The 1,044,901-nt window shown below is 28.8% G+C and overlaps 17 protein-coding genes, 1 non-coding gene and 1 pseudogene across 30 annotated transcripts; 8 read left to right on the plus strand and 11 right to left on the minus strand.

Moving 5' to 3' along the window:
* Positions 1-615: 615 nt before the first annotated feature.
* Positions 616-272,998, minus strand: LOC148228051 (uncharacterized). 2 transcript variants are annotated; one of them, XM_088201001.1, is made up of 7 exons: positions 272,661-272,998; positions 40,383-40,682; positions 21,311-21,516; positions 11,678-11,813; positions 6,959-7,092; positions 2,999-3,479; positions 616-1,121 (listed from the first exon to the last, which is right to left on the minus strand). In XM_088201001.1, the coding sequence occupies exons 2-7, from the start codon at positions 40,468-40,470 to the stop codon at positions 1,045-1,047; spliced, it is 1,122 nt and encodes a 373-aa protein (XP_088057127.1). In that variant the 5' UTR covers positions 40,471-40,682; positions 272,661-272,998; the 3' UTR covers positions 616-1,044. The 2 variants fall into 2 exon arrangements, with proteins under 2 accessions (XP_088057127.1, XP_088057126.1); XM_088201000.1 differs by lacking the exon at positions 272,661-272,998 and adding an exon at positions 46,144-48,272.
* Positions 114,873-116,814, plus strand: LOC148228052 (uncharacterized). Its single transcript, XM_088199870.1, has 2 exons — positions 114,873-115,495; positions 115,568-116,814. Exons 1-2 carry the CDS (start codon positions 114,888-114,890, stop codon positions 116,133-116,135), a joined length of 1,176 nt encoding a protein of 391 aa, XP_088055996.1. The 5' UTR covers positions 114,873-114,887; the 3' UTR covers positions 116,136-116,814.
* On the minus strand, positions 237,154-277,753 carry LOC148228053 (zinc finger MYM-type protein 1-like; annotated as a pseudogene).
* Positions 277,754-333,378: 55,625 nt separating this feature from the next.
* Positions 333,379-419,931, minus strand: LOC148228054 (uncharacterized). Of its 3 annotated transcripts, none has more exons than XM_088201004.1 (7): positions 419,757-419,931; positions 412,725-413,028; positions 382,914-383,119; positions 362,292-362,427; positions 343,370-343,503; positions 334,268-334,772; positions 333,379-334,201 (listed from the first exon to the last, which is right to left on the minus strand). In XM_088201004.1, the coding sequence occupies exons 2-7, from the start codon at positions 412,789-412,791 to the stop codon at positions 334,131-334,133; spliced, it is 1,119 nt and encodes a 372-aa protein (XP_088057130.1). In that variant the 5' UTR covers positions 412,792-413,028; positions 419,757-419,931; the 3' UTR covers positions 333,379-334,130. The 3 variants fall into 3 exon arrangements, with proteins under 3 accessions (XP_088057130.1, XP_088057128.1, XP_088057129.1); XM_088201002.1 differs by having other exon boundaries at positions 412,725-413,067; XM_088201003.1 differs by lacking the exon at positions 419,757-419,931 and having other exon boundaries at positions 412,725-413,080.
* Positions 419,932-452,629: 32,698 nt separating this feature from the next.
* On the minus strand, positions 452,630-469,267 carry LOC148228055 (ionotropic receptor 40a-like). The gene is made up of 11 exons (XM_088200171.1): positions 469,188-469,267; positions 468,602-468,761; positions 468,429-468,535; positions 464,579-464,672; positions 464,327-464,485; positions 464,100-464,250; positions 460,274-460,503; positions 457,355-457,520; positions 453,467-453,563; positions 453,147-453,379; positions 452,630-453,077 (listed from the first exon to the last, which is right to left on the minus strand). Exons 1-11 carry the CDS (start codon positions 469,265-469,267, stop codon positions 452,881-452,883), a joined length of 1,674 nt encoding a protein of 557 aa, XP_088056297.1. The 3' UTR covers positions 452,630-452,880.
* On the plus strand, positions 460,407-485,408 carry LOC148228056 (bifunctional FAD diphosphatase/FAD synthase-like). 4 transcript variants are annotated; one of them, XM_088201014.1, is made up of 5 exons: positions 460,407-460,515; positions 481,784-481,861; positions 481,924-482,274; positions 482,334-482,455; positions 484,707-485,408. In XM_088201014.1, the coding sequence occupies exons 2-5, from the start codon at positions 481,817-481,819 to the stop codon at positions 484,861-484,863; spliced, it is 675 nt and encodes a 224-aa protein (XP_088057140.1). In that variant the 5' UTR covers positions 460,407-460,515; positions 481,784-481,816; the 3' UTR covers positions 484,864-485,408. The 4 variants fall into 4 exon arrangements, with proteins under 4 accessions (XP_088057140.1, XP_088057137.1, XP_088057139.1 ...); XM_088201011.1 differs by lacking the exon at positions 460,407-460,515 and adding an exon at positions 474,086-474,177; XM_088201013.1 differs by lacking the exon at positions 460,407-460,515 and adding an exon at positions 480,835-481,647.
* LOC148228057 (tRNA (guanine(37)-N(1))-methyltransferase) lies at positions 474,083-479,234 on the plus strand. The gene has a single exon (XM_088200997.1). It carries the CDS (start codon positions 474,257-474,259, stop codon positions 475,685-475,687), a length of 1,431 nt encoding a protein of 476 aa, XP_088057123.1. The 5' UTR covers positions 474,083-474,256; the 3' UTR covers positions 475,688-479,234.
* Positions 485,354-494,702, minus strand: LOC148228058 (GPN-loop GTPase 1). Its single transcript, XM_088201005.1, has 9 exons — positions 494,529-494,702; positions 494,274-494,399; positions 494,032-494,199; positions 492,479-492,675; positions 486,934-487,116; positions 486,808-486,860; positions 486,651-486,736; positions 485,582-485,704; positions 485,354-485,511 (listed from the first exon to the last, which is right to left on the minus strand). Exons 1-9 carry the CDS (start codon positions 494,623-494,625, stop codon positions 485,435-485,437), a joined length of 1,110 nt encoding a protein of 369 aa, XP_088057131.1. The 5' UTR covers positions 494,626-494,702; the 3' UTR covers positions 485,354-485,434.
* Positions 494,703-497,331: 2,629 nt separating this feature from the next.
* On the minus strand, positions 497,332-837,189 carry LOC148228059 (uncharacterized). Of its 5 annotated transcripts, none has more exons than XM_088201007.1 (6): positions 836,857-837,189; positions 613,629-613,757; positions 610,134-610,179; positions 498,207-498,258; positions 497,565-498,137; positions 497,332-497,491 (listed from the first exon to the last, which is right to left on the minus strand). In XM_088201007.1, exons 2-6 carry the CDS (start codon positions 613,640-613,642, stop codon positions 497,439-497,441), a joined length of 738 nt encoding a protein of 245 aa, XP_088057133.1. In that variant the 5' UTR covers positions 613,643-613,757; positions 836,857-837,189; the 3' UTR covers positions 497,332-497,438. The 5 variants fall into 5 exon arrangements, with proteins under 5 accessions (XP_088057133.1, XP_088057134.1, XP_088057132.1 ...); XM_088201008.1 differs by lacking the exon at positions 836,857-837,189 and adding an exon at positions 749,725-750,080; XM_088201006.1 differs by lacking the exon at positions 613,629-613,757.
* On the plus strand, positions 532,985-606,803 carry LOC148228060 (RYamide receptor-like). Its single transcript, XM_088200998.1, has 7 exons — positions 532,985-533,123; positions 578,218-578,916; positions 591,324-591,522; positions 602,513-602,581; positions 603,238-603,381; positions 603,484-603,583; positions 606,604-606,803. Exons 2-7 carry the CDS (start codon positions 578,219-578,221, stop codon positions 606,774-606,776), a joined length of 1,383 nt encoding a protein of 460 aa, XP_088057124.1. The 5' UTR covers positions 532,985-533,123; position 578,218; the 3' UTR covers positions 606,777-606,803.
* LOC148228061 (tachykinin-like peptides receptor 99D) lies at positions 626,498-894,318 on the plus strand. The gene is made up of 10 exons (XM_088200999.1): positions 626,498-626,875; positions 628,589-628,654; positions 752,227-752,814; positions 762,936-763,110; positions 851,515-851,670; positions 852,370-852,429; positions 852,620-852,770; positions 865,373-865,569; positions 891,361-891,500; positions 893,358-894,318. The coding sequence occupies exons 3-10, from the start codon at positions 752,523-752,525 to the stop codon at positions 893,423-893,425; spliced, it is 1,239 nt and encodes a 412-aa protein (XP_088057125.1). The 5' UTR covers positions 626,498-626,875; positions 628,589-628,654; positions 752,227-752,522; the 3' UTR covers positions 893,426-894,318.
* On the plus strand, positions 634,893-637,113 carry LOC148228062 (uncharacterized). Its single transcript, XM_088199617.1, has 2 exons — positions 634,893-635,609; positions 635,682-637,113. Exons 1-2 carry the CDS (start codon positions 635,017-635,019, stop codon positions 636,208-636,210), a joined length of 1,122 nt encoding a protein of 373 aa, XP_088055743.1. The 5' UTR covers positions 634,893-635,016; the 3' UTR covers positions 636,211-637,113.
* Positions 894,319-894,790: 472 nt separating the features above from the next.
* On the minus strand, positions 894,791-896,987 carry LOC148228063 (peptide deformylase, mitochondrial-like). Its single transcript, XM_088199440.1, has 3 exons — positions 896,401-896,987; positions 896,205-896,325; positions 894,791-895,079 (listed from the first exon to the last, which is right to left on the minus strand). Exons 1-3 carry the CDS (start codon positions 896,731-896,733, stop codon positions 894,889-894,891), a joined length of 645 nt encoding a protein of 214 aa, XP_088055566.1. The 5' UTR covers positions 896,734-896,987; the 3' UTR covers positions 894,791-894,888.
* Positions 896,988-899,019: 2,032 nt separating this feature from the next.
* On the plus strand, positions 899,020-905,426 carry Hibch (3-hydroxyisobutyryl-CoA hydrolase). Of its 3 annotated transcripts, none has more exons than XM_088200309.1 (4): positions 899,020-899,291; positions 903,132-903,968; positions 904,930-905,071; positions 905,136-905,426. In XM_088200309.1, the coding sequence occupies exons 1-4, from the start codon at positions 899,289-899,291 to the stop codon at positions 905,264-905,266; spliced, it is 1,113 nt and encodes a 370-aa protein (XP_088056435.1). In that variant the 5' UTR covers positions 899,020-899,288; the 3' UTR covers positions 905,267-905,426. The 3 variants fall into 3 exon arrangements, with proteins under 3 accessions (XP_088056435.1, XP_088056436.1, XP_088056437.1); XM_088200310.1 differs by having other exon boundaries at positions 899,020-899,127; XM_088200311.1 differs by lacking the exon at positions 899,020-899,291 and adding an exon at positions 899,317-899,393.
* On the minus strand, positions 905,415-910,925 carry Sar1 (Secretion-associated Ras-related 1). The gene is made up of 5 exons (XM_088200312.1): positions 910,825-910,925; positions 907,930-907,982; positions 907,548-907,667; positions 906,112-906,413; positions 905,415-906,040 (listed from the first exon to the last, which is right to left on the minus strand). The coding sequence occupies exons 2-5, from the start codon at positions 907,970-907,972 to the stop codon at positions 905,924-905,926; spliced, it is 582 nt and encodes a 193-aa protein (XP_088056438.1). The 5' UTR covers positions 907,973-907,982; positions 910,825-910,925; the 3' UTR covers positions 905,415-905,923.
* Positions 910,926-914,451: 3,526 nt separating this feature from the next.
* LOC148228066 (eukaryotic translation initiation factor 4E-like) lies at positions 914,452-921,314 on the plus strand. The gene is made up of 5 exons (XM_088199926.1): positions 914,452-914,545; positions 919,512-919,690; positions 919,768-919,945; positions 920,300-920,387; positions 920,463-921,314. Exons 1-5 carry the CDS (start codon positions 914,492-914,494, stop codon positions 920,615-920,617), a joined length of 654 nt encoding a protein of 217 aa, XP_088056052.1. The 5' UTR covers positions 914,452-914,491; the 3' UTR covers positions 920,618-921,314.
* A 3,592-nt stretch (positions 921,315-924,906) lies between these two features.
* LOC148228067 (X-linked retinitis pigmentosa GTPase regulator-like) lies at positions 924,907-931,938 on the minus strand. The gene is made up of 8 exons (XM_088199574.1): positions 931,880-931,938; positions 927,865-927,990; positions 927,646-927,801; positions 927,421-927,582; positions 927,201-927,353; positions 926,816-927,136; positions 925,148-926,200; positions 924,907-925,083 (listed from the first exon to the last, which is right to left on the minus strand). Exons 1-8 carry the CDS (start codon positions 931,908-931,910, stop codon positions 925,013-925,015), a joined length of 2,073 nt encoding a protein of 690 aa, XP_088055700.1. The 5' UTR covers positions 931,911-931,938; the 3' UTR covers positions 924,907-925,012.
* A 19,420-nt stretch (positions 931,939-951,358) lies between these two features.
* On the minus strand, positions 951,359-999,570 carry LOC148228068 (uncharacterized). Its single transcript, XM_088200216.1, has 7 exons — positions 999,431-999,570; positions 999,150-999,295; positions 960,057-960,207; positions 957,204-957,340; positions 954,354-954,432; positions 952,636-952,804; positions 951,359-952,466 (listed from the first exon to the last, which is right to left on the minus strand). The coding sequence occupies exons 3-7, from the start codon at positions 960,136-960,138 to the stop codon at positions 951,752-951,754; spliced, it is 1,182 nt and encodes a 393-aa protein (XP_088056342.1). The 5' UTR covers positions 960,139-960,207; positions 999,150-999,295; positions 999,431-999,570; the 3' UTR covers positions 951,359-951,751.
* A 35,004-nt stretch (positions 999,571-1,034,574) lies between these two features.
* Positions 1,034,575-1,034,693, minus strand: LOC148228069 (5S ribosomal RNA). Its single transcript, XR_015811805.1, has one exon. It is a non-coding gene; the product is annotated as a 5S ribosomal RNA (ribosomal RNA).
* Positions 1,034,694-1,044,901: the final 10,208 nt, after the last annotated feature.

Consider the following 1,044,901-nt stretch of genomic DNA (forward strand, 5'->3'; position numbering starts at 1 on the left):
TATGTGCTAATTAAATATGCTTACAAAAATAAACTGTTACCAGTTTATTCAGCGTCTTTTTTTCGCTGCAATGAAACACTTTTTCGACCTCAAAACCCGAATCTGTTAATGGCTTATTGTACTTCAGTCAAGTAAGCAGTACTTTAATAAAATCAATGTTTTGGCGTGAGCAACTCATAGTATCAAATACTTAATGTATAAGTTAAGTATAAAACGCATTAGTTATTTAAGCTTTTCTGGTTAATAAGTGTCGCTTTGGATAATACTCACTTGCATTTTCTTTGAAATGTGAACATCCATCCAACTAGTGTGACATTCATGCGGTGAAAGATAACGAAGGTGCTTGAATTCTCTACTCTCGGTCCTTGTCTGTGAAAGTTTCGAAGTCTAAAACCAACGTGTGGTATGAAACAAGGAATGCCCGGACCGAGCTTTCAATTTGATTAAGTCTAAATTGGACGAAGTTATATTATATATAGAGAGAGAAGAGCACAGGTACTGAAGTTGCGGTACACTAAACCTCGAATCAGAGGTTATACGTCTTCTCTCTGATCAATTACGACAATTTAATTTGTCTCATAGCAATAAATCTTATATGTTAGAATTAAAAGTCTGTTTTAAATTGTTCTACAATTTATTATCGTTCTTTGTTATGTTTATAATAATATTTATCTAACGTTACAATAGTGATATCACAAACATTTATTTACAAAAAACATGTATGTACAACGTCCCACGTAGGACTCACTTCGACTTGTTTAAAATTTTTATAATGCCAACAGCTATACAATGTTTAACTTATAAACGTATTTAGCTAGTATAAATTATTATTTTTAAAGTATCATACATGATGTGTTAATTCTGTCAACTAACTATAACAATAAGATGTTCAACTGAAATCGTTACGAAAAATTATCTATATGTATAAAATCCATAACACATATCATATATTATATAAATTAGTCAATAGTTTCATCACAGATAACGTTCATTCCTATCAAAACTTTATATTTTAGTAACACATAATCGCTCTCTTGTAAGCCGTTAGCTCGTCAAGTATTTCAGCAGTAATGCGAATACGATAAAAGCTGTTGTTGTGTGTTTGAAGATTGATACAGCACCTGAAATAAATAATCAATATTACAATAGAAAACATACAGAAAAAATAACAAAGTAAACAAAGGCAGAACGAAACCATTTTTGGTCTATTCAAATAATGCATGTGCAAATTTTATATGAGGCAATTGTTCGTATGAACCTATTTTTGTGAAAATAAATTGGTTTTTCGACGAAACGTAATTTACAAAAGCAACTATGCTAAAATCGGCCCAGTCACGCAATGTCGTTGTTCGATAATATAAAAATTATGAGAAAATCTAGAATCTGCTAATAAAACCGCAAATACTGTTACGAAAACATATTTGTTATTACAGTATTTATACTTTAACAACGTAATTATATTCGCGCTACTTTTAATAACAGATGTAGATTTGTATATCGTGATAATATGATAACTTGATATTAAATATACATTTTTATTAAAGTTAAGACAAAAATCCCTATTGGAAAAAATAAAGTTTAACCAGTACTAAATCTCATCATCAATATTTGTTAAATAAACATACTTTAGAATACAACATTGTCTCGTTTAATGAATTTATTACAAAATATACTTATAATGGTCAATATGTTTCACACGGATGGAATACATATAGGAATTGCGATGGTTTATTGAGCTTGTAAGATAAGGGATTACTCATTCATTTGCAAAGATGTAGGTGTTAGGCCTACAGTTTGTTCCCAAAAGCTCTCTATAATACCATCGCTACAGAGTGGCATTTAAAAGTTACGCAGAAGTCACAACTTTCTAATACCTTAAATGCGTAAAAGAAATTAGGCGCATAGAGTAGTGGTGCAAAAAATATTATAATTTCTGATCCATTTTATTTAAATTTTTATAGCGACCCATGAGATAGACATTTTTTTAATCATCAACGTAGTTGAAATGATTTTTTTCGTGAGACGCTTATGTTTCTGTCTGAATAAACACATCATTTTATAAGACAATAGTTTTGAATAATTGAAAAAAGAATGCATAATTTATTTTATGTAGGAATCTGTATTGGTCACATCAACGTAAGTACGCGATCTGCGTCGCGTCGCTTGGCACTCTATCTGGCGGCTATTGGAACTGTATTCAGTTTACTGCCGTCACAAAAATAGATAAAATTTTTAAAAACATAATTTTGTTTTGCTTTTTTACTTGAACTAGCTCTGTTAAAAAAAAACCCCAAAAATTTATGACTTCAAAAAAGTTTCTCCTTACACCAAAAAAGGTCGAGACACTTGGGTATGCACAATTGCTCTAGAGAGCTTGCGCCACAACGACGCCATAAGAGCGCCTCCTCCTTCTCAGAGAGCGTTTCAAAAAATGCTACATCACCAGAGAGCCTGTGCTCTTTGGATACGGCACCTCTCAAAATTTTATATTTAATTATAATTAAATGGTCGTTCGAGTGAATTAATGATGTTTTTATTTTATTAAAATACAATGGGCTAGATTTTATTGTATTAATAATCTATAAGCATCCATTGTACGGGGGATGACAGTATAAACTTAAAATGTGTAGAAAAAAAAACTTTATCATTGATGAATTCAAAAAAAAAAAAAAAGTTTAGATATGCATTTACGATCAATGGACTCCATAAAGTGTTTAAAACTAAAATTTTGCGTGCGATGGGTGCAAAAAAGCAGACCCATTACTTTTTCACAGATACATTTTAAAAATCAATCAAGATGTTTTTTTTTAATATTTCTGAGCTTTGTAACTTTACTTTTTGAACATCCCTACATAATTGTACATATATGTATTAACCAGAATCTGTATAACGATAAATCAAATCGTGGAATTATCGCGAGTTAAACAAGCAACGTTTCAAATTCACACTACAACATAACTATATACTATATAGTTCTTCGGTATACACACAAACTTACCATTGTTAGGGTTTTGTTTATTGCCTAGGATAAGCGCTATTTGCGGTTTGTCCTCGTCTAGTGTCAACCGAGCGTCGGCGCTGTACAAAGAGAACACTGTGGCTTTGCAAACTAAGCTCAGTTGCCCCTGCTGGAAAACGTCTTGTGTTATTGGTATGATCAGCTTGGAGCCACTTCTCCTCTTTACGATCTCCTCTTCTGTTCTCGTTCCGACTTCGTTACCCTGCCTCTCCGTTTTGCTCCTAGACGTGATGGACTCCACGTCCGAGTCGTAAGATCTGGTCGGTTGACCGTTTGGGACCTTCTTCCATTGAGTTCGGAAACCGTCTTGCTCGTAAGGGTTGTAGTTGTCTTCGGACGATCTTATGTCGGCCATTTTATTTAGGGCTCTCCTCGAGCGGTGCTTAATCGACTCGTCGAAGAAGCTCCCTTTGACTGGTTTTGTTTCGTCATCGTCTAGCACGATAGGCACGCCTTTAACCTACACACAAAAATCAAATCATATTAAAAATTATCTACGGTAGGTTTTGCATTTACGTTAACAAATAATTAAAATATTATTTTTTTGTTTGCTTATGGATAGTTATAATTTTTATATTATACATATTACAAGAAGGGTACAAAAAGTTTAAAGAAGTGTCAAAAATTCTGTGCCTAAGTGGCAAAATGTTAAATTTAAAAAAAGCAGAACCCCACATTGACAGGTCTTAAATGTAGGTTGTTACAGAAAATTGTGTGTGTAATATGGTATAGTATAACTCGCAAGTTTTGGGCTAATCGATTAGCTGCGAACATTTAATTTTATTTAAAAAAATAGTTGAAAAAATCGTTCATAACAACTAGACCTTAAAAAACAATTAAAACAGAGCGGAGATATCAAAGTCTCTGCTTATTCTTAGTTACCATAGCAATGACTTTGACAAAATCTTGCAAAATGTAATCTTGACATCTGATTGATTTATCATGCTTAATAATTGAATCCCATGGATAAATACTTCTGACCTTTATCTGTACTCATAACTAAAAAAATATAAATAGGATTGTCGGTCTCTCACTATTGCGAGGTACCGCAGCTATCGAATGTGTGAATATCAGACGCTCGTGTTTGGGTTTTATATATAATATATTAAGTTTGATTAGCTCAGTTTCTTTTTATTAGTTTTTAGTATTTATCTTTTGAATTTTGCTATTTAAACTACTGTGTAACTGTGCGTTATATAGTGAAGAAAAATGAGATGAAAAGGCATTTTTCTACACTGCATTTTTGTTTCAGCTAATATTTATTATATATTTTATAAAAATCTCACAAATTTAATAAAAGTATTTAAATATTGTATTTTTAAGCTTTAAATCATTCTTTAACGCTATATTATAGTACTAAAGCATTTCTAGATCAGACGTATTAAATTTAAGAGAGACTATTTGGAAAAACAAGAAAATTACATTAACCATTGTCTTTTAGTTTAGTTATCGTATTTTTTAATCTCGTTTATACATTAAAAATTATGTTTTATTAAAATAAGTTTTATCTAAAAGTAATAAAAATTTCTAAAATCAATAAATTTAATGAAGGTAATTATTTTTCATAAAAATTATAATAAAATAATACTGTTTCTTAAGATAAAATAAATATTTTCAACACTGCAACAATTTTAATAAGTATATGCATTGTAGTGCTATTTTTTTTATCAAATAAATCGTTAATTTTAATTTTAAAGTGGTATAGTTTTTATGGTATCTATCTTAATATTGATGTTTTATAGTATATAAAAAATTATGTTTGAAAAACTGTTATTTATTCCACAGGCCTTAATGTGTTTACCTTTTTCTTTAATGATGACGTCAAATCTGAAAATTTAGATACATTGAATTTAGTAACCAGAGAGAGAAAAGTCAAGAAGAATTTAAAGCAATATTTTGTAGCATTTCAATAATATATAGATTATTTTTGGGATAAAAGCGAGCAAAATATTAAAATAACTTTATGTTTAAACAACATTTTTAGACCTTGTTTTTTTGTTGATTGAAAGACATCCGTTTTAATAGCTTAAATTACAGTTAATTTAAACAAACTGTTTTTTAGTTTTTTGTGATTAATACGTATTTTTTTACATTACAGATTTTTAACTTACTCCTTAAGGATCTTTCAATCAGTGTTTTTAAATAATCAATCAGTGTTTTTAAATATCTTATATTATAAAAAATTAGTGTTTATAAATATCTTTATTTTCATTATGTTCAAACTAACTAAAAAAGTGGATAATACTAATTTTTTTAATATTGTAATACACTCTTATAGAGCTTTTTTATATTATTATCACATGCTTTCGGTACTAAATTTTATAAAATAATCCAAATATAAATTTTGTTGTAAATATATTAAAAGCATTTTTTTAATCTTTGTATAAATAAAAAGAAGCTTTTTATTACAAAAATTATATTGGCTTTCAAGAAAATAAATCCTAAAGCGCTTGTTATAATTAAAGAAATAAGTTTCACTTTTTCTGTAAGATAAAACAAAAAGAATTCAGTTTATCTATTAGATATTTTTCACTTTATAAATAAAATAAATATAGTCATTTAAGGTCGTAATGGCACCATTTAGTATGCAATTTTAATAATACATAGCAAGAAATTGGTTAAAATTTAGTAAAAGCTTATTTTTCTGCAAATAAAGCAAATAAAACAAAAGGCAGTGATTGATTAAGGGGTATTTCTATGGCAAAATATAGCAAATTTTAAAGTTATTTCTATTATTATTTAAATATATTTTTATGTGTCGATATAAAAACTGTTACTAACTATGAATTAACTCACTGATTTTGGTACAAAAATAAACTATTGTCTTGTAAAGCGAGCTATGCAAATAATAATTCTGTTTACAACAACATATGTAATGTGAATTTGGATTGTAGATACAATGAAAACAAAAAAATGACATGCATGTGACATTATCAAATACCTTACCAGATTATAATATTTGATGTGAGATTTTTATTCAAGACATATTGACATGTTTTGAAAAAATATAACCAAATCATATGTTGTATTTTTGCTCTATTCAGCAATAAAATTTTCATAGTTATTTTTAGTCGTTAAGACAATATGATATAATTTTTTGTAACACGCAGTCTTACATCTTTACCTAAATCGCGCAATTGTTTTATGGCGTGTCTTTAAAGATTTTTAATGATTCTGAAAGCTGGGGTTGTCAAGAATCTAATTAAAAGATCCATAACTTTCTTTGTAACCTTTTATAATAAACTTGAATCTGAAAGCTGACAAGAGTTACCACAAGCCCTCACAACCACAGGACAATCAAGACACAAAATAACAGCATAGATTGCTGGCATCTATGAGTTATATTAAAACCCACAAGTTAAAAACATTATTTTAATTTCGGTTGCTATTATTTATTTATTAGGTGGGTTTTAGTAAATATTTAAGTTTATTACAAAATGGCATCTAAAAATATATTTTTTTTATACCCAAAGCAAGAATCAGAATAATTTTAAGAAAATTATTATTAGGTGAATTAAGTGAATTATTAAGTGTATAAATTTTATAGGTTTTTTAAAATAAATATACATATACTTATACGATACAATTTTATATTAGGAGTGTACAACTATGCATATTTTTCATACAAAAAAGTGACATTAATAATTCTTGCATCAATATACTTATGAGATTGATATATTAATTAGTAATTAGAATTAATATAAGTAAGAGCTTTTTTAACCTTCAACAATTTTAAGCTAACATTTTTAAAAATTCTCTGAATAATTTAATACAAAATAATTTACTTTGCTTTATTAAAACAATTATTAAAGATAACAACAAGAAAATAAAAAAAATGCAAATACATAATTACCTACGTTACTTCCATCTCGTTTAATTTTTTTCTTTTGTACCTGTCTTATATTTATAATACATTTACTTCAAATAATATTTACGTACAGTTTTTCCGTTAAGGATCCACGTAAGATTCGCCGGAGGGTGGGCAGGTGGAGCAGTACATCTTACTTTGAGCATGTCTCCCACGGATACGCGAACTTTTTCAGAGAAGATAACTGGTGCTGATTCTGGCAATTCTAAACAACAAAAAAAATAATTATTTTAAATGGTAATATAAATACTGCTGAAAACATTTTATCCTTATTTTAATAAGAGCCCGCAAGTTTTCAATAGAGCCATCGATATTATTAAGTTTCATTTTAAACGGCGCTTGTGAAATGTATATTTATGTTTGAAAACTTCAATAGATGAAACCATTACTTGATTGAATAAGAATTCTATCTTGAAGTTGAAAATAATTTTGCTAATTTATTTAATATACAGCGTTATTAATTATTGAAATAAGTGAGTTCTTAATAAGAAATATTGTCAAGGGCTCTTGCCTGTAACATATAATATTTTACACTTCAAAATATTTTAGTTTCAGTACTTAAATATAATTCGCTATAAATAATATATTATTTTTAAAATTACTTTAAAATAAATATATCATTTTTTAACATTAATATTTCACTACGTATGTACATACACTAAAAGTCGATTTTGGAAGAGTTCAAAAATTAATTATACTTGTCCCTTTTACATGTAATGAAAATTTAAGTTATATTAGTTAGCACTTCTGATTTTTATAACTTATTTACAATTAATTATAAACAGGAACAAAATTTCAAAAAATATTTTTTATATTGTCATAAAACGATTTTTTCGGAAGCAAATAATATTACAAAAGAAAAAATAACTACAAGAAAATATATGTAAAATATGTAAATAGCTAAATATAAGATGAGAGTTAATATGCAGCTTATTATTTATTAAATGTATTGTATTGATTTTTCATTTATAAAGTCGTTTTGGTAAAAGAATAAAATTGGAGTCTAATCGCGATATCCATTTTTTGTAATAAACTATTTATAGAAACAGATTAGGCTTAATGCTTAGTCACGCTAAATAGCAAAAAAATGTACTAAATATTTATTTTTTAAAGCGATAATCAAGCTCTTAAGATATTGATTAATTTCTATTTATGTCGTTTCTATTATTTTTAATTACAACATATTAGAATTTATGTTTTAATTATTTTGCTGTAAGATTATTTTTTTTAACGGGTGCATCGATTGTTAAATCATTTATTATTGCAATATTTATACCGATTTATAATGAAAATAAATAATAAAATTGATTAAAAAGTAAAAAAATAAATGTAATAAAAACGAAATATAATCAGCTTTATTTTACAAGAAGAGGTATTTAAAACATGCCTATGAAGCTAAGTTTGTGTTTGCCGCATTATGTCACTACAAACCATTTATTTCGAAAATAACTTATCAAACGATATGCGTTTTAAATTATATAAAGTAGTGTAGTGAAGTAATGCAAATGTTGAGGACTTTGGCAACGATATAATAATATCATATAATAAACTCTTTAACACAGTTCATAACAGTAACATCAAATTTAAAGCACCCGTAGAGCCAGGGTTATAAAAAGCACGTCAAGTTCAATCTTATGTCATTGTTTTCGTTACGATTTTAATGGTGTAACAATTTTGAAATCGTACGGTTTATAAAATGTTTAATTTATTAGTCGCAAAGACAATTTGAAGAAAACAACTAGAATTGTGGACCAACAGCTTTTAGATTTTGCATCACGATAGCGTACTAGATCACATTTTACAATTAATTTGCTAATTTTTGGCTAAAACAAACACCGTTGTAATACCGCAGCAATTACAATAATTATATATGACCTTAACGTTTTTTTCTTGCTCTCAAGGATCCTAAGGATATTGAAAGCACAGTGTTGTGCTACCATTAATATGTGATTCATATATAGTGGACTTCACAAATATATTTGATGAAAGTAAAAAATTAAAATAGAAGTGAATTTTTTTAAGACTTTTTGTATATTATTTATTGCAAATTAACTAGGCATTTTTTAATAAAGTTGGATACAAACTTAAAAGTTGATTTCTATTTAAAACTTTTATCTCACTAAGTTTGTCATTAGCTTTTTCTTAGGAATTATAGTTTTTTTCTTTTAAAGGCAATTTTAATATTTATAATATAGTTACCAATTAATTTTATTATTCATAATAAGGGTTTTCTGTAAGGTAGGCGGATCACAACTAAAATAAGAAAGTATAAATCAATGGTTTTTAAAGTAGATTTTTACATCGCGGCAAATTCTTTTGTGCAAAATTAATTTTATTAAAGAAAAAATTCTGATTTTTTAGCTAATTTACTAAGCAAAATTAGCAGTTTTCAAAGGCAAAATCCTAAAAGATTCTTAATTGAATTTTTTAAACAAAATTAGTGGTTTTTAAAGGGCTAGTTTTATTTGTTATTTTTTTGTGTTATATTTTTTAGAGTAGAAATCATCCAATGGAATTGTTCAAATTTTATCTTGTAAGTTACTAATTACCACCTAAACTGTATGTGGCTCACGACCCCTGATTTATATTATTAGTGTTGCGATTAAATCAGCTTATTGTTTACAAAAAATTAAACATACTAAGAAAATTTAAAACATCTAATTTTAAATTTTGCTAAATATTTTTATTCGAAGAGAAATAATTAATACAATCACGCGTCGTTAGTGGCAAAAAAAAAAATAGGAAAATTGACTATAAAAATATACATATCAATGTGTTAAATGATTTGTATTTTTGAAGAGATTATTACAGCAGCAAGTATAAATTGAATAAGTTAAACTTAAAATAACTAGGGACTGGATTACAACGTAGTAGTTTTTTAGTTGTCCTTTGCGAAGATAAGAATGAATAAAGGATTTCTGGAAAATTTTTAGTGCCATGTTTTTATCGATACACTGCCTTTTCATATTGAAAATTTATTTCATATTATTGTACATTTGCTACTCTGATCTTTACGTTTTAAAAAATCATGTCAAGAAACAGAAATCTTATTACAAATATACATTAAAAAACATATTGTTTGCTTAAAATTTAAAATGTTGTTATAATGCCTGCACTACACTCTGTGGAAATTGGCCAAAGTTGGCCAAGGACGGAAAATATAGTGGGTTACTTCGGTCAAGTTCAGTCTTTAATCTCTCGGAAGTTGTCCGAGGTTACCGAGAACATAAGGTAAAGTGAGGGTAATTCAGTCGACTTGGCCAGTTTCGAGCGCTTCCGAACATTGTCGGCAAACGGACCGAAGTCAAAGAAACCGAAATCGGAGCTGCTCTTTTGAGCGCGAGTGGTGAGATACTTCCCCTTTCGCTCTCTTGCGTGTTAAGTGACGAGAGTAAGAGAGATAATGATATGGTTTTTCGCAAACTGAGATAGAACAAGTAGCTCGGTTCAATTTCAGTATGCGCGTAGGCGTCCTATGGTTAACACGCACATCGAGCGCTGCATCGTGGTCACGTGGTCAAGTTATAATACCACATGCTTATCGGTACTTCAACAGACTCTTACTTACATCTTCAAATATTTTAGGGCACCAAAAGAGATTAATTATATTTTTAAAAGTATATTTTTTTAACAGATATCTTTATTAAATAATTTTCATATAAAATTAAATAATTAAAAAATAATTAGTGGTACTTGATTTGTTAAAAAAATATCCTTATTTATTTTCCTAGATCGGTTTATATAAATGTCACACCATATCAAATTCTTATTTAGAATCGATGGCGACAAATTCTAGGATAGTCACAGATAAGGTGTTTGTATTTTGAAGTATCATTTTTATACCTCATGGCATTTTGCAAAAGCTGACAAAGATTTTGCGTAAATTAAATATTTACGACCGAAAACTTTTCACTGATATTGTATAGGTGAGTGCCCATATAAACTTTTATAATTATAAAAAGCGTAATTTTAATAATATAACAATTCAAAAATTTTAATTATTTGGCAGATTTTTCGATCGCGCGCAAATATGCTAGCTGTACATGACAGCAGCCGCCGTGCGTAAGTCATTCACGCCCGCCGTCCGGACGGCATATGAAATTTGTGGCAGGGTGGCCGCTACTCGGAAGTCGGCGACCTCGGCCGACTTCAGTTGAACTTCGGTTCGGACAACTTCCAGAGAGTGAAGTGCAAGCATTAGGTTGCTAAAAGAAAAATACCAGTTTTTTGATAAGAGAATTAATTAACTTTAGATTTGAATAATGAGTTAAAATAAAATATTTTTTTGTAAGGCTGCAGAAACTGCTATATATACTTTAATAAAAAATGAACGATGCAAAAGTGGCTTAAAAATGTGGGTGGTGTGTCATAGAGATGGAGAAGCTTATATGAGTGTTTTTATTGGTTGATAATTAGGCACTAAAGACGATCTCGGTAAACTTCAATATATTTTTTTTAATCTGAAAGAAACTATTTTTATATATAATTTATTGTAAAAAATCGGCAAAATTTACCAATAACTGCAAAATCTGATTCTTATACCATACGAAAAGCTCCAATTCTTTTTCACGACAATGCGCGACTACACGTAATACGATTAACCCATTTTAAGTTTAACTATTTATTTTATTAAATAGTCATTTAATATTTGTATTACCAGATTAATTTATTTTTGACATTTTAGATAACCGTAATCATAACAACTATGAATCTTACTAAATAACTTATCTAAAATTCACTATACAAAAGATAACATAGATACTATAGGTATAATAAAAATAAAGGCTTACCAACAACATGCATAAAACTCGTCTTCATAGCCGTATGAAACGATGGTGCATCAGCAGACACTTCGCACCTATATCTTCCCGATAAAGACGGCAGAACACCCCGTAACACCACGGTTGCTGGTCCGGATCTTCCCACCTGAGAACACATACACATAAAATAAATAGATACTGTAACCAACATTGTATGAAAATTCTAAAGGTACACGCACACACATAAACGATATTTAAACGCAATCGCCCCCCGATAAGGCTTGGCCCGGCGCGGCGTGGCGCGATCTTGGCTTTTGCACTGATACTTTATTTTTCTACGGAGTTTATCCACAACCAGCCTATACAATAACAGTAACCGTTCATATTTACGAGTCCATATTATAACGGCGCCACTTTCTCCCGGCGAAAGCTTGTTTAGATTTCGCCTTGCACATAGTCGTAAAATCGCTACGTAACGGCCAATAACGCGCCGGATGACTACGGTAAAAATCGGCTTGGATATAAACTAATGTAGTCCGCTAAGAAAAAATAAACACGAGTTATACCTATAAATCTATCACTTTGCTAAATTAAATATTATTTTATTTTTACTATATATCTGTATAAATTATCTTATAAAGAAAATATTTGCTTGAGTAATTTTATTTTGAAATTGCCAAAACTTAAGAGACAATGAAACTATCACCTGATTTTTTAAGTTTTAATTTTTTAAATTAAAAATTTCAATATTAAAAATAATTAAAACAGTACATTTATCTAAATAATTATTGTATTATATTAAGAACATATCGCGTTATCATAAAATACAGTTAATGTTTCTTCACTGATTTTACAGTGTGTTGCTAGATTATATTTTTAGGAGTAGTTTGACTTACTGCATAAATGTGTTTTTATTATTATTAAAATATAATTTTTAATAGGTTTCAATGGTTGCAAAACATTCAATTTTAAGTATAAAATAAATAATTTGCAAAAAAATCAGAAATTCTAAAAATATATGAGAGTCCATCTGTATCGTTACCTGGTACAGTTTAAAGGATTGTGTAGTTTAAACTAATGATAACCGACATTTTCCTAAATATAATAGTAAAGAAATATAGATTGCACGATTTTGCTTCTCTCGTAAAAGTTATAGGGTAAATTTTTTCATGTCCTAGAAGTAGCACCAACTTGGCTCCGCATTTTTGGCAAGCGGTGAAAGCTCCGAATTTGGGTGAGCTTTCGCGCGAGCCGGACAATTAAGTCCGCGCTCAAATTCGAGCTTGTAATTGGAGCGCTTTCGAGCCTGCGGCAAATAAAAGCACCTAGAGAGAGAAAGAGAGAGAGATGGAGTGTAGGCTTTTTGGTTTAACAACAGCGTGATACGGCACGTACGCTGTGTTTATTAACAGTAATTTTTTCACTAATTTAATTTGCCAAAGCTGCAATTACGAACAGTAATTAACCGCCGCTTGAATATAAAAATCATAAATCTTGGAAATGGGAGTTTCAAGGAGAAAAAGGTGTGTTAAGTTTGAGCGTTGCAAAGATTATTTATGGTCTATAGCTCTTTTTTATGGTGAATTACACTAAAGAACATTTTATTTTTGATAATACTATAAGATGCTACAATAAAAAACATTTAATGTAAATTTTAGGAATTTTTATCAATATCTTAATAAAAAATTCAAAATCTAATTTGTAAATTAAAAAAAGAAACCAATACTGATGAATTAAATGTAAATTTAATTCAAGAAACATGAGTGATATTAGGAACTAAAATACACTATAGAGTAGTTTTAAATAAAAATAGATTTAATAGTTATAAAAGTATGATTGAAGATGAATATTTCGGTATTTATAAATAAGGTAGAAAATAATATGTATTTAATATTAAACAAGGATGTACTGGAAACAAAGGTATTTTTGGATAGTTAGGTATAAGAAAACAAGTACGTCCGGGGGAAATGTAAATTTGTATAATAATATTCCTAGAACAATCCGCAGCGGGTTTCCTCAAGGAGATAAAGAAAGACAATACAATAATAAAATATTTTTTTAATATATTCTGTGGATGTTATTATTTTAATTTGTATATATGTTTATTGTAAAAATAATTTGCTATATTAATTATATAAATTAATAAAATAAAATAAATAAATTTATTTAACGCAAAAATATATGTATTCATATTTAAGCAGTAGCATTTATTTTTCGCTAATAAGGCTGTGATTACCACTTAGTCAATTATAGAGATTTTTGCGATCACCGTGAAAAAAAAACTTGTCGCATATACACATTAAAAACTCAATAAGCAAAAACGCTTTAAGAGCAGCTGACAAATAAAATTATTTTGCCTTTGTATGTAACGGTCTAAAATTTTCAGTAAACATTCTGGTTTTTTTTCATTTTTAAGAAATAGAAATTTGATTTTATTGCTCGTTTTTTTTGAAATTTTCGATTTTTTATATATAAATATATAGTATAGGAATATATTATTATAGCAAAAATTTTTTGCTACCTTCACCGTTTTCATTTTTGCAATAATTTTTAGCTTGTGAATTAAATGATTTAGGATAATTTAAATATGAAAGAATTGTAAGTATTAAGTTTGTTCTGTTGTTTATCAGAAAATTTTTGGTTTTAATAAAAAAAAGTTTGTGTAAAACTTCTGTACATTTTTTGCAATTCATGCGCAAAGCTGTATCACATTTTATTGTTAATGTAGTGAATCTATTACCATAAAAAATAAGGCTGATTTAAGTAGAGAAAATCTTAATTTTTTGCCATTCAAATACCAAACTCTAGTAAAGAAATTGAAAAAATCGGGCATATTTTAAAACATCTGACACTCCTCCTTTTTAAAAACTTCTTTGAAAAACTGTGCAAATTCATTTTAAACAAGAAAACGTACAATAAAAATTCACGAAAAATCAGGGTTTTTGATTTATTTAGCATTTTTAATGAGTATTTATTATTTATTAAATAAACACTTTTATCAAGTTATTTAAATCTCTTGAATGCATAAACAATTTAATCAAAATCATGTTTCCTAATTCAGACTAGTCATTTAGTAGTTAAAAATTACTTGAAATTTCTGAAAAGGTCAAAAAGGCTTGACAGATATAATAGTAGTATTTATTTTTTGTTATGGAGTTAAAGCTATTTTTATATTTAAATGTGATATTTTTTATTAAGCGATAATTGTATACTTATAAAGGTAATCATTCATTTTCTAATAAAAGAAAATATTAAGGAAAGGCCCTGGATCAGAGGGAAAATTTTGGCATGTGTATATGGAACACTCAAAGCGGAGAATGCCATCAAGTTTACTTATATCAGAATACATTAAATTCAAGTCTGTAGATATTCGCCAAAATATGGCTATATTACGCTACAAAATATGGCCATATTTAATTAATTTTAATACACTTCAAACATAAATAAAAAACGTTACAGCTTGTTTATTACAACAATGTTGATGTTCCTGTGTATTTATTAATTTTTTCATAAAACGAAATAATTCAAAAATCAACAGTAAACAACAATTTAAATATGGTAATTTAAAAAAATAATATTTTATATTTAAGTAATACATATATAGCATTTATTAATAATTTATATTATTATAGAGAAATAAAATTCAATATCGTAAATCACTTGAATATTTATATAATAATACTTACATATATTAAATCTGCTTTTAAAGAATATATTTTAATATTAAATTATTCCATTTATAAAACCAAAGCAGTATGAATTATTGGAAAACTATTTTATCACCGCTATCAATAACATTTTTGAGACGGGAAACGGTCGTAAAAAGTGCACGAGACGTTGGAAATTGCGTCCTGTTTTTCAGGTGCTGACTACGAACGAGTGAAGTGGGACAATGGCCAAGACCTCGAGGGACACATGAGGTAATAAAGCCCATGTTGGTTTTTATTGTGCCAAGTTACGGTATAACAAACTCGGTACCATCACGAGGGATCGGGCTGGCGCAAACAAGAAAGTATGTAATGGTTACTGTGGGCAAAACGAACCACTCGGTTAATTGAGCGTAGGATTTTTTGATATTATTTTTAACTGATGTATATTAAAATAACTTATTGTAATACTAGTTGTGTAGCTAAGTGATGTTTGGTAAAACATATAAAATGTGTAACGTAGTTTACTATTTAAAGACCAGGCCAGAGTAAAATATATTGTAGTGAATATAACGACTGTCAAATTAAAAATTTGATTGTCATGTTTTTTCCACAAATTATTTGTAGCGAAAAACTATAGTGCTTGTATTTAATATTAAAATAAGAGTTTTATACGTTTGGTATTAATAAGCAACTTTGATAAAGACTGAAATGTAGTATAACCAATCAATTGATAAGGGGAAATATAAATAATTTATAAAAGTAAAAATGATAGCTGGCAAATTCATATTTAAATTTTGAAGATAACGTTTAAACCTAAACTTAACCTAGGCAAATTAAAAAAAAACAACTTGACTTAATAAAAGAGCAAAAGCGTTTCGCAACTGTCTAATTGAGTTTAATATATATTTTCTAGCGTCTTTTAGTTGAATTAAAATTTTACTAGTAGAAATATATCTACCGGTGAAAATGTATTTGGATATGGTTTTATTAAAATAGTTTGTAAAATAATATATATATACTACTAAAAATGTAATTTCACTTAAAAATAGATATTCACTGCAACATATACATCAGTATGTTTATCGATCGCTGGTTTAAAAATTCTACTCTTTGGTATTGCTTAAAAAAAAATAAAGATTAAAAAATTGATAGGCTCTGATTTCATTTCAGCTATTATGTTTAAAAAAAATGCATTGTTTTTGCTCTAAATATGGCATGAAATGGATTTTTTAAAGCTCATTAATAATTTATAAGCAAGTAACCACACACATAGTTTTCAACGTTAAATTAAAGTTTTTTTAAATTCTCAATAAAACCTGTTTTGAGAAATAAAATTTAGGTCATCAGCGAAAAGTAAAAATTTGCATTAATTAATTAATTGACAGAAGAAACATTAATATTATGAGAATAGAACCATTAAGAATTTTTAATGTAGTAATGTATTCAAAGAAGTTGTGTTGCCTATTTAAAAAGAATTGACAATGATTTGAAAAGTGACAGTCTAAAAATTTATTCTTTTAGTGAAAAAACTTAACTCTGTCTATGTTTTTAAATAAAAGCATGACACTTTATCAAACGCTTTTTTAAAATCATACCAGCTATAGTAAAATCATTTTTTCGCATTAAATTATTCAAAATCATACTAAGGCCAAAGAGCACCAAGAACACCTCGGTGTGTATATTTTTGAATTGTTGTCTGACTTTTTAAAATTGTTGCATCAAAGCGATGACGATAAAAGGTGCTCGCTAAAAGTCAACGTCATATTCGGTAAGAAAAACGAACGCCGATAAACAAATGCACTTAATATTTATGATTGCTAATATTTAAGTAAAAGAGACGAATAATCGGTATAACACGGACTTTACTTTATAATAAACATTTATGCCCCTGTTAGTTTTAATTAGTCAAATTTGTAACATTTTTACCTCTACTCAAAGTTGAACTTTGGTAACCAATGATCACTTTTAGTTGAGTATTGACAACTGATATTTGACATTTTAACCTTTGTATTTTATTAAATGGCAAATGAGATACAAGAGAGTGCTAGAGTATCTGTTTTGAGATTTAAAACGACCAGCATTTTATATTAAGCTATTTATAATAAATATAAACCGATACATATGTAGGGATAATTTCCTAATTTAGATACACAATTAAAAAAATAAGATTTAACTCTAAAGAAAAGCAAAGAAGTTCTCGGTGAATTGTTGAAAAATGTTCAAAATAACGCAAAAATAATATAAAATATTTTGCTAAGTAAATTATAATATAATCCATAACATAATAGGGTTAACCGACTTTTTACGTATATTTACAGAGTAAGAAAAAACTTTAAAATAAATGTTAACTATAAGGAGGTAGCAAGATATTTTTTAAGTATACGTAAAACAAAACTTCAAAAGGAAAAAATATTTTACTGTTTCATATAATAAAAAATTTGTGAATATATTTTTTTTCGTTGAAGGGCAAGTCTTTTACAGTAATATGATTTTTATTTTGAATTAAATAAGCCTAATGAAATCTAACCATAGGGCTAACAATATTAAAAGTATATACGTATGTATTAATTAACTATAACATATTTATTAAAAAAATGTTATTTTTTGAAAGATAATTTGGTAACGTCATATTTATTATTATAAAAATTAAAATTATAATGGCAGAAATATTTAAATAAGTTTTTTGTTAAAAAATAAAAATACTGAACAAATAAATAAAAAGACCAAATAAGTCTTAATGTTTTAAGATTTGTATTTATTTATAAATTAACTTAAGAATAAGAAGAATATTACTTTATTTTTAGTCGGATACTATTTGTTTAATAGGAGATAACTATAATAAACATATGTTAATATTAATTGTTGTTAAATTGCAATTTATATTTAAATAGCCTGCATTTATTTTATCTGTCTCATTTTAATTATTAGTGATAGTAATGAAAGATTAATTCTATTTGATGTTTTTCACGTTTTTTGTATAATTATTTGTAAATTATATTAAAAGTTGTAAACAATATTTAAAGACGCTTTTATATTTAAGTGTAGCAAAAATGTTTGTATAAAATTGTTACGCTTTTCATCTACTTAACAAAAAAAAGTAATGTATTTTTAGTAATGTGAAAGGTTAACTTAGTTAATCAACAAAATTTCAGTACAATATATAAAACATGCTTTAGCGTAAAATCAATAGTGTAATTTAATATATGTCTTATCTGAATATGAATTTATAAACTTATTTATTTTAATTTCAACTTCATATTTTTTCCTATTATATACATCGGAATTTCTAATTTGAAAAAGTTTGGCAACTTTTATAATTCTTCTCTTTGGGCGTATGTCAAGAAAAATTTCATTAGTGAGACATTTATAACCAAAGGTCTGAATTTTGAGAAAATATGTTTTTTACAATCATTAAAATCATATCATTTATGTTTTTTCTCATTCGACGTGATTGCGATCAGTGCAGAATATCTGCGTCACATTATGTGATAGCATTCCTTAAAATTTACGATACAAACAGTAATTTCACGTTTACGATAAGGTTCCGAAGGACCATACGCAATAATACATCAGATAAATACCTTAGGTATTTTTCCCAAGATACGTAAACGCAAAGTGCCGATTTTTGTGTTTACGATGAATTTTGTGTTTATACGCGAAATGAATTGCCGTAATACGAAAAAAAGAACGATTCGGATTTTATTACCGACATTATAATGAAAATTGGGAAAGCATTAAATATGTATGTAAATTTTTATGCTCTGACCCGCCATAAAATACGTCGACGGATTTTTTTGCATTATTAAATTTAACCTTTTGAATTCGTGAGGCGCATTTTAAGCCACATGTATTGATCATTATTCTATATATTGTGTTATATCAAGATAATAAAATATAATAGTTATTAAGCTCAATCCCTAATGTATAATATAATGCAAATGATTTTAGGTTGTTAATTCTATGATATAAATTTAAAATTTTGATCTTAAAAATTTACAATGCTATAAATTGGTTACTAATAAACGAAAGCGATTTTATTAGTAATAAAAAAATATTTATAATTCAAATACATATGTATAGAATATTATCCCTTATATTTTTTCAAGAAATATAAATATAATCAATAAAATATTTCTTTAACATGAAAAAATAGTGTCCTTTTCTATTTTAATGGGACATTTTTTTAATTACGTTCCTTATATTTGATTCAATAAATTTTAACAAAATTATCCAAAAGCTTTTAATTACATATAAATAAAAATAATTAAAAAATCATATTTATTATAAACTAGATTATCTTAAACGTTATCATGATCGCTTGTATATGTTACAGTGACAGTAAATTTCAACAAGCGTTTTCGTGCAATCATTTTGGAATACATTTTCACCATTAGATGTTGATTTTAACTAACAAAAATAATATTTAATTGTTCCTAGAGAAATTATTCACTGCTATAAAACGTCACAGTTGCAAATGCTTCATTAGCTGTTTAAACCCAAACCTAACCTAAATTGATTAACCAAATACAACTTGACTTTTATTAAGTTGATTTCATTATGTTTGGATGAATTTATTTTTAATATTGTAGTAGTTTATCGAACGATGTGACGTCACAATTCTGTGAAATTTGATAATGTATAAATCCGCATACCAGATAATTTATTTGTGAACAATTATAAATATACTTCTACTGATACTAAGCAGTGAAGCTGTGAATCATTTATTAAATACACTTAAACTAGAGTCAGTAGTATTATAATTAAACTAGTAAAAATATATATTTTCTGTATCATATAAAAATACAATATGCATAATAAGAGAGCATCAAACAAATCAAATTTATATTAAAACATTTTAATAACATAAACTTAAAAGTGAATCATAAGGATGCCAATTTAACATATTATTTTTAATATATTTTCTATTTATAAAGCAAAAAACATATTGCTAAAATAGAAAAAAAAAATTTGGCGCTCTGGCACTATAAAATTTACATCTATATGTATTTTATAAATGTATGTTTAACTGTTAAAGACAACACACCAGACTGCGAAACGTAAGGCATTAACAAGTATAGAAATGTTAAAAAAAATATTTTTACCATTGAATACCGTTGGGAGGCCACATAACGGATTAAATACGCGCCAAAAATTTTAAAACATTTAGATTGCCTTGAGAGTAGATAATGCGCGTAGCCGTTTCCAATCTGCCTTATCGACCAACAGTATTTAAATTCGTAGAAATTCGCCACTCTACCATAAATAGTCGTTTCGCCGAAAAGAGGCAAACCTTATTTTTTAAATGAAAAAGCTAAGATTATAAATACTGGTATCACACAGGGATCACTATTTAAACTAATTTAGTTCGTCTACTTCTCCTCAAGATAGTTAGTCATTTATATGCAGACACTTATAAGGCTGGCGCCTCAAAATGTAATTGACGTGTCTATTTTTAAATTAGCTTGCGACACAACTTGCCAAATAACACACCGCCGTTTTGTCGCATTTCTTCCACAAAATGCTACAAATCCGCTGATGGTCCTCCATGGGTAACATCTGATACTACATCAAGAGCTGTAGTATCTGAATAGGTTCTGTAGTGCAGGTTCTAGTCTTTGTGGCCCCTCAGAGAACCTGCACCACAAAACCTATTCACCCCAGAAGATATGGCTACTAGAGCGCCCCATAAAGATTGCAACCGATATTATTAAACGAGAGTAAGGCTTACATTGTCGCAAATTAGATTTTAAATACTTATTAGAAAACAATTTTTTACTTTTCAGTGCAATATTTTAAAACTATGATCTTATGTGACAATGTTTGCAGCGGACAAGATCGAGGGGTATTTATTTTATTCGCCAATTGGTTAAATTTTCTCTGATTTAATTTTACCAAACATGTTTGAGTATATGGATTCTGGTTACTATCACAAGAATATCATATCAAGCTTAATAGCTATTATACTAAATAATTCTAGTTATATCTTAAGTATTCAAAATTAAATTAAGCTTACATCCACATCAACTCCATCCAAGGCAAAGACTCTCGTGTGAGGCAGCTCCTTGGGTATATACCGGAAGAATTCTTGTCGCCCTTTATACCATTTGACGCTATAAAGGGCATCAGTTTCAAGGTCGTACCGACACTGAAGTGCCACGGTGTCCCCAGCGGCTGCTGCCTCCGGAACGGTCACCTGCACATCTCTCAGACCGGCGACACCTGAAAACACAATAATTTATTAATATCCAAGATGAATAATGCAAATAATCCAACGTATTCAGAAAGTTCGAACTAGACGCAGTGGCGAAACGTATTTTTTTAAAGCGTAAATAAATATCTTATTCATAGTTGATATGAAAATATATTATTAACGCGATTCGAATAACGTCTATGTTATAAATATTAATTATGTAATCTGTGCATACAAGGGGTAAATAAATTTTCGTAAATCTAGATAGATACACAATGGTTAGGGTAGTATTTTTATGTTCTGCATAATCTCGGTCTTTCAGGTCAATATTCAGCGACTTAAACTACTTGTCTATCGTGCTGATTAAATTTAGATTTTTATTAACATGCATCATTTTGTCGATATTTTTTTGTAAAAAAATTTTTTGTACGAGAGCAAATTAAAACACAACGCGGCGCATGCCCCAATAAATATCAATTTGGGATTTGGCGAAGGTATTGTTAGTCAAAGAACTGGGAGAAATTTTATATTGCTGATATAAGCTTTGAAAATGAACACCACGAAAGAACGGTATTTCATTGGCTGTTAATGATGATTTAAAAATACTGTTGAAACTAATATACAAATAACTGTTTGAACACTTACAAAAGCTGTTTCTCCTGCAACTGTTTTAAGACGTCTAAATGCCATAAGAAAAGTACAAAAGATGATAAAAATGAGTATTGTGCGAAATAAACGAAAGGTAAATTCAGCAACGTATCGGCGTCTGTTTTTTTATCATGATCTGATTACTTATCATAATGAATAAGGCCATAATTTAAAAGAGAATCATTACTTGCAATGATAAATGTATTTTCTAGGATTTGTACCAGAAAAGATAAGAATATAGTTTGTCAGCAAATAGCTTCGAAACCGAGTTATTAAATGCACATTAAAAAATAATAATGTAACACTATTATTCAGAAATAATTTTAGATCTCTTTTTAAATTTGCCTCATCTCCTGAATTCTTCTGACATTTTTCCTACAAACGCCATTTAGACTTATTCAATAATCAGATGAATATTATGATTGCTTTTGACAATTTAACAACCTTTAAAAATATAGATTTTTAGCAACAATTCATAAAATAATCGTTGGTACATGAACATGTATATAAACGAAGCATCTTATGAATAATAAAATAAAGCATTTTATATCTCAATAAAAATTCAGTAAAATTTAATACATTTTTTTGCGAAATATTATAACATACAAAAATCTTGTGCAACATTTCGTATTTTTAAATTGAAATAAGCTACATTAACTCATTTAAATTAAACTATTTATTAACGAACGTTAGTTATAATATTTACGACCATTAGTTATATACATATTTATACTATATAAAAAAATATATTTTTATATTGACGAACATGAAAACTATTTGCTTTTTTCAGTGGAGCAGAGCGAATGTCTGTTTATTTTACAGAAATTGAGTGAAAACTGTTTTCATTTCAACGTTGGAGCAAATATTATATTATATTTCACTCGCTGCATACTCCAATATTATTAATACAAAACTTACAATAGCAGAATTAAAAGCATGCATAAAATTGTGAAATTCAATTAAAAATCTTGTACAACATTACTTAAATCTATTAATATAACGTCGAATATTATTTGACAAGTACGCTGAAGACAGTGAAAGAGAATAGGGGCAAGTCACTTAATTATCAAGGGTGTCATGCTGCAAATTACAGATCTCATTTAGCAATAAGTCTTGGCAAATTGTCAATAAAGCCAACAATCTCATCAAACGACACTCTATTGTTCTCTGAATGTTCGCATAAAAATGGAAGCGGAGGCGGAACGGAGAGTTACATTAAGATGCTTAAATAAAATCCAAGAAAAACGCTTTATAGATAAAGATCTATTGAATATATTTTAAATACAAAGTCACCGATAAAAATAATCAATTTATATACCTTACTAAAGAAGACATAATACATTTTATTACATTTTATTAAAATAATGAGTCTCAAATATTTGAATAAGTTTTTATTGCTTAAACTAATAACGAGGATTTTTCGGATGGCAAAAATAGAAGGCTAGTTAAAATTAAAATGTTTTTTTTATTTAAGTGGCGACCGAGTGTTAACTCTACTACGTCACTAAGACCATAACAAAAACGGCCGTTTTCTTATGCCTATGATTGCTAACTACAAAATTATACACTTTTTTATGTGAAATTGAATTTTTCAATTGCTTTTATGACCATGCTTCAACAACAGCCACCTCACTTTATCACTCAGATGACAACGTGTGTACCAATTACAGGATATTCATGTGTAAAATAATAAATGCTATTTTTCACAAGTTTTTCAGATACACTTTAGAGCATAAAAATAATTAATTCTTAAATATCTGATTTAAATTTTTATTCCAGTCCACTTATTTATCTCATTTTTGGCCTAACCAAAATTTTGCATAGCTTTTAAGGATTATGCAAAACTAAGATGGAGACCCTCATTGAGAAATAAGCATATTACGTAATTTTATACATATATATTTTTTAAGTCGAACAACGAATTATTTTCTTTGTTAATATTAGTCTTTGTTCTTTCTGCTTCTATAGTAAATACAATTTTTTCCTGAAAAAAATATCTTGTGACGATGTAAGTAGCAATAACATATTTATTTACGTATTGTTTTAGAGCGTTTATATAGTAATGGTTACCGGAAAAGCAGTTTTTTTATTTATGAAATATGTGTCCGTTCAATTTTTAATTGATTTCGATGGTCGAAATATGAGACATCGACGCGACACGTTGATGAAAAACAAGATTTATGTTGAATGTCGTCGCTGAAGAAAAAAATGTATATTTTCATTGCGCCCCGTGATTAGCAGAGCAGCACGAGACACGTTGTCTCATACGAAAGAGTGATGATCCAGCTTTCATTCCATCAATCCTGCCGGCGTTGGATATAATAAATCACAGCTTGAACTTCAAGGTTGAGTCATAAATAACCGCTGTTATATATTACAAAAGTTTATTCGCATGTGAAATTTATAATTGTATTATTTATACAAACCGCAATCTACAAGTTGAATAAACAAATATATTATTCAAGGTTTCTAGTAAATGAATTAACTTTATTTCTGTAATGTTTTTTTTAAGATTTTATAACATCAACAGTTACATGGATTAATTAAATACTATCATTGGGCTTATTTCAATAGTTTAGTATTTGACATATCACTCATTCATGTAGCTGCAATTTAACCCCAATGGATTATTATAGACTACATTTAATTTCGAGCATAATTTTACAAATAAGTGTTGCAAAATCAGTACATCTTTTAATACTTGAGCATTTTTTCTATTTTTTATTTTTTAATTCTATGTCGGTATAATAGTGCTATTTTTTAAAATTATGGAAATAAAATTTAATTTAAAAGTTATTGCTATTTTTATTTTAATGATAAAACAAAAACATTTTTATTTTAGAAATAACAAAATTTCAGTATTTTATTGCAGTGTATTTATATAGATTTAACCCTTCAGTGGCAATATATAAATAAAGAAAATCATAATATGTTCTATACAATATTTAAAAAAAAAGTTCTTATTGTAACTAGACTTTTGTAGTATTTTATTTATGAAATCGCATGACTCCGAAATTACTTTAATGGCGACACTATCAGGTTTTTAAAATTCTTCGACTCTATACATCACGATAGAAAATGTTTTGATGGCTGTATGGATGATGCTGAATATTTTTACTTTGTAAATTTAAAGTTAATCTTATTTAAATTAAAGAAAAACTATCGTAGTATAGCAGATTTCTCCAATGAAGCAAAATAGTTAAAAAATAATACATGGCATTATTACAATACACAGAACAATCATAAAATATTAAAATAAACAAATAAATGCCAGTGTAAAAAGAAGCCGGATGGCGACAGTCATAGTATGACGTCCTGGCTCTAACAACATTAAAAGAGGACGCGATCGTGATTCTGTAAAACTATAGCCACAGATAGAGCTCCTTAGATGACTAAAAAAACATTATTGCAAAAATAAAAAGAAAAATAAAAGAAAACAAAAACAAAAATTATATACAACAAAAATGTAATATTATTCTCAAAAAAAGTAAGCAATTTAAAAGTATCTAATTTTATGCTCTCTCAGATAAATTAAAAAGCAATTATGACGGTATACAACACTATACTGAGGTATGTAAACTTTTCATTTCTAAGGTCCTCAAATTATTGAGTGACTTGAAAAAATAAATATCTCAGTTTTTAATGTGTTAATTATTGATTTAGAAACTTAAAATATTTGGTTTTTATGGTCAATATAATAAAACATTTAAGTGACTTAAATTTAAAATTACAAGGAAAAAACTTATGTATTACAAACATGTGGATCAAGATTACACATTAAAATGTAAGCTAGTTTTTAGAGAAAATCAGTAGCAATGTAAATAATTAACGCACTTTTCGACATGCAACTTGAATAAAATAAATTTAGACAATACTTCATCATATCAAAAATAGTTTTAAATTAGATTTAGAGATTTTTAAACTTTGTAAAGTAAGTTTAATTTGTTTTTTTTTTATTTTATAAATATATATTGAATCTGTGGTAAGCTATATGCAAATCAAATATCTAAAAACCAGGTTTAAAAATACTTGAAAATCAGTATATAAAATTATTTTGATGCTTGGAAGTACTTCAGTGCAAGGAGTTATTTTCACTTATTAAAGAAAATAAATCAGATTTAACATAAACGATATTCTTGGGAAAGTTTTAAAAGTAATAATTGCAAGCAACATTTCCCCTGAAATAGAAAAATTAGTGTCAGAAAAGTGGTTAGAAAAGAATAATAATTTTATAGATAAATTGGTAGAACCTTTTTTTATTCTTAATGTTTATTATATATTGTATTATACAAAATAGACAAAAAATATAAAAATGAAATTTTTGTATTTTATTTTGCGGCCCACATAAAATTAAATCTTATATTTTTGCCCAATACCAATGATCGAGTTTGACAGGCCTGTTCTAGACATTTTATTTCTTAAATGGCTTTCAATTTATACTTTGCAGAATTGTCTGTTAGCTATTTACAAAAAAAAAATACAAAAACACATTCTTATTTGACTTAGACAAGAATATCTTTACTAAAAAAAATATTCTGGTAAATCAGAAAATATCTGTACATAATTGTTTTTTTTTTGTAGTAAAAAATGTATATATTTGACTAATTAAACACAAAATATAACAATATTTTCCGTTAGTTAATACCGGTATTTTAGTATTTGAAATGCATAATTATTAGAATATTAGACATATAGCGACCTTCGAAAGGTTGAGATGTTATTGATCGAATTTGGTTTGCTGGTATTTAAAACCCTCTTTGGGATATTATTTGTAAGTCGTTTGATTTTATTTTGGTAAAAACAAAAATAAATATGAAATTTACTTTCTTGTCATTGTTTGTAAAAAAACACGCTTTGTGTTTCTGAATCCACTCGGCTCTGGTTTGTGGGGATTTGGGTAATAATCCTGAGAGTGGAAACGACGTTGGCATTATTCATATATCCTACATCCTACATGTCCACGTGTGCGCGTCCCTAATGCAAAAGGGATCTCCGGAGACATTCGTCAAACGGAGCCAATCCCCGCTTATCCTGGCAGCCGAAACGATCGAGCTGACCCCAGGTCGGTCACAATCGTCCTTTTCCACCGACGCTATAAAATTGGATTATGGAACTCAATTTAAAGCGGCTCCTGTGGGACGACGGCCTTAATTATAATCGCAAGGAGCAGCTGGAGCTAATGTATGTACACGCAAAACAAGGTCACGTTCGACGTTACATGAATATATATGTATGTAGCCAAATGTACATGTATGTGTAATATTTATAACACACATTTATAAAAAAAACATGAACGTGAAATTATATTAATACAATAAATGGTAAGAACAAAAACGTTAATCCTTTTTTATATATCTATAATTATGATGTTTTTATTTTACGATTGCTTTAGGCGATGCTAGACTGTACATTTATTTATATTTTATCTAGTATTTGAGACAATGGTTGTTCAATCAGTAATATATTTTTTTCTTACCCAGCAAACATTTACAATTATTTGTTAAGATGTGTTGTTTAATAGGGCAAGTAAATGTCAATTAAAATTTATTTTGTTCCGATTTTATAACGATTATATATACATATGTGTATAGTACTTTTATCGCATAATTAATTTAAAAAGTAGCCATCGGCTAAAACTAATATGAATCAAAATATTCACACAAAAAATATCATTAAAAACAATTTATTAGAATATTTAAGATATAAAATATCTTATTTATATAGGAGCCAAAAGTAATGAAAAAAAATATAAAAATCTAAGTCATACGCTCATTTGAGAGCTAAAATTAAAAAATAAATATTTTCGTAATAAATTATTTATTCGGAGGCCTATGAAATACTGTGAGTAACACAGTTACTATTGGATTTGGACTCATATCAATATGCACTACTAATAGGTTGACAAGAGATACTTTCTCGTCGACCGACCTTTCAGCTGATATGGCCTTTACTAAATGTAACTGACATACGCCGCTCATTCACTTCAGAGTGAGATCTTCAAGCTAAAGAAGAATTGATACGTCAACATCGATGGATGATCATGGCCTTTTTCTGACCTGGCTAACTAAAAACACTGCCTCTCCTTAATATTGACGTAGAAAGTTCGGTATTAACTTGTAAAATTATGACTCCTTGGATTTAGGTGCAACTTTAAAATCAGCCAGCTACAGCTAAATTAGTGACTGCCCATCAACTTGTACAATACATTTTATATCGCATTATTTTTGTTGGTCACCACTTTAAAGTACTTGTTATAAGCCTTATAAATTATTAATGTTTTTTTCTTTACTATTAAAGCATATGGTTTTATTGTTTATATTGCAAAAGTGAGTCACCTGTTTACTTTAAATTATTAAAAAAATTAATATTTACAGATACAAAGTTTTCTAAAATAATAAATAATATCCAGAAGCCAGTCTTTCTAAAAACTAAAATATTCGTGCAAAACGCATAAATATATCTAAATATATTTAAACGAGAAAGCAATTACGCACAAAACTTCAGAAAATATTTACTTTTAATTCGTGATGAATTTAAAAAGCGATCAGAAAAATACTTTAAAGCTACTAAATGCTAAAGAACCTTTTAAGAAATGCAGTTTTATGTTATAGTGTTTGATTAGCTGTGAAACCAGGGTAGTTATACCTCATATCCAATAAGATTAAACTATAAAAAAATTAATTTCTTCAAGGCTTATTAAAACTAAGTTTTATTTCTACATAAAAAGTTGGTCTTCAACTTTTTATATAGAAATAAAAAAAATAGAAACTCGATTTGGAAACAGTTATCTGTGATAGAAAATTAGTGTCAATGGTCTAGCAAAACTTATTTATTTGTGGCCTCTTGATCTTTAAAACAAATCGGCGTAAACAAATATATGCGAAAATAGTTTGAAAGCAGTTGTATAAAAATCAGTACATTACTTAAATAAAGCCATCAAAATATGGTTCACCCATTTCAGGTACTTTTACGGTAAATATACACAAATACACAAGAGATTCATCCTATTCCATTTAAGGGACACGTAAGAAACTCGGGGCCATGGCTTTTGGTTTACTCGTCACTCGTGGTTGTTTTACGGTGGCGGTTCTCAAGAAATTATTATAGTGGTTTTCCCTTGCCTTCTGTACCGCAGTTTCACTCGTGAATGTATGTCACCAAAGTCGATAATTTTCAACATTGTGACAGTACTAATTAGTGCTGCTGTCTCTTAGACAAGTTATCATTCAAGGTTTACGAAGCTTATCTCCCCCGATTTATTTCAAGAGCTATCAGCCAAGACTTTCCTCAGATTTAATTTCAGAGTGGACTCTCTTATAAAGGTGGTGTTCTAACATTGAGATTAAGTCATTTCTACCCAAGAAGGAACGATCCCTTTTAAGAGGTCGAGCTGTGCATATCTTATAGTGGTGTCACTTATTCAAAATCGCCATAGTGATGTGACTTTTTATAAGGAAAGATTTGCTACGAGCTTACTCGTCAACACTCTGACTCCTAAGAGTTTTTCCCCATTTGCAACCTGGGAACACGTTTGCTCGTATACTTAAAGCTAATACACAGATTTCTAACAATAAATACTACTACATCTGTATCTGCTGAAAGTTATGCATAAATTAACTATTTATATATTGTTATACAAAATCTAATATATTTATTCATTAATGTCTTATAACTAATTATTATTCGCACCTGTCTCTGAGTTTAAAAGTTACCGATTATTCAGATTCAATTTGCGTATCTCTAGCTGGCAATTGTATCGTCATTTGATGCACAAACTCGCAGATACATATGCATATGTTCGATTCAAACAACCACCCACTAATAATAAAGGCACTAAAAGGTCGATGCCAAATACAAAGGAATAGGATACATATTTTCACCGAACATATATCAAAACCAAGATTATATATTACATAGAATGACAGCATTGGCAATTTTAATAAATCTCAAATCTACCGTTAATGCAGTTATTAAAAAATAAAATAATTAAAAAAAGCGACGAAGTAACCATTTATATACAATTATCTTAATTTTTATTGTCGCCTTATTGCATGTATCAAATATATGCAACAACCTTTTTAGATACAAACAGGCTTCAAATAGCGACCTATTTTGGTTAAAGCCAACTGTTTAACGGCAAAATTTAGACCTAATATTAGTCTATATGATAATAATTTTAATATTAGGATAAATATAATTCAATTTTTGTTGATTATTGAATATCTACGAAATTGTAAAAAAATATTATTTTTTATTAGATCACGCAATAAATTAAAAGTGACATTACTTTTGGCATGTATTATTTTGGTAAGATGTGAAACGTGATTAACGTTTGACAGCCATCTAAATTGATAACCTTGACATTTAACACAACAATGAAAAAAGCGAATTCCGTACCATTATGAAATATTTTTAATTGAATAAGTTAACAGCTTCGTCGATCAAAGCTAACATCATAAAAGTTTACAAAGACTTTGTACCAGCATTAGAGTTGTAGAAATGGTTCAAGTTTTATTAATTAAGATTAAATATGGCATTAAATACACAAATTCTAATCCATATGCATAAACACGAAATTGATGAGGTAGTAAGCATCCTTAATGAGTACATGCATAATTATTTTAGACGATAAATTTGAAATAACTAATTGTTATTTACTGATAAAAACGTTCAAAAATGACATTTTACCGCAGTGCTTGGCAATTCAAAGGACATTTTGAATCAGGAATCTTCTGAAATTATTTGTCTTTAATTGAAGATAATATTTTTATTTATTATTTTAATCATTAGTATAATAATCGTCAATTAATTACGCAATGCTGTTTGCAAGAGTGCTCGTTTCTATCTAGCATGACACCAATTTTATAATAGTGCCACCGCTAATATGACATCATTGTAATGAAAAAAGCATTAGTATAAATTTCAAAATGCCATTTAAAATAATTAATAGTATGTAAGTGATGCTGACCAAATTTAAAAGTTTGCATAAATATGCAATGAATAAAAATAAAGTATTGGGTTCTGTTGTATATAATTTTCTTATAATAAATAATAACTATATTTTTCATATTTTGAAATGGATTAAACCATAGAGCGAAAGAAGCTTGTTGATCTGCCATATAAGTTACTACATTTAAAAATCTTTACAATAATATGAAGGGTACGATACATTGAGATCATAATAGATTATAGTTTTTTATATAAATTATTTGTAACGGAGAAACTCTAATTTATATATTAATTTAATATTATGGTATAGATACATGCTGTATTGTTTTCACTGTTTCGCTGCATCGTAATATTCTCCAAGCTGCCTCAAATATCGAGTTTAACTATTAGAGATTTAAGGTAACTATATGGCTGGACTAGATCAGAAACATATATTTCAAGCTGAAATCGGATAGTCTTTTGACTTAAATACGATAAATCAACATTGCTCCGATCAATCTAATTTGGAGCAAAACTAAATTATTTATTATTATTAAAAATTTAAAATGTGAATTTTGAGATTAGAAAATTATAAAAATTTGGCAATGGTTGTTTGCTACCTGCTTGCTCGGAAACATATTTGTGCCAATCGTGTTTTTAGCTTAAATATCTGTTGTCACTATTTTAATAGGACTTGTATAAAAGGATTAAATGCGGTTCCGAAATAGACAACATGTAACATAAATTACTCAAAAACAATCAGAAAAATTGAGGTTTGTGTCACAAAAACTATGTTTCTTAAACCGTAGCTGCATAAATTTACACTAAAAATTGCACCTCGTAACCTTTGCACCTTTGCACCTTTGATCAAGTTCATGTTTAGCCTATATATAAATTTTGATAAGCAACTTAGAATTCTAAAACTTCCTATGTGACATTAACGATCGCTTGTAAACGTATGCATTATAAATATGAAAGAATATGTACATATGAATGTACACTATAGTAATTCCGTTACACTCATGAACATGAAAAAAGGCGCATAATTTATTTATTTACTTGTATGCCAATGCGTATTAAACACTATACCAGGGGTGGCCAACTTGTTAGTTGTTGGGATCGACTTCCTATTTGAAAAAATAATCACGAGCTACCTATAAATGTCTTAAAATGTGCTATGAGGAAATATAAATAAATTCATAGTAAAATCTAAAAATACTATATTTGCTAAATGTAATCAGTTCATATTTTCTAATGTAAATTAAGTGGCAAGTTTTTAATTTAATTTTAAAAAATTAGGATGAAAATTGAATAATGCCAACATTAAGTATTTGTTAAATTGTCATTTATTATTATTTTTAGACAAGAATATGCCAACTCACAATAATATGTAGACGCGAAATACATACTTAAATATTTAAATCATATCCTTGAAGTTCAAAGTTTATTATTAAAAAAAACATAATTACAAAAATATTTGCATAGATAAATACATTTCTAAAAGCTATACTTAAAAAAAAACAGCTTTGAAAATTTTCTTGCAACTGATTTAATATTTACGTAATGTCAGTGTAATTACTATTAATGGTTTAAAATTATTATTTGATTTTAAGTAATAAGATATGAATAAAACTTTTCTATTGAATTAAAATAAATTTAAATTAAGTCAGAGGTGATAGTCATGGATAGAACATTGTTTACGAGACTGAATATTTTGTCCGTTATATCCGAAGTCCACTTTATCGAGGTTTTACTGTACTGCTAAAACTACCCTTTGTTTGGACAAGACGCGTGCTCAAAAAGTACTATTCATTACATAAACGTTAGTTTTAATTTGTACTAACACGTTTTAAATTTACTTTTAAAATGATGTGGGATAATAATAAATTATTATTATGTACTAAAGTACTTCCATATATACATGTTAGAAGTTTAATTAAACTTGTTTAATTTTCAAATAAAAAATCATTATATTGCGATTCTTCCGGCTAGAATGACTATTATCATATCCCGATATCTCCACTTACACCCAACGTCCCATTCGTACATTTATTAGCGTTCAATTTGGTCCCTCATGATCATCCCTCACACGACCTAAGACCATTAACTCGCTTCTCCATCACGCTCCTTTTTTATCTTCACGCTCTTTTCCCTCGTCATTATTTAGTGTTCTATCACGCCGTTCGCCGCATTATCCCACTGAACCCCATTTCGACTGCATTTATCTTACTTTAGTGAATTTTCCGCCAGTGGGAGCGCTCTTGAGAGGAATATGAAAACTTAATGCGCGAAACGAGCCGCTCGTCGCATTTTCCGCCACTTTTTCTCCCCCCGCCAACATCTCGAAACTATCCTTGCCAGCGGAAAAATTACAATGTACGCCCGAATATTGCTCTCATATCAATATCACATCTCAGATTGAATTGAAAGCCGTGCTCCTTAAATGTCGTTATATGGCGCCGTTTACAGAATATGAACATATAATAAAATTTTATCGGTATATGAAATTTCTCCGTTTTATATAGCTACGCATATACATACATATGTATGTACACAGTGGTAAATGTAACTACGAGGGATATGTAAAAAGTAAAGATATTTTTCAATTGACCTAAATTATTTTCAGAATCAAGCCAAACATTTAGCTAAGACTCAAAATTCGACACTCAACGGACCTCAGTGTTTCTGTTAGTATTGTGGTGCCCGTTGCCCTATAAGATAATAATGTTTCTCGGAACCAGACTCAAACTGATTTCTAAGAACAATAAAAAAGCGTGTGACCTATTAAAATTATTTTTAATTTGCCATATGAGTCAGAGAGATTTTGATTCTAAGAAACTCCATTGTTCCACCAGGCGCCAGAGATATCAATGGACTTGAGTCAAGCTCTGGAATAATAAACTCTATGGATAGCCAACTTTTTAGAACAATGGTTTATGCCATTAGATAATGCGCCGCAATTCTTGCCCGTTAACAGCCGTAGGCCACCTTTCACAAGGCCTTTGTCCTTGGCCGGGTGCCCCGCCATTTAAAGTCTTACAATTCCACTATCTCATATTAGCAATTTGTATCTATATTTAAGCAATCATAATAATGTTAACTTTGCTCAATACGGTAATTTGAATATTAATAACCGACTTTTATTTCAGAGAATTTAGACTTTCAAAATTATTTTTAATTTTTTTTTTTTTATTTAATCATTAACAATACTCTATGGTAAATTTATTTGTAATTATCAATGCTATTGTAAAAAACCTTCATTATTTTTCAGTAAAAAGCGACAAGTGATCAAATATGCTTTACCAAACAAAAACACGATAGAAATCCTCATACTCTGGACAACCAAAAATTTGTGGGGATCTTATTCTTGAAACTCAACCAAAAATTATCATTCATCAGCAACTGAGAGAAACAAGACAATATAATGTAATGAATGAGAGCATACAAAGGCCCTCGTTACGACTAGAAAAAAGGAAAACATAAATAACACGCAAGGATTCTCCGGTACATTGACAGAATATTTATTTGTTGCGAAACGGTCACGTGAAACAATATATTACCGAAAGACAAAAAGCACTGTAAGGCCACAATATTGCCGTGCATCAAGCACATGTCCCTTTCTATGGCGTATTCATATTTCATTGTTTTAAGAAGCGAGTGCAACGATTAGCTGGATGATCGCTGAATGATTGTGATTTGCCAGCAAGCTTTGCAGCCCTAATATTTAAGGCTGGGAAGACACCGGCAGAACTGACACTGCCCGCCCACGGACAACATATGGTCATGGACGCTCACATTATAAAAGGGACTCACACCACACGAGCACCGCAGCAAAGAGGGTTCAACCTCTGCTATACTGTCGCTGCTACACCAATCAGAATTCTGAGGATCTTTCTCTGACATCATCCCTCCGCCAGCTTCTCCACAACCGCTCGGAGAATATCGATCTTGCCCATTATAGTAACTAGCAATACATGTAATTTAAACAAATACATAATAACCAGTTTCCACCTGCTTCTTACTGGCTCCGAAGTCACACATACTTTCAATACTGATTTAATATTTTTTTAAACTAGCCCTAAATCTTTAAACTCTAATTTTAATTTAAATATTTTTTTTATATCACATAAGATGCAACAAAAAAATGCTGTCAATAAATAAAAACTAATTTATTTTTACATAAAAACAACGGAAAATTATCAAAGACTTGCGATATGACAATAAAATTTTCTTTTTGGTATCATGAACACATTAAAAACTGATATTTATTATTAGTCTGATACATGTTTAATTAAAAACACATGTTTTAACTATAAGCTGTAACGTAATACGTCACAAAAAATAGAATAATACTATAAAAAATGCAATCCTAGTACCGAAAAAATCAGCTAAATTGGTTTAGAAAAGCGACAAAAGACGAAATCCCAAAATTTATAATTCTTGTAATTTTTAAGATGCAACGTCGCCACAGTGAAATCGTGATTTCATTTATTCTAATTCAAGAGATCTGCCGTCGGGGCTTTGCCCTTCGGTTTGACTCCTCTCGGAAGCAACTGCAACAGTCGGAATAATGTAGTCTGTGAGGCATTGTCTTAATTTTTTTTATAAAAATAGATGAATAATAAAAACCAGACCCAGTAATAGTAAATTGTAATACATATTAGTTTATGTTAATTTACATATATGTCACCAATTTCCGGACCTTTAGTCTGATAGTTATATAAATAAATAAATAATCTGAATCATAAAGACTGCAATCTAAATACTGCATCCTCAACAATAGCACCTTTCGAAGAGCTTACGCCTCCGGGAAATGAGCTTCTTAAGAATTTGAAGCCCCCTAAAGCAATTAATTATTGCTTAATTATTTATAACATAAATATTATAAATTATAAAGTAAAAAAAAAATGTTTCTATAAGGCTAAACATATTTTAAAATGCTTGAATTGCGTCTAATTAAGGCTTACTAAAAAGTAACACACGCGTCAAAAACAAACTCAGCCGAGAGCCAACGCGTAATATAAGCATTGGGGTAGGCCTAAAAAACACCCCTGATACATCACTTTAAAAATATTTAAATGCTTTAAAATTAGTCAATTATAACTTTGCATTTGAATTTTTTTTAATATAAATTGCTTTACCACCCCGCCTTAGTGAATAATTAAAATTACCGCATCGTCAGCGTACAAAATTTATAAATAGTATATATAAAAAAATAGGAATAACATTAGTGTATAAAATGAAAGGAAACGACCTGAGTATAGTACCCTTGATACTACCGGTTTTTATAATATATTCGTGACGTCACATTTACCTGAAATTGGCGATTAGGAAAAGTCAGTCGTGAGCAAAAAGTTCCGGAAATCCCAAAGCTCATTAGAGTAAAATTTGCTTTAATCCTACCCATTAAATCCGCCCTTTCAATAATAATTAAACGCTTAATTAATATAATATATGTATACATATTAACAAATATTTTAAATGTTTATTTTGTTAAAATATCATATTTTTGACCCAATTATTTTTTTTAATGCGTCCGTAGTTTTGAAGAGTTTAAGCTGTTTAAATCGGCGTGGGTCGATTTCAACTGCTTAAACTGTCGTGTTGGAATGTCATTATGTCTAACGATTGCTCTGTTATATAGTGAGGTAGTGTAATATAGCATATTATAATTTTTTAAATGCTTCATTTACACAAAAATAGACTATTAATATAAATAATTGAATGGCTACGTAGGTCATTATATTTTAAAAATTAATACAAAATATATATTAATTTGTAAAAAAATATTTTTATCTCACTACTACTTTGTATAAGAGTTTGTAAGTAGTCGACTTTTAAATTTTGCATTTTTCGGAACAGTGAATATAGCATCTTGCTCGTTGAAAAATAAACGAATAAATTATCAGCCAAATTGCCAAACAATTTTTTGTATAATTCAAATTCATTATGTATAATGATTGGTTTTAATAAAAAATTCTGTATAATATAAAAAACTTATACTCGAAGTATTGTATATGCAACTATATGGTTATAATATATTATTTTTTTAATATATATTGAATGATGTTACGAAATAAGGGCAATAGTATAAATAATACTTAGTACATATTATACATCGGGAAAGCGTGAGACCTGATATGTCAAATATTATATAATATAGTATGTAATATACGTTGATATATATGTACTATATATTAGACATGTCTTAATAATATGTATTTCCAATAAATAATCATATATAGAATAAAAACAATATGAATGACTGACCAAAGCAATTTTTTTCCTCGTTCATATTTTTTATTATACCTATTATTTAAAATAATTACTATTAACTAGAGTTAATTTTAAACAATTTATAAAACTAAAACTATCTGTATTAATAATATATAAATATAACATAGGAGAGATATTTAATATTCAAAGGTTACAGGTCAAATAGATATTTGTACACTATTTTATTTGAGAATTATGTGAATACTCGCGATTGAAAACCACTGTAGTCGATCATTATTGCCACGAATGACGAAAAAATCAAAGAAAACTTTCTATTAGAACAAATCGACCATTCGTTTACACGCGCACCTGCTAAATTATACGTGACCCATATGATAACAGTAATAAGTATTTTTTTCGTGTATATAATTAAATAAATTCATTTAAACCGAGATTCTCACGCCGAAAAGAAAAACGAAGTCTGGAATCTAAAGTCTCTCACCTTGATTTGGATTCTCTCATATCAGATTTAAAATCTAAAGTCTTTCACTTTGCAAAAAATTCAAAATCGTGAGAACATTTAAATTTGTAATGTAAATTTTTCACATTGTAATCGTTAGAAAAAGGATAAAATTGGGCATTAAAATTTTTTTTATGTAATTTTATTATATATTATGCAATTTAAGAACTGTACATATTTTAAGATGTGATCCATAGCATTTATCTGCTTTTATCTATAATGTCTCATGACTTTAATTATTTTTTATTAAAATTTTAGTAATAAAAATGTATATAATATGCTGTTTTAAATTTGGCTTAATTGCAGCAAATAATTCTAAAAAATATGGTCATCTCGCTTTTTTTCGATACAAATATGTAAAGAATAACGATTTACCATCTCTGATATTATATCAGGGATAAATAATCGGACAAAGAAATTTTTCCTAAGAAATTCAACTCTTAATCAATGCACTTTACCAGATGCATAATCATATGTAAATAAATAATAAGAAGAATTCTGTTAAGATGATGATGAGAAGTTAATTACTTTATGCGTAAAATTTAAATCAAATAAACTAGTTATTGACAATATAAACCATGTAAAGATTTTGACATTAAAAAAAATAAAAACCAACTCACAGGGACACCATTAAGTACCACTAAAAATTTAAATATGACTTATTTGTACACATACAGACAAAAATATGACGTTTTTCAAAGGGGAGTTGGGTTTTTATTACAGCTGGTTGATCGGCGAGTATTTAAAATTTTCGTCGACTGACCCCAAGAGTCAGCTGATTTTTCAGTGACTTTTAATCTACAATACATGGGTGTATTGATATGCCAAAGCAACTTCCAACATAAGTAGGGCAACATATTTTATTTGAAAATATCCACTTGAATAAAAACATTGCTAACAACGACTAATAGCAACAGCTGATTTCGTGATTGTTTAGCTGCTGTCAAGCGTCTTCTTATTTTATGAACACTATTATGGTTTTGAGCTCCACTTTGCATCCCAAATGACGCAAAAAAATATAGTAAAAGTCTATTAAGCACAGCATAAAAATGTCGTAACACGAATGTGTTTTGACAGTCTTTGCTGATGTGTCCAGCTGTGATGGCAGTTATGGCGATCATAGGAGTTTTTTTGAGTTTGCCTCGATATCTTTCTAGAGTCTAGATATGTCTGTTAAATATTTTATAATATACGTTAGAGATAGCTGTGCTGAATCACAGATAAGGATGTTTACGAGCCAATTACACACCTCCAAAGTGTGTTTACGCCTTAAAATAAATTACGGCCCAGATGGCAATATTTTCGAACGAATTGTGCTGTTATGTAGTCCTTGCAATTTTTACAATTATTGACGTTTTTCTTTTGTGGTAACAAGATTTATTTCCTATTGTGTCATGTATAGTTACGAATTTCGTAACGGAGATATTTATTTTCGTTGTTCAAGTGGTGTTTATGGTAGCCTTTAAATTGCTTAAATTAAATTGTGACTGTTTATGTAATCGGTTAAGAATACATATATTTTTTGTTATACGATTTTGAGAAATTATTTTATTTCCAAATAATTAAAATTTTACTAATTTTAACATAAATATTTTTCTGTTTTGAAGATACATGTTTTTTGCTAAATTAATTTTTTATATGACCTAATCTAATAATATACGTTAGCTGCTACAAAGTCTCAAAAGTCTTATTTTAAATGTAATTATCTAACAGTTAATAGACGAATGAAAGGTTCATTGGTTGGTGAAGTTCCGTTCTGAGAATATTTAATATATATTATGAAAATTGAAAACTGTGGAATATCTTTCATTTTGTTATTTAAGTGGTTGCAATGGTCTTCTTGAAATTGTGACCAATAAAAATAAGACTTATTAACGTATATAATAATGAATGCCATTTGTTAAAAAAATTTAGTCATTCTACACTCCCCCTATCTCACCCTATCCCTGCCTAAGTAAGCTACATAAACCATAGATAGATTCTCTTTAGGGCTTAAACTAATACACTCCTAATCTTATTGAAAAGTATTTTTATTACTTCACCGCTTTGTTGTTAAGAAAGATTACATTAATGTACTTGTTCTTAAAAATACGCTTTTTAATCCATGTTTGTAAATAGCTCTCCTGAATAAATAACATGTAAACTCGGGATGATAAGTTTCTTAAATTATTTATAAAGATTTAAAATAACAGAAATATATTTAGAATAATAAAATAATATTTAAGGGAAAATACTAAGAGAGTTTGTTACAGTGAATACTCATAACGATGTGGTTAATGCTTAATTTTAATAAATAATATTATATACAGTCAAACAGGAACATTGATTGACTAGAAAGAATCTTAAAATTAAAATGAAAGCTTACTTATAATTACTTCTTGTTTGAGTTGATGACTATGTATGTATGATACAATAAAGAAATCAACATTTAACTACTCTAGTATTATAGTAGAAACGTAACGCTATATATTTTATACATATCTACAAACATACATTTGTAAATATCGATCTTGTCAAATTGCCAAAAGGCATTTTACCATCAAATTCAATAACAATAAAATGGAATATTGAAAAATGACTCACCGGCGGCCATGAGCACCAAAAGTAATGGCAGGCTAATTCTCCACACGAACGAGCCCTTTAAGCCGGCCGGTCCCTTGTTATCTGCCATCCTCGTGAAGGGCCCGTTTCAGAAGCCAATGGCCAAAGTGGGGCCCAGGCCCACCTTCATCCGCCGCGGTTCGGGGGCCCTCTCATTTTTCACCCGATGGGGCCAAACGTCACTCGGCCGATTGGCCAATCACTCACTCATTTGATTAACAGCTCACGAATTATGTCACACACTGAACACACGCGGGGGATTAATCTTTTTGCACGTACCCTCTGAAAATCACAAATTATAATACTAATTAAATTACAAAATAAATATAATATGTATAAATTAATAATTATATGAATTTAACTAATTAATATTACTCGGGAGGCCATCTTGCACCAAGTTGCATGTAAATAAAATGCCTCAATATTGCGTAAAACACTTAAAATAACTAAAGTATTTATACTCCGAAGAGAAATAAATTAAGCACAGAGCTTAACATAAGACGCAATCAAAGCACGAGATATCGATCATTGAATATTTTCAGAAACAACTTAAAATTATTGCATAAAATACTTTATATTCAAACGTAATTATAAAGGCCGTGTGCCTTATATAAATTACGTATTTTATTCAAAAATATACTCTATAATTTAAAACACCGTAGATAAGTTATAATTAATTAAGGTACCAACCAGTTATCTAAACTCTAATTATATAAGAGCTTAACAAGCGCTCCATTGGTCAAAAGATTTAGCATCGCCTCTGAAATTTCTAGATAAAAAATTCTGTCATTAAAGCAAAGACAAAAAAAAGTTTTTTTATTTTATTTTTTAATAAAAATCTAACAGTAGTGACGTAACAAGTTTTTATTATACAAAAATAAAAATTGTACAATTAAGTAATTTATTGAGAAATATTAAAAAAAAATCTAGCTCTTCATAGCTATCACCTAAAACATCCTTATGTTTGGCAAGCTCGTTGAAAAACTGGTTGGCTTGTGAGAAAGGAGCGTTCTTAAGCGCTGACCTTTTGGCTGCGGCAAGTAAGAATAAGGACAGCGATCGCGACTCTCTAGAGCACTTTAAAGCTTTATTGATTATCATGGTGAGAATGAAATAAGTTGTATCCTAATGGTTCCTCTTCACTCTCTGGAAGTTACCGAACCCAAAGGTCTACCGAATATGGTCAAGGTCGCCGACTTCCGAGTAGCGTCCACTCTGCCCCCAAAATGTATAAATTGCGCACGGTGTGGTATTTCGATTAAAATCGACTATGAAAATTTAAGCGCAGATAAAAAAAAAGTTGCTCTGTAAAGCTGATAATTTTTCGCAACTCGTACATTGGGCAATTATTATTATTTTATTTGAGTACAGTGAAAAATTCAAACTTTCTTGCAAAAACACACAATATTATTTTGAATAAGTACCATTTTTTAGTACTTTTTCCTATATTTTTTTTTAATTTTGAGTTCATTAGTTATATTTCCCACCACTTTTTAATCTATATTTTATATACAATATATAGCTTAGGTCTTTCTCTTTATGATACATGTAAAATTGACTGCGGATTTTTGCGGTTTTTAATATATTGCATACCTTAAAAATGTATTATTCTTAAAAATGGGACGGGGCTTAGTCGCGAAAGTTAGGACCTAAACCTTTTAAACCATTATAACTTTTTAAATAGGTAACGTGTTAACGTCAAATTTAAAAATACAGTTTTGTAATGATTGTAATTTTTTATTAATATGGTTACCGTGGTAAAATCAGTAAACGTCAAATTGTGGATCGCGTACTAATAAAATAAAATAAAAATTTCTTTAGAATCACCAAATATACACATATTTAAAAAAAAACGATACCGAGTATGATAAAATGCTAGTCAAATACTTTTTCTTAATATAAAACAGCAAATTTGTGACATATACAATTTTTTTTTTACGCTACGCGGAGAAATTTTTTTTTTACGCTACGCACGACCGTTCAACACGGAATTCCTCTTTCTCGGGCCTACAATTAAAGAAATACTTTAAATACTTTATTAAATAAAATTGCATGAATTATTTCATGAAAAATAAAAAAAAAGTTAATTTTTTAGTTTTTTTTTAAAAAACGTTTTTTTTCTATAATGTATTTTTTAACACTTATAAAATCATATATTTACTAAGAACACTTATGGAATCAACTAAAGTGGAGAAATAATTTTGGCCGTCCAGATCGGGCAAATACCACATAGCGCAGCGATCGTGAAGAACGCCTACGCCCATATTGAAATTGAACCGAGATACTCGTTCTATTTCAGTTTGCGAAAAACATATCATTATCTCTCTCACTCTCGTCACTTAGCACGCGAGAGAGCGAAAGGGGAAGTATCTCGCCGCTTGCGCTCGAAAGAACAATCCGACTTCGGAATCCGACTATTTCCTTGGTCTCGGAATTTTTGGAAGCGCTCGAAGCTGGCCTAGTCGACCTAAATTACCCCCACTTTACCTCCCATTCGCGGTAACCTCGGAGAACTTCCGTGAGATTTTAGAGCGGGGTGAACCGAGCTCGACCGAAGTAACCCCGAATTATATTCTCCGTCCTTGGCCAACCATCGCCTACTTCCGGAGAGTGAAGTGCAGGCATAACACTTCTAGCAAAAAAAGCACTAGGATAAAAATACGGAGAAGACCCATACTTATTCTTGTAAAAATATCTTAGAAATTTTCATTGAATGTTCTCAAACAACATGGAGTAATTCGATTTACTTTAAGGTACTTTGTTTTAAATGTAACCACTCCGATTACCTTTAAGCAAATCTAAGAGATCTATTTAAACTACAAACAACTAACTATGTTTAGTTAAAATTTGTTTGATGTAAAAATTATTTATTAAGCTAAATAAATTATTAAAATAAAATAAATAAATAATATACGAGACTTTAACGTTTAATTTAATTTCGAAGAATAATATTTAATGTTTAATTTCGAAGAATAAATTCAATAAAATTTCAATGGTTAGAGGTATTCAAACTAAAGTCTGAGAACCACAAAATAAATTAAGGCCAAAAATAGTGAATATGATATTGTTTAAGGATGAATGTATTTATTTTACTAAGAAGCCTTTCATATATTTAATAAATTTAGTCTGTTGTTAACTATCTAATCTATAATATTTATATTAATTGATCGAATGTCCTTGTGATGTATGTGTTATAATGGCAAAGGAAACGAATGAATGAAAATTTCTAAAATTAGGTAGTAATCTTTGAGTAAAACACATTCTCTCCTTACATTCCAATAAGGATTCAGTCATATAATATATGTTTAATGCTTTCACAAACAACCGCGTACCATTTATTGAAGGGTTTCTTTGTATTTTTTGCTAGTGGGATCAAAACAAATTTATAAATTAATATAAAGTAAGCAGAATTTAAAAATATATACTCTTAATATAATATATTATTGTTATATTTTATTTATAAATTCTCATTTTTCAAAGACTAATGTTCTTAAGTAAGATCATTAAACTGTGCAGTAAATTAAGAAATGATCAAGCATGTCATGTTTAACATATAATCAATTTTGATTCAAGATCTTATTATATCACAATATTGTTACTATTTGAAATCATAATTCACATAGATATGTTGCTGTAAACGGAATTGAAAATTCTATTGCTCGTTTTACAAGACAAGGAACAACGAAAAAACTGTAAAATCAATTAATTAATCTGATCGAATTAACTGTTATCAAGTTATCGCAAATCCAAAAAAATGTAGGAAATTTGTATTTTAATTCAATTTTGGTCATTAAGAAGTTTTCAAGAATTTTTACTCTTCTTTAGATTTTTTTTTTTTAAAATACAATTTAAGTCAGAGGTTTGTTAAAATAAATAGGATTTAAAAAAACTGATTGCAGAAATTTTTAACACATATTTAACACTAAATTCTTTAGAACCATAAATATTTGCTCGTCTTTATGCTTGAATTTTAATCAAGAAGCGCAATTAATCAAGTTTAAATAATTACTTATTTTGTATGCTAGCTTACATATTATATTATAGATACATTATATATGTATCATACTAGTTTTTTTAAGTTGCAATAAAAAGAAACTTGCAGCAGTATATTTTATAAATAAACGCAGTTTGTAATAATGGTGGAACTATAAGATTTGTTTTATTATAAATTATTGAAATAAATATTTATAAAATTAAAATAATATTGTATATATTTAATACATAATTTATTTAATTTATTTGAATGAAGCTTACTTTATATTGTAGTTGTAATTAATTTGGGTAAAATTCATAAGCAAAAATTGCTGCTAGAATATGTATGGGGACAACTTGGAAATTTTGCGATCTAAGTCGGTAAAGCTTCTAAAGTAGAGGTCACAGCTGTTTGAAGTTTGAAAACCATTAATAATTATAGTGATGGAAAATCCCAAATTGAATTAATAAACAAGTACGTGTATTTTCACACATGTGGAAATCTCGCGTTTGGGGCTTATAATATTTATATATTTAAAATATAATTAAAGCTTGGCAGACTAACGTTATAAGAAAAAATGTGTTAAAAAACACCCCAGAGCTTTGTTCGCGGAAACTGTTGTAATTTTCGCAGTGTGTCGCAGCAATAATAAAAATTTCCCAGAGACGAAAGATAACGCAATATAACTTATAATTGGTTTAGTTAACGCTCGGGATGTTTTTATGTGGCGTTTTACTTAAACCAGCTGCTCGGAGGGTTTTACACTAACGCTTTTTTACTTTTTTCCTAGATGAAAATGTATTAATGTACGTCAAACGGAATTACCTACTTTCATATTGTATGATGTATCATTATAATAATTACATGAACAAAAAAATCTAGTACAGTGAATATAGAAATAATATTTTTGTCCTATTGTATTAGGTTTATTAAACATAAATCAATTTTAATTAAACTAATGTGAATCAAAAGTTAAATAATCGACAATTTATTACCCTTAATTTGAACGAAATTTATTTTTAGTCTAACTAATAAGCGATTGTTATTCCAATATTATAAAGTCATTTATTTTTGTATAATTCATATAAACGCAAAGGCCGTATATACGCTTATAAAATATCAATATGTGAAATAAATAAAATAATTTTATTACATTAATTTTTAATTTCACACTAGATGTGTAATTTTTGTGTTTTTTATATAAAAAGTAGGATTTTTATTTAGATATTAAAAAATAATTACGTAATAAATATTGTTTTTTTTTTAATTTTTAATGCCCTATTTTTCATGTTCATTTTAAATTAACAATATATTATTTTTTAATAAAAAAAATATTATTTGCTAACCTATTAAAATATTTATACCATTTGATAATAATTTAATTGGTTCATTATCTGATTCGGTGATTTGAGGATATTGCACAGATCTCATCGTTAATTTTACATAAACAAAAACTGGAAAGGGCTCTTTTTGTTGCAATACTGATGTATAAAAGATTAAATTTTATTAAAATAGATGCTGCGCTTTTTACAATTATGGATGATAGTAATGAAATATATACGAAAAAAAAAACATTTTTACTATTTTATTATTTAATAATTTAATGATCAAAGTAAGATCGCTTAAAAACACATTGAACGGAAATGCCATTCGCGTTTACTATGTTAACTTGACACATGTCCAGTTAAGTACAGGATGGTGCAATCATTTCAATAACAAATATAAAACGAACTCAAACACACATAATTCATACAATAAAAAAAACATTACCCCAGATTCAGTCCGACTTCCGTCCCAAACACTGAGATTTATTTATTTTCCGCACAAAACACATTTTTTAAAAGTTTCGTTCTCTTGTACATATGAAACTTTTGCGTTCCAGTGACGTCCGTTTCTAACTGACACGATTTTGTAAACTGTTTAGAGTTGTGTCGCGTGCGATCGGCAGTGATCGCCAAACGCGGCACGGGATAGGCGTGCACCTCTTATGGGCGTCGCGACGGTACTGAACGTCCGTTGGGCGTCCCTCTCGCCTGTCTCACTCTAGCGCAACATCCCGTCCCTCTCCCGTACGAATCTCTACAATTGTTTCAATCCAAATGTGTACGGATAAATTACCAGTTAGGTTGACAAAGGACTGACCGCGATCGTCACGCATTATCGTGTTAAGACGTTCGTGATGATTCGATCGTTTTTATTAATCAACAGCTACTCGTGTAGTTGTAATAGAGGAAGCTTCATTTTTGTACTAAAATTACTTAAAAACAATATAATGGATTCAGTGCTTGTTTCCGATTAAATAATCACGTTAAGTGAAGCCTACGACGGTATAAGGACGTGCATATTTAATCTTCATAATCTTAAAAAAATATAATATATTTTTTTACTATAATCTTATTCATAAAATGTAAAATTAAATAACTTTCGGGATTAAAGGCCAAAGGGGCATGACTTTGCGGCCAAAAATAAACGTCGGAAAAGCTGGTAACAGTTTATTTGTATTATGTACAATTAACCATTGTAAAGAAATAGCGTCGAGCTGTATTCCATATTTTAAGTGCTGATCCGCTAATGTTTCTCGTGTGGATGCGGGTCAAGCTCGGTTTGCCTCGGATGCCATCTGCTGTCTGGGCTCATCTCTGATCGTCTTTTGTTTCGAATCGCTTCTGACACTCGTGTCTCCAATCGTTTTCCAATTTCTTTACTGAATCACAGATACGGATGTTGGTGGTCCAATTGCATCGCTAGATGATTTCATTAATGAAATATTTTTACGCTTTAAAGTGAAACTTTTGAAGAGTGTTAATACAAGTGGTAGATGACAATAGTGATTATTACGTTAATAAACACATTTTCTATCGTGTATCATTTACACTCAAAATGGTAGTTTTCTTGATGATTGTATTTATGTTGATCGCGCCCTTTATGATAGATTTTCTTATCCGCCCCCTTTTTGATAGGACGAAAAATTATAAAAAGGTGTTGATTTTATTAAAACGAATAGCCATTTGTCGCTAAGACAGGTCAAAAACGATCGTTTTGATGATAAACCAGAATGCAAGGGTTATCATTTTTCAAGTGGATATCAAATTATTTTTAATTTATGGCGCGTACCTTGTGACTTACTCCGTTAATAAGCTTCTCATGGTGTCTCATTTTATATGGTTTAAACGCTTTATCAAAAGTTGTACTGGCGTTTCTTATGATTAAACAGCATATGTTAATCTTTTTAATTGTGAATAGAAAAGTATACGATAAAGTTTATCGTGCCGTCTTCAATGTTGTGATTTTTTTATCACGAATTAGGATGTGTTGTTGCTTAACAACAAAGGGTTAACAGGTAAAGCTTGAACCATGAAAATTTTTGTTAATCCTGCAATATAAAAAAAACCCTACAACAACAACATGACTAATAGCTAAATAAAAAGCTTCAAAGCATTTCGCGAAACGAAATGTATTTTTCTTAAATTTCTAAAATAATTAGAATGAAATTTAAAACAAATTAAAAAAATCGACGAAATTATCAATAACTGCGACATCTGATCCACGCACTGTGGAAACGGAAAGGTTGAATTTTCTTGCACGACAATGCGCGACAAAAAATTGCATGTTTTATAAAATATTGCTTTAATAACCATATTCACCAGACAACAGATTCTTACTTGATTAAGAATTATGTCAACATCTTGCGAGATAAGGTTTTCAAAAACCAAACTGCTGTTTAAAGTTAGATTTTTAGATATTTGATTCACTCCGGAATAAACTAATAAATGATTCGATTTTATTATTATTATTAAAGTTAACTATTGTACTAATCGAGAAAACTGTGTTAAAACATAGTATGCGTTATGGATTTTTTGGTACTATTCTGTTATCAGGGGGGCAAATTTATTAAAAAAAATAAATATTTTTTATTACATTTTATTTATATTGTATAAATAAAATTAAAAATTACGTGTTTGAAGTAGATTCTTTGCAGAGAGTTGTTTGTGGGGTGCTTACTGATCGGACTAATGCTCACTCGCTGCCGCTCGTTCGCACCTAACCAATTTTAATTTTAATACAGGTTAGGTGCGAACGAGCGGCAGCGAGTAAGCGTTGGTCAGAACAGTGATGTATATAAATATATGAAATATACAAAGAAATTAATAAATATGTTTATAGAATAAATGTTATCACATGAAAGTACTCATTATTTAATTTGATATCATATTCTATAAAAACATTTGAGACATAAGTCTTACTTTTACGATTTTTATATTATTTATTGTGATTTTTCTGGTTGTAGACTTAAATGCAGATACTATTAAGAGCTTATTATAATATTATCTTCCCGCAAGTTAATTTTTATATTATGTCAAAAGCAACATACAATAATATACAATTTATTGAAATTGTACTAACGTGTTTTTTTATGTTAAATTTAAATAAATAGTCATAATACATAAATGAATAAATTTATATTTCTTTAAATGGTATTTAATTAAATTGAAATTGTTTCACAAGTAACCTTAAAATCAGAATAAAATAGCAAATAATACTAACAATAATCTTTATCTGAAATATATCATATTTATTTGATAATTTATGGATTCGAAAACCAAATACAGACCATTACAAGTTTGTGATGCTAAACAAACACATAGAAATTTATTTATTATTTGTGAAGTGAAAGTTTGATGATATCTGCATGTTATCATCGCAAGTATTTAATATCGATAAATCGTAATTTCAATATAGATACTGCAAATTTACTGTCTTATTTTAAAATTATTTACCTATATTAGTTACTTTACTCTTCGTTAGCTTATTTGACTTTTGATTTTTTTCGCAATGATATATTTTTGTTATGAAACTTAACATTATAAAATATGCGAAATATATAAACATTTGCTACTTTATTTGACCAAGAACATGTGGTTACGATTTCTCCTAAAACATGAATTTTATGGACCAGTATTATAGGATAATATTTCAAACTTGGATGGTGTATTTATATTTATTAAAAGCTGCCAGAATTTTTTCTTCTTAATACTTAAATAAAGTCAACTTCTTTGCAAATGTCTGCATGGCTGAACCATTTTACTTGTAAATAATTTCAGATGCTCTTTGATCAGATGTCCACTTGATATAACTTGTCCATATAAACGTTTCAATCAAAGTACAAGTCTATGCTAGTAGATTCCTGTTTCCATATGTGCTTCTCCAAAGAGTACCATTGACATGATACAACGCCTCCGGGAACGCATGCTAACCATGTGATAGTAGACAGGTCCGAATCGGGCGACAATTCAAGTATTGTCGGTATAGCACGAAAACAAAGGTGCAATAGTCATATGCTCACTATTAATCGATAATAATCATAATTGTATCTACACGTTGCAATACTTTATGTATCATGTTTGTTGATATGCGTGTTTATAATAAATATTACTGAGCGTTAAAACTCAGGGTCCAAATACGACTTGAGGACCAAAGTCAACTTCTTAATCTTTTCTGCGTATACAGCTTTCGCCTGAGATAGTTTTTTAATTTCGAGCTCCTTGCGTTTCGCCTTTTCTTTCTCCTTCTCTAACTCTTGTCTTAGAATTATCAACTCGGTGTTTTTAACGCATCCCTCGAGATTCGAATAAATATGCCTTATATCCTTCACTGACGATCTTGCGACGCAAATAGGGCATACTTTTTCTTTACTGATCCAATTAAAAATACACAAACTTCCAAATAGATGACCACACTTCAACGACACCAATCGATGCTGGCCGGAATTATCCCACGGATCTAAGCAAATGGGACATTTGAGATCTCCGTCGTATTTATATATTAAACCCTCTTCTAATTTTGCCATTTTGGCAGTGGGTTCACTGTCTGATTCTTCTGTGCAGGTAGTTGACGAATAAGAATATTGTGAATCGAACGATGACTCAGAGGAATCGTCATCCGTAGTATCCTCCGCACTGCTGCTACTAAGCTGATTGTCTTCTTCTTCAGACATAATGGCGAATTATTTAAAACTTAAATATCTTGAGCTGCGAATAAGAGTATATATATCTTGATTTGAGCACTGATGATAATATTGGCTTTAAAAGCGTTTTACTCACTCTGTACGTGTCAATCGATGGCAATGTGATTTCTAAATGAACCAAATTAATGAATCGCAACCACCACGAATTGAACTTAATCATATATTTGTTGGGCATTATCCTTTTACATTATGTGTACTAAAAATTAAATCAAAATATTTTTTTAAATATTTTAATACGATTTGCCAATAATACCAATAAATATTTTTATTTTATTAAAAATATATTGTGGCTAATGTAATATCGAACAGTACGGTCAGTAGTTAAGCATACAGTATGAAATGCTACCGTAAAAATAAAAAATAATTTGCTACCACATTCCAAAATTTGTGTTATATTATTGGGACACTAAAGTTTTTTTGAAAATAATTCATTAAATTTAATAATTCTATAAAACAAATAATTTTAAAACAGATTAAATAAACAAAAAATAGGGTAGCATTGAATGGCAATACAGTATGTAATTTGCATGCAGTATTTTTTATTATATTATCTTCTGCATATTGTTATATGTAAGTTCACCATCCCGTCCACGCAGTTCGCGAGCCGGTTATACAAGGAGGGCCTAGCCGGAGTTTTCGCTCGACTTGTGGCAAACGTCTCATGGTCACATGAGACGTAATAAATTACAATATGCATATACATAAATTTAAGTGATACTTATTGTGGCCACCAGAGTATTTCACTGCGGATGTGGCGATACGCTTTTGATTAAAATAAATTATTGACCAATTTACATTTTCGTTACTTTCAAAAATAAATATATACCAATATTTAATCCCTATAAAATAAAAAAAAAGCTGCGGTCACAAAGTATTACCGCCACTGTCGATGTCAATAATGCGTTCATAGCATAATTTGACTAATAAAATTAATAATCTCCAAAAATAACGCAAATATTTATAGCGATTAAAACACACAAACGTCGACTTAGTGATTTGATTGTTACCTAATGATAATACAATTTGCTCGTCAAATATATGCAGTGTGCATATGTGCATTACTAATGAATGTATCTTATAATAATAAATTAAAAAAATATATTAGAAAACGAAGAAAGACTCATAAATTTTATGTATCGGCACGTTTTCTAAAAAATAAGCAAAAAAAGCTTAGGACTATTAATGCCTGCACTACACTCTCTAGAAGTTGTCTAAGTCAAAGTTACAACTGAAGTCGGCCGAGACCTACAACTTCGAGTAAGCGACCACACTGTCGCAAATTGCATATGCCGTCCGGACGGCGGCTTCTGTCACGTACAGCCGGCATATTTGCGCGCGATCGAAAAATGTGCCAAATAATCGCAATTTTTAAATTCTCATACTATTATATTACGCTACTGATGATTATAAAAATTTGTGTAGACACTCACCAATACAATATCAGTGAAAACTTTTCGGTCGTAAATATTCAATTTACGCAAAATCTTTGTCGGCTTTTGTAAAATGCCATAAGGCATAAAAATGATACTTTAGAATACGAAAACCACATCTGTGACTATCCTAGAATTTATCGCCATCGATTCTAAATAAGAATTCGTTATGGTGTGACATTTATATAAGCTGATGTAGGAAAATAAATAAGGAGAGTCGAAACGATTTTTTTAAGAAAATCAAGTACCACTAATTATTTTTTAATTATTAAATTTTATATGAAAAAAATATAATTACGATATTTAATAAAAGAATATACTATCAAAAATATAATTAATTTCTTTTGGTGCCCTTATATATTCAAAAATACCAGTAAGAGTCTGTTGAAGTCCCCAAAAAGTATGTGGTATTATAACTTGACCACGTGACCATGATGCAGCGCTTGACGTGCGTGTTAACCATAAGACGCCTACGTGCATACTGAAATTGAACAGAGTTACTCATTCTATCTTTCAGTTTGCGAAACACCATATCATTCTCTCTCACTCTCGTCACTTAACACGCGAGAGAGCGAAAGGGAAAGTATCTCACCGCTCGCGCTCGAAAGAGAAGCTCCAACTTCGGTCCTTTTGCCGACAATGTTCGGAAGCGCTCGAAGCTGGCTAAGTCAACTGAATTACTCTTCACTTTACCTCCCGTTCTCGGTAACCTCGGGCAACTTCGGAGAGATTTAAGAGCGGGCAGAACCGAACTCGACCGAAGTAACCCACTATATTTTCCGTCCTTGGCCAACCTTGGCCAACTTCCAGAGAGTGTAGTGCAGGCATAGGATATATAATTAGACTAGTGACGATAACATGGGCTTGCTTGGTGAAGAGGAACACTAGAAGTCCAAGTCATTCAGAATAAAGCAATACAACAATTTAAGATCCACCTTTCGATATTACCCTATAAAAAAATATCTGGCAAAATCATTTAAAAAAATAGTTTATTAATATGGACCACTATTATAATAAAAATTTTAATAATTACACATCCCATTTTAATGACATACATAATAAACCAAATGTCCATATTTAAATAAATAGTTTTATATTAACATATATTTTTTAAATATTTTACTTTTTACTTGTTAATTAATTTTACTGTTTTTCTTAAACCATCCCATCTTTTTTATAATGTATTGTTATATATTTTTAAATTTTGTGAACTAAAGAACCAGCAAATTTAAATTAATTATTATGTATTTATTTTCATATTTTTGTATATTTAAAATAAATATTAATAAAAAATAAGATACACATAAAACAGAATATTATCAAACTAAGATGTAAAATATTGCTATGTGACAGTATCTTAGAAAGTTTTTTAAATACATAAAATAAAAAAATCTTTATTTATGTACAATAAAAAAAATACTGTTTATTTTCTCTGTATATCCATTGTCGCAGCTTTTAATTGTAACACAAAACGATACTCTCCAAACAAAAAGATCAAAGTTTACTGCCGAAAAAAATGGCGTCGCGATATGCTTTTCATACACGTGTATTACCCCACAATACATAAATCACGAAAGGAGCATTTTTTCCTTTTTGAGAATGACATTTTTTCATTAAAGTATTTCGCAATATAAAAATCGTATGTCATATGTTATAGCCTAGCCTTTTATTGCCTGTTTAATGAAAAACAAAATTCATGGCTCATTCATCCCTTGAATTATATTTATAGAAGATACATTCTCGAAAACATGTTTTAATGATATGATACAAGACAATATGTTTCGATTCAATAAACCATACGAGAATAATAAAATGGTATACAGAATTATGTTATATATTTTTGTTTGCTTAAAGATAAAGACCGTGTTTCGTTAAGTTACGTTGTTTTCATAATTGATAACATCAAAAGCTTTCGCTGACGATTTGTGACACGTCCTCAGACTGAAATTTCGGAAAGTACTTAAGCTCATGGCGCTTTCAACAAGTTTTTGACGTAGTGGACAGGATTGAACCTAATTAGAGCTTCAAAAGATTAACAATATAAACTCAGGGAGGGGCGAAGATAATTAGGCAAACGCAATATATACGTCTATATATATTTAGTAAAAATACTGCATATAAATATTTCCCCATACTACTGTATATAAATAAATTCCATATTTTCTTAGGTATGTGTATGATTTATGTTTTTATTAATTTCTCAGAAAATTTTCTGGCACTGAGACAGAAATAACATTCTCATGTTGATTTTGTGAGTTTCGAGTTTTGGCTTTTATTTGTCCGTCACGGATCAACGCCCGAAAGGTGACAGATTGTTCTTTGGGTGTACGATGGTCGTTTTTCATATTTTATGTATAAGGCATATGATTTATTGTATATCTTACTTTATATACGTGTAACATAATAATATAAAAATGCACAAACGACTATATATTCAGTTAATTTATTGTAGAATGGATACGACATAAAGAAAAATATTTATCTTTAGAATATTAAATTGGAAAAAAATTCTAATATTTTAGAAAACATCACACGGAACATTATATTATTAATATTTAAATATGATTATGACATATAAAACTGTAAAAATGTCAATAACGTATAAACCATTAATATTATTACCAAAACTGAAATACTGTGTTTTTCAGGTATTAGTCTATTCTTTGTGTTTCAATTTTTATCATTATTATATAACTATCATTTCGATCTTTTAACATTAGGTTTTTAATATTGTGATAATTTATTCAAATCGAGCTGGGTTGTACATAAAACATATACAAACTCTAATAAAAAAAATATTAAGCTCGAAAAGAACAGATGTATAAAAATAACCCTAACATTAATAACACACAATATTTCATTTCTAATATTTTTTAATTTGAAGTACTGAAAAGAGTCCTTCACATGCTTAAAAAAGCTATAAATATATAAATAGCACAAACTATTTACTCTAATTTTTGTATTGTTATTTAAATGCATTAAAAAGATGACTGATTTTTATTTTAAAATAATTTTTATAAAATGTAAATATGGGATTGGTAAATTATTTACCAATTAGAATTACTAATGAAAGTTTAGTATTAATATTTGATTATGTACTGTTTACTAGTAATACTTTCTAGAAAGCTAGATCTTTCAAGATCTCTCCATATTAAATAAAATGCGTTTTAACTGTTGACCATATAATTAATAGGGCATTTAAATAAAAGGGGTTGTGATACGCAATGCGAATAACTTTGACTGAATAATAATTTTATGACAAATTTATTTTATAAGCTACTAATATTTTTGCAATTACGTGCATTTTGCGAAATAGAATAGTTGTTTTTATACTTCTATCTACGTCACATAGTCTCTAAAACGTCTTTGAAAATCGGGTTGAGCTCTTGGATATCGGAAGTGAAGTGAAAAGGAGCTGCTTCCACAGTATTTTTACTGTCGTTTTATTCGATATTAGGTCCATTTGAATCCCAGATCAAAAGCAAAATTGTAGAACAGGCAAGTTTCAGATGATTCAAACATGTTTTCCGAAAGGAAGTGTCATAAGAACGCTATTTTCGCGCATACATATACTTTTAAAGACATGTGTTTTATCATTGACCCTAAGGCCAATGCAAAGATTTGACTATACATTGATAGACTTGGCAAAATATAAAATTTCCATCGTCAATTTAAACATACTGCAATCACTGCTTGTCACGCAGAGTGTTAGAAATAAAAAATTCCTGCCGTATATAATACCGGCGTGACAAATACTTGTTTTTATCAAGTAATCAATATATAAATGAGTTTGACTATATTTTTACCCCGAGTAATTGCGACATTAAAAACACATTACTTGAAAAAAAAAATATGTAAGTTGGTTATGACGAAAATAAATATAATCCGTTTTAAAAATATTTTGTATAGGCCATTTTGCGTGTTGACTGTTTTGTCAAGCTTCTTTGGTCTAAGTTTATTTTTACCAGGTACCACATTCTTATCAATTTTAAGGTGGCCCTAGGAAAAACCGTATGACATTGCTAGTATTTTACACATATTTTTTTGCTGTTAAAACATAACAAATCAGGTCAAGATTTAATAATTAAACAGATAAGTGGATCAAAAAAAACTATGTTTAAATTGTAACTTCTTATAAATAAATATTGTATTATTATTATTATTTCAGTTTTCTGATATTTTTGTGACGTTCAAAATTTTGGAATTCTTATGAGAGGGTAAGATTAGATTCATATAAAATCTAGAGTCTTAAAACGATACGCGGTGTTACTTAGAGAGATTAGAAAAATAAATATTTTCAATAAAGATTTAGGAACGGTGTTCAACAATTCGCATAGTTCAATTCTTATTTTTTTTAAATACATATAAATTTGTATTAAAAATAAAAATATTTGCATTAAAAGCTTAAAAAAAATTATGAAAATGTTATAGTTTTGTATAGTAGTTAGACCAGTGTTCTTCAACCTGGTGGTCCGCGGACGGCACTGGTCCGAAAGAAATTATTGCTGGTCCGTGCAAACTTTCACCCGATTCAGGGGATCGCCAGAAACCGAATGTTATGCCTGCACTACACTTTCTGGAAGTTGTCCGAACCGAAGTTACAACTGAAGTCGGCTGAGACCTACGACTACGAATAAGCGACCACACTGTCGCAAATTTCATATGCCGTCCGGATGGCGGCTTCTCTCACGAACAGCCGGCAAATTTGCGCGCGATCGAAAAATGTGCCAAATAATCGCAATTTTCAAATTGTCATATTATTAAAATTACGCTACTGATAATTATTAAAGTTTGTGTGGGCACTCACCAATACAATATCAGTGAAAACTTTTCAGTCGTAAATATTCAATTTACGCAAAATCTTTGTCGGCTTTTGCAAAATGCCATAAGGCATTAAAATAATACTTCAGAATACGAACACCACATCTGTGACGTTGTCGCCATCGATTCTAATGGTGTGACATTTATATTTATTTATTTATTAAAATTATAACCATCGTGACCTGACAGGCAAACCTAATGCGTCACGATAGTCAAAAGTACTAATATATCATAATACATACAAATATAAACAAGACAAAACAACAGACACAAATCACCTCAACAGGTGTGCATTGTCCCATACGAACTGAACCAAAACTCCATATGTGCAAGAGAAAATGTCAATATTACTATGGACAGAATTGAGCAGATAAATAGCCTTGGCCAGAGAAGAGTTGGCAAGTGCTCCAGTTCTACACTTAACAGGCAAGAATAGTGGACGCGACCGAGAACTATAACCACCTTCAGGAGCCCACATTTGAAGCTGCTCGAGCACTGAAGGATTGTCTACGATGCCCTTGAGCAATTTCCAGAAGTGTTTAATTACATAAACACTTCTGCGAGTCGACAAAGAAACGTATCCCAGGGCTCCCAAAATAAAAGCACTGGGAAACAATAACGGATAATACCCGTATTCCTTCAAGTATAAATATCGAAGAAATTTACGTTGTACTTTTTCCAGCTTCAATTCATTACATTGATTCATTACGCCTGGGATCCAAATGATGGAGCTAGTTTCTAGTATGCTGCGGACTAGAGTATCATAAAGAGTGCGCAATACTAAAGTATTCCTGAAGTAACGCGCATTTCTCAAGATAAAACCGAGCATTTTTAAGGATTTGCTATGAGTCTCTGCAATGTGCTGGCTAAATTTCCAACGTTCTTCGAAAGTCACTCCTAAGTCCTTAGTTGAAGAAAACTTTTCCAGAAAATATCCGCCTAGAAACCGATATAGAAAAATACGGGCCCGAAAGAGCAGCTCCGACTTCGGTTACTTTGACTCTGGACCCTTTGCCGACAATGTACGGAAGTGCTCGAAACTGGCCAACTCGACTGAATTACATCCACTTTACCTCCCTTTCTCGGTAAACTCGGGCAACTTCCGAGAGACTTTAGAACGGGCAGAACTGAACTCGAAGTAACCCATTATATTCTCCGTCCTTGTCCAACCTTGGCCAACTTTCAAAGAGTGTAGTGAAGGCATTAGAATTGCGAAAAGTTGCCTGTCGACGACGTTTATTTAATCGCGCTCGTGTTTTTACAAGCTTGATGTTTATTATTGTGTTGTCTAATTTTAAAAAATGAGTGACTTCTTTGTTAAAATTATAATCCCTACAATATGGAGTAAACAAGACAATCAGCAAAATCTGTTAAACTTCTTTAGTAGAGGCAAGGACAATATTCAAAAGAAAACTAGTTATAAGCCACTGGTCACAAATTTTTCTGAAAGTGAAGATCTACATATGGATAAATAATCTCTTTTTAGAAGTCGTGAAAAAGAAAAGCTGATCGAATTATCTTCTGATGACACTCTGGTGTCCAAATATAAAATTCACGCATTATCACAATTCTAGATATCTCTCGATAAAGAATATCCAGCTCTGAGTTATAAAGCTATCAAATTCTTGGTAGTTTGTTTAACTTCATATTTGTGTGAAAAAACTTTTTCATCTGTGTCAATAATGTCACCAACGAGAGGAATCGATTGGGTGTTAGTTCAGCGCTTCGTCTCTCAGAAACAAAGCTGCAATCATGTTTATCAAATTTGCTTGCAAAAAAGCTGCAATAGATGTCGGACTAACAAAAAATTGTAATTTTATAGCATTTAAATAAAATTCTATCTAACATTGATTTTTATTTTGGGTTGACGCCGGTCCGTCCGCGAAATATTTTTCCTATTTTCGCCGGGCCGCGGATGTAAAAAGGTTGAAGAGCACTGAGTTAGACGACATAACTATGCCTCAACCGACACTAAAACTATCGACGATGATATTATATGAATTATTTAACAACTTTAATCAAATAAGCTAAAATATTGTTGCAATCCGAGGGGTGAATATTGAGATGCGCATGCGCTGGCTTTCGCGCCCTCGTCGGGACTCACGCGCAGATTGGCAGTAAGGGCATATCGGTCGCCACGCTCGGGTGCAGCGCTATCGCTCCTCAGAAATAGACGCCCGTTAACTGAATTCGCGTGTTTTCATGTTTAAATGCTCTGATGTAACGGCCTCACACAGGCTCACGTAATAATATCATTAGCATCGACACATATACATTTTCATAATTATGTTCAACCTACCCCTTTGATTATTAAATTAATTAAAATTAAAAATAAAACGTGAAAGCAATGGCAACAAATTAAAATTTATTTAACTAACTGACTAATGATATTCGCGATAAAATTCAGAGTTAGTAGTTACGTAAACTTGAAAAGCTAAAACCAGCAGATACTTCATTATGTAAAGTAACTAAATCACTTGAAAAGAAATACACAGAAAGTTAAAAACCGGATATATAAGCTGAAACTGTATTTTACGAACTAGCTAAAATTTTTAAATACTTTAAAACTGAAAACGAAGTAAATAGATCGATCAAAAGAATAGAAGCACCACCTGTATATAAGGATTTAATTTGCAAAATTAGCTCACGGAAAATTTTAAATGGTATTAAAAATTTGAAAGGTAAAAAATGTCCTGGAATAGATCGATTAGATAACACGTTGATTAAACACCTTCCTGGAATTTGTATTCATTACTTAATAATCATGTTTAACGCCTGCTTGCTATATATTATTAGGGACTATATATACAAATATTATGTTTAAAGATCACATACCTTAGCGTATTTGTAGATTATGAACATATAACAAAAACAAAATACCTACGACTTCGAAATGTCGCGACATTAAGGGCGAGCCCACACAGCCGTAAAAGATGAACTATGCCTTAAAAACGTATTAAACGAAACGATTTTCAGGGAAAAGTAGCGAGAGAACATATTTCGCTTTTCTTACGCGCGGCGCTCATATTTCTAAATGAGTCGTAAAATTTAATTTGTGTACATTTCACTTAATTATTCGCGGTTTGGCATATACACATTATATGGGACACGTGCGAGTAATATTAAATTACACACTGGAAGCTCTCTACATACTATAATAATATTTTTGGCGTCGTATTTTGATACGACGACTTTTGTTAAGTAGTTTTGAAGTTGCTTAGGTTATTTTCGGAAACTAGCTTTACTCTTGACGAATGCCGCAGGGGTAGGTTGTTTGACGTGTTCGAAAGCTCGCATACATTAAACTCGTCCGGACAAACGCCGACTACTTAATCACGGATCTGCGCGAAAGCTTTTCGGAAGATGTGTAACCTAAATGTAAACGAGCCCTGCAATTCCGTTGATGGATACAACTTTACTGGGCTTGCGGGCGCGCGAATGATGTGCGGTCAAAAAGTCATTTAATTTAAATATAACCCTCAGGGGTAACAAATGTCTTTACTGCGGATAAGCTTGAATAATAAAATAATATGAAACGACGATAAAAAATATTATTTGTGTAGTTCGGCAGGTAAGGTCAAAGAAGGACAGATATCGGCTGCCTCTTGTGGTTGGTCAGGCTTAGACAATTTAATAGTCTTACTGGTTTTATATACATTTTCAATATTTAGTTAAAGAAGTGCCAATTTCCGAAATCAATGCTTTGTAATGTAGTAATATATGGTATAAAAATGCATAAAAACTGCCTTTCTCAGAGGTTTTATTTAGAAGTTGTTTTTATATAAATCGTGTCGCTATTACCGCAAAAGAACTTTCATTAAGTGTATGTACTTATATGTTTTTATTTTGTCTTGTTCCTAAAAACCTCTAAAAGCTAACAATATTAAAATGGTCTATCTCGTATAATTTATTAAAATATTTGATTATAAAAATTTCGACAAAACCTATGACAAAAAGCTTTAAGAAAAATCTGCGCAGTGTAAGTTTAAATTTAACATACGTTTCTGAAAGCTAATGATCATAATCAATAAAAAATACTCTTCTAACTTTTGTTAGGAAATGGATTTGTGCAATAATTCTATATTATGATTAAGATACGCATTGTGTTATCCTTGCAATAGTGCTGAGTAGCCTAGTCTTTAAATGATTTTGAAGATTGAGTCTGTGGCGACCACACATATAGACACATTTAAAAGGGCGATTGTCTCATTGTTAATGACAGTGACCAAAAACGTTCATTCATTAACAACGAGACAAACATCATGGCACAAGAGGGATTTATTTTAACCACACACAACACTTTTGTGACAAAACGGTACGGACGCAATCAATCACCACAATGCAAACCCTTTCCGAAGAATTTGAAAGTCTGGAGTCAAGCAAAAAACTGGCTTTCGAAATACACATCCGATTTCTCGAATTCTAAGAAGCCACTGCAGCGATTGGCTAGGAGATCAAAGCACAATCGCGATTGGCCAGCTAGCGTGCATCCTCCTGAAGGATGTAAGCCCGGACTCTGACTAGGAGAGGGCAGAGGGTCTACGGCACTTGAAGCAGACGGCTGAGGCACCATACGAGACGGTCCAGACAGCAGAGTCAGCGACGCAGATGACCAGAGAGCCAAGATCTACCAGCAGCCATCCGGAGGAACCAGCCACGCACCTTCATCGACAGACGTGATGATCACACCTGACACAGAGCCCTGAGACATCATCACCTGCACACCTTCATCGCGAGAAACGTCACACCGTAATCGTCCATAGTCAAAATTGTAATTATAATTCACCGAAGAGTCTCATTGGCTGCGAGGTCAACCATCCCTACACACCTTAAAAGTCTAACTCTTGGATATTCAAGGATATTTATTGAAAAGTAGCTGGCGATTAAATTGGAAAGCGGTTTCTTTATCTGGACTTCAAAAAGTCATAAAGTAGTGATTCACGTGAAAGTTACCGAATGGTAATAAAAATATTTTTTATGAAAAATTTTTGTTTTTTAAAAAATCAGAGAAATGGGAGGAGATCAAACATGTCTTTGACCCCTCAATAAAAATATAAGATTTGGGGTGAAAATTAAATATGAAATTTTATCTCACTGAGCGCTCGAGGGAAATACTAATATATAATACTAATATATATCCAATAACAAATTTAGTGCTACGGGGGGTGAGGGACCCGCTCACCTGTTCGTCACAAGCTGAGTGCCCACCCATAAGGGTTGTACTCGTACGGTTTTATTATTTGTAACGGCTGTGATGCACGCAATTGATAACAATCTTGTATCAACTGTTCGGAGTAGCTTAAGCCTGTTTATATTTGTACCACCTAGCAAAGATAACGGGTTGCTCAGAAGCATTTAAAAATGTGTAAAGTTTTAAAGTTACGTCACGCCGTAATCGTCCATAGTCAATATTGTAATTATAACTTAATAAACAATAGGATTCACCGAAGAGTCTCATTGGCCGCGAGATCAACCACCCCTAGTGCTACGCACCCTAAAACTCTTGGATATTCAAGAATATTTGCTGTAAAATATCTGGCGATTAAATTGGAAAGCGGTTTCTTTCTCTGGACTTCAAAAAGTCATTTGTATTGATTCAGCATAAGCAAAAGTAGTGATTCAAGTGGAAGTTACCGAATGGTAATAAAAATATTTTTATGGGAAATTTATGTTTTTAAAAAAATCAGAGAAATGGGAAGAGATCATACATGTCTTTGACCCCTTAATAAAAATATAAGATTTAAGGTGAAAATTAATTATGAAATTTCGTCTCGAGAGAAGTACTTATATATTTCCAATAACATATTTAGTACTACGGGGGGTAGGGGACCCGCTCACCCGTTTGTCACAAGCTGGGTGCCCGCCCATAAGGGTTGTACTAGTACGGTTTTATTATCTGTAACGGCTGTGATGCACGCAATTGATAACAATCTTATATCAACTATTCGGAGTAGCTTAAACCTGTTTATATCTGTACCACCTAGCAAAGGTAACGGGTTGCTCAGAAGCATTAAAAAATGTGTAAAGTTATAAATAGATTTCCACAGTTATATACATTATTAAAACAACAAAAATATTTTAATATAGGAATTAAATCTGAATATTAAGTTATAATGTATTATAATTCATCATACTGTAAACTTTATTTCACTGATCATTCTAATATCAAATAAGCTTGCCTTAGAAATTTGTAAATATTTTCTCTGTAAAGAACAAGGTTATTATAAAAATTCGCATATGATACATGTTTTTAATTTCGCCCTTATCATCCCATTTTTTAAAAGTAAACATGATTGTAGTTATTATCTTTATAATTACAACAGTAACATTTTAACGAACATACATTTAAATTTTCACACATTGCAACCTTCCCCTCTGACAATAGAATTAAAAGGGTTTCGCCGCCCTTTTACGGCCGCCGTCAATCAACACAACCAAATTGGTATTATTATTTGAGGTTATTTCGGAGGTCTTGTGTGTAGAGCGTTTGGAGTGTGTAACATACAGTGGATCTAGCTACTCTTGGCTGGCGAATGACGAATGTGAAAACAAGACTAAAAGCTTGTTTGACAATAAACACGGTTGAATATTCATGAAAGTTATTTTTATACGCGAAGGGAACCGCCGGCGCTCGCCCCTAATCGCGGGGAGGCTTTTATGCCGAAATGGCGAATGTACGACACGCCCTGAATTTATTTCGCGTTTCAATTAGGGCGCGTGAAAAGAATTTTTTAAATCAATTTATGTATATACGTGCACACAGGGTCGAACTTGGTTATATAATAAATTCAAGGGACCGAGCGGTTTTGCTCATTATAACCGCTATAATAAATGTGTATGCATAATATTAAGATATTTGATACATTTTTAGGTATAAAATTTTTAATATGAGATTCTTCCGATTCTAATTAGTTTTTGGTAATACTACGAAATAATATATATTCACTATCAAAGCCCCAGTATTTTAGTACTGCAATTATTTAAGGTAACTGCATTTGATTGTCACCTAAGATTTTTATTGGTTTTAAGAATGATAGAAATGGGACTAATACTTTAATTGATCTAAATATGCATTAACGCTTTGTTTACTTATTCAAGGAGGATTTATCACTACTTGAGATATTTGTCTGTGTCTCTTCAGAGTATTAATTTCTTTCCATCGTTTAACAGGTCATCGAAGCCCCATTCATCGATCTAAGACACTTGGTTTTCAGTTATGTTGATAATTGATCTTTATACACAGAGTTCCTTGGTTAAAATTGTTAACCTTCACGGTAAAATAATCTGCTGTTAATGCTCTCTCTGAGCTGTTCAATCTTGTTCAGTGTGTGTCTTTTGCTTTATTATTTTTCCTCCAAATGGATTATTTTTTTTCGTCTCTGCACAGTAATTTGTAGTTTTCAACAGATGCTCTTTTATAATAGTTTTTCTCTTGGAATTTTGTATCAAAGCATTCCATGTTTATATTTCTTAATGCCTGCCCTAAGACATTTTTACAGTAATATTCTGTACGTTCTTCTTGTGTAGCTCTTGAATTTTCTGTGTATACTGTGCTGCTACGTTTTCATTTTTTAGTAGTTTAACCCTTTCAGACCTGGTGTTCATAATTATGTACATCAAGTTCATTATTTTTTTTTATGAACTTGGATCGATATTTTTTATTCACACCTAATTTTTTTAAGTCTGGCAACATTCATTAACCTTACTTAAAATTTACGTCAGCGTGTGTCGAGTTGTTCCTGAGATATTCGGTAAATTAAGACATCATGGCCGAGAAATTTTCAAAAGTACAAGGTAAGTGTATTTAAATTGATTTTTTTCACAGAACTTATAATCAAAGTTTTAAAATATTTACATATAATAATGTAGAAAGATTACAGTTGATTTATTATTATTATTTTTTGTTTCCTAAAAACATTTTTTTTAATTTACGATCAATTAAAAATGATGTACATAATTATGTACAAATAGTCCCCATGGTTGCAATATAAGAATTAATATATTTTCGATAATGTTTTTTTTTGTACTACTCAATCGTAAATTATGCACTATAAATAATCAATTACTTATAAAAATAGCTATTTAAATATTTTTAGAAAGAATCTACGACCCTACAAACGAAAAGGATATGGAGGAAGTTTACGAATTACTTGAAGATTCTGATTTTGGACTAGATGATGACGAATTCGAAGACATGGACACTGAATATGAGGCTACATCAAATATAATAAGAGTAGGTGCTGATCGCATGGATGCAAATAATATTCCAGCAGATAGACACGACATTGCAATTAGTAACACTGAAGATAACGAGTTGATAACTAACAAACAAAATATTAAATGGCGGCGTAGAAATTTTGAAAATCCAAACATAACTTGGACTGATAAAACGAACTTGAATTATACTGATATATTGGATCCGATAAATTATTTCAATAAATATATAAATGAAGAGGATTTTGAAAAAATGGCCGAATTTACAAATTTATTTGCAATTCAAAAAAATTGTAATAATTATAAAATGTCAGATAAAAATGAAATGAAAACACTTTTTGGACTACATATAGCAATTGGAACTTTAAAGTTGCCTCGAGTACGTCTGTTTTGGGATAGATCTCTTGGTATTAATTTATTTATTGATTCAATGTCAAGGGATAGATTTTTCCAATTGAGGAGTAATTTACATCTTGTAAATAATTTAGAAATACCTGCAAATAATATTGATAAACTTTATAAAGTACGTCCAATATATAATTCAATTAGAAAACGTTGTCTTGATTTACAAAAGGAAGAAAACTTATGCGTTGATGAGCAGATCGTGCCTTTTAGAGGGCAACTCTCAATAAAGCAGTATATAAAAGGAAAACCGTCACCATGGGGAATAAAAATTTTTGTTCTTTGTGGAAAATCAGGACAGATGTACGATTTTATTATTTACCAAGGTAATACGACGGAGTTAGACTGCAACAAAAAAAAACTCTATGGTTTAGGAGCATCGGTCGTGCTTCATCTAACAGAGAGTATTCAACAGGAAGGGCATAAATTATATTATGATAATTATTTCTCTTCATTCGATTTATTAAAAACATTATACTGCCGTAAAATATACGCTGCAGGAACAATACGAGTTAACAGGTTTGCTAATCCTCCATTACGATCCGACAAAGATATGAAAAAAGAAACGAGAGGATGTAGCGATGAAGTTACAAGCATAGATGGTGAAGTAGTTTTAGTCAAATGGCTGGATAGCCGTGCAGTTACACTCGCATCAAATTTCGTTGGAACTGGTGCAATTGATGAAGTTGAACGTTGGGAGAAAAAAGAAAAAAAATACATCAAAGTAAAACGTCCTGAAATTGTAAAGCTATACAATCAATCGATGGGAGGCGTCGATCTTTTAGATCAATTGATAGGGCTTTACCGAATATCTATTAGATCGAGGAAGTGGACCCTTCGATTAATTTTTCATGCGGTGGACTTGGCAATTGTAAATAGTTGGTTAGAATATAGATGTGCAATGAGAAAATTAGATATACCACATAAAAAACAATTAGATTTATTACATTTTCGGATGCGTCTTTCTGAAAGTCTTGTAAAGATGGGCAAATCTAATATTTTATCTAATAGAGGGAGACCAAGCAAAAGTTCGCCATCACCATTAGCAAAGCGATTAAAATTTGGTCAGGAAGTACGTCCTATATCGGAAATACGATATGACATGACAGACCACATGCCATTTCTCGATAATAACAAAGAGGGAAAAAGATGCAAAAATAACTGCAATAAGAGGACACATTTTTATTGTGATAAATGTAAAGTACATTTATGTCTCACAAAAAAACAAAATTGTTTCGCCTCGTACCACCGCAAGTAAAAAGTTTTATTTTATTATCAATATGTTTTAAAAATAAGTTTTTAATTGTATTATAGTATAAGCTATACAAATTATGTCTGTGTGGAATTTATTTCATTTAATTATTAAAAAAAAACTGCATCGATTTCATTACATTGTGACGCTTGAGACGGTTTGTACATAATTATGTACATATTTTTTTTTATAGTAAATATGAGAATAGAAAATTTATTTTAATGTTTTTATTTTCCTTAAACCTAAATGAACCCAAATATATCAAAAAATATTTTTTATCGCACTTAACAATAAATCAGGTCTGAAGGGGTTAATGTTATAATTTTTACTAAGCAATTTGGAATCGGAATGCGAGAACACAGTTTTAAAATGGGTCAGTAATAATAATTATACTATCGCACTTAATAAATTACACGCAAAGTTCATAGAATAGTATATTATAAATAACCCAAAAGTTTTTTTTAAATATTTATAATATATTTAAAACATTACTATGAACCATAGAAATAGTAAGAAGAACGTGACTAATTTGTTTCGTTGCCACATTTATTCCTTATCATTTTTTGTTACGTTAAATTGGTCAATGTTCAATGAAATTTTAAGCATTTATATGATACATAATGGAGTATTTACTCAAACGTCTGATTTTAATCGTTTATGTACTAGTTTATCCAACGTATTAGCTATTTTGATTAGTTTGTCGAAACTTTGTTAATTTCAATAGTTAAGCTGTCAACGTCTATGTAAATTATTTACAATTGAATATACACAATATAATTAATTTATTTATCAAATGTTCCCTATTCCTTTAAGATTTAAAAAATGCTCAAGATCACGATCTATAAAGATTAGTGAAATTGTCTTTTAATGACCTTTTATAAGCAAGGTCAATTTAATACAATCGGAAGGATTTTTACGTTTAAAGTAATTGGAGCAATTTATCAATAATCTTAATGATCTTTTATCAGGAAAACGTTCTCTCTATAATATAATTCGTTGTAATGTATTTTTTGCATGTGGTAGTGTTATGTTTTATGTATAAGTTAATTAATGTGTTGTCGCTATATTAAAATAAAAATGAAATTTTATTTTCAAAAGTTCTCAAGAAAACCTAGAAATTGTTTTATGAATTCTAAGAAATAAATGAATAAATAATATTACTGTTGCTTCATAATTAAAATTAATAGTAACTTATTTGTGAAATTATGCTTTATATTAAATATAAATAGCTATTGCTTTGTTTACTCGGAAATCCAGAGCATATTTTAACAATGGTAAAACGTAAAATCCACAATTAATAACCAATGTTAAGATTGCTTTTAAAATCTTAATAATATTCACTAACTAGCACTTTCCCGGAAAATTAATTTTAACAAATACACACGCATAATTATTACAACAATGATTTTATAATATCGGGTTATCGTTTTAAATGGAAGGTAATGAAATCAGAGAACATTTATTGCTAGAATTTCATGGATATAATAATCTCTTATGGTATGGTATAATTCAAAATGCAGTGCTTTTGTTATGTAAAGTTTGCGGAATTAATACCTATTGAGTCTGGGAATAAGTTTTCATTATACATTTAAATGTAATGGAATCTAACGCTCGCAGAACTATCGATATCTATATAAATATATACAGTTTTGGAATTTATAAAGTTGATACACATATAAAACAATATATTTATTTTTCATTTTTAACATGTGTTTTTCCTCCTGCTTTAATGTTACTACACCATTTTACTATAATAGAAGCAGCAGTTTTTTTTCGCATCGAATAAACGATCACTTGAAGGGACAATTTGGTTGCGACTGAAGCCTAATGGATCCTAACGGAAACCTCAATGTTGTCAACTAAGTAATTTTTTTATTATTTTTATTTACTGTACTTGAATATTGACTTTTTAAATATGTGTATTTTTTATTAAAAAAAATTTTACTTTATCTGATTTGTAAAATCATATATGATCCAGGGCTCGACGCTTCAAATACTAATTTAATTTTGATATACATCAGAATATTCCTAGAACTGCCTATTTATAAGTGGTTTTTACATGATCCTAAATTTATGTTTCTGTCAGTGAAATATAATTAACATGTTCTTGTTTTCATTATAATTTGATTTTAATTATACAAATATATTTTGTAGTTGGAAAATAATATTTATAAGATGTTGCATACATCCAGCGTAATCAAAAATAAATTGGAAACAATAACAATATGTATGTATATTATTGTTTCATATTTACTTTTTTTATATATTTATATAAAAAAAAATTCTGTGTATAGATATGTTATATAACGTACATACATATGTTTTTTATAATCAATTTTTCGTTTTCAAAGTTGATTAAGGAGCAAAATTAAAAATAATATGCAAGCAATTTTAATTGGATTAGTGTGCAAACATGTGTTATTTTACTAATATTTAATATTATGATCATTGTGGTTATTACCTAATAGCGCAAGATATGATTAACCAGAATTATATTACTACAAATCGAGCATTAATTTTTTTTGTTCCTCAAATAATGTCATTATAAATTAGTTAAAAAATATTCTATTGCTATTTATTTATTTTAATCAAGATGTGCTTAAGAATTTTATAAGACTAAATGATGTAAAATGCATTTAAAAATATTTTTTTTAGAATGTGTTTATATAAGTTAGTATTCCTTAAATAAATTTATCGGGGACCCGACAAAGCCGCGCCGGACAATCCCCGACATTGCCGCGACGATAAAGCCGCGCCGACATTGCCACGCAAATCAAAATTACAAATTTGAATAAAATTAAAGAAAATTATTTTTTTAATTCTAATTATTTTGTTTTGTGGACAGCTCTATCACTAGTGATATGCTTTTTGAACAGTTAGTCATAGATTGGATGATGCTGGACAGTTAAAAAATATACCGAAATGAAAATAAATCAATACAATATCATTAAAAAAAGGTTAGGTTGTTTGGTTCTACAGTGAAAGTCGGCGCGAGCGGTAGCGAGACGCCTCCCTATTTCTATATATATTTGTAATTATTAATAAATAAAAACTATGCTATAAAATAAATTTTGTTTTGACTTTGCGCGGCTATGTCGGCGCGGCTTAGTCGGCGCGGGATTGTCCTGCGTGGCTTTGTCGGGGTGCCTTACCGCTAAATAAGGTTAAATTCTAATACACCTGCCTCTATAAGAACCTCTTTTGCGATAAAAAGTTTCTTAAAAGTATAAATTTAACGTGTCAGTGCCCTTAATTTATCAAATTATATTTCAGGACTATTCTGAACTGTCCAAATTAAAAATAGTTAAAATATGTAATGAGTGAAATTATAATAGGAGCTTTAGTTACTAAGCATATTCTGGATTAAAACTTTATTGACAATCAAATGTGCATGATGTTTTTTTTATTCACTGCATTAAGCAAATATGTAAAAAAAAGTAGTATTATTTTACCATATTTATAATGTATAACTGGTGTTTTAAATTTATAATATCAATAAAAAAATATTTTTTTTAAATTTTTTTTTAATAAATTTTATATTATTTTAAACCTAAGAATCAGATCTTAAGTAAATAATTGTCGACTAAAACGCAAGTTGAGACATTTTATTTTATATATTTTTTTATTATATTTTAAAATAATTTAAAAAAAATCAAAAATTTGGTTGATTATGGATATAATAAATTATTATTTATAATAAACAACAATGTCCCTAGTTTTGTTATACGATCAGCTATATCTCGAACTCGCAAAATTTCGTGTAAATTGAATTTGCCTAAATCAAGGCATACAACACATACAAAAATAGAAGAAGGTTACACATAATAAAAATTTGCGTAAATTGTGACTTAGAACTTCATAGAAAAGTATAAAATACGTTACAAAAAAAATCATCTAACGCAAAGACATAAAATTAATTTTGTACATTATTATATAGTAATACAGAAAAGGCAGTGCGGTAAAAATATTATTTATTATTTCTTTAAAATGACAAAATGTACTCAAAAATATCACTTCACAATTTTTTATATTAGGTACATAACATAAAATGGTATAACTATTTAAATATTTGTCTTTGTCGCTGATTGTTGTTTCTTTGAAATTGATTCTTATGAATTTATTAAATAATCTTTTATCAATTTCAGCGTTTTATTTTTTTCAAATACATTTTTTGGTACTGCCCGCCAATGATTTTCAAATCACGCTGAAATTTAGCATGATATTTGAAACCATATTTTTTAATTTACTCGCCAATTGTATAACTTAATATTAAACAGCAATATCTTTCGAATAAATATAAATAACACTGATATTATCTAAAAGATATGATTAATTGTTTTTAGTTATTATAGTAAATAATTCCTTTTCGTCTATTTTTTGCTCAACGAATAACTAGAATTCAAAATTTTAAAATCAGTTGTAAAACTTATCCATTGTTGTAATTAATTAATTAATTAATATCACACAGTTAAACGTCGAATACATACAATTGCAATATATATTAAAACTTTTTTTTTTATGGACAGCGTTAAAGCGAAACATAGATGTATAATACAAATATTATTACAATAATATCTATAAATTGTTTATTTTATATTCTAAATATTCGTACATAGATAACGTCTGTTAAAAGTCCTATATTAAATTCTCTATCAATACATTTTAAATTCTCCTAGTTTAGCACCAACGAGCTGATATTAAATTTTTCATTATACTACAAATAAATATTAACAGAAAAGCAGCATCTTTAATATCACAGCTATTATAAAACGCAATAAAATAATATTAAAACTTGATTGCTTTTTCTTGATATCATTTATGATTTCTATTTTAGCAATAATTAATCGAAAAAGTCAAAAGTAAATCGAATAAAATTTTTATTTATTTTATTGGATAGTATAGTTTTGATTACAATGTTAATTATCAAATTTTACTGCATTTTAAAATCTATTACAAGTCACATATTGCTGACCACTGATTTTAAAATTTAAAATTTTATTTAATGAGCGACAATAATTGAAAAGATGTGTATTTTTTATATTATTATTTATGTAATAAGTCAATATCTAAGATATTATGTTATCTAAGCCGTCACAAGTGGGTAACAATCAACTCCTACGAGTAATTATTGTGACACACCAGACTAAAACACTGTCTTAATAATAGTTATCTATTATTGGAGCTTTTGAATACTAGATATCTTAAGCAAGTTATATTACTTTGTTTTATATATAATGTGGATCGAGTTGAAAGGGTTTAAACGAGGAGCGGTCTGAGTGAACATTCCTTTTAAACACTAGCTGAAATTTTACACGGAATCTAAAATTAATTATTCAGTATATTATACATTTCTACTATGAACAGGTAAAGTCTATGGCGTATCAAATTCTCATGAAAATATATCTGAGTTAACAGCCGCGTTTCCCGGAAGGCTTAGATTATTAGACTTGAGATATTTCATCGGAAAAGGAATACGTGGTGCGTGACAGGAGACACATAGATGACACGACAGATATAATAATCAAACGAATAAATAACGATAGGTCAACCCGTGGGAGCCGTTTGCCAACAGCGAGAGGAAAGAGAGAGAGAGATAAGAGATAACAGAGCACCAGATTCTTCCGAAGGGCATTAGCACAGCCGCACCCTCATTAATACCCGCGAGGGACACCCCACAGACCCTGGGTGTGTGTTCGCTACGCGTGTGGCGACCCGACGAATTACGCCGCAAACTCAGCCTCGGGATTTACAGCTGAGACTATTAAAATGCCTACGTTACATACCATTGCACTTATAATAAAATTTTATTGGCGGCCACGTGGTATTGCCCCGATGCTGCGAGAACGAAGAATCTCGTGAATCTGTTACGTTAACGGCGATTAAACACCACAGACGATACCACATCTATCCGAGTTTGCACGTTTTATAATTCAGGTGGGAGCCGGCAAAGATGGAGTAAGATGTGTTTACGCATCTGTATAGGCAAATCCAGACTCCACAAATAAATGACTGACGTTCTTAAAATTTAACGCGATTGCTGCCAGACTAATACTCCACAAAAAACGCATGTTTTCTAAACTAAAATAATATTTACCACGTACGGCTAAACTTGATATACGAGTGTTTCGCAATATGAGCAATTTTTAAGCGATTTTGACCTAATAGACGAGCGATGTCTTGCAATGCGAGGAGTATGTGACCCGTCGATTTTGAAAGTGGACCAAGTTCATATTCTGTTATTGTTGGATAATTATTGGTTTGCATTTGAACTGATTTAAAAATATAAGTAAGCAATAACAGACTCATTTTTTATCCTTTACGACGCCTGACTTATTCTTGGTTTTCACTACGACAACGCCTCTCTAATGCCTGCAATACACTATCTGGAAGTTGGCTAAGGTTGGCTAAAAACGGAGAATATAGTGGGTTACTTCGGTCAAGTTCGGTCTAAAATCTCTTGGAAGTTGTCCGAGGCTACCAAAAACGGGAGGTAAGGTGGAGGTAATTCAGTCGACTTGGCCAGCTTCGAGCGCTTCCGAACATTGTCGGCAAACAGACCGAAGTCGGAGCTGCTCTTTCGAGCGCGAGCGGTGAGATACTTCCCCTTTCGCTCTATCGCGTGTTAAGTGACAAAAGTGAGAGAGATAATGATATAGTTTTTCACAAACTGAGATAAAACGAGTAGCTCGGTTTAATTTCAATATGCACGTAGACGTCCTATGGTTAGCACGCACGTCGAGCGCTGCATCGTGGTCACGTACTCAAGTTATAATACCACATGCTTATCGGGGACTTCAACAGACTCTTACTGACATCTTTGAATATTTTAGGGCACCAAAAGGAAATAATTATATTTTTGATAGTATATTCTTCTAGCAGATATCGTAATTATATTGTTATTCATATACAATTAAATAATTAAAAAATAATTAGTGTTACTTGATTTTGTTAAAAAAATCGTTTCGCATATCCTTGTGTATTTTTCTAGATCGGCTTATATAAATGTCACACCATAACAAATTCTGATTTAAAATCAATGGCGACAAATTCTAGGATAGTCACAGATGTGGTGTTTGTATTCTGAAGTATCATTTTTATGCCTTATGACATTTTGCAAAAGCCGACAAAGATTTTGCGTAAATTTAATATTTACGACCGAAAAGTTTTCACTGATATTGTATTGGTGAGTGCCCACACTAACATTTATAATCATCAATAGCGTAATTTTAATATTATGACAATTTAAAAATTGCGACTATTTGGCACATTTTTCGATCGTGCGCCAATATACCAGCTGTATATGACAGCAGCCACCGTGCGTACGTCATTCACGCCCGCCGTCCGGACGGTATATGAAATTTGTGGCAGTGTGGCCGCTACTCGGAAGTTGGCGAGCTTGTCCGACTTCAGTTTACCTTCGGTAAAATAATAGAAAACCTTTTACAATTCAAGCGTAATAAGAATAAAAATACAGGAAATAAAAAAAAGTAGTAAATTGAGTACATATCATTAGAGAACTGAAATAATTGTGGTTATTTAAGTCTCTAAATCAATATGTGCTTTGGAATTTTTTTTCTGATATAAAAATGAAAAAGTTTTTTAGCAGAATTATAGCTTTGTTTTGAATGACTTGTAATTAAGAAAAAATAATATTACTAGATTACTCCATAACAGAAATAAATTTATATAATTTATATTTGGCGCGCTTTTTTTATTAAAAATCAGGCAAAGAGCCGAAATGGCAGCAAGCCATTTAAAGTGAAGTAAAATTTCATATTTTTAATAAATTTAAGCTTAGAGTCCAGGTGTGAGCTTAGGTATTTAACGTTTGTTTTCCATTTGAAGTGATTGGCTTCTTCATATAGGAGAGGTGGTAGAAAAAATTGTCTACGTTTTATAAAAATAATTGCTTCTGTTTTAATTCGTTTGATTTTCATTTTTCACGTCCCAAAATATTTATATGAAATATCAAAAGGTTTTTTAATTTATTCGCGACTAGGTTTAGACCGTAAGCACTAGTAAAAATAGCTGTATCATCAGCGTAAATATATAAACGCGTATTTTTTTATTTTTGGAATATGGTTCGTATACAATATAAAAAAAAACGGCAGGCACGAAAAAAATTCCCTGAGGAACTCCAGGTGGAATTATACGCAGGATCGAGTGTTCATTATTTAATGAATCAACATAAGTTTCTAATTTTCAGGTTTGATCATATTAGGCATTTTATGTTCTTGTATTATTTATGAATCTAACTGTCATGCCATACTGTGTCTAAAGCTTTTTCTATATCTAACATTAAAAGTCCCTTACTAGTTTTTATATTAAAATTAGCGCATATGTTATTCGTTGAACTATTAAGTTGACGTGTTAACGGAGCTCAAACTGTTTTTTAATACTTTTATTCCTTAAAGATTATTTTAAACGCATAAGGATTATTTTTTTACAAATATTTTACTAAATGACGGTAATAACCTAATCGGGTGTATAGGATTCCCCTTGAATGTATTTTAGCGGTTTTCCAGATGGTTGGTAAACACCCAAAAAAAAGGCAGGCAGTTTAAGTAATGAATACTAATTATAGGAAGGTGTGAACATGTTATCTAATAGATCCGTTTCAACACATTTTTATTTTTAAAAGTTTCAATAAAATTTAAAATTTCCTTTGAGATAATTTTGCGAATTAAATCCTGATCTACCGCGGATGCTTTAACTTTCTTTCTTGATCTATTTACTTCTTTTTCAGTTTAAGTTTACGCAACCACGTGTTCTGAATTTTATCGCGATATCATCAGTTTGTTTATAAAACATTTTAAATGCAGAGATTAATTTTTTGCCATTGCTTTCTCATTTTATTTTTATTTTTAATTTATATAATAATCGATAAAGTTAGTTCAAAATATTTAATAAAATAATCACGGTAATGATGATATTTTAGCTGGTTTGATTACGGTAGTTAAATAAAGAATAGCATCGTCGAATATTTTAGTGTCCGTTAAGGCATAGTTTTGGCGCCTAACCACTTTACGTAACCACAACATACTAACATTTTTTTTGAGATTTTCATGCATCTATTTTTATTTTTAATGATTTTTAACAATAAGCATAAAATTATCGAATTGTCGAACACCGTTCCTTTAGGAAATATGAGATTTATCTTTCTAAGTAACACCGCGTATTATTTTAAGGCACTAGATTTTATATGAATCTCATCTCACCCTCATACAAATAAACATGAAACTAATCAAATTGTCGGACATAAATTGCGAATATCATCAGTTTGTTTTTTAACGTTTTAAATTGCGAAGATTTAGTTTTTTGATACTGCTTAAAGGTATAATATTATTTGCGAGGCAGTCTAATAGTTCTACTGATTTTTAATTTTTGAGATCATTATCATAAACAACTATATTTTTCAAGTAAAAATTTAATGCTAATTAGGAATTAATAAAATTAGCAGTATCCCTACTGAGCACTCCAATATATTTTAGAACTGCATTAATAATATCTAATAATTTAAAAAACCTTAACCGGTAATGTATTCCAATTTTTATGTTCATTACAAATGATAGCCGCCAATTTTCGATGAAATCGTGTCTTTGGAACATGGAACCAAAAATTAATGAAGATGATATTCAAGAGTCGGTGAAAGAACATGGCCAGAAACTGACCGATGGAGGAGAAGTAGGTAAGGTTTTAACAATGCGGAGTATTAATCTATTTAATGATAATGCAATGTCACATGTTTAACCAAATCCTCAAAACAAAGCCAAAGTATCATTGAATACGTTCCTAGTTAAAGATCCACAAAAAGACGAGATATCAGTGATAGACAGTAGTGATTTTGATATAATTAATCAATTAAAAAATCTTTTTTAATAAATTAAAATACTATAAAATATACCTTTATTTTATAGACTTTAAAATTTTAAAACAAATAAATTTAAGTTTCCATTTTTCTTATAAAAAAAATTTTTCTTTGACATACGAGTATTTTAAACTACGAGCACGTTTACAAAATGAATATAACTCTTAAATAAGGTTTGACTGTATTTGAATAACTAAAATATTTTGATTTCTATAGACTTACAAAATAAAAATAATAATTTTGCAATGCGGTTACACTATATAATTCACACATTTTCATAAGACAGAAAAATTTGAGCTTTTGTATTCATTAATTTTCTTTAATTGAATCAAATCTTTAATTTGAATAAAATAAATCAAAAATTATTGAATATTTTCAGCGTTTTAAGTTAAGCGTTAAGCCAGTCGCTCATTATTATAGGCTAATATTGAATGGCAATATCACGCTTACTGGTAGTAAATTTAACAGAAAGCTATTTCGCTTTATCCCACATGCTCAGTTTTCCGATATAGGTACTTACATATGTAAATATGTATATCTATATACATATACCAAAGTATCGTAATAAGCTAATGGTAACAAGCTGTAGCAACGAAAAGTATCTCTAATTTCGTGATGGCTCCATTCATTACGATCTTGAGTCGATCTTTTCAATTTAGCCGTGATCTCTTGGAAATTCGCTCACTTCCTTGGCGCAGCGCAGTTTGAGATTGTGGTGATACTTAACCTTTTCACGGTTAAATGAATATCTGAAAGCGGACTCGGGCCACCCTCGCTCTCAGATAGATACGGCTGCCAGACAGACCAAGTTTTAATTGGATAGCTTTCGGCTTATATACATGAGGATACCGGTTTCTGTTCGCCTTGATTAGCCTAGAAATTGCTATTGAAAAACGATACACGCCGCAAAATTTTCCGCGCCCAGAAACTCACAGGCCTCGTTACTCTCTTTCACCCTCTAACTTAATAATAACATGCTATTTATAAGCCACTGTGCACTTAAGTTGTGCTTAATCTTGCTATTTAATTATTTTAGGCAGATCGTACAAAGCAATTGAACATTTTGAGAAAATATAAATTATTTAAATTTATATTAATAACACGATTATTTTAATAACACTTTATAATTTAAATGTAAAATTTACATTCAAATTATAACTGTATCACTGTTATTTTTTTAATTACATGTTTGTCTCTTACTCAAATTATCTGGCTAAGTAAAAATAAAATCAATCCAATCAAAAAAAATCGAGACATCCCAGTTGATAGTAAATTAATTATCAAAGTTTTTCAACATAAAAATTCTGTATGTTTTTGCAAAATTAAAAAGTAAATCGTTAAAGTATATGTAGATAAATTAGATAACACAGAAATCAAAAAACTTCTAATAATATCATCTATTAACCTACGAACATTTTTATTGGGTATTAGTTATTTAAAAATAATTTCACCATTTGGAAAACCGCAATGATTCACAGATTAATAAACCAAGGTAAAAAGCTACAATTCGGTTAAATTATCGCCGTATTAGTATATTGTAAAATTATTATAAAAAAAATATTATTGCGCTTAAAAGAATCTCTGAGGAATAAAACATGAACGAATAAATATGTATTTTTCATTACTAATATTTTGGGTAAATTAAAAATAGTGGCAATGGTTACAAATCAGTTGTTTATAATCTGATAATATATATATGTTTAGATGCTTTTATACATATTTGTATATACGATTATTAGAAAATATCCGTAATATAATTTGCACTCACCCAATTTTACGGCATCCTTTTTCTGCTTACAACTGTCACAGACACATTTATTTTCACCATCACACTTATAAACCACACTATATCACTATTTATTTTTATTATTTACACTTTTCAATCTATTTTAATATTTTTTGCTACGTTTAAAAACATTCAATATTAAGAAAAATTTCACAACTTCTGCACATGTATGTATTATCTTTCACTATTCTATGTGCAGAACCAACACACATTTTGTTTTCACATATTTCGCCCCACTTTTTATTTTTATTGACTGATAGTTTTTCAGCTTATCCGAAAGCCTTTCTGGTGGATCAACAGCATGGGCAAGGCAAGATATGGTAGAAACTGTTTAAATATCTTCAGAATCGATAGACCCCACTGAATTCTGCACTTATCCTTACGATTAAAATTTTGATAGACACTGAACGAATAAAACAACGCGCATTGAAATAAATAAAAAACAAAACAATAGAATAAATATTTTTTGTTTATTTCATTGTTTTTCGAAATATTGGTAACTATGTATCGATCTGCGAGATCAACACTTAGTTACCGACCTAGTTACCGACAGGTCGTTCTGTTTTTACCCGTGTCTATCATTTGGCTGTTATGAAAAGTAGATATAATTCTGAAATTTTCTGCCATGTCTCATCTGTAGGGGTCTTGATCTTATATCTTAAAGATTCTAGCAGACCTAGTTTTCCAAATTGTTTCATAAAATTGTTTTCCGTAAAAATAAATATTTTGCGAATGAAACACTATTTTAAAAATTATCAGCATAAACACTGTGCCACTTTAGTACTTTCTTCGCCGTGTTTACTGATCTTGCAAGTGGAAACGCACTCGGAAACTGGTAAGAAATTATTTGTTAAAATTACATATTTTGCAAGTTACCATGGTGGACGAAATCGTTTTCTTCGGACGGTGGTGGAGAAACTGGCGGAGAGATGATGTCAGTGTTCTGGTTGGTGTTGCAGCGACAGTATTGCAGAGGTTGTTATTTCTTTGCTGCGGTGATTATACGGTGGAGTCCCTTTTAGAAGTGAGCGTAATTACCGTATGTTGCTCACGGGCGAGCAGTATCTTTGCTTCTGCTAGTGTCTCCCCTCTCCTTATTAAGTATCAAGGGTTTTGAAACTTACTGGTGAATCACAATATTGCAGCGATCAATCAGCCAATCGTTGCACTCGCCTTTTGAAAGTAACATTTGCTTGATTTATATCTCTGAGATTGAATTGTGTAACGGGAATGTTGTGGCCTTGCGGTTCTTTTTGTTTTCCGGTGATATATTGTTTCCTGTGACCGTTTTGTAACAAAATAATTCATTCAACACACCGGATCCTTGCGTGATATTTATGTGAAACCTTTTTATCTAGCGTAACGAGGGCATTTGTGTGGTCCCATCCTTTATACTATTATCTAGTTTATCTTTATTGATGAATGATCATTTCTGTAAACAGTCATTAACGCGAGTTTTAAGAATAAGATTAGCAAAAAAATATATTTTTACTAGTAAAATGTATATCGACAGGTGAAAATGATTTTACTGAAATAGATTATATAATACTGTGCATTTTTTAAAATATTATTAATAGAGTTGATATTTAATAATATTTTAAATATCTATTATATATGTAATCTAAACATAATAGATAGCATATTTTTATTATTTCGATAAAAAGGTCAACATTAAGAGTCAACGCATCTCCGTTAGATCAAAAGGCTAGCATTCAAAGATCGGTTAAATCGAATATGTGAATTTATCCAAAAACGGTTGCAAAGTTGAACATTGGCGTCGAGAAAAGAATTTACAGTGAAAAGTATCGAAACGTTACATGTTAAAAGCTTCAAATAAATAATATCGGAATAGCTATTTGGGCACAAGCTCGCGTATTCGGCACACGTCTTCCTTTCTTTTGGCACAACACTTAGGTTGGAATCCTGAAAAGTTCTAAAGAAACATTACGCAAGTTCGTGAACCGACTCCAAAAGTTAATATGCCTCATTATTTATATAAAACTGATTACTTCATACACATAGAAGATTACTCTGTCTATGTTTTATATTATCGTCCTTTTGATGGTGACATTTCAGCGATATTTTGTTATTTGAAACTACATCTAAAAATAAGGCTTAATTTGGAATATCGAAATACTTGTCAATAGATTTTCCATAATTATCCATTTCGCTCGCTTATACATACAAAAGTTTTATTACATAAAAGTAGAAATTTATCATAAGTCTCGGTTTCTGGAAGTCCAAAAAGTACCGAGTTTCAAATGTGATAATTTATAAGATGTGCTACATCTGTATTTATACTGAATTATGATGAATTTAAAAGCATTTTACTGTACCGGATATCCAAATACATCCACACTTATGTGTGTGCCAAGTCATAAAAAAACATTTCCTGCTTTCGTTTAACACTTCTTTCACCTCTCAAATATTTTCGTTCATCGTTGACCGTTTGTAATTTTCACCAGATTCTCGGAAGTGTCGCCGTCGCTCTTTAGCACTATTTCGGCCGTGGTAAATATATTTCAAAGTCGCGATAAACTCGTCGTTTATAATTCTGTAACAAAGGAGCCGTTACGAGAAACTGGAACGTTGGCTAAGCTCAGGATCTGGTCGGACATTAGGTTACCGCCAGGAAGTGAACCAGGACTCGCTTGCAGGATGCGTCGGGGTACGGGAGCGTGGTGTGGGGTAAGAGACGTTTTCAAAGAGGAAATTTCCACTGTGAAATTACCCCGAAATATTCACAGAATCCCGACGGGAAACGGGAAAGCGATCATCACTCGACGGGCTACGTAATTTCATCGGGGCAAACGCAATCGAGTCAAAATATCATTAAGCCATTCCAGTGATTTGCGGACGGTGGTTTAATTTTGTAACATACGGAATTTGCGAACTAGTTGACTGATTTCGAACTAAATATAAAACGTCATTCAGATGCGGGTGGATTGATCCCGGGTATTTTCGTAATAAGCGATCAACTTACAAATAGCAGTCAGTAACAATTTAAAACACACGGGCTGTTAATTAGGTAAAATTAAATAATATAAATATATTAAATATTTGCGTTTTAACGGTTTTTAGTTTTCAAAGGACAGATATTTAATTAGGTAAAACTTTTTAGGTTTTCACGATTTAAAATAACCGTAGTCAAGAGTCACTTTTTTTGTTTAAACTTTTGATTATGATCATTTGTTAAGTTGACCTACAAAAAAAGCATTTTTATGGTCGAAGCTTTTAAGTACAAATATATATATTTTTTAAGTGGTTCTTAATGTCCTTTTAGAAAGCTCGTTAGGACTATAATTAAATAACTTAAAGGCGCTGTATAGTTAAGATAGACAACGGGCTTTTGCTTAGCATAAAGTTAAATATTCTCTGAAGAATTTGTGTCCAGATAAAACTACATTTTTCCGGAATATTACTATTCTCTAAAGAATTCGTGTTCAGATAAAAAAAAATTCATTATCTTTTGAATTTATCAAGGGTATTAAATTATATTTTATATTGACCTTACAGTTCACATCCTTGTACTTGATTGTAAACTGCAGAAAATTTACCATCGTGCCACTTTTACAGACTATTTTACTAGAATTAGCCATAAAAAGTCGACATTTTTTCACATAAAGCATGGTTTGGCGAAGATCAAATCGCGTGGCTCAAAAAACTAGATTTTATTTATGACTTAAAATTGATTATCTGTGTCCATATCTTCGCACCTGCTGAATTATTTATTTTAATTTTCGGATTTGCAGCCAAAATAGACAACCAAAAAGCAGAGCAAAAAGTTTATTTTGTTAATATTATATTAATTAGCACCTAAACCTGCCGCTATCTGGCAATGGAGTCAATATTGCTAGTTGAAATAGCAATCGTCAGCTCTGTAATCTGCTAATGCGCATCTTGTTATTACTGCTAATGGTTGAGTTTTTTTTCGTCTGACTCTCTCTCTCTTGCCCTTTTGTCCATTTGCCATTTTTGCTCTGTCGAGTCGCAGATGAGAATGTTAGCAGGCCAATTGCATCCCTACTTAGACACACCTACAATATATTTTTAGCCATTGAGAACTTAAAATATAAAATATATATTTAAAATAAAATACAACATTCTTTTAACTATCGCCAACAACCCAATATTTGCTACACATGACGCATGACTAAAAAAATTGAAAAAACTCTTTGAAGCACTTAAAAACGTATAATAAGCCAATTATTTATATATTTTAAAAAAATATTATTGTGGGATCTCTACATATAAAGCTGCACAGTGAATTCAATGGATTATTGTAACTTATGAAAAGGAAATAACAATTTGCTTTAACAAAAGACTTAAAACCAAAATTGCTTAACTGAACCAACACCATATTTGTACATCCCTCCGTTTAAACATTTTCTGCGTAAAGATGCAATAGGCAATGCGTCTAACCAGCGTAAAAACCGCTATTGTAATAAGCTTTTTGTATTAACTACTTGAAAAGTTCTCCAAGATGTAAACATATTTTGATCATTAAATGTGCAAGCGATACAATTTCTTTACTAGCATTCGCATCTGTGATTTGACAGAGACAATTTGAATTAAGATTATAAAAATCTGACATTTTGTTATATTGGGAGACCATAAAGCGATTCAAAACGAGAGGGCTAAAGATAACTCGATTCGAGGCGAGAGACAACCGGACCGGGACTAATAACAAACAACAACAACAAAAACGAGAGACCTTAGCAGATCATTTAAAGCATAATTTCTTAACCGGTGGTCCGCGAAGATTTTTATGATCGAATTTTATGCTGTATTTTATGGATTTTTAAATTATATTTCTTGTTACTGACTGGTTTAATATACTTAAATATGGTTATATCAGCATACTGTGTTGCAAAATTATTTCTTTTGAATAAAAAAATCAATTATATAAATATTTATTATTTTATTTTAATGTAATGGTACGCAAACCATTTTTTTATTTTTTTGGTGGTTTGTGGATGTAAAAAGGTTTAAAAACTATGATTTAAAGGACATCACTTCATCAGCACTTGAACAACTCGTCACTATTTATATGCCAGCGTCTATTTTGACTGTAAAGTCACACCCATTTGGCCCCCAAACTTGAAATGATCATATCTTATGCTTCTCGAAAAACCGTATTAAAGTTGTTCTGCGAAACATTGCTTCGTTTCGCAAACGGTCGCCACAAAACGTTTACCCTATTTTTAAGGAATAAATTGAAATTTAAAATAAATATTAAGATAAACATTAAAGTTGCGCTATTAATGTGATAAGGTTTTATTAATAAATTAGCTGTGGATTTATGTATAATGTACATTATAAACTAATTTAATTCTTAATGGACAATGTGGAATTCGAAAGCTTTCAAGATACCTTTTTTGTTTCTCTTTTTATCTCCACCGGAAGTGAAAAAATCTGTAGGTATAATGGACGCGTTTTCTGATAATAAAAATAAACTCTTATTAAGATAAGCTTCTTCAAGAGACGTGTTGTCAAATTAATTCAGAAGGATTAAGTTAGAAAAATATATTTATTTCGCTTCTATATTGATTTGTTATTATTGCGCCCGTTATATAATTTATATGTTTATTTTTATTCGTACAAACCGTTTTGATATAATTTTCAATTCGCATAAAAGAGATTTATAAGATAATTATTGTTAGGTATCAATAACGAGTTGGTAGTTAATCGACAATTTACGTTGTACGAAAACGTTTGCCATTCTGTATATTCCTAATGTAATTTGTACATATACATACGTATGTACAGAATCGATTTTCATCCGAATCGTAAGCTCGAATTAAATAAAATACTTTGCCAGGGAACAAAAACAACGCTCGGCGTCGAATCGGCTTAGGAAAACCAAAATCTTGATAAAAAAACTGTCTAAAATAACGAAGAACAAACCCCTGTCGAAAAGGACAAAATGTCGCGCAGGTATGGAATTATTAACGAAATTCTCTGGTTCTGTAGGCTTTAGCGCAAAGTTTTTTGATCGCTTGTAATTAACGATAAAATGTACACAATTTAAAATTTAATTTTTTCATTAAAAAGTTACAGTCGTAAATTGAGTTTAAACGCGGTCTCGTAAATACAATTTTCGCTTTATGTTTTTATGTCTAATTATTAATTTTATTACGTAATACATTTAATTAAAAAATGCGTAATAATGAGAAATTATATTTTTTAATATTTAAAAATAAAGCAGTTAAAAATGTGTAGAAGTAAATTAATACATAAGAATTATGCGAAAGTCTTAAATGACTACCTATTGTTCTATTGTTGCGGTTTTGTCAGTTTCATTTCATTGTAAATATTCCTGATATTTTTGATATATATGTTATGTGTATTTACTTACACCTTTTGTCAGTTTTATTAGTGCAAGTAAAGTATAATATTTATAATAAAATACAATAAGCATCCTTATAAATAAATAAAAAATTCAGAGCTACACGCTTAAAATAAATTATAATATTTTTTTATATAGTTGTAGCTTTTCATTATTTTTTATGATGTGCCTACAAAATAATCGAAACAGAATTTTTTTTAATCTAGAGTTTAAAAACTTGGTACTTTCCTTAAAATTAATGCAATATTGAATTGTTTTTTTAATATAGAAAGTTTTTAAAAATAAATAAATTAATCATGTTATATCATTGTTTATTTATGAAGTATTGATCTATGTAATTACTTTCTTTGTTGATACTTTAAGCTTGTTTTTATTGCGTAATATAGATTGGAACACAAATTGCTTACATGATCCCAAATAACAAAGGTTAAAAGTGTCGAGCTAAACTGGCAACACAGAGGCGGAGCGGTAGTGGAGTGGTAATGAATGAAAGTGGTGTCACAATCCGCAATAAAATTATTTAACAAAGAAATAAATAATCTGTAGCGGTTTACCTGTGTTTTATCGCAATAAGTATTTTTTTTATTTTTAAAAGCTTTGATCATCTTAAATTGAGCTTTGTTTTATTTACAGAAAGTACCACGACCTTAAATTTAGTTTAGAATTAAACTAATTTTTAATAATCCTGTTTATGTATAATTTATTAAAAATAAAAAATAATATTAATTTTACTTAAAATCAATGATTTACAGTAAACTTATACAAAAATGATCAAAGAAGTAATAAAATATAGTAAATATTTGGTTTTTATTCACTTGCAAAAATAACAGCGTTTTAGCAGCAGCCAAATTGACAAAATAAACTGACAAAATATGGCTAAGCTAAAAGCTATTGAACAAGCAGGTTATAAAAATTATTAAATGCAACTGTTGCTGGATTAAGGTAACATTAAATGCATATATCTGTCAAATATGTAGTTAAAAATCTTTAGCTTCATCTCAAATTACCTATGATTAGGTAAGGAGTCATAATTATTCTTAATTTACGTTAATTTACTATAATCAAAATGTTCATCCATCAACAAGGAAACTAGACAATAGAGTAGTAGATTGGAACCCCACAATAGCCCTTGTTTTGACCATAAAATCACATAAATAATACGCAACTGTTTTTACTGTAATATTCTTTGTTGCGAAACTACGGAAAACAATAAACCAAAGTTTGTAAGGGGTCTTATTTACAAAACTCGTGTTTATTTACTGTGTGCAAAATAACTATTCATCAACAAGAAAACAAGACAACAGCGTTAAAGACTGGGACCACACACAAAATCCCTAGTTACAACCAGAAAAAATCGTATAAATAACACGCAAGAGTTCTTACTGTAAATATTCTCCGTCATTGAGAGAATATTTCTTTATTGATATACTAAATCACTGGATTCACAAGATTTCCATTGCAATGCAATACGACCTTGGACAATGCCCATCAAGCAAATGTAGCTTTATAAGAGCGTATACTTTTTCTGGCTGGATGGTCAGCAAGCTTTGCAGCCCTGAATACTTGAGCCTGGACTTCGATGAGAAAAAGACAGTCACAACTCCAGCAGATACTCGAAGAAATTAGCAGATTTACACCGCCTGGCAGATGATCTGAGACTCCCGACACTTACTGCACAAGACATTTGAGGACCTTTCACGGACATCATCCTTGCGCTAGCTTCTCCACCATCGCTCGGAGAAAACATCTCTTCATTTATCATCTGTCGCAGTTGCAATATAATCTAATAAAACTCTAAATAGATTCAACTGGGTCTCGCTAGCTACGAAAGCACCCCCCTTAGGGTTACAAAACCTTAAAGAAGAAAAAGATCGATGCTCTCTTTTTAACTACATTACTATTTAGGAACGATGTTACAAGAAAATCACTTTATATGTAACATCTACTTACTACTCTTGCCTTGGATTTGAACGAGAGTTTGACCCTGAGCATGCTACCAGTGAAGCTCTATCTAATCGACACATACGACACATGACACGTTCGAAGTCCAAAGAAAAGCAGCCGTTTCACTTTAAGATGACCTGAATTTTTTTACAACGCGAAGGTATGATAAAATGATTCAGTATAAATTTGTATTAATTATTGGTACCACACAATTTGTTACTATATATTTTTATTGACAATGCTTCACAGCTGTAAAAATTGCTGTACTAATATTTTTTAATACAGCAACTCAAATGTAACATTAAATACTTTTATTTTGTCCCATATATTTTTTGTCATTTAGAGTCCTTTTTATACTCAGTTCTAGTTAAAAAATAAGCGAAAATCAAGTACAAAGGAATATAAAATTTCGCTACTCGCGGAATATACACTCGTATAAAAGTTTATTATAATGTAAAAATATTTTTCTTTTACGCTTATTTTACAATTCGCCCATATTCCAAGATCGACTTTATCTAGTCTTGCCTTGTGAAAATTTTCGTTCTCTCGGCCCGTTACTTCGCGAGTCGATATCCTTCCTCTGCCGCCAGTGACTCGATAAGGCTTTTTATGCGTCCCGTAGACAACTATACAGGGTGTAGTCGAAATACCGTGAACATGCGCAACTATTTGTTACCGCACAGCCTACGGCGACAGAATATCCTACGTTTGACTTCCCATCTAAATCCATATCCATATATCAAAGAATACCGAAATAACATCATATCACACAAAACCAGCACACGCATACATATAATATAATAAATACGTATGGAAGTTTGTTGTTGCGCTTAATTTTTTTCTAGGTCACTCAATTCACGTTTTTGGCACTAATTATGCGCCTCATTAGCTACAAAGGCCTTTCAACTATAGAAACCGCCAGAATTAAAGAGCTTTGTTAAGCTCGTGTGTTTTTTTTAAATTGTCAAGAGCAGCATTTCTGGCTGCCTTCAGGCATATTTTTGAGGTTCCGCGCCGTAAGCAACGATTTACCTTGTATATTACATAGACAGGAATAATTTAAAAACAACACAAAGTATTTAGGTGAAGCAATAAAAAAACAGATTCTAAAACATTCATGATATGAACATTTAAAAATAATAAATCATTAATTTAGTAAATTATTTTAGTGTTAGATAAAACTTGCTCTCAAGGAATTTCGGTCATTAAGAGCAAGCGTTAAGTGTTTGATGATTTCTTGTCATCGCAATCATCACAAAAGTTGCCAAACCAAAAACATCAACAATCCTAGAGCGTTTTCAAAATTCATTAACACTAAACGCGCTTCTTAATCGACGCTGAAAGTGATGAACTCAAATAGAAAAATGGCTTACAAAATATTGCTGACGGTTCTGTTTTCGATAGCTTTTTTTGGTCTTTGGTTATTTGCTACCTTGGCCTATCGTTTTGAATATCAAAGAACAACAGATCTTAAATACGGCTTTGAGAACATTAAGACGAATGTTCTTCTGAGCTTGATTTGGTTCCTGATTTAATTTTAATTGGTTTAGAAGTCTCATTCTGAAACGTATTTCTGATTCGATTTTGAAGATTATTTTCTATTTTTATTTCATTTAAAGGGTGAAAAGTTGTGCACAAATAAGTATAAAACAGTCGCATTGTTATTAGCCACTGCTAAATTATTCAAAATATTTATCCATAGATATGTTTACAAACACATGGGTTTCGTCCCACCCGTTCCACTGTGACTCTTTGTATTAAATAACTAAAATAGTGATAAAACCTCTTGATGCAAAATACAAGTATGCGTCGTTTATACGAATTTTGAGAAGGCCTTCAACAAGGCTTGTCGTAAGTTATTATTCAAAAAAATGTCGGATCTCGGTTGATCGGATGATTTAACTCGGTTATTCTCGAGCTATCTGAGCGATCGAAGATAATTTGTAATTTTTAGCGGCAGATTGTCGAAGGAATATTTTACTTATTTTAGGGTTACTCAAGGGTCAATCTGGGTTCTTTGCTCTTCACGTTAATATTGATAATAATAACACAAATACAGCAGTTATGAATTCAAGTTTTTTGTATGCGTATTATACTTCTCTGCAATGATTTATATTTAACTCATTTGCCATTAAATTATTCTTAATATTTTGCTCAGAAAAACGTCCACTAAAGAACTCGAAATCACTTTTGAGAACAAGTGAAGCTACTTTATACACGTAAAAGACATTTGCTTCAATTTAAAGATCCGTCAGTTATTCGCGTTCTCTATGACGCACTTTAATTCGCAACATTCTGAAATCAGTATCAACAATTTGGAATTTTTGAATAAACAAATACTCTATTTTAAAAATATATTTAAAAAAGTCCTATGTATAAATTTGTTCGTTATCCGTTTTTGTAGAAAGTTGTACGTCGCTAATTTTTTTTTTTGAACGAATAAATAATGCTCTTAAAAATCAAACTATTCTTCAAAGATCTTAGTTATGGGTTTTAAAACTTCATCATGAATCACGATTGCATCTTCTTTTGAAGTCTGTTAGAGCCAGGAAGGGTCCACACTAGCCAACTCCCTTATGGCTGTCGCTATCTGGTTCATTACTACACTAGAATTTCACATTGATCTACATAATATTAACAGCTAAGAGTCCAGTTCGTATAATTTAATTTTTATATTTTATGATTTTAACTTTAATAATTAGCGTTTTTTATTAACATGACAATTGAAAAATTGCGATTATTTGGCACATTTTTCGATCGCGCGCAAAGAAGCCGCCGCCCAGACGGCATATGAAATTTGCGACAGTGTGGTCGCTTACTCGAGGTCATAGGTCTCGGCCGACTTCAGTTAAAGTTTGGTTCGGACAACTTCCAGAGAGTGTAGTGCATGCATTACTTGATTTTTTCGCAAAATTGTTATTATAATGCAATAAGGCAACTTGTAAGATCGCGATCTTACTTAAATAAAATAAATAAATAAAAATTGTTACCTAAAAATTTAAAAATGAGTAATTACAATATGAGCCGTTTTTTAAAGTAGTATAAACTCAGTTTTAGAAAAGAATAAGTTATTGATAGTTTTAGTCAGATAATAATATCCTCTTTTAAAATTTATAATCACTCAATCAATGGTGCATAATATCCTCAAAAATTAATCAAAAGAAGTTGAACTGTAAAATGTTGTTGTTGAAAGAGGAATAAGTCCATTTGTGATTACTTGATTGAAATTACTTCGCTATACTAAATATAAAGAAAAAATTAAATTAAAATATAAATAGTTTCGTTATTATTGATTATCTTAACCAAATATTTATTTTTTTATACTTGTTTATATATTTATTAAAATAAACCTGTATTTTATTAATAAACTCGATTATTTGTTTACTCACATATCTTTATTTTTTATATATTTTTAACCTTAAGAATACATTTCAGAAAAACTTATTATGATTGATTGTGCTATAAGTCAATTTAACAAGTTTATAGTTTAAAAATCATAACCCGAATTGATTGAAGTATGCCTATTTTTTAGCTTAATTCAAACGCAAACCGTTAAATGTCGCAATGTATGAATAAATGGACTTATACCACTTTCAAAAACAACTGTTCATATGTTAAAATTGTAGTCAAAATACCTCATAAACGAATGATGGCAAACGTTTTGAGATAGGTGTTTTAAAATTTTAATAAAAACCCAGTTTAACTTAGGGGTTGTGTCACATCTATAAATATCAATAAATTTGTAATATTTTAAGTTATAGTAATAAAATGTATTATTTTTGTATTTATTTATTAAAAAAGCAAAAACAACTTATTCTTTTCATTAATGACTTGTTTGTTGCTGAATTTCTTTCGTAAAATCGTTAATAAAAATCGGTATTTCCTGCACTGTCAGTCGGTTTCTTTTATTGGTTTTAATATTATTTAACGCTGAGAATAAAGTATCAAAAAAATACGTAGAGGCAAAAATTGTGGGTTCAGGTATTGTTATATTTTTTATGGTGCTAAAAGTGTCCGATAATTGGTTTCAAGCATTCCAATTTTTTATTTGTAGTGCTGGCACCCTTTTTTGTTCACCAAACATTACATTACAGATTCTCAAATGTATACCTCAAGTCGACAATTTTTCTAGATGCTCTAGTCATCAATTTGCATCCACTGCGAATCATTTAATTTTAAAGTACTGTGAACTACTACATCCAGATATACATATTTATTTTAATTGATTTGTTCCAGGCTTTTAAATTTTAAATTAAAAAAAAGGCTCAAAAAAAACAAAGCAATCCATGAATTACTCAAATACTTTTACTTGGCTCAGCTAGCTCACATTATTAAACATTAGCAGTCTATTGTTAAATTAATAATTTTTAAGGGGCGTAGCCCTAGGGGTGGTTGACTTCGCGGTCAATGAGACTCTTGTGCGAATATTAATGGAGTTTCTTAATAAGTGATATTTACATGTGACAAATGGACGATTACGGCGTGACATTTCTCGCAATGAAAGTGAAGGTGGTGCAAGTGGTGATGTCGGTAGATGATTCTCAGGGTTCTTGTGGCTGTGTGCGGCTGTGAGGGCGCGTAGCTGGTTCCTCCAAATGACTGCTGGTAGCTGACACAACTTTACACATTTCAATGCTTAAGGCACGCATTTTTTTATAACAACCTTACATGTTTCGTCCGTAAACATTGACGTTTTAAAAGTTCGCTATCACTGTTATAGACCATAACTGATTTGTTCTACAATTGTCTATAATAACTTTTATTATGCTATATATATTAAAACGCAAATAAACATTTATGTCTGTTAACATACGAAGCTATTGTAAGCACGTACCGTAAATTTAATATGGCAATAAAGCTAGAAGCGTTTATAAGCTTCGATCCATTAACGTAACTAAAACCTGAGGACAATTTTACAAGTGATCGCATCTTTCCGGCGCGATACAAAGAGACGCCGAACAGATATAACCATAATCTTCTGTCTCTCTTCAACCCTAAAAATACCTCTAGCATCCGCGCGAAAGAGATAACGACTCGAAAACTATATGCGGTACACTTCTTGCAATATTTAAGTGTCCATACGAAACTCGTTATGGGACGTGGCACAAGTTTACGACATTAAAACACATGCTATTCCCATCGTACATCACCGATACAGCCACACTGCATTTATTCGTAAAAAATATTTATTTTATTTAAGTAATATCTTATACACATACCTGAGAGTCGATTAATCAATTCCAATCATAAATATTTATACAATAATAAATTCAAAACAATCGTGAAAATGTTATTGATTTATTTTATACAATAGGTTATATACTAAATATATAATTATACCTAACAAGTTTCCACGTGAACTATTCAACATGTAAACACTAGGATATATTAAAGCAGATCAAACTTTAAATATCTTGGAGGAAACTAAGTGACTAAAAGCAGTGCACGTGAATCTAGGGGTAATCAGTATTACAAAGTATTATACAACCGTGAATATAATAACTACGAACGTGTGATCAAAGTTTCATGAAGTACGCTGTTATAAAATAGTGTGTTGCAACATTCGTGCTGTGATTAATTTTAGTGTTTTTACCGGGAGCAAGTTAGGGTAGGGTAAACATGTGCTAATATGTAGCGGTTTATTTTATGTTACAACTAACAATTTTTATACAAAGTTTTAATTAGTTTTAAAAAATGAGTGACACACTGTTAAATTGATTTAGATACTAAGCTTGCTTAAAATATACTGCATACATACATATATTTCAGTGAAAAATTTATATTTTGTTAATTTGTAATGACAAATATTAATATTTTTAAATAAGTTATTTAGATGCTAATCAAACCATGGAACGTTACCTGTATTTTGCTTGTCTTAACTTTTTTGTAAAGGTTTTATATAGCGGTTTTAATTTTATTTATAAAATAATAAAGTTATTGACATTTTCTAATTTTTTAAAATTGGAAAATTTTATTGTGTTTCGTATATGGTTAACGTTAAATAATTCATACATTTTTTTACGGTTATTGTATATTGTGGTGACCACACATATAGGCACATTTGAAAAGGCGATTGTCTCATTGTTAATGACCGTGACCAAAAACGTTCATTCATTAACAATGAGACAAACATCATGGCACAAGAGGGATTTCTTTTGACCACACAGCACGGGTCGTTAAGAGAATCTTTTTTGTGACAAAACGATACGGACGCAATCAATACCACAATTCGAAAGTCTGGAGCCAAGCAAAAAACTTGCTTTCGGAAATACATATCCGATTTCTCGAATTCTAAGAAGCCACTGCAGCGATTGGCTAGGAGATCGATGCACAATCGCGATTAGCCAGCTAGCGTTTCCGACAAACAGATGGCAGATGGTCCGAGATACGAAACGGCTGAGGCAGGAGACAAGAGACGGCCCAGACAGCAGAGCCAGCGACGCAGACGACCAGAGAGCCAAGATCTACCAGCAGCCATCCGGAGGAACCAGCCACGCGCCCTCACCGACAGACCTGAAGATCACACCTGACACTCGCCGCACGCAGCCTAAGAACCCTGAGCATCATCTACGGCCATCACCACCTGCGCCACGTACACCTTCATCGAGAAACGTCACGCCGTAATCGTTCATAGTCAAAATTGTAATTACAACTTAATAAACAATCTAATAGGATTCCCCGAAGAGTCTCATTGGCCTCGAGGTCAACCACCTCTAGGGCTACGCCCCCTAAAATATTATTTTATATTATTTAAACACTTTATAAGGAACATATTATGAATTTTTCTATTGAATTAAAATTTGACATAATATGATCTGTTGATAAAGTGGTACTAGTGCTAATTCTTGTGTACAAAGATTTCTTTTATATCTTGAAATTATAAGATCATTGTAATATAATTGCTAATGTTTTATGTACTTTTTTTGTATGTTAAAATATCCTAAAATTTTACTTTTATCCATTATATTATTTAACATATTTTTTAATAAACCTAAAAAATCAATATGTACACATTTTGCAGCCTTATAAGCAATGTAAATGTTTAATGGCGATCGATCCTTCCCTGTGATTCTGATTTCGAGGGTAGTGAATAAGCTATTATTGTATTTATTAGTTATTTCATACTTATTATTATTTTTTATATAAAAACAAATTCCTCCGCCCCTCTTAAATCTTGATACAAAGAAAGATTGATATATTATGCTGAAAAAATATTCTTTACAACCATTGATTCATAGCGCATGCTAACTACATCTTATATATAATTGTTCTAAGCCGCTTCCGCTTCCGGACGCGCATAACTTTCAATGAAACATTCTCCGTTCAATTCTATACTCTATAAATCGTATCGCTTTGTATGAACGGTGTGTAACAATACACGTAAACAAAGGAATTATAATAATAAATCAAAATAAAAATAAAAATTGAATTTGCTCCGATTGATTTTCGAGCCGCCGGTAATGCGTTCTGTTGTTTCGACCAATCAAAAATAAGCATTCAAATATTCAAATAGTTTCGACCAATGAAAAATAAGCATTCGAATTCAAATAGACAGTACCGTGACAACGCTTTTATTTAATAATAAAATTTTGCTACGCGACAATAATTTTCATTAACTCTTCATTTGACGGAATATAAATAATCGGGTTGCAAATTAACTAGGTGTGTTATAACTATGTTAACTTAAATATATACATAATGTGTTGAGGATTAGAAGAATACATTGATTAAACTAGATAAACAATCTTCGTAATGAAATCTTCAAATTTTGAATTCCCGGCGACGGGCTCCGAGGCCGAAAAGTGAGTTTCTCTTTTTATATTACATAAACATTATCATTGATTCCGATTTAATGCACAATTTTAAACGTGAACGTGTAATATATCCTTAGTATGTATGAGGATTGAAAGTTAATGTCGATCAAATCGGCGCTGTCGGCTATATATATCAACCAACGGACAGCTTATAAATGTGTAGTTGCTTGGATGTTATCTAATAAACGACAATTTACAATGATTATATATATGTGATCGCAAACCTGGAATAATCGATAGCCAAAATATCTAAGAGTGGGTTATTTTTAATTCCGATGTGGCAAAATATGTTCAATTTTTGTTCTTTGCCTTCATTCCTCTTTCGGAATAGTCAAATTCAAGATATTCAGTTACATCAAACTTATGTAGTATGTTCTTTATAAAAAGATAATTCTTGCTGACAGTGACTTCAACATGAGAAGATTCACTCTTTGTTTATATATACAAATTCTACGTTGTGGCCATATAAGTCATCAAATTGCTCCCTCATTGCTTCTGAAAAATAATTAAAAACACCTTAGTCAAGAGTTAAGCATTGAACACATTATTACTACTAATATAATCCATAAATTAAATTTAAACGACAAGCGAAGAACAAAATTGACGGAAGATACTGTAGAGGATTAAACACATAGATTGACATATCTTCATCTTCTTCAAAATAGTCGCAATATGTCATATATTAATTGTTTGCCATACGTAAATGTTATTAGATCTATCCATGCTTCTGAAAATTAACTGTAAACGATACTATATAGTGGGTAAAATGTTACTTTGTTTAATTAACTTTGGTATGTATTCCTTTAATTGTCCAATCACCGCTGATTGTCTTTTAATATTAGATCCTGGAAAGTCAATGGTAATTTTGTTAGAATAACCGTGACATATTATTCATATAACCAAACACTTACTGGCACACTCATAATTTATAGTTTTAATTATGTTATACACTTTAAATCATCTTCAATTGACACTTTGTATGAAAAATGCTTTGTTTAATTAACATATTTTACTGTTTATTGAATCGCACTAAGCTGTATCCCGGCGCGCGCTTGACTGATGACAGAACTGTCAAATGTAAGCAACTGAGGGGATATCCCGATACATGATCGGGATATCACCGCGCGCTTAAGAACGAACTACGAAATTGATTTTAACGATTTAAATTGTAAAACACTTATCAATATATGTTTAAAAATCATCAAATTCTAAAAAAAATATTTTTTAAAATATTTTTAGTTTATACGGTATTTAAAATATAATATAAATAATGTGGATTTTTATTAGCTTCTCTTAACAAAAAAAAATATGTACTTGAATTTTGGCGAACGTTGGCAATTTAAATTAATAGTTTTTGGAGAATTTTTAAAATTTCGCTTGAAAAAACATTTAAAAAAAAAAGGGGGAAAATTTCAAAATAAGTACTATTCATTACCAACCAACTACTAAACACATAGTGTTGCAAGAATCTCTCTTACTGACCCCTTTGAAAGGAAACTACACAAAATTGTAAAATATTTTATAACTAATTTAATTTTTTTAACTTATTTAAATATTTTTTAAATTATAAAGTTTTAAAATAAATTTTCAAGATTTATTCAAAATATTTTTTTCAACCTTGAAAATATTTCTTATTTTATTATGGATTTTAAATATTTATAATTTATTATAGATTTTAAATATGTTTAGTTTATTATTAATTTTAAATAATGTGAAATATTTTTGCACTTATTAATTATTAAAATTAATAATGCTGCGCAGATAAATCATTTACTTTAAAAAATATATAAATATAAATATTTTTTAATAAAAATTGACAAATGTCTCAAAATTATTATTATTTTTAAAGCGCACTTTTGGTCTAAAGTAACAGATTAAATGCTTGATATTTTCAGTTTATTATTTCTTTCTAAATGGCTTTTATATTTACACATAAAACATATAAAATACTTTTTTAAATTATAAATCAACTTATGGTGTAACTAAAAAAAGTTCTTATTGCTAAGATTTAAATTTATGATAAAATTGTGTTACATGCAATTTATTTATTGGTTCCGTAAGCTTCGCTGTATTGAGATTTCACTGTACAATTTTTAATTTATGATTATCTAGCCAAGTTCTAAACCTATTTATAAATGATATGCAATATTTAGATTTATCATTAAATATCTAAGTTTCAAATATAACGATAAAATTTAACGTTTCAAATCTAATAAATAATATAAAATGTTTTTTTCTTGAAATATTTAGTCAAGTTGTAAACCTATTTTCAAATGAATTGAAAATGAAAGTAGTTTTTTATAGATTAAACCATTTTGTCTATTATTGAAAATCCTAAATAATAATGTCCAATTTGAACCATTCATTTTTTTTTAAATATTTAAAAAAATCAGAACGAAGCAAAAATTATATTTAAAACCCAAAAAGTTGAGGGTCCGGTATACGCACACTCGCTAGCTTTCGGTACCTCACGATAGTGAGGTACCGACAGCTAGTATTTAAAAATTACCTTAGATAATTTTTAAATATGTACCTAGCAGGTGCGGGTGGTGAGAAACTTTCCCTCTCGATCGCTCGCGTGGTAAGTGACGAGAGCGAGTGAGAGATAAGAGCATGTGGTCCGCATGCCCTTATCTTTCATTCACTCTCGTCACTTAAACGCCAGCGATCGAGAGAAAGTATCTTAACGCCCGCCTCTGGTACCTAAGTAATTATTACCAAAGGAATTTGTTTTTGTATAATTGCCTCGATTTTTTAATTTTGGTAAATTAATTTTGAACATTTATCAATACGTTTTTTTAGATATTATTTACTGTTTTATTTATTTTAATCAAAAATATAGAAAATTTCTTAGTTCCAGTTTTGTTCTTGTATCCTGCGGGGTTTTTATTTTTGGGATATACGAGTTATGTTAGGGTCATTTTTGCTGTTTGTGTTATTTTAAGTTCCATTTTATTTTTTTGATTTTGTTGCATATGTTGCCTCTTTTTTTCTTATAATAATTTAATTTTTAATTGCAGAAACATATTCTTTAAAAATTTTAAATGTAAAGTTAAACAGAGATTAGCTATATATTGATTCCTTATAGAGTAGTAATTTCATTAAAACAGTGCAATATTATTATTTTTTGGTACTTTCTTATGACGTTAGTGATTCAACATTCTTTTATTTCATTTTTTAAAACCCTTTCGTGCTCAAATTCTTTTTTTTTTATTTTTAAAAAAAATAAATATTTTTTACTCATTATTATTTATTAAGATTGGAACTTATAAAAAAATTACTCGTATCTATTCTTCCCACTGATACTTGGTAGAGTACTTATTGTGCGCAAAAAAGAAAAACTTTTTTTTTTTTTAAGAATTTAATTTATTTACTTAATTTATTTAAAGTAAAAGAACAATATTATTTAGGTAAAAATAAAAATAAAATCAATTCTTATAAAAAAGATAAAAAAATGGTGAAATATATACATAGTGGTACATCGCAACCTTTACACCTGCATTTAGTTTGTTTCGCCTTCTTTTTTACTCTACAAATTCTACACCTTCTGTAAGTTTCACTTTTTAGAGGCATATGTTTACCTACAGATTCTAGAAGTATATTCTCTAGTACTCGGGCATTATTAGCCAAAAAGCTTGATGGTCTGCCACGGCGTTTCAGCGAACAAAACTTGCCGATCAACTGATTTTCTAGAGATATCCTAAAGGCTAATTTAAAATTCAGAGCAAATCACCCCTAATCTATATATCACACAGTAAAAAAATGTCTTAACAACTCAAATCAACCGTCAAAATCCTTATTGTCCTTTAATTTTAAAGTTTTGTTACAAATTCAACTTATCTAACACACGACACACGAAATAATACAAATTGTGTTATTTTAAACTCAACTGCCACTTTTAAGTTCAATCGATGAAGTAGGTAAATGTTTTATCGTAATACCCAATAATAATTCTAGATGGCAGTAGTGAATAAAATTGGGAAACATAATTCCCACTGATCTTTTTAGGGCTATTTCGAAAGCGGGAAACCGTATTCCTACCAGCCACGAAAGGGTTAACACAGATATTTTGTCTTTTGCATTTTTTAACGGTTCCTTGTTATATCATATAATGCTTTTAAATTTAATTTGAGAAATTCATTGAGCGAAAATAATTACCAATAATAAAATATGTCAATATAAAAATATTTTCAATGAAGATATTTAATAATTATGGAAATATACACAACTTACATATTTTATACATATGTATACATACATATATAATATTGACACATGTATTGACATTCAGCTACACGCATTTTTATTTTATTGCAAATGACTTAAGGAAGAGAAAAAAATATTTAATTTATTAAATCATTAAAATATAAATTTATTCCCTTAAAGATTCTGTTTTTATCACTTAGGCATTTTAAAGCAATACGAGAATGTTTATTTAGAAGAGCACATGAAATGCATATTATGACAGCTATGATTTATGACTAATTTAATTTTATGGTTTTCAAACAATAAAATACCAATACGACAGATTTCTTTTTATAAAGTTCCCTTTTTTAGCAACTCTAGCGCGAGATAGAACAATTTCCTGTAAAATTTTCAAGATACACAAGTGCACAAGCGCTGTTCCGACATCTAACTTTATTATGGCCATCACGAATGCAAACTTGATCAAGTGTTTGCCAATATAGCACGAGTTGATCGTATTATGAACGTGTGAACTTACAATTCCGAAGCCAATCCCCGCTTGGAAATTTCTCTGAGTAATTTCCTATGTCGGAATATTAAACTTTGTCTTACACTTTGGCGAGCTTATCTGTTCAAATCGGAAATAATTCTCTTAGGACTCGCCCAGCGACTGCACAATTCGTACTTTCCCCCTCGAACGCTTCCCTGTTTACAGCTGCGATAAATATATCTTATAGCCATTTTTCTAATCCTTTGTGAAACTTGGTTAATAAAATTAATAAAAAAATATATATATACTGAGAAACGTGTCGCTAAAAAATCAAATATTTAATTATGACACACTTTAACAGCTTAACGACCGGTATTTATTTGCCGAACTTTGCTTGGTGGCCGGGCGATCTCACGGAAAAATGGCAAGCAATTATCTTTTTCAGTAAATTCCCTATAACTTGTAAACCAATTAAGATATTGTATTTAAATTTAATATGTAGCTTCCTTATGATTTTTCGCATAAATACCTGTCAAGTACGTCATTTATTCAGTGTTTCTAAACCTGTGGGTCTAATTTGTTTGAAATAATAGTTTCGAAAACAAATTTATATCATTGGCAAACATCTTACAAATACAAAGTAAGTGAGACTCTTCAATAGATTGGTATTAATTACCTGATTTTTTATCACTTTTAAAATTTAAAAATAAAAATTTTGATTTGTTATTTCTGGGCCACCAGGTCTAACCATTTGTATGCCCATACTCACGAAATAAATTTACGGTACACTTCACTAAAACTATTTTGCTTATTGCACTTAAATAAATTAAAAGTAACATGTATGCTTTCAATATATTTTATATTCATCATTTTCATTCTTTCCATAATAATAATTTGGTATTATATAGGTAATATAAACAAAAAACCAAACATAAATTCTCAGAACAGTTTCTTTCTAATTATATTGTATGCTTTGAGCGAAGGCCAACACCCATTTCTAAAAGGTTCATTATTGACAATTTACTACCTGCACTTGCGATAGATAGATTGGCTCTAATCTTAAGAAAGATATTTTCTACTTAATTTTGTATTGGTTATTTACATGAAACACAAGTGAGATCAGCCCACAATATTCGCATACACTACAAGGTGTTTAGCAATTCACAAAAATATTATGATAATATTTTATTTAGGAAATTATTATTAAAAAAAATAGTTTACGATTTTATCTAATGTTATTGTTAATTTATTATTCTTAATCTTATAACAGATCTAAGCACTATATTTTTTACCAGCTTAACGCCCGGTGTTTTTTGCCGAACTTTCTTTGGTGGCCGGGAGATTTCGCGGAATAATAGCAAAAAATCACCTTTATTAGTAAATTCCCTATAAACCAAATAATATATTTTATTGAAATATAATTTGTAGCTACCTTGTGATTTTTTGCATAAATATACTGTAATTACGTCATTTAACCAGTGTTTCTAAATCTGTGGGCCGCATAATTAAGTGATATAACGAAAAAAAACTTGTTTACAAATATAATATTAAATATTTACTATAAATTACAATCAATGTTATTCTAAAAGGGTAAATTGCCACTACTTGTCCCGTCTTATCAGCTTACCTTGTGCATACCTTTTAAGAATTCATCTATTAGGGTATATGACACTTTTTTTATTGTGGAATTCCCAAATTCGGGAATTCCACACAGATAAAAAAATGCATTTTATAATCGAAGTAATGCAGTATATTTAGTGTCTTCTAAACTATCGGTCGAAACGTATCGCGAAAATTGCTCTTCTCTCTGTGATCTTTTGTGATTGTGATTTTGATTTAAAAATTTTATTTTCAATCGCAGCAAAATGGACGGAAGAAATTAAACCTTTTTGGAAAATTTTGATGACGCGTTGTCTAAAGCCCCCAGTGATTGTGAACATAGTGATGTGTGCCAAAGTAATTTTAATTCAAGTGTACGTGAGCATAGACCGCGTGTGACAAATTTGCACTCATCCAGTTCATTTTCTTCATAATGACAAATGTTTTTACACGTATCACTCAGTGTAATTATGAAAATAAATGTGTTCGAAACGGTTGTACGCAGAAAATGGACGCCAAAAAATTTAGTGAGTGCAAATTATTATTTATTATAAATGGATATTTTTTATAAATCGTTTATACAAAAATTTTTAGAAGCATTTAAATATACATGTTATTAATTTAATTGTCACATTTTTATGCTAATGTGGTGTTCAAAAAAAATCGTGCACTAATCAACGTTGTCAAATTTCAAAAATTTCTTTAATGATTATTTAACTATTTTTGTAAATACGCAATTCTCTGTTTTTATTATTACTAACTAACTTTTACTATAAATTATCACTTATTAATAACAACAACAATAAATAAAAATATAATATTCCACAATGCAAAAAATATGGTCACTGTAAGTGGGAGCGGCTTGGAGAACCGTTACCAAACAACACACTAGCCCAAAAATATTAGAATATAACAAACTAAAATAGGCGACGACTCGTTGCATTGCGACGCAGTGGGATAAAATGACTCTTTTTACGAAAAATTAAAGTAAAATATAATTTATTTTATATTTTATATTAGGTAGAAATAGTATACTACCATCTTGCATTATAATATAGGGGTAAACTGTATTGTATCATAGTGTATTTTTAATAAAAGAAGACGCATAACGCAGGACGCATGGGCGAGTCCTCGGCCGCTACAGAAGGTACTCTCAGGACTCGTGGGTGAGTCCTCGTGGGTGAGTCCTGGGTGAATAACATTATTCACTAGCATACTATAAAAATATAAAAATAAACAAATCTTCTGATTTAAATTATCTAGCTTATAAGAGCAGAGAGAGAGAGAGAACTTTTATAATCATAACAACAAAATATACATAATAAATATTATGTATGATATATGTAATATATAATTATTAACATTAAAATACAGTGTTTCGGAATTTAAAAATATTTTATAAATATAAACTTTAAGCCTTAGAGTAATTATTTAAGGCTAACTAAGATTTAAGTCGACGTAAATGGAACCAACGTATATAAATAACTATTAAGACACCTTATGGATTATGCTTCTTTGTCTATAATACATATGTCTATAGCATATGTATTATATGATTAAATAAGTACTTGAGATTTTAATTAATCAAAAAAATAAGCAAGTCAGCGTATCTTTAAAAATAAAATTCCACGGAAACATGTCCCGGACAATATATCCTTATGAAACGATTTTTTTACAGTGACCCTTTTTTCTAGAAGCCTTTTGTTCTGAGATTCCATTACGCTGTAAGCTTTTATTGCTGGCTTTTTTCTACGGGGAAAGCTGAAAGCAAGTGGGTGAGTGTGCAAGCAAGCGGCCCTGGGGACATTATTAAAATTTCCATTGACTTTCCATCGACGAAGAAAGCATCGACTTTTGAAAACCCGAACGCCTTTGCGGTTGAAATCTTTATGAGAACGATTTTCAATATTACTCATTTGCTCTATTGTAATAACACAATGATTTTCATCGGGTAAATCAAATGATTTTAGTTTTAAAACCATGGGAATCAAATGACGTACTAGATTGCCTTTGTAATGATATCATTATATACATAAATTTATTATGCATAAAAATTAAATTGATAAAGAAATGTATTTAATGTTTTTATTTCAATTTAACACTTAACAATATCTGCAAAACAAATCGATTAAATTAATAACATCCAAATAGTCAATATCGAATTTTCCTCACATAATACCTAGGTAAGTAACTCTGTTAATAAGAAAAGCTTTTCGGCAAACAACTTGATCCCGGTGTTAATTATGATATCGCGTTCATATAACAAAATTATTATTATTTGCAAAGCTAATCCATGTAATGATAATATGTTGACAGAATATAATTTTTAATAAATAAAAATCTGAAATATGCCTCCATATTTCAGAATATTGTTTTGCTGGTGTTGATGATAAGGACATTTCAAAGTCAAAAATTCAATTAACAATAGGTTTAGTGTTTATTTATTAAATTAAATTGGGATCATTGTAACCTATGGGTCACGAAACTAATATTAATATTGTTTTATTTCGTGTGTATTTTTTGTGAATTGGAATAATACTTTATATTGTTTTTTAGCCATTATGACGCATTGGTGTAACATAATAGGTCACAATGATTTTAATTTAATTTTAATGCGTTCTAGAGAAGCAGTGAGACTCACTTTCCAACTCTTAAGGCCCAGAAAAATGCCCCGGAATTTAACTCTTAAAAGACACATTTAAAATTTAAGCGCTCAGTGTCCTAGATAAAAGATTAAGTACTTTTAAAATTTTTAAGTAATGTTACATCAAACTATATATATTCTTTGTACATATATTAAATAATTTATTTAACAGTTTATAACAAGACTAAAAAACGTTTAAACTTTTCAAGGTAGAAACTCAACTATTTTATGGATTTTCGTGTATGTAAGCATTAGTGAGATATGCCACGAAACATACACACACTCAACGTTTAAACTTTTCGTGTTTATTCAACTTAATACAAACTTTTAAATTAACAACTTAAACTACTTGGGTCAATTATTCGATAACAAACTACCACTAACAGTTCCAGGAGTACAACCTATATATAGTCAAAACAATTTAGACCAAATTAAATTTTAAACCTCGCTTTTAATTTTGGATATTAATAGTATTTACTTCAATTAAAAAAATATAATATTTTGTCAAAAAAAAAATATATGCGTGAACTGCACAATACCTGTATGATATTAAGTTATCCCAAAATAAATGTCGTGTTCTTAATGCAATAAAAATTCCCATTTAAAAGTTTTTTAAATTTGAATAATTCAAAGTATACTTGTATTCTTACGCTATAACCTTCTTTTACCTTTTATTCATTTGTTTAATTTCATTAGAATATCATGTTGGAGGCTTTGATTCAAAATATTCTGATGGCGCCATTTTCACATCGTATGCATTTTCATTTCTTTTCTATCTAGTGAGTATTGCATGAATCGTAATAAATGATAGCCAGAGTGAGCAAGGTCTGGAGAAAAAGGCGGATAAGATTTAATTTTTCAGTCAATGATGTTATCAAAGCAGCATTTCGTTTTAAAAAACTATTCTACTTCTGTTGACATGTCACTTTTTTGAAGCAAGGCGATATTATGTTTTAAATAATATTTGTGTGATAATTTGAGTTAACGTACAGTAACATATACGTAAAATCCTTGTAAAATTATTTGCGTCCAAAGAATCGAGTCATCTCCGATGATTAGGTTGATTTTTGGAGTTAACGTAAAGAGAGAAGCTGCTTTTTAAGTCTTCTCCGTGCTGATGCTTTGCTTAGCTTTACTTGATATTAAGTTTCTATGAACTCTCATGGTTTCCAAGCTAGGAGTTTATGTAAAAGTTATTGATGTGTTGTTAGAAGCGAGTTTTAGATTTAAGCGTTTTGTGTTATTAGGTTGTACCACACAAACTTGCCAGCTTAAAATCGATTGCGATTGAGAATGATTCAATGCAGTATTTATCCCTTTTGACTATTTGTAATTCACAAATACATTGTGTTATTTTTCACAGCCCTGAACGGAAAAGTGTAAACTTATAAGTTGCGAGTTTTTTATGCAAATTGAAATTAGCACTTGAAATTATACAAATTGAAATTATGCAAATAGAAATGTAGCTGTGACACTTAAAAACCACAAAAAATTAACAAGCTAAAGGATAAGCAATTCGATTATGGTTTAAAAAATCTGTTGCAGAAGACTATGATGGAAGATAATCCACATATAAAAATTCGCATTCTCGCATGTGATATAAGAGTTTGTTCTTTCACTTAATGCTGTACATTAAAAAGAAACTACTTAAGTAATTACATATATCTTTAAGGTAATTGAATTTGACTGATTTCTCTCTGTAATTCTGTATTTTAAAACCATTAAATATCTAAAAAGAAATGATTTTTGGTAACTCGCGTTTTAATTTTTATATTTCATCTCTTTTTATTGAGACCACTAATTTTAAACTGTAAGCCAATATTTAAAAAAAAAATTAATTGGCCACTAGAGCAGATTACAAACGACCTTTTTATAGGCCATCCCTAATGCACGTGCTACCATTATCTCTTTTCAAGGCGAATTTATTTTTTTCTAAATTATGGCAGGTACTTTTTGATTAAATCCAGTAAAAAGTTTCACACTGTAGTGTTCCATTTAAACAAAGAAACCTATTTTTAGACGGTTTAAATGCTTTACGCCAAGTCATTCATTTTTATATTATAATCATTGCAATTGTAAATAAAAGGGTGGTTAAATCGATAAACCTGATACTGTCCTTTATTAATATGTATAATAACACTTGCATTTATTAAGGCAACTTCACAAAAGGTCTAGGAACACGCCTGCCGTATTATAACAATTAATAGATTGCCTTATGACGCTTTTAACGCGTGAAAAGCTTTATTTTTAAAGAATATTACAATGAAAAATTGTAGACGACTAGCTTAAATTAATTTGAATAAATTTATATACGCTGATGTCAATAAACAACAGTTTCTGGAATTTCAAACCGTTTCTGGAGATTAAAAATAGACAATGGGAGAACAGTGACATGATAACTACAGATAAAAAATAAACTAAAGATAAATACACTACAGATAAAAAATCTTTAGACAAGCAATCGCCAGATAGCATATGTAAGTTAAGCTCTATATTTTCCATGGAGTAAAAGAAATTCAGGGAGACCTATAACGGTTTATGAAATAGATTTTATAAACATATTTGGCTCACTGTTTTCTTTTTAAAATAAAAATAGCAATGAAAATTGGTCAAAAAAATGTGCCATGATAAATTTGTATTTTTTGTGTGCATATTTATATTTTAATCTACAGAACATTTGTAGTAATATGTTTTTAATAAATATGGACCACCTGAATTTTAGGTGGCTTATTCCTTTAGAATGGTATAAATACAAAATATAAATTATTTTCTTAAATTTTATACTGCTGTTATACACACATTTATTGTAAAGCAATATACTTAATAAAGTATATATAACTTTTAGATTTAGTTAGCTTACAGTTTTATATAAATCGTAATTAATACATTCTTTTCACCGATTGATTAATGATACATGTTTTTAATCTGGAAAAGCAGATTGAAAATAGTGTTTGAATAATGTAAAAAATAATATTTTCATTTATCTAGTAAAGTACTATATTAAAACGTATTTACTATGAGTTTTAATATCGTAGATTTTATTTGAAGTTAAGCAGAATATTTTACTCTTATTGCATTTTTATGAACTTTCAACGAAATTCATTAACGGCGAAAAATAAACGTCTAAATTTTAATAATTACTGTTGGATATACTACAGTTGTTTATGGTTGTATTTGCATGCATAGCACTCGACATATAGCATATGATTTCCTATTAAATTGCTAAAGCTAATGTAAAATGGTAAATTAAAGACATACCCATTTATGATTTTTTTTTTAAATTGAATCAAAACTAAGATTATTTTATTTTTTAGCAAATATGTGAATGTTTTGTTTGAATTTGTTTGATTTAAAACAATATAATAAAAAAAATAATTACATGATTTGAGAGTGGGTTTTAAAATTGCAGGTGGCAACTGCATTTTAGTATATTTGCTACTTTATTTTCAGTTGACATGTATGCATTGTCTGCAAACTTGCAGATGTAACGTTTAGATTTGAAACAGATATGTAATTTTATTAATTATTAGTTCAAGTATCTTTATTAGACTCTTATAAGCTTTTAAATGCATAATAAAAAATACCATGTACTCTAAGAATGTACTCCCTGTTTATGACTGTCTTTTGAAAAGTACGAATATTTTTTTCCGCAATAAAAAAGTATAATTAAAATAAAAGTTTCAGACAATCTCTAAAAAACAAAACTTTCTCTTTCCATTTTTAAGCCACATATAAATGCACTAATATCATAAAAACAAGTTAAGTGTTCATATTAAGAAAAATATGTTATTATATTTTGTGTGTAAAGTAAAGATGTACTCAACATATTGGTTTTTATATGAGGTCCATGCATTTTTTTGTCGGATAATTCGGCCTAGAAGATCCAAATGGTTGAACAAGTGATGTAAGGTAAAAATCCCATAAATAAACCCCAGTAAATAATCGTACTTATTATGTATACGTAATAGACTTAATTATAAAGGCTAATTTGATTTAGAAATCAGCTTTTTAAAATATTTGTGTAACATATATATATATATATATGTATGTATGTGCTAATTCAAAACAATTTACTTTTATTAAAAAAATAATTGCTCTTATCGCAAAATGCAAAATTGTATTTTTATTTATAACCAATTGCTGAGAAAAGTAAGGAATCAAAATTCTTGTGAATTTTGTATAAAGTATTTAACTACATTATCACAGTACCGATATAAATATATACTTCAGAATTGTATATAATTACAAATTTTATATTTAATTTATTTTATATATAATAATTATGTGTTTTTTATAAACAATCAATTAATAAAATGCTAACAATAGGTAGCAGTGGGATGTGGTGGAAAGTGTTCGTTATGAAACTTTTCTATTTGAAGTTTCCCACGCGGCGACGGGGATATTACAAGCTTTTTACAATCGTCCCCTATATCTGTGTGGGACTAGGGGACGTTTTTGTTGGTGGGTGGTGGGCGTTCTAGAAACGTGTCACTTTATTTCAATATTTTTCTCGTAAAACAGGCCGCGGCGTATTATTGTTCAGGCATGTTTTTCGTATCGTTAGAAATCATGAGAGCACCACCCTTAGATAAGTCGTAATCTCGCCGTTTTCTCAGCTCAACATAGATAGATAGTGTCGCTGCGAAAATATTTTCGCGAAAAAATGATACAGACAAATGGGTGTATTTTATCTTTCTCTCTCCCTCTTCACTATCGATATACACCGAGTGTATGCGAATATGAGGGAAATATGTGAAAATATTGCGAGCGATAAAATAAATAAAATAAAAATGAGTCGCCGAAGTGTGAATTCGCCTCGGGGGGTAAATAAATAAAATTATTTCAATGTCAGTACCCGTTGAGAGAGATCCGCGCAGTTCTGATGTCTGTTTGAACTGAAAAAGGAACGACAGTATCGATTGTTAGGGAGAGGATATTTGAAACCGTTTTACTGTCTGCTTACGTTTATATCTACGGTATCATATTCGTTATGAAATTCAATATTTTATTTTTTACACAGAGGTTATTAGGTTAGGACGTACTTATAAATCTATGGAATGCATTTTAAAATAAAACATGGTAATACACAGCTATTAGAAATATTCTGAATATTTAAATAGATTTAGTTAAAGCGTTCAATAATTAAAAAGTTTAATATTAAAAAATATATGTTTTTTTGTCTCGTGGTATTGACTTGTTATCTTTTTTGCTTTAAAAATATTAATATCAAATGTTATGGTCTAGTAATAATTCCAGACATTTAATAGAAAAATTGAGTTTAATCCCAAAAGGACAATAGTCTGACAGATCTTATCCCCGAATTCGAAATCCAGACAGATTAATAATATTACATTATATTTATTATTAAATTATTTATATACTTGTGCTAGTTAGATGTAAGCGTGGGTTTATACAATCAAATAATTGCAGATTGAAAATACAAATATTTTATTAAAATGAACGTAATAGAAAAATAAATATTGCCATATCATATATTAAATTTTTGTGATTTTATTAAATTTTTATTGAAATTAAGTGTTAGTGATATTAAATACTGTATGTTATATTAATAAGTTACACTTAAATGATTATAAAAAAAGTCATGTTACATTAGCGGATAATTCAGCATCATTACGATAGATCACAGCCGACAATAATTCAACTCGACACTCCAGCGAAGACCCTCCGACTTTCAAGACTCTCAAATATTTTATTTTATAATTTACTTATAAATTTATATATTTATATAGGATAAGAAATTATTTATTTTTATGTCAAAATTTTATTGATAATTGCACATCTGACTCTGTATAAATATAAAAACGTATTTTTAATATTTATACAGAGTCAGTTTTTTATTTTTTTTATGTTAAAGCACTTGTAATTGAACCTATGAGATAATTGTAAAAAATAATTAAAAAACTTTAAAATTTTAGTAATCGTACAGAAATACCATAGCGAACATAATTAATCATTCTCGACAATAATTAAAGCAATTTTTGTATGAATAGCTTAAAAATATAATTTTATGAATTTATTTAAAATAATTTATACATTTTTTTAATTATAAATACTGCATATTTTATTATAAAAATACTGCGAATTTGAATATAATTATGTGAAACATACATTAAAGTAAGGCAGGAAGTACGGTCATCTAAATTCAACAGACTATTTCTGTCGTTGAATTATAATCTAAAAATATGTCTCATATATAATATTGATTGGAAGCTTTCCAAGATAAAATATTTGATGTAGTTTATGAGCTATAAATAAATTTTACATTAAAAACACAGTTTTTTTATTTATATGTAGTATATATAAACTTATACAAAATGGTAAAAAGCATGAGCTTCTCATTATAATAACTAAAATAGAACTCTAGAATATCGACAAATGACACACGCTTATTCATGTAAAATATTTTTCAACACACATGTGTTGCTGTTTTTTATTTTTAGATATACACTGAAAATATTTTTCTCACATAAGATGATCCCACAAAAAATATTCAATCATATAAATATCCAGAGCAAAACTAATACATCCGATATTCTGGATGTCGTAACCTTGTGACATCTCTTTATCATCCGAAAATAAGTTATAAAACGCTACTAGCCCCATTTGGATGTTAGAAGATCATTACCCCGCAGGTTTCATCATTTGTTTAACGTCTTGTTTACTCGCGTTTGCCGAATCCCAAAAAACATGGAGTTAATACCAAAAAAAGAGTACAAATCTCTCCGGCAAATAGAATATTATTATCCGGTTTCACCTCGTCTGCCATCTGTTTATAGGCTAATGAAAAATGCTACGCGAAAAATACGCAACTTTATTTTCTCCTTTTATGTGTCAACCAGACAATTGTATGATTTTCGAAATTTGCAAAAAAAATGTATTCTATTGTATATTAATGAAAGGTAAAAAAAAGTCTATAAAGCACGTTGTTATTTTGCTAATATTTATTACTGAGTACTATAAAAATAAATTAAAGTAGCCTGAAAATCAATAGGTGGATTAAAAATACATAAATATATTAATATTGTTACATTTTTAATAATATATAAAAATAAATAAATGTATGATTTACTTTTCGTTATTTTTTTGTAATTATACTTTGTTGTACTTGAAATTGTAATTATACATTAAACATTTTTATTGTCTTAGCGGAATAAACAATATAATTAGTCCATAATGGAGTTTTTCGTATTGCAATGTAATGGCTCTTAATACAATTAGCTTTTAAATAATGTTACTATATAATGAGATAAATATAAATTAGACTATACATTTTAGCTTAATGTAATGAATAAAATAATTATCTTTAAACAATTGTATAATTTTAATGAATTTTGAAAAAAACTGTAAGCTATAAAAAGCTTTAAGATTATTATTAGTAGCTTAAAAAGTACTTATTATACAAATAAGTACTTTTTTAATTATTTCAATTGAAATGTATTATATATAGGGTATCGATGAAGTGCGATTGTTTTATATTTAAGCGAATCCTACATATATATTTGATTAGTAAAAACGTAATTAAACAACGGTGCTTTTAAAATAAACATCTGTAAAATATTGTCATATTTAGAACATGAAAACGACGAGAACTTACAATTAATAAAAAGATTCTCAAAATTCATTACTAATAATCAGTATCACAAATTTCACAAGCGCTTTTTCTTATCAAATTTTATTATTTATAACAAATTTCTCAAGCCCTTTTTTTAACATAATATTACATGGTTAAAAAAAGCGCTTTTTTTAAACCATGCACATTTTTTTTAACAAATAGTAACATTTAATATTATTTGCCTAATTGTAAAGCAACCACAATAGTTATGTTTATAAAAGGTCACCCGATAGACAAACTCATGCATCATTGGAGTTAGACATAATAGAGAAATTTGAAAGCATATCTATTGGTCTAAATAAGCCTTTTTTATCCTTCATCTAAGCTTGTGTGGTAAAGTTATTGTTGAAGTTGCAGCTAAACCCAATGAGTCGTAAAGAAAGGATTAGTTTTTTTAATATGAACTGATGTCAAACTGTTTGGCTTGACATTTAGGAGAAGCAGTGTCACTATTCGTTAATCGACAAAAGTATCATCGATTAACGAATTCAGAATCGCCGAATAGTGACAATTTCGTGCAGCTCAAGTTCACTATGAAGTCGACAAGTGGCGTATATCAGTTGTATATTTAGTGAGACTGGAGCAGCTGATTGAAATCGGTCGACGAGAAAAATAATCAAGTGGTGGATCTCGATCAGTAAATGTATAGTTTGATGCTGTGAGTTAAGTAAAAAGCACACTTCACAGTACGCCTTGTATTAAGTGATTATGTACGAAAATTTTTTTTTTTTTAATTTTTTCCCTACTTTAGGTTTAAGACAAGTGTACGATGCCATATTTTGAGTTGTACGTACAATTTCAATTTATTTGTGTATAAAAAAATATATTAAAAAATTTATAACTTGACCGCAATTTTTGCTTTTTTCTTGCATTTTCTGTGTGAGAACTTCTGTTCCAATTAGTTTTTAATAATAAAAGTTTGTTTTATTTAAATACATATATTTATTATTATTAAAAAGTTTGTATTGTTTCAATATATCAATATTGTTTTTAATTTCACTGTTCTGCGATATTAGTTGTTACATATGATTTAGTAGGCGCGCGCGTAGATAAAGAGTCAATTTGTTATGAAACGTTTTTCACGCTTGTTTTATTATTATTTTATTTTATTAGTATATAAAACAGTAATTAAAAATCGTTGGTCCCAACATATATGAAAATTACTAGCTTGTATTGGTTCAAATGATCAATAATATTTCTTAGTTTTGGGTTTAATAACGATTTATATTAAATTATACTGAAGTCAATTGTGTAATTTTTATTAATTTCTTAAATAAATCTGACCATCATGATTTAAAATGTTAACTTAATTCATCATAACTATATAATAATCAAAACATTATTGTGTTTGTCATGCTCATTGATAGCGTTCTCAAAAGCTAATGTCCTGGCCGCGACAAGTAAGAATAAGGGATGCGATCGCGACTCTCTTTAGCTCGTCAATTGGCAATTGTTGACACCGCCCTTTAACTGTAAAAAGTGCCTAATTAATTAGACACTACGCCACTACGAAATTGTATTAACACGTATCCACACGTCCACTAAGTGAACAATTGCTAAGCTTTGATCATTTATAAAAATATAAATTTGTGGCACTATTTAAAGCATAACGAATTAATAATGTCGACGATTATTTAAATATAATAGTTACGATAAAATATCTTCTGATTATCGAAAAACCCAATATTGATCTATTTGTATGTATGAATTTTGGGTGATAACATGTACATAATATATTAATTTTTATAGATGCGTCATATTAAACAATGCCGGTAAGGGTGTGAATTAAGGGAAGTATATTTATTTTCGTTGAATCGCCGGGTTGCGAAACGGTCGAGTATTTCAGTGCGCCATCAGGCGCATTGTCAAAGGGTAGTTTCCTGGCACGGTATGCAGATTGTCTTAATTGCCAATTAGAAGTTTTGATTATTAAGTCGAAGACGTTCATGCAATGGCGCTTCCGTCCTGGTCTCAAAATCCTGAACTGAAGAAATACCCTTAACCACGATAAACACGCTCAAACTTGTGTTGTGTTTGGGATATACAAATTCGAGTGCGCGTGTGCGTGAATAAACTTTTCTTAAAGTAATAAAGGACATCTGTGAGCCCTCGTTCTGCTATGCTGCTTGTTGGTAAAAGGGTAATCCTTTTAACTGATACGTTTAAACTGAATATGTTTTGCAATTTTAATTTTGACTGACGTTTATTTTCAATTTGGCTAATTTTATTTCATTATAAAATACGATACAGATATTTTTTTCTTGGTGAATTTTATTTATAAAATAAAATAAAGAGGGTTACAAAAAAACATGAACTAAAGAGCAAGAGTTTTGTTACGGAAAATATTTTTTGTAGTATTTTCTTGTATGAAAATGGCAATGTTATGGCTGGTATTTTTAGTGTTACTCCACACCTAGCAAACTTAAGTTAAAAAAGGTATTATTAATTGTGTGTATAATAATATTAAAATGTTTGTAGTAAGCGAGCTTTTTAGATAAAATATCGGTCTGAGGGTCTTTTAAAGCGAAGTTCCAAAATGTGTTACCGTTTGATTTTTATTTTACGTTATTGCCTGTTTTATTTGTATTTAAATAATGAAATAAAATTTGTCAATTATGTAACTTTCGTTTAGAGCTTTTATTCTACTAAATAAGTTGTCTTTTATTAACAAATCAAAGTAACAATGTATCTTGCTAGTTTCTTGAAATTAAATAATTAATCTCGAAAGTAAACGAATCGACTGAATAACGAATGTTTGCGATTATCCAAAAAGTAAAATTTAATTACGAGCGTTTCTAATCAAAATCGGGTAAACTGCTAATGGAATTATCTTGATTCAGCTCTGAAAAACAAAATTGAATTTGGAGGCTTTTGAAAAACTTTCGAAGGCAAATTTAACTTTATTATTATACAGGGTTGAAAAATTTGCACGAATCAACAAAATATAAGGCGTTAATTTGTCACGAATTGCGAGTGTTTAACATTGTGTATTTTTTCCGAATATGATCGGCAATTGCTCATTTGAGAAAAAAATGTAAACCTCTGCACCAACACATGTGTCTAGCGGCGCTAAAGGGCCCTAGATCATTTCAGTCATTTGCTTTTTTTGCGCGACATCCGGAAAGATGAAAGGGTAAATGACACGGGTCATTTTCACTTCTTTTTCCTTACGTAGCCGAGAGATTTTGTCGTTTAATATTTTTTTCTGGGTCGAGTTTTTTTCGCAGTCCCGAGAGATTTTGATTAAAACTTGTTCCACTTTATTTACGCGTCTTTTAAACAGTTGTAAATGGCGATAAAAGAAAGAAACGCTTCATATATTTCATCCCATGCTTTAGTATATAATAACTTCTGCGAAAAAATATCATCGCGCTTTCCTATACTCGTAATATATAAGGGGGCGCAAAATAGCGATTTTTTATATGTCGGTATCTCACGAAGCGTTAATGCTATATAAAAAATAAAATACGAAAATAAATTGTATTTTAAGGCATTAATATCAACGTTTATAATTTCATGGCCATATCATATTACAATGGACTCGAAAATGCCTTTCATAAAGTAAAAAATTGCACCACAATAAACTTCTACTTCAGGCTTCTATGTCTTGAATGGCTTTATCTTTATAAATAAAGAATTACAAGCATTCTTCCTAGTAATTTAAATTCTTATAATACTCAATTTTCCGATTCTTTATATTTTACTTTTTTTTCTCAAAGACAAGTTAAATATATACATTTATTTATGAGCCGGCGCTTTTATATTTTCTTATAAAGTTTTCATTTAGTTATTTAAGTTTCGGTGCTTTACAAAATATAGCAATTTTGATTAAGTATATCAAGTGACGGGTTGTACTAGATTCTTTGTAATGTGTAAATATATTTCTTAAGATCCTCAATTTAAAGATGTTGCATTTTTTTATTTATTTTCAGTCCACTCTGTGCTGTTGACGCGAGCGGTCGCATTCGCGCTTCGCTCCGTTATCGTACGAAGGACACCCCCGCTACCGTTCTGCAACGATAGACACGCCCACTGCAATTAGCTACAAAGACAGCGCCATGAAGAAGGCGCAGACGCGCAAGCGTTCTCTTGAAACGTTGAAGGCGTACCTAAACGCCTCACAATCAACTTCAGGCCTGCCAGACCACGAGTGGCAGGTACCCAAAAAGACATCGAAAGTTTCCCAGGATGCTAAGATGCCTCCGACCACGAGCCAAAACAGGTATGAAAAGCTTCCCGAAGTGATCGAAAGGAAGCAGCAGAGGATACCGCCTGTGATCGTAGAGATCACGGGAACACACCTCCAGACGATCGACTTAATTAAGTCGATCACAAAAACATCGAACTTCTCGTTGCGATACACGGGAAGTGGCAATGTGTCAGTACTTTGCGCGTCGTTTGAAGCACGCGCGTTGTTAATGGATGGACTGAAGGGCCAACGCGCCTTTCACACATTCACCGCCGACGACGATAAAACAGTGAAATCCGTGCTGAGAGGGCTCCCAGAGGTCCCCACCGAAGACATTGCCGCCGATCTCGAACGTCAAGGACTTAGCGTCGTCAAGGTGACGGCAATGAAGACCAAGACCGAGAAACAAGGAGACTCCAGGCTCTACCTTGTCCAGTTTCCGGCTAATACAACAACGAGCACTATAAGAAGCATCCGGTACGTTTGCTTCACCAAGGCCACGCTTGAAAAGTACAAGCGTAATAAGTTGCATTTAACGCAATGTTTCAGGTGTCAACAATTCGGCCACGCTGCAAGAAATTGTCAACGAGCTCCCAGGTGCGTCAAATGCCCCGGAAACCACGCCACGAACGAGTGCTCTAAGAAGGACCGAGAAGCACCCGCCATCTGCACTGGTTGTGGAGGAGACCATCCGGCCAATTTTAAGGACTGCCCTCGTAGGTTAGAATACCTACAGAAAACTCAGAAGAGACAACAGAGACCGACTCCCACTGTTCACTCGTCGCAGCCGAACAACATATTCAACCTCGAGCAAGCGCAATTTCCTGCACTGAAACCAACGAAACCAGCGTTGGTAAAAACCTCAACCACCCCAGCAGTGATCTCATCAGCCACTTCATGGAACGCCCAGGTTGGCGCCGCACCAGCACCAATAAACAAGGCGCCACAACGTCCCCAAACCAGGCAGCCTGAGGAGCCCCTCTCAGACACAATGCCAACTTCAGAGCTACGCAGGATGTTGCTCGTCCTTCAAGAAATCAGGACCAAGGCTGGAAAGTGTGCCAGCAAAATGGAGATCGCCTTGATGATGGTCGAATATCTCGATGTGCTCTTCTAAGGTGGGGCTCAACGTTTTGACGTGGAATTCACGCGGATTCCGAAATAAAACTGGAGAACTGGAACTGCTGATCAGTGAGTACAAAATTGATATTGTCGTAATCACCGAATCTTACCTCAAACCACACGTCAACGTTTTTATACCGAACTTTGTCTGCCTCCGGAGGGACCGTCTCTCAAGGCCAGGCGGAGGGGTCGCGATATTTGTAAAAAAATCAATTAAACACGCGCGCATTACAACAAACACGACTAATCTTGAAACTGTCGCGATACAAATTAAACACGATAATAAATTAATAATAATTGTCGCGGGGTATAATTCTCCCGGTGACAGGTTGCTTCGGGGTGACCTTGATGATGTGTTTCGTCTTGGAGAATCCGTGATATTAACTGGAGACTTTAACGCGAGACACATGCATTGGGATTGCCCCGGTGCGAATCGATCCGGTAAATTAATCTTTGATTATTTACACGATACGGACACTACTGTAAATTTTCCGAAATCCCCAACGCATTATCCTACCAACCACACGACTCCGTCAATTCTGGACATAACGTTGGTCAAGGGTAATTCCCGGATTTCAAACATGCACTGCATCCAGGCTCTGTCCTCGGACCACCTTCCAGTATTCTTTACGTTGGACGGTGAGGTCGAGATGGTGTCTGAGGTCGTTTTCAATTATGCAAAGGCTGATTGGAAGCAATTCAGAAGCATAGTAGAGTCTCGGGTATTGATTAAACGACAGAATTATACCTCAAATGACACTAAAACTATTGACGATGATATTCATTACTTAACATCCGTGATCGAGCAGGCCAAAATATCATCAATTCCGTCGCGTAAAAATATTTGGAATAACATAGAACTCACCCCAGAAATAATTAAACGTATTAAAATTAAAAATAATATGAGAAAGCAATGGCACAAAAATAAATCGCCCCAACTTAAAACTCTAATTAACAAACTAACTGACGAAATTCGCGTTCAAATTCAAAACATCAAAAACGCTTCGTGGTCGCGTAAACTAAAAGCTTTGAAACCGGGAGATAATTCCTTATGGAGAATGACGAAATCGCTTAAAAATAAAAACTCAAATATACCACCTTTAAAAACCGGAAACAACGTAGCTAACACGACTCAGGAGTAGGTCGAGATTTTAGCTGAGACATTTTCTACATCTTATCAACTTACGCAAAATTACATTGACCAAAAAACCCAAAATAAAGTAGACCGGGCAATTAAAGATATTAGTAAAACTCCAATAGATAAAAAATCCATTAACCAAGTCGGCATATCAGAAATTCTTAGTATTGTTAAACGATTATCAAATAGAAAGGCTCCAGGTATAGATAAATTAGAGAATATATTGATTAAAAACCTTCCTTTTGTTTGCTTTAAGTACTTAAATAACATTTTTAATTCATGCTTATCTTTTGGATATTTCCCAATAATCTGGAAAACGGCAAAAATTCATCCGATAAAAAAACCTGGCAAAGCAGATAACATACCAATTAACTACCGCCCGATAAGTTTACTTCCCTCATTTAGCAAATTATTTGAAAAAATTATATTATCTCGATTAAAGGAATCTCTTAATAGCAAACTCATTAATGAGCAATTTGGTTTCCGCGAAAATCACTCGACTACGCATCAACTTAATAGATTAACAGAGCACATATCTGCCGATTTTAATATGAAAAAAAGTTCTGGTCTTTTATTATTAGATATGGAAAAGGCTTTTGATACAGTATGGCATGATGGATTAATGTATAAACTTTTAAAATATGAAACTCCCTATTACATTATTCACATGTTACGGTCTTACCTGAAGAATCGAAGCTATGTTGTTTCGCTAAATAATACATTTTCGACACCGCGTAAAATACCAGCTGGTGTTCCTCAAGGAAGTATACTTGGCCCGTTTCTCTTCATTCTATATACTAATGATATTCCAATGTTAAAAAATACTAAACTCTCAATGTACGCTGACGACACTGCAATCCTTACTAGTTCTTATGGTCTTAAACCTATTGCAGTTAAACTTCAAAAATCCCTTGAAAACTTAAAAAAATATTTTATGAAATGGAAAATTAAAATTAATCAAGACAAAACAGAAGCAATAATATTCACTAAACGTAGACAACCCTTGCCTGCACCCATTAAAAGTGAACAAGGGCATAACATTGAATGGAGAGCGAGCGTTAAATATCTGGGTATACACCTGGACTCCAGACTAAAATTCAATAAACATGTAACTGAACTCCGGTCGAAAGGGCTCGGCGCCATTGCGGCTCTAAAATCAATATTTAATAGAAAAAGCGCGCTTACAATAAAAAATAAAATTCTAGTCTATAGACAATTAATCAGACCTGTTTTAACTTACGCTTGTTCAGTGTGGAGTAACGCGAGTAATAGTAATTTTAATAAACTTCAAGTAATTCAAAATAAAGCCATAAAAATAATTTATAATACACCGTTTTATACTAACCTTAAAAAACTCCACACCAAACATTTAATTCCTACCATTAAAGAATACTGTTATTATCAAACCGAAAAATACTATAAAAAAATCTCGCGAGACCACGCAAACCCACTAATTTCAAGAATCGGTGATTACGACAAAGCAAAACTTAAATTTAAATACAAACATAAAATGCCTAAGCACATATTGCTTTGATGCAGTTAAGCTCATCACAGTGTCATCAGTTTCAGGTCTACAGGGCTAGGTTTATTTACCTTTGTATGTGTTTTATTTTGTATATTATGTATTTTGTATAATTTGTTTTTCTCATCTGCTTCATTCTTTTCCAAAATTTTTTTTTTTTTTTGGAGTTTTTTTTTTTTTTTTTTAAATTTGTAAAAGGTTTTATGTATTTTTCCTTTAATTTAGTATATTCTCGTATAATTTATTATTCTTTTTATGTTATTGTATAACTTAACAATTTGTAAATTGTAAATGGTTATGAACCAGTATTGTGCATTTAATATATCTGTATGCTATTTTACCTATGTCTATTTAAGAAATAAACTTTTATAAAAAAAAAAAAAAATCAAACAGCTATGATAACATATATTTTAGCAACATGGCAAGCTTCTAGTTTTGATAATTTATTTGCATTTACCTTTGTTCGATTTTTTATATGCAGCTCCGTTAATTTTCTAATAGAACAGAAAGCATTAATCTTTAGTACTATTATCATTTTTATTTTATTTTATTTAAAATGCATTTTTTGATTCTTTCTTACATAGTATAGAATTTATTATTTTTTAAATTGTATTTAATCACTATATTATCTACGTATGATGTAAATTAATATTACCTCTATAGTTTTCATTTTACATAACAATTCATTTATATATTTGCTGTTCAATAGATGTGTTAAAATAAAATATATATTATGTTAAATATCAACGCACAGCTTTACATTATAATTTAACTATTGTATCTTATTGCAAAAGCATATTTTAGCGGGACAATTCAATGCATTTACGCGTTAAAAGCGCAATAAACAAAAATTCTACTAGTCTTAATGACTCGCCGACTAATACCAGCAAAAAATCGAGCTAAATAAATCATTAGCTGATCATTGATCCACTTGGCATTAGATCCAACGAAGTGATATTTACAAACCAAATATTAAAAGAAAATTTAAATAAAGAGCGTTCAAGAAATAAATAAATTATTACATTATTTTCTTACAGATCATAAAGTCTATTAAATCAAATCCGATCACAAAGTACAAGGCTTATTGTACGTGGCAAAAAGTCTAATAAATCATAACATCCGTGACAATTCTGAAAATTCAATACGACCTTGGACGAGCGAACGTCGCTTTCTAAAGGCGTAGATTTATTTCGCCGTTCTACGAAGCGACTGCAGTGATCAAGAATAAATATATTTTTCATCTTTGACAGTAATTGTATTATTGACAATAAACTATTTTTATACTAACAATTATCACTTATTGATTACTTTAAGAACGCTATTCTACTGCATTACCTAAAGTCAGATTTGCTACAAGCGTCATTTTATCTCTGTGGAAACAAAGTTGTATGTACATATATACTCATACTAAAGATATATATATTTATCATACTAAATATATATACATGTATTTTTTATATACAATTTAAATATTTGTGGCTTCTAAATATAAGTTCTCTATAATAATACAATCCATAGAAGTGTGTGTGTAATCGATAATGGCGCTCTGTACGTATATGATAATTATGATTGTGAAATTTTGATACGTCTAACGGCAGCTTCGTTACACAGTCACTCTTGCGGTAAATACTGTTGGGTATCCATCAAAAGATCCGGCGTCTTGTGCGGTAACAAAGCGCCGCTTCACAAAGACGCCATCCCCAACACCCATACCTTAGCTAATTTAAAATGTGTTCAGAAAGCTTCATTAGGAAGGCTTATCGACCGACTCCGTGACAGTGGCCCTTTCATCATTTTTATCCCTTCCTCATCCTCAGCAATTTATTATGTGACAATATCTGACGATTGATTGAGAGCATTTGTGAATTTATGACTTGGGTTATGATCGGATTAAGAATATATATATAAGACAATTCACAATGCTAGTTATATAAATTATGTTTAAGTCAAATTTTTAATTAAGTATCTATATACAACATTTCAACTCTTTGTTTGACAATATAGTGGCTTATGTTTACCAGTAAAAAAATATTATTTATAAAATGTCTTAGATTTGTTATAGATTTATCACGAAACGGTGTAATATTTGACTTTTAAAACCACGCCTAATCGAGGTCAAAAATAATCATAATCTACTATTCCAAAATAATTTTGCATACTAAAAATGCTTTGTCTTTATAAAATATGCTGGTTATAATAAATTTAAATTACGAAAGAAGATAAAAGTAATATTAAGATAACTTAAAGCATAAATATATACATTAACTTACGTAGCTAAGCACGTAAAGCTATTCAAAATTAAATGGATGACTAAAAAAAATATGTGCTTAAACATTTAATGTATATATTAAACTAAAATTTAGTTTTTGTTATTTTTTATGATATTTCACAATAATATTATAAATATGTTCTTAAATTATTATTTTCTAATTCACATATAATTTTATAAAGATAAAAGATATTTCAAATATTTTTATTGAGATTCATGAATTTATTTAAAATGGCTAAGTTTTGAAATAAAATATATTACAAGCATTATTAAAGCGTATGTAATTGCCAGACATATTTATTATTTGTATATTAGGATCTTGCTGTTTGTCTAAATCGTACTCTTTCTATCTAAAATCAGTCTAAAGGTCGCAATGCCAGCAAGCCTTTCAAAGTAAAGTTCTAAAATTCAATTAAAGATTTAATCCCAGATTTCCATTCTACGTTTCGCCCTATTCACTTTAAAGTGTGTCTATGTTTTGTAAATATAATTCAGTATGAATATTTATTAGGGTTTTTTTATTTAATACTGTAAATACCTAATAAAATTGCTGTATTTTCAGGGTACATAAATAAGCGGATATTTTTGGGATATCGTCTGTATACAGGATAAAGAAAAGCAGTACGAGCAAATTTCCCTGAAGTTGTCTAGCTGGAATTTTACACGGTATTCAGTGTTCATTATTTAGTAAAACAAAATAGCTTCTGTTTCTAAGGCAAAAGCATATTAAATAGTAGTTTAATTTTAATTTTAATAGTTTGTGGATCAAACCATCATGTGTTACCTTGTCGAAAGCGTTTTCAATATCTAAAAAACATTTTTTTTTATATTGAAAAAGCAAGCATATATGCTCCGTCAAAATATGTTACGAAGTTTGTTTGTTTTTTATTTATTATATTTTCAGAGATTATTTTAAAGGCATAATTTAAAACAAAAAATATATTACTAAATTACGGTAACAAAGTTAATCTGTATTGTAGTATCCATATTAGGAATTTTATCAGATAAATTTTAGCGGTTTTTAATGCTTAGAAAATAGTGAAAAATATAAGATTACATGCATACTCCAGGAAGGTGATTGATTAATGTGTTATTTAATCTGGCAATTTTTTTACTTTTTTTATTTTTTAATTTTTATTGACACTTGAAATTTACTTTGAGAATTAAATCGTTATCCACTGTAGATGTTTTTATTTTTTAAACAATATATTAACATTGTGTTTAGTTTTATAATGTTTTTTTTAATAAGTTCGTACGATATATAAAAAGCGTTACCTCTTATTTATTTGTTTACTTTAAAATAATAAGATGATTTGTTTACGATTTGAAAATACTTTAAAAAATGTGTGCTTTGAGTTAATTGTCGACAATGTGTTTCAGAATATCAAAAGACAAATTAAATTAGGTTTATAATCGTTGCATAAGCCATAAAATATTTGTTCTAAATGCAATTTTTTATTATGTTACATGTTGACATTTAAGAAATATTTTTTAATATATATCACTTGATTGAGTTTGCCTTAAATATATTATTTATTATTATTTTATTAATTTATTTAGCTTTTTTGCTAATCTTTACATCTAACAAATTTAGTAAACATATATAAAAATATATAAAAAATACAGAAAGAAAAAATAAAAATATACAATAATAAAGTCTTAATATTATAATTTATTTCTATATGTATGAAGGTGTTTTTTTATTCCATTTATGAAACCCGTTATATTTTTGCTGTTTCGGATTTCTTTTGGAAGACTATTATATAAATCAAAACCTCCGTACATAATTCCCCTAGCCGTACTCGTTTTCTTATACTTAATTATCTTTAAATTTTCTTTATTTCTAGTATTATATTTATGTACATCTTTATTTCTTATTAAATACTTATTAAAATATTTTGGTAACATATTATTTTTTAACTTATATATAAATACTAAAACATTCATACTCAATATTTCTTGAACATTCAACCATTTTAATCTATCAATCATACTTTTACAATTAGTTAATCTATTTTTATTTAAGATTACTCTCATTGCCCTATTTTGTAAGTTTTGCAACATTTGTTTATCTAATTTATTTAACATATTTAATAGTGTTGCACAATAATTAAAATGGGGCAATATTATACTATTGTAAATTATTTTTTTTGTATTTATACTTAATATATTTCTTAATCTAAATAATAAACCTATTTTTCTACTAATATTTTTTAATATGTAATTACAATGTTCTTTAAAATTTAATATTGTATCAACAATTACTCCTAAATATTTTATATTATCCACTATTTCTATACTAGAGTTATTTATTACTATTTTGGTACTATTATCTAACACATTTTTATAATTAATAAACATACATTTAGTTTTATTCTCATTTAATTTAAGTACATTATTTTTTAACCATATTTCTAATATACTTAATTCATTATTTAAATTATTTACAATTTTTTTAATGTTATCACCTATGCAATACATTAATGTGTCATCCGCAAATAGATGAATTTTACATTTTTTCACGTTATTAACTATATCATTAATATACAAAACAAATAACAATGGTCCCAATTTAGACCCTTGTAGTACTCCATAAGACACTAATTTCTCTTCAGAATATACATTATTTATTTTAAATTTTTGTTTTCTTTTATATAAGTAATTATTAAACCATCTTAAAACTATATCACTTATACCTATACTCTCCAATTTCTTTAACATTATTTTTCTGTCTATTGTTTCGAAGGCTCTCTTGAAATCCAAGAAAACTGCTCCAATGATTTTGATAGTATCCTTAGCCAACAGCCAATCATTTATCACTACTTGTAATGCAGTTTCAGTCGAATGTTTTTCTCTGAATCCCGATTGTTGTTCACATATTATGTTTTGAGAAGTAATAAATTCCTTTAATTGTTTGATTACTACTTAGAATAATAGCTTATCTTGGTTAGTTTTAATTTTACATTATTTGCCATTATTATTTATTATTTCATTTTAAGGCTAGTTTGCTAGTTATTTTATAATTAGTTAAATTAGCATTAGTGTACATTATAAAATCAGTATTTCAAAAATAGGAATATTAATAATGTGCATTATAAAAAGGAACGTCTAGACTGCCGGGAATCCAGCTTATATTTTACTTAGCGAGAGTTCATTATTTAGCGATACAACATAGACTGATATGATCGTATTATGTGTAGTATTTAATCTAACCGTTATCATTAAATATTGAAAAGCATCGTAGCATATATTGCTATTGTAAAAATTTTCAATATCGAGAGTTAATAATCATTTGTGTTTTATATTAAAATTTGTCTGGATTTGGTTAACAAAGGCTAAAATAAAAATAAAACATAAAATAAAACGTATAATATTTGCGACACGACTGTAAAGTAATCATGAAAAATATTATCATTGGCTTATGAATTTCTATTTTTATAAATCTTTATTGATCCACTTATGTTATTAATTTATTTAAATTTTTCATCAATCACTATGTGAACTCACACTCTCAAAATTCACATAGTAATAAATTCATTACACAGATCAAACATCAAAGGCCTTATTTTTCCTCTGAATTCAATCGAGAACGTGTGAGCACTAAACAAAAAATGAATTATATGAATAACATTAGTCACGTAGCCTCGTAGAAATGAACTCTCCGCAAAAATGTTTTCGCGGAAAGAAAAACGACGCGAGAGCGCGACTATGCAGGTTTTTTTCTTTAGTCCCATGAGATCGTGGCTCGAATGAGATGATATTTGTCAAAAGCAGTTTTCATCTGGTAAGAAAATGAAAGATAAAAATAGTTCGAAAAAATTCCAACACTCATAAAATACGTCTGATCGAAATATTAATAGGTAAATCTTGATTTTGTGGCCTCAGCTTCCGCGACGGGCTTACGGTAAGTTCCATACATGCCACGTATGAAAGGGGGACACGTATTTCTCAATAACTTGGCTGTGGTCCAGTATTCGTATCACATACATGGTAGCTGTCAACGAGACATTAGTCGGTAATCTTTGGACCAAGAACCACACGGTTTCATTGACAGTCGAAGAATTATTAAATTTCGATTCGTTTCAGTGCACATAACGGAAGCTGAAATGTGAATGCTATTTTTATTTCGATGATGACACTACTTGAATAGATTTTATAATATCTTCGTATTAAGCAGTCTAAATTTTTGAGTTAGTTTAATCTATAAAATATGCTTATCGATTGTTGTATCAGAGATGAATAAAATTCAAGAATAAATTTTTAAATTGAAATAAAAATTGTTGCGTACACCACGACCAAAGTTGTGAATGTTCAGATAGCGTCAGTTGGTCGGAGATGTTCCACGCCAGTGGAGTCCATGACATCTGCAGGAAGTACACTGTTTTGACAGCTGACATCCAACGCCGCAGGAAGATATCCATCCTAGGTAGCCAGCGTCGGACGCGTCTCGGCGTTTCGACGCCAAATCACTGAATCTGTCCCTGGTTGGATTCCAGATTATATGGTATTTTATTTTTGAAAAGATAACCACAAAAGGAACTGGCAATAAAATATAAAGTTATTTTATAAATATGTATACTAATTATCTAACGGCAAAAACACGAAGTGCTTTAAATTTAGAAATAAAAAAAACCGTTTATAAATAATATTTAAAGTCTTTGACATATCGATTTCAAATGACCTGCAAAATTTGTTATAATTTAAAAATCATTCTAACGTCCATTCAAGATTAACCCGTCTTTAAAGTAAAGCTGAATAATATATATTCACACAAAAATGAAAGAGATTTTGTGACATTGCATAATAAAAACATTGCACATCCGTTCTAAAACATTTAGCACTCAAAAAAAAATACTCTTTGTGTGGAAAGGACGCACGCTACATAATACTTTGCGCACGTAACTATTGTTTTTCAATCCTCGGTTACCGATCACTGGGTTGACCATATGGGTCGTTTTTATTAAGGGGTAAATACATTTCGACGTCCAAGAAGTGATGCAATTGGCTAGCAAACATCTTTATCTGCGATTCGCTAGTGCTGTCTCGAACCAGAATTATAAAAATCTGACACTAGGTCACAGAAAGAGATGACACGAAGAGACAAGGAGTCGCTGCATCTGAACGATGACTCTTTGACTTTCAAGAATAGACATTTTAACTTATAATCAATAAATTAATAAGTCCCTAATATAATAAATAGCAGGGCTCTGATAACATGTCAGATAAAAAAATGACAGTTTTAGAATTAATCGTGGGAAATGTTGCTGAAGATTGCAAAATCTAACCACTTTTAATTTACGATAGCAAAAATTCAAAGACTTTAAATAATATTTTCAAAACAAATCTTTATATTATGTAAAAAAATCAAGATTCTAACACTGAGGGATGTGACTTCACAGCCAGTAAGACAAAGGTGGAATTTTATTAAATTATATTACACATGATATGCGAGATTTTTTCTCCGAAAAGTGGTGGAAAAGCTGACGCAAGGATGTTGTCCGTTGAAGATTTTTAGCGGTCTTGTTAATGTGGCAGCGACAGTATAGTGAAGATGGATCCTTCTCTGTTGCGGTGCTCGTATAGTGGAGTCCCTCTCAGGATGTGCGTCCATGACCGTATGTTACCCGCGGGCGGACGGGCGTCTACTAGTCTCTTCAGAGTTTTCAAAATGACTGCCCTCTCATTATTGAAGTCCAGGAATAAGTATTTAGGGCTTTAAAGACCAATCACAGCCAACCGTTTCACTTGCTTTTTAGAACAACAAAATGAGTAAACGCCTTTAGAAAGTAACTTTTGCTTAATGGATATCTCTAAGGCTTTACGCAACAAGAATATTGTGACCTTACTGTGCTATTTGTCTTCCGGTGATATATTGTTTTTCATGACCGTTTCGTAACAAAGAAATATTTATTTAATGCACCAGAGAATCCTTGCACGTTAATAAAGTGACCTTTTTTGTAGTCATAGCAAAAGTCTATTGTTATTTCACTATAGTCTAGTTTGTCTATGTTAATGAATAATCACTTTTGGTCAAAGTAAGTTTTAAGAATTAGATAGATTAGTAGTGTCTTGAGTTCGCTTTGTTCAAATTAAACGGTTTTTTTATAAAAATATGTACTTTTACTCTTTTTTACTCTATAAAATTTGACCAATACGATTTGTAGCAAGGACCTATAGTAAAAACTTTTACTATATATTTTCTTGTACAAATTCTTTTGCGTGTAAAAACTATTTTTGAACCGTTAAAAATATGATAAAAATAGCAGTGTTTGTTATTTAATTACCTGTTGAAGCACACTTGCAAGATACATTTGTAAGTAACACTAATTTGTTCAAATCTCCGATCGTCACGTGCGTCAGCAAAATAAATATAATTATTTATTTATTTAGATTAAATTAAGACCATCAGGCTACCCCAATGCATCACGATATTCCAAAAATCAATTTTAAATTATAAGTTTAAAATACTTATAATTATATTGTTTGCGAATAATAGCGATGATTTTCATCACACGCTCAATTGATGATCCGTAAAATATTTTTAATTATATTATACACTCATTTAAATTAATTTAATGTAATTTTAATTTTTTTAAGTAAATTCAAAATTGAATAAGGCTTTAAACAGTATATTATTATGTGAATAAACATAACTTATAGTTAAACGCTTGTAGTACAATCGATACAAGTTCGGAAATACATTTACTTAATGTATAAACTTTTCTCATAACGGTAGACACTATCATAACTCACCATATGCAAATGTTTTTCTTTATGTTTTATAATGTGAATTGTATTATTATAAAGAAAGAAGATACGCTATCTATTTAAATTGCCTTTTACGCAGTAAAAAATAAATGCGTTCCCGAATTTATCAAAATATACAATTTTATGTATGATATCTTGCGGCGATTTAATTTTATGTATTATATACATTAAATCAAAAAATATAATAAATATTACAGTCGAAAAATTATTGATTTATTAGTATTTAAAAACGCGTTGATTATTATTTATTATTATTATTTTATTAATTTATTTAGCTTAATAGCTAATCTTTACATCTAACAAATTTAGTAAACATATATAAAAATATATAAAAAATACATAACAGAAATAAAAAATAAAAATATACAATAATAAAGTCTTAATATTATAATTTATTTCTATATGTACGAAGCTGTTTTTTTATTCCATTTATGAAGCCCGTTATATTTTTGCTGTTTCGGATTTCTCTTGGAAGACTATTATATAAATCAAAACCTCCGTACATAATTCCCCTAGCCGTACTCGTTTTCTTATACTTAATTATCTTTAAATTTTCTTTATTTCTAGTATTATATTTATGTACATCTTTATTTCTTAATAAATACTTATTAAAATATTTTGGTAACATATTATTTTCTAACTTATATATAAATACTAAAACATTCATACTCAATATTTCTTGAACATTCAACCATTCTAATCTATCAATCATACTTTTACAATTAGTTAATCTATTTTTATTTAAGATTACTCTCATTGCCCTATTTTGTAATTTTTGCAACATTTGTTTATCTAATTTATTTAACATATTTAATAGTGTTGCACAATAATTAAAATGGGGCAATATTATACTATTGTAAATTATTTTTTTTGTATTTATACTTAATATATTTCTTAATCTAGATAATAAACCTATTTTTCTACTAATTTTTTTAATATGTAATTACAATGTTCTTTAAAATTTAATTTTGTATCAACAATTACTCCTAAATATTTTATATTATCCACTATTTCTATACTAGAGTTATTTATTACTATTATCTAACACATTTTTATAATTAATAAACATACATTTAGTTTTATTCTCATTTAATTTAAGTACATTATTCTTTAACCATATTTCTAATATACTTAATTCATTATTTAAATTATTTACAATTTATTTAATGTTATCACCTATGCAATACATTAATGTGTCATCCGCAAATAGATGAATTTTACATTTTTTCACGTTATTAACTATATCATTAATATACAAAACAAATAACAATGGTCCCAATTTAGACCCTTGTGGTACTCCATAAGACACTAATTTCTCTTCAGAATATACATTATTTATTTTAACTTTTTGTTTTCTTTTATATAAGTAATTATTAAACCATCTTAAAACTATATCACTTATACCTATACTCTCCAATTTCTTTAACATTATTTTTCTGTCTATTGTTTCGAAGGCTCTCTTGAAATCCAAGAAAACTGCTCCAATGATTTTGTTTGTATCCTTAGCCAACAGCCAATCATTTATCACTACTTGTAATGCAGTTTCAGTCGAATGCTTTTCTCTGAATCCCGATTGTTGTTCACATATTATGTTTTGAGAAGTAATAAATTCCTTTAATTGTTTGATTACTACTTCTTCTATTATTTTTTCTATACACGGAAGCATGTTGATTGGTCTCATTTCTTCAACTTTTTTACTATTTTTTATTTAAGGTATAGGTACAATAGTAGCAATATTACACAATCAAATCTTAATTTTTCATCAGTAATTTGTGGTAAACAAAATAAGTATGTATATTAAAAAAATATACAAAGCTTTTATTTCATTATTGTAGTAAATATTTTTTTAATGAAAGAATTTTTATGAATGTAACCACAAAATTGTTGTAGAAAAATTTTCGGTTCAGAATTTTTTCGTAGAATTATGAGCCAAGAAAGTTATATTATATATATGTATACATAAAGGAAAACATGATTTATAATTTTTTCTCATAAAAAAACGATTCAAAAATTAAAATGTTGGCTTTGAGAAGGCACACATATAATAATTATTTAAGCGTATTTTTAATCCTTTTACTTTATTGTTATTATATACAAATTTAATTATGGTAAAACTAATATGCAATTCTAAAAAAATCTTTAACCTATTTTAAAGGAAAACGTTTGAATAAAAAAATATATAATGAATAAAGTTTTATATCGCTTCATTATACCTTACACCTTATTATTTTCACAACAAGAGTGAGTGAGGAACGGGCGAGTGAAGGCAAGCGAAGGGAAAAAGATAATCTCCCTAGCTCTTCAAAGGGGATGGTGTCCCCAAAAGCTTTCGAGGGGTGGTAGTGTTGAAATAACAGAATCGTATATCGTGAAAAATGACATCATTCTTCATGCAACTCTTGCGGCTCCACTATTTAAATTAATTCATAAGGGGAGAAACTTTTTAGCGTGCCTGATTTATTATCAGGCGTGAAGGATATTAAAATTTCCTCGCTCAATTGAAAGTCTCAACGCCGAAAACAACCCGTTTAAAACACTATACATATTATATTATAATATGGAGTATGTTTGCTGAAATGTAGCTTTTCGCTTTTATATATTTGCGCATAACGACCGTTTCTTAGTTTTGTTTACTCTTTTTATTCTCGCTGAGTGAGAAGTTATATTATTTATATAAACATTCCGAACAGACGGTGTTTTAGAGGCACTAGTTAATTTTTCATAGTAGACGTTATTGTGTCGCTTTTATATTTATGTATAATTTTATAAGAAACCTAATTACGTTAATAATTTATTTATTGGTTTATTCTTTACAGCACACAACTTTTGTTAATAAGTATTTAATTATTACGATTATTATTGTATCTAATCCATATAAATAATAACGTGACGCTCATTTGTATCTCATGTACTGGAAAATGTAGTCTATGAATATATTTATTTGACAATCAAACATATTTTTAAGCAGTTTAGTTTTCCATATATATTTATCTATGTGTTTACAATCCTACATCCTGATATTAATCAAATTTTGCATAGTACCCTGCTCAAAGCATAGACACACTCCTTCCTCCCCTTTTCCCTTATTCGTCCTTTTCCGCCTTTCTGATATAAATATGTAATTTATTGATTGGCATCAGTTCATATGTTTGCTCAGTTGCACACTAAGACCACGAAGAAAATAAAGCAACTCAAGCTACCTCCATGTAAAGTATTTTATAGTAAATTTGAGTGTGTTGATTCTTACACATTAATATGATTATTATAACTGATTCACGATATATTATAATTTCCTTACGTAATCCTAGACGTTTTCAACGTTTCACTTTAAATTCATACCGTCACATTATATTCGAAGCGACTTTAAAAAGAAAATAATTTTATGTTAACAAACTCACTTAATAACGAAGGTCTCATTCGCGCGACGATAAGTGAATGCAACTAGGTCAGGCGTGTCTCATCCCGAGTAATAAGTATTATGAGATGGATTATCTTACAAAATTGCTACCATGGATGTTATAGTGTACAATCTTACATGGATACATTTTTATATATTAAGAAGTATGACAATATGACGCTGCTTTTTGCTCGCCCTGTTGCACAATCACATTGAAGCTGCATAAATGCAAAGCATCGATGATGCAATATTGCAACATGTATGATCCTTTAAAAGCTTTATTTTCGTTTCAATATGATATTAAAATTTAATTAAATAAGCTATGGTTCACTCACAATATATATTGATATTTTAACTGAAACATATTCATAGTAATAATATTATTTATATTAAGTATACATTTTAGTTTTTATTTATTTACCAAAATGAGAACAAAAATAGAAGACTTTCATTACGGTTCATTTAAAACGGGAAAAGCTTCGCATCTTTTGCAAATAGAGCTTTCGTAAAGGGAGTGGAACATCACAGTTACATTTACGTACATATTATATACATTCATACATATGATTGTACCTATATAAACATCTCTGCTTTTATAAAAGACAAATACAATTGTGTTGAGCTCGTGTACATGTGCTTTATTAACATTTATAAGTTGAAATAAGCAAACATTTTATAGCAACAAATAATTTGAGCCGGTCGAGGAAGCTGCATTGGATGACTTTTGATAAAACGGAAAGAGAGTAAATATCAAGTTTGTATGATATTTGATTAACTGTAATCTTTACGCTGCGAAGGGAACTAACAATTAATATTATGATTTAAGGGTTTCACTTTGCAGCTAAATAGCCGTCGAAAAAGGTGATCACAGTATATTTGATATGTACAAATTAGGTTCGCCTCAATGTTTTTCTAGGATCTGCCTTGATGTGACCTTGATGCTTACAACACTAAGAGATACCATGGTCCAGAGATTGGTAACCTAGGAGTTTAAAGAATAATATTAATAGACACAGGGTCGAATATATTGTCTCTGGATTTTGTATTTTCATACAAAGGGTTGTGCTGTTTGATGTCTGTGAAATATTTTTTATTTTTGACGCTGATCTTTTGTGATACCATAATCTCTTTTCTATTGTGTAATGTGTGGTCTTGGTTCGTAAAGGGTATGATTATTATGTAGTGTGAGAAATTGCTCTTTTTGCTGTTCAAGTGATCGTTATGGTGACCTCTGAATGTTGTTGAAAACCGCCACAATAGCTTAGCAATTTTTACATAAATCTTATATTATTTTATAATTTAACAATAAAACTATTATATAATTTAAAAACGGCAAAGTTTTAAAATGAAACACAAACAATATTAAACCATATTTATATTTATATATATTGTTAACAATTACTATCGCACGTTTTTACAATTACGAAATAGATCAAATTTATTTTTAGGCATAGAAAATTTATTTAAATCTTCCATTGTAACCTGACAGGTGTAAGCCCAATGCGTTATAATATATAAATATAATATATAATACGCTGTATTTTAGAATTTTATATTTATTATCTATGTGGGTTTCATTCTCTATTTTTATTAAATAATAAATGTCCTTTTTTGATAGTTTTTTAATAGAATTTCCTTAAAATAGAACAAATAATATTATTATTTACTTTTTAAAAACATCGATTTCTTTATTTGGAATGTTTTAAAAAAAAAAAAATTATTTTACATTACATTTTCTTAAAATGGAATATATAAAGCTAAAATATATTTAAACAAAAAGCTTTACTACATAAACAGCTGATTGTACCGATAATATCATATGCTTGCTCGGTGTGGAGTAACATCAAAGATTATTTTTATCTATTTATTAAAAAAAAAAACAAAACCATCATATTTAATTAACCTCTTCAAACATTCTTTAAAAAGCTAAGAATTAAAAAACATTGCTATAAACATACCGAAAAATTCTATAAAAATTATACTTGTGACTATAGTAACCATCTAATATCATAAGTCAATGACTAGTACAATAACAAACATATGCTTAAATACATTTTTCTTTTGAATCAAATTTTTTAAAAGCTTTAGGTCCTCGAGTAAATATATTATAAAAAGATTTAAGCTTAAATGAGGTAACTTTTACCTATTTTAATGTATGTATCTTTATGTAAGAATCAGTAAGAATCTGTTGAAGTCCCCGATGAGCATGTTGTATTACAACTTGATCACTTGACCACATGCGTGTTAACCATAGGACGCCTACGCGCATACTGAAATTGAACAGAGTAACTCGTTCTATCGCAGTTTGTGAAACACCATATTATTATCTCTCTCACTCTCGTCACTTAACACGTGAGAGAGCAAAAGTGGAAGTGTCTCACTGCTCGAGCTCAAAAGAGCAGCTCAGACTTCTGTTCTTTTGCCGACAGTGTTCGGAAGCACTCAAAGCTGGCCAAGTCAACTGAATTACCCCCACTTTACCTCCCGTTCTAGGTAACCTCGGACAACTTCTGAGAGATTTTAGAGTGGGCAGAACCGAACTCGATCGAAGTAACCCGCTATACTTTCCGTCCTTGGCCAACCTTGGCCAACTTCCGGAATCTGTAGTGCAGGCATTAGAGTGAAACTAAAGGTAAAGTTTTGAAATCTGTAATGCAATGGGTATATGAAAATAGTTTTATTTATTTTATTTGTACAATTTATTAGAATAATATAGCTAATTTTATTGTTTATTCACTAAACAATGTATAAAAAACATGAATCTAATATATTACAAATAAACATAAGCAGAATGAAATAAAATAAATATAATGATCTATTTCTTAATATACGAAGATATTTTTATTCCATTGAGGAAATCTGGAACATTTTTGCTTTTGTGTTATGTTGTTCCGAGGAACAATTGTATACAAATCTTTTCTTGGCTATACCATATTGCATACTTTTGGATAGTCTTGCTTGTAGCGCATTTAAAGTATAGTAAGTTCTTCTAAAATATTAATAATCGATCATATCTCAATAAATTTTATTATAGTTATTTAAGCTTTCTATATATATATGATACAGATTGGAAAAAAATATTTTTTATAATGCAAGATATGCTCGCAACAAAATAGCTGATCGTAAGCTGCAAGCCACCCAGTTAAGCTATAATCCGCTTCGATTTCATTAATTTCTATGTTCAACTATATTACTATGGTTTCCAATTCTGCTCATTTTCTTATAAATTAATAAATATATTTTAAGTATATATATTTAATTTTTTAAATAATTAGGCTGTTGTACTCTGTACGTGTATGTAAATTAGTACTTAAATATAAATATTTTTATTTAATATATTAAAATATATTATTTTCTAGTTTGCAGTATTTTAATAATATACAAGTTAAATTTATTTCTGAAATATTTTGCTGAGATTATTTTTAAGTGTGTCCCACTATTATTACCCCACATATATTATTCTATTATAGTTTCATTACAATGGTATTATATTTTGTGTATAATTAGTTGTCACTAGAAAACGCTAAACAACCGATCGTTGTGTTTGTCCGTAGATATAATTTAAGTGAATTTCCGCATATTTGGTTGCGTTCGTTTAACTACGAGTAAAGGCGTAAACCGACTGTTTTGTGAGCGTTCATACCGCAGCGAAAACAACAGAAACCGAATAAATCTGGTAACGGTATATACGGTAACGTGTGTAAACGTAAACATTGTTCCGTCTCACTATTATTTATGGTTAAATTCCATCTACGGTTGCCAATTGATAAATTCAATTTCGCCCATACCACATCAATTATGTACAAGCTCTCCATTGTGGCGAAGGCTACGAGTATCGATACGGTGGAAAACATAAACTTGACATATAATTGTGTATTGTGCGATATTACACATTACATACATATATATGTATAATGATGTTTGCGCCGCTTTTGAAAAGTCTTTGCAACGAAAGCGCGGCGAACTTTCTCTGTAATGTTTATTTGCGAAATTGTTTGTTTATTGCCAATAGCATGTTTTAATGGAAGTACGCGAACATACATATGTATAAATCGATAAACGAGGTGTAATATATTATTTTTAATATATAATATAAATTTGCATTTATGCTTCTGAGGCATTTGATAAAGTGTAGACTTGTGTTTCTGATTTATCTTTTTTTTTTGCTCTATCCATAATTTTTTTACACTGATTCAGAAAGTCATTGGTATTAACGCCATAGTAGATTTTTTATAAAAATGCTTTATTTTCTAGTACAGGTTGATAGTTAATAACCACTTTCTTTAATATCTTAAAAAAAAATTTAAAAGATAAAATAAGACTAATAGTGATAAAAACATAACATAGATAAGAAAATATTTATGAATTCCTTATATTAAAAAAAATCATAAATTATTTATTTGAATTATTAAACTAAAGATTATTCATAACTATTTATTTAACTAGGAATTTAGAGCTACAAACAAGTTAATTTATGCCATTATTAAGGTATTTTATATTTATACTAAAATTTACGTTTAAAGGTTAATGGTTTATTATGTAATAATTTTTGGTATGTTTATTAATTCTTTGATACTTAAGATCTACTAAGAAGTTTTTAAGAGATATTATAAAAAAGTGTATTGTTTATGAATTTTTAAATGATTTAAATTAATTATAAAATATTATAACCATTTATTAAAAAGAGACATTTTTATTTTTAGTTGATGCCGTTGCTTACTTATTTACTCGTCTGATTTAAATATGAAATTACGTTGAGAAAATGTGGTAAGTATTATAAATGTTTATAACTAATAAAATATTAATTTAATTTAATTTGAATTTAGTTTAATAAACGCTTGTTGAGAATTTTTTTAAAGCAAAAGCAAATTTCGTGACAGCTGTTTAGAAAATGAAGTTGTTAAGAAAATAATAGTAGCCAAAATTTAAGATGTTCTTTAAATCAAAAAATATTAATCAGTTATTTAAAAACACTTTTAGATAATAACACTTTAAGGTTTTTGTTTTATAAAAAACTTTAAAATAACAGTTTTTAACAACTTACTAAAGTAACTATTTTTTTAATAAATCTAACAAAAAACAAACAGCAAAAATATTAAGTCTGTCTGATTTGAAAAAATTAATAAATAGTAGTTTTATTAAAATAAAAAATATTTTTGTAGAGTTTCAACCATATGCATAATTAATATAGAAGTCACTTTTACATCCATTTCAAACAAATACAATTAAAAACCAATGGAGCAATAGAAGAGTATGTACCACCTATTTGCACATCCATACTGAGACGTTATTCACTTACTTATTTTTGTGTAGAAAGTATGCGCTAAGAATGGATAGTAAATAATGCTTTCCTTTGGTCGTTTCACTTTAAAGCGTAAGTACATTTCTTGGGTGTATCTAAGTAGCGATGCAATTGGCCCGCCAACATTCTCATCTGCGATTCACCAGAGCTGCCTTAATATATATATGTGGTAACTTAAAATAGCTTTTATGGCGACTAATTTGGCTACAGAGTTACATCTGTTCGGCCTCAACACATTAAATTTAAATCACACAATAATTACTAGCAATCATCGATGGCCACTGAAACTACTAGCATAATAATGCGAAGTCTCTCGGACGTAAATTATTTATCACCAATCGTCGATCATCAAGGAACACAGCGACGACTCTCGCAAACTCTGTAAAGACTTTAAAAAAGTCATATCGCTTGCACTACTCAAAAGTCAAAATACTAACGCAATATAATTGTTTATTATGTAAAAAGTACGATCTCAATATATCATAGAACTAATGTAATCTGTCTAATATACATACTCTTGCACTTATAAGATATGATGCTCACATTGTTAATTTTATATAATATATCGTTATTAAAAATGTTAATAATTCCACGTCGGCTTCTTTCAATTTTGTGCGAAGGTGTCGTTAATAACGCCAACAGAGTACCACCCCTAGGCGACGGGGGGCGGCTTGATTTATTTCCGAGTTTATGAAACATTAGCGTATAGATCGGTGTTGCCAGCAACACTGTAATCTTCGCGAACCGGGCTAGGACACGCGCGAGACTCCTGCCCTGTGTTGCCAACACAAACAACACGCTGAAAGCTCCGATCTGAGTACTTACTGCTAACAATTTAATAATTCAGCATAGTCTACAATCACGAATTGGCTCACCTGGAGCATCGTCAAGACAAACATTTTTAAAGGATTCCGATTAGCATAAAACTATTATTTTTTATTATTTTCAAAATGATTTCATGTGAAATTATTAACCAAAACTACTAGTAATGTTCAGATTTATAACATAATTAACGACTTAATATTAAGATTGGTAAATAATTATAGCAAAGGGTACTTAAGCTGTGTAATTGTTATATTGTTACTTAGTGGAATTCAGTACTTATATTAAATATAATGAGTTCTATATAACTAATAATATTATATATATTAAACTCTATGATTAATTAATAATAGTTGATATACAACGTTAAATGTTATTAGCGTCAGCTTGATAATAAGATTAATAAGTAATTAATTATTATTGCTTGCATTTATTTTAGTTGCAAAACGACTTATTTAATAGTATATATTTATATCGTCTTTTAATTTCAGATTATTGCTATATTAGTATTACTATGGCAGAGGGATCGTCATAATTTAACACAATTGAGCAATAAGCCAGTCGTTGTCTTTCGCTGTGGGCAACCGCCACGTCCACGTTACACAGATTACCGCTTAGATTGTGGCTAAATATATCGGCCCCCACATTAGTATTATACGTAAAATTAATTTAAGACAATTTATCCCGCGTAAAATACATCATGAATGTTTGCAATTATTGTTAATGGTAATATTTAAATAATATATATGTTTATATATGTTTTAAAACAAAAATTTAAGATACATGCAAACGCTTACTTTCAATTTAATTGCTTTGCACACCTGTTTAAACTGCAATCCATCGAACACTTATCAAATTATATGTTTCACTGCTGCCAATTTACAAAATAATGAAGCAGTGATTTAAAATTTTATTGTGTTTTTTATGGTTTTTATCTGATTCACAATTATATAACCATACTATGTGAGGATCAATGGGTAATAGATAAATTAATTTTGTTGCACGGTAAAAATTTGTGTGCAAAATAAATCGACATGAAAAATATTAATAGCGTCAGAGTTATTTTTTTTATAAAAACGTTTATTACAAGATTTAAAATATAAGACATACAAACAAAAAATGTAGGTAAAAGTTGCAAGTTAATAACCACTTTTCTTAATAAGATAAAATACGACTAATAGTAATGAAAACGATAAATAAATTTTAAAAAATACCTTGTACATAATAATACCCTTTACTACGTATTTTTCTTAATTTTTTTTTATTCTACTGTACTTACGGATAACTTACTATTATTATTATATTTTTTGTAAGCAATGGAAATGGTTGAAACTAAAATTGTGTATTTAATAGGTCTGGATGCTATTGTACCTATTTATATTTTTTGAAATAAACTTTATAAAGAAAAAAAGTAAAAAATAGAAATCACAAATTATTTTAAATTATTAGGCTTAAAACTATATACAATATAAAGGGTAATTTATGCCTTTAAAAAAAGATATGTGTATATTTAAATTTAAGTTGAAAGATTAATGGTAATGTTATATTAGTTTTTGCTAATTTTATTTATAAATAGCAATGTTTTTTATTTTTTTAAATTAAAAATCTACTATAAATTTTTAAAGACTTTAATAAAAAAAGTATATTGTATAAAATATTTTTTAAATGACCAACTAATTAAGAAATTGAAAAAGCAATTCTATAAGACAGACTTCTTTTAGTTAATGCCGTTGTTACTTATATACTTATCTGATTTAAATATGAAATTACATGGAAAAAATGTATATATTTATATAAAAGTTTATTACAAATAGAATAGCATTTTAAGCAAAACTTTTTTTATAGTAAAAGTGAAATTTTATGACAGCGTTAATTTTTTTTTTTTTTTTTTATAAAAGTTTATTTCTTAAATAGACATAGGTAAAATAGCATACAGATATATTAAATGCACTATACTGGTTCATAACCATTTACATTGTTTACAATTTGTTAGGTTATACAAAAACATAAAAAGAATAATAAATTATACGAGAGTATACTAAATTAAAGGAAAAATACATAAAACCTTTTACAAATTTAAAAAATCCAAAAAAAAAAAAAATTTTTGGCAAAGAATGAAGCAGATGAGAAAAACAAATTATACAAAATACATAATATACAAAACAAAACACATACAAAGGTAAATAAACCTAGCCCTGTAGACCTGAAACTGATGACACTGCGATGAGCTTAACTGCATCAAAGCAATATGTGCTTAGGCATTTTATGTTTGTATTTAAATTTAAGTTTTGCTTTGTCGTAATCACCGATTCTTGAAATTAGTGGGTTTGCGTGGTCTCGCGAGATTTTTTTATAGTATTTTTCGGTTTGATAATAACAGTATTCTTTAATGGTAGGAATTAAATGTTTGGTGTGGAGTTTTTAAGGTTAGTATGAAACGGTGTATTATAAATTATTTTTATGGCTTTATTTTGGATTACTTGAAGTTTATTAAAATTACTATTACTCGCATTACTCCACACTGAACAAGCGTAAGTTAAAACAGGTCTGATTAATTGTCTATAGACTAGAATTTTATTTTTTATTGTAAGCGCACTTTTTCTATTAAATATTGATTTTAGAGCCGCAATGGCGCCGAGCCCTTTCGACCGGAGTTCAGTTATATGTTTATTGAATTTTAGTCTGGAGTCCAGGTGTATACCCAGGTATTTAACGCTCGCTCTCCATTCAATGTTATGCCCTTGTTCACTTTTAATGGGTGCAGGCAAGGGTTGTCTATGTTTAGTGAATATTATAGCTTCTGTTTTGTCTTGATTAATTTTAATTCTCCATTTCATAAAATATTTTTTCAAGTTGTCAAGGGATTTTTGAAGTTTGACTGCAGTAGGTTTAAGAACATAAGAACTAGTAAGGATTGCAGTGTCTTCAGCGTACATTGAGAGTTTAGTATTTTTTAACATTGGAATATCATTAATATATAGAATGAAGAGAAACGGGCCAAGTATACTTCCTTGAGGAACACCAGCTGGTATTTTACGCGGCGTCGAAAATGTATTATTTAGCGAAATCACATAGCTTCGATTCTTCAGGTAAGACCGTAACAAGTGAATAATGTATTAGGGAGTTCCATATTTTAAAAGTTTATACATTAATCCATCATGCCATACTGTATCAAAAGCCTTTTCCATATCTAATAATAAAAGACCAGAACTTTTTTTCATATTAAAATCGGCAGATATGTGCTCTGTTAATCTATTAAGTTGATGCGTAGTCGAGTGATTTTCGCGGAAACCAAATTGCTAATTAATGAGTTTGCTATTAAGAGATTCCTTTAATCGAGATAATATAATTTTTTCAAATAATTTGCTAAATGAGGGCAGTAAACTTATCGGGCGGTAGGTAATTGGTATGACAGCGTTAATAAATTGTTTATTTATTAATAATAATCTGAATTGTAAATGCACTTTAAATAAAAAAATATTGCTCCGTTATTTTAAATTATTTTTGAGAGAGAAGAACTACAATACTTTTTTAACATAGAGTTGAAATTATAACATAATGTTTACCAAATTTTAATTAGATAGGTGTAATTCTGAAAAGTCAGTAAGTAGATATTAAACAGAAAAATTGCATCAATCTATGTTGAATGTATATTTAATATGTTTTTACTTTATCTTTTATTAACTTAAAAGCTAAAAAGAGTTACTGGGAATATAATTTAAAATACATCACCAAGGCTTTTTTTGTCATGTAACACGGTGGAACGGCGTTCCGGCACCTTTTTTTACAATAGTATTAATGTTTATAAAAACATTAATTTTTTTATTATTACATAAATATAACTTCAATATTTTCATGTGTATAAGTTTAACCCCAAGTTTGAAAATTAATTTTGGTTACTTTTTAATCACCGGACCCACTAAAAAAAGGACCAAAACAATAACGGAAACGACGATATAAAATACGGAAATATTAGTATGATAATAAGCTATGCAAAGTATGTATATTTTTTTTCAATATTACGATTTTACATAAGTATGAATCAAATAAAGAACATTTAAACCAAATTTTGATCAATAGGAAAGCGCAAAAAACAATTATCAGTTCTCAGAAGTCAAAAATTTACGTCAAAAGCAATAAAATCGTGTCGGTGCCGTCGCAGTGGGAACGCTCGGCAACGAGTTTTTAATAATAATTGTTTTTGCGCCCTCATATTGACCAAAATTCGGTTTAAATACATTTTGATCAATACTCATATAGCAATAAATTTAAAAAAATAAATCTCAGATGATAATTTTGTTATTTTTTATTAATAAATAATTAATAATAATATTTGAATATATTTTTTTTGTCAAGAAAAGTGTTCCGGCACATTTTTTGTTAAAAAAAGCCCTGCACCAAAACCCGGAAGATGTTTTGTATTTTATTTGTATGTCTTATTATAAATATTTTTTATTTTTTAATATTAAAAATGGTTACAAATTAGTTAAATTAATTTAGTTAAAGCATATATACCTATTTGAATTTTTAGTATTATTTAAAAAATTCTAAGAGGTAATAAGTTTTTGTATTAAGTTTATACAATAACAATTTTATAAAGGTAACAGTAAACCATTGATATTTTATTATTAATTTGTTATAAAAATATGGTTTATTTAATATAATGCTAAGGTGAATTTAATTAATTGTTATTTTAAAAATACCATGACAATAGAAAAAACATATTTCTCTCATTTCATGTTTTCGCTTTCGTTTTGTTATCTCTGTGAAAATATGTGTACACAAACCGTATATCGATAGATGTAATGTTTGTTTTCATGCAAATATTTACATTCTATTCGTATCCCATTTACCCACAAAATGCTTTCATATAACTACTACGACGATCAAAAATTGTCCATTAATATTTCCTTCTGTTTGTAGCTTATATACGTTTGAACGATTCCATTAGCATTATCGACTTTCAACGCTGAACTGGAATTAATTCGCCACTTTTGAACTCTGTTTTGAAACAAGTTAAATTTGGACACAATCGGGAACTGTTTTCTATTAATAGAGTCTGAGAATATTTTCACACGGAATCGTAAGATGATCGAGTGGGTAAAAATCTGCTTAGCTTGTGAAAATCGACCGCCGTTGGAGAAACACGTGCGTGCGTTATGAAATATGATATTTACCCCAACGCACACCCCGGCCTAGGGGTTGGGCTCCGATATTTTTGTAAGAGCCTCGGTCGGAACGGGTGTATGTTTACTCTCGTATCTTTCACGAGAGGGTATCGAATATTCTCGGCGCGAGAATATTTACGTTTCTCTACGTGTTTGCCGAGTTTCCTCCTTAGATAACCACTTTTTATATCGCACACAAAATGCCTCCGGGCTGGGTGTTTATTGAAAATTCATATAACGGGCTCTGAGGGCTGAGGCCAATAGTCCACTTGGCTACATGGACGTATCGAATGGAACACTGAGAGACTTTGGCTTGTTTACGCAATGCAGAATGTGTACTTTGCATTGGGTTATTACGCTGAATTCGGCCTTGATTCGGATAGAGAATATTCCATTTTGCTGTATAGAGCTTCGGGCGAAAACATTTATTATTCGCAAATATTTTTATATTGCATTTTTTCATATAAACAATAAATATAATAGATAGTTTTCGAGAGAAAATGCCACAATTTTATTTTCAGTATCAATAGCAGGAAAGGCTGTCAATTGATCAATCGTTAAGATAATTTAGGTATTTTACGATATAATGACTGTCAAATAAAACAATAATATACATTTTCCTGCATAAAATATATAATACAATAAATTCGAATATATATTTTTTTTATATTTATTTTACCAGTTAATTGATCACTCACCCATTATATGGTAACAATAGTTATCATTATCATAAACCAATCATAGTAATACATTATTATAACATCTAGTTATAAACAAAATACCCTTCAGTAAAGATTTAGGTTTTATTAAAATAATTGTTAGGCTAGAAACCGAAACGTGTATTGGTATAACATATAATAGTAAATGAACAAATACAGATAATTTTAAGTGATAGTAATTTTTAAATAAAAAACTTTGTGTTTACTAATATTTAAATTAAATTTGTTGTAATACTTGAGAGGGGCGCGGTGTAATTACTAGTCCTTCAATGATAAGTCCCTTATTTTTTAATTATTATAATATAAAACTAGTAATCACTTGCCTTGGTATCTACGTCTGCTTAAGCCTGGAATAGATTATTAGAACTCACAAAGTTGTTTATATATCAATACATAGGTATTTCTATTATCATCCTAAAGGCTTAAATAATCTTATTTATAAATTAAATTTGCTTGTGAAACAATTATTTATTATTTTATATATATTACAGTGCTTCATCTTGAGTGTATTTTATTATACAATACCGTATTACTGCTTGTAATATTTTATACTAGACCTGCGACAGAGACAACCTGCGGCTCGCGAGCCGCATGCGGCTCTTTTAACGTCAAGATGCGGCTCTCCAGTTCCATGCGCAAATATTAATAATTATTTTATTTTCAAAACTCATAAAAAAGATTATACTACAAAAAAAAACTTTAAACAGGATAAAAACACTCAACAGAGAACAGTGAGAATAGGTGGAGTAGAGTGTATACGGACAGCTGACATTTTTGAAATGTGGCAACACTGTTCTGTTTGTTTGGTTATTGGTGCATATGAATGGTGTTATATGAATAAATATTATTTCACATAGCTAATTTTAAATCAGAAATCAAATTTGTATACCTAATCCTAATCAAATACCATAATATTAAAATAAAAGTTTTAATGGCTCTTTAAAATCTGGGAAATTTGGTAAATTGCAACTTTTGGCTCTTCCATCTCAAAAGGTTGCCGACCCCTGTACTAGATGATTAAAATATCAATGCAATAACCTTTTTTAATTTAATAACCTTTTCTTCAAATACGTTTATAATAATTACATATAATATACATGTTACTGATTAATTTACCAATTACACGTTTACATGTATGTTTTGTTAAAGACTTTATTTAATTATTTAAACTGTATATAATGCCGTTTCGTAACTCTAAGAATATATTTTAATATCTTGCCATTTACTATTTAATATTTGAGTGCTTGAAAATAGCAAAGATTTGAAAAATCACTCAAATTTTATTTCAAAACATTTAAGATATTATCACTTACAACAAAAAATCACTACATAAAAATATTTTATTTAATTCAAATCTTGCGGTAATTTTAGAACACCCTTTATAATTAAATTATTTTTAAAACCTATAAGTCAATATATTATTAATAATATATATATGAAAGCTAAATTTTAATAAAAAATTATGTATATTTTTCCGATATATATTATTTTTTAAACTTCTGCGTTTAGTGCACAGTTAAAAATATATATTATATATAACTATTAATAAAATGCTTAGTAATTTAATAAAACGTTAACTTATTTACTAAATATGTCTTACAAAAATGTTATAGTACTCATTAATGAAAAATCCCCAAAATATAGCCTCATATAAGCAATATTTATAAGTTAAGGGTAATCTAATTGCTTATGTAATATTATTCTGGTTTGTAGAATTATTTAATTTTTTTATAAACTATTTGCTTAATGTATAATTATATTATTATGTAATTAATAATCATTATTTTATTATTTTTTACGGTACAATAAAAGTCTGACAAAAACGCACATTAGCATTTCGACGTAATGCAATAAAAAAATTCGAGGCACAGCTGCACATAGAAAAATCGTTATTATGAACAAGAAATTTCCCAAACTTCATCTAAAATATGCAGCATAAGCAGTCTTATTTTATAGTGATCTTTTATATTTCAACACAATAAACTGTTCCTGCTTACCAAAATTCATAAGACGTTTGATAACAAGCTTTTCATTAATGGAACATTGTACAAATCTTAACAAAACCATTTTAATTTTAATGACTAAGATACTTTAATGTAAGTCAAGACTCTTAATAAGAAATGAGTTCGTGTACAAATAACACAAAAATAGATTTCAGTAAATATTAAATTCCAAATTCTGATATTGTTAAATATACATAAAATTGAATAAGCTCTTTCTGTTTATAAATACGTATTTATTGGCATATTTTAAAATTTCTGAAGTAATCATTCGTACTGAGAAATTTTAAATAAATATTTACCTTGTGGATTAAATAAACATTTTAACTTGTTTTAAATTGTTTTAAATTTGTACTTGTTTTTGTAAATGAAACAAAATCAAGGACTGTCTCTAAGGTTTATTTTATTTCTGCAGTATAGTAGTGTTTATATAACTATTGTAGTTTGGTATATCATAGCTCAGAATTGACTGTGTATATGCTATAATGCCGTTAAAATATTCTGCCTTTGACATATTTTAAGCGACATAAAGCACTTGGTAGTACGACTCGAGAGTGTTCCCAACACAATAAGATAACTATAAAGATACGAGCGTATTGTAGCGAAAAGGTCCGAAATCCTCGTCGGATTTATTATGTAATGTTATTGCCGAGTGCCTGGAACCAATCAAGACTGCGCTCTGGCTTTCGAATTTAATGTTTACTTTAGATAAGCTTTCGAACGATGAAGCGTAATGGGTTATAGAAAGGGGGGTTTTGATTGCAAATTAAATAATTTTAGTGTCGCACCAGAAACTTGTGAAGGACTCGGATTGAAAAAGGGGTGAAAAATAATCTGATTTTATGCAATTAAAATCATTCATCAGTATAGAAGTATTAACATTAAGTTTATAGTAAATAGTAGTAGTATAAATTAAAGTGCATTGACCGAAGCTCTATTTTAAATTGCTAATGCAGATTATCTTAAGATGTCATTAAAAAAATTAATTTAGTTGCTATGCATTTTAATAAAATATGTGTTATTAACATGTAAGGGTTATATAGCTTAGAATCTTTATTTGATTTTAATGAGGATAAATTATTTGTTCCGCAATAAGTTATAGGCGTCTCCAAAGTAGGTCGCTCAAGATTCCGGACATCAAGCTGGACCATTGGATAGTAAGAGAGAAACGGCAGTTTATGCAGTCTTTGCTGGTCCAAATTAGCCTACTCTTGGAATGAAGTTTGGATGCCTTGAATTCTGATGTTGATGTTCAAGTATGTGTCAAACAAAGCGTTAATGAGGAAGTCATCAGACAAAATGTCTGAACGGAAGTTCTCAGACGAAATGCTGAATTTTGTGGTCCACTCCTTCACGGTAAAACGAAGAGTGGCGAATTTCTTTGAAATAAATTACTATTGGCCGATAAGGTAGATTATAAATGGTTGCGCGCGTAATCTATTTTTAGGAAAAAATAGATTTAATCCTATATTATTTGATTGATCCGTTAAGTGGTCTTTTACGGTGTTTCATTTTAAACAAAAAAAAAACATTTTTTCTTCAAAGGTTACAATGCTTTTATCGCGATATAAAATAAGGCTTTCAGTTAATGAACCAGACAAATATATTATCGATATGAATATACAATTTAAAAAAAAAGTTTTTATGTATTGGTATTAATTGTAAAGTCAACTGATGCATATATTTTTTTTAGTCTAATTGGCTATTTACTCAATAGAGAGTTACCTTAGTAATCATTGCTAATATTTTTTTATTAAAACAGATAATAAACAAAAATGCTGTTTACTTGAGATAAAACGTAGATGGAAGTAAATGAATTGGTATCTGATGGCTTTACTGTGAATGGTTGTTTTCTAAAGAATAACCCAAAAATATATTGTATTTAAAGTGCTGAAAATATTTATGTTGAAAATCTGTATTTAATTTCTAGATAAGATTTTATAGATTATATTTCTCTGAATAAAAAAATTTAAATATTTTCAAAAAACAATAAAAATATTATTTTATTAACTTTCCTTTGAAATTTATTTCTGTCTTAAAAAAACTTATAAATATACGTTATCCCAATACGTTACAACGGTTACAAATTAAAATTATTTGGTAATAACTAATTTCCAACAGCTACTAAAGCACTAGATAAATTTCATATGGGATATGTATTTTTTGTAATGATTATCGATGGTATCTTTAAGAAAATGACTCCTTACAGAAAAGTACGAAAAAAATATTGTGCAAAAATATATTATATAAGATAAACGAAAATGAGGCAATCACGTGGTATGAAACGAATGTAAGTGAAATATTTGTCAACAATAATACTATATAGATATAATGTCATTCAAAGTTTTTGGAATGATAATAAAAGGGTTTTGAGAGGTTGGTAACTTAATATTGCACACTAACGCATTTCGTTTTGATACTACCCTATACCCGGAAGAGAAAGCAAAAACGCGTATAACTTCACCAAAGATGAAATTACTTTGAAGCGCGACAAATACGCGACAAGAAATAATGGCCATTTCAAAATTCCGTGAAATGGAATGACAAGCGTTCTGAATTGCTGTATACGTGATAAGGAAACGTATTAAAGAAAATAAACCTAAAGCTTTACTACATACTTTTAAGAAATAGTAAATAAATAGCAAGAGATACTAAAATGAAATTCAACTTTATTAGAATCGTCTTTAAATAATAAACAATAGTGTACGCGAAACTATTAAATCAAAGTTAGAAGTTTATACATTAAAAGAGTGATTCTCAAACAATTTTGATTACGTACGATTAAGGCAAAAATAAATATAGTGCGTGTCTCTTAATATATTTAAAATAAATAGATTAGTATCATTTTCACATTTATGATGTAAGTTGTTCAAATATATGGAGTGAACATCGTATATCGTCACTGGGCATACTTTAGAATACATTTAGATGTAAAACCGTGTTTCTATCTGAGATTCAAATAACTAAGAATTTTTTTAATCTTTTTCCCAGTAGCCTTATTATGTAAATACTTCTGCTTCAAAACAAATTATTAATCAGCAGTGCCTAGTGACAGAACTGGAATAGAAATAAAATGTTTAAAAAAATAATTAACTTTAAGGATTGCCGATCAAGGATAAGAAATCTAGCGTCGAGCCTGAAACGCACAAGGAGAGCAAGATTCAAGCTCTCCATGGGAACGGATCCGATAAAATTAATTTGACACAACACTAGCCGGCGCCCTTCGGGTTTTTTCTTCTTCCACGGGCGAACTCGCTAATCTAATATACCTAACGGGAAGTTGTAATTAACAAGATAAAACTTAAGCCATCGTTTTCTTCGTCGTTCGGGGTGGGACAGAAAAATATAATTAAATTGTCGATGGGCGTAGGTGTCCTTCGTCTCTTCATTATAAGATTAAAGTCATCGCCAGGTCGTCGGACAATGGCTGTGACAGAATCGCCACCCAGTACGACCAGCCCAACCACCCCCGGCCGCCCATTATGTGGCTTTTCATCGCGACGTCGCTTTTTTCTTTCATTAGCGCCTGCTTCATCGCCGTGGCTATATTTATATCATCACGCCTTTTGTCGACGTCGCCGTATCTCACCACGTAAATGAACGCGATTCTTTTTAACGGATGCGTTTTTGTCGCCGACATTTACGTGCATGCGCGCGGGGACGGCGTCGACACTGATGAATGTCCGAGTAGAGGTTTGAGAAGCACAATGACAGAGTTTCAGATGAGCTGTGTATTCATTTCTGAATGAACACTAACGCTATTTAAATGTAACCTTTTATTAAAAATGTCCCCATACTACATTATTTAAGTCTAATTTCATTTAGCAAATTCTATTTGATTTTCTCCTAAATTTAAGGATCTTTGCTAAACGATTTTTTTTTTCAATTAACGTTCAAACAAAAGTATAGTTCGACCAACATTTTGCTTACCTTACATATATCTAACTAAATAAATTTGAATTAGTAAAAGATAACTGTGTTATTTGTTCTAAAACTATATAAATCAAATATTGATATTACCTAACAAATTTAGCAAAATATTTGAAAAAAAGTTGTCGCACATAAAATATATAACTACGTTTAATTAATTATAAAAAGTCTCACTATAATACATTTTTAATTATTTAATAAACATACATAATTTAATTAATAATATCAAAAGTTGTTTTTTAATAAAAAAATTAAATAATAATATCTATGTTGTTTTTCTAAATAATAAATACTCGATACCGCGTAAAATTCTAGTTGGAGACTGTATTAACGACACATTTCTCTGTAAGAATTGCTATTAATTTCTGGGTTAAAAATAAATTAAAATTCAGTAAAGTGTTTAACAATACAAAAAACATATTATGCTCAAAGCAAGGGCTTATTATGAACAGTACAAAGATTTCCATAAGGTCTGCAGAAGACATCGAAGATTACAAAAAAGGTAGGTGGTATAGCACGTCAACACCAATTAAACATAAATCCTACATAATTGCTTAGTAGAAAGCGACCGTTGAACAAAGATGCGCACAAACAAAAACACGAGAAAATCATAATTGAAATACAGAAATTTTTGGAAAATTTTTTTAGTCAAAATAGAAATATATGTTTAATTTTGCGACTATAGAAAAGATTAAGGAAAAATCGGCAACTAAGCAAAAAAAGTTTGTGTATTAAAAAAAATCTAACAATAATGAATTTTATCTAATGTGCACTGTTTTAAGGCAAACAGTATCCATATTAAAAATACAAAATTTGACGTTTATTAACGAAAATAAAATTTGTCATATTTTGTGTATATTTAATAATGCGGTACAATAAAATTATATTATCACAAATAATGATTCTGGTCTTTATGTTATATATTCAGCTTTTTAACTATTTATTTTAACTAATGGATATTTGATTTATGATAATTGAATTACCAAATACTATTTCTTATATTTGATACATCTACTATTTATTAATATTGTTTAATAAAAGTATATATTTTAATGCTAATATTAAAAAACAAACTAATTAAATACATTTAAAAGTATATAAATAGATTATATTGAAAACGGTAAATTTATAATTGAAGGGCAAATTACAATTGAATAATCTTGAATTAAATTAAAAGTTTTAAAAATCTGTTTCCGGTTTCATTTCCTTTAGTCCTATTATAGCTTAATTTAATAATCGTTGGCAAAACGAAAGTTTTGAAAATACTTGATTCGCATAAAATGTCTCTCTAATTTAAATCGATTTTACGGTTATATTATATACTAATATAAATGTGATTGTATTTTAAATTAAACAACCTTTTAAATTTGTTTATTTGTACATAGGCTTGATGTAATAACATTAACAGGCCTAAGAGGTGTGATTTTTCAGTCAACATTGACGTTGAAAAAGTTGGTAACAGATTATTTTATAAAAATATATAAATTACTATCTAAATAGAGAAATGTATACGCTGCTATAATTAAAATGCGGGATTTACGTGGCGTGTCAAGTTGTATTATTGTCGGCTGTAATTTCTGTGCAGCGGCTGGGATCATCGGGATGTGGTTTCGCGATGCTCTCTGGACGATTCGGTGATGCCTCTTTAGTATTTTTTGCTCATCTCTGCTGCTCTGCCAGCTGTGTATTTCATCGCATCTCTCCTTCTCTGACCAGGTGTCACATTTTTTATCAAGCTGAATCAGGTGAATCGTAGGTGAGTTAATTCCATCGCTTCTTGAATATACACACAGTCCATACTCTTGCGATTGGTGAACAAAGGTTATAAAAACAATAGCGCGGATCCTTTTTTAAACAAAATGTATTTGTTCAGTGATTTTTTGACGGATGTGATGCATTATTTCCAAATATTAACGCAATGGTGGTTTTTTTGTAAATATGCAATTTAACAGCTATTCTGTTTTTTTATGATATTATATTACCACTTTTACCACTACACTCCAGACTCGCAAAATTGTATGGAACGGCGTTTATTTCGCAGTTTAATTTTTCCTCGAAACAATGCACGTTTTAATTACTGTTTCGCTATGTAGTGTGGCGACGCTTTGGATGAATGAGATATGAAACGATCACACTTGTATATATCTGTCCCAGATTTTACAGCAACGAAGGTCAGATTAATCCGCGTAGAAAACAATAAATTTTAAAAATATTCTAAGAAAAACAGTAAGGTTATCTGAATTTTTTTGATATAATTCTTATTACACGACCGCTTTCCGCGTGCCGTCTCAGGCGTTATAAAATTTATAATATTATATATTAAAGGCATAATGGGATTTGACGCTGCTTTCCAGATGAAAATTTAGCATTACATTCCTTTTGCAATCAAGAAAATAATCAAAGAAAGCGCCGCATCAGCGAATAGCATGGAAGGAGAATGAATTTTGTTGTTGCACTTAAATAAATTATTTTAGTATTGTATTGTATTGTGAACAGTACAAATAGTAATTTCATAAACAAATTTAATTTAAAAATGCATGTTAGGTATGTAAAAGCTTTTGAAAACAGAAAATTGAAAGAAAATATCTACCTTATAATAAAAAAAGTATATTAATATTTGCAATTCCTAGATAAAATAAAAAGGATAATAACAGAAAAATTTAAAATAGTAGTAATGTGTAAGATATATTTAAAAAAATCTATTTTACGGTTAAAGTGTAGAAGACTAATATTCACTGAGGGAAAATATAAAAAAAAATATATCCACACTCAAAAACATTAAAACACAATATAGTATCGAGAACATATCAAAAAATATCAAAAAAACTACTGAAAAATAGTTGACTAAATTAATATATAGTACAACCTTTAATTTAACTGTTATTATTATACGATTTTTATAATTTTCATTTTCATAATAATGCTTTAAAATATCTTCATGATGGTTCATTTTTTGATTTTAATTTTAGTAATTAAACTAACACGTGTTTCATAATAACTTTTAAGTTAAATATGCAATGTTTTTTGGTTGTTTTATATTTGATTCATTAGATCGAACAAAGGGAGATTTAATACTAGTTCTTGGTTCAATTAAGCATAGTGATTTTTAATTAATCATTGTAGGATCAGGTCGCATTCTAATTAGCAAAATAATTTATGTAGTAGTATTTTATAAATTGGTGGATTAAGTAAAGAATATAATTAAATATAAGATTAATTAATTATCACAAATATAAACCATTTATGGTAGTAGAGAATAATTAGGCTTGTGTAAATAAATGTAAGCGTAAAAATAAAGCACCGCAAAAATGAATATACCATTATTTTCAGCTTTTCTTTCACCATTTGAAATTAAATAAAATATCGTAATTAGATATATACAAATATTATATATATTATATTATGACTATATTACTATATATATATATTTATAAATAATAAATATTTATTTGGTGATTACAGATTTATATTTAAACATAAGTTAATACATTTTTAAGGCTATCACTGTATTTTTTTATTTTTAATACCATTAATCAAACGTGGTTTTTGATATTTAACACGTTTTCAAGATATTTGTGTTAGTAAATTTCATTATAAAACATTTAGAATCATATTTACCTTCATGCGCTAAAATTATTCCAACAAATATTTTGTTTTTAATTAGAGTTTTTTACTTCGAAACAATAAATAATAAATCATCGTACTGAATAAATATTAAAATCATGTCAAGAGTAACTTACTTGCAACTCATAAATTTAATGTGCTAGTAAGGTAATTGATAAAAAAAATCGCATCTGATAATTACGTATAAAAGGTATTGATTTAATTTAATATGTAAGTGTATTACGAAGGTATTCTTCATATATGTATGTATAATTATTTTATTTTATATATGTATTTTTATAAATAACACATAATATAACGACATGTACACTTAGTGTACATCATAGCGAAATTTTAGCAAAAATAAAAATACAGGAAAAAACAACAAAATACCGTTTTTTAAGTACATATCCTTGGAGAACTGAAATTATTAGCCTCTACTGAGATATTATTATAGCCTGTACATTTAAGAAATACAGGCTAGGGCAGATGTTACAGGATACTGACTCATTTTATTCATCACTGACGAAAGAAGTGTTTGTAAAGGCAAAACTTTTAATTAAATATACATGAAGACAGTCAAGTCAATCCAAATTTATGGATTACATGTGAAGACAGTGGCTTAAAACTAAAAAAAGGTGGTTTATCTATAAATACATATACACATGTATATGTTTTGAATTTTATCAATATTAGACATATCTCAAGTAAATTCTTATTGCATGGCAGATAGAAAATTAAAGCCATTTGTAGCTGAAGATACATGCAATAAAAATATTCTCGACTTCAAATGTGTCATTTAGGATAGTTGCAATATATTGTGTGTACATTAGGATCTTAATCTCTTTTAGAAGCAAAATATTGAGGGAAAGTCTATGCTATGGAAATTCACTTAAATAATCTGCTGCTTCTTTATCCATTAAATTGTCAATTTAATTAAATGGACCAACTGAAACTAACATATTTTAAAGCAAAAAATATTTTATTGCCATATGTAGATTTTGTCATATAGTATTTATTTAAATTATGCTAAAAAAAATTGTATTTAACAATCTTACTTAATTTTAAAGTCACAAAGCAATATTAAACATGGCATATTTATAATATTGCGTCATAAAAAAATTAAATGTGTTAGCTTAGTAAAGTCAATTGCATATCCACATATGTAGTGGGACTGTCTTAATTCATCTTGTTCCAAGCACGCATATACATAAACACTAAGACAAAGTTAACTTATCCTCGAGGATGTGTAGCAACTTGAGCAACCGAGTTCTCGGCATGGAAATTGTCTGCATAATCCTCATTCCGGGTAAGCGCCAAGGTGTATGTGTGTATTAACCGACGTGGAAAAAAATCTCGTACATAATCTTCATACGAGTTTTGTCGGGGTGGCTGGGGTATCCCTATATGCGGCAATTACTTACGCCAACCGACCTCCGAAGGCTAATCGGATTTACCTCAAGCGTATTGAGATTACACCAACCAACCGGGGATTTGAACATAAAATATTCGAACCGAGATCCGAACAGAAACGCCACCCGTAAAGGACTGGAAGATATTGCGGGGGCGAACGTCCGTTGCATAAAAGCGACGAAGCGATATTAGGGCTTTTGATTTCGCACACCGATTGTTTGAACTAGATCATACGTAAAATATGAGCTGAACATTTTCACTACGATTGAGTTGGGTGGTGAAATTTTTGAATTAAACAAAGCTTAATTTGAAATCAGATACTTGTGGGTAGTTGTGAATCTCATTTTTAATTAATCTGCAGTTTTATTTTATCGTGTCATAAATAAGAACAGTGACAATGAATTATACAAAGGGTGTAATACAAGCTTTATAATATACCTAAGAACTACAGAAAATATTTTGAATTTAATTAGCAGATGATTCGATAAAAATAACGGTAAGTATTAATTCATGTCATGTCATGATGATCTTGTCCGGTAATGTTCACATTTTTTTGAATAGTGTTGATATAAATTACAGTGATATATACTAACAAAATTTACATATTATAAAAATAAAACTGTCAAGTCCTAAGTAATAAATTTATATATAATTATAACCCTTCCCAGGATATCAACAGTACCAAGCTCATACTACATCATTATATATATAATCAAGGGCAGCCGGTCAAAAGAGCGTGCGTCAAATGAGCGCGGTCATATAAGCGCTGCGTCATAAGAGCGTTTACCAAAGTAGAGCTGTAACAAAACAGCGTGCGTTAAATGCGCAGAGAGACATATGAGCGCTTTAAAAAAGAGAGCGCGTCATAAGAGCGCAAAAATACTTTGAGAATAAGAAGTAATGAATATTTTAGGAATTAGGAATATAAAATTCACGAAATATAGGCGGTAAAATTAGTATTTTATGTGCCAGAGCATAATGACGATTAAAATGATTAGTAAATGAAAACATTATTATTTATTAATCATTACGTACATACGAAAGTATGGCTCCCCATCTCCATACATACGATATACATCAGTAAGATTAAGATTACTATAAATAATACTGTAAGATTTACAATATTTGACAAAATACCCTTTTTATCCATAACTAGCTTTGAATATCGCCCCAATATTTTTAGATATTATAATTTGGAAAATAAAAATAGACATAAAATCTTGTGGTTTTTAAGAAAAATATTAAAAATAATCACTAAAATCGTATAATTATTTTTTTTGCAAAACAAACACTACAACATTTTGAAACACTGCTCAATGAAAAGATAAAATCTCCTAAAAATACTTACCAAACTCCAATTGACAATTATACATTAATTTCAGTGGAAGAAAAAAATTGTAATTTCTTATTACAAAACCCGATACCTTTGAAATATATAAATACTGTTATTCCCTAATGATATTTGAAATTAAAACCATATTTGGACATATTAAGGAATTTATTAAAACAGTTTTTAAAAAAATAATTAAATTTATCATAAAAAATGATTACATTAAAAGATTATTCTAAAACTTGAAACTTGTACAAGATTTAATATTGGTAGAAATAGTCTTAGCATACTAAATGCTCTTGCTGCACTATCAATCCAGAAAGTGTATAAAATAAATGAAAATGAAAATTATGTAAAAAAAATTGTAGAATTTACAATTTTAAAAGGGGACCATATATACTTAAACTTATTTTAGAAACAATGTTTTTATTAGGTTAAAAATAAAAATAATAAACTATTATGTTAATCTCTCTTAGTAAATTGATAAGTGTTTTTATAAATCGATATATTATTCTATAGTTTCGGGTCTCTGGGTATCTGGACAGTAAATGGATCTCTTGGTGCAGAGGTACATATTATATTAGGCTGAAAATATTTATTTAAGGCACCAAATCAATTAATTTTCAAAATATTTAAGATTCATTATTTGCATCAAATATTGGCATAATCCATCTTCTTTTAAGTGGTTAGATATCATTCCTACTACTATTACTGTCACAGTAATAACATTATTATATCGTCATTCTTAATTATATGAATAATTTGTGAAAATAAATCAATATATGTATTTATAAATAATTGAGATACAGATTACTAACTCCGTTAGTAACTAACTAGCTCGAAAAGACTAATATTATTATTTGAGTTGTCAATAGTTGTCAGTCACTGGTTTGAATAGTGCGAGCGAAATAGCGAGCTCTGCTTGCATCTCGCTCTTTTAACAAACACACAATATTAAGTAACAATTATGCACAATTAGAGCATATAATCCCATATCATAAAAATATAGATACCCGTCGAAGGAAAAAATGAGTTTAATTGACACCGTAAATTATCGGTGTCAATTAATGGTCTTAACACCACGCGAAACGACCATATTCCGATTAAAAATTTTACAATAAACTTATTATTGAGTTATTTGCATAAGTTACAAATTGAATATTACTAAAATGTGTTTACCGGAAGTTTTTTTACCATTAATAAATTAAAATTGGCAAAATTAGCTCCAACACAAAGCCAATAAATGCATTTCAAGTTTTGAGTGCAACGCTTTGAATACGATGTCGACCAATTGTCGAGTTACTAGCACAAAGGGTTACATATAAAATTAGAAAGACATTACCTTGTCGACCGCATGATGCCTAGAATTGTAAATATCGCGCTTTCGGCGTCAATCGGCGTCCCTTTCCCCGCGATGCCGGCGGGGGAAGGGACGCGTCGCATCGCGTAGGTTGCACATCGCGTGCCTTGCATAGTAACAAACACTAATTTGAATTATACACTACTAATTTCTAACACATACACTTAATTACACTATCACTTTATAATTAAAAACATCGAAACGGATATTTTTATAAAGAACACTTATTCGAGAAAAATGTAACAAAAGATTTTATTCGCCTGTTTACGACCGAGGTCGCATTACTACTGGTATTTTTTTTAAATATTTCTAGATGCATCCAGACAATTCAAGGTTATGCTTTATTAAAAATAACAAATGTCATTCACCTCTTTGTCTATTTTTAAAGTATTTATCTCTAATTCGAATTATTTTAATGCAAGTTGATTGTTTTTTTAATGCGAGAGTGACGCGTAGGTCACCTTTGTGTTGTTATTGACCTACTTAAAGTATAATGTCAATGATTTCAACTTTATTTATATGAAAAATATTATTAAAATCTAATTATAGTTAAAACATTAATTTTGCCGAATTCAATTTAATCATATTGTATAATTATCAAAAAGGGAGTTACTTACGATTTTTTGAATATTAAAATTTAAATTTATATTATGTTTACGATAATAAGACTTAAAGAAGTAATTGGTGAATCTTCATGATTCTTTTATTAGTCTGATATTTAGTTTTAATGTATTATTACTAGAGACCTAAATTTTTCGCGATTACGATTAAACTATTTTTTTGTGAATTTCGTGTTCCTTCCATAAATTTCTTAAGCCGAAGGACCCCAAAAACCAACCGTGATGCTGTGAAAATTAAATATCATATTTTATTTATCGCATATAATCAATATACCTGCCCTATAACTGAACGCATTTATTGCTAGTCGAGTCGACAATTATTTGTCAATTTAATGAAACATTACAGAACAAATCTAATGATAAATTCAAAGCCAACGTTTCGTTTTAATAAAAATATATGTATATCGTACGTATGGGGATGGGGAGCCATACTTTCGTATGTACGTAATAATTAATAAATAATAATGTTTTTATTGACTAATCATTTTAATCGTCATTACGCTCTGGCACATAAAATACTAATTTTACCGCCTATATCTCGTGAATTTTTATTTTTGAAATTTCTCACAATTTACATATATTTTGTATACCTAATTCCTAAAATATTCATTACTTGATTTTATCCAAGTATTTTTGCGCTCTTATGACGTGCTCTCTTTTGTCAGACGCATGCTATTTTGTTACAGCGCTACTTTGATAAACGCTCTTATGACGCAGCGCTTATAATGCAGCGCTCTTTTGACGCACGCCCATTTGTCCGCGCTCATTTGTGACGTTGCCATAGTCAAGAACTGCATCTGAATTAAAATAATATTTAGGGATTCATTGAAATTAGTACTATTATGATTTTACATCTTACCCAATGCGTCAAAGTATAAAACGATGGTCAAAATATGGTAAATAATATATATTAAAAAATATTTAAAATAGCCAAATTATATATAAGACTATTATTTTACTTCAAATTATTTTCCACATTGCTAGTGTTTATGTGTGTATGAAAATACTTGTTTTATCATAGTAAATTAAATTTCTTAGGGCATTGGGATCTATTTTTAAATGAATTTAGTATTAATAAATTATTAATCATAATTCTGAAAATAATTTATGCAAAAATTAATTTAAGCAATGCAAATAACATGTTAAATGTTTGCATTATTGAAACTGTTTACTATACCTACACTCCCTTGTATATTTATACATATATTTAATTTAAGCTCTCTTCATCCCATTGCATGCGGATTTCATGGACTCCCCGCGTTTTAGGGGAGCTTTCCGTAATGCTGCTGCAATGAATTTCCTGTCAAATTAACCTGCTTTAAATTGAATCCTGTACTTACATACACAGTTGTACAATATAATTTGATAAAAATTAAAGCAAAACGTGTGCTTTAAATCGTGTTGAGGAATATGTATGACAGTAATATGATATTGGACTTTCGATGCATAGCCAAGACTTTAAATCTCTAAATGTCGCTTCGAATGACATCGGAATATAAAATGCTAACCGGCGTAATACGGTATAAATAATTCATATTTTTATGTAAACAGTTTTTGAATAACAGCCAAATAAAAATATTAAGGGTATGAGAGCAAAGGTTAGTTTCTCATATTTTTGAATTGTAAATTTTATATAATATATATAATATATATATATTAGAGACAATAAGTAAATGCATTTTATTGCGACGAAAACTAAACTGTATTTTTTTATCTAAGCGTGGCGAGACATATTCGATATATACTTTGACTGAATCTGCAAAAATTTTTTCTCACGGTGGTGTTCCATTTTAACAAAATATTTAATTCAAACGTTTTTAACTTGTATTTATATATCACATGCTTACTAACTTTATTACTAGTGTCTATGATTTATTAGCATATGTTCAGATACCCACACCTATACATTTGGCTAATTTTTTACTATTTTTAAGCCTGGCAATTCATTATCCTCCATTGAACGGTTCAAATTATAAATAAAAGGGTAGTTTTATGAATGTTTCACTTATCCATTATCACTACTATATCTTACTCAATTATTTCCTTTACCACTTATTAATATTATTTAGTTTTGCTTGTAATTTTTGAGCGAAATATTTATTATATCCATTTATATCAAATTTAGCACATTTACTACTTTTTACATACTTTTTTCATCTGCAAATATATAAATTTAAGCCTTCCAAAAATCACGTTAACTTCTTGAGACTTGTAATGACTTTTTTGGTTGGTCTTAATCGAATAAAAGTGTGTTTTTTTTTACTTTCTCATGTATTTAATTGTCATCTTGGTGGATTTGTTCTAGCTCCGTTTGATACAAGTCAGACTGAACGCTAATTTATCATAAGTAGCAGAAGTAAATTTCTGATGGAATTATAAAAAAAGTCATTTAGAAGAGCAGTATTTATTACTTAATTAGTTCGTGAAAACATATAATAAGAAAATTTCCTTCACCTGCACTCAAAATCAATTTCGAGATTTTTAAAGAAAGTTTTTCTAGTCACAATGCTCCTACAAAGATCGCAAAAATATTTTTAAAACCAGGCCGCGACTGACAAGAATAAGGGACACGATCACGACTCTCGTGCAGGGATTGCGATCGACTTATTTAAATTTTGGAATTTGAATGGATTTTTTAATGGAATAGGCAAATTATAATCTATTTTATTATATTTTGTAAAACATTTATAAAGGTACATTAAATTTATAAAATATTCATAATTAGGAAATATTTATATTTATTGTATAATAAAAAAAATGAATATTTATTTATTTCCTCAAAATAATAAAATCAGAGAATAATGTAAAAACGATGACCTTAAAGATTCTTCCGTATGACTATTCGTCAAACTCACTCCATTTTTTTGTCTTACTATTTTAACATGAAAAAATCCTGATTGTCGTAATAACATAGATCTAAAACACAAAGGTTAGTATTCATAGCATTTTTTTAAATTTGTGTAGTCTTCGTTACAAATATATTTGTCCAAATACCTGACTTTCGAAAAAATATCACATTGCAAAGTAATAATTTAATTTTTAAGCGCTTATTATCAACATTTCTGCATTTTTTGCATCTGATTGAATATTCACGCCTTTCTTGAATATATTGATAATAAATTGAACCAGAACTATAATTATCATAAATATTTATTTTAAATCTTAAGAGGACATTCTGTATTTTAGATATGTATTTTTTGCTGTAAATAATCAGATACATATTTCAAACATATGTCTGTATCGTGTGCTTTTGAGCTGATGGTAGGAGCGTAAACCCAAACTTGCTATCTCTTACTCAATTATAAATAATGATGAAATGGATAGCTGATTGTGTAAATAGAGTAGGAGAGTTTTACTTTTAAGGCGTAATAATATTTTGTGGGTGTGTCCAAGAAGCGATGCAATTGACCCACCAACATCTTTGTCTGCTATTCGCCAAAGTTGTTTTGAATTAAAAATATAAAATATATAAAATTAAGTCATTAAGAGGCAGACAGGCTAACGGAGAGGTAAAGAGAAAAAGAGAGAGAAGCTGCCGGGAAAAAACCCTCCCGAGACTCGACCTCATTATCACAATATCACAACACGACATATAAGAGCCGACATGTTTCGCCGACACATGAAAAGTTTGACTTCCATGACCAGATATTTCGATTCCATCACTGATAATGGCAAATTAATTGCCGTATATTTAAACCAGCTGTTCGGCCGTCTATTTTTGTTGCAAAGTCACCCTCTTTTGGCCTCACAACCCGAAAGTATCACGCAGCGGATTAAAAAACAATTTGGTACTACTGATATGTTATTTTTAATTTAATTTTTTCGTTTTATAATTTCGTAAGTTGGGAAAGAGCTATAGAAAACTGCTATCATATTTTAATAACGCACATAATTCAGAGTATTTGCGCATTATAAATGCAACATAACATTCGTTTCTAATTCAGGATGATTAATACATACCGCAGACGTGTATTAATCACGTTTATACATCCAAGCGTCTGAGATTCGCTTTAGGGGTGAGACACTAATCAAAAGTACATACCCCCCGGGATCAATTATTGTGGGCATGGGGTATGCCCGTTTCAATTATCCGCTTCTCGCAAATATGCGAATAATTCGCTCCACGAGGGTATGTATCGGTCGAGTATCCATTAAAAAGCTTCATATAAGGTATTCGCATACATTACACACTACCCCCGTTAAAGTCCTTTCAGGACTCACCTCACCCTGTTGGGGCCCCAACCCTGTCTTTTTACCATCCGTCTCCCCATATTTGTTTATCGTTACCCGGTGGGTGAGCTCACGTTTTCACCATAAAAGTGTTTACTTGAAAGCACTTGAAATAATTTCACATTAGGCACGCTAGTCATGGCTCCGGGTAAATTATGGTCGAGATCACCGTTGGCGTGAGAAGGATTCCGGGTTCAATTTTCCAGCCGGGTCCACCAAAGGAAATTTAAACTTTGTATGAAAATGCAGGACCGATTTTACGTTAGGGTAAAGATGTATTACAAAGTTTTTCACACCTTAATTTTATGACCTAATACAAATAATATTTTTGCTACAAAATCAGCTAGCAGGAATATTTAAAGCACGGGTATTTAGAATACCGCAAAACTTAATCTAAATCTAATCAAATATATTAATTAAAATACCTATTATTATTTTAAGTTTATATAGTAATGCATACATCTCTAAAAATCTGACGAGGCAATGCAGAAGTATAATATATATATGCTGGGCTACTCGCAACTGTTTGTAGAGTGTGTCACTATCAACCATTTACCAATGCTGATATTTTATTCCTTATAGCCGCTTTTGCGTTTAAAATAAACCCAAGCTATTAAAATTAATAACGAACAGTTCGGCTTTTCCCAAGCATTCAGAAAACCGGGCAAATTCATTCGATAAAAAAACGATAATGATCCCACGATTCTAATTAGTTATCGCCCGTTTAAGAAAATCTTTGTGGAATACAATTATTAACTTAATAGTTTGACGGAGCATATATGCACTAATTTTAATATGAAAAAAATACGAGCCCTTAAATATTAGATTAGAAAAAGCTTTCGACATTGTATGGCATGCCGATTTGATTCACAAACTATACAAAAACAAAACCCCCGACTATCTGCTAAACGTTCATACCTGAGAAGTAGAAGCTATATATTTTATTCAATAATGAACAGGGTTCCTCAGGAAAGTGTGCCAGGACCGTTTCTCTTTATCTTGTATACGAATGATATAGCAAAATTAAAATAATACAATTTTATCTATGTACGTCGACGATACATCTGTTTTACCGAGTGCTAACACAAATTTCAAGTGAATAAAATATTCTTATATATACTCTAATACATATTTCGTTTGAAAAACAATTAAAATTAACTAAAATTAAACGTTAAAAACATTTTTGCCATATCTTTAAAATAAACGTAAAATGTTAAATATGCATTAAAAACTTTTCCAAGCTTAAATTTATTAAACATATTTTATAACTCTGCTCTAAAGGGCTTGCTGTCATTGCGGCTCTCAGACCGATTTTTAATAAAAATATATAAACAATTAGTTTGACCCATCTGTTAAGGAGTGACTCTATACAAATACAAAAAAAAACTTCATAATTGCCTTAAAATACCAACAATTAAAGAGCATTATTATTTTTATATCAGAAAATACTAAAAAATATTTCACATAACCACACTAACCCACTAATCTCGTGTATCAGAGACTACGATAAAAACAACACAAGTTAAAAAATGCCAAAGCACATATTATAAAGGCTTAATACCACATATCAATGGTGCTAGATCTTCAACCTAATATACAAAAATTAGCACTAAAATTGCTAAAGTATTTCTTATATTTTTACTTTAAATTTCTACTAATTTTATATTCCTTTCATTCCAACACATTATTTCATTTCTTATATCCCACCACAGTCATTAATTTTATTTGGTAAAATTCTGGTAATATATCAATTGAAGTGGTAGTTTTAGGTTTACAATGAGCTATTTCCTGAATTTATTGCCAAAAATAATATATATAACCTTTTATCTTGTATGATCAGTTTGTTCAGGAAAGACTAATAGGAGAAATAAATTGTAAGTTTGCGTAGGATACAATTGTTTTATTTTACCACTAATTTAAGATTTTTACTGAGGTTTGAAGCAATTTAATAATGCACATATTTGTGCCCTACATTCTAAACATTAATCATGGGTGTCAAAACGATTAAAAAGCATCATCATTTTATCATCTTTTTCCATAATATCCTGCATAATAAATAACTATTGTATATTTAGAAACGGTTTAAAAATTAAATGAAAATTTAGAATATTAACTTTATTGACTTATAGTTCTAGTCATTAAAAAATCCGATTAAAATTATTTTAATATTATAAGTTTATTATTAAATATTTTAAATAATAAATTTAAAAATATTTAATTAACAACACGTTTTCTTTATTGTGAAAATGTAAAAAGTGAAACTACATAATAAAGATATATTCATTAACACTAAAATATTAACTAATTACTATTGCGTCATCGAAAAAAAGTTATTTTTTAAAACATTTAGATAGACAAAGTATAATGAAACTTTTCATGTTCTCTTGGTCATCAGCAAAGCAATAAAAAATGAAAATCTAATCAAAGTAGCAATTAACTTGGTATTAGGTCAAAAAATAAAATAATAAAACATTATAAATAATTAATTCAGATCAAAAACAATGCGCATGTTTGTAAAACAATATCCATCAGTTGCGAATTCTCTGAAAAAATAAAATATTTATTGAATTGTTTATTTACATACAAATGTACCTCACAAAATGTGCTTGAGTCGAAAATATACAGAATTAAATGCGAGTCTGTTTTTTATTTGATCTTTTTACAAATGAAGTGCAACATTACCCCTTTTCCATCAAACGTTTGTTCATACAGTATTTATAAAAATACAGATGGTAATTTCATTATTAAAAAAATGCATATGATTTATATGTAACTTTTTATACTAATGAAAACAGTTATTGTTATGTTTTTCCATATAAAAAAAAATTAAATATGAAAGGTTTCGAGCTTATCGTCGAGTTATAGTCGATATATTTTATTTACAGATTATTTTTTGTTTGAATAAGAATAATAAGGACACTGCAACTTAAGTAATTGCCTATATGATTAGCATATAGTTGTTAACATATTTAAATTGTAACAATATTGTATAAATTTAATAATAGAATATTTCAATATTTTCCTTTTTAATTTAGAAAATAAAAAAATATTATGGCAATATAGTTAGTGAAAACAAATACTTGGACTGAAGTGTTTCATTTTATACATAAGTGATACGTTTGGCAGCAAAATACTTTGTAGAAAATTTATACCATAGTACTTTATTTGTACCGAGTTAATTCGCTTCTCGTCTTCGATTGGTGTCGATTTCGTTTCAAGCCACCAGCATCTGCCCTGGATATTTTTATACGTCGATTTCCATAAAACGCGAAACTTTACTACATGACAGGTGTGTTTCATGTTAGGATCTTCCGGTAGGAGTTTTCCATATTTTATTATTATTTGCCACTGAATTTGGCACAAATATATATACAGGGTATGCCAGAGGAGATCGACATGTTATAAAAATTACTTATTCCATACTGGGTATTTTTATGTAATTATTATTGTAATTATTTACATTATTTTATTAATTTCTTAAGCTCTGCGATTAAATAAATTACTTATATTTTTATTGACTTTTTAATAGTTTTTTTTAATTACAAGCAATGTAACACTCATCTTTCAGAGCAGTTGTCATTCGTTATATTTTAGTTTCTAATCTAAATTTGCATCATTTTAAATGAGTCGTTTTAACGTATTTTAAAAAGCTTGATTCTTGTATTTATAAGGATTCATTAAATTTGAGTCTTAACTAAAAAAGCTTTCGCTTTAACCTAACTAACCTGACTTACTTGAAACATTGCTTTTGAAAAAATTGTGAAAGATAAAATTGGATTAGAACGGATACTTGAACTTTGGGCAAAAGTTATTTGATGTTTAAGAGAATATTCAGTTCTGTATATATTTTTTTTAATTATTGGTAAATGTTTAAAGTCGTTTTATTATTATCATGTTTAGTTTTTGAAACGCCTGGATTGTATAAATGCCAAGCAAACTCTTTTAAAATAATTAACTAGTTTTAAGAGCATCTAAAAGTTTCATGCTTCACAGCCAAATTAGTAAAAAAAAGCTATGGGTCTGTGTTTTATTTTAAGCCAACAGCTTAGCAACTGACTCTTTTCGGAGAAAGCTTTCCAAAATCCTCGATTTTTATAGGAAGTGAAAAACGGTTAAATATATATGTATATGTACATATATTTTAAAATTATTTTTTATTGCGCTAAACTTTCTAAAATCAGATTTTTCCAAATTATAATAGCTATAGGAATTGGAACAAGACTTACAGGACAAAAATAAATATATACTACATATTCCCTTTTTTAAAAACACACGAATTTTTAACTAGAATATATAAAAAAAAATATACTTATATATCATATATTTAATAAATTGGGTAAAAAATGTGTCATTCCATAAAAAAATTTTTTTTGAGAATCAGTTTAAAATATCGTTTAAACGCTGCAGTAGTATTTTTATTAAATATTATAATGGTTACATATTAAAACTTAGGTTTGTGAGCGCGGGGCACGCACCGGCATGCGAACCCGTCAGAGTTGCCACAAGAAGAGTGTCCGTTACACCAGTGTTACCAGAGTGCCGACAAGTTTTGGCCATAATAAACCTAAATAAATACATATGTAAATAGGCGCCCTACAAAATCAAAGTGAATACTTAAATGTGCGTGTTAACTTGTCCATTGGAAAATTAGATAAAATATTTTTATACTCGATATACTCGTTCATGTGGATTAACTTACAAAAATGGAGCAGCCGGCTTTTATCATATAGGCAAAAAAAATATCAGTATTTCAATGTATGGCGTAAGACGAGCAATATTGCACATTAATTTGGATGAGTCATCCAAACGCAAAAATTTCATTCCCAAATCCTCCGTCATAAAACACAAATCAGAACGGGAAGTATAGCCCATCAGTCACAGTTAAGACACTCTCAAGAACGAACATGAGTGGAGCTCTTTGATGACACCTTCAGAGCGCCATCAAAGATAATAATAAATAAAAAATAATACCCTCGCATTAAATAAACATTGTTTGAACTAGACTTAGTAATTATCAGACAATCACATTAAAAAATATATTTTTAAAAATAGGTACAGCTAAACACAAACGCAATTGATGTTAATTTTGCCTTTCCCCTCATTTGTCTAAGCTTTTTCGAATGACTTTCATTATATTTCTTTTATTTGTATTTTAATATTTTGTTGTAACCTGACAGGCGTAAGCCCAATGCATTACAACGGGATAATTTTAATCTAAAATAATGAATACCTACAAGTAAATATTAATCAATAAACTGAAAGTCTGGAAATCAGTGATTTCTATATGATAAATACTAAATTATTATGTATAATATAATTTATAATCAATGAATGACACCGGTTTTTAAGAAAAGTGCATTTTTATAAATAAAATTAGGACTGCACTACGCTATTCCGACCTTAATTAACCTTTATCAACAATATGCTACCAATCAAACATTATTTGCTAGACAAAGACTGTCAAACTTACGATTCACGCTTATCAAATATCTGACATATGAAGAAAATATAAATAACAATTTTCCTTTTAAAAAAACACTTAATATTAAGGACATATAATTCAATTGGGAAACGATCTGATACGTTTCATATATATATGTATAAACTAATTGAAATAAAAAAGCACAATATATAATGCAGCACTTACGTAAAGCACTCAAGACGTCATTTTGATTATCAATCAAGAAAAACTTGCTCGAAACCGATTTGAAATGATTTGCTAGGGGCGATTTTTCCTATTTTTCGCTATATTGATTTCAGATGTATTTGACAAATCTCTCCTGTCATACGACAGCGGTAACGGAACCCTTGCCTACTTCAAAACCAAGTAAATAAGATGAGACTCGTATTTACCGAATGACGACTTTCGACGAAGAGACAAAAAGCGGAACGAATTTTATTCCGCTTCGTTGATATTGAAACACTGAATTCAGATCGAATAACGAATTTAGCGGTATTTATTTAAATTAATATTTTCTGTATTTAGCAGAGATTTATTTCTAATATGTAACTGGGTAAATTTATACATTGTAGTAAATCGACATTAGTAAGACTAAAGAATAAATTTAAGAATCAAACCCTTGTTCTATTAATAAAAAATACACCCTAATGGCTATTTCGAGAATTTTATTTTGGAAACTGCCTGATTTTTTTTACCACCCCATCTCTCTTAAGAATTTTGCGAACAGAGAATAAAGGATTAAAGCTTTGTGTTCACGTCTCACGTTCAAGGATTTGCGATTTCTTAAGAAATGAAGAATGAAAAAGCGTTAAGCGTTAAAAAATAAGAGTTACCGCGAGTATATCCAAATTCAAAATAAGTTGAATTACTTTAAAAGTATTTAAGCTACACTTTTTTGTCGAACAATCTACTCTGCTTCGAAATTCAAACGTGTAATTCCTAATTTTATATATGTACATACATAAGTACAAAAATGATATTATTATACTGCAGAGGATATTAAAACATAGCCATGACGAAGAGATCCCAGTAATTTTACTAACGCGTTAAGCTATAGCTTATCTGGTTTATAAATAAATCCTTGCATGTATAATGAAAATAAAGTTCAATAGTTTGCTAGTAACATTATATTAATTTTTGATTAAAAACAGTCGTCTATTGTAAACTCTTATTAAAAATCCTACATTAAAATGTTATAAAATCAAATAAATTGTAATTAATTATTATAATTTTTATACTATATTTGATAATGGTTTTACTTACGATACGTTTTTATCTACGATAAAAAAATAATGGAAGATTAGAAAGCATCAATCTTTTTGATAAGAAAGTTTTTATATTCTGCATAAATCAAATATTATTATTATATGGAATCCAATGAACGGTTTTATCCTATTACCCATTATTAACTGAACAGTTCAGATGTAGTTATATGATGTTGAAATCGCCAATTTCATTAGCGATCCTTGTAGTTTACACTAAATATCATGTTTATACGAACAAAAAGCTCTCATTATCACGAGCGGCGGAGCTTTCACCGCAATCGATATAATATGATAATGTATATAAATGCTAAATACATCTGATTTAAATAACACATTTTCGTCTTATACGCATGAATTATTGATTTATGCAGCAAACAGGCTTCATATTATAACGCTTCGAGGTCGTTAAATCGCGAATACATATTGTCGGCAATAAATTCGAACGCAATATCGCGCGTGCATTATCATAAATGATCAAAGCGGCCGCCGGTAAATGAAGTCATTAGCGCTTTTTTGCGGCCCGAACGAATGTTTCTAAGGAATTTTTTACGACCCCTCTCGGTGCTTCACAATAATGGGGTGCCATGTCTGCCGCCGTGTTTCCATCCCCGCTCATTAAATTTAATGTTTACAATCAAGGCAGCTCTTGACTTTAGCCCAAAACTGCAAACAGTCGGGCGCCGGAATCGTAATGCGTGAGAAATGAAGCGTGCTCTAAAAAATGACCTATGAAACTAGACGGTCATTTAGAGCGGCCATTAGGGAAAAAGAAAAGTGAGCAATAATACTTTTTTCCGCAATTGGTTATGTAGTCATTTAACAAAATATTATTATTTAGGGTATGCCAGTGTAGACTTAGGGATGTACAAATACAATTAGATTTTTTTAAGGAATTTCTTTTTTTTTAATTAAGAAAAAAATTGCGATTTTTTTGTTAAAAACTTTGTGGTTGAGTGTGAGTTAAATTTATTAAGGAACGATTAATTTATTTGTAAATTTACAAATTTAGTTTATTTATTTTTTAATTTAAGATTAAAATAAAAAGTTGATTGGAAAACTTATTTTAAAATACATTGTTTGATCATACAATAATCATTAGATTCATTGCATATAAATGAAGTATTTTGGGATTTTTGTCTCTTAACTTCAAAACATTAAAATTGATTTTTTTCATTAAATTGTACAATACTAGCACTGAAACTATCTTTCAATAAGCATACTCGAAAAGTAGCGAAAATTTTTTTTAAAGCACTAGTAAATACATACATAAATTATATAATATAAACTAGCTGTCGGTACCTCACTGTCGCGAGGTACCAAAGCTAGCGAGTGTGCGAGTACCGGACCCTCAACTTTTTGAGTTTTAAATATTATTTTTGCTTCGTTCTGATTTTTTTAAATATTTAAAAAAAAATAATGGTTTAAATTGGAAATTATTATTTAAGGTTTTCAATGATAGACAAAAAGCTTCAATCTATAAAAAACTACTTAACATTTTCAATTCATTTGAAAATAGGTTTACAACTTGACTAAATATTTCTAGGAGAAAACATTTTATATTATTTAACGTTATATCATTATTAAATAGGTTTATTAGTTAGCTTGATAATAAAAAATTAAAAATTGTTCAGTGAAATCTCAATATAGCGAAGCTCACGGAACCAATGAATAAATTTCGGTATACTGAAAATTCATTATATTAATTGTAAGGAAGATTATATTTTTTTTTTTTTTTATAACCATATTACTACAGCATCGAAATAACCTCTTAAGGATATATACAATATATATTTTTTTAACTGTGTAATTTTATTAGGTCCATTAGTTAATGTTTTGGCTATTTGGCGTGACGAGATTTTAAGGGTATTGATTCGGTTTATTTGAATCGAGGTGCATTTCATAGAAAATCAAGTTTATAGTCACAATTTACATACTGCGAGAGGAAAGCGCTTCGTTGAGATTAAAGTTTAGGGGAAGTTCCGGAAAATTTTCACATTATGTGCAAGACGCCACTGCTACTACGCAGTTAGTTCGGAAACTTGCAAAATTCAGAGAATGTCATGGATAGTAATAGTAATTGGAAACATACAAATTGCATACACAATCAAGTTATTTAGAAACTTAAACAAAGTTATTATAAAACCAATTTTTTACTTCATATTATGAACTGATTAACAATACTTGTTTTCAACTAAAATTATTTATTATAAAATCTATATTTTCGATTTATGGACAAATTTGAATTAATTAAAAAGTAATAGTATATAAGTAACTATATTCTTATTAAGAAAAAATAATAATTAAATTTTAAGTTTATAATTAACAATAAGTATATAGTATTGTATTACATTATCTTTCGAAATTCATTAGAATAGTTGTTCTTACAAAAAAACAAACAATGAAAAAATAACTAGTTATAAAATATATATTTTGCTTGGAATATTCAGTTTGAGCTTTTATAAAGGGTATTTTATTTAATATATAAACACATAAACTCTGTCTCTCACATGATTCTATAATTAGTTAATAATCTTTTATCGTCGTCATTTTTATTGGAACAATGAGAAATATTTGTAATAAATATATTTTTAAAGGCAGATCAATACAAAATAATGTTGAGAATAACAGTATAAATTAAAAACCTACCTTATAAAACATGGTGTCCAACTTGTGTTACACAAACGGTTGAAAGAATATTTTTTTCTGTAAGCTACACTCTAGAAAATACATTTTGAGCAACTGTCATAGCTGAGTTTCTGTCTGGTTAAACCTCAAAGAGCGATTCTGAAGAGCCAACCAGACGCCATGTAATCACAGAGATCCCGCAGGGACTGCCAAAGAAAGTCTTAAAGACTACAACTTTGCAAATAAAGCCTCATTGATGCTCCCAGAAACTGCAGACTATATATATATGCCATATAAAAGAGCAATAAAGAGGGCCTACGTTTTCCAGAAGACTGACGCTGCTAGAGCGTACCACGGTGACCGCAGCCCCCAGATGCCACGCAACCACAAGGGCTGCGCTTCCGGTGGCTTGAAATATATTTCTCATAATATTTATTTTTAATACAAAACGTAACGATATTCTTTAAATTACACGACTCAGAAAAATGAAACACAACCTCAGTTTCTTGCACCACCGTGTGAAATTTCACAGTATAACGTGTGCATTCGGCAACACACAACATTTGTATGCACACGCCAACGTGTAAATATTAGTCGGCGTAAATTAAGTTTCGGCCGCAAATCACAATGAGAGTCACTTTATGGCATTGCGCACGGTACAAGTTTAAATTAATATGTAAATTGGTTTAACTTGCGCAAAACTGTGCAAATAGAAAACCTATTTCACAACGACGACGGTGTAGGTATATGGCAATTTAGAACACTCGAAAACAAGTTTTGGGGTATTTTTTTATTTGCTATCTATTACATAGTCGAGCGGTCAAGTTATTTTTCAATATTGGAAGAATTTTCTATTGGCGTTTACAATATACAAATATTGAAACGGCAATGTTCCGTCATCTTTGAATGAGAAAATTCCTGCATATTTGCCTGAAACGATACCCGTTGGGCAAGAACGATGCAACACATATAATATAATTAAACCAAAATATATGTACCGAATAACTTAAAATTTATATAGAGATTTAGTGTCATAAATTACTTAATTTGGAAAAAAAATTTGAGTATAGATATACATCAAATAAATAATTCATAAAAATATAATTGCAACCCATGAGACTCGTCGCACTTCAAATCATTCCAATTATCATTCATGCGGTGTAAAATCTGGACTATTTTCAATACCTAGAAAAATGTTTACCATATCGTTTTTTTAATTAAAAATACAAATTTATTTTATAGAATTTATGAAATAAACTGCTGAATAGAATTAAAAAATATAATAAATAAAATTGTGCTGAGAAATTTAATTTAAATTGGTTTAAGTAAAGATTGTTGTTCTCAAAAAAATAAATATTGGGCAAATGTTTTAGATTTTAACTTTGCGTAACAAAAAAACGCGAGTAACGAATTATTAAGATACATTTTTTCATTAGATTTAGTTTACTAAAAGTAACATTATTCACTATTGTCTAAACTTCTCTAAAAATACTGATTGCTTTACTATGAATATTTTGTATTTTGATATTAACTATGTATTTCCTTCAAAACTGTAAAAAATAATAAAATATGATTAAAATACAAATATTATGTATATTATTATTATATGTCCAAAAAATATGGATAGTTAACAAAATTATCAAATGTTAAAACAGACTATTAAATCAAAAACATAATTGATTAAGTTATAGGTATGGTTTTTTATTAAAACAAAAATGGTGCCGGAACTCACTTCTTGTCAAGCGTTTTACAAAAAAAAAAAAAATTAAAATATTATTTATATTAAATTTAAAGCAGCTTTTTTTATGCCATTAAGCGCATAAAAACTTAACAAAATATATATGAGAGATTTATTTATTTTAAAATTTATTGATATGAGAGTGTTGATCAAAGTGTATTCAAACCGAAATTTGTCAATAGGAGGGCGCAAAAATAATTATCTCTTCTCTGAAGTCAAAAATCCACGTCAAAAGCAATAAAATCGTGTCGGCACCGTCGCAGTGGGAACGCTCGGCAACGCTCGTTGCCGAGCGTTCCCACTGCGACGGTGCCGACACGATTTTATTGCTTTTGACGTGGATTTTTGACTTCAGAGAAGTGATAATTGTTTTTTGCGCTCTTCTATTGATCAAAATTCAGTTTAGATGTTCTTCGTTTGATTCTTACTTATTTAAAATCGTAATATTGTTAAAAAAATCGTAAATTAAAAAAAAAAATCGATATTTTATATACATACTTTACATAGTTTTTTACCATACAAACATTTCTATATTTTTCTGTTATTGTTTCAGTCCTTTTTTAGTAGGACAAGCGATTAAGATGTAACTGAAATTTTCTTGAATTTTTAAACTTGGAGTTAAACTTAAAAATAGTAAAATGAAAATAATGAGGGCATATTTACGTAAAAGTAAGGAAAAAAATGTTACGCAATTTGACTGATGTTTTTTTAAAAATTTAGATACTGTAAAAAATGTGTTGGAACGCCGCATTAAATGACAAAAAGCCTTGGTTATAGGTAACTATTTTGAGCTTAAGAGAACATACTCATCAACGTTGTTTAAATTTGTTCTGACTTTTGTGTTAGGGGTTTTTATTTTTTTTAAGACAAAGTCTATTGTTATTTATCGATTGAGTTCGTCAGGTACAAATTGTATATGTATACGTGAAATTTTTCAGACGTCGAACTGAATCATGGGAAGCGAAGAGAGAAGCAGCTGCTTCTGCGATCTTTGATTGTCTAAAGTAGGATCAGATAATTTTACTAGTTAAAGCTGATACAAACCTAGTGAGTCCAATTGAGAGAGCCCTTATAATTATGATGCCTTCAACTATTAAGTGATCATAAGTTGCTCAATAGAAGTTTTTTTCAGCTAATTTCTGTATAAGTTTTTGAAACAGATTTCTATTGGCCATGGTTGTTGGTAATCTGCTATGATTACCAACAACCGTTTGAATGGTAAACATTAATGTACTTTTTATTTTTTCTCAATGCTTATGTGATAAATACTTTTATCTATCGCATAAGAGTTTTCTTACAATAGTATCCTATTTAAACAAAGAAGTCCCTTTTTATCCTAGACGTTTAAAATTCGCCTTTGTCACATGCTGACTGGCTTTGTCACCGAGCTTATAATGTAATAACATAATATTTGGTTTCTCACGCCTGAATATTTTGCTAAAGCAGTTTTTATACCTGCAGATTTAAAATCTTCAATGGGTGGTCCAATTGTTAAATATAAGTTCGGTTCGATTTATTAATCCGATTATTATTAAAAGCGGTTTGCATTTACTAATCCTTGGTTTTGCAATGTGACTTTGTAATTAAAGAATTTTCAGGTGATTTCTATATATTTAACGAAGTGTAACGAAGTAATACTCTCGCATCATTTTCATTGAATTATTAGCATCGAATCGGTCATTTATAATATTAAAAAATGTCGTCTTTGCGGTACAACTTGAGCCTGTGCGATTCTTTTTGGATGGTTTTTGTATTAAATTGAAGTAAATTTGCAAAACTTTTTTTTATTAAATAATAATTTACTCTCACATGCATATTACAAGTAGTGTGTGATGTTAATTATGGCACAAAAAGACACGTTAATCAATTAATAAAAAATTGTTGTTGTTGTTGTTGACTTTTGTGTTACCAAGATATATCTTTCGTTGGGTGATCGTATATGACGCAGATGATTAAAACCTCTACATTGTAAGAAAAGCAAAAAAATAATTGGAAATAAATAGTTTTTAAACTATACTCGATTAGCTTTTTTCTCCAGGAAGGAAAAATAAACCAGAACATAAAAATGTCATCACAACCTTTTCACAGAAAAAAAGAATATAGACAATCTCTACTTACTGTATAATTACCGATTAAAATATATAAGAACACCTCCACAACGAAAACTTATTTTAATTGCAAAAATATAAATGGGGTTACAAACTGGTTATTTTTGAGAAAATCAATTATATATTATATGAAGCACAGTTAAAAGTTTTAATAGCAAGTCACAATTTTTTCCAATTAAAGTTCAAAAGTGAGTGAATTTAGCCGCAGTAAGGAGAGTTGTTTGATTTTGTATGTTGTACTTGTGTGTAGATTTGTACGCACATACACACGTTAAGAGCAAATAATTATTTTGCCTTGCAGAGACACGAGGGTGAGTTAATTGGAAGGTAAACATGCCGCCGAACCCGAGACAAACAGGTCGCTCGCACCAGAACATCGTCATCGTTGTAATGGGGAAAATGTTTGCACAGACACCATCTATTGATCACGCCTCTCGTGATGACACACGACCTATGCAAATCCGGACCAAAAATCGCCCGTTACAAATTTAATCGAACGTAACATAGCCAGCTACTCTAGACCGAAGCTTTGGAAGCGAGCTTTAAGCGCGCGGTTCATGAAAGCTTACTAGCTGTATAAATTGGTTATACGGTATTCGACAAACGTTACTATGTATTCTTGTATAGGAGTTATTATTATAGTAAAAAAACTTTATGATTATTTTTCATAACTATAGTAAAAATAACATTTAGGTATTGATTATATATATTACAAAAAAAATAGTTATTAAGAAATTTGAAGGGCATTGTATTTAAATATTAAATATTAAAAGTGTGCTTTCTAGAATAAAAAGTATATAAAAAAAAAACTATATATTATCACTCACTTTAATTGTTGTGCAAAAATGATATATACATACTTAATGAATAAGATTAAAACCAAAAGATTAAGACCAAAACTACTAAATAAGGCAATGAGAGTAGTTTAAAATAAAAATATATTTACCAGTTGTAGAAGTATGATTGAATATTCTTGTTGGATAATTTAAGAAACAGACTCACTTGGATCATAATGGAATAATCCACGTATATTCTTGCAATAACAAACACCATCCATCATATCGAAATAAACTTGCTCACAGAAGAGGAGAGACGCCACAAAATCCCAGCAGCAGAAATGAGCTAAGAGACAGCATCAATACGAGAAACATTAGCGAATCGCATAGAGAGCATCACAAAAACAGATCACGACTATTTCAGATGCTCTACCAAAGTCACAGCTGATAATTATACAGCTCTACACTCCAGCAAAGACTCTTTGACTTTTTAGACCTGCTATTTTAACTCCGTCGCCTAATAGAGGCATCTACATTTCTCTTAATATATGTGGTCATTTATATATGTTTGAAAATTAAACTGTTACCAGCTTTTCCATGGTCTATTTTGGCTGTTAAATCAAACCTCTTTGGCTAAAATGGTAATATTCATATTATTAATAATATAAAAATAATGTTACAAATAATTCATGTTTTGTGACGCTCGTTTCCGTAGTGTTTATTTTTGTTCTTAGGGCAAAATTTCTTATTATTATTTTTTTGTGCAACAATTAAGATCGTCACGTACAGTTTTTATATGTAAGCTATACCTGAAGATTTTTGTGAGCTCTAGGCGTCTTGAAAGCGGGTACAACTCTGGATTCCAAGCGTCGAGCTGGACCAGAGTATGAGGTGATTAGAAGAGAGAAGCGGCGGCATCTATAATTAATTTCGCTGATAGCTTTTCAATAGTTTTTAGACCTACTAATTTTATTTCTTTAATTGTTAATTGAAAAGGTGCTTCAATTGATGTATACAAATCATAAACTATTTCACAAATAAACTATAATGCTAGATGAAACACTCTTGAAACGGTTTCAAAATTATTATTTTAGGGTCTAATTTTTACGTTACTAGGCAAAAGCATTTAAAGAATAGTACTCAAAATAAGTATGTTAAACTAAAATATTTGTAAAAGTAAAAATGGTAGCACAAGAATAAGTCACCTAGCCGATGCTTAACAGTTTTATTTAAGCTTTTACCGACAAAGAAACTCTGCGCTCAAAGGAAATACCGCTCTATAATGCAGGTGAAGATGCACGTGTACAGATTACGTCACCGCAAGGGTACAAATTCCAATTACATTCCAAAGTACATGCACCAAACGCTGAAACAATTTTTTTTTCTAAATAAATTTATAAAAATGCTTGAGTATATATTGCAAAGACGACTGGAAAAGGTTCCCCTTTTTTAGGATTTGGAAAATATCAGGGAGAACTACTTTTCATTCCATCTCCTATCACGTATTACAAAAAAAGTAAGTATAGTCCGTCCAAGATATGAACGCTCATCGTCACAGTATTGGTTAGAAAATATAATAGGGTGACTATGTGAAATTACAAGGGCAATCAATTTAATTTGTTGAGGAAAGTGCAAAATATCACTTTTTTACTTATTTTGTTGATTTATATACATATTTAACTCAAAAAAATAAAAGCAGTTTTTGTATTACTCTCCAGGTTGAATATCTGTAAAATATAATATTTTAAAAAATAGCAATACAATATTATGGAATTGTTTTATTGATTACAAAATACCACAATATGACAATAATTTATAATAAAAATATAACACAGTATAATTTTTAATTCAATTTCCAACGTACATATGGTCTCCCTACCCTTAAAACAGCCTTAATTTAGTATTGGTAAGTTCTCCTATCGATGTAAACAAATTCGCGGAAAACTGTGTATGTATGTATGCATGCGTACATACCATTTCCAACACAACGATGATGAGCGCTAACATCTTGGACGGACTATACCCTTTTGTATTTACCTATTGTAAATCTACCATTGCATCATAAAATGCGTTTACCCAATGCGTTACAACGGAGTGAACACAATGAACTATTATTGAGGATGAGCAACAATTATTATTTAAAGTTATTTGCCTACTTTAAATAAATTTATTTTATTAAAAGTAGGCAAATAACTTTAAACAATATTTTTAATAAACTATTTGCCTACTTTAATTAAATTTATTTTATGGACCATAAAAAATTATGACTAACAAAAAAATTACCGTAGTCGAAGTAAAAAAAATTAATTATTAACATTGCAACTTTTAGTGAAAACCCACTATGGATAAACCACAGTTAAATTAAAAGTTTTTAAAACTAAATGCAAACTACTGTATTTAAAATACATGATGAATTTGAAATTCTCTGTGTTTTTGCACAAACATTTATCATCATCAGTAAAGTACGGAAACACAAAACCTGTAAATTAACTACGATGGCTTGTTATTCAAAATTTCGTATTATTTTAGTAGTGTAATATAACATGCGCAAAATGCATCATTTTGATTGGTTAAAATTAAACCTACAATTGTGCAAGCGTTCGTATGTGTTTCGCTCGTTATTGCAGTGGCTCTCATTAAGTAGCTGGCATCACAGGATATAATTATCGTACCAACTTTAGCCACTTGCTGTAGAAGAGATCAACTTTAAAATTCGAGTTGCATTTCGAATTTGCATCCGAACCGTTGACGACTGTACAACTTTCGCAATTAAAAGTTCTGTCGCGTCGATTACAAATACGACTGTGATTGCTTACAAGTCTCTTCAATAATCAATCGATTCCTATACATACTCTGTTTTTAATTAATATAACGTACATATGTTTATTTATAAAGTAAAAATACAAGAATAGTTAAAAAAGCTACTCCATTTACTAAGTTGGCAAAACAGTTTAGAAATAAACTAAATTCCTTCGTATCTTGAAGATATCAATTAAAAGTATAGTTTTGTAAATTGTTCCAAAAGATATTTGACCCCTTCTGCAGCATCTCAAGGTATGTGTCAAGATCGGTTTTGTGGCAACTGTATGGCAGTTTTACGTCTAGCATAAATTGTCAGTGACAGAAGCAGTCGTCATTTGAAATGGTAATTAAGTAGAGGCGCTAGAGTTTTTAGGCAGGGGGCTACTGCCCCAGGCCATTTTGTCGCTTATTATCGTTATTTAATTCAAAACGAACATCTTAATTCAACAACGCTGGGTTGTTAATTTAAGTTTATGGAATGTCTTATTAAAAAATATTCAACTGAGCGCATTTTGGTTAACAGCCTTAACGAACTCTTAGTTTAAACCGTGCGGAAGAAAGTATCATTGAATTTAACTCGTTAACGATTTTTTTGGGTTATGAATAATCGAATATTTTAACAGAATAAATATTTTTTATTTAATGCTTTAAAAACGGTGTAATCATTACTTTTTGATGGCAATTTAAAAGATAAGAATAACTGTAAAGAAATGTTTAAAAAAAATATATATCACAAAACATAGTAGTTATTAAAAATAAATTCATGTTTAATTTTTGTGATTTATTATATATGGATCCTGTGTATCCAATTTATTAGTGAATAAGATGAAGTACACACACACATGTGATGTTTTCAATTGTGCAAATCGCTTTAAATTAATTGTGAGTATATTGAAGTTCGACTCTATTTACAAATAACTTTTTGAGGGCAACATTTTAGACTCTGAAGGCGATTTCAAAGCGTACTCCGCAATTTTCCAAAGGGTTAATCGCAAGTATTTGAATTTAGACACTTTCCCAATTATACTGCCAACGACCCTTACGAAAATTTCACCACTCCCTGACCTAGAAACCGCTGCTGCACGTTTGACTATGCTCAAATAGAAATTTTAGCTTGGTATTAATTCAAGGGTTTTTAAGCTTACACGTAATTGAAAAGATTGAGTTATTAAACTTAAAATAATTTATTTTTAATATTAGATGAAAATAATATATCTTTATTTTTTAACAAAAATTATTATATTGTGCAATTAGTACAACAATCTTATATATATTAGGTATATATTATGCCTAATCAATAAGTTACTTATAAATTATCGAGACAATATGGATAAAACCAAACTTAGAAATATTTTACTTTAATTTTTTTTACTCGTTAATTTTTAATAAAAAAACTCATAAAGGGCTTTTAATTTTTATAAACCGACTTAAATTGCACTGAAAATTTAAGGCTTTAAAGATAAGTTTCAAATGAAGTACTTCCATTATCACATTTAAATTTTTTTTAAATTTAAGTTCTACGCAATCGAAGACCAGAAAAAGACAACTAAAATGCTATTTCACTTCAATTGTCAGATTTTGATGCAACCCAGATAAATCTTCGTCATATTTAAAAAAAGTGGCAAGCATTAATGACCTGAATACACCTAGTCTACGACATATAACATAATAATAATTTGTAATCTGATATTGATGAAACGGTTTACCAAGCATTGGTATCGCAAAGTATACATTTACAGATGTTTATAATTACATTCACTAAATAATAATCAAATTAGACTCAATTAATTTACTTGATATTCCATACAGATATAAGGTAAATCTGATAAAATACAAATTTAATACCACCAATCAAAATTACAACATTTGCAAATAATTATATATTCGGCTTCTCTGAAAAATAAAATTTACTGCCATATTTAAGAATAAAAGATTTTATTTTTGTACAAAAATATCATTACATTTTATTACGATCTACAATCATTTTGACCAATACCAATGTATGTCCCCAAAGTTAACAACTGATCAGATATACTCAATACTACAAATTCTGAAAAAAAAAATTCAGCATCAACACACATCACATATTTTTAGATTTTAACGCTGCACATGACTCGATAACTATATAAAGAACTTGTAAGCAGCCACGGAATAACTGGATATGCCAAAAAGATAATTTCTATGGTCGAACCTACAATGAGAAATGTCCAATGTTAGGAAATCGTACAAAATGCTCTATTCAAGCACCTATATTTTTTTGGCACACTTTTTTTAAAAATACATTTCTATCAGAATCTTTTACCTAGAATTTTCACAACTCTCTAAACTTGACTATAACGGGTAGCATCATAAAATTCCCTATCGAGCTCGACGGTTTACCGTTACATTCTAATTAGAATCCACTACTATTTGCCTCTCAGCCATAAGCTGGCCACACACGGGCGGATCTGGCTGGCCACACACCGTGGGGGTGTTACCCTGCGCTTCTAAAGAAATATTTATCATTTTATTTTTATTATATAATAATGCTCTTTACTTATAATAAATACAGATATTTTATTGCTTTTGGAAACAACAATAGTAGGAACACATTTAATAATGACTATAATAATTATATTTATTTAAAAGATCTTTAAAATTCTGCGCAAAATTAAGAAAATCAGATACATAAGTAGCAAAATTATGGAAAGAAGAAAATGGTATTGTAGGTTAACCAAAATTATTCATTTAACAATCCAAAACTGACGCCGATCCCCTCGAAATAAAAGTAGGAGGGGTGTCGCACGCAACGAAGAAAGAGAAAACATGCTATTTCGTGTAACGGTACTTTTCGTCCAGACGACATGGGAATCTTATGAAGCTTCCGGGAAGGCCTAACCGTTAGCTCCATTGATACTCCATTGCCTTCCAGGAGTCCTGACTTGATTCCTCCTAATTTTTTTTTATGGATACTTTTATTGATTGGAGAGTCAGGTTAACAACAAAAAAACAAAGAAGAGAATAGAATATTCGATAACAAATGGCTGCTATTCCACGCGCAAAGTGCCAGCGAGTTTTCACAAATTTAAGATCCAGATTTGATCAATATTTAAAATGCAATGATGCACACCAAGAAAGTGTTATCTGAAGACATGGTTTTACTTAATATTTACTTAGTTATAAATTTAAAAAAAATTAATAATATTCATAGTTTTTTATTATTAATTTATTTCCAACCGCTCATCATTATGCCCCAATTTCTACTACACTTTTTATCAAAAAACATTACCATCTCAAACTTCTATTTAGAACTTCCATTTGAAACATCCATTTGCAACCTTAATAAAATATTTTTTTAATCAAAAACTTTCAATACTCAAAACTTGACTTTGATAAAGGGAAGTCAAACCTGGTTTACCTACGAAATCCAAAATCATTAATAATAAAAAATAGCAAGAACAAAAATAGTGAAGGAGATCTCGGGTCTAAAATTTTTCATGGACCATCAAATAGCACATTCGTCCCAAGACATTAATCACTCATTATCACCACTGAAAAAGGATGCGAGCTAGACATACTGTACATAATATTATCGTTATTCTACCCCTTACTTAAACTATTGCTGTAGAGACCATTTGAACCGTTTCTATTTTAAGTGATGCAATTGGCTCGCCAACATACTCATCCGAAATTTGACAGAAAAAATGTGTCACTTGTCACAAAGGGGCAGATAAGAGCAGACGAGAGAAGACGCTCCAGAAAATTTGCCTAAGATCATCAGTAGATCGTCTAGCAATGTTATGACACGGCACGACAGATCACAGCCGACCATAATTCAACTCGACACTCCAGCAAAGACTTTTTTCAACTGTACCGCCTAATATCGGTATTATAATTTCTTTGTTTATGTGCTAATTTATATATATATTATTAAATTAAACCGTTATCAGATTTTTCGGCATCTATTTTGGCTGCAAAGTCACAAAACCCTAAATAATAAATTTTTATGTCAAAAATTAAAAATATGTATTAAACCATTTTTTTTTTGTTTGAATATAAAATTATTATATAGCTAAGTAATTTATTTTATTCAATCTTAAAAGACAATGTTTACTAATTGAATTCACCTCTGGTAATTTATTAGCAGTTCACTTCAACATTAATCATTTCCAACGTTTATGGCTCAAGACGAATCTCGGAATCTAACCGAAAAAAGTGACATCTTAAGCAGGCCCAATTTGAACGTCCCCAAGACGGATAACCGTCTCGTTTGTCTGGATAGCGCGTAAGCATCTCAGGAATTCGCGATTGCATTTGATAATTACACGTTCCACATATGGCTTCATTAATTGTCATTTGTCTGAGACACGCTAAGCACCCAGTCGTTCATCATGCAGCTTGACGTTTATCTCTAATCCGTGTCGGATGCGAGCTTCTTGTCACAGGGGGGGCTAAATCTATATTTACGGACGGGACGTTTATAATTATATTGTGCAGTGACACGATATGACAGAAATAGTAAAATGAAAATAGTCAGATTTTACACATTAATATTATCATGGTGCCTAAAAATATAATTTATGTATACTAAAAATCTATAATACATTATTCTTCGATAGAATTTTATTACGTTACAATTTTAACCTATTTAAGTAATTGAGATTATATATCATATCAAAGTTCTAACTAGGGAATATTTATGTATGAATTATACTTGTAACTTTATTATATATAATTCGATGAATGAAATTGGTATACCGTCAAGCCCAAAAGTGCCGCAGGGATTGTATTTCAGTTTGTGCAAGCAAAAAAATGAGTAATATTTGAGTTTGCCTTGAATTATTTATTACCAGATTTACGTAAATATTGAGGTTTATTGTTTTATTATGGTAATGCATTTCATCATTGCTATATTGCAATACTTATATATTTTTAATGTTAAATTTAACTATACAAGAGTCTGTGTATAAAATATCAAACCATATAAATTAAGCATAATTTATTTTATTTATAAAAAAATGTGCAATAATTTTTAAATATAAAAATGTATTAAAAACTAACAGCAAAAATATGGCAAGCGATGAATAGACGTTATGTATGACGTAATATATATACTATGTATGACGTACGATAATGGCAAAGGAGTTTTAAAGCAGCCAATGAAAGTCTTTGTTGTAAATACTTACCATAAAAGCAAAATTAGGCTGAAGACATATATTTATGAACTTTAATAATCAATGTGAAATAGAATCTGTAGACGTAAGGCTCATAAATTTATATACATATTTATAATTAATATTTATTTAAAATATAATTCCATAGAAAAAAAATTGCGCCTAAAACAAACCCTAAATTAGGCGCTACTCTATCTAAAAAACTAGTATCAAAAAAATATATTTCCATATTCTACTTCTTGCAAAGACTCTTTTCGTACAACTATAGAAAATTTTGTATAAAGTATCTTCTTTTCTCCACAATTACATTCTTATTTTTACTCTAGTACTAATAATAACCGAGTTATAAATATTATTTAAATTTTAACAGCGGTTTGTGTCAAAAAGTGTTATCTTTCTTAACTTAATGAGAGCAAAATCGTCTATAATTATATTTATATTTAATTATAGTGTTAGTTTTTGACTGGTTAAAGTTAGAAGGGTTTTTTGCTCAAAAGATATAATCGATCAAAAAATTATAAAAATTTTTTTTGTATTAATATTATCATGTTCTTTAATCTAAATATATATTATAAATTTAGTCATCTGCGCACTCTTTGTAGAAGAGTTCTTTGTCCTACGAATTTCATTTAAAATAATTTGCCTCACTTCACTAAAACTTATTACCTTATTTTAAATATGATTCTAAATAGGTTATCTTTTCTCATAATATTTAACAGTTGTAACATAGCGATTATACGAAAAAATTCGTTCAATTGAGTTTAAATAAAATATAAATGAGTCCAGAACTCTTACTTTACAAATTATGTCTATTTTTTTAGCAGCTTTAATTTTATATTAACTTTTCAAGATCTCTCTGAAAATGTTTCATCGAAATTTTATTAAATCAACAGTATTTGTAATGTTATTTTAAATAAATAATATTACAAGACTTTAACTTCATTCTATTTCGTTTTATATAAAATAATAAAGCACTTGTCAAAAGGCGTTTGTAACTAAAACGTAATCGTTTGTGAAAAATAGTATCTCATAAATAATTTTGATAGTTTGTTGTCGCTAGTCCTGTTAAACACGTGTACATGAGTTTTCTAAATATTTCCACAGCAAAATTTCTCTTTACATTACAACAAAATATATTTAAAATAACAGGATTCACATTCAATTTAATGAATTATTTTTTCAATCCGTTGGTATATTCTTGAGACAAGCGTGTAATATATAAATCAGGCTGTCGAAACATTAATTAAAACATAGCTGTTTAGTTGGAAGGTTTAGCATACCAGATTCGGTAAATGGTGCAGTATAATCTGGGATGAACAGCATCTGTGTCGGTAAGATAGCGCTTTGCAAACATTCGACCGAACGAGGTACGTTAATTGACTTCAAAATTGCAATACAACCATCTAATATGCAAATATAGATTGTAAATTTATTATCTGCTTAGTACATATGAATTATGCAAACAAAGGTAATGATACGTTTAGAATCATTGAAATGACCTTTAATTCTTATGTTGAGTCTTTCAAGCTTGCAAAGTTCAAAATGATTTTTTTAATAGTACACTGCTTTAATTAACTTAAAATTAATAATCATCCAGATAGTATATTATTAGGTTAAATCTAATCAAAGTATAATAAATCCTATCATCTGGTCTAGTAAATTATTAGATTTACCACATTTTAATTATCCAATCTTGAAGACTCAACCTTTCTGGATTAGTGCTAAATGTTTCATTTTTTTTCAGCCAGTTAAAAATATATGATTTATTAAATATGAAGATGTCGAATTAATAAGACTTGAGAGTTTGAGAGTCTTCGCTGTAGTCGTCGATGATTGCCAGTGATTCGTGTCTAGCAGTAGGTACCTAGTCTGTCATTGGTTACTAGTTATTCGTCGTGTGCTTGTTAAATTGCAATGATTGGTCATGTGACTGAGTGTCACATATTTTATATTGATTATGTTAAGAAGCTCAGACGAATTGGAGACGATGCCAATATATTCGGCTTCAAATATATCTTAAAAATGTATTTGTTTGGTATGTTCTTTGCAACGTCATATTATACTGCTAAGGCTTTCAGCTCTTTACGTTATTTATAAGTGACATAAATACAACAGTATGCAGATGGTATAAAATTGCCTAAATGCACTTAATCTGTGGCAGATTCCTTCTCTTAACAGTGATTTAGATTTTCTATTGAGTTAGGGTTCTGTCGGAAAGTGACATACTGTATCATTTTCCCGATCTACTTCGTCACAAGACAATTCCTACGATCTGGGTAGGAACATTTTGTTCTCGACAGAAACTTCCACTAAAGATTTTGAAATCACTTTGGAGAGCAAATAGAGGTTCTCAAATTACGTTTACAATGGATCTGCCTTATAATTTATGTTATCATACAGATGTCATAAAAAAGTGCATTATGCTATTTTTTTAATTATTTGTATTATTTTTGAAACAAAAAAACTGTTGTTGCAATTTGATTTTTTGTAAATACACATTTTTTTTAACACAATATTTGCATTTTTATGAGAGTAATTTATTTTTAGTAATCACTAATCATATTCGAATGTCAATAACTGAGTATTTCAAACTTTTGTTTGCCATCATTTATCTACTTTGTGTATAATAAGTGATTTTGGGTATGATTTATTAAGACATTGAGTAATAACGATTGATGGGAAGTGAGATTTATTTACAAAGGACTTATGGTGTCTCACATTATAATAGATTCAATAACTTATAAATTGACGAGTGCTTTTTCGCTAATTTTTATGTTAGAAATATATAAATTAAATAATCTGTCACCGAAAAAAATACTAACAAATTCAATAGTTGTTCTATATCTTTTCTTTAATAATGATAATAAATTGCACTACAGTCGTAAAAATAATTGATTCGATTAAAAACATGAACACTCACATATTTTTGTGGCAGCCGGTCAAAAGAGCGTGCGTCAAATGAGCGCGGTCATATAAGCGCTGCATTATAAGCGCTGCGTCATAAGAGTGTTTACCAAAGTAGCGCTGTAACAAAATAGCGTGCGTCAAATGCACAGAGAGACATATGAGCGCTTTAAGAAAGAGAGCGCGTCATAAGAACGCAAAAATACTTGGAAAATATCAAGTAATGAATATTTTAGGAATTAGGAATAAGGAATATAAAATATAAGTAAATTGTGGGAAATTTACAAAGAATTAAAATTCACGAAATATAGTCGGTAAAATTAGTATTTTATGTGCCAGAGCATAATGACGATTGAAATGATTAGTAAATGAAAACATTATTATTTATTAATCATTACGTACATACGAAAGTATGGCTCCCCATTTCCATACATACGATATACATCAGTGAGATTAAGCTTACTATAAATAATACTGTAAGATTTACAATATTTGACAAAATACCATTTTTATCTATAACTAGCTTTGAATATCGCCCCAATATTTTTAGATATTATAATTTGGAAGAAAAAGATAGACATAAAATCTTGTGGTTTTTAAGAAAAATATTAAAAATAATCACTAAAATCGAATAACTAATTTTTTGGCAAAACAATTACTACAACATTTTGAAACAATGCTCAATGAAAAGATCAAATCTCCTAAAAAGACTTACCAAGCTCCAATTGACAATTATACAATAATTTCAGTGGAAGAAAAAAATTGTAATTTCTTATTAGAAAACCCGATACCTTGGAAATATAAAAATACTGTTATTCCCTAATGATATTGGAAATTAAAACCATATTTGGACATACCAAAATATTTAGGAATTTATTAAAACAGTTTTTAAAAAAATAATTAAATTTATCATAAAAAATGATTACATTAAAAGATAATTCTAAAACTTGAAACTTGTACAAGATTTAATATTGATAGAAATGGTATTAGCATACTAAATGCTCTTGCTGCACTATCAATCCAAAAAGTGTACAAAATAAATGAAATTTAAAATTAAAATTATAAAAAAAAAATTGTAGAATTTACAATTTTAAAAGGGGACCATATATAAACTTGTTTTAGAAACAATATTTTTACTAGCTTACAAATAATAACCCTTAGTAAATTAATTAGTGTTTTTATAAATCGATATATTATTTTATAGTTTCGGGTAAATGGATCTCTTGGTGCAGAGGTATTATATTAGGTTAACAATATTTACTTGGCGCACCATACCAATTAATTGTCATAATATTTAAGATTAAAATAAGCATAATCCATCTTGTTTTAAGTGGTTAGATATCGTTCCTACTACTATTACTGTCACAGTAATAACATTATTATATGGTCATTCTTAATTATATGAATAATTTGTAAAAATAAATCAATATATGTATTTATAAATAAATAAATAGAGACTAATATTATTATTTAAGTTATCGATAGTTGTCAATCGCTGATTTGAATAGTGTGAGCGAAATAGCGAGCTCTGCTTGCATCTCGTTTTTTTTTTCCATCATACTAAAATCGTTTTTATTTGATAACAGAAACACAATATTAAGTAAGAATTATGCACAATTAGAGCATATAATCCCATATTAGCTTCAAATAATAAGTGCGTCAAAAGAGCGCTTATAATGCAACGCTCTTTTGACGCACGCCCATTTGTCCGCGCTCATTTGTGACGTTGCCATTTTTGTATATATGTTCATATATATAATACATAAATAAAAAAATGTTTAAAGTATACTTTCAATAATAAAAAAAATGTTATTTTAAATGCTTTATGATGCATTATATACAATAATAAAATGAAACTTTAATATGCTATAACTTTAATTTTTGAAAATTATGAATGTGTCAAATGAGTTTAAACAAGCAAAATGTATATATAAAAATATAATGTTAATCCTAGACAAAATATATCTTACGTTCGTGTTATGTACTATAGTTTTTCATTTGACATAAAATTGAGTAATAATATAAAAAAAATATGATCGTGCCTACTAAAATAATTAAATCACGTTATTTCAGATAGTACCAAGATGAGAGATTTAAATTAGTGCAATAATAAAATTAACCATTACATTATTTATTATGAATTTTATGCTATTTTTATATTTTTGTATAAATAGATTTATGTATAAGTTAGTTGATTTTTGTTCAAAAAAGTAACTGGTTGTGGGTAAATTAATTCACATATAATATACATTATAATAATTCACATATAATATATGCTGGTAAGTTGGTACACATATGTATTTTATATACAAGAAAAAATATTTTATAATATCTTTGGTTGTCATTATTGAAAAAACTTTTGAGAAAAAATCAAATTATCATATTTATAGCACACTATGTTTCTTGGTGTTATATGGTTATTATTAAATTAAATTATTTTTTAAAAATAAAATACATTAACTTTACATATATTTTATATCAAAATAAATTAAATATAAATTTATGGTAAAAACGATTTCGTTCCATATTTCCATTGTGAAACTTTGTTACGGTCACGAATATTAATCAATCTATTGTGTCCTAGTTTAGAATTTCGCTTTAGTACTAATTAACAACAGGGTATGGCGAGGAAGTAAACAAAAATTTAAGATGATTGATTGCGGTTTGTCAACTGTTTGCCGGTTAAGGGTGAGTTGAGGTGGGGTTTGTGCCGTCGTACAATTGGGTAATTGATTAATGAAATTCTGTCCGTTTTCACATGTAAAATTTCGACAAAACACAAGCTTTAGCGTGAAATTAATGCCACTTTTCATACATGCACGCCCTCGCTCTTAATGCTTTACGTCCCGGAAGCTTAACAAATTATATCCATTTTTATTAAAGCGCCACACTTTTTGCGGAAGAAGCAAAAAATATATATTATATAACGGAAGAACTTCAGTGCAATATGACGGACGGACGTGCTCGGTTTGCAAAAAAGCCACTGCGAATTTCAGTTTAAACCTAGCGCTGAGATATAATCATTTGTCAGAGGTAAACTCCGACGTAAACTTTCAGGTCTTTTCCTTTGTGCATTAGATGGATTTATTACATGAAAACAATGCTGGTAATAGTGTAGTAGGAAAATATCGTTTGATCGATTCCGAAGAGGCGGGAAACTATGGAAAACCAATAATGAAGTGGTGGTTTGTCTGAAGAGCTGTATATTTTTACTCTTGTTTCAAATTAAAGCCAATGAAAACTATACATATATATATATATATATATATATATATATATATATATATATATATATATATATATATATATATATATATATATATATATATATATTCTAAGCCGTTTTATATGTTTTTAGATTATTTTTTTATTATTGAAGTTACATATTAACTATGTTAAATTATAAATCTATGATATGTTTCATCAGTGACGCGCTATTTAGAAGCTGTTAGTTGGCGGGGCGCGTGGATGCGTTCCTTGTATCCTCACTTCGTGGAGGCAGATAATAAGGCTGCAGTCTTAGTGGAAGAGGCTGATAAAGGCCTCACTATAAAGGATGCATTAAATTTTAAAGTCCAAAACTTGGCGCTGAGTCTTCAATAAAGACGAATTACTAAAAGTGAAGGGAGGGAAGGAGAGGAGACCAGCTATGGGTGTACACCCTTGTTTCTAGTTAAAAGGAAAAGGTCTAAATAAAGATGCGAGTTGTCTGTTCTAATTAACGATTGCAATCTCTGACGCGGCTCATTACCTGGCGAAGGAAGAGCTTTCTCGGAAGCACTTAGAAACGAGTAAGAAGTCAACAATTTTTATATTTTTTTTAAATTACGAAATTCGCAATATTTTATCTTTCACTAAAAGCATTTTTATAATGGTTGCCACAACTATTAAGTTTTTATATTATTTTTATATATTTTTTTCGTAAATAAAACATTTTTATTTACTGATTATAATTTTTTTTTTTTTTCAATATTATTAGAATTTTATTACACTATTAAACGATTAAAAATTTCATTGCATTACGTGACAGCGTTTTGTCTAAAAGTACAGTAAATCATGAATTCACATACATTGATTTATATGTATCTAAACTAAATTAAAACCGTATCTTATCAAATACACCTATTGTTTAATTAACATTAGAAATGCGGCACAACAATCTCGCGTTTTGCGATCTCAAGTTAAGTTGTTTATTTATGTTTGATAACAAAACGTGATGTCACATCGCTATGGATGATTAACATCCACTTACCTATGCCGTATTTAAATTAAACAAATACCTTCCGTTTTGAATTAACGGAATCGCTGAACAAACGACCTGAGAACTCCGACCATCGAACGAAAATTTCAATACCATCTCAAAAAGCATTGTTCCTGTACACGTTCACTACATAATGCATTAAGTCAAAGAAGCTCGAAAATCATAAGCATATCTTTGATCTCTGATAAATTAAACCGCTTAAATAAGTTTTTAGAACATATATTATTTGAGATGAATAAAATAATGAAATAATTATATGTATGTATATTATGAAACATGGTAATAAAATACAAGAAAGAAAACGATGATGTTATTTTATTAATTGAATAAATATTTAAGTATATTAATTAAAAATATTATAGTAAAAATTCAAAACACACACATGCATAAACTCAAAAAAGAATTAAAGAATCTTTGCATTCTTTACTTCTAAGACGACTAAGGAAAAAAATGAAGAAGCACAGCAGTAGCGAACGAAAAAAAGTTTAAACTTTCGAGTTGCTAACGGTGAAACTCTACTCAACTCCCGGGGCGGGTCTCTTCTTTTAACTTTACTCTGAAAATTATGTTTGGTGCACCTTTCGGCCAGGGATCAGCCAAGGGAAAAAACGCAACCCAACCCTAACCCCATGCCACGACCCCATCTTCCCCTATGAATTTAACTCTTCGGTGGTGAATTTTGATAGCGTAAGGTTTTTTTTTATATATCCATTTTACGATCGATGTGATTGAAAACACCGTCCACACAAGTTTTGCACCGAGACTGGCAACTTTTCTCTCTTCAATTTTGAAAATGAAACATTGCGGTCGAAGCCGTGGTGCACGTTGTGAATATACATATGTATATATGTAGCTTATATAGTATGCATAAACTCTTTCCTGTTCGCCTACTTGTAACGTACACATTTTAAATAAAGTGGAAAACTCGTCTTGAAAATTTATATTTCAAGATACTGTGTTCATCAACTAATATTTTGTAAAATTTTCTGCGACAGAAACTTTAAAACACTTAAAGCCAAATGGTGATTGATTTGCCTTTTTAATTTTAATAGCCGAACAAAAAGAGAGATTAAAAGTCGAAACACACACAGTATTTTCACAACAATATAAAAAAATTTGTGACAAAAAAATGCATTATTAATACTACTTAAGAGCATGTCCGTCCATATGTACCGATAAAATACCACTTTTTGTTTGGAAAGGATGCGCGCTAGAAAATACCTTTTACCTTGCGCATACCTGTAATTATTTACCCTTGGGAACTGATATATTTTAAGGCGTTAACATATTTTGTAAGTGTGTCCAAGAAGCGATGCAATTGGCCCGCACACATCCTTATCTACAATTCGCTAGAGTTGTCTCGAACAACATTAAGCATTATAACGGGAACACATTATGACTTCCAAAACCAGCTATTTTGACTCCACTGCCTTATAGAAGCATCTAAATTTATTCATTTGTATTGTAATTATTGTATTTATAAAATATAAATAAACTGCCACTTAATTTTACTACTCAACTAAAATTAATAAAAGGAATGTTATTTAACACTATAAATTTTAAAACTTGTAAAATACTTTTAAGGCTACAATATAATTAATTTTTTAGTCAACTTTATGTATAAGAAATAAATCGAATAGTATTTACCTTACCATGTTATTTTATTTAATAATAAATAGCATAATAGATAAGCTTATACATTTTTGTAGTATATTGATTGTACACAACACAAGGCATAGAAAAATATTATAAAATTATTATTTATGTAATATTGTATATATAAAAGTACTTCTACATAAATTTATATGATTTTAATAACTTATTTCCAGTAACCATGACTCAGGTGCTCTTCTCAGCGATAAGTTTTACGAGGCTATAACTTTATAAATGACCTCGGAGGAAAACGACTTAAAACTTTAAATCCAACACCAAAATATGCAACAGTATAATTGATGGGTGTTTAGATTGATTTTCAAAACGTGTGCGTATTATAAATACAAATAGATATGTATACATTTTTTTTAATTAGAAAATAAATTAAAAAATACATGACCTATATAGCACAAACGAGAGCTGGGTTAAAATGAGAGTGAAAAAAATAAAAAAATACATTAAATTAATTAGTTGAAGGGTTACGTCTGTGCAAAACGGTAACAGGTGCTCTAGCGCTGTTCCATTTTATTACCCGTTCTCGTAAACAGCTCAAACAGAATACCTGTAATTTGCTTACATCTTTAAGCGCGTCTTTTACATGTTGAGAAGGAAGGGGCTTTAGCCAAAGTGGGTGCTTCCCAAATGAATAAATAATATCTTTGGTGAAGTGAAAATACTGCCTCGAATCACCGACCCAAAATAATGTCGGGCTTAAACGATGACTCCGTTAAGCTTCCCTTTCTCGAAGCGTTACTAGTCTCGGTTATACTACAATACGGAGAACGTGTAGGTCATAATTAAATATTTAATAATCGAGGCGTTAATGTTCGCCCTTTGTAAATCTACAATGACGTTTTTGCTTCGGCTTTAATTGGAATCGACCGCTTGAGTCCCATTAAATATTTTTTTTGAATACTCTGAATATTAAAAGGATTATATATTCATTTAAAAGTAATTTACAAATCTGAACTGGCACGATAATTTTTGAACTTCTTTAAATCGCTATGCACTTTATCAGAAATAAAGGATATCTAAGCCAAAATATTACCATACAGACAGGGCTTTGTTTTTACTCCCACTCTTTTTATTATATATTCAAAAATAATATTTAAAGCAGCACTTAAAAATAAAAAATAATAAAAGTCATCAGGGAGACAATTACAACATTCGTTATGCTGATGACACGGCAAGATATCTAAAAGCCAGTTATTATAATTTAAAGCTCGTATCACAAATAAGCACTTCGTAAAGTGCTACGTCTGGTGTGTGATTTTATACGGATGCGATACCTAGACCTGGAAAATTTAAATTAAAATAGCTATATGCTCAATGGTTCGTGGACTATGAGAGTCTTGAATGACCAAGTTCTCTTTATGACAGGATGCGATCAAGAACTCCTTTTAACTATCAAACATAGGTAAATGGAGTATCTACAACACACTTATTTATACCTTAATAATGGGAGAATATTACTGATAAAAGATAGATCGGAAGAAAAAAGATGTCTTGGTTGTAAAATATACGCCTATGGAAAAGGATGACAGCAAAAAATCAAGGATCTGGAGAAATACTTGAATAAATCAACAAAATGGTTGCTAACATCCGCAATTTAGTCTTTTATTCATAATTAGAAGAATTAACGTATGTTATTGAATTATAAAAAAGATAGTACAATTTGTAATAAAGCGTTTTAATCGTATATAAAAATGGGTTTTTTCGTTCAAATCGAACACCACCATGAGAAACTTATGAACAGCTTAAGTTGAAAAGTAAGCGATATAACCCAAAAAATATTAAAAACATGTATTGCTTTATTGTTAATTAGGATTCACCCTTAAAACAACAGTTTTTTACCTGTTCTAGCAGCTAAGCATAATTTATTAAAAGAATTCGTGATCCTTTTTTTAATTGAACATCCCAACAAAATAGGCAAACTAAAATAATAATATAGAGAGAATATAATTACTAGAACGTGGACAACCAAGAATCACATCCACTCAGACACTTCGTCTGATAACTCATCTAGGACTTTCTTAGAGCTTATTTTACTGGCATTTACAAATAAACATCTATTTCGGACTTCAAGGCTTCCGAATTTCAAGAGCTTCTCAACTTTGAATTTAACCAAGAGGAAGCCAACTCGACTTTAGACCAGTGATGATTGCAGAAGCCGCCGCTTCTCTCTTTGCGTCCAGAGTTCAGCCCGCATCGCAAACGCCTTGAGCCTGTAGACGTACACAGAAAAAACATTTTTTAATTATTTTACAGAAAATTAAGTAATAACAATATTAACAAACTTTGTACAAAATTAAGACTATCTAGCGTAAAAGTCAAGACATGAATTTGAAGGTCAAGTTTGTGCACTCTAAAAAGTTGCGGCGAACTCAGATTATTAAGAAAAAATAGTCTTGAGTTTGGTTACAGTATTATTAATACACTAATTAGTCATAACTATAATAACTTTTATTTATTATTTTATAAAAATGTAAAAAATTTTTTAAAGGTTAATTTATTATTTTTAATTAATTTATTACAATATAAATATAAAATGAACAATCTACAAAAATATGTTTACTGATTTTATTGTATACATATTATACTATATTATTTATAGCAAAAAATAAGTTATATTTGCTGTGATTCTTCAACGAGTACTATAAATATTTTACTGCTGTATTTCTAAATAAAAATAAATTTCTGACGTTAAAGAATATGGAAACTCAGAAATGAACAATTCTCATTGCCGAGTATGATTCGGTTATACCGCGAGCCCATAGGCGAAAATGAAGTTTATAAATAAGTTTTTCGGTTATTCTCATCTCGGCGGTTTTCACGTTGAAAAATCTAAGACGTTTATTATTTTGTTAAAAGATATAACTTTTAAAATTTCCTACTTTTTGTACGGAGGCCATAAGATGGATCCAAGAATGAAAGTTTGAAAATTTACAAAACTTTTTAATCGCATTATTTGTCAAGAAAAATGTTTGCGAAACGCCGCTTGTATAATTGAAATTTATTATTTCCCACTGGAAAAAGTTTCACTATGTATTTTCGATCGATCGGCTGCTTTGTAATAAACACGAAAATTTGTGTATTATATGATATATATATATGTATATGTGTGTTTGTACATAGCCCATATAAATTACCAGGTGAGGCTTTATACAGTTAAGCAAACAATTTGTTCCACACAACTTTATTTCAACTCATCAGCAGCCATGGGTTGTGACGGTTGAGAACGCTCATTAGTGTATGACATTGAGTTAACTTTTAACAGACAGATAAATAGCCCTGTTAACTTTAAGGCTTTCAAGTTTTCCTTTCCCCCACTAAAATTTCTCTATCCTATTTACCAGAGTTTAACCCTAATTCCGCCAACATTTCATTTAGCGTGGCATACAAACGGTTCGCCTTAAAATACACATATAACCAAATCACGCGCCTGTATACACATATCCTTCATAACTATTTTCCTGGAATTTAATTTTATACATCCAGGTCGTGTACGTGTTCCAGGTAAGTGTGAACGGAGGTAATGTAAATTTTATGACCGTCGTATATTAGAGCCGAAATAGAAATTCTCTAGTTCTTGCCCGTTGGAAAGCATTACAAAACAAAGCAAATAAAGAGTCGCGATGAACCGTGAAAGCCTGTTGCCAATAATTTTCCATTATATTCCCCGCTGGCGAAAATGGGAAACACATTTTCTCCGGTTTTGTGTTCGTTTCTCTGGGAACGGAGACTTTTGCTCTTTGTTTAGTGGCTCTCGAAAATGTTTTAAGTCTGCCACTGTCGCACAAGTCTCTAGTTATATTAAAACTTTTAAATCTTTCCGCGTGCCACGGCTGAGTGCCCGAGTGTTAAAATTGCGCATATTTTTTTATTTGCCCATGAGACAGACGCCGAGTAAGAAGGCGCCTTTACTAATTTTTAAATTAATAATTTTGCTCTCGAATATAATAAACATATTGTAAGTAAAATACTATTGTATGTATATTTTTATTTTGGATTAACACAGATTTATTTTAAAATATGACATTAGATACTTTTTAACTATAAGTGAGTCATGGTTATAATATTTTATGATAAAAATACTGTTTTTTGCACAAATGTAAAGATATCTATATAAAAATAAAATACTGGTTTCAGTACCGGGCGGCGATGTCGAATGAGTAAGAATCCAGGTGGATCCAAATCGATGTTATACATGTTATATTTAAAATGTTTTTTATTTTTAAATAAATTATTTACATAACATAATCAAATTTTAGCTAAAATAAAACTAAAAATGTTAGTATAAAAAATAGAGACATTTCAACTCTTTTAGTAACAAAAAATCTACTTTTAAACTTGTAACATTGAACCAAATTTGCCACAAATCAATATAAATACATTCGACATTTTAAAAACTGACCTAAGATACTAAACCAATTTTAAATTTTAACTCTATGTCACTCTACTGTGCGTGTTTACAACTTATCAAACCCTATTGAATTTTAGAATAATATATATCTATTACTGAAGGTCTGTTTATATTTTATAATAAAGCAACGGCTTTTGCCTTAGTATACATAATAATCATTTTGCTATATATACGTATTTAGATATATAACAATCCTTTGAAATAAACACTATATACTATGAGAGTGATACCATAAATAGTATTCTATTATTATACACTAAATTCATCAAACGAAAGCAAAAGTAAAATTGAAATAGTTAAGGGATAACCGACTAAATAAATATTTAAATATGGTTAAGTTAAATTAATTAGGTTTTAATAAAGATAACTATATTGTTTTAAAACAGTTTATTTACATAATTAAGAATAAGGTTAAAAATGTAAATTTAAAGAATCAAAATGCTCGATAAATCTCAAAGGATATTAATAAGATATTGTTTACTCTAAATATAATAATAAATACAATAATTTATGTGATAAGGCCTACGAGTCCAACCCTTCGGGTGGGCACCCAGTCGGGTGTGACGGCCGGGTGACAGATGATATATAAATCATAATTATTATTTATTTTATTTTAATAACTGCGTTATTTTTAAATATTGTTTTTAATAAGTGACATTTTTTTAAATTTGGCAATTTATAGTTTTGGGTTCTTAAATTTATGCTTAGACTTTTTTAAAAGAACGATTATTTTAAAATTAGGATTAAATTTACAGGTATTAATATACAATACATGTTATTGTATTGTGTTTTTTTATGCAATAAAATTATAAGGATAAAAAACGCTAGTAGTTACAATTTGAGAAAAAATATTTTGAGGACTTGAACCTTTGAAATAAATAATATGTACTTTTGCTTAAATAGAGCAAAAGATATTGGTTGAAAAAAAAAGATCTGAAATCTATATCATATTAATTTTAAATTTTAGTATATTTAAGAGCAAAATGTATACGTCATTAATTATCTGATTATAACTTAAATTAAAAATAAAAAAGGTTGATGAACTAAGTAAGTTTATACTCTACTTCTTAATTTAAAAAATATTTTACGAAAAAGATTGAGTGCTGCTAAGTCAAAATTAAGGAATGTAAGCAAAGCTTTCAAATTTGATTAATGTATCTAAAATTTGTATAAATGTGTTATTTTTATAGATCATCTTTGGGGTTAAATTAATATATTGCTAATTTAAGCAGTTTTTTTGTTCTAGGATGTAACAATATGAACATTTTATATACACCCCAACTATACAATGAATTGATTTAATATATACATATACCTCTACTATACCATAATTTGACTCAAAACAATCGTATTTTAGGAAGAAATTCGCTACATCCTCGTATCACTATAACCAAAGGATAAAATCAACAGATGAATCGTATTTATGGCTGTGACATTAGGTACAATTTGGCGTTCAGATCACGGAAGAAAAAACGAATGAAAGATACAGAAGATGTAGGGATGTACACGACGTCCAATAAAGTGTGCTACGTGTCTCGAATCGTGTAATTTAATAATCATTCCCTGCAGAAATGCGATAAAACTAATAAAAGCCGTGAAAACTCACGTAAGAAACTGTCGAATAGGGTTTATACGTTTCCATGGTACATAAAGTATCGTTTTCGATGTGGCAGAAACAGAATTTTATAAATTTCAAGCTAGAGCAAACATATAAATTTTATTATTGAACAAAATAAACAGATCGAGCCAAAAAATGCACATATAATAAAAGTTAAATCTCACATCAGCTTTTGAGATAATCATGGCTAAACAAGACTTAGCAATTAAGTTTAATCTTAAGCTCTTTTGCTGACTCTTCAGAGTTTGCGTATTTCTTGAAAATCGACTCGCATGGCATTTATTTCAATTCCTAACGGTTTTAACAGTCTGAGAAAAAAAATTTTTTTAATAAATGATTTTATAACTGTGTAATTTTTATTTTATTTTTGATATATAATTAATTATCTTAATAAATTCCAATTTGTTTAATAAAATTTAAAAAAATATTAAAACACCTGACTAAGAGTAAATATAACACTACATAAAAATGTTTGCCATTAAGGTTTGATTCAATAAGATTTTTTCGTATAAATATCGTCATTTTTATTTTAGACAGTATCTCAATATAAATCATAATATAATTAGCATATTTGAGTTTAAGATTGTCTAATATATATATGTTATTTTAATTGAGATTTTTTATATAATGTAAAAAATGCTTAATATGTATTATTTAGAGATATATTTTGTTTGTGTTATATTATTTAAAGCTTAAGTATGAACTTTTTGTTTAATAAAAAATGTTGAGAATTTTTTATTTTGTCTTATAACAAATTTATAAATTAGTATTTTATGATCCTTCATTGGTTTAACTTTATTTTAGGGTTATTGTGATTTGTTTAATTATTATAAATATAAATAAAGTATTTATTTATTTATTTTTAAATTTATATGTATATTGTATTAATATTGATTTTTCATAACTTCTAATATAAAATACATTTACATAACCTCTTTCGCAAAAGACCTTTAACACCATTCAGTCTTGATTAGCCCATCTTGCACACATCTCATACTATATTTTAGTATTAAACTAATATTATTATTATTATAATATTACCTACGTCATAAAGTTATGGGCAAGTGCTCGACGCAAACGCATTATGGTCACATAAAACACCCATTTTACGAAGGTGAAATATTTAGACAAAGGGACGCGTTTTGAATGTGAAAAGCGAGGGGTGTGATCTTGTATTATCTCATTAGAGGTCTGCGGCTCCTGGTCGTCAATCATCCAGAATGGTGACATTAAGTTGGTCGGTATGTTTACCGGAGCCCTCAAATAACTACATAAATAGAATATTACTAGACCACCCCATACACGTCAACTCTATATCGTCCAGTCAACGTGCCATCGACGTTATTTATATAGGTATATTATGTACAAATTTTAGTAAAAGATTTATATATGTTATATAAAAAAAAAAATATTTCATGTAATAATAATATGTAAATTGTGCTCTGGATTTTTTAAGTATAAAAGTTAAAATTCGGTAAAAATAGCAGTATGCTTAATGTTTAAGAAAACAGTGCTCAAAAGGAAAAACAACATATAAATAATTATGGATTATTTAATTCAGTATTTCACTAATAAAAAGTGTTAGTAATGTAATGATAGACTACTAACATTTAGTTTATGGCGCCTTTATAGCGTCAGATGCGACAAGTCTTTTTCTCACAATCAATAAAACGATTCTAAAATATTTTAAATCTGATCTGTGGGTAAAAAAAGTTGCTGACGTAGTAAATTCACTGTATATATGTTTTGAAAAAATCCTTCAAATATGTTTTAAGTCATTGTGCATTCTTATTTTCAGTACAAGTTAACCATACTTTACTACGTTAAATTTTCTGCAAACATTTATTATTTTAATACAATATTAAATTGCATAGTATAAAGTCCTTTTTGTAATTCGCACTTTTCTTAAACTAATGCAGAGCTGATAGAGCGTATATAAATTTGCACAAAACTATTTCTATCATCACTGTGTGATTTAGTACTATTCTCTCTCTCGCTTCAATCAACTTACGAAGCGGCATTTAAAAGAGCTTTAGGTTAAAGGTAAAGTCTCCATCTGTTGTCTTAATATAATTTTTCAATACTAAATTGCTGGGGAGGAAGTACGTACGGGCCGATACGGTATGCAAAGCTACGCTGGCAACACCAAGTCGATGCAGTATTGGCAAAAAATATTATATAAAAAAAATAGTTATGCTCATTTAACTTTACTTTTATATTTGTTTTAAAGTAAAATATTTAAAAATAAAATAATTTATTTATTCTAAATTTACATTTAAGTGATTAGGATGATAAATGATAATTTAAAAAGTATTCATGCTCAAATACAGAGAAGCACTGATTTAAGGTCACGATCTTTATAAGAGATAAAACAAAAATTGTTGTATTGTTGATCTGCTTTTATGCCCCTCATATAAAAGTAATATTGTGATTTTTATCGTCATCTCCTGCACAATGGACGAATTAGTTAATTGGTTGATAAACAGTAGGCGCCAGGAAGTAAACACCTCCTGGCGGCGATTACCAAAATAAAACCTTCCCGGGGCGCTTAGCCTTATTGCGCCGTTAAAAAAATCTGCGTCGAGGGACGCTTAAAACTTGGGCGCCTCGTAAAAGGGCGTCCCAATGCGCCCAAACTCCAATTGAAATGTTCTCGTGTGTAAGGTTTTTTTTTAAAAAGCACGGTCGACGAATGTGTTGAAGCGATTATTTTTTCACAAAGCGTAAATTTGCAGCTCAGTATACACCTGATATAATTTTTTTTTTATTATATAATATTTACCTTCTTTGTTATATACATATATTAGACATGTCATTAAAAAACATATGTTATGATAAAAAAATCCTACTAATAGCTATGTAAGAAAAATGATACATAACAGCCGCATCTGACTCAGAAAACAAAGAGGCACAACATCAACTCGACGTACCTATTAAAAGTTGGTCATTAAAAATACGTCAACTCTAAAAAAAGCTCTGAGGCATTCATACCAAGAAAACTTAATTTTTTTCAATACAACGGAATAAGGCGCAGTTCTTAAATACTATAAAACCGTGAGAGGACTCACAATATGCAGTATATTGCCCATAATATATGAAGTTTTTAAAATAAAAGCAATTCTACAGCATCGACAAAATCAGATAAATCATTAGGTAAAAAATATAATAAATGCTTACAAATCAAACTTGTTTTTTTACCTTATATATGTATGTGTTGCAGAATTTAAACCTAAAAATTTACTTTCTTATAAATAATATTTAATATATGAATCATATGTATAACAGACATTAAATATTGAGTGAAAAAGTCCTTCTGTGTAATAGAATCTAGTTCCCTAAAAACTAGTGTCTCTTGTTTCTGCTAATAAATATAATTTACACTGTGTTTATCAAGAATTTTCAAGTAAATGATTGTTAATCTCTAACCTATTTTGATTTTAATTAGTCGTTACAATATTCATCCGTGAGAATATAAAAATCTGGGTAAACCTAATCTGTAATAATAAATATATCCCAGATCTTTCAGGTCAATAGTCAGCGATTTGTACCACTTGTAATACAAAATCAATGATAAATCATTTTGTTTAATTTTTTCTAATACACAATTTAGAACTGGAATAATTTTAAGCACTTTTATATTTTTCTATAACCCTGTAATTATTTACTTTTTTATTCTATACATTGTGTTTATTACGTCTACATTGTTAAAAAACCAAATGATTTATAGATCTATATTCAAAAGATGACAAAAATAATGATCAAGATAATAAGGAATATACTGAAGATTATTTAATTAAGATGTCCACGTGAATTTACCACGACTTAAATTTTTAAAATATAATGATTTTATGTATCGCGATGAGAAAAACTTTAGTATGCATACTATCGTTTTTCTTCATGTTAACTTAATATTCTTCAGTATCTTCCTAATCATCTTAAAAAACATTATTTTTATTATAGATATTTAAATCGTTGGTTTTTTTTAAATGTAGTCTTAAACACATCAAAGTTTCTAATGTTAAATACGATGATTTACGAGAGCAGCTTTCAATTAAAGGTCTTGATAATTTAATTTAATTATGGTCAAATAATAAAGTCTTATGTTATTATATAATTTTGGGTTTAGAGTCACGGCGTAGTTTATAACTTTCCGTGTTAATGCCAAAAGGGTGTTACTTTGCAGCTAAATAGACGCTGAAAAAGCTAGTAACAGTTTAATTTACATATAAACATATATACATTACCACATACATACATAGAGAAATAATAATAGCTATCAGACGAGTCTTTGCTGGCGTGTCGAGTTATATTATTGTCTGCTGTGTTTTCGTAGAGCAAATAAAATCTGTCAATATATTAATTAAATGATTAACAAGGCATTATTTTTTATCCGCACTTGTTTTTACCGGCATCAATTAAAATTTAAAAAACAATTAAAATGTTTCTCTCCTTTAGCTTTTTAACATCAAACATATTCTCATAAACATGAAAGATTCGCTAATAAATAATAACATTTAAGAAGTGTCGGATTAATACATAGACTTGTTTAAAGCCAAAGAGAACGATTCCAATTGTATTATTTTATAGCTTCAGTCTACTGATATAATATTTTTTCGCCAATATATTTTTTTCTTTACGTCACAGTGTTTCCAGACAAACTTATTTGATTGACACTTTATCGGACTGATTATGACGGGTGTCAATTATACACAGATTACTGCAGTAATATTTTCAATAAAAAGTTCACAATTATTTACAAATTATGGTAAATGATAATATATGCGAGTGAGCGATGGACGAGGCACCACCGGCCGTTGTCTTCCCGTCGAGGTCCACCAAAAAAATGTGCTGTAAACCGTTTCTTTGAATTTGTAGGTATTATTATTTGCTTGAAAAGCGGTTTTTAATTTTTCAAAACGGAAAGAAATTCACTAAAAATTCCAGAAATAAAAAGGCAATAAATTAATTTTAAACCTACTTGACAGCTAATATGGATATGTGGGATATAACTTAAGTATTTGGCAAGTAGCTCTAAAAATCTTAATTGAACAATGTTCACAAATTCAAATATTGTAGTGCGTATTAAAGTTATAATTCATAGTGATACAAATTGAAAATGTCAGCCAGCAAACTTCTGAAAACGAAATCATAAAACGATGAAGAGAATAAATTTGTCTGTCCAGAAAAGCGGCCAGATTGCAAAAAATATTATTATATTTATAAACTTCGTAAAACATAATAAAATCACACATTTCATAGCCATACAACATAAAGTTATATAAATAAGCAAACTTTCCAAACACAACCATAACGCTTCATTTAATATTTGATATGAATATTTAACGAAAATTAGTTGGGGGGTCGCGTATTCGTTAATAGTTTTAGTTTTCGCGACATTTGGGGTTTAATCTTCGTTAACGCATACACACACATACCCTCACTTTAACATTTTAACCGTCAAAGTTGGCGAACGATGGCCTTGGATCGTAGTTACACGGTTATGGACTGTGAATGATTAATTACGAACGCGCGCTCGAGGGTTCGAAAGTTGTTTCTCTACGTACAGGGCCCGAAAAGGTTTTAGAAATTGCCTCTCCGCTCGTGTGTTTTTACGAATACGTCGTAAAAACGATACACACACACGCATCCAATGTTTTCGCTTTGTCCCGGTTTTATTTCGAGTGTAATGCCGGTTTTCCGCTGACCAAGTTATTTTAGCCGGGGCGAAACTTCGCGAAAGCGTGTCACGTATAATAAAACAAGTTCAACACATCGCCCCCGATTTGCATACGGCTCGATTCTTCCAAGTTGTCATTCATTCTCTTCAGATTTTTACATTTTAGCGACAACAATGGACTAAGCCTTGTCGCTTTATGATTCAATTAAGAATGGCTGCAAAAGTGAATGGCGACAGTATCGATTTTGGATTTAATGGTACGACCCTAGAGTAGGTTTATATATAAAGTGGAAGTTCTACCAATCAATAACTTGCGGAATACCATCTGACGTAAGATAACGGCCATTAGAAGTTTTAAGAAACAAGGCAAAATTATTGCATAAAATACTGTAGATATATGAATGCCTTATTTTCAGAATAAAATAACAACTACGTATATAGCTTTACGCGAGAAAACGAGAAATATATTTTAAAAGAAAATATTTAATATAATTGCATACAACTCTTATAGGTATTTTAAAGATTTATTCACAGAATATAAAATCATAAAATACCGTTCCTTTAAACTAGACACAATTTCATAAAAAAAATCACCATCTAAAGTGTAAAATATTATACTGTTATCTCGTGAAAGCAGAATATTCCTAAAATAACAAATGGCTTTAGATTAAATTAGACCGATTTAATTTGACGTATTAGAAAAAATGTCTAAGTTATTCACCATTTCATTATTGTTAAAAATATATTACCATTCCAAATAATATGGATATTTGTAATATTAAAAATCCTAAAATGTATTATATAAGTAGGGCATGATATTAAGCCTTAATTTGCGTTATTTTTAAGGTAAGTCTAACAAATTTATTAGCAATAAAAAATATTTTTCCATTTAAAAATCTACAATTAAAATATTTTTTTTAACAAATTGTAAGAGTTTTCAACCATTTGCACAATTTTTAAAAATTTAGAGATTATTTTAATGATTGTTTCGAACAAATCAAATAAGAGATCAAACGTCTTAAAAGCTATACCATTCACAGTATTTTCATAACAATGAAATAGAGATCTCCTGACCCAACAATTGGGTTATTAATATATAATAAAACACCCGACACAAGACGTTAGTTAATCATAAATACAGCTACTCTTAGTTTAAAATAATGTACGATAAACAATACAATATATCTGCACATAATACTATTACCGTCGCCTAAGTAGCCATCTGGACCGTTTCTTTCTTAGGGCGTTAACTCATTACGTGGGTGTGTTTAAGAAACGATGCAAATGGCTCGCAAACATCCTCATCTGTGTTTAGCCAGAACTTTCTCGGACCAGCATTATTAGCATTAAAAGGAAGACGCGATGAGTGACGTACATTAGAGACGAGCCAGGGCATTGTATAGACATAAAACGCAAGCGGATCATCAAACATCAAACGACAGATCAAAGTTGCCCGACAAAATCACAACCGACAATAATACAATTTTACACTGCAGCGAAAGCTGTTGTTCTTTATATTTAGCTTTATTTAAAATTTGTGATATTTTTAAGCATTTTTTGTATTAAAAATTTCAATTTATTATTAATATTATATTATAAAAAAAAAATGCATTTTTTTATTTTTAATGCAACTTTACATAAAAGTCAAAGTAGCTATTTTTAATTACCTTTTCACATATTTCAATAAACTTCACGACTTATTCAAAGGTAATATGAAAATAAATATTATATATATATATACATAAAGAAAGAAGTTCGGCCGGTCGCCAAATTAAAAGTTTGTGAAGCACTGCCCTAGAGAGCTAAGATTGCATCCCTTATTTATTTTTACTATTAAGATTTCAAATAAATAAATAAAACCCTTGCCTTAATCTATATATTTACAAGTTATGTATTATAGTAAAGATATTTTAGAATTATATTTTTAATTTAAATGTTTTTAAAATGATTTGATTATAAGTCAAACATTCCGCACATTTTATAATAAAGCACGGTTTTATGCTTAAATTCATAATACATAAATATATTATACTATGGGTTGATAATAAAACCTGAAACTTTGAGACGCGTTAAAGTTTTTACGTCAATTTTATGTCAATTTTATGTATCATAAGCATTGACCTGAAAACGTTTTATTAATAAAGGTGTGCTATGGATCAAGTGGTTTTAAAATATTAAATTATATATATGTTCTATCTGATAAAAAAATTAACACAAAAATAATATATTAAATATTTTTCTTTATTTAAGTTTTTTTTTCCATAAAAATATTTACAAAACACTTAGGTAAAAAATATGTTTTATATACTCATGACCCATATTTGTCTTATCTTTTTAGTACTATAACCCTAATTTGTATTTTAATTATGAATTTTCCGTATTCAAAATTTAAAAAATATTTATTGTAAAAATTAACCACAATTTTTTATATGGTTTTTGTCGTTAGATTTATTTATTTTAATTTTTTAGATTTTTTAATGCGTCTAATAAATAATAATATTTAATTATATCACATTTTATAATTTGAATGATTCTAAAAATTAGCTTTGTATTAAATAAATGTATTTAGTATACATTTATTTAAAAATCCTTAGAGCTCAAAAAATATGTTTATACATATAATACTTTAAATAAGTTGAGAAGCCTAATAAAGAAGAAATCCTATTAAATAAAGAGCAGCTATAAACAGAAGATGTTCAATTGTATAAGAAATCCTCTAAAGTTTAATAAATTGTTGGATTTAATATTGAAGTTGATGTTTTATTCAGTGAACAAAAATGGGCACCGAAGTATAGAGATGAAACGAGAATTGCGGAAAACTGCCTTAGCCGTGGCGTGGAGCCTTTCCTTTTTGGGAAAACTTTCACCGCCCATTTCGCCAAACGGTATCCGAGCAAAGTGGATTAAAATTAGCAAATAAATGGTATAAACATCGCATTTAATACGACCCAAAATGAATATACAACGGGGCGTATCAAGATAGTGCGAGAAAAGAACAACATCCCAACTATTCTCAATTAACAAGCAACTATTTTTAATTACTTAGCCGGTTGGGAATTTCTATAATTATACAGTGAAAATATACTATAACCATAATGTAATTGAATGTCAAGAATTTACTGATTATATTATTTTATCGATAATTAGCAGACAGATTCTTGGTAGGTTAGATTAAAATATTTTCATCGACGTAACAATTTAGGCACAAATTTAATTATTCAAAATGGTAACATAAGGGGGCTTGAAATAGTTATATGTGATATATTAATATAATAATTAAATAATATCAATAAAAACATTCAACATAAAATAATGACCGCGTCATTAAAACAATTTTTGGTTAATTTTCCAAAGTGACTTCTAAACAAAGAGCGGTCAGTTTTATTTTAGCAACTTCAACAGATTCGTGTTGAAATTTAATTTAATTAATTGGATAAAATATAACCTTTTTTACTTGAATCGAAATAGGCTTTGTTATTTTGATTGTTTTAAAAGTACGATTAAATTATTTTAACATACGAGATATATTATTACGTTTTTCTGGTCCTCATAATAACTTTTACTGTTTGTATAACGTACTTCAATCATTATTTATTAACGTTTAAAAATATATTTATACTGAATTGCGTGGACTTTTTACACATTATATTATAAAATAAACCCATTATTTGAATATAACAAAAAAATTTGTAATATGCGTTAAGTTACTAGTTAACTTGTGCGTTAATTTACTACTTATTTGACAATTTTTAAGAATGAGTTACATTTTAATACATATACGATATTCTTAATGCTCATTATTAGAGAATTTTCAATACCAGATATGTATAACCTAGCTCGTTTTTAATTAATCATCACGATTTTCATCCATGAGATAAGGAAAATCTAGGTAAACCTAATGATCCTAATAATCCGAGTTATAATTATATATTATTCATTTATTCTGATTTTCCAGGTACGATAAAAATTTAAAGACACTTGTATGTGATTCGAACCCAGGTCTTTCAAATCAAAAGTCCGAGATTTATACAAAAAAATATAATTTTTTAAATATAATTTAAAAAAATCTTACCATAAGCAACACAGCATTATTTACTACATAAGATACTTTTATATTAAGCGTAATTTTGTTAAAAATAGAGTATTTTCATAAAGAGTTTAAAATTATGCTTGTGTATTGGAAAACAATACTTGATGATTAGTAAATTTTTTTGCGTGAAAATAGCATTGAAATTAGTTTTGCATCCTCCTTTTGAGAAATATAATATACAAGTATTTCTACACGCAATAGACCTATTAGATCGGCAGGTCCAAAAGCACATTTACGCACTAGCGTGAAAATCAAGATTTTACAACATTAAGTCATAAACATTGGCAGGTCAGTTTTTTCCTTTAATCATTTAATCAGACTCAAAACAAATAAATTCAAAAAAAAAATGCAATAAACGGTAAAGGCGAAACACTTTTTTATATGTAAATACAGTAATGGCTATAAAAATGGTGTGCTCTTAAAATAGTGTGTAGCTCTTTACAGGTGCATGGTTGCACTGAAATATTTTAGCAGGTAGTTTTAAATCTAATTTTGAAAACTATACAAACGAATTTGTCATTTTTAATTGCTCACTTGAGTTTTAAAAAAATCATCCAGTTTTGATTAAGCGACTTTTATGTTTAGTTGCGAATTTTTGATATTTTGGTACAGCAGCAATCCATATAATATCAAATTGATGCTAAGTTCTTCAACTACTTCTGCTAAATATGGACCATGGCGGTTTGCTTAAAACTATAAAAATATTTTTCTTTATTAAGACGAGATTAGAATTTAACAAATAGTATACTATGTATCTACGTTTGACTTTATATAATAAAATGAAAGTGAGCAGCTTTCGATTGTTTTTATAAAGCCAATATTTGCGTACTACACAAAAAATAGTATTTGCTTTGAATAAATATTGGTATACTGGAATTTGTTATTCAGTATACAAATCTAGCAGTTCAAAATAAAATCTGTTACAAATGTCTACTTATTCATAACACACATCACATACAACATAAACACAAAACGTTCGTCATGGAAAGTTTTCCGGAGGCGTCGCGTCATACGGCTAGGAATCCAGGAGCACACCTACACAAGGCGGATAGGTTCCGTTTTTGTTTCGGAAGCGTTCAGACGCTGCCGTTGGGTAGATTTTGAACATGTACGATGACAAGTCGTTAAGTCCTTCCTGTGCCCCACATCCTGCGATTTTCGAGGCTTCTCACTTACAGCGAACGGGGGCTTTAATGGAACCAGTGCGCTTGACACCTGCACCTCTCTCTTGCCGCTGCTTCGTTAAACTGCTCCATATTTATGTATACTGCTGTATGGACAAGCTTTTTGAAAATTTAACACATATAAAGCATTTGTATGCGTTGGAAAAAAATAACTCATGTTAGCAATGGGAAGTATTTGCGCCTTATACTAATATAAATTACATAACGTGACTTTAATACCGAAGTACAGACGTGCTCAGATTATAAGACTCAAAATATAGTTGTACGGTGTTAAAACTGTATTCAAAGATACAACCATACATAACACCTACATACATTTAAAAAAATACTATGCCAAGTATTAATAAGCTTTTCTATTTAATTCTAACATGTCGTATATACATATTTATCATAGGCATAGCAGCGCTCCAAAGCACATTTTGTTTATTTTTTTGTCATATAGTAAAATCAAGAATTTTTATATATTCACCGTGTATATTTATACTTTTTGAAATTCATAAACAGAATTCTCAGTATGTTTATTGCTTTAAAGTTTGTGTCGGATACTCCGGTTTATATTATTCTTATCTTATGCAAACTGGCTTTCAAATATTAAATCATCGCTAAAATAGACATCAAACAGTTTGTTGAGTTTTGCAAATTAAATCTAACTAATCAAAAACAAATTTGCTAAGCAAAGATATTAAAATATTGATTTTTTAATTTAGTTACAGGTGAAATTTTTTATTTGAATAACTTATTTTAATTGAATCTAGTGTAATGTTTGCCCACTTTTGCATCATCTAGTCCATGGATGGACGAACCTAGGGCATGTGTGTAATGCCTGCACTACACTCTCTGTAAGTTGTCTAAACTTAAGTTACAACTGAAGTCGGCCGAGACCTACGACTTCGAATAAGCAACCCCACTGCCACAAATGTCATTTGCCGTCCGGACGGCAGCCGTGAATAACGTTCGGACGGCGGCTTCTGTGACGTACAGCTGGCATATTTGCGCGCAATCGAAAAATGTACCAAATAATCGCAATTTTTAAATTGTCATTTTATTAAGTTTGTGTGGGTATCAGAGAAAACTTTTCGGTCGTAAATATGCAATTTACGCTAAATCTTTGTCGGCTTTTGCAAAATGCCATAAGGCATAAAAATGATCTGTGACTATCCTATAATTTGTCGCCATCGATTCGAAATAAGAATTCGTTATGATGTGACATTTATATAAACCGATCTAGGAAAATACATAAGGATATTCGAAACGATTTTTTTAACAAAATCAAGTACCAATAATTATTTTTTATTTATTTAATTTTGTATAAAAAAAAATATTTTAACGATATCTGTTAGAATAATATACTATTAAAATATAATTAATCCCTTTTGGTGCCCTAAAATATTCAAAGATGTCAGTAAGAGATACGATACTTGACCACGTGACTACGATGCAGCGCTCGACATGCGAGTTGACCATAGGACGCCTACGCGCATACTGAAATTGAACCGAGTTACTCGTTCTATCTCAGTTTGCGAAAAACCATATCATTATCTTTTTCACTGTCGTCACTTAACACGCGAGAGAGCGAAAGGGGAAGTATCTCACCGCTCGCGCTCGAAAGACCAGAGAGTGTAGTGCAGGCATAAGACGTGGCACATACATTAATTAATCTGGCATGTGAAATATTTACAGATAAATATTTTTGTCTAATATATAACTAATAAATAGAATATCCAGACTTCATTATATATAATAATAATTTTTTCGTATACAAATATATTAATATGCTGCAACACTGTTATTGATATTTGTTATCATTAGAGGCTATGCTTAATTTAAAATTCATTTTAATAAAATTAAGTTAAATTAAAAAGCTTTTATTTAACATGACTTGTGTAAAAAAAACTTAAAACAGAGACTTTCAAAAAAGGTGGACTGAAAAATATGGCATGATTAACAAAGGCAATAAAGCACTATCTATTTTATGTTCTATGACAGTTGTATGCTGAACATTGTCAGTAAAATAAAATTAATCAAATAAAAATAAAAATATTCAATTAATATTCGTAATGAAATTTATCGACAGTCGTTTAAATATAACTGCTGCTAGTTACTCTGCCTCAAACATAATCACTAAACATGGGAAATATATGAATGAGAACGATTTTAATCGGCAAATAAAATTTCATTTGTATGAATAAATATATTACCATTGTAATAATTCATAATTATTTTAGTCTTGTCAACATATTATTACGGTATTTAATGAATAATATGTAAAATAAATACGAATTTGATAGTAAACAGCTCGGTCTGTCGTTGGCTTCCTGAATAATAATTAAATATTTATTTAACGTGTTGCGAACGTGTTAACTGAAGTCGGTGATGTTATTAGACCTATCTGGGTCGTTCGATCGTGTCGTATACCCTCATTCCATTACATATATAATTATGGTTATTGAGTTTAAAACGTAAACAGTAAAATAAATTGTTGTTTCGTTACGGATAATTAATTACATATGTTCAGTTTAATTAATCCACATTTTAATTGAAACGTATTATTTTAAAGACGAGTTAAATTTATTGAGATAAATAATTAAATAAAGTATTTTAAAAACATATACTGTATTAAAATTTAAGTAGGCAAGGTTAATTATATTTTAACTTAATAATACGAATTAAGTACAATGTATGTTATTACTTGTATATATGTACATAATTATGCTCTCGTTATCGTGTGCCTCTGTAAAATTCAGTCATCTCTGAAGATCGTTTTGACGTGAATAGAGAAGCAGCTGTCGATGCTTGGCGTAGCTCCGATTAACTCTTAAGCAACTCATGTTTGAAGTAACTGGTAAATGTTCTTGATAAAGATTTTTTTATGTGAACTCCTAATGTAAGTTAATAATTTGCGGTATGTATGCACTTAATATATACGCTTAATATTATTATAATTTTATATAATAATATTTTCATCGTTTTTCTCAAATAAATGGTGGCATAATCGGTGAGATTTTATTACACGTATTCACAATGACGTAGTTTTTGGGTGTGACCCGCTCTAAATGTCAATCGTATAATATTACCTATCTGTCCATTAGCAACCCTTTTGCAACTTGTTGAACCACTTTCAAACATAAACACAGCCTGTCTCAGAGACAGTCGCTGTTGAAGTTCCCGATCCACTAATGGTTTATCCGACTTTATAATTTCTCATTAATTACGTTAAAAAAAGATTTAAAAGTGAAAAAATAAAAACGATGTAGCGACTCATATATAAAAATGAGTCACACGCGCATCTGAAATACCGCAAGCGATGCCTACGGACCTAGCAGTCACCGAGAAGTACGCATTCTTAGGATCCAAATTTTATATTTAATTTATCTTTCTATTAGATAAGCTTTACTTAAATTATAAGACAATTTTACTGGCATACCTTAAATGAATCCTGCGCTAGTTTAAATTTTTGATAATGTAGTATTTATAAGGCTTCTAAAGTAACGCAAAAATCAATGCCTAATTTATCATATAACATATTTATTAAGCGGTCGTTGCATATTCGCGCGTCAGTTGTTTCTTTTCTTGGCCTCAACCATCATAAATACAGCTTGGTCTTAACAATTAATTTTATTTTAGTTTATGTAAAAAAGCATTATAGGCCAGAAATCTTCGCGGAATAATTATGGCAAAAACAGTTTATCTTTGTATGGCATGTAATCAGCAGGAAGTCGTCCGCATATACGATGAAGTTGCAGAATAATGGTAGAGAATAACCAATATAAAGGTTCCAAAACGGCCCTTGAGAACAGACCCTTTGTACGGTCTTTTACAACAAAGAATTGCCGAAAACTCGACGATTTTTTTAATACGATCCTACGACTTTTACAAGGTCAAAGGGCACGTTGCGCATTTTTAGTTTATGAATAATGTCTGGCCACCAAAGCACTCCCACGACGTACTTTTCCGGAAACTCTTCCACCACCGTGCTAGCATTTTCTATTTGTATGATTTCTTTTGAATGTGAGAGGTGAAATAAAACCTTGCATTTTACTCACAGTTTCTATTTAGTTACAACTCACTGTTTTATGTTTATAAAAACTAAATCTATATTTAAGCATACGCATATATATAATATAATACTTCACAATATGTCTTCACGTATATAAGATTATTTCAACTCTCCTGTATTCATCTATGTCATGTGTCACTAACTCGGATTGACGTTATGCTTACATAACGAATATTCAAAATTAGTTTCGGTCATTGCTATACACGTGTTGACGACATAAACATTTTCTTGATTAGGGCATATATTGCTATATCAATAATTGTATATATATTTTCTGCAGAAATCATTGTTTAAACACAAGTAAAATGATATAATTATTTATTATGTATAATTCTCAAAATGCAAAAGCGTTGTTTTCAGATGAAACGACAAAATGATATCAGATTGATAATCAGGCAATTTACAATTGTATTAATTTACACGGTAGCAGTCGCAGCATTTTTAAAACTTTTTGAAACAAAAACTGTCTGTTTTTAATATGACATAAAATAAAATTAATCTTAATTTGCGACAATTAATAATATTTTTATTATTTTAGCTTAGACTAAGCCGAAAAAAAAGCTAAATTCCAACACTAAAAACTTTTTTTTTAATTTAAAACTTAATGTTAAATTATATTAGTTATAATTTTTGATTGAAATATAAAAAATGTTAATTTAAATATTTTTAATATTTAATTTCACTAAAATATAACATTAACGAGTTTTGTAGTAATTATGACATCAGCGTTCTCGCTAAATAACAGTTTAAATTAAAATACCCAAAACTTTTGCACTGCGTGACAAAATAAACTTTTAAATTAATGGCAGTTCATGGATTTGAAAAGGTATTGTTATTTATTTATTTATAATAAGTACTACAATCTAATTAATATAAAATACATTTAAACCAAAAATTACATAATAAATATTGCACAATTCTAAATATGCTTATGAAATGTTTAAATTTGGTTATTCTGTAATTTCTAACAATGTAGAATACTTTAAAATTAAACTTAAGTCTGTACATTTCATTACTTATTTACCTATGGATAAAACTATATTTACCTATAAAACTATATAATTATTATGAACAATATAAATTACAAATTGCATTGTTGCCGGATTAATGCAACCCAAGACCCGTGCCTTATTTAAAACAACTTCAATGGTCTAAGCTCTAAGAAGATATATAAAAAATAAAAACAAAGATATTTTTAAGCTACAACTCATCCAAATTGAACAAGGAGTCCGAGAGTGGAGTAATTGTGATTTTTTTTCATAATTCCACTATCATAGAAAAAATACTTTAATTAATAATTTTAAAGCAATTTAGCTAAATGTTTTGTATACAAATATAAATTTACAAAAATTGCCAATATTTACAATAGGTATAATATTAATATATTTAAATATAATAATTTACCTTTAATCACACCTTGATTATTATATTATAAACTTGCGTTATGGTTTTCTATTTATTATGAATATTTTTTATTTCACATAATACAACCATTATAACAAATTTATTTATTAAAATAGTTATCGATTTAAAGGGTCTTTGAAAATCTATAAGCAGTACTCTAACCATATGTTTTATTTGTTATTCAATAGCTTCTACCCAGTTGTTAAATACAAATTGTATTATTTTCTTTGCAGATCGCTATTTACGAATTCTGAAATTATAATTTAATTAAAATGTTATATTTTAGAAAAGTCAGGGATATTTTTACTTAGCATTCAATTGAATTATACAGCATTTCTTTTATTATTTTTTTTATTAAGTAAGCTTTTAAATTTAATGCTTATATTTGTTATTTTGATATCATGTGTAAAATATGCATTGCTACCTGCATTCCAATTTTAGTGAGAATCACTGATCTTATTTAAAACAGATCACGTATTTTGTAGTTCTACATTTAGTAGATAGGAAAATCGAATACATTAAGCACGATCGTGGTAGATGAACCGCGAGTAATTTAAATGTGGAATCTTTTAAAGGTAAAACTACCAGAAACATCCCTTATTTATGTTTCGCGGCTAAAACGTGACGTTATAACATTTATAAGCGTATATATAATACATACATGTAACCCTTAGAGGCGGTAAGAGTTTTGAAAAAACTTTTTATCTGATTTATTTAACAAACATTCGTACATCGTCAGACGATAAAACTTCGAATACGTCATGGGAGATAAAAAAAACTTCTCCATATCTGTTTACGAAGTCCTTATAAATGATACACGCTGTTAAAAGGCCAGAAAGTGTCTGGTTCTAGTCGTTTTGTAAATGAGAACGAATCTATAACCTACAGTGTCTTGTAATCGTAACTATATGTAGTTATACGGTTAAGTATTTCATGTATCACTGTTTTTGTTACGAATTTAATTAATATTTTTTATTGAAAGTTATGTAAGTTATGGCAAAAATTTCGTTCAATTTTCTGGGCATTCATAAAACTGTATGGCGCAGTATTAATTTAAAGATTATTGGCACCGAGCAGCTAGCAGTTGCAGCTGATACCGCAGCTAAAACTGTATGAAATAGTTTAAAACTGCAATAATTTCCACGTTAAGCCTCAGTTTATACGTATAATCCTCGGAATCGAAATCCGTTCATATTAAGTGCTTACATGTGTGCAAAATAATTGAATAAATCTATAAACCGCACACCGTACGAATATATTCCAATATGAATCAGCAGAACATAATCAAAATATTTGTAATTTATATACACCATAATATAATTTAGAGTATATTCACAAATTAATACTTTAATTAATTGATGGTTTTTTTAAAGTACATTCAACATGTATTATCAAAAGTTTTTACACGGATATGTATGTATTATTCAATAATAATTAAGGTGTGATAAACTTTTTTTTTTAGAACAATGTTTTTCATCATTTTAATAATACAAATTAAAAATAATAATATTTTTAAAAAACAATATAATATTTATTTTTTATTTGGTACAAATATTATGATATTATACAAAAAGGTACTAATTTATTTATTAACTTAATAATGTCAATGTGCAAAACTTTATTTAATATATCTTTTAAAAATATATACAAAAAATATTTAGCTCTCTAGATATTTGGTTCAGAATTTAATTGCTCTTTAATTCAATAGTGTGTATTGGCTTAGAAAATATAGACTTTTATTTATTTATTTTATTAATTTATTTAGCCAATTTATTGGCTATAGCTAATTTTTACAATAAACAAATTTAAACTCAATATTCTAATAATACATAATATAAACAGAAACTGAAAAAACAATAATGGTCTTTAACGTGCAATAATGTATTTTGAAAATCGTTCAGATCTGATAAGTCATTGATGGAAATGACGGTGCAACAGAAGCAATTTAATAAAATTATCTTAAATGTATTTACATGCAATATAAATATTATTAATAAACACATTTTAAGAAGCAAAAATATGTGAGATGAAAAAAACTGACTTTTTTCCAACTTTAATTATAACTTAAATGGCTTTTAAAAGTACTGATGACTTGTAATTATAAAAAAAAATCTTGAAACTGTATTTAATTTATATATGTTTAAAGTACTAGCGCTGAAAAATTACTGTCCGTTCATTCCAATGAGTTTCTAAAATTGTAAAATAAATCTTTTGACTTATACAAAGATAAAAAGAAAAAAAATAGTCAAAGCTCTACAGCAAAAGTTTTTTGTTGCATGCAAAAGCACTCTCAGTGTGCAATAATATTTACTAATTATAAATTAATTACAAACGAAAACTGAACAGTCATGCAATAATTTCCCAATGTTATCCTAGCGTACCGATGATCAACAACGAGGCATGTGGGGGGTAGGCAAACATTGTGGCTAATGCAAAATAAATTCAACGATTGTTTGCCTATCCGTTCATACGTGAACGGTGTTTGTTGTACGAGTCGTAATACACGCAATTCACGTCCCGGTAATTGAATGAGCTGCTTCGAAGGATGAATTTGTGTGAATGTGCAGATATTTACTAGTACATTGGTCTGTATGAGTGTGTCGGACGAGAGAAAGAGATAAGGCGTAGGTGGATGTTGGTCGATAACAAAAGTTAGCCGGCGAAAAGTTTCACGGCTGCTGGAACTTGTTTATCAACGACTTTGGGTTAAAAGCTTTCAACGTGCCTGTATATAATTATCGTGTTTGAAAATAACGTGGCGTTTCCACTTTTGACGGTGTGCGAAAAATCGTTGCCGTAATAGAAAGCGGTCTATTTATTTACAGCTTGTTAGTCAGATGGCTTAGTTTGGCTGACGCTTTAGTGCACATTTAAGGGCGTTGCTGTGTATAATGTATTTATTTATTTTTAGTTAAAAATAGAATTAGGGCTGAGCAAAATTAAAAATTGCTTTAAAAAAATATCATCTTATATAAAAATCATAAATAATATATTTATGTTTTCTATAGAACACAAAAAAAATATCTACATAGAAGCATACTTATTTAATAGTTCTTCGTTAGCCGGATACGACCCCTTTACCTTTATTTACTGGTAGTGATAAGCAATTCACAACAGACCGGTTAAAACATATCTGATTCTATTGCTATACAATGTTTATACTTAACTAGGTCGTTTTACAAGATAATAGCTTTTTTTTTTTTTAAAAAAAATTCGTTAAAAAATCTGTAAATTCCTTAGCTAAAAATGGTACGACCACTTTTAGCTTTTGGCGATGAGCTGAAACAGCATCATCGCCATTTTCCAACAGGTTAAAAAAATCTGACCCGTTTGCTAAATATGCTATATTCTGATTTTAAATCTAATTAAGGTGTCCCAGCGTTCATGATCATCCTTGTTGAAAGTCAAAAATTTTAGTTTGCTCGATCTGGACTAAAGGTTTAATAAGCAAACTAAAGTTAATTTATTTTTCTGGATCAGATTTAATTAAAGAAAAAATTCTTATAGGATGCAAATCTAGTCTTAAAAACAATATTAAACTAAACTCTTAGATCAGATCATAGAATATTACGTACGCGATTTATAAATGAAATAGATAACTAACATATTCTGATAATTACAGTTTAGTAGCATTGATTTAATTGTACAAAAAAGTAATTAAAAATATTTTTTACAGTTTGAGACCGAAGGAATGTGACTTTGTAGCCAAAATAGATGAAGGAAATCTGGTAACAGTTTATTCAGTTAAGCTGTACAATTTACCAGAGCAAAATATTGTCGAGTTGGATTTTGAAGATGCTGATGGATGAGCTTTCGGAGAAGCGATGTCCTGTGGCTGATTGTTGTTGTTTGTTCTCGGTCTCGGTCTGGTTGTTCGTCATCTTAAATCAGTTAATCGTCTCTCCCGGTGCGTACGATTGTCTTAGCCCTGTTTATTGCACTTTTTATGCACAAAAAAGGTTATTTTAATAGTATTTAACCCTTTGAATGCTTATTTATTAATATCAGAATAATATTAAAAGCAACATATACATTTTAAAAATGAATTTTAATACTAAAAAAATATGCAGAATAGATACAATAGTGCTTATAATATATAAAGCGATTGTTATAATAAAACGTTATTTTTTTAATTTGAATATAAAAATATTTTTAATGACATAACACTTTGCACATACATAAAATTTTACTAATTAGTCTTTTATTCATTGTTTTCATCAAAGGTTTAACTTTTACGTTTTGGTCGTTTTACGTTTAGGAACGTTTTCGCTTTTGTGCTTTGTAGTAAAACATTTGAAATAATATAAGAACACTAACTACTTAAAAATATTATCATCTATAGTCTAAGTTATGTTTTGCACGGTAGCAATATTCATAATTAGTTATCTCATTACGAAGCGTTCGTCGATGTAATCGATGTAATTAGATAGTTCAATTTCAAAGTAGAATCGCGTCTCTTCGTCTCGAACTGTTCATTGTAATGCTCTTTATGGGCTTAACTTGGAGTTAATAGAACGTCTGAATGGAGATAATTCTTGACTTCCATTATGTCTTAGCACCGTTCCGCCTGATCACCTCGGTTAATTGAAGCAATTGAGAGATTCCCCCTATATTTCCGCGGTTATTATTTTAATTGGCAAAATCGTGCCGGTAAAGTTTCCGCCTTGGAGGCGCCGCCAACTTCGCGGCCATAATAACAATAAATAAACGTTCAGTTAAAATGCAATTTGTGTACGACGTTTTATAATATTATACAATATAACGTGGATTATCCTCGCGCGGTAATCTCAATTTATTTATGTACGGCATAATTTCGGTTTATCTCGGATGATATAAGCGTGACCCTATTATCTTAGGCTGGGCCGATCTCCATTCCTCAGATCGGAGAGGCCATCTCAACTTTCTATCTATTTTAAGAGCGAGCCTTTCTGGAATTCGCAAGCAGTCGAAGGCTTATTCGAACCCTTATTTTGGGGTCGGGGTGCTTTAGGGTGACCGCTGGTCAGTTTCGACTCTCAATAATGAGCCCCTGCTGGGCCGCGTTTGATTTATTGGTCCGATTTGCAAGGTAACGATCTCTGGGGCGATGCGCCGAACCGCTTTAATGGGGTCTTGAAAAATTATGCCTATGTATACTTACGATTATATGAATGCCTACATTCCAAAAACGATCTTATCAGTGGTTAAAAAATATTACTTTATATTACATAAACGATCCATATACGCATTGCCTGAGATTAAGACAATCTTATTGTTTTACAATATATTAAAAAAGAAACGAATAATAATAATCTGCTGCATATTAAAACTGTTGGAATCGATGCAGTTAGGTCACCTGGAGTAGCGACTAAAACACAGAGGCGGAGCGGAAGTATGTTTTGTCGACTGGCGTCAGAAAAAAAGTAATAATTTTGCTATGCAGAAAAAATGCTATTAGTCCGCTGCTACTCAATAAAATCTTTACTTAAAAAAATACTCCAATGAAAAAATAATTTTATTTTTAACAAAATAAAATTATTTTTAAAGTAAATAGTGCTTTTACCCACTAGTGTCCACTTCTGCTCATTAGAAACAGTTAAGACTCTACTATATAATGCACAGCCACACAGTGTTTATTTGTATAAATTTAACAGATAAATACTAAAACTAGTTAAAAACAAATCAAAATTTATAATTAAAACTAAAAAGGGTGAATGTCCGGTAATCAAACACTCGAAAGCTGCGGTACCTCACGATAGTGAAAGACCGACGACTAATTAAGTATACATATTTACACAAGATAGTTACTAAATTTGTACATATAAAAAGTAATAATGTATAAAAAAATATTCTAGTGTGGCAAAGATGTTGTGGAATAGATTACATATATATATTTTTTAAAATGCTCAAAAGGCTGTGAAGCTCAGCAACATTTAGCATCAAACCCAAAAACTATTTTCCTAAATTTTTTACTGCAATGAACTATTTTTTAGCTGTAAATCCAAGAATTCATAGTCACGCAAAATATTGTCTTATTTTATTTAGTCAAATTCACGCACAAAATTGTGCAGTGTCAAAGATATTTGTGATTTGTCGAAACATATCGCATATATTGAAATAACTTGGCGCGTTCAATCAATTTCAATTCAATCTGCCAATACATCAATTCTATGCGTGACAGTGAATTTTGACGTACTGATATTACTAAGCAAACTTATTTTATTAAATAATTTATACTTATAGCTATTTGATCGCACTGTTAAGTCGAATGTTACTACATATTAAAGGTGATTTTTTGATTTTCATATAAAAAAGTCTGGACTAGTATTATTAGTAATATTTTAATAATACAAATTCATATTGTAATATATAAGCACGTGATATTACGTTGGTCTCTAGTTAGTTTTTATTATTTATTATTAATATGAGACACCAATCTTATAAATATATATGATTTATTTATTTATTGTAAATCTTTAGTAATAACATGACTGACAATAGAATGGTGTGTAACTGCAAAGTATACACAATCAACACATATAAAAAATTATTAAGGCACTAAACCTAAATCAGGCTGTAAATAAGTAACATATATTTTATGAATATATTTTAATATCAAAGACTAATTTTAATGGTTCATCACAATATTGATGTGTAAGATTATAAAAACCTGATCTGTAATGATAGATAGGATTTATAACTATTTATTATTCACTAATTCTGGTGCCCCAGACACATGGGTAATTGTAATACACTAAGGTTCATAAATAATTCGAACACAGGTCCTTTAGGTATTAGTCACCGTCTTATACTACTGGTTTATAGTGCTGATTGAATAATAAATATACGTCACATAATTTTTTTGTTAAAAATTGACGTTTCAATTTATTTTAAATGTGACATTTTTAAAAAGTGCGTCATTAAAATATTCCTAATCAAAACTAGAGCTAATAAATTATAACCGATTACTATTTTATTTGTTAAATTAAAATATTATTAACGAAAAATGGTTCAGAGACTTAGTTAATACATTTAAATAATTTCTCAAAGTTAAGATCAAAATAGTAAAATTGAAATTTACGATTTTTAATGATAACTTTACAGATAAAAATTAATTTTAAAAATTCTTAAATAAATGAATGCCAAGAAGACAACATTAAATGACATAAACAGCGGCAAAGTAATAAAAGCATTACTAGTGAAAGACATCAGAATAGTGACCATCCTATTCAACTTAGTAATTATATTAAACTACTTTCCAATCCAATGGAAGATTCTAATGAAACTACAGAAAGAACCATACGATATTATTTCCTACAGACTGTGAAGTATGGCGACCACACATATAAGCACATTTAAAAGGGCGATTGTCCCATTGTTAATGACCGTGACTACACACAACACGGGTCGTTAAGAGAATCCTTTTTGTGACAAAACAGTACAGACGCAATCAATCACCACGTCTGGAGCCACCAAAAAACTGGCTATTGAAAACGCAACATCCGATTTCTCGAATTCTAAGAAGTCACTGCAGCGATTGGCTAGGACATCGATGCACAATCGCGATTGGCCATCTAGCGTGCATCCCCTTAAAGAATATAAGCCCGGACTCCGACGAGGAGAGGGCAGACTATCCGAGATACGAGACGGTTGAGGCACGGCCCAGACAGCAGAGCCAGTGACGCAGACGACCAGAGAGCCAAGATCTACCAGCAGTCATCCTGAGGAACCAGCTACGCGCTCTCACCGACAGAGCTGAAGATCACACCTGACACTCGCCGCACGCAGCTTAAGAACCCGGCCATCACCGCCTGCGCCACCTACACCTTCATCGCGAGAAATGTCACGCTCGTAAACATACTGTAATTTTATGGTAATTATTTAAGGAAAGCCTCCAGTAGGTGACGTTTTACGTGTTATTTCTATTTTTTCCCAAGTGCCTAGTTGCTGGGAGAATGAAGAGAAAAAGGAAATATAAATATTTTATTAAAATTGCTACTATATTGTCTAAATGGACTGATTGCATTTTTATAAAAATGTAAGTAAATCATAAATTCCTTGTATTATTTTAAATATTATTAAATAATATTTATAGATATCTTTTTTCTTTTGAAAATAAAATAAAACAATATTATTTCCACAAAATGCACATTTCGCATTATTTCGGTCTCGTATCGGAAGGCAATTTCTAGCGGCAGTAACAAAACTTCACACAATAAATCTCGAGTATTTATAGTACACATACATATACCCGCATATGTATTCGTTGATAAATTCATATTCATATTTTTCCATTTGACCCAATCAACGAGGCCATTTTTTGTGTAATATTGTTTTTTATGGAGAACGAATATTCTTACATGGGCAACTTGAAAATGCCTACGAAGTTGGCTCTTTTTATTCAGCCTTATCCATGCAAATCCTCGGGTAAGTAGAAAAAAATGGAATTTCCTACTAAACTAACACTGTTACTCGAAGCAACGTGTTTCCTTTGTTATTTGCATAAATTTTTGCAACCACTGTGATCTACAATATCTCGCCGGGCACACAAATAATATTACTGTCAAAAAATATTATCTTCTTACATCGTGGAAAAATCTTTTATTTTGTAAATATCTGCGTTTATGTAGCTCATCAGATTTTTACTATAAAAATAATTTAAGGTCGAGCTATGTTTTAAAAAAAAGTTTGCCAACGGCAGAAAATAAAAATGGTCTCAATTACGTGTATCTCGATCCTAAAAAATATTTTTTAAAATGTTCATCGTGTCTTAAGTATCAAAACATAAATAGTCAGATATGATTTATTATTATTAATCATTTACCACCAAAAACTATAGTCAAGTCTATGCTACATATGGACTATCGTAATAAAAAAAATTTCACATATATTTGGGGGAATTTTTGACAGTTCCTTATTTTTTTCATGATGCACTCCTCACTTAGGATGCACATTATATAATAGTAATAATATTTATCATAACCCAACATCAAAATTTAGCTAAAAACAATATACACACCGAATAAATAAATAAATTTAAATTACATAAGATTGTAAAAAAAGGCAGGGGTCGTAAATGGTGATGTTAACTATCGGGCAACAACATCCGATTTAGACCGTTAGGTGTCAGCCAGCCAGCCGATATTCGCACACATTTGTATGGCACCCGTTTCGAATGCAAGAGTAGGGCAGGTGGTGGTTTGGGGGTTGTTTTCGCTAGGGAGCTGATGAATGGTCGACAAGACGACGCGCTGCTCTACGGGCCTGATAATTTACCGCTGGAAAACAGAAATGCGTTGGAAAAACAACGACGCCTTTATGGAGACGCTGAAAAATCGCCCCGGGCCTGAGAATATTCATTCCGGGATGGGAAAATTCAATTTCATGCTAAAACTATATATGTACTATATACATATAGCATCTATATATAAATGCCTACCGTTTGGTGAACGCGCGAGGAGCGAAATATGATACGCAATTTGGCTTATTAGTTGGCTGAAATATCCGAAAGCGCTCGTTTATTTAAGAAAATATAGCTATTTATACACGCTTGATAATTTATCACGAGCAGGTGTCATGAAATTACGATGGAGGTGAAAAAAATATGTTTTACCCTAATTGTATCACATGCTGGGTATGTCAGGGTGTGATTTTATGGAGACAATTTGTCCAAAAGACGTAATGATTCACAGATAATATTTGTAGATAGCATGGGTGTTTATTTAGTTATTAAACAAAAACTTTTCTAATTCATAAAAAACATATATTTATGTATCATGATTAATTAATGCTATTTAAGCAAAACAATAAAATAAGTATTGTTTTTTTATATTAGAAAAAGCTATTTAAATATTATTTTTGTACAATAAATCACATTTCTGTTTATTGCGCTTTTAACGCGTAATATAAGACAAATTTTTTTATCACAGTCAATGTGTCAATTTATAATATATGTCTGGTTAATAAACCTCATATAAAAACTATATTTTTTTTAAATCGGCATAAAATTTTATAATACATATAATCGAAGAATACTTATCTTGCAAACCTAGACGTTTACAAAATGTGAAATTTTTCATCTCGTTCAGAAATTTAAAATATCCAATTAAACTGTATAAACAAGTTTTTATTGGTATTACTATAATAACAGTGTACTTTAAACATGTATTCTAATATTATTCTTGGGTATTTCAAACGCTCTGTATTTTTAAGGAATAAAAGCTTTTAAATATTTTTATTTTTATTTTTATAATAACATAATTTTATATATTATTTAAATTTCAAATAACGCTACAATTCTATCATATCTCAAGTGTTTAAGCAAATACGTAGTTCCATTTACGTGCAATCGAATAAATAAATGTCTAAAAGTATTCTAATAATATTTATATTAAATTAAAATATTATTTTAATATTAATATTAAGGTATAATAAAATTTACATTTATTACAATTTTTTAAAATAAAACTTGATAAATTGAGTGAAAACTTTCACCCATTTTATTTTTAGAGTGTTTGAAGGCGTTAAATTGTAGTGATGTGGATTCCTATCGTTGTATTTTATTATTTCATGTATTTGAATCGCAAAAAATATTCTCATTAATATTGCATAAATAAAAAAAGCAGCAATACTTCATAAATTATTTTGGAATCTTATATGGGTGTCGAAGGAAACGTAATTTAGTCGCAATATTTAAAATTTATGTATTTACTTAAGCTATGTTAGACGTATGTATTAGGGATTCTGAAGTCTCGGGTTTTTTCGATTCCCGGGACTCGAGAGCCAAATTTTTAGAGTCCCGGGAATTCCCGGGACTCGAGACGTTGATTATTTTGTCGTATAATCATTAAAAAAAATTATGTTAAAAAATTAACTTATTATTATTAACTTATTATTATTAACTTTAATTAATTTATTATTAATAACTTATATTATTTTTGTTATAGGTACGATAGGTGAAAATCTATTGAAACAATTTAAAAACACTTTATTCGATATTTATTTAAATTTAATTTATTACAATTTTTTTAATCGAAATATTTATATCAATATTAAGTTAAGACCTTTACTTTTGTAAGGAAAAATATGTTTTTAAAAACACCAAGGCGTTTAATGATGAATCACATAGCTTATTCCTGGTTTTTGTGGCAAATATTCCAGATGTAGAAAAAACTCTCTCGCTTTCTGTAGATGTTGGCTTAATTGTAAGCAATGATTTGAATAAAAGCTCTAGATTCGGAGTTCGCTTGATAGTTGAATCTAATATTTGAAACTCCTTTTTAAAGTTAATTTTTATATTTCTAGTCGTTGAAATATTTTGGTGGTTCGTGCGACAGAGTTGTGTTGATTTCAAATATTTTTTTTAAAGGAAATTAACAATAATTTCGGAAGTTAATAAAGTGGCATCTCGAGGACTTAAAGCTTCAACTGCCAGTTTTATAGGAGTGAGTACTTCACAAATATTTTCCAATACGTGAATGTTCGATTCATTCCAAATTTGGCCGATGCCAAGATCAATTAATGATTTTCTAATGCAATTTCGTAACTTTCGAAATCTTGAGATCATGGGTAATAAGGAATTCCACCTTGTCTTCATATCGAGACATAAATTAAGCTCGACATCAAATTCGCTCTTTACATATTTTTGTAAAATTGCACTTCGGAAAGAAAAAATTAATCTGATTTACTTACAACAAAAAATATTCATATTTGTATAGTAAATAAAGTATATTATAATAAGACATAGAATTGTATATTATACAATTGTCTTGAATGAAATGTCCCAAAAATTCGATTGCGCTGCAGTAGACCAAAGACCGTCGCATTTACCTTTATTTATGTTCCCGAGTCTGTTCTGTCAAAATAAGCCTTTTTATCCAGGTCTTAACTTCTTTCAGTAAAAAGAAAGTAAGGTCTCGCCGGCAGACACCGACTTGGCTTACAGTTCCTCCAATACGATTCGTAGCTTTTATTGTTTGCTTTGCTTTGCTGAAAGATAACCGTTGCTCGCGACCTTTTTTCAGTCTACGAAACAGTACAATTTTTATAAACCGAAGGCTACCTAAAGTAAAAAAAATTTTTCAGAACAATATAATTATTTATTTATTGAAGGTTTTTTAAAATCAAATTACAACATGAAATTAGAATATTTAAAAAAAAGCCAATGAAATAAAAAAAAGCCGGAATGAAAATTAATGTTTTTTTTCATGCAATACCTCTAACCAAAGTAAACGATTAATAGCAAATCAAGTTCAGAAATAGTAGATTTATATAAAAATAAAATAATAAATTTATTTAAAAAAAATAGAATATGATAATAACATTAACATCAATTAAAGATCAAGAATATATACAATATAGTCTCTGGATAAATATACTGGCGATTGTTACCCAAAGTGTGAAATAACAATAGTATTATGCACAGACTGAAACGTATTGTCTAGCGCGTATCCTTTCCAAACAAAGTGTAGTTTTTAGCGGTACCTATTAGTAATTACCAATCTTGGGATTAATGTGGTATTTGGTGATCCAAAAAGTATTTATAATTAAAAAATGAATTGCTTAATCATGAGATATTTCTTACACTCTAGTAAAAAATACTGTAAGTGGCCCTAAATTGCACACGTGTTCACGTTTGTTTGAAATTGCTAAGCTATAAAAAAAAGTGTGCAGGTGGTTTTCACAGTTTGATGCAATCGATGCCATATTTCTCGATAGAGTTACATCTTGATAGGCTTTGACTACATTTGTCAAGATCTCAGTGACAGATAACTTGAGTGAAACAAAATATCATCTTACACAAACAGAGGTAGCACAGCACTGCCTAAACCGATCAAGTTAAAACAAGTATAGCATACAGTTACTGTCTCTAGACCAATGCGCTGATAACAAGTCATGCTAAGTTGTGCTTAGGTACGTAGGCTGACCAGTTCTTTAGTATTCAGGATACGGCGTAGCACAACCAATAAGCACCTTTCGATAAAAATAATAGGCAAAGATGGGGGTTTTCCTGTGCGAGAGCGTCTAAGCGAGTGGAAAAGCATCGCGTGCCGCCGGGCATTACGACGCCGCGCCGGCGTCTTTAGCGCCGGATACGATAGCGTCGGGCACCTGTTAGCGCTCCGGAAGAGCCAACAAGCCTTTCCGGTACAATTTGTTCGCAAAGCTTGTGATTGATGGACCCGGCTACGGGTGTTTTTCGCTTCGATTCGCGATTATTACGCCACGTCTACGATCGTTCACGTCTAATTAATGTCTATGAAGTGATTTTTCGCAAACGTTAGATGTAAGTCAAAGTGATATTGGATTATGAAAGAGAATAATACGAATCGGATACACAGTGTAATAGAAAGCTTGCCTCAGATATCTAAAAAGAGATCATATGAAACAATGAAAATATTATCGACTACCATGACCCTAGATTCCTGACTTGTGACTTGGTCGAGGTTAGGTATTGTTAGACCACAAAGCTGAATTTCATATGTCTATACTACTTTAGTGTATCAGGTAAAAGTATTTTTTTTATAAATTCTAATAAAATTTGAAACAAACTTAAGGTATATTTTATAGTACTCTCCGTTGATTGCTTAACTAGTACGATAATAGCACATATCCAAATTTGTGTATGTATGTCAGTGCCTATTATGTATACGACCGATACTAGCGTATGAACAAACATTAAGACAGATTATGAATCAATCACGCTCACACAGCAAAACCTCAGGCACGAACCCACATTGTGCGATATGTACGTTTAAACAAACACGTAACGCTAATCTTTGTTAATTACGCACGTTTGAATTAAGATTTCTGAAACACTTGAATTAACTAGATCAAAGACTCCCTACAAAGCCCAAAATTGGCCCTATAAAAATATGAAATATTAATCAGAAATAACATTTTTTTTTAATTTTAGGTGTAGGCATTTTATATCTGTAATAGCAAATATTTAATGCTTAATAGTAATCGGTAAATAAAATACTTGTGGCTGGCAATAAACACAATTTGGCATAACTTATGGTTAATGAAAGTTTAGTTAAAAGTATGTGTAAAAACTTATATCGATAACAGCCAAATAGGACCGTTGTAAAAAAATATTTTTAAGCTCTGTATCTCTTTTAAGCGTTAACACTTTTTCTAGCATATCTCATCATATTTGTAAATATCGGTAAAACTGTATTCAGATATAATTTAACTGAAACAGTTAGTAAAATTGTAACTTCACTAAACAATATACATCCAGATATGTGAAATTAATATTTATTGTCATTAATATTAAAAATTTAATTTAATTTACGTGTTTGTCTATTAAGTATTTATATATTTTAATTTAAAGAGATAGTAAACGTTTTTTTTAAATTAAATATGTGAAATACAACAGTTTTTGCGGATACGATAATTTTATTGTTTTTAATCATTTAGACATAAAAGTTGTTCCGAAAATAAATATTGTACATATCTTGGTTAATTTTTATAGTTAGCCTAATGTACCATTTATTTTAAATATCAGATATACATAAAAAAATCTTACCTTAGTCGAATAAAATTCTAGATAAAAACTATTTAGAGAAAAAATGTTTCTAAATAAAAAAAAAAAATTTTTAAATTATAAATATCGTTTATACGGGAAAAAACAGTTTTTTTTATTAAAATAACTGCCACAGTTTCAATCGTGAAAAGGTTTGCAATATCTATAATGTTTTGAAAGAACCATGTAAATATCTCTGCTGTGTTTGTCATATTGTTTCAATATAGAGCTATTTAAAAATTAAGAAACCTCACGACATTAAAACTATATATTGTATTATATAAAATAATATATATATATTTTAGATATGTATGATGCTGAATATAACAATTTTTGTTACTATGATTTTGTACAATTTCATTATAGATAGGCTTTATTTTTAGTATATTACGACGATTCCAAAAACATAGTTAAAAAACAGATATCTTAAGTATATTATATTCGGTTACAAAATGGCATCTATCAAAAAAAAACGTTGCTATGTTCAAGAAGAAAATAATGAAAATAAAGAGGTTAGCCTGGAAATACCCAAAATATAGGCAAACGTAAAAGTGTTATGAATTCATATTTTAAGAAAATATTTTATTACTATTTTATCTGATTTGACAATTCCAGAGTTTTTTTATTTTTCAATAACTTTAGCGTTATCTATTAGGGATAATTTTTTTTTTATTTTTAATTTATTATCTTTAGTTTCAGTTTTAGTATGTTAGAAATTTCGAGATTTTTAAATGGTTTCGTACGATATAGAAAATGCATCAGCTAGCATTTATGTTTTTCCCTTATCTGTATAAGCTATGATAATTCTAGTTTTTAACAGTGAAACTTCTCTGTACTATTTTTTAAGTGATTTTGTTGTTAACCATAATAAATTATTTCTTGGTTTTAATTTAATAATTTTACGCAAAAATTGTTTTTTGTGCAAATACTATATCAATGTTTTTAATTGCGGAATTTTTTTGTTACTGTTTTCTTTAGATATGTTAATTTATTAAGTAAGTTTAATAAGAGTATGTATATAAAAATCGATTATTTTAGTATCCGTTGGGCGCAAAAATATTATTGAAACTCATCCAATCAGCATAGTATAAATTTAGGGATAGCCTCGACCTCATCCTTCATTGTATAAAAATACAAAAAAGAAATTTGAGCAGAGCCTAGATGCGTTTTATATCCAAAATCTGAGTATTATTTTTAACTAATAAAATATATAAAATCGAATCGAAACAATTCCAATCTCCGATTAAAATCACCAAACTTCTAGGTCTAAGCACAGCATCGAGATCGCAACGGGTTAAATCACATACAGGAGAACTTTCTAATAACATGCATATTGCTGTATAGTCTGCTATGTTTCTTTAATTTATTTTAGCTTTCTATATTTTTTTTAAATTTAATAAATTAGATAAAAATATTAGTATAATATGTAAAAGATAAATAATAAAAAATAAAATAAATTATTATATTGTAGATATTATTAGAAAAGTTATGTATATTTATTATATTATTAATTTATAAAGAAAATTAAAAAATGCAGTTATTTTTTGTATAAACATATATTATAGATTGAAAAATAAAGAAAATTTTTAACGATTAAAAAGTTATAACGATTTTCTAGCTTACAAGAAAATTACAAAATAAATAAAACTAATTGTAATAAAAATATGAGTTAATTGAAAGCAAAAATACAGAAACTTCTTACAGATTTAATAAAAAAATTCATTTATTTATTATTTAATAACAAAGCCTAAAACTATTTAGTACTTTTTACGTAATTAGGAAACTAAGGCTACTAAAAATTAAAATAATGCTGTTAAAGTAAGATGTGTTTTGATAATATAAGTTTATAATTTCGGTTTAATTATGACAATTTCTGATATAAGAAATCTACTGCTATATAAACTTTTTTTTAATTATTTTAAGAAGGTGTGTTAAATTTTATATATTGCTTTATTTTGAATGAATTGAAGTTACGAATTAAAAGTATAAGTGTTACTTGATACCGGTTTAATTAGCTATTTATATATAAAAGCTTTGTTTTTATGTTATAAAATATTAGTCTTAGGGCCGCAATTTCAGCAAGCCAGATGTATACCCAGATATTTGAAGCTTGCCTTTTATTAAATGCAGGTCCCTTGTTCACATTCTAGATAGAGACACATGTGTTGTAAAAAATATTGTTTCGGTTTTATTTTGGTTGTGAATATTGTTAATTATGTATAACTTAATAAAATAAATTAAACACAACTAATAATGTAAGTCATACTTAAAATTATTACATATCTTACAAAAAAACACATCCACCTATTGTGAAGAGGAAAAAATCTTACTCGATTCCAAAATATTCAAGTGTGTATGTCAGAGTGCTTCGCAATAAATAATAAGGGAGCGCTATAAAACCACTACATTGTATGTTTTCGCCGTGAAAAGAAAAGAGTTTTTATAGGGGATGACAAATACCGCCATAACAGGCATATAGCAAATGACATGTAAAAAAATCCGCCAAGGACGGTGCCCTGGAATAAATTGAGTTGAACGGCCGAGCAGTCCTTTGACCAAACAGGTCATCAACCTTCACTTAACCCCTCTTAGGCTTCATTTTTCATCTGTAACCCAATCGAAGACCCCCTTATCCCTGCAAGGATATATACATTTTTTCCTACTTTGACGAGGCGAATTCCCGGGCCCGTTTGATTGCAATGCGATACTCTTTTGTGCGTATGTGTATTTTTTGACAAAGTTGATATGAAATTGATACTATTTTATGTGGGTGATTTTTCTACAGTTGGTTTCAAAACGCTCAAATGGATTAGTTACACCTAAGCTTGAATTAATACATATATCATCAGAATATACAATAGTATGTATGCTAAGCTGACATTTATATGATTATTTAATTGCTGATGATCCCACTACACTCATATTATCTTATCTCAGACTACAGATATTGATTTATTTTTAGATTTTTTAATAGCATTTAATACAATAAATTGAAATATAATCTTAAACGTATGTTAAGCAGCTTTATATGTATAAACACAGATTAATATATAATACAATAGTAACCTAAAATATAACTCTTCAACACCGACTGCTCTTACATCTAGCACCCGAGATTAATTACCATCCGCTGCATCTCATACGAGTATTGATCCTCTTCGTTCTTGAGCACCATCGTCCGTCGGTGCTCTTGTTAATTATATGTATAATTCCTGGGCTTTGTAGCACCCTGTTCGAACCATCTGGTGTAGGAGTGTCATTGATTAATGAACGAATTTCAACGGCAACAAAGTTCGACGCGGGCCGACTCTGGCACGGGAGGCTTCGCCAAGCTATTTCGGACTATTTCGGATTACAAGTTTGTCCGAAATCCTTGTGCCATGGCATGCCTTTCTAAGATGCGCATCTGTATGAATACAAATTTTGGACTAGGCACGCGCGCGTCATAGAGCAGATAGGGGATAGTCCATCCCTTAATCTTCTAACGCGGCTGGGGTTAGTCATTGCTAATCAATTTTCGTTCTCGGCCTTTACGTTTAATTGCGTTGGTGCGGAAACTTCTGACGGAGCTATTTCAATTAAGCTCTTACACATGTATAAATACGGCATAAACTATAGTAATATTGTATGGTGTGGCGCATAAAAAAATACGATTTCTTTATCGACAAATATTTTACATCCCTACTTTACTAAGATGGATATCTAAATCACCAAGATCTTCACATATTTTTTATAGTATTATTTTTAAACTGCATAACATTTAGTAAAGCGGTATTTCAATGCTTTAATTACGTATTAAAAGTAAGATTTTTTAAACTAAAAATATTCGCTTATAAAATCTTACAATTGTAAGTCAAGCTGCAATTAAATTGTTTTTAATATTAAAATAATACTTGCATGGATACGTGCATTATCTTTATGATCATTTATATTTTTTTCTTTATAATCTAAACTTTTTTTTGCAATATTTAGTTAGTCAAAGAACGATCGAAGTTATTTTATGTGTTTACTAAATTTATGCATGGAGTCCATGTTAATCCCCAGATATTTAACTCTCTTTCTTTATACTATATAAATGCATTTCTCACTTTTGAGAAGTGGGGATCAATGTTATGGCTTTGGTTTTTTATTTGTTGATTTTTGTAAACTGATTAACATTGCTGTATCGTCAGCATACATGGAGAGGTAAGTGTTTTTGAGGATGGAGTTGTTTATGTACAGTATGAATAGAAACGGCCTGAGCAAACTTCCCTGAGGGTACTTTAGCTGGTATTTTACGCGGTGACGATATTTCATTATTATGTGAAACAATATTGCTTCTATCTTTCTTTATGTGCCAGGTGCTTCATACTTAGACAACTTGTATATAAGTTCATCATGCCATACAGTATCGAACGCTTTTTCCACATATATCATTATTAAGCCTGTACTTTTTATATTGAAGTTAGCAGATATGTGTTAAGTATCTAAATATTTAGTTGATGAATGTTTCAGTGCTTTTTGTAAAAAGCAAACTATTTATATTAAGCTATTCATTGAGCCGTATCAGCATTATTTTTTCAAAAAATTTACGAATCGATGTAAATAAATAAAATAATTAATTGAAATAGTCGGATTTTTTGATAAGATGAATTCTTGCGGCTTTACGAATCGCAGAGAAGTACACAAGAGAAAGTCATTAAAATATTCAATGAGAAGTAAAAGCACGTTTAATGATAATGCTATCTAATCCATAATGTCACAGACCTTTTTGGTTTTTAAACTGCTTGGCGATTTTTAAAAGTTCAAATGAAATAACCATGCCGATTGAATTTGCATCTTGAAGTGATTATTATTTTTTTTTTCGTGTGTGATGTACAAAATGCGTTTGACAACATATCTGCTTTCTTCTGGCTAGTATTGGCCATTCTGTTTTGATTCGTAACAGATTAATTTTTGAATGCCAATTTTTATTAATTTTTGTTATTTTCAAGAAATAATTATCTACTTGAAATATGTAAATAATTCCTCATTTTGTTCATCACACAAAGATCTCCATTACGTTAAGCGTGGCATATGCAAACATTTCATACATATGTAGGGTTTTTCTGCAGCGACCACATTAATTAAAGCGGACGAGACAAAATACAAGATTACGAAGGCCGACAACGATTTAAGCCGGAAACCGCAGAATCTCGGCTCTACCAAACAATCTGTTGGCATATGGCCACAAGCTTCTGTCACGCCGCTTTCACATTACACGCACGGAAGCTGAGATCCAACTTCCGGCCCGCGAATTAATTAATAAAAATCTCGCACATTTTCACACTGGATATGATACGAGCAGAAAAAACTCGTCTAGCATTTCTGAAAATGAGAAGAGATCCTGAAATAGGAGAACGAAGAGAGGAAACTCTCATCCGGGCCTTGGTAGATCTCGTCAGCGAGGTTGTTTCCGTTTCCCAGCCGGTAATGTAGGTAACCTAATGTCCGACTCGGTCTTCCGGTACGCGAATCAACTGTCTCGTTAAAAAGCGAATCGCGTCGTTAAACTTTTTGATTATAGCGCAAATTAGGTTTGTTGCGGCGTGCGAGCTTATGCGATATATATATATATATATATATATATATATATATATATATATATATATATATATATATATATATATATATATATATATATATATATATATATATATATATATATATATATATATATATATATATATATATATATATATATATATATATATATATATATATATATATATATATATATATATATATATATATATATATATATAAATATATTTAAGTGTTTTACTCGCGTTGTTTTTTTGAATGAGTCTCTCTATATTTCGCCGGAGATTGTCCCAGCATCTTCAGGAGTTTTAACATTTTTTTAGAGTACACTTTTTTTTACATCGCGCAGGGAAGGATTTTTTATTCGCACTATTGTTATTCGTTTTAATGTTAAAAACACGTTAGTTTGAATATTATTACTCTCACTGCTCCACGGATAGGAGCATACTGTACTTCAGAAAAGCTTTTGAAAAAACCTAAAGTATGGTTTAGATATGTCTATGACGTCTTTGCTATGTGGCTCCACGGAAGAAGCGATTTTAATATTTTTTCTAATTAAAACAAAACATCCAAATATAAAATTTACAATTGAACTCGAACAAAATTTTTATTTGCCCTTTCTAGACACAGTAACTTTAAAAAACACGGTTCTATAGGTCATACAGTATTTTGAAAAAATACACATATCTACATGCAGATTCCTACTACCCTCCGGTACAGATTAAATCAGTGGCAAACTTTATATTTAATAAAGTTAGAGTTTTGGCCGACCAAGAACATTTTTACACCGAACTCCATACCATGAAAATCGCGTTTTAGTAAAGTGTCTTCAGAAAAGAAAATTTAAGGACAAAAAAATATATATATGACACGCACTTTTTAACTCTGATACAATCTTGTGACTTGTAAATTTTTTGTTATTAAAATCCTTATTTGCTGATCAAGTATATGTTTTTTTATTTTTTGTTACAGTATCCTTTTAATAATATATTTGTTATAGAATTTTTTTAAATAAAAATAAAGGGTTACTTGAGACTTAAAAAAAATTAATTTCATATAAGCGGTAATATTTTTCTAATAATATTTATTTGTTTGTAAACATATGTATGTGTATAGATTTAAGGCGTAATGCTAATGTAAACTACTTTTATTTATAAAAATAAAATTAATTAAAATTAATAAATTTTTAATTTATATCTGATTAGAAAGTTCTTTAATTTTTATATAATGTATGAAATTTAAAAAATATGTCTTTGTATTAGATTGCATACGCTGATGTTTGCGCAAAAACTAAAAATTATTTAATAAATAAAAAATATTTTTTTTATGAAGATGCTTATTCGAATTCTTTACAAAAATATGTTTTTTTATGATTTTTTTTGTATCTGTTCTAATAATATATATTACTATGAAAAACTGTATAGCTCTAGAATTTCATATTACCAATCCATATTCTAATAGAAGCAATGTATAATATGATATGTGTTTGGCTACAGTGTTGAGATGCCTCTCATATTACATTACAAACCTCAATATTTGTTATGCCTTTGATATTGAACACCTAAGAATTATTATGATTAATTTTCTACTTTATTTTAAAGAACTCAATCTAAGATTTATAGAATTTAAGGTTACAATATTATTTTTTATACGTTTTTTGTTATAAGCTCATTAGAATTGATTTTAGGAAGCTGTCATTAAATTTAGAATTATTTACAACAGATGGTTATAAAATTAAAATAAGTATTTTTGTATATGTACTTTTTTGTAAAAAAAACAATTGCATTGCATTTTCGAAACCAAAGTGGTAGTTACTTATTTTTAGTGTAAATTTATTTTTTCATTTCTGTTGTTTAAATATTAATTTAAATTTGTTGATTTGAAAAAAATTGCAATAGAATTTAAAATATACTTTTATATTATTATTGAATAAATTATTTTTAATATTAAGTAATATTATAAATAGTTTCTTGAAATAAATTAAAATTACTTTCATTTGCAGTCAATCTAATTTTTGAAATAGTGTTTTTAATATGCTGATTAAATAATTGTTATAGAATATGTCAATATTATTTTAAAACAAAATAAGTGAATATATTGTGTTATATTTTACTATATTATTTCTAATTTTCAATTTTCTTTTAAACCGTTCCATTTAGTTTCTTTGTCCGAGCTCCAACATTCCATGTACAATGTCTATCTTGTAATTGGCGCAGCACATATCAAAAGCACTTTTCCTGTAATTCACGAAATTACATTTACTGCCACTACAATAAAAAGTTATTGCTATTGTGTTTTTAGCGTTTCGGGTTTTACTTTGGCTTTTGAGTCGGAACATTCCATTTATCGGAGAATATGCAAATTGGAAAAAGTTGACGACAGGTGTGTCTATTTTTACACCGCGGCGGTTGGCTTTTGTCCCGTTAACGTAGAAGTTTCAACACTCCAGATATCCGTTCTCGTTGGTCCTGCGATTTTTTTTTTTTTTTTTTTGTTGAATGCGGTTCAACTTTTTTTAACCGCGGACAATGAAAACCCGCACAAACGCTCGCAGATAAAACACACGCGAGCGCACACTCACACAATAATCAGATATTTTTCAATAATATTTCTTTTGTATTATTTTCATTATTAAAAATTATCCTTATTTAATATTTTTTGAATACTCCTAAAAAAATATTTGTAAAAATAAATAAAAAGCACAATCGATTAAATATCTTATAATTAAATTGTGACTGAAAACACATGATTGTGTCATCGTGGAAAGCATAATAAAAAGTAATTAAAATCAAATATCAAAGATTTAAACGGACCACTTTTAAACAGACTTAAAGATAAGGACCGTTGGTATCTATAGATATTCAAAACAAATTATTACATTTAAGCAGGTACCCAAATTAAAAATCTCCCACTAACAGCGTTGCCAAATCTTCAGCTGTTTTAAAAATAGTTGTTACGCAAAATAATTACTATTAGAAATAGAACATACAATAACTTATTCTCCTTTTGCGCCAGATTGTCGCGTTGGCCAAAGAAGCACCTTTCCTATTCCAAAGCGTATTCGCAATACTTTTACAAGACAGAATTTGACTTTCCTCTTACTTTACTTTCAATTACGGATACACGCACATGACGGAGCTACGCCAATTTAAAATACTGAAAATGCAGCTGCTTCCCACTTCCCGAATTCCAAAATTCAAAATACAAAATTCAACCCAATCTTGAAAGATGACTGGATTCTACATTAAAATATTTTAAGGACAACACGTATCTATACAATTTTAAAATAATTACGTAATATTAAAACTGTCGCATAGAATAATATTTAATAAAATAAACTTCACGCTGTATTTATTTATTTGTAAAGTTTTTTGAAAGTCTAAATCCTAATGGCAAGCGATACGCAGAAAAACGTTTTAAATGGAGATTTTGTCCTATACTCAGAGGAGAAGGCAATTATGCATGGACGTGATTACCACAAAGAGATTCGTTCACAACCAAACTCAGATTCGAGATCATAGCCATTAAAAGGTGTTATGAAATAAGAAAAAAGTATACGAATTATCATTGAAATAACAAAATAAATCCTGAATGGAATATTTATTTTTCTAGAAAATGCAATTTAAATACATTTGTCGCGCTTTTTAGGTTAGTTTGTTTAATAAAAAATATACCTTTTGCATTATTAGTCATAATTAAACCTTAAATTTTAATGCAATATCATTGACAATTGCTCCTTAACCTTTAAGATAAAAAAATATTTATATCATATATATATGTATATTCCAACAATAGCAAAATTTTATATTATATAAATTATTTGTAAATCACGTAACTAAAATTGAGAAGAACAATCTCTTTAAAAAATTAGTCAAACTTTAGAACAAGTTCAATCCTTAGATTTGCGGTTAATACTAAGCAAGATATACACGCTAAAATCAGATGTTTTGTTAGGCCATCGAGAGTCATTTTAGTCGATTCAGTGTAGCTCCGCTAAATAATACTATTTCTGTAATACCATTAGTATTATTTAGCGAGTAAAATATGTATTACATTTGTGTAATACATATTCATCTTATCAGACTATTTATATACAATATTTGTATTTGTCAAAGTGGATATTTTTTGTAATATGCTTTTATGTGCAACTTATAAGTAAAGTGAAATTGCTTTGGCACAAATTATTAATACTGTTATAGGACATCTACATAGATATGCATAACTGCTTTGTTTTTTGCAACGCCGACAAAGACTCAAAGGGACATAAAACTAAAATATTTTTAAAATATATATTACAACCCTGCTTGTTGATTTAAGATAAAACGTTGAAAGTAAAAACATATAAGCGTTTGACAAGCCAATATATGAGCATTTGAAGTCCAATTTACATAATCTTATTTTGAAAAGGTATAAATATTAATTTGCATGTGAAATTACTCTCCCATGTCTTTCTCCCACTCACATAGTCTTGCGCTGCCGGGTTTTATTAAATATATACGTATTTAACTTGCTACTTTAATATGGCAAAACATAAAATTCATCAAAATTTTATCTCTAAAGAAAATCACTTAAACACGATATATACACAATGCACTTTGCATGACTTATCGTGTCCCCTTCCGCCGTGTCTTATCTAACTACGCCCTTCCGGGGCTCGGGACTAGGGCCCAAGTTCCGGCCAACAGAAACTAAATTGCTTGATCAGTAAAATCCGAAGATATTTGAACAAGGGAAAATAAAACTCGATATCCAATCGGCTTATGGGGCAAAATCTCAACGTAAATTGTACAAAAATGTCTTGTCGGTAGTCTCGGGGGCCACGAAAAATACATCAGATAAAATAATACGGGGATCTTTATTTTTTAATAAGTCCAGGGACTCGGGTCCCGTAGCGGTTCTTAATGATGCCATACCAAATTATATTCGATAAAAAACATTGCCCTTTGCGAAACATACACATAATCCATATTTCAAATTGTGAATACGCATACTATATAAGGCATTCTAGTGAATTATAATAACAACGTTTCTTGGGAATATGATATGAAAAAGATACGCAAAAAAGATAGCTTTACATATTTTAGTCTAATACGATTCGTATCGTGTATCTGCATATGTTATCTACGTTAAATATGTATTAAGTATACAATTTATAGTTTCGATTTATAACATATTATATATAAATATATGGCGTAATATTTTTAAATCCAAATAGATTATCGAATCGTGTATTTTATTTTATAGTTCAATTACTTTTTAGTTCTTCCGTTTGATTAGGCTTAATTAATGGACTTGATTATTTTCCGAATAATTCTGAATTGATGTTGAAATATGTATGATATGATATTATTTTTAGTATTAAATATTTATATAATAAATAAAAAAAACTCGATATTGGTTTAAATATAATGTTTATATCGTGTGCCACTACATTTAATTATAATTGAAATAAATATAAACTTGATATTAGTTTTTATAAATATAAACTTAATATTAGTTTTACATGATGTGAATTAAATGTCGATATCGCCTGTTACGTTGATGTGACCCCTACTAATGAGGGTGATTCAAAAAGTAGAGATACATTCCCAAAATATAATAGGTCCAAAAGATTGACTTTAATTTAAATATATTTACTTTGATATATAAATGGATTTGGTAAACCTTATAATATCATAGTCTCATATATTCACGTTTTTTACTAAAGAAACGCAGAGTTTGATCCTTAATTTATCAAAAAGCTCAGTTTTTTTTATCAGTAAAATTTAGTAAAATATAAAAATTAACATTAACTAATCAATCACAGCAATGTTATCTCTGTATTACCGTATTTTCAATAAGCAGCAGTTGTTTTTCGCAATCATTTAATAAACAATTTTTGCCATTACATCTTTGCTGCGACTTGTAACTCCGCCACGTCACGCGGATCTTAAGAGAAATAGCACTGTTGCCAACTGAGTAAAAAAATCGTTTTAATTTTACTGAAAGTGTATTTTTACTTTTCAAATATCCCTCGTTCGTATATTTTTAAGGTTAAAAATTCATGTCATCTTCAAGTCACGTTACACAAATTTCGCATAGGCGTATTAGCCCACATTTTCCAAAATGTCACATGAAATGATCGAATTTCCAAAAATATTTCACATAAAATGGCACGCGTGGTTAAACATTCCAAGGGAAATTGAACCTCGGGGCGTCTTCTTTGTCAAAGTGACGTCACACACACTCTCTCTCTCTCCCTCTTTCTCTACACAAACATCTTATCATTTTTCAGGTGCATTTTCTTTCACGCTACACTTACTAAGATAACAAGCACACACTCTGTTTGTCTCGAAACGATGAAAAATATTCGCACCTGCTCAATTTCGATATTTTAGCCATTTATACTGACCGTATAAAATAGATAAAAACATAATATCACACGCAGTGTCTTTCATCTCGCTGCTGAAAATTACGAAAAAGGCTGGAGATTTTGACAGATATAAAAAATAAGCACTGGCAAGAGATACGCGAAGGGTCGGTTATAACAAACTGCAGATTGTGGGGATAACTTTTTCGTATCCAATATAGCTGACGATAACGGCTGGGTCAATTTGCGACAGTTTTTGCTGCAAAACCCAGCACCGTTTTTGATGCGACATCTGGTCCCCCGGTGTACCAGGTTATCCATAAAACATGCATCACTTTTGTCGGGGAGGTCCCTAGAATATATACAGTATGTCAATGTAAAATGCCTTTTTATATATAATAAATATATTTTTATTAGATTTGTATACAAAAAAAAATATTTTCTACTACTACTAAATGCTACCAAAAGTGTGAGTTTAAGTTCATAGATTTTCATATTCTCACGGATAAGTATCAGGCTAATTACGATTACATTAAATTTATTTTAAAAGTAACCAGACAGATCATTATTCTTAAAACATGAGCATCTATATATTATTAATGTTTTATAATGTAGTAATTTACACAGTTTTTAATCAAATGCTTATAAAATTATACTTTAAGACTATTCAATATGCTATTATTAATAAAAAAACGAACATTTATATTACTAGAAGAGATTGAGGAGAGGAAGGGAAAGGAGAATTAAAGCTACTAGATTTTCTTAATCTCACAAATACTTATCGAGGTGATTAAAATCATTAATGTGATAAAATAAAAACACAAGTAAAATTGTTATATGAAATATAAAATTTATCGCAAAAATTATGTTCTGAAAAGAAGCTGTAGCATAATATATTACAAAAGCTCATTATCATATATTATTATTGTAAAAGGCAATTAGGACACTACTACGTTTTCTACATAAAAGGTATTTAGACGTTAAATATTTATTAAAAAATCGAGGAAAAACTAGTTTAAAATACTTGAATTCGTATATGGCTACTATTTTCTTTATAAATATGACATGTAGCATATTTGTTGTTATCAAAATTTATTAGGCATACATGTAAAAATAAACAATAAGCATAAGTATAAGAAACATCTAGATTCATTCAAATGCTTAGGAGTATCGTTGCAAGTGAAACATAATAGATGCTTTGCTTAATATGAGCACTAAATAATTTATTTGTATCTTTATATTTTGTTGAGTATATATAAGATATTCTCTATAAGATAAATAATCTCATTATTAGAAAATTTTAAAATACTTTCGGATCATCAGCATATAATGCAACAGCATAATAAAAAAAGTAGAGGACAAAGATTGAATTTTTACGCTTCTAGTTGTAACACAATATTATAAAAGTGAATGTGAAGCTACCTTAATGGTACCTCTTCACTCTCTGGAAGTTACCGAACCCAAAGGTCTACCGAATGTGGTCAAGGTCGCTGACTTCCGAGTAGCGTCCACACTGCCCCCAAAATGTATAAATTGCGCACGGTGTGGTATTTCGATTAAAATTGACTATGAAAATTTAAGCGCAGATAAAAAAAAAAGTTGCTCTGTAAAGCTGATAATTTTTCGCAACTCGTACATTGGGCAATTATTATTATTTTATTTGAGTACAGTGAAAAATTCAAACCATTGATTGTGATAAAGCAGGTAAGTGTTTCTACGTTTCATAGCCCTTTCTTGCAATAGCTGTCATATTAAACACACAATATTATTTTGAATAAGTACCATTTTTTAGTACTTTTTCCTATATTTTTTTTTTTTGAGTTCGGTAGTTATATTTCCCACCACTTTATAATCTAGATTTTATATACAATATATAGCTTAGGTCTTTCTCTTTATGATACATGTAAAATTGACTACGGATTTTTGCGGTTTTTAACACATTGCATACCTTAAAAATGCATTATTCTTAAAAATGGGACGAGGCTTAGTCGCGAAAGCTAGGACCTAAACCTTTAAAACCATTATAACTTTTTAAATAGGTAACGTGTTAACGTCAAATTTAAAATACAGTTTTGTAATGATTGTACTTTTTTAATAATATGGTTACCGTGGTAAAATCAGTAAACGTCAAATTGTGGATCGCGTACTAATAAAATAAAATAAAAATTTGTTTAAAATCACCAAATATACACATATTTAAAAAACACGATACCGAGTATGATAAAAGGCTAGTCAAATACTTTTTTTTAATAAAAAACAGCAAATTTGTGACATATACAATTTTTTTTTTACGCTACGCGGCGAAATTCGCACGACCGTTCAACACGGAATTCCTCTTCCTCGGGCCTACAATTAAAGAAATACTTTAAATACTTGTATTTTTCAACACTAATAATATTATATATTTGACTAAGAGCACTTATGGAATCAACTAAAGTGGAGAAATAATTTTGGCCGTCCAGATCGAGAAAATACCACACAGTGCAGCGATCGTGAAGACGCTCATATTGAAGTTGAGCCGAGATACTTGTTCTATCTCAGTTTGCGAAAAACCATATCATTATCTCTCCAACTCTCGTCACTTAACACGCGAGAGAGCGAAAGGGGAAGTATTTCGCCGCTTGCGCTCGAAAGAACATCCGACTACTATTTCTTTGCTCTCGGAATTTTCGGAGGCGCTCGAAGCTGGCGAAGTCGACCTAAATTACCCCCACTTTACCTCCCGTTCGCGGTAACCTCGGAGAACTTCCGAGAGATTTTAGAGCGGGGAGAACCGAACTCGACCGAAGTAACTCCGAATTAACACATTATATTCTCCGTCCTTGGCCAACCGTCGCCTACTTTCGGAGAGTGAAGTGCAGGCATAAGACTTGGATTTACTTCAAAAAGTTGGAATTCAGCTTAAATGAGCCGCTATATTTAATAAATTATTTCTCTAGGTATTTTATATTTGGTCTATGTTTATTATTATTATTCTTGATGTCTCAAATTAATCTTTTTTAGTAATCTTATTTAAAAAATCTTATAAATGGTTGGTCAAAAATACTTCAAACTCTATTTTATTTTGTAGTTTATTTAATCATAAATACTAAAATTAAAAAGGGATTAAATAAGTATATGCATGCTCTTATTTTATTAAACTAAATATGTTTTTGTAATAAGGCAAATATCACTAAAATAATATTTCTTTAATTATTTCATAAAAAAAGTTTTGATTGAACTTATACATACTATAAAATTCTATGCATGGAATACACGTTTAATTATTTTAACAGTATTTTATACATTTTGCATAAAACGTACATTTATAATTAAGCGCTTTAATCAGCAACTTGAATCCATATACCTTGTTTTATTTCTACAAATTATATTTTTTAGCAATTTTATATTTAAAGCAATTAAAAAACTAAACCATTTTTACTAGTAATATAATATATGAAATAAAATAAATATAGTATATTTTTCTACTGAATTAAATATCTATGTCATTTTTTCAGTTTGTTAATATACTTTATTACTATATTATAGTTAAACTGGGAAAGGCCAAGGAATGCAAGTAAATAAATAACGTCGTCGACTTTCTTATTAGCGATATTTTCCTTTTCCCCCTTTTCTCTCTCCCTCTCTCTTAAAAGCTCTGGCACATCTGAAAATAAAACGGAAAACAGTTTTGTTTACCGCAAGACAAAATCATTTTTCCATACATAAATAAAATATAAATGTATTGTGTACATACATACAATATCCGCGCTTTGCTACGAGTGCGGTATTAACACAAAGAAGCAGGCTATTAAATACATTATGCAAAACAGATTTCCCTTTTATGTTGTTTTTGGATTTATATACATATGTTTATGTTTCAACAAAGAAGATAAACTTCAAGTATATGTTATATATAATGTAATTTTTTGTGTTTGGTTATAACAAAATCTCAAGAAAAACTACTATTAAAAAAATAATATGCTCCTGATCTCATTTTATATTTGTACTATAAGCTTAAATATTAATGTATAAAAGATTGTTAATTAAATTAAATTTATAAATTTACAAAACCTTGTAATTTTAGCGTTCATTAAAATGTACACAATGACTGTTAGAAAGAACATGTCACAGTACGTGTTAGTACGCATAAAATAAAATTGAATTTGTCCTAATAACCTGTCTGCATTTTCTACTTGATGATCAGATATTCGAGATATTAGCTAAAAAACACCCAACAGCTCTGCAGGGTAGCCTATACAACTTATTTTGAATTGCATTGACGAACGCAGCAGATTTCCTAGCGGGAAGATACATCTTAACCTGTTTCAAATCTGACGATTGCGTAAATAATATAATAAACAAATCTAATTTCACACCTATTATTTGTAATTAACCGTCGTGTCGAGAGTATGCGAGAGAGAAAACCTCTTCCAGTTCGACCAAACGTATCAGTCACTTCGATTAGTAATTAACTTTTATTTGATATCTGCGACATACAATCTGACAATAAGTTGAGCGTCAACATCCATAGACGGACTCATTAAAAAATCGAGAAAGCAGCTGCTTCCCTCTTCACGCTAACAGTAGCCTAACTACGACGTCTTTTGAATGCGACTGGAATATGATAACACTACGTATATGCCATTCAAAGATTAATTTATAACTAAATTATTTTCATAAACGGTAAAGTTAACTAGCTGACATTCAGGTCAAAATAGCCAAAATACCATTATTTTTCTAATATTTTGCTAATTGTAAAGTAATTACAATTTTGTTTTATTCATATTCCTAAATATTCCTAATTTTCATAATAAAATATGCTTTTTAAAATTAAATATTTTTTTTAAAAAAGGATAAGTATGATTATATTAGATGACACATTCAGACAACTTTTAGCGTCTATGTTCATTTAATTGCAAATATAAAAAAATCGAAGGGAACTCTTTTAGGGTGTGAAGAGAGGAAAAAACCTGTATCGATTCGAAATAAAAATACGATTGTGCGAAAGCGCGATGTGACGTTGATTGATGGGGTGAAAAACGTCAAAGTGCGTGTGCGGTTTCGGGACGTGCTTGATTTGTGGCTGATTTTTAGCCTACAGATTTCTGCGAGTGTATTTGCTATGTGTATGTGTGAAAGAAAGAAAAGGAACCGGGAGAATCAGCGAAAATTTGTTGTGTCAAGCGATATACGAGTATATAGGATTCGTTGGGGTATGGGGACGAAAAGGGATGACAACCAAGGTCCTGCTGCGAGTGCTAATGTAGGAATAATTGGTTTTAAATAAAATATTATCAATAAAAATACTTATTAAGTACAAAATAATTTCTCAAATATTTGATTATATTAAATTTTTTTGAACTAATTTAAATACAATAATAAAAAATGAGCATTAATAAATTGTGCAATACAATAATAAAAAATGAGCATTAAATAAATACATCTATGTTCAATAAAAAATATAAGATTAAGCAACATTTTATTCTTAGTGTGCACTAAAACAAATGATTTGTGCGTTAAGATATTAAAAAATGAGCATTAAATAAATATATCAATATTTAATATTAAATTTAACATTGAGCAATATTTTATGTTCAAACCCAAACCTTACCAGACGAATACATAAAATGGAAGTTCAACAAATATAATTAGTTTTAGAGCTTTCATTAGGTTAGGTTTGAATTTGAACAGTAAAGTTATGTTTTTTATAGTATGACTTTAAATTTACTAAGATGTAGCAAAATATTTACTTTTAATTCCAATGGTCAATATCACTGAAACTGAATTTATTCATTGCACGGATGATCTGGTACACGTACTTTCGGAATATTTTAGCCGTTGATTTGTAAACTACACAAAGGCTAATGCACAGTTTATTTATTTTAATGCACATATAATTTATAAAATGCGCTTTTTATTTCATATATTGCTCATTTAAATTGTTTTTTTTTAAATATTGTGAAAGTTTTTTTTATAAACAAAAAACAAGATAAAAAAAACAAATATTGCAAAACAAGCCGACGAAATGTACAAAGTAATATATGAGTAAATAACTACATTGAATTGTTTTAATGTTTTTTATATTATTATGTGAAAAAACTACTACTAAATTGTACTACTATTTTTTTTATTTTTATTTAAATTTGTAATAAGAAATTGTTATAGCACATGTACCAATACCTTTTTACTAATTTTATATAATTTATAAAATTGATACTAGAGATATACAAATACACATAGCCAGTATTAGGCTCTTTAATAAAAAATAGTTTATTTTTATTAATGGAATAAAAAACGCTATATTTTTTTAACCACAATATTAATAACATAAAAATCGCTTTTTTCACAGAAATCTACTCTTGAAAACGTTTTAAACACAAATTAATCCATTGCTTATTAAAATCTTTATTCTCAGAAGCTGTAAAGTCGTTAAATACAATAATGTCACTCTGATTATTGAATATAATATTTCGAAGAAATAATTCAAAAACTGGGATAATAAGGATCTGTAGGGAAAAAGTTCAAGGGATAAGCAAAATTTCTGATTCCGATTTTAAACTTAAAGTATCCTTTCTATCAAGCGTTCCATTACACATCACATGTTTTAATAAGTCTTGGGCAAACCATTAGGTTTCCAATATGTTTCTTAATTTTTTTTGGAATAAAGATACTTGTTGAATCATATATTATATATAATACTTTTGAGATTAAGATATTTACGTACATACGAGCAATTTATTTTTTCTCGTTTAGCAGTTTTTTTTAAGTTTGCTAAATATATATTTTTAGACTAAAACCAAATATTTTGCTTCTAATTAAAAAATAAACTACTTTTATGTAGAATTTTTGAGCTGTTCAACCGTTAACATATACCTGTTTAATTTTTAACTAATTGTCTTTATGATAATGATTTTTATTAATATTAGTAATCTGTTAAAATTTTCTAGATGCTACAAATGGGGTTTCGTGAAAAGCTATAATGACAATGTCACCAGCAAAGATGGCAATCGCAGCGTCTTGTCTGCATGTCTGCTTTGGGTATCAAATATAAGGTCCAAACACACCGCCATATCCATATAACTAAGATGAATCTGTCACTCAGGTATGTTTTTTTAGTATCAATTTATTCTCACTTATCGAATCAAAATCTATAAGATATTATTTTTTGTATTCTAAATTACAACAGATTTTTAAACTTTTGACTTGTCGGTCTATAGGATTTTACATACTGTCGGCTTATTCTTAGTTTTTGTATTGGTATGACTTGTGCTAAATTTTATTATACTAGAAACTATTAAAGTAATATGTTATTGTATTTTTAATAATCATGCTAATGAGTGAAGAATTTTTTTTTTATTTCAATATAACTTTATCGGTCATTGGATTAAATATTTTTAATTTAACTGTCGAGTTGCTGTAATACCTGTGATTCTTTTATTGCTTAAATTTATTAGATCACACAATCTAGTTAGCTTTTTGTGCTTTGCAGTGAGGTATTTCAACGTCGCGCCATGACAAAAAAGGGGCTCGATGTAAACTACGCAGTGTAAACTTGTTGAAAGACCTAACAAAGGAACAAACAATGAAGTAAACAAAAGCATTTGAGTGTGACGGAAGATACATTACCGACGTGAAAAACTTGGAAAATTTATTTTCACCGTATAGTTAGGGAGCACGTCGACAAATCTATCCCCCAGCTGAATTGTTTTTCGGCCAAAGTTGAGCTTAACGTTATATATGGCTTCGAATTTACATTTCAAATTCTGAAATGTTATCCTATTGGTGTGGGAGAGCTTTCGACGATAAAGTGAGATTATTCCACTTCTAGTAATATTCTGGTGTGCGCTTCGATTATGTGTATAGTAAAAATTTAGTTTGAGACTTTTAAGGCTGTGAAAAGTTTCTCACTCGCGAGATACTGCGCTGAGTGGATCGAGTATAAGTTTTGCCTTTGTTGCGGTTTCATTATGCTGTAGCAACAACTTGGAGATTACAAAGCTAACGCCGATAAATAATTGTAGACTAATAATCCGACAATAAATAATGCTTACGGTCTTAATCTACGCCGAGAAACAATTAAAATCAAAACGAAGCTCAATAGATAAGTAAGATCAATATATAATTAACAAAATATACACGAAACATAATAGCAACTTTTGCAAAACAAATTAATATACAATAAACAATAAGTTTATTTTATTTTAATAATTAAATGAAAACCAAACTTTAGAACATCATTAATACTAGGGATTCTGTGTCGAGACAACCCGGGGATTTATTCCCGAGAATTCAAAGATTTTTGCTGTCTCGAGTCCCGGGAATTTAAAAATTAATAACCCGGGACTCGAGACTTTCCGAAGTGCAATTTTACAAAAATATGTAAAGAGCGAATTTGATGTCGAGCTTAATTTATGTCTCGATATGAAGACAAGGTGGAATTCTTTATTACCCATGATCTCGAGATTTCGAAAGTTACGAAATTGCATTAGAAAATCATTAATTGATCTTGGCATCGGCCAAATTTGGAATGAATCGAACATTCACGTATTGGAAAATATTTGTGAAGTACTCACTCGTATAAAACTGGCAGTTGAAGCTCTAAGTTGTCGAGATGCCACTTTATTAACTTCCAAAATTATTGTTAATTTCCTTTTAAAAAAAATATTTGAAATCAACACAACTCTGTCGCACGAACCACCAAAATATTTCAACGGCTAGAAATAAAAAAATCAACTTTAAAAAGAAGTTTCAGATATTAGATTCAACTATTAAGCGAACTCCGAATCTAGAGCTCTTATTCAAATCATTGCTTACAATTAAGCCAACATCTACAGAAAGCGAGAGAGTTTTTTCTACACCTGGAATATTTGCCACAAAAACCAGGAACAGGCTATGTGATTCATCATTAAACGCCTGTGTTTTTTTTTAAAACATATTTTTCCTTACAAAAGTAAAGGTTTTAACTTAATATTGATATAAATATTTCGATTAAAAAAATTGTAATAAATTAAATGTAAATAAATATCGAATAAAATGTTTTTAAATTGTTTCAATAAATTTTCACCTATCGTTCCTATAACACAAATAATATAAGCTAATAATAATAAATTTTTTAAAGTTAATAATAATAAGTTAATTTTTTAACATACTTTTTTTTCATGATTATACGAAAAATAATCAAAGTCTCGAGTCCCGGGAATCGAAAAAACCCGAGACTTCAGAATCGCTAATTAATACACATACTCATGGACTATGAATATATTTGAAGAAAGTTTTTTATGATTAAATACATGGAATATGATTGAATATTAAAATATTTTTTTATTATTTAAAAATAAAAAGATTAATTGTAGCTCTAGATAAAACTGAGATATAAAATAATAATAAAACGGTTTTTAAATGGATCGATTGAATTTAATATAGAGAAATATTTATCAATATTTTAAACATATCTTGTTTGAAATATACATTGCAGCAATATAACTCATATGAATGTTTGTACAGGTAATACATACATATATCACGGTAGTAATATTGTCAAAGATAGAAAGCGGTTACGCAATGGCCAGTCATCTAGATTTGAGATAAAGTTCCAATTGATATGATACATCAAAGATAAGTAAAGATTAAAACGTTTTCAACCATTTATCTTTGACAAACCAACCCTTAATAATGCCGTATAAGAGTATCTGAAACATTATACGTCATCTGAATAAGATTACTCATAAGATTAACCGAAACTAGCCTTTGCTAAATATCGATTTTAAACCACGTGAAATTCAAAGAAACCGTGTATCTAATCGACGTTCGTTCGAGCGCAACTCCGGTTATTTTAACCTATTTAACCGAACATTATTCGGTGCTAGTTTATCAAAGTTCGTCTTGCACGGCTCGTTAACGCTTTCGTTTTTATTTGTATTTTTCGCTTCTGACCGTGCAGCTTAGCACATATTTCCCCCGTGTTCGTACGATATTATACGTTTATATAAAAGTATGCAAATTATCCCGCTCGGAGTCTAGAGTAAAAAGTTCTCAGACCCGAGGAGTCGCTTAAAACAATTCCTACGGCGCTTTTCTTAAAAGAAGCTATAAAACGGCGCATTTCCATTAAGCACTCTATTATTTCCACGATTACGAGATGTACGCGGAATGTAGCAGTCTAGCAGGCTGCTGATTCTGGGCGACAAACCGCAACAAAGGTGAGGTAAAAATATATTTATTTTAAAAAAATAATAAAACAATTATCTGAATACTTTTAAAATCACTGACTACTATAATATTGCAATATATAATATAAACTAGCACTTAATAAAAACATGATTTGATATGATTAAGAAATCATATCAAGGGCTAAGCATTATAATAAAAGCATTATTTATTAGAACATAATAATATACAGTAAAATCATTTCAATTAGGGTTTTTTATTCACGGACTTTTTTCATTTCCGGTACTCGATTCACAGCCCTGGATTATTCCCGGGATCCCGGGACTCGTGATATGTCGATAAAAAATTTAAATCAAAGATTTTATGTTTGGTTTTTAAAAACATTGGTAATTTTATTTTAATTATTTTTTAATATAAATTAAACAAAAAATACTACTTCTAAATAAAAATAAAAATACAGACATAAATTCTTAATAATAAAAAATCTAATTTGAATAAAATATATTGGATGTACATATTTACAATCAATCTATTACATATTGATTTAAAAAAAAATATTGAAATTTAATACACGCATTAAAACAATTTTTGTACAAAATACCATTTTAAAAATACCAAAATGTTCAAATTTACATCTGATAGCCTGCTTTTCGATTTTGTACATATATTTCCAGCAATTGAAAAAACTATCTTTATTTCAACTGATGTCGGTTTTATGGTCAGCGGGAAGCTTACTGTTTTTTTTAAAATAGGTGTTCTTTCCCCTGTAGATTTATAAGCTTTTATTTATTTTTTAAGACTAAAAATATAAACAAATAAAAACTATAAACAGCTTATAATTCCTGACTCATTGTCAAATTCTGTACTAAAATATTGGTATATCTTTTACATAAAGCTTCAAGAGCGGTTTTATCGGTTTTATTAAGTATATTATTTCATTTAAAATACAAATATTTTCATCGTTCCATTTTATCTCTAATTGAATATCGATTAAAGCCTTTTCTGTGCACCTCTGTAAGGTTAAAAATCGCTTAATCATTTTGACAAGTAAATTCCACCTTGTTTTAATGACAAATAATAACATTAGTTCTATAATAAGCTCTAATTGGACATAATTTTAAAATATAATATTTTATGAAGTATTATTTCTATTCTAGACTGGATATATCGTCATAAGTAATATTTATTTTTAGGCCCTGCTAAATTTTATTTCACAATCGTTGTTTAGTCTCTTGATTGATTAAGTTAAACTGCTGACGTTAAACTCAGCTAAATTTGAATTAAAGCTTGATTGAGAGTGATCTTTGGCTGCAGTTAAAGTTTTAGCTTAAAACAAAATTTAATTTTCGAAAAAATGTCTATTATCGACTAAAGCTGGACTCCATTCAATTTAAACGAAGGCTGTTTGAAATGTGATTCGTCTCGAGAAATAAATTATGAAATTATGGCACTTTCAGAAGCTACTGGTTGGTACTTTTAATGCAATTTAAAAATTTAATTTGTTTATGGGTGATTGTCCATATGTTGAATGTGACGTTAGCTTTTAGCGAACCCTTGTTAGCTTATTGCCGCTCTGTATTGGCAATACTTTTGAAATCGGCGTACTTTATTTGCAAGTATGGTATTGATATTTTTATATTTTATCAACAAATTAATAGCAATTACAGGCTTCCGTTAAAAATTACATTTTACAAGAGAGCAAAAAACATTTTTCTATTGAAATTGAAAAAAAAAATATTTTTAATTTATAGGTTTATTATTCAATATTGTGATATATTAAAGACAAATTGCACAATAAAATATGAAACTTAAAAATAACAACTAGGACTTATTTTAAGCACAACAGTGGTAATGTATTGTTTTAAAAAAATCATTTATAATTACATAAATAACTTGAAAGTAAATTTAAAAAAAAGTAATCACTGCTTGATGCATCTACATAAAAAAATCATATGTCAGTAATTTCACAACATACATAAAAAAATCATATGTCAGTGATTTTTATGGTTTAAGTTAATGTTAAATTTGTACACAATAAATATCAGATTTTCGATACTCTTTTGAAAAATGTATCTTGTAAATATATCGCCCAATTTTTTTTAATAATATTGATTTATAGTAATAATAAAAAATTACTATTTAAATGCAATTATATGCCATTTATAAAATAAAAAAATATTACTTCATTAATAGAATTCTAAAAAATAAAACTATTTGATAGCATAATTATCAGGTAAAAAATTAAATCAATATGAATATTGCTGTTTTTTGCGCGGAAAGTATTTTAACATCTAAATTAGAATTATACGCAAAAAAATCTTTTCAAATCAGTACATAATAAATTTAAACTATTTTAAATTTGTGCAAAAATATATTTTAAAGCTTTATTATACGCATAAGATTGAGTGTATCAAGGCTAGATCTGACGTCCTACGTGGGTTGTCGCGAGTAACAGCCACGGTCGAGTAAGCCGGAACGAATCTAATGAAAGTCTCCATCATTACTATTTAATTTAAGAAGACAGGTAAAAAAAGGGATAGAAGTAGCAGTAAGTCGCGCTCCGCACCGAGCACGTCGTCAAGCCCAAATACCTAAGTCTTCTTTCTGGTACTCGCTGTTTTAGGCGTAGCTCTAATTTACTACTATTCCTGGCGTCTGACGGATTAATGGACTTTTTCAAAATCAAAACTTCTTAGAAATGTATGATTCACAAAAAAAATATCCAGAATCTCACATATCAAAAAAAAAATTAATATTAAGTATATAAAAAAATTTGTCATAGAAAACGGTTGCCATAAAGTTAAAAAAAACTGCGTCCTAAAATAAAATATTAATACGTCGCACAACCTGATGACCCTAACATCGTAGATGGAAACGTCAGAAGAGATGACGAGAAAATGCGCGATATAAAAGTCTTCCTACTCTTTAAAGCTAAGTGCCGTGATGATATATTTATAGTGTTGTTATTATGGAAAACTATGTTTTTATGAGAAAACTGTTCATTCAAATAATAAAATATAGGCAGATACTTTAAATAAGATTATTTATCAACTTGATAATTCATTAATGGCATCATTATAAGTTTTAAACAAATGTTGAAGAGAGTCAACTATATATTTTTAAGGAACAGGAGTGATGTTATATTTGCTAAGAAGTTGTAAATATTTATTTTTATAACTTATAGTTTTTATTTGCTGCCTCTGTACTAAAAAAGTATATTTTATATGAAAATATATATATGCAAAATTATAAAATGTTCAAACGCTGGCAAAACGGCGCTGCAGCCTCCGATCTGGAACGTAAAGTGTATCTGGTCGGGCGGAACTATCGCTCTGTCGTATTTCATAAAAGTTTGGACTAAATGGTAGTTCACAAGAATATTATCATGCTTCAAGAGGTGAAATTCCACCCCATCACTCACCCTCGAGCTTTTTTAACGCCCTTTAATAGGCGATCAAGCGATTTATTTCATTTTATTTTTGCTAAGAGCGGAAAATTTTCCCCTAAATTAATCAAATTAACAAAATTTAATTACAATCCGATCTAATATATAATATAACTATATGAATATTATTTTTCCTCGTTGACCCCAATACTACCGGTGCCTAATTAGTAATTTTGCGTAACGAAGCAACTCTTGCGTCACGAATTAATTAAATTAGACTCAGTGTCGATAAATCACAAATTATCAAAATTCATACTTTGAGTTTATTTATCAAAATGCGGAAATTTTGTATTTTGACATAAATGTATAGTCCTAGAAAAGCCTCAGGTGCTTAGATTTTACCATCCCTTCTAATTGAGCGATCGCTGCTCAATCAATTAATTAATAAAACGAAACAACTTGCTATGTATTATTTATACCAGTAATAATTCTCAACAATGTCAACTTTACGATGCGGTAATCCCAACTAAAAGTTTCAATTGCGTACATTTTACGTCATTGTTGTAAACGCTGTAAAATGTTTCCGGAACGTTGAAAAGGTTAATTAAAAAAAAGCTTCACACACTCATGTTTAAAACGCAAATAAAATAAACTTCATGGCTCAAATTTCAAAAGTGCAGTTTAAAGCTTCAATTAAAACTGAAAACATTCAGCAATTCAAAGGTCGACTTTAAAAATTATAATTTGTCTAAATCGGCAAATTATTTTTAATCGATATATTACCATTATAGAAAATACACTAGACCATATAGAACATCTATTCTGTACATAAAATACCTTTAGTAAAAATTGCGAGTAAAACGAACTAAAAGGGCCTAGTCGTGTAGAAAATCGGCCTTCAACCCCCAGCATCGCTGTATACTTTTCCCAAAACGAAAGTATATATATTTTTACGTCATACAATTCATTGATATTTTTATAGGTAAATTAACCCACAAAGTTACATTATGAATATAAAACAATGAAATAAATGACACGAGCAAGAAAGATAATTCAATAGGATATATTATATAATACATAAGCTAACTATCAAAATAAACTAATTAGACTATTTATTATTTTGAAGAAAAAAAAATATATTATTAGTATTTAATTTAAAGACAAATTGTTCAATAACATATTTCAACAGAAAAATATTTTTACTATTACGTTTAATATTTTATATACTACTACAGATGCTTGATTCGATTTTGTTATACATAAATTAAACCTAATCTGTGTTAAATCGTTTGTCATTATTTAATTATCTTTGTCTTAATAATATGTTAGTATTTCAAATAATATATAGCTATATACCAAAATTCAATATCTTTCACGAAACAAAAAAATAAAATACTTTGATTATTACATTTGTAGAAAAGCAATTTTCGATTTTTTATGACAGAAATATATATTTTAGTATTTCTGGGAGCGGAAGTAGAAAAAAATTCGAACAATTTCGTTTCGAGAGCACATTTGCAGCACGTTGCTTTATAAATTGATTAAGCCAAATGGCGTGGAAATGTCAGTTCATTTGCGGTGCTGCTAGAATACGTGCTTCTAGTGGTTGTTATCGTCGAAGGGATACAATCCAGAATGTCATTTAAAGACAATACAGCCTTCTCTAGTCTTGATCCACGGCTTATGCCGAGCGAAAGAGAAAGTGAGCTTTCACATTTGAGCTTTGCGCAGTATGAGAATCCAAAGCTCGTTCCGCTTGTGTTGTGTTTCGCTGACAGTAATTTGTTTGATTCTGGACTGAGCAATATTAGAACTTTGCGAAAGTGTGTGCGTGGTATATAAAAAATATAGCATATAAAATATTTTATATTTATGAAGAGAAAAGTAAATATAATATTTCCTGTTTTTTATAAGTGTGACCTTTTAAAATATTTGATAAAAAATCTATAGTATCGAACACATATTATAAGTATTACAATGAACGTCACAGCTTCCAATTTGTACACACATACAATCGCGCGTGCTAGAGCCCAGTCACAACAATAAAGTCGTATACGTCGCACCAAAATACGATTGTGTGTTTTTTTTGTTTATACCTGCGCTGCAATAAAGGTTATTATCGGGAAACTGCAGCGTATCGACATAGTTTGAAGACTTTAAAAGAAATCGTAAACTTTTACACGTATGATATATTATTTAAAAATGCAATTAAAAACATTTAAAAAATTAATAAATATATATTTATATAGAACTAACACACATTGAAACCGCAAAAGAGCGTGAAACATTTATGAAAATTGAATGTTTGCAGATCGATAATAAAAAAAATACTACGAGATATTTCTGCGCGAATACGAGGGAATCATAATTAGTACAAATGGATTTGTAACAACTTGTATAAAGGCAGTGATTTATTACGTACTACATAACACAAGTTCGACGTAAATATCGCAGATATCAAAGAAATATTTTGCATTGTTCCCTCTCGGAAAATTTCTTTTATAATGGCTCAAAGTAAATTTTGCCGATGTCGGAATTTTCACCGAGGACCCTTTTGGTAAATAAACTGGAGACGAAAATATGATAAATATAATATTGACCTTAGATAGAGGAGAGAAGGCAGAAAAAGCTACCGATTGCCAATAAAGCTAACATCACTCAGACAGCCGATGGTTATTGCTTCGTGTTTCCTCGCTGAAAAAATAAATACATGAAAAAGTAGAGAAGATAAGCGTTCTTGACCATTATTTCGATACAAGTACATATCTACACGGTATATAGGAATTTCTTTTACGTCATGTCCGAAATGTAAGTGGGGTGGATATATGTAAATATGAAATGGCTCTGATGCTTTTCAATATTATTAACGGATAGAAAGTAGCATCAATGTGAAAGAAAATTTGAAAGAAAATTGAAATGTTAAAAAGATCGTCTCCATCAACAAATTGAAATAATAAGCTCATGGTACAAGAAAATAAGTACAATATATAAATTGCTTTTTATCAATGTTACATATATATATACATATACATATACATATTTTAATAGTATATTAATAAAAAAAATGCACATGTATACGTAAAAATCAATACATTTAATATAATGAACAGTGTAACCAGTTAGAACATTTTTAATTAGAGTAAAAATAAAATAATATAAAGAAATAATACAATGAGGATATTTTATTTCATCAAAGGACTAATGAGCAAATACTCCTGTAATAGGACGCGATCGAGAACTACTTTCAACCAGCAAACGGATGAAGTTGGAGTAGCTCAGATACATGATTCGAGGTCCGAAATACGAGTTTTTATACCTTAATAATAAAAATAGATCGAAAGGAAGAATATGTCTTAGTTGAGAAATATATGCATATGGGCATAGATGACGGACAAAGTAGTGTTTTGTGTATCCAAAACCGAATAAGATACTTAAAACTATTCAACAAAGTGGTTACCAACATTTGAAATCGAGAAAATGTGTATTAGAATTATTCGTTCTAATCTTTTATTATATATTTAACAATTTTCTATTCTTTGTGACCTAAATAATATCTCTCAAAATACCTTAAATGGCAATTTCCAAGCGTGTTTTAGAATCGCAACACAAGATTATCCTCATTAGCGTAAAACGTATGACTAAATTTTCCGCACGTGGAAAGGTCGAAAATCCAAAATACACCCTTATCACAGTAAGCATTTTGCATTACATGTTAATACGTGGTGGCCGTGTCGGGATTTGACGACGACAACACGTCGTCCTGGCATTTTTCCCATGCGGGGAAAGTTTTCCATTTTGAGGTCACGTACAGGAAGTGTTTCCTGTGGCGGTCGACCGACCGGTGTCATTTCCTACGAGATGCAAATATTGTATCGCACCCTAGGGTACCCCGTAAGCATTATGCATTGAACCAATTTGAATAACCCTATAGTATATGTGCTAGCTAGACGCTTTTTCCAAACTTCCGTGCAACGTCATTTTTGAAAACACCTGCCATGATATACAATACTTGTAGTATATAACATCTAGTGCAAACAAAACACTTGCTCTACTTCTTAACAATAATTTTTTATACATTTTTTAATATTGTTCCATTTATATTCACCAAATAAAAATAATATATTTTAGACGTAAACGGTAGTAATCTGACGGAATTAATTAGTGTCGGGACCATTTATAAACGCTGCATCAAAATTAGTGAAAGATTCACATATGAATATTTGCTTGGATGTCCATAAGCGATATACTACATACATTACAATTGTCAAATTTCACCACCGAGCAGGTACTAAACAGATGATAAATTTGTTGCCAAATGTACCAATTTAAATTTAATTATACTTCTACGCCATAACACATACACTAAATAGTCTAATAATATCTGCATTTGACATAAATAAACTTTGTTCCAAACCATATGCTCTAGTCAATGAATCAATAACTGGTAGGGTCGTTAGTATTTCCCCCTTTTTTAAGATATAAGCGGAAACACTTGATATATTTCATTTGAACTTGGACCAAAACTTTAATCAAGACTTTCAATGAAGAACTAGATACTACGCTTTCAGCTTAGAATAACAAAGTTCAATCGCATGATCTAATTATAATATTCCTATATCGTAATCTCCTTCGAAGCTTTCAGCTTTTTTAAATAAGCGAACATGTATGTTATATACATATGTATTACTGTGTATTTTTTCTTCTAAAACATTTCGAACAAAATATTACATGTGTACAATTTATAAAAAAAATTGCAAAACGAATATAATTTTCTTTTTTATATTATTATGTACGATTCTGACAATCTTTACCTTTTAAGCTTTTCCTATACGTACGATTTTAACAATCCCTTGGGCGCTTTTTTATTTATTTACATTGTTTTTAATCAATATACTCGTATACACGTGTATACATAAACCTTCTTATATGTATATACGCTCTTTGGAAAATTTACTCGACTTCTGCTGAAAATTGTTAAAAGGAAAATTTTGCTAAAAATAAATCATCTCCATGAACACGCTGAATATTTAACTCTCTGGATTACTGTAATTCACTGCTACTAATTATTTTGTGAGGATATTGTAAGCTTTACTAATCAATGCCACTTAATGAGTATGAACTAAATAAAACAAGGGTGGGATTGAAGCAATCTACATATGGGTAACATTTAATGAATGTCTATATATATTTATTCTATTCCAGAGGTCAGCAACGCGGCGCCCATAGGGGAGATAAGGTTAAGAACAACCACTATTGAAGATAATTGAAACATATCAAAGACATTTTTATTTTTTTAATTATTGTTTTTGTACAAATATACCAGAATAATACATATGTCATGTGTCGGGATTATTTTTTTTATTCATTCGTTAAAATCATTTTAATTCAAAGGGTTTTTTGTATGAAATAAACTATAAATTAGGTTGGGTATTAAAATATTAAAAAGTAGCAGCTAAATTAGAAATTAGGTAAATAAAATAAGTGTTATTTAAATTATCGCTTCGCATTTATAAAAATGGTGGTAGTCAAAAGTAAAATTTAAAAAAAAATATGATGATCGTATGCCACTGCGGTTACAATTTAATACCCTAAATTCTATTTTACCCTAAATTAATAAGTAGAGCTATACTATATATTATTAGAATGACTTAGAGCAGTGGTTCTTAACCTTTTCAAAGTCACGGTGTACTTTTGATCATGGGAAAAAGTGGCGGTGCACCAGAATTAAGAGGTCGAAAAAAATATGTGGACATAATTTTTATTACATATTTAAAAAAAATAATAGTTACATACAAAATTACATGAAAATTTTTTACATATTTTTTTAAATTCAATTATATAAAAAAGTTTAGTATTGAAAATAAATTTAGGTAGTTAATTTTGCCCTAGAACCAATTTTTAATTACGTGTTTTATTAAAAATATTTTTATTAATAATTAAAGGTGCTCTTTGGGTGGCAAATCTAAGTGGTGCATTTTCCCCCATTTGTTTACCAAAAATGACGTTCCTGCTTAGCATAATAAAATTTATATGATCAATCAAAAATTAATTGATGTGATACCTGAGCTTGTTGGCTTTTGCAGATATCAGAAATATTACGTCGAATATTTTATGTAGTTACCCTGAATTCTTCGTTTAAATTTTTTTTGTCTTTCTCGTTTTTTAGTTTTCATATTAGTTGTTGTTAAGAAACCACGCTCACATAAATATGATGTTGAAAACTGTAACAAAATTGTCAGTGCCTTCATGTAAAGAACTGAATATTCCTCTTCGACAGTAATCCAAAAATTCTTCATAGTTATTTCGGAAAATTTAATTTTTAGAGTACGATCAGTCGACAATGAGACTAATTTGATGATTTCGTATCCGGTCATAATTTTCTATATTTAAGAATGGAAAATAATGTGCAATTTTTTCTTCCAATAAAGTTAAATGTTCTATTATGGCGGAAATAACTCCCTTGGGAATGTTTTTGTTAAGTGAAGGAAACATATCTACTTTTTTTTTCTATTATTCGATTTTTCGAAAGAGTTATTTTTTTCTGAAATCCTGTCAATTTGTCAATGGATGTCATCAATTTTTCGTTTTTTCCTTGAACGCTTGTGTTAACGTTATTTAAGTAATTAAAAATATCTGCTAAATATGCCACTTTAGCATACCAATCATTATTCTGAAGACATTTTACAAAATCATCCATACCTTCATTTCGAAAAAAAAAAACAATTCATTCTTAAGTTCTATGAATTGGCATAAAACTTTACCCTTAGATAACCACCTGACTTCAGTGTGAAAAAGCAAACACTCGTACATAGCTTCCATAGAAATGCAAAGTTTTTTAAACATGCGTGTTTTTAAAGGTCTTGATTTTATGAAATTCACTATATTTACAACTTGATTTAGTACAGGTTTTAGTGTTGCTGGTAATGTTTTCGAAACTAAAGATTCTCTATGTAAAAAACAGTGTGTAAATATAATATTAGGTTTTCTTGTCTTTGCAAGGGTTACAAATCCTTTAACCCGCCGTTGGTCGCACGGCGGCGTAGCGCTCACCCTATCGGTTTTTTTGATACCGTTTTTTTTTGTATGCAACATATTAACTTGCGGGTCCCTCTACTTTTTAAGAATTATGTTTTCTTCAATATTGCAGGCGCAAACAAGTGTTTACTAATTCGATATACATTTGGTTTTGTATCGTTTGAAAGAGGAATTTTCATAATTTCCTTTTTGCTTCATCACCAAACCTATTTTTTTCTATTTCACAATATGCAGGTAAAATTAGAGACTCTGCTATAGTATGTGGTTTTAATTGTACAGCAATCAATTCAGCAATCTTGTATGACGCCAGTTGTGCTTTAACGGAAATTTTAACAGTTTTTTCATAATATTTCGCTTGTTTATTTTGCATGTTTAACAATATTTTGAAGTAATCTTTACTTTTTGATGCAAGATCGGCGTGCTTCGTAGTGAAGTGGCGATCTAACTTGTCAGTATACATCGCGCTATTGGACAGTTTTTCTCCACATACAACACATAGTGGAATGTGATATCCTTCCTCATTGATGCTAGTAAAACTGAAACGTAAATATTCTTCAGAATACTGTCCATTATTTTTTTTATTTTACTGGATATATTTTCTTTTGTATGAGAGGTATGATGTCTAGTAACATCTTCACTACTTCTTCTACTTGTACTCCCAGTGTCATTAATATTTTGTTCTGATTCACAATTTCGTTTGGTAATAAATTTATCCATTGTGGGGTATCACGACTATAATAAAATATAAATTGATTGAAACATTAAAATTTTACTATTTTGCGGATTTTTTGTTTTTACCAATTTTCTCGCGGTGCACTTGCAATAAGCTCGCGGTGCACTGGTGCACCGCGGTGCACCGGTTAAGAACCACTGACTTAGAGAGTCGTGATCGCGTCTCATATTCTTGTCCGTTACGGGTAGGACGTCAGAGTCTGAGAACGCTCCAGCTTCTCAACGAGCTTGCTAAATACAATGATGTTTTAGGCGATAGCTATGAGGAGCTAAAAAAATTTACGTGGGTTTTTTAAGATATTTTTTTAAATATTTAATTGTATAGTTACTGTTTGTATACTTAGAGTACCTGTCAAGTCATGACGGTCGGATTTTTAATTAAAAATAAATAATGATCTAATTTATTTGCGATAGTTTTTTTTAATAAGATTGCCTATTTTTAGTTTGGAAAAATATTTTATTTTTAGCTAATTTACCGGCAATTCACCTTTACAGTTAAATGTACCTACTATTCTCATTTAATTGCACATTTTTCTTTTAAATTTTATTGCAATATTTACTGTTTACCTTCGTTTCACCCGACGCATATCTCGAGAGCAACTCGAGAGGAATTTAAATTATCGTCAAGCAATAAATAAGTGGGCTATACTGGGCGGCGGACCCGTCGTTTTCGTCCCGAGCAATAAAATGTAGGTATTCTACTACGAGAATAGGGCAAATAAAAATCTCTCAGGGGCTCTAAATAAATTTAATAGCGTCAAGGAGAAGAGGTGCCGATCGATATATAATTTATTCCTCGTCGTTGATTCCCATTCATGGGTCTCCTCTCTCGTCGGAGTGTGCTCTCTCTACTCTCCTCAGATGCAGCGAACTAATGGCTTTTGCCGACTCAAAGCATCCGTGTTTGTTGGCCCGGCTCTGAGAAATGCCGGGATCGAATCGCTACCCCTAGAGGAAATGGCTGAAAAAAAACATACCATTCAATTTTCGTGATCGTGCTTTCGTACGAACGACGAGAAAAAACGCCAAATGCTTTTATTACCGTGTTTTTTATAATGGACTAGTTCATCGTTTAAGAATTCATATTTTGAATCATTAAAAACGTTTTAATAAAACAATTTAAAACTGTATTATTATTATTATTATTTTGATTTTATAATAATATTAATTTGTGTATAATGTTTGGTCTTAAAACTATATAATTACATGAGCAAAATTGTAGTATCATTTACAAATAATATATAATTTTAAATGCGCGTTTCCTCGTTTTGTAATTTAAATTAAATATTTATTCCACAGAGATACGCGTATAGTGTTTAAAACAAGGTCTTTATAAGCGTTCAAGGTTAACTATAAGTATGTTTTCATATTCTCCGCCCACAGACTACTAGGGGCAGTACACGTTAGAGAAATGTTACGCATTAGTGTTATTACCGTGTGTGTCGGAATTAACACTCACTCGTTGTGAATTGTTCAAGAACTAACTATTATTTAATATTAAAATTATATATTAGATTTAGCTAAACCATGAAAATTTTCTTCATTTATGACACCCTTGGGAAAGGGTATTACAAATAATATAATCGCGAGTATCTCTCTGATAATATTTTATAATTGTGAGGATTAAATTACATTAAATAATATTATGAAAATCTTATTCATGTATTTTTTTACATGAATTTCTTAATATATTATTAAATAAAATTATTAATCCGCCACAAGTGTCCCTAAAAATTCTACCTCAGAATTGGCATATCAGTATGCTAAGTACAATAAGAGGTTTCATTATCGCGGTCCTTAGGGGCAGGGTTTCTCCCACAACGACACCGTTGCGTTTCGCAAGGTCTAGTCGTTATAAAGATATAAAATCCTTAGCTGCTCGTAATGTGAACGAGCAATTGTGGACTTTGCGGTTATATTATTCACGGCTTGCGGGTAAATTTGTTGCCTGTGAACGCCTAAAACGATGTAAAGGTATTTATTTATTTTATTTTTCAATTTTTTGAGCTTTCAATATACGCGTCGTCCGCATATGTGTTGCATAATTAAAATAAAAATAAATCAGAAACATTCAATTAAAATATTAATAACTTTGAAGCTAGTATTTTTCAAAGTTTTAAAACATAAAAATTTACCTATGTAAATATCTGGGTCAACTAAAAAACTAGCATTCTGATGTATAGATATCAGAAGCATATCTAAATTGTATTGTTACATTTAGCTTATTAAAAAAGTTGCTAAAATAAAGTATTTTTAGTGTGATTTGAAAACAAATAAAATTAAGGATCGTGCTTAGCAAAAAAATATATTTGAAAAGTCATATTTATTTTATTTTTAATAAACCTTTCATTGTAACCTGACAGATTTAAGCCCAGTGTGTTACAATGAATAAATCTGTACCAACTGAGTAAATTAATCAAACATAATGAAAACCTACAGGTAAGTAATAAACACCAGACTGAAAGTTAATTTTTATAAATTATTAGGCGCTATACAATTTATTATCAATAATCGTTTTTTTTTATAATAACGCATTTTTTTATAAATAAAAATTCGATTGCCGCTACCATGACTGGAACCCGCCACCTCAGAGTTATTAATCTGAGACATTACGGACTACGCTATTCCGTCCTAAGTGGGCAAGAGTTTTTTGACTTTACTCGACCCGGAATATAATTTCGGAGTACTACTGAGTTTTTTAAGTTATCTCGAATCCCGAATATTTCATATTTTATTTCATAAACCAAATAAAAAATGTTTTGCAATTTTTCATCAGTCAAAAAGTTGCTTAAAGTAGTTATATGTTTCATTTACCCGTTTCATTAGCAAGGGAGATTATTTGGGTTAGTCAAAAACAAATAATAGTCCTTTGCTAAGAAACACCCCACACGCTGTTGGTCATGCAATATTTATTATGAACCTCAGCAACATATTTTATCCATACTAAAATGTAAATTTTTTTTTAATTAAAATTAATAATTTCATTATTTTTTATAAATATAAATTTGCTATCAATATTTGGTAAAAACGTGTAAAGTAAACGTTAAATTTCACTGTTAATTATTTAATATCTTTAAATGTTTACAACCACAGTTTTTTCCGGTTTAAATCTACAAAAATTGTTGAGATTTTTATTAGTCAAAATTTAGAAGTCACCACAACGACTACTTGAACAAACAAATAGAGATCTGTCACGTCTTAAAGATTAAACCACACACAACATGACAAAAGCGTCATCAATATACAATATGACACGGAGCATCTAAAAGTACAATTCGCTTAACGTTAACCATTTATTAGCACCGCCGGAAAAATACCCTTTGTATATGGATATGCGTACCAGACAATGGATTCAACCCTGTATATATTACCATTTTTCTTTAAACCCTCTGGTTAACATTTGGCAAAGTAGCTATCTAGATTGTGTTTTCTCTTAAGGCATGAACACATTTTAGAAGTGTGTTTAAGTAGCTATGCACTAATGGTTCGTAAACATCGCCAAAGTTGTCTCAAACGATTAATATAAAATGTGTCACTTAATCACATCAAAAACATTTTATTGTATTACTAGTGCAATGAAACTTTTTAATATAAAATTAATATATTAAGAAATCACAAATTAAAAGAAAAACTGAAAAATAAATAATTAAATTTAATATGGTAAGAAAGAAGCACATATTTGACGATAACAAATTTTTTGATAACTTGTTTTGCAGTTCAATTGCAGTGCTACAAGCATTTTATGCAACACATGACAATTGAACTTGATCAATAGATAAAAAGAGTAATAATGTATTTTAAACATAAAAACCAAAATTCTAGTTTTATTATTAATCAAGAAAATTAGTCAAGGAGACGAAAAAAGGTCAGATCGTTGATCTCCTCCCCTTTTCCCAATCGTATATAAGCTAGAACGTTACCATAGAAAATCATTACTTTAATTTTTACTTATACTGTTTAAAACTTTAAATACATGAGAGTTTAGCACTAAGCTCGAATCGAGTAAAGCTTACGCCTAATCAACACAGACAACATCTTCCAGAGGAAGGCAGCTGCCTTTACTTTTATCGTCAAGGAGTCGAATTGAATCGTTAGTGGATCAGTCTTTTGAATCATAACCTATGTCTTTTAGTAATAAAAAATGCGTGTGCTAAATATCGTTACTTATTTTATGAACTATTTTAAACATAATTTTTGATAAAGCTTGAAAAAATAATACGATTCAAAGTATTAACAATATTGTTGAGATTTGTAGTAGTTTTTCAAAAATATAAAAATAAAAATATGTATTTTGTAAAATATAATTAAATATTCTCTTTATTTCAAAGAATAGTAAACGTATGTATTATAAAAGGCAAAACGTAGAATTGTAAAGAGTGTTGTGATGAGATGTTTTAACGACGTTCCGACGCCTGGCGCCAAAGGGAAATGAAAAGGCGCCTCCGTAGAAATGTTGCGGAGACGGAAGTAATAAGAGTGGGGGTAGGTCCTTTGGATTTCGCAAAAAAAAAAGAAAATATTAAAATAATTAAAAATTATGTCATCATGATATTTTTCTCGCCGGGAAGATAATGGAACGATGACCTTTTCCTCCTCGTTTTCGCCCCCGAGTGTTCTCGTATCTCCACTTTTCGTACTCGGCGAATACTTAAAGCGAGATAATATCAACATTTCAACCGTTCGTTGCTTGCGGAATCGTATAAATTACCAACTCCAAAGTTATAAACATTATCTTGACAATGTAAATTGAATATATCTTTAATGGATGCTACGCAACTCCTCCGCCCTTCATCAGCATTCACAATTTGATTTGCTAGATTAGCTATGTTAAACATATTGCAGTTACTTTATTAATAATACATACCTATGTATATATGTATAATTAAAGGGCCTATTTAAATATGCTATTCAACATTGCTCAAAACTGGCGGCCGGTCAAAAGAGCGTGCGTCAAATGAGCGCTAACAAAATAGCGTACGTCAAATGCGCAAACCATCATATAAGCGCTTGACAAAAGAGAGCACGTCATAAAAGCGCAAAAATACTTGAAGAAAATCAAGTAATGAATATTTTAGGAATTAAGTATACAATATATAAGTAAATTGTGAGAAATTTACAAAGAATAAAAATTTACGAGATATAGGAGGTAAAATTAGTATTTTATGTGCCAGAGCGTAATGACGATTAAAATTATTAGACAATGAAAATATTATTATTTATTAATTATTACGTACATACGAAAGTGTGGCTCCCCGTCCTCATACATACTATATTTTTAAATTTATAAACATATTATGTATTTATTTTTTGAAAATTAATTTTATTCGACGCTCCTTATAAAAGTAAGCAATAACCGCATCATATAATATATTGTCTTTCTTTAATTTGTCCAAAAGTTATTTATATTAATGCAAGAGCTGACAATCTATTCCCACTTTTTTTTAATATTGTGTCTGATTCGCTTAGAAAATACAATAATTCAACATAGTTGCCTCTATTTACGGTATTGTTATTTTCAGAATATCCTCGAAAAGAAAGTTCGTGTTTAGATAAAAATCAAATCACGTCAAATAATTTGGAAATAATATATCTGTTCGCAGTAACTTCCTTATTATATAATTTAACATTTGCCTTAAAATTAGCACTGAAAACATCTGTGATACGATTTCCTTGACCAAATCTTTTTAATTGTATAGTAGCGCATATGTGAGGTTCAAACATTCGTGCCTTTTACAAGCTTGACTTAAATTGCTTAAATCATTATATCCAAATTTATTCCAGACATTCAGCTCTTGAGGAAAAAATTAATATGGCCAACAAAATAATTTTGCTAAATGAGCACATCCACAAATCGACTTAATTTTTTCATATACTTCACTATTGAAATGTCTCTTGAATGTTTTAGTTTTAGATTGGATGTTCAAATGGGATGTGGGTTTTGGACTAATAATAATAATTACCTTTTCATTAAACGGAAGACCACTAAAACTTCTTTTCAGTAAACATTCAATTAGGCAATTGCAATTATTTTCCAGATTAGCATCGCATTGCTTTGCTGTTTGTCCATATTAAGGGTTATGCCAAATAACTAATATTTTTATGTTGTAAATAATGAAACAAATTTTTAATTTGTGTACACTAAAAATAAATAATAAATAATAATTCAGACAGTCAATATTTAAATGAAAAAGATTCAAAAAATTGCCGAAGTTTGTTAGAGTACGCTCGGGATAAGGATTCCGGTTTGTTATTGTGTGCGTGAACTGTGTGGCTCAAAACAATTTCGCTCAGAATATTTATTTTTTTTATTTTAAAAGTAAATATATGTAAATTTAACATACATACATCTGAGCTAAGTTGGAAATTTCAACGGACAATTAAAAATATATTATATAATCGAAGAAACCAGACATTGATGTCATTAATTAAATATTTGCAAAATTCAAAATGTTTCACTAGTCAAAAAAATAATGAAGTCTTTAGCTATTTTTCAAAAGCAAAAAGATATAAAATGGAAAAGTAAATTATTCGCCGATTAATTAATGGCTCGACGACTCTATTAAATCATTAGAATCCATTGAATAAATTAAAAAATTATCATTGGCGCAATGATAAGAATAATAACTTTTTTAAGCCTTACAGAGAATAGTGTAAAACACCATCAACGTACGGATTATTGGAAAAATAATTAAAATATTTTAATCCACGGATAAGAGAACGAATAACTTACAGTGTCCCATATGCCCAAGAAATTTTGTTCTCTTAAAATTTCATTTATAAATAAAAAAAACAGTGGCACGAGTTTAGTGACCTACCCATGGGACAGTGGGCATATCTGGGTTTTAAACCAATATCAACACAAAATTATTTAAAATAAATCGCTAGAGAAGATCGAACTTCTGTGCCACACTGCACTTTAATGACGAATACCAGCGTTGACGAATCAGCGACTGTCCTTAAAAGAGAAAGCGAGACAACGAAGTACACGCTACATTACTTCTCCCTCTCATATACATGTACACGCACACAATAACAACCCGGCATCCTTATCCCGAGCGTACTCTAACCGCATCAACGGTTAATGGCGAGCGATCGTAAATACGATGACGTGTAACGGCTAAAGTTCTAGTGCGCATGCGTGACAAATTTCACTCGCGACGAGCGTAGTCGATACGCTCTTTTGGTTTCACTTAAATCGCGTTTTTCTAGCATTTTTTAAATGTTTATTTAATATTTAAAAAAAATTATAATGAGAAAGATAGGCCAAAATCACGCAACTATACAGAACGGTCGCATAGGCGAAATTGAACAATAAGACTCAAATTTTAAAACTCTTAATAATAGCTAGTAATGTTTGGAACGAATTTAATTTACGTACATACAGATTGGATCCGTATCGGCCTTTGTTTAGTGCAGATTTGCATATAAATTTTAACTAGAAATAAATTAACTGCGATCGAATTACTTAACTGACGAAAATAAAATCTTCGCGAGTACAGCTTACGCGTATGACGGTGTATATAACATAGCACAAAACCGGACTAAATACACTTGACTTTGATACGCTTCGACGCTCAAAAAAATTCTGTATTTTAAATATCTTTCGGAAGTCGAAATCGAATCTTAAAGCAATAATGCGAGAAGATTACTATAAATAATACTGTAAGATTTACAATATTTGACAAAATATCCTTTTTATCCATAGATAGCTTTGAATATCGCCCCATTATTTCTAGGCATTATAATTAGGATGATAAAAATAGAAATTAAATCTTATGGTTTTTAAGAAAAATATTAAAAATAATTACTAAAATCGAATAATAAAATGTCTTGCAATCAAATAATTACACTTTCAAAACAGGTGAACAAGCACTACAACATTCTAAATCTAATAAAAAAACTTACCAAACTCCAATTGCCAATTGTACATTAATTCCAATGGTAAACAAAGGTAAAACAAAAAATGTAATTTCTTATTACAAAATCCGATACCTTGGAAATATGAAAATACTGATAGTCCCTAATGATATTTAAAATTAAAACTATATTTTGACATACCAAAATATTTAGGAATTTATTAAAACTGTTTTTAAAAAAGAATTTAATTGATCATAAGAAATAGTCTTAGCATGAATCGCATTAAATGCATATGAGAAATTTGATTTCCTATGATATATGCTGCACTATTAATCCAGAAAGTCAAATTAAAAATTAAAATGATATTATTTTAATATTTTTATTAGCTTACAAATAATAATAATAAATTATTATGCTAATCTCTCTTAGTAAATTGATTAGTGTTTTTATAAATCAATATAATATACTCCGGGTATCTAGACAGTAAACGGATCTCTTGGTGCAGAGATATTATATTTGGTTACAATATTTACTTGGCGCACCATACCAATTTATTGTCATGTTATTTAAGATTATAATAAGATTCGTATTCATTATTTGCATCAAATATTGGCAAAATCCATCTATTTTTAAGTGGTTAGATATCATTCCTACTACTATTACTGTCACAGTAATAATAACATGGTTAATATCAAATTCATCGTCACTTTCTTAAACATCCATTATTATATCGGCATTCGTAATTATATTGATAATTTCTAAATATAAATCAATATATGTATTTATAAATATTTAAAACACTTATTACTAATTCTGTTTTACATAATTTAGTAATTTACTAGTTCGAAAATACATCAAATGTGTAGAGACTAATATTATTATTTGAGTTGCGGCTAAAAATGTCGATACCCAAGTCGATAGTTGGCAATCGCTGATTTTTATAGTGCGAGCGAGATAGCGAGCTTTGCTTGCATCTCGCTCTTTTTTCCGTCATACTAAAATCGTTTTTATTTCATAACAGACACACAATATTAACCATTTGGACGCCAGTGACGTGCCTGCACGCCAAAGCTGTCGGACCGTCAAACGCCAGCGCGTGCAGGCACGCAAATGTTATTTATTAATAAATTTGATTTTTTTTTGTTAATTTTATACAGAGACATCTATTAAATGGAATGTGATCGTTAAAATGTGCAATTTTTGAACCATTCTTCTATTATTTACGATTGAGCATACAGACGTTGTTAGGGCTGCTACAATATTTTTTTTAAATGATAAAAAAAACACAATTTTTTTTAAAAAAAAATCATTTTTAGAATTTGAATTTTGTTTTTGTTTATATTATAACATTATTGCCATATTTACTATTTTTTAAATTTTTTTGACAAAGTTTAAATTTTTTAAATATATGAAATAGCCGCCATTTTGATAAAAGATTTTGATTAAAACAACGAAAATTATCGTGTCCCATACAAATATTAAAAACAACCAAAAACATATAATATAAACCACATACAATATAAATTACATATAATATTTGTGTGTGGCAGCCCTGACAGTGGTTTTTAAAACTTGTTATTTTTGTGCTTTTTTTTCACTTTTATGTTAAAATTAATAAAAAGGAAAGTAAACAGTGAATTTCCAGGTAAATAATGTTCCTCTTTCATAATAATTTAAAGGGTTGAAAATGGTGGCCTACAGAGCAAATTCATAGAAATTTGCTTGGCGTTGAACTGGTTAAGTGAGAATTATACACAATTAGAGCATATAATCCCGTTTTATCCCATATCATAAAAATATAGATACCCTTTGAAGGAAAAAATCATTAAGGAGCAATAAGTGTAAAGTATCGCGTCGCAACCGTCCGGCCTTAACACCGCAACGGTCCGGCCATGTTCCGATGAAAATTTTTACAATAAACTTACACTCGTAAATTGAAGATTAATGAGTTATTTGCATAAGTTGAAAATTCAATATTACTAAAATGTGTTTACCACAAGTTTTTTACGAAGTATAAATTGAAATTGGCAAAATTAGCACGAACACAAAGCCAATAAATGCATTTCAAGTTTTGTCGACGCACGAGTGCAACGCTGTCGACCAATTGTCGAGTTACTAGCACAAAGGGTTACACAGAAAATTAGAAAGACACTACCTTGTCAACAGCATGATGCCTAGAATTGTGAATATCCTCGCGGGCCTCGCGCTTTCGGCGTCAATCCCGCGCCGCCGCCGTCGCCGCCGTCGCCGCCGCCGAGGCCCGCGGGGGAAGGGACGCGTCGGTGCACGCCGTGGCCTTGCATAGTAACAATATATAACAACACTCTGCTAAACACTAATTTGAATTATACACTGCTTAATTGTAACACATACACTGAATTACACTATCACTTTATAATTAAGAACATCGAAACGGATATTACTATAAAAAAATATGAACGAGAACACTTATTCGAGAAAAATATAACAAAACAATTTATTCGACCGTTTACGACCGCGATCGCATAACTACTGGTGTTTTTTTAAATATTTCTAGATGCATCCAGACAATTCAAGGTTATGCTTCAATAAAAATAACAAATGTCATTCACCTCTTTGTCTATTTTTAAAATATTTATCTCTAATTCGAATTATTTTAATGCAAGTTGTTTGTTTATTTTAATGCGAGAGTGACACGAAGGTCACCTCTGCTGGTTGTTTACCTACTTAAAGTATAATGTCGATGATTTCAACTTTATTCATATGAAAAATATTATTATTACCTACGATTTTTAAATGCAAATTTTGAGTGTATGTAGTTGTATGCGTGCGTACGGCTCGGCGTGGCGTCGGTGCTGCCCCCAAGTGTCAATCGAGTGCGTTGTCGTTTGCTTGTAACGGTCGTTTACGCGTGGGCGTCGTTTGCTTGATAAACATTTTCCTAAATCTTTTAACTACGTCGAGGTTGACACTGAAACTTTTCGATGTAATATAAAGACGAACGAGGAAGCGGAGCACTGGATAAAAGAATACAGTGCGTAATCCAGAACAAGTTGGAATTGCAAGAGTATGAAAAAAAACCCACACGATATATTTCACAGTAAGTACTCTAATTAAACTAATAATCTTATATATAATTATTGTATATAACTTGACCCTTCGAAAAGAACGCATGGTTATAATATTTCTAGATGCATCCAGACAATTCAAGGTTATGCTTCATTAAAAATAACAAATGTCATTCACCTCTTTGTCTATTTTTAAAATATTTATCTCTACAAGTAATTCGAATTATTTTAATGCAAGTTGTTTGTTTATTTTAATGCGAGAGTGACACGAAGGTCACCTTTGCCGTTGTTGTTGACCTACTTAAAGTATAATGTCGATGATTTGAAGTTTATTTATATGAAAAATATTATTTAAATCTAATTTATATGTGCTAAATTTACGACATTTTCAAATGACGTTCTTCCGTTGAAAATAGGGAAAAAAAATATTTTTATTACATATTGGGAATTAGTGGCGTGAGGTTACTTTGAAACAGGGCATGCGGTTAAAAGGGGGGGGGGGGGAACAAAACTATATTTTTAAATTTACATTCTTTATTTTATAAACATATTATGTATTTATTTTTTGAAAATTGATTTTATTCGACGCTCATTCTTACAAAAGTCAACAATAACAGCATCATATAATATATTGTTTTTCTTTAATTTGTCTTAAAGTTTTTTTCGATTGATATTAATGCAAGAGCTGACAATCTATTCTCACTTTGATTATTTCTATTATATGTTTTCATTTTTTTCATTGTCGAAAATGAGCTTTCTACAGAAGCACTTGTCGCTGGTATGGTAAAAAATAATTTTATTAATTTTGAAATGATTTTATTTATTCTTTACTTAGCGCTTAAAATTTATGTAGAAAAAGTGTGGTAGTCTAAAATTAATGAAAAAAAGTCTGATGAGCAATATACCTGCCCTATAACTGTACGCATTTATTGCAAGTCTAGTCGATAATTATTTGTCAATTTAATGAAACATTACAGAACAAATCTAATGATAAATTCAAAATCAGCGTTTCATTTCAATAAAAATATATGTATATCGAACGTATGGGGATGGGGAGCCATACTTTCGTATGTACACAATAATTAATAAATAATTTCATTGACTAGTCATTTTACCGCCTATATATCGTTAATTTTTATTCTTTGTAAATTTCTCACAATTTACTTATATAATATTTTTTATACCTTACTTTGGTCAACGCTCTTATGACGCAGCGCATATAAAGCAGCGCTCTTTTGACACACGCTTATTTGTCCGCGCTCATTTGTGACGTTGCCCTTAAAACTATGTATACAAATAGATAAATATATATAACTTTTCACCTCAAGAATATTTTGCTACAACCTAATATTTTCATTTATTAATTCATGAATAATTTTATATTTTCTTGCGAATTATAATATATATTCAATTGTGTTGTTATATAACAGACATCAATATGTATTTAATTGAAAAGTATATAATATGAAACAGCTAAAATATTTTTGACTATCTCAAAGAAAAACACAAAGGATACTACAAATTTCACTTCACGTTTCTTTTGCAGATCAACTAAAATACTATTGTATATTATATAACATATTATTATTAAAACTAAAATCACAAGATAATTTGTTAATTAATAATTTTCTCTAATTGGAATGTTTTATAAACTCGAAAGACCTGTAAATTTAATTAATAAACGAGCAGAATTCCTCGTTTGCTAATGGTTATATGTATAACTTTAAAACGTATATTCTTAAGTATGTACGCACATACATACTTAAATAAATGTTGCATAAGATAAATTGAAAATCAATATTGCCTCTTAAGTAAATACATTATCAGCAAAGCTAATAAATAATAAAGCGCTCTCATTAATAAATCAGAAAAATTTTAAGGGATAAAATAAAATGATTCGTAAAGGATGCAGTGTAATGAGTTGAGGTACAAAACAAACTACAAAAACTATAGGGGAATAGCGATTTTAAAGGAGGTCTATAAAGTTTTCTCAACCGTTATTTATAACAGATTGAGCAAACACAGTAAAGAGATCCTAAATGGGTGTAAATGCGGTTTCCGGCCGAACAAATTCGCCGTATATCACATACACCTCATGCAGAAAGCGTGTGAATACAACATAAAACTCGACCTCTTATGTATATATTATATTTCAAACAGATGTTCAATAGTGTGAGTAGAGAAAATATTTTATAGTGCCTGAAGGTATTCGAAATCCTTGTTAAATATGTCAGACCATTGTATTAAATTTAAAGCAGTGGTAATTATAGTATATAAGCTTTATGTTTATTTTGAGATCATCTTTGTGGCTGGATAAAGAGATTCATAGCTTATCAAGATATCAAGTTTAGTGCAAATCAGTTGCCACCCTTATGTTATTTGCCATATGATACTGCTTTCTATCATAGCTTCCTAGGTCTGGGTAACATATCTGTTAGTAATCATAGCGGTTTCATTGAGTGATCACCTGTTACCGTTCGTTTTTTTTCAATTTTTAACATTAAATATTATATTGGAAATGATCAAATTTACTGTGAACAAAATGATAATCCATCAACAAGAAAACAAGACAATAGTGTAAAGGATTTGGACCACACAACGCTCGTTACGAACAAATAAATAGCACGAGTTTTGTCCTTACTGTAAATATTATACGTCAAAGAATATTTGTTTGTTGCGAAACGGTCATGGATATAATAAATCACCGGATCTACAAAATTCCCATTGCAATGCAATACGACCTTGGACAATGCCCATCAAGTGAACGTCGCTTTCTAAAGGCGTATACCTATTTCGGCATTCTAAAAAGCGACTGCAGCGATTGGCTAGATGATCGCTGTATAATTGAGATTGATCAGTAAGCTTTACAGTCCTGGGTACTTAAGCCTTGTTCCGATGAGGTGAAGCGAAATATATCTACGCCTTTAGAAAGCGACGTTCGCTCGTCCAAGGTCGTATTGCATATTTGGGAATATTTACGGTAAACTCGTGGTATTTATGGGATTGTAACGAGGTCTGTGTGGTCCAGCATCCTTTACACTATTGTGTTGTTTATGAATGATCATTTTTGGTCACAATCATTAACGTGAGTTTAGGGTTTGAGACAAAGACATAAATGGCAAGCATGTGATTGCTCTACACCACCAATAAACCATAAGCATGTAATATTATTATATAACTAAACGGCTGACATTATAAATAGTTATAATTATAAGCACATAATTATTATTTTATAATATTTAAATTAAAAAACTGAAAATAGTTAAATGTCATTTAATAGGAACAAGTAGGTTATAATAATATAGTACTTTACATAATACAAAAAATATTTAATAAAAGTTTTAATTAATTTATGTTTTTAATTTATATGATACATAAGTATTTGATCTCAGTAATTTAAAATTAAAAAAAATGAGTTACATATATTATATAAATACTTGCTCTTTGGTTTTAAAAATAAAAATAAAAATTATTATTATTATTGCGTCATTGTTTCTCTTTGAAGGCAATAGAGTAGCATATAAATCTTTTTCGTATACTGTTTGATGCTAATGTTGTTATTTTATTAAATATAATATAAAACATTATCCCTCTATACTACCTTATTAAAAAATATCTGTATATAAAATAATGTAATAATGAAGCCTGTTCATACTTGAATAATATTATATAAGGTATAAAATAATATTTATTTAAATATTGTATATGGTGTATATATTTTATTCATAAAAAAACTTAACTCAATATTGTTTTAGTATAAGAAAATGTAATTGTATTTTTCCAAACGATGTAATCGCATTACACATAATGAAATATTGGCAAAGTTTAAAATAAAACAAGTTCCAATATTAAATAAACTTTGTCTCGTATCCGGAAAATCCACTATGTATTAAAGTTTTTATAGGATCAGCGCCCAAGAGAAAATTTCGATAAAGGGAGGGGTGGGAAATAACAGCAAAAAAGACCAGCATTGCGTTAAAATTATGAAATACACGTTGAGTTTTCGCGTTGTGCTTTTTAACTTCGTTAATTCTCCGGTCGCCTAAATCGAAAAGTTGCTTGGGGAACTTTTTTCGCCTCCTCCGCGAAAATCTAATCCAGGTAGATGGGTACGGAAAAAGTACGTCAATAATTCATTTATAATGCAAAATTAAGGGGGAAGGTGTATAATTCCATTATCATTATTTTGAGTGTTGTTCATACCCCTGTTTTATACGGTTATTAACCGAGTCGGCCGGTGATAATTATTTTTATTGGCTTCGCAGAGAAGATAAGTACCGGCTTTCTTATGGGCCTATAAAATTTATTTGCAATCAGTCGCGGCACAATGAACAGAGGACGGATAAAATCTGATATAAAATAAAAAGAGCAGTAAACAAGTGTATTAAAACGGATAGAAGCCCGATGAAAATTCTATATACATTTTTTAATACGTATCAATTCAGATCCCTCGTTCTAAGGGTGATTTATTATTTTTTCATACATTTTATTATACATATATACATACATGTATGTATAATTTTATTAAGAAATTACTGTATTAATATATCAATAAATTCTTTAAAAACAGTTTATGAATAGTATAAAGATGATTGAATATTAAATACAGATGTTAAATGTTCATAAAACAGTGTACACCTAAAGTGTATTGTAACCATTTAACCATCAAACAACTGTACAATAAAAATATTGCTTACAAAAATTTAAGCTGTCAAAACTAAAATAATAAAAATGTAAAACAACTTTAAAATATCTTTAAATTTAAAAAAACATATTAAATTTTAATCGATTTTCATGGAATTCCTTATGGAATTGTTTATATGTATAATAAACTTGAAGCTACAAATACATCTATGTATTATATGATACGCTATATCTTTATAAATAATTTATAAAATAATAATGAATTTTCAAGGCGTCTTTTCAGGAAGTTAGTTGGTTTTATCAACGAAAAAGGAGCTCGGTATAAACCACCTCAGTGGCCATTACAGCAATCACCTTCATCCCACTTCTGTGTGACATCCTGAGTCCTTTATCCTCGTAATGCGAGAGTACGGGGTCTTTTATGGTCCGTATCAATATACTGTGGCCAAATAAATTCCATGGTGAGGATAAGGCAAGAGGGGTCCTCTCTTCTGTATACGTTACAATATACTTTGAGCAATTTTTTACACCGATTTTCACCGGCAAATCCAAGTGTGTGTATTTATTACATACCTACATGTGTTCAAAGTTATATTCACATAAATTCACACATTTTGAACTAAATATTTTAATCGAATTAGGGAGTACGATAAATAAACTTGAATAAGTCGCAAACATTAATTTTAAGGTAATACATCACAATAATATATGGTATAAAAAACAGCTTTTAAATTAAATACATAAAATACTAAGTTCTATGTTAGCTATTATCAATATCATAATTATATTAGATGTGTGAAATACTAATATTGGCATTATAATATTTTTTTTCAGCAATCTAATACAATAAAGTAGTTTAAATAATACCATAGCTTCGAATATATTTTTTTTAAATTATGGTTACTTTAGTAAAATCAAAGGTTGAAGTAAAAACATTTACATAGACTAAATATGTTTGCAGTTACATAGAACATAGACCATAAATTATTAAATTTATTACAGTTAAAAATAAAATTAAAAAAAATAATGGCATAAAACTCCACAAATAAAATCTTATGATATATTTAAATATACTAAAATGACTAAATTGCACAAAAATAAAAACACAGAAATTATACAGTTTAAAACTAAAAATACTAGATAACGCTTTTTTATATTATATTGTACAAACTCATAAAAAATTTATAACAATCGCAAACTTAAAAAATGTTACTAGATCTGTAAATAAAATATAAGCATCCGCGACATATAATTTGCAAAAAGATTTAAATGTCATTTAATTGAAAGAAAACTCACAGAAATTTATTAAACACCTGCCTGATATATGCATTTATTATTTGATAAAGATCATTGACGCTACTTATAAAAAAAAATTATCTATATCAAACTTCTTAAAGCCAAATTAAAGATCTGAGCAATCAGTTTCATTGACAGCTGAATACGTATGCATTTAAATTAACGGTAATACGAACAATCTGATCTAAACGCGTCGTTCTTGTTTTCGTAGTTGCGGGTGGCTCTCTGTGTGCAACTTAATCTTGTATTACGCAATATAAATAAATATTATTTTTTATGTTTTATTTTCTGTGAAAATTAATCGAACAATGTCATGGAGCTCCAACAAAGAGCTATATTGAAAAATGAGCATAATTTAAATCAATTTATAAAAGTTGCGTCGGTAGGGTCGTTTTTCGCTCAGAACTTGGTCGTAGTCTTCATTCTCTGTTGGAAATATCGTAAATAAACAATGGACCACCAGCGGCAGCGCGAACAGGTTTCCTCTTCTCCCTCTCATTAATTTATGCTAGTTCATTATACGCCTCGGTGATGAATTAAAATTCAATCTACGAATCACCTCGCAGATATTCGGTTTAGCGCCAACCACCCCTATACGTACACCCTTGGCTGTTTTCGTGTCAAAGCAATTTAAACTTTTAATCGAATAAATTTATTTTTAATCCAAGCAAATCATTCTAGAAAGAGTTGACGCTGACACTATGCCGGCAAAATCGGTACTTTTATTGTTGGCGGCCTTCGCAGTACTTTTAACCTTGTTTGCTAAACTTTATTTTGAACAAATAAAAGGATTATTCCATAATATAAAAAAAAATGTATTTGTAATTCATCTATATGTTATATATTCGAATCATTTAATCTTAAAATATTTGGTCGATATGTGTTAATATAAACATTCACATTAAAACACTAACAAAAGATAATTCCTAAGCCTTTCTATATTTAATACTAACAAGGTTATTTCACCAATTAAATTAATTGTTTAATTTAAGAAAAAGATATTGGTTATTTATTTTAAGTAACTAAATTGCCAGAATTATATATATATAAATAAAGAAAAACAATTTATTTGTATAAAGAAATATTTTATTTTCGTGTTGTTCAACAGAAAAGTCAAACTAAAGAAACTTTCACATACTTTTTCTATATAAATTTATAAGTAAGCTGTGAGTGGATCCAAGAAAAAAAATATCAGATTTCACCCCGAAACGAAATCGAAATTACCTACTGAAAACTTTTCCAGTAGTTAGTTCGCGACGGAGAAATCAAAACGGTGTCATTTTTCTTTTTTACCACAAGTTTCGCTTATATCTTATATCAAAACTTTACAGATTCCTATTCATAATAAATAAAAAAATATTTAAGATTCACAATATCGAATATTATTTTTTTATTATTGAAAACATTTTAAATTTTACTTTAAATGACAAGACTGAAAGACTGAATCAAATTAAGAGTCAACGACCACTGTTTCTATAAATTTGTAAACTATTGTTATTAAGACATGGGGTTGAAATTTATCGTTTATATGACTTTTTATTTGTGATACGTAGCAATTTATCATTTTTTCTAAATTATTATACAACTTTAAACAAAGATAAAATGTTTTGATTTTATTTAAATGCATAAGCTAATTTTATAACTGTTTTTTCTAGCATGTGAAGATTCAATTTTTAATAAATTTTAGAAAATGAATGTTATGTTAAAAAATAATATATGAATTTATTTATAAATAAGATTGTAGAAGCATTGTGATAAAAATGTAATATACTAAAAGATATTTGCAATAGCAGTATTTTAATGTAACCGTAAAAATATTTGTTAACAGAAAACTATAAATCAAATATGATAAAAAAAAATACAAGACCAAATTTGACAGCAAAAAAAAGTAATTTCTAAAACTGCTTAATAGCCTTAAAATTAAATATTTTTTTTATTTTTTATTTTTTTGATTAAATTAAGACCATCGTGGCTTAACAGGTTACTCCAATGCGCCACGTTGGTGGAAAACAAATTTTAAATTTATAAAACACAAAAAACGTATATATACATAAATAGAACAATACTTAAAAATAATAAACATAACAAAAAGTTATAAAATATCAAAATTAAATGATACAAACTGAATCAGCTCCTCGTAGCCAATATTAAACAGGTCAATATGTAATGCCAGCGTATTAAGGAGCCGGATGGCCACAGCTATAGGCGAGTCGGCAAGTGCGGACGTCATAGCCCTAGCGGCCATCAAAAGAGGACGCGATCGTGATTCTCGAAAATGTTTTAGAACATAGCTGGTTTGTCGACAGCATTTTATAGTAATTTGAAAAACTGCTTAGCGACATACAACTTTCTGCGAGAGCACAGCGAATCGTATCCCAACGCTCCTAAAAGAAAGGCGCTGGGATATATGTACGGATAATAACCAAATGACCTTTTGTAAAGGTATCTTAAATACCTTTTTTGAATTTTTTCCACTAAAAGGGAATATTTGGCTATTCGGCGATTCCAAATTATAGATCCTGATTCAAGAATGCTACGAACTAATGTGTCATAGAGGATGCGAATAACTGACGGTTCGTCAAAGTGAAAGGCATTCCTCATAACAAAGCCGAGCATCTTGGAAGATTTATCACAGACGTCGTGTATGTGTAGAGAGAACCACCATTTGCTCTTGAAAGTGATTTCGAGATCTTTAGTGGAAGTTTCTTTAGTCAAAATGTTACCACCGAGATAGTAGAAATAAGCTGATGGTGAATGGGGTCGAGATAATGACACAGTATGGCACTTTCCGACACTAAAGGGCAGATGGTTAACGGAAGCCCATCTCCATAGAGAATCTAAATCACTTTGTAGAGAGGAGTCCACAACAGATCGAATGCATTTATATAATTTTAAATCATCTGCGTACAAAAAAAAATTTAAATTGGTAATTGCTGTATTTATGTCATTAATAAATAACACAAAAAGCAAAGGGGCTCAGATTGGATCCTTGAGGAACCCCTTAAAACGAATATATATAAATTTACTGAGCAGTAAACATTCAAATAACAGGTTAAATTAAACATAATTAATGCTAAATAAATTACAACAAAATTATAGATGAAATATTTAAAAAAAAAAAAAAAATATTTTAATTATTTATTCGAATTATTTATTTAAAATTTTTTTTTAAATATTATCTAAAACATTTTTATTTTTTTATTTAATTATCAATGATATGAATACAATTTTAACACATTACCTAAAAAGCCTCTCGTTTTTCATCAATCGGTAGTAAAATCCTTAAAAATGATTTTTTTCAGTTATTTAAACTATATTCAGCAATCAGAAAAATTACTATTTAAGAGTAAAAATGATACCTTTTGCAATCATTATTACTGCTGGAAATATATATACGTAAATAAATGTATTTCAGGTAATAAAATTTCATTTTATAAAAGGCCAATAATAACAATTATATAACACAATTTGGGAACAAAAATGCACATTACAGAAAACAAGGTAGTCTCTGACAGTCGTATAAATAATAGAAACATACACATATTATAGCAAAAAACTACTAACAGTCATATATTTTATACATCCATATTTTAGAAAAATAAAAATAAAAATATAAAACATATCATTACTAAAATTGTAACTTATAATTTAATCTAGGGCTAGGTAATAAGTAATAATGCTTCTAAAATTATCAAGTATAAATATATTGTATATTTTTATCAAAAAAATGAAAAATTTTCGTTCAGTGTTATTTAATTTACATGACCAAATACAATTCATTTACTTGGAAGGAAACGCCTACCTTAAGGTATTGATATTGTTTTTGTAGCATTCTATATATATACATTTGATACAAACTATGTATATATATGTACATGCGTAGTTTGTATATTAATGCTGTCATATATAATATTGTATATAGTGTTCATAATATAAACAATTATGTTTTTGTCTCGGAGAGTCAACGAGTAAATTTACGCCCTGGGGTATCGACTTGACTCCATACAACCCTTATTGACCAATAAATGTCCGGCTGCATTATCTTAATTAAACAGGGTCAGAGTGTGATGTAACGTAATCGTGTTAAACAGTGACAGCCAACCTTAATCCCGTGGGACTGGCTTTAGTCTGATCTTGCACAGGCTCTCACACACACACACAAGCACACAAACCATACGCAAACTATACAAAGGTAGAGGGGATGTGCCGTAAACCATTATATTTTCCCAAGATATCATTATTGTGAGACGGTACGTCGAAATTGGTGTGAAACTTGACTGCTTCGCTCTATCTCTATATTCACGTATCATATTATTAACAACGCTTATATATTCTATAGTGTATGGAGGTATAAAATCAAACCTACCCTTTTTATTAACCTTAACATCGTCCCATTCATAGCGTAACGATTCTTTTCCAATAACACTTTTTTTCGGTAAAGTAGGTGGAAGCGCGCAAGGTCGGCATAAAAAGCTTTTCAAATAAAACGCTTTCACTAAAATGGATCGCCGATCCCAATATTACTTCTTTCATAACTTCAAAGTGTATTGCTTAATTCTCTCAATCAAATGTATCTATGGGATAAATACCATATAAACATTTTATTTTAAACATTAATATGTATGTATTTTTCTGGCAAATACATTTGGTATAAATTACAAAAATATGTTTTCTTTATTTAAAGTGGGAGTAGGAGTTAGAGAATGGCTTACTTTTAATATATAATACCCAATCTATAAATACGTCAAATATACACAAAATTGGCCAAAGAAACATTGATTTTCAATAAATAATAATATTTGTAAATGTATTTCCATTAGAGTAAATTTTATGTCTATGAAAAAATGCGCAGATACCAATAACGACTTGTATGATATATACAAAAAAGTTCAAACTACCTATGTGAAATGTAAATTGGTTATAAATTATTATACACATAATAATATAGATGTCACAAATTCCCAGACTTTGTCTGGTAATTAATTATTACTTGTGAGTATTCATTATATCTGATTGACTAACTCATTTGGTACAGATTTATTAGGTTACAGGATACCTAACACAAAGAATGTTTTATTAAAAAAAAATTAAAATTAAATTATAACAATAAAAATATCACCAAAGAGCACATTTCGATTTAAAAAATCTTTATCTTGCTACAAGTACAATTAAAAAAAATTAGCACAATATAAATTAAAAATATTGTATTTTAATGGCATCCACTATGCATTATCGCATTGAAATTGACGCAATCGAATTGTCAAAAATGCTACAAGAAAATTGGTTGTGGTAAAACCATAAATCAAACAGTTTTTATCTGCAACGCAGGTGCATAAAAATAATGGCATTCTAGTGTGCCGTCAAAAATAAATTTCGCTAACTAGCGATATGAAGGTAAAATTTATTCTGCGGCGCAATTACATTTTCATTGTGATCTGGTTTGAAATAAAAACAGAAAAATGCGTATTTTATGTAACAAACAAAAATCAATCTCGAATTTCCAGAAAATATATTCCAGTATACCTTAAACATGATATAAAGTAAATGCTAGAAAGTATGCTCTTAAAAATATTAAAATGTATCTTCACATATCTAGTGTTGATCCACAATCAGTGAAAATCGAATAAATTATACAATATTTATATAGTCGTGGTATAATAAAGTACCTCAAAACGTCATGACAGCCTACACACATAGTGGCATAAAAATAATATTGAAACAAATAGTTTTAAAATATAGCCGTCGCTTAACACATATTTGTGTTTAGCAAGCGTGCTAAGGAGCTGAATGGTATAAGAATCCGCGAGAATTATGGTTCTAGCCTGTATAGGTGAAATAATAGACGCGATCGTGATTCACATAAAGATTTAACCACAATAAGCTTGATCGCACATAGGATAAACAAATTGTAAAAGCTGTTGGTAAGCAACATCACGCAATTATTTATGGTATAGACGTTAGATCATAAAAGAAGAATTTATTCCTAAAGGCGCCCAGCGTAAAAGCACTAGGATACAAACGTCCCATACTCTCTCTCTCTCTTTTAGAGATACCTGAGGAATTTCCTTTTATCTAGTAATAAGGAATGCTTTCCTCACTATGATTTGATATAGTGGACCCAACTTTGAGAATACCTTAAATCAATACATCTAGAATGCAAATTGCAATATACTTTTAATGTATTATGGGTTCTAAATTACAAAATCAAGCATTCTTAACGCTGTCCAGATAACCTCAATCACGTGGATGCCAAATCTCCTTTTAGGTATAAGCGTTATATTTAAATCATCTACAGACGTTTCGTGCTAAAACAGTTTAGCACGAAAACCAGACTATAGCTAAATACGTTTGAAGTAGCAGGTGACACGGCATTTATTCACACTGAAATATATACGATTATGAATTGACCGGTTCAACAATTTCTTAGCAGATATAAAAATTGAGGTATGTATGAATTCAACATAATGCTAATAATTGCTATGCTTTAATAGTAGTTATGAACAGAATATACAGAGTCCTTAAGTAGAACCACTGTGGTACTCCTAAGCGAGCGAAATTCTCTTCTAAATTACGAGAAATATAGTTCACATACTAACAAATTTGATAAGATCATTACAAAATTCAATGTCACCTATTTTTTTTTATTAAGAAGCTTGTGTCAAACCTCATCAAAGACTTCTGAAAAATCGATGTACATGACCTGAGTTTTTGAATCAAAACACGTCGTGATTGCCATGAAAAAACAAAGTAGAGCGAAGCAGTCAAAATTCGTGCTATTGGTCAATGAGACGTTGCTGATATGGATTAAGAATTAACGAACGACAACAGCGAGTGCCGTGAGGACAACTACAGGCATGTGGTTTTCAATTGATAATTGGTCAATATTTTAATAAATTAAAATGCTTTAGTGCATCTATTATACATAAATCTAAAAACGATGATGATTTTGGTTATTTATTGTGAATTCTACTGCAACATTACAGTCGTATGCCCAATGCTCTACAATGGGGTAAACACAACAACTACTAAGTAGTGAAACACCATACCTAAATCAAAGGCTGTACTGTATAATACTAATTATAAACTATTATTAAAGCGTACAATCAAACTATGTCACAATCAAGTATGATTCATTTATATTATGTATTCATTAAATAAGGAAAATCTTATCTACAATGATCGATCAGAATTTTAATAATATTATAATTACTTATTCTGATCTTCCAGAGACGATTAAAATTGAAAATCACTCAATGTCAAAATGAGATTTGAACCCAGGTCCTTTTAGGTATTAGTCAACGACTTATACCATTGTGCTAGTCTTAAAAATATTATTTAAAAATATAATTAATATAAGTTGACAACCCATAAGCATGAATTCAGGAATGGTCTTGACCCGTAAAAGTACCCACGTTATTTTACTTAAAAAAAAATATTGTGATCAGAAATTGATATATAATTATTATATGTATGGGGAACAAAAATATCGTATGTAATTTTGGGTGTTGATGTTTTGCATGTGACATGTTCAAATTAAGTCAGAAAGGCATTAAGAAAGGCCAGTAAGAAATAAATGAAAACTAGTGAAAGTTTTATTAGTTGAATTTATATATATCAACAAACTATGATTGCCGCGATCGTTATTCTCCAAGTGGTGGTGGAGAAGCTGGCAGAGGGATGAAGTCAGTGGGAGATCTCTTGAGAGATCCATACAGTATAGCGGAGGTTGATTCCTCTCTGCTGCAGTGCTCGTGTGTTGGAGACCCTCTCAAAATGTGAGCGTCAATGACCGTATGTTGTCCGCAGGCAGGACGAATATGCTCTTTTGAGTGACTGTCTGGTCCTCATTGAAGACAAGGCTTATGTACTTAGGGCTGTAAAGCATGCTGACCAATCACAATTATGCAGCGATCATGCAGCGATCATGCAGCCAATCGTTGCATTCGCTTCTTAGAGCAACGAAATGTGTATACGCCTTTAGAAAGTGACATATGCTTGATGGATGTCAAATTGTGCAACGGGAATTTTGTAACGTTATTATGCTTTTTGTTCTCTGGTGATATATTGTTTCCGTGACTGTTTCGTAACAAAAAATATTCATTTAATGCGCCGTAAAATCTTTGCGTGTTGTTTATGGGAAACCCTTTTTTTCTAGCCGTGATGAGGCTATGTATGATCCTTCTATTGTCTAGTTTATCTTTGGTCACAGATTTTAACGCGACTTTTAAGAATAGGATCTACCACTGTTTTTCATTGTTCTACATATTATTTTACCGTTTCAATTGAATTCTTTAAAGACTTTATTATCTAGAAAGCTGATTCATAGAAACAAACTAACAAACTACTATAATCATCTTGAGCCCACCAAGTTCGTACGAACTTTAACTAAGAAGAGGCCAGCCCAAATCATACCATAACACATCGCAAAAGTTGCCGCTTCTCTCTTCGCATTCACCGGGCTCAACTCAACGTCTGGAGTCTAGTGTTAAACCCGCTACGGACGCGCCCACCAACGTATACTAATTAACAAATATTAATTTTATCTTAAAAAACAAAAAAATAACACCCCTAACACTTATATATTTTGAATATTCACAAAACTTGTACGACTAACGTAAATAATTGCCGGCATTAAACTTACTTTACACAGATTTCGATTAAAAAATACCCACATTTGAACTTTGACATTTAACGTTTTATACTCCGCTACAATGATCCGAAAGCGTTCGCTTTGTAGATTAAACGCAAGCGTTAACCAGAATTCGCTTTCGCTTTGTAGCAAACAAGCGAGCAAGTAAGTAGCGAGCGATCTGCTAGTATCTTTAATGGAACAATCAGTTTAACTCCGTTGGTGTATGCGTGTCGTAGCACAGAATCGTCATTAATCATCTGCCACGTGACTTATCTGTCGTGCGTAAGAAGGATAAAACCGGCTCATTAAGCAGTTAAATTTATCACCGGGTTCATATCCCGTCACGCCCCTGCGTTCTTCTTCTTCGTCATATTCTTCTTCTTGCTCTCGAATTATAACTCGCGGTATTTCCTAATTAATCCAATAGAACACGACGCCGGCTGAACGTCGCGACGAGATAAGGAGACGTTGTTGAGATTATCAAACTTTTTTTGGACGAAATTCTTGAAAAATAATTTTAATTGTGAGTTTCTTATAAGACCTTAAAACGTATGTGAAGTCTATGATTAGTGGTTTAAATTATGTTACATATTCAGAATAAATATCTGTATTAGTTTATGTCAAATAAATAATATTTCTTATAAGATTTATTTACCAATAATTGATATTATATATAGTGTAAATAAATTATTAAACTAAGACTCAAGTAACATTGAAAAGTGGCTAAAGGGTAAAGGGTAAACGTATAAAAGATTAAAGTAATAACAATAACCTTTAAATAAAAGGTTGTTATTTAGATATAGTTGATATATTTATTAGTAATTAACCTTCATCCGTTCCTCGGGTCTTTTTCGACCCGAAGCGATTTTGTTTTGCAAATATATCTTAAAATATTAATACTACATATCTGTAATTTCGTGACTTTGATTTTGTTGAGATAATAAACTAATTTTTAAAAAGAAAAAATAAATATGTTACCTGGATTATCTCTTGTAAAAAAAGTAACACTCAAGTCCCTCGGGTCGAAAATGACCCAAGTCTATTTTAGGTCAAATTATTGGAATTCCCGGCGCAAACAGATGTTTATTGTTTATCACCTTCTAAGAAATACTTTTTTGAAGTGATTATAATAGAAGATAATTTACTTGAATTTTCATCGGGAAATGATACCTGCTCAGAGACGTCAGATCATATTGAAGAATTGACTGAAACTTCTGATAGTGACATAGATGATGTACCTCCTGGATCTACATCATATCTTTCTAAAGAAAAAGGTATTAAATGGCGATCAAAGCCTTCAACATAACCGTCAATCATCATCAAACATGATTAGAACTACCCCTGGAATCACAAGGTATGCTGTTTCTCGCATATCAACAGAACTCTGCATTTCAATTATTGTTTACAAATTCTATAAAAACTATTATTATTCAAAATACCATTTTGGAAGGAAATCGTGTATAAAGAGGATTGCAAAATATTGATATTGTCAAATTGGATGCATATATTGGACTTTTGTTGTTAGCTGGTATATATAAATTGAATAATGAGGATTTGGAAAATTTATGGCACGAAACAAAGGGTCGACATATATTCATGGCTACTATGTCACTAAAACGATTCAAAATTATATCGAGTCATTCGATTTGATGATCGTAGTACACGAGCTGCTAGAAGAAATACTGACAAATTAGCCCCAATTCGAGAACTTTAGAATAAATGGGTTGAAATACTACCATACCTTTATAATCTGGGCGAAAATGTAATAATCGATGAGCAATTGATTTCATACAATTCCGTTTCGACAATACATGCCAAAAAAGCCGGCTAAATATGGGATTACATTTTGGGTGCTAGCAAAAATAGTTATGTTTGGAATATAGATATATACACTGGAAAAGTAGCTGGTGAAGCACCTGAAAGGAATCAAGGAAGGCGAGCGGTTTTAGATTTGTGTCAACAACTTGATGGGAGAAATGTAACAGTTGACAACTTTTTCACTTCTTATGAACAAGGTCAAATGTTACTTATAAAAAAAAATACTATGATTGGCACTATTCAAAAAAATAAAACGTCAATTCCACCCGTATTGCTCGAAGTAAAAGGCAAAGCAATTTTTACTTCAAAATTTGCATTTACAAAGAATACATCTTTAGTGTCATACATTCCTAAAAAAAAGAAATGTGTTGTTCTTCAGAGCACTCTTCACATAAGGAAGGAATTGTCAGGTGGTTCTGAAAATAAACCAAACATTATATTAGATTATAATGCAACGAAAGGAGGAGTTGATACCTTAGGCAAAAATAGCCAATTACAGTACTCGAAGAAAAACAAATAGACGACCAATTACTTTTTTTGCCAATATATTAGATATATCTATATCAAATGCATTTATTATATTTACATGAGTTTATCCAGATTGGAATATAAAAAAAAATTATCAAAGGAGAATTTTCATTGAAACCGTGGGCAAATTATTGATAAAAGACAACAATTTATATTAGAACAAAAATGCACAACTACATCTCCTTTAGAAGTACCAACAGCAAGGATACGTGTTCAAAAAAAAGGTAGATGTCACATTTGCCCAAAATCGGACAATAAACATGCATTAGAATGTAAATATTGTAAAAGATTTATTTGTAAGGCACTTTCCTATAATGTATGTAATAAATGTAATAAACAAATAATTAACCCATAAATCGCTCTTTATTATTCGTAAACAGTCAATATTACCGTTACTAATAAAATTAATTTAATTAATTTGCATTTTGTTTCTTTTAAGTGAAAAATTTCTACCTGGGTCGAAAAAGACCCGAGGGACTTTAGTGTACAGTCGATTTGAGGGACGGATGAAGGTTAAATAATTTTATAATTATATTAGTAAGATTTAGTGCATAAAAAATATATTAGGTATAGAATATGAGAGGACTAAAAAAAATTGCACAATAGATATTGTGCAATAATTTTATTTTTTGGCAATAACACTTGTGCAGATATTTTTAATTTATATATATATATATAGGTAAGGTTTGTTATTTGTATATATAATCTCCATGAATCTCTAGTTCAGTATGCAAAGGCAACGAGTCATAAATCATTCAGAGGTCATTAGAATATAACAAAAAAGTTAATGTTTCTAATGTTCATATGCATAATATACAGTGGGGTGGCAAATTATTAGGAACATTACCAATATTTTGTTTTTTTTTATGTTAAAATTGCCTCTTTTTTAAGTAACTTGGTTTTGAGCTTCAACTCTTCTTGGTACTTTGCTACTGTTGACACTTTGAAGAAGTGGCAAACATCTATTAAAGAAAATAAGATTATTTATACGTGGCCAGCATTTTTGTGAAAACATGTGATCTAGAGTCTCATAAATAAATTTATAAAAAATATTTTAATGATATTTAACAGACCAAAACGTATGTAATTATTAATTATTTATCAATTTTGTAAAGTTTATTGTTTATATATTATATTCAAAAATAAGTTTGCCATTCTAACCCCAAAATTTTGTCTTCAGACACGCTCCCAAGAAAATGTCAAGAAGTAAAGACATTATTATTGAGCACTAAACATACACAAATATAAATATAGCAGCCATTTTAGGAGTTTTAAAGTCTGTGGTTAATAATATTAATAAAAATCGACTAAAAACTGCCGTTAGCAGTAGATCGCGTTAGGAAATGTGGCAGAAAGCGGATCACCACACCTCATACTAACCGCAAAATCAGAGATTTTTACAATTTTAGAAACAGACTCAGACTCAAAAATATTAAACAACCAAATTATCCGAGATTCAATAATATTCAGCAGAATGTCACGACAAACGTAATCAAAGTGAAAGATGGTATTCTGCTGTACTCTTTTATAAATTACTAATATTTTTTTTAAATAAACCTCTCTCTCACTGTAAAAGTTAAAGAAAGCACTAATTAAAATTCTTGGGATGTTATTTTAATTTGTTCCAAATTTAAATTATAAAAATTCGTTAACAAGCATTAAATACACTGCATAGATGGCGATCTTAGTGTATACTTTTATTATATGTTAGATACTTAAAAGATTGGGGCCCCAAACAAAAGCCCTCGCTACGACCAAAAAATGATTCCCGTTGCAATGCAATACGACCTTGGACAATGCCCATCAGGCGAACGTCACTTTCTAGGCGTATACATATTTTGCCTCTCTAAGACTGCAGCGATTGGCTGGATGATCGCTGCATAATTGTGATTGGTCAGCAAGCCTTGAAGCCTTGGATACTTAAGCCAGGACTCTGATGAGGAGAAGGCAGTCACCAGCAGCACCATAAAAGTCTAATTGGTAGTGTTTAAGTGGCCTGGCGCATAGGAATGCTGGATAAAATATATGTATATAATAATTTGTAAAAGATAAGGATCGGATAGCAATCGCATTAAATAAAATCCTAATAATAATGTAAGCCACTGTCGTGCTTCGTACAACATAAATATTATTATTTAAATAAAATCTCGTATGCCATACACATATCAATATAATAATTTAGATTTAATTTTCTATATGTTCTCTGCACACTCTTTCAGTTATAAAATCTTTTAAATAAAACACAACATGTTTGTATCTTACAACATAAAAACTATAAATTTTTTTAAGCATATCATATAATATACAGACTAAGTTTAATGTAGTTCAACTTTTTATTTGTGTATTATTTCAGAGATTTTTTCCAAACCGACACAGAAAAAAAATATTAATTCGTACAATAACCGCGCTAAATCTGTGTATATTAAATTTCACGATGCAAAAATACTACTTTCACACCGACACGACCGAGATCATAAAATCCAGCCTGGTTTTACTGTAGGTTGTAAATTTTAAAAATTTCGACACCTCCGACGATTTTACAATAACTTCCGTATATAAAATATTTATTTTTTTCTCATATTTTCCAACCAGCAGCGCCACGTTAAAACAGCGCCAATAATCCCTGGTCACATTTACGGTCACGTTTACGTATTCAGTGTTTTCACTGTATAACCAACGTAATGTGCGGAGCATAAAGACGTATGGCTTCATGGGTGGCAACGCTAGATTTTCTATATTAATAATTTATGAACAGCCCCGGACACTAATGCTTCCTCTTTTGAATCCACGGGACTGCATCAGGAGCCGGCTTCTTCGCGGAAGACAACCATAACGCGGCTTACTGAAACACATAAAACCATTATGACCCTGCCATGGATCCAAAAACATTCGGCTCACGGCCAGGCTCACCCTTCCGAAACTGCTATGAGTACAAGCACGGGAATAGTATAAATTTATCTATGTGTTATCAAAATTTTAGATTTATAATTTATTATATATAAATTTATCCAAAAAAATATTTAATTTATTCAGAAAGATATAATAAATCTAAAAGCAGCATTGTACTTGATGTACATGATCCACTGTTCATATTATGAAAAAAAAACCTGACATTTATATGACTCGTCATAGTTATTTTGAGAGTAGGTTTGCAAGTCAGTTTTTTAACGGCTGTCATGTGATTTATTAATTTTTTCGAGGTGCTAGAGCCTAAGATAAATTGCGTTGTTTATTCTATTAGCTTTGCATTTTGACCAGCGTCCTTACTTTTACGAGATAATGGTAATGGTTAATACAAAGAGTTTTACACCAGATGGACGCATTTTCTATTGCATTTTTTATGCACAAAACGGTAGTTTTTATAGGGCTTAACGAGCAGTTAACGGACGGATGCTGAGAGCAAAATCAAATCTCCGATAATTATGGTGTATTATTGTTGGAATTGTAAATTACGTAATTGTGATATGTTTTTTACCCTTTTGTCAAAACGCGTTACTACTTCCATTTCATAAAATCTAAATTTTGGTATGAATGACCTAAACGTTAACTGTGCAGCTATGTGGACCTTCCACAGTGATGTAATAAAAGTTTTTTAAATCTATATATTTTCAGAAGTCTAAAATAAATTATAAAAGTGCTGATTTTATAAATATGCCAAAAATTATTAACAACAAAACTAAACTTGTATTATTATAAAGTAGAAGGGATAATGAGTAAAGCGTGAAAGTGGTAAATTAAGGGTGTAAAATATAATTTGGTATACCAATGAGGTAATTAACTAGTATAGTTTATAAATTAAATAAATTATATACAATTTAAAAAAATGTATGCGAAATATATACATTTAAAATTATTTGACTACATTTAAGCTATTGTAAAACTTTATGTATTCAAAAAGAGTGGATGAAATAAATAAAAATACAAATAATGCAAAACAAAGCGTTGAAGATAAAATATGTAAATCCATTGAAATGCTAGAATAATTAAAATGGTTTAGTGTGAGTTAAAATGTACATATACATACATATGTATATATTTTAATTTTCTAATTTAAATAAGATAAAAAAATACTTGGTATATAGTTTTATCTGTTGAAGCCAAAATATTCCAAAAATACCGGATCATATGCACAGTAAATAAATATGGTTTTACTGATATTGACTAGTTTTGATACATTTTCGCTAGCCCCAGTTAGTAAATTTTATTTATACTATTAAAAATTTAATTTCACATTTAACAGTTGCGATACATTTATTTGCTGTTATAACCCTAACTTAACCTAAGCTCATTAGCCAAACTTAACAACAACCATATGAAACTTTGAAAACTAAGTATAGTTTTAAACTTTTATTTAAATAATTCGCTTAGGTAAGATTTGGTTTAAACAGAAAAGACGTTTTACCACTAGCAAATTGAGTTCGAAACACATTTTTGAGAATCATATAATTAAACTAATGCTTTGTTAGAAAAACAATTATATTTTGAGAGCTTTATAATTATGAATCAGATAAACAATATTTTTAAGTTGTTACTGGATTATTTTTTTTTTAAATAATAATAAATTTGTTCTGTAGCGACCACACGCAGATGACTACGTTTGAAAGTATCTTTGTCTTCAAACTTGCGGTAATTTACTGTGACCAAAATGAGGGTTTGGACCACACAAGTCCTCGTTACGACCAGAAGAAATCCCATAAATAACACGAGTTTTGTTCTTACTGTAATTGAGAGAATATTTCTTTGTCGCGCAATGGTCATGGATATAATAAATTACCGGATCCACAAAATTACATTTGCAATGCAATACGACCTTGGACAATGCCCATCAAGTGAATGTCGCTTTCTAAAGGCGTATTACTATTTCGCTGTTATAAGAAGCGACTGCAGCGATTGACTGGATGATTGCTGCATAATTGCGATTGGTTATCAAGCTTTGCAGTCCTAGATACTTAAGCCTGGATTCCGATGAGGAGAAGACAGTCACCAGCAGCTACTGGAAGACTTAAGACTCGAAGTCGCAGACCAGCAAATTCACCCTGCCTGGCTGACGCACTTTCACCGACAAACGCGAATGTATGACCTGAGACTACAAAACACGATCATCGCAGCAAGAAGAACTGCCTCTAGACATTTTCGCTTCAGACACCTACAAGACCTTTAAGGACCTCCCATGGACATCATCCCTGCGCCAGCTTCTCTACCACCGCTCGGAGAAAAAATCTCTGTGTGTCGCAACATTTTTAAATATAATCTAATTAAAGATTCCACATTGAGTCTTACTGACTACAAAGTCACACCCTGTAGGATTCCCAAACTCTAAGCCATTAAAACAAAACTTTTTCTACTTAGATATATGCTTTTTTAAAAGACCCCATATTTTAATTAAATTTTAAATATTATTAATATTTATGTAATCCTATAATAAAAGGCTGCGCATATGTTTTTGTTGTTTTTTAATTGATTCCGGTCATTAAAATAGCTATTTTTGTTGAAATGTGTTTTTAGACATTTTTGTGTGTAGTTTGGAATGCATAGAAAGCAAGCATAGCACAAAACCTATGGTACTATTTGTTGTTGTTTTCTATTTGACGATATTCGTAAATATCTAGTTGAGTAGCACTGAACTAAAATTAATGTCATTGAAACTATAGACTGGAAAAATTAAAATATCAAGGGAGATGTGCTACTGAGATCAGTAATAACAGGTATTTTAAAGCACATATACTATAACACAAATATTTTTAACATATATAATTGCTAAATTTAGCATCGAAGACAACTGGAAGTCATTTTATCTACATACTTATGTGTTTATTATAAGTTCAAGATTTTTTTTCTTAGATATTTAAAAAATATTGCTAAGCCACAAATATTTGATATAATTTGAAATGGTCTTGTAAGAGCTAAATAATTTATCTGACGGCCAAGTATTAAAATATATCCACCGATCCATTATAATCAAGGATAGAGTTTCCTCTCCTAATCAATAGTAATATCTACGGTAGAATCGTATAATACAAGTATCACACTCTAAAAGTAAATCGATAACGTAAACCGATCCTGGCGGCTAGGAATCGTGTCCAGAAGGAATAATTACCAATTAGCGAAGTAAACTCGTTTTGATGTTTAATTACAGATAATTAAATTAATGATACCCGCGTCAGAACGATGGGTATCCCCTCTATATCAAAGTTCTCTCTGTATATTCAAAGAAATGATAATTGAAGAGGCTGCTTTGGATCCTGATCATTGCTTGTCAGAATTAAATTAAGCTGTTATTATTTCTCAACAATCAAATACAATTCAAATATTTTATTTGTATTTAAGTTATAAATTATTAAAGAATAAAAATTTTCAAAATCTGATATAACATAAGATTCGTAGATAAGAAGATCCAGTCGGATTTCTTAATAATACTAAAAAGTAACTGTCTTAAAAGACATTTTATGTTATATAAAATGCGTAGTAGACGTGCGTGAAAGAGAGTAATAGTACATGTAATAAAAAATTCCATCTCTTTCAGCCCGTTGTGTGGATGTCCTGTTTATTTTTTCTTTATATCAAATGACAATGACGCCTCATTATCATAATTCTCTCCTATATAGTTCATTTCCTGGCCATAAAAATGGATACTGCAGCATTATTCGTGACGTCACTATTAACTCGGCATAATGGAGACATCACAGGCTTCGAGACAGGAGCCTTCATTAAACAAGGAACTCTATCGTCCACGGCATCATCACGCCTCCAGGTTAATTGCGCGGGGACCCGCGAAATAATAGCGCGTTTATTTTATATGTGGTTCAATTTTAACTTTTCGATGCGTCAGTAATAATTAATGATGAGGTTATTGTGTGTTGAATACAAAATTAGTAGAATATCTGCTGTGATGATATAAGAATATGAGAGTCTCTAATATAGATATTACTCAGTGGTGGTATATACTCTGCAAGATTTAAAATATGTATAGCTCTGTATTACACATAAATAGTACACGTGAAATTCTAGAAGCCCCTTAAATGACCAATCAGTGTATCGAAAACTAAAGATAATTACAACAAAGAACCGTGGAAACTGTGGCTTGAACAATTTACCTTTAAGAACGGCGAATAAGGGCATTTATAGAATATGTAATAGATTCAAAAGTATTAAAAAATTTATACGCTCAAAACTTATACAAACAAAACAATACAGAAGCCTCACAAAAACAGGGACGATTGCCGCTGACATTGGTCGGGTGATGTACGCAATAATTTCTCAGCGGCCAAAACTACAGCTTGCTGACCAAATTACCGAAACGTCTATTTCAAACGAGCCGTTTCCGATGTACGATGAAATGCGCACTTTGATCAAAGTATGTACACAAAATTAAGCATCCCATATTATTTTTAAAAAAATTTTGACCACTCGAATATATTATTTTAAACATATTTCTTATAGAATTCGTAGTATTATTAAATATTATGCAGTGTTCCCTGATGAGTTATTAAATTTAATTTAATCTGACTATAAGTAAATGAAGCGTAATTAAAACAATCTAGATGACATTTTAACATCCTCTATCAAAGGCAAGTGACCGCGATTTGCTGCAGGAAAGGGAAAGGATAAAGGAAGTAGAAAAATGGCGGTGGTCTTCCGGTTGAAAATAAAGGACGTCGTAATGCGTCGTTAGCGCTTTATCGAGAGTCCGCGCTTCGAAGGTTATGACGTCATATTTTCAGTGAACGAAGCTCGTTCTAAAGTTCCGAAAAAAGCACAATCGTTAAGGCTGGAATTATAATGCCGAATAAAAATATAAAATGTATATTTTGTGTATAATAATAAACATGAATATTAGAAAAACATATTTACAAAGCCATACAAGTGCTATTTCTAGAAACAGACCAAACGTATTGTTTCTAGATAGCAGCCGAACGATCAAAACCATGGGCTTTTAAAATATGTGTTTTAAAGGCCGAACATTATCAAAACATACTTTTAGTAATTTATATAAAAAATATATTAACTGTCAGTAAAGGCAATTACAAAAGCTTAAAGCCTCTCTTTTTTAAGAATCATAATTCATTTTAATTTAATCACTAAATCAATATAAAATATTTAACTTAAGTCTATAGTTACATTGACATTATAAATCCCTATGTATATATGTATTTGCCTTGTTTAAATCCAGGAATATTGTATAAATGGTATTATTTTAATGCGTTATACTGGGGTTAATACAATTTTGGCAATGTCACAAATGAGCGCGGACAAATAAGCGTGCGCAAAAGAGCGCTGCTTTATAAGCGCTGCGTCATAAGAGCGTTTACCAAAGTAGCGCTGTAACAAAATAGCTTACGTCAAATGCGCAGACAGTCATAAAAGCGCTTGTCAAAAAAGAGCGCGTCATAAGAGCGCAAGAATACTTTAATCAAGTAATGAATATTTAAGAAATTAGGTATAAAAAATGTATGTAAATTGTAAGAAATTTAAAAAAAATAAAAATTCACGAGATATAGGGGGTAAAATTAATATTTTATGTGCCAGAGCGTAATGATGATTAAAATGATTAGACAATGAAAATATTATTATTTATTAATTATTACGTACATACGAAAGTATGGCTCCCCATCCCCATACATACGATATATATCAATGGCGTGAGGTAGGTTGTAATTGTAAATATTTGTAATAAAAAAATTGTAAAAATTGTAATAAATTTAAAAATATAGTTTTGTTCCCCCCCTTCTTTCCCCATATTATCAATATGTAAAAAAAATATATTTTTTCCCACTATTTTCAACGGAAGAACGTCATTTGAAAATGTCGTAAATTTAGCACATATAAATTAGATTTAAATAATATTTTTCATATAAATAAACTTCAAATCATCGACATAATACTTTAAGTAGGTCAACAACAACAAGCAAGGTGACCGTCGCGTCACTCTCGCATTAAAAAAACAAACAACTTGCATTAAAATAATTCGAATTAGAGATAAATATTTTAAAAATAGACAAAGAGGTGAATGACATTTGTTATTTTTAATGAAGCATAACATTGAATTGTCTGGATGCATTTAGAAATATTTAAAAAAAATACCAGTAGCTAAGCGACCGTGGTCGTAAACGGTCGAATAAATTGTTTTGTTACATTTTTCTCGAATAAGTGTTCTCGTTCATATTTTTTTAATAATAATATCCGTTTCGATGTTTTTAATTATAAAGTGATAGTGTGATTCAGTGTATGTGTTAGAATTAAGCAGTGTATAATTCAAATTAGTGTTTATATTGTTACTATGCAAGGCACCGTTGCATCAATATTTTTCCACTGCGTGCAACAGACGCGACGTGCAACCGTCCCCTTCCCCCGCGGGCCTCGCGGGGGAAGGGAGTCCGATTGACGCTGAAAGCGCGAGACCCGCGAGGATATTTGCAATTCTAGGCAAAATGCGGTTGACAAGGTAATGTCTTTCTAATTTTATGTGTCATATAGTTAACCCTTTGTGCTAGTAACTCGACAATTGGTCGACATCGTATTCCAAGCGCGTTGCACTCAAAACTTGAAATGCATTTATTGGCTTTGCTTTCGAGCTAATTTTGCCAATTTAAATTTATAAATGGTAAAAAAGCTTCCCGTAAACACATTTTAGTAATATTGAATTTTCAACTTATGCAAATAACTCAATAATCTTCAATTTACGAGTGTAAGTTTATTGTAAAAATTTTCATCGGAACATGGCCGGACGGTTGCGGTGTTAAGGCCGGACGGTTGCGACGCGATACTTTACAATTATTGCCCCTTAATGATTTTTTCCTTCAAAGGGTATCTATATTTTTATGATATGGGATAAAACGGGATTATATGCTCTAATTGTGCATAATTCTCACTTAATATTGTGTGTCTGTTATGAAATAAAAACGATTTTAGTATGACGAAAAAAAGAGCGAGATGCAAGCAGAGCTCGCTATCTCGCTCGCACTATAAAAATCAGCGATTGACAACTATCGACTTGAGTATCGACATTTTTAGCCGCAACTCAAATAATAATATTAGTCTCTACACATTTGATGTATTTTCGAGCTAGTAAATTACTAAGTTATGTAAAACACTACTAGTAAACATATATTGATTTATTTTTAGAAAATATCCATATAATTACGAATGACGGTATAATAATGGATGTTTAAAGAAGTGACGATGAATTTTATATTAGCCGTGTTATTATTACTCCGACAGTAATAGTAGTAGGAATGATATCTAACCACTTAAAAAAATATGGATTTTGCCAATATTTGATGCAAATAATGAATACGAATCTTATTACAATCTTAAATAATATGACAATAAATTGGTATAGTGCGCCAAGTAAATATTGTAACCAAATATAATATCTCTGCATCAAGAGATCCGTTTACTGTCTAGATACCCAGAGTACACTATATCGATTTATAAAAACACTAATCAATTAACTAAGAGAGATTAGCATAATAGTTTATTATTATTATTTGTAAGCTAATAAATAAATTGTTTTTAAAACAAGTTTATATATGATTCCCTTTTAAAATTGTAAATTCTACAATTTTTTTAATATAATTTTAATTTTAATTTGATTTATTTTATACACTTTCTGCATTGATAGTGCAGCAAGGGAATTTAGTACATCATAGGAAATCAAAATTCTCATATGTATTAAATGTGATTCAACGACCTGAACGAGCGTTTAACATCAGCTTTTGACACGTTGATGCTAAGACTATTTCTACCAATTTTAAATCTTGTACAAGTTTCAAGTTTTAGAATAATCTTGAGAATAAAATAAAAGTGAAAATAGATTGTCAGCTCTTTCAATAATATCAATAACTTTTAGACAAATTAAAGAAAGACATAATATTATATGATGCGGTTATTGTTGATTTTTGTAAGAAAGAGCGTCGAATAAAATTAATTTTCAAAAAATATATACATAATATGTTTATAAAATAAAGAAAATAAATTCAAAAATATAGTTTTTGTCCCCCCCCCCCCTAACCGCATCCCTGTTTCAAAGTAACCGCACGCCGCTGGTGTATATCGTATGTATGGGTATGGGGAGCCATACTTTCGTATGTACGTAATAATTAATAAATAATAATATTTTCATTGTACCTAATTCCTAAAGTATTCATTACTTGATTTTCTCCAAGTATTTTTGCGCTCTTATGACGCACTCTCTTTTGTCAAGTCTTATTACTGTCTGCACATTTGACGTACGCTATTTTGTTACAACGCTATTTTGGTAAACGCTCTTATAACGCAGCGCTTATAATGCAGCGCTCATATGACGGCGCTCATTTGTCGCACGCCCTTTTGATCGGCCGCCTACAATTTTCTATTACTAAATAACAGACTTAAATCAATGTCTTTAAATCAGTTTTATACTTTATTAATTAAAAACTATTATTACACCCTAAAATCAATATAATTCAAAAATATCATAATAATATAGAAGAAGAAAACATTGATTAAATAATCTAAAAGTCTATTAGAGCATTGTAGTGAGATTCAACCATTAGTATAAATGTATAGGTCACCATAACGACTACATAAACAACGAAAAGAGAAATCCCTCATACCACACTTACAAAAGTTAAAAACCTTACACAGTACACAACCAAAGAGAGATCTTAGAACAACCCTTTATTGGAGAAGATGTGCGCCACACAATACGCTCGAACCTGCGTCTATTAGCAGTGTTTTTTAAACTGACTAAATCAGTGGTCTCCAAATTAATTTGCTTGCGTACTCCTCAAACAAACCAAAATTTAATTCTTACTCCTGAATATATACATCAAATGTATTAAGAAGAAATGCTCTGAACTTTTTTACGATTATCCATAAGTATGGCTTGTAATTATACGTTTTGGTAAAATATGTTGTTTAAGACTGTAAGTTATATGCTTACATCTATATTTAAACTTACGACCTTTTTATTTATGTAACACCAACCTATATAATATTTTGGTTAACTATACATGACGGTAACTAACTTAACTAGAAATAGTTATTATATTCAAAGCGTTGAATCGTTTTAATATAATCTTTTGTGCAAAGCGTCCACAGTTTCTTCCGCATTGAGGATATGAATGGCATCCAACCTTCAGTTTCTCATAATAAAATCTATGGAAGCGGTGTTACCATAATAAATTATTCTCATCATAAATCATTTTCTTTAATGGGCCGTTTTGATTCAATTCCCGTCTCATTTATAACACCTGACTCATGAAAATTTTCCTCCAGACAACTGACGTTTGATCCGCACATACAAGGGTCAGGTGCTGTAAAGTCCATCAATTTCATTCACTCCGTAACGCATTATGTTATATATTATACATAATAATCTTATCAGAGTCGCTAGAAATATTTTGACAAATCCCCTAAATTCGTTCATTAGCGCGCCGCGTTAAATTTAATATAAAAGTTTACTCGCGTAATTTCGCGTCCCCTAAAATACCTTTGGACACACTTATTTTGCGAAAGCTTCAAAGACGAATCGTAGCGTGAAAGGGCCGAGGATTACCGAGCCAGTCTGGGAAGGGACCTTCACACAAGAACCCTGCTCTGAGCGGAAGTGATTGATCCCTTCCGAGCGAAGACGGAAGAGTAGCACAACTCACCCCTTCGGAAGCGCAAAAGGGGTCGAATGAACCCATTAAAACATCTAGATCCCCCAAAATGCCCCCTTCTATGACCCGGGCAAAAATTCGAACCCGTACTGGTACGGCCAAATAATTTTTCACACGGCTTAATTCGGACAATTAATTTAAAACGGTGATATACACATATTCGAGTCGCGCGAAACTCAACTCTAATTTCGTATGAAAATTTATTTTCAGACCATTAAATTACGATTTACGAGTGCGATTTAATTTCTAAAATTGAATTTTATAATTAGTTAAAGCTGAAACGGATTTTTTTCAGAGTACGTTGCAAATATAAAATAATTTTAATATATGATCTTAAAAAGCAGTCTATGAATACTATACTTTTTGCCTAATAATTATTTTAATTTAACCTTTTATCTGCTGAAAATATAGGTTTAAAACATTTTTTGTAAACAGGGCTTATCGTTAGATTGCAAATATTTTTTCTAGCCAAACTACAAGACTATTGACTGATAATAATAGAATTACATTTAATAAACAATAAACTTCTATTTTTTTTATTCAACTAGTATTTTTTTCTAATTTGACAGTTACTAGTATTCAACCCAATTAATAGATTTCGATAAATAGTTTATAGTTTTGAATAAAAAAATTGAGAACTGTTTAAATAACACATTGAAATATAAGTAAGTGAAATTACTCAATTCTGTAAGTGATTAAAAATAATTTATTTAATGACTAATAATCTTAAAATATTTTAAATTATTACAAAGTAAAGTAATCCACCAAAAGATTTACAGCATATGTAAATATAATATGTAAAACACGATTTGGGATCAAAAGGTGGTATGGCACGAAGTAAGTTTTTTTCTTCTGAATATGTTTTTGTCAAATGCCTTATTAATGTCACAAACATTCACATTTGAAGCTTGAATGTATATACAAGTTCCACTCTTGATTATTTCCCGGTTCTGTACATATTTATATATTTGTTCAGACGAATATATAAATATCTATAAAATATAATAATAACCACTGCGTTTTAATATCTCAAATAAAGGGATACTTGCTTACTGTAAAAATCTGTAAAATTCCATTGTTAACCCTTTTTAATGCACTAAGTTAGCATCCGTCATGTTTCAAAATTAAACTTGCAACGTAATTATGTATAATAATAATATTTATCGCTAAACAATGAGCCATTTTACCATCAGATCGATAATATAAATATTTACTGATGGATATACAAACACCCAAAATTGTGAGGTTTAATCATAGAATCATATTATACAATATTATCATATGTGCTAGTGTGTTATATTATATTATAATATTCAGTAACGTGATTTTTACGACTACAGGTGTGTTGATCCATCATTCTACTTTTGTGTACCTACATGAATAAGCAAGGTGGCTAAAAACAAGTTTAACTTTATATATACGTAAATAAAAAAATATTTTATTAGCCTAAAATGTTAAGCTCGGAATCTAAACTCTATTTCTACATTGCCTCTGGAGGCAATTTTAACATGCCGTAAATTTAATTTATATAAAAAACATGTTTAAAAATGTTTTTGATTCGAAAATAGTAAGCTCAAATGCTCTTTACTTTCTTAACGGTAAAATAATGTCCTTGTTAGAATTAATAGATTTTAATACTGCAAGTAGAATTAGCGCAATCGATTGGTGGTGTTGTCAAAAACTAAATTGTTCATTTGTGAATTTGCTAATAAAAGATTTCTTTAATCGGAATAATATGATTTATATTAAAATAATTTGCTAGGCATCGACAATAAACTGATCGGGTGATATTGAACTGGTACGTTCTGCTTTACCAGGTTTTTATATGGTCAATTTTTTTTCCATTTTCCAGATAATTGGGAACTATCCAAAGGATAAACATGAATTAAATATTTTAATTAAGTACTCAAAGCATACATATAAAAGGTTTTTAAACAATATATTGTCTAATTTATTTATTCCTGGAGCCTTTCTATTTGATATTATTTTAACAATACAGAAAATTACTTATAAGCCGACGTTGTTAATGGGTACTTTATCTACTTGAGATCTACTTATATCTTTAATTGCCTGGTTCAACTTAGGAAGGGTCCTTTTGTCAATATTATTTTGTGTAAGCTGATAAGATATAGAAAAGACCTCAGCTAATATCTCGATTTTTCCTGAATCGTGCTAATCATGTTTTTCCCTGATTTTGAAGGTGGAATTAGTACGTTTTATTTTTAAGCGATTTCGTCATTTTCCATATATAATTGTCTCTTATATTCAATGCTTTTAATTATCGTGACCACGAAACGTTTTTAATGTTTTAAATTTTAACGCAAATTATATCAGTTAATTAAAGTTGGAGCTATTCATTTTTATTTTTAATCAATTCTTGTGCTACCGAAAAATTGGTTTTCTGTCAACGCTTAGCAAAATTTTCGAGCGACTTGTCTTAAAAATACTATTTTAGTAAATGAAATTATTTCAAATTTTAAATTTGGTTTAAGATCAAGTTTGGTTTAAGTTACCGAGTTATTATCTGAAAAGATACGGGTATAACCCTCTTAGATATAGACAAGGCCTTTGACACTGTCTGGCACGATGAATTAATATGCAATAGTGCCTTGACTTAATAATTTAATTTGTTTTGTGACGGAGCTCGTGACTCAAATCAATTTAAAATGTCAATAATCTATTGTAGTGGCGAAAATTAAAATTAAATTCATACTACCTAATTTAATAAAAAAGTTTATTTTCATTGAATGCTACACGTTTTATATATTGATATTGCGCTTATCTCGACAAACTCGTAAGCCAAGTCTATTAAAAATTTTAAAAAATCATTTCCACATCGTGAACATCTTGATCATCGATAAAGTATGGGATGGGGTCTTCAAGAGAACCCTCAAATCTGCTTGAAGAAAAATTTAGCCTAATTGCGTTGACAAATATGCTCACACACCTAAATGGAAGCCGCTAATTGTCGAGAAAATTAGGTCTTAGGATAAGAATATGAGATTGGAGGTAAATGGGTATAATATCTATTTAAAAAGTAAATGGAGGAACATGGTCACCTTATAAAATAAGAATAAATGGGATGAAAAACCTCTTACTTTTAATGAGATTAGGGATGTCTGCAAAATATAGAAAACACTAAAAATCTTATAAAAGTATGACAATAGTAAGGATGTAGCAGTGCGAATCAATTAAATGACAAAGCAATGCTAAATTTTAGGGGAATCCTTCAAAGGAGGCAAAAGCAAGTGTCATTGGATAGGTTTTTAATTTGAATTCAAGAATTTATCGGGAAAATAAAAAAATATTGCCTAGCATAATTTCAAATCCAAAATTGAGCTGCGAGAAAAATTGCACATGAAATGGAGAAAATAATCTCCGTTTACCTGCAAGTGATTAGTTGACAGGGCTGCAGCTGTAATTAAAGCTAAGAATGAAGCAACTAAATATAAGAAATAATCCTAAAATAAACACATTATATTAAAATATTTTATTTTAATTTAAAAAATTCATATTCCGAAATTGATCCCAGGATCGTAAACTTCTAATCTTGATCTCGAAATTTTGCTCCGGGATTGGATTACCTAGCCATGATTATGGGACCAAAAAAACACATTTATCACAAAAAGGACAGAAAATTTTTGCGAGTATCTAATTGCTTAATTAAACTTACATATTAAATTATATTTGCAACATGTAATAAAAAAAAACAGAAAATATTTCCAAAATATTCTTTACCTCGCAAAACTTTGTGTTTTAGATAGGGGTTAAATTTTTTTTATTCACACAGTCAGAATTAAACAAAAAATTTACCCAGCCTGTGCATGGGCGTGTTCGATGTTTGAAATATAGTGAGTAGTGTACACACGAACGATCCGTTAACGGGTTTACTATAAAATGTTGTCACAGGGAAACGTGAGTGGCTCAGCGAAGCCGATAAGAAAATTCTTAGCAAAAACGTGACTGTCGCACACGACTCCAGTCCCGCATCAATCAATTACACCTTCGCGGATGACAGGTAGATCTATTACGTATAGACACCTAAGGGGGTACCGGTACATCTAGATGTCGGAAAAACCAACACTCGTCGCTTTGGACGTGCGAAAACCAATAAACACGCGACAAATGTGTTTATATTAGATAAGGGAGATCGACAGGTCTGAGGCAGTGAAGCGTGACGATTATTGACGGCGCGTTAAGGTTAATTGAAAATTTGTTATGGGTGGTTTAGGCGTTTTACTTTTTGATCACTAGCGGATCAAATATCGGATTTTAACCCCTAAATAATGTAATTATGAATGTGCGCGTTAAATATTTACATATTAAATGTATAATACATATGTATTGAAACATAAATACATAAAACAAGTGTCATAGATACAGCCTTGGCCATAATAATGAAGCAGCCTTTAACTCTTTACAAGTGCATACTCTGACCAAAATATTTTAGCAGGTAGTTTTAACTATAATTCTGAGAACTATACAAAAAAAATTGTGGTTCTTAAATACTCCCTTGAGTTTTTAAAAAATATTGGGGTTCTTCAAATTAAGTTTTATTTTGTATGCAGATGATTTAAAATTGTATAAATACATTTGATTTGTTGTGGACTCTTTCCTTCAGAGTTATTAATAATCATAACACAAATAATATATATCTATAATATTTTAAATATTATGCTAGCAAATTCTAATTCATAGTCTTTACAGGTATTATAAATTAAATTTTAACCTTGTGTAATTCATATTTTATTTGATCATAATTGTATTTAATAAAGGTGGCATTAATATTGCGACTAGAATTGTGATATTTAAACTTCATGCCTAAAATATGAACCTTGGGGCTTATTCTAGGAATAACGTTCAGAGGTGATAATTATGTAACGTTAATTTTAAATATATGTAAATAAACTTATTGAGAAAATTAAACATTTACTTTACTTTGAATGAAAAACATTAGATTTACCAATTTAATATTAGCACTAAACTAAAATATAAATCAGAGGTGGCCAACCTTTTGTATACCATGCGCCAATTTTTTCACAGACAAGTTCAGATGCGCCATACAACTCAAGCACTTTTTTTACCTTCTTTCGTTCACATTTTGGGTTGTAAAATAGTGAAATGACCTTGTTTTGCTGCGGTATGCGGTTCCAAAGCGATATATATAATTTTTGAAAATTTTTTTAGCTCTGGGAAATGTTCACTGGGTAATGAATGCCAGAAATTATTAATGTCAGACGCATTTTGATCCGGGAAAAGCTTATCAAATTAAATTTTTAAGAAGGAATTTGTTTTTAAATCAATCAATTCAATTTGCATGTTACTAGGCATCTGCATTATATTTTTTTCACTAACTGAAAATGGGTTTATAAATAAAAGCATATAGTTTTCTTTTTTAGCTAAATCACGAAAACGACTTTCAAACGACTCTTGCAAAATCTTGATTTTGTCAATATTTTGTCAAACTGTTATTACCCACAGCACGTTCACTCTGCTCTTTTAAGTGTGGAAATTGACTAAACTCATTTTCTAACTGGGAGATGAACAATTTTAATTTCATTTCAAATGAACTAATGCTATTTACTAAGCTAGAAAAAAATGTATTCTTATCTTGTAGTTTTATATTTAGATCATTGAGATGGTTAGTAATGTCAACTAAAAATGCCAAATCAAATAGCCAGTTATTGTCAAATAATAAAGTTTTTTATCAGGTAGTTCATTTTCCTTTACCAAAAAATTAGAAACTGTATGTTTTGATTCCCAAAATCTACTCAGAATCTGACCTCTAGAAAGCCAGCGCAGTTCACAATGAAGGATAAGTTCACTATATTCCAAATCTAGCAATTCACAGTATTCTCTGAATTTTCGTCTGTTTAACTCTCTTGCTCTAATTTTATTCACACATTTCACAACCGGTAACATAACATGCTGTATATTTAACGTTTTCCTACACAATGACTTTTGGTGATTTTTTAATACAGAACGTTTTCAAGCAAAGTTGTAAAGCCATTGACTTTACCTGTCATTGATGGCGCTCCATCAGTACAGACACTGATGAGTTTACTATAATCTAATTTTAGATTTTCTATGCAAGGTTCTCAACCGGTGAACCGCGAAAAAAATATGAAGAGCCGAAAAATCCGCGTAAAGTTGAACATTACCAAAGGCTGAATGATTTGAACTAAGGGGACTTGAGTTCAAAATATGAATATGGATTCAGTTATGACGCCTATTTTAAAATAATAAGTGGACGCAAGGATGCAATGCGCCACTTGTGATCATCCAATGCGCATGCACTACAGGTTGGCCACCACTGATATAAATAATATGTAAGCTTTATATCGTATTTTATCATTATTCAAAAAAAATTGAATGGCATATTTTAATTTCGTCAATGAAACTAAAAAAGATTTAGTCTCAAAAAGTGCAAAATTGTTAGTGCAAAAAGGGTACAAAATAAACAATATTTGTTAGGCTAGAAAAGCATAGCAAATTATTTTATAAAACGGATTTAATTAACACGTTACTTAGCTTTTTGAGATGGGATCTCGTTTGACGACGTTTGGACCACCGACGTTGGGGTCATCATCTAGGACGTAATCTTGACCTTATCTCAGCCGCCGCAGACTTTTCAGCTGCGTCGTATTTGATTCGATCCTGTGTTTTAATATTTGTTTGTTTGTTGGTTGCTAAGAGAACAAAAAATGCATTTATTTAAATAAATGGTGTATTTTTTATTTATTGAAGTGAACAATATCTCCGCAAAATAGATTTATGAGAGTTTTAAAACTTAAATATAATACGATAACTTACAAGCTTCTTTCTTTTCATTATTAAACAATACTTTAGACTTAGTATAAATATTTAGTAATTACACTTTCATTGGTTGTCATTTTGCACATTGATTAAAAGGAACTAAAAATAAATATTTTTTAATAAATCATATTAAATATTGGCATTAACTTTGCAATCAAAAAACTAAAAAAAAGTACTTATCAAATTTATATAAATATTATTATTATTAAAATTTATTTATAATTTATATTTTATTTAAATAAAAAACTATCCTTAAACAAATATAAATAATTTACTATTCGTATTTAATCGATATTTTATGTGAACAAAAATAATCTCAACTCCTTGTAAATATCGATCGGCAGACTCCCGAAAACGTTTGGCTTTTCTAGCATTGCAATCGGCTCCCATCGTAGTTTTAGGTTGGAAGATAAACGAGACGAAGCAAGTAGTAGGAGCAGTAGCAAGTGGTAGCTAATTTACGATCGACCCGGATCCCGTGGATGAGGGAAAATGTCACGACATCGTTTGTTACCCTTCAAAAATACACCCCTGTGTCGCTGCCATATTTATTGCGGTCATACACTTGTGTCACACGTTAATTTACGATATGCCTCTAAATTATATCCCATACGGATCATTTTGATACCCGTCATAAATATAAATATATGGCACACGATCGTTATTTGTCAGTCGATAAAACTATGGACGTGTCATAAGTGCGCGATGAGTTTAATTCACGACGAGAAAAATACTTTAAAATTAAGGGTGTATACTAATTTATTTATTGTATGATATATCGACATAATAAAAAACAAATCTTGTATGCTCACTATTACTAACAAGAATATTGAAGGAACAACTGGAAGGACTAATTGCGATTCATGTACAACTAAAATCGCTGAATAACTTGAAAATGCAGCGAGCAACAAAACACTGAAGTACTCTATAAGCTTATACTTTATAATGAGATAAAATAGAGCTTTTTCAACCATAAAACGCAAGAAAATAAAATACCTGGTACATATGATTCATGGTATAATTGTATTAGGTACAGGATGATCCAATTTGAGTTTTATATGCTGGCACTACTGTAAATCAGACAGCTGTCAATATTCACGCTTATTTAAAGTGTCAAATGTTACTTACAACATCTAAAAGTATTTGTTAAAATTTAAAACTTGACAAAACAGCCTAATTTGGCAATATATTTTGTTCAATTTGTTTCAGTTTTTTTTTAAATATATAAACTTGACTCTGAAGACTTATTTTGAGACACACACTTTAAAAACATCTGTATAATATTATAGTATAAATAATACTTGTTTAATAAAAATATACATATATGGAACAGATCTTCCAAAATCTGTTAAGCTAAATAGCTCAGCATAAAAACCAGAAATATATATTTAAAAAAAATTGAGGACGGAAAATGTGCTATATTAATAGAGACACGAAGATGACTCACAAAAAAGTACTACATAAGTTTCGACTAAGATATGACCAACATTTATAATCAACACCACAAAAAAGGGATTAATTTTAAAGGGTAGTCACTACATAAAAAAAATATTTTATTTATTTTTTGTTTGCTTAAACCATATCTCTACAGAATAAAAATCTTAAGAAACTAAGGCTTACACAGATTAAACTCTGCAAGAAAATCGTTTTTACGTTAAACTATGGCCAACTACGTTTTTCTGACTGGCCACTCCGTTCAAGTCCACGGGCGCAGGTTACAATACTTTATTATACTAGTTATAATAAATCATTAAATTTAATCAGATGCTGTACTTATAGTCAATGAATGTTTTTCACGTATTTTTCTTTAGTTGAAATGTTAAGACAATGAAAAATAAGAAACATAATAACCGTCAAATTTTTTTTATTGATTTTACAATAATTATACTTTAAATAATAAAATTTTTAATAAATAATATACATATTAAAACAATATTTTACTATATTTAATGTCATATATTGATGATAGAATTGTATTATTAATATTATAAATGATGTATTTCGTTGTCAACTGTAAATGTCTTTACCACGTGAGACAATTCTGTTAACAGAGAAAAAAAAAGTTTCGTGATTGATATCTGAGAGGGTCTTTCCCTTCTTCAGCCAATTAACTGAACCTTACTTACCGAATGCTCATAAACTATACTTGTATATATAAGGAAAAATAAAGCCAAGCAAGGAAGAAACGAAACAATTTAATTATATGGCTCTACTGTCGGTTGCAGTAAAGCCATTAAATGAATCTCTACCATATTTCCATTTATAATTTCTGACTATAAAATCGATATAATTAAACACTTTTTATAGCATTTTAATCATAATTTTTATTTATACTTTATGTAGTTCATATTTATATTTTGGTTGCATTTACGTAATATTTATGTTTTTCGTCCTCTGAATTTCTAAATATAGACATCTTATTTTATTATATAGTACAAGAAGATCAAGAATCTTAGCGATTGTAAATTATTAAATATATAAAAAAGCTGTATTTTAAATTTATCATAAATATGTAGTTCGCTTTGTGTATTAAATATATTAATAAATAAATAAATAATCGACCAATGTCAATTATACAATCTCTCAATAATAAGATTTGATTGTACACGATTAGATAGATATGTATATACTTACATATATAAAAATATTGTTTTATTACGTAACTTATAGGTAATTTAATATTAATCACATTAAATTATTTTCATATCTAATGAAATTAAAACTTTTCGACGGGAGATTATAATTTCGCACAATGGGTAACCGCTCGTCGATGGGCGTTTGGCGAATAAATCATTTTAATTAACACAGAATCAAGTTTAACATGTGGTTAATTCGAGTGTGTGTGGGATTGTAGAGATTGCAATTGAAACTTAAATTAACTTTACGTAACTTATATAAATAGGGATAACCTTCGTATCCGAGCCGTAAACTCCGCGGGCGGGAGTTGAAATAAATTACAAAAGGCTTGTTTGAATTCCCGAATCGAATTAATACGCGTTATTTATGAAAGGGTTGAAAATGTTGTAATTAATATAAATTCCATTAGATCTATGAATATTTGCGGTTTCGTAGAAATCGTATCAATAAAACCTTTTGTATAATATATTCCCTAAATATTTTATATATGACTATAATTATAAAATAAAAGCCACTTAATTAACCTTCATTATTATATTTTTTTTTAAGTAATTTAATAACTGTTATATTAGGACATATATATTTTTATTATTGCACTTTGACTTCTTTGTTATAAGCAAATAAAAAATCAGTGATATATTACTATATAATACAATATGCAAAACAAATTACTAAAATAAGTCTTATGTTAGACCCTACTTTAAGTAATATAATAATATATTTCATACAGAATATTAAATATAAACTTTACTAGGTGTTACTGTAATGAATAGTCTAAAAGATTATATCAAAAAATAAAAACTTTTTTTTTTTAATATATAATTGTTCTAAGCCGCTTCCGCTTCCGACCGCGCATAACTTAAGATGAAACATTGAAACTACTCTAAAAATCGTATCGCTTTGTATGAACAGTGTATTTATACACGAAAACAAAGGAAATATATTTAATTATAATAATAATTAATAATAAAAATAAAAATTGAATTTGCTTCATTGCTTTCCGAGGCGCCGGTAATGGGTTCTGTTGTTTCGACCAATGAAAAATAAGCATTCAAATATAAAACAAGATGGCCGACAGTACCGTGACAACAGTTTTAAATAATTATTATTTAATAATAAAATTTTGCTACGCGACAATAATTTTCATTAATTCGTCATTTGACTGAATATAAATAATCGGATTGCAAATTAACTAGGTGTGTTATAACCATGAAAATTAAATATGTACATAATGTGTTGAGGATTAGAAGAATACATTGATTAAACTAGATAAACAATCATAAAACAATCTTTGTAATGAAATCTTAAAATTTTGAATTCCCGGCGACGGGCTCGGAGGCCAAAAAGTGAGTTTTTTCTTTTATATTACATAAACATTATCATTGCTTCCGATTTAATGCACATATACGTTAGATTTACGAGGTACGTTTTAAACGTGAACGTGTAATATATCCTTAGTATGTGTGAGGATTGAAAGTCGATCAAATTGGCGCTGTCGCAGTGGGAACACTTCTATATCAGCCAACGGACAGCTTATAAATGTGTAGTTTCTTGGATGTTATCTAATAAATGACATTTTACAATGATTATAAATATGTGATTGCATACCTGTAATCATCGATAGCCAAAATATCTAAAAGTGGGTTATTTTTAATTCCGATGTGGCAAAATATGTATACGTCATGATTTTTATTCAATGTTTGTTCTGTGCCATCATTCCTCTTTCGGAATAACCAAATTCAAGATATTCAGTTACATCAAACTTATGTATTATGTTCTTTTAATATATAAAAAGATAATACTTGCTGACAGTGACTTTAACATGAGAAGATTCACTTTTTGTTTATATATACCAATTCTACGTTGTAGCCATATAGGTCATCAAATTGTTCCATCATTGCTTCTGAAAAATAATTAAAAAACAATAAGATTTTTATCAAAAGTAAACATTAAACACATTATTATCACTAATATAATCCATTAATTAAATTTGAACGACAACCGAAGAACAAAATTGACATAAGTTACTGTAGAAGATTAAACACATAGATTGGCATATCTTCATATTCTACAAAATTGTCGCAATATGTCATATATTAATTGTTTGCCATACGTAAATGTTATTAGATCTATCATTGCTTCTGAAAATTAACTGTAAACGATACTATATAGTGGGTAAAATGTAACTTTTTGTTTACACTAATATGAGATTTTTCATTATTACTACTATTGTAATATGTTTAATTAACTTTGGCATGTATATCTTTAATTAGATGAAATTCATAACATAATATGTAAATTTAAAAAAGGAACTAGTACTGATGAACTAGATATAAATATAATTAAAGAAACATGGGAAATAATAGGAACTAAATTAAATTATTTAATAAATAAAGCACTCTCCTTAGGAGAAATGCCTGAAAATTTAAAGATTGCTACTATTGTACCTATACCTAAAATAAAAAATAGTAAAAAAGTTGAAGAAATGAGACCAATCAACATGCTACCGTGTATAAAAAAAATAATAGAAGAAGTAGTAATCAAACAATTAAAGGAATTTATTACTTCTCAATACATAATATGTGAACAACAATCGGGATTCAGAGAAAAGCATTCCACTGAAACTGCATTACAAGTAGTGATAAATGATTGGCTATTGGCTAAGGATACAAACAAAATCATTGGAGCAGTTTTCTTGGATTTCAAGAGAGCCTTCGAAACAATAGACAGAAAAATAATGTTAAAGAAATTGGAGAGTATAGGTATAAGTGATATAGTTTTAAGATGGTTTAATAATTACTTATATAAAAGAAAACAAAAAGTTAAAATAAATAATGTATATTCTGAAGAGAAATTAGTGTCTTATGGAGTACCACTAGGGTCTAAATTGGGACCATTGTTATTTGTTTTGTATATTAATGATATAGTTAATAACGTGAAAAAATGTAAAATTCATCTATTTGCGGATGACACATTAATGTATTGCATAGGTGATAACATTAAAGAAATTGTAAATAATTTAAATAATGAATTAAGTATATTAGAAATATGGTTAAAGAATAATGTACTTAAATTAAATGAGAATAAAACTAAATGTATGTTTATTAATTATAAAAATGTGTTAGATAATAGTACCAAAATAGTAATAAATAACTCTAGTATAGAAATAGTGGATAATATAAAATATTTAGGAGTAATTGTTGATACAAAATTAAATTTTAAAGAACATTGTAATTACATATTAAAAAAAATTAGTAGAAAAATAGGTTTATTATCTAGATTAAGAAATATATTAAGTATAAATACAAAAAAAAAATTTATAATAGTATAATATTGCCCTATTTTAATTATTGTGCAACACTATTAAATATGTTAAATAAATTAGATAAACAAATGTTGCAAAAATTACAAAATAGGGCAATGAGAGTAATTTTAAATAAAAATAGATTAACTAATTGTAAAAGTATGATTGATAGATTAGAATGGTTCAATGTTCAAGAAATATTGAGTATGAATGTTTTAGTATTTATATATAAGTTAGAAAATAATATATTACCAAAATATTTTAATAAGTATTTAATAAGAAATAAAGATGTACATAAATATAATACTAGAAATAGAGAAAATTTAAAGAAAATTAAGTATAAGAAAACGAGTACGGCTAGGGGAATTATGTACGGAGGTTTTGATTTATATAATAGTCTTCCAAGAGAAATCCGAAACAGCAAAAATATAACGGGTTTCATAAATGGAATAAAAAAACACCTTCGTACATATAGAAATAAATTATAATATTAAGACTTTATTATTGTATATTTTCATTTTTTCTTTCTGTTATGTATTTTTTATATATTTTTATATATGTTTACTAAATTTGTTAAATGTAAAGATTAGCTATTAAGCTAAATAAATTAATAAAATAAAATAAATAAATAAATAATAAATTGCCAAATCTCTGGTGTCTGTCTTTTAATATTAGATCCTGGAAAGTCAATGGTAATTTTGTTAGAATAACCGTGATATATTTTTTATATAACCAAACACTTACTGGAACACTCATAATTTATAGTTTCGATAATATAGTCTATAATTCCAAATGCTAAATCACTTCAATTGTAACTTAGAAAGAAAAATGCTGTGATTATAACATATTTCACTGATTATTTAATCGCACTAAGCTGTATTCCGGCGCGCGTTTGACCGATGACAGAAGAACTGTCACATGTAAGCAATTCCGGGGAAATACCGGTTCATGGACGCGCTTGAGAACGAACTACGAAATTGATTTTATCCATTTAAATTGTAAAACACTTATCAATATGTGTAAAAAAATCATCAAATTCTATAAAAAATTATTTTAAAAATATGTTTAGTTTATACGGGATTTAAAATATAATATAAATTATGTGGATTTGTATTAGCTTCTCTACATAGAAAAAATATTAACCCTAATTTTGGCGAACGTTGCAATTTAGTTATAGTTTTTAGAGAATTTTTAAAATTTCGCTTGAAAAAACATTTTCAACAAAAAGGGGAAAAGTTTCAAAATAATTTTTATTCATTACCAACCAACTACTAAGCACATAGTGTTGCAAAAATCCCTCGTACTTACGCTTTTGAAAGGAAACTACACAAAATGGTACAACACTAATTTAAATTTTTAAATTTTAAAGTTTTAGAATAAAATTTCCAGATTTATTCAAAATATTTTTTTCAACCTTGAAAATATTTTTTATTTTAATATGGATTTTAAATATTTTTAATTTATTATAGATTTCGTCAGTAAGATGTAACAAAATATTTTTTAATATTAGTAATATTTTTGAGCGGATGCTATTTATTATTATTATTTATTTAAACTCAAAACTTACTGTTATATGATACAAAATAATACGTTTTAATATTATTTTTTATGTTGTAAACATTTTTTTTTATTAATTTTTAGTCAAGTTACAAACCTATTTTTAAAATTAAGCGAAATCACTTCGTAACGAATACCGAAATAACGAAATTCCCACTATAACGAATCTTCAATTTGTCACCGAAAAACTTTCATACAAAATGTTTTCATTGTAACGAAGACTGATCTCAGTATAACGAAATATTTGGATTCGAATTTAAGAATGACATTACAACTTGACACAAAATTTCTCCGAATTCAGTTCGTTCTTGACTCTGCGTGTGCCAGATGTGTTCAAAAGCGACGTTATAGATGTTTCGCACAACATTATATTTACAAATTTTATTGTGTTTCATACAGTATCCTTAAAAATGGACATAAAACGATCTGTCAACCTTATAAGTGGTTATTTTGATGCTGTATTAATATGGTAATTAAAAATAAAATAAAAAAATATCATTTTCCTTACATTCAATATTACAATTTTTCAGTATACCAAAATATATTTATTGGTTCCGTGAGCTTTGCTATATTGAGAGTTAATAAAACGTCTGTTTATTATATGTATTGTTATGTTTTAAAATTTAATGCTTAGTTTCTTTTTCACATTTAAAAAAGTAATTCTCATGCTTTTAAAAAAGAGTCTTTATGGAATAAAATTATTAACGAACAGTTTTCACAAAAGTACGGGTATTTTAATGTTAGATATAGAGAAAGCTTTCGACACAGTATGGCATGACGGTTTGACTCATAAACTAAACAAATACAAAACCTCTGATTATCTGCCATGCTTAATACGCTCATACATGATAAGAAAAAGCTATATTGTTTCATTAAATAACGAACACTCGATACCGCATGAAATTCTAGCTGGAGTACCCCAAGGAAGTTTGCCAGCCGTTTCTTGTATACGAATGATATTGCAAAAATAAAAAATACGCGATACAACTATTTTAGCAAATGCTTACGATCTTAAATCGCGAATAAAATACAAACATTTTGAAGTCTTAAACAAATATTATGAGAGGTGAAAAAATAAAACCAAATAAATTAAAATAGAAGCAATTATTTTCACAAAACATGGACAAAATCTGCCAGCACCTTTTTAAAATGAGCAGAGCAGTAACTAAAATTGGATAACAAGCGTAAAATACATTGGTTTACAACTGGACTTTACTAAATAGCAGCATTGATACGACTACTGTTAACAATTATTTTTTTTTATGAAAAGTTATATTGAACATTTTTGCAAATGTAAGGAAAAAATGCAAAGACTAATCGGACAATCTGATATACATATCTAATATGTATGTTTATAAAATTATTTATATTATTGAAATTACCGTTTTAAAAAAAATTCTAATATGTTTTTGTTCAAGTAATAAGGTAGCTTTATAAATAAAATATGATACATATTTTGAGCAAAATTAATAATTGTTTTTTTCCTTTAAAAAAATTGTTTTATTAATAATTGATGTTTTTGACGTTGATTCCACTTTATTGTTATATATTTTATTTGAAGTACTACCTATTTTTACTGGGTATGCTAGAAGCTACACATGTTTGTGTGATATATTGCCTTACTTTGTATAATTTAACAATAAATATTTTTGCTGAATGGTTTCCTATGTTTTAATTTAATCGTGCACGCAGCTCAATTGGAATCAATGTGTGTACGAAACAATATAAAACCCCAAAGTGTGTACGATAAATATAATTGCCATGGTTATTTATGTGCTCGCCGTTTTTCTTTCAAAGCAAAATTGGCGCCAATATTGCGGTCAGCGGCAGTGATTTCCTCGGTGCCAATAACAATAACTGTATATAGTGGCCCGGATTGTGCTTTAATATTCCATGTTATTGGCTCGCACTTGTACGGTTTCCCATTTCTCCGAGTAATCTTCCGAGCTGAATCGTGGGTCGTTCCGGGGGTAACCGTTACCGCTTTCGTTTAGGGTTAGCTCCTTTGGCTCACGTAGCCGCTATAAAGATGGCCGGTTAACGCTTAATGGCGCTGTTTATTAGCATTGAAGAAGTGGCCATCACTTTTCGGCCGCGGGACGACTTCGTGTGCGACATGCCATATTAAGATAGGAAACCAATCTATTGTTATAGGTGAACAAGGATATAAAAAATCAATACAATATCATGTGTTTTGTACAAAACTTATAAGAGCTATATAAATAAATTACTACAAATATTAAATCGTCGGTGTCGGTAGAGATTAAAATATTTTAAAATAAGATTCATAAGAAAAAATGATAACAAGTAAATCAATAATTTATATTCCGATGCTTACATGCAAGTGCACAAGAAAACCGTCCATTTGTGAAAGATGCATAAGAAAATAAAGTTCACGTTGCGCAGGCTTTAGATAAAATCTAGCATAATAGTCTAGAATTAACTCTTCAAAAACTAGTGCCTAAATCATACAGCTCAATACTAAAATCGCGTATCTCGAACCGATGCTTTCTATTGAGATTTTAGACAAAAATAAAATTTTTTACATTAAAAACTGCTGCAAAGGTATTAGTAATTTACATATTATGAAATATATTTTAATTTACAATACCCAAAAATATGTATCAATCACTAGATAACGAATGAATTAAGAGTTAAAATAACTCAAAATTATGACTTGAAACAACCGCGAGACTTTTGTACATATACACTAATTGTTATAAAGTCAAAAATATGTGTTAAATTAAAAACATGTATAAGCTGTACCAAGGATAAAGGATATTCACCACTCAAATTAATTCCAAGTAATGTAACGATTTAAAGGTAAACTATTTCCGTCATATTTCTTCTAAAATTCGTTGCGTGAGCGAATGAGTCTGAACAGGTGATGATTTGGCAACACTACATTCGTCTCTTTGGGTTACAAAGCATCTCACAGGCTGTCCGCCTTGTCAATGCAATATTATTAATATTTTTGTTTATTTACTTATTATGTATTAGTGGATTTCAAAGCAGCATATGATTAGGGATTGCAATAATACCGATATTACCGTGAAAAAAAGGCAAAATCGGTATTACCGGTATTGACATTATTATTATTCTTTATTAATTGGTAATAAAAAATACGAAAACACAATGTCCATTTATTCAAAATTTAACTAATCGACTTATTGCGAAGTTATGCTCTAATATATTGTTAAATGTTGATACATGTTTGCAAATTTTGCGAAAAAATTCAAGAAGTTAAAATTTTAGGTATAGATGTCTGTCTGTTTATGCATAATTCGTGTTTCAAACAATAAGAAGCTTTTGAACGGTCTTTCTTATATTCAGGTTCTTCTAAAAATACTTTGTACGCTGATCTGTTATTGTATTGTTTACAAGTACTCATAAAAATCAATGTACAAAGACCTTTTTGTGCTATTTATTTCCTCACTTTCATTCATTAACAATATTGTAGAAGAAAATATTTTTCAAAATACAGGCGCCATATCCTTCTTCCTGTGAAACAATTAATCTAAACAATCATTGTCTTCTGGATGCCCCCTTAAATTTTATACCAGAAGCCAGAGCACTACTCGCTAATTTATTACAATGAAATATATTCCTGTATTACCTGATTTTCCCAAAAAAATTGTATGATTGAGAAGTGATTTATTTATATAATTTTATTTTAATTATTGCAAATTGTATATATTTATTACAAATATTTTTTATTACCATGGATCATTCTTAGTAAATAAAACGTATTTATTTGACAAAACAAATCGGTACGATTGTTGCCCCAATACCGGTATTACCGGTATTGCAATCTTTACATATTATAGTGTCAATAGAAGCAAACTTTATGAGGCGATGGCAGAGTTTAAAGTGCCACACAAGCTTATAAACTTCACCAGACTTATAATGAGAAAGGTCGAATGTAATGTTCGCATATAGGATGAGCTCTCTGATATCGTCAAAGGACTCATTTAAAATTTAATATTGCATTAGAAAAGTTGTCAAGACAATACATTGACAATTGATCGATGACTGCTGCACTCCTGTACAATCTTTTGCCAATAGCTGATGACTCTCGTTTTACGTTGTAATTGCTTTATCTTTTATCGACTGAAGAATTTTAGTGGATTCGACTCTCTCCGAATTTCCGAAATGAATGTGTTGATTTCAATAATCACATGAAGTATTTCCCACGTGATAAAAAGGGCACGTGCAATTCAAAAGTCACAAATTGATATAATTATATATAAATTTTGCTAATGCTGATTGCTGCTTATAGTTACGTCATTCAATTGGTCATGTAAACGTTCATTACTTACGCTTTTAAAATCTGATGATGCTTTCTAATTTAGGGTGTTTATGTATGGCAAATTATCTTTAGGAATAATTTATGAAACGCCTTTGTTTAAATAAAACTATGACTAATATTATAATAATTTATAACAAAGCTTTTCTTTATAGTTTATATCTTTAAGATAAATATTTAAAATATGATAATAAAAAATCAAATAATTTAAAATGATTTTAATGTAATTTAAAACAACTAGAATGCAAATTTTTGTATTTATTACTTATTAAACCATAACCGTTGAAATATGATCGTTTGATAAAATAAATAAAGCACAAAACCCGGTACAGACTTTATTTTTTTTTCCGTCGAGTTGAAAATTCGATACATTTTTAATGGCATCTATCGGAGCGTGCTTCAGATATATATTATGTGTAGTAATATTGGTAATTGGAATGATACACTCTCAAAGGTTTCCAATAAATAAATAAAAAGCTCACGTATATATAAAAAAACATTCCAGGAAAAGCTCTATTAGCCGAGGTCGAAGCATAAAAAAAGTTTGTTATGTGTGAGTTAAACGTAACACATTTAAGGCGAAGTGATAAGTTTTGTAGTATTTATGTATGTATGTTTATGTTTGCGTATACATACGGATGCGAAAGTTAAGGCTAAATTTAATTTACCAAATATAAATTGTATTTTTGCAATTTTTAACACTTTTATAACACTTGCAATGCAAAAGTTATGTCTAGAAAATATTTTTGTTAATCTATCATCGTCAAAGAATGACATTTCAACGTCAGTTTTTCCTTCTTTAAGTTCCCTGAATAAATTCGTACATGTGTTACATTACAGAATTGTGTTTTGCACGTAGGGTGTAGTTGGTTATTGTCAGAGTATAGTGAAAGGAACCCACATTCGCCGAAGTATATAAGCAGCTTTGCATAAGTTGCTCCCAAGATTCCAAACCAGTTCAAGCTCCTCTCCAAAAGCAAAGTACAGACTGGGGAACAATGTCGCATGCTTTATGACACGCGTATATTTTTCATCCGCTCATTCCGTTGGTTAACTTATTTGGTTACTTATAGCTACTGTCGCCGAGGGACGTATCTGTGCCCCAAATATAACCCAAATACGCAAACTCACCTTAACCGTCGAAAAACAAGGTCAGCAATTATACACATTATCTTTAAATTAAGGCAAAAGCATAATATAATAAAATATATTTATTTAGATAATGAAAAAAATATACTTGTTATAATAATGGAGCTTTCAGCTCTTCAGAGGCATTTGCATCTTTGAAAAAAACAGCACAGTACCCATTATAAACGTCTGATTCAATAAACGCGAGCTTTTACTATACTTTCATTACGCATTAATATTATATACACACACAAAAAAAAATAATAAGCTGAAGCATAATTTACAAAATAAATATTTAGATATATTTTCAATTCAGCGAACTAAAAGGAAAAGATATTCTTGCTTTTGAGCTTTAAGTTACATAAGAGAATCGTTTGTTACAATTGAAATATAATTATTAGAGTATTTTTATTGACTGAAATAAATAATTAGTTATTTTAATATATTAATTTTATTTTATTATTTAGATCGATTTTTTTATTAGTAGAAGAAAATTAGTAACAAAATTGCTTTTCAAAAAAAAATGAATGTTGATTGTAGTAAGCATGTTCTAAGTTGTAATAATCAAGGATGGCTCCAAATTAACGTCGATCTTCTAATATGCGCAGTCACTGTGGCGCAAGCCCTCTGGTGGGGGCCTGGCTCTCCGTGGTGAAGCTCCAAAGCTTTAGAAATATGTAGTTTAATTTTGAAGGTAGAAGTGACTCAATCAAAAGTATTGAAAAACGATTTATATATTTATGAAATCTTGTAATTATAATATAAACATAAAATTATTCATAATTATTTAATAGAGCAAGGTTATTTATTAACAAAAAAATTAAAATCATTTATGAAATAAAAATCTGGTCACATCGTTATGTATTATTTCGATGGCCTCAAGAACTCATAATTATTAATTTTACAATAAGTACAAAATAATGTGTTATTTTATGGAAATAAAGTAATAATATCTTACTATTACTTCATTCCATAAAAATATAGTAATTGCATAGATAATGCAATTTATATCAGCTCTTCCACGTTTACTTTTTAAGTGAATCTTTCAATATAAATTATCTTTAGATTATATTTTATATAATTTAAATATCATTAGATAATTATAATTGGTTTCGACTATCGATTTTTTTATTTTAAAAGTTCGTAATCAAAATCGTCACATCCGTATTTTCCAAAGGCCAAACTGCAACATCCACTTCATCGTTTCAAACGTCTTTTTGCACACTCGAAGATTCATACCCGACACGTGTTTTATTCCTGGATAAGTCATAAAACTCGTCTGTATGAAATCAACGCCGGAACACGTCCCAGTAATCTGATCCGTCGATTTTATACTGGATGTGTCGTTCACCTGGCGTCTCTCTCGAATGCTGCTGCTGTTCGAGACACCCACACACCCATGGTTGTAAACTCGCCGAGTTTATGCACCAAAGTATAAAATATCGTAAGCCTGGATATCTGGCCTGGGTGAGTCGTAACAAGGGAGTTTTATGACCGCACCTTTGCGTCGTATGCAGATTTACGCGCAGATTTTTCCTCTTCATCCCCGGCTCATCGGATCGTACGTACATTGTAAACGAGCGCTGTTTGTTATCCGCCAACGGCTTGTTGAGACATAGCCAGACTATTTTTGGCCGTGGTCAGAAGTAAAAAGTGTAATAAGACAAAATCGGTCGTGGTTCGGGACACACGTGTGCGGAGAAGTTGCGCGGTTTTGTTGGCACGTGGCAGAAGTTAAAAGTTTAACGGCGTTATCTGAAACGTTTATCTAATGCAACGGACGTGTTAAATTTATAAATTATGATTGGTGGATATTGATAATCTGGGTTTCACCCAAATTTTCTTGGAATAAATATCATACTGCTATACTAATTTATTTTCATTTAAAACACATTTACAAGTACACGCTGAGCGTTCAAGAAAAAATCATAATTCCCCAAAATTTGCCGTTTATTTAAAAACGATTGCAAAAAAACAATTAAGTTAATTATATATTTTTCTGAAAACGCTGGATCGACCTTAAACTAAGTTAAAATTTTACCAACAATATTATGATATTTTTAACAAGAATTGAATATTATTATACAAAAAGTTAAAATAAATAATGAAGTAGAGTTTAAAAATAACAATTAATAAAATTTAAACATAGATAATAAGCAAAATGGGATATTTTTGACTTGGTAAGGGTGTGCGACTAAAATCATTTTAATATACCGTAATTAGCATTATTTATACTCAATTCAATCTATACTAAGGCGTATTTTTTGGTTTTTAAATGAAATTGTCTTTATGAAATAAGATGAAACATCACTGTCTCAAAGTGCCAGTTACATTTGACTAAAACATTATTTTTCTATGCAGAATAACTTTGTTTATATGAGAAACCTAATAACAAGTGTATCAATTTAATACTTTTTAACGATGAAGGGTACAATGTAAGTTTAATTACGCGGTAACTTAATTTTGGCATAATTCCTTTGCTATTGACAGACAATGACATTTTTTCATGTGATTATACTTTCTCAAGGCTTATATTGTTAATGCTTATCGGATGGCTAAAAAACATATGTATATATTACATAATGCATTGTGAATAAAGACTCGTATACAAAATATATTTGCCCGTTCTTAACATAATAATTATTTAAATACTCAACACAATATTCTTTGTTAATTATTGCATTGTAATTTTTAATTTACGAAATTTCATAAATTACTTATATGTTTAGTTATAATTAAACAGCTGTGGAATTTATTAATCATTAGTAGGGATTCCAATCCCGGGATCCCGGGATCCCGAACGATTTTCAATACCCGATGAGTCCCGGGATTATAAAACATAATCCCGATTTTTTTGGAATGATTGATTTATCAAGCACAATCGAATTATTATTGTCAAAATAGCTATATTTCGTGTACAAACTTGCGCAAGTTGCACGTGTCATCTGTGAATCTTTGAGGCTGTGAGTCTGAAGTGCTTTTTCAGCAGCAGGCTGCTTAGGAACCAAATTCAGATCAAGGCTAAATGATGAAACGCTTGATGCTTTGATGTTACTTCGTGAGTTGTATTCAAAATAATGTTTTCCATTAATTGTGTCTATGAATGTACATATGTACGTACATTGTCAAAAGTTAATTTTTTATCTTCTCAAATAAATATATAAGACCTTCCCTTTTTTTTTTTTATTATATTATTTTCTATTTTAAGCCCAAGACTAAAATCATATGTACTTTATACATTGTACGTTATAAAAAACAGATGTAAAAATATATCGTATTATTCATTTTAAATTATTTTTATCGATAAAATAACAGGAAAATTATCCCGGGACTGGTCCCGGGATCCCGGGATCGACTAATTGCAATACCGAAATCCCGGGATCAAAATTTTGGCCCGGGATTGGAATCCCTAATCACTAGTATTAAATTATAGCGCATTTAAGGATTTGTGTTGTACCACAATAAAAAGCCGTATTATTATATGCCTTTAATGATAAAATATATTTATATATTATTTTTTTTTTTAATAAAAATTAATGTTTTTAAAATGAAATGCATAATTTAAGCATTTTTCTAAATAACCTTTAATAAATTCTTAATTATTCTGGTATTCACTATTATTTTATATTGATTTTTCTATAACATATTTTTTTATAAGTTCGATAATCATGTTGTAGCACTTCAAAGCCAAAACTTGCTTATATTGTACAAAATTTGTAATTTAATATACTTGAGTTACCAACGTTTCATTTAAACTAATAAATATTTGTATATATTCATAAATATCTATTAACCAACATATTATGCTTATAGAGAAAATGTAATTTCCCGACAAAATTAAATTGATTTTAAAAAGCATTTTATATCTAATAGATAATTATTTAAATAAATATAGTACAGTTTTTTTATTGATTTTATAACATTTAAGCAACAGTTGTAACTTGTACCATGTTCAAGTCGATTAAAGCGATTTAAGATAAGATGCCAGTTCCCACATGTTTATTTTACTTATTTAACAAGACAATGTACGTATTAAGAGCTAGTAGTTATTTAGTTGTGTTATTCGATTTCCTAAATTAAACACCGCAAACCTTAGATCCACAAATGTGGATTTAAAGAAACATTAAAAACAAATATGCGTATTTTTCGAATCACGTTTTAATTCATAATTCGCCTTGATTAATTAATAATGAAAATTAATAAATAAGAAGAATGATAAAAAATTATGGCAATTATATCTTACAATGTCACAAACTAAGCTTTTAAAATATTTATTAATAATTAATTAAGAATTAATAAAAATAAAATTAATATAGTATTCAGCAAATACTAGATGTATTAGTAATGATAGATCGTGATAAATTATCTAAAATTTATATCATATTCATTATAAATAATTGCATAGATATTTTAAATTTAATTGAACACAAAATATAGTTAATAGATTAGCATATAAAAACTATGTTCAAACCATTTTAATATTATCGTGTATCACGCAATCAAAAATATATATTTAGTAAATACATAAGCGATTTCTTTCTGTCACAGTTGCATCATCTAAAAATTAATATCTACTCATAAATACCAACATAAAATAAAAACTTAAAACATTCCATTACACAAATAATTTGATTTTATTGGTACTTAAAGTTTGAAAAGCTGAAAATTTGTCATTAAGATCTAGTTTGAGTTGATCTCATACATATGAGCTTAATTTATAAGATATAAAAGAGAGGAATCCAGTTTTAAATATTGAACTTATTAATAATTTTTGATTTTTTTACATGTAAATTAAATTAAGTTGAAACATAAATTTTGTAGCTAAGAACGTTGTTAACAAAATGCAAACATAGTTCCATTGAATTAATGGATCTATTGGAACTTGTGGATTTTAAGTTAAAAGCTTACCTCTTTCCTGTTTACAGAAAAACTCAAACAAAATTGGATGTCGGAAATCCAATGATTGGCCTTCCCAAATTTTATATTGATTTAATCGTTAACGCTAAACGTTGAACCAAATCTGAGCTAACCGACCGTTAATATTATGACGTACAATTGAGCTGAGATTTCTCCGAATTAGATGATTGACAGTTAAATTGTAATTATCAACACGGTTCAATAAACACAAATAATAAAAAATGTTGTTTATCGAATATGTGCCTAATAATTTATGGCGTTTATTTTTCCATAAACAATTTATATTTTTACTCGTAAATAATAATGTAAAGCAATTTATGATAAAATATATTTTTAAACATAACTATTTTCCTTGAAAATGGACATACTTTTTTATATTTTTTAATAATTCACACCTTTATTTATTTATACTAACATAAACCCCTATAATTTTGTAATAAAAAAATACTTTTCAACTAAACCAGAGTACATATATTTAAGTCATACAACACACGCATGCTCTTACAATTTTAATACGGTTTAGAGTACCTTTCCTTTTTTTCTGATTTCATATAAGATACTTTAAGTAGTAGTAGAATCAAACTAAGTATTATTCGTTACTCTAACGGGCAAAAATAGACGTTTGATAAACGAAGACATGCGTATAAATAATATGAAACATGTTAAATTAATTTATGAAATAGGCCAAGCAAGCGAGCGAGGCGTGCAAACGTTTCATTATAATTTATGTAGATATTCAAAGACGTAGTTGTCTCTGCTCCTCTCGCTGACGCTTGCGATGGTTCTTGTTTTATGATGGCAATAAATATTTTATATTTTCCAATTCGCAGCACCAATTTTCTCCATATCACATATTCAACTTATTCGCGTGCGAAAATCGCTTTTCGCTTTTAACGTATGGCAAAATAAACGCGTGAACAGCCAATATCGAACATTTCATATTTGATAATAATATATAATAATAATAATATACGCGAATTTCTTCCTAAATAAGTGTCTTTATTTGCTCCAAAAGTATTTCTGTTGAAGGCTTATTTTTCTTGAAATCAATTGTATTCCTTATATTTGTAGCAATAAACGTTGATAAGGTCATCTAAATTAGGAATAATTGGTTTTTGATTTCAGTTCCGTATATCGTATTTTTAGAAATACGATAATAATTAAAACAATCTTAATTTATTGACAAATAATTAGACCCTCAGAACTACTAACATACACATGCCTGTAGCGAAAAACAGCTAATTAAAACGTGATAGATATGTCTTATAAATTTAAAAAAAATATGTGAAACATTATGTATTAACCCATTTTAATAGTGTCATCATAATATACTTAACATAATAAAAATGTCGAGCCAGAAGGTAGTTATAGTTTGCATAGCATTATTTTCTAAAAAAAATTAGAGTATTGTGTCTTGTATTAATATCCAGTGGACTTCTTAAGCTTTTTTCATTCACGACCCCATTTTATGATTGTGAGTTTCTTCGCGACTCCAGATAAATAAAAAATATGATATATTAATATTTTATGCTAATTTATTGATTAGGTAACAATATACATACATATGAAAAAATATAGTTTTAGAATTTGCTTAGAAACATACAAAAATATGAAATTAAAAATTGCACAAAAATTGTAAAATTGTATTTATTGTAGTTACAAAAATGTTATGCCCTATTTTTGATCAAAACTAATATTTTTGCAATAACATAAATAAAAGAGAATATTGAGCATAATATATTGTCGCTGGTATTAAAGTTATTAAAAATTAAAGGGGAAAAATCATTTTTTAATGAGACGGATGTGCTTGTTTTTTACTGCAAAACAAATTAAATCTTGGTGCAATAATTGCTACTGCTGGACGTAAAATCTCTTCAATATTTTTTAGCGATGAAAGATATTGGGATTCAATATGTGTTAAAGCTGAAAAAGTAATTTCACATAAATATGTGGTGTTAAATGGCAGAAGAACATTTAATGTCATATCATAGATTGTGGGAAATTCAGTTCTAGTTCCGATCTAGCTTTTTTGGAAAATCTAGTTTTAAGTTTGAGTTACTCGAAAGCTCAGTAAATTCCTATTGAGCTTTATATAGCAGGTGATCAATCTCACTTAAGCTAATCAAAAATGGTTTTTTAATCCAAGATTACTTTTTGTAAACAATATTTGATATAAAATATTTACGAAACTGTTAAGTGACCTATAATAATTTTTGCGTTAAAGTTTTAAAATGATTTTTCTCGATTATAAAATTGTCGATACTGGAAAATATTTCGGACGTATCCTTTTCTACCCTACTCTTCTAAATGTTGATCTCAGCTTGGATAGCCATAGGTTATTTTGAAAAAAACAACAATATCCCATTTTTGTTCGGTTAAAATCCGTAAGTTCCGTATTCTTAAAGAGATTTAAAAATATGCAGCTATTAAGGGCATGGTTCGTAATAAAATAAACAATCTTAGCAGCATCCTTAATCACATTATTCAATTCTGGTACTAATTTTTTTGCTGCAAGGGCCTCTCGATGAATAAGGCAGTGAGTAAAAGTTATATGATCATGATGAGCTGCTTGAAAAATGATTTTAAACATTTAATTTAAATTCATGTATTTAAGTATTTTACATTAAGATCTCGCGACCCCAAGATTTCGCTAAGCGACCACATTTGGGGGGTCGCGAATCATAGTTTAAAAAGCCCTGCTCTAGCGGAATATTCCGATTTCATGTCTTCAACTTATAATATAATTAATATATGATTTTATAATTGAAATTTAGGAAATCACAATGTTTGAATGTTAACAGTTAAAAGCTTCATGAAGCCTTAATTAAAATAAGCATGAGAAGCATCTTTAATTATCAGTTTTACGTCCATCTAAATGTCCACAGTAACTATCGGCAAATACAAAACAAAAAATAGAGGGACATGTTTAGACATGTTTATTTTTAAGGCATATAAATTTCTAGTGAATTTATTTTTGATTAAAATTTATTTTTAAATATTTTTAATTCATATTAGTGAATTTATTTTTCATCATTTATTTATTTGAATTTATTTTAAAGACATATAAATTTCTAGTGAATTTATTTTTAATTCACATAAGTGAATTTATTTTTTATTATTTATTTATTTGAATTTATTTTTAAGTCATTTATTTTTTAATATTTATTTATTTGAATTTATTTTTGAGTCATTGCGATCTGATATTTTCTTTTACAGCTCCTTTCACATAAAAAAAACATAATATTAAACGAGTTTGCTCTTGGATAATAATGACTGACACGGCCATTTAAAACACTGCAAGCAAAAAACTGCTGCGATTAATATTTGCTAAACAGAGTTACATAAAATTCAGTTCACCTTTTATCTAGCCTCGTATATTTGATAAATAATAATACATCGTTATCCTATAAATACCTCGGCTTTTACAAATACCGTAAATCTCCAGAAGTAAATACGCTCGAACGCAATTTACATTTGTGGTTAGCGATAAAATTAGAAGATCTTGAGCGTTTAGAATCCAAGCGCCTACGGTTCAACTAACAGCTAACGTGCAGTGCTTTGTAGGCATACGGTCGATGCATCCTATATGCATTGTCGAGCAGAAGCGTGATGATTAAGATAAACCACACTTTATAGTGTCGGTCATGGTGGTGTTGGATGTCTGTCCCCATTGATGTCCGATAGTAACCATGACCGTTCCGTCAGCGTATTGTCCAAATGGCTGCGCCAAGCTTTGGTTGTTAGGCTCGGTCGTTAAGCTGCAAGCTATGCTAAAGTGACGAGCTTAAAACTAGATTTAATTAACAATATTAATTTTTAATTGATGAAGTAATGCGTGAAATTATATTAAGTTAAGTTATAAGACACTTAATTATATTGAAAAATTCAGTTACGATGATTTTTTTTGTTTGTGCTTTTAACGCATGCTTTAATATTTTGCTGTTAATTGACCATTCCAGATTTCACACAAACGGTAGAGTCGTTTAGTGTGTTTTTCATATTTTCTTCTGGAGCGTAGCTATACGAGCATTTATCAAGAGAATGATGCGGAAAATCTGAAATATCGCCTTCTGGAGAGGCATCGTTTGTTTTGAAGGAAACACGCTGGAAAATGGCGCGTGCACTCACTCACTGTTAATCAATTCGACTTCGAATGAAGGAGAGATAATTCGATGATTTATAGGTGAACGGAGGAATTGGCCTGTAAAAAGTAATAAAGGGGCGACGTTGATGAACGGTCGACGAAAACGCCGACACGCATTTTTTTCCCGGAGACAAAAGTTTCCCGACGGAAAAAAGTGTCTCCGGACCGAGAAACCTGATGAATGTTCTCCAACCGCCGACGGGACCGATTTTTAATTTAGTTTTTCCTATCTATGTAGTTGAGTGTTATATAAAAGTATACTTTTTTGTAAAATATAGTAGTTGAATTTGACGTTATGAAAGTGAGTTAAGTTATTACTTAATATGGGTCAGTATTTTTTTAATTAAAAGTAATAATAATATGTACACTAGTTACATTTTTTATAAGCGAGGACAACGTCAGAATAATAATAAAATATTCTTACATACAAAATAATATCTTTCATCCATATAAATAAGATTCTATAATAATTAAACTTAAATTAATTTATAACGATTAAAACAAATTAGAGTCTTAAGAACAACGACCGTCGATAGTATTATATCCGGAGGCCAAAGATTCATGGGTGATTTTTAATGGCCTTCGGAAATTTGTGGTTATTGTGCAATATTGGATGTCCTACGTACAATATCGATTTTTGTGCTGATTTTAATTATATAGTAGATCTTTTTTTAATTGTTTTAAGCCACTTTTTAGTATTTGCCTTTTTTGTTTATCAGCAAAACGACTAATGTAAATTCATATAATTTAATAAAACGTATTTAGTTAAATACATTAAAAAAATAAAAAAATACTTTTAGTAAAAAATATTTTTTTCTGCCTGCTTGAAATTTAATTTTTAATTATCTCTATTTCACTTAAGGATTTCCTATGTGGTATATATACATATATGTAAGCTCAAAACATATTTGAGATCATTCGCTTATTTAGTAAATATGCAAAAAAATCATAGAATCTATTTTGTGCAAATTCATATAATATGTGGGTATATTATTTACTAATATGTTATGCAAAGAAGCAGAATTCTCGAAATATTTACCATCCTTTCTCGAATGGTTGATTCTAGCAATGTTAAAATACTTTTTCGACACGAGTTGTTCAATCTATTAAAAATGACTAGATTAAATGTATACCCATATACATTATTTGTATTGCAACAAATTAATATTAACCCATGTCACTGCATTCTTTTAATCTAAATATAATTATAACGCTCTAAATATTGTTTATGTGTTAAATAGACATAATATAATTTTTAATGATGTATGAATTCAATTAATTCAGGTAGAAATAAATGATTTTGCACTTAAATTATTAAAATAGTATAGGTTAAATATTATAGATTACTTGAATACAATAAAAGACTTAAATATTGACAAATACTTTATTTGATTTATGTAATATGTTTACAAACTAGTATAAATAAATTATTTACAATATACATTTAACTATATACAAAATTAAATTATCACTCTGATATTTCCATTATATTTACAACACACATTTTCATCGTTCGTATTGCATTGATTGTTTATAAATTTCGTATAAACTTAATCAAACAAACCTCTTAAGTATTTTATTTTATATTCTCCTTTAAAGATTTACATCATTGATAAAAGCTTTTATATTTTTAAATTTATGTACACATACAATAAAGATAAGTTGTACGATTAAGTTATACATACAAACATCGACGAAATGAAAACTTTTTATGCGTTCATTTTATATTTTTCGGATCGATTTTATTGGCACAATAAAAATGTTTATTGTCAATACAATAACATACATATTTTCCTTTGTGTTACACGTAGAAAAATCTCTTTATGTACAAGTTGAAAGCTTATGGCTTGCGGGATTATGTGAAAGAAGGTCGTCGGGGTTAAAAATGCCCCAAACAGTTTTTACTATTATCATATCTATAATCTAAGCTAGTCTACGAAAAATACCCTCTTTACTACCCTTTAGCCTTCGTATAATTTTATATTTTATATATATTAAATTAATACAATTGATGTTGCGGTTTAAATGGAATATATATATTTCATGAAAAAAATGAATAATTAAAGAGTAGTAAAAAGAATTTTCATTCGTGTTATTGTCGCTATTTTTAAGTCGAAATTGTGGATCGTCAAAGGCAGACAAGCTTTCTGCTTCTAATATATTTAATATTACATTTTATTATAATATATATACATTTATACGTTGAGTCACCGTTTTATTAAATTTATAAATATTATTAAATACAGCCAATGTAACAGCGAATATATTGACTTGGAACCTGTAATTATAAATTTTATCAATTATTATATGTTAATGTTAAATAGTTAAAATAATAATTTCTTACCGCTTGAGTTATCTCTCGTACCCAAAACCGATGCAATCTGCGGTTTTTCCCCCTCGAGTATAAGATGCGCTTGTGCATCGTACAAAGAGAAAACAGTGGCTCTACAAGTCAAAGTCAATCTGCCCTGATGAAAGCTCTCTTGTCCTATCGTAATTTCTAATGCAGAAGCGCTTTTCTTCTTCACAACCTTCTCTTCTAGCGGATTCGCCGAAGCTTCCGCCGCTTTGGCGTCTTGGCTTTTATCCGGCTCGGATAATAAATCTTGTCGATTATCGTCGGTCGAATCGTACTGTTTTTTAATCAAATCCGCGAGCATCGAAAATTCGTTTGATCTTTTGTGGATAATCTTGTTTTGCTCGCCCAAATGATCCCAGTCGGCGTCAAAGTTTCCGAAAGCTTTTGTGTTGTTTTCATCATGTTTGTTGTTCGTTGATATGACCTGAATGTTTCCGTTGAATGGATTCAAAAAACCCATAGTGTCAGGCTCGATCGGCGTCCCTTTGACCTGTAAAAATAAAATTAATGTATTTTAATACTATTACTACTATTATCTTCAATAGACTATAATTTTATTTAAGCAATATTAAAAATAAATTTTAGTCTAAATTCTAATATCCATCCCTATTTTTAATAATATAGACTACGAAATAGCGTAGTCCGTTACGTCTCAGACTAATAACTCTAAAGTTGCAGGCTCAAGCCCCGGCAGCGTCACTTAAATTAACAGATATTATTTTTACAAAGTTTACTTCACTTTAAAAAACAGGCAATAATGATGTGTCACTTGGTTCCACACACAACTAATGGTTCACTTTGAGCAGTATATTGTAAGCAAATGTTATGGAAGTATGCGACTCTTAAATATATCAGTTTTATGAATAAATGCTTGTGCTTATCAAGATTGAATTAAGGCTGTATATATTAAAGATTCTTCTTAAAAATAATTTATTCACAAATACCAGATTTGAAGATTTTTTAATACAATTAAATATTTATGAAAATTAAATTTTGAGTTAATTTTAAATTTTAGTTAAATAAAATTTATTAAACAATTTTGCCGTATCTTTATTGTCGTTTTTATTCTATTTTTTGCACATTTGTTGCAAATAAATTATATATTCTAAGATAAATGCAAAATTTTAAATTAAATTATTTATTAAAATATTAATATATCCCAAAATTATTGCAACTTTTTTATAATTAAACTTTTAACACTCTTGCTTTGGACGTTGATATCAAATTACAAATTTTATAATATCTCTTTTTGTACACACCCGGATATTTAAAAATAATTCTACCGCAAAAATTACGATGGTAGATTTTTCACTAAGTGAACAATTTATACGAAATTTAATGTTTTATGAATTGAAAAAATAAAACAGTTATGTCCACTAAAACATTTATGAAATAGTGTGTAATTTATTGGACATCCGCAAATGTCAGAGATGGTTTAAAAATTTGCGATATCAAGTATAGTCCTGGATGTAGAATACCAGCCAAGATAGACAATAATGTTTTGGCTGCATATTGAAGTAAGCTTAACACAAACTATACATCAGCTGACCGAAAATATACACAAATAAAATTGTGATAGCTTTTGAGAAGGTGTATGGGTTCCACACGAGCGTAAACAATTTTTTCTCGATTTTGAAGCTCATCGTCTCTTATCGATCATATGATGGTTTTATACAACAATAATCTAGTATAAAAATCTGCTTCAAAGCCCTGGTTTACTGTTATAAAATATATATTTGTGTATATGGTCGGATTACAAGTGTATTATGCATTAAGAAACACTTAAATCTGGCCAAACAGTAACATCAAATCAATTAAAATATTGTGCATGAGAAGGTAAAGAAAGGACCTTTTATAAAAATTGAATAGTTTAACAACGTGTGGCAAGATTGCCTCTATATAGCACCAAGAAACTTAGCTGAATAGTTTTATCTCATATTATTTAAATTATACTTTTTTAGACCAATATTTATTTAACTCAAGTCAATACTTTATAAATAAAAATAAAATAAAATGCAGGTGATGTGAAAAGGGAGCTATCGGAATATTTTACAATTAAGCCTCCAACATTTTATGCTAATTAAATTAAAAAATGATTGATAGGTGGAAGACGGTCTTAACTTAGGAGTAAAATTATATTTTGAGTCAATAAAATAAAAATAAAAAAATTACATTTATTACAAGATACTTAATATAATATGTATAATTAATGTATTACTGACGTTTCTTAGAATAACAAAAATATAATTGTAAGATAATAAAGTTATAATAAAATAATTTATTAATTAAAACACTTCATAATTTTATTTTTAGCGCTATCAAAATAAAATTAATATTTTTTTTAAAATGAATTAACAAATATTTAATTTTATTTAATTACTTTATTTTATTAGTTATCAAATAAATATTTTGAATCAATTAATTTAATAATTAATAAAATGATACAATTTATATTTATTTAAGTTATTAAATAAATTATTATTTTTATTTAAAGATGGATATCATCGTATTCTCTCTACATATTTGTATTTACTTCCATAACACTAAACATATATTAAAGCTTAACTTTGAAACGACAAAGCCATTTTATACTTTTAGGAATATTCTCTTGAAACGGTAGGTAGACTTTAAAATAAAATTTAAATAATTTAGAAATAGCTTGTTATTGCAAATTTTAATTATGCGCCACAATATTTTCTTTAAAAAATGAATTAAATATTACGTACTGTTTTAAATTTAGTATGGTTATATAAATGTAATAAGAGTAATTAATAATAAAATAAGAAGTCTATTCAATTGACTTTTATGTTACAGAAAATCACAAGAGAATTTATTATTATTTTCAAAGGTCAAAGACTGAGTTCTTTTCAAAAAATTTCGATTAAGACCTTTCATTGCGGAATTCCTAGTATTCATAAACGGCTTTCAACGACGTATAAAAATAATTCTGCAGTTATTTAAACATATATATTTTTTAAACTATTTTTATATTTAAAATTTATTATAGAAATAATTATCCTTAATATTTTTTTAAGTAATGGAATGATTCAAAATGTACGTCTGGTAGAAAAATATTAAATGGAAGAAGTGAGTGGTATCAGTATGAGCACAAGAGCATATTTCTTTCCTAGCGTCCGGGGGCGTAGCAGTTCCGACGCTAATGAATGTTTATTTTTCATTTTCCATCCCCCGAAGGCGCCGCGAAAGCCTACAAAGCTCGCTTGTACATCGTCACTCACTACAACGAGTCTCCTTAATAAAATATCCATTTTTCAGCGACTCGATACACTGTTTGTCCTGCACAGATCTTTCAACAGGACGCAAATAAAAATTTCATCTCTACACGAAAAAAAAGTAAAAGGCGACAACCCTTATGAAACTGAAATTGTGTATGAAAAAGGCACTCGTCTCGCGCAATTTTACTATTCAAACATAAAAGGTAGCTCGCCTGGGAATTTTTCTACGATATATTACGCGATGCGAAAGTGTCCCTCAGGACGACATTGTTTCGAGAATAGAATTTTATTTCAATTGTGTTGTCCTATTATTCTTTCTGCGGTATTCAATTGGTTCTGGACTACGAGGTGCGTATTCATTATTTTTATAAACGAAGTAAGGAATTGTTAATTTAGTTAAATAGTTATAAGGAGATTTAAAAATAGTTTGTTTATATACAAATACAAATACTGTGACTTAATAAAAAAACTACCATTGTTGCTTTACATGCATAAGTTAGCTTATCATTTGACTGCAATAAAAAAAATGCAATACCTCTTCATTCACCAACCAAATAAAAACGAAGTTTATTAGTACAATCGAAACATAATCAATATACATTACAGAATAAAAAATAAAAATAAATTGATTGTTCCATTTATGTACCAAAATAAATTGAAGACTAATAATGTTTATATGATAATTAACTACACGTATTTTAAGGAAAAAAAAACTGTCAAGGAAAATAAGCGATCTGCATCCAGGTGATTCCTGTTGTGATTGTGAGTGATCAAACCACTTCACAATAATAATGTATATCTAAGATATTAATCATATTTTTATTAAATAGTTATGTCTCACATTTCAATTAACGCTAAGAGCTAATATTATATTCAGTTAAATTATACTGGCGCACAATACAGCTACTCAAAATATCCTTTTAAGATAGAGAATTTCCCTACATTTAATAATATATTGATTAGATAGCGTGTGTACACCTGATGTATCCAAAAGCTTATATATTATTTACGTTGTAGTAAAATTAATACTGTGAATACCATAAACTTAAACGTCAAATTTCACAGAACCTTAGTATACGTTTAATATTTCAGTAATTATTTTGCTATTCCTCTTAACAAAAGCCTCCTGCATAATAATCCCTTTTATTAATTAACAAACAATTACGAAGGTAATTTAATTTGGGCGGAATATGCAAAACGTGGGGCGCAATCTTATTTGTTATTTTACACAACGCGATTTAATAGATTCCGACCTGTAAAAAGAAAAATGTTGATGTTTTTCATTTCGGGGCCGCAGATGCTCGTTTCGCAAACAGGGTTAATATAACGCGACCTGAAATTATTTTCACAATTTTTCCACAAAGCCTTGGATGATGTTTCTCGAAGGTAGGAGAGTAAAAAAAAAAAAAATCATAATAACAACAACAAAAAATTGTATAATTTTTTTCTCAAAAACAATCACCACGTGAAAATTTATTTTCACCTTTTTTTATCCAAAGCGGCTGCAATTAACCATTGTTTTAGAGTTAGAGCATATTATACAAATTGTATTAAACCGACACCAAATTTATATTTCAGCGCTAGGTAAAAAAATGTTTTATGCTCTTACGTTTTAATCTAATAAACTACCATATTTTACATATAATAAAACTAGTGTTTCTTAACCCTCTGATGGTCGCAATGTATTTCAGAGATACACTTTTTATTTTCAATATATTATATTATAAAATTTAAATAAAATACAAAACTGTTTTATTATAAAAATTTACGTTACAATTAAAAAAATGAAGTAATAACATATTGTACATCAATATTTTTATTCATTTTATCACAATGTCTTATCTTTTACCTTTAACTATTTTAATATATTTAACAAATAATTATAGAGCTTAAAATATAATTTAATTAATAGTTACATCACATATTTTTGCACTCAAATAACATATGTTCTTACAATACAAGATAAGTCAGACGACTTATCTAAACTCAGGAATCTAATACTTAATATATAATAGCTAAGTTAATTGTTGGTCATATTGATCAGTTTTAGTATGAAGAAGTTTATATAAATTAAGAGTACGACGCAAATTTTTATTATGTATCTATTTTATTTTTATGCCTTCAGTAATATTTTTTATTTAAAAATATAAATTAAATTGAGAAAAAACTGAGTATTTCCGTTTGTCACAGATTTACCATACAATTTTTCACACACAAAAGAGTCCACACAAAGCTTTATGATGCAGTTCCGCTTATTTTTATTTACAACATTTACCGAGCAACCCTTTATTAAAACGCGTTTGTTAACCCAGAACACGACCGGCCGCGAATCACGTGACCATTGTGCGTGACGTGACGAGATTCGACGCGGTCGCTCAAGTGACGTGACCTGATTGCATGTCACAAATTGAAAAATGTAAAATAAGAATTAACATTTTTGGCAAAAACAAAATTGAAAAACGGTACACCTTCGGGCCCATCGAAAGATGCGCTTGACATCCTCATCGGGTCCCGCATGCACGGGGTTCACACGTCGGAGCGCCATTTGTCTTGCTAAACTTCCAATTTGTTGGCTGTCAGATGCGCTGCTTCTCTTCTCTTTTATCTCGCATCTTGCACTCGGTGCAATACTTCAATTTAGAATATCTTGCATACGGAATAATGCATTTCGCGTAAAGGCGGTACGTGTCGGAGGCGCGCCAGCTGGAGCGTTAACCCTGTGTCTTTAGGAGTTGTTAATATTTTTTAATAATCAAAAAATCTTTGAATCATATTTTTAGTTCACATTATGTGTAAGGCATCAATCCCCATGAGCTAAGCTGCCATTGAAGGTTCTAAGGTTTTAAAGTCATTCATCGATCGGCTCAGTCTAGTAGTGGTAGCAAATGATAACACTACCACAACTAATCGTTATACTTTGAACGATCTGCTACTATTTTATTTTTATTTAAAGAAATCATTATCTTTCATTTTAGCTATAAAATCTGGCTACTTGAGTCTTTGCTCTCGGGTAAATATATATAGCAGAAAATTTCACAACAGAAGTATAAGTCAATAACTAATACTTAAAATTCCATATAAAACCAATTATCATTAAATTGGCATCATGTTTGTAAGATTAAAATTAGTAATTAATAAATTAATATAATTTAGACCTAATATCACATTGGGTTTTCCTAGATGTGACATGTTTATTGAAAGCTATAATAGTAGTTTATAATTAATAAAATATTGTACGACAGGTCAAGAAAGCCGTAATTATTTAGGAAATGCTTAATATTGATTTTTTCTGAAAGTAACAAGCAAAAAATTTAAAAATTTAATTTTTAATAATATTGATTAAAAAAGTTTTAAATTTATATAGCGCTGATTTATTTTTTAAGAATAACCTTTAAAAGGTATTGCAACTTAATTTTAGACCAAAAAAAATATTTAATATATGCCAAAAGCATTAGGGTATGAACATTTTTATAGTTTGAGTTTCAAATTATAAAATATTGGTCATTTTTGTTAAATTTTGGACTACAACATAACGATCCAAAGAGCAACAAAAAAATGTTTGCCTAAACGGTCTAAGAATATCCAAAAAAATACGGTTTTTTATTAACTTTTTGAGTGAAAAATAACGGTCAAAAATTTAAATTTAAATTAATTCCTTAAAAATAACCGTAGTAACAAGAATTTACTGACAAAAAAAAGCACGGTTTAAGAATATTGTAGTTAAAATTTTAACCAAAAATTATACATTCTGAAATATTTAAAAAAAATAAAAATTAAAAGAAAATATTATTGTCGGCATAATCCAGAAAGTCCTAATCCATTAAGAAATGTCAAAAGTATAAATTTTTGAAAGAAAAGAAATGGTAATAAATCTAATTTTTGACTAAAAATTAAAAAACAAATATTTCTGCCAAATAAACATTGATAACAAATTTTTTTATTTTATTTAACAATTTATTTTATTAAAAACTAACCTTCAAAAAAGTTTTGCAACTGAATTTTTAGCAAAAACTTATATTGAATATATGGCAAAAACATTACGGTCTAAAAGTTTTAAAGGTTTGAGTTTTCAACTATAAAACATTGATCTAAAAATTTGATTTTAAATTTTGGACTACAAAATAACGGTCCAAAAAGCAACAAAAAAATTATTGCCTAAAAAATACGGTCTGAAAATGCGCAAAAAATTACGTTTAAAAAATCTTTGTTTGAATTTTAGACTGGAAAATAATGGTCAAAAATTTTACTTCAAATTATTTCCTAAAGAATAACAATCTAAAAATTAAAAAAAAATATTTTCACGCTAAAAATAGCCTGGCTTAAAAAATCTAATCAATAAAATTTATATCTAATTAATCTGAAATATTTAAAATTAATATTTTCTAGCAAAAAATAGCGGTCAAAAATTTTAAAGGTTTGAAAATCTGACTAAATTAAAAGAAATAACTTTAAAATTCCAGTTTAATAATAATTAAGAAATAGTGGTCAAATACAAATTTATAAAATGACATTTATTTTTTTCAAAAATTCTCAACAATGTGAAACACATTTTGATTTTATTAAAAATAAAACACTTTTTTTAGTAAGAAACAGTATAGTACTCGTATTTTGTAAGGCTTACAGTTGACAGATAATCGTAGCTGTCTCTATGTGGTAGTGTGGTACTGGTAGAGCAATTGTGCCTATCTACTGGTAGACAGGATAGGCGATTAGTGTTGTGATAACACTGATTTTAATTTATCTTTACGATATTCAAATCTAGATAAACCTCATCTGTGATGATTGATCGTAATCACAATTACAATATGTAATAATCACTAATTCCGATCTCCCAGACTCAATAAAAATCAAAAAATTCAGGTCTATTAGGTCAAAAATCAGAGACCTATACCATTCGTGCACCTTTACAATTTGTAAATTCTTTTTGTAATGCAATAATAAATGAAATTCCTTAAGAACAATTTTTAAGAAAGAGAATTTTTACCGTTTCATATTTAACAATAAAAAAATTCCTTGAAATATATCTTGTAAACATTTCTTTGTGCTTAATATAATATTAAAAATGCGTATTTTATATATCATAATATTAAAATTCAGGAAGTTCTTTACACACGTGTATGTGCGTATTTTATATTTATTACTAGTATTCCTAGATATGATATGATTTTAATGCAAAACGTGCTTCGCAGAATTTATACACAAGAGAAAACGTGTTTGTAAGCGATTCTCGAGAAACCCAAAAAAAAATACGTTAATAAATTACATACGTAAAATAAAATTGTAAATTATAAGCTAAATGAACCGATATTTTTATCTATAGTAATAATTGATTTTAAGCACATTTGAATCATAACAATCACCTTATTTCTGAGACTTGAGATAAGAGTAATACATGCATTTTAATATTTAATTAAAACTTTACATAGATTATACAATTTAAAATATACTTGAGTAAAATATTTCATTATACTTCTGTAATTTGATATTACGCGGATACTTGAAATAAATACTCTTATTGAACACTTTCATTAATTAATTGTAAAATATTGAGAATGAATTAAATATATCAAAGAAGTGCTAATATATAACTTATTTATAACTTAAACATATAAAAAGTCATTAAAATATAACATTACGTTTCATAAGAAATTAATTTAAATTTTCCTGATAAGAAATATAAAAGACATACTTAGAATATGAAAAATCTAAACGTTGTAAGATTAAATTCTATTCAGGATTTGATTTAATATGATATATTTTTATTTTATAGTAATTCATATTCAATAACATATACGATAATGTGGTAAATAAATTTATAGATATAAAATAAAATAGTGGATAGAATACTTACAGGTATATTATTTAGGAACCATGTTAGATTTGCTGGGGGATGGGCTGGAGGAGCAATGCATCTCACGCGCAAAGTATCTCCGACAGATATTCTGGTTTTCTCAGCGCTTATCACAGGTGCATTCCTCGGTAGGTCTAAAAAACATAAAATCATAAATTAATTATTTTCAACCCATTATTTAACAGTCTCTCGGGAATGCATTAAACTATCCGTTGGTTAAAATAGAACGGTTCAACTAGTCGAAATACTTCACCATCCATTATCAGGAAATAAATAGGCGTCTATCGACGGGCAATGTTTTCCCAGGACGCCTTTGCGAATTTAGATCGGAAAAACAGATTTTAATATGAAAAAGGAAGTGTGTGCGTAATTTATGTCCCCTTTTCAGCCCTTTTCTATCGTCATATATATTCACGCTCTTAGAAAACTCGTCGACGCTACGTCTATTTTGTCTCAGGCAAACGTGTTCCAAATCTCTTCTAGCATGATTCTTTTCTCCTTTGTGTATTTATGTATATGCGCAATAAATAACGCTAAGTTATGTAAGTGTCCGAATTAATGTAACGTTCCAAATGGTAATTTTCCTCAGAGGGAATTTTCCCAAATACGAGATCGCGTTACTTGCAAAAGGCTGTTTTATAACGGAATAATATTATATTATTTAATTAGGTGACGCCTTAAATTACCGCATCGAAGTCGTATTTCTTCATCTCTGTTGTTTTTTATTCTCATTTCAAGGTATTAAATAAATAATAAGCAGAAACCATTATGATGTTTAAAAATTCGCAATGTTTAACCAAGTTAAACAATTTGCCGTAATAAATAGACGCGACTGGTAAACAATCTCTGATGAATTTATAATCACTCAAAATGCCTATTTATGCCCGAAAGCTATCAAAGACTGTTCTTGTTGCTTAAGGGTTATTTACTGGAAAACGCCATAAATTATTCATGTTCAATTTATGACGAGAGTTAAACAGCTTTTTACTCTATTGCGATAAATACAAAAATACTTTAAAAATTACGAGAGAAATTTTTCATTAGCATTCATGCATATTTAATATGTAGGAATGAAGCAACTGGTGTTTATATTGTTTAATATATAATAAGTTTTTTAATGTAAAAGGTAAAATAGCTAACTTACTAATCAAATTTTTTAATTAGATTTTATATAATATATTGCTATCTGGAGATATGTTTATATAATTTGTTGTATGGTAAAAAAATCATATTTTTCACACAGGGATTCATGTTTATAATTTTGTTATTATTATTTCATACTTTAAAAAAATACAATAATAATAATAAAACATATTTGTTATCAATATTATTTAAATTAAATAAAACGGTTAAGTCTATCTGCAATTTTAAAATACATATTATTAACTTTTACATTATATTATTAAACCCGCAACATATATTAAATGTATAATATAATTCTAAATGTTTATTAACAACCCAATCTGTATTTATACTTAAAAATAATCTTTTTAATCCGTTTATATTTATTGTAATAATATTTTGTATTTTATTAAATATGAAAATATGATAATCTAATTATATAGTAATTGTGTCTATACTCACAGGCACTTAGCTATGAGGTTTTAAGTAATACATTAAAAAATCTTATAAAAGTGAATTAGATTTAAACACTAATATAAAACAACTGGTTTAAAAGCAGTGATTGATTCAATTTCATTTGTAAAAATAACTGACTATCTAGCAAGGCAATAAATATTAAAATTATGCTGAATTAAAATAATAAATATATAAAATATGTGTATCAGATAAAAATAAACATATCACGGAAGAGAAATAAATGTATAAAATTAGATTAGTATTAATCGCTGTCTCTATCTACTGGGAGAAAGGGGTAGGCGACCTGTCGCCACACCACACTTCCATTCCTCCTAGCGATCGATAATCGAAGATGGCATTACAGTTCTAAAAATAAACTTATATTCACAAACAATACATTGAAAAGCAACCATAAACTAATACTATTCACGTAGATTAAATTTGATTTTTATCTTATTACTTTATTACCTTTAAATAAAATATATGTACAATGTCTCGTACTAAAATAACAAGACAATAAATTTGTGCCATTATTTTTTGTATTAATCAAGGCATTTAATTTACTTTAACATAGTTAAAAACACCTCTTTAAAAAAGTGTAATTTAGATTCAGTATGTTTATCTTATAACCACCTTTTTATGTCGAAATTATCAGATAAGATTCACTTAGTTTATTTTTTGTTGCCTTTTTTGAAAACATATTTAGTTCGATATTGGTCCAATAAAATAGTTTCTAAAATCGTTGTATTATTATTTATTATATATAATATTTGTAAATTTATATTCAAATATTGCTGTACTACACAGATTATTGAGAAACGGCGCTTTCCCTAATATTTTTCGCTTTTTTTTATTTTATTCATATATACTGTTATGAGCTGAACAAGATATAAAATGTTATACATTATATTTACGTAGTATCAGGAAAATCTAAGAAAACCTAGTATATGATCATAATTATCATTTTGATAACCACTAATTGTAATTACACACGATATAAATTAAAGAACATAAAAATGCATACAGGATTAGATACCAAATCCTTCGGTTATTATTCACTGATATCTATTGAACTGATACAATTAATAGCTATTAAATTACATTTTATAATTAAATAAATAATTACATTTTATAATTAAATAAATTAAAAATCAATATTATGCCTCTTATATATTTTCAATGATTTATTTAACGAAAATAAAAATAATATTACAATAAACGTTTACATAGGTCATCATAATGACCTATGTAAAAAATTTTAATTTATGGAATTATTGATTTAATATATTAAATCATTAATTTTATCAATTTATTAAATTACTTGAACAACTGTATATGAAAATAAGGAATAAATTGCTCATTTATACCTGTTTTATAGACTCTCTGACTTGATGCTAGTTTCTATAAAACATATATGATGCTTTAGACCCAAAATGATTGATTTTAAAAATGACATTAAATTATTTGAGAGACTTTGAAGCAAATTTAATAAATCAAATCATTTCTGAATTTCTTCTGCACAAATAAAATTTAAGACAAGCAGAATTCAGCAAGTTTACAAATTTATTCACAGTAGAAAAACATGACAATTATTTTATTAAATTGGTTTAGCACTTGAAAGCTCTCCATGTCGATTTTAATTAACGATTTGATGGTATTTCTAAAATTAATATACCTAGTTGGGTTTTTGATGCTTTTAAACTTCAGCCACAGAAGAATTATAAAATTACAAAAATAAATTATATAAGTAGCGATAAATGAGAAATTGAAATTAAAGTTCAAAGACGGTTATTAAAAGTTCTGGCTGCAAAGGCAGATACATTTGCTTTATCCTTAATTTAAGGCTATAGTAAAATTATTTAGTTGTGTTTTCATATTATTTCCAAAAACGTGTGTTAAACCCAATCACAAATCTATTAACTGCAAAGTTTATTTTTATATTTGGAAATATTTTTATGGTTCTTTGAATTTTTTATTCTAATTGTGTTTCATTATTTTTATATAACAATTTTTTTTGGAAATGTAACTATGTTTTATCTTAATGAAATATAAATTTCGTTTCTTTTTTGACTAGCATTACCACAAAATTTGGAGTATAATTTTACCCTAATAATTCACAAAAATATGTAAAAAAAAATGTAATGATGTTTACACCCTAAATATTTTATCAATTAACATGCAAATAATTTTAAAAATATTTATATAATATTTTAAGGACCATCGACTCACAACTATATTTTCTGTTCTCTATATTAAATATAATAAAAAACCCTTGTTTACATCTTCATATTGGTGATAATCCTAAAGACATTTTACAGTAACAAATCGACTTTTTTGTTAGCTGAAAATACATGACAAAAAGGGCAAGTGATAATTAAAAAACTACCGACTCACTAAAATATGTTTTTAATAAAAAATATATGTTGTAGTACATACTTAAATAAAATAATATATCAAGTAATATAAATATTATGCAAAAAATTAGCAAACAATATAATTACTTACGTATGCAATATTAATATTAATTAATTTAAATTACTTGAAAAAAGAGTGAATAATAATTTTATAAACGTACTAATTATATATACTGTACTTTTATTTATTTATAACCATGCTTATGTTTACAATTTGTTATAAGCTATAATTTTATGAAAAATAAGAATATAAAATATAACGTTGGTAAATATAATTTAAGAAAAAATAAATAAATAATATTTTACAAAATATTGCGAGCACCATTATCTTGTTTATAATTAATAAATATTATATCTTATAAAATCTAATATTTATTATGATTTTTATATGATACTTATGCAATGTTACTGATAATAATTTGACTAAATTATATATGTATATAATAGCAATCAAGTGGAAAACCATCACTAGTTCAATTTCATAGAAATTGGACATAATAGTATGCGGAAATATTTCAGACATGATCCTGATAATTTTTATTATTAAAATTCCGTTAAATTAAATGTGGAGCGGGTACAAAATTAAATGTAGAAAAAATCGAATTACGTCTAAAACGACTATGGAATTAAACGTAATTGACGCCTTTCGATATCGAGTTTTTGTGTTATGCACAAATTAAATTCCTTTCTAATATAACATCCATTTTTCAACGCTAGCGGTGTATACGTAGATATAAAATATCAAAGTAAAACTGAGACAGATCTTGGCAATCTCCAAGTATTAATTGTTTCCATTCCTTTGTCGCAACGTTACGGCGAGTGGACTTGGACCATAAAGGTGTGGATTTAATAAAACAGTCTCTCGAGTGATTAATCAAATTCTCGAGTGACAGTTTCATTTGTAATTTTGACACTAGTTTATACTTATTAAAATCGAAGAGATCTTCCCCCTTGGAAAACTTTGAAGGGTGTTTCTCGGATGAGCTCGAAATTAAATTCGAGACGCCCTTCCGATGCAATGTTTTTCAATGGAAAATTAATAATTAAGTGGAAAAGTTCGTCAAAGTATTAACCTTCACAAGCTATGTACCGTTTTGACGTCTTCTTTGTAAATAACAAAATATGTTCCTACTTAGATAATATGTAATTAGTTAATATATTATACTATTTGGAGTTTATATTTACATATAAAAAAATTAAATCAGCACTATGGTAATTAATAAATTAATAAATTTAGTCCAGTAATTTATATTTAAAATCGCTAATGTAAGCTTATTTGCTACAATTTTATGTTAACTATCTAATCTAATTAGATTTGACATAGTTAATTCTAATACACGGGAGCTTTGAGCGTACGCGAAAGTTCTAAATCCACAGGGCCGTACTCGTTAATCATTAGCTTGGTAATTTTCTACGAAGAGTTTCGTTCATAAATGATAAATAAATAAACACATACACAATTTATCGATGTCAGCCCGATTAACTTGGACCGGATAAGCCCGGTAGGAATATAAGGTATTAATCATGCCATGCGATACGCTGATGACGCAGCATAGTGGTTAAATGGGTTTAATAATACCCAACTTTGTGCCTCGCTGCTTATCCGAGGATATGGCAAGGAATATACATACATTGAACCTGGTAAATCGTTGATGCGATTTGGAAGTATTTTTCCAAGTCATATGAGAGATACAAGGCATGTTCAATTTTGTATTTTTTGGCGATCGAGAATTTTTATGGATCACCAAAATGAAAAGTTTAAACCAACAGAAACTTTTCATGTTAATGGCGTGCCAAATTGTATTATAAATGTAGTGAATTGTTTTCATATTTTTCTTTAAATTATTAGGGACGTCTGGATGGTATTACCCGCACCAATTAAAGACTTAATACTGTAATTTACTTGAAATAAAAGTTAATAATAGATCGCAAATATTTAAATTTAATTTATTCAATTAATATTTTTTTTTAGAAAAATGCTCAACCTACTCTAGTTAGACATAGAAGAGTTTATCGTCATATCGTATTTCAAGTTTTTAACCATAAAGGCTAAATTCTATGTAAATTTTGCTAATTTTAGTGTGACTATTTTGAATTGTTATTTTATTGAAATTATTGTTTTTTATAACATAGACGAGCTGAAATAAAAGATTTTTTTGTGCCTTATATAATTGACCTAACTTGATTTAAAATATTCACTTCAACGTTTATTAGCAAAATAAGGAAAATATAAAAACAGCTGATCTGTAATGCTGAAACAGAAATTTAATTATATAAAAATAACTAATTCTAATATGTTAGAAAATAAATAAGAAATGGTTCATATAGGATTCGAACCTGGTTCTTTTAGTAACCGATTGTAATACTAATCTTTTGTTCTGAAAAATATATTTTAACTGACATATTATATATTTAATCATCGCTTCAATTAAAATCTTAATTTGGGGAAATAAAAATTATTTAAGAACTTTCAATATATATCATATAAAAAATAGAGAATAATATGAGCTGAATAATATTGTATTGCAATAATAGCTAAGAAAAAACCATACAACTTATATTATACCAACAAATTTTACCCTTTTTGATCGCAGCGCCGGCGTAGCTAGTGGGGGTTGGACAAATGGAATAAATCAAATATATGCGTTTTTGTTTGCTTATGATCAATCACATTTCATCACTGTTTTTTCAATATAGATTATTACTGTTATAAGATAGCATGCATATTTTTTAAATTAGTAAACATTATAAAATTTTTACGAATATCAATCATCAGAAAAAGTTTATTGATAAAATATGTAAAATAAAGATCAGGGGTTTTTACTTTTTTGATGCATTCTCTTTTGTCCATTGTTTAAAATTTAATTTTCTCTTTACCTAAGATAGTCTAACTCTAACTCAAAAGATGCATTCTAAATAATAAACATAATTGTAATATTAAATTTTTTCACATAATAATATACATTTACTTAGATCTGTATCAAGTTTTAAAATTGTATTATTTTTTTTTATTTTTTAACTATTTACTTAACACAGGCTAAAGGTAATGTAAAGCAATACTTTAATTAACGAAATTCTAGTATGAACAAATTTATTTAATTCTATAAAGTTTTTAATCAATAAGAAATAACGATTGTTTTTTCTTTGCCAGTACTTCTGAAAAAGTAGAACATTTAGCAGCAAAGATAAAAAGCATATACACATCACATAGATTTGGAAACACAAATATAAGTATATTACGATAGCTCATCTTTTATAACTTTGCACATATTGAAGCTAAACTTTGTAATAAATTTATCCTTGCACATATCTTTTGCTCTTCAATAAGTTTTCAGCTCAAGAAACTAATTTTCTTAACTCACAAGTTACATGGAGATTAAACGAAATCCAACTCTTTGTCACTGAATTAAAGAAAGTTGGTCCTGAACTAATTTTCTAGTGCTTACAAATGCTGTTAAATTTAATTTCTTGTAAATTTTAAAAGCACTTGTTCTTTATCAACAGCAACAAGAATGAATGACTGTTTCTTAAGCATTGCAATATTTTTTAACATTAACTTTCTATAGCTTGTTTTTAAAAGTTTAGATGGCATGATATTTGTAATCATTCCTTGCCTACAAAGATTCAGTTTATTAAGCTGCTAAAATTCAGGATGAAAATTTCAAACTCTTTTATATTACCCTAAGCTTTTAATTTAAAACCAACAGAACAGATATTTAAATATTAGAAAACTAAAAGATTTCAGAGGATGCAAAATCAAAGGTGTAAATAAACGTTTTATTAAGCGAAAAAAATATTTTAAAATATCTACCTATTATTTACTAACAAAAGTTTAATCAGGCATATTCATTGTAATGATTATGATACTTTAAATAGTTTTTTATTTTTCAATACACATTTTAAATTTTCATGAAATTCATTAAAAATAAGTTCAGAATATATATAATAGTTAAATGTAATATTTTATAAAAAAATAAATTAAAATATATTTAAACATATTGTCAAAGCAAAGTGCTTATAAATATAGTTGAAAACAATAAAAACATACCTACAACAGGTATTTATTTATTAAAAATCACTATTGAATTATAAATAAAATAACATTTTATTATATTTGTGACCAAAATCGTGTTATACAGTGTTTTTAAACACACAAAGAAAATTTGCTAGAAATGTATGTTTTTCATCGACATAAAAACATCATTATGACAGGTTGAAGTAATTATAATTAGGCGGCGAGGCAGTCTCACAAATAATCTTTTTACATTACTTCGAAGGCCTCTTTTTAAAAAAGCTTAATTAAAACAATGACCGCAAAGTCGTACAAAAAGTAAGTCTTTCACCCAGACCCCTGCATTTTTTCCCAGTAATACCTATTTTCTTTATTTTTTCTTCGCCGCTGGCGCAAATAGGAAACGTTGGATGCCCTGCAGGTTTTCCGGCCGATGTTTTTCCACGGCGCCTGTTTACTGGCCGGGGAGAGAAGTATAAAAGTAAGTGAAATAAACGGGCGAAAGGCTCGAATTGTTGGATTTATGGGAGAAAGAATGAATTTTCCTCGGGGAGCGGCGAGCGGACCCGCGCCATAAATCTTGGCAAACGCGGCCCGACTATTAAGGTGTTGATTTGGGCCAGCGGGCCAGCCGATTCCGGCCCACGGGCCTTATGGAATCGTTTATACGAAATAATTCAAGGGCCGCACACCGCACACTAAACGGACCGCCTATTTGCCATTTGCCGGTCACATCATGAAAGAAATTCCATAAGGCAATGGCTCAATGGAAATGCGTCCATTAGCCAGCGATAAGAAACATTGCTTTAGTCAAATACGGTGAGGTTAGGTTTTAATCAACGTTTAACGTAATTGTGTGCTTATATATGTATGTACAATAATGTTACATTTGATGACTATATTAAATTATATTTTGTAGCATATTTTTTCAATACAATTACTAGCTTATATTTTTTTAGTGCTTGAGCTAGTCACCAATGGAGCTCACAAAAAACAACTACAACAAATCTAGTGCAAGCGACTTCACGACACCATCAAAGTCCGGACGCAGGCTTTTCATTTGAACATTGCCGTAATATTTGAAAATTTAGGAATTAGTTCAAGCTTTAAAAATACCTATACATTTTATGATATAAGGCACAGTATTTATGTTTAAAAAACATTTTGCAAAATCTGGAATAAAAGCGTTAGCGCTACTCATGTGACAAAACAACAAAGTAGAACATAGAGTTCCAAGAGAAAGCACCAAACAATTTGTACAGACAAAATATAAAAAGCTAGCAGGGTTTCTAAAAAACGGAACCAGTATACGTTTGTTAGATATCACCTTAATTTATTTTATTTATTATTAGATTACATAAAATTAATAATAAATATAATCAAATTAATTAGTATCATATAAAACAAATTAGATTTCGTAATAATATATATATATGTATATATATATATATATATATATATATATATATATATATATATATATATATATATATATATATATATATATATATATATATATATATATATATATATATATATATATATATATATATATATATATATATATATATATATATATATATATATATATATATATATATATATATATATATATATATATATATATGAAGAGGCGTCCAGTGGGATATTTGCTTAACATGGCAATATCATATTTAAAAAAAAAAATTATTTATGTATAGACAGATTGTTGTTGAATTTTAGACCTTGAACTGGACAAGTGTGACGTGAAGAGAGAATCAGTTGCTTTTTTTTGCTCTTCTTCATCTATCAATGTTTTTTTTGTTTCGAGTTTAAGAAATTCGGTCATTTCAAGCTAAAGAGCTCTGGTTGAAGTTCTTGATAATGTTGTAGGGCTGTTGTTCTGAGCGAATGTTATTATCTAGGTGCTGTGTATGTATTTTATAATCACCCACTTTCTGCTATGTCCGTACTTTTTACTGTTTTGTTATCTAAATACATATTATAGTTAATTATTGCAATCATATTTTTCTGGTCACAGTACAGTTTATTTTGTTAAGACAAAGTTTGGATCTAAATATTTAATATTTTACACAACAATTGGAACGTGCATCTGTAAGCTGCGGTGGTTTATGAAGTCGTTTTCTAAGCTGACTTAACTTCACTATTCTGAAGTTAAGTCAGCTTCTTCTTGGTTGTAATCCAAGCTAGAGATTTCATCACGATATGATGCTTTGCACTCCGAAATGAATGTTTGAGCGTGGATGCCAAAAGAAGTGTCTGAGAAAAAGTCCTAAGGTAACTGAAGTAAAGTCCTCCGACAAAATATCTGATGGGAAGTGATTCTTGGTTGCCCACGTTCCAATTTTTAAATCCATAGTCCATCCGTATTAGGTTTTGAGGTCCGTTTTGATACCCGTTGTTTTTTTTTCGGAACGACCAATCACAAAAGTATAGCGATAACACAATACGTTTTGAGGATATACCCTAAAACATTCGTTATCTCTTGTCAATGTGACTGATATTTAATAATTTATATCGTGTGCTTCGTGAATTATTCTTTGAAAAAAATTTCCGCGGTTGTGTCAAATTTTAACTAAGGAATATATTTTTTATTAAATATTTAAAATGGCTTTGTTTATGTTCCCATCCGTTTTTATTAAGAATATTAATATTGCATTGCATTAGGAGCGAAACACAATAGCACTTGTATTTTTATTGTATCTTCAAAATTATGTGAATACAATATTTAATAATACTTCATATTTTAAAATATTCCGAATGGCTTTTGTGATTTATCCATCTATTGTCACGTATGGTCTGCACTGAAACACTTGTAAGCTCTCTTGACTAGTATGATAAAGCTTTAACTATCAAACATGCCAGCGATTATTATTTTTTTATATATTTTTACAATAACATATTTTATTGCTTATAAGGGGATTATACATGTATGTTTATTGCATTCTATGTTAACTAAAATAGGCTTTCTTTTAGGATAACACTTTATTAAATATAATATAACTTGTCTAGAATATCAAGAGAAAACTCAACAAAGTATAAATATTTTCAAGCCCACATTTAAAAATATTTTTGAATTAGTAAATATCTAGCAAATTTTGCAATAAGATGTAAATTACTAATACATAAAAAAATATATTTATATACAAATTATACTTCATTAAAAAATATTATTTTATTTGATGTGTTTTTATTGCAATTATCAGAAAATATGGATTAAATTAAGTATTATTAAGACATATTCTCATAGTTAAAGTTTGAAACTGCTTTATAGACAATTATTTGATTAAGCCTTTGCTAACTTACAAGCTGTATAATCTGGTTTTAATATGCATATATTAAAAAAAAAATAATCACTAACGAATAATATCAATTAATATTATATTTTCTTTAATCAAAGTTAAAATTAAGAGTTTTCCAATTAAGTATCGAGTATAAAGAAAAAATATAGTAATCACTTAAGAATATTCTAATCTTACATAATTCGCTATTTTCTCAAGATTAAATCAATCAGCTGTTTGCACAGGTTGAATAAAATTCATAAATAAATTTGTATTAAATATATTCTTTTATAACTTTTGCAGTTATGAATAATATAAATTAAAGTTAGCTTATTATTATTATTTAAAATTATCATTCAGACGCGCCAATATAATAATAAAACTGAGAATCGTATAAAGACAATTAAAAATCAGTGACTCAAACCTATCACATATTGTTTAATATTATTAATAAAAATGTTTCTAATCCTAAGATACTTAAAAAATATTATGTACATTTATATTACGTGCAAATATACAAGAGCTAAATAAACAAGGAAAAACTATACATAAAATAAATCAGCCTTAATTATTATATGCGGTAATAAAGTTTATAACCGCCATATACATTAATTACACAAAACAATTTAATTTATGGTATGTAGAATAAAGTCTTAAATGCATATTTATGGAAACCACTATTAAATTTATACATACGAGAGAAATACGGTTTTTTATAAAATAAAGATAGAAGGTTAATTAAAATGGAAGCAAATTTTTACTTGATTAGTAACGCTGCGATTAGTGTGTGATTAAATTGTTCGTGTAATTCATAATCCAGATAAGTACAAATTTAATAATCCATTTATTTTTTGCAAAGGAAAAATTTGCCTATTTGTTTCTGCTTATGGCAATGTCATTATGAACAGACTGTTCCTAATGACATTGAACATCATAAATGAATGTTCTGATAGTTTTAATTATATAATATAAATAATGAAAATAAGTGTCCAAAACTATTATTTAAAAAGCATTTATAAAAAAAATGCTTTTCAATAAATAAAGAGATTTCACAATTAAATATAATGTATAAAAAATTCTGAACATATTGAATTCCTTTATTTTACAAATTAATTTTCCATATTTTTACCATGAATATAAACGTCGCTTTTGAGGAATTTTCCTATCGCTTTTCATAAAATTATAATACAATACCCACACAGCACAATACACATGGATATCGAGCGTGTTGGAAGCGAACACGTTAAATAACAATCTGCAGGGTTCATAATGGCCACACGAGGAAACATGGTCAACTCAATTAAGGATAGGAAGCCCTGGGGATCGAACCCTGGTGCTCTAGCAGTAGCTATGCCAAAGCCGCGACATCTCCCACTTAACTATCGTGTAGGTGTGCCCTGTGTGCTATGTACGTTGCGTTTGGTGGCACTAAAGTTTGGCCCACGGGCACAACTAGGTACCGCACCACCGCCATATTACTGGGTCATGTTACCAAACATACTCCACCTGGGTATCGGATAATCAAAGTGGACCATACTGTTAACGAAACCCTAACGACCTGATTCTAGATGCTACACTACAGACTTGAAACCATCAGATAAGAGGTTGTTGAGCATATATGATAATTATTTGATTATTAACTAAAATATTTTAAATTTATTTGATTGTATGTCCATATAAATCAAACAAAAATTTTACATACTATTTTACCAGTATGCTCTGTTTATTTAAAAATTCAAACGTTTATTGCAAACATCAACGCCCTTACATAATGCAGCCCCTCTGCGGGGAGACGCTCGCGATGCTGCGTTGCTGAGGGTCTGCGCCCCCTAAATACCATCCTTAAAATATTGCGTCTCTGGTGGCATATTCACTATGTAATATATACATATACGAAATTGTTTAATAAGCGCTTAGTAAATTAAAAAATATCAATTATCTTTAATTCGGCAAAGCCTTAAAGCTTCAAAGGTATTTTTAGGGCGTGAATTCGTGAAACGCATAAAATAAAATAGTTATGTAATTAATATAAATAAATGACATAGCTTAATAATAAACAGTTTTTACTGTTTCAAGTGAGCTTAATTTTTGGTTATAAAATATAAAATGTTAGATTGGGTTCATCTTTTATAGATTAGCGTTTATGGACCAATGATAAATTAAATCAGGCATACGTTTACAGCGTGCAAGGATTGTAAGATTATCTTATAGGTAATTTTCCAGCCTTGATTAATTAAAATTCGTCCCTTGAATCTGAGAGATGGAGAAAGTCAAAATAAAAACTTAGGAAGTAAGTTATATTTTACGGGTAGCGCTAGATTATGTTGTAATTGCAATTATAAGAGATTTTATTTTAAATTTGAGTGCAGATTTTTATATGTATTGGTAATTTTTAAAATCTTAGCAAAAGTCAATAAAATGAACATCTACAAAATTTAATTTATTTGACAAGATCATGAATGAAAAAAAGCTACTAGTTTATTTAATTGAAATATTATACACAACCATTTTTAACTCATTATGCTTAAATTTATTTATGGATGTTAATGAATTTTTTATTTGATAAAACTATAATAAGCACAGGGTTTTACAGAAATACTATTTTCTTAGTCTAAAATTGATAACCCACAGAAACAATCCCTCAAAGAGAGTATCAATTTTATGTCGCAATGTTTAGAGCAGAGCATTTAAAACAGTTTTTAATTTATTTTATAAATAAAGATAAGTAAATAATGACTATCCTCTAGTTATTTTGATAGTCTGCAAAAATGTATCACACGAATTTTCGGTTGGTGGTCTAAAAAACTTGGGAAGTGCTGATTATGCTCAAATATTATTGACCCCCACAAATGTGTACATACGTGCAATATCGTTTAATTTTTAAACCTTAATCACCATTGCTTTCTGCCATTGCTAATTAATACGTTTTCATAATGCAGTCGTTAAAATTCACGTGTAAACACCATCGAACATTATCGTGCGTGTTGTTGGCTCAATTACACATCGCCCCCGAATAACCATAACCATAACACTCATTGCAAATTTTCGTATGCGAACACATAAACGACCGCTTTATGGTCAATTTTGCGCTTCTCCATTTTTTCAAAAGTGCAATTTTTTAAATAAAAATATTACTACATTTCCTGACCAATTGAAAAAAAAAACTATATAGAAAAGTATTTTACTCTTTGGGTGTGTTTCGTTATTTTCGTCGAAATAGACCGTGTGATTGATGATCTCTGAAAATGCGGCCACTTTCGCTTTTAGCACTAAACGTGTCGATAAACATTTTTTTATTGTGCCACTGAAGCGAGCTGTGGTGATAAAAAAATAGTTTTAAAAGATTTTAAGGGTTGAATATCGTTGAAAATTCGCAGAGGTTCATTCATCAATCTTTCTCTCCTGTAATGCGGGAATCGTTAGCATCGTCAGATAATAATTTATAATCTTAATACTGTTCGCCTTTCTTATCTTGATTCTAAAATGAACGGTAAATAAATAATTTCTAACCATGACTCCATAATTTTCGTCAGATTAAACAAAAAATATATAACAAGGCGCTACATTAAACCAAAATATCCTTGATAGAGTTTTCGAATTTGATTTGCATTGTTGATTCTAAAACATAAAATATAAGATATAGATAATTGTTTTATAGATTATCTATTTTAAGTGCAAGGATTGTAAGAATATCTGAGCTTTTAGTTTATAAGCATGAAATAGCTAACGGATGTTCAACAATGTTTGAGGCATTAACGTCTCGTTGCAGCATCCATGCAGAATCCTTTTCTCAGGCAAATCACGTATGCAGGCCTTCACCGTTCAAGAATCCAAATAAGAAAACGAACATAACGAGAAAGACAAACACGATGGGTTATATCCTTATATCCAACCTAACCCTAGCCCGCTGGAGTATATTAACGCACTGCGATTACAATATTTATTCCCTGGAGGGTCCTGAAACGCACACATACTTGTGTAACCCAGTTTTGGATATCGATCGTACACTTAACGACGCCAAAGGCCTCGGACATTATCTTCGATCTTGGATACGGTTAAAGATGTTGTTCAATCCGGTATTGGATACCGATAAGTATTGATGATTAATATAGGATACCGAATGGTAATCATTTATAATAATTACATAATCAATACATTTTAAATATGTATCAAATAACCTTTAAATATGTTTATTAAATAAATCTTGTACTTTATTGTAATATACATAATAAGTAAATATATTTAATTTTAAATTGTAATTAGTATTTGAGGATTGAAATTTATTGAAAAGCTTAGTGTGATTTTATATAGAAAAAATAATTCGTTTTATGCGACTAACGTAATAACGTTTATCCAGGAAACAAACAACGAAAAAACTTTACCGTAATCTAAAAAGAAGATATAAATACTCGAGTAAAAATATATTATGAATTATAATATTAAAAATGTATCATCTTAATATAAAAAAATAAATTAAGACCGGTACATTGAGACAAAGACATAAAGAAAAATCAATCGATACAAAAATTACGTAAAATTTCAGCTAGGTTTCCGCAGGCTAGTTTTCTCAGGCCGTTTCTCTTAATTTTATATACTAATAATATTTATATTAAAAAAATACTGACTTATTATCACAGCACTCATAACTAATTAAAACGGTTTTAAACCAATTGCAAATTAGTGACGAAAACGTGAATGATTATTATATTAAATGGAAAATACAAAAAAAAATAATTAAGGAGTAACTTTTACCACACGCAGAAAACTCTTCACCTCTTAAAAGTGAACACAGTAACTGCAATTATTAAAGAATGAGCTTAAGATACCAGGATATACATCTAAATCTTTAGCTAAAATTCATTAAGCTTATTGTGAAACTGGGGTCAAAATAGCTTGCTGCAATTGCAACCATGAAACCAATATTTGACAAAAATTGCGAAATTTTGTAAAATATTAATAACATACATTTGCTGAGTGTGGAGTAACAACATTAATTTACTTTTTTCGAATCTTTAAGTCATCAAAACAATTTAAAAAAAATGCCATTATATAAGTAATATTATAAACATATTACGAGAGAGTATTATAGCTTACTAATATCCAGAAACAATGACTATGATAAGACCAGATCTTAATTTAAATTTGACATAAAATGTCTAAAAATAAATTGCATTAAAGAAAAACAAATATTTTTTATAGCCCTAGATTTTTAGTTAGATAAATAGTCTTACATTTAGTAATTGCAATATTTTTTTACTTAGTAATTTTTATGATTTACTTTGTGATTTTTTAATAATCATATTATATTCTTATTACTATTAGTATTATTTTATATTTTAAACTTCTAATAAACTATAAAATTGTTATAAATCAGCAAATTGTACTCAAATTTAAATGTATATATTTTTCTGTTCATGATTAACGTTTTAAAAAAATACATTTTTTTATAAAACACGGAAAAAGACAGTGTTAAAAATGTATTTATTGTAAAACAAAAAACAGTAGATTATTACTAAATCTACAGTGCAGTTTACAATGCAGTAAAATCGATAGATGAGCTTTTGGTTTATAAAGTGGGGCAAGTCCATTTTGTTAAAAAAAAGAATAACTCTTTTTTAATTTGAAATTAACTTATAATTTCTGTTTTTAATCAATTCACAATCATATCTATAAATCCCAGTGTGAATTTTTTACTAATAATTTATTTTGGTAAATGATATTAATTTTTTGTTGATTTTAAAAGTGAGGCAATTCCATTCAAAATAAAATAATGTTAGTTAATAGTTTTAGAAGGCTAAAAAATATATAAAAAATAAATTAATATTGATCTTTATAATTATTAAAACTGTGAGACCGGTAAGTAAAAATTATTATAAAAATAATACTTGCTACTAAGAATGGGTAACATAACTTAAGACACAAACAGAAAAAAAAAATCCTGTTATATTTTTTTTTAAATTAAAACTATCAAAGAGAAGAAACAATTTTTTTTTAAATATTGATGGCGAAACTGTCAACTTGCTGAAAATCTTCTGAATACGAGTTTTAAGAAATGCGCCGTATAAATTGTATTATAAAACATCAATCGAAAGTAATTTAAAACAATTTAGAGCTATTGATTTATTGCTAAAACGGGGTAGGCCAAAAATTTTCGACAAAATAATATTGTCATTCTTAAATGGAAAAACTAAGCCTATTACTAAAGATAAATAGATAGGTATTGTAGATTTATTGCCTTATATGCCACCTATACATCATGAGTAGTTTAAAAATTTGCACCTTTATTAAAAACAATTATTAATAATACCCTTTAGGTATTTTGTTATGTTGTATTTTTTTCTCTTTTCTATAAAATAATATTCGAAAAACTATGAAATATTGAAATAAAATAGAAAAGTAAAGAAATAAATTATTCTATTGAAAACAGGAAATCAACATTTTTATAAAAACATTTTAAGTCCATTGTGCCCTATTAAAAGTATGTTGTTTTTTTTTTAAATAACGCGGATTTAATTATTGCATATATTTTTTTTATAGAAAAAGACTGTTAATAAATTAAATAAGTCTATTATTGCTTACTAATATTTTTAAATCGGTTCAAATGCAAACCATTAAATATTTAACAATAACATAATACGGACTTGCCCCACTTTTAAAATCAACGGCTCATACAGTTAAATCTTGCATTTTTTTAGACACATAAAATAGAATGTACATAAATAAAAAATGTGAATTATTGTGCAATTTCATGTATGTTAGTAAGTTATAAAGCAAAACTAAAACATTATCTTAAAAAAGCATGTTTAATGAAATACGCACTGAAATTGTAGTATGAAATTTATTTCTAATATTATTCGATTTTTAAAATGAGTCTGGCATGAAAAACATCACCTTTAAGCAACATGATTTTATATATGAGCTACAATTTATATTGAAATATAAAATTTGCACTATTTATTGTAAATATTATATTATAGAAACGCTTATTTAAACCATATTTTTTTTTTATTAAATAAATGATTCAAACAAACTCTATATTTATGATACTTTTAAAAGATACTGTCAACGCCTTTTAGTTAATTCATCTTTTCGGGTGCTTTATTTAAAAATACGTTGAATTTCCAACAATGGCAAAATTATCGCCATCGCCATTTCAGACAAGATAGTGATTTAGGGGCGTTATTTATATCTTCAACTCTTTTAAGTTTGTTATCAGATCTCTCCAACTTTTTATGGTGACAAGCTATTTATTAAAGAGTAAAATACCCAACATCTCACTATACATTTTTTACGTTACTGAAATAAATAAAACCTCAACGATCTAATATTGAATCTCAACAAGCTTCTCATATATAATAAGACACATTATGTATGTAGGACATAAATAAAAATGGATATAGATATACGTCGTAAAATGCACGACATAAAATTATTATACACAATAAAGCGGGTTTTATACGTAAGGATCTTGTGAAATTTTACGATTTTAAGGCGAAATTTCGTCTGACCCGCAGAATCCGTTTATGCACGCCTTTCAAGAATCTCGATACTAATACGGAACGTTTTACGGTTCAGTAAAATATTTATTGTGTTGTTATTTATATTATATAAAAATGTATGTATTAGAGCTTTCTTACCGACAACGTGCATATAGCTGGTTTTCATCGCAGTGTGGAACGACGGAGCATCTGCTGATACTTCACATCGGTATCTTCCCGATAAGGATATGGGTACTCCGCGTAACACCACTGTGGCTGGACCAGATCTGCCAATCTGCAACAAAATATGCTTATAATATTATAAATTATACTATGCTCAATTAGCATTTATAATAATTAATGTAGATTTAATCGAAAAAGCTCAAAATTATAACAAACGATTACCGAATTAACTTCAATATAACGATGGATAATTTAAACATTAACTCTTATATTCCATTTAGTAGCAAACAGAATTTTATTCGATAAAGGTCTGGGGAAAATGAGAACTACGGCCCCAAGGGCCAAATTCGGGCAGCGGGAAGCCACACAGCTCAGTTACTAATTTACATCCGAAGTGTAAATAAGAAAAAAATATCTAAAGAGTTTGAAGAATAAGCAAAAAATATAAATACCTTTGACTTCAAATGTTTTTCATTATTAACAAAAAAAAACAAAAGAAGTACTTGCCTAAATAATTCCATTCAAAATAAACTGTTTTGAATTTGATTTTGATGAAATATTAGATATATAAAAAAGAATGCATAAATAATTAAAAAAATATATAAGTACATATAATTATATAAAAATTTATAAAAAAATAGAAAAATTTGTAAACACACAATCAAATTATATGAATTGTATATATGTTACAAATTAATGAGAAACGTTTAAATACTATTTTGGCATAAAATTAATTGACTAAATACATAGAAATAAATAAGTAGACAACTATAATAAATTTTTATTTATAAATGTATGAGCGGTGCAATTAAATTAAATACTGAGACTTTTTTTTGAAAATCGAAATTTTTTAAAATAATCATAAAAATCATCATAAATTACTCACCATTGACATTTTATTATAATATAATAACACCTTATTATCAAAATATATATTTTTTATATAAGAAAAGTTTTTTATCAGTAATGAATTAATTTATAAATATTTGCTAATTTACTAGCATACACCTGGGAGTAAGTTAATCTTACGTATATTTTCATAATTATTTCTGTTGTTATTTATTTATTAATATTTAATATTGCAAGTAAATAATAATAAAAAAATCAGTGATTTTATTACTTTTATTGCTTTATTTATTTCGCTAATTTTTTTTCTATGTTTATGTGTTTATAATTTATTTTAACACTTTTATAAATTTTGTTTTTTTTACATATGTAATATATACTGTGGATTTTTTTATTTATATATATTTTATTTCTAAAATATTTTTCCCTTGTTAATTTATTTTGTACTTTTTAATTTATTGGTATTATTTTGTATAGAAATTATTCACAAAAATTTTAATTTAAAAAATATATTTTATAATTGTAATGTTTAAATTTTTTAAAATTAAATACATATGTAAATATATAACAATTATATTATATGGAGTAAATATCTATCTTGAGTACCTCTAAACAGTGAAAAATCGGCTGCCGTACATGTACGGCGGTACTCCTCAAAGGGTAAAAAGTCCAAAGCTGCTTGGGTAGTTGTAAATATATCACTATTTTAAACTATCTAAAATTATTCGCTGCGTTACAAAATATCATTCGCTTTTTTACTACTAGCTAACTCTGGGTAACATATTATATTTGTGTATTTCTAAGTCTAATTTTTTTGTGTGCTATTTCAATTAATAATCTTTTATTTTTGATGTAGTTAATTGTGATTTTTCAAGTGTGAAAATCTGTCAAATTTACTCAATTAAGTTAGTTTTGTGCTAATTAGAGTAATCGGACTATATAGTAGATACTAAAAATATCACAGCCATTGTATTTTTGTTCATAAAAAACATAAAGTTTTTGGTTTAGTAAATTCGGATTATTAAATGCTATTAAACCAAACTAATACAGTAGTTTGTAGTACATGATACCCATAAAAAACTATAAGTTATACAACATAACCTTATTTTAATGAAGTAGCCTTTGCGATGATCTTTATTGACTCACTCTGTTCTAACCATTATTTTTTAAATATCATTTTTGCACTGAATTCACTTTTTATTGCCAGTAATAAATTGTTTAAGTATCGAATCGTAAGCATTGTATCAGTTTGTAACACTGTCAAGTTTATCAATAGAAACACCATTTAATCCATAAATTGGACTACTATAAATATGTCTCAAAACAAAGATAGAAGGCATATTTATCATACAATGGAGAAAATAAATCAGCAGGTCACAAAAGCTTAAAAATTTTTTCCAATTTACACAAGGCGTGAGAATCTTGTTATTACGCTATTAAGTCATAAACTTCAACGGGTATATGACACAAAAACAATACAAGTACATTGCAAAAAATGCATCTTTTATAAATGCTTGTATTATTAATCAAAGAAAACAATATTTTTGTTTTACATATGCTTTAATATGAATTACGTTAAAAATGTAGTAATAATGTTAATATAAATCAATACAAGTTAATATCTATAATATTCTAAGCATATATTGTACATACATATATTAAAAATGCAGTGAAATTTTTTTTTTTTAATAAAAAAGTTTAAATACCTGTTATGTGGTCCATTTCTTACATCAACAATTCAACTTGTTCTAATAAATACTTTATATAATAATTATTAGTCATCAATAAGATTTATATATTGTTAGTAAAAAAAATATGAAGTGGATGTTAAAAAATTGCCTTTTTATTATATAAAGTATTAAAAAATCTATAAATAAATATGACTTAGTCATAAACAAAATTGAGGATACAACGTCAAGTTACGCAAGAACTAATTAGTGAGTGTGTAAAAAAATTAAACTCAAGGTCATTAATATAGAAACTATTGTTTATCTATAGCTTCTTAGAAAGTTATCTTAATTTTATTGCTAATCTAAAATATGATAATTATGTACTATTATATAATTATTATGTATATTAGAGAGTAACAATAAATATCAACGTGAATAAATTAAATATTAATTTGAAAGTCATATCTGATATTGTGTTTTTTTTTAGAATTTTTTACAACTGTGTTCAGGAGTAGACTAATATAAAATAAATACAATATTTAATCAATTGGTTTACAGCATTGCTTATCTAAAGAGCTTTTTCTAGTTTATTAAAAATAAATACTAAAAAAACGCATTTTTCCATAAAACGTACAATATGCATAACTACATAATGCGCTATTTATTCAGCAAAATTCTTAATTATCTTAAAAAAAATATTTTTTTTTATTATGTAAATGGTAAAATGCATAAACCTACTTTTTCATATAAATGTTTATAGTGAAACGAGGCAATTAATGTTTTCTATGCTTTTCAAAGCTGCATTCAAATTCAAGCTGGTAGTTATGTTTTCAACGCTTAGTAAATATTTATATTACTCTTACGTGTTCTTAAAATTTTTATACAATTTTTTTGAACGTTTATATTTCTATGCCATATTTTCTTGTTTCGTTGTATTTTTACAATTTTATAAACTCTATTTTTAGCAGTATCGAAACCGCAGATACTATAGTATATTATATGATAGTTACTAAAAATAATTATGTCACGTCTGTATTTTTTATTTATTACATCTAGGTTTTTCTTTATGTATAATGCATAAACCCTTTCGGCGTATTTAAACAAAAAAGAAAAGATTATATAACTTTACGAGTTTGCGACCCTCGTCAATTAAGGGTAGGTCCTCCGCCCTAGAATATAATACACATAGTGCGCTATCACGACCAAAATAAATCGTAAGAAATACGCCGAGTTTACGTTAAATACAAATTGCTCGTGTGTTTTATAAATTATATATTTTAATCAGCGCACATAAGCACATTTTAATTATTTTAGTCAGCAAAGCGAAGCCGCAAGGGGTGGGCTTGTAGCCGACCACAAATTAGTATATATCAGAGTAGCGGTTTTGTAAATTTATAAGTGCTCTATTGCATATTAAAATAATAAGAAAACATTTTAAGAAAGTTGAACAAAAATTAAACATATTTAAGGAGAAGTATAAATACTACAATTGTTAATAAAATAATAAATAAATAAAAATCGAACAGTGTAAGATTAAAAAAAGAATTTTCTTTAAAATGAAAGTACTATTTAGATAAATAATTTGTAGGGAAAAATACTGAAGTTTATATTAAAAGTCAGTTCTTAAAAATCATATTTGTGTCTTATGCTGCAATAATAATAAGTTGTGTCTAATCTTATATTAAAGATAAGTTTATATATACTTGAAAGGAAAATATATAGCTTTATATTTTAGCTTAATTCATATTTTTTAAATCACTGATTTAATTCTGTTTTGTAATTAAATTACAATTAGTTAAAGACGGCAATAACCTGTTATAATGGCTCTTTTGTGAGTGTTAGTGTTAAATATTAATAGCATTGATGTATAAAATGAAGAGAAATGACTTAAGTATACTTCCCTGAGCAACTTTAGCTCAATTTTACGCAGTACTGAAAGTGCATTATTTAGTAAAGTAATATAACATAATTATATATAGGTTGTATAATAAGCCATCATGTCATACTGTCTCGAAAAAAACTGATTGTTAAAAAAATCTGGCACCGTTTTTTATTAAGTAATTACGTACTTTTCAACTTATAAACAAATGATTGTAATAGCTTTGTACAAACAAATAATTTTCTTAGAATAAGTGATATTTGGTAAAGGTGTAGTAATTTTCAAGCCTATTAATTTTTCATTCAAAATCATTATTTATGTGTTTATTTTTACGTCAGGAATACGCCTTAGATGTTCATAAGTTGCTTACGTTTTTGAACATCTGTAAAAATCTCTACTTATGAGGCTTCTTACATTAAATTTTTAGAATTGATTCATAATGCATTTTTGCTAAAATGACGCTTGGTAGGAATTCATACACTAAAATTGTATTTTTTTATAGCTGATAAAATTAAATGTATTGTCATAAAACGGCACAATATTATTTTTAAATACATATATAACAATGTGATGTTGTTCTTTGTTGCTTTTATAGATAATGTTTGGTTGCGTATGAATGCGGATATGGCTACTAGGTCCGTGGGCACCGCTCGCGAGACTTCAAACGCACGTGTACCGTGTCTCTTAACTCGAATTTTAATAAAAATGGATAATTTGCTTAAAAATGCAAAACAAAATTTAATTTTAATTGTGACTAAGCTATTGAATAATTTGACAGTTATTCAAAAAACAAATATTTGTGTGGAGCGAATTGTATTAAATATGTATATGATAAATTTGGTATATGCAGTTTATTATATATTATACATAACTTCAATAAAAATAGTTTTACTAGCACGTGTTGAAAAGCAAGTGACAGAAGGTGTGCACATGAATATGAGTCAACGTAATTCGCGAAGAATATTTGCATTTGTGATGTATGAGATCTTTCCATGAAATCCATCTACGTTTTTTCTTTCAGCGAAGGATATGAATTTGCGGGAAATCGCAAGGATACTGATGTGCAGATGATGCGGAGGATGTGTAAACGTGAGCTGCATACTAGTAGGAAAGTTTTATCAAAAGGAAATTGAACACGTGCGCTGAAATCTGCATACGGATGCAAAATGGTCAAGAAAATTTGGGACTTAAACGACTGATTTATTTTAACCGTGAGTTATATAATAAATTAAAATCTGTAGCTTATGAATTTAAAATTTAGTTTTCAAAAACAGATATTTCCTATTAACAAGATTCGTATGAAAAAGCTTTAACGCTATTTTGACACTTCAATATCATATGATATTCCATTTTATTTAATCATAAATATGGCGAGACTTTTACTATACACTATATATATATATACATACGATTAAAATAACTGTTCCGTGTTTCGTTAGTATAATAATACATTTTTAAATTGAATTGCGCAAATATAATGTTTTTAACCAAATATCGTATATAATAAAATTAAAATAATATTCGGAGTGAAGTATATATTTACATTATTTCAATACAGTGTTAAAATAACTTAAGAGTTACAGGTAGACTGCAATTGAAATCCGTTCATTTAAAACTCGAATAAATAAAAGACTGTTTTACAAGCGAAATATTTTTTATGTATTATATATATATATATATATATATATATATATATATATATATATATATATATATATATATATATATATATATATATATATATATATACTTCAGTTATATTCAAAGAGCTTTATAAACAACATATACTATTCATTTTTGTTTTATTTTAAATATCAGTATTTATAAAAAATCTTTTAAATATGTATGTTTTTACAAAACCCAACAATAACATGATTTTTTTAAGTTTTGCTAAAACTCTTATGTATTAATACAATTAAATAATTTTACTTTTAAAACTTTACAATATTTTGATAATATATAAATAAAAAAAATATTTTATTATAAAAGCGAAATAATAAAAAAAGTATAAATAATTACATAAGCTTCTCCACATTGTATTTCATCAATATCTTGACTAAAATATTAATCACATTCCAGTATTAGTATTTTTCTTTCAAGTACTATTTACATAAAAAGCATATGTTTGTCATATTTTCTGCTCTTAATATGAGGCTTGAAAAATCAAAGTTTTTTTAGAAAACTTTACATGTAATTAAATCGCCAAAAATATATCATAAACTAAAATAGTCTCACTTTTCCTATAACTTTCCTTTAACAATTTAACTATGTTTGATCTTTGATATAAATTAGTGCTATGAATTTATGTTTTTTTTGTTGATTTATATTCATGATATAAAAGTTAACAAATTAAACCTACTAATAAGAGCAATCAAGGATCGACAAACATTTTGTTATCGCTGTATGAGATAAGCAAACAAGAGGTAAATTGATTAAAATACCTCCATACTTTAAAGCAATCGCTTAGCAAATATTTTTTTGTGCTTTGGTATGCATCAACTTATTAGGCTTGTAGAAGGTAAAATATTTGCCCAAAAAGTATCTAGATTTGTATTTGTTGCATATAAAATATAATTTTAATAATGTTTATGATATTAGCTCTTTATTTATGTAGTTATAATAATGCTTTTAAACTATCCAAAATGTTGAATTTTGTCACAATTCTAGTTATCTATAATAGTTTTAAAAAGATGCGTCACTTTATTTATCAAAAAAAAAAATTATTTAATTAGTTAAAATGTTGTTGTAGCTTCCAAACAAACTATAACAACAAAATATATATTAAAAATGTTTACTTACAAAAAATCGTTTAAATTCCAATACTAACTTCCATAACCCAAGAAAATTTGCTTGAAAAATTATTAAGATATATAATAACTTAAAATAGAGATTTGAGTTTTGCCCTTAATTATTCAGATTGGTCAAGGAGTCGATAAAAAGTAAGACCATTGGTCTATTTCCATATCGTATAAAAGCTAGTACACTGCCATATTAAATCACTTCCTTAAATTTTCATTCAGTATTTCTGTAGATATGAGAAATATTCAAAAAGCATAGCGAAAAACAGCTAAAAATAATAAAATCTTTCACAGAGCTCATACTTCTAAGTAATGACTTATTCATGTACTGGTATATATGGTAACATTTTTAATTGCGTCTCATACATTGCAATTAATACTGTAACGAAATAATCAGAATTCTTGTTTTGATCTAAATAATATAATTATTTTTTAAGAGACAAGGAAGAATTTTTCTCCTATTTTACAGACAATACGTAAGTATCCCATGGAATATACAAAAATTTAGTATGAACTTGTATCCACCGAATCGACATAAAAGTCCAGAAAAAAGTAGACGTTTCCATTTCGATCGTCAGTTCTGGTCCAGCCATGTAATCATATTAAATTACTAAGAGTAAATCGTTTTTTAAAATTACTTCAAAAATTATAACGCATACAGCACATGCATACGTTTATTAAACATATTTAAGCACAGGCAGCTAACAAATTTAAAACCCGCATTTCTTTTAAGATAAACTATTTTTGCTAATTATGGTAAGAAGCAATGCATTAATGACATATGTTATACACTAGTAAATGTACTACTATAACGTGCATTAACAATCAGACAATAACGCTTCACCAAATTGAAATAATATTATTATTTATCTCTTTGACGTACAAATTCATCACCAGTAGTAGAAAAACTAATAAAAACAAAACTTTAAGGATAGATTTAATTATGCCACAAGAGCTTCTTCAAAATGGATTTGTCTATAAATGTGTATTTTGCTTAAACTTAATATTTCTGAACTTATTATATTACAAACTTCTTTGAAAGCCACTCCATATGTAAAGCTTTGAAACCTTGACCTTTATATAACCGTCGTTATAAAATAAATGGCTCCCTGATTGCTTATATTTTTCCAGACAGTTTTTTAAAGTACCGCGGATCTTTCTGTGTATTTGTCATTACTTTTTATAAAAGCATAATATTCATTAAGCCATCAAGTCAGAATTAATTCTAAATGTCCATGAGATTTATATTTATAATTTAAGCTTTACTTAAATTACAATTTTTTACGATTTATGAGATGTGAATATATTTTTTTTAACTATACTGATATATAAAGTATACAACAGTATTTTTTTCTCTTGTGAAGCATCCACTTTTAAGCGCACGTTACATTATTATATAACAGTGCAGTTATTTTTTTCGTTTTTATTCAGTTTTTGTTAAAAACTCTTTAATAACTAACGCTACATAATTACGCTTGGTCTTGACTTTGCTAATTAATAACTGATGCTTGTATCTAGTATTTTTTAAACTAGAATTGCACTGTGCGTTCCTTGAAAGTAACGGCACACAAAAATATATTTTCAGAAACAATAGCTATGAATTGCTTTTAATGCCTAAAGTGGTATATAGTCGCTGACTATTAACCTCAACGATCTGGGTTTGAATCCTATATGGACGTTTGTGCCTTACAATTTTTATTGTGTCTGGGAATTATTATATAAGTATAATTCGGATAGATTATGACAGATAAGGTTTACCTAGATTTTTCCAACTTTACAGATCGTTATAAATAATTAAAATTGCGCTACATGTTAAATATTGAAAATTATTTATTATTGTGGTGCTTCACGTCATAAAAAAATATTATTTTTATTTATTTAAAAAAAATTGACTAATCTAAAGCAAAATATTGTAACCTGAATCAAATTATAAAGCCAAATTAGATGTTACAAAAATACAGACTAAAAAATACCATCAAAAATATATAGTTAAAATAATACAATAATTAATCTTTGTCATTTAAACATATTTTTAAATTGTTATTATTGAAAAATTACTTTCATTAAATTCATATTTTAATAAAAAAATATACATTTTCTCGGCGCTTATTATTTTCTGTCCCTCTCTAATCTAATGTCGTATTAGCATCAAATGAGTTTTTCCATTGAAATAATAATAAGGTTTATTGCCAAGATCGCTATATAATTTAAGCGTTTCTCTCTTTATTCGTCACGACGGCCTTTCAAATTTGAGTGCCCATCGAGTTATTACATTTTAATATCTTGAGCCGCTTAAAAGGCAATCCAGCCCCAGTCGGAAAATGAAAAAAGAGAGCATGAAAAATTGAAAAATCGAATCCTGGCCCAGCCCCCTCGGGCGCTGGCCATTGTTGGCAGAGGGCATTTTCGCTCCACCAATCAATCCGCTTAATGCCGGGGCATCTTTTTGCGAGAATGCCTTTCCGGAGATGGTGATTGATATTCATTGACAAACACATTAAAGAAAGGGCCCGGGCTCATTTTTTTCTTTTTCAACCCCCCAGCGGCAATTCCGCAAGATGACTCTGCAGGATTTCGCCCCCGCGGGATCGCAACCACCCAGACCAAACCACCCCGCGGAAACTTCAAAAACAAGAATATGCGCTTAGTGTCCTCCTCGGGGCTCCCGGGAAAATTCTCGAGTAAGCAAAATCAATTCCCGTCTCGCGTAATGGGATTGAAGTAACGTGGATCGCATCCACAAATTTAGTAACAGTTCATTGGGAAGAAGGGATTTTAAAACGCTCGAGGAAAATTTGATGGAAACGACGTTATGTCCCTGTCTTTGACATTGTACGTGTGTAAGCCGATTACAGTTCGACGGTGGAGCTAAGTTATAACGAAAGAGTGGTTTAATCCACTTGGTTAATATACTAGTGAGATTATTAAAAAAAATATATATCCTACACTAGACTCTAATTTTAGAATAATATAAAAAAAATGCTTATTGGAAGCTTTGTTTCTTTCTTTGCTTAATGAAAGTTCAGCTAAATTCATTTTAAGTTATGTGTTTAAGTCTTGGATAAAAGTGATAAAGTGTGACATGGTTTTAACTGAGGAATTTGAAGGATATATTATTCCTTAAAGTTCTACTATACTAATATTTTTCTGCATAGCAGTTTTTCCAATTACATATTAATTAACTAACAGGAATTAAAATAAAGTAGAGATATTGGCTAACGCTTTTTTTTTCATACAAACTTACTAAATAGTTTAAACACTAAAACTAAAATGAAGTAAATAGATCAATAAGAAGAATAGAAAGATAAGCTCACGGGTAATTATTAAAAATAATAAATGTTATTAAAAATAAAAAAAAGTATTAGATAAAACGTTGATTGAACACCTTCCTGTAATTTGCATTAAATTATCTTTAACGTCTGCTTATCTTTTGAATATTTCTCAACCACCTGGAAAACCGCTAAAATTCATTGGATAAAAAAATCGATAGAGATCCTACAAATCCAATTAGCATTGTCTTTTAGTAAAATATTTAAAAAAAATCCTTATGCGTTTAAAATAATCTTTGGTATATAAAATTATTACGAACAGTTTGATTTCCGCTAAAATTACTTGATAACATATCAACTTAATAGTTTAACGAAGCACATATGCTCTCATTTTAATATGAAAAAGAGTACGGGATTTTAATGTTAGATATAGAAAAAGTTTTCGACACAGTATATCAAGACGGTTTGATTCATAATTTATACAAAAATATAACCCTACTCTATGTGCTACTATTATTGCGCTCTTATATGAAGAGTAGAAGCCGTGTTGTTTCACTAAATAATAAACACTCGATCCTGCGTAAAATTCTAGCTGGAGTTCCTCGATGAAGTTTGCTCGGGCCGTTCCTCTTTATCTTGTATACATATGATATGCCAAAAAAATAAAAATGTTTATTTTATTTTTATTTTTTTAGATTAAATTAAGACCATCGTGGCCAATGCGCCACGATGGTCGAAAAAAAATTAAATTTACAAAACAAAAAACGTATATTACATAAATAGAACAATACTTAAAAATAATAAACATAACAAAAAATTATAAAATATTAAAATTAGGTGATACAAACTGAATCAGCTTCTCGTAGCTAACATTAAACAGGTCAATATGTAATGCCAGCGTATTAAGGAGCCGGATGGCCACAACTATAGGCGAGTCGGCTAGTGCGGACGTCCTAGCCCTAACGGCCATCAAAAGAGGACGCGATCATGATTCTCGAAAATGTTCCGGAACCCAAAACTGGAATTTCTCGAGAATAGCTGGATTGTCGACAGCACCTTTTAGTAATTTGAAAAAATGCTTAGCGACATACAACTTTTTGCGAGAACTCAGCGAATCGTATCCCAACGCTCCTAAAAGAAAGGCGCTGGGATATATGTATGTACGGATAACAACCAAATGTCCTTTTGTAAAGGTATCTTAAATACCTTTTTTGAATTTTTTCCACTAAAAGGGAATTTTTGGCTATTCGGGGATTCCAAATTATAGATCATGATTCAAGAATGCTACGAACTAAGGTGTCATAGAGGATACGAATAACTGACGGATCGTCAAAATGAAAGGCATTTCTCATAATAAAGCCGAGCATCTTGGAAGATATATCACAGACGTCGTGTATGTGTAGAGAGAACCTCCATTTGCTCTCGAAAGTGATTCCGAGATCTTTAGTGGAAGTTTCTCTAGTCAAAATGTTACCACCGAGATGATAGAAATAAGCTGATGGCGAACGGGATCGAGAAAATGACACAGTATGGCACTTTCCGACACTAAAGGGCAGACGGTTAACGGAAGCCCATCTCCACAGAGAGTCTAAATCACTTTGTAAAGAGAAGGAGTCCACAGCAGATCAAATGCATTTATATAATTTTAAATCATCTGTGTACAGAAGAAAACTTGAATTTTTAATTGCTGTATTTATGTCATTAATAAATAACACAAAAAGCAGAGGGCCCAGATTGGATCCTTGAGGAACCCCCGAAGGGGTAAAATATTCTTTATACAATCGGCCACCATAGGTTACAAACTGTCTACGATTGCTTAAATAACTCGAGAATAACCAAGTTAAATTATCCGAGCAACCGAGGTTCGACAATTTTTTTAATAATAACCTATGACAAACTTTGTCAAAGGCTTTCTCAAAATCTGATTTTACATAATAACAACAGAATGTTAGTAACAGTGGAACGGGCAGGACGAAACCCGTGCTATTGGTCTAACAAAACTTGCTGAAAGTGATCATAGAGATATTTATGAATAATTATTTCAAATAATTTCGCAGGAGCTGACAACACTGCGACTGTTCTATAATTCTTAATCTATAATTTGTCACCCTTTTTATGAATAGCGGTGACTTTTGTGCATTTCCATAGATCAGGAAATGATGATGTCTTGAGATCTATGTAAGACAGCTATTTTTTTTTCTTTTGAAAACTTTTGAAATCTTAAATAAATATTTTGAGAGGTGAAAAATTAAATTTAACTGAATTAAAACAGAAGCAATTATTTTCATAAAACGTAGACAAACTTTGATACCACCTCTTCTAAATGAAGAGGGCAAAAACGTCAAATGGAAAACAAGCATTAAATATCTAAACTTACACTTGGACTCCAAGCTTAAATTTAATAAACATATTATGAAACCTTGCTCTAAAAGCCTTGCCGCCGTTGCGGCTCTTAGACTAATATTTAATATAAAAAATAGCGCAAACTATAAAAAATTAAATTTGAATCTATACACATTTTAGCATATGGCTGTCCGGTGTTTTGTACACCTTTTTATACTCATCTTAAAAATCGCATATTAAATTTCAAATATCAACAATGTCATTTTCATACTAAAAAATATTATAAAAATAGCTCGCGAAACCACATTAACCCATTAATTTCGTGTATCGGTGACTACGATAAAAAACATTAAATTTAAATACACGCACAAAATGCAAAAGTACATATTGCTTAAGAAGCTAAAGATATCTTTAAATAATTCCAGTTCTCCAATGATATGTACTCATACTATATCATTGAAATAAATGTATTTAAAAAAAATACATAATAATGTTAATAATAACGTAGAGTGACCAATAATAATTTTATGTGTCTGAGAATAATTTTCTTGTAGAAAATAAGCTTATTAGTCAAGATCAAAAGATAAACGTAAAAATATTTATTTATTTTATATTATTTCACAAGTGTTCTCAACACGTTAGTTAATTTGTTAGAATATAATTGAAGTTCGCCGTAAATTACCGTAGAAAATGTACAGGGAATAACGGCCGATAGGAAATCCGCTACGAATTAAACCTTTTGCTTACTGCTAACAGTGATGGTCAATAACTCGCGGCCAGCGTACTGGGAGTTCTAGGGGTATTAGGCTTTGTCGGGGGAAATATAGAGATATAAGAAAGCAATTAGGACGTAGTATTTTCCCTTTAATGATATTGTTTTCTATTAAACTTCTTATTACGCTAAAACGGGCATCTCGGCACAAATTTATTGGTCGGCACCGAACGACGCTTTGGTGTTGTTGTTAAGTCGTATTGCTATGGAGCCGATGTAATTACTTTCCGTTAACGCTTCATTTAATTAATTGCTACTTGTTTTTTTTTATGTATAAGAGCAGTAAGCACATCTGTAAGTACCCGCGTTATTACTGTACAGAACGATTCTAAGAATAAATAAAAAAATAATCGAATATATAATATAAATTGGCTCAAAAAGACGAAACATATTTTGTAATATTTTTAATCAATAATACATTAATTATTCATGTAGTAAATATGTGTAGGAGTAACATATTATGTTTACTACTATACAGTTATACTAAGAATTTTAAAGCTAAAAATCATTTTATATATACCAATTAGGGATTCTGTGTCGAGACAACCCGGGAATTTATTCCCGAGAATTTAAAGATTTTTTGCTGTCTCGAGTCCCGGGAATTTAAAAATTAATAACCCGGGATTCGAGACTTTCCGAAGTGCAATTTTACAAAAATATGTAAAGAGCGAATTTGATGTCGAGCTTAATTTATGTCTCAATATGAAGACAAGGTGGAATTCCTTATTACCCATGATCTCGAGATTTTGAAAGTTACGAAATTGCATTAGAAAATCATTAATTGATCTTGGCATCGGCCAAATTTGGAATGAATCGAACATTCACGTATTGGAAAATATTTGTGAAGTACTCACTCCTATAAAACTGGCAGTTGAAGCTCTAAGTCCTCGAGATGCCACTTTATTAACTTCCGAAATTATTGTTAATTTCCTTTTAAAAAAAATATTTGAAATCAACACAACTCTGTCGCACGAACCACCAAAATATTTCAACGACTAGAAGTAAAAAATTCAACTTTAAAAAGGAGTTTCAAATATTAGATTCAACTATCAAGCGAACTCCGAATCTAGAGCTTTTATTCAAATCATTGCTTACAATTAAGCCAACATCTACAGAAAGCGAGAGTTTTTTCTACATCTGGAATATTTGCCACAAAAACCAGGAACAAGCTATGTGATTCATCATTAATCGCCTTGGTGTTTTTAAAAACATATTTTTCCTTACAAAAGTAGAGGTTTTAACTTAATATTGATATAAATATTTCGATTAAAAAAATTGTAATAAATTAAATTTAAATAAATATCGAATAAAGTGTTTTTAAATTGTTTCAATAGATTTTCACATATCGTGCCTATATCACAAATAATATAAGTTAATAATAATAAATTAATTTAAGTTAATAATAATAAGTTAATTAAAGTTAATAATAATAAGTTAATTTTTTAACATAATTTTTTTTCATGATTATACGAAAAATAATCAACGTCTCGAGTCCCGGGAATTTCCGGGACTTTAAAAATTTGGGTCTCGAGTCCCGGGAATCGAAAAAACCCGAGACTTCAGAATCCCTAATACCAATCCAGTTCCCTTAAGAAAATGTTTTGTGTCTTAGATAAATAATAAGTAAGCTCAATATACAAATTCTCCCTACTTTATATATTTTTTTATTACTTAAAAGACTCATTTTATTTTAATTTTTTCTTATGCCTGAAAAAATATTTATAAATATAAATTTACATATATAATACCATAATTGACTATTGTCCAAATAGACATTGTAAAATAATTAAAACTGATGAAATATATTATTGAAGAATTTCTAAAACGGACCTAAAATAGCGATTGTGCTTAAATTATTTTTAAACAAAGTCATAAATAAGAAAAATAATTAACGAAAAAGATTAAAAACATTTATTTGGGTCAGAAACGACTTAATGAACTCGCAACGCTGAACTTAAATTGCTAGATTATTTTTTCATAGAAATAATAAGTAAATGTTTTAGTGCTAAAGCGAAAAAAGTTTTTCTTTAAAATTAATAATAATTAAATAAACATTAGAAAAAAGCACTAGCATATATTTTATTTGCCATAATTTTAAATTTTAAAGAGCTTAAATATCAATTGATCTGAGCCTCATTTACTCTTCACAAGTCTGCCTATACTCTCCAGTATCCTCAACATTATATCACACATGTCTATGGTTTCAAGTCTCACTTGAAATCCGAGAATACTGAAGCAGTGATCCTGTTTACATGATTGACGTTAATAGAATATATACATTTGAAGCTTTCAATTCTCATAATAATATTTAGACAAATTTATCTATTAGTATGTGTTTTTAACAACATAGTTAAAAAAAATTTTAATTTAAATAAAATTGGCTGACTTTAAATACATATATATGATAGATTAACCTATTAAATATGTTTTTATTTTCAATAATAAACATTGATCAAAAATGAAGTTTAAGCATGTTTAAAGTTTAATACAACACTGCGTTGGACTATCTTACATTCCCATTATTGTTTATTTTCGAGCATATAATTTACAATAAAATATAATGGATTTAACCATTAAAATTGATAAATATCACAATAATTAAGAGGTATTGATAATAAATTAATTATATGTACCAGTGAAATGTTAATGCAATTTGGCTTACATTTCAATTTCAACGCATTGAGTAATGTACTTGTTACCCTGCAGCTGGTGTTGCAAATATGAACTCTAAATCGAATTGCTAATTCGCAATTTAGCTTAATGTTCACGTATACACCCAAAGTCAATATACAAAGTGGATGAAAAACGATCGAAATTCAATTAAGATCTAACGTATTTTCATACATATACGCGACGCCATCATTATTTACAAGTAATGTTTACCGAAAGAGCTATAAAAACAACGATATATACAATTTATGAACAGTATTCACTCAATTTAATGGTATAATTAAATATGATATAAAACATTTGTAATGTCAGATTTTTAAAAATATTATTTAGAGTGGTTAATTAAGAGACGAGACGGTTTAACTGAGAGAGTGCTTTAAGAATTTGTGTAATTGCGGTCTCTTGGTTGAATTAATTTTACTAGATTAAGCGTGGAGTAGTTTTTTTATATGGTTTTATATTAAAGGTCGAATATACAAAATGGCGTATATATCATCATCGTATTCTATATAATATATAAAGGCTGAATCTGAATTGGTTTCGCTTAACTGCTCTGGTTAGATTCTGCACGCAGTTAATTTATTACATAACCACCAAATTATGTCATATCTAAACTGCAACGTTGTACACTATGCGTTTAAATTTAATTTCTAAAGAAACTATAAATATATGCTTTCAATATTAATTTTCACTAAACTATAGTATTTTTTGGGTTTTCTAAAAAGAGCAAAGCTTATCAAAAATATTAGTAGTTTTTTAGTATAAATAGTATGTGGCTTATAAAATCACTTATTGACTCCCTTAGGAAAAAAAGTTTAACAAAATGTATTAAATACATAAATTTAAAAAAGTATATTACAAACGCTTATTCACATTTTCCATGAAATTCTTGTAAAATAAATTAGAATATAAATCCCTAGAGTAGCGTCAAAGTATATAGCTTTGAAACTGTAATAATTTCACATAACTACGATATTCTAATATTGTCAAAAATACCGTTCAATATAGGTCTTATATTTTTGCTTTATTATAGTTCTTCGATAAATACAGATATTATCTATATAAATACATTAATTAACAACTATCAGATAGTTTTGATATATATTCACCTAAGTGCTTAAAAACAGATAATAAAATGTTTTATAGAAGTGCCTTTGTATTTTTCATTGTTTTATATTTTTCAATGTATATTTTGCTTCATATATATGTAGCATAAAAACTTATGTTATTACAAAATTATCGATACAACTGTTCGGAGGCTATACCAACTACGTCATTAGTCACCATAACGAGCACTTGAACAATAAAAATAAAAATTAGACTATAAAAAGTATTAACCCATTATGAGTCATGATTCCCATACATCACAAAATAGAATAATCAACAATAATAAATAGTGCACGAACACTGAGAAACAACCCTTTACCTAAGAATTTCGGGTTGTAATATTGTGATTTTTCAGCTCAAATTGACGCCTGAAAAACTGGTAACATAATTTTTAATTATGTACAATTTACCACAGCTTTTGAAAGTAATAAAGTCTTCGCTATCGAGTCAAGTTGTATTCTTTTGACTGACTGCTGGTATTGTCGTCACGATGTCGTACACTCGTGATGCTTTCTGAACGATTTGCTGATGTCTCTCTTGTCATTCTGGGCGTTAGTCCACCACACGCTGGACGCACACTATCCCACACTGATGTGGGAGAACAAGGGACCTTTCTTGAATTAAAACCCAAGCCCTTGAGGGAAAGTGATCTTTCGGGCTAGCCATCTGAAGTAGAGTGCGAGGCACTACCTAGGAAGAATAAAGCACGGCAGAGTAACGCGAGTGGGCCAAAAGGCTCGGCTCCTGCTGGGTGCCGAGGGTTAAGGCTACGACTAAAGCAGAATAAGCTCTTGTTACATATACATAAAACGCGCTCGAGAGAAACTCCAAAAACATACTTAGCACTACCTACTCACCCAGCCATTGAAAGCTGGGTGCCCACCCATAAGGGTTGGCACCCAGCTTTCGATCTACCTGAGCTCGTTTAACTTCTCAACTTGTCTCTGACCGTCCGTTAATATAACAAAATATCGCATCATTTATATTATTTATTTCAGACAACTCTGTCGATCACAGATAAGGATGTTAGTTAGGCAATTTCATCGCTTTTTGATCCCACCAACGAAGTTTATTTATGCTTTGAAGTGACACCGCAAGATGAAATCGAGTTATCTTTATTATTTATAGGGCTTTTGTCAAGACGAGTTTATATTTCCTTTTTATATTGTTTGAATGTCTTTCCAAGTAACGATGCAGCTAATTGGAACCGACACAAAAAGATGTGCGGCAAAGACAATACACTCGATCATTTTTCGAACTCCCTGATTACCAAAACGCTTACCACATATTATCACCAATAATAAGACAACTATTTTATAGAAGAAGTCGCGCACCAATGACAATCCGTTTGTCCCTGTGTATATAATTATTGTTATTACAACAAAAATATCCACCTGAACCGCGTTTTGTTTTAAGGCGTAATCACATTTTGGAGGTGTGCTTAAGAAGCGATGCAATCGGTTCGTAAACTTCTGCATTTGCGTTTCTCCAGACCTGCCTCGAACGATCAATATAATATATGTGACATTTATGAAGACTCTGGCGAGACATTAGCAAATCGTGATGAGCGCTTTAAAATAACACATCATTAAAACAAAAAATCTCAGTTATTTCTCGAGCACTTTCTGACTTCCAAGAGTCGCTTTCTAATTTCAAACTACTTTAATACTGTGCTAAGTTCTATATATATATATATATAATAATAAATAAACTGCGAGTCTATTTGGCTGCAGAATCACACGCGTTTTTTGGTAAAATACAAAAGAGCTAACAAAGCACAAACAGTATTGCTAAGATCAGAATACATTAACATAGATTTGTCAGAATCATTTGCAAGTTCACAGCGACCACCGGCGACTGTTCATAAGAATAATGCTAAGATGATGCTAAAAGCACCATCAAAAATTTCATAAACTTTACGACCTACTAGCAAGTTGGTAGGTCTTTTAAATGCTTTTTTGCCCAATCAGCGTCATAAATCAAAGAACAATCAAACAAAATGTAACGATACAACATTTCGGGTGACTTTAAAAATTTAATTATCATATAAGTACTGGCAATAAAGCATTAGAATTAAATTTTAAGCATCTTTGACAAAAAACATCATGTAGAATGCAAGGCTATCACATGGTGACTTGTTAAAATTTTATCTGCCATTCGAAATCTGTTCAGACGAGACCTGTCAGAAGCATTTGCAAAAGTCTAATAAGAAAACAGTTTAAAATGAGCATATTCAATAATTAAGATTGCTCGTTGCAGCAAAAATTCAGCGAGCACTAAGCCTCCTTCAGGTTGGGCTCTAATGTATTTGCTCTCAAGTTTTTTTATTATTGCGTGTTTTTTAAATGAACAAAAATACAAGCAACTATGAATTAAGATTCCATTTAATTTATATTTATTAAAAGATATTTAGTTAATGTAATCCACTGTTATTTACATCAGAAATATTCAATGTCCACTTATTTAATTCAGTACGAGAAAACAGCTTTACAATACAAATCCATAAAGCACGTCATTTGCTTTCGACTTGGTACAAAAAATAATTAATTACTTAAATGGAAACGCTTCAATATAAATTTAAGAATTTATGACGCAAGGACGACTGTATTGCGTATTTTGTCGAGCTTTATATTATTATTTCATTTTTATTTTATTATACCACATCACGGGCGTTGTTCCGCTCTCTGAATATCGTATATACGCGGCGGTCTTTTTCCTCTCTTTTTCCGTACAGTTTGTCTTCATTTAAAAATTCACATGAGCTACGTAAAAAAAATGTCACGGAAAAGCACAGGGGAGATGTCACGGACCATTTATTTATAAAGCAGCCCTTAAGCATACAAATGCCTCCAAGTCCCACTTTACCTGTTGGAAATCCTTTAGAACCAATCCTGAACCCTTTAAATAATTTATTTACTAGCCATTAGCGTTATTAACACTTCACTATTATATGTAGGGGTGTGTAGCTTTTAACTGATGTTCATATTCGGCGCGGGTTTAATGTCCACACCGTTAAATTATTTATATATCTACACTTTAAAATCCATTAAAAAATTATTTGTAATAAATTCTTTCAAGGGTGCTTTATCAAATCAATAACCTATTCATCTGCACGTATTTTCGTAACACTCCTTAGCACCCCCCTGTATATGTATATTACACACATGGGACACAGCTAATGGAGTAACAAGAATATTTCACGGCCCACGTGATACGCCTGATAATAAATCAAAAGTAATCTTACGTCAACATCCACTCCAGCCAGTGGAAAGACTCTGGTGTGAGGCAGCTCTTTGGGTATGTATCGAAAGAACTCTTGTCTTCCTTTATACCATTTGACACTGTAAAGGACATCGGATTCTAGATCGTAGCGGCATTGTAATGATGCTGTTTCGCCGGCTGGAATAGCCTCTGGAACGGTGACTTGGACGTCCTTCAAACCAGCGACCCCTGGAGATAAATAAAATATAATGTAATTTTCATATAGACTGTAAAACTCTTATAATTTACTAAAGATATTATTTTTATACAAAATCACATAAAAAATAGTTTAAAAAGCCATAAGATATATAATAACGAATAAATATTAAAAATCAATATAGGATTGTCATACGATGAAATACATACATATATTAATTATTATTTGTTTTCAATAATAACATATTTTGACAAGTTTTTTTCTATATCAATCATATTCAAACTTTGAAGTTAATAATGATACAAACAAGCACTAACTACATGCCACTATAGAGAATATATTATCACTATCAATACATATTTATATACAATTAATTACTATTCAGTTGCTCGCTACATGATCAAACAACTTTTAAAACATGTATTCGCTATTTTTAATATATATTATTCCATATAATATTTCAATTATGAAACTTTGATCAAAAAAAGATCAATTTGGGTTTATAGTTCACACAATGAAATATAGCATATTTTAATACTTATTATTAGGTTTTACATTAAATTTTTATCCTAATCAATAGCATTAAACTTAGCAAATATAAATAGCATATTAAAAAAAAATATTTTGCTAAAGAAAAACTTTTCAATAAAATATATATATGTATATATAAAACGAGTATTTATAGCCAACATTGGTTCTTGAACTTTTTATTGCAAACCTCTTTTAAAAAACAACTTACAACTCACGCCTACGATTTTTCCGACCAAATGTTAAGTTTATTTTGCATTTAAGTACATCATGAACCAGAACAAAATATTAAATGACCTTTGCTGTACTCTAAGAGAATTTTTTTGTGTTACTTTTTTGAGTATTAATAATCACTCAGTGATGTTTATGTTCTTACTGATTTAAAAAAATATAAAATAGTAATAACAATAATAAATAATGATGTAAAAAACAGGTATTTTGTAAACAGATAATTTGAAGTTTTGCAGTCACAAAATATATGAGGCTGAATTTTTTTGTGAGCATATTATATGAATATTTATTATTTTGTATATTTTCCAAAACAATGCAATTCTAGAAGCTTTTAGTAAAATTGACATGAGCGTAGAAAACAAAACCTTGTGTATTTAATCATAAATTGGCTATAAAACACGTAAATTTAAAGTAATTCGCTTTATACCAAAAAAAAAAAAATATAATAATTATTAGTTACACTTTTCTTAAGCTTAAGCTATTTATTTTATCAGTAAAATTAATAATCCACTTTTTCTACAATTTATTAAATGACAAGCTTTATCTAAACGAGATCACTTAAGATTCAAAATTTAATTCTAAAGAGTTTAACAATTTTAGTTTTTAAACAAAGTTTTTATAATTGACCAACCACGTGACTTGTTATGAGAATTAATTCAGCATTAAAAAATTTTATTACATATTTTTTATTTAGCGTGGAATAAATCCCAATTTTTCACTTAAGACTCGTACATGGTGTTTCGGATTTATCCGCACCTAGCACACAAAGGGTTAAAATTTCTGGCATTGTGGTTTAATCTAAAATCATATCAATACTAAAGCCCCGCTTTTTTAATCAATCACACAGTTATTTTATAAAAGGTTAGAAGTGGTCTTTGACAACTGCGCAATTATATGTAAAGTATAAAAAAAAAATGACAGAGGCTTTTATATTTTTTGCAAATCAAATGCTTGTTTTTCGCGTATTATTATTAACAATTAATAGATAAACTTAACATTTATTTAAATAATAAACGGAAATCATCAGACAATATTACAGAGAAGAAGTCACATCCATAGCGAAAATAAGCTATTGCTACTGTTGACATATAAAACTCTTGTACAGCGTAGCATATTCAATAGTTTATACTAAGACTAGCCTTTATTAATTTTATTGACGGAGTGAGGACTTAGAGACCAGATAATATTTTTTAAGATAGGAGCTTTAATAAAAGAAATAAGGAGTCAGATAATTTACAGGTTATTTATAGTAAAATACAATTTGTCTTACTTAACGTTTAGATACAAACATTAGTTATCAAAATGATCTCTAACCAGGTGATTACTGCTGTGACACTTGTAAGTTCTTGTTTGTAAGACTATAATATATGTAAGCTATTAGAGTACAGTACATATTTTTTATAAATATTAATTTACCTTTTTAATTGAATATATAATAATAAATTAATAAAAGTAAGAAATTCTCAAATATATTTCAACTTTCTTTTATTCAATAAATAAAGTCATGAACATTTAACTACCTTTTTTTATTAAAATCTATGATAATAATTAAGTCAAGGCATTAAATAATAAATAACTTCACTTATTGTTTTAAAACTTTAAAATATAGGATTATAGCGACCACACACAGATGTCATTGTCTCAAACCCTAAACTCGTGATTCATCAACAATTGAGAGAAACAACACAACAGTGTAAAAGATGGAGACTACAATCCCATAAATAATACGATTTTACAGTAAATATTCTCTGGTATTGAGAGAATTCCTTTCCTCATCCGTGACATTCCCGAAAATGCAATACGACTTTGGACGAGCAAACGTCGCTTTATAAAAGCGTAGAACTATTTAGCCATTTTGCAGTGATTGTCTGGATGATCGCTGCATAATGGCGATTGACCAGCAAGCCTTGTAGCCCTGGATATATAAGCCTGGACTCTGATTGGGCAGTTAGGCAGTCAGAGTCACAAAATCACAAGTCACCAGCAGCCATTCGAAAAGACCAGCAGATGCGCCCCCACCGACAAACGCAAAGAGACGACCTGGAACTCCTGTACGATCATCGCCGCTTTCTTACACTCGCTGCAGACAACTGAGGATCGTCCACAGACATCATCCCTGCGCCAGCTTTACTACCGCTTGGAGAAGACGTCTCGCTAATAAACGTCGTACGCACATATGTAAATAGTAAAACAATAGATTACACATTGAGTCTCATTGCATACTAGGTCAATCACTCCTAAGGTTCCTAAGCTTTAAAGGATATAATTAAAAAAACATATGTGTAATTTTACACTTCTATCAAGCTATTTTATTTTTGAGACAAAAAATAACCATGATATTCAAATTCATTTTTGTGGCTCATCCTTTATATTGACCCATCCTATCTATACCCACGCCCAAACTGGCTTTCGCAATCAATATCAATAACCAAATTCTCGCACGCCTCCGAGAATTTAGTGGGATATTTACACTCGGAGATGTTTAACCGTCCACGTTACGTATAAATCTCCCATCGGTGGCCAGACGTTTATAAGGTTATTTGAGGATGTTGTTGAGCTTACAAAACACACAATTCGAATAAGATTTATGGCGTGGGTTTGCATAGGGATAACGACGCGGCCCCTTATACGATTGGCCCGCCAAACGAAACGAGCCACCGAGCGGAAAGTGTATTTCCAGCCGAATATATTATCGCCGACTGATATTAGGGCCAAGGGAAACGTATTTTTCCGCCCTCGCCTCCGTCGACTTTTGTCTGCCCTTTTACGTTACGCCGATCGGTTATTTTATAATTTTACGGCTGCCTAAGCGAAGCGATACGCGGTTGTAATAGATTCTGAAACGCGCGTTTAACTCGTTTTTTCTGATTTAGTGTTTGGTCATACAGTTTAGTAATATTTATATACAATTTAGCCAAAAATAAATTTATTTAAATTAGGACGAAAATGACTTTTCCTGAATGCATTGTGATAGTAAAAAAATATTACATAGTAAACAAAAAAAAATATAAAATATTATTAAATTAAATTTAATCGGACCAGCTCCTCGTAACTAACATCAAACAGAACAATACGTAATTCCAGCATATTAAAAATTTTGACATTTGCAAACTTGAATTTTTATGAAAAAGACAGTAAACATAATAAAATAAGTCTATTATTGCTTACTAATATTTTTTAATCAGTTCAAATGCAAATCATTAATTATTCAACGATAACATAATATGGACTTGTCCGTTATTTCAAAATCAACGGCTTATATAAATGTATCTCTAGAACATTTTTACCACTTTTCCGATTAAGAGGGAGTATTTGATTACCTGGGGATTCTAAATTATAGATCCCGATTCAAGAATGCTTTGAAATAAGGTGTCACAGAGACATGAATAACTGACGGATGGTCAAAGTGAAACGTGTTCCTCATAACAAAGCCAAGTATTTTTAAAAGATTTTCACAGTCGTTCTTTACGTATACTGTAGACATACTGTACATATGTCTTAGTATATCTACATAAATAATCTGCTTTTATGTTATTGTATATTAAAATATAATAAATTACTAATATTATGATTTATAAGGGTTTTCAACGATACAATAAATTTAAGTATCATCTGCAAACAGATATATTTAGCACTTTTTTAAATGTATGTAAATTATGCGACACAAAATAATTGACAACCTAAATTATACGGCTTTTAAAACAAGTCACCGAGAGAATATTAACGGGTGCATATATTACTGAAAACATATATTTGTTGTTGGCCTGTACACATTTTATCTATACAATAAGTACCATAAAAACCTGTAAAAAAACAAATACTATTATAGGCATGTTTATTCTGAGATATTTTAGTCGTAAATTATTAATAATATCCACGGGATAATGGAAACAAAAAATTATGTTAATGGCAAAGGAATTCGGCCTCAGCTGAACACCGTCGTCCGAGTGCATTCAACCAACATTGAACCTACAACCAATTAAACCAGCTATAATGAAAGAAAAATATTTTTTCTAATACATAATTTCTTATCGCAACAAATTAAACAGTCAGTGTTTTTAATGATCATCGATCAGTAAGAATAAAATAACAAAGTATCTGCTAATAATTATAAATTACCATTATAATAAATGGTTAGTATTTTTATTATTTGATTTACCTTCAGCGAAGAGAGTTTCAACATCCAGTTCAATACATTAAACTATCTTTTAAAATATTATTATTCCATTGAAAATTATAAAATAATAACATTCCAAAAATATTCCATTTAAACGTCATTAACGACTTTCTCCCTAAAATTTCTATTAACTAATTTTTCAATTTCTTAATGACATTTTATCTCATGTATTCTGGCACTTAAGTATTTTATTTATCAATACCAAAAACTTACAATAAATGCATTAAATATTAAAATAACAGGTTTAATCTTTATCGAAAAAATTAAACCAATAAAATTTTGCCAATGCTAAGAACTTGCCTATTGATATAAGTACTAACCGTTTATTATAATTACTGACCGTTTTAATAAATCTCTGGCAAATAAATAAAGGTCAATTCTATTACTGAAAAAATAATTTATAAAAGGTACTCTTCCGTTAACGGGGGCTGAATTTGTGCAAGATTATTATTTCATACATATATTATTTATTTTAATTAAAATATTATTTTAACGGTATGGTTCGACTTTAGAATTTATTTGGATACAGCAAGGATACACAATGCTATCGTATAACTTTTATATTCTTTAAAAGTGTTATGGCCTCTGACATATCAATAAATAAAATGTATAAAAGAATAAATATTATTTTTTAAGAATTTTAATTTTTTAAGTCCATTAACGTTTTGCTACATAAAAACGTTTTAAAATTCAAACATTTTAGGTGCGAACGAGCGGCAGCGAGCAAGCGTTGTTCAGAACAGTGAAACCCCACGAATTACTCGCTGCAACGAATCTACTTAAAAAAGAAAGATTATATAAATTTTAACTTACCCCTTCGTCTGACGTCATGTATAACTGTATATAATTAAATAAAATGTATAACCAAATGAATAAATATTTTTTTAAATAAATTTGTTCCTCAATAACAAGAAAGTATCAAAATAAAACTTTAATAATTATGATTCTAGTTTATATTATTTATATTTGACACATACATATTGTATTCTTAATCACACCTGTGCAGCTCTACATTATTTAAACGTTAAATTAAAAATCAGTTCTATATTTGTTTATTCAAAATTAATTGAGATTTCTGAAGTTGAGACAATTTTTTAGCTATTTAAAAAAAATCTTTTATTTTCTTTAAAAATTGTTTTCAGATTCGTATTGATTATAAGTTTGATAAATTCGCCTAATAACGTTGTATATTAAAATTCAAAGCTGCTAGTTGTTCAATATTTTCTGTTTTCAAGTGTCAAGGGTTTTCCATATGCAACAGACATTTCTTGATTTTCCTTAAATTTTGAAATTTAGTATTAAATTATTTAAATAGGACCTCTGCATTTCTTAGTTTTTATTATTACGGTTAAAAAATTGTACAGGATTTGGGTTTGTATTTCTTCGCGATACATGTTTATTTTTTTTCAAAAGCTAATTATTTATTTACTATTTGCAAAATATTTTTTTTGCCCTGTAATGTACAATTGAGATCGCCAAGTTTTTTGTGATGTCACACAGAAAGGTTAAAAGGCACCACCATCCATCATTCAAATTTTACTGTTCTCTTGTTAAAACAAATTAATATAAAAAAACATCGTTTAAGACCGAAATGTGTATAATACCATCGTTATAATTACTGTACATTTCTTTCAAAAGACTTTAAAATTTTCTGTGGTTCAGTTCTTCAGTGCTCGGATACAATTCACTACATTTATGACGGTTTTCATCACAGCAATTATTTTCCCAAGAAAAATACGAGCTGCCAAATTTTCTCAGTACAATATGCAGTTAATCGATAAGAGGTTTGTTAAATTGTATGTTTCTATAATAGCGAAAAAAATCCCTTTTTATCGGTACATTTATTTTTAATTAATATTATTATTTTCCAAAACAGTACTAACAATATCGAGATAATCTGTTTCTTTGGTTTGACTCTGCATAGATTTTTTTTTAACAAATCATAAATTAAATTCTGTTGATTTTAATATCTAATAAAAATACTGATATTGCTGAAATGTCGGTATTTAAATATTTACAATGATGTATTTTGCAAAAATTTTAATGGGTTTAATGAGCAGGTAAAATCAGAGAGCTGTATTTTTTTTAATTTTCTAAAATATTTTGACGTATTAATAAAATATTTCTTTACAATCTCTGCGTCAGTAAATGACTTTTTATGTAAAAATTTTATATGATATCGATACTGACATAAGATTTTATTGTTGTTGCAATAAGTACTTAAAGAAAAGTAACTTTTCACATCTTCGTTAAATGTTTATGGTATGGTGACGAAAAATGTCATATTTTTTAAGTAACATTTGACGGCAAATCAAGTAAGTTTCCGAACCGTTTTTATTTGGCACAACAAAATATTATTTTTCCCATTTGTCTTGAAACACTATTTTCGTCGAATAATTTTCTTTTATGTTTTGAAGAGAAGCCTGGCATTGTGGATATTTAATTTATTATCTAAAAATGCCTTTAAGCAACACACACAATACAAGCACAGATTCGATGTGTGCATTTTGAGACACTTGAAATTATAAGAATCAAAGCTGTTACTCTATTAGGCGTTGAATCGCCAATTAAAAATAATTTCAGATATTTGAAAATATTTGCTAGTGTTCTGTACATAAATTTTTAGCATACCTCAGGTTAAATATCAGTATTATAAGCCCTTATTATATCGCTCTGTTTTAAATTTCATTGAAATCGGAGCAATAATTAGGGATGTCTTAGAAAAGATTCATATGTATTTTATGTATATTGATTTTTAATAAGTAAATCATCGGTGAATAATTGTAGAATCGGTCAATTTTCCGGTCGGTGAATTTTTCAAACACCGCAAATAAGTAAAATTTATTCTGCGAAACCTGTTAGTGCAAGCATTTATTTCCATAAAAATATACGTGCTGTAGGATATGTTCACTACACTACACTCTCTGGAAGTTGTCTGAACCGAAGTTACAACTAAAGTCGGCCAACACCTACGACTTCGAGTAAGCGAACACACTATTGCAAATTTTATATGTCGACCGGACGGCGTCTGTGAATGACGTCTGGACGGCGGCTTCTGTCACGTACAGCCAGCATATTCGCGCGCGATCAAAAAATGTGCCAAATAGTCGCAATTTTTAAATTGTCATATTATTAAAATTACGCTACTGATAATTATTAAAGTTTGTGTGGGCACTCATTAACACAATATCAGTGAAAACTTTTCGGTCGTAAATATTCAATTTACGCAAAATCTTTGTCGGCTTTTGCAAAATGCCATAAGGCATAAAAATGATACTTCAGAATACGAACACCACGTCTGTGACTATCCTAGAATTTGTCGCCATCGATTCTAAATAAGAATTCGTTATGGTGTGACATTTATAAAAACCGATCTAGGAAAATACATAAGGATATTCGAAACGATTTTTTAACAAAATCAAGTACTACTGATTATTTTTTAATTATTTAATTTATTAAAAAAAATATATAATAACGATATCTGTTAGAAGAATATACTATCAAAAATATAATTTATCCCTTTTGGTGCCCTAAAATATTCAAAGATGTCAGTAAGTCTGTTTCGTCCACGATAAGCATGTGGTATTATAATTTGACCACGTGACCACGATGCAGCGCTCGACGTGCGTGCTAACCATAGGACGCCTACGCGCATACTGAAATTGAAGTGAGTTACTCGTTCTATCTTAGTTTGCGAAACACTATATCATTATCTCTCTCACTCTCGTCACTTAACACGCGAGAGAGCAAAAGGGGAAGTATCTCACCGCTCGCACTCGAAAGAGCAGCTCCGACTTCAGTCCTTTTGCTGACAATGTTCGAAAGCGCTCGAAGCTGGCCAAGTCGACTGAATTACCTCTACTTCACCTTCTGTTCTCGGTAACCTAAGACAACTTCCGAGAGATTTTGGAGCGGGCAGAACCAAATTTGACCGAAGTAACCCACTATATTCTCCGTCCTTGGCCAACCTTGGCTAACTTCCATAGAGGGTAGTTCAGGCATTACAGAGCTTGATTTTCAAGGAATTCATAATCGTACTTTTTTGCGCTTTTTTGCACGATTTTACTCCGATGTTTGGATTATCATCTTGAACGGAGGCTTCTTTGCTGATGCAGATTTTTTAAATGCATTGTTTTCCCCCCGATCTTTTGACTTGTAGAAACTGAAAATTTATTTATGTGTGTGTATTTAGATTAAAATTAAGATAATATATATTAAATGTATTTTTTGGTCCATTTTTTACTATTGAAAATTTAATATGTGTCCCTCCGCCTAATGTGAAACAGTGGTTCAAATCAATATTGGCATGATTATTTTTTAGGATCAGCCACTGACTTCGCAACTCTTTAAAATTAATTTGGAAATAAAATTCTAGCAGAAGAGTCTTTAATTAAGCCGTATTTATGTAAGATCTTAGCCCTCAGTTTCCTTATTGGTCAATACTGAGTACCAAGTACAATAATAAGGAAGCAACTGAGCGGAAAATCGTTCTCGGCTCAACCTGAAATGTTATATCTACTTATATATGTGTTCTAACTGAAAGTAATAGATAATATTAGAATAAAGCCCAAATTTACAAACACGGAATGCAAAATAATAAGCACGTTTAATATTGGTTACGTTATAAGAAAGCCAACATCTTGTAGCCAACTTATGCGAATTATATTTTCACAGTCAAGTAAAGAGGTATTGAACTAATCGCATTTGCTCTTTTTGTGTGTGTTATCTCATTATATAAACTAGTTGCTAGTAAAATCACAGCTTTTGGGTAAGGTACTTTCCTTTGTATATTTAATACGTGCATATATAATATGTACTTGTGTTGTGTCGATTATTTATTCAACGTGGGATAACGGCAGATGCTAGTCTTTGCCGTTGTTCTAAGGCCTAGATACAGTGCCAAAGCCCATTGGAGATTGAACCGTGTGTTGACTGAGAAGCCACCGTACAGAATCGTAATCCCACAGCTAATCGTTTTATAAATAATTTTCAAGGCGAAAGGCATACGCTCGCGGTGTAAACGTATATAGGCAGGGAGTGTGAATGCTAATGGAATTCGTTACGGGTCAGGGCCCGTTCGAAGGGATAGTTTCCAGTCGTTAATTTATTATTGACGTCCCGGCGCGCGTCCGGAACAATGTTCCCGTCGGAACGTGTGTTATTGAATTATGCGAAAATATGCAAATCGTGTTTAGCTTTTGGCGAAACAATGTGTAGGGTTTCGGCGCGAAAGCGACACATACTTGCGGCTGGAACAATTTGTAAACTTTACGAGCGGAGAACTTTGCAGCAAGATAGCGCCGCGCTGTATCTTCACTATCTTTTTATATTTCACGCTGTGAAAAAAATATATACAATTATGATTCCAATGAATATTATCTGTTTTTAAAATATCTATTTATCTGATCTAAATCATATTTTTATTGTAACATTATTAGTGTACACCATTTATGCAAATATACATAGGAGATAGTATTCCAGTTAGCGATGTAGGTTGAGATTAGGGATTCTGTGTCGAGACAACCTGGGAATTTATTCCCGAGAATTCAAAGATTTTTTGCTGTCTCGAGTCCCGGGAATTTAAAAATTAATAACCCGGGATTCGAGACTTTCCGAAGTGCAATTTTACAAAAATATGTAAAGAGCGAATTTGATGTCGAGCTTAATTTATGTCTCGATATGAAGACAAGGTGGAATTCCTTATTACCCATGATCTCGAGATTTCGAAAGTTACGAAATTGCATTAGAAAATCATTAATTGATCTTGGCAACGGCCAAATTTTGAATGAATCGAACATTCACGTATTGGAAAATATTTGTGAAGTACTCACTCCTATAAAACTGGCAGTTGAAGCTCTAAGTCCTCGAGATGCCACTTTATTAACTTCCGAAATTATTGTTAATTTCCTTTTAAAAAAAATATTTGAAATCAACACAACTCTGTCGCACGAACCACCAAAATATTTCAACGACTAGAAATCAAAAATTTAACTTTAAAAAGGAGTTTCAAATATTAGATTCAACTATCAAGCGAACTCCGAATCTAGAGCTTTTATTCAAATCATTGCTTACAATTAAGCCAACATCTACAGAAAGCGAGAGAGTTTTTTCTACATCTGGAATATTTGCCACAAAAACCAGGAACAAGCTATGTGATTCATCATTAAACGCCTTGGTGTTTTTAAAAACATATTTTTCCTTACAAAAGTAAAGGTTTTAACTTAATATTGATATAAATATTTCGATTAAAAAAATTGTAATAAATTAAATTTAAATAAATATCGAATAAAGTGTTTTTCAATTGTTTCAATAGATTTTTACCTATCGTACCTATAACACAAATAATATAAGTTAATAATAATAAATTAATTAAAGTTAATAATAATAAGTTAATTAAAGTTAATAATAATAAGTTAATTTTTTAACATAATTTTTTTTAATGATTATACGACAAAATAATCAACGTCTCGAGTCCCGGGAATTCAAAAATTTGGGTCTCGAGTCCCGGGAATCGAAAAAACCCAAGACTTCAGAATCACTAGTTGAGATAGAAAAGTTCATACAATAGTAACTCAAATAATTTTAAAAAATGAGTTTAATCAGTGTGAAATAATTGTCTCTAAATTTAATCTTGTATTTTTAAATTTCACAGTTAAATGGATAATAAGAAAATTACATTTTGGCCAAAGATATTTACAGTCTAAAAACTTGTGATTGAAATTGTAACTGTATTTGTCACGTTATATTATCAGGCGTTAGGATTATACGAAGTCGACGTCTTTCGATATCGAATGAAATATTTCTGAGTAATCCTTATTTAGCACGACTCTTGGGCGAAACTAATCAAAAAACTAATTATCTCGCCTCATTGAAGGCGAAGAAAGATTCGTATGTCTATTGTTAATGATTGATAGAGTGTGTAGAGGGAATGAATAGATGGGAGATGGGGTACAATCAAATAAAATCGTTATTATAAAAATCAAAGCCTTGAGTGAAGAGCCAATGTGTAAAAAAATATCTTTAGACTACCATTATGTGACGTCACTTTAAATAATATTTTCATAATAATATGTAATGTGTAGAATTAACTTATTTGTATATCAACTACACCCAACTCTTATTTTACAGAGTGGATACGTTCTACAAAAAATGATTGTAAGAAAATAATTGGTTCTCTAAATTTAAAAAAACATTATAGTATAGAAAATCGTAAAAAAATGTAATAATAAAAACCAATTAAAAAAATTCTATAAATATTTTTATTAAAATATTCTTTCGAATTAGAATTATTGGAAATCGGGTTAGAACAAATAATTCGTGTAAAAATATGTAATCATTATTTTTTTTTATTTGTACATTAAAATTATAATGCTAGCTTTAAAAAAAGAAAAATACAGATCTAATTAGACCTAATTAAAAATTTAATTTTAGATAAATTACAGGGTGAGGTATATGAATAATAAAGCTTTTCTATTAATTCTAACCATCACATTTTTTTGTTATTGTTTTACTAATTAAAGATATTGAAACGGTGAATTAAATATGATTTTATATACAGTAGAGCTTAGATTTACGAGTATAATTTGTTCCGGAAAATGCTCGTATTTTAAAACACTCGTTTATCAAAGCATTTTTTTTCATAAAAAAAAACATGTATATTAATATCGAAATCACTGCTATCACTGATAGCTTAATGAAATATTTATATTTTTTCTCAGCTAATTTTTTCTCCTTCTAATACAAAATCTTCTCTTTGTATCTTTCTGCTTTTGCTTAAGATGCATTAGTTTTTCAGTAGTCAGTTCCTGACCATGTTTTTCTACAAACATTTACATATTGCCCTTATTTACCTTCAGTCCTATGTTCTTCTCCATTGACAATTGGTGGCTCTTGTCTTTTTTTCTTTCTTAGCAGAATTATTGGTTATCTTTTGCTTTATCTATGATCTTGTGGCTGCTCACAATGTGGTAATATGTTTTTCAAAAATCTCTGAGGGTAAAATTTTACCGTCGGTAACTTCGAAGCATCGATGAAATAGTGATTTTGTGTAAATCTTTTTGAATTTCGAAATAATCTACTAATCCATGATGTGAATTAATGGAAAAAATAAACTTGATTTTAATAAACTCGAATTTCTTCATTTTTTCATGTCACTCTGAGTGACAAATCTTTTCCATAAGTGATGTCTTCACTACAACAGAAATCATTGACTTAGTTTGGGAGAAAGTGACGCAAAACATACAGCTCGTATTTCAAGACATTGCTCGTTTATCAATTTAAAAAAATATCGTATTACGAGACACTCGTAAACCAAGTAACTTGCAATTTGAGGTTCTAATGTATAATGTATTACAGATTCTGGTTGAGAAAAATTGTGCAGTATACCCTTTATAATGTATATTGTTTAAAATATTTTTAACAGCCGTATTAGTTTTGTGAATAATAAATCTATATAAATGTTATTATCGAGGTAATGATAGACCCATATAAAAAAAAAACAAAACAAACCATATACTTGTTTCGAGTATTTGCTTAAAAAAATATCAACTTAGAAGCCCTACATTTTTGCGGAATAGTAAATATTTTACAATTGCAAATCTTTATCAATGAATTAAATATAAACAACAAAACTAGCTTATTCACTTGCATAGTAAAATAAAATATTTTAAATTAAGCCTTAATTTCTTTTTGAATTAAAAATAAATTTTTAAAGTTTAAATAATAGTTATCGTGAACAAATAGTGAAAAAGCAACTCTATAAATCATTTATAAATATAATAATTAAATTTGGGATAACAAACTCTACATTAAAAATCCTAATCGCATCCCGAAAATCTTGTTGACATCATAGAGAAAAAAGTTAATGCTATTTCTTATACATTAAATTAAAAAACTTTTAGGTTTGAGAATCCTTGGGGGTGTATGGCCTTATAGCTGGTGAGACTCAGGGTGGAATCCAGTTAGAGTTGTATTACATTATATTTATAATTGTTGTAACAGACGATAAATGGCGAGATGTTTTCTCCGAGCGGTGGTGGAAAAGCTGGCGCAGGGATAATGTCCGTCGTAGGTCCTCAGAAGTCTGGTAGGTGGCGTGGCAGCGAATGTACAGCGGAAGCTGGTTTTTCTCTGCTACGACGGTGCTCGGTATGAAGCAGTTCGTCTCGGAATGTGCGCCCCCATGACAATATGTTGTCCGCGGGCGTCTGTTGGTCTTTTTATGTGGCTGTTGGTGACTGCCGTCGCATTTTAGCATGGGGATACGCCTTTAGAAAACGACGTTCGCTTGACGGGCATTGTCCGAAGTCATATTTCATTGCAACGAAATCTTGTGGATCTGGTGATTTATAATATAAATTTATTACAATAATCTGGTTTTAAGTGTTTTCATTATAAAATATATCCACACGAGTTTTGACAAAAAAATGTCTAAAGGAGCAGCTAAAGCATTATTTATAATTAAATGTAATTTTTCAGTAAATTTATTTCGATAAATAAACTAGTTTTTAAACTGTCTCAACTTAAACGTTCACTAAAACCAGTTAAAGAACTGAAAAATATATTAGATACTGTATGACTTTTATACATAATATTTTTTTCCGCCAGGGGGCTTCGAAGCCCATCCATTCTATTTTTGATCCATTACAAGCTCACGGAGTGTAAATGAATTTTCACAAAATTCTATTTATAAATAACGTATATTGAAACATCTTATTTCTTCCGTAAAAAAACAATCATTCTAAAACCAGTCTTGTAGTATTTTTATGTATTTATATTTTTATTTATTTACTACGTTAGAATAGATTTTAAAAATGATATAATCAACAAGGTGCAGGGTCTTATGATGCATAGTTTTAAGTTGGCCTAAGACACGTTGTGCGCATTGGCATTGCAATTCATATCCTATGATAAGTTGTAGTTAATTACTTTCAGTGAGCAATTTTTAACTCAGTCCAGAACAAATATATGCTAACAAGTAATTAAACGTATTTGGGAAAAACATGGACCAATATATTTGCTTAGAATAAAATATATGTTTGCACAATTGATTTATACATAGCCTCTGTGTTTAATGTTTATGTACACATTTATATTAAAAATATGATCTAATAAAATGTAGCTTAAATGAGTTTAAGTTTAAGCTGCTGGTTTTACTGAAATACAATATTCGTTGTTTCGGTTTTAAGTATTACTCAGTCGCTAACACAAAATATACATATATATAATTATTTTATTAAAATTCATAGCAAGCACTATATATATTTTTTTAATTTACATTTAGGTCTCCATACATAAATTCATAAATGCACATATGTATAAAAAATACTTGTGTGCTTGAAAGCTGATCGTAAATATTTTCCATTACCGAAAACGCTGCACTCTTCTCGTCTCGCTCTCACAGATTGAGAACCACGGAAGTGCCGGATTTTATTATTACAAGTACACTTGTCATACGTGCCCGGAACGGCCTCATTTGTTGAATATTGCTCGGAAAATCGAATTTTCCTCGAATTTCCTTCAATTGCGCCGTGCGCACGAGCTTTTATCAGACGTGTTAAATGTTCCAGTTTCGTGGAACATGTTTATACCCTAGAACATTTTTCAAGATATTTAATCATGTTATATTTATGATTTTAACCTTTAGAACATTACTTTATTTTTACCATAATCAACATATACTTGACTATATACATTTAGTGACTCAAAAATGAGAATATTTGGCTTATGAGTGTCGTGTCTGCTCTCTTCTTCAGCACTAATAATTATTTTAAGTTATTGCTAATAAAATATCAGTTATAGATATAAAGTTCTTTGGTTGTTTAATTCATTTCTGATTTTAATTTACAACAAGATTTTGATAAATTTATACCGTTAACGATTCATTTTGAAAATATTTTCTTATTCTTCACAAAAGAAACGGAACATTGATCTCGCACTTGGCAGGATAATAAATTAACACGATAAATCAAAAGCACAAGTGTAAAATAAAAATATATATATATACATAATATATATAAATTTTTCTCTCTTGACAAATTTAATACTCAGTGTGGTAAAAGTCCCATATAATTTAAAGTGCAAACCGTAGTATAATGCATTAAACAAACTTGACAAATAAATTTACATCGAGTCCCCTTTATAGTTTAAAATAATGCATATACATTTGTAAATATAAACATTTTTTGTATAAATACATATATTAAAATTCTAGTTGTCAATACAAAATTTATAAAAAATACTCTGATTTTAAAAATCAATTCTTAAGTTAAAATTTAATAATAATATGACAATTTCACACTAACAATTAAATAAATAATTATGAAAATCATCTAAATATAATTTTCAAAGTCGTCAATAAAACAACTCTAGATGTTTTATTGACTTGTCAATAAAACATCTAGGGTTTTAAAGTTTTAAAGTAACTCAAATACTTTTTATAAAAAAATCTACATTAAATTTGATTAAAATTTTCTAGTGAAAAAAACACAGGAAATATAAAAAAATACAAAAATCTATTAAAATGTAACAATGCAATATCATTCAATAATTTAATAAACAGTACAGTTTTTTTTTTATTTATATATATAAATTTAATTCTAAATTCTAAATAATTTTATTACAATTTATGTAATCACGCTTTTAACACAAAACAACAGTGGCTATGCTAATCCTTGTCAAAAGCAGCTTATGCTAAAACGGGATAAATTGTGTCGACAATTGAAAGTATGTGCACTATAAATGTGTACTACAAAAGATCGTCTCCGAGCGAGCAGGTAGCGAACTAACTTGAACGCCTAAGAAGATAATATATTGTTCACACAAGTATACTTAATTACTTCTTTTCTAATGTAGCGGATAGATTTGTTCTTGATATATGGACGACTTTTTACAGTTATAATGATAACAATAATGTAAGGAGTATGGGAGTAAATCCCTAAAATACTTTTCCACTTAAAAGGTACAAAAATAAATTTAAAAGTCAAGCCACCATTAGGTATATAATATAAAAATAATGTTAATATCAATTATATTTTGTGTTTCATACAATATTCATGTGGGAGTTTGAGTAGTACAAAAGTGGGCGTTGGAGTGAGGCAAACGTCTCATATTATAAAAAATTACAACCCAACGCATTACGTAATTCCAAACATAGCACAATAAAAGCCCGCTTTAACGAATTGTTAAATGAATTAGTTTCGCAATAAAAGTCCAATTAACGAACACATGACTAAGCAATTTATTTTGAAATCAGAATATTTTTCATTACTTATATAAAATAATGTATGTATTATAATACCGACATTACACCTGTGCATATTTGTGCATACAGCATTATAATAATTAATTTAATTAACCCACGTTACGTAGTACAAGCGCGAAATGATTATTCGACAACAAACACACAATGGTTTAATTTAACGAATAAAAAGCACGCGCGTCACACGAACGCCACTGCAATATTGGACACAGCGCGTTAATTAAATTGCGCGTTTATCGCAGCTAAATACCAGGTACATGTGTGATGTATGTGGATGAAACACACGAGTTTGTCATCGACCCTTGTATGTGGACAGATGGCCGTTGATGGTTCTAATGTCAAGTCGAATGTATGAAAAAAGTATATTATTACAAAAAAGGGCCATTTAAAATGATCATATATGCACAAAGATGCTTAATTACTTAAAAAGCACTGTCGTGACAAACTTTCCATATATGTACTTTAATATATAATTTTCAGCCCCTATACAAGATGTTGTTTGTTTCTACCTGCAGCTGTTTCGCTCTTGATATTGATTCAAGTTCGGGCTGAATTATTGTATATCGCAAATCGAAAAGGGATGAGACAAACGCCTCTACGACACTTAGATCCCTCGACCAATCTCGATTATATAAGGCCAAATTCGAATCTTTGCATTTAACTAATAAATTAGATTATTCTACATATTTATCAATTAATTTGATTTGAATTTTATGAATTCCGCAACACTGAAATTTTTACCTGCTTGCTCGGAGACAGTATTTTAATGTATGGTTGTGCTTTTTATGAAACGTTTAAATATATATAAAATATATCAGTATATTTATTTTGGATATAAATATGTTTTTTGTTAATTTTTCATTGAAAAACTAGTTTTTTACTTACATAATTTTACCACAAGGTTTGAAAAATCAGATAGTTATTTATATAATAATAAGAAACTAACTTAAAAACCACCTTAATTTTTAAATATAAATTTTATATACATATAAAGTCGAATCCTATACGAACCTTTTTAAATTTCTATCGTGTCTGGGAAATCGGAATTAGTGATTATTTTAAAATAATAGTTTTACCTAGATTTTCCTAATCTCACGGATAACTATCGTGATAATAAAATCAAGCTAGGTCGTACATATCTGGTATTGAAAATTCCTTAATAATAAACTAATACAGCTTATAGAGAATATCTTACATATATTAAAAATCAATAAAAAATATGTATAGAACTGTTTAAAACTTAGATTTTTAGCTGTTTTTTAAAATTAATATGTATGTGTAATATAACATCAAATTTGGATGATCGAAAAACAACTAATTATTAACATGTTTGTACAAACAATGTTGATGTACTTGACCCAAGTGGTTAATATATATTTTCGCAAGTTTTAAAACTTCCTGCGCGGAATTTAAAACGAGCATCTACCGCTCCCATTTTCTCCGGAGACTTACATGTGTCATAGCAGTAATCACCTGGGTGCGGATCATTAAACTTCTCTGTTTTTTTATCTAAACTGTAATTCGTACAAACTGTATTTACTAAGATCAGTAAGACATGTATCAATTTTTATAAAAATATAAAAATTGGATGTTTGACTGTGGCAAAAAACTATCTTTCTTTCTAAATTTACACTTTGCAGATAAAATATGTTAAGGCTAATATTAAGGTGAGCATTAATGGCAATTCTTTAGCACCTATTATGGATTATGCATTTTTTTTATTGAATGTGGTATAGTCTAACACATTTGATTAATAATCAGCTAAACCAAAGGATTTTAATAGCAAGAGAAGCTGCTTAAAAATTTAGACAATATCTAAGTAAAGACCGAGATATTTGACTTTTAATGTCTAGGGGTTAACTAAAATACGCAATAAATGCTCATTGATCAATAATAAAACATGATAGTCGTTGTTTCAGAGCCGTTTATTTCAATTTAATATTTACTGTAAAATATGCAATTGTCACAAACCACTTTCCAGTGTTTTATAAATGATATTTCTAAATAACAAGTTTTAGGTATATAGACAAAGCAAATATTTGTGCATTGAAACATCATGAATGAATGAGTGTAACAAATTGGAGCTGAGGGTGTTTTCTTGTGAGACTCCCATTAAAACATTTTTTGGAATGTAGTAGGCCCATCTGATTGCTACTGTAAAGATCCTGATCAATAAAACCGGGGCTTTAGCATTTAACAGTTTATATATTAAACCGTTATGTCAAACAGTGTCAAAAGCCTTCTCGATATCTAAAAGAACCATACTGGTATATCTACGAATATTCTTTTTTAAAACCAATTCAGCTACTTAATGTCTGGATTAAAAATGTATATTCTTTTTTAAAAATAGTAGAGAGTAGTTTTGTAATAAAACGCTTAGCAAGTGTACTTAAATTTAAGGATATGTTTTTTATTTTGGTAAATTCATTAAAAATTACTACCATTTGTTTATTTATATAATAAAGAAACGTATTATTAAATTCTCTTAAAAGATTAAATAATAATAATAAAAAAAATATTATTTATAATAAATATATTATTAAAATTAGCATACATTTTTTCATGACTGTTTAGATTTTTTATAGGTATTGATTTTTTATCTATGAAAAATATTTAATTAAAATATATTAAAAAAATATATACACGTTTATATTACCAGCCATTTTATTTATTGACTTTTACCGATGGCCCTTTCGGCACGTATATTACTTTTCTAGCTTTTCGGCAAAGTAATGTCATAAATTTTGCAAATAAAACCATCAACGTAAACAGAATTACCCCCGATCCGGCCCCAGCCAACTATTGTTGCCGCTTTTGCCCCAACTTTTGTTTCTTCTGGATAACGTTGTTAGGACATTTCAATCTCAATTAATAGCTAATGTCCTTTTTACTATTTTCGTACGCCATCTGGATTTTTACAATCAACTAAACTAACTATTCCCATACAACCTTGCTGAAATAGAATAAGAGGCGGATAAGGAACTTTAACATGGCGAAATTGGTTTTTCGTTTTTCGGTGCAGAACAAATTTACGGCGTACATCACCTGCCGCTCAAAAAAATGTTCCATTTTATTTTTCTTTATTCAATATCACAGTTTCTCAGCGTTATCTTCTATTCCTCTTTGGTTGAATATGAAAATATACACTCTCGGCATACAACGCTGTTTTTATTCGAATTTAATACACTAGAACTAGAACGTGTAATTTATCTCAAATATTTTTTGCTTATATAATATACATTGCAACTTAAAAATACCACAGAACTTTGCTACGTTATGTAGATGCTAATAAAAACTTCTGGTATATAAAAAGTACTATTGAAAATCCTACATACTCCGTCGTTAAAAAGCATTGTTTGAGTAAATGCGCTTTACGAACAAACTTTCGAGAGAAATCGTCGTTTCGGTGAAAATTGCTCACACGAACATTTCCCACAGACAAACACTTCACTTGGACCATTACTCACACGAACAATTACTCACACAGACCATTACTAGCATTTTTTTAATAAAAATAGTGTAGTTCAATAGTTATGTAATATAATTTATACCGAGCTTTTCTGAACAGCGAAGAGATATCAAAATAAATAAGTACTTGGAATCGTAATGCAGTGCAAAATTTGTGTTAGTGACTTAGCGATTTTCTGGATTCTTAAAATTTGAACTTTAGTATAAGGTTAATTAGATTATTTTAAACCTTAGTTTATAAGACTCATTCCTAGAATAATTATCGTTTATAATGAAGCTCGTTTTGCAAAAAGTATATTGGTCTAAACTGTATATCTTAAGAAATTTAAAATGAGAATCTCGAGTATTTAGTAAAAATTGACTATAAAAATCCATATGAATAAGTATATGCCTTTATAATATATGAAACATCGACAAAAATATGTTTTTTAATTTTTATTGATACCGATTGATATTTTTTTAATTCTGACACAATTTAGCTCTAATTTTACATTACCGATGTACATGCATTAAATACGATATGTAAGTAATTGTATATGTAGATAATTGTCCATGTGAGCAATTGTCATGTGAGCTATGTTTCGTGTGAGAAATAGCCCGTTCATCTGCAAATTTATAATAAAATTCAGTTCCCAAAAAAAAATGTTTTGCTCGAGATGTATTTAAAGTAAATAAATGTTAGCACTCTGTAAATGATTTATTAAATACAATTGTTAAAACTCATATAATGCATCTATTTCTAAAATAAAAGCTAAGATATCTGCATAAGTATAATATAAGTTTTTTTAATAAGAGGTTATCTGTAACGGTTAATTTTTTTTCAAATTTTTTGCAAAAATAATCGCTTTTTAAGACTTTTAAACTGTTTCAAATATATTGTAATTAATATATTAAATATTTCAAATTGATTTTTGTGCTTTATTATTATATCAATACAATTTATAATTCAGGTATTGCACAATGAGTTGTAGAAGATCCACACTGCTTCAATAAATAATTGGAGCAGCCTCTGGCCTTTTCAAAAGAAGCGCTAGCTATGCATATTTTTTTTAAGAAAAATCAGTGAACTAAGATTTATTTTGGCAACGCAAATAGCTAAAAAAAATCATTTGAAAGACAACTGTGAAACATTTTTTCTAAACTTTAATCTTCCATAACATAATACACCTGCTCAATTAAAATAAGATTTTTTAAATCATCTGGTTTGGTCAATAAATCATTTAAAAGTAGATTCGATAATCTTCTCTCATTTATTTTGTGGTATATAAGCAAGACTACTACTACTACGATTCCAATTTGAAATAAACTTGTTTTCATACGAATCTTTTTGTCAAATGATTTAGATGACTTTTTTACTTAAAAAAAAAATCCGCTTTCACTTCGATCGTCAGATCTGATCTAACAAAGCAGTCACTTGAAAATCTCTAAGAAATCAACACAGCACATATCTATATTATAATTCATGCTTTTGTGGCTTAAAATTAATTTATAAAAACTTTATTTTGTGGCTTAAAAATATAATTTAAATAATTTATTATTTTTATTTAAAAAAAACGCTTATTAAGTACTGCGTTATTATATTTATGATCATTTTTTAAATAATTTTATCTGTAGTCGCTACAAAGATTTGGATTTTTAATATCATAGAAGTATAGCGAATTTGTTCTTTAATTATTTACATTTAAATTTCAATAAACGCTAAGTTTTAGTTTTAATATTCCAAATATAAATTAAAAATAATAATAATTATTCAAAAAAATAATAAAAACATAATTTTTTCTGGTGTAAAGCATAAGAGTCTATTTTAGAATAACAACATATACAAATAAGTGCTCTCTCTTTTATTTTAATAAAAAAGATTTATTTATATTTCACACGTAAAATTTTACGAATTTAAAGCCTAACAAAAGTATTTATATAACTCTTACGAAAGATTCACACAAAGGAATACAAAGCATTCAAAAAAAAGAGTGACTAAATACGTGAAAAATGTGTCTATATCGAATTTAAATATAGAATATCTAATTTGAGCACAAACAATTTTTTCGCATATCCAGGAGGATTGTCAGCATCAGCTCTATCACGAGCTCCAGCATCATCGACAAGATCCCCAAACTGATGCCCTGACGTGATCACAAGATCCCAAACTGGTGACTACCGACGTGATCATCAGATCCGTCAGCATCGACAAGCTATATTATTATTTAATTGCATTTTCGTATATCGTAGATCGCAAACGTTTAAGATAAAAAATAATAGATTCAAATTTACGCACTAGTGTGATCTAAATATTACGCTATTACGTCATGAACATAAGCGGGTCAGTTCTCCGCAGCCGATAGAGCTTTTATAAAACCGGTTATAAAACAAGGGTATAGCACATGATAATAGATTAATACAATCTGCTTGCAAAATCTTTGTAATGCATCATAAACACTATTTGCTCATAAATCTCAAGACGAATACCTAAGAATGGCACTTCACACTTCAACGAATGCAATCTGTCAAAAACAACGACTTGATGTATTTAATAGAAAAGGTCATAAAAAAGTAGGCGAGCCCTAAATCTCCCTTTGGAGGAGCCGTGTATGTAAAAATCTAATGTATAGTATTTAAACATAACTGTCACTTCGGACTTGCAATCACTGTGCTTACACAATTTGGAATTCAATAAAAGACAATCGAAGATCAAAGAAGCAACTGCTTCTCTCTTTGCGTCAAAAACTGTTCCAGATTGACTTTCTAAATGCAGAGTTTAACTCACTTTCGAGATGGTTAGATTCTGTAAACGCAGACACTGATATTTGATTAAACACAATATGTATTATAATCAACTTATCAAATAATAAATATTATATTTTTAGTTAAAATAATTGTATACGTTTCTCATTGCTTATAGATTTTTATTTTTCAAATATATTTTAATTTATGTAATTGTATTTTTTTTTATAGCATTCGAAGATAATTTTTCGCAGTTCAGCAAAAATTTATGCCCCGAAAAAAATAATTTTCCGGACCCGCTATTGAATGCACCTGGCCCCGATTACACGGGCAGTCGTGCGTGAGCAGCGGCGGCTCGTCACGTAAACAATTTTGTTGAAACCACTGTTTGAATACGAACGCCTCTGGACCCTTAGAAAAATACCCTCTGTCACTTTGAATATATTTCACCTTGGAGGTTTACACTAGTAAGACCCGTCGTCGTGTGTGTTTCCTCACACTGGTCTTATTTTTCTTTTTTTTCTCCCTCATCCTTTTCCTTCTTCAACCGCTTATATGCTATACGTTTTTCACTGGAAGGTCGCCACAATGACGTCGATGACAATAAAGGTAATAAAATATACTAAAAACGGTTTGCTTTGCACAAAAAAGGAAAATGTTTCATACCCTCTCTTTTATTATGTTACTTTTGAGCGAATGAAATAATAACAGATTTAGAGATAAAATATATTTTAATACATATTTTTTTACTACTTAAAGTCAAAATAATTTAACATGATTTTAATTTGCGAAAGCAGCCCTTTGTGTACGATTTATATAAAATAATTATAAATCTTGATTCTAATATGGTATAGTTACACAGATTAACATTATAAATAACACATCCAGTGTAAAATTATTCCAACAGACCAATTTCCTAGTGCTTCGCTTTCGATTTCCTTCGTACGAGCCCTTCTAAATTTTTAATGCACCCAAATTCTCATATGGCTGAATTCGATATGCCGGTTACCTCGCTAATGGTATATCGAACATGTCCCCATTCAAAATGCACGAGGTACATTATTCATAGTTGCTTATTTACGTGTCGGTTGGACATCGTGTGCATATTCGGTCGAGTGTCGTGGGGTTTTTAAAATTTATACGTCGACAGAATAACGTTCTCGAGGGTGTGAATTCGCGGATGGTGCATGCATACGGCAAAACCACTCGGCGAATCCACATATCATTGCGAAATCCGCGAACACAACACTTTCTAGAGCCCCCGGCTCTATCCCTGGGCAAACTGTAACCAACAAGGCCTTCAACATGAATTTTTACATGCATGTGCTTTCGAGTTTTTTTATAGCACTTTGCAAATTTCCACCGTTGTCGTCTGTATAGAGATCTCTTGGAAAATATTTAAGGGTAAGGTAATTTTAAATATTTTCTTACCATAATAAATATATAATATGGACATAAAAAAAGTTTTCTCAGAATGCTAATATCTCATAAAACACAGTTAAACAATTTAAAACCCTTTAATTAACAAATATCATTGCCCTAAATATACAACAGTGCGGTATTTATTTAGGTCCACGCAAAACGATGTAGACTGGATGTAAATATCCTGATCTCGTCTCAGTATGACATACATTGCGTAAACGGCAGGGGACGAACTGATCATCTCAAGTGACCAAAGTGGGCCTAAGTTAAGCTTTGAGCTAATCAGGCGCTTGATGATTGCTTGACGAATTCTGACTGGTATAATTAAAAACTTTCAGACAGATGCTGTGAGGATTAATAATTAAATCTCTTCTCTATTTACAATTAAAGAAATGAGAGAAATTAAAGAAAAAAATTAGACTTGTCAAAGAAATTTTATTGTATCTTTTCCTGATTTAATAAGTTGTACAAATGGTCAATATATAATATGTTTTAATTGTGAAACTTAAATTATTATAATTATTATCTAATATATTTTTGGATTAAAAAAAATAATACAAGTACAGCGGTTTTATATATATTTCAAATATTACTATATACAAGTATTGAAAGCGCTATGACCTTCAAATCGTGTATTGATAAATGCCCCTGAATTGTACTTAGCTTTTTATAGAATCAATGGTTGAAGAAATATCGTTAAAAACGCGCCGTTTTTTAACCATTGTATATATTGACTTATGTTTATAATAAAATTCATGCAATATAAAATAAAATATACACGTGTTTTTATATTAAACATAATTTATAATAATAAAAAAATATAACGACAAGGGAATATTATAAAATTTTAACCTTTAAAGTCAATGAATAATTATAACAAATTATTTGTCGCAATTACGTACTATGTGTTAAATGCCTTCATAAATAACTGCAATTAATTTCACAGTTTTGGTTTAAGTAGCTTTAATTTTTTTTGCTAATTTATGCTTTGGAAGCTTATCTACCTAAATTCAGGTAAAATAAGTAGTATGTGTGTTTATCATATTGCCGATTAAGTAAAACTAATATTATGTTTAGAATCAAAATATATTTTAAATATAATTTAATAGAGTGTATCGTTCGTTGTTGATGTTTAAGTAAAAGTAAAAATAATAATAAAACGTAAATACATGTGTTCAAAAAGTCAGTTGTTATGTAATCAAAAGTATTAACACTATTTCACTCAAACCTGATGGCCCTGACCTTAATCAAAAAATTTTAGCCTTCTAATTTCTTATATATTTTTGCTAATTTTATTAGTATTTTTTAATCCCATACAATTTTTAATATTACTGTGTTCACTTCTTATGTTTGACTTAAACATCTATATTATTAATTTTATATCCATCGTCAAGCAATGACCACAAAAATACTGCTAGATTTTGGTTTGGCTTGGACAAGCAATCTAAATTGTGAATTGTGTGAACCAGTGAGATCTTAACTCACAACTTTTATTTTTATTAGCTTTAAAAATAAAATATATCAGTGAATATTTAAACTGAAAGTTGAGCTTAAATTATTATTTTTCTTAAATTAGATAAGTAGGATTTGCCGAATGAAATAGATTTTGCACCTTGATTTTTAAGTTAACATTTTTTTCAGTTTAATCAACAAGATTCAGGGAAGAAACGCAAATATCATAAAACGAGAAAAAAATTACAAATATTTGCAGAATTTGCAAAAAATATATTTTTGCAGAATTTGCAAAAAATATATTTCTGTATTGAAAAAAATAAACATTTAGAATTTTTACGTAATACATTTAAATTAACATATGTTAATCATTTTCAAGATAAACTAATTCAGAATCAAATCATATATTTGATAAAAAGTTGATCAGAAGAGGCAGAAAAATACTATTCGTGGATTACTTATATTTCTGTCAATATGTGCTTCCGGTTTTTTGATTTTGTTGCAAATAAAAACAAAGTAAATTGAAAACAGTGAACAATTAGATTTATGCTCTTTTTATGCACTTTTTTGCGTTTACAAATATTATTAAAGAATAATTGTGATGTTATGTAGAGGTTTCAGTCATGCATAAATAATTTTGAAGTCGTTCAAACGACTATTTTTAACCATTAAAATATATATTAGCTGGTAATCGTCTGACGATGAAAAAATATCTCAGGACAAAACAATTAATATTTGGTTAGATTTAATGAAAAACGAATTAGCAATTAATCACTCGTCATTACTAATAAGTACCAGAAAAACTATCATTTTGTGTGAAAAGGGTACGCGATAGTCAATGCGTTCTACCCTGCGCAAAAAATGTTAATTTTACGCCTTTCTTATCCATCCCCGAAAGTGACCATCTAGAAGTTTCCCTTCTAAGGCGTAAACAGATTTCGTGAGAGTGTCCAAAAGGCAATGAAATTCTGCAATTCTCCAAAGCTGTCTCGAATAAGCAATATAAATATGTCACAGAAGGGCAGATGGGCAAGGAAAAAAAAGGCGGGTGGAGAAAGTAAATATCATCCATCACAATATAACATAACGACAAATCACAGTCGACAATAATTCAACTCGACATTCCAGCGAATTATTTTTAATTTTTAAGACCACCTATTTCCACAACCATAAGTTTTTAAATAAATGAATACTACAGGTCTGAAAGTTTAACAACCTAGAACTTGCCGTATATATTTATCTCGATATCCCCTTATGGTATCAGTACGCAATACGACCGATTTATTAGCATAACACTACAATCAGCAAAACGTCGAGAGGCGGGAGACCTCCAGGGCCACCAGGTTTTATCGACTCTGCCCTAGCGCGTCGAGTGGAGAGTAAATCTGTTGGTTTATCCCCGGCGGATGACCATCAAAAGCTCAGCGCGACACTTGTTCCCCGCTTTTACGCCCGTCGAGGGAATGCTTAAATGCATACGATAAATAAAAAAGGGTCGTAAAGCTTTCCTTACCGACTGCCGCTAGCAGGACGCACAGGGCCACCAGCCTGCGGAGACACCTTGCAGTGACTTTCCACATAAGTGAGCCCTATTTATGTCTTCTTCTCTGCCTCAATGAAAATTTTAAAAGTAGGCTAACTTATTTTTTTAATATTAAATTAGAAGCAATGCCGTTTAAAAATAACCGATTGAACAGTCGACCAGAAAAGCTATTTTTTTTTATTTTTCTATCGCTATTTACCTCATATTTTTTAGGTATATGCACAAATAGTGACTCGCTTTTTTCGTACAAATTTAATTGATTTAAAGTATAATATAATATATAATAAGTGGAAATCCATTATCGCATACATTCAAACTGATGCCAAGGACCTGGAAGTAAGGTTCTAAGAGAGGTTGAAATTCAACACTAGTTTGATAATGTTTCACCACAAACTATAGCGATGTGTATATTGAAGATCATCGGCTTGCAAAGCGCATTTTAATAATTCATTACCATGTTATGCTAGCTCTTAGCATCCTTGAATGCAGCGCTAACGTCTGGAATCCCAGTGAGATATACTTCTTGTCGATAGAGATGATTCAGAATAAATTATTAAGATATTATATTAATAAGAAGGAATACAGATCGATATATACACTGCCTTATATAGTCTTAAAGACACACTTTTTTATAAAATGGGTAAAAAAAATTAATTTAGTGTTTTAAATTATAAATTACACCCACAGTTGTATAAAAATATAGTACTATGCTGTGGCAAATAGTATGAATATCAAAATTTGATTATGTTTAAGACATAATTCATGACCATTTTAATGGGTATTTTAAATCAATAAATAAATAAATAAATCTTTAAACTAATTGTATTTCAACTTTCTTAGATGAAATAGTCTTTAACAGACAAACATGTAAAGATCACACATATTGCAATTATTTTGTATGAATTTCGTTAAAATAATTATAAAAAACACTAAAACTTCATTCGTAAAGAAATGCTGTTTGAGCGGAGTTTGGTTAAAGGAATATTAAAACAATATAATACATAATATGAAAGAATGCGGGCGCTGTTAAACGCAGTATCCGAGCAAGCAGGTAACGAAACAACCAATTTATTTGATACTGTACTTATTCTACTAGTTTCTACCGTACTAGTACTAGTTTCAAACAACAGTAATTATATGACCACACAGGTTTTTATTTGTGGGGGACATCTATTTTTGAAACTCGTGTAATTACTGTGACGAAAAATAATCATTCATCAATAAAGATAAACTAGACAATAGTGCGCCTATTACGTTACGCCTAGATTTAAAGGGTTCCCCCATAAATAACAAGCAAATATTCTCCAGTGCACTAAATGAATATTTTTTTGCTACGAAACGGTCATGGGAAACAATATATCCATCAAGAAAAGTCACTTTATAAAAGCGTATGCTTATTTCATTGTTCTAAGAAGCAAGTGCAACTGCATGAGTATGATTAGTCAGCAAGTTTTGCAGCCCTGTATATTTAAACCTAGACTCCATTGAGGAAAGAGCAATCAAGGGCAGGCGATGCGCTATGGCAGGAGATGCGGGCTAAGCGCTAAAGCATGCACTGGAGCATAAGCTGCGCCTGTTTCAGCATAAATATGCCGAGGAAGCAGTTAAGTGGTTAATAAATTTCTACATGATATTATGGATGTTTTTTCTTATAATTTATTACACATATTATTTATTAAACATGAAATAAAAGTATCCGAAAAATTGGCTGATTTTTTTACGATGAAAATATTTTTTTAGGGGGCAATATTTTAAGTTACGCTACTGGTAACGACTTTTGTAACTAATACATCATGGTGGTTAAATGCATGCGATAAATAAAAAACATTTCCTTACCGACTGCCGCCAGCAGGATGAACAGGGCCGCCGGCCTGCGGAGGCATCTTGCGGTGACTTCCCACATCGGTGGGCCCTTTATATCTTCTTCTTCTTCTTCCCCGCTTCCTTCTCGGCGGGCAAAATAACTTTATACGCATAAATATGCATGCGGCAACTTCTCGGGGCCATCACAACTGAACGGCACCATAAATCACACACTTGCTGCTCAGTTCACATTCCTTCTTGGCTGTTGTCCTCGGTGGGCGTAGCAATGCCTATGGACGCCGATTCACTTTGTTTATCTAACAGACCTAACATCGCACTTTTTTGAAGCACCAATGCCCGTTTAGGGTACATAACTCTGTTGGAAACTTATATTAGCTTAATATTAAAAAAAATAAAAAAATAATTTTTATTAGAGTAAACATTTTGAATCAACAATTCATCAATTATATTTATTTTGGTGAATAAAAATAAGAACCACTGCTTATTTTTTTATACAATAACTATAGAAACGTAGTCAATAGAAGAAACTCAATAAGCAATCTGTTTAAAATTATCCTAAATATTTTAAAAACTGCTCTTTAACATTGTTGTTCTTAAACCTTTTCCTCATTCTTCAATAAAAATTGAAAGCCGAGGCTTACAAGTTTTCTTGAAAAGTTGCTTCTCATATTTAGGTTTGTTTATTGGGATTTTTTGCCAAAATATATGGAATCAGAATATGTGAAGAATAAGTTTTATTCAGAAGCCTTGTGCACAACCAATAATAATTTCCAAATAATAGCAATTAGAGCGACTGCTATTTTTATTATAAGCGCAAGTTATTAGTTTCAATCTGGCTACCTACAGGAATCAATGTAATTTATGTACTACCAGAAATTCTAAATTTAACTAGTTGAATGCTAGTATAAATATTACATAAAACTATTGTGTCTCTTTTGGCTCATTCGATATCGGTAAAGGAAATCTTACATCTAGTGTCATCAACATTTTTTATAAGACTTGCCTGTAACAAACATAACCTTGTGACGGATTTTTTTCCTAACACTGATCCTTGCACAAAACTATCAAATGCACAAAATCAAATTTCTATACTTTTTAAGCGTAACTTGACAGGCGTAAACCCAATGCGTTACAACGGAGTAAATCTGTACCAAGTCAATTAGACATAATGAATTCCTGAAAGGAAAGTTTTAACCACAAGACTTTATTTAATTACATTTTTATGTGTATTATAATTTATAATGAATAGAATTTACTTTGCAGCTAATATTTTATAAATATTTTTTTTCACAAATAAGGAGTCGGTTGCCACCTCTAGGTTATTAATAAAGCTCTCACTGTTTAAGCTATTTTTATTTGAATTATTACTTAATTGAAATAAAAAATAGTAATAATCATTGTTGAGGTAAATCCGGTTTTTTGTGTTTGATTAGTAATTAGTTTAAAAGTGATTATTAATAACTGTAAAATGTTAAGCGATCAATAGTTTGATCAAAAAGTCTTAGTGATGTACATATTAAATGTTCTGTCATTTAATTAAATTGTCATGTGTTTATATTTTAACAAATAACCTTAATGCTAAATATTATAGATTAATAAATCAATTCAAACCGATTTTAAAAATCACATCACAAAAATATTTTTTATTCAAGTTAAGTTTTTATTTTATCGTTTTATTAACCAGTTATTAAATAATCACTGACTATTTATAAAATTTAACTGCGTTTTTAATTAAATCCTCAAGAATCATTAATAGTAAAAAAATAATAAAATCCATTATACTATTATACAATATAAATTTTTCACGAAACTACATATATTGTTATAAATATTTGTTCAACTATCATAAGAGCACACAGTAAATAACATAAGTTGTTAAAGTATTAACTATTTCCAAACTGGAATTTATCTACACATATTAGCTTAAACCCTCTTAATTTATACATATAATTTATACCTCTTAATTACGATATACATATGTATATCGTAATTGGATTAGCTATTTTTGATGGGTTTATAATGGTACATTTATTTTTAGGATAATCGCACAAAGCGTATTTTAACCTTTCTTCTCCAATTTTAATTTATAAGGATATGTCTAAAATGTCTATAAAGATCATGAAAAATATTTTTTTTAATAATATTAGTGCGTTTTTATTAATTAGAATGCTTATGATGGTTTTTTTAAGTATATATATTTTTAAGAAATAAGATTTTTTGTCATATAACGCGGTGGAACTGCGTTCCGGCACTTATTTTACAGCATTTTCAATGTTTAAAAAACATTGATAATCTGCGTAACATTTCGTTTTTTATTTATACGTAAATATTATGTCATCAATTTTATTTTTATTATCTTTAAGTGTAAAATTTTGGTTACTTCTTAACCACTAGTCGCACTAAAAAAATATCAAATCGACTACAGAAAATATGGCAATATTGGTATGATAAGAAGCAATAGAAAGTATGGATTCAAAAAATGGAGAGATGAGAAGCTACAGTTTAAAAAATGATTTTTTTTTAACAATATAACAATTTTCAATGAGTGAGAATTAAATAAAGCATATCTAAACCAAATTTTGACCAATAGAAGAGCGCAAAAAACCATTATCACTTCTCAGAAGTCAAAAATCCACGTCAAAAGCAATAAAATCGTGCCGTCGCCATCGCAGTGGGAATGCTCGTTGCCGAGCGTTCCCACTGCGACGGCGCCCGCACGATTTTATTGCTTTTGACGTGAATTTTTGACTTCTGAGAAGTGATAATTGTTTTTTGCGCCCTCCTATTGACCAAAATTCGATTTGAATACACTTTGACCAATACTCTCATATAAATTTTTATGTTTGTGGCATTGGAAAAGCTGCTTTAACTTATATTTAATCCGGCATCTTTTCTGTTCAAATAAAAGCCCTGCTAATATTAATAAAAATACAATTTATTTTTAATTATTTTATAGATATATTTTATAAACAATATTATCTTATAGATATGTTTTATTTTTAGTCATGCGCTAATGTTTAAATTACATATGCTAACTATTTTTTGAGCACTGGCTCTACAACAGTGTGTCTATAAAAATTCCCACAAATAATTTTTTACTAAATAAAGGCCTAAATTTCTAGTTTTTGAATTGATTTAACGTGTTATATAAATTAAGCAATTGAGCTAATTATTTTAATTTAATGAAATGTCAAACTTTCTTAATTATTGTTCTTTTTATAAAATAGATAATAAAATATGAATAAATATGAGGTTGTATAAGTCTTATATTTTACTAGAGTACATAATTATATTTGACCGTATCGTATAGTACATTATTGATTACGCACTGAAATGGCAATTGTATGGTATGCCAACATTTGCTCCTGTTAAGGCATTTGAGATATTGTTGTTGTACTGGAATCCGAATTAACTGAATAAGATTAATCAGCTGATAGTGTCAGTAGAGATATGTGAGAGGTGCTTTATCACAATTGTGGTATGAAATGTTTAAAAGATAATAAATTAGTTTAATATTAGGATTACTTTAATTCAAATTTACTCAACCATTAATTATTTTATACAATTAAAAGCATTCATATTTTAATAAAAAATACTATTCATGAATATAAACCACATATAATAAGAAAAAAAAATATTCATTATATATAATTTTTGTATTGCTTTACAAAAAAAATATTTTAGTACCTTAAACTATATATATACATAAAGTATATTTGTCTTTAATAACTTAACTATGCCTCAAATATTAAGTTGGCTAATTCTTAGAATCTCCTAACAAATACTCGACACTTTGAACAGAGATGCACGACAAGGCAACAATCTGAGAATAATTTAGGCGTGAAACGTAAACTTGCGCTAGTATCAATTGTGATATTCCCCTTAATTCAGTTGTTAATTAATTGCCATTGTAGTGGTTTAAGACCCCGTCATCGAAGCTCGAATTGTTTCTCCCGTTGAAAGACATCACTAAGCACTTAGTCAAAGCTGTCTGTGAGACTCATAGTGCGAGAGAGTGAGATAATTCTCCTCTTCTCGAGGAATTGATAAAAGCATTTACTGAGTATTTACATAAATTTCAAATTTTAACATTGCGTTTTATTAACGAGTCGAACAAGTTAAAGTAGCTTTTACATATGTGTGTGTAAATATAACTTTAAATAATGAGCACGTAGTAATGTAGGCAATGCAAAGAATATATTAAAATTTATATTCCTAGTATAAGTCTAAATTCTATATGTACAATCGAATTACTAGGATTTATATAACAGCATTTATATTCAAAATTTACTCGTAAATTGTACAAACGCGGAGCAGATTCGATTCACCTCCCCAAATCTATGATTAATAAACTTGCCTAAATTTAACAATCTACTTTAACAATTCAAGTATTTTATAATTTTAATAATCAATAATTTTATGCCAGTTTATTTTACAAAATGGCATAAAATCATCAAAAAAATAATACCCAGGTATAAATTAAATCAACAATTTTAGTAATATTTACATATGTATGTATTTAATACTAAATATGATATACTAATTAGAAATAAAACAATGTAAATCACTTACATTCTTTTATGTTAATAATAACTAAAAAAATACTATATGTCTTAAAAAATAAAAAATCATAAAAAATATTATAACGCAAGGATTCTTATTTTTATTAAATCTTTAAAGTTTTTTTATTTAAAATAAAAATATTTTTCATCGAAATGTGAAAATAATTAATTTACTATGAGTAAAATATTTTTATTGTTTATTTATCAATAAAATAATAAGTATAAATTAAATAATTAATTTAAGTTATATTTTCCATATGTATTTAACACTTAATTTGATATAATAAGTACAAGCTTATAATGACAAAATGTCCTATGTTTTTAATATTAACTAAAAAAATACTGAAAATTAATAAAATTTAAATATTATTCATACACTAAAACATTTACAAGAAAGAGTTTCTTGTAAAAGCTTCTTATTTTTATTGAATTTTTAAAGTTTTTTAATTAAACGTAAAAAAAATTTTCATCGTATTATTATTTATCTACGCTTAAGTTAATCACTGCATAAGATAAAAAAAAAACATTAATGACTCTAATGATTTTTTTTAAATACTTTTATTAAAATAGTATTAAAAAATACGGTTCGCTGATTATTGGGCAAACGAAAATTTCAAAAAAAAAATGTTCCAAATATAGATAAGCAATATACACATTTATGTATATTTAAAAATATATCAATATATATAAAAAATATGTGTATTTATCGCAGATGTCAATATGATTTTCATTAAAAATAATTAAAATAATAGTTTACATTAGTATAATACACTAACAAACCCTTATTTTACACAATGTTTTACTTAAAAATAAAGAAAAATATATATCAGTAGAAATTAAAAGTAAAATATATTTGACATGTTCAGAATTTTTATGTAAGCAATTTTTTGTGCAATAATCCGATACCCAAAAATTTAAATTTTTATTCTAATTTTACACAATGTTTTACTTTAAAATAGAGAAAAATATGAAGCAGTTAAATTCAAAAGTAAAATATATTTAACAATTAAACAATCAATGTACAGAATTTTTGCTGTATGGAATTTTCTTGTGCAATAATCCGGTCACCCAAAAATTCACTAATCTTACACAATGATTTACTAAAAAATAGAAAATAGTATAAAGCAGCTAAATTAAAAATAAAATATATTTGACAATATATATAGAATTTTCGTCTGCGCAATAATCCGGTCACCCAAAAATATATATTCTCTAAAATACACCCCAAACATATTTAGACCTAAAGTTTCCTGTATTTATTATTTATAGTACTAAAAAATGATCTAATCATACAAAACCTTGTGTGTTCTAAGATATTGTCATATTTAACAAAAATATATTATTTGTATAGAAACATATGTAAATATCTTTTACCAAAAAAATGTTCTCATAAATGAAAGTCTAATTTTAATTTCAATAAATGTTAAATGAATATTTGCCATACGGTTAAATGCCATTTAAATTATATTTCCAAAATATTATATTTCAATGTTAATCGGCAATTTGGAATAATGGGATTGTTATAGATAATTTTGATTGTTCGGACATCGATGGTAGCGTATCTATTCCCTGGACAATACCAAATGCAATAAACCTTTCTCCAATTTACATAATATCAACAGCTGAGATCCTGGCGATTTATTTCCCTAAACCAAAAATTTGAGACACATTCACAAAGCATATTAGACTAATATTTAAAAAAATGTGTATTGATGGCCTAGGGCGTAAATATCCTATATGGTTTATTTTAATTATTCGAAATCAAAAGATGTCAACTACACATTTATAACAAAAATATGTAATTTTACATATTTGTGCCATTAATGATAGATTTGGATCCATGTTCTTTACTTAGTAGATTTTGTGGGGTTTTTATTAAATAATTTTAGTCTAGTTAATGTTAAAATTTTAAAAATAAACATTTTTATTTAAGATATATAAAGATGGAATGCAATGTTTTAAATTTAATATATATATATATATATATATATATTTATCAAAAATAAAATTGTATATTAAATATATTTTGTATAAAATGATATGACACTAACTTGTTAGCATTAAATTTGATTTTCAGTGCGTGAATAATAATATATTATATGTTAAGGTTAAATATTTTATTAAATTTAACACAAATACAACAAGAAATAATGTTGTGTGGTTTACTTAAATTTTGGCAATGAAGTAATATTATGATATTGTTTTTCTTAGAGGCAGTTAATCCACAAACACGAACGTTATTTTTAGACGTTTTTAGTGTCGCTTTTAGTGACAAAGAAATTGTATTTTTTCAAGGAAATATTATAGCGTATGTATTATCTTGTAAAAATAAACTTATTATACTGACGTTTTACTTTTATTAAAATACCTAGTTATAATATTATTTATTTAGTATTGTCAAAAATAAAAATATTTCACACTTCTAATACTAATATTTTTTTTTATGAATTTCTACCTAAATAAAAAAAAATCATCAACTCACAATGAACTACATTTATTTAAAACTAAAAAACTTTTGAAATTGCCCTGGTTATGACATGAATCACATAGATATAGTCGAGTGCGTTCGACTGGTCAGTTTGTTTATGGGCGGTGCGAGCGAGCGAGAGAGACCGAGCGCGGCCGAGTTTAGCCGAATGTTGCGCGACGTACGTCCGCGGCGCCGTCCGCCGAATCACTGGAAAGCTCCGGGGGGCGCGACACACAGGGCGCCGGTCCGACCGCGGCGGCTCCTTCGCGCCCCCGACGACCCCCGCGCGTAGTATAATGTAGCAAAATTCAATTTAACGCACCGCGTGATTGATTGCAGCTAATTGTTGAAGTTAAACAAAAATACGAGATTAAGTCAGTAACTGAAGTTGCAATGTAGTTTTTGAATTAGGTGATATTACCGCCAGATGGCAGCACTACTCAAATAGCAACTCACTGTGGGGCTCAATTTATTTGGTTGGTCTCAAGCGATACGGCACTCTGGCAATACTGGCAGCGACGAGAGCAACACATTATAGCAACCACGACGGGAGCACGAAATTATCAATACAATAACTATGCTTACTAAGCTTATTAAACTACTACTGCAGTAGCTCAATGTGTTTTTAATTGGCACTTGTCACCATCCGTCTGCTAAAGCACCTATATTAGCTAAGCACACACGCACAGATATGTCCGACGGACACCAGAACAGATCTGTCCGAACTCGAACATCAGTCTTAATACTTGCTAAAATTTGCTATAATATGTGGTGGTTTTATCTGTTTGGAAGAAATTTCATGTCTTTTCTCACCACACACGATCTGATTTGTCCGGCAGATCCGTCGGATGTGCCCGCGCGTGTATGGCTAAGTTTACCTAAGATTATGGTAACTCTCAACGAGTTTACTATTATCGCTCCGTCGGGCGATTTATCTTGGCAAATGTATAGCAGCACAGCAACATTTCTGACAAGATTTTTTTCAGGGAGGTAATTTGAAGGAAAGGCAGGTTGGGGCATTTCATCCCCTTAATCTTAGCCAAAAAAAATGTCATTGCACGTCATTTGATAAAATACTATGGATCTTAATGAAGCACAGCTTAGTAAGAATTCTAACAGAAGTTGATAATGCTACCTTAAAAACAGAACTTAACCAAAATATTTTAGATTTACAAAGACTCTCTTAGAAGAAAGAAATAAATTTTGAGTTTTATCGAAAACCGTAAGTGAATATGATCTCCAGTAGTTTCAAAATTTTTTTACGAATCTGAGATTTTATTACGCATTAATTTTGCCTTAATGAACAAAAATACCATGTCATCAAAAATGTCCTATTACTGCCACTGATATATTTCAACTAACAAAAATTAAATTTAACTGATAGGCGATAATACGCTGCTCTAAAATGTTTATGAAACTCAATTTGACATTTGCGAAACGTCCATTTGCTGTTCAAACCCAAACCTAACCTACACGAATTAACCAAATGAAAGTTCTAAAACTAATTACACTGTCCAACATTTTTCAACTTTATTTGTAACTTGCATAACAATCCATTAAGCAGAGGTGAATTCAAGTCCGTAAACAAAAAATCTAGTACGTCAGATTTTTTAATTAAAGACAAAATATATTTGCATGTTAAAATTAATAATTTTTGCATAAATCATGCAACTATTTGATTTGTAATTGCAGCACTTTTTTACATTGACAACACTCATGGCAACTGACAGATCTCGTAGTCAATTGTTAGTTTTAGTGGAAAGGTGCACTTAGAAACCCTTAAAACACTGCAAGACTGCGGTTGACAGTTTTTGTTAGATGTGTGAAACATATACATCTGTCAAACAGAGAAAAAATATAACTTCAAAGATTAAAACTGCATATTTTAACTACTTCGGGTGCCATATTGATGATCAAAGCAAATCAAGGGCTCCTCTTGTTTGCTGCACATCTTATAAGGTAAATCTCACATAATAGTTACATGGAAAAGTAAGAACAATGTCATTTGGTGTTGCAATGATGTGGAAGAAACCAAGAGATCATGTAACAGATTGCTCAAAATAAACATTGCATTTCGTATCCGAACCTTCCATCTGCCATAAAACCATTTTTACATAAATTTAACATACCTTTTTATGAAGAACCTTTTGCTTCTGCCTCGAGTATTCTGTCATCATCATCGAGCGATGATAATTAAAACAATGCGAGCTTAACAATCTGATAAGGGATCTTAATTTATCATAGCAACCAGCTGAACTGTTCACGACTAAAACAAATGAATTTATTTTCAACAGAAACTATGATTTCTTATTTAAAAAAAATTAATGAAAACTTAACTGTTTATTTCGATATGATGGATGGCGTTTGTTATTACAAGGATATACGTAGATTATTACATGATATAAGCGAAGATTAAGATCCAGGTGATAGGCGTCTGTTCATATATTCATCTAAAAGCAGTTTTGCTTTAAGATAGAGTATCTTTTTTCCAATAAATTTATAAAATATAATGATCCAATGGAATATTTGTGAAGATTTGAAAGAAGGGTTGCTGCTTATTGTGTTTATGGAATAAAATAAACATTATAAAAGAATAACATCCCCTGGAGAAAATAAATTTGTGCCTGAGATAGACAATATTAAATTTAAGATACAAATTTAGAGAAAGTTTTCACATAAAGCTTTGTTTTATGAAAAATATATTAAATGGTTATACAAAAATGACACTGGTTTTCAATATATTATTACAAAATTGAAAGTTGAAAGAAGGTATTTTAACTGGGCCACAAAAACGCAAAATATTACAAGACAAGGAGTTCGAAAATCACCTTACAAGTTCAGCTAACATCCTGAAAGTCATTAAGAGCTGTAGTGAAGTGCTCTTTATGTAATAATAAAGACCCTAATTGTGCTTAATAAACATTTATTAGTCTGTTACTTGAATATGGGTACAAAAATATCGCTTGAAATTTATTTCCTCCATTCGCATCTTGACTTTTTTCCAGAAAATCTGAGCGACCGTAAGCGACAAATCAAGTGAGTGATTCTATCAATATATGACAATTGTTTTTATGGGAAATGGAACGATAGTATAATGGCAAATTACTGCTGGTTCCTGCATAGAGAAACCAAGTAGAATATTAGAGAGAAATATATAATAAAAAGCATATTGAATTCTGTTTTTAACTGATGTTTATCTTTATACATTTGTGATCGTTTTATAATAACTACTGCTTGTACTCCATATTATCACAATTTTCATTAAACCCTTAGACAAAAACATTCCTAGGTGCCAATCACCAGTACATGTTTAATGTATGGGGTCCATACAAACAATAATGTGACTGTAACATCAAAACTTTACGTGGTACATCATGGTCAACATAGAGACTTTAAATGTGTATGATAAACTTTTTAAATTAAATCCTAGTTACAAAATCTTTGTTCGTCAGTATTATGGTTTTATAATTTACACTAAGTCAAGTACAGAATACAAACTAAGCAAACTGATTTCTAAGAGGAAAATAAGCAGAAGAAGAAGTACAGACAGATGTCGCATCTTACATATACTAAGAATTTCTGATATGAGGGTATTGGTTAAAGTATATTAAAACGGAGTTTTGGACAATAGGAGAGCGCAAAAATTATTATCACTTCCGAGAAGTCAAAAGCAATAAAATCGCAGTGGGAACGCTCGGTACCGAGCGTTCCCACTGCGACGGCGACGGTACGTTTTTATTACTTTTGACGTGGATTTTTGACTTTGTCAGCGTATTTATTTTTGTAATAAGTGAGATTATTTGCTTATATTGTATCATGATTTTGCAACAATAGTTGTCTTTACTAGTTCTTAAATGGTATGCAAACCTACTAATTAAAATTATTATGATATAATCGAAAGCTTCTTTATACGTTTTAGAATACATATATTTTTATTTATTTCTGGCTATTTGTAAAGCTGGCATGAGTTATAAAATCAATATTTTTTTTATAAATTTTAAAACTCAAATTACATTTTTTATCTTTCAAGAAATATTATGAGTGTGTTTTTTTATTCTTAGTATTTAAATTTCTATGTATAACGCATGTGAATATAAAGAATTCGTAATAACAATATACATTATTACCTCGCGTAGCTTATAGCAACGTATGCTAACATTAATTGAATGTGTCCTTTTGGAGAATCTCTTAAAATGTTAAACGGCGTATGTATTCGCACATTTTATGTAATGTAAAAATTTTATATGTAATATAATTCGAGACATATAGAAACATGTTGTCGTCAAAAGCACGTTTGGAATACGATATTTTGTCCTGAAAAACATTATATACAATGCTCGTTATATTTTCAACACGACATTTCTTACATACAAAGTCCGCACTTTTATTTTTTTTTCAAAAAAAAATGTACCAAATACATATACAAACAAAAACAAAGGGTCCAACGGATTTTTCTAAGATTACTTACGATTGTGTCTTATTATTATTGAGGTCTATATGATAAAAATAAAATATACCTTTTTAAACCGTTTAAAAACTATAAACATTTATACAGCAATCATCTTCGAAAAGCGTTAAATAAACTTTAGTTGAGAAACTAATTTTAGATCGGAACCGAGCGATCGGGGTCAAACTTCTAAACTAATAATTGAAGATTTGTTTGTCAGCAGTGAAGATGAAAAACTTTTCAAGTTTCACAATATGCAGTATGAATTTTATATCGTATTAGTTTAGCTAAGATGTTCCGTATTAAATTGATAAATTAAAAATTAAAAAATTATTAATAAATATAAAATAATTCTAAATCTGAAACACGCGCTAGTATATATTTTTTTTTGGTTCGCTTAAGTTTTATTATGTCATTAAGTGTTTTAATCTTTGACCTTTTGAATTTAATAATTATGCGAAATACGTCTTAGGTCACATTAAATATTCAATACTATTAAAATATATTTTTAAAATATAGTATGTACATTTATTACTAAGAATATATTCGTATATTTAATTAAAATAATAAATAAAATTCCTAATATTTATATTATATTTTATAACGAAAACTCTTTAAGTATTTCTATTAAAAACACTTTAAGTTATTTTAACTAAAATTGTTATTAAATAATTTAATATTCATAAATATGTTTTTTTGCATTATTAGTAAAACAATGACAAAAAATTTTGCGCAAACAAACTGTATTTTAATAGACAAACAAAGAATATTGTATAATTTTATATTGAAATTGTTTATGTGAGAATTTCAATAATGCTTTGCATTAATATTAAATTTTTATAATAATTAGCTAAACATACATTTCAAAGAAAAATAATACCATAAATAATATATTTTTTTGCATAAATACAAAAACAATGGCAAAAAGTTTTGCGCAAATAATATTAAATTGTATTACAATAGCAATATATAGTATAATTTTATAATCAAATAATTTATGTGAAACTTTTAATCATGGTTTGCATTATTAATTTTTATTATGATTAGCTAAACATAGATTTTAAAGGTATATTATATATTTATAAATTTAAAATTTTTGGTTTAATTCACATCATAATGAAAAATTTTTGCACTCATATCTCATGTCACGAGTACATGTTAATAATATAAAAAAAGTATTGGTGACGCTGATGCGCGTGACGATCGGAGACTTATATGTATATATGCACCTTTACATAAATGAATTGATTTATTTATAATTGTTACTCTATTTTTTTTAAATAATAAATATCTCTTTAATTAAAATATATTTTATAGATAGTTTTATGCAGTAATATGTACCAAACCCGAATAATTATTTAATTTTATAGTTGTAAATACATATATAAATACTTAAAGTTGTTTTTGCCTTTTTCTTTATTGGGAAAAAGTTTTAAAATTTTCTTTTTTGGCTGTGTAGCGATTAATTATTATATTAACATTATATTTACAAACCAAATAAAAAATATTTTTATTTAATCACAATACAACTAATTATCAATATTTATTTATAAAAATAGTTGATGTGCTCGACTCAAGTGGTTCACATTTATTATAAAAATTCTTTCGTATTGACATAAAACTTTTTTTAGCGAACTCAATTTGCCATTTGATTTAAAATGACGGCTGTTAAATAAATATAAAAATTATAACTTGTTTACAAAAATCTACAGAAATATTTTAAATATAAAAATAAAAAAAGATACTAAATATTTTTCATCACGGTTTTAGACCATTTGTGTGAAATTTTAAGGACACGATAACTAGTATATTTATAATTATTGTCATGGATGAATATTTTAATATTATATTGTTAATTTTTTTATATAAAATCTATTAAAAATCTTATAGGGAGAAAAGATTGAAAACAAATATAAATTTAATTTTAATTCAAGAGCAATATTTTTTTTAATTTTTATGAGAAGTATAATATTATTTTAAGAAAAAAAACTTCCGTAATTTTATCATATTGCCATAAAATATATCTAAAAATAACTCTTGTATTTAAATAACTTTGTTAGTCCATTTTATCCTCTAGCTTATTTAAAAATTGCAGCTATTCAAAAAATAGCAACTTTATAAAAAATATATTGAAGCTCAAAGGAAAAAAGTTGAAAACATAAAAAAAAATTTTAAATGTAGTTTTCTTAAAAAATGTCCTTTAGAAATTAAAATCTCAGAGAAATGATAATGTAGCGGATCTTAACCACCTGCATTTGTAATAATGTATAGGTCACTCTAACGATCATTCTAACAAAGGAAAAGAGAGATCAACCCGTTTTGCTAGTGGAGTCACATACAATACTAAAGAGGGATCCTGATAATTGCGTTAATAATTTAAAATATTTCATTGTTCACATCTGTCCTTAAATGGTAATCACCTATAATTGCCATAAAAATACCCTTTGTTTGGAAAAGACGCGCGCTAGACAATATTCTCGTTAATTACAGCTCGCCTTCCTGAGAACAGTTAATATCGTGGAAATTTCATGTAGCACATTTTACATACATACATACATACGTAGAAGCGAGTATCACGTAATGAAACCCCGTCACGGCTACGAGATCAAACAAATCGCACACCATACACGTCGCTCAGGCGGCAACAAAGTGTACGAATAAATTAAATCGGTACGATTGTGCTTTCTCCCTCCCACTCTCTGGCGTTTGATTACCAAGTAAATCAGGTCCTTTGAGTTCGACTTCTTGCCCAAATCACGGCAAATTGAATTAAAAGTTTAAATGAATGTCAGGACGGTCCCGCTGGCCCGAGAAGGCGGCCTAGGGGTTGTCGGATGAGCTTAGTCCTGTTACTGGGGGGGTGGCAAATGGGGTGAGAGACCATCAGACACCACTTAAAACAGTATTAAAATTCGAGCGAACGACGCGCGTGTGGCCAAAGGACTCGGCCTCGAAAGTGGGACTTGTTATTCCTCGGTGGCTACTGGCTGCTTTAAATTAATCTCACCCCCTGGACGAAAAATGGACGGACACTTGACTGGCGCGACACAAATATGCTCAGACTGCGAGCAGCAGATTACTGGGACTAAACCAGAATAACAATAAGTCGCTAGATGGGTCATATATGTTATGTACCTGGGACATTTGAAACATTCGCAACCTGATGTATAGATGTCGGAAATGTATGTATCTAAAACTTCTACTACATTCAATTGCTTTATTTTGTAATTTATTAAAAATCTTTTTGTAAGTTTTTAATTAAATCTAGATATGTAATCATGCCTGCATTTTTAATGAGTTGAGTTTCTATATTTGAAAAAATGTTTTCGCTTTAGCATACTAGTGAGTATTGATATATAAAACACATTTATTTATAACTTAATTATTTATTATAAAAATTCATTAATGTGGATCATTAAAAAAAAAAATTTAAATTAATTTAATAAATTAAAAGCTACAATAAAGTTTTATAAAAATGAACTCATAACCAATAGAAACTCATCAGTTATGTATTAAAGATAATTTTTCTGCTGTACATTCAATACCAATTTTTTTTCGGTATTACCGGTATTTTATTTTGTAATACCGATAGTATCCAAAGTCAATTTTTGCCCCAATACCGGTATTTTATTTCATGATTTATAAAAAGTATGCTTTTTTATAGTACCATCTATAATATATCACGTCAAACATTTGAGGGCGCTATCGAGTAAAGCACCAGTGTAACGCCTTACACAATGTAGCACCTCATACAAATCTGATGGAGCAGATTTTACAGCAACACAATCACCAACGCGTCCCAAGTCCATACATTATTCAATAAATTAAAATCTACACAATTTTCAATCGCTAAAGTGTTTTTCATCGTTTTAAATTATACTGTTTATATATCATTTTTAGCATCTTTTGGCATTATTAGAATTTAAAATAAATTGGCATTTAATTACTCTAGTAAATATAATTTATCATCAATCCCATTATTGACAAAAATTACAAAAAAAACATACTAAATTAATGTTCAATACCAAATATAAATTTCTATAACTTTTTCATATAAATACGGAATTTATAAAATATGAATTTTTATGGCAATATTGAAATACTTAACCTGCTTTTTCAGGAGCTTGGTTTATATTTTATATTATTATATGTACTATGAAATAATATATCTATATAAGTCCATCGATCGTTATGATCAAATAAATTATTCAGCTCACAATTGAAATGTATTTTTTATTGCTAATAATTAAAAGCTGATCAAAAGACTTTGCATTGAAATTTTGTTATTGGTTATAAAAAAAAGTAATTCAAACAGTCAGTCTAGTAACTTTTATATCGTATTTTATTATAAATATATATAAAAAAATATCGATGGCTCAAGAATACTCATTCGGGCAAATAGAAATTTAATTTCGATACCTAATTTGTTTGCTCTGTAGAGAGTAAAAATATAACTCGTTAAACATTGAATTTTGTTTGTGGTTAAATTGCACGATCTAATTTTTACGATGAATTCCACGCTTTCGATTGATTTTCTTTGCGACGAATAATAACGAGTTTTTTTCAATTAAGGCTGTGCAAATAAAATCGAAATAAACGTTGTATATGTAATGCACGTACATATTCACGTATTTTTACGGGTAAAATAATGAATCAAAACCAAGTAAAAACGTGTTCTTCTTAAAATTATTACATATAACAGTCTAGTAGACCAGACAATTTTTATTTTTTTAAATATTAAACTAAATTATGACTTTACGATAAATTAAGATTTACACCATTTAATTTAAACGTAAATATATTGTACTAATAAAATTCAAAATTTTAACTATCAATCAGCCTACTTAAGAACTAAGTATTTTAACATTATTTTGAATATAAACTATTAGTATAAGTCAGTGACTAATATCTAAATGAACGTAAAAATATCTCAATAACCGTATTTGATTTTTTTGATTAAAGAAATCTATTAATTAGAAGCTATAATATAAATTTTTAATTAACAAAATAATTTTGATTGATTCATATACTTAATAGTTGTTAATTGTGCTCACCATATTATATAAATAAATAAATCAAATAATATACCACTTTAATAAATCAGGCTTAGATCAATACAAATAAATATTTCTCAAAATGTTTTTTTATACATATAAGTCAAAAATTGTATATGATACTTTTACTGTAAAAAATGTGATATTTTAATCAAAAATATGTGCAGAATATATGATGTGATAACATATTAAGAAATTTTAATAGGTTTACCTAAGATTTTTATTTAATTTATTTGGCTTAGGAATTTCACTATAAATTAAATAGAGTACATAAATTCTTAATCCTAACTTGAACCATGATTGCTGGTAAACGTCAGACATTAAATTTCTTGCGACCACATTCAAGCTGCGTATCGACAATCGCTTTCGCGGTTTTGTTTAATTGATAAACTTTCATAATACACTTTATGAAGTTCTCGAGGAGTTTTCGGCCTCGTTCAATTTCAAAGACACGTATGCGGTTGACAAAGTTTTTGCCTGTGCAAAACTAAGGACCGGGAATGGTGACACCGTCTGTAGGACCCTTCTTAATCTACCATTTTATCCATCAGTTAACACTACGTTTGGTGGCTTGCACTACTTTGATGCCACAACTAGGTCTGTAAAGTTTTATTACTATACCATTAAATATTTTTTTTTTGTTATGTATAATTTAAATAATGTTTCGCTTATACTTGGATGTATAAATCACGGTCCTTTGATATTTTTATCGATTCAATAATACACAAGATATTCAATAGAAATAAAACATCCCAGGATTAAGATATAAGCTTTGTTGCAGACATATATTTAATTAAGTATTTATGTTCGCCTGCCTCAAATATATGCTTGCGATTCGAAACACGATTTTATATAAGACATCATTCTACGAATTTATAGATTTTCAAATAATCTTGTCTGCACTTTTTGTCAAAGAAGGGAAATAATGAATGATTTACATTTATGTAAAATTACAAGCTAAAATAGTCTGCAACTGATGGCACGACTTCAGAATGTTTTTAATATTTCACTTGGATTTTATTATCTAATATTTCATAAAATTAATCGCAACGATTAAATTATATTGAGAATCATCAGAAAAATGCGTGACTACATCCAAGTAGTTCAGAACATTTTCTTTCACTACATAAAAATCAATCAATTGGTTTTTCAGTAGATAGATGGTGCATATTAGATTTAAAAATATATACATATATTATATCTTTAAAATTGAATACTCAAGTTTGTATGTATATTCATAGGTATGTATGTACATATTAATATTAATATACTATCCTGATGTGAAATGGAATTGTTGTAGAGTAAGGGTGAAATTCACTCGTACACTCGAATAAATATATAAATTGTATTTGTACGTTTTAAAGGCGGAATTGGACGTGGAATTACAATTGTGCCAGGACGCTGATAAAAACGCACAGTGGAACAGGACACAATAAAAGTGGAACTATTCGCTCCTGTTTGCGCTCATTTCTGCCATTTCTCTGTGCCGTTTGGTCGGAGTGAAAAATTGAGTCGGTTGAACGTGTTCTCTTGCTTTATTATCAAGTGTCAACTGACGGAGAAGATGGCAGATTAAGTGGGAGAAACCCCGTCACGTTCCTGGGGGCAAGGCGATACGTCTAACAGACGGCGGCACCGTTCTTATCCTCACTATTGCTTAGTAAAAACTTTAATTTATTTGGAAGAGGATAAGTGTACGAAAAAAATTGCAAATAAATGTTTAAGTTAATTAAACTTTAGTTGTGAATTTTTTTCTGTAAAATTAATATAATTTAATTCATTTCGGACGTTTGTGTATCAATATTGTTGTATTGTTTATGTTAATCTCTCTTATCTTTTTAATAGCAAATATACTGTAAAATGTGAATGTAAAATTACAGTATTTTATAGAGTACTACGGGAATCTATTTTGTGTCCATTATTGTTTCTTGTAACTGTATTCAGTGATTAAAATGCGAGTATGAAATTAATCCTTTCAACGCCACGCGCATCATATGATGCGCAAGTAAATCTACTGTCTAACGCCATGCGCATCATATGATGCGTTCGTTAAAACCTTCGTTTTTTAAAGAAATGGAAAGGTAAAAGTTGGCAATATATGTTTTAAAAATCAGTTTGAGTTCCTAGTAGACGATTTTTGTGATTTTATTTATAGAATTTACGATGAAACAGTGGTATATATAATTATAAAGTCACGCCTTAATTTTAGTCGTTTGGTTTTGATCATGCTATTGTAGGCCACTTTTATGGTTAGCACAAACGCGTCGCGGAAATTCTTTTTTATATACTTTAATTTATGAATCGGTTTGTTTATTAGGGTTATTTTTGTGTACGATATGTGATTTTCTATGTATTTAAGAAATGTTGTCGATTTGTAAATTTTTATAACAGAATGTAGGTCAGACGACAAAAAAATGCGTTGCAGATTTATGTATTAAAATTGTCTCGGTGTGAAGCATGACCCTGCTTGTCGTTCGCTTGTATAGTGTCGCGCGCGTGCATGTGTATGTAGGTGTGTGCACGCAAGCCAACACGCGGGCCGGCCAATTGATTTAAGTGCATAATAAGTTTTGTTTACTTCATATTACCAACAATACGATGAGAAATGTTTGTTTATTAATATAATTAGAATGTTTAAATCATGTTATTCATACTTATATAATTTTAAAATATAAAAATTGAGTATTTTGGCTGTAATGATGTGTTAAACAGAGTAAGTAGCCAAAAAATTATATCGCTAAAAACACATGGCGTACAGCGAGTAATTAAGAATTTACCGTTCGGTGGTCTAAGGGTTAATAGTGAAAGTTCTTGAGAATTAACCCAATAGCGAATATGTGAAATTAGTGTTGACTGGGTATATATTTTTTTTTATTTAGAATTGCTCATATTGCTTAAAAATAAAAAAAATTACATCACATAGCAAAAAAATATACAACTTGTTATCTACTATCTATGTCAGAGGTAGCCAACCCTTTGTATACCATGCGCCAGTTTTTTCACAGACAAGTTCAGATGCGCCATACAACTCAAGCATTTTTTTTACCTTCTTACGTTCACATTTGGGGTTGTTAAATAAAGATAGAAGTAGGAACTGCTTCGCTTATGGAAGGAAAAGGAATAACTCAATCATGAAATTCAATTAATTAATTTATAAAAGACACACATTTATTTGAGTACCAATCTACTATAGTCAGAAATTATCATATGGACGAGAGAGTGATCGCTGTTAATCGCGACCCTGTTTTGCTTTTTATTAATTTAATATATGAAAAGGCTTGTTCACACCTGTATGCGGTTCCAAAGCGATATATCTAATTTTTTGCAAATTTTCTTAGCTCTAGGAAATGAAATTATTATTTTAGCCTTTTTGATCCGGGAAAAGCTTATCAAATTTATTTTTAAGAAGAAATTTGTTTTTAAATCAATCAATTCCATTTGCATGTAACTAGGCATCTGCATTATATTTTTTTCACTAACTGAAAATGGGTTTATAAATGAAAGCATACAGTTTTCTTCTTTGGCAAAATCACGAAAACGACTTTCAAATGACTCTTGCAAAATCTTGATTCTGTCAATATATTTGGTCAAATTGTTATAACCCACAGCACATTCACTCTGCTTTTTTAGGTGTGGAAATTGACTTAAATCCTCATTTTCTAACAGGGAGATGAACAGTTTTAATTTTATTTTAAATGAACTAATGCTGTTTACTAAGCTAGAAAAAAATGTATTCTTATCTTGTAGTTTTATATTTAGATCATTGAGATGGCTAGTAATGTCAACTAAAAATGTCTAATCAAATAGCCAGTTATTGTCAAATAATAAAGTTTTTTATCAGGTAGTTCATTTCCCTTTACCAAAAAATTAGAAACGGTAGTTTTCAATTCCCAAAACTTACTCAGAATCTGACCTTTAGAAAGCCAGCGCAGTTCACAATGAAGGATAAGTTCACCATATTCCAAATCTAGCAATTCACAGTATTCTCTGAATTCTCGTCTGTTTAATTCTCTTGCTCTAATTTTATTCACACATTTCACAACCGGTAACATAACATGCTGTATATTTAACGTTTTCCTACACAATGCCTTTGGTGATTTTTTAATACAGGACGTTTTCAAGCAAAGTCGTAAAGCCATTGACTTTACCTATCATTGATGGCGCTCCATCAGTACAGACACTGATGAGTTTACTATAGTCTAATTTTAGATTTTCTATGCAAGGTTCTTAACCATTATAAAAAGCCGAAAAATTCGCGTAAAGTAGAACATTACCGATGGCTGAATGAATTAAACTAGGGGGACTTGAGTTCAAAATATGAATATGGATTCAGTTATGACGCCTATTTTAAAAGAATAAGTGGACGCAAGGATGCAATGCGCCACTTGTGATTATACAATGCGCCACGGGTTGGCCACCACTGATCTATGCAATAATAAATATAAATTTCACTACTGCTCGGCCACATTCAAAATATTGTAGAACCTAATTTTTACAAGAATAGACTGAATAAATAAAAATAAAACAGTAACATTTTAGCTGCTAACAGAGACAGTCAATTTTCTTATTACGAAAATGATAACCTGCGCTTCAAATGAGGGTAGTTTTTCTGGCTACTTATTAGTGGCCGAGTCCCAACCATCAACTAGTTCAATAATAAATTATTAAGTAAGTAAGTATATCATTATCAAAAGCCTAAAGGAGAAATTGAATGTCCTTTGCAACAAATAAAATTAGTAAAAAAATCTTTAAAATACTGCATTTTAGCTTTTCTGTAGAACCATCATCAATTGAATTTTATCATCTCTTATCTGAACTATGGAAATTGCATATTTTTAAGTAAGCTTGCAAAATAAACTAAATGGGAAGTCATTTTTTGCTAAAATTTAAATGGCTGTATTAATGATTTGAAATGTTAGCTTGGAACGCTAATGGCTTACGCAACTTTTTTTTTTTAAATCTAGTTTAAATCAATACACATCGATTTTAATTCTGAAGCCGAAACACTTATGAACATCAATTCAAAAGAAATTCTAAACCCTTACTAGTTCTGTTAGTCTTAAACCTATTGCAGTTTAACTTCAAAAATCTCTTCAAAACTTAAAAAATATTTTAAGAAATGCAGAATTAAAATTAATCAAGACAAAACAGAAGCTATAATATTCACTTAACGTAGACAATCCTTGCCTGCACCCGTTAACAGTGAACAAGGGCATCCCATTGAAAAGGAGAGTGAGCGTTAAATACCTGGATATACACTGGACTCCAGACTTGAATTCAATAAACATATAATTGAACTCCAGTCAAAAAGGCTTGGCGCCATTGCGGCTCTAAAATCAACATTTAATAGAAAAAGCGCGCTTACAATAAAAAATTAAATCTTAGTCAATCGATAATTAATCAGACCTATTTTAACTTACGCTTGTCCAGTGTGGAGTAACGCGAGAATAGTAATTTTAATCAACTGCAAGTAATCCAAAAAAATAATTTATAATACATCTTAATATTTAATTCCTAACATTAAGGAATATTGTTATTATCAAACTGAAAAATACTATAAAAGTATCTCGCGAGACCATGCAAATCCACTAATCTCAAGAATCAGTGATTACTACAAAACAAAACCTAATATTGTTTTAATGCAGTTAAGCCAAACACACACAAACACAGAAATGAAAATAATATAAAAACATAAAATTCTTTCGACGTAAAATCTGAAAGAATTTTTTTGACAAAGGCAATAAATTATATAATATGCTTTCTATAATAGAAAAAGTATATAAATAAGTCTACGTTTGTTATAGTGCTCATTTCAATTTTCATTATTTTTTTATGTAGTATATATTAATCAAATTGAAGAGTGTTTTAATCAGATATTTTACCTCAATAAATATTATAAGGAGCATGATTAAATATTTTATTTTGTTGAACATGTACAATATAATTCTAGGGTAACGAAATGTTAATATTCCCAGTTTGTGTGTGTTATGATGAATTTAATAAGCGACACGTCCCAATCCGAGGTTCGTCCCAGATTCGGCATATTTACGATGCAAAAAAGCCTTTCAGGCGTCCGGCCCCGTAAACGTTTCATTAAAAAAAGGTCGTCGCGTGCATAAAGGGGGATTACGCGACGACGTGAATTACAACTGTGGTTTGCGGGTAAATTAAATGCGGTATTCAATATTCGACTCACGCACAAACCGCGGGCGAGCGGCCATCTTAGAATTCGTCTTGTCGTTGATAAATGAAGCCAGATCCACAAGTCTGCAAAGGCTTTGGGCCAGATTGATGCAAGCCCTCCAGGATTTCTGTGGCGGGAGTGACTCCGCAAAAAAACCGAATCCCGGGATGCTCCCTCAATGTCAATTAATCTTATGTGGTCAAGACTGGAAAAGTCTGGTCCCTCTACATACTGTTTCTAGTCTCGGCCATCAAACCGTGGAACGTTTATAAACAGACCTCCAAAAAACGTTTACGTGAAATGGGTTCAGACATGAGCGATCCAAGTATCTACAGCTAAAGCATTTTTAAATTTTCAGTAGAAAATAATAACATATTTTGAATGAAACCCAACTACATTCTACACGTTTTGCTACCATTAACACTTTAGATTATACCTGCACAACTTAAATGAGATGAGCGCTATATAACTTGAAAAATATCTACTGTGGCCCGCAAGATTAAAAATAGTAGGAATAATATTATTTATTATAATAATACAAACTATAATTTTAAATACAAACATCACAAATAATAATTATAAAAATATCAAAATATAAGACTTTATATTGTTTCTTAGCAAAAATTTTTATAAATATTCAAGAGACATTTTTGAAACAGTAGGAATGCGGCATGCTTCGCGAAAGCTGCTAGGTTCGTGGGCACGGTTCACGGGACTTAAAATGCGTATGTGGCGTATCTCTTGTGCTATGTATGAATCGCTACAATTTTATCTGAATAATAGACTTTCATAAATTAATTATAAAATAAAACAATACGTCAATCCACTTGCGTATAAATCCAATGCTTTTAATTCATAAACATTAACGACAAATCAAATCGCAAACAATGCAATTTTATAGTAAGTGATATATAAACACAGATCTCAAACGTTCATAATGCGTCTAGTTAATTTGACGTGCAATACAAATCTAAATATTACACTATTAAGTCATAAATGTTGGCCAGACAAAAAAAAGGACTAAAGCTCGATGAAAATCATTATCTGATAAAAATACTTTAGGTAAAATTATCCATCGTAAATGCAAATGTCTTTTACAAATAACAACATAACAGTAAACAAGATCAAAGTATATTAGAACATGTTTAATTGATATACAATTTAAATAATAGTTTAGTTAAAAAAATAATCTTTAAATTTTACAAATTTAGCTAAAAAGTCGACCAACGCTAATTCGTACATACATAATATAATGACTTGTAATTAAACGGTCAGAATTTAAATCAAATTTTGGTCAGAACAAAAATCAATTTTTGGCTAAAATTTTATTAGCAAAATGGTCAGAATAGATATTAAATGACAAGAATAAAAATAATAAACGGTCAGAATAAAAATAGCACATGGTCATAATAAAGTAACTTGCTGCCATAGTCACATATTTTACGCAGGAAACATGAAGTTAACCTATTTTATTATCTCATTCCAATTGTGGTACTCACATGTGCTTTTTTAACAGTTAGTCATAGATTGGATGATGCTGCACAATTACAAGATATATATCGAAATGAAAACAAATCAATACAATATCATTAAAAAAAAGATAGGTTGTTTGGTTCTACAATGAAAGTCGGCGCGAGCGGTAGCGAGACGCCTCCATTTTTCTATATAAATTTGTAATTATTAATAAATAAAAACCATGCTATAAAATGAATTTTGTTTTATTTTAGAATGTTACACTTTGATTACCATTCACCGTAGTGGTGGTCTTAGCGAAGGTCTAATAGTAGATGTTGACAAGAGCTGTTGATTCAGCGTTGGCGCGTCAGAACTGTCAAGATATAAACGACAGACGCCGTCGAACAGTTGTACAAATCTTAAACGATAACACTATTGCCAACTGAAAAAATCGAATCTGACCATGTGTCAACATAAATCTTACCATTTAATATTTATTCTGATCCTATATTATTTATTCTGACCGATGTATTCTGACCATTCAATATAAATTCTGACCCATGCAATATAAATTCTGACCAAAACCATGTTAAAATTCTGACCCAAATGAAATGTCCTTATTCGTGTCTTATTTTTTTTTTTTGATATATAATACTATATTTACGTTTAATTTATTTCCCACTTTAAAAGTTTGACCTTCATTTTTAAGTTATAAACCATGTTACAAGTATAAAAAAACTGTCAAAAGTAAAATTAACTACCCGCATATGTCTCGTGAGTCCGATTTGACCAAATCGCACGTCCGATGGCGACAGCGGTCATCGGTCGCCCCTCTAAAAAATATCAATATGCTCCAAATGTGACAGTTTGTGAGTTTTTCTCGGGATCCAGAAGGAAATTTCTCACTTTTCTCCCGTTGTGCGGTTATCCCGCTTTCCCGGCGAAACGATCGTTCGCCATTGCAAAACCCTACAAGATAAATTGATTTCGCGGTGTCGGTTTGCGGTGGGTATCTCCGCTCTCCGCGCCCCTCCACCCCTGGAGTGGCCAGGGGGCGCAGTCCCCCTGTGAGCTGACGCCCCCGACATTTATTGACCCCAAGACCACATTCCCTTGTACGCTGACCGCGTCCTGCAATTAAATAACGTTACCCGGTTATTGGCTGCAAAAGATCGACTATCGGTTTACACAACACGCCAGATTTTATCAAGCTACGGATATAAAAGTTTAATTGAGCAATTTGCGAAAAAATTTGCAACATTATATTCCAAATTAAAAGGTAAGGATTTTAATATTAAAGATAGTTTAATTTATTTTAACTGTGCATAATAAATGCGTCATGAATATTTTTAATATTTAATCGAATATTTAGAAAATTCAAAAACATATCTTCATCATTGATAAGCTCTTCGTCTGAGCTAAGACTTTTTTTTATTTACTGTTTCTTTTTTTTCAAAGTCTATTTCTTCACACGTATTTTGTATTAACACCTCAGCAAGGTTGTCACACCCAGAATCGTTCAGTTTTATATCCGACACCCGGAAAAGATCGCATTTCTCTCTCTATATGAAATGATATAAACTGCGAAATGATCAATCAAAGGGGCCTATACTAACGACACACGTCTTTTTTGATGTTTGACTTGTTTATGCCTATATGTTATTTGCTGTGTGCATAAATCACATCTCACAAGGAATGGTTGTGTGCTGAACGAAACAAAATTTTAGCCAGGGAACGTCTGAATTGCATTAACTTTTGTGGGGCAGCCGTAGCGCTCGTTGCCTACTAGGATGGATGTTTATTTTTCTACTTCCAATCAGTTCGCGTTTTCCAGAAGAATAAACACAGGCAGTTGTCGGGACTGTAAATGTTTGTCGGGATCGCTTTGGTGGAAGGCAAACCAATTAAGTGTTTCTGCCGACGATTTGATCGAACGCTCAACATATAAACCGTTTTCGTACGAAACCATTCGCGAACACAATACGACACATGTAATGCTAAAAAAAACAATAATAGATAGAAGCGAAAGGAATTATTTACGATTAATTGAACACAAATTTGTTAGTGTATGAGTCGTATACAATTTGACGAGAATCGCTCGCTTTTATTGATCAGGCATTCCGTGACGTTAAAAGCTTTAATAGTTATTTTCCAGTAGAACTGTAATAAACTGACAGGCGATTCAAGCTTACCAAAAAAAATCATTATTTTTATTCAAGCTGGTGTTTTCTATGTAATATTTTTTGATTAAACTATGAGAATTTTTATGATGAGAAATTATTAAACTATATTTTTATATTATATATTTAGGTTATTAGAAGTTAATCACAATATATATTTTAGTTTCGCGTGATTTGCTTTAGAAAATATAAGTTTTGGGAAATTACTATATGGCATATAAATAATGAGCCAAAAACTACTTATTAAAATAAAAACTGACTTATTTATAATCAAAATTTAAAAATACAAATTTACTTGTATTTTTAAATTTTGCAATTAGAAAACAATTCTTTATAATGATTAAAATGATTTATAAACACTTATGTTGAATTGTTCATTTTTAATAAAATGTCACTGCACTTTGTTTCATTACTAGGGATTCTGTGTCGAGACAACCCGGGAATTTATTCCCGAGAATTCAAAGATTTTTTGCTGTCTCGAGTCCCGGGAATTTAAAAATTAATAACCCGGGATTCGAGACTTTCCGAAGTGCAATTTTACAAAAATATGTAAAGAGCGAATTTGATGTCGAGCTTAATTTATGTCTCGATATGAAGACAAGGTGGAATTCCTTATTACCCATGATCTCTAAATTTTGAAAGTTACGAAATTGCATTAGAAAATCATTAATTGATCTTGGCATCGGCCAAATTTAGAATGAATCGAACATTCACGTATTGGAAAATATTTGTGAAGTACTCACTCCTTTAAAACTGGCAGTTGAAGCTCTAAGACCTCGAGATGCCACTTTATTAACTTCCGAAATTATTGTTAATTTCCTTTTAAAAAAAATATTTGAAATCAACACAACTCTGTCGCACGAACCACCAAAATATTTCAACGACTAGAAATCAAAAATTTAACTTTAAAAAGGAGTTTCAAATATTAGATTCAACTATCAAGCGAACTCCGAATCTAGAGCTTTTATTCAAATCATTGCTTACAATTAAGCCAACATCTACAGAAAGCGAGAGAGTTTTTTCTACATCTGGAATATTTGCCACAAAAACCAGGAACAAGCTATGTGATTCATCATTAAACGCCTTGGTGTTTTTAAAAACATATTTTTCCTTACAAAAGTAAAGGTTTTAACTTAATATTGATATAAATATTTCGATTAAAAAAATTGTAATAAATTAAATTTAAATAAATATCGAATAAAGTGTTTTTAAATGGTTTCAATAGATTTTCACCTATCGTACCTATAACACAAATAATATAAGTTAATAATAATAAATTAATTAAAGTTAATAATAATAAGTTAATTAAAGTTAATAATAATAAGTTAATTTTTTAACATAATTTTTTTTAATAATTATACGACAAAATAATCAACGTCTCAAGTCCCGGGAATTCCCGGGACTTTAAAAATTTGGGTCTCAAGTCCCGGGAATCGAAAAAACCCGAGACTTCAGAATCCCTATTCATTACGCATAAGATTACATAGAATATTATGTGGAATCCCTATTACATTTCTGACCTTCAGTATGGTTTTAGAAAATTGAAAACAAAAAATATGCTAGGTCATGATTTATTTTCAGCTGGTATGCTCTAAAACACATGACATTATCGTACATCCGCTGTTTATTTTTAACTTATCGTCAAAACAAATTCTAAAAATTACAAATTGACTATCATACTTAAAAAAGGAAACAAATCAATGATTGAGAATTATGGGGCTGTGTCGATTTTATTTGAAGTATCCTTCAAACCATATCGGAAGACATTTTATTGCTCAACAGAATGGTTTACGTTTATTAAAATTAGCAACAACGAATAATTTTGTGACAATAAAATTCGATTTAGATGTCATTAACACTTATTTTAAAAATATTTTCCTTCAATTTTCCGAATAATTAATGTTTATAAATCATTCTTGGTCTTTGCGGATAATATTAATATAAGTGTTCATAATTCCGATTCTTTTACCTTTCACACTTAAGTATTCCTTAAAATATATTTTATTGAGAATTGTAAAATACTTAAATTTGATTATAAAATGAATAACAATTAAGATGTTTTATATTATGCAAACTATAGATTCCATCATAATATAGAAAACATCAGTGAATGTTGCTATATCATGAAAAATATATTTTAATAAATATATTGTAAAATGTTATAATTTTCAATTTACATTTGAATACACATGAGTGGTCATTTCAACATCACCCATTTATACGTATTTGCTAATTGGCCCTAATTGCATTGTTACACGCCAAAGTTAAAGTGCAATGGTTTTCACATTTGCAACTTGAACGTGATCAAACCACGAATATTTGCACATAGAGGAAACAAACTTTTGAAAAACGAAATACAGTAATGTTGTTTTATTCTAGTGACTAGTGATAGAGCTTTCCACCAAACAAAATAATTAGAATTAAAAAAATCATTTTCTTTCATTTTATTAAATTTTATAATTTTGATTTTTTTGTATTGCGCGGGATTGTCTTGCGCGGCCATGTCGGGGCGGCTTAGTCGGCGCGGGATTGTCCGGCGCGTTTTTGTCGGGTCCCCCTTTGGATAAATCAACAATCAACACATTTTTTATATTTCATTTGGTCCATAACAGAAGATTTTGTCACACAGAAGCTATTCGCGTTGGGGACTCTTACGAATAGAACACGGGGAATAGAAAAATTTAAGATAAATCCAAAAAAGCCGGACTAACTTTTAAAAATTTGTGTATGCACAGACCTTCTAAGACAGGAAAATATGAAGGGCTAATTGCTCATCTTAATAAATAATTAACAAATTCACTCATTTGCTTTCATTGTATTTTACATCATCAGAATCTCTGTACTAAAGCTATTATTTTAAGTGATACTTTTTAAAAAATTATTAATTTTTTTTACTAGATTCGTGCAAATGCAATAAGGCATCGTCAGTTTCGTAACATGTTGCAGTCGAACCATAAAATATTTAGTGTGGATCTGCTGTATCATTCTAAAGTGCTTTTTAGTCAAAGCTTTATATCTGCAAGAACAGTTAATCAAATATGAAGACCATAATCAGCAATGTGAGTTAAAGAATAAAAAAAATTAAAGGAATATTGCATTTTTATGTGATATAATTTTTAATCAAAACGACTTGAATATTTACTTACAAGGTAAAAATAAATCAATTTATGTTATGTAGAAGAAAATTCAAGCATTTCGTATGAAAGAGTGAACCAATTTTCTATAAAGATTTTTTATAAATATGGTTATGAACCAGTTACATAACAGTTCAATAACAAATTATGTTTTTAAATACAAAATTCATGATAAACGTTCAATAAAAATTTAATAAATATTGAATAAATCCAATTTAATAATTTATAACATAGAGCAACGTGTAAGATAAATAAGCATTTAGTTCTCAGGGTGCTAAAAAGACGCGCACAAATGTTAACATGCGTCTTAGCAGTCGTAATTTCTTAATCTGACCCTTATCTTAACACGACTAATACGACCAAATAAAATATTATACATGTATGTGTTGGTATATGCTCTAATGCGGAACTGTTACGCGGTTGTGAGTGTAAAAGCCGCGTCGAGTTTTTATTGCGACCGTTTGATATGATACAATGAGGCTATACAATTTCGCAGGCTTACGCGCCAGTACAACGAGGGCCGGCCGTAATGGTGATAATGGTATCATTAAGGGTTATATTAAAACCTATCCACGGGCATTCATCGGCGGGTGGTTAAAAAATGGCGATTGTGGATAATACGGCGCGCGGTTAAACCGATAGCGCTCGCCCCGTAATGGATATTTCATGTTTTCACACAATGCTTTGCATCAACCATTTTTACGTTATTGAATTTCACCTCGAAAGTTGGCCAACCTGGCGTGGTGTTGTTTTTTTTTTATTTTATTTTTGAACTCACGTTTGTGCAGGCGGCGAACTCGTGGGTAAAAGCCGGGGGTGCGAAAATACTTATTAGAAGTAATGGGATTTGTTGTTGAAACGGTCGTAAATTCATTAGCAATGACCAAAAAACCTTAAAGCCGAATAAATTGAATAAACGCGTTAATAAATTTATATGAGTGTATTTTTTAACACTTTAATAATATAATACAAGGCGTTAGTGGTATCGTAAATCTGTTTTTCGTTATGTTTCTGATGTAACATATATATATAATACGTATTCCCTGTACAATAAAAAAATCCTCATAAAAAAATCAAAAAATCTAAAGTTATTTGTATTAGAAAACAATTTAATATATTACGTCTAAATATTTTAATATGAATATTCAGTTAGAAAAGATACAAGATTTTATTTATTTCTAGGGCTCGCGTGACGTTACAGGGTTTATCAATAAGATCTGTCAATACCGATACTTTTTTAATATCCGCGACAAGGATCACATCTATAGGTAATTTCTGAAGATTCCTAGGAAACCAGCATTTTAATACTATTTTAATTTACTAAAATATATAAAGTACTGTACATTAATTCCTACAAATTAAGGTAAAATTAAAACAAAAATTAAGGTATTTTGCGGATCATAATTAACTCAAATTATTATTCTTAATATTACAAATTTTAAAATTATGATTTTATTCTATACTTTATTTTAATTAAATTAAAATTTAAAATTATAAATTAATGAACAACTTTTTTGATTAATTCAACGATAAAAGAAAAATATATTATATGTATAAATATAAAATATATTAAAAAAATTAGATTACTTTGCTCTATTAAAATATAAAATTCCGAGATATTTTTATCAGATATTAAATCAATAAAAGTATTCTAAATTACCTACTTATGCTGTTCAAATTATATCAAAAGCACAGATGTTTCTAATCAATAAGAAAACATGGTGTAAAAACTTTTTGATCTCTAAGAGTTAAAATTGTTTCATTGATACTCATTAGCTAATTGTCTGTCCTTTAATGGTTTATATTAATGTTACAATAGTAATAAAAATCACATTTAATAAAATAAATTTGTAATAGATATTTTTCTAAAAACATCTTATATTTTAGACTAATTATATTGATTCGATATATTTACAATGATATACATATATTTTTCAGCTTTTAAATGATCTATCTGAAGTTTAAAATAAATCTAATATGTCGGTAATATTTTTAGATAATGACTAGTAAAATGGTAAAAGAAAATACAGATATAAAATTGATATACTATTTTTACCGACGACTTATTGAAAATTATTTTTATGTCATTTATAGATTATTGAAATTTAAAATTGTGACTCAAAAAAATATTCAGGTATCATTATCTAGATAATCACGGGTATACTTGTTAAATATATTCCGAAACGATTAAAACGAAATCCCTATTTACCAGGTATATTTTAGAGTCAAGTCGCAATTCACCACCAGCAATTAATCGCTAGCAGTTTATCGCCACCTCAATTGATCGCATTAACAATATATAGCCTGCAAATGATCAAATGATGTTTATCTTAACTCGCTCATTTATATGTTGATTGACGCTATATCAAATCTACAAATTCACATTTTAAATCAAAACTAAGAGATTTAAATTATATTCTGTTTTAAAATATCTATGTACCTCGATTCAACAGCTGCGAAACGTTCATTAGCTGTTTAAACCCAAACATAACCTAAACAAATTAATCTAACGTAAATTTAAAAATTTTACACATTTTATTTAGGTTAGGTTTGGGTTTGAGCAGCATATGAATGTTTCGCAACTGTTACAGTAAAGTGATATTTTTAATAGTATTAATTTAATTTTACTAACTAGGCAAGTTAAAAGTGTATCAACTGTATTTAGTTATGAATTTCGTGGATATACCAAAAGAAAACCCGTATTTTAGATTTAAAATGACTTATACATTTATATAAATTATATATATTGCCTGGCGATAAAATATGCTAGCGATCATTTGTAGCCAATAAATTGTTTATGCAAGCAATTAACATGGCGGTAAACTGCTAGTGATTAATTGCTGGCGGTGAATTGCGGACAATAAATTTACTGAACCTGTTGTCCCAGCAAGTACGCTGTCTATTTAGTTTATTATGTGCGAAACACTAAAACTGCTGCTAAATGTATCGCTATATTGTTGTTTATGACGAGAATTAATTTTTTGAGATATAAGTGATTCATTCTCACTAATATTTTAATAAGCCCTTTATTAAAATAATTAAAATTATTCGGGTATCGGAAATTTTACGCGCGTTGGGTGCTAAAAAATCAAAAACAATGAATTATTCCAACTGTCACAAATATGCTTTAAGAACATTGTGATTATTTTTTAAATGTTAATTTCAAAAAGAAACGCCCTATACTCGAAACCATGACGGCAATTGATTTATGGCGAGTACTTTAATGTTTCCCACGGTGTTTCATTTAAACGAAGATGCCCATTTTTTATTCAACGTCTATAACTTTTTTTATGATTACGCTATACATTAATCTCTCTGATTGTGAATATTGTTTAGTTAATTAACCTTATGCGCTTATTTCTAACAAACGAATATTAGTCGGAATAGCGCAGTTCATAACGTCTCGGACTGGTAACCCATAGGTTGCGGGTTCGAGTCACGACAGCAAACTCCATTTTTTTAAATGCGCATATTTTAAAAATTGACCGTATCTACAAACAAAATTATTAATTTAAGATTCCCAGACTGTAGTTTGCTGGTTATTAACTAGTCTGATTGACTTATCCAGTTGGTACTGATTTACGATAAGTCACAACAAAAAATATGAGTGAAAATAATTAAGGCTTTGGATCTGTTTTGTATCTATCAATGGTCCAGTAATGAACCCTACGAAACTGCATCAAACAGCCCTTCCAACATATCATAGGATAAAAAGATTAATCACTTTGCTACATATCCCGATAATGCAGTTCCATAAAAAATTAAATTTTCTTTTAAATATAAATTAAATAATCTAATACTTAATTTAAACAATGAAGATAAAAATAACTAGTAACGGATTATAAAATTATTTTATTTAAGTAATTGGACTAATTGATTATATATTTCTTAACGAAAGTTTTACTGAAATAAATTTATCCATAATCAATTATTTTAAATTTTAGAACGGATACTATGTAAATTATATTTATCTAAATTATAAGAAAGTATTTGAGTGCTTTAATTAATACGTAACATATTAGATCAATATCAACGTGCTTAAGAATTTATGCAAAAAATAATAAAATATTAGTGCTTCTAGTGGCGTACTACAGGAGTTATATCTTGGGCCTTTTTTATTCACATCACTACTATTTTCTTAGTTATATGTATATTTTTGCCGACGATGAAAAACCTTGTCAAAAGATTTAATTTGGCAATATTTATATTATATAATACACATTGTTTATATAATAATATTGCTATTTCTATGATAATATAATACAAATAAAATAAATAGTTAGATTCACAAGATTCGTGACTAGATATGTTCATATTCTATAAGAGATCTACTACTACTTACTAATATATAAACTCATATATTTTATTTAGAGACAAATCTGCTACGAGACTGTTATAATAAAGAATTATTTTTAAAAGCACTGTACAGGTAACCAATAGGAGAGTTAAGCAATTAAAATTTACTATGACTTATTTAAGGCAACCTAACCTAATATAATATATATAATTAACTTACATATTTATATACTTTGTAGACAGCGAGGGAAATTATATGAAACGATTCAGACCCGCATTGGGATAAATGTTTAATGGAAACGACTTCTTCCTGTTCAGATGAACCTGTTTAATAAATCAGGCTGGCAGCAGGTCAGAAGTAATTTCTTGGAGTTCAACACGCGGATCGTTGCACGTTGACCATTGGCTTATTACTGTTCCTATTTTTATGTGCGCTAACGTCAACCCGTATCCAGGGCCGCACTGGTGTAAATGCGCCTCATTTTTTACCCGACGCTTATAAATTGACCTCCATTGCGGCCGAGAAGACCGCCGTTTTTAGTTTTCATTTTGCCAAACGGGACGTACGCCATATGTCGGGAAGGCTTTTTATTTAATTTTCAATCCCGACTCTAGTGCTTTGTGTAATGGTTCCAGTTTTAAAAATCGCCATGTTGGATTTTTTTAAATTTTCAACAGGAAATAAAGGGATATTTGTAATAGAAATGGCTGACGTAAAAAAGTGGTATTCTCATTTGTTATATTTCATTGAAACGGTATTTGAGATAAGCAATTATTTTTTATTATTACGTAATATACTGAAAATTTTCTTTTGGATCGATATAATAATAAATAAAATATAAGCATACTAGTGATACATTATTGGCATCGTCCGAGATTAAGAATCAATGTAAATAGATATTATTAACATTAATTCGGAAGAATAATAAGCAGGAAAATTCTTTTCAGTGCATTTTATATTGGCCACGATAGTTTACTAACTGATTTTTTTGATTTTGTGAATGGCACAATATTTATAAATCAGAATATCATCTTTGCAACATATAGTGTCTTAGCATAGACTATTTTTTGTATATGAAGCATATTATACATTTTTTATCGCTATTTAGAGTCTAAACTCATATTCTTTAGGTTTTGAAGAGAAGTAAATTTGTGGTTTAAGATTTTTAGAAATTATTTCTGATATGATTCATTTCTAGTGTTCAAATTTTAATACAATATAGTCGCGATAATAATTTTGATATTCACTTATGCTTCATTGACTTGAAAATTATAATAAACATATTAAAATTTAAATAACGTAGGCGGTTAAGTCTAAGCTGGTTAACCAGAGGTCACCGGTTCGAGCCACAGCAGCAGTCTCAAATTTTATTTATAAAAATATGCTATAATATAAATCTGAGCTCAGCTGCACAGTGACGTTAATCTGTTATAAATAGCAATAAACGCAAATATTTTTAATTAGTTACATAGATTCTCAGAATTTTTGCGTTTTTCCAATGTTTAATAGTGACGAATAATCATTAGATATATCTATAAATACAGCAAGGTGTAGGAGAAGATTCAATTTTATCCCCTTCTTATTTTGAGCATTTTTTCGAAAAATATTTTTTTCACAGACGAAGGGGTAAAACTAAATAACCTGCAATACGCTTAAGATACTTGTAGTATTCTAGAGGGGTTACAAACCACCCTCGTTTATAAAATATACGAAATTTATAAACGTTATCCAACAAAAATCATATTGCTCGACGCAAGCAAAGTTTTAATAAAATATAAAAATATACATATTTTTGATACACAGCTTAGAACCACACACCTGAGACAAAAAACTGTACCGAGAAAGACAAGACTGAATAACATATTTGTGTGCATACGTACTGAATTTGTGGATGCTCACAGATAAAGCAATCAAAATGTGGATCTGCATAGTCTTTGTGACAAATGGCAAAGTGAGGTTTTATTGAAGAAATAGCAAAAATTATTTAAACAAATAAAATAAGAATGCTTTTTAAGTTACTCTGACATATTATAATTAAAGACTAAGTAAATGGTTTAAAAATGGTACTTTATCCTTAATAAGGACAAAAGTAAACACGGTAAATATAGTCTGAATTATTTTATACGTCTAATTACAGATAAGGTAAAAAAATAACAAAAATAAATTTGACTCAATTTGTTAACAATTTAGTTACATGTTGTATTGAAATTATTGATATGAGAGATTGGTGGACAATGTGCCGCCGGTCGTTGTCTTCTCGTCGAGCTTCGCCAAAGAAAGTTACCAGAGTTTGCTTAGTTAAATTAGCCATTAACAAAAATCAATTTGGTTTTTTTTAATCATTTTCAAACAACTATTAATAGTTGTTTGAAATTGTCTGTCATTTAACTTAATTGCTGTATTACATTTTTAAGATAAAGATGGAAAAATATTATATGGATTATTGAAAAAACAAGATATAAGTTCGCCGATAAGCTAATTTTATGGCGATGCCCCCATACATTTTTGCAATCTGCCGATTTTCACGCGGAGTGGTGTCAAAAATAATTTTTTGGAATTCAAATACCTCCGACCTCTATTAAAAGCTCTCAAGAAAGCAGCAAACTGTTGTAACATTTGACATAGATCCACCCTTTTATATGCAGCGGTTCAATAATATTTTTAATTATTCGTAAAAATTAAATTTTTAACAGAAATTCTCAGAAAATCAGCAAATTTCTCGAGTATAGAAAATTCTTGATGTAGCATTTTTCTCGAGAAATTCTTAAGAAATAATTCTCGAGAATAAGCATTATTTTTAATGTTACAAATAAGGCTAACGCCTGTCATGTTGCAACAAGAAAATAAATAGGCTAACTATTTTAACTATAAATGTGACTATCAAGTCTGACAAATTCTAACTCAGTCGGTCATAAAACATGAAACCGCTAACGAACTTTGAAAACAACGTAAAGTTACATTAATTGATTTTCCGCGTGATTTAATTTTTACGATAAGAAGTAAATTAAAAAATATTAATAATCTTATAAAATCAGGTATGCCTAAAATTAATTCATGAAAATCGTGAAAATATGCGATTTATCTGTCTCAAGAGTGCAGTACGTAAGTTGAATAAAGAGGAAATGGCAAAAAGTGAACAAATTGCACAATTTTCCAATCGAAACTCTTCGTGGAATGGATTTGCGATAGCAGTAAGTGGCTGACGATGGAGCGAGTTTTCACAGAGATAGGGAGAGTTCTGTGCGTGGGCAAACGGGAGTGACGCTACTGCCCCCAAACAACTGTCTTCATTAAAATATTACGCTACAGTGGAGAGACGCTTCACGTCTAAGTGCCCTCTTGAAGACTTGACAACGGAAAAAATGTAGCCTCGAAGTCGGGGCGATGCAAACTTCTGGAGCCCCTTATGCAGCACTACACCCAAAAAGGATTTCGCGTATTCGGGCGACCGTAAAATTTTGTTTATTTTCTTAAAGTACGTTCTTAGAAATTTTAATGCTATCTTGGAAATTACGCTAAATAACGAGATGTATATTAATAAAAAAAAATACTTAATGGTTAATGCATACTAAACAGGACTGTACAGAAGTTCATATAAAAATATGTATGCTATGTGTAATTGAGTTAAATATTATAAAGTATAAGTCTCTTGTAAGCAATTCATTTTGTAAAATAATTCATTCTTAAATCTTTCTGGCCTTGTTGCATATCCCTATCTTTAATAAATGCTTTAAAATATATGCACTCATATCTCTACTCTATTCTCTGCAACTTAGAAATCAATCTGCTTTAATATAATTACCATAAAAGCAATAATGACAATGAATATTTTAATCTATTAACTACATATAAATTCCAATCCCTTTTTAAATTTGTTTCATAACTCATGTATTCAAAATAAATACCATGAAGTTTTGATTTAAAAATTTTTTTGCTCTCATAATAACCTGACAGGCATAAATCTGTACCAATTAGGTAAGACAATCAGGCATAATAAATACTTATTTACCACTAGACTTTTTACTCTGGAAACGGTAACATCTATAAAATTAATTATAAATGATTAGATGTATTAAAATGTAATATAATCAAAAAATTTCACTTTACATGCTAGAGTCAGTTTTTATTAATACCGCATTTTTAATAGTCCGGAACAGTGGTCATCAAACTCTGTTCCATCAAAATAAAAATCCGCGAGTCAAAATAAAAAAGTTTTTTTTTAGCGAATGAAATCATGACTATGCTTCAAAATTATGTAATGAAATATGGTTGCAATGTTTGTCCTATTTAGTCATTATAAAATAAGTAAACATATCCCTTTAAGGAGTGAATGTATACATTATAAAAACTAAGGAAAAATGAATGCATTGGTTTTAAAACTTAACATGTGGTCATTATATATCAAATGCTTTGCAAAAATAAACAGTTTTCTAATGTAAAATTTATTGAATTTGAACAAGTGTTAAAAATTATTAAATCTAGCACCAGCTTCCCGAGGCTGGCGCAAGCACAATCTTTGATTTACAAACTGGTCGGTCAGCGAGTGATTAATGTCTTGTCGACCGACTCTGACAATCAACCTAGAATTTCCCACTGCACATGCTTTATTCTACTGAAGTTGGCGTAAAACTAAGACCTTTGAGCATTGCATTTAACTAAGACCATTGGGAGCAAAATCGCAACCATAAAGAAAAATCGCAGACTAGATATTACGAGTAATCGAAAACTTCTTCAGCAGAAGGATGCTGGTCACCGAGCACGAAAAAATAAAAATCACCTTATGAGTCCTGCAATAATCTGTTCTCGATCTCACCGTGGAATATAAATTGTGTTGGACTGCTTAGACTAGAACTACCAAATGAAGCAGATAACGTGGATATCACTATCGTAAAGAAAACAGTACTGATTGTGGAAATTATAGAAAACAAAGCGCTTACAGAGTGCTTTGGTGGCTTGAAATAATGGGACAAAAGTCAAAAGTGGGCTTTTTCACACGGAAAATAAAACAAGTGCCACCTAAGATTTATGAACATAAAGAGATACGAAGTAAATCCAAAGAGTAATCTGCGATACCTGGAAATCTCACAAGAGTCATGCAAAAAGTCCTCTGCCCAAACCTGTCAGACTTATATAGGAATCGTTCATGGTGTTTATGAGGGCAGTGATGGAGAAGAGGAAAGGCTGCAACAAAGAAAAAGGCTTCTTCAAACAAATGTAATATACATCCAACGGACACTAGCTCTTGTAATTTATTTTTAATAATTATTCTTATACTTTATGTTTTAGGGTAAGCATATTCACATTAAAAAGCAATTAAAGGAGAACTTTGCTCACAAACAACCTACGGTTCTAAGCCCCTAATCTTTCGTAAGGAAGGAAATGTATGGAAATACTGTTTACATCAAGGAAATTCAATCAGAACAGTATCAGCTACTTCTGAATAAATACTAGAAGTACTAAAGGAAGCTGAGGAATTAGTGGGTGTATTAATACACCTATGTTAACAATCGTGTCCTGGCTAGTCAACCTACTTTTTTGCCTCTTTGAATTAATAACGATTTGGTTGATTTAAATATAGTCAAATATAATCAATAAAATTTAAAAAAAATAATTACTTTAAACTGTACATTGGTGACATCCGACGTGATTTCAAACACTCCATCAACTCATTTAAATTACATTTGCCACTGTGCTTACAGGTATAAGAAGGGTGGTAAATTAAATAAAAAATAAGCTCTAGTAAATAATTTATTTGAGATAAATATTACAATTTAAGATTTGATAATAATTATATAATTTCACTATTTAAAATATATATATATATATATATATATATATATATATATATATATATATATATATATATATATATATATATATATATATTACTTCACTGCGCCTAACTGTATGCGTTTTACACGGATCTATGTGTATATGATATTAACTAGAACATTTCAACTATAATTGACTTAAAAGTACATATCAATCAATGCCCATAACAAATTCACTATATTTTTTTCCAAATTTTTCGTGCAATCCAATAATATAATTAATTAAAAATTTTCAATGATACTTGAATTGATTTGTATTGTTATTAATCTTGTTGTATTTGTACATCAGCAGTAAAGAAAAACTTTTATAATAATACTCTTGAATAAGAGATCTTATTCAGAGAATAAAACAAACCGGATTATTGTTGAATGTTTCGTACGTATTATAATGTATTTATAAAAACAAATACATACACGTAATGTACTCGAATAATATTGCTTTTTAATATTTCGAGCTAAATTAATATTCACAAACAACACTAGTATAACGATATTTTAATGTGCATTCAACTTTATAAGTAGTGCTTCTAATGCTTGACTATTATAATTTTAACTTATTCTAAGTAATCAAGCGAAAGTTCAGAAAGGGCTCTGGCTCTATTCCACCGCCTTTCGATCCAGCTCGTCATTTTTGCAAAAGTATTCCTAATCTTCTTCCTCAAATTGCTCTCATATTTCGGTAATCGAAATTTTATATTGTCGATGCAAATGTTACGCTTCTTCGCCTGTATCTCGACGATCAGAGTCAAACCTGCAAGTTCGATGTAGTGAGACAAATCTGAGCGATGCACAAACCTCGCCAAGATTTATTCGTGTTTACCTGATACCACATAGCCGAATATTAAAACGTAAAATGCACCCTGTAGCATCCTCATATTTACTGGCTCTAGCTTCTGCGGCGATTGTGACGTAATAGATGTTCCGTCTTGGCTGCTCTTGGATGTACTGATAGAGCTTCCAGCGGCTGATCCATCTGCTCCCCTTTCACCGAGCTTTTCGTATTCCTCGGATGTAATTTTAGTTAAAATTCCGGCTTCGAATAGCTGCATAAGTCTAATGGCGGATTGCGCATGCAATTATTTTTCAAAGTTTATAATATGATTAAAAAACACGTAAACGTTATTTTCATAATGTACGTACACTTTGTTAAAATTTTCAATATATGGACAGCCAAGTTGAAAAGCGATTGAAGAGTATCTTGTGTATAACTTTTCACTTAATTGAAAGTTAGAAGCACCTATAATGTAAAATTATATGTACTTATAATGTAAATTTTATTTAATATTACTAATATATAATCAATATGGATTGGGTTATGATAACACATAACGTTAAATTAAAAGCTATATACTATTTATTGTATTATAGTTTATAAAAAAACATATCTGGGCAGGAAAATAATTATAATGTTTTTAAATACTGCAATTTCTATCAACTAAATTTATTAAATTTATACTGCTTAGTATTGTACAATTAAAATTCTGGGAAATTATTATAATGATCTTATATGACTATTGAATATTTTTAGGGATCTTAAATGAATAGCTCATCGAAAGAGGCGCAATCCAACTTTTAGAAATTTAGGAAAAATCACTTATTAATTTCCATTTACATTATTCAAACATATAAAAAGAGCAAGCAATTGTGAATATGTCACTGGCGGTATTCGATAGCGCAGACTCTCTGGTGGCGCAGTATCTAAAGCGTTCTGCCGTCGTCATTCTTATGGTTTGTAGGTTGACCTTATAAAGGGTCTATTTCTAGGTGCTGCAGTATCTATTGGTTTTGGCGCCAATCCACCACACGCTGGACGCACGCCATCCATCAGTGTGGGAGAGCAAAGGACATTTTTAGGTTAAAATCCAAATCCTTGAGGGGAAGTAACCTCTCGGGCTAGCCGTCAACGAACAAAGGACTAAGGCTGCGACTGAGGCAGCATAAAAACCCCCGTAGACCTGGGGCGTGGTGATGTTACGAGAATGATACGCAATGCGTGCAGTGCAATGTAATGCCAGCCAGCGAGAGCACATCTCCCTGAGCGCTCGGAAGAAACACTAATGTATCTTCGATAACATACTTAGTACTATGGAGGGTGAGAGACCCGCTCACCCGGCCGTTACAAGCTGGGTGCCCACCCATAAGGGTTGGACTCGTAGGGCCTTATTAGCGGTAACGGTAGTGGTGCACGCAATGGATAACACGTTTATTGACGCCGATGGGAGTCTTTTTACAAAGGTACCACATGTTTTCCCTGAACCTAACCGACCAAGGGCGAAGCCCCGGCGTCAGTGTATTTGGATAATTAGTATGTAAAAGACGCTCAAAGGTAAAACACCGCAGTAGTGATTCACTGTTATGATAGCCTGCTATAAATACTCAGTTTTTGTTACAGAAAGGCTCGGCTCAAACGCAAATCTTTGTATAAAAGATTCAAATGGCTTGTCAAAATTGCGGTGAATAAAATTTTCACAGTGTGGCGTTTGCTGATTTAAGGTGAAATGCTTCTCGTCTGCCAATGTACTATTTAAATATTTATGATATTGTTTGATATTCAATTCGTAATATGAATTATGCTTGGTGTCCTGACATAATATTTCTGTCAATATAAGGAACAAAAATTCATCCTTTCATCTTCCCAAATTAAAGTCTAATGGGGCATATATTTAAATTCGTCTGGTAAAACGTCAAACAAAACGTAAAACGTCTAGTATACTACCAAAAATATAACAATCTCAGATCTACACTTCTTTACCAGGTATTCAAAAGAGATTTTTAGTGAAATTTGACACTCAAAATTATTAAATTATGGTACATTTACAGTAATGGTAGTGGTTCACGCAATGGATAACACGTAGTTATACTTCAGTGTTTATTGACGCAGATAGAAGTCTTTTCACAAAGATAACACATGTTTGCCCTGAACCTAACTGACCAAGGGCGAAGCCCCGGCGTAAGTCTACCTGAAGGGTAAATATTTAAAACACGCTCAAAGATAAAACTGTAGTGTTCAGTATTTTATTACAGAAAGGCTTAGCTAAAATGTAAATCTCTGTATAACATATTTAAATGGCTCTTCAAAATTGCGGTGAATAAAATTTTTTTAGTGTGGCGTTTGCTGATTTAATGTAAAATGCTACTCGTTTGCTAATGTCTTATTTGAATGTTACTGATATTGTTTGATATTCAATTCGTAATATGTATTGTGCTTGGTATGCTGACATAATATTTCTGTCAATATGAGGAACAAATGAAAATTGTGTATTATTCATAGGCATATATGAAAATTGTGTATTATTTCATATATAAAAGCTTGTTTATTAACGTCTCAAAATTTCATAAAATATAACAATTTAAGATCTACATTTCTTTAGTAAGTATTCAAAGGGAATTTTTAGTTACAATTATATAAATTATGGGACACTTTTAAAGCCTTTGGCCGGTTGTACACCCAGCTGTATTCACTAGAAAGCCTGAGTTAATAAAAACTGCATCACAAATGCTACCCTGCTCAGTGTATCTACGCCACCAGAGCGCCTGATATAATGCACCGCCACAAAGCTCCCTCTCCTTCCTCACACTTAACGACTACGCCATCGAAAAAATAATAATAATTTACATAATAAAATATGAGTGTTTAGAAGACTTGAATTGGATTTAAATAAAGATAAACTTAAAACACAAAAAACTTAAATAGGATTTAGCATTAATTTAAACTTTAAGGTGGCGAAAAAACCTCTTATGCTTAAATGATGACCTCGAAGTGATTTAAATACACATCGTGGTTAATATTAAACGCGAGTGAATAATATTATTGACAAATTACTTTTTTGCGTAATAATTTTAAAACTACGACCGTAAAATATCAAACTAGAGAAGCGTTTAAACCTCGCGATGTATGGTCCCAAATTTTTAAAAGCTTAGAAATACAAAATTAATTGGTAAAGTACTTTTGAAAATTTTTTTTATAAATTACATAACATCGGGCTGCGAAAAGTTGTTCTTATCAATTATATTTTTTTGTAACATACATATTTTTGTTATCTTTCAAATTAAAAACTAAACTTTTTTGTTGATTAATCTTTGTTGGGAGGCTTTAAAGTGCCTTTTAAAGATATTTAAATATTCTAGAATTATCTTTATTAATGTATTTGTAGTCAGCTTATATTATTTTATTCGTAATTTAAAATTTCTATCTTTTGCCACAAATTATTTTTTCTTAATAATGAATCAAATATTCAATAGTAAAAGAATTAAAATCACATTTAAAACATAAGTAAATCGAAGAAATGTATAAATAAAAAAAATAAAAATATTATCAATGGTCGATTCAGGTGGTTTAATTTTTATGTACAATAAAATAATGTTACATATACACCATTTGTGTATTTTACTCGTGTATTCTCTACTGCTATGTATGCTAAAAACATTCAAATAAATAAAGTTAATATTTTTTCCCTATTCTAAGAAAATGAACAAGTTGAAAAAACAATGCTTTATAATATAAATACAACATTGACAGACAGACCTACCAAGAATTATTCATTAAAAAAACAGATTCATTTTCAACTGAAAAATTCTTTATTTGAATAATAATATTTTTTAATTATTAATTTTAATAATTTAGTTGAAAAAATCTTGTAAAATCAAACACACCTAATAAATCTTTTTAACCGATTTTGTTTTTAAAAAAATGTCAGATAAATAAAGAACATTAAGCTTCCGCGGGCAATAAAAATATATTTGCGCTTTAAAGTATTACATTGACATCATTCACGGTAATCGCCCTGACTTTGACAGTAAATATTTTGCAAAACCCAAAACGTCGAAATGAGACCATCGAATTGCCATAAATTGTACGATAGCCGCCGAGCATTAACTCCATACCTCCGTGCACTATATTAAACCCGTATCGACAGGAACACTTTCAGAAGCACTACATATGTTCAAATTCACATACACACATACTCTCATGCCTACATATGTAGAGAATTAACAGAAAGCTTGTGGAAATTATTAAATTATACAGACCGAATCGTTTCGTATCGAAATAGAGAGTCTCCCTTCCAGCTAGAAGCACCATCGGCCTATCTGAGTTTTGCAACATTTTTCGCACACCCTGTTCTACTGAGCGCACCAAATATGTTGATTGTGTTCGCATCATGTTCCATAAACGGCCATAAACGCCAGTTCCGTTCTTGAATAAAAATGATATACACAAAATAATATATTATGTACATGACTAAAGAATGTGTATTATAAATAGCTACTTATACTAAAAACTACAATAAGTTATATTAAAGCAAAATAATAATATGCATCAAATCTATTTAATTATAGATCAAAAATATTAATCTTTGCTCTTTTCTCTCTTAATCAATGACATTCATGCCATAATTTAAAACAATTATATGCTGATGATCTGAAACTGTTTCAGAGTATTTGCAAAAATGCAGATTGGCTGTCTTTATAAAAAAGATTTGAAATCGAAGTAGTTGATTTATAACTAGCTACTTCCTTGCATTGCCAAATGTCTCATTCTGAAGTGTTTTAATCAGAAAGGCGTCTAATATTTTCGGCTTTATAATGCGGAGCCCTTGTCCCTTCCACATTTGCGTTCTGTACCATATGTCAGCTTGTAGCGTACTGGTTCCATTGTCTGGTTTCTCAGCAAAGCAATGTATTTCTTGTTCTTATTGAAGACGACTCAAAGACTTCTTTTTAAATATCTCTAAAGGACAAGTACGTATCTGTATTTGTATCCTAGTGCCTTTCTCTGAAAGTAATTTATTTTTTTACACAGCGTATATTCAGTGAAGCACTTTCTGATCTTTCTGAGGGGTGCTGTCAACAATCCATTGATTCCCGTTGATTTTCAGCACAATTACTTTCCTTATTTTTAGCTGTTGCGGCCAAGACGTCAACTCTCAGAAATTCTCAACTTATTATAAGTTTTATTTACGAGCATGGAAAATACAAAAATGTTTTTGCAATGTTCTGACTTGTATAAGTTCCATATAAAAGTGTGAGTAAATATATACTCTTCCTGACATAAGATAGGTACTTATGCTTTTTTCAACTTCGACTGTTTCGCCAATATGACAATTTTGAGTGGCAACATTAGTTTTCATATAGGAATGCTTTTATAACGAGAATTCTTCAAACAGCTGGAAATTAAACAACGCTGTCATGAGGTACTTGTAACTTGGATTCTTACTAGCCTCATTTTATTGACTTATCAGCACTTTTGGTTCTGTTGTATATGTATACAAAGAACTTCAAAAGTCATTTGCTTAGATCAATTTGAAAAGTTCATTTGTAAGTGGTCCTTATCCGTGCAAATCAAAGATTGTCACGAACGCTTGTATAGCATTTTCAATTCAATTATTTATAACTTTCAATTGAATAAGAAAAACTACATGAGCTGCTAACGATTGCAGGTTTTAAATTCTATATGAATATAAGTGTATTTCAAAACCCATCATGTTTTTAAGATTAAATTAAGTAATTATTATTTATTTTATTTATTCATTTATAATAAATAAAATAAATCATGACTAGCAGGTTTCCCCAATGTGTCACGATGGTGAAAAATTATTTAATTGTATTAAAAAGAACGAAAGAAAAAATATTAAAATTATATAATTATATTTCCGGTCGACTATCACATATGCAGTTTTCTTAGATTTTCCGAATCTTACGTATGAATATCGTGATTAAAAAACTTAAATAAATTTCACTGATTTACAGATATGGATTTCAGTCTGGTATTTAACTACTCACTTAGTATTTATTGATTGCGATTATTTTGTAATGCATTAAGTTTACGCATGTCATGTTATAACGGAAGATAATTTTTTTAATAAATAAATAGATATGCCTCTCTCTGTAATATTTTTACATATTTAGACAGTGGTAAAAAATCTATATGGTTGCGCACTAACTATAATTTTTTTTGTCTAAGTCTTAAATATTTGTGGCAAAGCGTTGGCAAATAATTTTATGAAACCAACAAGGTAAAGCATTATTTGCATACCGTTCATCCACAACATTTATACAAGAAGAAAGCTCTTTTGAACATCATCAGGGGAATTCTACGTTTTTCAATCAACAGGGGAGATCTAAGAAAATAACAAAGAGATTATTGAAGCTTATTATGTTGTTGCACTAGAGATAGCAAAGCAAAAAAAAACAAATACAATTATGAAAACCTTGCGCTCTAAAAATTGGGTTGAGAAATGAATTGTATAAAAACTTGTAGCCGTTTCGTTATCAAACAATCACTCTTGACATCAAAATTCAGATTTTGCAGGATATCAAATCTGCAGCATAAGCTATATTTTTAATTCAACTCCCAGTGGCTGGTGTTTACAAAATATGATCACTCAGACTCATTGAAATATTTTAAATAATGTTTCATCTTTTTTTGAATCATCATTTTTTGTGGAATAATGTCTGTGAGTGCTATACAGATGAAAACACTAGGATTTCTATGATGTGTGAAAGAGTGATCTCTAAAAATATAAGGCTTTATTGTATGATCTATAGTTAGGCACTGGAATCAAAAACAAGTTTAAAAAACACTGCCAGTTTTGCATCAAGCAATGCAAATTGTGAATTTTTAGAATGGATAATGCAAATATTTCGGCTTATAGCGCGTACTTTTATCCGTTAAATTGTTTCCCACGGTGTTTCATTTTATTGAAAAAAAATATTTTCAAGCAATAATCGAAGGGAGAATGAATAAAAAAAATTAAGTTGTGAACCCTGATCCAAATGTAACTCAAACATAAAAAAAATATATATTCTTTAACCATTTCTTTCAACTAATTACTATAAAAATATAATGTTTATATACGTGCATTAAAAAAGATACATATCAATAGTAACTTTATTATTAAAATTGCATCTTATTTATTTTTATTAATATTTTAGGCAGACTTTGAGCACCTGGAGTATAGTGAGCGACGAGCTGTGTCTCTCCACGTACAGGCTGTAGTCGTTGTGCTTCATGGCACGTTCAAGAGCAAAAAGATCAGTCAGGGGCTGCTCGCGAGTTGGTCGTGCCAAGAGTGAAGTCAACGTTGCTGAATATACATCCCCCAGAACGTACGTAGCCGCCAACGACAAGAGGAGGGTCAGAGCCCGGGCGCGTATTTTCTCGGAGGGCAACCTCCCGGCTGAAACGATAGGTATATTAATTTATTATTTTTTCTTGTTAAGTTCAAACGTTGGCATGAAGAAAAATGTCTCGCCCTCGCCGCCCGATTTACGACGACCCGAACGTTTTTAGAATAAGGCGGGTGTGGCTTTCCTCCTCTAATTTAGGAGGTTCTTGGAGGGGCGGCGCCGTTAAAAAGTGTCGTTAAAAGTTTTACGAGACTGATATTGGAAGTAAATTTCGAAATAAATAGCGTAAAATGTGTGTTTTTGCAATAAAAATAGCAGTAAAACGTTGCAAGTTGCTAAAAATAAACATTTTGATGAACGTTCCCAAATATACACATTGTTTTAAACCCCTGGTAGATGCAGGAGATATGTGATACGTATAACATGTGTGGTTCGATATTAGGCAACATTTTATATCAAAAACAAAGTACAAATATTAAAACTACCTAGGTATGTAATAACTATTGTATTTAATACTTGGTACTTATATTGTAAAGGATCATTTATTTTTTGCAAAATGTATTTAACGACTCAGTTTGTATTTAACGATACGTTTCTAGTAATTTCGACATCCAAAAAAACAGAATATAAAAATTATTCGACACTATTTGGTATGACAAATTAACCTACAATTTATCTACATATTATTTTTATTTTTTATTAAAAAACTTATCTTCATGACAGGTTTTCCCAATGCCGTAAGATGGCCATTATACAAACAAATAAAATTATACAAATAAAAAAAATAATTATGATGCACACCTAAAACAGATGAGCATTATCCAAAATAATTTTATATAATTATTTCCAAAAACATCCTTACGTTTGGCAAGCTCTTTGAAAAGCTGGATGACTCGCTGACGTCCTGGCTAAGGATAAGGGACGCGATCGCGGCTCTCTATGTTACTCTAAAGCACCGAAATAAACCTTAAAAAATGCATAACGTAGACTTTATGCCGAGAATGTAATAAATTATATCCTAACGCTTCTAATAAAAGCACTAGACCAGTGCTTTTTTAAGAAGAAGACTAGGTGAGGGAATCTGTTTTTGCAGCTCCCCTCACCCGATGACAACGTGATGCTTGCACTCTTTGGAAGTTGTCCGAATCAAAGTTCAACTGAAGTCGGCCGAGGTCGCCGACTTCCGAGTAGCGGTCACACTGCCACAAATTTCGGCCGTGAATGACGTTCGCACGGTAGCTGCTGTCACGTACAGCTAGCATATTTGCACGCGATCAAAAAATGTGCCAAATAATCGCCATTTTTAAATTGTCATATTATTAAAATTAAGCTACTAATAATTATAAAAGTGTGTGGGCACTCACAAATACAATATCAGGGAAAACTTTTCGGTCGTAAATATTAAATTTACGCAAAATCTTTGTCGGCTTTTGCAAAATACCATAAGGCATAAAAATGATACTTCAGAATACAAACACCACATCTGTGACTATCCTAGAATTTGTCGCCATCGATTCTAAATAAGAATTCCTTATGGTGTGACATTTATATAAACCGATCTAGGAAAATACATAAGGATATTTCGAAACGATTTTTTTTAACAAAATCAAGTAAATATTTTTTAATTATTTAATTTTATATGAAAAAATATATAATAACGATATTTGTTGAAAAATATACTATCAAAAATATAATTTTTTTTTTGGTGACCTAAAATATTCAAATATGTCAGTAGGAGTCTGTTAAAGTCCCCGATAAGCATGTGGTATTATAACTTGACCACGTGACTACGATGCAGCGCTCGACATGCGCGTTGACCATAGGACGCCTACGCGCATACTGAAATTGAACCGTGCTACTCGTTCTATCTCAGTTTACGAAAAACCATATCATTATCTCTCTCACTCTCGTCACTTAACACGCGAGAGAGCAAAAGGGGAAATATATCACCGCTCGCGCTCGAAAGAACAGCTCCGACTCCGGTGCTTTTGCCGACAATGTTCGGAAGCGCTCGAAGCTGGCCAAGTCGATTGAATTACCCTCACTTTACCTCCCGTTCTCGGTAACCTCGGATAATTTCCGATAGATAGAGCGGGCAGAACCGAACTCGACCGAAGTAACCCACTATATTCTCCGTCCATAGGCAACCTTGGCCAACTTCCAGAGAGTTTAGTGCAGGCATGACACTTAACGATGTTAAATATGTGCCAACAAAGAAGCGCAGACAAAAGGGCGCAACTATAAAATAGCGCAAGAGAAAACGACGCAACGTATTTATAAAAAAATAAAAACACTTAAACTGAAAAATATTTTTTTAAAACTGAATTAATGAAAAAAAAAAACCAGTATTTTTCACTTTTTAATTTTTGCTGTTCTTTTGATAGTATTTTTAATTTAAACAATACGATTATTTTTAATTTTTTAATTCTAATTATTAAAGTTTCATAAAGTGTGAATAAAAAACATTTTTTAATCTAGTGTTTAAGATTATTGTACTTAATATAAGATTTATATTAATTTAATATTAGTCGTAATGCATAAGATTTTTTATTTGAATTTCATTATAGATAAATTAATTTTACGCGGAATTTTCTCGTAAATCGCAATGAATCTATTTATAAATCATCATTAGGGTCGACATCAACAGCAAAAGTGCTAAAAACTTTAACGATAAAGCTGTTGAGGGATGTAAAATAAGATTGATCTCCCCAACTTGCGAAACAAAATTATTTATTGAAAAAATAAAGATTTAGGTGGTGAAAGCTCCTTTAAAAACAAACTTTTACGATTCAAGTTCACGTAAGATTGCAAGCATCTACCTACCTGCATTTTAATTATCAAATTATCTATTTAACAATTTTAATAAAAGAGGAAACGACTTTAATTCATTATCCATTTCATTATCGTAGAAGTTAAAATATGCAACAATAATGCTATAGAGTCTATTCTATCAAGTCTGACAAAACGTCTATAGTATAGACGTTTTTTCAGACTTGGACAAAGTTTGATAAATTTGCATTGTGCACATAATCTATTTGTCGATGAGCAATATGATACATTTAGATTGACATCTTTCAATACTTAAGTGAAACAAAAATGTGAGTCTAAAATACTAGTCTATATTTTAATCAAAGTGAATCTTTGAGAGACTTTGTCAAGCAAAGCTATTAAAGTGCTGTAGCCATTAGTAAACTCCTACTATGCGAAAAGAGATTTTCTGCATTAGCTTCTATTGAATCAAAATATCAACACAGATTTGGGTTAACAAAAAAAATAGTTCATAGATAACACAATTCTATAAACTTCGATCTTATTGACTTGATCAGTCACATTAAAAATAAATATATTTATAATATATAAAGCATATTTTTACCATTTAAAAATGTGTCTGAATAATTTTATGAAATCATGGGGATCGCCAAGACTTCTTTTTCAAAATTTAGAGTGTAGTAAAATTTGGAAACCACTGCATTATATGATGTATGTTAATTAGCCATACTATTAATTATATAAAAAAAAACTCTATAGTTTTTATTATGACATATATAAAATATTGATTAGGGTAAATCAGGCTGTATATAATCGTATATGTTACTTTAGCAATTTCGCTTTTAATCCCTTAATAGTATACTGTATAAATATTTACATTGACGTAGGAATATAGACGTGGTGAACCAGACGCATCTCGACAAAGAGGGTGTGGTGTATCTCTTAGGGCGCCAAAGGGCAGCGCCCGCGGCAGTCGCCCACAGCGCCGGTCCTGACACCAGAACGCTAGCTAATATGGCAGGCCAGACCTAATAATTTATTTACAAGTCAAAGGAATTACACTGAAAGCCGCATAAGACAATTACCAACACATATCCCACAAACCTCCCATGTAAACGGTCGCAACAGGGCCAATGCTTCGCTGAGGCGTCTCGGGGCATGGGTGAGAAAAGCTCCGCTGTCCGCCAAAGTGAAAAAGGAAAATTCGACGCCTTCTAGACGCTCCCATGTCACAGACACGTCACCGAGAAAAAAATCAGCCTCCTAGATAGATGAGAATGAAGAAAGAGAAAAGAGAAATATGAAAAAGTAGCGAGAAATAAAACAAATCCGAACCCCAAATGGAGTAATAATAACCCTTCTATAAATCATTCCGAGTACACCTTTGAAGGATCCATTAGAGTTGATTCCAGACCCTTGACTGTGTTCGGGCGGATCAAAATATTCATACCTGAAACATAGAATATAGTATCTCAACCTACGCGTTTCGAAACCACGAATTTAATTTAGCTCGGAAACGCTATAATTCAATCATATCTAAAACTAAGTTAGTGTAATATCATTGCTTTAGTGGGTTATTCTACATATTTTTTATGACAATATTTCGCTTTTTTTCAAAATATAATACTTCTAATATAAATTGCAATCTAAAATTATTTAAAGGTCGATTTTATGCTATATTAAAAAAACATCTATATTTTGTAGTTTATTATTTATTTTTACACCTTTCTAGAGAATTTATTTTATAGTTCCTGTATGAGTACTTTTTTTAGTTCACGTAGGAAGTCTCCCACTGGAAGCTTTCTTTAAATAATTTACATAAAATTATATGTTTATTTAAGTTGAATTATAGTCACACATGTTAGCTAGTAGTATATTTTTAGTACTCGTGATATTGCGTATGGTAGTTTAATCTATTTATTAATTTTAACATATTTACACGCTTAAGTTTATGTCTAGTTATAACATTGTCTTTTAGCAGATTACTTACAAGTATATTAGAGTGAATTTAAATCGGTTCAATATGTTTTTAATTGTTTCTTTTATACTGACACATGTGTAGTTGTAGTGGAAAATTTAATATGACAATCTCTCAATAATATTGATATTAGATATGAAGGTCAGACCCTAAATCTGAGCACCATAAGACCACGCCTGTTTTATGATAATATATTCACCACCCTATGTACATTATTAATAAGAAATTTTATGCTCTATACCTCTTAGATAATCAACAATATTACTCCGTTCATTGTATGCACTAACAAGCCAAGCCTTTTAATGCGTTTATCACAATTGCGAAAGTTATTTTTTTCTTGCTCATCAATATGGTTTCATGCACATTTCGTTATTTTTATGGCTTATTACAGATAAGTAGCAACTTCCTCAAATCCTCTATGCTATACCATCAAACAGAACTATTCATTCTTGGACGAGAACAAACTGATTTGTGCGTTCCGAATTTCATGGGAATACTTGGTAATCTACGAAGATGTCGTACGGTTAAGCATCCAATCAATTGTGGCGACCACACAAATAGGTACAGATTTAAAAGGGTACTTGTCTTATTGTTGATGACCGTGACCAAAAACGTTCATTCATTAACAATGAGACAATATCATGGCACAAAAGGGATTTCTTTTGACCACACAACACGAGTCGTTAAGAGAATCTCTTTTGTGACAAAACGGTGCGGACGACGCAATAAATCACCACATCGCAAAAATTCGAAAGTCTGGACAAGCTTTCGAAAATGCTACGATTTCTCGAGTTCCAAGAAGGATTGCAGCGATTGGCTAACAAGTGTGCAACCCCGAAATGATATAAGCCCGGACTCTGATGCGGAGATGGCAGACGGCCTGAAGCAAGAGATGGGCAGAGACGAACAGACGGTCTGAGGCAAGAGATAAACAGACAGCCAGCGACTCAAACGATCTACCAGCAGCCATCCGAAGGAACCAGCCACGCGCCCTCACCGATAGACCAGAAGATCATTCCCAGAACTCCCGAACTACCAGCCGTTCAAAGAGTCACACCTGACACTCGCCGCACGCAGCCACAAGAGCCCAGAGTATCATCTACGGCCATCACCACCTGCGCCACCTTCACCTTCATCGCGAAAAACGTCACGCCGTAATCGTCCATTTGTCACATGTAAATATAACTTAATAAAAAAGTCCATTTAGATTCACACAATAATCTCATTGGCCGCTAGGTCAACTCTTAAACCATATAGTCATATATCCTCCAAATAATCAACAACTTTTTGCGATTCTGGAGGATATTTATATATTTTTTTAACAAATACTCAAAAATGTATGTCACAATAGCATATTTAGAGCAAAATTAGCATTAGTTTCATAACGTTGTTTGAGTCCATTATTCTAAATGGAATGAAAAATACTCTATATAATATAAACTGAAATATTTTATACTATAAAACAACTCGTAAACGGTCGTTTTAAAGATAACCCCGAATTCATGTGTTATCTCTTCTCAAGGCTGCTAATATGAATCCTTTCTGAATCGAAGAAACCCATATTTTCTTTAATAGTTAAAATGCTTTATCACAAGTCGAACCAACCTTTTTCATAAATAATTATATAAGTAAGGTGTAAGTGCGCCTTTAAGCAAGTAACTCGCAGAGATGATCAGAATGGTAGAAATTAAAACTGAAGAATTTTAATCCTGTGGCGACCACACATATAGGCACATTTAAAAGGGCGATTGTCTCATTGTTAATGACCGTCACCAAAAACGTTCATTTATTAATAATGAGACAAACATCATGGCACAAGAGCGATTTCTTTTGACCACACAGCACGGGTCGTTAAGAGAATCTCTTTTGTGACAAAATGGTACAGACGCAATCAATTACCCCAATGCAAATCCTTTCCGAAGAATTCGAAAGTCCAGAGCCAAGCAAAAAACTCACTTTCGGAAATACACATCCGATTTCTCGAATTCTAAGAAGCCACTCCAGCGATTGGCTAGGAGATCGATGCACAATCGTGATTAGCTAGCTAGCGGATATAAGCCCAGACTCCGACGAGAAGAGGGCAGACGGTCCACGGCACCACAAGAGACGGAGGCACAGAGACAGCAGAGCCAGCGACGCTGACAACCAGAGAGCCAAAATCTACCAGCAGCCATCTGGAGGAACCGACAACCCTGAAGATCACACCTGACACTCGCCGCACGCAGCCTAAGAACCCTGAGCATCATCTACGGCCATCATCACCTGCGCCACGTACACCTTCATCGCGAGAAACGTTACGCCGTAATCATCCATAGTCAAAATTTTAATTATAACTTAATAAACAATCTAATAGAATTCACCGAAGAGTCTCATTGGCCGCGAGGTCAACCACCCCTAGAGCTACGCTCCCTAAAATCTCATTGAGATTATAATAGCGACGATGAGATTAGCTTAAAAAACTTTTGAACACATACAATGGAAAAAGGGATATAATAAGGAAACAATTGCTTTAATAATTGAAAATATGTCACGGACCACCAAATAACACATCCATCCAAAGCTGTTTAGCACCTACAAGTAACGCTAAAAAAAGAATCTTTGTTAGAAATTAATGCTTTTGTTGCCAATTGCGGAGTGGCCATCTGGACCATTTATATTTAAAGACTTGAGCACATTACATGAGCGTGTCCAAGATGCGAAGAAAATTTCTCACTTATTTGCAAACCTGCATTATAAAATATGTAGCACTTTAGATGCCACGGAGTAACAAAAGCAGAGACGAGTCAGAAGAAATAAAAAATTAGCACGAGAGAGGTGAGCAGATCGTTCAGAAAGCAAACACTAGACACATCACGACAAATTCCAGCTACTCTACAGACATCGCAACCGACAATAATACAACTCGACACGCCATCGAAGACTCTTTGACTTTCAAGACCTGCCATTTTAACTCCACCGTCTGATAGCAGCTACATTTCTCTATAAATGTGGTTTTTCAGCGTCTATTTGGCTTTAAAGTCACTCCCCTTTGCCCTTTAAACTTGAAATTATAATTTCACTAAATTTATGTTACGCAACACAGTTTCTTAAGTAAATAGAATTATAGTAAATTATTCCCTAAATTATAAATTATTTTAATTTATAACCGTACGATTTAACGATGTTTTGCTGTATAAAATGTATCTTATTATAGATATGTATAATTTAAATAAATTATTTACTACTCGCCTGAAATTAAGCTTCATAGCCAAGAGCTTTAATAATTGATGATCTCTTCCACCGATTACTTCAATTGCTGTGTCATTATAATTTGACACGAAATGCCACGGTGGAACCTGTGTTGAATATTTCAACGGACTTTAATTATATTTAATACATTTTATTATGAGAGATGAACTTACGTGTAAAACGGGTATTTTAAAAACTTTCCCTTCGAAATTATCGAATACGGTTTTCGGCAATGGAAGGGCCGGGGATTTGTACAGCCTTCCCGACCACCAATTTACCTTCGTTAAGAATTTCGTATACCTTGGAGACGCTTGATTGTAGAATATCCTAAATCTGCGTATATATGAATAATTTTAATACGAATACATAAGCATACATATATAATATTTTAATGGAAACAAAATTATTACGAAAACTGTTTTTATTACGATAAAATAAATTAAAAAAGTGGAAATGTATTATATGAGAATAATAATTTTAACAAAGCCAAAGGGGTTTGCGTCAACAGAGCCTACGTTACAATAGCGCCCCCCAGAAACTGCGCCATCAGCTCTGACAATATTATATTCAAGATCAAAATAGACTGAATTGTATTTAAATTATTTTTGCCTTAAAATTTAATAAGCAGTTTAGGTTTCTTAACAATCAATGCCTAACATTAAAAGCAATAATAATTAAATTTATAAAAAAATCAGTCCGTAATATTTTGTATCGCACCGAGTGTACAATATATGTTGCCTATAAACACGTTTTACTCACAATCCTGGTTTGGGCTTTGTGACCGCGACTATTCTCATAGCATCGTGTATGAAATTCATAAAAGTTTTACTGATATCCATATCGCCCCAATAAAAGATGTAAAGGAGGCTGCGACGAATAAATTTTCTATTTTTTATCTCTGCTATGACTTCTTCGCAATTTACACTCTCGCATATAAATATCGTATTGACCTCTTCATAGTCTTCCATGGATTTTTTTATAAATTGAAAATACTGCTCCATATAAAAAATAAAAAAATACATATATTACAGTGAAAAGTAAATTTAGGATATAATAATTACAGATTCATTCCTGTGTATACGTTCCATTGAAAATAAAAATGTGCTAATATATTCCATGCTCAGCATTTTATTTAAATGTTCAATATATGGAGGCCTGATGTATTAATATCAATAATTAGATAATATTTTAAAATTAAATATTGACATATAGATAAGACATACATTGATTTACTTTCATTTCCACTTACGATGGCATATTTATTCTTTTGAAGAGCGAGAGCAAAATCTTTGAAGAAATTTGTAATATTGTGATGAAATCCTGCAATAAATCCATTAATTTATTATATATAACAATACATAATTACATTTATGTTATACCATTAGTATTCACTAATAAACTGCTTAATAAAAATGCTAACAAATATATTTTTCTTAAATACATCCTATCGCTTTTGAATAATGAACTCAAACTATGAACATCAAAAGCTTATATTCTTCAATTTATATCAATAACAGGGTAACCATCGTTATACATTATATTTTTATTTAATTCATTTACTCAAAATAAATGAAGGAAGTTTTTTTTTAAATCTTTAAAACATTCTTAGAACATTTTTTATATGTGCAAAATTATTATATATAAAATATATTTAATTGCATTTTTTAGACTTTTCTTTAATTATAATATTTGATAACGCATATTAGTATATAATAAAAAACATTAGCCAAATATACTCGTTTAATAGTTATGCTTTTGTAATTAATAAATAATTTTACCAATCTTAAGTTTCTCTCAAACTAATCGATAGAAAAATGAAAAATATTCGAAGATGATTTATAAATAAATATAGTATACATTGTCCATAGTATTGTTTAAATAATTACATAATAGAATATATTGCTTTTAAAAATAATACTTCTTCATATTTACCCTTATTTATCATCAAGAGTCGTTAAATCTGAACTTATCAAAGAATGACAGCATTTCATTGCAGTCAGACAGAAAGGTTCTTCTTAATTTTTAATTTGTAAATAATCGTTCTAGATAACATATATCATTATTTTAAGTCAATGTCCTGCCCTTAATATACAACCTAAGATATGTTTTAACTATATTTTTTTCAATTAAATGTCTATATATAATACTAATTAAAACTGCGATTTTATAAAGAAAGACAATGTCAGGATACATTAATTAACGACTGTTATTATATTATTATTTAATTATCTTAAACAATTAGTATGTACACTAGATTGTCATCATTATTGTTTAAATAAAAACGAACTAGAAAACATAAGTATCATCAATATTACACATTTATATCGACCTTTGATTGACAACGAAAGTATATAAATCTGAACTTATCAAAGAATGGCAGTCAGTTTCTATTGCACATTCAGTCAGAAAGGTCAGTCTCACTGTTCACTCTTGTTTCGCCTAACATAATATACTTTTAAAGTTATTGTACAACTAATTTATATATTATAATTAGGTAAATAAAAATTTCGAAATAAAATTGTTCTAAATGTATCTTATATTTAATTGTCTACATAAATTACCTTAAAGTTCAACACTGAAAACTGTTAAAAACATTGCTCTAAATGTATCTTATATTTAATTGTCTACATAAATTACCTAAAAGGCCACCTCCTTTTACGCACATTTATTCCTTCATCATTTTATCTCAAGTATCGAACGCACCTTTTGATTAGCTAAAGGGAAAAATAGTCTTTGTTTTTTTTGTCTCAGCTTAACTAACTCCAGCGTCATCAAACTTACTCTTCATTAAAAAAATCTGCTTTATTTTGCTGTAGCATAAATTACTTAATTATTGAAAAAAGTTTTAATTTCCCCTTTCGGTTTCCAGGCGTTTATCCACAGTTACATATATCAGCACGATAAATGAGTGGTATATGTCGCTGACTATTGAACTGAAAGACCTGGGTTCGAATCCCATATGGACTTTATTGTTTTTAAATTCAAAAATTAGTAATTAGTATTTCATTAAAGATTATGTTTACCAATATTTGCCTAATCTCACGGATGAATATCGTGATAATTAATTGAAATCGAGCTAGATTGTACATATTTGGCATTAAAAATTTTCTCACAATGACATACTCTAGCTCTTAGTGTTTATCTTATATGTATTAAAAAAAGTCATATCGAAATGTATTAAAAATCATTTTTAAAGCTTATAATTTTAACTCAGAAACAATAAATCTTTACTATCTTGTCTACCTGCCATCCAACTAGACATTACTGAATATGTCGACAAACCAAAATATGATTTTGAGGATATTGGTTGTAGTAAATTGCATTCAAACTCAAACATCATTCTCTCCGAATCCTTATCATCTGAGATATTATGTGTCTGTTATATCTTCGTTTATTTCGAATTCAGCGTTGTTATCATATTTATTTGATTCGTCAAGTTATTCTAATCAATATTTGTTATCTCTAAAATTGTTAAAACTGTTAGATAATATATGTATATGCAATGCATAAAATATTTTTCAAAAATCAAATTGAAAACCTTTGTACAAAAACTGATTGGCAACACGATTTTTAGACAAAATATTTATATTTGTCACATCTGATGATTAGTTATGTATTTTTAATATTGTTTGATATGCTAGTGTATTTCGGTGAAAAACATAAAATATGTACTTTGTATTATAAATATTAAGATTATATGTAGTCTGTTTACATCACAGGAAGGCAAAGGTTAGTGAAATATTAATCGTATTTGGACTTTGCACGTTTGAGTCTAGTCATATACAAATGATGTAATTGTTTTAGAAATGAAAATATATTCAAGTATTATATTTTTTACGCAATCACTTAATACCCTATATACACTGTTATTATTATTTTCAAAGTAATAATGTACAAAAAAAACATTGAGGTACGGTTTAATAAAGCTCAAATCGCATAGTTTTTAGGACAAGACTGAATTTATTTTTTTATATCAAGGGACTTTCAGAATCTCATTGTTTTCCTTTGATATATTTTTAATTTATCATTGAAAATATTATCTTTTTTTGATTTGTAAAATATACAAATGTTGTCTTGATCCGTTAAATAGTAATACATATGTTTTACGATCACTGGCCTTCTGTGTTTTTCGAAGGCAGTGACAAGGTCCCTTGATTTATAAATCCGGGTTTATTAATCTATACTGACCATACAAGTAACACTAAAAAAAACTTCTCATGGACATCTTCTTTGGAAGTAAAGCAACTTCGATTTCTCAAACGGACTTGTAACCTTGTTCTCGAGTCGCTTAAGTGATCGTTGTCAGTATGTAAGCAGTGGCGTAGCTATGGGGGGACGGGCCACCCCGGGCGGCACTCGCTTGGGGGCGGCATATTCGCGATGGAATCGTCTAGTGTGGTTCTAAACCCTGAATAAACTAAAATTTATATATATCTACGAATAGCAAGAGCTTAACAATTATCAATGTATTATTTTAAGAAATGCTGATTTTATGACCCTGCAAAAAAATGTATAGGGGGGGCGGCAATTTTAAGGATTGACCCGGGCGGCACATACCCTAGCTACGCCACTGTATGTGAGCATTGATAATCTTAACTTCAATGAAAAAAATGTCTATTTAAAGTACCAAGAGGATCTCATTTGGATCTTCTGCTATTTTTTCTCCAAATCTATATTCCAATTAACATGTTTTTAAATGACCATTTAAAAACACATTTTAATAATGAAATAAAGCGATGTTCATCACCGAATATATATTTTTGGATTAAAAAATAACAGCATGGTGTGCAATGCATAATTTAGCATGGTATGCAAAAATTAATAAAGTCAGATGATTCGGCCAGACAAAAACGGACGTCGTGGACTAGACAAAAAGTGTCGTTTATAAGAATTCTGTGTCAAGAAAACTCGAAAATGTATTCCCGGGAATTATTTGTTTTCGTTGTCTCGAGTACGAGAAACTTAAAAAAATCAACGTGAAAGTCGAGAAAGTCGATTTATTTATTTTGATTTTTTTATATTTAATATTGTTTTATTCACATGATCGTCATATATTTTAATTCTGATCGTCCTTTATTTTATTCTGACCGTATGATATTTTTATTTTAACCATTTGCTATTTATTCTGACCCTGAATTATATGACCGGGCTATAATACAATTCTGACAGAAATTTTATTTTTAAAAAAACTCAAAGTTTATTAAAATTCTGAACATTTAATTTGTTGCCTTTAAAAACGCTGCCCTAGAGCAAGGACGGTGTTTTAGCTTTTTCCAAGGGGAAGGTCAGAAGTTGGATAGTCAGTGCAAATAGTACCAATTGTCTCCTCAAATGACGTCCCTGCCCTAGAGAGTATTAATTACGTTTTGTATTTAATGCAAGGACTATTACAACACATTGGGTAAACTTGTTAAGTTATTATGGCCAGATTTGTGATAAATTATTAAATTGAACTACTATCTAAATTATATATGTATGTACATATATGTACATATATTCATATTAATAAATACATTGAAACTTATTTATGAATGAGTCAGTTTATATTGCACATTTAATCATTAAGGTTGATTATTTTTTTTATTTATTAAATTTTTTATTAGCATCTAAAATTTATTCATATATTTTTTACTGTATACTTATTTTTTGTCATGGCCGCTATATTTTTTGTTAAGGCCAGTTAATGTCACCCAGCCAGTTTCGTCTCGAATCTTGGTTCGGCTGGCTGTTGGCTCGGTTCTTTTCGAGGGTATGACTATTATAATCGAATCATAGCAAAACTCGATATATTTTGCGGTGTCTATAATTTTAAGTCGCTATTTCTGGTGATGTGGTTTTCCCGTCTTATGAAACTAACCTCAAAATTGTGCAACATAAACTTTGGACACATAAAAAAGTGTTACTCAATTGACATTGCGACACAGTCGAAGAACAATTTCTTTACTATGATGAAACTTTTGCCGCCAGATGAAGTCAGGGGTATGAAAATACTGAATCGAGAGAAATTCCAGAAGGTCTTCAACATCCCTACCTTAAAAATCGGTAATGAAAAATTATCCCCCACCATCAAACTGCTGAAGAAGTTTCTATTAAAAGTGGATAATTTTAAACCGGTGCAGCCTTTTGACAGTGACCCGAATAGTGGAAAAATAGCTTTCCTTAACCCGTCACTGGTGCTAAACTGGACCGACTTGGATAAATCCATCACCGATACCCTCTCGCTCTTTGATGTCACCGAAGACAGCTTTCAACACAAAAGTGTTACGCTCAACTACAGCAATTGGAAGAGTGACGAAATATTCAATGCTGTTCTTCCGCTCGAAAACAACCAGTTAAGCGGATATTCCATCATCGGACATATAATTCATCTAAATCTGCGCGATTACAATTTAGAATATAAGAACTTGATCGGAGAAGTACTATTGGACAAAGTGAAGAATTGCAAGACAGTCGTCAACAAGATGAATCAAATAGACAATACTTACAGAAACTTCTCATTCGAATTACTGCACGGAGAGGATAACTTCATCACGTGCACCAAAGAGAACGGCTGCAAGTTCGAATTTGACTTCTCTAAAGTATATTGGAATCCACGCCTCTCCACCGAACACGAAAGAATCACAAACATGTTGAAGAAGAAAGACGTTCTGTTTGATGTTTTCTGCGGAGTCGGACCATTTGCCATTCCTGCCGGTAAAAAACAATGTACTGTATTCGCCAACGATTTAAATCCAGATTCTTTTCAATGGCTAACCCACAATATCCAATTGAACAGAATCAAACCTAAAACTATTAAAACTTTCAACATGGACGGTCGAAATTTTATTAAGAAGATATTTTATAATTTCATAACTGAAGAGCATCCTAGTTTTAATTTACAACAAGATAGTACCGTTCACTTGACCATGAACTTGCCGGCACTGGCCTTAACGTTCTTAGATAGTTTTGTAAATCTATGTCAGCACGCAGATAAAGATTTGATTTGTAAATTGCAAATTATCGTTCATGTTTATTTCTTTATGCCAACCGAAGAGCCAAAAGAAGCCAGTAAAAAGGTGAACGATAGCATCGGTTTAGACGTTTCCGATCAAATATTAGAAATCGTTCATGTTAGAAGCGTTGCTCCGAAAAAAGAAATGATGAGAGTCACTTTTATATTGCCTCGTAACATATTATTTGACGCTTCCAATTTGTGCGAAAAAAGAAAATGTACCTTTACCGTTGAAGATGAACCAAAATCTAAAAATCTTAAAACTTGAATGTATCGATCTGTTAATTTTGCCTTTTATATATATGTTACAAGCAAAGTGTGAATTTCGAAAATGTATGCATTAACTAGTCAATGTATGTACTGTCAAATAATTCGAGTTACAGAATACACAAAATAATTTATGAACAATGTAACTAGTTATTGAATGCTCTCACTGTTCAGTGTTTGTTAAAGTATTTAAAATGTAATAATTTGTATATTTAATAGGTATTCTAAACCATTTGTGTAAGGTAAATCTTATTGCCAATTTATATAATTCTCCTTTTAAGTAGATTCGATGCAGATAGTTATTCTTGGGGTGCTCACTGTTCTGACCAATGCTAATTTTTTTTTATTATTTGCTCTACGATTGATTGTTAAACATGATCGTCCTTCAAATCTTGTTCGTTGACGATGTAACTAGCTCATGTCAGAGATTTCACACACTCGCTAGTTAAAGCTTACATTATCAAGTCATAGTTAGTACATACTTTATCGAAATTTAACACTAACTGTAACATATAAAATATATAAATAATATAAAAACGACGTTCTTCCACTCAAAAACAATATAATTATATTCTATATAAATACATATAATGCATTTATATCTGCACAAGTTCAGTTTAGAATGTAAGAACTTGATCGGAGAAGTACAAAGGTAGATTGATAACTTCACAGCCTTCATTTATCAATATAGTCCCATTTTGAATCCCTACACTAGCTATGATCCCAATCTGTTGAAAGAACACAAAATACTCAGTTACAGCTGCTACAACTTCTTTGAAGTTCGGAAACGGACAGATCCCATGAATAGGAAAGATGAGGTAACAATTCAAAGCCATACCGATCATGACTATTTGCTAAAGCATTATCCTGTTGATGGATATATTGTTTATGTTATGATTTAATAATATTTCTTTCCTATCCCCAAAAAAACAGGAACCACCATTACTGTTTTAGGAGGTAGTGAATACTGCTTTTTTATATACATTTATTTCAATAATATAGTTTTACAAACATAATAGTTATATGTATTATACATATTACTGGTTTATAACCATTTTCATGTTTACAATTTGCTGTTAGCCACAATTTGATATAAAATAAAATGTCGGTGGTTATAATTTTAGGAAAAAATAAAAATATGGGAGAAAAAATAACAATAAATTAACTGATAATTTGAGTACATTTCACTAAAGATCTGGAATCATTGATATATTGTCTTAGCCTCTAAAGCAATATGTGCTTGTATTTAAATATAAAGTTGTTTTTATCATAGCCCATATGGGTTAGTGTGGTTTCGCAAAATATTTTTAAATACTGCTTTGATTAAGATCAATCCTTATCCTCGACCGTAAAAAAATTATTCAAGAACATATCTGCATAAGCTTCAGTGTTTTGTAGAAACGAATACTATTCCGATCTACCGTAAAAAGCCATTGGACCAATCTCACAGAAACATTCGACTTTTTTTAACTGATTGCTCAAAATATTTTGAACACTATCTAAAACATATGCACACAGTCTCTACTATTTCTTGAACATTGATTCAAGATCTGCTATAATCACATTGTGAGCCAAATCTATGGTAGAAGTTGTAAGTCGTTTACTGTGAAGATCTTCTTTAATGCGTTTTCTTCGAATATTTAAATTCAGCTGTCCATTGTATTCAAAAGACAATAGTGTTTCATTGAATTTGTTTCACACTAATTCACGGAATAATGTAAAGTTTTCAGGAACACTAATAACAGTTCACATAACCTAACATAGAACAGTGATTCCTTATTTGTGTTGAGCTGTGAAGTTATCAATCTCCCTCTCGTATTAGCTAAAATTAAAAATTGTGTAGCAGTCGTCACTTATTGAACTTTTAATTTTTTATACTGTTTTATTCATAATCATCTAAATCCAGATTCTTACAAATGGCTAAACTTTAATGTCAAATCGAACTTAATCTCACTTAATCAAATATTTTATAATTTCATTGTGGAAGAGCGTCCAAATTACAATACAGTACAAAAACAGTGCCAGAAGCCAATAAAATGTGAACAACGACATAGGTATAGTCGTCAAAAATAATGTTGTAATGAGTCAGTTTTATATTGCAATAAAAAATTGACTCATAAAGATATATTGTGTCGGTTTCATATTGCCTTAGAATATATTATTCGGTGCTTCAAATTTGTACGAAAAGAGAATGTGTAACTTTGACATTGCAATGAACCAAATGCCTACAATGTTAAAATCTAGTTAAGATGTATTGATATACATACATTCAAATATTGTGTTAATTTTACGTTTTTATGTTAAGTTTTTATTATTGAAATGATATTTTATGTATAACTTTTAAATAATATAAAAAATACCGTTGACGAAACAATTTTTGCTTCGTAAGTTGGCAAAAACTACACAGTTCTACGTTTTATTATAACCTTGTCTATACAAGCATGTATGTAAGTAATATTTGTGTTTGAAAAAAATATGTATATATTTTATTTGTTCGGTTGATGCAAATGTGTATTTTTTTATGTTTTATTCAATGTATAATTTTTTTCATTAACCTTGCTAGAGCAAGGTTAATGAAATATTTTTATTTTATATTTTATACCCTGAGACATGCGGCACTATTTACTGAGCTTTACCTTCAAACTATAATGTTAACCACTTTGCAGGCTTCAGGACATATGTCCAGGCCATCAGAAGTTTTGTTTTATTTGTTAGCATCAGACTTGATATAGCTCTTATAATTCATTGTCATATTAACGATCATAAATATAATATGAAGATCTAACTAAGGACTTTTCGCTCAAAAGCTTGTAATCGCTTAAAACTTTCATAAGAATGTGTTCTAGTATCAATAGATTTACAAGCCTGTATAGACCATAAAGACGCTTGTTGTTAGAGACCAGTCTTCTATTATATTTATCTCATCACTGATATTATTTTTTAACTTTATGAAAGACTTGCATTTCTACTTAAAAAATGCTTATCCTGTTTTTTTTATAGATGACCTTCCAAATTTCTGATAACTGAAGGATTCCTAGAAATTTTTGACATACAACTAGTCCGAGTGGTATTGTCACAAATCTGTTAAATTTATATCATCAAGATAGTTCTGCTAAGCTCTTAACAAAAATGATAGTGTGAAGGTACAAAGTCAAGACTATATGGTTGATGTATTAAAATATCCCAGACATGTTGCAAGCACAGTTTTTTAAAAAGTTTCTGTCGCCTTTTAGTTTTTTAGTATAATTTGACGAATATGTTTTTACTTTCTTACATGTTCGGTAACTACATATATGAAAAAGTGATATTCCACTACCAAAAAGATCGATTTAAGTATATGTTTCTACTAGGTGTTGATTGGTTGAATCTTATCTTCAACACAATCTCCATAATGTTGATGGGATTCACCATCAATTATGATATTGAAAATATCTTTATTAGCCTAAGACCATTACTTGTTTTAACTATTTCATTTTTTTTTAATAATGTAATAAGTTTTAATGTTGAAATTAGTAAAAAATGTAAAATAAAAGTTGCGAAATGTAAAAGCCTTTTTTTCTGACATTGCACAGCATTTATTACCTCGAACCCTTTCACAATTATTTGTTGTTAATCTTATGGATAATACGATAAAGATTATCCCATTTTATACATAATACATTGTGGATGTAATATAATTTAATATATAATAAATAATGTGTGCAAGATATTAACCCTTTGGATGCCGGGCATTTTTGGAAAAATGTTCCAGAACTGCCGGGACTTTTTATTAAATAATTAAAAAGTCCAAATGTGTATTTTAGTTTGTAAACATGCTGTCGCGGCGTGCGACGCTGTCTGCAGTGAACTTGACCTAATTAATGACGAATATGCGATTGTGTGTTATTTTAATTCTTATTTGCGCTGTAATAAGAGTCATTATCGCATGACGTATTAAAAATTACGAGATCTGAGCGGCCGAACTCCGACCAGGAATCCATAACAATGATATATAATATGTTATTTATTTTTAAAATGTAAATAAAACTTTTCGTAAATTAATAAAATATGATATTTTTAAATAATGGTTTAAGTAAAAATACCATACAGACTGTTGAATATATATATATATATATATATATATATATATATATATATATATATATATATATATATTTACATATATATATATTATATATATATATATATATATATATATATATATATATATATATATATATATATTTATATATATATATATATAAATATATATATATATATATATATAAATATATATATATATATATATTTATATATATATATATATATATATATATATATATTTATGTATATATATATGTATATATATTTATATATATGTATATATATATATATATTTATGTATATATATATGTATATATATATGTATATATATATATATATATATATATATATATATATATATATATATATATATATATATATATATATATATATATATTAAGTATATATATATGTAAATATATATATATATATATATATATTTACATATATTATATATATATATATATATATATATATATATATTTATATATATATATAAATATATATATATATATATATATATATATATATATATATAAATATATATATATATATATTTATATATATATATATATATATATATATATATATATATATATATATATTTATGTATATATATATGTATATATATTTATATATATGTATATATATATATATATATATATATATTTATGTATATATATATGTATATATATATATATATATATATATATATATATATATATATATATATATATATTTAAGTATATATATATGTAAATATATATATATATATATATTTAAGTATATATATATGTAAATATATATATATATATATATATATATATATATATATTTATGTATATATATATGTATATATATATTTATGTATATATATATGTATATATATATATATGTATATATATATATATATATATATATATATATATATATATATATATATATATATATATGTATATATATATATATGTATATATATATATATATATATATATATATATATATATATATATATATATATATATATATATATATATATATATATATATATATATATATGTGTGTGTGTGTATATGTATAAAAATAATGATTATAATATATTTATAACATATATTTGAAAAAATGTTATAAACCCCTGAATCAATTACCCTACAGACGGTTGCAAATGTATTGGATACTACGATTTCGGAGCCGTCGGATCCGGCAGTTCTCGCTAGTGTAGCAAAAGCCGATATATCGGATTTCGGTAGCCAAAGGGTTAAGGAACAACTTTTTAAATAGCTATTGTATCTTAAATCTAGAACTGAATTATTTTTAATATCAGATTCATGCCAATTGAGCCTTATGGTATTAATTATTATTTAAATATCAATGTATTATATAGTAAAAAATATTTACCCACAAATTAAATTGGCTGTAGCCAATTAAAAATGTATTTGATTTTTTCTTCAATGATGGCATCGAATCAGACAATTGTCGCCAAAGTAGAAAAAGTTGATTTCGGTAACCAGGGCTAAAATAATTTATATTAATCATTGAAACGGCTTAATGTTGATTTGCTAAATTTTCATAATTAAAAGAAATTTCGTTATTGATCTTGAAAACTATAACCATCTAATAAATTTAACACAGTTACTGTTATTATGAAAATTTAGCAATAATTATATTGTAATCAAATAATTATACTAATCATAGTGATAATTAAATGTACATATTACACATTAAACATGCGCATTTGGGTGATAAGATCATCATTAAATTTAAACAAACATAACATAGAAGGACGTCATCCATTCATCGGCACGAAGTACACAGATAACGACGTCATCTGTTCACCAGCACAAAAACACAATTTTGGAATAGAAAAGTATCAGTTAGGTCAGCTTTTAAATTATATTATCTTAAAATGCATAGAGTAATTTAAAAAACAGAATCATCAAATTGTAAATTTTGTACATTGTAACTTATATTTATTTCACTAATAATTTAATTTGTCTTGTTTCTATTTTTACAGATCAATGCTGAAACTTGATTAAATACAATAAAGATGAACTTGATCGATTATTCCAAAGTGCTTGTTGAATCCAACCAAGTATGAGTAACAATAACATTTAATATAAAAAAAATCATATAAAAAATAAACTTAACTTTTAGGTATTAGAAAAGTGCTTCAAAAAGTACAAAATAAACGAAGTATTTGTTGCTTTTAATGGCGGAAAAGACTGCACAGTACTTTTAGACATGATTTCGAGAGTGCTGAAAAATAACCAAATCTCTAATATGGAATTACTACATTTCGTTTATATCAAATCCGATAATCCTTTTCCAGAATTGGAAGAGTTTATTTATAATGTTGAACGGTTGTATAAGTTGAAGCTGACTGTTATACGCGGTGATATTAGATTAGTGCTAAACAAAATGATCAGCGAAGATCCAAATATTAAAGCATGCCTCATGGGAACACGTCGAAGTGATCCGTATAGTGAAGATCTCGACTTCTTTCAAGTAAGCATACTGATAAAATAATACATTTGTATCGATATTAAATTTATTAAATATTTCAGATGACAGATCACAATTGGCCGCAAATCATGAGAGTCAGTCCTCTCCTCGACTGGTCTTATCATGAAATATGGAGTTATTTAATTGATAAGAAAGTGCCTTGTTGTTCTTTGTATTATAAAGGGTAAGTAGAATTACATTGAATGATTTAAATAGCTTCATAATTCTGTCCCATAAAAAGTGTTGACAGTATTGGGAAACCACTATAACTAATTCATACATTTTTGAGAATTCAGATTTACTATCCCCCAAGCGTTTTACACATATATGGTAGTAACATGTATTTGCTTACATTGAGTTCCTTAATCCTTGGTAAACTTTTCAAGTTTAAAAATTGTAGCTAGTGTTGCCATTGTTACAAGAGCGCGTATGACATTCTAATGCCTGCACTACAACTCTCTGTCCGAACCGAAGTTACAACTGAAGTCGGCCGAGACCTACGACTTCGAGTAAGCGACTACACTGTCGCAAATTTCATGGGCGTGAATGACGTCTGGACGGCTGCTTTTGTCACGTACAGCCGGCATATTTGCGTGCGATCGAAAAATGTGCCAAATAATCTCAATTTTTAAATTGTCATATTATTAAAATTACGCTACTGATAATTATAAAAGTTTGTGTGGGCACTCACCAATACAATATCAGTGAAAACTTTTCGGTCGTAAATATTCAATTTATGCAAAATCTTTGTCGGCTTTTGCAAAATGCCATAAGGCATAAAAATGATACTTCAGAGTACGAACATCACATCTGTGACTATCCTAGACTTTGTCGCCATCGATTCTAAATAAGAATTCGTTATGGTGTGACATTTATATCAACTGTTCTAAGGATATTCGAAACGATTTTTTTTATTATTTTTTAACTATTAAATTTTATATGAAAAAAAATATAATCACGATATCTATTAGAAGAATATACTATCAAAAATATAATTAATCCCTTTTGGTGCCCTAAAATATTCAAAGATGTCAGTAAGAGTCTGTTGAAGTCCCTGATAAGCATGTGGTATTATAACGTGACCACGATGCAGCACTCGACATGCGTGTTAACCATAGGACGCCTACGCACGTACTGAAATTGAAGCGAGTTATTCGTTCTATCTCAGTTTGCGAAACAACATATCATTATCTCTCTCTCGTCACTTAACACGCGAGAGAGCGAAAGGGGAAGTATCTCACCGCTCGCGCTCGAAAGAGCAGCTCCGACTTCGGTCCTTTTGCCGACAATGTTCGAAAGCACTCGAAGCTGGCCAAGTCGACTGAATTACCCCCACTTTACCTCCCGTTCTCGGTAACTTCGGACAACTTCCGAGAGATTTTGGAGCGGGCAAAACCGAACTCGACCGAAGTAACCCACTATATTCTCCGTCCTTGGCCAACCTTGGCCAACTTCCAAAGAGTGTAGTGCAGGCATAATGGTTAATTGCGCTCTAACCATCGCGACCAACTGTTCACTAGAATTGCAGGGATTTTCAGTAAGCTGAAATGTCATAATTTAAATGACTTATCTGGATTTTTGTTGATGAGTCATCCCTTATCCCGCCACACCATTGAAATTTTTTGTGTTTTGTCATCAGCCGCTATAAGTTTTTTTTTATGAAAATCTTATGAGCGAGAACAATTTACTACTGCAAATACCGTAAATGTTATAGATCCAAGAAAAATAGATAATAAAGGAATATTTTTCTTATTACATAAGTGCTAGTGATTATTCACACACAAAAATTTTAATAGTTTTGCTAAAATATTCTAAATATAAAGCCTTCAATTCACATTGGATTTAAATTATTATTATTTTATTATTTATCATTTACTGTAGAATGTAAAGATCTGTTCTAAAAATCACACTATTTTATAAAAAAATGTATTTTTATTATAATTCATTAATGAGAATAAAAGTTGAATGAGGACATAAATATGGTCTTTAATCTTTTTACCAATAAATGGTACCTCTGTGGAGTGATACAACACAGGATGTACAGATATATCGACAAGTAATCCGCGTATAGAAAAATCTGTGACGTTCATAGAATATTTTTGTTGTATATGTTCCTTAACTGATTAATTTTATTACACGGAATATTCAAAACACGCTGTTAAAGCAACCCACAGTAAAGTATTAATATGTTTTATATTTATAAGAATTTTGTTTAGGATATTTTTTTATTATATTTCATTACATTTAATGTGCAAAATACCCTGAAGTTCAAGAAAGTCCTCTATAAATGAATATAACTAATCTTAGAAAGTTTTAAATAAGAGCCAAATATAAGCTATAGTACTAAACTAAAACCTTCCAATGTTTTATTATCTTACTTCTTCCAACCTCGATATGTACATTATTTTGATATAATTATTTCTTAATATTTTCAGGTACACGTCTTTAGGAAATGTGCACAATACCATTCCTAATCCATCTTTAAAAGTCACCGATCCGACAACTGGCATTGTTACTTACAAACCAGCGTACTTTTTGGAAGACGGCTCTTTAGAAAGAAGCGGAAGAATCACATCCAAAGGTGGAAATTGAATATGCACCAAAAGACTTAATAGCAGAATTGTGATAACTCAACATTCTAAACAATTAAAAATCGTTTAAAATATAAAACTATTTTTACTGTATAAGTAGAAAAATTAATTTTTTATTAAGTCTATAAAAAAAGTTATGCAACTATATTTATATAATATTAATTTATCTAAAGAACAAACTTAGATCATATTGTAAAAATATTATTAGACATTGGAATCTAAATTTTTTATTAGATAGAAAATTTTATTTATTTATTTAATGTACATATTGGCTTTATTATGCTATTTTAAAAAAAAATAAAAAATAAAAAAAATATCAGATTATATTAAAATTATCTGTGCCTAAAAGACATATTGACAATATTATATTATAACTAAATGATTCCAAATGCTTGTTATAAATATTTATGTTATTCACTTTTATATAAAAAAAACAAATATTTTTCATAACCACCGTTATCTATATAGTAAATACAAATGTGAAAAACAAATTCTGATAAACATATTTCGGTTTATTTACTAAAAAAATAAAGGTTTACAATAGCATTATGTTCTTGTTATTATCATTTAATTCAAGTTTTATCCTTTTCATGTTTGGCGTGGTTCTTTAAAAACTTTTTTAAGTCATTCATATCCTGTTGATTCTCTTCTAAAATAATAAAATTATTTTAAGCATTACATTTATATCATTTATATTTATATATAAAACAATATATTACCGTCCATTTTGTCTGTCTCAGTTCCTTCTTCGTCTTCAGAACTCTCATTAGCTGGATGTCTTAGATATATTTCACTTAATTCTCTACCTCTACTTACTTCTGTTATAAGGCTATCTTTTGTACCTTAAATAAGTTTGTCTCATTAAAAGCGTACAAATGAAACATTCAGAATGTTTTGCCTTAAATTTATAGGTCGACACAATTTTTGTAAAAATAATAATGATGATTAAACAGACTAAATAATGAAATCTGGCTGTAGATAAATTTTTAGTTAACCAGTGGAGTTCATAAATTCCTTGAATCTAAGTGGATTACCATAGTACAAACTAAATCAAAGTTAGTAGCCTATTATGCTGCTGAGGAATTTTGATCCATCAAAACTGAGTTTAAGTACAGGCGGTTGTGATGATGACATTGAACACAAATGGTCCTATATGACAGATTTAAAAACAAAAATTAGTTTAATCCTCGAATGCGATTTATTACATTTTATTGGAAGACATGCTCTCATGATCAAATCTGTCAATATCACGACAGCATTCAAAATCTAAGGTCAAGTGTTGAAGGATATAGCTGGGAACAAAATACAGGGAAAGCCTAATTCCATGACTAGTATTTAATAGCAGCATGATAAATCGATGGTATAAGTTAGTGACTAATACCTGAAAGACCTTGATTCAAATACCATATAAACTAGTGTTTTTAAATTTCTATCGTGTCTGGGAGATCGGTAGATGTTTATTATAAAATTACAATTTCAATGGATCATCACAGATTTTCCTAAAATGATGAATAATTATAATAAAATTAGGGTAGATTATGCAGTGATATCTATTGATTGTAAACGTTTTAATTAATAAAATAAAAGTCACTGATTGTATTCACCATGCTTGTAAAATTTCAACAAAAAAATTATAATAAATAAATTAATAGGAATCCTAAGCATAAATTATACTAATATTGATCAGAATAGTCAGTTACAAAAATGGGTAAGTCAAATTATGTGTAGTTAATTTAATAATTAACATTAGATGACAAATTGTACATAAATGTGTTTTAATATACATACTCGATCCACTGGCGTTTGTGTCTTCTTCTTGTTCATTTTCTTTACTTTTTTGAGCTCTCTTTTTCTCCCATTCAACTCTATAATCTCTACAAATTAAAATGAACATGAATAAGAACGTACAATATTTATGGCGTATTATATGGCTGTATGTAAATACTTCTCATATTCTTCAGCTGCTTCATCGACCAACTTGAAAAATTCATCTATCCCCTAAAAAATACATATAATTGACTTAAATATGATGTGCCTGTAATATATATTAATTAAATATGCTATAATATACTTTTCCAGTCAAAGAAGATACTCCGCATGTTTTTATTCCTTGATAAAACTCATCTAATGCGAGTGCCATGGATCTCGATAAATTATTGGTATATGAAGCTTCCGATTCATTTTCTAATGCTTCTTGAAACACTTCAAAGTCCCTCATCCACTCTACAGCATACCCATGATCGACTACATCAATCTAAAACATATTTGATATCAAAAGTTATTATATAAAATAAAATTAAACTATGTTTACTCTGTATAAAATATTCTAATTCAATCAAACTATTCGTCTTCAAATTTATAACAAAACGTTAGTGTTTACATGCTGTTTAGAAAGTTCAACGTTTGAAACTTATAAATACTAGTTCAAAGAAATGTATGTTAATGATATCCGTATTATTTAAAACTGTGCTTAAATCAAACAGCCAATGTTGAAAATGTATTCAGCAAAGATGCCCAAGTTAGATGGGTATATGTACGACAAGGGTTCAACTTATCCCCTTTGCTATTACCCTTTCTACGCCATAAGCGCGTATACGCGCTCTATGTGACTGGTCACATGTGGCCGGCCATACAAAACGAGCACGTATACGCACTCTACTTTGTTCTCATTTTACTAGCTAGGCTTGAAAGATTTGTATGACATAAAAAATTAAACACATAGTGACATCTTTCGAGATGACGAAAAAATATTAAGATCGGATAAATTGCGAATGTTATCGATATTACAGAAATCCAAATGAAAGCTTGGTTTGGCGTTCAACGAGAGTAGCTGTTCAGGGTTGTGCCGCGCAGGACTTTTTGATTACTAACAGGAATAATTATCATCAATTGCAACTCTGGCTTGACGTTATTTTATATTTTAAGAATTTTTGATTTTATTTTCTTGTATTTTTTTTATGAATATTCATAATTTTTATAAAAGCTATGTGACAACCCTAACATTTTGTTTTTTAAACGTCTGTATTTAATTAACTAATAAAACTAATTTTCAAATATATATTTCTCAATATATTATGGGGACCCCGAGACGACCGTCCGGGACGCAGCATAAGCGAAAGTGAAGTCTCGCTGAGCCGTGCATCCGAACTAAGCGGCGTCGTACCATAACACCGCATCCCCGCCACCGCAAGCTACGCGCGGAGTGGGGATGGGGACCCCGAGACTACCGTTCGTGCCACAGCATAAGCGAAAGTGTAGTCCCCCTGAGCCGTGCACCCGAACTAAGTGGCGTTGTACAACTACACCGCACCCCCGCCACCGCAAACAACGCGCGGAATGGGGATACTGTTGCGCACCCGACCGGGAATATAAGGCGGTGCCAAAAAGCTCACATTACATTCGACTCTGGACTTCCGACTCAGCAACTCACTGGACTACACTCGCCGCTCAACTTGACTACTTGGATTCTACACCTCGCCTCCTGTCTGAGCAACCTCTCCAGGACACGTGCTCGAGGATTAATATCGGCGACTGTCGAAGGATCCCAGTCATCACGCGTCAAGAACATACCGGAAGATTTCATAAGGGCCACTTTGTACAGTTCGCTGTACAAACGCCCTACCACAAATCGTCAACCGGACCCGCCGATAATTACGAATATAGAAGCGTAACCGCGACCGCTTCATAGATTTTATTTTTGCTAGAAAATTCTCGGCCTGTAGTGCACGTCCGTACCAATAATTTGCAGCGTTTAAAAGGTTAATATGTACTCCGAATCAATATTTCAAGAAGCTATATGAGAGTGACCTAAGGATAGTGAATGGTAAACTAATGGATGATACAGTAATACTTGCAGATAATGCCAGCGACCTTCAAACACTAGTAAAAAAATGTAAGCGAGCCAAGTAACACTAAATTATTAATCGCAACAAGATCGTTTCCTACACTAAATATAACCATTAACCAATGTCGATGATTACTCAACATTGTTTTTTTTACCAGTAACTCCTATATTGAGGTGGGCTCAGCATTTTTTCAAATGATTTAGATCTATTTTGATATTGAAAACATGGGGTAACGGTTTAAAGTCACACATTTCTCATTCTTTGACCAAATACCCATTTAAAAATAAATTTGAATGTTGTGAAGATGTTGACTATTATATAAATATTTTAGATAAAGCTTTAGAACAATTAGAAATACACAAAGAAATTTTCCGAATAAAGCCATTTGATTACTGACCTTTAATTCCAGAACGCATATTGTTTGGTAAAATATTTTATTCCCGTAAAGTATTTTTTAATATTCTGGGTATTTTATTTAGAATATATATTCAAAAATATAACAATCAGAATTTGAAGACCAGAACCGAAAAGTTGTAAAGAAAGATTAGAGATAATGAATTATTGCGAAATTTGTGAAAAAAATTTTAGTGCTCTTTCAAGGGATTGTTTTAAAAAAGTATTACACTTGATTATAAAAATAATTTGTCAAATAAATGTTCAATATACACATTTAAGAATCATCATAATTTAAACCCACTTGACTAAGTTCTCTGAAACGGCTTGGAATTGCTGAACTTTTTAAAAAGTCTTTGGAGTGCAAAGGGTTAACAATGAACCAAGTCACATAGCACAACTACTAAAGGCCAGCCCGAGAATATTCAGCGCTTCGGGTTCTAAAAAAGTCATTAGGGAAATTTTTGTTTGAAGACAAATTCCTGAACTAAAAAAAAAGGCCGAAACAGAAATTTTTGTTCAAAATCCATCTCGGAATTTTTGCTAGAGGACAAATTGCTGCGGGAGCTAATGAAAAGGTCGTGTGGGGACCACATATTGGCAATCACATTTTGATTTGGAATCGAGGAATAAAACAGTTTCCAATATCTAATCAACCCCTCATACTAATCAAGCGCGACAAAGAAATAGGGGAGCTTTCTGGAACAGCGATACAAAAAATGATACAAAAAATTAATAACCGTTATTTTTAAGTAGTCATAATTAAAATATTCTTGAGACAAGGCGATGAAACAGTTTCCCATATCTAATCGACCCCTCGCGATCTGCTAATCTAGTGTGACCAAGAATTAGGGGAGTTTGCATACAGAACAATAACATTTTACGTCTGACAATCCCACACAAAAAGGGAAACGACATCTTACTTTTAATAAGTCACGGATTATTTTATAATAAAATCCAGGATGAAGAATATTTCACCTTGCAAGGAAGACGATATCGTGAGAAAATATAACACTTGCGTGAGGACCAAAAACCGTGGGAAGCAGGACGATATTCCACAATAATATTGACGGAAGTCCACTATATAAGGGGTTGGAGTTTCCATACAAATACACATCCTCTTGCCATCGGCACAGGAGCAAGCAGCTTCACCAAAGTCCACCCTACGCCAGCGAAGACTTACGAGACGCCTGCCTGGAACTTCGTCCTGTCGCAGAACCCCTGGACGTCCGCAAGGAGCATCCACCACAGCAGGAGCCGAGCCAAGACCGACCCTTTTGGAATGCGAGCCGAACAGCTGATATTTTGGCTATCCAGCACTATCCGTGAACTTCTCTCCAGAACTACGGCCAATATTTAAAATAAATCGTTGTCACGTAAATATAAATTATTTGTTGACTATCTCATTTCTTGAGAAGAGATTGCTAGGAAGCATAAAAAGGTCTTTTTGGAAATTTTAACCATTTGTTCAAAGGCCATCTCGGAATATTTTTGCTCGAGGACAAATTAATTAAAAAAAGGTAATTTTGAAAAATTTTATTCAAAGACATCTCTGAAATGTTTTTGAGGATAAAGGATGACAAAAATTTTGAGGACGTCTGGTCACATTATATTAGCGCATGTGATGATCAGATATTTGGACGAATTAGGGTCACTTGCAAATGCAGCTAAACAAAGGACAGTATGTGTCCATTTGCAAGTGACCCTAATCCGTCTAAATATTTGATCATCACATGCTCTAAAATAAGTCAGTGGACTAGCAGATACAATTACCAGTGGCCAGCGATAACCTAGCTAAATCTACTGTCATTTAAATTATGATCGTTACGTAAAAGGCCATTATTGTAAGTATGGTAACAGACAACATAGTCTGTTTCCACCCCAAACGTCACACTGGCCCAACAGTCGGAAGTAGGAAAGAAGGAAAGCACCTACCATATCCACAGAAGGATATAAGTGCAAAGAAAATTCACGACACTTTTATTAAAATCTTTCATTTAGAATTTCTAAAAATCAGAACTGGACGTTTATACTACTTCGTTCTGCCTTAGAGTTTAGCTGAACTCACGCTAAGCAGAGCTACGCTGAGTACCAACCAAAACAACCCTAGGAAGTCTGAGAAAGCAGCTGCTTTTCAGCTATGAAAACCAAAATCCAAAAATTCAATTTTTGGAAACTTCTAGACTACGAAAACATGTACATGATGTCAACTGTTGCAAAAATAATACTAATTTATTATTTCAATAACAGTAACCGCAAAAATATAAATATGAGTGAGAAACGGAAAACTTCAATGTTGATACGAACAAAAAGAAATCAAGGACTCATAAACATCACACGATTGGAGACAAAGAGTGAAATTATTAGACGTTCTGATAGCGGTGAATCTTTTGCTTCAATCGGACGTTCGTATGATACAAACAGGTCTACGACATGTTCAATTTTGCAAAATAAAAATATAATTAAAATTGTGGAAATTAAAGATATATTTCCACAATCTTTAAAGATATGTTACTAAAAAAACAAGGCTAAAAAAACATGGATGAAATGGAAAAATCTTTGTCATCATGGATCGATGACTAACATCAAAAAGATGTCCCTCTGAGTATTTCAATTATTCAAGCAAAAGCCCTTAGTTTGCACAAAGATTGGAAGGATAGATTAAAAAAATATTTTAACACGGTTTTTCAAGCAAGTAACGGTTGATTTTACAATTTTAAAATGAGGTATTCTTTTCATAGTATTAAATTTACTAGATAATCGGCTGATGCGGATAAAGATGCTACAAAAGAATTTATTTCCTAATTATCCAAAATTATTGAAGATGGAGAATATTCTTCTAGCCAAATATTTAATGTAGGTGAGACAGGTTTATTTTGGAAAACTCTTTAACAATGAAAAATATGAATGAAGCCTTCACTCATCTTGACAATTTTTTAAATATTATGGAAGATTGTGATCCCAATGGAGAACGCATATCTCAAGTGCGTAGAGCGATCAATAAAGACATAGCATGTTATAAAATACTATATGAAGAAAAGAAAAAGAATAGTGGAACAGTTAACTCTTGATAACTTTTCAAAGGAAACACCCGCAAACCCCACTTAAACATGTCTCTTAAACGCCTCTTAAACATCTTATATTTACTTGATAAATAAATATTTTAAAATACACACAATTTTAAATTTTTTTTACTTCCCTCTACTTTCGAACATTCAACATTCGCACACATTTTCAGGAACCAATTATGTGCGAAAGTCGAGGGCCGCCCGTATACATGTAAATACAAACAAACTGACTAATTAATTGCATGTTCATTTATGGAATATTTTAATCCAGAGTGTCGAAAATATTATTTATATCGTAAATTAGTCTTACCTTATTCATTACGACTATAAATGGTAAACGAGACTTATAAAGAATGGAACAGGCGTAAAGCATATTTGACATGAAGGTGGCCGGAGATACGCTTCTCACTACGTCCATTACATATACTATTACTGTTGGACGAGAAGAGGCTAAAGCTTCTGTTATTATAACACCTGACGCCGACCATGTGAATACTTCAATTTGACCTGAAATTATAATCAATCAAAAATATATTATTTCCAGTTTACTACATAAGTATAATATAATAACACTGTACAACAATATGTTTGCTACATAGTATATTTTACAGATATCATAGATTTTTGTATGGGGTTGTATTGCAACTAAAGAAGTAGGAATCATACTCATGTGCGAAAATCGCATAAACAGTACTCAAATTTGAAAGTAGGAATTAAAACAGTTTAAATATCACCACGAACTAAGCAACATGGTCTATAGTAATCGTTAATAAAAATTAAGGAAATTTTCATAATGGAAGTGTATGATATCTAAAAAAAACTAATAATTGACTTTCAATGTGCAATTTTATATATAAGCTGATGTAGTAAAAATCTTGTGGTACAATATAACAAATTAACCGCATAAGGACGAATCCCACACATGTGTGGGATTTTCGAACTTAGCATTAGATCAATGCCCACACGAAAATTTAAAAATTCCAGCAAAGATGGTATTATGAATTTGAATCAATTTTAAATTTCTAATGTTTAATTTTATTATTATAATATTATAAAATATAGTATTTTTAATGTACAAGTTCTAAATATTTATTTTTCTGTTGTATATTTATTATTTACTTAACACTTAACCGGCGAGTCGGGTAGTATTTACCGATTTTGTCCACTGGCAGTAACCGGCGGGACGGGTAATAAGTACCTTTTGGATCCAGTTGTTTCTACCCGCAAACACTAAAGTGTTTTGTGATGACATATATGAATGAAGATTTGTACTACAAGAAAAAAAATATTTCAAGGCGAAAATATTTTTATTGTCACCACAACTTCACACGTGGGGGACAATCAAAGAACTCTTTGCATCAACAAGCTAAAGTAATAAAACACGATCGTAAATTACTTTTAAAGCGTGACAAAGCTTGGCATAACAAATTTAGCCCATGGAAGACCGAAATATAATTTACATATTCATTTTATGTACATAATTATTATCTATTTTTTAAACTAGAGATATAATAAAGTAGAATAAAGCAAATTTTATGATATTAATTATTATTTTATGCAACCCACAGATTGAAAACCATTGATAAAATAATTTTAACATATGAACCAATACAATGCAGAACATTTGATAAATTTTTGTTTTTTAATTCCGTTTAATGCAAAAGTTATCATATATTTTTGTTATAAATCTGTGTTGCGTAAAGTTCTCGCGAAACAGCCCATTTTTACAGATCATGCGGGAAAAAAAACGACCCGCCGGTTAAGTGTTAAGACAAGGGAAAATAAAATAATATCGGTTTATTGAACAGCTCTTGAAAAATATTTCAGGCATGAAGTGGTTAATCATATTTGAATACATAGTACCTGGAGTGTCTAATATACAATATTTGTGATTGGTTCCTGCTTTTTCTATCAAATTAACTACTTGTCCGAATTTAGTCGAGAACAGATTCAAAGTGGTAACTATTCCACCGTTGGGTCCCAAACAATATTGTTTCATAACTTCCTTGTAATTGACCGTATCTCTAATGTCTGAAATAAAAATTTAAATATGACACAGGCCTTTGTATAAATTATTAAACATTTTTCATTATTATTATACAAACCAATGTTGGCTGGATATGGAACATCTCTGCAAGCAGGATCAAGATTTATTATGTACGGTTTGTGCTCTTCGTAATTGTATCCGGATAACTTCTTGACAAAAGACGTTTTTCCAGCACCAGCCATACCTTAAATAAATAAAAATATATATTTCAACTGCACCACTATGCAAAATAACAGAGAAGTGATCGAGGATCGATGTCAATATATTCATATTTGTTATCATACTAAATAAGAAATACAAAATCATAAGTTACCTAGTACAATCAAACAAACTGGTTGTTTTGGATTTAAATTCGAGTCATCTGTGTCCATTTCTGGTACATGCTGTACATCTTCTTCCATTTCTGACATATTGATTTAGAAAATAACACAAAAACACAACTGCGCGTCGAAACGTCAGTCTAACAACGAACTGTGAAGATAACCTCGAAAAAATCCAGAGTGTTACCAGTGTAAAAAAAATCTTTTTGACGTTTTCTAGAACAAATTTTAATTTTATAATACATATTTAAATTCATATTAAATGCTATCTTAAGATAATAAATACCCAACCACAATAATTATTTAAACGTCGCAAATTTTTTTTTTAATAAGCAATAATTAGTAATAAATATGCAAGGGCTATTAAAATTTTTTTGTTGCAGGGGTTAATTACAATTGATTAAATTCACAATTCATTATAATTTTATAAATAAGGTGAACATTAAAGTAAAAAAGTGCAGTGTTTTTCGCACAATATCTCTGTAGGAGGCTAATTAATATAAATTTATATTTAGGTTTTATTATGGCCAAAACTTGGCGGCACTCTGGTAAAACTGGCGTGACGGGGGACTCTCTTGACGGACTTTGGCGGACTCACAACGGTCCAGCCTGCTGCCTCGAGCACCACCCTCTCACTTATATATTCTAACGTGTAACTTCTTTATCTTAGTAAAAACACTATATATCTAATTACAACCCATCGCCAAAACTCCATATCAAAAAATACATTAAAAATAGCTTTTATATTAGAAATATTAGATATTTAGTATGCACATCGCTAAAACTTGCAATAAGGCATCGAGGATGCTCGGTTTTAATATGCGGAGCACGTATTCAGTGTGATTAAGTTTTGACCATATTGCAATGAGTTTATTTTTATATAAGGAAATGATATTTGCCTATTAATTTTTATTATTATTAGGTGGGCTATTTATTTATTTTATTATAACTAAAATCAGTCAGGCCATCGGCCTAGTCTGTCAATCACATTTATATTATATATATAAATGTGCAATTTTTGAGTCATGTACTGTTTGAGTAGATATGTAATTTTCTCAGAATTTTGTCTGTTTCTGTAAAATCTAGTCATCTCTGAAGTCAAACTCTGGATTTTAGACGTCGTAGCTGGACCAGGGTTAACGTGAAGAAGGAAGCGGCTGCTTTCTTAGTCGACCCTTGGCAGAGCTCCGCTTAGTGCGAGTAACAAGTGAGGAGTAATTGATCAATTTTTATGAAGGATTTGTCTCTCTCAAGATGCGCAGCGTAGCGATGGTTGAGAGATGAAATAAGATTTGAGTATTTCCGTTCTTTCTTATTGGAATATCTGCGTGACGGTTAGAATTTGAACGGGTGGAGATTCGGCAACACCATAAGCAGTTCATCTTCTCGCATTTCTCTGGCTGCGATTGTTGATGCAATGCTATAGCATTTTTAAATGCCTCTAATGGCCATTAGGGATGCTTCTCCCTCGGAATATCTAACCGTTACGTATTGAAGTAATTTTTGGTATGATAATTGCATTTGTGAGTAGATTTTTTACTGTTTTTTTTGCTCTTTTCTCATATATGGGACGAGTTATATTTTCACGGACAACGTTTCTTTGTAATAAGTGTTCCCCAAAATACGTTAGGTCATAGTGTTCTTGAATTTGGCTATATAATCTAGAATCTCAGTGAAGTGAAGAACTTATTGTCGTTAAAAAGGATTCAGAGAAAAATAACTTTATTTATATAAAAAAGTACAGATCGTATCCGTATTAACATGTATTTTTCTTTGAGCTTTGGGATAAAATTGGAATATTTCATGAGTTGTGTGGTATCAATTCGTCGACGCTGCTTATTTAAATATTTTTATTTACCATGTCCGGAGTGCTTCTCTTGTTATTGATTGTTCGTTGGCTGAAAGCGTCTCCGAAGTGGGTTTTCTATGGATTCTGAATGTCGATCTGGACCAGTGAATCCGAATTGAGAAATGGCGGCTTTTACTATCTTTGTTGGTCTGAAGTTGAGTCTGCCTTTTCTTGGTTGCAGTCCAAGTTGAAGAGCTCTTGAATATCTGATGCCTTGAACTCAGAAAAATTTTCTTATCCTTAGACGAAGTGATTCTTGGTTGCTTACGTTCACATATTTATATCCATGACCCCACTATGGGAGATTTTGTCCGCCTTTATGCGGATTTTTTTTAATCAAATTGTCAATGGTCGCTAAAGCAGGTTAAAAATAGTCGTTTTGATGGAAAGGCGATGGATACTTTATCCTTTCTGACTTATAGCATGTACTTTGTGACTTAAGCTGTTAAAATGTTTCTCACAGTGGTGTCCCGTTTTAACGAAGAAACCAATTTATTTTTCTTAGACGGTTAAAATATTTTTTTACTAAGCAGCATAAATACATCTCTCCAGTTGTTAATTAAAGAGTGGTTCAATATATTAATTAGACAAACAAAACATTTCGAGTGCAGTGATATAAAGTGAAATAATAATATCAATAAAAAACACATGTTCTTTTTTAGCTTTTATCGTCTTGCGTGCGACATGACTTTGACCCTCATTTTTTTGCTGTTCCTGAGAATTTATAATAGTCTTATGGATTTTTTAATTCGATAAACATTAAAAAAAATGTGTTTTTCACATATTTGTGCCAAAGAAGTGGTTATTATAAGCACTTATTCATACCACAAATATTTATATTAACTTATACAGGTTCTGTTATACCACATATCTTTTAAGAGTGTTGTTTATATCCAACTATTAATTATGAATTATCTAAAAAAAATCATTGAAGTAACAAGAATATATAAAAAATAATAAGATATTTTTTATTATAATATATCACATATACGTTTTACGTTTAGAACTATTATTATAATTTATGTACAGAAATAACATATTTATTTATTAATAATTAAATTACAGGGGCACCGAATCCACATGTGATGTGATATCGTCCTGTGATTTCTGAAATCAGACAAATAAATTAAAATAAATTTATAATAAAACTATTGAATATTAGATCAATTTTAATACATACTTTTACCACATTTCTGTGCACATACGAACTTTGCTGTATTAGAATATGTTACTCCATTGCTCCCGCACACTGGATTGTACTCTGAAGTCGCAGTCATTTTATGGCAATTGAATTGGCACGGACTTATGTAACCTAATGGATAATCTTCAGTGTTCTTTTCACTAGACACTTCTGGTAATATATTCGACTCCGTGGTAACTGCGTCCAATAACTTTTGGTTAAACGCTAACTGCTCTTTCATTTTTTTCCATTCATCTGGCGAATACCAGCCAGGTACTTCGCTTGTAACGTCGTATGCGTTCTCAATTTTATTCTCAGTTGGTTTCCAACGTCGAAAGCTCGGACCGTTAAATGCAAAATCCGCTGTACCTGAACCTTGAAATTCTATCGGAAGATCGAATCCTCCTTTGTACAATACACCGTCTTCGGTGATTTCTCCGTATAATTTAGTGCGCCTATTAGTTGTGGGCGAATCACTTTCTAATTCTCTTTTGATTCTTAATAATAAATTATTATAATTTGATTGAGATATTCTATTGTTAACGTTGAACGATTCTGATTCTCCAAAGAAGGCTGTAATATAAAATATTTACAATGATTATATAAATAATTATTAATTAATTAAAAAATTAAGAAACTTACATAGATACATTAACATAAAGCATGATGCATATTTTTTTCTTAGCATTTTGACCTGAAACAAAAAAAATATTGCTTAAACAAATTATGGAAAGTATAGAATAAATATTAGGATTTATACTAAAAGTTGCTTTGATCTTCACTAACTGAAAAGCATCTTATTGTATTTTTTTACATCAGCTGTCAAATGTCAAGTTGATTGATCAACTTTATAAAAAGTAAGTAAGTTTAACATCGCTGTGATTTTTTTTGTTAAAAAATATCTAACGCTAACGGTTTTTTTTCAACAAGATAAAGAGTGTGTTGTGCATATTTATTTACAACTGTAAAAAACAGACTGCATAATATAAGATTGATCTCACGAACTTTGTAAATGACTCGTAGATGTCATCCTTTAAGTGCCATGACGTATGAAAGTTCTCAATATTATTTTGTAGCAAGAATACTCACCAACTTTAATAGTTTTACATTACAATTTAGAAATTTTAAGAATCGTTGAACTTTATATTATGCTTGTAGATGGCTTTTTACAGCCGGTCAAAACATACATTGAAGATTCTCATGGCATCTACTATCAATACTTAGCAGTAAATGAAATAGAACACTTAAATTCGAAATATTTTAATATATATGTATATAAATCATAGATATAATATACTTTGTATAGTTTATATATTATTTAAAAGCCGTTTCATCGTGATTAAGACTCAAATTCGTGATCCTGCAAATACTAACAAAATATGAAACAGCAAGTCTCAAATATAATCGCTTAACTTAGTACCTCAAAAAGAAGTCAGCAATCTTTTTATTCGCGTACGATATTGATCTTCGTGGGAAGGACGTCTTATCGGAGTATCGAAGGACCAGCGAAACACGATTACTGTTTTTATTAACTCCTTGGTTACAGGGCCAGATTGGATTTTTATTTTAATAGTAATGTATCAAATAATAGAAAAAATATGATTATGTTATACTGGAAAAATGCTATTTACAACAAGCAATAAAAATATTTATTTGAATTTCTTAATATACAGTTCTTAAAAAATAAATAAAAATTCCTAATGAAATACTAAACATTTAAGATGCCTTTTAGCCTGTTTCATACTGCATTATCATTAACTTTTATTACGAAGGCTCAAAAGGTTCTAAACTATATATTATGTATTTTAATATGTTTAATAACATATTGTTAGGAATTTAATTATGTTATACAATGTACAATGAAATAATTTACTACCTGTGTCGACCATATAGAATCGTAACGTTGTAATTAAATTGTACAAGATACGACAACACATAAAAACGATTTTTTGTTTTAACGCACGTACTTTTAAGCAGGTCGTCATAATTGTTTATGAATAAAATAGACATGGTTCTAAAATTTTCTCTGCGGCACGATAAACGCGTTTAAAGCGTAATTTATCATAAAAAATATAAAATAAACTATAACCGGTTATGTTTTAAATAACAAAAGATCAGGTTAATCAAAGTTTTTTTCTTTTACGTATTTAATATTTTCTATGAGCTAAAGTAAACCTTCATCAAAGAATTTTAAATATTTTATATGTACGACCTAGCTCTATGTTTATCACAAATGATATAATAATCACTATTCGATCTTCCGTATAGGTAAAAGTTAAAAATACATTAGGGTTTATTGAAGAATCGAGCCAAAGTCTTTCAGGTAACAATCGTCGACATATACTACTTGTCAATTGGTATTTTGCCAGTATTATATAAATTAATATAAAAAAATCGCCTAGTTATTTACTGCCCCATTAGCTTTCAACTCTGTTTCTAAACCTCGAATATATCCATTCTTTAATTGAAGCTAGATTCGACTGATATTAGTATGTTGAAGTTCCAGAAGATTATATTGGAAAATAAAAGTTAATTTTAAAATAAAAATATACTTTCGTTATGAGGTCGTGAACTTTTCAAAAGATCCACGTATCATAAAAAAATACAATATAAGCACTAGCAAATTCCGGTTCGCTCAGCAAAATAAAATTTTATTTTTCTTATACACTACATAAACTATATATTAACAAAGTTTTTTCTAACGAAATATATAATAAACTAGTATTTGTTTTATTGCTATTGATATATCAACAATACAATTATTTATGACGCACAAATCACTTGAGATATAATAGTAAATGTTTATTTCGCTTTGACATGATTAGGACATTTTTCAAAGAAACTTTATAGAATATTAGGCATATGTATAAATGATTCGTAACATAACTGTGTTATATTATTTGTGATAAAACACGAATAATAAGCCGTTAAATGCGTGATATTCATTATTAATTAAATAGCCACTGAATCAACATATATAGATAAAATTACCTGTAATGATTTTTTAAATTAACCTTTAACATATACACATTTTGATGTAGATATTTAGAAAGTTGTAAGCTTTCTTTTTTATTTAATAACGACTAATAAAACAAATTTAATGCAGTAAAAACTTAAAAGCTTTTGCGATTGTAATATGTTAATAATCCAGAAGTTTTGAACTATTTAAAAGATATGACAAACGGGTACCGCATGAACTAAATGAAAATAAAAATAATCCACGTTTTTATTACGCTGCATTAATTATATATTTATCTATAGTGTTATTAATGATGAAATGGATAACTCTCGAACTGACTGTGTTAACGCAAATAAATAAAACGTGCAAGGTTTTTTTTTAAATAAATGAGTGTATTTTATATTGAAATATTATTATTGTATAATAAAATAGAAGCTATTTAAAATATACTTATGGCAGCGTTTATTTCAACCCGCAAAACATTTGAAGAGTGTATTAATTGGTAGGCTAGTATACAAGTGTCTTAATCTCTTCTATAGTTGCAAAACGTTGCTCTTTCAATGTTAACTATGGCAATAAAAAAGTAACCCAATGCTTATTTTTAAATATGTGACTAGAATTCGGTAATCTAACTTAAATAATAGCGAGTTATGGCTTAGAAATCGACTAAATGCGTTACAAACTTCAGCGCCTGGTAGAAGTATTGATTAATTAAAAAGGTTCAATTCTCTTGCACGACAATGCGCGATCATACATATGATGAGCTATACAATGTTGCCTCATTCACTATATTTCCTAAACATTTAGCAAAACTTTTGAATGAAACATTGTTACACATGTTTAAGACCTACCACTTAAGATGTTTAACGAGCAAATTACTGTCAAATAAATATTTAGCGATTTTATTATGAAACCAAGAACTTAAAACTTTACAAAACTAGATTGTAATTAATGTTGATTAAAATGTTACTATTTATATTTTTAGTTTTAGGGTAAATTTGAAGTTATTATACTGTAAAAATATAAAAAACATTATTTATTAAATGTTAATAGGCTCACTTAAGCAAAAAAAAGGAACGCTAGCTTTAATTTTTAAATTTTTTTTATTGTCATATATTTTTAATTATTAATATAAATTTATTGTGTATTACTAATTTATTTTTTATGTATTTATATAAATGCACAAACAAGTTTTTATCATATATTTTTTTAATTTAGAAGACTGGGGTCCAGCCGCCCCCCTGTTCGGACAGCTTGTATATTTTCTACTTTTCAATCAGTTAAATCGCTAAAAATACATACAATTTATTTTATTTGTACTTTAAACATCATTGTTATTTGTTATATAAAATCTTATTCAATTTTAATGATGATTTTTTAGTAGTATTTCAGTTGCTTAAAAAATGAGAGTTTTAGTATAAATAAATAATATTTACACAAAATCCAGTTGGAGTTCAATGTATTAAATATTGTTAAGGACATCAAGATGGCGATACGGAATGTGAATGGGTAAAGTTACCACCTAATTATCCAACTTTACAGGAAGGTCAAAAACCTGTTTCGCTTCTTTTAAATTTATCCCAATTTTTGCATCAGTCTGATTAAAATAGATTAAGCAAATATTTTATTAACTTTTCATCTGCGTTAAGATTTAGCTACTTTACACATTATTGTAAGGTTATTGACAGAATTTTAATGTAATTAAAAGTACTTGTTTTATCCATTTTCTTTTAAATATTGTCAAACAATACTAATGATTCTGACCTTCAATGAATAGACGAGTAAAACGATTTATAAGTGAATCTTCGCGAAACATTGTTTACTGAGTATATTCTGTATATCAAATGTAAAAAAATATCAGGTAAATTAAATTAAAATAAAAAAAAAAACAGTTTAATTAGATACCGAGTTTATTTCCACCATTGTAGGATTTCGATGATTCATATTGAAACCAGTAATTCGCTAAGAAAAACAATAACCTTACAAGGTTAAATTTCTCTTCTTTGTAAATATGTAAAAAATGACTTTGCCATAAATTGTATTGTAGTATATTTAAAATATGTCAGTTATTAATAATAATTTAATAAAAATACGATGGGTTTTAAAGCAATATTAAGGCATAACCTTGAACGGTTCTTAAGCATAAAATGAATTATTACAATAGATGAGCTTGAATTTGTATATTTGTATGAATAAATAAAAATAGCACAAACTAACCGGTGTGTATGTATACTATTCTATGAGGACCGTGTTAACTCTTCGGCGATCCGTCTGCTTATAAATAGCTCCGAACGTTGCCGAAGCCTTTTATATTATTAAGAAACCGCCGATTGATTAAATGTTTTAAACATGTATCATTCCCGTAAGCATTAAAAAATAATAATAAATAGCATTTTGAAAAGAATGAGTAATCGTTTAGGATGTTGAGATTGAAGTTGATTGTCATGGTCAGGGAAATTCTTTGAGACATTGATTTAAACAATTTTCAAGAAATGCGTTCAACGCATCGCTAAGGAATTTAATTTCTAATAAGTCAAGGTTTTGTCATTTAATAAGATTTTATAATTACATATTTAGTCATTATATATGTAGATTTTTCATTATATTTTAATGTTCGTTTCTTACACTTTTTTTTATAACAATCAGTGACGTCATTAAAATAACCCTTAAAAGTCATATCCTAAACCAAAAAATAACAGCTTATCACCTGATGATATGTTGCTCTCTGATATGTCTTGACTTAATATAATTGTGCATGCGATAAGTCTGTATTTGAACCGTTCATCCTGTTATTAAGGTAAATGTACAGTAGTAATTATTGCATAATAAGTTCGTGTTTTATGCTATAATGTAATTGCAGTATTATCATCATTCATATCAATGTTCGTGTAAATTCGCAAGTGTATAATGGTAATATATGCTAATAAGTGCAAAACACGATTTAATTAAGATTATTAGTTCCGTTTTTAAATGTCAAATATTACGCATAAGGATATTGTTGTAATGTAATATAAAATAAGCTTGTCATATAAATCCCCGTAGTTATCTACCAACAAATATATTTGATTAAACCGCAATGTGTGAAAAAATCCCCATTATAAAATATGAAAGAGATGTGGTTAATAAGTTGTAAGTCTTTTAATGATTTAAGGTATATCACTACTTAAAATATCTCAAATAAAATTTAATGCAACTTTTTTACATTAATTATATATTAAAATATAATATAAGGATATTCGTATTTATGGATATTTTTTATATTTATAAAGAGCGGAAACCACAAAATTAGAGCAGTCTTCCACGAATATTTTCGGCTATTTTTTTAATAAAAAAAATTCTATGCCATAATATTATTTTGCAATATAGTTTACAGTTGTATTAGTAAAAAAGATTACTGTTCCAAATGTGTATAAAAAATAGAATAAAATAAATTTTAATATGTATTTTTTAAGTTAATGTAAATATACCAGGAAAATGATAAAATTAATGGTCTACTATAGTTATATTTATCTAGTCGGGTTGTGGTTTAATTTTTATACTACTTTATATATTTTCATTCATAATAGAATATAAATAACAATGAGCAATATATCAATAAAACATGCGTATGTAATAAAATGAATTAAATCGGTTTCTAATTTTAACAATTCAAGGAAGACAATTACAGTGGAATATTATTTTTTAAACTGTACAAGTATATGCTTGCAACAAAAATAATATCGATTACATAACTTCTAAAATTAATTTAGGCATATTATATCGCTCTATATTATTATTATGAATTTTTAATGCAGAAAAGGCTCTTGTTTTAAAAATGTAAAATTGCTTTAGTATTTTTGATTAGTTTATGTTGTTTCGATTATATATCTTTTACGCTTAGTTTTGTTTAATATAACTTGGTCTATAGAGCCCTATTTACGTTAACATAGTCAGTTTGAGAAATATCCATTCCATCGCTATTCATTATCAAGAAATAGATGGCAAGTTTGAGTTTACGCCTTTACTATTAGGTTGAAACACACGATACGGATATACGTTCGATATATTTATAATACTTATAAATATATCCAAATGTATTTTTATTGCCATTTTCTGCTTTTTTTAAAAAGTCAAAATGGCAAAAGAGTAATTTAGATTCAATTTAATGTGCACACAAATCATTTTGACTGATCTATACCCTATTTGCGTTAACACAGTCAGTTCGAGAGCTATCAATTTTATTATTATTCGGGTTTATGCTCCTACTGTTAGCTCTGAAGCACACGATACGGATATACGTTTGATATACTTATCATTAATTCTGTTATTCTGAAAAAATATATTAAAAAGTATTATATTTTTATGTCTTTTAATATATATTTTACCACTCTTGCAATTATTTTATATACTATAATATAATTTACATGCATAAATATTGACCCAAATTGTTGTATATGAAATCAGGAAGAAAATTTTCCATATATGTATGTACATACATATATAAAATATGTCCAAATTTCTTAAGAATTAAGAAATTTAAGAAATGAGATATTGACACCAACGTTTTTGTTAAAAAAATTATGAATAAGTAGTGAAGTGTGAGATGTTGCATTATGATGTTTGCTTACTATTCATGTCGTTTTCTTCGAAATACCATTAGGGAATTAATGCAAATATTTCAATAATGAAACAACAAATATTTTGCTTTATAGTTTCTAATGAAAACCTATAATTTATGTGTTTACACTGTCCGAGTGTTTATATGTGATAAGACCAAGAATGCCTTGAACTCCTACGTGTAAGTTCAATTATGGATACCAGTGTAAGCGTCTCAGACGAAATGTTTAAGGGGAAGTCCTTAGACGAAATATCTGAGGGGAAGTTCTCAGACGACGTGTTTTAGGGAAAGTCCTTAGAGCAAATGTCTGAGGGTAAGTGATTCTTGGTTGCGCACCAGTGATGTCATTTCAGCTTTTTCCAGAGAGGAGAGTCACAAAAGTTGGCAATTCAGTGGTCGTTTTTTTAAATTTCCGTTTCATTCATATTCATAGAATTTAATTAAATGATATAGTTTTTACTGGCCCACTTCAAGAAGGCGTCCCTGTTTAAAATCCACGACAAAAGCAATAAAATCGTGCCGTCGCAATGCAAACGCTCGGTTATTCGGCGTTTATATTAAGACTTTTATAAAAATATTACGACTTTTAGTTGAGAATCGAATGAAGCATATCTAAACCGAATTTTGATCAACAGAAGAGCGCTAAAAACAATTATCTCTTCTCAGAAGTAAAAAATCCACGTCAGAAGCAATAAAATCGTGTCGTTAACAAATATTCGTTTATACTATTTCGAATGAAACTTGAGTAACGCAGGTAATCGTTTTTTCTTTCAATATATCTAAGTGACTAGTGCCGCTTCAAAATGTATGGTCTTAACGCGCCTTTATTTTGCTTTGAAATGCGAGACAATGAAACGCTTCTTTTCAACAACAAAAATGCTTTTACGCTTTGTGAATATAATGTTTCTCGGCCGTGTCTACTGTGACCGAAATTCACAAAATTCGTTCGTTGAACGAAACAAAATGTCGAAAAGGCCCACTCTTTATTACCGTTAAGCGCTTATCTCAGAAAAAGGTGTGCGTCACAAATTTTTGTGAACTTTGTGAATATTTCAATAAGCTTAATAATTCAATCGTGGGTAATTTATTTCTAGTTATATAGTTTATTTGTAAATCCGAACTTTATGTATACAAATTCGTTTCAACACATAATAAGATATTATATAGATATTCAATAAATTAATGATTATATAAAATCATTATTATTAACCAATAATTATTTTTTAAATAAATAAAATTTGTAGGCAATTATATGATTTTGTGCAATAATTTGTTAAATAAAATAATATTGGTAAAAACCGAGAAAAAAACTCAAATATATCCAGATATTCGATAATTCATCAATTTTTATTCAATACTCAAATAGTATCTATGAATAATTGAGAACCCTAATTGAAACTGTTTTTTAAATCTTCTTTGAATGATTATCTGATAATTTTTAATTCGGAATTAGTTACGTCATTTCAGCTTTTTTAAAATAGTTTTATTTCATTTTGCTTCATAGTATTAAATGACCTAAATTTTTGTGGCTAAATTCAAGTGGGGCAAATGCCCCACCTACCCCTTACCCAAATGATATGCCTGTTGCTCACGTTTTAGTATTTATATATGGTAGATTTTGTTGTCCACCCTTTTTTCCGTAGAACGACCAATTAAGAAGGGTAGCGAGCTTTTCAAATACAAATTGCCATTGGCCACTAAGGCAGGTAAGAAGCAGTCGTTTTGAGGATAAAGCCAAATTAATGCTGTATTTCTTCTTAATGCGATATTTAATTATTTCTAATTTAAAGCTTAATAGTCGAAATTGTCTTTTTATGATTAATATTATACGTTACTCCTTCTAATTGTAAATAGAGGAAGTGATTCAGTCAATGAACCTGATAATATAAATAAAAAAATAGTGTCATTCTTATAACAGCAAAAAGCATATTATAAAATGAAGGTAAAAATGAGCAAAAACATATTTATAGCACCAGAAAAAGGTAGCGAAACGCTTAAACGACAAATTAATATATTTAATACTGTTTTTATAAATTGCAAAAACATGTTTTAAATTCACAAATTTAACTGTATTTTTGAAAAATATTAAAAGAAATTTTGATGAGTCATACATTAGCGAAACTCCTACAAATATTTTTGTGAAAAAATTAATTCCAAATTGTACGAATATTTTTTATTATGCTGTGTCTATTAGTTTATAATAAATATTTTTAATTCTTTGGTGGTGCATGCATGTTTTGCAGTAGTGTTTTATTAAAAACAATTATGGTTTACGTGCTATTAATATATAGGTGACAAGTGCACGAGGCAGCACCGGCCGCCAATGTGCCTACGTCACGTCGGTGTTCCCAGAGTGCCGCCAAGTTTTACCCATAATAAAACTTAAATAAATACATAAATTAGTGACTGTGTAACGACTTAAATTATAAATAAACTCCGCTGAGCAATAATTTTTGTATTTTTCTTGTAGTGAAAGCGAAATATTTAGTTATTGCATTTATAATTTAAGATTACATGTGCTATATAATGTCAGTTACACTAGGTCACTTGTAAAGTTTTAGTAATTTTCATACACGGTTTATTTCAGTTAGGTTAGCATTCCATTGCAATATCAATGTTTACGATGCTATTATATAAAACCAGTTTTGGTTTCAATTTAAATACCTTTGCATAATATTTCTATAATTCCATAAATAGTAATAATCGGAGTAAATTTATTAAAAATAAATATTTTAAATATTAATTTATTTAATGTGATATTGACAGACAAAAAAGCATAGTAGTCGAAATTTTTTCTGCATCTCAATTATATGCTGTGCTTATTCATAATGTGTTCGTCATCGAAGAGCTTCGGGACTTCTTTTCTTTAATAGGCTATTAAAAATACTTTTGGACAATGTATAAAACCGGTATGCAAATGGTTATATGAGGAGAGACTAAAATTATTTTATTGTAATCATATTTATAAAGTTTTCTTGAATTTTTTATGGTAATAAAAATATGTTTAATATATTTAATAACATACTTTTACAATAACGTAATTAATTGTTTTCTAAATAGTATTATAAATTATTTATTATGTTTGATATTACAAGATGGTTTGAAACTCAACTAAATTGGTTCGGAACTAGGATATTTAAAATTTATTTATTTTCAAAGAAAAGTTATAAGTTTATATAAAGTAATATTCTGGAAAAATGTCACTCGTTGCTTCAAACGATTATTACATTAATATATTAATGGTTAATAATCAGTTTCTTGTTTGAATGAGAAAATTAAAATTATAAATAAGTATAGAAATATTAATAAGATAAATAAAGAAAATATACAATTGAGTTAAAAAACAAGTACTTATTTAAAATTAACTTTAAGATATCTTTTATAGGTAATAGATTGATTTAACTTATGTAACTACTAAGATTTTGTCTTCAAAGTATAATACTTAGGAGTTTCATGTGTGTGTGTGTGTGTGTATATATATATTAAAATTAAGTAATTTTTTTGTACTAACCGATTCTTGAGATTATTGGATGCAATATTTTTATAGTAAATTACATTGTTCTTTTATAATTGCTATTAAAAATCTCTATAAAATTATTTACTGTTAGTATTAAAAGAGTTATTTTATTGCTGATTAATGATTTGGAAAAAATACGAAATACTAGTAATATATTATTATTGTTTTAATTAAATGTTTATGTATAAGAGTTTTATTTTTGATTAATTTAAGCTTCACATCAGGAACTTAAGGCTTTAGGTTCTGCTAGTTGTGACTAAGATAACTTATGTTTTATCTTCTTCTTTTCAAATATTTGCTTATGTTGCAAATAGTTATTTATACATATTTATAATTTTAGATCTGCATAAATTGATATTTTATACATTGTTACTTGAATCGTATTAAAATTTTTACTTCAAAGTAATTTTAACAGTTTCTAATATACTTAAAAATTGATCTATTAGTTTAAGACAAGTTTAAACCATATGCGGTAAATTTGAGAAATTACCGAGCTTCCGATAGCCAAGTTTAACAATTATATTGAATGAGTTTTGACCGGCGTTTGACGTAATCGTAGATAGTTTGAAAATTCAGTCAGAGTTAAATCAAATATTCAATTCATATAAATTACTTAATATGTCTGAAATACTAGTGATAAATTATCGGAAAATTAACACTCAATATAATGTGATATTTCTCGAACCATTTTCACTCACCTTATTCAATACATCATTGTCAAAGAACACTGAACGTGTTTAACCCTTTTCAATTGAGACTCATATTTCCTTTTAAAAAAATATTAAGCAATGCATTACATAGCTATATATGTATTATACATGTAAAAATATTCTTTAGATTTCCAGTAATTACTTACATAACTATGTAATACATATGCAATGTCATATTTCACCAAAACATATCTTATTATATAAATATAATAATAACTTTTCGTATTATTATGTCATGGTTAAGAATTAAATTACCATGCAAGAGTTTCATTACTATGTTTCAAAACTATGCGAGTTTAAACAACTTAGTTTCAAAACAATGTCAATCTCAGGTATAAAGTATATAATATCTTATGTATAAACATATTGAATCTAAAGTTTAAAGTACGCTGATAGGATATCTGACTGTTCGTTTCTGTGGAAATAAATCAACGTCATGGTTTTTTGCGAGAACAGATTTTTGAAACTTAAGTTCAGAGCATGCTTCATCACATTTTTATAAAGGAAAAATTAAGCAATAACTAACATGAGCCTTAGTTAAATATTACTTATTTATCGTCTCATTAAGTTTAAATCAACGGTCACCTAACTAAACTAATCAAAGGCTACAATCGAAATTTAAAGTGTCTGGAAAGCAAATTTCGTACTTATGGCATTAACTATTGAACGATGCTCTCTAATCTTGACATCTTGGCGTTCGTAACGTTTAAGGTAAGATAAAAACCCTACCGCAGAAGAAAAACGTGGATGAAAATAATTCAGCTTTAATTAGATTAAGGAGCATTAGGGAGGCAATTGCAATAAATAATTTGCTTTTATAATAAAATTCCAATCGTTACACAAGAGTGATTTAATTGGATTATATATTTATTAAAAACTATAAAGTAATTATAAAAAAACGAGAAACTATAAAATACATACGATTTTCAAGAAAAATTAAAAAGCTCGTTGTTTAAATCATTGTCATTAGTAAAGATTGAATAAATCTTACTAGACTTCACTGACAAATGACTAACGCGATGTCGTCGATGAAAAAAGCAAAGCTCGCCTGCTTTTTTCATTCCCTATTGCCTGAACTACACTCTCTGGAAGTTGTCCGAACCGAAGTTACAACTGAAGTCAGCTGAGACCTACGACTTCGAGTAAGCGACCACACTGCCGCAAATTTCATATGCCGTCCGGACGGCGGTCGTGAATGAGATCTGGACGGCGGCTTCTGTCACGTACAGCTGGAATATTTGCGCGCTATAGAAAAATGTGCCAAATAATCGCAATTTTTAAATTGTCATATTACTAAAATTACGCTACCGATAATTATAAAAGTTTGTGTGGGCACTTACCAATAAAATATCAATGAAAACTTTTCTGTCGTAAATATTCAATTTACGCAAAATCTTTGTTGGCTTTTGTAAAATGCCATAAGGCATAAAAATGATACTTCAGAATACGAATACCACATCTGTGACTATCCTAGAATTTGTCGCCATCGATTCTAAATAAGAATTCATTATGGTGTGACATTTATATAAACCGATCTAGGAAAATACATAGGGATATTCGAAACGATTTTTTTAACAAAATCAAGTACAACCAATTATTTTTTAATTATTTAATTTTAAATGAAAAGAAGTATAATGACGATTTCTGTTAGAAGCATATACTATCAAAAATATAATTAATCCCTTTTGGTGCCCTAAAATATTCAAAGATGTCAGTAAGAGTCTGTTGAAGTCCCCGATAAGCATGTGGTATTATAACTTGATCACGTGACCACGATGCAACGCTCGACATGCGTGTTAACCATAGGAAGCCTACGCGCATACTTCGCCTTTAGCCGATTCATTTTGAATCGGCTAAATGCGAGCTTTTAAATCACTTATACCACTTGTAAGCAGTTTTCAGAGTCACCACATTATTGCCATACACTGATTTTAACATTTCATGAGCTTCCTTGGTACTTTTTTGTAACTTAATGAAATCCATGATGCGCGACAGACACGGTAAACACGATATAACTCTTACGGCTCTGGAAGCCGGCTGACAAATCACAACTTGTTCAAACTTGACACCGACTATCTTAACGGATCAGGCTACCGAATGTTCAGCTTTGTTCAAGTAGTTCTAAGCCTTTTTTAATGTTTAAACCGTACCTTTAGATCGTTTGTACAACGCCAAAAAAGACTTGAAAAATCACTAATAAACAAAGGAATTACTCTCATAAACTTTTAGCAACGTCATGAATGATTCTGACATGCTTATTTATGATATTTGATATTAATTTTGTAAACATACAATTAATTATTTAATTGTGTCGAGTGATTTGTAAAAAATATATTGAAGCTATTTTTTTGATTGCGAATATTTTTTTATGTGACACAAGTGTGTATTTTATTTTTTTATAAAATCATCTTTTATTTACTCATACATACATACATATAAATTATTAAATAGCAACTGATAAGAGTGACATAAATTCACCTCGATATTTTTTATTACTTTATCACTACCGTTTAAATGGAGTTTTATTAATATTATTTTTTCATCTAAGAGTCTGTTTTTATATTTGTTTATAATCAATTTCTCATCGGAAAATGAAGACTCGAATAAATAAGCGGAACAAATATGTCTCCACTCAGAATCCAGAAATTTTCTCCAGGCAGTTAATAATGCGGGGCAGCACTGTTGACTTGAGTATCCCATGTAACATAGGACCCCTAGTCGCCTTATTTATCTCAGGCCTGGGCAAAGTTTTTCGCTGCCGGGTCGCATTGAGAATTATTAGGAATTATTATATATTAATAAATATTTGATTGAATTGATGAATATTCTAGTTTTATTAAGTGTTTATTATTAGAATAAATCAAAGGTGTCCCAAAAAATCACAATAATATTAGGATTCATGTTAGAGAATTGATGAAAAGTTGCTAGATGGTTGTTATTATGTATATATTAAATTAGTGACTTTTTAAATATGTACATATTGCCTTTTTGTCTTGCTAATATATTTTTCGTACTAATTTAATTTACAAAAAAACGATATATTGTACCTATAAGAAACAATTACCTCATGGGTGTGTTCCGAACGCTGTCTATGATTGATCGGTTAAAATTATGGCAAATATTTGGCGAAACACAGGAAAATTAATTCACCAATACGCACGAATCTTTCGTTATCCAAGCGTACACACACACATTATAGGAAAAATTGTTCGTTATTTAGATCTGCGAATAGAGCTCCCTGTTTATACTTCTTTTATAGTTTGTTTACTTACGGTTGACTGAACACGCAATGTGGGGGTCTGACGGTGAGTTGGTGTTATAAGAAAAAAATGTGAAATCTCATCGATACACGTTGTGTAGGTGAGGTCCAAATAACGTAAACACTGAGTGGATTGTTGGGCTTTGAGGTCACGCGTTAATAGGATCAAAGGACCTCTTTCTATATATATTCCAAAATTGGGGTCCAATAAAGGACAATGATAGTGTACACGGGTAAAAATTCATCGGTCAGTTGTTATCAAAGGATTTTATTGAAACTGATTTTTTAGTTAAAAATGTAAAATATATATAAATATAAATCTATACATATCAATTCGAGTTGAATTTATGTTAGGTTTACCCCCTGCAATTTTTTACATAAGGGTAGAAGAATTTCATTTAATACGCATTGCTCTCGCTAAAGTAAAATGGTCATTGTGTATTATTGATTTAAAATTTAACTACATTTTAATATGTATTTAAAATATTTTAAACCCCTAAGAGCAAGCGTGTAATACCCATTATACATGTAACATTTATTTCACATAAAATGAAACTATCGATTTCGAATGAAGGGCAAACTCAAAAGTTTGCTCTCAAACAGACAGCAGTTCTTGAAGTTTTTGCAGTTTCTGATTCATAGTCACCGAGCGAAACTGTTTTTATTTTTCGTCATGTTTCAGTTGCGGTAAGCATTATATTCCATTGGGTCAATGGGAACTGTTTATCATATATCATTTCAAATAATTGTTCCGGCGAGAGCGGACGAAAAAATAAACATCTCTCGGGCAGTCCAAATGTACATATAAAAGAGGGTACTCCATGCTTAAAATGACGTTTCCAATCAAAACTCGCTTCCCACAACACTTCATCAATAACTTCCACCTGAGCTCCCCAGCGCGGACACACTTGAAATCAAGTGGAGCTATGTCGACCATCGCCAGTATATATAACAATACTTATATAAACTGTACTGAACTGAATTAAAATTGTTGCACAATAAAAATAAGCAGCATGACACTTTACATATATATGTTATGCGCTAAACAACTTGTTTATAAGGTCACTCATTCAAATTTTATGGTTCCCTGGCTCAACTCACAAAAGTTCTTGATTGACTAAAGAAGCTCTGATATTGGCTCAGAAAATAGTTACTTTTTTTCTATCTTTGACTTTTAACTTGTGAGGTAAAATTTAAAAATAGAAATGGCAGCGAGAGTGACATGTGCAAATGTCATGTCGCCACTAAAGTTCTAATAACAGACAAATTTACATGTATTTTCTGTTTTATAATTTAGATACACATAATACCTCTACCGCTGGAAGTTCCATTTTAACAATTAGAGCTGAGTAAATTAGATTGGCAAAACATGGTTGCCACACAAAGTTTTGTTATAGGTCTATTAAAATGGCAATAATATCACTTTTTAGGAAAGCATTATTTATTTTTTATACAACGCCTTTACAAACGTAGTTTCTTAAATTGCATAATACACGTATACCTCGATTTTTGCAGTTAATAAAAAATATATTTTTTAAATTCTTTAAAATAAACATTTTTGGTTCTACACATGTACTGTGGCGATATATACACTTGCACTTGTCCTACATCTGGAACCTCTTCCACTGCCCATGCAGAGTGTCGTGAATTTACTTTTAGAGCGCATGTGTCTGGTTGAAGATTTTTCTCGTTTAATTTAAAGAAACATTAAAAATTACACGTTATTAGTATTTAATCATTTTATTACGAACATCATTCTGTGTCTTGATTTACGCAATATTTCATGGAATGGAATACTTCTAATAACTTGAATTAGCGTTCTGACTATCTGTTAATGTATTTCTTAAATTTAATATAGCATATTTTTCATATTATAAAAGTATGTACAATCAACATTTTAAATAGTTGTTTATAAATAGAAGCTCATGTGATTTATATATAAATTATTTTTCATGAATTAGGTTTATTTAAAACTATTATGTAAAAATGTGTATCATCGGCAAATATTTAATGTTGTATTCAAACAATTTTTTTGAGAGAGAGAGAGCATCAGGAAGAAAAGGGCGAATCTTTAGCGCACTGGGGATTGGTTCTTCTATCATGACAAACCACCGGCTCACACCGCATTGTCTGTGAGGCAATTTTGCAGCAAAAACAGAATGACCCCCCCCTGTGAATTATTTTTGTTCCATAGACTCAAAAGAGACTGTGGAAGAGGTAAAACAAAAATCACTGGAGGGGTTAAAAGACATCACTTGACGTGAATTACAAAACTATTTTGAACAATTAAAAAAACGTTTGGAAAAGTGCACTTTAAATGTGATAACAATTTGGTGTGAAAATATTGTAAAAATAAAAATTATAAAAAAGTCTCGTTATTTTTGGGTCCTCCCTCGTAGGTATATAAGGTTGCTCCATTAGTCTTATTTTAAGATGCAGGTTGAATAAGTTAATTTTTACTTAAAATAAAATATTTAGGCAATATTTTTAACACATCTTTCATTTATCTTTCCATAATCTTTGCTTTTACACATATTTTTTGCGATCCTTTGAGTCTAAATCGTATCAAATAATGATGCTGTCACCGAGTGAATAGGTTGAAGAAAAACGACCGTCAAAATAAATTCATACTATATTAAAGGGAGTGTGTACATATACGTGTATGTACATTTGTATGTGTATATGAAAGGTAAAATAACGCAAAGTTTCAGCAATTCATTGGTTAGTCCCAAATAAAGTAAACATTGAGTGGAATACCGGATTTGAGGTCGCACCTTAATAGGATCAAAGACATATCTTTCTAAATGCGGAAATTGAGTTCCAATACCGTAATGTACCACACATGTGTACACACACATGCCAGTATTTTGGGGGTGAAAGAAAAATGTATTTGGCCTTTACCTGTTCGACTCGCGTATTACGTTAGTCTGGTGGATATAAATTCTGGGACACTTGTGGCAAATTTCCCTAATAGTGGTCATAATTCAAATGGCAATATTGAAAATGCGATTCGGGTATATATGCCAACGTTTTGTGTATAAAATATAATGACGTATTTTCAAAAAAGACATTCCAATTTTTTTAACAGGATTTTTAGAAAAAATATGGCTGATATATATTACTTTCTCTTTCGGAGAAAACTTTATCATTACGTACAATATTGGCATTATGGGAGCAGCATGGGAGTAATGGAGGAATTTGCGACACGTCTTGTGTATATATACTGATTACAATACCTCTTTGGAGTTTTGTATATAAATTGAAAAATAAACAAATTTTGCATACCATTATTTTGGTCTGCCTTTATTCTGTTTTGAATTTGTATCCATTGATAAACCTTCTTTCTATAGCACGATTTATATTACTTTCTGGTATCAATGACATTTCCTATAATTTTTCATCGACAGACTGTGGCTCAGTAAAATGTTTAAATGACGTATTTTGATAAATTACCATATCTCAGATAAATTGATGTAGTCTATTACCATATTTTCTAAACATTTACATAACTAACTTTGTATTTATATCTATATATTACATTAATTTCGACAATCTCCATTTTATTATGTTCCATAAAAGGTACTAATGTAGTTTTTAAAACACTTCTCAGATTACCTCAAAGTTAATATTTTTAGTTTCTAACAATTCTTAATTAAAATATTAATATAAAGCATCACAAAGTAAATTTTTTTTGGGATTATCTAAATTATTTAAGAACGAAATATGAACCTTGAAATTGACATATTTAACAAGGTAAATAAATTGAATTTACAGCTATAAGGTCCATTAACTAATTATTTTAGTGTAGCAGAAAAGATTGAGTCATTTAAAAAAAATATGTTCTTGAAGAGAAAAATGGATGATGGAGTGTTTTCTATGTTTTTTTGATTTGCAACCACGATTAATTCAAACAATGATAGTTCTAATCTTATTCAGATTACATGCTGTTTAATAATTGTAATATATATTTGATCCGCATATAAAATATTTGTGGGTAGTAGATCCGTTTATTACTCACCTTATCTGAGAAAAATGCATGGATTGAATTATCGTGCCATTTAACTTTAAAAAAAAATGGAATGAATTATTGGATGATTTTTAGATCAAAATGTGTGATAATGAGGAATATTCGGAATTGAGTGAATAAGCTATTAAAAGATTGCTGCTATTCCAAACAACCTATCTTTGTAAGCAAACATTCTCGAAAATGGTGTTAATTAAAACTAAACATAGAAATCGAATTCAATTAGAGGCAACTCTTCGAAGTGCAGCATCTACAATTTTGCCTAGAATTGACAAACTAGTTATTAATCATAAAATAATGCAACTGATACTGTTTTTTATTATTAAAAAGTGATGTTAATAATTGCAACAAAGAATGCACCCAATATTCTTTGTTATTCTTTTATTTTCTTTAAAATTAGCAATGCTAATATTGCAATTTCTTCGACGTCTCATCTGCACGAATGTACTTCTTAAGTCAAGTCGCTTGGCTTGGTATATTTACTTCCAAATTAACCGTGATTTTATTTTAGCCGGCAAGGTGCACTGCGCGGACTGTGGCTATACGAGTAATACCGGTATTGATGGAAAAATTTATTTTCGGTACTACTGGAATTACAAAATGAAATACATAGTATCGAAAATATTTTGCTTGAATCAGAAACGGAGAATATAGTGATGCTCATTGTAGCGGATTAACCCAAGTAGTTTTATCTGGGTAGGATATTAAAGTAGAATAAAATTATCCCTTTGAGTCCTAGAGGGCAAAAATATCAGCTCACTCTACCTATGCGAAAAAACCCACTGGCGAAAATGATTAAATTTAATTTACGATGTTTGATATTTTTGTATGATATGCGCGACGTGTCTGCCGCCCCATTTTTTGTGATAAGGATGGCTCGCAAAGTGAAAACAAAAGCAAGTATTGTATCCACAAAATATTTTTTAATATTTTTTAAGAAAGGGTGAAATTAAATTAAGTTATCAATATATTGATAAAACAAAAAATATAATTAAAATATCTTCAAAGTAATATATTTATTATGTTATTACTATATTGTTATAAAACACATTTCTTAATATTATACAAATTAGCAATTAAGCGCAGATATATTACTAAAAATTGCGAACGGAAAACAACCTGTATCGTCGTTATATATCTATCTATAAATGAAATTATTCTTAGAATGCCTAATACTTTGAAAGATTCTGTTTATGAAAAAAGCTATTAGAAATTTCCAATTTGAATAAAAAAATAATTTGTTTTGATTTGCATTCAATACACGTTGTTAAGCTACATAAAAGCTTTCAATATCAAACCAAAACATTCTTGAGGAAATTGTCAAAAAATATTGAAATTCGATTAAATCTCAATAAAAATATTTAAATATTATTTCTATATAAAAATGATATTTAAATTTAAAATCAAATAAGTCAGACATGTCACAATTAGTTACTGTGTAGTAATTAATATGAGAACAATGGAAACAATAAGTCGTGAACTTCCCCTGACTCACAATCTTTGGTTTTATTTAAGAATATAATGAATATATTAGAATATATTATACAGAATGACTTAAAATAATTATATGGTTAAATATTTATAATTTCATAAAATAAAAAATAAAGATGAACTATAAAATTGTAATATAAATAAATTTAATCTTTAATCTCTTTGAGTAAATATTAAATAAACTATATTTTAGCTGCTTTGAAGGCGCTTCAAAGTAAGCAGTTGTACCAAATCCCACGCTTCAACTTTTTCATATTATTTGTATTATTGCTTGGCATTGTTTTAAATTTTGCTCTCAACTTTAAGGACTTTTGTACACTTTTGGTAGCTACTCACTAAAGACGAGACGGACGTTGAAGAATTTGCCCACGCACCATAATGAGGAGAACTTTAATAGTCTGATTTTTATTAAACCTAAAAGTCATATTTTTTAATGATCTTTCAGAATAGTATCAGCCCATTAGTATATAAATAATATAAATAATATTAAAATATAAGTTCGCATCTTACATGAATCTAATCTTTAATTATAACTCTGATTCATTACAGGTTAGGGTTTCCTGGGTGTGGATGAATATCGTGATGGATAATTAGAATAGGTGGGACAAAGTGACTGTAATACAAGTATATAATTAATAAAATCTATGTTACTCATCTACAGACTTTGATTTATTTTTTGCTTATTTATGTCTTATTACTTACATAATTAATGTAAGTAAAAATGTATCTTATATTAAATTATACTCGATGCGACAACTGTGGGTGTTATTTATTACCTTTATCAATCTTATTAACGTAACTGATAAAATATTTATTTAAGTATAAGGTTTACCAGAATAAAATTAAAGGCATCTCACTAATGTAATTTAGTTACTATTTTTAAACATTGATTTGTTTTGTATAATATTATAATAATACTTATTGTAGTGTGCTTATTTAATTTTATTAATATTATCGAAATGCGTCTGTAAATGTATACCCATTGTAATCAATCGCAAGTTTAAATCGCGTTTCTGGTAAGCTACTGAAGCGGTGGAATAATTTAAAAAATAAAATTTTAAAGAAACAAGCTTAAAAAAAATTTCTGCGTAAAATAAAATATATGTTGCTATAGAATTTTGCAATAAATGGAAGATTAGTATAATATTAGGAACATAAAAAATATCTAACTAAAAAAAAGCGTAGCACGCAAAGAATTATTTTAAATTATATACAAATTACAGCACTGGTGTAAGTTATCGACTAATGACCAGAAAGACCTGGGTTCAAATCCCATATGAAACATAGTGTTTTTCAATTTTTATCGTGTATATATCGTGTCTATTTTATATCTCCGATTTTAAACGCGATGGCCGATCCTTACTGTCATCGATAAGTTGGAACAACATCAATTTTGAAGGTTCTGAAGAGATTGCAGATGGATTTGCTAGGTATTTTCAAACCGTATACCATAATGATGGGTCACATTTAGAGTTTAATTCTAATTACGATGAGACTCATCGTTCATGGTCATCTTTGTTATCAATCAAAACCTTTAGTTTGGTTGATATGGAATATGGATTTAGCAGACTAAAGTCCATTTTTACCTCAGGACCAGATTTTATTCCAGACTACATTCTGAAAGGATGCAAGTCTGGTATTTTACAGCCTCTAAAATTTATATTTAATTTAATTTTGAGATCCTCTTGTTTTCCAGAATTGTGGAAATGTTCAAAAGTCACTTCGATTCATAAAAAGGGTCCCAAATCTCAGATTGACAATTACAGGCCAATAGCTTTGATCTCATCACCTGCAAAATTATTTGAAATTGTTTTGCATAAATACATTTTTAATCATTGCAGGTGTATGCTTCTCGACCAACAACATGGTTTCCGTAAATTTCGATCCACTGTCACTAATATAATGGTTTTGTCTAACTATGTTTCAAAATCATTGGACTCTGGTGTACAAGTGGACGTCGTATACACAGATTTTGAAAAAGCATTTGATAAAGTTAACCATGCTTTACTTGTAAAAAAGTTATCTAATTTCGGGTTTTCTGAAGATCTCATAAATCTATTTTCAAATTACTTGACCAATAGATATCAATTCGTCAAGTATCATATAATAACTCCTTTTCAGAACGATATAAGACCCCTACTGGAGTACTTCAAGGATCCAATTTGGGTCCATTGTTGTTTTTATTGTTCATTAATGACATAGAAACAGCAATAGAGCATTCAGATTTTTTATTATATGCAGATGACTTGAAAATTTACAAGAAAATGCATTCGATTTCTGATTCCCTCAACCTACATGAGGATCTCAACTCTATATGGAAATGGGCTTGCTATAACCAATTGCCTTTCAGTGTAAAGAAATGTCACACAATTTAATTTTCAATGTCGTTAACGCCGGCAAAATATTCATACCACCTAGGCGGATATTTTCTGGAAAGGTTTTCTTCAACTAAGGATTTAGGAGTGACTTTCGAAGAACGTTGGAAATGTAGCCAGCACATTGCAGAGACTCATAGCAAATCCTTAAAAATGCTCGGTTTTATCTTGAGAAATGCGCGTTACTTCAGGAATACTTTAGTATTGCGCACTCTTTATGATACTCTAGTCCGCAGCATACTAGAAACTAACTCCATCATTTGGATCCCAGGCGTAATGAATCAATGTAATGAATTGAAGCTGGAAAAAGTACAACGTAAATTTCTTCGATATTTATACTTGAAGGAATACGGGTATTATCCGTTCTTGTTTCCCAGTGTTTTGGGGCCCTGGGATACGTTTCTTTGTCGACTCGCAGAAGTGTTTATGTAATTAAACACTTCTGGAAATTGCTCAAGGGCATCGTAGACAATCCTTCAGTGCTCGAGCAGCTTCAAATGTGGGCTCCTGAAGGTGGTTATAGTTCTCGGTCGCGTCCACTATTCTTGCCTGTTAAGTGTAGAACTGGAGCACTTGCCAACTCTTCTCTGGCCAAGGCTATTTATCTGCTCAATTCTGTCCATAGTAATATTGACATTTTCTCTTGCACATATGGAGTTTTGGTTCAGTTCGTATGGGACAATGCACACCTGTTGAGGTGATTTGTGTCTGTTGTTTTGTCTTGTTTATATTTGTATGTATTATGATGTATTAGTACTTTTGACTATCGTGACGCATTGGGTTTGCTTGTCAGGTCACGATGGTTATAATTTTATTAAATAAATAAAATAAATAAATATATATATTTAGCAAATAATTTATGTTAATATATCGAAATATTTTTTTTAGATTTTCCTTATAGAACACTTATTTATAACTGAGATGCGTGAAAGACAGCATATTGTTTTTATTTAACGGCACTATTATTATCGTGAAAAAGTTCACGAAAATTTGTTTTGTGCTGTAACTTTTTGAAAGCAATGCAGAATCACAAACTTAACGCGAACGTACTTTACTAGGAAATTATGCGAAAACTACGAGATTTTCAGCGCGTTCATATTTCTTGGTCTTATAGTAAATTTTACGTCCAACTTTACTTTTAGTTTGTATTTTTAAGTTTTCTCTTTGAAAAATATCATTTGAATTTTTCATTTACTTTTCGTACACGTGCTCCCGTGAGCACTTTACTATCAACACAGCGACATCGAATTTTACGTGAATTTGAAGAATAGCAAAACGAATTCTACCGGAAATATCTTATTATATAGATGTATACAATCTTATAACAATGTATCTCACTTATTTGTATTGACTGTGTTGTAAAGTTTTTGATAAAGTACCATTAGAAATATCTGCTCGTTTGACATCAATAAGAAAGGCTGAAGATACTCTATGGGAATAATAGTGCTCCAAAATGTATGTAACTTTTATTATATATATCATTAAAATATTATATAATCCTATGATAAGTAAATTATGTAAAAATACGTGATATTATTATTTTGATTTTATGTAATATATTATGCATTATTTTATTAAGCCAAAGAGATTTTTAGGCCCTCTCAATGTCAAATTTTTAAAGTCTTAATTCAGAAAAAATATTTATATTACATCAAAATAAGTTTATTAATAATTATTAATAATTTTTCCAAAAGCATTTCTTTAATAATTATATATAAAAAATGTTTTTAAGATTTAGCTGCAATCACAGCTATTTTTAATTGTAAAATTGCTAAAATTTTTATTATAAATGAGATGATTCAAAAAAAAAAATACTATCGTTTAAATTTAGATTATGAATTACGCTTTATTAATGTTTGAATTCAGTAGTCTACTGAAAACCTTTTATTATTATTATTACGCATTTTTATTTATCAAGATATGTTGGAATATATTTGGAGAATACTACTTCTTTGATAAATATCGTTTCATAATGAACTTTGATTTTCTTTTGTAGTATTATTTATTTAGTGAAAATCTTTCGTGGCAATATTACAGGTGTTAATCTAATACGATTAAGGTAAACACAATCAACCACTACTAAGTAAATAGTGAGACACCAGACTGAAATCAATATCTGCAAATCAGTGACATATTTTTATTTATTAATTAACTATTATTACAGCTTACAACTTTTAATATTCATCGCATTAGAAAAACTTAGGATGTACGTGTACATTTAAATAAAAACATAAAAATCACAAAAAAAAGTTACTTCAAACTTGTTTGAAGTGTATTTTAATCCTTTTAAACATACATAGTTTTGCTTCCATACTGCACTTGTTGGCTGTCAATATCAATAGCACGCAACAAGTCACTTCACTGTTAATTAACTTTTGATTAGTTTCGAAGCATTCTAGAAGTTCAATAAGCTATATCTGTTTACCTCGACTGATATGGATTTTAGGATCATTTTTTTATGTGTCATCTTACAGAAGAAAGTCCCATATTTTCATTTATTCGCTGTATAGCCAACATGCTGTGTATATGTTATAAATACACACGCGTCATATACATCAAATAAACCCGCTCGCTGTAAGTCAAGCCCATAAAAAGGCTTATTAAAAATAAAATGCTTCACTATTAAGATTCATCTGGACTCGCTCGCATTTAATTCCAACACCCAGCACTGACACTTGATTTGCATATGATATATATAAAACAGTTGCACTAAATTTTATACTGCCTTTAAAAGTCACAATAAATTTGTTCTAATATTCTAAAGTTTCATATTTTCACGCTTTATTGTTAAGCTATATAAAAATATTTTTAGTAGATCTACCACTATTGTAAATAAATATAACTTGTGCTATAAAACGTTTTGTTGACAATCGCGAAACGGGACTGTTGCAGCACGTCATTATCAAGGCACCAATCTCCTTAATGTAGACAGTTTGAAAAGACTACTAATGAAGATCAAATGTATGAACTAGTCTTTTATCAATAAATATTATTATTTAGTATTTATTATAGAACTAAAAATAATTATTATCTATTATAAAAAAATATTTTTTACCGGTTCATTGAATTAGGTTCGTATAATGTATTTTAATTATAAGTTCAACCTTAAAAAAATACGACAATCTCATATCCCTGAACTGTAAGGTAATTTTAAGACGTGGGCGTCGTAGAAAATATTTAATTTTTTATTATTAATAAAGTTTTGAAAACAAATTAAATTATGTTTTGTTAATCGTAAATATAATGAAAAATTTAAAAATAGTTTTGTTTATATTTTATGGCAATTAAAAACCTAATATATGATCTAAAGAAGCATTAAAATGTATTTAGTCATTATCTTTTAAAACTAAATTAATATAAAGGCAATACAACGTTTTTAAAATTAACACCCTGCTAAATACTTTTCAAAGATAAAAGCTTCTTACGAAAGTGCTTTTTGATAAGCACAGAAAAATAAACCATTAATGACTGGAAAAGATTTAAAAAGGATTAGTGCTGAAAGTTTCGCAAAATGATTTTCAAATTGCAATGGATGAAGCTGTAGACATGAGTAATGCTTAAATATAATTTCTTATTAATAAAGAAACACTTGAAATCGTCGCGTTGCAATTAACAAGTCATAAAATCTAATAGTTATTTTACGATGCATATGATAAATACATTTTAAGAAAATTTACCAGCGATATATTTCATTTAAAGAAGGAAAATTCTAATTTTATTTCAAAACGCACAATCAAAGAGTCAAAAAATAAAAATGACCGCTGATCTTTTCCACCTAAACTTTTACTCCCTACTTCATTTTTCATTATTCGACCTAAATTGGCCATCAACAAAGCTTTGACAAATTAACACAGTCATATGACACCATCAAAGTCTAAAAAGTAGAGTAACCTCTTTTATTTCGATTGGCAAATCTGGACCAGACAAGCAGTTACGACTATTCGTGATTACGAAGAGCAACTACATGAACGATTAATTAGGAATATTTACGGGCAAAATATAAACACAAAAGTATGTTATAACTTCTCATTTAAATTAAACTCTTATATACATAAAATAAAAATATCTTAGTCTTGAACTTCGTTATGAAAGAACATAAGGCAGAGGTTTTTTATAAATTAATTATGATTGTTCTGATAATACACATGCATATGTTTTTATGGGTAAAGCTAAAAACTGTATTGATTTATTACCATAAATTCCAAAGCATAAGATCTATAAAAATAAACTATTAAATGTTCGTTGTGATGAAATGCAATTATATAATGTTACAGACAATTAAAAGTATATGGTGAAATGCTTTATGAATAAAATGGCGATCTTAAACTTCATGTATAAGTTAAATAGCTATCGAAAGGTAAAGTGTTAGGTCATTTTTAAACTCATAGATTTTTTGTAAGAAAATAGTAATATTGCAAGGTAAATTTTTATATTATAATAGTTTTTGTATTTTTTTAAATTTGTAGATGTAAAGCATATAAAGTGATGTACGTAATAATTAAATCATCCACTTAACATTGTATTTGGTATTAAGGAGTATTTTTTTATCTCAATGCTTTACCAACTATATATACCTTGTATATTGCAAACAATTCTAACCTGAGAAAATTTTCATATGTATAATGATATTTTTGCAATGTTGAAAGAATGTATATTAATACATAGGATTTTTAATATATTTATAAAAAATATTTTATATATACCAAAAATTTTAATGAAATAAAAATATCGTTTTTCTTAAAAAAATATTTTTGTTACACTTGCAATAAAATATTTAATGGCATTCATATATAAAAATTGTATAAAAAAATTGATGATTGATAAGAATTATAAAAGATATTATATTTCCATAGACATTATAGAAATATATTTATTAATTTGCTTGCTCGCATAGAATTTAAGCCATTCGGAAAATAATTATCACTTTACTAAACACAACTATGTATTATACAATAATTTTCAATTAATCGCTATTCATTCACTAATGTAACTAATTTATATATAGATTAAAACCTAATAATATTAATACTAGTTAGAAGTATTTATTTATTTACTACAATTGTTAAAATTACCATTGATATATAATATGTACTAATAAGTAGTTGTTCATGTTCATAGCTATAGTACTTGCTTCATAGATCTAGTAATATGCATACATGTTACATATTCTAAAATATTAAATTTCACGGATGTCTATTACGCATTCAAGTGTATAATCTAATATAAATTCCAAGTGATGTATAATATTGCGTTCAGAAAATATCTCATTTCGCTTTAAATACGAGAGGCAATGGAAAAGCCTCATCGTATTGTAAACCTGAAACTCGTTCAGACGTATGTATGTCCGACTTGTGTACTAAATTCATGTTACTTTTAATATTCGCTATATACATATGTATCCAGATTGTAGTTTTCATTCTTAAATGTGATTATTTTAGGGGTCTATTCAATTATATTTATATTATTAAAAATAGTAAATTATAAAGAAGCCTTGAGATTTGTCTTAAATATGTATAAACATGAAAATGTCTAGATTTTGTATTTAAAAGTTTTGTCTGAATGTGAATGATGTGCATAAATTGTCTTATTTTATAAATAGCTAATATTAAATATTATGACAAGGGAAAATGTGTTTTTGAAACTAATGGAATTTGTATGAAATACTTTTGACATTGGCTAAAATTGTTGTTCGGTATGCTTTTGATACTCGCTTATAATTATTTTGAATAAAGTTAATAACACTTGATGTCGAGAATATAACAAACGTTTTTGGTTTAATGAATAAATAATTATAATATTATTAAAGTACTATTATAAAATATATATATATATATCGATATACATTTGTTATTATTTTTGAGATGATATTTAATAAATTATAAAATAACGATCATAATTAAAATTATTGCATTGTCTAATCATATTGAATCAAATTTGGTAAAATCCAGATCGGTTAACGTTTAATCGCATGTTCAATCAATCATTCGTGTGAAATGGGTTATGAAATATTCAATGTTCTCTAGTAATCGTTCACATATAAAAATCAACCAAAATTTAATCTTATCAACATTACATAATAAATGTATTTATTTTGTTATTTAATATAATATTATATCAAATATAAATATACACAGCTTGATGCCAATAAAGATATCATATATAAAATAGTCTCTCTGATTGACCAAGAATTTTTTCGTTAGCTTGATAAACAAACAACAGTGTTTAATATTGGTATTCAGTAGTATTTTTCAGCAATTGCACAAAAACCGTTGGATCTCATTGTAGTAAAATAGCAGAGCCAATTATTTTTGTTAAAACAGCTACAATTTAAAGTTAAAATAGTAAGAAACAATACATAGCAAAGTATAGTAAGAATAGTCCGGGAAATTATCGCTTACAATTTACTGACAGTAATTTACCCCCAGCAATTAATTGATATCAGTTTACCGCTGTGTCAATTAAAATGCAAATGATCGCTAGCATATATTATCGCCAGGCAATACATAGTATTTATATAAATTTATTGAAAATAAGTTTTTTTTAGAATTTAGTGCAGCTCAAAATATAATTTATATTCTAGGTATACATTTACTAGAAATACATAACCGATATATTAGGAAGCTATGGCCTGTTATTACCACAGATCGGAAATTTGGGGCTTGAGTTTAAGATTCACAATGGACACCAGTAGGTGGTTCTATTTAAAGGTATGTTTGCAAAAGGCGGTGTGTGCTATGGAAAAACATATTTATTTTTAAATTATTTCTTAACACAAAATTTTGATTAAATACCTACTTATTTATGAAACAATGTTTTTTTCACTATTTTTGTAATATACGTAACTATTAAATTACATATTTCCATACTATTCATGCTATTTCCCTGTAGTTCATAGAATAAAAAAATGCTTATCATAGCTTAAGGTAGATACCATAATATAAAATAACTTTTTATTATTTAACGAAACAAATCTTATTGCTTCTAGATAATAAAATATGCTAGCGGTAAATTGCTGGCTGTGAATTACGGCCAATAATAAATTTACCTAGACTCCTCAAAGATACATAAGCAAGAACAATGTTTTTTTTTTAATATTCTTAAAGCTGCAAATAAGATAAATATTTTGCAGATCGTCTTGTATATAAGAATTTATTGTTATTGCGAGTCTATACTCGAGCTTTTTATGAATAGTCTTGAGTTCACGACTCAATTACGAATATTATTTATCCTCTTCACTGTGTCTATTTCAAGAGAAAGCTTTGTTTTTAAACAAACTTGTTTGTTTTTATTTGATTTTTGTGCAACATATGTGATCGTCACGTACAGTTTGTATACGTTAATCAAACATGTACTAGTTTTCTTTCCGTGGGTACGTCCTAAGTTAAACTAAGACATGCGAAGAGAGAAGCGGTAGCTTCTGCAACATTAGATTATTTTAGTAAAAGATAATATTTAGTGAAACTCCGATACCTTTAAGTACAAAGTGCGTATTTAAAATGTAAGTGCTGATTATATGTGTCACAGGAAGTGATCATTGTTTTTCCGTATAACCGTATGTATGTGAATGAAAAATAAAAAGAAAAGTCAATAAAAAAAATAAACAAAATTTTTGTCAATACAATTATCGACCCAAAATAAATTAACTAGAATCTGCAAAACACATTAGATACTATTAATCCACGGCATATTCATTAAAATAATAATTTTTTGCTCCATTTCGGTGCAACGGCTAAATATAAAAGTTGACACAAACATTACATGTCGTTCAAGATAGGTTTGGAACGATATTGTAATGAATTTTGAGTAACAAGCACTTGTATTTATTGATTGCCTGAATAAGTGTATATACAAAAAAGGTTCTCGCAATCGACTTATCTCTTCATTGTTAGATACTTTTGTGACTTGTCGGTATGACAAACTTGACCTGCCGATGTTTTTAACTTAATACCGTAATTTATGCTAAATATTTTTGATTTTAGATGTTTGAAACTCATTTATTAAAAATTGCATAGTTTATTTAGTCTAAATAAATACATAATTTATATGTTAATTGATATATATTGCATGTTTATCTTATTGTTTATACATAAAAATATATAAATTAAGGTAAATACCTAATTTGTACATATGTAATGTGAATAGTAACTACTGTATGATTATTTGAATTGTATTTTATTTTGATTAGGATTTTTTGTAATGTGATTTTTAATTAATAAAATATATAAAAATGAAACATATTTTTTGGTCATCGTCTCCGGCTGAAACACAAGTCTGAGGTGGCAACCCTTGTCAAGACTGCTATACAATTAAAATAACAAGTTATGGATTTAAGCCACACCTCTAACGCTTCTGCAACTTGAAATGACTTTATAGCCCAACAAACGATTGGTGAAATTGAATGCTCGAAATTGTGTTGTACGTCACTATATATTTTAAGAACACAAACATAATGTAAATACTTAACTTTTAGCTATATAGATTTTAGAATTTTGTCAATTTTAAAATCGGCGACAAATATTTGCGGACCAGAACTGAGCTAGAATACTTCTGTCAAACACTTTCGTGAGTAAACTTTGTCAAAACTTGACCACTGAACTAGTACTTTTGTATTGGATTAAACGAAAACGGAGCTGCACCGAATCGAACGAGACTGCAACAATATATTTATATGTCAGTAACTATTCAGAATAGTTAAATATTGTTTTGCACATGCAATGCATATTAGGAACTGATTTAATCGAAACGACAATATAGTTTTAGTAATTGACATGTAGAAAATTATATTTAGATACAAGTCTTGCCAAATTATTTATATTCTGTGAGAACCACATATATGTTAAAATATTTTGAAAGCAAAACATGATTTATAAATTCTAAAAATGTTATCTATCCCTTAGTTCGATAAACTAGAAATGGGCCAGACATTTCATATATGTGCGTATTCACATAACCGTTTAATATACGTCTAGGCAAATATATATTATATTGTATGCACTTGTATGCATCGCGTAACGTACTGTTGTATAGCTTAATTTTTCAAATAGTTGTGAATCTGATATGCAAATGGAATGCAAAGTTCGCATACTTTCATAGTTTTATTTATTAGAATCAGACACGTGTTTCGTATATAGATAGCCCAGAAGTGATGTTTTTTTATATAATGTTTATCTTTTTTTAAAATCCAACCTTTGATCGCGCAAAATAATTCGATTGAATGTTTTTGAGCATCTTTTCAGCCAGTTCATAATATTTACTAATTTTCGCGTCTAAAAGACTAATCCACCGGTCAAATTAGTTTATTATTGGAAAATGCTATCGTAAGATCTGTGTAATGTTAATGGTGAAATTTAAATCCCCAAGTCATGCGCTGGACTCGATATAAATGCAAATTTGTTGATCAACAGTGTTCGTTGGTTAATATTTTAATTGTTTGTGTTCAACAGAATCTAATTTTCTTATTATATTTATTTTTCAGAAAATACATTATAAGACACAGCTACATTTTTTTAAATTAAAGCATTAAGCATGTATTTTTTATTAGAATGACTTTATTATAAAATTTTATTTTTCACTATAATTTTATTCAGAAATGCTATTTGCTATTTACTTTATTAAATATATATTGAAATTTTTTTTTACATTTAATTTGAAAAATAAATAGTACAAACCATAGTTTTTAATGTTGCAGTTAAAAGCAATGGAAATTCTCAAAAACATTTTACAATATTTACAAAAGGCACATGTATTACATTAAATTATTTCATCATATTATTTCCAAAAGTTACTAAAAATAAAATAATACATACATATGTTTTACGATTCTCTTTTCCGGTCTAATGTCTTCCTTTTTTTCCATTGATGTTTTTTTCTCTCTTTAAAAACTCCAAAGTTTCATTTGACTTATAGCATACTTTAAATGGTTTATGCTACTTATAATATACTTTAAATTGTTTCGAAACAACATAAAAAAAATATAGCATATTTGATACAAGAGGCAGTCCAAAATAATTTCTCATATTTATTTTCCAAATATGACTTAATTATATATTATATAATGTCAGACTTACATATACAAATATATAGGCAGTCGTTTTTATTTTTAAATTTACAATTGTAGGAGAAAAATGCAAGAGCTTCAAAGCAAAAATGTGTTCCATAAGCTGCATAGTAGAAGGTCTGTATTATTGCTTTAAGTTAGCCTCACTCATCTTTGCATACCAGTGGTATTAGTTGATAGCTAATACTTGAAAGATCTGGTTTCGAATCCTATATGGATATGGACTCTAGCCTTTTAATTTATATCGTAAGTGGGATTATTATATATTTATATATATTTGACTATATCTATATATTTGATTTTTTGAACACCACAGATCTATAAAATAAGCTGTCAAACTAAAAAATAAAATTCTCGTGTGAATCTTGCACCAAGGTATATGAACCCGCGCTACGTTAGCACTCTCGATCCGAACCGTTATTAAACTGAGAATAAGAAATCTAAACCATACACGAGAAATATTGAGAAAGTAAACATACAAAATATAAGAGAGATCGAAATGCGAAAAATTTAGTATAAATAAAATATTTAACGTACTTATTCACAATTTTTTCAATATTTTATATACAAAAGTGACAAGACTTATGCAATTTGTTAAAAAACTTTACAATACTATAATTTTTGTAAGCGCTTAATTCTAAAAATAAATCATGCACTATAAATATAAACTATAAGTTATAATTTAGAAGCAATAATTATTTGCTGGTAATAATATAATATAAAATATATTTATTTACTCTATTGGAACCATTGATTTTTTTTAAGTTAACCTGAAACGACGAAACGTTGCGCAAAAGTGAGTGTTTGAAATGGCAGTTGATTGAATAATTCCAGACAATGTCTACATACAGGGTTGATGAGTTTGTTTATTCGGGATATTTCATTAGTGCAAGGAATGATGCTAGCGCTGAGATTGCCAGTAAATTGCATATCTGCAGCATATTGAAAAGCACCTGGGTCTATTATCTTAGGTTAGCCATAACATTGCTTGGGAGTTTCGGCCTATAAGCATTCGCTTTAGTACAATGCGCGAATTAATGACAGGCACAACCTCCTACTTGGGCTGTCGCCAGTAACAGCCGCGGTCGGTTAAACCATCGCAAATATATTGATCACGAATCAATTTAAAAATACGGTTAAGAAATATCAAGAACAATGAGGCAAAGGAAAAAAATAGCGATTAGTCGTGCTTTGTGTATATAAAAATCACTGTTTTGGATAAATTAAAAAGACATTTTTAAAATAAAATGATCTAAAATTGTATCAAATTTAATTTCCAGAAATACTTGTTTTGTATACAACAAAAAAAATCGTGTCATACTTAGAGATTGCAATACCGGTAGTACCGATACCAGAAATACCAGTATTCAAACAAAAATCGACCGTCGATTCTACCGGTATTACAAATTAAAATACCGGTATTATCGATTAAAATATTTGTTGAACGATATCTCCATGGTTAAGAACTACCAAAACATTTGTGGTTTGCTTTGGCTCCTGATATACAAATTTAGGAGACTTCCAGAAGGGGTCGATCAAAAATGACGTTTTACAATTCTTATGGTTCTGAAAAAAAAAGATTTTTAAAAACTTTCTCTCTGATATTGTAATAAATTAATGAAAGTGTATAAATAAATGGGGAAAAAATGTTTTTGAAGACTTATGTCCTAATGATTTTATTAGTACTCGTAGACAACACAATAGAGGATCAGCGTATAAAGTACTTTTAGAGGTACCTGAATGTAAGGAAGATTGTTGAAAAGCTTCTTATTTAATATATTTAAATTTAATGTTCTGACTCTTAAATTATTGGGTTTTTACGCAATACTTGCAAGCATGAATCAACATTGAACAAGATATCACAGCGATAACTTAGCAATAAGGCATTTGGTTAGACTTTAAATAAATAAACATTAATCAAATTGCTGACTAAATAACATTTAAAGACAATACACACATTATGGAAATCAGGTATAATTATATTAAAATAAAAATAAAATTTTTAATTATACAAAAAAAATACAAAACATAATTACTCATGCTGGATTTTAGTTATTATTTTACCAATTAATTAAAATAATAATAATGATGTCGATAATACCGGTATTGACTGTTTTGTCTCTCTGTGATACCGATATTATAAATTCCGGTTTTATTGCAATCTCTAGTCATACCAAAATAAATACAAGCTAAATAATATGCTAACTTATTAAATTTACTTATACAATCTTTTTAGTGCCGATTATTTTAATTGCTGTTAATATAAGATCGATAAAGAGGCCACGTCAGTGAATAAATGAGCGCTCAATTAAAAAAATTATCGAGGTGCTTTTGCGAAATTTTCATATTGTTAGAGCTTTTAGGGTGCGACGGAAACTCGGGGGAGTTTTTCCGCCAGCGGTAAAGCTCGCTCAGTCATAGACTACTCTTCGTACGGGAAACATCTCCAACGTTCGCGTCAAACAAACTACGGAAACTTGTAATGTTTCAATCAAATATTTTTCGTAAATGCAGTGAGTAACTGCCTACATTTTTGTGCATTAACATCGCTTATCCAGAGCACTAATAAAGTGAGTATTATTTTTATTAATTAAAATATTTTGATTGTGTGTATATATATATATAAAAAAAATTATAAAATTTGTAAAGCATGTGATAAAGTACAAGTACATTTTTTTATTAGTAGTATTTTTACAAAAAAAATACGCTGATGCGTTTATATTGGGGTTTCTTTGAATAAACCGAACGTGTAGTGTGAGATGATTTGTATTTATATTACATAAAAAATCGTATTTCATACGCGTGACATTAAATAAATTATAGCGCCCTAATATTGAATTGTACTAATAATCTTAAATTAAATTTACAAAATAACACTATGCCGTTACGTTCTTAAAAAAATATTTTTTGGAATTATATGTGTTAGGAGTCTACAGTACTAATAAAAAATATCTATTTTAGATATTTTATCGTTGGTAAAAGTCCAGAACCATTTATTAAAAAAGCCTTAAATATTAATAATGCAACATATTTTATTTATATTTAAGAAAATTAACAGCTTATAAAATTGGCAATAAAAAAAATATTTTTCGTCACATTTGATTATATTAATTTGTTTTACAGATAACGTTAATTAATCTTTGTTTTAAAAATATAGTAAATATTATTACAATTGTATTTATTTTAAGCAGCATCATGTTATCAAAATGATAATAATTTTTATGCATATTTAATAATATATAAATAATTCATGACTAGATTCACAACGTTTTGTTTCTCATCTTGAAAATAATACTCAGTGGTTATTAAGAAAATATATTTTGCAAAACATTTTCTAGCTGTAATAAAAGCGAGTTTCATATAAAAATCGTAAGACCGGTTTTGTGAGAAAAATATTTACTTTGTTTGTCCTTTTGTATTCTTTAAAATAAATGTAAATATTTTTATTTAATTTCCATAGTATAGGGAAATCCTTTTCCTGGAAAAAAGCTTAAAGGTTATATACAGATTTATAGGAAACAAGCAGTAAATAAAATCTTTGTTAAATGGATTTATATATAAATCATAATATATTTAATTATATTTTGTAAGTAAAGTACTTAAATATTGATGTAAAACAATACTTCAATAAAAGCTATTTGACGTTAATAAATAATTGTATGTCACTATTGATACTTCTAATTTAAAGTTATGTCTATTGATCTTGAATATTGTAAGCATTATTGAGGATATTATTTTAATCCGTTCCAGGATACGAATTATATTGTACAATCCACACATTAATTGTATTTACATTACCGTATTTGAATATTAGATATTACATAATAATACAAGTACTATTCACTATTCTTGCAAATAAACTGTTATCTCAGAATTGTAATACCTAATCCCACATGTGATATAAATATCTCATAATACGCACGAATAATTAATACATTTAAATCTGTACAACACTATCGTATGTTTTTATATAAAAATAATATGTGCTTTAAACTTAAGTTATTAGGTTTTAATATTTCAACATAATTAAAATAAGAATATAGTTATATTCCATACATATAATATTTATTATGTAATCCATTTTTATTGTATTATATAAACGTGGATTTGATATATATTTTTTTTGATGTATGTTTCGGTTCAATATTTTATTCTTATCTACTATTTTTCTACGTCGAGACTATCAATTTTATTCACATTTCGTTCAAAAAAGGTTTCTTCTGAATATTAAGTTAAAAATGTAATGACATTTGTAAGGTCACGAACACACGTTTCAAGAAGATTAATTGAGCTTCGTTTGATTAGAAATTTAGATATTCATTCTGTGTAATATTGTACTATATTATACTATCAACTCGCCTTCAATAGAACATGTTATAAATATACAATACGATTAAGAGAGAAATTGATCAATTGAATAATGGCTTCCGTTAACTATTGTATTGCATTTAATAAAAAATAATTTATTTATTAAATACATTACTATATTTAAGGTGACTGAATTTATATAAACCCAACAGATTTAAGATGCTTTAAAACGTATTAAATATTAAAACACTGTAATATTTATAACAGCTGTTTGAAAAAAATATCTAATAAGAAAATTAAATACGCTAAGCTACTAAATCAAGGTCGCTATTAGCATCTAAGTATTCCAGAGATTAAGAAAAGCACTCAATATTGCGTTTCGCTTTGGCAATCTTGCGCTTTGCCCTCATATATGTAATATTCAACAATAAACCACCCTAACCGTAAGTCGTCGATAAATGCGCTGGAATTATATTGTTAGCATATAACTCTATTTATTAACAACAATATTGGTAATTATTAAAATAATAGAATTTTTGGCTTTTTGAGCTTGTGGTTATCGATAAACGCTCATACGTGTCGCCTATCGTCGTCGTTGATTCACGCGAGGTCTTATTATTAGTACATAAGGGTGACTAGTATTGAGTTATTTGGTTAATTATATGAATTTTTCATACGTACTGAGCCTTAAAAATTTAACTAAATATGTTTTATTAATCATTTATAAAAAAAATAATTAACCCGTTGTGTGTTAAGCTAATTTTTAACATTTGAAATGATTGGACCAAAATAAAATTCTGTTTATTACATAAAAAATATATTCATAATTATAAGCTTATATCATAAATAACATTTTAATCGATACACTTCTACCAATGAAATAGTTTATTTATTCCGGTGTGTTTTAATACAATAATAAAATGCACTTTTGTGCATTTTATTATTTTATCAAAAAGGTTGATAAAATAATAAAATGCACTTTTGACAACAAGTAACAGTCTGTCAAGTGTAGTTTATATAGCAATATTTAATAGCCCAACTTTTGAAGAAGAAATCGTGCAATTTAGAGTCGCGCATTGTCGTGCAAGAGAACTGGTCTTTTTCGATTATCTAATGCGGAGGGCAAATTTCACAGTTCTTGGTACCTTTGAATTTAAGTGCCGAGTGGTGTGATTTTGCAGCTAGATAAACAGAAAAGCTGGTGTGTCGAGTGACAATCGTTCGTCTAATAATAGTCAAGTGGTTCTTCAAATTGTATTTCGTGTGCGTGGTTGTCGTGAGATATTTTATATCGATAGTCCGAAGAAGCTTTATAGAATTTATGGCGATTAATGCAAGCGATTGAGAATGAATCGCATTATTTATAAAACACACCTATAAAAGTAAGCGCCTATTAGATAGAAGGCGTCTTCAGTGGTCCATTATGGCACTCAGTACATACGGCGTATGTCTTGATTTATACAATGGGTTAAGTTTTTATAGCTGTGGTAGTGGGTGATTATTAGTGTCTTTTAAAAGTTTGTGGTAATTGTGCAATATGGGGTGTTCTGCACATTTTTTTTATCTTATGTTGTTAAACCTGCTCTTTCATTAATTTTTAATCAGATTTATTTTTAATGTTTAAAATTAATAATTTATTACTAAATATATCATACGTAAAATATAGTATTCATTAAAAATTATTGTTTTTTTAGTGTACATATTTTTAAAATAAATCAATATTCATTAAATATGTAATAATATTAGAAGAGAAAGAATTTTTAAATGACATAAAATGTTTTTTAATTATTTAAAAAAAAAATTAGAAGAGAATAAAAGGGTATATGTATTGCGTTTTTCTACCTGCTTTGTTCATTTGAGTCCAAAATTTTTTAATCTGTACTAGTGTATATTATATTTGTGTTTATTATTACTATTATAAAAAATGATTACCAGATACATATGCAAATCGGTTGAATAGGTCCATGACACTTTTTAAATATGCATGAAGGGCTGATCAATTAGCTCCATTGCAATAAATGTCCTCTTTGTCTAACTTTTTAATGCGATCAAGAAATAGATCGTTTATGTTAAATTGTTCTTTGAACATCCAAATCTTGTAATGAAGTTTGTCGTTATCGATTGAAAAAAGACGTACACTACCCTCTTAAGTTTTAAGGCTCTTTGGAAAGAAAATTTGCACGATTCCTGACATAAACGCATCATTTTAAAAATCGTTTAAAACTACGTTACTTTCTTACATTTCATATTTAATTAAATTTGAAAATATAGTAATAAATCTAAATTTATTGTTATTAATTCGAATAATGTTAACATAAAAAAGATGAAATGAAAATTTAATTTAAAAAATAAAAACGTAATAATTTTTCCAGAAAGCTAATAGTATGTTCATAGAAGCGTAATTCAGAGTAAGTTCGTTATACTCCTCTTAATAAATTAATTGACTAAAAATGGACGAGAGCCACTTTAAGTTGCCTTCAAAAAACTTTAATAAATATTATATTTATTATCTAGTTAATGTTAGTCCATATTTGGCTTAAATCTTTCTGTTATTTTTTCCAGTTATGAAATATCAATATTTGTGTATGGTATCAGTAGCGTAACGAGAAGTATCCGGCTTCCGAGCAAGCATGTAAATTGGACTTATAACTAACCTTCCACCCTCATATTCTAGATTATAATTAAATTATATTGCTCTTAGATATTTCTATTAAATAATTTAAAGTATTATTATTTATGTTGTTTATTTAATTAGATTAAATTTTGAGAGCTATTTGCCTTAAATAAAATGCATCACATTTTTTGCACCCGCGGCCTTTTTTTACGCAGCCTAATAGATCTTTATATTTTTTATAATTCAAATAGCTATTATTAAGTGCAATATATAAATTAGTAAAAATACACTTTTAAATAAAAACTATTATGCAGTACCAACAAATCAAGCAATATATTTATTTTTTAAACTTAAAATAAAAAAATAAAAGTATATTATCAACCCAAATACACTTCCATGCTTTATAAAAAAAAAAAAATTCAAGACAAAAATCTTGCTTATCTAATTAAATCTAGCTATCTTATATATAACAAAGACAGCACTTAATTGGTAATTTATCTCAAATTTTCGAATTGCGTGCTAATTTAAATCTATTTGTTTTAGTTAACCTTTAATGTGCTAGGTGCGGATAAATTCGAGTTAAATGCGTAAATCGGATTTATCCCACGCTCAATAAAAAAATGATAGATTTTTTAAGTGACGAATTTATTTTTATAAAATTCACGTAATTAATCAAAAAGTAAAAGATTAAATTAAATATTTAATCTTGAAGGTAAATATATTTTCAGCATAGAATGAATATAAACTTATAAGAAAAATCTTAATTAAATCTTTAAATTTATTTTTTACTGTATAATGACTTTTGTGAAAATTATACTACGTGGTAAATTAAACATTTCTCTTTTGATTTAATACTAAAGTAAATTTTAAATTAATGGGTTCAAAATAATTTTTATTATAGTGGTTATGTTATTATGAATTTATTAAAAAGACATTGCTTTTATAAATGTATTCACCATGCTTAAAAAGTCATCTTTTAAAATTTAGCTGGCAGAGTAATAAGAGTTAAAAATAAGTTTGCGCTTTGGAAAATATATTAGTTAATCTGTTACTGGATCAAAGTACTTGAAATTAACTTTCATCTCTTGTTCTTGTATTTTATATAGCGCTAAATGTCCTTCAACTTATTTTCAACACTTTTTATTTTTATACATACACATTAAAATATATCAGTATAAAAGACGTCTAAATAATCGATTACAGATATATTTACGTGACTACTAGAAACACATTTTAGAAAAAAAAGCTGATTATTTTACTTTTACTTTTACTTTTAAATATTTAGGAAATAGAGTGTTGCTCACAAATTGATGTATGATTTCAGTGCCATGAAGAAGTAATGACGCAGAATTATTTTTATTTCATTTAATGAATGTTTATGCCAAACCTTAGCTAAAGCCTGTGTTCAAAATTGCCTAAAAATGCTGCATAACAGTATCATTTTTTCCAGATTCTTAAATATTTTTGTAACAATTATTTTTACCTGCTTAATCATTGTTATATTTGTGTTCTACAGCATTAAATAGTTATTTATTACCTGTAAGCATTTTATGATCCTGCACCTGACAAGTGCAGGTTTATTCAGCATTTAAAATGGGTTCAAAGATTTTTTTTAAATGTTTAAAATATAAAAAAGTATTTATTGTACTGAATCTTTATATAAACAATGGATAATATAATATATTAAGATTGACAAACCATAATATTTTTTATATTATTTTAATAATAAAAATACTTTGCCATTAGTTAAATTGCGTTTTAGAGCAGTAAAGGGTTATTTGTAACCCATAAGCATCTGGTGATCTTGACAAGAACAAATTTATTAAAATTTACTTAAAGAGCAAATTGATTTTTATTGCTAAAATTTTCATCTTTTTTATTATTCTCAGGATTCATATGTGTCGTAAATCATCAATGATCCTGAAATTTATTTTTTTATAATATATTGTATATTTGTAATTTATGGTTAGCTTTGTTTTTGATTAAAGTCTATAATTATGATTATCAAATATATTAAAAAAATGTGTTATTCTTTGTATTAAAATCATATTTATAAAAAAATGCCACTTATTTTTACATATGTTCAAAAAATTATAATCATAAGCTAGAACCGAAAACTAAGCAAAAAGTTGAATTAGGATGTACTATATAATATAATTCAGCATTAATCATTTAAAATATATGTGAATATTTAGATATTTATAATTTTTTAAGTAAATTGACACATAAACTAAGTGTTTTATGTATTTTAATATTTAAAAATTAAATTCAATTAAAATGTAACATAGTATATTATTGACTTGTTTATGTTATGAATATAGATTATGTGAGGAATTTTTTGATAATAATAGATTGCCTGTGAGATGTTTAATATGGATATTATCACGATGTTTATTGTACGATTTCTTGAAGCTATGCAGATACAAAATATTTATAAATACGAGTATTTTAATTATAGTGATAATTTGATCTTATATGCAATTTATATATACATATAAATTAGATGTAAAACTCTTTTAATTAAAATTAAATTTAAGTAAGTTTAATTTAAACTTAACGAAGTGTGTTGGCGTGTATTGATTCGTTAGTCTTATTTAAACAGGATACGGGTCTAATGAGGTTCTTTGTGAGGGCAATGACAAAGAATATTTATTATAATTATACAGTTGTAGTTACACGAGTACTAATCTTTTTCAACACATTTTCTTATCTCCTTAAACATATGTTTGCTTTGTATACGAACTTTACCGTTACACAAAGTTATTTAAATCACAGTTACTGTTAGTTCAGGACTTCAGAAGTATAGAGTTTCGCATTAAATATTAACACAAAAAAACCTTATCGAAAAGCTGCGGTTAAAAGCTCCCTATCGCTATACAAACTTTTGGCATTTTAAGTATACACATAAGGTCATAAAATATTTATAATCGATACATAACCGCTTGCGATTCTTTAACGGATCTTTAAGTAAAGATTTGTTCGATGTTTTAAATTATTTATGAGCAATGAATTTATTTAAAATTAAATACATTTATATCATATCAAACGTTATTATTATTATTATTAAATGGAGTATTTAAGAAATTAAAGGAATATTTGATCGTCGAAAATATGCATATTTTTATTGTTTTGATAATGAAATTGCGGAATTTCGACGGCCATACGTTTGATATCAAACCGACAGCTTGTATATCCAAAAATGATTTATACAAACTGCCCGCATAAATTCTCTTTAGCTATGTGTCATCACTATGTACGCGTGTTTTGTCAATATATTTTAGTACACAGAAAAGTATGCTTATACACGTAAAATATTAATGTATGTTTATTCTTTGAAAGAACGATATTTGTATTATATAATCCATTACAAAGCTAATAAACTCTTAATAAATATAATTTTTAAAGATATCTTTACAAGAACTGTGAGCTTTTTAATACTAAAAAGATCATTAGTGATAAAATACCCAAATCATGTACGTGCCGTAGCATAATTATTAAGAATTTACCAAGTCTGTCTCTAATATTCTTTTTTAAATGAAATTTCTGAAATAATTAGATTTTGTGATATTGTAGCTATTTTCAGCGTTTGAAAAGCCTAATTTGTTGTGAAGCCTTTACTTTTCACGAGATAGGCTATTTCACGCAACGAGATTTTTTTATGAATTACCCTTAAAATGAACCGACATTTTATCTCTCTCGCTTCAGCGTTCACATGAGTTAAAATAGCAAGATTTATTTTATATATTGTATATTTTTGTGTTAAAGGTAAATGGAATACTACACTTTCCACTTTTATCTTATATGCTGATTGACAAGCTTTTAAGCTCTCTGCAAGACAATATATAAACTATAAATCATGTCCAATTATGTGATTCACAATCACTTTGAAGACGATATAAGAGTGATAATATATAGAAATGTCTCGTTAGTTCCAAAATTATTTGATTGCATAGCGTAACAGAATATTATATCATATGAAACGACTAACTATTTCATTGTTTATTTGTTACATTGCTATGTAATCCACGTACGTAAAAGTTAAACAGAAAATTATATTTATGTTTGTAATGCTAATATTTGACAAAGTTTATATACTGTATGGTAATTTGAGTAGTAGAAATAAATGTTCGTACAGCTCCTAAATAAATGTGAAGATTCACTCAAAATCTCATCCAGATTATGCATTCACACTATAGAAATACATATAATATAAATTAATATTTAACAAGTAGCTCTCGAATATAATTTTAATTTATTTTAGAAAATATAATACGTTTAAAACACCTTCTTGTTTATTATTAAACAAAGTCATATCGATTTTAAATTTAATGAGCCTGAGAAAAAGTTAAATCTCGCACCTGGTTTATTTTATATTCACAATTGAAGAAATTAAATCATGAAGTTCGGGTTTTTCGCTAAAATGGGACTTCACCGCGAGAAGCATTTTAACAGCTTAAGTCACAAAGTTTTTGATGTAAATAAGAAAGGATTAAAATATGTCACCTTGAAAATATTTGAGCTTACCATTAAAACGGCAATTTGAAATTGGTCGTTCCACTAAAGAGAAGCAGAAAACAAAATTTTATATGGAAGGGGCTATGAATAAAAATACAGAAACTCAGGCAACTAAAAAACACATGCTCTTTAATACACTTAAACTTCGAGAGCTCTCTGGCCTGGTATTTATTCAAGAGAAGGTCGACCAAACTTAAGGTCATTGAAATCGCCGCTTCTCTCTTCGCATCTTCTGCTCTAGCATGATTTCCGTAATCAAGAGAGAACCTGCTTCAAATATGCTTAAAGACTACGGACGCACCCATTTGAAAGATTTCCCAACTGTTGCATAACAAATTTGTAGGGATCTCATTATTGAAACTCGCGTTAATTGACAGGATCAAACATGATCATTCATAAATAATTGAGTGAAACATGACAATACAAAGGACCACACAAAGACTCTCGTTACGACTAGAAAAAGAAAGGATTCTTCGGAATATTTATTTGTTGTGCAACGGTCACGGGAAACAGTATATCACCGAGAGACAAAAAGCACTGTAAGCTTCAAATTACACATATTTCCTTGTTCTAAGAGGCGAACGCAACGATTGGCTGGATGATCACTGCATGATTGTCATATGTCAGCAAGCATTTCAGCCCTGAATATTTTGGACCGGTCTCCAATGAAGAGAGGAAAGACACCGGCAGACACTCGAATACACTAGCATATTCATGGACGCTCACATTCTGAGAGAGATTCCACTATGCGAGCACTGCAGCAGAGAGAGATCAAGTTTTGCTATTCTGTCGCTGTCACACTAATCAGGATCTTCCACTGACATCATCCATCCGCCAACTCCTCCACCACTGTTCGGAAAAAAACATCTCGCTCATAAATAGTAACGTAATGTATGTATTACTCAAATACGATAGTTTTATTCACGTGTTATGTTTTGTTTTCAACGATTTTATTGAACAATAAAAAATAAAATTAACTTATAAATATTTTAAGCAATGACATTTAGTCGTTAAAATTATATAAATAACTAATAATAATGCAAAGATCATAAAAAAATAGATTATAAAAGACGATTTTAATATAAGAATATCACTCTTTCTCTCGTAAATAATCACATTTTTTTGACAAGCTTTGTTTTATAAAGGTTTAATACATATTAAGTATTATTATTTGTTAAAATTATTTATGATTATATATTAAAATATTTTATTTCCTAAAACTAGACTTAATAAAAAATCAAATTTGGGGTTTAAATCTATATATTTATGATATATATTTTTATCAAAAAAATTGATTATACAGTTATAACACTTTTGATAGTTCAATATCATTCGTACACGTCCTTGTTTATTAATCCAAGATCACATTATTTTTACTATTAAAAAATAAAAATTCACATCGTATCTGATATGTAAATTCGTAATTTAAGTCTCACCACAAACAAGCGCAATGCCCTTAAAAAATCCACGTACAAAGTGCTTGGGATAAATTTTCTCTGAAGACGTTTTACTAGAAGCTGTATTGTATTTGCTATACGATACTTACACTATGACCTTGCAGAGAGTTCAGCGAACCATGATGAACACTTGGGTTAATACTTTTAACATATTACTGCTTCCAAGTTAAAAGTTTTAGTACAAACTTCGATCTCTGCTAATTCGCAAAGGGTGCGGGATATTGAATTAAAAGTTCTTCTTATAATCACACAAGAATACACACATGCACGTGCAAATATACTTTAACAAACACTGAACGAATAATTCATTTACGATTATCATTTTAATATGAGTTGAACCTCATTAAACTCCGAAAAGGTCACTCGGAGTGAGTGGTAAAATGAATTACTGATTACGCACAAAGTCAAAGACGAAAGGTAGCACAGAAGGAAATAAATGAAAAATTTAATATGCTTCTCATCTCGTGTTTATTTTATAATAAAAAAAATCTTTTGAGTTTTCTAAATATTATTTAAATCATATTCACGTTTCTAATATTATTCAACCCAATATGAAATTGCATCTTCACAATAGTATTGATACAACTATAATATTGGACGAAAGCTATCGGTTTCATGAACTATCCGGATACCAAATACCAAAACATCCGCTGGAGAAATATATTATATTATATTTAACATATATGGTTGAATATTGACAAGCTCCAAAGAGTTTCATTCTTATTTTTGATTACACTTGTACAAAACGTAAGAGCAATATCAGACACATTATTTGCATATCTTTGAACAAAACTGTGCATTATTTATACATATGAATATTTTGTTACGAATTTGTCTTTTTAATGTTAGCCTATGTTTGTGTTTAAAAATAAATGTTACTTCTCAATAAATAAAAATATAATATAAAACAATCAAGAGCAATGTACATTTCAAACAGTCAATCAAACATGATAATACAATTACTGATCTAATGACCAAACATTATTTTTTTTATCATGGTTAAATATAACTTTTAATATGACACGCCTGCATTTCATGTCAAATTTGGCAGTCTAATTTTATGTATACAAACCGTCGGTTTAAAATAAGACCGTCATAACTCAAAAATAATAAAACGGCGCACTTAATATTGTAGCTGTAAGAAATTTATGGTCAAAATCTATGAAAGTACACACAGACATACAGACAGGATTAAGTATAAAAATATGTTTGAAAACAGCGTCGTTCATGTTCAAACATGTCCATTAAAAATTAATGTTTTTAATTTATATTAGCTACAAAGTAAAATGGATGGTTGTTATATTTTAATGTACAAGTAAAAATACGAGAAAATAAGGTCCTTGTGTGTGTGGCTTTATTTTTCAAGTATAAACGATAAAATGAGTAAACAATAATATAGATATATATGTTGTCTTTTACAGTAACACAATAAGAATAAATACATTTTACTTCACCCCAGTTGTTTAACAAATAAACAAGAACTCACAAATATATTTCAAGGAGTTTAACATACTTTTAAATTATTTAAACAAAGGCGCCTTATATATTAACATTGGGGAGAAATCGCTATATTAGAACAACTCACTTGTATAAAGACAAAAACAATTAATACCACGCTGTAGCTAGAACTATAACAATTGCTGATCAGCTACTCAATTGAGTAAAAAAAAACTTGAAAACTGCAATAAACTGAAATCTAAAACGACTCAATGGCATGATACATACATACACCCATATCGAGCACACGTGTCCTTGTTTCCATTGAGACGCGCGTCCATTAATTTATGATTCCTACCAACGTACGTGGTGGGTGCAAGGACATGATACCAGACATACTCAACTTTACTATGCTTCAGTGCTCAAAACTCTGTTTGGCTCTTAGGACTTTATCTCCAAGACATACATTGAGAATCACCTCCAAGACGCTTAGAACCACAGTACAGACGATTTTTATAATAAAAAACTATCAACCCAATTAAAAACCTACCATTTAATGGACTATGACTACGCTTCGATACAAATTACTTTGCCTCCAAAGCCATTGTATTTTTTTGCCCAAGAAAAAGTTATTTTTATTTATTTGTGTGAAGGAACCATGAAACATGAAAACATTACAATATATTTGTTTAAATATGACCACTATATATAAAACACTTCTGTTTTATTATAGCATCTTTGTTGAGCATTTTTCTTACATTTAAAGCTGTTAACAAAAAACATATAAAAGGGTTCGCAACATTTTACATATTTATTTTAGAATGCAGCAGCTACTTTTATAGTTTCATAACTACATTATTTCGGATTCGACGATCTGCTACTCCACTTTAATTAAATATATATACCACACAGATTTATCATTTGTCTCATTAGCTTAAAAAATCACAGAACTTAAACATTAATTTTTTATATGAATTTATGATAAAAAAATGAGCAGGACTGACACATACTTAATCAAGGGTAAAATGAGAATTTCTTATAAAAAAATCGTTTGATTATATTATTATATGTTACTTGTGATTGACACACGCGTTTATTTTTTTATTATAATTATTTAGTATAATCTGTCTAAATTGTCGTTCAATTCATGCAATAAATTGTGATATAAATACGTGCTTTTGCATTTCAGTACACTTAAAGTCGTCTTGAATATCAAGTTGTACTTTTAAAGGTCCAAGGTGAATGCTTGGTGGTAAGTGGTAGTGCAATATATACAGTAAATGTTGCAAACATAAGTTCTGATAGATTTGTTTAGCAACGTTGAGGAGTATATACGATCGGAGGAAAGAGGAAGAGATCAACGTCTTGACTCGACACTGTTAATTTATGGTGCAACTGAAAGCTTTGTTTCTCAGCAACAATAAAATGTATAACTTTGCTATCTGATCATTCCGATACGGTACGAATAAAATATAAATTGAAGGTTTAAGTAATAGATTCACTAAAATTTATTAAAGTATTTTTTATAACAACGTTCTGATTTAAATTTAATCGAGAAAATTAAGATTGCATTACTTTAACAAAAATCGAATTTTAAGTTTTGATAATTGCTTAGGCGGTACTTACGCTGGTATAAAATATAGTTATTTTCTTTTAGCCAGTCCGCTAAAATGCCACTACTTTTCAAATGCAATAAGTAAAATCCAAATGAATTTATTTTTAAAATATGATATATTAAGATGAATTACAACGCGACGATTATGGATGGTTCCGACGTATATATTATTAATTATGTAAAAGTTTTTTATTTTAAAGATCCTGAAAATGAATTACTTTTGTGTCGTATTGGTCTTTTTCTAAGAAAATGATATATCTATGTAAATAAACCATAAAAATGGAACATGTGTGATATCGATTTTATATGTCACGTATGTTTTTCTCTGCCATTCTACAGCATACATGTTGATTTACTAAGAAGTTAAATAATTTAATGAAACATAATGCCAGTTTTACAAATATATAGAAATAATTAATTGCAATGCATTTAAAAAATATGGTACATGACACATATTTTGTAAAGCATATATTGTATAAGTATATTGCTTTATCTGAATAGAAAGGGTCACCTAAAAATATTACGAATGTCAATTTCTCGTTTATTAAATAATTTTCGATCGTGTAATAATTAATTGAAGTACCCTCTAAGGGTTCATGTATCCCACTTTATGTACAATTTATTTAAACGATGATTTTTGCAGCACCTAAAGGATAATATCAATGCTTAATATTGAAAAAATTCCACGCTAAATTTACATTATAAATTGGAATAGTGCTATCATCAGAACGGTTGATATTTCATGGATGTTTTGTTTTATTATTAATTTTTGAAACGTTTTAAATGTATTTATTTGAGCTTAGAATATTTTGAGTAAGAATTTTTTATCTATTGATTTTAAGCAAAGTAAACGTAAAGTTTTTATTGAATCAACCTTTTTTAAAGAATTTAAATATATAATTGTAACTTATTCTACTCGACTGTAATATTTTTTACGTCCAAAAGCCTAACTTTTTAAATCTTATTCATGTATGAGAAACTTTGTTCTAATAAAACATATCAAAGTTTAATAAAAAAAGACAGTGTAAATTAAATAAAAAAATAATTATTTTTATTAGAAATCTATTTCTTTATTTCATTAATAAATTTAAGAGCTATTGTAAATAAGTTTTTATTTAATTCAAAAATATTATCGTGATAAATAAGCAAACTATTTATATATTTACTTAGGCTTAACTTTTAATAAAAAATTTTAGAACTTCACAGGTGCTCACAATTTCACTTTATTTAATAAAAAAAGTTTTGCCTATGTAATCCTTGGCTGACAAAATTCAGGGCTTTTTGAATCAATCACTAAAATTTATGACAGGTTCTTAGTAAGTTTTCGTAAACTTTTCTATAGTTACTTATACCATTTGTTATTCACACTTTATTTAATGCTTGTTTTCATGTATTTTACCTAAATATACATACATGATAAAGTAAGCAAAGTTTCTGTTTGTTTTATTAATATGTAAAAAATAAATATGCACAAAAAATGTACATTATTACTTAGATATATACATATATAAATGTATGTAATGTATATTTTAATAAAACATATGGTAAAAACATATCAAAGATATGCATATATTTATTTATATGGGTAAATGTAGACAAGTTTTTAATTTTAATATAAGTTAATTCTAAAACTATGAATGAAATTGGTATTGCGTAAATATTATATGATATATAATTATTAAAATACTCACACAAAGAGAAATAATAATGTTTTATACTATATTTGATTTTTAATTTAAAATTATCTTGATATTATTACTATTACATAATTAACGATGAAAATAATTAATAGTACTATATAATTTAATTAATTTTATAATTAGTGAAAATAGTATTAAATTAAAAAATTGTTTTTCATATTTTATTATTGTATGTTTTATTTATTTAACAACAATAAATTAAATGATCAAATTATGTATATATTTACATTCGTAAACAAATATTCATATAATAATACACTTTTTCTTTGAAGCTTTTACTCCTATTGTAGATTAAATATGATTGAAAATTACCGCATATAAATTACACAATATATTTAGATGTAATTTTATAATAAATTAATTAGGATAAATAATAATACATTTTTAATTAATACATAAACCAGAATAAGATGTTTAAAATATTCGACTATAAAAAACCACAAATATGCATTATATTTAAATCATATATCTGTTTTAGATGCCTCTTTTATATTTATTTAATAATTGTGTTCTGTGAGATATAATGAAGAAAATTAAAAGATAATCAAATGGGCTTTTTCATTAGCTTACGGCTTCTTTATATTATAATATTATATAAGAAAGCCATTATTATTATGAAATATATATCTTGTTTATTACTTGACGACATCTAATTAAATAAGATAAAAAAACATTTTAAATAAATTGAATATTAAATTTTTTTTTGATTGAAAATCTTGAACAAAAGCTTTGAAACTTAATATTTTAATTTATTATTAATCGCCTTAAAAACGACAATGTAGTACTGCGTTTTGTTGAAATTCAAGAAAGAGATTAGTACGATGATCCTTTCCTTAACAATCTCGGAGACGAATAAAACTGAACTTAAAAAAAAATTGTCGAAGTGTTTGTGTTTGAGCTTTTTATCCTTTGATATAACAATTGAAGGCCTTAAAACCTTAAACCGTTAATTATGTTTAATCTTATATGAAAGAAAAGACTCACAAAGGTTTTAATTAATTTTAAACACGCTTCTTGCTACTATTCATTATGTGCATGTATAATTTAAAAATGCTACTTAAAAAATTGTCACAGTAAAATTATAATTTAATTTAATTAATTTCTTATTAATATTTTTATAATTCTCTTGAGATCATTATATTGATAATATTAATCAAGTGTATGATTTTGATAGCGTAACCTTTACTTTACATTATTTATTTTACTCATTAGGATTTTAAAATTAATATTGATTTATAATAATCAAAATATTAGCAATATAACATATAAATAACATTCAAAATATACTAAAACAATATTGACCTTACTTTCGATCACAGAAATACAATAAACCTAAATGAATAAAGTTAATTATTGCAAATTATATTATTGTAATTATTTTTGTGATACCCTGGACTAATCTACACAGTTAAAAACCTTATTCTACTCACCTAAAGAATATAAAATTTTATATTAAATTCAGAGAAAAAACATATCATCAGGTGTGCTTCAAAGCAGCGTTTTTGGACCGATTTTGTAATTATTATACACAATAGATCTACCTCAAACAAACTCAACAAAAATTGCTACATTTACCGATGATATAAAATAATCTGATACTGACCTACAAATATTGTAGCATCAAAGAGGCTATAAAATCATCTCTCAACAGTCAAAGCTTAGCTCTTTAAATGGTACAGCAGAAACGGAAGATGTTATTAGATCACTCATTGCTTCTGAAAATTAATTGTAAACGATACTATATGGTAGTATGGGGAAATGTAATTTTATATTTACAACGAAAATCAGATTTTTTATTTTTTTTTTACCGTGATAAGCATACCATTGTAATATGTTTATTTAACTTTAATTGACAAATCACTGCTGTTTGTTTTCTAATATTTTAACTTAGAAAGTCAATAGTATTTTTTTAGTGATATATTATTCATATAATATAACAAAACACTAGCAGAATCATAATTTAAAGTTTTGTTTATATTGTCTATAATTCCTAATTTGGTATCATCTTCAATTAACACGGTGTAAGTAAAATGCACTGTGATTATAACATATTTCACTGTTTATTTAATTTCACTTATAACGCGGCGTGCGTTTGACAGATGAGATGAGTGGTTATATAAAAGCAAATTTGTCAGTTGCTAACTCAATTAATTTAACGATTCAAATTGTAAAACACTTACCAAAATACATAAAAAAATAATCAAGTTCTAAAAAATTAGCAAACTAAAAATAAAAAAAAAATTAAGTAAGAAAATATGTTTTTTTTATAAGAGATTTTAAATGTAATACAAATAATGTGGATTTGTATAAGCTTTTTAAGCTTTGTATAAGCGTTGTTAGTTAAATGTAATTCAAAGTCATTTTTTTAGAATTCTTTTACAATTTTTGTAAGAAAGAAAGACGAGTAGAAATGTAAAAACTTTCTAACAAAAAGAAGAAAAGTTGCAAAATAAATACTATTCGCGGAGTAAATGTCTCAAAATTAATAATATCTTTAAAGCGCATATTATGTTTACTGTTTACTTTTATTCTTTTCCATTTTTATTAGTAATATATATATAATTTAAAACCAGATTTTACATTTACACATAAAAATCTTATTTTTTAAAATATAAACTTACTTATGATGCGATTGTATAGTGTAACTAAAAATATTCTTGTGACTAAAATTTAAATTTAGGTTAAAATTGCGTTTTAAGGTGTAAAGTTATATGTAATTTAAATCGTATAGTAATATAGGAAATTAATTTTTATATTAGTAAAGTTTTTAAAGAAAGAAACAATAACTCAAATACATTAAATGCGCTAAAACACAATCAATGACTATTTTGTTCAATAGTTTCAAATCTTAAATATTTGTTTATGTAGTGCACAAATTCACGCAGTAATGCGTTAACAGTAAGTAATGCTCAAGGATCAACCGCATATCTCATCCCGTTTATATTATATATCGCACAGCTGCACAGTGGTTTTGATGTATAATTTTTACCATTGAATTTTAAAACAGATTTTAAAAAATCTGAACGATTTAAAAAAAATATTTAAAACCCATTATTAGAGGTCCAGTATTCGCACACTCGCTAGCTTCGGTACCTCGTAGCAGTAAAAAACCGACAGCTAGTTATATAATATATAAAACCGGATAGTCTTATGAAGCTTAGATTTGAGACGTGACCTCCATATCTAATATGAATATTTTTTAAAAATTCCAAAATAAATTCGTCAGGGTTAGAAACTGGTTCTCTTTGGTCTGTGCATAAAAATTAATTGAGTGACTGCAGCTTTATCGGTGAAAGAAATTTCAATAAAAGAAAAACTTATCCTAACATACTCACAAGTAATCTGCTATTCTAGATATGTAATTTAATTAACATATGCAATATCATGACCACAGATAAAAGTACAACCAACTTAAGGTAAAAATATTTGAAAGAGATAAGACTATAATTTTATTTAATTAGACATGCTATTATTTTATGATAAATATTTTTAAGGAAGCTTCCAGTGGGAGACTTACTACATGTTAGTTTCTTTTTTCATGCCATAAGTTCCTAATTTCTGGGAGATTGTAAAAATAATGTAATATATATTACATAAAACTGCTTATTGTCCAAATAGATTTCATTGTGATAACTAAAAAATAACATGTTTATGTAAATATCTTCATATAAAGAATTACTGCACACAGAGAGGTTAAAGGGCTGCAGTAAAATTGTTTCATTTTTTCAACACAGTTTTCTAAATATTTTACGCAAATTTCTTTTTTCATCCATAAAACGTAACGAGTTTACGTTGTTATAACGATTTTTCATCACAAAATAACCACGCGAGGCGAGCTTTCAAGTTTAAATTTTAATTACTGTCAAGTACTATATTCACTTAAGTTGGGTTTGATGAAAATATAATCAAATCATATATATATTTCCAAAATTTTATCTTTAAATAATATTTACTAGATCGAAGATCAGATTCTTAGGAAAAACCTATTTATTATATAGATACTATAAAATGTATCATAAATTTGTAATATGTATAGTAACGCATCATTTATATTTAATTTACCTATTTTATGGTAAACATATCAAACGATAAATAATATGTAAACACGATAAGGTTGAAATTATTTTCAGATAAGTTAGTATGGGTAATGAACTTTTTTATGACAGCAAAATTAATATTCTGTTTGGTAAATGTTGTTGACTGTTATATCCTGTCTGGTAGGTATAATTATTCTGCGAACGTCCATACGCGTTCAATATATAATTAACTTTAAATCTCATCCCAAAGGAAGGTATCATGTATATTACATACTTTATATAAATATGTTGATACATATATATTTATGACTGTAACGTGCTTACAATGTAAGTAGCATATGTGCTTATTTTTCTAATGTAATATAATGTGATCGCTTATATATTTCTATATCTTGGGATCACTGCGGCAATCAATCATTTTGGCAAGTGCCTCTAGATACTTTTTGTAATATGGTATATTAGATTTATGTGATTTATCTATATTAAAAATGAGTGCAATATTGTAGTTATCATAAAAATTTGTCAAAATCATTGTGGTTTTATTTTCAAATTTATATAAACGTACGTTTTGTATTGGCCAGATGCATTGTGGTTAGAAAAAAAATTCCGATTCTGAGAAATATGCAATATAAAAATACTTGTTAAATATACTATTAGGTCTGTAAATAAATTCGTACATATTAACATATTAAAAGTATGTATTATGTAATAATACATATAATCGATTATCGTATATTTTGGTTTTAAATAGATTTTAGAATGCCAGGCAGTATGTCATATTATTTCAAAAGCTTCAAATTGTAGCACAGTTGAATCTTTATATGTAAATTTATAGTTTAATTAAATAAGAAGTCTATTAAGCATATTTATGATATATCTTCAAAACCATATGTATTTTATCTTTATATATTTTTACATTAATTAATCTACCATTTATCATTAAAAAATAAATATGGATAAAGAGTATATTGGCTTTATCTTTAAAAAAAATACAATTTAAACAACATTTTGTGAAAAAAATACGTAAGCTTGATATGAGGCGATGAAAATATTAAAGACGAACTTAACAAATTTATTTTTGAAAATATTTACCTGATAATTCAGAGTCAGATAATTAAGAAGTTCGAGAATAGAAATCATGAATTTTAATTTTTGTTAGCCTTTTGAATTTTGCTTGATTTTTGTTTTGCTACTCTTCGAGGTTTTGGTTATTGTCATATTCTTGAGTACGTTTTTAATATTTCGGATGCCTCAATAAACAATTAACAATTAGTCAAACGTAAGATGCTTAATTTTACCAATGTTCAAAAAGAGCAGTATCTGCTCAAAATAAATATATGTAATCAATTTGTTATTTACTTTTTTAAAATACACAAAAAATGTTAGCATGTAAATTGTTTAAAAGCAGTATGTATTTTATAAATATGTACATACTGTACACAAATCTTAATAAAAACAAAGTATTTTTAGTCAAAGCTTATTTATTTGTGGTAATCAAAAATATTATGTAAAACTAACGCATCTGACAATTTTTTTTACACTGCTATGTGTTGTGTAGTACATTCATTTTAGTGAGTAATTCAAATTCAATATTAAGTTGAATATGAAAAAGTGGTACATATTTTTAAAATAATAAATACCTATTTATTACCTAAGTATCGAACTATTTAGACAATTAACAAATGTTTAAGATAAAGAAGGTAATATATTTTTACAACATTGAAATACTAAGTGTGATAAAACCACAAAATAATATAAATATTTTTATGGTGGTTTTATAACACCAAATAATATAAATATTTTAAATGCTAATAAAATCAGCACTCTACGAGTTATTGGAGTCCGATATTAGGAATAATTTTTACATTTCTCTTTATGGTCACTATAAACCAAAACCGTTTCTCGACCGTATTTTTATAGTTTGCGAAAAATGGTATTGTATCATAAAAATCACAACATGCGCTACCGATGCTTGGCTACAAGTTACAAGAAATGTAGTTATTACATTTTAATAAAAATACGCGTTGTGTCATTCGTGCTGTGGCTCTGCGTTGTTACCAATATTAAGTTAAACTCTTGGCGATTTAGGGTGACTGCTTGGCTGGACCAAATCTGACGATTAAAATAAAATCAGCTGTTTTTTGCACTTCGAATATGTCCTTGCATCAATAGATGCAATTTAAAAGTTAAACTCATGTGTTTCTAAGTCGAAGGCGAAGTGGTAGTTCAAGTAAAATAATTTATAGAGCATACGCAGAGACGAGATCAATGTCCTTACTTTCTCATGATTCATTGAGCGATTTAAAAAAATAACTGATGCGAGAATTAGAATCTTTATTTTTCAGCACTAATGAAATTTGTAGTTTTCTGCTCGCTAGTTGACAGTACAAAATCAAATAGAAGGTTCAAGTGGAGTTCCACTAAAAATTTTGCAAGTATAAGTGAAAGTGATTTATAGCCACGTTGCAATTTATATTTGATCGAGGAAATGGGAGGAAAATAATATTCATCCTCTTATTCAAGTTCATCATCAACCATCCATATATTTTAAATATAACAATACACTTTTCAACTGTTAAAATTTTTAATTGTATTGTATTTATTGCAATATCTTTAAAAATAGACAAAAAACGATATGTTAATCTTATAAGAGATTATTTTTATGCTGTAATAATATGATAATTAAAATAAAATAAAAATATATCACCTTCTTTACATTAAAAATAGCAAAATTTCAGTATAACGAATTTTTCATCGGTCCCGTAAGCTTCGCTATACTGAGATTTCACTGTACAATTTTTATTTTTAAAATTATATAGCTAAGTTTTAGACCTAATATTAAATGATATGCAATATTTTTATCTTTAAATATTTAAGTTTCAAAACCAACTTTAAATATTATGAAATATTTTCTTCTGGAAATATTCAGTAATTTAAAAGTTGTAAGCTTATTTTCAAATGAATTGAAAATGTCAAGTAGTTTTTTATAGATTAAACTATTTTTACTTTAATTAAAAATCTTGAATAATATTGTATATCTTAAGTATTAAATTTAAAAATAGATTAAATAGTTAATAGTAGTTTTAATAGTTAATAGCCTTCCCGTTGTAGTCCACCAATAAATCCGTCGCTCTTGCCACCGTTACGTCAGTGTTGCCAAAGTGCTGCCTAGCTCGTGGCCAAATAAATCGGTCTCCCGCAATATATCCAAATATAATACACAACCATTTGTAGGTAACTTATTAAGTGTTTTTATTTGCATATACTAATTTTAAAATATATTACAAAATATTTTTTATGACTTTCACAAAAAAATATATTTCCCAACAAAATTTGAAAATGTCATGGTCTTTTTGGATTCACGTGAAAATATTGAAAGGAAAAATATATTGCCAAATATTTGAAGAATTCGTGAAAGATTAAATACGGCTCGAACCCTATGGGTAAAGTTACGACAGACGTATATAAAAAATGGGTCCCATATTACATACTGCATTGTTCCGACAATAAGCTATGAGAACTTCATACACGTTCGACAATGACGGATGTACGTATCGTCGCATGACATCGAACGAACAATGAGTTTTTGTCGAACGTATGGACCATATCCACCAAGCCTTTAAGCTCACTTCAAAAACCACAAATTATATTCATGTTTTATACAAGTAAAAAAATAATGCCTTAAAAATCGTCATTATTGTAATATATACAATAATATATAAATAGATTTTTATTTTATTTTTATATAATATATAAATAGATTTTTTGTATTAAAAATATGTTTAAACTTTTTTTAAGGTTTTAATTATTATATTATAAAAAAAATTGTGATCAAAAACTTTAAATAAAAACACAAAATTAAGACTATCTAGAAATTGATTATTGCATTGTAATGATATTTATATAAGAAAAAAAATATTCCACTCACGAAAAAATGAGTTGTGAAAGAGATAAAATTATCGAATTCAAAGAAAGCACCTGGTTTAGATCTAATAACATTCTAGATACCTGAAAAAATACTAAATAAAAGTATACATAAAAAATCTATCGATTGAACGTTGCTTTTCAAATAAAATCCTTCAATTTTGTTACGCTTTGAGATACATATTAGAAAAAAAAATGTTTACGCTTTTTACATCAATCGCCTGAGTTGAATCACTTTGTTAGCATTTCGGGTCGCTTTATTCGTATTTTTTTATAAAATTAATGTAACAAGTTAGTGTAGTATTATTTGATTGATTTTTTGAAAGATGACGAACTTCTATTCTTGCACTGATGCAACGGTTGCTTTGATGCGTGTCTCATTATTAGTAAAAAAAAATCTATAAAAAAATTAGGATCACCTTCATAACGTTGAATGACGTCTAGAAACAAATCTTCCGCGCAGTAACACAATATTTTTTTAGAATCTTGATTCGCTCATCTACCATAACCGTATCGTAAATAAAATCAATGAATTCTTCAGTGCAAGCAGTTGCACGCCTTTCATTGCTATGATGATCTTAAAAACTTTCCCTGCCATAATTTTACTCAGAAAAAACTGCAATAAAACTTTAGAACGTTTATAATGCCTGAACTACACTCTCTGGAAGTTGGCCAAGGTTGGGCAAGGACGGAGAATATAGTGGGTTACTTCGGTCGAGTTAGGTTCTGTCCGCTCTAAAATCTCTCTGAAGTTGTCCGAAGTTACCGAGAACGGGAGGTAAAGTGGGGGTAATTCAGTCGACTTGGCCAGCTTTGAGCATTTCCGATATAGTTTTTTGCAAACTGAGATAGAACGAGTAACTCGGTTCAATTTCAGTATGCGCGTAGGCGTCCTATGGTCAACACGCACGTCGAGCGCTGCATCGTGGTCACGTGCTCAAGTTATAATACCACATGCTTATCGGGGACTTCAACAGACTCTTACTGACATCTTTGAACATTTTAAGGCACCAAAAGGGATTAATTATATTTTTGATAGTAAATTCTTCTAACAGATATCGTAAATATATTTTTTTCATATAAAATTAAATAATTAAAAAATAATTAATGGTACTTGATTTTGTTAAAAAATCGTTTCGAATATCCTTATGTATTTTCCTAGATCGGTTTATATAAATGTCACACCATAACGAATTCTTATTTAGAATCGATGGCGACAAATTTTAGGATAGTCACAGATGTTGTGTTCGTATTCTGAAGTATCATTTTTATGCCTTATGGCATTTTGCAAAAGCCGACAAAGATTTTGCTTAAATTGAATATTTACGACCGAAAAGTTTTCACTGATATTGTATTGATGAGTGCCCACACAAACTTTTATAATTATCAGTAGCGTAATTTTAATAATATGACAATTTAAAAATTGCGATTATTTTGCACATTTTCAATCGCGCGCAAATATGCCAGCTGTACGTAACAGAAGCCGCCGTCCGGACGGCATATGAAATTTGCCGTCGCTTACTCGAAGTCGTAGGCTTCGGCCGACTTCAGTTGTATCTTCAGTTCGGACAACTTTCAGAGAGTGTAGTGCAAGCATAAGAGAGGCGAAGTTTGACCATATGGCCAAATGGGCTTGATGATTATTGCTCAAAGGAAAATTGCACACAGCAAAAATTCCGATCATAGATAAGCAATACACACATATATGTGTATTTTAGAATACGTTAATACATAGATAAAATAATGTCTGTTTATATTACAGATAGAAATATGAATTTAAAAATATCACATTATAAAAATATTTGACAATTATCTGCTTAATTTAAAACAATATTTTACACAAATTTTTACTTAAAAATTAAAAATAATATAAAACAATTAGAATTAAAAATATGTAATATATATTTGACAATCAAACAATCATATATATTTAGAATTTAATATATTTTATTTTAATTTGAATATAGCAATATTTAATACATATTAAATTGTTAGCTAGTGTGAAGTATATAAATTATTAATTTCTTATATTGTTTTTGGTATAGGTATGTAATAGATATTTACTCTTAAACTTGAATAAACAATCGAGTGGTAAAGAATCAATAGATTAGTCTAATGTTAACCTTTATAACCTTAAACAAAATAGAAAAGTCATACCATTACGAAATTATTTTCTAATCTATTAACAAGTTCTTACTGATTAAAAACAAAATATAGTATACCTTTTATTAAATCACGACTAAAGACATTATTGTTTATTTAATTTCGTTAAAAGTTGGATAAATTTTGATTGATGTGGGTATAATTAACATTGATCCTAAATATCAAATTCTATAGCTTTGTTTATTTATAATATATATATTTTAAAGCAAACTTTACACCGTCTCATGTTATAAAACAGACTTTAGGCTTTGGTCTTAACGACATAATAAAAAAAAGCAACTAACGCTATCAGGTTCTCTTTTCGGAAAAAGCAGGTCAATGGACCGAAATAAAAGATTTATACGATGGCGTGAGGAAGTATTGTTTGTATAATAGCCATATAGTTTGTCACATAACATGGGAAAATTCACTTTGACCTCTATTCTGTAAGTACATATTATAATACCATATATAGTTTCATAGCTTGACGCGAAGTTTACTACGTGTATCATATTTCAATTATATATTATATTGTTTGCCATTGACACACCTTCTAGCATTGAGCTTCCGATATTAAGCTCGTTCTGTGAATCTAGTGTACAATGGCTTATATTATTTAAAGAAAAGCTATTGTCTTAGGCTCTGAAACAATAGAAATTATTTATAGCTATAAATAAGCTTTGATATATATTTTTATTATATATATACTTATTTTTTAAAACTCCAGTAGAAAAAATCAACAATTAAATACGCTTTACAATGACGTTCATCTGAATAGAACGAACTTTCTATACAATACCCACAGAACTACGATTTAGCATATGCCGAACAATAGAAATGTTTCCAGCGACGTGTTTAATGTTTGAAATTGTGGCAATTTTTTTTTCTTTAATAAAAAAATAATACATTATAAAAAAAGATGGATATATTGTATTAGTTAAATTATTTAAGTCAAGAGCATTGTGACCTATTAAACTACCCTTAAAATACATCCAATATTAAAATTAAATGATACGAATCAGACTTACTTTTCGTAACATACATTAAATAAATCAATATGAAATACCAGCCTATTGAGGAGCTGGATGGCGACAGGCATAGGTGAGTCGGTTAGTGCTTGATCAAAAGTAGATGCAATCGTGACTTTCGAAGACTTTTAGAACCAAAAGCTGGAATTTCTCGAATAGTCAATAGCACAATTTAGTAGATTAATGATATTATTAGCGACATATAACTTATTAAAAATAAGCGTTTAAATACAAAATCAGATTTTACATTTCAAAATTTATATTAAAATAATCTTGTGACTTTTTTATTTATTTTTGGCTTGAGAATCTCGGTTCAGTTTTATTTTTGTCAATATCTGGTTTATTCATTTGGATTTAGTCAGTAAGAAATTTAATCGTCCTGCTCTCTGGGACATCTCTTAGTCACGCATGATTTACAGATGTATGAAGAATATTTATTTTATGGGCAAATGTTTTAAAATTATCACCATTGATGAAAGTTGCTTTTAATCGTGAATCCCTACATCGAAATAAGAAGAAAACTTTTATTTATGACAGTTTAAATGGAAGCATAATTTACCCTAATATACATAAGAATACAATGTTTAATGATTTACACCTAGGTGAGATCAAATAATTTTGTGACTTGGTTGGAAAATCTCGGTTTAGCTTGTTTTTTTGTCAATGTCTCGTTTTGTCAATGTCTTAATATTGTCAATTTATTATTAACGTCTTAATAATGTCACCAATACAGTGGCGAAGCTTGGGTATGTGCCGCCCAGAGCGATCCTTAAAATTGCCGCCCCCCCCCCATACATTTTTTGCAGGGTCATAAAATCAGCATTTCTTAAAATAATAAATTGGTTTTTATTAAGATTGTTATTCGTGTATTTATATATATTTTAGTGCATTCAGGGTTAAGAACCACGCTAGACGATCCCATCGCGAATATGCCGCCCCCAAGCAAGTGCCGCCCGGGGCGGCCCGCCACCTCCGCCCCACCATAGCTACGCCACTGCGTCAATATTATATTTAAATGAGAGTATTTTTTTTTGTCGATTTTCACAGTGAAATAAAATGACTGTTTCGTTGATTTTTATGCTAGTTTAAATACAAACATAATTTACCTAGACAAAACTTAATGATCTGCAAACTTAATGATATTTGTATGTCACCAAAAAACCTTTTTTACGATGTATATAAGTTAAATTGAATCAAGTACAGCAATATATTATTTAAATAAATGTTGTTAATTGGTTTTTAAAATATGAGTTTCAGTCAAAATTTTAACAATAAAAAAGTGTTTTTAACTTATTTTAACACAAATATAAACATGCATATAAAAAGGTTTTTGCAAAAAAAATCTTTAAATATAAGTCGTTAGAAGCAAACTAAAATAACTATTTCTACGTCATAAATATAATGTAAGGTAATAAATTTCCCGAAATTTTAATTAAATTTTATGTAGAGAAGTAAGTTTTTCTCTGTAAAGAACAATTATATTAAAATTAAAATAAATGTATTATATAAAAAATTATTAAGTTTTTTTAAGATCCAATTATATTAAGAAAAAGAATTAAAAAAATATATTTATATATCGATTTATGATATTATTTGTTAAATTAGATAAGCAATACATGCTCTTTAAGCGGTTTATTATTGTAAATGTAACAAGCCCTTATAATTTCCAGAAGTGTTTATGTAATTAAACACTTCTGGAAATTGCTCAAGGGCATCGTAGACAATCCTTCAGTGCTCGAGCAGCTTCAAATGTGGGCTCCTGAAGGTGGATATAGTTCTCGGTCGCGTCCACTATTCTTGCCTGTTAAGTGTAGAACTGGAGCACTTGCCAACTCTTCTCTGGCCAAGGCCATTTATCTGCTCAATTCTGTCCATAGTAATATTGACATTTTCTCTTGTACTTATGGAGTTTTGGTTCAATTCGTATGGGACAATGCACACCTGTTGAGGTGATTTGTGTCTGTTGTTTTGTCTTGTTTATATTTGTATGTATTATTATGTATTAGTACTTTTGACTATCGTGACGCATTAGGTTTGCCTGTCAGGTCACGATGGTTATAATTTTAATAAATAAATAAATAAATAAATAAATAAATAATATATATCATTATTATGTGATAATAATAATAATATTAATAATAAAAATTTTATGCATTGTTTGAGATAACAGTTGCGTAATTAATTCATACATTTTGTTTAAATTAATTGTATTTACTTTCTCTCTACATTTCTCATTGATTGAATTTCGTTATTTTCGTAACGTAATTGTATAAACCCCATCAAAAGTTTTAATAAAGAAAATTGAAAATAATTCATGGAAATTTTCTAAAGAATGTTCTTTGATATACTATAACTGAGCATTTCACAAAATTAATCAAAATATTTTATTGTATTTTTTCCATGTAATATTTTCATTTAACTTAATGTTGCTTATACTGACTAATTATGTGTTATATAAATTTAACAAAAATAATTTTAGTTAAAATGTAATAAATCAGATTCTTAATTTTTTTTTAAATTTAATTATTATGATTGCTTTGTAAACTACGTTGATTATTTTAACAAATATAAGACAGTTCTAGTTAATTTTTCTCTGTGATGATATAAATTATTATTATATATATATTTCTGTTCCTCGCAATTATTTTCATTATTAAATGAGAAATAACACCGCTTAAGCCATTTAACGTAAAAATGTTTGTATGACATACTTAATCTCTTTTTATGTTTAATCACAAAAAAGTAATATTATACCTTCTCTGCAAAAAATGTATTAAATTTACTCAATTTACGTAGGTTATCCACACAAGTATGACAATATTGCCTGAATTTGATAGCTCGTCACTAGTGCAATAGGTACCTGATTCGTATGCAAATAAACTCTAATATGTATGTAAATATTAACAGAAATGTCAAAAGCATTCACACGTACATATATGTATTATATATACAGACATAAAAACGTAGATACATTTTTCACATTATCAGTATATTAAAACAGAACACGCCTTATCCACATTATGTTATATAATTGCTAGCATATATTTATAAATATTATTTATAAAATGTTATAAAGAGCCTCATAATGTTTGTTAAATATTTATTATTTTTTTATTAGACAAATTCTTATTACATACTTTGAAAGTTATTTTAATATGCAATAATACCAAGATTTTTATTTTTTACAGAAATGTTTTACTCGTATTAAAATAATTTATTTTCAAGGGTTAAAATTATATTTTAAGACGGTTTATTTTTGTAATTTACTTTGACCTGAATGATATATATTAGTACAATTAAAATTTAATATTAAAGTAATATAAATTTATATTCATTAAAAATGTTCAACGAAAGGTTTTTTTTATCGGTTATTGGTTTATTTAAGTTGTGCTTTCACTAAATATTAGAACTTTGATATCGACGTATATTGAAGATGTTTCAATGCTTAGATATATATATAATATACATAGTATTAATTTGAGGTGCGACTGTTAAAGTTTGTTTGAGTGATTTAATCAAATATTAAAGCCAACCACCTGAATAATCAGGTGCATATAAAATGAGGCATAAACTACTAAAATGGGTTTTCGTTAAAGACTTTCGTTTGATGGTGCATTAGAAGATTGGTTATGTTAATTTGCAAGTAAGATGTTTCTATAATTTTATCTATATCGTTCATTTATATATGTATGTATTAGGAAATCCTGAAATGTATGTCGTTTTTTTAATGATCAATTTTTTTTTATTTCATTGATTAATAATATAAATTTATTTTAAAGATGTAATATTATCTTTCTCCCTTGTTATTTTTTAAAAAATTTTAGCATCAAATGTTGGAGGCCTAAATGCAAAATATTGTAAACAATCATAATATCATCATTTTGATGTTTTATCTATGAAATATTGCATCGATCGGAATAAATTATAGTCGGAAGAAGCAAGGTCTGAAGAATAAGGTTGATGAGATAATTTCGCGTTGTCGTGTTATAGAACCATTCGAGTTCATGCCTTTTTTAACTTTCTCGTGCAAACGATCCAGCTGATGACAATAGAAGCTTACTGTTATGGTTTGGCCAGATTTAAGAGTTTCGTAATGCAATGAGTCCAGGCTTTAACCCTTTGGACGCGTTAATAAAAAATAAATATGAATTTTTTTTTTTTAAATTCTAATTTTATTTTGGTTTTGTGTTTAAATGTTCTGATTTTTTAATTTTTATTTATTTAAAATGATATTTTATGTTTATTCACAAAAAAAAGTTTTTTCTTAAAAACATTTTTTTTACTGATTTTTGCGTAAAGAGATAAAAAAATCAATTGAGCGACTGTAGTCGACTATCGCGTCCAAAGGGTTAAGGTATGTTTTGTTACTTGACTTTAAGATAACCAGTGTCTTCTATGACGATTGCAATCGTACAGCAAACATTACTCATCTCCGGTTATCAAATGATCAAAAGAAGACGACCAGCTTCAAGATTTAAATATTTGTTCATTTTAATTTATAAAAATATCAAATAAAAAATAATTAAAATTTTTGTGTATTACAACAAGGCAAACAGTACTTTTTATTTATTTATACCACTTTAATATTGTGCCCTTTTTATTTTTGCGAAATTTACCTTTTTATCTTGTGTGTTATATTCAGATTCATAGTTTAGCGATATTGACAAATATAGAGTTATATTTTCCTTAGATATTTTCTTATAATATATTTTAATACTCAGAAGCATATATGAACCTAACGCCAGTCTTAAACAGATATACTATATAAGTTTCGCGTTAGTTTTAACCATAAATTCTTATAAAAATATCCCAGCAATAGGATATTTTTATAAGAATTTATATGACGCATCTAGTAGTTGTGTAAATGTATATTATTTACCATAAGATATATAATATATAAGAAAATAAAATATTTGTTTATTCTGATGACTTTGATTGACTAAATATATTAATAAATACATCTAACCTTTGCCGTTATACGTAAATTATTCATAAATGAGATGCTATTTCGAAGCTGCCTAATAAATAAGGAAGCTCTCGGAAAAGGCTAATACATATCCTGTGTTATACCAGTGTTAATTTAATTATAAGTCCACATAAGTTTTCTGGAGTTTATTCATAGCAACTAATGTAATATTAATAGCACTTGAAAGGCCGTGAGCTTAAATTTTACCACAGTCCTGAAATTGTTGTATCGTATATGAAACAATTTTGGGACTGTGGTAGGATCTTAAATGATTTAATATTTTTTTTTAAGTAAATGGTCAGTAGTGCGTAACACAAAAACAAGCTATAAAAATATGATTACCTAAGCTTTTAATATTAATAATTATGTATTTATTGTAAAAAATAATTTTAAATCCATCGTTTTAAAATGCAAATTAATTTTTATTGTAGATAAAACAATAACCGTGCTACATGAATTTTACATTAATATAATTGAAATTTCTAAGGATCAATTTCGACTATTTTTTTTTATAAAATTAAGATAAGAACTTTTGGTTCCTTTTGTTGCTTAATTTATAAAGCTATTATTTTTTCAGATATATCGTTATTTAAATCTCCACTTTAGTTTCGTTATCATTAACTAAGCAATTCGTTCTTAAATCGCGGTCATTATAGTTATATTATTCCTACATCTCAACTTAATTATTCCTATATTTTCTGATTGCCGATTTTTCCAGTTTTTGAGATATAATCTTTTCTTTTGCGAATTATAAATAATTTATGCTTTGCACCTTTTACGGATTTGTTTATTACGTCAGAATGTTCTGAACGATTTCATTATTTAAAAGGGTTGTTGCTTGATGTTATTTGAACGCTATAAAATCGTTTATTTTCTGTTTTTATTATTTATTTATGTGTTAAACTATCTTTGATTTTACGTATTATTGCCGGCTAAAATTAAGTACGAGTAATAAAAGTTCACTATATATTGAATTTATTAAACATATATTTGATTCCAATCTATTTATTTACTATCAAAGAATTGATTATCTTACAAATAAAAACAATATTTTATTAGTACCGAATATATTAATAATAAGTACACATATGGCTTGGTAACAATATTTTTACAATTTAATTATTTAAGCGTTGTTTTAATTAGAAAATTAAGCATATCAATAAAGTACTTTAATGCATTATTAAATAAAATCATTAACAGAGGTTATTAAATATTAATATGGTTATATTATATTTTTTTTTATTTAAAATAGACTTTTATAACTAGAAATTTTTGAATACATGTGTGGTTTTATTAAAAATTAAATTTTTGGTAAATAAAAAAGATTGGCAGATGATCAATTCATAATTTTATAGCATGAAAAAATTTAGAATAATTCCAGCTACATAATAACACAAAATTCACGATATAATCAGAGCAAGACACATCGCTCTCTTTCTTCGATATTTAACTGACACGCAAACCGGATGGTTATACAGGATACACAGTCTTTAGGAAAAATACTCCCAGCTTAATTAAAATCGGTGGCAGCATCGCTTTCCGGCATGTTTTTTAGAGCAGAAGAACGGAGAGACTGTTGAAATGACTTTGAAACTTAAAAATTAATAAAAATAGTTTCCAAATTGAATCGATGATAAAGTAATTACCAAAACATCAATTAGATCTAATGTACAGACCTTAATTGCTAAAACTAACAGGTGGATAGCACAAATAGCATCTAAATATAAAAAGTCAGTAAAAAAAAAATTCGTTATTAATTTATCTTTAATTAAGATTTTAGTCAAAATAAAACACATCTTTTTAAGAAAGAAAAGTGTCAAGATCACCCTAAAATTTACTAAATTGATTACATTAAATATTTAAAATTTTAGTTTAAAAACAATTTAAATAGTTTAAAAATTCAACTGAAAATTGTTGAAACTCAAGAGAAAATAAATACTTTTACATATAAATACATACATAGCTGTTGAGATAAAATTTAGCAAAGGATGTTATATGAACAAAAGGAACGATGGATAATTATTTTCATATATGGCTTTTGATTCTAAGCTATATAAAACCAGTGAACCTAAAAATACCAATGAGCATGTCTATTATCATTTACATTAAAACCAAAAAAAAATATATTTCCAATATTAATATAATAAAAAGCAACCAAGGCAAAAAAGTAAAATGGTAATGACATATGACCGATGTCCATATATCTATAAAAAATAATAAAATAAATATCTATATATACATATAAAAAATATTTATAAATTAAATAAATAATCCAATATCATCATACGGTTTGACAGAATGTACATGTAACTGAATAAGTAATTATACAGGTTGATATATTATTAAAATGTAAATTAAAGCAATACCTTTTTGCTTTACTAAACATAAATATTTACATACATATATCATCAGTACATATATGTGAGATTGGTTTAAAGAATTCTACATCTAAATTTATTCATTAAAACATTATTATACGGTTCTTAAAATAGGAACAGCATTATTTTTTAACTACAATTGGTAGATACATATAACAAAATCATATCGATTTACTTCTTTTTAGTATATATTATATTCAAATATGTAAAGTACAAACAACATAAACTGTAATCAGTGTATAACTCACTTAACATACGTTTAGTCACTTACTTATATTTTATGTATGAAAATATACAATAAAAATAGTCATAAAATAATAACACAAATTATGAAGTCATCTGGTCAAAAAAAATTGGATAATTAAATTTTTTAGTTAATTATGAGTCCACTTATAAATAAAACTTACCAATCAATATTAGCACATGAACATATAACATGATATAAATTTAATATTTACAAAAAAATATTAAGTCATTGTAAACATAAAATGATTTTAAGTTTAAGCCTAGTGAAATAATGCTTATAAATTATTTAATAACGCTAAGTAATTATTTAATACACTAATAAAATATTTAATAATTAAAATGTGATCTATAAGTTTAATTTAATAAAATATAGAAAATCACAGTGTTTTTAAAACACACACTTCTACATATATCTATATACATACATTTAAAAAATAAGCTTTTCTTTTATTAAAAAATATTTTTTCTTGCTCATCTTTAACCCATATTCATAACCCTTTGAACATAAAATAAACGTATTTTACTGATAAAATCTTTGCTTTTCCAACGAAGTTTTTCGAAGCCATTTGACACTTGTGCTTATCATATAATGATGCTGACACCAAGTTAAATGGTTGATGAAAATCTACCTTCGAAACAAATCCTTATAAATATATAAAACCATATCAGAGGCGGGTGCGTCTATAAAAGCTGTTAAAGCTTCACCCAAAATGTTATATACAATTTTTTTGCATTTTAGTTATAAATAATTTAAATCACGCGATTTTAATTATATAATATGTTGCTAATTAAATCTTTTAATTTATACTGTATTTCTGCAATAAAAAACATATTTATAAACTAAGCAATTTTTTGTGGATTTGTAATTTTATTCGTTTTTAAGTTATGCAAATTATTTTTAGTATTATTTAGATCTATATTAAAGAAAAATATAACTAAATTTTATTTTCTTGCTTTAACGTTCCTGAGGTTTAATTTCATGTTCAATTACTCTCTGCCTTGATGAGAAAACTGATATAATTAGATTAGCGCTCGTTTAACTTTTTTTTTTGATATTTATTAAATTAGTAATACTATAGAAAAATAAATATTGGTTTACCATAATTGAAAACAATAATGAATGTAAAAAAATTTAATAAAAAATAAATACATATGCTGTAATTATAATAACCAGTGGCAAGGAAAGTGTTTCTCCCGTTCTATTTATAATACATATTTGACATTCAGTTCTGTGTTTTAATTGTATCATTTATACATCAGTAGATATTATGTGAAAAGGCTTGTTTCGAGTCACTGAATATTATACGATTTTGAGTCAATTTTAAATCAACATGCGCTTTAAATAAACGAAAATTCCTAGCATTGTTAAATGAGGTAAACTCAATGTATAATGGTTTATTCATGTACAATATTGTCTGATGGTTATGTTGTAGTGAAATACTTCAATGAGTCGTTTGAATGAAGAACGACTTTGATTACACAATGAAAAAATATGCCAGTTTCTAATTTGATGCGTTTAAATCGTTTCTAAATTGAAGCAAGTTTAGCTGACACAATAGTTGTAAAATTAAGTTAATTATTAGATTATTGAGTAACTGAATTTTAAAGATCTAATAATGCTTATTACTTAGTTTGAATCTAGTTATACATAAAAAACTAAATTTTATCGATTTAAGAAATGATTTAAAAATATTTTTTTAATCAGCATGGCTTATACTTTTTAGTTTTTTATTCCATATAAGCTTGTGAATTGGTTATTTTTTAAATTAACAGTATGTATTAATTTTATTAAAAAAAATTTGATTATTTGAGGTAATTATCTGAATAAATAATGATATATTTTTTATATTTAGATTATGTACTATAATCTATTTGATATTTTTTCGCAAATTTATGTTATGAGTAATATGTTAACGACGAGTTATTTATATGGCACAGCTAGGTTGTCTAACTTTCTAGTATTTTGTTATTTTTAGGATTATGGAAAACAACATGTCGCTCTTGGGAACTTGGGATTAATATTGAACAAGAAATTTACATAAAGAACAAAGGGGTTAAAAATAAACAATAAATACCCTGATATTATTTATTTATTTCTGAAAATTATTATAATAAATTTAGTTATACATGTTTCTACAACGATTAAAACAACTTTAACATGTCAATGCTATTTAAAGCTTTTTAATGAATAAATTGACCGCTAAAAAGCTCTTTGAATAGTATAGATTATGAAACTTTTTTTGCCAGAAATTCCACTTTATATATCAGTATTAAGCTTTATATATTTATTCTGGCCTACAATGCTTTTTGATATGGTTTCATCGTATTTTGTATATTCTGTACCTATGATTGTTTCTTCATGAATAAAAGGCTTGGATAAGATGATTTAATTGTATTTTGCAATGTAGCTTTTGATGGTAATATAAATTCTGAATGTAAATATGTTTCATAGCTCAATGGATTGCTGAAAATTTTAATAAACCAATCAAGTGCGTACTACAGCGCTTCGTTTGCATATGAATTTTCTTAATTGTAATGAAAACCAAGAATCACATATTATATAAAATACTGTGTAAAAATGTGTATTTTTATACCTTAAATTATTTTGCCGTATCATGAGATGATTTCCATCTAATATTTTATTTAATAATGAGTGTATCGTATATAGTTTTTACATACTAAGCACAAAATCATTTTTAATTGTATTTTAATTCTTAATCTTTCAATATTTACATCACTGTTAAAATTATTTTACAATTAAATTTTTTTTTTATTATATATATTAATGTTTTTTAATTATCTATAAATCTCTACAATCATACTTATATTGAGTATTAATGTAAAATGCAACTAAAACCATATAGTAAATATATTTTGTCAATGAAAAATAAATAATATCACTTAAAATTGTTAGAAGTAAAATCAGACAATATTTAAAAAAAGTAGTAACATATATTTTTATTTTTTTTTATAATTAATAATTTTAATGAAAAATTATATCTTATATTAAAATATGAATATAAAATCTTGTAACAGATATCTCACTTTATCTAACCTACTTTCGTGGTTTTAATTTGCAACTTATCAAACCGCCACAGCAATTAAAAATACCATTTAACCACAATTAGATTTACGCGTCGTCATGAATTGAATTATACTGGTACTAGGTCTTCCCCATGAACGTAATTTAATCTTAAGCGTAGATAGTACATTTATTCAATTCTTACATATCTGCTCGCAGCATCTGATGAGGAATAACATCAAACATGTATGTATGTACATATGTGCTTATTATATTTGAACGACAAACTAGACACGCAGAGAGATGTTCTTGGGAAGCACTTGCGGCTTATCACATCAATAGAACGTTGTTTTGTGTTTTCCAGATATCGGATTCTGCGCATGGATTGTTACAGAGTTTCATATTCAGAAATGAATATTGATTTGTTAAATAGCAATTCGCTACGCGTTTTATCGCATGAGATAAGAAAACAGAATTACGGTTTGATATACGATATGTGACAATACGTGACAAGTATCAAATATCAAGTATATTAAATTAGTTGGTAATTAAAATAAGAATATCAATATTCGTATTTATATTAAAAAAATATATGTAAAAAAATGATTATTTATAGCACTTTACGATTAATAACTGAGCTTCTACAGAGTTATATAAAGATGTCAAAGCCACATTGTCAAATTTTGATACGTAATTTTACTTAAACAAATATTTTTTCTAGCTTTTATTTGATTAAAGACATTGCTGTTTACCGGATTATAAAAATATTAAATCCCCAAGCCGTCTAACTCGTCCCATTCTTATATTTAATTTAAGAATCTGGCTAAAATTTTTGTTTTTATACTATAATATATACTTTATACAATAAAAATATGTAGCGGAAACATACAGATGATGAAACACTAAACTCGCGTTAAGGACTGTGAACAGTGTAAAAGATCGGGACCACACAGCCCTCGTTACAATCCCATAAAAAACAAGAGTTTATTGAGAAAATTCTTTTGTGGCAAAACGAACACAGATAACAAATATCATCGCATCCGTGACGTTCCCGAAATGCAATACGACCTTGGACGAGCGAATGTCGCTTTCTAAAGGCGCAGACCTATTTCGCCGTTCTACGAAGCGATTGCAGCGATGATCGCTGCAGAATAGCCCTGGATATATAAGCCTGGACTCCAGTAATTCAGTCAGGCAGACAAACAGTTAGAGTCACGAAGTCATAAGTCACCAGCAGCCACTCGAAGAGAACAGCAGACGCGCCCCTACAGACAGACGCGAAGTGACGACCTAGAACTCCCAAGCGATCATCGTCGCAAGAGGAACTGCTTCCTGATTAATTTTAATGTAACTAAGAATTTTTATTAATATTGAGTGCTTTTAATTTATTATAAATTTTGATTATATTTCGAATTAAGTATATTTATAATACGCTTTGAATAATATGTACACAATTTACAATTTCCATTATTAGGTTTTATTGGATTACGACGAGCAAAGAACACGTTTTTATTAGTCTTATTTTTTAATACAGATATAAGATTATTACTAAAAAATATGTACGACCTAGCTCGATCTCTATTAATTATTACAATATTTATCCGCTAGATAAAAAAATCTTGGATTAACCGAATCTGCAATGATCAAATAGAATTATAATTATATAATAATAAACACTACTTCTGATCTCTTAGACGATAGAATCACAAAAACACTCAGGTCCATATATTATTCGAACCCAGATCTTTCAAGTTTATAGTCAGCGACTTATACCACTCTTCTATCGTATTGATAAATTTCATATTGCTTTGACTTTAACAAAGCCTTCCTACCTAATTCTGCAATAAAAGGCATTTATAATTTCAGTCATAATATAAATGGTATATTATAAAAACCGCGAGATCCCCGAGAAATAAAAATTGCCAGTTTTTTAAAAACATAAATAAAAACTTTTTTCACAAGACCCTTATGAAAGTGACGCAAAATACGTTTAAGCCCATACACAATTGTTGTGGTTAGTATTTATAAAGCGTTTTTGCGGCTCGAACAATAAAATGGCTCCTAATCAAACGCGTGGTTACGATATTAAATAGCATTGTCATTTAATACAAAAACTATTACTTTCGTTAATTTGCGTATAAGCTCTGTAAAGTAACCAGATAATAAACTCACGGTTTGTCACCCTCTAGAAAAACACGCCAGGTGGCAGGTACGTTTACAAGGAGGATGAAATTGCGCATATAGCTTAATTGGTCGAAATAAACATATACAAGGGTTCACACGAATATGAACTATACACTAACAAACAGACACTCACTTTTTTATCTATATTTATATATTACTACACATATATATTATATTAATTGCGCAATAAATATACATACCAAATGGATTCATAAAGCGCCTTACTGAATATAAAATTAGTACTAAATCTTATATCATTTAAAATATTTCATAAATGGTCAACAGTATTATTGCATGTGTTATTTTTAAGTAAAATGTGAAAAATAATATATTTAGACCATATATTACATTTATATTTTATAAGATAAAGATATTTTATATACATTGCTAGATATTATGTATTAAAAACTTATTTATAGAAATTCACTTTAAAATATTTATATAATAAAATCATATATGAATATATATAATACTTTAAATTAAATTATAAATTTAATCATAAATATATGAATAAAAAAAAATAATAAATTAAAAAGTCGTTGCTTTAACTGGTATGGCTTCACTGACTAATATTTAAAAAGTTACTGACTGCTTATGACGAAGATGTTAACTATCTATAATTATTAACTCATTATATATAGTAAGTTTGTAAGAAACCGTTTTAATAAAAAAATATTAAACATTTAATTGATTGCCAAAATAATATATGTTACAATTTTCAAGAGAATACTTAAAATATATTTATTTTATATAAAGTTTTTTCTGAATTTTAGTTTCTCAAAAAACACTTAAAACATAAAAATTAAAAATCATACTGATATTCAAAATAAATTTGTATTTCGTTTTGTGTTTAATTTCGTCGGTTTATATTAGCCAAAAGCAAAACTTTTTTTGCGGAAATTAAATGTTTGGTTTCTTTCTAATTAAAAATACTTTTTATAAGACCATAAAAAGCAATTCAAGTATTTTTTCAATAAAATGAAGCGAGAGGTCTCTACTATGATGAAACTTTTTGGTACATCATACCAATTATAATGCTATAAAAATATGTTTCTAGATATTTAATATAGCAAATAAAACCGATTTTTTCATCCTTGTATATTTAAATATGAAACAGTGTATATCTAATTTTAAACACATTTATATTTTTCATGGACTAGGAATAGTGTCTTTATAAATTTAATTTATCTTTAATACTTAGATGGAACATAAGGTAAAAAAATAATAAAATGCTATCTAAAAACCAAGCCTTTTTAAATACACAAAAATTATAATATACTTATGTATATACATACGTATTCGGTATGTACATATATACCTCGCATAAACGCTTATACAGTTTGTTTAAACATTAAATATTTTCCTTTTATCAAATAAAAGTCAAATTGTATTTAACGAACAAAGTTAAAGTTTAACTTATGTATGTTAAAGATAAGTTTGTAAAAAAACTATAGTTATGTCTTAATGGTTATTTAAATCAATTTTTTTAAAGTTAAATTAATGCATAATAAATATATAACTTAAAGTAAAAAGAACACAAGTTATTAATTAAATAAACATATCTTACAACTAAAAAGTAAATAATAAAATACTCTCGTAACTTTAAGCTGTGATTAGTAAAACAAATTTAAAACTTTCATCACAGAAATACATAATCATACAATAATAAACACGTAGTCATTCGTGACAGAAAATTGCCAGATTTTGCACAGGTACTTTTTTATATTAAAGAATATCGTTAAATATTTGCAGTTATGAGTACTACATAAAGAATATATTTTTATTTCAATATTTCTATATTGGATTTTTTTTGCTTTCAAGTAATGTCGGAACATAAAGGATATAGTTCATGGCAAAATTTAATATTACGATTTTTTGTTACCATATAAAGGAAAAATGCGGGTAGATGAAAAACACACATAAAGTTTTTACCTGTCATTGTCTAACCGATTTTTTGTGCAACTTAGTAAATGTTATTTCCGACCTATATCATGTTTACATGACAGATGTTTTGCAGAATATTTATTAAACAACATACACATATATTTAAAGCTTATTTATTTATATTTTATTATGTTATTAAATTTAAAAGTTACAGCTATTGCATGTGACATTTGAAAAAAAAATCTGAAAGAGTGATTTATTTATTTTTTAATAAAATTCAATCTATTTGGACAATAAGCAATTCTAATATTACATACATTCCTTTTTTTTTTCTCCCAGCAACTGGGTAATTAATAAAATACTCTTTGATTTATTGTTTTTTAAAAGACATCCCAATTTTTTTTTGTTCTATACAGTTGTGGTTTTCGATTTTTTTTTAACTTTACTTTCTATTGTAAAATTTTTTTAAGATTAATTGGATAAAATATATTAACATAATCCAGCTCTGCTATATTTAGCTTGTATTCCTTTTACTTTTGCAGAACTCTATAAAATCAGTTTTTTCTTTGATCCGTTGGCAAGTACGTATGTATGTTATTTTTGCATAGCTAAGTATATATTAGCGACATTTAAGAGAATTGAGAACGAGCTTTTCACCGCGGATATTTTGCGTTATAATCCTGTTTACAAAAAAGTCTGTTTCTCAATGTTTTATGGAAATCTTCGTATTAGAATTGTTTGTGTGTGCTGAAGGATCTGATCATTCAATTTGATGCTAGCTGTTTGCAGTATTGTCTTATAAAGCTATATACTTTTATGTTTTCTTTGTTAAATTCGGAACATACAATTTTTTGTGCATAAAAAATAAAAAATATTTTATTTAAATATAAATTATTACGGTTTAATTTTTTTACAAATTACTGCGGTTTAAAATAGCAATTGTATCCTCAAAGGAAAACGTACAAAATGTTGCAGCAGAATATATCTCTTAAAAGTTTTCCAATACCCAATTACTAGTGTCCCTTCATATTGGACAAACACAAACTGTAACTTATTATGTTTTTATGTATACTTTACACTCCCATTATATATATCTATAAGTAAAAAAATAAAAAAAATACCTAACAAATAGATCGAATATTTTTTATTTATTTTATTATTACCATACTTTTAGAGATAGAGAAATCGAATGTGGAATCATTTGTTTGGTTAGTAGAGACTATGCAATTTTCACTACACGTATAAATAAAAAAGGTTTTGCAAAATATACATGGGTTAAATTTGTTTTTGCTCCTCTTTACCCTTAATTTATTTTCCCTTTGTATATATAGAAAATTTCAAAGACCTACTCGAGTAATTAGTTCTAGATATTTATCATAGAATTCGACCTATACTTTAATTTCAACAATTTGTCACTCGAGCCTAGCATGCCGACTTACTTATTCTATGAAATAAATCACTTTGCGGATATTCTTTGTGCGGAAATTCACATTTCACAAAATGTCATCAAAGTATAAGAGGGTGATTATTTACGCAAAAAGTATTTAAATGTTCATTTTGGATATGCATATGAGTTGTGATAATTACTCATTCTATTCTGTTCGCATATTTTATTTTTATATATTTTTAAATTATGAAATCAATATTTATATATTATCTAAAATATTTAATATTGCTTATTAAGCTACCTATGCTATGTTTTATACAAAAAAAATCTGTAACATTGTTTACCTTACGAATAATAATCAGTATTTCGAACAGTTCATTTTAAAAAATATATTTAATTTATTGCATATGTAAAGAAATGTATTCTAGATTTCGATTTTTATTGGTGTGTCGATTGGCAGTCATTCGTTCTAATATCAGTGTGCTGATAGTCTCATAATACTCTGAGATGTTCTGCTATCGATGTGACTAAGTTTTATATCTTTTATATCGATCGCTCAAGACAGCTCCGTCAAATTGCTGATCAGAAAATGTATAAAGCAACTGCGTTATCTTCGGAAACATACCCGCAAATGTTGACGCCCATTAGAGAAAATGGGATATTCACAGCCACAAAGAACAATAAAATTTGATGCGAGGTTAAAGCTATTGAATCTAGTGTATTTTATCTGCAATAATGATTGATTTTTAATAGCAAATAAGTACGTCAAAATAACAATCAAATCTCGGTCAGAATTTTATTAACAGCCTTGTAATAATTATATTATTCGCGGGCAAAATAAATATCAAATGAGTAAAATATCATACGCTCAGAATTAAAATAATATATGTTCATAAATATATATGTATATTATTCAAGCTCAGAATAAATAGTAAATGGTTAGAATAAAAATAGCATACCATCAAAATACGAATATAGGACGAACATAATTAAAGCATAGGGATATCATGTAAATTTAAGAAAAATATTTTTATAAATATAAACGGGCAATAAATTAATTATTTTAGAAATATCTTATAAAATATCTCGCTCGCACTAATGTTTTAGTGTGAACGGAATTGGTTGGTCAGCACATTGAACACGCCATGAATAGCTACTAACGAATTTATTTATTGTGTATAGGCGCGAAGATATTTCGAGTGACGAACGAAGCGGGAATAACGACAGAGCGGCGGCAGAGCACGTGCTTACTGTGTTCACATCTGACAATTTTTCCAGCCCACAAGTAGAGCTAACAAGTTAGCCTTAAAGCACATCTGTCAAAATAATTTTTACCATTTGATATAAATTCTGACCATTCCAATTTAATATAAATTCTAAGCAAGTTTTATAAATTCTGACCATCTTATTTTTATTTGATGTGTTCAGATCTTTCGATATAAGTCTTAACCCGTGTAATTTTAATTTTAATTACAATAGTATTTAAATTCTGACTCGAAAAATACGACCAGAAAAGTTTGTGGCTATTGTGCAATACTAGGTGTCATACATAGTTTCGCTACGCTTTATTGTATGTAAGATATAATTTTTGCTGTTAAAATCAATTTAATATTTTATTATATTATGTGTAAATTCATTATGGATGACAATAATATTAATATTTAAACTCATTACAATACTATTTACTCAAATAATCCTATTCTACTTTTCAAATGTTCCTTCTCTAATAAAGTATTGGAATATCTTAAGGTGGCTCTTTATAAACTATCGCTTAAATTTTAATAAAAAGAAGCTATAAAGAAGATTTGGTTTCGGTGAATAGTGTTAATATTTTTTGTGTTTTTATTCTTAAATTATTTGCAAGAGATTGTTTGTGAAGCACATTTGTTAAATATACTGGGACATTTTGTAGAAAAATATATATTTTAATTGTGCCGGAAAGGAATTTTTAGCGCTATATCGCTAGCTAATTTATTGTATCAGAAATTACTTACGGCGGTATCTCAAATATTATTGATTTCATGGAAGTGTGTGAAAAAATGGGTTTATTATTTTTTTAAGATCTTGAACAATTTAATTACATCGTGAAATTTTCAAAACTTTCAAGACACGATTTGCATAATTAAATTCGCGAAAAAACTAAATTTTCTTATGTACTCAAAAATATAATAATTAAAATAATTCCAGTAAGATAAAGTTATATTATGGTATAGATCAGGTCTCGGCAACCTTTTTTGGCTGCGGGTCAAAATAATTAAAATGTGACTATTAAAAAGACTATCCGGGTCAGTGAATATTTTTGGTCCTAACAACCATATATGTGGTCTAGTCGTGACATCATAACACGTTAAAAAAATGATATTTGCAGAACTAAAATGGGTCACTTCAAATCATCAAACGGGTCATTTGGTGACCCGCGGGTCATAGGTTGCCGAGCCCTGGTATAGATACTTAGGTTGAAATTAATTATATTAATAATATAATTTATTAAGAATTAGGTACATACAAATAATGTTTGATGGTTTGTCAAAGCAAACACTTTAAAAAAACATTTTTTTTTTGATAAAATTCATTATTTAAGAATTAAATAAAAAATCAACTACAATATAATTTTCATAATAAAAATTCTTATTACAATAATCATTATTTGTTATTTATTATTTATTACCGAAATAATAATTATTTGGTAACAATTAATATTTCGGTATTGTATTAAAAAAAACTGAAATTTTAATTTCTAAAATATTTTTCGTTATTGAATGCCTTTTATATAATACGTTTGAACATATTAATTTTAATAAAACGTTTTATTTGTTACAGGATGGATGAACCGAAGCTATTTATATCGAACATGACCGAAATTTACAAGGCAAACGAGACCGACGAATATCAATTTCCGGCAGACTCGAACAACACGAACGACTTCTCCAATTTCTTTCCAAAGTTCTCTCAAAATTTGAACCCCAACTTATCGCAAGATTTGTACTACCAAGACGAAAATTTCACCATCACAATCGACTGCCTGAAAGCGAGCGAATCGTTCGTTAATTCAACATCGTTCAAGACAATAGTCTTTTGCTTGTATTTCGCCATATTCTGCGTGGCGCTACTTGGAAACGGCGCCGTTTGTTGCATTGTCCAAATGACGCCTAGAATGCGAACCGTTACGAATTATTTCATCACAAATCTGGCTCTGGGTGACATATTGATGTCTGTGTTTTGTGTGCCCTTTTCATCGATGTCCACGCTCGTTTTACATTATTGGCCGTTCGGCAGTGTTTTGTGCCGGATCGTGAACTACTCGCAGGTGGTTTCGGTTTTAGTTTCAGCTTATACTATGGTGGCTCTGGCCGCAGATCGATACAGGGCCATCACGAATCCGTTAAAACCGAGACTTTCCAGGCTAGCTGCAAAATCTGCAATAGGTGCTGTGTGGTTTGGGGCTTTGGCGACAGCTTTGCCTACGCCTATTGTTTCAACGCTATCGAAGCCCTCTGAATGGTTTACTGTGTGTCGAAGGTAATATAATACAGTAATTGGATATTTTAGAGGCTTAATCAATTAAAGCACACTTGATGCATTTATTGTGCGATATTATGCTTAAGTAAATAAAAAATATAAATGTATTAAATTTATAATATTATTTGATTGAAAAAAAAGCAATACTAATACACTTGGTATCTATCAGGTTAAAAATATGATTAAGCTAACGTGTTGTGCAACTTACTAGCATTGTCTTCAAACACAGTTTTAATATTTTTATTTAAATATATATTATAAGCTATTTGTAATATTATTGTAGCTTGAAATGAAGTAAATTCGTGTGTATTTAATCTTTTTTTGTGGCAAATGCAATATTATATTTTACATTTATTGACTACCTATCTTTCATTTAAAAAAATAATTTTAATTAAATGATATTATGATTAGGTAACGGAGAAGTTTTAAAAAATTGAGAATAAATATTATATTAATAAAAATTCAACTAAATTACTACGATAAAAAAATTTATATGTAATTTATTTTATCTAAGGCCAAGATTTTGTGCCAGATTTTTTTAATTACGTAATTTGTGTAAATACTATAAATACTAGAATTCAATAGTAGAATTTAATCGTTTTTAAGAGTTGACGCATAGAGAGAAGCGGCTGCTTTTCTATTGGTGTTGACGCTTGTGTCCTAAGTAGAGTCTCCAATTACTCGAACCATCAACTACTCGAGTATCGAATATTAAAATTTTAAAATACTCGAGTACTCGAGTACTTTCGAGTATTTACCAAATGTACCAAAATAGCTATTATTCAAATTCGTGCACATATAAATAAATAAATAAAATACTTTGTATGTTAATTTTTACAATTATTTTAACTTCACGAACATACTTTTTAAAAACAATAATGCAAAAAGTGTCTCGAATTTAATATTACTGCTAACCTTTGGTTTTATTATTCCCGTTATGGAAAAAACCCTTTCCGTTGCTGTTGATGTTGGTCTTATTGTCATTAACGCGTTGGATTAGGTTTCTAATTTATATCTGTTCGCTTTTTATAGATATAAAATTTTTTGAACTCTCTTTTTATGTTCTCTTCTTTCATTCCCTTCTCTGCTTTTCTCTTATTTCCTTCGACTATTGACAAAATAGTATTTTGTAATTCTTCTTAAATAGATTTTTTTTCTTAACAATATACAATATTCTACTCCTTCTGATTAATGCGAAGAATTTAAATCTATATCCTTCGAAGATGTATTTGGGTGAATCCCTTTCACTTTAGAGCTAAACGGTTCGCAAAGAACTGACTTTACTTTAAATGCTTTTAAAACACACAATTGTTTTGATTTATATTTTAAGCTGAGGGATCAGTATAAACAATTGACAACACTTTACGCTAAAACTGCATAGTCATAAAACCTAAAAAAAAATTTTGTTGATATTTCATATTGTTCATTGCCATAAATTAGATAAGTCGGGATTGTCGAACAGAAAACACAAAAGAAATTTCTCCGTCGTACCCACTAGCATAGCCGACGACCGGAACTATGCAACTATGGAACTATGAAAAAAATTATACCTGATAGTAACCGCTCTAGCTCAGGACTTCGGGCATAAACGCCAAATAAAAGCAAGACGTTAATCTTTACCGGACCGAGTTAAAGTTATTTTTGTTTCTGAAATATTTAAAAAAAATTTAATTTCGAGTATTAATCGAGTAATTTTCAAAATACTCGATTATCAAGTACTTGAAAAATAGACAAAAATACTCGGGTATCGAGTACTCGATTACTCGAATTGGAGACTCTAGTCCTAAGTCAAAAGTGAAATGAAAAATATGCGATATATACACCTGCTCGAGATTAATAAGATTATTTTGCTCATCTACTCTCGATGTGTGCACCAAATACTACGATTCAAGGTTGAAAATGGATTTGTATATTTTTATGAAAATTTTAGCATGGCCGTTAATAATAATTGAACATGTAAATATTTGGCAACCATGCAATTGTCAATTCACAGGCTACATTTATCAGTGCAATATATTATTTTATGTTTGTACTGGCTTGAAACGGTCAATGTGGATCTTTGATGCACTTGCACTTGATAAAAAAATTTTAGCAAAAAGTCATTGACCGCTATGACGAAGTCACTAACCATTTATTTTAAAAAAATACGAGATTTTGACTTATATAAATTCGTACTTTATAAGTTTCGTTGCACACGTGTACACATAAAATACTATGCAAAGTCCATAAAATAGATAGCAGCTCTTAAATAACAGTCGGGGAAAATATGTCTGATCTTAATTAGAAAACAATTAAAACTAGAAAATTTCTGGCTGGGTTTACAAATATTAATAATAAACAGGCTGACACTTTTATTTGTGAAATTGTTAATCGCAAAATTAAACAACGTAAAATTTACTACAGCAAGAACCCAAGAGCCTAGAAAAAATATTTCTAACACATTACTACCTACTATATAAAACTTTAATCGAAAATTATGGATGACTAAAGATTTTTTAAAACTACTCAATTTTATAATGGTAGAAAAATATTGCAAAGATAATAACCTATTATTTTATATTTTAATATTAATTTATAATGCACTAAATCATCCGCAATGTAACTTTAAAGTTAAAATAAAAATATTGTTATTCTTCCGAATATAATCTATATTACTACACACATTTAGGCAGGTGGTAAGTGATATTGTTAGACGAAACAGTAAATCGTTACTATGATTCTAAAGAGAGTATGATATTTATAAAGATGATAATGTTATTAGAAAACTAATCAAAATAATAAATGTATATATTATATATCTGGGAGAGATTAATTTTTTTAAGAAATGACGCAATGCAGTTTATATGTAATTTAAGAACTAAATAAGAAAACTCATATATAGAAAATTATCAAATAAATGAGCAACAAAAATAATCTAGAACTAGGAAGATCGCTAAATATTAAAATATTATTATTGGGAACGATTTGTGAAAGCGTTAAAATCAGTTAATGTTGCTTTAATATGCTAAACATAAATTTATGAAAAAAGTAAGACGTGTACCTATATTCAATTAAAAAGTAGTTTATACTTAATTAAAATACATTTACAATAAGGTATTTGTACTTAAACGAAAGCTTGCAGAGCAAATTAATAAGTTGAATTAGATTTATTACGTATTACAAATTTTGTATTAAAAATACTTTGCATTCGAACTAATATATTCACTTAACAAAAAAAAAGTAATCTGAAAGGGCACATATTTATTTTATTTTCAAACAATAACTGTATTATATCTGATTTTATACAACTTTTTATTATAAATAATAAATGATTCAATCGTGTTTGAAAGGATTACTTATTCCAAGAGATTTATTATTTATTTAAGGTTGCCATCCATTAATCTGCAACTATAGGATTAAAATAATGAATATTTTATAAAATACATTTATTTAATTAAAATCAAAATAAACCTTTTTTGCAACTTATTTTTACCTGTTTAAAGCAGGTTTAAAGTAGCAATTGAAATAAAACCTTTTATATAAATCTCAAGACTACGCAATAAAGAATTAACTTCATCGCATAATAGGGAGATGGTTTCATACAAGGGTACTTTTAATCCTCTTATGTATAAATTTATCACAAATTTCGCTGATACACATTTAATTATTATTGTTTGACACAATTTTTATATTACTACTTTTTTAACGTAGCAAAATTGTATGCAAATTTTTAACAAATTGATCCATTTGGTTATTGCAAGTTTTTTTATATCAAAAATATATCTTTAAAGAAGTTAAATTAGTTAACCTGATTATTTGCTTTATATTTACATCATAAGCCATGTAGCATATATAAATCAATGATAAAAGCAAATTAATTTCATTAATCGCATTTATTTTCATACATTTTCGTTTGTCACACAACTATTCCTGGAAAGCAATTGAGTAAAAATATCACATAAAGGTCTCAAATTAACAAGTACGTCATGGATTTTATTTCAACTCTCTGACAATTTCCGCTTACCTCGAATAAAATATTATTGGCGTCAGAGTTGTTAACTAATTGATTTTTTTTTATTAGATACATATTTATCATTCAAAACTAAATGAAGTACTATAAAACGGATTATTTACGTATCTTATACTCACGAGTTATTTAAATGTTTAATAAAAATACGTTTTGACAAAATTAAAATAATCCGTAAAAACATTAATTTTATTATTGTAATATATATCTATATATAGAAGCAGTGGCGGCTCGTGACATCGTGTGTGCTGCCAGTGACATTTATTACGTTATTTGTCTTTATTTCGAGATAAAACAGTGTTTTCTTACGAGTCAGTTATAGATTTTATATTAGTAGTTTGAAAAACATAAATAATGCAGTAAAAGTCACTAGCAGCACCCCATATTTTTAACGAAGCTTCAAATCAGAAGTCTATAAATATATTGGTTATAAACTGTCTGGTTCAATTTATTGTGGTATTTAAAATAATTATAGGTTATTTTCATATTTGATTAATAATTATTAAGCAATGGTATTTTAGTCGAGATGCTTTTTTTACGAAACTCTACCAATGCTCTTTAAAAAATGAGAAAAAAAATTAATTATATTTAACCATCGTCTCATCTCTTACAACAAAAAAATTATAATTTAATTTTCTTTTGCATAACAAAGGTGGAAAAATGAATTACGTAAATTTACGTACAACTGTTTTCTTGTGCTGGCTTTATTTATATGACAAATATAATTTGAGATAGCATACTTTGCTACAATATCTTAAATATATAATTAAATATTAATTACAAAAAACATTTTTTTTACAAGCACTTCTAATCAGAATCAGCACAAGCCTTAAACTTAGTTAAAACCTTTGCGAAATATCGGAAAAACTTTCAAATTTATAATCACAAAACTCTGGTGCGTAGTATTCTAATTTATGATTTTATTCAGTCGTATTTTTTTCATTAAGCAGTCGACGTCTTGTTCAGAGGTGAGTGAGATGTCGACCACGAAGACATTTAGAAAGCCCGCGGGAGCTGAATAAGTCTGAAAAGCCGGAAATTATACTGAAAAGTCGGAAAAACAGCGTGCGGAAATTCAAATTTTTTTCACTAAATATTTAATTAGAATAAATGTAGCATGTATTCATTTTATAAATGCAATAAAAAATCAAAATGTTTAGGTCAATGTTTAAACAGTAAAATGGTGTCAAAGTGAAATCATTATCTAATTTATAAACACAGTTTGTTTTCATGAGTAATGTTTCAACAATACTGTGTATATGTCAATAGTCAGTTATTGAATTCATAGGGACGTACAAAATTGTATGGCTATTTTCATACTAGTGGTATAAGTCGATAACTAATACTTGTAATCTAAATTAGTGATTATTATAAAATTTAAATTACGACATTTTAATAAAGATAAGGATTTTCTAAATTGTATTAACTTCATAAAAAAATTTCATTATTATTATTAAAATAAAATTAAGTTAGATTATCTTCAACTATTAAAACATTGATACGAATATATTCCTAGATTTTTCTCTATTCTCTCAATTAGTGCGAAAAATCAATAAATTGCCTGTTAAATATTATTTAATAAAATAAATATTTTATAAATTAATTAATATTCACTTTTATAATCGTTAAAATAAATACAAAAAAATTGGAAAAACGTTTTAAATACATAGTTTTATCGATTTTATTGTATATATAATAAAAAATGTTTTACCAGAATTTTATTTACATATAGCTAAGATCCGTATCGGTGTTTGTTTTGTGCGAATTTGCATATAAATTAATTCACTAAAAATAAATGAAACACAATCAATTTATTGAACTAATGGAAATAAAATCCTTGCGCCTTGAAACCACAAATACAAAAACGTAATACTAACTTAATTTGCGACGCACACCTGTTTTTGAGATAGGCGTCAAACGAATTATCGCTTAACCCTTTATTTAAAGGGTGGGCCTTTTTAATATATTTTTTATTCAACGAAGTCATAATAGATACGGCCGATAAACATTCTATTCGAAAAGCACTGTTATGTTAAAAAGAAGAAGCAAAATTAGTATTAAGTATTTTGGAGCAGCACTAGTCACTCAGATATATTGAAAAAAAGAGACTATATTTGATGCCTAAATATAAGCTTGATTTTATTCTAATGTTTTAGTACTTATTAATTGTACATTGTGTTAAGCATTTAGCTAGCTCCTATAATGTTTATGAAATTAAAATTAATTGGAATTAAATATCACATTAAGAACATATATTAAAGTAAAAATATTATTTCTTATTGTTTTAAATTGGTTATATTATATATCAACCTATCAAAATTTTACGTGCTTTACAGATAATTTAATCTTGATATTTTAGTGTTAAAAAAATAAATGTTTATTGAAAAAATATTATTAGAATTCACAAACTTGTTTATTTAATCTAAGAAAATTGATAACCAGAGAAAAACGAATATAAAGACGCTAAATGCTTAGTTAAAACATTTCTTTTTGAATTCAAGTAATTTTAAACATGTATTGCATGCGAATCTGGCGTTAACATACCCCCCACAATGACGCATTAGTTTTATAATGACTAACACATTAGCGAGCTTTACAATTATTTACTCTATTAGTATTAAATACAGTAAATATAATTATTTTAAATACAATTATGTATGATAATAATAAAAAAAATGCAAATAAAATCATGCTAATTTTTCTGTGCAGTGCAACATTTTGATACTTTACTTAAACCTTCATTTCCTATAAGAATACGTAATGCAACGCAAAAATTAGCTTTCTTAAAAGTTTTAATATAAAAACAAGCTTCCCATAAGAAATCTTGTATGTATCAAAAGTTTGCACTGCACAGAAAAATTAACTTGATTTTCTTGACTTTTCTTGCCATTATTTTATTATATTATAATACATAATTGTATTTAAGGAAATATAGTTAATGCATTCAATACATTTTTTTTATTTGTATTTATTATATCATTTAAACATGTTTTAGATTATTAATTAGCAAAACATTCCAAAAGGGTTTATTTAGACAAATAAACTGTTGCCAAAAGTGTATCCTAAGACCAATTATTTTATATTGATTATTAATTATAATTAAATATTTTGCATTAAAGCAAAATATATGTATGTTTTAAAATATTTATTTATATTAACATATCATAATATTGTATATATGTTAATACAATATATTGATTTACAACTTTGTTATTTTTTATGTTAAATAAACATGGCTTTGCTGTGTAAATAAAAGTTTGATATGCTCCATAAATTCCATTTACCCTTGTCTATCGTATTTAAAAAAGATTTGTGATATTGCTTCTACTAAAGAAAAACTTTGATGATTGACTTTTCCCGTCATATATATAATTCGATTTTCTTATTTTTTTAACCTATGATAAAAAATGACACATGTCTAACAATAACATGGGTTTGCATTATTGGTTGTCATCAGAACCAATATTTCACCCAGCATAAGGGAAAACGAAAATTCTTTCACAGTATAACATGGTATGCCAAAGTGTTATGTCTATAACATAATATTTCCGTTTGATCTGCTATGAATGTAGATATTTTGTATATGTGTCAATGTAATACAATTACCCATATATATATAAATACATATGTTGACAATTTTCCACAATTTCGAAACACAAAAAGCGGCCTCTTAACTCGAATCTTTTTTCTGAGGTCATGAAAAATATAAGAAAATAAATTCCCTCGAATGCTTTGTCGCGATCGTTAAGAAAACGGAATTGATGGCATATTTTTTTAACGTTGACTTTGTCCAATAAATTTACTTTTCCTGCTATACAATTTTCTCGAATCATAAATAAAAGTAAATTCATGAAGTGAAAGAATCGCGTTTTAAACTAATTAATAATACAAGGTCATCGGTAAATAAGAGATAGACAAACCTCAAATTTAATTAAAATGTAAATAATAAATTTCATTAGTATTCTACTTGTAGATATATGTAATACAGGATTTTTTTATAATATGCAATGAACAAACTTTCAGTTGAAAAAGCAGATAAACATGTATTTCTGACACAAAAGTACGTCTTTACTCCAAAAAACTTTGAAAAGAAGCTGTGTGTCAAAGATTAAAAAAGGGATCGAGGACGTCTTACTTTTGTTGACATCTACGAATGGAAAGCTTTCGTAAAAGTAAACGATTCGTATCAAATGTTTCGAGGATCTTCTAGATTTATAGTGTTTAGTTGTTTAACAATTTGTGTCAATTCTACTATAAAACTTACCGTTAACATTAGCTATTAGTTACATTTACGATCAATTAGATGAATGAAAAAGTTATTCTTGATTAAATATTTTATGAGTATGTTTGTCCGACGATTATGTAATTTGATTATGGTATTAATAAGGTAGTTAAAACTACATTAAATGATTACTATTAAAATTTATAAATTACTTTATTAATCAGTTATCCTTATATATGAATGTAGTCTCCTAACAAAGCAAATAATGTTACATAACGAACGCCAAAGATAATGAATATTTTTATATGAAAACCTGTCGATATTTAATTATTAATAACATATATATACTGGTTATCAAAATATGTTTCGGTACTATACCTCTAAGTACGACGTTAGTTTTAATCAATAACCTAATCACATTAACACGGTATGTTTAATTTACTGTACGGTTCAGGTACTCGTAACACTTAATTGTTATTTATTTTTAAGTAACACGTCTTAGTTTTTCAGCTTGTTTTAATTCCAGAGCAATGTAATAATTTTAATGTTTTTCTTTATTAAATTTAATTGTGCTTCTTGATGCGACACAGAATAGTTAATATTTCATCTAACTTATATATTCACCTTCAACTCTAATATAATATAAAAATTCCTCACTTTTTTAATAAACAATATTTTAAATTCTTAAGTTTTAATTAAAAAAAGCTTTGATAAAATAATCACGTTCACGTTTATGACTAAAATTAAAAAGGCTCATTAATTTATCCAATACCTGATTCAATTTTAAGTATCGTAATTTGGTATATTAATTTAATGGTAATATTTTACGGGTTCAGGTGCTGTGGTGGACGTTAATATTTAGAGTAAAGCTTCAAATTTTCCGACCACTAGTAATTGACATTTTCTAAGAAATAGGCCATACATTAAATATGAAATATAGCGTTCGGGATGTTTGTAATTCATAAAGGGTTCTTTTTGGTTAATTACAAGGTTATTGAATTATTATAATTAATTGTTTCGTTGTAGTTACGTATAACGACAGGAAATATCGTATGTATGCTAACGTAAATTAAATGACATTGTTTAAATTACATCTTGTACTCGTAAAAGCCTAAAATTAAATTGAAAATGAATGACGCGTTTGAGTTAAATTTATAACCGTTAAAACCGTGATAAATTTAGCAAATTTCTATGAAAGGTATACAATGTGAGTTTTCTGTGCCAAGAAGGTTTTCCTTTAGATATGTCAATCCTATTGTATAGTATCATACAAAAAAGGTTCATTATAAAATACATTGTAAAAATTGTACTTTTACAGCATCTGTATTGAATAAAAAAGGAGCGTTGTATATTAAAGATTAATTGTATTTTAACTGCTAATGGGGTTTCAACCACTTTGTTCAAATTGCCCATTTTACGGTTAAAAAATTAAGAATATTCTTAATTCATTTTTTTTAATTTAGTTTATTATGTCTTATTTAATTTAAATAATCTATAAGATTTATAATAAAATTTAATTAAAAACTATAATTTTAATTAGTTTGCTGAGTTTTGATTTTAATTAATTTTTAATCTGGTGTTATAACTTTGCTCATCAAAGTTGTGATAAAGCAAATGTAATAACAAATATAAACCTTTGAAGTGATAATAATCTACATATATTATAATTTCTGTTTTTTTTTTATTTCTTTGAACGTTAATGTCATTTGACAAACGAGTAAAGCGACGTATTAGGTAATCCCTAAATAAATATTTTTTTTTAATTTAACAGGCAGTCGTGCTTTCGTTTTTAATACTTGAGTACTTTTTTTGTTAAATCTGTATTGTTGCATATCTTTAATCCACATTCCAATATTTAAAAAAAATTATAATGGCGGAATTTTTACCAATAGGTTATACAAAATTGCTGGTGTATGGATTTATTGAAAAAATCAGTAACTACGGCCACTAAAAAAATTGTAAAGTAGTTGATAATACATTAGATGATGATGTCTAAAGCAGTGTGATTCAACAATGCATATACTCATTCATAAGATGGGGAAGGCTTGGAAGCAAACCATATTCCAAAAGCTATGCCACCTTTACTCGATCATTTGATAACCAGAGATGAGAAATATGTGTTTTACGACAATAATCATCATATAAGACAATGGTTATTTAAAGGTCAAGTAATAAATCTTACCTTACAATAAAAAAAGGTATTATGCGTAGATTGCATGGTGATAGTGCAATAGGAAACTTTTAGCTTAGCTCAAAAATAACAGAATCAGCTGGATTGTTTGCACGAAGAAGTAAAAAAAGCGTACACTTGTCAACGTCAAGTCGAATAGTTCTAAAACACGACAATGCACATTTCCATGTTGAGAAATTGACGGAACTTGACTGGGAGGTTTTACCTTATCCATCTTATTTTTAGATAGGAAAAAAGCCGATGATGTGAAAAGGAGGCTATCGGAATATTTTTAATCAAAGCCTCCAACCTTTTATACAATAGAATTTTAAAAATACCCAATACTTTGAATTATTAAAATAATAAAAAAAATCATTTTAGGATTTTTTTTGTATTATAAAGGGGCGATTTTTTCATCAATGATCTAATATTTTTATATACTTAATAAATAAATAATAAATTTAAATTCACGATATAGATATTATTGGTAAATACATTTAAATAATAAAAAATATTTTTGTACTAAATTGTTATATTTGAAACCTGAAGTATATTACCTGTATTACAATTAAAATTTATTTTATTGATACTACGTAAAAGCTTTATTTACTTTATTTACTTTGTATTTATTTTTCTTTCCTACAAATCTAATTAACGAAGAGTACTTTGATTAATTTTATTTATACCGATAAAGGTTGTGTACAAATTTTAGAACTGAACGACATTTGTATGATTACCACATAAAAATTACACTAATTAATTAAAAATACTTGTATATATTTTTTAGCAATAATAATAATAAGTCGTTAATTAAATTTATTATATGTTTGAAAAATAAATGGTGTACCAAAATACATTTATATCTCACAGCTGACACTGTCTTCTAAGCTAATATACAAAAGCTTTTAGCAAGTACTCGGTCAATACTTTAAAATTAAATTTGTTTTAAATTTAACTTCAAAATTCGTTACAATGCTAATTATATAAGTAGTAGTTAAAATATTGCCGATTTTTCTGATGTGTGTTGTGTGGCACATATTCTTCAAATAATGATTTGTGATACTATTTGTTAAAGAAAATATCATGGTACAAATATTGAATTATATACACACTGAGCATGCATATTTGCTATATTATTTAGGATTTTAGAATATATTGAAAAGTAAAAAAATGTACTTTATGCATAATATAAATATAATTATATTTGGAACTTAAAGAACGTTTAAATTTCTATAACATAAGTCCTAAAAATCTAAATATTATTCAAATTTCAAAAATAATAACAACCTGTGAACGATCAATAGATAAACGAATGTTCCTTTCAAGGTGTGATTTTTTTATGCCTAAAATGTAAATTGAATCCTACGTCAGGAGCAACTAAAAATATTATCTTGGAACGCAAACGGATTGCAATGGAAAAAAACAGAATTTTTCTAATTTGCAATTGACTAACAAATAGATATTGCTTTTATTTCATTGAATAATATAAATATTGCCAACAATAAAAAAATATCGTACTGGCCGATTAATTTATGTTTTTTTCTATAATTTATTATACTTTATATATACATCTCATACGCCCATTATTTTGCGAAAAGACTTAGACAGCAGTAGATTTTTATTCTTAGCATCGAATTGCAGTGCATTATATTGAAACGGTAGATATAAGTACACAATTAACCAACTTAAATTCTTATTAATTTTGCTGAAATGCATTTTAAGAGTAGATCAATTTTATAACTCTAAAATTTTATATTGCTAGAATAAATATATTTGTAATTAATTGTAAAAAATAGTGTTTATTTCGAATTATATAGATAATAGTTAAGTGAAAAAGGTGATACAATTTTTAAGGTTATAAGCTTAGCAATCTAATACATATAGTACATATCATGATTATTTGTTTATCCAATTTATTATTGAGTATCAGTTACAGCAGAACCTTTAAAAGCTGTTCTGTTGGTATTTAATATTTTTTTTATATTAATATATTATTTTTTCCCCATTAGGAGCATATGTCGCGAGGAATGGCCACTACGCGAGCATTCTTATTACTATTCAATGGCACTGATGACGCTTCAGTTTGCAGTACCTTTATCAGTACTCGTGTTCACCTACGCCAGAATAGCTTTCGCTGTGTGGGGAGGAAGACCGCCTGGTGAAGCGGAAAATTCTAGAGACACTCGAATGGCGAAGTCCAAAAGGAAGGTAAGCCACTCTCGATGTACATACCTAGCAGTAAGACATCTTAATACGTCTACATCTAGTGAAACCGAGTTTTGACTTGCAAAGCAGCCGAATAGTACCAAAAGCCATAAAAAAATGGATTTTCAGGGAATTTGAATACTTTTAGTTAATATCTCAGCGGAATATTTTTTATGTTTCTTACCGGAATACTAACGATGCGCAAAGTAGCTCGTTTGAGTCTAAACAATTCGATTTTCAACGTAAACTTTTTTACTAAAGATAAGAAATTAAACATTATATTTATCATCTTATAATCGATAGATATTTATATTCAATTGATGTTAAACAGGCATCGTTTTTTATAAAAATATATTTTTAGTAACTTTTTATTCGCAACACATTTATCCATTGTAAAAATCGTTTGATTTCCATTTTATTTATGCACAATCCAATCTTACCATAAAAGTGATGTACTCAACAATATCCCATTTCACCGAAACAATGTTATTCATGGAAATTACATTTTTTTTAATCTTGTTTATCGTTTTTTACCCGTACTGTATATAAAACACGTACTTAATCACATTTCGCATTTACACGCTTTCGCACCGTCTATTATTATACTGAAAATTTATCGTCGTCTAAAGTACAGACTAGTAGTTGATGAATTTATCATTCTCCCTTTTATTTCTGTTCTATCGCCAAATTTAACATGCTATTTGACTTGGAAACTTTTCTATGCCATTAACTCTCATCGCTGATGGTAACGTTTAATTCTTACACAACTCCTAAGCAAGTCTGCATTTATATATATATATACAATACTACATAGTTTTTCAAGGAGCGACTAAAGTAAATTGTTATTTTATCTCGCTCTCCTAGCTTTTTACTATCGTGAAAGAGCACGATAAACACGCCAGTTTGCGGTTATTCAGTTAATAGGTTATTTTCGTTTAATTATTATATATTAATTTACTTTGGTTAATTATTAACTAATTATTAATATAATGTTATTATTCTCTAATAAACATTTATCTACTAATTCATTAATAATATATTGTATAATATTTTCGAGTATAGTATATATTGATCAGTCGCAATATTATCTAGCGTATTGTTCTTAATTAATAAAATAAAAAAATTTGCATCTGAAATTTTGTCTGAAGACCTAATTTATTGAACAAATTATATGCCCTAAAAGTTTCAATTATTATTACAAATCAATGCCAACGTTTAAAACAAATCAATCAAATCTTATTCTACGTACAATTATCTTAAATTAAATTTATTACAGTATAAATGTACAAATAAAGTAAATGCAAATATTGTGGTATTGTATTATAAAATAATATAATTATCTATTCCTTAAGCTTAGCTTATCTTATTTGTTTACTATATTTATTTATTGTAAATCTTTCGTTGCGTTATAAACAATTACTAAGTAAATAATGAGACATTTGACTAATATCTATGTTATTGATTAAAAATTATTAATACAGTTTATAATCAATATCTCACCATTCACGACCTAGCACGATTTTAATATATCATGATATTTTTCTAAAACAGCCTCATCTGTGATGATCTATTGAAATGATAATAATGTAAAAATTACATATTCTGATCTCCCAGATACAATACAAATTAAAAAACATTAGGCCCCATAAATTTGAACCTTTGTGTTTCATGTAAAAATTAGTGATTTGGTTCTATAATAACTTTTTTGTAGCTTATTTTATTAATCTACCTGGCTTTCATTGAGATCAGTTGCTAGAAGTGTTAAGCACATTGTGTGTAACATCAATAGTCAATTCAATAATTAAAATTAAATTGGCTATTGATGTTACTCACAATGTGCTTAACACTTCTAGCAACTGTTCGCAACGAAAGCGTAGTAAATTAATATAAAGCTACACGACATTATTAATTCACCATCGGTAAATACCTATTTTTGAAGTAAAAAATGATAATACCTAATAACTTTTTTAGCTTAATTTATTAATCGACCAGGCTTTCGTTAAAATCAGTTGCTAAAAGTGTTAAGCACATTATGAGTAACATCAATAGGCAATTTAATAATTAAAATTAAGTTGGCTATTGATGTTACTCACAGTGTGCTCAACGCTGGAAAGCGTGGTAAATTAAAATAAGGCTACACGATATTATTAGTTCACCATCGGTAAATACATATTTTTTGAGATAAAAAATTAATAGAAAAATAAATGATAATTTTTTTTAGTGTGTCCAAATTTATTTAACTCTCAACATCCTTGTTAAATCTGTGTTTTTTTTTCAAACATTTACATTAACTTTAATTAAATATTATGAGATGCTAAAAGTCAAATTTTAATAAAATAAAATAAACAGAATTCTTTAAATGTGTCTTACATGTGATGAATGTGATCTATTAAAATCATATACTTGGGGTTTTATACTTGAATTTTGCTGCACATGTGTAAAAAAATATTTGCAAGGATGAAGTATTTAAATTACAATTTCAGGTCTGCACTAACGGATAAAGATTTGCAATAAATTTTGATAATAGAAAATGACAATTTTCGAACCTCAGTTTGCTAAAATGTTATCTAATAAAAATGATGCTTAGTACTAGAGACAAGTATTTTGAAAAAAATATATTCTATTTGAATTGTTAAAATATGAAAAAAGTATTAAATTTTTTTTTTTTTTTTTGAAGCGTATTTAAATTTTATTTTCTAGTATATTTCCGATACAGTCTTTCACAAAAAACTTCAAGACCTCTGCTCTGGACCGTTATGAAATTTAAAGCATTTGGGTTTTCGAGTATGGAAAAATGGTTTTTTAGTATATTTCTTGGTGTGGTATTGAATAATAAATTATCATTACCAATATTATCTTTGAGTATTACTGTTGCTATTTATATTTTTTACGTTACAAATAATAATAATTATTTATTATTATAAACTGATTTATCATTTTGTATAGATTTTTTAAATTTCTATTATAAAAAAATAATTATTTTTGTAAATATCGAAAAAAATAATTATTGATATTTATTTTTCTTATTGAAGTATTTGGTTATAATGTTTATTTTTTCATTTAAATAAACAATATGTATGTATCATATGATATTTTGCCTATTATTTTATACTATTTGAACACTTTGAGCTCGGTATCAAAGATAAAATATCCTCATTCACCGTTTTTTTTCCAGTCACTCATGCCTAATACAAAGCGCTTGAACGAAGCATATCTCCGCTCAATAAAACGTAGGCTTTCATCTCTTTCAGTCCCAATAAGCCAAAAATTGGTGTACTTTGCTCTCGATATATTTTTTCCAACTCCAGCTGCTCTTCGTTTTCTGTTGCTCATTTGTGTGTATTTAGAACGAATGCTCGCCAAATTCGTGGCAAACGCTCGGCGGTAATAACCCGAGTTTAGTGGCGTGGAACTCGAAAACACAAATCAATACGACCAAATTATGATTAATGATCGACGGACCGCAAATTGATTAAATTTGTTATGTAAATCGATACCGACAAGCAATTTCGTTAATCGCAACGTTCCAACAGAATTCGGTTACTACGTCACCGTATTGATTTTCTTCTCCGTCAGTGTCAACTCGACACTCTCACCTTTTTATTCATTTGACATTCAGTTTTGCTTTTGGTTAAGTTTATTTAGCAGATATAACGTTATAGTTCGTTCACATGATGCGGTCTCTCCGAATCGTGTAAACAGGATTACCTTTCAAATAAAATAGAAAGAATCTAGATATTTTTGTGGGTCTAAGAATATCCTTTGCTTACAATTTTTTTTCGAATGTCTTTACAACACATATTTTTTATGTACGTATATATTGTATCTTTTACTGAAATAATAACAATAATAATACTACGTATGGTAAATGTTAAATGTACACCAATCACATAAAAATAAAATATTACATATATTATCTACAAAATTAATTATTTATTAGTCTCGTTACTGTTTTGATATTTGTTTTCAAAGACCATGTTTTAAATGATATAGATATTCTTGGAAGCAAATCGAATACATCTAAGGTTTAATTTTAACTTCCTGCCAATTTCCGCTACCTTATTATAATTTTTTCATTCTTATTGTCGGTAATGATTTGTTATATTTTTATATTTCAGCGAAATCATAATTATTTCAATCAAAACGCAAAAATCTGTAAAAATGTAAATATTTATTTAAATGAAATCAATATAAAAAATCTTATTTTATTAAACAAAAATATACGATATTTTTGGCGATTTTGAAAGAGAAAGAAAAAAAGGAAATTGCGCGAATTGTCTATATCTTATGGATAAAGTTTTATTGAAATATTTTAAAAGACGAATCAGTTTAGAGATGATTATGTAATCTTATGGGATTTTCTACAGCAGGCATTTCAAAAGAAAGTAGCAAAATTCCGCATCAAAGACATACTTGTTTTCTGTCTTACATATTATATTATATACGTTATTTAGACTTTCTCTCAAAGTTGTATTATTATAATATTAATATAATTTATATATGCTACATATACAACATACAAGTAGAAATAAAATATAATAAAACTTATATACCTTTGTAACGTATATAGAATAATATTGCCTGACTTATACTATATTAGATAATATCCAATAAATATACATAGTATATAAAACTATTTCGTATTATTTTACCGAAATACTATAATTAAATTATCCACTATTTTTATACGAATCTGTGCACGACAAATTATTTTAAAAGTACTTTGAATAAAATGAAGCTGAAGGGTGATATGGAGAAATGTAATTTAATTTGTCATACTGGAAAGTGATGTGAATCAGTTTAAAATTAACATTCACGTTAAATGAAATTCACTTTATTATATAAATACTGATTCATAAAAATACATTTGTATATGATTATTATTTATTTGAAGTTGTAAAATTGTTTAAGTTAGATTACATATTATACAAATACATTTCAAAGGGATTAACCAAAATTCACGTTTACGTGACATATTGAAGATTTACTAGAAATCTTAAATAATTTGAGGGTCGCTTCGTGTCATTTCTCTTGACAGATCATCACTTTTATAATGGCACGTTTAGCCTTTGTGAGGGGCGGTGTTATTTAAAATGATGTGGGGCGACAGAGGTATAACTGACTTTGTCGTTTAATTTTATTGAAGTGTCAAAATATAGCAAACGACGCGATAATGGAATATTTATTTATTATTAAAATAAATTGAGCTTTTATTATATAATGTTCAACTTAAAACCTAAAAATTTTCGTATAAAAGAATGCTGTTTATCATTCAAACAAAATCTTTTTAAAAGTTTTGAACAACCACAGGAAAAAATAATTAATGGAAAATATTGATTCATCATATAAGGATACAACATTGTACTGTAACGTGCAAAAAAAATAAAAAAAATTTTATACTTTTATTTGATTTTTGATTAAATTTTTTATTACTTATTAATGGATATGTCCATCAACTTTCGTAGTATAAATATTTATATTAAAATTATAATACTAAATCGTCTACAATATGGGTTTTGTAAAATATGCGATATTTTACTGATTTAACATTTATTTAAGTATATAATATTTATTAATTATTTTGTATACAATATATTATTGAATCACGCAAAAATCGATTCGAATGTTATGCATCGCAAGCTTTAATATCATAATATAATAAATATATGTGTATGAGCATATTACAGATATGTTATATATATATATATATATATATATATATATATATATATATATATATTCGCTTCGGATTATTAGACATTCAATTCTCGGATATTAATCACCCTTTGTCAGAATACTTATTCGGAAAAAAATTATGACAGACAAAGCAATTTATTAGTTACTAATAATATTATGAAAAAGATAATATAAGATACATATCTGAATGTTAAATTGATAACGATGTTACTTACTGTTGAATAAAAGAGACGAACTTATTTTACTGTGAACATTTGCTTTGATAAAGATAAGAGCTTTAACGTTTTAGTTTTACTATTTAACTTAATTTTTTATAAAAAAATGAATAACATAAGTTTCATTATATTACAAGAGTAAATTTACAAAAAATTTTGAGTTACTGTATTTAATTACATACATGTCAATTATTACAATTCCATTTTTGTTTAACAACACGAGATTTATAATTATTACTTTTGCATTTTTTATGTTAACTATAATTTATTATCCTATTATTACAATTCTATGTTGGGGTTTTATTTATGTTATTATTAACACAGTTATAGTACATACTATTTGCTTGATGTGATAATATACATATTGTTTACTGATAAAACACCTTTTTTATTATTAATCTATAGTTAAAAATCGTTAAACATATGTACATACGCAATAAAATTGCTTGTTTTATTAAAAAAAATATAATTTTTCACTGGAATTGGAATGGAATTGGATATAACAGCAAAAGAAGAAGAAAAATAATTAAAAATTAATACTTTTACTTGTTTAAAAAAAATATTTTTTTCCTATGTTTAAAATAAAAAAAATATTAAGGGATGGAATAAAAACAGATTTTTGTTAAGACCAATATCATTCATAAAAGAAAACGTATCTAAGTAGACGTCATTCATTAGTATTTCCAAGCAAATGTACTGAAACCGTTGTATCTTGCTTTAACAAAAAATAAGGGTTTGTGCCAATTATATTTACCATGCATGTAACTAATTATTTTTTTATTTTTATTTTTTTAATAAAATATAATTTTTCATTGTATTTTTATTTATTGCTATACTTAATCTTCACTAGTCAACAATAATTTTTTGAATTTTAATTTTGTTTAATATATCGTTGAACCAGTAACATTGCATATTTATTGATGTTATGAGCTTTAAAACTTACATTATTAAATGTGGCGACCGTTTGCCATGCCAAAGGAGATAACACTGTTTCTCGGAACCGGGTAAAAACGCTTTTATTAAAAATTTTAAAAATGTAGCATATCAAAAAAAAATTTAATATGTTTAAATTCTCAAAAAAAACATTTCTTTGATAGACGCCAAGATTATAAACAAATTTGAGACACGCCTGAGCTTAAAAAACTTAAGCTATCGCCAAAAAAAAAGCGGGCAACATTGAGAGGGTCTACGTTCTCGAAACTGACGCTGGATTTTTGATGTTGATTAAGGGTAAATTCAGTGTAGATCTGCTTAGTGCAAGCTCAACTAAGTCAAAAGAGAAGTGATAACTTCATGGTTGGGTGCTAAAATTCCAGACGAAAGTTTTATAAAATTAAATTAATTACGACAATATTTTGACTTATATATCATTAATAATTAAGGTAAATTGTTCCTTCGATTACTCGATTATCTGATTAAAATTGAAAATTTGTTAATGTATAGCGGTAGATTCAAAATCAGTACATTTAGTTAGCTTACTCTTTTGTCAATGTGCCATTAAATAATTACTTACATGATTGGTAAAAATAATTGGCACAAACCCTTATTTTTTGTTAAAGTAAGATCCAACGGTTTCAGAACATTTGCTTGGAAATACTAATGAATACTGATTATGGACGTCTACTTAGTATGAATACGATTGGTCTTAGCAAAAATCTGTTTTTATTCCATCCCTTAATATTTTTTTTTATTTTAATTATATGAAAAAATATTTGTCTTAAACAAGTAAAGGTATTATTTTTTTAATTATTTTTGTATCGTATTTATTATATTTCAGAGGTATTTTTTCAAGTCCTTAGATACGTTTATTGTTGCGCAACAGTCAAAACGAACTGTCTTGACTGTTCTGCAAGCGTCTCCAAAGTGGGTAGTTCTGGATTATGGATGTCGATCTGGACCAGTGGACGAAACGAGGGAAGCGGCGGAGAAACTTCAATGTGCATGTTTAAATCTGTCCACTGAGAGCTTGCTTATAATCATAAATTTTGTTTTGTAAATATTTATTTGCAGGCTATTTTAAGATCTTTATTACTTAGACTATTCAGGAATCTTACAAAAAATTTCAACGGTTAAAAAAATTGTCGTGTCATCAGCATAACAATTATTAGTATTTGTTTATTAATTTTTGTCCCTAAAGTGCTTTTTTATATATGGTTTCGAAGTATAAATTCCAAAAAGTAGGAGAAAGAACACATCTCTATTTTGACACCTTTGTTTTGGAATATTTTTGGTTTGATTTTCCCCAATACATATATTACCACTGATTGATTTCAATACAGATTTTTGAGAAGTGTTACATCTCTCTCATCTAGCCCTTGTGCCTTTTATAAGATGATAATGTTTTACGCAATCGAATTCTTCTTAATATAATGATAATAATATTTATATTTAATGCATGTATATTAAACGGTCTATTTCCATTGTATTCAGGCAAAAAATATTTACATAAAACCATTAACTCTTGTTTTCTTCAGCTTGTAAATAAGTCCCTATATTTGTATTTGTATTTTATTCAGGCAATGTTTGAGGACATAGATATAAAGTTTTGTTTGTTTATCGTTATTCTTATATACATACATATATGTATGTATAAGCATACAACTTGTATTAGCAAACAATATTTTTATAGTATAAATTGGTATATACCACACTCACAACCTGTTGTGAATTTAGAGACTCCTAGCCATTACTTGTTCCTAAAATTTTAGCGGTTCTAAGTTATTTTAAAATACTCTTATAATTATAAAAATTAAATTAATAATCATAATACGTTTTTATCATATAATTCTTAAGAATAAACGGCGGCCGGTCAAAAGAGCGTGCGTCAAATAAACGCCGTCATATGGACGCTGCGTTATAAGAGCGTTTACGAAAGTAGCGCTGTAACAAAATGGCGTACGTCAAATGCACAGACGGTCATATGAGCGCTTGACAAAAGAGTCAAATTCATCGTCACTTCCTTAAGCATCCATTATTATATCTTCATTCGTAATTATAAGGATAATTTCTAAAAATAAATCAATATATGTGTTCATAAATAATTAAAACACAGATTACTAATTCTGTTTTACATAACTTAGTAATTTACTAGCTTGAAAATACATCAAATGTGTAGCGACTAATATTATTATTTGAGTTGCGACCCAAGTCGATAGTTGTTAATCGCGGATTTTTATAGTGCGAGCGAGATAGCGAGCTTTGCTTGCATCTCGCTCTTTTTTTCCGTCATTCTAAAATTGTTTTTTTTCATAACACACACAATATTAAGTAAGAATTATGCACAATTAGAGCATATAATCCCATATCATAAAAATATAGATACCCTTTGAAGGAAAAAATCAGTTTAAGACCAATAATTGTATCGCGTCGTTACGCGGTCTTAATACCGCAACCGTCCGGCCATGTTCCGATGAAAAATTTTACAACAAACTTACACTCGTAAATTTAACATTATTCACTTATTTGCATAAGTTTAGAATTCAATATTACTAAACTGTGTTTACCAGAAGCTTTTTAACCATTAATAAATTGAAATTGGCAAAATTAGCTCCAACACAAAGCCAATAAATGCATTTCAAGTTTTGAGTGCAACGCTTGGAATACGATGTCGACTTACTAGCACAAAGGGTTAGACATAAAATTAGAAAGACATTACCTTGTTAAGCGAATGATGCCTAGAATTGCAAATATCCTCGCCGGCCTCGCGCTCTCGGCGCCTTCCCCTGCGAGGCCCGCGAGGCCCGCGGGGGAAGGGGACGGTTGCACGCCGTGGAAGAATACTGATGCAACGGCGCCTTGCATAGTAACAATATTATTAACACTAATTTGAATTATACACTGCTTAATTGTAACACATACACTGAATTACACTATCACTTTTTAATTAAAAACATCGAAACGGATATTGTTATAAAAACATATGAACGAGAACACTTATGAAACAATTAACGCGTCCGTTAGCCGTAGATGTCGCGAAGCTACTATTTGTTTTTTAAATATTTCTAGATGCACCCAGAAATCGAGGTCAAGGTTATGCTTCGTGGATAATAAACCATAAGGATTAAAATGTCGTGCATCTCATATAACAAAAAAAATATTTTTTATCAAAGGTTGACAATTTGTCTATTTTTAAAATATTTATTTATAATTCGAATTTTTTAATGCAAGTTGTTTGTTTATTTTTATAATATCTATCTATCATTCGATTTATTTTAATGCGAGAGTGACACGAAGGTCACCGTTGTAATAATGTTGACCTTGTAAAGTAAAATGTCGATGATTTGAAGTTTATTTATATGAAAAATATTATTTAAATAAAGGTCTGACGAGCCATATACCTGCCCTATAACTGTACGCGCTCTTTTTTAACAAGCGCTCTTATGCGCATTTGACGTACGCTATTTTGTTACAGCGCTACTTTGGTAAACGCTCTTATGATGCAGCGCTTATAAAGCAGCGTTCTTTTGACGCACGCTTATTTGTCCGCGCTAATTTGTGACATTTCCGAATAAACATATGTATAGTCCGTCCAAGATATGAACGCTCATCGTCACAGTATTAGTGAGAAAATATAATAGGGTGACCATGTAAAATTACTAATGCAAATATTTTTACTTTTTTAATTTAATTTGTTGAGGAAAGTGTAAAATATCACTTTCTTACTTATTTTGTTTATTTATATACATATTTAACTCAAAAACATGATAGCAGTTTTGAAATCACTATCTAGGTTAAATATCTGTTAATATAATATTTTTTAAAATACCAATAGAATATTACAGGAATTGTTTTATTGATTACAAAATTACACAACATGACAAATATTTATAATAAAAATATAACACATTATAATTTTTAATTCAATATCTAACGTATGGACCCTACCATTAAAACAGCCCTGATTTAGTATTGGTAACGTTCTCCTTTCGGTGTAAACAAATTCACGGAAAACTGTTTATGTATACATGCATGCGTACACGCACCCTTATTTCCAACACAACGATGATGAGCGTTAACATCTTGGATGGACTATAATTTATGTCTATAAAAATGTTCTAATTTTATTTTTTATATATTTACAGATGGTGAAGATGATGATAGTCGTCGTCGTTGTATTTTCAATGTGCTGGCTACCTTATAATGCTCTTCTGGTATATATATTATTATAAACTATATTTTTACGTAGAAGAGGGTTTTCAGAATGTAATAAAGCGAATACTTATTTTATTTTTTATCATTGCACCATGTACTTTTATGACAGTTGTTTTATTCTAACATTATAGTCATACTCTTGATTTATTTTACTGCACTCAATGCGCATAGTTTTTGATTTGTATAATTTGCTGAAACATAAAACTTCGGTGAAAATAAATAATAAAAAAAAAAGTATATTTTGGGAATTTTAGTAATTTAGTCCTGTATTTATTTTCTAGGATTTAATTTAGTAATTATTTATTTATATTTAAAATTATATTTGTAATAAAAATATTCATACGTTTATAAATAGGACTGATATCAATTCGAACCACGTGAATCATTCAACACAACCCAAAGTACCGGTAAAGTTCTTTCGCGTGGTTTTTACGTATTTAATCTACTTCTTTTCATATACATTGATACCTAATTTCTGTTTTTAATCAATTTATTCTTACATATTCAAAATATGTTAATCTCGCCTTAAAGTTCTCAACAGTCCGCCGACTATACAGCGGTGCTCTATCCCTTTGGGAACGTTCGTTATTGCAATTTGTGAGACGGTGCAATATTAATCAAAATGCTAACTTATTCATATCTTATTACGAAACAGCTCTTGCATGACGAGACCTGGGAAGATTGGTGGCCGATGCCCTACGTATTTTTCGTGTCCCACTGGTTGGCGATGTCTCACTCCTGCTACAATCCCATCATCTATTGTTATATGAATGCGAGATTCAGAGCGGGATTTCTGCAGGTATTTTATAAACCATTTTTTTATTCTCAATAAAGAATACATACACAATAATGTGGAAAATGTGTTAATTTTATTTGCTTTTAAATTTGGTGTGAATTGCAGGTTTTGTGCAAAATACCTTGCTGTAGTAGGTATGCCAAATCGAGACTTATGTTCGGGGATGCCATTAACCAGAGCGTCGCTGGAAATATTCCTATGACAGGTATTTCTAATATAATATATTAAGCTTTAATACTGAAGTAATATTAGTATGCTAACGTATATATTAAGCATGTATTTAATAATTTTAATTAGCTTTTTTTTATATTTTTAATAATGAATTACTAAACTAAGGCAAGATTCGTTTATTTTTTTACTAGAAATCCTTCGAGTGATATGTTTTGATTTAAATCTAGAACAGACGCTTAACAGCTGTTGATCTAATTTATATAGAACTCTATTATTATTCTAGATATTACGTATACGTGTATGTTAAATTTATATTAAAACTTACCCTTTCGTTAGCATCGCAAGGTCAATACGAAGTGCTTTTGAATTTTTCATATTTTTTATAATAAATATTAGCACCAAACACACTCGGTATCTCTTTACTAATTAATGTAAATGTCAATTAGTCACTTGATACGTCCACTGTTAAGCTCTTGAAGTTCAATTTGAATCAACACCCAGAAACGAGGATTAATAACACTTTACAAAGCACGGCTATATATAGATTACATTTTATTACATAATGATGTTATATAAACAAAAAATATTTTTCCAATTAATTTTGTAAGAATTGATATTTTTAAGAGCATCAATCAAATCAAAAGAGATGGCTGCTACATATAACATTAAATTAATCAATCTCGAAAATTACACTTTTGATCCTTCGCGAATGTTTGCAATCGAGATTGCATACCAAAATCAAATTTTCATTTATGTTATACTGCTTTACTTTCATATAAATTGATTAGTAAAAATATAGCTAAGAATATTTGACATAAATCAAATAAGACAAACATATTAGAAATAATACTTACTTTATAGTCTAATAAAATTCAATTAAAAATAAAAAATGAGTAGTTCAATATCTATAAAAACAATATTTAATAACATAATTGAATTATTGTATTATATATATATATATTTGAAAAAAATAATGGTGCAGTGTAATTGATACCTAAATATTATAAAAAAATGTCTTAAAAACTATAGTACTAAATTTCAATTTATTTTCAGTGGATTTATGTATTTTTTCAAGAGTTTATTTTTCAGGCTTATCGACCTACATCTCAATAAAACAAATCTGTCGTATCCCTATTGAATTTCTTATTGGCTGTAATAGCCATCCTTTATTTAAATTTGATTCGACTGGTATATATATACATGTGAAATATTCAATATGCGTATATATTAATATATTATAACTGCCTAGGATATATTTTATTTTACATGAATGTTATTTTATAAAATGTAAATGTTTCTGAATCGCATTGAACATCAACTATGAAATAAATCTACATTTTTAACGGTAAAATATGAGATCAAAAGATACACTTTATTTAAAGAAATAGTAAAATAATACATCGCATGTACGTGAGCTTTTCAGAAGAACTATCATTATCGAAAAAGGAAATTTGTCTGCCATTTTGTCAGTATTTTTCCACGTGACAAGAATGTTAGTGTCATATTAAGATGCATAATATATTGGTTTAAAAACGTGATTTTTATTATAGATACGTTGCTGCATTTTTTAATACATTAAATATTTTTGAGCCCATATGGTAATTAATCAAGATAATAAATTTACAATGTCATATAATTCGGTTGGTATAATCTAATATATGCTAATCAGACGTTCGTAAGCCAAGGGTTTGTGTTATGCCCTTAAGATTATATTCCTTCCTCTTAGCCTATTTATGTATGTGAGAGCTATGAATTAACTAGACTCATATTAATCATTTTCATTTAAATTATTTTTTTTATTATTAAAACATTTTTTATCTATAGTGTAAAAATATATACATATGTGTCGTGGCATGTGGTTGTATATTTTTATGTACAAGATATACAATAGTGCTTCACTGATTTATAGGGCATGAATGTTTCTTTCAGAAGGATTTCCGCATGTGGGTGAATATTTATGATGGCAATTATCTTTATTAATAGTAAATACGTTCTTCGAAAAATACGGAAGAAATTTTCTGACAAAGAGAAAGCTTTTTTGGTATTTCCTTACAGGTTTTCCGTACATATTTTAAATGTGAGTAATCGAATTAATAATAAAAGAATTCTGCCCGACTAAAAAACATTTAATTTTATACATATTTTAAATTCAAAAAAGCTGTTCTTGAAAAATGGCTTTTGAGAATTAATTATCAATTTTAATTCCTTATTCGTGCAAATTTAACTGTGACAGCAAAATAAATAAATGCTAATTTATCATTGCATTCTTAAGAAGCTCTTAGACTAATATTTTTTTTGTGTTTATTAAAATAACTTATTAATAATAAAAAAATACATATACAATAATTCATAATTATTATTACGATACATGATTGCTTATCAATTCATTATGTTTAGAGTTTAAGTTAAACACGAGTCCATATTTTATTTTTAATAAAATATTAAACTATCCTGAATTGATCAGTATTATCAATACAAAAGTACCTACTAGACAAGTGCCAAACTAAATTTATTTTATATTGATAAAAATGATTATTATAATAACCTTATGAATTTATATTTTTTTTAAATTAATAGATAAATAAAAGTTTTGACAGTTCTTTTTTATATATTTATATAGAATATTAAAATATTTTCTGGGTTATTTGTTAAAATTTCAACTAAATAATGTGAAATGTATTTATTTACATACGTTTTAAAGGCATTTTAATACTAAAATAATATTTTTAATTACGTATTATAAAACTCAAATTATTTAAGACAACATATGTAAATGTTACATTTTTTTTTATTAAACTTTAAAACTCATCTTTAAGAATTTCATATTAAATATGTTATGTGCAATTCTATTTTTATTACTACATATCAGTATTACTGAACTAACATTGTATACTTAAATGCACCTTAATCTAAACTTTGAAGGCTAAATATTAAATTGTGCACTCTAATGTATTTTTATTCGACAATGTATTATATTTTTACTTGCTACAACATTATATTTTAGTTTTGTATTATATACCAAGATCATTTATTAAGCCTTATCTTTTTGTACAGGGGTCGAGACGACCGATCATATGTTATTCAGGATGAACACAGGATCCACTTATGTCAGCGTTCGTAGAGGTCCTGGACATTTGATGGGTAGAAATGGTTCCACGTCTTCTCAAATATCGTCTGGAGTTTCCAGGGCGAGACTCGGTAGTTTACCACAAAACAACAGGATATGATTTTAAGCCTTCAAGGTTCACCAGGATACCTTGAATTTAAAATAGATCTTTTAATAATCCCATTAAAGGTTTAATTGTTTGCTTAATAATCACATGGAAAAGGATAAAAGGGATCGTTAACAAAAAAGTTTAGTGCCGGAAATACGTGACAATTAAAATACTGTGTTTTTATTAACATGAAAATTAATCTTGTGCTCATTTAAATATGTATATGTATTATTTTTAATGAGAAGATTTAATATTTAATTTCTTTATGAGACATGTTATATTTACTTATTATTTAAATAATTCTATAAATTACATATAATAGTTAGCTTTGTTATCAAAAATTATTTTAGAGTTGTATGATTTATAAAGAACTGAATTTATATTTAATACGACTGTCTTGAATCTATAGATGTTGATGTGTAAATAATTTAGTTTATTCATTAATAATTAAAAAAATATATATATCACAAGTAACATTAGTTATTATTCACTGGTTCTATAATAAAAATATGTGTGTCAAATATGCATTGCATCTACCATTAAAGTAGATGATAATGATTATATATAAATCAAAATGTGAAACGTTTTATCTACTGATAAGTTTTAAATTATTATATATGTACATATATTAAAGATCATGTTGATTCATTAGTTTTTTATTATTGTTTGAAAATAGTTTTTTGTCATTATTGAATTACAAAGTAAAAAATAATTTAATTAAAGGACAAAACAACCAAAAATTGATCTCTAAATTTATAATTGGTAATTAAATGGATCATTATAAATAATTAATAGTATTTAGTACCCTAATATATAAAATGAAAATGGTAATTGTATAGATATATTATTATTTTAAAATTATAAAATTCCAATAACCGAAATATTTTATTTTTGGTCTAGATTCATAAATTAATAATAATAAAAATATATAAATACTTATATGTAGATATTTTTGTCTTATATATATATAATATTCTATAATATAATTAAATCTAAAACATATCGTTTATATTATTTTTATTATGTTAAATAATTTTAGAAAAATATTTATGTTCAAAGTTACTATATGATATATTTTTAAACTCCATATATGATTATAATCGATTATAAATAATATTAAAATGACCAAATATAAACTAGTATTTTGATTTTCCAGTATAAACCTATATTGGTAATTTATGATATATAAATGTTAATTGATGTAATAAATAAAATAGACATAAAAAAAGATATGAGTTTTTATTAAATTATAATTTTTGGTTTGCTGTTTTTATTCCGAAAAAATAAATTATTTCTATTTCTATTTTATTTGGGAAAAATACTATAACGATTTATCACAGATATGTAAAAAATGGATCTCAATGTAGCAGTTTTGTTACGATATAAAAATAAGCTGTAACATTAAGTATATATATATATATAATATTAAAAAGTGAAGATTTTTTATGTTATACAAATATAAATCTACACACATATACTATATATCTGGGGTTGGCTAACTTAATTAAACTCGAAGACCTTTTTTCTCTTATTACTTAATTCTATATAGACACGACCAACAAATCCCTCCAGCTGTTTCTGGTGTTTATATTTAGGTACAACTATATTTCAGTATAAATAAAACAAACAATAAGTTGTAACTATGTGAATATAATATATGTATATATTAAGTTTAATAATAAAAAAAAATATATACATATGTACTATGAACTTTTATTAGTATATATATGTGTATATTTTCATTAAAGTGCATAAGACCATTTTTATTCCATTGATATACAAATAACTTCAATAATGCTATATATAATATGGTGGTAAAATTCTTGAAAAATATTAGCACCATAATATTTTATATTGCAAAAAAAGCAATTTCATGATGGATAAGCTAGCAGGTCTATAAAACGCATATGTATAATGTTAAAGTAAAAGTAAGTAATGTTAATACATGACCAATTTAATATTTGTGAAAGCCTACCGTTTTTATCTTTATAGTTTTTTTTATAAAATATGATCTTTATATGACATGATAAAATAGTATCGTATAAGAATTTTAATATTCTACTTTTGTATTAATTAATGGCAATACATATTAAAATAATATTTTACTAAATTAAATAATATATGTATTTTTAGAATAACCATCTGTTTATTTACTTCGAAAATATTGTAAGAACTAATAAATCTAAGATTTGAACCAAATTTTTCGGTAATATGCATTATCTTTAGCTAAGACTTAAACCATCAAAGTTTTCATATTGTAGTGGATTTTATTTATTTCATCCTAATTATATTATTATTTTAATTAAATTATTAGCAAATAAAAAAAATATTATTCAAATCTCGTAAAAAAGGCCACGCAATACGATGCGTGTCGAATTACGCGTATTTTTCAGAAATGACAATACTTCAATTAGTGATTAGTAACGATACCTAGTGACCGCACCTTATTTACTTTGTATTAGGGTGAAACCGTCAAGTCTACTGTTACAGATTAAAGATCACACCCAAATAATGTTGTGTTAAACAGAAAAAATATAATATTTATTCGCACGATTTTTTCCTTTGCATCAAAACGTCATAACACGTCTACTTTAAAAATGATATCGTTTGAAAAAATTTAATACGACTTGCCTGTGTAAATATTTAGAAACATATTATGAAATTCAGCATGTGCCGATAACATATACCTATGTATATTTGATAAAATGGGAAAACCTGCTGTTATACGCTATGATTTTCCACGTTTTAATTAAACGCTTCAGCTCGCGGTAAATGTATCAAAGCACATGCATTAAAATAAATTTGTGCAACATCGCAATTTTTTGCGTTTAATTTTAGCGATTACGGCGAGCTATATAAAAATATTAATAAATTCAGATATGTTTAGCTGAATATTTTAATCTGAAGCAGTGGTTAGTGAATTGAGGTAAAAATATTTTGTTTGCGGTATTGAAAGCAAAAAAATATACAAATGTATAAATATTTGTACTGTTTTATATCAATTGAGGCATAGATACATAGACAAATTTGCACTATAAAAGATGTGCCAGAAAAGCCTGAAAGATCAGTAGAGGCACTGTGTTATAACAATAAGACACGCTAATAAAGCAGCTCATTTTTAATGTCAAGAGCTGCAGAATCCTTTAAAAATGTGCACAATGAAGCGACACTGCTTTTACAACAATATATCTATGTAGTTTCTTTAAGTATTAAAAGAGCAAATGATCACAATTCAAGATTCGAGACGATAGACAACCAGACCGAGACCGAAAACAAACAACAACAAACACAAGAGACTTCAGCGGATCATTACACTTTTTCACAAGCACTGTCTAGAAAATTGCACAATTTAACTTAATAAAATATTACTAGATTTCCGGAGTTTATTTTAGCCTCAAAGTCGCTCTCCCTCGCCCTGAAAAAAAAAAAAAAACAGTTGTTATTTTAATATTTAACTCAAATTAGTAATAAAGTTTAAAAATATATTTTAGATTCAAGAATAATTTTATTGTTTATTGTAATCTGTACTATTTTTTTTATTTAATATATTAGGGTTCGTCGGGTTATTAAAATTGAATTTATAGATTTTCCTAGTGAAGTAATAAAAATGTTTTTTTATTTATTTTTTAATATTAAATTGATATTACAATTTTAAAATACTATGAAACTACATTATTAATAAAATAAACAATATAGTTTTAATATATTTTGGTTGATTTATAGCTCAGACACTTAGAAAATTCATTGTTATTAGTGTCTGTTTCATTTTTTACATTATATATTTTTATAATTACTGTGTTGTTTTATTGATTGTTAAATTGATCTAATGGTCGCAATCGTGGCAAGTCTTCTTCAAACAAATAATCGTTCTTATCGCGTGAGTAATCACCGATTGTTATTTTTAAAATTGTTTTAATTAAAACATGTTTACTAGTGTTACAATGAGTTTTAACAATAATACTTAAAAATATACTTTTTATTAATAATACATATTAATTATTATTATTATGCATATTTATTCTTGATAGATAATTTTCAAAACGCATTGTAATAAGATTTAATTTTTTCCTAGTGCTTTTTTTAGTATTTATTTTTTAATTAAGTTGCAGACAAGCAAGCAACATTTTTCTTGCTAAACCATTAAGAAGTATCAATTATTTTTTAAGGCCAAGAAAGCATACGAAATTGCATCTTTCTTTTAATTAACTTGATTTTTTTATCAGCATCCTCCAATTATTCAATAAGAGTAATTATTTTGAAATTTTGTGCTAAACTAAAACTTATCTATTTTGATACTTTTTTGACAATTATTTATATCTTACTCATAGATATGTTTTTTTTTTAAATGAATATGACGATTTTTCTTGAGTGTTTATTAATAACGAATTAAAACCAAATTATTTTAAGATTATCTAGTCACATTTTTCTAATAAGGTGCTTTATGTATAATATTTAGCAATACAAAAATGGTACGGATACTTATGTTGCCATTTATTTTTTTTTCTGATATAAGATTCGGACAACAGAGCTTTAAAAGCTTGAATAAATCCATGCTACTTTATTGCAGTAAAACATCTGTTTATAAAATAATAAAAATAGCTTGATTTATTTTAATAGTTATTAATGTAAGCAAAGCTTTGTATTTAAAACAGTACATGTCAAATAATTTTATATATATTAAATGGTTAATTCATAATCCAGTTAATTATATTGGTATAATATTAGTATTTTTTATATAATATCTAAATATAAAATGAATACAATTCTTTTTTATTTTACCTTTTTTTCTTTTACAAACATGTATAATTTTAACCATTGTTTTTAATCTTATCTAATATATGTATAAACAATACATTTTAATCACAAACTAAGTAAGGTATTTTCTTTTTTTCAATTACACATAATAATTTACACAATACATATAAAAAAATTAAATTATATTGCTAAAGTAGTGAGTTATTGCTTTCTTAATAACTAGTCTTGGTGATATATTTTACGCTTAATATAAATATAATTTGGACCTCCCTATGTTTTTTCGAATTTATTTTTAAATTTTAAATTTTAGTATCATTTAAGATAAAAACATTGGAGGGAAAAGAAGCGTTTTTACCAATGTTATCATGCGTTGTTTTATGCGACAGCAAAATTCTATGAAATTGTTTGTGAGTACTGTAAGAGGTATTTAATGGTAAAAAAATGTATAAGAAACAAGCGACGAAGATAAATCGACGTCAAAGCATTTACATTTTTTATTTACCTCATAAATAAGACACATTTGCTATATCAAATAAATCTAACATGATTACAAACAAGCAATATACGATAATAATAATTATTTTCATATTGATAAAACTAATAAAAATGTCATTCTTGTATTAGGGAAACAAACATATTTATGCTTGAAGTGGACATGACCTTCATTTACAAATGTTTTATTTATACTATATTATTAATGCTACTTAAGTATGGTACTTGAGCTTAATATTATTCAAAACTGTCTGTTCTATGAAGTCGTTTAGTGATTTTTATATTTTGAGGAAAATGAGACTTACAATGAAACCAGAATTTACCAGCAATAAATATATACGTACGCAATATAAAATCAGCCGTCTTTTCATATATATAAAAAGTTATAAATTGCCCATTTTCAGTATTTATTTTTTGTGTATATAAAATACATCTCAAGGGACGTCATCATTACTCTGGCGAGCGGATGATGTCTCTTTGTGATAACGTCCATTCTTTATCCAAATTCATTTTATCGCGTTTATTTATTTTAAAAGGGTATCCAAATTCGTAAAAAAAATATGTGACGTGAATATTATTAAAATTAATTTTACTCCTAAAAAATAAATACTTTATGAAATAATTTATTTAACATTTATTATTCAAATTCGCAATACGTGAGCTGGTGAAAAATGTAAACATGCACAATTTTTCTCAAGTGAAAAACGTCGATCTTTCACGTTTTACGTGATTGGTGTACGAATTTTCGTCGATACACGAAAGCTCAAGCATATAATGTAATAAAAGCACGTGCCATCATACAGTTCATACACAACAAAAACTGATCGATTTTCTGTTATTTAAGGTAAAACCTAATAGAATTTACAATAATAAATGTTATATTACTAAGATAGTGATACACATAAGGCGCTTTCGTTAAAAGCCCTTTACAAATATCACTTCGAAGAATTGCAGAAACTACGTTAAAGCGGAAATTCGTCACTTCCGTTTCAACCGTGATATAACCAACTATATGCTTTTTAAACTTATATTTTTATTTACAATATGAAACTTGATTTAACATAGTAAAAATATGTTACATATGCAAAATAAGTTGTTTTATTTATATTACACAAATTGTCCATTAAAATTAATTTATTTAAATTATTATTATTGTACTTCGTATAGTATTTCTCAATAAGAGTATTAAAATTCAATTAGGCTAGCGTTTTTTTCAATTCACAAAACGGCTGTGAAATAATATATCTACTCTATGTTCGCAAATGTATGTTTTTTTAATGTACTCTTTATCTGAGGATAAAAAAAGTTGCAAAAAACATCTGGTGATTACGATTGCGGCATCATGACGTTGTTATTTTTGATTAAAAACTATGTGCGTTACTGTGATGCAAAATTCAAGAGTTATTTGCTTAAAATTCTGTTTTTTTTTTATTTAGAAACAGCGTAAAAGCGCAAATTAAAAAACAATTAATTTAAGATTATTGTGGCTTAACAGGTTACCTATGTATTGTATATGCGGCATGATTATAAAAAACAATACATTGTATTATTACAATACGCACTAAAAAATATATATAAAAATAATAAAAACATGATAGAAAATTAAGTGATACGAACCGGATGCAGCGCATTAAGAATCCGGATGGCGGCAGTAATAGGCGAGTCGGCTAGTGCAGACGTCCTAGCTTTAACGAGTATCGGAAGAGGAAGCGATCGTGATTCTCGAAGACGTTCCGGAACTCAAAACTGGAATTTTTCAAAAAGTGTTTGATTGAATACAGCACCCTTCAGTAATTTGAAAAAAAAAACTTAGCACTATACAACATTTAAAAAATCGCTGGAATACAATAACAAATAATAACCAAATATCCTCTTATGAAGGTATCGAGAACCTTTTCTGAACTTTTTCGATTGAAAGGGAATATTTGGTTATTTAAGGAATTAAAATTATAGGTCCCGATTAAAAAACTGAAGCTGTATAAAGCGTTTCTCATAACAAAGGCGAGTGCTTTAGAAGATTTATCGTAGACGTCGTTTACGTGTAAATAGATTATCTACTTGTTTTTAAAAGTGATTCTGAGATCTTTAGTGGAAGTTTCTATAGTCAAAATATGTCCATCAAGGAATAGTCTGATGGCAAATGGGATCAAGAAAATGACACAGTATGCCACTTTCCGACACTAAAGAGCAGACGGTTGACAAAAGCTCAGCTCCATAGAAAATCAAAATCAATCTGTAGAGAGAGAAAGTTTGCTGAGATTTGGCCGTATTTTAAAGATTTTAAAGAAACCTGAAAATGGGCCAATGCCGAGCTTTCGACTTCGGTCAGTCCCACTTTATTAGAGTATTCTATAGAGAGGGGACCTCATCGGCGCCTCCAGAGACTGCAGCCTTTAGAGATGCACCCACAGAGTATGACGCAACCAGAGCGTGCCTCATCGACTTGCTCCCACAAATAGAACTTCCTACAGCGCTTTCTTTTCTGTTTTTGTGTATCTAATTTTTTATTTAAGATCTTACTATTAATTAATTTTAGTAAAGCATTGTTTCTAGTACTGTCCTATTTATATATATTTTATTATGGACCTTAATATCCATATGCTTTATATTTTTATAAATCATTATTTCAGTCACATTAGGGTAGACATTTGCAAAACGGCGAATTTTCGTTGCTCTACTCGTCTAATTGCATCTCGAGTTGTAGTTGCATTTAAAATATTCATTCCTAGCCGGATGCTCTTGTCTTAACGACCACTTGCGACATTCGCCTGTACTTGTAGCTGGCGTAAGGAGCGAAAGTATAATTCATAACGCTTTCGTGACTGTTATCAATTATTTTATAGTTGCTGGCGACACGCTAAAATTTGTGAAAAATCGTGCCGCTGACACCGTTAGAGCTTTCGAAAGCTCGTTCTAGACAATTTTGTTTTTGTCAATTTATTCTGAATGAGTGATAATGTAGTCACACTTTTATAATTGTTTACAGTAGCGTAATAAATAGTGTCAATGACATTTGTACTATAGTCTGAAACTTTGCTATTGAGCCGTTGTTTGTAATATCTTAGCATAAAGCAGCTGTTCGGTCGGAATTTGTAGATAAAAGTTTTCAGCTAAGTTTGGAGTATATAAATTACAAACTATACAGTCAATGGATACAGTCACCACGTAACAAGAACGACTCAACTACTCTTGTTCTAGTTGTATATACCCAGTGATAAGACCACATTTTAGGATTGCCAATTTCATTGTGTAAGTTACTACCAAAAATGACTTTAACTCTTCTCTCCTCAAAAAATAAATAGCCTCAAATAATAAAATCTGCAATATAGCAACAAACAATGACACGTTGACTATCTAGAATTTTTTTTACATGTTATTGGTGTTTAAGTCTGGAAAAGTAGCGTTGAAACGCTACTTTTTTATATTGTTGTTTTTTTTTATAAATATAGCGTAACTCCAAAATCGACCACTTATTCGTTGTTTATTTTTAAACGTTTCAGTTAGGGCAAACAATTTATATAGAGAGTGTATTAATTGAACTATAAATTTTATAGCTTTCACTTTAAATTTGATACTTTGCACTTTAATACTTTGCACTATAAATTTACAAGTTTTCATGGTATCCGGGAAATTCACTGACCCCGCAATTTATTGAATGGAAAGTTCACCGATTTTATAATTGATCGCCGATGATTTATGTATTACAAATAATTATTTAAACTTTTATTTATAATGATATATGGTAAAAAATTTAATATTTTTCTTTAAAATATTTTTAAGCGTTTGCTCCGTTGCTTATAAATTAATTAATAAATTACATATGGAAAAATATAAGCTGAAATCTTAAATTTTACACACAAGGGGTGATAATTTGGAGAAAGAGCATATTGGGGCATCCCCCCCTTGAATATTTAAAAAAAATATATTTAATAAAATATTATGAATTTTAATGAAATTGAAATAATTAAATACCTGGTCATTTACTGACCAATTTTTGAGTCCCCCTCTCTCTGTATAAAGCTAAAATGACAGGTTTGCTTATAAAATACATAAAAGTATATTTACTTTATTGCCAAGGACATCATTTGGGGAGAGGCAGGTGGGAGCATTTTCTGTCTCTTGTATTTCACTTGGATTTGGAAATGTATGTCATTAAAATATTTAAAAAAACAACCATAGTCTAGCTAAATTTTGCCCCCTCCCCTAAAAAAAGCTAAAATGCCTTTTATTACGTGTCAGAAGAACCTACATTTTATTTAAAAGTGATTCCGAGAACTTTAGTGGAAGTTTTTTTTGCCAAAATGTTCTTACCAAGATCGTAGTAATAATATAATAATTTTATAGTGGCAACATATCACTTAAGTAAATAAAATTGATCCATGTATATAGTTAATAATTATTACTAATGGTAATATAAAAAGGCACAAATATTTTTGAAAAATAGCATGTAATAATTAAAACTTACACCTAGAAACATATCACCATTGAAAAGACTACTCTTGTGAGGGATACTTAGTGCTCGCCCACATTTTTCTATCATGACCCGTTACGACGATCTGGGTGTGTAATTGGATTATTGTGATTTTTTACTGCACATACGTATGAGATCTGGCAGTTTTAATAAATAGTTGCATTGCTTGTACTAAATATTACCCTGACCTAATAATTACCGCTCAGTCTAATAAGGCGAAAATTCTAAATTGAAAGAAAGTCTAATCAGAATATAACAAAACATTTTAGTAATAAGAAATTCAAGTGTATTTAAATTATTCCGCAGACCACCACAATTCTCTCAACGAACATCCACGAACTACTGAGACGACCGCTGCTCTTAAGAACTTTCTGATTCAACCTTAAGCTACCTGATAAACAGCTCATATGTAAATACAAAAATAGACAATATTGTAGCAAAATTAGACTTTTACTTCAAAAAGCATATTTGTATGTTAAAAAAAAAACGTTTTAACCTTACGTAATAAAAACAGTTATAAATAACTTGAAGCTTATTTATTTACTTCAATAGTAAATTTCAGATAAATATCTTAGCTAGTTTTAGAGACAATGGTTTTCGACATGATATAGGTCTATGGCCCCACTGTGGCCTTATGCACACCCTTTCAAACTATGATGGCAACTGAAAACGGTGAGGCATAGACCTTACTACGAACCTTCCCACTCCACTTGGTCTCGAACAACGGCAGAGCTAAATACGTGACGTTATTTTGGCGCACCTTGTACTAAACCATATGTTTTAAAGCTTATAAATGTCTAATTAAAAAAATCATTAAGAAATAAGACAGGAACGAAGTCGCTGAGTTTTTTTAAATACCTAGAAATAATTTTAATATATTTTAGTAAATAAGATGCTTAATTTAGCTTTCATATTTTTCTTTCTTTGAGTTATAACTTTTTTTTAAGCGTTTATTTCCATATGATAAATAATTGAACACACATATTACTAAATACGACACAAATTACATGACGATACATGAAAATGGTTATTATCAAATAATATGTATCGTTTATAATAATATGTATGTAGCAATAATTTTTGCATTAAAATAGGCTAAAGTGATAACGTGCTAATTTTAGAATCATACATTTAGCTAGAAATCTGTTACCATTGAAATGCTTATTCAGCCTCTAAAGCAATATGTGCTTCGGCATTTTGTGGCTTTATTTAAATTACAGATTGATTTTATCGTAGTTTTTAATAAACGAGATTAGTGGTTTAGTATTGTTATATTTTAAAGTATTTTCTGGTAATCAAATCGGATTGTTAGTATTTAAAAGCTATCATTAAGTATAAAAATATGTATTTTATAGTTTGCAACTTGTAATTTAGAAAAATAATAATGTTGCTCCACACTGTTACTCCACACCTAGCAATCATACGTTCAATTAAGTCTGATTAATTGTTTGTATAAAAATATTTTATTTTAGTATTGCGCGCTCTTTTTTTTTAAATCGGTTGGAAAGCAAAAGTTGTATTTATTCAACGTTACCATATTTATTTGAAGCGGCAATGGCAAAGTTTGTCAACGTTTCATTCGTTTTATTTACCAGATTTTTATTGTTAACATTTTCAAATATAGATATAATTAATCTATGCCTGAATTAATTGCTGATGAAAGGAACAGCAAGCATGGCATTCTAGCAGAAAACAGAAAATATATATTTTTTTATTTTCTTATATATTGTAGTATGTTTTTATAAATAATGTAAAATTATTTTATAAAAATCTGTACACATTCACTTTTATGCAAAATGACGTGCTGAAAGCTTTTTGGGCCTTTGAATATAACTTTTTATAGAATACATGTTTACAAATATGATTAATTCATAAACACGCCATAGAATATATATTAATTTAATTTAAACTAATACATGTTATAATTATTATTTAATAAATGTCTACTAGATATATTATAAAAAATGCTATTCGTTGAGATTTTCATCTTTAAAATTAGTTCTATTCAGTTCAATAAATATTGAAAGCTGTTACTTGAAATAGTTAATTAATTACTATTTTATCAAGCGAAGAATAATAGGCGGATTTAATGTCTCTCCTAAATAATAAACTTATTATTTGGATTTTAACGCAGACTTATAGCAATATAAATTATTATTATCTGACTATATGTATAAAAAGTCCCATCACAAATTTTAATAATATAATTTAATTATAATATTAATATAATGAATTAAAAATATAGGCTAATATTGGTATATATGTATTAATCTAAATTTTTAGATACTGTCGATTTAAGACGTTAAACATATTTTAATAAATAATACTTTCGCGTCAATATTTTAAACATTAAAATTTCAGTTATGTTGTGTTTGATTATATAAACTATTTTACTATGTAAGCGAGATGAAATTTTGGTTGAAAATATAAGAAGCAATTAAAAATTCTATATATGTTTATTTTAATATTATATATTTTATCAAATCAGTATGATTTTATTGGCATATGAATTTAATATAAATCATATCACTCTCCAAATGTACTTGTTTCTCAAATCATGTATTTTCGAAATTAAGGCATAAATTGATCATCCATTATAATTGTTGAATAATTACATGCTTGGGTGTAATTATCACAGCGTTTTCATGGAAAACATTAATACACTAAACATGTTTCAAGAGCATTAGTAAATACGAGTATATTTTGTTAACAGCGACCTGACCTTTTCAAGTATATGTATGTCTACCATATCTTTTTTTTTAGGTTTGAATATATAAAAATGAATTCGTTGTACTGTGTAAGTGTGAAACTTATCAAATTAACAGCTCTGTACTTCTCGTGCTAATTAAATGGAATTAATTTTGGATTTTGTAAATGAGATGCAAAATAGCTAGGTATAATGGAATGGTCCATGTTAAGTCATATTAGAGAATAATAAATATTAGACGTAACCGCCAAAATAGCTTTAATAGAATATAAACGAGAGAGTGTATTTGATGTGAATAAGGGTGATTATACGCGCAAACCATTGATTTTGGTGTGATATTATGCCAGATTATAAATGCAAGGTTTTTCACAAAGACAAAATAACAAGCATATGATGAAAAAATTAAATTAGGGATAATGAAATATGCAGAACGATTTTATTTATTATTTATCAAAAGTTGTAGCGCTTTCTAAAGACATGTACTGTAATTCACTTACAGTCATTGTATTTATCCATTATTTAAAATTTGTTGCCTAACAATTTAAATTAAAAAAATATGTATTTTAAGCTAAAACGAAAAAGATTCTATAATTACCGTTTGAAATATAAAAAAATACACAATATAAAAAAATAACATTTTTTATATAAATTTAATGGTAATTATTATAATAAATATTATTGAGAATAATTGAAATTAAAATTTGTTAAACCATTGAATCGTTTGAAAAATTGAAACCTTTATCCATCAAATAAAGAGTTTTATATTTTTAAATATTTCCAAAAACTTAAAAGCTTTGATTTTTCCCACAGCGTAAATAATTAATTTTTGATTCACGAAACACGTTTTGTTTCGACGGTGCGAAGAAAATAAAAGCTTCGTTTTATCGTTCACAATTCACCGCCTCGATCACTTCAGTAAGATATCACTCTATCTATCTACGACGCAAACTTTTCTTTTATTCTTGTCGAAAGAGAGCTTTTAAAGCAACAAGAATTTATTATTCCGACCCATAGTAGGATTTGGTAAACAAACATATTTTCGTGTCTCTCTTTCCGCTTATTACTACTCAAGGCGCCAGAATAATGTAATATTTATGTTAATATCACATTACCAGTAATTAAATATATCATGTTTTTGTACTTAAATATTTTCGTATTAGATAATATATTCAATTACATATACCAAAATAAAAAGAATCACATTGTATCTATTTAATATATGCGTATATTTATAATTTTTATTAAAATATTATACACATATGAGATATTCATTGATTTGTATTATTTTATGATTCCCGCGATTCCTACGGATAGCATCATAAGATTCCCTATCGAGCTCAACGGTTTACCGTTACATTCTAATTAGAATCCATTACTATTTGCCTCTCAGCCATACACTGTGTGGATGTTACCCTGCGCTTCTAAAGAAATATTCACTATTTTATTTTTATTATATAATAATGCTCTTTCTTATAATAAATACAAATAATTTATTGCTTTTGGAAACATAATAGGAACACATTTAATAATGATTATAATTGTTATAAATATACAGATAATGTTATCACTTAAGTATCCTTTTATATATATTATTATATTATTGTTCATGTTATCGTAGGGTATTTCTCAATTTTTATGTAACCGTATAAATAGGCCCGACCCACTGGTAAGAAATCAGAATTAGAGTGGGATTTGTGAACGGAGGCCGAACGCTAGACGTTGCTTCGACTGTAAATAATTGTCACAAATAAAAACTTTACAACATAATAATTACATTTATTTAAAATATCGTTGAAATTCTGCGCAAAATTAAAAAAATCAGATACATAATTAGCAAAATTATGAAATAAAGTTAGTGGTATTATAGGTAAATCAAATTTATTATTAATATTAATCAAATTTTCGTTTAACAATCCAGAACTGACGCCGATCCCCTAGAAATAAAAGTGGGAGGGGTGTCGCACGCGACGAAGAAAGCATGCTATTTCGTGTAACGGTACTTCGTCCAGACGACATGGGAATCTTATGAAACAAACGGATAATAGGGAAAGAGTCGCGCTCCGTGTACCTAAAAACTCTTATGTACATATTATAGATAGCAGAAAGACGCGTATAAAAAAATATCAAACATTCCATTAATTTGATTGGCAAGAAAGCATCTATTGCATATACGCGTTAAAAGCGCAATAAACTTTACAACTCGTACGTGAATATTAGAGATTCCGTGAGATTAGTATCCTTAAATATACCAACAACGGTCGTTTGATGCCTTTTAAATTATAATAGTGTGTGGAATTAACAGGTGCTTACAGGCTAAAGTATAAATATAATATGAGTGTTTTTAAAACTCCATTTGTTCCACAACTTAAAATCTATCGCAACGATTCTAATAAAAAAGAGATCAGAAATAAACAAGTCTAATTTTGCAAGAATTGATTCAGGTTTCTCGCTAAATACACTATATTTTTTATCAGTCGCTTCCCTCTTCACGTCAACTTTAATTTAGCTTCAAAGACGCTTTTTTTCGTTTGTTCGAAAGGCGCTTTAAATGAAAATATATAGAAATATTTACAATAACTTTGTTGCAAAATTATTAAAAAAAAAGTGAATTATAAGTATTTTAATTCAATTCAAAATATTTTCAAAGCTTTGTATCTATAATTTTTAAATATTGTACGTACTTCATCGTAAAAGTTTATCTTGAACTTTAATTAATTTTTTTTAGCATATTACAATTTTATTAAGGTTTGTAATAAATAACGAGTGAAATATACTTTATTAAAGTTTATTGAAAAATAAAAGTTTTCGTGAAACTCTATAGCAGCGATTTACGTAATTTATACATACATATATTATATAAACATAAACAAATACTTTTATAAACTTTCATTTTGAAATACATTTTAATATTTCAATTATAAATATTGATAAAGGTTTTTTTTATTATTTTTGCCAAATTAATTTAAAACAGATTTGATTTATAATAACATATTTTGAGTTATATGATGCAGTAAAAATAATTGTAAATTAAAAACACCTCATCTAATAACCCAAAACATATGTATTACAAAAATAGCATTAGTAATACGATTCAATAATCTACTTTTTTTAATATTTAAAAGCTTTTATTATTAAAAATATAATTATATTTTTACTGATGTATTGAATTACAAAGCAATTTGTATGGCTTCTCATTTGATTGAACGTTAATTTTTTTTCATAGCTTTTTTTAGTTGTAATAAATTCCTTGAATTAGTTCACAAAATATAATAAATGAACACTATTGTGCTTTGTTCTAGAAAAAATACAAAACACAACTATCGATTAAGCACTTAGTAGAATAAGAAATTGGCACATCTCGCAAATTTTAGTGTCTTGTATATATTGTATTATTTGTATATCAGTATAAATATAAATAAAAGTTTATTTCTTCAAAATTTTAATATATGTATATTCATTTTGAACCATAACATATTTATTCTTATGAGGTTTCTATATTTGACATTAGTTAATATAACATATTCTCTGGTTACATAGTCCTTTCAAATCTCTTTCTTATATAATACACTATTTCACATACATATATAAACACAAATGTCAAATAACTCCTCGGTCTATATATATATAAAATACAATACTTACACATTCATATAAACTTATTGACTGGTATTGGCAGATTGAATCTAGTAGTTCCGCATGGCATTAGTTTACCACTGCTCCATTTTGATTTAACCCTAAGGGCTTAGCGCTTCAATAGCAGATTTTTCATAAGAGAATTTCCATTTTCGGACTTAGTTATCTTAGATATCGCCAAGGTTAGGTTTTGTGTATAAAAATAAGTATTGCATTGGTGGGAAAGATTTAGGTCGTAGGAAATGGTCGTATTCGGCAAAAAAATACGTTCGAACTACAAACGCAACATGAAAACGGAGGGATGGGAAATCGAAAGGGCGAAACCGGCTAGCAATCAAGTGAAACTACCAGAGAAGAAGCAGATAAGATCAGAGTTGCATTTTCAAACGTTAAATTAGACGCTCGCTTGTTTCAATATAAAAACGGTTATATATAAAACAGGTAGTATTCAGAAAGTTAATTTATAATATTATATATTTAATGTTTATTTATTGTTTATTCGCTTAAATTATTTTTCAAAAGTTAAGTATGCTTTATTATCAAAGCAGAGATTTAATGGTAGTAAATATATAACTAGCAGTCTTATTTATATCATGTGATTTGGTTTTTTGCTTGGTTAACCGTGTAGCTGATTATTGCGCTTACCAGTATTAAATTAAATTAGTTATTCTTTGTTAACATAAGTATTTTATCTTACAAGTGAAAAAATTAAAACTTTATTTTTGCTACAAATTTGGTCCTTAAACAGTTGTATCTTTGCTATAACTAATTTTTTTAGTCACTTGAATTTAGAAGTTTAATGTAGGACTTTAATATTATTGTATGCATACATTTCTTTTATTAATAAATGTTTTTTGTATAAATTATTTTATAAAAGTTATCTTCTTATGTAACGAATATTTTTAAGCAGCTGAAGATCTGGCAGCACTGTCAGTGACATATTAATAATTTGGGTACCTAATAAAATTATATGTTTATAACAATTAAAAAATGTTCTTTAATTCGTACAATCTCCGATCGTCACTTGCATCAGTGTAACGAATAAATTTATTTTGCTAGTATTTGTGACATATTTAGACTTACCCTTAATCAAATTATTTTGACATGTATTTTTTTAAGTAATAATAATAAGATTTTAATAATAAAAAATAATAATAATAATAAAATTAAACCTTATAAAATTTTCAACTTTAATTAATGTGTTTAGAACGCCAGCAATACAAAAAGTAAACAGCTGTTTAAAATTGTTTCAGGATTAGAATTAATAAGTCTACATTTAAGAAATATATGCAATGTTAAAGATTTGTTTTCAAAAGTAAATATTAAACATCATGTTTTTAGAGATGACTTTAAGTTTATTTAAACACAAAACTACAAAATAAAAATCTGGAAGCTACACACACGCGCAAAAATTGCGGTCACTGAAAATCTGCCAAAAATACCGTAAAATATTAAGAAATTTTAATGCTTTTATATAAATTGGCATTTTTATTGTTACTATTACTGACATTTTGGTATTAAAAGCTTAATGTTTATTTTACCAATTCAACGGTATTATAATCTAATCCTTAGCGGTCAAATGTCCAAAAATGAATAAAAATGCTTGAAACGTACTCTCCAACATTAAATATTAACTAGTTAGCAGTTGTATATACGAAAATATGTACATTTATATATTTATAAAGAGGTATTTTATTCAATAAATATTTATTTTTTAAATTAGTCAGCTAATAATATAAATTAAATGAATAAAAAATATATAATGATATAATTAAGGTTAAAAGCATTCATAATATATGGTAACCCAGAGGTCGCGATTTATAAAAATCCGCTATTGACCCTTTAAAGAATATCGCCGTACATATACGGCGGTCGATATTTCACTGTTTTGAAATAAATCAGATAGTTATATATTTACATATAAAATAATTGTTTAATATTTACATATGTAACTGAAAAAATTAAAAACAATATATATTTTAAATCTAAATTTTTATAAATGATTTCTATACAAAATAATACTAATAAATTAATAAAACATAATATATTTTATATTTATTTTATAAAAAATATTGAAAGTATTGATTTAAAAAAATATATTAAAGCTGAATAATATATAATAAATATGTTAAGCATATTAACAAAATTTAATAATAGAGGAGTGCTAAAATATTTTTTTAAACATAATAATACAAAAAAGTAGTAAAAGAAATCAAAGCAATAAAACTGATTATGATATTCACTATAAATGAAATATTAAATAATAATATATAAATAGGATGAAAAATAATCATGAAAATATACGTAAAATTATCTTAACAAATGCTTACAAATTATTAATTGACCACAGATTCAAGATACAGATCAATAATTATTAATTAAAAAAATACAGTAAAAATTATAATTAATAATACATCATAAGTCATAGATTCACAGATTGAAAAGTATGCTAGTTTTACTCGTTGTAACGCATTAGGCTTACACCTGTCTGGTTACAACGAGAGATTTAATAATAATAAAAATAAAATAAATAATATATGTAAGAAAAATAGTTGAATTAATATTAATAAGATCGGCGGACGAGGCTCCGTCGGTCATCGTCTTCCCGTCGTGGTACACGCCAGTACTACGCCAGTGTTTTAAGCAGAAATACTACCGTCCATGTCTTGGGATTGACGTTCTAACAGAAATGGAGATTTTGTATATCATATTATATTAAGAACGATATAGCGTAGCCCGTAACGTCTCAGACTAGTAACTCTAAGGTTGCGGGTTAGAGCCCTGACAGCGACACGCGAATTTTTATCTATAAAAATGCGCTATTATTAAAAAAACGGCTCTAGCTGCAGTGACATCAATTGATTATAAATTGTATGGCACATATTAATTTATAATTAATAATATACATGTCACCGATTCCCAGACACATAATAAAATACTGTAGTAACATATTATTTTTTAACTTGTGTATTAATACAAAGCATTCATCTAAAATATTTTTTAAATATTTAGCCATTACAATCTTGTAACAATACTTCAACAACTAATAAATATATTTTTATTCAAAACTACTCTCATTTCTCTAAACTGTAATTTTAGCAAATCTTTTTGTAAGAAGCCCTATATATTATTTTAAAACTATGCCTGTAAAAATAATAAAATATACCATAACCTCACATTATTAAATTCAAGTAAATCATAGTAATGTTGTATATAATACCTAAAATATTTTAAAATAAAAAATAATAAAGTCTTATATTTTTTGAGATTTTAAAGATAAAATTTGAATAGCTAAGGAAACGTTGGATATGTTTCATTTAATTCTATATTACTTACACAATTTAAAATTATATCTATACTAAAGCTTGACCATTATTTATAGACTTATATATTTTTTACTTACAGTTATTATTTAATACTATTCAAGTGTCATTTTATTTGTCTTTCACTTGATTGATTAATAAGCAATCGCCTTTCTCTCATACAAAATTTGAATAGAAATTTACGAAAATATTAAATAATAATTTACAACGGTCTCCCACATTAACTAATTAGTCGCGTTATATAAAATGTCAAATTATAACCATCGTTAGCACGCATCTGAAAAATGTTCGTGAAAAGTTACGGTTTCGTCCTAACGAATTCCTCAGTGCATCACTTGCCGTCGAGCAGTGCTGGCGCGTCACACGCGAGCGCTCCTTTCGCAGTTTATAAATAAAACACCTAAATAATAGTAGTTCATAATATTATAATATAATATATTGTAAATAATAAATTTAACATATTTATCTATAATATATATTTTTAATAATAAAAAAGAATCAACATATCACCTGTAAATAAATACGCGAATCAATAAAAATAATTATTTAATTATTAATGATTAATAAAAAGTAGTGTGTTTTGTTACCGAAAAAAAATATTTTGAAATTAAATAAATGAATTTTATTAATAATACATAGTGTACAAAGTTATATTTATATAATGATATTAAATTTTTAAAAGATAAAAAAATGTTTGTGAATACGCTGAAGCAGATTAATTAAGAATCAGGTAGGATTTTTCGTATATATATTTGATTTAATGGTAATAAGCGACTTCCTTTTATAGGAAGGACTCGAATACGTATATAATGGAATAAACCGGAAGGATATTTTCTGAACGGAAACAATATAACGATGTAATACCGCGATAAACTGCTTATTTTTTGTGTTTGTTGCGAGCCGTAAAAGATAGGCTTTCATTTATGATGAATGAGTGTAAGAGATTTTCGATAAGAGGCTATTTATTACACTGTTAATGTGGGATTTAACTCTTTGCTTAAGTTAATTTAAATCAGTATTTGCTCATATATACATATATACTAATTAGTTACACGTCTGATTTTAATATGATCATATACTATATAAATTGTTCTTTAATAATATAATATATGTATAGTGAAATATGTATTCATGAGCACGCACTAAGGAATACAATGGTAACAAAAAAAGCGAAGGCGTCGATTTAGAGGAAAAAGGCAACAAAAAAATCAAATCGTCAAAGTCGTTTAGCAAAAGCCAGATGTTAGGACATATAAGATTTATTCTATTGTGTCAACCTAGTTATGAAAGGAGTTGATATAATTTATAAATTGCTGGCATCTTGAGAATGACAGGATGACTTGATTACAAAACACTTTGTAGTAATTCAATGGTAAAGTGACATGTCACACCGAAATCATAAAAACGTCTCTAATATAAATAAAATATGTATTAGAGCTAAAAAATTGTTTGAATAGACGTATATTTATTTAATAATTTTGAAAAAAATATTAAAAGACAAATATATTGCATTTGTTTGATCAATAGATATAAAATTCATTTGTTTGTTATTCATATCTTTGTTTTAATTTAAATTCAATTTTTATTTAATATTTAATATAAATTTGATAACTGTTCAAATATCAATATAAAAATTTGAGTTTTGTATAAATATTTATTTCTTACATAAATGTATATAGATACTAAACTTAGATATTTCAGCGAGCAAATAAAGAGTGAAAAAAAATGTTTTACATACATACATATACATAGTATATTACACATTCTAAAAAACATATTTTCTATTATTCTGATTGATAGGTTTTCTTTAAAATGTAAAAGCAGTTTTTATTTCCGGTGGCAACGATTCATATTAATTTATTTTTAGATTTTTATAAGTAGATTTTTAATAAATTCATATTGCTTTTAACATAACAATGAAGTATGTGAGTTTGTATCAAATCAATAATTTATTATATTAGATTTTATAATTTATAAGTAATTATTATATTATTCAAAGTATCTAATCATTTTATTTAAATAATCAAACTTTTAAATTCACGTTTTAAAATTTATTTTTAACATCTTTGCATTTTAAAATAAAATATATGTATTTGAGAATATTTTAATATTGAGCAGTTATAAATTTATTATTTAGGAGATTTTTTTAAATTACTTCAAGTCCTTAATAAATTTATAAATGTATTTAAAGCCAATTTGGCGTTATATGAATATTTTAGTAAATATATTTAAATGTCATATTTACGTAATTTATGTATAAATTTTAAAAACATATATTTATTATTATCGTGTTATAAAACTTAAAAATAAATTACCGTGCTTTTAAATTGTCAACCTAATTGAATGTACAAATGAAATGGTTACTTATAGATTCATATTCTTATATTCTTTAACAGAAAAAAATTCACAAGTCCATTTACGTTAACATTTTTTTTTATAATAGGTCAGCGGAAACAATGGTGGAATTACTCATTGTGCAGTGAATTTCTTCCTGATACATAACCTAAAGGTTAGTAAGCTAATTTACACTTATAATATATAGTAAATATGTTTCGTACATGTCACAAATTCATAAGGATTATAAAGTCATTATTTTATTTAGTAAATACATATTGCTTATAAAATTAGGAATTAAAAAACTAGCGTTCTTATAAAAATAAATAAAATATACACTGAAACCGAAACTAATATTTTTTTTAGTAATGTGTAGCTTAAAAAAATATATGAACATTAACAATCCATGTTATATAAAGGCAAATGAAAAATAGCAGGGTTTAAAACTAGGCCGGCGATAAATTACTTTACGATTAAACTTTGATAATATCTATATTCGAGGATAGAGTAATATACATCCACTTGATAGGTATTTATGGACAGATTTAAAAGTTTCTGATCTGAGTATATTTTTAAATCTTTAAGAAAAATAATTTACCATAGTTTTGACTTATGTTTCTAAAACCCACCTTGTTGTTAAATTTTGTAATGTAATAAAAAAATGTGGTATTTAAAATTTATATTGATTGTTTATCAAAATTCATGTGAGAAAGTAAATAAGTTATTGAATTGAGTCCTAATATATTGTTTCAGTTGTTTCAATGGGGTAATTTATCTTTCCTTAATATTATAGTAATAGAAAAAGCTTTGTTACATAAATTTACCTGTTTCTGGTTCTGAACTTAATAAATAAGTTTAGATTTTATTTCGTATTGACTTTCATTTTCAGACAAATGTGAGACTTATAAGAACTATAAATTCGGACATTTATAGCTAATATTTATTTAGTCTTCAAACGTTGATTACACAATAGCTATTCCTCTTCAAAAGCTATTGTATATTAAGTCAATATAATTTTTGCCACCGATCGCTTCTCAAGTTTGAACAATATTACCGAAAGTCAGATTTGGTTATTGATTACAATACGTTTACAAAATATATTTTATATTTTCTAATAAATATAGGGAAAGTAAAATAATATATGGTAACACATTATGCCTACTTATAAATAGTTTTAACTAGAATTAGATTACCAGACGTCCCGCATAACACAAAACATTATTAGTGATATTCCGCATTATTGTTTATCCAGGATTTTAATCTATTTATATTTATTTTAGTACAAATTTAATGTTTTACTTAAAATACAATGTATAAATTTATTTTTTGTACATGTATAATCTTAGTGAAAACAATATTTTTAAAAGTTAAGTGTGTAAAAAAATTACTACTCTTACTCACTTATTAAATTATACTTGTTTGATTTGAGAAAAATGGCTAAAAATCAAAAATGTCAACCATAGCTCAAATATTCAAATTAAAAAGTGGCATTAGTACCAAAAACAAACTCTTATGGTGTAAAAGTCCAACATGTATGATAGTTACTTCAGTACCAAAGGCGTGATTCTAAATTAGTGCTAGGAAAGGATTACCATAAATTATCATATTTGCCACAAAAAGCTCTATTTGCAAATTAGTAGTTTAGAGTCCTTAAATATTTTTTGCAACAGTGTTCATATATATATATTTTTCATGATATATAAACATAAAAAATAATTACTATTGCTTAGATTCATTTCGGCAACACACATTAAGTGACGAACCACCGTCAGAGAAGCTTAATGATCTTCATTCGGGTGATTATTGCTATGATACCTGTGAGTCTCTGGAGAAAATTAAAGTGCCAATAGAGTTATTCGCTCTTTTTTATAATTTATGTGAACCATTTGAGTCAAGTAATTTTTGAGTTTGGTGTAAAAAATTTAATTTAAATTTCAACCGATAGTATAAGTTAGCAACTAATATCTAAAAGACCTCTAATTATATATGGACCGACCTTAGTGTTATTTTTTAATTTTTCAAGTATTTGGAAAATCAGAATTACAAAATACATAATTTAATTAAAATCGTTCATAGTGACATCTATTGATTGTAACCTGTAATATATTTTATTTTTACGAATTTGATTTGGTCTGATGTCTCATTTTGTAGTCATTAATTGTGTTTGCCTCGTTGCGTTGGGCTAACCCAACAGAAAATTCAGAATAAATTGCATCAATATATATTAAAATTATAATTTAGGTTAGGTACCTAATAATATATTATTATCAGTTTAAAAATTATAAATAGATCTTGTCTTTATTTTATTAATAAAAATTATAGCCTCTAAGAAAAAAATGTAATTTTTCGTTGCGTGGACAATTAAGATCTGGCTTTTTGTTTTAATTAACTTACAGTAGTTTTTTATAATGAGCATTAAATATTTTGGTGTGCAATTAAATTTACAGAGCGTTTTTTATGACTAAAATTTTGTAACACCTCGGCGTTTATATTACCGATATAACTTTGTATAGGAGAGGTGGAGCACTAATTATTTGTATCTCTGCTTTAAATCTGCTTAGTAATCATTACTTATGTTACGATAAAAGTTTTTTGAAGAAAAATGGTAACTTTTCTCAACATTTAAATAATACTGCATAATTTCTTTATTTGTTGCTAAGTGTTCAATGATATTTTTTAATTAAAAGTATTCCGGTAATAATACTTGGCTGCGCGTATAATTTTTTTTTATAAAAAAAAGTAGATTATTTTTTTTATGTTATTTTTAGGTTGTTCAAAATTCCAAAGTATTTAAATATTTCACTTATTATTTATTAAAAATAATTGCATTGAAAAATTTAAAAGATTTTTTGCGTACAATCAAATAGACTTTGGTTTTTTTTAAATTAAAATAGAAAGTTTTAAGGAACAAAGTAAAATCATCGCTGCGTCACTAGATAAATTAAAATTATCCGATGATTTATTTTAAACGTAAGAAATATCTCGGTGCGCGGCATGGTCAAAATATAATAAAAATATTTTCTTTTTAGAAAATATCTTAACCACTGGTTTTAAGAATATGTAGTTAGATTTTTTACTGTATTTTGGAATATTTTAATAATTTTTAAAATTTGCCATTTTTTGATATAAGCCGACTTTACATATCATTTGATTATGTAAATATCTCCATAAATTTTTAATTAAATAAAAAAAAGATTTTTTTTTTATTTAATGTTACATATTTGTTATTTTCATGTATACCTAAAATTATTCTAAGAAAAATAAGGTAGCATTTAGCCTATACAGTCTTTTAATTTAAAAAAAATAAGCCCCTGGTTTAGTGCTAAAGATAGCTTGGCGACGATCGCATGAAGGTCAGTTACTCGAAAACACTCGTTTAACCCTTTAAACGGCAGCGATTTTTTAATGAGTCTTCTGTTATTTCCCTTCATGCGTCTGTATCTTTTATATTAAATAAGCTAGTACAAAAATCTTTAATAATTATTACAAAATATTTTTTAAATAATTCGTTAACATGTTTTAAAAATTAATTTGTTTTAAAAAAATAATCGTTAAATGACGCATCGGTGAGTCGCTGGCACTTAAGTGACAGATTTAAATATATAAATTAATCATATTTCTTATGCAGCTTCTAGTTTATAGCACCAATATTACAACAATTGTAAGCTTACAACAAACCATAATTATTGTATAATTGTATTTTTTAAATTTAAAATTAATATTTTTTATATGTATACCGAGTTTACATCACCATTGTTTTTGAAATGTAAAAGATAGGTTGAATATAAAGCGTATAATATTCTTTGACGCTGATAAATACCGCGCGACATTTTAAAATGCCCGAAATTGTCAAGATTTTGAGGTAAAAAAATAGAATTTCTCTCTACGCGGTTAATTTCTTACATTAAAATTGCTAGCTTCAAGGAAATCTTTTTTGTTGAATTTCACGCAACACATTAAATGATTATCTTTATACTTGAGAAAAATAAAGTTAATCGCTTAATTCTATATGTGCTCTTATTTAGGCCGTAAAATAATAAAAATATATACTCAAGGTTATTTAAATTATCAATTAAACTGATATTAATTTAGTTAGGCGACTATTTAAATATAATTGTAGCATATTAGTGATACTACGACAATACTTATTTTCTAAGTAAAACATATCTTATTTAAAAAAACTAGTAACTTTTTATTTTAATATACTTATTCGTATATACAGTAGTATACATTTTATCTGATCATCGCGGAATTAATTACAGTTTATTCTCCAACAAAGCACTCGAAGATGTTTCCGACTTTACGGCGGATTTTATCCGAGCAAACAATAGCCTTATAGGGTTTTCCGCCGACACGTTTTTCCTGCGCCTTTATTCGTTCAATTTCGGCCGCCGAAATATCTGCGCAGTCATTTGTGTTTACCGAAACGACCAATAACTCATCAGAGGATAAAATATCGAGTAATGAGATTGGCCGAGAATTACAAACGCCCCATTCTTCCCGTTTAATTCCACTTCTCGCAGTGCTTTGTCGAGGCAAGAATGCAAAATTTTCACCTAACTAATCACCGCGTTTTTGCCGAACGCTCGCAAAATTCACCCCCAACCCTCGTAATTAAGAGCTCCGAAAGAGATTTTATTAAGCGGAATCGCACGTGACAAAGGTCCGCCGTTAACCCATCGATGGAATCAAAAATTATCCTGGTACTTCGTTTGGAAATTGGCGTTGGCGTAGAGAGTTCTTCAGAGCGGGAACAACTCACTTGTTAAGAAAGTGAGGGGAAGTTTAACTTCTCTGCATACCAATCGACTTTTTCGCATATTAGTTGAGTAAACACAACATTAGAAATGCCACGAGTTGCCTTGATAAAGTTTCGGTAGTATTATATAAAGATGTTTTTTACGAGTAAAACTTCGTAAATTAAATATGCTAATTGTATTAATCAAATATTTGTTTTGTACCACACAAAGGTTCCTATTAGTCGTCCCATTGAAAATTGTACTAATTCATCTGCCTTCACGAATTGTTGAAAGTTTATTTTGACGAGTTTTCATTGTGTTTTAACATAATATCAATCTGCCTGTCCTATATTATATCAAGTCCTGCTAAATTCATTTCAAAGTTAAAGTAACATAAATTAATTAATCTCAGATAAGTTGTATTGTTTTAAGCAATTTACCTTAATTTTAAATTAATTAAATAAAAAAGTATGCAATACTAACATATGTGACGTTTAGGATAAATAACGAACATTTCACTTTATTTAAAGTAAAATAGAATTAATCAATAAATATCAACTAATTTTTATCAGAAATTATTACGTCATACGTTTATTTAATAATCATTAATTTATGTATGTATCTAGCAGGGGCGTATATTCAGGGTGTGCTAGGTGTGCGGCGCACACCCACAAAACCATCTAAAATATAAATTTAGAAATTTAGAAAACTTAGGGCATAAAGCGACATCATTTTGCATACATCAGTGCAAAATGATGTCGCTTTATGCGACATCAGTGGTATGCAAAATTATAAAATTTTAATATGCAGTGTATAGTATGCATTGGTATTTGTCATTCGCTCTGAACGTTTTCGCGCGAGCAATCGGCTTGTAATAATATATGTCGCGCGCCGACCTTAAAAGCGGCCGCTGACTAAAGTAAATTGTTCGGAGATTTAACGGCTGAAGTCGATCTGTCGGCTGGCAGCGCTCAGTAGTAATATTGGTCTCGAATTTGGTGCACGTACTTCAAAAACTCTTGCGTCCGTCGCTGCTTTTTTATTACATTATATCACAATAACAGGTCACTCATTTTTTATATTTTGGCGTAAAATAGTTTATTATCTTATTTACATATGATTGATATATAATTTTTTATTCTAGATTATATTTTTTTATTTACCCCAATAATGATGAAGAATACTGTTGAAGATATTTTGAATAATCCATTTTCAAAAAGAAGTTATGAAATTAAATTGAAGATAATCAAAATTGGCAAACCACGTCCACCTCTTCCCAGTTTATTTATGAAGCATAAAGACAATAAATGTGAATATACATGACTTTTTCATTTTCATCATATGAACGAACTGAGTGGTTAGCAGGCTGCGAACTTCGATCTAGATTGTTCTGTTGGCCATGTTTATTGTTTTCCAAAGAAAGAAGCGTGTGGAATAAAGGTAGATTTGCTGACCTTAGTCATCTGATAACGGCACTGAAAAACACAAAAGAGCGCAGTCACACGTTCTCTCAAAATGTTTGGAAAACAACGAATTGAAGTCATGATTGACGCTCAACGTAAAGCTAATATAAGTCAACATAATGAACAAGTTAATAAAAATAGAGAAATATTAAAACGAATGATTGACGCAGTAGTATATCTAAGAAAACAAGAACAACCTTTTCATTCCGCTTTGTGCCTTCGCGGTGTACGGACGCACCTCGTGCTCTGTGCGTAGACCGCGCTGCTGTACACACTCGGACCTGCCAGCTGCGCCGCTGAACAATTTTGCTCACTGCCTACCAAACAACAGCGCCATGAAAAAGGCGCAGACGCGTAAGCGTTCTGTGGGGACGATTAAGGCGTTCCTTAACCCCAGTCAAGATTCGGAATGGCAACTTCCGAAAAAAACTGCCAGACCATCCACTGAGTCCAGGAGCCCCGGACCAACCCCGAGCCAAAACAGGTTCGAAAAGCTTCCCGAGGTATTAGGAAGCAAATCAAGCAGAGTTCCGCCTGTGATTATGGAGATCACGGGCTCACATCTTCAAACGACGGACCTTATTAAATCCGTCACCAAATCCAGCAACTTCACGTTGCGTTACACTGGAAAGGGCAACGTGTCCGTCCAGTGTTCTTCGCTCGAGCAACGAGCCTTACTAATGGAAGGATTGAGGGGGCATCGCCCATTTCATACCTTCACCACTGACGAGGACAAGACAGTAAAGTCTGTCCTGAAAGGACTACCAGAAGTTCCAACTCAAGACATAGCTGCTGACCTCCAAAGGCAAGGACTCAATGTCGTCAAAGTGACGACAATGAAGACAAAGACGGAGGTACTGGGAGGTTCTCGCCTCTACCTGGTTCAGTTCTCTTCGGATACCAAGACAGCTGCAATCAAAAACATCCGGTACGTTTGTTTCGCCAAGGCCATTCTGGAAAGGTATAAGCGTAACAATGGACATTTAACCCAATGTTTCAGATGTCAGCTTTATGGACACGCAGCCAAAAACTGCCACCGAACCCCACGATGCGTCAAATGTACCGGCAGTCACGCAACCGCTGACTGCTCGAAAACGGATCGTGAGACACCAGCGAAATGCATCGGATGCGAAGGAGATCATCCGGCCAACTTCAAGGACTGCCCTCGCAGGAAGGAGTATCTCGTCCAGACTCAGAGGAGACATCAAAGGCCAGCTACCGTCGCGGCTGTCGCCCCGGCTGCACCTGGACCGACATTTAACTTAGTTCAGGAGCATTTTCCCGCACTCCGACCATCCCAACCGGCTAAGAACTTCTCAGCTGCGGCCGCTAATCTCAAACAGGCTCAAAAATCACAACCAGAGCCGACAGCAGCACCAAACACCGGCGCAGAGGATGCCCCCATGTCGTCCTCGGATCTACGGAAGATGCTCCTCGTACTTCAGGAGATTCGGGTCAAAGCTGGCAAGTGTGCGAGCAAAATGGAGATAGCCATCATGATGGTAGAGTACCTTGATGTCCTCTTCTAAGAAGAAATTGAATTTGCTGACGTGGAATTCACGTGGAATTCGACACAAAACTGGCGAGCTGGAGCTATTGATCAGTGAGTATAAAATTGACATTGTCATAGTTACCGAGACGTATCTTAAACCTCACGTTAAAATATCTTTGCCGAACTTTGTTTGCCTCCGGAGAGACCGACTCTCAAGGCCAGGTGGCGGGGTTGCGATTTTTATTAAAAAATCTATAAAACACGCGCGTATAAATCCCGACGTAATTAACTTAGAATCTGTCGCGATCCAAATTAATAATAATAATAAAATCATCACAATTGCTGCCGCATACAACTCACCCGGAGACGAATTGTTGCAGAGTGATCTAGATGCTGTGCTTGGACTTGGAAGCTCTGTTATATTAAGCGGAGATTTCAACGCCAGGCACTCGCACTGGAATTGTTCTAGTACCAATCGATCCGGTACCATGCTCTTTAACTACTTGCACGATACTGACACGGATATTCACTTTCCAAATTCACACACACACTATCCTTTTAATAACATGTCTCCATCAACTCTTGATTTCGCATTAGTCAAAGGTTTTACGCCAATTTCGGGGATGCACTGCATCCAAGCTCTATCTTCGGATCATCTTCCTGTGTTTTTTGCTCTGGAAGGCGATGTTGAGGTCATCCCTGAAATATTTTTTGACTACGGAAGAGCTGACTGGAAAGGTTTTAGAAGTTTCATTGAATGTCGTCTACACGGCGCTCCACAGATATACACTTTACAAAACACCAGGCAAATTGACGATGATATTAATTTTTTTACAAATTTAATCGAGCAGGGTAAACTATCATTTATACCGACGCGTAAAAATATACCAAATAAAGTAAAATTAACTCCAGAAATTATCGAATATATAAAAATCAAAAACAGAATTAAAAAGCAATGGCAAAAAAATAGATCACCCCAGCTTAAAACTTTATTAAATAAATTAACCAGTGATATCCGCGTAAAAATCCAAATAATTAAAAATGATTCATGGTCGCGTAAACTGAAAAAACTAAATCCAGCAGATAACTCATTATGGAAAATCGCTAAATCAATCAAAAATAAATATTCAGACATTCCGCCGTTAAAAAATGGAGACGACATAGTAACCTCGAACATACAAAAAACTGAGGTATTAGCTAATGCATTCGCTACATCCTATGTGCTAACGCAAAATTATACGCATCTAAAAACCCAGAGTAAAGTTGATCGTTCAATTCAAAGACTTGATAAAACTAGAATAGATAAGAAAACTATTAACGAAATTACCCCGTTCGAAATTTATAACATTGCAAAATCACTTAAAAATAATAAAGCTCCGGGAATTGACCGATTAGATAACATCTTAATAAAAAACTTTCCATTTAAATGCTTTCATTTTCTAACTAACATATTTAACTTTTGCTTATCTATTGGGTATTTTCCAGGTATTTGGAAAGTTGCAAAAATAATTCCGATAAAAAAACCCGGTAAAGCTGATAGCATCCCATTAAATTACCGACCGATTAGCTTACTACCGTCCCTAAGTAAATTATTTGAAAAGATTATCTTATCACGTTTAAAAGAGTGTCTAAATAGTAAAATCATTGACGAACAATTTGGCTTCCGCGAAGGACACTCAACAACGCATCAACTTAATAGACTCACGGAGCACATTTCTGCGAATTTTAACAGGAAAAAAAGCACAGGATTTTTAATGTTAGACGTAGAGAAGGCATTTGATACTGTGTGGCATGAAGGGCTAGTATACAAACTAGATAAGTACAAAACCCCACACTATCTGATACAAATTATCCGATCATACCTCCAAGATCGAAGCTATGTCGTCTCCTTAAATAACGATAATTCGACACCGCGTAAAATACCAGCCGGGGTTCCTCAGGGGAGCATACTTGGGCCGTATCTTTATATAATATATACAAACGATATTCCAATTTTAAAAAACACCAGTCTCTCTATTTACGCGGACGATACGGCCGTTTTAACTAGTTCATATGGTCTTAAACCAATAGCAACAAAACTACAAAAATCTTTGCATAACTTAAATAAACATTTAAAAAAGTGGAAAATAAAAATAAACGATGATAAAACTGAGGCAATCATTTTTACGATGCGCCGGCAACCGTTGCCTCCGCCTTTAAAAACCGAGCAGGGCAAAAACATTGAATGGAAAACGAGTGTTAGGTATCTGGGTCTTCACTTAGATTCTAAATTAAAATATACAAAGCATATAAAAGAAGTACGGTCTAAAGGGCTTGCCGCCATTTCAGCTCTGAGACCCATTTTTAACAGAAAAAGCGCGTTGACGATTAAAAACAAAATTTTATTATATAAACAATTAATACGACCGATATTAACATACGCTTGCCCAGTGTGGAGTAATACGTGTAAAAATAATTTTAATAAGTTACAAGTAATTCAAAATAAAGCTGTAAAAATAATTTATAACACCCCATATTATACTAATTTAAAGAAACTCCACACTCGATATTCTATACCTACAATTAAAAATCACATTATTACTAATACGATAAATTATTACAAAAATATCTCGCGTGAACATAATAATAAATTAATTGCAAAAATTGGTAACTATGACAAAGTCACACTAAATTTCAAGTATAAACATAAAATGCCTAAGCACATAATGCTTTGATAGCAAATCTGTAACCACGACTTCAATAGCCCCAGTTCGTAAGTGTTATTTTTAATTATGTATCTTATATTTTATTTATTTTATTTTCTTTTTCTTATTGTATAAAGGTTTTAGTATTTTCTCCTTAAATTTTACTTATTAAATATTGCATATTGTTGCCTCTATTTTTGTTTAAACTATTGTAATTTCGCTTGTAAACATGATAATGGCTAAAAGCCAGAAACATGTAATTTATAACTTGTATAAAACTAAATTATTTTTGAAATAAACATTTAAAAAAAAAAAAAAAAAAAAAGAACAACCTTTTCGATGCCACGATGATTCCTGTAATTCACTAAACACAGGAAATTACCTTGAATTTTTAAATGCACTTCGAGAATACGATTCTGTTTTGGATACTCATTTAAATACTGCAACGGTGTTTCGTGGTACTTCCCCATCCATACAGAATGACATAATTGAAGCAATTGGTGATGTTATTAAAGATCATATTAAGGAAGAAGTAAATTCAGAAAATTTTGTCGCTATTATTCTTGACGAAACTTCAGATATAATGACGAGCTCACAGCTCTCAACAGTTTTGAGTTTTGTTTATGAAGGTAAAGTTTACGAGCGGTTTATTGGCTTTACAGACGTTAGCTCTGATAAAACAGCCGATGGCTTATTTTGCCACGTTGTAAATATAATTGAAGAATTTAAAATTCAAGAAAAATTAGTTGGACAGACTTATGATGGGGCGAGTGTAATGAGTGGGCATATTAATGGTTTGCAAGCCAAAGTACTTGAAGTTTATCCATTGGCCATTTTTACACACTGCTATGCTCATATGTTAAATTTAACATTACAACAAGGTCTTTCCAATATAAAAGTGTGCAAATCATTCTTTCAAACTTTAAATGGATTGTCTGCATTCTTTTCGAAATCTTCCAAACGAATAAATGCTTTACAAGAGTTTGTAGCTAGAAGACTTCCTTCTGTTACACCTACAAGATGGAATTATACATCACGGTTAAGTAACACAGTGCAGAAATACAGAAATGAATTTACGGACTTTTTTCGAGACGTCGTGAAAAATAGTGAACTATGGGACCCCGACACTGTAATAAAAGCACGAGGTTTTCTTAGCTTCTTGGAAGATTTTGAAACAAGAAAACTTCTCCACATATTTTCAAACCTTTTTGGAAAAACTGATGTGTTATACAACATTTTACAATCCAAATCTTTTGACATATTATATTGCTGTAAGAAAGTTACCGAAATTTTGCAACAACTCAGACATGAACAGGAAAATAATTATGAAACATTATGGGATTCTTATGTAACGGAAGAAAATTATTCAAGACTGAGTAATGATTTGCTTGTTGAAGAAAAGCACGCGTTTAGCCAACTATTTAATACAATAGTTGATAATATATGTAAGCAAATTGAATACCGTTTTTCTTCATTGTCCAAATTGGAATTTTTTCACCTACTGAAGAAAGAAAAATATGAGCAATATAAAGGAAAATTTCCAAATGAATTACTTACCAAACTGCAACAATTCTATGGAACATTATTAGATTATATAAGTTTAAAAAATAAGCTTGCTGTTCTTTATCATTTACCTGAAATTGCAGAGAAATCTGTTCATGAGCTTGTACAATTTATGAACACAAATAATCTTGAGTCAGGTTTTCAGGAAATAGATAAATTAGGCAAACTAATATTAACTCTTCCAAGCAGTACTGCTTTAGCAGAACGGTCATTTTCTGCTCTGAAAGGAATTAATAATTGTTATCGAAGTACCCAAGGCCAAGAAATGCAATGTTTATGTTTAAATAAGTTTATGTTTACTTCTTTATTTATATATGGGAAAAGGCTCGGCTAATAAAAATGAAAAAATGTACGTTTTTTTATTTTTTATAGCACACCCAATATTAACACCCACCGAACGCCACTGGTATCTAGTAATATAGTTTTCCATAAAATTATTTTATGATAATTTTTAACTATTTTTATCTAACTAATATATTTATTCATCCAATATATTAGTCATAAATTTTGTATTAAAAATCTTTATATTTATATATTTTTAAATAAGCAATTTTATTCTTTATAGATTTAAACCATATTTCTCAGAACATAAAAAATGTAGTTTGGTATGAATTAATTGTATGCTGTACAAACTGTAAAGTAACAATTTGCATTTTATTACCAATCAAGAGCTTAAAACGTAAAAAATAAAAGCGAAAAATGTTAAAATTCTTTGAAAACCATTTAAATAACTTTATATCAAATTTATTGAAAACTTCACAATCACGTAATTAAATCTTAAGTAGACCTAGTTGCGTAATTGTATAGTTCATGGTTAAATTTAAAGTTTGTATTAATGAATGAATTTCGCTACAACATTATAATGGTAAACAATAACGTAAGTGGGTTCAAATCCCACATGAGACTTGATTGTTTACAATATATATTGTATACAAGAGATTTGCCTTATTATTATTAATAATAGTTAATATTATAATTTCGATCTATTGAAGCCAAGGTGCTTAAAGCATAAATTTAAGATATTAAATAAAATACATAATCGTCACAACATATGTAATTCACAAACATAATATTCCTGTTATTATTATATTATTTATGTAATATTCATATTTTAGGCTATTTGCCAGATAACATTTTCTTTGATTAACCGTGTATACTTTATCTGGTATACCACATGAAATTTTACTGTCAAATTAAATTCTGCAAAATATACAATTATTTTTATTAGAAGCTGCATAAACATCATAACATAAACCAGATATATTTTATTATATTCTTAAACTTTAAAGCTCGATGATTGATTGCGTATAATATAAAATAAACACAAAGCAGCCCTAAGCATGTAACATGACGTTGCATTTTCAACATTCGCATTAGTAAAAATGTGTCTGAAAACAGAAAATTATTCGTACTCGGAAGAGCTATTGTGTTGGTAGAAAAAATCCTGGGAAATGGTTAATGAATATAGAAAAAATAGGCTTTCTAATTCCTGCAAGTAATCAATGATCAGTTTGATTTATTAGCGTACAATAGAAATAAAAGAACAGCAGCTAGAATTCTATCGAATTATTTTTTATTTATATTTTCACTATTAATAATAAAAATATAATAATTAGTTGATATTTCAATTTCGACACCATTGTGACGAAATTTGTGGTTACAAGTGAACCACAAAATTGCTTTTAATTGAACGATATGATGTAATGCGAATGCTATATAGTTTTAATTGCAGACCAATTAGTAGCTGCTATTATAGTGAAATAGGATATATTTCCTCGTTAACACACAAAACCCAAAATAGAATTGTTTTAGAGTCAGACATGCTAATCATGGATAAGTTGAATAATTAATTCTGAATGAATTGTTACCTCTTTAGATGTTAGCGTTGATGGTTTAAATCTAATCCGAGTCGACGACAACCGAATAGACCTATATATGACGTTTAGCTTTAACTGCATTTAAGTGCCTCACAATAACATAAAGATAGTCTTTAATAATTTATATCCTCTTCTTTGTTGCATATTATCTGCTCTTAAACAGATTAAACAATTAATAGGTCAAGACGTTAAAGTTATTTTTAACTAAGAGTTACCAAAGTCACTAAATCATAAACCTGAAAAAGAATTACAATTATTTATTACTATAAGTCAGTTCAAACTTGCACTCATATAAACACATGGTATGTGTCGTTATTGCTCTTAAATTTATATCGTATGATGGAGATCGGAATTAATGTTTTTGTATGATTTTAATTTCGATTGATTTGGTTTTTCTAGATTTTTCTGAACTCACGCATGAATCTCGTAATTAATATTTAAAATAAAATTGAACTAGGCCACGCATAGTGATATAATATATTATATTGATCGTAAGCTAAAAATAATGGTAATGAATAATAAAATAAATGCCAGACTGATGTCTCACTACTTACGTAGTAGTTGTTAATTATGATTACTTCGTTGTATTATTGCTAAAAAAGATTTACAATACAAAAATTATAATCAATGTAATATAATTCTTTATAGTGACAATGAGTGATGACTAGAAAACTTTTTATAGCTATAACCAAAAATATATTGAGAATATGTATAGTTTTTACAAGAAAGGCATCCTTGACGTAACGGTAAAGAATAAGGGACGTGATCGCGACTCTTAACCCTTATTTTTTTAGTCGTAACCTTTGTGATTCCATTATTGTCTAGTTTATCCTCGTTGATGAATAATCACTTTTGTTCAGAGTAATTAATACGAGTTTCAAGAATAAGATCCCCACAAATTAGGGCATCTGTGTGGTCCCCACAATATTTATGTAAAAAAAACTACTTCACGAAAGCTTCACTTTCAACGCAAAAAACTTTTTCTAAAAAAACATTCTTTTAACTTGGACTTGCAATAAAAATATATAAAAGCGATCGGGCTGCTCAATGAGTATTGCAATAACATTGTTTTAACATAAATCTCCTACATTTTTCTCAATTTTACATCTCTAAAAACATCAATTGAATATACACAATGTTCCAAGTTTATTTTAGCTTCATCACAAAATGATACACATTTCTCAGATGCATGACGTCTCAATCAATATTAGATACATATGTAATATATAATTTTAATATATTTACTGTTTTAAAAAAAATATATATATTAAATATACAGATTCTAAAATTATTGATGTATTGGAAGTTGACATAATTTCTATACTTGCTATTATAAAGATATCGACTATTTTGTGTAATATTTTTTTTATATTAAGCCAAATCAAAGGCAATAGAAAGACAAATAAAAATAATTAAATATCAGTTAATTCCAGTCTAGTTTTTATTTAATAAAGTAAATCTTTACATATGTATGTTAGATTCATAAAAATTATATAGATTCTGAATATATAGTGAATATATTTAACTTGCATTATTAAAACGTCTAAAAATGATTCAGTACCAAACATATTTTACTGCAGTGTGCATAATTTCAGTAAACATAAAGCCGTCAGATTTTAATCAATGTAATCAAACGCCATTGTAGATATCAAATGTATTATACTAGTAGCTACTTTTATTGCTACTTCTACTCAAATTGAAGCATCGCGTGATTTCAGCAACGGATGATGATCTACTTTGACATTTTTCCACACTCAATAACGATTTTTTCGCTCTAACAATGAAGCATCTACTAGATGCCTTAATTAAATTAACATAATTAATCGTATGTTCATAAATACATTATTAGTAACCGTTACATTTAATTATGGTAATATTTGATTTTAATTATAATTATATGCGTGCATGAGTACCATAACTGATACTGTCTATTTTAGATTTAAAATATTTAATAATAAAAAGAAATATATGTATAGTACATATATTGATACAAAATGGCTTAGGTTTGATTTTTTATTTTGGATTGGTACTAAATAGTTTTTAACACAACTATCCTAAACTAGCAGTAAAGCGTTTTATTTAATGTAAAGCACAAGGTTATTTAATAATTAAAATATTAATAAAAGTGCAAAAGAAATGTACGACGTATAATTTGTGTAAATGTGATGTTCTCAAAGTATTATCAACATCTCGTATATATCATTCATCTCTAAATGTAGTGTAAAATTCTGTGTTTTGGGCTTTATATCTGGATTAGAATTGACGTGAAGTGAGAAGCAGCTGCTTCTTCGGCCTTCTCCGCCTCGATGTTAGGCTTTGATCTACATGATTTCGAGTTGGAGAGCTTAGCTTAGTTAAATGGATATAAATTATGTGCGCTATGTATATGCTTATATACGCTAGTCGATATTAGGTGGGTTATTTTGCTTGTCAGTATAATAAATGCAGTTGTTGGCAAGTCGATATGACTTTTGATTTATTGCGCTTTTAACGCGTATTTCAATCTTTTTTGTCCGTAAGTAATATTAAAACACAAAATTAATTGAACAAAAAATAGTACAAAATATTATGTATACAATACATATTTTTTTAAATCCTATTTTAATTTACAATAATTCAACTAACATTTTTGATATTGATTTTTTGCATTAATTTTATTGCTCATAAATTTGGTTTAATAAATCATAATAAATACATCATTATATAATTTTTAAACATATATAAATCTTTCTACTTAATAATTAAGGCATGCAACGTAAATCAGGGTTTTCACTACATATCTAAAATAGCTTATATATGCTAATCATGTTGTTATTTTCTTACTATATGTTAAAAATTTAACACATAAAAATTGTTTTTAAATTAATTGTGACAAACTTTTACAAATTTATTGGCGCATTTTTATTTACTGATAATCAGTGATTTTGTATATTGACAAATAAAAGTTTTTAAGCAGGTAGCATCCCCAAATAAAATATATATTATTTTGAATCTGTCATCTTACATACCTAATTAAAATTACATGTATTACACAAAACATAAAATCTAATTTCACTCTAGAACATCCGCAATGATCCAAGGATCGAGGACTAAAATAAACTAAGTCGAAGAATATTTTTCTTTGATTATTTTTTTGTTATTTTGTACTTATATTTTAAGCTCATATATTTTTTATATTGCTTAGTTTTTGATTTAAAATAAATGTTAAATGTAGGAATGTCAGATATATCTTTCAGTGCAGTCTTAAAGAATATCTTGTATCTCCCGAATTATCAGCTTAGGTACTCGCTCATCAGCGAGTGTTGCTAAAAGTTTTAGATATCTTACGTTTTTATTTTATATTATACCGTTGTGGGAGTAAATAAATTGCACAAAAATGATTTTCATGCAAATACATATATACGGCAAAATTTAAAGTAACCATTAGTTTAGTTCATATCTATACACGTCCATTTCGTGGTTATTACAACGCCACTATAGTTTCCAGTTGGTACATGTTTAAGGCGAATTCGAGCTTCTCTTCGTTTTTGCAAATCAAAACCAGTAGTACCTTTAAGAAAATCCATTAGATGTAAGTTTAAGGCGACAGCTTTTACCATAAGAATCTACTAATAGCATCGTCCGTGGAATTGAATGTGACAACAACGCTGAAACTCGTGGCAGACTGAAACGGCATAAAAGCTCCGAGCTTCAAAAACCCGTAGATTAATTGGCAAATTTGATTGACGTCAAACGAATATACATTAGCGCAGTTCCGAATACCGGTTAGGTCGTTTCATGTGTGTAAAAAAATTGAAAAGGAAATCCGTTCTGAAAATTTTGTGAATTTTACCTAAATCTCGCGCACCAAATCATCGTGCGTCGACGTTTTTGGCGTTGAAGTGAGGTGATTGAAAAGTGTTGATTGGACTAAAAAAATATAGTTTATAAATAATGCATGGTTATAAATATACAAATATTACATATTTTTTTCGATAGGAATATGTCAAAAAAATATTACCATTGTATTTATAAAATATTATAATTAAATAGTGCATATGTTACTTTTGCGACAATCGTGATTTATACAATGTTTAGATTAAAAAATCGAAATATATTACTGCCATGTGTTATGTATATTAGGGGCGGTGTCAACAATCCGTCGATGCTTAACGACTCAACTGCGAGCTTTAGAGTGCTCTAGAAAGCCGCGATTGCGTGCCTTATTCTTGTACGACCCAATAAAGTTCTCAACAAAGCTTGCTAAGTACAATAATATTTTTTGAAGAACTAGAATAAATATGTGGGACAGTGCTCATCTATTTTAGATGCGCATTATAATTATTTTTAATTTATTTTATAAATATTTAATGGTATAATTATTACTGAAACAGTCGATATTATAACACATTGACAAAACTCATGATTTGTAATAAAAAAATAATAGAAATGTAAGTTTATTATCAAATAAACATACTATTCTAATAACCGTCTTACAATGACCGATTATTAAGATTTTACAATTATAATTAAGGTGCAATGATTTTTCTGATCCTCTTTGAGATTTAAAATATAATATTATCAAATATAAAAAGACCCTGTTGAGTTATTTATTTATTTTATTAATTTATTTAGCTTAATAGCTACTCTTTACATCTAACAAATTTAGTAAACATATATAAAAATATATAAAAAATATATAACAGAAAGAAAAAATAAAAATATACAATAATAAAGTCTTAATATTATAATTTATATCTATATGTACGAAGGTGTTTTTTTATTCCATTTATGAAACCCGTTATATTTTTGCTGTTTCGGATTTCTCTTGGAAGACTATTATATAAATCAAAACCTCCGTACATAATTCCCCTAGCCGTACTCGTTTTCTTATACTAAATTATCTTTAAATTTTCTCTATTTCTAGTATTATATTTATGTACATCTTTATTTATTATTAAATACTTATTAAAATATTCTGGTAACATATTATTTTCTAACTTATATATAAATACTAAAACATTCATACTCAATATTTCTTGAACATTCAACCATTCTAATCTATCAATCATACTTTTACAATTAGTTAATCTATTTTTATTTAAGATTACTCTCATTGCCCTATTTTGTAATTTTTGCAACATTTGTTTATCTAATTTATTTAACATATTTAATAGTGTTGCACAATAATTAAAATGGGACAATATTATACTATTGTAAATTATTTTTTTTGTATTTATACTTAGTATATTTCTTAATCTAGATAATAAACCTATTTTTCTACTAATTTTTTTTAATATGTAATTACAATGTTCTTTAAAATTTAATTTTGTGTCAACAATTACTCCTAAATATTTTATATTATCCACTATTTCTATACTAGAGTTATTTATTACTATTTTGGTACTATTATCTAACACATTTTTATAATTAATAAACATACATTTAGTTTTATTCTCATTTAATTTAAGTACATTATTCTTTAACCATATTTCTAATATACTTAATTCATTATTTAAATTATTTACAATTTCTTTAATAGATGAATTTTCACAAATAGATGAATTTTACATTTTTTCACGTTATTAACTATATCATTAATATACAAAACAAATAACAATGGTCCCAATTTAGACCCTTGTGGTACTCCATAAGACATTAATTTCTCTTCAGAATATACATTATTTATTTTAACTTTTTGTTTTCTTTTATATAAGTAATTATTAAACCATCTTAAAACTATATCACTTATACCTATACTCTTCAATTTCTTCAACATTATTTTTCTGTCTATTGTTTCGAAGGCTCTCTTGAAATCTAAGAAAACTGCTCCAATGATTTTGTTTGTATCCTTAGCCAACAGCCAATCATTTATCACTACTTGTAATGCAGTTTCAGTGGAATGCTTTTCTCTGTTCGCCCTTAATATGCTCAACATATAATGTTGTATTAAAATGATATCAAAAGATTACAATTTTTCTAACGCCATAGTAATTCAAAATATTAATCTTGTAATTATAAAATAATAAAATTAGACAATAATAAATTTATTCCTATTTTTTTTGCCTTGAATTTTAATAATGATAGCTTGGCTTTTTTTCTTTGAAAAATGACATAATTAGTTAATGAAAGAAAGTGCGGTCGTTAGGGCAAAGTTTTATGCTCACTTCTTAAAACTTTGAGGTGTATCTTGAATAATAAAACTTTAGTGGGCTTGCTGTTTATATAGAACGATAATATTTTTTATAAAGTATTATTATAGTAGATATTGTGTAACACTTATTTTGTTACGATTGAACGAAACCCTAATTTAAATAAAACATTACGTGCTTAATGTAGTAGGTACATTATAGTACATTTATAATTGGCAATATGTAAGTAATACCTTTTTTATTATTGCTAATTATACATTTTTAATTTATTCATTGCACTTTTCTTGTAATTTTACTGTAGTGTTTGTAATTTTGCAAATCGTAGTTATACTCAAAATATCGCGTGTCAAGCTTCAGGTGTCGCGTTTGTATTTTTTTATTACCTCTAATTTAAAAATACCTGTCTTTCAATATATTGATGATTCAATATATTGATGTTTTTGCACTGCGCACTAATTTTAGTTCTAATCGGATTTTATGATTTCTATGTATTATATTGTTAAAAATTATACTGTAGAATTATTGGTATAATATTATAAGCTGCAATTTTTTTTTGCATGTCAACGTAGATAAAAATATATTTTTCAATGTCCCGTCAATGAAGCTCAAAAATAACATGAATATGGGATTGTTATTCTTTGCTTTCACTTTTAATACATCTTTTTTAATATATTATCAATGCAATTTATTCGAGACCCAGCAATCGACAAAGTGAGAACTTCACCCATTAAACCTTTACTCATTAAGGCTTACGAATAATTAAGACACTTTCATACTTTTATTATACCTTTCTTTGAATGTACAGAAAGTATAGTTATCCTTTAAATTATGTATTTATGTAAATAGCATTAAAATTTCTCCTTGAAACGAAGTACAGGTTTACTTTCTTTAAATTTTAATTTCAGGCATGATGGGTATAAACAGGTAGTTAATTCTAATGAAGGCAAAATATCTTGATCAATCACAAATATTGACTTAAAAATTAATTTAGTTAAAAATATTTAGAAAATATAATTAACGGTTTAACATACATTTTTTGACGCAATTAAAACATCATAAAACCGACTTAAAAGCTCACTGGTATATTGCATTAATAAAGACGATAAAAGTATTTTTCATGTACGGCTACCAAAGCAGTGCGACTGAAATACCGTAACGATTTTCGAGAAAAAGACCTATATAATCAACGGTAATTTGAACAAATATAATTTTCATTGCAAGAAATAGCTTTCACGCAATTCTTGTATTTGTATTAAAATAGGAGCTTCCTTTTATTGTAAATAAAATCACATTTAAGTCAGAGGAAAATATTCTTATTTAGATAAAGTTATAATTTATTTGCAAAATGTTTACAAATCTTGAATAATTATTAAATGGACAATTAAATAAACTAAAGCGATAATTTTACGACAGTAAAACTGTTGCTCTCGCCTTAAAAAAGTAAGCAAGTAAACTGCATTAAATGGAGAGTAGGCTTGAAATACCTGTGTATACTTTTAAAGACCAAGTTTAAATTAATTAACCATATTTCGGAACTCAAGTCTAAAGGACTTGCTTCCATTACGGTCCTAGAACCAATATTTAACAGAGAAGGCGTATACACAAGTTTTTTTTTAATCTTATAAACATATAATTAGACAAGTAATGACAACTTATTCAAAATATAGCGATTAAAATAATATACAACACATCTTTCCATACTAACCATTAAAATATTACCCGACTTAATAAAAGTAAAAATATTTATTTTTAATATCTTTAAATCCCCAGTTAAATAATGATTTATATACATTATCAAGCTATATATTTTTTTTAATTAATAATTTTTTTTTTATTTTACTCGGTTTAAAGTTTTCGTATTTTTCATTAATTTATCTTGTATTATTTAATTTATAAACATTAAAATAAAATACGTATTAAATTAAAATAATGTATAAAAAACGTATCTATGGACATATAAAATCCAAAATATTTTTAATAGCTAATAATGTATGTATATTACTATATAACCATCTCATTTATAGTTATTGTTTATTATATGATTAAAAATGTATAAATGAAATATTTTATTTTTATTTATAATTTATGGGTATGCATAGAGTTAAAAAAAATATTTTCTATATAATTATGAAATACATTGCATTGATTTTCAATATAATTTATTATAAATAAAAGTGTATAGAATTATTTGATGAATTTAGTAGATTTTCCGTCGATAAATTGCGGAGTCGAAGAATTTTCCGTCGGTGATTTACCTAGAGCCCGCATATATATATATAATCATTTAATATTAAATTTTCTGACCCATAGATATAATACAAACATTACCCAAATTAATATTATTTTTAATTTAAATCGTTATTTTAAATTATTTTACACCAGCTTTTAAAAACGAGGTATTTTGTAAACACCGTTAATTAATACGTTGTTTTTTTCTCATAATGGAAATTGACCCTATAATGGAACTTTAACGAATATTATTTTAGACGAAATACTGAAATGTGTCCGTCGTTTAGCGTTTCATGGTTAAATTAAAGAATACGACCGACTCGAAGGCTTTAACGCCTGACGACATAATTGAATTAATAAAATGTTATGTTTATGTTTTTCGTTATTATCCCCCGGTCGTTTTGTATATATAAATAAATATAAAACACGAACAACGAATATTTGACAATTTTCACTTAACGAATTTTTTATTACGTCGTTATATCTACGATACTGTTATAAGCACAGTGTTAACTCGTTAGGCATCGACAAAATTTTAAAAGGACTAAACCAAAACAAGTAACTTATTTAGGCGTCTTTCCTAATTCCGTAAAAGTTTGTTAATCAAAGTTCGTTTTGTCTATAAAGTCCTACGTGATTTACATTATTCCACTTTGATTTGGCAACTTTTGTAGCGTATTTTGCCTTTAACTGCGTGATGGATCAATAGCTTTTACATCTTAAAAAATATCCTTCACTTCAAAGTTTCAAGGATCATTAGAACTGCTTAACCCAAATGCCGCATATTAATTTTTAAATCTGAAAGTAAACTTAACTACGGAATTATGTATTTAGAGAATAATATTATATAAGAATGTTGCTCTCATACTTTGTAAGCAAAGAATATTTTATTTTTACTACAGATGTATTTATTTACATCTGATTAAAATGTTTTACATTGTCGTTTTTATTGCGATCTTATTAACTATCTTGATTTTTTTAAATAAACACAAGTGACAATGGTGTCTATACGTTTTTATTTTAACACATAATATTAGGCATTTTAAACACAAGTCTTTTAATTTAAAATATTTATCCGTTAGTGCGAAAATAAGATTGCAAAGAATCTGTATTTTCTTCATATGATAATTGTACATATCTACAAGTTTGAAAGTCTCGAGATAATTATAATAAATAATGGTATATCTTTATAGATGCCATTTTAATTCACAAAAATATCTTAAATAGAGAAGTATATAATTATAGATAATACAATATAGTTGTGTCAATGTTGACCTACAGATCGATCGCCGATTCTGCAACGCATATTTGACACCTTTAAAGAATGTGAGGCTTGGAAAATTCGATAAAACCTTGAACTATATCAAATATTTTAGAGGCAAAATATTATCTATGAACCCCATAAATTTAATAAACAGTTTTATGTATATATGATTTATTGAACGTTTATTTTATTTTTACAAAGAAATTACCAACATACGCTTAAATCAAATTCTTGCGACGATAAAGCATTAGAGCAGTGGTTCTTAACCTTTTCAAAGTCACGGTGCACTTTTGATCATGGGAAAAAGTGGCGGTGCACCAGAATTAAGAGGTCGAAAAAAATATGTAGACATAATTTTTATTACATATTTAAAAAAAATAATAGTTACATACAAAATTACATACAAATTTTTTACATATTTTTAAAAATTAAATTATATAAAAAGCGTTTAGTATTGAAAATAAATTTAGTTATAAATTTTGCCCTAGAAACAATTTTTAATTACGTGTTTTATTAAAAATATTTGTATTAATATTTAAAGGTGCTCTTTGGGTGGCAAATCTAAGTAGTGCATTTTCCCCCCTTTGTTTACTCAAAAAGACGTTCCTGCTTAAAATAATGGAATTTATATGATCGATCAAAAATTAATTAATGTGATACCTGAGCTTATTTGCTTTTGCAGATATCAGAAATATTAGGTCAAATATTTTATGTAGTTACCCTGAATTCTTCGTTTAAATTTTTTTCTGTCTTTCTCGTTTTTTAGTTTTCATATTAGTTGTTGTTGAGAAACCAAGCTCACACAAATATGATGTTGAAAACTGTAACAAAATGTTCAGTGCCTTCATGTTAAGAACTGAATATTCCTCTTGGACAGTAATCCAAAAATTCTTCAAAGCTATTTCGGAAAATTTTATTTTTAGAGTACGATCAGTCGACAATGAGACTAATTTGATGATTTCGTATCCGGTCATAATTTTCTATATTTAAGAATGGAAAATAATGTGCAATTTTTTCTTCCAATACAGTTAAATGTTCTATTATTGCGGAAATCACTCCCTTGAGAATGTTTTCGTTAAGTGAAGGAAACATATCTATTTTTTTTTCTATTATTCGATTTTTCGAAAGAGCTATTTTTTTCCGAAATCCTGTCAATTTGTCAATGGATGTCATGAATTTTTTGTTTTTTCCTTGAATGCTTGTGCTAACGTTATTTAAGTAATTAAAAATATCTGCTAAATATGCCACTTTAGCATACCAATCATTATTCTGAAGACATTTTACAAAATCATCCATACCTTCATTTCGAAAAAAGATTAACAATTCATTCTTAAGTTCTATGAATCGGCATAAAACTTTACCCTTAGATAACCACCTGACTTCAGTGTGAAAAAGCAAACACTCGTACATAGCTTCCATAGAAATGCAAAGTTTTTTAAACATGCGTGTTTTTAAAGGTCTTGATTTTATGAAATTCACTATATTTACAACTTGATTTAGTACAGGTTTTAGTGTTGCTGGTAATATTTTCGAAACTAAAGATTCTTTATGTAAAAAACAGTGCGTAGATATAATATTAGGTTTTCTTGTCTTTGCAAGGGTTACAAATCCTTTAAATGAGCCTACCATTGAAGGAACACCATCCATACAAATTCCTACACATAACTCCCATGATATTTTAAATTCTTGTCCTGTCGTATGCTCGGTAAGTTCTTTGCAGCATAGATATTGATTCACTATTTTGTTTTCATTTATGAGACGAACGAATCCTAGTATTTGTGCCTAACCGCTAATGTCAGTAGATTCGTCGACATGTAAAACAAAATATCGCTTGGAAAGTTTATCGTTAACTGTTTTCTCAATATCATCCGACGTATTTAATTATTTTTTTTATTGTATCGTTTGAAAGAGGAATTTTCATAATTTACTTTTTGCTTCATCACCAAACATAATTTTTCCTATTTCACAATATGCAGGTAAAATTAGAGACTCTGCTATAGTATGTGGTTTTAATTGTACAGCAATTAATTTAGCAATCTTGTATGAATCCAGTTGTGCTTATCGGAAATTTCAACAGTTTTTTCAAAATATTTCGCTTGTTTATTTTGCATGCTTAACAATCTTTTAAAGTAATCTTGACTTTTTGATGCAAGATCGGCATGCTTCGTAGTGAAGTGGCGATTTAACTTGTCAGTATACATCGCGCTATTGGACAGTTTTTCTCCACATACAACACATAGTGGAATGTGATATCCTTCCTCATTGATGCTAGTAAAACTAAAACGTAAATATTCTTCAGAATACTGTCCATTGTTTTTTTTTATTTTACTGGATATATTTTCTTTTGTATGAGACGTATGATGTCTAGTAACATCTTTACTACTTCTTCCACTTGTACTCCCAGTGTCATTAATATTTTGGTCTGATTCACAATTTCGTTTGGTAATAAATTTATCCATTGTGGGGTATCACGACTATAATAAAATATAAATTGATTGAAACATTAAGATTTTACTATTTTGCGGAATTTTTGTTTTTACCAATTTTCTCGCGGTGCACTTGCAATAAGCTCGCGGTGCACTGGTGCACCGCGGTGCACCGGTTAAGAACCACTGCTTTAGAGCATAGCCTTTTATTTTATTTTAAATTTTTCAAGAACATTGCTTTATTTTGTGTCATGTTTAATTGATGGTATATTTAATAAATATGAGTTCAATGGTTGAAGTCATTAAGAGCAAAACTTCGTTTTTGTTTTAAATTGAAGTGTACACTCAGATAACGCTTGATTTTCATTTTATACTACTACCCGTTTTACTTTGTAGAGGTGGTGGCAGATCTAACCATCATGCCTCATTGTTTTTAAATCTTTCTTTTACATTTAGCATTAAATAAGAGCCTAATACGCTCTATCATATATTTGTGGAGCAGTTCTTGCAGAAGCTGAACTGTTTCAATATATTTTATACCGCGATATTTTCCTTTAATATCTTTTCGAATGACAACAAACTATTTATTTATCAACCAAGTATTTTTCAAAATATCTAAAAAATATCTTAAAAATGTACTGTGTATATTTTTAATGATATCAAAAATTAAAAAAAAAAATATTGTAGATGTTTTTATTTTGCGTATTGCTTGGGTTATTTTATCATTTTTTTATATGTAAATAGTTTTTGTGTAATTATAAATATATTAAATAACTAAAATTTTAGCCTTTCCCAAGTTTAAATTGGCTAAATTATTCATAGCTTTTAAAGCGAAATTTTAATAAATACATTCTTGATTCGTTTAGTTATTGTATGTTACATTAAAACATATTTGCCAGTTTTAGCTTTAAGTTAAAATAAATTAATGTCATGAAAAAGTCAAAGGCAAAATTGACGAGCAAAAAAATTATGTGGATCGACTAGAAAAAATCAAGTACCTAACTGAAGGATACGATAAAGCGACGCTCGCTGTAGCTTAGGTTCAATAATGACAATATAATTTATTAAGTATTATTAGCGAAAAATAAAATCGTATAATACATACATTGTAACCTTTATTATATATTTTTGAATCTTGCTCCAGTGATTTTTTATTAAAAAAAATATATAATGGAATAGGTTAAAGTATTCAATTATAGCGACCCGCCCGTCCTTTGTTAAAAGTTAACTCAAAGACGTTGCATTAATTCGGTGGTAAATTAATCTTGAAAATTGCCTCCGAATACAAAATATTATAAAGAAAATTTTGCATACGACACAATTAATCTGGACCTTAATTGGAAATTTTAATTAATAATCAGTTACATAGCACTTTTGCTACTTTAATTGCGTCGCGAACTCTTTCATTAAAAGAATTATTGCCTTTCGTTTGACTTTTCACGCTCAATGTTTTTAGAACATAATCGTATATAATCTATTTATAAATCTAGCTTCAAACACTACTCACGTAGCAGTTAAATATTAACGTTTCAAGCACACTAAGGCGTAGTTAATTTAACTAGTATTTGCAGGCCTAGTTGGCCTTTTAATTATTTTATAATAAATTATTAAATGTGTACATTCAAACTTTCACAGATAAATGACATATTCCATTTGTTTCAAGTTAAAATCATAGCTTCTCCAAATAGTAATTTAATTTTAATTCATTGCTCTTCGTGATATTTATTTAATATAAAATAAACTATAACATAAAAGATTTTCTATAAATAAATTGAGCAAAAAGGCAACACAAACACTAAGTTTCTGAAGAGTACTCAAACTATTTTCAAGCTTAATTGAAAGATTTTCCGAAAGCACAATTCATTCTAGTGAGATCGATTTGTACGTACGTAATACTTTTTGTATTTGATAAATTCAAAAATAATTGATATATGTATATATGTATATACATATATAGATGGCTTAAATTCTTATAATTCATCCTTCTTATGATACATTATGATTAGTGGATGATAACACATGGAATTAGATCTGTTTATAATGTTCCAGAGAAACGTGCGAGTCAAATAAATTACGATAAAGAAAATACGAGGAAATTTCAGAGATGTAACGCGCCCCCATGACGCTCATTAGTGTAATTATAAAACGAAAGCTTGGGCATTAAATATTATTTTGATCTTTAACGAGCTTTCGTTTCGCTCGCTAACATTCATAACTTATCTTACTGTTGATCTGTTTATAATTATTTATGCGATGACAATTGAAAATTAATTAAATCTGAGAAAAGAAGAGTTTATATATAGTAATAAATATATACATATAATTTTTATTAACCCGCAGATTATTCTGCAATTATTTCACCTGCCAAAACGTTGACTGAAAGTAACTATCTGTATATTAAATAATATATGTTTTGTAGTTTAATTTTAATCCAATATTTTTGAGCTTAATTTTAATCCAAATATCACATTGTAATGAACCGATAATGCATGAGTTAAACTATTTTTTTTTAATATGCTATTGCTTATCTCTCCGTATGGCAAATTAAAATATATCACATAAAGGATCTTAGATTTACTTATTGCGATAAGTTTATATGTGCAAACCGCAGTAGTATACATACATCGTTGCGGTGTGGCAATATTTTTGGGACGCTGTTTGCCTAATTGCCTGTATTTATTTTATTAGACATTTAAACTAAAAGAGAATAAAATAATTAAATTAATTAAATAAGAGACATTATGTTTGCTTTACCCTTAAAATATTACTAAACCCTTTAAATATTTTTTTAAGATAGAAAATATTTAATTAAATTTTAGTTGTATCTCATTGAGGATGTTTTTAAAGTTTTTAACTATAAGAAGTATGACTTTGCAGCCAGAAAGATGCAGTTAATTTATTGTATAATATTACATATATTGCAAAAAACTATAATATGCGAATATTATTATTCTCCGAGCGGTGGTGGAGAAGCTGGCGGAGGGATGATGTCCATTAGCTGGTCCTCTTAGGGTGTAGTTGATATGCGATCCTCTCTGTGAGTCTGACTGTCCATGGCCGTGTGGTCCACGATTTTCAGTCTCAATGCAATCTCTGCGATGGCGCCAAGCCCTTTTGACAGGAGTTCAGTTATATGTTTGTTTCATTTTAGTCTAAAGTCGAAGTGTATAGCCAAGTATTTAACGCTCGCTCTCCATTCAATGTGATGCCCTTGTTCACTCGTAATGGATGCAGGCAGGGGTTGTCTACGTTTTGTAAATATTATTGCTTCTGTTTTGAATAGAAACGGGCGGAGTATACTTCTCTGAGGTACACCAACTGGTACTTTACGCAATATAGAATATGAATTATTTAGCGAAACAACATAGCTTTGATTCTTCACGTAAGACCATAAAATGTGGATTATATAATAGGGAGCTCCGTATTTTAAAAGTTCAAACATCAATCCGTCATGCCATAATGTATCAAATGCCTTTTCTATATGTAGTAATAAAAGATCAGAACTCTTTTTACATTAAATGTAGTAAAATGTAGACGACAGATTTTTTAATCAGATCAGTTTTTGTCGTTTTTCAGATAATTAAAGTTAAGCATGTTGTAAATATTTAAATCAACCGAACCAAAGTTCAACTGAAGTCAGCCGAGGTCGCCGACTTCCGAGTAGCGGCCACACTGCCACAAATTTCATATGCCGTTTGGACGGCGGTCGTGAATAGCGTCCGCACGGCGGCTGCTGTCACATACAGCTGGCTTATTTGCGCGCGATCAAAAATGTGTCAAATAATCGCAATTTTTAAATTTTCATATTATTAAAATCACGCTACTGATAATTATAAAAGTTTGTTTGGTCACTCACCAATACAATATCAGTGAAAACTTTTCGGTCGTAAATATTTAATTTACGCAAAATCTTTGTCGGCTTTTTCAAAATGCCATAAAGCATAAAAATGATACTTCAGAATACGAACACCACATCTGTGACTATCTTAAAATTTGTCGCCATCAATTCTAAATTAAATTAAATCATATGAATTAACAAAAATCTAGACAATTTAGTTTGTCTTAAGTACAATAATTGTTTTATTTCATTGAATGGCAAAATTACAATATATACTTTTAATGGTATATTTAAAATTATTTTGCTTTTACTATGTGACTTTAAAGTAAAATACTGTGAGATTTTATAAGTATGTAATAATTTTTCGATAAAAACTTAATAAACAGTTAATGAGAAGCGTAGTTTAAGAAACCTAATAATTTATTTAATAAGTAATTTAACTTTTAGACTCAATAAACTAATAGCTACATCCATTTCTATGTCAAAAATTAAAGGTAAATATAATATAATATATATTTCAATATATTGCAAGCCTCTTACACGCTGAAGCCTCACTTCATACACGATTGATTGACTAAATCAACTCTACTGAAAAGGCTTTGGTTACAGAATAGTAGTCTGTGAAATTCTTATTATTCCGAATTACCTTTTATTTCAACGAGCTTTTGAGCTTTTTAACAATAGGTATGCACAGTATCGGTTACAAAAAATATAAATCATTTTAAAATTAAAAAAGCCTCCGTACAAATTCATGCAAATAATTTATAATATAATAAATATATTTATACCGAATATATTTTCTCGATTTTAAGCATTTCGTTTTTAAATAGTTGATATTATTTGTAAAGGTCATATCGAAAAAAAATAGTTAGGTTTTTGATAAATCAATTTCTATTCGATAATATAAACAAACGCGTCTGCCCTTTCTTAATTAAATACGACGATTTTAATAAATTAGAGAAAGCACTGAATTCAAAATTCAACTTTTATGTATTTTAAGTTAAAATAAAAGTTGCAAAATTATTGTAAAAAAAATGTTTCAAAAGAAGTTTTGACTTATATATGATTGGGGAAATGGGAGGAGATCAATGATTATTTTATTAAGCGCGGAATTTTAATATCCGTTCTAATCTAATAAATGTACTTTTAAACTATTTATCTGGCTTTGGATAAATCAAGCAAAAATTGATTTTATTACCTGCTTGAAAAAACGGAATCTTGTTATATTGTTTACAATTAATTTTTTTTAGCGTGAATTGTGCCTGTAATTTATATAGATTATTTATTTTAGTCAGGTCGCTAAAATTCTGTTTATTGATAGTGCTTTGGAATAAAAAAAAGTATAAGTATATATGAATTGCTTAACTTGCGAATCATACGTTATTCCTGACGTTTCAATATCATACGTCAGGCCTATTAAATACCTAATTAAATATAATATGTATCGTACAATTTACATATGTTAATATTTAGTAAACTATAATATTAATTTCAAAATTTCCCGAAACAACGTATCATGTATAATATGTTTAAAGATAATCTTTATTCTGAGAATTATCAAATATAATATCTACTTTTCAATATTTTAATGCTACAAAATTTTGAAAATACGTGATTATTGCGAAATGAAAAATTAATGAAAAACGTTGGAAACATTTACAATTTAATTTAAAAAAAAATATTATTTTCAAATATGATATTATTACACAGTATCCTTTAATTAAAGCGATGAAGGAGGACGATAACGGTTTAATATTTTAGGGCTTTGCTAGGGCTGGCACTTTTCTCTTGAGCAAACGTTAATTAGACGAAAAATACTATTTTTAGCTTTTAAATAAAGAAAATGATAGCTGAATTAAATATCGTTCTTATAAAAAATAAAACTGTACACAAAAATTAACATTTATTTTTACAAAAAATCGGTTAATTGTAAACTGGTCTCAGTTGTAAAGTGACATCTATTGATTGTAAATAATAATAATAATTCATTATAAATTTGCCATTAATTTGCACAACAAAAAGTCTGTTGATTAATACTTCCATTTAGGTATTCATTGTGTCTGATTAACTTACTTCATCATAAGCTATTGATTAGGTTACAACAGAAGATTTAAAACAATGCTTTCAGAAGCATAATTTACGTCAGCATAAAGGTATAACAATGAATGTTGCAACCAATAGCTTATGTTTATTAGAGCCGATTGGATACAATCATTGCAAATAGAAGATGCACCCCTTCCTTCGGATTCAGTAAATATATTAAGCCTCATCGTACCGATGACGGAAAATATACATTGAGGTACATTTTTCATTATCTATTGCATGCCTTTCTTAATTCCTAATTCGGCACTTTGGGTAGCTATCATAAATTTTGAAAATCCAACCGATTAGGAGAAAGACAGAGAGCCTATTTAATTAATCTATTAAGGATTAGTTATTAATTTATATTTATTGAATTATCATAATATTTATTTTCTTGTTATAATAATTATATCTCTTTTTCTCTTGAGGGGTGAAATCTTCAAAAGACGCCACCGGCCGTGTAATCGACTACCGATGGTTGTGTGGGATTTTTACCCACCAAAACCCTCATCTTCTGCCGCTTTCGCCCGAATCTTTCAATTGTTTATTCTCATCAAAGCGATGTTGTGACAGATGAAAATATGTATTAGTATATTTTTACCTCTCAAATAATTCATTCTCCATTAAATATTGTATTGAATTATCAAATATATCGCTCTGATATCTAATCATCTATACTTTGAACGCTTAATTTGTTTTGCTTGATGGTGTTTCTTTTTCTGATAAGGACAGGTGTTAAGCGTCAACTATAAATAAAAGTATGGTTAGACATTATGACGACGTATCAAGATCTAAACAGCTAGTAACGTTGCAAACTGTGGTGGATATTTTCGGTTTTATAAATAATAATAGTATCACACAATGAGGCAAATGGAGCGTGAAGGATAAATCGCGCGTCTAGCTACAACTTTTTTTTTGCCACGTACTTCCACCAAAAATACATTATTGGATTACTCTTTCCCTTGGACAAGATGTGCCCAGGAAGCCGAGATAGCTCACGTCAATTTGCCCAGACTCAGAATCAGACGGACGGGTGGTGATTTTTAAAACCTTTTTAAGTGTTAAAGTGGTTTTGTCATTTATCTTTAAGTTGCGTATAAATAGATATACTAATACTGGTTCATCGTTCATGTACAATCGTGTTGAGTAGTTAATAAAATTTTATCAAGAAATTCTATTGACAATTTAAATAATTATTATTAGGAATGGAAAATCATAATTTAATTATATATATTAACTTATCGCTGGAAGAAAAAGTTTATTAATAAGAAAAAATAAATTATAATAATGGCCTTATGAATATATGTTCGGTTAATGTTGCAGTGATATGACATTATGGTGCAGGTTGAGGTGTCGGCCGGCGGAAAATAATTCCGCACGCCTGCAGAAGTTGGCTCTTATTAACTATGAAACGTAAAACCTGCATTTTTAACAATTTTTGTTCTTTTGATTTTCCGTTGAAGTCACACTAATATGTTTTGCTATTATTTTATGCACCCCAAGCGTGTGTCTTAGGTCTAATGCCGCTTTCAATGCACATTTGTTATCTTTGATATTGATTCAACAAATCGGTTCGTTGGCTCACGAGAATTACAAAAGCAGCAATAATTTTAAAAGCTTGATTGTGTATTTATCTAGTTCAGTTGTGCCAAATCTAGTATGTATAAAATGATAATATAAAAAATAACGATGATCCTCATACATTTTTCTGAAACACCTTTCACATAATATACTTTCAATGTGATTTATTTTGCAGACATTCGATTTTTCATACGCTGTAAAACGCGAAATCGCTAAAAAACACAATTGAATCCATAAAAACCAACTACCACGTTATCGTCGCTGATCTGTCGTTTATCTCTCGCCCATATAGTATTCGCTTTTATTGCATACTAAATCAGACATTGCAGAAAATCGACTCTGTAACTTTACAGTACAAAATGAGCTTTATTTTGTAACAATATTCGGTAACCTTTTCCTGTTTATCAATTTAATATTATACCAATAATATTTCATTAAACCAGCAATGCCCATTTAATGTATGGTACATAAATTACAAATGGTGCGAAATAATTTGTTATATATACAATATTATAGATTGCGTCGGAAATCGATTAAAATTTGTGAAGTATTAAATAATATACATATGCCAATGATAATTAAATACGTGCTAAATTAACCTTTCTTATAAACCGATCCTTTAACGCTATGTCACGGATATATCTTCGTAAACTAAATTTCATTACAATTCCAATTAAGTTTAACCATCGTCGTATTACCGTTTTGGGTATCTGACATGTATCTTATTCGGGTGATTACCTTAACGTGTTTGATCATTATTGCTTTTCTATTTGTACATATTACGAATAAATAAATATATGCTTTCAACTTGAAAAAATACACGTAGACGTGTACATTAATATGACATGGAAAATCTCTACGCACATACGTAAAATTAATAAAATTAAGTCAGCTTCAATTTTGCTTATGCTCATGCTTTTAAAAGAGGTGTCATATTGGAGCAACGTACGCACGAAAGGAGCAAATTCAATTTTGTTAAGCTTTTCAGGTGTGATTTAAAAAGATATATATATCATGTACAATTTAATACAATTGATTTTTATACTTTTTATTTTGGCTCAATTGAAATTCTGGTATGATTCTAATTTCTATGAGGTACAGAAACATTACGAGATATTCGCTTAAGATAAATTTTAATCATTGAGTATATAAATAGTATTTTCATTATATGTCTAACATATTTTCTAACAAGAATTCATATATTTGACATTTTTATTACAAATCGTATTTTAGAAGATCATTTTTATATTTATATAGATAGATATTTACAAACAAACCATGGAAAGAAATCCGTAATCAATAACCACGACAGAGTTTCGAAAACGATACATAATTATTATTGTAGCCAAAATTTTCAATACAGTTTATTACAAACTAATCACTAAAAATTGTAATTATATAAATAATTATACTATAGTCAAAAATATATTTTGTTTGAAAAAATAGTTCATCTTCTTCGAAACTTTTTGTGGCTATGGAGAATTTTATGGAAGCGATTATAATGGTTTTGTTTATAAAGAGCACAAATAAAAATATGTTTAGAACGGCAGTGCTTAGCAATGAGACTTAATTAGTCCAAATGAGCATTTTTTCATTGATCGTAGCTTCTATGAGAAAAATTATAAAGGGGATAAAGAAACTCATTCGACACACGTGTGCGTAATTTAAGAGGCACCAATTCAACTCTTAAAGGACTGCTACTTTTAATACTACTTTGCCACTACAAAAACTTGCCTCTCTGCAACAATCGATTATATTTTTTTCGTTTAAAGAGACCCATCTGGGTAAAATAATAATACGAAATGAGAGTAGGCATACATTACGGAGGCGAAGTTTTACAATACTACAAAATTGGTCTAAAAAAATGTAGGAAGATAGATATGTGTTGACACTTAGCCAGAAATATAGAGAGATAACCGTTTTATCTTGAAGAGGAAAAACCTATAAAAAAGTTATCAACTAGAGGTAATGTAGAATTTTTACCCATTAGAACCTCTGCTTCTGATAACTTTCCGAAATTCGGTTTTATGCATTACAATGCATGCAAGGCAAAAATCTTAGAACTTGAAGCTCTATATTACTGGCTCTTTAGGAACTTCATTTAAGGATTTAGGTAAGCCCTTTTTCATCGACTTTTTTTATTGTCTTTTTTGGTTATCTTCACTCAATATGTGAAATTTTGCTCAATCATGATCTCTAGCACTTTGTCACATAAGGCTTCTCTTATTTTTTCGACCCTCTTAAGGACGCTGAACCGTCGAATATCGTGATGGCAGCTTGATATAAATACGTTTATTTCAATGACATAAATAATTTTGCAGACATACTAAATATATATTTAGTATGTCTTTAAAATAATGTCAATATTTCCAGTAACTAGAAATACTATATAATATGACAATTTAAATTTAAGGTTGTTTTTATTATGAGATTAGTGTTGTCTTGCGAAATATTTTTATAATATTTTTTGGTATAAATATGACTTGTGTTCTTTTATTATTAGTATTTTAAAGCTCATATGCAGTTTTTAAGATTAATATAAAAAGTGTGTTATAGAATATTTTTATAGCTTTGTTTTGAATGACTTGTAATTTAGAAAAAAAAATTGTATTACTGGTGTTACTCGACACTGAACAAGAACATGTTAAAATATGCGTAATTAATTATATTGCATATATATTAAAATTATATTTTTATAGTTAACGCGCTCTATACACTTAAGGGTCGCAATGGTGGCAAGCCCTTTAGAGTGGAGTTTCAAAATATATTTATTAAATTTATGTTTGGACTCTAGGTGTAATCCCAGGTATTTGATATTTGTTTTTTATTTTACGTTAATGCTTTTTGGCCCTCGACAAGTTTTCTACGTTTTAAGAAAATAATTGTTTTAATTCGGTTTATTTTTATTTTTCACCTCTCAAAATATTTCTTTGGAATTTCAAAAGATTTTTTTAATTTATTCGCGAGCATAAGTACAAATCAACACAGCTGAATCACCAGCTTACATTGAAAAACGCGTATCATTTGTATACAAGATAAAGAGGAATGGCCTGAGCAAACTTCCTTGAGGAACTCCAACTAATATAAATATCAGTTTGTTAATTAAAGTTTTTAATTGCGTAGATTTAGTTTTTTGCCACTACTTTTTTATTTTATTTTTTATTTTAATTAATTTAATAATCCATGGATTTGTACTCGTCGGTACGGCTGATATTCGAGCTTTTTCGATTACTATTGTTAAATAATTAATATCATCATTAATAGTTTTAGTGTCTATTGTGACATAGTTCTGTCGCCTAACTAATATACAATACTCTTAAAACACTTTCAATCTGAATCGTTATAATCAGAGACAATTTTATGGATAACCTCAGCCTCACCCTCCAGTGTAAAAAACACAGGAATGTAGTATGAGTACAGGACCTGGATGCATTGCATATCTGACATCTGAACATTACCCTCAACTAATGCAATATCTAAAATTGACGGCATCATACAGTTGGTGATTTTGGATTAAAATATTAAAATCATATCCGTGTCGTGCAATTAGTTAAAAAGTGTTACACCGGAACAATTCCAATGCATGTGTCTGGCGTTGAGATCTCCGGTTAAAACAACCGAATGCGACAATTATTATTATCGTATTTTTGAATTTGCATCGCAACGGTTTATAGATTAGTTGTGTTAGTCTAGTTCATGCTCGCATATTTTATTGATTTATTTACAAATATCGCGACTTCTTTGCCGGGTCTTGAGAGACAGGCAAAATATTTACGTGCCGTTTTAAATATATTTCGGTGACTACGATAATATAAATTTTGTACTCACTAATCAGTAGTTCCAATTCTTCAGTTTTATATCAGATTCCACAGGGATGTCAAACTTTTCAAATCATAAAAAAATTACAAGCGGTAAATCTAGAGATTTTACATATATTGCATAAAAGAGATGTGTTATCAAATTTAAAAAAATATATTTGAGGTGTCTTTTTGTATGATCCGGCAAAGAATGTGTTTTGCTAAATATACGAATTATTGTATTTTAATAAAGAAAATTGTGTAATATATATTGTTACCTGTATTTGTAGTGCATGTTGGTATACACGTATGTGCGCTTGTATCTCTTACATTATGAATCAAAACAAAGATACCGCAAGAAAATACTGAAATTGCTCAATCAGTCTCGCTGTTAAGTTTCACCATTACTTTTTATTTCTCATATGATATTACCTTATATCAAGTAAATATTAATAATGTAATTTATTTTACGTATTATATTTATATTTTCGAGTGTTTTATTATACGTATTTTAACAGCATTTGAGAAATGACAATGACAAAGACAACGACGGTTGTCTTTGTTTTCTCAACACTTTTTATTTAGTACGCTTTAAATCATTGTGAATTTTATTATGCATCTTTTTTTACCTACATATATACATTTAATGTCATTTTATAATTAACACAGGTTACTCACACATATTTTGTATATTCTTTACGCAGTCAATAAAATATTATTATATAATTTTATAAAAATAACTGTTTACTAATAAAAATACATAGTTACAAAATTAAGAAAATAGTAGTGTATTAGTGAATTTTTAATCAAACGGAATGAGTAAAAATATGAAAAAATAGCAGAATTTTCAATTAAAAATTTATTCATAGTTAAACTCAATTTGCGAATCATGAATCTAAAAAATAACAAAACTATATAATGCCAATATTTAAACCAAAAATCTACTTGCATCTAGATAAAATTTAATTTTTTTGTTTCAAACAAATTTTTAGAGAGGTCCACTGATTATTGTCATATTTATATACTGAAATGTAATTCATCATTTCTATAAAAATATTTCAAATAAGCATTTTTTGATACAATTCGTATGATTATTTTAAAATACATGTGTTTGTGTATTGCTAAATTTCTATTGAAATTATAATGTACAATAAATATATCTGAGAAGCGTGTTATTTCTATTCGGCAAAGCACTTTAGTTAACTATAATTCTCAATCCCCTTATAAAATGATCCCAACCGGGTTTATGTGGGAGAATTTCCATTTTCACCAGAAATTTATTACAAGATAAGGGCATTGTTGTTCACTAGACATTGAAACATCAAACATAATTATTTGTACGTGCTAGACAATGGCTTAGTAATTTATAGAACCCCAATGGCTATAAAATCAGTTTCATTTTTATACAAATAAATAATTATCCATAAAAAATAATGTATCATTTTATGTTATCTATACAAATGTGCAAAATTAATTAAATTATTTATAACCTGAATACCGGTTGGTGCAGCTAATATAATTATGTGGCTTACAATATATATAGTAGTATGTAATATATCGTATTATCTTGCATATTTTTATCGAAATACGCGTTTATATTTAATTACAAATACTATGATAATGCTTTGTTAGTGTTCAAGTCGTTTCAAAGATCGAGTTGATGCAAAGTAATAGATTAGCTCAACCAAATCGAACGCTCGAAGTGAAATAAGCTGCTTCTCTAAACTTATATTCGGTGTTAGCTTAGCTTGATTCATTTTATACCGCTTTTAACAGGTTTTGTAAAACTTATTTTAACGCGAAGATTAATTTAATTTCGGTCTGAACTCTCATATATTAAAAATCGTATTCGAAGTGGTTGTTCAAATGATAGGTATTATTATTTTATAAGAGTGATCGGGGAAATAAGAACAGATCAACGTCTCTAATATCCTTGATTAATATAAATGATTTTTGTTGCACTAGAATTTTGCTCTTGATTTTATAAATATATTATTAGATTATTTTAGCCGTTTAACATTCATTCGGGATTAAGTAAGTTTACTTGAATATGATATTTTGAATTCAACTAACAGTTATCGTTAAATAGTTTTTGTGTTGTGTCACATTGTTTGGGCATTTATTTCTTTCAGCAGTTAGATCCACAACACTTATTTTCTTTACAAATGCAACAGAGTTTTTATAAATCAACTTAAATAAATTTGTATGAACTAATTAAAATGCGACGATTAAAAATTGTTTTTTTATTAAATATATAATAATAGTGTGTACTATAAATGTTGGTTATATTAATTACTTATGATTAAAACTAACAGTCTGTTTTTTTGCTGGAAAGGTCATTTTCACGTTACTAAAATTTTATAATTACTTTTTGGGTAAAAAAACATTTATATATTATATTGATGCTACTTGCAAAATAGCATTTAGGTTGAAAATAGTTAAGGATCTTATTTTTATTTTACAAATTCATTATTATTTTTAATTAATTTATTTTTATATGTAACTGTTTTATTTGTAATAAATATATATAATGTCCTTTTCTTATTTTTTTAATTAGATTTATAATAACTAGCCTGTTTTTCGCCTAGGGATTTTTTTAAAGATCTAAGTAAATTATTTTTTCCAATTATTTTTCTGCTTAAATAAAATTCTGTTTGAATTACCCTTCCTATCTCTCTCTCATATGTGTTTTTTAAATTGCAATATTAATTAACTGGTCGTTGCTAACAAATTACTAGTACCAATATTATTAAAAAGTTAAAATGGAAAGCTAAATGTACGTACTTAAAATATATACTTCACCAAAGAAGTTATTTATACTTTCTAAACATTAATATTAAACAAGTTAAAATAGTATTTTACCTAAACACAGTTTTAGAATCCGTCATTCAAATACATGTACGTCACGGAAAATATCAAAATTTAATTTTTTTATAAATATTTGATTTAACTATAGTTTTATAGAAATAAAATTATCGCAACATAGCGCAAAGATTTTGCTATGGAAATACTTATAAACAATATTAAGTCATTAAACTTTTGATATCGCAATTATTTATACCATATAAAAATATAGCAATGATTCAATGTTTATCGGCTTTAAAGCATTAGTTTTTATGTTCATCCCATAATATATTGTGTACTTATCATTTAGTTATTGCACTACCCCAAATAAAGTTGTATTTTCTATATTCCGCTTGAAAAATATAGTCATATCACTTAATATACTAGAAATATTTATTTATTAAAAAATATCTTATATATTTATTTAATTTATAATAGTGTCGCAACATTCAATGTTATCAAAAATTATCGATCTTGTGGTTTCGTTCCTTTTTGTATTTCAAAACACTATTGCTTTATATATTGTAAGCAAACACATCTAAGATGTATTTTTTAACATACCTAAAATACCCAAAACCCTTGTTCTTTCCCCCATCCAATTCTTTCTACAAAAACAACGAGACCTTTTTTCTATCGTCATATTCTCCGAGCGTAAGTATCTACTAACAATATCCTAAATTGAAAATGCCAAAAGTCCAAGTCATTTTCGTAGCAAAGGTTAATCGAAGATCACGTCAAGGACGCTTCGAATTTTACATTTCATTTGGCCGTTTAATCGAACGCATCGAATGTGTGGTGTTTAGTTTTTTTTATTAACATAGATAAAACTCTATTTCACAGACTTCTTTGCGTATTCGAATATAAAATATGAGAAAGTTTAGTTCATGTTATGAATTTTAATTGTGTAAAAGATGATGAAATAGTGGAAAATAGTTGGGTAGTGTTAAAACCCCGGATAGCTGTTGTGAACTGTTCTTTTATCATTGATACTGTAAAAGTATTTTAAACCACCAACAAACAAAACATCTATCATATAAATTTGTATACAAGTAATATATTTTTAGAACATTATAAAGTATATCCAAAAAACGTATGAGTAAATTTTAATGTCGAAAACAAGCATCGAAATAAAAATATTGTATACAACATATATTTTTTCCTGATATATAAATTAAAAAAAAGTATATGTGATACAAATTGTATATTGATGTTGTAAAATTGTTTACATTTATTATTTATTATTGTTTTATATTTTGGGTAAGAACATTGTTTTGGATCACAAAATTGACAGGTGTATGATCTTAATACTTGTTTATTCAAAATGTTTTATTAATAGGATAGACGTTTTTAAGCATTTGTTTTTATTCACACAAGTTCATTAAGATTATTAACTTAACACTTAAAATACAAAATATTTTAAATAAATTTTCGGATATAGAATATACATGATATTATAAAGTCTATACCGTCCAGGAAACTAAAAATATTATATACTTTAATCTAAAAAAATACAGATACTTCCTACGTATGTATTTAAGATCATACATCTCGTAACATGATGTAGGTTAGACACATTGTGTAAGATTAATGCATAATATTCGCGGTGAATCTCTGAGTTCACGTTTAACACGTTTAATATTATTAGATTGTGTTATCATTTATGTATGTAATAATGTGAAACGTGTCTACGAGTACAATATTCCATAAATCTATTCTTCATATATATTTTAATTTTCAATTCGTAGTGCTTTAAATTGTAAGACATATTTATATATTTGTCCATAGGGTATAAATGATTAAATTAATTAAAGCACAAAAAAAATATTATATTTAAGAGCAAAAAATAAATAAATAATTAAGGAGTATACTTAGGTTTGCTTTAATTTATGTCACTGATTTTAGAGATAAATAAACCTTTAAAAACCTTAACCTTTTAAAAGCACGGATCAGTTTTGATTATCGAAAAGTTACTAATAATGTAAACATAAAATATACAATATACATAAAATATTGTGGCATATAATTACATGTCAATAAATTGTTCTTTAATTAAAACGAAAGGTGTAAAAAATAACGAACAGTTAAAATTCTATATAAAAGTGTAAGTATAAAAGTGTGAAATTCAGATTAGCATTTAGATTATAGGACTAATTTAGTGTAACTTTGTCTCACTGGACAGTGAGAACCTTTATGAATCTGCTTGCATATCAATCTATTGCGCAATTAAATATTTTATATGTATTCTAATATATAAATATAATTATAAATCAGGTATTAGTGTTTGCCGTCGATCTTAAATGCAATAAAATTCATATGAGGTATAATTGGTTGCAAAGTTTTAAGCTTAAAATGATAATGTTATAATGATATCCTAATATAATATATTGAGCACCGCTCCAAGTGCCTTTTTACAGTATTGCTGCTAGCAGCTTTGACTAATGGTGAATGAGTTTATCATTCCTAATTAGACTAAATAAAATATACGGCCACTTTTAGTAGGCATATGGATATGAAAAAAAAATATTACGGTGAATATTTTCTGAGGTACCATGAAATATATATTTTATATGCTAAAATTTATAATAAGTACCTTTCTTCCTGTTAAATTGTTTAGGCATAACAGAGAGAAAAGTTTCGCCACTTATCTAAATGATCAAGATTATTGTCAAATTCACTAAAAAGTTTTTTCAGAGAATTTCATGTTTAGAGTCAAATAGAAACTAAAAGTTTAAATATAGCGTCTATGAGGACATATAAATGTAAATAAAGGTACCACCCCTAGATACTTGTATTATTGCTAATTAGAAAAGTAAGCACCTCAACCCTGAATTTTTATTTTTCATACAACAAAATATTTTTGTTTAATTATTTTCTACCGCTGTTAATATTTTTGCGCGCCAATTCAATTTTTTTTAAATGTGGGGGGCTCTTATTCATGACATATTTTTTTGAATATTATGGTTCAATGAATTTAATTAGTTTCCAGCCTCAAATTATATTAAATAACCATATTATTCGGCTCAAAGATTTATGACACTTTTAGGTGGTTATTTTATTGATGACTTCTATAAAAGTTATCCGCGGTAAAATATTTATTTATTTTCTTTTGTTGAATTTTTTTTATTTAGTATATTAAAGAAACATTTTAATACTGTTTTGTGTTTTGAAATATTATAGTATATTTTTAAATAGTTAGGTGTACAGTTATGTGACCTTGGTAAAAATAAATTGGCAAACCTAGGGCATGTGTGTAATGCCTGCACTACACTCTCTGGAAGTTGTCCGAACCGAAGTTACAACTGAAGTCGGCCGAAAACTTTGAGTAAGCGACCACACTGTCGCAAATTCATATGCCGTCCGGACGGCGGTTTCTGTCATGTACAGCCGGCATATTTGCGCGCGATCGAAAAATGTTATTTATATTATTAAAATTACGCTACTAATAATTATAAGCGTTTGTGTGGGCAAAATTAAATTTATAAGTTTGTGTAAATATTCAATTTACAACCGAAAAGAGCGACTTCGGTCCCCTTGACTCCGCTATTTTTGCCGATAATGTTCAGAAGCGCTCGAAGCCGGTCAAGTCGACTGAATTACCTCCACTTTATCTCTCGTTCTCGGTAATCTCGGACAACTTCCGAGAGATTTTAGAGTGGACAGAACCGAACTCGACCGAAGTAACCCACTATATTCTCCGTCTTTGGGCAACCTTGGCCAACTTCCAGAGAGTGTAGTGCAGGAATAATGTGCACTGTGTTTGAGGAAGTTAAAAATATGAAATAGTAATATCATGTATAAGCAATTTATTACTTTTAAAATATCAACAATTTTCTTAGTTTTGTTTTTTTTTGTTCCAAATCAAAATAATCATAATTTAGCGAAACACAACTAGATTATTAGGTTTTTATAGTGACGGTATTATTTTTTAATACAGGCTTTGTTCTTTAATTGTATTATATTTTATTATCATTTTTTCATTTTAATCTGTCATTGTATTTTGACAGACGTTAGCCCAATGCGTTAAAACGGGATAAATCTCCATGAACTGCGTTAGTCAATCAGACATAATAAATATAGGTAAAAGACATTTATTTTTTTAATTATAATTAATAATCAATAAGTTCTTAATATTAGCGCATTTTATAGATATAAATTATGTTACTATGGCTGGAACTCTCGTCCTCATTAATAATATTAAAAAAATCATTTTTTTTAATCATAGTATAGGATGGTGAAAAAATTAAATATATTTTAATTTACTAATCCATCATATCATACTACAATAATACTCCTATTTTTTATATTAAGATTTCCCGAAAAAACATATTTTAACTTGTTAAGTTTATAGGTCGTTACGTTTATTTAACAACAAAAAACTTGAAATGCCAAAGAAATATTATTTTACTAATGATAAACGATTATGATTGATATTTTTAGTCAGATGCCATTGTATTGTGATCTTTGCGGATGACACTATTATCTTTAAAATTAATGAAACTCTAAATGCAGATCAATAAATCTGAAAATTAAATACAAAAATATTGCAAATGTACAGAAACTTGTCCATGTGACATTTTATACGAAAAGAAAACATGTCATATGTACGATTAAACAACACATCAATTTCGTAGAGAGCTAGATACAAAAAAAAATGTGATGTACATATGTGGGTTTGACACTGAGAAAGCACATATGGTACTCCCACAAACAATTTAAAACATTATTATCTAATAGGCAAAATATGGAAAATATGGATATAGGTACATATAGCTAATGACTTGAGGGTTTGATAAACAACTTTCGTATCGAAATATGTCAAAGATTCTGAGATTATTATTGAAAACCCTGTGAGTCTTAAACTATTATTTTTATCAAAATTGAATTATTAAAAACCAATAATAAATATTACTAAAAAAATTGGGGTTTATAAAGTTAAAAATTTTAATTCCGTTTTTTATGTCATTGATTTGATATTAGCTTAAAGCACAAGAATTACAAATAAAATTTTTACTAATTATTTTTATTTTCAATCCTTAAATAACAATTAGTAAAAGTAGCTGAAGAAAACTCAAGCAGTTTAATTGTGTGCTTCAGGTCGATGTTGTTGGATGCAACCAGCCTTGTAATCCTTTGTTCGCTTCCAAAGGGTTAAATCCTCATTTCCTCCGAGGTCAAATATTTGAACGAGCGCAATAGTGCCCTGCACTCGGACTTCATATTATATATATTTTATATGTATGTATACAAAAAGGTCGGTTTATATTATTCCCGTTTCATACAAAATATTGCATACATTCATACTTGTACGTCTCCATCTGACATGTACAGGTTGCAAGTAATATATTATTCTCGAAAGTCTCAGACACGACAGATCCACTCAATTCGCCACCATATATCAACGGTTCTTTACATCTGACGTTTGGCGGTGGAACGTTGCTTTCTGGCTGAAAGGTGGATTATCTATAATATTTTATGTAATATCGTGGTAGAAATCAACGTATGGATATCGTCTCATAAATTAAAAATAGCTCTAGAGTTACTACTCTAATTTTATTAGGGCTTACATTATATATCAAACCAAAGACGCGATCATTGTTACAACTGCACTTTTATGAATTTAATTTTTGCAAACAATAAAACTGAAAAATATTTTTTTTTAATTAACGTTACACTTTTCGATCTTTAGTGTATCCTTAGCGTACATATAACAAAAGCTCTCGCTTGCTAGAATCGCGTTATTACCTTCAAGAAATGTTTTAATGAGTGCATATATCTGATTTTTTTTTCATTTGTACTGATAATTTCCAACTATGCTTTCGTTTTAAATATGCAAAATAAAACAGTATACTAGTTCGTTTTAATATGTAAGAACATTCAAATATTTTTGTAAATAGCTTTGTTTTTCGAATATATTTTTTTTGTTCATTATTTTGTATACCACTGTATTATATAGGCACCCAAGGACTAGAAAGGTTTTTTAAGGAGAGTGCCCACTCGGGGCGCCAAATAATATACATAAGTACACACATACTTGGCTTGTCTAGAGATCTGTAAATAAATTTATATACCACACTAGGGATTCACTCAGGAGTCGAGTGAGAATTGGATAAATATACATATATTTATTTATACACAAAAACGTATGAAAAACAAAGGTTGCTTATTATATTCAAGATTAACAAACTAATATGTATATTAAAAAAACTATTGTTCAAAATATTTTTAAATAGTAATAAATCATAAATAACGCATGTCATAATTTCTAAAGCTTTAAATACTTAAAATACATAGTAGTCTACTTTATACAGTACTGTTAAAATGTTTACCAAATTATTTTTGCTTGTAAGTTTATGCTACTATGATGGAGTATCAGTTGATTCGAATTTTTATTGAACAATTTTCATATGTGAAAGCTTACAGAATAAACATTATTTCACTGTGAAATTATATTAATTGATATCCATATATTGCTTTTAATTAAAAGTGTAACAAAAGGACTAAATTTACATTTGCAATATGTCCTGATTCAACTCAACACAAACACGTATTATTGCTGTATATTACATAACCGCAATTAAAACTTCTCTGGCACCAAATATGAAACTCGCACAAGCGTGAATATTGTCAATAAATAAATCCGTATTATATTCAATATTAGATCGATGACTTAGGATAAAAGAGCCCAAATCGTAGAATGTGACTGAAATGTAAATTTACAACTCTTTTCGTTTGGTTATTCGGTACGTATCCGGACAAGCGTCGGTTAAAAAGGGTAAAGTGAACTTTCGCTTTCATTCGACAAAAGTACTTGTTGGTTCCTTTTTTTCTCATTTTCCTGACCCTTGCTATTTCGAATGTTGCTCGCGAATATTCACACCCATTCGACAAAGAACACCTGGATTAAATAAAGCCAGAAGAATTTCTTGCGAATTTTATATGGTATATATAAATATATATATAAAAATATTTGGAAATAATATTTACGGAATTTCATCTACGTCAATTAATCAATTATAAATTATTTAATTTTATTTATTTTAACACAGTTTATAATTAAAATTATATTAGTCCATGATGTTTCAAAAAAAATATTTTGCAGCAATTTTAACATCGCAAACGAATTGTTAGATTGACATTTATTGATAGTTTTGCTTCTTACTTTATATACAATAAACTGAACTATTTTTTTACGGATAAGTGCACACTGAAGAATAAATTAGTCCATATACAAAAGACCCCACCCCCCTCCCCAATAACACGATATATTGGGAACGTGCTATTTTCGGTCCCTATTATTTTACATATGTGTGAACGAGTCAAATAAAGATTATCTCACCACATGCACCTGATTCGTAAGTACATATTGCAAAAAAAATATTTTCTAGTCCCCCAACTACACACACCCAAATAACACGTTCCCAATTTACCGTGTTATTGGAGTGCTACTGTACATAGATTTTCGTGACACCGTTTTGAATACAGCATACTTTGTTTTGCATTTGTATATTATTATTATTGTAGTTTTTTCGGTCCAAATAAACCACTTACGACCATAGATTTTTACCATGATTTTTACGCGTCCTTTTATTTATGTCTGTGCCCGAAAGATTTAGTTGTTTGCATAGTTGGCTGAGTTCTAGTTTCTGCAGATCGAGCAGGACCAGGATAAACGCGAAGAGGGAAGCGGCTGCTTTCCTGATCTCATATATTGCTGATTAGTGGTTTCTTTGGGTTCGAATTCGTTCGAAATCTCGTGTATCAAAATTAAAGAGCTCAAGTGAAAGTTGTAATAATAGGCATACAGGAGGTCACTGTGAACCCTACAATTTTATTAAAAAATAATATCAACAATTATCAAATTTTTATCTGTAATCATCGTTCTTGAAACTTTAAAATATTTTAAAGCTGTAAGAATAATTTGACTAATAATTTAGTAAAATAAGCTAGTATAACAATATCATTTTATACATTTAAAACAAGTTTTATATATAACTATAAATTGCATTTTTACCGCCGTTAAACCAGCGCGGTATTATATATTATATTAAAGATTCGTAACAAAACTAGTTGAATCAGAAGACAGTAAATGTTTATCGTCACAGTAGTTGTACTACTTCCCTTTTAATTTTTTTTTTATTTTCGAAAGATTTTTTTTTAAATATGTACTAAAGTCATTTAGTACATATTTAATATAGTAAGAATATAACACGAAATTATAAATTTATTTTCAATAGTATGAAGAAATGTCTGATTTTATGTTTCATTGAAAAAATTAAATAATTTAATTTATCATTGCGATCTTTTTATACTATTTGTATATAAATACCACTGCCTTATAAATTCCTTTCCTACGTATCATATTAACAATTTCAGTGTAATGGTCAACAAAAAACAATCCATCCAATTTTTTTTCTCAGAAAGCTCACATCCCTAGGCATTCGATTTCTAATGCTCATATAATGGGTGGGTTATATATTATGGTTAATAATAATTATAGCATAAATAATATTCTAATACATATATTGATTTTTATTTTCTAAGAAACACATATTAATATACTCATAGTTATCTTTTCGGATTGTCTTAGTGTCAACAGTTCATAATTAACTAAGCATCTTTACGAATAACAATATTGGTTTTTGTTCCATAATTTCGCTATAATAATGGTTCAATGTTTACTGAGATAGTAGTAATACTATATTTTGATCTTAAAACAAACACCAAAGCAATACATAATGGCTAACGATAGTTTTAGAAGTTTGTTTTAAAGCGAAGATAAGAGCAAAATCAAATCTTTATTAAACGATACAATATTTAATTTAAATCGCTGACTTTCTATTTTTTTTATTTTATTTAAATTCATTTTTAAGTGGATTAAAAAAATCAAGGATTTATATTTAGACCTGTTTTTTTTTCGGTGGCGTTTGCTGTTTTAATTAAAATCCCAAACAATATGACGGCATTTGTATTTGATAGCGTTTTATTGAGAATATGCAAATGTTCATTGAATCGATTTCAAGCGTTAACGTCGATTCGCTTTCGAGTTTGTAGCCATATATTTTTTCAGCGATGTTGCTTAATTAACTTGATTGATTGGGTGAAAAAAATACTTTTCTGTGGTGGTGGCGGTGATGATGGGGTGTTACCAGGGCAAGAGGTCAATACGATAGGTCGACGATGTAACAAAATGGTAATTAATGGCGCCCGAGCCGGCAACTGGCTTTGGTTGTCTGGTGTAATTTATAGCCCAAATATTACAACACTAGCTATATGGAGATTCCAGTACAGAGGAAACATCCGCAGAATGTTTTCGCTTTTATATGCACGAATGCACGTAAAATGTTTTTTACTTGTTTTAATTTAAACGGACACTATAGTAAAAAGTACATAAATTTTAATTTTAATGCTTAATAAAATAACTGGTTGACAGATTATGAACAGCACCATATGGCCGATGTCATAATTTATACGGGTTCATGCAAGAGCAGTAAATATAATTATATAATTTCCATTAATATTTTTTTCTTAAATGAAACAATCTGTATATTCTAGTACTATGAAAATCGTGGGGTTTTAGGATAAAAAAATAATCTAGGGATAGTTGTGAAGCTTTCCATTTAAGAGTAATATGTTTTAAACTATGAATTTAATATGTCATCATATAATACCGTCCTTTGTGTTTATATCTTTTAAAAATAAATATAAAACTAGAAACACAACATGCTATTGACCGCGTTAGTTGCATTACTTTTTTGCATCTGTGTTGGGGTACATTCTTTAATTCTTAAAATATTTTTAAACACTTAAATCAAGTGTTTTTATTTTGAGCTGGATCCTTAAGTATACTTTAGAAACAATATTTAGATATATTTGATCGTATAAAGAGTGGCATAAGCGTTTAAAAATTAGAAAGACTTTTAAACAATTCAGCTCCTGAACGAATATACAGGCTGATAGATAATATTATTTTACATACTCGGCAAATTTTATTTTTAAACGACTGAAATAATATGCATATGTATAATTATGTATAAATTAATATTAACATTTAATTTTAATATTTTATAAAATTAAATAATTCGTATAATACGTATCTCTTTAATATAAAATTTAATTATTCGATTATATTATAATATATAATTTACTTCCTCTATTAAAGTAAAATAAACAAAACATTTAATACGATACATCGAGTATATCTTTATTATTGTTCAATATATCAAATAATTAGGCAAATTTATATATAACTTAATAGTTACTTACTTAATATACACGCTTTTAAGATTAAAACCAAATCGCTTATTAATTGTTTGTAATTTTATGTATTTATTAATAAAACAACTCTCGACAATTTCTCAACTAACCAATAAAGCACATCCTGAGAAACGAATATAATAAACCGAATAGTATTCATAAATCAACATCTGCTTTTTACTGTCATTTAGTAAAATATTGAAAAAAATCTTTGTGAAAAAAAATATTAATATACAGTTTGTTTTCACCAAAATCACTCGAGAACACATAAACTTAGTAGTTTAAAGGAACTTTAATATAAAAAAAACGGGACTTTTAATGTTAGGTATAGAAAAAGCTTTCGACACAATATGGCATGACGGTTTGATTCATAAATTATACAAAAACAAAACCCCTGATTATCTGTCACTCTTAATACGCTCATACTTGAAAAGTATAAGCCATGTTATTTCACTAAATAATGAACACTTGAATCCGCGTACAATTCCATCTAGTGTTCCTCATGGAAGTATGCTCGGGCCGTTCCTCTTTATCTTGTATACAAACGATATCTCAAAATCAAAAATATACGCTGAAGATACAGATTTTAACTAGTGCTTACGGTCTTAAACCAATCGAAAATAAAAAACATTTTGAGAGGTCGAAAATTAAAACGAAGCAATTATTTTCACAAAACATAGACAAACTTTGACACCGCCTTTTCTAAATTAAAAAGGCAATAATAACATGAAAAACTAGCAGCAAATACCTGGGCTTAGACTTGGACTCTAAGCTTAAATTAAATAAACATATTTTGAAACTTTGCTTTAAATGGCTTGCCGCCTTTGCGTCTCTTAGACCGATTTTTAATATAAAGAGCGCGCTAACTATAAAAAATCAAATTTTAATCTATAAATAATTAATTAAACGCATTTTAACATATACCTATCCGGTTGGAGTAGCACCAGTAATACTATTTTTTTCTAAATTACAAGTCATTTAAAACAAAGCTTTATAAATAATATAGAACGCACCTTTTTATATTTATTTAAAAAAATATATATTAGCATTAAAGTACCAAAAATGAAAGAAAACTGTTTTTTTGCAAGAAAATATCATAAAAATATCTCACTAAACCACAACAACTATGATAATTCCAAAGCACATATTGCTTTAGAGCAGCGGTCGGGGAACCGGGGTAAATTACCCCAAATGAGGTAAAAATGAAATTTTTTTGGGTAATAGGGAAATTTTTCTAATATTTAAATTGCTATTTCATAAACGTGTTAGTATGTTTACAAACTTAAACAATATGTAAATGTAAATTAATTCAATAAATAATGTTTATTTAAAATTTACATTGATTGTTTTCTTTTCAGAATGGTGGGGGGGGTGTAATATCGATTTACGCAAAAATATTTTGGGGTAATGGTTCAAAAAGTTCCCCGACCGTTGCTTTAGAGGCTAAGGACGACATTTTAATAATTCTAGTTTTTCAATGGAATGTACTCAAGCTATCACGAATTTTTTTTTTTTGCTTAAATTGTAAGGTTTTAATATTTTTCCTTAAATTATAACCACAAACATTTTGTCTTATATTCTTATTTTTTATTAAATTAAGCTAATATAAACGTATTTAAAAAAATGAACATCATGTATGTACCATATTAAATTTATTAATAAAGGATTTTAACAGTGCTATAAATAAAAGCATCTTTTTACACAGTTTGAATTGTACATTAAATCCATTTTTTTTATTTTATTAATAAAAAAATTAAAAACTAATAACACCCTTGTAATGATTTTTACACTCATAAAAAGTTGTTTCTTCATTTTTCATGTTGATATTTCTGAATTTTTTTATGTCATAGCTGTCGTATTTAAGCTCATCCTGATGCATAATAGTTGCGTGTAGATGACAGGGGTCTAATATATCTTGTAGTAAAGTGTAGGATGACAATATAAAGCTTCTTGTGTTAAAATATTGTAAATTAATTGATCTTGGAATAAATTAGTTAGTCGGTTAATGAAAATTGATCATAATATTATTTATTATTATTTTATTTTAATAATTTATTTAGCTAAATAGCTAATCTTTACATCTAACAAATTTAGTAAACATATATAAAAAATATATAAAAAATACATAACAGAAAGAAAAAATAAAAATATACAATAATAAAGACTTAATATTATAATTTATTTCTATATGTACGAAGGTGTTTTTTTATTCCATTTATGAAACCCGTTATATGTTTGCTGTTTCGGATTTCTCTTGGAAGACTATTATATAAATCAAAACCTCCGTACATAACTCCCCTAGCCGTGCTCGTTTTCTTATACTTAATTATCTTTAAATTTTCTCTATTTCTAGTATTATATTTATGTACATTTTTATTTCTTATTAAATACTTATTAAAATATTCTGGTAACATATTATTTTCTAACTTATATATAAATACTAAAAAAATCATACTCAATATTTCTTGAACATTCAACCATTCTAATCTATCAATCATACTTTTACAATTAGTTAATCTATTTATTTAAGATTACTCTCATTGCCCTATTTTGTAATTTTTGCAACATTTGTTTGTCTAATTTATTTAACATATTTAATAGTGTTGCACAATAATTAAAATGGGGCAATATTGTAAATTATTTTTTTTGTATTTATACTTAATATATTTCTTAATCTAGATAATAAACCTATTTTTCTACTATTTTTTTTTAATATGTAATTACAATGTTCTTTAAAATTTAATTTTGTAACAACAATTACTCCTAAATATTTTATATTATCCACTATTTCTATACTAGAGTTATTTATTACTATTTTGGTACTATTATCTAACACATTTTTATAATTAATAAACATACATTTAGTTTTATTCTCATTTAATTTAAGTACATTATTCTTTAACCATATTTCTAATATACTTAATTCATTATTTAAATTATTTACAATTTCTTTAATGTTATCACCTATGCAATACATTAATGTGTCATCCGCAAATAGATGAATTTTCCTTTTTTTCACGTTATTAACTATATCATTAATATACAAAACAAATAACAATGGTCCCAATTTAGACCCTTGTGGTGCTCCATAAGACACTAATTTCTCTTCAGAATATACATTATTTATTTTAACTTTTGGTTTTCTTTTATATAAGTAATTATTAAACCATCTTAAAACTATATCACTTATACCTATACTCTCCAATTTCTTTAACATCATTTTTCTGTCTATTGTTTCGAAGGCTCTCTTGAAATCCAAGAAAACTGCTCCAATGATTTTGTTTGTATCCTTAGCCAACAGCCAATCATTTATCACTACTTGTAATGCAGTTTCAGTGGAATGCTTTTCTCTGAATCCCGATTGTTGTTCACATATTATGTTTTGAGAAGTAATAAATTCCTTTAATTGTTTGATTACTACTTCTTCTATTATTTTTTCTATACACGGTAGTATGTTGATTGGTCTCATTTCTTCAACTTTTTTACTATTTTATATTTTAGGTATAGGTACAATAGTAGCAATCTTTAAATTTTCAGGCATTTCTCCTAAGGAGAGGGCTTTATTTATTAAATATTAAATAATTTATTTTTAATAATCTATTTTTAAATACAAATGTGTATTCAAAATTTTATAAATTTTATTTTAGTTTTAAACTGCGAAAGCTCTAAGTTCTACATTTCAGTAGAATGCATGTTACTTCCACGTTTATTATAAATCTTGTAATTTAGGTCATCCTCTAGATAAAATCTACGCCTAAAAAACTCCCAGATAATTTAAAAACTGGGTAATCGACAAATTATCTTCTCCTGCGTTCAACGTGTTAATATTATTAACGGATCTTATTAATATTAATTAAGCAAAGATAAGCTTATAAACCCAAAATGAATTAAATTTTATTTTTAAAATGTTACATTTGTAACATTTTAAAAATAAACTGTGTTGTTGTTAATTGAATTGCCTTTATCTAAATTTCTCAGTACGTCCTTTGCTGAATGCAAACAGTGCAAATTGGTTTTACACTGTTTTTAAATGACCACTGTGCCCAATGGAAAACACGTTATGAAATTTTCTACATAAAAGCTATAAAAAATAATAAACACAAAAATCTCTTTTTACATATGTGTACATATATATAAAAGTATATATTTAATAACAATTTATATATACTTTTATGTGCTTCCGTTAAAATTCAACGATTATTTCAATACATTCGAAGATTTTTTTTATTCACATACGTATTTTTTTTTCACGTGTCAGGAAAAATCATATTTTGTTTTATTTTACGGGAGTGTACCAGTGTTGACGTGTTATTAAATACGCCTGTTTTCATGGTTGGCTTTGAAAATGTGTCACCTTCGTAATGGGCTTGTTTAACGTCACGCACAAAAGCTCGCGAACCGTAAGACAGATAACAATGTTTAGATTCGGGTCTAGGATGCATAATTACGTACAAGATTAAATTTTAAATACAGCATATGGAAAACAATGAACACGAGATAACTAAATTCTCTTTGCGTTCAATTTTGATGTATTCTGTTATAAAAATATATTTTATTTACAAAGAAGTGACGATTGTCATAGACACATTGGCAACTTTCTATTAGCTGATTAAAATTTTATAGATAAAATGGGCGTATGTCTGCCTCTCTTTATATACATATATACATGAGAATCGTAATTTTGCAAATTGTGTTCTTTTTCTAAAACAAACAATTCCTAAAAAAAAAGTACAAAATTTTAATTTTAGCTGCGTATTAAATTTATTCATGAATTACCTTTTTATATTTTCAGAGATTATTTATATAATTAAAGTTTTAAAGGTTGATTCGACTAATAATAACCTATTCACAAAAGTAAGATTTATTAAATTTAATAATGCTTATAATTTACAAATATATTTTGCCACAATCAGACCATTTTTCATTAATCAATATCTTTACTCTTACTAAATATCTTTATTAATTATTAAATTATATTTTCAACATATTTACAGCCTAATTATAAACATATCATACTATGATATGTTTGTGTTGCCATGTTAATTAAATAAATCCTGTTTCAACATCTTAAATTTCAGATTATATTTATACTAGCAAGCATTCTCAGTTTAAGTGCAGGGCAAAAATATAAACAACAGTGTTTATTTGGTCGAGCTCCATTCGATGGTGAGAGTTCACACTATATATGTGCATACATATAGCATTTTATATAAATATAATCCTATATATTTTTTTATTAAAAAATAAATAAACCAAGAAAAGATTATATTATAAATATGTTTACATAAATACATGAGCATAATAAAGTATCATAAAAAAATAATAAATATAAAATAAAGTTGCAAAGGTAGGGTATAAAATATATTTTATATCGCACGGTTCATATACTTTGAATGTGATATTTTTTAAGATCAAAAAAATATGTAGTATACTTTTTGACAATATAAGATTATTGAATTACAATATATGTATTACGAACGCCAGTTTTATTATTAGCACAGATATGTATTATATGTTACTGGCCATAATTTAATATATCATATTTGTAATCTCTTTGTTATTGACCTATAAGCGCCTGAAAAATACCCTACATTACTTACAAGACATACCTTAATCATACTAAATTTATTCTACGAAGATAAAAATATTCGTATATTAAATTTTTGACAAATTCAGACGATTGTTAAATATCTTTTAACTATGTTTTGTTTAATTGTTGTCATAGCAATAAATATTTTAGTGTGTAATATATTAAGGCTTAATTAATAAGCAGCATCGTTCAAATTAAAAAAACTTGTTTAATTTTAGAAATTGTTATTTGGACGAGAATAATTTTATTATATAAAAATGATATTAATTTTAAATAGCTAAAAAATAAGCGGTTAGCTTATACATACATACTTAGAATACATAATAACAATCGGTCTAGTTATAGAATAAAAAGTATAACAATTAATATACTATTTATTAAAAATACTTCTCAACTCAAATGTCTTAAAATAGTGATTCAATATGGTCATGTTTTAAATTTTATCTGATTCTTTAATATTAGAAAAATTTCAACGACCTTTCCAGTTCTTGATCATCTAACTTAGTGGTCTTGCCAAGTCAGGAGAAATATTTATAAAATAAATTTATTTGACTTGAAATATAAGTTTCAACAAGAATAGTAAAATAGCGAAATAAAATTATAATTTCTAAATTTAAATTTATGTCTGTGACCCAACCCAATAGCCACCAGATCCAGTCTCAAGCGACGCGACGCATATGGCGTACTCCCTCTGTCTCTTAGCGACGTGTAATGTGTCTAAAGCAGTGGTGGCCAACCCGTGGCGCATTGGATGATCACAAGTGGCGCATTGCATCCTTGCACCCATTTATTCTTTTAAAATAGGCGTCATAACTAAATCCATATTCATATTTTGAACTCAAGTCCCCCTAGTTTAATTCATTCAGCCATCGGTAATGTTCTACTTTACGCGAATTTTTCGGCTTTTCATAATTTTTTTCGCGGTGCACGGGTTAAGAACCTTGCATAGAAAATCTAAAATTAGACTATAGTAAACTCATCAGTGTCTGTACTGATGGAGCGCCATCAATGATAGGTAAAGTCAATGGCTTTACTACTTTGCTTGAAAACGTCCTGTATTAAAAAATCACCAAAGGCATTGTGTAGGAAAACATTAAATATACAGCATGTTATGTTACCGGTTGTGAAATGTGTGAATAAAATTAGAGCAAGAGAATTAAACAGACGAGAATTCAGATAATTCTGTGAATTGCTAGATTTGGAATATGGTGAACCCTTCCTTTTGTGAACTGCGCTGGCTTTCTGGAGGTCAGATTCTGAGTAGATTTTGGAAATTAAAAAATACCTAAAAATAATAGATGAACTTTTAATTTTTTTTATTAAGTATAAAGGCGTTTGCTAAGCATTGATATTAATTTTATAAAATTATTAACTTTTAATATATATGAAACGTGAAACTGGAATTATTTCGCTGCTTGCACATTGACAATCTAGACGCTTTTATACTTGTGTTTCTAATATATTCTACCATTAATTCTATTGTACATATATGTTTTTATTTCAATTATTGTTGTATAATATTATATATGATACATGAAAATTCTTTACATTAATTTTTTTGCCATGATGTCAAATGTTTTGGAATTCAAGTTATTTCCATTAGTACATGTAAAGAGGTATCATGCTTTTTAAGTGACAGGTTTTATTTTATAAAAAATAAAAGGATGCTAAAATATATATACAATGTATTATTCGTATATGCAGTACTTGTTATGTTAATGGGCGAATAAAAAAAAATTACGGATTTTTTCGTCTCTTTGTGCAAAACTGACGAAACAATGAAGCGCCAGTTCATACTTTCTCTGGATTTTCCAGACATGGAAGGCAAGAGGCTTACAAAATATAGCCACTTGCTCTTTTGTATTCAGCTCGGCATTAGAAACTTTGTTATGAAACGCCTGACAAAATGTCCGCGTGGAAAGTTTAAAGAAAATTTAGACCCGATGTACATTTTTCACGTGATCATCGATGGAGTTGCGTCTCTTTAAAGAAAATATATATATAGAAAAATGTTTTTGAGCCAGAGATTGAAAAAGTTTCGCCGAGTTTTAACACCTTGTGCGCTTGTAAGATAGATGTTTTATTATGTATATTTTTTTCATGCAATATTTATAGATTTTGAAACAAAATTCCGACATGTTCAAAACAACAGGTGAAAAAACTTATGTTATTTGAGAAAGATTTTATATCGAACTGTGGATTTTTTTATATAGTTTACGATTAATGCATAGAGCAAAATACAGCACAATTTAATTTATTTACATGCATAAGTAAATAGTAGATAATTGATTAATGCAATGAACAGTAGATAAAACATATTCATTGATGTATTACATATTAATCAACGTTAGGATCTTACCATATAATTCGAAAACGTCGATTCTAAATAATGTGTTAACATTGGCAAAATGTAATTAAGTGAATCTATGAGTTTGATAACATAGATTCGAGCTAGGGATTGCAATAATACCGGTATTGACATTATTATTATAATTTTAATTAATTGACCGTGCGATTATTATTTCGATATAATAAATATTTAAATTACAAAGTTATTTTTTTAAAACATGTTTAGTAATCGAAAATACGGGCGGCAAATCTTTTTTCTTTTGGAACAATAAATCTAGGACATCATGGTCTATAACAAAAGATCATCATTGATCGACCGCTTTAGGATGCCTCCTAAATTTTTATATAATATTCCAGAACACCAGTTGCAAATTTATTCCAATAAAATATAAAACTTATTATTTTTTGTCAGTTACGATTTGTATGTCGCAGTTTGTTCAAACTGCGATATATTTTTTTTAAAAACAGATTTCACATTTAATATTTATTTTTTAAAGATTCATCTCTCGTATACTTACGTATCATTGTAAAAGTAACATTAATTAATTTTTATAATTTTTTGCATAACCTTTTCAGTCCCAGACAATTTGACCTAACATAAGCGAATTTTTTTATTTATTATCATTAATTTGGGATTTTAAATAAACTATGATATACATAGCTGTTTTAAAATTTTATAAACTTTTTATGTGTGCTCTAATAATTTTAATAAAAAAATACAATTTTAATAAATATACAATAAATAATATTGAAAAATAAATGACTAATATTTAACATTGTTTTATCGCAGATTTACTTTTATATTTAATACAGATTTTAGACGTCACATATTTAGGTTACTAGTTATCGTTACTAAGTCTGTCTTTATTTTTAGTTGTTTATTATGAAGTAAGAACCTGTATTTATTAAAGATGAATTTTTTAGAAAAGGTAAAATCGCTAAAAAAAACGTATAAGCGCCGTAACGAAAAATGTTATTTTTCAACGTAAACATTTACGTTTACTCTAGCATCTGTATCGCTTTTTTGCATCCTACATTTTATCGCTTTTTAATCTTAAATTTTATCCGATGATGGGCGAGCGCGTCTTAAAATTGTATATTTAGTCAGTTGCCAATTCGGCTTCAAAATTTCCGCGGGCTGTTTACTTTCGGCTAAGACTTGAAAAACCGGCGACCAATAATAATTAAATAAACGTTTCGATGTGAAATTGCCGGTTCCAATCGCCATAAAACCGACCCTTTATCTTTGGCCGTGTTTGAACAAAGCTTAGAAAACGGCCCGATAATTTATTGCCGAGCCGAGCGCTAAAACCGACAGTTAAATTCACGGTTAGAATTTTCACAATATGTCTGTCCAATTCGGGCTGTTTCTTCTGGGAAGGTCTCTCCGACAAAGCCTCGTTTAAACCTTGTTTATGATCTAATACTCAGAAACGCTGATTTTGAATCAATTAAAAGCTTAAAGGAGATGGCGAAGACGTTTGAACTTTGTAAGTAAATTGCATTTTTTAATTTAAAACAATCTGTTCTTACCGTAATACGCTTAACTTTTCAGACTTCAAATTCAATAGATATTATATTAAATAACTTTAATATGAAAACTTCGTATATTCATTTAGCAGTTTTTCTTAAAGTTTATGTATAAATTGTACAAGACATGTGTAAAGAAAGCTTGTGTACATATATTATTTATAAATATCTCAGAAATACGTCACTCATATATTTAAGTTTATTATTTAATACATAATCAACTAATAAAATATTTGTATGCAAAAAGTATTCGTATACATTATAATCATTTACTACCCTTTGCTTTTTTATTCTAATCAGTTATTTAATTTTGGCTTTATTAATTTCTAAGCTTTTATTTTTATTCAGATTAGTATCATGATCTATTATTATCTGTTCATAACAGCTCTATGTGACTATATAACCCGCACACATTTGGGTTGTATTAAAGTTCATACAACCCTTGATAGCAAGTTTGCGGGTTATCGACTTACCACTAAATTGAGTATCATAGTGGACAATGCTTCTCTTTGTCTATCCCTAGATGTAATCTCAAAACTTTTAGAAAACTCATTTTTTTATAGTGTGGTGTTGATTTTTTTTCATAATCCCTTTACTTATTAACTAAGGTACACAAATTTTATTGTAAATCATTTGTTGCCTTCTATAATAAATTTATGATAATAGACTGCACAACTGCATTTTTTTACAATTTCTAAATAATAATGTTAGCTAAGTATTTTTGTAGCGACTTTTACATCAGCACAAATTATTTGTTTGATATCGTTACTGACAGAAATCAAACCATAAAATTTGTTTATTAAAAAAAACAGTTATCCACTTTATTATTATTTTTATATGATATATGGTTTCATAACTAGCATATGTGACGTTTAGGTTATACCAAAGCTTATGCATGCACTACACTCTTTGGAAGCTGGCCATGGTTGGCCAAGGACGGAGAATATAGTAGGTTACTTCGGTCGAATTCAGTTCTGCCCGCTCTAAAATCTCTCGGAAGTTGTCCAAGGCTACCGAGAAAGGGAGGTAAAGCTGGGGTAATTCAGTAGACTTGGCCAGCTTTGAGCGTTTATGAACATTGTCGGCAAACGGACCGAAGTCGGAGCTGCTCTTTTGAGCGCGAGCAATGAGATACTTCCCCTTTCGCACTCTCGCGTGTTAAGTGACGAGAGTGAGAGAGATAATGATATGGTTTTTCGCAAACTGAGATAAAACGAGTAACTCGGTTAAATTTCAGTATACGTGTAGGCGTCCTATGGTCAACACGCATGACGAGCGCTGCATCGTGGTCACGTGGTCAAGTTATAATAGCACATGCTTATCGGGAACTTCAACAGACTCTTACTGACATCTTTGAGTATTTTAAGGCACCAAAAGGGATTAATTATATTTTTGATAGTATATTCTTCTAACAAATATCGTTAATATATTTTTTTTTCATATTAAATTAAATAATTAGAGGTACTTGATTTTGCTAAAAAAATCGTTTCGAATATCCTTATGTATTTTCCTAGATCGGTTTATATAAATGTCACACCATAACGAATTCTTATTTAGAATCGATGGCGACAAATTCTAGAATAGTCACAGATGTGGTGTTTGTATTCTGAAGTATCATTTTTATGCCTTATGGCATTTTGCAAAAGCCGACATAGATTTTGCGTAAATTAAATATTTACGACTGAAAAGTTTTCACTGATATAGTATTGGTGAGTGACCACACAAATTTTAATATTTATCAGAAGCGTAATTTTAATATTATGACAATTTAAAAATTGCGATTATTTGGTACATTTTTCGATCGCGCGCATATATGCCAGCTGTAGATGACAGCAGCCGCCGCGCGGACGTCATTCACGCCCGCTGTCCGGACGGCATATGAAATTTGTGCCTGTGTGGCCGCTACTGTTCAACTGAAGTCGGCGACCTAGGCCGACTTTAGTTGAACTTCGGTTCGGACAACTTCCAGAGAGTGTAGTTCAAGCATTACATTTGAAATGGGAAGGATGCTTGACTGTTTTTGTCCGGACTTTAATGGTATCGGACTGAGGCCTAGAAATACGTGTCGCTTGTATTGATTTGGCGCAAGCTCCACTGGTAGCAAGCACAAGCCTTGAATTAAAGTGTAGTTCCAAGCGAAAATTGAGTTTTATCTGGTTTATTGATTTTAGAAAATTTTTAAAAATATTTAAACTGTTTTTCAAATAATCATATGTAATTTAAGCGGTGTCTAGAATCGCGTAAAAACTCGTTTTATGCTGACATTTAAGTTAGTATCTGACATGGTTTAAGCCTTCGAGCGGATAGGATTATTGTATTTATTTACGACTTGCATTGTCCTTTTAAAATATTTTAGCGTCTGCCGTAAAGATATTTTTAAAATATATTTTTGGTGGTTTCTGTGAAATGCTCGTCTGCCTTAATCAGTCAACAACATGTGTCTGACCAATAAGAAATATTTATTTTTGAAGCATCATATGCAACAAAAAGATTTTATTTATACTGCCTGTAATTAGACAGATTTCTAAGATATTACTACCAGGGAGAATACAAGGCATATCCTGGTGCCTTTTTATTAAGAGCAATAGAATACAAGTATTTTAATTCCCAGCATAGCATCATAATGAAGTACTTTTAAAAGTAGCTAAAGGGCGGTGCTAACAATTCGTCAAAGTTTGGCGACCTTCGGCAGCAGATAGTCGCGATCGCGTCCCTTATTCTTCCCCGTCGTGGTCATTATCCATTATCCATCCAGCTTCCGAAACAAGCTTACCAAACACAATGATATTTTTGGCGATAGCTATTACAAAAAACAAATGTTTTATAACAAATTATAAATATTTTTAGGAGCTTTACACTTGAATAAGTTAGAAATTGACACGGTTGTTTTAAGCATACGCTGCAAGCATAACGTTGATGCAATTGAAAGTTGTTGAATTAGTAAGCTTGTGCCACGTCGCGCATTCCCTATTATAAATCTTTTAATTTTTAAAATCTCACTTTGTATAAGTACACATTTTTTTGATTTAATAGATTGATAAAATAAATAAGCTGTTATCGAATATTTTAAATAAATAATAATAAAAAAATCTTTTTTTTTTATTTGTATATAAATAATATGTTAAATTAGGAAAGTTTGAAATAAATTGTTTTATTAATCAATATGTTTACAAAATATTGTATATATATTACATTATATTACATAGAACGATAAACAGCAGCGCAGAAAAGCTTAACGCGGATAAAGTTATTACATTCAATTGGTAACAAGAATGTCCCAAATCGGGGGATTACTTTGTGAATGATTGTAAAAATTTATTGCTACGATTTATAAGGGATATGATTAATGAAGACATGAGCCGAGATTAACGCGGAATGCGAAAAAAACGCTTTAATGAAATATTCTCACTAAGTATAAATTTCTCCCACACACATTTTTTTGCTTTGGGCGAGGGTGGCCAAGGGGGAAAAATTCTGAAAAATATATTGTTCGGGAAGAGAAAAAAAAATATCGTTTATAATAATTTTACCTAATGATCGCTAATCCACTCTGAGCTGCGTTCCGTCATCAGTTTTTTTTTTAGGAAAATGAGTTTTTTTTATTTTTCTTCCTCGAAGGGGGAGAGTGTTGTAGCCGCAGGGCAGAGTTTAATTCAACACGATGCTCGTTTCTGTTCGTTATTTTTTAATATTAACCCGTATGTTATTTTCGGTGGTGAAAATAAAATTTTTCACTCACCTAAATTTTGAACAAGTTACGCCTTCTGGAATTCGCAGCTTTCGCGGTTGAACTATTTGCCAATGGAATTTTGTTGATGGTAATTAACGCTTAAATCCAGATCAGAGGTAAACGATGCGTTGCGGGGAAAATTTGTATAGCTCGTATTATGAGATCATCAAGTTCCCAACCAAAATCTTGTTTAATGATTGATGTAGATTAAACTCCGATACAGTGTGGCGTGGCAGTTTTCTGAACCTATTTTCTTAATTATTTTTTGATAAATATTTATTCACTTAACGCTTGATTATTACGCTAATTTACAATTAAATCTATAAATACAATTAGCATACACTATTAATTCATTAAGCCACAAATTATTGACAGATTATATAACACCTTCTTGGAATTTGTATTCATTACTTAATAAACAACGCCTGACTATATTTTGGGCATTTCCTAATCGTTTGAAAAACGGTTTTATATTGGTAAAATATAAAAAAAAAAATATCCTTGGGATATAAAATTATTAACAGTTTGGCTTCCATGAAAATCAATCGAAAACACATCAATTTAATAGTTTAAAAAATCATATATGTACTAATTTTATAACAATTATTGAAACGATCATTAATAAAAATAGAAGCAGCAAATACCAAAAGCCATATTCCACAAAATATTAAAGCATATAATTAAATGTTTCAGCCTAATATATATTTATTATTTATTTTGCTCATTTAAAGCTAAATATATTGATATTTTTATTTTTTTCTCACTTTCAGTATTTAATTTACGAAAAAAATTAAACCAGTGTATTAAATATGCTTTATATAAGTATAAATTAATTAAAATAATTGTGCTTATAAAAATTAATTTGAAGCATTAAATAAGTACTGTAATCATTTTTAATTATTAAAAATTGAGACTTAAACACACAACACCAGTTTTCTTTGAAAATAGCTGGGTGTAATAGTATCCTATTGACTTTTACACTAAATTTTAAATAAACTACCTTAATTTTATGTACTACAAAACAACAAATGTCTAACGGGCGATTTCTAAACCATTTTTAATTGATTTTTAATATCAACTAATTCGAATATTGATTCAAAGTTAGTTAAAAAAATGTAACGCGACAAACAAATTAGTCGAGATTTTGTTTGCTTGATTATATCCTCACTATTAATGACCAGCAATCTATCAATGTACTAAGCAACATTATCGCTGATATAACCCGATAATTATTTTAGTACTACATGTTGCAAAAATTAAGGTTATGTGGATAATTAATTTAAGTCATAGAATAAAGTAGATTTATAATATCATAAACAAAGTATGGAATTTTTTAGTATAAGGGCAATATAATTTTGCACCTCTTTATACAAGATCCACACAAAAGGTGTATAAATATTTAAGTAAACAGGTAGAAATAAATACTTTAATTAATGCATTAATTATAGCACTGGATGCTAGATGTATTTTTTCATAAATATAGGTCAAGAATAAATATTTTATATAATTAAAATATTATTAAAAAATGTTCCTATATTATATTTTATTCAGCAATAAAATTTATCTTCTTTTGAAATTAATAAATGTAACAAGTCTGTACATTTCTAGTAAGTATCATCAAATTATTTTCACGTTTCGCTTCTTGTTTGTCAACTTTTCTTGATGGGCCACTTTTAATGATACAATTTTTTGAGTTTAATTAATTATTTATATATCTGACCAAAATATCTTAGCAGATAGTTTTAACCGTAATTTTGAAAGCAATATAAAATAACTTATTGTTTTTAACTGCTCATCTGTAAAAAGGGATTGCATGTCTCATTATTCAGTCTCGGTAACAATTATACGTGATTTTACATTAACTACATTTACGTTATTTAATCAAAAAATATATATAAATGGTATTACGTATAGATATAAAAGCAAAGCAAAGAAATATCTCATATAACGATACTCGCTTCGAGTTAATTGAGTTCGATTTTAAAGCGCAAATTTCTAATGGGAATAAGATCGTAGAGTAAGATGAGCGATAGAATGAGAGAAGAAAAATTTAATTGAATAAATGCTGATATTTTACATCACGTGGCACTGACTATTATATTAAATTTAGAACCGCATAAAATTTGTGGATAGTACTACATTTATGGATATGGGCATTTGGCAATGTTCCAGTCGAATTCCTAACAACCTCACACGGGTAAAGTCGAATATCGGGCGAAATTACTCTGTTTAACAATGTATCACAGGATGACATTCCAAAAAGAGGGTTTTTGTTCAAATATGATGTAACTCATATCCATTCAGGATTAGTATTAAATAACAAGGCATTGCAAATGCCTCTTAAAATACAATCCCTTAATCAAAAATTAATAAAAAAAAAAAAAAAATACATATAAATAGTCAACGGTGTTTAATTATGATGGATATAAATTTAAATACTGAGAGGTTAACTGTCACAATTTGTAATTCATGTTTATTATATAAAAGCAAAAGCTTATTTGTCGCTCAGTTCTAAGAAATTGGGTGTACATTGCGTTGAAATTTGTAATAAAAAGCGCGAAAGCCTCGAATCTCAAGAGACGAAAAGAGTTGACATATAAGCAAAGTCTAAAAGAGCATACCCAATTAAACGCACGATAAGTCAATTTAAATTTTATACGGAATAATCCATTAAGAATTTTTAATTGCTATATTCATAATGTTAACTTAATCTTTTATTTAAACGAGATTTGAAACTATAAAAGTTTGCTAAATTCCGATCATCTAATCTGATTTACAGTTAGGCTAAAAATATTAGCTGTCGCTGTTAAAATAATAAAAAGATGCGGTATATTTTTACTTCGTGTTTTTATTTATATATTTCGATAATATTTTGATTCAATTATTTTTTTATTGAATAATTGCTTAATAATTGTCAGGTATACTAAAACAATTAAAATAAACCACCTTAGTTAATTCCAGTTGTAATTGAAGGAAATGTACGAATGGTCTAGTAAAGTATGTCTCGTAAGTTACATAAAATAGGCGAATAAAGCAATTAAGGCTAGATTAGAAGAACACGAAAGGGAATATAAATTCAACCTCAGCATAAACTATACACGATCATTACATAAACCAGCACATACTCTTGAACTAAGTAATGTAAATTGAAACTTATTTATATGATTACTATTAAAATATTCATAATCACTGTTGTGAAGGATCTCTTCTTACAATAATACACTTATAATACAAAAAATGTGAGTAGCATGAGTCTTCAAAATATTGCCGAAGAAAAGCAAAAATATCCATTGAAATGTTATCTCAGAATAATAAAAAATATTATCATGATCGATTTTATATTATTATATTTTTCATATTATCGCAAATGTTAATCAAAATCTTAAGCGACACTTAATGCGTACTTATTATTTATTATTTTTCATTAAAGGTTAAAAATTCATTCACAAGATTTTAAATATATTTTTCTATAAAAAGCTTAAAATTAATTTTCTTGCAAAAAAATCATAATGTATGATATATATATTATTTTTACAATTAACTGTATAGTTTTATGTAGTCATAAAACACATAGTTGCAATATATCTATATGTACATAATAAATTATATAAGAAAATAAATTTTATAACCTTTTATATGATCTACTATAAAATGACCCATACGGGATGAATTTGGAATGTTATAGCTAAATTTCCCTGGCGGGGTCATTCATTTTATAGTAATAAAAACGTACCATGTTTTAATATTATCTGCAGATAAAACATTTTTTATTGTGTAAAATAAATACAGGTACCTTTAAGTCTATCTATTTAATTTATATATATATACCACTGAAGCTTTATGTGTATAACTTGTGTTGTGTATATTAAAGTGCAGTGTAATTACAATAATATATTGCGATAGCATTACCCGTTACTTGGGAATTTCTCAAAAATAATCTTTAATTTTTAGTTTAATAACCCTTTGAGTGCGGTGGAACGATATATCGTTCCGATACTTTATGCCTCTTGAGTGCGGCGGAACGATATATAGTCACGGCCATAAAAAACGTCTCGCCTTACCAATCAGTATTATTTTTTATTAACTATTTTTTGTAATGTTTTTGTATACAGTGTCTCACAAATATTAAAAAAAATCTTTGTTAGTAGCATTATTTAAACTCTCTTTATATGCAATACATTTCTCTGTCATGACTTAATTATAGGATATACATATATTACAACATTTTTTTTTGTCATTACGTTACTAATTTTATATTTCCCCCTCCTTTTATCTCAAATAATAAATAAAATGTAGATGGATATAGGTTAAGTAACATGTATTAAATAATAAATTATCATAAATATAATCAAAATAAACACTTTTTTTTGCATGGATTATTGTCATTTGTCGCAGACTTATTAAAAAACACCTGCCGCACCTAAAGGGTTAAGAAAACAATAATTATTTTCACAAAACGTAGACAAACTTTGCCACCACCTCTCCTAAGTAAAGAGGGAAAAAACGTAAAATTGTAACGCGCCGCAATGGCTTGCCGCCATTGCGGCGCATTAACTATAAAAAAATAAATTTTAATTCATAAGCAATTATTTATATTCATTTTAACATATGCTTGTCCACAGTGGAGTGCCACCAGTAATACTTTTCTTCTCAATTAAAAGTCATTCAAAACAAAGATATTAAAATAATATTTAATACGCCATTATATACTTCAAATACCAATATGTAAAAAACACAGTCACTTTCATTCCAGAAAATATTATTAAAATATTTCGCTAAACTACACTAGCCCAATTTCGTGTATCTGTACCTTAAATTAAAATACAAACACAAAATTTCAAAGCACATATTGATTTATAGGCTAAGGACATGTATTTAAAGAATCGCTTTTTTATTTGTTTTTTTTTCTTATATATATTATTTTTCTTTCGATCAAATTTTAAAAGGATCCCTAGTTTTTTTCTTCTAAAATTATAACCACCAACGTTTTATTTTACATTCTTATTTCTTGTTTTATCTAAAATTATAGCTGATTAAAATGATAAAAAACCAGTAGCATATATAGTATTTCTGTAAAAAATTTCATATTATTGAAATTTTCGTATATAATTCATTTTACGGGCATACTTTACCTGAAAAAATAAATTCCGATTGTGTGCTGAGTAATGCGCAAAAATAAATCTTTCAATAATATTTTGGTCAGATTACTAAAAAAGGTTCGCTGTTCCTAAATATGTTTCATAACTATGATAAAGAATATTTATTTATCAACCATATCAATGTTTATGATTTACTTAAATTATAAATCATGATATATTGACTTTACATACATTTGTAACATAAGTGAGGGTAACTTTATAATAATTTTCTAACGAATAAACAGCTAATTATATGTACATAAGAAAGATGCATTATTTTCTAGAAATATTGCTAGAAAATAAATAAATCAAAGCAGGATTTACTACATTTTATATTTCCGATTTCCATTTAAATATGTACATACATAAAAATAATTCGAACACGAATTTAGGAATATTTTCTACATTATTTTATTTAACGAGAGCAAGCAATTTTGTGATTTGTAATATTAGAAAAGTCCATATTTTTCGCATTTTACGGCAGTTTTCAATCAAGGTAAAATAATAAAGCATTATTTTAATAAATGGGCATTTACTTGTATTACTCGTTTGAGTAGGCATTTGTATTTGGTAACCTATTAGTATACTACTTTTTTTTGTAATATTATAATACATCTTATTTTCGTTATATGTTGAAATTAATTGTGCATAAAAGTACAGATATTTTTTAAATCTGACCTAAACCTAAAAATATGAGTTGGATTGAAAATCCTTTTAAAGAATAATACTTTCGAGAAGCTAATTTACCAATCAAGGTAAAAAAAACTTAAATAAACTTTTAAATTAGGTTGGATAGACTAAGAATATATGTAGGTTTCTGAAATAAAATATTATATTAGGCAGTTTCAATTCAACCAGAATTAAAAAAAACGAGAATATTTCAATAAATATAATTAAACGTTAAAATAAAATATATTTTTAAAAAATAAAACCCCTTTTATCAAAATATTAAATTACATTGTTTTTACCTTAACAAAACGTTACAATTCGTCGTCAAATTCGTTATTTTTTCATGGCATGTATGCTCATTTTTATTTGAAGCAAACCTGTTGCAGTTGACGCCAACCTTTTGTTCGCGCTTCGTCTATTGTAGTCGAAAATAGGTCGTGTAATAAAAGGGCGTATACTTCAACGTCGACACTGTCACTCTATTTAAAAGTTTCATTAAAGATATGACACTATTTCACTGTCCGATGTGTAAATGTACGCATAAAAATAATAATGGTGTCATATTTTTTAAACTCATAAACATAAATTTACTTTGAATCGACTTTCAATCTGTTTTTTGTACAAAGTATTTTAACGACGCAAACTGTTTACTGTGTAAAAACGAAGGGCTTAAAACTTTTACGACAATTTGCACAAACATCAATCAAAAATCATTTTGAATTATACGATCAAGTTAAATCTAACAACGATTAATCTTCTTCTTAGACTAGATGTTTTCAAACATAGTCATTAAACATTGTTTATTAATTTTACATTGTACCCTTTTTTAACAATATAAATAACAGCGTAAAACTTATGCATATCATTACCATATTTAAAGTCGCATGTTTAAAACTATTTTAGTAAATATATATAGTAGCGTTGTGTGTGTGATTTATATTTTATGTGAATAGTATTTCATTGTTAAAATTTATTTATTACCATTCTGACAAGGCTGTTGAACATTGTTGAAAAATAACTTACCACTACATCACAATTCACAAGGTCGTTTGCACGTCTAATAAATAATAAATAGTTTTATTAAGCCTTACGTAGTTTAAAAACCCTTATGGTATTTATAATAATCTACTTGGAACAAAGAAAAAAAGTTTGTCAGCTTTCGTGGGATGATAAAATTTATTTTAGTACGAAAAATTAAAATACACACAATCTTTGTTTAATTTCGTTTAAATGAATTATTTATGCCAGCTGTGAAACTTTTGTAAAGGCCCGTCTCGATTCTCTTTGATGAATTAACGACCAGCAAACTTTTTGAGAAACAGCATTGCTTATTTCAATCTTTGTGAACTGTGAAACTATTTAAATTTTCTATTATACTAAAATAGTGCATACAAGATATTTACAAATATACACCGAGTCTAGGCATGGTAATAATTAAATAAATATTAAACCTCTCTGAGAAGCGAATAAATATGAGTTTGTAAAATAAAGAAAATACAGTCTATAAAAAACATATACATTCATAGTCATTCATATAATTACTGACGAGGATATATATATTTTATATATAGCTATTTAATATTGAATTATTTATTGAAATAATCCCGGAAAATAAATCTGAAATACGAATATTAAAATCATAAATATTTCAATTAAGTATATTTTTTTAAATGCTAACATTTTGTGCTTTAATATATATGCTTTTAATCGACAAATTTTACCATTAAAATAATATTATTAGCCTTAAAAAGTTATATTCTCTTACTTATAAATTGGCAGAAAAAAATTATATGAGTGACAACTCATTTTTCAACAGAGCCATCGCGTAGGGCGAAAAGAGAAGTTAAGCCCTCTTAAAAGCAGTCACGACTCATACACCAGATCTTAGATCCAACGCTGGTGATTTAAACCCTCTTCGTGTTTGCCTTACTCCAACCGAAGATTTAAATTCTTTCTTGCAAAAACAGCAATTAATATTTCGATAAGGTCCTCGGGGTGTAATTCGTGGAATCTGTGGCCTTATCCGTAAATAATCCACCCTCTCTTTCTTTCTTGCGTCTTCCATTTTCAATTTCACTTTTCCACTCGAAAAAGCAATATGTGTTTACGGCCACTCTTTCGGTAGATACCAAGCACATGAGGTATACAAGACACGCGAGATGCGAAAATACACGATTTTTTAATGTTGTGTACCTATACAAACATTATTCTAGTGAAAAGCAATTCCAACCCTAAATCAAAGCAGTATGGATTCCAGACCATTTATTTAAGTACCCAAATAACTCTTTTGAAATATTTATTTTTTTCCATTGCATTATATATATACTGGAAGTTGACAAAGTGCGTCTCAAGAGCAACTGACTGATCTTGAGATCCAAAGAAATATTGAATTTTATAGTAAAACAATCATGTTTTGTATAATTAATGACAATTTTAAATTGAAGGTATATTAATAAATCATATTTTATTATAATTGCCTTATATCTATACTTTAAAATAAGCCTTCTAATATTTTTTATGTGTTTAAGAGCAAAATACAGTGCATGTATTTCACAATACAAAATGTATCGTGAAATAATAAAATCCTTTAATTGTTTGATAACTACTTCTTCCATTACCTTTTCCATATATGGCAACATAATAATTAGTCTTATTTCCTCAACCCTTTTTTTTATTTTATGTATAAGTTTAATAGCAGTTTTTAAATTATCAGATATTTCTCCTTAGAATAGTGCTTTATTTACTAAATAATACAATTTAGTTCTTAGTATGTTTCATAATTCTCTATTTAATCCAAATATCTAGTAATTGTTCCCTTTTTGATTTATAAATTATGTGACAAATTTCTTCTTAAGAAATTGATTTAAATTCTCTAAATTTTACATTAAATTGCATTAATTTATTGAACTAAGTTATTAATTTGGATTTGTATTTTCAATGTAGTATGTATTATATTTTTTTATCTGCAATCATATGATGATCTTTATATATATTTCCATTTATTTCTTTCCATTTATTCTTAAATCTTTGACTGCCATACTTCTTCATTCTTGCTATGTTTTCCATTTTAAAATAAAACTTCATACTCTACTCGTTTTATTTTTATTATTTAAAATATTGTATGAGTTGTCTCTTTTCTTTAAACAATTTTTAACATCATCATAAAACTATAGTTTTAGATTGAATCGATATTCTGTTCTAAAATTACATTTTGGCTGGTGAAGTCCAAATATCCAAACATGAGTTGGTTCACACTCATGAAAATTTTGTTAAATCTCAAGTTAAAATAACATAGCTTTTAAGTCTAAACATGGCACCATAATTACTTCATAGTAAGAGATCTAAAAACTATTAGGATATTATTAAATCTAGCGTGCGTTATATAATTTTTTTATTAAATATCACGACTCTTTCGCCTGATCTTAAGAGACGGTTCTTTCGGAGAGAAACAAAATTTGGATGTTATATTTCAACATGACAGTCTTAAGCTCAATCCTCTGCATACAATTGCCCCTAAGAAATTCCTTAATCCCACAATTTTAAGGTGGACCTACAAAATAGCTCAAAGACATTCGCTAAACCACGAATAATCTGCTTATACATCTTCTTGAGAATTTCTTGAAAAAAGCTTTATTTCTAGCCCAGGAAGTTCAATTCATGTCGAACAGAGCATTCTATCAAATATACTATTTTGAGCTCAATGTGTTACAAAGAGGTAAATCAACACCAACTGTGTAAGTCAATCAAACACAAGGAATACCTACAAATAAGTATTGATCACTTGACTAAATTAAAAATAAATAATTATGTAGTTTAATTTACTTCATAGTTTAAAATTTTGCTTTTTAATAATATCACACTTTTTATATCTTCCGCGGGAACTTCTGGGTTATCAATCCAGACCTTACAAATTCCAGCCTTATATGTATAAGTATAACAAAATGTAAGGGCACGATTACTGGAATAGTCTTTATTTTATCGACAATAAACTTTTACCAAAAATAGATCTTGTAAAAAGTTCGTCTAATTTTGATAGCCAGTCTGATTTGCCATCTTGTTTTAAAATTCCGTCTAATAAAATAAAATCAGAAGCTTAGTTAAAAAATCGTTAAGAATCTTATACAAAAAATATAGAAAAAGGTAAAGTAACGGTTTAAAATAACATTAAAAAACTTATATACATTTTTTTTGACATTTGCATTGGATTACTGCCTTTTTTTTATTCATTAATAAAAATATACTAAAAATCTCTGCCTGTTTCATAATTTTGTTTAAAACTGTCAGCTAATAAAAAAATTTAATTTCTTTCATTAAATATTAATTAAAATTTGTTTTTAAAAATCAGAAAAAAGGAATAATTAAATGTTTTAAAATAAACATTAAATAAAAATAAATATTTTTCCGCTACATTTTTTTTTTATTTTTGTATGATGTACGAAATTTGATGACACGATTACGGCCGTAGTTCTCTTTTTATCAACATAAAACTGTTCAAGTAACAAAAAAACTTAAATATTTTTTTAAATAGTTTATTTTAAAACATTTAAAAATTAAAATTAAAAATGAATATAACTGTTAAAAAATACTTCTAATGTTTATGCCATATGCGTAGGATATAAAAAAAATTGAAAACACGATTACGGCCGTAGTTCTTTTGCTATCGACATGATAATTTTAAAGAAACAATAAAACATAATTAATTAATTTTTTAAAAACTATTAAAATTTTATCAAAAAATATTTTTTTTTTGCAATTGCGTAGGACATGGTTTCCCAAACTATGTTCCGCGGAACACTGGTGTTCCGCGGATCCAAAATAGGTGTTCCGCGGAGCCTAAATAGATATTTCACAAAGATTTAGAGTAGATTAAAAAAATTGTTAGTCTTGCTAATACATAAAAATTGTTCATAAATCTGATAAAAAAGCTTGAAAATATGTGTTAAATATTCAACATTGATGTGTATAAAATCTGGAGGGAAAAGTTTCATAAGTCGGTGTTGTTTTTTTTAACTTTAAAATTTGATCCTATTTAAACAATATTTTTTTTGTTAATTAACCACACGATATTAGTGCTTGTTATACGAATTTTATTTATGTGACTAGATATGCTACTAGCAGTCACTGTATTTTGCATAGGCATGCACTGTTGACTAAAATATTTCCACAAATTTAAAAAATGTTATGAAGTAGCCGTGAAAATGACAAACTATGTAAAATCTAGACCACTTCAATCCAGATTATTTAAAATTTTGTGCGATGAAATGGGTAGTGAACATGAAGCACTTTTATAACATACTGAAGTGAGATGGCTATCCAGAGGAAAAGTACTATTAAGACTTTATGAACTTCGAAATGAATTATTAGTCTTCTTGAAAGCACAAAATAATTTGCAACATCATTTTATAATTTTTTTAACAAATCCTTCCTGGTTGATACATCTGCATATCTGGCGGATATTTTTACAAAGTGAAATGATGTTAGCTTATAATTACAAGAAAAAAGTATTACAATTTTTAATATGAGAGATAAAATTGAATCTTTTGATAAAAAATTCACAATTTCAGATTTTATCGGTTGAATCTGATAATTTTGATTGTTTTCCTGTCTTGGATATAAATGTTTAAATGAATTGAATTTTCAAGTAGATAAAAAAGTTTCACAAATATTTTTAGAACACCTATATTACTTGAAAATAACTCTTTCGGAATATTTTCCGAAAACTAGTAAGGACGATTCCTGGGTTCGGAATCCATTTTCCGTGACAGTAAAACCAGTGGGCTTAAGGGATTATGAGAATTTAGTTAATGACTCTGATTTGAAACAAAAATATCAGCCATTAAATGATTTCTGGGCGAGTCTGACTGAAGAGTTCCCCAAGGTGTCAAAACAAGCTCTGGTTTGTTTATTTCCGTTTTCCACGACGTATTTATGCGAAGTGGAATTTTTTAAGTATATTGCAACAAAAACAAAATACAGAAATAGACTCCACGCCACGGCAGATATGAAAATACAACTAACCAAAATTGTGCCTGATATAAAAAAAATATTATTTAAGAACCCAAAATCATCAGTCATTAGGAGTTTTATTTATTTGTATTTTTATGTTTATTAAATAAATTTAATAACATTTCTTTAATAACATGTTTTATTTTATTATGAATTACCCAGCCTAAAAAATAAGCTAAGTGTTCCGCCAAAATTTTCGGATTTGCCAAGTGTTCCGTCGCTGAAAAAGTTTGGGAAACCCTGGCGTAGGATATATAAAAATTTCAAGACGTTACACGTGCTGTAGTTCTAATGATATTAACATTGCTTTAAAAATATTTCATATCTCGATCAAAATAAAAAATATAATATTATGCAAAAACTCCAGAAGTAATATAAGTTTTTAAATATAATAGTTTGTATTTAAAAAAAATATAATTTCGTTAAGAAAAACAGAGGAAAAAAGTAAATAGGTTAAAAATGTTATATATTAGATTGACCAATTTTTTTTTTATTACATCTCGTGCTCATTGCTTTACTTTAAACTAAGCAAAATTTCATAATGTTTGAGCAAAACTTCATAAAATATTTAAATTTAGTGTTATTTTTTATTTAAAAATATGTTTGAAGCAATGTTGGAGTGACTCGACTCAAGTCCTAGATATAAGCAATAAAACTGCAATAATAAGAACACATGGTTAAAATAGAATGCTAGTTAAAAATCTAAATATCTAAAAGTCAACTCAATTTAAATAAACCGAATTTGTACAAATATATTAATGACTATCTATCTGATAATATTAATATTTTTTTATTATAAATGCTTACTCACTTTACTACAAATGCAAAAAGTAATAAAATTAATTTAATGACATATTTTTTCTCGGTTTATAATCAGCTTATTTTAGGGCTGTAGTCGTTATCATGACCTACGCTATTTTAAATCTAGATTGCCCCGAAAAATATTACCCAAAAAGCTTACTAATCTCTTTCTCTAAACTATTTTTACCGTAACGCAAATTACACCGCCCTTTCTTTGTATATTACTTCACCTAATAACTATATAATATATTACAAATTCATAGATTCTCTAATTACCTCATTTCGTTTTATGTATAATTAACTTACAGGTAATTTTACGCTTTAATACGTAGCGTTCATGCTTTTTTCGCATTAACCTTTCTCGAGTTCGTCTTCTATAAATGTTTTATCACACATATATATCAACTTTAGATACTATTTGGTAAAACTCCATGAATAAGGCTTCGCAGCATCCGTAGAAAGGAAGATATTTAGAACACGGAAACCATCTGGCGTTTAAGTTTGCAAGTTACGCCGCCAAGTTTTCACCGGTGGTTTGTTCGGATTCGTGAGAGAAAACCACTTTCGATCTCGCGCATGGCTGGGGGTATAAAAAATAAATACCACATGCGAAGGTTAAATTTTTCAAGAAAGTGGAAAAGTAAATTAAAGGGCGTATAAAATATGTGCATGCAGGTAAACACGAAAAAACACGCAAATATGAGATTAAACGCACGTTCAATTTATGTTTTGATATTACTCTGAAAAAATTTGCACGATAAATTAATCGTGTAAGTTGAGAGCTTATATTTAAAAACCATGAAACACTAGTGTATTTTAATTACTATTGTGTTTTATAAGGATCAGAATTTTTCATATAAAATAATTTAGATCAATCATAACAGATTAATTTTTGCTAGACAGAAAAATATCAATAACTTAACTATCGAATTGTTTGGATAAATATTTACAATAAATATCTATATGAAATAGAATCTACTAAAATGAATTATAATTCTTCTATTAAACATGAATTGAATTCAATGAAAGTTTTGGCATGTTGTCTAATTGAATTACATCAATATCTTCTGTTTCGCGTCACAGATAATATTATATCAATATGCCACTCAAAATAGCTGTTATTTCTATTCTAGTTGCTGAGTGAAAGTATGTAATTAATACCCATAATTAATATTTTCTTCTAATGAAAACATCTGCGTAAGAGTGAAAATGACACGTATTATTCGATCAAATAAGAACCTTGAACACTAAATAGCGATTACTTCACACATTAGCGTCATTGATACATTTAATTAACCATCAAAATGATGAAACGGTAAAGTCGAAAGCACTCTAATGCTTCTCCATATCATATGAATGTTTAACGTCAAAAACATCACGATTTGCTCAAATTGAAACCATACATACACCTCTTTGTCATTTTCTTGTACGGATACCTCTTTCAAACGATTGTATCCAACATTGTTGTTAACGCGATGATGTGTGTATTTTAATAATATTATTATAAAAAATAGAATAATCAATTATTTTTTATTTATTAAATACATAATTATTTATTTTAATGCATGTTCATAAATATGTTTATTTATTTAAATTAAGACTATCGTAAACTAAGGCATAAAACTGTATCAATTATCAAGGGTACACTGAGTTTATTTGATGAAAAAAAATAATCTTAAAAATCCTGTCTTTAAAATCATGCTCATAATGAATCTAATATTTTTCTGGTATACTGACTAAACTTTTTTAATATATATTTTTGTTTGCTCAATGGACGTTTTAATTTATGTTACATAATGAACTTTTTACAGGGATTCCTGTAAAAATAATTAAATTTACCAGCACAAAATAATCCATGCCGTATAAACGTAAATTTTTATACTAGGTATAACTTTATAGTAGAAATATCTAGGTATACCATTTTTAATCTCGAAAGGCTTGTAAATTACCTGAAAGTCAATAAATAACCAGATGGAAAAATATACTTTTTAACGTGAATGAGATATTTCTTATACACTACCAATCATTGATTGATTAGGTTTTGATTTGATTAAACAATAACTAGACGCAAACATGTTATCATAAAATTCGTATTTTGTCATCTGTACGAATAAAATTGAGAAAAAATGATGTAGAATAATTATAAATTTAGATTGTATATTTATAAATTAAATACATACATCGTAATAAAAATGCGTAGGTCGTACTAAAAAAATCTAACAATAGACATTTATTTTTCTAATTTATTTTAATATACTACAAAACTTTTAATACTTGAAATAATATTTATAAGAATTGTTATATTTGGTAAAGAAATAATTTTGACAGTTACAAAAAAGTTTTTTATTGATTTAATTAGTTCAACCTTAGTCGTTTTATTTTTATTTTATATATTGCTAATATACGAATAAAAACTATTTTTAAATATATTGTGAAATAATATTTAAGAAGTCTAATGCAAATTTAAATAATAATTTAATTTAGTAAATCTGTTTTTATATATATTAAATGTACTATTTTACAAGCACATTATAGAAATATTTTTTTAAAATACATATGTTTATTTTATTCGTATTCTTTTAATATAAAATAATGGTACGATGAAATATATTTGCTCGCTGTAATTCTATCTGATGCTAGAGCTTTTCACATATTATATAAAGTTTTTTATTACTTTGTATGTATGACAAAAGTTTTTTATAAACAGATTATTTTATAAATCTGATAATATATTCATAAAAAATAAACAGGAATACATTTAACCCATTTTTATTATTAATATAAAAAAAATAATATTATTATTATAGATATATAAAAATAAATTGAAAAACATAATACAATAATAAAGTGTAGACATGAATTTTTTTAATAATATAAAACATTTTATTTTGTTCAGATTTTTTTTCAGACTTTCTTACATTTTAATTATTATTCTAACATTTAATTTTTTTCTTTTTTTCGACTGAGTTTCTTAAACTTTATTTCAATATTGATCGAAAATAATTTAAACCTTAATAAAAAGACTAAATAACATGTTGCCAAAATCTGATATATCAGCTATTTAAACTTATTTTTTAAAAATACTGGATTTTACGTTTTAAATAAAAAAATAATTTGACATATATTTTTAATATACGCAGTAAGATACTTCGCAAGAAAATCTTTTTTAATTCAAACATTAATATTTTAAAAGTAGTTTTAAAGGGTTTTGTTGACTGTCAATTAATAATAAAAATATTACAATTCAATACAAAATTCTATATATTTTTTAAATTACATCAAATACGCTTTCTGTGTTTTATTTTTTTCATATTAAAGATTAAATATTTCGAGTACTAAAGCAGCAAATTTATAAATTTTGTGTTAAAATGATATTTATTTATGATTAATCAACAATAATTACTTTGCTATATTTTTTTATGCTATTAAATTTATTTATTTACGTAGTTAATTTAGTATTCAAAGTGTTTTACATTCTTAAACTAAACTTTCTTTGATAGTAAACGGTTTTTAACTTTTGTATATTTAAATTTTGACACACAGATAATAATTATATTATTTTGAATATTTTTAATTATAGCACTATAGCTTTGTTTAAATATTTTTTAATGACCGTTTCTTTTGTATAGGGTGATAATTGCGATATAATTGGTTTAAATTTAATTAGACCCTGGAGGAATAGGTTTTTAAAAATAATTTTAAGATTTTTTAATATTCATTTGCGTTTTTGTCGTTGCGCTTTTTTGACAGCGCGATTTTTTCCTGTGCGTTTCTTTCGGTCCCCAGAAAACAAAGAATTTAAAATAACCATTTTACTAGAAATAGTTGGGTTAGTTATACTTTTCACAATAAGTATTATATTTTCATTGCCATTAAAAAAATCAGCATAAATATAAGTTACAATTGTTAGTATATTAATCAGAAGGTTGTATACTAATTTTTATACTCTTTTATAATTTTTATGTATTATTCACATTTTTAGACAAAAAATTAGAAAATAACTTTGAATCTATTTAAAAAAAAGCGTACACTGTTGAGATATCTGGGAAAATTAATTATAGGGTTTAAAATACGACAGCTAAAATATATCACCAGATTCTTTCTCATTTAACTGTTTCTGAAAAAGAAAAAAATATGTCGTGAATCTTCACTGTGATGATTAAATACATATAATATTATTTTGTAATACTTAAATTATTTAAAAATACAATTTACATTACACGCAATTCTCTTCATAATCGAAGGTAAACTGCCATGTTAAAAATTGTTCTAAAAATATAAATCATATTGATTAAACACAATTATTAATATCAAAATATTCTAAATAAAAACGGCTGATATTGAATTCACTACTGTGTATTGTGTGGCACATCAATTGGCGATTGAGTCGGTTAGGAAAAAATGTAAAATGTTTAATTAAACAAATATTACACAGTTTAATTTTGAATTATATGTTTTTAGTAAAATTTTCACTTAAGAGATCCTAAATAAATATCATTGATCATATTTATTATTAAAATTTAATATAATATACATATATTAAGATTATTATGTTTTCATTAAACCAATAAAAATATGCTTTGTTCCTAAAAGTATTTAAAGTCTTATGAGCAAACTTTTTCTTGTCTAGAAAATAAAATATTCGAGGGAAATTGTTGTTTCATTTACAAAAATGAAAGGCTTAAATTTCACTATGAGATTATTTTTCAATTTAATTAAAACTGAAAGGTATAACTGTACATAAAAGTCAAACTGTTAAAAATTTTATATAATAATATACATACATACATTTTAAAATGTGAGTTTTAATATCACTGCAACACTAACTCCTTATGTAAAGTAGCATAAGTACATATATATATACGCTCAGCATATTTGTATACGCTGATATAATACACAGATATAATTATAATAAATGTAGCACATATATTAGAGAGACCCTCGGGTCATTTTTAACATAATTCTTAACACGAATTCAACCGGAGCTAATGCACACACGTATTTGCTACCAAAATAAATATAAATTTCCCAATGGAAATATGTTTATATAGCTGCAGCAGTTAAGTATTCTAAAAAACTTATATTATAAATATTATTATTAATAAAATAATTTATTATATATGTACGTTTATAGATTGACTGAAAAGCCAATCTAATTTAGTCACTTAAACTACCACGTGGGTAGCAATTCGTTTCAGTTCAAATTGAATTTTCGCACAATGTGTAACGTAATACTTTTTGAGTTTCTGTGATTTCCCTTGACGCGCTAACACGAATCAAAGTTTTGTTAAAATATTATAATAAATTTACACAACGAAAAAACGCCTTTCAATCTAATGTAATTTTCGCCAGAAAGTGAAACTTTTATGGCAAAAAAGCGTAAGAGAAAGTTTCAAAAAGACGCTTTCACACATTGTCAAAGTTAAATGTGCATTTTGTTCTATCCGTATGGTATATATATATAGATATATTCTTACGTACCCTAATATCAATCTCCCCTTCTTCCTTGCATAATATATATGCGGGGTGTATTTGATTCCGTGAGTCTATTCCACGGCGGATTTGCGGAAGCAACAGATTTAGGTGACGCCTTTGTAAATTGGTGGTTGTTTACGCATTATAATGTATGTACATACAAACGCACGCGGAATGGAAGAATTATACAGGTCGATCCATTTAAAAGTTTAAATAGTATTTATTTATTTTTCTTAAACCTATAAAAAAATGGTATTTTATTTTATTATTATTGGATTTTTAGTAAAAATATTATTTTTAGGTAATAAATAAATAAAAAAATCAGTAGATAGTTAACACGATCAGTTTTTACATCGCGGTTCACGCCAAGCTTCATGTTAACTGACGTTTGAATGAACATTAAATGTACATATACGCTTTCAGTTACATTTCCAGCCACGGTTTAATTTCATACCAATTCTTATTGTTTTATACGATGATGTATTATTTTAAAGCGATTTCTGTGCCGCTATTTTTTAAGTAAGTAATTCAGAATAACTAAGCCTTGAACCTGATTTTTGAATTCATGAATCAATATCGGTTAATTACCTATTCAAAAATATGGAATAAAATAGAGTTAATATAAACAGTATCTTGTCAGAATAACTGAAGACAAAAGAGCTTTAAACAAACGCCCCACACATAAAATGGGAACAAAATCGTTAATTTTGTAAGATATATAAAACTATAGAAATTACCCTATACTTATAGAAAAAAAAATGACAAAATTTGTTAGAAGCTTGTATAAATTAAGTAAATGCAATATATTTTTTTTACAGGAAAAATCTTAAAATAATGTAGGAGTTTTATATAGACATATGTATGTATATTTATTTATACAATAAAGAGATTAATTTCTGCAATTGAAACTTAATAAAAACAAAATTAATATAGCTTTACTTTTAATGTTTTGTTTGTATTGTTTTGTCAGTGCTAATTTTAGGGTTATTTTATGTAAAAGCTTTTTTTCTTAGACTATTCTAACGGATTTCGATTATATTATAGTTGTCTTGCTGTAAAGCTAACAATTATAAAATTGTAAGGTTTTTTTCAGATATGCAGAATTTTAAAAGCCATCAATAACTATAAATTATCACTTAAAATCTTATATTAATTTAAAGCACCTTTGGTCAAATAGCCACTGTTTTAAATATCCTTTTTAATTATCGTACAGCCACCTTAAAACCAGCGTTTACTAAAGGGGCGATTTGATGAAAAAGCTAAAAACTAATGCAATTTTCATTCCTTTTTTTCTTCTCTTTTATTCATTCAAACTTCCTGGAAGGAGGGCACTCGACAAAAACTGTTAAACCATAAACAACTATCCACTTAATCACAACAATCTCGATAGAATTGAAAATTTATACTTAAGACTGTTGATATTTATATGTATTTGGTTATCTAGTTTTATAAATCAAACTTATAAGTCTAGGACATTCATTTATCACTTTATATGAATCACGATGAATTTCTATCTATGTTTTAAAAATATATCCTGATTGTAAGAGTGTATCTAAATCAAATAAAAATTTATCCGTGAAATACCAAAAAATCATACAAAAAAAACTGAAACCTTCGCTGAAAATCAATCATTGTCTTTTTGCTTAAGTAGATTCATAATTTATTACAATAACATTGTATTGATTTCCATTTATTTTATTAAGGCTGATTTTAGTTTTAACCCCATTGTACTCATTATTTGCTAACACATTTTTTTTAATGTGTGATGTAAGACATGCAATAGAATATAAGTTAACCGTTACAAAAAAAAAGTATGTTTATATACTTGAGCCGCCACTTAAAAAAAATTTTTTTTGCTATATTTATTAAAATATTTTCTGTAATAAAAATTACAATTTTCTTTATTTGTTGTATTTTTAAAAGATTAGTATACAAAAGTGTATATAAGTTTATTAAAAATAAGTCGTAATAATTTTTAATAAAGTAATATTTTATTGTATATAGTTAGCGCGCTCTTTTTATTAAATTTAAGTCTGAAGGGCGCAGTGGCGGCAAGTCTTTTGGAGCAAAAAGGGGAGCCAACATAAATCAAGCCCCATCATTTTTATGGAAAATAGTTGTTATTATCAAAAATTAACATAAATGATTATATCAAATGTGGATTATGATAAAATATTATAAATTTTATATAAGATACAAAAATTATTATAATAGTTCGATATTTTATTTACAAAAAAAAACAATGTTTTTTTTATTATTAAATAGGCCATAAAAGATTTGCGCAAAATTTAATATATACGCGATTTACGAATTTGCTGTATCGTTTGTTCCGCAGTTTTGCGTTTACAAGTGGTTGGGTCGTCTTAAGATTTTAATTAACTTCCCACTTCCTTAGACTGTTATAAATATTTATTTTTTGGCAAAATTCCACGACGGAAGTAGGGAGGCTGGACCTTCGAACTCCAGTAAAGGTCTGCCTCAAGGTCTTTATTGTCGTGGTACTGATCACCTGTACTTGACAATGATAAACTATCCTGCTAAACTAAATGTATAATAAGATGTCCTGATATATCATATATGTGTATACGAATATATATATTATATATATCACTGATAGAAGAAGATCGAAATCTCGCTAACCCTATTTTCCCATTAAGTCAAACGTAATCATAAAAGATAAGGCATTAATTGAAAATGCGGTATATTATTATAATATTATAACAATTTTACTCTGTCTCTAACAATATACATAGCTCCAATGAATCTGGAAAAACTGTCTTGTTTTTTTAAGTCAGTTTTAAGAGTACTGAATTCTTTCATAGATCAAACAATAAAAGTTTTTATGTGTGCATTTGCATGTTTTATCGACAAAACAATAATAGTTTGTTAATCGATTGTGTTGAATGCCTTTTTATAAATACGTTAAGGCATTTTTTGTGCAACAAATGTTTTTTGCCGTTACTTGATAAATTACTCTAATGTAAATGTTTACAAAAAATACAATTTAACCTTTTAAATTCGTACACAATTGTGTTCCAGAGATCTTTGTCGTCGATAAGCTATTTTTTCTGTCACATAATTAAAAGTGGGTTTACTAATATTTTATTATGTCGGTCTATTGTATGGACGACACAAAATAAAACTTATTTATCCTAGTTAAAAATATTTTTCAACATTTCAAAAAGTCCTTTAGAAAAAATAAAGTATAAAAATATCGATTTATTTTGGTCATTTAATATGCTAGTTCAATTTGACTACAAATTAACAATAAGCTAAGGGTGAATCATTGCTATAAAATAGGCATAAAATAGTTGTGAATGAACATATATTTTAATATGAGCTTAAATAAATTTAAAGTCGGAATAGCGTAGTCCGTGCGTCCATGTCTGGTAACCTGGAGGCGGTGGGTTCGAGCTACAGCATCGACTCGAATTTTTATTTATATCAATACGCTATTATTAAAAAAAGTTACATTTATTAAATATAAATTAAAATTCACATAATAATTTATTATTGATATTATGTGTCATACATATAGGCTAATTTTAAATACTAATTTATTAATTTTAAGTTTATACATATATGCTAATATTAAATACTTATATGTCCAAAATTAAAACCGATAATGCATTACAGACTTAAATATAAAAGCGCTTTGCTTAAATTCAATAGGCATATTTTATTTGCTGAAATTTATCCGAATAAATCATAGATGAAATAGGTACATTTTATTATTTATTTTATTAGTAAAAATTGGTTGAAGGATCTTCCTGTATATGTATATTTATTCAAATAAGCTACTTCATATCTAAGCAAATTATGAAATAATATATTTTAATGTATACGCAAAGTGGTATAATCAAATTCCAGAAACAAACAAAGATTAATATTCATGATATTTCGAGTATCGTATCCTAAGCACAAGCTTAGCAACTCGCTGCGTTGTAATAAATAAACAAGAAATTGGGTTTACTCTTGACTTATATAATGGACATATGTAATTGTTTTTGAGTACAATATTTCACGACTTTCGTGCTGTTTTTATTACTATGAAATTGCTAGTTGGGTGATAAATATTGAATTTTTAAAGTCAAATAAATATATAATTAGTATTATATATAATATTGCAAAGTTCAGATCTTCATACATATATTTTTAAATAAAATTTATTTTTTATTAAATTAAGGAAAATATAATGAATATATAGAATTTCTGAAATATTTTTAATTTATATTAATAACAAAAATCGAAAGTTAATGTATGAAACGAGTCGCCAAATAATATAGAAAAATAGCGAGGAGTTTATTTATAACAGATTTTCGATAAAAACATTGCTAAACGAAGGGATTAAATAAACATTTTAGGTCAGCACCAAAGTCTGGATAAGGCTTAAATCTGAATAAATAATATTATTAATTTACAGTTCATAAAACAACTCATTCAAAGCCAGAAGTATCTGGTCTAGCTTAAAAATGTAGCTTTCACAAGCTGCCTTATCCGAGATAAATGAAGCAGCTTTGAACTTCTTTGTAGTTGATGTACCTCTTGTTTATGTATATACTTGTATATCGCTAACATTTATTTACCCAATGCCACTAAATGCATATTTCAAGCTTTGTCTTTCACACAATCAAAGTCTATTCTTTATTTTACTTATTTTTATCATAAAATATGCATTAAAAACATACGCTTTTTAGAAGTTATATTAACGATTCATACATTGTGTCGATTGAAAACATTTTGCAATTTAGCTAATGGAACAAGCTCTGCGAACCCCGCATAAACAACTGACAGGCCGCGAGTTTCTAATTACTGTACCAGATGATTCAAAACAAATATAATAAATAATGCAAAATAAAAAAAAATAATTACATATTATATTTGGCCTATTTCATACATTATTTATCAAGTGAAACCTAGAGTCTAAAATACTTTTCAAATAAATAGTTAATAACAGCCTAGTTTCTATCTACTATTTTTATACCCATATGAAACGTGCCTTTATATCGTGATCAAAACCCAGGGAAAACACCGTGACTGAATTCAAAGTCACGTATTAGAGACGGATAATAGCATCTCACAAGCACGTAAAATTTACATGCCTGTGATAAATGCAATAAAGGATTTTCTACGAGGCACCGCACTGTGGTTAAAATTACGATTCTGCAGGATTTATATGGATTTTAAGTAAGGTTTGAAGACATGTCATATTTATTAGCTAATTAAAGCAATGAAACATATTAGTACATTTCGAATACAAAATAATCTTAATATATTATATGTACATACATATATACAAACATGAAAATCTAGGAACAGAGAGGATAAGAATAAAATACTTTTAACGTAACTCTTGAATAAACATCGTAATGGTAACTCGACACTTAAAATTTAACAGTCTATAAATATAAGTTGTTTTAACATTTTCCCTGAATTCGTTTAATCACGTACCTGATTTTTTTCAGCTAAAAGCTTAACTCCCATTCACTAGAAAGGTGATCATTGCGTGTAATACTTAACTACAGATAATTGTAGTAATACATAAATATATGTCAATTTTATTATTAAAATATTTTACTATTTATCCAATAAGAAATTCAGTAAAATCGTTTCTTAAAGTAAGTAAAACCAACCCAAATAGTATATTGTTGCTTAACAATGTAACTGTTAATAGCTAGAGAATTCATTTCTGCCCCAATTTACTAATTATTAGTCAAAAGATCAAAGAGAAAAATAACTTGGACTAACATAATTTTAAAACTGTTGAAATAAAATAATATCACAGCTGATATTGTTAATATCAGAATTATTTTTCCTAAATATTATCACTCTTTCTGAAGAACCGACTTACAATCTTAGTTTAAAAGAAGCTAATTTTTGAATAGCTTGCAATTTATAAAAAAATGTATTTCAGGTTTTACCTGACAGAAATATTTTAAGATGATTAATTGTATATATATATATTACATTAAAATTTTATTTTTTGTAGTAAGCGACCACTTTTTATTAAATATAGGTTTAAGTGCGGAAATGGCAGCAAGCTCTTTAGATAAAAGTTGAAATGTGTTTATTAGATTGAAGCTTGGGGTCCAAGTGTAAGCCGAGCTTTTTACTGCTTAAAGAAGCATTGATTTTTTTACGAGACGGACTGATTTATTTTGATGTTTTGCAATTTTTTTACAATCCTGAGAGATCAATTTATTATGTTTATTTGACTCTGAATTTACAATAACATAATGATAATTACTTCCCTTTAACTTTGATGTTTTGCTATTTTTTTACAATCCTACGAGATTAATTTATAATGTTTATTTGACTCTAAATAAACAATACTATAACGATAATTACATAATTTGTCCATATTGTCTAAATGTTAGTTATCAATTAAATAAAACCAAATACAGGCGGCCCTCGACTTTCGCAAATAATTGGTTCCTGAAAATGTGTGCGAATGTTGAATGTACGAAAGTCGAGGGAAGTAAAAAAAATTGAAATTGTGTGTATTTTAAAATATTTATTTATCAAGTAAATATAAGGTGTTTAAATGGCGTTTAAGAGATACGTTTATGTGGGGTTTGCGGGTGTTTCCTTTGAAAAGTTATCAAGAGCTAACTGTTTTCCACTATTCTTTTTCTTTTCTTCATGTAGTATTTTATAACATGCTATGTTTTTATTGATCGCCCCACGCGCTTGAGATATGCGTTCTCCATTGGGATCACAATCTTTTATAATATTTAAAAATTTGTCAAAGTGCGTGACGACTTCATTAATATTTTTCATTGTTAAAGGGTTTTCCAAAATAAACCTGTCTCATCTACATTAAATATTTGGCTAGAGGAATATTCTACATCTTCAATAATTTTGGATAATTAGGAAATAAATTCTTTTGCAGCATCTTTATCCGCATCAGCCGATTCTCCAGTAAATTTATTATTATGAAGAGAATACCTCATTTTTAAATTGTGAAAAGCGGTGTTAAAATATTTTTTTAATCCATCATATCAATCTTTGTACAAACTAAGAGCTTTTGCTTGAATAATTTAAATACTCAGAGGGACATCTTTTTAATGTTGGTCATCGATCTACGATGACAAAGATTTTCCATTTCATCCATGTTTTTTTTTGCTGTGTTTTTTTGGAAACATCATTAAAGATTGTGGAAATATATCTTTATTTTCCACAATTTTGAACGTACTCTTTAATTATATTTTTATTTTGCAAAATTGAACATATCGTAGACCTATTTGTATCATACGAACGTCCGACTGAAGCAAAAGATTCACCGCTACAAAACGTTTTTTAAAAATTAAATTAAATTTAAAAAAATTGATTTTTTTTAAATGTGCGAAAGTCGAACGTTCGAAAGTCGAGGGCCGCCTGTATATATATCAGTTCTAAAAAATAACCATTAAAAAATCAATTAAAAAAATTAACCATATTGAAATAGTCTTGATATACTGTGTTTTCTTAGAACCAAATTTCAATTATGAAGCAAAAATAAACAAATTGACAAATCAACTTCATTAATTATAGAAAAACTAGTATTTAAAAAATATATTAATAAAATACTGGTGCATATTATTAATATATTTTAAAAAAATGCCAGTAAGTTTTAACTCTTGAGTTCATGGTACGGCATGAACGCTAAAGAAAAATTTTCAAACAGTACTAGGTTTCGCATTATTTCATTATAATTTGCCAGATAGTTTAGCAATGTGTTAACTAAGAAGAGTACTTGCTTTCCTCCGAAGCAAAAAAGGGCGATTTCGATCGACTTATGATCAAAATGTGATAAACAAACCTTTATTTAAAACACCCTTTATGCAAAACAAAAATAAAAGTTGCAAATTTTTATTAAAAACTTATCAACTTGTGTAAGCAAACGTTTACAAGCAACATAGCTTTGACATTGAATCCTGGTATCTATTTCATGCTATTTGTAAATAAACTGAATAATATTAAAGCATGACTTACATCAATGTCCACCCAGTTTATAATATTGAACCACAGTGTACTGGCGAAAGATCAATTGTCCTGACGATGGCGGTACCTCACGTTCTTCGCACTTATATTCGCTTTTCCCTCATACATACCTAAAACAATACGTATCTCGGAAAAGCCCAGTACGTGTCAGTTTGCCTTTCCCTCGCTTCTTGCAACATCATCGTCCCTGATGGATATTTCCACTTTTCGACCCATTGTGCCCGCATTGCCGCAATTACCACAAGGCGTGTTTTTAGGTGCCAAAAATTCGTATGTAGTAAAGAAATCTTATATATATATATACACCTACGTATTGCGTATTTGAATCATCAAGCACGTACAATGAGAAAAAGGTAAATTGAACATAAAAGCACGCGTCATATTTTAATTAATAATAATTTTCATCGCATTTTCGTGATGTAAAATAATTTACCATTGTTACATCACTCCAAAAATAAGTGAGTAGATATAAATTAACCCTTTGACTATCACGCAACGATATGTCATTGTTGGTGAGCTAGGCCAAAATTAGTAATATTGATATTAGTATTCATATAGCAAGTTTTGAGGGGTTTATTATAATCTAATAAATACACAGAGATGCGAACTTTACATTGTTGGACAATTTTAAATAATATGTAATAATTAATTATCAAAATACAGTTCAGTATTAAATATATATATACACAAATTATTTACAGTTATATTTAAATATTGACTTATAATTCAAAAAGCAAATACCTATACCAGAAAAGAAATATTTCAATGGTTCTAAATTCTTAGCCAAATAAACCTTATTTAGCACTATTGTTTATTCTTTTCTCTAATTGTTTTATTTATTTTATTTTTTAAATTAAAGCAGATAACATAAAAAATTGTTTGTTGTAATTTTATTTTAAAATTAACGTTTTATTAAAAAATATTGATATAAATTCTACATTACTTCCATGTTCACTTTAATGAAATGACAGTAAAGCTTTTTACCATCTAGTAAATATGATTGACAATTTTTTATTAATATTAATTTTTATTTTGCATATTTTAAAATATGTTCTAATATATCTCAAATTCACAACACGATCCTGATCGTGTTGTGAATTCGAACGAAGCTGATCGTTCTACTAAAATTTATAGAGTGTCAAAAATATTTTATATTAACAGAGAAAATACGAAAATATTCAATAATAAGCCCCAAATCCTAAATACAATAGGCAGTATCATTTGACAATATAGCCACCTACTGATGCACTCAGAGTTATATAGAACTGAAAGCACAAAGTAAGTGGAAATGGCATTAAATAAATGGAGGAGCAATAAATCGCAAGGAATCGACAACATTCCGACTAAACGGCTAAATTATGGCGGCTCTAAATTTCTTGAAGCCCTACATTCCATAATAGAAAAAATATAAAAAAACTGAAACTGCGCCTTTGGGTCGGAATATTAGGTTAATATGTTTTCTCCATTATAAAATGTAAAGTTCCCGAGTTGAAAATTACATTAATAAAAAACGTATATAAGGATTCTTTAATAGAATAATAACTAAACTTTTATTATATGGAGAGAGAAAAAACATTATTAATTTAATTTTTGTATGAACCAATCGACCACGTATTAGATTTTTATCTTGCATTAGTATTTCTTGTATGTATAATATAATTTTAATTCGAAAAAAAAAAATATTTAATATAGCATTTTTTTTTATAAGTAGACATTTTGGTTTCTCGCGGATTTTAATTTCCTAGGAAATAAAAATTCTTATTTTAAAATAAATAGTTAGTGATCATATTAATACAAAATATTATTGAATATATATTTATACATGTAAAATATTTTTTTTATGTAAATCAAATTATTCATAGAATTTAACATGAAAAAAAGTTAAGCATTTAACGTTTATAAAACATATTAGAAGGTACATTATTACACATTATTCTAAAACTACATTTCCAAAAAGGGCATATTATCTTAAATGATATTGACAATCTTTATTGTTGATTTTGTTAAAAAATTTTCAGTGTAAAATAAACTCTAAGAAAAGCCCTCACACATTTTTGTAATCTTCCGATTGTAAAATTTTTTTTATCTGATTATTTCTGATGTTTTCAGATTACAAAAGCAAAGACAATGGCAATTAGAATAGATGTGATTTTTTTTTCTAATTGATATACTTCCGACCTTTATTAAAAGCTTTTAAGAAACATGCATTTTTTCAAACATCTGGCACGGGCTTACCCTTTCTCATACAGCAATATAAAAAATGCAGCAATTGTGAAATATTCATAAAAAATGTTTTACAAAAACTCTCGGGAAATGAGAAAATTTCTCGAGAGTTGCGAATTCTCGATTTGGTATTTTTTCTAAATGGTTTTGCGCGTTATCTATTCTCAAGACTATCAATATTTTATCCTTTATGTTTTATGACGCGTACCTTAATCCGGTAAGTGGTCTCCCACTGTGTTTTATTTTTTCTTCAATGGTTAAAACGCTTTATTTTTTATGATTTTGATATGCATTAATCCTCTTAATTATAAATTGAGGAGTGTAAATAGATCAGTTGATGAACCTAACAGTTACTTTTTGGAACCCATAACTTTAGAAAAAATGTATACTCGTTAGGACAAGAACTAGGAAAAAGAAGACTATATTTTAATAGTCACAATTATATGACATAATAATTATGGTTGTTTTTTTTAATATCATGTCATGCCATTTAAATATTTAAAGACAAAAAATACTTTTTTCAGTTACACGTGATCAGTTTAACGGAGTTTTACAATAACCTATATTTTTATTATACTTTTTATTTAATCTTTAACAATACGACAATTTAAAAAAATAAAGACTGATATGCAAACAATTGATGTTTTAGCTTAATCAATCTTTAATATCAAGGAAGTTTATTCAATCGATCGTCATTCGATTTTCGATTTATAATTATTAAAATAAAAACTAATCTCATTTTAAAAATAAAAATAAAAATATGTTTCATTATTCCTATATACCATATTGACTTTCAATTAAAATTTAAGTGACCTAAGTAACCAGACCATTTGGAAAGTAACTACTTTTAATGTAAATCAATTTTAGACTTAAATCAAAAACCATTAATTAAAATAAAATTACAAAATAAAAAAATATTAATAATTGATTAACAATACATATTTATTGATTTATAAATAAATTCGACTAAGAAATCTTTTATTTCACTTCATAAAAGTCTAATGCACTAACGCTCCAATAGACTATTTTATTACAGTTGTTTACTCATTATTTATGAAATTTATCAACGTGTAAACCCTAATTAAAAAAAAAATTTAATTCAATTATTTTTTCATTAGGTTCTTAAAATACAGTAAATGGCTTTTCACTGTTTTTATTATTTTGAACGTCACTTTTTCTGATTGAAATTAACGACTGCATTTTGTCTGTTTATAAACCGAAACAAGATGGCAATAAATTTTAGCAGTAGGATTTAATTTTGCACAAAAAATATCAGTTAATGAATCTCAAAAAGCATATTAAGCACACTGCATACATAACACACATTATGATACTGTTACGTCACGCAGACTGAAAAAGTCCTGAAAAATATAGGGATTATTTACTATTTTTTTTATTGATATTTGTTATTAATCTACTACATTATAAAATTGATTTTGCTTTAAAAATATTAAATTAATACTAATATATATGTTTCAAATATTATTTACTTTAATACAATCAATAGTTTTACTTTTTGCTCTTATATTTTTTAATAAATTATTGTCATATAAAAAATCGTGATTGAGTTAAGAAGTTATATAACACGTGACTTAAAAAAATAGGTCAAATAGCAAACAAGATGGGAAATACGACTATTCTTTACTTTATTAAATAAACTTATATATTTATTACTTAACGCATATTCTATAAGATCTGTAAATCGAATAAGTGTCAAAATACAGAGTTTCATTGTTATTGAACCGTGTATGTTTTTATTTTTTATTTTATTGTATTTATTATAATTTACAATCAATTTATTTTTTTATTAGATTGATTATGTATTTTTATACATACCATCAATATTAGAATTCTGATTAATTTGATGTATTGATGCATACGTTGCCTTATCGGCCACACCTGCGTATAAAAATAGGTAATAAATCAAATGATGATATTGGGGTGTATTAATAGCAAAAATAAATTTATTCAAGATTGAAAAACTTTGTTACGAATAAATTTAAACTGGATGAGGTAATTTTAACTCTCAAAACTCAATCTGAAGTGATTTAAGTTAACATATCAGATGTTTATAAGTACAAATAATGTATAATATAGTGACGGTACTGAAATTTTATAAACGCAATTTAAGCAAGTATGTATCAATTAATATGCGCCTTTTAAAATTATTGTTTGATTTTTAAAACAATTTATACAACCTTGGTATTTTATTTCCTGATTCATTTACAATTTTTCAATCCGCCATATTAAATATTAATTTATGTTTGGGTATTTCCAATGTCAAAAGTTTTAATAGAAATGACTAAGAAATATTATTATACGGAAAATTGCCGTTTAAGCCATTTGTTTTTCTTACATAGTACATGGATAGATTTCTATAAATTTATTATAGAAATATTAAATTATGTTGTATGTACTATATTAAAATCCAATGCAATAATAAAGTTTCGTGTATAATTATTATAATAATATTCAATATTATAAATTTAACATTTTGATGAAAACAGGCTTTTAAATTGAAAATTAAATCAAATTAATCGAAAGGTAAATATCTATAACATAATTTTATTATTTCATCGTGCTTTGAATTTGATAATAATTAAGTTTTATTTTAAGCCTTCATCGTCTTGAAATTAACCATATTTATACGAATATATATTTATACATCACAGTGTCACATCATTTAATGAAGACTTGCTTTAAATTATTGTTATTGCCGATAAAAAAACATGATTTTATTTTCTCTTTTCTAAGCTTGTTATGTTACCAAAATTATAAACATTTTAAACGTCCGTTTCGTATTACATTTGAAGCTTATAAATATATATAAATTATTAACAAATATCAAGATTTTATCTTAGTAAAATATTGGTCTATTATGTAATCTTATTTTGACAAAATATATTGTACTGTATATTTTATTACATGCATTAGTCACTATATATTATTAAAAGACAAATGGCAATCTATTTATAAGAAGAAAAAATGAAATATTACTGTTATGCAATCATATGTATATTGACAAAAAATATAGTTTATTATACAGTAATACTATATTAAAGTGTAAATAAAAAATAAGGGTAGCATTAAATTATAAATTACAAAAACATTATTGAAACATGAATTATAAAAACACACAAAATAATTTTGTGTTCATTTGTGAAAATATTTGTTTTACTTTAGTTATATAATTAATGAATGAAATATATAATATATTATTATCTTTTATAATATAGTTTTTTAATTTACTTTTTTTGAATTTAATATATTATGTTACAAATCCTAATAAATTTTAATATTAGCATGTTTATTTTTTTTCATATGCAAAAATTAATTCTGGAGATCCACACAAAAAACTTACATTGTCTGTTAATATTAAAAGAATTCGGCCGATTTAGAAACCGTTCCCTTGATATTCTCGTTAAATTGTATACGAAAACTACTTGTCAAATAGTAAAACAATGTTTGCTCTCTATAGAAAAACAATAACAAAAAACTAATATATATTTTATAAAGTAAATCCGTTTGTTAAAAACATTGCCTTAAAGTAAATTATTTTTTAATCATAAAAGTTACGACATAAAAAATACAATTACAGTCGTATATACATATTTCAATGTTTAAGGTTTGCGTATTAATATGTTTTATTTTAGTATTTATTATTTTGCAAAAAAAGCTCACTTAAAAATCTGGCGCGTACGGTGAAATTCATTCCCTTTCGCTCGCTCGCGTGCTAAGTGACGAGAGTGAGTGAGAGATAATAAATGCGTTCCGCACGCACGCTTCTACTCACTCACTCTCGGCACTTAGCTCGGAACACTCGGAACACTCGGAACGCATCTCACCGTACGCACCCGCTTAAAGTATATTTTTTATCACTTTCACTGTTCACACTTGTGTAATTTATTTTTACTTGCTATGTTCACAGTGTGTACAATATCAATTCAGGGCGTTAAAAACGTTGTAGACTGAGTGTATTATTAAAGTATAGAATAGGTAGAACGAACTGGTAATAAATAGGGGGGAAATAAGTCGTCTCAATTGGCCAAGATGGTCTCAAGTTAAACTATGAGTTTTTTCTAATTGAATCAAACGTTGACAAATGGTAACAAAACAAATTTTAAGTAAATGGCTTTATATATCTAAATAAATACTCTGAACTAATGGTTATGTTTTTATAAAGCAATCCAAAAGCAATGTTCAATATCATAGAATAATTGTACTTTATTTAATGTTTTATGCAATTAGCTTTTCGCAGAAATAGTTATTTTTACAGTTTTTTATAATGCATTAAGAACTGTATTATTTCTTAAAAATAATTATCTGCAGATTTTTTTATTTCAATTTATAATACTTGATAAGACATAGTCTTTTACGACTGCGTAATTGCTTTCTTTTTTGAATAAAATACATCAACACGACAAATAAGGGTATTTTTTAATGAATTTAAGACATGTATTTTTTTAATAATTGTTTTAATTCGTCGTGATTTAAAGCTTATTGCGTAAAATATAAAAATATTTTTAAAGTACAAAACATTAACACATATTAAAGTGTATAGAAAATTGTTTTGGCTTTGTATAAAAATGTTTTATTTATTTTTTATTTTATTTTTTAGATTAAATTAAGACCATCGTGGCCTAACTAGTATACCGATGATATTTTTATGCCTCCTTCAAATTTTAATCTTTAGCTTCTTGTGATTGTAACATAGTGAACTTATTTGGTGGAGCTTAATTATACACAATTGAATTTAAGTCTTTTAAAACAACTTTAACAACAAAGTATCTACTAGTTGCATAAATTATAATGTTATATAGCGTTTTTATGGCGATCTATTATAAATCTATTTTGTTCTTTTGGAAGCTTATATCAAAAACCCAATTACTAAATCATGGGATCAATTTTTTGTGTCTCATAATTTGCATGCTTGTAAGAGTGCGTATATTGTAAATTATTAATCACGCTTTACTAGTGTGTAATTAGTTGTAAAATATATATAAATTAAAAAACGCATGGACATTGATACAAAAATAAAGAAAACCTTTATTTTGTATATAAAAATTAAGACTTTTTTACCTGAGAAGCCAAAATAATTAAATGAATTTTGTATATTTATTGTAAATAATTACTTATTAAATAAAATATATATTACACGCCAATATTACTATCGATTTTCGGCAGGAGAGATTAATTCGCACAAGCGAAAATTACGTGCACGCCTTAACGCCCTCGAATTGGATTAAATATTATATGTGTGATGCGGAATTTCGGCGTCGCGACGCCTAATGAAATATTTTTTCCAGGGTGGTACCATTTTCGCTTAGGGTAGGCATTGTGTCCCATGACGTCATGTGTAATCCACATGGATGACCTTAAAATTGATCGAGTGTCGACCGCAAACCAAACACTCGGCTGTCAATTTGGAGGCCGTTTGTTGTATATACGATAAAATAAGTATAGGAAAGATATATTACAACTAATAATATAGAAATAATATTATCTGAAATAGTAGTTAGATGAACTGAATGTGAGAAAAAATGTATATTACAGCAATGTGTTACATCGAAAATAAATAACATCGGACTCTTGGAAAAATAAAATCTATCGGGTAAATAAACAAACCGAAGGTTCTTGAATTTATATAGAATAACAAATTAGATAATATATTAAAAAAGATAATCATTTACTAAATATGATGATGAGGTATTATAGTATAAACAAATCACATTTTAGTTTCTGTTAGTCAATCAAGGCAAACAAGTTTTATTTTAGACAAAATTATCCAGACACGTGTTATATAAGAAAATATAACAAATATGTTATATTTAAGAAATCCTATGTCTCACATACATAATAACAATTCAGATTAGTGATCGGCAAACTCAATAAAAATGGGTCATACATTTAAAATTTACATTATCTGGCGAGTGATCTTTCTTTTTATTTTACGTATAGCTAAAATTTCAAGATTGGGGCAACTTAAAATTGGAATAGCTGTGTTTTTTCTATATACTAATATAACATACTTTAATAAGTTTAATTCAGCCACCTAATATGAAATATATTATTCTATAAAAGCTCCTAACTTTGTTTAAGAGAATAAAGTACGATATACGATCGCATATATTTTTCCATGTAATAAAATTTTACGAAACTTACAATTTTTTAATTAAATATCAAAATTATATTTAATACAGGCAGTAAAGTAAAAAAAATAATGCAATAAACTTAATTGAAAACCTTTACCGCTCACGCGGTTTCATTTCCTAGGAAAACATAAGTTAAACACACCTTCAATTTTGTAATGGAGAGCGGTAAGGGTCGCGTCCAATATTCTCATAGAATATTTGTTTTAATTTAATAAATAAATATATCATTATTTTGCTGCGCAGCACGAATTTTCTAAGCAATTCATAAAAATCTATGTATTTTTAACGCAGCAAATAAATCTATGATACTTTTATTAAAATCTATCTTATCAAAGTTATGTTGTTTATTAGATAAATTATGTTTTTTCTCTAGTTAAAATGAGTCATTGAGTCACTCCGTTGATCAAATTAAACTTTAAGAAATTTAAGTTAAGCTTTGCTGCACCAAAGAAAACGATCAAAGGTGAAACAATTGCTACTTTAAACTTATAAGTTGTCATCTGTGTCGAGTTGGTATTAGCTCAGTTTAATTTAAATTTGGTTTGAACTCTTGTATATTTTAACTCGAGAGAAAAATGGTAGTCTAAGTGATTCTTGAAATGTTTTAATGATTTTTTTTTTTTGGCAGTTTTGGATTAAATACGATCAAGGAAAAGGAAAGAAATCGTCCCTATTTATTAGTAATTTTAAATCAGTTCATATTTCATCCAATAAATATATGTATTAGATTAAAATTAATAGTTTATGAGTACGACCACCTAGATGCAACACTTACCGTTCTAAATAACAAAATTACCGTTGTGCTCGACCAACGTTTCCCCAGGAAATGTTACAGAAAAATAGTTTATAATTGATGTTTTTGCATTTAAGAAAAAAATAAAAAAGCATTAAGTAGATTCCAGTTTTAATTTAATGCGGATTCAAGCTAATATTTTAACAGTGAACCTGGAAGTTTTTAGAGATTCATTGACAGAAAAAAAGTTTCGATGACTGTAAAAATATCACTGACGTTTTTGCGTCATAGTTATTCATAGATAGAGTAGCTTTTCTTTATCTATGACTAACTACCTTTAGCTTTCAATTGCAATCAAAGCAACTATAGCTTTGTTTGTCCGTTTTAACCATAAATGAATTTGATATTTTCGACTTAAGCTTTGGTTTTGGAATGCTTAAATTGCGTAGTTTAATAATACGGAACTTCATACCTAACTATAAATTTAGTGCTAAAAATGTTTAAAAAATGTTACATATACAAACTTTTATATAAATATTAAATGATTATACATAATTTAAAATAAATATAGAGATTAACAAATACACAAACAATGCGCAAAAAATACAAACGGATAGCTATTCATAAAATAAATGGTCATTAAGAAAAACTTTATTGGCTCCCTAGACCCTATACAGTAAAAGTCGGATAGCTGAAACTGACTTTTATGCTTTTCGGCAAATCTTTAAACATACGACGGAGATTTTCGCATCCAATGGTTAAAATCGATAGAGACATTTTACGAGGTCAGTATGTTCGATAACCATGACTTGACATTGAAATGAATATGTTTTAAAGACTAAAACTAAACCTGGCATATGGCTGTTTATATATAATAATGTGTCAAAAGTCTCGCATGCGGTGATATCTCAGTGAAACTCCCAGAGGAAATGTACATCGTTTTGGATATGTTTAGATTGTGTCATTTTTTTACACATAAAAAAATATGACCTCAAGTTAAATAAAAGTATACTACATATGAAATATGCGATAATATAAATAAATACGAAACACAGGTATAAAAATATCTGGGTTAAAAATATTATTATTTTTATTTAAACCCTTCTACGCTCGTCTCTATTTAAGATTAAGCTGAATCACCTTCTTGAGTTTGAGAATACTTTGAATATTTTGTTAATACCTATAAAATACCACAACATCCGGAAGGCTTATGAATTTTAATTAAATGGATCGAATTTTTATTGTTTTTCAAGAGGTAACTTCAAGAAAGCGTGATTTTTTGCTGGATTAAAAATAAAAGCCGCATTAAGAATTATTGGAAACATAATTTATGAATATATTTTAAGTATTTCAATGACCAATAATAATAAAAACGTATAAATTTAATTTAATTTACATAATGAAATAAGTTTTTAAATAAGTAAAATAAAATAAAAATGCTTTTCTATTTATAAGAGGCGTCCTATTTTAGATAACTTGTTTAAAATACGCTATTTATATTATTCCATATTGACTAAATTTTACTGTTGTACATATTATTTCAAATTATTTATTTATTTCTTATAATAAATACATGTATGTATATGTATTTAAATATATTATACATACATTATAATATGAAAATAATAATTACGTTATACATTACAAAACAGATGTATTTTTTTTTAACTTTAAAAATTTCCAGAGGCATAATTTCAGTAAATATATTTTAAAAAGCAGTTAACTAACTTACGTTTATATACATATATTTAACGTTTACATAAACAGGAATAAAAATATTTGAATCACTAAGCACAAAACTATTTTTAATATTTTTAAATAGAAAAAATATGTTATTGCTTTATATTATAAGTTTATATATATGCACATATGTAAGTAATTTTGTTGTTGTTTTTTTTATCATGGTTCCCTTTTAGCATTATGTAAATGTGAACACACAATAAAAATGTCGATAGGAAAAACACTTTATAGGCGAACGACTGGGCGATTCATTTCGCTTTGACGTCTCAACCCTAGCCTTCCAGTTTTTGGATCCGACCCTGCTTTTTTATTTTTATACGACTATAATTTTCGTTAAGTTCTTATCTACGCATACTAAAAAAACGGAAAATCTCACAATATTAAATTTGATACAATTCTATCGATAATTTTTTTTTGTTTTTAAATGCCAATAGGGATTCTGAAGTCTCGGGTTTTTTCGATTCCCGGGACTCGAGACCCAAATTTTTAAAGTCCCGGGAATTCCCGGGACTCGAGACTTTGATTATTTTTCGTATAATCATGAAAAAAAATTATGTTAAGAAATTAACTTATTATTATTAACTTTAATTAATTTATTATTATTAACTTATATTATTTGTGCTATAGGTAAGATAGGTGAAAATTTATTGAAACAATTTAAAAACACTTTATTCGATATTTATTTAAATTTAATTTATTACAATTTTTTTAATCGAAATATTTATATCAATATTAAGTTAAAACCTTTACTTTTGTAAGGAAAAATATGTTTTTAAAAACACCAAGGCGTTTAATGATGAATCACATAGCCTGTTCCTGGTTTTTGTGGCAAATATTCCAGATGTAGAAAAAACTCTCTCGCTTTCTGTAGATGTTGGCTTAATTGTAAGTAATGATTTGAATAAAAGCTCTAGATTCGGAGTTCGCTTGATAGTTTAATCTAATATCTGAAACTCCTTTTTAAAGTTGATTTTTTTATTTCTAGTCGTTGAAATATTTTGGTGGTTCGTGCGACAGAGTTGTGTTGATTTCAAATATTTTTTTTAAAAGAAAATTAACAATAATTTCGGAAGTTAATTAAGTGGCATCTCGACGACTTAGAGCTTCAACTGCCAGTTTTATAGGAGTGAGTACTTCACAAATATTTTCCAATACGTGAATGTTCGATTCATTCCAAATTTGGCCGATGCCAAGATCAATTAATGATTTTCTAATGCAATTTCGTAACTTTCAAAATCTCGAGATCATGGGTAATAAAGAATTCCACCTTGTCTTCATATCGAGACATAAATTAAGCTCGACATCAAATTCGCTCTTTACATATTTTTGTAAAATTGCACTTTTGAAAGTCTCGAGTCCCGGGTTATTCATTTTTAAATTTCCGGGACTCGAGACAGCAAAAAATCTTAGAAATCTCGGGAATAAATTCCCGGGTTGTCTCGACACAGAATCCCTAAATGCCAATGAAACTATAGCAAATTATTTCTTAAACTACATATAGAATTCATATCATTAAGAGTGTCTATTTATTTTTCTTTCAATATATAGTCAATAAAGGATATTTAAAAAAATTATTGCCACTGGATAAATTTTGAAATTTATTTAAATTTCAGTCTACAGTTTTCTTTTAAACATTTTTTATTGTATATATATAGATATACATTAAATAGCATATTTTATTTTTCAATATATTATATGATTAATAGGTCTGAATAGCGCAGTCCGTAAGGTCTCGATAATCAGAGGCCACAGGTTCCAGCCACTGCAGCAGACTTGAATTTTAATTTATAAAAATGCGTTGATAATAAAAACCGGCCAAAGCCGCAAAATTACATTTATTTAATATAAATTTGAATACGCATCAAAATTAATTATATAAAAGTCACCAATGCAAAACTGAAAGAATACTTTAAATAGCATATATTATTATTATTATATTGTGCCAAAATTAAAATTAGTTAGAATCATATTTTACTAAATGAAATATATGCTATATAGCATTTATAATCTAAAATTGATAATATAAACACATTTCTTATTTATTAGTCCATCAACAACGATATTAATAATGTTGTATATAAGAACAGATTTGAAAATAAATGTAATTTAATATAGATCCAGTTATCTTTATGACGTAAAATCTTATGTACAGTGTTATGTTCCAATACCGATATTGCTAGAACGTTACATGAGAGAAGTTATACGTTGTACGTGTCTGCTCTTCATAAAGGTCCGAGAATAACCTTTATTAAAATGTACATGTGTACACTATATTTTTATAGGTCGCCTTGTACATTCGTGTGTACATATACACATAGAATTATGCGGATTATCGCCGTCTGTGTGAAATAAAAGCGGTCCCTTTTAGGTGTCAGCCAAAGGAACCTCGGCCCCATATTACAAATTCAATTTGGTCCTCACATAAGCATGTAAGACGCACGGCGATAACCCTTGGTTAATAAGGACAAACCCTTTGTACTTTCTCCCAGTACGTTTTAGACAAATTTTGCTCAAGAAACTCCCTACGGAATGCGTGATGTGATATGCATTGTTAAGCGGTGTTAACTTGTTCGCTCACCACAGCGGCTCAATCTTTAAGGAAGCTACTTACACTAACTTGGCTCATGTCCACAATATTACACATTAAGTTTTCGACTTGGGCCCAACAACTAATCTGCTAGTTTATCCTAATCCTTATACTAATAAAAAATAATCTATAAGGATATAGCAACCTATTTTTAATGTTTAATTACATAATCAATATTTATTTTTTATTACTTTAAAAATATTTTATATATAAAATAAAATATATCAAGAATTTTTCAATAATTGTAAAGAAGGGCAACATAAGTTAAACAACTATTTACAGTACCGAACGATCCGCAAACCTAAAAGTTTGACCATTCGTTCTATATAATATATGTATGTATGATACATATTCAGATATAAATATAAAATATTTCGGTTCTCAAATTTTTTATTATATATTTTATATTTGTCCGGAAAATAACCTTTTCAAAAAGATAAATACATTTAGCGACGTATCTGAGAGCCTGTGTCTAATTTTTGTAATAAATATGCCTGCCGTAGAGAATACACGTTCACTTTCCGTAAACGTAGGCTTAATCGTTAGTAATGCGTTATACAAGCGATCCATATTATGTGTGCGTGACCCATTTTTTTTCTAATATCTTGAATTCTTTCCTTAACCAGAAATGTTTTTCTTTTCGACGTATCATTTGCCTTAGAATTGCAGCATTATATCTTTCTTATTAGGAATTTTACCAGTAACTAATGAATAGCTGTCTGCAGAAATATCTCAATTTGCCCAATATACTATTATAATATTTTTTTGATATAATATATAATTTAATAATAATAACAACAATACAAAACTTCTGACGCTTATTGACTACGGAAGAGTTATTATTATTTTTTAATGTGCAAGTAGTTTTTTCATTAAAAGTATATATTATCAATTTTTTTTATTTTGATAATTTTTATAAAAAATGTTACATATGTTAATGAGAAATAGAAGGATCAGAAAACATTCAAAGACCCCTAGATCATTAATAAAAATATATGGTCCAATGATAGCTAGCAGCACATTAGGTTGAGATATGAATTGATTGAAGGCCCTGACATATTATGCCTCGACAAATACCAAGACTTATATTAATGGGATATGTTTTTGAGATGAACTCAGATTGATCCTCAAAAAATCTATTATGTCAACATACATACAATTGATTACAAAAAGCTTTAAGAAAATGTAGTCTATGCTATTTTTTAAGTGGTTCGATAGCAAATTACTAATTTAGTAATATTGTAAATCAATATCTGACGTGTCCATTATATACATTTATATATCTAATCAGCTTGTTGCGGTCTCATTCCTGCTTAATTATTATTGATAAAAGTTTTTTCAGTAGTTATTATGAATTATCTATCTATATTTTATTGTATATGCTTAATGCTTTCACTTTTTTTTAGATTTAATATCTTGTAGTGTTTAAAAGAATCACATAAAAATCGAGTAACAAATAAACTATGAAGCATTTAACACTATTAATTATTAAATATTTTTCTGGGTTTGCTACTTACGAGTAAATTACATATATCAATTAATCAGTATTATTTATTTCTAAAATTTAATTTAATTTTAAGACAAAGAAGATGCCATAATCTAACTCTAGTTATCTTATTTTTATTTAAATCATTACTATTTATGGTATATATAAGAAAGCTTTACATTTTACGTCAAAACTACATAATTATTTTAACAATCTTGGGTTAAAAAATATTAGGAAGAGAAGATGATGACCAGAGAGCTGCAGAATTTGAATCCAATACAGAGATGTCGATTTAGGAGTTAACAAATATGGCAAGATATTCATAGTCTAGCATTCAAAGAAATTAAAAAATATTGATAAGGCGTGAAACATGTGGGTTCCACACGCACTAAGCGACGAGAACAATGCGACGCGCCTGCCTCATACTACGAGAAAAAATGAATGCTTATGAATGGAAAACTGTTGCTTACACTACATGTTTTCCCAATATAGCACTATCAGGTTACTATTTATTTAAGTCACTGTAACATAATTTAGATGTTAAAAAATAATATTGTTAGTAAAGTTAAAACATTTCTTTCTGAATATTTTAACTTACAAATATGGGACTAAAAACTTTACTGATCGATGGAAGAATTTTGTATCTGTCGATAAAGATTATTTTGTAAAATATTTTTTTTATTTAAATAATTCTTTTCATTAAAAAAAATCCTTTTTTTGATGTAATAATAATTTAAATTTTAATGTAATAAAAATATAAGCTTTTAACTGTAGATATTTAGGCTCCTTGAAATGCGTGAGTATGTGTCAAAGTATAAACATTTTTATATGTTCTGCTACAGACGCTTTGCCAAATTGAGAAAATGCCTTAATAGAGCAATTAACTCGAGCTTTGCCTTTATAATGTACATTCCCCCCTTATTAAGCATGAGTAGATCTCCCGAGTGGAGCCCTATAAGCTAAACCATTGTGGTTATATTTTGCTGGCAATAAAATATCGCTAATAAGAACAACGATTTTTTACCGAAACAATACGTATTGTTTCGTATTGTATTGTTTAAGTATAAGAAGATTTATTAACTTTTTGATTGATAATACTTTTTAGTTCATAAGTTATTAGGGGTTTTATAAAGTGAACATTTATTTAATATAAAATTTTATTTTTTAGTTAACTTAAATCAACTGTTGACTGAAGGCTGTCAAATAAAAGCCTTTTGAACGATTAAAAAATGTTTTTGTGTTAAGGTTATGATTTATTTAATTACTTAGGGTTAACTCGTTTCGCAGATATTTTTTTTAAGTCTTATATTATTCAGTTTATATTATAAAATTAGATTAATATGCTTAACAATGACAATTTTCATCTTATTTTATAATTTATAAAAGTGTTTTTTTACTCATTTTCTAAATTTATTCCATTTGCTTTTTTTACAATATTATATATGAATCAAAGTGTGATGAGAATTTATAAAATAAAAATAGTATAATAAAGTCAATAATAGGAAAAAAAGTTTCGGGAATCGCTAAATTTTAAATAGATAAATATTTAATTATATACAATATCAACATTATTTTAGAATTTAGTTTTACCAAAATAAGATACATTTAACTATCAAATACTGCCATTTAGTTATAAGTAAATGTTATAATATGTCTGATATTATTATAGACATTGAGACATTTATTTTTAATTCAATAACATAAATAAAATTTGTTTTTTAACGTTATTGCAATCATAACAATTTTTAACCTTTTTTCTATTATTTGTCAGCTATAAAGAATATCCATGCATATTTAACTCTAATCTTATTCCAATTGATTATTTATTCATGTGAACGGAAAAAGACTGTCACCAATTGCTCTTGATGCTCTCACACACGCTGCATTATTTATATGTATTCCGAGAAAGCACTAAAATATTCCAATGCTATTCCTACGTATCTGGCAAAACACATTGTCAGCTAAAGCTGAAATAAAGCAATCTTTCTATGAACATACATTATGTATTACATATGTCCGAATCTGATTGACTGAATATAACATATCTATTTTTTTATTCGTTTTATAAACTTTCCCAATTGATCTTCAATAAAGCAAGTATCAAACATCAGAGCTGTATTAAGGATAGAAAACCGCTTATATGCTGATAAAAGAGTTTGTTTTATAAGCAATAAAAAGTTTTTCATTGAATTACTCACCAGAGTTTACAAAAATATTAAATAAAATAATATATTATATGTTAAAAAATATAAACAAATGTTTTTATAAATAATAAATTAAATATATATGTCATGAACTTGTTTATATTTAATCTTATTTTACCTTTAAAATGTGAAAATACTATTGCACATAAAACTACAGTTTTTTTAAATATTATAAATTACAGAAAATAACATTTAAATTATTTACTATATCATGATAATTTTTATTTTAATTTCAATGTATATATAAAATATCATCAATACAGCATTGAGGTCAATACATTTGATTCAATGTTTACTAACTATAATATATGAGAACAAAATTAAAATTAAACTATATTTGGAACTTGTATATCCATCACATTAAATATAGTCCAACGACTTAACTTTAATTGTGTCAATTAATTAAGGGATTAAAATTTAAACGCCAGTTTGTCTAGGGGAAAGCAAAGGCGTAAAGTTTAACGGAGATAGCGCTGGACTTTTTATTGCCGCAAAAGCTTAATAGAAATAGCACAAATTGATTGGAAATTTTCACTTCCTAATAGATCAGCTATCTAGTGTATTAAAGCCATTTTCTTGTTAAATAATAAATATATAATAATTTTATAAAAACAAATATTTAATATATTACAAACCAAAAGATGATATTATGTGGGTGAGTTATTTGCATTTAACAACAAGCTTTTGAAAGTTACCCATAAAGCGTAACATTTGTCGAAAACTTTATCGAGAATATATAGGAGCACTTCGCTTCTGGTTAAGCTTGTTATTTGGTTAAATTTTTAAGTTATAATGTTTTACTTAACACCATTTATTATTAAACTTGAGTTTATGACAGTTCATTATGAAAATTCTAACTAAACAATTGAAGCAATTTTACATAGTACATACTCTTATATAATAACATTATAAATACATTACCAATTATTAGATATGCATAAATTAATAAATTTGTATTAAACTGTGATTATATAAATATATTTATTTAATTTTAATTTATTTATTATGTTACGAACTTTACATAATCTTTAAAAAATTCAAAAATATTATTTTAACAAAAAGTATAATCCTATAAACGAGTCTCATGAATTTCCGTTATATTTATAGCCCGGAGTTTGCCACTCTTTGTATAATTTCACACCATCTTTTATCATAAAATTTAATTTATTCATCTTTGGATTAATTGTGACACTGCTTCTTAAACTGGGATTTATTTTGTCATGATCCAGACGAGCTGATAGGCAGTTGGTGATAAAAAGTTAAGAGATTATATACTACATACAAAATTTATCTTTTACGTTGCATCTTAATCATTTAAGCTCACCAAAAACAAAACTTATGATCTATAATATATAATAATAAATTATGATAATTCTAAAAAATGTATAACAAACAATCAAATTACTTTTTAACAGTTTGTTTTAAATTTATGTAAAAACAATTCTTTATTCGACCGACCTAAATCAGTAGTACTTTAATTATTAACACAGATTAATAACTTGTTAAAAAAATAAAATCATTAAATTAAAACTGAATACTTTTCGTATAAATACATATTATTTCGATTTCTTTAATAAATCGTTTCAAGTTGTAAATGCGTCCATTTCATTTTCAACGGCCAAGGTCTCATATTCTATTTTTGTAATAAAACTCGTAATTTAACTTTTGTAGTAAAAATATTAATATTCTTTACCTTAAAGCAAAAAGGAACATCATTCAATTTTGTGAATATATTCGCATAATAACCAATTTGACTCAACCATTCAACATTTTTAAAACGCTAATGAAAATATTCATTGTGCTAGAATATTACAAGCTCTTTTTGTAATTCAAACAATCAGACACTTTTTTATGTCATAGTTATATGAAAGTGTGATATAGCAAGTATGTAATTTATTTATCCATATTTTACAAATAATTTATAATAGCTTTAAAAATATATTGATTTTTACTGCTTATCTAACCTAAACTTCTATATAATAACAACAAAAATAATTTTGTAAAAATACGTAAAATTAACTCACTCACAGATGTTACCTAACAAATTAATAAATGTAATGTATAATTTAACTCGCTACTCAAAGTGTTAATTTTATTATTTTTAAGATATGGAATATCTTATTTTATTAGGATTTTTAGATCTGTCTATATTTATAAAATAAATAAATATAAACAGATATTATGCACTCAAAATAAAACGAAATATAAACCAGATCATATTATATGTTTAACGAAATATATATTACTATTTTAATACAATCTTTAAAATGAAAAAAAATACAATATTAAAACCTCTCAACTGTCATTAATAAAACCAGAGACAATGTACTACCACGCCGGGATTGCAATTTTTCTTTCGAGGTATGAAAAACAAACATACAGATTAAAAGGGTACGATATTACAGCAACCTATCAACACACAAAGGCAAGATAGCTCTGATAAACCCATTAGACCTGACAGCTTTGCAATAGATAACAAAAATGTAAAAAAAAAGTTTATTGGAGACAAAGCGATCATTTGCTTTTGGCTAAAATATCCAGTATTTTTTATATATTTCTTTACAATATTTATACTTTATGAAAAGCTTATAAAAAATAATTGACAAATGACTACTATTAAGCTTACTTTTAAAGCGCAATGGCAAAGTTTCAAAGGCATTATTAGTACAATTGTATTTTAGGGAAACAACCAGAAAGCTTAATTGACAAAGAAGCTTGTTGAGATAGAAATGCAAATTTTTCCACATAATTATGTATTCCTGACTTCAATGCTATTAGTTGTGTGACACACTTTTTATCTGGTAAGACGTAATGTTTTTTTTTGTTTTGAAAAATAATTAATAAAATAAATGAAACTGTGTTTCATTCAAATAAAACTAAAAGTTTCAGGTCATTTTAAATGCAGTGAGCAAAAAAATATACAAATGAATTTTTAAAATTACGTTGCTTGAAGAAAAATACCCATAAGCTGACAGAAATCTTTATTTTATTTAACATATATGCATATTCTTTGACTTCCATTCTGATATAAAAAGGGAAGCCCTTTTCGGCAATAACCTGCACATATTTATGATCCTCTTTCTAACATATCATATGTGCAAGGATCAAAACTCTTACTTTTTAGAACGTCACGGATATAATAAATCACTGAATCCACAAAATTCAATACGACTTTGGACAATACAAATCAAGCAAATGTCGCTTTCTAAAGTCGTATACCTATTTCACTGTTCTAAGATCTATTGACTGGATGATTTCTGCACGATCATGATATGTCAGCAAGCTTTGTAGCCCTGAATACTTAATCTTGGACTCCGATAAAGAGAAGGCGGTCACAATCAGTCACTCACAAATACAAATTCTCGAATATACTAGCAGATTCACCCCGCCTGGTAGACGACCAGAGACTCCCAAGCACTCCTGCAAATTCTTGAATATACTAGCAGATTCACCCCGCCTGGCAGACGACCTGAGACTCCCAAGCATGAACATCGCAGCTAGAGTAACTGCCTCCAGAGACTCTGCTGCAGGTCTTCCATGGACATCATCCCTGCGCCAGCTTCTTAACCACAGCTCGAAGAAATCATCTCACCATTTATCATCTGTCGCAATTGTAATATAATCCAATAAAACTGTAACTAGATTCACATACGTCTCACACCTCTTAATGTTACAAAAACTATGCATATCAAATTAAATATAAAACATTAGTATTAGACAATAGTTATCCATATTAATTTTTTTATTTTATTTTTTTTAGATTAAATTAAGACCATCGTGGCCTAACAGGTTACCCCAATGCGCCACGATGGTCGAAAATTAATGCATTTATTATTATTGCAAAATTAAACGATCTAATATTGTAATTTTTAGATATATAATTCTACTTTCAACTAATAAAATAGACTCCCCAGATTGCGTCACAATCATCCCCCGTTAAATTACATGAAAATCTCCTTAGAATATGTGTAAGTGGAAAATTGTTAATTAGCATGGGCGCGTATAAGTAATCGTGGTTGGTTGAGTGGGTCCACTTACAGGCAGGACATTTCTAATTAGTCTCTTTAAGTATCCGTATTCTCGCTACGAGATTAACGGTCATAATTGAGAGCTATTTAGAACGTTGATGACACACATATGTGTACCTGGGGAGCATGTGGCATTACACCTGGTTGCGAGGTCTGTTCTAGTGGCGACCTACCGACCGATAATGGAATTAGCCTGCACTCAGAAATGCTGCTGCATTCGCAGCCTTGGCATGTCTCAACAGAGGGTTTATTTCACTAATTAATAAAATTATACTACTAAAATGGTTTGTCTTTCAATATTTAAATTATTTCAGATGAGTTCCATTACTTAAAACTAAGTGTTTATTAAAAAGTAAACTTTATATAAATAAAATATATAGATTTGTTTTACAGCCTGTGGAAAAAAATAAATGGCTTAAATAATAAGGTAAACAGTGGCTTGATTACCATTAAAATAATAAAAAAAGCATTTAACATGCATTATGCATGACATTGTTCAAAATACAGTTAAAAGTTGGTGAGCTATGCAGAGCAATCACATTTTTCAGCAGGATTAGTTTGTATAATCACATTGAGGTATTTCCTGACGTTCAATAAATAATTATACTTTTAATAATATGTTTTATAATTCTTTAATGATTTCTTTAGTCGTAATAATAGTTACTTTAACCTTTATATGTTTAATTTTTTATCTTATTAAAATGCTTTTAATTTTTTTTTAACAATATTAAGTAACTAAAAAATCTATTGAGTTTACTATAAACTTTTATTAATGATTTTTTCAAAAGCTTTAAAATTTTACTTTATAGCAAAATGTTGAAAATCTGGCTGTCAATTCAATAATGTAAGGCCTACTTATTTCCTACATAAAATTTAAGGAAAAATTTTCCTAAATAAGACTTTGTTTTTGTTAATAGGTTAATTAGTTTATTCTCGCTTTTTAATATTTCTTTAGAATTAATCATTCTATACCTAAATTTATATTTATAACCATATATTCCAATTAAAAACAATCACAAACGACGAATTCTCATTGTGTTTATAAAAGCATACATTTATTATAATTTCTTTGAAATTACTCTGCTACATGAACTGTAATTGAAAATTGTGGCTTAATATAACGTATGAATATCAAATTTAGCAATTTTATACGACAAAGTTAATAAACAATAATTACACCCAAATTAAACTAAATTCCTTTGAAAATATTACTAAATAAATAATCAATATGTTTTCTAATGATAATTTTCAAAAATTATTTTTTAATGTTTTAACATCAATAAAAGTAAATGCAACATTCGATATCTTAAATTCCCGAAGGTCAGAGAAAGGCTCGAGCACCCAATCTGTTTTTTTTGTAGGTATTATCCGAATGTGAAAAACTCGGCTTTTTAGTTTTCCACAAGAGCTTTAAGCTAAACCCTCGAGCTTTTTAAAGCTTTATTGCTAGATTTAATATTTAATTTTAAATAAATTATTATGGACTAGTAAAAATTACAATTAAATTGTTTTAAAAATAATTCTTTTACCTCAAATGTGAATATTTAATGTCGGTTCATAATGTATGGCGTATATTGAAAATAAATCAATGGTAATATTTATTTGTTTTTTATAAAACTTTTATATCTTCATTTATGTAAGCCAACGCCCCAACCGAAGCAATATAGGGATATTTCGATAAAAAAAACTTCGGATTTACCTCCCAGAGGAGAGTATTTCGGAAAGAAATCGGATTAAAGCTCCGTTGGAAGTTTAGTAACATAAGCGCTGAACTCTTGTACGTGTTATATGTATACAATATGAACATTGGACTGACAAGATTTATCTTAAATCTAACTTCTTTAAAAATAAATTAACAAAAATAATTTTAACGTAAAAATATTGCATAATTTGCTTTTCTTAAAATATTTTTTATAATGGTTTATTTTAAGCATTTAATTATTCCAGTGTCTAACTGTGCATTAATCGATATATCAATCTAAATATTTTTTTATATTTTAATATATATATATACATATTTACGGCTATATATGTTTAACCTTTTTTACGTTAGATGTTATTTTATTTTTCTAGTTAATTTTGCCTGTCAAACTAATATACTAGGTGCTCGCAGCGAAAATAGATGATGATGTATAACGGTTTAACGTTGGATTTACCAAAATAAAAACTACATATAATGGTTTATTTTTCAAATATTATTATTTTTTATCTTAATAAAATGCTTTAATTTTTTCAATCAATATTATGTGTCTAAAAATCGGTTAAATAAACTTTTTTTAATGATTTTTTAAAAAGCTCTAAAATTTAACTTTATAGCAAAATGTTGAAAAACTGATTTAATAAAATAAGATTAATTATCCTAATAATTTCTATCGTGAAAAAAAATTGTTATCGCTTTTTAATATTTTTGATTGCGAAAGTACTAAAATATTAACTTTTGTTAAGATTGCATCACATATTAGGATGAATAATACGTAGTATAAATATATATAATTAATTTCGTTATATATTTAATTTTTTTGTTCTCGATTATAGTTTATATATTAATAAAAAAAAATATTTAACATGCAAATTTTATAAATATATACTGAAAAGTTCTGGTTTAAAATAATAATTATGAAATAACATTTATCTAAATTTAAATATAACATATAAATATTTATTGATAGTTTTTTTGAAACTACTAGTTTACAAGTTTATAAAAATAAACTAAAAAACTGTTTTTGTAATATTTATATATAATATTTACATTTAATAAAAGTAGAGAAAAAATATGTTTCAAATACATTTAAATGGTTCAAATTAGCAACATTTAACTTGCTTGATTACAAGTAAGTTAAATAGTAATAATAATCATTAAATATAATTTTTAATCGCCACAAGCTACAAAAAATCTCTTTTTGTGGCAAAAAATGTATAGATCTAAATATATAAAATATCTGACATGTATTTTTCAATGTAAATTTAGTACCTCAATACTATATATGCAAAAAAAAATATTTTTCCAGTCACTTAGCAGCAATACAAGTTGCAAAAGTACCACTTTCAATAATAAATTATATATTATTTGATTTATAACTATAAGAATATAACTTTAACACTGGCAAATAAATATTTTATTTTAATTACTGCTTCACATTTTTATTGTGCTAAAACATGAAAGCGTTTTAATATTTTTAACATTGTTTTTGAAAATATTAAAAACGAAGAAAGTTTTTCAAACTGACATTAGAAATCGGTAGATCACCCAGATTTGCACAATAGCCACACAGACTTTTAAAAGTAATTAATAAACAAAAAAGGTCCAATACTGGCAATCAACGGTGACCAAAGTACCTACTCTCAGACACGAATCCCTTAATTATTATTTGAATTATTAACAACCACAACAGAGACTTAAAATAAAGACCACTCGATGGATTCTCAAGTATATATAATAGTATAAAAAACTACGGTTTGTTTTAATTTTAATATTTTATACCTCTTAAGATCTTTATATATATATTTGAAGATTAAATTCCTTATTTAGTGGGTAGACGTTTTATAGGAAAAGTTTTAGTCATTTCAGCGTTAACACGATCCTTCGGGTACGTTCAAGCACTGTACGTACAGTATAACACGATTTTATAGATCAAAGATAATTGAATAACGACAACGGATTATATCCCGCACAATATGCCGGCAATATGCTTAAGTAATTTTACCAGTAACGTGTTTATTCCCCTTCTAGTGTACATAAATACACATGTTGTGTCGTCATCTGCTAGTTGTCTGAATCCCCGAGAACGTACAGACCATTAGTTTAATTAAATTGCTCGTATCGGTAATCGTTACATCTTTCCTGGGATTATTTACTTCGTCAGTTTTATGGTTGGAAAGCCGGCAAGGATACCATTAGCTAATCTTCTTTCGGTCTTCCAGAGAGTGTACACACTCGACAGCAACTTTGCATATATTTGCGCAAGCAGAGAATTGTTTAAGGTTATGGAAATGACTATTTACTGATGTAGTAGTAGTATTTATGTATGTACGTATGTATAATTTGAATATTAGTTTAATAAACTATCTATTCTAATATCCATAAAAAAATATATAGATGTTACCCAATATTGTAAACCAGTATGATCAAAAATATGACATAAAATCATTTTTGTATTTTTTTATTTTAAATATGTAATTAAATAAAACTGCCTCTTTTTATAGACATATATTTACATAACAAAATTTTCAAGACAAAATCTTTTGTTATTGTATCGTCTTTTAAAAAAAACACTTTCTGACTTTGACACTAGAATGCTCTTTTCTTTGATCCAACTAATAAAAATTTTTAAAGATTCTTATGTTTCACGACAAAGTATTTTCACAACTTTCACTTACTTGGCTATAAATAGAGTATGCCTTTAATATAATCATAAATTATAAATAATAAAATGTAAGATAAAAACTGAACTTTTTTCAACCCTTAATGAACGCAATAAATATAAATAAGGCAATTATTCTGAATCGGACAGTTTTATATATACTAATAGTATTACTTGATGCATATATCAGCCTATTTCTAAAGATAATATCTTTAAATATGATATAAATAGCGACGAATGCTATTTATTTTTTTATGTAAATGATAATTAAGTAACACAAACTTATTATTATTAATAAACTACTAATCAAGAGCAACTCATTAAATTACAAAGGGATTAGATATGCTAAAAATTAAATAAGAAACGATGACAATTAAGGTGTAATAAAAAAAACAATAAATCCTTATGCGATGTAACAGATATTTTATACTCTTGATTCGATATAAATCTATCGAATTGCATATACAGATGCTAGTGAGTCAATACCATCGTTTGATTATTCAACTAACGAAAGATGACAATAGCGGTTTTTACACTGGATAGACGCATTGTCTATGATATGTTACGCACAAAAGGGTAGTTTTACGAGCGTATGTGCTAATATATAATCATTAATAGCATCCTTTTAGTTTACTTAACCTTTTGAGCGGTATCGCCGTACATGTACGTTGGTGGATCCTTCACTGTTTTGCGGTACCGCAGATAGTTATATATTTACATACATAACTAAAAAAATATTTTTAAAAAACATATTTATATAAATAATTTGATTTAATGTAAATTATTTTTATAGGACATAATAGTAATGAATTATAGAGTACTAAATAAATGAACATGAAAAAATATTATAAGCTTCTGAATTGATTAAAAAAAACTCAAAGGCAAATAATATATAAAAATATGTAAAATAAATTGAATACTAGAAAAGTGTTTTTTCTTTTTCAAAAAAATAAATAAATAACATAAATGAAATATAAGAAATAATAATAAATAAAAAACAACAAATAGTTATGGAAAAATACGTAATAATTAACTGTCTAACAAATTAACAAATGTGTGTAAATTAACTCATTATTCAAAGGGTTAAAAAGCAAATTTAAAACATTTTCTGCGATATAAAAGTCGCAAGCATGGTAACAGCTGTCATCCAACATATTATTTTATGTTGATTTTGGATTAAATATTTCAATGATATATTTAATATTTTAATATATTATGCCTTTTTCTTTTGTATAAATAATAGTATATATTTTATATATATTTATATGTAAGTATTTTATGTTTCATTTAGAAGATGATTATCAATTTAATAAAACGAATGATACAACGATAAGTTAATCACATTGTTAATTTATTTATAAAAGTAATATATTTTTATATAGATAGTTTGATATACATTTTTGATATACAAAATACAAAAAATTCACCTATGGGTAGAATTTGAAATACTCATGAATTCTATTCTGATAAAGTGGTTCATTACCTTTCCAATTGTAACTTGAAATGAAAAGCATATTGAGCGGGTTCGATTACCATCAGGAACAATCAAAACAAAGTTAAGAACCAATTTAAAACTCTAAACGTTTTCTATGTTACTATTTTTTTAATCAATAAATATGCAATTTATAATAAATTAACTGGTTTTTAATACACATATTGTGATTTATAAAAATAAACAATTTTTTTTTGCACTTAAAAGTATTAAAATATTATATATTTGTTTTAAATTTAATTTCTGAAGCTACTTTCATAATATTTATTTATGAACCCTATTGAGTAGCTTGAGGTGAATATATTTTGAATTATATTAAAATAGAATGCGATTTATCAACGACAACCAAAGATCCAATCACACATTCTGTGTACTTATTAGTCGAACAATTTATCCCAAAATTCCTACAATGTAATTTATTTTTCACGACCTTTATGTGTTAAATCCCAATTAAATTTTTCATTGTAAAACAAAGCTTGGAAAAGATCTAGCGTTAATTAAATTATTAAAATAATAAATTTGTATTTTCAATTAATACCAAATTAATCACAATCGATGATATTGTTTTCTTATAACAGAAAAACTATTTGAGTTATCATTATATATAAATAAAAATACGATATTTTTGATTCAAGAATCCATTTTTTAATGCATGCATAAAAGTCAACGTAATATGTTATTACATAGGTCTTTTCCTTTCTCACATACTTTAATTTTTAATAAAATACCTTTAACGTGATGACAGTGCTGACGTGTGATTTATTAATAGGTTTAAAATTGAAAGTTTCTGTCAGAGCGTTATAAATGATTTAACCAAAAATCATACATATATTATGATTAAAAGCTCTTTTGTAGCGAACAATTTAAATCTAAGTCGACGTTTATATTATAAAACCGATTAACCCTGACGACGTTTGTGCTTAGGCATTAAAAATATACATATTATATGTATAACTTACTTACTCTATAATATACCATAGTTCTGATTTGACGATAGCCACAATAAATAGGCCCTTATGTTAGTCAAAAATATATATTTGGACTTAAATAAATTTATATTTCCTATGGTTTATTTTTAATAATTAATTCCCAAATATTTCAATTTAATCTAACAGAGGCACTTTATCTGGGAAAACGTGGTTAAATATTTTGCATACGACTCGTGATACGCCACACGTAGCTCCAAACATAAAATTTTTCACGAATTCCGAGAGCAAACAAATCTGACAATACATAGTCCGTTTACTGTCAATCAGATATGAACCCTTGGATAAAATAATAAAAGTAATGGTGTTCGTTTTCGAAATCTGTCATAAAAAATACTCTTATAAGGTCCAATTATTTTCCGCTCAGAACCAAAAACAAGAGGTAAAAATAAGGACTTTGGATTTTTTATTATCGGCTGCAGGATACGTGCGGAGAAAGAGGTCCCTGGGGAGCTTTGCCCTCCTGCACCACTAATGTGTTTGTTTAAGACCCGGAATCTGAAACATGAGTCTCAGAAGGCGTCTTTATTGTTAATGTCTATTTATTTGGCGCTTCGTAGGCCAAAAAGTGTATTTTGAGACATTTATACACAAGAGCCGCATGGGATTCTTGCAATGGAAAAAAGCGTTCAATACCGGCAAAGTGCCATTCAAATCTTACAACGTTAGTACGCAAAAGGAAAAACTTTCTTTATTAAATTATTATAGCTGCCGGGTGAATCGAATCCTTTTACGATTTATTTTTAGAGCTGAATATTTTCCAAATAGTTTCGTACTAAATTATACTAAGGCAAATAACGTTACAAGGCTAATAAATATTTTTTGATCAAGTACTGATCTTGTGGAATGTAGGCTTAGCGAACGGCTTAGTAAAAAAAATATCGCTTGTCAGAGAACGAGTGATTGATTATACACGGTTATAAATTAAATATATATTCGTATTGTAATAATCAAAGCTAGATTATATTTGCTTACTCCAAAATTTAAGTACATTTTTTTTTAAATAAATTAGTAATAACAGTGGTATAATTATTTCAGATTTATATTCATTACTTTAGATTCTTAAGTAAATCAAAAATATTTAAACTATTGTTAATACTAATTTGTTGTTAAAAAAACTGTTTTATGAATAAACATCGCTATCAATAAACATGTATGTATAATACATATATGATATATATATATATTATATAATAATTACTTAGAGTCAATATTTAGTAGCAGGAAATATCAGCTCGGAGTTTAACCCAAGTTCATTTCGACTATTTGAAATAACCAGTCAACCAAGCATTAGGATTAGCTACATTTACAAAATCCACGCTACGAAGACGATCCAAAGATATATACTATGTTTATCTAGTCTAAAATAATTCACACATACATATATTAGCGTATCGGGAAAAAATTTAGGGAAAAGTAATTTAAAATCATAATTTTTGCTTTACGAAAGTCAGCTGGTTAAAAAATGTTTCTCAAAAATTTTATTTAAAAAAATCAGTATCAAATGCGTTTATTTTAATTTATAACAAGAATTTTATTAGAAAGATTTTTTAATAGACTTGAAATTTTATATTATATGTAAATGGTAAAATGTAAATATTAACTTGAATTAATATTTCTTTTTCAACAATATTTTTAGTTTGTTTCAATTATATTAAAATAATATAGTTCGTGAAAATTGTAGAAATAGGTCGACAGATTCTCTTTTGTGTCGATACCAAGCCGTCGACATCAGGGAGAGGCGTTATCCTTTCTGGATTGAAAGTTGCATCGACGTTGTGTCAGGACGCGCCAGTTGGCGTCGGCGTATCAATACGCTCTTTATGTCTCACTCTATATTCAGTGAATGACAAATATTTTTGATCAATGCGATTAAGCAATGCTATAGTTGGTAACGAATGTTTGAATTTAAAGGCAGCCGGTCAAAAGAGCGTGCGTCAAATGAGCGCGGTCATATAAGCGCTGCATTATAAGCGCTGCGTCATAAGAGCGTTTACCAAAGTAGCGCTGTAACAAAATAGCGTACGACAAATGCGCAGAGAGACATATGAGCGCTTTAAAAAAGAGAGCGCGTCATTAGAGCGCAAAAATACTTGGAGAATATCAAGTAATGAATATTTCAGGAATTAGGAATATAAAATATATGTAAATTGTGAGAAATTTCAAAAAATAAAAATTCACGAGATATATGCGGTAAAATTAGTATTTTATGTGCCAGAGCATAATGACGATTAAAATGATTAGTAAATGAAAATATTTTTATTTATTAATCATTACGTACATACGAAAGTATGGCTCCCCATTTCCATTCATACGATATACATCAGTGAGATTAAGAATACTATAAATAATACTGTAAGATTTACAATATTTGACAAAATACCCTTTATATCTATAACTAGCTTTGAATATCGCCCCAATATTTTTAGATATTATAATTTAGAAGATAAAGATAGACATAAAATCTTGTGGTTTTAAAGAAAAATATTAAAAATAATCACTAAAATCGAATAATTAATTTTTTTGCAAAACACCACTACAACATTTTGCACTACAAAATTGTAATTTCTTATTAGAAAACCCGATACCTTGGAAATATGAAAATACTGTTATTTCCTAATGATATTTAAAATTAAAACCATATTTGGACATACCAAAATATTTAGGAATTTATTAAAACAGTTTTTAAAAAAAGAATTAAATTTGTCATAAAAAATGATTACATTAAAAGAAAATTCTAAAACTTGAAACTTGTACAAGATTTAATATTGGTAGAAATAGTCTAATCATACTAAATGCTCTTGCTGCACTATCAATCCAGAAAGTGTAGAAAATAAATGAAATTAAAAATTAAAATGAAAATTAAAAAAAAAATTGTAGAATTTACAATTTTAAAAGGGGACCATATATAAACTTGTTTTAAAAACAATATTTTTATTAGCTTACAAATAATAATAATAAACTAATAATTAATTGTCATAATATTTAAGATTAAAATAAGCATAATCCATCTTGTTTTAAGTGGTTAGATATCGTTCCTACTACTATTACTGTCACAGTAATAACATTATTATATCGTCATTCTTAATTATATGAATAATTTGTAAAAATAAATCAATATATGTATTTATAAATAAATAAATAGAGAATAATATTATTATTTGAGTTGTCGATAGTTGTCAATCGCTGATTTTTATAATGCGAGCGAGATAGCGAGCTTTGCTTGCATCTCGCTCTTTTTTTCCGTCATACCAAAATCGTTTTTATTTCATAACAGACACACAATATTAAGTGAGAATTATGCACAATTAGAGCATATAATCCCGTTTTATCCCATATCATAAAAATATAGATACCCTTTGAAGGAAAAAATCATTAAGGAGCAATAATTGTAAAGTATCGCGTCGCAACCGTCCGGCCTTAATACCGCAACCGTCCGGCCATGTTCCGATGAAAATTTTTACAATAAACTTACACTCGTAAATTGAAGATTATTGAGTTATTTGCATAAGTTGAAAATTCAATATTACTAAAATGTGTTTACGGAAAGTTTTTTTACCATTTGTAAATTGAAATTGGCAAAATTAGCTCGAAAGCAAAGCCAATAAATGCATTGAAAGTTTTGAGTGCAACGCGCTTGGAATACGATGTCGACCAATTGTCGAGTTACTAGCACAAAGGGTTAACTATATGACACAGAAAATTATAAAGACATTACCTTCTCAACTGCATGATTCCTAGAATTGTAAATATCCTCGCGGGCTTCGCGCTTTCGGCGTCAATAGGCGTCCCTTCTCCCGCGAGGCCCGCGGGGGAAGGGGACGGTTGCACGTCGCGTCTGTTGCACGCAGTGGAAAAATACTGGTGCAACGGTGCCTTGCATAGCAACAATATTAAAACACTAATTTGAATTATACACTGCTTAATTCTAACACATACACTGAATCACACTATCACTTTTTAATTAAAAACATCGAAACGGATATTATTATAAAAAAATATGAACGAGAACACTTATTCGAGAAAAATGTAACAAAACAATTTATTCGACCGTTTAAGACCGCAGTCGCATACCTACTAGTGTTTTTTTAAATATTTCTAGATGCATCCAGACAATTCAAGGTTATGCTTCATTAAAAATAACAAATGTCATTCACCTCTTTGTCTATTTTTAAAATATTTATCTCTAATTCGAATTATTTTAATGCAAGTTGTTTGTTTTTTTAATGCGAGAGTGATGCGAAGGTCACCTTGCTGTTGTTGTTGACCTATTTACAGTATAATGTCGAAGATTTCAAGTTTATTTATATGAACAATATTATTAAAATCTAATTATAGTTAAAACATTCATTTTGCTGAATTCAATTTAATCATACTTAGAACAATTATATATAAGATTGTATAATTATCAAAAAGGAAGCTACTTACGATTTTTTAAATACTTAAATTAAAATTATGTTTACGATAATAAGACCTAAAGTAGTAATTGGTAAATCTTTATGATTCTTTTATTAGTCTGATATTATTACTAGAGACCTGAATTTTTCACGATTACGATTAAACTATTTTTTGTGAATTTCGTGTTCCTTCCATCAGATTCTTAAGCCGAAGGACCCCAAGATCCAACCGCGATGCTGTGAAAATTGAATATTATATTTAATTTATCGCATATAATTAATATACCTGCCCTATAACTGTACGCATTTATTGCTAGTCGAGTAGACAATTATTTGTTAATTTAGTGAAACATTACAGAACAAATCTAATGATAAATTCAAAACCAGCGTTTCATTTTAATAAAAATATATGTATATCGTACGTATGGGGATGGGGAGCCATACTTGAGTATGTACGTAATAATTAATAAATAATAATGTTTTTATTGACTAATCATTTTAATAGTCATTACGCTCTGGCACATAAAATACTAATTTTACCGCCTATATCTCGTGAATTTTTATTTTTTGAAATTTCTCACAATTTACATATATTTTGTATACCTAATTCCTAAAATATTCATTACTTGATTTTCTCAAAGTATTTTTGCGCTCTTATGACGTGCTCTCTTTTGTCAAACGCTCATATGGCTGTCTGCGCATTTGACGCACGCTATTTTGTTACAGCGCTATTTTGGTAAACGCTCTTATGACGCAGCGCTTATAATGCAGCGCTATTTTGACGCACGCTGATTTGTCCGCGCTCATTTGTGACGTTGCCGAATTTAAATCCTATATGCACCTTTGTTTTTTTTTATTTTTAATATCGTTTCTAAAAAATTGAAACAAATAAAATTATGATCAATCATTACAGATTAAGTTTCTTTAGATTTTTTATCATGTTGATTAATTTAAATTGAGCTAGGCTTTATTGGATATATAAAAAAGAATCTACTATTTATTCAATTCGTAGAGAAAATCATATATGTATAATATGAAAAATAATAATTAACAGGTTACTGTCGCAGGTTGCGGTAACACATCAGCTGACTTTTTAAGTCGGTCAACAAGGAGAATACCCACTCACTCGATGACCAGTCGTAGGTCTAAAATTATATATACTTAACAGTTTGTGAGTTAACGCAGGATTTTGAAGCGCTTAAGTCGTTCCCTATAAACCTTATTTGTATTTTGCAAAAAATAACATATTTTTTCGCATTTTTACATCTTCAATTTTAAGTAACAAGTAAATGAACATATAATAAATAGGGATTTTTTTAAATACATTCAAAGTATAATATTTTTGGAGCAAAAGTTTAAGGTTTATTATTGACATATTAATTACTGCATCTTGCACAGTTAAACGCTAAAAACATACGTTTATTTTTAAATAAGAATTAACTAAACAACATACTGATTTTAGTATGGTATTTAGCTACTTCTTTAGTAGTTTCTTATTGTATTTAACCCTCTGTAACGCTTTCATGTCATGTTGCAAAAGATCTACAATAATATTGCAGAATATCAAAATAAATAATGTTTAAAACTAATATTTGAATTAAATCAATAGTTTTAAAATGTTTTAATAAAATAAATATAAATTAAATGCTTCTTAATATATAAAAAAAATTATTGATGAACAATAATGTGTAACTGTATATGTATTTAAGCAACATATGTGATTTATTTGCACATATATACATAAATGTAATAGCTGATTCGTATAATATTAAACTTAATTTTCATTGTACATTAATTAATATTATGTATTTTTATTGTTTCAGAAATCAACATGACGTTTAAATAAAAATCCATTTATGTTAATTTAAATATTTCTTTACAAAAGATTAAAGTATTATTTGAACCTAATTAATAATACATTTTTCTTCGTTATCGAATATAAATTTTATATTTTAATGGGGAAAGAAATCGCTTCAAATACAATACATTTTTATAAACTTATATAATAAAATGCATATACCATAAAAAATATCTTTCAAATGTAAATACTAGTGAAAGTTATTAAATTAAATTATATAATACCTGTGTGAGTGTAACGTAGATAAAATCTCAATTTAAAATGGAGTCGAAATGGTACGAGGAGCAAAAGTTCGGTAGCGGAAACGCTACTTTGTTGTACGACTTCGCATCTTTGTTCAACCAATCTGGCGTCTACTATGGCGTCGGTTTCAATTCGACGTCTACGAATTCTACTGCTAATGCGCCCAGCTTCATCTTGCCATGGTGGAGGCAGCTCATCTGGAGTGTCCTCTTTGCGGGGATGGTGGCTGTGGCCACAGGAGGAAATCTGATTGTGGTCTGGATAGTGCTGGCCCATAAGAGGATGAGGACGGTTACTAATTATTTTTTGGGTGAGTACATATTTTTTTTGGTAAGCAAACAGGAACTAGGTTAGGAGGACTCACTATTTAAAAAAAATAATATACCCAATAATAATTTATATTTTACATATAATTCTAATAGGCCTTGTCAAATAAAGACTTCGACGGATACCAACAGTAAATAGAAATAAAATTTAGAAAAAAAAACTAAATAGCTCACGGCAATGACAATTGAAACACAAATAATGTTTGGTACAAATAAAATATTATTCTCCTATTTTCCTTACATGGTTTATTTATTGTAATCCGATAAATACTCGTGATTTATAAAACGCCTTTAACTAACAAGATAATACATGTTTATATATTGTATTATTTTATTCTATAAATCAATATTATTTATTTAACGTGATACAAATTGTAATAGACTTTTATCTAAGTGTTTTTGTGTTATGGTTCCAAAAATCCATGCCAGACAATGCGGACCGGACCGTACGTGACAATAAACGGAATTGACTAAAAATATTACATAATTTATTTAAGACTTTCTCCGAGTGCTATTGTCATAAAATAAATAACACACTTTGTAATACAAAAAATGGATCGCAAAGGTGCCATATTTCATATTTGTTTACAATATTTAACGGCCGTTTCAAACATGCTTAGATGACATGTTTTAGCTTTCTAATCGTTTCTCCTGCTTTAACACCTGTTTTAAACTCATAAAAAATAGTGTTAATAGCTTATTTATTTCTTATCTTTAATTCAATCGCTTAATTTGAAGCAAAATAAACACTAAAGCATATATTGATGTCAAGTATTTTTTTATTAGCAAATGATGTTTTAAAAAATTGTAACATAAATACGATGAAATAACATTTCGATTGGACACATCGTTTAAAAAAATAAAATAAAAACCGCAATTATTCTCCTATCTACCTAATTCATAAAAAAGGTAGCTTTTGTACCAATAGAGCATAAACTTGCGATAAGTAGTCGTTAACATCAGTATAAAAAACAGCCACGTTCCGATAAAAAATTTGCAATTCAACCCTTATTCGTTATACTTATACTGCTAATTTTTTTTATTTCCTTCTTAATAAAAATATAAATATTTATTTATTAATTTCAAACTTTAGTTAAATTAATTTTGTATTCAAAACTACACATTATATTTTTAATTAAGAGGATTATTATAATAATCTTGTATATACATATATATGTATTTGTTTTAAACCACTTCCGCTTCTATGTGTGAACGTAAACAAAGGAAAGATATTTAGTTATAATTAATAAAAATAAAAATTTGAGTTTGTTTAATTGATTTCGGTATTAAATTCTTTTGTTTTTAACAGTCGACCTATGAAACATAAACAGCTACATATCAAACAAGATGGCTGACAGCATCGTGACAATAGTTTTCATTAAATTTTCGTGTGTGTTGTTCGATTTAACTGAATATAAATATTTAGAGTGTTGCAAATTAATTCGGTACGTTTTAACTATGAAAATTAAATATATACATAATACGTGTAAGGATTACAAATATACACGGATTAAACTACATTAATAAATATAAAAAAAAACCTTCGTAATGGAACCTTCAAATTTTGAATATCGTCAACGGGCACCGAGACCAAAAAGTAAGTTTTTTCATTTTCAATACAAAAAAATCAATATTGCTTTTTATTTAACGCACATATTCGTTAGATTTGACTGAATATAATTATTAGAATTCCAAAAAAAACAGTTACGTTTTAAACGTGAACATTTCAAGATTGAGGTTAATGTCTATCAATCCATATAATATTTTATTTATTGATATTTGGGGGTACTGTCTTTCACGACAATGAATATGATGCAGTCGGTTATTAAGCTGAAGAAATTTGGTTCCATTTTTGCGTAGTCATCTTATTGCTCGCTCATGACTTCTAAAAAATAATTATAAACAATAAAAATAATGTACTGTAAATTTAATCTAAACACAATATTCCCAAAGAGAACTAACAATGATATAATATAATAATTTGGTGATGATACAAACATTTTAATTTTTCAATTATTTTATAATTGTCCTAAAATGTCAGTCATGAAAGCTTGACTTTTTAATTTTTACATTTTTGTGTCATCTAATATTAATATTTGGAGTAATAAGTGAGTTGTTGTATACACCAATATATCATATATAAAAAAAATTAAGACCATTATAATTTAAAAAAAAAATTCATTTTGATGATTCCGTTCCGTGTGACGACTCGAAATATATCTGCCAATGGTCAGCCTACAAATGAGTAATTTTTTGGATGTCATCGAATAGACGACATTTTACAATGATTATAAATGTGTGATTCTATACCTGAAATAATCGATAGTCAAAATATATAAGAGTGGGTTATTTTTAGTTTCGATGTGGCAAAATATGTATCTACATTACGGTTTTTTATCAATTTTTGTTCTGTGCAAGCATTTCTCTTTCTGAACAGCCACATTTAGGATATTCAGTTCCATCAAACTTATGTAGTATGTTCTTTATAAAAAGATAAAACTTGCTGACAGTGACTCTCAAGTTGACTTGAGAGTGAAAAATCTAAAATTGAAGTCACTCACAACTTGAGATGTGCACAGCGTGCTTTTGACAGATAGAAAAGTTGTCATATGAAAGCAAATTTGACAGTTAGGAAAATCCTGGGTTTGACGCGTTTGATAAAAAAACTTCGCATTTGTCTTTACCGATTCAAAATGTAAAACACTTATCGAAATATGTAGAAAAATCAGCAAGTTTTAAAAAAAATATTCAGATTAAATAAAAATATTTTTTATTTAAAAAAAATATTATATTAATAATGTAGATTTTTACTAACTTTTTATTACAGAAAAAATTTGTAATTTAATTTTAGCAAACGTTGTCAATTTATAGCAATTTTAGGGAATTTTTAAAAATTTTCTTAAAAACACATGTAAAAATAAGTATTATTCGCACTATCACAATTACAACGTGCGAAGCGCTATCAATAAAAACTACTAATATAAGAAACTTATAGTGTTGCGAGAATCCCATTTACTAACAGAATAAATTTTCAAGTAATATTCAAAATATTTTTCATCTAAAAAAATGTTTTTTATTATAATAAAGATTTCAAATGTTTTTAGTTAATTATAGATTTTAAATATTTTTAATAGTATAAATCACAAATATAGTGAAATTTTAAGGAACTTAGTTTATTTTATAAAAAATATATACAAGGCTACACAGAAAATACATTTACATTAAAAAAAATCAAAATATTTTTTCATAAAAATAGATAAAGCTCTCAAAATTAATTATATTTTTGTGCTTACTGTCTACTTTTGGTCTTAAGCCAAAAATTAGGTGGGCAATATTTTCTGTTTATTATTTTTTTTCAAATTGGTAGATGTAATTAAGCACCGGCTTAATTACAACGATTGTGTTGTAGTATTAGTAAGATACATCAAAATATTTGTTATTACCAGTCATATTTTTGAGCAGAAGTGTAACAGAATATTATTTTTTATGTTGCAACCTTTTGGTATTTTTGTTATATTATTATTCAGTGAAGTTTTAAAACTATTTTAAAACGTAATATAGTATTTAATTTTATCATCATCTAGCTTTCGAACAATATTTAGTATAATTAATAAATACTTAAGTTTCAAACCTAATGTTGAATTTTATAGAATGTTGGTAACCTATCTTCAAATGAGTTGAAAATGTTAAGTAGTTTTATATAGATGGAACCATTTTGACCAATAGTTACAAAATCTAAATAATAGTTCATGTAATGCGCAAATTCACGCAGTAACGCGGTAACAGTCAAAAATGCACTAGGATTGAACGCGCAGTGTGATTTCACCCTATTTATTTTGTATAACACACAGCAACACAATAGTTTTAACCATCAATTTTAAAAATAGATAAAATATCGGTCCCTCACGACTAGAGTCTCCAATTACTCGAACCATCAACTACTCGAGTATCGAATATTAAAATTTTAAAATACTCGAGTACTCGAGTACTTTCGAGTATTTACCAAATGTACCAAAATAGCTATTATTCAAATTCGTGCACATATAAATAAATAAATAAAATACTTGGTATGTTAATTTTTACAATTATTTTAACTTCAAGAACATACTTTTTAAAAACAATAATGAAAAATGTGTCTCGAATTTAATATTACTGCGAACCTTTGGTTTTATTATTCCCGTTATGGAAAAAACCCTTTCCGTTGCTGTTGATGTTGGTCTTATTGTCATTAACGCGTTGGATAAGGCTTCTAATTTATCTGTTCGCTTTTTATAGATATAACATTTTTTGAACTCTCTTTTTGTGTTCTCTTCTTTCATTCCCTACTCTGCTTTTCTCTTATTTCCTTCGACTATTGACAAAATAGCATTTTGTAATTCTTCTTGAATAGATTTTTTTTCTTAACAATATACAATCTTCTAATCCTTCTGATTAATGCGAAAAATTTAAATCTATATCCTTCGAAGATGTATTTGGGTGAATCCCTTTCACTCTAGAGCTAAACGGTTCGCAAAGAACTGACTTTACTTTAAATGCCTTTAAAACACACAATTGTTTTGATTTATATTTTAAGTTGAGGGATCAGTATAAACAATTTACAACACTTTACGCTACAACTGCATAGTCATAAAACCTAATTTTTTTTTTTTTTGATATTTCATATTGTTCATTGCCATAAATTAGGTAAGTCGGGACTGTCAGACAGAAAACACAAAAGAAATTTCTCCGTCGTACCCACTAACAGAGCCGACGACCGGAACTATGCAACTATGGAACTATGAAAAAATTATACCTGATAGTAACCGTTCTAACTCGGGACTTCGGGCATAAACGCCAAATAAAAGCAAGACGTTAACCTTTACCGGACCGAGTTAAAGTTAATTTTGTTTCTGAAATATTTCAAATTTTTTTAATTTCGAGTATTAATCGAGTAATTTTCAAAATACTCGATTATCAAGTACTTGAAAAATAGACAAGTATACTCGAGTATCGAGTACTCGATTACTCGAATTGGAGACTCTACTCACGACAGTGAGACTGATATTTAAGAAGCTCCTACGATTTTTTTCTATTAAACCAACTATGGTAATGTATAATCTTTTTACCTCTAAACATATATATAATATTAAAATGCAATGCTCAATAAAAATAAAGCTGGACAATATATAGATATTTATTTGACAGTTAGTATCGTATATTGCATAATCAAACGAAAGTTATCTTTATTACTCATAAACCTATTTTTTATTACTCATAAAAAATGTAATTTATTTTAAATGCATAATTACGAAAAGTCTTTCTCCTTTTTATATCTTTTACTTTACGATATTTACATACATATGTATGTCTAACAAAAATAGTATAGGTTTGTGGATATCGCTGAGAGTCATTCTTTTGAAACCTTGCTTATCTATTTTATTCAACTAGTTTCGCATTTATCTCCAAGATAAATAATGAAATCTTTAAAAATATGTAGCATAACTTAAATTCGAAAACTCTGAATCATTCAGATATATCAAGAAAACTATAGATTGCTTAACCTATTCACCTATGTAGGATTATCGATCCAATGTTATTTAGTGTTCCAATGTTCATATGTTGGCACACACTTTATTATAAATATAAACTTTTTTTTTTTAAATATATATTTTATTTATAACTTTAAACAAATAAATAATAAATGACTAATGTTTTCATGAATAAAATGTAAAATAATTTTAAAAATCGCTGAAGTAACACATTTTTTAATTTTTAAATGTGGAATCCAAGCACGTAAACTTTCAAACGTAGAGCAAAAAACTACATAGAAAAACGTTTAATATATTCATGCTTACTCTAGCACAAACTCTCATAGCTTTTTCAAGTAGTATTTGCACAAGCACCGTTGTTATATAAATGTATTAAAATCGTAATAGTATTTAGTTTCTTCTCTATATAAAAATACATTATAATTACTTTATATTATATATTGCAAATTAAACCTAGATTTGTTATCTGAACATATATCTTGTAAAATAATGTTACTGATTTTCATTTCTTGACTTATATCGACAATTGGTAATCTTGACTCTGTCAAAGATTATTCTTCGATTCACTTTATTGGCTACGCAGAACTAGTTTCTAATGCGGAGCTTTAGAAGATATTTTTATATTTATTAAAACCAAATCAATTAAGGTCTACGCTTCTCTTGTCTTAAGATTTATAAAACGGTGATTGCGTTGTTTATTTGTAACAGAAATCCAGCCCACCTAAAATATATTTTAATATACTTTACGACGTTGAGCTTCTGATACAACTCGTACAGTTTTGTACCAATTTGGTCTCGAAAAACCTCCTTTGATAATTAAAAGTATTTTTTTATAATTGTAATTTATTTATTAATATTTTTACTACAAAATCAACAAATTTTTTTGCTGTCAATGTTTTCTATTGCATAGTCTTGTTTTATTGTATATAAAGTAATAAAAATAATACAAAAATAGAATTATGTTTTCTCATTAGCCTTGGTAGATACCTATTTCTTATGAAATTGGACCACATTTTGTGATCATTTAAAATATTAGCAATGTTATTTATTGGCAAAATAAATAAAATATTCATACATATATTATTGATAACATCTATTAAATTTTTTGATTAATACATTATAGATTATCAACAAAACGTTATTTGAATACACCTTAATGTTATTTTAAACATCATATTTGAAAATAGCAATCATTTTTACATCAACAAAAACGTATATTAAAAACTAACAAAACCGTTATTGAAATTTTAATTGGTTCACTCAAATTTTGGAAATTGTTTATCGAAAAAGGAAAACAAATTTAACTACGAGTAAACATATGTTAAAAATAAATATTTAATTTTTAATACCTTGATATATCTGTGTATCCTAAGTATATAATGATAATTATAATATGGCTCTTCAAACAATAATGTTCAGAGTTTGCTAAACTTTAAATAACGGATTAAGATGAGAAAATACATTAAGTACTAATCTATATAACATCTGCAGTATGTGCTTTGAATTATTACATTAATTTAACATGTCCGATTTCACATGCATCAATTTAAGAAGTTTTAAAAACTTTTATTTAGAATAAAAAAATTTTGCAGACGTATTGAAATAGTACATAATCTTTAGAGGTAAACATAACAGCGTTAATTATTTTGCATAATATATATTTCTTCATTGTTAAACAGTGTCATAAATTGTCGCTTTTAGTATCGCATTTGACGAACAAATATGTACTAATTTTAATGTCAAAATTTACGGTATGGTTGACAGTTTTATTCCCAAACTATACAAATATAAGTCCCCCACTAAATGTTATACTTAATACGCTGATACATGAGAAGCATCAGCGTTATTTAAATAATAACTAAAGCTATGTTATTTTTTTAAATAATAAATGCTCATATCACTTGAATTTTTAGTTAGAGTTCCTCAAGGTAGTTTACTCAGGCCGTTTCTTTTTAACTTGTATGCAAACTATCATAAAATGATTAAGATACGCGTACGCTAATGACAAACATATTTTAACAAGTGCCTACGGTCATAAACTATTGGATTTTAAAATAAATTTTCAAAGCCATAATAAATATTTTAAATGGTGGAAAATTAAAATTATTAAAAAATTACATATTATTAACGAAACGTAATCAAGCTTTGCCACCCTTGTTATGTCATATATCTGACTCTTATTATCATCTCTAATTTATAAGTTTCTTAGGCAGTCAGTTATTCTCTATATGTACAAGCTATATGTTAATTTAAGTATTATTTATCAGTTATTACGAAAATTTTAAATAATATAATTTAAAATAATAATAATTATTTAGCTGTGTTGTTTGTTCAAAACGTCCTTAATGTGTCCACAATAATATTATGTACTCGCCAGTCACGTTTAGTCGTAAAGGTAACATTTACGATGGAACATAAAGTGTTTGTACTTATAACCCGACCATGTGTCGTGTGCATAAGATGGATGGCGGTGTTATTTTAGACAAGAAGTTTGCAAACTTAAGCTAGGGCAAAAAATAACGTTAACTTCGAAGCAATGTTGCGAGACCTTACTACTTTACAACTAAGCTGCACGGCTAAGCAAAAATTTAATTAATTTATAACTTGAACGACATATTTTTAAATTAAATTAAAAACTTCTATTTCATTGTTTTTTACTGCATATGTCATAGTAACCCTAAATACTTGCTTATGTATTTCATTTTCACTTGGCGAAATTGTTTATATTATTTTAAATTTTTTTTTGGAAAAGACTTGACGTATTTTTTTTAAATCTCTCATAATATCATATAATAAATATAATATCACCACTATATCTAATTTCTCAAATTTTTGTTTAGTAGCGATATAGTATTTTTGTAATTCTAATTATTTTTAATTTTGGTGGTTAACAATATAAAATAAGCTTACTAATATTTTTAAATCAGTTGAAACGCAAATCATTAATTATTCAACAATAACAAAATATGGACTTGCCCTACTTTTAAAATCAACGGCTCATATAAAAAAAATGTAATTTGTAATGATCAATCAAAATTTAAATTATATTATAACCATTCATTTTGATATGTAAAACACAATATAAATTAAAGAACATATGTTCTTTTATGTTTGAATACCATTAAAAATAATTTAAAAAATACCATAAAAATAATTGCTAATAAATATCGGCAATTTAATTAAAAATTTGACTTGCTTGTTTATAATATTTCCAAAGAAAAATATGAAGACGATAATAGTTCATTAACATCTTCATATAATATCTTTAAATATAATGTTCCGACTCTTGAAACATTGGATCTTTTCGCAAAATTTACAAGCATGTACTAACATTCTACAATAAATACAACAAATCATTTAGTTCGAATTTGAATGAATGGATCAATTTGTTTTCGGTCTTTTTTATTACCAATTAAAAAAATATCAATACCGGTATTGACTGTATTTTCTCTCGGTTATATTGGTATTATTGCGATCCTTAGATGCAGTGGATAGTACTAGCGCTGAACTATTAATTTAAGCACTTCTCAAATAACAATGAAGTAAAACTAATTTGCCTTTAAGCAGTGACAACAAAAAGGCCAAGCTTATCCCTTTAGCGCGCAAAGGCCGAAATCGGTCGATATATCGACCGACGACATTACGGTCTATAATTCAATACCTATCCATAATAAAATCATCCTTAGCATCAAAATATGTCATCAAGGAAGCTCTTTGGTTGATATATCGACCATATGAAATGAAGTTGTCGCTATCGGCCAAAAAACGACAAAATCAAAAATCAAATTAAAACATTAAAACAATCTCAAAGAATTATTTTTTATTATTATTTCTTTATATGCTTATATGTAATATGTTTCAAACAATAAATAATATTTTTGTGCCACTATTTGATCATTTATTATATAATAAATATATTCTGAAAATATGAACCTAAGTGGTCAATGGTCGATATATCAACCGGCAAAAATTTCCAAATTTCCAAAAAAAAAAATTTTTTTTCATTTTTTTTTTATCAAAATTACTTTTTATATATAATAAGAAATTTAAAAAGTAATTTTTCAACCCTTAATTCCAAAATAATTAATTTGCGCACTAAAGGGTTATAGCTGATCTATCTTCTTGCGCTTGTTTATATAATATGGGGCCAATTTACTAAACTTTTTAGTTGCATTGGTTCCATGATGAAACTCATATTCAAAAATAATTATGCGACGATGTACTTTCATACTATTAAACAAGAATTGTTAAAGTGAAATGTCAGAGGTATTGACTTTACTTTGATATTTAGAAAGTATCCATTAACTCGTTAAATACATAGATGATTAACAATTTCATAAAAGCTTATGTGCAAAACGTATTAAAACGTTTAAGTAATTAACCACACATGCGTATATTAAAAACTTTATTCATGATTAGTTATAAGCACCTAGAATTTCTCGTATAATTTAAGACTATAAATATAATAGTCATAACTTTTCTCGTTTAGAAGAGCGAAATGCTGACACGCGCTTTCGTTTTATTATGTATACTTATAAACGTATTCGCATATTTTAATACAATATTTTTATTTTCAGTTAACCTATCGATCGCGGATGCGATGGTTTCAACATTGAACGTGACTTTCAACTACACGTATATGCTCAATTCAGACTGGCCTTTCGGTATTTTGTATTGCAAAATAAGTCAATTTGTAGCAATATTAAGCATATGCGCATCTGTCTTCACTTTGATGGCTATAAGCATCGATAGGTAAGTCATAAATTATTTTTATTACTTAATAACCTAAATAATAATATAAAATCCCCGCCATTGTAGAAACTATGCTAGTTCAATTTCAACCGCAATGAATATTGTAACCAGCTCTTAGTAATTGTCATACTCAGGTTAAAATAGAGCATTTGGGATACGCTTCATTACATAGTAAATTGCGTTATAAACTTAAATTAGCCATGTAAATATGAAACTCGAAATATGTTGATACGCGAAAATATTATAATATAGTCAGGTAAAGAATTTTCTTTAACTTCGAATCGCTGCAAGCGAATATTCTCCGGAACCCTTAAATCGATTGATAAATTACTGTTGCTCTTAACCTGCAGACCCTTTTTTATTACTCACCAAATGTATATAATACTACCGTATCGAGTGTCTCACATTAATTAAACGTCTAGAAAATGCTTCGGTACGTATTAGTTATTAAGAATTAATAGGGCATATCTATAATAAATTATATATATTATAATATAAATGCCTCTTCAGATGCTATTACGGAACCTTTGAATTTCGATTTTTTCCTTTCAAAAATATGATAATGAGTCATCGTTGAATTCGTCCTATGATTTTTTACGACATTTCACAAATTTTCAAGGATTTTTGTACGCAACGGTGCCTTTGGGGAAATCAAAATAAATCGGACAGAAAATTGAATTCACAGCATACATATTATATATAACTTGACCCTTCCTTGAATTTTCCGATAGTACTCGATCTAAAGAATATTAGCATTTATATGCGAATGACTAATTATAATAATTATATAATGATTTTCTTTAAATATATATATACATTATATATAAACATTATTATTTCGGAATTCGTCGCGATTAGAACTTAAAAATAGCATTAAAAATAGTAAATTTTAACATTTTTTTTTATTTATAATCTCGAAATATTCTCCGTATTAAGATTGAATTTTCTTACTCGCATTTACCGACTTTTCGACAACCGATGTTAGGGTCATCATCTAGGGCAGTGGTTCTTAACCGGGGGTGCCCGCACCCCTGGGGGTGCGGGAAGGTATATTGGAGGTGCGGGAGAAGCCCGTAACAATATAAATTATTAAATATCATTTAATAAATTTTTGATAATAAAATATTTGAAAACTACAGTACTCACCACAATAACGCGAAAGTCGGGACCGCGTTATTGGGGTATTGAAGCTCGTACAAAAACTAGGGTTATGGGTTTTTCGCAAAAAAAAAATACGTGAATGAAATATTTCGTTGCTATGCATGCGATCACCAACACATACATAGGCAGTCGTTGATCATTGTTTCATCGGGCGCGTATAGACAAAATGTGCCGATCACTAGCACACACGAGGACATAATAAGTGCGAACGAGTTAGGTAGATCTCTCCAACAAAAGATAGTAATGCTGGGGGACCATCAGTAACTCCAGACCGGAAAACCAAACGTGGTCGTCCATCGGGGCGACCCAGGTTGATACTGGAAGCGGACCATCGGCTTTGTCGATGGGAAACATGTGCTCAAGTGCTAGGGTCGTTAATGAGCCGAATTTGGCTTACACACGACCTGAGGAAGCGGATGAGAGCACCCGGGGACTGTCGTCCTCCTTTCTTACTCTCTACCTAAGTCTACTATTGTTTCTGTGTCATCGGCAGTTTGTCAAGAAACCTCTTGAAACAAACACGTTTACGCATGTAAGCATCCGATTATGAACATTACTACCTATTTAATACATTATTAATTGGTCAGTGACTCAAGCCGAATAGGATACATTGATGATACAAACGTAAGAATTTTTCTCACTAATTTGAAATAATATTTTGCTAATTTTTTTTTTAACATTATTTCTAAATAATTTAATTGATTATAGTGAACCCTACTATGTAAAAAAAATGCCAATAGAACGACAAGTATGCTGCTTATGGATTCACTTGTAAAACAGAAAAAGATGGTACGCAACAACCTTAATGCATCTTGTGTTCCATAATATTTTCAAACTGCAATCTCAAACCATCAAAGTTATTAGAGCATTTCAACCATCTGCATGGTGGTGAAGGTGTGCATAGCATGAACAGTTTAAAGTCAAAAAAGGCTCGATTTGACACCAGTGGTACTATCTTAAAATTATGCGAGCCAGCAATTCAAAAGCCCTTGTTAGAAGCGTTCTATCAAGTGGCATATCTGTGTGCAAACTTGAAAACCTCACACGATCGCTGAGGAATTAATAAAACCCTGTGCATTACTAATAGCTAAAACTGTATTAGATTCTGATATAATTCGATCGCGAATTCAAGATCTCAGTGAAGATATTTTACTGCAAATAATAAGATATAAAAGTCAGTCCACTAAAAGTAAGCATACAACTTGATAAGTCAACTGATGTTGATAATTGCAGCCAGCTTTTGGTATTTGTGCGATATGTAAAAGAAATGATATAAGAATTTCTATTTTGTGAGCCACTGGAGTTGACTTCGAGAAGAATTGATGTTTTCAATTATATCAAAGATTTTTTTCTAAAATATCAATTACCAATGAATATTATTGCCTCAATATGCACTGATGGGGCCCCAGCAATGTTAGGCAAAAATTCCGGATTTTTTTCACACATGAAAAGAGAATTACCGCAAGTTACAATAACGTATTGCATGTTGCATCATCATGCACTTGCGTCAAAAGCTTTGCCAGAAAGTTTAAATCAACACCTAATTACTGCAAATAATATAGTAATATATATCGGTGAACGACCGCTAAATCATCACAATTTTCATGCCTTTTATGAAGAAATCGGTGCTGCTCATACCGTGCTTCTATATCACACCGAAATACGATGGCTCTCTAAAGGCCGCATGCTTAACAGAGTTTTTGAATTGCGTGAAGAAATTATTCAGTTCCTGACTAGTCAAAACTGTGATTTAGTAAAAGATTTTGAGAGTAAGGATACAATTCTGAGACTAGCCTACTTAACATATATATTTAGTTATTTTAATGAATTGAACATATCAATCCAAGGATTTGATATAAAGAATATGATAATAGCTAGTGAAAAATTATCTTTATTTATTGGAAAACTAGAAATTTGGATACGTCGAGTTGAAAACGGGAATTTTGAAAACTTTCCCTTGCTTGATACAATTATTGTGGAAAATGAAAAAAATACAATTATACCTGACATTGCAATACATTTGAAACGATTGAGCGAATCATTCAATGGATATTTTTCTACTAGAAATATAATCAAAACTCAGAGATGGATACTGGATCCATTTCTATATAACCTAAATTCGATGGATGATAGTGATTTAAAAAAAGACGATCTTTTTGAAATGCGAGACAATGGACATATTCAAATGGAATTTGAACAATTAGAATTACAACAATTATGGTGTACACAGTTAGAATGTTATCCACAGTTGGCGAAAGAAGCATTGCAGTCACTTCTACCATTTGCTACCACTATCTGTAGATTTTCATCGCTTTTGCATATAAAAACTAAAGCGAGAAATCGCTTAAATGCAAGTGATGATTTACGCGTGTCTCTTTAAAAAAAGTCTCGCTTCACAAATATTATAATGAACAAGCAACAGCGGCCTATCTATTGATAAAAATAATATTGTTTTGTATTTGATATATAAAATTCAATTTTTTTTAAATAAACAATAAATTTCGCAAAAAATGTATTTTTCTAAATTAAAAAATCGAAGCACATTTTTCAATGGGGTGCGGAGACCAATTTTCAGATTCAAGGGGGTGCGGCTCACTTATAAGGTTAAGAAACACTGATCTAGGGCATAAGCTTGACGTTTGCGGGCTAGCACAAGGAGGTAAAATCTTCTAGCACAATTGTGGTATTGAGTTTTATCTGTATCTTATTAAGCCTTTTAGCAAACGTTATTTCCTTTTCACAAGTTCGAAAATTTCGTTTGAATGGCTTTAGAGCTAACTGCGCAACAAAGTGGACTTGCCACGGCCTTATCGGCATTCTCTTTCACATCTGGTTGTCAAACCAGACAGACAATAATTAATCCATCTCATAAATGAGGCCTTTGCACCGCCTAATTATTATGGCTTTAAGTTCTGGCGATCGAATGCGCCAGATCCAAGTTAGGTGCTATACTATATTTTTATCCAAAACACACGCACGTTGGACTAACACAATCGCACGTCAGTAGTCGACAACCAGTTATTGTGATATTACATAAATATGATTTTTTTATTTAATTTGTGCGAAATATTTATTTTTATATTTATATTATTTTTAAATCTACGAGTCACTTCATAAGAAAAAAATATCAAATGGTGCTGTGTTGTTAGGGTTTGTCAAATTTATACAATTTTAAATGTTTGAAATTTACCAAAAAGTGCAAATATAAATATATAATATAATATATATATATAAAACACGGTTTATTGGTCTTTGTACAGACGGTGTCCCAGCAATGACCGGAGTACATTCTGAAGTTAACTCAAATATTTGAGCAGTTGCGAATGTTGATTTTTTAACCAATCACTGTGTAATACATCGTCAATTTCTAACGTCGAAAGTAATGCCTCCGGAACTACTACAAATTTTAAATAATTATACTATAGTTTTTTAAGTAAACTTTTTGTAAAAAGAATTGTAAATTTGAAAGCATCATAAAATTTTATATTCTTCTATTAATAAATCACCCAATTGTACACGCAGAATTTGCTCTTTTAATATTTGCAGATGCCAAAACAAAATGTTTCGTTAAACTTACATTGCGAAAAACTACTTTTGGACTGTTATCTCCCTTTTCAATGGACCGTTCTCACTGCCTACTTAATTTCTAAATGGGTTTGGCGATATTAAAATTAATTATTTGTATTTTAAAATATGTATCTTTTTAAAATGTTTTTAATTACATTTAAATATTATGTAATGCTTGTAAAATTGTTATCGATCTCTGCATAAACTCCCAATAACAGCCGTTATTGCAGTGCAAGTAAAAACAAAAACAACACACAATCGTATTTTCGTGCTACGTATATGACTTTCTTTTTGTGACTCGGCTCTAGCACGCGCAAATATATATGTGTAAAAATTAGAAGCCCTGGCATTCACTAATCTTTATTTTCATCTTAAGATCGATAGCTTTCGTTTGATGATTGATGTTTTTATCTAGTATTGTAGGGTGCAAAATAAAATACAAACTCTTGGAGATTACGAACGAATAATGACTTAATACGGGAATGAGACTGTCACTGATTTACAGATTTTGATTTTAGTCTAGTGTCTCACTACTTAGAAATTGTTAATTAGGTTGTGTGCAACACATTGGGCTAACGTTTGTCACGTTGCAATAAAATATTTACATTAAAAAAATGTTTTACTCATCCAAATAAATATTATATAAAACTTTCAAATAGTAGATTTCTGTAATTTTTTATTATAACTAAATATTGCATTTTGCTGCAGGGATTGAACCTACGATCTTATATAAAGCAATCCAGCATTTCTACGTTAGGTCTATTCCAGACTACAAAAATTACAAATAGTTACTGTTATATCATAAACTTTGCACGCGATTGTTATCGCAAGTGAAATTAAATATTTATATATATATATATATATATATATTATTATTTACATGATTATTAAATAGAAAAAAATAAACACAGAAATATTCTCAAATTAATTAAAAAATAAAATGCTATATATAATATATACATACATATTTTCTAGGTTTTGTATATTATCTTTTTTAATATCCCGCTATTGTGTCGTCTTATTCTTATAAATGATTTTCTTTGATAGAAATATATAGATAGGGTGTCGATGGCTTATCCTTAATCTATAATGATACACATCTTTCTTTATTTGCGTCTTAGTTTCACAGTATTGGCGAATGTCTTGAGGGTGAATTTTTTAATTAAACTTTACGCTTCGGAGAAATTTTCCCATCTCGTATAACATTTTAAATATCTGATTAGCACAGTTCTCGCAAACATTTGTATAGCAGTATGGTACAATAAAAACCAAATAATGTGTAGTTAAAATATAAATACGATGTCACATGGGTCGATTTATGTATTTGTTTAACACCATAACGTAATTTCCCATTCGTGGCACATCTATACGTATCGTATATAAAATAGTCGGACGACATATTGCGTGAAATATTTTCACATTCCATTTTCCCCTTTTCCACCTTCGAGGTCGTAAAAAAAATACTTTGGCGATGATGTGACCACCATGTGACTATAAAACGTGAAAGAAAAAAAGCGTAAAAAACTTATCTGCCAGACAGCAAAAACTATTTGGCTTTGAAAAGTTTGGGGTCAGCAATGTTTCTAATCCGGATCTCGGCACTTTTGAATAACTCTTGTAGATTTTCTGATATAACCAAAAAAAAGAATATGGTGTTGGCTACACAATGAAATATTTAATAATGTTGTTACTTTTTATAGTGTCGTTGACTCTTGTAAGGAATACTACGACCGGCGCATGGTGTGGCCATTAAAAGTTTAAAACGAGAAAATATATATTGCTAGCTTTGAGGGTATAATATCAGAAAAGTTTACTGAAACATAAGCATTAGAGATCTTGAGCTTTTATTCTGCAATACTTAGATTAAGTGTAATTGAGCAATCTTCATCCTGAGTCAGTTTACAACTTCCTACAGTTAATTTGACATATAAGGTTATTTATATTCACATACATATGCATGTTACAATCGATAATGTTTATTACCACTGAAGTGACATTTTCAGTAGCGTTTAAGTAAAATCATATTTTAATTTTAATATATATATATATACACAAGTGTTAAAAATTCTATTCATATTATAATTAAAAGTAAAATGTGAATTTAGCTTGTAACTTATTAAAAATTAATGAATATTACTATTGTATATAGTATATGTAATTAACAATTACTTAAGCTATGAGTTTCATATATTTTTTTCACTAAAATTAAATTTTATTGCCGGTGAATATATGATGTCACTCATTGTTTACATTATTTTTCTGCGCAATTACTTTTACAGTAATAAAATGTACATATGTAAAGTACAAAAATATTATATTTTCATTTTTTTTATTTAATTTCTTTGCACACGCGTTTATTTGTAATTAACATTTCAAAGGTTCGGTAATATTTTTTTTACAACCGTCTTTAAGACCCTAAACTCTAGACAAAGTCTAATGATATAAGAACAAGTGGTTATTTATGAGGACTCGTGTCGATTCAGCGTAATCTTCGCTGGATGCGAGTTCAGGAGCTAACTGTAAAGTAACAGTGGAAGGTTCAAACTTAAGTTGAAATATAAGTAAGCAATAAGATCACAAGACGAGATCATTAACTCTTTGACTAATTATTTTCTATTAAGGACGTTACTGGATTTTTAATGTCTCAATAAAATATTCTATCTGCTTCACATGTACATTCGTCTTGGGTTGCATAAATCCGGAAACAATAAATCTGTATGCCTTTCTGCTATTTTTGCTGTTTGCGTAATATTTAGAAGCACGCAAATTTTTTTGTAATTTGGGCCGTTTACAATATGGTCCGGACTAGAATTTATTTTTCCATAATAAAAATAGCTGGTCTGATACATAATTATTTATTAGTTTATTCTATGATTTCTTAAACTATTTCAGAGTTTAATGTTAAATTATATTAAAAAAAATATACATATAACTCTATTTATAAATGATCATTGTAATATCGTAAACAAGTAATAATAAAGATAATGTATAAACACCAAGAGAAGTTTTTAAGTATTTTTCTATTACTTTACCACTGATTTGTGTCCTTTCTTCGAATTTTTATTTTATTTTATTGTTAATTTAAAAGTATATTATCAAATTGATTTTTTTACTAAGAAAAAATAATCTCAAGAACTTTACATATACATATATGTTTTTAAATAAAATATAAATAATAATAAAGTATAGATCCTATGAATCTTTTAGTTTAATTTGTAAAAAAACGCCAACATGGTCCCCATAAAATATTCTTGATAATGATCTGCATCAGCTTAGTATATAGTAAGATTTTTGAGAGGCTCTGAGGCCTTAAATGATTCTGTTAAAAATATTTGTAACATATTGTCACAAATATCATATATAGAAACAAGGATGTAGATTAAAAAGAACCGTTCACATGCACACTCAAAAAAGTAATACCTGCACTACACTCCCTGGAAGTTGGCCAAGGTTGGCTAAGGTCGGAGAATATAGTGGGTAACTTCGGATTTACTTCGGTCGAGTTCGGTTCTGCCCGCTCCAAAATCTCTCGGAAGTCAAACGGACCGAAATCAAAGAAACCGAAGTCGGAGCTGCTCTTTTGAGCGCGAGCAGTGAGATACTTCCCCTTTCTCGCGTGTTAAGTGACGAGAGTGAAAGAGATAATGATATGGTTTTTCGCAAACTGAGATAGAACGAGTAGCTCGGTTCAGTTTCAGTATGCATGTATGCGTCCTATGGTTAACACGCACGTCGAGCACTGCATCGTAGTCACGTGGTCAAGTTATAATACTACATGCATATCGGGGACTTCAATAGATTCTTACTGACATCTTTAAATAGTTTATCGCACCAAAAGAGATTAATTACATTTTTGATAGTATATTCTTTTAACAGATATCGTTAATATATTTTTTTCATATTAAATTAAATAATTAAAAAATAATTAGTGGTACTTGATTTTGTTAAAAAAAATCGTTTCGAATATCCTATGTATTTTCCGAGATCGGTTTATATAAATGTCATATCATAACGAATTCTTATTTAGAATCGATGGCAACAAATTCTAGGATAGTCACATGTGTGGTGCTCGTATTTTCATTTATATGCCTTATGGCATTTTGCAAAAGCCGACAAAGATTTTGCGTAAATTGAATATTTACGACCAAAAAGTTTTCACTGATATTGTATTGATGACTCCATATACAAACTTTTATAATTATCAGTATTTGCAATTGCGATTATTTGGAACATTTTTCGATCGCGCACAAATATGCCAGCTGTACATGACAGCAGCCGCCGTGCGGACGTCATTTACGCCCGCCGTCCGGACGGCATATGAAATTTGTGGCTGTGTGGCCGCTACCCGAAAGTCGGCGACCTCGGCCGACTTCAGTGAACTTTGGTTCGGTAAGACCAGTCAAAGATGCATCCACTCGTCGACATATGTTTTATATTTCAATAATTTAAAACTATTGCAATATGGGGTTTTTAATAATAGCGAATCGAAAAAACTACTAGATTATCTTTAGTTATTTTGACCTTAATTATGAGGCATTAACAATTTATAAGGTATGCATTATATTATTTTTGATCACCTGTTTTTGTATTATTATATATCAGGACCACCCGTTAGCATATATGTAAATCCCAATTCTTTCATATACAGGAAAGGTCGTTGCGAATCCTTTCTATCTCACAACGACCACCCGAAGGATTGTTTCATTAAATAAACGACCATGAAATACGATACTAATTTGTAAAAATATTTGGTAAAATTACAACAAAAAGATTGATTTTATGTAACATTTTGTTCTATTATATTAATATCATTATTTCTAATGCTTATGTACCTAAACATGTTTTTTATTACATGGCATAATATATATATATTAAAGTTTTTTTTATATAAGGGCTTAAAAAGCCAACATCAAACGTTTATCCTGAACTTAATTGGAGTCATTTTCTAGAGAAGAAAAAAATACAATTTCATAACGATACAAAGCCTTACTGTGATGCCGCGTTTTAAATGTAAATTTTACGCTCTTTAACTTTCGTAATCGTAAAGGACGTTTATTAAGTTTTTTTCATGCATCCGAGAAAACGTGTTTATTAAAACGATTTGGCATTACGTAGTATATATTGTGAAAATTTAAGTGCAAAATGTGTGTACGTATAAGTTGGCGCAATGTCTGAAAATTTAACGTTAAATGAAGATTGCCACAGGGTCTTGGGGTTGGAATATGGAGCTTTTATATATTTCAATAGTGAATTCTTCAGATGTTGGGGTGGAAATGGTGCATTGTATGAATTTCTGAAATGTCCGCGGGGTAAAGATGTGTGCAACGATATTGCACATGCTTTTGACGTACTGTGTGCAAAATGTAAATGCGAACACATACATATTGTATATTATAATGCTAAATTACAATAAAAGGAAATGTAATGCTCGCTTATTTGAATATACCTCGAATACTTCTAAATAATAACTTATTATATACGCAGATCGCAATTTTTCATAACGTAGCACTTGACTTTCAAATGAATTGCAATTTTTCTCTATCTATTCAATGGAAACACTTGGCAATTCTCAATATGGTGCATTTGAATATTCATTGGTAAAAAACGTAAGTAAATCTTTTGAAGATTTTTTTTTAAAATAAAAAAATGTACCATAAATATATGTAAATACACTCGGTTCTTTTTTTATGCAGTAGATACATTCCACAGGAAAACAAAAAAAAAAAACTAGACACGCGTATAAAAATAAAGGATACGTTCCATATTTTTAAAAAATCGCATGTAACTAAATCAATGAGTTACAATATTCTGAAAATCGCATAAAAAAAGTTTATTATATTTCAGAAAAAAAATATATCTATATTTTTTTTCTTAAATATTTTTGAAATATTTTTTATAAATATATCTTACCATATTCATTCTAAAATATTTATTTATAAAAATGCTAAAAATATTTTTTTCACAATTTTTTTCTTAGAATTAGCATCGCTATACAACAGTTATTTTTTAGTTTTACTAAACCAACAAGTTAAAATTACCAAAAATCGCACAGAAAAAATCATTAAATTTCAGAAAAATATAATCTGAACATATTTTTTCTAAATTTATATATAAAAATTTTACAAAAAAGTTAATCCTATTTAACATTTTTTTTCTTTAGAATTATCATCGCTATATGAGAGTGTTCGGCATAATTTGCGAACTGGTTCGAAATCACTTTCATCAGTAATCTATGTCCTGAAGATAACGATTCTTCACAAGTAAAATTAGCCTCAACTACGCATGTTGATTTTTTTTTCCTTTGCCAATTTAATCAGTGATTAAACTTTGCGATGGCTTTGCTAATTTTTTGTAAAATTCCTGATTTCTAGAAATTAAATTCTGAAGTTCGCGTTGAAACTTGAATGCTTCTTCAGAATTACAATCTTTTTCATTGAATGGTTTTGCCAATTTACTCGAAAGTTGAAGACCTTCTCAAATTACACTTGCAGTGAGGGTGACTGATGTTTCATCTTCTTCCGATTCATTTTCGTTTTTTTTGTTCTTCAACAGTATCAAGAGTTATACCAATGATATCATTGTCATTCATGACATTATCCTCAAGCACTAATTCGTCTACATCGTTTTCGGTATATGTTTCAAAACCTTCTCCATAAATTTCATGTGCTAAAGAAATTATTTCAGCTAAAACTGTCGACGTATGGTTGGTTTCATTGACTGTTTAGAGGACGTAGTCCTAGAAGTGGTTGACCTCGTGGCCAATGAGACTCTTCAGTGAATCCTATTAGATTATTTATTAAGTTATAATTACATGTATAGCATGGACTATTAATTCGCGATGAAGGTGAATGTGAAGGTTCCTCCGGATGGATCTTGGCTCTCTGGTTGTCTGCGTCGCTGGCTCTGCTGTCTCTGTGCCTACGTCTCTTGAAGTGCCGTGGACCATCTCGTATCTCGGACCGTCTGCCATCTCCTCGTCGGAGTCCGGGCTTATATCCTTTAGAGGAATACACGCTAGCTGGCCAATCACGATTGTGCATCGATCTCCTAGCCAATCGCTGCAGTGGCTTCTTAGAATTCGAGAAATCAGATGTGTATTTTGAAAGCCAGTTTTTTGCTTGGCTCCAGACTTTTGAATTCTAAGGAAAGGGTTTGCATTGTGATGATCATAGAGTAAAGAATGTATATATTTATATGATATTCTTTAATCTATGGTGGTGATCAATTGCGTCCGTACCGTTTTGTCACAAAAGGGATTCTCTTAATGACCAATGTTGTGTGTGGTCAAAAGAAACCCCCCTTATGCCATGATGTTTGTCTCATTGTTAATGGATGAACGTTTTTGGTCACAATCATTAACAATGAGACAATCGCCCTTTTAAATGTGCCTATATGTGTGGTCGCCACAACTGTAATACATTCAAGCCAAATTACTTTCCAATAAGAATTTAAAGTTTGGGGTCTTATTTGAGAGCTCAAGTTTATCCAATATATCATATATATCGATAAGTGCTCTTAATCTAATATTTTTTGAAAGTGGAAATTATGCCTTGATCCAATGGTTGGATGATGCTTGTTGTGCTGGGTGTAATAAATAGTAGCTGTACATTAGAACGTTCCAAATATAGATTACTTGAATTGTCCTTGACCCTCAACGTGGCAGGAAGCGATATATCCGGAGACAAAATTCCCCGAATTTCTGACCTTATTACTTAGTTATTTAAAAAAAATGCTTCTTGAAATATAAACCGCATAAAAAGATAACCGAGTGTATGTGTATCGTATATCTTTAGATCCCTTAAATTTTAGCCAAAAATAAGATAATAAAGCACATATCTAGCCATGAATGGTAAAATAAATTGGTTAACTTAATTAATTCACTAATTGATTTCCGCATTTATATGCAGATAAAATTAGGTAACCCCGTAATGAATGTCGTTTTTTAAATTTACATTTTTAATACAATCAGTACGTATTTTTTTGTGTATGTGTTGAATTTTATTTAGACTTTATATTCCTACATATTATATAAAAAAATCAGCCTTAAATTTACGATAGCAGATTTTATTACCAAGTAAACTATTTATAAAAAACTGCATTTTAAATGAATTTATTTTAACTACGGCCAAGTGCCATATGATTCATTAAATATCTATCAGCTACAAATATGGCTTAAAAAATTTCAACGAAAAATCACGATATCAATAATAGTTCTCCAGAAATAAAAGTATGTAAATCATACTCAAACTTTTCTTCAGCTATCCGAGAAACTAATCTAGTAAAATTCAACATTTTTTTATTTGTTGATCATTTTATTATTCGCATTTACGCAAATCGCAAATAATAAATGGAGACTAAACTTTTATTTATATTATGAAATGCATTGCGTTTTATGATAATAATCGTCTTATTTAGTTGGTATGTATTATACATTTAAATTAAAAAATCACTATTTATAAATTCTCCGTTTTATAAACTCAGGATATATTCTGCAGAATTTCCATAAATTTGACGTGCTGCACTTTATCAAAGGCTTTCTGGTATTCAACGGAGCATACATAAATGTCTTTGTTCATATTTCGACAACGTAGTATCAAAATCTAACTACAGAACAAGTACATAACTAACCGAGATAATACGTTTATAACATACTTTAAAGCAACGTTTTTTTAAAATATAAGGTTAAACATAAAATAAAGGTTGCTACTTTAAAAATAAACTGTGTTTACGTTTAGTGTAAAAATTTTAATGCAAAAGCTTACCTTATCTATTTTCCTCAGTGGTCGTATTTTAAATTAACGCAAAACGCGATTTTTCACAATGTCGTATTATATTTTTTAAGACGACAGGATATATTGTCACAATAAACAAACTTTGTTGTTTTTGTCGTAACTTTAAGCGCCACTACTCACTGTGTACATTTTCGTTGAGCGAAAAGCTGACACAAAGCTGCGCCACAGTGAAAATTCAAATCAACGTTCTCACAAAAGAAATTTCATTCTATAGCGTATCGTAATCAGAGAAATCATAGTCGAGATTTTCGATGGAAAAGCGTTTGATACAAAAACGGATTTGGACAAAAGGGATTACAAATTGAGCTGTAACTGTACACGCACGAGTTATCTTGCGATTTATAAAAAATGTTTTTTTTCGTACATATACAAATACATATACAACATATATTTTTAAACTTGTAGATTTAGTAGTAGTATAAAACCATGTTATGCATTTTTTATTAAAACTAGACCAAGCCAAACCAAAAGCATATTTTCTATCAAATAACAAAGAAGTATTTTTAGAAATTCAATCATGGGTCTATTAAATTAATAGCATGATTTTAATAAGGAATAGCATATAATGTGTGCTTTTTTTAATTCAAACAAGTATCCTGAACAATTTTATTAATTAGTTATTAATATTGAAGGGTACAGGTCTAATCGCTTTGATTTCAGGTATTCTATTGCGATGTTATGTATAAAGATGGTGCTTAACTAGTACCAAAGAGCGAGCGTTGAGATGATAAAATCGAGCGTGTTTAGTGCGGTTTTGTTACCACAGTATATACACGGTCTCGCCGACTCGCCGTATCCCCACCACGTAGGTTGGTAGGGATCTAAAAATAGCATGTATATGTCCAAATGACAACTATCGTTTGCATGTTTTCAGATGCGCGAATACCTTTGGTGTATATTATATAATATGAGTCGATTTAATCAAACGTCAATATTTATTTAATTAGCTCCAACTATTTTTCACATTTCACTTAACATTTTAATATCGCTATTACAAAAATGTCAAGTGTGCTATAGGTATATTTAATTGCCAAGTTAGACTTGACAACGGCGATCGATTTTCCCGGTGAGTAACAAGGATAAAAATAAAACTTATTAAATAGTAATAACAGCAACAAATATGGCCATACCACTAGGATAATTTAGGTAATAATAAGTTTCGGTTGCATATTTTGTTCGAAACTAAAACATCATTTTTTCACCAAAACTTTCTAAAAGCAATATATATTGTGAGCCTCTACTACATCATAAACTATTTATATATTGCATTAGTCAAAAAAAACTTTTTGATGTCAAGAATTTATTGCATCCAGGTTATATGGATCAATTTTTTATACTAGAAGGTAGCGTCTTACCTTATGAGTTCATTTTCGATTACGTGGGAGCCGATTGAAAAAGTTTTAAAAGTAATATAAAAAGTAATTTACTTGGAACACTTTAAAACTATAGTTTATAAAATTTTACAATATCGATAACGATACTTTCATCAGATTCAAAACTAAGTGACTGAAGTTAAAAACTCTTTTCATTTGAACTTACGCAGCAAATTAAACAGTTAATTATAAAAAAACAGTGGTTTTTATCATCAATACCAATCAGAAAGAGACGGAAATTTTTACTAACGCGTTTTAAACACTTAATAACAAACAAACTTAAATTCACACTATATAAATATATGCTTAATAAAAATAAATCAGCTAATCACATGATATTTTTATAGATAAAAATGCAAAAAATTATATAGTATTTTGAAAAAAAATCTCTAGATTAATTCTTATTACTAACTATCTTAAATATATTATGAATGCTTATAAATATTTTAGGGTATTTAAAAATATATAAAAATCTATTTAAATATAAATCAGTTTATATTAGTAGTTCTTTTATCTAATAAAATATTTAAAATCAAAATTATGTTGAGTTTAAAATATTATCAGTGGTAAAATCTAACCTAACCTAACATAACTGACATACAGAATACATTTTTAACAATTTATATATAAATAATATCACGTGTTTTTTAATGCTTGATGTATAATATGTGTATGAGTTTAATAAGTATACTATTTAAAAACTGAACCTTCAATTTGTCAACAATAGCTCCAAAATTTGCAATATAATTGCAGCAAATCCCTTTCTTAAAATACATATTAAGTAATTTTTAATGTTGCAGTATTTCCATTAACATTATCTATTGTAAAGCATGTACTGTTAATTATTTTGTATTATAAATTGGATTGTCTTTTTTGAAGTTATGCTGATTAATTATTTACTCCATATGTAAATAGTTACTCTTTATTTTGTATACCAGTAATATGTGTAAAATAACCAAAAAAAATATGTTAACTATTGCTTACGGTTCAGATTTAAACATAATTAAATCATATAACTCAAACAATTATTTTTTAATGCACAAATAAAATTAAAATATAAAACGAAATTTATAATATTTTCGACCCATACGAAAACTTTGCTAGCCCTTTAATTAGACAGGGTATTAATTAAAACTTTAGCTATAACATACGCCTGCCCGGTGTGAAGTAACATCAGTAATACTAATTTGTCTAACCTTCAAATAACATGAAACTTTGCAATATAAATAATTTATAATAACATTAACAAACTTTAAAATAAATAATTTATTAAAACAATTACTGAATTTATAACAAATAATATTTTGCAATAGCAATCTCAACGATTGCCCAAAACATAAATTAAAATATAGACTTAAAATCTTCTCTAATTTATCAATATAAGTTATTGATCTAATATTAAAACAATGTTTTTTTAAATTGTAAATGTTTATAAGCATTCATAGTGATATGTTAGTTCTTCTTTATGTACCAAATAGTGATTTGTTAAGCAATCTTTTAAAAAACTATTTTACAGAAAATGTTTTTAATATCATAAAATAAAATATCGAATTGTTTATATGATATAACAGCAAATATTTAAGTTGGTTGTGTTTTAATTTTATTTTTTAAACATATAGATGCCACTTATATACTGCCTTATTACCATCCCGAAAACAAATTAATATATAACAATAATGAAATAATCCAGGATAAGATTTTTTGCTAAGTCAATATTAAACTACGTTATTAGTTTTCACGCTTTTCATTAACGCACGTTTATGGGTCGTCTTTTCTAGCATGAGTTTAATAATACTGATTTATTACTCGTTTTTTATATAAAAAACTAATATTGTCAAATTTTATTAACCTTGTTTCGAATACATGATCATAAAACTAACCCCGTAGGCTAAATATGAAATGAGCTGGCTCATTACAGATATTTTTTTAGTTTTTATAAAACATACATGTGACTGGTTTATAACCATTTTAATGTTGACAATTTTATTATTGACAACAGTATGATAAAAATATAAAGTAGCAAATAAAACGTTAGTGGTTATGCCTTCACTACACTGGAAGTTGGCCAAAGTTGGCCAAAGACGGAGAATGAAATGGGTTACTTCAGTCGAGTTCGGTTCTGCCCGCTCTAAAGTCTCTCGAAAGTTATCCGAGTTTACCAAGAACGGGAGGTGGGGGTAATTCAGTCGACTTGACCAGCTTCGAGCGCTTCCGAACATTGTCGGCAAAAGAACCAAAGTCGGAGCTGCTCTTTCGAGCGCGAGCGGTGAGATACTTCCCCTTTCGCTCTCTCGCGTGTTAAGAGACGAGAGTGAGAGAGATAATGATATGGTGTTTCGCAAACTGAGATAGAACAAGTAACTCGGTTCAATTTCAGTATGCACGTAGGCGTTCTGTGGTTAGCACGCATATCGAGCGCTGCATCGTGGTCACGTGCTCAAGTTATAATACCACATGCATATCGGGGACTTCAATAGATTCTTACTGACATCTTTAAATAGTTTATCGCACCAAAAGGGATTAATTACATTTTTGATAGTATATTATTTTAATAAATATCGTTATTATATTTTTTTCATATAAAATTAAATAATTAAAAAATAATTAGTGATACTTGATTTTGTTAAAGAATATCGTTTCGAATATCCTTATGTATTTTTCTAGATCGGTTTATATAAATGTCACACCATAATGAATTCTTATTTAGAATCGATGGCGACAAACTCTAGGATAGTCACAGATCTGGTTTTCGTATTCTGAAGTATCATATTTATGCCTTATGGCATTTTGCAAAAGCCGGCAAAGATTTTGCGTGAATTGAATATTTACGAAAGTTTTTATTGATATTGTACTGGTGAGTGCTCACACAAACTTTTATAATTATCAATAGCATAATTTTAATTATATGACAATTTAAAAATTGCAATTATTTGCCACATTTTTCGATCGCACGCAAATATGCCAGCTGTACGTGACAGAAGCCTCCGTCCGGACGTCATTCATAGACGTCACTCAATATGTGCTGTGGCATTTTGGGCTTATATTTAAATTTAAGATAGTTTCTGATATATGAGATTAGTGAGTTAGCGTGGTTACTGTTTTAAAATTAAGTTATTATAAAGTTTTATTAAATAAATATAAAAATGTGTATTATAGCTTTTTTTAATAGACCAATTTACAAAAAATAGTATTGCTGGTATTACTTAACACCGAGCAAAAATATCATAAAATAGGTCTAATAGTTTGTTTCTTAATCAAAATTTTATTTTTGTAGTAAGCGCACTTTTTGTATTAAATATTAATCTGAGGTCACAATGACGGCAAGCCCCTTACAGAAAAGTTCAAAATTGCGTATTGAATTTAAGTAGTCCAAATGTCCGGATATTCACCGCTAGATTTTTATTTTATGTTATTGTAAAACAATGTAGCTTCTACTTCTCAAGTTTATGTGTATTTATTTCTATAAAGTTTAATAAAAAGCCTGTACTCTTTTCAAAATCAAATGCAGAAGCCAATGTGTTTATTATTTATTTTATTTCTTAGAGTTTTTTTTAAACGCAAAATGATAATTATATATGATATTTTACTGAATGACAAAACGATCCTTATAGGGTTTTTTTATTGGGTAAATTTTAGCGGATTTCCAAATTTTAGTGAAAATTCACCATTTAAAATCTATTGTATAGAAGAAAGTAAATAAAATATAAGCAAACGTTAAAATTTCTCTGAGCCAACTTTGTGAATACTTTTGGAATAAATAAATTTATAGTAATACAGTATAGAAAAGGCGTTAGTTAGTGTTTTATAACTTTCTCTAATCTGTGTCAGCTGATATATACAGTTTTATACAGTGTAATTTCTATATATTTATTTTTTAGCAATTAAGTAATTTAATTTGACTCAATCTTAATAGTAAACACAATTAACAACCACTAAGTAAGTAGTGACACACCAGACTGAAATCAAAGTCTGTAAATCAGTGACTTATATTTGAATAAATATAAATTATTATTACAGCTTACAATTAATAAATTTTATTTGCACAACTTAGTTTGATTTTGTTTTTAATATTTATCTGTGAGATAAGGCAATCTAAATAAAAAAATCTGTGATGATAGAGCAAGATTATATTAATTATATAATAATCACTATTTCTAAATTCTCAAACAAGCTCATATAAGATTCGAACCCAGCAACATAAAATAAAGTAACAGCTTGTGATACTATGCAGTGAAATTGTAAATCAATTGTTTAATGCATTTTAACTGGCTGAAATAGTGAAAATATAAATTCACTGTAACATTTAAAACTGAATTTTAACTGAAAATAAATGTTTGATCTTTGGTATTAATAAACATAAGACCAGAGTGAGCGTCGGATTTGGTTACATTCTCAACGAATCTGAATTTGCAACCCTTGTAAATATATAATTTAGTATTCACCGTGCTCTTGATGTAAAAGATAAAAAAAATGTAAACGTACGCGATACCCTACGTACAAAGTAAAACAATAACTTTTTACGTGTCAGTTAGCGGTCGGATAGAATACGTAAGATTAACTAGAAAATCCCTGTGGTTGAATGTTTTGCTTTAAGCCGCGATACGTGTGCGAAATATAATTTTTGATTAATGCCGTAGTTTTTCTATTTGGTCAGAAGGCAAAGAATAGGAGGTACATGTTTTCAAGTAAAGGGGTGTGTGAGTAAAACGTTTGTTTCGGGTTAAAAAAAACAAAACACGACAGGCCATGTTTGTCTTATGTATTGTGAAAAAAATAAACCTTTTGTCCTGTTTGTATGTGCATATTAAATCATGCTAGGAAATATAACGTGTCGTGCAAAAAAAAACAATGTGAATATAATTACACTAGTCGGGTGGAAAACGTATGTAATATTTTGATAAAAAATATGTGAAAACATATTTTCTAATATGGCATCATAAATCATAAAAATAATCATTATAAAGTCATTTTCATTTAAACTTCTATAAAAATCAACAGCATTTTTATTCAAGAAATGAAAAAACATTAGCTTTTATTTTGTTAAATACTATGTTTCTTGTTAAATATATGTCAGAATATTTAGAATATAATTATTGCTGCACATCGCTACTTCAAATTGACCATGATTAAAGCATTCCATTACCAAATATATTTTTGTCACATTGAGCGACTGTCCATATAACTTTGTGTATTTTCATGATTACAATTTTTAATTAATTGAGTTCTTAAAGATCAGTAAAAAAATTATTTAGGAGAGATTATCTACGTTATGTGAAAATAATTGCTTCTGTTTTAATTTGGTTGATTTTAATTTTTTACCTCTCAAAATATTTATTAAAGATTTTTGTACTTTTTTGCTATTAGTTGAAATTTCTGTATCATAGATAATATATATTATAGATAAACGCGTATTTTTTTATTTTATGCGATTCAAAATAAAAAATATCCGCACATTGCACATTGAACTGTTTGATGTCAGTTACGAGGAGCTTGTCTGGTTCATATCATTTAATTTAAATATTTGATTATTTTTTTTCCCTCTTACTATGCATTATTGTTTGTGTATTGTAATAATACAATGTATTGATTTTTTCATCATCGTGACGCATTGGAATGATGCTCTGATTAGAATTCAATGAATAAAATAAACAATAAAGCTGGCAAACGCAACTTAATCTCTTAAATCGATAAATATACTTTATTGATTATCACAAATTATTATAGCTATTTTTATGATTAGTAGAAATATTCAAATTTCATTTTATATAATAGTTAAGTAAACTAATATTTTTGGTAAATATTTTATAAAACAAGAATATCTCAAGGTTTTATTACGACATAGAAACCACACGACAAACTTTGTAAAATATTACGTAATATAAATACTACACATATTTTTTTGCAATATATTAACGTTAACAGAAATTCTTTTTCTTGTTGAAAATAGCGATTCGTATAAGATAAATTTATGTATAAAATAAATGGGCATATTACAAGTAATTTGAAACAACTATTATCAGCTTTGGCAACAATAAAGCTAGCGTTTAACGTAAGTAAAAGTAATTTCCTAATGGCAGGAAATTTCGTATATAAAAAGTGAGTCCCGAGGGAGAATTATTTTATAAAAGCTGAATCTTTTAAAATTGCTTATTATACTTTTAAATTTGCTGTAATATAATTATTATTGTATTCCTTGTTATATTTTTCCATTACATTTTAATAAATAAGTAAGAATATGTAAATTTAAATAATATTCTAAATACAACATATCGTCGCCCTTGAGAAAAAAACTCAACAAAATGTATTTATTTATATTCTTGAACTCTATCTTACTATACATTTAAGGTTTTGATTTGATAAGTTTAAATTCGTCAAAAGCTAGCATCTGTTTTAAAAAAACGAATCATCAATTACCTTGCTACTTAATGACTTTTTAAGAGGAACTAGAATTAAAATTTTAGTTATTTGGGGTGACTGCTTGACTGGACCAGATCAGACGATCAAAGGGAAAGAGACTCAATTTTTCTGACTTTTTAGTATCGTCTCAATGAATTTGATTCTCGTTCGTTAGCCAGAAGCAAAGTGGTTATTTTTTTGTCTAGTAATGACGGAAGTTTTTATAAGAAGTTGTTAAGTATGACTTCAAGCTAAATTTTAACGTTGTTTTGACTAATGCAGATTATTTTATACCTGCTCTGAAAAAATATTTAGGACCATTTCATGTTAAAGAACGGTCCAACGGTTTAGTGCAAATTATTTCAGCACTATAAATACCGTTAATGGATCTCGTTGCATGTTTTTTTAGGTATTATTATACAACAATGTTTAAATCCAGGTACAGAATAAAAACTAATCTGCGTCTGAAGAATCCATATGTGATTATTTTATAGCTTTTTCTGTGTATGTTGAATTTAATCGTCTTTGAAAATCAGATTGAACTCTTGATTTTAGACGTTAATGCTTGAATAGAGTTATAGTAAAAAATTAAGTGGCTGCTTCCTTGGTTTTCTCAGTCAGCGTAACTTGCCTTGGTGCGATTTGAGATGAACTCTCTAATGTCCCAAGATATCATGTATAAGTTTTTATCGGAATTGAATTCTTTATGTAGGTTAATTATATGCATTATGTGTGCGCTTATATACGCTTGGTTTGAATGAATGTAGCTTTATTTTTCGTACACTCTCGAAATATTTAGGATGTAATTTTGTTTATTTCCGCTATTACTCTTATTGAAATACTTGCGTAACCGTCAGTGTTCTAATTTTACGAGAAATTTACGGATATTTTAAAATGCTTCACAACTTTAAATTTAAAAACTGCATAGTAAACGGTAGATCTGCACCAGATGTTTTGAAATATACGCGCTTTCTTACCAGCTTTCATTTGAGGTCGCAAGTATTTAAATTGCTCATAATCGGTCTCATATTTGCTTTGGTAATCTAAGATCTACAATTATAATGTGATAAAGATAATTTGTTCCGCGTGGGAATCTACAGATTGCAAAAATGTAAATTCCCTAACAAAAAAAATCAAGGATTTTTAAATTTTTCCAATTTCTAAAAGTTATTTTAAGAATAATGTGTGATAATGAAACTTGTGATGTTTTGATAAGAAATATATTTTTTAAGTAATTTTATATTTTAATTAATTTGAATAATATAATTTACATACCAAAATGTTGGCAAAAAAATATTACGACAGTAGAGATATTTTACATACATATGTATATAAATATATCTACAGTTATATACTGTATTAATATATATTTACATTAATTATATATAACAATTATTTTTATTTAATAAAAATTCTTAAGAAAATTGAATAGTAAAAAATAGAATTCATATTTTTCGATAAATTAAAATTATCGAAATACCAATTGCATATTTGTGTAGATGTAATACAATAGTATTTGTACTTGTAAAAGCCCTGAAAGATCATTGGAATGCTTTTAGCTAAACCCTCGAATTTCTAATTGTCACGTACAAATATACTTAACAGCATAACAGTACCATTTGTCATCAGATTGTAAAGGTTAATACCAAATTGTTTATTCTCTTTCGCCTCATAATGCAACAAAAAATTTTCAGTCAATGCGAAAATTGTATTATATCTAGACAATGGTTCAATCATTATTTCTTACAATATGATTCATAGTAAATATATCACTTTTATCACTTTGTAACAAGCCTTGCACAATTAATTTGCCATAAACGCAACTCAACATTGAATAATTTATATAGTTGACAACTTATTTAGATGCAAACTATTTCACTGATAATTACTTAAGGTTAAACATTTTTTAAGTGCATTTAATTTAAGCGTTTAAAACTAAGACTAAGAAAGGAATAATCAAGTTAACAATTGCTAGTTCGTAAAAAATTATAACTCAAAAAAAGTGTATATGTAAGACTATTCATCTTACAGGATTTTTGTTATAACGCTAGGTTATACTTTAAAGTCTGCTGTCATTTGTTTAACGGCATTTTATTTTGATAAAAAGTGTCGCATATTAGTTTCGCCTTTTGTAATGGAAGCGCTGCTTGTCTAGTGTCACTTAATATATTCTGTCATAGCTTGAAAATAGATAAACACGAGTTTGTAAATGTAAGTTAATATCTTTTTAAGCTGCAAAAATAATATGATATCCATCTAAAATAATAAGAGAAAACACGTGGTGAAAGAGAAGGATATTTTTAAATATGAATTAATCGGAATGTAGTGTTATAATATAACATATTACTGAATTTGGGTTTAATGTTTAGTACAAAGAAAAAGGAAAATAAAAAAGGAACGAAATAGGTTTTTGCGTTTAATATTATCTAATGCGTAGATAAGATAAGGTTCCAAATAAGAAAACAATGATAGATGTCTTCTATGGTGACAATCGTGAATAAAAACAGATACATTTTCGCTCTTTCGTAAAACACGTAGACAATAACTCATTGATATCTGATAACTGACTATAACTAAAATGGAGATGATAGTACAAATGTAGTAATTGAATGGCATGTCAGCAATTTTGATAAAAACACACTTATCCATCACTGAGATAAGTCTCAAATAAATATTAATAACTTTCATTTAAAAATTAGGATAGGGCGTTTTAAAAGTTTTGTGGGTACAAAAAGACCAGATTTAGTTTATTTAATAATAATTATAAATGGAGAAAGAAATATCATTATTCACTGAAACTGATACGTGCCTATAAAAAAAATATATTATAAAGGCTCCATATTGAAAAAAAATATGACATTGATAGATGAAATACAAAATGATCCAAATAAGATGTGGAAATCAATAAAACAATTAATTAATCCAACTAAGAAAAACGACATAATAAAAATGGAAATTAATGGAAATATATATCAAGATCCTTATATAAAAGCAGAAAAAATGAATACATATTACATTGAGAGCATAGAAGAAATTGTGAATTCAATACCAAGGATTAGTAATTTAGTACAATATAATAATAAAGCAATAATTGTAAAATTTAGTAAATTTAAATCAGTATCATTAGATGAAATTCATAACATAATATGTAAATTTAAAAAAGGAAATAGTACTGATGAACTAGATATAAATATAATTAAAGAAACATGGAATATAATAGGAACTAAATTAAATTATTTAATAAATAAAGCACTCTCCTTAGGAGAAATGCCTGAAAATTTAAAGATTGCTACTATTGTACCTATACCTAAAATAAAAAATAGTAAAAAAGTTGAAGAAATGAGACCAATCAACATGCTACCGTGTATAGAAAAAATAATAGAAGAAGTAGTAATCAAACAATTAAAGGAATTTATTACTTCTCAAAACATAATATGTGAACAACAATCGGGATTCAGAGAAAAGCATTCGACTGAAACTGCATTACAAGTAGTGATAAATGATTGGCTGTTGGCTAAGGATACAAACAAAATCATTGGAGCAGTTTTCTTGGATTTCAAGAGAGCCTTCGAAACAATAGACAGAAAAATAATGTTATAGAAATTGGAGAGTAGGTATAAGTGATATAGTTTTAAGATGGTTTAATAATTACTTATATAAAAGAAAACAAAAAGTTAAAATAAATAATGTTTATTCTGAAGAGAAATTAGTGTCTTATGGAGTACCACAAGGGTCTAAATTGGGACCATTGTTATTTGTTTTGTATATTAATGATATAGTTAATAACGTGAAAAAATGTAAAATTCATCTATTTGCGGATGACACATTAATGTATTGCATAGGTGATAACATTAAAAAATTGTAAATAATTTAAATAATGAATTAAGTATATTAGAAATATGGTTAAAGTATAATGTACTTAAATTAAATGAGAATAAAACTAAATGTATGTTTATTAATTATAAAAATGTGATAGATAATAGTACCAAAATAGTAATAAATAACTCTAGTATAGAAATAGTGGATAATATCAAATATTTAGGAGTAATTGTTGATACAAAATTAAATTTTAAAGAACATTGTAATTACATATTAAAAAAAAATTAGTAGCAAAATAGGTTTATTATCTAGATTAAGAAATATATTAAGTATAAATACAAAAAAAAAATTACAATAGTATAATATTGCCCCATTTTAATTATTGTGCAACACTGTTAAATATGTTAAATAAATTAGATAAACAAATGTTGCAAAAATTACAAAATAGGGCAATGAGAGTAATCTTAAATAAAAATAGATTAACTAATTGTAAAAGTATGATTGATAGATTAGAATGTTTTAGTATTTATATATAAGTTAGAAAATAATATGTTACCAGAATATTTTAATAAGTATTTAATAAGAAATAAAGATGTACATAAATATAATACTAGAAATAGAGAAAATTTAAAGATAATTAAGTATAAGAAAACGAGTACGGCTAGGGGAATTATGTACGGAGGTTTTGATTTATATAATAGTCTTCCAAGAGAAATCCAAAACAGCAAAAATATAACGGGTTTCATAAATGGAATAAAAAAACACCTTCGTACATATAGAAATAAATTATAATATTAAGTCTTTATTATTGTATATTTTTATTTTTTATTTCTGTTATGTATTTTTTATATATTTTTATATAAGTTTAATAAATTTGTTGGATGTAAAAATTATCTATTAAGCTAAATAAATTAATAAAATAAATAAATAATAAATAACATTTTTGTCAAAACCATAATTTAATATAATTTCAAAATCAAAATAGCATATTTGTATTTGTCTTTTATTTGAGAAGATTTTTAAAAAAAATTTAAAGACGTCACTTGTATTTATTAGCTTAAAATAATATAATCTAAGAATTCTAGCAATCCCTTATTGAGCTGCTTGTAAAAATGATATATCTTTGCAAAGATAAGACTTTTATGTGTTTTATATAAGAGTTCTTCTTAATATATAGATTGTTTTTATTGTGTATTATTGCAAGCTTATACGTTGAAATTGTTTGAGTGGATTATTTTCAAGCAACTGATATTATTTAATGAGTTCTAATAACAATTCATATACTTTTCACTATTCAAATTATTTTGAAGCTTTATACTGCATTCTAAAATAAACTTTTCATTATAATGAGTTATTAAATTACATTATCGCAGCGTATTTATTTAGCATAATTGCAATTTAGTATTTTACCCCCCGTTTGTATGCAGCGGACGCAAATTCTCCACTCGGCACTCGAAACTATATTGCGCCAAGAATAAAATTACTCACGAAAAGTTTCAGCATTAACATTCAAGACGGCTGTAAAACATATCTTGTCACCAAAGCCTTAGAGCTCATAACTAGTGGTAGAATGATAAAAGGAAAAAATCGACGCCAATTTATTGCGCGGAAATTCCACAGACGCTTTTAGTGTCAAAGTTTTCTCCGGGAAATTCTTTCATTTCGCTCTGTTAATAGTACTTTGGTAAAAAGCCACTTACGCAGTAAGTCTTTTACGATGAATTGAACGATTTTTCTATTCACCACTAAGTTTGTTTTATAAATGTAAATTTATTACCATAGCGATTTATATGTCTAAGCTTATTAGTACACATTGAAAAATCATGCTCGATTTATTTATTAAAACTTAAAAAAAATTAAATATCCTTAAATTAGGATCGTGATAATTGATTAAATGGATGTATATGATTATTTCAAAGAACTTGAATAATTATTTATATTTGCTTCGACTATGTAAAAAAAATATAATAAATTTAAGTCGCACATGTGGTATTTTTTTGGCAATATACTGCCAACAAAATACATACATATGTATATATGCATATTGACGTATACACTTTTATATTGCCTTTATAAGTTGCTTTTGAGCTTTTTTTATTGAATTTCAATTACGTCAATATATGTGTTTTAACATTCGCGTACATTTTTTATCATATATACTTTTATATTACTGAATTGGCATTATTATTAGCTTTTATAGTTCGATACTACTATGTTAGTTCTTTATTTAATCTTTTTCGCCATGTGTATAAATTATTTAATACGAAATTCAATTAGACCTTTGATGACTCCACAACTGTTATTGACAATATTTTAATTACTAATAATAATAATTCCATTAAAAAATGCTCTAAATTTTAATGAAAATGGTAGTTAAAATAATTATTGATTTAAATCTCACATATAAATGCAACAGCCTAATAGAAAAGCAATCTTTGTTTTTATCTGATAAATATCATATTAGCTATTTAATATATCCTAAGTTGCATGAATCCAAAATCAATGGAATTACTATCTGCTCGACAATGATATTATTGTAGCTGTTTTTTATCTTGATGTTATAGTAACCGTTATCATTAAAAGCAAGCATACTATTTTTATTTTTGGAACCTACAATAAATTATGCTTTATCATTAATTGCTTTCGTTAAATACATCGCTAGTATTTTGTCCGAAACATTCCTTTAAGCCACCCTTCTAAAACACCGATTCGTTGAATGTTCGATTGCGAATTAAAAAGATTGTTGATTGATACGTTAGTATTAGATATAATTATAAAAAAAAATTTGCACCTTAATGCAACAAAAATAAAACGAAAGTGTAATATTTCACAATGACATACTTATAAATTCAGTGAAAACCCTATCATTAATCAGTTTTGAAGCTTTTTAATTCCGTCACATTTAATCTTTCTCATGAATGCTTACCTAGCATTATCTTTAAAGTTTAATATAAAATAAAAAATAATTATAAAATCATACAGTCTTAAAAAAAATATTTACAAATCCACATGTCTCAAACAAAATGTTAAAACATATTGATTTTAATAATATTTTTATATACTATAATAGTTTAAAAAATCTATATGAAACTTTCACATAATAGGTTCATTATAGAATAATAAATCACGTCACAGATTTTTCCTTAACATGAGTTATAGCGTCTTACATCAAAAAGCAATATTTTAAGATCATCACATTCAAGGGGTCAAAGTTTCCACTTTATCAACACACCACCTCAACCGTTATAAATCATAGCAAGCGTTAACCTTCTCATTGTTATACAGGCTGATCCATTATCCATTTAAAACAATAACTATTTTTATTACATTTTATTGATAAATATTTTGTTCATACATGCCTTGGGATTGTAAAACAATTAAATTATATTAAATAAATATATTTTTTTCAATTTACGTAATTATGAAACTTCAGAAATGAATGAAAGCTTAGAAAATCGAGTTGACGTTTTGAATCTGTCTATTTCACCGGCCTTTCGGTCTTTATGTATCGCAGTGGGAGCTGCCGGTTTCCCATACCAATAGCCAGGCAGGTCTGAAATATCTCGTACACTTTACATCCCGACGATCGTGTTCTAAATTTAAGCAATACAAAAAAAAATTTAGAATCACTTCAACGCTCGTATAGAATTTTTAATTTTATGAGGTTGAAAAGTGAATTTATTTATATATATTCATCACCAGAATTCTATTTAATATCTATAAAATGCATTAATAATGTGATTATTAAGAATGAACTAAAAGATATTTTAACGAAAGTATTCAATTTAATAAAATTAATTTTTACCAAACCGGCAATAAGTGTTTCGGTAGAAAGAGCATTTTCTACAATGAAAAGAATAAATACATTCATTAGAAAGAGTCAAAGTGAGAATAGATTTTCAGCTCTATTATATAAATAAAGTATATAAATATTATTCTATAAACTTTATATGATATTTGCATACATTAAATATAGCTCTCGTTTTGCCAGCTCGCATAACTTTGTTAAAGTAATTTACAGAATATTAAATGAATTGTAATTACATAGTTTATTAATTTTAACTAAAAAACTAATTAAATAAGTTATTCATTTAGTAAATATATATTTTAATCAACTAAAGTATAAAATTGAATAAGAACTGTGTTTATTTTTTTCTTTTAATAATATTTTTAGCTAGATAATTAAATAGTTTAAGACCTTCTAGTGAATAATTATTTGTTTAGTGCTTATCCATACTGATTATTCTTTACTTATTATCATATCTTATTTAAAACGTGTATTTTGTAAAAAAATATATTAAAATATATTAATATGTACCTTTTTAAAAACACAAAATCATTTTTGTAATATACTTATAAACTAATTTTTTAATATTTGTATTTCTTGTTAGATTTATTTTTGCATTTTTGTATTAGTTTTTGCGTATTATTTAATATATAACTTTATCTATGATACTTAATTATCCTATTTTTCATAAATCATCTTGATAATATATTTTAATTGATTTTTAGATAGTGTCTAATTTTATTAATCAATTATGTTTTGCATAAGTAACTATTTATTAACATTTAATTTTCTTTAAAATTATATAAAGAAAAATTGAGCAAACCATTTATCATATTCAATTCATAATATACGCCATAATATTTATTCAACATTTGCAAATAGATTAACTTTAAGATTTGTACTAAATTAATTTTTATTATTTATGTAGAATTTAAACAGTAATAGACCTAACTTTAATATTTGTAGGACTTCATTGGATACCTTAATTTCACTCCTAATATTTTTGGCTTTCCTAACATTAAATAAATATTAAAAATAAACGATTCTACTCTTTATCAACAAATAATAATAATGTATATATTACAAAAAAGCACTTATTTAATATTAGTTATGCATTGCTAATTTACATTACTGTTGTTTAGGCACTGTATCAGGGGACGCAGGCCCTCGGCGACGCGCCATCTGCCAGTTGTAGTCGGCTAGATGCGCTTCAGTGTCATTGTTCTTAAGAGGGCGAAATAGCACAGACTTATTTAAAGTAAAGATACAGCTTAAAAGACTGCAGTCTCTGCTGGCGCTTATAAGGGCCCCTCCAGGCGTAAACCCTCCAGACGATAGGGCGTGACCCAAAACCGTTGATATCCTTAGCGCATGTGATTATTAGAAGCGAAAATCTATTCAAAACGTATGAAATTAATAAGTTCTGCTGTTTATTTTTCTTAAAAAATCTTTAATTCGGTTCTGAGAAACGGCGTTATATCCCTTGGAGTAGCAACGCCTGTCACATAAATAATATTAATTTTAATATTCGCCGTTTTAATTTTTATACATATATCTAACTTTTTCAAGTCTTAATAATTTTCTTTATAAAATGGCTGCACAATTTATTTTATGTTTATCGTCGGTCTTATATTAATTTATTTTTTTATTACAAATCCTACTATCATTACTTGATGAGTTTTCCCAATGCGTCTTTATACAAACAGTTATTTTATAATTAAACTTTTAAAAAAATAATATTAAAAAAAAACTAGAAATGGCGGACATCTAAAATAGATGAACATCATCCAACCTAATTTTTTCCAGCAACTCAAAGCTATCGCCAAAAATATATGTATATGTTCTGGATCGCTCGTATAATATGAGCGTTCTTGCCGCAACGGTCAATAATTAGGGACGCGATCGCAACTTTATAGGGCACTAGCAATGAAAAGTATTGATGATTTTCAATACCGCCTCTTAGCGATTTTAAAAAGTGCTAGGCTGAGAATGCAATATATGTATTATATATTCTAGAGTTATCCCAGGGTTTTTTTAAATATATCCAACAACAAGGAGTATTTTGCTTCCCTTTAATTGTTATTTTTAAATGAATTTATGAGGAATAACTGCGCGTACAACAAAAATATAATTGAACCATAATTTTATATTTAAGAATGGCCTTGCAAACGATAGAGAGAATATTTTAATAAATAAATCGGTAATAACGGGTGTGTCGAGTAATATATTAGAGTGTATACAAATATATATTAAATAAAAAACAAAAATTACATATAGCAAAAAAGATATTCATCAGGGAGTGCCTTAAGGTTTTAAATTAGGAGCAATACTAAATAGAGTATTTTTTTTATTAAAAACTGTAGTGAGATCTATTAATATATTCTTAATCTATTCAATTTGTAATATGTTTTAAACTCTATTTCGTTTAAATTGAATTTAAATAGTTTTAAAAGTAGGATAGGAATAAGAAAAGTATATATTACACAAGAATGTTGCCTCATTTTACAAAATTATTTTAATACTAAAAATGGATGGGGAATCTTTATCTATTTTAATACAATTAGTGTATTAGTTCGAATACGTGATATAATTTGGTAGAGTTATAGTGCTGATAATTATTTTTTATAAAATATATTAAAAATAAATGCGTTAATTATCACTGTGATTATTAACTGTAAATTCCTGAATGTAGCACTCTGTATTACTTATTTTTTACCATCGTATAAAAGCAGGGGTTCGACGGATTTTTTTAACAAGCGACCGTCCAACGAATAATTTGATATACAACTCCAATTTTGTGGTTCGGTCCACGCGATTACCGAAAAATTCGTATACTTTTTCAATGTCGTCATGTGTTTTACGACACAAGAGTATTACCGAAAACGTATTTTAAGGGAGTAGTTTAGGGTCATGGATGTCGTCACGTACCACGTATACGTCATTCTAAATGGATACGATCACCAAACTCGAATATGCCTTATCACCACACCGACGGACGTGCCACGAAGCCTTCCTGTTTGGTTTTCCATTTTATAACAACAACAAAATACGTGATATTGGCACACGACCAAATGGTCTTCCCAAACTCCAAAAGATTCAATAGGTGCCTATTTACACGCGTATGTTATAGCTAATATAATATTTGAGCACCAAGGCAACAGGTAGAAAGCAATATCGTGTTATTCTTCGTCAAAACATCATTTTATTTTTATTTAGCTTAGATACGTTTCTGAAAAATACTTCATTTGTGTTTAATCAGATACCATTAGTAACAAGCATAAACCTTGACAATAATATATAATATTTGAATGAGCTAATTAGTTTAATTACAATTATGTATTACGCTTACAACCGTCATTAAATTAATTTGTATTACTTATGCATGTTCATACTGTTTAATAATTAATTTATTTATTCTTATAGACAAGCAAAGTTATATTTTATTTATTAATTGTAATTGTAATTATAAAACTTTTTTTACTTAATTTCACTATCTAGTTAAAGCTGATTATTAATTTCCTATTTTTTATTATAAATTATATTCTGTTACAGGAATTGAACCTATGACTCGAAAATTGTAGCGTAATTAATTCACTTACATAAAAAGCAACGTTATTATTTTCTTAAAGAAAATAAAGTAGAGGCTTTACACGAGGTCAAATATATAAAGTAACAGCTGCTCTCAATATGTATTTTTAGACGCAAAAATAAAACGAGTATTACAAAGTTACCATTTTTATCGCATTACTCTTCAGAGAGAAAAATATGAAATAAAACGTTTTTTAAATATGTTTTCTTGAATCACTTAATAAACTCATTAGTTCTGTTAGATATAGGTGTTTTATCATGAGTAACGAATTTAAAATAATTCATAAAAATATTAGTAGTGTGTATTATATTATACTCTGTGTAACTATTTTAGTTTGAAACAACTCTAATCTGTTTTTCTTTCATTGTACGAAGTCACTCGGTGAAATTTAAAAAGTTTAAAGGAAGCATCATAAAGGATAAGTGAGGTTATTAAATCTGAAAGTTTTTGAGTTTAGTTATATAACAAATTACATTAATCTGCTTTATTATAAGTGATTTTATTTTATTTTAAATGAAATGACACAACAATAATTGTATTATATTGTCTAACTAAAAGACATATGGACCAATAAAAATCATCTGATACTGTTAAATATGTATGTTTGGTAATTAATATTTTATTGATAAGCCTTAAACGTCAAGCTCTTATAATTATTTTTGCAGATCTAAGACATAAATTAAAATATTAATATATTTTCTTAATTAATCTACCCTTCTATTTGAACAAATTATTCGAGCTTAAGCTAATTCTTTTTCTCGTACTTTCAAAAATAAAGTCATTTACAACCATTACAGATTATATGTATTTATACAGCATAATAAAATTGATTTTATTTAATATATCTAATAATTTTGAGATATATAGTTGCATAGCAAATCATATATAAATAAAACAGCTAGGAAAATATGGACTTTTGTTGTGTCAAAAATACTTCATCTTTTAATTAAGTATTGGAGCATACATTAATATAAATATAAGTTTAAATCATTATCAGTCCTTTCAGCTCATGGTACAATAGTTTAACCAAACCACAAAACGTTTTTAAAGACCCTAATATTAAATCATGCTTAATCTACTCATACTTGTACATCAAAACGGCGTCCCCATTCACGTCGTTATTGCAGTCACAATTTTCTAAATGGGTACAAATGTTGCAAATGAAAAACCGGAAGCTATATTTCCGACTGGGGCGGAAAAACGTTAGCAGGTATGCACACCTTTGCCCCCTCGACGGTTTCATAATAAACTTGCCTCTTGGCAAGAAAATGCCTCTCGTGACTGCCTACAGTGTGTTCCACGGGTGTATTCTAATACTAACGACAAGTATAAATCTCTTTCCACTACACCCTGACTGGATATTTACTACGTCCTTAGGACGCGATATATTTCACACGATTGCACAGCTTATGTGTGATTCATTGAAGCTTTTGTATTATTTTGGGGTGGATGTTATCTTGGGTCGAATTAGCTTGATTTGCTTTATAAATAATAGCAAATTTAAGGATGTGTTATATTACAATCTTATATAATATCTATAGCATAAATGGAGCTTTCAGGATCAGTTTTGAAAAGATTGATCATGACAGTATTAGTAATATGAGAGTATTATTTATTATATAGTATAATATTCGCCAGCGCTCTATTTTTCTAATAAATCTTAATTTTTATTTTAGAAAAGTTATAATGTGCCTATATATTTTCTGCATTAAAATTTTACTTTTGCGAGTGCTAAATCTATGGAGAAATAACATTGCGGGATATAATCCGCACACATATTTTGAAATCAATATGAGAAATATTGATTTTTATGCAGAAAAATCTCGGCCTGATATAAAGCAATTATCCGCGTTAAAAACGCAATAAATAATAATGCTATTAGCCTTAACGATTATGCATTTTTAAGCGATGATCAGAGATAAATAAAAGCTATGTTACGCAGAATGTATTTTTTTATTTGGCAGTTAAATTAATATTTAAAATTATTGCGTTGTAGTAAGAAATAATCTGTTTAAATTTCATAACCTCAGTGTTTACTGTACGAAAGTTTTTGCTGCTATATAATTAAGATTATGATTGACTTTCATATTTAGTACGTGGAAAATATGTTTATATTCCTTAAATCGGTTAAAACATATTTCTGCGATCCATACAAAGTTATGTATATTTTTTATTGGAATTTAAGTTAATAATGTATTGCTAACGTAAATTTAAACTTTGGCTTATGAAATATAATATATTTTTGCACTTTTTTATCTATTTATTTATTAGTCTTTTTAATGTGTATAATTGTTTATTGTAAAATAAATAGAATACGTCGATATATCGTGAATTCTTGAGTCTATAGAAGAAAAAAGCTTATTTAAAATTATATATAGCGGCGAAGCGATGCACTATAGCAACGTTGTTGGTTGTTAGCGTTATATAAGACTATGTCTTATGTAACTCTAATAAGTTTTTCTACATCGATTCTCGCCTCGAGCAGACGCGACATGATCAAGTTTCAAAGTAGAGTTGAATAAAATGCACTGATGGAAGTGGAAACACAGTTTTCCAATTTTAATGGCATACTTTTCCAATCTTAAGTGTTTCAAATTTCGTTTTTTTATAACTATTAATTTTATTTTTTGCGCCCACAAAGTATTTTACACATTTTACTCCATTATTGCTAAAGCTTTTATTATCTATATTTTAAGTAAAAGTTAGTTAAATAGTTAGTAAGTAAATAATGTATTTTTATGACAGATAAAAAATAAATAAATTACATTTCTATTTAATATTGTTAATATATATTCATAAATTATTGTCATAAAGCGTTGTATTATAAATCACGATTACAGAGAAGCTTTTCTCATTTAATTAAGCTAGCTTTTACATTATACATCAAAGCTCTTATGTCGTATAATTACTGTTAATTTGAAGTTAATTTATGTTTTCGCGTTTATACGGTATACGTAAATATATTCTTAATTGTAATACGCGACCTTTATCAATTTTGATAAAGGCTAACTAAAGAATGACCTTAAACTAACATGCATATGGACTTAAATCATTAGAAAGGCCTTAGAAGGGTTTCGAGTCCGAGTGTGACTTATTTGTTAATGAGGTGGTTAATGGATCTAGGTTGATATATGTTTATTATGGCATAAAGTAACTTATGTTAATCACAAGTCGTCTAAATTCTAGATAAAAATAGAAGTTGAAATGTCCAGGACACCATATTAATCAAAGTGCCTGGTATGTAAGTTTTGGAAAAGCCTTTTTATATCATTGATAGTAGACATCAAATATTGCATCTATGGGAGCACTGGTGTCCGTAGGCGTAGTCAACAATAATGACTTTGTAGCCATAAATATCGCTAGTAATATATATTAAAAACATTATTCTAGCTGAACATAATATTTTAATATATAATAAATAAGTCTTTTGATTTACACAAAACCATTAATAATAGGTTACATACGGAGTTGTGGTAAAGTTTAAGAACATTACATTAGGTGCTTCAAATAAATATAAATAGTTGTTCATGATATTTTTTTCGTTTTTCATCTCTCTGTAAATTAAATCAATAGAAAATCTAATCCGAATAAAAATCAACTGCATCTACGGTTACACGTAAGATTGAATAAACACGTTCCTTACAAAAGTTGAATCCCTTGCTACTGAACTATTTTGGAAGTGATGTCGAAAATGAAAGTTTCGTATTTGTTTACTTCCTCGCTCGCATATAATACATTATAAGTCTTCATTGGTAATGCCATAAGCTGTTGTGTACAAAAAACATTACCGTATTCCATCACCGGCGTCCGTGTTGTGCTCAGTTCGTTTGATTTGGGCAAAAGCCACAGGAAAACGGAAATTGCCATCGCGTCTCTCTTGCTGGCGAAGAGAAACCGAAAACGCGGTCTGAACCTTGCCGCAAAATTAGCTGCGGTTACTATTATAGAAAGTATGCCAACCGACTACCGCTAGGCCTTTCCTGTTTCCTATCTGGTAAACTTTGTTACTATGTCCGGGATCTGAACACGTACTCTGCCGCTGATGGGCCTTTGTAATTACTAAAAGCCATTACAAAAAGTTTTACACGAGAGGAAACAAGGTCCGAACGTACATATTAAAACAAGTCGATTTCTTAGCAGAAAGGATATTTACACAATATAAAAAAAATATCATATAAAAAAATCAAGTCAATTGTGTGTAATTTCAATTTATATGATAATATAGTAGTATACCTTTCCTGCATATTTAATGAATTATTTCTTATATTTTTTTATTTCAATATATTCTTCTTTGATAACTAATCATTAAAAAATTATATTTAAAAATATAAAAAAAATATTATTTAACTACATTTACGTTTAATATAAATCAATTTATTTATAAACAACTACATTAAAAATGAAATTAAAACCTTATATCTAGTTATGCCATTTGTGTCGGAGCACTTGAAATTAGTTTTTAAATGAATTCTCTGGGTGTTTTTGCTCATTCTTTTTTAGCACTTTCCACAGATCTTCCTAATTTGTTGAACGTCTTAGTTTTATTGTTTGAATATTCCCAATGGAGAACAATTAAATTTAAATTAGGATTCTTGACCGACCAATCGAACATATCAAGGACCACAGCACATTTTTGCTCTAAAAATATTTTATATTTTTTTCTGTGTTTTTGGGGTCGTTGTCTTGCTGTGGGATGAAGTTGTTCGCAATCAAATGACGTCCAGATGGAATATCATACAGTCTTAATATTTTTATATAGCCATTTGCCTTCAATCTCTCATAAATTCTGACCAAGTGTCAAACCCCATTCGCCGAAAAACACCCCCAAACCATCATAAAACAACCCCCGTGCTCAAACACTGGTCTTTATATTGTTCTTCTTGGCATCTGAGAACAAAATTTTGAATTTGGACTCATCTGTCCATAGGACTCGTTTTTAAACGTATTCTTCTTGATGTATTCGAAGATCAGGTTTACCTTTTAGGAAATCAGGGATTTATTATCTGGACCGTATGTGACGTGGAAGTAAAATGCGGCTGCTTTTTCGATATTCTACGGGCCATCTCGGTCTATATATGGCGTAGCTCCGCTTAGTGCGAGCTCAGCTGAGCTCTTGTTTGTTCGGAAGTGAAGTAATAAAAGGGTCAAGTTGTGCCTAAAGCGTATGGTGAAATTGCATCACGAAACTGTAAAAGCTTATATATCCTTTAAGAACTATAAGTAATCTATCTCTAGACACATTTTTTATATTTTGATCAATGCATGGAATTCAGGGCAGAAATAAAATATTTTGTGTTATTTTAATTAATACAATTTTTTAATTACTTAATATGATTATTTTCTTTTTATTATTAATATTTATAAATTATCACAATACAATTAACTAGGTAATCTACACTATTTGCGTTAACACAGTTCGATCAATAGCTATCCATTTCATCATTTTTCATTATTTAGAAAGAGATGGCAAGTTTGGATTTACGCCCTACTATCAGCTTTAAAGCACACGATATATATATATATATATATATATATATATATATATATATATATATATATATATATATATATATATATATATATATATATATATATATATATATATATATATATATATATATATATATATATATATATATATATATATATATATATATATATATATATATGTATATATATATATATATATATATATATATATATATATATATATATATATATATATATATATATATATATATATATCGTGTGCTTTAAAGCTGATAGTAGGGCGTAAATCCAAACTTGCCATCTCTTTCTAAATAATGAAAAATGATGAAATGGATAGCTATTGATCGAACTGTGTTAACGCAAATAGTGTAGATTACCTAGTTAATTGTATTGTGATAATTTATAAATATTAATAATAAAAAGAAAATAATCATATTAAGTAATTAAAAAATTGTATTAATTAAAATAACACAAAATATTTTATTTCTGCCCTGAATTCCATGCATTGATCAAAATATAAAAAATGTGTCTAGAGATAGATTACTTATAGTTCTTAAAGGATATATAAGCTTTTACAGTTTCGTGATGCATATATATATATATATATATATATATATATATATATATATATATATATATATATATATATATATATATATATATATATATATATATATATATATATACGTTCAATATACTTATCATTACTTGGTTTATTTTTTGAAAACATTTATTGAAAAAAAAAATTTTCTTTAATTTTGCATAATTATGAAATGGATAGCTCTCGCACTGACTGTATTAACGCAAATTAAGAATATTTAGATTACCTAGTATACTTTCCAATGGTGTCATTTTATGAAATGTGGGTATATCGGCGTTGTATTGAAAGCAAATGTCTCTTTTGTATAGTAGATCGTTTGGATTATGCAACTAGTGCTGGTCATTTTTGCCAGTGCGTTTAATGGATGTTGACATAAATGTTATTATATGATTTATTTATTTATTTAAAGTCCATACCATCGCGCGTCACGATGGCCAAAAGCATAATGACCCTTATTTTTCGACTTAATTTTTTTAACGCATACTAAATGCATCTAAACATGTCAAGACTTGCACGGCGTGTGTCTCTCAACTTTTGGTTCAAATGTACAATGCATGTTAGTTTTTGAATTTTTGAGGACGCATTATTCCAAGTCATATCCTGTCATTTGTTCAGTCAGTATTGTATAATAGTTCTTAACAAGTATTATGTCCGTGAAATTATGAAGTTCGAAAAAATATTTTTTTCAGTAGGGGACATTTGTCAGCAAATATCAGAGTGCATACTTCCGTCAAATCTCTAAGTTCTCGCAGTGCTATTTTGTAATATTCGCAAAGATAAATTAACGATCAATGAAAGCGAAAAACTCGCCATTCGTGACATTTACTTAATGGACATCATTCCGAGGCCGAATTGTGCAACGGGAATATTGTGGCTTCCGGTGATGTATTGTTTTCCGTGACCGTTTCGAAACAAAGAAATATTCATTCAATGCACCCAAGAATCCTTGCGTATTATTTATGTGAAACCCTTTTTTCTAGTCGTAACGAGGGCTTTTGTGTGGTTCCGTCCTTTACACTATTGTCTAGTTTATCCTTATTGATGAATGATCATTTTTGGTCACAGTCATTAACGCAAGTTTCAAGAATAAGAACAGTAGTTTCATATGGAAATAAGGAACAACTTATTAAAAATTGAACAATTCATCCGGTAAAGAGCAGACAAGCTGTTTGAATCTCGAAGATAAAGTGCAGATCCTCTGTTGTGATACCATGGCTTCGAATACAGGTTTGCTTTTGCAACAGATAATTGGTAGTTTTTGCTTACTACCATCACGCCTATGACCTTGTATTAAAAAGTATGTTTGAAGCTAAAGTTTCGACAAGTCCGGATATTACACTTTTTGAAATGGTCGAAGAAAATTGGAAAAAAGTTAATCCCAATTAGATTCAATCATGGATCAAATATGGATCTAAACTACAAATAATACCGTAATAGACGACTTCCAAATTTGATAGAGCTCTCTATCTTATTTTTAGGCGGTGATGTTGATCGATGTGGATTGAAAATTAGGTCACCAGATGCCATGCACCAAGCTCGTTGGATGACGTGAGAAATTTACTCTCTGAAAATATCGCTACTCAGCTCTCAGTTCAAATTAACCAAGAAAAACAAGGCAGCACTGCAAGATGTGTTCTTGTTCATTGTGACATTCTATGTTAAGCCATGAATGCAATGTATTTCAACACTAAAAGCTCCTTACCAAGATCTGTACTGTCTAAAGTCGTTGAAGGCATATGAAAATGTTGATTAAATCATCCCAAAAGCAGCCTTACAGAAGTTATTAACTGACGAAAAAACTGTCTTGTCCTTACTTGACGAGAAGTTTGATCAAGAAACAAAAACAAAATTGGTTAGGAATTTGAACAAAGGAAATATTTCAAGTTTTGGGTATCAATTCATTCCGTCAAATGAAAAAAATAATTTTAACAAAATCACTAATAATAAGTAATAATTTATTTGTTAAATCAAATCTAATGATGGTTTTCTCCACGATTGTCTTCATAGGAAATCAATGCTACATTTTTGGAAGTCAAATATACTGTATCGTTAATTAAAGCAGTGAACTGCTAAAATACAACGCCTTAAATGGGGCATATATCTGTCAAGCATCGATGACTCTGAACCTGTAAAGCTGGTAACGTTTAATAAGCCTGGGGGTAAGCGAAGCTCAGGTAAACAACGACTGTTAGTTGAATGAAGAATAGAGAGACGTTCGAACGCTCGGCATCAGCAATTGGCGCTGCGGGGCCAAAAGCACAGAGAGGTGGAGAACAATATTAGTTTTGGTCGTGGCCTTCCACGGTAACACTGTAGTTGATAGCGAACATATACATTACATTATATCCGTTTATAAATTTTTTAAAGTCTTTTTATTGTTAAACATAGTGTATGAAAAACTTACAAATTAAATTTTTAAGTTTAGTTTGAATTAGCTTATTTAATTGATAAAGGCTTATTTTCATTCAAGTCCAAAAAAAATATTTTGAAATATTTGTATTTTTTTAAGTTTCTTAATCGTACAAATTATTTTATTTTTTTAAATAATTAATAATAAAAAGTATACGTTCCTTATATTTAAATTAAAAAATAATATTCCAACTGCTCAATCGTTTCACATAAACAGTGCACATATTTAATAACCCCAAAATTGTCAATCGATGTTCAATGTTAGAAGCAACATGTTAATTTATAGTCAGAATTTCTGAACACTACTTATGATTTTGATCAAATTATATATTGCAGACAAGCATTATAATTTAAGGGATTTTATTGATATAAACATTTCTTATTATTTCCAGCACTTAATCTGTTGTCACTCCCCGACGTTAAATTTTAGAACCCTTTGACAATATTTATGAGTGACTGCCTAACTAAACCACGAAATAATTACTTTATTCACTGACTATATGAATCCCTATTGAGTGATTGATAATTAAATTTAATTAATTTAAAAATGGTTCGACAAACGGAATGTCACTGTAAATCTCACTAAAAGCGTCGGGGTAATGTTTTCTCGTAAAAGGAAAAAAGCTTTTTCTAGATTGGTAAAATGTATAGATATCACAATAGATTATTATTAATTAAACTAAACTGTAAAGTAAAATACAAATTTTAAAAATTATGATTTAACCCTAAACTTTCATAGATGTTTTCCTTTTCTCTAGAATTTATAAATTTGCACATATGAAAAAATGATATATATTATAGTCTATATTTATATATATTATTACAGTATATATCTTTGTATGATAAAAATATTTTACCTTATTTTATTTACAATTTTTTTTTTTATTTTCATAAGTGTATATTATATTATAGTTAATAATTTTAATATTAAAGAACGAGAATTATAATAAAACAATAATTAGCACATTATAATGACATTAAAAATTATTTTGTTACTTATATTTGTTTATATGATTTATGTTTAATTAGATTTTTTATCACAAAATATTTTCCCTCGCGTTTTGCAGCAAAATTACAACTCTTTTTTTTATTCAGCCGGCGAACGAATTTGTAAAGACGTTAAATTAATATATACTTATTCTTAAGTCATTCTTTCTCTCTTTCTATGTTTGTGCTCTAAAAAAGTAGTTTTCTAAGCGTAATTCCTAGAGTCGGTCATATATTGTCAAACAATGTTTTGGGGATGTTAATCGAAAATATTTGCGCAATATTCGTGAAAAAAAAACATTTTATGAGAATTCATTAAAAGATTATTATTTTTTTTTTTTTTGAAATTTAAAAAAAAAACACTAATTGCAAGTACCCAATAAATCTGCGAATCTAGCCAAATATTTTTTAACAGATCACATTAAATGCTTCTTTGTTTGTCCTCAATTTTATGTTAAAATGTGATTAAAAACAGATATCATTACAGAGCACTTTCATAAATTAAATTGAAAATACACTTCAAAGGAATTATATTTGAGCTTATAACAAGGAAAAAATACCTATTTTTCTTATATATGAATAATAAATAAGTAATGTTTGTCAATACCATTATTCACTAAACCATGTTTTAGAAACCGCTGTAATTTAATTTTGTACAATCCATTACATGATCTTCAAAAATATACAATTCAAAGAGCATTTGCCATTCGAACGACAACTACTTTTGTGTAATAGAAAATCGATCCATATGCTTTCACGGTGCCTCGTTCCTTAGATTGAATGGTTCCTTAATTAATTTCTGAAAGCTGTATACTCACAGATACATATCCAATGTAGCAAGATTAATAAGTAATTCAGCAATGGCGGAATGAACGGTCAATGCATTATGTATGCAACACCATTTGCGGTTTAATTACAAGACCGCTTGCATCACTTAGAATGTTTACGAAGAGCAGTGTCTAATTAAAACTTCACAAAATAATAGAAATAAGTATATAGATTTTTTCATTTGAAGTTCTACGCATTCAACACGAAACGTGAAAATTCTTTCACGAATAGCCGCTTGCGTCATATATCTGTAATGAAAATTATATATTTTCTTTTTTGTAATTAAAAATGCAATTTTTGACCTGCAAATTTCTTTACTTGAAAATATTGCACACACAAGTATGATGTATACATAAGATTATATTATGAAATCTGCAGTCTTTTCTTGGATGCAAGCATTGCGGTAGCACTAAGCTCGCAGCTCGTAAGGGGCTTTGGAATAAATCGTCGAAGAAAGAAATGGCTAATAATATAAAATGGTATTATATAAAGGGTACTCAAGACAGTACGATGCTATAGCTAGCTATTCATATGCCTTCATTTGATTGTATTTTTTATGTATTCATTATTGTCTGAGATATTAATTAATTATTTTATCTCATTAAATTTATAAACGAGAAGAGTGAGAAATATTAGTTGAGCAATATTGATGTTTGAACATAACGTAATTAATCTAAAGCTATATTGTGAAACATTAAATTATGTCATTGATTATTAATAATAAATATAAAATTTAAAGCAACGAATACTCATAGACTAAATTGAGAGGAAAAGAGTATTATATAGTTTTTAGTTCCTTTATTTAAAACAATTGATAGCTCATGCTTTATATTTATATAGTTTTAACTATTTTCTCTTTCGCCTAATATTAAATATTATATTAAATCTCTATATTCATTGTTTAAGATATTTTTATGCGAATTTTACAGACTTGTTTTATAAAATTAAAATCTTGGTTTTATTCCTAAATTTGTATATGGGGACGCGTATCGGTTAAAAACAGGAGATAACGACGAAACGTTTATTGTACAACAATATTAAGATTTTGATCATCTGTTGCTTTAAATTGTTACTATTAAGAACAGAAATTTATTAGACCACTTCAACACAGTCAAAGCAAAATCGAATACATATGCGGTGAAAATATTAAAATGAGGTTTTTAAATGCATCCTATATTTTTTGTTCCAAACTTTACCAAATCCATTTTGTGGCAGTCACAAAAAAATATCAATTCGAAAATAAATTACTGCATCTAAAATTACGAAATTATGGTTTATTTATACGGGGGCAAAGAAAGAATTGATTTAATAAGCAACTTATATATTCTCAATTTTAGGACAATTGATTATTTTATAGTTTTAATTAATAAATTGTGCTAAGTATGTCAAGAAAATCATAATCACTAATGGATGCTTTTCTTACATACGTGCACAAAAACAGTGACATTTGAGTGTAAATTAATTTTGATGAAAATAGATTAGCGGTATGACGCTAAAATTTTATTTTTGGCGCAATTATCATTTTTAAAACGAGATGTGCCCCAGCATAGTTCAATAGCCAAAAATCAGCGAGTGTTTATTAAAATCAGACAAAAAATATCTGTGTATTTTTAAAAGCATTGTTTGTTTTACACAAATATTTGTACTTGTTAGCCATAAAATAATGACAGGATTATAATATAGTCCAAATCTAAGATTTTTACTTTTATTATAATTTCGTTCGATCGGCACATTTTAGGTTTTCCTAAATTTTGTAAATCTCACTGGTGATAATAGTTTTAATTTATTTTATTATTTTATTTTGTTGTGCGTTGTGACTGATTTTCAGATTTTAATCTTATTATGGTGTCTTAGTAATTGTTGTGAATGTCGATAATAGTTAACGCAATAGTTTAACATCTGTAATGTTACAACAACAGATTTGGAGAAAATGTATTTAATATACTTGACCAGATTACAGCGTGATTCTGTAACTTAAGTTCTTAGTAGAAAGTGACAATCGAACAAATGTTCTTTACTAAACAATGACACAAAATAAATCATCATATTTTAAACACGCAATTTTTAAATGCGACTAAATTAGATAAATTCAGTATAAATCTCATACTAATATAGCGCACGCTAAATCAACACAGTCGACATATTACAGCCGTATAACTGAGTCTTGTGAAAAGCAGTTTTTCCATTTCGATCGCCAGATTTGGTTTAATCAAACCGGCAATTAGAGTCGCCAAGAGTGAACTCGAACTATACGGGGCACCCCCAGTAAATTTGTTATATCTTAAAAAATATAATTTAAAAACTAATTACACTTTTTTAAATATATATTTATATATTAAACTTTTAATATTATTAATATGCTCATCCTTGATATTTATAGTATAGAATCCAAATGGTTTATATAGCATAAGATTATATAATAAAAACAATCCAGTGTTTTGTTATAATTTATATATTATGATTTTATTAATATGCAAGCTCTATTCTAGGCTATAATTTTCACCATAATCCGTGAATTGTTACCTTGCAATACGTGACACAGATAAATAAAAAAGAAAACAATTTCAAACTCTTATACAACTTAAATTATATTTCATAATAATAATCGCAATACTCGACCAGCAAAAATACCTTTCCTAAACAATTTCAATAATCTTCATTACGTTCAGGTATAAGTCAAAATCGATAATTTGCATTTATTGCTTCTAGATATGACTTTATTGGAGCATTGGTATTCGCTCCTGGAACAAGAATGCTCTTTCAAATTTAAATGAATGCTTTTAACTATGAATTCCGTATATTATTATAATATAATCGTATATGCATATAATAGACTAAAATGCATTTTACACAAATTTTGCCAGAAATATATTCAGAAAATGTGTTTAAGAGCTGTTGGAGAAAATAGCACAATTCTTTTATTCAAGCTCACTGTGGAAAGCCAATTTGAATCAATATAAAGGTACCTAGACTTGTACGTGTTCTTCTTTCATGCAGGAGAGAAGTTCCCTTACTGCATTTGTATTCAATTCGTTTTATATATATCTCTATCAAAGATATATCACATATGTCTATAACATTGTTATTTAATTTATATATTTATGATTACATTTAGGTCAATTCAGTAAATGTACGTGAAAATGTAATGAGACAAAAGAGGCATTTGTATAATTTATGTGTGTTGTACCTTGGTATCAGGAGTGGCTATTTTTATTTTTTTAATTATGTAATAATTGAGAAAAAAATCGTATGTACGTCCGTGAGTTTCAGATGTTTCCGAACAGGTTAAATTCTGGATTCCGGACGTCGTACTGCACCAGTGGACGCGAAGAGAGAATCGGTTGGCTGAAGTTGAGTCAACCTTCTCTTGGTTGAAAGGCTCTTGAAGTACGGATGCTTTGAGCTTCAAAGAAGATGTTCAAGTGTAAATGTCAGTATGTATAAGAGGATTGAAAACCATTGCTCCTGCTATATATTAATTTTGCTCTCAATTTTTCTGTCGGTGAGATGATTAATTACATAATGGTGTCGAGCTCCTAAAATAAGTTGTATAAGAGACTAGGAACGGCCGTTTTAATGGCAAACCCGAATGCAGGAGTAATCTTTTAATCTATTAATCTGTTGTATTTCAGTTTAACTCAGAGACCTGTTTTTTAAAGACGGTAAAAATGCTTTTTTATGTGTCGAAATAGCCTAATTAATCTCTCTAATTGCGAAAAAAATTAGTTAAATTGAGCATCCAAGCACATTTAGTATTGTACTGATTTTAACACGACGATTACGTGTGCTTACTACATTATAAGTACGTATATCTCACCATATTCTTGAAACCGTACACTGAATTTATATTTATAGAATTATTTTTAACGTAGCGTTATCTTTTTTAAATAATATTTAAGGTAATCTACAAAAATAATAATGTATTTTAACTTTTTGCGGGCATAAAATTTGTTTATAAATAAGTCGTTTTTATCGACTATTATTTTTGTTGAAGTCTTAATGAAACTTTATTTTTAGATTCTATTATAATATGTATTACAAACATTTTGCTGTGTATTATTGTATAGTAATAAATTAAAACACTGAGCTGTTTCTCTAATATTTTGTATCCATTATTAGATAATGTAATGGAAATACATATATTACCATCATTATGTATTTAATAGAAAAAAATATGATATTAGCCTGAAATTGTTTTTTTTAACATTTTATATATTATCAGTTTTGTGCAGTTATCTGAAATCATCGAAACAGACGTCTATTATATATTTATAAATATATTTTATCACATTTTTTCCCCTTCTAATCCCTGTCATTTCACTTTATACACCTTGACATCATATTTATTATATATTTTTTCATGTAGCGTTTTTTAAACCTTTTTTCTCTAGGGAATTTTTCGCTCACCCGATTTCACTTAACCTCTGTACGTGGCAAACTTATTAACGATCTTGAATCGTACTAGTTTTATTACTTTTTTAATGAAAATATATAATACTTAAAAATACTTGTTTTATTATATTGATAACAAGTAATAAACTATATGCGTGTGAACCAAAAAAAGTTGATATGAATATAGCGTATTATATAAGACGATGATATATGACGACTTTCCTCAGCCGATAAAAGTCGGTTTTTATTTTTTCGCGTATACATTTTTGAGCGTTCTGCCTTTTTTCATTCAAATGTATTTTACCATACTCTCGCGTAACGTGAAAAAATTCTTTGTGTTGTATGAAAATCATTTGAATATCTTTACAAACCGAGCATACATACATAATGTTCGTTGTTTTAAATTTTCCTTCAAGATAAATATGTATTGTTGCGAACGCTCGTATGTTCATTTATGGAGTTATAACATTAAGGTGCTTCCGAGACTAAATCTAATGTAAAATGAGTTTAAATTATAATGAAAATTTTGTACGCAATAATAATATAAATTTGCTTGAAATGAGAAAACGTAATTAATAATATAACAATAAATTAATATTTAAGCACATGTTCTTAGCTTTATATTTAATAAATTATCCTTTATTGATTATAACTGTCATATATTAAATCGAATTTATGTGATGTATAAAAGCAACATTAAACAATGACCTACTTTTTTATTTTTTAATAAAATAAAAAATATTGTAAAACAGATATTATATTTAAAAAGATAATGTGTGATAATTTGGCAGATTTATGTGACAATTTTAAACAGCTATTTAGATTCTGCTCAACACATTGAAATTATTACAATTTCTTGCACAATTTATAATTGCTCATTTAGTGAAAATTTGTTTGGGTGATTTGTATTTAATATATTTAAACAAATCAACGTAGTGCAAGAAGTGAAAAAAATATTTTTATATTCTTAATAAATGTTTTAACTTTTTATTTAGATCGAAACAGTAGTGAAAAAAAATTTGAAACTATATCTTTTCTGTAATGTGATATTTTTTTTAATAATAGGACAATAAAAATACAAAGCAATTAATTAATATATTTTTTGGTTTCAACTTTGATCTTAGACAATCTGGAAACCATATTACATGAAGTTTATGTGCTTTTAACATATATTTACAAATTAATATATTAATTAAAAGTAAATATTTAAATTAATTCATAGTATAAATTCCGTATATTTTAGGAAGACCTTGCTTAGAAGTGTCTAAAGATAACTTAGGTCCTTCCACCTATATTGCGGAAAATTAAATCCACTTGTTTTCCTTTCAGCCACAAAGTGTACTTCGCGTGTCAAGCGTTTGTCTAGCCTCTACTATGTGTAATCTGAAATGTTTTACTTTGTTTACCTGTGGTAATTGCTGTCCCTTTAAAGTTAGAGCTGTCTCCCATGCGTAAAATGTTACATAAGAGTATTTATCTCCTATGATTAATTGAATCAAATTAAATTTAAATATTTTTTTATAAATAAGCAGACATAATATTTTGCCTAATTATAAATTATTATGTCATATACGCTGTTTAAACTTTCTAAGAGTAATAAAAGCAACGTAAGGCATGTACAAATTGAACAGTCTGTTCTTGCAATATATTGCATAGTAAAAATTCAGGAATATAATATTTGAGCTTCTCACTCGAGTGGAAAATAAAATTGCACTGAAATCGCATAAAACGTTTCACAAAGCACTTTATAAAAAGCAGTTTGGTTGTATTTTAAACAGATCTGCATTTCTCTAGTAACTTTTATATATTTTGTGCTTATTTTTACGTTGAAAACTTTATCAGTAGGATGCATAAGATATTTTAACTGCCGCAAGCTTTTCACAACAGCATTACCCTTTCCCATATTTTTACACCGGAATTGAAAAACCTTGTTTATAAATACAATAATAAACAATATATGCGTTACTCTAAAAAACAAACTGCCAATCCAATTTTATATTTTTAGTACCATCTAACAACCTCACTAAAAAAATCTTTCTAAGCAAAATTCTTTTCCTGATTAAAATACTTGTGCTTTAAAGCAATTTTCGTGCCAATACAATTTAAAGCATACATGCCAGTCGTTTGTATTTACTCTTTGCTGTTCAATAGTTACTATTATACATTTAGTTAGTAATACAATTATTAAAATAAAGTGATGTAATTATAATTCAACTCAATCTATGTTCGCTATAATTAATTCATAATTGAAATAGCAATAAACAATTTATAGAGATTTGGTGGATTAAGAATATACTTAAGTAACATAATAATGTAATAGCAAGTTTGTAATTAATAAATATATATATTAATTAAAACTGATTGTGCTTATTACAATTTTATAATACCTTTGCCCTTTAAAATTAAATTATTACCCTTTAATTATTATTAGTGTATATTTATTACCTTAAATGTCAATCTCGTCCCATGTTGTAGCTCAATAATTTTCTTTGTCAATGTTTGTTTATTATATGATCTAAACGACTTTTTACTGAAGTTTCTGACTAATCAACTAACAAGTACTTTGTTGTAGCAAATTTTTGTATAGGATTTAATTTGAAATGCCTAAAATTGTACGATTTTTAGTTAATTTACAAATAATGTAAAATTAAAATAAAATAGTTAAAATATCTCTTAACAATTTTCTTCGTTTTAAATATCTATTTAAACTCTTAGATTTTTAATGTAACTACAGGCTTAACTTCTATGGATTTCCTAAGAAGATTTAGCGACAACTTAAATTAGATACGAGACCTGTATTTCAAGTTAGAAGTGGTTATTAATGTTGAAGTTTGAAGTATAGTCAAGTGATTTTTTAGCATATTTTTAGTTTTTATATCAGATAATAATTTGTGATGGAATTAAAATGCTATTATTCTGAACAAATAAATATTATTTTAAGTTATTCAAGATTTTTTAATGTTGCAAGTCGGCAACAGTGGTTTAGCTACCTGATCGTTTGGAGACGTTTTATTAGCTGTATTTTGTTATCTTAAGGTTAAATAATTTCAACAAGCAAATATATAGCTGATTTAGAGTTTATTTCATTGCCTCTTCTGTGCCATCGTTTTTCATTTTATTTTGTAACATACAAATAAATAAAACCTTGTTTCGTTAAAAGCTGATATGGCGACTTTATCTCGCTATTTTATTTTAACCCTTTGAGTAGTAAGTTAATCTACACACATTTGTAAATTTGTTAGTATACACCTGTGAGTGAGTTAATTTAACGTTTTTTTTATAATTAATTTTCTGTTGCTATTTATTTATTATTATTTTATTTAGCATTTATAGTAAAATATATATTCGTTTTATTGTGTTTTAATAATTCATTTTCATGCTTTTCTATTATTAAATTTCATTAATTTACTAACCATATTTATAATATATTTATTATTTTGCTTTTGTGTATTTTCTTACATTAATACATAGGCTTTCAATATTTTATTATAAAATTAATATAAAATATTTTTTGTTATGCTAATTTATTTCGTATTGTGGTATTTTTTTCTTTAGAAATCATTCACGGTAATAAAAATTTAAAAAAAAATATTTTATATAATTAAAATGTTAAGTATTTATTATTTTTTAGATATATATGTAAATATTTAACTATCTGGGGTACTCAAAAATAGTGAAAAATCGATCACCGTACATGTACAGCGATACTCCTCAAAGGATTAATGCGTTTTTTTTTGGGTTAAACTTAAATTTCAAGATGATGTTTGTTATAATGAATACTTATAATCATAGTACCAGAACCTATAAATCTTCTTAGCTCCCTATAAATCTTCTAAAAATTTTCTTAACAGCTGTTGCTACTTTACATTTTTAATATTTCGAACCAGTTAGGAATTTTTTGGTTTATTAAAAAAGGAAACTTAAGTTCGCCGATAGACAAATTTTATGACGTAACTTTTTGAAAAGTCCCTATACATTTTTTAATCTGCAGATTTCTAGGCAAAGTGGTTTTTTCATACCTAATTACATATGTAGTTCTTAGATCACTTAGTAGTTCAAAGATATTTTTGCTATTCAAATACTTTCGACTTCTATTAAAATCTTTCAAAAAAAATCACACATATTTTAAAACATCTGGCACGGACCTACCGTTATTTATGCTACGGTATAAAAAATGTAGCGATTATACACATTTAAAAATACTTGTAGAAATTTGTAACATAAAAAAGCTTAATGAAAATTCTCAACAAATGAGAATTCTTGATTTGGCATTTTTCTCGAGAAATTCTCGAAAAGAAACACTAGACACAACCTATAACAGTGAAGTAAACAACATGTATAGTGCTACATATAGATAATAGCAGCATTGTCTTGCATTTTTATGATTTTTTCAACTAATGTTGAATTAATAAATTAGTTTTAAATATTATCGGTGAAATATGATTTTTAGAACTAATATTAAATTAATTCATTAGCTTACAAATTGAATCTGTAAAATAAACTTTATTGTATGGAAGCAGAAAACTTTATATAAGTTCTTAAAATTTTGATAGATATTATGATGTCTTTGTCTAACTTTTATATTAGACTTCGGCCATATTTTTGGTTTTTATAATTTCATTTTTTATGGATTTTATAAATATATTTAAAATATTAAGTTCAATATTATATTATTATGATATGAACATATAACAATTATTTTCCAAAACATTCATCTCTCTAAAATCGTGCTGCTTCACGATTCTTCCGCATACAATTAACGAATTCACCTAAATACAGAGATAGCAGTGGCTTTACATATATTATAAATGGCGCTATGCTGGGAAATTAAATTTACTTATTAATTAAACCTCGTCATAACCTTAACTTTTCGCCAGAGTCGAGCGATGCCACCTGAATAAAGGTTTATAACACACCAAGCTCCAAAGTTGTCACTGCTAGTTATTAGATAATTAAAACTAGCTTTCCAGGGTCAACATACCTATTATTAATAATTAACTTTCACATTAACCTATCCATTACTGAATAAATACATTTTTTAATTGTTGATGCTGCTGACTACAAAAGATTACAAAAATAGAATATCGAATTTAAATGTTTTTTATAAAAATACATATTGATTAAGTCTATACTAACTTTTAAAATATTTTTTATAAACTTTTTGAGAAGTTAAGCAACTTCGGTTTCTTAAACGATTTTGCTAGTTTTTTTTATAAGAGCTACTTAAATGGCCACTGACATTGAGCATTTTGCTTACTTAGAGTACCACAGAAATCCAATTTGATTTTGTATAAAGGACATCATAATCTATTGAGAAAACCTGTCAAGACATGATGTTCATATTTGTAATAAATAAAAATAAATTAAATAAGTTAAGTTATACAAAATTATACAACTAAAATTTAATTTTTTTTCTTTGTGTATAAGTAGAATAATTAGGTAATGGGTAAATACTTAATTTAAAACATTTAACAACCGTTGATTTTAAATACAATTTTTTAGCAGCTTGTGATTTATAACCCAAACATTATTTTTAAGTTGGTAAAGCACGTGTAATAATATTTTATACCTCTCACAACAAGGAAACTGTCACGTAGATTATTAGAGGATGTGAAACTATATCTATATATTATTTATTATATTCCAAAGCAAGTCTTTGAAATGGACTTGCTAAAATATGACTGAGAAAAGCTTTATACTTTATATTAATTTTACAAGTGTAAAGAGAAAAAAGTTTGTGATTGAACAGTAAATCAAATCTTTACATAAATTACAAGATACTTAATGATTAATAATAAAGTTTAGATATATTCCTATGAACTTTGTCATATGTGTCTTCTCCTGTGCTAATTTTAACAATATGATATTTTGATAAATTTAATTTAAAATTTCAGATGACAGTTATTCTTATTATTTTAAATAGCTTTAACCAAAGTTAAATTTGCAGCAACTATGTAGTAGTTCTAAGTTAATAAAACATCTCTTTTGTGGATTATGATTATTGATTAAATTAATTATAATACAGATGTTTATTTATTCATGAATCATGGGTTAACTTCCGATATATTTAAATTATATATTAGCTAGCTTCGATTAGGTTATTCCATATATTACAAACAGTTAGTTTAAATATTTACCGATTGATGGAACGTTATGGTACAATAAATTATTATTGCAAAAAACATTTAAAATATAGTTTTTTAATGATTTATTAATAAAATGCATATATAAAAAATACATAATTAAAATAATTCAGATGCAAAGCAGTTGATCGTAAAAAATATTTTGTCACTAAAACGCGTTATAAGTGCAATAATACAAAATTCTCTTAGTCTTTACGAGTTGCCAATAAGCCATTTTTGTAATGGTGGCGGTTGGGACCATCGAATTTTCCAAGGAATTAAAATTTCCTAAATGTACCATAACAACAGGCGTTCGATGCATATATAAACATAAAATAATGGTATATATCGACAGTGCTGATAACAGGTGGAATGTGGAATGATGAGTGCAGTGTTGCAAAATCTCCACCTGTTTAAATTTCAACGACTATGTAAACGTTTTTATAAGAAAAATAAAATCATTGCAATTGTTGCACGTGATTAAAGTTGTTAGCACAATAAAACTAAGCAAATACATAGCGCACTTCACTCATTTTCAATAAGAAATTTTCTTCCGATAGAAAATATTTTCACAAACTTCTATTAGTTCCTCCCGTTAAGTGAACAAGAACATGTTTGCATCAAGCAGAAATAAGCCGAAGCGTGGACCGAGGCTTGAAAGACCAATGGGTCAGCTGCTTCCCTCTTTACGTCAACCCTGCTCTAGCCACACGACTGTTAGAATATCACGAACTACACAAAGTTATTATTTTACTGCACGTCGAATATTAAATTATAATTTAATAATTAACTGCGAGGTCAAAACACATGTATTAATATAAGTTTTCTAGTGCTGTTAAAATATATTTTTAACAGCATTACCTTACATCCATAAACCAGCTAATATGGTATTAACATTGAAATTTAATCTGTTCTACATAATAATCGAGTAGTCCTTTATTTATATACCGACTATGGTGACTTATATGCTTTTGATTATGGTTTTAAAAGATATGTCTATTGCCCAAGATATTACCAAATCCAAATTGATCTCGATAAGGTGTAATAGGCTCACATTATTTGACTCACCCAAATAAATCACTGACGTGCGACAAATTTGAGTGGGAATAGTGCAATTTTTCATGCCAATTATGACCGTTTTGTTGGAGTGGTCGTTGAGTTGGAAAGGTCGTCATGGGCAGGTCCTGGCCCATTAGGCTCGACGCGTACCCAGCTTGCGCCCGTTATAGTAATAGCATAGACTTAATGAGCCGTAAAGCGGAATAGAAAGATTTATCAGAACGCGTTATAGCCCTGCCCCTGCGGACGGTCAGGCGAGTTTACCTTAAAATGTAGTACGTGATATCTCCGAGTTCAACTATTTACGGCTAAAAGATGTATTATATAAATTAGTCAAGGTCAACGGTAGAGAAAGTGCAAATCACTCCAATATTTCACTTTTTAAATAAATTAAATACTATAAACAACTTGTCCCTATCTACAGATATTTAAATACAAGCAACCTTCTGTATTTTTACTGTATTTTAAATAAATTAAATACTGACTTTATCTACTGATATTTAAATACAAATACTTTATATATTTTAACGTGAAGAGGGAAGCGGCTGCTTTATCTGTATTTTTAAGCTCTGTTGAAGGTCAGCTTATTTCTATTTAGTTTAAATTTAGATGATCTCTCTCGTGTCATAATACGTTGGATATCAGCTGAAAGTTCCTAATGAAGTACAGACAGAACCAAATTCAGAATGGAAGATATGCGCTATGTATCCACTTATAAACGATTGGTCTGGATGACATTTAAGACCAATTATGAATATTTTAATGTGTAGCTTTATTGCTTAATAAAATATTTGAGTAACTGTTACAAGTGGAGATTTGGCAACCTCGCACTTGTTATTTTGCATTCCATTTATTTATGCAATAAAATAGCATTTGTATTTGTAAAGATCTCTAGCACCCGTTAAGGATGCTTTTAGCTAAATATTTTAATCTATTTTATATTTATTTTATATATACACATCTGATTATTAATAGATTCTAGCGTATATGATTTGTTTTTTGCTATTGACAAAATCAAACCAATGTTATTTTTTCCAATAATATTAGCATTTATACTTGAAAGAATTGTTCTTATTTTTTGTATAAAATAATATATTATACGCACAAAATCTTATAACTTATATTTCAAGTTTTAAAATCTCAAGAACTCTATATGTACATAACATCATATTAATTTTTAACGTGAACATCATTACTTTATTTTTCATACATTTTATATATTTCAACGTTTCGCTTTCATGGGAAGCACAATTTTTATTTTACTGACGCTAATAAATATTTTTGGTTTTCACTATTAAAAAAAAAACAGTATTAAATAAAAATTGAATGTTATCAAAAAATTGCTACTTTAGTCCAGATAATGCTAAGAAATATTTTTGACGAATCGTTAAACTATATATAAGAATCAACGTATTGATTACAGTTTATTTTAAAATAATTATACACAATATGCAAATATACAAATTAAGTTTAGGAGCTTTTGATTTTTTCAGTGTATTGTATATTTCTATGAAATTTATTTCTCGACAACATAGGATTGCTAAGTTATTGCTATATTTAAAATATTGTGCATCAATTCTCAATTATAACGCAGTGCAAAAATGATCGAACGAAATTTGATTATTCTCGTGTGGATTCATTCGCTACCAGAAATTAAATTTAAAGCTCTCATTCTCTCGCAAATAAATTCTAGAAAAAGGACAATAAATGATAAAAGCTTTTAACATATATCAAAACATTTTTTATCAAGGGAAAGTTTTCCCAAATCGATAAGCAAAAAGTATCATACAAAGAAATATTCAACGTTGCAATATATCCACTAATATATGATATAGACAACTCAGTAAAGTATTTTCATATTTTTCTTTCATATCAAATACATACAATACATACATACATCGATACATTTTTTTCCTTCTCGCATTCCAAAATTAATTTTTCAGAAAATATTTGTTTTCACAACCATAACAATATTACAGTGATACGATATTAATAATTATAACGTAATGGTAAATAAACAATTCTACAGAAAAATTCTATCAAAAACATTTTTTCATCTCAAACTACATGTTACCACATCAAAAATATTATTGATCTTGATTATTGTTTGTTATCATAATAATTTAATAGCCTGAATATTATTTATTTTCTTAAGCCGTTGTTTTTGTATGGTTTTAAAAAAATTTACTTACCTTTCCTTGTATTATTTTAATGTATTTTTTCGACGATTTATGACCAACACTTCGTTTCACCACCTAAAGCATGTAAATTTACATCGACCTTCTGGCGTAGCATATATTTACCATATAAAAACATTTGCTTAAGAATATGAAGCGAAACTTTTTTTTATTGACACATAAAAGCTTTTATTACGACCCTCTTAATTCATTATGATAATTCAATAAATTATAATTTATCACGACTGGTTCTTTATGGTGTTATAAATTATCTCATAAAATTTTTTATATCACCAAAAAAAAATTTTTCACTTTTTAATTGAAGCAATTTTTAGCATTAATATCCTTTAACTAAAAAGCAAATAAAATAAACGAATGAACGTTTAGTATGAGAGTATATCATTAATAGTTCAGGTTAAAGACATTGAATTTTGATTGAATTGATTTTTTTACACAAGCTTGTACATAAGTTTAAAAAAATAATAAATATCTATAGAGGCACATTATTCTATTTCACTGAATTCAAAAAGCTTTTTTTGCAAATTAATCGTTGCTCATTAAAATGTGCATATTAATCCTCATCACTTATTTATATGGCAAAACGTTTTTAATACTCACATTTTTTATAGAGCGGTAATGGATCGTTACATATAAACCCAAATCAAAAACACACGTATAGGACTTATGGTTTTAGTTTCAAAGAGATTTGAATCGGTAAAATTGTGTACCTCCGTAATACCACACACGGTAGAATCTCCTTGGTTTGATGGAAATTTCAATGAATAAATTGGTTAAACCCTAAAAATACCACATATGAAATCGTACACAAAGGTATACCATTTTAAGATTTTCAATTAATATAATTATTATTTAGAATGAAAAAAAGCCTGTACATATTTAATATGAAAATTATTAATAGGCTCTTTTTGGGAAACAGTGGTACAGATTATTATAATCACAGTTTATGAACATAATGCGGTTAAATCTTTAACCGGTTGATTGAATTTATTCCCAAGGCAGTATTATTGTATTATATCAATTTCAATTATTTTTCAATCTTTTCGTTTCATTGTTCGTGTAATTTTAATAAGCGATCTTTGTCCCTTTATATATTTATTTATTTGAGAAAATTAAATCACAATATTGAACGATTGAATGTAACATAAAATATGTAAATTTTGCCTGTTAATCTTAATATTACCAGACAATATGCATCATAAATATTTATCTTAGTTTATCAAAGGTTAATTAGTTATACAACTTAAATGTGTGCATAAAGTGTATATTTTAATATCGTTTTAATGTAAACATATTTTATTTTAAATTTTCATAAATTAAAAATAAACCTAATATTAAAGTTTAAAAGTGCAATATTATTCCAGCTTTAAATTCACTATAACTTTGATACGTAATTACTGTATCTAACATGATACTCTAAGATGTGTGCAGTTATAGAAGTTGAGCTCAAAGTTTTCATGCAAGATATAAAGTTGATGTTGTATCATAAAGAGATTTTTGAAACAAGAAAATATAAAATTTTCACAAAGTTTTAAAAGGTCTGCTTATATTGCATAAAGTTTCATGTGCTTAATTTAGTACGTGAGAATAGTTTCATAGTTAGCCTTAATGGTCTAAATTAAAAAGAAGTTTCACTTGAATCTATTACCCATATATAATATATTATCTACAAAATATAAAGTTGGTTAAAAAAATTATTTTATATTACTAAATCTTGTAGCTTTGCAAAATAGTGAACGGGCATATTCTGCCAAAAAAATAACTGCACCTAAACTAACGATCGTGACAACACCACAATACTACGCTAGGTGGTTAGCAAATGGTTATTGTTTAAAAATAACTAACAACAAATAATGTAAAAATAATAATAGTAGAACGCATTGTCCATTGCGCATCTTTTCCAAACAAAGAGTAGCTTTTTCGGATGCATACGAGTGATTAATATCTCAAACGGATGTGCTAATAGATGATCCATGAAATATTAACAAGTATTAACGCAATTGTTTAGCTCTTCCCGATCTCTCTTTCATTGTTAATGCCTTACTTCCGAGAGGAGATGGCTTTTATTTTCATTTGAACAAACTAGTCGTTAATATGAACTCTAAATTAATTGTGTAGGTGGTTGAAACCCCCACCATTGGTAAAACTTAAACAGTTTTTGATTGGTGGATGTAGATATGCTTGTAATATTATAATACAGATGTTTTCTCAAATTATGTAATAGATATTTACAATTATTATTTTTTGTGGTTTTCAAAAATATAATAATATATCCAAAACCAAAGATTTTATTTTTTACCTTAACTAAGTATCAGGCCTTAAAACTCTGATTATCCCTAAAGATAAACAATAATATTCCTTTAAATACCAGCGTATGGGTAATTAATTTTCAGGAAACTATTAATAAATACCTACTTAAAAATACATTAAAAAAATAACAATGTATTTATTTGAATATAAAAAAAATTTAATCAAAAAGTAAAGGCGAAACTTAGTATAAAAAATCCAGAAAGATTTTTTAACTCTTTTGCACTATTTTAGTATTTTCTTATGGCATCGTATTTAAGATAAACAAAATTATAATACGTGCTTTACAATTTATTTTTCAGAAACTCTTTTATTAGTGGACTAATATTGATAAAAAATTAATCATTAATTAAGTTGTAATCCATAAAAATTTACTTCAATACACACAAAAAAAAATACTATGCTACTTTTTTAAACATAGTATTTTGCGATCGTTTACTAAACAAACTTTTTAAAATGATAATACAGATTTTCATAAGTTTAAATCATTGGCTTATTACACTTAATCTGTTCTTCCTAGAAACCTTCTCTCTTTGCTAAGCGCAAGGATATTGATAGTTCTGATCCAGGCAGGTTAGTTGATTTTAGGTCGATGACCATAACAGCGTAACATGACAGCGCTCTTTCTTTTTTTTGCCATCTTAAGAAGGTTTACTATAAATGTACGTTGGCTCGTCCTCCTGAGTACGACTACCTCGAGTATTATTTTTTTTGTAATGTGATTCTTAAATGTTCCGATGCACTTTCACCTTCAATAAGAGATCCTCATAAGTATAATATTGTGGGGGTTCTTCTTCGTATATTTGCGCAGTATAATATAAACAAAGGCTGTAACGGAACGAACCACCACAATAGCCTTCGTAATGTCCAGAGTAAAAAATTATCATTCAGATATAAAGGAATAAGTAAACAATGCATCAAATTTCGACAAACAATATGCCATCGGGCAACAGAAAAAGCATCGTTAACATTTAACTATTTGCATTTTTTGCGCTTTGCGCTTCGAAATGTCCATCAAGCAAATTTTACTCTCTAGAGTCGTAGACATATTTCGTTGGTTAAATAAACGAGCGCAATAATCGTTTAAATGATTTCTGTATGATTGTGATTCGCTAGAGACCTTCCCAACCTACGATTCTACAGGAGACGATCAGTCAGAAACAGATAGAATTTGGTAGATATCGAGAGATATTTTCAGAGTGTCAGACGAGAAACACCTAGACTGTCGATCGATACCAGAGACTTCAGAGAACCATCCCAAGGAAATAATTTTTCTGACAGCTTCTCCACCAGTGCTCAGAGAAGAGCAATACTCTTTTTACTCACAATAGTTTGTTACGATATATGTATATAATACGAAATAAATTGCTACGAGTTTTCCTGCGTATATTTTTTGGCTGCGAAATCACTCCCCTCGGGCCTAATAACCCGAAAATATATGCTTAATATATCAGTAGGCGATTAGCATTTTAATGCTATGGATATTTAGCGCTACTGTTTATTTTTGTATGCTTTGTGTGTTTTAACAATATTAGCGATTACGCTAAAAAAATGTATGAAACTCGCGAATAACTAATAACTATTTGAGTTTAGTAATTAATAATATTGTCGTTCTATATATATAGTAAGTAATAGTATATATTCTGTAATTAAGCATACAAAATAATATGAGATGGTGCATTTTTATACATCACATCTTAACCCTTTGAACTCGTATTTTTTTTTTGGTTGGGGTAGAGCCAGCTCGTATTTAATTTCAAGATTTTTTATAAGTTCAATTTTTGGAAGTAAAAATGAAATAAAACATGTTTTGACTAAACTTTTTACAAATTAAAATTAATACAGCGAAAGGTGGATAGTTTGTCAGTATTTTAGTTAAAAAAAAATTAATTAAATATTTAAAATACATTATAATTTTAATACTTTAATCGGAAAATAACTTTTTATATTGTACTTTTTTAAATAACTTGTAAAACGATAACCATGAAACTTAGAAAAGAATAATTTATTAAAATGTGTTCACGAAGAATTGTACTTACTATTTACAAAAAAAAAAATGACATAGTATTAGGTATACATAGTATAGGAAGGTAAATGTAATGATGTTTTTAGATGATTTTTCGTCCATCGCAATCAAATGCGCGGCAAAACAAATAAATTAATTATTTAAAAAACAGCTGAGTGTTGTAGCGGCAGGGGTTTATAACCATTAAGAAATTTGTAAATAGCTAGATGTCATATGAATTCTGAATAATTAAAATATTGGACTGCTTGTATTTTTTTGCACCTATCGTTTATTATCTTGCGCAATACGCTTATTATCTTGCGCATCGCGCTCGTTTTATAGCGTTTAGCGCTCATAAAATCGATCAACAATTTGCGTTCATACAAAAAAATAATGGTTACAATATAATTTAATCAAGATTAAAATTACAAAGAGTACAAGTTTTTTACTTGTTGTTTTTTTTTCTTAGTAAAACCTTAGTTTTTAGTTTTTTTTAATTGTTGTTTTTTCTTGGTAAATAGTTAATACATTCCCATTAACAAGTTTTACACTTTTTAGAAAATCAAATTACAATAAACGTATTATAAAAAAAAAAAATATATACTGTTAGTTAAATAAAACATATAATAACATAATAACGTTTTAAAACATATTTAATACGAAAAATTGTTATGCACCTTACAATAAATAAAACACAAACAATATGCACATCAGCACATATGTTTTAAGCAAAAGGATACATTTTGACGATTTAACCAATGATTTTTAAAAGAAAATTTAACACTTTTGACGCTAAGTTGCCGATAATGAGATTCCGAATAAAGTAAAGCGAAGGTCCATATATAAAGGAAAATGTAGATTAAGAAATATGGTTCTAGGACACTAACCACCTGGAAATATACCCCTTGGACAATAACCCCCCTGGACATTTTCCACCGTGCAAATAACCCCCTGACAATTAACCCATCATGCAAATAGCCCCCCTGACAATTAATCCCCGCCACGTATAAATATAATACAGATATTACTTAACACGTCTCGTGACGCTCTATTATACTTAATAAAACATATACTGATGCCATTACCAAAGTTTAGCTGTATTATACATACATATGTATCTAGCCTAATAATATTTTTTATTTTTTTTAATACTCTTTATAACAATTTAGCTCGCACCGGTCACCGGTACAAAATATACAATACGTATACTTTCTTCGTAAGTGTGTTGGTTTTATTGATATTTTAAAAATTCTGTATTTTGCTGAATGAAATAAATTAGTATTGATATTGATTATTCGTATTAAACATTATTTTATTAAAATAATGACTATTTATTATAGATAATAACAACTTATATAAAATACTTATCTCTATTAATCGTCAGGGGGGTTATTTACACGGGGGGTTAATTTTCAGGGGGCTATTTGTCAGGGGGTTATTTGCACAGGGGATTATTTGTACGAGGGGTTAATGTCCAGGGGAGTTTTGATGGAGATATATGTCCAGGGGGTATTTGTCCTGCGTTTACGTGCACTTAGGATAGGAATATTTAAGATACGAAAAAGAAGGCCAAATTAAATTAGATATTTTTTAATATATTCACTGTCTATGCCAGAGGTCAGAAAATTACGGCCAAATCCAGCCCTCTGCTTATTTTAATCCGGCCTGCAAGTAATTGATAGATTTGACATATAAAAAAATCTAACAATCTAACAATCGAGTTAAGGAGCTAGCTATGTATCACCTTATAAGGTGCTCCTATTGCTTTGTATTTCACCGTGACGTTATGAACTTTAAATTTGACAGCATCTTCAGTGCCCACGTAACGCCTTTTGCAATAGATTTGTTCGTTTACCAGTTTTTCGGCGAGAACAGTTGCTAAAAGATAAGCACATTGTGTGTAACATCAATAGACAACTAAATAGCAGTTTTTTTAACTCAATTCAGTGGTTTTAAATTATTTTCGATTAACACCATTGCTTTTGCATGGCTCTCTAAGTCAAAATATTACATGTAGCCTTTGCCATGTATAAATAGTAGCAGTATTTATCCATTTTTAAAGGCTTCTGCAAACAGTAAGTTACTAAATAAGTTACTGGTTTGCACTAAATTATTTATTCAAGCAGTCAATGCTATGTTAAAGTGACAAAAAAAATAGTTTTGATGAATAGTTTGCATGGAACTACTACAAATGAAAATATTAATAATAAAGTTGAAAAACGTTAACAAAGTACATTTTAAAGTGAATTTCGAATAAAATGTGTAACATCTGATTGTGGTAAATTTAAAAGCAGAACAAGTATAAGCTTTTTTAGAAAAAATATGATTTTTGTAAAAATGCACTATTCACCAACAGGTACTATAGAAAACATTTAAATTTATTGTGTATTATTAAAACAATTGTAATAACCGTAAACTTTATTAACTATCGTGAACTTAACCGTCATCAGTTCTGTGACTATTTTTTTATCATAATATAAGCCGTATATTTCGACTTTCTCTACCATACAGTAGTCCAATGGCCCAGTCATGGTATAGGTTGACTAAGATTTTTTAAATCATAGGAGCAATTAAAAATTTTTTCAACGAAAAACCACGCCCTCAGCTATTATTATCTGAAATTAAATAGATTTGAGAATTAGCATTTGCTGCAGATATCATGAGATTTCTTAACAGATTAAACTTAAAGCTAAAAACAAAAACAGTGCTTATATTTAATATTTACACAACATTTGAATATTTGAGAGAAATGATAAAGCTCATTTTAATATTGCTTCCTGGCCCGCTGAACTTAAAATATTTACAATCTGGTCCTTCACAAAAAAGGTTTGCCGACCCCTGGTCTATGGTGTTACACGAGCAAAATAACCTTGTCTATATTCTTCAGTCATATGTTTTACAGAGAGACATTCAAAGCGCGTCATGGCGATTTTACAACTTTATATTTAGATTGTCTTGTATAACCGGTAGTCCTTAAGCCGTTGAACTGATATCCTAGAGACTATCGGTTCAGGTCCCCGCAGCAAACTAAACATTTTAATATTAAGAATGCGCTATTATTAAAATTAAGCCCTAACTGCTAAGCGACATCTATTGATTGTAAGCTGTAATTATAGTTAATATATAATAGATATCACTAATTTACAAACCGTGTTTTAAATCTTATTCAATTAAACGTGTAAGTGTTGATTATGTTGTGCATAAACGACTTTTAACAATAGTTTTTCAATGACGCATATTTGAGTCATCCACCTTTAGAGTGTAAATAATAAGTAATAAATTTATATAAGTACAATACAATCCTAAAACTTACTGAAAAAAACATGTTTTACAAGACTTTTAACCCTTTCACCGCGGATGACTTCTATAGGTGTCATCAAGAAAATCGCCAGTACTCATTGGACATTTAAAGGTGCCGTAAGCATTTGAGCCTAATAAAATGGCTTTTTAGTATAATTTAAGGCTATAAATCAATTATTTGATCCATAATATTTTTAAAAATATGGCATGAATAGGTGTCCCCACATATTAACAAATTTCGAAATGGCGCCCAAAAATATCAGCTGTGGTGATAATCTAAATGCAATCGGGGCCAGGCCTCACCTAATTTTTTTGTACATAAAAAAAATTAGATAGGGCCGGTAAAGTTTTATTATATTTTGTGAAAATGATCAAATTTTATATTTAGACAAATATTCTACAAGTTTTTCGTATGTATTTGCCCATTTGAGGCAGAAATGATAAATATTACATTGTTTTTTTGTGGGGATCTGTTTTGGATTGGCAGGCGTTCTTACACCTAGAACGAACCAGCGTAGCTTGGCCTCGTGGCTTTATTTTTGAATTTTTAAGTATTGAATTTATTAAAACAGTTTTTAAAAATATAATTATAATTGATCGTAAAAAATGATTACATTAAAAAAATATCCTAAAACTTAAAACTTTAAATACTTGTACAAGATTTAAAATTGGTAGAAATAGTCTTAGCATAAACGCATACTATTACTGTCACAGTAATAATATATTATTATATCATCATTCGTAATTATATGGATAATTTTTAAAAGAAAATCAATATATGTATTTATAAATAATTAAAACACAGATTACTAATTCTGTTTTACATAATTTAGCTATTTACTAGCTCGAAAATATATTAAATGTGTCGAGACTAATATTATCGTTTGAGTTGAGTACCCAGGTCGATAGTTGTCAATCGCTCATTTTACTAGTGCGAGCGAGTAAGCGAGCTCTGCTAGCATAACGGCATCTCGCTCTTTTTTCCGTCTTAAAAATTTTATTTTTATTTCATAACAGACACACAATATAAAGTAATAATTATGCACAATTAGAGCATATGATCCCGTTTCATCCCATATCATAAAAATATAGATGCCCTTAGAAGGAAAAAATCAGTTTTAAAGCATTAATTGACAACCTAAATCTGTCAAGTCTAGCGCGATGCCGTCCTAACAGCGCGCGCTTTGACCATGTTCCGATGAAAAATTTTACAATAAACTTACACTTGTAAATTTAAGATTATTGAGTTATTTGCATAAGTTAAAAATTCAATATTACTGAAATGTGTTTAACAGAAGTCTTTTTACTATTAATAAATTTAAATTTTCAAAATTTGCTTGAACACAAAGCCAATAAATGCATTCAAAGTTTTGTCGACATATTGTCGACGTTCGAGTACAACGCTTAAAATACGATGTCGACACATAGTCGACTTACGAGCGCAAAGGGTTAACCTAGTTTCTCGCGTCTTTTTTTAATAAAAAAAACACTGAATGAAAACGTAAAATGTCCCATTGACATTTCTTTTAAATCAATCATTAAAGCTTTCTTAGAATCACAAAAAACTGTAGATATTGTTTTCTTTCATGCTGTCGAGACCTTTACCGGATTGATTGGCGTTAAAGGGGGGCACTTCTCCCCTTTAACGCCACTCAATCCATTTCCATTTACGTTCGGGGGCATAATAAAGCACCATTGTTTTATCTTCCGTGACGATCAAGTCTACGACTCCTTTCTCATTTTCACGGCAGAGCTCTAAAACTCGGCAGTAAATAGGACACCCATCTGTTATTGAACAGCTGAAAGGATTTTTGGCACTCTTACTTACATTTAATGGCAAGATCTACGATACTCTTGGTACGGCCTAAACTTGAATAATTTTATCGTTATTATATTTACTAGTCATCAAGCATCTGTGATATCTATATACAATTAATTTGTGACCTACATGCGTCACATCCTAAACATATTATAAACAATATGTTTACACATCAAGTCGTTATTTGACTCTGTTTATACAATTTTTTTGCATATTAGTCCGAAGTCGTCAACCCTTTTTATGTTAAATTACTTCCGTTTTAGGAAAGTATGGCAAGGGCGTTATGTTTTTATAAACGGATGATCGCATTGAACATATATTAAAATACCGGAAATAGACTCTCGCAGGTAAACATGATTATTACTACAATCATAAAATCTTTCGTCTGTTCAATGTATATGTACCTACTGCACCAGAACAGATAAAATCTTGTGTTAATTATTATTTATATTGTGAATTTTTTTTTATAATATTATTATATAAATACCAGCTCAAACAACTTTCTGGAAATTATTTTGTTCTGATTACGGACTTGTGAAAAAATATTTTTCGCGCCCTCAAATAAACGCGTTTTAGGATTTTGGATGTGAAATCACACCAGATCACGCCGTTGAATATTCATAGAACGTTTTATTTAAGGATCATCGCAATTTATATGCGAAATAGTGATTAGTAAAGCGTCTGCGTAAATATTCCATTTACCACGCATTAACGTATCCCCACAACTTGGTTACACAGGGTCGGTCGCAAGAGACACATTTAATATTAAACTAGATGCGGTCGCATAAGGATATAGCAACTAGCTAGTTGTGCTTATTGACATTAATTTCGCCAGTTTTCAAAGTTAGTACAACTCAGGTAAATTCACCCACACCTAGAAACGATTGAAATTCCTGTGTCGTTACAGGCAAGACCCATAAGGGCATAAATACGTGAAATTGCAATTAATTCCAGTGGTATAATTCTTGGCCCAGTTTCCTGTATATATGTGTATAAATTAAATTTGCTAGAATGTATGTATTGCGACAGAGAACAGACGTGTTTACCAGAGATTTGCAAACTTGTCTGAGAATTTCAGATAAATGTTTATCGGGTTTGATTAAACGCCAGCATAAGTAAGATATCAAAATTTTAAGAAATACTTTCAATAGAGATGTGTCACTATTTTTTTTTTCTCACATATATATAAATTAGAAAAAATAATACATTTAAAATTTATACAGATTAGTAATTTTAAAATTAAATTTTTTATATCCATATTAATAAATAATATAAGATTTGTAATATAATTAATTTTGGTACATATAATGTACAGTAAGACATTACAATTGCTACAATATAATCTTGTTTCTTTTCGAGTATTATTATTATTCTCTTTCCGCGAACAATGTAATATAAATTATTGTGTAAGCTTATATATTTTTTCTAAACAAAGGATTGAATTGATAAAATGTCTTTCCATTTAGTGTAACTGTTTAGGCAAAATGTAAGGATATGCTTTAATGTAATGTAATGGTATTTAATAAAAAAAACTTTTAAAAATTAAAAACTCAATACGAATTGCCTGATTTTTCATATACTGGACTCTAAATAACCCAACCTTACCAAATGATAATTGAACTCAAGAATTTAATTGACCCTTATTATTAAAAAACACTTAAATTTTCTCTTGATATTATCAACGGTAAATATACTATGGTGCTTATAATTTATGTCATAGATTGCTGATATCTAATTTTAAGTCAATTTTTGATTTTTTATACATACTGAAGTAGCTTATTATTATACATTTTTATACTTAATATGTACGACTTATCTCGATTTAAATTAATTGGCATAATATTCATCTGTGAGATTATGAAAATCTATGAAAACTTAATCTGTGAATATCCTTATAGGAATTATAATTATATAATAACTACTAATTTCGATCTCCCAGACACAATACAAATTGATAAACATAACTGTTTATATTTATATATTTATAAACCGACTATACCACTGGTTTATCGTGCTGGCCAAATATTAATAAGTTATTTACTACATAATTTAACGAAGCTTATTAAAAATAAACCCCTGACCATAAACATTAATTACGGAATCCAAAACTTTTTATCCATTTTTTCCTTATTTAGCATTAATTATTGTTATGTATGAAACATTTCCTAAATCCAAAGTTCATCTGGATTTTTTATCGTCATTTTTTTGCTTTCGCTTAATCATACTTTACACGGAGGTCGATATTATAATACTATACTATAATACTATATTGTCTCAATTAATCTTTTTCCCATTTAAGTAAGCAGTTTTTTTTGCAAAAAACATATAAAATGCTTGACACTTACGCATACTTAACGTGTCAAAGCAAATCAGCAAAAGTTGAGATCAGAGACTAGAGAGACTTATTATGATACATTCGCGTATTTAAAAATACAGCAACAAGGACTTATTTATCGGACTCGACCTTGTTAATCAACCTATACTGTTTATCTTCGCTGGTATAATTTGTGTGAGTTTAAATCATTCACACAATTTGTTATATCATTAAATTTTATTCTAACAATCGTTTCGAAATAATAAAAAATAAAGATTAAAAGTATCGAAAGTTGTACCACACACATTTTTTTCACAACAACGAAACAAAGATCTTGTGACCAAACAATTGCATTTAATATATAGACCACCTAATACAAAATCTGCTCTAAAACGTTAATTAACCATAAATACCTACTGCTCAAAAAAATACCCTCCGTTGGGAAAAAATGCGCGAAATACAATATGTATTGTTATTCTACTCTTGAAAACCAATCGCCAGAGTGATTATCTGGACCGTTTCTATTTTAAGGCGTAAACACATTTCGTAGGTGTGTCAAAAAAGCAATACAACTAGTACAAAAACATTCTCATCTGCGATTCATTAGAGCTATAAAATATTATCTTATAAAATCCTATTAAATATTTTTCTTTAAAATAATAGATTTAGTTGTTAAAAATTTCAAGATGTAATTTTTTTTAATAAAAACTTTGAAATTTATTACAATAATTTTATTCGAATGTTAATAACAAAAATAAATATATTATATATAAAAATATGTATAATTATATTATATTATTTTTTGATTCTTGATTTAAATAAATATTATTTACAAAATACAGATCAATTTAAAATTGCATTTAGGGAACAAAAAACGGAGGTACAATAATAAATATAATTAAAAAGAGGGGTTGGGTTTTTAAACTACAACAGTCAAATTTAAATTTTGATTAATATAAATATGGCAGATAAAAATATTGTTTGTAACAAAACTATTATGGTTGATAAATTTATAAGTTTTAAAATATTTCTGATAACTTATGCTACACCGCAGATGTAATTTTAATGAAGGTATATCTGAAAAATATTTAATTTTAGATATAACATATAAATAATAAAATCCACAGTCATGAAACCAAAGTAAAATTTTCCAGAACTACTTTTGTTTCGCCTATTGTCCGTAAGGGTGGGATAATAATAATATTTGCTTATCGTAAAAACACTTGAAACGGCTCACCCGTCCCAATATATTGATGATAACAAAAATGTGTTTTTACTATGAGGCAAAGAATTAACAGTAACCTTATGAATTGCCGAACATTGTCAACTCTCGCAAATTATAAACTTAAATGAATCATAAAATTGAGAATGAAATTTTATAATCTTCTATTTATGATTTCGCTTGATTGTAGGTGCAGAATTTGCTCTTTTCATATTTACAAAAGTTAGAATAAATATTGTATGTTACTTCTAAATCGATAATACATATTAATTAAATAATTAATTATGTGTAATTTCTATTAAAATTGCATTGGATTATTAAAAAAAATCTGTTCACATCTTTTCCTAGCTGTGCTAACCATCAACCGATGGATAACGAACAGCAAAACTCTAAAGATCATAAATCACTGACGGTAAACAATAAACAATAGACTTAAATGCCCTTTTTTGTGTAAGACAGTCCCTCGAGTATGCCTTGTGTATTTTTTGTAAATACTCATAAATGTGCCACAAAATTTACATTTTGAAACTGTCAAATAAATATTTCCTGTCTCTTTTCGATATACCGCTTTTACTACGTACTTAATCTTTAAATGGGTTTTGCGAAATAAAATAATTTTGCATCTTGAAATTTGTATATTATAATACATTTCACATGGAGAATGTACCTGTTAAAAATAACAGAATATTCGGTTCTTTCAAAAACGTTTGGGTACCCGGGTACCCAGTTTTGGTTCTACCCGGGACTCCACAAAATTACAGCTGACAATCGGACAGAGATCTAGGATGGGCAAATTTACTATTTGCTTGCGGGCGGTAAAATTAGTGTAAAGAAAAAAATATAAAAAGGCGTATATTGTCAACACTGCAGGTACTCAAAAAGTTGGGCGACCTTTCGATGAGATTGACAAATTACTGCAGATCCATTAAAATTAAAACATAACCAACGGTCATTTCTGGCGCACATCTTAATGCCTCTATATCCACAATCCAAATCACTACAAAAATATTTTTTGAAAGCTTTTATAAGCAGTGCCGGCCCGAAAATGTTCAGCGCACCGAGCTTAAAAAAAACAAAGATCATTTAAGATTTTTTTCCTTAGAAAGCTAAAAATTATCTCAGATTTTTTCAGAATGCCCACAGTATATGTTAATTTTTATGGAAGTAGCATAATTAAAGTTTAACTCAAAAAAACTCTGATGACGTTATAGATGGTTAAAAATAATTCAGGAACTCAAATTGTACTATTCGCTAACTACACCTGATCGTGTCAAAGGATTTATATTCACTATAAAAGCTAATTGTTATTTTTGTTTGGTTACCATAGCTACATATACATGGTAGTATTCCGTACACGTACACGTGCGAAATGACAAAACATTCACGTTTCCTCATCCAAAATTTCCATACCCGTTAATTTAGACACAACTATGACCATATGCAAATTTCTAGTTCCTAGCTAAAACAACGTGGAAAATAAAAATGAACATACTAATTTAGCACGCGAATTTTTTTATATACATATATATATATATATCAAGATAATTAATAATAAATAAACATATGGAAGTATTTTTTCGCGTTAAATATTTTTAAAAAACAACACCCATATACCTCAAGAGTCGCATTATATGATGTAAAAAACGCATATGTATGGATGGATGGATGAACACATGTACGAAAAACAAAATGAAATTTTGATATATCATAAATGTATACAAAGTAATCTTATACCGTCACAGATATTGAGCATTCCAGACGACATTCGCATAATTTTACATTTGCGATTTCATCAAACATCGCATACATTTCATTTCATTCCTCTTGGATCTCAGCATTGACAACTTGTGACAACGGTCGACTACCCTTCGTATTGTACCTATTTTTAACTATGCTAATCTTAAATTGACTTTATTTAAATATATGCACACAAATATTATCAAATAATATATTTCCTTGTTAGTCTAATAATTGACGCTAAATATGTACCATGCTAATTCGAGTTCATTCGAGATTAGTAAGGTTAATATACGGAACAATTACATGGGCCGCACGTGCTTAGATAACATAAATAAATTCTACGATTTGTGATTCTTATCTTGTCACGGTTGTGGCAAAGTTAATGAAGTAATGGCAAGCTTAAAAAAATATGCAAGAAGTGATCGAATTTTTTGGAACCTATCTATACTATAATTTAGAGTCGTTAAAAATTCAAAATAATCTTAAAGACATGCTAGGAATACAAATATTTTTATATATTATAATATCTCTTAAATATAAATTTAAATTTGTTTTTGGGAGACGAGAGTTGGTTAAAAGCTGGAGACGGAAAGGAATTTTTGTTTTACTTATATTGGAATTTCGTTTATCCACATCCTGTTGTCATACAAATTTAATAATACTATACCACAGTCGATCGATTTTAAACTATAGAAAAATCGAATAACACATGGTATGATATGTTTTATATTTATTATAAAAAGACTTTGCACTTAAATATTTATGTTATTATTTCTTGTGTTTCTTTTTTACACTATTTGTGTAATTTATCGCTAGCTTGAATGAGTGTGTGCTTAACAACCCATAACAGTGGGTTGAAACATTGCTCAATGAAAAGATCAAATCTCTGAAAAAGATTTTCCAAACTCCAGTGGAAGACAAAAAATGTAATTTCTTATTACAAAGCACGATACCTTAGAAATATGAAAATACTGTTATTTCCCCATGATATTTAAAATTAAAACCATATTTGGATATACCAAAATATATATAAATTTATTTAAATAATTTTTAAAAAATAATTAAATTGATCAGAAAAATTATTACATTAAAAAATTATTTTAAAACTTGAAAATTGTACAAGATTTAAAATTGGTAGGAATAGTCTTAGCATGAACGTATCTAAAGCTGATGTTGAACGTTCATTCAGGTCATTAGATCGCATTAAATACATAATAGAAATTTGATTTCCTATGGTGTACTAAATGCCCTTGCTGCACTATCAATCCAGAAAGAGTATAAAATAAATCAAATAATCAAACATTAAAATTAAAATTATATTAAAAAAATTGTTAAATTTACAATTTTCAGAGGGGACCATAAATGAACTTGTTTTAGAAACAATATTTTTATTAGCTTACAAATAATAATAACAAACTATTATGCTAATCTCTCTTAGTAAATTGATTAGTGTTTTTATAAATCGATATATTATACTCTGGGTATCTAGACAGTAAACGGATCTCTTGGTGCAGAGATATTATATTAGGTTACAATATTTACTTGGCGCACCATACCAATTTATTGTCATATTATTTAAGAAGATAATAAGATTCGTATTCATTATTTGCATAAAATATTGGCAAAATCCATCTTTTTTTAAGTGGTTAGATATCATTCCTACTACTATTACTGTCGGAGTAACAATAACATGGTTAATATCAAATTCATCGTCACTTCTTTAAACATCCATTATTATATCGTCATTCGTAATTATATGGATAAATTTTAAAAATAAAGCAATATATGTGCTTATAAGTAATTAAAACACAGATTACTAGTAGTGTTTTACATAACTTAGTAATTTACTAGCTCGAAAATACATCAAATGTGTAGAGACTAATATTATTATTTGAGTTGCGGCTAAAAATGTCGATACCCAAGTCGATAGTTGTCAATCGCTGATATTTATAGTGCGAGCGAGATAGCGAGCTCTGCTTGCATCTCGCTCTTTTTTTCCGTCATACTAAAATCGTTTTTATTTCATAACAGACACACAATATTAAGTGAGAAGTATGCACAATTAGAGCATATAATCCCGTTTTATCCCATATCATAAAAATATAGATACCCTTTGAAGGAAAAAATCATTAAGGAGCAATAATTGTAAAGTATCGCGTCGCAACCGTCCGGCCTTAACACCGCAACCGTCCGGCCATGTTCCGATGAAAATTTTTACAATAAACTTATACTCGTAAATTGAAGATTATTGAGTTATTTGCATAAGTTGAAAATTCAATATTACTAAAATGTGTTTACGGAAAGTTTTTTTACCATTTATAAATTGAAATTGGCAAAATTAGCTCGAAAGCAAAGCCAATAAATGCATTTCAAGTTTTGAGTGCAACGCGCTTGGAATACGATGTCGACCAATTGTCGAGTTACTAGCACAAAGGGTTAACTATATGACACAGAAAATTATAAAGACATTACCTTGTCAACTGCATGATTCCTAGAATTATAAATATCCTCGCGGGCTTCGCGCTTTCGGCGTGCCTTCCCCCGCGAGGCCCGCGGGGGAAGGGGACGGTTGCACGTCGCGTCTGTTGCACGCAGTGGAAAAATACTGGTGCAACGGTGCCTTGCATAGCAACAATATTAAAACACTAATTTGAATTATACACTGCTTAATTCTAACACATACACTGAATTACACTATCACTTTATAATTAAAAACATCGAAACGGATATTATTATTAAAAAAATAAGAACGAGAACACTTATTCGAGAAAAATGTAACAAAACAATTTATTCGACCGTTTACGACCACAGCCGCATAGCTACTGGTATTTTTTTTAAATATTTTTAGATGCATCCAGACAATTCAAGGTTATGCTTCATTAAAAATAACAAATGTCATTCACCTCTTTGTCTATTTTTAAAATATTTATCTCTAATTCGAATTATTTTAATGCAAGTTGTTTGTTTTTTTAATGCGAGAGTGACGCGAAGGTCACCTTGGTTGTTGTTGTTGACCTACTTAAAGTATTATGTCGATGATTTGAAGTTTATTTATATGAAAAATATTATTTAAATCTAATTTAAATGTGCCAAATTCACGACATTTTCAAATGACGTTCTTCCGTTAAAAATAGTGGAAAAAAATATATTTTTATTACATATTGATAATATGGGAATTAGTGGCGTGAGGTGACTTTGAAACAGGGCATGGGGTTAGAAGGGGGGAACAAAACTATATTTTTAAATTTATCTTCTTAATTTTATAAACATATTATGTATTTATTTTTTGAAAATTAATTTTATTCGACGCTCCTTCCTACAAATGTCAGCAATAACCGCATTATATAATATAATGTCTTTCTTTAATTTGTCTAAAAGTTTTTATTGTATTGGATTGTATCAGATGTTTTTTTTGCAAATAAATTAAATAAAAATGTCACTCACTAGAGTTGCACGGAATTTGATGTAGCTTATAAAATTTAAAATGGATTGATGTATTTTAGATTTTATCTGTTAATTTTAGTTAAAACTAACTTAAAACTTTACTATTTGTGCAGTTATTAAATATCATATTTTTTATTAAAAAGTATACATTTTTTTATATTTAATATGTACGACCTAGCTCAATTTTAAATAATTACGATATTGATTTGTGAGATTAGGAACATCTAGAAAATCTTTGAATATCGATTAATATTAAAATTATATAATAATCGCTAATTTCAATCTTCTAGACACAATAAAAATTTAAATCCAATATGAGATTCGAACCTAGGTTTTTCAGGTATTAGTCACCGACAATACTAGTATTTGTACAGAACATCTGCTATGAATAAGTTTCAAAATAATGTTATAAATAAATTTACTTATATAAATATATTATGTTTTTGATATTGTACTCTTAAACTCTTATAATTTATTTATAATTAATCAACTGTTTTTATTATATTTTTGTCAGTAGCTGCACATTATTTTGACTTATAATATACATCCATTGACAATATTATGGTCAAATAATAAGCTACTAGTTATTCAGTTGCGTTATTAAATTACCCATATACAACTGGATTACCACAACACAAATTATTCAATAGAACGTAATTGGATTTTGAAGCATTGAATACGTTTGATTGAGACAAATATCTGACTGCCATATTGCATTTGAGAATGCGTATTCTCAGAATCCCGTTTATTCTTAGCGATTTTACTTTACTTTGCGAAATTATAATTTGTATTAAATTAGTTACATAAGTTAATATCACGAGCATCCGAATACCTAAAAATAATTCAACAAAAAACGTTATATTTTATAGATGCGATGTAAGTAGGAATATGATTTAGTGGTCAATATAATATTAATATAAAAATACTGTAAAAAATATTTTGTAGTCAAAAATTATATATTATTTCCAAATTAATTGACGTGATTTCCTTAATGATAAAAAATATTTTTTAAATAAATAGAATTCGCAGTATTTTAAATGCTCAACTACAGAAGCTCTACTTTAAATAACGATTGTGAAAAATCGCAATTCCGAGAGAACACGAGAGTACTAAATTCAATTCGACAATGCGAAAAGGCTTCCGATGTGATTTAGACATTGAATACGCGAGAGGTCCATAGTATTTCGTTTTAAAGTACGTTTAAAGCCAATTTTGACACATTTCCTCTTGTCTTGAAAACGTAGATTATTAATTTCAAACAATGTGTTAAATTGTAGTTTTGACGTCACTTTATGAAATATTTATAATTAAATATATATTAACCTTTTCACCTATCTGTATAATATATTTTATGTTTTACATAATTAATTAACTTCAGGTAAAAAATGAATTGCGTTGTTCTAGAGAATTCCACCTTATATTATGTTTATTAATAATATTTAAGAATAACTTTCAAGCCTTCAATTAGAAAAGTTGTAATTCGTTTATTTACTAAATTGTTTATTTGCCATGACGTGTATAAATAGCAATGTAAAGGCAACATTTCTCTAAACTAAGTTAAGCTAACTTTGTGATGCAAATTATTATACTTATATGTATAATTTTAACAAATTATCAAGATGCTCGATTTCAGTTCAATATTTATATTTAATAAGTCCTGATTTTTCAAAAAGCATTCATGAGCATTTTTATCTAAGTAATATTTATTTTCGAGTCACGAAGAATACTTCAAACATGCGGAGAAAATGTGAGCACATTGGCAAAATATTCAAGTGATTGAAAACTAATCTTTTATGAAAATCAATATAGCTTTCAAATTCAAAAGTTGTATAAACAAATATATGTATTTTTTAATTAATTAGTTTAAATCATTTTATGATTTAGTACATACTTTAAAATGTAACAGTTTTTTTTACATACGTTCTGATATACAATTTTTTACACTGGTGGTTTATTGACAATAAATCTTTATTAAAACGACATTTTTAATTAATTTGTATTTAGTTCATTAGACACAACAGATGGTCTTACAATAATTTATTTATGTTTAATAAACATAATTTAAATTCACACCATTACATTACCATTATATTTTTACCATAAACAGAAATAAGTAGGCGATTAATTTTAATCCTCGTGAATGACATTTTTTTCTGTTTTTGGTTATTCAAAGTTAATTAAAATTATTTCTGATGGATAGCTCAAAATGCCTGCTTTTCTTAAGTTAATATTTTTATTGTAGAAAGATTTGTTGCAATATTTAATGATTTTGTATGAAACTTGTGAGACTTATACAAGTACTGAGTGAAGGCTATTTGCTCAATACCTTTTAAAAACACATTTTAAGCACACGCTGCAAGCACAACGTTGCTGCAACTACTTAATACCTTATGAAATCTGCCACATTCTGAATATTCTAAATATATATACAAATGTATATTCAGTATATTCATAAAATAAACAATAATATTTTATTTAATATTGAGACTTTCATCAGAAGCATAATGAAATTCTTTTTTTTTTAATATATTCCATTACACTTTATGTTAATTGTATAAATTTTCGTTTGTGTTTTCCATTAATAAAATAATCATTTAACAAAATCCAATCCCACATTGCCCTAATTTCAACGTGCCGAAAACACAGAGTAGTGCTTTCCCCGATCAGTGGAAAATTTCGTTCCGGAATAGTTCGCCGGAAAAATCACACAGACGATTGACCGCGTAAAATGAAGCTGGAAATGAAATCGCTGTATCGCTGTATCGCTGACGATTTTCCGTTTTTTATATATATATATATTATATATAGGTGGGGTAAGATTGGGTTGGGAAGAATTTCGCTCTCGGATGTTTGTAAACAATTAAAATCCTCCGACTCCCCGGGGATCCGAAAAAACTCTTCATCCGTCTAATCCCCGTCGGCGTCGCGGCATCACTTTATAAAAATGTTTCAAAGTGTTAGAAAGTCGGTGTTTGTCATCTTCAAAGAGTGAGGCATAAGATGCGAGAACGTGAGAGTTGCGAATTAATGGTACGGCGAATACCGTTTAGTAAATATAATATAATATGAAACTATTTTTAAATTAAAATTTCTTCTTTACTTACACCGGATGTCGCAACAGGACATTAAGTTTTTTAAATCGTAAGGAATAAAAAAAACTATTACTCTGCACTAAAATTATTATAGCAGGAGTGGCATTAAATTTACCTTTATAATTTTTTTTGTAACAATTTATATGTTTATTTAATTTAAATTACAAAAAAAATTCAGTCGTACAAATGTTTGTTCAATATTATTCGCTGTCCTGTGTTGATCCAAATTTTAACAATTTAAGTTTGAGCCTGTGAATGTTTTTAACTTCAAAGTCCTTCTAACGACTATTTTGAATATATTTAAAGAAAAACCAATTCGTCTCGAAAATTAGAACTAACAATAGAAGAGACTAAACAATTACATTAATATTTAGTAATATTTTGCAGATTACCTATTAACACATTTGTCCCGAGTAAACGTCCAATTAGTAACGTAAAAAACCTACTATTTGTTTAAAAATTATGCGCGGTAAACATTTTTCTCTACCCTGCGCAAAAGAATATTGTTTTTCTACCCCTTTGTTAACGATCGCCGGATTAGTTATTTGACAGTTTTATTTTTAATTCGTTAACACAAAAATTCTGTTTATTCCGTTAAATAAAATCAATTTCAATACGTCAAGTAAAGAACATGTATCAAATTTATACCTAGCTTATGGATATCTTTGGATTGCGTATAGTCTGACATTTATTTTATTATTATTTTCATCCTGTTACATAGTGCTTTGTTATTGCTTCTTTAATGACTGCCTGTATGGATTACTTAACTAAGATAACATTTCTTAAGAAATTTATCGTCACAACGATTTTATTACTATCTGATTTAAATATAAAGTTATACGCTGATTTAAAATCACGATTATTTTACAATACTATAATACCTTCTAAGTTTTTTTTCTATCTAGCTTTATTAGTTTGATAATAAATTTATTTTTATACATTTTTGTAATTGGTATAAAAACATTTTAAAATTTGTGTTTTTGTACAGTAATATAAAATATTACAAGAAACTGACAAGACTACTTGTCTCGATATACTTGTGCAAGGGTTTGATTAAAAAGCGCAGTCTATTCCGGCCTCACTTCTCAGCTGTCATCTGTCAATGATGCCTATAAAGGGCAACGTCACAAATGAGCGCGGACAAATTGGCGTGCGTCAAAAGAGCGCTGCATTATAAGCGCTGCGTCAAAAGAGCGTTTACCAAAGTAGCGCTGTAACAAAATAGCGTGCGTCAGACAGCCATATGAGCGTTTGACAAAAGAGAGCACGTGATAAGAGCGCAAAAATACTTTGAGAAAATCAAGTAATGAATATTTTAGGAATTAGGGCTACAAAATATATGTAAATTGTGAGAAATTTCAAAAAATAAAAATTTACGAGTTATAGGCGGTAAAATTAGTATTTTATGTGCCAGAGCGTAATGACTATTAAAATGATTAGTCAATAAAAACATTATTATTTATTAATTATTACGTACATACTCAAGTATGGCTCCCCATCCCCATACGTACGATATACATATATTTTTATTAAAATGAAACGCTGGTTTTGAATTTATCATTAGATTTGTTTCATTAAATTGACAAATAATTGTCGACTCGACTAGCAATAAATGCGTACAGTTATAGGGCAGGTATATTAATTATATGTGATAAATAAAATATAATATTCAATTTTCACAGAATTTACGCGGTTGGATTTTGGGGTCCTTCGGCTTAAGGAATTGATGGAAGGAACACGAAATTCACAAAAAAATAGTTTAATCGTAATCGCGAAAAATTTAGGTCTCTAGTAATAACACATTAAAACTAAATATCAGACTAATAAAAGAATCATAAAGATTCACCAATTACTACTTTAGGTCTTATTATCGTATTCATAATTTTAATTTTACTTTAGTATTTAAAAAATCGTAAGTAACTCCCTTTTTGATAATTATACAATATGATTAAATTGAATTCAGCAAAATTAATGTTTTAACTATTTTTAGATTTTAATAATATTTTTCATATAAATAAACTTTAAATCTTCGACATTATACTTTAAATAGGTCAACAACAACAGCAAGGTGACCTTCGCGTCACTCTCGCATTAAAAAAACAAACAACTTGCATTAAAATAATTCGAATTAGAGATAAATATTTTAAAAATAGACAAAGAGGTGAATGACATTTGTTATTTTTAATGAAGCATAACCTTGAATTGTCTGGATGCATCTAGAAATTTTTAAAAAAACACCAGTAGGTATGCGACCGCGGTTGTAAACGGTCGAATAAATTGTTTTGTTACATTTTTCTCGAATAAGTGTTCTCGTTCATATTTTTTATAATAATATCCGTTTCGATGTTCTTAATTATAAAGTGATAGTGTAATTCAGTGTATGTGTTACAATTATGCAGTGTATAATTCAAATTAGTGTTTATAATGTTGTTACCATGCAAGGCACCGTTACATCAGTGTTTTTCCACGGTTGCAACCGTCCCTTCCTCAGCGGGACTCGCGGGGGAAGGGACGCCGATTGACGCCGAAAGCGCGAGGCCGCGAGGATATTTGCAATTCTAGGCATCATGCGGTTGACAAGGTAATGTCTTTCTAATTTTATGTGTCATATAGTTAATCCTTTGCGCTTGTAACTCGACAATTGGTCGACATCGAATTCCAAGCGTTGCACTCGTACGTCGACGAAACTTGAAATGCATTTATTGGTTTTGTGTTGAAGCTAATTTTGCCAATTTTAATTTATTAATGGTAAAAAAACTTCCGGTAAACACATTTTAGTAATATTCAATTTTTAACTTATGCAAATAATTCAATAATAAGTTTATTGTAAAATTTTTAATCGGAATATGGTCGTTTTGCGTGGTGTTAAGACCAATAATTGACACCGATAATTTACGGTGTCAATTAAACTCATTTTTCCTTAGAAGGGTATCTATATTTTTATGATATGGGATGAAACGGGATTATATGCTCTATTTGGGCATAATTCTTACTTAATATTGTGTGTCTGTTATGAAATAAAAACGATTTTAGTATGACGGAAAAAAAGAGCGAGATGCAAGCAGAGCTCGCTATTTCGCTCGCACTATTCAAATCAGCGATTGACAACTATCGACAACTCAAATAATAATATTAGTCTCTATTTATTTATTTATAAATACATATATTGATTTATTTTTACAAATTATTCATATAATTAAGAATGACGATATAATAATGTTATTACTGTGACAGTAACGATATCTAACCACTTAAAACAAGATGGATTATGCTTATTTTAATCTTAAATATTATGACAATTAATTGGTATGGTGCGCCAAGTAAATATTGTTAACCTAATATAATACCTCTGCACCAAGAGATCCATTTACCCGAAACTATAAAATATTATATCGATTTATAAAAACACTAATCAATTTACTAAGGGAGATTAGTTTATTATTATTATTTGTAAGCTAATAAAAATTATGTTTCTAAAACAAGTTTATATATTGTCCCCTTTTAAAATTGTAAATTTTACAATTTTTTTTTTATAATTTTCATTTTAATTTTTAATTTCATTTATTTTATACACTTTCTGGATAGATAGTGCAGCTAGAGCATTTAGTATGCTAAGACTATTTCTACCAATAATAAATATTGTACAAGTTTCAAATTTTTTAATTATCTTTTAATGTAATCATTTTTTATGATAAATTTAATTCTTTTTTAAAAACTGTTTTAATAAATTCCTAAATATTTTGGTATGTTCAAATATGGTTTTAATTTCAAATATCATTAGGGAATAACAGTATTTTCATATTTCCAAGGTATCGGGTTTTCTAATAAGAAATTACAATTTTTTTCTTCCACTGAAATTAATGTATAATTGTCAATTGGAGTTTGGTAAGTCTTTTTAGGAGATTTGATTTTTTCATTGAGCATTGTTTCAAAATGTTGTAGTGCTTGTTTTGCAAAAAAATTAATTATTCGATTTTAGTGATTATTTTTAATATTTTTTTTAAAAACCACAAGATTTTATGTCTATCTTTATCTTCCAAATTATAATATCTAAAAATATTGGGGCGATATTCAAAACTAGTTATAGATAAAAAGGGTATTTTGTCAAATATTGTAAATCTTACAGTATTATTTATAGTAATCTTAATCTCACTGATGTACTTTCGTATGTACGTAATGATTAATAAATAATATTTTTTTTATCATGTACTAATCATTTTAATCGTCATTATGCTCTGGCACATAAAATACTAATTTTACCGCCTATATTTCGTGAATTTTAATTCTTTGTAAATTTCCCACAATTTACTTATATTTTATATTCCTAATTCCTAAAATATTCATTTCTTGATATTTTCCAAGTATTTTTGCGCTCTTATGACGCGCTCTCTTTTTTAAAGCGCTCATATGTCTCTCTGCGCATTTGACGCACGCTATTTTGTTACAGCGCTACTTTGGTAAACACTCTTATGACGCAGCGCTTATAATGCAGCGCTTATATGACCGCGCTCATTTGACGCACGCTCTTTTGACCGGCTGCCCTATAAAGATAAGCTGTTTGAACTGGCTGTTTATCAAGAGCTGAAATTATTTTCAATTGCAGCCTTGCAAAATCCCAGATTTGTAAAAAGTTGGTCAGAATTCGTTTAATCGTTAAATTTCAATTTAAAATTATCAACTTTAACCTTTAGAATGGTTTTACCATTACAGTCCAAAGGAATCTATGTCATACCCAATATATTTTCTGAAGCTATTTTAAATGACTTAATGATAAAATTTGTATTATTTTATTTCATTGCTTACTTAGAGATACTTCTAGCAATATATTACGGAAATGTGAAATTCGTCAAAGATCTTCCTCCAGAGAGGCAGATCTTTAACGACGCGCCATCTTAGGTTGCGATTGGCGAAGCCAACTGTAGGTGTCGTTTTCTGAAGAACAAAGCTGCATCCTCTATCGTTGGATGCAGCTCTGAATGTTATAGCCTCTTGAAAGCCCCTCTAGAGACTTCTCTGCGATGAATACCTTAAATGTAGGTGCAACCAGACAAAGTCAAAAGTCTTCTTTAGGGGGTGCGCCGGCCAAGGACATAAACTTGCGAATGGCTGTTTACTACTATGCTGGCTTGCTAAGCGTAGTAGTAAACAATCTGTCTGGCGTATGAAGGAGATCAGTTTTTTCTGTTCAGTCACGCTTTCTACGGTTCTTAAAAATTAGTTTTATTTTGGTTCCGAAAAATATTGTTTTGTTTGCCTGAGGCAAATGGTTGGTACAGTATAAATTAAATTTATTATTATATGGTTAATATATTTCTAACAAAATTTAAGTATCGGATAGAGTTAGTTATCGCTTGATTGCACCTCTCTTTGCCCTATTATATTATAGTAAGTCTATCATCCCATCACTTTATAAGTTTCTGGCTAAGACGAAAATACCGTTTCGTCATAAAATAAATTTCGAATGTAGAACAATGCTAAGGTTTTAGTATGGACTTTATATTTTTATTTGAAGGGTTGCGTACGTTTTAGTCATCCTCGAAATTTTTATTTATTTATTTTTCCAAAATATCCATTAGGTACCTTCACATAAATCCTTCACATAAAATTCAATTATTTTGTTACTAAAACTCTTTCTCGAGACATATTTTATAGTGCAACTATTAAATTTAAGCCGCGTCTATTTACGACATTCGTAAAATTTATTATTCGAACACAATCTGTCGCCATGGCCGAAATACTTGCGGCGTAAAATTGATCCACCGGTAGCCAATTTTCCACCGTTTGTGCTCGGTTCGAATCCCAAATTGGCTTGTTTCAATTTGATAGACCGCGTCTCTGTACCAAATGGCCAGCCGCATGTCCAATTTGCCCTTTATCACTTTTTCTTTATCGTCTTCCTTTCTCTCTGTCTCTATTCCCATAACCGTTTCGAACTCATCCATTCTGAATAAATCGCTGCAAATTGAATTTGCGTTTCGAATTGAGGCGAATTTAAAATTGTTATTTTATCCCCGGTTCGTTAAAGCGGCCGCAATTCGTTAAAACTATTCAACACTGTTATGCCAAAGGGTTTTGACGTTAACAAAAACACTTTAGGCACACGCCGATGGAGCTAATGGTCAGAGTTTTCGACCGATTGAGAACTTCGTTGAAGTTGTCACAATCAACAAAACTTGCTCTGTGCGCATAAAAATTAGGGTGTGAATTAATTAGTTAAGGGTTCGAACGAGTTTGCTAAAAGATAAATATTGAGTGAATAATTCTAGGAAAAAGTAACAAGACTTGTGTTACATAAAGTTATATACATATATATTTGCGTTAATGTTTTAACTAGCCTAATGAGATTTGTTTCGATCTGTGATGAATTATTTTCGCTAAAAAATGAATAAATAATACAATTAAAAATAAACATCAATATTTTTATATAAGTCTAAATTTATATTTATATTATTATGTTTCATTAAGTACCTTAATATTATAAATTTGTTTATAATATACATCGTTAAAATGTTTATTATTTTGACAAATACATATTATAAATCGCATCACGTCATATATCAAAAAAAAATATAATTTCTACACAAATACATAAAATTTCGATGTCATTTATCTTCATTGTCTGTGTATTATATTGCTGAAAAAAATTTAAATTACGCAGAAAAACTTTATGTTGAGTAAGATATTATCTTTTGTATCGAAGATTACAACGTATTTTTATAAACGAAATTATTGTAGTTGCTTCTCTTTTTCTCAACAAAACTCCTAAAAAAATAAGCTATTTATTTTGAAACATATCTATACACATAACAATTTTTATAAAAATATTAAACAATCGTGAAAGATATAATCAAAATAAACTATATAATAAAATATTAAAGACTATATGATTTTATAAATAAAATTAAAACCGCTAGAAGTAAAAGTAGATAAAAAAAACTAGTATTATCTTAGCCCAGAGAAATAATAAAATACAGCTTATTTTAAAAAAATAAAAATAGATTACTATTGTATATAAAAATGTTGTATGATGCTAATAGTAACGAATTTAGAATATGGATAAATTTTGAAACAAATAATAAAAATGAGAAAAAATATTTTATATATTAATTTAGATATAACTACAGATAAAAAATATAGCTGATGAATTTAATAAACATTTCATCTTGATTGGAACATTTCTATCAGATCAAATATAAATAAACACTATTACGAATATGGCTCACGTTAACAGATCTATTTATTTTCACCAAATTAAATTAGAAGAAGTCATAAGATATACAAACAAATTAAAAAATAACTCAGCGCTTGGTTCTGATAGCATAACAGTTAAAGAAATTAGCTTCTATTTTAGTAAAATTATTTAATAAATGTTTGAAAAAGTTGGCAAAATAACAACTAACAATTATCGCTCTATATCTGTTTTAACAGTTCTATCAAATCTAGCCAATAGAATAAATTAATTTTAAGTATATAACTCTAAAATATACAAAGTCATGCAGAGAGATTTGATCCATATTAGTGAATGGATGAGATTAAACAAATTACCAATTAATAAAAAAAAAAAACACTATATGATATTTAATGATAATTTTGATATTACAGTCCCCGTAAATAATTCTCTAATTACATAAAGTGATAATATAATATTCTTAGGTCTACTTTTAGATAAAAAACTATTTTTTATAACTATATTGATTACACAATAAAAAAAATTTTACTAGTATCAAAATTTTTAAACAGCTTTTAAAATATATTATCGTTTAAAATTATATTAAACATGTATTATGCCCATATTCATAGTCAGCAAATATATATATATATATATATCTTGCGTTTGAGGATTTACAAGTAAATTTAATTTAAAATCACTTCAAGTTCTCAGACGAAAGACATATATATGAAAACTAAAATTATGCCTATAACTATTCTACCAAAATATGAACTAATAATGGTAACCAAAAAAATGCTTGAAGGAAAATCGATTATAAATACTAAATTTAAATTTAGAAAACAGCTACAGTCCGTTCAAGATATGAACGCTCATCGTCACAGTATTGCTGAGGAAATATAAAAGGGTGACCATGTGAAATTACAAGTGCAATGAATTTTTACTGTGAATTTTAGTGTAAAATATCACTTTCTTACTTATTTTGTTTATGTATATACATATTTAACTCAAAAGCATGAGAGCAGTTTTGATATCACTCTCCAGGTTGAATATCTGTGCAATATAATATTTTTTTAAATATCAATAAAATATTACAGAAATTTTTTTATGGATTACAAAATATCACAACCTGACAATAATTGATAATAAAAATATAACACATTATAATTTTTAATTCAATTTCCAACGTATGGTCACCCTATCTTTAAAACAGCCCTGATTTAGTATTGGTAACGTTCTCCTATCGGTGAAAACAAAATAGCGGAAAATTGTGTATGTATGCATGCATGCGTACCCGCACCCTTATTTCCAACACAATGATGATGAGCGTTAACATCTTGGATGGACTATACATAATTATTAAATTACATCTGCCGATAATTCACACATTTCCTAAACGTTTTTTGTGAATTTTGCCAAAGATTCTTTTAAATATATTGCATATAAAACCAACTAGGAATAATTTCAAAGAAATTAAAAAATATTTTTTTTAATGATACATGCAACTTTAATCAAATAAAATTAGTAAATAATACATAGATCATATCACTATATAATTCTTAATTTGTCTTTCTTTACCACGCTTCTTATATGTTTCTTTAAAATTAATTAATAAATATTTTAAGTATATTTTTCTAAATGTATACGTATTCAATTTATAATTTTAGTGTACCAAATTTTAACAGCAGAATAAGTTATTTCTTACTCATGCAGAATTACTTGAATAAATAACAAAAAAATCTGTTGTTAAAATATATTAAAACTTTATTTCCCTACTATGGTTGTTAAATTTTAATTAAAATTAAAAATATTCATAAGCCTGATGCGTTTTCTGGAGCGGAAAAGTTTTTATGCCTTCCAAAATCTTGCTATCGTGTTCATTTTAATTAGGTGCTTAATTAAAAATATTTTCTCAAATAAACTTTACATGGATGCTAAAATAATCATTATAATTTTGTGCTATGAAATTCAGTGTTTAATAAAGTTTTGCACGTCTTCTTAATGCATTAACCACAACCTCCAATTCAAAGGAATAGATTAATTTTAAATAAGGCCAATCTAGTTGATTTCGCTTTAAACGCCTAAAATTGAAAATTCTAAAGGTTTAATGGGATCAAAGGAAACATTTTCTCTTATTTGATCACCTACATGTATTCCAATAATACGCATCGATGCTTAAGCTATGTATGTAATGTGAACGCTTTCGGTATAGATTTATATACTTTTTTACTAGTTTATTCATAATTGTGGTTCAGATACAATTCGTTTCAAACACCCTTACGTTCACTGTTGTGGAAAATCCATTAATGCTGTGTTAAAACTTTTCATACAATAACTTGTTCATATATTCGCAATACCAAAACTTTGAACGAGTTGAACGAGTTGAACTACTACACTCGGTTTTGAGCATTAGAACCACACCGAGATGATTGTTAGCTTAACTCGATATAATTTAAGATTATATTATCGACGAAAATAATTCGCAACTACTATATTATATGCGAGAAATATTTGAAAAATAAAGACCGGAAAATATTTTTCATTTATACGTTAAAGAACACTGATGTATTCTACGGGTTTTAAAGTATATGGTGGTTATTTAGTTAGAGCCTAGGAAGTTGATATTTTGAGACATGTTGTCCCTAGGCTGCTTCGCTCTGGATTCCAAAAATCGAGCTGGACCAATGGATACGAAGAGAGAAGCGGCAGCTTGTGGATGTTTAAGTTTAAATGCTAGTTATGTAAGATGATGTTTAAGTTTAAATGCTAGTTATGTAAGAGACAAATCTCTGAGAGGAGGTTTTCAAATAAACTGTTTGAAGAAGATATTCCTGGTTACATGCTAGATTTTGTTCTCGGCACCTTTTTATGACTTGCTCTTATGTGTTTTAATATGATGGGTTTGTTTGCAATGTTTCCTTGTTTATTTGACGCTTTCAGTTTTAAGAATTTTTGAAATTAAAGATAAAGACCGTTTAAATCTAACTTATTTTGAACAAATTATTAATAAACGTAAATTAACTTGGAAATAGTTCGAGAGAACCATTTTTTTATATTTATTTACATAAATATATTATATTAACATATATCGGTTTTTCAGAAACCGTTCACTAAAATAACCTTACTCAACGTCAAAGCGTCAACGCGAAATAACAATGAAATATAAACAATAATACTTTTAATTTTAATTAAAAAAATACGTTTGAATCAATTTTATGTTAAAATGTACCTTTGTTTTAACTAGACCTTAAAAAGTGTCGATGTATGCAAAATTTGTATTTATAAAGATTTATCTAGTGCCACTGAACCTAATTTTTATTGTAGAATATTTTAAGCAGGCTCTTTAAAAGTACCTATGCAAAATTTGCTTGCATTTTTTATGTCATATAAATAGACTTTAAAATTGTATTCTTATTTATTTTTCAGATATATGGCCATAATGAAGCCACTGCGTCCAAGAGCTGGAAGAAGAGCTACTTTGGCTGTAGCTGCTGGTGTTTGGATAGTCAGTGCGGCACTTGGCTCACCTATGCTTCTATATTTTACTACTGTAAATGACACGTTAGAAAATGGAGATATAAGGTAATTTAGTTTTGCTCAAAATGATATATTTATTCTCATATTTTTTTCATAGACAAATACTTTATGTACAATTTTATTTTATGTCTGATTTTGAATCAAAAATTTGGTTTATTATAATAATGAAAAATTTTAAAACGCACATACTGATTATTTAATCTCATTTTTGATAATTTTTTTTTTTTTTAAAGAAGCACAGATCAATGGTGTACATTAATAAAAACTAAGAACTGTCAATATCATAGGAAATCTATTATTAAAATAAATTATTATACTAAAACATAGATTTGTTATAATATTTCGATCATCTTTTGTTATATAGTTTTCGTATCATATTTATTCAAAGTACGAGATTGTTTTGTTTTTTCAATATATTATTTAATTCCTTGCTTTGAAAGTCAAACATATTTACTTAATTAAGCTACGCTTTCTAAATCGATTGGCATTACCGAAAAGCATAAGCTATGGATATGGGTTTGTGCTTTTATGTACCTCATATGCTTTTAGTGGCTACGTTAATTCCACGACCGAGTTTGAACTCTGAAAGCAAACAATGTCCCAAATGGATTTTTCTGCCACCATTTCGAAAAATTGCAAGGATTAAACCTAGCAATTAACTTACAACCAACTCAATCTGTATATACATACGTATACTTACGATAATATTAACTATTAATTTAATATACTTATTTAATCACTTAGGAGGATATGTTATGCAGAATGGCCAGATGGTCCTACAAATCATTCCAGATACGAGTACATGTGAGTTCAATTTCATTTCACTAAAAACTTCGACGTTGTACATTCCCATCGGACTCACACAACGTCGAAGTTATAAATGCTTTTTATCGAATACGTATTTCATATACCGAAAGTTCTATATTATTATAAGTTTTAAGCTTATTGATGCTCTACATACGATATGGATGTACATTTTTTTATAATATTTCAGATACAACGTCGCATTTACGGTGCTAACTTACTTTCTTCCAATTGGATCCATGACGTTTACGTATGCGAGAGTAGGCGTCGAACTGTGGGGTTCTCAGAGTATCGGAGAATGCACTCAGAGACAGTTGGATAATGTCAAGAGCAAACGAAGGGTATGTCGAATATATTGCTTCAATCAATATGAAACTCATTCACAACCGGGTGTGGAAAAATACCAATTTGCCGCAAAGGATTAATCATCGCTCACGCGCAGTGCAGAGACACATATAGGGTGTATAGCAAAAAAACTATTTTATATATTTGTTTATACATACATGTGTGATATTCTCTACGATAGTGTGATATCACATTTAAGATAAGAAAAAGCTAGAAAATTTTTATATGTGTCGACAAACACGATTTTTAAAAACAATAACATTCATATTCGATTCCAACTCAGATCTATTGTGTAGAATGTAGATTATAATAATTCATCTAAAGATATTAAGTCTATTAAATAATTTTAAAACGTTTAATTTTAAATATGAAATATAGATAGCAATGTATTTAGCAAGCCTAAAAACGTTTTTTGCCTATAGCATAATATTTTAGAAACAGATTTATAAAAAACAGTTACACACACTAGATAAATATAAGAGATCAGTAAACGCCTTTAAAACACTTTGTCTATTCGTAACACCATTGCCATAAATAAAAACCATTTGCTGATTAATTTCACAAATAGTATACTTTCGGTTTTGAGGCGAAAAAAGTGAGACAAAATACAGCTTATTTTATTACGCAAATATTTATGGAAATGAAGCTGCTGTTATCAGGTGCTAGAGTCAAAATAGCAACTCTTGAAAATCAGAGAGCTGGAATGTCGGTAAAATAGTGTCGGCTGTATGAAGTGCTATTGTGATGATGCTTGACTATCAGTCTTGTGTTGAGTGTGTCTGGTGTGACTGAGTGTAGATTCAAAACAGTTCTTTCGAATTGCAGATGCGGATGTTGGTGGTCCAATTGCATCACTTCTTGGACACACCCATTATATATGTTTAATCATTTGAAGTGAAGTACAACAATAGTATTTTTGCCCAGGATAGAGCCATTGTCTATCATGCATCCTTTCCCAACAAAGAGTAGTTTTTTCGTGTACTAATGAGTGATCAACTGTTTGAAACGGATGTCCTAATAGGTGATTCATAAAATATTACTAATTATTAACGCAATTGCTTAGTTCCGAGCTCTCTCTTTGTGACCTCCTTTTCATTGTTAAATCGTTTTTCTTTTCATTTGTTTAAAAAGCACGTTAAAATGACCTCTAAGTTAATTATGCAATTTGCAACTCCCACAAAACATATCTGTTTCTTAATTATTTATATTTTACAACTATTCGAATATTGAATCAATAAATGGATGAAATATTCAAATGGTCGAATACGGTTTTTACCAATATTTTTTTTATTTAACCAATTAGTTGAAAAACTTAATTATAATTATAATCATTAATTACTTTTATAATCGTTTATAAATATTGCTTAATGTAATATTACATACGCCATTTCAGCTCTTTCAATTCACCAGAATTAAGATCAGTAAAATTTATGGAACATACATAACTTCATCGAATATTTTATACATAATAATGATTAAAACTAATGTGAAATAGTTTAGGATTTGTATCAGATTTGCATTAAAATAAATAACATAAAATAAATTAACCGCGATAAAATTATTAAATTGACTTAAATAAAATCTTTGCCTCTTGAAACACAAATATTGAAACACACCAACTTCACAAAAATTTCCGACGCACACCTGTTCTTCAAAAATGAAAAGTTTTTTTGACATTTTTTGTCCAACGAGCGAGTTCCGCGTATTTCGGTCATAATAGACACCATCGATGCACATTCTATTTACAATTTTTTTTCAAAATCGTAAAACATTTTTTTGTTCATTGCCTCGCATTTCGAGCAGGACCAAAAATTTTAAAGCTGCACTAGTCACTTGTGTATTTTGCGAGAAAAAACGATCTGTATTTTTCTCAAATATACATTTTTTCATTCTTAGAACTTTCTAAAATTTCATTCGAAAAAATTTCAATTATTGGAATATTTATATAGTTAAAAATAGGACGAATAATCGAATTAGGGGCCTAATATGAAGTGCTTCTCTGTCACACTGAAATTTTGGAGCGCTTGTTAAAATAATAGGAAATCTCACTCTTTCTGAAAAAAAGAAAGAGAACACTCCTGGTACATATTTTAAAAGAAAATCTGTGAGTTGGCTTACATAGCAGATATTTATTACCATATAAATTAAATAAATATTTTAATTCAAGGTCATAAAGTCAACAAACGTTCTTGCCTAAATAAGTAATCTGAAAAAAGAGCGTTAAGACGCCAACATTCTTGCAAATTTTTAATGTTAGAGAAGGTGCTTGCTTAAAATATAGTTTAAATAAAAAATTCTATGTCATTTTTAAAACTTAGTACAATTTGAGTTTAATCCAAAAACTTCACTGAAAGTTAATCCAAAAAATTCTTTGTTTTTTTAAAGCAAACTATGGAATTTAAAAGATTTGGACAAACGTATCTATGTAAATCAGGATTTTCAACATTAGTAAAGGATTGCTTTTCATAAAACTATTTTTAATACATTTTTATAAAATTCGTGTCTCAAATTTTGTTTTTCTTTTCTTTTTTCCATACTTTAAAAACCTTTTAGAACAGGTCCGATGCATTCATAAAATAAAATAAAGCGTAAATAAACGTGGAATTAGATTCCTGTAAAACCATCTCTAGAATGCACTTTACTTGGATACATGTGGTAATACAAGAGACACCTCAAAACTTCCCTCGAGGCGTTTTCTCTATATATTACTTTTTGCTTTCTAATATTTAAATAGTCATAAAATAAATTCATTATAATTTTAAATACTCAAATTTACATTCAAGTGCCAACAGAGTAAAACAAATTCGCTTCTATCTTATCGCTATATTAGCCTTGTATCTTTACTTTCCAGATATCTCTCGTATAATACAAAGTCGTTTATCTCTTGATTTGTATAATATAAACAATATGATATTTTAATACACTCTTTCGTGTGTATATATATATATTTCATAAATGTACATAGCTATACCCATTTTATTAAATAAACTAAGATCTTGTGAGCATTCGATGCTACCTATAAAATAAAAACTGATTTTACTTTTAGAATTTAAATGAATAATAAGTTTTTTTAGACAGTTGATTTGCCTATCAAAATAAAGTCATTTAATCAATACTATATTTTTAGAACCCGGTTAGAAATTTTTCAACTTTAACTCAAAAAGAAACAGTAAAAATATATGATTTTTTATTGTAAAAAAATAGTCTATGTAAATAGTATTAAATATACAATAGTATACAACTAAATTAACTAGAAAAGTAACAAACATTTTGCTTAAAAATATTTAGTATTTATCTTCAGAAAATATGTTTTAAAAAACATATAATACCCACTGAAGTATTTCTTTTATTCTAGATATATAATTACCTAAAATATAAAATATTCTCAAATTAGTAATTGCACTATGTAAGTTTTATCGTTTTCAGGGCATCAAATCAAAATACTATTGTATTGTTATTTTATATTTGCCACCAAAAAAAATTAAATTTACTAATATTTTTTATTGTTCTTGAATTTTCTCATAAAAATATATTAAAATATTGGTATAGTTTTTTAAAAGTTTTTCTCTTATAAATATTTCCTCCAATATATTCAATATTTTCATACAATTATTAAATATAAGAGTTGATGTACTGATGATTCACTGTGATCATTAAGTGATTGCCAGTTATGGTATTGTGATGGACTGTTTTTTTTGAGGAAACTCGGACAAATAAGAGACGAAGCAAATTAAGAGTCAATCGTATTTGGGTCTAACTCCACATCCAAATAATCATTCCCATTGAGAAAATTAGTTTAGAGGCCCTACAACAGATAGTCAAGGTGACTGTTCGATAATTACAAAGATAGTTTAAATAATATTTATTTGGTGCGAGGCTTTTGAAGCTTTTGAAAAAATTCATGTAGTTTTTGTGATAATTGATGGCGTTTAATGGTTATCAAAACTCAATAAATTAGAACATGTTCAGTTAATATCAAATATTTATTCCAAAGCAAATGCAATAATGATTTGAGTTGGTGAATGTTGCGGATTTTTTAAACATATACTTCTAATGAAAAAATATTTCAATAAAAAAAATATGAAAAAATACGTATAGCTCGGAATGTTTATACTCACCCTGTATATAAGAAACTTCAATAATGAAGACACGAGAGTCTCATATTAAACGAATAAACCCGCTTTATTGCCGTTTGCGATTAAACTCGCCCGTTTTTATTTCATCATCATCATAGGGAAATCGAGTATCATGAGTCTTGAAAGCTAAACAATTCCCAATTATGTTCTCAAATTTCGCGAAGTGACTTCATTGCCGGATATCAAACTTTTATATCATGATTAATAAAAATACATTTTGAAAATAAGTTTTAATCAAATAAAAGCACAAGTGCGGTTACATTTTTATAAAGTTAAACTGAACTCTAAAGTTGAACTCTGAACCGCATATGTATGTATGTTTAGGTATAATACGATATATTGCATGCTCACAACCACGTAATTCGATATTACTCTTGAAAGCTTCCAATATATCATATAATACATAGACTCGAACCATTTTAACTGAATAAACACTTCACGCCATTCTTTATTGTATTTTTATAAAGAATCGCTAGTCTATTACATTTCATATATCTAAAATCTAAAAATGTATTTATTCACTTGTACAATAAAGGACGAATTTAAAATTGTTTTATAATGGTAAAAAGGGTTTATAATAAATATTAGAATTTAGCCATAATATTGCAACTTAAACCGTCTCTTCTCGAGATAATCTAGCACATGCTGACCTAATATCTATATAGATACCGTAACTTATTTTTCATTTATTTATTTTAATTCTTATAAATATTTCGTTGCAATATGACAGGGGTCAATCCAATGCATTTCAACATGGTCAACACAATCAACAACTGCGTAGTGACACACTAGACTAAAACAAAAGTCTGTAAATCATATATATTTAATTAATTATAGCTTTAAATTATTATATCTCACTTTATTTGTTATTTTTCACTAGATTTTATTAATAATCTTCCCTAGATCATTGTGATGCATTGACTTATAAATCTGTAGCAAAACGCTTAATAAAAATGGGATATAGATTAAAAAGAGATCACATTATTACTTTAATACAAGTTTATCTCTATATATTTTTTATTTATATATATATGCGAGTGAATAAATCAAAAGGTATGCATTACTCATATGTGAGTTTTTTTATTAAAATAAAAGGCTGCCATATTTAAAATATCTAGAGTCCCTCATTAATATTCCGCTGAATTCATATATAAATTATTTTATATAATATTACAGCTCCTCGTTATTAAGCACCTATGTGCCGATCAGAACTTTGATTTAGAGAGAGTGTGCTAATTTGTTTACAAGGTCAATGAAGAAGTTTCGAGTAACGAGGCCTAAATTAATTTATGTACATTTTGTATCAATCGAGTTAATCTACTTTTGAAAGCAAAATCGTTTTAGTCGATTTTTCACGGGCTATATATAATCGTTAGTGGGCTTTTAATTAACTCATTACAAAATGTTCCACGTTGTTCTGAATTAATTGCTTAATGCCACACCCTCAATTTAACATATGTTATATTTTTACGGGTGGTTGAAAAGTAATATTTTAAACTTTAATATAATTTTAATGGTGTTGTAATTAGAGCAATGATTGGCATTGTGAACTTACATATTTGTGCAATAAATTTATATTCAGATTTATATTATAAAATTGTTTATTTTTTACGCGATATTATATTTAAAAAAAAATATTTACGTGTTTTTTTCGCGTTCATCTTTTATTTATGAATGAGTTTCTATATATTGCCAAGATTGTCCCAGCATTTTTTTTTAGTACACTTTTTTTTATATCGCGTAGGGAAAGATTTTTTATTCGCACTTTTTTTATTGGTTTAAATGTTAAAAACACGTTACTTTGAATATTATTACCCTCACTGCTCCGCGGATAAGAACATATTGAAAAAAAAAATTAATTGATCGCTTGTCGTATTGTTGTTCGATCGTTGAAAACGATATACAGCACGTTACTGTTAATATTATAAAATTGTTTGTTTTTTACGCAATATTATATTATTCTTTTTTAAATATTTACGTGTTTTTTTCGCATTTATCTTTTTTTTAATGAGTTTTTTCTATATTTAATATCGCGTAAAAAATAAACAATTTTATAATAATAACAGTAACGTGCTGTACATTGATTTCAACGATCGAACAATTGTAACAATACGACAAGCGGTTGATTAAAAAAAATTCAGTATGCTCCTATCCACGGAGCAGTGAGGGTAATAATATTCAAATCAAGAGGGTAATCTTGGCGAAATATAGAGAATCGTTCAAAAAATAAGATGAACGCGAAAAAAACACGTAAATTTTTTTATTTTATATATATATATATATATATATATATATATATATATATATACGTTTTTTTTTTACATCGCACAGATCCGGATTTTTAATTCGCACTTTTTTAATTGGTTTTAAATGTTAAAAACACTTTCTGTACGATGTAAAAAAAGTGTATATTAAAATAAAAATCTCCTGATGATGCCAAAAATATTTTGGCGAAATATGTTGAGACTTAAACTCTGCGGAAAACGTGATGTAAATCACGTAATTATAATATTTTTTAATGTGGATCATTTTAAGATAGGATATTTGGAACCCCGTTAATTTTTACTGCAAAATCAATTAAGCAACTCAACATTATAATAGCATTCGGAAATATATTAACGGTTAATTAAGCACTTATAAAGCATAAACTTGCTTAAGAGTATCGTGTATTATGCCTTCTGCATTCTAACTCAACAAATACAGCTTAACGTTATTTTACACAATCAATAAAATTAACCACCCACCCTCAAAAAGATAAACTTTAATTATTGAACAAATAATGAGCATGGCAATTCACAACCATTTGATGTCACATAAAAAAATGTAATTATTTGATTATGGTGATATTAAACACTCAACATATTTATAATTAATTAATTATATCAATCGGTTAGATTACGCTACAAGACATGCAAAATTGTGAGTTAATATTGAAATTACTAATATACATATTGTCAAAACTTTTGAGTCAATCCAATATATTGTAAATAGTAATTATTAATCGATTATGAAAATTTAACGGTTAATAATTGATAATAACTTCTAAATATTTTAATTAAAATATATATTGATTTTACAATGTATTATTTAATAAAAAAATCTACTTTTTTCTACACTAATCACTAATTACAGTAATTTAATTATGCATACCAATATTAGTTGTGATCATTGAACCGGATAGGTAAATTTGCCAAAGGGGAACGTCTGTGTTTGGACTTGATAATGCATGCAAAATTGGGTTAATTTGCGTTTTGCAGCAATTAATCACTCCTATGACATAAATTGACATAGTTTATTAGTTTTATTTGTTATTAAGCCAGTTCGTGTTTATTTTAGTCGATAGTATACCATCTTAAAAAAAATCTGGTATAAAAAAATTAATCTTTGAAAACGAAAAAAATTATTTTGAACATTGATTGTGAAACATATTATAAAAGTAAGCTACCCATTACTATAATATAAGTTAGTCATATATGTATGAACGAATTTGCAATAAGTCACGAAGCGTTGTAACGTTCCTTGTGCTTCTGTGAGCGCAGGCTTATTTACTGCACTACTTTTTGCCCATAAGCCTTCGAATTTGCGCACGTAGAACCGAAAAAGCTTACGAACGTCAACTCCCCGTGAAATATTACTCCCCACTGTTGGTGGGCTGAACGAAACTTTTACTTCCAGGAATATGAAAGCTCAATATATCAAGCGTCATGCGCTCACAATTTCGCTTCTCAGTAAATGACAACATTAAGGAGATCGCTGCCCGAATCGCATAATAAGCAAACGTGATTTTGCTTCAAATATAATTTCGATCATTATTTTTAAATACTAATGCATTAAGAGAAGCCACAAATTGTAGATTGTATATATTTTATATTTTTAAAACAAGTACATACAAAATATTATAAATTTAACATATATTTGATATTACTATATTTTAATAAATAATTATATTCCAATTGTCTCACGACACAACTCCTTATTTGTTTTATTCCGCTATGTCTTTTGGCCATTTTTGTTAATTTCCTAAAATAGCTTAGAAAGCAGACAGTAAGACTGTCAGAAAGACAATTTAAAACAATTGTATTTTTTAGGATATATACAATTTTCTCAATATCTTAGAAACCTACTGCTTATGTTTTCTATAAAGCTATATAATCCGGGGACCCGACATAGCCGCGCAATACAACCCCGACATTGCCGCGCAAATCAAAATTATAAAATTGAATAAAATGAAAGAAAATGATTTTTTTAATTATAATTATTTTGTTTTGTGGACAGCTCTATAACTAGTGATTCGCTTTTTGAACAGTTAGTCATAGATGGGATGATGCTGGACAGTTACAAAATATACCGAAATGAAAATAAATCAATACAATATCATTAAAAAAAGGTTAGGTTGTTTGGTTCTACGGTGAAAGTCGGCGCGAGCGGTAGCGAGACGCCTCCCTTTTCGCGGCATTTGAGATGAAATAACAACACAGTATTCTTGAGTATGCTGGATGCCAAACGGTAAACTATTAGCAGATGAGCAAGCACAAACATTATTGACATACCATTCAAATGTAATCCAATCTTCATTGATATATTTTTGAGCAATAATTCTTGATACCATTTATAAGTAAAAATTTTATCTTTATGGAATTTAGATAATTTAGTCAATATGTAATGCATATTGATATGAGAAATTATATTTGTTACACAAAAGTCGTACCAACATATTAATCACATACAATGATGAGATTTGAAGCACAAGCAGTCTTTAATTCTCGATCATTAATCAGTTACATTTTCACATATAGTAGTCACCGTTGTTCTATTTCAATAAGCTGATAAAAGTGTATTATAATCCTTTCATCAATTATTGAACTGCTACAGTTAAAGCTTCCCCATAAAAAATATATTGTAATAAATATATTCCATTTAGATTTAAAGCTATGTGAGTAATTTATTTTAGTTAACATTGCCTCTTAATGTAATCAGCTTATTTGTATTTATTTCAAACGCAAATGGTATTTATGTATATGATTAAAATAATTATAAATAAAATATTTATTATATAAAAAATAAATTTTAAAGACACTATATTTTTTATTTTTATGTTAGCTTTTATTTCTGTGCTTATCTCTTAAGATCTTTTACGTAAACAATGCATTAAATGAATTCACAAAATCTAATTTATATTAGTATATTCTTGCATTTTTTGCAAAAAAATATAATGTACAACATAGCCTAACCTACATTTTATTTTATTGCGATTTTTGCAATATAATATCTTATCAATGCTCACAGATCAGGTTTTCCTAGATTTTTTATATAATAAATGAATACACATGGTATAAAATTATCTTTGACTCTATCTTTTATATGAAATTAAAATTTTAAAAAATGTCTAAAATATGTATATATATATATATATATATATATATATATATATATATATATATATATATATATATATATATATATATATATATATATATATATATATATATATATATATATGAATGTATTGCTATTAATTGGTGAGTCTGATGTGATTTATCAATCTCACTAATCTATGTGGTTCTGCGTGTCGTTGATTAAGTTTGTGATTTTGAAGGTTTCTATGAGGACTTACAATCCTCTATAAAACTCTGATTTTTCTTAGCTTCTACATTTCATAACAGTCCGGCAAGCATGTGGTAGGAGTACTTCTGGATATATCGGGAGCTTTTGATCACGCCTGGTGGCCCGGAATAATCGACAAGCTGAGGAAGCGAGGAGTCCCTTCCGACCTCACCAAAACTATCTCGTCTTACTTTAAGGATAGACGAGTGGTGATCGACGCAGGCGGAAGCCTAGTCTGGAAGACCCTAGAGAGAGGATGCCCGCAGGGCTCGGTCCTCGGACCGATGCTGTGGAATGTCCAGTTCGACGACGTCCTGGAGACCCCTCTGCCCCACCACTGCGACCTCATTGCGTACGCCGACGATCTGTTGCTCTTAGTGAGCGCCGATAGCCGAACCGGCCTAGAAATTAAGACCGAGACAGCACTGTCTACCCTGCTCGCCTGGGGCAAGGAGAATAAACTCTCTTTTGCCCCCCACAAGACACAAGCTGTGCTGCTGAGAGGATCCTTGGACCCAAAGAGACCCCCCCAAATATGCATGAACGGACACAAAATTAAATTCGAACTAAAAGCCTGCTATCTGGGGATGATAATATCCAGGAACTTTGACCCATGCGTTCACCTGAGAATGGCAGGAATTAAAAGTAGAAATGCAATGTGCAGGCTGCATCGCCTAGGCGGAAAACACTGGGGCCTTAACTTCAGGGCGAAGGTGATAATGTACAAAGCCATTTTCGTCTCGATAATCACGTACGCGGCAAGTGCGTGGGCCGAAAGATCTTCCCGCGGACTACCGAACACCATCCTGCTGAGAACTCAGACGTCGCCGCTGAGGCTCCTCACGTCGTCCTACAATACAGCTCCGATTTCGGCAATGTGCGTGATGGCCGGCGTCGAACCCATCGATTTAACTGCCCAGATGAGAGCCGCGGTCCACCACCTCGGAAGAGGCCGCTCGGCCTCAATAGCGGGCAAGAGGCTCTTCCCTCCAGTGGGAGAGCCTAGCCCAAGTGCTGCTCTGATGACTATCCGGCGCGTCACTCGCGCTGCGGTGCTAGAAGAGTGGCAAAAACGCTGGAACGAGTCCGCAACGGGACTACTGACCAAAAAGTTTCTCCCCCTGATCTCAGGGAGACTCGAGCTCAGGTGGTTCCGTTGTGGATTCCACACCTCACAGTTCATGACCGGCCACGGAGCTTTCCGGGCCTATCATGAACGTTTTTGTTTAAGAGACCGCTCCGACTGCCCCTGCGGCCACGAACTACAGACGTCCGAACACATACTATGGGACTGCCCAATGATGGACGAGGAGAGAGCAGTCCTACACTCCAACCTCGAAATCGAGGGCGATGGCCCTCCACAACACAGACATCTCGTGGCCACGAAGGGAAATCTTCTGGCGTTCGAGAGATACTGCGCCGCATATGGCGCCCGCACAGACGTCCGTCCTCAATAGGACCACCTATTAGCCCCTTAAGGGCCACCCGCGAGCTCTCTTCTCTCATCGGAGTGAGCTAGGCAGCAGGAAAAAAAAAATAAGAAAGAGGAAATAAATAAAACAAGCACAAAGGATGAGTTGATGAAATAAATATTTTTCTTTCCAGGATGCGTAAAATCATTTCTCTCCCGTAGAGACCCCAGGTACGCGGAGCGCGACTGCCCGCATACCTTCCCTCCCCCCACATCCCCTATCCAACCTCCGTCTCCAAAAAAGATAGTGATGCCGGAGACCATCAGTAGATAAATCGCGACGGTCTACCCGTCCAGGTCGTTCACGTGACGACCTAGGAAGGAGGCCTGGTCTAGCGCCTGTATGCGCAGTATGCAGGCGCGAAAGCCAGGCTAGGTACATCCGGTCGCTCATGGGCCGAAACTCCTGAGCCTGATGCGACCGTGGAAGGAGGGCGTGGGCCCATGGACCTTCCATATTTCATAACAGTTTGTGATATTCCAATAAACCGCTATAACTATATCTTCCATATTTATTGTTGAACTTTATAGACATTCCATTGAAGAAAAAATTGTATCGCTATGAGCTAGCTATTGTTTAGTATAAAATATATATATGATAATTCCCACTAACAAAGATTTCCCAGTTTATGTTTTATTTTAATTAATATGTGTTAATATAAAGAAGACGTTTGTTGCTGTGCAAAAATTTTCTGAATGATTGACCTCAGAATAAGTCTATTTATATGTTATATATTTATTTAATTTTAAAGTATTTTCATAGTTTTATTTCATTTTTTTATTGTTTTTGCGCTATTTTTATATTTTATAAATAAAAATAAAATAAATTAAATACATAACCGAATAAAATGCTTTTAAAATTGGTAGTATAAAAATAGTATATAAAACCTAACAGTATCAAACTAACCGTAAAATTATCGCCAGACTCTCGGATATATCACAAATCTCATTAGTGTGCTTTCTCCACAACCCAGCGAATCGCCACTAATGTTTTTACAGGGTTAGCGTGTTTTAAAAAATAATATAAATATATTTAATTGCCAAGAATTATCGTTAATATTACAATGAATATATTTAACAGAAAAAAAATATAATACGTATTTTGAAAACCACACGTAATTAAGATGAACGTTAAGTGAATTGATCCTTGATGGATAAACTTGTATTGAGCTTAAGCATTTTCTGAGCACGGTCGATCTATTGTAGTAACTGTACTGTAATCAATAAACATTCCTATTTTTACAGTACATTAGTATGTTTAAAATAGCTTTTAATTTATAAAAATCAATATTTGTACTATTAAAAATAATGAGCTTTTATTAGCAAATTACATTGAATATTATATATTTTACTTGATTAAAACTATAAATGATTGTACAATTTTCAGGTCGTCAAAATGATGATTGTGGTAGTGGTCATCTTTGGAGTTTGCTGGCTGCCTTTCCATACCTACTTCATAGTGACGTCATACTATCCAGAGATCACCAACTTGGAATTTATACAAGAGGTGTACTTAGCCATATATTGGCTCGCAATGAGCAACTCTATGTATAACCCCATCATCTACTTTTGGATGAACTCAAGGTGAGTGATTTTTATACATGTATATATTCAAAAAATAGCGCCTTAAGGCTTATTAACCCTTGGGGAGGGCTTGTAAAATTCCACTTCGCAAAGTTTGCTACCACAAGTATCCAAGATGACAACTTTTAATTAGGGGCTGGTGAATTACGCCTTTAAACTGCCAAAGGACGCGAACGCCTTTGAGAAATTAATACTCTCAACGTCTCAACTAGGCGTTTTGTGGTGGAAAATTTTGATGAAAATATATATTGCAGGGTATATCTTTTGCTACTAGACCTACTTGACTTTTGAGATAATTTACGTAAGTTAAACATTTCGAAATTTTGCGTTATTTACACGAGGCTTATTTACATTTAAAAATTAAATAACTTTGTGTTGTTATTATTTATATAAAATTAAATTAAATAAAAGTACTTATTTTGAATGAAGTACTTGAATGGAAAAAAAATCGTTGAAATGCTGAAACGGTACATTTCAGACCTATTGAAAATATAATTTTAGAAACACTTATTCATATCGCATATAATTTTACCAATTTCTGCGCGAATCTTGTTTTCAGTTGGCTAATTTTAAATGGATAATCATAGTACATGTTTTTGATTTTTTTTATAAACAAAATTATTAATTTATAAACAACTTTGGAATTTTAGTACAACTTATATTTTTTTATCTGCGGGATCCGCAAAAACATTTTGGTGGCTGCGGCATCACGACGGTGTCGTTTTTGGTCACTAGTAAACAATAAAAAAAATACAATGTTAATGCATTGTACTAATTGCCTAAGCGACATAATAGTAAAAAAAATCGTATTGAACTTAAAACAATAAGGAATACTTCGAAATTCGATCAAACTTGGCGCAGTTTTTTTTTGTCTTGTTTTTTTAAAGCATTCTCATTGAAACGATTGTCTTTTATTTTCATGTCATAACCAAAACACTCATGATTTGGCACCTGTTATGACGCGATTAAGCAATTTTATATCAGGTTTTTATTAAAATTTCAACAGTTTTGAAAAAAATATTTGCTATTTATTAATATAACAGGGTGATAAACCTTGATATTTGCTCGAACTTGACGTGTTTTTTTTGCACTTGGATTTTCAGAGCACATTTGTTTAAAAATTCATTTAAAAAACGTTGATAATTTGACAATTTTAGAACAAATTTAGCAGCTACTCGCTTAACGTCCAAATTTATGTTTCATAAAAATTTAAATATACCAACTTCTTTGGCTACTGAGTACAAAGTCTTTATTTTTTTACATTGTCATCCGAATGTATTTAAGCACTATGTATTTCGTGTCATCTTCGACAGCTTCACTACTCTCTTAAAAATCTTTATATTCGTTCTTTTATTTAGACATTCTGACTTTGTAAAAAAATGCATTTTATTTTAATGCAATATTTTTAAAATTTAATCCAAAGTTTGAATATAGTATCAACCATCCTGTATATTTTTACTCACTCTTACACCTTCGACCTATATAATTAAAATCATATTCCATATTTTATATATTTTCAACCACGTACAAATTTTTTTTCAATGCGATGAAAAATAGTCTGACTGGATTCAAAAGTGCCAATAAATATTCCATGTTTCACTAACGCTCGAACACTTCTCAAATGGCTTTTCTTTGCGAAAACGAGTGTGACAAACAGCTAATCTGTCAAGAAAACCAGCCGCGCCAGATTTCAGGCTCAGATTGTTTTTTTAACTTCAAAGAGTAGCAAAAAAATACTGAAAAAAATCGTAATGTATCAAGGGTCAAGATTAAATTGCTCTCGTTTCGGAACGGAATTTCAGTCTTATATCTAATTTCATAATGTAGGTCGCTTTCCATATTTGATTGCGCTTTTGCCTTTTATAGTCTGCGGCAGGGTTGCCAAGCTGTGCGAGTAATATTATATATGAAATATGCAAACAATTACACCAAACCACTAACAGGCTACAGAAAATGAGAAAACCGTGGAAAATTATTGTTAATAATATCCTTTGCTTTTAGGGATTGCTATGAAAAATTTAAATTTATGAAGTAATATTATTTTTAACGTTAGAATCTAATTAAACGATAAATACAGATATTATTAGGTGTAATTTAGAGTTATCTTTCAGCATATTTTTAAAATACAATTTAAAATCCGACCCTTAATAATTAGTATATATTACACACAAATACGTTGAAGGTATTAAATTTTGCGTAATGGGCAGCTAATATAATTAAAGAAGTAACTTTTTTCATGAACCAAAATATAAATCGCGAAGCAATCTTTTGACTATTTTAGCTATATACATTTTATTTCAATGCAATTTTATTTATAATTAAAATTGAATACAGTGCAACTACGCTTATTTTACTGATTAATTTAGCTGGTTTTTATCAGTTAAAAGTTACAAAAATTATCTTTTTCTATTGCTTCAATCTTTCGGAATCGTATGTTAGATATCAGACGCAATTTAAGCAATTTTTAATTTGGGCACAAACACCTTATTCAATTGTAAAATTTACATTATAATATTAATAATAAAACACGCCATTGATTACAAGGTTTACGGATCAGACCTTCGACGACACGCCATATGAGGGCTGTCGTTGACGAGGTTATGGTGCCATCTTCTATCTATATAAATAAAAGGCAATGTTCGTATGTGTGTGCCCTATAAACTCAAAAACTTCTGGACCGATTTTGCAAAAAAAAATACAGTTTGTTCTTATTAGTGTCAGGAGTGCTTGGAGAATAGTTTAAATGAAAAATGATAGATAAAATTGATGTTTTCACAGTGTCGGGCTCAAACGCGCTTGCGGTAATTATGACGTCATATGATGTCACATCACCACCGTCGTATTTTTTTGTTTAAATATATTTCACTTTAGTTTCACAAGTATATGGATTGAATTTGGAGAATCCGTGTTTTTCTTATGGTCAATTATATGTTGCATACTCACGTAAAGAAAAATCAGTAAAAATATATTCTAACCCAGAGCATTACAATGATTCATTAATTTAAATTTATATAATTCAAATGAAATTAATATTGAATTGACATTGTACATTTTATTTTTTTTGTAAAATATACTGCAATAGAAAAATAAAAAAAAAGAATTTGCAAAACAAAACAGCAATGAAACATAAAAAAAAATATTCCACACAATTCACTCTTTAGGATGGTGGCGTAGAAATAACGTAAAATAAAAAAATAATCAGCCAAAAATTTGAGGAAATAATTATTAAAACTGGTCCGATTGGCCAAAGCAATGGCAAATATTAAGAGTCTTACGGTTATTTTGAAAAGGCAATTTGTCTGCTACAAAAACATGCATTGGAGCTTTGTCGTTACATAAATAGGTAATAAGTAAACCATTAAATGAATACTTTTATTCTACTATATTTTATTTTAAATATAATAATATTAAAATTATATTTATGTACTTAATTTAAATATGGGTCTCTACGTTCCGTCTCTCTCTCTCTCTTTCTTATGTTAAAATTTTCAAGCTAGTAATGTTTTCAAAGTCTCACTTTGTGTTACATAATCCGACATGGCAGCCCTGTTTCTATTTAAAAAATCGAGCGTGTATTAATAATTACAAACTTTGGATAAAAGTGCTTTTGCAAATTGACAAACGGCTAGCCATAGTTCACCGTTCAAAAATGCAAAAAATTCTTTGAAGTTGAGAAATGAACAGCATTAGAGAGCTGTACAATTAAAGACTACATTATATTATGTAATGAGACGCAACTGCTGAATTAATGAAATTACTTCCAGAACTTTTTCAACATAAAAAACATTTTCTCTTATTGAAAGCAAATAAATATCAAGGATATTAAAGTTTAATGAGAATTCAACTTTTAGTTTAAAAAAAGTATCAGTCTATCCAGAGTATGTGTTTACGATTTATGGGATTTTCCAAACTGGTTACTTTAATTCAAGCTTACTCTTGTGTATAATACGCGAATAACTTGAAAGTCAAACATTGCGCTTTGCGTGTAAATTTTCAACGTGAAACTTTCTATAATGTTAAACTTTATTGAACAAATTCGCTTTTTTAATAAATCTGTTTCGTGTTTGATTTTATTGGTAATAAATCCAATCGGATGTTTTTACGATTGGGTTACGTTTGTATGAGTGTGTAAAAACTTTTTTACAAAAAAGTTTAGCGATACAGTCTAGATAAATTATAGAGAAAAATATGTAGGTATATTCATTTTAAAATGCTAATTCAGTATATTTGTATAGTACAAACGAGGGATATGCGAAACATTTTCAATCATTTTCGGGCTTCTAATACCCATCCAAATAGTTTATTTTATATACATATATAAATTACCATGAATATATTAAGAAATGTAGATTCCATTATCAGGCAGTGGAGTTGAATTGATATCGGATAGTCTTTGCTGTCATGCCGAGTTGTATTATTGTCAGCAGTGATTGCGGTAGAGCGGCCGGTATCGTTATGATATGTTCTCGCAATATTTTTTTATTCTTATTTTGTCTTCGCTCGTCTCTGTTGCTATGACTCTGTGACGACTCTCTTTGTCTGTCTTCTGTGCCTCTCACCGCATCTTAGCCTCTGTAACCAAAGTTTCATATATTTTATAATACTGATTCGAGATTTCGGGGCAATTGCATCGCTTATTGATCACAGAATAAATGTGTTTATGCCTTAAAATAGAAATGGTTCAGATGGCCACTCCAGCGATCGATAACAAAAAGCTAAAAGAACAATAGTAATATGCACATTTTTTAGCGCGCATCCTTTATTAGTATTTTTTCGGTGTTATTAACGTCTCGGGACGAAGATCCATGCAATATTTCCAATTAATAACTTAATTGTTTGGTTACGAGATTTTTCTTCCATTGTTTTGTAAAATATGTGTAGCTTTACTCAAGACGTGTTGCTCTTTTTTGCTTTTTTGAATGGTTAGGGTAACTTCTAAATTGTAACAAATTTTGCAGGTATTTAAAACCCTCTCATTATTTTCGCTTGGAACTATGTGAGTTATGGCAACGTCACAAATGAGCACGGACAAATAAGCGTACGGCAAAAGAGCGCTGCTTTATAAGCGCTGCGTCATAAGAGCGTTTACCAAAGTAGCGCTGTAACAAAATAGCGTACGTCAAATGCGCAGACAGTCATAAGAGCGTTTGTCAAAAAAGAGCGCGTCATAAAAGCGCAAAAATACTTGGAGAAAATCAAGTAATGAATATTTTAGAAATTAGGTATAAAAAATATTATATAAGTAAATTGTGAGAAATTTACAAAGAATAAAAATTCACGAGAAATAGGCGGTAAAATTAGTATTTTATGTGCCAGAGCGTAATGATTAGGCAATGAAAAAATTATTATTTATTAATTATTCCATACATACGAAAGTATGGCTCCCCAAAAAACATTATATATTTTTTACACTATTTTCAACGGAAGAACGTCATTTTAAAATGTAAATTTGGCACATATAAATTAGATTTATATAATATAAAACTTCAAATCATCGACATTACACTTTTAGAAGGTCAACAACAACAACAACAACAAATGTGACCTTCGTGTCACTCTCGCATTAAAATAAATCGAATGAGAGATAGATATTCTAAAAATAAACAAATAACTTGCATTAAAATAATTCCAATTAGAGATAAATATTTTAAAACTAGACAAATTGTCAACCTTTAATAAAAAATATTTTTTTTTGCAATCTGAGATGCACGACATTTTAGTCGTTATGGTTTATATGAACATAACATGAAGCATAACCTTGAACTCGTTTAAACTTGTTTATGCATCTCGAAATATTTAAAAAAAATCAGTAGCTATGTGACATCGGACGCGTAAACTGTTCGTTACATTTTTGTCGAATAAGTGTTTTTATAATAATATCCCTTTCGATGTTTTTAATTATAAAGTGAAAGTGTAATTTAGTGTATGTGTTAGAATTAAGCAGTGTATAATTGAAATTAGTGTTTACAATAGTGTTAGTTGCATCGGCGCGGCGTGGCGCTGGCGTGGCGTGGCGCTGGCGTCCTTCGACGCGCCGCCACGCCGATCACGTCAAGGTAATGTCTTTTTATTAATTTTCTGTGTCTTTCAAATATAGTTAACCCTTTGTGCTCGTAAGTCGACATCTGAGTGTATTCCAAGCGTTGCACTCATACGTCGACAAAATTTGAAATGCATTTATTGGCTTTGTGTTGGAGCTAATTTGGCAATTTCAATTTATTGATGGTAAAAAAACTTATGGGAAACACATTTTAGTAATATTCAATTTTTAACATATGCAAATAACTCAATAATCTTCAATTTACGAGTGTAAGTTTATTGTAAAATTGGACATGGACGTTTCGCGCCGTGTTAAGACCACATAACGCGACCGCATACTTGACAGTTTTACGGCGTCAATTACTATTGCTCTTTAACTGTTTTTTTCCTTCAAATGCTATCTATATTTCTATGATATAGGATGAAACGGGATTATATGCTCTAATTGTGCATAATTGTTACTTATTATTGTGTCTGTTATGAAATAAAAAGATTTTAGTATGACGGAAAAAAGAGCGAGATGCAAGCAGAGCTCGCTATCTCGCTCGACAACCATCGACCTGGGTATCGACATTTTTAGCGGCAACTCAAATAATAATATTAGTCTCTACACATATCGTGTATTTTCGAGCTAGTAAATTACTAAGAATTAGTAATCTGATTATTAATTATTTATAAATACATATATTGATTTACTTTTAGAAATTATCCATATAATTACAAATGACGATATAATAATGGATGTTTAAGGAAGTGACGATGAATTTCATATTAACCGTGTTAATATTACTGTGACAGTAATAGTAGTAGGAATGATATCTAACCACTTAAAACAAGATGGATTATGCCAATATTTGATGCAAATAATGAATACGAATCTTATTATAATCTTAAATATTAAGACAATTAATTGGTATGGTGCGCCAAGTAAATATTGTTAACCTAATATAATACCTCTGCACCAAGAGATCCATTTACTGTCCAGATACCCAGAGACCTGAAACTATAGAATAATATATCGATTTATAAAAACACTAATCAATTTACTAAGAGAGATTAGCATAATAGTTTATTATTATTATTTGTAAGCTAATAAAAATATTCTTTCTAAGACAAGTTTATATCATATATGGTCCCCTTTTAAAATGGTAAATTCTACAATTTTTCAATATAATTTTCAAAAATAAATACATATGTTTATAAAATAAAGAAAATAAATTAAAAAATATATAGTTTTTGTTCCCATCTCCCCTAACCGCATGCCCTTTTCAGTCATCGCACGCCACTGATGTATATTATATGTATGGGGATGGGGAGCCATACTTTTGTATGTACGTAATAATTAATAAATAATAATATTTTCATTGTCTAATCATTTTAATCGTCATTACGCTTTGGCATATAAAATACTAATTTTACCGCCTATATCTCGTGAATTTTTATTCTTTGTAAATTTCTCACAATTTACTTATATTTTGCACACCCAATTCTTAAAATATTCATTACTTGATTTTCTCCAAGTATTTTTGTGCTCTTATGACGTGCTCTCTTTTGTCAAGCGCTCATATGACTGTCTGCGCATTTGACGTATGCCATTTTGTTACAGCGCTACTTTGGTAAACGCTCTTATAACGCAGCGCTTATAATGCAGCGCTCATTTGACGCACGCTCTTTTGACCGGCCGCCGTGAGTTATACAGCACTCAGTCGCAGCAATGTTTTATTTATTTTTAATTTAAGATAACCATAGCTAGATTGGTTATTATTACATATTTCATCAATAATTTTTAAAATTATTGCATTATACTATTGTGTTCTTAAACAATTTATGACTCATATTTTTTTTTTAATTTAAGTTGATATTTTAAAAGTGTTATTAGTTTTTATTCTTGTTGACTGTAGGCAAGTGTTCTTTTAATGGCTATTTTGAGGTGTTTACTCTGGGTGTGACGACAAATTTCGTCTTCGCGATACTTTGGGAGTGACCAATTAACTCACAGTTCTATCGAAATTGGTTAATAAAGACAATAAATGTGTTTCTAGCAACTTCATTAGTAAAATACTCCTTGATGCAAAAACGCACGAAGTAACTATTACTTAGACAATTAATAATTTATTGAATCAATATGCTAGCAGTAGTGAAAATGACTTTGTTAATTTATTTACAAAACATATTGGACATTCAGTCCTAGGCTTTCATTGCATCATATGTCAACAGGTTTTATATATAAAGGTCGGGTTCGAGTCACTGGAAGATTTAATATGAACCGTGTAACAAAAGTAGCCAATTTGGTATTCGCACGTGGTTTAAATTAATTGAAATTTGTAGCATTGGTAGACGAGGTACACAACTACACTACGACTTACATACAACAATGTACAAGTATTAAGTCGTGGTAAATTACTTTTTCGGGTTTCGGGAATCGCAAGTAAGACGCTTGTATTGTATTACATGTATATGTTTATTACACGTTTTTTTATATACTTAAAAGAAGCTTAAATATCTCATTATTAAAGATTTATACCTAATATGTACAACCTAGCTCGACTGTCATTAATCATCGCGATATTCATCCGGTATATTCAATTTTTTTAGTAAAAGCTAATATGTGATGATCGATTGGAATTATAAATATATATTATATTAATCACTAATTCTGAACTCTCTGACATGATAGACTTATAATAATCGAGCCCAGGTCTTATTCACCAATAAAAAATCACATAACGAAAGCAATATATAAAACTAAAACAAGTACTAGTGTCGGGTGTCGGTGCCGAATGCGAAAAAGTCTATATTAATCGTTGAGTTTTTGTCAGAAGTAGTGCCATAATAAATTATGATTTCTGGACGACCTGTTATAATGTTAGGTACATCAATTAAATAACCTCATAATTTACAATTGATTAAATAATGAAATGAGCTAATTCAGTGTGGCGACCACACATATAGGCACATTTAAAAGAGCGATTGTCTTATTGCTAATAACCGTGACCAAAAACGTTCTTTCATTAACAATGAGACAAACATCATGGCATAAGAGGGATTTATTTGGACCACAGACAACACGGCTCGTTAAGAGAATCCCTTTTGTGACAAAACTGTACGGATGCAACCAATCACCAAAATGCAAACCCTTTCCTTAGAATTCAAAAGTCTGGAGCCAAACAAAAAACTGGCTTTCGAAATACACATCCGATTTATCGAATTATAATAAGCCACTCCAGCGATTGGTTAAGAGATCGATGCGCAATCGTGATGGGCCAGCTAGCTAAAGGATATAAGCCCGGACTCCGACGAGGAGATGGCAGACGGTCCACGGCATCACAAAAGACGGAGTCACCCAGACAGCAGAGCCAGCGACGCAGACGACCAGAGAGCCAAGATCTACCAGCAGCCATCCGGATGAACCAGCCACGCGCCCTCACCGACAGACCTAAAGATTACACCTGACACTCATCGCACGCAGCCACAGAGCCCTGAGACATCATCATCTACACACCTTCATCGCGAGAAACGTCACGCCGTAATCGTCCATAGTCAAAATTTTAACTATAACTTAATAAACAATCTAATAGGAGCAGGGCCGGCCCGAAGGGCAGGCAGTACAGGCGATCGCCTGGGGCGCTAGATCTTGTAAGGCGCCATGTTACCAAATAAAGGCGCAATATTTACTTAAAATTATCAAAATATATTGTTAAAGAATATAATCTGATATTATTTGCCACGCTGGTGCGCTGACCTAAGCGATTCGCTGTAATGTTATTAAAACATGTATATATTATCTATATTTATTGTAAATTCAAGAAGGTGGAAGCCGTGAAGTCAGGCTGTTAAAATATTACCAGTATGAAGAGGAAACACCAACGACGATCCTACATAAATAAAGTTAAATATTAAAAACTGCGGCAGTGACCGAGTCTTAAAAACAAATAATTGACAAAAATGAGAAAAAAAAAAAATATTTTTATTTTGCTTTAATTTTCAATACATAATATTTTTACTCTTATTACTTTTTTCTCTAAAATGTTTTTTACCAAGGATACGATTTTTTTAATTTTTTCAACAGCCACTATTTTGAAACAAAATTGTGGATATAGCTGGCTAACAAATATATCTGAGATGTTTACAAGGTCTATATTTTGGCAAAAAATTATGCTAATACAATAAAAGCAGCAAAAGTTATCAAGACCTTAATTTTAGGTAAATTTATTATTTTCAGGCAAAATGTGTTTTTATAAGCAATTAAGTTAGGTTGAGTTAGGGTATGCTACGATTTATCGTAGCATAACCTAACTATCGTAACATAGCCTAACTCAAAAGATTTTTGTGTTACGGATGCAAGGTCCCCAGGCTGCATATTATGAGAGGGGTCCAATTTCAAAAAAACTGAACTATTTATACAAATTTATAATTTAAATTGTTTTTTTTTTTAATTGACCATTCTTTCTATGAATTTATCTCCATATAGGGGCAGTAACAAGGGTGGTGAATCAAGGTGCAAGGTATCAAGGTTCCACAGTACAAGAAACTACAATTTAAAAACAAAACAATTCAATATAAAAAAAAAAAAATTTAATTATAAAAAGTTTTTAAAAAAAATTTTTGAAAATTTTTTTTTAATTTTTTTAAAAAAAATTCAAATTTTTTTAAAAAATTGAAAAAAATTTTTGAATTTTTTATAAGGATTATTAATTTTAATTAATTTTTCATAAAAAATTAATATTTTTTTTAATTGCAACTTCTTATACCGTGGAGCCTGGGACCTTGCACTTGTTGCACCGCTCTAGTAACTGCCCCTATATGTTGATAAATTCATAAAAAGAAGTTTAAATTAGCAATTTAAAAAAATACAAATAAAATTATTAATTTTTATAAAAGGTTCAAATTTTTTTTAAATTGGACCCCCTTATAATATGCAGGCTGGGTACCGTGCACCCATTGCATTTCCCTGGTGACCATCTCTATGTGTACCTAAAGGTATAAAATTGAGAACACGTATACATACATTTTTATTTTCCCTTAAACAAAATTCTTTAAGTTAGGGTATGTTGGGTTATGCTACGATAAATCGTAGCATACCCTAACTCAACCTAACTTAATTCCTTATAAAAATACAAATTGCCTGAAAATAATAAATTTACTCAAAATTAAGGTCCCGATAACTTCCACTGCTTTTATTGTATCAGCATAATTTTTTTGCTAAAATATAGACATGTAAACATCTCAGATAAATTTGTTAGCCAGCTATATCCACTATTTTGTTTCAAAATGGCGGCTATTCAAAAAATTAAAAAAATTGTATCTTCATTAAAAAACATTTTAGAGAAAAACGTAAAGAGAGTAAATCTATTTTATATTAAAAATAAATCAAAATAAAAATAAAAACTTTTTTTTTCACATTTTTGTCAATTATTTGTTTTTTTAAGACACGGTCGCTGCCACAGCATTTAACATTTTAAATAAATTTTGTATTTATTTTTGCTCAGTTTGTTATGCATGTTTGTTTTTTTTTTACCTTTTTAAATGAAAATTGCGGCCCTTCTTATAATATGTAGCCTAGGTGCCTTGATTTAATAATGGGGCATCCCTTAAAATGGTGTGTAACTCTTTACAAGTTGTTAGTCTGACCTAAAGTCCAGAGCATCGCCCTGTCGTAGGCTGCTGAGTATTCACAAATATATCATTTTGTACTCTCACTTGGCATTTGACATTTCTCATTGTGAGTTTCACCAAGGATATTAGTTTTTTGGAACACCCTACTCTGTACTCTTTAAATTATTCCACGCGACGAGAAAAAAACTACAAATTCTTAAATACCCACACTTGCAAAAAAGAGTACGTGTAAAATATAGAATTAGATTACTTTAACTTGAATTATATTTTTGAGCTCATATAATGAGTTATTAAAGTATTAATAATGGGGGGGGGGTAAAAAATTTAGTTTTTGCCTGGGGCGCTAAGTAACCTAGGACCGGCCCTAAATAGGATTCACCGAATAGTCTCATTGGCCGCGAGGTCAACCACCCCTAGGGCTACGTCCCCTAAATCGGCTTTTGATATATTATACAAAGACAGGTTTTAATCGTTTAAGACAAAATAAGTATATTTGTTGAAATAAAACACCACCGTGGGAAATCCATTCAATAAATTAGGTCACAAAGTATTTACCATAAACAAGAAAAGATTAAAAGTGTCCGTTGCAGATGCTTAAAAAAATAATGCGAGCATTTGGAATAGCCATCAAAACGGCTGTTTGTAATCTTCTCTAACGGCCAACGGCAATTTATTTCAAGCATGCTGGACGAATTTTACTATTGACATGAAAGACCTGGATTCGAACCCCATACGGACCTTAGTGTTTTTAAATTTCTATCGTGTCTAGGAGATCGGAATAAGTGATTAATATTCTATCCATTTAATTATTTAATGCTAAGGCAATAAATATAATTTAATTAAAAAACAATATATGTAATAAAAAATGTATTTAATGACATATTTTACTACATATTTCTTAAAATTGCGATATTAATTATACAATAGAAATCACATATATTCCATATCTTATGATTCAGCTGAGTTTTCTATGTGAGTTTTTTCGTGAAAGAAGTTAATATTATATCAACACAATTATTGAATTGATACGCCATATAATAAGTAATATAATTTGTACGATATTCATCAAATTAGTCTATTGTACTTAAATTAGGCAGCCAAATACCACAATGGACTATATCGCCGATGTTATTATTTTTATTATCATACTTAAATTAGTGTAGTAACCACGACAATGCGTAAACAACTTATATTTAGTGATTATATAAAAGCAAAGCATAATACAAAATCGTTAATTATAATAAGAAATATGGTAATTTTGTTGGTACATAATGTATATATATAATAGACAATAGAAAATAATTAATTGCTTTTGTATATAACTAGTCGTTCGTCGAAACAAAAACTTTAATATATAATGCTTCATTCCTTTTACGACCACAAAATAGATATATTGAATATATTATATATCAATCAAAACAAATTTAAGATAAGATGAAATAATACAAAATATTAATTTCAAATCGATCTCTAAATATGTATACATTTGTGGGCTTTCATTTAAAGTTTTTTTACAATGATGTAAAGATAAAAATGCTTCATAACTATTTTATTTTTTCAATAATATATTTTAATTTTACTTTTCCACAAATTTTATCTGTGTATAAGAAATTTCTTTTAGCAAAGCTTTAAATTGTTGGTAAATGCAATTTTAATTGCGTCATCTGGCAAACTCTGATATTTTATTAATAATACTTTTAGTAGGATGTAAATATATTTACCTTAAGTTTGTTTGTCGTTGGTTTATCCTTTCTTTCGATATAATATTTTCAAAAATATTTGTTTACAAAAATACAAAATCGTAATCCGTAAACTTATCATTGTAAAAATAATACATGAGATATTCATTTATTCATTTTTGGCCCAACAAGATGGGTCTTTGCCTCCTCCAAGAATTTTCCCCAGCTCTTCCGGTTGTTCGTGATACGTCACTCACTGCTCTTTTTTATGACTCTATATATCCTACGAAAAACCTTCCTCTCGAATATATCAAGTAGTCGCTCGTCAGTTCTGATAAGTGTCCAGCTCTCAGAGACGTGTCTTAGCACAGGTCTGATCAATGTTTCAAATATTAATATTTTTCTACGACGAGATACTGTTCGTGATTATATGTGTTTTATCAAGCTAAAATAGCAATTGTTTGCTGACGCCATTTTTCTGTTGATTTCCTTACATAATTTATAGCTTTTACTATAGTTCCAAGGTATGTGAAATCCATTAACCCAGTTGAATGTGTTCTCGTTTATGGATGTCTGCAATATACTGGCTATCTCAGCCTCAAAATTAATGTGATGCGTGTCTATATTAAATTCTTCGGTCTTTTCCGTAATTGCTCATATTGATAATATATTACAGCATAATGTATTTTTTATTTTTGAATACGTTGCAGAAGCCTCACTTCACTCTTTTTCACGTCTATACCAATATACCCGGTGATTTATTATTCCAAAGACGTTTTACTACTTTCTTTGCCTCATCTATTGATGATGCATCCTTGTTTAAATTATCTGGGTATTGCTCTACAGAGCTATCGATTTTATATTCTAAAACTCTGACATTTAAAACAGACATAGCCAACAAGTCAATCGCGACTAGGGATTCTGTGTCGAGACAACCCGGGAATTCATTCCCGAGAATTCAAAGATTTTTTGCTGTCTCGAGTCCCGGGAATTTAAAAATAATTAACCCGGGACTCGAGACTTTCCGAAGTGCAATTTTACAAAAATATGTAAAGAGCGAATTTGATATCGAGCTTAATTTATGTCTCGAAATGAAGACAATGTGGAATTCCTTATTACCCATGATCTCGAGATTTTGAAAGTTAATAAATTGCATTAGAAAATCATTAATTGATCTCGGCATCGGCCAAATTTGGAATGAATCGAACATTCACGTATTGGAAAATATTTGTGAAGTACTCACTCCTATAAAACTGGCAGTTGAAGCTCTAAGTCGTCGAGATGCCACTTTACTAACTTCCGAAATTATTGTTAATTTCCTTCTAAAAAAAATATTTGAAATCAACACAACTCTGTCGCACGAACCCCCAAAATATTTCAACGACTAGAAATAAAAACTTCAACTTTAAAAAGGAGTTTCAGATATTAGACTCAACTATCAAGCGAACTCCGAATCTAGAGCTTTTATTCAAATCATTGCTTACAATTAAGCCAATATCTACAGAAAGCGAGAGAGTTTTTTCTACATCTGGAATATTTGCCACAAAAACCAGGAACAAGCTATGTGATTCATCATTAAACGCCTTGGTGTTTTTAAAAACATATTTTTCCTTACAAAAGTAAAGGTTTTAACTTAATATTGATATAAATATTTCGATTAAAAAAATTGTAATAAATTAAATTTAAATAAATATCGAATAAAGCGTTTTTAAATTGTTTCAATAAATTTTCACCTAACGTGCCTATAACACAAATAATATAAGTTAATAATAATAAATTAATTAAAGTTAATAATAATAAGTTAATTAAAGTTAATAATAATAAGTTAATTTTTTAACATAATTTTTTTTCATGATTATACGAAAGATAATCAAAGTCTCGAGTCCCGGGAATTCCCGGGACTTTAAAAATTTGGGTCTCGAGTCCCGGGAATCGAAAAAACCCGAGACTTCAGAATCCCTAATCGCGACACAACGTATAGACATATTCACAATCAATTTTAAGACTGCAGCCAAATAGATGTCAAAAACCTGGTAATGATTATTAGCATATATAAATTACTACATATATAAAAAATGTTTAGATGCCGTTATCAGGCGGTGAAGCTGAAATAGCAGAGTCTGCTCTCTGAAAATTCCGCTGATGTCTCTCGTATCGATGCAGTCTCATAGCTCGCCTCTATTCATCTCTGATGATGTGTCTCCGTGTCACATCTTTTAAAATGCTAGTTTGCGACAGTTCTATGGAATCGCAGCTGAGGATCTTTGTGAGCCAATCGCATCGCTTTTTCGACACACAAATTGTGTTCATGCATTAAAATAAAAACCGGTCCAGATACTCACACATCGATAGATAACCAAATGGTAGAATAACAATATTATTATGTGTATCTAGCGCGCGTTCTTTCTCAACTATATTATTTCCATGAGTAATGATAATTAGGCTATTTTTCATCACTGTTTGATATGTGGCCATTTAAACACGATACATGTGAAATTTCAATCTGAGCTTTTTATTAATTTTATGATTTGAAAGAAGCAAAATCTGGATTAATTACGCAACAAAATATTTTTTCAAATGCAATAAAACATTTAAAGGCTGTAACAATTGCTTTCTTACGAGCGAGTTATTTCTGAGAACGAATTTGTTAATGAAACCTTAATTGAATTCGTAGATTCACTACTTGAAAACATCATAAACAAAAGCGAAATAAAAAGAGGCATTTAAGATAAACGATAATCTCAAAATACAAAAATGAGCAAAAATAAAATGAACGCCTCGTGATGTGTTAATTAATTTATTTCATTTTCAATACAATTGGATAAATTACGGGATGTTGGTGATATTGTATAATTGCTAGTTTTTAATATAATGCTCTTTGGGGATGATTTTATTGCGTGGGAGAGCTCGAGGAATCAATTTTTTACTGGATTCAAGAAATACGTAACCATGATCCATTGTTAAAACTTGTCTCAATCAAAGCCTTATTACTGGATTTGATTCCAAAAGTCAGCTTTCATATATCAACAATATAACTGTGCAACATAATCCCACTAACGTCACCATAAGACCATTGAACCAATAGCGTACCGATACGCCGATGCCAATGGGCGCGTTCTGCCACCGGTGACAATGCAACTTCTGATCCGTTAAAATAAAGACGATATTTGACACAAACCCGAAAAGCCGAAACGAAACCTTTATTTGATTTTTCAGTGTCGTTGATATCCACCTGAAAAAAGCCACAGAAATAATGGCCAACCAGTAAGAGCCAATTTCAAATTAATTTTAGTCATTTTTTAGATATTATCAACAAGTAACAAACACTATTTTATTTGTTTTTAATTTTACAGTAGTTTTATTTATAAATTCAACTGCACATTTCTTTTGGCGCAAATAACTATAATTTAATTATAGCTAGCTTTTACTTCGCTCTTATCGTTTTTTATATAATGTTACATAAATGAAACACTATTTTCGACCCAATCGATAGATTAGATTCCACTTTTTTAAAAGCATTTTTTCCCTCGCCTCGGCCCTAACTAATAGCGAATTTTCTCGCGAAACATTCCGGCGTCATTCTGCTCAACATTAAACTTTTGACATGGCAATATTGGATGCCGGGCGTTACGACAATTCCAATTTGCCAGGATTATAAGGGGACACGGGTATGTACAGGAGAATGTTAGCCCATGGTTATGCACCACATGTGCTTTTGAAACACGTTACTGAGGAATTTAGGACAAATCTTCGCCGTTAGCCCTTCCGAATTATTACGCTCGGGGGAAATATTTTAACTAACCATTACGCTTTCTTGTTAATTATCCGCTATTGAACGAAAGGGTAAACGGGCTAAAGGGCTACTCGGCTAGCGTAATGACAAAATAATTACATATCGATTGTATATGTTGAAACCGGGGAGAATTATTGATCAAACCTAATCAAGACTAAATAGCACACAACCAATAATGGTACGCAGTAAACAATGCGGCACGTTTTGTATTATTTTAGATAATCTAAATCGAATGGGAGCCTAAAATGACAATTCATACTAGTGACATTTTTAGAAAAAAACTCAAATTTATATTGAATTCGTTTGGAGTATTAATAAATGTGCAACAATTTTTTAATTATATATAATTTTTATAAATTAGTGATGTTTTTTAGCCTCTGGTTATATCTAAAGATTGAATTTAACTCTGTATTTTTAACTTTAGAGCTGGACCATGATTGACGCGCAGGGGGAAGCGGCTGCTTTATCGGTCTTTTAAGACTCGATCGATGCTTTGGCATAGCTCTGCTTAGTGCAAGTTCAGATGAACTTCATGTGTCCTGACTGTGGATGATATGCGCTATGTATGCGCTTTTATACGCTAGTCGAGATGGAAGAGATGATTTTTCTCTGCACCCTTCTCAATACGTGTAACATTTTGCAGTAGGTTTTAATTTTTCTTACAAAAAAAAAATGTTGAGATTTGGCAACCATGCACTTGTCATCCACATTTTACTGGTTTTCGAAAATGGTAATACCAAAGGTACCAAACCGCCTTTATTTATGGTATATTTGAGGATGGAAATATCGTTATTTTCAAAATTCTTGCCGCAAATTCTGTATTGGTATTGTGTAAATATTAATATTTTAGTTACAGCATCTTCAAATATTTATATGATTTTAATAATATGTATTATTTTTTTACTATTATACATCAATATTTTACTAACAAATTAAGCTTTCATTGATTATTTCATTGACATATTATTTCGACCTGTATTTTCGGTGTTTGTTTATGTCGGGGTCATCGTCGAGTTTATAGGTCGAAAGGGTGTGACTTTGCAGCCAAATAGACGCCGTAAAAGAGAATAACAGTTTATTTATTAGGTACAATTACAACACTTAGAAGTTAGAGAGTCTTCGGTGGTGGGTCAAGTTTTATTTGTCGGCGTACTGATGGAGTAGCTGGAATTATCACCGTGGTGTCGTATTTTCGTAATTCTGTCTAGACGATACGCTGATGTCTCTCGTGTCGATCAGCCTTGATATAAATATCTTCTGAGTATCTGTGCCTACCCGTGTCACTAACATTTTTGGCGGTGATAATGGGTGTTTAACATCTCAGGGCGGATTGACAAATTAAGTGGTTCATGCAATATTTCCAATTGTTGACGCTTTTATTTTGTGGTGAGGAGATCTCTCTTCCGTTGTATGATATGTGGATAGGCATTCTAACTTCTCGATGATTTTCATTTCTCGAGATGAAAAAATGTAGGTAAAACAGTAAATTAAGCAGATACATTATTACATATTATATTTAAAATTACCCTTTAAAAAACACATACAATTTAAAGTAGAAACACTGTGTGGTCCAACTTTCGAATCGAGGGAGATCAATTTTTTCGTTGTTCAAGTGGACATTATGGTGACTTTTAAATTGCAACTAATGGCGCAGATGTTTGCAACCCAGCACTATTAATTATTAAATAGTGAGTTTTAATTTTCATATAATTTTGTTTTTTAATAGCAAACGATATCCAATAATAACATTAATGTTACTGTTTCAAAATCATTAAAATAATAATAAAAAAACGAGGCTTGAAGCGTTAGGTTTTATTGATATAAAAACAGTATTATTATTAGGAAAAAAATCGAAACAAGAAAATAAACATTTTCTTTAACAATACATAGTATGAACGAATATCGTAAGGCTTAACATAGCCAATTTTCAATAAGAGTGATAGCAAATATTGACCTTTTCGTGAGCTATTTGTCATTTGACACGTTTGACAAAACATGGAATAAAAATTCACTTTTTCTCTAAGACGACAGCTCAATATCTGTGATTCGCATTGGAAAAAAGACGTAGATAACTTTACAGACAAGATAAAAGAGCAACGCTTTATTTCATTCTACCCAAAAGGACAATGACAAAGACACGCACATTCTTTGATTAATGCTCAACTTAAAGTTTCTTCTGAAAATCTGTTATCTGATTTTTTTATGCGTAATGAATTTAATATTTTTAATTAACAACCTGTAGTTGTAAATTTTATCTGTGACAAATACAATACAAAGGAGAAAACCGCATAAAAATTGGTACAGACATTAAAAAAAATATATACATATATTTATATACCTACAGATAAATATATGTGAATGTATATAATTCTAATTTTATTGATCCCGATTTTAAGGTGGATGAAAATATGTAAAGTTCTATCGTCGTTAAAAATAGTTTTCTTGTAATTGAAACACCATATGTCATATAAATACATATACTCGTAATATACTAGTATCGTATTCATTGAATAATCACAAGCAGTCACATTGAATAATCACAAGCAGACAAGCAGTCACATTTAATATCCAAGAGTCGAACTCGATCTTCGAGACGACTTGAAGAGCAATTGTGACTTATATTAATTTATAAGATGTTTTAATTTATATTTAGCCGATCCAGATACTGCACATTTTATGTTGTAGTATGTTTTCAAAAAATAAGTAATTTTAATGATAGACTTTGACCCTAATAACTTACTAGTAATTTACAGAAAATCAATTAATTATGATTTACTGCTAACTGCAAATCATACATATCTGCAATATTATTATATTTCTTAATATTAATAATTATTTTGTATTATATGTTGTTATAATATGGTGGTTAAATATATGTTGTTTACGTGTTGTCGTGCTATGCGACACAAGCTCGGCCATTCGATTAAATGTCTGTTCGCAGTGAATTCAAACGGCAAACAAAGGTGATAAATGGCGATTGCGGGCGATTTGTCATTTGAACGCCGCTCGAATCGAACGCTGCACTCCATTATCAGAATGATATATCTTTTGTAACGTATGCACAAATCAAAGTTTAATGAGGCGCATAAATGTGCACCAATCCACGCGATAAAGTATTATTCGTTATTTATTCCGCATCAAAAGGGGTAATTTAAAATATCGTTAGGTTGGTACCGCTTTTTGGCTTTTGACGCTGGCAACACCGGTCAATGAGAATGATGGGTAAATTAATTTGTTTATGCAAACCCCCCGTTGTTGATGAATCGCCTAGGGCGCAATGGCGCAAATCGCAATTAGTGCGAGCCACTACAATATATAGAACATAATCTAATAATTATTGTCATTATAGTACTTTGAAAAACCAAAAGCAAACTATTATATATAAATAAAACTCTATTTTAATGTTACGATACAACAATAACCTTAAATAATATTACCTAAAGAGGCGTTCATTTAATTCTCGCAGTAGAATTGTACTATTAAAACGCATGAAGTCAGTCGCGAGTGAAATAATAAAATATTTTATTAATTTGCTAATTACATTACAATGTTTTGTCTGCTAACGTTATGTTTGGTTCATCAATTGTATTAACAATTAAATGGATTAACTTGCGCTGTCAAGTCATAATAAAGCTTTTTAACTGTTTTATAAAAAATATGTTTCTTTGTTAAAATGCGACACAACCGTGGGAGACTTTTTAACAGCTTAAGTCATAAGGTACACTCTAAAAATCAGAAAATATTTACAACTCCATCGCCTAAGAAGATTTAACCCATACATTCGGATTCATCCTCTAAAAGGCAGTCCATATTTTTTTATTGGCTAGCGGCAATTTATTTTAAAATAACTCACTACCCTTCTGTAATTGATTGTTATACTAAAAAAGGGCGGATAAGAATCACTTCCCTTCAGACACTTCGTCTGAAGACTTATTATTAAAGATCTTCTCTTACACTGCCGGTATCTACATCGTCATCCATTTCGAAGTTCAATGTATCTAAACTTCAAGAGCGCTCCAACTTGACATACTAAAAGCATTACAGAAACGCCTGCAGCCTATGGACGCACCCACGGACAATTAATTTTCGTATTTACGAAATAAAGACCCCTGACTCGATGGTCAGTAGTACTGTAAATCAGCGCGAGTTCAAAGTGTCAAATGTTAGTTTGCAACAATACAATCCAGAAATAATAATTCTGTACGAACTGTGTATTTACGAGATTATGATCAATTTCATCATTCTAATGAGCGAACAATTCGCAACGTAGTGAAAAAAAATTTAAATACTGGATGCGTTGGAAATAGGATAATGCTTGTGCATCATCAATATTGCTGCTGTAAGTGAAAGTGTTGCCAAAGACCCGGTATTGTCGATTCGTCGGTATTCGCAACTTTTGGGCTTTTCTTGTGGTTCTCTTTGGCACATTCTGCAACTGAATTTGCACTTACACCCATATAAAATTCAGATAACATAAGAACTGAAGCTCAGAGATAAATAATTTACGCAGATTGGGTGTTAGAGCAGCAAGAAGTTGATGCTGATTTTTCAAAGAAAATCTTTTTTCTGATGAGGCACATATCCACCTCACTGTGTATGCTAATAATCAATAATTTCACACATGGGGTGAGGAAAATCTTTATGTGATTTACGAAAAAATAAAAATAAAACTTCAGACCTACTATCTTATCAATCTGGAAACCAAGAATTCATCTGAATATTCAAAACACTAGTGAGTGAATTTATAAAAATGTGTATAAAAAAATAAACGCGCCCTGCAAATTACGGACAACACCGTAATATTTTGGTGAAAACCAATTATATAATTAAATTAATTTAATTTTTTATGTGTAAAAAAATACTAAAAATAATACTAAGGACTAAGTCTAACGCTTTTAATATGTATTAATTGTGTTTAACTATATTTTAATATCACTTAAAGTTATATATGTCAGACGTCTAGAAACTCGCACTTCAAAGTTTTGATGGCTGTTAATTAAACACGTTCAAGTTGCATTGTGCAATAATTCAACTATACAAATATATAATAATAGTTTCGTAATATTGCTTGAAGTTACTTTTGCCATGTTTTGATGTAGCATTGTACTAAACTTGACAACTATGTTACTAGTACTATTCAATTATATAATATATTATATGTATATGACGTCTAGATTTAAAAACAAATTTTCTTTACATATTCATATTATATATATATACATAGAGCAGCTAAACATAAAAGCCAAATAATAGATATTTAATAGTTGTTCAACAACTAAATAATAGATTTGAACAACAAAGTTGTTCAACAATTCAGAATTACCCAATTCTTATGAAACATAATATTTTTTGACACGTACAACTTGTTAAAACTTGTATTAAAGTTTGTAATGTAATAAATGTAATAAAAATATGTATATTCACATATGCACACTTACATTGGACTTATAATAAAAACATTTTTTTTAACTAAGAAGAATCTTAAAGAAAGTTTAATTTTTATCAACACATGAATCTTACATTTAACTAAATGTATCGAGGCGAATGAAAATTAAAACACAATATTTTCTCAAAACATACAGCTTTTACACAAAATGTAATGGTTAAATGTTAAAGTAAACTTTTTTAACAACACTCATAAATTTTTGGATGTCTGTGGTAAATTTTGTTGTTAAAATTCTTAACACTGCTTTTAAATGTTCAACACTAATACACGTTCTTAACGAGTTTTCCTTATAATTTACTATTGAAAATGTTTCTACGTGAATATAAAAATAACGAACATTTTTTGAGAATTATTTTTCAAATTACCAAAGCTATCAAATGATTGATGAACAATTGACAACTGATTTTTTATTTAGAAAAATCATAAAATTCTTTACTTACTCTGGTAATGATATCTTTTTTTTGTTGATAATAGTTGTTTAAATAAATTTATTTTTAATTGAAATTTATAAAATAACCCTAACGTTCATTAATAAACTATATTAATATTTATTTTTAACTGTAACGCCTCGTTAAGGAAATTTAAATAAGTGATAATGTCCTGGGTAAAGGCAAAATAACAAAACCAATTATGGTCCAAGTTCGGAAAAATCTGATATATTTCATTTCTAAAAATATAATTACATCCCTTTTTAATTCCCATATCCCACGAAGAACTCTTCTCAAATTTAAAAAACGAATTTGGCTGTGGTAAAATATATCTGAATATTCGGAATCAAGATCACGAAGAAAATTAATTAATAAACGATTCAGAACCCTTGATCTAATTTGAAAATATAATATGTGATTTGTTCAGCACTTGCTGATGTAATTAGTTCCTTATGACTGCATTTCTCACTAATCTCGTCCTTTATTTTCCATGAGTTGTCACTCACGAGTTTTTTCAAGATAATTTATATTTGAATAAGCAATTATTTACTTGTTAAAATATATAATTTTCAGTTCTCTGGTTCTTCATTGATTCCATTGATAAAAAGTTATTCGATTATGTTAAAATCAGGGGTACATGCTCTTATAAACAATAATTAATCTGTTTTCTTATGCTCAGTACTTTCATTGAGAGCAATTGAATACCATGTTAAAGATTGTAATATCGATAACAGTTACTTCATCATCATTAATACGTGTTATTTATTATCCGTGGAGATAAACTTATATTTTGTAATTGCTTTGCTACATAAAAAATCAGCGGCTGCAATCATCCGTTTCTTTAGTCACTATCAGAAAATGGTTTATTCTTCTTTGCGATTAATGGGTAATGGCATAACTTGTTTTTGTAGTATCTTTTTGTTCCTTAGTCATCCGGGTAAATGAATTTTGTCGTTATATGCATTATGATTGGAATCGAAATGTATTTCAATACTTTAATCTTTTAACACTGCAATACTATCGCCTTAACCCTTTAAGCGGTATCGCCGTACATGTACGGCGATCGATCTTTCACTGTTTTGAAGTACCCCAAATAATTATATATTTACATATATAACTGAAAAAATAATAATTAAAAAATATGTTATTTATATTAAATTTTTTAAAGTTAATTCAATGAAAATGATTTTTATAGAAAATAATACTAATAAATTCGAGAGTACGAAATAAATAACATAACAACTAATAATTTATTTCAATTTCATAAAAAAATATTAAGGCCTCTGAACCGAATAATATATTAAAAATATATAAAATAAATTAATAGAAATGTTTGAAAATAAATTATTAAACCATGATAGTACTAAAAAGTAGTAAAATAAATTAAAACAATAAAACATTTTTTATGATTTTTTTATAAATGCAATATAAAATAATAATAAATAATTATGGAAAATACGTAAAACTCACTCCCATGTGTATAAATTAACTAACTACCAAAGGGTTAAAACTTAAATAAGTAAAAAAAAAATTTTGTTTTCCATTCTTCGTTTAAAACACGTCTCTCCATATTGACTTTTATTCTCTTATATATTTTAGGTGTATTATATAATATTTTGTATATATTCTTTTTTAATGTGACGTTACAACACGAAATACACACAACACATTAATTTAATAAAAATATACAAAAAGCAATTATTTCTCTCAGGTAATCAAAGTTTTAATACGTATTAACAACTGATAAACAAAGAAAAAAAACTGCAGATGTGACAAAAATGTTGCATTTAATAATATAAACAGTTATATTTTTAACGACGAAACACATGTTTGTTGATTTGGCGGCGAAACTCACGGACCGCTTCTAATTAGTAATTTAATTTATAAACGCTGTCTTGCTTGCTGCCACTCTTTTTTGACGTATGTAATATTATGGCAAGACACGATCGGAAAACCTTTTTTTATTATATAATACATAAATATATTTTTTTTTAATTATTTTAATTTTACAATGCTTCGCGGGCCGGATCCGGCCCGCCATTTGCTCATAAATGTGAAATTACTTGTAGATAAATCTGGCGGGTACAATAAATGTTCATATTGTAATTAAAAACGTACTATGCTCGCTCTCTTTGTTTTTTGTCTGGTGCTAATGAACCTAAGTTTCATCTTTAGTTCGATCTTCTAGGATCTTTCTAGGAAGCCGGAGAGCTTTCGGATTTTTCTTCACGATCACGATACATTTAACTGCTACAATAGACAATGAGGTCCTAGTCGAAAGTTTGATTAAAAATAAAATTAGTAAAATTGAAGTGACAGACATGCATCATTATACTGAACATTGTGCTTTTATGTGTTTTAATTGGTTCGATACTCAAAAACCGAATGACAAAGCATTGCGCTGATGTGCATTTGCGTTGCATATCCGCTTCGCGATACCACTTGTCGGCTACTTAGCTTCGAAAAATATGTAACACTACCGTCAATTTACAGGAAGGAAAGAAACCGCTGTTTTTATGGCACTTTCAAGTCGCACGTCATAAATTGTCCTTAATTTTTAAGCCGCTATTGTATGATTGCACCCACCGAGTAATCTGTACTACTTAACTATTTCTATAGTGTCCTTAACTCGAGTAGAGCAATTTGTTTTTGTCAAAACATTGAATTTGTAATACAAGGAGATGAATTGGCACGCCTCTGAATAATAAACACGCAGGCACCTGAGCACAAAGCGTTCATTGTTCCGGCACCTACCTGCTTTATTAATATTTATTATGACAACATTTTCAGGTTCAGACGAGGGTTCAAGCAGTTTTTCTCATGCTGTCCTTGTGTGGAAGTCGGACCCGAGACGCTGACAAGGCGAGAAGTACTCACGTCTAGATACTCGTGTTCTGGATCGCCGGACCATCATCGAATCATAAGAAATGGTTAGTGTTAAAATTTATGTATATACACTTACTAGTTTCTTAAGCTTTTGGCCCTTTTTTATAAGAAAAATAATAAAACAATATGATATAATTGTTATAAGTATGTTTTGTAAATATGTTACAGTGAAATTGTATTTTCACCAGTAAAAATATAATTTCACTAACTAGGCCAGGGAAGATGTATCAAACAATTGATTTATAATTAATGAAACTGTATTTTTATAAAACACGTTCAGAACATTATGGCCTTAACAAGTGAAATGTCGGGCTACTTTCATTGAAACTCAAATTGAGAGTTGAAAAACGTTTTTTTTAACTTTACCTAAGCAAATATAAGTATGGTATAAATATTAATTCGTTACATATTTAATTATTATTATGGTTGGGTTTGGGTTTAAACAGCAAATGATCATTCTGCAACTGTCAATTCAGTTTTAACAACAGCTTAAAGCAGCATATAATTTCAGTAGTGCTTATCAGTTATTATTTTTTTTTTATTTTCGCTAGTATAAATATATGTATATCTTCTGGTAAAAATGTATTCCGATATTATTTCACTGAAACGCCAGTGAAAATATAACTTCGTAATACACATTCACTATAGTTATTATTTATAATTAGTATTTTAAAAATAATTTTGAAATGATTAGAAAATATTTTTGCCTGATGGTTAATCTTAAATAATTCTAAATTGTTTTTATCTTGCTAGAACTTTCACATGCGAAACAGTAGAAAGCGAAAGAGTGAATAACATTCTAAAAGTGACATTTGTTTTAAATAACACGATTTAAAATAACACGTCCTTAGATTATCAAGCAGTTTTAATGTTTTATATTAGTATCGAAGCTTAAATCTTGAAGCTTTGAATTTTACGTTAAGGCTCGTACAAATGTTAATCTATATTATACCAAATAGCGATATTTGTAAATAAGCATAGCCAGAAAAATAAAAAATTGTCACAAGTGTATTATACATATTTCGCAGTTGCCAATTACGTTAATCTATTTGAGACAATTGTGTCAAAATCGTTTCAATATGACGTTCCTGATGCCTCATTTGCTCTATTATTCATTTTTTGAGTAGTGAAGGGATGAAACCCATTAAAATTAATCGACAAATGAAAGTTCAGTATAATGATGCATGTTTGCCACTCAGCAAATGTACGAGTGGGCCTAAAAGCTTAGAAGTGGTATGAGTTCTTCTCGACTAAGTCAGACACACAGCAACAGATTCAATTTCGTGGAAAAAATCGTGAAAGAGAATCACTGAAATTACCTTACTTCTGAGAATGAGTTGCATTCACCTTAAACATTTTTTACTTTCAGCTAAAATATTTTCGGGATAGATTCGAAACTGTTTTTTAGATTTCTTTTTCATTGAAAATGCTCCCATCTGCCCCTCTTCGGGAATTCAGGAACTTAAAACAGGATATACATATCTCAGGAACACCTGCGAAATCAAATACACTTCATGATTGAGAAAATCCTGCAAATATTTCTGAGATACCTTTGAAGGAGTTTAGTAATTATTCTTTCCTCTATCCCAGCATCATTTTATTAGAAGCTTTAGATTATGATTCGCTATGTTCATGTATAAAATTATACATTGTCAAGTATTTCTGTAAATTACTCTTCGGCAAGGACATCCTCAACAACTCACCTATGACAGTAGATATCCAGCTTCTTAATACGCTGGCATTGTATGTTGACCTGTTCAGAATGAGGAACTGGTTTGATAATTTTAATAATTACTATGTTGTAATCTGAACCTTATTAGTACTTATGGTGTATCTAATTCACCTAAAATAATAAGTAATGCAATGCCAGCTGGTTTTTAACATCATTATTATAATTTCAGGTTCAGTCAGAATACCTCTGCAAGCACAAGGATCAACTGTCCGATGGACGAGGCGAACTCCGTCTTGACGCGCACGCAGCACTTCGCCCCCAGAGGCTCTGGTGCCAACCCAGCAAAGAACTTGGCTCTGACCAACGGCCTGTTCCACGGTGTCCCACTCAAGACGTACGGTGACATTTGACAACAAAATCGGAGAAGGCATATAAACGATTAACCAAATGTATTTTTATAGAACTCAACATGAAATCCATCAATAACCTGACATTCACTTCATAGTAACACATAAATACATTCCAGCCGCTGACCAATTTACCTTAAATTTTATATAATTTTATTCAGTAATAAAAACACATGAAGTGAAATAAAAAATATGACTGTTGAATACAAAATATATAAACAAAATCAAATATGGGCACATTAAAAATAATATTTCACACTATCAATGTATAAATGTATGTAAATCGATATACTATATGTATATAAATGTATACTCTTACTGCACATGTAAAAATGAAAATGAATAAATAAATAAAATTACATGTACCAATCCGAGTAAATGTTCAAAATTTTGATTTAATAAAACAACTTTTTATCATGTGAACTCTAGAATCAATATCAGATATATTTCGTTTACTTAACTTTGAGTGAAATGCAAAAAAATATTGTATGTCACTAAATATTTATTTTTGATAGACATTACGTCATATGTATATATTAAATTTAATTAAAAAAAGGTTTTAAAAATGATTTTTATTTAAATATTATACTTGAATATATTGGAATTTAATGTTAAACTATGTATATGTCTGAAAATGAGACTAACTTTAATGCACCTATCATATTTTATGTTGTGAAAAAAAATTTAAAAGACTACTCAACATTTCTGCATATACATAGAGCAATGAAGCTCTGATATTGAATATAGACGTCACAAATATCTGTTCACAAAAAAAATAATAAACTATTAAATGTTATGTAGCATATATTATATTATGAATAAAAGTAATCTAATGTATATATTATATTATATAAAAGTATACATTAGTTATCTATATATTTATGTATATAGAATATAGTTTTGTGAGAATTATTTATATTTATTTAACACAACTTCTACACTGTATTTTTATTAAAAAGCATGCATTTATTGTAAATGAAAATGTATATAATATATATGAAATATATAATATTTCAACTCAATGGCATAAAAGACAATTAAATATTAATTTGAATCTGTGTATATAATATATAGTCTATGAACCAAAAAAATATTGAATATTAATGTCGAAACCAGATACAATGTGTATATAAAAAATATTAACTGAAAACCAAATAAAGTATATCAATTTATCAAAGTAATTTTATTTTATTTTAATTAACCATTAGAATTATTTATAATAAAGGAAATAATTTTTTTAACGAAAACTCTTAAATGTTGTATTAAATTTGTTGTAATTCAATAACTAAATAATATTTTACAATAATTTAATTCATGGTGTTTCTAAATAAATACTTTTACATTTATTCTTCTTCAAGGTGCAAAGGGCAATGTTATTTTTCCTTCGTAATCATTAACTTCTTTCCAGCACGTACAGAACATTGTTTCTCTTATCATTGAGTCAGTAAAGAATTTTCCATCTAAATGATCCATTTCATGCTGAGCTATTCTCGCATGCCAGTCTTTCAACACCATCGTAAACTCATTCGCATTTTCGTCATAAGCTGAAAATATTTATATAAAAATTAGGCATTGTTACAAAAATAAATAATATCATAAATATAGTACTGAGTCATCGTGTCTTTTTTTCTTTTAAATGAATGTTTAAAATTGTATACAATATATCATCTTTCAGACTCATCAGATAATGTCGTAAACAATAAACGTTACAAACTTTTATAAAGCATCAATATTAATCACCGTAACCAAAACTTCCTAACTGTTTATTAGCCACAGTTTCACTTAATGAAAAGGTACTCATTACTTTGTCATCGTCAATAGGCGACCACAATGGTTTTGTTTATAAAAAGCAATAGACCTTTTAATTAATGTTTTTTCTCTAAGAAAGTTCAGACGGTCTTTCTAAAAGCCTACAATAACAATAATATACAGATAGTCAGTGCCGATATAAAGACAGTGGAGTGCGCCTACAGGTATCTGCACACTCAGACCCGCATTAAATCATTGCCAAATCTAACAATTTATGAATCATCGCCGTTATGCAAAGAGAATTCTATGTAAATTGATATTTGGAAGACATTAAATAAGTATATTTCTATCCCTAATCATCACATTGGTCAAACAATCGAGTATAGATTACGTAAATCACAACTCTATTTTATAAAACCAAACTTACATTTTTATTATAATTGTTTATACGCTTCATTAGCAAAAAAAGTTTTATGAGTTTAAAATTTTATATTTTATATAAATATGCTATTTAATAATTCACCAGTGGATGATTATTTTTAAAACAGATACCTCTGTGGAGAGGAACGACACAGGATGCATGAATGTTTAGTTTTTTTATTGAAAAAATCTGTCATTCAAAGAACTTTTTATAATATATATTTACAGATAACATTAATAATATTTTAATTTTGTCGCACGAACTATTCCGTAACCGACTGTAAAATCATAGACTTGAAAAACCAGAAAATTTCGGTAATCACAAATAAAGATGTACTTGAAAAAAAATCGAAAAAATAAAAATGACATAATTAGATTAATACATGATGCAGTCAAGTAAGTGATTTAGTCAGCTGCAATATATCTCTCAATAAATCAGTCAGCACTAGTTAATTACAAAAACACAATGACTTTAATCAACCGATACATTTATAAATTACCTTGTACTTTAATATCAGTAAATCGAGCGACTTTAGCAGAAAATCCTTTAACACTACCGCATCCTTCCAAATGTTCAACTTTTTTCGTACCCAGCACACTTATTTGAGGATTAATAAAAATCTGAAATCAAACTATTATTTTTTAAACGAAAGGACAATATATAAAAAACAGTTATTTATAAATAAATGGTATTACTGTCATAGGTAATATTTTTAGTTCAATTTGTTCTGCCCTATAAAATTCCTGATCCACATGCTCTTTTTTAACTTCCATCAAAAAGATTCTTTGACTGATTCCAATTTGGGGGGCAGACAGACCGACGGTTCCGTATTTTTCCATGACGAACTTTAACATGGATATGATTTTCTTGGTTTGTTGCGTGCAAATAGCAGGCTTAGGTATTGAAGAGGCTTTTTCGCGGAGAATGGGATCACCCATTTGAACTATATGTCTGTATGGCGGTTTGGGAATTGTCCGAGGCCATAATCTGGCATACCAATTAAGAAGTTCGCGATATGATAGAGACATATTGATTTGTAAATACTATTGCTGTCGGTGTAGAGGTTATGTCATATTTGACATTTCGTTTCTACGTTGCCAGTTGATAAAATTAATTCATGCCTTCAAAATATTATTAATATTACTGCAAGCAAATATAAAAAATTAAATAAAAATTACGCTCCTAATTAAAAATAACGTAATTTGTAGTAATATCTTTGTTTGATTTTTAATTTATGGTAATATCAAACAACATGTTTGATGATATTTTTAAAAATATATGTTATTTAAAAAAATAAATATGGTACTTTAATAATAGTAAAATAATAAATTTTAATTATAATTCTTGTCAACCATACAACTAAAACAATATTTGGTTAAAAACATTAAAAGTGTAATTAATTAAGACGATAAAATAAAAAGTAAAATAATCATGTTTTTAAAAATAGCTTGAACTATAAATTTTAATAACATTACATTTATGGGGGCCAAAATAGATTTGTTATGGCCAAAACTGGTCGGCGTTGAAGTGGCGTTGGCCGGTTGGCGTGACGGTTTTTCTACCTCTCCACTGGCAACCCTCCTGGCGTGCGGACGCATCTTCTCGTGTTTGCCTCTATTTACAATGTAAACAACTGTAACCGTCAATAAATATTACTGCAGCGGCTCAATCTGTGTCTCATTGCCACCCGCCATCATCACCGTCCCCTAAACATTTAAGAGATATTTTTTAAAAATAATTCAAAAACAGAATACGAAATATTTTTTTATTATCTCCTCAATACTGAATATATTCGTCGTGGCAAGCATTTTATAAACTAATTTATCTAAATCATAGTGCCAAACATTTAAGAGGTGTTTATATAAGTTTATATTTGTTAGTTAATATTATTTATGCAATTGTATTTTTTATTAGTTCTTAAATAGTTTCTGGATTTAAATTCAAACCATAGTAGTATTATTTTAATTAATACTCCCAGGGATGTCAATCCAGATTTTTCTAGGAAGGGGCAAATTTTGCCCTCCCCCCCCCCCCCCCAAAAAAATTGCTGCAGCTGCTCAATCTGTGTCTAATTGCCACCCGTCACCATCCCGTCTCCAGTAACATTTTACATTTACCTCAAATTATTAAATTAAAAAAGGAAAAATTAATTGAACATGTAATTTCACATGGTCACCTTATTATATTTCTCCCCAATACTTTGTCAATGAGCATACGCATTTTGGATAGAGTGTATATACTTATTTTTATTCATTATTAATTTTATAAATACATTTTAAACATTAGACATATATTTCTACTAACAAAAATATAATTTAACCGATAGGCACTAGTAAACTGAGGTTCTAGAAACTATTTATAGTTTTAGAAATTTCATTAGGTCAAGTTCAAAATACAAACTAAGCCAACTCGTCTCTCAAAGAAAAAGAAAAATAAACGGAAGAAGAACTACAGACAAATCTCGCATCTCGCATATTGTTCTATAGTTTGTGTGCACTTCAATATTACTGTGTTAAAAATATGATAGCTATCCTAACTCATATTACTACGAACTTCTAATATCAGTAGCGGTCTAAGTCTATTCAAACCGAATTTGGGTTAATAGGAGGGTGTAAAACAATTATCACTTCTCAGAATTCAAAAATCCATGTAAAAAGCAATAAAATCGTGTCCAACGTTCTCAATACGATGGTGACGGCAATTTTATCCAATACGATTTCACTGAAATATTTGCGGAATAGAATTTTCGGTTTAGAATCAGGATCGTAATTTAACCTTTTATAGGGGAGGTGTAAAAGTTGACGAGTCAGTGGTCATTTTTTTAATATTTAGATTTCATTGACCAAAATTTGGTTTAAATACATTTTACACAATACTCTCATATTAGAAGTCTAGAGTAATGTTAGTAAAGATAGCTATTATATTTTTTAAATATAGTGTAATATCGAAGTGCAGACAAACTATGTAAAATTCATAGTATTTCATTAAATGACATGCATTTTTTTGGCCAAATTCAAGAGAGACATATGCCTCTTCTGTTTCGTTTAAATGACGTCCCTGTATTGTTAATAATCTTTTTTATTTAATTAGTTATTGAAGCCGTCTGTAGAAAGTGGATAGAAAAGTATAACACCCAGTATTTTAATAGTAGATTAAACACAGCAAAAAACTGTAATCTATTTGATTGTAATATATGTTTAAGTCTTTACTAATTGAGTTAAATTTTCGAAATATTGACTGCGGCTATAATAATACGTCGTCGTTTTGTACGAGAAAAACGCTAGCCGCTTTTTTAGCTCTTACGGCCAATTGTTGCATTAGAACAAAAATTTCGAACTCGTAGTACTACCGCCGGGTGTTGTTTTTATTTTACTTTTATCTCTCCTCGCGCGACTTCAATCTTGATAATAATTCGCGACAAGGTAACCTAAAACATTTGTTAGCTTTGCTTTTATCGTTTTGCTTCTGCGTTTATTTATGCGCCGGCATTTTGCAAAACTCCCACCACTCGAATATTGACGTTCAATATTCACAATACACTGACATTTACATATTTGCTCATTGAAATGCAGCCACTTCGACAATGGTTCGTTACTACAATAATTTAACTTAGTTATAATTAAGCAGCAGTAAAACGTGTTTTTTCGACCAATTAATTGAACAATATAAACCACTTGTGCGAATTTAGGTTAGATACATTTTTGGTTAATGACCTTGATATTATAGCAGTTCTAAACCTTTTGTAAGATTTGCATATGTAACAATCACAATGTTTTTTTTATAGTATATTACTTTTTATTGTATTATATCAGGTGTATATAATCAAAAACTGCAAACTCCCATACTGACGAATTTTAAACCAATAAAAATATCAAAAAAACATTTATATATGTATATCAAAAATCACAAACTACCTACATGTAATTAACGATGTATTTTACGAACCAGTTTTTAATAAGTCACTTTCTATTGCCAATGTATTATACAAGTTTTTATATATTCTTTCAAATTTGTTTTAAATATCAATTTTTTTATAAACATATTAATCCATTATTTATAATAAAAAAATCATTTTAATTAAGAAACGAAACTTGTATATACTCGAAAAAATATAAAATTGAAGTTTTGATTTCTTATGCCTCGTGTACTATGAACTTTACAATATAAAATTTGAACGTCATCAAGGTTGCTTCTCACTGCTCAAACACACCTGAAATATTCGCAACTTGTTTGCACAATTGTATTAATTAAATATAAACTGTGACTCGTTTTCATCTTTTACCATTACCAACTTTTTTTTATTAAATATATTAATAAGGAGTATTATAAAAAAATATTTTCAGAAGCATTTGAAAATTTGGTTGATTGACCGGAATTAGTAACACTACAATAAGTTTGTATTGTTTTTAACACTAGATTTATGGAAATAAGGGTGTCATTTAAAATAGGTATATGGTGAACATATTTTCAAAAATTACAAGTTTCCGAAAATAAAAATAGTGCTAACATATTTGCTTTGTTCAAATAAAAATAGTCGTAAAAAATACTCTCTGATACAAATCAAATCAGAAACCCGTCAATTTGATGGGTGCCATAAATCTAGTGTTAATTAAATACGAAGAAAAGTCAATGAATAAACTATAAATCAAGATTAATTAAAACTGACTAAGACTACTGATAATGAACACAACTTTTATTTTTAAATGTAAGGCACCTGAAAATTAGCAATGTAGTATTGTTTTATCTATTGTTGATACCGTTAGAAAAGCCAAGCAAATAAGAGCAAGGTCGGTGTTGTATAAGGGATGATCGAGACTTGAATTAACTAGTGTCTTTTATCTAAATTTGTTGTTTTTTAAAGTAGACCTAGTCACTTCTGTGAACGGGTAGCGCAAAGTTTTTGTAAGGAATAAAACATTTTTGTGATTCTACATACAGTAGTCAATTTGCTGCACATCTGCCTCTGTGGGAATCTTCAGTAGCTGACCGATTCAATGTTCATCTTTTAATCCTTTGATTTGTTAATTTGTTAGCATACACCTAAGAGTGAGTTCATTTTATATTGCATTTATAAAAAAAAATCAATTATTCTCAAGGTTTTATTGCTTTGATTTGTTTTACTACTTTTTTGTATTAGTATGATTTAATAATTTGTTTTAACACTTTTCTATTATTAAATTTCATTAATTTATTTTTACATTATTCGGCTTTTGTGGATATTTTATTACAATTCAGAGGTTCTCAATATGTTTTATAAAATATTTTATGTTATGTTTATTCATTTTCTACTCTTTAATTTATTGGTATTATTTTCTATAAAAATAGTTTACATTAAATCAAATAAATATAATTTTTTTTATATATTATTTCTTCAGTTATATTATATATGTAAATATATAACTATCTGAGGTACCTTAAAACAGTGAAACATCGACCACCATTTATGTACGGCGATACTACTCAAAAGGTTAAACAATTTTTGCACTTAACTATAGACACATTGACGTAATAAGAAATGCTCATCATACATTGAGAGGCGCCACCATCTTGCAACAGCTGTTTTTCTATCTCCCATGTGTCACATAACAGCTAATATTCTCTATGATATTATAAATCTCTATTTTTTTTTATACTATATTATATATGCACGACCCAGCTCGATTTTAATTAACCATCTCGATATTCATCCGTGAGATTAGGCATATCTCGGAAAACTTATACCCCTTGCTTACTTATTTTAATGATGCACATAACGTTTCTCATTATTACTTCTCTAATAGACATTGAGTTGATACAATGATTCTAAAAAAGGCAATATTTCATTAACTTTGTATGCAGAAAATAATTTGAATACTATGGTTCTTTCATTTTTTTGTATTTCAAATTAAATAGTTTATGGCTTTTAGATTAAAGAAAACCACGTTATTCATTACAATAATATTGGTTATTAAATAAAACGAACTTTAAATATCCTCTCGCAAATAAATCAACCTGATTCTTGCGGCCTTTGCTTGAACTATTTTTTCTTTAGCTAATATTATAAAAAAAACGGGAGGTGTGTATGCAAAAATGTTTTTTTCGCAAAGCCTTTAATTTGAGAATAATTTAAATGAGCAATATCTTATATATAATTGTTCCATAAAACGAATCATTGTTGCATTACTGTTATCCATTTCCGAAGATTTACCTTACGTTAATGCACAAACAATTCGTTTTATGGACCAAAGTATTTATTTAAATGCACATATCTCTCAAATGAATTCGCTGTTAATTAGCACCCATTGAATTTATGTTCCTTCTTTATAATACATATTTATAAACATACCATATCGCAAAAATTCAGAAAAAAGTTACGTCTTATCTACGTTTTACTAATACAAACCGAATGCTGATGATATCTGTATAGTGGTAACATGTTGAAGTAGATATTTGAAATAAATTTTCAATTTATAGTACTTACAGTTTTAATTTATAGTTAGAATTGCAAAAAATAATAATCTATTAACATACATATGCAAAAATGTAAAACTTGTATGTTGCCTGATAAAATAAAATATTATTTATATAACAAACATCATAAAACCTTATCTATGTGTTTAAAAATAATTGCTTTGTATTTCTACACACTCATGTTAGATGAATTTATACCATACCTAATCATTCAAAAAACATAAAATTCATAAGATAATAATATAAATTCACTATTCAATTTTCTCTATATAGATATATTGATTTGTGGTTAAAATGATGTCTCTATAAATAGTAAATTATGCTGTTGTGGAAAAATATTATAACATAATGGCACATACAAGTCCAAACCACATATTGGAAGATAACGAATATCAAATGTCAAAAAAACATAGTCTCCCCGAAAAGTGTTTGAAACTAACTGTTGAAACATACACCAGCTTCTGTCTTATCACAATCAGAGATAAGATAAATATGTTAATGGGTTTAGCAACACCAGGACTGAGCATTGAAGATTGGTCCAAAATAATTGGGTAATAAATCTAACTTTTAGATAAATTTAAATTACCCTTATTCGTATAATTGCATATTAAGAATTTAATTCATTATTAAAATGTCAAAAGCTTGATGTTTTTTATTGGGTGCTGTGTATATGGGTCGAAGAATTGGAGATTAATATCTCGTCAATTACCTCTTATATGGTCAAACATAGGGGTTGAAATTAATGTGCTGCAATGTAGGAATTATATTAATATCTCGCCATTTGAGAAGTGAAAGCAATATGTTGTATGACAGCTGCGAGGGTAGGTATTATATTCATGTGTGAATTCACTCTAATGGATTCAAATATAATTAAAGTATAAATTGATCTTATTTCATTGCAGAACAATTAAAGCACATACTTTTAAAATTTCAATTCTATTATACATATTTAATTATTCATTTTGTTTTAATTCAGATGATCTACACAAAAGTGTCGAGGTGCATCCTCAGCGGTACAAACTTATTCCACATACGCACAATGTCAACCGGAACGGAATCGGTGATCTTCGAGACCATAAACAAAACTGGAATCATAACACTGAATAGGCCTAAAGCTCTTAACGCTCTCGATCTCCAAATGGCCAATGAAATCTATCCAATAATGAGAAAGTGGGAAACTCAAAAGGGCCTCGTTATCATGAAAGGCACCGGAGACAAAGCGTTCTGCGCCGGCGGAGACGTCAGAGCCATCGTAGACTCGGCTAAGGATGGCGGCCATCTAGGGCAACAGTTTTTTCGCGCTGAATACACATTAAATAAACTGATCGGCGGTTATTGCATCCCTTATGTGGCTTTCATCGACGGAATCACAATGGGCGGAGGATTGGGTCTGTCCGTTCACGGTCAATACAGAGTAGCCACCGAAAGGACGATGATAGCTATGCCCGAAACGCAAATCGGATTATTCCCAGACGTCGGCGGATCGTTCTTTTTACCGAGATTGAACGGAAATTTAGGTCTTTACCTGGGATTGACTGGACATAGATTAAAAGGAAAGGACGTGTTCAAATCGGGGATTGCTACACACTATATTCCTAGTAATAAATTGTCGGAGTTGCAAACTTTGTTGACGCGTTCCGAGAATCCTAATGATGTGTATAGCTTGCTCAATAAATTTCATGATCCATCCGGAGAATTTTCGCTCGAAGAGCAAATGAAAAATATCAATTATTGCTTTTCGGCTGCGACAATTGAAGAAATTTACGAAAGACTGGAAAAAGACGGGACTGAATGGGCCGAGAAAACTATCAAGGTTTGTATTACGAATGTACTTCTTATTCTTTATGCTCCGTCCGAATCAATCAATGACTGTTCTTACTCTGGATGAATGAGTGGTTTAATCTGCGAATCACATGCTAAATAGTTTTCGTTTTATCCGGTTATAATATGCAACCATCTACTCATTTTTTACTTGAAATGGTTCCGAAAAAAATTCATCTGCTCTTACTCATGCGTTTACTGGATCTTTAAGATTTCGAATCAAAATGATTTTTGTATCATATTCCATATACCGTCCAGGACTTGCTGTAGCTTATTTTATTCTACATAGGAACACTTTTTTATAACCTATGAAAACCAGATTTTTAGATTTAGAGTAATAATTTAAATGAGCAATATATAAAATAATTGTTCAATAAAACGAATTGTTTTCGCATTACTGTTAGAAAGATTAGATTAACAATGAACACTTTATGAATAACTCTGCAGCGAATTCTTTTCTGAATATTTACCTTACATAAATGCACAAACAATTCGTTTTATGGAACAGAGTATTTATTTAAATGCACATATCTCTTAAAATAATTCCCTGTTGAATCGCACCCATAATTCTAGTGTAATAAATAACAATACAATGCAATAAATTTAGAATTCTTTCTCATTCTTATGACTATATTTTCAAAGATCTTGCACTTTGAAGTTTTTGGTTTAACTACTGATAAGATATAATTTCACTTTTACAGTGAAGAAAAGTCTGAATTACTTATTCGCATATGGCTAAAAAAATCAAATAAATATTACACTGCCATTTTACCATTGATAAGCTTCGCTTATTCTTATTAAATGTTTGATAATGACTTATGGTTATTTGTTTGTTTAATTTATTGATAGGAATTATTAATTTAAACTATTGTCATTTATCAATTTATTTTTAGCAAGAAATTTATATCTCTGTAAATATTAATAAATCAAATATCATATAAATTTATTTGTAGACCTTGAACAAAATGTCACCGGGAAGTCTTAAAATCACATTACGAGCTTTACAAAGAGGCTCTCAATTAGATTTGGGAAAATGTCTACAAATGGAATTCAGAATTGCTTGCAGATCCTTGAAGAATAAAGACTTCACTGAAGGTTACATTATTTTATAAAATTTTATGTACATATAATATTTTTACTATAACGCAATATATTACAGGCGTGAGAGCACTACTAATTGATAAGGACAATGCTCCCAACTGGGATCCTAAGACTCTTAAAGACGTAACTGACGAATATATAGAAAGTTACTTTAAGAAACTATCGGCTGAAGAAGAATTAATTCTATGAACACATTCCAGTAAATTATTATAATTGTTAAAAACAAACCTTGATTTTATATATTTTAAAAATATGTTCACTTTTATAAGATATATTTTTTATATGAAACACATTTTATCTATATACATTAATACGAATTTCTGAAAATAAAACAAAATTAAAGCAACAATCAATGTATGTTTATTTGATGTTTTCTTTTTCACGTGTAAAATAAAAATAATAAAACGTTTTCATAATCGGCGATTTAATTACAATATTCACGAAGACCACACCAGACAATTTATCGTAAAAAGGTTTTCAATGCTTCTATCGCTGTTTACCTTGAGCGTGACGTCGGGGAGGAGTATAATATTTGGACACCCGGATGGAAGTTTAAGGAGAAAAAAAATCACAACAATCAAACTACACAAATAAAGATATAAATAAAAGTATATTGACTATAATTCAATGGCTGCTGAAAATGTAAATCACTAAAAAGTCAGAAGGAACCGAAGATTATTCGTGTGTGTAAATATATATAATTATAAAATTAATATCCGCATATCACTCATCTCTTCCGGTTGTATATATTCCATGCTTAAAACGAACGGTTCTCGAAGATATTAAAAGTCTCTTGGGTGTATTTTATAAACTTTTTAGATGTGTGGTGTGACTTGAAAAAGATTTTCAGTCTATATATTGAGCGAGCCAACGGAAGCCTTCACCGTACCCTTGCCGCTTCAGAACGGAGCACATAAATAATTCCAAAGGACGCCCCGGAAGTTCTGATCGTGATACTTTGCTCTGCAAGTTAGAAATAAATTCAATTATTACCATTCGGAAGTATGAATCGAGTTTGTGTGATCAGTATTTACCTTCCCAGTCGTTTGCTGGTAGAGATTGAAGAACTGTCGTAGTTCGTCTTCACTAGCAGCGCCTATTTTGTCTATCTTGTTGCCCAAAATGAGGACTGGACAGTTGGCGAGAGTTTCGTCAGTGAGCAGAGAGTCGAGTTCTGCTTTGGATTCTGGCAGACGTACTCGATCGCATGCATCAACTAAGAAGACTATTGCGTCGACTGCGGGGAAGTAATCTCGCCACACTCTTCTGGCTTGTGTGTGACCACCAAGATCAAAGGTGGTGAATCTCATGTTGCCAATGGACAATTCTTCAGATGCTAAAATAGAAATAATAATATTAATTAATATATACCCAAACACATGTCATAAAAGCTTTCATTCAGTTTCCAAAATGCATCTATACATTTGAAATAAAATGTAAGTATAATTTTGGAAAAAAAATATAGATATATATATATATATATATATATATATATATATATATATATATATATATATATATATATATATATATATATATATATATATATATATAGTCAGTATGTGTAATTTGGAATATAATCTTAAAGAGCCATTGACGCAAATAATTAATATGGTTGCAAATAAAACGATAGCGCTCATAAAATAACAGAAGCTATTAAAATGCATTAATACTTGAATATTTAGTAGACTGTAGTTTTAATAATCAATTACAGATTATGGATATGCTCGAGATCTTTCCATGAATTTTTACATCTATGTATATATATCTTCAGTGTAAATTACTTAAGATTTTTTATACAATTATAGCTTTTTCATGGACTTTATAACTGGCTTTCATTTTGTGTGTTTTTTCACTTCAATAAACTTCATTTCAATTCACCTTGCTATAACAAGAAATAAGTTACAAGGAGAGTCACTTAATGAGACATGAATTGAGTCAATAAATGCTTCTTTCATGGCAATATCACGAACAAAGCATCCAAAAGAGTTATATGTACTATCATATAAAAAAACTTTTAATAGATAAAATTAAAATAAATTTGATTTCTAAGCTTCATATATTATTTGATAATGTTTTAGTTTTAAATATATTAAATGACAGTTATTCACATCAAACAAAAACTGTAAGTTCAGCCATGCATCCTTGAAACCAGCACAAAGGAAGTTATCGAGTTACGAAAATAAACACTTACACACAACAGCTTGCATGAAAAGAATACGCAGCAGCTACAAATATGAATTTAATCTGATAAAAGCAGTTAGCTCAAGGATAATTTGACGAAAAAAATAAATAATAAACACCATTATCAATCTGTTATTATGAGCGAAAAGTTCTATGAAAGTGATAAGTCGCGATCTTTGATTTGTTGACATTAGTCATTCATGTATTACAGGCATTAGCTCCTAAGATGGATATGAGCAGCAAACAACCAGTTTATTTTAATCGTTTATAAATCATTAGAGCTTACTGGGATGCAACGTTGGAACGTGTTGAGCAAGCCTGTCATCTTTTAGCATGTGGAGAAGTGTTGTTTTGCCAGCGTTATCAAGCCCGAGAAATAGTAGTTTGCCAGATTTCTTCCATAGCCCTATCGAAAAACAAACATGCGATTAGTATCAGTTTCTTCGGGAACACACTGACCTGATTCGGTCACGTCGTAGCTGTGCGAATAGGCAGATGCGTCAAGCGGATCGATCAATCTCTCGTCGATGAGCATTTTCATAATCGACGCTCTGCCCGAATTGGCCAAACCGGCTATGACGTATTTTCGCCTCGTCTTTATTATACCTGACGCATATGCATTTTATTATATTGCACAAAAAAATCAATTGGATGATTGAGTTGCTTACCTAAATAACCTAATACGCCGGTGAACCAGTCCCAGATGAACATGTTGAAATATCTGAAAAAAGAAACACATAAATTAACCTCATAGAGAACAGATTAAAATTTTGCCAAATATGAAACTCATATATAGGAAGAAATATGTATATCCTTTGTTTATTCAACAGATGAGTTAGTTCTAATTAATGATTCATGATCATTTTACTGTGTGGGCAATATTTCATGAGAAAAATTCACCCCCTCCTCATCAATTCTCAGCTCCTATCTACTGGACCACCCTTGAGAGTACGGCCTTTAAATACAATTTTTCTTTTATTCGATTACTTCGAGATTTATTGTGTTAATGTGTGAAATCTTAAAATTTATTTTCATCGGGTATCCTATTAAGAGTGCCGGATTTATTTAAATCACTTACTATTTTCAGTTTATTATGTTTATATAATGTGAAATAATTGCCATGTAAAAATTTTATGAAATACAATGTATAAATACTAATCTAAAATTAATATAAGAAATAACGATCTCCGTGTGTAACACATGAACTTAGTTTCAAATGTAACAAATATTTATCATTGGTTTTAAACTTGGCTAAACTTATTCAAATTATTACTTTTTATTAATACTTTACGGTTTAATATGTAAAATAATAAAATTTTATTTGTGAAACTGCACGCTATTATACAACTATTCATAGATAGATACTACAGAACCCTTTGTTATAAACATTAGAGGTTGATTACTAGGCAGGTACTAAATAATCCACTGGTTAAGTGTGAAGATATTTGTATGTATTTAAATAGGAATATATTCCATTTGAATATCTAAGCCAGTTTGTCTTCAGTGTTTTAAGATCACCGAGTTCAGTAATGCAGTTGAATGAAAGAAGTTCTACCCAGAATTCTGCGCTACTTTATTAATTAAAAACAATTTAAAACTAAAGTAAAATGGTTCCAGCAACAAATTATTTAAATATTATAAAGCAATAATTCCCCATGAAAGGTATTTATGGTATCAAGATATTTTTTTATCTAGCATTATAACCTGACAGGTGTAAGCCCAATACGTTACAATGGTGTAAATCAATACCAATTGGTAATAAATGTTATGGTTGAATAGGAATTGCAAGAAATGTACCAAATTTAGAAATAGATTTGATTGAATTATTATGCAAAGAATTATATTCATAGCAGTCTGTAGAAATTGTTTTGCGCACTGCATTAAAACACGAAAATGGGAAAAATCAGACTAATAGGGTGACATTAAAAATAGGTATATAGTGAACATATTTTCAAAAATAAAGTGTATTGCATTGTACAAATATAAAAAGTAGTAAAAAAACAGAAAAACAATGTCTGATACGAATCAGAAACCTGTTACTATAACGGGTGCGGTAAATCTAGTGGTAAGGGAATATTTTAAAAATAAAAGTGGCAATCTATTTTTTGACTATTGGCATATAAAAAAAATTTAGATTGGTACATCAAACTTTATAATATTCAAAAAATAATTGGCCATGTTATGTTTTAAAATAAAATAGTTTATTTGTTATATTATTTATTATCTTGATACACATCGTCAGTCCCGAATATGCGAAGACTAGTTTCATATTTCCAGTTCTAGTAGCGCCATCTCTTAGTTGTGGCATGCGTTTTGTAGATATAGGATCTGACACATTCACCACACTGAAATTTTTTTGGCGCTAGCTCACGAGTTATATTAAAAATATGACTTATAATATCCAAACAAAATAACGATTAGTGTTTAATAATAAACAGAAATCCTTCGATACGGTGATGGATAACGCGCAGACAGTAAAATTCCTAAATTCATTGGAATCATCAGGAATGTTGCCACACAACTGAGCTCTGATTACTCTACTTTGTAATATGGTTCCACCTAGATTTAGTGATAAAATAACTATAAATATATTTCAAGTTGCTGGAGTAAATTTTGAAACACCTTGCTTTTTCCATGGTCAACAAAAATAAGCACTCTCAAGGGAATATTAACTTTTACCGACAAATAAAATGTTTTATGATAAAAAAAAGGTATTGGTGTATTAGAATAAAATTATGAAATATTCTTTTCACCACAGCACTAGAAATTTTCCTAAATAAAACCATCCATCATTTATATTCCGAAAAATCATCCGTGACCATTGTTAACGAAAGATAAAGACTGACCCCGAAAGTTAACTGATATTCGGTCTCAATCTGTAACAGCTGACATTACTCACTCATTGACCTGAGCACGAGACAGAGCTACGCACTTGTTAATCAAAATCATATCATCAGATTAAAATTAAAAAAATATAGCTAGAACTTGGAATAGTTGAAGTTGTGGATTAGTATCATATTAGAATCAGATACAATTTATTTACAATTTAGTGTTGCAACATTTGAAAATACCACACAAAGAATAAATAGTTTGTAAATAAGTCTCAGGGCCAAATGAGAAAAATGAAAAAATGCACAAATTTCTAAGGCCAAAGTTCGACCTAAACCAATCGCGGTCAGGGTCGGCGATTTCGATGGAACAAATTACGCACGGCTCGTGACTAATTCGGTAAAATATTTATTTATAGTTCGGACCCGAATCCCGGACAAGTGCTAGTTCGAATCTGGGTTCGTTTCGTTATCGACGCGTTCGAACGCGATCGAAACGGGAACGCTAATGGACGCGTAATGAATTAATAATTATGCGTGCACTGTGGACTCGGAATGCGTAAACTGCGACGGAGTTAAGCGAGAGAGCGGAATCGTGGCGATCGTCGGACGAAGGCGAAGAGCGTGACTTGCGACATGCAGGGGCGGGGCGGCGGCGGACGAGGCCGCCCCGCTTCAGTCCAAAGCGGTTTAGAGACTTCAGCCGGGAAGAGCGGAGGCTGCGTCGTCACTCACCCGAGTGTCTGCGGCGGCAGCCGGCTCTGACGTCACTGCTACGAAGGCCGACCGACCGGCCTCGCGGACGACTCGCGTGTGTGGCCGCACTGCTGCCAACTGACAAAACACTTTGACGTTCACGTCGCCGCAGTGTTGCCATGCGCGTCGATACGAACGTGCGTCGTGGCAGTTACATTTGAATAAACATAAAATCGCATCTTCGACCCCTTACTCTCCTTATTGGTCAATAAAAACGTTAACCTTTGAATTATATAAGCAATTCTGAGATTATACAAATTTTCACATCATTTTTAATTAAATGTACAGATTGATTCAACGCGAGCTTCCTATATTACCAGTATTCTAAATCAGATAGCTGTCGATAATCACGGTTATTCAAAGTGTCAAATGTTAGTTTTCAACAACACATGTACGAAATGGATCGCATAGCCACAGCTCAACGCGTTAAAATTGTTCAATTGTTATTGAAGTTTAATTGAAATAATAATTCTTTACGAATTGTGTATCGAAATTCACAAAAAGATTATGATCATATGCGTCGTCTTACTGAGCAACAATTTGCAAGGTAGTGAAAAAAATTAAAAAGACTGGAAGCGTATGATATAGGTAAAGCCCGTACATCATCACAGCGCTGCTATTAAGTGAAAGAGTGGCCGAAGATCCGGAATTGTCGATTAGTCTTACACCTTCGCCCATATAAAATTCAGATAACACAAGAACTAAATCCCTAAGAACATTTACAATGAAAAATTCACGCAAATTGCGTGTTAGTACACCATGAAGTTGATGCGGATTTTTCAAAGAAAATCTTTTTCTCTGATCAAGCACATTTACATTTCTCTAGATATGTTTTTTAGCAAAATTACCGCATTACACACCTAAAAAATTAATGTTTGGTGCGCATTATGGTCAGGTTTTTAAAAATGGTGAAAATTGTAATGTGATGATCAATGTTAAGCGCTATTGACGCATGATAACCAAATATTTTTAGCACTAAATCGAAAATATTAATGTAGAAAACCCGTAGTTCTAACAAAAAGGCGCAACTTACCACACGTCGGGTGGTGCAACATTGAATGTTTTACGTGAAAAGTTCCCAGGTCACATTATTTCACGTTTTGGTGACGATAAATGGTCGCCAAGATCATGCGACTTAATACCGTTGTATTTTTTGTGAGGTTTCACTAAAAATCGTGTTTTAAACAAACCCGAAACGTTGGAGCGCCTAATTTTACATTTCACTTGTGAGTGATGCTTGAACGGGTGTGACGATTTGTTACCTACATACACGTGAAAAATAAACGTTGTCTAAACGTTTATTTTTCACGTATATTTGGCAGTGAGACACAGGTTTGCCACGGTAGATATTTAATGAACTGGTTTCGATTACATGGTACTTAACGATTAAAATTAGGTGCTGATCAGCAATCAGCCGACAGGTGAAATACTGTAATTTTTTAGCAGAATTATATTGAATTTAGCAGAATAATTCACTACCCAAAAAATAATTAACATTTTTCTATTAAATATCTGTTTTAAATGCAAAATGTATTTACTAAATTTTAGCTTGAATTCCAAGTGTAAGCACCGGTATTTAAAGCTAGATTTTCGCTGGTCCACGCTTCATAAATATAATTACATCTGTTTTGTTTAGTTACTTTTAATTTTCTCTCTCAGAATATCTATTAGAAAAAAACAAGTTTCAAGACCACAAATACTTGTGGAAATAGCTGTGTCATCAACATACATAGCTACACAAGTATCTTTTTATTTTAGGATATCATACGTATATAAGAAGCTTGAGCAAATGATATATAGATTGATTCAATTTTAGTTTTTACACTTAAAAAAAACACATAAATTTAAGGATATCTTCGGATTTTTTTATCAATCGAACATATGACGTATTTCAATAATTATGAAACACAATATCAATGAAAAGCCGGCTCTGGAGCTTTTGCAGCAGATGATATTTTTGATGTAATTTTCGATGACTTTTTCGATATCTCGCCTATAATTTGTCGAATGTTAGCTTTTAGTTGCTTTAGCGTTTCTAGTTTGACTGCGTAGACACGACTTATAGCGTAACCCCACACAAAAATTCAATGGCGTTAAATCGTATGATCTTGGCGGTCAGTTGACATCACTAAAATAAAAAATAACACGATCTGTGAACTTTTCACGCATAGCATCCAACGTTGCACTTGATGTGTGGCAAGTTGCGCCGCGTTGTTGAAACCACATATCTTTCATATCAATAACTTCGAGAACGCAGGGATTCAGCAATTTTCAAAGAAACGACTTTTTACACAAAACTTATAAGTAATACACAAAATATTCTTGAAACCACACAGCTTACAGAAAATCATTCAGAAACTTTTCCATTAATGATCAATTATTAGTGGGCGCGTATAGACCTATTCCGGAGACATGATCTGTCGAATCATAGATTTGTAGAGGACTTCATTCTTGAGGCTAAGATTTCTACGCCTACCCAAAATCGAACGAAGCACTGCCAATTCTCCGAGGGTGCTCGACGTGCTGTCTCCAATTGAGCCTCTTGTCGAGAATGAGACCAAGGTAGCAGGGCCGGCCCGAGGGGCAGGCAGTACAGGCGATCGCCTGGGGCGCTAGATCTTGTGGGGCGCCGTGATACCAAATAAAGGCGCAATGTTCACTTAAAATTATCAAACAATATTGTTAAAGAATATAATCTGATATTAGTTTTTTATACACTACTGTGTACTCTTTAAATTATTTCACACGTTAAAAATCACAACAAAAATAAATTATAAATTCTTAAATACCCACAATCGCAAAAAATAGCATGGTGTCAAATATAATATATTATTACTTTAATTTGAATTTTACTTTTGCGCTAATCAAGTACTAATAGGGGGGGGGCGCAAATTTAGTTTTTGTCTGGGGCGGCAAATAATCTAGGGCCGGCCCTGCATGGTAGTGAGTTTCGCCGTCACTAAGTCAGATACACGCTATACAATTATATACATTGCGTCTGGAGATGCTGTTGGCTACGTCGCGTGGCGTACCGGTGAGATAGCGGCTTAAGAAGCTCATGGCAATAAATTGCACGTGCCCTTTTTTATATTATAATTATCGCTTATATGCTTCGTCAAACTAGTATATTTGAAAATCAAACTGTTATGTGATTTCTATCATAATTCTAATCATATATTTTTAAATTTACATTATGTTAAATAAGTATTCTATAAAGATAATATTTATTAATCCATAGCTTATTGCAATGAGACAACAAATATAACTTGTATTTTAAATATAGAATATAAAGTTGTTCTTTTGTTGACGCAGAAAATTTTTTTTATGATTTTATTAAAAAAAAACTTTTTATTATAAATATTATAATGTTTTATTTTTTGAGAATTTCGTTTTTATATATTTAAATGTATCGAAGATGTGATATTTTGACAGGTAACTATTTGTAAAGAAAACATAGATTATAATAGTTAAGTTCACTGGAGATAAATCAATTAAAGTGATTTAAAATTTTGTTCAGTATTGGCCGTTTAAATATTTAAAAAGGCGTTGGTCACGAATCGACGGTCTTAGGCCTACAGTGGTTCTTTGCTGTGCGGTTGCCGTCTTGTGCGCGCTGCCGCTGTCGTCTGCCGTAGCCGCGTGGAACATGGAGGTGGCACCGCCCTCGACGAACGAGACTCTGGCTGTCGTTCCGGCGTCGGTGAGTGCGCCCCCACCCTCGTCCTCGCATGCCCCCGTTGTTAATCTTTGGGTCGGCGCCCCCCGCTGGTGCGCGTCCGCCCCCCCGTACGTGAACGGCTTTCTCGAAATCCAACATATTTTCCACCGGCGAAAGTGAAATCATTAATCGAGTTTTAGGTTAATTGCAATTTAACTGCAAATGTGCTCTTTCGTTTTATCTTACTAAGCTTGCGAAATTTTTCATTTTATATATTAGGTCATGGGTATCCAACCTTTAGGATCTTCTGGGCCGCAAATTCATACTTGTCAATTCGTTTATTTATAACGACAACGTAACTGATGCACTTTTACCATTCGACGACTCATGAATGTTGAAAAAGTTACCACATCGATATGATATTGTCATACTCTGTTCAGAAATAACAGTCAATAGGCAGTATTTCATTTTTTTACCGGTACCCGCCTAATATTTGAGAATACCAATTCTTTTCACCGATCTATGCAATATTTCCGCTTTCTAAAACTGTTTGAATTGCAATAAACGTGATCTGGCAATGGCTAAACATTTTTTAATCATTGAAAACTGGAAATATATGTACTGATAAAGTGTACTAAAATAAAATGGTATGTAATTCTTCAGAAAATTGCTTTTTTCTATATCGATTTTAAATTTTACATATGACACAGGTACTAAAATATTTTACTTATCTGTACACTTTCACAATGATAAGGTTAAAAGGTTTTCTAAGAAAGTATTTTTACTGTACACATACTTTTATCCTGAAGCTTTTTCATAAACAAATAGTAACAATAAGTTGATTATGATAACCGACAACTTTCATCACAATAACATATAAATTATATCAATAATTAAAATATTTACAAAATATATAAAGGATTAATGACGACTATATTATTTGTTTGTACGAAGTAAAATATAACCCAAAAATTGTCATTCTCGTTTATTTATGTATTGCATTTTTTTGTTGCACATGACAGGCATTTGCCCGATGCGTTACAACGGGTAAGCAATCAATAACTATTAAGTAGTAAGACACCAGACTGTAAATCAGTAATATTGATTATATTAATTAAAACTGATATTACAGCTTACAATCAATAAATGTCAAACAATATTCATCTCTGAGACTACGAAAATCTAGGAAAACCGAATCTATGCTGATGGATCCGAATTATAATTATATAATTTTACTAATTTGCATCTTCCACAAATTGTGAAACAATGGCGTCCATATGGGATTCGAACCCAGTTATTTTAGATATCAGTCAACAATTTATACCACTGATCTATCGTTCTGGCTTAATGAATATTGACGAAAGAGAGTGTTCCACTGACTGTGAATTCTGAATCCGTACACAACTTTTTTTTATAAAATAACTAAGACTAGAGAGGAAAAAATAAGTTATTTGAAAGATATATATATATATATAAATAAAATTTTATTGATGTAGCGTTTTTAGATCAACAATAATTACAATGTAGACAAATATATCGAGGGTCTCTTTTTAAAGGTATGGAATAAAAAGTTTAATACAAAACAGATATGTTATTTAAAAAAATTGTATATAGTAATATATGAGTTTCTTAGAATATAAACAGTTTGTCATTCTGCAAACAAAGATGAACTTGCCATTTTGTACACATCCATCTAGACTTTCCTTTACAGCCAAGACTTTTGCAGCGGGTTAGTAACTCTTTTTCTGAATGTTTTGCCATGTGATCCGTAAAATTAGTTTATTTATGTCGTATTGCACTGATATATCAATAAACCATGAAGTCTTGTTGCTCCACATAGCATAAAAATCTTAATTCTCCATGGATTTGTTTTTCCCTTGATGTATTGTTTAATATTTTATTTCATTTAAAAGGAACAATATGCTCATCAGTACTTATTGATTCTACTGGTAATGAACTCATTATATATTTGTCTTACTCTCTATTATTTATCATTATCATTTAATTCTTCAATAAATATTTAAATTATTTAATTGAATTATCAAGTACAAATTAATACCGGTTATACAATAATACTAGCATACCTTTCGGTGTATTTGTGGACACTCAAGACTTAGAAATATCAGGTTGTCCCATCAGTCTCCATTTTTTCTTCTTACACTTGCAAAAACGTATAACTTATTATAAATTAACGATAATTTCACTATTCTTTCAGTGTTTGTTAACAGTAGTCGATCAACAATGCTATTTAGTAACGGGATATTTTTGGTTTCGATATTTTCAACCTTAAATCAACAATGGTTGTGGAGATAAAATAATCTCAGTTAAGCTATATTATGCTTTATGGGTTTCAACTCAGTCATAGCGACAACCGCAGTTAAAAACACCTGTAATGCAATGGGCAGGGATGCCATTAAATTTAGAAAGTGTCAAATGTGGTTCTTAAAATTTCGTTTCGGGAATTTTGTCATTGAATATCTTTTTAGGGGTTGCTATTGAGCATATTAGAGTTGCCATCAAAGCACGGCCGAGATTAACGATACAGAAGCTAGCACAAAAGCTCAACATGTCGCTTACATCAGTTCACAGACGTTTAAAATATTAGGAAAGGTGTTAATTTACAAAATATGGGTATCATAAATTGTTTCAGGAAAATCTCAATATGCCAATAATTAATGATTCTTGAACAGAAAGATTTATATTTAAGTCCAATTGTTACCGAGGATGAAAAGTGGATCCTTTACTTTAACACGCAACGTAAAAGACAGCGGTTGGACGCTAATCAATTCCAATTCCGAGAATAGCATTACACCCCAATAAGATAATGTTATACATTTTTATACATATACAAAAACGCGAAAACTTATGGAACAACCTGATAATTTTTTCATTCATAATCAGCACAATTATTTTTCATAAGTTTGTCATGCTTTTTTGTGTTTTTTGGTAGTAAAAAAAAAACATAATTCTGACATTTAAAATTTTAAACAAAGGGTTCACTGAACACCAAAGTATGAGGTTTCAGACGACATATCTCAATTAAATTGACAAGAGTGAATACGGATCATATCTGTATTTGCATCTTAGTGCCTTTTTGTTTTAAACGTTTAGATACATTTCATTGTATACTCGGTGTAGCGCTTTCTAAAACTGTTAAGAGGGTGGTATCAACAATCCGTTGATGTTGGACTTCCCAGAGTCAGCACTTAATAACGTCCTTCTAACACGAACCATCTAGATTCTTAATAATCTTTCTAGAAACAATAATGATTATTATATACAGAATTTTTAAATATATTTTGTAAATTTAACTAAGTCTAAATTAGTTTTTATGTACTAGATTAATCACTTCCTGGTCACAGTATTTTTTTAAAAATGACTCAAAAACTTTTTGCACGGACTCACCCTTGCCTATGCAGCAGTATAAAAATATGCAACAAATTAAATTTTTAACAAAAAATGGCTATGATAATTTTCTCGAAAAATTTGCTGATTTTTGAAATAAGAATTTACAAAATACAAATTTCAGATAACTCTGGCGTAACGGGGAAGGGATTAAAGCATATTAGAAAAAGTACATTAACTCTTTAATTAACTTACAGAGAATAAATACAGCTTTGATAAACAAATTGCAAACAATCGATTGTTGGTCTTTAACGCTTGTGCTACTTGGCTTTTTATAGCAGGAATTTTATCATGAACTTATGTTTTGAAATGTGATAAACAATAGCAAAGGATGCATCATTCCAACTATTTGTTTCGTGTGGAAGCATTCTTTCGCAAAACTGTTAGTCATAGACAAGTATTCTTCATAAAGATAGATTTCCAAGAATTTCGGTGATATTTCAAGTGAACATGTATGTACATGGATTAGGAAGAATCGTTCGGGTGCATTTTTAGATATGAATAGGAAAATATGAGAAAAAGATTACTAAATATAATTATAATTAAAAAAAATATATTTAACTGACCTCTAGCTTTGGAGCTGAGCCTATGATGAACGTCATTGATGTCTCGGCGGCTCTAAATATATTTATAAATATCAAATATATAGGCCATTAGGAAAACTGCCATGCTCAGATTTCAAATAAAGTACTTCACAACATCCAGTTTGATTTTGCCCGAAAGTGGAAAAGACAGCTTTGTTCGGTCTAACGCATTTATTGAGTTGAACTCATGTAGGGAGACTTATTTCCTTTAACCTTTTAAACGCCGCAAATTATTGGTGGACGTGCACTACAGGCGGAGAATTTTCTAACAAAAACAAAATTTATTTAAATTAGATTTTTCGAAAATGGGTCGATAGTATATTATGACGACTTATCAAATAAATGTACAATGTGACATTTTCACTGTCATTTACCCAAAAAAACAAAATTATTTTTTCTCGGTTCAAGTCAGGGTTGTCACATTGCTGATAGAAGAGTTTAAAAATAAAATAATTGTAATATATTGGAAAATATTTATTTAAAAATTAGTTTTATTGGTTAATTAAATATAGACGTTTAAAAAACAAAATGTTAGGGTAAAAATTCTATATTGACAAAAAAGGTAAAATATAAAGAAACGTCAAGCATACGCCAAGTCAGAGTTGCAATTGATGATAATTATTCCCGTTAGTAATCAAAAAGTCCAGCGCTGCAAAACCCTGAACAGCGCCAAATAAAGCTTTCATTTGGATCTCTGTAATATCGATAATATTCGCAGTTTATCCGATCTTAATATTTTTTCGTCATCTCGAAAGATGTCACTGTGTGTTTAATTTTTATGTCATACAAAACTTTCAAGCCTAGCTAGTAAAATGAGAACAAAGTAGAGTGCGTATACACGCTCGTTTTGTATGGCCGGCCTCATACGACCAGTCACATAGAGCGCGTATACACGCTTATGGCGTAGAAAGGGTTAAACATTTGAGTATTTTATCGTTATTTGAGTATATTTATTAATAGTTCATTCTGTACATAAATTTATGATATTAACATCAGTTTTTAATAATTTATGTTTTCAGTCGCCTGTTGAAGAAATTGAAGTGAAAGAGAATGATGTGACTTCAGTCTCTCCCGAATATTTAATAAAGCATCCACTGCAAAATGTGTGGACTCTGTGGTATTTCGAGCCGATTAAAGGTGACTGGTTGCGCGGTCAGAGAGAAATTACTAACATAGACACCGTGGAAGACTTTTGGAGGTTATTTTCCCATCAGTTTGTTTAATATATTTATTAATATAAAATAAATATTATATGTTCTGTGTTATCATTTTCAGCATATACAATCACATCAAATTAGCTTCCGAGCTGAAGCAAGGATGTGATTACTCGCTTTTTAAGCAAGGCATTTCGCCGACTTGGGAGGATCCAAAAAACATAAACGGCGGGCGATGGCTTCTAACCTTGGAAAAAAGACACCGCACTAATGATTTAGATAAGATTTGGCTAGACATTGTAAGTTGACTGAATTATCTCTCAATTTTGTTTGCAATATAGAAAGTTGAAATTGTTTCAAAAGAAAGTTTATGATTCACTGCGTGATTTTATAATGTTATTTACTTAAACCTTTGGTTGCTTAAATCTTATATTTTGGCGAGAATTACTGGATCTTATGTAATGCTCTATGGGTTCTGGGGGTAAATTACCTTTTTCCGAGTATATATATTTTTAATTTGAAATGCTTTGTTATTTAGATAGTAATCCAAAAAGGCCCAGCAACCAAAGAGTTAGGCAAATATGTATTAAAATATAACATTCAATGACAATAAATGCAAATAATTTTAATATTTATTTTTTATTTTTTTTCAGTGCCTTTGCTTAATCGGAGAATCGTTTAAAAATGCTGAAGATGTATGTGGTTCAATAGTTAATATTAGGCCAAAACAAGATAAAATTAGTGAGTAAAGATATTTTTTAAGTTCATTGAGTATATATTTTGTTTTATTGTAGTTATCATCGATTAATTTTTCAGGCTTGTGGACGGGAGATTTCAATAATGCTAATCTTATGGAATTAGGTCGTGAATTTAAGGAAAAGCTAAAACTTCACCGAATTCCGGTCCAATATGTAAAACATAAAGATCAAATGAAAGCCGGCTCGACGCCCAAGTTTATTTACACCGTTTAAATTGAAAAAATATCGATGCCTAAGCAGCAGTTGTTGTTGCCTTTTTTTCAACACAATACATTGTGTTTCATCATTTAGCATATTTATTTTCACCCTGCGCATTTTTTTTTAACAAATGAGCGATGAATTAACAGTACGTTAATTATAATGAATAGTTATGTGGTTACATTATTATAAGTTTTGGTTTATGATTAATGCGTTTCACAAAGTTTTCTTATATATATATATTTATATGTATACTGATTATTAGTATATTTTGCTTACGTAAGACTTAAAGGGGGTTCGTTCATTCTGATTCGCAATATATGAATATTTACATTTGGGTATGCATGTACGTTTATTTTAACTTTATAATAAATCAATTCGGTTTATTTGAAAATCTCCGTTGAAACAGTTACACAAGATATATGTAAATATTGAGAGTAAAAGTTCAACTGTTTATGGGAGATATTGTAAAATATATCAAGATATTTTTGTTGTTGGATAATAGAGAATTAACAAACTATGTATAATATTTATTGATGAGATATTTTCTGTCAAAAATTTTTTTTTAGTTAACTCACGGTTAATATAATAATAAAGATGCGTTAACCGTGGATCATTAACCTTATATGCGATTATCTCTCCCGCACTTACAATATGTTATTGTACGTTAGTAAAGCTGTAGATATGATGTATTTACGAGTTTTTTCTCATCTGAGATCCATTGGAAATTTAATCGAAAAGGCTGATAAGTATTCAGTAAAATTTTCAATTACATTAATTTACCTTTCGTAAACTATTGTTTGAATTTTTGTAAATTAATAAAATAAACAAAAAAAAATCGTTTCATTATTTGTTACAATACCACAATCCGATCCTGATCATATATGCCTTAAAATTAAAATAATATTCTGTAGAATTAAAATTTTGGCATGGTGACAAAACAAACATGATTCATTGTATTCATTTCTTATTTCTATATCATCGTGACTATCTTCATATCTGCTAATTAAATCAAATTATTGCGATTTATAAATGCTGATAACGTTTTTAGTTAATTGAAAACATGATGTACAAAATTCAAATGATTTTTATGTATATAAGTATATATAAGTCACAGAAAAAACCCAATTTCAATAGTAACACATTGATACTTTTTGTTTATCTAAATTTGTCATAAGTTTGGGACACATCTGAATTCAAAGTAATGTAGAACTTTAATAAAATGTATCTGATTTTAAAAGATCAGTATGTTATTGTTAACAATCTACTATTTAAACTTATTTGATTTATCATAAACTACTTACTGATAACCTTAAAATAATAAAAATATATTTATGATTAATAATGAAAATTATCATTAGATTTCCATCAATCATGTTCATTATCATTGCTTTATATAACATAAATTATGTTGATCTTTGAATATACACATTAAATCTATGCAGCATCAAAATATGTACGTAATCTATTTAACAAGTTTTAGCACATTTCAGGTTTTGTTTTGTCTCGGCTTTGTGCTTCGTCATTTAGTCATTTGCTAGTGCTGAGTCATATAATGGCTATAACGATCCTTTCATAATGTATTTATTCTTAGAATTTTTTAACAATAATGCAATTTTTTGTTTTTGAATTCTAGACTAGAGATCTGCTAACTTTTTTACCCATTACCCCAAAATATATTTACTGACAACGACGTTACCCCATTAATTTGAAAGATATATAATCATATATTATTTAAATTCGATAGGTTTATTGAATCTATTTATACAGAGAATAAATAGATTTTATAATACTTCATAATCGAATATACTTCAACCAATACTCTCATATCAGAAGTCCGTAGTAATATCGGTAAGGATGGTTATCATATTTTTAAAACATAGTGTAATATCAAAGTGCGTACAAACTATGGAGTAATATGTGAGATGTAACGTCTATCTGTACTTACATTTATTTTCCACTGAGAGATGAATTGGCTTAGTTCGTACCTAATGAAATTTCTAAATCTATGATTAGTTTTAGAACTTTCATTAGGTTTGGGTTTGAACAACAAATGAACGTTTCGAAATTGTCAAAATTGAGTTTCATAGACATTTTAAAGCAGCATATTAGTGCCTATCAATTAAATTATATTTTCGCTAGTAGAAATATAAATGTATTTGGACTTCACTGAAAAATACACATTCACTAGTAAAAAAACATATCTACCGGTGAAAACGTTTTGCGATATGATTTCACTGAAATAACATAATTTAGAAAATGTGTAAGACTGTTTTTCATTCGTTGAGGGATAACCCAAGAATTTTTGGTTCAGATTTATCCAGGGAGGGGGGCAGAAGTAAGCAAGTCAATTGTCGTTTTTTTAATATTCAAATTAAATTTTGGGGGAGCAAATTTCACCACCTGCCTCCCTCTAATGACGTCCCTGCCAGTCTATGTATATTTCTACTAGTGAAAAAATAATTTAACTGATAATCGCTAGTGAAATTATACGCTGCTTTAAAATGTCTATGAAACTCAATTGGACATTTGTGAAACATACATTTATTGTTGCGACGGTAGTTTTATTGCTTTTGACGTGAATTTTTTACTTCTGAGAAGGGATAATTGTTTTTTGCGCTCTCCTATTGGTCAAAATTCGGTTTAGATATGCTTCGTTCGATTCTCATTTATAGTAAGTTGTAATATTGTTATAAAAAGTTGATAACCAAGCGTTTCCACTGCGATGGCACAATTTTATTGCTTTTGACGTGGATTTTTGATTTCTGAGAAGTGATAATTGTTTTGACGTCATTTAAGGGGTGGGGACAGGTATAGGAATTAGCCCCTCTTAAATTTTATTTATTGGAGTAATATGAATCTTATTGAAATCTAAATATTAATAAATGATCACTGACAGGCCAACTTTTGCCCCCCTCTTGAAAAAGCTGAAATGCTGCTCTTGTTCTAGTCGGTACTTTCAAACAGATAACACACTGTGGTTTCAATATTCCTCTGCCTTCTATTTGTGTAAGCCCATAATTAAGGAACTTCCTGGTATGTATATTCTTTTTCTTATTGATGCCATCTGATGAGTAAATAAATCTAGCTTTTCAGCACATGGTGAAGCAAAAGAAACCTCCGCGTGTACAATATATGTAAGTTAGTACTGTAATAAAGAAATAAAACCTTTTAAAAATTATTTTATTTTAATTTACGATAGAAATTTTTTTTGATACACAGAAGAGTTGAGGAAAATTAAATTTCACTCACCGATAAATAATGTACCTGCGATGACAATATCTCGTCTAATGGCTGCAAAACTGTTATATCTTCGTCGAAGGTGAGTCAATTAATAATAGAGTGAATTTTATTGGTGAGAATTTGACCGGTAATAATTTGAGGTGTAGATAAAATTGAATGATCTTTAACAGTCCCTGAGATTGGTCCAAGACGGCTATTTTAAAAAGTAGGTGTCGTTTATAGAAGATCAAGAACGATTAGAGACAATGCAATTTGGGATTAAATTGTCTGTTGCAAAATAAGAGTTATTTGCTAAATGATATTTGTGGGAAGAATTTATCCATTGTTACATGAATGGACTGAAACAAGTGTGAAAAAAATTACCTTAAGAATATTTATAGGGACGAACCTTGTAATTTAGGATGCCACTAAATAAAAAGTGATTATACTCTGGAAAATTTATATTCCTAATAAATAAATGCTCTTACCTTTTTGCTACGTCGACATTATCATTGGTTCGACAGAAATAAGGAACAAACCTTTATTATAAGTTACAAAAAATAAGGTCGGTGTCTTTTGTTAATTTTGGAGTCTTAAAAAAATATTTCAAAAAATGTATATTTTTAAATGAAAAAATTTACCTCCAAAAATTTCAATTAAACCCAATTTGTGGTAATTTACTCTGGTTAACTGAACACTGCTTTAGACCAATCGCCATTCCTTCGACGTCTGATAAATTGTTAAATATAATTATTCGCAAATATATCCATGATCACTGTTGGAAGGATTTAGTGAACCAGCAGGTTTTCGTTATGAACTTTTTTAACAAGAACAACTTCGGTTTCTCAAACAGCTTTTTCTCAAGTAACTTAAGAGGCCGTCATCAGTAAGTGAGATACGGTACTTTGCCGTTCCGACAAGTATTTTGCATGTACTGAAGTACTACAGAGATTAAGTTTGAGTCCTCTGCTATTCCTGTTCTTTATCAATGACATACATATGGCAATCTGAAATTGCGGGTTGTCCAAAGGCGTCATCACACGAGATAGATAACGAAGTGAAAGAGAGAAATAAAGATTTAATTTGATTTTATTTAGATTTATTCAAACATTCAAGTGGACACTGTGCGTTGAAATAAAATATACAAAACTAGTTCTAACAATATACATCTTTACAAATGGAATGGTTCTATAGTATCACGCATGCTCGGGAGTTAGTTTGATCGGCTACTACTTCAGTTGCCTCATGAGTTGCTTGCTCTGAAAACATCATTTATTCGTGAATATCATATATATCACATATAAACATTAACCATGAACCAACCTTTATCATCCACGCTTGATATGACTCGACTCTTTCCCATGCAAGACTCGTTGCGTAATCCGCTGAAGAATTTACTGATCTTCCCTTCTTGCTCTGTTACCTTTGAATGCATAACATCACTTTCATCACTGATGATCTTTGCATTTGTTTCCACAGTTGTGACCATTTCGTCTGTCCTTAATATAGGAATGACCGCTTGAGTTTTCGCCGCCTTAGTTAAAGGCGTAGACTTTTCAGAGTTACACACAATGGTTTCATTCTCAGAATCGTGGCTGCCATTACTTGTCTTCTGACTCGACTCACTTTTTGTGCTTAATATAGGACTGTATTGTGCGGTCTCCGGTACTTGAAGACTATTCTCTGGACTGCTCTTTTCACGGGCTTCTTCGCCAATATTGACTGGTCTATTATCTTCGACGACAGTCTTCTCAATTATTTCCACAACAGTTTCTTGCTTTATGAGCATATTCTTATCTGCAGAAACCGTCTCAACCTTTTCAACGATCAACATCATTTGCTCTTCATCATTTTTGATTTCTTCCATGGCTGGATGCAAGTCGTTTATTTCTAGTATATGCGAACCGTTCACGTTAGGTTGTAATGAGTTTATAGATGTTTTATCTGATATTCCCAGTTGATCATTGCCATTTATTGTATCCATTACTTTTGTTGGATCTTCTGGTGGTTTATTTTCAATTGTAGGAACTTCTATGAGTTCTGTATTAGTAGGAGTAGTTTTGCTCATAATAGATATTGGTATTTTTTGGAGTGGCGGTAGCTCTGGAAGATTTTGTGTATTCGGCAGCGATTCTAAGTTTTCGACTATCAAATTGTTGTTATCGTTCCTGACGATTTTTACTGCTGATATGATTGTGTGGCATCCGCCGCATGCTACGTCTTGAACATGAAATCCTTCTAATATAATAACTCTCTTAGGTAAATATTGATTCAAATGTGTAGTAGTTGCATTATTGTTACTTAAATCTTCTGAATTTTCTTCTAGACATAATTTTGAATGAGTAGAATCACCGCATGTGTAGAGATAACCATTATCTAAAGAAGATACAATAAAAATTTAAATATTATAAGTGCTTTTTTGGAATTTTATTTGTTTTTATATAAAATACTATTACCAAATTTAGCTTAATTTTGCCATTTTGACTCAAATGACTTGAATGCTTCTCTCATGACTGATTCTTGTCATAAGCGAAGCATCCATAATATATATAATAGCAGATTTATTTATTTTAATTATTCATTGTAAATCTTCTGCTATAACATAACAGGCGTTAGCCCAATGCATTACAATAGGGTAAACATAATCAACATCTACAGGTAAGTAGTGAAATACCATAATGAAATTAGTGACTATTCTTTATCTATTTTTATTAATTTCAAACCATTATTACAGCTTACAGTAAATAAATATAGCTCGATTTATTTTAATTATTCAATATGATATTTATCTGTGAGATAAGGAAAATGTAGGAAAACATGTGTTATTTGTTATGATCAATGAGAATTATAATCACTAATTCATGATAGCAACGAAAAACATAGGTTTCATATGGGTTTCAAACCCAGGTCTATCAGGTATCTGAGTATACCAATGGTCCATGAAAAAGTTTTAAAGGATATTTAAAAGTTAGGTATGCTAGTTAGTATTACCTGTGACAAAAGCAGTATGTGTTGCTCCGCACGACATCGACTCTATACTATGATCGTCAAACAACTTATCGAAGTTGACTTCTGTTGGATTATTGACTTCTGTGACAGTCTTAGGAAGACCTAATTGTCCATATTCGTTTGAACCAACAGCGAAGAGCTTATAGCTCTCCGACAAGAAAAATGTGTGATAATGTCCGCAATAAGCTTTCATTATAGGCATTCCAACTGATATCAAAGTTGGTTTGCAAACTTTTGTCGCTGTTTCCGAAACACCCAATCTCTGATTTTCATTATCGCCAAATATATATGCTTCTCCGTCATCTACAAATAACCATAATAAATATTAAATCTTTCATATACATACATATAATACAATCAAGTTTACCTGTAACAAATACAGAATGATAATATCCGCAAGCGATAAGTTTAATCTTCTTATCAATTTCGATTCTTGTGAAAGAAGTTGCATTTTTTAATTCTTCTCCCAAGCCGAGTTGCCCCAAACTGTTTGATCCACATCCATAGAGGTTTCCATTATCTATTGATTAACATTAAATATTATATTTCTTATATATTTTTAATAATTACATAATATTCATGCATACCGATCAAAGCTAAACTGTGTTCGGCCCCTGTTGCGATTTGTCTTATAATATTTTCTTCTTCACCGGTTATTTCCACAAATTGTGGTACCAACTGTGATTCAGTACATCCGGTTCCTAATTGACCTTCTGTATTGTCACCGGTCGAAAATAACTGATTGTTTTCTAAAATGATAAGTTTATAAATCATTAATATATAGATGCTTTTATAGAAGTAAAGAATCGTACCTGTAAGAATGATCGAATGTGATCTTCCGCAAGCTACTTGCTTGGCTTTGCGAGGTTTTAGCCATTTCAGACAAGCAGGTCTTTCTACGGTGTCAGTATGTCCAAGTCCTAATTGTCCATTATTGTTGGATCCGAAGGCAAATACTCGACCTTGTTCTAAAATATTATTATCAATAATTTATAATTTTCTCTTTAGTATTAATATTTTTCATCACATACGACAAATGACTGCAGTGTGATCATCTCCACAGTATATTTTAGCAACAGGATCGTTTTTTATGAAGAAATGACTCGGTTCATTGTCAGCGAAATGTGATTTTCCAAATGTAAATATGGCTCCAGTTTCTGAAAAATATTATTATGTTATAAATTTATAAGCTTGTATTTTTATGTAAAGAAATATTTTACGTACAATACTAAAAACATTGTTTACTAATAAGTCATGAATCAATATTACGTCACATTTACTTTCTATTAAATAAATGTAAAATAAAAACATTATATATGTATTAAATTAATATAAGAAACCTCCATATTCATGCGTAGCGCATTAAGTTAGTCGCGAGTAAAATAAATGGTTTTAAACTTGGCTAACTTTATTTAATAAATATTTAAACATAATTTTCTTCACATGTGTCTATAGAGAGTAAATTATCTCGTTGAAATTTATGCAATCTTGCAATTTAAAAACGTGTATGCTGTTTAGAGTTTAAAGCTTGTGGTAGCTTAGGTAGGACACACAAATAAAATTATAGTGTACTGTTGTATTTAATTTGCAGCAACATTCAACAACATAAATATTTAGGAATGGAAATTGGAAAAAGGCTTGTTTAAACCAATTAGGCCGTACTGTCAAACTTTCAATGTTTTGAGGTATCCTAGATAGTTATATATTTACATATATAACTGTATAAATAATATTATGTACATACATACATATAATATTTTTAAAATTTAACTTAATGTAAATGATTTTTATAGAAAATAATACCAATAAATTAAAGAATAAGAAATAAATTAAACAAAAAATATTTTATATAAATTTTAAAAAAAATATGAGAGCCTCTAAATATAAAAAACAAACACAAAACTGAAATTTAATAAAAGTATTAAAATATATTAATACACAAAAGTAGTAAAATAAATCAAAGCAATAAAACGTTGAAAATCACTGTTTTTCTCCTAACATTTACTTTAAATGAAATATAAAACAATAATAAATAAATAACAATACAATTAATTATTAAAAAAAAAGGCAAAATTAACTTACTCCCAGGTGTATACTAACAAATTAACAGATGTGTATAAATTAACTTACTACTCAAATGTTTCCCGGGTGGCTTCTTAAAAACGAAACCGTTGTGACCACAAAATATAAGTTGGAGGATAACGGTGAATTATTTGTATGTTTTTTATCGTTTATGTATGACTCTTGGATATTATAATATGACGACGTGTCTTTGTTTAAATGACGCTTTACAATGCAATAATGTGTAGTTTTCTCAACAGGATAATAATAAAATTCATGGGTAGTAAATATATAAATTTACAGTTAATTTATATCTACTTTTATATAAATTCAGTTTTTTAACGAGGACCATACTAGTTTAATAAATAATCAATAATAGTATTATATTAATTAAATAATTGTATTACAAAAAATATGTTTAAGTATAAACATACCTTTGCTTAATTTGTTTTAGTTTTATGAAAGCAAAAAAAATAATTGAGATAACAACTAGTGGCATCATATAAACAACCAAATTATATAGTAAGTGTTAATCACGTGACCAAAATATACTATGATTGGTTGTTTTCTGAATCTAAATATGAAATACCTTTGATTGGAAAGTGATTTTATGAAAATAATAATTAAAAACATGCTCATTCGTTCAACATTTTTGCTTGTAGTAATAATTAGCAAAATGTGCATGTCTGAAATTAATTCTAGAGGTCACATATATTTTTAAAATAATTATTTTAGTACTCAAAAGTATATATGTCGATTTTTTATTATAATCAACTAGTGGCTCTAAAATAAACTAGATTTGTATCTAAATTAAGGTGACCATGGATTTACCATTATAGTACTGTTTTTTTGGTCATCTGTTCTAGTAAGTGATGAGATAATCAGTATACTATTTTAAGAATTCAAAGTCAAAATTGTTGGTTTATCAAAAAAATCGCAATTTAAGTTTTATTTTATACGTTGGTTCATTTTACTTGACTTTCGTAAGGTAAGGTGACCAGATAGCAAAGGACACTAAACATAAAAAAAGCCATTTCGAAAATTTTTGTTCAAGGAGGATAAATTGCTGTGGGAGCTTAAAAAAAGACGAAGAAGAAAAAAATACTAAGGGAGTTAAAAATATTATTTTGGAAATTTTTGTTCGAAGGTCATCTCGAAAATTTTTCTTTAAGGAAGACGAAGGAGGAGAATTTATTACAAGTGGTGAAAAAAAGGTCCAGACCTCCTCCTTAAAAATGTTGTCCATCTCGAACAAAAATATTCGAGTTGTCTTTTTTTGGTGTAATTGATATTTTCAAAATCTGGTCACCTTATATTTAGAAAAAAAAATGTCCTGGTTTTGAGTTGAGAAAAAATGGTCACCTTAATCTAAATACACATTTGAAAGACACTGTAAATTAAACAAGATGCTAAATAATTACATGATGAATATAGTAAATAATGTGGTGTGTAAATATGAATCGACCATTGATTTTTTGATTTATTCGTGATTTTCATGTATATAATGCCAAAATTGTAAAACTTTTCGCTGCCAGACCACAACATTATCTTAATTAAATATGATTTTAAAATAAGAAAAAATTATATATTTTTTTTAGTGAAATATCAGTCTTGAGAAAAAGCTACTAATAATGTTTAGATTAAGAACTTATCAAAATATTGTATAAATCAAATAAAGACTGAAATAAAATAGTGAATAAAAGGATTAAAATAAAATATGATTTTCTTCTTTTTGCGAGAAATTTAACTGCAAATTATTGACTATTAAAAATAAGAATGATTTTTTTTCTCTGATGCCAAATATCAGAGTTAAACAAGCCTCAGTCACTTGTTTCTATTTTTTGCAATGATGCTGACAAAATAATGACATACATTTAAATCAGAAAGAAATTAAGTTCGTTATGAAAAAAAGAGTGAAAGGCCGCATGTTGTCACTAATAAACTCATTAAAAAAATTTGAAAACATCGTTTTTATAGTTTTTTTAAATATTGATAAAGTTTATGAATTGTTGTTTATGTAACAGTAAGCAAATAGGACAGTTGCATGCATTGGGTGTTGATAAAGTATGTGGGCACGAGACTTTTATGACTTTGGAGTCAAGAAACTTGTTCCAATGTTCACTAAATGCATTGAAATAAATGAGATATATTTATTTTTCGAATATCTTCCCAAGTATCAAAATCACCAAGAAACACAAAACAAAAATATTTTGTTGCCATAGTAATCGTATCAGATTTGAACACCCCGACCTCTTTATAACCTTCGCACGTAACCAAAAATGGTCAACCATTATATTTATATTATTTACCTTTTTCATGAAGGGTTTTATCTCATGGCCAGAGTATATAGATGTAATCTTTTTGAAATTAGTACATGCGAAGCAGTGAAGTTAAAATGCAATATCGACCCCACCGTGTTATCTGCCTTTCATAAGCCCGTATATATTCAACCAGGACAAGATTGTGATGCATTCAATACTAGTAACACCTAGTACTTGCACACACTATTGGTTTTAGTTTGTGTTGTTGACTATCTAAATAGTTATACACTAGCATAATGTAAAATAGACGAAAAAGGCGAACGTTTAAGGTTAAGAAAAACATAATTAAATATAAAGTATGGCAACCACTACACTATATATTATACTTCATTCTAAATAGAGAACAATGCACATGTATGGTATGGTAATTATTAAGATTGTTTTATAAAAAACAGAGCCTCACGTTATTTCGTTTATCATATTGTTTGCAGAGCTTTCGCTATGCACTTTAATAATGAACGAGTGGTTCGTTGAACATTAAACGATATACGGAAAATCGAGGTCAAATCGATCCTAGGAAAGCATTACTGTTGACGACCACTGATATTTTCAGCGATTCGCGCACGCACGTCGGTCATCGTGATTACTTCCGGAAAACTTTTTCTTTTATACTTATGTTTATATGTTTTTGTTATTGGAATAGTAATGGACTTTTGACACAAACCGGGTATGTCCAGCTCTGCGGCTAGCGACATTTTACCACTTCCATGTCCGAGCTGTGACTGAAACTTGGTTCGTCGGCATGCCAGAGTGACCACTGGCCGGCGGTGGTTGGAGCAACGCTTCAGGGGTGGCAAAGGCGTGAAAACATATTACTGTTTTCAGCTCAGGGTTGCGAAATACATTTTTAATATAAACTTGATTGTAGATTTTGCATGTTTTTCAACATTGCTGCTAGATTCTTTACTATCCTCTCGAAAATTGTTACTTAAGTTGACGTATTACTAAGCGAGCAAAATCAAATTATTCTTATCGTAATAAAAAAAACATTTTATGTAACTTATGGCGACCATCAAACATACGCAATAATATTGTAAACGATGTAACAACTAATATAGTGACAATCAACTATCGATATAACAATAAACGAATTATTATTGTTGGCTTGTTACGCAAACAATTTAAAAATAACAAAGGAATATTTTCTTTTAAAAAGTAAAAATTCTATTGTTAGTCAAAATTTCTTATTTATAATCGTCATTACAAAATTCATCCTTGACACAAGATAGAGTTTACGCAAACATTCGTGACGTAATCGACATGCGAGCAATATCATAAAAAGAAAGAGCAGCGATTCCAGTTAACACACAACAGATTGGTCAAGGAAAGCGGGGATCCACATCTCTTACGATATAAGCCGAAACGCAGGAAAGTAATTTTTCATTTAACGTTATTTACATCGGGACTGTAATGAGCCCACCACCGGGGCTTCGCCCTAGCCGATTGGTAGCAGCCGCGCCTCCCAAAGAAACTGCGCCATATAAAGGTATCACGCAGCCATCGAACGGCCACTCAGTATTTTCCGACTTGAATAAAGAACATTGAAACAGCAAATACTTATTTTCTTGAGAATTAAATTCCGAATTTTTTTTATTTAATTGATTAAAAGAAGCGTGGAAAGATAAAAGTGAGAATCATATATAAGCCGGAATGCCACTTTAAACAGATCATTTCCATTAGTCCAGTTCAGACATGTGCTCACGGCATGTTGAGTTATCCAAATCGACACTAACAATTATGCCAATGCCGTCAAAGTATAGAGATAGCAGCCATTCTACTTCAATCGTTAGGTTTTGGTTCAGTCTAGTTATCACTCAAAGCGACCTGGATATTCCACAATTATATACATTTTGCTGTACCCAATGTTGTTCGAACGGAATATCAACTACTAAAACTTAATAATAATTAGAAATTTTGTGTTATTTGAACTATAACAATACCAAGTATACCAAGCATAGCTATAACAATAATGTTTAAGTTCTTTAACTTAAAATCTCAAATTTTATTGCCATAACATGTTTATTTTTAAAATTTAAATTCATAGAATATATAATCACGAAAACGATTGGGGTCAATGGATTGGCCACTGTTATATAACATATTATTTTATACATAAAAGCATAGGGAATACATTCACTACTAATACATTTTTATGATTTAAAAATAGTTTTAATAAATATAAAATGAAGGCGCTTAATAGCTGTAAAATCATGCTATATTATTCATTTTCACTACTTTTTCAAACCAAGACAACCGTAAAATTCGCATCCAGGTCATTTTACAAATGAGACCACATCAAAATTCGGCGCTATTCCAACACTGGGGTCCACAGGTTGGTGACCCTAAAAGAAAGCATGCTTCTGATTCAGAACTCCTTGGTTGTGTTCGATAATTGCGCCAGTATGGGGCTATGTTTGACCACCTGCGAAGGGGTTAATGACAGAGGAAAGGGGTCATTTTACCCGTTCACCCCGCGCATTCTCATGAAGTCGAGAGTTTCCGGACCTTTACAAAGAATTGGGGTGGTCGGGGTGGATTCGAGTCTTTGTGAAAAAAAGTCTTTGAGAAACACCGGTAATCTGATTTGCATATGTTCTGAATAATTACTTTTACAAATTTAGATCTTGATACGGCAATTTATCGTGTATATTGTTTTATGGTGAGCTGTATTTTTAGATGGCTTAATATGCGACAAATGTTGAACGCTTGTAAGAGGGTTCGTTGATTAATTAATTATTTGCGAAATGTGACCTTGGTTTGCGTATTTTCTGAGAAATTGATATGTAATATATTGATTAAGATTTTAATCGAAAATTTAGCTTATCTAAGCAGCGAAATAAAAATAACACATAGAATATTAGGTGTTCTAAGTTAGCAATGGGTGAAGCCGACTAGCACATGATTGGTCATTTTTATTGTAAGATAGCTATTAATATATCTAATAAGGATCAATATACAAAATATATTTTTTGTTGACACGAGCTTTTTTAAATGGCAAATATAACATATTGGTTGCAGTGTCTATTAAAATCAAGGCGGTGGAGTCGTTTAATATTTTACCGACTCCGACTCCTATATCAACAATTTTAATAAGATTTTTTTCCAGCATATAATTGACAGCAAAAAAAGACCGTGTCTATCTAATTCACATTTATTGACTCATTATAATTATATATGTAAAAAAATAAGTACTAAAAATAAATTTAATAAAAAAATATACATAATATTTAGATAAAAAAATATTTATATATATTTATAGATCATTTTTGAAACAGAATTTTTGGTTTAGAATTAGGGACGTCACTCCAGCTTTTTCCAGAAAGAGGGACAAAAGTTTTATTTTGATTTCATGAGATTCATAATATTTTATTAAATGACTTACATTTTTCTGGTAAAATTCAAGGAGGGGCAAATGCCCTATCTGTTCCCCCAAATTACGTCCATGATAATAACCACCATGACGCATAAGGAAAACTTGTCAAGTCATGATGGTCAGACTTGTAAAACAAAATAAAATAAATAAGACCATTGAAGACTGTTCTTTAAAATTATATTTTATTTAATAAAATTCAGGGGACTGATTGCTTGATTGGCCGCAGACGATTGGTAAAAGCCTGACAAACGTCAGTTTTCTCTGTCTGTTATTCTCGCAGTATGGCGGCGTTCGCGTGTGGAATACATGGTATGCGAATCTGGCGTTAACATACCCCCCCTTCACCTTAGTGTTTGGAAAGTGTTTGTCCCCATATAAAAACCCTGCTGAGGATGCGATGTTTAAATTTATTACATGAATAATACAAAAAAAAAACAAGAACTGTTAAAACTTATATAAAAAATAGTACATGACTTTGCTTTGATATGATTATAATTCAGGAGTTTATCAAACGAATAAAAAATTATATATGTCTGTATACATATATAAGTAGATTATTACTAAATGCTTATTACTTCATATTATTATATTCACTATTGATTCGAGAGAGAGATTTTGAGAGTACGACGGTATAATATATTAGGGTAAGCAGCGCTTCCACCGCCACTGATATAACATGATTTGTAAATTATAATTAAATTAGAAGCTGAAATAATTTACATTCGATTAACTACATAAAATTGTATTTAAAAATAAACACTAGCGTATACAATAGATTAAAATAATTTTGTTTGCTAACTCGACTAAGTAAAGGTTTCGTGACTACTATTGTTCATTGTCTAGCTGTCAAGTTTCCTAATGTAATCGTATTAATTATATATTCTATTATATACTAGAAATTTTATTTATTAATTTAAATTAAAAAAAAACTCTGTTTAATTTAATCGAAATCTTAGGGTTTAATTACAACCTTGATTTTTAACTCGATTACATTTTTAACATAAAAAAGCGTATAAAGACCAAAGCATTAAATTATTTTTATCACAATATCTATACCATGGCTTAATTAATTTCTTTTAGTCATTTAACCTTGGCTTTTCACTCCAAAGGCTAGTTTTCATGTTACCTCTAATCATGAATCACTCGCGTAACATAATTATTTATTATAATAACACGGCTAATATATGTGATATACTTTTTTAGACATTAATGGGAATTGTATCGATCCTGGCACATTTACGTGCACAAGTTTAGAATCAGCCATCTATCTGTCGCGAAATGGATGTGAATTGCTAATGTGCAGATTGTGTACATACTATGTAAATATAAAAAGCAGTATCGATCTTGTCGCCTTTTTTTTACCCTAGTTTTGGATTTGGCTCAAGTGTAAAAATGCTAATTTTTTTCCAGGCGTTAAAAGCTTTTCTTCGCACTGTTTTAATGCGAGCCTTAATTGTTTTGCCATGGAGTTTTATAATATGCAATATTATAATAACATCATTAAATATGTAGGAGCCATTCAATGAATAATTTTCTAGGCATATGGTGAATTCGCTTATTTATAGAGCCTATTTTATTTATTTTATGATGCTTTATTACAGAGCTCATAACGGCCTTAACGTCATATATAATTTTCCAATAAATATAACGTCATATATAATTTTCCTATCATATAGTTGGACAATACATATGAAAAAAACTGCTTGCGTATTCTAAAATGGCTTGGCAATTTTATGTTTTTAAAATTGCCTACTCGAATCCAAAGCATATTCTAATCTACTTTTATATAACGTGGATCATTAAAGAATATGAGATTTGAAAACAACGCAATTTATACATGTAAGGTTTAGAATTAGTACCAGGAAAGTTACATTGACTTTTGTGTAATGTAAAAATAATAATTAGTCATTGAATAGTATTAAAAACTTTAACTGTTTTGTATTTTTAGTGTGTAAGTGTTGCTCATATCTTCGTTTGATTCTAGCCTATGTATATTCGAAAAAAGAGTTTCAGTCCATTAGTATTATAACTAAGGCTTTCACTTTAAGTATACTGGGCTTGGACCGACTTCCTACCTGGACTGTCGCGAGTGACAGACGCGATCGTATTACCGCTGCACATAGTCATCAAGTCTATGACTTATATCCAAAATAATTGACATGTGGTACCTAGTGTTATTTAACTTTCTATTGTATCTAGAAAATCGGAATTTGTGACTATTATATAATTATAATTTTAATCGATCACCACAGATTTTATTTTACTAGATTTTCCTGATCTCATGAATCAATGTTGCTAGGAATTATTTTAATAATATCAAGCTAGGTCTTGTATAGTGATATATATTGATTGTAAGCTGAAATAATAGTTTATAATTATTAAAACAGATGTCACTTATTTCAGTCTGATTACTAATTTAATAGTTGTTGATTGTGTTTACCTTGTAACGCTTGTCATATGTTACAACGTGTTATTTACAATAAATTATTCTTGCTAGTGTGTGTGTATGTGGAGATGGGCGAAAGGGAGAGGGTATTTTTTTATAAAACAAAGTATTATAATTTATAAATAATATTGTGCAAAAATACGAGCAATGATCATGTTAATATGTATACATAAGTTACCTTACCCATTTCTGCGTCCAAAGAATCCAGTTGTTTCCGATTATAAACGTTGAGCTAGATCAGGGTTGACATGAAAAATAAATCGGGTGCTTTCTCGATCTCCTTCGTTTGTCGGTAGTTAGTGGTTCCACTAAGTTCAAATTCATATAAATTCAGTAAATCCAAATTAAACAGTTCGCTTGATTTTCTTGATGATGTTGTCAGGAACGAGCCTCAATCGGAAGTACGACTTGACGCTGCGTACTTGCCTGACTAAAGGTGGTTTAGTGCTCGTCCATCTTATTGCTGCCACAACCAATTACTGATCTGTAGGTTTTCTTGTTTGAAGAGGTTGCACTTCAATCGTTTTGTAAGTTTGGAACGGTCGTCGTGAGGCGGAAGCTCGCAACCTGTTATGTTGAATTTCTAAATGCAGTCTTTTGTTATATGATAACAATACTTGCAGAGAGTCTCGAATGGCTATTGTTATGCTTTTCAGGATGCCTATCCCTTAAAAACTATAGCCGGTCGGCATAAGAAAAAACCGGCTGATCGAAAACTTAATGAATAGATTTATGATGTTTTGTTTCTCACGCTCGGTGCATCAATTTCAAGCAAACATTTTAAAACTGCTCTACTTTGTATTTTACGATGTGTACTGATCGTTGTAGACTTGTAGACGGCTTCCACAAAATAAAAAAAAACTATTTAAAGTATTAAAGTTATACGTCCTTTAAGCATTTGTATCATGGCCCCCACAAATGGGCTGGCGGGGTCCGGAGACATCGATCGATTTTAAAAAAATATTTTTTCACTGTTTATTACGAGATCAATTAGTTTTGTTAGTTCGTATTCGCACTTATCGGTAATACCTGCTATGACCGAAGTTCGTAGAATTCGTTTGTCGCAATCTCAGAAAGGCTTTTGTTATTAGTATAATAAATATTTTTACGATTATCTTAAAACACATGTGCATTCCTTTTTTTGTGAAGCTGCTTCGCTAGTGTACATCATAACAAACTTTATTCCCAATAAGTAAATTTTATTAAAATTAATTTTTTTTGCTCCTTCTTATTTCTCATAATCATAACATATATTGAGAATATCCTTAATCTTATTACTCTCAAATAGTGTTTTTTTATAAAAAAAAAAGTGTTGTGTGTTTAAATTAAAATTTTAATTAAATCATGTATTTTAAATAATTAATTTTTTTAATATTTAATAGAAGGAAATAGTATAAATATTTAGTCTTAAAAACATCCGCATTTCGGTAAGAAGAGGGGGCCCGATTTAGGATATGGGGGGCATGATTTGTATATTCTTTGTCCCTCTCTCGTGATACTATATTTAAATAAGTTTTCTTTAAAAAAATAATTATTAGCGTGAGTATAAACCGAACGCCAATACGCATAATAGTTGCACGGAATGGGCTCATTAGTAATATATTATGTTTTTTGCGGAAACCATTTTTTTCTGTTGAAATTTACAGGATTCAAATTGTAAAAAGTCTTCAAGATACTTGTGCAATTATAAATAAAATGAACAGCATTCAATTAAAATTTATTTATAACAATTAAATTTATTGTATTATTTTTATTTAAGACAATAATAAAACTGTTCTGATCATATGATTTTCATACCACTTAAATGTTAAAGTAATATAAATAAATAATTTCATGATTTCCTAATCCTTTTACAGATTAAAAAAAACATAACACTCTCTTCCTCCTGAAGATATAGAATCGTTAATAATAAAGCACGAAAACAAAGCACATATATATATTAAGAACATAATAGCTTTGCTATTTAGTACATTTTATAACAATTAAAATGAACTATTCTATTCACACGTTTAAGTATCCAGGGCTTCAAAGCTTGTTGACCAATCGCAATTATGCAGCGATCATCCAGCCAATCGCTGCAGTCGCTTCTAAGAACGGCGAAATATTTATACGCCTTTAGAAAGCAACGTTCACTTGATGGACATTGTCCAAGGACGTATTGCATTCCAACAGTAATCTTGTAGATCCAGTGATTTATTATATCCGCAACAAATACATATTCTCGTAAACAAAACTCGTGTTATTTATGTGGTTGTAACGAGGGCTGCGTGGTCCAAATTTTTTACGCTATTGTCTTATTTCCTGGTTGATGGATGATCATTTTTGGTCATAGTAAATTAACGCAAATTTTGAGACAAAGACCTTTTCAAACTGCGTGTATTCGCTATAGTTAATGTATAATTTTTACTTTAAATTATATTGGTGTTTTTCAAGTGTGAAATATATATTATTATCCTAATCCTAATCATGTATCTTCATAAATCGTTGGGACCAGTACGTCTGGCGGCCGAGGCCCTAGAACGGCGAAATGCTAATTTATTGTAAGTTTAAAAAGTGAGAGCAGTTCTAAATAAATTAGTAATGCTATAAAAAACGAATCCAAAAGTCCGTAAATCCGTTTTTGTATGTATGCAGCCAAATTCGCACGCATGTAAATATGTCTAAAAGCTTTTCGACCATGTTTAGACATGCTGGTATAATTCTCCCATTGGAGTTCATATGTAAATTGAAGGGTGATTCCAATTGTAAATTAAAAGGTAATTGCTATAGTTTTTAGATGTCATTAGGCGTTGCATATTAAAAATTTACTTATAAAATAAATCGACAGAAGATATGTTGTGGACGTTGTGTATCGACACTTAAAATTTCTGACACTTTATCGTAAAGAATTTAAGGAATTAATGTTTTCTTACAGCAAACCGACGATATATGTGTAATGATAATTATTATTAATGAATAGCTTTCGTCACTGTTGTTATTTAGTAAAAGTTGACCTTAGAACAACCCCGCAATTTTCATTTATTTTTACATAATATTAATATGAATACTCAACCGCGTATGCATAGTTGTGATTTTGGCGATTAACTAAATATACATATTTTGTGCCATTTTTTCCTCACACGGTACGATTGAGTCTGCGATAGTGTCTCCGTCACGTTTCTACGTGCCTCGTTCGAAATTTCGCTAGCGAATTTTTTTCTCCACCTCCGAGTGATTAATGACGTGAAACTTTTCATATTATTACTCGAGGGGCGAACACGTATATATACTATGTGAATAACAACACGTATGGTGCGTGTAATTTTAGACAGTGAGTTTTGAGTGTGGTCTTTAAGACTTTCGGTGTGGTGACTCAAACAACGGGTTATTACGGTTCGAATAGGAATCGATTCGGCTGGCTCTGCAATGCCATTATTTTAATTAGGCTCGCAAAGTAAGCTTTCCTCGAGTCGTTTTTCTTACTTAATCGGTCATGGATATCGTTTAGTGGGAGTGAGTTTGTGAAATTTAGTCATGGATATGGTAAAATAGTAATATAAACACACTGGTGAAAAATCAGGTGTATTAAACTCATTGGCAATTAGTATGCTTTAGAGTACATTTACCCCTCACTGGTTTCACTTTTGAAGGGTTAAAAAAATATAATTAAAAAACGTATGGCATCTGGAACCTCTATTACTGCCCATGCAGTGTGTCCTGAGTTGCTTTTTGAAGTGCACACAAGTCGCTGAAGATTTTGCACGTTAACTTTATAAGCTAAAGAAACGTAAAAAGTACTCGTGCATACTGTTTTATAATTTTAATAAAAATAAATGTTATATGCCTTGATTGACGCGATATTTCTTGGAATGTATCGACCACGTAAATCGAGAGATGATTACTCATATTAGTGTATATCCATTGAATTCAGTCACAGAACTTCCTACTATACTCAACTTTTTGGATTGATAGATATGCATCGCTGTATTGAATTATAATATTATCAAAAGAGTGGTCTGAAAAACTATTTTGTTTATTTCAGTTCCGCGTGACGCCTTACCTGTACATATGCAGCGTTAATAGCTAATGCAGCGCCAGTGCACTTTGCGTGGGCGTGTGTTATTATTTTTTTAAATCTTTCGTTCTAACCTGACAGGGGTATACTGCGTTACAACGGGGTAAATTAATAGCAACTAGATAAGTCAATTAGATATCTGCAAGTAATTATTAACCACCATACTGAAAATCTAGGATTCGGTGACATCTATATCAGCGGTCGCCAAACTTTTGAACCTCACGAACCACTAAACTCAAAATTTTGTATCCGACGGACCACTACCATAATTTTTCATATAAGTGAAATTTTTAATATGACATGGTACTTGTTTTTTCACTACAAGCCCAAAAAATAATATGTAATTAACGATTAAATGACCATATTTATATAAAATAAAACTAATAAATATTTAGTATTTAAAACGTTATTTTAAATTGTATATTTTATCATGGATCTTTTTTGCATAAAATTTATATTTGTGAAAAATAGTTGCATGATTATGTTAACGAATACATGTCCACGTCTGTGACGTCGAGCTAGACTTACGTTGACGTGAAGAGGGAAGCGACTGCTTTTTTGATCTCGTCTGTGATGATCGGCGTATCCTCTTAGTTCGAGTTCGTATGAACCCTCGTGTGTCCAAATTGGAGAGCTCAAGTAAAAATGATCAAGTAGTGAATCTATTATCGGAAGCTAGCGCCAAATGATGGTTGATTTATGTGCTGTGTATCTGATTTTATACACATGAGCACCATGAAGAAGATGTGATGCTCACCCACTTTTTGCTGCCATGACCAATTACGTCGAGCAAGAAGTGTAATTATATTAGCTTTTTCATTTACTGGACTTTTATGACCGTTACTTTGGAGTTTAAGTAGGTTGTAATCTCTCGTCTGAATAAGTTTCAAACGGCAGTTAAATAATTCATGTAAGTGGCAACTTTAATTTTAAAGTTCTACAACTGATTCATGGAATTCCGGTTATCAATCATATCATTTACAAGCATTAGCGCATTTTTATAAATGCTAAATTAAGTCTGTTGCTGAGACCCGAACCTGCGGTATCTGAGTTTCCAGTCTAGATATTATGGACTATGCCATTCTGAGCTTTATTAAAATAATGACTCAATGCCGTCAGCAGATTAAATATACATTATATGCATCAAATAAATTTGGTAAAATTACATAATTTGCTAAATTTTTTTTTAAATCATCAGGTTGTTTTATTATATTTTACATGTCATTTAATAAGCGCTTGATAGTAAATCGTATGAAAAAGATTCATTTAAAACTTCTGCAACAACCAATGCTACTTCCAATTCAGCACAGTTCGCCAAAAACTTTTTTACTAGATTGGACTTTTCTGCATTCAGCACCGCCACCCGATACTGACACCTAAATTACATATACATATTAATATGGATTATTATATATGCAATAAAAAATATGTATGAAACAGATCTTTCGGCTTTTAAATGGTCGAATAATATCATGCTTCCATCTCTTTTTTTTATTTTAGACACAAATCTTATTTTTTTGCAAAACTTGTTATACAGTGGCGTTAATGTATTATATGTACGTGTTATGATAATACTGTATTGAAATATGTATGTATTATATATAATTAGAATTCCTCTACACAATAAATGATTTATTATTAAGTAACGCAGTTCAATACACCTGACCTTCCCACGTCTTGGGTCAAATTTAGAATCTGATAAGTGGAGGTTTTTCACCCTTACTAAGAATTAATTCGGTAAATTTGCACGAGGTGTGTGGCGTTATTTTTTACGACGCTCGAAAAAATAAAATAGCCGCAATATTTATATTTTTATATATTGTAGTATATAAAATAAAAATATGCTCTACTCACGAAATTACAAAGCATTCTAGGGGATGCTATTTTTTCAACAACAAAATCGCTATTAATTCTCAACGCGCGCGATTTACGCGAAGTTTGCGAATTTCACGTATAATTTTGTCGCATAAAAGTTAACATACGAAATAAAAGAAAACCCGGTCACGCATGCTTTATACAATGACTTATGTAGTGTATAAGTATAGATCTGTGATGCTATCACATATGGTGAAATCATAGTTATGTAATAAAGGGAATATGTCGTTCGAAAACTGATGTAAGTGGGGTGTTTTTATAAAACTAGAGCGTTTATCGATTTACAGGATCTCATAGATGCAGTATGATTGTCTGTTCCTATCTACTGGCAGATAAGAATTGTCTTTTGAATAATTTAATTGAACAAATACTCAAACATTGCATTCACATACTTACGTAATCTATTCAGAACCTAGTTGATAAATTAAATAAAATATAGCTTTGTCCTATACATTATTGAAATTACAATATTTCAGAATAGTCTTTATATTCTTTAACTTTCTTACGTTTATGCTAATTATACTGGATAAAAAATCCATTATAAGTGACCTATTTTAATGACCTACTTTTCCGACAGTCAACAGTAAATTAACGTAAGAATACATATATGTAGAAAACCGAAACACTACTTAATATACGCAAAAATATTGTTAACATATGACGTCTAGAATAACGCCGCGGGAGACCACTTAACTGATTAAAGTATACGCCATAAATCGAATAGGATAATATATGTTTTGCCTTGAGAAAAGATAACGCGCGCAATCGTTTCCAATCTAGCTTATCGGCCAACGGCAATTTATCGCGAAGAAATTCGCCACCCTTTTTTAATTGGGCGTTCCAACGAAAAAGGGCGGACCATAAAATATACCATAGCACCCTGGCAACCAGAAATACCTTCCCCTTCGATACTTCATCTGACACATATTTGAATATCCACGTCGGATTTCAAGGCACTCGAACTTCAAGAGACATTCGACTTGGACCGCAACCGAGAGGAAGTCGAATTAACTTCGTACCAGGAAAGATTGCATAAACTGCCGTTACTTTCTTATCATCTAGTGCTCAATCTCAATGATACACTTCGGAGACCTGCAGCCCATCGACGTACCCACGGACGAAGCAAACAATTTATCTTTGTCTTAATCAAATTACGTCACTTAATCAAATTACGTTTCTTTACGTCAGTTATTGTGACATGTCTAATATTGATTCTAGTCGTCATATTTGCACAAATTTATAAATCTTGATGACTCATAGTTATTTTGATAGAAACTCATGTCATTGCTCACCCTGTACATACATATAATATACACACGATACGGTTAAAGATAAGGGGTTTATTTTAATTTGCGTCTGGATCGATGGAAATATTCGTTCGCTCTAGATATTCTGTTGCGATTAAAAATTTACGAAACGCAAAGCAGACGTTAAGAAAAGCTTAAACACTTACCATAGTTCTCCACTATGAACGATTTTGTAGTTGACCATCGGCTTTTAATAAGAAACGAGTTTTCCGAGTATAATTACTTACAGGATGAGTCACGATTGATTAGCTAGATAGTCTTCGACTAAACAACTAGGTTACTCATAGTCCTTATTTTTTATATTTATATCTTATGAACTAAATAAAAGTGGGAAAATGGGTAAGTAGGTTCAACGGAAAAGTGAGTTATAAATCAAAAATTTCCCTCGCTTTATATGCGTGTTGTGCGTTTATTCTCAATCTTTAAAGTTTTCCGTTCTATTGGAATTTATTTTTATATTGTATTTTGGTATCGGTACGAGTCTCTCTATCTCAAAACATCAAATCATAATATAATGACCGAAGCCATCAAATTGTCGATGAATTATTGATATTATTTCACTTCGATCTGAAAGGGGTGGATGAACACGCAGAGCGAAAAGGTTCAACGTGGAAAATATACGGTGTTATCTTGTCATTTAATCGTTTTTTCCAATGCCGTTGGTGCATTCTCGATCACATGTCATAAACTATAATATAAAAACATTGCAACCTTTAGACATGCAAAATAATGTATATTGTAATTTTTAATCGATTTTTTAAACGTTTTAGGGTTACATCGGTGTCCGGATTAAAGCCGAGCGGAAAGAAGCTCACGGAAAAATACACACGCGAAAAAAACGCAGTCAGAAAAATGTCCACAAAAAATAGCTAAAGTTGTAAAGAGCCACATATAAAAATAAAATAATAAAACTGAGTTTTATCTCTGGCCAATAAAATCACATTTTAGCTGGTCTAATTTTCTGGTGGAAAATCCAATTGTTTGCACATAATTCTGGTCGTTTTCTTAGGACTGCCTTAGACAAACGTTGTAAAACTGAAAAGTAATAAGCTTTATTGACCGTACTTGCCATTACAATCTTAATAAACAGTACAGTAAAACCATGATGTTTGATCGAACCTGACGTGCTTTTTTCAGAATACTTCTATTGAGACAATTGAACTTATTGAAACAATTCTGGGTCGCCAACCAGTGTATGCATTAAACAATTGTTTACAAAAATTACGATGCTCTACGTTTAAAATTCAACAGTATTGAAACAAATTTGGCTGCTACTCATTTCATGTCCAAAATGACATTAAAAACTTCTTGACGTGAACCATCAAAGATAACAAGCTTTTATGGTTCATGCAAAGTAGTTCTAGAAAGATTCTTCAAAACTTACGATCTTCATAATAGGGCAACGTCACAAATGAGCGCGGACAAATAAGCGCTGCGGCATAAGAGCGTTTACCAAAATGGCGCTGTAACAAAATAGTATACGTCAAATGCGCAGACAGTAATAAGAGCGCTTTTCAGAAAAGAGCGCGTCATAAAAGCGCAAAAATACTTAAAGAAAAGCAAGTAATGAATATTTTAGGAATTAGGTATGAAAAATATTATATAAGTAAATTGTGAGAAATTTACAAAGAATAAAAATTCACAAGATATAGGCGGTAAAATTAGTATTTTATGTGCCAGAGCGTAATGATTAGTCAATGAAAACATTGTTATTTATTAATTATTACGTACATACGAAAGTATGGCTCCCTATCCCCATACGTACGATATACAATTATTTTTTTTAAAATGAAACGCTTATTTTGAATTTATCTTTAGATATGTTCTCCAATGTTTTATTAAATTGACAAATAATTTTAGACTCGACTTGCAATAAATGAATACAGATATATGGCTAGTCAGACCTTTATTTAAATAATATTTTTCATATAAATAAACTTCAAATCATCGACATTTTACTTTTAGAAAGCAACAGCAACAACAACAAATGTGACCTTCGTGTCACTCTAGCATTTAATTAAATCGAATGAGAGATAGATATTTTAAAAATAAACAAACTTGCATTAAAATAATTCGAATTAGAGATAAATATTTTTAAAATAGACAAATTGTCAACCTTTGATAAAAATTTTTTTTTGTAATCTGAGATGCACGACATTTTAATCGTTATGGTTTATTATCCACGAAGCTTAACCTTGACCACGATTTTTGGGTGCATCTACAAATATTTAAAAAACAATCAGTAGCTTCGCGACATCTGTGGTTAACGGGTGCGTTAATTGTTTCATAAGTGTTCTCGTTCATATTTTTTATAATAATATCCCTTTCGATGTTTTTAATTATAAAGTGATAGTGTAATTCAGTGTATGTGTTAGTATTAAGCAGTGTATAATTCAAATTAGTGTTTATAATAGTGACGCGTTCCTTCTATCGCGGGTCTCGCGGCGCGGGATGACGCCGAGACCCGCGAGGATATTTACAATTCTAGGAACCATGCAGTTGACAAGGTAATGTCTTTGTAATTTTCTGTGTCATATAGTTAACCCTTTGTGCTAGTAACTCGACAATTGGTCGACATCGTATTCCAAGCGCGTTGCACTCAAAACTTGAAATGCATTTATTGGCTTTGCTTTCGAGCTAATTTTGCCAATTTCAATTTATAAATGATAAAAAAACTTCCCGTAAACACATTTTAGTAATATTGAATTTTCAACTTATGCAAATAACTCAATAATCTTCAATTTACGAGTGTAAGTTTATTGTAAAAATTTTCATCGGAACATGGCCGAACGGTTGCGGTGTTAAGGCCGGACGGTTGCGACGCGATACTTTACAATTATTGCTCCTTAATGATTTTTTCCTTCAAAGGGTATCTATATTTTTATGATATGGGATAAAACGGGATTATATGCTCTAATTGTGCATAATTCTCACTTAATATTGTGTGTCTGTTATGAAATAAAAACGATTTTAGTATGACGGAAAAAAGAGCGAGATGCAAGCAGAGCTCGCTATCTCGCTCGCACTATAAAAATCAGCGATTGCCAACTATCGACTTGGGTATCGACATTTTTAGCCGCAACTCAAATAATAATATTAGTCTCTACACATTTGATGTATTTTCGAGTTATGTAAAACAGAACTAGTAATCTGTGTTTTAATTACTTATAAACACATATATTGATTTATTTTTAGAAATTATCCATATAATTACGAATGACGATATAATAATGGATGTTTAAAGAAGTGACGATGAATTTGATATTAACCGTGTTATTATTACTCCGACAGTAATAGTAGTAGGAATGATATCTAACCACTTAAAAGAAGATGGATTTTTCCAATATTTGATTCAAATAATGAATACGAATATTAATATAATCTTAAATAGTATGACAATAAATTGGTATGGTGCGTCAAGTAAATATTGTTAACCTAATATAATACCTCTGCAGCAAGAGACCCGAAACTATAGAATAATATATCGATTTATAAAAACACTAATCAATTTACTAAGAGAGATTAGCATAATAGTTTATTATTATTATTTTTAATCTAATAGAAATATTGCTTCTAAAACAAGTTTATATATGGTCCCCTTTTAAAATTGTAAATTCTACAATTTTTTAATATAATTTTAATTTAAATTTTTAATTTGATTTATTTTATACACTTTCTGGATTGATAGTGCAGCAAAGGCATTAAGTACATCATAGGAAATGAAATTTCTCATATGTACATATTTAATGCGATTTAACGGTCTGAACGAACGTTCAACATCAGCTTTAGACACGTTCATGCTAAGACTATTTCTACCAATTTTAAATCTTGTACAAGTTTCAAGTTTTAGAATAATCTTTTAATGTAATCATTTTATGATGAATTTAATTATTTTTTAAAAACTGTTTCAATAAATTCCTAAATATTTTGGTATGTCCAAATATGGTTTTAATTTCAAATATCATTGGGGAATAACAGTATTTTAATATTTCTAAAGTATCGGGTTTTGTAATAAGAAATTACATTTTTTGTCTTCCACTGGAGTTTGGAAAGTCTTTTTCAGAGATTTGATCTTTTCATTGAGCAATGTTTCAACCCACTGTTATGGGTTGTGAAACACACACTCATTCAAGCTAGCGATAAATTACACAAATAGTGTAAAAAAGAAACAGAATAAATAATAACATAAATATTTATGCAGTCTTTTTATAATAAATATAAAACATACCATGTGTTATTCGATTTTTCTATAGTTAAAAATCGATCGACTGTGTTATAGTAGTAGTAACGTGCGGTTGATGCTAATATATGATGCGGTTATTGCTGACTTTTGTAAGAAGGAGCGTCGAATAAAATAAATTTTCAAAAAATAAATACATAATAAGTGTATAAAATAAAGAAAATAAATTTAAAAATATAATTTTTGTCCCCCCCCCCCTAACCGCATGCTCTGTTTCAAAGTCACCGCACGCCACTGTTGTATATCGTATGTATGGGGATGGGGAGCCATACTTTCGTATGTACGTAATAATTAATAAATAATATTTTTTTTATTGTCTAATCATTTTCATCGTCATTACGCTCTGGCACATAAAATACTAATTTTACCCCCTATATCTCGTGATTTTTATTCTTTGTAAATTTCTCACAATATACTTAGATTTTGTATACCTAATTCCTAAAATATTCATTACTTGAATTTCTTCAAGTATTTTTGCGCTCTTATGACGTGCTCTCTTTTGACGAGCTTTCATATGACTGTCTGCGCATTTGATGTACGCTATTTTGTTACAGCGCTACTTTGGTAAACGCTCTTATAACGCAGCGCTCATATGACGGCGCTCATTTGACGCACGCTCTTTTGACCGGCCGTCCCATAATAGTGATTCAGCGATTATAAAGGTAAATTTTTACCGGTGATTGATGGACTAAGTATTGTTACTAATATAGTTAGCGTTACTCGCAATGTTAACTTCACAGATGTGGGTTGTGTGGTACATGTCTTTCAAGAAAATATAAGTGCCAAGCTTGATTTAAAAATCAATCACTATTTTATACTATTAAAATGCTTTGGTACTGTACGTTCGAAGCATGTGAAAATATAAATGTTAACCCACAATTGGATATAATATATTTTAAAATGTTTTTATAGTGCACGTATTTTCATAATCATTATATTTGGATGAAAATGTTTTTTAGGAATATTAAGCAAAGCACGAAAGATGCAGTGTAAGAACTAGGGGGAAAATACCAAGTTTTATAAATGTAAGGGTTTAAATAGTTTATAAAAACAATGAAATATATATTTTTTATATTTCATTAAATACAGAACACATTAAAGCAGTAATCTAGAAACTATCGATCGCATTCTATTGAAAAATCAGGCACAAAAAACGCACTCGCAAAACATTTGTAAATAATATACTATGTTAAATGTGCAGAAGATAATGTTGACTGGCATTAACAAGTGCGCATTCCTCGGCGAATTTATTTGAAAAAGTATAAAAGTTGTTATGTCGACATTTCATGCATTCAACCTTTGCGCGAGACACTTTTTTATATATTGAATTTTAAAATTGAATCTTAAGAGCTTGCCCTTTCTCCGAAGTTTTTGGGAATAAAAGGTGCTGGGATAAATTCAGGTCTTCGGCAGCCTAGTAAAATTCCAGATTTAATCTTTGGATCCAATTGAGAGCCAGTCAGTCACCAGAGTGTAATATGAAACTCAAGACTTTACGACGAACAACGACTCAACGACGATGTTTTAGTTCAGGGGTACCCAAGCAGTCGATCGCAGCATGATTTTAAGTCGATCTTTGCTCCATTCTTAAAATGTCTTTCTCTTGACAAATGTAACCTAAAAACATCAATCGAAGTATTCGTTGTGCTGATGTATTCCTGATATAAAGGAAATACGGATATGCTCTTTGCGTATCACCTACACTTGAATGGTTAAAAAAAGTAGCTGCTTCCATTTCGACCGTCCAAGTTGGTCCAGTCAAGCAGTTACCACCAGCACTCAAGGGTTCAAATTGATCTTTAAGAAAACTACTCTACAGGGACTAACGATACAGTACGCATCTATATTATTTATTTATTACTTAAAATGTACGGCCGTATTTAAATTGATATAATTCAATAAACTTTTGTAAATGAAATAAAAAGGTGCGGTACACAATATTTTTTAAATTAAAATTTAGGACAGTATTTTATTTTTTATAATATCCTACAACTTTTTTAATATATTAAATATATTTTACTAATAAAGTATCAAGAATATTGAACACAGGATGGACAGATAATTAAAAAATAAAGTTAAAATTTAGTTGAAAAATTGTTGCAAAACTATTTTTACCATCTACTATTAAAATATAAAAAATATTAAAATATCTATTTGTAAAGAAAATGTCAAAAAAATATATTTAAGAAAATATTTTTTTTTACATAAAACCGAGAATTACACCAAAATTGCTTCCAGCTGTAACTTATTTTGGTTTAATGATATGCTTATTTGTTTCTTGGTTTAATGATTCGGTTATTTATTAATAATTTTTAATACAATTGTTAAATTTATTATTTAAATAAATCGAAACACAGTATTATTTTTACATATTATAATTTTATTATTTATAGTTTTACAAGCTCAGCCATATTATAATGAGAATGATAATACTAAAATAAAAATAATAATTTCAAAATAAATTATAATCCTGAATGTTAGTTGAACGTTTCGTCAACAGATGGCAGTGAAATTAACTAAATATTTTACAAGTAAAAACTATGATATTCATAAAAAATATTAAATAATAAAAAAATATTACATTGGGAATGAATTAAAAATATGTTTACTATGCATTATAAAACTAAAGTACATTTATATAAAATTAATATGTACATATTCTGAAAAAAATAATAATGCTAATAAAAATGCACATACATATACTAAAATTGTCATATCTCGCAATTTTTGTAAATATTATCGACTGATCAAAAAATGTTAATATTTAATCAATAATCTATTGAAGAAATATTTAATTTTAATTAACTATGAAATAAAATCTACACATTACAGGAAATACTTACAAATATTTTTTTTTCATCTATATGATAATTTTAATCTTCGTAATGACTATTACCTTATAGGAATCATTTTGTAGTTGTATATTATTTTCAACATTTATTTTATAAATGTATGTTTATATTTACATATTAAATCATTTTTCACCGAGATGAACTAAGACTAGAGATAGTGGTACAAGGAAATTCAGAAGCCGAAAATGGATCACGTAGATATAACATAAGTTCATTGGCAATAGGCATTACTTTGATTTATGTAAAAATACAAATAGTAAATTACTTGCGGCATAATATTATCAACAACAATAAATAAATTATTACCATTATAATATGACAAAAATATTGGCACGATTGCATTGAAGTTTGATATAGATACATAGAGTGCGATCCTTGATTCCTCTCACTTATTCCAAGGAAAAGTCATGTACTTCTACTATTTCTCTAGGATGGAGCTCGCTAATCTGATTTTCCTTGACATATGTCATTCGCGTTACATTTTCAATAGCATTCTTGCCCTTTTTGCCTTTTTTCGCCTCCCTCTTGCTACCATCAAGGTTTCTATCTTTCGCCTTAGCTTCCCTATACTTCAACTCGCGTTCCTTCTCCTTCCTCTTTTGATTCATCTCCTCTTTTTTCCTTATTTTTTCCAAACGTCGTAAATGCTTCTCGACTTGGGCATTGGATAATCCAGTTTTGCCAGACGTGAGGGCTTTTACGTTGTGCAAATATGCCGCTTCCGGATTTATCTTGCTCCATTTGAAGCCTTTGAACGGCTTTTTGCGCAAATTGCTAATTTCGGTTGCATTCCTGGATCTATCGACTGAGTTCTTTCTAGGATTATGTTGGACATTTGGTCTTGGTCTTGGCCGGTAATTTCTGTTCCTAATATGCCCTGGATTCACCCTTGGATGCAAATTTGGAGATATTTCATTATTATGCTTATCATAATCAACGTTGTATATCTCTGGAATCCTCGGTGCCTTGATCTCATTCGGCTTATTACCATTGCCAGTTGGATTCCATCTATTCCTCAATTCATTGCGTTCCTTCCTTCTGACTTTGTTCAATTTAGTTTGGCAGATGTACTTCTTGCTCTCCATGCAAGTAAAAGCGTCCCATCTAAAAAATCATAACAATTACAGATTGGTAAAAAATTCTGAATTAGTACATCAGCGAGAGGTCGGAGCGATGTGCAAATTATGACATTGGCTAGTCTCAATATTTGCTAATGTAGTTTATTTATACAATTTAATTTACAGATATAAATAAAAGTAGAGTTATATCATACCTATATTGTAAATTAGGGACCATAGCAACACAATGCCACATGAGCGACTCAGGAGACCTATGACGCATACGTTTGAAGGATTGATATTGCATGTTTTTCATTTCTCCACCCCACTTCCAAGCCTTAGCCACCCAGTCGTAAACTCCACCGATCCAACGCTCGCTTTTTTCTGTAGATTGAAACATAAAATAAATGTTATATAGATAAAATTACACTGCACAACAATTTTGAATTTTTCCTTCACAAATATTTTTTAAGACATATATTAAAAAATTAAAAATACGGTACAAGTTACTAATTTTTTACGTTAAAATATGATTCAAATTAGGAAAATTATACACAACTAATTATTTTATTTTATTAAGCTTAACCCTTTGAGAAGTATTGCCGTACATATACGGCGGTCGATTTTTCACTGTTTTGGGGTACCCCAGATAGATATATATTTACATATAATATAATTGCTATATATATATGTATATGTAACTGAAGAAATAAAAAACATTATAATTATATATTATTTTTTCTATAAAAAATAATACCAATAAATTAAAGAGTACGAAATAAATTATCATAATAAAAAAAAATCTTTTTTTTCTGTATTAGTATGTTTTAATAAAATATTTTAACACTATTATTAAATTTCGTTAATTTATTTTACATATTTATTATATATTATTCGGTTTTTGTGGATTTTTTTTATATCAATTCAGAGGCTTGCAATATTTTTTTATAAAATATATTTTCTTATGTTTATTTATTTTGTATTTATTGGTATAATTTTCTATAGAAATTTACATTAATTTAAATTTAAAAAAATATTATATATTTAATTAAAATGTTTTTTATTTATTATTTATTCGGTTATATATGTAAATATATAACTATCTGGGATACCTCAAAACAGTGTAAAATCGACCGCCGTACATGTACGGCGATACTCTCCAAAGGGTCAATAATCCAGTAGTTTTTTCAAATTAAATTTAGCAACCTATATAAAAACAGCAAACCATTCTAATAATTCGATAGTATAATGATTTAAGAAGCAAAAGAAATCTGCAATGGTATTTAAATTGGATGGATTTCTGCTATTTTTTGATAGTGATAGTATTTTATTAACAAAGTGTTATCTAGATAGTCATTTTTCAGTAGTATATATTACCAATTGTGTTCTTTTTCCATTTTCTAAATTTATTTTTGTCTTAATCATTTTATAACAACTTAAAAGCTGACTTAAAATTATAGAACATAATAAAAAGTACCACTTTTTTATTGCTGAATTTTCAGAAATTACTCATATTCCCGACCTAATATTATGCACCTGTGGATTTTATAAACGTTAATAACAGGCATTTTTTATCCCGTTTAAATCAATGAACATAATGTTATATTTTAGTCTATTTAAATTATTTTATTATGATAAAAAAATGTTCGAGCATTCCGTTATCGTATTTGACAATTATGCCAACATTAATGCGTCTTTTCGGCAGCAGAAATAATTAAAATCAAACATTGTACTTATTTCAAATATGGAACATCAGTAAAACTTGTTTTAAGACACTTATCGATAAGCACATTAGTATTTGTGAATCTATTGATAATAAATACGATTTTTTCAAATCTGTTTTTGAATTTCAATTAGTAGTTTTTTTAACATTGTATTATTTTTACCGAATATATTTTAGATATACATATGTAAAGTGTTATCAGTTACGTACCAAATTCAGGTTTGTTTAGATACATCCTGAGATTTCTGTCCTCCCATCTTTCCGGAGCTGTCAAGTTGCTCTCGCGATCCTGAAAAATTACAAGTTCAAAATGTTATGCGATGGAATTTTTGCGGCATTTAACTCTTGAAACCAGTTTAGCATCTGAAGCGACTAGACAATGCTAAACTTCACCTTGGAGAGATATGTTGCGGTCCGTAACACTTGACTTATTTAGCTACTGACTTTGAGCGAGTCAAAAGAGAAAATAATAAAAGCACGTGCCGCAGTCATAACAGATCGGCATGTAGGATTTGTTCACAATTATATTTACTTATCTGTTAATTTGTCTCACTAAGACTTCTTAAATGGAGCACTATATAATCATTATTCTTGTTGTTAAAAATGTACTAATGTAACATAACAAATGTGAGCTCAATGACAAATAATCGATGTCTGGATATTGGATATTCTGATCTGTTTTTAATAATTGTGAATTATTTATAATATAAACTCCGGCAGCAAATTATTAAAATATTTTTCAAATGTTAAGATTAGATACTACTGCATAGTCTAGTCTTATAAAAAATAAATATTACAGCCATTATGATTTTTTGTTGTAATTCCCGTACTTTAAGAAATTTAAAGTACTACAATGACTAACTTTTTATGTATCAATGTGAAAGTCATTGAAATAACTTCTTCAATTTAAGAGACGATGCTAGTAGCAAGAAGTTAATGATTTATCGTTAATGCTATCATAACAAAGGGCTAAAAAGATTTTTTAGCTCCCTTGAATAGTGAAGCGACTGTGATTGGTTACGATTATATTCTTTAATCTGTTTTGTACCATACAATTGATCTATTTTTAGGTCTATTTCTTAATAATTTATTGCTATAAAAATACTTAAATTAAATTACTATTAATCGAGAAAAATAATTGACGATTAATTAGTATTTGACTATCATGAAAATATCTGTTATTTATTTTTAATTAAATATTTCCAGTTTTAATTAATCTACAATATCTTCCACGTTGTTTTTTTCTCTTCTATATATTTAGCGTTTATTCTCGAGAATTTTTCGAGTAAAATGGCGAATCGAGAATTTTCAGAGCTTTTTTTAAATATAAATTAAATTTGTTGGAATAATTTTTGACGTGCTATAACCGCTGCATAAGATAGAGTGGGTCTAAGCCAGATGTTTGAAAATATGCATGTTTTTTTGAAAGCTTTTCATATGACGTTGAAAAAAAGTTTTTTTTTTTCTTAAAAATTTTCTCAACGGCTTATATTTGATTTTTAATCTAAAAACAACATTAATAATAAGATAAGAAGAAGCTTCTCTGCGTGGAAATCTTAGATTTTGTTCAAAATATGAAAAATTTAAAGTACGAAAAGTTTTTAATGCCAATTTTCTCTATGATTTTGGTATAAATACTTGTCTTCGATTTTTCGTGTCCATTATAAAAAATATTTTTATATTAAAGTTTGTTCTTTTCAACAATCATCTAATAATATTTATAATAATAATCATATACATACTATATTTTTATATCTAAAAATTTCTCGAAAAATGAACAGCATCGTTAAATCAGAATGTCAATGTATGTTTAATACATACCTATATATCCAAAGAATTGGAGAAATCTCTTCGTGCATATTGTGGCTACCTATCCTTCGTATTATTTGCTTATATAGTCTAATTTTGAACTATATAAAGGATAGGGACCGTGAAGGGATACATTATGTTTACACATTGTTGTTTGAGTTCAGTTTGTGATTGTACGCAGTAGATAAAGTAAACATCTCACATTCTTAAAACATATTTTTTTGTACTACTATAAGATATTTTTTTATTGTTAAGGGTAGAATGGCAAAGCATAAAATACCAGACATTATATGCTGCTTATTTTTTTGATCAGGCATTCAGCCAGCTCAGCTACCATATAAACGTTACTAGTAAACAGACAAGATGTCAATTGTGGTTCAGAAAATTTCGATCGTTCAATAGAATTAAGAATTTAAAGGATGCCTCTTAATAAGGACAACCTGATTAGATCGCTGGTTCACAGTGCAGGAATATTTAAAAATGAAGCTAATGGGTATTTCGATAACGTTATCTTTAGATAAAAAAAACAGCTAATAATTTCAAGTAATCATTTTTTCGCAGCAAGTTGTATTTGGAGACGGAAAATGAATGGTTCACACCAACAACAACAAAAAAAAGTTTAATTTGAGACCAGCTATATTTTATCAAACGTGAATCGAAAAGTTGTAAGAGATTATTACGGAAATTTCATTATAGAATAATGTTGTTCTCTCTATAAAATGATTTATTTTTATCCATCAATTAGAAATATGGATTTAATTAGACGCATTTTGGTTATTTCTCACTCCAGAAAGTGAAATTTTATATATGGTCCAAATTGCTGAATGACTACCGAAAACGAGCTTTGAAGACGCCAATTTATTTTAGATTCGTCAATTTATTTTTGGCCTCGACCACACTGCAAGAAGATCACGATCAATGGGACAAACACCATCAATCAATCAGCTGGCACAAAGAGACATTCTTAAAAAAGTGAACGTTGGATTGACAAACATGTTAACTGCGGTACTGTTAAAAATATCAGACAGTAGGCAGAATTTGCATATCAAACTTTGCACAATGTATTCGCGTTAATTTATGCACGAAAAACAAGAAGTGATAAATATTTTCAAGGAAAAAATTGAACCACTCTTTTGACTAATTACTTAAATAAACGCGATATACAGAATGTAAATGTTGACAAAAGTTAAAAAAACACATTTTTCGTAGTAATGAGTAATAATGAAGATTTTTTAAAATTAGCATAATTACCTTGCAAGCAAATAGAGCGTCTTGCCATGTCTCAGATTTAGTCGAAAAGTAATAGCATCTATTACCTAATCTTATGAAGTCAGGGGGGCAAATGTAATACCATGAACGGCTAGTGCTCTCTGAAGATTCTGCTACACCTAAAAAAATTAAAAAACACATAGTACATCTGATTAAACGATGAAAGTAATATGCTTTTTGATCGGAGATTACATAGTGGTAAAAATAAAAATAAAACCTTATGATGTAACTGAAATTCCAGGAATTCGAGAGAAAAATCAAATAGTTTGCTTCTAGCACGAATTATCAATATAAAAAGGACGGTAAAGACCGCTAGACTTTCTCCAGTTTTCAAGTGTATATAAGCCAGAACACTGCTGTTCTTAGTCACTTCATCCAAAACTATTAATTTACTTACATTTTCTTATCGTCTCGGTCGATACTCAGCGAGGCTCTGCTTGGTACGAGTTTGGATGAACTCTCGTGAGTCTCAAATCAGAAGCAAAGTAGAAAAGCAGTCGAGTTTTGACTCATGGAAGTTTCAGATGGAAGTGTTGTGTTTGCACTTATATACGTTTTTCTTGAGGTAGAGGCAATTTGTGGTAGAAATAAACTACGCATATTAATTTTTTAATAAAAATTCACTTCCGTCTGATTTGTAGTCTAAGTATATGCTAGACACATTCAGTACTCTTTTGGCTAAATGCATTATTTTGTTATATGTTACGGTGAATGTCAAGTTATATTTTTACTGGCGTTTCAGTGAAATCATATACGAATACATTTTCACTAGAAAAAAAATATTTTTTCGGCTTTAACCCTTTGAGTAGTAAGTAAACACATTTGTTAATTTCTTAGTATACACCTGAGAGTGAGTTAATTTTAAGTAATTTTTCTTTATTTATCATTATTTATTTATCATTATTTATTTATCATTATTTATATTGCATTTATAATAAATTATAGAAAAAAATTGTTTCTCAAAGTTTAATTGCTTTGAATTATTTTACTACTTTTTTTTGTATTAGTGTGTATTAACACTTTTCTTATATTATATTTATTTTACAAATTTTATATATATTTTATGACTTTTGTGGACTTTTTATATTAATTAATATAACATATTTTTTGTTATGTTTATTAACTTACTTTTACAATTTATTAGTATTATTTTGTATATAAATCATTAACATTAAATCAAATTTTAAAAATATTTTATATTTATAATGTTTTTTATTTATAAAAAATTTAAACATATAACTATCTGGGGTACCTCAAAACAGTGAAAGATCGACCGCCGTACATGTACGGCTATACCGCTCAAAGGGTTAAAGGCGTAATAAATGAACGTTCCTCTACAATGTTTACAAAATTTAATTTGTCAATTGCGAAAAGTCTATTTTTTTGTTAAAATCCAAAAATAACGAAACCTTAACGATGTAAGTAAACACAAGATTTTAAACGTTTATTCGTCTAAACCTAATATAAACGAATTAACCTGACTATAGTTTGGGTTTGTTTGAATTTATTTTAAATATTGTAGTATTTTGAACGATATGACATCAATAATATTCTGTAAATCTCTGATCATGTGGAAATACGCAGAGCAAATCATCTAATTGTTAGCAAATACAGTTAAATCAATAATGAGCAGCGAAATTATAAATCAAATGTTTGCTGCATTTTATCAAAATTATATTTATATTATACTAGTGAAAATATAAATTGACTGGTAATACACATTCACCATAACATATATACCGACAGTCATTTGTTTAGATCCATTTTAAAATATCCCTAATCCATCTAAATCTTGATTGTCACGTGCGCTTTTATAACGTCGGCGTAACAAATAAACTTAAATATTCATTACATTTAAATCGATTGCTAATTTATATAAGTCAAACTAAAGGTTTTAGTTACGTTTTTTCCAAATATTTCTATATACATATAAAGACCAACTGCGAATCTATTTATTAATTAGGAAAATAAATTAGGGTAATCTAGAAATAACTTAACTCAAGGCGATATATTATACTTATAATTATGGTTACTAATCTAACCTAAATTATACATATACATTAAAAAATCAGGTTGAACATAAATACACTCTTTCAATTGATCAATCACCGGATCATTTATCTTTTGTGCTAGTTAATATATATATATATATATATATATATATATATATATATATATATATATATATATATATATATATATATATATATATATATATATATATATATATATATATATATATATATATATTCAGCTCTCAAAGTAAATATAATGAACATCTAATCCATCATAAGTGTTTAATCAATAATTCCGATCTAAACCATACAATATAAATTTTAATAAAAAGTCAGGGCTTAGATAAGATTTAAACAAATAATATTTCAATTGAATCTTGTTTGTAAATATGTATAGTCAAATCTCATGATAAATCCTATTCTATGGAAGTTTAACATAAGGGTTTAATTAATTTTGTAACATGAGGGTTTAAATATTCATTTTGATTTACAATATACGATACAAATTTTAATGAGATTTTAATCTATAATTTTTAATTCACTGATAAATAAGTCGTTGAAGTATGATATATTACTTTATAATCAGACGTCAGCATTATTCAGTTCTATAAAAATTTATAATGAAATTTAATATCATCGATACGTTCATCGTTTAAGAATGTGTGATAATTGATCATCAGGCGATTATGTTTAATGATACAGTCAGATATCCTTGTACGGTTATGATCAATATCACATTAATCAGTCAACATTCTATATCAATAGAATCTGTAATAAAGCCTATTCAACCGTAAAATTGACTATAATAATGCATAATTACCTTCTACTTTGACGAATATCGTAATTGCGAAGAGGATGAAGAATTGAAGCATTATCTTGTTCTCAAACATTTTCGTGCCCATTTTTCAGCTGCTATTTTTACTCTGGTCACACTACATTGTATTTTGAGTTAAGCCATAAAATTCAGCTATCTGTAACATTAAAAATATAAGTGAATTAATAACAAAGTCTTTGAAATTAAATAATATAGTGATATATATTATTTACAAATTTGTATTAACACAATTTAATGTCTAATCTGATCGAACGTATCAAACAAAATGAGGTAACACCCCCCTACCGAACAATACAAATTCACTACCCCCATGCATTGTGTAAAAATACAATATTTGCCCCCATTTTGTCGCCTTTGCATCTGTCAACACAATTTTACGATCGCTTAACGACGTAGCTATTTATACATGTTTTACAATTTAACGATCGACATGTTTATTTATAAATATATTTGATAATTTCTACATGTTCTAAAAGGGGGGTTTTCCTCTATAATTCCTGTAGAGTAAATAAAATCGTTTTCGTTTATGTAGTTTATTGAAAGCAAACGTGAAATGTGTTGATCTAAACTCGTTAAGTAAACAAATTAGCGGATAAATCGGTCGAATAATTTTATGTTGACATATAGCTGCAATTTAGAATGTTATGATTAGGTATGAAAATGGTGGACGATCCAGTGAATAATTCGACAGCTGTCTTAACCTTTAATAATCGGACATGTGATTTATTTAATAACGTATATTTTTTTTAACATATGTATCTGTCTAATACATAAATTTAAACAGTGATTCATTTTATTGAACTACATTTTATAATTAATTGTATCAATAAATTATTTAATAGTTCTATATTTAGAACATTTTAGAGTTACATAAAAATTATTAAATTATAATTTTTAATTTTGTATGTAACTCAATAAAAACTCGTATATGTAACATACTAAATGTTCTTCTAATGATTTTCAAGTTTACGTAATTTTATTTAATGTAGTTAGGGGCAAGCGACATATACAAAATAAAATCTAACAGTAGATTGGAACAGGCTCTTGTGATATAAATCTATTTAACAGATTGGCGAGATCACACAAAAATATAAATCACCAGGACTCTGGAAAATATAAACAAAAGATTTTAACAGACCCCTATGAAAGCAGATTACTTTTAAGCCATAAACATTAAGCGTACTGTTTGTCATGCTCAAACAATACAATTAATTGGCATTTATCAATTCGCCACACTCGCAATGTCTCATGTTAAAATGAAAGAACCGCTTGCCACTAAGAAGTGGTATCGTTTAAAGCAAACTTTTCTAATTTAAAAAGATACGAAACAAGCGGAGCGCGATCAACCGCTCCACTATATTTTTTCATTGCCTTATCTGCCTCTAAATAATAATAGTGTCGAGAGAACATTTAAAAATCACCTGCAGAATTATTAAAAAAATTGAGAGGTCACAATAAGGATCACTTGAACAACAAAAAAATATCATACATTACAAAATTGATAACCATGTAATGAAAGTATAGAACACACATTAAACAACGGTAGAGAAATGTCCGTACCACACAAGACCAGCGTCAACAATGTAAATTGTGCATGGACACCAATTGTGACATAATAGCACAATATTTCCAAAGACTGTAACTACCTATTATCACTGCTTCTCTTATCTCTCACTCACTCTCGTCACTTAACACGCGAGCGAGCGAAAGGGAAAGTATCTCACCGCACGCGTCTGGTGTATATACATATATTAATAGTGCTTTAAAACTATTCTCCAAACAAATTCATTAGGACCTTCTGTCTTATGAAAATTGTTTTGTTTTGTCTTATTATTTTTTATATCGTTGTTTTATTTTTGTTCCTACAATTTTTTATGGAACGTAATTTATATAAGTAAGATCATATAAATAATGACTTCAAAACAAGCAATATTTTCCCCATTCGATGCAAAAACATTTTTTATATTTATTTATTTCAAGAATATAAATCCACAGAACCAACTAACCTTAAAGTTAATATATGTTTTGCATAGAAACGGAATATTTTTATAAACATTCCGTTTATAAACCAATCGTGTTAGTGTTTAACTTCGCCTCTGTTTCATTCCTTAGTGAAATCGTAAATAAGCGACCGTCCAATAATTACAAATAATACGTACAACAATGCTTATTTGATAAAAATATTTTTCTAGACATGCGTATTTAAGTTTATGAAGAGTTTTTAGGTTGTGATTTTTGCTGATAATTAATTTAAAATCTGCAAGTATATTATGCAATATTCATAGGTGTTCCAAAATTCTAATTTTACTAATGTTTTGTTTAGCCAAACCTAGGGACCATTATTAAATCACCACAACAGTTATTTTTTATATAGATAAATTAAATATCCATTGTATTTTATTATGTAATTCATTCGATGATGGAGAGTGGAAATTAAAACAGTATATTTATAAGTATTTTAAATATAAAAATGTATTACGATATCACATAAACAGTTTTTAATTATGTATTAAAAAAGTAGATTTAACATTTAAAATAAATGATTAATTTAAAGAAACTCCTGATAATATTTTATAAATCAAATCCCACATTCAATTATAAGCGATCACATTAGAGCAGCATAAACTTGTTGGAGTAAAAGTGTGAAAACTTTATCCATACACTGTCAGTCTTATACACTTTATATAGCAAGTAAAGCCATTAGAAACATCGATTGTATTGACGTAGTATATACATTGCAGTTCAAGAAATCGATAAAAAACAAGAGTGATTCATTTTGTTTATCTTCACACGTGGGAGTGTCCGTAAATCAAGTTTAGTTTGTCAATTTTTTCAACACATTTAATGATAATTTTAGTCATACGTTTGATGTTTAAACACAATAAAGGAAATATTGAATATGAAATTAGTTATAAATATATGAATAATATAAATATAAATGTGAAAAATAATATATTACGTAGGCTACTTAGTTGAAAAATATGTAATTTAATCAAGCTTTCGTTCAGTTTTTCAATTTATAAATAAGATTAAGATGACGTCAATACTAGAATATCTGAAAAAATATAATAAATATTCAAAGTTAGATAGGAATAAAACAATACCTTTTTTTACGTTCAATAAATTATTATTCAAACACAGACTTTATTTGGCATTAGATGTCTTCTGAGAAGACAAAAAAGCATGTGGGAAAAAAGTAAGCGCCACATAAATAATTTATAACGAATGCTTGTTAGAGAACGTGAAAATAGTTTATTTTATTGATTGTTTATACATATGAATGATTTGCAAGAGAGACGCCTATTCACATTTAATTGACGTGATAAAATCTTGAACACCCACCGCGCTTTTTTTGTTATATTATTAAATAAATTAAATATTAAAAAAAAAATTGAATAAGCTCAATTTAATAACAATAAAAATGCAATATTGACAATAAAATATTCAACAAGTCACAGCATTTTTACATGGTTTTTTCGACCGTTTGTTTCGACCTACATTTACATACTTGTCAGCAAAATGCATAAATAATATAAAATAATAATATTACGTTGGTGAAAATATTACTTTCTATATTAACTGTCGTTTTAACATCCGCGGTGTTGAAATTGATTAATGGAGTACTTCATGTTAAAATTAACACTCTCACTTACTCATTTATCAGTATTAAAATATACACTGTAGGCGTTCAAGATATTTTTAAAAAAAATTATTAAGCTAATTAAATATTAAGATGTTTGCAGAAAGTTTAGTTCAATCAATAAGATTAGAGTAATTTATGCATCAAGTAATTTTAGATATTTTTAATCTAATACTTTTATGTGCGCAAATATTACCAAAAGGCATTTACATATTAACATTATTTATTTATTTATACAACTATACACCTTTTACAAATTTATATTTTAACTACAACTAAATTACAAAAAACAGCAATAAATAAATCCATTTAATTACTACAAATATCATGGCAATCGATTTATAAATCATTGCAAAGTTATTTGAAACTCGGCAAGTTAAACATTATTTAATAATATTATATTTGGCTAATAGTTAATGTACCATAAAATATATATTAAAATTTTTCAATTGAATAAATGTGTAAGTATAAAGTTGAATCATATATTATATATGGAATTATGTTTAAACTTCATATTAAATATGAATTGATTATAAATATATGTGCCTAAATACCTTTTATTTGTTATACATTCCAATTAAAATTATTTAATGAATACTAACATATAATTAAAGACTTGCTTCTAAAAATAGTAATGTCCGCATTTGATTGTTTAAATCCATAGTCTTAAAATCTAGACAACCCAACTGTTCATGTTTGCAGACTCGTGAGCCATTTAATAGCAATCAGATCAGTTGACTCTAAAGGTCGGTCGACGAGAAGATTATAGGCTCTCGATATACATTCAAGTGTAGTTCTCAATTCATGACTTGAATATTGAATGAACTAAACCGTTCACATAGTGAATTATTTAATATGTGGAATTCAATTTTAATGCGTAACCTCATATTTTTTTCACAATTTTTCTTCTCAACAAAAAATTACATCATAAATTTTGTAGTAAAATAATCTGTGACGTATCAAAAATAAGATTTGATTTCCTTTTTCTGTCGTGAGAATTTCACTTCAGATTTTAATTATCAGTTCGAGAGCTATCCATTTCATCATTATTCATAATTGAAAAAGAGATGGCAAATTTGGGTTACTATTAGCTCTCAAGCACACAATACAAATATACGTTCGATACGTACTCCTGTTTATATTTTAAACAAATTTAAAGAAATTAAAATCAATACTATATTTTTTATATTTATCAATCAATCGGAGTAATGATAAGTATATCCGTATCGTATGCTTTATAGCTAATATTAAGGGCGTAAACCAAAGCTTGACATCTTATTCTCAATTATGAATAATGATGAAATATATAGCTCTCATATTGACTGTATTAACGCAAATATAGTAAAGGAATGCATAATTTGTAATTATACTGTTTATACTATACGCGAGACAACCATTTGTTTAATGATTTTAGTTTAGATGAAGAAGCAATTTATTATTTGGGATTTTATTATATTTACAAACAGTGATTGTCAATCGTTGATCTCCGGCAACGTCACAAATGAGCGCGGACAAATATATATAAGAGAAAATACATTATAAAATAGAATGATATTATATATTATATGAATACTGAATACATAAAATAAGCAATTAATAAGAATAATATAATTATAACTATCACTATTTATTTTTAGACAAATAGATTTTATATCAATGAAATAAATTATCAAAAAAATACTATTTTTTTCTATTGTGTTTAATATAATTAAGTATTTTTTTTATGTTCATTGTTTGCCTATATTACAGTATTTATTTACAGTAGACCCCAAATAACATGGTAAATCGAGAACGTGCTATTTGGGTGCGTGTAGTTGGGGGACTAGAAAATATTTATACAATTTTTTGCAATAAAATAACACGTCTACAATTTACCGTGTTATTGGGGGTCTACTGTATAATAAATTTGATAATTTTAAACTGCATTAAAAAATATTTTTTTACTTAAATTTTTTATAAAAAATATTTATAGTAACATTGTAGAATTATTTAATTAATTTTTAAATTAAATACCACTTATAAATAGTACATTGTTAGCACAAGATATTTTGCATGCAAATAAGATTATTTTATTTATAAAAGTTGTATCAGTTATTTTTATCAAAAATATTTTTAATTGAGAAGACTGAAATATAAAATTAAATGCATTTTTACAGATAATTTTAGTTTAATATAATGCGTAGTAGTTTTTGAACTAATTTAAAGCAGAGCTTCGTACTAAAGATTATAATTACTTATTTTTAACTAAAGAAATAGTTTTCTTTATTAAAATAGCTAATATTGTAATTTATTTTAACTTGCATATTTAAGATATGCATTATATTAGTTTTTCATTTTTACGGCTAAGTGTGAAATTGCTTTTTTTTCACTTTTCTGAGCCTAAATTTGATTACATTTTCCCCCTATATTTTGATTTATTATGTCATTAAATAGAAAATGTCTCATTTTGAATCCAAAGTTTGGTTTATTATACAGGGTTTTTGCAAAAGTCTCTTTGTTTTTCTATGAATATAGAAAAAAAAATTCTCTACTTTAATGATTGACTATTTTATTGAATAAAGGATATTTTCCGCCATTTTAAAGTCAGTTTTTACCTGATCAACAAACATTAGAGAGCCCTTATGAATTTTCAAAATGTCTGTTGAGCAAAAAATCTATACATGCTATCAATAAATTAACCACCGTATTAGATTAACTACATAAATAAGATAACAAAAATAATAACAGTAGTTTTGTGGAAAAAATATTATTGTATAAACTCGATTCTAGAATACAAAACTTGCTATAAATTATTAATATATGTAGTATGATATGTATGTACTATATATACTATTTAATACTTTGTCAAAGAATATCAAATTAATAACAACATACTAAACAGGGCCGAGCTTTACCTTTCAAGTTAAACCTACCCTTTAGATGTGAGTATTTTATAATTAACTAAATAAGTTTTGGTTCAAATCAAATCATGCTCAATTAAAATACTAATAATCGTCTCTAAATCCAAATAAACCATATGTAAACACCTTTAATTAAATATTGCCAATAAAGGTAATAAGCAGATTTTTAATTATTCGAGCATGCTTCGAAGCCCGCGTAACGATTTCCACAATCGACTAACCATTCCGGTTTTTCGAAGAAACCATAAATGCAATTTTATCTTTAACGGTATACGAACCAGCTTCTGTGGTACTTTTATGATCCCATAACTTCTTCACAGCTATTGTGGTCAAATAAGAACGATTCCCACAATACACTGACATTTAACATTTGATAAATTATTAATTTTCACAGTAATTGTACCGGAATTGGCAACGGATCGTGCGATGTATACTTTTCGCAAATCGTAGTCACGAATCGAACTTTCCCATACCCATAGCGGAAATGCTATAAAATTAGACTTTTATAGGCTGTGTGATGTTTACCGCGTCATGTTGTTGAAATATACGTTGAATTGTTTAAAATCAACTTAGTTTATTGAGCCATTCATTAAATAAATAAAAAAAAATGTTTTTAAGCAATAGTAGTTCATTGTAAAGCTATCTGACTCATCAACACTTCAATATTTTTAATGTACAAAAGTACTTTGTGACGTTTAAGTTGTCAACTTAATTTTACTGTGATATGTTTAATACATTCAACGAGAACTTATTTTCTTTAAATGATTATAAACTAATGTAGCTTTCATGCTTCGGAGCTTCATTAAAGGCGGAGGTTCTATTTTAAAAATAGTGATAATATACAGTTTTCTACATCGTTTTGTATTGGCAATAAAACTCTTTTTCAATATTAAAATGTGATGTTTAAGTTGTCAACTTCATATGGTATCGTGCTTTAAATCATATATTCTTAAAAAAAATTCTTAAAATGGAAGGCGTGGTTAGAAATATTTTTACTAACAAAGGTGTAACAGTATATATTTGAAGAACTACTGATATAGTGCTATTCGCGTATCTTTTACCGTGCTATCAGGCTCTCATTACAATGCTCCAATTTTTTATTCAATACAATGATTGAAAGTGCTTTTTAATTTAGCTGATGAAAAAATGTTCATTCAATCCAGTTGACCTTATCGAACGAAAGCCGCTTTCCGTCCATTGATAAAACATCAGATCAAGCACACCTGTGTGTACAAGTAGCTATAGTACTATTATGTCGTTTCCAACGGTTTCCAGATTTGGTATTACCAGTATACCAGATAAACATCTCACGAACGGCACTGACAGATCATATATCTTGAATACCATACAAAACAGACAACTTATTCGTCCCTTTGCATTTATGGTTTAATTCCACTGGAGAGGCGATAATTTACGCACGGCACGTATGTTTACTTTGGGATCATTGTTCTACAACAAACAAACAAAAGTGGAGAGAATATTTCGTTATGGTTATTATAGTGTATCTATCAATGTTAACTATTGATTTGTTTGACGTGACGCTTCTGTAAATATTTAATTTGTTAAGAATGGATTGTATTCTATCGGCCGTTTTTGTATGTATATGCTAATATGTAATTTTGATAACATAGAAACGGTTTCAATTTAACATCTTTCTTTTATAAATATATTTCCGAACCTTCTTTATGTTATTGACACGCTTGATAATGTTTGAAAATGTAAATAGTGTGACGACAAATAACATACCATTATAGAATATTGCAGAATCATTTTCACATTTATATCAATCTGAAACTTTCAATCAACATAAATAACAATTAAGATTATTAGTGTTGGTACTTCTATACACTATTTGCGTGAAAATTATGAGATTTTTGATTTATATACCTACTAGTGAATAATATATAGAAATAATTTATATTAAAACTATCTATGTAATACATATTTCAACATACAAGGTGGGGCGTAAAGATCTCTCACTTATTAAATAGATATAAAACATTAAATAAGCTCTCTAGGATAAAAATATATATATTTTTAAAAAGTACATAAACAACCAATTTATTTGAATGGGTTTCAAAAATCATATATATTGATACAGACGTTCCTAGAATTTTTTCATGACCGGGTCATTTGAAACAGAATCATATTTTTTTCAAATCATCAAGAGACCAAGAATGATGTTTAAAAAGCATTTTTTTTTACGTATTTTAGAAGGAAAATGTCACTAGAGCTTCATTGATATGGAAATAAGTATCATCGATAATCATAAGAACAGCTGTAGTGGGAATATGTATAAACTTTTTTGCATTTAGGACTCTTTCTTAATTAATTTTTAAGGAAGCAGTTTTTTTTAATTTAATATTCTTAGTACTTTCTGGTTTAGTAACCCTTAGAGGTATGACTTCGCAGCGTTAAGACGCAGGTGGAAACTAGTGAGAATTGTGTTAGATTATATTACATATTGCGACAGACTAATATGGGCGAGATAGTTATTCTCCGAGCGGGGGTGGAGAAGCTAGCGGAGGGATTATGTCAGTGAAAGTGTAGTGTGGTGCTCGTATGGTGGAGCACCTCTCAGAATGTAAGCTTCCATAACCGTATGAATGAATGTTGTTCAATAATACGGTTGAACAACAGAGCTCTGATGTTCACTAGTCTAACATATAACATATACTAAAAAGGGCCGAGCTCTACCTCTTAAATTTAAACTATCCTTTATTTTTAACGGTTACTTTATATTATAAAAGAATAAAATTTTACATCCATAGAGAAAAAAAACATATTGTATATTGTGCATATTGGTGTCATCTACAAAGGCTTGTGTTGAATAGAAATTGTTGCAAAGCATGACAAATTGAAATCGCTTCTGACGCTGACTAATATTCCTAACCGATCTATAATACAATGTGTGAGTAAAAATTAAAATAATGACTTTCTAAAACTAATCACAGGTATATTTGTATTTATTATTTATTATAAAAAAACAAACATATTTTCCTTTGATACAATTTAATTAAACTTTAATTAAATACTACTTCGAAAATAATAAAAATAAAACAAGGTTTTATAAATGAAAAAAGTTTCATTCAATAAAATAAAATATGCTGAAAGATAAACTGTTTACACATTAAAGCCAAATAGTAATAAACATTTAATTTAATTATAGGGCATATGTTACGAATGTATCATCCTTGTTAATCAGGGTCAGCGGTTAACACATCAAACCATAAACACCGGAAAAAACATCTAAAGAACACATTCGCATCGTTCGGGACTAACTTTGAAGTGCCAGTTTACGACAAATCAACATTTGATCATAAAGATAAGATCTGAAACAGATTTAATATTTTTGAAAAAGTTATTTTTAGAATAATGATCATACACACGTATACAAGTGGTAAAAGGAAGCTTCTTGAAAAAATCATACTACTAAATTTATTGCAATAAATTATAATAATATTTTCGCTGGCAATTTTTTTCAATATAACGTAAACACTATGGTTTAAAATTTAAACCATAGTGTTTACGTTAAATTGAAAAAAAATGCATTTAAACTTTAAATTATTTAAATTGCGAATATTATATACATAAATGCTAACATATTATACAAAAAGGCAACGGATTTTCTCTTTGTGATTGTATCACTATACAAGCTTTGCTTTTGGAACAAACAATAATGATCTAAAACGTATGATTAATAGATAATCTACGATATAATGTAGTTCCAATTTGTTGGAAATTCAAATATCGATGCATCCATATTTAATTACATTTTCAATCTGTTCAATCACATATACATTTATATAATATTGTCTAGTTAAATTAGGCTGAAACTATAACAGTTGGGTGTCAAAAAACGCAGCACTTCTCTAAAGTATATCTAGATTCAGATAATGATATTGATATTACAATGTTTGACAATGAGTCAGGAATTAAATAGTTGTTGAAGCACAAAAAAAAATGTACGACGAAAAATTTGTAATTTTAAAAAATAAATAAAAGCTTATGAATATACAGGGGAGCAAACACCTATTTTACAAAAATTGTTCGCTTCCCTGTTGACGATAAAACTGACCTCAATTGGATCAGAAAGTTTTTCAATTGCTGGAAATATATGTACAAAATCGAGAAGCAGGTTATCAAATGTAAATTTGAACATGGACTGCAAATCGAGTCCCGGGAATGAAAAAAGTCCAGGAATTTAGAACCCTAACTTATACCATAAAGCACAAATATAAACACAACAATGTCCGAAACTGAATTTAAAATAAAATTTAATTGGTTTTAGATTTCAATGTTTTTTCAGGTTGTTGATTAGTGTCACAATAATTTACTTTACTTATCATCTTATTTGTTTGTTTGTGCTTCAACGTTTGTCAATGTAATAATTTCACACTAGACGAAACTCTCTTCATGTCGTTGTGCAATGTGAAAAGCACACACTGCATACGCACCATGGGATAAATCAAAGAGAGAACAAACACGGCTCAACCAATGTAAATAACTAGTTTATTTTCAATTGCAAACAAGATAATATGTTCCGCAAACTGACTTCTACTCGAGAAAGAGATCATCAGACAAGATGGAAGCTGATTTTGGTGAGAGAAACTATCTTAAGATAATCTTGTTGTGTCTACGTATAACAAGGTGATTGATCTTAGGACAGAATGCTTCGAATGTTTTCTCAATATGTATATTGTACTATAGAAAAAAAGAGCATATGATTAATCAAAAACGCCAAATTTATAATTGCACTACTTCTGAATTAGATAAGAAGTGGCTCTAAATTTAAAACAGATCCTATACATTTAAATCTATATTTCACTATATATATTATTAATAGATTTGGCTTAATAAGAAACCGCTAAATATAATTAATTAATTTTTGCATTAATCAAATAGTTAGATTCTCTTTTATATTACGTATTGCCATTAATAAGAGTAATAGTAATATTTGAATATAACTTTCAGAACACTTGTTCTTAGTTCCTTGCTTTTTATTCCTTTACATTTATCGTTTTCATTACTTGAAAACTAATTTATGTTACGTTCAGAAAAAAACCGAATCTTTATTATTAAATATTACTTAGGCATACGCAGAAAAACCTTTGTTAAACATTTCTTATCGCTAGTGTTACATTTACAATTTTTTATTAGTACATATAAAAAAAAATATTAGTACCTTTGTTATATTTTACGATAAAAATATTTGGTATAAAAAATCGAATATTTGTATTTTTGTTGCAAAAATAAGTTTCTATGTAATTTTATAAATAAGGCAAAAATAGAAACGGCTTATGGATAGTTTTCGGTACGCATGCTGGTTAAGTATTCAGGTTATCTTAGTTGTAAACACAGTTTTATGTATGGCAGTGAACAATTCACGTCGACCGTGTCACGGTTTATCATCCATTGTTTGGTATATGTACTGCTGTGTGTTTTTTTTGTGGATACGGGATTCCTTTCCAGCATCCGTTCGATTCCATATCGGAATCCTCGGGAGACCACGAAACGGGCGAGTTCGTGCATTCGTTGGGTTATTCGCAATTTACCTCCGATTCCCCCAAGGACACGATGTGCGTGTTTCACGGAAGAAATGTAAAGGAGCGTCTCCATACGTGTTTGCTTCGGCGTTTGATGAAACATTTATGAATGAAATATTATTCAGATCGTGGAAAGCTCGGAGAAAATATCGCGCTTTTGGGACGCGGTGAAAACGTTGAATATCTTTAAATATATATTATATATTATTCAGACGCATAAAGAAAGTGGTTTGATGAAATATATAATTTATAACATTGCTCCTTACTAATTTTTTAATACTCCTTCGAAAGCTGCAATGATTCTCGGGAGATAAAAAAATAGTTACAAGATCTTCTTGACCCTGTAGTGACACCCACATGAGTTAGTAAGCCATTTAGACTCAAAGACTGCGAATTTAGTTGAATTTTAATTTAAAATATATATATTTAATATTCAATATCGTATTTAAAAGAAATTTCAAAAGTTATATTTTAAGAAAGCTAAACTTAAAATAAAACATTAAGAACAGCAGTTTTTAAAACTCATTCTTGTATTAAAACAGGTAGTTTAAGGTCAACGTAGATAAAAATATACAATTTGGGTGACCCCTGCACCCTTAACAAATAATGTAACAATAATAAATAATAGCATATTGTTCTGAATAAAATACAATAAAAGAAGCGAAGGTGACATCTTCACTATTTTTTTATTAATATTTTATGAGTTGAAGTAGCTTATTATTAATGAATTTTCAATACCTAGTTTGATTTTAATTAATCATTAATGAGATTAAAACAATGTAGGTAAACCTAATCTAGGATGATCGATCAGAATTATAATTATAAAATAATCACTAATTCCGTTCTCCATAATATTAAAAAACACTAAGGTGTATTTAAAATTTGAACCCAGGTCTTTCAGGTTAACAATCATCTATAGACGAGTGGTATAAGTCGCTCTTTATTATACTATTAAACTAATTATACAAAACGCGAGATGAGAACACATAGGAATCACCAGTATAATACAAGATTTTTGAAAGATGGTTATTGTTAATTATTTCATTAGTAAATGAACTGAAATGTATAGAAATATTTTAAAAAACGTCCATAAAAAAATATAAAAATACCGTTGTTCTTAGAAATAAATTTATACGGGTATAACAAATCTTAATGGCTATGATATTAATTTATCACGTATATTTATTGATACATACATATATGTATATAAATAACACAATATAATAAAGCATATTTGCTTAACGTTCACCTTACAACGATTAATTTCAAGGTTGAAAAAATTACATCAATTTATATTTATTTCTTAGCAATTATCATATTTATCAAGTTCATAAAATCTTAGTTTTATAAAATAAAAAAAAAATAAAAAAACGATTTAATAACATATTGACAATAAATTAAAATTAAAATGAATTTATACAGCAATGGCAATTTGCTAAAGTAATCTACAACTTTTTTTATTAGATCTGCATTCCTGTATAGCGCAACTTTACAATGCAGTTGCAAAATTGATCAACGTTAAATTAGTAATTCAGTCGATTTAATCTATCAAGCACATGTTGCAGTTGCACTTATGGAATACAGAATAAAAAATTACATATACTTTATAATTTTACAAAATACAGACCAAAAATTTACTTTAAGATAAACCCAATAAATATGATTTTTATTGATTTATTAGACTAGTTTGGGGTCTCTTAGAAATGTCAATGAAATTGTATAAGTTGCAAAAATAACATTTTAAAATAGTATACTTAAAAGACTCCAAAAATATGTGTTCTTGAAAATGTTTCATTTCAAAAAAATAATTGAAATAGTATTTCACATTCGCGTCGTTCCCGAGCGAGAAAATCAAAATTTACGTACTAGCATAAGTTGAAATTTATGCTAAGTAATACACATATTATATATAACACGTTAAAAAATAATACTGCTTTCTCGTTATTATTTTTTCAATTCCTAAACTAAAATAACCTATTTTTCCTCATCAGAAACGGTTTAATTTTGAAGTCGCGATTTCGTTTCACATTCGCGATTCTCCACGCGTTCCATTCAAAAGAAAAACGTCAAACTGTGGGTCTCGTGGTTTCTTTCTAAATAATTATGTATTCGGACTGCTTTTTGTTTGTTAATGAACGTCACGTAATGTGTTTCAGCTTGCAAACTCAGATATTTGCAAAATATATCAAGGAAACAAACAACATAAATGTGCTATGTAAGCACAATAATACCGTTATTCAACACGACAAAGACTTTTGTATTGCTCTATAAAAAACAATTATTTCTAGTCATATTTTAAGTATTACAGTACCGTTATATTTTAATATTTCATGTATAAGTATTGTCATTAGTATAAATAGATTTACAGTATTTCTGTTATACTTAATATTCGCACATGTTAACCAAAATAATAAATATACCATGTTGTCAGTTTGCAGTTAAAATTTAAAGACCCTCGCAAATATAATCTATATAACTGTTATCTCTATAAATATGTTATAATTTAATAGTTAGATGCCATGTGGTAAATAACTGTCGTTTTATATGTATTTATTTTAAAAATAATGAAAGTAATTTGATATTTTCTTTAATAATCGATATATCTCATTAAAGTTTAGTGACTAAACTGGCAATTTTTCATGTATGATATTTTCAAAATATTATAAATACGGGAGCTAGGGTGCGTTATATGACCTTGAATGGTAATGCAAAAAACAAATATTTCATCTAACTGAATTTTTTAACTTTGATATTGCATGTAAAAGTATTTGTTTATCAAGTTCTTACATTATATATTTTCTTTTAGCGAAAATTTTAAGGTTAAATTTTAAATATAAAGCTGCAGTTCAAATACAATTTCAAGGTCAAATAGATATTGCAATTCGTATGAAAGCCATTAAAAATATCGTACCAACAATTAAAAACGTACACGTGTAATGCTATACAAATATGCGATATCAGCGTTTAAAATATGGTTTAGTTTGTCATCCGTTAATCAGTTATGTGGTAACAATGCTTGGTTTACGCGTTTTTTTAGTTCAAATTACATTGTTTGTGCTGTGTTTTGTTGATTTTTGACGATTTAAGGTAACTGCTTGAGTGGATCAGATCTGATGATCAAAGTGGAAGCGGCTGCTTTTTTTGCAGTCGATATTTCGATGAAGTGTTGAGTACAATTTTAATAAGATTATTCCAACGGTTAGATATCAACGATCATCTGCTTCTAACCATTGTGATTTAGAGCGGAACTAGAATATCTTTTTTTATAATATATTTTATTATACGACTATTAGTATTATGAGTCCAATATGTTACAACGGGCAAACCTGCCGAAAGTGAGGGAGAAGAGGGACAAATTACTGAGGTCCGACTCTATAAAAATTCATATTAAGAATATATTTATAAAAAAAATAAAAACTGACATCAAATAACGCATCCGAACTAAATTAGTTGTTTGCGTTGTATGTATTTCAGGTATAAGTTTCTTCTGCCTTTTTTATGGAACATTTCCTTCAAAAGCACCTATTTTATAGGAAGTACTTTCAATAAGCATTAATCAAAGAAACAGAGCGTATTTTTTGATGCGGCTCAGTTTATGTTTAAATTTGTTTGCAAATTATTGTTGATTTTACTACTTTCTGAACCTTATAAAATATTACACTTAGTTGTGAGGAAATATCCAACAAATGTAAATAAATAGCAGTAAATTTAGGTATTTGAACTGAAAAATCAAGTAGCCAAGAATAACACAGAAGCTGAATTATATCAATTTAATGTTCTTATTATATGGTTAAAATAATTTGGTTATTTCTCTAACTGAATGGTGATAAGATTCGGGAAATGGCAAAAAACTAGGAAACAAATATAACAATGATCTTGGTGAGCTGTTATCTGAAAAAATATTATATTGAAAATATTATAGTGATGCATATATTGAAATAAAAAATATTTTACCCATGCAGTTGCTAAATAAAATAAATGAACTTTTAATATTGTTATCGATTTAAAATTATTTTGTATAATACCAGTAACTGCCAGAAAAATGTATGTCATTCAATGCAATACTATGAATCTTAATGAAATCGAAATATTAAAAAAAAACGACCACTTACTCTTGCCCTCACCTTAAAAAAAGCTAACATTCTCAAAGAAAATCTAAAAACAGCCTAAAATCTATCCCAAACATATATTTTAAAATATCATTTCAGTGAAATAATATCAATATATTTTATTGGTGGATATATACATATACATATATATATATATATATATATTTACCAGTGAAAATATAATTTATTTTGCAGGTGCTATTAAAATTATATGATTTCAACTTTCCCATATGTAGTAATATATACACATACATACTTATTAGAATAATCGCGTATTAGAAACATATGTCATATAATATATTTTTTGTTTAAGACACTTGAAACTTTTTTTTGTGAATACATATAAAACTCTTTTGTCGGTTTGCGATTTTGACCGCGCGCTTTTGTTGGTGCGTTGTTGTTCTGCGCGTTATTTTTACGTCGCCAAAGATAACTTATATGTATAGATTTATAATAAAAAATACGAAAGAATCACGGTATAACAAAATATTAAAATGACTAGTTCCCTAATTTAATTTAGAAAGGTGTAAATTACAAAATTACTGTGCTTTTTATATGAGATGTATACTTGTTGTGACAGATAATAAAGTAAGTAACATAGGCGTAGGCTTAAGCAACGTTGATTTGTGAGATGATAAAGAAAATATACGACAACAATAAGCCAAAAGTGAAATTGTCGGATGATTCGCATTTATGGTCGTTGTAGGACGAAGGTGTGACGCGCTTCTTTCGCAAAAATTCAATTTTGGAATAGGCTGACCTCTATTGTGAGGATGAAAAAGGACGGGTCATCGAAGACACAAAAAAGGTTTCACGTCAGTTTGATTTAGAGCCTGCCGGGTTTGTGTTACGAGACTTTAGCGTCAAGTTCTAGTGGAAAGATTCATCAAAACGAAAACGTAGCACATGGTATATGTACGTGTGAATATAGGACGTAATATTTTATATTCTATAAAAGGCGTTCATGAAAAAATATGAATAAATTAGATGTGTTGTCATTTTTTTTATTATTATATTTTAATAAAATATTGATGTATTTTTTTACTCATTCTATTCTTGAGAAAGATCCATATAACCAGTTTACGATACTGTTTAAACACTTCGCTTACGTGATATTTAATGACAAATTGGTTTCGTCGATAAAGTGACATCTTTCAATTTTAGTTGAATTGTTTTTAGGTATTTTGTGCTGATCATATTTAAATATGTGTCTCTGTCAATTATTTTGTAAGCTTAAAAGAAATTGATTTGATATATTTGCAAATAAATATTTTATTATATATTGGCGAAATAAATACTGCAAGTTATTATGTTATAAAGACACAATATTAAAATAGACTACTTTTTTATTTATCTTTCAGACGTTATTTTGGCAGTTTAAATAAAACCGAGTATTCGATATATTAAATAAACTGTATAGAAAAGAAGAAAAAACCATAGCACTGCCAAAATTTTACTAACTAATGTTAGCAACTAGAAGATGTAAGAAAAGATTAAATAAAATATCGTTGGCTTTTAAATTTTCTACCCGTTTATTTATTTTTTATTGTAGCTAATAAAAATAATATTTTAAAGTTTTAAATAAGATCAAAAACGTTGCATTTTATTTGACCGTTTTAAAAAATGCATAATAATTATTAAATAAAAAATAGGCTATGTATGTTGCTAGCATAAGTTAATAAAATATATCCTGTAAATTGTTATATATTTTTTTCTAGTTTTCTAAAAATGTCATCAAATTCGGTCAAGTTTTTGTATAAATATTTTTAAGTCGTTTAAAATAAAATACTGAGGCTTGTTAATTACAGTTAAATAAACATACAAAAAAACAAATATATAGATTGTTAGATAATCAATAAATGGTTTGCAAACATTTTTTATTTAAAAAAAGTATAATATATCTTTCTCATATGATAATACATATAAAAAATATTGCACTATAATTTAAATTTAAATTGGTTATAATAAAAATACGTATATTGGTAATTATTAAAACCTCATAAATAAATGTAAGCACTAGTTGTTCTAAGAATGTATTGTGAACACCGTACTGTAAAAGTTATCATAATCACATTCCACAACTCACAATTAAAGTTAAAATGTTTTATTGATCCTTTTTGATTTTTTAACAGCATAAAACTTGCTTTTTAACTGGTTAATAAATGTTTGAATATATGACATGGGGAAGCTTACTTGTGACTTGTGAGTGGTTATTTGCTGTGGAGGATTCATTCAGTTTTACATAAATACAGAAAAAAACGTATAGTAAAATATAATATAGTAAAAAAATGTATACATGATCTTTACAAATTTTTATAAATTCTTGATATTTTAAATGCTACCATTATCAAAGAATGGTACATGGATAAATATATAATGAATATTTTATTAAAATTACGCGATGAGAATGGTTGTTAATGATGGCATAAACTAATAGATTTTTCTGTGCATTTACTGAAAAACACCGCAATGAAGTAGCGATATGACACTAAAATCTAATTCACGACGCAATTAACTGCATGCTTTAAATTTTGAAAACAGACAAAAAAATCTAGCAAATAGAACTTACAAACACCACTGTTGCAAATTTTACGCACAAATACATGAAGATTTTAAAGGAATCTATACCAAAATATCATAACTAAATAAAATATCATAATATATCTGAAACTTTAAATATTATAAGAATAATTTAATATTTTTATACGCCAAGCATTGTTATCGCACAGAGATAATATAAAATGTAATAATGCGTAATGTTATGATTGAAGCACACCGTACAGAAAAATGACTCATCATACATATATCATATTATTAATTTAACCTGACAGGCGTAAGGCCAATGCGTTTCAATGGGGTAAATCTGTACCAACTGGTTAAGTTAATCAGACACAATGAATACGTACAAATAAGTATTAACCACCAGACTAAAAGTCTGGGAAATAGTGAAATCTTGATAAATTGTCAATTATCATGTGTATTAAATACTCATGTATAAAATAGTGACTTAACAGCTAGGGCCAATTTTAAATAAAATGGCATTTACATAAATAAAAAATCGAGTCTGCTGCTGTAGCTCGAACCCGCAGCTCTGTGTTATCAATCTAGACGTTACGGAGTACGCTATGTCGATCTTAATATGTTACATAATGAATACATACCCTTATAAATAATCGTATTGACAAATCATTTTATGTACAATATAATTAAAATTGTAGATATTAAAAAGATCCGACATTTCATATGCGTCTAGCTGCTTTTTATCGCATTTTTTAGATTATGCTACATGATGCAACGACCGAAACTAACATATGGCTGCAATTAATGTAAACATGAATCTAATTATGTCACATACTGAAATGTAGATTATTTCACACATGAGTATTATTGAAAAGTATGTCATTTAAGCTCAATCCTAACGATCGTATTTGGGACATGCCAATGATAAAATCAGACTTGGCAGATCGTAATCTTTTAATGGCACAGTCAGGTTTTAATATTAATAATCTGATATGCAGCCGTCCCTCAAATACGTGCACTTTATCAAGATTTACGATTTTGTATTTGCAACTAAACTTAAGTCACAAAAAGACCATCAGACGTTCTTGATCTAGATTTAAACCCGATTCTTCGAATCATTAAACGCAGACGATGCAACTGCACCATAGCGGAATCCTAGTTGGAATTCTGAATCTAGAGACGGCATCATTATTTTATAAGTATGCCAAGGTTTTGTATCTCTAAGTATAGTGCATCATTTAAAAATTCTTTTGGACATTTTTACACCTATGCGCAATTCATCACGAACAATCGATAGTTGTTCGATGATGACGTAAACGTAAACAACTTTTGAAAAGCAATGATGTCATCAAAGTGTGACCTAAAATAATTACATCACTGCAATTAAGTCATAGTGAGATGACGATGTAATTGTGCGCGTTTCGCGTGCCACCGCTTACACGTCACTGCCCTTAGGAACTTAATTGTTTAATTGATAGGAAGCTGTGTCTTATTTCGGTCACGTTTGACCCTGTATTTAACCGCATGTTTGACATCTCCAGTTTCCATATAAATTTGATTAAAAAATTAACACAAAATACCTATCTTAATGAATGCAATAAAGTAGTACCATTTCCAGTAAAAACGCTACGTTAAAAAAAAAACATTTATGATTCTTTATAGGCGATCGTGTTAAAATTCAAAATTGGATTCTTTCAAAGTTTTCATTGATAACCCGACTCATTCATCTTCAATGTTCCGTATCGAATCGCAAAAGCGGTGTATTGAAGGCGTTGAAAAGATCAGATAACAAAAAGGCGCTAAAGGTTCTATTATTGTTAACGTATCTAAAGCAGTATTTTTTGTAAACGAATATAATTTAAAATTTAATATAAGTAAATACACGTAGGTATTTGTGGATCTGGAGCTTTTAAGACATGATAAAAAATTTGCTTCTCAATTTTTTGTGAAATTTGAAAAATAAATATATTAATATAAAGCATGTTAGCATGTAGCTAATATATGATATATGGCGATTTGATAAATCTTTAACTAATAATATAATTTATACCTAGAATCTTATTAAAAATATATGTAATATATTATATAAATATAAGCATGCTTTGCAAAAAATAAAATTAAAAGTATAACTAAAATAAAAAAAATACATATTTAACTGAAATTGTTTAAATCGCTTTATACATACATTTAAGTATAGTAAATTATGTTAAAAAAAAATTTTTTGCCTAATATTTTTAATTTTTGCCCAAATGCATTGTTTTACACTTAATATACTATATTTGCGTTAACACAGTCAGTTCGAGAGCTATCTATAATTTGGAAAGAGATGGAAAGTTTGGGTTTACGCCCTTAGCTCTAAAGCACACATTATATTTTTTAACACATTTATAGATTATTTTATACATAAATGTGTTCAAAAATAAATCGGATTAATGATATATCCGTATCATGTGCTTTAGAGCTAATAGTAGGGGCGTAAACGCAAACTTGCCACCTCTTTATAAATTATGAACAATGCCGAAATTGATAGCTCTCGAACTGACTGTGTTAACGCAAATATTTGTTTCCAAAGAAAATTTATTTTCTTTTTACATATAAGATATAAACTAAAACGTTATTTTTATGTTGTATAAATAACATGTACATATATAAAAAATTGCATTTTACTGCAAAATCATTTTTTATGATTATTTTTTAGAACACAAGAAAAAACAATTAAAATTTTAACCTTATATATTTAATATTTATCCTAAAATATTTTATTGTATTTGTATTATTACTTATAATATATATTTTTATAGTGTAGGTTATATTTAATTCATATTGGCACAAACATTCACATCCATTTTTCAATACTTTCAATCGAAACTGTTTGGAATTCTACATAGCCACATACAAATGTGAACTAAGGTGTTTAACAAACAAAAAATCGTAATATTTTGAGCACCCAAGAATTTGAAGAGTGGCTTAATGCAACTTTAAAAAACCACTAGTGTTATTAATCGTAATCAAAACTACTTACATACTCAAAAACATACGTTACACGTTACATTTTGTTGACATTTAAGATGCGACCACAATGGTTTCGCTTATAAAGGGGACCCCATAGAATTATTATCCTGCTTTATTAGAAATGTCTTACATTAATAGAGAGAGCTTAATGTTTGCTCATCTTACAGACTTTCAGAAACCATTAGCTTTAATCGCCATAAGCAAAACATTTTAACCGTATTTTTAAGTACTTATACAATTTATTTATGCCCTTAACGGTTTATTTGCTATATTTTGTATTATTTGAGTAACGACCACAGGGGTTTTGCATATAAAGAGTGCTCCAAAGACATACATATGTACTTGTTTCATTATTAGAGTTGGATATTTTAGGTTAAAAAGGTCAACCATTAGACTGAATACGCTTATTTTCTTATTTATTTAAGCTTCTAAGAGAAACATATAAAAGGCTTGACATTATTTTAAATTAGAGTTCTGATGATGCCAAAGGCAAACCAGAGACTAGATAGACATTTCGAGAGGCACCAATAAGGTTTTTTTTAAGAACTTCACCATTTCTAAAACATACTTCTGTACGACTTCAATCTGATATATTGATATAATTATTATTTGTACATAACAACTATACATCGAACAGCTTTTCAGCGAAATAAGTCACACCACTTGCCATCAAAATGTAAAACTAATGACAAAATTATAAGCCATAAATTTATTCACATATTATATAATATACAGAATACATTCTTGAGATTATAATATTTATTTCAATATAATTTAAGCAGTTTGAGAAGCACCGTTCAAGTTCAAAGCGTTACGCCCAACTCCGGTGTCGATTTACAAGAATAATATTTTTGTTGACAACACCGAAACGGATTTAGTTAAACCCCTGAGTGTTGCCTTACCGCAAAGCGGATATCTGAGATTATTTACATCACAGAAAATCACATCAACTATCTGATAAATTTAATCGTGCTCCAGTTTATTTTGAAATTTCAACTGCACTTAAATCGTCCTTGATTACAAATAAAAAAATCTGCGTAAACGTGTTGACCCACAAAAATATTGAAAATAAATTCTGAGTCACTTCTATAGCGTATATCCAATTTACTGTTGGCACCAAATCAAAGAATAGTGCTTCCTATGTTGAAAAGAAATGTCACGGACGTTATCTTTAATTTTGCACAATTGTCTAATTGTGCAGAATAGTTTAATTGGATGTTATCAACGAGCTAGTGGGTATGACGCGGAATAAACACTGTTGTTTGAAAAATAATTTCTTATGGAAAAATCAATGATTAGCCTCACTTAATTTGTATCTCTAGAAATTGTATATATTTAAAATTATCACGTAGGAGTTTTTATAAGTACTATTATGTATTTAACGAGCAAATAAATCATTGCAACGAAAAAATATGTCAATAGATCATGTACCATAAGTATACGGATTAAATTGTACTCAACCGAGGACTATGTTAAACAGTTTTCCTTTTATTTGGTCTTGAGTGTCTTGACAGATGCTAATACTTCAATATACAATATTTAAAAAAACTAAGAATTGTTTTACTTATTTGAATGCAGTACTTAGTGTGGCGATACTGCGCTTATTGAACTATTGCTCTCGTATTATTATTTAAAATCATTAGTAGCAATATAAAAACATTTAATTCCATTTTTATTAAAGCATTTCACTAAATTGAGAGTGAGGTAAAAAATGATTTAGACGATATCTTAATAACATACAATTGTCTAATTGTTGATTCTGGGTCTAATTGGATGGCATCATAGAATTAGTGGCGGGTACATAAATATCTACATGCAAGTGCGTGTCGAATTTTATAAAATTATCACATAAAAGCCAGTTTTAGCTAATATGGGTGGCACACAATTAGAGCTAATTGTGTAATCAACACTGAACGGCAATTAGAGTTATTAAAATGGTTAGCAATTACTTAAAACTATAATTTGATTAAAGTGCGATTTGTCGAATTCGTGTATCATGTAATCAAAAAGTACCTTGTTTTTGGCAAAATGGTCATTATCCTATCAATCTGAATCATGGCAGGAAAAGGTTGTTATCCCATTACATCGAACGTTGATCTTGAAATGACTATAATCATTTGAGGAAAAGTTTTGACCCTTTAATCGCTTAGGCACGATTTCGTATCCTTCCTTTAACATAGTGACCTAGAATGCCAATAATATCGACAGTTTAAAATTGATGTTTAATTGCAATAATACTATTATCGTAAAATTCATTAATAACATTTTACGTTTGACATGATAGAATTTTATCTGACATATATTATATAATTTAACCGTGACTTGTGTGACCTATGTCATAATAAATAAGTATATTGTGTATATATATCGTTAAAGACTAATATGAGGTATAATTAGCATTTTTTTCTCTCTTTGCCACAAATATAAAATAATTCATTTTATTTGAAAAATACAACGGTATTTTTTAAAATAGTGATTTACAACATTTTTTCCAGCGACCAAAAATGTTTAAATGCACTGTCTTAATGTAAAAGATACATTGAAAATAATATAAAAAACTGCGTTCCTTGCCGTCTCAAAGTCGTCTCGAAGATCGAGTTGAACTATTGAGAGTATTAAGGTGTCGTTTTAACTTAATGAAGTTGAACGAGAAAAGCAGTAGTGGCTGATAAAAGCCACGTTTATTCAAGCTCATATATGAGCCGCGGAAAGGGGACGAGATCAATAAACCTACTAATCCTCGATTCTAGATGACTTGAAGCGGAACTGAAAATCTTTATTTTATCTGACATATATTTCATTAGATTATTCTAGATTTTGTTTGGGTTTTCATAAGCTTAGAAACACTGAAATTTGTTTCGAAAGTTTCGCTACCTGCTCGCTCGGAGACGATATTTTTTTAGTCAATAATAGATCCCATTTTCATAATTATTGCTTATTTTTAGGCAGGCTGGTAAAAACATCGCTTTTTTGTAAATGCGAGGGACAAAAATCTATAGTTGGAATGGTTATTTTAAAAGAATTTCAATGCGACGATAATGTATGGTCCTGAGAAAACAATAAATTTCAAATACATTTATAATGTTTTTCTACTTATTAAATCTTAAATCTTAGCTTCATATTTATTTTTAAAACGCATCGCAAAATTTTTTTGGAAAATTGAGTTTATTCTTTGCTTTGGCTTGTATTTCCACACAAGTCAAATACTAAAAATAAAGACGGGTTCGAATCCCATATGAAATTTTGTGATTTTTAATTTTTGAAGGTTGAAATTATTGATTATTATATAATTATAATTTTGATCAATCACAGATTAGGTGCTCATATATTTTATTAAAAGACTTGAAGAGATTTGTAATGGGGGATGCTGACACTATGTTTTTGGTCTGCCAGCGAAACACAAACATTTGCTAATGAAACCCTATTAAATTTTAGAATTAAATCTATTTTTTTATTGAAATAAAATTATGCTGTACTTTATGACATTTACATTAAATGGATTTTTTAATGTTAATAAAAGTGTTTTTTTAATGTTAATTAAATTTGGATTTCGGATAATCAAGATTGTTTTGAATAATATGTTTTCGCAACCTAATTTTTTAATCATGCGTTAAAATCTGACAGTTGTAAACCCAATGCGTTAGAACGGGGTAAATCTGTACTAATTGGCAATACAAGCAGACATAATAAATATTAAGTAAGTATTAACCACTAGTCTTTCCTATCTAGGAATCAGTGACATCCTAATAAATAATTATAAATTATTATATATATTTATAATCAATAGGTGTCACTTTTCAGTTGGTGCCAGTTTTGAAAAATAGCGTATTTTTTATAAATGTAAAATTAAGTCAGATCTTACGACCTTAAATAATAATATTTGTTAAAAATAAAACTGTCAATCCAAATCATACTTTTTTCGTATTAAAGCTTTTTTTCACAATAGTCAACAAATTTCTAAATGAAAAAGTACAACATGGATTTTTTAAACATACTTTTTGAAATAGTCTTATAATACAAATTGTTTTACACAATTACACTAGAATTATAATAATTTACTTCTGTGCAAAATTTATCATAAAATAATCTCCATTAGTTTTGATAACCAAGATTTTTTTCAAAAAAAATAAAGGTCCTTGAGAAAATATGAACTAAGTAGAAAATATGTTAATATGCTCTTTCTTGTGACTAAAAATTGCTATCAATACAAAATTTATTACAGCACGAAAACGATTAGTGGTGCATTATTTACAATATCTATAGATTCATTAATTTGTAGTGAATTTAATTTTTAGAAGTAATCTAAAATGTCCTTAGGAATAAGACTAACTTTTATGCGTTATTATTATTTTTTGCATCGCATTCTTTTATGAGCATTTTAATCAGAGCTAAATGATTTATTTTCAAAGAAAAGACTGCAGAAGTTAAAATAGTGTCTTATTTTTTTAAATTTATCTCTATGGTTCAGCATTATTTGCTGGTGAAACTACGTTTAAATTTGTTTTCTTTTATGTATTAGTTTGAAAATATATCCATGCACCGTTTGTGTTACAGTGAGTGTGAATCTTTCAATGAAATTATATTTTCACTAGTGTAAATATAACTAACTAAGCCAGTTAAAATGTATCAAAAAAAATATTTTTTACTGATTAATATCAGTAAAGCTGTATTTATTCACAGGTGATGTAACTATTTTTTAAATTAAATATCCTGTTAGCATAAATAATTTAAAAAATGTTCAAAACTGTCAGTTGAAGACAACCATTTACATACATAAATTGTATTTTCACTAGTAGAAATATATATCTACGGGTGAAAATATATGTATATGTATATACATTGTACAAGGTACATTCTATTTAGCTTTTTAATCCAATATGATTTTTTTTCTAAACTAATTGTATCACTGAAAATCCCTTGTATAGTTTTAAATTTTGCACTATTATTTCATTTTAAAATATAAATTCAATCCTAATACAAATAATAATATTTTACATCCGAACATAAATATATTTTAAACGTCTAACTGGCGATAAAATAATGTGTAAACATAGATAACATCAATTCAAGATCACTCGAAGCACTATACAGCTCGTAATGTTGCACAATAGTGACACATATAATTTCACTAATATTTTTCACATTTTCTTACTAACTAAAAAGCAAATAGATTTGTTGATAAACGGATTTATTTTTCACTTTTCTTACATTCTTCCTGTACATTTAATTTAAGTTCTCAAATACTTTTTTTCTATGTGTTATTTATTGTATGCCAACAATAATATAAAATGGCCATGCGTTTGGAATAGTTAAATTTAAAATACTTCTATTGTTACATATTTCCATTGAGCTAAATATAAGATTCAAAACAGCCTATTTTTTAGCGTTGTCTTTTTATTTATTTTTGTTTAATAGAAGAAACAATTGATCGGCACGAACAATATGTATATGTTAATTATATTCAGGCTGAGCGATTACAACTCTGGATTTTCAACATGGGGATGCGAAGAGAGAAGCGGTAGCTTCTGCGATCTATGATAAAGTTGAGACAGCGTTCTCTTGGTTGAAGTTTGTATGAATTTGATGAGTCCAACTTGGAGAGATTTTGAAGTTCTGGTGAGTTGAGCCCTGATGCGTAAGTGTCAGAGAAAATCTCTAAGGCAGTGACTGAGGAAGTAATCGTTGCTTCCCGTGTTCCTATGGCAATTACAAATTGGTTTCCATGGCAATTGGTTAGTTATTTTTTAATATACTGCCGTTGCCTGCTTAATCATAAATTCATGTGTTATCCCTTTTCGAGGCATAATCTGCAAAAAGGTTTTCTCACAGTTGTGTCCTTAAGCATTGTCTTTTTATATCACATGTCTTTGTCACCGGAGCTTATGATTTAATAGCATAACCTGCTAATTTAATGGTCTAATTGTTGAATGGAAGGTGTCTTAATTAATGACCATGACAGCATCCACAATATTTTAATATTGTTTACACTCTAAATCCATTTTAAATATTATTACTTTTTTATAAATGTGCTTATTAATATAAATTTGTAAAATTATGTGCTGATATTAAAACTGTCTCATTTTTTTCATGCCTCTTGCAATTTTTTTCAATCGATTTTATTTATTTTTCCGCAGTTATATGCGTAATAAAATACTCATTTTTTTATAGTGACTGTACACATAATTTTAAAACTGCATACTTTTATCATGAGTCATTATTTTTTACTTTTAATTTTACTTGTGATATTTTTGCAACAAAGACTATAAAATTCCATGCTATTGTTTATGTCTCGCATTAGTTTTTTATTACAAAGAGCAGTTTTATTTATAATAGTCGATTTTTTAACATTTGCAATCATTGGAAATGTTTCATTATTTTTTACTATTATTACTTTAAAATAATTTATTACTTGTTAATTATTGAAATATTGCTGTTTCTAACTGAATTTTCTTCAATCAAATTAAACACTATTCGAATCGAAAATTTCAATATTGTTTAGTTTAAAATAATTGACCATATAATTTAGTTTACGAGCAGTTTCTGCTGCTTTTTCATTCGTAGTGATTATATTAAAAAATATTATTATCAATCACTTAATAAGTTTTGTTAGGGTAGAAACTTGTATTATCATTGAAATTCCATTTAGTCAGTTAAACGGCAGTTATTGTCAAATTAACTAGCTATCAAGCAAATATATTTTGAAAATTAACTACAAGCAAGGCCAAGTGCCGTTCTTGGTTCATTAATAGCGTCGTTTAGAGCTAAAGTTGTCTGAAGACAACGGAGGAAAGACGACACAGTAGATTCCAAAGATTCACAATCTGTCAATTACCGACCGACGGTAATTTGCTCAAAGTGTCAATTTGCCGAACGACCCACCTTAAAATTTCTCGCCTGCCAACCGACCAAGCATTCCGAAACTTTCCCAATTAGTCGGCGAACTATCTGCCGTTTTAGAACTTCGTCATTCACGCACAGTAAATTAGGTTACCCTTTTCATTGGACCTCTCATCAATCAAAAGTGGCTGGGTACCGTTTCACTCATCGAAAGCTGATACTTTACGGCGACTTGGTGTCGTCTCACAAATTATGTTGTAAGCGTGTACAGATTGTCGAAAAAAATAAATATAAATCCAATATGCTATTTATGTACCTAATGAGATTAAATTTTACAGCAAGAGCTCTTCATCCAATAACTATTTAATCAAAATAATAGAATACTATCTAAAAATAATAGAATAATATCTTAATGTTATTACCCGAACCAACGTCATAATAAATCAATTTAAACAAAAAACTAATATCAAAAGCAACAACAAGTTTATTAATTTTTTTGAGGTGAGATATTTTGATTGCAAAAATATTTAGGTTTTCATTAAATAGACTGCAAAAATTTTTAAATAAAATAAACATTGTAAATGTTTAATATATAACAAATATTAAAGCAATTTTTTGTCTATGTTTTTTTTTCTTATTTAAGCTTAAAGGAAAGTATATAATTCTCAGCCACGTTCTCAGACATCAGTCAATCTTTCGATTAGGTGTGATACGTAGGATTACAATTTACAAACGGCAATTTCTTATAATAGCTACTTAATATTTTAATCATATCTGAGTGACAGATCTTTTTAAGATAAAAAAATCTGCTCTCTGCGCAATAAATCTCAGAGCAATGTGCTCAGATTAACTTTTTATTTAATAAAACTATTATGGTAGCAGTTGCGGTAAACACCGTTATTATGAGACGCAACATCTATGTATAGATATACTATAGCAATATATTTAGATAATTAAGATAAACAATCAAAAATAATTATATTTTCAATTGCACTGCATATGGAAAAAATGTCAGGATCAAAAAATGTCAGGATCACCCATAATCGTCGTACTGCAATTAGTTTTACAAGACCCGTTAAAAAGGCTAAATTTTTGTATCTTACATTTTCAAAAGGAACGAAAACAATATAACATATCGATTAAGACACGATACGCATTTTCATACTAATTTAAAAAAAATCATGTTAGTCATTATAGTATTAATCATCATTGATCCCTTCCTGTTTGTAAGCTAAACGCACCAAAACAAGAGAAAATCAGCAGTTTCGTTTCGATCAACCGATTTAATCTAGCAAAGCAGTCACATTAAAGCTCCAAGAGTACAATTTTACTTTTGAGATGAATTGAAAACCACTAAGATCCAGCAACATAGCAACGATAAAGTGCAACTATTTATTATAAAGTACAACACAAAAATTGTCAAATTAAGTCAAAAAAATATTTATTCTAAAACTAACTCAGCACATAATAAAATTGTTTATCAGTAAGATTTTATTATGATTTTGATAATAATATTTGTTAATTCATACAAAATGTATTTTTACTAAACAAACTTAGCTTTTATTTATTATATGTATATAATATGCTAAATTGCAAATAAGGCTAAATAAAAATATGACGAATATCTAGCAAAATAAATGTACCATAAAGTAGAACAAGAAACGTTTGAATTTGCGGAAAATATAGACATCTGGGTCAGCGGTATTAAATTAGCAATGAAAACACATAAGCAGGAATAAGACGAGTTCAAGAATCGAATACATGATGGACGTAGAAGATTGTATTGTTCCCTTTATGACCAATGTTTAAAATTCTACTAAGGATTAATATGGAGGTCAATATCTAGTTCGTTCATAAACTTTTATGGCACACTCTGTATGCGCATGTTTATGGCTATACACAGTAATGTCATAATCATAATCGTTCCGCATGGCTCGCATGCTTTAACGCCCTACAAAAGGGCCTAGATATTGATTTAACGAGATGTTGAATGCCAAAAGGTCGTGCAGATTATAATAAATTAATATTTATATATTATCATCTGCCGCCGAACCCCATGTCCTCTTTTTTTAAACGTCTGCTATATAAAAAGCTATGCTAATCTTTCCGCTGACATTTAACGACCTAGGTGCGGTCTAATTAATAAATACAGACAGTTAATCGCTTTCGATAGTTTATTGAAAGTCGCTGAATTGCACTTAATTGAGTTTAATGACGATAAAACTAGTGATCCTTGAGTTTCGTGAAGCGTGTATATATTTTGGCTGTAGTATAATTCATATTGAACATACATATGTATGTATATGACTAACATTGTGCATTATGAAAAATCAACAGAAAATACATATAATTATCTAAGTTGCTATATAATATATATAACGCACAAAACATATAAATAAATATACTTATACAAACATAAACTAATATCATATATTTATTACTAATGAAATATTAATGAATTTCTCTAAAATATACTTTTATTTTATATATAAAAAATATTGTAAAGCATAGATCATAGATCAATCATCAATGTATATTTAAAGTATTGATAAATTAACTAATTTAAAACATTTTTATGTGCGTGAATAAAAACAACAACTATAAAGTAGACCGTTATAAATTAATTTTGAGAGTAATGGACTAGTGCTATGGCGCCAAAATTTCCTTTCCAGCGCAATCACGATTTTTTTATAGACTGGTTTCGTTCAAATAACTAATGTACTGTATCAATTAGCAAATTTAAAATTATGAGAAAATATCATATATATCTATGTAGAAAATTACTTGAATATTTATGACGAATTTAAAATTCATACTCGCAATGATTTTTTTAATGTTTTTTCCGAAAATGCGATTTTTTGTTAGTTATCCTTTGAACTGATATTCAGTGCCTCTAATATATAATTATATATGTACATATATACATATCATTTCATAAAATAGTATTTTGTGCATTCTTTTAATCACTACAAAATTTACTTATACATATAGTAGTCTGAAATATTATCTGATTTAACAAATATTCTAAAATGCTATAATTAAATAATAATCTTAACTATGTACATATTTTTTTTATCTATATAAAATATATACTTCACCATATAGCATTTTTTAAAGAACTTGATTGAAAGATATAAATATAGAGCAAATTTGGACAGTATGGAACTTTCACGTTCCTTTCGCTCAACGTCTATCAATCAATCAATCATTTTAAATAGTGGACAGTCTCTATCAAAACGACAAACAGTATTAAAAAATCTATAATCTACGTTCTTGGAATGGATAAGTTAATGGTATCGTAACCTGAATTTTACAATTAAAAACGATTTCGCTTACATGTACCGACAATTGAGCCGGTTAAATAAATTGTGCCATACGTAAGATAATTAATGTGTCTAGAGATTGATTAAACCAAAAATTCAGTAGCTAATTAATAAAATGTGTTTAAGATAATATGATGTTGTTGAATACTTTTATAATAATAATAGTTAATTAACTTGACTGAGTAATACTTCGAATGTGGTGATTAATTAATAAATAATCTTAAATTACAAAAACATGACTATATAATATTTTTGGTTTTGTTTATAATCTTTATAAGGCGTATTACAGATATAATACAGTATTTTTTATTATTAAACTTTTAATCATCATTATTTCAATTAAACTCAACGCGTAACGTGTAAAATTACAGCAATAAACACTAAATCGCTCTATAATTTCATTGCATTACAAATTTCCGTTTACTTCGATTCCACTTTATCGATGCAGGTGGTCTGCTTCAAGTAATATGTATGCAAATATAGAGTGAGAAAAAATGTACCGTATAATTAAATATCAGATTAAAAGAAGATGATCGTAAAAAAAATTGTGGATCGAATGTCTGAAATGTCGATTATTTGACACGAAATAAACACAACGAATGACAATTGATTCGGAATACGAAATTGGATCAATTCCAATTGAATGTATGAGCTTGATATTTATTAAATTCGACAAGTCAAGGGTCGTTTGGATATAAATTAAAAATATATTGCTCATCAGTGCAATTTTCAATGTTCATAAGTATTATATTAGTTATAAAATAATTACCAAGCGTTAAATATATTTTTTTACAAATAACTTATATTTATAAAAAACATTTAATTTTTGTACATTTTGAATATACTTCGTCTCAAACATCGTCTCTTTCGCCAATATCAGTGAGAAAAATATTTGTAATATATGGAAAAAATATGAGAAAAATTTCTGCAATATATTCATAATTATTTTCAGATAATATTTTTTTTACAATTTTATAAGAAAAATACATAAATAAAATTTTTAGCAATTTAAATTTTTTGATATGTTAATAACGTGAAAGTTACAAGTTAATAATCAATGAATCTATTTAATTATTTTTTATAACGGTATATTTATAATGAAAATACTTTATTAGTGTATTATCAAATCTATACATGAAATATAAAATCAAAATACGAAATCTATTAGCCAGAGAATAAGAGCAGAACTATTTGATACGGTGAAAAATAATATTGTTACAATGAATCTAAAAGTTTAATGCCTGCACTACACTCTCTGGAAGTTGGCCAAGGTTGGCCAAGGACGGAGAATATAGTGGGTTACTTTGGTCGAGTTCGGTCTAAAATCTCTCGGAAGTTGTCCGAGGTAAAGTGGGGATAATTCAGTCGACTTGGCCAGCTTCGAGTGCTTTCGAACATTGTCGGCAAAAGGACCGAAGTCTGAGCTGCTCTTTCGAGCGCGAGCGGTGAGATATTTCCCCTTTCGCTCTCTCGCGTGAAATGACGAGAGTGAAAGAGATAATGATATGGTTTTTCGCAAACTGAGATAGAACGAGTAACTCGGTTCAATTTCAGTATGCGCGTAGGCGTCCTATGGTTAACACGCCGAGCGCTGCATCGTGGTCACGTGGTCAAGTTATAATACCACATGCTTATCGGGGACTTCGACAGACTCTTACTGACATCTTTGAATATTTTAGGGCACCAAAAGGGATTAATTATATTTTTGATAGTATATTATTCTAACAGATATCGTTATTATATTTTTTTTCATATAAAATTAAATAATTAAAAAATAATTAGTGGTACTTGATTTTGTTAAAAAAAATCGTTTTGAATATCCTTATGTATTTTCCTAGATCGGTTTATATAAATATTACACCATAACGAATTCTTATTTAGAATCGATAGCGACAAATTCTAGGATATTCACAGATGTGGTGTTTGTATTCTGAAATATCATTTTTATGCCTTATGGCATTTTGCAAAAGCCGACAAAGATTTTGCGTAAATTGAATATTTACGACCGGAAAGTTTTCACTAATATTGTATTGGCGAGTGCCCACACAAACTTTTATAATTATCAGTAACGTAATTTTAATAATGTTACAATTTAAAAATTGCGATTATTTGGCACATTTTTCGATCGCGCGCAAATATGCCAGCTGCACATGACAGCAGCCGCCGTGCATACGTCATTCACGCCCGCCGTCCGGATGGCATATGAAATTTGTGGCAGTGTGGCCGCTACTCGGAAGTCGGCGACCTTGGCCGACTTCAGTTGAACTTCGGTTCGGACAACTTCCTGAGAGTGTAGTGCAAGCATAACTTATTTAGCATTTCTTATAATATTTCCATTTTTCAATGACTCAAAAATTTCAGTTATTTGAAAAATTACACTTTAAAAAAAAATAAGGAGTAAGATTTAAAATATATGTCTAGAACACGTTTTTTAAAATAATTATAAATTAGAGACACTTTCATCCGTTCTTGGATTGAAGCTGTTGCAAATTAATTTTTGATTGCAAAATACATGCGAATTCATTGTTTATTAATCAAGATTCTTAATATATAGACAGTTAGAAAGAGAAATAATTAGTTGTAGATATTTGATGGAAGGACAAAAAGTTAGCGGATTGTGGTGATTTTATTTTATAATCAGCAAACTGTTCGATCTACTCTAGTAAAGTGACTTAAAGAAACAAGTTTTTGGTTTTGCTAATGCGATTTCGATGTCAAGTCACAAGCATTAACAATTTAAATTATTAAACCGACAATATTATCTCATTATAAACAAATCGTTTAAAGGTTAAACCGAGTTTAACTGCACCTCGGTGATGATCGCTAAAGCGTTTAACGCTAATTGGCTAATGAATTAACTTTCTAGCGAATGAAGTTTAAGGAGCAAGATAACATGTTCGTATCAGTAATGTTTAATTAATGGTTAAATGTTCTTTTTTTAATATTCTATACAATGCGTTGATAGTTCATTACGCAATTTTCCGCAGTCCAATTGTAAACTAATTCACCGTTTTATATTCAAAGCATGGATCGACCGGTTTGACAATATTCCCACAGAATATAAATTATTTATATTGCAGTCTCCATGGTTTTATATTTATATAGATTTGATGTGACTTTATATTGACGATTTGACACCAGTTCAATCTTAATCTTAACAGCTTAAATAGATTAAGTTTTCATTGAGTAATTTGAGACTAGAGATTGAGGAATATTTAAAATATGTTCACTGCTATGCATTCTAAATACATGCATAAGAACTCTCATATCAAATTAGAATATATATATATATGATTATATTATGTAAATATTTATTTTACGTATATCATATTTACATGTATGTAATGTAAATAATTGGCGGAAAAAACATAAAACGAATTTATATTTTTAACGCTTATGTAAATTATAGGCAGAAGAGTCATATTAAATTACTAGTTAAATATTAATATATATTTATGTAAACATCAAATACAGACCAGTGGTCGTGTGTATATATCATATAAAAATATTTTCATAGGTCGTATACGTGTAAGTGTAATATAGTAAAAATACACTACATCAATATTTTATTTGATATATAATTAACTTATTATATGTATAAAATAATCAGATTCAATGCCTTTTTTCTATTATCATCTTTGCAATTAAAAAAATATTTTATATATTTATTTATGTTACAACAGTTTTCAATTTTAGAACATACATATAACTGTATTTTGTGAAGCAGTAAACACGTATTTCCAAGTTTTTGTTGATCTTTGTTTAATAAAACAATGAAACAATAAAAACAATTCGGTCTTCAAAAAAAATTATACGGAGCTGCATATTGTATTAATTTTATATGCAATGAAATGCAATAATTGCTTGTCATTGGATGTCAGACAATGTCACAGTTGGTTTAAAAAAATAATCTGATATTTTTGATTTTATGGACGAGCCTTAAAATGGATCATATAACTTGGGGATGAAATAGTTATACGAGCTAAAATTTAAGCATATCCAACGATATACATCCAAGAATTATCAAACAAGATCGGTACTTCGTACTCTACTAACCAAAGATCTTTAAATAATATTGCAAAGACTGAAAATAGGGTGTTTGGGCTCCCAATGAATTGTCCCTACAAATACTACAGAACAACGATGATCAACATATATACTGTTTTGCAAAAAAAGACAATTACAGACTTGTGACGAAAAATGAGACTTCTATTGAAATGTGACTTAAAAATCAGTGACTATTTTATTCAGAAAGGACGATTTCAACCCCTAAATCCGGATTGCACCCAAAAAGAGCTGAAGCTTATAATAAACTTTCAACTCAATTGAATGTTGCATTGAGTGAAATGAGAGCACTTTTTTTTTAACATAACACACTGCTAAAATGACTCCGAATAAAATCTGCAACTTTTGTTGAAAAGTTTTATTGTTTTTCTTCACCGGACTTCATTTAACTAGAACTAAAATAAGTAAAATTTGTAGTGTTTATGTGTGATTTAAGGGCAGTAGTACTTCAATAGAAAGGTGGAAAAAAGTTATTTAGAATAAGAAAAATTATAATTTATAAAAAAAATCTAGAACACCGAAAAATGATATTTGCGTTTTATTGATAAAAACGACATTACTTTTTAATTACTAAAATATTTTTTGAGAAAATTAAATTTATATTTTATTCATATTTTGATATAATAAATATTTTCTCTCAATAAAATTACTAAAAATAATGGCAAAAACTACATGATAGATAAAGACTAATAGCATTTTTAAACTAGTTCATAATTTTACATGTATATCATGTTATTGTAGTCTAAGTAATTTAATTAATTTAATCTTAGATAAATAGTATATACAGCTACGCGTCACATGTAGTTGTAAAAATATATATAATTAACTATTTTATAAAAAAAAATGTTCTCAAAATAACAAATTATAGCGGTATATTATAATAAAATACAACCTAAAATCGGGCTAATCTTACGCGATAGATAATGCAATATTAATAATAAATTAAAAAGTCAACACAAATAAAACTCAATTTTCGGTTTAAAAGCCTATAATGACATTGCAGTTCCAATAATTGGGTTTGAATCAATTAAACTTAAGAAAACAACCCACGCTAGCAATAAAATCAAACAAGGAGCTTATTCGCCATTTTGTCACGCGTATATATATGCAAGTTTTTAATTGATACTTGAATGCGTTCCGTAAATAAAATGTGTTGTGTGACAACACTGCTTAAGTCTATAATGCGCCTTTAAAAACACAGCGATTTTACATCCATAAATAAAAACGGCTGAATAGTTATAAATAAATATGCGTTCAATGCTATTACGTACCGTCGTTCGTCGTCTTTCAAAATAGTATAATATAATTATTAATTTGTAAATAAATATAAATATAATTTGATACAGAAATTTCTGTTTTACTTAAAATAAAAATATATGCAATTTAAATTAAAGTTAATGCGTTAAAAAAAATTGAATATGTAAAAAAAACTAGATAAGACGTTTTTTGATCTATGTACATATGTTGCAGAAAAGTAAAAATGTGTTGTTAAATAAGTAATAAATGATATATGTATGATAAAAAAAATCATTTTGTAGATAGTGTATAATAAATCCATTCATTTAAATAAAATTATAATTTTTATTTCATAATAATTTATTTTAAAAAATGTATCAAATATTAAAAAATATCTTCACGAAAGCCTAAACATTTTAACATTATAAGAATGCCAAGTATTTTTTGGCATAAATATAAATTGTATGGATCTATTAACATTTTTCACTTGAAATTTAGAATTCCGCTCGGTAAATATTAATAGAAATTTAAACGTATTTGTGGAATTTAAATATTACTTTGTTGATTGCGTTGATGTCTGAATTGTTATTTTGTAACATATTTCCTTTACTTTCAAGAGTTCAAATAAAATAAATTAATTGCTAAAACAAACATACGTTTCAATTTAGATTCATGCTCTAATTGTTTACTCAAAGCGTGCCATAGATAACTGATTATAGAGAGAATACAAGTTTAGCGAATAAGTTAAATTTAGATAAGATCGTAATCACTTAGATTGAAAAATGCCTAAGGCTATTTTTAATAAAACCATATTTAAAATATAATTATATGCTATATAGATAAAATTTCGCAACAAACATTATACATTTTTTACATGTTACCGATTTAAGACGTGCAATTTGCAACAACGCCATATCAATCGACGAAAACTGGTCCCCCCAAATGTGAACCAGTGATTTTTATTATTTAACATTACTGTATACAGGCTGTCTATTAATTGAGCATATATTTTTCATTTTAAAATAATAATCATTTGTAAAATATATTTATGATGATAAACAAAAATAAATCTAATGCTAATTTATATTGTCATGCATACACTATTGTATAAACGATAGTTTAGATGCGGATATTGTGTTATAGAACCGTTAATATTAAAGAAAAAAAATCAAAGACTACTTGAAAGCTACCAAGCAAAAAAACAGATTTTTCCACAACAACTTTTATTTAAAATCAGCTTATTTGCTGTATGCATTGATGCAAAAAAATTAAATCAGTATGCACCTACATGTATATAGATAAAAAATATTTAATTTAATTTATTTTTTTTATTATCTGCCAATATAAGTTTTTTTTTTAAGAAGAATGATTATTAAAAAAATCAAATATTTTTTTATTACAATAACAATAACTATAGCATATAATAAAATTTAGAAAATTGAGTGATCCTGTATAATTAAAAAATAAAGATTATAAGTATAGTCTGGTCTTATAAATTGTGTTTCTAATATATTAAAATCTCATTGAATATTAAATTTGTTTTAATAATCTTAAGCATCTTATTTTTTAACGATGCATATTGAAATTAAAAAATAGGGACTTAATAAAAATATTTAAAATTTAATATTTTTCGAACATATAATTTTATTTATAGGGTATGAATATGTCTGTTTCTATTACTTAATAATAGCATTTGTATGTATTAAATTAATTAATATATATACATTAGATATATTTTCAAGATACAAGATCTGATACTACAAATTCAGTTTATATTACGCTTTATAAACAAAGCGATAATATCGACTGCCAATTAATTTTCAAATGACACTATATTAAAACAAAATAAAAAAATAACATTCACTTGTCAAAATGATAAATGAAACTCACCTTAAAGCGACTCCTTTATATATTATATATTTATATAATATATATATTGTACGACGAAAACCACTTTTCTTTTTAAGGTAACCCTTTTTCAAACTTGAACTTTTAACTTAATCGTTTAAATTGCGAACACCACTGCCTTGGCGACACTGAAAGTTTCAAAATTGTGTTTATAATATATGTATATTTTGTTCAATGACTATTATAATATAATTATTTTCTATTTATTAACGTATGTCAACATTCAATTGGCATAAACTATTTTTAATAATTGATAACCGTACCGGTATCGTAAAACGGATCAGTTCGCTAAACGAAGCAAAAACACGACCCGCTCCCATACAAGTTGTCGCGAGACTGAGCGTCCAAAAGGTATAGGAATCGAGAGATGCGTCAGGTGTTGCCATGGTGTGATCGCGGCCCGTTTCCGGCACCTTAAGCACGATGTATCAAGTGGAGCGTTTAATTGTAGATTCGCATATATTATACCTACATATATAGAAATATACATTTTCATATGAATTATTTTGCATTAATAAAAATATAAAATAGTTTTAATCAAAATAAACTGATTTATTATGTATCGCTGATTTTTTTATATACATATTTAAGTATATCAATAAAAAAAACAACGTTGATTCAGCCCTTACTGCTCTCTAATATGATCTATCGTGTGTTCGACCTATGTTTCCATAGGAAACGCAAACGCATGAGTTAAATTTTGTAAAGCATTTGGGAGCCCACTTTCTTAAACCAAATTTCGGGTTCATTGAAACAAGCTTAACGCATACCTATTTCAAATAAATATATTTTCTAACTGATGCTTAACATTAACAAATATAAAGTGACGGTTATAAATATATAAGCGAAGTATTTTTTACTCTGTACACTCATCCCTCGATTTACGCGGTAGATACGTTCCAATAAATATTGTGCAACAATATTTGATATGTTTAATAAATTAGATAAACAAATATTGCAAAAATTACAAAATAGGCCTAAATAAAAATATACTTACTTGAACGATAAACAAATTTTTTTGAACGATTTTATCATTTTATTTTAGGGATTATTCAAGGTCACTTCGATTGATATTTTTACAGTAACTTTGATCCACTCCTGTTTCTTCAAAAATAAAACCTTCTTTTAATTTTATTTTATATCTTTCTCTGCGTTTTTTTATGTTTTTTACTAAATTTTTTACAGCAAAAGTTTTAAATAATTGAAGACTATATGCATCATTGCCACCTTTCTCTAATGTTAATCCTTAAAACAATTCGTAATGTTCACTATGTATTTTATGAGGTTAATAGCATTATTTTGCTCAGAAAAATATTTTAGCATAATATACAAATAATTGAGACCCGCTAAAAACTAATTAATTTGTGTCCCTTGAATTTACAAAGTATCAGAGCAAGACAATAAACGCTATGTGAGAGGCCCAACCAACGGCACCGTTGACACTAAGCAAAGATAAATAAAATATAATACAAGGAAATTAAAATATTAGGTATATTTTATGATAATATTTATATTATGTATTATATATAAGTTTAGTGTAAAAAATAGCTATGCCAACTAAATAAATTAGAAATATTAAAAAAATATGAAAAGGATATAACAATTCGTTTTGACAAAAAGCGCAACTAACAATAAGAGAATACTCAATACCAAGCGCGTATGGTGAGGTACTTTCCCTTTCGCTCGCTCGCGTGTTAAATAACGAGAGTAAGTGAGAGATACGGACATGCAGAACGCACGCCCTAATCTTTCACTCACTCTCATTTGTGTTTGAATCATAATTTTCAATGCAGAACTACATATGATCGACTACAACAAAACTTACAAATTGATAGCTAAATATAATAAATGATATATAATATATACATATATAATTTCTTCAGTTTCATTTTAAAACATATATATGTATACTATACATTTTTTATTTATGTATATAAAAAAAACTATAATTAAAAAATCGCAGATTCTAATTTTATATTTGTTTTAGCAATGTAATTTGAATATTCGCTATTAGTTTACACACTCAACTTTCCAATTAAGTGATATATCATATTTCGTTTTTATGTCACTTTATAAACAATCTACGCTTTTAACTTATAATTAAAAAGTACTTTAACTATGGTATGCAGTTCTATACAAAAAAATCATAAAAGCAATATAATAAGAATATGATTTATTGGGTTTATTTTATTACTCATGATATTAAATTCGAAAAATTGACACTATTAATTTTTTAATGGTCCATGGATCCTTGTATGGGAGCATCGTAGTCTTAAAAAACATTAAAGATACATAAACATGTTAAATTGCCGATTTTAACCACTCTAAATGACTAATGAAAGATTTATTCGATCGTTGTTTTCACAAGACCTTCGATAAAATTAAACACAAGGTCATTAACAGCTTTGATCACAACTTTATATAAATTTTCTTGTTATCATATATATGTTGAAAATTAAAAAAAAAACTTTTTTGTATTTAAATATCTGAATATAGAACTGGTTTAATTTTAAAACTAAGCAAAGCAGTGATATAAATTATATAATAATGGCTCTTCTTTCTGTGTGTTCCAAATTTATTATGCAATGACATAAAATATAATCCGTTATGTGAAAAAAATGCATTCAGCAACTGTAACTATAACGGTGTGCAGTTTTACTATTTTAGTTTTTCATTTAGTCTTATCTAATGTATTATATAGTTGAGTGTCTATTGTGATCGTTACACACATAAGTTAGATAAGACTTTTTGCAAACACACGCGTTCTACATGGCCAAGATAAATTTATCTAGAAACAAATAGCCCTTTTCGGTATGTATGTTTTACGATTTAGTTACTACAAGTATGCAAAAGAGCGTGTAGGACACCTGTTAAAGTAAACGCAAGCATATCTTTAGGTTCTTGGAAACCTTAAGATATTAAATTAGATAAGAAAGCGTCTATGTAGGAGGGAGGTCCTAAGTGGAATTTTTATAAGGCCAAACTGCAAACATTCCGCGGGAGCTTTTGGTGCTTTGGTCACAAAAGCAAATTGACCTTTTGATCTTTATTGTTTTCAATTTGGAAAAAGTCGAGGGACTGCTGTTGAGGTACGTAGATATGGTAACCACGCGAGTATAAAATTTCACCATTGTTCATAACATCTGTTCGTTACGATTGAAATCACAAGGAAAATTTTTGCAATTTATGTTTAGAAATATATGATTAATTTAGTTTATTAAATATTTTAACCTTATACCTTATAGTAAATATTTTTAAATATGTTTTTGCATTTATTTTTTTAGAGGTATTTAATCAGTTGTAATCATCGCAATCTAAAATACATCAGTCGAGACCACACACAAATGCCCAAGTTTGAAAGGGTCATTTGTGTGTGGTTAATTTATTGTGACCAAAAATGATCATCCATCAACCAGGAAATAAGACAATAGCGTAAGGAATTTGGACCACACAGCCCTCGTTACGACCACATAAATAACACGAGTTTTATTCAAGAGAATATGTATTTGTTGTGAAACGGTCACGGATATAATAATTCACCGGATCCACAAGATTCCCGTTACAATTCAATACGATCTTGGACAATGCCCATGTCGCTTTCTAAAGGCGTATACCTATTTCGCCGTTCTAAGAAGAAACTGCAGCGGTTTACTGGATGATTGATGCATAATTGCGATTGGTCAGCAAGCTTTGCAGTCTTGGATACTTAAGTCTGGACTCCAATGAGGAGAAAAATAAAATAAATAAAATTCGTGGCATCGGTGAGAATCATTGATACCCATCAATTTATAACTTCATGATATGCTAAGCATAATTCTTAATAAAATACAATTAACTCTACATGTGCTACTTATCAAGATCATTTTAATCTAAATAGGCAATTATGAATGAATACTGATAAGTGATGACAATTAATATAAACAACGTTGCGCAATACACTTTGATTGACACTGATGCAGTGCTATAAATAATTCTGAATTGCGTCACGATAGACCTAATCTTTGAAATCTTCGAATTGTGTCTGATAAACAAGGTCAATTAGATCACACTGCAATCCGTCTTATGTGTGAGAATAAAAATACGTAACTGTAACATCATCAATTTTTTTTATCATCACTTCAGCATAGTGCTTTCACATGCCACACGTGAATTATAAATTATGTTTGTGCGTACATTGCCACCGAACAAGACTGAGCATTGTTTTCGTCGCTAGAGTTTGCGCATTACAGATTTATTTCTTTACCACCCACCAGATGGCTGCAACATTCCGAGAAATCGTAAATAAACGCTTTTTAGAGCGAAACGATAAATAGTGTCGAACGTATCAATAGATGAGGTTCACGCCTCGAGCGAATCGTTTTGGCTAAAGGGTGGCTTCATTGTGACGCTCTACAATAGAAGAATGCAAAGATCTGACCTTCTATTCAACCGTTTTCAAGCTCTGAATGTGTGTATTATAAGCGAAAGTTCGTTAAGGTACCCACAATAATTTATCTACGCTAAATATGGATCGTCTTAGATAAGGGACCAGTTTACAACTTACTGTTTGGTGTGTGGGAGCAGACGGTAAACTTTGAGGAAATTTCCTTATTTGTAATGCTACCGGTCTTAGAATACTTATTCATGGACTAAAAATGGCGTATTTATTCGGATTAGGAATTACTTATATATTTATATATAAATATATATACGTGTAAATTTGAATATACAAACAATTTATTATATAAACTGTTACTTCTCCAGAAAAAAAATAAAACACAAATATACATTTCAATACATCTTCATATACATATGTCAAGGTTATAAAACAGGCATTTGAGGCCATATATGCATCGAAATAAATTCTTGAGGATTTTTTAAGAGGTATCTCAAAATGCACAAATAAAGCTAATTTTAAGCTATCGTTGATATATTGCACATTTATTTAAATACTATAAACAATATAAAAATAAAAATATAAAAAATTAAAGACTATACACAATATAAAAATAACCATTTTAAAAGCGAATAATTTTACATAAACATATGAAAATGTCTGCGGTAAAAAATAAGTTCAATCCTAGTGAAATATTTAGTGGTACGCTTTATACGTACTTTAAAATATGATAAAATAAGGCTAACAATAAAAAAAAAACAGTATTTTTGTTGTTCCTAATATAAGCATAATTTTATTTTATACAAATTAAAAAAATTAAAAAAAACTGTTTGGATGTTTACTATATATTTTTATTTTTTTCTATATTAAAAAGCATAACCATATTCTATAGCCCCTGAATAGAACCCTTAAATAAAAAGTAAAAACGACAATAGAACATAAGTGCTTTGCCAAACAAAAACACGTAAGTAATGGCATATTCGGAACATCCAAGAATTTAAAAAGTGATATAAGGAAGACTTTCCTTTTGAAAACCAATAGCACCAATTATTGTAATTAAAATTACTTAAATACTTTAACAGTTAATTGATGCTCTTAGATACACACTATTGATACATTTTTTCGACATTTGGGAAGCGATAACAATAATTTCACTTATACATGTTCACCCGGTTTACAAAATACTTATAAGACAGACATTTTTACGGTCATTTGTCAAAATAAACATATTTTTCTTATACACATAAGATTCATCTGACACGTATAAAAACACTTGCTCTCATCAGCATTTCAAAACCACCACTCGACTCAAAGACTGGATGCATGACACGAGCGAGGGAGCGATTAGAGAACAAAGAGACCCAAGATATTTTTGTAATCATGTAAAGAAATAGCATATTTTTTTTAAATAACCATAAATATTTTTATTTTAGTTTTGCTTAAAAATCTATATTGCTCATATATTTACTATCAAGATAGCATATATAGCAAACTTATTGTCAAGATATCATATTTTTTTTTGCAATAAGTAATCAGCAATTAATCTTATATATAATTTGAGTTACCTCATTTTCGGGACTATTTGTGAATTGTGTTTCTACTGGCATTTTCGAATACATTTTAACCAGTAAATACATATAATTACTAGTGAAAATGTAATTTATTTGACAGGTGTTGGTAAAACTACATGCTGCTCTTAACTGACATTTAACAAGCATGTCACTTAATAAATCCGCGCAGTATATAAGTACAGTTTCACTCATTTTCTTTGTTATAAACATATAAAATTCTAAAATCCCGAATTCTACAATCTGGACAAATTTATCTTATTATATTGTACATACTTGTTCTAAGCCGCTTCCGGACGTTTTTTAAAATGAAACATTCCATGCTCAATTTTCTACTCTGTAAATCGTATCGCTTTGTATGAACGGTGTATAATAAATACACGTAAACAAAGGAAATATATTTAAATATAATTAATAAAAATAAAAATAGAGTTGGCACGATGATTTTCGAACCTCCAATAATGTATTCTTTTGTTGTCGACCAATGAAAAATAAGCATTCAAATATAAAACAAGATGGCCGACAGTAACGTAACAACAGTTTTAAATAATTATTATTTATTATTAAAATATTGCTAAGCGACAATAATTTTCATTAATTCGTCATGTGCGTTGTTCCATTTGAATCATGCAAATCAACTAGGTATGTTATAATTATGAAAATGAAATATATACATAATGTGTGTAAGGATTATAAGAATACATTGATTAAACTAGATAAACAGTCGAAACAATCTTCGTAATGAAATCTTCAAATTTTGAATTCCTGTCGACGGGCTCCGAACCTTAAAAGTGAGTTTTTCCTTTTACAATACATACAAATTATCATTGCTGCTGATTTAATGCACATATACGTTTGATTTGATTGAACCAGGTTCGTTTTAAACGTGAACATGTAATATATAGTTATTACCTACGTATGAATATTGAGGTTAATGTCGATCAAACCATATTAATGCTAATAAAACGTATTTTTTTATCTAAAAATTCGAATCTGTTGCCGTAGCTCGAACTTGTGACCTCTGGGTTATTAATCTAGATCACACGGACTGTGTTATTTCGACTTTGTAAAACTAACATTGGTTTTGAACTTTCATTAGGTTAGGTCTGGTTTTAAACAGCAAATTAAGTTTCATAGATATTTTAAAGCAGCATATAATTGCACTAACGCCTATAAAAAATATGATTAATACATTTGTACTAGGATCGCAGGACGTGCAAAGAGTGATCTGCGTGACGAATTTATTTATTCTTGCTCTTCTGGCTCAGCGCGTTAAATCACCTAAAGAAATCGAACGGCCTATATTTTCTGCAGGAGAGAGCGAGAATCCAGATCTAGTTCATACATAAAACATTAGTAATTTTTAGAGTATATTGAAAAAAAAGTTAACTGATAAATTTATTCAAAAATTAAAACTTAAGTTACTAATTATAGAAAATTATTTAACAAAACACAAATCCTTTTTTTTTATTGCTAAAAGTGATAAAAATAAATTTAGATGTAGGGTCATCAAAGAGTATATGGGTCGAAATGGGTCATTACTGTGCATATCTAAATACATGTAAATATATAATTAATCTAATATACATATATTTTGTTATTTCTCTTGCTGTCGTTAAATCGCCTGAGTCACATAAACTACAAATCGTATAATATTTTACAAGCTTGTTCGTAGCAGAAAATAGTTTTACGATTTGCTAATAAACTGAATAAGTCAGTCTGCGTTCTGAGCGTCGTCCAAGGGTTTTTTGCTTTTGCTTAACCTACAACATCATTCTAGAAACTCTTACCGTCTGTCACGTCACGTCACGCCATGGTGGTTGATTGCGTTGCGTGAGCAAAATCCCACTTGCTTCCAATGTGACTTATGACCTCTAGTGAACGGAGCCTTCACGCGTTATTTAGCACGCTTTATAATACGCTCACATTAATCCGAATACCCTGGTTATATCATGGTAATTAATTTATTTTCTGATTATTTGTCAGAAAAAATACTGGCATTCTGTGTAAAATTGTAATATTAAACGTGTTGCATAAAAATTAATTCACTATAAATATAATGGAGCGATAATTTACTAACAGGGTGTACATATTTTTAGATATTAATATATTTTTTCTATACATGTTTGCACTATTGTATCGAATATCTGCGTCAAAAATTTCCAAATCATATAAGTAGAGCTTCTGACCACTTGAAAGTAACGGCTATGCTGAACCAAATCTGACGAATGAAGTGGAAATTCTACTTTGGTTCATTTCCATTGACTTCGATAGCGTCTAACTGAAGGTCTAGGTTGTTTGTGTCTATTTTGTGTTAGCTCAATGTTTAATTTCTAATGTGGTACTAATTCTCCTAAGGGCCCCTTCCCCGCTTCTCTTGACCAACTATATGCGATTTGATAACTGAAATCGCCGTAATTTTTCTATGATTATAAAGACAATAAAAATACAGTGTGCTTTGCAAGTGTGCATGTGCAGATAAAATACTTGATGGATCAGCTATAAAAAAGGATTTATTGTAAGCTGTAGAAATTACGATAGAATGTATCGCGCTTTTGAAATAAATTTAACGATTTTAGTTTCGCTCTTAAACGCTAACGATTGGATAAGGATTCAAATAATACGTAGAAAATTGCTCTCATTATATGTAAGCCTAAGCACTGTCAAAACATCTTCGCTTTCGACTGATATGCTCACTAATATATTCAGCTCTAAGCTCACATCCGTTTAAACTTACGCCAAATCGAAACAGGCGAAAGCAGACGCTTTAATGAAAAGGTGGTTCGTTTCTCTTATATTATTTCTGTATAATGCTGTAATATAAAAACTCGCTTCCGACTGATATATACAGGATTCTAACCCTGTACTTGCACCCAGTGGAGCTTACACGAAATCGACACAAACAGATTAACAGCAAATGCTTCTACGTCAATCGTTAGATCATTGTTATTTTTAGATTAAATAAATATTTTATCAAAAAAAAAATATTTTCACCATAACAAAAGTCATAATTTCAATTAATTATAAAGCTGAAATTAATCATATCTTTATGCGAAATTTTGATGTATTATAACTAAGCAAGAATTTATAATTTACATTTCCGGATGATAATTTATTTGTCTTATCTTTTCTTAATCTTAGTGTCTAAACAGTAAGGAAGAGTGTAATATTTTTTTTTTTTTTTAAATATATAGTCGACAATTTTTACGCCATACTAATTTATAATTTTCCAATTACGATCGAATCATTCTATCGATTCAACGTTTGCATATATGAACGTCTTTGACCCTCCTTAACGAACGAGGCGTTTTACGAGCTTGTTTGAGCTGTAAAGATAAATATTATCTATCACATGATGGGAACAGCTCAAGATCAAAATAGTATTTATCAAAAGTGATGGACGATTACGAAATAATTATTATGGCAGCATTCGAAAACTCTTCAGATCGGCAGACATGCCACAAATGCAAATAGAACTGTGGAGTTATGTAATTTCGATCGCACCAGAAATAAATACGCAAGTCTGCGTGTGGTGGGTAATGACTCCAAAACTGCTGGAGCATTGAACAGCGGAGAGCATCTGAAAAATGTTTGGCGACGCGCTGGTGGCGGTGTGGAATCGATTTTTTAGAGATAATTACATACCACCATGAAACGGTTCGAATTGAGGGCATCGATATGAATAATTAAGAGGGTTTCAAAACATTTTTATATGGCTTAAATATTGGATTGTTCTATGATTTTTTTATAATAATCATATTTGTTTATACTATAATATATAATATATTGATAAAAGCCTTAGATGGTGGTCTAATAATGGTCAAACTTTTGCGCTCATTCCTAAAATTATAAAAATAACTATAAATCATGCCGACGTGAATAACGAAACAATGTGCACTCTCAAAGAGCCGTACTCTAAAATACTGTCATCAAGGTAGCAAATGCATCTTTCACTGTTGCGAAACTTCCAAAATCTAGTAGATCAAATAAATATTTATCAGATAAAAACAAATATTCTAGTTGCGCCCTAAATCGACACTATTACTTAAGCTATCAAGGAATATTAGAGACGTTTGTCTCCTCCCTTTTCCCTTAATCCTATATAAGTCGTAAAGCTGCCATAGAAAATTACTTTAATCAGAATTTTATATACAATAATTCACATCCAAGCGTGGCTTTTTCCCTTGTGCCTCATAATGCACTAAACCATAAGTTCTCAAAGTGGGCAATATTGCCCATCGGTGGACGATAGACGAATCTTAATGGGCAATGCTGGCTCCGGGGAATTTGGTGGGCAATGAAGGAGCCACGGAGAGGTGGATAAAAAGTTTTTTGTTCAAAAAATACTGTTGTGCAAAAATGTTTTAAGCAGTCTAAATTTAAAATAAAGTAAATATCTTTTGCATAAAATATATTGCGTCTTAGGATCTTCTAAAAGTGGCTGCTTTAATTGTTTTTTTCTAGATACTCATTGGTTAGGCTCTATCTGATGGGGTATTTACTTACTAATTTTGATTTTTTTAAATTGCGAATACCATTTTTATAAATAGAAATATTTTTTATGAGTAGCAAATATTTAATATATATTGAAAATAATAGTTTAAAATAGCATTTTTAATTTTATAAGTAGCACTATATGAATAGCAAAATATAATAATTGAAATACCAGTAATAATATTTATTTTCTCTAATATTAATCAATAATATTGATGAGAATCTTGTGTAAAAGTGTGGAATTTTTGTATTATTAAATAATACTAAATAATTTTATAATTTATTTATTGTCAAACTTGCTATTTTAAATTCTAAAATTGTAGAAGGTGCATAAATATTTTGGTAAAATTAAAAATACATATAGGTTTTGCTGAGTTCACTATTTAATATTAAACAGATTATTAGATGGATTTCAATATTATATTAATTATATAATAATATAATAACTATAAGTTTGAAATAGCGTAGTATGTAAGGCTTAGACTGGTAACTCAGAGGCCATGGCTTCGAGCCACGGCAGCAGACTAGAATTTTTATGTATAGAAATTCGTTTTAATTAAAAACCGGCCTTAGCTGCGAAGTGATTTATATTAACCTTTTTAGTGCCAAGCGAAATTAGGTGGTATATGCTAAAAATTACAAGCATTTTTTGCCAAATATAGATAATTTTATAAATATATTAAAAAAAATATTTTTGAAAATTTTAATTTTTTTGTGTGAACCACTATTTATTATAGGAACAAAAATTAATATAGTTTATATAAGTAAATACACAAAAAGTATCGAAAAAATGATTTCATAATTGTACAAAAAATAAATACTAGACACCCGCGTCCTAGCGGCATTCATGTCGTCGTAATTGGACACTGTCATCCTTACGGCATTCAAACGGCTTATTATAAATATTAGTACACAAAATAATTTATAATTAATTACACACGTGTCACCGATTCCCAGACTTTGTCTATCTAATACTTTTAGGTATTCATTTTATTTTACTAGACTCTATTACTACAGATTTGTAACGCATTAGGCTCACGCCTGGCAAGTTACAAATGCAATAAAAAAATTGTAGTGAGTATTTTCATATATTATAAACGTTTATTTGTTCCCGGATTAGTAATCGCCAATCACGAGACCAAACGCTTATAAATTGTCAAATATAAATTTGCTTTGAGGTAGCATATAAATTGTGCGAATCGTTTAATTTTAAAAATCTTATAAAATATCATTTGCTTTATGCATAATTTAGCTTGGGCAAGAAATTTTTTTCAAAATTTTAAGACGAAATAACCCCTTATTTTGGGCAATTTTAATTTACATAACCTTATAGGAAAATATCTTTATTATATACAATAGAATCAGGTCCGTCAGGACATTGATAATATCGTTTTTCAATCGAGTGAATGCGAATCAGATTATAACACGTCTTAATTAGAATAATGTTATAAATAAGAGAGAATATTTTTTTTTGAGAGTACAATTATATTTAATTTCATACAAAACGATCAGTCAAAATACTGATAATATTGATCTTCACCCGAGTCGCAGATAATTATTGTATGTGGTGTCAATAAAGCTTATCAATAAACCTGAAAGATGGAATTATCTAAAGTAGCGAACCCCAAACCCACATTAAAACCTTCTGCGATAAACTTTGAACCTGGTAGCTTCAGGCACTCCTTGAAACTGTAGAGGTTACAATTTAAAGGTCATTCTAACGACCATTTCGAATAAACGAAGTTTGAAAGTAAGAACAAAAATTAGAAAAGGGATCTCAGCACTTAACAATTGCGTTAATAGTTAGAAATATTTCACGGATCGCCTAATAGCACATACGTCCTGAGACTGTAATGACCCATAAGTAGCGTAAAAACTACTCTTTGTGTGGAATGGATGCGCGATAGACAATAGTGTTGTTTTCTACCTCTTGATTATGACTTGGTTAACAATGTTCACAGAGAGGTATATACATTTCTCTAAACACAATATGTTGTAATTTATATTTATTTTAAAAATAAACTGTTATCAACTTTATTGACGTCTATTTTGACCTCATTTCTCATCACACTTATTTGGTCTCAAAACCCGAAAAAACCTTCATAACCACAGAATTCGTCTAATGATACGCAAAATAACAACACAAAATTAGTGTCATTGGTTAGTTTTATCGAGAACGACAATTTATTACATTATATAAGCACAATGATAAAAATGGAGAGTCTGATATTGATTCTGGCGGTCTCAATTATTCCTGTACCGATCCTATAATTCTGACGTTTAATTTCCACTGTATTACAATATTACATTACATGTAATAAACGTGCAATAAAGGAAGGGATTTATCTGGAAATATTGCCCTAATTGACACATCTGTCTATAATTCACAATTAATGTTGCTATATTTCATATTTCTCCATTACACTATGAATAAGGGGATAAAGTTTCTTATGTAAGTGAATGCATTGTATATAAAGAGTAGTTTATATAAATATTTTAATTTTAGAAATAAAATACTAAATATAAAATAGCGAAAAATACTACATAAACTATACATATACTAAATTAAAATATTAAATTTCATAGCTGCACCATTATTAAGAGATTAATGATATTTTTTGTGTTTTAGTATATGTTTGTCCGATGCACATATTTACATACTTATATAAATAAATTATATGTTGTTATAATAGCCAATGTACTCATCTATATGCAATTTATAAGACCTGTTCATCTTCATGATTCAAGTATATTTGTTGAGATGCGTTTCAAGATAACCACGTCATCCTGGGTGGATATAAAATATCTTCACACTCATTAATTTACACACTTATGCAAATAGGCTTCGATAAACAATATTAGCAAATAGTAAATAAAAAAGACGAAATAATTCGTCATCATAATATATGAGTTCTTCGAAATGCGTAATAATGATGATGTTCTTCGAAAATTATTTAAAATGTGTACACAATATTTAACACGCGTCATTTTTTTTGGCAAGATTACTCATATTTGCCAGTTAATTAGAATGAAACAGCACAATTGTTCATTCGAAGCAATCGTGTTATAACACCGCGAAAGATAAGAATCTTTGTTTTTGGTTCAAAGCAATCCTTTGAATTTCAAACATGTGGTAAATATTTAAGATTGACCTTCACGGTTCTTTGTAATAAGACAACCGCATCTAAGTTGCATCAATCAAAATTACATATAAGCTCAAGTGGCTTTATTTTAGATCTTTAATTTGCGATATATACTTGGAGATTAATGCGAGTATTGGCTTTGGATTGGATTGGCAATATGTGAGGGGTGATCAGATTGGATCTTTCCAATATCGTCCCCCAATATCCGGTGATTCATTTCAATCATGGATTTATGTTTGTCACGGTTAGGTGACGCAGTTACTGAACAAGCAAAATATAATTACAGTGAGATTAAAACATAGCTCACTAATGCATAATGTTATGTATGTAATTTATGATCTAAATTCATAGGAAAATTATTTTTCATTACGATTTTCTTCGAGTCTCAAATTTTGTTAAGAATGAACTACTTAGAATGCATTAGTGATGCATATCTTTTATAAGACTTCTACACAAAAACTAAGTAATGAAATGCAAATGCTTAAAGGAGATTCGATCCAGTGATTTTTAACTTGAAATTTCCTATGTTAACCACATTAAAATAACTGAAATGATTATTTATTATTAATTAGAGCGATTTATTAAGAATAATCGTTTGATCAAATTTTTTATTTATTTCTAATCAAGTAACACATCTTCAAATATAGTTTTCGTATCTAATTTATCTTCTCAAAAATTGAGTTAAGCTCTTGGAAGTGTTAGATAACTGCCAAAGTGAAAAATTGTTGCATAGAATATTTGGAGGAGGGTTTTGATAACTTTATTAATACGACATAAAATAATTAGCTGTGAATGAAAATCGTTTTATAAACTATGTAGTTCAGAAAACTTTCTAATAATGCTCCCGAAACAATAGAGACCGCCTATTTTTAACTCTACGTCCTATATGGGTCAAAATGGTGCACACGTGTTAATAACGCAGTTAGATGTACTTTTTCGATTTAAGTCTAAATTTAAATCTACGCAGCGCTAAATACCTACTACGCGCGTGTGATCTTTATTATATAAATTCATATATTATTTATTTATTTGTTGTAATACGACGGCCATTACAATGCTCAAGCAGGAATGAAGATTAAGTATGCATGATAAAGCGTCGAAGATGCTCGGCTTAGTTATGCGGGGCGCGTGTCACTTTACCGATTAATTACCGATTCGCTTTCTGTACAATACGTTTATTCATAGCGCTTTCAAAGCGAAAAACTCATTGTTGTTGAAGAGGATTTAAAATAAATTTCTCAATATTGAATACGGATCGTATCCGTATGTATATCCTTGTGCCTTTTTGCTAGGAGCGTTGGGATACAATTAGTTGAATTCTCTACGTTGCGTGTATTAATTGAAGCTCTTTTTGCATGAAGAAAGTTGCTTAGATTGTTGATAATCTGTCGATGTTCAGCGATCTTTATTTGCAGACTATTGAATTGCCTGGTTTACTTTTTACAATAAAATTACCAGACTTTAGTTGCTCAAATCTAATTTGATTATTTCAGAGCATGGCGTAGCTAGGACCGCCCCGCCCCGGGCGGCATTTTCGCGATGGAAGGACCTATCGTGTATTCTGGTTTAAAATTAAAGCGCTAAAAAATATATATCCACGAATAGCTAAAATATAAATATGTGAAAACAATAAACAACAATTTAGCAAATACTGATTTTATGATCCGGCCGATCATAAAACGCCGCCCCAATAGATTTTTTTAATATTAAAAATGGGCTTTATGCATAATAATTAAATTTTAATCTATATTTAATAATTTATGTTTTCTCATCTGTTCTACACTACACACTAATAGTGAATAAGTTCCAGTAATGATAAACATACCATTTCGAAGGGCTTAGTTTGGCTCTTCAGCTATTTTTTCAAGTTGTCCACATTGAGGAGTTTGTTGCCTTGATATTTATTTTTGTTTAATTATATTGTATTTTTGTGTAGTAATAATAAATTTGGTGTATAAAAAACTTTTATGTTTTTTACAGTCGTTACTCTTTAAATAAATAAAAAAAGTCATATTTTTTGCGAATGTTGATCAACCTAAAAATAAATACGAATTAGTACCAAGATACAGATTTCTTGACTGACATCGTTCCTCTTCTAAATCTTAATCGCCGCAATGCAAATTATTCCTACGCTCGGTGTCATCACTCTCACTTCGATCTTTCACAGTAATAATTAAACAAGCACAGACGCCATTTATATGCATTGTTTAGGGCCGTTGCAACAGCCGCGCTTGCCGGCCGAATGCACGCCCGATTTGGCGTCGAATTTCGCAACAATGCAAAGATTTGTCCGCTTCGCCAAATATCCACAATGGGCGCCAGCAAGACGAAATCGTACGTGCCAGATGTTCGGCATTTTGCGACCTCGTTTGGGAGTACGCGTGAGGTGACCTCATGAGGACCATGCTCACATTTTGACAGAGCACAATCATAATCGACGACAACAGCCTCATTGTTTTGCGTCGGCTCTAATAAAGCCATTTCTCTAGACGTGGATGATGGATGATTGTGAACAGTTGTTGCGCAATCGTCACGGAAGAGGGTGCATACGCAATATTGCTGACACACGCCTGATACTAGGGGAGGAAAAAATTCACCGTGGTTTTTAAGCTCTATTTCCCTGTGTCATTATTGCAGTGTCTGCGTTTTTAAATCATCAATTAATTTTCTTTAAGATCGAATTAGACTCCTGGCGATACAATGTAATTTTCTGGTTGGACCAAATTTAACGATCAAAGTGGAAGCAGCTGCGTTTCTCTAGATTTTGAATATGTTGTTTGTTTCTATTTAGTGTTGCAAGTTTGGGGACAAAATCTCGTGTATGTTAAAGTAGAAAGCGAAGTAAAAATGTTAATGTGAAAATCCTGCGTGGAAATGATTTTCCTATGGCAGTAATCTGTAATATTTTTCTTCTCTGACCCCTGATCAATCATATGTGGCTTGGGTCGTAACTAAAGCCTCTGTATAAGATTATTATAAATTACCGGAACTCAATGAAACTCACTAATGCCAACAATTTGATGTTCTTGTTCCGTGTGTCTGCAATAAATCGTTTCAAGGAGGGTCTTCAATGAAACTCGATGACTCTTCTCAACTTTCAGCTTCAAAGTCAATTGTGTATGGTTTTTAGGAGGGTTTGCATAATATAATTTGTTAAATTTCTGAGTTTCTGAAATCTATACAACATCGTCCTAGTGGACTAACGTGTTGTACAGAAGGTATATGATTAATGCTTTTCAAACAAAGGATATATTTTAAAATCAAAGTTGCTACCCAAAAACTAAGTCATTGACCTCTGAATAAGCCCACATAAACATAACTAGTGTTTTTTAATTATCGATATTTTATATTTCATGGTAAATACGGAATTTATTCAAATTTGAACATTTCTGGTTTCGAGGTCAATGGGGTGTGTCTTTTCAGTCAAAAATAGACGCCGGAAAAGCTGATAACAGTATATTTTATTAGTATATATGAAATACCGCATATGTACGAAATGTAAATTCCGCTATTAGGGAGTGTAGTAGAAATGATTGATCTTGAAAGTCGGAGAGTCTTTGCTGGAGTGTCGAATTATTTTCGGCTTTGATCTGTCTTGATGTCTTTTTGTTATGATGCTGGACTATATGCTAATGTTTTTCGCGCTATGACCAAGTGTCACATTTTTTATATTGCCGATTTGACCCAGCTCTAGCGAATCGCAGGTTAGGATGTTGGCGGGTCAATTGCATCGCTTCTTAAACGCAACCACAAAATGTGTCTCAAAAGTGAAATAATCAGATAGCTACTCTGGCGATCGTTAACAATACTATTTTGTGCAAGGTATAACACGTAATAATAATAATATAATACGTAAGGACAATACTATTTTGTGCAAGGTATAAGTAGTTTTTTGTACTTCTGTGTGCTTACGAGTGATTAAAATTGCTCCGTCCTGCAAAATTTGGTGATTTTAACAGATTTTAGGCGGGTCTAACGACTCCTTGACAAATTTATCTGGCCACTCATTTGTTTACTTATTTATAGTTCAATAATTACATTAATTCGATTAATTTTATACTTATAAGGACATTGAACCCGACATTAAATGATTATTATAATTTAGTTAATTTAGGTATAATATTTTTTTCGTTGCTATGCGAATTTATTTTTAATATTATTATAATGGCATTAAAACTGATATTAGCGATCATTAAAATTTTGATAATTTGCGTGTAATAATTTATTTGCTGGTCCTCACCTCTTAGGACGGATGTACTGATAGGTGGTCAGTGAAATATTACACATAATTCCAAGATCTCTCTTCAATTTTTAATTTCGAGACAAATTGATTTCTCTTTTTCTTTGTTAAAAATGACCTATAAATTAATTGTACAGGTGGTTAAAGCCCCCCACAAACGTATGGAAAAATATATGTAATATATATTATTACAGTGTATAGAAAATATTTTTATTGTCTTCATTTACAACAATTTGTGTTATTATTTATGTATTTAAATTATATTATTGTTAATAATTAAATTTTCAAAAATAGTATTATATATATTCATTATACTTTCTCTCGTATTATACATATTATGACAATATCTTATCGTATGATTTTCTTGAAAACATTGCTTCTTGTTTCATTTAACCGGCGAACGAACCCTTGATTAAGACTAAATTGTTCTTAGGTCATTGATCCTTGCATTCTTACTTTTTTGTTAACCGCCAAATGATCAGGAAAGTCGAAACAATATGTTTGCTAATCATAATTTTTAAAGTCAATCATAAAATTTATTTTGTAAAATAATATTTTTAGAGCGTTAATCGTAAATTTCTGTCCCTTTTTTAACTACCTACTCTTAATGCAGCTGTGATTTTATAAGTTAAAACATGTTTTTTAAATTTGCCACTAAATCCATTTTTTATTTTTTATTATTTATTCAGATAACAAAATGTGCCAAATATTTATTGACACAGTTTAGCTTACATTAATAACAATAATGAACACTCCGTCCGTCAATTAAACATATATCACACAAAAATTTAAATGAATAGACATTCACAACATAGGAACTAAAAATTAATTCACAAATGACAGACACATTCATTGTGAAACAATTTAATCTATATTGATTACAATTAATTAAAGAAGAAAATTGGATTGCAAATTTGCTGATAATGAATTATTTTATTTTATTTTTTATTTTATTAATTTATTTAGCTTAATAGCTAATCTTTAAATCTAATCTGAATGTATGTAATGCTTTTTTCACATTACAAGTTTTCGAATAAAACAAATCACAAATTTATTTTTCAATATGTAATAAGGATGTGGTTTTTGGAAAATATAAATATATGGAATGTTACTGTCACCGAGAGAAATAATGACATCATTTTGACCCACGCTTTCCAGTTAAGAACACCTAAAAAGGTGTAAAAGGTCGGGCATCGAATTTAAACATCCCAACTGTATTAAACAATTGTATGAATGAACATCTTGCAATGACCATAATCAATCACTGATGTTTTATGACACCTTTTATAACTTATACCAAACAAACGAAAAAATATTTCGAAAACGTATTGTATAAGACATGGTCACCCACTCACAATATATTTTTAAATTAAAATTTATATATTATAGGACTATTCTGTGAGTATTTTAAGAGCTAAAAATCAATAAAACATACTTCTATACTTTAAACATATATCGTTGTTGTTAGATTTACAAGAATAATGTGATAAATATTGTGGCTTTTTTATATTTATAGTGTAGCAGAAAAAACGCATGAGCATTTCCTTAAAGGATAATTTTAAACTTAATCTACTTGTAAATTAAAAAAAAATATTATTACCTCTACTTATAAAGTCTGATTTTATATAAATAATAAATAAATCATGATGGATCTAGATCTCAATCTCTCAAGCTCTCGACAAAATTGCAATATTCTTGCGTATTTGTTTTGAAAAAATTTTAAAAATTTTGTCAAGCCACAAATACGCGAAATATTACATCCAAGTCCAAAAACCATTTCCTAAACCTGAAATAAAGGCCGTTTTGTGTAACAGTTTAAACACTGATTGAGTAAAACAAATTGTTATACGTTATAAACAGGGGTATAATATTTGTTTAAAGAGCAGTGCCATACAACTTTCGTACTAAACGGTCAGTTAGACCACTGATAATATCGATTTTTATCGAATCACAACTATAACAAATTATTTTATGTATTGTCTATAAAATTCATTAAAAAATCTTTATAACAAATTTATCAACGACACGTAAAATAGCAACATTAAATTAGTGGAATCAATAAAAACCAACACTTAGTAGAAAATATAAAATTGAACTAATAAAAAATTAAGACGTGGCAACACAGAATAAACAAAAAATTGAAATAGGGCTTCTATAAACACGAAAACAATACTACACAAGAAGAACGTAAAGCATATTGGAATTACTGTAAAAATGTTGTTAAGTCAGCGGCAAAAAATGTCTTATGGCAGGCATCAAGAAATAGAAACAAGGAATGGTTCGATTCAGAATGCCAAGAAGCAACCAGAGAGAAAAATGTGGCATATAAAATAATGCAACAATTAAACCATACAAGAGTATCTGTTTAATATTACAAATTACATCGTAAAGGTAAAAAATATTTAACAAGTAGAAAAAACGATTAATCGAAAAAAACACTAAAAGAGATTAAACAGCTTAAAGAAAGTAATAACATTATATTGTTTTACCTTAAAGTTAACCAACATCAGAGAAAGTTTAATCAATGAAGGAATCATCATAACTGAAAAACCAAAGGTCTTAAAAAATGGGCCAAACACTTCGATGACCTATTAAATCATAGATTTTCAAACTTAATATACCCATCGCCCACATTTCAACGACAAAATTTTTCATCGCCCATCTTTGGTAAACTCTATTTCTATCTCATTTAATAATAATTTGTATACGTGGCAATGCCCAAATATATTTTTTATTTTCATCAAAATATTAATGTAGTTTGTGCAATTTTAGAGTTTCAAATAGCAAGTTTGTAAATAGAATAACTTTTACACAAGATTTTCACCAATAATATTGACTAATATAAAAGAAAGAGATTTTTTGCCAAGTGAGAGTGCGGAATGAATCCTTGAATATGTTTAAAGGTCTGCGATAGGGTAACCAAAGATGCCAAAGTCAACATAACATGCAGTATATATAATAAATATGTGCAAATCTTCGCCTATGCAGATGACATAGATATTGTTGCAAGGCATTATTAAAAGCTTTTGCATTTTCAGCCAAAAAATAGGTTTCAGAATTAACGAACAAAAAACTAAATACATGTCGGATAAAAACTAGGTAGTTCAACTCAACCAGTGACCAATGCATGTCCATAGACTCATGTGTTTCTTCCTCATCTTCACTACTGTGATTTATTAACGATTATACCGTGTAGACACGGATCTATTGACGGAAGACATGATTTAAGATCAACTTTCATTATTACCCATGCCACTCGCATGACCGAAGGGCTCCATAGATCAATCTGGTTTATACGCCAATTATATTTCGTTATGGCTAATAATGCCTTAAACAAACTCTAGCTAATATAGTAAATATTTATACGATCACAGTGTCAGGTGCTTGAAATGCGTAGGTTTAAACTGCGTGTGATGTGCGTTATTAGAATCAACATTGTTGAGTAAGATCCCGATGACGAATATGACAATAATGACAGATTATAAAAGAACGTGTGTAAATACGACTTATGTGTCATCAGGTGAGAGCAGTTGAGAAACATTGTAATAATGTCATATAACGACTTTCTATGCTGTAAAAATGATACTGTATGCAAATTTGAATCATTGTTGAACGTTATATAAATCAATACAAATGTAATGGTCCTATTGTTGTTGAATGGTGATATTGTTATTTTTTGCGTATGGAACTGTGACAAGTAATCTTTGCATATATTATAAAGTGTGTCAAAAATATATTTTTTTAGGCAAAACGGTATCATATGTTAATAAAGTTTTCCAGGAACATTCCCCAAACGATGAATGTTTTTAGGATAGCTTCAGTTAAAATACGACACATTTGGGAATTCAACAAATAGCACGATTGTTTTTGTATGTAAAAAATTATGATCGGCCTTTTGATAAAAATGTATATAAGACATAACTAATAAATATAATGTTTATAATTTTACAATAGGTTTACTAATTATACCATTTATCGATTAAAAAACATCGAGAGGATTTTGCCATTGATCTATTTATTATTTTTATTGAATCATATTTTTATTAGTTAATATTAAAATGCTGCTCTTGGAAATTTCAGAGATGCAAAATCATTAAATTAATTAAGAGCGTTAAATAATAGAGTATTTGCAAAAATGTGTCACATTACAAAGACATCGCGTTGACTCAAATCTTTTTTATGATAATGTATGTTACGTCAAAAGTAAGACATGTCTTATTTATTTACCATTAATTCCATTACCATGCTGTTATGCCCTGCACATGTAATAAAATAAATATGTAAGCATTTGGATAGGTCAAATGAACAGCCCAAAGTGAGCAACAATCAACTGGATAACGGTCAAGTGGGCAATAAAAGTTATTAAACTTTATTTAAATACAAATATTTTTAGGGGTCAATGTTCATATGGTGTCGAATTCGATGCAATTCAAGCAGCATATGTATTACAATGTTCCCTCTAAGACGAGAGGTCTCTGCGCCAAAAATCAAAAGGCTGAGCAGGGCAAACCATCGCGGTATTATTTTCACATAATTATGGGACACCCCTTAAAATGGTGTGTAACTCTTTACAAGTGCATAGTCTGACCGAAGTATTTTAACAGTAATTTTGAAAATTAAACAAAGGAATTTGTCGTTTTTTATTGCTCTAAAATGATTTGAAACGGTTTAACGAATATGGTTTTTATAAATCAAAGCCAAAAACTGGAAGAAAACAAAATACAACTACCCAGAAAGATCGAATCTTGGTTCGCGAGTCCCTTAAAAATCATCGAAAAACGTCTTCAAAGTTCGCTGCTGAAATCTCTGCAAGCGAATAGCCATCCATGTGGATAATCTAATAAAATTCTCACTAGTTTCCACCTGAGTCTTACTGGCTGCAAAGTCACAAAGTGGTGGACCCCGAAGTTTAAAACCCGAAAGTGTTTTAGTTATGTCTTGTGATTTTATAAAAGTCACTCATCATTAACTAATTGTCTATATTTTCAAAAAAAATAATATATAACTTTTAATATGTTTAATTTTACATGTAAAAACATTTATAAGAAAATTGCGTTATTTTATTTTTAAATTTAAAGCAATAGCAAAAATATTTTTTGCAGGGGAAAAATATTATTATTTTTACTATTTAGATGAAACAGTTTTAAATCAAAAATTTTAGATTTTAAAATATTTTTTTTAAATATTCAATAATCCCTGATTTGATACATAGTTTTCTTTTAAATTTTATTGAAAATAAGATTTATATTAGGATATGATATTAAAATATAGTTTTATGTTTTTATAAAGTATACGTTAATATATTTTTAAGTAAAATTTTTTTTATTATATTTCATCAATTTAATATTTTTTTTTATTTAGGATAAATTTAAAAACATATGTATAGTAAGTTTTTTCAGAATATTAAAGAAAAATTACAAAATCTATCTTTGATTGCAAAATTAATTCAAAAACTAGTTTTAATTTGGTATTTTTGACAAATTTAAGTTTTATTGACTGTGTAAAAAGGTTGAGTATGACAAATGTTGCATGAAGTTTGATTTATAACTAAGGTTTAATATTTTAATAGAATAAACGATGAGGTGGTGGTTTTGATAGTGATATAAATTTGTCGAAATTTTTGTAAATCATGGTTTGTCAAATATTAAAATACTTTTTATTTAAAAAATATTGAAATGGTATTTTTTGGATTGTTATATCGATTAAAGAAGCGCACGCTGATCCAAGATTACTGCGCGGCAGTTTCTCATCTCTGTACCTAAGTTTTGGTATCCAGGCACTTGCTGCTGAAAAATCCCGCTCAGCCTCCCAACTCGTTAGAGGTATTGTCATGGAATATTTGTATAGCAGTTCGAATAATAGCATTTATTTTTTCATGAACAGATTCTCAAAATTTCCATTGATGAGTCAACCCTTATCTTGCCGCGCTATTAAAATTCACCACCACAGTTTTAGTATTAAATTATTTTTCATGGCTTACATCTGATAGTTTAAACTAATAAATTTATGATTATGACCAAGTGGACATTTTCCTTTTTAACCCTCTGAAAATATATTACCCAACTCGATATAATTGATTAGTAGCGGAATTTATAAAAAATATAATTATGGATCATTATTAATGTGTTATGTTTAATATTTGCTGTTGATTATTAAAGATTGAATAAATTATTATTTAACCATACAAATGATATATTTATTTTCTAAATAACTATAATATACTTTAATTAATTAACTAATATGCACTAAATTATAATAAACATAAAAGTAAAGGGTGTGGTTTGTATCGCATTGATATAAATTTATGTGGCGAAAAATCGATCGCGTTATTTTACAAGAGGCTTTCGACATAATTAATTATTACGAATGGCCATTTCCAAAAGGGTTGGGTGAAATATATGTTATCAGCTCTGGGCGATGGGTTTTAAGGCGTGGTTGTATTTTTTCGGTGTTAAAATTTACTATACTCAGTAATGTACATATATCGATACATTTACGATAATTATTATGATCTGTCGTTTATTATTTATGTTTATAATCTTATACCAATATTTACGATCATCGCAATTTATTTTTGTATGAAATATTGAATGAATGAATGAAGAGGTGAACGGCGACAAAAAACTTGACCTTAAAGAGCAAAAAAACTAAATTGTACTATATGACGATAATTTATATATGTATGTGGTTATTGTTGTTAGAGGCGGTGTACGTCGTTATTAACTGCTCGTATATCCATTTAATCTGCCAACACATAATTTCGAAGATAGATAGATAGATTTATATTTTTACGAAATTTTGGAATGCGGGCTCTGAACGTTACAAATTCGTTGTTATGTTACTGTTTTTGTCGTATGTCTAGTACGATTTATTAATCCCCGACATACCATTATAAGCTTTGTATGTAATCACTGTAAATCAGTGCTTCCTAATGTTTTTGTCACACATCTCTATTGTATAAATAAAATTCCGTTTTCTTTATATTTATATTATTACATAAATAATTTAAGAAAACTGTCACCACCCTTCACATAAAACTATCTTTATTTTTATCTATTCTCTCATAACGCTCAATGTGTCGATATACAAATTATTATACGACCGATTTGCCCATGGATATTATTTTTAGACTATCGATATTTCTATTCCTTGATGAAGGTCATTAGATCATCACACGTTTTTCTCGGTTGCAAAATATTAATAGATTTTTAATTATCCTATCAACCTATATGTACATATTCGTATTTTTATGTTCTTTTAAAGCTAGATTTTTCTAGAGTTTCTCACGCCTTCGTGACGACTTTAAGCTCGTAAAACCAAGTTTAAAAGCTTTCGAGTGAAATCTCATACTCTGAGGTTTGAGAAGGCGCACTTAAGGCTAGCCACAATTGTTTGATGAAAAACACGCTTTTGGTTCGTTTAATTTGAACTTTGACGGTGTGGTTGTTCCACTCGTGTAGCTTTCTCGAAAGAGCTTTTATGCCATTTTTTACGCTGGTCGAATGTTGCTGGTGGGATTGTGGAAATGTATTAGAAAATTAATGGCGACGCTATATTTAAAGGTAGGAAAAAGACGGTAAACTAACGTAAATATATTCGTTAAAAACAGACTGGTTTAAAATGTTGCTTAACACTGCTTTAATGTGGTAAAAAAACAATAAATTAAAATTATTTAAAAATATATTAACCTGATCAGTCTACTCTAGACTAATATTAGTACTATTACAATATATATTCAATTCGTTAAACTACACATTATTAACTATTATAAATAGTAAGAAAAAAACGGATTATCTTATTATTATTTTAGACAATTATTGGTAATTTCTAGACAATAAAATATAAAATGAAACATTAATTTAAAAATGATATAATCTAGACTTCAAAATATTACAAATCTTATCAGAAAATAAAATTTTTGTTAATGCAAAATAATATGACAGAAGATCCTACTCTTATTTTATTAAAATAAATTAAAATATACCTCAATTATTTGTGCTTTGTATAAAAAAATAATATTTATTTTACGATATATATTTAAAATAAAATACTTTTTTTCCTCTCAGTCAATTTTTAGAAACACCGGTTTTTTTAAAAAAAAATGGAAAATAAAAAAAATATTCATAGAAATAGTTAACAAATACGTACTTATAAACTAATTCTATAGCTAGGGGTCCTGTTTCAATATTATATAATACTTATTTATATTATTGTATCTAGGTCTTGATTCACGGGAATTTCCCGGAAGATGAAAATGATGTGTCTTGAGTCCCGGGACTTTTGAATCTCTATTTAACAGCATTGTCCTAAAGATATACATCATATAAATTAAACAATTTTATCATTGTCTATTACACAATTAATTAACTATGAAATATAAAATTTATATAATAAATTAAATACTTAAACATATATTAAAGAAAATGTGAGACTATATCTATTTTCAAACTTTATAAAAAAATATGTATTATGTAATTCAAGAAATAAAATAAAAAAATCCGATCATGTTTATAAATAATAATTTGCCTATTTCTTAAATAAATTGATTACGAGATAATCCTTTGATTAATATAAATATATAAAAAGCAAACCATATGTAGCTTTTAGATGCCCCATATATATTAGTAAGAAATTAATTTTTGGTAACTTTAAAATAAAAAAGTTAGTAATTAGTATTTATTGAATTTTTTCATAAAAAAATCAAATTTATTTATTTCTTATACTATTAATATATTATATGTATGTAGGTTATTGTACATATAATCTTTCTTGGATTTTAATTCCATAATTATTTTATTATTAATAAATGTAAGTCAAGAGGGCATAATAATATATACTTGAGTCTAAAATATCGTATTAAAGCACATAACATACGTACATTAAATTATAAACCATTTATCAACTATCAAAGACCATTAAGGTTTAGTTACTTCGTTCCACGTATTTTAAATATTGTAAAATTTTATTATTTTTAATGTTATTTGATAAAAATAGTTATTACTACTATGTTACATATGTTCACATAACTCATCAATTAAAAATGTTTTAAAACAGTTTTACATGTCCTTAATTTATATGTTTACATGTGTGTATATTTACAAATAACTATATGTGCATGTACCCAACTTCTTTACTTTATTCATGTTAAAATTAACTGTGTTAAGTACATTTAACCATATTAAACTTCATTGTGCTAATTATGCAATAGTATTATTTTGAAATAATTTAATTTCATAATATTTCTTTAATGATCTTAAAAGTCTCTCCAGAAACGTTTTATTTTTTAGACAGCACATAATTTCCCTTTATTGTTTTAACCAATAATTAAAAATATGACTAAAAATATTATTATTTAGACTTTTATCATACTAACTGACCATTCATTAAAATAATGTTTTATTATATTAGTGGATAAAATTAAATACGATAAAAAACATTTATGTTTAAGATGTTTGCTTATTTGATATTGAACGAAAGTTTATTTCCAATGCTTTAAGTGTTAGGTCTGTATTTAATTTTGCTAAAAACAATATAAATTTGTTTAATTTTAGTTTTTTGTATCTTCTTTTTAAACTCAAAGATAGAGATAATATTTATAAATGTAATTTAAACCATACATAAACAATGAAAAAGAATGAGCTATCCAAATAAACTAGTCATTGCAAAGCAAATATTTTTTTTAGATTTCAAAATGTTTACACATTGAAAATGTGTTCATTAGCAACTAAGTATTACTAAAACTTATGTAATATAAAAATGTTTATATTGGTAAAAATAAAGGTGTTTATAGATACTTGTAAATACATGCAATAGTTATGTATAGTAACAGGAATTGTGTTACTGACATAATGCACATTTTTATCTTTACGAGAAAATAGTTTTTTCAGAAGTGAATGTATTTGTGATTCTTCAGAATCACAGAAATATTAAATATTAAAAAACTTAAGTTTTTAAAATATAATATATAATATAAGTCTCAGATATAAAAAATGCGTTTAAATGATTTAATTTATTTACTTAAAATTATTTTTTATTAAGTTGTTAGGAAGGTCTTCGATTAAATTCGGCGGCTCTTCTTTGATTACAGGTTTAAAATTCATTGATGAAGGCTTCGAGAAGGTTTTAACTCTAACTTTCCTGAACACTGGACTCTATTTATTATGAACTATATAAACACAAGTTAGCTGCGATTATCTATTTTCTATTCAAACGATTTAATATTATTTTTTTCAATTCCTATAGCTTATTTTTTCTTAAATCTTTTAATTACGGTTTTTCTGTAACATAATACCTATGTTACATATACCAAATATTTTTACTACCCAATAATAAATATGTATTAACTAAATATACATTTAAGAAAAGCATTAACATATATTCATAATGTATATTTATATGTACCATACGGTTAATAAATATGAAAATATTTATTATTTAATTTTAATTACAGTCATTAAAATACTTTTACGGATATTTTACCATCCGCAATAAATTAAATTGCCAAGGAAAGAAATTAATATATTATTTGAAAGCGCACCGCTTGAATATAATATATTTTATGTGCTTAATTTATTTTTAACAATAATTATTTTAAATTGCCATGCACAAAACATCTCTATTAAAACGTCTGTTTTGGAATTAAAAGCCGAAACTGAAAATACTTTGACCAATTTGCGACGAACGTACATTAAAAACTTGACGTGGCGTGACAAATTGCAGACTCAAAGAAGATATTGTTTCAAATTAGCACCTGTACTTTCTGAATGTCCTGGTTTTGATAATTAACACTAGAACAGGTGTCATGTATGAAATATAAAACAAGACACATAAGAAAGATTCTGTAACATTTTCTTTTATTTCATAAGGCAGAAATAGCCGTGTATAAAAGTCAAATTTTGATGCAATCAACATTTTCATACGTGTTATATAAACAAGATCAATATCCCACATTTTCCGACATCGATTTATGTGAGATTTTTCGCATATTTATTTACGTAAAAAAGCGCCTGGTTTTAGCAAAAGAAAAAACGCGACATGTGTCGATTTGATGTGTTATAGATGTTGACGTTAATATTAGACCGCAATGTGTTAAAACTAACATTATATAAATAATTCCTAAATTATGTTGAATAATATTACATTAATTGCGCGTTTCACACTTTTTAATGGGGAAATCACACACTGTGGAAATAATTCAATTGTATTAAAATTGTCCTTATGAGGATAATTAATGTACACTATTAAAATATTTTTATCCTCATATTCTGAATCGATCAAACCGATCGTGGTCATATAATTTATATGTTATTAAAGCCCATTGAACTAACATTTAAATTTACACGAGTTTCAAAATTACCTCGCAATGCGAGACACTCACGATGCTGACTGACTTCACTGATGTGGGTTGTGTGGCACATACCTTTCACCTCATAATACTATGTATTTTATTTAAAAAATATATTACAGTTTTAAGCGTTATACAAAGTAAGCAAGCAATATACAGATACAAAAAACACCATTGAATAGTATTTACCTCAGTAGAACAACTACTTAGCCCTTTGCATTTTTATTTATTTGTAACTATATTTTATGTTTATTGACAAAAAAAAGTTTTTTATTCAAAATCATTTTTTTTTACTGATTTTTGCGTATAGATAAAAAAAACAATCGGGTGACTTTATTTGATTTGCGCGTTCAAAGGGTTAAACAAAATAAGGCTCTAAATCCTTAGTATCAAAATAATGCTGTTTAGTAAATAAATTTTAAAATATTTTTTTTTAACAATATTTATACATATTTAAATATTGAACATTTTCTTTAAACTATTGCGAATTTTGATACTAAAAACATGTTACGGTCTCTTGTGTGTTTCCAGATGAGGTACAATTCAAGTTTAATTAAATTTATTTTTTAGTTATGATTTTATAATATATATATTTAAAAATGGAAAGACTCAAAGTACGAGGGTGAAGCCCCGGTGGCGGGTCTTCTGCTATATTGTCGATTTTGCTCCTGTAGTGTTTGATCTTTACTGGGTCTGATAAAAATTACTTTTTTTTATTCTGCACTAACAAGAACTACCGAATCTCGGAAGGTTCACGAAACAAAACTTTTATGCGGACAATAGCTTTTCTCTTACAAATAAATGTATTGTTTGATTGATTTTAATCGACACATTTTAATACGACCAGTACTTATCAGTGTCATTCAACATTTTAAAACATAGGTTTCATACAGAAGCAATAATTAGTTATTTTCAACCTAAAATTAAAAAAAGCTATTTTTATATATTTTTATACACATTCAGTTATTAGAGTTCACTGTGCAGTTAAATATTAAAAATATATTATAATATAAAACAAATAATTTCGAATTCTGTGCCATATATTTTAAGTATAACACAATTATTAAGATCGGAATAACGTAGTCCGTATGGTCAATACCTGTCAAAGCCCGTGGGTTCGAATCACGACATCAAACTCTTAAGTTTTAAAAATGCGTATTTATTAAAATCAACCTCAGCTGCAAAGTGACATATTTATTATAAATGGTAATTTAGATAATATTTCTTAAGATTTAGTAACCCTAAGAGGTATGACTTCGCAGCCATTTAGATGCAAGTAGAAACTAGTTTTTATTAGATTATATTTGCATATGTTGCGACGGACGATAAATGGCGAAATATTTTCTCCAAACAGTGGTGGAGAAACTGGCGGAGGGATGTTGTCAGTGGGCGCGTTTTGATTGGTGTAACAGCAACACTATATTCTCCAAGCTGTGGTCTGCTGGTCTCTTCGAGGGAGTATGCGAGTGATTCAGTCTCCACCGGTGACTGCCTGTGTGACTGCACTCTCCTCATCGAGCTCCAGGCTTAAGTATCCAGGGCTGCAAAGATTGCTGACCAATCACAATCATGCAGCGATTATCCAGCCAATAGATGTACTTGTTTCTTAGAACAGCAAAATATGTATACGCCTTTAGAAAGCGACATTTGATTGATGGGCATTATCCAAGGTCGTATACTGCATCTTGTGGATCTGGTGATTTATTGTTTCCGTGACTGTTTCACAACAAAGAATATTTACAGTAAGAACACTGTTATCTGTGATTTTTCTGGTCGTAACAAGGGCTTGTGTGTGGTTATAAACGATGTTTATAAACAATGCCATACCTTACGGTCCGTCAGAACACTGATAATACCAATCAATTTGAATCGCAGTTAGCTCATGAAAATAACAATTATTTTTTAGAGTATAGAGTTTCATATTACAGCTCAAACCCTCCTCGAAACCTTCTACAATAAACTTTAAAAATAGTTGCTGTATTTTAACAAAAACTATATGATTCATCAGCGATACACAAAATAACAACATACAATTTATTGATATCAATAAGCTCTTTGTAGACGCCAGTTTAAATTTAGTTTTAACTCTGTGACATTGTTACAGTGCAAGTTCATACCAATATAATCATTAAGACATTTATTATTAATAATAAACTTTTTGATATACATATGTATTGTATAAATATGTACAAATTTTTTTATAAAAAACCTAAATCTTACATATTTGGAAATATCAATTTTTAATTTTTTAAAAAATAATACATTCTAGCTCTTTTTAAGATCATAAGGTAATTGCTCACAGTAAATAAAATTATTTTAATAGTGTATATTATAGAATTACCTACTATATTTTTATAATTATAACAACAGTCTCTCCTTTCATGTCAGCCGCAAATTCCTGGCAGTTACGACCGAAAAGAATTCTTTGACAGAGACGTAGTTCCTGCAAGAGAGAGTTATAGCTATACTCCGAAACAATTGCAAAAAAACTGGCTATTCATTTAAAAGACAAAAATAGTTTTTTGCCTCAATAAGTCTCGCTTGATATTACCTATATATGCATAATTATAGCAATAATTATTGAATCTTCTATATACATTTATTTTTTAACTCTCATCTGCCCTTGACTGAAATTTGGGACGGTTTCAAATTAAAACGTGGTGAATGAAGCGTAACAATACTTAGGTCATCGTTGTCTGTATTTACATATAAATGAGAACATTCACATATTTAGAGGTATACAGATGCTATGCTTATAACTTTGTATTGTGTTGCGTACAAATAGAGATGAAGTACCGCGACGGCGAATTCGGCAATAAGCGTACAGCAATTTAAATGTGTATGCTTGAAATTGCACGTCATTCTAAATAAACATTGTTAATTGCTTAAATTGTGGTTGCAGTATCGTTAAAGTTGATATTAGTGACGCCTTTAGCCAATATGTATTATATTATGCCTTGGTAATTGGTTATATCATATAAAACGCATAAAATGTCTTAATTCCCTAAAATATATTCTTTTCTTCTGTGACCAAAAATGATAATTTATTAACAATGGAGATAGACAACAATAGCTTAAAGGATTTGCGAGACCACACAGAACACGAGTTCACAGTAAATATTCTCCGTCGTTAAGAGAAATCCTTTGTGGCGAAATGGTCACGGATATCATAAATCACAACATCCGTGACATTTCCGAAAAATGCAATACGACTTTGGACGAGCAAACGTTGCTTTATAAAGGCGTAGACGTCTCATATACATACGTATACATACACACCAGGCGCGTGCGGTGAGATAATTTCCAGCATGCGGACCGCATGCCCTTATCTCTCCCTCACTCTCGTCACTTACCATGCGAGCAAAAGGGAAAGTATCTCTCTGCACGCTTTTAAACAGACATATTTCTTAAGATTCACAAGAAATTTTCGATTATTAAATTAAATCAAAATACATTTTTTTTAATAAATACATTCTTGTGAACGGTTAATAAAGTATTTCTACGACAATATTATTGTTACCGATAATTTAAAAACATGAAAAGTTAAGGAGGTTTTTCGATTTTGTATTTGTTAAGAAAACACGTGAACCACAAATTTAAGAATTCTAACTGTAATTAATTTTATTTGATTTATTAGAGTTATATATAATGGGCCATTATAGGCCGAAAGGCACTCGCTTAGTAACGAACTCTTGGGCAGCAACAGACGCTTCATAGTTATTATTAGACGGGAAGACGAAATTACGTATCTTTAATTTCAAAATAATGTTGCAAATGTGGTTTTTCGCAGAGCTTCATCGAAACCCGCTAATTTATTATATTAGTCTCTCTACACATCCCCTTGAGATGCGTACCCCATTTATTATTAAAAGCCACTGTCCTATTTATATTACGTCAAAGAAAAAAAGTCGAGCTGCGCAATTTATTCACTATTAATATTAGTTACCACCCGTAGCTAAAATTTAATAACACCTATTGAAAATTTGCACATGAACTAATAAATCTTCTCAATCGGTCCGATTTATTCCGGTACGGTTAGCCTTGAACCAGAGAAGAAAACGAACGTACCACATATTTCTGGCAGAGAATTATGCATTTCTTATAAAAATATTGTATTTTTATACAATAAAAATCACAAACAACTTTTATTAATTTCACGCAATCAACAATAAATTTTCAGGACCATTAAAATTTCAGCAATCGTAAAGTGTTACTTTTAAATTAATAATTGACGTAATAATATATTCATTCGCTTCAACTCGAATACGCACGTCTCATGACATCATCCTGGTTGACATTGGTCTTTGAAACTAGAACTTTCAAAGTGTCAGTTTCGCTTTTCAACTCGAAAGACAACGGAGGCGTCAGACGGTGTCATGTTTCGCGATAAAGTTGTTTATTTTGCCTGTTTAACGAGATTAAACTTTCAAAGAGCAGTTACGAAAGGAAACATTTGAATTCCCTGAGCACTCCAATACGCAATATAAATAACAAATATTTTATAAGCACATAACATATTAATCACAGCTAAGTCGCTTCAAAAGAAACGATCGATACTCCTCACGATAAGATCGAATATTTATCTTTTGATATTTAAATGTTATGGTAAAAGGTGCAAGCGTCTTCAGAAAGTGCGTTTACGATAATCATAAATCACAAGTAAAACGTCAAGGTTGAACCTTTAAAAAATCATATGTTTTAATTTCGCCTGTTGCGTTCTTATTAGTGAAAATGTCATTGGTATACTCGTAAATCATTTAAAAAGACATTAATAACACCACGCACTCATTGAGTTCGTTTTAAACGTTAACAGAATTTTTTATCCGTTCGGTTATTGTGCAATGATATTTTTCTCATCGAAACCGCATGTGTTAATTTATATTTTCAACGCTAAAGTATTACAATAAATTTTATTACAATATGGACGACTCACAGGTTTGTTATAAAAGTTAGCAAAACATAATTTGCCACCTATATGGATTTCAAGAAAATATTTTTTTTGGATAGGCTCTCATTGATTGCCTTAATTATTTATAAAACACTGAATTTGTCCATTAGATTGATTATCATAAAAAACATATTTTACAATTTTGCTTTACTTGTGTTAAAACGTTGGTTTGATATTTTATTTCAATGACATCTCTACTGATTTACGATTTTCCATATCTACTGATTTACGATCTTGAAGAACCATATGATATATAATGATAGTGCCCCGTTAACAAAAGTAACTCCATTTATAATTTTTTTAATTCCCATTTATACGTGTGTTGTTCCTCGTTTACCGGCTAAAAACAAATAAACAGCGTTCATCGCACAAACTTTCGAGCCAATTACCTTTGTATAAGTATGTGGGGACCGATTTATTTGGTTGGCTAGAAACACTCGTCAAAATAATGTTACTCTCGCGGCATTATTTTGAGTCGAGAGTACGACGGCCGGTGGGGCATTTTTTATGTTTTTAAAGATTCTTCAGAAGAATATATACTCGATTGGACTTAAGATTTGTCAGAATATGACCCTTTAGGAAGTTTAAGTAACTTTGAAGGTGTGCCAGTTCATTGGTAATGATTCGTTCCAGACAATGTCAGAGGAGACAAAAAAATCACCGTTAATAAATGACTTCGGTTCACTCTTGAAAATGGAGAAACGTTACAGTCCCGAAATTAAGAAAATGGTTAGCTCTACAATTAATTATGGCAATAGATTAAAAAAATCTAATCTTAGAAAGAAGCTCCGTATTTTAGAAAAAACAGTGGGTTTTCATATTTTAAAAAATCACACAAAAATAAATTTTATTTGTGTTAAAATATGTATAAATGATTATATAATAAGTTTTTACGAGTGTGTCTAAATTGTAGATAAGCGTGCGTTTTTCACTGTATTTGTTAGTAGTGCAACCATAACCGCGTATATTGACCGTAAAGTGTTAAAAAATATTTGATATGAAAACTGATTTAATTATTACGAATATATGATATGTAGGTTATATTCATAGAAAAAAATTTTCAGCACTGCCTTGAAACGAAATTTTTTAACCCGAGTTTTGAGCCTCTGGATTTTTTTTCAATTATTATATTAGTAATATATTTGGCTAAAGCAATAAATACGTTACGGTAAGCACACAGTTTGACGTGTGATTTCGTAATATAAAATGACGAAAAGCACAAATTTGTGCATACGGTATCAATGTGTTAATAATAAAACATTATGGTAGAAATTTATTTAAAATAAAAAATTATGGGCCAACGACACCCGGTGTTCCCAAGCGGTCACCCATCCAAGTACTGACCAGGCCCAATGCTGCTTAACTTCGGTGATCGGACGAGAACCGGTGCATTCAGCATGGTATGGTCGTTGGCGAGTGTCTATCAGTATTTTTCTATTATAAGTTAACAGAAATCATATAAAATTAATCCTGTAATAAGTGGGCATCAAATAATAATACTTTACAAAATAACTAAAATTAAAAAAAAATATTTTTATTTGCAATTATTTCACCATATTAGTGTCTCTAGTCAATGTCTTTTAAATTTATTAAATAAAATATATAATGATGCAGATATTATTTAAATGTGAGTACATACCTAAATTATTTTTAAAATATATGTTTAAAAATAATTGATCATTTAATAGGTGCCGCTAATAAATTAAATAATAGTTTTTCAATATATCAATAGATGGCACATACAAAAAATATTAATTATTATTTTAATTTGTGTTTTTATTTAAAATAATATTTTTATTTATTCACTAAAATAACTTTTACAAAAAAACTTAGACATTACTTAATAATATTTATAATAATTACCGATAGATGGCAATGTAAATAATAATTTATATTTAACTGTATTTTCAAAAGCTTATTTACAAAACAATTAGTAAAATGTATACAAAAGTATGTGTTATAAGTTCGGATCGAGAATTCACAGAAACATAAAATAAATTAAAATGTTTTAGCTCTTTAGTCCATAAAAACAGCGGGACTTTAGCTGGTTGAGAATTGTTCAATTGATGAACTTGACACTATTCCCACTCATTACTACTTGGCTTCCACCTTCACTTTAGATTTGGAAATACATGAAAGCTTATCCCTGAGCTCACCACCAGTGGAGCTCGCGTCAAATTAACACAAACAACTCAGTACGAGCATAAACATTCAGATTGATACCATCGAAGCATTTTCACTTCGATAGTCAGTATCTCCCTAAATCTTAGAGTTAACTATATCTTGTAAACTTCAAATAAATGCATATGCTATGTATTGTTATTTGTTCTTAAAATAACATCTTAATATATTATTTAGAAAGAAGATTAATCCTTGTCGAACCTCGAATATCTAAGCTTAGTTCAACGAAATATATCTATAAACAGCAATGGTTAAAATCGCTATATTGACGCATCTTTAAATAGACAAAACAAACATCTGACCGAATGTATAAATATAAAATTAGTATCTACCTTATAAATGCAGTTGCCCACATTAGCATTCTCCACTCGAAATAACATGAATCAGCGTTTAAAACGAAATAAAAATGACGTAAATTGTGATGTCAACTCGTTTAGCGCAAATTAATTGCATTACTCTTTCACATGCAGAATGTGTAGAAAAAAGAAGAATGGATTTATCCTCCATGAAGGATAAAGTAATCTTCTCCAATCGAAACGCTTGACAGAGGCACGACATTGAATTGTTCTTCAAATACAAATTGCATTGAATTAGTTATTTTTATAACTCGAACAAATAATTGGTATTCTTTAGGAAAAACACAAAACTTGAATGCATGTACATATATTATTGTATGTACCTACATCTAAAATATTATAATTATTTTTCATCAAAGTTTTTCAGCGACATCACTCATATTTCACAAACGTTCTACAATCCCAGGGTAGTGCACTTTGGCGTAATAACTATGGAACTGTAAAGCGTTTTATTTGAGTGTGTGAATATGTAGATACCTACATATGAACTTTCAGTGTCTATGAGAGATAGATGGAAGTCTGCCAGAATTGAATATGATAAAATCTACGATAAATTGAATATATTTTATATCAAATAAGATTAAATAAAAACAAATATTTACTAAAATTAGTAGATGAAGTAGCAAAAGATATTTGAAGTATTTTTGATGCCAAGCTTAAATATATTTTTGAATACCGTATATTATTTCCATTAAATATAATATATGTAGGTATAGTTCATCAAAGATGTTAACGCTCATCATCGTTGTATTGGAAATAAAGGTGCGTGTACACATGCATGCATGCGAATTTGTTTACACCGATAGGAGAACGTTACCAATACTAAATCAGGGCTGTTTTAAGGGCATGGTTAAGTAAATTATAATATGTTATATTTTTATTATAAATTATTATAATGCTGTGGTATTTTGTAATCCATAAAATGTATTTTAAAAAATATTATATTCAACATGGAGAGTGATTCTAAACCTGCTTTCATGTTTTTGAGTTAAATATGTATATAAATAAACAAAATAATTTAGAAAGTGATATTTTACATTTTCCTCAACAAATTAAATAAAAAAAAGGAAATTTAATTGAACGTGTAATTTCACATTTATTATATTTCTCATCAATACTATATCGATGAGCGTTCGCATCTTGGACGGACTGTACATACATGTGTCATCTTGGATTGACGATTGTCATAGCTTTGCAATTAAAATATATAGATGATGCATTTGACCGGATCAGTAAATTAAAATAATAAATAAAGTCGGTCATATTTTTCCTGTTATATTATAGATAAATTACTACAATCGGATATAATAATTTATATTTCCTAGAATATTATTAAAATTCAAATTAGATCAGAAATCCAGTTTTAATTTTATTTTTAAAATAATTACTATACCCTAATCAGATAATTATTTTAAGACATTTATATAGACAGTCTTTGCCATGAGCAACGCTTTGATTATTTTAATCAAAGGTAAAGGGAATCTGAAATAAATTTCTTTGCTTCGGTTTTATTTTCTAAACATAAATACAAACCACTTTTATAAAGTAGCTGCGACACAATAAACAAGCTCTTCAATCTCCAGTCTCATTAAGCAAACACCACCACGGTCATCTTTCCATCCTCTTCCGCTCCGGTCTCGGCTATTGTAAATCTCCATTTGGCAGAGTGCATCCGCGGGATGCTGCATCGCATCTCGTCATCTGAGCCCGTGGACCGATGCCAGAAATGGAAGCGGATAACGCCCTTTCGGATGTCGAACTTTTGCGAGAAATTCGCCTTATATGTACGTCATATTTGTATATGTACTGTAAAGAAAGAAAAAATATATAGAAAACTTGCCGAGCTTATGTAACAGGAAGGGTTTGACTGTCGTATTTTATAGTTGGCTAAGAGATACGTTCCATATTTTATTTTGTGTTTTTTGGTGTTGTACAAAATTTTATTATTCACTCGGACGAGCTGGCATCCTGTGGATGGAAATAGGTTTACGGTTTTATATTTGTTAGTTTTTAATAGAATATCTCGACAGTTAAAACATTGTCATGCAGGGTGATAGAAATGTATTTTCAAATACGAAATATAAGTAATAAGTATAGGTAGAATACATTATTGTTGAATCTTTACGCTATATTTTTAATACATTAAATATATTTTTTAAAGTGAGACTCATTCAAAACCAATAAGACGGTTATAAATAAATACAGTTCATGAAGAACAATAATGTTTTCCGGGTGACATTTTGTAAGCAAAACCATTGTGGTCGCTTTCGATGATGGCAAATTATACGGTTTAGTAGTTTTCGTTTCGCTAATGAAAGTTTGCGTTCTTATTGTGAGTATAGTTCTTTTAAAAAAAATTGGATGTTGTGAAACTACAACTCTCGTGTTTTTGCTTGGCAAAAGCGATTGTCACTTTTTATTGTGCAATTATGTATGAACTTCTACAAATTGATATGCGTGTAGAGGAAAATACCTACATTCATTTACATATAGGCAATGTAGCCACGTATCAGTTTATTATATGTATATAATACTCAACTATTATGGTGCTTTGTATAATATTTTGTGTAGCTCACGTGTATGTAGAGCGTGTAACGCTTTTAAATTTGATATAATATATTTATATAAAAGGATAGTATAGCTCAGATTAATGGTTCTCAGACATGGCATCCTTGCTTCGGAATCACGTCGTGGTGTATTATGCTCATCAGTACACGATGAAATATCCCACTAGTGTTCAACTAATCTCATTGAAATTATATTAGAATTAATTAATCACAACTTTACACCATTAATTATTTCCCACTCGCTTCGTCTTTGGATAATAATAACGTCTTCTCTCGTCACTCTTGTATTGATCGTTATTTGGAGCGATAAAAACTATCGCAACAAAGATTTAAAGCCGGCAGAATAAGTCATTGCTTATTAATTAAATAGTTATGGGTACAAATATTTTAAAAATACATTTCGTTTCTAGAAAAAAGTATAATTGATTATGGATATTATTTTGCTTCCTAATCGCATGAATGGATATGAATTGAGCTACATGGTATACGTATGCTATTAAGTGATCCAATAATGAGCAAAACATATAAGCATAATAAGCAAAACGCCGAATCTGAATTAAGCGTTTTTAATAATGAAAAAGATTACAAAATTTCCAACAGATTTCCAAAAAAATATTTATTTAAATTGACCTAGCACAGGTTACCTTAATCATTATTGCATCATGATTCATTTAAAATATCGTCAGACCCTACATATACCCTAATTTTTTTATGTTTCTGATCGCTCCTTTTCGGTAGGAGAACCAATTATAGAAAGCGTCGAGTTTATTTTAAATAAATTGCCGTTAACTAATATGGTAAATTATAAACGGTTGTGTGCGTTATCTATTCCCAAAGTGAACTATTCAATCTTTTATGATTTATGGCGCGTTCTTTAATCCATTAAGTGGTCTTCCACGGTGTTTCATTTTAGACGAATAAACCTACTTTTTAACATTTAAAATGCTTTTATTGCAAGTTTAACTAACGTACGCGTTAATCCTTTCAATTATAAATAGAGGAAGACTTACAAAATAAGTTTAGTCTTCAAGCTTATCGAGAAATAAGTCGTTTTCATTGATTACGCGAAGCAACAAAAATTGTTTTATACCTAACTGCTATGCAATCTATTTAAAATTTTCCAAAGCTAAATAAATTATATATACACTCATCCCTCGATACGTTCCAGGAAATATCGCGTAAATCGAGGCATGAAATGAAAATTTCAATAAAGTATTCACGTGAATTTTTAACGTTTCTTTAACTTATAAATTTAACGACCAAAATATTCAGTGAAACGCGTGTACTCCAGAAAGCAACTTAAGACACACTGCATGAGCAGTGGAAGAGGTTCTATATGTAGGCTAAGTGCAAAAAGTGGGAGTAAGCTATTCAGTTTGTACATCGCTGCGCTATACGTATATGATTTTAAGTATTCAAAATAATGTTTTTACCTAACCGCGTAAAAGTGAAACCATGTAAAACAAGCATCGCGTAAATCGAGGGAAAAGTGTATATATCATTATATTGTAAAAATCAAATCATTAATAAAATTCTTCACGACTAAATGAAGCACATATTATACTACCGAATGAATTCATTTGCTATAATCTGTCATTATTTTTCTATATTAAGTCAAACGAATTATTTTAATGCTTCAAAGTTTGTCCGCTTTTTTGTGTTACAGCATTACTTAAAAATATAATAGATGTGGCGTAATTTTATATTTTAAGTGTTGAATAAAGTATATTTAAACCGAATTTTGGTCAATAGAGGAGCGCAATAACAATTATTAATTCTCGGAAGTCAAAAATTCACGCCAAAAGCAGTGAGAACGCTTGGTAACGAGCGTTTCCACTGCGCCAACACGATTTTATTGCTTTTGACGTGGATTTTTGACTTCCGAGAAGTGATAATTGTTTTTTGCGCTCATTGGTCAAAATTCGGTTTTGTTATATTTCTTAAAAATCGTAATATGCTATCGTCGCCATCGTAGCGTTGTCACTACGCAGGCGAAAGTACGATTTTATTATTTTTATGTTTTATTTTAAGTAATTAAAAAAACATTAAAAAATAATTTAAAAACGCCGGATCTGTATGTCATTATTATGTATATATACTTTCATGTAAAGAAGATTCTTTTTTAGCAGTGAAGGTATACATTTAATAAAATGTAAACGGGTCGAGTTTGGGTTAAGTGTGTCAAATATTGATTATGGTATTAAGTTTTTTTGAGGTCAGTGGAAAATTAAGGGTAAATGTCGACATTCAAATATTAAGGTTTGTCGTTTAGTTTAAATACACATATTTAACCCATTTCTGCACACTTACGATAAAATTAAAGTCAGAACCGAATTAAGAGGCATGCAAATACATGTCTAAGGGCGCTTTATTATATTATTTTCTTATTCAAACGAATATTTAAACTACAAAATTATATTTATATAAATTTAAAAAATTTAAATAATTCACTTTTCAAATTCTCGAGAAATTTTGATGAATGAAAAAATGTTTGTAATACAGTAAAGTACTGCAGATACATTATTACATATTATTCTTGAAATAACCTCTTAAAAAACGCATGCCATCTAAAGTAAAATTATAAATCCTCGTTTTTTTATGTTAAAAAAATTTTGGAGCGGGCTCTTAGACCCCCAAAGCAAAGATAAAGCCGCCGGCCGGTTAGAGTAATAGGAAATCGCAAAAAAATATTTTGGACATTTATATACTTTTGCTCTTGCGAGAAAGTATGTATATTTTCAAACATTTGACACGCACACCTTCGGAATATTTTTTATATGAGTGTCTTATTTTAATAATTAAGCAAAAATAAAATGAGTCTGATTGTTTAAAATTTGTAAACAATTTTTTGTCATTCCTAGAACCCTATTAAAACCTTCCAAGGAGTATGCATATTAGGCATTAACCTGCCTTTACTTATACAGCTTTATAAAAAGGGCAGTGGTTGTACACCTTTTAAAATTATACATTCAAATTTAATTTTATGTATAAGAAATGCTTTACAAATTTCTCGAGTAATGAGAATTCTCGATTTGACACTTTTCTCGACAAGAAACACTAGTTATAACTTTTTATTTCACCAGGATATTCTTGAAAGAGATAGATCCTCTCAAATATTTTGGATGCTGTATATTGTAACAGATAAAACTAGTAATACTTTAAGGTATAGAATTGAAAAAGACAATCTTAGATAATTTTTTTAGAAAATTTTATAAGCCTGGTATCATCATCGACCAATCAGTTGTAAATTTGTTTTTTTTTCAAAAACAATCCCAAAAAACATTTAAAACGAGGAATACGTCTATATATATATGTATTAGCTAATTCGAAAGGTTATTTGTTTTAAAATTTTAATTATTCAAAATATAGATATAGGTGGATGTACATATATATTGTAGATAACTACTACACTAATTTATGACTTTCTAGAGAGTTATATCTTTAAAAATGTTTTTTCTTGATTACACAAAAAATACTATGTTTAATAATCATAAAAATAATTTTAATTGAATAAAAATAAAATGTTTATAATAATTTAATTAAAGATAAATTAGTCTTTATTTATTTATCTAAAATTAGTTGTTTATTGGTTAACAATGATTATTAAATTATTTAATTGCAAATATGATTTAATAATATTTAAAATTAAATAATTGAATGAAATAAAATATTTATTAATTAATTTTATTTTATAATTAAATTTATTATTTTAAATAATTAAATATTATATTTAATGATTATTAATAAATTTAATCAAAGATAATTTTGATATAATTAAATCTGAAAAATAATTTTTGAACACCATTTAATTTATAATAATGACACAAATAAATATATAATGATTTTTAAAATTTTATAATCAAATTTATGATTTTATTAAATAAATATAAATTACGTCTATTTAATGATTATTTAATTATTTAATTTCAAATATACAATTATATATTTTTTTGAGGATTAGAAGCAAGTGCAATCAATACTTATATTTTAAATAAAGATCACATGACACTAAACAATTAATTTAAAAAATGTAAAAATCATATAAAACGTGTAAATATTTTAAACACATTGTATCTATGAAAACCAACATTTTCATTTCAACCGAAATTTTTATTTTTGACAACGCCTTCCTATAAGTAACTAATAGAAAAAATGACATTACCAAACAACAAAGAATTGTAGCCAATAAAAGTTTCAAACAATATATTCCATATACTATACAAATCTATGGTAATAAATTATATAAGATATGTTAAATAACTTAATTGCAAATGTTTAAAATTGAAATTTTGAGACCATAAATATTTTTTAAGAAATGGTCACCATAATATATATAAGTCGTCATTGATTCTTAACCAGCAAGTAAAAAAAATAATTAACAAAATATGTAATAATATTAGTGAATTTTCGTTTTTTAGCTATATTTACTAATAATTTATTTCTAAACACATTGTTTTTAATTTTTCCCGAGTAGTCTATCTGTCTAGTATTAAAATAAGTTCGATTGTAAAGAGATGAACTATACTACCCTTCCGTTAAACTCAACAAATTAATATATTAAAAAATCACGATACTAATTAATATTTTACGATTTCAATTAGCCAACCTTTCACGTTTACAATTTTGTACAAATGTATGGTTGTGACAATGAAAATTATTACAATGCTAAATAAAGAAAATTGTAGCACAATGCTGATTAATAATAAATAATTCGAAGCAAATTGAATAATCGTGATTTAATGCAGTCGGATCGGAAACGTCATGTCAAATTGCGATTTTATTGTTTACTCCTGACGAGGGTTAAATACACTAACGTAAACCTACCATGCGTAACACATAACCGTCATTTTTGGCAGCTTGGTGATGGATTAAGGACATCGCGGAAAGTCCAAAGGTTACCGAATTAGTATTCACCGATATACTATTTACGTGCTATTTCCGTTTTGCTTGATACTTTTTTTCTCTCTCCTTTGCCTGATGGATTGTGCTCCTTGCGATGGTAAATGACCGATCGTCTTCCAGAGGTCTGGAGACGGTGACTTTGAAAAATCGCTTGGTCCTCACTTATTATTTGCCTTTCGAGCGGACAGTCCGCAGCGTCCAGTACGAACGGTGAATGGAGATGAGCTCAAATTGTTTCACAACGAGATGAATAAGTGTAGGGACACGGTGTATAAATAGACGACGATTTGTCAAAAACTTTGTGATATTTATTCAAATTAAAATTTAATATTTTTAATATATAAACTAAGATAGGAGACTTGTAAAAAAGAAGTTTAAGATAACACAAAAGAAAATTTTGCTTGAAGGCCCGTAGAACCTAATAAATTTGTGTACCTCAAATTTACTATAAATTGGAGAGATCTATAGTGCAACAATATACACTTTAACAGTCCACGCGTACCCCAAATATTGTCGTTATAAAATCAGGTAACAAACACTGTTGTCTAACTTATATAATTCCAAAACATAGTCACAGTTACAGATGCTATATAGTATATTAAGATGTTTATTTAACAAAAACAAAAACTAAGCTTCTACCTCATAGCATTAAAATAGATAAAATAATCAAGGAACAGTAGGGACGTTGGACTCCTCCCATTTCTCAATGGTATATAAACCAGAATTCTTTCATACTACTTCACCTCATTCAAAACTGCACTACATTGAAATATTTATCCGGAGTCCAACTCCTGTGTATTCAGAAGGGAAGCCAGAAGAGTATTAAAATGTTTTAGTGCCGAAGGAAAGAAAATGATTCTGATAATTTTACAACATTGCCAGTAGAAAAACTCTCGTTATATCCACTATTACTCTACTTGCATTTTATTAATATATGCTTTTCCGCATTCGACACCGCCGCCCGATAATGACACCAAAGTGGCATATTTATAATCCGAATAATTGTGCAATAAAGCTGTCAATCAAACAGATCTTCCGGCGTCATACTAGCTGAATAAATCAGTTAAACGCTGACATTAAACTCTTAAAACTTGAATGCAATAAGTAACGTTCATGATGAACGATGATACAAAATCAAACATTCAAAAACAGTTTTTTGGAATCAAAAACTCCTGGACTCACTTAAAATAAAATATTCACTGCGCGATAAAATAAACTAAACTAAACTAGCTTAAAAAGTATTTTTTTTAAGAATGTACATATTTTTTATTGATTCAAATTAATTGTTATATTCATAAAGCTATTTTATTATATTGGAAAAAAATTGTGAATTTGATAGTAGGCATCATTTAAATTTTAATAAATTAATAATTCATAAAAAATACGCTGACTATATGACTAAATACATCAGCATTTTTCAACGGGTGTGACACATGAGTTTGTCACCGTGCGGGCGTGACATATTTACCATTTTGTAATTAGCAATAAAACATTAAACAATAATAATTACTCCCTTGATGTTATTATCTTTATTTTTGTATGAAGCAATTATGCTTTTATTAAAAATAGACTGATTTAAATACACATGTATCACATTTAATGTCAATATATTATTA

This window comes from Plectrocnemia conspersa, unplaced genomic scaffold (genome assembly GCF_051122295.1).
Source record: "Plectrocnemia conspersa isolate PC_06_02 unplaced genomic scaffold, ASM5112229v1 ptg000012l, whole genome shotgun sequence".
Classification (NCBI taxonomy): domain Eukaryota; kingdom Metazoa; phylum Arthropoda; class Insecta; order Trichoptera; family Polycentropodidae; genus Plectrocnemia; species Plectrocnemia conspersa.

Bases quoted from the DNA above. Each gene is read 5' to 3' on its own strand.
- LOC148228060 (XM_088200998.1), top strand. From the start codon at position 578,219: ATGGATGAACCGAAGCTATTTATATCGAACATGACCGAAATTTACAAG. The intron at 578,917-591,323 runs GTAATATAATAC...TTTCCCCATTAG, and splicing joins TGGTTTACTGTGTGTCGAAG to GAGCATATGTCGCGAGGAAT. The intron at 603,382-603,483 runs GTATTTTATAAA...TGTGAATTGCAG, and splicing joins TCAGAGCGGGATTTCTGCAG to GTTTTGTGCAAAATACCTTG.
- LOC148228067 (XM_088199574.1), bottom strand. From the start codon at position 931,910: ATGTCGCTAGCCGCAGAGCTGGACATACCCG. The intron at 927,583-927,645 runs GTACGATTCTTT...TTATCATTTTAG, and splicing joins ACATTCGATCATTCTTACAG to AAAACAATCAGTTATTTTCG. The intron at 926,201-926,815 runs GTAATACTAACT...TATCTTCTTTAG, and splicing joins ACATACTGCTTTTGTCACAG to ATAATGGTTATCTCTACACA.
- LOC148228057 (XM_088200997.1), top strand. From the start codon at position 474,257: ATGTGGTTTTCCCGTCTTATGAAACTAACCTCAAAATTGTGCAACATA.
- LOC148228058 (XM_088201005.1), bottom strand. From the start codon at position 494,625: ATGTCAGAAATGGAAGAAGATGTACAGCATGTACCAGAAATGGACACA. The intron at 494,400-494,528 runs GTAACTTATGAT...TATTTATTTAAG, and splicing joins AGTTTGTTTGATTGTACTAG to GTATGGCTGGTGCTGGAAAA. The intron at 486,861-486,933 runs GTATATTATAGC...TGTATTTTTTAG, and splicing joins TATCTTCTTTGACTGGAAAA to GGGATAGATGAATTTTTCAA.
- LOC148228068 (XM_088200216.1), bottom strand. From the start codon at position 960,138: ATGGGCACGAAAATGTTTGAGAACAAGATAATGCTTCAATTCTTCATC. The intron at 952,805-954,353 runs GTACGTAACTGA...TTCAATCTACAG, and splicing joins TCTAAACAAACCTGAATTTG to AAAAAAGCGAGCGTTGGATC. The intron at 952,467-952,635 runs GTATGATATAAC...ATGATTTTTTAG, and splicing joins GTCCCTAATTTACAATATAG to ATGGGACGCTTTTACTTGCA.
- LOC148228061 (XM_088200999.1), top strand. From the start codon at position 752,523: ATGGAGTCGAAATGGTACGAGGAGCAAAAGTTCGGTAGCGGAAACGCT. The intron at 763,111-851,514 runs GTAAGTCATAAA...TTTATTTTTCAG, and splicing joins ATGGCTATAAGCATCGATAG to ATATATGGCCATAATGAAGC. The intron at 891,501-893,357 runs GTTAGTGTTAAA...TTATAATTTCAG, and splicing joins TCATCGAATCATAAGAAATG to GTTCAGTCAGAATACCTCTG.
- LOC148228051 (XM_088201001.1), bottom strand. From the start codon at position 40,470: ATGGCAGATAACAAGGGACCGGCCGGCTTAAAGGGCTCGTTCGTGTGG. The intron at 11,814-21,310 runs GTAAGCTTAATT...ATGTGTTCTCAG, and splicing joins TGGATGGAGTTGATGTGGAT to GTGGGAAGATCCGGACCAGC. The intron at 7,093-11,677 runs GTAAGCCTTTAT...TTTGTTGTTTAG, and splicing joins GAGTTTTATGCATGTTGTTG to AATTGCCAGAATCAGCACCA.
- LOC148228066 (XM_088199926.1), top strand. From the start codon at position 914,492: ATGGAGGTGGCACCGCCCTCGACGAACGAGACTCTGGCTGTCGTTCCG. The intron at 919,691-919,767 runs GTTATTTTCCCA...TATCATTTTCAG, and splicing joins ACCGTGGAAGACTTTTGGAG to CATATACAATCACATCAAAT. The intron at 919,946-920,299 runs GTAAGTTGACTG...ATTTTTTTTCAG, and splicing joins ATAAGATTTGGCTAGACATT to TGCCTTTGCTTAATCGGAGA.
- LOC148228056 (XM_088201014.1), top strand. From the start codon at position 481,817: ATGAACTTGATCGATTATTCCAAAGTGCTTGTTGAATCCAACCAA. The intron at 481,862-481,923 runs GTATGAGTAACA...CTTAACTTTTAG, and splicing joins TGCTTGTTGAATCCAACCAA to GTATTAGAAAAGTGCTTCAA. The intron at 482,456-484,706 runs GTAAGTAGAATT...TAATATTTTCAG, and splicing joins TGTTCTTTGTATTATAAAGG to GTACACGTCTTTAGGAAATG.
- Hibch (XM_088200309.1), top strand. The intron at 903,969-904,929 runs GTTTGTATTACG...ATTTATTTGTAG, and splicing joins GGGCCGAGAAAACTATCAAG to ACCTTGAACAAAATGTCACC. The intron at 905,072-905,135 runs GTTACATTATTT...AATATATTACAG, and splicing joins GAATAAAGACTTCACTGAAG to GCGTGAGAGCACTACTAATT.
- LOC148228063 (XM_088199440.1), bottom strand. From the start codon at position 896,733: ATGTCTCTATCATATCGCGAACTTCTTAATTGGTATGCCAGATTATGG. The intron at 896,326-896,400 runs GTAATACCATTT...GTTTGATTTCAG, and splicing joins TAAAAATATTACCTATGACA to ATTTTTATTAATCCTCAAAT. The intron at 895,080-896,204 runs GTAATTTATAAA...AAATATTTTCAG, and splicing joins TACTGATATTAAAGTACAAG to CTTATGACGAAAATGCGAAT.
- LOC148228054 (XM_088201004.1), bottom strand. From the start codon at position 412,791: ATGTGGGAAGTCACCGCAAGATGCCTCCGCAGGCCGGCGGCCCTGTTC. The intron at 362,428-382,913 runs GTAAGATTACTT...ATTTTGTTGCAG, and splicing joins TGGCTGGAGTGGATGTTGAC to ATTGGCAGATCTGGTCCAGC. The intron at 334,202-334,267 runs GTAAGAAATTAT...TTATAATTACAG, and splicing joins TACGAGAGATAACTCAAGCG to GTTCCAAGTCAATATATTCG.
- LOC148228062 (XM_088199617.1), top strand. From the start codon at position 635,017: ATGAAAAAGGCGCAGACGCGTAAGCGTTCTGTGGGGACGATTAAGGCG. The intron at 635,610-635,681 runs GTACGTTTGTTT...CCAATGTTTCAG, and splicing joins GCTGCAATCAAAAACATCCG to ATGTCAGCTTTATGGACACG.
- LOC148228052 (XM_088199870.1), top strand. From the start codon at position 114,888: ATGAAGAAGGCGCAGACGCGCAAGCGTTCTCTTGAAACGTTGAAGGCG. The intron at 115,496-115,567 runs GTACGTTTGCTT...GCAATGTTTCAG, and splicing joins AGCACTATAAGAAGCATCCG to GTGTCAACAATTCGGCCACG.
- Sar1 (XM_088200312.1), bottom strand. From the start codon at position 907,972: ATGTTCATCTGGGACTGGTTCACCGGCGTATTAGGTTATTTAG. The intron at 907,668-907,929 runs GTAAGCAACTCA...GTTTTTCGATAG, and splicing joins CGGCGTATTAGGTTATTTAG to GGCTATGGAAGAAATCTGGC. The intron at 906,041-906,111 runs GTAAATACTGAT...TCTAACTTGCAG, and splicing joins ACCAGCAAACGACTGGGAAG to AGCAAAGTATCACGATCAGA.
- LOC148228059 (XM_088201006.1), bottom strand. From the start codon at position 837,011: ATGCAAGGCACCGTTGCACCAGTATTTTTCCACTGCGTGCAACAGACG. The intron at 498,138-498,206 runs GTAAGTTTCTTA...TTTATATTACAG, and splicing joins CTTTATGTTAATGTATCTAT to CCTTCTTTGGAGAATCAGAA. The intron at 497,492-497,564 runs GTATGTATTAAA...GTCTGATTTCAG, and splicing joins TGCACAGAAATGTGGTAAAA to AAATCACAGGACGATATCAC.
- LOC148228055 (XM_088200171.1), bottom strand. From the start codon at position 469,267: ATGGATATCAGTAAAACTTTTATGAATTTCATACACGATGCTATGAGA. The intron at 468,536-468,601 runs GTAAGTTCATCT...TATTCAACACAG, and splicing joins TTAAAATACCCGTTTTACAC to GTTCCACCGTGGCATTTCGT. The intron at 464,486-464,578 runs GTTATTATTACT...TCATCTATCTAG, and splicing joins TCGGAATGATTTATAGAAGG to GAGGCTGATTTTTTTCTCGG.